This window comes from Ursus arctos, unplaced genomic scaffold (assembly GCF_023065955.2).
Source record: "Ursus arctos isolate Adak ecotype North America unplaced genomic scaffold, UrsArc2.0 scaffold_25, whole genome shotgun sequence".
Taxonomy (NCBI): Eukaryota; Metazoa; Chordata; class Mammalia; order Carnivora; family Ursidae; genus Ursus; species Ursus arctos.
In genome coordinates, this window is record NW_026622930.1 from 32487611 (window position 1) to 33641043 (window position 1153433).

The 1153433-nt window shown below is 37.9% G+C and overlaps 7 protein-coding genes and 1 long non-coding RNA gene across 55 annotated transcripts; 3 read left to right on the forward strand and 5 right to left on the reverse strand.

Annotated features, from left to right (window-relative positions):
* The first annotated feature begins 40777 nt into the window (after positions 1-40777).
* On the forward strand, positions 40778-59888 carry PLEK2 (pleckstrin 2). The gene is made up of 9 exons (XM_048219815.2): positions 40778-40876; positions 50083-50247; positions 53483-53664; positions 54774-54865; positions 55133-55320; positions 55554-55655; positions 57162-57245; positions 58129-58207; positions 58911-59888. The coding sequence occupies exons 1-9, from the start codon at positions 40835-40837 to the stop codon at positions 59036-59038; spliced, it is 1062 nt and encodes a 353-aa protein (XP_048075772.1). The 5' UTR covers positions 40778-40834; the 3' UTR covers positions 59039-59888.
* On the reverse strand, positions 59878-78636 carry EIF2S1 (eukaryotic translation initiation factor 2 subunit alpha). The gene is made up of 8 exons (XM_026489671.4): positions 78496-78636; positions 74059-74300; positions 71734-71813; positions 69814-69965; positions 66077-66183; positions 64460-64557; positions 63627-63770; positions 59878-62736 (listed from the first exon to the last, which is right to left on the reverse strand). Exons 2-8 carry the CDS (start codon positions 74297-74299, stop codon positions 62611-62613), a joined length of 948 nt encoding a protein of 315 aa, XP_026345456.1. The 5' UTR covers position 74300; positions 78496-78636; the 3' UTR covers positions 59878-62610.
* A 503-nt stretch (positions 78637-79139) lies between these two features.
* Positions 79140-106243, forward strand: ATP6V1D (ATPase H+ transporting V1 subunit D). Its single transcript, XM_026489719.4, has 9 exons — positions 79140-79307; positions 83865-83982; positions 92727-92806; positions 94185-94252; positions 94981-95025; positions 102322-102425; positions 102989-103055; positions 104199-104277; positions 105568-106243. The coding sequence occupies exons 1-9, from the start codon at positions 79267-79269 to the stop codon at positions 105707-105709; spliced, it is 744 nt and encodes a 247-aa protein (XP_026345504.1). The 5' UTR covers positions 79140-79266; the 3' UTR covers positions 105710-106243.
* Positions 106244-108033: 1790 nt separating this feature from the next.
* PALS1 (protein associated with LIN7 1, MAGUK p55 family member) lies at positions 108034-179870 on the reverse strand. Of its 20 annotated transcripts, XM_057318436.1 has the most exons (18): positions 179620-179722; positions 165981-166026; positions 165683-165733; positions 163058-163127; positions 160165-160250; positions 154142-154672; positions 143003-143211; positions 134381-134458; positions 133648-133794; positions 132191-132352; positions 130788-130865; positions 122807-122990; positions 120993-121064; positions 120364-120435; positions 117748-117915; positions 116863-117065; positions 115958-116068; positions 108034-110837 (listed from the first exon to the last, which is right to left on the reverse strand). In XM_057318436.1, the coding sequence occupies exons 6-18, from the start codon at positions 154506-154508 to the stop codon at positions 110661-110663; spliced, it is 2028 nt and encodes a 675-aa protein (XP_057174419.1). In that variant the 5' UTR covers positions 154509-154672; positions 160165-160250; positions 163058-163127; positions 165683-165733; positions 165981-166026; positions 179620-179722; the 3' UTR covers positions 108034-110660. The 20 variants fall into 20 exon arrangements, with proteins under 20 accessions (XP_057174419.1, XP_048075766.1, XP_048075768.1 ...); XM_048219809.2 differs by lacking the exons at positions 165683-165733; positions 179620-179722 and adding an exon at positions 179742-179842; XM_048219811.2 differs by lacking the exons at positions 163058-163127; positions 165683-165733; positions 179620-179722 and adding exons at positions 157484-157576; positions 179742-179834.
* Positions 148278-150413, forward strand: LOC130544782 (uncharacterized). The gene is made up of 2 exons (XR_008961368.1): positions 148278-148366; positions 148886-150413. It is a non-coding gene; the product is annotated as an uncharacterized LOC130544782 (long non-coding RNA).
* Positions 179871-194578: 14708 nt separating the features above from the next.
* On the reverse strand, positions 194579-218680 carry GARIN2 (golgi associated RAB2 interactor family member 2). The gene is made up of 7 exons (XM_026489686.4): positions 217614-218680; positions 214197-214359; positions 211526-211725; positions 210274-210808; positions 207184-207431; positions 198129-198157; positions 194579-194640 (listed from the first exon to the last, which is right to left on the reverse strand). The coding sequence occupies exons 2-7, from the start codon at positions 214353-214355 to the stop codon at positions 194627-194629; spliced, it is 1185 nt and encodes a 394-aa protein (XP_026345471.3). The 5' UTR covers positions 214356-214359; positions 217614-218680; the 3' UTR covers positions 194579-194626.
* Positions 218681-234447: 15767 nt separating this feature from the next.
* Positions 234448-837778, reverse strand: GPHN (gephyrin). Of its 29 annotated transcripts, none has more exons than XM_048219793.2 (26): positions 835116-835205; positions 712679-712715; positions 701757-701835; positions 585625-585682; positions 546193-546285; positions 533264-533302; positions 501823-501917; positions 470387-470453; positions 464254-464526; positions 462863-462970; positions 439932-440066; positions 424244-424300; positions 382024-382066; positions 340358-340495; positions 323149-323241; positions 312338-312393; positions 306539-306673; positions 304979-305037; positions 303808-303961; positions 286622-286743; positions 267021-267108; positions 253939-254012; positions 248685-248749; positions 244931-245034; positions 236496-236592; positions 234448-235448 (listed from the first exon to the last, which is right to left on the reverse strand). In XM_048219793.2, coding segments are annotated over exons 2-26 (2367 nt in total). In that variant the 5' UTR covers positions 712680-712715; positions 835116-835205; the 3' UTR covers positions 234448-235314. The 29 variants fall into 29 exon arrangements, with proteins under 29 accessions (XP_048075750.1, XP_057174422.1, XP_048075745.1 ...); XM_057318439.1 differs by lacking the exon at positions 712679-712715 and adding an exon at positions 729822-730172 and having other exon boundaries at positions 306554-306673; positions 835116-835200; XM_048219788.2 differs by lacking the exon at positions 712679-712715 and having other exon boundaries at positions 835116-837778.
* Positions 837779-844038: 6260 nt separating this feature from the next.
* CCDC196 (coiled-coil domain containing 196) lies at positions 844039-856653 on the reverse strand. The gene is made up of 10 exons (XM_026486868.4): positions 856450-856653; positions 856196-856348; positions 854781-854877; positions 854036-854086; positions 852296-852373; positions 852010-852093; positions 851419-851478; positions 850904-851045; positions 844854-844912; positions 844039-844256 (listed from the first exon to the last, which is right to left on the reverse strand). Exons 1-10 carry the CDS (start codon positions 856497-856499, stop codon positions 844137-844139), a joined length of 894 nt encoding a protein of 297 aa, XP_026342653.2. The 5' UTR covers positions 856500-856653; the 3' UTR covers positions 844039-844136.
* Between the last annotated feature and the right edge of the window lie 296780 nt (positions 856654-1153433).

Genomic DNA, 1153433 nt, shown 5'->3' on the forward strand with positions numbered 1-1153433 from the left:
GCTCTACGCCGGGGTCATCTTCTGTGCCACTCCCTTGGCAGCTTGGGAACTTCAGCCAAGGCCTGGCAGATGGTGTACCCTGTGCTCACGGCTGACTCAGCAGCCCCTTCTCTACTCCCCGGCTTCCCATCCTAACGCTGAGCCTCTACCCTGCCATGACAGAGACAGGGACATCATCCCAACCTGGCACGGGATTAGCTAAGTCCATCAGCAACTTTTGGGGGAAAAAATAGGTGCAGTTGAAATCTATTTATACTATCCTGATGGGCAGGAAGGCGTCAGTCCGATCTAGGGAAGGTGGTTAAGGATTCAGCAAGTCAGCATCCCAGGGCCCTGCAAGGCCAATGTGAAACATTCCCGGCAGGGCTTGGAGCCTCAAGCAGACTTGCTGTCTCACCAGTTGGATGACAGGATTCTCTTCCTAGTGCTGCCTACCCCCGCTCTCCTGCTTCATATCTCAAGGGCTCCCTTTGCTCAACGGAGCTGGCAGGCTCATGGTGTACCTGAAACAAGGGAAAAGGGCAGTTGGGCCCAATCCAGTCTCTTTGACACAGAGTCCTAGGGCCAACTTGGTAGTTCAGGACTGTTATCCTGCATCTTGTGATTACCTTTCTGCTCAATAACCTGACTCAAAGGACATCTGATGCAGGCTTCACTACTCAGTTCCCCTTCCTAAGGTGACACGTTGCTGTGACAGTCTGTGCCTTGGTCTCCCCATGTGTGAGAACAGAAACTTCTCAAGCTTCTAGCACATACAAGCTTGACCAAGGGAGCTCTCCCTGAGACAATAACTGAAAAGATTTCCTTTTGCGGGCCAAGGTAGGGGGCAGGAAGACACTTGGTTTTCAGGATCAGGCTGACCTGGGTTTAAACCCTGGATTTGCCTCTTCCTGTCTATGTGATCTCTGAGCCTTGGAAATCATAACCAATCCAATTCTCAAAACAGTCCTCTGAGGTAGGTGCTATCTCTAGTTACATGGGTTTTTTTGGTTTGTTTGTTTGTTTTTTTTTAGTAGGCTCCACACCCAGCATGGAGCCCAACGTGGGGCTTGAACTCACAACCCTGAGATCAGCACCTGAGCTGAGATCAAGAGTCAGATGCTTAACTGACTGAGCCACCTAGGCACCTCTCTAGTTACATCTTATAATTGAGAAACTGGGGTGTAGAGAGGTAAATGCACTTGCCCAAGGTCACAGAGCTGGTAGGTAGCAGAGTCAGGTGGCCTAGCTCTGGTCTGTGCTCCTAAGCAGCAGCTTACACTGCCCTGCTTCCTGTGAGACCTGAAGAGCAGAATTCTGATCCTGGTCCTGCCAGCAGCTTAAGTTACACGGTCGCTTGGGTCCCATCTATAAAATGAGGGAGAAGAGCCCTGATCTTGGAGGCACTATCTTAGCCTCTAAGTTGTTTCTGAGAGTGTGTTGTCTCTGCGCAGCAGCCCACAAGGTGCTGGAACGGCTGTGGGCAGAGGTCTCCTCCTTGCCCCCCATACCGCCATGTCCTGCGTCCTCGCCTTGGCTTCAGGGATCAGCAACCAGGGCAGGGAAAGGGCATCTTCACAGGGTCTCCCTGTCTGCCCACAGCAGCCCTCTTACGGAGCTCCAGGGTGCGGTGAGGAAAGGAGTGGGCTTCTGGACAGCGTGGACCATGCTGGTAAGCTGCATCTTCCCCCACATCAAAGTTTGCTTGTCTTCTTCATCACACTGCGAGACCAACTTAAAGTAATTCTGAGAATCTCAGTACTGAAGGGGGATGGGCAGTGAGGACAGGGATGCAGGAGCGTTCTCTTCAGCAGCTCAAAGCCAGCTGGCTGTGAGCCCTCTTAACAGCCAGCTCAGCATAACGTAGGGCTCAAGTGAGGGCTAAGAGAGTCTGATCCCCTCCCAGTTGGCCCAAACAGAAGTTCTTCCTGAAGTTGGGGGGCAGTGTGACTTTTCCGTCATGTCCACCTTTTGGGGCTAGTCTGGCCCTTTGGAGGATTGCAGGGTCCCTCTCATGGGACAGTCCTTTATCAACTTAAGAGAGAGTCCCTGTGTCCCTGCCAACTCTTCTATTTTCTAGATTAAACATCCTCATTTCCTTTCATTCCACCACTTAGGTCAGAGTTCTTTGAGGCTTTTTTCTCACCACTCTCCAACCTCTCTTCCCAATCTGTCCTAATGGATTTTCCAGGAATCCCACCTCAGGATCTCTTTCAAAATACTACTCTCAAAACACAACACTCCAGTGTTTGGTAGGCCAGGACTCTATCTATTGTTTCTCTTCTTTATTTTTTTTTATTTTAAGATATTATTTATTTGACAGAGAAAGAGACAGCAGCAAGAGAGGGGACACAAGCAGAAGGAGTGGGAGAGGAAGAAGCAGCCTCCCAGCGGAGCAGGGAGCCGATGCAGGGCTTGATCCCAGGACCCTGGGATCACTCCCTGAGCCGAAGGGAGATGCTTAACGACTGAGCAGCCCAGGTGCCCCAATCTATTGTTTCTCTTTACCATTTCTTCCCTCCACCCCCTCCAACTCTCTAGGCTTTTTTCTGAAACTGCACCCCCCCAAAACTCCATCTACATGGTCCTCGGAGGGGCTGCCATATTCAGCTATGATTCTGTCCCCAAGGCCAGTTGATTGGCCAAGAGATTGGCACTATATTTAAGCTGTTCCAATCAATTTCTTGGGATTTGGGGATTTGAGCGCCTCTCTGGTGGCTAAAACTGAGACACAAAACTCAGCAGCTATTGGCAGCTATATTGATCGGGACAGAGTAGGCTATGCTGCAGAAATGAATCAATCCTGAGATGTTAGTTGCTTAATCCAATGAAAATGTATTTCCTTTCCATGCAAAGTTTGATGGGGGTTGGGTACTTCTCCTGGGAAGCTCTTCTCCAAGTGGTGATTCAGGGATCCAAGATCCTTCTATCCTGAGGCTCCATCCTCTTAAAAGTCTTTCACTTCCAGCTGCAAAGATGGGGGTGAAGGGAATAGAGGGCTTGGGGAAGGACGTGGAGAAGCCCTGTCTGCTCTGAACGGCTTCTGCGTGAAAGGGATGCCCATCACTTCCACCCACATTCTCCAGTCAGGTTTCAGTCTAAAGTCTCACTTGACTAACTGCAGGGGGGACCGGGAGAGGTCATCTTTCTATGTGCTGAGGGAGAAGAGAAAAAACCACGACTGGTGAAAACTATCAAATTTGGGAGAGGACACTTGCTGTCGCCATGTTTCTTTGCTGTGTGCAGAAAGCTGGTCTATACCGAGAGAAGCAGTCACAAGCAGGAGAGGGGAGAGACGGGGAGAAAGTTCCTGATTACACTGCTCCCGACGGTCATCACCTTCTCTAGGGCTTGTCTGCTGTGCGATACACCACCACGGCGTCCATCCAGGACATTACTCCTGTGCTGAGCTAATCTTGTAGGACTTTTGGTCACATACATCTAAAGGAGACCAATCATCTAATGCATTCCTTGTCTTCATATTATAATGCTATTGATGCAGACTAAATGATCACATACTCTCTTTTTCGAACCTTTTCACTTGAGCTGTTATAAATTCAAATCTCCCCATCTGGACTTCCTTGTCTAATTCAAGTGACCTCTGATAGCACATATTTTAGACACTGTGGCCCATACGATCCCTGTACAACTACGCAACTCTGCTGTTGCAGCATTGAAAGCAGCCACAGATAGTATATAAACAAATGAATGTGGCTGGGTTCCAATAAATCTGATCTTACAAAAATGACTGCAGGCTGGAATTGGCACACAGGCCATGGTTTGCCAACCCCTGATCTAGTTGGTCTTTTTAGATCTGAGCTTGGGATTCTCATTTCTCCCTACTAAACATAATCTTGTTAGCTTCAACCCATCTTTCACGTCAGCAGACATATTTTTGGATCCTGACTCCACCGTCAGCCTAGCAGCTCTCCCTCCCTGCTCTGTGTCATGTGCATATCAAATGAGCTTTCAGTGTCTTAATGGTTCATCAGACTAGCAGGCCCTTGAAAATGTAATGAGTGCTGTGACTGTGCTGCTTCTCCTGAGAAAGGTTACACTGGGAAGCCGGGACCCAAAGGGTAAGATGCTTGACAGCACTCCCTTCTAATCACTCCGTGCACGGCCGCTGCTGACCTGGAGCTAGCACCGGATCTGATTCTCTGATTTCACGGAGGGCATCTGGCTCAGGGTTGGGGCGGGAGTAATTTGGGGCTATTTTCTTCTCTGAAGAACTCCTTTATTCAACACTCATTGTGATTCAATGTGATAAACCCCATGTCTATTCCTTCCCTGTGTCCTCCAGCATCTGGGCATCCTCCATAGGTTAGAGCCACGGATCCCAATCTGAGTGCTGGGGGGAATTTAGTAAATCATCAAGGCCAGTACCCTTCATTTTACAGGTGAGAAAACATGAAGGCCGAGATGGCAACAACTTGCCCAAAGGCAAGGAAGGCATCTGTGGAAGAGGCAGTCTGGAACCTGCGGTCCTTCTTCCTCCTTCCACATCTTTCCAGAAGGAACTGCCTCCAGTGAGCTTCCAGGCCATGAAGCCCCAGGAGCCCTCCTCGGACAGCAGTCCAGTGGACAGAGAGGATAGGAACTGGGGGACCCTGTATACTGCAGTGCCTCTATCTGGGCCTCCCATCTTGCCATCAAAATGAACAGAAGATCGAGTTTTTCCTGGGATGTCCTGGTTTTGTGAACTGTTGCTCTCATTGGCTTGGCTCTAAAACCAAAAGGACTTTGAATTAGTTATAAGCAAAGCGAAGTCCATGAGCTATTTTGTAAATTGTCTTGCTTAAACCAAGCTGATGATGTTTCCTTATGAATTGCAATTTCTATATGCATGGTTTTCTTTTTTCTGACTCCCATGTGTGTTTTTTTCCATTACCAAATATGTGTTGTTTTTCCACATCAATTCTCCAATTCTCTGTCACCACCTAGGTGTCCAACAGTTCAATTCAATTCAATTCTGACACCATCTACCTGGAGTTAGCAGCAGACCCCACAAGCTAAAGGACCCCGTCCTATAGACTATCCCCACTTTAAATACCAGCTGCAGTGGAGTTCCCAGATGACCCTTACTTCTGCCTGACCAATTATAAATTCAGAGATTTCCATGACACCCCCCCCAAGTTCGGTAATTCACCGGAATTACTCACAGAACTAAAGAAGATGCTTTACTTATGACTACCATTTTATTATAAAGGACACAACTCAGGCACAGCCAAATGGTAGAGATATAGAGAGCAAAGAATTAGGGTAGCGGGGAGGGGGGAGCTTTCATGCCCTTTTAGGGCACATAACTCATGAACACTTTGATGGGTTCACCAACCTGGAAGTTCTCAGAATCTCGGGATTCCAGAGTTTTGATAACCCAATCTCCAACCCCCCTTCTATCCTTAAGAGTTTGGGAGGTGGGGCTAAAAGTTCCCACCCTATAATCATGTGTTTGGTCTTTCTGGCAATCAGCCCCCATCCTGAAGTTAGCTGGAGACTCTACCCTGAGTCATGTCATTGGCATAAACTCAGGTGTGTTCAAAAGTGCTCATTATGAATTGCAACAGACATTCCTATCAGGGAATTGCAAGGGTTTTAGGAGCTTTGTGCCAGGAACCCAGGACAAAGACCAAAAAAAAAAAAATTTTTTTTTTAAATATACCATATTATACTATATAGTTCATAAATCAGCTAGGATGTTTATAGCTAGAGCCCTAAAAACACACTCTGAACACACAGTTTATTGCACTTAATCACTGAGAGGCCACCCTCTTCCCACAAAAGGCAAGGCTACTCCTTGTCTTAGTACCTGTTTCCTTATTTGGGATAAGAGGCTTGATGGGGCCATGCCATCTTTATACTCCCATTTCTGACCCAACAGGACTCCCTGCCATTCCCAGAACCGGCCCTCTTCCCCTTGGCCTGTGCCGAGCCATCTGCATGGAATGCTCTTCTTGCCCTTCTTTTCCTGTCAAATTGCAGGAGTAAAAAGGTCTCAGGGCGCAGAATATTTTGTGGTGGTGGTAGGTTTTCTATGACAGGGTGCTCCTAATTTACATTTGTTTCAGGTTTTGGGTTTTTTTTTTTTGGCGAGAAGACATCATTCTACACTGTCACAGAACAAACAGTTGTACTTTTTGGCTTACGGCTTACAGAGCTCATTTAATGCAACTTTTGTTGGTTCTACACATTTCTGACCATTGCAAACAAATTCTTCCCTATGGGAGGTTAGAAGGATACGTGCCCACCCTCCCCTTTTCCCTGAGGCTGTATTTGTGGTCGAAATCATATTCATCCTTCCAAGCCCTGCTCAAGTGCTTCCTCCTCTGAGAAGCCTCCACGGTTCAACCCAGTAGAATTAAGACGGACCTTCACAGAGCACTTTGTATTCTGTGCTCTAACAGCTTGTTTATGAGGTTGTTCGCCTGCAAAGACTGTGAGCACCTAGTTGTTCATCTTTGCCAGGAGGAGTATCTGACACATAACATGGGCTTACTAAATATTTCGTCCTGAGCTTTTGGGGAAGAGAAGTCAACCTAATTAGATAAGAACCGGGACAGGACACAAGAGGAAAACTGATGGTGGGGGCGGGGAAGGCACTCCTTGATAGTCAACTTCTTTTCAAAGGAGAAGCTAATACTATCCTCCGCCTAGCTCTGGTTTACTCAGCTTTCTGCATGGGTAGACCCACCTCCCCCTAGAAGCCCACATAGTTCTATTAATAGATACAACTCAAAGACAACAGCTCCAAAAATAACCTCTTCTTCAAGGTCAGTGCAAGGCCACAGAAACACCATCCTGGTCAACCCACTGAACCAATGGGTAGACATTGGGTCCCAGGTCAAAAGACTCCCAATCCTCATGGATGGGGCACTGTGGAGTGTTAGCAGGTCACATGATGGCTTTCATGGGACTTAGGCACTTGTGCCTTTGTGAGCTCATTCCTCCATAAAAATACACTTAAAATTATATTTTACAACTACATTGGCATAAAGACAAATATAACTCAGCCTTAGCTCATTTTTATATATTCATTATTATTATAGTCACCTGATTTTAAAAGAAATGAAAACTAAAATATTTTCATGGGTCCCTAAAAGTATAGTGGGACTGCATTAGTCTGGGTTCTCCACAGAAACAGAACCAATAGGAGATTTCTAGATATATAAAGAGATTTATTATAAGGAATTGGCTCATGTGCTATTGGAGGCTGAGAAGACCCACAATCTGCAGTCAGCAAGCTAAAGGCCCAGGAGAGCCGATGGTGTAAGTTCCAGTCCAAGTGTGCGATCAGAAGCAGGAGAAAATCAATGTGCCAGCTCAGAGACAATCAGGCAGAGAGAGTGAATTCTCCCTCACTCTGCCCTTTTTGTTGTGTTCAGCCTTCCAGCAGATTGGATGTGGCCTACCCACATTGGGGAGGACGATCTGCTTTATGCTGATCTATTGATTCAAATGTTAACCTCATCCAGAAACACCCTCACAGACATTCCCAGGATAATGTTTAACCAAATATCTGGACACCCAGTAGCCCCGTCATATTGACCCATAACATTAACCATCACGAGTCCACCCCTCATCATCTTGGCATCCATGTGCCTCCCCTTAAACCATCCTTATTCTCCAAATAAAGACAATAAAAAGGCCATTAATCTGCCTAATATGATACAACAATCTTGCATACAACCAAAAATGCACTAACTCCTTCCCCAGAAGAGGAGGTAAACTCTTTTAAAGATGTTTACACTTCTTCTTGATATCCTATAACTTGATTATTATGATGTAAAACTAACAAATCTTAAAAACTATTGCATAAAGACAATATATCTTATGTCCTCATTTCTGTAACTGGTCATGTGGTCACAGCTGGTACTTACAACAATTTTCTTACACTAGCCATCCTGTATTCCTTTTACCTTCAGCAAACACCTCAGTTAGTCACAGTTCTTTACCTGGTGGGGTGAACCAAACTTTCATTCCTCTAGGGTCTGGGCCATTAGCAGTCCTGCCTGGATTGAGTTGTTGTAGTTTTTCGCTGACCTTACTCACAGTGCATGGTCATACCAAGGGACACCCTTAGAGATCTCCTACATTCCAGACATACTCTTCTTTACCTCCATTGTGCATTCACAGCCCAATTTCCCCTTGTTAGTGAAGACCAATCACCCCAGTCAGCACAGTAACTCTCTTCTCTGCCTGTTAATTCGGGGACATGAGGGGTCCAAAGTGGCTGGGCTGTAATCATAACTTCCAGTTCAATGGAATCATTGTCATGTCTCCTGATGAAAACATTCCTCCCTTTGGAACTAAGACCTCTTGGTCAGCAGAGCATAAGGTCATGGGAACAGGAAGCAAAATTTTTGCTAGTGAGCAGCTAGGGGTAACAGTGAGTGCCCCTCCCATTTTTATCTCTTGATTCCTGGACCTATGAATCCTGGCTGTGGGGGAAACAGCCCCATATACTGACCCTAATTCAGAGTTGATAGAGTCTTCTGGAGAACATCACCCCAGCCCTGTAAGGTACTGCCACCTGTCATTATAACTGAGTTCAAAAGATCCTTCCACCATTCTATCAAACCATATGCTTCAGAGTGGTGGAGACCATGGTCAGACTAGTGAATTCCATGAGCACGGACCTATTGTTGCACTTCCTTTGCTGTGAAGTGAGTTCCTTGATCAGAAGCAATGCTGGGTGGAACACCATGATGGTGTATCAGGCATTCTGTAAGTCCATGGATGGCAGTCTTAGCAGAAGCATGGCCCTGCAAGGAAGGCAAATCTGTGTCCAGAGTGTCTATTCTAGTAAGAACAAAATGCTGCCTCTTCCACAACAGAGGTGGTTCCGTGTCATCAACTTACCCCCAGGTAAGTGGGATGACCACCCCGGAGAGTGGCGCCTGTCAGGGGCTCCGTGTGCGTCTCTGTTGCCAGCAGTCGAGGCACTCGTCAGTGGCCATAGCCAGGCTGGCCTTGGTGAGTACAAGTCCATGTTGCTGAGCCCCTGGATAGCCACCAGCCCCGCCACCATGGCCACTTCCTTCATGGGTCTGTTGGAGGATGGTGGGGTGGCTGGGGAAAGAGGCTGACTGGTTTCCTCAGGACAGGTCATCTTATTCATTTGAATATTAAAATTCTTCTCCACTAAGGTCACCCTTTGGTGAGAATTCACATGGGACACAAATATCTTCATGTTTCCCACCCCCCCTCTATTCAGAGAAGTTTATCCACATAATTCTGCCTCAAATTTCCTTGTCACCAATTTTCCAATCATGTTTGTCCTAAATTCCTGACCATCCAGCCAAACCACTGGCCACAGTCCATGAATCGATGTATAATCACATGTCTGGCCATTTCTCCTTCCAAACAAAGTGAAAACTCAGGTGCACCGCCCAAAGTTCTGCCCACTGGGAGGATTTCCCTTCACCACTGCCTTCAGGGCTGTCCCAGAGAGGGGCTGCCGTGCCCCGGCTGACCACATCCAGCTGGGCCGGCATATCCCGCAGAACTATCTGTAAACCAGGCCTGCGTCTTCTCTTCCTCTGTCAACTGATCGCTGGGAATTCCGGGTGAGGCTCCACGTGCAGGGTGGGAGAGAGACGGCAGGGGAGCCGGGGTGGGGGCCATGAGCCTTTGGGGACACTTCTCTGTGTTGTAGCTTACTTCTGCCTTTAGACCAGGGTCTGCTCAAGCAGGATCCTCTATATATTATTTCTGTTTGATGACGGAGTACACGCTGAACTTCATGGTTTGGTGGGTGCTACAACACCTGGTTCACGATGGAGAGCTCAGGTTGCCTGGTAAGTTGGTGGCCCAGGGTGAAGTGTTCAGTCTTTGCTGAGGCCAGGAGCAGACAAAGAGCTGTTTCTCAAAAGGAGAAGAGTTAACTTCGGAGGATGGCAGGGCTTTGCTGCAAAATCCCAGGGGCCGAGTGCTGTGATCCACCTCTAACGGCCTGCCAAGGACTCCAAACAGCATCTCTACCTGCCGCTGACCCTTCAAGCACCGTTGGGTCAACTGGATCATAAGGCCCTAGTGGCAGAACAGCTCGTGCGCCAGCCTGGACCTGTGGCAGAGCCTTCTCCCTTTCTGAGCCCAGTGAAAGCTAGCAGCTATTTGGGTCCCTTAGTAAATGGGCTGGAGTAACACACCCGATGAGGAGTATGTTGCCTCCACAATCTAGAGGCCCACAAAACATTGTGTCTCTTTCTTGGCTGTCAGAGGAGCCAGATGTAACTTACCCTTCATCTTACCAGGGCTGTCTTCACATGTTTCACACTGTGGGGCACCTAGAAATTTCACTGACATAAAAGGCTCCTAGATTCTTGTGGGATTTATTTCCTACCCTCTGACATGCAAATGTCTTACCAATAACTCTAGAGTAGTTGCTACTTGTCGTTCACTAGGTCAGTCAGCTGCTGTCAGCAATGTAATGGACCAGTGTGACATCTTGTGGAAGAAGAACGTGACCAAGGTCCCTGTGAACTCAATTATGACACAGGGCCGGAGGACTGATAAATCTCTGAGGGAAGACAGAGAAGATACACTGCTGGCCTTGCCCACTGAAAGCAAACTGCTTCTGGTGATCTGTACTAAGAGGGGTCAAGAAAAAAGCATTTGCCAGACCAACAGCTGCCTGTAAGGTATCAGGGACACGTTAATTTGGCATTAATTTCTGCAATCCTTCCAGGTCTGTGGTAGTGCTTTTGTTTACCAGTTTTTCCAGATAGAGGCAGTCCTAGTGGCTTCCGTTGGCCTTTCCCACCGTAATAATCCTCACTCCGTAGGTCAGGGAACCAACGCGGGGATTAGACCAGCTGCCGAGTCTGTCTATTCCAATTACACATTTCGGAACTTGGGAAATAACCACAGGATGGGGTTGAGGACTGCGGTGGCCTGAATGTTTGCATCCCTTCAAAATTCATAGGTTGAAATCTTAACCCCTAAAGGTGATAGTATGGATAGGTGGGGTCTTTGGGAGGTGATGAAGTCAGGAGGGTAGAGCCCTCATGAATAGGAGTACTGCTCTTGTAAAAAAGATCTCACAGGGCTCCCTAGCTTCTTCCACCATGTGAGGATACAATGAGGCGTCTGCACCCCTCACCCAACCATGCTGGCACCCTGATCTTGGACTTCCAGCTTTCAGAATTGTGAGCAACAGATTTCGGTCTATAAGTCATCCAGTCTGTGGCATTTTGTTTCAGCAGCCTGAATGGACTAAGACAGGGACCCACTGGGCCCACTGGGAAATGAATCTGAGTTAAAATTCCACTGTCACCTGACTTCCACAAGCCCCTACTCTAGTAGACCACAGGGACATTTTGAGTCTCTTGGAATTAATGTCACTTTAGAGTCAATGCCCAGTAGTCCCTGAAGGGCCTGATTATTTCCTTTTTCCCAATGCACAGTTAGAAGTAAAAGTAAAAATGTTAAAGCTTTTTAAAAAGTAAGAAAGTTTAAGTAAAGTAAAAGGCCACAGGTCCCTTTGGGGAAGGCTAGCCTAGGAGAAAGATCCGCAGTATACATTCTGGCAGTGTATTGGGCTCTTTTCTTAAGGGAATCTGGCTTTTCCTTCATTCGTGGGGTTCTGGGTCTTTAAACTGGCTCACCTCTGGGAACTGATTGAGGGGGGCAGGACTCTGTTTTTATGATTCAGGTTAGACTTTTGTTCATTTGACCTAGAATGTGTCTGCTTATACAGATAAGTAAGAATTTAGTCGGCTTCCTATCTGTTCCACTTTGAGGCAGACCATGCTCAACTAGCCAATGCCTGGGTCTGTGGGAGTCAGACGGCTCTGACTGCTGCTTTGGCTCTGCAGTCCTTTACCATAACCGTGCCTACTTTGCCTCTGGCAGTTGAGGGCTGACATTGGACCCCTACCATACCAGGATCCAATCACTCCCATTGCATATAGGTTTCCTGATTCAGCGACTGCAGTCCTGACTATAACGTCTGGCATACAGAGAAGAGTGATTCCAGTGCTCTTCGAGGATGCCTGGGTTCCCTTCGCAAATTGGTTTCTCACAACAGTGGTGGTGGGTATGTCCTCTGGATTCTCCCAGTGTGGGCAAGTAAGTCTTAAAGGATAAATCCACTCTAAAATTCCAATCTCCCTAACCCTAACCCTTTGACTTTCTTCCTCTACATTAAACTAAGGCTGGCAAGGCATTTCTAATTCACTCATTGTGGGTCACCTCTTGGTCCATATTTCAGACAGACAAACTGCTAGAGTCCTTTAGGATTCCCTGAGCTGAGACATTAAATGCAGAATTTCTGCTTAGTGAACCCATGTCAATGAACTTGGCCTGATCCAACTTTACATTCTTTCCTCCATTATCCTACACTCCCAGGATTCATTCACACATCCGTTCCCCAGATTTCTGTCTGCATAAATTAGAAAACTCAGACCGTTCTTTCGAAATGTAGCACACCTCCTCATGGGTCCCATTTTGTAGCTCATCTTTAGGGGTCCACTAGGACCTGAGTCTGGTTGTAGGTCTAGAAGCAGAGAGGGGTTGGGGGTGGGTCCTGAGGAGAATCAGTGTTGTGTTGCATGGCAATGCCTCGAAGGAGGACATTACAGCTTCTTTCTGCCATGCCGGGTTAGTCCCCTCACATGAGAGGGAAAGGCTGCTACTGGAGGTGGGGAGGCTGCTTCCTCTGGCAAAGACGACTCGTCAGAATTTGGGAGCTCAACGTCCCTAGCTTCATCAGGGTCTTCTTACATGTCCCCATTCCAAGTTATGGGATCCCATCTTTTCTCAACCAATGCCTTCACTGTAACAGTAGACGCCTTGTGAGGGTAGCAGTTAAGCTCGCGCTGTCACTCAGCCTGTGGCAGGACAACGTTCTGTGCTTGGTTTTCAGCAGGCTCAGCTCTGCACCTTCAGGAGATAAGGCTCTCTTCGGGGCATACACAGAAGCTTTTAGGTCATCTGGCAGCATTTGAGCTGGGAATTCCAATCCCTGAACTCATCCTTTCCTTTCACCATTTTATCCAGTGATACTAGGAGCAACCAGCCAATCTCATTATATTCCTTAGTTTTCCAAAATGTATAAAAGGTATGGAAGTATTATAAACACTGTTACTTGGCTCCTTGCATCTTATAAGTGTTGATTAGGAGTGGAACTATTCTACCTATATCTATTGCTAGATTATTCCGTGGACTATCAGTGCTCCTTCTACTACTAGAAATACAGTCATTAGCATCTTTAAGTCTAATCAGATTAGAAAGCCAATTCCAGACACCTAAAACCAATTCAGAAAACTCATTCTTGAAATTCTGTTCCCCTAGAACCACCTTCAGATTGAAATCTATAGTGGTCTGGATTCTCCAGAGAAATAGAACCAATAGTGAATATATATATATAGTATCACTCTAGTTCTAGTCCAGTGGTCTGAGAACCAGGAGGGCTAATGGTGTAAGTTCCAGTCCAAGTCTGAGATCAAAGGCAGGAGAAGATCAATATGCCAGCTCAAAGACTGGCAGAAAGAGTGAATTCTCCCTTACTCTGCCTTTTTCGTCCTATTCAGGCCTCCAAAGGACTGGATGAGGCCCACCCACATTGGAGAAAGCAATCTGCTTTACTTAATCTATTCATTCAAATATTAATCTCATCCAGAAACACCCTCATGGACACACCCAGAAGAATACTATTTAACCAAGTATCTGGGCACTTTGTGAACCACCCAAGCTGACACATAAAGTTAACTATGATGGGACCCAGACACTTTGTCTACTGAGTCTACTGCAGCAGTCAGCCCTGAGTGTTAGGCAGTAGATTATATACAGTCCTTTCCTTGGAGGTATCGCTTTGTAAAGGGGACCCATAAGAAAGATGGCTCTGCTCACACAGGGGTCACCTGGGCTCCCTGCAAGGGGTCTTCAGCCTGGAGGCTGGTGCCCATATGTTTTCATCTCTAGCTGGGAGGAATGGGAAAGGAAGAGGACCAAGGCCTTAGAGTCAGACTTTTTACCTATCCTCTGTCATCGTGAAAAAACCGTCTCTATCCCTTGCCAAATATCCCTTGCTGAGCAGGACTTGGTGGAACAGAGCTTTTTCTTCTGGGCCAGAGGAGCATGAACTCGGACCCCAGGTTTGTTTGCTTAACCTACAGCAGCAGTAACAACTGGGAAAATTTTCAGTTTAACTTTTATTTTAAAAAAATGTCATTCAAATTTTGCATTCTACTCCATATTATATTTCTTTTCCCCCTAAATATTTGAGTAGAAGATGATGCTCCATTTTTATCCCATACCTCCATTATTCCTGGGATACGGGCCCCCTACTCGAAGAAAAGTGGACTCGAGAGAAAGATCAACTCTGAGGCTCGTTGTCAGGGACTAATGACACTACAACAGTTAAGATCAATATTCTGCTGTCTCTCCTGCCTTCTCTTCCATCTGCCCATTTGCCAAATGGAGAAAGTAAGGCCTAGAGAAGGACGCCCATTTGCTCAGTATGTCAAGGCAGGGGATGTGACAGAATGGGAGCAGCAACAGGGCAAACTGGGAGATGCTGGGAGATCTGCTGGGTGTGTCTTCCAAGCCCTGGGCATCAACCAGAGGGGGGCCAAGTGAGACAGATTTTGCAGCTAAGATTTTCAGCACAAATCCTACCCACCTATATATTCAAATCACAGACCATAGTCTCTGCACTTAAGCCCCATTCCATATAACTTTACATCCATAGCGAGAAAGTTCAGTCTTTGAGAAAATAAACATCGACCCTGCTTCAAACAAGTCAGACCTCCTGTTTATTTTTAGTTCTCTGGATGTGTGCAGATCATCACCGATGCAATGAAGAAAATGCAGATGCATCCCATAATTACCCAGCTAATAAATCAGGGCTGAAAGGCTGCTGGGGAGTGTGTTCTGTTGACCTTGGCTGGGGAGGTAGCTCAAGGTAGTCCTTGAAGAACAAGTGAGATGGGTGGGATGGGGGATGGATTAGACAGTCCTGGCTGGTGCATCCTGGGAGAAGGCTTGAGTGAGGGTACAATGTATCAAAGAATGGATCTTAAGGGGCCTACATAGAATGAGGAGTGTGGTGTGTGTGTGTGAGGGGTGTTGTGTGTGTGGTGCATGTATGTTTGTATGGTGTGGTATGTGTGTGGAGTATGTGTGTATGGTATGTGTGGTATGTTTATGTGGTATATGTTGTGTGAGTGTGTGTGTGGTGTGTATGTGTGTGGTGTGTATGTATGCATGTGGTGTTGTGTGTGTGGTGTATGTACATGTAGTGTGTGCTTGTGTGGCATACGTATATATGTGTTGTTGCATGTGTGGTGTGTGGGTACTGTGCAGTATGTATGTTCTGTGGTGTGTGGTGGTGTGTATATGTGGTGTCGTGTGTGTTGTATGTATGCTATATGTGGGTGTGTGGTATATGTGGGGTGGTGTGTGCATGTGTGTCGCATGTAGTATGATGTGTGTATATGTGTGTGGTATATGTATGTGATAAATGGTATGGGTGTGGTGTATGTGATGTATGTTATTGTGGTGAATATGTGGTATGTGTATGTGTGTTGTATTTGTTGTGTGTAAGGAATGTGTGGTGTGGTATGGTGTGTGTGTATGTACATGGTGGTATGTGTGTATGTGTGTGATGTAGTGTGTGTGGAGTGTGTATGTGGGTGTACATGTGTGGGGTGTGGTATGGTGTGTGTATGTGTGTGATACGTGTGGTGTGGTATGTGTTTCTGTGGTGTATGTTTGCATGTGTGTTTTGTGTATGTGTGTGGTGTGATGTGTGTGGTATGTGTATGTATGGTGTATGGGTGCGGCATATGAAGGAGGTATGGCGTGTGTATGTGTGTGACGTGTGTGTATGTGTGGCGTGTGTGGTATGTCTGTGTAGTGTGTGTATGTGTGGCGTGTGTGGTATGTCTGTGGTGTGTGTGGTATATGTTTGTATTTGGAGTGTGTGTATGTGTGGCACGTGTATGTGTGTATGGCATGTGTATTGTGGTGTGTGTGGTATGGTGTGTATGTGCATGTAGTGTGTGTGTGGTGTGTGTATGTGAATGAGTGTGGTGTGTGTGGTACGTGTGTATATGTGTTGTATACATGGTATGTGTATGGTGTGTGGGTGGTGTGGTGCGTGTATGTGCATGTAATGTGTGTTTGTGTGGTGTGTGTATGTGTGTGCTTATTGGAAGGGATGGGGGTGGGAAATGAGGAAAAGACTGGTGGAGCCTGCTCATGGGTTTTGAACCACGGAGGGGAGACTGGTGGTGATGGCATCTATCCCCAGGGGTTACATGAGCATCCAGTGTTTTTTCCTGCCAAGACTCTATTTCTCTTTTTTTCTAGTTGAAATTCTTCTTGAATCCTTCCCTTTTGTCAAAGACAGTTTGAGTTTAGTTTCAGTCACTGGCAAGTGAAAGAGTGTAAACAGGCCATGGAAGAGTCCTGTAAAGAGACTGAAAGTCAGGTGCACGGGGTCTGTCACAAACTGGCCTTGTAATCCGGGCAAGTCACTCCTCACCTGCGGACTTAGTTTCTCCATTGGTAAAAAGATGAAAGGTTTTCAGATTTTGAATTTCATGGACCAGTTAAAATCATCACAAATAACCATGTCACCCACAACTATCACTAACATTTTATAAAGAAAGAATATTTTAATATCAGAAGTGTAAAGGACAAAATCCCAAAATTAAAAAACAGAATTAAGTTAGATTTAAGAAAAATCCACTATATCACTTATATTTTTCCCCATATTGCCCAAGACTGAAGAAAACATCGTTGGAGGTGGGTGCTGCTCCCGTGCCTGGAGTCTGAGGACTGTGAAATGTCATGCACTCGGGTCCATCTTCAAGCTCGAATCTCGCAGGCTGGGTCTTGCAGCTCTGCACCTGCTTTCAGAATGGCCAGTCTGTGACTGGTCAGTGTATCGGAGACATTTCCCCCTAAAGCACACCTGCTGATGAAAACCTGCTGCTGTTGCTGCTAAAACAGGACCAAGAGTCTATTCCTGACACCGTCCTAAACACTTTCTTGTTTAGTGTTTACAAAGCTAACTCACTTAAGTTTCCCAACAACCTCATGAGATAGACTTGACTATATCTCCATTTTGCAGATAAGGACACCAGTTTGCAGAGATCCGAGGCATGGCCCTGGAAAAGGCTGAGAAAAGGAGGAAGTCTCAAGGGGAGATGAGGGACAAGACAAAATATCTTGGGGCCAGAGTGTCCTGTCCTGGGTGCTTGGCCAAGATGACTTAAAGTGGCCTTGGTGAGATATCTGGGAGGGGGTTTCACAGCTGGGCTGGGAAAGAAGGTGCTAGACGATGCAGAAGAACCCAGATGGCAAACGGACTCTTTGGTGTTATCTCTCAGCCCTGACCCTTGACTTCCCCGGGATCAACCTGGTTTTCTCAGCAGCCTGTAAAATTGGGTTACCAGGCCTTACTCGCAAGGCTGGGAATGAACATGAGGTAATAACTTCCTTGACTTTGGAGTCAGGACAAGCCTGAAGAACTTGTCCTCTTACTCCCCACTCCTTGCCCCCCACCAGCTCCCACCAGTCTTCCCCACATTGGTAAATGGCACCACCCAGCACGGGCTGCCCCAGCTAGAAGTATGACCTTCCGCCTGATTCCTCCCCACCCCCCACCCAGCCCATCAGCAAGTCCTCTCGGTCCAACCTTCCAAATATGTCTCTCTCTCTCTCTCTCCCTCTCTCTCGACTCTGTCTCTCTCGTCCTCTCACCTGGCCACTGCAGGGGTTCCTAAATGCTCTCCTTTCTCCCACTCCTGCTCCTAAAGCCTGTTCCCAGACCTGTAGCCACAGTGATACTTGAAAATGTAAGCCACGTAGTGTTACTTGCTTAAGCCCTTCAATGATTCACCATTCTGCTCAGACAAAAATCAAAACGCCTAAACTTGGCCTGACTGGTCTGTCCCTGCCCATCCCTCCTACCATCTCAAGTCACAGGTCTTGCCTTCACTCACTGAACCCCAACCCCAATGAGCCTATAGTTCCTAGAACACACCAAGCTCTTTTCCACGGCAGGGTCTTTGCACCTGCTGGCCCCTCAGCCTCCTGCTAGGCCCTCTTTACTGCTTCCTGTCACCCGGATTCAGAGGGGCCTTCCCTGACCGTCTTCTCTGAAGCAGAATTCTACTTTATTTCCTATCACAGTACCTATTTCCTCTGAGCACTCCTTAGGGTATGAATCTGTCATTCCATGACTTTATTTTTTGCCTTGTTCATTAGACTGCAGCGTCTGTGAGGGCAGGGTCGTGTCTGTCTGTTCACGGTTGTAGCTTCCTAGCACAGCATTTGGCACATAGTAGTCACTCAAGAAAAACTTTTGGATAATAGACAAAAGGTCTATTCCACAAGTCACGATAGGGTCCCAGCCCACTCTCTCTCCTTGCCCCCCAACCCGCCCTGCTCCCGCTCTGCCCCTGCTTCTGCCCCTCCAGAGGGTGGGTCACCACACAGGAGGCTGGGGAAGTGCTGAATCTGCTCTCAGGGCTGGTTTCCCACCCCGTGGAAAGGGCTCACACAAGGTCTGAAGGTGGCAGTGAGACTACGGGGGCGGGGGGCAGGTGGAGGCTGGGAGAAGTGACAAGTCTGGTGTCCTGAGGGAGCACTTTCCCCAGCCTGGTCTCCCTTAAGGAAAAGGGGTCCCCTCTGCTGGACGTTGCAAGGCCACTAAAGCCTGGGTACCACCCAGAGGGAAAAGCTGTGAGGTAGCCAGGAAGAGGTGAAATGTGGTATTTTAGGGCCAGGGAGCTGATGTGCTAATTTAAAAAGAAGAGTTTAGACTCTCCCTCAGGACTGCAGAGCGTCGAGATTGAAATCTTGGGTATGTTGTTGCCTGGCTACCCCACTTTCCCCCAGTTACTCTGTGGTACAGACTGGACTCTCCCTTCCTGCACCGATGCCCACTGGCCTGGCATCCTGGGCATTTGCCCAGCCTTCATGGGGGAGGCTGGCCAACCCTGACTGGAAGGTAGTATCTTATGACATCCACAGATCCTGGCAAGAAGCCCCAAAGCTTCGGGCAAGAATGGATCTCTAGGTTCCAGGAAAGAGGCTTCTGTGGGGAGTGGAGCCACAGTGGCATTTCTGCACCTCAGGGATCAGACCACAGGAAAGTAAGCCCTCTGGGAGCCAGAGAAGTTCAGAATCGCATTAGCAACACACCCCTTCAGACCTATCTCCGCTCCTCCTCCTGTAAACAAAATACTTAACAGTCTCTGGCATGCTGCCTGCTAAGCTCTCCCCCTGCTCTCGATTCAGTACAAAAGTGTCCTGAAGCGGGCACCCCACACAGCAGCTTCAACATCAGACACGACCAGGGATATAGTGGGGTGACGCTTATGGGATGCCAGGCCTCGGATCAAACCCAAAGCAGGAAAGACCTGTTATCCCCTGGGATCTGGGGGTCCAAGGGAGGAAAAGGGCAGCGGGTAACATCCAGTCACATACAGCTTGAGGCAGGAACCCCAAAGGTTCAGCGTCCCATTAACTCTTCAAGTGATCCTCGTGGGAGTTTGACAAGGAAATGAAAACTCGTATTACCATGATGGAGTTTAAAAACATCTAGAACAAAATACAACATAGTGAGCACGCAAGGACTTCACTACTCTGTCCTGTTGTGGCCACTGCCCTGGGGGCATCTCACACACGTGCGTTTGCTGCCCACAGAGTGAGGTTCTCTCAGCGGTCCTCATTATTCCCTTTTCATTTCTGTGCACACACAGGTCTGTGGCTTCAAACTCAGTTTGGTCCTCCAAACGCCCCCTTGCTCTGTGGTTTGCTTCGAGTGCAGGGGCCCTCAAATGTCAATGCAATTCTGAGTCATCTGGCCCGGGGATAAAACGAATACTCTAGGCCCCCTTCAGAGAGGATGATTTACTAGGTCTGACGTGGGACCCAAGAATCTCCCCGGAGACTCTGATGAGAGGGGTCCTAAGAACCCCCTTTGAAAAGTACTGATGTCAAGTCACTGTGCAAGTGGGTTGGTTTCTAATGTTCTTCTATTTAAATAATACTGCAAGGAAGAGTCTGGAAATGTTTTCCTTTTACATTACTTTCTGCAGACTTTTGCTAATGAGTAGGATAGGAATTGTTTTATAGTTTTTGCCAAATTAGTCTCACGGGGAATTTGAATAATTGAACATTAAGTTTCTGCATCTTAAATTGATTTTTATAACAATATACAAGCAGCTCAAATTGCAAGTTCAAGATTTAGAGTGCGGCTGCGCATTTTTCCATGGAAAGCTCTGTGTGTAAGCTATCTGCTTGCTTCCTTTGACTATCAAAAAAGGGGACAGGATACTGGCCTTTTATAGTTGTATCAGTTCCTTAGCTATTTTGGATAGAAAGCTTTATTTGCCACATATATTTCTCCCTCTCCTGTGGCTTTCATTTGTGTGTTTGCTTTATTACATTCGGTGGCACAAAAGGCTTTTAGAAACACATTCGGATCCATCCATCCTGTCCCTGATATCTCTTTCATCAATAGTCAAAATGGTTTCTCCTCCTCACAGTTGAAACACACTTGCTTTTCCATTTCCTTGACTTTTTATGACCCATTTGAAATGTATTATAGTGCACGGGGTGAAAAATACGGATATAAGCTAGTTCTGATTCATGCTGCTGTCTCGCCATTTAGATATTTGTTAGATAGTGATTCTTCCTCATAGCATTGTGCTGATGCTCATTCATTTTACATAAAGTCTTTAAATAACTTCAGTCTGTTTTTGCAGTGTATTCCCCTGGTCTATTTGTCTTGTCTTTACCCTGATAGATTATACTGTTGGCTGTCTGGTTATTTTAAGTTCCCCAAAACATTTTTTTGGTATTTTGCCCATTCGTACTCCAGAGGAGTTTTACTATTTATTTGTTAAACACTGCAATGCATCTCATTGTGTCTTTAATTTATAGTCTATTGTAATCTTAACTTGAGATTTCATAATCAAGATCAAGGTATAGCTCTTCACTCATTCATATTTTCCTTTATTCTTCTCACTTTAAAATTTTCTTTTGGGGCGCCCGGGTGGCTCAGTCGGTTAAACGTCTGCCTTCGGCTCAGGTCATGGTCCCAGGTCCTGGGATTGAGTCCAGTATCAGGCTTCCCGCTCAGTGGGGAATCTGTTTCTCCCTCTGCCCCCTCCCCTCATGCTCTCAGGCATGCTCTCTCGCAAAAATAATGAAAATATTTAAAAAATAAAATAAAATATTAAAAAAATAATTTATTCCAAGTTAAATTAATTCCTAAACTATTTACTTTTTGTCTTTTGTTGTCCTTTTTTTCAGTGCAGAAAGGGCACCTACACTGTGTGTTAAGGTTCAACTATCTGTTATCTCCTCTTTGTCTGCCTTAGGACTTGGTCCCAACTATTTACTTTTTTGCCGGGGGGGGGGGTGGTGGTGGAGATTATTATTGCAACTAAGCCAGCTCTCTCCTTTCTTCTTTCTTCTCTCCACCCCCCTCCTACTCTCATTCTCATGCTCACTGAAACACAAGCATTTTGACCCAACAGCCTTGCAGATAAACTGATACACTCCCCCCAACACCCCCACCCCCGCCCAGCGCATGCTCTTTCTTGGCTTCTGCCAGCAGTAGTCTGTGAGCTGCTCTGAGGACTCCTCCACTTGTCTTTCTCCTCTTTCTCTTCCCTTTCTATAAGATGGGCAGAATTGCCCTGGCTCTACCTTCTTGTGTTAGGACAGAGCTGGTTAAGGAAGACTCGGCATATTCTAGATGTACCATCTCTATTTATCGAAGACCACAGGAAGATACAGTGCACTAGATTGAATAAGCATCCTCTCAAAACTCGTGCCCACCCAGGACCTCAGAATGTGAACTTACTTGGAAATATGGTCTTTGCAGATATAGTTAGTTAAGATGAGGTCATGCCTGGATTACAGAGGATCCTAAATCCCATGCCTGGTGTCGTTATAAAAGGGAGAACAGAGACACAGGCAAAGACAGACAGACAGACACACAAGCACACACACACACACAGGAGAAGGCCATGCCATGAGATAACAGGGCCAGAGATCCGAGTGATGCGTCTACAGACCAAGGAATGCCAAGGACAGCTGACAACCACCAGAAGCCAGGAGAGACCTGGAACACAGTCTCCCTCAGAGCCTCCAGAAGGAACCCACACTGCCACTACCTGGATTTCAGACTTCTGGCCTCCAGAACAGAGAGAATACGTTTCTGTGGATTTAAGCCACCCGGTGTGTGGTACTTTGTTATGGCAGCCCGAGGAAACCAATCCACATAGGATCCTTGCTCTCGCCTGAAAGCATCCCCAATGCTTTTAATTGTAGGGTTATCTAAAACACAGAGAAGTGTCTTTGTAAACCTGCCCCAAAGCAGAGAATGAACAGTCCACTCTGGAATGTAAATACTTAAGAAATGATGAGGTTTTTCCTGTTTCCTAACCAACTACAAGTCTCTTTCTGTAGAAGGCAAACTATTTATGGCATATTCCAAGTTTTAAAAACCCAGGACTCTTTTGCCAAGGGAGGTAGCATGGTGCGATTCGAAGGGTTCAGGAGGTGGGCTCAGACCACCAGGGTCTTAATCTTGGTTCTGCCACTTACTAGAAGCATAACTCTGAGCAAGTCATAATCTCTTTGAGCAGGACTCCCAATCTGTACAAGGAGAAAGGAAAAACTTATGCCTAACATATTTTAGGAAACTGTTGCTGGGATCTGATGAGATAATTTCTGGGAAATTATTGTTTAAACGGTAAAGTGTTGGGCAGATGTTACCAATCAATAGTGGTTGCCTGTGAAGTGGGAGGAACCGGGTGAAAGGGTGGGAGGGAAACTTACTTCTCACTGTATCCCCTTTTGTTCCATGTAGTAGTGAAAATAATATGTTAAAGAAAATTTCATGTGGAAGGAAGAGGAAGAAGTAAATAAAGCTGTATGCTTGGGTCCCGCCTCACCCGAAGAGGACACCTAGAGCATGGGCACTGATGACCCGTGAGGGCGAATCTGTCTCCCCCAGGCTTCCAGTGTGGGAGCTTCTGGGACACAATCCAGCTCATACCTCCTGAACTATTTTTGCCTTGTTCCTGTTAACTCAGAGTTTGCAAACTAGAGTTGGGTGTTCAGCCCTGCCATGGATTTCACAGTGTCTGATTTATCTTTCTGAAATCTAGAGAGAATGAGGACCCTCTTGCTACATGGTTAGGGCAACCCATAGGATTGTGTGTAAAGACAAAGACATATTTGGGAAGACATTTTCCCAGAGCATTTTGAGGTCTTACGCTCATCAAGAGGCAGAGCAAGAAGTGACAACTAAAATCAGAGTTACCAAGGGATCAGAATGGGAAGCTGAGCCTTGTGGTCCACTCGACGAAGCACTCGCCACGCCCTGTCAGGTGATGAGCAGGTCCTCCAAGGTCCTGAGGTCACACCTGGGTCCTTCCCCTTGCCAGGTCTGACACTGGCACCAGCCACTCACAGCCAAGCCTCCATGCTGCCAGTTGTCACCACTGGCCTTCTCCAGCTCTCTATCCCCTTGACACCATCGACACTTAACTGGTCAACATGATATCCCACTTGGGTCTCCTGTCTGTCAACAGAGAAAGCCCTCCCTTCTGCCTTCTGTGGGGTAGAGGGCTTATAGCAAAGTGACCCGAGCCCCTCCACAGGAAGGTGCTGCCTTGCAGCCCTGTCCTTCGGAGCACTGGGACATTCCCCTCTGGCCACGAGTCACGACCCGGTACAGGCTCTCACCAGAACCAGGGCCACCCGGCCAGGATCCTCCCTCACACACAGTGGCTTTCCTCTCCCTGTGCCCTGATTTATTCCCCATAACCTGCCTTTCCCCAGCTCCAACTTTCATATAGATGAATCCAAATTGTACACAGGATTCACATTCTGTCCCAGGCAGCCCTGGGTTGGGTTCCTGTCACCCAAGGTATGTAGTTTTGGGGTGCATAGGAGGGGACTGAAATGTAGGATTGGAGTCTTCCTCCCTGCCTGTCATTGTATCTGAGCCTTGGCTCCAACCAAGACATCACCAGGCTTGCTCTCCTCTTGCAAGACTTTAATGAGGATGCTTGTGATTCCCTGATAGACGGCAAGAGTTCAGAGCAGCGACTTTGGAGTCAAAGACAGACCTGGGTTCGATCCCAGCCCTTTAGCTTACCGACCATGTGATTTTGAGCAAGTTACTTAGGCTCTTGGAATTGGTTTCTTATTATAAAGTACAGAACAGAGCTAGGTTCTAGGAACACTGAGTTAAACGAAATAATGCATATAAAGGTTTGGTACGGCATTTGTAAGCACTTAATAGACATTAGATGCTGTTGTTGTTATTAACAGAATAATTAGTTTCTAGCCACGGCTTCAGCCCACTTGAGCTCTGTGAATTTGAGTGAGGCACTTCACCTCTGCAGGCTCTTATTTCATCTAAGATGAGAGGGTGGGGCTTGAGCCTTAATATTCCTTCTGACTCTAGGATTCTACAACCTCTTTGACCCTAAAGGAGTAATTCCACTTGCCATGAGAACCAACATTAGGATGATCCGATGAGGCAGCTGCCTGTAGGGCAAGATAAGAGAGGCTGTTCAAAGCTCAACTGGCTTCTGCAAACCAAAGCCTGTCTCTCTCTCCTGGCCTAGATCCCAGGGCAGCAATGGGGAGGAGCTGTGGGGAGCTTGTCTGTGGAGCAGCCTGGTAGATAACTAATACTGAAGGAAGGAAGGAAGGCCAGGCCCTTAGGCCTACCTGAAAAACAGATTCAGAGGTCTGAAGGAAGGGGAAGTACTAAGCAGGGCAAGGGTCGGACCCAGACTGAGACCCAGTGAGAAAGGAGGCTGTGAGGACGCTGGATATGCAGTTTCTGGAGCTCTCTGGAGAGGTGTTGTGGGCACTAGTTAAAAACCTAGCTGCAGAACCAGACTGCCTTGGTTCTTCCACTAGCTGTGTGATTTTGGTCAAAGTACTTAACCTCTCTGGGCCTCAAATTCCCCATTTGTGAAACAGGGGTAAGACTAATCACTTCCTCTACTGGGTTCTTGTGGAGAATTAATGTATATAAGGACTTAGGAAAATGCCAGTCACATGATAAGTGCTACATACATGCTGACTGAATATTTTTATGATATTGGGGAACAAGATATCATTTGGGGCTTGGTAGACTCAGGGCACCTTTGTGTGTAGGTGGGGGGGCGGGGAGCATCCCCATGCTGACTATGGAGGTCTGGGGCATGGGTGCGGCTCCTTCTGGAGACCCCCAGAAATAAGGGATCATTCGAAACGTCCCTTGCACACAACAGTGGCAGAATATGCCAGAAAAATATAGTGCCTTATAGTTACTATACCCCCTCCACGCAGGGGCTTGAGGAAACTAAGTTTGCACCATCATTGTTAAGGTTCAAATCCCCTCAAGTAGGAGTAACCTTGGAAGGGCTAAATAATAACTTGTCTTCAGCCATGCAGCGCAAATGAGCTCCTCAGATGAGCCAGTATTTTAGCAGAATCTGAGGGGATAAGAACTAAAATCGGATGGGGAGGTCAGTTCTACCCCAAGCTCTGTGTGGGACAGAAGGTGGGAAGGGCCCTGGGTGGCAGACAAGAAGTTCTCAGTGTGCTTTAGTAATGTGAGGACTACAAAGAGTAAGCAGGGAAGCGCTGGACAAAGATGGCCTGCTCCAGCTTTGCCTTGGAGCCCCTGGGCCTGTGGGTTGGCACAATGTGCACGGCCACAGCCAGTGAGTGCTGTCCCTCTCGCCCTCCTCTCCTGGTGGGCCTTCCTTGCCAGGGATATCTCAACTGTATGGGGCTTGGCTGCCTCCTACTGGCCACTGGGCAGAAGTTCTCTTAAAATGGGCAGACAACAGAAAGGTTTTACAAAAGCATTCGGATACCGCTTTACAGTTGTAAGGCCTGTCGTGAATACGGGGGTGTAGCTTTTCTGCTTGAGTATATCCCCACCTCCGCCATAGTCTCCAACCCCCTAATGCATATCCACCCCAACCCCTCCCCGGCTACCTCCAACACCCCACCCTTCAGTTTCCCTTGACCCATCTAATTTCTCTTCTTAGGAGAGGGTCCTGGAGCCTGAAGTAAGGGAGGAGCGGACCTCTGACTCCAGGGCCTTGGGTCCTTTAGCCAGAGGACTAGAGCATGTGGCTGGAAAAGTGACAGCCCCTTCCACTGGCCTTGTGCACACTCTCCCCTCTTCACAGGGTGGTCCTGGCTCCCTGGACACACCTCAGGCCTAGAACTGCTCTAGAAAGCCCAGGAGTCCTTAGACTTTCAGTTCCCCTTAAAACCGGACTTTCCACTGCCACTCCCTTCCCCAAGCCAGCACACAATCTGCCCTCTCTCTGCTGCTATGGATACTAGTCACACTTGGACTTTTGAGAGGCTTACCAATTGTTCCTATAGTGAAGGGGGCAGCGGGCAATGAAACCTCTAACAGGGCAAGTTACAGAGGCTCCCACACTTTCAAAGGTCCTGCGTCTTTGGTTCCTAATTCTACTGAGATCATTGAAACTCCAAGGGTGAAGCTGACATCCTCTTCCCTCCTCTATAGTTCGGCCCAGATCCTATCAGACCCAACAACATTCTCCCTTGTGTGGAGAATATCCTAGAGACCGTGTTCTGATTTTCTTTACACAGGAAAAGGTAATCTGAGAATCACAGTGAATATTTTAAATGTTTGATGTGGAGTGTGTTTTGGGTTTTGATGTGTTATTTTGAGAAACCACTTAGAGATGATTTGGGGCAGCATAAGCCAGCCATTAAAATGGTTTCGTTTTCAGTATTAAACTTTGTTTCCCCAGGCAAGACAAATCAGTTGAGCCTGTTGAGATAATGTCCTTCCTCCCCAAATGGGGCCTGGGAAGGATTAAGGCAGTGAGAAGGGAGGATGCAGTGGAGGGGGGTTGGGCCTTCTCTGATGGACAAGAGCGGGCGTAACAGTGGGGAACCAACTTCCAGGCACAAAGTGGGATCACAGCAGAGGGCACCTCCTTCCTGATCCAATGGCACCCCAAGAGCCAACCCAACTCTGTCAGCTTTACCCCTCATGGAAGCCTCAGCAGGGACCCGGCTTAGGCAGGTCATGACCCAGGAAAGAGAGAATGCCAGATGCTGAGAACGGGCATGAGGGGGAAGAGTGGGTTTGGTTCTGCTTCCTTCTCTCTTAATTCAATATTTCAGCTTCTCTCCCCCATCTGCTATTGGTATTCAATTCCACAGGACCATAATAGGTGAGAATAGAGAGGAGCTAATTAAAAGCCTTTAATTCCTCCAACTACTGCAGGAGCCATCAGAAATACCTACCAAGGATTCATTTGTACTTGGCTGCTTCTGAGGAGATGACAGCCACACACTTGCCCTCTCTGGAAGGAAATAACACTCTGAGAAGGAAACCTTGGGACCTACAGGAAGCTGTGTTGGCACAAACCCCTGGGTCTACACCCTCCCTCTTTTTTAACAACTCCTTACTAACTGTGCCAATATTTGCCACAACTCTCTCCCTTCTCCTCTCAGACTTACCACTTCCTACTTCCTGTGCTATAAGCACGGTGATGTCTACTCCCCCCCCCCCTCACCGAGTTCTCCAGTTCTGGCAATGGACACAGCACCCTCCCCGACCTTGGCCCTTCCCCACCTCTCACTCTTGGCCACATTAAGGGCTCCTCCTTCTGCAGGCACCTTGGGTGCCTGGACTGTGCTAGGGGCTAGTGGAGGACATTCCCCAAACAGCCTCTGTTAGGAAAACTCTGGTTGGGGAGGTTACTCTGGAGGGATACTCCTAGATGAAGAACCAACTGCAAAACCATGTTGTAAGTACTACCCTAAAGGCTCGTACAGATGGCCACTTTATTTTTTAAATTCAATCTTGCAAACAAATACCCTTACATTCCCTTTTTGTCCCTTTCCTTCCTGTTGGGGACACTCTTTTGAGAGAATGTGATGTTCGTTGCAGTGGCAACAAATGTGCTGATAAACAGGCAGAAGGATGGGGGAAGCCTGTTTGTTTTTTTTTTTTTTTTTAAGATTTTATTTATTTATTCGACAGAGATAGAGACAGCCAGCGAGAGAGGGAACACAAGCAGGGGAGTGGGAGAGGAAGAAGCAGGCTCATAGTGGAGGAGCCTGATGTGGGGCTCAATCCCATAACGCCGGGATCACGCCCTGAGTCGAAGGCAGACACTTAACCACTGTGCCACCCAGGCGCCCCGGAAGCCTGGTTTTTGATCGCAGCATTGAGCCATTGAGTGAACTCTAGGATCACTTACCTCCAGACTTCTTGTTAAGTAGATAAAAGCATCTCCCTAGGGTTTAAGCCACTGTTGGTTGACTTTTTGGTTACTTCCAGCCCAAAGCATTGTAACTGGTTTTCTTCCATATATGAGAGGAATTAAGGGTGACTTAGGGACAGACTCATCATGTCCTGGTGATCAGTCAGAACAGATTCAACTTCTTTGTGGAAAGGGGCAGAGAGCCCCATGGTGGATGGACCTAATTCACCTTCCTTCATTGAACAGATTCAGCCCATATTTATGGAGTGGCACCTATGTGTCAGGCATTATGCAGCTAAAATCAACAAAACTGTACATAGTCCTGGTTCTCATGAAGCTTAGAATCCAATGAAGGAATAAGCCATTAACCACATAGTAATCTTGACAAATAAATAATCAGAAGCTGAGCTAAGCACATGGAGGAGAGGAGCAGATGCAGTGAGAACACGCAACACAATACATACACTATAAAGCCTGGAGCCAGAAAGACATCCTTGAGAAAGTGATCTTTAAACTCGGAGCTGAAGGAGGAAGAGGAGGGATGTACCAGGCAGAAGCTCTGAGGGCTGGTGGACAGGGAACTGTGCATGCAAAGGCCCTGGGACATGAGGGAACCAAGCTGGCTTGAGAGCCCTGAGAGAACAGACTGAGTTTAAGTGAGTTGAAAGTTTGCCTTCAGTGCCTCCCTCAAATCTGGCCTCTCCCCTGCTTCTTCATGCATCCCACACTGCCCCCCTGGAACCCTGTGTCTTCAAGGCTCTTTGACTAAAGTTTGCCCATGCTGGGGTTCCACTCAGTGCTGCCCTTCCCTCTACCCTAACTTTTAAGCGACTCTCCCTATCAAAACCTCCTTTCCCTCCCCATAAACCAAGCTATTAAAGAATCTCTCCTATATTTTGTTGAGAGAGAGAGAGAGGGAGAGAACCATTGGTGGAATGCAGACACCAAGTAAAGAAGTTCTGGAAGGAGGAAGGCCCCGGACATCACGTGTCCCACCCGGCAGTCTCCTGGCCTCCTTCATGAGACACCTGTAAGCTGGGCTGCAGGTTGGGCTCTGTGGGTGGGCCAGCCACTCCCCTGCTTTCCTGGATACACCAGTAACTTCTCTTCAGCAGCTGAACTCAGAAGTCTCCCTAACCCAGTTTCTCACGGAGGCAGCAGCGCCCAGGACTTTGTGGGAGGGCTGGGCCACCCTCTGATGAACTGACTTCAAAGGGCTTACAGAGGAAGAGCCTAGCTTGGGAGCCAGACAGTGCTGGGGAAGAGGCTGATCCCTAGTGTGCTGCATGACCTCAAGCTGTCACTTAGCTCTCTGGGCCTCAGTTGCCTCATCTGCAAAAATAGAGGAAGATGATCCCCTCTACAGATTTGCTGCAAGGATTAGAAATAAAAATGTATAAAAGGGGGACAAAGATGAGGTTTTAGATCTGAGCTCAAGCATAGATGTAGCATGGGGATAACAGTCCAGTCCCAATTCCAAATACTTTGCCCTTACATACCCACTCCCACCTATCAGGCCCTGGGTCCCGAGTTTTTATCGGAGAGCACGATGATCGCTGGAGGGCTAGATCTGCCTTGACCAATTTGCTAGCCACTAGTCACATGTGGCTGTAGGAATTCTAATCACAATGACATAAAATTTAAGTTCAGTTCCTCACACTAGCCACATTTTAAATGCTCAACAGCCTTTCGTGGTGTTGGATAGAGCAGATACAGAACATTTCCATCAGCAAAGAAAGTTCTGTTGGACAACACTGGCTTAGAGGAAGGAGCCACATGTAAATAGGTGGTCCACTTATTTTACTTGTCATCTCACTCCTGGACCAAGACACTGATTGGGACAAACTGGCAGTCAGAGAATCAATGGGAGGTTGGCACACACGAGTGCATGTATGTGTGCCTACGAGTATGGTAGTGGATGGGACACGTCCAGCCTTCAGGCCTTCTGGGTGATCTCAACACTCACCACTTGCAGGGCTGGACCTGGTAAGTCAAGTCACAGAATGAAAGCCCACCACAGAGGTCTCAACCTTGCCCTCCCTGTGAGACACAAGGCTAGGGGCAAGGAGGAGACCCACCACCCTGGAATCCAGTCCTGACCCAGAACGCCAGGAGGTCTAAGGCAGAAGGGGAAGAAGACGTAGAGCTACAAGACACAGGGGTGCAGCCCTTGGGGCAGAGGGCCCTGCAACTGTGATTGCTCCCTTGATTCAAGGACTAAGACAAGGACTTGGTGGGTAAAACAAATGGGCTCCTCAAGGCGTTGCTCTAGAAAAGACACATAAGGAGGGCACTGGGTCGTTCCAGAGCCTGGGCCTGACTCACACCAGTCGCCTACACCAGGTCTGCCCTCCCTGAGTGTCTCTGAGTTTCTCACTCACAAGTATGGCATTCTCTCAAGTTGTTCCTGGTCATGAGAGACATGTGCACTGTTTCCCAATAGGCCTACTTTCCAGAGACCTTGGCATCCTAGGTGACAGACTCCCTAGCCAACTCCACTTCCCGGAGCCAGAAATGTCCTGAGCAGGCCATAGCCACAAACAGAAACACCCAGGCACCGCCAAGCATTTCAGCCCTGGAAACGTGCTGCAGACACGCCTGCCCTCATTCATTCATTCACTCACTCATTCATTTCATTCAGAAGTCACTGGAGCCCCATGCCTCTGGTCTGCTTCTTGGAAGATCATCTCCACAGTATTTGATAACACTATTCAGTAAGCCTCTGAAGTTAAGAGCCTAAAATTTGGAGTCAGCCTGTACAACTTTGGCAAGTTACTTCTATTTCATCACCTGAAAATGCAAAGAATAATGGCACCTACCTCATAAGGCCATTGGGATTAATGGATGATTTAAGCACAGTGCCCCAAATAGAGCAACTATTACTCTTACTATTTCTATTAAGCTGTGGTGACATACAGGGCTGAGCCCCAACTCTGGGGGGTAGCTGGAGGGAGCTTCAGAAGAGGGGCCACAGAGGTAGGTCTGAGTGAGAAGCAGGATCCTGCTGCAGAGGGAAGTAGGGCGGACCGTCTGGGAGGACAGTGGTCTTGCTCAGTCCTTGGGGCTACCTGAATGGGCAGACACCCTGAGTCTCACCCATCGCTTTGTTCCTAAGCCAATCATGAGACCTCTGAGGGGGTAGGTGGCTGGGAAGAGGGAGAGAGGGAAGGAAGAGGTAGCCCTGATTTGTGCCCTGGTTTGGGGTAGACACAAATCTGAGGGCTGAATAGCTCACTACCCCATCTTCACATCTCTGGCCACAGTGTGCCCCCATGTTTGGAAAATGCAATTAGGGAGTCAAGGGCAAGGTGCTATTCTCAATATAAGCTGCCTGACAGAGGTGTCTAGAAAGAGAAGGCACAGCATGGCTTACCCAAACTTATAATAGGAAGTGAAAAGCTGGTCCGGTTCTCAGAATAGCCTCAGAAATCCACTGTCAGTCTTCCTGTCCTAATAGTGACAAATAAAATAGTAATAATGGCAATAATTCTTAAAACCTGCAGTTTTTCTGTTATCAATTTCCTGGTTGTTACAGTGATAACTCGTTCATCCAGAATTCAATATCTGGCAACCTCACTCATGCAAAACAAGGCACAGGATCAGAAACCAGGTGAAAAAGCAAAAGTCTGGAGCAGCTTTGCAAAAGCACAGGTCACGTGACAAGAGCACTCAGCTGCCATTTATCTTTATCTTAAGCCCAGTTCTAATACTCTGGGGTGTTCTTATTTATTATTTATTTATTTTTAAATAGGAGCCCAACATGGGGCTTAAACTCACGACCCTGAGTTCCAGACCTGAGCTGAGATCAAGAGTGGGACACTTAACCCACTGAGCCCCCCAGATGCCCCACCCTGGGTTATTTTTCTAAGTTTCATCAGACTGTAAGCAATTTAGAAAGTAGCTCCTGGAGATGGGCACCCTGACAGCAGTAAGTGGCAATAGGGAGGAGACCAAGAGACTACAAGGAGCAGATCAAGAGCCACAAAGCATAGCAACTGGATCTGTTTCAGAGGCAGTGGTTGAGGACACCTGTGCTGTTCCCACGTAATTCTAGGCTCCTTCCAATGGGCTCAGAACACACATCCCGGAAGTCCAACAGCGACTGATCCAATGGTTTGAACTGTGTGCATGCACCCATCCAGTCATCAGTAGTTTCAGATGCAGAGTTCAGTAATTCATCAGTTGCATGTAACACCCTGTGCTCATCACCCCCTCAGCATTTCTGAGAGATGTGATGTTACTTCCCTGCCATCTACCCCTCCAGCCCATCACACACACGCTGAGTAGACAGCCCAGAAGGAAGAGCCCTGGCCTAGATGTCTGGAGGCCTGAGTGTGACCTCAACAAGTTGTCCCATTGATCCATCATTTATTCTCTGAGCTCTTCCTGTGAAGTTTCCTCCCCGTAAAACGAAGGTTGGACTACATAAAGTCTGACAGCCCATGTGTCCAGGGAGAGGCTGTCTGAGGCTGAGCAATAATGATCACTAACGTTACCAAGGATTTACCACCCAGGTGATATCTAAGTGCTTTATAGGCTAACCTTTAATCCTCTCTACAGCCCTGTAAGGCTCAGACAGGGGCACGGGGCCCCAGGATTGTTTTAACAGTCTGCTGTTGAGGTCTTGAAATTCTTCATTTTTGAAACGGAAGCCTACCTTTTCATTTAGTATTGGAGGCTGCACACTGTGTAGCCAGTCCTGAGTTCAAGGTCTCCCTTTTACAGGAGCTGAGTAACTCCTGTGTTCCTAACCAAGGGCAGGGGCAGCACCTGGGAGCTGGTGAGCAATGCAGAGGCCCAGGCCCAGCACAGCCTTCCAGAGTCAGAGTCGCACTCTAACAAGGTCAGGTGCAGAGTCTGCGGTCTCCATCACAGTCTGTTATTTTCTTCCCGGTCTGCACTTACTGCAAACGCAGCCTTAATTTAACAGGAAAGATCTCAATTTCGGATCTTCAAGTGAAAGGAAATTCACTTGCTTGTGGAAGGTGGGTTTCTAAGGGCCCCCAAATCTTTGAGCAGCGTAGGCGGGCAACCCCCAAAGGCTGTCCGAGGAGCCAGCTAATTCTGAAGTCGCTCAGGCAGGGAGTCTGGACTCCCGCCGGCACTAGGGCGGGACTAGCAGGAGAGGGCAGCACAAAATTTAAGGAGGCACGCACTTTCAGGTGTGGACCCTGCGCCTCCACGACTCCGAAAGCCTCCTTAAACTTTGCATCCTCGGCTCCTGCTCGCCCCGCCTTAGTCTGACCTGGTGTAGGTGGGACTCTTCCCTTAGCCCGCGCTCGCGACCTCCAAGCTGCGCCCGCCCACGCTTTTTTTGCGTAGGGAAGGCTCTGGAGCGCCGGGCTCCAGTCCCTTGAGGTTCTGGCGTGAGCACCTTCCGTACCGGAAACTCCCAAAGGGGGAAGGCGTGATGGCTCAGACTGAGGACTCAGCCCTCACACCGTCACTTAGCATCTTTAACCTCAGGAAGCCCGCAGCAACCCCCTACTCCTCGCTTGCCCCTAAGTTCACAGCTCTGCCCTGTATTGTTGGGGCAGGCTTCGCCCTCTTTTAATCTCCCCAGCAGCCGGCTCCACCTAGCAACACAGAGCCTCTCCCACGGGCGGAGCTGGGTGCGTGGGGGCTGGGGACGCTTTTATGCCGGCCCGCCTGAGTGCAGGTGGGAGACCGGGCTGGAGATCGACTTGCTCCCCTGAACTCCGCTCCAGCCGGCGTCTCACCTGGGAGAGGCACGGGATTCCCCACCTCCCGCCGCTGGCGGCGTGGTCAGCCACGGAGCTGAGCTTCAGGGGCACCTGTTTGGCTTCAGAGGGCCCTTACCCCCGAGAGGGCTAAGAAGCTTAGGGGTGTTCCAGGACTAAGGTTCCCAGAGCCGAACCATCTTCAGAGATTTCTTTCCTTACCAGGAGAGATTTCTTTTTCTTTTCTTTCCTTTTTTTTTTTTTTTTTTTTTTTTTTTAAGATTTTTATTTGAGAGCCAGAGAGAGGGAGAGAGAATGAGCAGGGGGAAGGACAGAGGGAAAAAGGAAGCAGACTGCCCGCTGAGCTGGAGCCTGAGGCACCTCATGGCAGGACTCTGAGTTCAGGACCTGAGCCACCCAGGCGCCCCACCAGGAGAGATTTCTCAACTGAGGCTTCTCCAGCCCACAAATCAGAATCTTCCAGGCATGGGCATGGTCCCTGCGACTTTTCTATGAAATAGAAGAAGGTGCCTGCTCTGGGCCAAGGCAGTCTTGCTGGGCGGTGACCTGGCAAGTGGACAGAGGCTTTAGGTGAAGAAAAATCCCCCCTCCCTTTGGGGAATGCAGCCCCGAGCTGGGGGCGTGTATGTGGAGCATGGCCAGTACTCTGGCTCCCCTTTGCCCCCTTTATGCAGCACCCAACCTGCATTGTTAGGAGTGGAGGCCCTGAGCAGGGCTGGTAAAAACCCTACCGATGATTCTCATGATTGGCAGGGTGGGAGCCTCTGAGGCCTGAGAGGAGATATGACCAGATGTGATACACAGTGGCCAGCACGTGACACCATAGCCAGCCCCTTCCTGCTGGGGCTCTTTAGACATTCCCAGGCCGAGGTTCTAGAGCACCCCCCCTGGTTTTTTGTTTTTGTTTTTTTACACAAAATAAGCAAAAAGAAAGCCTAACCTCCAGAAATAACATTTAGAGAGGGAGGGAAAGCGGGAGGAAAGGGGAGGAGAAGGAGGGGAGGGACCTTATCTATTTCAAACAGGTCCAGTTCTCCCTGCCACAAGCAGCTGAGTCATGAGATGCACCCTGCTTCACCCCCCTGTCCCTCCTGTCCACGAGACGGCTGCCACAGGCATTTCTTCTTCAAGGCTGGGTTCTGGGGGCTAGGCCTGGTTGAGGGCACTGGTGGGGAAGCAGGGGGCCTAGGCTGTCCCCAGACCAAAGGCTGGCTGAGCACCCTGGAGAGAGTGACAGCCCTCTCAAGGTGTTTCAGCTTTGACAGTGGAGCAGGGAGGTGGATTTCTGGGTGTTCATGAAAGGGCACTGCCCTGCAGCACCCTTCATCTTCTGAGAGGCGGCCGAGCTGGAGAGGTGGGCGTACCAATGAGCTTTTACTAGTTACACTGTGGTACCAAACAACCCTCCCCCAACCTCAGTGTCTACAACAACAAAGGCTTACTTCTCACTCACCTGGGCTGTAGGTCTCTTCCCAAGTTGTCAGCATTCCTGGACTGAGTTGTAGAAGCAGTCCCTATTTGGGCCATGCCGGGCTTGTGGAAAGAGCAAAGGTAGAACCAGGTGATGGTACTTAAATATTCTGCTGGGTTATGCCTCGGACATTCCATTAGGCAAAGCAAGTCACATGGCTCATCCTGAGTCAAAGGGTCTGGGACACACTCTTCAATTGCAGGGAGAGGGCAGTGAATAATTGGGAACAAGAATACAATCTACCACAGTAGGCCCTCTGACTTAGGCCAAGGGGATTCCTTCTCAGGAAGAGAGATTATCCTTCGGCCAAAGGAAACAGTGTGAAGTAGTGGAAAGAACAAGGCTTGGAATCAGATGGGTATAGATTTTAACCTGGATTGAGCCATGTACTAGCTGTGTGATATTGGCCAAGTTACTTAACTTCTCTGAATCTTCATTTCCATCTACAGAATGAGTATAATACCTAATTCACAGGGAATTTTTGAGGATTAGATGAGGTAATATACACTAAATCTTTGGCACATAGTAAGAACACAATAAATATAAACTTTCCCACTCTCTTACCCACTGCCCTGCTTTGGCATTTTATCCGTAACTATGGGGTACTTACTACCAATACTCCTAACCTCACAAGGTTGGGATCGAATGGAATCGAGGTAATTTATTATGTCCTGTGTGTCAGGCACTGCACTTCACAATTTACTTTCATGATCTCATTTATTTTGCCCAATAACCCTGTGAGGTACGTACTTTATTACCCCATTTTACAGGTGAGGAAAATAAGGATCAGAAAGAATAAGTAACTTACCAAAATTCCTGCAGTGGCTGAAATAAGACTTGAAGATTCCAGAACTCACATTCAAAAGCAATACTTTTCAAGAGTGGTCTGTCTGGCACTGCTCTAGGACAAGAACAGAACAGAAATTGAGAGTGTTTGGAAACCTTTATGAGCTGAGCATTGCCATGACATTCAAGAGCATGATCGATGGTCTCATTACACTGAATGGAATATGGACGAGCTTGGTTGCGGCAGCAATCTCTGGTAAGCTGCCCATGGCGGAGGCTACATTCTAGTTATGCACAGTGGGACCATGCAATAGTCCATGACTCATGGGAAATCAAAAACACAGTCTTCACCACAGATGAGTGTGAGCAGCATTTTGGGTTGATGGGCCTGCCCTGTCAGCTGTGGCAGACTAGCTGTGGGGATATTCGTGGTTCATCAAAACAGTGCTTTGTTTACACTGATGTGTAAGGCCCTGGGGCAGCGTCTGTGTATTGCTCATAGCACCTGGTTTGTGCCTGGTACACAGGACACACTAAATATGAGTCTCCAGCTGGGTGAATGAATGAATGAACTGATGGATGTGTGAATGTGTTTCTGGTTGTAAGAGGGCAACTTGATGGATGGCTTTGGGCAAAGCGAGGAATTGGGCAGATTTCTCTTCCATTTTTTTCTACTGCCTGCACTTCTAGCCCCCCTCTCCTTTCTCTTGTTGTCTCTGCCCATGCTTAAAAGCACCTTCAGGGTGCTCTCCCAGCTGCCAAGACCCCACATGCCCTCCTTTTCTCTCACTGCCCTCCTTCCTGGCCACTTCCCAGTTCTGAGTCTGTTCCAGTGGGGGAGCTCCTCTAGCAGCTGTCCCCTGATAAAGATAACACAGAGCCTACACATCTGGGAAGGGGCTCTGCTCCGTCTGGTAAAATCAGCAAAGGTTTCTTTCTTTCTTTTTTTTTTTTTTTAAGATTTTATTTATTTGAGAGAACACAAGCAGGGGGAGGGGCAAAGGGAGAGGAAGAGAGACAAGCAGATTTCCTGCTGTGCAGGGAGCCCGACGTGAGACTCGAACCCAAGACCCTGAGGTTATGACCTGAGTGGAAGGCAGTCACTTAACTGATTGAGCCCCCCAGGCACCCCTCAGCAAAGGTTTCTAAAAATACTCCAAATAATGCTGTTATAGACACCTGAAACTGCCGTTATCACATGCTGCTGGTGAAGGCAACTTGTGGTACGTTTCTAGAAAGCAGTTTGATGATGTGTATCAAGAATTTTTTTTTTAGTATTTATTGATTTATTTGAGAGAGACAGTGTTCGCAAGGGTGGCGGGAGGGAGGGGCAGAGGGAGAGGGAGAGAGAGGGAAAGAATCCTCAAGCAGACTCCCCACTGAATGCAGAGCCCTGCCTCAATCCCAGGACCCTGAGATCAAGACCTGGGCAGAAACCAAGAGCCAGCCGCTTAACTGACTGAGCCACCCAGGTGCCCATGTATCAAGAACTTTTAAACTATATACCCTTTAACCTAAACACATGCTTTAAACATTTATCCAGGGGTTCCTGGGTGGCTCAGTCAGTTAAGCATCCGGATCTTGGTTTTGGCTCAGGTCATGATCCCGGGTCCTGAGATCAGCCCAGCATGGGGCTCGGCGGGGAGTCTGCTTAAGATTCTCTCCTCCCTCCACCCCACCCCCTGCTCTCTCTCTCTCTAAAATTAAATATTTAAAAAAAAACCCACATTTATCCAAAATAATAAGGGGTGTGGTAGAATGTTTATGTATTGGGGTATTTATCACAGCATCATTTACACAGAGAAACAGGAAATTCAACCTAAATGGAAATTTTAAAATACATTATGATACAGGTATAACGAAATGTTATTCAACCATTAAAATTGTGTTTTTGAAAAAAATAAAATAAAATTATGTTTTTGAATTATTTTTAATGATCTGCTAAGATGCTTAGTAGCTATTATAAATGAAAAAAGACAAGGTTCAAGGATTTTTAAATAAAAATATATGTGCATATAAAAATACTTATCTGCCTGGATAATGGGATTTGGTTGGCCTTATCCTTTTTTCATATTTTCTATAATGAGCACAAAAATTATTTATGGCCAGCAAAAACATAGAAAACACTCTTTAAAGTCTTTTCTGGCTTTGCAGACAGAACTCTTTCCAGCTGTGTAGTACTCCCTGATGGCAGTCCCGCTCTGATGCAGAACACTGCTGAGGGAAGTGCCCCTGCATTTGCTGAGAGCTAGCCTTGAAATACTTACACTGTTAGCCTGTTTTCTGGTCCTAGCGTTGCCACTAACTGGCTCTGAGACCTTGGACAAGTCATTTTATTTCTCTGGACTTTGGGAGTCCTCATTTATAAAATGAAGTGTCCAGATTGGATGATTTAAGGGTTAAATTCTGATTCTGTGATTCTGATACTCATTAAGTCAATGTATTCATTGTGAGTAAGACTCCATGATTTACCTTTCTCTGCTGTATCTTCAACAGTGGATTATTATTTATAGCTAAAGGAATGACTCTCTAATGGTGGAATTTCACATTGGGCTATATGAGTCACCTACACCCGAACACTGACCATATAGCTCTTTACAACTCATACATCTAGATATTATCTGGCCTTCCTAGAGAGTCAGGGATCCTTCCACATCAGCCTAAGTCTTTAGAGGGAGGGGAGTGGTGCCTGCCTGGAAGAGCAAGATAAGCTCTTGTGTTCTAAGCTTCCTTCCCTTTCCTTCTCCCTTCCTTGAGTCTCAGCTGTTCACCAGTGTTGGCTTCCTCTGTCTTCATCCTCTTCCCTATGGTTATATCGGGCTTATGACAGTGCGGTTCCCTGGTGGGCTGGTGGCTCAGACACTACAGCTGGGTGAGGAAGGAGTGTGACTCATGCCCTGAGTCTAGTGAGTCAGACTTGGGGTGAGCTGGACCAGGGGCTTCCCCAGGACAGGAAGCAGGTTCTATGTATGCAGAGACCGTAGCTTCCTCCTGGTAGTGGCACTGCCAGGAGAGAGGACCAGTCTTCTCTTCCATTTCTGTGAACACACTCAGGAGCCCCTCTCATCAAATGTAATGCCACCTCTTCTAAGCCTTAATGAGTATCATGTCACAGATTGACATGGCAATTGCCTGCCTTCCTGGCATTTGGGAGGAAGAAGGAGATGAACAGACCATACCTGGGGCCAGAGGATAAGAATTTCCCATTCTATCCTCTCATATCCTAGGTTTGAGCCCAGCAAGATTTCAGAGCTCATAGGGTTCCTTCCTCCTCTTCCTAGCTCAAGAACTGAGAAGCAAGTGCATCATAATTAAAATCCTACCTTGTGTGACCTTGGGCAAGTTATTTAACTGCTTTGAGTTTCAGTTTCCTTTGCTGGGGAAAAAAAGGATAATAAACTCAATGGAGTTGCTGTGCATTAAATAAAACCTAGCACCTGCTACAGATCTGGCTTCAGAAGGTGAGTCTATGTTCATTCTGAAATGGAGTGGAAGCTCCATTGCTTTTGGACTCACTGGGAGATGTGAAGTCCGTCATTGAGAAGGCTGAAGTGGGGCTATTTCCAGGGCAGGAGTGCCCATTATGGTTTGGGAATTAGCCCCAGGCTGGTCCTGAAAGGCAGCCTGGGTTTCTTTCTCCTGACAGGAACTTTTCTTCCCTTCTAGGCATCTGGGGCCTTTCCCCTTCCTGGTGAATAGTCCTGAGGGGGCCCTTCACATGCAGTGCAAACAATGAACAAGCTGAATGTGTCCTAAGGATTACTAGACAGAATCAGTATTACTATGTTTCCTTTTGTTTCAGGATCCAGTTGCCTGTCCTCATTTAAAATTTTGATATTTTGTTCATCCCGCATTTTTTGCATTATTTTTTATTTTCAAAAACATTGAGTCAAAATATAATTTATCTAGATTACTGAGTTCCTTGCATTCCCTTAAATTTTGCCCCATTACTAATGATGAAAATGTCTCCAGTTCTAGCTTTTTTAGGGGGCCTCGGGGGTGGGAGGGTGTATTTTGGAGGCAATCTGTGCCTGCTTCTTTAAACCTATGACCTTTTTTTTACGAATGGGAACTTTGCTCTTTCCTTACCAGAGGCCAGGATAAAGTTCCTAGACGGGTTCCACTCCATCCAGTCTCCCACCTGCATTTCCACTGAGCTCGGGGATGACTCCGAATTCTTGAAAATTCCATTTAATTCCGTCAATACTACTGGAGGGCCAGCAGGCAGCTGGTGAAGGCTACGGGCGGGCGACGATGGGCGCCGACCCCACCGCCAGAGGCGCCGAGCGCGCGGGGGACACCTGGATGGGGCACCGCGCCCGGTCGGAGAGCGCGGGGCCGGCAGGGCTCCCGGAGGCGACGGCAGGGCGGGACGCCGGGAGCTGGCAGACTCTGTACCGGAGGCCCAACCGCGGACCCTAGCGCACCTTCGCGGGGGCAACCGCGTCAGAAACCCCGACCTGGCGTGACTTCCTGCCCGGGAGGCCCCGCGGCCTCGGGCTCTGGCCGCGGGCCAGGGAAGCGCCGCCCGCGCGGCTTCGGAGGCGCTTCCTGGGCGCAGCGGGCGCGGGAGGCGCGAGAGGCGCGAGAGGCGCGGGGACAGCGCACCTGGAGCGCCCGCAGGCCCGGCTGGCGCGCGCGGCGACATGGAGGACGGCGTGCTCAAGGAGGGCTTCCTCGTCAAGAGGGTGAGCGCGCCGGAGCCCCTCCGGACACTGGCCCGGCGGGCGGCGGCGGGCGGCGGCTCCCGGAGCCCAGTCCCCAGCCCGCGCTGGACGGCGGGCTCGGCGGGCCGAGGGCGGCCGGGGGCCGGGGGCCGGGGTCGGAGGGCGGCTTCGGGTGGAACAGAGCGGCCGGGGCACAGACAAGGAGGAGAGGCCCGCCGGGCCAGTGGTATGGGGTGGGGGGCGGCTCCTGAAGCGGACAGCTTAGTTAGAACAACTTCCTAAGATGTGGAGAGGACCGTGTTTAAATTTGCTGTATTAACACGACGTAAGTGCTCTGGGGCTCGCAGCGCCCACCTGTGTACTGCATCAGCTCCCGTACTCTCCACGGTAACCCCTGGGCCAGGAGGCAGCCCAGGCTGCTAAGCGCTTACGGTGCACCAGCCCCGGACCTTGCGTTCTTCGGTCCCCCAGCGGCCCCGCACGGGGGGCACCCTATTCCTCCCTCTCCCCAAAGGAGAAACAAAGTTCAAGGAGGTGCATTAAGCAGGTTGCTCAGGATCTGGGAGCTCGTGGGTGATGGAGCACGTGCAAACCCACTAAGGTTGACTCCAAGCCTTGTGCTGCCCACCGCAGGGTGGGGGGTGTTCTCACCGAATGACAGATGAGGAAACGGATGAGACCGCTTGTCCACAGCCGCAGGACTAACAACAACTGGGACACAGCCTCCATCCTCAGTCTTTGCCCATGGCCCACGTGGCCTTTCCCTTAGCCAGCAAGAGTCCAGACAGACACAGAACACGCAGCTCAAGGTGGAAAATGAACCAAAGAGCAGCAGCAAGAGGAAGTTCGGTATTTTAAAGTTCTTTGAACATTGATGTTGACACTGAGGGTTTATACTAACATAACAGCAGAGCATAAAATCTGGTGATAAGCCTTTTGGCTGTTCTACTGAGATTATAGCTTTGGGAGGGAGATGGAGGAAAAGGGAGGAAGGGGCTCCCCCTCGCATTGCCTCCCCTGGAGGCCAGAGTAGCCCTGAAGTCTCCAATTGCTTTCAGGTCAGTAGGGAATGTAGCCATGTTATGTTACACATTATTTGATATAGGAGGGCGGGTGTGTTGTTTGCTCAAAACCGTAAGCAGGAGGCTGATGCCGGATCAAGGGTCAGGCTGGACACGAGCAGGTACCAAATTCCAAGGCACGGTGATTAGAGCGATAGCCTGGTCCCTCTCGGTTTGTGGAGGCAGCTGCCCCTCAGAGAGACAGCCAGTGGCAGGGCCTCTGCAGCTCCCACTTCTCTGAAGCTCCTGAGGGGAGCAGGAGAGCATGACTTGGGCAGAGGCTTTGGTGGGCATTGTTGGTTGTCCAGATAGCTGGGGCTGTCTGGGAGGGGCCTCCCCCTGTTGCTGGGGTTACCTCACAAGATTCCCCACCACTGCCACCACCACGCAGAATCAGGGAAGGCGAGAGGGAGGGAAGGACCTGAGTTCTCTTCAGGATGGCCGCTCAGTCCTGGGTGGCTGGCTTGGGGAGTCCAGGGTGCAGGGAAGTGAGGACAGTCTAGCCCCCAAAGCCCACAGAAGGGGCCTGGCTGACATGGGGAAAGCTCATTCCAGCCATACCCAAAGACGGGAGTGTGGAGGCTGGCCCGAGGCCAAGGGAAGTCACACCCTTTCCTCAGAGGTGAGGGACCTGGCCCTGGGGCCCCTGCTCCCAGTTCCCGCCCACGGATCCAAGTCAGCTTTCTCTCCCCCTTAACGCCTTTCCTCCTGGGTGGCAACAGCAGCTTCTGTGTCCGCTGGCGAAGTTGCAGAGTTATGGCCATGGGATTCCATAGATTTAGGAGGGTTTTCAGCCCTGGGGGGGAGGGTGGGGGGGAGGGCCCGAGCGAGAAGCCCAGAGTACAGAACAGTCATCACCCGTGAGGGTGAAGCAGGAGACAGGCAGGGGCATGATGGATTTGGCTCTTACTCCCGCCCAGACACGAAAGAAGCAAAGCTCCAGGCAAAATACAGGGGACTCACTTGGCCTGGCTTTAAAGGAGGGTGAGGGGGAAGGAAGCGGGATCAGCATGGGCATGATTGCTTTTCCTTTAAGAAGACGCTGAGGCCCTTCAGGCGCTGTTGCCTGCTCACACATCCACACATCCGCTCACACATCCGAGGACACTCTTAGAAAATGACATGGCAATGTTAACACACTTTGGCCTAAAACTTTCCTTTGTCGGACTCTATACCACGAAAATACCATTAAAGCTTTATGAACAAAGTGTTATTTTTGTAGTGAAAAAACTGGAAACTACCTATATGTCCCCACGAATAAATGACGAAGTATATTATGGTTATGCAGATGTTTAAAATGCTTATGATATGATAACCCAAAGAGTAAAAATATACAAGGTATTAGGAAAAAATAGGCATAGAAGAAAAAAGTCTAGGAGTTCTGCAGGCTAGAAGTCTGAAATCAAGGTGTTGGCAGGGCCATCCTTCCTCTGAAACCTATAGGGGAGAGTCCTCCCTTGCCTCTTCTGTAAAAGGAAAGTCCAGATTTTTCCTTCTCCTGTAGGGGAAAACTTTGTTCCTCCCTATTGTTTCTTTATCCTGTGAGTCTCCTTTACTTTTACACAGAACACTGCCCTTTTGACACTGCTGGTCCCCAAATGTGTGGAGGTTTTTCCCCACACCAAGCAATTCTCTGTGACACCAGCGGCATGTCCTACCATTTAATTCCATTCTGACACTGTCTACCTGGAGAGAGCGTCATGTCCCACAGGTCAAGGGATCCGTCCCACAGGACTGCCCCCCATCACCCCCACCCCACCGTGCCCATACTTCAGACACTGGTCACAAGCCCAGGTTATCACTTGTGGGTCTGACCAACGGGCTAATCGTTTGGATGTTCCAATGACCCCCTTTTCCATTTCAGTTAATTTGCTGCAGTGGCTCACAGAACTCAGGGAAACACATTTGCCAGTTGACTACAGGCTACGGTAAATGATACAGATGAACAGCCAGTTGGAAAAGCTGTGTAGGGCGAGATATGTGGGAAGGGGCGTGGAGCTTCTGTGTCCTCTCCTGGCATGCCGGTCTCAGTACCTCCGTGTAGTCAACAACCCAGAAGCTCTCTGAACCCCATACTTCTGGGATTTTGTGGAGACTTCATCACATAGGTGTGATTGATCATTTTCAGCCCTTCTTGCTTCTCAAGAGAATCAAGCCTGTAACTGTGACTTGTTCTTTACGATGACCAGGCTTCGTCCAAGAACCCACCCGGAGTCACCTCATGAGAACAAAAAATGCTTCTAGCAGCCAGGACATTGCAAGGGTTTCAGGAGCTCTGTGCCAGGAATGGGGGGCAGAGACCAACACACACACACACACACACACACACACACACACATGTACGTTCACCATCATCTCACACATGCAGTCCTCGGCATTCTCTGGCTTGTGGAAGCATCACTCCAATCTCTGCCTCTGCCATCTCGTGACCATCTTCTCCCTGTGTATTTCAGTGTCCGAATTCTCCACTTTGTATAAGGTATTAGGGCCACCCTAATACAGTATGACTGCCTCTCATCCTGATCATATCTGCAAAGGCCCCATTTCCAAACAAGATCACATTCGTAGGTACCAGGGGTTAAGAATTCAACATACCTTTTGGGGGGGACATAATTCAATCCATAACAGGTACCATCTCCGCTTCTTTGGGGTTGTAGGGTCTTGGGCAAGAACTTTCTGAGCCTTAGTTTCCTCATCATTGAAGGTATGGAGTAGTATGGGCTTTTTTGAAGGGTCCCTCCAGCTGTAACATTCCATGCCTCTTAAGCCCAGCCATGGAGTTGCTATCCCAGCTTATGGACTCTCCTCCCTCCCCCTAAAGGGATTCTAGGGATCCTAAGCTGTTCGTGGTCCCACTGGCCTCTGGCCCCGGCCAGCCGTTTGCAGACAGGAGCCTGGAGGGGGAAGAATCTGCCCAGGTATAGGGAGGTCTGGGATATTTTTCAGCTATACCACTGTGGTTTTGGTCTCCGACCCCCTTTACCTGGTGACTTTGAGCCAGTTCCTTGTTTCCTCTGAGCATGGCGTGTTTATCTGTAGACTGGGGGTAATGGTGTTCTTCCTATTTGGTGGGTTGTTACCACAGCCTCCAGTTGAGCGGCCTGCTCCAGGCTGGCCGCTTCGTCCAGCTGTTCTGCCGCAATAGGGTCGGGGTGATCTTTTCAACATGACAACCCAAGCTTTTTCGTCATCCTTCTAGTTAAAAGTCTTCAAGGACACCCCTCTGGCCACAATATAAAGATCAAACTTTCCAAGATGGAACCTGAAGCCGACTGGAACCGCGTCGCTTCCCCTGTCCTTTGCCCACAGGCCTCTGTGCCGAAGCCATATAGAACCACTTGGAGTTTCTCAAAGGTGGAAGTGGCTCAGGCTCTCCCTTCCCTGCCTTCCTGACCTGGCCATCTCCACTCAGCCTTCCAGACTCAGCCCTCGCATCAGCTCCTCGGGGAGCCTTCCTCACCCCTCTCAGCCTCCTTAGCCCCCTCCTCCAACGGAGCTGCTTTTTGGGGTTTGCATCGTGACCTGTTCTACTTCTCTGGTTCTGTGACACTCACCCCAAAGCTTAACATCTTAAAACAACAAACACTTATTATCTCACACGGTTTCTGAGGGGCAGGTATTCAGGAACATCTCGGCTGCGAGATTCAAGTCTCTCAGGAGGTTGCAGCGAAAATGTTGCCCAGTGTGGCAGGCTCCTGAAGGCTTGGCTGACCGGACGATCCAACTGCAAACTCCCTCACATGGCTGCTGGCCGGTGGCCTGGGTTCCTCACCTCTCTCTAGGCGCTGGTCATGATGTGGCAGCGAGCTTTCCCCAGAATACATGGTCAGAGAGAGAGTCCCCAAGACCGGAGCTACAGGGTCTTTTATAACCTAATGTCAGAACTGACAATTCATCCCTCTGCCATATTCTCTTGGTCACACAGACCAACCCTTGAACAATGTGGGAAGAAACTATATAAGGGTGTGAATATTAGAAGGTGGGGATCCTGGGCGACCGCACCAATCATCTGTCCTAGAACTTATCACACTGGCTGCCATCACGGTCTGTCTCCTCCACTGTCTTAGGTCAGAATCTTGTTCATCTTTGTCTCCCTGCTGCCAGCACAGCGCTGGCTGTAGTAGTCGCTAGTCATTGATTGTTGAATGCATAGATAAATGAATGAATGATTTCCCTAGTCATCTCATGAGGATTTTTGTCTATTTGAATTTCAATTCATTTTCCATTATAAAAATAATAATGCTTATTATTTAAAAAAAAAAAAACTAGAAAAGTACTCACGGCCATAAACTGAAAAATAAGTTTTCATTCTTGTTGCCCTGTATCCAATCTTAGTCCTTAGAGATGATAACTATTATCTTTCCTGAGGTATCCCTTCAGAAATTTTCTGAAATAACTACTAGAGTTATTTTTAGGTACCGTATGAAAACATGTAAGTGAAAGTGCTTTGCCTGTGTTGAAGACCATGGGCGCTGTGATTCTTGGTAGGCTCAGACTGCTGGGTTTGACCTTGAGGGTTCCACCAGTGACCTTTCCTGCCATCTGTTAGGATTGGAATCCCTCCATTACAGCCACAGTGGGCATGGTATTGTTACACAGTTAGAATATTTTGCAGTATTTTATTATAAGCAATGATCCAAAGTGTCTTAATACATAAAACCTTTTCCATATGCTAGACGATTTATTCAGCACACATTCCCAGAAGTGGAATTATTGGGTCAAAGAATTTGAACAGTTTTTATGAGGGTCACCAGCTGCTTCAGGGTTTCTGCCTGCATGGTAAATCCTTTCTCCTCAGTCTTTCTCTTCAGACCTGTCTCCTTTGCTGTCAGGATTCGTAGTTGCTCATGAACACATTCCACTCTAGTGAGTTTGAACAGAAGGGGATTTCATGGAGGAATATTAATTACTAAGTAACTCAGGAATATTTGGGAGGGCCAGAGAACCTGGCTGGGATGCTATACAGCCAGGAACGATGTAGCTGGACAAAAATACCCAACAGCACCACCAGATATTTCTAGTGGAAACATCACTGCTGACATTATTTGCTGTTTGTCCCTGATAGCTCTGGAGACTGGGTGTCAGAAGGACCTCTTCTTCCAACACCACTCTTGCCCAAAATTCCTGTCTCCTCCTGTTAGGTGGCTGCCAGATAGGCATCAGTTCCCCATGCGTGGGAGTGGCAGCTACTTGGTCACCTATCTGTTGCCTTTGTGCCAAGGATTCTGGGAAATGTAGCGTTTTGTCCAGGAAAGTACAGACTCCATATTGGTTTGTCCTGTTCAACATCTGTTGGTGACACTTTTCTCTCTGATATCTCCAAGCCCCATTTCTCCTCTCCCTGTTGTTTTAGTTTGTTAGAGCTGCTGAAACAAAAATACCACAGACAAGTCAGCTTAAACTGAGATTTGTTTTCTCGCAGTTCTGGGGGCTAGAGTACAAGTCAAGCTGTCAGCAGGTTTGGCTTCTTCTGAGGCCTCTCTCCTCGGCTCGCCGATGGGCGACTTCTTGCTGTGTGCTCGCATGGTCTTTCCTCTGTGCATATGCCTCCCTGATGTCTCTCTGTGTGTCTAAGTGTCCTTTTCTTATAAGGACCCCAGTCACATTGGGTTAGGGCCCACTTAATGACCTCATTTTAACCTAATCACCTCTTTAAAGCCCTATCCCCACATCCAGTCGACACTGGGAGTTAGGGCTTTAATATATGAATGTGTGTGAGCAAGGGTGGACATAATATAGCCCGTAACACCTGTTTTAAGGTTTAACATGATTTCGCCCTCTCCCCTTCTCCACCTCACACCTGCCCCCATTCCATCAACTAGGATTGCATTCTCTCCATACGAAATCTTTTGAGCCAGCAATTTACTGCAAATGCTGCTCCAGGAGCCCCACAATAGGGGGTCATTGAGAAAGGGGACCTGAGTCTGGGCCACGTGGAGAGCAGTAGAGAACCTCAGCCTCTGAGAAGCTGGAGCTAAATCTTTTTTGTTTCTTTAAACATGTCTACCCACATCAAGAGCAGCTGTCAACCGTCACGTTACATGTCGATCCTGAGTACGGGACAGAGTGGAGAGAGCTAAACGTAAAATTCAACTTGACTACGAGAGTCATCTCATGCGAACAGCCTGATTGCCATGCAGTGTGATAGCACTTAGACATGTTAATAAACTCTTGTCAGATTAACATGGTTAGAAGTTTTATTTAGCTGCCACAGTAAATTCTGTTTGGGCACAGCCCAGTGCTCACTCGTCAACTCCTTCTACAACTTTTGGTTCCCTAACAGCACTCACTGCACACTGAGCAATCACAGTACCACAGATGTGAGAACTCAAGGAGCTTTTGAAAGGCATCAATGCTAGGAAATGTGAGGAAATGCATGAATTGGGGAAATGGTCTCCGGTTCAGACAAAGCGCATCTCTCTTAGAGTCCAGTCCTTATTGGGCTCTGCTCTGGGAAATATGCCAGGAAAGTTCCTTTCATGAGTGTGTACTAAACCCATTCCTTACTGATTCCTCAGTAGACATTCCCTCATCTGTTGGTCTGTTTTAGAAATAGGCTCTTTGCCTTTACTTGACTACCCTGTTCGTTGGCTCTGTGACCCACCCGAGAATCCCCCCAAATACCCTGCCTTTTAGGCTTGTCAGACCAGACTTAGCAAGATTCTTAGGGTCCTTAGCACTGGTAGACTGTTTGTGGCTTCAATTTTACAAATTGCCTACATCCTTTGACTAGTAATATTCTTTCTAGGAATATATCCTAAGGGGAAAAAAATCTGAGATGCAGGTCAGAATTTATGTGCAAGGATATTCACTGTGGAATTGTTTATAACAGTGAAAAAAACAAAACAACCTCAGCTACAAACAATAGGAGACTGACAAGCAAATGTTGCATCCACCTAGTGGTTATTAAAAACTATGTTGTAAAGAAATATATTGGTGTGAGAAGATGCCCAGCAAAGCTCAACAAAACAAACTCGATAGTAAATAACTATAGGTAACATGGTCCTGATTTTTTTTTTAATCAGAAAGTAAAAACTAAGAGGAAAAAAGACTATAAGAAAACACAAAGTGTTAGCAATGGCTGTCTCCTAGTGGTAGGACTTTCTCTTCTGTATATTGCACAGGTTCTTTCAAGGTTTATAATCACAAAAAAGGCCAACTGGGAACTGGAAGGTTAATGCCAAAGGTCTTTGTTACTAACTTAAAAGAGATGACAAGGAGATCCAGACAGATGATGCTTTTTTCATGAAAATGAAAACAAAGGTACGATTTTGAGCTGGATCCTTTGACTATTAAGGACATTATTAGGGCAACTGGTGAAACTTGGGTGGAGGTTGTGGAATTGATGAAAATAACACATTAATGGAAATGTCCTGATGTTGATGGTTGCATTGTGGTTGTGTTGGAAATATTCCTCCTCCCCTCTTTTGTAGGAGATACACAATAAAATATTCCAAAGTGGTGGAGCATCATGTTAAAAATTTACCCTTGGATGATTCTGTTAAAAAAAGTTCTTTAGGGGCGCCTGGGTGGCACAGCGGTTAAGCGTCTGCCTTCGGCTCAGGGCGTGATCCCGGCGTTATGGGATCGAGCCCCACATCAGGCTCCTCCGCTGGGAGCCTGCTTCTTCCTCTCCTACTCCCCCTGCTTGTGTTCCCTCTCTTGCTGGCTGTCTCTCTCTGTCAAATAAATAAATAAAATCTTTAAAAAAAAAGTTCTTTAATACTATTCTTCAGCTTTTCTCTGAATTGAAATTATTTTTTTTAAAGATTTTATTTATTTATTCGAGAGAGAGAGAAACAGAGACAGAGCATGAGCACAGGGGAGGGGCAGTGGCAGAGGGAGAAGCAGGCTCCCCGCTGAGCAGGGAGCCCAGCTCAACTAGACTCAGGACTTGATCCCAAGACCCTGAGATCATGACCTGAGCAAAAGGCAGACGCTCAACTGACTGAGCCACCCAGTGCCCCTGAATTGAAATTATTTTAAAATTAAAAAAACAAAATGAGGGGTTTGTTTTTGTTTTTTTTTTAAAGATAATGCTGTCCCCTTTTTGGACAGTTGATTCCACGGCACAGTCTGGCTACCTGGGCCATTGGGACTCTTCTCCCTGAACTCAGTGTTGTCCCCTCAGCCACCTCACTGCAGGGCTCTCCTGTCTATCCTCAGGGTCACATTGTCCACAACTGGAAGGCGCGATGGTTCATCCTTCGGCAGAACACGCTGTTGTACTACAAGCTTGAGGGGGGTCGGAAGGTGACCCCTCCCAAGGGCCGGATCCTTCTGGATGGCTGCACCATCACCTGCCCCTGTCTGGAGTATGAAAACCGACCCGTAAGTGAAGGCCCCTGCTTCCCGCCTTCTCCTGCCTCGGACCCTCCCACCTCTGGCCTCTTTGGTGAGGGGGGTGTGGGTGAAGAGCTGAGTTATCATTGAAAAACCTAAATCCAAGTCCTGCTGCACTACGTACCAGGTGTGTGACTTTGAGCGAGTAACTGAACCTCTCTGAGCCTTAGTTCCTCATCTATAAAATGGGGTAGAATAATGACACCTCGCTATCTCCCGTGATTGTGTTGGGGATCATGATGGAAGGTGATGGTCTGTCAGAGCACTTTGTTGGCTCGGAGGCACTACACACATGGGAGCAATTACTCCTACCTTGGAATTTAATATGGTGGCTTCCGTCCCCTGAAGGGGGTGTGTGTTCCAAAAGTCAGGTGCAGTTTCAACCCCATCATCAAAAAGGTATCTGAATCATTTTTTGAGGGCCCGTTATGTGCCAAGAAATTTGCTAGGCTTGGAGGAGTCAAGGAAGCAAATGGTAAGAGTGTTTTTCCTTCAGTTATTAATCTTATCATGAAAGCAAGTGGTTAATTGAAAAACATTCAGAATTCCAAATGTTGGCACAAACATGATTAGCTGTAGAAAACACTGTATTCCTGAAGAGGAGGAAGATGTAATTAGAGGCTGTCTGAGTCAGGTACGGCATTGGGAGGAATAGAGATTTGGCAAAGATCTGAAAGAGGAGAGAGGCAGACGTTCTGGGCAGGTGGAAAGTCTTGAGTAAAAGTGAGGGGCAAGATAGATTTGGAGAAAACAATGGCCCGTGTGGCCAAAGGGGAATGTTCCCCCAGGGGGCAGTGGGAGATTGGCTGGGGCCAGATGGAGGAAATGGGGAGTCGCTGAAGGTTCTGAGAGAATGGATGGGTAAAAAACACTCAGGAGGACTAAAATGAGGAACTACTCTCTGTTCCTAATAAGTTACTAGATCCATAAAGAAGGGATCTTACATTTTCTTCTTTCTCTTTTTCTTTTTCTTTTTTTTTAAGTATTCTCTACGCGGGGCTTAAACTTACAACCCCAAGAACAAGAGTTACACGTTCCACCGACTGAGCCAGCCAGGCACCCCACCATTTTCTTCTTTCTTACCATGTTTTTCTTCTTTGACTCTTCTAGACCAATTGACAAGCCTTCTAAGTATGAGAAAATATTCATGACAGTCCATTCTGGGTGGTGGGTTTCTTGGTATTTGTTATGTTAACCACTGTATTCTTTTGTAGTTTTGAATCTTTCTCAAGAGAACAAAGGAAGGTATTAAAAAATGAGGCATGAAGTAAGGCAAAAAGTAGGGGGACCTCGAGAAAACATTGTGAAGGAAATGTCCACAGGACATGGTTGACTGGATGTTGAAGGTGAAGGAGAGAGGTGTTGGGTGTAATTCCAGCCTAGGAGGCTGCAGAAAGGCAATGGAGGGAATGTCCTTCTACAGCTTCCTGCTGCCAACCTGCAGGTGCTGCTGATGAAGAGGGAAAAGTCAGGTGGGGCAGTGTTCTTCTGCGTGGAGGCAGGGCTGCTGGAGAACGCCCAGCCTGGGCAGACTGGGGCTGCACCTTCCTCCTTGTCATGTCAGAAGACCAAACACGGTGTCTGGACCCAGAGCAGACGATTAGCAAATGTTTGCTGAATTAATGTTTAAGAGAGAAGACAAATTTACAGATAAGCGAGATGATTTTAAGAGAGAAAAACCCTACTTTTCTAAGTGAATTTAAGACTCTAGTTCTCAATAAATTATACCCCAAAACTTGTAGGTTAACTTGTTGACCCGATGCCCCTTAATAATCTTTAAGGAACGGTAGAGAGCAAAAGTGCTGGTCTAATGGGCTGGACCTAGAAAGACTCAAAAAAGGACACAAGTTTAATTTGCTAACTGGAGTTGTGAGCTTCATGTTAATTCCCAGACGGTCATCTGCCCGGTTCATGAGTCCTTGAGCTGGAAGAGGTCAAGAGGAGCCTGTAGGTTCACTAAGAACAAGTTATAAAGTGTATATATGTGTATGTGTGTGTATATATATATATTTAAGTTAGGGAAGCTATAAAAGAGTATGCTTGGATTTCACATGAAATTTTATAGTCTCTCCTGAAATTCTTTCATGAAAATGTTGACTGCCGACAGACAGAGCAGGTATGCGGAGCTGGTTGAATCTGTACTCCCACAATGCTGGTGAGTGAGTCAGTGCTAACTTGGAGGAACAGATTCATGGTACTCTTCGGGACTGTGAGCCAGCCTTGTCTTATCACCGTTTTGCTGTTAGTTGAGGGATGTTAAGTTTGCAAGCGAAGCAAGTTGGGAAATAATATATTGGAAACCAGAATGGGATGAAAGAATGCCTCTGTTTCCCCAGCTGTAGGCCCATTCTACTCAGAAGGACATTTGATAGGGTCAACATCCAAATCCCATAATGGTCCAAAAGAACCCCTCGATGCCCATTTAAAGAATGGAGGAGATGCCGCCTACCTGAAAAGGACTCTTGGCTGACAGCACAGAGTGTGCGTCTACAGGGCCATCAGTCAGTGTGGCCTCGGGCTGTCAGCCCCGTGCCACCCCATGCCCCTCAGAGCTTTCCCGGAGCAGCTGGTTCCGTTCACGGCTCGTAGCTTCTGAGAATGCTGACCACCTGCAGACTGTGTGGCAGAGCGTGAGTTGGTTAAGAGTTTAAACCATACCCTGTGAGAAGTGTGTGAAAGATTGGGGATGCTTGGACTGAAGAAAAGAGCACGGAAGGGAGGGTAAGGAGCAGCGCCGCCAAGGTAGGGGTTCGTATCCCCATATGACAGATGAAGAAAGCAAGGCCCGGTGGGGTTCCTTAATGTGTCCAAGCGTCCATAGCTAAGTGGCAGAGCTGGGATTTGCGTTCAGATCAGTCTGCCTTGAAAGCCAGTGTATTTCAGCACAGGGACTGTCGTGGGAGGTGAGGTTAGTCTGTGAGGTTCTCAAAGGCAGAATCGGAAGCAGGGGCCCAAGTGCCCAGGAAGCAGTCCCTATGCTAAGTGGTCCATGCCAGAGGGAGAGCTTGCCTTACGAGGCCACGAGCCTCCTGTGGTTTGAGGTGTACAAGGGGATCTTTGAAGACCCCCCACTGGGGTGTGGCTGAGGGGGTTGGGCATTCGACAGCCCCCAGACCTCTGTGTCCCGGGTCTGCTGTGGGCCTGTCATCATAGCTGCCCCACCACCATTTTCTTGCCCGCTGGGCCTCTGGGTGCTGGTCTGACTGGCTGTCTCTTCCCACAGCTCCTCATTAAGCTGAAGACTCGAACATCCACCGAGTACTTCCTGGAGGCCTGTTCCCGAGAAGAGAGGGATGCCTGGGCCTTTGAGATAACGGGGGCTATTCACGCTGGGCAGCCGGGGAAGGTCCAGCAGCTCCACATACTGAAAAACTCCTTCAAGCTGCCCCCTCACATCAGCCTGCAGTGAGTGCCCGGCCCCCCGCCCCTTGCCCTGCCTGGCTTTGCTGCAGCCTCTTCTTTCTGTGTGATGCAGGGAGGGGGCTCCGTGGTTGCCGCGCAGGCCTGTCTGGTGGCAGCCCTCAGGCCCTCCCGACCTGCGCTGCTCCTCTGAAACCTCTTGGGGCCTCTGCTGCTTTCGCCCACCTCAGTGTCTTGAGACCCTCCCTGCAGTTTCAGCCAGGGTGCCCAGGGCTCCGTCACAGCCCCCCAGGAATCTCCACTTGCCACGTCACTGGTCTTGTTTGCAGCCTGGTGGCAAGAGTGATGTGTTCAGGTAGCAGCTGCATTCTTGCTCTGTGAGGTTCCACATCCAGCCATTCATTCAGGCAACAGTTATAGAGTGCCTACTGCATGCCCCACACTGCACTGCTAGGTACCCCGGAGATGCAAATGGGAATACATCAGATCTCATCTCGGGGGCTTTCCCACTCAAGGACATAGATAGAAAATGAGACAAGATCTTCCATTGGTGGCAGGAATCGTCTCACAGAACAGAAAGCAGGTCACTGGTGGAGGCAGCACTCCAAAGTAGGAGTTCCATCACGGAGCCGGTTACAAGCGCAGGCAACACCCCCTAAGCTCCCAGGTAGCAGAACTGTTACACCCGCCGAAGACACAGGACGAGTCCCTTTGTGGGCTCCTTGAAGTCTTGCTTGTGCAGCAGGGCCGCTGCTAGACCGTGGTGAGTGCAGGGGGACGAGCAGCGCGGGCAGGAGGGGGTTCAAGTGATGGGTGACTTTGAGAAGTAGCTGGAGGAGATCACACTTTATGGTCATAGAGAATCATTATTGTACAATTTTTACTCTAAAATTAAAAGTCACAGCTCTTTAATTTTGCTACAAAAGTAGTACCTGTCTCATATAGAAACATTAGAGCATTTAGACGAGCAGAAGAAAAGAAACGTCTTAAAATCCTACCTCTCCAGTTCTGATGCAGCACGGAATACCCCCTTGCTTGGTGATGGGTATCATACCGTCGCCCCTTGCTTTATACCCTTGGCCGCAGCTCTTGGCCCCTCCCTCATAGTGTTGGTGCGATGAAGGGCGCCTCTCCTCTGTCTTCCTTCTGTGTAGCCGTATCGTGGACAAGATGCACGACAGCAGCAGTGGAATCCGGCCAAGCCCCAACATGGAGCAGGGAAGCACCTACAAAAAGACCTTCATAGGTGAGCCTCCCCTCTTGGGGTCTGGGACAGGCGGTGGGAACTGGGACCGGACTTGGCCATGCCAGCCCTCCTGCGTTGAGGCCAGAGCTGCCTGCGGCCAGCGGGCTGGTCCGAGATGGCCACATGTGGGTGTGGCCTTGGGTCTGCTCTTAGGTAGAGCCCAAGGCTGCCCAGGAGGGTAAGGTCAATGAGGTCACAGCCAAGCACCCCCAGGGAGTTTTGTCTATAGCCTTTTGTCTGACTGGGGCTGCACTTGCCCCAATGCAGGCTCCTCCCTGGTGGACTGGCTCATCTCCAATAACTTTTCTGCCAACCGTCTGGAGGCCGTGACCCTGGCCTCCATGCTCATGGAAGAGAACTTCCTGAAGCCAGTAGGTGTCCGAAGCATGGGAGCCATTCGCTCTGGAGACCTGGCCGAGCAGTTCCTGGATGACTCCACGGCCCTGTACACTTTCGTAAGTTAGGGAGGGAGTTCCTCTTGCCATGGGGGCAGAGGAAGGAGGAGGTAACAGAGTGAGCGCCAGGGGTCCACAGTCATGGGCGAGAGGCCTAGGGTTTGGGGACCTCTTCTCCCTCCAGGTGGAGTGAGGTTTCTGAATCGAGGATTTTCCTTTCCCTCTGGTAGCCCCCAGAGCCTGGAACTGGGACTTTTTTTGTAACACAGTCCTTGCTCTTTCCTTCCTGCTAGGCTGAGAGCTACAAGAAGAAGATAAGCTCCAAGGAAGAAATTAGTCTCAGCACTGTGGAGTTAAGTGGCACAGTGGTAAAACAAGGCTATCTGGCCAAGCAGGTATGCCTGCCTTGGAGAGGGGGGAGATGCACAGATGCCCCCAGAGGGTGAGAAGGGCTGAGAGTGCCTGAGGGCAGGTGCTCAGTTCCAGGAGAATCTGCTAAAGCAGGAACCAGCGGCAGCTGCCGGGAGCAAAGCAAGAGGCATGGACATGCCCCTTCTCCCTCTCTCTCTCTCTCTCTCTCTCTCTCTCTCTCTCTCACACACACACACACACACACACACACACACACTCACACACACACAGAGTCCCAGACACAGAGAGATGCAGGGGAAACGTGCACGCGAGTCACGATCGCAGTCCCAGGGAACGGTGTCTGCAGCACCGCCCACTGCGTGCACTGGGCTGCAAGGGCCCTGCTTTGCCGCGCTGGTGTTTCGCATTTGCTGGCCTTCAGCCCCCTGACGCTTCCTGGGGTCTCTGCCTGCTTCTGTGCGACACCGCACACCTCCCTCATACACGAACAGAAAATGTCTTTTGTCCACCTACTGCGGTGGGTTGAAGATGACATTGTGTAATGTAACATCAGTGTTTAAAAACTGACTGTGGTCCCTCCTGCTAACCATGCCCAGGGGAGCATCCTTGTCACGGGCACACCTGCGTGCCTGACACACAGGCTGGCCTGCGAACAGAATCACCGTGTCCCAGCACGGGATGGGTAAGCGGACCTTCCGCACACCACTCGTGTTTGTGCATATCCTGCACACTGTGTGAATGGGCGTGTCTGTCCAGTGGACACACGTGCTGCTCGGCGCCATTCCCACTGGTACTTGGGGCACACGGCTGTGTCGCCTGCTTCTTGCGTATCACGATCCCCATCTGCTCTTAGATTACTTACCATGCCTGCGACTGCGTCTCTACCCCGAGGGCCGCGCCACTCCCAGGCTGATGGGAGTCTAGTGAGGGGAGGTCGCCCGTGCAGGGCAGGCCGGGAGGACGGTGTGAGAGGGACTCTGGAGGCTCCCGGCTAGAGGGCTAAGGAAGCGTTGTGATCTTGGGGGTGAAGGCAAAGAGAGTCATACGCATCAATATCTTCTACGTTTAGATTTTAACATAGAATTGATCATTTCTTACTCTTTCTGATGCAGAATGCTGAAGTGGTTTTTACTGTCGATGTGTGCACATATCCATGTAGCTGTAGGCTTGCTTTTGACACTTAAAAGTCGGTGTGCTTGGGTTCAAGTTTGCCTGTGAGCTCTTAGTCCAGTGGACACCTGCTGCCTCCCTGTCCTCCTTACACCCTGACTGGGTCTGGGTAATGCTCCCCTTTTCCTTCAGTGCTGACCCTCTTTGGTTCTGTCAACTCGACTAACTGTGGCAGTGTTTTTGCTCAAGTGTCTCTGAGAGGGAGGTCCACGTCACTGTAATCCTTGGGTCTGTAATCCAGCAGACTCCTTCCAGAAAGTAGTCCATTGTAGCAAGTTGGCTTGGGCATTAGACGCGTGGAAGTGGGAGGAAGGGACAGAGCTGTCACAGATGAGCCTTGAACCCTTTCTTTGCCTTAGGGGCACAAGAGGAAAAACTGGAAGGTGCGGCGCTTTGTTCTGAGGAAGGATCCGGCTTTCCTGCATTACTACGACCCTTCCAAAGTGAGTGCCGCGTGTCCACTTGGCACCCGAGTGTGAGGCTTCAGACACTTCTCTCCCGAGCGTACCGGGCAGCTGGCTCTACTTCCTTCCTTTCTCCCAGCGTCCCTGCCCTCACTTCTGCTGTGCTGTGCTTGTCCTTCCACGATCCTAGCTACACCTAACGGTCTGATCGTTTCTTTCTTCCAGCACGCTGTTGCCTGCGCAGACGGTTATCATTATTTTGAGAGGAAAGCACCTTTTAGTTTCTCCAAAGCTTTTTGTGGGGCTGGGGGGGTGGGGTGGGCTGATAAAGGAGACTCCTAACGGTGCTTTCTCTGCGGAGACACCATGAATTCTGCCCCTCAACCTTTTGTACCCACTGATGTTGTGGAAAGTTCCTTTTATCATGTACTATTTAAGCCATCATTCACTAATTTTCTTTTTCTTCTTTTCTAATCAATCGAAGAATTGCTACTCTGAGTTTCAGATAATAAGTATTATTGTATGATGAGTTGATCTAATTCCAGTCAAAAGCAAAGATAAACGGCCTTTGAGCTGGCCTGTCCAGCCTTGTCTTAGATGTATGATTTTCATTCAGTTTTTGAAATATTGAAGCTTGTCAGGCATCCCCAGCCTAAGGGGAGCGCCTGAAGGAATGACAAGGAGCCCTCTGGGACCTGGCAGACAACAGGGAGGGCCGAGGGCCAGGGAGGAGTGTGGCCCTGCTGCGGCTGGCAGTGAAACGAAGCCCAGACTTCCTTATGGTACATGTAACGTGACCACGTGATGTCCAAATTCAGCTTCCTGTATTGCAGATGACTCTCACTGGCTTCGCAAGAGGGCAACTCCTTTCTCCCTTTTGTGAGTTCACACTGTGCCTCATCAGGAATTCTTTCTGCTGCAGGAGGAGAACCGGCCGGTGGGTGGGTTTTCTCTTCGTGGTTCACTCGTGTCTGCTCTGGAGGATAATGGCGTTCCCACCGGTAAGGTGCAACTCCGTGCCAGCCTGCAGGCCTCGGGGTGCTCCCGGCTGCACTCGCAGCGGTGCTCTGCTGATGGGCTGAACAACGGGGGCCTGAGTAGGTCTCAGTGAGACGATGAGTACATTTTAGAGCCGATTTCAGAATGAGGGAAAGGGGCATGTGGGGTCTTCTTAGTGTTTTCACAACACAACTAAATAATCTGTCTCTGGTATTCCTCTTTCCCCTCAGTTTCTGTGCTTACTGGCAGGTAAGCTTCCACCTAAGAATAGTAGCCTACACAGTGTTTAAGGGTTAGCAATACACTCTAACATCTATGAGCACACTAATTTCACAATAGCCAGCTAAGAAAGACTGTAGTGTTCCCATTTAATGGATGTGGAAATTGAGGTTCAAAGAAGCTAAACAAATTAAAGTCAAGTCCCAAATCTGTGCCTACTTCTTTCTCACATAAACCTCCTGGATTCTCAGATGTGAACGGAACTGTAGATCTGTAGTTAGTGTAGGCAGTCGGCCAAGAGGGTGGAGGGGAGGGACGGGGAGCGGCAAGGTGGAAGAGAGGAAAGCAGGCTTCTGGTGGGATTCCCTAACCACATACATTGGTATTTAAGAAATACTTCATTTGGTGTATTTTTGTTCGTGGCTCAGTTCATTTCTAGCTGAAAGCAGACACGGATATTCACTCACGAATTTTTCTTCTGCCTAGGGGTTAAAGGGAATGTCCAGGGGAATCTCTTCAAAGTGATTACCAAGGAAGACACACACTATTATATCCAGGCCAGCAGCAAGGCTGAGCGAGCTGAGTGGATTGAAGCTATCAAAAAGCTAACGTGACAAGGAAATGTGTTCCTGAAGGAGCAGGACAGGATTCCTCCCTCCTACCAGATGGTACAGACAAGACTTCCTGCAGAATGGGAGTGTGTTAAGACTTTTAGCTTCTTTGTATATTTTGTATGGCTTTGCAGTTCCTTAGATCACAATTGGCAGTGGTGCTATTTCCTTCCCTGTCTTCCTGTTAACAGCCTGGAAATATTAGAACCGCCGTTAGGCATCAGCATTCTTGACTTTCACCCATCCTCACAGCTAGTAGGTGTCCCTGTTGTAACACTAACTAGTCATAATATAATACTAAATAAAACACTAGTCTCATGTTGGCTCTCTGAAGTGCTGTCAAAAACTAACTCCTTCTCTGGAATTAGTAAAAACTGACACGTTTCTAGCTATTAGACTTCCTGTACAAAGTTTTATAGTTTTCAAAGGTTTTTCATGCTTGAGGCTATACAAATTATGCAAGATTATGAAAACATCTCAAGTGATCTCTGTCACCAAGACATGCTTCATCTTAAAATGGGAATGGTGGCAAAATTTTGAACATGGTCTTGCTTTGAAAAATAAGCCTGCATAAGCATATACACTGCAGAAATCATGGACTCAATTGGAGAGATTAGTCACACATACAACAGAGTAAAATTACCACATTTCTATGAAAAGTGGCAATTCAGAAAGAGATGCAGAGCAGGAGCTGCTAAAGGACAGAGAATGATGTAAATGGTAAAAGAATTAAGGAATGACATTTTGGTTTTTAAGTGAACCTTAATTGAGACATATAGGTACCAAGAAGCTTCACCAGTTGGGAGGTTAATCTGAAGTAGTGAAAAGTCTGTATCATACAATGTCTTTAAAAACATTTTTATTACTTTCAAGTTTATACAGTAATCTGGCACAAGCTACTGCCAGCATTCTTGCCAAGTACAAGTGCTCAGACTTCCTTTAATGAATAGATATGTAACTTACATTTAAGGGGAGTAGATACTTCCAAAGTGCTTAAGGAAAAAAATTTCCTTTTTAGTGTGAACTGTGTCCTCTTAATCTTGTCTAGAATACCTGACCTGAATGATCAGGAATTCCAAGCTAATGAGGTTTTATTTTATTCCTTACATTGTAAGAGACTGCCTTTTAAAGCACCATTTTCCATTTGGCATTTCACCAAGGTCTAATGTCCCTGGAATTAGTTTCTTTATTGCTCTTTGAATATCAACAGGTGTTTATCTAAATTAAACTGCGTTTGGTTTGATGGCTCGACTCCAAATTGGCACGATTGCACCCTGTTCTGTATAGGGGTATCAGAATCTTCGTGTGTTGAAAAAGTAGATGGCCATCACCTTGAGGCAACTCTTGCCAGAGTACTAGTACTTGAATTTTTAAAAATCCCAAACCATTTTAATGGTTCTTCACACTGAAGTAGCTAGGGCAAGTGTTTGAAAGGACGGCCGCTGAGTAATTGCCGTGACACGTAGCATGTCTCTGTAGCTTCTCACTAAATGAGCATTATCCATGTACATACTGGTTGTCTTGTTTTGCTATAAAACACAGCAAATGAAAATGTTTCTATGTTCCCATTTTTTCTCAGCTACTTTTGCCTTTCAATTACGATTAAACAAGACCCAAACTATGGCTGATTTTCAGTTGTTTCGCTTTAACTCAGGCAAATGGGGAGATGAAATTGTCAATTTTTAATGAAAAGTCATTGTATGGTGATCCCAGATTTGGATAAACTGGTCAATTGTCTTTGTTAATCTGTTCCTCAGGTTATTTGGAGCAGGGTGTGTAGCTTGTCCTCATATTTGAAAGTGATATTGTTAGGCCAGCAGGTATGTATGCTTTAAGTTTAATTCTCTCCTTCATGGTATCAGTGAGGTATTTAATTTTTTTGCTGGGAAGGTCATAAATTTTGCAAAACTGTTGTGGAACCGAGCAAAGGCTTACATGGGATAAAAATCACTCACCATGGAGGTCACCAGTAGTTTGCAACGGTTATGCCTTGAAGTGTAAAAAACTCCGTAAACAAAGTGGAAATTCAATTCCCCTGTCTACAACAAACATTTAAAGAGCACCTGTTATACTTTGAGGACATTCTTGATGCCACAAGCTTTATAGACTTGTTTTCTGACTCCTCACAAAGACCGAAGTGAAAATCATGTGCCAATTTTGAGTACACCTAGATCCTCCTCTAAATATTCCCAGTATGGCAGGTACTAGCAATCGTGGCTACCTGTGGCAATAGCCATATGGTTATGCTTTTGGATTTAAAAGGCTAGTAGAGGCTGCTAAATTAAACAGGGACAAACCTTCAAAATAGGCATAAACTGTCTTACCAGTACACTTCTAGTTTCCAGTCCCTTTAATGTTGAATTAAGTCTAGTACTTAATTAAGGTGGGTTAGGTTTAATCTTTTAAGTATTTAAATAGCTATTCTTATGAATAATTAATAAAATAAATCTAGTACCTGAAGTATCCTAAGAGATTAAATCTATGAAACAGACCAAAGTAACTCAAGACTTTCTACACCCTGGATAATGTAGCTGTAACTTCAAACCATGTGTTATCTATGAAATTTATTTACCTTTATTATTTATTTACCTTTAGATTCATATACCTTTTAAACAATTAGCTCTTAAACATAAAAATGATGGAAATGTAGAAACATGATTGTAATTGTGTTTAATTAGATCCCTATTCCTTATTAAGAGCTGAAGCTCTAGGTGGCACCTAGTGAATGTTAATGGGGGAAAAAAATCAAAAGTTGGGCAATGATACTCGAAGTAACTAAAGAAGCAGCATCTTTAAAAACAAAACACTTTACCACCCTGAATTACAAACTCAGGGCAAGCAGCTTAGACCAACAAGGACCAGTGTGATAAATTCTCCCTCATACCATATATTGTTCTCAGTCACAAACTGGTAAAAGGCACACATCCTGTGTAATTTTAAAATAGACATTTTAAGGCTTTTCTCCCGTAAGAGTCAACTTTAACTGTGGTTAAAATTATTTTCTCTACACCCTCCTTTTGAAAGGATCTGACGTATAGATCCTTTGGTCACCTGCCCTTGTATTTCTACATCTAGACTAAAATGACAATAATAGAATTAGGGTCTTAGTAATCGTAATGCTTTTAACTGGTGACAAGAAGGAAGAAGCCTATAGTTAAATATCCCAGAAATTTATTTAATGTTTGCTTGATACATTTTATATAGAAAGGTTGAGGCTATTTGCTTTGGGTGCCCCTGGTAAATCTCAGGGAGGCACTGAACTACAAAGGGGTGCCAATCTAGAGACATCAGAAATGGAAACCACAAGCCCAATTTTATGACTGTTTCTTAAAGATTTGTCTCTAAGTGAAGTTAGGCCCACTCCCTTAAAAACTGCTGAATGTTGGAGCTCTTGTGTGAAAACAGCTGACTTTTAGGAGGGCATGTCATGTTTTGGTCTGTTGGAACATTAAATACTTGGAAATAAAAAATATTCAGCTTTGAAGTTTTCAATACTGGAAAACTTTCAAGTCTAGGGTTTACAGCCAGGAAGGGCTGCTTTGTGTTCCTTAAACTGGACTCTGCTTCCCACAAAGTTAATCTTCGGCTTTGGCTTCCATTTCTTCTGCATCATCATCTCCATCCACTTCTGCATTCTCTCTTTCAAGCCTCTCAAGCTGCCTTGCAAGTTCGGTCTCATCTGTATCTGTGACCACTTTAGGCTGTGGAAGCAGAGAGGCATAATTTCAAAGTGAGGCAGTTCAACAGTATACAAGTTCCATTTCAATACTATTACTGCCGAGTATTTTAACTCTTAAAGGAACGCTTGTCCTTTTAACAACTCTGCCATATCTGTTCATTTTTTGAGTGCTACTGCATCATTAATAAATTCCATTAAACAATGGGAGAAATGTATGAGAGTAACACAATATAGGAAAAAGAAATATGTGCGTAGTGAAACAGAATATTCCCGTAGTCATTTCTATAAGCCCAAACTGAAAAAATACGAAAATAATTTCAGTGGCTGCATCTCTCAAACCCACAAGCTGTCTTGTAAAAATGCATCTTCTGCATTCAAAATAAATTATTTCTTTCTAATTAGGTTTCATTTTTGTTGAGATAAGGAAAATACAGACTAATGTTTCTAATCCTGAGATCAAATTTTAAGCCTTCCACATTAAATTCTGACAATAATCAATCATTCATTTTTGTTGCCTTGTTTTTTCCTTTGGCGGGAGGGATAAACCTAACACCATCAGTGACCTTAGTCACAAATAACCATCACATGACAGTTCTCATTTACTTATAAAAAGCCCTTCTAGGACCCTCTGAGTCAATGATTATTTTAGGCTCAGCAGAGTTATAATCCTACATATATCTCATGTTTTAAAAGGCAGTGATTAAGTATTTTAGAATGCAAATCATTTAGATGATTTAAATTTCTTACCCATCTATCCATCTATCTCTCTATCTAAAGTAATCTGTAACCCACATGGGGTTTGAACTCACGACCCTGAGATCAACAGTCACATGCCCTACCAACTAAGCCAGGCAGGTGACCCTAAATTTCTTATATATTTTGAGAAAAAGGCAGGAACACTATAGATCTTACCTCCATTTGAACATTGAAGACACCCCTCTTTTCCTCAATCTTTTCTTTTATAACAGCCATAGCTTGATTGAGAACAGAGAGGCCTTCTGTTCTCTCCAGGGTGGTTGTCGTCATCACATACCGAGGAGGAGCTATTAGATTAATCTAAGGAAGAAGACAAAATTCAATGATGAACACACCTATACAACACAAAACTATTAGGATGTTTAAGAACTCCTTTGCTATTCTGCTGCCTTAACAAATCACCCCAAAACTTAATTTCCAATCCTGTAAGTCAGCAATTTGGGGGTGGTTTGTTAATGTAGCAAAAGCTACATGATATAGTGATATAATCCAGTATGAACAGTCCCCTGCAATACCAAATATGTAGGATTATGACTTCCGGGTGTCTTTGGTGGTTAAAATAACAGTAGCCATCATCAGCATAATGGATAATTTGTCTCTAAAACAAAAATTCTTATTTGGTTCTAAACTACACTGATGGAAGAAAATCTAAGAGATTCTGAGTAACAACCATCTGGTTAATTGTACTGCTTAAAAGACTCAGACCAAAACTCCTAAAAGATCTGTGTGAATACGAGAGAATATGTTACCCTTGTCAAGGTCCTAGAAGCATTACGGACACAGGAACTCTTTCAGTTTAGCACAGCTGGCCCTCTGGCACTAAGTACCAACAGAAATCTTTATCCACTGTGATAGTAGCAGTAACATCCCTTAGACAACATCGCCAAGAGCCATTTTTCCTAACACTTGTTATAAAATAGGATGATAAAAAAAATCTGATTTGGCTTAGGTTGGTATTTTAGCAGGGAGAGAGAAAATGGACTACTCACCTTAATGGGCATGGTTTCTGTAGAACAATTCAAACCTGCTCTCAGGGCTTCTTTTACGGCATCAATGCCTTCATAACCATAACAAGCCACTTCAATATCTAAAATTACAGAAATTAAAAAACTTATATCAAAAAATGCAAAAAAAGTATTTAAAGGCTTAAAAGAAATCAGAGATGCGGCAGACACACTAGTATTCAAATAGTTATAGAAGTTTTCATCACCCTTTCACAATTAGAAATCTACCCCAACTATTAACTTTAATCATAAATTATCTGAGTATGCAGTGAAATTGTATCTTCTCTTCCACATCAAGCCCCTGAATGACAAAATTATAAAAAAAAGAAATTCAACAAACACCATGATTTCTAGCCATGCCTGGGTTAAAATTATGATTCCAACCTCTCCATGCCTCGGTTCCTTATTTGTAAAGTGAAGAGGAGGAGTGTGATAAAGACTGAGTGAAACAATGACTGCAAATTGTTTAGAATGGTTTAGAAATTGCACACCCTCTGCCCAGTGGTTCCACTTTTAGGAGCCTACATGACAGAACGCTTATGCAACTGGGTAAGCGTCTATGTTATAAGGGTGCTAATTTGTAGTGTCTTTAATAGTGAAAAAAATGGTAGAACCTAAATGTTTACCAAGAGAGAACTGGTTTATTGTTCTATGAAATATTACACTTCGTCATTAAAAAGATTGAGAAAAAGTCCCACGTTCTGCATGGAAGGGCTGCCATGATACACCAAATGGAAAAAGCTAGTTGAGGAAAATTTTGCATAGTATGATCCCATCTTCGTAAAAGCAAGAAAAATTATGTCTGAATGTAAACAGCATATATTCCTATACAGTATATGTGCATAAGAAATGTTTGAAAGAATATACTCCAACCTATTATTAACAGTTGTTAATCCAGAGGCACAGAAGGACAATACTGTACTTTTAGAATATTTTAAAGTATTTACTAGAAGAAAATACCACACCCTTAAAAAAAAAAAAAAGGGCTGGGCGCCTGGATGGCTCAGTCAAGAGTCTGCCTTCAGCTCAGGTCATGATCTCGGGGTCCTGGGATCGAACCCCACGTCAGGCTCTCTGCTTGGCGGGGAGTTTGCTTCTCCCTCTCTCTCCCTCTCTAATAAATATATAAAATCTTTTAAAAAAAAGAAAAGAAAGGACTAACTTAAGGCTAGCTAAATGCATATATGATAATTTTTCACTTGTGTCAATATATACCTTTTATGACGGTTCAGTAGAAGCAAAAATAATTTCTTAACCTTTTCCTATTATAAGAAATAGAAAAACTTGCAGAAGCAGCAACATATTCTTCAGTAATGCTCATTATTTAACAGCTTTCTGGTTCATGCAAAATATATATAATATATATATTCTAAAAGATTTTTATTTATTTGAGAGAGAGGGAGGCAGTGAGAGAGGGAACACAAGCAGGGGGAGTGGGAGAGGGAGAAGCAGGCTCCCCGCTGAGAAGGGAGCCCAATACGGGGCTCAATCCCAGAACAGTGGGATCATGACCTGAGCCGAAAGCAGACGCTTAACGACTGAGCCATCCAGGCATCCTAGTTCATGCAAAATATTTTAAACATCATTTAAAAAATCACTTACCTGCTCGAATTTTGACAGCTTGTGGTGTCAAACGCCTATTAATATTGTTAATAAGTACTCCCCGTTCATCTTCATTCAGATCTAAACTATCCAAAATAGATGGGTCTCTAATTAAAGCAAAACAAAACACAGACACAAAAACACAAAAGGCCAAGGTTACTTTACAGATAACTGTGACAACAAACACACCACCACAGAATAATGTTTAAGAGCACAAGCTTTAGTGTCAGAATTGAGTTCAAATCTTAGCTTTACACTTCGTTAACTATGTGTTTTTGGGCCTTTCCAGACCTCAGTTTCCAAATTGTAAAATGAGGATGAAAACTGTACGTCTCACTGGCTGTGGAATTAAATGAAATAACGCAAGTAAAGCACTTAGCACTACTATGACAAACAGAAAATACCCAGCTGATTATTATTTGAAGAAAAATTTTAGAGATCTGGCTAAAGCAAGGAATTTAAAAATGTCTCCTAAAATACTGGACATCCCACTATAATTTAAAATTTCCATGCGATTAGCAGTCCCTGCTTCAAGGAGCTTGAAAAGAACAAAAACATACAAGCAAATTTAAGATAAAAGTGCATCCTCAGAAGCTGGGAGAGGAAGGTATTACTTTCAGTTAGTGGGCTCACAAAGGGCTGCACAGACTCAAGTGGAATTTCATCCGGCCCTTCTGCGTGCCACAAGACAGGGACCAGGGTTTTAGTCACCAGCATGTTTGTGGAACATGAACAAATGAAAAAATTAAAATTATGTCTAAAAGAATGGCAGGACGTTAAAAAGCAAAGGTAGAACTATTTTAAGAAAGCTGTTAACAAGTATTAAAACAGAAATGGCTATCAGGCCTAAAAAGTAGGTGTTAGGGAATGAAAGGCCAAAGAACCTGGGCGGAGGGAACTTTCATTCAGCTAATACTGCTTACAAAATATAACAAGAAGACAAACCACCAGAAAATGAGCAAATGAGATGAACAGAGGTTTCACAAAAAAAATAGTAAACATATGAAAAGCTGTTAACGTCACAATAACCAGTAAAATGCAAACCAAAACCAAGGTACTATTACATACCCATCAGTTTGCCAAAAGTGAAAATAATCTGAGAGATATACAAATGTTGGTGAGGATGAAGAGAAATAGGAATGCTCATACAACTGCTAGAGGAAATATAAATTGTAGAACTGATTTGGAGAGTACTTTGGCAAAACTGGGTAAATTTAAAGATGCATATAATCAATCCTATGACCCAACAACTCTATTGCAATGTATATTCCTTAGAAACTCCCAAATGTACACAGAGTACATGGATATTCATAATAGCATGGTTTAAAAAAATGGGGGAAAAAAAGGGGGAGGATAACCTAGTATCTCTGAATAGAGAAAGAAATAAAGCATATTCTTACAATGAAATACTACTAGAAATTAGTATGAAGTAGGTACACATCTACCACTTTGGAGAATCCTGTTTATTAACAGTCTTACTAGTAAAACTGTAAGGTACAGAAAGCTACAACAATAAGGATAAATTCTTTAAGTTTAAATAAATTGAATACAAAATTTTTTTAAATACAAAAATGACTCTATACTTTATACATATATATAATAAAACTATAAAAATGTAAATAATAACAGTGCATTCTAATTACAGAATAGTAGTTACCACTGATGAGTGAGGGGAATGGGTTGAGGGGGTAAAATATTGTTTTCAACTATCTCAGAAATGTTATTTCTTAATTAGAAGGAAAAAAATATGAAGTACATGTGGCAAAGAATTATCTTTAGTTAAACATGGACAGTCACTACATGGCTGATGAAGCAAAAGAATGTTAAGGAAAAGGGGAAAACCGTATGCCATTGCTGAGGGTAATGGAGGGGGAGCTGGAGGTGGAAGGGAGGGAGCTGAGCCAGGGCTGGAAGATGACAGCACACCGAGGGACAAAAGGCGTGCAGGACTGAAGTCAGGGAGGACAGAAATATAAAGCAGTGCTTCATGGTTAATAGCATAAACTCCAGACGGGAGCCAGTGTCTAGGTTTGAATCGGGGCTCTTCCATTTGCTAGCTCTGTGCACGTGGACAAATTATTTAATCTCTGCCTCAATTTCCTCATCTCTAAGACACAGATAACAACAGCACTTATACCATGCGTTGCTGTGAGAAACCTGTAAATGTTTGCTGTTATAATTATTATTCTTACCTTTCCCACAATGTGGTATGAAAAAATAGTCACATGGTGGGGGGGGGGCTGGAAAGGCTCTGGAGCCCCGTGTGAGCAGGCTTGCTGGAGGCTCTATCAGTCCCCGGTCCACTCGGCCATTCTGAGAGCTCGGGGACTAATAACATCCTCAGCAGCACAAAGGAAAGTAACCTCAGTGTAGCGGAGAGGCTGCTTGTGGGGCATTAACACTTGGGAAAGAGGAGGATGTGCAGAAGGACAGACAGTTAAGTACAGAGAACTGAAGGAGTCTGGCTATTAAAAAGAGAGGATACTGTGTTTGCTACAGGAGAAAGTAAAGGGGAGGTAAAGTTTGCTTTTAGTATAAGTGGGAGAAATTAGACCATATTTTTATGTCGATGGAGGAAAACCAACAAAGAGAAAGGCTGAAGACACAAAAAAGGGAATAACGGATAAAACGATCCCTGAGCAGCTGTGCGCACGTGGTCAGATTAGTCTGAGAGCAGGAAGGATATGAATTTCAGAATGACAGGAGCGCAGGAGGTAATGACAGATGGGAGAGAAGGTTGCTGAGACAGTGGAAGGAGTAGAGGAGATCCTGGGTAATGGCTTCTATTCTCTTTATAAAACACACAGTGAGCACACTGGTTGAGAGTGAGGGAAGGGGGGAGTTGATATCTGATAGTGTAAAAGCTCTAAAATAGCCACTCTAAGAATGGGAGGAAGAACTGACAAAGAGCAGAGAGAATGTGAGGCAGCAGTGAAGGCGCAGCTGAGGCTGGAGACCATGATGAATATGCAGTGGCACCAACCTGCAAGACTGTGGTTTTCCCTAGCAGCGCCCAGCATTGTACAAGTGCAGAGAAGGCAGGAACATCGATCCAAGGCTGGATGTAACAGAAGGAAAAACAGGGCAAAAGCTCATGATATTGGCAAGAAAAGTTGTTGAAATGATGGACCATGGTATGTTTATGCTGAGTAAGAAAGAGAAGGCAGGAAAGGGTGAAAAGACAGGGAGGAAGAAAAAGGTTTGGAATCATAGTCTGGCATTAAGAATTAAGAAGACACAGAGTAGGACCAACTATGGGGGAATTGGAAGGACCAGGAGGCTGTCTGTGGTAAAAGAATATAATGTATGAATTAAAGGTTTTGGAAGCACACCAAATTCTGGTGATAATAAGACCCAGGGTGAGCCCATATGGAAACTGGCTAAAGTGGCAGGGGCTGAAGGTCTAAGGAACTGAGGTAAAGAAAACAAGGTACAGCTGCAGATGAGACATCTACATTGACCCTGAAGTTAGCTAGGATAATAAGAAAACCAGGAGGGGAAAATGTGAGACGAAACCATATGGTTTATGAAAACCACAGTGTACACAATTATATATGCTTGGCTACATAGGATTGGCCCACATGATGGGCCTTTTACATGGAAATATTTTTATCTAAATTTGGCAAGGACTTAATATGTGGGTGTTGTGCTATTATTACATGTCAGGCTCTCAACTTGTGTGCTAGACGCAGCAGCTGTGATATCAAGGTAGAACAGAGCCAAGGACGTGTTCTTACGAGACTGCATGCTTAAATGCATCATAGGCACCGTATCCAGGTCTCTTGTATTTGTCATCAAAGACCCAGGCAGTCCTCTGGAACAGGCTCTCCAGCTGCTCGTCCTTGGTGTACTCTAACACCTCAGCAACATGACGAAGAATGCTGTAAACCTAGAAACAAAATGAAGAGTTCAACAATTCAAAGATAAGTTATTAAAAAAAAATGAGATATTTTTACATTTTAGTAGACAGCATATAAAAACGAACCTTTGGTTAGACTACAATAATTCCTCAACAACAAAGGATTAACATACAACAAGTTCTTTTTTCATAGAGAAATAATCACTTTCCTATAATATTTAACTCAAGTGGTATAACAAGTAGAAACAGTACAAAACTTAGTGTCCTAAGACACAGATCAAGTTGACCTAGGGACCAATTAACCTCTCTACATTTGTTTCCTCTTTTGGAAAAGGGAGATACCAGTATCTCTCCTTTTTACTGCAGAGAGATCAAATCTATCCAAATTATACTTGGAGAACATTATACAAATATATAAAATTTGTATATTACGCAAAACTTGTCATATAAGTGTAAGCTATTACTATTACTACTCCATATGACAGCACGGAACCAGGATTGAGATTTTAGTATTTCTTTTGCTCTGGTGTTATTTAGCAGTTATCCTTCAATGTACCCATCTCCTACTCATTGCTGCCAAACTTTTTCTCATTTCCTAAAAATAAAAGGGCTTAAAGAAGAGAAAGGGTATAAGAGGTTTTCATGTCACACATGAAAGTTTAGTGAGGAAAGGTACTAACATTGGCTATTTCATTCTATCACCTTATCGTCCTGTAAGATCTATCAACATCCTCATTTTACAATATTCTAAGGGGACAAAACAAAGTGAAAGTTTCCTAGAGCTGAGCTTCTCAAACTTGGTGAGACTTGAGGATCCTGCATTAAGCAGTCAGGTGATGTCAATGCTGTTGGTCTAGAGACTACATTCTGAGTGGCAAGGTCCTCACTTCATTAAGAAGGGATTTCACTGACAGTGTTTTCTAGTGTGTAAACCACAATGCAGTAATAGTAAACACATCAGTAAAACAAAAGAAAAAATTTGGGTAACGGTGTTTTGGCTTTTAGATTTTTACTCTCTTATTAACTGGGGTTAGTTAAGCAAGATTTCAAAAATCTCTTCATTTAAACACTGTTTTCTTGGCATTTTATCCTGAGGACAGAAACATACACGAGAGAAGAGAACAAAAAATAAAGAAAACAGACACAATGGAAAATTGCCATTAAGAACCAAGGATCTAGAGAATGAAGGATAATCTAAATAGGACCAGAGAAGAAAAAACTACAGACAGACCATTAAGAATGAAGAAATAGCTGTTTTTGCTTCATTAATACTTATTGTATAGAAGTAGGAGTTTACAGCCAAAGTAAGAAAATGAAATAGAAAGAACCCTAACAAACTAGGGGGGATAAAAACTACTAACAGGCCCCTGCCTTGCTTTCCTGGACTCAGATTTTACAAACCCTTGCTTATTCTTAACATACAACAGCTGGTTGTCTCTGTGACTCTTATCCCAGAATGGGGTTTAAAGTCAAGAACTACGTTATGAGAAGTCAAATCAACTGAAATCAACCACAGTTAATTTAACCTAAAAGAACTTAAAAACACTAATGTTCAGTATATTCGTTTTAGATTAGACACTAAGCAATGCCTTAAGGTAGTACCACCATGAGGTAAAAACACTGCAATCTTAACTCTTTTAAAATTAAGTCTTCAAATTATCCTATGTAACTCATAATTATAAATGGAAATACAGTTACAGAAAATCCAGATTTTAATTTTCTGCCAAGAATATTACATGCTGATTATTTATTAAATACATTAAATAGTGGACTAATCTCACTCAAAAATCAAACTTACAGTTTTAGATTTGGTAAATTTATCTTCACATTTGATTGCTTCCTCTGGAGAAACTCTTCTTTTTGACAAATCAATATATCCTGTGTGAGAAAATTTTGAAAAAAAAAATCATCTCTGCCCAGGTGCTAGCTTACCACTGTGATAAATTTTGACACCAGACTGCTTGGTTGGCATACCTACACTTATTCCCACTAAAATCATATCAATAAAATACTGCATAAGATGATGAGAGATTTGTTTTCAGAAATGCATTTGTATCATCATGTAATTGTGTATTTTCTATCACTTCAGTGAAGGGAACTAATACTTTCAATTACCCAAATGAAAGCTAGTCAAAAGGATTCTGTACTTGTCTTTTTGGCATCTATTCATCAAAGGGTCAACTGTGTTCTATATATTTTCTGTATTTTTGATGCTCCCTTTGCTCCTGACCAAAAGTGGTGCTTCCTCCTCGTGGTGGCCCTGCATGGGCATGGTGTGGCCATGGCATTGGCCTCACTATGTTGTCAGTCACCTCCATAAATTAAAATCCCAGGGGTACAGAATGAGACAAGCACTTAAATGTATTTTAAAGAATTTAAGAGGGAAAAATGGTCTTTTTCATTTACTTACATATTTCCCATATCAGGCATCACACCTCATGGGCCTGCATAATTTCCATTTCTTATAATGCAGATTAAGTAATAAATCCTCTTAGTTTCTATTTACCTGAAAATGTCTTCATTTCTGATTTTCACTGTTGAGTATTTCTTTAAATATTCTAGAATTCTGGGATGACAATTTTTCTCTTTCAGTGCTTTAAAGATGTCACTCAGTGCTCAAATAGCCATTATTTTCAGTAAGAATACCATACTAATTTGTATTACTGTTTCCCTGTAAATCATGAATCATTTTCTTCTGGCCACTTTCAAGATTTTCTTTCTTTTTTTTTTTTTTTAAGATTTTATTTATTTATTTGACAGAGATAGAGACAGCCAGCGAGAGAGGGAACACAAGCAGGGGGAGTGGGAGAGGAAGAAGCAGGCTCATAGCAGAGGAGCCTGATGTGGGGCTCGATCCCGTAACACCGGGATCACGCCCTGAGCCGAAGGCAGACGCTCAACCGCTGTGCCACCCAGGCGCCCCTCGAGATTTTCTTGATCGCTGTTTTTCATTAGTTTAATGTGCCTAGATGTGATCTTATCAGTATTTATCCTGCTTGAGGTTTGCCAAGCTTCCCCAGTTTGTAAATTAGGTTTTTTTTGGCAAATATGGGAAACTTTGGTCAGAATTTCACATATATCTCCTGCCCTTTCTCTCTCTTCTCTTGGAATAGAGCTTTTAATATTTGACAGTTTGCTTTTTCCCCGCTCTGCTCTTCAGACTGGTTCTTTTAAATGAACTACCTGCTAGTCTGACTTGAACCTTCTGCCATCTTCACCCTGCTGTTAGCCCTTTTGGGGAGTTTTTTCGATATTATACTTTTAATTTTAGAGTTTATATTTAGTTCTTTGTGAGAGTTTCTAATGTCTCTACTGAGATTTCATTTTGTTCATTCATTACAAGCTTATTTTCCTAATATCCTTGGATAGTTGCAACATCTGCTTTAAAATCCTTATCTGCTAACTCCAATATTAAGGTCACCTCTAGGTCAATCTCCGTTGGTTGCTTTTTCTCTTCTGTATGGGTCATATGTTCCTGTTTCCTCAAATGGTTAGCAATTTTGGACACAGTGAACGAACATTCAAAGAACACAAACACTCTAATAATCAGATACAGAACACTGGGTTTTGGGTGTGTGTCTGCAGTATATTCCTTTTTCAGAACTTATATAAAATATTCCTAAAATCCATTTACCTTTGCCCCATTTCCATGTTCCTCCAATTATCTGATTACAAATTTAGCTTTAAGCCAAGAAAAAAGTATCTTTTTTTTTTTTAAAGTAGGCTCCACACCCAGCATGGAGCCCAACGTGGGGCTTGAACTCACAACCCTGCGAACAAGATCTGAGCTGAGATCAAGAGTCAGATACTTAGCCGACTGAGCCACCCAGGCGCCCCTCAATAAAAATGCATTTTACAAATATATGAACTAATACTCTGGTTTACTTCTCTCTTTTGCGTTTAGCCACAATGAGTCAACTATCAATATTCTGGTAACCTCTGGGAATAAAAGTCAAGTTATTTGACACAAACTAGCCCTGGAATGTGCTAATTAAACCACAAGAGGTCTTGCTTAAATGGGTAATTGGTCATCCTTCTCTAACAACTTTGTATGTTAAAAAAAAAATTTTAAATAAACCATTTTAAATCTGAAATTTATATTTTAGGTATTTTTATCACTTACCTTTTTCTTTGTCCACTCTAATGACAACCACACATTCATTCCTGCCAATTCTGATGAGTTTGTTTATAGAACGGATACGCCTTCTGGACAACTCACTAAGAAGAATCATGCCTTCAATATTGTTGTATTCCAGCAAGCTGACGTAAGCCCCCATTTCAGCAATGGACCTTACATTCACCATCACTACATCTTCCACCTCAGGAAATTTGTGTTGATAAAATCTACAACTTAGACCCGGCATTCTGCATTTTAAACAAAAGAATCAAATCAGTGTCCAGTTAAGGTAAAAACAAAGAAATGTCAATCAATTTTCCATATCTCGCTGCTGGAAGAAATGAGTAGTTTTCTTATCTCTTTAAACTTCTTAAATGGTACCAGAAAACAGACAGACGTTTAGGAATCAAGCTATAATTTTTACCTTGCTCCACATTTTTGTAAGGCTTGGGTGATTCTCTGACTTCAGTTTTAGAGGAATCATAAAAAATAATGACCATCTATAAAGTACTTTGAGACCTAAGGATTAAAGGTACACCTCAAGAGTAAAATACTATTTTAATACAACCACTTTAAGAAATAACAAATGATAGTTAAGCATCACTACTACAAACCTATCAGCAAAACTGAAGCTACTCGTTCTTCAAGTCAGCTAAGACTATATACTAACATCCACTATATAAAGGGAAGAATCTTCCGACTACTTAAACCAGTCCTGATCATGTATCAAGTAATACACCCTATCATTTTAGCCAAAATTACAGTAACATGTTAAGACAAAACCTAAAATTCACTAATCACAAAAATATCAAATATAACTAAATACAACTAAATAAATACTTTTATTTTATTGGACAGGTATACCCAATCTTGAGAATGGCTTTATAGAACTCCACTACTGTAAAGTTCAAGAGTCTCTTACACTCCAAGCATTAAGTATATTTGAAACTATTCCCTTTGATCTACCCAACCTACTTTTAGCGCTACTCCTTTTATGACCCACAAGGCTGAAATCATACCATGCACAGAAGTGTATTTTTAAAAGAAAGCTGTAAAACTAATCATAGCTGATGATTTTCATGTTTTTCTACTAACCTTAACCAATTTATTATTGTCAAGGTTCAGAAAATAGGCAGTAACAGGACCTAAAGGCCCATGAAAAATGTGTGAAAATTCGTTTACTTTTTAATTTTTTTAGAGAGACAGAGAGAAAGACAGCAAGCAAGTAGGGCAGAGGGAGAGGGAGAGAGAATCTTAAGCAGGCTCCACGCCTAGCAACAGCCTGACGTAGGGCTTGATCTCACGATCCTGAGATCATGATCTGAGCTAAAAATCAAGAGCTGGTGTTTAACCAACGGAGCCACCCAGGCACCCCAATTTTTTTCTTATTAACTGGGAAATAAGGCTGCCATTACTTGATCCAGAACATCCACATCCAGCTCACAGAACCCCAGAGTTCTGGGGCAGTACAGTCTGAGAACTGTTAACGGCACCCATAAGTATCTTCACAGTGGCTTCCCACTGATTTTTACATCTTTCTACTACCTACAGGGACCTCATGATCTGGCCACTGGCTTTCTCCCTAGTTCTCTCCATTTTATAGTTGAAGAAACAGAGGCCAAGTAACTTGTTCTGTCATATACTGACAAGTGATAGAATCTCAACCCATGAAGCCTGGATCCAGAGTCTGTGCTCGTATTCAACACGCTGTATTTTCACCCAATATTACCAATAAATATTAGTTAGAAACATCTTTAAAAAAAATAACATTAATATATTCAGTGTTAAAGCATATACCACAGATTATTGCAAGCTTTTAGTCCTAATCCATCCTGCTGAACAAAAAGAAATAAAGCAGCATATTAATAATAGTGGCGGAAATGCATTTCTTTTGTAGCTTGACAATACAGGGATTTAGCAAATAAAGGGAAGTAGACATTCGATGGCCAGAACTACCCGCCAAGAAACAGCTGAGCTGGTTGTTTCATTCTTAAACAGTTTTCCCCCCTTTTGGACAACTGCTGTCAAATATCTATGTAAAGCACTAAAGTTTGAGAGCTAGAAGTTTCAAACTAGGTGTCAAACTAAATGATGTTACAGAAATATGTGAAACTGTTTTAAAAGATTTAACAGGGGCTAACCACATTTACTTACCAGGTTTATTCAAATAGTAAAGCTGATTAATTCTGGGGAAGCAAGACTTCATTTGATGATTAAAGAACACAAGCAATACTGCAGAAGAATCACGATGGGAGATATGAATACTACTGCTTTAAGAAGTACCAGTCTCTTTACAATATACATGGCACAAGTAGAACACAGCTGATGGTATGTTATTCAACACAGAAAGTAACTAATAGGTACAAAATAGCTCTAGACATGGGTTCCAGCCCTTGCTCCCCCATTACTAGCTGTGGTTGCTTGGGAAATGCATTCCCATTAAACTGTAGTTTCTAGTCTGTGTCATGGACCTTCCAGATTTGTGGAGTGTATCAAATGAGATTAAAATATATGCAAAAATTTGGAAAGTGTAATGTGCTATATAAATATGACATTAAAAGGCAAACGAGGTACTATTTCCATTTTGTAACTTAATTCGTTAAACCATTATTTTTGCAGTATCTATGTACTAAGCACTACTGACACTTAAAGATTCTTACCTAAGGAAGTTAAGTATAGATTGGGAAACAAACTAGTAAGTAACAGCAATATAAAGTAGTATGAGGGGCGCCTGGGTGGCGCAGTTGTTAAGCGTCTGCCTTCGGCTCAAGGCGTGATCCCAGTGCTCTGGGATCGAGCCCCACATCAGGCTCCTCCGCTAGGAGCCTGCTTCTTCCTCTCCCACTCCCCCTGCTTGTGTTCCCTCTCACTGGCTCTCTCCCTGTCAAATAAATAAATAACATCTTAAAAAAAAAAAAGTACTATGAAAGGAGTACGGTGAAGCAATCAATTAAAAGGGAACCAAGGAACAAAAATATTAAATGACTTTCTCAAGGATAAATACTTAATAAGTACTAGCAGAGGAACTAAAATCAAGTCTTCTGATATTAAAATCAGAATACCTTTAACCCACAGAGCCTCAGTTCGTCAGAGTACTACAATATGGTATGTGTTCTTCAGTATAAAAGATCCGTCTTTCAAAATATGTTAACTGAACTCCAAGCTAATTTCAAATATCCTGCACTGTCAGTAATTTTGCCTGGTCAAATGGTAGGTAGGACTTCTTTCTTAAACCAGTGCATGGTCAAGTACCCATAACAGATCCAGGAAGTCCACGTTCCTTTCCAAAGTTAAGTGTGTTATGTGATAGACACAACTCAAGATAATTCTAATTTGGCTCTAATGCTTATCAGTAACGTTCTCCAAATGCTAGTTTTTAGTAAAGGAGTGCTACGCAAATAAGCTTTTAAACTATTTCATTGTAGTTGAAATAGAAAGCACCAATCTCTACAAATATTACTATGTGTCTTCTTGAGATCTTAGGAGAATCATTAACTGTCACTTGGCATCAAATCAACTCAGAATAGGCAGTAAAGCTCTATATAATTCACGAACTATTGAAAGACACATAATCACAAGTATTTTTTCCTTGATAACTTCAACTGGGAGACAAACCAAGACTTCTCTGCTACACCTTTTCTCCAAGAAACCATGTTTCTTGCTTAATGATAATTAAAGTAGCCTAAGTTTGGGCGATAATAAAAGGGGCCTCAGGATGAATATGTATTTAACCCCAAAATTCCCTTATCTTTTTAGTTATGCTTAACGACGAGGCCACAGCGTTTAAGTCTATTCTCATTGGTGCTGAAATACGGAAAACCGATACTAAGAACAGCAAACTCTTCAACAGTTGTTTTAGTTTCGATGCAAGGCATGATTCATTCTATAAAAATGCACAAGTCAAGCGATACGGTAATATGGACATCTATTAAAAAATAAATTATCGGACAAATAAACTATTTTTGGATCCTTTTAACCCAGCTCCTGACAACACTGTGGCCCACCCCAATGGTCCCTTCAAGTGTCTGGTCTGGTTTCCACTGAGAGGTAGTATTTGGTGGGGCGGAAGGAAAAAAAAAAAAAGCCGGGAGGTTGGTGGGCTTCTCAGGCTCTGAAAAAGCCAAGTGCTCAGTGTCCTGGGGCGGGGGTGTCACAGCGTTTTCCCGAGGCCGCCCCCATCTCAAAGTATCCTCACTTTCAGCATATCGAAGAAGCTGCACGGTCACTTGGCCCACTTTGCTTCACGAGACTCTTCCGTTCGTACAATGACACCGCTGTAACACGGACAACCCACCCGGCGCCGGCGGGTGGTGTCGGGCACTTCCCGCGCAGGAACGGGAAAGGGAGGGGTGTTAGCCAAGGGCCTACCCTCTCCCGACCACCCAAGTCACTGGACACAACCAAAATGAGTTCTTGAAGAAACCGATCTGGGGGACTAGTCACCTGAGGTATGCGTCTGAATCCCACGCCTGGATCCCGTGCCGTGCTCTTTAATCTCAGAGATCAGTCCCCCCGCAGGAGTGGCCGATCCTCCTCAGCGTGCGCTTGAGTCTACCCCACCGCGCATGCGGAACCACCTCGCATCACGCAAGCGCCAACAGAATAGAGGACCCTCTTCCTCACTGACCATAGAGTCTAGGTCCTCCGAAAAAAAAAGAAGACTGTAGATCTAAGGAGGACCTGAAATGTACGCTTTCTCGGTATCTATCGTTTTCTTTAAGTAACTTTCAAGGCTCAGGGAAGAGGTAAGACTCTGATTCCTTGTCCTCGAAGAATTAATCCTCTCTCGAGTCTTCAGTCAACCATGAGGTGGCGCTGTGATCAAAGATGAAAAGTTGAAGAAGAGAAGGAGTGTACTCCTCTCGTGCTCTTTCACCCCGCGCGTGCAGAGCCTTGCGCAGCCTCCTGTGAGCTGGAGGAGGAGGGGCTAGGAGGAGAACCGGAAGTGAGGGGCGGTTCGGTGCGGGGGGGGGGGGAGGTCCGAGGCCTTAACATCCGGGCATCGCCTCATTCTTGTCCTCCCCCCACGCTCCCCACGTGCCAACAGGAAGCGGAAGTGAAGAATGCGTACTTACGTATCCCAGCTGCCACTTAGCAACGCGAGGAGGTCAGGTGACACAACCAGCTGACTCCGGTAGAGGAAGACCCTGTGGCTGGGGCTTTTGCAGCCACGATTGCCCAGCCGGGGATCCGAGCCGAACTGTCATCGTTAGAATGTCGGGCAAAGACCGAATTGAAATCTTTCCCTCGCGCATGTAAGTAAAAGAACGGGTCGAGCAGCATTCATAGGTTCTTGAACGCCTATCCCGAGCAGCAGTCCCTGTATACCCTGGACTAGCAGCGAGGGTCCTTGTTTGCTGGGCGGTCTTGAGCTTTCCTCCGTCCCTTTTCGTGAGTCTGGGGCGATGCTCCCTGACGCCCCCCTCACATATTCCTCTGAGGGAACCATGCTGGACGGAGCGATCCCAACCCGTAGGAGAGGCTGCCCGACCTGCTAGTTTTTACAGAGGTCCGCTGACTTTACTCATCAGTTGAGCCATTCATACCGTCTTCCCTTATTGAGCTGGGCAGTGGTTTTATAGAACTATGACTCGTCGCCAGTTTTGCCTAAGAGAGCTCACAGGTTAACGGAGAGATGGACCAGCCAGAAAGGTTTGACAAATACTTTGAGAAGGAAAGTTTACTATGGTGAGAAAAAGGCTTCTAGGCCAAATTGGGAGTTGAATCAAATTGCCCTAGCGTGGACGTCAAATTTGGTCTTGGATCCCTTTTGTCATTTTCTGAGGTCCCACGAAATGTCACCTGCGGTGGGACGATACCCCTGAGTTTCCGAGGCACTCCGTTTGCTCCATCACCATTGCGCCTCATTCAGACAGACCTCTGTTAATACCACCCATCAGATTGTAAAGTGGATATTTGTTTATGTGTATTTCCCACTGAATTGTGAGCTGTCTCCAAGAGGAGAGAATGTCTTGAGAATTAATTCATGGGAGGTCTACAAAAAAAGCATAGCGCCCTAAGTGTTGGGCCAGTTTTTATTACTATTTTAAGATTTTATTTATTTATTTGTTAGAGGGAGAGAGCACAAGCAGGAGGAGCGGCAGGCAGAGGGAGAGGGAGAAGCAGGCTCCCAGCTGAGCAGGGAGCCCGATGGGGAGCTCAATCCCAGGACTCTGGGATCATGACCTGAGCCAGATTGGCTGCAGCTCTTAATGAAATGAAAGGATTGTGGGGTTTTGTTTGCTTATTTTTTACAACTTCACCTACTGATTTTCTAGTAGGTGTTATATTAGGTGGGAAGCAAGTCAGTTGTGGAGAAAGGCATTGTCTGTGAAATAGGTAAGATTCAAGGCTACCCTGGGGTAGTGAGATCTGCAGAACTCCCAGCACTTGACCTTGACACTGTCTAATGTCTGCACTGAGAAACCACCAAACTAGCATGGAGAAACCACCAAACTGTGTTCTTAGAATGACCCCAGGACCCATTAAAATGCCTGAGAAAGCTCATTGCTTCCAGGAGAGTTTTTTGTTTGTTCTATCCAATACCTGATGATAGGCCCCTGACCTCCCTTTCTTAGGGCATTCACTAAAAATGGCTTACAATTAGGAATCCTTTCTTTTCCTTTTGAAATATATATCTCTCTCCTGCAGTTTAGAAGAGTCCTTCTCGGGGGCGCCTGGGTGGCACAGCGGTTAAGCGTCTGCCTTCGGCTCAGGGCGTGATCCTGGCATTATGGGATCGAGCCCCACATCAGGCTCTTCCACTATGAGCCTGCTTCTTCCTCTCCCACTCCCCCTGCTTGTGTTCCCTCTCTCGCTGGTTGTCTCTATCTCTGTCGAATAAATAAATAAAATCTTTAAAAAAAAAAAAAAAAGAAGAGTCCTCTCAAGGATCTGAAAGCCATTTCTTTGAAATGTAGTTATTAGGAAGGATGGATGTCTCCCAGTGTCTGGGAGGATAGAATCCTAACTTCCATAATTGCCAGCTAGCAGACACAGCTAGCTATCATTTTCGGTGACCAGGCCTTTATAATTTTTCACTTCTGTGACTCTTCTTGAGTTCGCTCTTGCTCCTCTCCCTTATTCTTCCTTTAAAATGCCCAGCCACTTTGCACAAGTCAGAATGGAGCTCAACTCTTTCTCCTACTGTCAGTGGTTACTGAACAAAATCTGTTTTCACCACTTTAATGTCTGGCTGTGTTTATTTTTGATAGTAATCAGTGTTAACATTTTTTTGTTTTTAGTTTGAGACTAAGAAGGAAAATGGACTTCTTTGAGCTTAGACAAGAAGACTAATAGGTTTGTAAAAGTGAAAATTGCCATTTGAGAGCAGTCAGCTTGCTGATTGAGAGGAAAATAAGGTGCAGGAAATTACTGCTTCTCTAAATATTTTCCCCAAGGCTTAGCAGCAGGTATTTGGTCATGTAGTCAGATGTCTTTGATTCAGCTGAAAACAAAGTCATCGTTCTAGCTGAAGGTTGAAAATTTTTCCTAGTGCTCAGCAGCTCTAACACTTATAAAGGAGTCGGTTTTTAAATTTTTTAATTTATTTTAATTTTTTTAAAGATTTTATTTATTTATTTGACAGAGAGAGAGAGATAGCCAGCGAGAGGGGGAACACAAGCAGGGGGAGTGGGAGAGGAAGAAGCAGGCTCCCAGCGGAGGAGCCCGATATGGGGCTCGATCCCAGGACCCTGGGATCACGCCCTGGGCCAAAGGCAGACAGTTAACGACTGAGCCACCCAGGCACCCCAAGGAGTCAGTTTTTTAAAGAGCTAGGATAGAAAATACTTCAGTGACTTCTGTGTCAGACAGTTCCATCTTACATTGTTATCCTGTGAAGTGGGACTGTCTCCTACTCAGGCAGCAGAGAGAACAAAACAAGTTTAGAGTGAAAGCAAAAGAGCCATGAAGGATTTGCAGTCAACTGAAGTCCATCAAATCCAGTTTCTACCTATGACATACTGGCTGTAAGCCCTTGGGCAAGTCACTCTTCAAGTCTCAAGAATTAAAATGTGTCTATTTCACAGAGGTGCTGTTAGCTAGGAGGAAATTAAAATTAGCATGGTAAATTCAATTTTATCAACCAGCTCACCTTTTTTACTACATTGAATCTGCAGTACTGGGATTTGACTCAATTTGATCCAAGTCCTTGAGCCCGAATTCTGGTCATTAGTGTCAACAATATAATATGTTAAATGTACACATTGGGGTCGATAGTGCCAGCTAAAGCTGGAAACTGAACCAGTTTCACTTGGTTAGACCTCCAGTGAGGTCAGGCAGTGCAAATTTAGCTACTGGTAGTAGTTTTCAAAGAAAGAAGTGTTCATAAGATGCTTTTTATAATAGGCAGTGTGGCATGTGGTTGGGATACAGCGGGCCTAGGTTTGAGCCTTAGTTTGAGCCTTGGGCAAGGAAGTGGAGTCGGAAGTGTGTTTCAAACTATTGTTGTTGTTGTTTTTTTCCTAGAGTGGGAGAAAGTGTTTCATTTTTCTAAGCCTCATTTTCAAGATAACATGTAGTGTTTCTTCCAGCTATAGAATTGTCTCAGTAACCTTTCCCCTTTGGTAAAAGATTTCAGTAAAATCTAAGAATATACCCAAAGATCTGTTAATACATGCTATTTCGCAGTTGGTTATAACACCAGTCATATGAAATTATATCCCCTTATACAAATCACCTGAAGTATCTACATTATACAATCTATTGTTAAATCTTATTACCTACTTTTTAAAAATTATTTTATCTGGCATATGATAGCAAGAACAAATGTCAATTTCTGCTATTACTTTCTTGACTTTGGTATTGGAGTTTCTGATGGGAAAAGATTGGAATAAGAGGTAACACTTCTGTAGTTTGTCACTTCTCAGAGATATGTGTCATTAGTTCCTTGAGTCATTTGCAAATTAATAAAATTATTGGTGGTAGGATTTTGACTGATGAAATGAAAACACTTTAATGCCACACTTTTAATAGAAAAAGTAATTATTGGTTGTGGTATGTATTACAAAAGGTCCAAAAGAATATAAATACAGTAAAAAGAAAATCCATTTTTTTCCACTCAGTCCCATTTCCCAAAGGAAACTGTTACCAATTTCTGTGAATCTTTTCTAGAAGTATTCTCTGTATCAATATAAGCATATTTATCCCTTACTTTGTATGAGTAAGAGAATATAATATAGATTATATTCCTCTTTTACCTTCCTCTTTTTTTATGACTGCATATCATTCCATTTTATGATGAACCATGATTTATGGAACATTTAACTTGTTTCCACTCTGTTGCTATTACACACAAGGCTGGTGTACTCATCCTTAACCTTGTATATATTTTTGTGTACATGTGGGAGTAAATCTGTAGGATAAATTCCTCACAGTGGAATTGTTGGTCCTGAAGGTAAGTGCACTTCAAATTTTGATATTTATTAGTGGACAGATTTTTAAAAAATGCTTAATACACCTGTAATGGAAACACAGACATTATTTTAACTTGCAAATCAAAAAAATATTTTAGCTATGGTGGCATCATGAAATAGGACTCCTGATAAATTTTATTATGATTTAATAAATAACTTTTCCCAGATATTGGTCAAGGAATTGTTTCTGTTTTAAATTAATGAACTTATTTATGGAACATTGAAGATGGAAATCTACAATATTGAGAAACCAATTAATTATAACTTAGCACAGATGCTATATATTCTTACTTTTCATGACATTGAAGAGTAAAGCATAATTTTAGTACTATATTGGGGAAGTAGTGTTACGTTTTTTAACAGTGGAAATAAATATCTTTAATTTTGTTTATATAGGGCACAGACCATCATGAAGGCTCGATTAAAAGGAGCACAGACAGGTCGAAACCTCCTGAAGAAAAAATCTGATGCCTTAACTCTTCGATTTCGACAGATCCTAAAGAAGATAATAGAGGTAGAATGAACTGTCCTTAGAACAGTTACTTATTTTAGAGATATCTAAGGAAAATCCAGCATGGTTCTTGGTATTTTAATTTTTTTTTCTCTAAGTTATTTTAATTAAATTTTTTTCTTTCAAAAGTAAAAATACTATTATGACTTTAACAAGTTGCAGATCATTTAATATAAGGGACTCATTACTCTTACCTTTGAAGCCCCACTTGATCCGATCTGGCCCCTGCCTACCACTCTGACCTCATTTGGAACATTCTCCTTACCATTTTCTTCCAGGACTTTTTCATTAGCTGTTTCTTCTGCTTGAAATGTTCTTTCCCAGAGCTTCTTATGATTTGCTTCTCTGGTCATTCTGGTCTCTTCAGAGAGGCCATCCCTGATCATCCAATCTGAAGTATCATCCAATCCAATTGTGTTTACCTCTGTCACGTTTCCTTATTATTATTTTTTAAAGATTTATTTATTTGAGAGAGAGAGAAAGAGAGAGGGAGCACGGGGAGGGGAACAGGGAGAGAGAGTCTTAAGCAGATTCTGCGCTTAGCACAGAGCCAGGCACGGGGTTCGATCTCACAAAGGCAAAATCATGACCTGAGGTGAAACCAAGAGTCTGATGCTTAACTAGTTGCACCAGTCAGGCACCCCACATTTCCTTATTTTTGTCATAGCATGTACTATTGCATATTTTCTTGTTTGGTTGGTTGTTCCCACTAGAGAGTATTCCATGGAAGCAGGGACTTAATCCTTTCAGTACTTATTTCCTGTGCCTAGAACAGTGCTGGCACATAGTATGTTTCAATTCAGTGCTTTTTAGGTAAATGAAATGTGAATACGGAAATATATTTAAAAAATGAAGATTATTCCCCTCCCCCTCCCAACTACCCTTCTCTCATTTCCCAGAGGAGTTCTCTGTGACACTTTGATTTATAGTCTTTCTGTCTTTCATCATGCATGTTTTTAGTAACATGGAACTGTTTTGCATTATATAATTCAATTCCTGCCTGTTCCCTGTGGCAGAGTTTGGAGAGCTTTCTGCATCAATACATAGATCTGCCTCTTTATTTATAACAGCTGCGTGGAACTCCATCGAATGGATAATGGAATTTAACCATTTTTCTGTTGGTGAATGTGTGGTCTTACTACTTAGTGGGGGAGGGTACTTATTTCCTGTGCCTTGTGTATGCGTATGTTTAAGAATACTGACCACGCTGACTCCATCTTTGGCCCTCCATCTTGTTCGTGGCTGCACTGTGACCTTCCTCGAGGCTCTGTGTTGTGGGCTCCGTGGAGGTTAATGTTTGCCCCGACCAGAATGCGGGAAGGCTTTGTTCTCACCCGCCCTAGAGTGGCGCGCAGGTGTGGCCGCTTGAGCTGACTCCCGCGTGACCGCCCCACGAAGCCCCGAAGCCCCTCTCGCTCTATGAAAGCCGGGGGTTGTGGGCCAGGCTTGGCGGAGAGTAGCCGCGGCTTCCCTCCCTGTGGGTGAGTTATCCTGAGTAAAACGGGGTTAACGGTCCTTGGAGGCTTGCGTTGTTTTTTCCGTCTCGGGGTGCCTTCTGAGTCTGGGGGCTGCTTGACTGGCCCTCCTCCACCGTCTAGCCGCCGGCCAGCCAGCCTGGAGCCGGCGAAGCCAGCGCGCGTGTGGGGAAGGGGCGGGCCGGGCGGGAAAGCCCGAGCTGGCGGCCGCCGCCCCCCGGGGAGACGCGCCTGGCGGGTGAGTGCGGAGATGCGGGGCGGGGGTCCGCGCCCCGGGGGTGGTTAGAAGACCTGCCTGAGCGGAGGAGGGAGAGCCGCCGACCCGCAGTTGCGGCGTGGCCGGGCTGCGGGTCTGGGCTTGGTGAGGCGCCGCAGAGGGCAGTCGGGAGCTGGGCGGGAATCGGAGCCGACGGGAGAAGCGGAGACGCGTTGGCTTCCTCCCCTCCGACGTAGTGTCCGGAGGAGTCCAACAGCAGCAGGGACGCTTGGGAATTAGGGCCTTGGGAGGGTGGAGAGGGTGAGTGCCGGCCGCCGCACACTGAAGGGAGAACTGTGCTGTCTCAGGACAGCGGGGACCCGGAGGCCGGGGGCCCTGGGGTAGTGACTCTGATGAGGAGGAGGTTGTCCTAGAGGAGGAAGATGATTTACAGGCACGCCTCTGATTCGAACAGAGCCGAGGCCGCTTGCTTGCCTGAGGAGGAGGGAGAAGAAATTCCCACTAGTCAGGAAACGACAGTGAGGGAATATTCCGCCACTGACTTAGTGAAGCAGAGCGGCCGACAAGGGGGGGCCAGCTGGGGTGTTGCCACGGTGGGATACCGTGGAAGATGGTGTCCTGTTGGAAGTTTGGGATGTCAAAAATGGCCTGTCAGTGCTCGGCCTGCCTTGCAACAAATATAAGCCACAGTCCTGGGACAGAATCTCAGGCACTTAGTTAACCTGATGGAATAAATGCTAGAATTAAGGTAACTTGGCCTGAAAGGGGGATGTGCCTTGTTCTCCATGGAAGAACTACAAGAAAGTCTATGTGAACTGGGAACAAAACCTGCCATTTACACCTAGCATGTTAGAGACCTAGACAAAGAATTGCTTTCCTCTGGTACGGAAGACCTTATATTAGAGTCAGCCACGGGAGCATGGTATAGGACTTAATATCTGTCCTTGCCCCTATGGTTAATTGGCCGATTGCTATTGTAGCTATTATGGTGGCTGATTTAAGTGAAACCAAAAGAATCTGTCATAAGGCAAATAGGTTGAAAAATGAGAAAAACAGAGGATCCCCCTGATGATAAAATGGCAGAAAGGGGGCCCATCAAGTTCTCTCAAACAATTACGGCAAGATCTAATTTTATACAGGATCCTGAAAGAAAATACAACCCAATTTGGAGTTGCTAAGCATTATGGAAGGTGTTGCTTAAGGGAAAACAGTTTATTCCCTTGAAGGAGGGCTCAAGAGAACGAGGTGTTCCCCAAGAGCTCCTCTGCTGAGGAATTTCAGGGGTGTATTCCCTTTCCCTAGAGACTAGGGGTTAGGCAACAATAGGGGGAACCAGAGGCCCCATGTTGAATTAACCATTTATTGGTGTCTCACTAACAGACTGTACTAGCTGTAATAGACACTGGAGCGGAATGTACACTTATGTAAAGCCCTTGAAATTTTGGGGGGAAATAAAGGCTGTTGATGTTTATGTGGGACAAATTATCAAGGTCCTACAAACTAGTCTCTACCTACAGATTGGCAGGCTTCCGCCCCATTGTTTTCTAGTGTGTATTTCCCTCACTTGAGTATTTTGGGGGTAGATGTTCTACAGGATCTGGATCTAACAGCAACAACAGGTGGATTCAGGTTGCATATCCGAGTGAAACGCGTTGTGGATCATGCAGAATGGGAACCTATACGACTGCCGGTTTCTGGAGAGTAATAAACGTAAAACAGTATGAGCTACTAGGGGGGCATGATGAGATTACTGCCACCATTATAGAATTAGAAAAGGCAGAGGTAATTAGGCCTGCTCAGTGCCCATTCAGTAGTCGGTTTGGCCTATAATAAAATCTAATGGGACCTGGCAAATGACAACAGATTATAGGGAACTCAGTAAAATTACTCTGCCTGTCCATGTTTGTGGTGCATAATATAGCCTTATCGTTTGAGAAAATCATGGCATCCATTAAGACTTATCATTATGTACTAGATTTGTCTAATGCCTTTTCCAGCATTCATTAGGACGGGAATTCCAAGATTAATTTCCCTTCGTGTGGAGTGGGAGAGACTGTGGACGTTCCAGGTGTTGCTCCAAGGGTGTCTCAGTAGTCCTAAAGTTTGTCATAGGTTGGTAGCCAGATATTGGGAAAAATGGATATTGTCAGTGATGACAGTGCTTTATCATTATGTAGGTATAATGTTAACTTGTGATGATTTATCCTCCCTGTCTCAAGCAGTCTCGTCATTCCAGGTGTAAAGTCTCTGAGAGGTAAATACCGACAAAATCCAAGGGCTGGGTTAATTGGTAAAGTTCCTGGACATCATCTGGTCAGGTAGGATAAGTGATGCCAGAGACGGTCATTAGTAAAATGCAAGCCTTCCCAATCCCTAAAACGGTGGAGGAATTACAGGCTTTTGGTTTTTTGGGTTACTGGAGACTTTTTGTTCCCTATGTAGCAATAGAGCAGATATTAACATCTTTTAAATGCCTTGGTCAGAAGGGTAAGCCAATGGGATTGGGGACCAATAAGAGGCTGTCTTTTTTTTTTTTTTTTAAGATTTTATTTATTTATGAGAGGGGAGAAGAGGAGCAGAGGGAGAAGCAGATTCCCTGCTGAGCAGGAAGCCTGAGATCCAAGAGCTCATCCCAGGACCCTGAGATCACAACGTGAGCCAAAGGCAGACACCTAACCAACTGAGGTGCCCCAGTAAGAGGCTGTCTTAAGGGCAAAAATGGCAGTAAAACAAGTACAGACCTTGGGGGTATTTTTGCCAGGTGTGAGTTGTAAATTAGATATAAATTCATATCTAGAAGGGTTTGGCTGAGGCTTGTGGGATTGACGAAATGGGAAATGGATCCTGTTAGGATTCTGGCCTCATTTATGGAAGGGAACAGAAGCCGGGTGTAGTCCCATGGAAGAACAACTATAGCTATATATCTTGCGCTGCAACAGACAGAAGGACTGAATGCTGATTTGCCTATGATGGTATGAACCTCTCTGCCAGTGCGAGGGTGAGTTAAAGGACTTGTTCAGCAAACCTGAGTGTGCCTGTGCCCAGGTAAGCACCTTACATGCTTACCTGCAGTGGAGGAGCGTTTGTAATACCAACCTGCTGTTTCATGAGCTACACTCATTACTAGGGGTGGTCACCTAAGTCAGCCCAGCCCAACTTCCAGAAGTCGCTGACATTATGCCTCCCTTCCCCCAAGTAAAGGAAGGGGAAGCCTCGCCTCCGATGGGTGCATAGTATACTGATGGCAGTTGCAGGAGAAACCTGCCTCTTTGGCATTCCTCTGCCATCTGGCTGGATTCTGATGTACTTTGGTTTGAAGAAGGAACTAAACAAAGTAGTCAATGGGCAAAATTGAGAGTGGTATGGATTGTGTTGACATATGAGCCAGTGCTTATCGATTTGGCTACTGACAGCTGGGCAGTGTCGTAGGGTTGATAGCATGGATGCTTTGATGGCACAAAGAAGATTGGGATATATTAAATAGACCTCTTTGGGGAGTAGAACTGTGGGAAGATATTTTGGAAGTATGCTCTAAGCCCGATGCAGCTGTCCAGGTAAGGCCTGTGTCCCTGCTCACTCCCCATCCACATTGCCAGGCAGTTATGAGGCAAATGCTCTAGTCCAGGCTGGAGGAAATGCTGACCCTGTTTGAAGTAGCAGAGTGGGTCCACTGTAAATCGGGACACCACCTGAGGTCCCCAAACTACTCGGCAAATAGTAAAAAGATTGTTTGCCTTTAAAATATTTCAATCTACAAGCTGCTGACAATTCTGACCCCTATGCCACCTCAGGTGATGGCCATTGTGCCATACCCTGGGGTATAGTGGGCGGACTACAAGCCCTGTTTCTTGCTGGCCGATTACATAGGCCCTTTGTATTGGAAGGGCACAAATATGCACTGACCTGTGTGGACACTCACACAGGACTTGTACAAGCCTTTGCCTGTAGAAGAGCTAATCAGGCTGCAACTATAACAGATTAACAGAACTGGAGAGCATGTACAAACACCGACTTAGATAGTGATCAGGAGACATGTTTTACTGGTCCTGACGTCCAAGAATGGGCAGAGGCCTGGGATCTGTTGTGGACTTCCCACCTGCCATATAGTCTCACTGCTGCAGGTCTAACTGGAAGGATGAATAGACTAATAGGAAACACATTAAACACTTTGTCACCAGGTGGCTCCCTCAAAGGATGGTCTCCAGTACTAACTGGCAGTTCAGCTTTTTAAAGCTGTGCCCATAGCAGGACAGATTTCTGCATATGAACACCTAAGCAGCAACACCCATGCAGCTCTTGGGTGTGAGTATTGTCAGGAGGACTGAGGCCTATTGGGGAGGAGGGACTCCTTTTGTGATTGCTACAAGACTTCCCATCTGGTAAGGCTCTAGTTCATTGGAAATTGACTTGGAATACCTCCTCTGGGTGGCTTGGTCTCCTAATCCCTTGGGGTCAGGGCCTCACATCCTGTATTTTTAACCCTTCATTGTATGTTGGTCAGGGCCCAACACGTGAAGAACTGCTTCTGACTCTTGGTGTTGAGGTAGGGTTGTTAGTATGGTTGTGTATGTACAACATAGACCCACCCTCTGATGATATTAAGGAGCAAAATAAATGGTTTCATCTCCCAGGGAAAATTCCAAAGCCAGGGACGATACTAGCTCATGGGGACTAAACCATTATCCTGTAGTTGCTAACTGAAAATTTGCCGTATGTATTGCTTGTAAAACATTTCTTACTACCCATAACCTTGCATTGTTAATGTTTCTGTTGTTTCTGGAAACATCTTGTCATAGGCCACACTAACACTGAAGTTTACAGTTGCTCCAACTGCTGGGTCTGTGGAAAGGACCTCTTTACTGGGTTGTTGGGGAACCACAGTTCTAAGTATTTTCTCTGGTCTTATAAGTGTATTAATATTGGCTGCTGTGGTATTGGGATGCAAGTTGCCTCCCAGTACCTGGCTGTATGGTCCTTGTGGAAGAATGGCATGGAAAAATTATATGGGCCATAAAGATGTCAAGGGTAGAGTGTAGGAGTGCTGACAACACTGACTCCTGCTTTAGCTTGATCATGCCACACAGTGACTTCCTTGGTGCTGCGTGTTCCGGGCCCCATGGAGGTTGTTAGCCCTGATTGAAATGTGGGAAGGCTTGTTCTCATCTTTCCTAAGTGGTCCGCAAAGGGTGCCACTTGAGGCAACTAGTAGAGATGGCTGGCGCACAGAGGGTACCACTTTAGGTAACTACCCTGTGACCTTCCCATGCCCTCTTGCTGTATAAAAGTGGTTATGGTCCAGACTTGGCAGAGAACGGGTGGGAAGAGTAGCTATATAGCTGCCTGGATCATTTGTCTGTCTTCTCTATCCCTCCCTGTTGGTAAGTTACCTGGAATAAAACTCTGTGTAAATAGTATGGAACGGCTTGCATAGCTTTTCCGTCTCAGAGTGCTTCCTCCCTCTGGAGGATACTTTACCATCCCTCTTCCACTTTCTAACAGTATGTGTGCTAGCATTTCTCTGAAAAGTCTTAGAATCTCAAGGATCTGTTCATTTGCATTTTTTAAAAAGATTTTTTAAAAGATTTATTTGAGAGCGAGAGCATGAGTGAGGGGTGGAGATTTTTTGGGGAGAGAAGCAGGCTCCCCACTGAGCAGGGAGCCTGATGCAGGACTCTATCCTAGGACCCTGAGATCATGACCTGAACCAAAGGCAGATGCTTAACTGACTGAGCCACCCAGGTGCCCCTAAACATTTAAATTTTTGATGGATAATTTCCAAATTGTTCTCCAAGTTGTTACAGTAATTTACATTCCTATCAAATGATTAGTGAGAGGACCTGTTCTCTCAAATTCTTCGTAACTGGGTATTAATCTCTTATTTGTTGCCAATCTGTTGGGCTAAAATTGGTATCTTTTATTTTTATTCATTTTTAAAAAAAAGATTGATTGATTTCAGAGAGAGAAAGAGTGAGTGAATGAGCCAGGGAAGGGGGGTAGAGGGAGAGAGGGAATCTCAAGCAGACTCCATACTTAGCATGTAGCCTGACGCAGAGCTTGATCTCACAACCCTGAGATCGTGAACTGAGCCAAAATCACGAGTCATACGCTCAGCTGGCTGAGCCACCCAGGTGCCCCTAAAATTAGTGTCTTTTGCAGTACTTTTGATTGTGAGGTTGAGCGTCTTTTCATGTTTATGGGTAATTTGATTTTTTTGGTGAATTTCTTTTATTTATCCTTTGTAGAAGTTCTACAAATATTCTAGTTAGTATGTAAAATGCTAAAAATATTTCCCCCTAGCCTTTAACTTCTTAAAAAATATTTGGTCTAATCTGTTGGTCTTTTTTAAATACGGCTTTTGGGTTATATATAATGCTTAGGCCTAAAAAGATGAAGAAAATATTCTATGTTTTATGTTTTTTGTTTTAAAGTTTTATCTTCAAGAATTTCTGGAGTGTATGATTTAAGGAGGTAGGGACAAGCTCTTTTTGTTAAGTGGGTGGCCTGTTGAATGGTCTCTTTATGTTACTAAATTTCCATAGAGACCTGCTGCTCTTTCTGAACTCCATTACATTATATTGACTTATTTATCCCCAAATTGGATGTATTTCCTTATTTTTAATACTTGGCAACTTTGCCCACCTGCCCCACCTTTTTTCTTTCAAAAAGATTGGATTTTCTCAAACATTAAATGTTCCAGGTTTATATTAGAATCACTGTGCCATTAAAGATTTTCATTACACTGCAGTGAATTTGAGAGATTAATTTGAGCACATTAGTATGGACGCGTTCAGGAATAAGATAGGTAGGTCCTTCAGTAAAGATCATTTTCTCTTTCTTAATGTCTTTATTCTGATGTTTTATAAAACATACTGTGTTGCAGTGCTGTTAGTGACCATAACCAAAACTGTTCAAGCCAAATTGGATATTTTTGTTATCAAGTCAATATTTTAGACACATACCTGGTATCAAATACTGGTTATTAAAGAAACGTGATTTTGATGTTTTTTCCTTGTAAAAACCTTGGTTGAATCAGTTGTTGGTTTATGCTTTCCCAGACTAAAATGTTGATGGGTGAAGTGATGAGAGAAGCTGCCTTTTCACTTGCTGAGGCCAAGTTCACAGCAGGGGACTTCAGGTAAGAAGACTTACTGGGGTGTTCTGAAAAATCAAAGTGGTTTCATGTTCATTATTTCCCTTAAAAGCTACTCTTAATGAAAAAAAAAATTAAGCATTAAAGACAAATGTTAGGGTTAAAAGTGTTCTTTATTATTACTCTATGACTTAACACCAGTTTATTATCACCCATGTATGTCTGTTACAGATTTGTAGGCACCGGATACTTAACATTCTGTAGTCTGTTTTCATTTAACATTGTATCATAAACATCTTTCCTTATTTGCACATAGCTGTATAACCTTTCTCTAGGTGTACATAATGGTGAACTTTTGGGTTGATTTTCAGATTTTTAGAATATTGGTAAAGATGCCATGAACATTTTATAATATAATATTATATATATATATATATATATATATTTCTGTAGAATTATTTCCTTAGGATAAGTTTGAGAAAGGAATTGGTTTAAACGGCATGAATTCTAAGGCTTTTGTCATATCGATATATGCTTTATATATGAAGCATGTAAAATGGTTTAGTTTTTGCTTTACGGGGGGGGGGGGGGTGCCAGTTATGTTGTGTGATTCTCCCCAAATAAGCTTGTGTGGTAAACCAGGCAGATGGTGTTATTTTCCCTTTAAATTCAGTGCCTTCCTGATGTCAGATCGCTATTTGGGAACAGAGGTGGAAATTGTTTTCAGGATTTTTTATTTTCGTTGTCTTTCCCCAGTGACACAATGTCCCCATTCCTAGTTTGTGTTATTCAGGAGGATTAGCTGACAGGTTTTACAATCTCAGGGACATAAGGCCCCTTGAAGAGATAAACTTTAATTTTTGCCAGCGTTGATAGAATAGCAACTTGCATTGACTTTTCTAGCAGAGGGAGGGAATCAGTAGTATGTAAAGTGATATGTGAATGTGTTTTAGGGTGGTTATGGTGAAAACACTTCAGTTTATGATAAGAACAAGTTGGGGAGTCAGACAACCAGATGGAAGTTAGGTTCCAGGGTAAGGGAATTGAACTCCTACTTAGACAAATCTAAAAGGTTTGGACAGCAAACCCAGAAGGAAGGAGTTTCTCTAAGTTACATTAGCTGAATAAAAATCCTTAAAGTCACATCTGTGGCACCACATGCCTGACTGAAAACTCAAGCAGTCTGTGTACTTTAAAGTCATTCTTTGTTGTTTTCTTATGGTTCATGTTTTGAATATTGTTCATTCTTTGCTCTCTGAGGCTCTCTTCTGGCAGCAGTAATTTTTCTTTTTCTGGAAAAACAGTTACCAAACATACTTACTTGTGCTATCTCATGCTTGTTGAAATTACCTGATGGGTCCCTGTAGTTTTATTTCTCACTCTAAAATCTCAACTAAATCAAGGCCTTTTCTTTTTTTGGCAGCACTACAGTTATCCAAAATGTAAATAAAGCCCAAGTGAAGATCCGAGCTAAGAAGGATAATGTAGCAGGTAACTTTTCAGCCCTTTAGGATCCTTAGGAAGAAAAGATGACATTTAAAAATTAACCTGTTTGTACCCCAAGATCTTCATGTCCTAATTAATCTCTTCTACTTAGAACAAATGGATTTGCTTTAAATGTTAAAATCTTTGTAACTTGTGGTTGCCAGAGGATGGGGGTGGGGGAAATGGGGATAAAGTTATGTATGACGAATATCTTCTAGAGATTGGCTGTACAATGTGTAGTGCCTATAGTTAACAATGCAGTGTTGTGTATTTAACAACTTAGGGTAGATCTTCTGTTGAGTATTAACACACACACACACACACACACACACACACACAAAGAAAAGGGACACAAATCTTTTAAAGGAGATAGATAAATTTATTACCTTGATTGTGGTGATGGTATCATGGATGTATACATATATCTGAATTCATCAAAATGTGTACATTAAATATATGCAATTTTTTTTTTTGCATTTTACATATACCTCAAAACTGAAAGGAAAAAAATTGTAACAGCTTGATCTCTTATTACTCAGGATAATTTGATTATTAAATAGGAATGAACACTTAAGATACCAGGTTCCTAAATTCATTTATTGAAACCAGTGAAGTTCCAGACAGTCTCTTGACTTTTGAGTGTTTGCTGAAAAAGAAACACAGGGAACAATGGTGATTAAGAAACAGGACTTCAAGGACATGTTTGTGAATCCACATGTTTCTGTGTTTAACAGGTGTTACTTTGCCAGTGTTTGAACATTACCATGAAGGAACTGACAGTAAGTGTGACACTTTGGTAGTGTATGTCTTTGGGTTCTCCAGATTCCTCTTTAAATGAACCTTTTTCTGGTAAATGGGTGCTGGATAGACTTTCTTAGAGTTTAGAGGTTCCAGTGTGAGCATCCTTCTTATATGGTACAGTTGGGACACGAGTTAATCAGTTAATAAAAGTGTTATGGTAGGGAGTCGTAAAACATTATAATGTCTTAAAATATTTTATTTCAACCTAGAAATACATACATGTAAACTTAGTCATTTGCCATTAAAAAAATATGAGGCCTTTGAGTATGAATCCAATAATTAGACTTCTGTGTTGTCTTTCTACATAAACTATACCCATAATGCATTGTTCATAATTTCTAGTTTTTTGTTTTTTTTAAATTTTTTATTATGTTAGTCACCATACAGTACATCATTAGTTTTTGATGTAGTGTTCCATGATTCATTGTTTGCGTATAACACCCAGTGCTCCATGCAATACGTGCCTTCCTTAATACCCATCACCGGGCTAGCCCATCCCCCCACTCCCCTCCCTTCTGAAACCCTCAGTTTGTTTCCCAGAGTCCATAGTCTCTTGTGGTTCATTCCCCCTTCTGTTTACCCCCCCTTCATTCTTCCCTTCCTTCTCCTAACGATCTCCCTGCTATTCCTTATGTTCCATAAATGAGTGAAACCATATGATAATTATTGTTCTCTGCTTGACTTATTTCACTTAGCATAATCTCCTCCAGTCCCTTCCATGTTGCTGCAAATGTTGGGTAATCATTCTTTCTGATGGCTGAGTAATATTCCATTGTATATATGGACCACATCTTCTTTATCCATTCGTCTATTGAAGGGCATCTCAGCTTCTTCCACAGTTTAGCTATTGTGGACATTGCTGCTATGAACATTAGGGTGCATATGGCCCTTCACTGCGTCTGTATCTTTGGGGTAAATACCCAGTAGTGCAATTGCTGAGTCCTAGGGTAGCTCTATTTTTAACTTTTTGAGGGACCTCCACACTGTTTTCCAAAGTGGCTGTACCAACTTGCATTCCCACCAACAGTGTAAGAGGGTTCCCCTTTCTCCACATCCTCTCCAACATTTGTTGTTTCTTGCCTTGTCCATTTTTGCCATTCTAACTGGCATAAGGTAGTATCTCAGTGTGGTTTTGATTTGAATTTCCCTGATGGCTAATGATGTTGAACATTTTTTCATGTATCTGTTAGCCATTTGTATGTCTTCATTGGAAAAGTGTCTGTTCATGTCTTCTGCCCAATTTTTGATTTGTTTCTTGTGTATTGAGTTTGAGAAGTTCTTTATAGATCTTGGATACCAGCCTTTTGTCTGTAGTTTCATTTGCAAATATCTTCTCCCGTTGTGTGGGTTGCCTCTTTGTTTTGATGACTATTTCCTTTGCCGTGCAAAAACGTTTTAATCTTGATGAAGTCTCACAAGTTCATTTTTTTCTTTTGTTTCCTTTGCCTTTGGAGACGTGTCATGAAAGAAGTTGCTGTGGCCGATGTCGAAGAGGTTACAGCCTATGTTCTCCTCTAGGATTTTGATGGATTCCTGTCTCACATCGAGGTCTTTCATCCATTTGGAGTTTATCTTTGTGTATGGTGTGAGAGAATGGTCACGTTTCATTCTTTTGCATATAGCTGTCCAATTTTCCCAGGCCCATTTATTGAAGAGACTGCCTTTTTTCCACAGGATGTTTTTTCCTGCTTTGTCAAAGATTAGTTGACCATAAAGTCGAGGGTCCATTTCTGGGTTCTCTATTCTGTTCCATTGGTCTGTGTGTCTGTTTTTGTGCCAGTGCCATGCTGTCTTGTTGATCATAGCTTTGTAGTATAGCTTGAAATCAGGCAACGTGATGCCCCCAGCTTTGTTTTTCTTTTTCAACATATCCTTGGTGATTCGGGGTCTTTTCTGGTTCCACACAAATTTTAGGATTGTTTGTTCCAGCTCTTTGAAAAATGTCATTGGTATTTTGATCGAGATGGCGTTGAAAGTGTAGATTGCTCTGGGTAGCACAGACATTTTAACTATGTTTATTCTTCCGATTCATGAGCATGGAATGTTTTTTCATCTTTTTGTGTCTTCTTCAATGTCTTTCATTAGTGTTCTATAGTTCCTAGAGTATAGATCCTTTATCTTTGGGGTTTATTCCGAGATATATTATGGGTTTTGTGCTATTGTAAATGGAATTGATTCCCTAATTTCTCTTTCTTCAGTCTCATTGTTCGTGTATAGAAATGCAACTGATTTCTGAGCATTGATTTTTGTATCCTGCGACATTACTGAATTGTTGTATGAGTTCTAGTAATTTGGGGGTGGAGACTTTTGGGTTTTCCATATAAAGTGTCATGTCATCTGCGAAGAGAGAGAGTTTGACTTCTTTGCCAATTTGAATACCTTTTATTCTTTTTTGTTGTCTGATTGCTGTTGCAAGGACTTCTAGTACTATGTTGAACAGTAATGGTGAGAGTGGGCATCCTTGTCGTGTTCCTGATCTTAAGGGAAAGGCTCTCAGCATTTCCCCATTGAGAATGATATTCGCTGTAGGCTTTTCGTAGATGGTTTTTATGAAATTGAGGAATGTACCCTCTATCCCTAGACTCTGAAGGGTTTTAATCAGGAAAGGATGCTGTATTTTGTCAAATCCTTTTTCTGCATCAGTTGAGAGGATCATATGGTTCTTGTCTCTTCTGTTATTAATGTGATCTATCACACAAATTTGCGAATGTTGAACCACCCTTGCATCCCAGGGATGAATCCCACTTGGTCGTGATGGATAATCCTTTTAATGTACTGTTGGATTCTATTAGCTGGGATCTTGTTGAGAATTTTGCCATCCATATTCATCAGGGATATCAGTCTGTAATTCTCCTTTTTGATGGGGTCTTTGCCTGGTTTGGGGATCAAGGTAATACTGGCCTCGTAGAATGAGTTTGGTAGTTTTCCTTCTGTTTCTATTTTTTGAAACAGCTTCAGAAGAATAGGTATTATTTCTTCTTTGAATGTTTGGTAGAGTTCCGCAGGGAATCCATCAGGCCCTGGACTCTTGTTTTTGGGGAGGTTTTTGATCACTAATTCAATCTCTCTTTTTTTTTTTTTTTTTTTTAAGATTTTATTTATTTATTTGACAGAGACAGCCAGCAAGAGAGGGAACACAAGCAGGGGGAGTGGGAGAGGAAGAAGCAGGCTCCTAGCGGAGGAGCCTGATGTGGGGCTCGATCCCAAAATGCCGGGATCACGCCCTGAGCCAAAGGCAGATGCTTAACGACTGTGCCACCCAGGCGCCCCACTAATTCAATCTCTTCACGATTAATTGGTCTGTTTAGATAATCAGTTTCTTCCTGTTTCAGTCCTGGCAGTTTATAGGTTTCCAGGAAGGCATCCATTTCTTCCAGGTTGTTTAATTTATTGGCATATACTTGTTGATAATAGTTTCTAATGCTTTTTTCTATTTCCTTGGTGTTGGTCGTGATCTCTCTGCTTTCATTCATAATTTTATTAATTTGGGTCCTTTCTCTATTCTTTTGAATAAGTCTGGCCAGTGGCTTATCGATCTTATTTTTTCAAAGAACCAGCTTCTAGAAGGTTTTGTTGATGTGTTCTGTGCTCCTGGTTTCAAATTCATTGATCTCTGCTCTAATCTTAATCAGTTGTCTTCTCGTGCATGGGTTAGGCCTGTTCTGTTGCAACTCTAGCTTCTTGAGGTGAGAATATAAGGACTGTTTTTTAGATTGTTCTGTTCTTTTGAGTGAGGCTTGGATGGCTATGTATTTTCCCCTTAGGGTGGCCTTCGCAGAGTCCCATAGGTTTTGGACCAATGTGTTTTTGTTCTCATTGGTTTCCATAAATTGCTTAAGTTCTTTAATTTCCTGGTTTACCCAATCATTCTTAAGCAGGATGGTTCTTAGTTTCCAAGTGTGTGAGTTTCTTCCAAATTTTTCCTTGTGATTGAGTTCCAGTTTCAAAGCATTGTGGTCTGAGAATATGCAGAGAATAATCTCAGTCTTTTGGTATTGGTTGAAACATCTTTTGTGACCCGGTATATGGTCTATTCTGGAGAAAGTTCCATGTGCATTCAAAAAGAATGCGTATTCTGTTGTTCTAGGGTGTATGAGGTCCTTCTGATCCAGTATTTCATTCAGAGCTCTTGTTTCTGTGTTGATTTTCTGTTTAGATGATCTGTCTGTTGCTGAGAGCGGAATGTTGAGGTCCCCTGCTATTAACATATTATTATCTATATGTCTCTCTTTATTCTGGTTAAGAGTTGGCTTATGTAGCTGGCTGCTCCCCTTTTGGGGGCATAGATATTTATAATTGTTAGATCCTCTTGTTGGATACACCCTTTAAGAATAATACAGTGTCCTTCTGTATCTCTAACTACTGTCTTTAGTTTAAAATCTAATCTGATATGAGAATTGCTACCCCAGCTTTCTTTTGAGGTCCGTTGGCATGAAAAATGGTTCTCCATCCCTTCACTTTCAGTCTGGATGTATCTTTAGGTTCAAAATGAGTCTCTTGTAGACAGCATATGGACGGGTCATGTCTTTTTATCCAATCTGCAACCCTGTGGCATTTATGGGAGCATTTAGGTCATTCACATTGAGAGTGATTATTGAGAGATACAGTTTTAATGTTGTCATGTTGCCTGTGAAGTCTTTGTTTCTATAGATTGTAAATTTCTGTTCTGTATCACTCTTGGGGTCTTTTTACTTCTGTAGAACCCCTTTAATATTTCTTGTAGGGCTGGCTTGGTGACCACATATTCTTTCAGTTTCTGCCAGTCTTGGAAGCTCCTTGTCTCTCCATCCATTCTGAATGACAGCCTTGCTGGGTAAAGTATGCTCGGCTGCATGTTCTTCTCACTTAGTGCTCTGAGTATGTCTTGCCAGCTTTTTCTGGCTTGCCAGGTCTCTGTAGACAGGTGTGGTGTTATTCTGATGTTCCTCCCTGTACATGAGGAATCTCTTCCCCCTCGCTGCTTTCAAGATTGTTTCCTTGGATCTAAGATTTGCGAATTGTACTATTATGTGACGTGGTGTCAGTCTGTTCTCATTGATCTTGGGAGGGGTCCTCTCTGCCTCTTGGAGATGAATGCTTGTTTCCTCCGCCAGAAGGGAAGTTTTCAGCTACAGTTTGTTCAAATATCTCTTCTAGACCTCTCTTTTTCTCCACCCCCTCGGGGATGCCGATGATTCTGACATTGGAATGTTTTATTGAGTCAGTTACTCCCGTAGTCTTTTTTCTTGAAACCGGAGTTTTTTAAGCCATGTTTTTTCTTTTTCTTTCTTTTCTGTCATCCTCTAACTCACTAATTCGTTCTTCTGCCTTGTTTACACTGCCGTCAGAGCATCCTGTTTAGACTGTATTTGAGTCATAGCATTCTTAATTTCTGCCAGATTTGCTCTCATTTCCGTCCTTAGAGATTCTATATTTTCGTTAATATTTTCTTCAAGCCTACACATCATCTTGACCATTGTTACTCTGAACTCCATTTCTGACAATTTGGTTATATCCATATCCATTAGTTCTGTGGCAGAGGCCACAGTCTCTGTTTCTTTCCTTTGTTGAGGGTTCCTCCTCGTCATTCTGATGAGGTGTGGTTGCGGAGATGTACAGAGCCCAAATTATTGACCAGGACCCAAGCAGGACGCACTTGTTTTATAGGGACCTTAAGGACGTGGGCTTCTTGTTTTTTCAGCCTGCCTTCTGGGGGAGGGGCCTGCTGTGCCGATACTCAGGCAACCCTGTTTGGGCAGAGTTATCCTGTCCCCTATGGGGGGGTGGGGCGTGGGCACAGTGCAGACCGGTTTTTCCAGACTTTTGTTCTCTGGTGGCTTTCCCTAGCAGTTTTCTGTGACTCTTCTGAGAATCAGAGCAGCAGTGGCTGTATCCTAGCCTCTGTCTCAGAACAGAGAGATCGCAGTCCGCTCTCCACTGAGCTCTCCTGGCCACTCTGTTTCTGTCGGTGCTGCTAAAAACCCCGCGTTTCCCGGGTTGTGTGCCCCACAGCCGTTCTCCTAGCCGTTGCTCCCAGGACTGACAGGTCTCTCCCCATTGTGCTTCTAGCACTGCCAGCCGCTCCCGGTTCCTGTGCGCGCTCCCGAGTTCCCGGTTTCAGTCTGGTTTGAGTGCACGTTCCGGAGCTCCGGTTTTTAGTCTGGTTTCCTGGCGGCTACCGATCCGAGAGTCCAGCCCGCCTCCCGCTCCCCGGTGCAGGAGGCTACAGTTTCTCGGCACCCTAGCACGGTGGCTCCCTCCCCCTTCTGTTTATCTTCCGATATCTGTGCATGAATTCACGGCTCCCCGCTTCATACCTTGATACCCAGCGCGGGAGATGTTCGTTTGTAGAGATCCAGATGTATCTTCTTATGTCTCAGGCTAATTTTGTGGGTGTTCGGGATGGTCTGGTAGATAACCAGCTTGATTCAGGGGACCAGCTGAAAAAGTGTCCCCTGATCTTCCGCCATCTTTTTTCCTCCCCTAGTTTGAGTTTCTTTAAAGTAAAATGAGGTCTTAGACTCTGTGATGCAATCTAAATGCTAAATCTTCCCAGATTTTATGGCTCATTCTCAATTTTTTTACAGTTGTCTTAGCATTTCCTAATTTTTTGGGTACTAACACATCTTTATTGAGTTTTTCCAAAATCAACTTTTTTTCATAGAAGCGATAATTTTTGGCACTCATATTCCACTGGTTCACATAGAGTGTTTAGTGTAGCTCAAATGAAGAAGTGGAGCAAGCTAGAGAGTCACCCTTTACTGGAGTGTCACTGTACCGTGGGCATCAGGCCGTATCATGCCCAAGGGAATGGGGCCCAAGGTGATAAAGTGAAGGTTGGTAAAAGCTTCTCCTATAGTTACATTTAGAATAGTTTCCTTGGGAAGAAAAAATGTTCACTGTTACTCTTAACTATAGAGAAGAAATCGATGGTTACCAGAGGGGCGGGGGGAGGTGGGTGGGAGATAGGTGATAGGGAGTAAGGAGTGCACTTGTGATGAGCTGCAGGTATTGCATGGACGTGTTGAATCACTATATCGAACACCTAAAACTAACATTACACTGTATTTTAACTGGAAGTTAAATAAAAACTTAAATGCTTAAAACCTCACATCAAAAAAACCAAGCATATTGACTGTACAGGATGTCTTGGGGAGTGGGACGGGTACTTCACATTTGCATTTAACGGGATAGTGGATTCGTTTCTCCTTGTTTGGTATTATTCTGAGTTTTGGGGAAATTTATGGGGAAGATTATTTACTCTCTAATTACAAATGTCTGACTGGTTCTTTCAGGTTATGAACTGACTGGCTTAGCCAGAGGTGGGGAACAGTTGGCTAAATTAAAGAGGAATTATGCCAAAGCAGTGGAATTACTGGTGGAACTAGCTTCGCTTCAGGTGAGTAGGAGAAGAGCCAGAGAACTCCTGCTGCAGTTTGATGTCTGAGGGTCATTTGGGGAAAATTCACATCTTGAATCAGAGCATCCCGCACTTAGTGCTTTAGTCTGGTTCCATGATTTTATGGGAAACAAGCCAGAGATGTTTTGATTTCTGAAATGGTGCCTTCCACACCATCGTCCCTGCTGATGACTAACGAAACGTGTGTGCATTGGTAGAGTTTCACTCTTAAGTGAGAACAGCAGGCAATACTAGATTTAAATGTAAATATAACATGGTTTGTGCATGAAAGCTATTTTTTTCCCCTTTATGGTCAGTTTATATCTATCCATCTATCTGCCTATAGTAGTGCCTGATTCTCTCCCCTTGCCATTTTTATAACTTCAGGCAAATCTGAAGTAAACAAATTATAATAGTCTGGAAGTAGTCTTAGCTCTGTGGAAATTGTTGAAAAGTAGCCTTGGTTTCCAAATGTTTTTTATAAGTGCAGTCTGCATAAAGCCAGACAGGACATGATTAGGAAGACTTCATGCTTGAATTATTAATTTGTCCTCTTATTTTAGACTTCCTTTGTTACTTTGGATGAAGCCATTAAGATAACCAACAGGCGTGTAAATGCCATTGAACATGGTGAGTGTGAGCTGCTGTGAGGCTCTTTGTTCATCCACTTGTCCATAGCTCCACATTTGCGTGGGAATCAGGCGCTGATCGCAAGGTGAATAAGACCTTGCCCTGTCCACAGTGGGCGGGGCAGTGTGGGTCAGCCGCACGGGAGGTGTTAGTAGTAAGTGCTTTAATAGAGTTGTGTAACGCCCCCCAAATCCATTATGTGAGGGAACGGTGAGTCAAAAATTCTGAAGTGTTTTATTCATTTCTGGTTATAAAGGACGAAACTTTTTCAAAAGCCCTAGTGTTTTCTTTAGTTCTTTCCCGTGATTCCGTAATCTGACCAAACACATTAAATATTTAACTTTAAATCCCTTTCCTGTAGGCTTTATGTCCTGGTCTTCTCCTTGATTCCTAAACATTTTTACGTTTGATGCATTTATTTTCTCTTTATTTCATTATTCTATAACTGTGCCTAGCGTTGGCACAATGCTTTCTGTTCAAGAAACTCCGTTTTCATTAAAGAAACATTCAATTTTAAGGTAAGAAAGGAACAAATTTTGAACAGGAAAGAAGTTATTTTGCACTCTCAGTGTTAAAGAGGAAGTTATCTCATTTTTAAAAACTCAGCACACATTTCCTGACCAGTTGCTGGTGCCAGACCTTGTAAATGGAACTGTAAGCAAAACAAAGTGGATAAGGTGATAGTTCCAGCTCTCAACGAAGTTCGCATTTTAGAAGCAGATAAGCAAATTCTCAGTAAAGCAGCACCTTATGACTAACCTAAAACACAGCTTAGTGCATTCTCTCTGCTTGATGGTCTGCTTTTTAATAGGGATTGTGATTATATTTAAAATAACATCTGTGGTTCAGTGTTGTATAGTCACATAAATTCAGTGTATTCAGTGTTGTGTATATTGTGGTCGTAGAATTGTGTTGTGTATGTCGTGTATATTATCTGTCCATAGAAAGGATAGTGGAAGAGCATATACAGAAATACTTACAGTAGTTATTTTAGGGTGGTTGGATTATACTTAATTTTTTTTGTTTTCTAAGTTTTCTGCATTAAATCACATTAATTTTAAAATTAGATAAAATATACAGATGAAAACTGGCAATTTGAAAAAAGTTCTCAAGTTCTCACATATATATTTTTTTAAACCCTAGTCATCATTCCCCGGATCGAACGTACCCTGGCTTATATCATCACAGAGCTGGATGAGCGAGAGCGGGAAGAGTTCTATAGGTTTGTTGGAATTGGCAGTTATTAATCATTTTTTGTTTTTCATATCCCAAAGATTCCGTTTGCTGAGAGACTGTTGGCTTAAGTTCTTTAGAATTAGCAAAGCCTGTATTTTATTCTGATAAATGAGAAGCAAGGCATAATATTGGTAAAGGCTCTAGAGACTAATCTATGCCAGGTTTTGTACGTATTTAAAATATGGCTTCTCCAAAAAGGGCCTTAGGAGGAACTATTCAGAGACTTGATTATTCTTTAAAATCAAATAATAATTTAGATTGGGTGTCTCCCTCATTAGAAGAAACTGGAATTAATCAACAAATATGTATTGCATGGTGAACGTGTTCCAGGAGTATAAGTACTTGGGGGCATTACGTAATAATAACCATTAGGGAATTAGCACAGTACTCAGAGAAATGATGCATGTACGTGAATTGGTTGTGAACAGTTGGAGTTGGTAGGGACAGCAGATCCTAAATAGGTGGTAGTATACAGAGGTCAGTGTGCCAGGTTCAGAGAAGGTGGGAGACAGGTAAAGGCCTATATTCAGGGAAGACGTGGCCACCTGTGATTTATAATCTTTTTTTTTTTTTTTTAAGATTTTTTATTTATTTATTCGACAGAGATAGAGACAGCCAGCGAGAGAGGGAACACAAGCAGGGGGAGTGGGAGAGGAAGAAGCAGGCTCCTAGTAGAGGAGCCCGATGTGGGGCTTGATCCCATAACGCCAGGATCACGCCCTGAGCCGAAGGCAGACGCTTAACCGCTGTACCACCCAGGCGCCCCTATGATTTATAATCTTAATTATAAAAGGTTATTGTGTTTCTGTCCTTCAGTGACATTCAGGATTGTGGTGATCCAAACTGATCCAAAATTCTAGTGAATGTCCGAATGCTCAAAAGGTGTTCCATTATCAAGGGATGGATTTCGAGGTTTATTGAGTCTGGGATAGGAACTTTTTAAAGAAATATTTACTGCTAAGAATATCCGTCACATTCTTATGCTCAGATTGGCACATGGGATTGTCTTCCAAGAAAAGAGCTTTCTCTGCAGACATGTAGGACGTGGTTAGTCTTCCTTCCCTGCCCCCCCCCAACTCCATTATTAGCTTAAAATGTATATATCCTACCTCAAATCTTTATTTTAAAAATGGGTTATAGATCACTGAAATCGAAATAAAAGTAAAATTTTGTTCTAGTTTGTAGGTGTTTATGATCCTTGTTACAAAACTAGCAGAAATGAAATCTACTTAGAACTGAAACAGTGTTCAGAAAAGTCCCTCCTTTTGTTTTACAGGTTAAAGAAAATACAGGAGAAGAAAAAGATTCTCAAGGAAAAATCAGAGAAGGACTTGGAGCAACGGAGGGCAGCTGGCGAGGTGATGGAGCCTGCTAACCTTTTGGCTGAAGAGAAGGATGAGGATCTTCTGTTTGAATAATCTTTCCTGCTCGGGTTCTTTCATAAGCCCTAACATGGTACCATTTTAACTCACGGTGTGTAGGTTTGGTATGTGTGGCTATTTATTTTTTGGCCTAAGAATTTCACTGGTGGTAAAATTTCCCTGGATGTTGGTTATGGGACTACCTTTGCAAAATCCTAATTCAACAACCATTTATCACATGAGATTTGTAGACCCTGTCCAGGAACCTGTAGAATTTATTCGGCAGAAGCAGTACCCTACGCCATTTACATCTGTTCGGTGATCTGCTTACCAAGTGTATTAGGAAACCCCCCTTAGGAAGCAGCAGTGGCCTCAGGCCAGCTGTTGCTGTAGCAGCCTTTGTTCCTACCTGCTCTGACACCGTGGCACTCTTGTCTGAGATTGCTCTAGCCATCCTGTGTAACCCTGGTACTTCTCTCAAGCGTTATGAAACCTTCACTATTTTTCCCTGCATGACAGGTCTCTGTCCTGTCATGGGAGTTCTGCCAATTTTAATGTGATTATGGTATAAACAGTAAAATGATTTAAAAATGAGTTGTTCTTTTTTTTTTTATTTACTATCAGTCATGTTCTTATGTTCAGATTGGCACATATGGGATTGTCCTCTAAAAAGAGCTTTCTCTGTAGACATGTAGGATGTGTATAGTCTCCTCCTTTTTCCCCCTTCATAGTTATGTGTTTTCCTGATAAGCTTACTGAGATGATTGTTGAATTTTGGGGTACTCATAAACATGCCAGTGAGTTAAGTAATAAGTAGTAAGGTAACTTTTTATCTTATAAGCAGTAACACTTGCTGTCTTAACCCATTAAATAGGAAGATGAGGCATTTGAGTGGCCGTATCAGGAGCTGACTGAGGTTTTTCGTGCTGTTTGATTGGTGAGCCATCCATGTTTACTCGGGCTTTCTTGTACCCAGTCCTGGGCATTTCTGAGGTGATTGGCTATGGGACAGTTTTTGGTGAAATTGTTAACACTTGGCTTATGAGTATTGTATTTAAGTCAATTGATAACACAAGTGTAGGCTTTTTAAAGTACCAAGTAATTTTGAAACATTTAGTACCTGCAACAAAATCGTCTTAGAACGGGGCCTGGCACATAACTGTTTTATTTATATTATCACAACAACCGTAAGACGTACATGTTATTTTAATCCCACCTTTCACAGAAGAAAATGTTAAGGCACCAGGAGCTGGAGTAATTGGTCCTAGGTCAAAAAGCTAGAAAGTGGTGAATCCAGGATTTAAATCCAGGCAGTCTACCTTCTTGTTTTTAAACCCTTCTAACCTTTCTTGCCTCCCCTATATTTAAAACTTTGGGTAAAGGTAAGATCTAAGGCCTGTCCTGGAGGAGCTGAGTTTTGGCAAATCCCGTTTTAAATCGGAGGTTTTATTCTGTAAGTAATTTCAGTAGTGATAGGTAACATAGGAATTCACTTGGTTTTCCAATTTTCAAGGCTTAACGTTTAATTCTCCCAACACCAGAGTGAGGTGTAAATAGTGTTCTCTCCATTTTACAGATGAGGAAGCTGAGGCTTTGTCAGGTCAGAAGCAGAGCTGGGATGCAGGCCTTGGTTCTTAAGCAGTATGTACTGCCTCTGTAGGAGGCAAAAAATGGGTATGAGTGTCCAGGGTTACTTAGTGGTTTTTCACTTAGGTAAACTCAGTGTTCACCTTCACCCGCTGAGGCCAGAGAAGCACCTAGATTTCCCCTGTGGCTTCTTAAAGCTCTTTTTTATTGGCCTTGGCTAAACTCCCTTCAAAACTGCAGATGATTTTATTGTTTTAGCATATTGTTAACTAGAAATCAGAAGAAAATAGTGAACCAAATTTGTGTGGGTGACGTGATCCATAGGGGAAGGGAATGATCAGGAATAGAAAGCCAGATGGGTAGCAGGTGTGTATGTGTGTGTGACACTTTTTGTTGGTATGATTGCCTCCTTCGGGAGAGCTAGAGTGGTACAGTAGAAAAGTGAATGTTATGTGTTTGTCTACTCACATCCTAGCCTTTGTCCCCTCACATCCTTGGCTGCATATAAGTGGAATTTGCCCAAGTATTACATACATTTTTTTCCCTAGAAAATGTTTACGTTCACAGTGTTAAGCTATCTATCTTTAATAAAATTTTTTTAAAACAAGGAAACAGAACCTACATCTGTGGCAATAGGGGGCACTTCCCCACCATGAAGAAGAAATTAAAAGGTATTTTATGTTTCATGCGGAAGTTCCAGTGGACTTATTTCTGGCAAAAACTTGCAGACCGAGTGGTTAGGTGAGTCAAAATCTTGAATAGCAGAGGACATAAACACAGAACGTACTCAATGGTTTTATTTGAAATATAATTTTACTTTGTTTTTACAATACAGTGTGCAGTATGACAACTCAAAATAAGAGTGCAGATACAAGGTAAGAGTACAAAGGATTAACAATAGATGTCAAAGGTTACCTTTTATTAAGGCTAAATCCCTGGTTTATAGTTTCCATACACATTCACAAAATTACATTCAAATTATTCCTTATCAATACTTATTCCTTAGGCCATGAAAAAAGGAAAAAGAAAATCCAGATATTACATTTTTCACATAAAGCAAATCTGGATTAATCTCTGAATACTATCCTTTTCCATTTGTTCTGCCTTATGAAGATTTAGCAAACTAACGTGCATTTTATTAGCTATTGCTGTCATTCTTATAAGTGGGTAAGACCTATCCCCGACTGGGTCTCCAGTCAGAACCACAAAGGGCAGGAAATAGAACTGGCAGGAGCCGCTGGACAACTGGGTGTATAGCAAGGCTTTTTTTTCTTTTTTTAAGGAAGTCAACAATTAAGTTTTCACTTTGTTTAGGGACTGTGTTGAATATCAACACATCCATGTCAGGCTGAGAAAAGTTTGGGACATAAACATTTCTATCCTCCTTCCATTGCGGATAAAGAGAGAACTACAGGACTTGACTGACCCTCAACTCTCTCTTGTCAGCTAAGAGTATACTATGACATGGCATGTGCCTTGGTAGTGGATTCGCTTGTGAAAGCACATGTGTGCTCTAGTGTGGCTCTGCAGTCTGCAGGCTAACTCAGGAACTGGCAAAACAGCTACTTAAACTGCCAACCTTTTAGGGCTGAAAACCTTTTAGATCTTGTCAGCTATGAAAAAGCAGCTCATAAAACTCCATTGTCTACCATAGACTACCTTTCATTCCTTAAGAGAAAGTAAACTGGAAAACTAAAAAGATTGTGTTAATATTCCTTGGATTTCTCTGTCCTAAACTGGAGTGTTTCAGATCTGAAAAGACAGTATGGCGTTCCTTCCCTTGACCCAGAAATGTTACTTTCTTCCTAAGGAAGAAATACTTGAAAGTATTTCCATATAAGACACATTGCAGCCAACTTCAAGGCCATGCAGATTTGAACAGAAAAGGCAACATAAACTATCTACATTTGTTCAAGTAAAATTACACAGAAATCAAATATACACAACAACAAGACAAACTACTCATTAAAAACAATCGCTTATGTTAAATTAAGTGACAACTCCATGTTATTCCAGTGTTTAGCTTTGGGAACAGGAAATGCTGTAGCTGAAGTCATAAAAATGAAATCAAGACATTCACATTTGAGGTCATTTGACACACATCACACCATCCCTAAAGGCTTGAAAAGACTACAAATTAACTTTCCATGCCAGTTACAGAAGTTGAATTTTAAAGCTACAGCTCTATAGACAGTATGAAAATCCCATTAGCTTAAACCATTTATGATTTAGCAAGCCATTGCATTCTGGTCATAAGAGGCAGAACTTGATGATAGGATAAAAACCTGAACCCATGTTCTTTTCCTATACCGTTCAAATGACTTTCAGGTCATCCTTTCCTTGTGATCTCAAAGTCAATTGTTAACAGTATTTCCCCTTGGATATAATTTTATTCCAATGCTGAATGAGTGTTATCAATGACCATTTGTCAACCTATTAAATATTAGTATACAGTACAGCAGCTATATTCATCCAGAATTCCAGTTTTATATGGCACAGTCATGAAATTATACTGTACTCATATATAAAAATGCAAAACTGTCAAATGTGCTATATCCTCTCACGTATGAAAAACGATTTGCATCATGAGGAAAAAGTTTATATGACCATCTGCCATTCATAAAAGTGTACCTTATACATTCTATTGTACTATGCAGATCAAAGAAAGGAAGCAAGGTTATAAGAATCACTTGTGACAATTTAAGCAAAAACTTCAGAAAATTAAAAAGATCAGCATATGCTGTATATATTTTAGATCCAGAATCAGTTGAGTGTGCTGTGAAATCTGATCCACAAAGTCTGAGCTAAAGAACTGGTCTTTCTAACGGAATGTTTTAGAATTAAGACACACAAATGAATTCAAGCCTAACAGAGTAGCTTGAGACCAAAGTGGCACTGTTTTGTTTTTTTTAAATTTACATTTTAGGAAAATACTTCTGATGACAAAACCAGCTTTCTAACCAAACACTGTCCTGCCCAGTACACAGAATCACAGTTCCCCCCCCCCCCAATGAAGTCCTTTAAGTTAACTGTTAAATAAGCATCAATATTTATAACTGTGTGAGACACGGACCGTTGTGTACATACAGACAAGTTTTTCATGGAAATAGGACAAGGCAGGAAAGATTTAGTTAGGTGAAAACAGAATTAAAAGGTTTTTACATGGATAAAATGGAAATGGCCTGTTGAAAGCTTCCATTTAGAATCCCCAGAGGAGGCAAGAACCTCTAAAGCCACGTCCAGAGAAAAGACTGCTATGCACAAATTGCCTAAGGGGATTTTCTCACTAGTTCGAGATCAAAGAACAGGTCTACAGCTTATTTGGCCTGCCACCTCAGGGTCTTGCTGAAGTATCAGGGCTCTCTTCCTAGTGGCAGTTTGCCAGATCAAGTCCAATCATACCACAGAATGGATGTTCCCCTCACCTCAGCCAAGTGGACGGCACCCATTGAGGTTCAGTATCAAGTTTGTTAATTAACCTAAGCAATTCCTGATAGGCTTTATCAAGGTCTGAATTCACAATTGCTGTGTCAAAGTAGTGGCCATTGTTCTGCTCCATCTCTCTAGTCTTCTCAATGATTTCTCTCAACTCTTCAGGCTGTCAAGAGAAGACAAAAACTGAGATAATTCCATTCCCTACCAAAATATACAGTGAGTCAGAGAGGACTGAGAACAAAAAACATGTCCTTATATTGCTTGCTCTCAAAATATGCCACTTCAGGAGCTCCTCCTCAACCCTGTCATGGTCTCAGTGATTTCCTTTGCTCTGGTGTCTTCAGGACTCCTACTGAATCACCTGGGACTCAATATAACCTGTGTATACTGCTACTCAGGTTTTCATCTATTTGTTTTACTCACTAGAGGCTTCAAAAGCAAAGACTTACTTAGAATTCCCTACAAACATTTGTTTTCAAGCATTTCAGAGCATCATAACCTTTCCCTAAAAAATAACATCTTTTGTAATACAGAGTGAGCCTTTCAGTTTGAAGCAAAGTTAGCAGGACCCAAAATGTCATCTACTCTTGGCTTTATAAAGATCCGCTGTCCTTTAGCTCTACTGCAGAGTTAGGGTAAACATTATGGGAAAAGAAAAGGATCAATAGAATGGGTATCTTTCTATGAAAATGCTGCTGGTCAACCCAAGATTTAATAATCTAATATTCTGGGGGAATTACTTGGCTTAAACTGCTTCTCTGTTTTCAGTACATGAAGGAGGTCTTTAAAGATGCAAAAAAGTATCCTAAAAAGAGTTTGGGAAATGATACAGAGCAGGCTACTTTATTTTTTTTTTATTTTTTTTATTTTTATTTTTTTTTTAAAGATTTTATTTATTTATTTGACAGAGAGAGACAGCCAGCGAGAGAGGGAACACAAGCAGGGGGAGTGGGAGAGGAAGAAGCAGGCTCATAGCGGAGGAGCCTGATGTGGGGCTCGATCCCAGAACGCCGGGATCACGCCCTGAGCCGAAGGCAGACGCTTAACCGCTGTGCCACCCAGGCGCCCCATAGAGCAGGCTACTTTAAAACACTGGGTAAAGGAAACGGCTGTTTCACGTAATAGACGAGCAGGTGGTAAGGCAGGGTGTGAAACTGACGCAGAACCCTCTGATACCAGGCACATGTGTTCAAGAAAATAAAACTGCCCCCAAATCACCCATCAATGAAGAGAACTAACTCAAGTCCAAATATCTCAGATATAAAAGTCACACACCAGTACTGTATTGGACGCACAACACAAAACAACTTATTCAACTGGTTGAACTTCTGTAACAGGAAAACATACTAAAAATATGACAGCTCCAGCTTGTCCTGAGGCAGTTTCTTGTGTGGCTAATTTTCATTCTGGAATGTTGTGCATCTGGCTGTGATACACAGAATCCTTTGTTTCCTAGGGGACTCCATTACACCATTATAACTAAACACACTAACATTCTTGCTAAAACTTAGGTCTACTCAAATCTCAAGATTATTGAAAGAACATTCCAGAAGTCAAAACAGAACCTAAACTTTGTGGTGCTAGAGTTGAAAAGTAAAAGCCCTACATCTCACATAGATTCACATAAATAACCAATCCACCTAGTTTTTCTTTTTCAAATTTAAGGCATTATTTTGTCTTTTGCCAAAATGACTTATACCATTTACTTTCTTTTAATTTAGGTTTTATTTTTCAAAATTATAATTCATGACTAAGATGAAATAAAATGTTTTTGCTCAAAAAGTTTTGGACTGAAAAAATTGGCCAATACTCAAAACTGACTGTTGTAACAGTTCATACTATCAGTTTACCACTCTCAGGCCCCCATTCTAGCAGAGAGATTCAGAGTACAATCAGATTAACTGATTATTTACATTCTGCATCCAGTGAGGAACACCATCCCTTTCCTGATTAGCACAATTTCACGGAGTTAAAATTGAGGACTTGTTTTTGTTCAACACTTCTGTATGAGTGATAAAAAGCACTACTGGAAATACCAAAGGAGAGGAAACATAAGTGGAATAAAAAGGCAATAAGATACACCACCCTCTATACACTCTTAACGGGTGTGCACGGAACATGCACCCAGATAGAACTGATGCTGTGTCATAAAATAAGGCTGAAACATTTTTGAAAGGCAGCCACTCCCTATTTTCTCCCAATCCCCAGCCCCAGGGAACCACTAATCTACTTTAGGTCCCTATAGATTTGCCTATTCCAGACATCCCATAAAATGAAATCATACAATATATGGTCTTTTGTGACTGGCTTCTTTCACTTACAGCATTTGCAAGGTTGATCCATGTTGTAACCATGTATGAGTACTTCATGCCTTTTTAAAATGACTTTTTGAGACCTGTAATATTATAGCTGCAGTAATCAAGACTGTGATATTACCATAAATACAGGATAGAGTCCAGAAATAATCCCCACCCTGCATCCTGCTATATATTTGGCCAGGTCATTTTTTTAAAAAGGTGCCAATGTAATTCAGTGGGAAAACGGATCGTCTTTTTCAAGAAATGATGCTAGAGGAACAGACTATCCATGTGTTAAAAAACAAAAACAAAAGACACCAAACCAACCACCACCCTTACTTCACAATGAAACAAAGATTAGTTTGAAAGATTACAGACCTAAAAGTAAAAGCTAACACAAGAAAAGTTTTATAAGAAAACATGGGATAAAATCTTTAACTTGGAGCACGCAAATTATTTTAGACTGTACACAAAATCATTAACTGTAAGAAAAATAGAGTATGCTTCTTTAAAATTAAACACTTCTGATCTTCAAAACATTAAAAAAGATAAATTTTGAGAAAATAGTTAAATATCCAGTATATATAAGAATTTTTACAACTCCGTAAGAAAACAACCCAATTAAAAAAAAAAAACATTTCACAAAAGAATATGCCTAAATAACTACATGAAAAGACACTATCATTAGTCATTAGGCAAATGCAAATGAAAACCTTAATGATAACACTTCGCACTTACTAGAATGGCAAAAATTGTTAACAAACCAACAAAAGCACCAAAATGGGAACAAATGGAAGCAAACTGATTTAAAACAGTTTGGCAGCTTTTTACAGTTAAAATATACACTTACCATTTGATCCAGCAATTCAAGAGAAACAAAAACATAGATGTCCACCAAAAGATTATGAATGTTTAGAGCTACTTTAATCACACCAGCTCAAAATTGGAAACAATCCAAATAATTTTTAACTGATGAATATAGTGTGATATATTTAGCTCATGGTCTACCACTCAGCAATACGAAGGTAGGAACTACTGTTAGACGCAACACTGATGAATCTCAAACATTATGCTGATCAAAAGCCAGATGCAAACTTAAACGCTCTGGTTCCATTTATATGAACTTCTAGAACAGACAAAATAAATCTATGGTGACAGAAAGCAAGTTAGTGGCTGCCTAGGGAAGAATGGAGGGGTATTAACTCGAAAGAAGCACGAGAGAATTTTCTAGAGTGACGAAAATGTTCTAAACGTCAACTGGCATGGCAGGGACACAGGTACACATTTTGCCAAAACCCACTGAATTATACAAATAAAACGCATGCATTTTATTGTATATAAAATAATTTCAATGAAGTTAATTTTTAAAAATTATGCTTCATTAGAAAATCAAGCATACTGTAAAGTGTTAAAACGTTTTGGTACTGATTAAGTTCTTCCTTTAAAAATATGTATAACTGGTATCTTTCTAGACCTTACTCAATTTGGGATAGCTAATTCAAAATAAGTACTAGGATAAATAATCCCATGAGAACCCTACCTGAGACCACCAACCCAAAGAAAGTTGCCTAACATGCTTTGGAATGGTATATAGCCCTTGCATGATACTGAATCCTTGGAGAAGAAAAACATAGCAAAAAGTAAGTGTGCATATTAGAAAACAGAAAAATTAGGCTGAACAAATAGGAGGAAGTCTACTGTGGTCCATCCTTTTCCTTAAACAAACATGGTATTTCTGTCTACCAAAGTAGTTACTGGGCGCTGAGTTTCACAGAGTATTAGTTTTGTTTTCTTTATTGTAATCCCCCTCAAAAACAGCCAGTGACCATGTCTCATTTTTTTTTTTTTGGCATCCCAAGTGCTAAGAACAGCAGATTCTCTGACTCCACTAATTTATGAACTTACGATTGTGTTGCAAACATGGAAAAGGGGTGAATGCTCCTTTAACCAGCTGACCTAGTTAGACTAAACAAAGCAACCAGAATTACGCTCATCATGTAGGATGGTAAAATTCTTGACTGTCTATAGCCTAAGACACTGAAAAATACAACCTTCACATTTAGATTGAATAAGAAATATAAGTAGACTGAGAATGGAAAAAGATTTTGGGGAGGAAGAAAGAGGGTTGGTGGCAATGGTGTACAGTCAAGAATCATGGGAAAGGAGTGATATTATGTTTTTAATGACTTTTAAGGATCTTACAAAGAAGAGTGTTACGATGTGTATTTACAGCTTTTAAGGAGATTTAGAGAGAGAAAATGAAATAAGGAGAACTGAATGATTCCTCTGTAAAACGGAAGTATTTAAGAAATGAGCAAAAAACAAGGAAAAGTATTTGTTACTTTGATATATTAAGTCACTTGACAGTTTTCATTTCACACATTTAAAGTCAATGCTTTCAGATTAACACATTAATGTAACTTTATTATTAATGTTTAGTAAAATGTGAACCACCCTCAACCATGTCCAGCATCTCAAATAATTTTAAAAAATTTACCATTTCAGATCATGTGAGAAGACCAAAGGGAGAGGACAAACAGAACATAAATTTCAATCAGAGAAAAGCAAGAGCACCCAACTCTGGCCCCCCACATATGCAGAATATCTGCAGAGAAAAGTGGGTAATTCCTAAGAATCTGTGGAGAAGTTTTTTCTTGGGGGTAGAGGGCAGGGGGTTATATAATTCCTGTTGGAAATAACACAGATGCATGTGAAGAAGATTAAGGATGTTTTAAGGAATGCCAAAGGTAACCATACATTTGGGGCAGCAACAGGGAATGTGTGGAGAAAAAGAGAAGGCCCCTGCTTTGGAGAGCTGCCACAGTCCAGCCAGAGGCAACAACAGTAATTTTGGGAAAAGTGATATGGCAGGAAGAATAATCAGTTTGAAAGCTCAAGCTGATATAGCTTTTAAGCACTGTGACATGTTAGGTCATGACTGTTTCATGTTAACTTTCTATGAAACAGTACAACGCTATAACTTTACCTTTGGATTCTTGCCCTCCTTTGCCAACAACGCTCGAAGTCTTTCTTGTGAAGGAGGTGCAATGAAGATAATATATGGTTTCAAGTCTGAATTCCGGAGAGTCTTCAAGGACTATTAAAAAAAAAAAAAAGATATTTTTGGATATTTACAGTAATTTTCATTATTTAACTACTTCCCAATAATATACTTGGAATAATATCATTTAAAAAAAAGAATATCGTCTGTTAGTGTTTCCAAACATCTTTGTAACAAACAATTCACAGTATTTCCAGATCCTACCATTCACTGTAAGAACATATTGTGTACCTGGAACACACACGCACAAATTAGCTTGCCCTGTTTATATAATGAAATAAAAATGAATGACCCTGAAAGTCTACAACTGTGATGCTAAAATATCTTCTAATAAGATCACATAAAGATTATAAGTAACCACATTCAAAATCCATTTTGGAGGAAAGAGAAATAAGCAGTAATTTTACCATGTGCCAGGGTCTAAACGCAACCAGAATAGAAAGAGAAACTCCACACACATACAAAAAGAAGTTCTAGAAAAGTACACCCAAGAAAAAGCAGACTGTTTCAATTAGGGGACTGGTTTTGAGCCTGCCTTTGCCATTGTGTGACTGTGTGTTCCTAAACCGAAGCACTCTACCAAACAGGGATTACAGGAACATGCCCTTTTCTATCTAAAAACATTATTAAGACAACGTGCTTAACGGCTCCAAGTTCTTTGATAAATATGTTAGCCCAAGTAATATAAGGAATTCTGAAGGTAACATTTAGTAAAAATAATTATACTTTTCTTAAATCAGGTGTTTATAATTGAAATAGAGACTGAGCTCTTTTGTCCACTAAAACACAGAGGATCAGTGGGGAAAGAAATGTATGCGAACTTTATTTACCTGGGTACGAAGACTTAAAAGACATATTTTGCCAGAGTTGATCACTTGCCGTACTGAATCTATGCTGGTTCCATACAGATTTTTCTCAAATTCACCATGTTCAATGAACTTTCCAGCTGCTATGTCTGCCTCAAATGCTTGCCGTGAAACAAAGTGGTAATCTCTACCAGCTACTTCGTGGTCTCGCCTACTCCGAGTTGTATCTAGGCAAACAAAATGAGGTAAAATTAACTGGCATGGATCAGACTAAGCTGGGGGGATAATTCTGCTAGTCAGGGAAATTTTCAATTTTGTAATACAGACGAAATGTAAAAAGATGAACTGAGGAAATCTTATGAGCCCATGTGTTTAATACTGATTGATTTTATTTCTAGACTGAGAAATGAACAAAACTGTGGTTTTAGTATCTTAATAGTTATATTTAATTGCCTTAACACATTTTATGCTTAACTTTAAATTACTTCTCACATTTAAAACACTGCCACTCATCTTTTCCTAAAGTTTATTTCCACGAGGTTTTTTTTTAACCCTCCCACCCCCCCAGGTATTATATAATCTAAACAGAACTTCTGTGTTCAGAGATTAGGTCTAAATTTCTATTTTCTGCATCAGTTTAAAAAATCAGGAACTGATTCTATATTGAACAGGGAATTTTAAGAAGCCCAAATTGAAATTCATTTAGAAAATAATTAGTACCACAGGAAAAACTGAAGTTTCTCAGTAATGACTACCTTGAGTTACAAATTCTCAAAAGATTTTATTAAAGCAAAGTTTCTCTTTCCTGGGCAAAACTGTTTTCATGAATTGGATGAAAAATTTCTCTCCAGTTAGGTCCAGTTAGGTAAACTGAAAAGCACAGGAAAATGGGAATGCATCCAAACTTACGAGGAACTGCAGATGCAAAGCGGTCTTTTTCTTTGTTCATGAGCCTCTGACGCAATTCATTCTGGCCACAGTTCTGCGGACCAATCAAAATGATAGGTCTTTTCCTATTTGCTGGCTGATGATAAAGTGACATTTCCTCATAAGTTAAGATCTCTTCATTGTCATAATCTTTAAAAAAGAAAAAGTTAAGCCCTTCAGATAGAATTATTACCATGTAATAAAGATACAGATCTTCTAAAATAATTGGAAAGAAACACAATTTATTATTAAAAATGTTTAACTTTTTGGATCAAGATAAGTAATAACTGGGAAGGATTATATGAATATTTTCCAATGTCAATATATACTTCCCAATACTATGAAAATAAATCAGACAATATATTAATCCTTCTAGAAGTGTTTATTGCTTCTCTTTTTTCATAGTTTGAATGTTTTAATACAACAAAACTACTTGTACTGCTTTTACTGTAAAATAGCTAGTTTGCAGCCCATACTTTGAGAGAGGGTCGGGCACCAGGGGATGAAGTAATGAGAATATGGTCTGTCATTTTTGTAAAACGGGGATTCTAATACTACACTTAGAGGGTTGGTTTAAGGATCAGACACAGTATATATGCTAAGCACAATACCTGGCATAGACAATATTTAAAATAGTAGCTACACACTAGTGTTTATCAGAGAAAGTATGAACACTTTTCCGTGGTTATAGAACCTGAAAACAGTTTGTGCTATCTGAACTTGGAATACTAATACTAACCCGAGGTCATGATTCAAGAAGTTTAAGTTGTGGTAGGTGGAATAACCTTCCTGAAAAAGCCCATAATCCAGGTGAAATCAGAGCTGTCGAGTGGTAAGAAACAAAGGCAGACAACGAGCAGCCTGCCATCTTCCCACTCGTATTACTTCCCCTGACTAGGAAAGAGCTCCAGATGTATAGTCACACTCAGCTGTAAGTTCCACGGGGGCAGGCAATCATCTTAGTCTTGCCAGTGCTTAGCACAGAGCACAGAGTAGGAACTCAAACTGTATTTGTCTAAATTCTAGCTCTATATTAGCTTTAAGAACTTAAGCAGATCTTTAATATCTGACCTTCAATTTATTAATCTATAATCTCAAGGAATTTATTGTGAGACCTAAATGGATGAAGGTATCTAAAGCATATAGTTACTGCCCCTGGAAGAGAATGGTTACTATAAATGATAGTTATTATTAATAAAAAATATTATGATGACACCATTATGAATAGAAATATAATTCCTGCCCTTCCCAAAATGCTTTGCCCTCTGAAAAATCAGAGTTCTTTCTTGTAACCTGTACAATCAGATTGTGGCAGTATTTTTATTTATAAAGACTTAGTTATACATCTGTAAGCTTCAGATTTGCAGGTTTTCTATAGTATAATAACTATTAGAGCAGAACCAATTTAGTGTATTTCAAAGGATGAAGAAACAGATACTAATCACTTACCCAAATACAGAGGAAAGGATGAAAAATTCAATAAATCTTAGCTATGCAATGTTTCAATTAGTATTAAGGATGTTTATTTTGGAAACAAAGTATATCGAATCTCAGATTTAGTTTTAAATGGGATTTTTCAATAATCTGTAACATTTTATTTTCATGTTTAATTTAAGCTGCCTAAAAAAAATATCCGAAGGCACTCACAGAATAAGCCTTATAAATTGTGTAAGAAGTTAAGGAGTGCCTTTGCTTTATTTATTTGGGTTCTTTCTGACAAGAACCAAAGCAGGGGTAGGCAAATTCTAATGCACATAAGGACCAACCAAGAACGTAATGAAAAGCAGTAAAATCAGGTTGAGTTTATAAAAACTGGATGTGGTGGAAACTGTTGAACTAAGATAGTAGGTGCCTAACAGAGAGACAACAGTAATCACTCAGGTCCAGCAGACTGCTGTTACTTGGGAATACAAGCCCTGTGTTATCTTTGATATGAAGAGACACTACACTTAAAAATTTTTTAAATTTTAGTAATAAAACAAAAAACTCTATGCACCTGACTCAGTCAGCAGGTAGCAGGTTCTGTCGAATGGGTTGCCTCAGTGATACGAGTTATTGTAGATAAAATACTCATTTTTACTTAAACTATATTGTTAGATTTTGTTACAGGCATGTATTAATTTCACAAAGAATTTAAGGAAAAATCAATATAACACTATATAATGCTTAACTGTACTTTAATGTTTATGCCAGTTTTTCTCTAAATTCAAAACACTGCATTATTCATAGAATTCCAAAAGAAAATAATTTCTGCGAAATGACTTTCGTAAGCATGTTACATTAACGTTACATTAAGAAGCAAAACAGGACTAGAAATATAATTCCCTAAAAATAGTAGTTTAATTTCTTTCAAGTGTTAGATACAGACCTCTTTCAGATATAAATCCAGCTATATCTAAGAGAACCCACTATCATTTTGGCGGGGGGGGGGGGGAGGAGAGGAGCAGAGGGAGAGGGAGAGAGAGAATCTTAAGCAGGCTCCACGCCCAGTGTGGCGCCCAACTCGGGGCTCAATCTCACAACCCTGATATCATGACCTGAGCCGAAATCAAGAGTTGGATGCCCAACTGACCGAGCCATTCAGGTGCTTGAACTCACCATCATTTTTATTGGCATTATATAAAACCTTTTTCCTCTTCTTTTTATTCTTCTTTGCACACCATAGTTTTCCTGTTGAACAATTAAAAGCATAACTGTAAACGTGGTACTTGTTTCCTTGAACAAAGCTACATATTTCAAATTGAAGAACTCACACAATTTTCCATTTAAATTTATAAACGCATATCATATTGTTGTGCAGAACTATTTTTCAAGGAAATAGTTATAATTTTCCATTAGTCTCACATTACAGATGACCTTTAATACTTAAATCCTGTCCTTTCTTTAGAGTTCTAAGATAATCATTTGCCTCTCTTACCATGAATATATCTTTTTTGACAATTCTGATATGTAAATTTTTTAAAAGAATTTATTTGAGAGAGAGCGAGCCAGCACGAGTAAGGAGAGGGGCAGAAAGAAAGAGAGAATCTTCAAGCAGACTCCCCAGTGAGTGAGAAGCCCAATGCGGGGCTCGATCCCACGACCCTGAGATCATGACCTAAGCTGAAATCAAGAGTTGCCTACCTAAGCGACTGAGCCACCCAGGCACTCCCTGATATGTAAATTTAAACACAGTTCCAGATGGAGACCCAAGAAACCTTTCATTAATGACAAAATAAGTGTCCAACCTGATTTTTCTGGCTCCTTGTCTTCTTCTATGGTTTGCTTCATGGCTTCCCTTTGCTGCTGAAAGCTTTTCCCTTAACAGCAGAAAGAAAAGAGTAAAGTTTAAGACAAAAGAATGTAAGTTTTTTGTTTTTTAATCAAGGGGAAAATACCAGAAGTAATTCTTCACTTACATTCCCCTTTAAATCTTTCTGCCACCATATGAGAGTATGTCAGCTATGTTTATAAGCCTCCAAATGTTTAAAGTACTAAGTTTCAACCTCACTATCAACCAATCCTAAGACACGTATATATCATCTATTAGAAAAGTAATAAACTAGTGTTAGAAAATGTAATAGTTCAATTTTTACAAAGCTTTCCACTGTGCACTTACTATGTGGAAAGTACTATGCTGGATCCTGCTTCTGGATCATTTAGAATTACCTCAAATCGAACAAATTAATTCCAGGAGTTAACTTTACAAAAAAATACGTGAACATTCATCACTTTCTGATTTTATGATACCACTCAATCCCTTTTTCTTCGTATGTATGTGTATGTTTTAATGATTTTTTTATTTCCATTAAGCTACCAATGATATAAATAAATGAACAACACAAAAATTTTTCCTCTCAGAATTAAGATTTTAATATAGGAGGCTTTCAAAGTTTTTGATATTCATCTTCTTTTCAGACATCTACCTTAAAATCAAATGTATTTTTTCTGGAGGATAAAAGTGGTTTTACTTAGAAAATCTGGATTAGAATTCTACTTTTAAAATTTTTATATCAGTTCTTTTTGTTTCGAGCCAAGGATTCTTTGAAATCAATAAGCAAATTCCATATATGTTGGGATAATCTGTAGAACTTAGTGCATTTCATAAGAGCACAAGCAAAAACAATACTGAGTTTGGTACACATAAGAAGTATTAAAGATAACCAGGTTATCTTTAGGAGCTATACAGATTGCATTCCTAGTAAAAACAAATAACTATAATGAGGTAAAAACAAATAACTATAATGAGAGGGGAAATTTTAAGAGCATTAAAATTTAAAAATAAGTAAAAAAACTTTTTTAGGTAAGTATCTGATTTTGACAGATTCAGAAAAAAAATAAGGAACAAAATGATTTTGATCAGTATACATGTTAAAATTTTAAAAACAGTATAGTCATGTACTTCTATGGCACATTTTTATAGTACATACGTATGTAGACTGTTGTAATGGCAGCAGAGGTGGACAATATGCAGGGAGGTGGACAACATGACCTCTTAAATCTTCTAACACTTAAAACCATCATCTAACTCAAACTAAGGTGGATCCATTTATTTGTCCTATAAAAAGACTTACAAATGATATCACCCAAATCTCCTTGACACATCTTTCAGAAACTCAGTATAGTCAGTTAGTCAATATACTCTAGTTCTAAATATTTATGGGCTAAGGCTGGCATGATGAGAAGATATCAAACTGATATCTGGTACAAGCACTAAGTAGAACATACTGGCTACTCAATACTCCAGGGCTTCTAGAGGAATGTCCCATGTCTGTTCCTGTGAAGAAGCAAGGGTATAGCATCATCCTCTAAAGTTAATGTAAGAAACCCATTCCTCATTCTCTGAAATATAACTGAGCATAGGCAGAATTTGTTTTTAGCTGTTGGGTTTTAAAACAGAGGATTTGTGGCTTTCAGTGATCTTATTAATACAAAGACCCAACTGCATGCAAAAGTAATTACATCATTTTTTAAAAAAGACACAAAAAAGTGAGTTTTTTCCTCTGTGAAGGCTTGTATTTTAAATGTTCTTTTAAATATGTTCCACTATATTGTCTTTTACCTGGAACGAGCCCAGCTAGAGGCTGATTATCTTCGTCCCCTTCCCTGTAGGCTTGCCACCAATTTGGATCTTCTTGACTGATGACATGAAGTATATCCCCTTTTTGAAAAGATAGACCTAATTCTCGACATGGGACATAAGGGTCATCTGAGGGGTCATAATCAAAATGAGCTTTCACATGGATCTAAAAGATAAAAAGGGTAAAATCAAAGCAACAGTAATGATGAAATGATAACACAAAATATTCAGCAAAAACATTAAAATGTTACAATTTTTCATTAGTGTAAAGTAATTATGAGTTGAAAGCAGGGAGGTTTAGTTAAGTAACAGCAGTGTTTTCTCAGGCTTCTCTGTTTTCTTTAATTAAGTTCATCTCTCTGTTGACTGCAAACATGTACAAGAGTAAAAAACCATATAGGAGTACGCAGAGCATTGCACTGTTAGCCATTAGCAAGCCTGAAGTGCTAAGGGGCCTCAAAGGCTTGAGAGAAGCAGGAGGGAACTAACTGAGACCACTTCACCTGCCATTCCTGACCTTTGAAAACAGTAACTCTGCAACAAGGTATGTAATTTCTAAACCACAACCACCCAGAAAGGTAGACTAAACCTCACTGCATCTGTCACCTTCATAGGAGAGTGTCAGTTTCCCGGGTGCCGTCATCCCTTCTTGAATACACGGTCAGTGTAACTGTGCCTTCGAGTTCTCTGTGTTTCTTTCAAAGGGATGTTTGGGTTCATAAACAATCACACCCCAAACTGCTAAAATCATCTAAATCAAATTTATAATAAATTCCTGTTGTGTTCCATTTGTAGGCTTTGAAATTTAACTAGTGGTACAAGTTGTAATTTTTGCTAACAATGTATTTTTGCTTATCAAAAACGTGTTAGACTTATAGCATTAAAGGTGAGAATTCACATGAATCTTCTTGAAAGCTAAGTTATTGCCTATAGTCTTTCCTTCAATATACCTCCATAAGATATAATAAAGTCATCTTAATTCTAAGAAGTTATAAAGGAATATTAATATTCTAACTTATCCATCTGTAATTTTCATCCCACCTGGTAAAGTGCTATGTGGCATTTCCAAAATCAGCAGTCCGTTTTTGTCTAATGAAATCCAACACCTGTATGCAATGACTGTTTCCACCCCGTATGGGTTAAATTGCAGCTCAATGAGCCAAGCAACTGATTAACATCCAAAGAATTTTACAATTCAGAGTCCTTTTCTATCCAATTGTTATTTGTCTTTCCTTAACTAAGCCTTTTACCCTTGCCATAACTGAGGCCACCTATCATAAAGATAACAACTGGTCTGCCTCAAAAGCTGTTTTATGAGAAGACGGTATCTTTTTTCAGCTCCTAAAACACAAAATTGACTATTCTCAATCAATGATGATAGATATGAAATTTGATAAAATACTTTCTAAGTGATAAAGATATATAGATAGATAGATAGATAGATAGATAGATAGATATCCCTTCATAATGAGGTATAAGCAAGAATTCTCATGAAAGCAACAGCCTCTTTCAGAAATTATGCTTGAGAGTATCATTAAATAAGTATTTTTATAATTTCAGAAAAATATATTACTAACTACTATAAAAGAGGAAATGAGGAAATCTTAAGTCCTAATATATACAAATAACAACACTGAGGTAAAGCAATTTAATGATCCAGTTAAAAATGTAGAATTTACATGCTAGTCTGTTTTGGGGGGTAGCTTTCCACGGAAGTACTCCGTAAGTTCAAGAGTACACACAATCGTAAGTGTGTGGCTCAATGAATTTTCACAAATGAAACATTCCTGCATAACCAGCACCCATATCAAGACCCAGAATATCACCAGCACCACAGAAGCCCTGCCTCAGGCCCCCTTCAGTCACTAACCACCCTACCGTCCTCCAAGGGTAAACATCATCCTGATTCCTGGGAAGCATAGATTACTTTCCCCGGTATTTTACTTCATACAAATAGAATCACACAGTATTCACTCTTGGGTTAAATATGGCTAAGAGACCTCATTCAGGGGCACCTGGGTGGCTCAGTCGGTTAGACGCCTTGGGCTCAGGTCATGATCCCAGAGTCCTGGGATCAATCCCTGCTTTTGGCTCCCGGCTTAGCGGGGAGCCTGCTTCTCCCTCTGCCTGCTGCTCCCCCTGCTTGTGCTCTCTCTCTCTCAAATGAATCAATACATTTTTTTTTTAAAAGAGACCTCATTCATTTTGACAGTGTTCTGCTGCACTCCAATTATAGAGTGCCGTAACAAGCCTTGTTCTTGATGTGAAAACAGAGTTTTGATTAAAATCTTGAAAATTTGCCAAGTAAAACCAAAAGTGAATTTTAGAAAGTTATACAAAGGTAGCAGAGAATCAAAACACAGTTGAGAGACTGGTTACAGAGATATACATACAATTTTGTAATCTTGACATAAGATGCAGCATAGTCTAGAAGTACCTAATATGTAGGATTATCAAAAAAACTTCTGCTTATCATCTCTGTCAATCAATGCTTCCAAAATCTGCTTAAGTTGTTGCTTTTTAGCCAACAAGTCTTGGAAATCTAAATATGGAATTACAGGGATTATTTAAGGTGGTGAAGAGATCATTTTTGTTATCAGGGTTTTAGAGATCTGTGAAATCAGACTAACTTGGTCACCTGATAATTTTATCAAATAACTTTCTAAAAGCAATACCCAGCACATTTTCAAAGTGTTCTGCTCAGATCACCTGCCAGGAATGTTTATCAAAATACTAAATTCTTGGGGCGCCTGGGTGGCTCAGTCGTTAAGTGCCTGCCTTCGGCTCAGGTCATGATCTCAGCATTCTAGGATTGAGCCCCGCATCAGGCTCCCTGCTCAGCAGGAAGCCTGCTTCTCCCTCTCCCACTCCCCCTGCTTGTGTTCCCTATCTCGCTGCCTCTGTCAAATAAATGAATAAAATCTTAAAAAAAAAAAAAAAAAAAAAAAAAACCAAACTAAATTCTTATTGCCACATCTCAGACTTCAGGATTCTGCATTTTAACTAGCTTCCTCGGGTAGCTGTTTACATACATGCCGTTTAAAATATACCCTAAGGGGTGCCTGGGTGGCTCAATTGGTTGGGTATCTGCCTTCAGCTTGGGTCATGGTCCCAGGGCCCTGGGATCGAGCCCCACATCGGGCTCCCTGCTAAGCGGGGAGTCTGCTTCTCCCTCTCCTCCTGCCTGCCGCTCCCCCTGCTTGTGCTCTGTCAAATAAATAAATAAAATCTTTTAAAAAATAAAAAATAAAATATACCGTAAAATCTTAGGGAACTACTACCCTGAGGGAAACTAATTAAACCACTGTGGAGGCTGTATCTAGGTCTATGACTTTTGCCAAAGGTCAGCAAAATCAGCCACAGATGCTTTTCTCTCTCCTCTTGCTTAGGTGTTACCACCCCTTGACTATTCAGATTTAGCTGGTTTGGAATTGGGCCTATCTCTGTGTAGGCTGAAGAAGAGTACAGAGGAGAAATGCTTTGCTTATATAACAAGTTTATCTAGTGCAGTTTCAAATGTACCCCCTAAAATTAACAGCAAAATTTATTTCACATTAGAGATTAATCATTTGGTTGAGTTAAAATCTGAGCATTGCCTTGACATGCTCTATGTGACTTCTATCCATATATTCTAACTGATCAATTCTTATTAGTGCTAGAAGTTATCTTCATCCATCTTTCTTCTCCTGCTGTTAGTGGCTAGTTTAGTTCCATATAAAAGAAAACAGAGCCCCCCCCACCTTTTTTGAGAGGGAGAGAGGCGGGGGGGGGGGAATGTGGCATGGCAGGGGCAGGCGGGGGGGGGGGGGAGAATCTTAAACAGGCTCCATGCCCAGCGTGGAGCCCCACATGGGGCTCCCTCTCACGGCCCTGAGATCATGACCTGAGCCGAAATAAAGAGCTGGAGCCACCCAGGAGCCCCAAACAGAGCCCTTTTTAAAATGGAGAGATGTTGACCCTTAAAGAAGACTCCAAGGTTTAACTATGCTGTAGTATCAGTACAATGTGTCTGACCAAAACAGTGTTTGCTTTCTAAACAAAACGAAATCTTCTAAATTTCAAATTATAGGATTATAGGATTGTTTAAATATAATTATCTTCTAGCCTAACATTTTTCTCTTTGCCTTTTTTTTTTTTTTTTTAGTACCCATAAGCTCTTAAGCTATTCATGTTTGAAGTCCTAATGATGGGGATATGGTAAAGAGATAATGATTCATCAATTTATTTACATCTTCCCTAAGGGATTCAATCTCCAAAATAATTTTCCTTTTTAATTTTTATTTCTGTATTACTTATTATAGATTTATTTAGTTTGAATTTTAAATTATTGGTGGAAGAGAAAAGAATGAAAGTGTATCTTCCTTTAGCTTGGTCTAAACTTTACTCTCACACTGTAAAATTAAGGCAGCATTAAGAAAAGCCTTTCCAGTGTCAAGCAACAGGTTTCAAAAATCCTCCTCCAACCTGAGATTGCTCCTCCCAATGCCCACTCAAGGAGGATTAGCTTTGGGCACCTGGGTGGCTCAGTTGGTTAAGCATCTGCCTTTGGCTCAGATCATGATTTCAGCGTCCTGGGATCAAGTCCCTGCATCAGGCTCCCTGCTCAGCGGCAGGCAGTTTGCTTCTGCCGCCACCTCCAGCTCATGTGCGTGCTCTGATAAACAATTTTGTTTAAAGTACTATCTTTATTGTTTGCTTCCATTTTTTTACATGAGAAGTTTGGGGGATCTGTGGGACATCCAAAAGATACTTAGAAGGCAGACAGAAATATGAACCTTAGGGTAATAGCAAACTGAATACAGCAACTGCCCTAACTTGAACAGGGATGTCCATCTAACATACACCGAAATTTTCCATATTTTTTGTAACTCTAATATGTATTCATAAAACCTTACTGCATTATAAAATTCCAGATCCTCTTCCAAATGAGAAAAAAAATTAAGATGAAAATTAGATAATACATTTTATACCTCTAACAGAAAAGTGAATACATTTGACAGCAGTGGTTCTCAACTTTTTCTTCCAACACAGTTAGTTATCTTTATTATAAACTGTGAATGTGAACATCCTTAAACCATTATTTTTCAATTTTGCAAACACATCAAGTACATATAAATAGACTGCTCCTCTGACCTGCTCTCCCCACAGTAAATACAACTATTGCCCAGATCTCTCCTTAGAATTCCAGACTGATATATTCTTTTTTTTTTTTAAAGGTTTATTTTAGAGAGGAAGAGGGATAGAGTGTGAGCACATGGGGGGAGGTAGAGGGAGAGGGAATGAGAGACCCTCAAGCAGACTCCCCACAAGCACAAAGCCCTACATGAGGCTCAATCTCACGACCCTGAGATCATGATCTGAGCCAAAACCAAGAGTCAGATGCCTAACTGACTGACCACCCAGGCGCCCCCTGATATATTCAGCTCTATGTACTCAGTATGTCTACCTGAATGCCCCTCAAACCTGGAAAATGGACCCTTCATTTTTCTCCCCAAATCTGTTTTTCCTTCATACTTCCCTTTAGTAATAACCAGCACCACTATCTGCCCAGTTACTCAAGCATTTTTATTTCCTCTTTCCTTTACCCTCCACGTTCATTACAAGGTCCTGCCATTTCTACTTCTAGAACACAGCCTGATCCATTTTCTCCACTGCCACTATCATCTTGGTTTAAACCATCATCATACTTTATGATGACTTCAGTTTCCTCAATCTCCTTGCTTCCATTATTGGCTCTACTAATTCAATTTCTACAGAGCAGCCAGAAGTGTTTTTTTAAATAAGACCAGATCATGATACTAATATTTAATATCCAAACTCTTGTTCACAGGAGAGACACAGGAAAAGACACAGAGACTGAGGCTGCCAGAATTCAGACACAAACTATTTCCTCATTTTTCTTCTTCAAAAAACTTTAAACAGAAGGAAGGTTGCAGAGGCAACATCAACTTCAATATGTTCCATAAGGAATAAAGGGAAAAATGTGGAATGATAGCCAAAATAAAAAGTGTAACTGTGATGAAGTATTGAGAAAAAAAAATGAAACTGTGTCCTCTTTCAAAGTGTTATGTTTTTGTAAAAGTTAACAATAACGGATGCAATACATCAGCCTTCCATGTTAACTTGGCATTTTAAAGTCTAATTTTTTTTAACAGCTTTAAAGAGAAATAATTCATATATTATAAAAGTTACTACTGTATACAGTTAGTTTTAGTAAATTCAGAGTTGTGCAACTGTAAATAATTTTACATTTTTATCACCCCAAAAGGAAACCCCATACTCATTAGGAATCACTCCTTTGCTCTCCTAACTCCCCTTCCCTACACCTAAGGAACTACTAAACTACTTTCTGTCTCTATGGATTTACCTATTCTGGACATTTCATATAAATGAACCAATACATGGCCTTTTGTGACTGGCTTCTTTCACCTAGCCTAATTTTTTCAAGGTTCATCCATATTGTAGCACATATCAGTACTTTAGTCCTTTTTATTTCCAAATACTATTCCTTTTTATGGATATACCACATTTCACTTTCCATTCATCAGCTAGCAGACATTTGGGCTGTTTCTACTTTCTGGTTAATAAAATAATGCTGCTATGCACATTCACATACGAGTTTCTGTGAGGATGTATGTTTTCAATTCTCTTGGATATATACCTAGGAGTGGAAATGTTAGGTTGTATAGTAATTAAGTCTGTTACTACAGCTAGTTGAAAAAATGTTTAACATAAAGAGCAATACATATTCTAAAATTAAAGTTGTGCATACTTTGTAAAAGCACTTCGCCCCCCTACTCTATGTTTAAGTTAAATAAAATGACCTATAATAACTGAAAAACTTTGACAAAAGTTAGAAGTCATAACAATTTTGGAAGAAAAGTATGTCCTACTTTTTACTTTTCAGAGTTTAATAAATTTGAAATAATAAAATAATCTATAAAATAATAAATAATATTTGTATTTTTTAAAATAAAAACTGCTGAATTTACCTTTTACTTGAGTGCAAGAAATAACTACAGTGACATTTCTAGGGACGCCTGGCTGGCTCAGTCAGTTAAGTGTCTGCCTTCAGCCCAGGTCAAGATCCCAGGGTCCTGGGATCAAGCCCCACACTGGGCTCCCTGCTCAGTGGGAAGTCTGCTTCCTCAACTCCCCCTCCCCCCGCTTGTGCTCTCTAATAAATAAAAAAGTCTAAAAACAATAAAGTGACATTTCTAATACTCAAAAGTAAACAAACATTCATGTGTGAGGTTTTGTGTGGATGTAAGTTTTTGATTCCTTGGTATTTACCCAAACGAGATGAAAATGCGTCCACACAAAAAAACCTGCACAGGGTTCTTTATAGCAGCTTTATTGGTAACTACCAAAACCTGGAAGCAACCAAGATATTCTTCGGTAGGTAAGTGGATAAACTATTGTATAACCAGACAATGGAATATTAATTTGGTACTGAAAAAAAAAATGAGGTACCAAAAGCTAAAAAAGACATGGAGGAAACTTAAATGCTTATCACTCATGAAGAAAGCCAATCTGAAAAGGCTACATACTGTATGATTCCAGCTGTATGACATATGGAAAAGGCAAAACTATGGAGATCAGTGGTTGCCATGGGTTGCAGGGGAGAGGAAGTGATGAATAGGCAGAGCACAGAGGATTTTTAGGGCAGTCCAACTATTCTGTATAATACAATGGAGGATACATATAAATTATACATTTGTCAAAACCCAAAGGATGTATAACAGCAAAAGTGAATCCTAATGAGAAATAATGAAAACATTGATTCATCCATGTAACAAAGGATACAAGATGCTGATAGTGGAGGCAATTATGCATATGTGGTAACTCTGTTCAATTTTGCTGTGAACCTAAAACTACTCTAAAAAAATAAAGTTTATTAATTAAATAAAAAAGTAAATAGTAGACATCAGACAGTAAATAATGAACACAAAAAATCACTTACTACTGTTTCCTTAGCAGGAGGAGGCTTGATCTGTTGACTAGGAATCAGAACAAATGTCAGAGTACCATGCATATCAGACTGCAATAGAAAGATTAGGTTATTTTAAAAATCTATCTTTATGAAAATCGTTCTATGATGTTATGATCAATATTCCCTAAACTGGATATTCTAGATCCCCTAGAAGACTTTTTAAAAAGTTGGTAAAGATGAATGCCATTTCATCAGGAAGCATAAGTTAGGCCTTTCATGGACTCCATCATAGTAGAGCTAACCAGGAATGTGGCATTGTGTAATTCTGGTCCACTGGAGGAAGCCACTTAGCCCAGAAGTCTTTGGTTTTTGTCTTACATTTAGTGTAACCTTAGGGAGATTCTACAGTGAAGGTTTGGAAGATACCACAGTGCTATTAAAGTTCTGGGTTATCTACTCTGGCAAACATCAATGTTAATACAGCAGAATTTGAAACAGTAATTGTGACCAGGATTAGAAAAGTGATGCAAATATACAAATACATTCTCACTTCCCAGATAGCTGGTCTCTGTCGCCCATCCTGTTTTTGAACTGTATAGTGTTACTGTTAGCTATTATTTCCCAGTACACCACTGACTGCCTTGTTCAGACACCTCCAGCCTAAACAGTAATCACAAATCAAACAGCAGCAGATAGGAGAGATTCTACTGTAACATCTGCTGCTAAGTAAATAAGAATATGAATCTGGTTTGTGGATATATACAAAGTGATCATAAATTGCCCTCAGAGACTAACTTATAAAATGGCTTCCTGATTATACTGACACCGTCCAACAGAACTTTTTACAATGATGGAAATGTACTATATCTACATCTTAATATGGAAGCCATTAGCTACATACTGCTCATGAACACCTGAAATGCAGCCAGCATGAATGGGAAACAGAATTTTAAATTTTACTTAATTTAAATCTAAATAACTAGCACATGTAGCTAATGGCTATTATGCTGGACAGTGTACATTAATACCATTGCTATTAATCAGTTGAAGAAAATTTAAAAAATAAATTAACAAAACAAAACAAAAACGAACTTAAAAAATGATGAGGGCATGGACTTTGTTTTGTCACTATTTTCCTAGTGGCTAGCATATAATAGGCACTCAATAAATATATGTTGAAGAACTAGTTATATCAGTGATTTCAGAGGCAAACAAAATATACCTAGCAGTAATAAGGCTCAAAATAAAAAAAAATCAGTGGTAACCACACCAAAATAAAACTACTAAAAAATATTGTGGAAATAATTATATCATGTGAAAACCGGGCTAGAAATTGTCCAGTGTTAATATTTTTTAAATATTGTATTTTTAAGTCTAATAACAAAGAAAATAGCTTTTAAGAACCTATCAGTTATACTTCTGTACCAACTTACCAACAAGTCAAAAACCTCATTGACATCTTTCCCTCGAATTTCAATGCCATTAATTTCCAGAACCTCATCTCCTTCATGTAGTAGACCACTTTTCTCTGCAGCACCTCCTTTTACTATCCGACTAATGATGACAGAATCCATTTCGTTACGAACTGTAGCACCCTAGAAAAAGGCAGTATCTAATTTTAAAATAAAAATTTACTTTTTTATCAAACATTTCTTCATTTAAAACTTTTCTATTCAACAATATTAGCCTTCAGTTATCTTGAGAAAAAAACTAACTTACACAACTAGAGTAAGCATGGTAATTAGCTTTGAAAGTTGACCATTTTCCTTACAACATTTTCTGCTTCCAACATGCTGCATTTGAATTCTAAAATCAAGCAGACTTTTGAAGTATACAACAACAGAAAAATGCACTTACTTAAAAACAATGTGAAGACCTATAATCAAATTTTTCTCTATATGCTGGATGCTACTCAAATGGTTATACTATATTTAGATGTAATTAGTGTACACAACTTATAACTATTAAAGTCCTTTTATAAAATTCAAAATATGATTAAGGGATGAATAATCTGGTTTATTATTTAAATATTAAATATTATAGCTGCATCAATTCAAATTAAAATGTATTAAACATTAGTATTCATTACATAAATTGGAAGCACAACTGAAACATATGCATTCAAAAAATGGAAATATGAAATACAGAATACAGCTTAAAAGTAGACAGAGTATGTAACATTTTTCTCCTAAACTTTTATTTTAAAGTTTGTTATAACTTTCCCAATTTGTCTTTTCTGGGGCGGAAAAACATAGTTACATACACCACCCATAAAATACAGTCCTTATTTTATGTACCACACCATTCAAAACATAATTTGAGACATGAAGAGTCGCGACTATTTCTCTGAAAATAAAAGAAAGAAAATTAAGGCAACTACAGCAGACTTAGAAAAGAGATTGAAAAAAGTTTTACATATAAAAACATTAAAAATGCTGGCTAACTGAACATAATAAAAAAAATTAAAACATTAAACAAATAACAATTTAAAAAAAATTAAAAAACAGACTAACATTAAAGAATACATACTTCTAAGTATATGTGAACTATATAAGTAATTGTATTTCAACAGAATGGAATGCAAAGATTAGAATTTCTGATTACTGTTTTTTTTTTTAAAAGCTGGGAGAATAATGAAGCAGATAACTTTTCCCTTCTTTGTTCCTAAATAATTATTTTACAAGCTATTATTTTCATCAAATTATAGGTAAGAAAAGATAAACAAATTTTTCTCAACTGAATAAGGAGTATTAGCAAGAACATAAAAGAACTCCAGCAAACAACCTCAAAAAAGAAAAACTACTAGAAATGTAAAGGGGTCTTCAACTATCTGCCACACATAAGATCCCTGTGTAGAAAGGATCTCAGATCAGAGATGTGGAGCACTTACCAGTGGAATATCTCGAGCCTTTTCTATACGAACTATTTTTACAGTTTCCCCTCCATACTGGCCAATGCTTTCATAAACTCTCTCATCCGTAAAGGGTTCTAGCTGCATTTCCTGCTCAGCGACCTTATCATGGGCCAGCAAAAGTGCCTGTTTCAAAGAAATCCACAGCATTTGAAGTAGCAACATGATTTATTTCTGTAGAGAGATTTTAATCTAATCATGCAGACTAATATTCTAGTCATTAAACCTTTAGAAGTGCTATAATTATTTATATAATCAGATCTATTTCCAAATTTTCTAATTGAAGTACAGATGCAACGCTGTATCTTTTATAGCTAAAAAAAAAAGATACGTTACATATAACAGGGTAACTCTGGGATGGGTTATGAAAGTCTAAAATGCTTATTAAACTTCATAATAAAATCAATTTAAAGGCCCAACCAACATCACAGATAATTAAAATTTATGGAAAATACAACCAAAAAAGGAAAGACTTTTTGTATAGAATACAAAGTTGTTTCAAAACTAATGTTGTTAATTTTAAACATAAAAATATAATAAAAAAATAATGTGTGTGTTTGTGTGTGTGTGTGTATTCCAACATAGTAATTATCTTGCAGTGTAAGTTATAAACCAAAGAGGCTACACTGAGTTCTCTTTTAGCCCTAAGAGACTTATCAGAGACTTTGAATGCTGGAAAAATCACTTATATATCATTCTGTTCATTTTCTACCTGAATATGTGGAGCACTCAGCAAAGCAGTTAATTCTTGTCCTTCCTTCTGGTGGACTGGCTTCAAAACAGTTTGTACCTAAGAAACATAAGATTATTTTTCCTAGTTTTCTAGGTTATCACTAACATCTATACAGGTATATAAAAAAAGGATACGATTTAAACTTGCAAGAAGCTACTTGTAAGAAAGAAAAGCACTACAAAGAATTGTAAGAGAAAAAAGGAATATGCTTCTTCTCACACAGTTTTCAATCTTGTTACCATTGTTAACGGCATTCTTTATTTAACAAAATACACTAGATAAGATTTTGGTATTCACAACTATGAATGACTTATTTGCTTCTTGAAAGTTTCTCCCAACATAGTATAAAATAGGGGCGCCTGGGTGGCTCAGTCGTTAAGCGGCTGCCTTCGGTTCAGGGCGTGATCCCAGAGTCCTGGGATCGAGCCCCACATCAGGCTCCTCCGCTGGAAGCCTGCTTCTTCCTCTCCCACTCCCCCTGCTGTGTTCCCTCTCTCGCTGGCTGTCTCTATCTCTGTCAAATAAATAAATAAAATCTTTAAAAAAAAAGTACTATAAAATAGTTTTTCTTCCCTTATGTAATCATTATTAGTCTAACAGTTACTGGTTATAGTTTTAAAATCATATGTTTATATAACTATATTTTAAATCAGAGACAACACTCTAAAGAGTCACAGACTAACAAGATAAACTTCCATGAGAGTAATGGAACAACTACCATGCCACAGACACAGGTAATTACATTAAAAATTCTCTTGAGGTGGAGCAATTTTTGTATTCCTGGGATAAACTCCACTTGTTATGATGAATTTCTTTTAGACTTTATTTCTTTATCTGTAGAATGGCACCTACCATTCAAGGTTTTTAAAAGATTGAGATGATCCGTATCAACTGCTTAGCACAGTACCTAGGCACATATTTCTACTTTAATATATTTCTAGATGTGAGTTATTCATATTTTAATATTTCTACATTAATGTTCCTAAATTGGATTGGCCTCTACTTGAGTACAGTCATGTACACTGGTTTACAAAACTACTGTCTGGTTTTAGTATCTAGGTTATGCTATCCTAGTACACTGAAGTGGGAAAGTCTACATTTATGTATTAAAACAGTTTATTTAACACAAGAATTATATGTTCCTTAATGTTCTGATACAGCTTGTACATAAAACCATCTGGGCATGGTAGAGTTTTTAAGGATGGATTTCCTAATGTTACTGGTATTTTTTCCCTTTATGTAACTTGTCAAAGGTTTCTCTATTTTCTTGAACTTTTCAAAAACCTAGCTTCTAAGTTTAAATCTGTTGTTCTTTCCATTTAAATAGTCCAATTCCTTTCCTCTGCTTTAGTTTATTCCCCTTTTCAATTTCTAATCATTTAGGCTGTATGTTCTGTTCATTCCTTTCTTCTTTTTTTTTTTTTTTAAAGGATTTTATTTACTTTTTTATTTAGAAAAACTGCCAGTGGGGGGAGGGACAAAGGGAGAGGGAGAGAATCTCAAGCAGATGCCCAACTGAGCTTGGAGCCCAACACAAGGCTCCAACCCATCCACGTCAGATCATGACCAGAGCCAAAATCAAGAGTTGGATGCTTAACCGAATGAGCAGCCCAGGCACCCCCAGTTCATTTATTTTCAATCCTCTTTCTACTACCACAAGTATTTAAAGGTAAAAATTGTGCTTTGTGGACTATTTTTCCCCAAAGATGATTCTATGTATGTTTTCAGTGTCAATATCTCTCATTTCTTCTTCCCTCTATTTCCAAACTCAATTACCCACCAAAAAGAGTGCTTTGCAGTAATTCAGATAACAAAACCAAAATTATCACCATTTATGAAAACATATAAATCCATATATAGAATTTTTTATAAAAGTAACGCATGATTAAAACAGTAATTCTCTAATACTTCTGGCTATTTTAAATCATCTTATTAGTAATACCCCCTATCAAACCTGAGATGATTATTTGATGATTAACTAATTTGACCACAAGTGGATCAAAGCAATGACAGTTCCCAAACCAGCCTGTTCTCTTGTTTTGGTTCCTAGACAAACATGTCTCTAATTGTAAAGTTCTGTATGTATAAACAGGACAGCTAGCATAGCAATTACTATCTTCTTCAAGAAATCTATTAGAGCCTTACTAATGGACAAGTGCAGTAACCCAAAACCATGGGCAATTAAATGTTGATTTTTAAAATAAGGGGTCTTTCTTTTAAAATATATCAATCTAGGCTAATTTAAAATGAAATTTATACTCCCTGATCCTGACCTTTTGGTAGCTGGAAAAAGTAATTCTGAGGGGAAAAGAAAATTCTGGATTAAAAATATACTAAGGGTATACGGTATGTACCAAATCAACAACTCAGTAATAATTCTGTATACATTTTTTTCCTTTTACTTTTAAACCCTTTCCTAAACATCTCTGAGATCTTCCCTTCTGGAGAAATGTAGAGCTCCTCTTAAATGTTTCTTTCTTTTCCCTTTTAGTCCAGATACAACCTATTTTAGTGTCCTCATACATAATCAGCTACTTCTACAAAGGACTAAGGAATTAAAAGGCTGTTCTTACATTGTACTGCTTCCTTTCCATTGGCCTATAAAAATGCTCAAATCTCTTATCTTTAAAAAGAAAATACTCTCTCCTGACCTAATACTCTTTTCTAGCTACAATATTTTTCTCTATTTTATTTCAGAGCCAAAATCCTTCTTCTTTCTTTTTTAAATTTAATTTTATTTAAATTCAATTAATTAACATACAGTGTACTATTAGTTTCAGGGGTAGAGTTCAGTGACTCATCAGTTGTATATAACAAGCACTGCTCATTACATCATGCACCCTTAACGCCCATCACCCAGTTACCCTATTCCCCCCACCCTCCTTTTTCATTTTAAACTAATTTTTTAAATTATAGAAATGGTGTATGTTAAATGTGAAAAACTGGAAAACAGTTAACCAAAAAGAAGGAAATAAAAGTCATTATAACCTTCAAACCCAGAGATACTCATTTGGTATATATTCTCCTGTATTCTTTTCCTTGTTTTTATCAAAATTCACCATGAGATATATATCTGACAAAAGGACCGCTAACCAGAATATATTTATTAAGAACTCTTACAACTCAATTAAGACCAACAATCTGACTTTTTAAATGGGAAAAAAATCTGACAAGCTATTTTACGAATAGGCTATTTCCCTATGAAAATTGCTCAGTATATGTAAATACAAACTAAAACATATACCATTACACATCTGCTAAAATGATAAATAGGAAACAACTTAAATATCTATCAATAGATGAGTGGTTAAACAAACTGTGGGATACTTCTACAATGGAATACTACCTACTCAGTAAGAAATTACAAATACTGATACATGCAACACATGGATGAATTAGAAAAGGAAATCAGACAAAAAAGACTACATACTATCTTATCCTATTTATCTGAAATGCCCAGAAAGGGCAAATTTATAAAAACAGAAAACAGATCAGTGAAGGCCTAGGGCCTGGGGAGTGGGAGGGAGGTGGTTATTGTTTGTAAAGGGCCATGAGGGAGCTTTGTGGAATCACGAATGCTTCTATAACCTGACTGCGGTGGTAGATTACATAGGTGTATATCAAAACATACTGAACTATACAACAAATGTACCCATATTAAGCATATGTAAATTTTACCAATAAAGTTGGTTACCAAAAAAAATGCCCATAACCCCAAAGCTATGGGAAAATCTTTGTTTATCCATCACAGTTTTATCGAAATGAGATCATGCTATTTATACAATTCTATAACTGCTTTGATTTGATACTAATTTTAAAAATATTTTATTTTTCTGTCATTAAATACCCCTTTCAATTCTAGAACAGAAATATAAACATTTTAGTTCTTGTTGGTTGTCATTTACAGGATCAAGTCCAAGTTCCCTAGCATCATCTGACTTCTGCTTCTTTTCAGCCCTATCATCTGGCATTCCTCATGCCTTAACTTTTTTGGTCCAGCCCTAAACTTCTTGTTGTCCTCTGCATGCATCATGCTGTCTCCCCATGATGACTACGAACGATCCCTATGATGCTAGCTCTCTCAGCTACTTGAACTGTCTTATTCTATTTGCTGAGATAACATGTACTCAGTAAGTCTGAACACATTTGATTTTAAATTGTTGATGGAACTAGAATGAGCTCATTGAAGATGGAACTTCTCTTTTTCAGCTTTGTTATCTGGCTATTTGCAGAATGCCTGGCAAACAGCACTCAATGTTTGATGAATTCAATCAAAGAGAGGGCAGGAAGTCATCCTTGATGTCCCCTTTTCCTTTACTCTCCATACAGGGGCAATATGTCCTATTAGTTTTCCATTTAAACATTTCTTCACTTCATGTTCAATTGCTATTCAAAATCTTACATCTGGACAATTACAAGAGCCTCCATACTTTATGCCTCCATTCTTGACCTCGCACAACTTATAAACTTCTTGCTTTAAACTTTACAGTGACTTTTTCATATGAAATTTGGGAAACACACAAACATCAAAATGAGAAAATTACCTATCTATCCACCCCCTAGAGATAGCCTTAATATTTCTTCCAATATTTCTCACATGCATGCTTGAATAGGATATGTTTCTGTGTGTATAAATTATATCCATATTTTAATAGGCTTCATGTTAAATATCAAATAAATCAAGGTTTTTGTTCTCCTCAAAGTAATTCAGCCTATTCAAATGAGAAACAATTTCATAGTTTTGCTGTTCTCCCACAACTTTATATTTCATTACTTCTTCCTGTTTCATTGCATTAGCTATACCTCCAGAAAAGTGTTAAATACTAAAGGTGAGAGTATGTAGATTATCTTATCCAGACTTAAAATGCAATGTGTTGGGTATTTCACCATTACACAGGATGCTCCCTATTGGTATCTGATATTTTTTTTTTATCAAGTTAACAATATGTGCCTGGCTTTCTAAGAATTTTCATCATCAAAGGAAAGGTACTAAATTTTTTTCAGGTATCATTCTGCATCATCAAGTTGATCATATGGTTTCCCCTTTCATCTACTCATGTAAGTTAATTATTTAAAAATATTTACCAACAGATCCACCATAAGTTAAATTTAAACTTATTAATATGGCTTACCTGGACTTTGGGATCTGGACTCTAACTTTTAAGATTATAGCCTACCCTTTACTCATTGTTGAAGAAATATGCCAGACTTCCATAGTCACTATGGTCTTTGTACCCTTTGCCAATGGAATGGCTTCTCCTCTTTCATGGCGTTCCTGGCAAATTCCCAATCATCCTTCAAGACTCAGCAAATTAAATTTTCTTCTATCTTTCTTCCTTTCTCCCATCTTCTCCCCTTGAATCAGGCACATCTATCTCATGCTCTTGGTACCTTAGAAATACTGCCATCACAGTACTTCTCCTTAGAGTGTAATTGTTTATTCACTGTTCTTCCTCAGGGATAGCCTAACTCAACTTCACCGGTCAATGGACACCTGGGTTGATTCCAGTGATTCAGGTGATTATCTGAATGCTATAAACAGTATTTGTACTTCAGTCTTTGTGTGGATATGTCTTCACTTCTCTCAGGTACATACCCAGAAATGGAACTGCTGGGTCATAATATATAGGTACATTAAGCTTTAGTTTGTCAAACACTTTCCAAAATGGTAGTACCAATTTATACTCTACCAGTAATGTGTGAGAGTTTCAATTGCTCTGTAAGTTCACCAACATTTGATATTGCCAGTCTTTTTTTTTTTAATTTTAGTCATTTTGGTGTCTATGTAGTGGTATCTCATTTTGTTTTAATTTGCATTTCTGTTAACTAATAATCTGAGCACCTTTTCATACTTATTGGCCATTTGGATTTTCTCTTTTTGTGAGTGTCTCTTCAAGTTCCTTGCCCGCTAAAAAAAACTGAATAGTTTTTTTCTTATTAATTTGTGAGAGTTCTTTTGGATTCAAGTTTTTGTTATATATATATTTATACATGTATGCACATGTATATATATCTCAATATCTCAAAACTCAAATGATAAAATAAAATACTATTTCCTAGTCTGCTGGCTTATATTTTTACTGGATAAGCAAAAGTTCATTAAATGAAAGCCAAGTTTTCAATCTTTTCTTGAAAAGCACTTTAGTGACAAAAAAAACCCTTGATTTGTCGTTATTAATAAATATTCTAGATTGTCAAAGATTTAATCTGGATCTCAACATATAAAGTTTTCATAGGCTTTATTATCTATTATATAATACCTAATGTTTAACACAAAAAAACTATAAAAATACTATTTAAAAAAGCTATAAAAACAAAGAACACTTCCAAATGTTTTAAGATATTCTTTCACTAAATTTCTTGGTTTTTTTTTTTTTACTTTAATTTTCATTTAAAAATGATACAACCGAAGCATGAAGTAATCTCTTCACTGCATATAAAACAGCTGGAGTTATGAATGCTAAAAAAGCAGAACAGCAGACACTGGGCAGATGAGCAGCCTCGTTAGTCTTAAGCCATTCACAAAACCTCACCTGACCTCACTGCCAATATTCAGAAATATAAAACAGAAGAGCTGAATTATGTGATTGCTAACATTTTTCCAGCTGTAAAATAAAGGCAACAAGTCCATCTAATCTGTTAGAATTTTGTCATCACATTTAACACTTTGCTGTGATGAGCTGAGTATATACTTTTCTTAAGTGTTATGCACTCTAAGTTAGGGCAGCCACACAGTTGTGCAGACACAGCTACAGGGGAAGTTATTCACACAGCAGCACAATCACACACACTGTGGCCCTGACTAGGACCTTCAGTTTGTACTCATTTAAGACCAGTAATAAGGAGGACACGTGTTGTGATGAACACTGGGCATTATACGCAACTAATGAATCACTGAACACTATACCAAAAACTAATGATGTACTATACAGTGGCTGACTGAACATAAAAAAAAAAAAGACCAGTCTCAGCCCAAGGTGACTATCAGCCACATATTCCACCACCATCAAAGCAACACAATTCTTGAATATTACTGAAGGTATTTTAAGGATATGATCGCAAATGTTCAAAAAGTCTCCTTGCTATGGTACTTTAAAAATTGTGAACCATGTTAATATGTTAACTATCCTAAAACTAATTTTCGAATTAATTTTTTAAAGTTCTTTTAACCCCTTCCTAAACCACTTCTAGTTCTTCTCCTCACTCAACTCCTAAAACTTTTTAAGCTATGTTGCCTCTTTTATCCTTTTTCTTTTCACCCTTTCTGTTGTCTGTGCCACTTTCTTTAATTGGAGCAATTTTGGTCTCTCTTGCTTATCTCATTCTCTTTCCCACCCATTGTTCTAGTCAACAAAACAAAGGGACAGTAAGTAGTTAGACAAAGACAGGGAAAAGAATGATTATAATTATTATGCATTCCTCCCAACCCTACACAATAAAAGCTACCTGTATTTGTGAAAAAATAAAATCTAAAGTAATGTCGATTATTTTGATCTCTGTAAGGAAAGTAATTTTCAGAAAAACCATTTAAACTATGGTAAGTAAAACTGCAGGAATAATTTTTTAATTAAAATATTTGCATATTTAATTTCAATAATGAAAGATGAGCACAAAGAATGGGTTTCAACTAGCTCTTTTAAATTATAGTGGATAGAAAATTTCCTCTCTAGAATATGTCCTTAGGTCACACTCTCCTATCCTGGGTAACACTAGACTTCTCTCAGCTACTCTTGCGCATAGGAATTTTGTCCATTGTATGCACCCAAATAAAAAAAATAAATTCTGTGCTCATCTGAAAAAATGGCTTCTACAGTATTTTAAAGGCCTGTAGCTCTCAAAGTCCTATCCAGAGCCCATTTTCTGTCTTGTGTCTGCGTTCAATGAAACAGATTTACTTGAAGGGCTTCCAGAATTTTTAGTTTTTATAATAGGAAAGTAACTTAAAATCCTATAATGACAGAATTCCATCCCAAAAAGATATAAATTTATATCTTTTAAAAACCTTCAATTTAACAGACGTTTGCAGAATACATTAGACACTGAATGCCAACATCAACAAGCAGCAGAAACTAGAAGTTCAAAGTCAGCATGTCAACAAGAGAAACTCTCACCACACATTAAAATGTAATTATTTTGGACCTTCTATAGAGTTTTTATACAGGAAAAACTTCAAAATATCTACAAGCAACAAATTTTACAAGTTATAGATTTATGACACCTGGTTATCAGATATAATTTTATCTCATCAGTACTCATCTCAGTTTATAATGTATAATGCTTAAAATAAAACTACACATTTATAAAAGCACTAAAAAACTTCCCTTTTGTAAGTCAGACAAATATTTATCTCACTATGCAAATATATAATTTTATATATAAAACACTTATTTTCATGAAAAAGAGCTCTGATTTTGAAGTGTATATTTTTTCAGGATAAAATGCATGTAGCAAATTTTTCCTAACACAATAAATCATTAACATTTGATCAATAGTAACTAATTCAAATAAGACTTATATTCCTATCAGTATTCTCCAAAAATACTGCCTTACTACCACTAACAATTAGCTTGTATATTTCAAGCAGATGTTCAGAATACATACCTCTTGTGCAAGATCTTGTGCATTGGAGATGAGAGGAAAAGGAGGACTGGCCTTGTTCATGTGTACTGTGACAGCGTTGTGTATCTTAAATGCATTCTGGAAATCTTTATTCTGTACAAGTTGTAAAAGCAGTGAGATATCCTCCTGGCTCTGAGAATCTACCAAAGTATGTTGGATATGTTTAAGTGAAGAAAACAAGTCTTCCACTTCTAGTAGGAGAAGGAAAAGGTATCCAAAGATTAATTGCTTATGTCTTAATTCAACATGTGTTTTAAGATAAACTTTCTTGAACCAGTAACAATTTAAGTTTTCCAAAAAGAAACCCTTGCATATATTTTTGAGAGTTAAATCACTATCATTTTACCTATTTTTAAGTAAAACTCTAAAAATTATACAAAATAGAATGTTTTCCAAGTGTTTGAAGCATAAAATACACACTCACTATAAAAATAAATGAGGAATACAGAAATAAAGAGATTTAAAACCACCAATAGTCCCATCACCTAGAAACTTTTTAAAAATATCTTGAGTATTTGCTTTTTTCATTTTACAGTACATTTTAATTATTTTCCCACATTGCCAAGTACTCTTTTAAAAATATTACATATAATGGCTCCATGATACTCTGTTCCATGGCTAAACCATAATTTAAATTACCATTAAAGTTGAGCGTTTAGGTTACTTCCCTCCAATTTTTTGCTACTATAAATAATAAGCATTTCAATACATAATGATCATGGCTGAATAAAAATTTGTCTGAGTCTGATGTTTTCTTAAAATAACTCCTAGAAATAGAATTTTTAAATAAGATTCTGACATTTTAAAAACCAAACAGCTTTCCAGAGAAGTTTTACTAATTTAATTTACATCCCATTAGCAGTATTTTCACCGATATTCAACATTACAGCTTTATAAAACCATTTTATTTAATGGCCAGGGTGAGGTTTAGTCATATTTAGCAGACACTTCTTTGTGTTCCGTGAAACTCTTGTGAACATGTGGGTCTCCTAAAATTATACTGACAGTTGTGGGCATTGTACGTGTGTACACATGCCTGTTAGTGTGCACATCAGCACGTGCATTTTTCTGGGAGAGGATTATCCCAAAATGGTTAAGAGCCACAGGTTGTTTTTTCCCAGCCCCCCAAGAGGTAGATGTGTATGTGTGTGTGTACACTTTGTTACAATTGTCAGAAACAGTTTGTCAGTTTTTTTTTTTTTTAAGATTTTATTTATTTATTTGACAGAGATAGAGACAGGCAGGGAAAGAGGGAACACAAGCAGGGGGAGTGGGAGAGGAAGAAGCAGGCTCATAGCGGAGGAGCCTGATGTGGGGCTCGATCCCTTAACGCCGGGATCACGCCCTGAGCCGAAGGCAGACGCTTAACCGCTGTGCCACCCAGGCGCCCCAGTTTGTCAGTTTTTTCATTTGTCTGTTAACTGTGTTTACGGTAGCTTTTATTATAGAAGTTTTCAACTCTTATATGTTAAGAATGATCCACCTTTTCCTGGGTGATTTCTTTCACTGTTTCTGGGCTTTTAAACTCCTTCTGCTAGGTCATCGAATATTTGCCTACATTTCGTTTGGCTTCTTACGGCTTCTACTTCAGAATTAACATTAATCCATCTAGAATTTACTCTGGTATAGATTTGAGGGGAAATTTTAACTTCATTTCTTTTCTTCCAAGTGGTTAACAATTATTCTAACACCATTTATTGAATAATCCTTACTATTCCACTGATTCATGATACCACCAAATTCTTACATCTAACAGGGTCTGTTTCTAGTCCATTGGTCTATCAGAACTACAGTGTCTTATTATAGTAGCATTACAGTCCTTCCTCATATTGATATGACAAGTACTTGCTCATTACTTTTTCAAAAATGTCTTGACCATTCAAAATGAGTTACAGAATAATTTTTTCAAGGTACTACCCACTCTCTCCCATTTCTCCAAAAAGAAAAGTCTATTGAGATTCTGACTGAAATTAAACCTCTATGAGTCTGGGAAAAACTTACAGTGGATACTACTGTCTTATACACAGTCACATGGAAAAAACCCTCTCAGCTTAAGTCTTTTTGTTAGTTTTCTTCATATACAGTCTGCAGAAAAGCTACTGATTCTTATACATGTATCTTATAACCTACTACTTTCCAGCAGTTAAATTCTTTCATAGATTTGAATAGTTCTTCAGTTGATTCTTAAGGTTCCTCTTTCCCCCCCAAATCAAAACAGATTTAGTCCCTATAAAATATACAGATATGCTCTTCAGTAATTTAAAATGCGAGCAAATAGCTAGGGGAAAAAACTGGAAAGTCAAAACTGTCAATTGGGTGACCCTGAGCTAAACAAAACTTGAGAAATAGCTAGAATTTAACCATACGCTCAGATGGTATCTAGAACGCTAGACAGAATATACATAGGGGAAACCGGGAGATGTTTGTCGGAGTACAAACTGTTGCTTTTAAGGTGAATAAGTTCTGAGGACCTACATGATGACTACAGCCAATGATACTGTATTGTGTACTGAAATTTGCTGAGAGTAGATCCTAAGCGTTCTTATACTACACACACAGTAACTGAAGTCATGCATGTGTTAATTAACTTAATAGTGCTAAATATTTCACAATGTATACATCTCATCATCATATTGTACACTTTAGATACATACAATTTTACTTGTCAAATATACTTTAGTAAACCTGGGAGGAAAAAATATGGAATGTCAGATTCCATCAAATTCAAAAAGGTTACCACTGAATTACCTAAGTGTATAAAGAATTCCTAAGAGAATAAAGAATTCAATGGGCTTAAAGTATCTTTACAGCAAAAGAGGAAAACATTTAAATATCTTAAAAGGAAAAAGAATTATAAAACCAACAAAGTAGTTAAGGCAGTACTTGTCTACAATCTTAGGAGGACTATCTTAGACTTCACTGGGTAGATAATGAGATTCCTGTTTAAAATTTTAGTAATTATTTAAATGAGTTCAGACTGGTTGTCAGGGCAATGAGAAAAATGAAGGCTTCAGATCTCACCACTGACTGTAATCAATAAGCAACTTTAATCAGCCCAAAAAAGAACCATCTCTCTATTGTCTCTTCAACCCCAAGAATATTTAAACTTTTAAGGGCAAAGGAACTTCTGTGTTAATCTCTCCTAGTACAAAAGCCACCCATAAGGATACTGTAATACTGACATTATTAAAAAAAAAAAAATCTGTTGCTTTATCTTCCAGCTATAATTACTGGTGTTAATTTGTTATACTATACAGCCTTTCAGACTTTTTTTTTAAATATGTTCATTTAACCATACAGGTCACATAGTACATATTTTGTGATGTTATTTTCCAATTTCTTTAGAATAAACACCTAAAATTACCAGATAATAAAAACCTTTAAAACTTTGATACATACTTACAAATTGCCCCCCAGACTGGTACTAACTCATACTCCTACCAGTAATTAACTTGAGTGCCTGTTCCTACAAACAGACCAAATTAAGGATTATTAATTTTTCCTTTGTTGGTGATCTGGTTAGGAAAAAATATATTTCTTTGACTAGTAGTGAGGTTAAATATATTTCCACAAGGTTAACAGTCATTTGTATGTCTTCTTTCATCTACTTTCTACTTATCTTTTACCTGTTTTTCTACTAGTTTTCTTTTTTTTCTTAATGACTGGAATTAAACTGATTACATAAATATCCCTGAAGTCTTACGCAGAACATACTGAATGTAACTACCTTTGCTTGCTTTATCAGAATGATGATTTTTAATCGAGGATATTTATGAGAATTACTAAGGGAATTTGCAGATATGTCTCGAGTTCTACCTCAAATGCAATTAGAATCTCCTGTGTCTTCCTGAATATGTCATTAAATATAAATATACATAAATATTGATTTTAAGTTTATTATAATGAACCCTTCTGGTTAAGAACCACTGACTTAAAGGCTTTATTAACATCAGTTGCTGTAATATTTTCAGACACAATATACTTGAGACAAAGGCAGTCAAACCTATTTTTTTCTATACTAAATAACTTTGACTTCTATATTGAGTTTTTGTGTCTGTTTTTTATAGTTATTCTATTTCCTCATTGGCAAATCGTTTTTGTTGCCCTTTTTCTGCTCTGTGGTAAACACGACATATAATTCTCATATTTAGAATATTTTAAGTATAAAATAAGATAGTATAGTCATGTGTCATAGAGAAAAACTAGGGAAAGTAAGGAAGAGTAACTCAGACTAGGAACAGCTTAATGAAGAGATACAACTTGAGATCAACGACCTTATTTCAGATCAGTTCACAGTTAAGACACTGGTCAGATAGTAAATGGGAAATTTTGTTGTTAGTCCAAAATGGACAGTGTAAGGGAATGCAAGTTCCAGACAAAGATGAAATCTGGCAATTTGTGCATACTGAGTTGTAAAGCCACAAAGACCATCGAGCAGTTTAATATCCAAGAGGAAAAAAAAACCAAAACAACACAACTCCGGGCCAAACTGGAAATGTTTTTCACTCAGTAGGTCAGGGATCACAATCAGATCTACAGGAATAGGAAAGCTGTAAAGCATAATAATACAACAGAGTCCCAAACAGGCTAATGACCCTGTACCTACCTACGTAAGTAATGGGCTGTGGGAGAACCTGAGGACCTTGCCAATGCTAGATATATAAAAACATGTAACTGGGCTCAAGGTTCGAGATTATTAGGTTAACACCAAGACCAATTTAAACTTGCTAATTATCACTCCTTGCAACTTCACTCACCTCTTTGAAGTCCTAGTCACGTTTTGTTGTTTAATTAGCAAAAACTTTTCAGTGAAATTATCTTTCTTAGGAATTGTCTTTAGACTTATTAATCAATATTACCAGACTGAACTGAGATCACACGCACTTAAGCTCAGCTTTTAAAATTAAACATTGCCAACCATTTCTGAAAAACTGTAAGTGTGTATTTGGCCCAAATTACATATTAGTCATTGCCATTACTGAATAGTAAGATATTGAATATCATATTATGTGCATATGTGGGATTTTATTTAATCCTCATAAAAACCCTGAGAAACATTTCCCAATTTAAAAACAACCCCAAACACTCCAAACTAGAGACATATGTAATTCAGATCAAACCTCTGGAGAAAATAAAGCCATATACAAAAAATGGCAGCCGGATGAAGAATCCATTTCTTCAGACTTCTAAGGCAGTGCTTTACTGCCACACCAAGGGAATAAAAAAGATGAACTTTTTTTTTCTTTTTTTGCAGATTCCAGGGCTTGATTACATTGTTGATCTGTTTGGAAAAGCTGTCCTGAGATGTCTTTTTGCCCAACATGGGAGAATTTTTTGGCTTTAAAGGTAAAAAATAAAATTACCCAAGGAATCTCCATCTCTGGAGAACTTTCAAAGTAATGGTGATAACCACCTGCCCTGGATTAGCTCTGCGTATTTTAACTTATGCTATCATTCACCCAAATGAAAAGACAGTTTCTAGAGATCTATTCTAGCATTAAGAATCTTCCATCTCATTGCTTAAATAATACAGATTTCTTTAACCTATCCTCAGAAATTTCTAGATTTCAACCAACTTTACGACTTTTTTCCTGAACTTTTAAAGATTTCTTCTCTTCTCCTAAACTGGACAAACTGAATATTCAGATGAGGACCTTAATATTTCTGAGTATGAGGAAACTGTATCAGTTTCCAGTATATCTATCTGCTGAATCAAAATCAGAACATTCATTCAGGAAATTTTTGCTTAAACAGAGGTAGATTTTTTTCTTTTTTTCTTTCCAAATTTAAGAACATAAAATTCAGATCTTTGAATTTTGGTTGGCAGTGGACCAAGTCAAATGAATTTTTTTTTTTTTAAATCAGAAGCTCACAATAGCCAAATTGTGGAAAGAACCGAGATGCCCTTCAACAGATGAATGGATTAAGAAGTTGTGGTCCATATATACAATGGAATATTACTCAGCTATCAGAAAGAACGAGTTCTCAACATTTGCTGCAACATGGACGGCACTGGAGGAGATAATGCTAAGTGAAATAAGTCAAGCAGAGGAAGACAATTATCATATGATTTCTCTCATCTATGGAACATAAGAACTAGGAAGATTGGTAGGGGAAGAAAGGGATAAAGAAAGGGGGGGTAATCAGAAGGGGGAATGAAGCATGAGAGGCTATGGACTCTGAGAAACAAACTGAGGGCCTCAGAGGGGAGGAGGGTGGGGGAGTGGGATGGACTGGTGATGGGTAGTGAGGAGGGCACTTGTTGCATGGTGCACTGGGTGTTATACGCAACTAATGAAGCATCGAGCTTTACATCGGAAACCAGGGATGTACTGTATGGTGACTAACATAATATCATAAAAAAAAAAAAGCTCATGAAAAATCCTGAACAGTAATTACTCATTAACAAATTGGGTTACAAATTAAAAACAAATACCAGCTAAGTATATAGGCAAAGACAGTTAAGAGAGACAGCACAAGAAAAATCTTACCCCTAAAAATAGACAATGAAAAACTGTCACTGAAGCCCCAAATCTAGGATGAGAATACCTGCGTCACAACCAAACATTATATGACTATACACATATTATAATGACTTTTCTAATCTAATTTTATTAATCTGAACAAATCAGAAAATTTTCAAACACACCCAACATTTTAAACATCCAATCTAGTACCCATAAGTCTAATCATGTTACTCCCAGAAAAAAAAAGTTCCTCAAAGAATGACTAAAAGAGCTTGGAAACATCTATAGCAGCTGAGAAAAATTTAATAATAATTATTAGATTTTCAAAAGTAGGCTGAACTTTCGAGGTCTACTGGCTTTGGAATTTTGTTTGTTGACTTTAAATAAAGCCAATCTTTAAAAACATTTATCACAGTCTAGCAAAATTCCAGTATATCCAGTATATCCCATGATCAGTCAAAAGTCAAATAATAACAGAAAGAAATGTAGAAGATATATTTTACTTTGTAACATCAAATATGGGAATACTATTGACTTTGTAACTGAATATTCAAAGACATGTGGCAAAAATATGTAGACACTAATCAAGACTGAAACATGCTATTAATTAATATAATGAAGTATTTTATTCATCCTAGTTTTCTGCCCCTTGGTGTACCTTTTATCTTCACACTAATAGCATCCAGTATGAATTACAAAGCCCCTAAATCACAAATTTCAACAGTCTCCTTATTAAGCACAAAACAGCTCCTCATGGGTGTAGGTGGGTGGGTGGGTATGCCTTTCCTAAGGTTTCTTCATATGTGATAGATGACAGTGTTTCCTACTTTATTCCCTTTAAATATTCTATAATACTTACTTGTCTACAGCCCTGGCCCAAAATTACTTCTATGTGAATAGAAAAATAAACAAAACAGTGGCACCTGCAATCTAGAGGTATCTGAAAAATGATTCTACTCTACTTCATCCTACTCTAACCTGCTTTGTTATCTTCTCAGAATTTCCCTCTCAAAGTAGTTTGTTTTACTTACGAAAGAGAGCAAGACAATGAGATTTTATCTGCAGCAAAGTTTTAATAACTCATGTCAATTTTAAGGAAAGCTTCCCTAATATATAAAAATTCTTATAATATATAATGCTAATATTAATTATTTGAAATTAAATTCCCACATCACCATTTTCTAACTTTTAGTAAGGTTCTAAAATTTTTTTTAAAGGATTTTATTATTGAGAGAGCACACACGAGAGACAGCATGAGCGGGATGAGGGGCAGAGGGAGAAACAGACTCCCCGCTGAGCAGGGAGCCTGATATGGGACTCAATCCCAAGACTCTGGGATCCTGAGATCATGACCTGAGCCAAAGGCAGATGTTTACCAGACTGAGCCACCCAGGCACCCCTTTTAATAAGATTCTGACTGCTTTTAAACAAGCAAGTTCAATTCATCCTTTCAGAATATTTTCTATCAATTCCATCCCGAAGTATCCAACCTTCCAATCATATTTTCAATTCTTAAAATAGTATTTTCTCTACTCACAGATAAATGATGATGTATCATTGGAAACTGATGGCTCTCTCTCAAAGAAAGAAATTAGTTGTTGCATCCTTCCCTCATTTAAAACAAGGTGGCTGTTTCTGGCTGTGAAAAAGGCTGAGAAGTTGCCTCTGGCATGTGTTTATTAATCAAAATACTGGCAGGGAGACACAACTTTAAGGGAGTACTTCTGCTGTGTTTGATGCGTTAGCAAATTATGTACAGGAAAAAAACGTTTGGTACAAAGCTATTACACTTCATCTTAAAATGAAAACTTAAAACTCAATATATCCACAAATGAAGCTTTGACTGGCAATAACAACTCTGTAACTTCCACTAGCTTTTCATGTTTCCTATACTTAACACACTTGTGTTGAGTCTATCAACATTAAATCTAGTACTTATTTCTCAAAATATTAAGTATTCTCTTATTCAAAAATTGTATTATAGATACCTGTTACATTTTTTTAAAAAAAGATTTGGGAGAGAGAGAGAGAGAGACAGAGACAGACACCACGCACACGAGTGGGAGAGGCAGAGGGAAAGGGAGAGAGAATCTCAAGCAGGCTCTGTGCTGAGCATGGAGCCCGTTGGGGAGCTCGATCTCACAACCCTGAGATCATGACCTGAACTGAAACTGAGAGCCGGATGCTTAACCAACTGCGCCACCCAGGTGCCCCGGCACTACATTTTGAACTATTTTAAAACAAAATACGAAAAACAGCCTTAAATTCAAGGATTGCAAAAAGGTATTTTTGAAAACCACAGTTGGATTGCAAAATGGAGGAAAATATAGCTGTCCTTTAATCTATACTTGCAGAAAAGGTAGGCAAACAACATAAATAGAAATAGGAAAAAAGAAAAATTTTGAGAGAAATGGTCTCCAATCTTCTGTGCTTATGCAAAAAAGAAACAAACAAACAAAAAACCCAACAGTTTCACTAAAGTGAATCTGGCTTAAGCTGTATTTGTTTCTTTACTGAGAGTACATGAATATTATCTATTAGATAGACATTTCTGCCTGATCTAAGTAAAGCAAATGGACAAATACATTAACCTTAAAGAAATTTAAACAGGAAAAAAAAAGGAAAAATCAATCCAGGCTTGGGCTGTATATGTTATAATGTAATCATTCTCCAAGTCAGAGAGAATATTCACAAGAATATTTTAATAAAAAACAATGGAGGGGCACATGGGTGGCTCAGTCGGTTAAGCGTCTGCCTTCAGCCAGGTCATGATCCCAGGGTCCTGGAATCGAGCCCTGCATCAGGCTCCCTGCTCAGTGGAGAGCCTGCTTCGCTGTCTCCCTCTGTCCCTCCCACCCCGCTTATGTTCCCTCTCCCTCTCTCTCTCATTCCACCTCAAATAAATTTTTTTAAAAAAATTAAAAAACAACAAGAACAACAACGGAGTGGTGGGATATGAGGGCCAATAAGAGGCAATGAGGAATTAAATATTTTTACTCTAACAAAACTCTTTGTAAAAAAGAGCATAAAATCCTTCGGGTAAATGTATTTTGAAAATATGTATTTTTTCTGTTTTCACTATATATTTTTTTTTTAAAGAAGACAAGTTTATTGAACACACAAGAGAGCAGTGAACAGGACAGCAAGGGAGATGCTGTCGGCCTGTTTTCACTATAATTATAATGCCTTAAGACATTTACCAGACTTCACTATCACTGAACACATCTGATTTTTTAAAACACAGAGAAGCATGCACACTGCTTCCTATTAAGAAGTGTGGTTCCTTAATAAATTTGTAACAAAGAAGATGACGTGATTTAGTAGAAACTGTTTCAGATTTAGAATATAGAGACTTTGCGAGGAACAAATCTAGTATATATGGTATTTTTGGGAAAATTACAAGAAGGTGTTCTATTCCTGGTACCAAGAGTTGTGATCCAGTGAAGAGCATGCTGGACATCATTCTTTACTTAAACTCTTTGGAGTACACCAACTGCATATCCAGATTAAGCAAATTCAAACTTGGCTCTATCACTTATTAGCTTGGAATCTTAAACAATGAGTTAACTCAATTTCAGTTTATTTCCAAAATGGAGATTATGGAGTCCTGTTAACAGAATTATTGTGGATATCACATAGGATGGTCTGAGTACAGAGCTCAACAGACATTTAAATGAATGGCAGAACAACAACAACGAAAACTCTCTCCTTCCACAGAAAAGTAGAAGTAGAAAAAGAAAATTAGTGGAAGTAGCTTTATTTTCACATCTATAAATAATAAATGCCAATAAATAGAATACTTAATTTGAGTTAGCCTGGTTTTAAGGGAACACAAATTAATGTATACCCCTAACACCAGTCACTGATCATTTATGTGTGTTTGTGTGTATGTGTGTGTGTGTGTGTGTAGGAAGGGAAGGCAATAAGTTCAATGATCAAATATTCTAAGCTTGGAAACATTTATTTGACATCAATCTCCCTTGCAAGTTCATAATGCGTATTACACTCTAAAGGATCTAAAATCCTGTAATAAGAGGTTTAACTTATTTAACCCACTGTTCTCAAAATTTATTTGGTCACAGATTTCTTTTTGTTTATATCTACTAATATCTCATGGCACTAGTTTTTTTGGTTTTTTTCACAGAATGGAATTTCAGAATTTTGAGCCATGTTTTATGTGTATGATGCCATAGGAACAGATCCACTTCTTATTGGCAGTCATTAATTACACAAAATCAAATAGATTATAAGCTACAGATAGTAATTTCATTACAATTTTACAAACTTCAAGGAAGTCAAAAATTCAAAATTTGAAAACTGCTTTTCAGTAATTTTGATATAAAAGTTTGAGTTTGAAATAGAAGTTGAATTTCAAGGATATAAATGTTAGCCAACATGTAGAAATTTTTAATTCAAAGATTATATCTAAAAGCCATGTTGTAATGACTGAACATTTTAGCCATATGCTTTAGCTCTATGTGACTAAAAGTAAACAATGATGGTTGGTTATGGTCTTTGCAAGAAAATTATCTTGGTCTGAATTCAAATTGTTTATTACTTACATTCTATTATACTCTTCTTTCCTGTACACATTTATGGAAGGCAAGAGAAACAAAAGTAAAGCATTTTCTATTATACTGCTGTATTTACTTACCTAATATTTTCACAGCATAATGAGGACTTTCTAAGACAATTCCTTCCTCTGTATCAAATATAGGGTTATCTATTCCAGTCTTTGGAGGAATTTGGGCTAGTTTCTTAAGTCTCATGGAAGAATTAAGGTCAAGTTCTTGTTTTTTCCCTTCCTCTTCTCGCCTACGCCTCATGTCTTCCTGTTGTTGCCGAATACGCTCCAACTGTGCACTTCGACGTACTGGCATCATCCTGGTGCCCAAATCTCCGGGGCAGTCAACAGCCATCTCTCGATGCCTCTGATGTTCCTCTGGTGATGCAAGATCAACATTTTTTACTTCGCTGTCTGATTCCTCAGTAACATGCCCATTCATATGGGATGTTGTCATGGTTATCTATAAAAACCTGTACCACTTTTTATAAATCAATTTCTCCTATAAAGCCAATCTCTTGATTCTGTAGTATAAAATCCATGTTACTTCAAAAAACAAAAAACAAAAAAAAACTTCTCACATCACATAATAATGCTATGAAATGTATCCATGAAGGAAATCTAAGGGGAAAGATGGGGAAAAAAAGTGTAAGAATTACAATATAAAAGTAGATTTTACACAGCCCACTTCCAATCTATACACAATATAGTATCTCATAAGTGTACAACATTATTTTGCTATCTAGATTAAGTACTTTCCTTTCATTTTATAGATAATGCTGAGAAAATCAAGGTATTAAAAAAAATCCCTTCCCAATGATTTGAAGCATACTGTTCAATTCTACAGCTGAGAAAAATCATGTATTGGAAAGTTTAGCAAAGTGGGAAAGTAAGAAAGTTTTAGGTACTGGTCTGGTAGAGAATAGGTTGCTTAAGGTATAAAGATGTTTTGATCATCTTTGTATAGTTGTCTCAACACACTACTTTACACCCAATTAATACAGGAGATTGAAATAACTTCCTAGTAAACTGCTAAAGAAATGGGCATATAGCAAGCCATGTTGGTGGCTCACCTGCGATTAAGGTAGTATTGTGGGGGACACTTCGCTTTTAGGAGTTTATGAGATGCAGGAGATAGCAAATGAAAAAGAAACTTTAATTAGCAGCTAAGGCATCTATAGGATAAAATCACATTAAATGAGAAAAGACTATGTGGGTTATCAGTCCTTATAACCAGTCACAATAAAAAAAAAATTATGAGTTAATTCTTTATGAGGATTCATTGAGAGTATCTGAATTGTAGTATCTGTTACCACTCAAAAAATGTTAAAGTCACAGTGAACAGCAAATAAGAATATACTGGACTTAGAGACCAGAAACTGAATATTAATTCTGCCGCCGCCACTTCTTCTGGTGTTAAGACTAGTCAGTTTCTCTCTCTGAAGCTCAGATTTCTTTGGAAAATTTATTCATAGCCTTGTTCTAAGTGAGATATTGTATGCAAGTTTTAAAACTAAAAAATACACAGAAGCATATTAATTGTTAGCATTAATTTGATTCTATTTTAAAAACCCATTATTAACCTGATTCTATTTTTTAAATCCTTCAACATATGTTATTACTTCTCAAAAGATTTATTTATTTATTTTAGACAGAAATCATGCATGAGTGGGGGGAGGGGCAGAGGGAAAGGGAGAGAAGCAGACTCCAGGCTGCATTTACAGCCCCACTTGGGGCCAATTCCATAACCTCAAGACCACAACCCAAGCAGAAATCAAGAGCCAGACGCTCAACTGACTGAACCACCTAGGCTCCCCACTTCAACATATTTTAGACAAGAAAAATATTTTACTGGATGACACTGGCTTTTCATCAAGCCATTTCTTAGGTATAAGTAGGCAGATTGTTTATATGTGTGTAAACCCACACATTGAATCTAATTAGTCTTCTCTGTTCGAGACTTTAAAAATATTTACAATAATAACCCTACCACCTCCTTGACTGAGCATCACTTCAGTACACAGGCTGGTTAGAGCACATGCCAACTCAGCAAAAGCTGAGTTTTCAGACAATATTCCTAACATGCCAGCCAATCTTCTCTCAAACATCTTGCCACGGACTTCTTAAACCCACCCAGACTGAGAGGAAAACCACTAGACCAACAGGCAGGAAAACAGGTACAAACCATATAAGCCACTAGCATTAAATTCTCACAAGAATTTTGGTAGACTTCTGTTTTGTATCCAAATTTTAACATCTCTCGTTATGTGATCTACGCATAAATAACTTATGATAATTGGATTGCCTTCTTTTTCAGTAAAATGAGAACTATTAGAATTATATTAGGCTGTTCTTAAGTTTTATATATTGATTATATGTAATGCAAATTCAGCTTATTTAATGTTCTCATTATAAGTAAGCAGAAATGTATGTGGGAGTTACTGTAATCCTATGCTTAATTTTGATTTTAAAAGTCTAGGAGTATACATATTTCCAGAAAATTAAAACTTTCAACTTTTTCCAATTATAATATTTACTGGGGATTAAAAATCATATTTAATAATGAATAATATATTTTTTACCTTATACGTTGGTCTACAAAATTATGATCTGAAATTAAAACTCTCAGCTTAAAAACTGTAAGGCTGTGTCCATATTCACCATAATAGATCACAGGAGGGGGGGAATTACAGCTCTTGCAAAAGAGACTGGGCCAGGTGATCTGGGTCAGAGTTTTCATGCTTGGACTATTATCATGCTTGTCTTTCTGGATCTAAGTCTTTTACTCTCAGAAAAATTTCTGCAACCTGATATTAATCCGCTTAAAATTCCATTTTGGTCATTTCCCTTGGAGTGTTCATAGTCTACTTGGGAGAGACAGCAAAGAAAATGAATGATTATTCTTCCCCAGTTGGTTTCTCCTCATTAGATTTTAAATTAATTAGAGATACGAGTCTGGTCTTATTTTTATACCCCCCAGTGTTTAACACAATACATATCATTTAGAGAATGCCCAGTAAGTATTTGTTCAACTAAGAATGTCAGAAATTCATAGAGGATTGCAGACCATGGACTCTGAAACTTAGTATGTGGTAAGGAGTCACAGCAAACACTCAAAACATAAGGATACATTTCTTTGAGCAATATTTCAAAGAACAACTAAAAATTAGCCAGATACAAGAGTCTGTTCCAGGCAGAGGGAATCACATGACCAATAAGCATGAATAGTATGAAAATATGGCACTTTCTGAAAACAGAATAGAATGCAATAAGGCTGGATGGGACAATGGGAGCGTACCATACATGAATAATGATAAAACTGGAAAGGCAAGCAGGGGGCCAGACTGAAGAGTTTAAGGACTTAGACCTTTATCCTAAAAGTATGAAGAATTATTATAGGACTTAAAGCAGAATTGACATGGTCACACTCACTTTTAGAGAAATATCAGTCTGGCAGAAGTATATTAAGATTGACTGAAGGGTGGCAATGAGACCAATTTGAAGCCAACTGTAAGAAATGTGGTCCTGAAATAAGACAGTGAGGACAAAGAAAAGTTACGTTAAAAAAAATACAGGTTACAGAATTACTAGAACTTGGTGTCTGCCTTTCACATAGCAAAAAGAGGAGAGTTGAGAAAGAGGAAGAGGAGAAGGGAGTAGCAGTAGTAGCAGCAGCACTTACAACTTTAACTTATGTGCTGGAGAATACTGCAAACGCTTTACACAGTATTCACTCATTTAATCCTCACTACTACTTTAAAAGTAGTTCCAAATATGCCTGTTTCGTAGATGAGGAATGGGGGCTGAAGTAGGTCTTGGAGACAGAATGGAAAAATAAGCAAGAGGCCATGTGAACAAAAGGCAGGAAGATAAAAGGTGTGGGAAAAGTACAAATAGGGCAAGTTGAATTAAGATAGTCAGCTTGTACAAGAGAATAGTAGCTAGAAAGTTTGACTGGGTCCAACTTACAAAAGGCCTTAAACATAAGTCCCTAATTCTCAAGACAATAAGAAAGTCATCAAAGATTTAGAAAAGAAGAGTGATTTGTACATAAATGTAACTGAGCATTTACTCCTGGCTAGGTACTAGGGTTATAGAGACAGGATCCCTGCCCATTAGCCTAGCTACCAAAATGTCCTATAGGGATCTAGAAACTAACATGTCCACAGTTAAACTCATTATTTCCCTTTAATCCCCTCATATTCTCCTTAATCCTTTTCCTCCACTCTCAGTTCTAATTAATGCCATTATACCTACCCAGTTACCCAAGACAGCAAAATGTTTAAGAGAACACGCTCCAGAATCAGACTGCCTAGGAACTAATCCTTGCCTACTATCCTTTTAAAGGTCTCAGTTGAAATACATCCTCCTCCAGATTTCCATGACTCCCCAAACTGCTTATGTGTCTGCTCTGAAATCCCACAGTCCCTGTCACATCTCTGATCAAATTAGACTACAGCTATTTGTAACTATCTGTCTGTCTGCCCCATCAGACTGGAAGCCTTTAAAGGTCAGGAACCATACTGACTCAGCTCCGGATCCATGATACTGTCCAGCACAGGGACCAAGCAAACAGGGAGGTTTCAGAATAGGAACGAACCTAGGCAGTATGACTCCAGTAGCACTATTTTTGGATTACCAGATGGATGGCAAATATCCTAAGATGGAAAATACAGGAGAAGAATTAGATAGAAGAAGACAGAAATTGAAGGGTAATATGGGTTTAGTTTTGGACACATTAATTTGAAGGTGACTGCATATGGGTATTAAGAAGGGATTGTATCTTATTCATCTCTATAACCCTGTTATCTAGCAAGGGACAAATGCTTAAGTATACGAGTAAATCGCTCCTACGTTCAATACTTCTAATGGCCTTCATATTGCCCAGAGAACGGAGTTTCAACTCACAAGGTAAATCAAAACTTTCTAACTTTATCTTTTACTATTTTCCAAAACAAACTTCCTAAGTTTGCTTCCTCATTTGTGCCTATCGCATATTTTTTTCTTCCTGCCCAAATGCAAGATTTACCACAAGTCCCCATTTCCTTCAAGAAATCTTTCCAGACCACCTCGGTTAAATAATGATCTCACCAGACAACACTCCAAAAGACTTTAGAATGGTCACAAGTTAATTCATGAGGCCATAAAAGATTCACAAGTCCAGGATCAAAGAAACATTATGCTATGTCCCATAGCTCCAGCATCAAGATCATTATAATTCTTAAACAGGCGAACCACACATGAATACTCTAGCTCATACATGTAGTCAATACATATCAATAAAATGGGGCAATCCAAAGGAATTATACTCTCCCTCTCTAAAAAACACACACACACACACACACACACACACACACACACACACACGCCCCAAGCAAAAGTAAAAGAGAGAAAGAAAAAGAAAAAAGTCTTTTGTGTGACAATTCAGAAGCTGGTAAATAACTGAACTAGATGTGTAAATAAAAGACCACCTTATGCAGGTAATATAGTTACAGGTTCCTGGCCCTAATTATACACTGTCTTTAAAATGCCTCAAAAGCCCACATTTCACATCCTCATCAGAGTCCCAGCTCATACTCCCACCCAAGAAAAAATAAAAATAAAAAAGAAGTCAAAACTCTTTACATAGTCCAAAAAACAAGAAAACTGATTTTCAGGTTGGCAGGCCAAAGCTGTTTCAATGCTAATTTCAAACCAATTGGGGAGAGAAAGAGATTTGCTTATGTGAGTTGGCTATAGGAGAAGGGGGTAAAAGGAAGCTAAATAAGTTTCAAATAATTAAAAAAGATTGAGATTGGGGGACCTGAAATAGCTTGAAGAATACAGGCCCACTGAAAACTCCACACCAAGAAACAGAACCATTTGTGTGACAGCTGGGGAACATGAAGACGGTCGTCTACGCTAGTGTCCAGAACTCTAGATTTTTTTTTTTTTTCAATTTATCCTTCCTCGCCTTCTCCCACAAGCAACGCCTTTTGACTAGCAGCTGGGAAGTCTCATTTTAAGTGATCAGCATTCCTCCGACATTCTAAGAAGTTGGACTATTTGTTTCCATAGAAACAGCTTTGTCAGCTAACAGAAGATTCAGGCCAAGAATAGTGAAAAGAACTTACGTTATGCAAATTGGAAAGATCTTGTCTACTATCCTCTTAGTTTTTCTTCTCTGGTTTTTCACAGAACTCAGGCTAACTTTCTTACTCTGTAAAACAGAGGAGAGACAATCAAGTGTAAAGGTCAGCAGTATTTTTCAGGGAGAAAGAGTGAGAGAGAAAGATTAATTCAATATATCTAATTGTTCGCAGATGGCTAGGATTTCTTGGTATGAAATAGTAAAAATGTAAATCCCCCCCAATATTTAATGGACATCAATTAAAATCAATGTAAATTACCTGAAATCAGTGAGGAGAAAGAAGTAAGCTTAACTGTAAGACCCTTTGCAGATTATTTTTAATGATACCTTTTGACCTCTAGGGTAAGGTTCAAACAAAAATGCAGTTTACATATTTTCTTTGTTTTAACTACAACTTCTGGATCAATTTTAAATATTATGAATAGCTTATGATGCTGAGAAAATGAGAAGTTAAGGATCCAAAAAGATACAACAGAATTTGACAGACAGGAACCATAGTTAATTCAGAGGGGGAAATTTTCATGCTACACTGGACCAAGACAGGAGAGGATCCTGCTGTCCTAACGGAGCCTACATTTCGGCAAAGTAACAGATAATATAAAGAGCAAACATGATTAGATGACTTCAGCTAAAGAGCTAGAGAGAAAGTGAAACTAATATAATAAACAGTGATGTTTGGAAGGGGCACCATTAGATAAGAAGGCCAGGGAAGGCCTATTTTAGGAGGTGATATGTGCACTGAGACCCAAATGACAAAAAAAAAAAAAAAAAAAAAAGAGTCAGCTGCGGGAAGATCCAGAAATAAAGGGTTCTAGGTTGAGGGAACAGAAAGTACATTTCTATAGGGATATTTCCAGGAATCTCAATTTCAATATATCCCAAACTGACCTCAACTTCTTCCCTACTGTTGTTATTTATACCACTATGTCCAAGATCTTGATCTTATTAAAGCCCTATTATCTAGTCAGTTGCTAAGATCTGTGGATTGTACAAAGTTTTTAGAATCCATTGAAGGGTGGCAAAATATGCCACCCCAAAATATCCCACTAGAAGATCACGTTCAGAGAATGAAAAGGCATGCTAAAAAAAAAAAAAAAAAAGAAGAGAGAGAGAGAAATATTTGCAAAATATATTTTTTTAAAGATTTTATTTATTTGACAGAGAGAGACTGCCAGCGAGAGAGAGAACACAAGCAAGGGGAGTGGGAGAGGAAGAAGCAGGCTCCTAGCGGAGGAGCCTGATGTGGGACTCGATCCCAGAACGCTGGGATCAAGCCCTGAGCCGAAGGCAGCCGCTTAACGACTGCGCCACCCAGGTGCCCCAATACCTGCAAAATATTTATGTCCACTATAAACACTCTTACAACTCATTAAGTCAAAAAATCCATTTTTTAAAACAGGGCAAGAGATTTGACCATTTCACCAAAGAAGATATACAAGTGGCAGAAAATCAACATTTGGAAAGATACTCAAAGTAATTTTTAAAGAGACTTTGTTTATTAGAGAGAGAAAATGAGAAAGCAAGAGCAGGAAGGTGGGGCAGAAGGAGAAGGAGAAGCAGACTCCCCACTGAGCAGGGAGCCTGACATGGGGCTCCATCCCAGGACCCTGGGATCATGACCTGAGCTGAAGGCAGATGCTTAATCGACTGAGCCACCCAGGCACCCCGTCGAAATAATTAATTTTTTAAAAAGACTAATGTATATTCATATACATTGTGTATTCAAAACAATTCATATATTCATATCATATTAAAAAAGCCCGCAAAATGAAAGAATGGCCCATATACTATCTTCTCAAAGAAGAAACTTTAGCTATATCTAGAACTAAGTAAATACAAGTTAAAACTCAAATATATTTGGGCTAATCATGCAAAGTATTTAGCTCAGAAGTTATTACAGACAACTTTTTTTTTCTTTTTAAATTCAGTGAGAAAATGAACCATTTGCTTATATCAAACACAAAGTTGAAGGTCTTTGGAGATATTCAAGACTGCTAATTCTCAGGAGGAACTGGTTAAAAGCCAAACAGTATCAAAGATATCAAATGGTTGGTTACTTGAACTCCCCATTATCACCTTCAACAACTTGGTAATAAAAGATTAAATGAGTCCAAAAGGTTAGTCAAGTTTTTGAAAAGGTACTAGGACTAAAGGTAATTTATAACATTTTCAAACTGACCAGAAATGGATTTTTAAACATGTGGGATAAAATTACTTGTGATATGGCTTTCCAGTAGATTGCTACCAATCAAGAATATATATGGCCTAGTTGGAGAACAAGAACAGTCTTGATAAGGAACAGAGCCAGTGTAAGAGATAGAAGATAAAGCCAGAGTTCACTCCGGATGCTAAGCTAAATTGTTTGAATTTTCTCCCATAAGCAATGGGAAACTATGGGTTTCTGAGTTTAAAAAAAAAGAACCAAAAATTGCCTTTTTAGAAAGTTAAATCTACACTGTAACCAGAGTTGACCAGGGGAAATGTAAGTAGAGCAGCCAGTAGAGATAATGTTTTAATACTTTATGCATGGGAGGATAAAGGAAGTAGTAGAAAGAATGAAAAAGGGATAACTTCAAACAATGGTTATTATAAAGGATGACTTGACAGGATTTGGAGACCAGTAGCCAAATATAATTCTAAAACATTGAGCATGACAATTGAACCTGGGAGAAATTATGGACTCTTAAAATAGAAGAATTCAGACAGTAAGATTTTTCTCCTTGGGAGGCTGAGGAGGAGGATGGGGAGAATTGGAAAGATGATAAATTCCATTTGAAAGGGTAATTTTTGGCAGGCTGTTAACTGCTAGACAGGGAAACCAAAGAGAATAGGCTAGAAATGAAAATATGTAAGTAATTTACATACTCATAGCTTACATTTGTAAAGTTTTTCAGTTTCCATAATAAATTCAAGCATATTATCTCATTTGATCTCTCTCCAGTTTCCCTGAAAGGTAAGCAGGTGAGATATCTCCATTTTCCAGAAGATACATAGACATTGCAAGTTAAGTCACAGAGCTACAGGTAATAGAACAGAAACTAAAGTCCAGATCAGTGAACCCTTATGTGAATCCAGGGTGCAATGTCCATTACTTCTCTGTAAGATGAAACCACCCTGACTACATGCTTCTTCCAAAAATCATATAATTACATCATTCTTTTATTTTTAAAATATGATTAGAGAGAATTCATCTTTTCTCTTCAACTGACTGCTTCATAAAATGACACAGTAATTAATTTCACTTATATATTAATAGACTATAAGTTTACTGTAACACTAGACTCTGGTAGCATGACATCTATTGCTCAAAGCTTCTAAATATTCAGCAAAGGAGAAGTAGTCAAGTGGAGAAATGGTAGAAATGCATACAAATTTCTCATCTGAAAACTGACAGTAAGCTACAAACATTTCAGTTTCCTAGTGACATTTTAAAAATACTATTCTCTACTCTGTATTGCTCCAATTTCAGTATGTGATGCCAAACTGAGCCACATGTCCTACCTTGACAAACCGTTTTTAATAATAAAATATTAACTTACATCTTGAAAAATGAATATCATAAAAATAAAACAGACTAAACAGACTAATCATGTGAGATAAATTAGCTATCCCTCAGGGTCAAATTTAAGTATTGCAAATCGTAACTGTAATATCCCTAAATATGTTAATAATTAATTACACCAACTCACATAAATTCTCCCTCCATAATATCTCACATATATCCCAAGCTTCTCATACCACTACCTTAAATCATATTCATATTATCTCTCTCATGGGTTTTTCTATGAACTTAAAGTCACCCCAATCTTGGTCTGGATCCAGTTGCCATTTACTTTGCATAAATGACCCTTGAATAACATGGGGGTTAAGAGTTACTAACTATTAACAGCCTACCGATGACAGGAAGCCTTACTGATAATATAAACAGTTGATTAGCACATATTTTGTATGCTACATGTACCATATACTCTATCCTTACAATAAAGTAAGCTAGAGAAAAGAAAATGTTACTAAGAAAATCATAAGGAAAAGAAAACACATTTATAGGATTATACTGTATTTATCAGGAAAAAAAAAAAAAACTGCAAACAAGTGGACCCAGGCAGTTCTAACCTGTGCTGTCCAAGGGTCAGCTGTACTGCTGAATGAATTTTCCTGAAGCACACCTATTATTATGGGTATCCCTTTTCAAAAGTTTTTGTTGCCTTTCCGTTTTCTTAAGCTACTGTTTATCACAGGTCTACTATGTACCATTCAACCACTGTACTAAGTACCTAGTGTGCATTGTCTCATTTAACCCTCACAACCATCTCCTTGCTCAATTTTCTAACTTAGTAAACACACTAACTTGTCCAATGTCAAAAGCTAAATGGCACAGCTGGGCCTCAAACTGAATTCTGTTTGACTCCAGCGTACATTAACAACTTCTAGAAAACCCATTTCAAGTTCCTTAGCCTGTCATTCAAATGGCTCCCCTTGAATTAGTCCTAGAATACTTTCCCCTGTTTCTCCCTCATCTTCCGAATCAAACTACTTGCTATTTCCAGTACAAGCCCTGCAATTTCCCACCTCCACAGCTCTGACGTATTTGTTTCTTATACCCAGAAAAAAAATCCTTCCTGTTCAATTCTTTATCTGTTAAAATTTCCCTCTACCATTAAGAGTCTTATGAAATCTTCCTTACTCCTGCCTGCTCCCATCCACAACCTACACTTCTAGGGTACTTAATCTGTGCCCCTCCTGTAGCATTTATTTATACATTTCCTTTTCCCCATAAGTTATATTTCCCTTTTTAGTTGAATCACTAATATACTCCCATACATTCTGGTAGAAGAATCAATATACTCTTTAATGTACATATTCAAATAAATCAGGTAACCTATCAATTTCTTCCTGTCTTTTTTTTTTTTTTTTTTTTTTAAGTTATATCCTTTCTGGAGTCCTCCATTCTCTAGCTCTAAGCTGGATATTTTCTTTGTGCCCAGATTCACTCATCCTTTTCCATTTGCTCCACGTCTAAGAATGCTTCCCTCCACACACTGCATTACTCCTGTTTTCTTATCTTCTAGCTTCTGGTCGGCTTGGCTAGGGAGAAGTACCCATTGGGAGGGAGGTGAGAGGGCTGGGTTCTTTTTACCCCCAGCTTCCTCCTGTGATTTGGCAGAGGTTATGTTCCTCTAAAGCCACAGTTCCCACTAGGTGGCTCCTCTTCTAAGGTAATAGCTCTGGTAAATTCCAGTTAACTACTCTCTTCCTTTGCCTATTCAGGCCTCGGCTTAGTAGGCATCCCGCTGTTGCTAACCGTGAGATGCTTCTTAGTTCCCTTATCTCAACGACCCACCCACATCTTTGTAAACGATCCCTTCATTAAACTCTCTTCCATTGCTCAGGTTGATTTCGCCATCTGTTTTCTGCATGGGATCTGACAAAAACATGCTCCAGTCTGAATTTATTCTCTACATCTTCATTCACTCATCTTTATCCTAAGAAATTCTCCTTACCTCTTTCCTCTTCATCTACTCCCTACTCCTTGAGAGACCTCCAAAAGCTTCCTAAGAAAGGTACAAGGGGGTAAATTTCTTAAGACCTTGATTTACTTGGTACCAGAACAGATTACATCTTCTTTGAGTTATTCTTTTGCATCCTTGCCCCCAACCTTAATACTTCTCAGCTTCTCATTACTTCTGGGTCTGGCTTTTTGTTGTTCTCCCCAAGGAAATATTTATAGTGAGAGTGACCCTTTTCTTCCAATTGGAGTATGAAGAAAAACAAGTAGCATAAATGTGTAAAAATATTTACCTTGGTATAAGGTTTCTGTGTGTCTGTGTGAGTGACCAATCATGTCCTGTGTTGGAAACAACAAAGGAAAACAGACATTATGTACTGTTTACTCTACAAACCAGTACAATGCTATAAAGAACAATTCTGCAAAGTCTACCAAAAATTTAAAATAAACCTTTGATCTATCAGTTCTTTTTCTAGAAATCTATCTCATAAAGTATCTTTGGAACAATCAGTATGTTAATCTATGTTTTCAACTGTAAATTTAATAAAATCTAAACGCAGATCAAGTATTTCCAACGAAAATTTATCATTCTAATTGAGATGTGCCATCAGTGTAAAATACACACTGGATTTCAAAGACTCCATATGGACAAAAAAAAAATGGATGTAACACATCTCATTAATTATTTTTAATGTATGTGGAGATGGTAATATTTTATATATTATGTTAAATAAAATATTCCATTAAACAAATTTCAACTGTTTCTTTTACAATGTTTTAATGTGGCTGCTAGGGTTGAAGCTCTGTATGAGCCAACACGAACAAAAGCAAGTGAACAAAGACAGCTTCATAATGGTGTTTATATGTCATATCACTTTTACAAATGCATATAAAGAATGTTTATAAAGTTATTAACAAGAAATCTAGAAGAATATGCACAATACTGTTTTCATTTAATATCTCTGAAAAAGCAAAGATAACAGACCTCTCAGATTTTACTTTTTTACTTGCACTTATGTACTATTTGAGTATCTTATAAAATGTCGACCAAAATAAATGTGTTACTTTTATAATTTAGAGGAAAAACAAAGATATTACCTTTTTGAAAGGAAAAAAATCCACTGAAACTTTAAATTACAACTACCTTTTTAAAGTCTATACAAATTAGCAGCAGCAACAAAGAAAGGCCTTTCAGGAGTTCTGGAATCTTTTCACAAAAAGAAGTAATCAAAATATGATCCCTACAGCCCTGAACAATTTCATAAATACAACAATAAAATAAGAATTCCTTAAAAAGAAAAAAGAATTCTTAAAGCACTTAAGCAATCATTAGGAGCATGACTCTTGTACTCAGGACTTCCTCTACCACACAATGAATGCAATAATCTTTAATTTAAAAAGGAGAGGAAACCAGTTTACCATAAGAATAAGAGCAATAATTACAAGAACAATTTCAAAAGGGACCACCTACACTTTAAAATATAAAAGGTTCATAATTTTGATCGCATTGATTCTTTCATCATGTTAATAATGCACAATCACAAATTCTCAAAAAATCCCAATTAACCAGACTCACATGACTATTGCTTTGCTTTCTTGATAACCTATTTCTATGCCTACTCCACATAGATTTTCTCCATCCCCTTTAATCTTGGGTGTCAATCCTTTAGTCAATTACTTTCCCTGAAACATATACCACGAGTTTCAGGTCTGTAAAAACACACTGTTAAGAGATTCCAACTTTTGACCTCAAGTGATTTACAGCTTACTAGGAAAAAAAATATGCTTTAAAGGTCAGCAAATTAGTAGATGATTACCTCTACCTAGATGGCTTATTGGTATGCAATGCAACAACTAGCCATAAAAAAATGAGAGAACAGTTTGCCTTGTCATTAAAAAACTACCTAATAACCATTTCTGAGTTATCAGAACAAGACTACTAAGCAAAATTGACAATATTCATACTTATTGCAATCTACAAATAAGACTAAAGAAGGAACAACAGAGAGTATTTTCAGGACCAGAAGTAGGGTTTTATCATAAGAGAAGGCAAGAAGAATCTAAGGAGACTGATGATACAAACGTCACCAAGTTTAGAATCCACTGAACTTTTAGTACTTCTGTACCGCATGAATAACGTTCTGACTTTGACCAGATAGTATGAGAAGGCAAGAAAACATAAGGGGAATATTATGCAACAAGAGAAATAAGAACAAAAGGTCAATTTTAAAGATTACTGTACTGCAAATCCTGGAGCTAAAAATGGTTACTATACTTTCATTCAATAATGTAAGTAGCCAGTTGGTTACAAAATCTTGGATAGTTGACAAGAAGATATTGCTAAGGCACAGTCTTTATCCTTAAGAAACTTAAAAATCTAGTATGGAAATCAGATAAGCAAATAAATAAAACCCGTATATATTGCAATGTTCTTTGATAACTGCTGTACTACAACTGCAGAAAATGCTACAAGAATTACGTGCGGAGTAAGAGCATCCTATGAAAACTTGTCGAAATGGGAAAGAACGTAAGAGACAGATATGAAAGGCGTCCATCACACAACAGGGAAAAAAAGTAAACAAGATATTAAGCACATTGATACTTGTAAAATTAGACAAATGTTTTATTTAAATATAAGACTTTAAATTATGATAATGAAACTCAATTCTGTGAATGCCTATCTAAAAATGTGTAGTAAAAATGACCTAGTGAAAAGCATTCTAGAATGACTGAGTCAGTAAGAGAAAGTGATAAAACCAAGTAAAACTTGGGACACCTGGGTGGCTCAGTTGGTGAAGCGTCTGCCTTCAGCTCAGGTCATGATCCCAGGGTCCTAGATCGAATCCCCACATTGGGCTTTTTTTTTTTTTTTAAGATTTTATTTATTTATTTGACAGAGATAGAGACAGCCAGTGAGAGAGGGAACACAAGCAGGGGGAGTGGGAGAGGAAGAAGCAGGCTCATAGCGGAGGAGCCCGATGTGGGGCTCGATCCCAGAATGCTGGGATCACGCCCTGAGCTGAAGGCAGCCGCTTAACGACTGCGCCACCCAGGCACCCCCACATTGGGCTCCGTGCTCAACTGTGAGCCTGCTTCTCCCTCTGCCTGCCGCTCCCCCTGCTTGCGCTCTCTCTCCGACAAACAAATAAAATCTTAAAAAAAAAAAAAAAAAAAAAAAAAGGAAAACTTGATCTCACTACATATGTAAGCTGTTTTAAAATAAGGCAACATTATTTCCCCCACTGACTTTCACTGTTATTTCAGAGATGAAAAGAACTTTATTTCAACAATTACAATTCTTCATCATTGACTCAGTCTATGACACCTGATTCACATAATTCCTATAAAATTGCTTAACCAGGTTATTGATAATCACACAATCTACTCAAAATATATTAAAATATAATTTATTAAAATGCAGTTCACTGCTATTCCATGTGAATGTCACAAACTAGGCTTGTATTCTACCCACCTCTTATCTAACAATTATGAAATACTTAATACACACCAAGGCACTATGCTTAACCTTTTTTTTTTTTTTAAAAGTAGGCTCCGGGGCGCCTGGGTGGCACAGCGGTTAAGCGTCTGCCTTCGGCTCAGGGCGTGATCCCGGCGTTATGGGATCGAGCCCCACATCAGGCTCCTCCGCTATGAGCCTGCTTCTTCCTCTCCCACTCCCCCTGCTTGTGTTCCCTCTCTCGCTGGCTGTCTCTATCTCTGTCGAATAAATAAATAAAATCTTTAAAAAATAAATAAATAAAGTAGGCTCCACACCCAGCATGGAGCCCAACTCGGGGCTTCAACTCAAGACCCTGAGATCAAGACCTGAGCCAAGATCAAGAGTCAGATGCTTAACTAAGTCACCCAGGCGCCCCTATGCTAACCACTCCTGATATGGCATCTCAGTTAATCCTCAAAATAAGGCTCAGAAGGGGATGACAATATGCCACCCCAAAATGTGGCACTTTGACATAAGGATTTTTTTGAGCTAAAGGCAATTAAGAAACAGCAGACACAGAGCGGGGAAAACTCTGGGCTCTCCCCTTATCCAGCTAAAAAGCAGGGCATAAGTTTCCTTTTGTAAAGGAAGGAAGAGGACTCTTAATCCTGGGAGGTTACTCTCATCAATGGAGAAGGCACCAACTTAAATCTGTATAACAAACCTTAATAAAATAAATTTTATCTTCCATTAGTTTCCCCACATATTTACCTTCCCAAAATTTACATCCCCTAAAGGCCTAAATGTCTTTTCCTTTTTCTTGTTACTCCTCCACAATTTATTGCTCAGTCTCACTGCTTCTTTGGGGTCAATTCTTTTCTATGAAGGTCTCCATATGCACAGTTAGCAATAGGTCATTTTTTCTGTTAATCTGTCTTTTGTCTCAGTGAACCTAGGTGGATAGATAACGTTTTTTCCTCCTCTACATTCTTCTGAATCAGGCACTAATACAATCCCCATTCTGCAAATAAGGAGTCAAGACTTTGATAAGTTACAGTGCCCAGAGTCACACCCAAGACAAGAAGGTATTACAGCCTAAGTTTGACTCGACAGCCTGAGAACGTAATGCCTGTCAGTAAAGACCCTAGGAAAAGCAAGAAAAAGCCATTAGCAAATTTATGTTTGTATCTATATCTTTATAGAGAAAGTTAATCAAGAACATGTGAAAGTTAGACACCCCCATTAAACACATTTATGGCCTACGTAGGATAAACGGAATTGTTCTGAATCTCAAATTCCATCACATTATAGGGGGTGACGAGGTTAGAACAGTCTCTGGTATTAAGCTCACAAGCAAAGCTAAAGTTTAAACAAGTAAATGATAAAAGTGCAAACTGGGAACAAGCATCTACTCTGTGCCATATTAAGCAGTGAGATACTAAGATAAAGAAAACAGCTCCTACCCTTAAGGAGTTGCAATTCACGGGTTCAAGATTCTTCACTTTAATTCAAGTACATCTTTTTTTTTTTTTTTTAATTCAAGTACATCTTAAACACTAAATCAAAAACAAAAAATGGCTTTTCTCAAAAAGATTTTCATTTTACCAAAAAGACACTGTTAAAAGAAGCCTTAAGACAGGCTAAAATACAGGCAAAGTAGAAAAATCCAAGGGCTTTGGAGTCAAACTGAATTCAAATCCTTACTATCACTTGCAGTAAGACTTTGGATAAAACAGTGAATCTCTCTGAGCCTGTTTCCTCATTTGTAAAATGGAGAATACTGATAAAAACCTTACAGTGTAGCAGTTAATATTTAAAATATATACAAAGGATATACATACTCCATAATACATTAAGAGACAGGGCATGGAATACTGTTCTAGCAAGGGTTAGGGGAAAGCAAAAAATACTGTGATTTAGCCAAATGAATTACTACTCTTACCATGAAGTCTAAGTGTAAAAGGAAAAGCTATAACGTATAAATGGGTAAGGTATATAAGGAACACTGTCCCTTCAAGATGCCCACAAAGAATTACCAAATTTCCTTTCATTAACTCTTAAGTATCTATTGATTACTTTTAAAGTGAATCATTATTTTGAAAAACACCTGCAGGTCACTTGTATAGTCCTTAGATCAATCACCTGGGTTAGAGGTTTAAATGTGGGGTTCACAACTTAATTTCCATAGATCCCCTGATACTATATACACAACGTTGTGTGTTTCAGGGGAAGCGTCCAAAGAACCATCAGATTTGCAAAACATTAACAGTAGTTAAATGTGCAATTCCAGTAGTAATGAAGTGGAATTTATACAATTTCCAGCAGAGTGTACTCATAGGAGGCAATGATTTTAAATGAATGCAGTGGTTTTTTTTTTTTTTTTAAGATTTTATTTATTTGACAATTTGAGAGAGAGAGAGAGAGAGATAGTGAGAGAGAGCATGAGCTGGGAGGAGAGGAAGAAGCATGCTCCTGAGAACAGGGAGCCTGATGCGGGGCTGGGTCCCAGGACCCTAGGATCATGACCTGAGCCGAAGGCAGATGCCTAACAGACTGAGCCACCCAGTACCTCAAATGAATGCAGTCTTAAATGAACTTTTGAAACACACAAGCAAAATATAGAAAGCCTACTTCTTAGGTCAAATCAAAGTAATGCATTTTTTAAAAAGACTTTTACTTGAGAGAGCGAGCGAGCACTGGAGAGAGTGCGCACGTGAGGGGGGGAGGAGCAGAGGGGACGGATAGGGACAAGCAGACTTGCTGCTTGAGCACGGATCCCACCACCCTGAGATCGAGACCTGAGCCGGTATCAAGAGTTGGACGCTGGGGCGCCTGGGTGGCACAGCGGTTAAGCGTCTGCCTTCGGCTCAGGGCGTGATCCCGGCGTTATGGGATCGAGCCCCACGTCAGGCTCCTCCACTATGAGCCTGCTTCTTCCTCTCCCACTCCCCCTGCTTGTGTTCCCTCTCTCGCTGGCTGTCTCTATCTCTGTTGAATAAATAAATAAAAATCTTTAAAAAAAAAAAAAAAAGAGTTGGATGCTAACCCACTGGGCCACCCAGGCGGCCCCAAAGTTATGCATTTTAAGTGACATTATCAAGCATTTTCTGTGACAATGTAAAATCCTCAAGATATGAAATTATATTTCAACACAAATTCTCAAATTTTTGATGTGAAGTTTCTGATACTATTGGGAAGCCAAGCAGTTATAACTTAAATTAAAAAAAAAAACATAATTCAAGACAGTTTAGCTATAAATACAAACACAATTATTTCTAATTCTTATTCTAATAATTTCTAATATTTGGAATAACTATTTAGGTATACTACAAACTGTAAAAAACCTGAATCTCCTTAATTGTTTCATATCTGTCGATTTGTCACAAAGCATTGCGCAGTAATAAGAGCGGATGAGAAGTATCTACTATGTGCCAGAGAATTTCGCTCTGTGCCTTCCATACATTATTTTAATCTTTTCAACCATCTTCTGAGGTGGCTACATGTTATGGATGAGGAAACTGAGAGCTTGGCTGGGAATTACAGCATGACTAACTTCCCAATTCAGCTGACCCTAACGCTCTTTTCACTACATTACTACAATTATTTTAGTTTCTCCTGCTGACTTTTTGCGTAAAACAAAAGTTGGCAAACTAAGCCCGCAGGTCAAATTAGGCACACGCTATTTTTATAAAGCTTTATTTAACTATTCATTCACTTTTTTGGTTGCCTTTGCACTGTCACAGCAGAGCTGAGTACTTGCAACAGAAATGATATGGCCCCCAACGCATAAATATTTACTATCTGGCCCTTTACAGAAAGTTGTTAACCCCTGCCTAAAAGGATCAAAAATGCCAAGAACCTCAGAGGCCTCAAAACTTCAATGTTTAGGGTTTTGGGGAAACTATTAACCTAATAAAAGAACTTTAAAATTATATGAGACAAAAGGCCAAACGGCTTGAATTTTATGATTAAATCATATAAGCCCAAACTTATAAAAATGATAAAATTAAACAGCTTAATTATGAGATTATTGAAACCTTATTTTCATAATTGAACTGTCATCTACAGTTTGAATTGATGGAGGAAAACTTCACAATTCAAAATATGTTAATATATTATATTAAAATGTTAAATATATTAAAAATGTTTGTTAATGTTAAAATTTTAAATGTTAAAATATATCTAATGAAGCATGAATCTTTTTTAACATGCACCCAAATTTTTCATGAACATCTTCAATATAGCAAAAAAGCCTGACTTTTTCTAACAAGTAATTTATATTTCACTTCACACTTTTTGACTTAATACATTCACTAAATTCATTCTACTTTAAGACAAACATATATGTAATTTCTCAAAGGTCTACAGTTGATTTTCTGACGTGAGAAAGAAGCCTGGGTTTTTGTTGTTGTGCTTTTTTCAAAATTCCCATTTCTTCTATTCCAAGTAAAAAACCAATTAAATAATTTTATCTTAATTCAAAATATACTTTGGTATTCAAATACAAATGTATTGTTTAAATGAACAACTTCCCTGGATGCCTGGTTGGCTCAGTCGATTAAAAGTCTGCCTTTGGCTCCAGTCATGAGCCCAGGGTCCTGGGATAGAGCCCCTGCACCGCTGCTTCAGGCTCCTTGCGCAGCGGGGAGCCTGCTTCTCCCACTCCCTCCGCCTGCCACTCCCCCTGCTTGTGGGCGGGCGCGCTTGCTCGCTTTCTCTCTCTTGCTATCTCTGTCAAATAAATAAAAACTTTAAATAAACAACTTTCCTAAATTAACTCAGCATTAAGAATGTTGGATTATAATGATACAAATAACATTTTCTTTCTTCATTTATTAATTTTATACAGGAATCCTGCAGTGGTAAACTACAGCCTACAAACTCCAGTATAGATCAAGAAAACTTAAGTTGTACCAACATATAAAATTTACATAACTGTTAAGGAACATCTTGACTCCTCTGACTTTATAAACATTTTAGTTCACAAAATCTTATATTCCTTTATTTTTAAGAATAAACGTTAATGTATATAAATCAAAGAATAAACCAAATTATTTTTGTTTGAAACAACTACAGAGCTTTCCTAGAAACACGCAAGGCTAGCTCAACATTGGAAAATTAAACAGTGTAAGTTATCATACTACCAAATTAAACATAAGAAACCCACATGATTACCTCAATAGATGTAGAAAATGCATTTGACAAAATTCAACATCTACTCATGATAAAAATACTAGGCAACACCTTAGAGGAAACTTCCTTGACTTAGAGAATCCACAAAATTACCTACAGCTAACATCATATTTGCAATTTTTAGAAAAGATTTAGAGAAAGCGAGCAAGTGAGTGGGGGGGTGGAGGAAGAGAGAGTCTCAAGTAGCTTTCCCACTCAGTGGGGACCCCCAATGCGGGTCGCAATTTCAGGACCCAGAGATCATGGACCCAAGCTGAAATCAAAAGTTGGATGCTTAACTGACTGAGCCACACAGGTGCCCCAGCTAATATCGTATTCAAAGGTGAAAGACTGAATGTTTCCCTTTAAGATTGCAAACAAGGCAAAGATGTTCCCTTTCATTACTCCTATTCAAACATCTCACTAGAATGTGAGATGTGCAGTAAGTGCAATAAATCAAGAAAAAGAAAAGGCATACAGATTAGAAAGAAACAGTTCTTTATTCACAGATGACAGGACTGTCTACTTAGAAAATCCTAAGAAATCCACCCCCCCCCCCAAAACCCCTAGAACTAATAAGTGAGTTTGGTAAAAACTGAGGATACAAAGTCAATACAAAAGAAATCAACTGTAATTCTATATACTAGCAATGATCAATTGGAAACCCATGCTTGGTTTTTTTTTAAAGATTTTACTTATTTATTTGACAGCACGCACACAAGCAAAGGGAGCAGCAGGCAGAAGGAGAGGGAGAAGCAGGCTCCCTGCTCTGCAGGGATGCAGGGCTCCATCCCAGGACCCTGGGATCATGACCTGAGCCATAGGCAGACGCTTAACCAACGGAGCCACCCAGGTGCCCCAAAACCCATTTTTTTTAAAGACCATTTATAATAGAACCAAAAAACTGAAATAGGTATAGATTTAATAAAATATTTGCAGGATCTATATGCTGAAAACTACAAAACATTCATGAAAGGAGCAAAGACCTAAATAAATGGAGAAAAATACTACATTCATAGATTGGAAAACTCAATTTTGTTAAAATGTCAATTATCCTCAAGTCCTAATCAAAACCTAGCAGACTTTTTTGTGGATATCAAAAAGCTAATTCTAAAATTTATATGGAAAAGCAAATACCTCAAACAACTTTCTGAAAAGAATAAAGTTGGGGAACTCACATTACCTGATTTCAAGACTTATTTTAAAACTACAGTAATCAAGACACTGATACTGGCAAAGGATAAGTATATCAATGAAACACAAGAGTCTAGAAATAGACCCACAAAAATGTAGTCAAATGGTTTTTGACCAGGAGACAATTCCATGGAGAAAGGACAGTCTTTTCAAAAAATGGTCATGGAACAATTGGACAAATAAATGAAACTCAACCCAAAATTCTCTTTATATAAAAATTAACTCAAAATGGAACACAGATCTAAATGTAAAATATAAAACTATAATACTTGTAAAAGGAAACATAAGAGAAACATTTGTGACTTGGATTAGACAAAAAGTACTTATACACCATGTCAAAAGATCCATAAAAAAATACTGATACTTTGGACTTCATCAAAATATAAAACCTCTGTCCTTCAAAAACCACTGTTAAGAGGATGGAAAAGGCAAGCAACAGATTGGAGAAAATCTTTGTAAATCACCTGTTGGACAAAGGACTATGAAAAACTCTCAAAACTTGACATTTAGAAAATCCAATTTTAAAATGGACAAAAGATTTCCCTTCACCAAAGAAGATACACAGATGGCTGATAAGTATATGAAAAGATATTCAACATCATTAGTCATGAGAAAATGCAAATAAAACCCACAGCGAGAAAATGCTACAAACCTATCAGAAGGTAAAACTAAGAAAACCTGACCATACAAAGTAAATGAGGATGTAAAGTAACTGGAACATTCTTCATACATTGCTGGTAGGAATACAAAGCAGTTCAGCCTCTTTGGAAAACAGTTTGCTGTTTTAAAAAATTACCACAAACTTAGTTGTTTAAAAACAACACAAATTTATTATTTTACTGTTCTGTACATTAAAAATCTGACCTAGGTCTCCCTGAGCTAAAATCAAGATGTTGGCAGAGCTGCCTTCTCTTTTGGAGGCTCCAAACGTTAATCCATTTCCTAGCCTTTCCCAGCTTCTAGAGACCACCACGTGCCTTAGCTTATGGCTCTTCTTCCCATCCTCAACACCAAGAACTCTTCATCTCTCTGGAGCGGTTTCTGTTGTTAGATCTTTTTTTCTTACTCTACTACTTCTCTCTTTCCCTTTTAAGGAATTTGTGATATACTGGACCCACCTGGGTAAACCAGCATATTCTCCCTATTTTAAAGTCAATTGATTAGCAACCTTAATTCCACTGCAACTTTAATTTGCCTTTGCTGTAACCTAATTTATTCACAGGTTCCAGGGATTAGGATATCTTTATGGGCCCTTCCTCTACCTACCACAGACCGTTTTTTAAGTAAAGTTAAACATACACTTACCATATAACCCACAAATGAAGACCTATGTTCCCACAAAAACCTGTTCCTAGAGATTTATAGCAGCTTTTTCAGAGTTGAAATTTTTTTTTTTTAATTTAAAAACTCAAATATCCTTCAACTGGTGAACAAACTGTGGTACATCCCTAAAATGGAATACTACATTCAGCAGTAAAACAGAAGGAATTGCTGATACACTCATACATGGATGAATACTCAATTGTATTATGCTAAATGAAAGAAACCAGACTCGAAAGACTAAATACTGAATGATTCCATTTATATGATAGTCTAGAAAAGACAGACTATAGGGAAAGACAGTAGATCATTAATTGCCAAGGATTGCAGGTGAGGGAAGGATTGATTACAGAAGAGCAGCTTAAGGGAATTTTATAGGTGCTGGACCTATACCTGGTTTTGGTAGTTACACAACTCTATGCATTTGTCAAAACAATTGTACAACAAAAATTGTACAAAAACAAAACAAAATTTCATTTCATGTAAATTAAAAATAAAGTTAAAATCTTTTTTAAAAGAAGGAAAATGAAACATCATTTATCAGACTGGCAGAAATTTAAAAATCTGACTATGCCAATCTGACAACTCCAAGTGTGGGCAAGGATGATTTATATCCTGTTAGCAGGAATGTAAATTGTTAAGCTTTAGAGGATAATTTGGCTCCTAGTAAAGCTGAAAATGCGCATCAACCTATGGCCTAGTAATTCCAACCAGGATACGTATACATTCAAGGAAACACTCACACATGTGCCGGAGGAGACATGCACAAAGATATTCACTAAACTCCGTTTGAAATACTGAAAAACTGAAAACTCTTTTGTAGGGGAATGAATTAATGGTGGTTGGTGGTTATTAAAATAAAAGGGAGAAATGCACAAGGGAAAGGATCAACCCTGCTAGATACATAAAGGATTTTGAGAAGAATAATTTATTGGTTTATCTTATTATATAGTGAAAAGAGGGCTGTACTTGGGAGTCTGGACACAAGTATTTTAGCATTTAGTTCCAACCCTGCCACTAACAAGCAAACTGTGGACTACTGAACTTTACAAACCTCACTTCTTTCTCCTGGACAATGAAGAGGTTAAGCTATACAATACTAAGATTGTTTCCAACTCAAGAATTCTATGATTCAATAAATATATAGTCAAAAATTATATTCTAAAGAACCTATGTTGAGAAATTATTTTTTCCCAGACACCCTGAAATCAGAAACTATCAGAGAAATAGAACATCTTAGTATATATATTTGCTATACAATACTAAGATTGTTATTGTATATTGTATATCGTTATGTATATTGATACATAAAATGGACCAAATTTCTTATGTTTGTGATGAACTTTTTAATCAAGATCATAAGTCAGAAAGAGCATATAAAGAGCTAAACCCACCATACTGACTCAGGTCACCCTCAAGTAAAACTCTCCCATTTTAATATTCTAAAGCAAGTTATTATTATTGAGTCCATCTTTAGTTGTCAAGTTCAGGTCTGTCTAGCCAAAAGTCATTTAAATACACAGTAAATTTTACTTGGTCCTTTTTAGCAAAGATAAAATAATGAATTGCTTTACGTATTTTTGCCCGTTTCATCTATAAAGATCTTACATTACAATTTAACAGCTTCAGCCTACTACAATAGTTTAAAGAGCCTTTTAAAACTTCATATGCCATGTCCACAGGGAACTAGTAAAAAACCAGTAGTTCATAATCCAAAAAAGCTTACTTAACAATTTCATTACCACCAATACTTAAACTTCAAAGACACCAATAACCACATGTCATTTGTTCCTATTGCAGAATTTAATAGGTTATTAACTTCTGGTATAATCCAAAGGCATAATTAGGATATTACCATTAAAGCATGAAATTATTTTTTAAAAATCAGAAATATTAACACCTTTTACCTTGTCAGGAAAACCAAAATTTCGAAAGTCCTGTTCTACAAGATTTCCAAATCTAAATTCTCATAATTCTAAAGGAATACGGAAACAAAACACACTGTACGGTACTTCTAAAAACCTCTCAGCTATCAGATTTTAATTTTAGCGCCAACTGCCAAGAAAAACCTTCCGAACGAAACCTAATTTCCGTACACATTACTATTAGCCAATCAACTAAACAGAAGGTGAGTTATTATTATTAGGAAGTTACATAATTTGCGCCAAAGATTGTTTAAAGCCTCTTTCATTAAATGAGGGTTACAATAATTTACAGGCTTCAAAGTTCACCTTGCAAACTTCAAGTAAATTATCAGAAACCATTAACGAGATTAGACTTTTCTTTAAAAGCGGACACAAGGAAGTAGGAACTGTTTACTTGTTTAAAGAACGCAATAAGCACGGAATACCAGGAGCTGAGTCAGGCAGAGGAACGCTGACTACATTCCGTCTTCTAAAGGAAAGTGTTCGCCCCACCGATTTCCCCCGCCCGGCCTTAGAGGGAGTCCCGGGAGCGGCGAACCCGGGCGCGGGGGACGCAGAGGGCAGGGGACTCCCTGCCGTGTCCCCTGCAACTCGGGCCGGGCGGGCTGCAGCCCCCGCCGAGGTGGTCCCTTGCCAAAGCAGAGGGAGCGGGCAGGGCCAGGCAGCGTCCCCCGAGGGACAAAGGTTGGGCTCACGCCCTCCGCGGCCAGACACGGCTCCCGCCGCTTGGGGCAGCCAGACCAGCAGCCCCGGGTTCGGCCCGGGGCCGAGAGAGCAGCGTGTGGGGGAGGGGACGAGCCCCGCCACCCCTCCCCCCGACGCGCTCCCCGGGACCTGTTGATTAAGATCTCCACACACAGCCGCCGCTGGTCTGCCTCTTACCTCTGCGCCACCGCGGCCGCGAATCCTCCCGCCCCGGCTACTCCCACACACCGCACAAACGACAGCTCCCCTGCGGCACTTAAAATACCGGATAAAGAATCCAGAAACTCCCGATTCCCCACCTCACAATCCTTAGACCCCGCCTCCGCCCCACCGCCAGTCGCCGCCGTCGCCGCCGCCGCCGCCGCCAGCAACTCACTCCACCTCGAGACCGCGCGAGACCGGCCCCCGCGGCCGCCGCGAGACCGCGCACGCGCCCCCGGGACGCTGGCGCAGCGGGCGCGCCTATCCCAGTTCCTTCTCGGCGCGCCCCGCCCGCTGCTAGGCCGAGAGGCTGGCGCGCTTCGCCCAATCCCGCGCCGGCGTGGAGAGAGGGCCCACTCATTGGTCCCCTCGCAGCCCCGAGCGGCGGGTCGCGCGCACTCGCGCACCTCTAAGTGAGCCAGGGACAGGCTCGTGCTCGCCAGCACAAGGGCTGTGTGGCGACGTGAGGTTTCCGTGAGACGCAGTCTAACGCGGGCTGTTGTCGGGAGAGCCCTTGACCTTCCTCACCCTGGAGGCCCGTCAGCTCCTGAAGAAAATCTGATTCCCCTTGAGGCGACTCCCGTGTCCTGTGAGGCACGTCACACAATCTAACATTTGTTTAAAAAAGAACCACGACATACTTAAATACCTGGATATGTGTAACGTCCCCACAGAATTCTCTGCTACCGCAGCAGACTCCGAAAAGCTAGCAGCTAGGATCGAGTTCCGAAAACCAGAAAGGAAGGGTGCTAAGGGCCACAGCAGTTTCACAAAACTCGAGTGAATGCACTTAGTGACCTGGGCCAACCCGTAAGCAGTGCAAGGAAATCCAGATAAAGTCTTCAGGATTCCTTAGAAACTGTTAGCCACGTCCAAAAAGAAAAAAAAAAATCGTGTTTATGTGACCTAATTTCTCTTAAATGCGTAAAATAAGTAATAATTCAAGAAGCTTCCTCTCCTCAACGAGTTTTTCTTCCTCTAGCACAGGATTTCTCAGTCTTGGTGCTATCGACATTCGGGCCAGAGAATTTGTTGTGGGGGCTGTTCTGTGCATTGTAGGGTGTTTAGCAACATCCCTGGTCTCTACTTGCTGGATGCCAGTAGCACCACTACCCCCATTGGTGACCATCAAAATGTCTCTAGAAGACGGCAAAGGTCCCCTGGGTGGCAAAATCACCTCCAGTTAAGAACCACTGACCTGGGGCTCCTGGGTGCCTCAGTCGGTGAAGGCTCTGCCTTAGGCTCAGGTCATGATCCCAGGGTCCTGGGATGAAGCCCCATGTTGGGCTCCTCGCTCAGCGGGGAGCCTGCTTCTCCCTCTCCCTCTGCTTGCCCCTCCCTCTGCTTGCGCTCTCTCTCTCTCTTAAATATATAAAATTGGGGGGGGGGGGAGAAGAACTACTGACCTACCTGTTCAAGGAAATGCCCTCTTTAGAAAGACAGTCACTCTTTACCCATACTTTCCAATTGCCTGGCCCCAAGCAGTTTGGGAAAACACCCCTACCCAAATGAACCCTCCAGCTACCTAGACTTGCTTCTCCGGCTGCTTGGCCTCCTCTGTCACAGGACCCCACCCTAATAAAATGATGATCACTATCTGTAGGAGATTGCAGCTACTGCTCTCAAAATATGTGGAAATGCAAGTGCTATACAAATATTATTTTTAATTCCTAAAGGTATTTTCATTTTAAAAGAGGGTAGACCGAATGGCAGAGAGAAAATTTATTCTCTGCAAACAGAGACATTCCCAGAATCCCCAAATCATTCAAATTACTGGCCTTGCGTGTAAAAAAATGAAGGCTAGCTGGAAGAGTGTAAAGTATAGAAACTGGAGGCAAGGTGATTAGATTTGAGTTACAGTTTTGATGATTACTAGTTCTGTGATCTGATGATAACTACTGGGATGCAAGACAGGTTTCCTGGGCCTAAATTTTCTTATCTGTAATATAATGAGATAACTACTGTTTGTTTTTGTTTTTGTTGTTTGTTTATTTTCTAGTTTTAAGACTCTGGTAGCCTCTGCATATGGAATCTAAGATGGATAGCTTAGGGGGTTAAGAAAATATAATATTCAGCCTCAAATACAATGAAATGGTATTCTGTGGTTTAAAGCCTCCAAAGAGTTATTCATTCTTGGTACAAGGCAGTTCACCCATTGAGTCACTCTGGCAAACTTGTAACTAAGTATTTTGGGTGAGTAGTAAAAACCAAACTGTAAAGTCAAGTGTACAGTGGAGAGTAACCATAGTTAAATACCCTTCTGCCTTCCTCATTTTGGCATCTGCCTAACCCATCATTTGCCAACAGTCTCTATTATATATTTATATAATATAATGTTATGCCATTTTATTTCATTCAAGGCTTGGGAAAATATATTAACATTTCATTTCAGCCATTTGCAACAGTTCTGAAATCTCAGTTCTCAAGATTCTACCACTCACCATTAATGTGAAATCCTTAACTAAAGCTATTGATTATATCCATTTGGTTTTATCACTTCTATGTACTAGTGAAAGCCGAGTTTCCATAACTGAATTAGCAGCCTAATCTCTTATAATTGTATGAAGCAGATCATCAGAAATAATGTAAATTAAAAAAGGGGAGCCTGGCTGGCTCAGTCAGAAGACTATGCAACTTTGATCTCTGGATTATGAGTTTGAGCCCCAAACAGAGTGTAGAGTTTACTTAAAAATAAAAAAATCTTAAAAAAAAGAAAGAACGTAAATTAAATGAATACTCACTGGTTCATATATGAGAAGTTATGAAACAAGCAATTAGTAGGTATATTAGTTATTAAATACATATCTTATGGGTGCCTGGGTGGCTCAGTCATTAAGCGTCTGCCTTCGGCTCAGGTCATGATCCCAGGGTCCTGGGATGGAGCCCCACGTCGGGCTCCCAGCTCAGTGGGGAGTCTGCTTCTCCCTCTCACACTCCCCCTGCTTGTGTTCCTTCTCTCGCTGTGTTTCTCTCTAGCAAATAAATAAATAAAATCTTTAAAAAAATTAATTAAATGAATACATAAAAAGTATAAAATATGTAAAAAAAGCAAACCAACACACCATAAACTTTTCGAATTTCATTGGGTTTAGTTATTATTTTGATGTGTCATAGTATTTCTTAATGTTTCCCAAATCTAGCTTAAAAAATTATCTCTAAGCTAAGGACATTATGCAGTTGTTACTATATGGAATGGGAGGTCCCACTGTCTAAGGTTAGCAGCCGTATCCTTTAGTATAGGTCAGTATCATTCAACTCAAATAACTTTAATATTCGTCCATTAATTCAAAAAATATATACTATTTCCTATGTGCTAAGCACTGTGCTGTAAGGAATTAAGACATGTGATAGTTCCCATCCTGGAGGAATTTATAGTAAGCTGGGGAAAGGGACAAGACAAGTCCATATAGGTAAAATACAAGGGAAAGTATGGTAAATGAAAATAAAGTTCTCTGCGGACTCAAAGGAAAGTCGTATGCTAGGAGAAGCTTTACTAAATAATGATGGGGGACAGAGAAAGGCATAGAGAATAAGCTGGTATGAAAATATCCACCATAATAGGAAAACCAAGGTCTTGTACATGGCTTTAAAAAGATGAACATAAAACTTTTTATCAATTTGAATGACTGGGTGAAAGTACACAAAGAAAAGCATGGGCTTGTTATGGGAACAACAAGTAGTCAACAATAACTTCAGGGTAAGATATCCAACATTTAGGATGTTAGTCATTTATCACACTTTCATTGGTACCTTCCTTGGCTGGTCTTGGGCTAGGCTGGGGATGAGTAGACAAATAAAACATGGTCCTGGAGAAATTTTATTTTGAAGAGAGGAGATAGGCAAATTTGGATCTTGGAAATTTTTAATGAAGGAAAGACCAAGACTGAACGCCAAGAGAAAGGAAATCCAGTTTGTTCTCCTTGAAAATGGCTATAAAATTACCCATATCTTTTCCTCACCAAGCTCCCAATCAAATCTCTGTTTTGTTTGTTCAACAAATCTCAGCTGCTGCTCTAATTCACATCGATATGTGAGTACCTGTGACTGGGTAGGGGTGATATCTGTGCTGAACTCTAGAGTTGAACTTAAATGCCTTTTTTTATCTTCTCTTGGACCGACTCTGAGCTTTAACTCCACCACTGCTTCCAAAACAGCCTTTGTCAAGGTCACTGATTAGAGCCTCTTTGTTAAATGCAAAGGTCAGTGTTGAGTTCTCATCTTCCTTATCCACCCCAGCATTTGATGGCATGGAGCATTTTCTCCATTTTGTCCTCTGGGCTCTGGAAACATCACTCTAGCTTCTCTTCCTACCCACTGGAACCTCCTTTTCATCTCCTTGCTGGTTCTTTATCTCCCTGACTGCAAACAGTTGGAGTGTTCCAGGACTCTAACAGTCAATATTTACTTCTCTGCCTGGCTTTGAATCCCCGCTCTACCATTTGCTGGCCGTTTGATCAAACTGAAATCACTTCATTGCTCTGAGATTCAGTTTCCTCCTTTATAAGTTGAGGATAATCAAAGCGCTAACTCCTACGGTGATTGTGAAGACTCAATGGATTATGTAAGTATGGTGTTTAAAACAGTGTCCTGCACTGATGCATAAACAACTTGTCCTTATTCTTTTTTTAAAAAAGATTTTATTTATTTGAAAGAGTGGGGCGGGGGAGAGAGCAAGCACGAGCAACGGGGAGGGACAGAGGGAGAGAGAGAGAGAGAAGGAGACTCCCCCTTGGGCAGGGAGCCTAATGTGGGGCTCGACCCCAGGACGCTAGGATCATGACCTGAGCCAAAGGCTTAACTGACTGAGCCACCAGGCACCTGACTTGTCCTTGTTTTTATCATGTTCTTTATCATTCACTCCCTATGTGATTTCATCTGATCTTATGCCTTTAAATACCATCTGTACACTGTCAACTTTAAACTGATCTCTAGCCTGAACTTCTGCCTCAAACTCCAGAATCATATAGTTAACTGCTGACTCAACGTCTCCATTAGGATTACTAATGAGCATTACAAATTTAACACATCAGAACTTTTTATTTTTGTCCAGTTTTCTTCATGTCAGTATATGGTGATGCTACCTATTTCAGTTGTTCAGGCTTTCAGTTGTTCAGGCACATCCAATCCATCAGGAAATCCTTTTATTTCTACTGTTAAAACATATCCAGAATCTACCCACTTCTCTCCAACCCCAGTGTTACCACCCTACTCAATGACATTATCATCTTTTGCCTGGATTCCTGCAAGAGGCTCTTTCTCACCCATACTTTCTCTTAATACTGCAGCCAGAGTGATTCTAGTTGAGATCAACTCACTGGAGTGCTCAGTAGTGTGTGGTCCAACATGATCTCCCTGACCTCAACTCTTAACTACTTTTTCCCTTTCTCGTTTCATACCAGCCACACTGGCGCTTTTGCTGTTGTGTATATATTCCAACAGCTTCCTCCTCGAAGCCTCTGTATTCACTATATCTTATACCTGAAATATCCAATCTCTACATGCCTGCTCTCCCTGACTTCCTTTAGGTCTTATTTCAAATACTATCTTATGAGTGAGCCCCATTATCTCTCGTGCCCTACTTTCCGGTATTCCTTAACCCCTCTCCAACTTTTTCATTGTATTTATTCACCATCTGACATGTTGTATATTTATTATCTATCTCCCCAAAGTAGAATGTAAACTCCATGAAGGCAAGGACTTTGTCTATTTTATTCATTACTACCTATTTTTACGATTTCCCAGCATCTAAAACAGTACCTGACATATAGATGGTACTCAATAAATATTTGTTGGATGAATGACTTAATGAAAGAAATAAACATAAGTAAGTGGAATAGGGATGATGAAAATGTCAAAGAAAAACTTCAGCTTTGTCAAATGTTTGGCTTGTGACTGGCCTATCTTAGGGATAACTTTTGCTTAAAGATGACTGTTTCTGTGGTTTTTTAAAAAATATTAATTTTTTATTAACATATAATGTATTATTTGTTTCAGGGGTACAAGTCTGTGATTCATCAGTCTTACAGTTCACAGCGCTCACCATAGCACATACCCTCCCCAATGTCCATCACCCAGCCACCCCAACCCTCCCACCCCCCTCCACTCCAGTAACCCTCAGTTTGTTTCCTGAGATTAAGAGTCTCTCTGGTTTCATCTTGTTTCATTTTTTCCTCTCCTCCCCTATGATCCTCTGCCTTGTTTCTTAAATTCCACATATCAGTGAGATCATATGATAATTGTCTTTCTCCGATTGACTTATTTTGATTAGCATAATAGCCCCTAGTTCCATCCATGTCGTTGCAAATGGCAAGATTTCATTTTTTGATGGCTGCATAATATTCCATTGTATATATATATATATATATATATATATATACCATAACTTCTTTATCTGTTCGTCTGTCGATGGACATCTAGGCTCTTTCCATAGTTTGGCTATTGTGGACATCGCTGCTGTAAGTATGGGGGTGCATGTGCCCCTTCAGATCACTACATTTGTATTTTGGGAGTGAATACCCAGTAGTACACCTGCTGGGTCATAAGGTAGCTCTATTTTGAGGAACCTCCATACTGTTTTCCAGAGTGGCTGCACCAGTTTGCATTCCCACCAACAGTGTAGGAGGGTTCCCCTTTCTCCATATCCTCACCGTCATTTCCTGACCTGTTAATTTTAGCCATTCTGACTGGTGTGAGGTGGTATCTCATTGTGGTTTTGATTTGTGTTTCCCTGATGCTGAGAGATGTTGAGCACTTTTTCATGTGTCTGTTGGCCACTTGGATGTCTTCTTTGCAGAAATGTCTGTTCAGGTCTTCTGCCCATTTCTCAAGTGGATTATTTGTTCTTTGGGTGTTGAATTTGATAAGTTCTTTATAGATTTTGGATAAAAGCCCTTTATCTAACGTGTCATTTGCAAATATCTTCTCCCATTCTATTGGTTGTCTTTTGGTTTTGTTGACTGTTTCCTTTGCTGTGCAAAAGCTTTTTATCTTGATGAAGTTCCAATAGTTCCAATAGTTCCTTTTTTGTCCTTGCTTCCCTTGCCTTTGGTGATGTGTCTAGGAAGAGGTTGCTGTGGCTGAGGTCAAAGAGGTTGCTGCCTGTGTTCTCCTCAAGGATTTTGATGGATTCCTGTCTCACATTTAGGTCTTTCATCCATTTTGAGTCTATTTTTGTGTGTGGTATAAGGAAATGGTCCAGTTTCATTCTTCTGCATGTGGTTGTCCAATTTTCCCAACACCATTTGTTGAAGAGACTATCTTCTTTCCATTGGACATTCTTTCCGGCTTTGTCAAAGATTAGCTGACCATAGAGATGAGGGTCCATTTCTGGGTTCTCTACTCTGTTCCATTGATCTGTGTGTCTGTTTTTGTACCAGTGCCATACTGTCTTGATGACTACAGCTTTGTGATAGAGCTGGAAGTCCAGAATTGTGATGCCACCAGCTTTGCTTTTCTTTTTCAACATTCCTCTGGCTATTTGGGGTCTTTTCTGGTTCCATATAAATTTTAGGATTATTTGTTCCATTTCTGTGAAAAAAGTTGATATTTTGATAGGGGTTGCATTAAATGTGTAAATTGCTCTAGGTAGCATAGACATTTTCACAATATTTGTTCTTCCAATCCATGACCATGGAATGTTTTTCCATTTCTTTGTGTCTTCCTCAATTTCTTTCATGAGTATTCTATAGTTTTCTGAGTACAGATTCTTTGCCTCTTTGGTTAGATTTATTCCTAGGTGTCTTATGGTTTTGGGTACAATTGTAAATGGGATCGACTCCTTAATTTCTCTTTCTTCTGTCTTGTTGTTTATAGAAATGCAACTGATTTCTGTGCATTGATTTTATATCCTGCCACTTTACTGAATTCCTGTATGAGTTCTAGCAGTTTTGGGGTGGAGTCTTTTGGGTTTTCCACATAAAGTATCATATCATCTGCAAAGTGTGAGAGTTTGAGTTCTTCTTTGTCGATTTGGATGTCTTTTATTTCTTTTTGTTGTCTGATCGCTGAGGCTAGGGCTTCTAGTACTATGTTGAATAGCAGTGGTGATAGTGGACATCCCTGCCATGCTCCTGACCTTAGGCGAAAAGCTCTCAATTTTTCCCCCTTGAGAATAATATTCACTGTGGGTTTTTCATAGATGGTTTTTATGATATTGAGGTATGTACCATCTACTCCTACACTGTGAAGAGTTTTAACCAAGAAAGGATGCTGTACTTTGTCAAATGCATTTTTTGCATCTATTGAGAGTATCATATGGTTCTTCTTCTTTCTTTTATTAATGTAGTGTATCACATTAATTGATTTGCGGATGTTGAACCAAACTTGCAGCCCAGGAATAAATCCCACTTGGTCATGGTGAATAATCCTTTTAATGTAGTGTTGGATCATACTGGTTAGTATCTTGCTGAGAATTTTTGCATCCATGTTCATCAGGGATATTGGTCTATAATTCTCCTTTTTGATGGGATCTTTGTCTGGTTTTGGGATCGAGGTAATGCTGGCCTCATAAAATGAGTTCGGAAGTTTTCCTTCCATTTCTATTTTTTGGAACGGTTTCAGAAGAATAGGTATTAATTCTCTTTAAATGTTTGGTAGAAATTCCCTGAGAAGCCATCTGGCCCTGGGCTCTTGTCTGTTGGGAGATTTTTGATTACTGCTTCAATTTCCTTGCTTGTTATGGGTCTGTTCAGGTTTTCTATTTCTTTCTGGTTCAGTTTTGGTGGTTTATACGTCTAGGAATGCATCCATTTCTTCCAGATTGTCTAGTTTGTTGGCATATAGTTGCTCATAATATGTTCTTATAATTGTTTGTATTTCTTTGGTGTTGGTTGTGATCTCTCCTCTTTCATTCATGATTTTATTTATTTATGTCCTTTCTCTTTTCTTTTTGATAAGTCTGGCCAGGGGTTTATCAGTCTTATTAATTCTTTCAAAGAACAAGCTCCTAGTTTTGTTATCTGTTCTACTGCTCTTTTGGTTTCTATTTCATTGATTTCTGCTCTGATGTTTACGATTTCTCTTCTCCTTCTGGGTTTAGGCTTTATTTGCTGTTCTTTCTCCAGCTCCTTTAGGTGTAGGGTTAGGTTGTGTATTTGAGAGCTTTCTTGTTTCTTGAGAAAGGCTTGTATTGCTATGTACTTTCCTCTTAGGACTGCCTTTGCTGCATCCCAAAGATTTTGAACAGTTGTGTTTTCATTTTTATTTGTTTCCATGAATTTTTAAATCCTCTTTAATTTCTTGTTTGACCCATTCATTCTTTAGTAGGATGCTCTTTAGCCTCCACGTATTTGAGTTCTTTCCAACTTTCCTCTTTTAATTGAGTTCGAGTTTCAAAGCATTGTGGTCTGAAAATATGCAGGGAATGATCCCCATCTTTTGGTACCATTTGAGACCTGATTCATGACCCAGGATGTGATCTATTCCAGAGAATGTTCCACATGCACTAGAGAAGAATCTGTATTCTGTTGCTTTGGGATGGAATGTTCTGAATATATCTGTGAGGTCCATCTGGTCCAGTGTGTTATTTCCTGGGGTACCTGGGTGGCTCAGTTGTTAAGCATCTGCCTTTGGCTCAGGGCGTGATCCCAGAGTCCTGGGATCGAGCCCCACATCGGGCTCTCTGCTCCGCTGGGAGCCTGCTTCTTCCTCTCCCAATCCTCCTGCTTGTGTTCCCTCTCTCGCTGGCTGTCTCTCTCTCTGTCAAATAAATAAATAAAATTAAAAAACAAATAAAGCCCTTATTTCCTTGTTGATCTTTTGCTTAGATGATCTGTCCATTTCAATGAGGGAGGTGTTAAACTCCCCCACTATTATTGTATTATTGTTGGTGTGTTTCTTTGATTTTGTTATTAATTGGCTTATATAATTGGCTGTTCCCATGTTAGTGGCATAAATATTTATAATTGTTAGATCTTCTTGTTGGATAGATCATCTAAGTATGATATGGTATCCTTCCTCATCTCTTATTATAGTCTTTGGTTTAAAATCTAATTTGTCTGATACAAGGATTGCCACCCCAACCTTCTTTTGATGTCCATTAGCATGGTAAATGGTTTTCCACCCCTTCACTTTAAATCTGGAGGTGTCTTTGGGTCTAAAATGAGTCTCTTGCAGACAGCATATTGATGGGGCTTGTTTTTTTTATTCAATCTGATACCCTGTGTCTTTCGATTGGGGCATTTAGCGCATTTACATTCAGGGTAACTAATGCCATTGTATTGCCTAAGGTGACTGTTAGTGTATATTGTCTCTGTTCCTTTCTGGTCTATGTTACTTTTAGGTTCTCTCTTTGCTTAGAGGACCCCTTTCAATATTTCTTGTAGGGCTGTTTAGTTGATTGCAAATTCTTTTAGTTTCTGTTTGTCCTGGAAGGATGACTGTTTTTGTTCCTAAGTGGTGGTCTGGGTGGGGAAGGAGGAAGAGAGCATAGCAAATGCAAAGAGAAAAGGGAAAGAAAACTACTTGCTCATTACCACCTCCTTCCTATGCTTCATGGTTCATTCCAGTTACTAAAATAATCCCTAATTTAATTAATACAGCTGAGAATTAGAAAGCAGAAATCTCCTTCAAAAGTCAAAATTGAACTTACACTTTATTCCTGAACTTCCACGAGTCTCTGACAAGCTTAGCTATCTGTTTCTGACATCTAACAGATCACTATTATATGTGTGACCCTTTAATGGATGTGTCAAAGCATACATACCCCTGCCATCAGACAGATAGGGTGAGGGAAATCAGTCAGGAATGGAGTGCCCAGTGGAAATTACAGATCAGATAAAGGAGGTAGTTCTAATTAGGAATTTGCAAAAGCTCAGTAGAAACAGATATTTGGGACTTACAAACTTTTTTCTCATGGAAAAGTCCTAATCTTTAGTAGGTAAAATCAATGTATAAAGGCAAATCAGATTAGTGGTTGTGTGGGGTGAGGGTGGGCTGGAGGGAATTAATTGCAAAGTGGTACAAGGAAAGTGATTCATTTAAGTGAAATCATGTAGGATGTATTTACACCCAGTGTGGGCTTGAACTCATGACCGAGATCAGAGTCACATACTCTACTGACTGAAACAGTGAGGCACCCTGTATGTTTTCTTTCCATATCTGACTTCTTTCCCTCAACAGGATGTTTCTAAGATTCGTCCGTGTTGCTGTTGCACTATTTGTTTTTTTGCTGTTGTTAGGTAGAATGAATATACTACCCGTATACTGTATGAATATACCACAGCTTGTTGAAACATTCACCTGTTGGTGGGCATTCAGGGTGTTTCCAGATTTTGGCTATTATGAACAGAACTCCTATGACCATTTTTGTACAAGTCTTGTTTTGAACATATGTCTTATGAACATGTTTTAATTTTTCCTAACTAAATACCTAGCCTAGAATTGTTTGGTCATATGATATGATGTCTTAACTTTATAAGAAACTTCCTGTTTTCCAAAGTGGTTGCACAGGGACCATGACGTATGAAAGATCTAGTTGTTCCACATAGTCACCTGCACTTGGTATGGTCTGGTATTGCCTCTTGAAGGACTCCGTTACTAGGTAATAGTAGTCTTAGTTGTGACTTTCTTCACCAAAGAATCAATTTGTTCCAGATAATCTCTCTCAAGGAAACATTTTCTATTATGAGACAGCCATCTCCAAATGGGAAACTGTTGGTTTACGTATAATCATAACTTAAAAATGGCCCTAAAAGTGATCCCATGGCGGTTGCGTGGAAAACTCCTATTTCACTCTTGATTGTGGAAATGGGAAACAAATCCTTTTCACCTTTGGAGCAAAGAAAGGAGGGGGAGGAGGAATTCCTTGGGATTGTGAGCCAAAGAGAATGGGTAGAGGATTTTCCTGTCCAACAGAAATATAATGTGAATCACATATGTAACTTTGTGAGATCTTATTTCGCAGCTAGTTAAGAAAGAAAAAGAAAACAGATGAATTTATAAATTTTAACCCAATACATCCAAAATATTGTAATTTAAACACATAATCAATATAATTATTGAGATATTTTGTTATTTCTTTCATACTAACTTTTCAACATCTGATGGTATGTTATACTAAAAGTATATCTCAATTCAGATGCTAAATTTTCAACAGTTGAAGTGAAAAAATGTAGCCTTACCAAAACAATGCATTTATGTTTAATGCAAAAAATATTCCACACTGCTTCAGTTTTTCAATTTCAATTTAAAATAATAAAATTAAAATAAATTTAAAATTCAGCTTCTCAGTTGCAATAGCCACATTTCAAGTGCTCAATGGCTGCATATACCCCGGTACTACCATATGGGACCATATACTTCTAGAGGTTTGTCTGTGGGACTGGAAGGAAAAGATGGAGGTGAGACGTATTCCTTGTTGCGACTCAAGTCACAGTAGAAATACCAGTACTAACTGATGTTTGTGTGAAATGTGAGATAGTTATCTATATATATCTTTTTTCCTAGCTGCACGATTTTTAACAACTTAACCTCTGTAAGCTCGACTTTCACCATCTGTCTGTAAAACAGGAAAATAATAATACCCCTTAGATTCTTGTGAAGATCGAGAAGGCATGCAAAGCACAGGGTAGAATGAGTGGCAGCTTTTTGAAAAGGAGTAAGTGGTAGCTTTTAAAAATCCAGATTATTCTTTGGATGGAGACTGTTTACAGTTCTTTTTCTATATTTAAAGGAATGGAAATTTTTAAAAACCTGTTTGGAAGTGGCATTCATTAATTCAGCAAATACTGTCTCTCAGGCCAGGTGCTCAACACTTAAAACACAGACAGAAAGAACACGGTCCCCGCCTTCAAGGGCCTCATAGTGCTTAATGGTAGAAACAACACAGCGTTGGGCTAATGTCCAAGTGAGGAAAGTGAAACCAAAGAGAGGAACAAATGTATCCAACAACCCCAAAGAAAAGAAGTGCTACAGATAAAAATTGAGTTTATGAATTGAAAGCCTTAGTAGTTTTGTTTCTCTACCTTCCTTTAAAATTGACATCCACAATTATAACAATCAAGATTTAAGAAGTTAGATTGGCATGAATTTAAATGCTCAATGATTGATTAGTAGTAGCCTTTATTTCTGCCACATGGAAGACACTGCTTTGTTTTTCTCTTGCGTTGGTTGTTATTTCTTGAGCCATGCTTGTTTTTTAGTTTAGTAGTTTGCATTTATCTGAAAAAAAAAAAAGATGGAAAAGTCAGTTCAATTCAAAGGTCTAAAATACAGAACATTTTAAAAGTTATTACGGGTAAGTATAAAACATTAAAAAACTAAATATGAGTAAAATAAGTGATCAAAATAAGTAAAAGTACATTTTTGACATAGCTTCTCTTCTTAACCTAACAGTAAAGATCCTCTGGACAGACAAGCTTTCATTTTCGAAATCTGGAGGTTGAAGTGATGTTAAAGGAACCTCCTTAATTTCTTAAAATTTTTGTTTTTAAAAGCTATCTCTGGGGTGCCTGGGCGGCTCAGTCCTTTGGACATCTGCCTTCAGCTGTGGCCATGGTCTCAGGGGCCTGGGATCCAGCCTTGCATTGGGCTCCCTGCTCAGCAGGGAGTCTGCTTCACTCTCTCCCTCTACCCCTTCCCCTGCTCATGCTCTCTCTTCTCTAATAAGTAAATAAAAACTTAAAAAATAATGAATAAAAGCTATTTCTACCTGTGTAAGAATCTAATAAGTCAAGATGTCAAAATTAAGATTATGGGCTTTTAGTCTTTAAAACTTACAGATGTGTCACTGAATTATTTGCAGGTCCTTGATCTGTCCTAAACTACATCCTATAATAAGCCATATGTATATATTTACATACACATGATATATGCTCATTGTAAAAAAGGGGCCAAGTAACTTTCACATTTCGGTTGTGATAATATGAAGCCTCTATTAGTAACAAGATTTTTTTGCACCATTAAAAAAATCTTATATATTGGCAATTCTTATATATTGGCAATTCACAATTTAAATATTTGTACCCCAAATGAAAATATTTGGGAGCCACTTTTTAAATTTCAGAAGCCAAGATTTAAATATGGTATGTATGTTAGTATTTCTCCTCTTCTTTGCCTTTGCAGATCTCTCTTACTACGACCCTGATATTTGAAATTTCATTGTTATAGAATGTATCCATCAAAGGATGAAATCGCTGTAGAATATTGAGCTCTCTTTCAATGAATTTCTCTTTCTAAATTCTGTAATATATTGAGAAACGATAGGGCTAAGGACTCTCCCTAGGGGGAAGGAGGTCCCAGCAAGCATCACCCAGAGTGCCACTCCGTCACTGTCCACCACCACCACGGGACAATGTTATGGGGAGGGGGTGGGGAGGAAATGACAAAAGAACAGGCACAGACTGAAGGGTGTGTGGAGAGACCAAGGGATTATCATGCATGGACTTTTGTTATCCTTCGGCCACACTGTCTTCCTCTGGTGCACTGCCTCTGGCCCAGGGTGTGCATCTGGATGAGTTCTTGTTAGTAAAATAAGCGCCCAAGTGCTAAGCTGACTGTGGTGGCAGAGTGACACAGAAGGGTGGGCACCTCAGTTCCAACAGCAGAGCCCTGACGAGTATGGTCGTGTGGTTCCTGCTAAGGTTGGGAAAGAGTATGAGGAGGGAGCAAAGAGGAAGAGTAGGAACGAGAAGGACGGAATCACGTGTCAAAGCAGCAGAGCAAGCAATTCTCTTCTGGTGCCTCACCCGAAGCTGCCTCTAATCCCTGTGCTGACATTACATTTTGAGCCTGGAAGGATACTAGGGGCAGAAACCACAACCAACCTTCAACATCCCATTCCACCTCTACCGTTACTACAATAGAAGTAATAAGATTCCACAGTCAAAGATTCAATTTGTTGACAACTTTTTGTGAAAGCGTCACATCTGTCCTTTATAGCTATAGTGACTTAAAATTGTAAAAAAAAAAAAAAAAAAGTTACCTTTTGGTTGTCTTACATGTTTTTTCCATTGGCCTTTTCTTTTTCTGTTTTACTTTCCTTTCCTCACATCCATTCCCCTGAGAAAATGGGAGACAGATGAGGCACAAGATCGAGGGAAGTAGATTTGACATGGGGGGAGGGAGCCAGAGGGCAAAAGAAAAATCGTGGGGAAAGAGGAAGAAAGAGGGAAGTGAGAAAGAAAGAGAACAGTCAGCAGCAGGAGAGAAAAAAAGCACAGAAGGAGAGACAACTTAATTTGGTCTTAAATTTAAAAATGTCTTTATTCTTTCCAATGGAGCCCATTGTTAAATTTCACCAACAGTTTCCCTTTTAGGGTCCTCCCACCCCTTCTCTTTTTAGACCGAGTTTCATAAACAGAGACTGAACCTGACCACTTAGGATCACAAGGAATTTGATTTGCAATAGTTCAGAGGAAAGTGGAAAAGAAAGATGGGTTTAGATGGAGAGGACAGGCCCAGGATTTCGTAAGCAATTTTCCCCTCTCTTCTTTCTCGGCTCTCTATCCTTTGTCTAATTGCCTCCCATCTTGGGAAAATACCATAGGACCATAGGTAAGCCTAAGTTTGGGCTCCCTGTAAAGAGATCAGCAGAGCTAAGGAGAGTAAAACCTAGATAGGTAAGAAATTAAAAGTCAAGAAAAGGGAGATATGGAGCCAGATCCAGAGAGACAGGGTCAGTCTGGGCTCTACCTCGTAGCCTTGTCATAAAAACAGTACATGTGAAGTGCCACTTTACCAGGCCTTACTCAGAAAGGAGAAAGTGTCAAACTGCTGAGAGGTTTGAGACATGAATAAGAGACCATGGTCTCCAGGCAGCATTACCCCGGAGCTGCGTGAACGTGAACCTGACCAGGTTAATAGAACCAGGGTTTTGTTTAATTGTCATGGAGAGCAGTTCGTATTTTTGCTGCTGCCTAGAAGAGAAATCAGATTCACAGACTCCTTTTTTTGTCTGCGTTCAGTCTAAATTCAATGGGACAAGGGAGTAAGATTCTACTAGTCTTCGCTCTTCTTGGGGTAAGAAGTGTGAAGTGTGAGTAAAGTATGAAAGGGGAAAAAAAGTGATTCAGAGGAGCGCGGAAACAGGGAGGGAAATGCTGATCAGAGGGAAAATGGAAAAACTATGTAAGCCTAAGTCAGGAAACATGGGAAGACAGAGAAGTGGGAAGAATGAGAAAGTATGTGAAAGAAAACAAACAGGAAAAGAATTAATACTTTGTGACAACTACAAGCTAAATTTGTATATTGCACCACCCTTGTGATTTAACAAGCTGAGAGTGGAACTTTGCTGCGTGTTGGCTGTATCTTTGCTCAGCTCCCGCTTTCCAGAGCCCCATTTCAAGCTGCCTGCTGAATGTACTAAGATGGGCCACCAGGACCACACACGTATCAGCTTATGATGCCATAGCAGCTGAAAGGGCCTTGAGACAGCTAAACACACCCTCTTCCATCCCTCACCCATATGCACACATATTTGAGAGAAGAAGCTTGAGGTCCAGACACTTTAAATGACACACTGGTGGAACAGAAGAAGTGCATTTAGAACTCGAACCTGGGACTTTTCATTCTAGGTGCAGTATTTAACAGCTGGTTTCTTTGTCGTTTCCTTCCAGATTTCCTGGAATTCATTTTCCCAGCTTGTGTCATGGACTCATTACCTCCTAGTTCTGTTGTCTCCCAAACTCTGTCATCCTCAGGTGTTTTGTTTTGTTTTTTTGTCTCTTGTCCCCACAGGTCGTCCGTCAACAAGTGTTGTACGTATTCACGTCCTTGCTGCCATCTGACTCCTTTTCACCTGGCTCAAGACTTTGGCAGCTTTCACCCTGAACTATTCTAATGACTTCCTATCTGTAGCCTCCTCCAGCTCTCTTAGCGATTGCAGTCGGAGTAATCGTTCTAGAATACAACACTAACTTTGTCAGTTCTGCTGTTCAGTGGCTCCTCCTTAGCTGCCAAACTGGACTGTCCAAACTCCCCGGTATGGCCCGAGACTTCCGTAATCTGGCTCCTGTGCTCCTTTCCAGCTGCATCGCCCACTATTTCTAAATGGAATACGCCCAGCACGGTCCCATTCTATATACCGTACATCCAGGATATTCTTATTTCCCTTTCCTAACTCAAAGACCTTCCTTCATAAATCTTTCATGATTTTCTCTCTTCAGCTTAAACTATGTTCTCTACTTTTGTCTCTTAAAGCACCCGTGAGATTCCACTTTATGCTATGTGTGCCCATGTCTTGAGGCCAGGTGATGTCCTGTTACCTATTTTTTAATCTCTCTACAGTGCCTCAAATATAATAGGTAGGCATCAAATGCTTGTTCATTTGAACAAAATGGTGTTTGTGCCAGAAGACAGGTGAAAGAATCAGTCACATAGAGAATGAAACTAAATCTATGTTAATTTTAAATTCCCAAGGCTTAAATAACAAGTGCTTCAGAATGTATGTTACATGCTATTGTACTAATTATATGCTAACATACTAATTAGCTGTTAGTGATAAGGCCGCTGCATGATTTATCCTTGCTTTGAGAAAGTAAGAGGAAAATGTTTGCCTGTTGGACAGCTCTGGAATGTCTTATCAATTTACTGTGATTTCATTTTGAAATAAAATTTGGAGTAGAAATTGATAGGTGAAAATTCTATATATGGCAAAGGAGATTTTACATTTTTCTTCTCAACTACGACAGCATTTCGCTACAGTGTTCTCAGGTCCAGTACTGTGGTTTGGAATATAGGTAAAACCACATCTCAGTGAAGTTCATCTGGTACTTTCGGACACTAAAATCTCAGTTACAGAAACACCTATCTTCTAATTGTTTGCTTTTTTGGGGGTAGGACTCTTGCAAATGTGACTAAGAATTGCCTTCATGTGGTCTTGGGTTTCAAAGTAGAAATATTTTTTTCTTTCCATTTAAGTCCAGTGAAATGTGTCTCTCTGTTCCTTGCATGTGTTCTTTGATGCGCATGACTGGAGCTGAGGCCCATCCACCAGCCCCCCACACTTGGATAGTCGCTGAGGGGGGGGGCAGCAGCAAGCAAGGGGACGCAATGTCCACTGGTGCCTATATGACAATTCCGTGTCAAAAACTTGCTGTTAAGAAGTAAAAAGATCCTGAGCCATGGGAATAGGTAAAGAAGCGGAGGCTGAAGATGCAGGTAAGAAGAAGAGAAGGGCCAGGTGATTTTAAATTTACCAAGAAATTGAGCTGTAGACCACTCCCCTTCCAAACCAGCAAGGAGATAAGGCCCTGTTGTTTGGGTTCTGCCTGCAGAGCTGGCCTGGGACTGGTTCCTGCCCAGTGAGTCGGATTCAGTTATTCTACCAGCACAGGAAAAAGTGCCGCCATGCCTACTCCTTGAAAGCTGGTGTGCGGACAGGCTTTGAAGAGGAGTTCCTGCACCATGGGACTCTCAGGGTGGAACAAAGGGAACGCATCTAAACATCTAGCCACATTCCTTTGCTCTTAACCACTCTGTTCCCGGACCCAGAGGTGACTACTGGATACCAGAGATCACAAAGAAATGTAGTGGGATTCGTTCCATACCTGAGGTGACCGAGTCAGTTCTCATGATCCTGGAAAAACAAACAGCACATTTCAAAATGTAGCACAGCGTGACCACAAATATTTAGAAGAGAATGACTAGGTATGAGATAACTGGCCATTCTCTGAATGCTTTGTAGCTAGTAATGAAACATGTTTAGCAAGCCTAGGGATTACATAGCAACACATTTCAGAGTAAAATTACCTACATTTCTGTTAACACGCAAGCTATCCAACCCGTAAAAGCCATAAAAGTGAATAGTATATAAACATATAATCTATTTTTATTTTATCTCTCACCTGTCACTCCGAGAGGCTGCAGACGTCACCATCCTACTGCCTCTCCAAGTGTCTGAAAGCTCATTTGGGGCTGAGACTGAGCTAACTGCAGCTGCTCGGGGGCTTATGTAGAGTATCTTGTGTTGGGAATATAGGCTCTCATAGAGATGGGAGAGAGTCTGGATGCTTGGGGTGAGAAGTTGCCCACCTCGGCTGGCTTTTTCATCACAATCTCTATGGTCCTGATGGGGGCGACAGTGCTAGGAAATCTTGCAGGCAAATAACATGCCCAATTATTTACCCAAGTAACTCCATTTCTTTTACTGGATAAAATAGGAGACTAGCTGTCAGTGTTTCAGATCATTTCACTTTCAGAAATGTCTTTGGATAAAGAAGTTTTCTGCATTCTTTAATTTTTAAAATTAATAGCAATAATTAAAATACTTATTTCTCATTGGCATGCTGAAACATAAACTTCAGTCACTTAATTTTTTTTACCAAATCTTTGTTTCTTGGCTATAGTTTCAATATGTTTTTTGGAAGCATTGCAGTTTGAATAAAAGAAAGCACTTGGGAAGAATAATTATCCTCCGATAATAGCTTCCCAGATAAATGTGTAAAGACATAATTATGATCTGTTTTAAGCGGTCTGGCAAAGAAATCCAGGTTGAGGTCTCCAATGGATCTTTCTGAAATAGAGGTTAAATTGGTAATTTTCTAAGGAGTTTGCAAATAAATGCTCGCATAGCATTCACCAAATAGGTCTGGTGTTTACATGAAGGCTGAGCTTAATGATAAGTTTTTAAGAGACTGAAAAATACTGAGTAAATGTACTTAAAAAAATAGGTGTAACTGGGGATGTACTGTATGGTGACTAATATAACAAAATAAAAATTATTTTAAAAAATAGGTGTAAATTAAAATGAGGCCTGATGTTATCCTCTTTAAAACAAAGGGAAGATTCACAGTAGCACTATTGTCAGGGTATGAGAAGAAATATAAATGCTTCATAAAGTAAATCCTTCACTTTTAAAGGACCTAGAGTGACAATACAGACGTCTCCATAGTCTTTCACTCATCTAGATTGAAATTGCTCGATTTACATTTTAAAGACTAATAAATCTGAGGGCAAAATATTCAACAAGGTCATCATTTAATTTTTTTTCATTTTCCCGAAGTACACGGTTATAAAGTGTCACTGAAATCCATGGTCTTGGAGAGGAAAAATAGGTAGAACTTACTTCTCACTTTCACAGGGTGTTGACTTAACCCTACGAACATCCCAGGAATAAACTGAATTCTGTTCTGTTCTTAGATATAACATCTTTCTTTCATAATGAACATACTCAAATTAGGCTCTAGCTAGTAATTATGTTCCAGATGCAAATACGCAATAAAAAAAGAATCCATCCTTGATTAAGTTGGGCTTAAGAGGATTGCTTGGAACCAGAATTTGTTTTTTGCTTTGTTTTTAATTTTCTTTCTTTCTCCCCAGTAGAGTCAGCAGATGAATGATGATACAGGAAGCTGACAGACTGAAGGGCAGGGCCTTGAAGAATTTGGGATTTGCTAACCTTCAAGATCCTTTTTATCTTTAAAATTCTATGGTGTTTGCTGTTTATATGGGAATTCATTTTATCATTGTTCCTAATTGTGATCATAATAGTTAGACTAACAAAATGTTGTACCTGCAGAGAATTTTACATCCTAAAAATTTAAGTCATTGTTACAATTCTTAATATTTTAAAAAGCTATTACAAGCTAATGTAACGCTCAGAGGATTTTTAGGGTAGTGCAACTATTCTGTGTGTAATGGGGGGGGGGGTACATGTCGCTATGTACGTGTCAAAACCCAGAGAGCTGAGCTGTACAACATACAGAGTTAACCTTAAACTAGGAACTATATAGTTAATGATAATGTAACAATGTTGTTTATTAATTGTAACAAATGTGCCACACTAATGCAAGGTGTTAATAAGAGGGAAAACTGGAGGTGGGGGTAGAGTGAGGAGGTGGCAGAGGGGTGGGTATATGGAGCTCTATGTACCATCTACTCAATTTTTTGTAAATCTAAAACTGCACTTTTTAAAAAAGTAAAATCTATTACTTCTATAAAGTTTCCTTTTTCTTCTAAAAGCTAATCTCATGCTTCAGGGCATCTATTATGTGCAAAAGGGCAAGGAAAGAAGAAGGTGAAGTGATGTAAACAGCTAACTTCGTGGGATTTTGAATTGCGGTGTCTCTGAAGCATTAGATAAGGCAGGTCATAGAATTGGAGACACATGGATGAAACAATACAGAAGGAGACACAGAGTGATCAACTATTTAGAATAAATTGCTAAATTGAATGGATTCATTTTTTATCTTGTTTTTTAAGAAATCTTACACTTTTCTGTGAAAGCTATACTCACTCGTGGTAGCAAAATTCGTTTCCTACTGAGTGGCACCTGTTTCTATCCCCTCCTTCTTACATTCCTTTCTCCTGTCTCTCATTACTTGGACTGGTGGTTGGTATTTCCATCTCCCTTCCTTACTCTGTCTCCTGTTTTTTTCTTTGTCTTTGTCCTTCTTTCTCCTCTAACACATCAGGCTGACCAATTAGCCTTTTTAGTCCCACAAAAGAGTTCAATGGTTATTACCATCAAGAAAGAATAGATCAGTGTTCTGGGGGAGATTATTTCAGCTACTTCTCCACCCTCCATCTGAAGCAGGAAAATTTCTTGAACATTGAACAATTTTTTAAATATTTTTTTTCTTTTTTGAATCCAAATTTCATTTAGGAAAAGTTCCTGAAGAAGGCTCCCTTGAGTTTGAGCTGATAATTCTCACTCTGGCTATAAAGAGGAATACTTATTTTGGCTATGGGACCTCAGGAGAAGACCTCATGGGAGAGTACTTCTTGCTAAACTCTCCTTTGTGTCTAGGACTGGCTTCTCATAAGGCAATGATTCCCAGACTTGGATGTGCGTTAGAACCCAGAATGCCAGAGTTTAGGATTCAGTAGGATGGGCTGGGCTGAAGAGTTTACGTTTTCCACAAGTTCCCAGGTGATGCTGCTAACCGGCCACACATTGAGGATCACTGGCATAGAAATCCTGGATCTCAAACAATGCTTTGTTGAGCAGACAGCCAAAAGTATTGAAATCATTATCAATATCTACCAACGCCTGCAGTGTTGGCCCTTGGAGCTAGAGGCTCTAGGATTTCCAGAAATGTGGCAGGCCAGAAGCTAAAGCAAACAATGCTCTGATCTCAAGGTCTGTGGTTCTTGTAAGGATCACCCATATTCCTTTGCTTTCTTTGACCCCTCCCGAGCCAGGAGAAAAGGTTGAAAAGAAAGCCAGCTTTGAGTAATTAATCCTCAGTTGCTTAAGATATTTTTTGAGTAAGCGTTTCTGGTTTTTTTGTTTTTGTTTTTGTTTTTGTTTTTTTGAGACAGAATAGCCAACTTTCTTTTATCTACACTATTGGAAATGAATGATTAGTGACAATAATGAGCATTTACTGAGCATCTAGTATGTCTATTTCTCAGAACCCTACAACAATAAGCAGGTGTATTAACTGTTTCCATTCCCTTCCACTCCTTTGGGGACTCTCCAGAACATACTTATATTTGACTTCCCCATACGTTCTGTTGTTTGTTTTAGCAGTAGATTAAAATTACATACGAAACACAAATGGGCCTTGACCCCTGGCAGGAGAATGTCTGAAGTCTATCCAGGACAAATGGCTTGATGCATGTTTTTGAGAAGTTTCCAAGGAGAAAGTTTCTACAACCTCCAGAAATTAGTTCTGTTATTGATTAATATCTAATCAATGGTATCCATTAATTATTTTTTATTGATTGATTATCTGCTATATTGTTTTACTATGTAATAAAATCTTCTTTGTGTTTAGTTACAATAAATTTCACTTTAAATCCACTTTTAAAATTTAGCCTTTAAATCTGTACTTCCTTGTACATTGAAGATAGTAATTGTCATATATTACAGTTTTCCTGCATTAAAATATTTAAGAAGTTTTATGCTTTCTTCCCCCAGTTCTCTGGGTTCAGTTTTTGGATGGTACAGTAGAAAGATTACTTCAGAGGTATAGAATAATCTTTCTACTGCATTCAGCGTAAGTCAAAACTATGTTAGATTTGTGTCCAATCTAATCTAGACTCTGAGCCCTCCCTTGATCCCTCCCTTTCTTTCTTCCTTCCCCTTCCCTCCCTATTTTAATCAATTCTTTTTTTTTTTTTTTTGGAGTAATTACCAGGTGCCTGACATTGTGAACTTTTTATTTTTACTTTTTTTTTAAAGATTTTATTTATTTATTTTGACAGAGACAGCCAGCGAGAGAGGGAACACAAGCAGGGGGAGTGGGAGAGGAAGAAGCAGGCTCCCAGCGGAGAAGCCCGATGTGGGACTCGATCCTGAAACGCCAGGATCACGCCCTGAGCCGAAGGCAGCCGCCTAACGACTGCGCTACCCAGGCACCCCGTCATTGTGAACTTTTTAATATCAGCTTATTTAATCCCTGCAACAACTCTACATGGTCAGTGTTATTCCCATTTTACAAATGAGGAAACTGAGGCCTGAAAAAAATTAATTTAACTTGCCCAAGAATAGAGGAAGCAGGATTTGAACCCAGGGTTGTCTGACAGCAAAGCTCATTCTCTAGCTGCTATGTCTTCCAATTAATGCATCCAATTAATGCCTCCTAGCATCAGTTTTGATTTTAAATTATGCATGTAATCATAATAAAGATTATGTACAATAAGAGTTTAATGGAAACACCTATCAGTAGCTACAACAAATATTAATTCCTTTAATCACAACTATGCCCAAACAGTGGTTTCTTATTATTCTTTTGTAGAAATAAAATACCATTGTATATGCACTTTTCAGAATTTTACTTTTCTAGTTTGCAGTTCCTTACTAGTCATATAGGTCTTTTTATTGAAATTCTCTATTCTTTTCCTAATGGAGATCTGCTATTTCACTAAATTAACATAATATTTCCTCGTTAGCCATTCTAGTTAGCCAGTGGTCGTTTGGATTGCTTTCAAGTTTTAACTACAAAATATGTGTTCAATTAAGTTATTTTCCCTTTTGAATTACTTCTTTGACACATGTTCCTTTAAGTCAAGTGCTATAATCATTTGTAATGTGAATTGCCAAATCACTCTTTAGAAAGTTCCCACCATTTACAGTGACCCCATCAGTGTTATAGTTAACATCTAATTGAGAGCCAACTGGTAATTGCTTAACTTGTATTTCTTTAATTATTAGTGAGATTGATTCCTCATTAAGTGTTTGTCTTCTGGAGTAAATTTTCTATTCATAACTTTAACCCATCTGCTAATTAGTTCCTTTATAAATTCCCATCAGCTATGTCTATATATGGGAGGTAAGACCATTAAAGATTATCTAGTTATTATTATTCTTTTCCCGTTCTGCTGTTCCATATTTATTTACTTAAAATGATTTTGGGAGGCAGATATTTATAGCTGTTATACAATCAATCGGCCTGGAACTCTGTTCCCCAAGGGCTCCACCCTTCCTTCAGATCTCTGCCCTTCCTCAGAGAAGCTGTCCCTGACCACTGTAAGATATCCTTCCTCCTCCTCAAATCCCTGTTTCTATTCTGTTACTCTATTTTTGTTTTTATCACAGCACATTCCAGCCGGCACAATGTATTTTGTGTATTATCTATATCCTCCACTGGAATGAAACAGCCTCTAACTTATTTCCACAGCCGTATCCCCACTGCCTAGCACATAGAAAGTGCTCAGTAAATATGACTGAATGAATAAATCAAAATTGGCCATTGAAATTTTCTTCTGTTACTTCAATGGAGGAGAAATGATCTTTCTTATGCAACTGAGGCAACTCAACCATTCCATTTTCTTCTAGTTTATTTTAGTTTTAAAATATTTCACTTTTTCCCCATCTGAAATTTTTTTTGTGGTACCTCATATATTCTAGAGTTTTGCTTTTTTTCATGTTTCTTTCAGACCTCTCTTAGTTTGAGTCTATTTTACTATCTTAATTTCTATATCCTAAACTTTTCACTGGTGTTTCTGATGGCCATTTAATTATAATATGGCCTAAGATTTTATACAACTAAGTTCCTCTAGACATTTTCCAGCCCCAATGGTTTCCTTGAGATTCTTACCCCTGTTTTTTCCACATTCTATCTATAATTGTATAATTTCTATGAGATATACTATTGAGATAATTGGTACTGTATTAAAATTATAAATTAATTTAGGCCTTGTCATCTTTGTTGTCTTAAATATACCTGCCCAGATAGAAAGCTTAGTTTTCCTTATTAAGGTCATCTTGTGTTTCTGCCATTAGTTTTATAATTCCAAATATATAGGTCTCTTATCACTCTCAAAAATATTTGATTTTTATTGCTGCTTTTGGAAAATACATTCTTTTTTCAGTACATTTTGGGTTTGTTAATAAAAATCATGAAACAAACAATATTTTGTGAGTTTATCTTATAATCTGTGACCTTCCTAAAATTGTTTACAAACCAATGTTTAACGATTCTCAAATTTTCTAAATATGAATTTCCATTTGCAAAGAGTGATTTTTAAAAATCTCTTATTTATCCATCATATTTCTTTGCTCTATTGCAATTGTTAGACTCCCTTAAATTATATCACATGGAAATGTTAATAGGAACATCCTTAACTTTTCTAAGTTTTAAGTAGCACACTTCTAGAATTTCTTCATTAAGAACAATGCTGGCTCTGGTTTGGAGTAACTATTTTGCACCGTGCTAAAGGAGAACCCTTCTGCATTTTGAGGATCTTTATCAAGTATATCAAAATCTCTCACATGTATTTAAGGTATCCATGCTTTTTTTCTGCTTTTCTTTTAAATAATGACTTATATTGACAGTTTCCTTAATTTTATATTAAGCTCACTACATTTTGCCTGCTAAGAGTCTACGAATTTAGCATTTATTGTCTTAAGTAGGATTAATCTAGAATTTTCTTTCTTGTGTTCTCTTTCAGGCTTTATAATCCAGACAAATCATTTGCTTCAAAAAATTAGGAGAATGTAACATAACTTTTCTATATTTAAAAGAAAACTTTACATTAAATAGAAGCAATTCTTAGAGTATCTAAAACAGTGTCCAGTAAAAGTCACAGCTATGTTTTTTTTTTCTTTTATGAGAGCTCTTGGATACATTTTTTCTGTGTTCTCAAGTGCCAGTTTTGCCTCCTTGCATTTTTGTTAAAGTCATTTATTTAACTTAGGGTTTCAAAGTTATTAAAGAAAAGTTGTATATAATCTTTCTCCATAACATTTTACTATTGTTCTTATTAGTTGATGATGACCTTTTAAATTTCTAATTTTATCATTTTATTTATTTATTTATTTAAAAAGATTTTATTTATTTATTTGAGAGACAGAGGAAGCATGAGCAGGGAGGAGAGGGAGAAGCAGGCTCCCTGCTGAGCAGGGAGCCCAATGTGGGCTCGATCCCAGGACTCTGGGATCATGACCCAAGCCAAAGGCAGATGCTTAACCAACTGAGCCACCCAGGTGCCCCTTATTTTATCATTAAAAAAAAAAAAATTGTCCAGTGGTTTGCCTGTTTTGTCATTCTTTTTGAAGAAGGAACCGAACTCTGTAGCACTTGAAATTACTTATAATCTTTCTCATTTCTTTCTCTTTTTTTGGTTTGTTTTTGTTTTCTCCTGTTTGTTTTTTATATTTAAAAGATTTTAGACACAATTCATTACATTCCCTATTTCATTCTTGCTCAAGTAAGCATTTAAACCTCTACGTGTTTCTCTGGTTTCTTTTTAGGTGTTACTTTTTTTCTTTTTCTTTAAGATTTTATTTATTTATTTATTTGACAGAGAGAGAGACAGCCAGCGAGAGAGGGAACACAAGCAGGGGGAGTGGGAGAGGAAGAAGCAGGCTCATAGCGGAGGAGCCTGATGTGGGGCTCGATCCCAGAACTCCGGGATCACGCCCTGAGCCGAAGGCAGACGCTTAACCGCTGTGCCACCCAGGCGCCCCTTTAGGTGTTACTTTGAAACGATTGGATTAACTTTTATCTTTATAACACAACAGTGCTCTCACATTCAGCTTGCACTTGAGTATTAAAATGATGAAAATAGGGGTGCCTGGGTGGCTCAGTCGGTTGGGCGCCCCACTCTAGATTTCGGCTCCAGTCATGATCTCAGGGTTGTGAGATCGAGCCTCGAGTCAGGCTCTGTGCTCAGCCGGGAGCCTGCTCCGGGATTCTCTCTCACCCTCTCTGTCTGCCCCTCCCTCCACTTGCACTCTCTCTTTAAAATATTAAATAAACAAATCTTTAAAAAGAATAAATAAAAGTATGAAAATATTTCTTCAGATTATGAAGTTATTAGTTGGAAATGTAGAAAAGTGTAAGAAATATGTAGAGAAGAACATGGAGAGAAGTCTGAACATAAAAGCAAGAGTGCCCATAGTCACTCTGGGAGATGAGTGCCTTAACGCCAAAACGCGGACCCTCCGACTCTAGCCTATACTCTTCAGCGCGCACAGTTGGCACCAGGTAGCCTAGAATGTGAACTGAAGGGTGTGAGAAGTTGATAGGAAAATAAAAATCAGAGGAGGTTAAACCAAATGTGGACAAGCAAGAGTTGACTATGTCACCAGTTACATTGTATCCATTGTTGCGACTCTTGCACAACGAGCCAGAGTTGCAGGGACTTTGGAGCACACACTTACTTCCGTTACTTCACGTCTTAGCATCCCTAGCGTTTCCCCGCCTCACATACCTGGATTCTTCACCCTTGAGATCTGTGCTCTTCAATTCAGTTGTCCTTATTTCAGAGGATCTGGCACTCATCCCTTTGGATGAACTTGTCTCACTTTCTTCTTGAGTCAAGGTAGTATGAAAACATCGTTCACCTTGGAAAGTCAGTGTTACATTTGAGATGGTGACGTGTTTGGAGGGTTCTTTGAGCTCGTTCTTAGTTTTTGTATCTCGTAGACAGCCAGGCTTCAGAGTGTTTTCCATTTTTTCCTTTGAAAATAATAGACACAGCAAATCAGGTAACAGAAGAGCATCACACAGAAATAGATGACTTATGGAGCAAAAATATCTAATACAGTAATCATGTCATTGGTATCTACTGAGTGCCCTCAGGGGCACAGGGGCAATATTGAGGGAATGAGGTTTGGTCGTGGGGAGCCTGACAGTCTGGGACCTGACACAGCACATTCAGAAGCTCATGTGGTCTGGTACACCACTGTCAGCTTACACCCGATTATTAGTACTTAATTATAGCATTTCCTTTTTCTGAATTGTCAGGGCCAGGAAAGTTGTCTAGAAATACCTTGCCACTAACTCCCCAGTCTGATGTTGCTCTTAATTTAAGATTATCTAATAGGTGAGGGGCGCCTGGGTGGTCAGTCAGTTAAGTGCCCGACTCTTGATTTTGGCTCAGGTCATGATCTCAGAGTCTTGGAATCAAGCCGGGCGTCAGGCTCTGCACTCTGTGGGGAGTCTGCTTCTCTTACTCTCTCTCCCTTGCCCTCTGCCTCTCCCCCTGCTGATGCATGCTCTGTCTTTCAGGAAAATAATAAATCTTAAAAAAAAAAAAAAAAAAAGAGTACCTAAAGGGTGACATGAGTTGGGAGGTTCACACTAAGACGAAAGAGTTCATTGCTCAAAAGACTTAGGACCTATACCTAAAATTAATATCATAAAATCTCTTCTGTTCTCCTCATTTCCTGGGATCTATTAATGGACCACCTCTCCTAGCCATTCACTGCCTTCCTCAGAATCTGTCTCAGGCCTCTGAGCAATTGGTCAGCTGGTCCTAAACGCTGTGTCTCTCTGTTATCCCCCCACACCTGCGCATTCCTCCTCCGTTGCCTCCTTGCCCACTGCCTCTATTAACTTCCCTTGACAATAATAAAGTATTCTTCTTCCTTAAAGAAAAATTTTTTTCTGTCAAAGAAACTAACACATATTTCCATATTTATTATATAATGTTTAGAAGATCCTGTAAGATATAAAGTGAAAGGGAGAAATTTATTGCTTGCTTGGGGCCACTGGCCAGAAACTACTACTCCTATGGCACATGTCATTCAGGCTTTTGGTCCTTCTATTTATTTTGTATGTGTCTGCTTTGTGACAACATTTCAGTTCCCTATCCTACATTGTTCACTTAATGATTTATTAAAAGCATTTTCCTCATGTCGTTAAAAATTGTGTGTAAAACTGCTTGAACTTTTTTGAACTTAAAATTATTTTTATTGGAGGAAACGGAAAATGCAGAAAAGTGTAAAGAGGAAAATGTTAATCACTTATAATCCCACAATCTAGAAACAAACTGCTGTTAATGATACGAGTTTTCCCCTCCTATTGCTTGTGAGCATATAAATGGATTTTTATATAACAGGGATCACAGACTTCATTTTTCACTCAACTTTTTTCAATCATGAAAATTTCCCCAGGTAAAGAAAAATTTTCCCAACAATTTTTAATGACTACAGAGTAGTCTTTCACTTAACAAATATTTACTGACTGTCTATGATCTTGCCAGATACTATGATTGCTCCTGAAAAAGATTAATACAGCACCTGCCCTTTATGGATTTACGTCAGTTCAGTGATTTCCCCTGTGGTGGGTGTCTAGTTTCCATCCAAATTTTCATTATTTCATTTTGACAAATACGGCATAAATACAGTATAATTAACATCTTTACAGCTAAATCCTCATTCTTATTTCTGGTTAATTCCTTAAGGAAGATTCCTAGAAATGGAATCACTGAGTCAAAGGGTCTAAACATTTTTAGGCTCTTGATTCATAATGATTTCAAGAAAGTTTGGGCCAATTCTTATCTCTACCATGAATCTATATGAATTCCAAGTTGACCACATCTTTACTAACATTGACTATTTTTATTCTTTCAATTAACGGTTTTATAGGTTTTTTCCAAGTTTGCACTCCTTTGATTACTGGTGTGTTAAACTTTCTCCAGTGTATTTATTGGCAGTTTTCCTCTTCTGTATAATGTCTATCCTTGCCGTTTATGATTTTTCTATCGTGGGCCCCATGCAGGTTTTCCAGCGGTAGGTCCTCCAGTTTATGCCTTTATCTATGATCCACGTGACCATCAGATTAATCCTTCTAAAAGCACAGTTCCTTCACTCCCGCACACAGAGGGTGTTTATGGTTCAAGTTTGCCCAAAGAGCAACGGCCACACTTCTTGATTTGGCATTCGAGGTTTGCAAACAAATTTACAATCCTATATCTTAATGTTTTCCATATATATTATGCTCCAGCCAAACTGAACTAACCATTCTTGGATACGGCTGTGTTTTTCCACTTTCTAGCCTTTTCTAAAGCCACTCACTTCTTCTGGCACTTTATTTTTCTATTTCCACCCTCACTTTTACCCGTTGAAATTTCACCCCATCCTTCGATGTAGTGCATGCTTTTATACACGTTTAAACCTTAAAATAGCCCTTAAGTGACATTAATATCCTTGTTTTGGGGATGAGGAAACTCATGAAGCTCATGCAGCTCCAGTGGTTTGGCCAAACAGCTCTGCAGCAGGGCAAGAGCCCAACCCAGGTCTTCCGACCCCGGCCTGAAGTTCCTTCCATCCCACCATAGCTTTCTGATACTGGGTTAAATTTGATGGTAAGGATGCTCCCTGCCTCTTTCAGGGTACATCCTACAACTCCTTTATACCAGGGCTCAGGGCTAATATCTCATTATTAAAACTCGGGACTCGGAGCACATTCCATAGCATTTTGATAACCAGTGTCAAGCTGCAAACCAAGAAGAGCGATCTTGGTTATCACTCTTGTTCTTGATTACTAAAGAATGAAAGTCTGCCATGTCGCTTACCTTTTCCTCTTGCTTAGCCCTTAGTATGTCATCATTTTCAAACACCACTGTGACCTCCGAGCAGTTTGGGACGTCACAGAGGTCTGTGACTTCTGTGACTTCTGTCTCAATATTTATATCTGGGGGCTCTGTGACCTCATTTTCTGGAATATCTGTGACGTCAGTGACATCGGTGACATCTGTGAAATCTGAGAAATCAGTGCTTTCTACGGCACGCACGGGGTTGGAACATGGGCACAGGGGTGGGCTCTGTAGACCTGTGAGCGCTGCAATGTCCATGATGTCGGCCGAGCCTGTGATGTCGGTGCTATTCGTGATTTCCGAGAGGCTTGAGACTTCTGACAGTTTGGAAGCTTTGGCTTTCTCTTCATTCAAGAGGGAGATAAGTTCCACCCACTGACAGAAGAGGGTGTCCTGTCTACAGGCAGGGGCGCAGAGCTGTAGGTAGTAGGCTCGGCCGCTCACCAGCTTGACTTTGAGGCGCATGTTCTCAGCATCGTGCACAGAAAGAGTCACAAACTGCAGAGGGAGAAACCTGAAAACAAACACAAATGTCGTCTGGAGACCTGACTGGAGACCCATCAGAAGGCCTCCCCTTTTCTGTTGTATAGCAGTTTGCAGAGTGACATGCAGGACAACAGGCTTGTCTCCCAGACAGACCTGGGCTGGGGCAGGCGTGGGGTTGGGCAGTACCTTCTTATGGCCACCATGTTCCCGGGTCTGGTCTTTAGCTTTTGAGGCTCAAAACTTTGATTTTTAGTGCATGGAACCAAGCTCCTGAGGGCCATCTCCCTCAAATCATATTCCTAAGACTCTGAAGAACTAAAGAAAATCAGAGTATCAACTGTTTATCATGAGAGGTTGTCCCACTTAGTTAATCCTGCAAAGTTGAGAGAAGTTGAGTGGTTACTCTAGGTTATACAGCAAGTTAGTGTCTTGAGACAAGACCAGAGTGAATTCTGATGGAAGCTGGGCTGCTGGGGAAGGAAGAGCACATTCTAGAGAGGCAGTTCATAATGAATCTTCAGTTACTCTACTTAGGTTTGATTTTTAAAAATTAACTACCTGTTTGGTGGCCAGCTTGTCATAAGCTATTTTTCCAGACTTTAAGTACATGACTTTTTGTCATCTGTAGCAGAGTACAAGTGAGATGCTCCCTTGGAGCAAATGTCATTGGTGTTTCTATTTTCAGCTTCTCAGGGGTAAAGCATGTTTTCCAAGAGATCCTTAACCTCTTCCCTTTGTAACTCACCTGGTGAGCACCAGGTTCTCTGGCGAAGGAGATGTCAGGAGACTTTGAAATAGGGGTTCTTTATCTTTCTGAGCTTCAGGTGTCAGGTGTGCCAGAAGCATCACATTGGGGGTCTTGTGGGTCTCACTGGAAGAGCAGATGCCTACAGTCACCCAGTTGGCTCGGTTATGAAGGTAAATGGATTCACCTCTCCTGTTAACCTAAGGCAGAGAATAGGAAGGGGAGTTTTCTGCTAAAGTGCACGGCCCTGACAACCTTGCTTACCTGAGCAGTGTAGGAAATAAAGGAGAAATGAACCATGGTGATGCATTTGTTCAATCACTTGATGTGAATTCCTGGAGATAGCACAGTGAATGGACAGACACATCCCTGGGCCATGGGGGTTCTATCAGGGAAGGTAAACATTAACCAAGTATGTCACTAATTATTATTGCAAGAAGTATTACCAAGTACAAGTTCAGAGTGCTGTGCTGTGAGGCATATAACCAGAGATTTGATTTCAGAGGGGATACAGGTAGTGGTGTGCTGGTAAATGTGTAACAACTATCTCTTAGAAGATATGCATGTATTTATTATAGATTTTACTGATATATAAGATAAATAGCACACAATTTACAAATAGTGATGTATACAAAACTTTCTTTATTTTAAATTCAGTATAGTCAATTGGTTCTCACAGAAGTCTTCACTGACCTTTGTCGAACTCTCATATCTGTAAACCTTAAGAGCATAAATAATAGTAAAATGTAGCAAAATACTAGGAACAATGAGGTTTGAGTATACGAGTTTATATGATTTAATTTTTAATAATACCTGTGTTTAATCATGGACTTGCAAATTTTCTGAACACTTACCAGTCAGCCAGCTCCAGCACACCCCGGATATAGGGTCAGAGAAATCTCCTCTGAGGAAGAGACCTCTGGCTGAGACCCGAACAATGTGGGAGTTAAACTGGCTGGGTGGACAGGAGAGCTTTTCAGGCAGAGGAACAGCATATGCAAAAATCCCAAAGTCCAAGAATCTTGGCCAGTAAAATCTCTGCCAGTTGGAAGAAAAGAAGACGGGAAAGTGGCCAGACAGGGACGTGAAGGGAGCCAGAGAAGGGCAACACTTGGTTTCTCAGCTGTACATTAACTCAAAAACACACACAAAAAAACCACTTAAAAACAGATATCCTCAGAAAGAAGTTGTAGCCCACACTATGGACATGCCCAGAGCCATGCCTGATTAACAGAAGCCAGAATCCACCCAGTACTGCCCCTGAGGGATGGTGCTCTGGCTCAGGGGTTAAATACTGATGAACCTCAACTGGTCATGGTGATTTCATGGCCTTGCCTCTGCTTGCCTTCAACTGGGCCATGTGGCCTAGACCTGGCCAATGAGACACGGGGTGGGGTGGGGGAGCTCCTGGTGGCTCTGGAAAAGGTTTCTCAGTCCTCACAAAAAGTTGCTATGGTGAGAGCATATCTTCTGCCTCTGGCAGCTGTCACTGTCCTGTTTGCATGTAATATCCTGAGGGGAGCCAACTCCGGGATAGAGCAAAAGAGAGGACCTGGGTCCTTGAGGACTCGCTGCAAGTGAGCTGATGCACTGTGGCTCTTTTACGTTGAGATAACTGTTGTTCTTTTTTATTTAAACTTGAGTCAGGGACCTGTGGCAATTTGCTGCCAAAGACGTGCTAACTATGAGAGGTTGTGTATGTTGAAGGAAATAACTCATCCAATTCTGATATGGGGCATGTCTGCCTACAGAGTGCTACAGCTCCCCCAGGGTCATTAGAGCGTGCAAAAGGTTGTTTGAAAAGGGTGTAGGAGGAAGTGGGAAAAATAAAATAAGAAGATTATTCGTTATAAAGAAGCATATAGAAGGTAAAATCATTAAATCATGACTTACCACATGTGTGCTGGGCATTACTTAAATATTAATGTTCTTTAGACACCTGCCTCTGGTCCTCTGGAGGTGAGGAGGTCTCCCTAGAACCCAGGCATCAGGGCAGAGAAGACGTTTGTGGAAGAAGAAGTGTCTGTTGTCTTCCCTGTCATGTTAGACTTGGTCGTGGCCTTACTGTGGAGTTTAGGGATATGGGCTACAGCCATGAACTCATTTCCCTGCTAGTCTGAAGATTTTAATGTTGAATGTCTAGAGAAAGCAAGAAGTGCTCTCAAACGCATTGAAATGTAGTTTTATTCATAATGTAGATACGTTTTTATGAGAGGAAAACTCTTCTCTCTGACAATTTGACAATTATCTTTTACTTTCAGAACTAAGAGCCAAAATTCATTTTAATATCCAGTTGTGTCATAGATGTTATTCTTTAAAATGTCTTCTAAATCTAAGAAAGGAGCTATCTGAATGCTTTCCTGTGGCAGGATGTTCTGAATTCACTGCAACCTCTTCGTGTCATTTTGGGAAGATTATGATAGAACGACAATTATGGCAGAGTTAGAACAGAATTCCTAGGTGAGAGTTTGCTGGGAAAATTTGAAATGAATTTTTCTTTAACATTATAATTATTTTAGGTTCGTTAAAGTCCCAAAATTGTTCCCTTTAATTGTCTCACACATTCCTTTATCACATTTAAAATAATTCTTCTCTTAATCTTTTCAATTTCTTCGAGAAAATTAATCACTGAAGTTACTGGAACTTAATTCAGGGTTCAAATATTATTTACCTGGATAAAATTGCTCTCTAATATGGGAGGAGATACAAAAGGGGCATACTCTCCTCCATCCAACATATTTTGAAGATCTCCTGGATCTTGGGAAGGTGGGACGGAGATGGCATCTTGCTCATTGATTCTTGCAGTAGAGTTCCTATTGTTCTTCTTCATGGTGCTTACATATAAACATCAGAAAGTCAAAGGAATGGGAACACAACAGATATAGAGAAAATTTAATATGATAAAGTTGCCTCACTTACTCATTAATTCAAGAAATTTTATCAACATCTATGATATGCCAGGCATTGCATTGGGCATTGGTGATACATTAGAACATGACTGGTAAGATCCCTGCCCCTATGCAGCCTGGGGTGTGGGGCTGGCAACCCTAATTAATGAGGGAAGTTAAGAAAGGCCTCTCAAGGAGGCTGTGAAACATGCGTGCCATATCCCCCAAACCAGCATCTTCTGTCTTCCTAATTAATGGTAACACTACCCTTCCCATTATGCAGAGTTCTCAAATTTTTTTTTATTGTTAGTAGGGTATCAAAACGATACGAAACTGAGAACATCTTTTCCTGACCATTCACCCTTGACTGATGCTTAGCTCTTGGTTGAGAGGTAAATAGTGGATTTCTATCTAATTAATGACTGTTGTCCATCTCCGTTCTCTTGCTCTGGCTCTCTCCAGACATTGCTTCAACAAAGAACAGGTCTCTGCATCATTGGATTTCACCTTTTATTGACCAGAAATGACAGAATTCCAAGAAGGGAACAAGGCCTCAGAATGTAATTCTGTTCATATTTTCAAAAGATCACCCCCTTCCCTCTACACAAATCCCATGCCAGTGAGAGGAGGGGTCCTTAACTGGCAAGCAGCTGCTCCTGTGTTCCACTGTGGGTATATAGTTCCACCTCAGTCCTTTCTCAGGGCCTTCCCCACCCCTTCCCCTTTGCTCAAGCTAAGGGGTAAGTAGTGGACATGTCTTGTTGCTGTCCCAGCCAGGATCACGGGATGCAGAGACCACAGCTACCTGACATTCTATGAGCAATGAATCTGGGCACAGGAATTCCCCATCAGACCTTCTGCTGGTGGCAACCCAATGCCCCCTTCGGCACATCTATGCACGAACATAGGGAAAGTAAAAAGAATCAGGAAAAGCAAGAAAGTAAAATAGTTCAATGAAGCTAAAATGTAAAAAGAATGAGACAAAAAGAAAGAGCATTCAGGAAAAGAGAGAGAGAAAACCACCACCACCACCACTATGTAAAACATAGGGGATGGGAAATAAGAATACAATTTATTTAGTGCTTGATATGTGGTAGACGGCAAAGACTTTACAAGCACTATCTTGTTTAATTCCGAAAATACTATGAAGTAGCACTCTTAAGATGCTCATTTTATACACCACGCAGCTGAGGCTTGGAGAGGGGAAGTTACTTACACAAGTCCCCACAGCAGGATCCAAACCTTCACAGTCTGACTAATCTGATTATGACTTTGCCTATGGTTCAATACTGCCTTGAGTGCTTGGAAAGATGGACGTGAGAAGTGGCAAGAGTGAGAGGGGTCAGAACAGGTCAGGACAGACGGAAAGGAGGAAAGGGAGGAAGAATATAGAAAGTGTCTTCCTTCTTCCTATTCCCCTTTATTCCTGAACAGTTTTGTCCTAGATCTACTGGGACAAAGAGAGGCAGGAATCTGTAGTGGTGAGGGTGGGGGGCCTTGGCTCAGAACCCAAAGGAGGCAAGAAGGCCTCTGTTGTCAGGAGAAGGGGGGTGCTGTGTAAGAAATCAGAACCTAGCAGGGTGGGGTGGGTGTCCGAGCAGGAGAGAGGATGGTAGAAGAGGAGGGCAATTGGTTACATGCAGGAGAATTGATCAAGTAAAATGGGAAACCATGAGAATCTATACTGATATAAATAAATGAATAAATTAAAAGTTTGGTGAAGAACAGAGAATATACATCATTCAAAGTACCCTCTACCAGCATACTTATTAATTTCAAAGGAGGAAAGAGTAACTTCATAGTGAAGAAGTCACGCAGACACCATCATAGTGGAGTGATGAATGAACACTGTCAGTAATGGGACAAATCAAAACGGTGCTTCACTTTCTAGGACACAATGTGGAGCACAGAGCATTCTCCCGTGATACCCCTCCCAAGACGCATGACCTGAATCCAACCATTAGGAAATATCAGACAGATCAATTTGAGGGATATTTGACAAAATAACTGGCCTGTGCTCTTAAAAAAAAATGTCAACATAAGGAAAGTCAAAGAAAGACTAAAAAAAACATTCTAGACTGAGGAAGATTAAAGAGACGTGATAACTAACTGCAATCATGCTTATGAACAGGATCTGGTAGCTGTGCAGCCTGTTACCGGACACATGGTAAAACTGGAATGGGGTCTGAGGATTAGATGATGGTATTATGCAACGTCCATGTTCTGATTTTGATGGTTAGATTTTGGCTATGTAGGAGAATGTTCTTGATTGTAGGAAACACAAACTAAAGTATTTGGGGGTCATGGTGCATTTAATTGGCAAATTACTTTTAAAAGATATGGGTGAGAAAGTTATTTGTACTGTACTTGCAAATTTCTGTATGTTTGTGGTTATTTTAAAGATATTAATGGAAATAATAATAATAATAATAATAGAGGAAGTAAAAGGTATAGAGGAGAGGATGGGGGATGTAAAAGAAGATATAGAGGAGATAGACAAGGTCTGAGGGCTAACGTGCAAAAAGGCTTTGTTTAGTCACCTCAGCTTTCCAAGAAAAGAGCTTTGCAACAACAATGGAAGAATTCTTAGAATGATTAAATGGTAGGAAGAAAGCACATAAAGGCTCGTTGTCATCTATGCTTTCTCTCCTTCACGACTTGTCCAATAGCACAAGGCATCTGTTCCATCATCACTCTGTTGAAAGACGGTGAAGCCGCCTTAGAGAACCAGAGGACATAGCAAACTGATCCAAGTATCAGATAGATTCTTTGAGGCCTAAATATATGGGGAACCTTCTGGAACACAACAAGAAATCCTCAGGAAAGAGCATTCTTTGATGAAAGCAAGGTATGATGGCAGAAGGAGAACAAAGGTCAGCAAACTTTTGGGTCAGGGTGACAAGCAAAGTCACAGCAACTGTTCACCCTTCATTTTCCAGAATAGCTGTGGCTTCTTACACTTTTGTCCTTCTGAGCTCAGACTCTCTCATATCAGTTCATGTGCTCCCTCTGGAGATCTAGAAACGTTATCACTATAAGCAGCATCCTTGGTACCCTGAATTCCCAGGAGAGGAGAAGAGGCAAAGAAAGCTTAGAAAGTAAGTCAAGAAGGAATGGGGAGAGAATGGAGAAAGGGAAGGAGGAGGTGTGCCGAGGTAGAGCTTAATCTGGTCTCATCAGTACACACCAGCATATCTCACCTCAACTCAGGGCCAAGCCACAGTCCTCTCTCGGAGACGAAGTTCTTAACTCATTTCAGTTTGGGCTTCCTCCTTTTCATGATGAAGTCTTTGGCAAAGGGAACAAAAATAGAAAATAAAGTGCATACAAAGGAACAGTACAAATCCTTACTTCTATTTCGTAAGAGATCCGTGTTTTAGAAAGAGTTTTTCTACCTAAGCAAGGTGGGTGAAATGCTCAGAGGCCTGCTGTCTGTATTTGAGCTGAGCTGTTTTCAATGATTCTAATCATGGTCTTTTGGTGAGTGGAACAAGACAGTCATAAGTTCATAGCTCAGTGTTGGCCTGAAACTGTCTAACAGTGAAATCCTGGGCTCTTACAGCCAAGGAAGATATTTGATAATGTGACAAAGGAAGTAATACAGACTCAAATAACTATTGTAAATGGAGGGTCATAAGAAGCCTGTATTATTTTCTTCCTGTAAAAAGCCAAAGTAGCCTATATTATTAACTTTCCAGCTGTATGAATGAATATACTTACAGATGCTTACACTCACTATTTTATCACTTGTGTATAGTTCTCCATATCGTGCTTGCAGTCACTATAGACAATACTTTTCCTCTTCATAAAATCCTGACTTAAATAATCCCTTCAGAAATACCTGGGCCAGGTGAACTACAACCATAATCACCATCAGAACTCAAGTGCCATAAGGCCAGTATGGAAACTGGTATAGTGGGAATATAAAGGACTCTAGTTCACATTTGGGCTCTGTCACCTACTTTTGAGATCTTGGGCATGTTACTTAACATCTCTGAGCTCAATTTCCTCATCTATAAAATGAAAATAAAACTACCCAACTCAGTGCAGTCATGTAGAGGAAATAGTGAGCACCATGGCTATCACATAGTGAGCACCCGAATGCCTCTACTGGTCTACAAACACTTGCTCCTCTGTGAAAAAAGATACAATTTACTTGGCATTTGCTAGGCTGGGTTCCCTCTTGCTCACTTGCAGTTTCATATTTCCTGAGTTCTATTCATTCTAAGAAACATATTTTTCTTCAGCTTAACAACTCTGAAATGGAATGTTCCTTGTGATAACTCTCTGCTGGTGAGGGGGTGGGGGAAATTGCATGGTGATCATTATTTGGCTGCACATGCACGAACTCAGTCATGGTTATTCATATTAAATTATGTACATTGACTGTACTACATGTGTGGCATTTAGTTGCCATTTAAAATGTGTTCCTAAATAAAAAAATACATGGGGACAAATGAAAATGAAAACAACAGCCCAAAATCTTTGAAATGCTGCAAAAGCTGATCTAAGAGGGAACATTATAACAATACAGGCCTACCTCAAGAAGCAAGAAAAATCTGTAATAAACAACCAAACCTTACACTTACAGGAGCTAGGGGAAAAAAAACCCCTAAAGTCAGTAGAAGGAAGGAAATAATAAAAATTAGAGCAAAAATAAATGAAATAGAGACTAGAAAACCAATAGAACAGATCAATGAAGCCAGGAGTTGGTTCTTTGAAAAGATCAACAAAATTGATAAAACTTTAGCCAGATTCATAAAAAAAGAAGAAGAAGAAGAAGAAGAAGAAGAAGAAGAAGAAGAAGAAGAAGAAGAAGAGAGAAGACTCAAATAAATAAAATCAGAAATGGAGGAAAAAGGACAATGGGCACCACAGAAATATGAAAGATTATGAGATTATGAAAAATTGTATGCCAACAAATTGGAAAACCTAGAAGATGTGGTTAAGTTCCTACAAACATATCACCTTCCAGAACTGAATCAGGAGAAATAGAGAATTTGAACAGAGCAATTACTAGCAATGACATTGATAATTAATCAATGTTGGTAATCAAAAAACTTCCAACAAACAAAAGTCCAGGAACAGAGGGCTTCACAGGTAAATGCTACCAAACATTTAAAGGAGAGTTAATACCTGTTCTTCTCAAACTTTTTCAAAAAATAGAAGAGGAAGGAAAACTTCCAAATTCATTTTATGAGGAGAGCATCACCCTGATACCCAAACCAGACAAAGACACTACAAAAAAAATAGTAATAATAATAAAGCTACAATGTCTCTTATGAACATGGATGCAAAAATCCTCAACAAAATATTAGCAAACCAAATCCAGCAACACATTAAAATTATTCATCATTCACCATGATAAAGTGGGATTTATTCCTGGTTCAATATTTGCTAATTAATCAATATGATATATCACATCGATAACAGGGAAAAAACCATATGATCATTTCAAAAGATGCAGAAAAAGCATTTGACAAAGTACAACATCCATTCATGATAAAAACCCTCAACAAAATAGACTTAGAGGAAATATATTTCAACATGATAAAGTCCATATATGAAAAACCCACCGCTAACATCATCCTCAATGGTGAAAAACTGAGAGCTTTTCCTCTAAGATCAGGAACAAGACAAAGATGTCCACTCTTACCACTTTTAGTCCACATAATGCTGAAGTCCTACACATACCAATCAGACAAGAAAAAGAAATAAAAGTCATCCAAATTAGTAAGAAGGAAGTAGAACTTTCACTATTTGCTGATGACATGATACTATAAATAGAAAGCTCTAACGACTCCACCAAAAAACTATTAGAACTGATAAATGAATTAAGTAAAGTTTCAAGGTACAAAATTAATATACAGAAATCTGTTTATTTCTATACACTAATAATGAAGTAGCAGAAAGAAATTAAGACAACAATCCTGTTTACAATTGCACCAAAAAGAATAAAATACCTAGGAATAAATTTAACCAAGACAGTGAAAGATCTGTACTCCGAAAATTATAAAACACTGATGAATGAGGTGAAGAAGACACAAACAAATGGAAAGATATTCCATTCTCATGGATTGGAAGAAACAATATTGATAAAATGTCCATACTGTTCAAAGCAATCTACAGATTTAATGCAATCCCTATTAAAATACCAACAATATTTTTTACAGAACTAGAATAAATAATCCTAAAATTTATGTGGAGCCACAAAATACCCCAAGTAGCCAAAGCAATATTAAAAAAGAACAAAGCTGGAGGCATCACACCCCAGATGTCAGGATATATTACAAAGCTGTAGTAATCAAAATAGTGTTGTACTGACACAAAAACAGACACATAGATCAATGGAACAGAATTGAGAGTCCAGAAATAAACCCACGCTGTTATGGTCAGTTAATCTACAATATACAATGGGAAAAAGATAGTCTCTTCAACAGATGGTGTGAGAAAAAGTGGACAGCTACATGCAAAAGAATGAGAATGGGGGTGCCTGGGTGGCGCAGTCGTTGGGTGTCTGCCTTCGGCTCAGGGCGTGGTCCCGGCATTCTGGGATCGAGCCCCACATCAGGCTCCTCCGCTGGGAGCCTGCTTCTTCCTTTCCCACTCCCCGTGCTTGTGTTCCCTCTCTCGCTGGCTGTCTCTCTCTGTCAAATTAATAAATAAAATCTTTAAAAAAAAAAAAAAAGAATGAGAATGGACCACATTCTTCCACCATACAAAAAAATAAACTCAAAATAGATTAAAGACCTAAATGTGAGACCTGAAACTGTAAAATTACTTTAAAAATAGACAGTGATTTCTTTGACATCAGCTATGTCTCCTCTGGCAAGGGAAACAAAAGCAAAATCAAACTATCAGAACTACACCAAAATAAAAAGCTTTTGCCCAGCAAAGAAAACCAGTAGCAGAACAGGGCAACTGACTGAATGGGAGAATTTATTTGCAAATGATATATCTGATAAGAGGTTAATATCTAAGATATATAAATAACTTATACAATTCAACACCAAATAACCCAAATAATCCAATTTAAAAATGGGCAAAGGACCTGAATAGACATTTTCCCAAAGAAGACACACACATGGCCAATAAACACATGAAAATATGCCCAACATCACTAATCATCAGGGAAATTCAAATTAAAACTACAAGGAGATATCACTGTACACCTGTTAGAATGGCCAAAATCAAAAAGAAATAATAAATACTGGCAAGGATGTGGAGACAAAGGAACCCACATGCAGTGTCGGTGGGAATGCAAATTGGTGCAGGCACTACGAAAAACAGTATGGAGACTTGTCAAAAAATTAAAAATAGAATTACCATATGATCCAGTAATTCCACTAGTGAGTATTTACCCGAAGAAAATAAAAACACTAATTCAAAAAGATATATGCACCCCTACATTTATTGCAGCATAATTTCTAAAAGTCACAATCTGGGAGCAACCCAAGCGTCCATTGATAGATGAATGAATAAAGATGTGGTATATAGGGGTGCCTGTGTGGCTCAGTCAGTTAAGCAGCTGGCTCTTGATTTCAACTCAGGTCACAATCCTGGGTTGTGGGATCGAGCCCCGTGTTGGGCACCACACTCAGCAGGGAGTCTGCTTGAGGATTCTCTCTCTCCCTCTCCCTCTGCCCTTTCCCCCACTCCAGCATGCACTCTCTCTCTAAAATAAATTAATCAGTCTTTAAAAGAAAAGATGTGATAAATAGATATATATAATGGAATATTACTCAGCCATAAAAAGAATGATATCTTGCCATTTGCAACAATATAGATGGACCTAGAGGGTATAGTGTTAAGTGAAATAAGTCACTTAGGGAAAGACAAATACCATATACTCATATGTGGAATTGAAGAAACAAAATCAAACAAAAAAACAGACTCTTAAATATGGAGAACAAACTGGTGGTCGCCAGAGAAGGGGGAGGGATGGGTGAAGTAGATAAAGGCAGTTAGGAGTATACTTATCTTGATGAGCATTGAGAAATATGTATAGAATTGTTGAATCATTGTATTGTACACCTGAAACTAATACAACACTGTATGTAAATTCATACTTGAATAAAAATAGAATGTTTCCAATAATTACCTGAAAACCTTTTGTTGACACCTTCTGGTGTGGTTAAGAAAGTTCCAGTAGAAAACTTGCAGAAGGCATGTTAGAGGCTTGGAAGAAGGTCCCAGAGATTGGAGTGGAGCACTCTTTTAAGAAATGCACAGAAGATGACAGAATAGAGTATGACAGACATTGTGGGGAAAACTTCTAAGTAATAAGAAAGCATTTAGTTAGGTAATTGGCAGCATTTTTTTTTTCTTTCACAGTGGTCCATACCATAATGGATATACTAATTAATGGAACTTAGATTTGACAAAATGCAGTAGTCAGCTCTTACTCATCCAGAAGTGAGTGATAAAGTGTACATTTTTGAAAAAAATCACTCTAAGAAAGTGACAACATGCATTATGCCTACTGTTTACAAATTCTTGCTAATCCGTGGATGTTCCCTGGTCACCAGGACTAGGGAATGCCCCTTCCCAGCACAGTCATTTATGTGGTCCCCAGGATCCCTTCCATGTGAGAACAGTCCCTCCAGAGAGCAAGCAGTGATGATCTCCTGAGGGAGGAAGTATTACTGCGGATTTAGGGCCACAGAGAAGGAAGGGGAAGAGAGAGAAGGAAGAGCTCCAGTGGATTTGCAGCCACATGGGACCTGCCCTTCTTATCCCTTTTGAATTCGGGCACAAAGGGGAGGTCAGTTAAGGAGCTGAAACTGTAACAGAATCTTTTATCTTCACTGGTGTGGTGGTTCTTTGTTTCTAAACATTTGTTCTGGAATTATTTTGACACGTTTGGATTATGTGTAGAGATGGTAAATGTGTGCTGAATTTTAACTAGTTTTATTGCAACTGTCATTTGAGATTACCAATCTGTACACCACAACCCCTGCCCCCACCTCTCCAATTATTCTGGTAATAAGCCCAGATTGCACTGTTCTTGAGACGTACGAATTGTTCTGTAAAACCCATTTTGGCTAAACACACACACCACCACACATCTTGTCAAAGGTCCAAAAGCAGAATCATCAACTGTCGAATTAACTGTTTACTAGATTTGCTCTCAGTATCTGGAGATAGATTAAAGTTTTGGTATATATGTGTCTTTCTAGTTTTATAAATTTATATATATATTTATATAATACATAAAATATGTAATAATTGTATATTAGCTATATATTGCATGTTGTATATAATATATATTAGTATTTTCCTATAACATTAAATATTTTAAAAAGCAGAATTTACCAATCATGGTGTGGGCCTATTTGGAACATCACAATTTCTTGTAACAGGTACCAAAATTAATTGTGCCCAGTGGCTAAACTGATGCTTGAGAAATGATTTTCTCTTAAAAAGCAGTAGGTAATTCATGATCTTCAACTCTGATAAGATCCCCGTGCTCTGCGGGGCCTTCCTGTGGGAAGACCATGGAATAGCAGCCTGACCACTAATAGCCCCCCAGTCCTCTTATCCAATCAGCAACTCTTACTGAGATATTGTTATTAATTTTGATGATTCAAAATATTTCTAATTTGTGTGGGCTGGACTTTTACAGATAGTTTTGTTTTCCTAATAATTTAATCTATGAATCAGTTCTTAATATAGCTTTATTGAGATACAATTTACATATTATCAACTTCACTCATTTAAAGGCTATAATTGGGGGCGCCTGGGTGGCTCAATCGGTTAAACGTCTGCCTTTGGCTCAGGTCATGACCTCAGTGTCCTGGGACTGAGCCCTGCCTTGGGCTCTCTGCTAAGTGGGGAATCGGCTTCTTCCTCTCAGTCTCCCTCTGTGCTCTCTTTCTTCTCTCTCAAATAAATAACTGAAATCTTTAACAACAACAACAAAAAATAAAAGCTATAATTGAATGATTTTTCGTGTATTTACAGAGTTGGGCAACCACCACCATAATCTAACTTAGAACATTTTCACCATTTCTGTGGATACATTTTTAATAAGGATAAATGTAAACAATGCATAGTACACTTATGTTTCTTCTGCATGACCACTGCAGGCTAGGGATGTTATGACCATAGTCATTATGATGAGAAGTCAGAGCAGAGAGATGCTGCAAGTGAAATTTGCCACAATGTTATTCACATTAATAAGCACAACATTTGTAGATTCTACATAAATATATTTTAAAAATAAAGCAAGTCTTATCTATGCAAATTCTTCGTGAAAGTTCATACTATCTTGCTTTATTAACATTAGAAATATATATATAGAACTCATAAATGAAAAGTAATGCAATATAAAACTCAGATGAAAAGTAAATTTTAGTATTGAAATAGATTAATCACATTAAAGGGTCAATGACTGTATATGTTATAGAATTACAATAAATGTATTTTGAATGAGTATGTGAATTAGAGCAGAGAAACAAAGCAGGGTTGCTATAGGCCATCGTGGGAACTTAACTTCATTTCACAGATACATAGAATCTTTTGTTATAACTTGTTCTTCCAGAATTGTGTACTCATTTTCACAATCACAGTTTATATTTTTCCAATAATTTATGCCTTTCACTGGGCTCATTAAATGTATTATACATCTAATTAAGCAAGCAATGTACCGGAGATCATGTATAAGGTTTTTAACTGTGTTACAGAGCACGGAGGAATCTAATTCTACTGGAGTTGGATCCCAACTTATCTGGTCACTAGCAGATTCTTTACATTCTTTTTTATTTCTTTTAATTTGTACCCCTCCCCATTCTCTTTTCTCTTTTTCAGGTTTAACTGAATGGAGATGAATTCAGCAGATAGTTACAAAAGATCGCATTTTTTCCTACAGAATTACACTATAATTGTAATTCGAAAAAGCATTGTTGGCTACTTTTAGTAAAAGAAAAGGTAGAGAGATTCCATGTTAAATCTGATTACATACCAGAAACCAATGCCAGTAGTTTAATGGAGAAACCAAGCAGAGAGAAGCAATGAGCTGCCTACATTTCAGGGGTGGAACTTCCTCAGCTTTGCTCCAGACTTTCCATGACTTCACCAGACTTCCCTATCTGGGTGATGTTTCAAGATCACCAAGGCCCCACTAGTGCTAAGAATAGTGTGGATATGAAGTACACTCACCCGTGGGTGGGGTGGGATGCCTTGATTTTCCCAGGAATGAATGTAGTCACTGGGAATTTTTTGAACTGGTGACAGCTTGAGTTTGATGGAAATTGGGATGGGGAGGGAGCAGGAGTCTGGGAGCCAACACAGAAATGTGTTCAGGGACTTTTCTGACTGCTTAATTTGGAGGGGTGTCTATAAATGCCCCTGAAATGTTCTCTATAATTGTTTGCTATTTACCATTCCCATTTGATCTTTTCCCACTGATATTATAAAATTTTTTCAAACCTACAGGAAAGTTGAGAGAATTCTGACCACCTACATTCCCTCACTTTTTCCTTCTGTGTGTATTATTTCTTGCCTGTGATTACATAAAAGGTCTTAAATGGCAGTGTTTACCCATTAGATGTTAAAACTATTCTCTGTGGTACTTGTGCTTTGAGGTTGGTGCTGCACAGCACTTTGAAACATGGCATTTCCTTAGTTCTTTCTAAGATTCTTAACACACTAATAAACATATTTTTAGGATTGGTCCATCACAAATTGATGTTGCGGTTCTGGCCCCACTTTTGAGAAGGTCTGGCTGTTGTGGAGCCCTCTTTCTCCATGGGGCCCCCAGCTAACCTTTCAGCTTTGAACAGAGAAGCCCTATATTCTGGACCTTCTCTCCCACTAGAATAATTAAAAATGACTGTCTTCCCAGAAATGCATTCAATTTTCACTCATGGGAGAAAATTGGGCTAATGGTTTGGAAAACCAAAATTTAAAAACAATTAGAAAACGTGTTTTCATTTGAACTCGAATTCTCAATGAAATAATTTTTAAGAAAAATGCAGTAACCAGATGTAAGTCTCTGAGCTTTAACTGCTTGTTGTGTTTGCAACATAAGACATGAAACTAGGAGGAAAAGAGAAAGATGGAAAGGAAATAGACATTTTTGCCCTTGAATGATTAGAATTCACTCAACTATTGTTCATTTCCTCAGGTTCATACCAAAATTGCAGTAATCACACAGTCACTTACATAGACGTGAGGCTGAAATAGATCTCTGGAGATCTCCTGGATGTCTACTTAGGAGAATAGTCTCCAAATAGCAGCTTTCCAACTCTTTTCACATTTCTTTGGCAGAAGGTGTTTATGTCTACTGGGCAGGCAACTAACCACTTGGTAAAAGAAGTGCAGGAGGCCAGGCTGCTCTGGGCATTGTTCTATTGCTCCTGCATCACAATGTGCTGACATAGTCTCTGAAGTAAGAGAAGAGCGCTGGGAGCCGCTGGGATCAAGTGTTGCCAGCATTCCTGGGGAGCCCAGATGGCTCAGGAGTGGTAGTTCTGGTTCTGGTGGGAAGTTTACAGAGGCTTCCTTGGAGAGAATATTCAACTTAGCAGGATAATCACCATGGCAAAGATCTCATACTGAGAAAGTTGAAGACACTTTATATTGTTTATCATTTGATTGACAATTTATCAATTTCCTTATATCCCAATTTTCAGAGACTTAAACATATTTAAGTCACTTGAGCTTCTGTAAGGAAAAGCCTCAAGAGAAGCTAGAATTCTTAGAGAGCACAGGCATCTTCCTGCCTCCAGCATCTAGTATATTCTGGACACACGCTATAGTAGGCACTCAGTAATTATTTGTTGGATGAATGAATGAATATGAATAAATACGTGGCATTCTCTCTCTCTGAACGTCTCCTCTCTCTCAAGGCTACAGTAGTCCCTCTTTCCCTTTCTGCGGCTTCAGTTACCAGTGGTCTGGTCTGGAAGCAGATGATCCTTCTTCTGACAATTTGTCAGAAGGTCAATTGTAGCCTAACACTACGTCACAATGCCTACATCACTCCCCTCACTTCTTCTCATCATGTAGACATTTTATCATCTCACATCATCACAAGAAGGCTGCGTACAGGATAATGTATTTTGAGAGAGGCCACATTCACATAACTTTTATTACAGTGTATTGCTATAGTTCTATTTTATTATTAGTTGTTGTTAATCTCTTACTGTGGCTAATTTATAAACTTTATCATATGTATGTATGTGTAGGAAAAAACAGAGTTCATACAGGGTTTGGTACTGTCCATGTTTTCAGGTATCCACTGAGAGTCTTGGAGTGCATCCCCCATGGATAAGGAGGGACTACTGTCTGTGATTAGGTTGTTTGTCTCTGCTTTTCTGTATGGTTAGAAGATTCGCCTCTTCCCTGTCAGATCATCCTCTTCATCCTTGTGTTCTAGCCAAGTGCTGAGGATTCCCACCTATCTAGCCACCTCCTTGCCTGCTTATGAGGATGGAGGGACCCAGGACGATACTAACTGACCACCCAGGCCTGGGGGCCCATTATCTTAGTGAATTTACTTCATTTGGGTCACCATATTCTAGACCTAAACACTTGCTTTTAACAAGGCCCAGAGTATTTTCAGTTTCTCAGAATAAACAAGAACCATTCAAGTTTTTGAAAGGATGATTGTATTCCTATTTCCTCAAGAACAGTAACTTAATTTGCGACCAGGTGTTGGTGTCACGGAGACTATGGCATCCACACTCAGGATTTACAGCAGGCAGAATTGAGGGCTGGAGGTATAACTTGAATGTTTAAAGGCATCAGGCTCTGGTGATAGCCCTCCACATATAACTGGTTCAGTCTGTAGGCAGGGGCAGCCTCTCCATGAGCAGGCTCAAAGGGTTCCCTGTTATCTTTGCATTAGACACTCCTTTTCTGGTCTTCTATCCTGAATGTCCTCTGTCGGATGGAAAATTCTTCCTCTTGTCATATGAGTACGATTGGCTAGATTCCTAGTCATCCATTTCTTCATTCAGCATATTTATTGCATGATCACCACTTGCCATGTTCCTGTTCTTCCTGCCTCGAGGCCAGGGAACATTTTTGTATAAATCTGATCTCCTCTTTTCCATGTTGATATTAATTCTGATGTACCTTGATGAAACTCTTCAGTATTATCTCACTTCCATTTTTTTTTTTTAGGCTATCAGTATATTAAAAAGTGAAGAAATAGCAAAAGAGGGAAATAAAAATCATGGTATATTTTAAACATATACCTTTAAAATATTCTTTTTAAACATGCACAGAATATAAAACCATATGTATAACTTCATTTGGAGATGATGGCACAAGTCCAAATTTGAGGTGCTCTGTCAAAGTGAGGTCTGTGACCAATTAGCCTCTATCATCGTCCCTCATGAGATGTGCCCACTTGCTCATGCCTTCATGGGCTCCCCTCTGCTGTGTGTTCTAAGATTTCCTGAAGTTTTCCTGTCAGGTTCTGTCTTTGGCTCCCTGGTGAGTGATACAGAAGGTAGTTCTGTTGGTCAGTTCAGTAATGAGTACCTACTATTTACAGGGCACCATGCCATGCTGGGGCTACAAAGATGAACACTCTCTGTCCTCAAGGAACTTACCATCATCTGGGGGAGGGGCCATATAAGCAACAAGATGCAGTGGTAAGTGGGAGCACAGATGAGGGGCCCTTAGTCCATTTTGGAGATTTGGGGAAGGGTTCCTGGAGGAGTTAATGCCCAAGCTAAGTCTTGAAAGATTAGCCATCTTGGGCAAAGGCGTTGAGGCTTAAAATGACATGGTTTAAAGGGGTAACTGCAAATGGTCCAGTGTTACATAAAGGAGGAAGAGTGGAGTTGAAGGAGGGAGGGGCTAGGTTCCAGGGGGCTTTGAACACCCTAACTGGGCACTTGGACCTCATCTGCTACAGTATTTTCTAACAAAGAGTCTTAGCCTGAGGAGATTTGTGATCTGGATTGATCACTCTAGCAGCAGTGTGAAGGATGCATTTGGGGAGGGCAGTTCTTGGGGCAGAGGAGAGAGCAAGGTAGTAGCAAAGAGAACAGAGAGGAGAGGGTTATTTAGTAACTATTGGTAGAGTTGACAGAATTCAGTGACTAATTGGATGTGGGGAGTGAGAAGAAAGAATGACTCAGAGGTTTCTGGGTTGGGAAACTGGGTAGACCAGAAAACGAAATGCAAACAGAGGAACAGGTGTAGAGAATGAGTTCCTTGTTTGCAAGAATCCTTGTCTAGCATGGTGCCTTTGGTGGCTTCCCAATGCTCCTAGCAGATTTGGCATTTATCGTAAGGTGTATTTGTATTTAGTATTACATGCAAGGGCCTGCACATCTGTGAGCATGATCTGGCTCCATCATGACTTCAGTTCTCTCTAACTGTATCTCAGACTGCATCCTATTGTTCATCATACTCTGTCTCCTTCCTGACATATTCTTAAGCCTTTTCCTTCGTCTGAAATGCTCTTCTCTCAATTCTTAACATATGGGGCTTATTTTCATTCTTTAGATCTGAGCTCAGATGTCACCTGTTTAGAGTCCCCTTCTTCATCACTTGACCATTGTCTCTCAGCTCTAAATCCACCATTGCATTCTGAATTGTGGTGCTGGGGCTGGAACTCTGCATACTGTGTCTTTCACCAGCTGGCTTCCTGTTACATTCAATAGGTTGCATTAGACTACAGGGAGCTTGGAAAGCACAGGCAAGGAAGAAGGAACTTGTGTTCCTTCCTGTTCCCTTTGTGTTTCTGTCAGCGTTGCCCTGGCAACAGCAACTGGTTCTAGCCATTTTTTTCTCCCCACTCAGAATTAGCAGATGGGCAGTGCCCTCTCCTTAGATCCAAAGGATCTAACCTCTGAGCTTCTAGATTCTGATTACTCTTCTTCCTCTTGCCTCCCAGACCCAGTTGTGATAGTTGCTTCCTGTAGTTATTCCTCTGACATCTTAATGCTTCCTTTGTGCTTTTCCAGGTCTCTAACACTTACTTAACTTGTTCTTACTGTAAAGTCTCACAGCGTGATTTCTGTCTTTTTTATTAATGGCTGCACCCTGACACAACTGAATATGATTTAGGCCTCCGCCTAGTTACTCTCTAACATATCATTGGATTTTCTTCAGACTTTTCATAATCTGTACTTCAAATAATTTTTTTTTCCCTCAAAATCTATGTCCTCCGCTTGGAATCCTATCAGAGTCTTTGTCTCATTCATCACTATAACCTCAGTGCCCAGCATGAAGCCTGAATACTCTAGGGACTTAATAAATGCTTGTTAAATAAATTATTGAGTTATTGCAAAAATACTGCAGGAGACCTATTGGTAGCTGACCATACAAAAGGCCCAAATTGAGCAATTCTTTAACCTTTTGGCTCTAGGCCAAGTTATTGATGAACATTGTAACAATGTAATTCTCTGTTATAGAGTCCAGCTTAATACTTCTTATAAGGATGTTAGAATGCAATGCATTATTTAACTTAGATCCACCATCATTGGAATAACAAGATACCTAGTTTATTTGCTTTTAATTCTGTACTTACACAAATGTCCACTTTCTATATTTGGGAATAATAAAGACTTACCTTGTTATACAGAGTTTCATGAAGATTAAGAGTTGGCTGTGGGTTAGGTCCACAAAGTTTTGTTCATTAGCAAATAATTTTAAAAATGAAAGCCATCCAAAGAATCCATTTGTAACATACAACATCACTTAATAGCATTTACTTGGCATGCTTAATCTGCTTATGTTCTTTTTCTCATTGTGTGATATGGTTTGAAACAACTAAAACACAGAACCAAAAAGGCAGGTTAAAAAGGAATTTCTTGACTTCCACATAGTTATAAGCAAGAATCTGAAGATGTCATCTACAGTCTTTTACTTAAGTATCAACTAAGACAAAAAATTAGCACATTTTTTATTATACATCATATATGTGTAATTCTAAAATAACTTAGTTCAAATAAATGCAAATAGAAGAAATGGCACTGACTTCCACGGTGCCAAGTAGAACCATTTCATTGAATCTTAAATTTTAAATTAAGTTTCCCTTGTATCTACTTCAAATGTATTCATACACACACACACACACACACACAATATATATACACATATGTATATACATATATATATATATATATATATATATATATATATAATTTATCTCTTTTCTAACTCAGAAGGAAAAAATGTTCCATTTCTTCTCCAGGTTAATTAGGCCCTCAGCATCCCTAAATCCAGCCCTTCCTTTATCTTCTTTTTCCATCTGGCACCTTATTCTTTCATTTTTAATATGCTCACTACTGTTTTCCTTCTTTCTCAAAACTCACAAACAGAAGACTTTCTTTCACCTGGTTATCAGTTTAAGCTACCATCCTGTATCTATCTTTTCTCACGTACAAGTTCCAAATAACCTATACTCACTTTTTTTGTGAAAATAGATTCACAAAAACTCTATTTTGCAACCTGGCTTTTGCCCTCAACCCACTATCGAAATTGCATTCTTGGAGCTCACAAATGATTGCCTACTTAGCAAATAATTTTGAGCCTTCACGCTTGACTTTTTTTTTTTTTTTTGACAGTTGATTATCCTTCCTTCTTGAAACTCTCCTTGGTTTTGGGAAATTTAATTACTTGGGTTCTCTTCTACAAACTTCTTTTTCTTTCATTCCATTCATGGTCTTTTTCCTCCAACACTTCAAAATAAGGTGTTCCCCGAGGCCCTGTCCTCTTCTCCTGTTCATCTTTCCCATCCACCCTTACATTTCAAATACCGCTATCATGTGAATGATCCCCAAGCTTATATCTAGCCAGTATCTCTTTTGTGAAATCCCAACCTATACTTTTAAATGCCAACAGGATGTATCTACCTTAGTATTCCTCTGGCATCTCAAACACATATCCAAACCCATCATCTTCTCTGAAAAATTCTTTTTTTGCTAATGGTTTAACATTTTCTGTCAGATAAGACCAAAGAATTTGATTTATCTCTTACTCCAATACCTTCCTTTCCAGATTTGAAATCAGTCATAAAACTCTTTCCATTCTTTATGTCCAGAGGCACATTCATCTGTCATGATCTTCCCACTACCATCATTTGTACCACTAAAGTGAAGGCTGTCATCACCCCAGCCGCAGCACCACAGCACTTCTTAACTGGTGTCTCAGTCCAGTTCCCCCCAGGCCAATCCGCTGCCAGACCATTTTCCCTAAAAAGACAGTTCTGTTCCTAACACTTCCCTGACCAGGAGTCTCAAAACAGTTTGATATCTCTAGAATATATCTAGACTCCTTAACCTGGTATTTAAGAACTTCTTAGTTTAGGCCTCAAACATGTAATGTACTTTTTTGGTCTTACAAATATATGTTTTCTGTTTCTGTAGTTTGATGTTTAAGAGTATGGACTCTGAAGCCAGATTGCTAAGTTTGAAACCTGGCTTCTCTAACTGGCTATGTGACCATAGACAAGTTTCTTAATTTCTCTGTGCTTCAGTTTCCTCATCTGTATAGAAATAATAACCCTATTATTGTTGTTGTGAAAATTAAAACATATGAAAAGTGCTTAGAAGGTACCTGGCATAGAGGTGCCTGGGTGGCTCAGTCGGTTAAGTGTCTGACTCTTGATATCCGCTCAGGTCATGATCTCGGGGTCATGAGATTGAGCCCTGCATTGGGCTCCATGCTGAGAGTGGAGCCTGCTTGGGATTCTCTCTCTCTCTCTCTCTCACACACACACACACACATGCACAAAAAGCACCCAGCATATAATAAGCTCTATACTATGTATTTCACTGAACAAATATTTACTGATGTCTACACACATGTATATCTGTCAGGAACTCTTCAAAGGACCTGGGAGTAATATCAGTGAACAAAATAAACAAAAATCCTTGCCATGTGGAGCTTACATTCTATAATAAAATTAATTATTATTAATTGTCCATAATCCTCTGTTTCTGGAATAACACCTTCCTCCTGCATCATCATCGTTAAAATTCTACCCTTTCTTCAAGATGCACCAAAATCCCATCTTGCCCCTTGAAATCTTACCTTGTAGGAGGTTTCTCACTTGAACTCTTCCAACTCTTTAAATCTGAATTATAGCATTTATCGCATTCTATACACTCTACCATGTATTATCAAATATCAAGCATATTAAATATTATGGTTACTTGTACATTTTTGTCATTTCCCTTGATGGAGTAAACGTCAGCCATTATCCCTATACAACTTTTAAACAGCAGCATGACGTACCTTGTACCCAAGTACAGTCGATACTTAATAAATGTTTCCTCAATGAATGTAGATAAAGAACACTTTGCATGATCTTTCATTTAAATTCTGTTAATTAATCTTATGTTCTTTAACTGAAAATATAAAAGATTTAAAATAGAGATCATTTTATTTTCAACTCTAGAAATATCAAGTATCAGTATCAAAATTTTCTTGTTTACTACTTGGCTTTATTCATTACCATCATTTGACACCTTGTTCACTAGTAGCCCAATTTAGTTGTTTGCTTTGCTAAGTATACCCTACAGGATATTTAATGTCCCTTGTTACCACCACTTAGAAAGTGCCTCTAAGTTTTTATTACTGGAGTCATGCGGGTAGAGTTTATTTTGTTTGTATATTTTCTATGTGTAGCACAGATTTTTCCCATTTCTCACTTCCTTCCTAACATGATAAAAAAACTTCCAGTTACTCACCAGCAATTTTCTGGTTCATTACTTATTCTTTTTCTCCATTCCAAAGAACTGTAGATGTTTGAAATTTGTTTTTATTGCATCTATAATAAGACATCAGTTTTTTCCTCTGTATCAAGTTTCTTCCCTCTAGATTTTCTTGCTATTCTGTAGCTATGACTAAAAAGACCAGACCAACTGTAGGTTCTCTCGTATTTTCTGATTTGTATTTTCGCAGTGCTGTAGTAAAATACAGAGATATTATACCACATTTTCAATCACCTTTATACCACTTACCCTTGCCACAGCATCTTAATTAGTCCTTTCGTCCAAGCAGAACCTCATCAGAATGGCAGGACCATCTTCTCTTTTTTAATAACAAGACCAATACAATAGATTTTTAAATAATGATCAAGGATTTTTTTTTTATTCATTAAGTTTCAGTATCATTACAGAAAATGTTATGGTACAGAGTTGTTTAACATTATTTTTTCTTTGCTCTTGATTTCCACATGAATGCTGGTAACACTAATATCTGTACAAGATCAGTCTTTGATTTTATTTTTTGTTCTGTACAATTTTAAATGTATTGGTTAAAAAGGCTGTCAGCACTTAAGGAAGCATTTTTCCCCCCCAGTTTGTTTATTCAAATAAAAGGTATCCAGTTACTGCCCAAGAGTACTGTGCCTTGAGGCTACTGGGGGGAGGCGCCTCCCGGATGCTCTGCGGGGAGGGTTCTCCCTGAGGCAGGGCAGGGCCTCCACCCAGTCACTCTTTTGTTGGCACTGTGCACATAAACACGAGATACATGATAAAGAACAAGCAAAAGCTCTCTGAAAAGCAGTTATGAAGCATACTAAGAAGGGAAATCCAAGTGTTGTCTACGCTAGTATAAATAAGCAGACAGCCTGATTAAGAGCATAATTAGTTGTATTTTAAAGATGAGAAAAACACAAGTTCTGCAGGCACCTACTGCTGTCTACTAAAAGCTATCGCTATCAGACCTAGCATTGAACACACAAAGCAATTTGCAAGAAAGGAAAAATTTGCTTTGATATAATCAGAATAGAGTTGTCTGTTAAGATTTATTTTTAGGTGTTTTTTCTTTAAAAGGTATTTAAATTCTTTTGAAATATAGTTCAAGATGTTGACTATACAGATCAACTTTTATCCAAATCAGAAAAACTAGCTGTGCCGTTGCATATTACAGGATACAGTCAATGATATGTGGACATGCATCAAAGCTTTCTCGCTCTGGTGACCATCATAGCCGTCCAATGACCATGACATCCACCACCTCGCCCTTGTGGAGCTCCACATACTGCTCTGTCTTCGGAGGTAGCATCAACAACCCGTTGGCACTGCGCATGCTCATCAGACGGCTGCTCATCTGATTACCTAGAAAGAAATATCTCATTACAGCAGCAACATCACAGTGCATACATTTGGAGCCCTTGCAGTTCTTTTCAAAATAAACACCAATGAACAGAAACACAGGTCTTTGAGAGAAACAGAGACGATCAACCTTCCCCGTCCCTTTTCCAGGTAGCCTTGCTACTGTATCCTACTCCCTTCTCACTAAACTTTAAAAATAAACAGTAGAAATTATTGCTTAAAGGAATAAAACAGGATTTTATAGCATTATGCAAAATGCCACATAATTTCTCAGTTCAGGCTAAAATGTTACGTGTGTCTGAAAAGAGAGGTTTTTTAAAACTTATTTTTAAAATGACAATAACCATATCTTTAGTGTGTACTAAGTGCCGGACTGCACAGCGGGTAGTTTCCTTAACTATCTTATTTAATTTCTACAAGATTCAAAAGAGGTTAGGTAACTTGCCTATGGTCCTACTAACTTGGTGGCCAGTTCAAATGCAAGTCTGGAGGAAACACTGCCTATGTATTCGGTCACTATGTTAACTGATGTTTGCGCTTGAAAGGACCTTTGTTAAAAGGGTGATACAATTTTTCTGGAGACACATCAAAAGTTAGGTAAATATGACTAGAATACTTGGGGATAAAAGTTTAAATTCTAGAGGAGTTAACTATAGAACTCGTGAGTTATCAATATTGATTTCTCAGTCCTTAAATTTTACCAATATCTAAGGTATAGTAGTACTCTCCTTTTTCTACAACAAGAATTTTATACTCAGAACTTGGAGGTTGAACATATAGATAAAAATCTTCCATAATTTGACAACTGTATTTCAAAAGTTTATTTAGAAATATGGTACCATGGAATAAGTAAACTGTTATTAAAATTTTTTACTCTTGTTTTCTTCTTACGCTGTACTGTTTGGGAATAATTTAATTCATCTAGTCTTTCAAAAAGGACAATGTATAACAATTACAAGATTCGGTGTACACAAGGAAGGAGGTTATACATAAGTTTTGTGTTTTAACAGAATACATGCATAGAAATACCCACCGGTATGAACGACTAACCTGTACTCTGTGCCCAAGGCAGTGGTTCTTGGTGATGCCAAGTCAGTATACACCGATGGTATTCTGGGCGAGGATCCAGTTTTACGTCACATGATAACTATAGAATACAGAGTAAATGAAAACAAACTTGATCACCCGATCATCTCTTAAAACTACAGGGTGGTGGAAGTTGTGCAAAGAATAAAGTAGACATGGAACATATCCTGGCATTCTGCTGTTTCCACCACTGCCACCTTATGTTCCTAATACAGGAAATCCAGAAGTTGGGTTGCTCTGGTGAAAAGAGAAAAGAAGGCTAAGAAGTTGATATTCACAGTGGGGAAAAGGGCAGATGAAAAAGATAAGGTTTATCTTTGAAGTCTAATTTTATGGGCTGATAGCACAGATACCTCTGACCTATGAACTGAGAAATCAAAGAGATTTTTTTCAAAGCAGATTTTTTTAACACTGAAAATAAAAGATATAGAACTAAAGAAACAAATAAGCTCAATATCCATTTATATGTCTGTCAATCTGTCTGTCCATCTATCCAATAAATATTTACTGAGACACTCTTTAGCTACCCATTCATATACCTACCTTTAACATAAAAGGGCGAGTTACTTTCTGTTTCTCTTGAATATTCCCCTAGTGTCCCAATACTGATATACAATCTTGTTCAAGGCAAATAAAAGTAGTCTCTTCTAAAAGTTATACCATTTTTGTTTAGCATGTCACTGGTACTAAAAGAATTCCTCTGAATGAGTCTTTGCTGGGCATCTTTCATATCGTTCCAATAAGAATAAAATACTTTCTAACATAGCAACTTCAGTTTATACAATATGGAATGACTAATCAACCTTTAACCTACAGCCATTAAAAAAATCTATTTCATTAAATTCATCCTGAAATCTGATAAATTAAAGTAATAATGTGTTGGTAGCAGGTGCCTAAGAGGTATTCCTTGAACAAGTTTATATAGTGTATAATTATGGACTATAGCCCATCCAAGATTACAATGTTAGTGAATATAAGACTTGTTCATTTTTCATTAGCACAATAATCATTTGTTACTCTACCTTAAAATGCTCCAGAAACCCTTTATCCAACTAAAACAGGTATTGCTTAGATCGATGATAAAATTACAACTCGAAGATCCCAGAAATTTTGATTCAAGTAAGTCTATCTCCAATCCATTCTGGTTATGCTGTTTTTAAACATTTTAATTATTCACTCTGACAATCCCTGCTTTTCCTCTGGAATCCCGAATAAAATTCAATTCTAAGGTGTTTTTCCTTGATTAAATCATACTCAACACTTTCTCTTGATATTGCTTATGTTTATACTCTATTTCATATCTACTGAGGGGTAACTTGCCATTATTCCAAAATTATTGCGTGCTTACTTGACGTCAAAAATGTCTCTCTTTCAGTCCCTCTCTGTGTGTATGGGTGTTTGCCAGAATGAAACTAAAGAGCCATTCGCGTGGCTGTGTTATTTGCTAAGTGTTTAAGCAGATTTTTTCCCTTGGCAAAGGCACAGATTGGCTCTGGGTAGTACAGTGGAACAAATACCAGGATGGGATGATATCTGACATCCAGGTTTGACTCCCAGTTGTACTGCTAACGGGTGTCTGTATTAGCAAGTTATTTTACTTTCCTATACCTGTTTGTTCATCTACAAAGTGGGGTTGTTTGTTTTAAAGAAAGACATTTATGGCAATTTAAGAAACAGAATTGATTGCAACAAGAGATGAAACTGACTTGATTTTTATGGTACTTAACTAAAATGCAGAATACTTTAACCAATATATTTAGTTGTACTGACATTATAGTTCTGGCATATTATATCACTTAGCTTAAGAAATCACTTACTTACTATGAGTGTCAGTGCTTACAAGAATGATGTACCATGAGTAAACACAGACTTTTTTTGGGGCGGGGGCGGGAATTGATGTTTCACTTCAATGACTTCTTCTATTCATTCAAAATTGGAGTGGGCTGTGGACTTGGACTGTTTCTGCTGTTTCCTTTTGAATATTTTTCTGACACTCAGTAGTCACTCAAGAGCCAAAGCTGTATTATGTGGTATAATATTATATGGTATGTTCTACATGTACATTTAAGGGAGAAAATTAGAAAAAAAAAGTCAACAGAATGAGAAGATAAGCCACGAACTGGGAGAAAATATTTGTAAAAGACACCTAATGGAGGCCTGTTATCCAAAATATACAAAGAATTCTTTTTTTTTTTTTTTAAGATTTTATTTATTTATTTGACAGAGATAGAGACAGCTAGCGAGACAGGGAACACAAGCAGGGGGAGTGGGAGAGGAAGAAGCAGGCTCATAGCAGAGGAGCCTGATGTGGGGCTCTATCCCAGAACGCCGGGATCATAAGGGATCATGCCCTGAGCCGGAGGCAGATGCTTAACGACTGCGCCACCCAGGCGCCCCTATACAAAGAATTCTTAAAACTCAATAACAAACAACCTGATTAAAAAATGGGCAAGGGGCACTGGGATGGCTCAGTTAGTTAAGCAACCAACTCTTGATTTCAGTTCAGGTAATGATCTCAGGGTTGTGAGATCGAGCCCTGCATTGGGCTCTGCACTCAGCAGGGAGTCTGCTTGAGATTCTCTCTTCACCCTCTCCGCTCTCTCTGCCCCTGTGTGCTCTCTCTCTCAAATAAATAAATAAATCTTTTTAAAAAACAGGTGAAAGACCTCAACAGATAACTCATTAAATAAGATATACACATGGCAAATAAGCATATTAAAAGATATTTAACATCATATGTCATTAGGGAATTGCAACCTAAAACAATGAGATATCATTACACACCTACCAAAGGCAAAAATGCAAAACTCTGGCCACACCAAATCCTGGTGAGAATGTGGAGGAATTGGAACCCTTATTCATTCCTGGTGGGAATGCACAATGGTACAGCCACTTTGGAAGACTGTTTGGTAGTTTCTTACCAAATTAAACATACTCTTACCCTACAATTTGGCAATTGCACTCCTTGCTATTTACCCAACTAAATCGAAAATATATGTCCACACAAAAACCTGCACATGGGTTTATAAGCAGCTTTTTCCATAATTGTCAAAACCTGGAAGTAATCAAGGCGTCCCTCCACAGGTGGATGGATACATAAATGGTGGTACACCCAGACAATGAATATTATTTAGCACTAGAGAATATGAGCTATGAATCCATTAAAAAATATGGAGGAAACTTAAATGCATATTGCGAAGTGAAAGGAGTCAATCTGAAAAGGCCACGTAATTCTGGAAAAGACAAAACTATGGAAATAGTAAAAAGATCCAGGGTTAGCATGGAGGGAGAAGGTTTTTAGGGCAGTGAAAATACTCTGTATAACAGGACAATGGTAGTTACATGTAATTATACATTTGTCAAGACCCTCAGAATATACAACACCAAGAGGGAACACTTGGTAACCCTGGGTGGTAATGATGTCTTAGTGTAAGTTCATCAGTTGTAACAAATGTACTACTTTGGTACAGATTTCAATAGTGGGAGAGGTTATACATGTGTGAGGACAGGGGCTATATGGGAACTCTCTGCACTTTCCATTTAATTTTGCAGTGAACAATGTACCAAGGACACTGCTCTGTAATCACTGTTGTCAGTAAGGATAGCTGCCACAACATCAGTTTTAAAGAAGAGATGGTGAATGTTAAAATGAAAAATAAATGAAGATTCGTAAGAACTCAGCAAAGTCAAAGAGAAGTCCTCTTTTTCTCTCTTATGATAATGCGGATTTTTCTTATTTCCTAAATTTAGCAAATATGAAAATAGTGAGCAAATTCATATTATTGGTTTAGATGTCTAAGTTTTATAACTCTGACTTTCTGATTTGATCAGAATACTTTTTGAGACACTTGCCAAAGACCTAAACGCCTTTGGAAGGTTTGTTGGCAGTAATGAGGAAAAAGAGAAAGCTCCAGAAGATTCAGGGGAATAGGCTGGGACTCAGGACTGTATAGACTGGAGGAGAGTTTGTGAGAAAATAGATGACCAAAGGGGATTCTATTTGGGTGGGAGCCCAAAATAACATGCTCAAGGCCTTGGTTGGTCTTGGGTGCCTGGACTTTGCTCCAGTCTGGTCAAAGCTCCAAAGAGTGGTTATAGCAGCTTTACACTAACTTCTTCGATAAGTACTATGAAGTTATGAGGCACTGATTTCATTAGTCTACCAGAGAGATCCTTGAGTTTATTTACCCTGTAAATCATGTGTCTAGAATTTATCATGTAACTTTAAAATCTTTGCACATGGATCAGTTTCAAATGAACTTTTCCAAAATGTTTATAATCTAGTTATATTTTTCATTTCCTAATAAGTTAAAAATGATTTACATTTCTTTAGATCATGGACAGTTCTATAATTTTCAATATCTGTTTTTTAATCCACAGGCTGTAATATTCTCATTAAACAGGCATCCAATAATATCTTGATGATCAACGACTGATCTTGTCACAATAAACAGTTATATTTCTCTCTACAGTTGCAAATACCTAAGCAATTTTCTTTTAAAGATTTTATTTATTTATTTGACAGAGAAAGAGAGAAGCGAGAGCACAAGCAAGGGGAGAAGGAGAAGCAGGCTCCCCGCTGAGCAGGGAGCCCAATACGGAACTCGATCCCAGGCCCCTGGGATCATGACCTGAGCTGAAGGTAGACACTTAATTAAGTGAGCCACCCAGGTGCCCCAGCAATTTCTGAACAAAATAAGCATTTTGCTAAAATGCTTTGTATTTTACTGTTTATGACATCAGGCAGAAAGCATTCGCCAAGTTCTTATAGCATGAGGTCAGTAATGCTCAAGAGGTAAGATGGACAAATTAGAATAGTCCAGTAGAGTTCAACATGCCCATACTCTCCTAAGACATGCTGACCTGGTGCCATGGGAGATGAAAATATTTTCCCTTTCCCTTCTCTTAATCACTGTCTGAGGTGGGCTATTAATACTAACAGGAGTTATCTCAGGTATATCTAGAGAAAAAAACTGACAACAAGGGGCTGTAGGGTACTTTGATGGGATATTAAGGAAACACATTAAGGAAACACAAAAGGATATCTTTTTGTAGAAACATTAGGTTAATAATTCAATGAATTAAGATATGTTTCTGACTGTCTACTGAAAACCAGAAGTATTTCAACGTCAACCATAACTGACCAAGGACATAGGGCAAGTGTTTATTCTAAATTGATGTTTGTCAGAATGCACTGATATAAAAGGATGACATTTTTTTGTGCTGACCTTTTAAAATAATGTAGCATTGCCCTAACCATAGGCCAGCTGCATTAGATAGAGCACTGTGAGTCACTGACACCAGCATTTAACAACCACCTCACTTCCTGAAAGCAGTAAGGATTGGGAGAGGCTGTGATTATGGCAACCATTTTGGAGAACAGTAATAAATCGTGTCTGTAAGCTGCGTATTGGCTGGTCAGAAAATTGAGACAACAGGTTTTACCATGTTTCAAGAAAGGGAATAAAGTTATGTTCTAAAAATAGCAGTTATGTCAGGAAAGTTGTGGGGAGGATTTTAGGAGTTAAAAACAAAAGAAGTAAACAGCCAAACACACTGATGACCCATACTGACAGTCCCAGTGACACTGCTCTGTGGAAGAAAGGAGTCTGACTGATTCTTAGACCAATTCTCAATTCCACGAGTTGACAGGAATGAGCAGCACTGTGAACAATGTACCAAGGACACTGCTCTGTAATCACTGTTGTCAGTAAGGATAGCTGCCACAACGTCAGTTTTAAAGAAGAGATGGTGAATGTTAAAATGAAAAATAAATGAAGATTCGTAAGAACTCAGCAAAGTCAAAGAGAAGTCCTCTTTTTCTCTCTTATGATAATGCGGATTTTTCTTATTTCCTAAATTTAGCAAATATGAAAATAGTGAGCAAATTCATATTATTGGTTTAGATGTCTAAGTTTTATAACTCTGACTTTCTGATTTGATCAGAATACTTTTTGTTCATTGATAGCTTTTTTCTTCCTCTTCTGTTAAATTTAAAATAAGACTACTGCTATGATTATTGAAACAAAAACCCAAAATAATTTGTTTTCAGAAATATCTAGTTGAACTTTTACTAAACTTTTAAGAAAAGGAGGATATCTCTTCCTATACTAGTCTACAAAATCTCAGTATTTAAAAGGTCAATGTTAAGAATATCTGAAGCCTAGATTTTAATGTTTTATCCTATTTATTCTCACAGTAATATTTTATTAATATTTCTTATTCCTCTTCTATGCCTTGTGTTCTTCCTGTCAACTAATCATAGCATTCTGTCATATCTGAATTTATTTCAAAACTCTTGAAATGTAACAGTTTAGGTATTTGAAAAAATGGATATATACACACAAAAGATTAAATTGGGTCTCCTTTTTTTTTACACAATACACAAAAATCAACTCAAAATGGATTAAGGACTTATATGTAAAACCTGAAACAGTAAAACTAGAAGAAAATATACAGGAAAAGCTTTTTGATATTGGTTTTGGCAATGATCTCTAAGATTTGACACCAAAAGCACAAGCAACCAAATAAAAAATGTGGAACTACATCAAGCTAAAAAGCTTCTGCACAGATACGGAAACAACAGTATGAAAAGGGAACCAAGGGAATGGGAGAAAATATTTCAAACCATCTATCTGACATGGGGTCTATATCCAAAATACAGAAGAATCTCTTACAATGCAATAGCAAAAAGACAAATAACCTGATTGAAAAATGGGCAAAGGAGTTGAATAGACATTTCTCTAAAGAAGATATACAGATGGCCACTAGGTATGTGAAAGAGCGCTCAACATCACTAATCTCAGGGACATGCAGATCAAAACCACAATGAGATACCATCTCACAACTATTAGTATAACTATTATAAAAAACAACAACAACACACAAGATAAATATTGCACGAATGTAGAGAAACTGAATACTTATATAATGTTGGTAGGAATGGAGAATGGTTCAGCCACTCCTGCTAGAGGGAAACAGTATGAGGTTTCCCCTCAAATGAAAAAGAGAACACATGATTGAGCAATTCTGTTTCTGGGTATGTATCTTAAAGAACTGAAATCAGGATCTCAAAGAGATATCTACAGCCTCATGTAGCATTACTCACGACAGCCAAGATATGTAAACAACTCAAATGTTCACTGATAGATGAATGGAGAAGGAGAATGTGCTATACTCATACAATGGACTATTATTCAGCTTTAAAAAAGAAAGATATTCTACCATTTGTGGCAACATGGATAAACCTAGAGTACTATTATGCTAAGTGAAATAAACCAGTCACAGAAGGATAAATACTGCATGATTCCACTTACATGAGGTATCTAAAATAGCCAGTCATAGAAGCATAGAATAGAATGGTGATTGTCAGAGGCTGAGGGGAGGGGGCATGGGGAGTTGTTGCTCAATGCGTATAAATTTTCTCTTCTGCAGGGTGAACGAGTTCTAGAGATCCCTTGTACAACATAGTACCTATAGTAGACAACATGGTATTCTGCACTTAAAATATGTTAAGAGGATAGTTCTCATGTTAAATGTCTGTCCACAAATCAAACACATAAAAAACAAACAAAACCACAAAAGAACACAGGAAAATTTATGGAGGTATTGGCTATGTTGAGTACCTTGACTGTGGTGATGATATGGGCATATGCTTATGTCCAATTTCATCAAAATATTCACATTAAATAGGTGCAATTTTTTGTATATCAGTTGTATCTCAGTCAAGCTTTTAAAAAAAGCAATGGCTTGATACTGTAGGTTATATTGCCAAGAAAACTGTTCATTAGTTATACAGAAAGTGTGTTATATAATCAGTTGAGTAGTAGTAAATCAAATTAGAAGTTAGTGTTGGTGGAGAAAGGGACTCTAATTTCTAGGTGACATTTACTATAAGCATAATTCCTCAGTCTTAGTTCTCCTTTTCCACACAATGTGGTCACCCTTTCCTTCTGATTCACTAGTCTTCTAGTACAGTGGTTGTTTTTTTCTGGACTATTTAAAATTTATCAGTGAAGTCTCAGAAAAAGTGAGCAGATAGGCTGCTGTCCTGTGTCAGTTTGCGCAGGGGAAAGGGAATTCTTGTCCCTCTTTCCGTATAGGTTTAGTTTTAGGGTAGTGCTAGCCTCATTCTATTTATCATTTTATCATTACATATCCACTTTCATATGGATTCTAGCTAGAGAAAATGATTCACTTTGGAAGTCATGGAATAATGTGGGCTGGGAATAAAAGGGACTCTTTCCCCTCCATTTTCTATCACGAAAGGGAAAATATAACCACATTTTCCCCTCAAAACTAATATAAAATTTTAGATGTTTGTTTTGGGCAGTTGGGAAAGCATATCCTTAATGTTATTAGGCTTGAGTTTTGGTTCCTGGTCATTTAGATAACGTTACCCTGGCTTTGATGATGGTTGGCCGAGGATCCAAGATGCCCTGCATCTTTCTCAGTGCAGGCACAACAAAGAGATTGCAGGTGACCACGGCTGACACAGGATTCCCTGAAAGTCAACAAAGCAGTTATTTATAGTATACATATAAAAATTTGCCAAATAATTCTGACTGTCTATACCTTCTTTCATCATAAAGAGTGAGGTGACTAACCACTATTCTTCCTCTTCTAAATCCCAAAGGACTCCAGAATAGAGCCACAATCAACCAAATGCCACAGAGGGTGTAAACATTAGGTCTACCAGTAAAATGCAGAAACTTCTGATTCCCAGAAATGTTTATTTCCACTTTCCTGAGAACTATACATTGAAAGCCATTACCAATCTTGATAAATTTTAAGGCAGATTCTACTTGCTATTTTTAAGACGTTTTAAAATTGCCATAGGCTGGTGACGGTTATTAAGGAGGGCATGTATTGCATGGTGCACTGGGTGTTATACGCAAGTAATGAATCATGGAACTTTACAACAAAAACTAGGGATGTACTGTATGGTGACTAACATAATTTAATAAAAAATTATTATATTGAAAATAAAATAAAATTGCTATAGAAATACATGCTTAGAACAAAAACATTTAGAAAGTAGGTTAAGCATAAAGAAATGTATCCATAATCCCCCTCTCTACTCAGAAATTTCTTTATATTTAAAAAAAAAACCTAAATGATTTAAGATGCAAAGGACTTGAAGATGAATACTGTTATGGACTAAATTTTGTCCCCTACAAATTCATATGTTGAAGTTTAGCACCCAATATGACTGTCTTTGTAGATACTAGGGCCTTTAAAGGGGTAATCAAAGTTAAATGAGGTCACAGGGGTGAGGTCCCAATCCAATGAGACTGGTGTCTGCATAAAAAGAGGGAGAAACACCTGGAGTGCATGTGAACAGAAGAAAAGCCATGTGAGAACACAGTGAGAAGGCGGCCACCTGCAAGTCAGAAAGAAAGATTCAACAGAAACCAGCCTTGCTGGCATCTTGGTCTTAGATTTTCAGCCTCCAGAACTATGAAAAAATAAATTTCTGTTGTTTAAGCCATTTGGTCTGTGATATTCTGTTACGGCAGTCTTAGCAGGCTAATAAAAAGGTCAAGTTCTTTTAAAGTTGTAAGAAAAATTTGGGGTGCCTGGGTGGTGCAGTCAGTTAAGCGCCTGACTCCTCGTTTTGGTCCAGGTTGTGATCTCGGGGTTGTGGGATTGAGCCCCACGTCAGGTTGCTTGCTCAGTGCCTAGTCTGCTTGAGACTCTCTCTTCCTCTCCCTCTGCCCCTCCCTGCCCCCTGCTCTTTTTCTCTCTAAGTAAATTAATCTTTAAAAAAAAGTTATAAGAAAAATTTGAGGAATTCGGTTATACCTTTCCAAGAAGAAATCTGGGTGTGTCATGCACTTTGAAGGAAGGAAAGATACACAATGAAAAAAAAGACTGCGCCGAGAACCACAGATTTAGTTTCTTATGTGGTATTGTTAACTAAACAAACTGAGCAACTCTTTTCTGTTCAGAGGTGAGTTCCAAATCTTTCCGAATCTAATTTTACTCTTCCACAAAATGAAAGGTTTGGACTATAAGATTCTCAATATCCCTCCTGGGTCTAAAATTCAAATTTTATTAATACTAATACTTTTATACAGTGCTATTGAACATGTGTGTATACACTGGGGGTGGGAGATGGACTAGTAGATTTTTGGGTTCCCTTGGCCTGGCTGTGTGCTGCTAATTGCACTATCAAAGTAAAAGGCAGTGGTTAGTTTAGCCTATTATTAGCTAAAACCATACCTTTAATTTTCTTCTACCTACAAAAGTAGTTGAGAGTAGATTTTTTTTAAGTTGTAAAAAGTGATGAGTAATAGTGATTTCAAGAGAAAAATAAGTTGCCCAACAGCACAGCAGACTCTTAATGAAAATTAATTGCTTTTTGCTTGTCTCAAAATACATAGATGAAAATTTTTATGGAAAAGCAATAAAAAAAAGCTATTGTTCAGCAATGATTACCAGCGTTCCTGTAATGCTACTGCCTTATAAAATTATTCTATTAAAAATGGATTGCAAACAATTGCAAATAGTGGTTATTTTGTGCTGGGGGGAAGGGATTATGGATGATATTTCTTAATGTTTACCTGTATTTTCTAACGTTTTTATAGTAAGTGTGTTATTATAGTAATTTTAAAAGTTAAAAAAACTGCAAGTAGATACATAAATATTTTAAACTGCTTTAAAAGTTATCAAGATTAATAATGGCTTTAAATTTGTACCCTTTAGGAAAGCAGAAATACAATCATGAATTTTAAAATCCTTTTAAAAGGAACCACTTTACTGGTTCCACAAACTGAACATCTGGGTTGTTGCTGCCCTCTTTTGGTTCATTCAGGCTGGGCAGAGAAAATTTCATTTGAAGGTAGCAATTTGAAAATAGGTTATTCAATTATCACTTCTTTGGCAGATCAAGTTTAAAAGTAACACAGGCTCCCACTGTAACATTCTTTGTCTAGGATCCAGTCATATCTTCTGAAAACAAAGTAAACAGTTTTTTGTAGGCAAAATGAAGCCAGGAAGAGGATAATGTATGTTAAAGGCCCTGATAAAGGTCCCAAGGAATTCTATTTTGAGGACAGATACATTTTGAGGACTACTTTACCTACTGTCTTCTCTTTCAAAATTTCCTATAGGATAGAAATCTAATCTTTTATGCTTATACATAGGAGCTTTAAAAATGCTTTCAAAACTCAAAACTCAAAAAAAAATGCTTTTCAAAATTTTCTGCCTGCCATCTTTTCTTTATACTCTATTTTGAGACTTAGTTAATATAAAAAGCATATAAATATCCCAAAGCCACAAGATTTGTGCATCTGAAAGGAATAAGTAGGTTATTTTCTGAAGGAATCTGTGCCAAGAAATAGAGAATGGTACATTGCTACAGATCAGAAGATAATTTTAAGAGCTGAAAAAATAACAAGTAGACATACAAAACTTCTAAACTGCTTTAGAATTGATCAAGATTGGTAATGACTTTAAAAGCATGGCTTTAACTGCAAGCCAAAAATCAATAAAAACTGAAATTGAAAGTCTTTATAAATGGAACTACTTTGCTTTTTCTACAATCTGAACATACTAGTTCCTGCCCACATGGGAGGAAGCATGGGGACAGTAATGTGGTCAGACTGATGATGGCTGGGATTTGACTGAGAAGCACCAGCACTAGTAGTCCCTCCTTCCGTGTTGCCCCCCATCCTCTGGCTCCAGTCCAAATATGGCAAGGACCAAAGGCAGCTTTGTATTTTTTTGTTCCAGTATTTACTTGCATGGTTGATTCAAGGCCCTTTGGACCTTTGAACACAATACTGTCAGTATGGGAGGTGATTAGACAGCTAACTTTGACCAATTTTCTATAAGGAAAAGCAGGTACCCCAGAAAGATCTAGTGACAGCTAACATTTGATTATCATCTTTGGGTTTGGAATATGCTTTGAAAGATACTATTTAATTTGACCTTTACACCAATCCTACAAAGTAGATTTTTAGCCCCATTTTACAAATGAAGAAATAGCTTCAAAGATGTTAAGTGATTTGTCTAAGGTTATACAATAAGTATAGCTGGGTTTTGAGCCCAGGTCTGTCAGATTCCAAATCAAGTGCTCTGATAGGGATTAAAAAAGATTTTGATCATTTTTCCAGAAAAAGCAAAAGAAACTATTTCAATTATTCTTACCTGGTAGTGCAAAGATTATTTTTCTTACACCATCAATATCCAAAGTTGCAAATGTTGTTGGAAGGCTAGAGAATAAAAGAAGTTGTTAGTGATTGCTAAGTAATACGACAAGTAAGTTAAGTACTCCAGTTTTCTTGCTATGTGGCTCTTCATATAGAATATTTATCATAAAAATACTTTTTTTTCTGTTGACTCTTCCTTAAACCTTTATACCATGAAGTTTCAAAAGCATTTAAATTAGTTTGTTTTTAGTATCTTCTGTTTTCAAGTAACCAAACTTCTTGGTTTTCTGCAGCTTACTTTTTCCCCTCTTCCTGCTAGTGCCAGAGAAGTGTATCTCAAATCCTGGAGTTTCTCGACCCCTCTAGCTAATAATGTCCATATTATTTTTGCTGGAGATTTACAACAATCATTCTTATTATCAGAAGACTACCTGGTAATACATGTCTATCAGATAAATGCCTGCTGTTCAAGATGAGTATTCCTCAACCCTTTAAAACTATACTCAGCAATAAACATAAAAACTGGCCTCTTGTGAAGGGAATTTTTTGAAAGGTCGAAATTAATAAAATACTATGACTAGAACAAAATTAAAGCAACAGTATTTTAAAATATTTTCAAATTATACTTCCTCAAGATTCTGACATGAATCTTAACTGACATGAATCCTTATCATGGGTGTGGGAAGAGATGAGTGTGAGTGGCATGGAGTGGGCGGGCAGTGAAGAATAATGATTTTTTTTTTCTATTGACTATGTTTTATATGAACTTCCAGCTAAAAATTTCATTATATTAATGAAACTTGAGCATTACAGAATCCTCAGGGAATGCTAAAATTTCCATGTAGTTGAAAAATTATCTTTTTAAGTACCTAAATTGTTTTTATTTTATTATTTTTGCAGCTTGGTCTTACAAAAATGGACCACTCATTACCTTTTGCAATAATACAATGAACATTAACATTTTTTTTTTTGATGACTCAGAACCACCATTAAGGTTTTTTGTTTTGTTTTGTTTTTGAGAGAGAGAGAGGGTAGGGGAGGGGCAGAGGGACAGGGAGAGAGAGAATCTTAAGCAGGCTCCACATCTAGCACATAAGCCCGAGGTGGGGCGCAATCTCACAACCCCAAGATCATGGCCTGGACCAAAATCAATATGGCTTTACCTGAGTTGGTATGCTTACCTGACTGAGCCTCCCAGGAGCCCCAATCATTATTAACTTATTCTACTGTGCTACACTACAGTGATGTTGGGTCACAAGGATATATTATATATTGTTTTTACCTATAAACCATAACTCCACACCACACACTGCACTTCTTTCTTTTTTTCCCCCCTATTTTTTTTCTGTGGCTCCCCTTAGTGCTAGACTCTGTCCTCTTGGCCCTTAAAGCTGCTTTTAGGGGGCGCCTGGGTGGCTCAGTCAGTTAAGCAGCTGCCTCTTGATTTCGGCTCAGGTCATGATATCGGCTCAGTTCATGATCCCAGGGTTGTGAGATCGAGCCCCTTGTTGGGCTCCATGGAGCCTGCTTAAGATTCTCTCTCTCCCTCTGCCCCTCCCCACACTCCCTCTCTTAAAAAAGAGAAAAAAAAGCTGGCTTTAGGTTTTGGAACCAGAGAGTAGTAGTAATAGCTATATTGTCAGAATGATAATAATAATAGAAGTTACTATTTTTAAAGAAACAACTATGTATTACATCCATTATTTCATTTTAACTCACAACAATCCCATGAGGTGACAATTATCCCATTTTATAGATGATGAAACTAAGACTCAGAGAGATTAAGAAATTTGGTCCAAATCTCTTAGCTACTAGGTGGGGAAACAAAGATTAGAACCAAGATTTCTCTAAGTTTATGGCTCATAATTTGAGAAGGCTCTTAGAGGGTCTGCTGTGAAGTGTTAGTATGTGTACTTTGTAACGTCTCTTTTTGGTTACTCTGAGATCCTTCTTGCTTACTTTCTGATTCTTTTCTGTATTTTAGAAAAACTAGATTAGGTTATCATATCAATTTATGAATAGTTTATTTGGCCATGACCGTTCCTATGTGATGAAAATAATTTCCAAGATACACTCTTGACAACAGCTATGTTCACTGTAGATGACCCATAAAAATTGTGATTGGTAGTCCTGACTGATAATACTCCAAATGTTTTTTTTTTTTTTTTTTTTTTTTTTTTAGTATCTCTCTGTCTAAAACGAAAGAGGCTAATTACATTCTTAATGCACTGTATGTGGGAAGAGCAAAGCTAAATTGTTCTTGAGCTTTTTATATTTCTTCTTGTTCTACCATTAAGGAGCAATTACCTTTAAATTCTTCTTATCTTTAGACAAGTATAAATTCTGGCCAAGTAAAGGAAGCCCATTTAAACTTCTAAACCATTTTATTAAAGCAAACTAACACACATAATAAGAGTGAGGAGGGAATGCATTATACTTTCCTTCTACTATATTTAAAGCCAATTTAAATCATCTTTTGCATCTTGCAGACAGGTTCTGTGATTTCTCTAAAGGTACTAATTTAAAAAGATTCTATTACAACAAAACATTTTATCATGCAGTGCTATCATGAGTGTCCTATTGCTAGACTGTGAAGCTTTTGTTTAAGTTCTGGAAAGCCATTTCCTTGGAACTCAACACCTATTGTTCAATTCTCCTCTTGAGATCAAAACGTAATAGCATTTATACAATGACTGAGGTCACACGGTGTTACGAATTTAAGGGAGGAGAATAAACATTAGGAACTGATGAGAGCCTTAATAAGTGGTAAAAATAAACTGAAAATAAAAATAGTACCAAAATTATACATCATAGGTGCTCAGATTAACTTAATAGATATTAAAAATAATTCTCCTCTAATTCTCTCTCTCCCTCTGCCCCCCTGCTCCTCTTTAAAATAAATAAATAAATCTTAAAAAAACCCCACAAATAATTCTCCTCTACAGGTGAGGGCAACTAATATAGCTTCTTTTTCACTGCAAAAAGAATAGTCAATTCAATTTTTGAGGTTAGTGAGAAGCCCACTGACATGCTTTTGGGATGTTGTCTGTATTCCAATCAAATTAGTACTGCCCATAGGGACAGAAAAAAAAAGCCTGTGCACTCATAGCATAGTAATATTTGCTTAAAACAGAATATTCTTTTTTTAAAAAAAGATTTATTTATTTATTTGAGAGAGAAAGTGCAAGCAGTGGTAGGGGCAGAGAATCTCAAGCAGACTCCCTGCTGAGTGTACAGCCCAATGTGGGGCTTGATCCCAAGACCCTGAGATCATGACCTGAGCTGAAATCAAAAGTCAGATGCTTAACTGATTGAGCCACCCAGGTGCTTCAAGATGAAATACTCTTAATGAGAATGATCCAAATCCAACAGTTTCAATAATAAAAGGGCTTTGTTTCAATAATAAAAGGGCTTTGTTTCAATAATAAAAGGGCTTTGTTAGCAGTAGCAATATTGGGGCAACTGCAGAAATAGAATGTTTAAGTTCCATCAAATTGTGGAAAAGACTTTAGGGTTAATCTTAACTTTATACTTAAATGGCAAAATCATGGCGGTAAAGCCTGATCTCTGTCCTAGACCTGATGAGAGGTACCTAATAAATCTGGGAGATTAGGAAGGCTGGCTTGACATTTAAAAAAGGTTTCTGGAACTTACTGATGGTTCTCATAGCTCACTCATAACAACTGGTAAGTCTCACTTCTACTCTCTTCAGGTTCACATGAGAACGCATCAGAGTATAGTTCTGAACTAAAGCATTATTTACTGTTGTCCCTGACAGCATGGAGGTGTGTTAGAATTAGAATGCTCACCTACACACTGAGTCCTTTGACTAGTCAATGAAAGGTTTATAGAGTAGTAGGGGTCTGAAAAGGCAAACTATTGCTTAAAGACATGGCCACACATATTTCAACACCAATGTTTGGCATTCTTTGAGGATTTACAACTGATTACAGAACCTACATCAGCCCTTTAGGAGACATGCGAGATCTTGGAATGTAGTTATTTTTCTTTTTCCTGGGAGATAGTAAGAAACAATATGAAACAATACTTTTGAAGTATTTTTGCAAAGGAAAAGAAAAAAGAATCTGAATGTAATCAAGCTTTTACATCTAACTTCCAGTCCGTAGAATATACTGGAAAGAGAGAGGAACAAGTTAACCACCACAAGGAAGCAGTTACCCAAATCCATTTGTTAGGACAAATGATGCATTTTCTTCAGCAAATCAATGGCATGACAAAAAAAGAAGGGTGGAGGTAAATATTATTTAATAGAGATATAATAATAAATACTGAGTGGCCCTGACTTGAATTCTACTCAAATAAAACATGTAAGAAGGCATTCTTTTTCTTGACATTTGGGAGAATTTTCAATATGATCAGGGTATCAGATGATATTATTGTTAGGTGAAAAATACCATTTGGGTACACAAGAGAATGCTGCTGTCACTGTTATTATTACTTGAGATGTATACCAAAATGACATTGTAGAATTTGCATTAAAACAATCCAAAACAACAAAACAAAACAAAACAAAACAAAACAAAACAAAACCACCAAACAATGTAGGCCCCTGTCTTCTCAAAAAGGTGAGGGAGGGGACTGATAAAACAGCTATGGAAAAATGATGATAGGTCCTGAAGCTGGGTGATGGGTACATGGACATTTCACTGTACTCCCTACTTTTGTGCATTTTGAGAATTTTCTCTCTCTCTCTCTTTTTTAAAAAAAATATTTGATTTATTTGAGAGAGAGAGAGAGAGTGAGAGAGAGAAAGCACTGAGGAGGGTCAGAGGGAAAAACAGACTCCCTGCTGAGCAGGGAGCCTGATGTAGGCCTTGATTTTGGGACTCTGGGATAATGACCTGAGCTGAAGGGAAACGCTTAACTGACTGAGACACCCAGGCACCCATTTTGAGAATTTTCATACTAAAACGTTTTTAAAATGAGGGAAAGAAGCAGTATGGAGAGAAAGAGAAAAAGAGAAAGAAGGAACTAGACATGGGAATTAAAGAGAGAAAAGGTTTGGAAAGTCGCTTTGCTTCGTTTATAACAAACCCGGTGATTCATAAGGAAGATGAATTCCCATTTCAGATAGGAGCTACATTTGTGCAAAGAATTTTAATAATATAATATTTCTTTTATTAGAGTAAATAATCCATAATAGAAAATGTAAAAAGAAAGCATTTAAAACTTTGTTAGTTAAAGCAAGCCACACCAACCCCATATATGAGATAATAAGATTATTTTCATACCCTGGCTTCATAAAAACCCTGCCAAAATGGATCTGAGCATGAAGATCAATGTCCAGCACCTGCTTGAGATAGTCCTGCAAATATGAAAAACAATCACTTTATTTTCAAACATTCTAATATCAGACTTTCAAAACTTTACAAATGAAAATAAAATGAATTTGTAAGATTGAAATGAAAAGAAACATCTTATTTTAGTGAAGTTGATTTACTTAAGGCAAATTCCTTCATTTCTTCATTCCTGTCATTCACTTATTCTTTAATAAATATTTATTGAGTACCTGGTATATGCTGAGTACTAATGTAGGTATAGGGGGAATACAGGTTTGAACAAAAGAGACAATGTCCCTGCTTTCACAAAAAATACATTCTAGTAGAAGTAGTTAGGTAATAATCCAAATAACCACATTACTTGATGGGTTGTTGTTTCTCTTTTAATAAAGAATTTTATGTTTGAGAAAGGATGTTAACAAATAAGAAGCTTAAGAAGTTGTGCTAGGTTAGGGAAGCCACATTTTTGTGTACTACCTTATTCTTCTTAATGGACTTAAAATAATGCACATTCCTTGAGGAAAGCCTTGGGCATTTGCCCACAGATTGCCAAATCTAAATAAGTCAACTAAAATAAAAAAATAGTGAGGGAGTTCTAAAATAGAAAGTCAAGGGAGTTTAATTGTTCCAAATTTATATTCTGCCAACAAAAACAACCAACCTAAAGTTAAAACTAATCCACAGTGGCTTGACAAAACTTGACCTTTGGAAATGAAAGACAACATTGCCATGCAGTTGGTTTGGTAGACATAAAGAAAAAAATTGCAGTCCTAAAAATTTCTCAACTTCTAGGTCTATTGCTGAGTTTCCTATTCATTAATCTAAGAAACCTACTAAAATTTTAAATATTTCACAAGCTTGGGATACTTTATTTTAAAAATCTGTCCCCTTCTATTTCCACAGCCTCAGCCAACACCATCTCACCTGGATTACTGAAACAGGTCTCTCTGCCAATAGTCCTGCCCTCTCCAATTCATTCCCCCCTCAGTAGTAAGAGAGATCTCTTCAAAAAAAGTCTGATCGAGTCACCAAAAATACATCAAAACTCCCTGTTTTCCAGGAAAAAGTCTCATCTTTTTAATATCGTATCTATGAATCTCATATTTTCTAGCCCCCTTTTAACAATCATTACTCTCGTCAGGCAACCCTCTTCCCATCCAACCCCATTCCTCTTTCTCAATCTCAGCCTCTCTCTTTCTCCCTCCTCACCCTCCTTTTTTTCTCTCTCTCTCTCCATCCCAGCAGGACTATATCACTTTAAGTTTCTGAGATATTCTTGCCCCCAATCTCTGAAAATGTTTTTCTTTCTGTCTGGAATACTCTTTCTTTCTACCTTCCTCTCCCCACCCCTTATCTCAGTCTCAGTCATTTTCTCCGCCTCCCCTTAATTCCCAAGGCTGGATGATAGATTGCTTATCTTTATTTTGAGGCTATATTATCAGGTGCAAATTTAGAGTTGTTATATTTTTCTGATGAACTGATCCATTTAAATATACAAAATGTCCCTCCTAATATTTTGTAATCTTTTTTACCTTAATTTTCTCTGATATCAATACAGCCACACCAGCTATCTTTCACTGTTAACTTTTTTTTTTTTTTTTTTACTCTCTTACTTCCAATTTGCCGTGTCTTTCTATTTAAGATGGGTCTTTTATTACTATCATACAATTAATTGTCTTTTTAAAATCCAGATGACAATCTTTAATTGGAGGACTTAGTCCATTTACATTTAATATAATTTCTGCTATATTTGGGTTTAAAACTATCACCCTACTATTTATTTTCTATTTGTCACTTCTGTTTTTATTTCATTTTTCTTCTTTTGTGCCTTCTTTTGAATTCATCAATTTTTTTTGTTGTTTTAATTTCTTTCTCTTCTATTAGCTTGTTAGTTACACATTCTTTTATTATTATTTTAGTGGTTATTTCAGAGATTACAATATACATTCTTGACTTATTATAGTCCACTACAATTTGATATTTTTATTACTTCCCAGACAATGCATGAACCTTAAAACATGTTAACTCCATTTATTCCTCTCTGCTTTTTGTGCTATAATGTACCATATATTCTATATACATTAAGTATGTGTGTATATGAGTGTATATATATTTAACTATTATATATATTTCTGTATATAGTATACAGACAATATACATTCTATATTTATAATTTAATATACGTTTATATATAAACATATTTTAACCTCATAAAACATTATTATTTTATATAATCAACACTCAATTACATTTAACCACATATGAACACTTTCTTTTACTCTTTAATCCTTTCTGCATTTCTGTACCTCCACAATCTTTCTTTTTTTTTAAATTTAACTAATTTTAATTTAAAAGTTAAAAATATATCATGGTAAAAACGCTAACAGATAGAAAGGTATAAAATAAAATTTGAAACTCATCCTTTGCATCACTGGCTAAACTTGTCTATGCATATACATTTTTTTAAAAAAGATTTTATTTATTTATTCGACAGAGATAGAGACAGCCAGCGAGAGAGGGAACACAAGCAGGGGGAGTGGGAGAGGAAGAAGCAGGCTCATAGCGGAAGAGCCCGATGTGGGGCTCGATCCCACAACGCCGGGATCACGCCCTGAGCCAAAGGCAGACGCTCAACCGCTGTGCCACCCAGGCGCCCCTATGCATATACATTTTTTTTAAACTCATACGAGAGAATACTTTACACACAGATTTGCGACTTGTTTTTCCACCCAAAGGAATAGCTAGGATATCTCATGAGCTACCTCCTCTAATTTTAAATGGCTACATTATATTCAAAATACAGTAACTTAACCCATTGGTAGGGTCTGATTACCTATGTTTTGTCTGCCTCTCTCTCTCTCTCTCTCTTTTTTTTTGTTTAAACAGCCAATATCTTTTAATTTCCTCCACAATTTTTCTGACTAAAAAAATTTCCTTTAGTATATAGCTGTGCTCAGTTTTTACTTGGCTGAAAATGTCTTTATATTCATTTTTGAAGGAATTTTTTTACTATATATACAGTTCTACACCAGCTGTTATTTTCTTTCAGCACATTACAAATGCTATGCCATTGTTTTCTGAGTTTCATCATATCTGTTTAGATCATTTGTTAGTTTTATCGTTGGTCCTTTGAAGGTAATGAATCCTTCTGGTAAGACTTTCTCTTTGTCCTTGGTTTTCAGTAGTTTTGCTACAATTACCTAGGTATGTGTTTTTTGTTTGCTTGTTGTTATTTTGTATTTATCCTGGTTTCATTAGAGACTTGAATTTCTGGCTTGATGTCTTTCATTGGTTTTGGAAAACTCTGCCAACATCTCTTAAATATTGCTTCTGCTCACTCTTTTTCCTTTCCTTCTGGACTCCAATTACATGTATGTTAGACCTTTTACCATATCCCATATGTCTTTTATGCTCTTTTCCATATTTTCCATTCCTTTTCTAAAATTTTGAATATAACGAATAGACTCTAGCTTTCCAGTGAAATTCTTCATTTTGTCATTTCTTTTTTTTTTTTTTTTAAGATTTCATTTATTTATTTGACAGAGAGAGAGAGAGACACAGCCAGGGAGAGAGGGAACACAAGCAGGGGGGGTGGGAGAGGAAGAAGAAGGCTCTCAGCGGAGGAGCCTGATGTGGGGCTCGATCCCAGAGCACTGGGATCACGCCCTGAGCCAAAGGCAGACACTTAACACGACTGCACCACCCAGGCGCCCCTGTCATTTCTTTTTTCTTAAAAATTTTAATGACAGTTTAAAAAATTTCACATGGGACAAAAGAAACATCAGTATCATTTTCAGGGCTATTCTATCTTTTTCTTCTTTCTTAACTTTTAGTGATTTGTCCTATCTCTGGCATGTCTGGTGATTTTAAAAACTAAAGTCCAAACATTAAATGTGAAAAAAATTAAAGAGGTTCTAGATGATGATATATTTTTCCAGAAAGGATTTAATTTCCACTGGAAGTTAGTTAAAGTAAACTAAAGATTGCCTGACCTAATCAGAGATTGAGATAATTTGATGTTCAATTTCAGTCTTTGTGAAGGCTGGTATACTTCCAGTTTGTCCTTACTCCTAGAGCACTTCAAGGATTTAAACTGAGAGTCTGAGATATTTGCCAGGCACCCTCCCACCCCTCCACTGCAGGCCCTGAACTCCTAAGACTGCTAAAAATTCTGTTTATTTTCTTAGTCTCTTAGCTACTCTGCTATGGTTGGCTTTTGGGTCTCTTGTACCATTACACACCCCCCTCCCCTTCTCTTGGCTTGGGAATTAGTAAATGCCTTGAGGAAAAATGTGATGAAGAATTCTAGTGTTACTTCTCTGTGGATCACTTTTCTCTGAGATGTTAGTGCCCTGAATCCTGGCTATCTTGGTTGTTCTCTTCAGACACCTGCTTTTTCTTTTTTCTTCTTTAAAATATTAAAAAAAAATTAAATAGCTTTTATAGTTGTTCTTGGTGGGAGGGTTAGTCCAAACAAGCCATTGTATCACAGTAGAAGCAGAACTCTTCAGACCTTATTTGCCCTTATAATACTATGTCCTTCTGATACCACACACCTAGGATCCAGTGCAATTGTCTGATAACTGGTATGTATCCTTTATTGGACTACACAGTTTGTAAGAACAGGAACCCTGTATATATTTAAGAAATCCTTAGTGAACAGCACATGCTATTCATTCATTCATTCATTCATTCACTTCTTAATTCAACAAATATTTTTGAGTCTATCATATATCACAAATTCTATATTTGCTAGAGATTTAATGGTGAACAAGAATAGACATGGTCCCTGACACAAAGATGTTCTATTGTATTTTACCAACAAAGACAGCCTAAAATAAGTAAACCAACAAATAAAATAATTATAAACTGTGGTACATGCTATGAAGGAAATAAACAGGTGCTGGGATAGAGAATAATGGGTGGGGTGGAGAATAAGGAAAGGCCATTTTAAAAGAGGTGGTGAGGATGAGAAGGATTCAGCCATATGAAGTGTGAGGAGATGAGAATTCCAGGCAGAGGGACGTACATACCAAAGCTTCTAAAGCAGTAAAGCATGTGCCTAGAACTGAAAAGACAATGAAAGGTAGTGAATGAGTGGAAAGAGGCATCAAATGAAGCTGGAGAGACAGGCAGAGGTCATACCTGCAGGTCCTTAAAGGTCATGACACAGAGTTTGGAAAGCAGATATGCTCATTACATATTTGCTAAATGAATGGAAGTATTTTATTTTTCTTGGGGAAAAAAACCCTCTCATTCTTTTTGAACATGAATATTCATATTTCTTGTGACAGAGAGAAAGCCTGTACCAGACATAGCCATAAAGGCTGAGAATCACCACTGTTCTTAAGTTTTTGTTTACATATAGAAGCAGCAAGGATCTCTGTCTGATATTCTGAAAGCTAGAGTCAGATAGGAAGAAGAAAAATGAATGGATGAAGAAGCAATGCTTTTTCCTCAACTCAGGTAAGAACAAACAACATTAGACAAATTGTGAAAGACTTTAAAACAGGCAACAAAGATTATTGGATGTCCAGTGTAGCACAACCTTCTGGTTTGTGTGTTTTATCATCTTTCTGTTATTTTACAAAAATTAAGGTGTAGAAATGGAATATTATTCAGTGATAAAAAGAATGAAATCTTGCCATTTGCAATGACACGGATGGAGCTAGACTATAAGCTAAGCAAAATAAGTCAGTCAGAGAAAGACAAATACCATATGATTTCACTCATATTGGAATTTAAGAAATAAAACAGACAAGCAAAGGGAAAAACGAGACAGAGAGAGAGAGAAATCAAGAAACAGACTCTTAACTATAGAGAACAAACTGATGGTTACCAGAGGGAAGGTGAGTGGGAGGATGGGTGAAATAGGGGCTGGAGATTAAGGAGTGTGCTTGTGGTGATAAACACTGGGTGATGTATGGAAGCGTTGAATCACTATATTGTACACCTTAAACTAATATAACACCATATGTTAACTAACAGGAATTAAACTAAAAACTTACAAAAAATTAAGCTGTAGAAAACTGATAGTAAATAATATTATTATTCAAAGAAATGCAAATTATGTCACAGAGATATAATTGATTATTTGCCTGTGGATTTAAAGCAGTTTTCCATTGATAAGCAAATTTATCTCAGCATTCCTGATTATCTGTATCTTTGAATTCTCCTTTGAACCAGTTGTAACATCTTACTGGTTCCTTCATTAACTAATGAGTTAAATAAAATCTTGACCTGTGTTTATTTTATATGTATATGAAATTCATGATTTTAACTATAAAACATTACACTTTAATAATTCTGGAAGCTCCACTGAGATGCCCCCTGGATTTACCTGATGGAGCCAGGTAAACTTGATTGCTACAAAAGTGCACTTTATAGGTGGCTTACAATTGGCCACACTTTTCTTAGGTTCATGGAGTGAATGCCAAGCAGCAATAAAACTTGAACTCTGCTAACTTTTGGTTTCTCTAATTTAGTTCCCTTTATTGATTTTGATTCTATTTTTGATTCCGTGCATGGCCAATAAGGTATTTCTCCTTGTGGCACCTATGATTGGGAATTTGGTTTTATAGTCTGATAATTCCTACAAGTGGATGATTGAAATCTATTCTTAGGTAAGAGAAGACAGAGAATCTGGCTTATTAGTCTTTCTCATTTATTTGTCTTACTGTCATTTTGAGCCTAAACCAATCAAGAACTTTGTGACCTCTAGGAAGGGAAACAGCTCTTTATCTGTGGACTGGTAAGGTTTTTTTTTTTTTTTTTGTTTCTGTGTTTATTTGTGACCTGTGGTTGAAGTTGTTGAGATGAAGCTGTATGTTTTTTATGTGTCTGTGCATCTATGTGTCTGTGATCCAGATAGACATTTATCTCATTTTGTGAGTGTGAAATGTTTTCCTACTTCTGGAAAGTATTCATAAATCATATGAATGATTGGGCCTTCAAGCAGAATGGGCCTTCCTCAGGTGTGCTTTGGATTCAGGATGCCTCCCTCCTACCATATTCCTCCTACCCCACCCCTCTTCATCTGAATCTGAATGTGATGGAGGTGTTGGGAGGGGCGATCCAAGAGCCCCTAATCTCCAACTGTCCAGTTTCAGCAGGATCTGGAGAGAAGCGCCCCCATTTTAGGGCTACATAAAGTTTGAGTTGCTAGGGGGAAGAAGAAAAACACATCAAAATAATTATATTGTCTCTTAAATTAAAGGTGCTCTGTTCTGATAGACTTAGAGAAATAAGTGCTTATATAAATAGAATCTTCCTAAAATTACCAGATAATAAGGAAATTTAACATATTTTAAATGAGCTACACTAAAAGGTATTCTTATAATTTTAAGCATCAAAGATCACAACGTTAAGGTAGATCTTTGACAAATAACTTTAGTTATTATGAAAATGCAGCCATGTTCTTTTTCTTATTTCAGTGTTAAGTATAATTAAGCAAATACTTTTTATTTTGCCTGGGTTTGTTTTTCTTAAATTTGTATAGGTTTATTCATCAAATAAGCTAACATTTTTCCTATTATAATATTTTAAGAATGTGAAAAATGTAAAATTGGGTACAATATAATTGAATCATTATTCTGACAAACTTTAAATTTCAATAGTAGTTATGTTTGTATTATGTCACCTTAAAAAGAATTTTCAGGATCTTTAAGTAACAAAATCTTATGAAACTGATATTAAATTAATTAAGTAACAAATAATTATCAGACATCTAGATGATTTCTAAGTAAGACAGAATACTGGATCATTGATAACTAAGCATAATTTTAAGTTAATATACAGATCTTCCTTTACTTATGATGAGGTTACCACCTGACCCATTGTGAGTTGAAAATATCATAAGTTGAAAACTTATTTAATAAACCCATCCAACATCATAGCTTAGCCTAGCCTACCTTAATCATGTTCAAAACACTTACACTACACAACACTTCTACAAAGCCTATTTTATAATAAAGTGCTGGATATCTGATGTAATTTGTTGAATACTATACTGAAGGTGAAAAACAGAATTGTTGTATGATACAGAATGGTTGTAAGTTTATCAGTTGTTTACCCTTATGAGTGTGGCTGACTGGGAGCTGCAGCTTGCTGTGGCTGCCCAAAATCATGAGAGACTATTATCCTGCATATTGCTAGCCTGGGAAAAGATCAAAATTCTAAATGTGAAGTATGGTTTCTACTAATGCCTATCACTTTTACACCATTGTAAAGTTGAAAATTTGTTAGGTCGAACCACAGTAAGTTGGGGACCATTCATACTTTTATTTTAAAGTTAATATACTTTGCTTCTTATTTTTATAAGCTAGAGAGAGGCTATATGTTTAGGTCATGTTAATTAAAATGTATGTTTGTCTTTACTACATTAAGAAAGTACAAAAGGGATGCATGTGGCTGTAAAAAGTTATATTCTGTGTGTTTACGAAATTTGCTAATTCGCTCAAGTGCTTATATATGATTTCTCAATTATCTAGTTTTCTCTGTGAAATAAAAATTACCTACTTTCTTAAACATTATAATGAAATATGGGTGTTACGATTATGCTAGGAACAATAATGACAGAGAAGTGTAACTATGTGTGTTCTGTTGTTTTTCAAGGAAAATGAGTATTTTTTTTTAAGTCCAGTCCTCAAGATATTTGGTCTCAGGACACTTTACATGCTCTTAAATTAAAATTTATATGGATCCCCAGAGCTTTTATTTATGTGGATTATGTCTAATAGATATTTACTGTATTAGAAATTAAAGCTAAAAATTTTTTTAAATTTGTTGTTTCATTTGGAAATAGCAATGACAAGGCCATTCCATGTTAATATAAGTAACCTTTTTATGCACTGTTTTTATAATTTTGAAAATTTCTTTAATGTTTGGCTTAATAGAAGTTAGTTGGATCCTCTTACTTGCTTCTGCGTTGAGTCTGATGAGGTATCATACAATATACAGCCATTGGAAAAACTCATGTTTACATTCATGAGAGAAGGAGAATAAAAAAATCAAATAAGGTCTTGGTTTTATTATGAAACTAAGTGCAGACCCACTTAAAGTGCCTTAGGGACTTTGTGGGTCTGGGGCCCACTCTTTGTTCTTTGATGAGCTTATTTCTTTAGTTTACTGATTAATGCTTTCCCCATGAAACTCAAGGTTATTTTTTGTGTAATCTCCCTTTTGTACTTTATGTTTATTTTGCCTTTATTTAAAGAAAAAAATAAAGAACAAAGTTTCCTCATTTACAAATGAGCTAAGATTATTTACAATTATCTTACTTCCTGTGCTTATTCCCAATTATTTTATTGTTGCTTTGAAAAATAAGGTAACCAGTACTGTTTCTCAGGTACCCAAGATCCTATCTTAATCGAGTACCCAATTCTTTTTTGACAACTCTTTTGATTTTGCCTTCTAAAGATCAGACCTAAATTTAGTAAAAAGTAAAAATTTCAGAATATCTTTTACACCTAAAACTATCTTTGAAGTTTCCTAGAGGGTCTCTAGAAAATCACAAATACTTTTTCTTTCATCTTATAAAAAGAGATGTTAGAAATAATTAGGTTTGTTTGATATGTTACCATTTTAAGAGTATAATGTGAGGGGAGTTGCCGTCATATCTGAGAAGAGATGCTCAGTGTGCCCTGGGTTAGATCCATATATGTAAAATGTTAATATAAATATTTCAGAAATTTTATGCTTCATGGGACATGCCTGGAGATTTGACAATGCCTTTGCTGTCCATAATATGTCTGCATCCTCAGGGGAAACACATCAAAACTTTTATGACATAGTTACATACTGTATCCGAATAGAGAATTTTACTTATCTATTATGATATTACTGGTTACAGTAATAAGTACAGCCATTAAGTATCTGTCATCTTTAGAAAGTTTCCTTTTACTCTAATGCTTGCCTGAAGGCTCTGTGAAAGGCTACAGTAAATAGTTTGTGCCTGCAACAAAGTCGGATTCAGAGCACTAGGGAAAAGGAATATCATAGGTACTTTGAACTATCGACACTTCAAAGAACAGTCTCTTGGGTATAGGTACCTGAGGTGATATGGCTTAGATAACTTTTATGTAGTACCAGTAGACTCTGTCAGGAATCCCAGGGCTCTTTAGAATAGAAGCAGACCGCTAACCCAAGATCTAGCAGAACAAGAATGACATAGAGCTGAATGAAGTAATAAGAGAAATTTTATTGTATTTATTTGTTTGGAATATTGTTGATTAATTTTATTATTCTATTGCTTTATGGCTCTAGACTTGCAAAACAAACTCAAGGAGGCCTATCTGGTTAATTAATACTTTTGCTGTTAAATAATCAGAGCAAGCCTCTGAGATCAGCCTTTTTTTGTGATGAGTAACGATCTTGGTGATTATTTTGATCATATGAGGTAGGAGGGGGACACTGTCAGGAAAAATTAAGAGACTTTCAAATAGGCAAAAAAAAAAAAAATTACTGGGTGTCCAGTCTAGTGTATCCTTCTTGGCAATCTGTACCTTTCATTGTCTTTGACTATTTTAGAATTCTGTAGGTTGTGGAAAATTTATAGTAATGCATATAATTTGTTAGTTTTCAGAGCAAAAAGCAGATACCATTTAATTGCAACTGTCAGTGTTTAATAAAAATAAACACTTAGGGGCAGAGGTGGAGGTAGGAAAAGATTTTGAGGGAAGCAACTGTGAAAGGGCCATTTCTTCTTGGCTGAGAAGAGGACTGAGGTCTGTGGGTCCCATAAGCAGCAGGAGCCCCTTCCCCCTGCCCCAAGGCTCCCAGCTTTCCCATGACCCCAGCGTTGCTAGCAAGGCCTAAAGGAGCAAATACCTGAGATCATAGCACTACAGACATTCTAGATGTATCCAGTGCAGACGTGACCATCTGTGTCTCCCTGATCCACTGTTGGTCTCTTAAGCCCCTATCAGTTTCTTGGCATAATCCTTGGAGCAGGTGAGGTCCATAATGGCTTAATAAAATGTCCTGCCAGTTCTGTAGCATAGGTGCTCACAGTAGGATTTAAGTTGAATCAAGTAAATAAATTTCTTGCATACCTGAGTTTCTGCATGTAAGATTCATGCTTGCTACATAATGCTTTTGGATCTTTCCTTGACCTCCCTATCTTTTCAGAGACTGGTTTTCAGGCTCAGCCCTTGAGCTGAAGCAGATGTTCTGTCTCTTAGGCTTTTCTTTCTGCTATTCAAGTACAACTGAAATTCTTTTGGCAACTAGAATTTGCAGGTTGTCAGGAGTTTGTTGCATTTTTGCTTTATCTCTTTCTTCCTGGTTCCTCTTTCATTTCATTCCCACTCAAGGAGGTAAGAATGACAATTATTAGCTCCCATGGAATACTATGGGATGCCTAGTTCCTAAAATCTTCTTCCAAGTAAATTAAAGGTTTAGTGTAAGTATCTTACCATATAGATAGTAAAATAAATAAAACCAATATGCATTACTATATTGCCTCTATTTATTTGTGAGCAAATCCCTAGGACAAATTACATCTTTGTTAGCTTAATCAAGGTTAAGGTTGAGAAGTGTTCTGTCCTTACCATAGTTGAGCCACAATTGCCAAGCCTACGTATGTTAGAAGCTTCTTGCCTTTTCAGAAGTATTGGAAAAGACAATCTTCAGGTTTGCCAAATAGGTATTTTCCCATAATTAAGCTCATTAGCAACCAAGAAAAATTATACATGAAATATTCCCTGGAAACAACAAATTTAACATGCAAGTACTCTTAACTTCAGGGTTTGCTCTTGTGTTATTCAGAGTACCACAGGCAATTTGATGGTAATGAAAACAGACAGGTTGAAAATTATTTCTTATAGCTCCACTATAATGCAGACCTCGGCTCTGGCCTTTGTGACCTCAGAAGAGGTCTGCAGCAATTTGTTCCACCTGGAGCTAAGGACTTCTATGAGACTTTGAGGAAAGACTAATTCAGCAATCTGTCTGCTTTAAGGAGAACACTACCCACGCTTCAACACCTTCACTCCTGGATATAATCTGAGATACTAGTTTTGGACTGAGATTCTCTACTTTTCTTCTATGGTTTTTGGCCACTGAAGGGCTATTTTTAAACACTCTAAAACTAGTTGTGAATGAAAGGTAGGCATTCTCTGTTCACACCACTAAATTCTGCCAAATAGGTTATAAATTTAGGCAGTATTTTATAGATAGATAGGGCAGAGACCTAGAACAATCATATATATAAGATCTAGCTAAAAATGGTGCTCTTGGAAAAATCTGAATTTTAGTAATAACTGCTATTATGACAATATTTTCATAATTTTTCAGTTTAGTAATTAATACAAAAAAAAGAAAAAATGGAAAGGGATTATAGGCTGGCAAAATATTCTGTGTTCTGAAATATTTTTGAGCCAAACATCAGGCTGGTTATTGTAGTAAAGTATATTTTGCTTTTATAATATTATTCAATGGACCCAGTAATTATAATGAACCAACACATTTCATACAATATATAAACTTAATGATACTGAGACATTGAAATTGTGATTTTTAAAGGACTAAGCATATACTTTATGCAAATATACTTAGTCTTATAAAATCCTACATACACGTATATATATGTTTGTATTTTATTTTCATTATTATGATTATGATCATTATTATTTGTCAAAAGGTCAATGGAATGCCTAATCCTGTCTTTCCTCCCTGTGAGGAGCTAAGGGTTCTTTATCAGGTTTGGAATATGTGGCGGGGAGGACAGGATCTTGGGTAAATATCATGTATAAAGGAAGTCCTAATGTTATAGTAAAGTTGAGGAAGCAAAGAATCAGAAATCTTCAAAGGAACATGAAAATCATTTTGCAAGTTGTAGCATTCTCCAAGCTATTCCTGAGGTAAGCCCTCTGATCTACCCATACTACATCCCTTTTAGGATGCCCAGAAATTTCTGAAGCCCTATGGATTTTCAGATTTGTGCAGGTCTGGTTATAAATAACAGATATCTTCCAGACTACCATTAATCAAGGACATTACCTTAGATAAATTTTCATGAACCCCATTTTTCATACCTTTTCCCCCATGGATACACCCCCTGATGTGATGATGACATCAGCACGACTGATACCCTCATTCAAGGCATTGAGTAAATCATCTGGGCTGGAAAAAAATAAAGACAAATAAATTAACCACAAGAAAAGATTTTAGATATTTAAATGCCAACTTAAAACTAAATCACTTTATTCACTGAGTAGGCATTAACATGGGTATAGCACTATATTCTATATGAAGTGGTAATCAAAAAGGTCTCTGCCCAATTCAAGTATAACTCTTGTTGCAGAGAAAGAACAGAAGTGCAGAAGTACTTTCACAGCCACTTTCACTGGCTACAGGTACTTTCACAGGGCTTTTTGCTCTAACAAGGCAGCATAATAAGGGGAGACATTGAGGTGCTGATAGGTGGTCTTACTATCCCAGTTTGCCTAGGATAATCCCAGATTTAGTCACATGGCCTAGGAAATCCCAGGTAAGCCAGGATGGTTGTGACCCTAGGTGTTGGGAGAGGTCACACAAGACTCTTTAATAAAGGGAATATGATTTAAATTAGTTAGGCCTTGAGAAATGGGCCAGATTTTTGCAAGTGGAAGGAATGAGGAAAGGCCTTGTAAACAAGAGGATCAGCCTGTGATGCAGCCTCAGTGGGGATTAATACGGGGAAAAATAACTGTCTAGAGTGAAGGACTTAGAATGACTGGGATAGGACATGATTTTGGAGGGTCCTCAAGCTCAAGAACTGGGACTTCATCTAGCAAGACAAAGGTGGTGGGGCGGTTCCCTAGAAATATGAAGAGTCAATAGGTGTTTATTAGGAAAAAAACAAGGAAAGCAGAGACTTATGAAATATTCTGAGAGGATAAAAGGACAGGATGAATATTAGGGATTGAAACTAGGCAGATTCCTGATAGTTAACTGAAAAGACCAGTTTACAGGCCCTTTGACTGCACAGGTCAAAGACCTGGGAAGAAGAGATAGAGCAAAACAAAAAAATCTATCCTCTGGATGTTAGAAGGGTACAAAGGCATAATTTGAGATTGATAAATTGAGAAAAAAAAACAAAGTGCCAGGCATGGGGGCTTATAGTGGGACAGGAAGGTAAAGGTTAGCTACAAAGGACTATTTAGTTACTATCTGAATTCCACACAAAGGTACTGGTAACACACACTGTACTCGCATTCCCCTCCAAATTACAGAGTACAAGAAGGGAGCCTGTTGAGGACTATCTGTCTCGTTTTCTGAAAACTTCTTACCCTATGGGGAAGGGGTGTAGTTCTCTTTCTCCCCCATGGACATCTAACATGTACATTTAAAAAGGGAGCAATCTTAGCTTCTGTTTTTCCAGTTCTTGCATTTACTTCCCCTTGAGGACTATTTTGCTCTTGGGGTCCATGAGATAACCCGACATGTTTCCATAAACCCCTCCTTTGCTGAAGCTAGCCTCAATGTTATACTTTTTTGTTAACTTGAAATCAAATGATGTCTCAATGAGATAGCATACATTCCCCCAAATCACTCTTGGTAGTGAAGTTTTTTCTTTTTTTTAAAGATTTTATTTATTTATTTGACAGAGACAGAGACAGCCAGCGAGAGAGGGAACACAAGCAGGGGGAGTGGGAGAGGAAGAAGCAGGCTCATAGCAGAGGAGCCTGATGTGGGGCTCGATCCCAGAACGCCGGGATCACGCCCTGAGCCGAAGGCAGATGCTTAACCGCTGTGCCACCCAGGCGCCCCGGTAGTGAAGTTTTTTCAAGTCCCTTTACCTTAATGCACTATTTGATGGCAGAGGGAGGGAGAAAGGAGGAGGAAAAGTAGGTGGAGAAGGAGAAGAAGATTTGTAACTAGGACATCATTTCCCTTTTTATTTAGGAGAGATAGAGGTAAGGAGAGGAACTTGAGATTCACCTTAGAGGCGACCTTCAGCTCTCTAAGGCTCTAGAAGAGATAAGCTAGTTGGAAGGTGGCATAGCACAGAGATCAATATAAACTCTGAAGTCAGACTGCCTGAGTTTAAATCCTGGTGCTACTGTTTGCTAGATGTAGATCCTTAGACAAGTTGTTTAACTTCTCTTTGCCTAAGCTTTCCATCTATAAAGTAGAGATAATTTAGGGTTGTTATGAGGATTAAGTGACATAACATGGAATAAACTGTTCCATATAAAACAGTTTATGGAATAGCACACAGTACAAACTAAGTTTTCAAGAAAGGTTAGTTGTTATTATTGCTGTACTACTGACAGAAGTTTATCATCTAAACATATGTAACACCCTGGCAAAGTTCAACTTTAGCATGCTTGATAGTTTTTATTTAGGAGAATATTCATGACTAACATAGAAGAAAATCATAGACTGGGCCTTAGAGACATTCAGAACTATATGTGAAAAGTCCAAATGGCTCAAGAGCAAGCTAGGCCTGGTTCCAGCCTAAATAGTTTCATTTACTGGTTGGTTCTCTTACTGGATCTGGATAAAATTCTCCTCTCCAAGCACTGGCCTGTGAGTATACTGGGGGTTGTTTGGCTCTGAGGAGCAAGCTCCCAAGGAGAAGACACAAACACAGAAGTTTGAAAAATGGCTCACATGGACATCAAACTACAAACATAGGGACTCTTTAAAATCATCTACTTAATTGCTTATGCAGCCAAAAAGTACCCAGATATTTGATAAAGATAGGGTCTATGCATAAAACAAAAGAAAACAAAAACTTAAAAAAAATCCCTTTCAAAGTTAAACTGATTGGGCAAACATCTTAGAAGAATTATATTCAATAATGGGTGTATTTAAAGTAGTTTTGAATTAAGTATTTTATACAGATTTTTCATCAGTCTTTTTCTTCTTACATTAGTGAAAAAGCAACTTATTCTGTTGTATTGAAATACTATAAGATATGCATGTGATGGGTTCCTGATCACTGCATGCCCAAAGCTCCGGGCCCCTTGCCTTGCTGGGTATTATTATCATCAGGCTGAGCCAAATGGTTGGTCAATGGAGTAAATGGAAAAACGCAAACACAGGATAATGTGGAATGTGGTTCAGGTGAATGGACAATGACTATTATTAACAAAATATAATTTTGTGTTAGTACAAAGAGACATCAGCTAATTTCACCAGTTTTACAATATGTAATTTATAACATGTCAACTCTAGAGGATTATGGTAAAGTCCCCGGAAATAAAGCAGCAGTGACATACACATCTTCATGGTTTTAATCTTTGTTGGTGGATAAAGGTCCTGGGACACGCTAGCCGATGACGCAAATAAACATACATTTCAGTGATTTTTTTTTTTACTTGTTTTTATATTATCTGGGGAAGATTTTTTTTCCTATTTTATAAAACTGCAGAGTCATCAGCTCTCTCTATGAACTTTTCTAACTTGCAGAAATAAATTAAAAGGGATTTTATGCCTTTTAGTATTCAAGGAACATTCTCAGTGTTACTTTCTACTCTGTGTCTGGTGTATTCACAAAACATTGACTCTCAAAGTTGGAAAAGTCTTCGGGGGCCTTATAGTGTTCAGTATCACAGCTGGGTGCATTCTTTGGGCCCTGCTCTTCTCTATCCCCCACTGCCCCTCCCTTTGACTCTACTTTCTGTTGCATATTTTTGGTGTCTGGGATCTAGTAAGAGATCATGGCTTAGTAGCGGGTCAGGTACAAATGTATGCCAACAGTCAGAGGATCTATAACTTCATTTATGTTGCATACTATAATTCTACTTATTACTTCATAATAAGTCTGTGAGGTAGATGGAACAGGTAATGTCATTCTCATTTTACAGAAAAAGAAAGGAATATTCAGAGCAAAGTAGTGTTTTATTTATTTTTTAAGGAGGCTCCATGCCCAGCAACCTATAAAGGACCTCAGCTGAGATCAAGAGTCGGATGCTTAACTGTCTGAGCCACCCAGCTGTCCCCAAAGTAGTGTTTTAAAGGTGAGGTAGAGCAATAAGTGGCAGAGCTAGAACTAGAGCCTCTGGATCCTCATTAAGTGTTTATTCCATACCACTAACTAATCAGAGTGATTGTCTAGTCTTTTCAGGAGTATGGCACGTCATACGAGGAAAATTCTCATAAGAACGGGCCCTTGTGCAAAAGCATCAAATAGTAAGGTAAAAAATAAGAATCTGTGTTCACTAGGAAAGTGCATGTGTGGACATGTTAGTGTAATTCTGGGGAATGAAACAAATGTGATTCTGAATCCTATATTCAGATGGAAACTAAAGATTTTGATTAAACGTAACTTTAGGGCTTGCTTACAAGTCATAAATTTGCTCTCTTTTTATGATTCATATTATATTTTAAATGATAAAAATATTTCCAACATAACATAATAGTGTAACAGCCATGTATCTATCTTACAGATTGGACAAATGCTAATATTTTCCCATATTTACTGCATATTCCCTCTCCCCTCATTTTTTTAAGAAATAAAAACAAGTTTGTTTTCTAAAACTAAGCAGTTACTCCGAATAATGATAAAAGGAATAGGGAACAAGGATTATAATAGTCGATATTCTAGTAGAATAAAAACTATTCATGATTTTCTCAGTTCTGTTATATAGATCATGGTATATTAAATTTTTCAAAGAAGGGAGAGTAAAACTAAAACATTATAATCTGATCTTTTATTATATGACTTTATGTATCTTACATGTCTTTTAAATGACATTACTTTGTATATATTAGATCATTTGATATTTAAGAAATAAAAGTAATGACAATAATATGCACATTTTAAAAGAACAACACACTTTCACAGGTATGTGTTAATTTCACAACTCTACGTGGTAGGCAGGGCAGGAGAGGGCACTGAGGTTCACAGTGGTAGTGAAAGGTTCAAGGTTACTCTCTGTACACTCTACTATTCTTTTAAACCATAGTAATATTCACACAATGAAAGATAATTTATTATACACAGTATGCCTTCAGATAAAAGCTATTTATCATTTTTATCTAAATATATAAATCCTATTTGTGGATTCTAAATAGAGATGATAAAAACCTGACAATTTGTACTTTTAAAATTTGAACTATCTTTTACCATTGCCACTGGAGGGGATGCTGGATTAAGCAGATTAACTTTCCTAGGTATATACCAGTAGCTTCCCTTTTCTCAAAAAGCAGCACATCTTAAAGGGTTATTGTAATACCATTTAATTCTTCCTTCACTAATCACCACAATTTTAATTAGATTTGAATGGCAATTAACCATTTCTTTAAAGATAAATTGAATACTAGCATTAGTCTTGGTTTACTAGCACTTTCTATTCATTTTCACTCGAATTATTAAGTACATACCCATTGTTCTCTTAGAGTACCAATATTATATAAAAGCGTTCTAAAGAGAGCTGATTTAGTACAAAATGCTAAAGATTTAAGTACTAGGTGAGAAAATAGAACTGTTAACTGAAGCCCTGAGTGTCACAAAGTCTAGAACCCAGTTTTGTCTCCTGCTAACAGATGATTCTGAAAGGCAAACGTCACTTTTTGGAGTCTCATTATCTTGCTTGTAAAATAAGAACATTTGGACCACATTCTTTTTATCTTTAACATTCACTGATTTGAATCACTTGAAGCTGAGTGGAATCCAATTTAAGCACAAAGGTATCATTCTTTCTTTTCTTTCTCTTTTTCTTACTTCAATAGAACACTGGCAGCTTGCTGTTGGTGCCTTCCAATTCATGAGTTGTGTGATTTCCGTGTGTTTTACCACTTGTGATCCTTTTTTCTACTACAACTATGTTCCCATCAGGGCCATGGTACCCTAGCAGCTTCCTGAGGGCTGAGAATAAGTAGAACTCTCAGTAGGTAAAGGAAAATACCAGCAATCGAAGAAGCCACCAGCTGGAGGGTAGAGGAATAAACACAATTCAGGACAGCTTCTACTGAAATAAAACTGCTGGGGAAAAGAAATAATTTCAGCAAGAATAACAACAAACAATTAAAGCACCAATGGAAACAGACTTATAACATTAAAAGGATGTTCTGGAATGAAAAACATGATTTTTGAGTTTAAAAATTTAGTAGATGAAGGTAAATATAGTGCCTAATGCAAACTCAATTAGTGGCCTGAAAGACCAAGTGGTAGAAATATCTGAAACGAATGGGATGCCTGGGTGACTCAGTCAATTAAGCATCTGACTCTTGATTTTGACTTAGGTTGTGATCTCAGGGTCATGAGATCAAGCCCCTAGTTGGGCTCTGCGCTCCTCAGGGAATCTGCTCGAGATTCTCTCTCTCCGTCTCCGTCTACCCCTCCCCCTCTAAAAAAATATCTCAAAGGAATGTACAAAAATAAAAAATGATGGAAGTCAATGCAGGAAATAATAAGAAACTTGGAAGACAGAGCAAGAGACTGACATATTACCAATAGGAATTCCATAAAGAAAAAAAGGAACCGATGGAGGGGGAAAATAGAGGAAAATCTCATTTATTTGAAAAGGGTTTGGAAATTTAAAAAATTTATTGAGTTCAAGATAGGATTGCCCAAAAACATAAACCTAAGAATGTCTCAATAAATTCTGTAATTTCAAGGATAAAAAGAAAATCTTACAAGCTGTCAGAAAGACTGAATTTATTAACAAAGGAAAAGAATATTGGCTTTGGACTTCTTACCTACAATACCCAAACTATAAAATAATAGATTACCATAAACATACTCAGAGAAAAAAGGCCTGGAACCTTCAAATCCTATACCCAGTCAGACCCATTCACCTATCAGGACAGAATAATCATATTTGTGAAAATGCAAAGATTCAGATAATAAATCAACCAGTAATGTTCTGGAACAATGACTCTAAATGAAAAAAAAATGGATCAGATCGGAAATCTCAAGATAGGGGGAGATGAAGAGGAGAGGAAGCACTTTTGAAATACATTTACAAACATATTAATAAAACTATACAGCTAAATCTAAATGAATAATGATCAACTAAACTGGGAAATTATAATGTATATACTAAATATGGATTTCTCAGAAGCTGCAGAAATATACTACAAAAGAAAACATAATAGTAGCTAGAATTCAAAGCATTTTCTCAGCAATACCTAAAAGTTTAGGGGTGAGACGAGATGGGGAAAGCAAAAGTTCACTGGTGTAGGGGAACATAGAGGAAATAGGAATGCCTTGGAGGAGGGATATAGGAAGCACCTTTTAAAAAAGATAAAGAGTGGAAAAAAATAATAGTGGAGAAATGTATATTTGATTATGACTATCAGAAATTAGAAGGAAAGCATGAGGAGAATGGTAAAGTACAGCAAACCTTCCAAAATAGTAAAAGGGCAAAAGGGAACAAATGGCACCTGGATCAAACCAACAACAGGAAAAAGGACAAGGAAGAAAAAACAAAGTTGGATAAATTGTAAACATAAAGTAAGTTGGAAGAAAAAACATCAAGCAATCATTTATAACAAACTGCATGGTAAAGCAAAATAAACTTTATGCCAGGATCAGGGTTATAGTAACTCAAGGCTGGTGCAAAATTGAGCCTTTTTTTTTTTTTTTTTTAAGCGCAAATTCCATTTCAATGTTATTCACAAAGGACACACTAAAAGATGAAAGAGTGAAAAAAACCTGATAGGGCAAAAAGACACCAGCCAAGTGTAAATAAGCGAAAAAGGAGGAGTGGCATATTAATGTCAAAGTGGAATTTAAGTTAAAAGAACTAAAAAGGATAAAAAGAGGCAGCAAATTGTGATAAAAGGCAAATTTACAAATTTGATACAATAATGTATGGCTGTCTCACAAGAGAAGGTCTCATTTTATCTAGGCTTCTTGATTGCCCTGCCAAATCCCTGCACATTGTAGGCACTCAACAAATAAACTGAATTAACCCTAGCTTCAACTCAATCTCTCTATGGTAGCTTTGGGAATGAAGAGTGTACAACTATTACAACTGTAATATAACATAATAATATTATCTGCAGATGGAAGAGAAGATACTACCTAGCATTTATATAATCACAAATAGTACTTTCTTTGAAAGGTTGTCATGTAGAAGAGGGAATAAATTTATTTGGTGTTGCTCCAGAGGGCAGAATTAGCGCTAATGGATGGAAGAAACAGATGAAGAGAGATGAAGACTTTGGCTCAGTATAATGCAAAAATATCCTCAGCACAACAGCCGTTCAACAATAGAATGAGCTGCCTCCTAATGCAAGTAAGATGTTCCTCACTAAAAGCATCAAACAAAAACCAGATGGCTAGCTGTTAGAAATTTCTCTAATACCTCCACTGGGTGAATGACTGGATGGGCTAACATTGGAAGTTCCTTTCAACTCTAAGATACTCTGATTCTATGGAAATAAATGAAATTAGTATTATTTTATTTTCACATATAGACTGAAGCATAGAAGGAGAAACTGACTAGAGCACTGAGATATAGTACTCATCTTGCAGATCATATTTTTCTTTCACTTTCTGAACATCAGGAGCATTTGACTATTTGACTTGAGTTAAAAAAAAAAAGGCATTTTTTTTCCACCCAAACTTATGACATTCACCTTCAGCTTGGGAAATGGCTACCAATAATAATAACCGTACTCTCCCTGGAATTCTAACTTAATTCTAACTTAATTGAACATCAAAGAAGCTTAAACTTAACAGAAAGTAGATAAAAGGAAAAGGTAAAGCAAATCTCAGAATAAATCTCAGAGAATGCATGCAGCTTTCTCAATACTTTATGTACTACAATTTCTGTGGAAGAAAGGTCTAGAAGGTATGGTATCTTTTGACTTTAACATCTTTGAGAGCCCACTTTTAGTTTAGACTTTTTGCTTTTTAAACTTTGTGTCTGCCTTAAATTACTATAATCCTGACTCTGACATTTTTTTGCTTTATCATGAAGTCTATAAAATTCAAAACCAAAACAAAGCCTTTACCCAAGTTTAGATTTTATGGATTTCAGACAGAGCATTCAGAATGTAAATGCAGTTTTATTTTAAAATATTTAATATAAACACACAGATGGACAACAGCTGCTAATTAGTTTCCTGTTTCATCTGTTACACCAACTGTGAGCTGTATCGTTTTAAGATGAGTGAAGATGACAGTGGGAAAGTGAGAAAAATTCTAGGATTTGGAGATAAAGGAATAATGCCAAATGATCATAGCAAGATAACAACAACAACAACAACAACAAAAACCCAAAAACCCCAGTTCTGGACATATACTAATCATATATTAATTTCCTTAGAGGTCCAGGATAAATTCTTCAGCTACAAATATTTTCTGGGTATCTGCTTCATGTATTGATTAAAAACTCCATACTACATGCAGCCCTCATTTAGTCCTTCTTCAGTCCCACTGGGTGTTTAGGCACTATAAAGTCATGTAAAGACAGAAGAACACATCGTCCCTGCCTTTAAGTTTACAAGCTAATGCAGAAAAGATATGACAAAAATTTAGGAAAATGAATGAAATAAGCAATGAAATTAATATCATTGATTGAATTCAAATACATTAATTAAAATGAAAATACATGTAAGGTAAAATGGTATAAAGGGTGGGACAGAATGATCAGAATTGGGAGGGGATAATCAGAAAAGGCTTTCTGGAAGATACTACTTTCAAGTAAGAACACAATCTCCAAAAGTACAGTAATACCTGGAGGTCATTTTTAGAAGGATCAGTAACATCAACTGTAACAGCAAGTCTTAAGGGTAAAGAAAAGCAACTGTAATAGCCACCAAAAAAGTCTGTCCCCGAGAGTGGGAAGAATATCTTGTTGTTAAGCACATTTGGTAAGTAGAATATTTTTGGTTGGCCAATAGAAAATGAGAGACCTCTCTTATTTTAATGTTTTTTATTATATTATGTTAGTCACCATACAGTACATCCCTGGTTTCTGATGTAAAGTTCGATGATTCATTAGTTGCATATAACACCCAGTGCACCATGCAATACGTGCCCTCCTTACTACCCATCACCAGTCTGTCCCATTCCCCCACCCCCCTCTCCTCTGAAGCCCTCAGTTTGTTTCTTATAGTCCATAGTCTATGAGAGACCTCTCTTAATGAAGAAATCTATTTAGAAATCTATAAGAAAATAAGGGCGCCTGGGTGGTGCAGTCGTTAAGCGTCTACTTCGGCTCAGGGCGTGATCCCGGAGCTCTGGGATTGAGCCCCAGATCAGGCTCCTCCGCTAGGAGCCTGCTTCTTCCTCTCCCACTCCCCCTGCTTGTGTTCCCTCTCTCGCTGGCTGTCTCTCTCTGTCAAATAAATAATCTTAAAAAAAAAAAAAGAAATCTATAAGAAAATAAATGTTTTATGTTGACTCAAAAATTAAAACTTCACATTTTGAGCAGAAAAGGTGTTTATTTCATAAGAGAAGAAAGGCAGTTTATAAAGATGACAAGAATTAATTAAATTTGGACCTAAATTCTCCCTGGTAGAAATTTCTACTTTTAGAGCAGTAGGTAAACACTAAGATGTTAGGATATGTTTGTTTCACAAACTGAAGACATAAAGCACTGGGCTTTGCCTGAATAATCACTGTACTGTGAAGCCTACCTTGATAACCCCTTCTAAATACACCAGTTTTATAAGAATCTGGTTTGCTTTCTCATTGCTTGTTCCCTTTCTGTTTCATGCTTTAATGTGAAGAGGCAGCTTCACAAATCGGCAGGCAATTCAAATCCAAAATACCAATCTGGGACAGAGCCAAGCAAGCCCAGCATGATATGAGTGGGGCAGGCTTCTGCAATGGCAATTTTCCAGAAGGGGGAACTCTTTTCTTAATTATGGGAATTTCTCAGCCCTTCAGGCCTTGCAAGGCTGGAAGGTCTAAGTCAGCAGTTGGAAACTACATTACCAAGCTGTTTTAAAGCTGATGTAAAAATATAAACAGCTCAATAGTTAAATCAGTTTCAGACATGATATAAAATCAATTAGTGCTGAACTTTAAGAAATTTTCCCCAAGTGGATTCTGTGTATTTGGATCATGATTACTGCTTATTATATTTAAGAGGTAAATGTATAACATCATCTATTTAAGCCTGAGGGAGCAGTTCCCCAACTTTTTAAATTAGAGGCTTCATAAATCTATTTGGAACGCTACTCCCTTTCCCACTTTATATTTCTTTTTCTTCAGAAATATAAAACGAATTATCTCAGCCATAAAGCTTTATGTTGTGCCCTTTTGGGGATGTGTCTCAGTTACTAATGTAATTCTGTTGTCAGTGCCATACTGTCTGGTCTATTCCTACGGCTAAGGTTTTTGGACTCACTGTGAAGGGACCCTGTAAGATTCTTTTGGACAATTGCATAGTTTCTAGGTTCCATGGAAAGAGAGGGTGGTATAGGAAAAGATGGCAGGGCTATCTAAATCTAGGAGATACTCCTACTACGTACTATTCATATAGGGTTACCAAGACACACCTTCATGTCCTGGCCTTCGTGGAGCTTACAGGCTGGTGGGAAAGAAAACAACCCTGCCTTAATATAAACAAATCCTTTTCCACCCTGTTTAAGCCACAAAAGTAGCAATTTCTCTAAGAAATTTTATCAGGAAAGGGGGAAAAAAAAGGAAAAACAGAAGAAAGTATGTGCCCAAATGGTGACTATCTTAACCAAGCTTGGCCACAGTTATCTTGGCTGGAACATACAGCACACCCTACTCATTTACCTATCCAAATTTCTTCATTTGTTTTAGACTCTTCCCCACAGTAGGGAAACAGTAGTAGCTCTTGCCACCAGGAAGACAAAAGGAGGCTAATAGTTAATTTAACCAGCCATGGGGAAAAGAATACTAGGACATCTACTGTCCCATATTCAAGGTAGATATAGGATGGAGATTAGAAGGAGTTTATCCCTATAAACTCACACCAATTTGTGCCAATTAGAAATCTCTAGACTTGACTAGTTTCATATTCAGGTCATACTCAGTGTTTCTTCTCTTTTTTTCTTACCTCCAGGCATTTGCTGACTAGCTACCATGTGCTGACACTGTTCTAATTGCTGAGGAGACAGCCATGAACAACTTGTTTTACGTGCCTACCAGCAGTGGAGGACAGCAATTGTTTTATTTATCATTTTACCTCTGCTATCAACATAACTTTGCATATGTCAGACAATCAACAAAGGGTCATAAAATGGATAAAATAAAATATTAAAGACACCCTCAAATAATTGTGGGTATACAACAAGATTTAGTTAGTTATACAGATGTTCGTCATTTACTTACAATTGAGAAAGGTTAGGAACAACCTAATGTCTGACAACAAGGGATTGTATAAATAAATAATATTAAACTTTATACTGAGAATGACATATAGGCATTTAAATGATATCAAAGAGGACTATGTGATAATACAGACAGATGATTGTGATACACTGAGTGAAAAAGAAAAGTTAAACTATGATTTCTTTGTTTTCTTTTACTCACCACATATAAACTGTACACACATAGAATTGAAGAATGGAAGAAGAGTAATATTGGGTAATGAGATTATGTATTAATTTCCTTTCTTAGATTTTTTTGGTGAACCTGTATCTTCTAAATTTTCTACAGTGAACATTTAAGATTTAAGAGTTACATTAAAAATGTACACTAGAACATCTAGAATAATGGCCCAAGAAGTGCATAATAGAACTGGACCAGGAATAGAAGATGATCATGTTATCCCCAATCGAAAATCTTCCAATGTCTTACTACTAATTATGACTCTGTAAATAGCATTAAAAGATACCATGCAGTGAGTACAAAACTGACAACTTCGGGTAAGTCTTTTTTTACACAGCTGATTTGTAACTCAAAAGTGATGTTCTCAGAGTCTCTATAAAATTGGTTGCTTGGAGCTTAGAACACATTTCTAAATAAACATCTATAAGCACTATGGATGTTGGGTACAATTCTAAAGGTAAACAAACAAACAAACAAACCTTAATTTAGCTCATAATGTTACTAGTATATTGCTGAATTACTCTTTAGTACTAGCCTGACTTATGGAAGCAAGATGGAAGACTGAAGAAAGAATGCTGAATTGTAAAGCATTTGCTTATGACATCTTCCCACCTACCTTTCTTTAATCTTTTCCTGCTGCCAAATGTACTTCTTGCTAGACCCCCAGGACCTTGCTGTGCTCAGGTTCTGATGTGGTCTTGCTTAGTTAGACTTTGCCCTCTGCCAAAGATCTCCAAGTTCTTCTTCTTCATCTTCTTCTTTTTTAAAGATTTTTATTTATTTATTTGAGAGAGAGAGCGAGGGCACACAGAGGGAGAGGGAGAAGCAGACTCTGTGCTGAGCAGGGACCCCGATGCAGGGCTGTATCCCAGAACCCTGAGATCATGACCTGAGCCGAAGGCAGACACTGGACTGACTGAGCCACCCAAGGTGCCTCTGAAGAACTCCAAGTTCTAAGTGATTTGCTTCCGTTCATTCAGGACAGAGGATTTACCCAGATGTTGGATGTCTGGTTTAAACTCATTCACGTTAATATGCAAACAACTTTTTCTCAGGTAGGATGCTTTTTAATACAATTGGATCTTTAAATATTAGATTATCAGAAAATGCAGCAAAGTGAATAGAACACATTTAGGCAGTGTATGGGTTATCTGGGCTTAATAAAACACGTCTCCTAAATAGGCTATATCTTGAGGGTCGGGGAACAAGGAGATTAACGGTACCACTAAACTCTTCTTGTTCTTCCTGCTTTCTCCCCTTTCACTTTTCAAAATGCTTTTTCTCCCTTCCCTTCTCCTAAGGTAGTAACAAAGGAACTTTATATGGTAAGTAGGGAAAAGGTAAGAATAAGGGTGGCCATTTGTGAATCTAGGTCATTTGTAAGTTCAGTAATGTAGGCCTGACTACCAAACTGTCACATATTCACATTGTGTGCATGCTCTCTTCCCCTTTTCCTCTCTCCTTCATCCTCCCACTCCCAAAGAAGATACTATGAACTTGGTGTTACAAATTTATTACAAAAGTAATAAATGCTGCAAAAGCAGCCCCAGCAGCTGTGGGAAGAAAGGTAAAGGAAGAGATTATAAGAGGAAGACCAAAATAAATCCTCCTGCCATTTTTCCCATTTCTGTATCACCTAAAGATTTGGATTTTGCAACTCAAGTCCTTATAATTCATTTGTCAATATGTAATTCACAATTTAAACTAAATTTTCCTCTTTGGCTTTTCAAATGTTCATAGATACTATTTACTAAGGGTTTTTATTCATTATAAATGGAGATAGCCTATTTAGTTTATTAACCTTAATATTAATGAAATGTGGATGCGAACTCCAGTTAAAAGGGTAGGATAGCAGAGCAAAAGGAGAAAGAACCCTGAAGTTAAGACAGGCCTGCTCCTTACTCTGCCTTTTACTAGCTGCATGACCCTGAATAGCTTGATTTTTTTAAGCTTCAGTAGTATCTCCAAAATGGGGATAGAAGATACTTATCTGGCTCTGTTGTTTCAAGAGGCTTTAATAAGACACATACATGAAAGAATGTAGTATAGTGCTATACACAAACACAGACACACGTGCATATATATATATATATATTTATATAATTAAATATATAAATTAAATATATATATATATTTAATTTATTTTTCAGGATGTTCTGTGATGTCTATAATTAGAAAAGTCACTCAGAACAGGATACAACCTTGGGAAGGCTAATGGGGAAGCAGTCCAGACTTGGCTGGAATTTTAAAGAGGGCCCACAGGAAGGAAAGGAAGGGATGGGTGCTCCTGTCCCTGGAAGGACAAGGTGGGCTGCCAGGAGGGATGCTGGCCCAGGATGGAATGAAACCCTATATCGCTTCAGTGAAGATCGCTGTGCTCAAGTGTAATTTGGAAAAGCCATCTCCGCCCAGTCCTGCCCATTTGGCAGATGTCCCCAGGTCTGTAAGAATATCTTCGTGAAGTTCTCCAGGCAGCTGTCCCCATATATATATAATGGGTACTCAGTAAAGACTGACAGATTTGCAGTAAGGAGACTGGAGATTGGAGACTGGGAAGAAAGGGAGAAGTGGATCAGAATTGAAAACTTCTTTGTAGTTCTCTTATTTATCTCTGTAGTACCAAAGACGGGTACAATGCCTGATAGAGCATAACTGTTTGTAAAAGTTCGTTGAATTATTAAAGTCTGCTTATCCATGTATAATAAAACCTCAATTCTGCCACAGGTATGGAATATACACCTTAGGTAGCAGAACAGAGGGTGAGTTAGAGGGGAACAAGACTTGAGGCATGGAGACCAGTTAAGATGCTAGTCTCATCTGTCTAGACTTAAAATAAATGGAGCCCTGAACTAAGCCAGGGCGGTAGGAATGACGAGAAGGGAATGTAGAGAAGAAATACCAAGGAGGTAAAGTCTTTAGGACTTAAATATAGAGTGAGTGGAAGAAAGGAGCTGTGATGATTCTTGTTCAACTTTCTTCTCTTCTCAGTGATGGCTGGTGGCAGTCACCGAGACAGAAGAATGAAAGGAAAAAAAAAAAAAAAAACAGGGCGGTAGTGGGGAGGGGCAGTGAAAGAGGTGGGGGGATGGTGAACTTAGTTTTGGACAGGTTCAGTTTGCAGTGCCTACTGAATTTAAAAGAAAATGCACCTAGTAAGCAGGTGGATCTAGGCATGGAGCTCAAGACAGAGGTAAGATTTGGGAGTCATTAGCATAAGGAATTAGGACAGAAAGCCAAGAGTGAGCCATGGGGACCCCTAAATTTAGGGAATGAGCAAAGGAAGAGGAGCTACAAAACCAATAAAGGATAAACTACAAACGGAGCATGAAGAAATGGAAATGGTGTATTGCTAGAGAGGGATATAAAATCGTGGTAGAGAAACCTAAGAGCTGGGTTTTGTAGGTATTTTATTTGTGTTTATAGTCACATATCATTTTGATGAGGCTTTGTAATCCAGATGAAGAGAAATCAACATTGATACTCTTCTGTCCTATGTAATAGCCTTTACGATGTCTTTTGATTTAATCTCTTTTTTAAAAAAATTTTACTTCCAAATGTGAGTTTAGGCTCTGGAACTTTCCAAAACATTTTTATTACTAATCTATGGTTTCTAGTACACGTAATTTCAAAGGCAAGATCTATGTTTCAGCTTTGTAACTTCAACAGTCTTGGTCTTAAAATCCATAGTAGATGCACGATTAAATTGACAAAATTGTTATTTCCTGTGATCCATGGACTAGCAGCTTGGTATCCTTGGGAGTTTGTTAGAAATGCAATATGTTGGCCCATCCCACATTCGCTAAATCAGAATCAGCATTTTAAATAAGATCTTCAGGTGATTCTCATAGGTACACAACACATACTTCCTGACTGAATAATTAATAAGCAAATTGTATTCTTATTTCTAGTCCATCCCTAACATTAGTCCATGTGATATACCTTGTTCAAATTATCTTTCCAAAATAATGGTTTATTATGTCAATTCTGCTTTTTAAAAAAGTTTAAAATTTAAGTGAGTTGGGTAGTTCTGCTTGGATTGCAAAGTCTTTGAAAATCTGGCCTTAAATTTCTACCAAATTGACCTCCATTATTCTTCCACCTGAACCTCCTATTCTCCTCAGTTTGGCCTGACCCTAGTAGTTGTTTATTTCTACTTCTCTACTTTATTTTCTATTCCATTATTTTTTGTTAATTTTACATTTCCTACTTGGTTAACACACTCTCTTTTTCTAACTATACAAATTCTATTCCTCATTCATGTTTTAGCTAACATTGCACCTTTATAAAACTCTGACCATTCTAGTGCATAGTGATGATTCTCTTCTGACATATTTATAGTTATTATCTTGTCTTCATAATGATAGCAAAGAATTGTAGATTGTTAATTTCAAGACTTAGCTTACATTTTCACCTCCCCACTAACTTGTATAATGCTGGGCAAATTCATTTAACATCTCTGGGTTTCAAAATTTATCTTAAAAAAAAAAAACTATTAGGAACCCCAAGAGTATTGTGTTCCATGTGCTGTGAGAAACTATGTCTTACGGAATATATTTTAATATACACAAAATATTTATAAGTGAATGCTTTTAAAATACAGTTGTTAACTCTCAGGTATTTGAAGTACCCTTCCCATAATATTCACTGTACTCTCTTTTTAAATAAAATGTACAATAAGCAAAGGCAAAATTTAGCCCAATTTAATCCCAATACATTACAGAGTCTTAATTTTCAATTTTAACATTTATCATTAAAATTATGGTTGGCGATAAGAATAAGAGCTGAGAAGCAGAATCACAGAATTTAAAAACCAGACACCACCCTTTTTTTAAATACAAGAGTAGAGCTCTTACTCCCTATTCTTATCTGTCACAGCTGAGCAGGGGTTCTGGGCTTACTGACAGTCTTGAGCTATTTCTCTCCCTGCTTTACACAAAGTGTAGTTTCTCCCATGACTCTCTTGTTTCCCTGGAGAGCTTCACAGAGAGGCTTCTGTATAACATTTGCTTTCATTAGCAAAAGGCTACATAGGAAGGAGAAGAATGAAGAGGGAGGCAACCTTCACAGAGTATCAACAGGCAGCAGATTAAATGTACCTTGTTTTCTTTGCTAAACTCCCAGCATTGATTTCCATTAGAACAGTTATAAATTCTTTCCACCCACATTCCATCTCTGCATTCTAACCATTTACTCTGGGCCTCTTCGATATAGCACTCTAAGACTAAGAAAGTCTAGATTTGCATTGTTGTATTTTTAAAAAATTGTTCTCAGTTTTATGGAAGATATTTCCATCTGAGAAAAGGCTATACACTAGAGATTTGCATATTCTCAGAATTGCCTACATCTTGCTTATCATTTTATTGTTCTTTATATGCTGTTTTCAAGGTATATTTTGGAGTTATATGTAATATCAATATTAATTATTAGTCAATGTCAACTACAAATCAACAGACAATTAAATATTAGCATATCAACATAAGAGGCTTTCAATGATGTACTGGCAGCATATATAGTGTATCAAGTAAGCATTTTTTTATACAAAAGTATAGAAAGAGGAGGAGTGGACAAAATTATAGTCCAGAACAGCTTAAGGTAAGATGGAAAACAAACAAACAAAGAATAAGTTTCTTTTACCTTATAATATTCCTTAGAGCTCATTAATGCACTTGAAGGCAGGGCCAGAGCCAGTTGTGGGTGGGAAACAAATCCTAAATGATCTGGTAAGTTGTTCTCTAGAGTTTCAGAACCTGTTCTGTGCTTTTGGAACTCTTGGGCTCCTCTTATCTCCTTTGGGAAGTTATCTTTTGTCCTTTTTAAAGGTGTATCCACATCAGGATAACTTTTAGGTTTATGTGAAAGGGCAGGTTATTGGTCAGGCCCAAATTCAAATAATACTCTCCCCCCTTTCTCTCCAGTGGGTTCTTTCTACTCCCTTCCAAGGGTTAGGGAGCCTGGGTCGGGGAGATACTAAGTAGCCTGTGACACTATCTTCACCAGCATGGGTTCTAAGTTTGCTGGCTACTTAGGTATGGGCTTCTCTAGAACTAAGCATCCAGGTAAATACAAATGGTGAAGGTTTTAAAAACAATGACATCTGAAGGTATGTCTAACAGCTTCTATTCCAATATTCTCAGAGAAAGAAAAAAACAAGGAGGAAAGAATAGAACTTTAAAAAGAGAAAGGACATAAAAGCTACTCCCTTTCATGTTATTGGTAGGATGCTGTGTCCAAGGTTTGGATTATGTTGTATCCAAGTTAAGCTTAAGCTGGGGTATAGGTGTCAGAGCATATCTTGTGAAATGGTAAGGCAGAGCCTCTTCAAAAGCACATTTGCTGGGAAATTCCTACCTTGTCCCGGGGAAGAAGGATCCAGGCATAATGAGCTTACTCAGTTACAAGGTGGTGATAAAGGAAAGGGGCTATTACGGGCGACAGATACATCACACTACCTGCCACTCAGATTTGTCTCCCAGCTCTGTCTCCACCAGGCTGATGTTTGAGTATTATTAAAAGCAGGCATGCCTCTTGTGAATTGGAAATCCTGGTGAGAGAGGGCTGAGTAGTAGTGTCACATGGTAGTGGGATGCTCAGAAAGAGCAGACTTGCTCTTGATCACATGTGAAAATCTGTTGAAGTTCATAGAAATCCTCGAGGAATTTAGCAAAGGGCTGAGTTAATTTAGAATATGGGGTAATATGCTCTTAGAGATGGGCAATTCTAGTCAAGGTGCCTCCATTTGTACTTACAAGTGGGTGAAGCCTAGAGAAACTTGGGTTACATAAGATACAAAAAAATTAATATAAAAGTCCTAGAAAACAATTGTACCTAAACTGCGAAGGAGCAGTTAGTGTGAATTTTAACATTCTTTATCTTCTTACTCATATCTTTCCTGCCTTTCTTGAAACAAGTGAGTGTGAATAGGAATAATACCATCATCATTAATTCCATTAGAATAAAACTAATGCTATCAAAAAAGTTCCTTGGAAACTTAACATACCCATAGGAGAGCAAAAATATTTCTCCTGTTGTAATAGACATTCCAGGACAATGTCTATCCCAAAAGGACACAAACATGTGCATAATTCTTTGGCTTCTGAAGAATGAGATTAGTGAAAATTACGGTATTAAATTTGTTTCTTTAGCAACAATCCCACCTAGTTAGTACTCCCAAAATTCAAATGTGTACAATAACAACTTTAAATAAAATCCAATACTTACTTGTCTCCCACAATTCCCAAGTTGATTGTGGGGTAACCATGTTCCTGAATTGTTGCTAAGAGGGTTGAACGATTGCTGTCTCGAATCTTTCCCGGTAAGAGGTCATCTTCGGGATTTAGCAGCTACAAAGCCAAAAAAAAAACCATCACAGATTATTCTCTTAGGATAATGCTGCCTATGGTTAATGGAAAAGAAATAGATCTAGTAAGCAGAGTTTACCTTATCTAACACCTACTACAGTATCTGGCACATAGAAGATATATATATGCCCAAGGGATCTCTGAATAAATATTGGGAGTATAGGAGATAGAAAAAAACATCCTTCCAGAATTAAAAAGCATGCAGAAATTTAAATGGTGACTGAAGAGCAGACCAAACATCACACCTGCCTTGGCTACAGTTTGACAGTAGCACTCTGTAGACACTGGCCTTCCCAGTGGTTGCTCACCAGGGTAAACTAAATAAAATAACTTCCTTTTTCCCTTCCAGTACTATTTTCCAGTTCGTCTTTCACTGAGAACATCTGAGGTAGAGACTGTGTGACATGATATTCTCAATTATGAAGAGAATGATTGTTAATATTTTGTTTCAAGCTTTTTGATCTCTTTTCTGAAGTGCAATCAACAGTACCAAAGAAGTTAAACTTATTTGAAGGAGAGGGAGACAAGTGTGTTGTCTCTTTATTAGCAAATTAAAACAAGTAATACTTAATAGACATATGCACAATTATTCCATGATTCTGAATTGAGTCACTCTTTAGAGATTTAATATCTACCATTATAAGTCTATGAAAAAAATTATTAGAAGCTTATTCTATGTTAGGATGCACCAGTGAGGCAGTGTGGTATAGTAGGAAGAGCTTGGGATTCAGACAAGATTCAAATTCAAGTTACCCAAACACGTCATGCCTAATGTTCTCGATTATAACATATAGTAATAATAACTACCTTGAAAAGCAGTTGTTAGGATTGACTGAGGTAATAAACACTCAGTTACTATGGGTAAATATATAATAAATATGATTCTTTTCCTAAAGAGCATGTATTTCACCCCTATTGTTCTCATGTTTTACTTCTAGATGCTAGTACAGATAGAATTAGTCTATAGTGTAAATACAGATTTAGGTTAGGTTATAAAATACTTAGGAGCAGAGGTCTTTTTTTTTTTAAGGTTTTATTTATTTATTTGACAGAGAGAGACAATGAGAGAGGGAACACAAGCAGGGAGAGTGGGAGAGGGAGAAGCAGGCTCCTCACTGAGCAGGGAGCCCGATGCAGGGCTTGATCCCAGGACCCTGGGATCATGACCTGAGCCGAAGGCAGACGCTTAATGACTGAGCCACCCAGGTGCCCCAAGAGTTCGGGTCTTTAACACATGGAGACATACCTACATCTTAATTTATACATCAATTTCAAGATGGACTTTGATTTCAGAAATATAAAATGAAAAATAGTACGTCTCGGAAGTGAGGAAATCAGGAATATTATCTTGCGAGGTTGAAGGCAAACCTGCATATTTCAGATACTTAGGCTGTTAATATGACCAATACTAAGGGCTTCATATCTCAGTTCTCCCAAACAATAACCTCTAGCCCCTTCAATCTTCGTTCTGACTTGGTGGTGATACCATGTGGCAGGACCTTTGGCTTTACATAGGAAAAGTAGTAGCTTTGCAACTGTCCCCTTAAAAAGCTAGAGAAAAACTCTGATCATCTTATTCAGTGTCACCTGGGAGTCTTCCCTGCAAATACTGCATTAATTTAACTTAATCAGACACCATGTGACATCGCAACCCACTTTCATCCTTAGTCACTGACAGAGTTTAGAAAATTGCTACTGCAATGCTAATATAGATTAATTTTCTGATCTTAATTAACACACAGTTATTGAAGTCATTATAATTTTATAAAGGCAAAGGCTTATAGCTCTTAACTCCATTAATTAGACAAGTTGCTTCAGAAAGAAAACTGTGGTTATGTAATTTTTTTTTCACAGTCGGGTACTGACCACCAATGAAAGAGTCCCTGTTATTAGTGTTTTCTTTGCCATCTACATTCCTTTCTGTTATTTTGCTGCAAATAGTTCTAGAAATAACAGAACAATCAAATATCACTGGAGAACTAGTTATTTATCTGTAAAATCAACATAATGAAATAAAGCTGGTTAAATGAGAGTATGGGATTTATATTAAGTATTTCAAAGAAAACAAACAACTGAATGGGAATATAAGTCTGAATAAAGAATAAATTTACAATATTCCCTTTTAAAACTTAATCTTATTTTACGGTATCCTATACTTCTGGTCATTTTTGGAATGATGCCTGAAACTTGTCACAGTTAAAATACAAAAGAAAGAAAAGTACAAAGTAAAAAAACACATAACCCATTATCTCCATACCTTGTTACTTTCCTGTCTACCATATGTTAAATTTCAATTTCTTGTTTCTGTTCTTATCAATGTGCCACTGTCTTTCCAGCTTTCACACATTAAACCTTTGATTCTTTTTATTTTCCTTTGTAGTCCATTATCTTCCCAAAGATTACAATTCTTAATAAGATCCTAATATATCTCCTCCTTGACCCTATGTTTTCAGTCATGCTCTTACCAAGCCCCTGCCACCTCCATTTCAGACATTCAATATGTCTGAATGTTTTCAAATCCTTATAATTGGCTAAATGCCTACAAAGTCTTTCCTTCTGAGAAATAATATAGAAACATCAATTTGCAAAACTGTACTATTATTTGCATAACAGATAACCTGTACCAAACCATGACATGTAACTCAAACAACTATCTGAAGTCAAATTGTTTTAACAAAACTTCTTTAGACTTATATGCTCCAAGACCATGGACAAATTGAGATCATGACAAATCCACATAGACTCATATGCTCCAAAGATAAGACTGTTTCAGCAACTCACCTATTTTACAAATCTGATCAGTCTCTGCCAAGACCTTACTTACTAACTTCTACCTTAAAACCACCCCCCAGTTCTCATGACGAACCTCAGTTCTCAAACGCCTATAACTGTCCTTCTATAATTTCCTCCTTTTGGGACACTACCAGGACTGTGCCACAGTGATATTCTCCCTTGCTCAGAAATGTTAATAGACACTGTTTTGTATGATCAACAGGTTTCCCTGGTGGCCGTTGTATTAAGACTTTCACAGTTGTGTAGGTCCCACCAAGACTTAGGCAAGACCCCTTTCTACCAGTCTTCTCATATTGGTTACACTGCACTTCACGGAGGTCTCTTGAGTCTCTTTGCTCTGGACATTCTTTGTCTATGATGCTAAGTCCAGCACTTGCTTAAGGTCTAATCCTTTTTTGTTGAGCTTCCAAAGCTAGTTGATATTAATTTTGTTTGTTTTAAGAATAAGGTTCCGAGGACTTTTTGGTTATCTGATCCAATGTGTATAAATTTTTGTTTTCCTTGTGGAGGTGCTAAAGCAGTGATTTGATACTAATCATCTTATTTGTCAGCAAAAAATGATGTAGTTTCTTTGGCTACATTGTTGTATGTCTGTAAGAACTTTTCTTTATGTTTGAGAAACTGGCTTTGAAACAGATCTCTTCTCTACCCCTTCCCACTGATTTTTAGGGTCAGCTGTTAGGGATTCAACCTTAGTGCTAAGGACTTTAGATATAATACATAAGCAATATTTTCCCTTTGACTGACTGTAGCTAATGAATTCGTGGGTTCATCTAATAATAAACTTGTGCTACCTCCTGGTGTAACTCTGGCTTGTTTTATTTTTCTTGCATTTATCTTTCTTAAAAGTATAAATTCAGGGTGCCTGGGTGGCTGGATCAGATCTTAATCTCACGGTTGTGAGTTTGAACCCCATGCTGGGCTCTACACTAAAATAAGTAAGCAAGTAAGTAAATAGCACATATTCATCCAGAACAATCTGGAATTCCAGTGGTCATTTTGGAGTACATATGACATAACAACATTTATTCACTTAAAAGCATGTTGAGGGGCGCCTGGGTGGCACAGCGGTTAAGCGCCTGCCTACGGCTCAGGGCGTGATCCCGGCGTTCTGGGATCAAGCCCCACATCAGGCTCCCCCGCTGTGAGCCTGCTTCTTCCTCTCCCACTCCCCCTGCTTGTGTTCCCTCTCTCGCTGGCTATCTCTGTTAAATAAATAAATAAAATCTTAAAAAAAAAAAGAAACATTCTCTAAAAAAAAAAAAAGCATGTTGAGAACAAAGGGGAATACAATTATGAATATTCAATGCAGATTAACATTTTTATTGTTATGCAAGCTTCAAAATGAAGTTAAATAAAAATGTAAAAAATTAAAAATTTTTTTATTCAACCCTCATGAGGAGGTTCTCTGTCTCCTTTCTAAAAGAGAAATCACTTAGTTTATTTTAAGAAACATCCTTTTTGTTTCTGTTCTTCAGGGACTTAATCCTATGGTCTTGATTGAATTACCAAAGGTCCTAAGATTGGTTATAATGACTCACTTTCCCTTTCTTATGTTTTGCATGTTATGCAAACTTATGTTTCTTATGATTGTCTGCATCTAAGACATTTTCACTCTTTGCAAAGGGAAGATAATTAGATTTTTTTTTTTAAAGATTTTTTATTTATTTGACAGAGACAGCCAGCGAGAGAGGGAACACAAGCAGGGGGAGTGTGAGAGGAAGAAGCAGGCTCCCAGTGGAGGAGCCCAATGTCGGACTCGATCCCAGAATGCCGGGATCACGCCCTGAGCCGAAGGCAGACGCCTAACGACTGTGCTACCCAGGCGTCCCGATAATTAGACTTTTATAGTGGTAACTCTTTCCATATCCCTTGCAAGCAGCTCCCTTAAACTTTCCTACTTTTCTTTCTCCCTCTTCTAGAAAACTCAATTCACTAATTGATCAAAAACTGATTCTAGTCATTATGGACACACCTTAGAAATACTCAGATTAAAAAAAAAAAAACTCAGTCCATATACACAGATCTAACACAAAGAGGTGAGAAAAGTCAGATTATGTGCTCTAATGGAGCGTGTTCTTACTCTGAATAGCTTTTGATTAAACTCTGGGGAAAAAAAGTTTTAATTGAGAGTTAAATTAATTGTCTTGGCTACTGGGTTATAAGAAAGAAAAAGAACATTCAGACCTTTCAAACATAATTTAAGAATTTGGTTTATAAATACAGAGGTTTACAAATTGTACTTGAAAAAAGTCCACATTCTATTATGATGACTTTTTGTTCAAATTAGACTGATTTGATAATCTTGGTTTAAAAATTGTCCTGACTTTAATAGCACCTAAGAAATTATACTAGAACAATATTCTAGTATAATTTTAATCTTCTAAATTTCCTTTCCTAATTTTGCTACAAGATAGCAAAATTTATGTTCATCTAAATCTGAGAACGATGATATGCAATGTTCCTGTGAAAAGAGGCTGATGAAGTCCAAGACATGCTACCCCAAAATATGGCAACTGTTATACTGAATGTTTCAAGCTGAAGGAATTTGAGAAATGGCATGTGTAGGAAGGACTTTCTGACCTTCCCCTGAAGCAGGTCATAAAACCCTCATGTGAGAGGTGCCCTCCCTATGCCTGGAGGAAAGGAGCATTCTTATCTCTGAAGATGAAGGGACTCGAGGAATCTGAATGAACAAGTCTTGCTGTTTCCCTCAGTTTACTACACTTTCCTCCTATTATCTTTTTTCAAGACTTTCCACTCATCAAACCTAATATAAAAAGGCTCACGTTTAACATTTCTACAGGTCTTCATTTTCTTATGAAGGCTCTTATGTCACATAAAACTTATATTAAATAAATGTGTATGACTTTTCTCTTGCTAATCTGTCTTTTGTTATAGGGGTAACAAAATTCAGAACTTGAGACATTAAAAGGGTTGAGGAAAAATATATTTTTCCTCCCCTACAAGGTGAATCCTTTTTTTTTTTTTTTAAGATTTATTTATTTATTTTAGAGAGAGCACAAGCATGAGCAGGGGGATGGGGAGAAGGAAAGTGAGAGAGAGAATCCAAGCAGACTCCCCCACTGGCACAGAGCCCAACGTGGGGTTCAATCTCACAACCCTGAGATCACGACCTGAGCCAAAATCAAGAGTCAGACGCTTACCAACTGAGCCACCCAGGTGCCCCAGTAAATACATCAATAAAGTAAAATTGTTTTAACACCAGCTCATTCAGAACTGTAATTATAGATTCACAGAAAGTTATACAAATAGTACAGAGAAGTGCCCTGCACCCTTCACCCGGTTTCCCCAATGGTTGCATTTTATATAACTATGGAGTAATATTAAAACCAGGAAACTGACATTGGTATAAGGTATATGTATACTTCTTTGCCACCTTACCACATATGTAGATTTGTGTAACCTGCCACTTCAAATCAAGACACAGAACTACTCATCACCTCAAAGATACATCCCTTATGCTATCCCTTTATTGTCACATTCTCCCTCCTCTCCATCCCTAACCTACGGGAACCACTAATACATTTTCCATCTTTATAATTTTGTCATTTCAGGAATGTTATATAAATGGAACCATAAAATGTGTAACCTTTTAAGATTGTTTTTTTCCCCACTCAGCACAAAACCATTGAGATCCATCCAGGTTGCTGCATGTAGCAACATTCATGTCTTTCTACTGCTGTTTCCAATTTTGGGTACTACAAATAAAGTAGACTACTTATGTTTAATGTAATTGTTGATATATTAGGGCTTACATCTGCCATTTTATATTTTGTTTTCTGTTTGTTCTTTTTTGTTGTTTCTTTTTTCCTTTCCCCCCCCTTTTTTTGTTTTTTTGCCTTCTCTGGATTACTTGAATATTTTTTAGAATTCCACCTGTATTATTATTATTTTTAAAGATTTATTCATTCATTTATTTTAGGGAGAGAAAGCACACATGTGCAGGTGCATGAGTGATGGGGGGGGGCAGAGGTACACAGGGAATACTAAATCAGGCTCCTTGCTGAGTGTGAGCCTGACAAAGCTTGATACCAGGATCCTGAGATCATGACCTGAGCCAAAGTCAAGAGCCACCTGTTTAACTGAGCCACTCAGGCGCCCCTCACCTGTATTATTTTTTTGTGTATTTCTTTTGTAGATTTTTTTTAGTAGTTGCAAATAAATATGGATGTTCATCACAGCATTGTCTATTTCAATGGTGAAAAATGGTAAACAAATCATATATCTAATAATAGGGAATTGACTAAATTAATTATGAGACACACATATAATAGAATTGTTTCACAGCCATCGATGCATTATAAACATGTATCACTGTCATTGCAAGATATTTGTGATATGCTATTTAAGTAAAAAAAAAACAAACAAAAAAACTCCAGATAATAAAATAGTATTTATAGCACTGTCTCATTTTTACAAATAAATATATATTTATATAAGCGTAGAAATAAGTCTGAATGACTATACATCAAAATATTAGCAATGGTTTCTTTTCCTTTTCGCATTATACTAGAATGTAAGCTTCATGAGGATGGGGACCATTGTGTTTTTTTGTTAAGTACTATATACCTGGCAACTAAAATAGTACTTGGCACATGGTAGGGACTCAACATATACTAAGTAAATGAGTCAATGTTTGCTTGTATTTTCTATTTTTCCTATAAGTAAACTGTCACTATGATCCAATCTCTTTATGTTAAATAGTGTATATGCAAAAAACTGAAAGCAGTGTCTCAAAGAAATATTTGTACATCCCTGCTCATAGCAGCATTATTCACAATAGCCAAAAGGTGGAAGCAACCCAAATGCCCATGATGGCTGAATGGATAAACAAAATGTGGTGTGTGTGTGTGTGTGTGTATAATGAAATACCATTCAGCTTTAAAAAGGAAGGAAATTCTGACACATGCTATAACATAGTGGAACCTTGAAGACATTTTGCTAAGTGAAATAAGAGACACAAAAAGGCAAAATCTGTGTGACTCCATTTATATGAGGTACTTAGAGTAATAAAATTCATAGAGATATAAAGTAGAATGATAGTTGCCAGGATCTGGAGGGAGGAGGAAATGGGGAACTATTGTCTAATGAGTACAGAATGTCAGTTCTACAAGATGAAAACAGTTCTGAAGATTGTCTGCACAACAATATGAATGTACTTAATATTACTGAACTGTACACTTAAAATGGTTAAGATTATAAATTTTATGATATGTGTATTTTACCACAATTAAAAATGAAAAAAAAAATGTCACTGATGGCCTTGGTAGCGAATTTCAGAGAATAGTGATGCTTTCAATAGAAGACGCAAGTCAGGAAGGAAGTATTCCACTCCTTATGGTAGGAAGGGAAAGATGGTGAGTGAGATTAGGTAACGGTGGAACATTAAGTAGAAATAGCCAAAGAAAGTTAAAAATGAAGGCTTGAATTTACAAAAGAGGTCAGGATTAGGGCTATAGATATGGGAAATTATCTGCATATAGTCAACATGAGAGGAAAAACTGTAAGGGAGAATTTAGAGAGTGGAAGATATAGTAGGGGACACAATCTTGGGGAGAGAATACTCCAATTAGTGAATGGGAGAAAGATAAGAAATAATAGCAGTAGCAGTCATGGCATCAAACAGAACAGAGTCACAGGATATAAGAAAAGAGGCAGTTTCAAAGTGGTGAGTGAGGAATGTCACTGATGTTAAATGGTATAGCAGGTTAGGGAGAATAAATATCAGAGTAGGATTTGGAGATTAGGAGTTATTACTGTACTTGGGAAAGCAGTTTCTCAGCTAATGGGGCACTAATCAGATTTGGGAGTTTCAAAAGAAAGTGCAGAGTGAAGAAGGAAAGGCAATGAGTGCAGATCTCTCTTTCAACAACTCTAGTAGTCTGTAGGAAGAGAAGAGTAGAGTAGATCAAGGAGGCAACAGTGTGTTTAATTATAGGTTTTCTTATGCTAGTGGTAATCTCTGTATATTTGGACGTAGAAGGGGGATGAGCCACTAGAGAGAAAACAATCAAAGACACACACACACAAATAATTTAGAAACCAAAGAATAATCTAAGAACAATCTACTTGGACCTTTAAATTCATTCTTTCTCACATTCTTCTTAGAAAGAACTACCATTTTCTTTTAGACTGGAAGAAAGGAAGATAGCTAAAGGAATGGGGAAAATTTTGTGTTAAAGAGATGAGGGAGCCCTCATCTAGTTCAGTATCACAAATACTTCTTAGCTTCATTTTTTTCCCTAAAGGTGTTGAAGTTATCTGCCAAAAGTGAGAGAGAACGGCTGTTACTGAGGTTTAAAGAGGATATAGAAATGCAACTGGTTTCCGTGCATTGATTTTTTATCCTGCCACGCTGCTGAATTCCTGTATGAGTTCTAGCAATTTTGGGGGTGGAGTCTTTTGGGTTTTCCACATAAAGTATCATGTTATCTGCAAAGAGTGAGAGTTTGACTTCTTTGCCAATTTGAATGCCTTTTATTTCTTTTTGTTGTCTGATTGTTGAGGCTAGGACTTCTGGTACTATGTTGAACAACAGTGGTGAGATTGGGCATCCCTGTCATGTTCCTGATCTTAGGGAAAAAACTCTCAGTTGCATTACTATACACTAACAATGAGATAGAAGAAAGAGAAATTAAGGAATCAATCCCATTTACAATTGCACCCAAAACCATAAGATACCTAGGAATAAACCTAACCAAAGAGGTAAAGGATCTGTACTCTAAAAATTACAGAACACTTATGAAAGAAATTTGAGGAAGATACAAAGAAATGGAAAAACATTCCATGCTCATGGATTGGAAGAATAAGTATTGTTAAAATGTCTATGCTACTCAGAGCAACACATTCAATGCAATCCCTATCAAAATACCATTGACATTTTTCACAGAGCAGAACAAATAATCCTAAAATTTGTATGGAGCCAGAAAAGACCCTGAATAGCCACATTGAAAAAGAAAACCAAAGTTAGTGGCATCACAATGCCGGATTTCAAGATATGTTACAAAGCTATAATCATCAAGACAGTATGGTACTGGCACAAAAACAGACCCACAGATCAGTGGAACAGAATAGAGAACCCAGAAATGTACCCTCAACTCTATGGTCAACTAATCTTCGACAAAGCAGGAAAGAATATCCAAAGGAAAAAGGGCAGTCTCTTCAACAAACGGTGCTGGGAAAATTGGACAGCCACATGTAGAAGAATGAAACGCGACCATTTTCTTACACCATACACAAAAATAGACTCAAAATGGATAAAAGACCTAAATGTGAGACAGGAATCCATCAAAATCCAAGAAGAGAACACAGGCAGCAACCTCTTTGACCTCAGCCACAGGAACTTCTTGCTAGACATATCTCCAAAGGCAAGGGAAACAAAAGCAAAAATGAACTATTGGGACTTCATCAGGATAAAAGCTTTTGCACAGCAAAGGAAACAGTCAACAAAACTAAAAGGCAACCTACAGAATGGGAGAAGATATTTGCAAAGTACATATCAGATAAAAGGCTAGTATCCAAGATCTATAAAGAGCTTAAAAACTCAACACCCAAAACACAAAAAATCCAGTCAAAAGAAATGAGAAGACATGAACAGACATTTCTCCAGAGAAGACATACAAATGGCCAACAGACACATGAAAAAATGCTCATCATTCAGCATCAGGGAAATTCAAATCAAAACCACAATGAGATACCACCTCACACCAGTCAGAATAGCTGAAATTAACAAGTCAGGAAACAACAAATGTTGGCGAGAATGCACAGAAAGGGGAACCCTCTGACACTGTTGGTGGGAATACAAACCGGTACAGCCACTATGGAAAACAGTATGGAGGTTCCTGAAAAAGTTAAAAATAGAGCTACACTAAGACCCAGCAACTGCACTACTGGGTATTTACCCCAAAGGTACAAATGTAGTGATCTGAAGGGGCACCTGCACCTCAACGTTTATAGCAGCAAGGTCCACAATAGCCAAAGTGTGGAAAGAGCTGAGATGTCCACTGACAGATGAATGGATAAAGATGTGATACACACACACACACACACACACACACACACTGGAATATTACTCAGCCATCAGAAAGGATGAATACTTATTTACATTGATGTGGATGGAAGTGGAGGGTATTATGCCGAGCAAAATAAGTCAATCAGAGAAAGACAATTATCACATGGCTTCACTCATATGTGGAATATAAGAAACAGTGCAGAAGATCATAGGAGAAGGGAGGGAAAATAGAATGGAAAGAAATCAGAGAGGGAGACAAACCAAGACAGACTCTTAACTATAGGAAACAAACTGAGGGTTGCTAGAGGGAAGGTAGGTGGGGGAATGAGGAATTGGGTGACGGGCATTAAGAAGGGCACATGATGTGATGAGCACTGGGTATTATTCACAACCCATGAATTATTGAACTCTACATCTGAATCTAATGACATACTGTATGTTGGCTAATTGAATTTAAATAAAAAATAATTAAAAAATAAATTAAAAAATGAGACAGAAAAAAAAATAAAGAGGATATAGAATGTATGAATGAAATATCCACAGAAGGCATGTGCTAGGATATCAACAAGACAGTGACATCAGAATTACTGAGCAACTTTAAGTACCAGGTTGACATTCAATGGCAGAAATTTGTTGTGGGCCACGTAATCACAGTTCTCTGATTTTTTCAGTAATGTTTGTCTGCTTGGGAGTAAAAACGGAAAAGGAGAGGATAGAGTCAATCAGTTTAGTTATTAGCATAGTAAGCAAAGGAACAGATTAAAGGAATGAGGCTATCTGAAGTGCTATTGAGAGCAACATTAAAGTGGTAAATCATGGTCTTTAATATGGACAAGAAGTACAGTAAGCTAGAAGAAAGCAATGAAAGTAAAAACTATCTAAACTGACAGGTTTCAGGGGCTGCCACTGAAAAGCTGGAGAAATGAAATGTAAGGAATCTCCTCTGGGACGCATTGTGGCACAGTGGGGAAAAAAGTCATTACAGCCAGAAGACTTAGTAGTGAAATGAGGCTCCATTGTTTACACAAAATAGATGACGCTGGGAAAATTGTTTTGTTTTTGAGCTTCAATTTTCTCTTACTTAAAATGAAGGATAACTATACTACCCTCATAGTGTTGCTTTAATCATAAAGCACATAGTGGTACTGGTCACAGTAGACACTCAACTTTCTGTTCCTTCTCTTATTAGTGAGGTTAAATACTATAGTTTTGTAATAGCAGCTGCTTGTGGAAGGCCCCAAAGAGTATTATATGGAGATTCTAGAGACACCTTATATATATGAAGTTCCAACTTATTTGTACAGGCCTCCCTCTGTTTTTGACAGTGGCCAAGAAAATGATAGAAGATGGAATAAAATAAGCCAACACATAGTGGAGATGAATAGATTTAATTCTGCATGTATGTGTTCATGTGTGGATGTGATAGGGAGTGAGTAAGAGGGAGAGAGAGGATAATAAATGAATAAATATGAGTTTTGGAATATGACTGAAAGTGAAACAGTCCCCTCAAAACTAGAAGACCCAGCACCTACCAAAGAAATAATTATTGCTTGGACTTTGAGTAACTAGATAGCAAGCATACAATCTTGACTCCCTGAACTAATGGCAGCTGGCTGACTGATGTCCAGTTTAAAGACCTTTAGGACACCATCTAGAGTTTCAAGGATTGGGAAAGAGATGATATGATCAAGAGTCAAAATTAGAAAATAAAACTCGGAAATATAAAACAAAACAAAAGAAAACTACTGGGAAATATAAATGTTGGTTTATATAGATAGCTACCTCCTAAGTGTAAAACTTGTATCTCCTATCTTCTATTTATATTCATTTCCTAGGTGACTTTATCTAGTCTCATGATTTAAAATACTGTGTATTTGCTGTGTATACGACGATAACTTCCAAATGCATATCTTTAGCTCTAATCTTTCTCCTAAGCTCCAGACAGTATGTTCAACTGCCTACTCAATATTTCTACTAGGATTTCTAATAAGTATCTCAAACTTAACGTGTCCAAAACAGAAGCCTGATTTCTCCTGCCTAATCTTTCTCACCTGAGTATGTGATAACTATCCTTAGAATTGATCAGGTCAAAACCTTGGAGTTCATCTTAACTCCTCACTTTCTTTTATATTCTACTTTGAATTCACTAGCAAAACCTGTTGACTTTACCTTCAGAATATATCCTGGATCTGATTATTCCTCACCATCTCCACTGCTACCACTCTGGTTCAAATCTCTTGCTGGATATTACATATCTTTCTAACCAGTCTCCCTGCTTTTTCCCTTTTCTCTCCTATATGCCACGCCATATTGAAGCCAGAGAAAACACTAAAAAATTTAAGACATATTATGTTTCCCTTCCTCAAAACTATTTAGAATAAAATGGTTTTGTTTCTGTTATCTCCCCAACCTCACCTCCTTTTACCTTGCTCCTTCCCCTCTATACTTCAGCCACAATCATGATGAGCATACACCCTACCTCAGGGCTTTTCTGTCTCCGTTGTTTCCTCTGCTTGGAACTCAGTCCCCCTCACATGGCACCACCCTCGATACCTTCAGATTTCCACTCTAATTTTGCCTCATCAGTGAGGCCTGACTGCCCTATATAAAATAGAAGACTCTATCAGTCAGGTCTGGGAAGGAAAACCAAATCCTCTAGGTCTTTCATATGAAGGGGAATGGAAGAAAAAAGGATTTAATACAGGGAATTGCTTGCAGGTGTGTTGGGAGGGTTGGAGAAACAAAAGGAGAAAGGTGTGTCTCCAAAGATCAGTAACTACAGAAAGTCACCACTGTCCCTAGGGCTGCTGGGAGAAAGTGATGTTACTGAGAATTGAGGAGCTTATACTTCTGCTAACTTCTTTCCAACTTCTAATATTGTGTTAATGCATTCCCAGTGACAGAACCTAACAGGACCACAGCCAGAAAGAGAGCCCAGGAAATTGGGTTTTCAGCCTTCCAGCCTTATTGTATAGGGGAGAGTATGAAAGGGCTGATGTTAAGGTAGGTTTCAACAGTAATATATGGCATATACCTCTCTCCTACTAGTCTTTATCATCTTATCCTTTATTTTTCTTCATACTACTTACTGCTATTTGTTTATTCATTGACTATCTCCCCTCCCCTGCCTCCATCAGAATATAAATTCTGTAACAACAGGGAATTTGTTTGTCTTGTTTGCTGCTACATCCTGAGCAGTCAGAACAGTGCCTGGCATCAGTATGGTAGCATATTAAATGGGGAGGGGTGGTGGAAATGGTTTGCCCCAGTGGAGCATATTTTATCACTGACTTTGCTTAGAATTGCCAGTGCATGGTGATGATAAAAAGCAGAATAACTTGTAGTCAGTTTTATTATTATTTCCTTATTTCCTACAGGCAATGCACCCTCTTATGTGAGGGTAAAGAGTTAACAAAACCCTTTCCCATCTCTAAGGACAAATTTAAGCTTGGGTTAACTTTCTAGCTCTGTTCCCCTGGAAATTTGATAAAGATGAAGTGTCATCTCACTACTAGGCAGCATTTCTTATGGCAAAAATAATCTCTGATTGGTAACTTGCATATGGACTAGAAGGAACTATAAATGAACTATAGATACCTAGTGGGAAGCCTCAGCTTTGGGCTTTTGTGAATGCTGTAACACTTATATCTGGACATTTCCCTCTAAGGACTCTGGAAGCTGCCTAAGACTGTTATAAGAAATATTGATTCTTTTGTAGGACAGGCTTCTAAGTTGGTAGTTCCCATACTCCTAGTATAATTCTTGTTCCCTTGCACCTGAATGTCACTTGAAGAAAAAAGAGAATAGCTCTTGAATGGCTGTGTAGATGATTAAGAGGACTTGTTCCACTGAAGATGAAAGTCTGATGCAGTCCTGCTGGACACTGAGTTTCCTGTTCAAAATCCTTCTAAATAAACTGGTTCACGATACAGTGTATTCATATCTTGTAAGTCTGATTTTAGTTAACATAATCCCTGATGGGCACTCCAGCATGTAACAGATGCTTAACGAATATTTATCGAACAAATGCATGAAGTTGGAAATGTATGCCATACTTATGTAATTACTGAATGGTATTACCTAAATGTTAACATACACAGTTTGTTGGAACCAACAAATGTCTACATTGACTGTTCTGTACTAGTTACAGTTCACAACTGTACCTCCCCAATTTTGAAATAATTCCCTCATCCCAAACAAACACATATAGTCACAAATATTGGGCAGGTTTTAACTACAGTATACACAGACATCTTGTTTGGCATTCTTGGGGTTGCCTCAGGCTCCTACTGTTCTGCTTACTAACATACCACACTGGATTCAAAAGTGGACATATTGTGAAGCCATTCATATCAGGGGAAATCAGTTAGTACTTAAAGGGATCTTGTGCTGTGACTGACTAAATAATAGACTTGCCACATTAACAGACAAGTGTAATTTCTTTTGGCCTCTCTGAAAATAAATAATTTTTTCCCATTATTTTCTGTCTGTCTAAGATCTCAAGCCTTCAAAAGAGATACTATACTTTATTCATTTCTTTTATCCCCAGTTTCCAGTATAATGCCTGGCACAAAGGTACCCAATAAACATTTGTTGAACTAAACTATATAATCAGAGAGAGTCATAATAACAGCTAATCTTGGATGGAAATAGGGAAGGAATGATGAGCTATATGGAACCAGAGATTATGGATTTAGAAACATTATTTTAGATTGTTTTAGATTTAGAAATATTATTTCCTTGGAAAACCATGATAAATACAGTAGGCCACAGAAAATAGCATCTATCAAAGCCTCTGCAAGGATAATCAAGCCTATGGAGGCAGGGAACTAGGACTACAAATTCTTCCTTAGATTCCATGATGTAAGTATCATCTCTAGTCTTACCCCATCACTTTTCTTTACCACTAGCAAACAGTTTTAATACAGAATGTATGAGAGCTTTAAAAAATTACTACCAATGTACTGTGGAGGATAAGTGAGACTATAGTTCAGCCCTACAAAAACATTAGGAAGAATACAAGAAATATAGCTTAAACAAAGTTGCCTAATAACTAGTTATTTATGAATTTGCTCATTCTCTTTAGCTTTCCCAAACCCCATGAACTCACTTAGATGCACAAAGCATATAAATAAATCACAAATAAGAATAGTTCATTAAGTCAACCAGTTTATCAGAAATTTCTTTCTGATGCTAAGCATAGTGTCAGTTGGTCCTAGGGATATTAAAATCTTCACTATGTAGATCAATTGAAAAGAATGTTTTGGGTCAATTAATAGTTTTAGGAAATGACCAGTACATCTAAATTTGGGTCTAGAATCCTGATTCATCTCTCCATTAGCAAAACAAATATTCTATTCTTTTCTTTTGCCCTTTCTAAAGGAGCTATAAGGGTAGTGGAGAGACCTTTGAAAATGTTCATTTCCAAGACTTTAAGAAATTAAAAATAATGATAACAAATAAATGGCTTATTTTCAGAATAAAATTAGAGATTAAAAGAGAGAGAAAAAAAGAAATCCTGTTAATCTTTTTAAAAATAGTAAGGTCTGAAGGTCTAAAAAAATCCCTGTAGTTTCTGATTCTGCTTTTAGGCTTTGAATTACCAGCAGATCCATTTTTCAATATTCCCAGTTTGGTTAGAACCTCTGACTTTTTGTATAACCTAAGCAAAACATGGAAAAGGAAATTTTTCAAAGTTTTCAGAGAAAGATTGACTAAATCCCCATCCTAAATCAGGGCTGAAATGACATTTGACATATTGAGAAGCATGCCACTAAAGATGCTATCTTGGGAGAAAAAGAGAAAAGATTATCAAATTCTTCCTGGTGATGAAGGATCACATGGAACTTCCAGCAAGATGAAGGCTAACCATTGTGTCCCAATTCATTGATTTATTTCCCACACAGAGCTGGCCCATCATCTTAGCAGCAGGGTAGGTAGAATTCATTGTCCTAACAGACTGAGCACTAAATTTGCATAGTTGAACATCTATAGCTAGCAGTCAACATTCTTTGTTTATATGTACTGGGTGTATGGAAAGGTCATTGGTTATAATGTACTTGAACTATCCTGAGGCCAATTTATTATTTCTCTGTTACAGGTATGTGGTAAAATCTATAATCCACATTCTATTTACAACACAGAACAGAGATCAAAAAGACTTTTACCTGAAAGTCCAATTACCTCCCCCCTCCACCCTTTCCCCCCTTTCTTCTTACCTCATTCCCTGTTGACATGACTGCAACAACTGGAAACTTATTAACTTCAACCTCTGTGACACCTACAGTTGCCAGAAGACCAATTTCTGAGGGGCCCATATGGGTTCCTTTGGCCAAAACGCATTCCCCTCTTTTAATGTCATGGCCGATGGGTCTGAAAGTCAAAGCAGAACCATAAGCAGTATGATTAAGAATAATATTTTCTCAACTGACTTTAGTGTCAAAGAAGGAGGACACTCAAGAGGAGAAAAAAGTCAAGAGATGAGGCAGGAACGGAATAATAAAATAAGAAGCTTCTAAAAACTAGAAATAGGATTTCCATTATTGCTAAGGAATATGTTACTTCACATTTGCAAACTATTTTACAAATTGCTTTGTACTAAATTACAGTTAAAAAATACCAACTGCAAACTTTCTTTGATATAAGGCAAGAATTTATATGAAAATATCTAGTGGCCTTAATGATAAGAGGTCCATAGCATATTAGCTTTGAGATGAGGAAAATAACACTAATGAGGTTACAAAACAGGAATAATTTCTATTCGGACAACTTAGGCTGGCCCAGGTCTATGGCCACAGAAGTCTGCTCAGCTTGGCTTCTTGCCACAGGGATATGGGAATTGTAGCTTTGTTTTAAGGACATTTGAGCAAATTAGTATTGATGGGATCAGGGCAAACATATTCCAATGTAAGAAAAATAATTTAAAGTATATGCACTATTTACGGTAAGACAGTAGTCTCATCTTTGTATATAAAGAATAGCAGATTATTCTATTATTATTGGTAGTCAGTAGAGGAGGGGCTATCAGCTAATTGCAATAAAAACTCAACTCTGGTATTATCTGTGTTGGTATCAAATTCTGGATTATCTGGGGTGGGGTTGGATAATTCTGGATTATCTGGAAGCAGGATTAATTTAAGTAGGCTCATGACTTTACTTCCTTTTCATGTTGCTTTTGACTATTTCATTTGCCTTTACTATGTTTATGAAAAAGAAGGCAGAGTAGACATGAGATGTAGAATTAAGAAAATTCATTTTGCTACTTGTTGAAAGTCCTGAACACTAATGGCTAAATGACCGAGCTGTGGATTTATAATAGCCATGCTCTCCTGAGTTCATGATAATGTAGAAACAAAAGGTGGCTATACATTCTATACCTTATGAATTTACCTGATATCTTGGCCTGGTCGAGCTTGTACCAGAATTCGTACTTCAAGTTCCTCAGTGCCCTATAATAAGAGCACATCATGTAATTTTGAACAGAATAATCTAACAGAATTTCTGATCAATACAATTTAGCTACTCAGATGCTTTTATGATCAGGTATGTCTAGAATATATACAAATATAGAGAAACAGAACCATTTGCTACACATTGTGAACATGATAAATTTCTACCACAGGTTCCTGAAAAACTAGGTTTGATGCCAATACATTTATTTATAAATAAATAAAACTTTTTCATAATTTTCATGCCTTTAAAAAATGTACCAATTCAAATACTGGATCTTACATTGTAAGTAGCATTCTCAAGGGGAAACACAAGATGTATCTATGTGGCTACCCTAATAGATACATCGAATGTGGATGGAGATAACTTGTCTTTTCTATTCCCATGAATCATGCCAAGTTTCCCAAATATGTGCAGAAATTTCAGTGAAGGACTTACAGTTTTCCTGGTAGTAGATTTCTGTAAATTAATGGTGATCATTAATTTTACATTTATGGGCTGTGAAAAATACTGTGACACTGGAACTGTGTCTTGTCATCTGGCAGAGTCTGTGGATGCATGTGTTCTGGATTTCAATGCTCTGCTGGCTTCCCTGATGCCAATAAATCTGTTGGACAGTTTTAACAGCGGGCAGTGTTGATCTGTATGCCAGGAGTTGAATTATATAAACCTTACATGTGGGAAAGTGATTAAAAAGAAAATCCCAGATCAAGAAAAGTGGCTGTCTCTCAGCATGCCCAAATTTTACTATATAGCCAGCCCAGAAGAATATTATTTATTTTAGCCCCAGCATTCAAGATATAAAATACCTTAAACTACTTCAAAAAACGAGTTAAGATAGCCAATCATTAAAATGTCAGTTGAAACTATTCTTTTATTAGTGGCTGATCCTCTGGTTCCAATAATTGCCATTAGTTTCAGTGAGATAAAAGGTCTGTTTAGATGAAGAAAATTCCCAGGATCCTTTATTGTAGGCTATGGAGGGGGCACCGACATAAATTTAATTTTTCCAGGCTATCATTTGATGGCAAAGATTTTTCTGAATTATAGAAAACCAGAGTTGAAAGGTTATTTGGTTCAAACACTTGGCTTAGTGTAATATTCAAGAATTTTCCCAAGCATTCTTTGTTAAATTCTTCTTCACATATTATCAGAAGCTAGTCTTGAACAAATTTCTGTTATAAGGTATGTCAACAGTTAACCTCTCTGCTGTTCTACTTGAGGTAATTTCCTTCCTTGTTTGCATGTGAAATTTCATGGATCATGTGGTTCAAATTCTGTTGTAATTACGGTAATGATCATAAAAACATCTCCTGTAACAAAAGATTTTCAAATATAAGGCAATTCCTACTTACTGGAGACCCATACACTACAATGTAAGATCCCAACATTACCAAACAAACAAATAAAAAAACCAAAACCCCAACTGGATTAATCTTATAAACACTGCAGAAAATGGGCATGGTTTATAACACTGCCATAGGAACAGAGCAGTGAGACCTGGTGATGACGTACATCATCGGATTCCCTGATTAGTTCGGTATCTTCTACTTGTACTACTGCATCAGCACCGCAGGGGATTGGAGCACCTGTTGTAACCCGCATGACTTGTCCTGGCATTACTGTCTGGGTCGGCTGAAAATACAAACATGTATGAAAGAATTGATTTAGTTTGCTGTTGCAAAGGAAAAGTCTGCAGGAGATGTAATATTTTTAGGAACAAACCATAAAAGGAAAATCTTGTACTTTTATTCATTTTGGTCCAATGTAATAAAAACCACCCACAAACAGGTTCATTTACACCAAAGAGGCTTTAACTTGATTTAAGGTAATGACCATTAGACAGATGTCTTTCTTGGTGCCCTGTTCTCCTTTTGAAGAACTGTCACTTAACAACTGTCACTATTGTGTCTCACTCAAATAATGTGAATTTTCTTAATACCTATATGTAAAGTGATCTGAGTGTCTCTAAGGAAAAAAATGCCATGCAACGTGATTTTATGAAAGACAATTATGAAAAACTAGCATGTTGGTCATTTACTTAAGTTTTGATGTTTAAGAAATGTAGTACTTTATTAACTAAACTTTTTGATTTATTAAAGGCAAGTCAGAAAAATCATTCTAATTATTTCACTTGAAAATCTTTCTAAAACATATTAGTTCACCTTTCAATAATAAAAGTCGAGAAATGTAATTAAGTAATTGAAAAATGATTCCAGTGTCTGTAATAATTTGTGTTTAACATTATATCCAAGATTTTCGTTATCTGAGCTCTCATACAGATGGTACACGAGACTGACCCCAGGACCTGCCCTGAAAACTTCTTTCAGCATAGAGAAAAGCATATTTCTGTAAGATCCATTTGATAGGTTTGATTTGGCCTCATAGGCCAATGATTTAGGTCAGAGTTGGGAAAAGAAATGCTTCAAATTTCCCCTAAAAGAGAATTCTGAGATAATATTAATTTCCTGATAAAAAAAGAGAACTTTCCAAAGATATCTTCTTCTTAAGTATTTAAAATCTTAGGTCACAACAATGTAATATACTTAACATTACTGAACTGTACACTTAAAAATGGTTACAATGGTATATTTTATGTTATATATTCTCTGCTACATCAAAACATTTTTAGGGAATGGTTAAGGAAAAATACCCCTCTACTAGATGTACAAAGCAAAACAGGACATTTATTTATTAGAAGAGCCTTAAAAATCTTTTTTCAATAATATTATTACTGGAAACAATACCACCAATAGCCCAAACTATCAAACTCTTCAATTTATACTAGGTACAGTGTTGAGTGCATTATTACATTCTAGAATAAAAGCCCTACAAAGACAGGGATTTGTTTTATTTTTTGTTTGCCTCTCCAGATCATATCTTCATTTTCTATCCTGTGCTGTGGCCCAGAAGGCTGACCTCTATGGACTATTTCATCCAGGCTCACATCACTCTGGCTTCTGATTAGGTTCAGTCAATGGGAGTGGTCAAGAAGAGATTAGAGGGTAAGAGAAAGGGAAAAGTAGGGTTTTTATTTCGCTTGCTCTTTCCCTGCTGGGCTGCAGTTTGGTGATGGCTATATCATCTTTATTACTGAGGGCCACAGCTCCTATTGGGTGGCTCTATCTCATAGCTATGAATCTCCCCAGGTCCAGGTACCACTCTTTCCCTTTGCCGCTTTAGACCTAGATGCGGTTGGTAATGGAGTATCACTGTTAGCACCCGGCTATTTAACATTCCTTTGTTGGTTTCCCTTAACTCTATTTCTTGGGTACAGTCACTTTAATCACCCCTTCTCCAGAAATATTTGTTGCTTTATCATACCAAAGCTTAGAACGTGTCTAGCACAAAGTTGGTGGTGAATAAATATTTCTGGAATGAATGAATGAACATGTATGATCTCAGTAGCTAACAACTACATAAAGTATTCCATCCTTCTTGGCTTAAAACTCCAGTGTTCTCCCTGCTTTTCTCCCATAGCTATTGGCAAAAGAGATTCTTGGGATCAGCTCTGGCACTGAGCTATGTATCTTATATTTCCTTATTCTGCTATTTGAATAAAAGACATTCCAGGCTTTTGGAATGGTTACATTTTTATGTAATTTTTTTTTTTACAAATTGGATTCTTTTCCTTTTTTTTTTTTTTAAAGATTTTATTTATTTATTTGATAGAGAGATAGAGAGAGCCAGAGATTACAAGTGGAGGGAATGGCAGAGGCAGAGGGAGAAGCAGGCTCCCCACTGAGCAGGGAGCCCGATGGAGGGCTCAATCCCAGGACCCTGGATCATGACCTAAGCCGAAGGCAAATGCTTAACCAACTGAGCCACCCAGGTGCCCCTATTTTTATGTAATTTTCTACCAAGATGCTGCATGGGATTTCATATGAAAAGTTTAGGGTCCAATGCATTAAAATTAAAAAAAAATTTCAACCTAGATTTTACTCATTTTCTGGGACATCTCTTAATCTACTATACATGGCCATTTTACAGTGCAGTGATTTTTGATGAAAAACATTAGTTTTGATATATGTATTTTTTAGTAGAGGTTCTAATGCTAAAACTATCTTCAGAGCCTATGGAACAAAGATATTTAATATAGGCCTAAATAGGTTCTTCTTTTGCTGAAAGTGCCTTTTTGGCTAACACAGAAAGTGAATCCTAAAGTGAGTTTCAGGACAGTTGCTTCTTAAGCTGAAGTGTTAGTTTGGAGCTCTGCCTCAATTTAGTCCGGTTCAGTGTACCATATTCTGCAAATTTACTTTAAGTTTTATTATGGTTCTGTCTGTAATTTTCCCTACTTCTTGGTTTAAGCCAACTCTTAAGAACTGTTTTCATGTGATTAGTAAATAAAAAATTTGGCTCCTCTCTAAGATTAGTAAATCTAAGTGATAGGTGAAGAGTTTCTACCAGCCCACTTATATGAGATTCAATGTAAAATATATTATTGGATATATAAAGATATTTATATATCCACTTAGAGTAAACATATAATATACCTCGATTGAATGGAATCAGTTGAAAAACTCTAGGAATACATGAAGTACTTCTTTCAGATTGTTAAGAGTAACAATTCTTTAAGAGTAACTCATTCTTTTTTATTTTTACTGATATACCTTATACGTTTTATATAAAGTAAAAATGGTTAAAATCCTGATTTTTCCTTAATGGAGGTGTTGATTTTTTTTTGAGATTTGCCCAATGACAGCACTTTATAATCATGTAATATTTTCTTTGACAGTGTCCAGTGCTAATCAATAGGGCTAAACTGTAAGTGATTTAAAGTCAAGTATTTTGGTACACCAAGAAAGCATTTTGTAAATCACTGTCTCATTGTATGCAATGGCACCTAATTCTCAAGCATATGTACTTTCAATAAATGAGGAATTTGGCTCATGTAAGATCTCTGAGATTGCTATAAAGTCTGTATGATACCTTAGTTATAGATAAAGGACATCACAGATAATTTGAAGAGAAACCCCATTTTCTTGTACAGTTTTCCTCTTTTTTCCCCATTGACCTTACAAGAAGTTAGCAACTTTTAAGTTTCATGACTTTTGTGTTCCTAGTTCTCTAGTGCAGTTGGAAGTCTTAACTAGTAAATAAGGTTTAAGAAGACCACAAGGCAGTTAATAATCCGTTACCTATCTATCTATTTATACTAGGCTTTGACTACCACAAACTACTTGCGGTTTCCTAAACATTCCATACAATTTTTTAAAACACCTCTGTGTCTTGATTTATACTGTTTTCTTTGCCTGGAATGTCCTTTTCTCATTTCTGTTTTTGTAAAATCCTCTTAGGTCCAGCTCCAATATTATTTTCTTAATCCTTCTAGGATGAAACGCTCAGCCACCCTATTGTCCTCCACAGTACATGGCTGATAGCATTAGTTTAACACTTAATATAGTATATTTAGTTGTTATATTCTGTCTTCTCCACTAGATGTAAACTTCTTAAGAGTAGAAATCATAACTTAATTTACTTTATATCCCTAGAACCCAACACAGTGCTTGGTACACATAGTAGTTGTGTTTGATAAGTGTTAGATAGACTCAATTGAAGGTCAGAGACCTAGAATAATTGGTACTTTGTACCTTTGTTATATAAATGGATGCTTTAGACATCCAACACTGAGTGAAATACATATCAAGAAGTCGAGTAAATTATGAGGTCATAATACAAGTCATTTATAAAAAAGGGACCCAGGCCTAGCTGTTCTTTTTGTCAGGAAAACAGTCATGAGGATTAAAACCAGCCTGTGTACAGCATCTAATCAGTATAGTGCCAGGCTTGGCTTCAGAGATTTATACATAGTTCTCTTCAATGCCTGGATGTAGGGATGAAGTAGTTGGGGTCACCACCATGGGCACCATTCTTCTCCTATATACTTCCTTAACTTCTCCATATTTTCAGTACCTATAGGAGTACATACTAAGCCAAGGAAGAAAAGGCATGGGACATAGCTTTTGCCCAAACCTCCACATTCATTCATTCATTCATTCATTCAATCATTCATTCATATCTTCCTTTGTTTTTATATAATGCTTATCAATGCTCAGTAGTAGCAGAGGAAAAAAGTATCTTGGTCTTCTTCTGGGTCTATTTAATAAGGCAGGAGCTCTTTTAAACAACCTTCAAAATTCAGTGGATTGACATATGTTCTCTATTTCCTCTTAAACATAATGATGCTTACAGTATCATAATGATGCTTAACTTCGAGGCTGTTATTGTATAATTGTAAAGTACTGCTTTACGGTTCAATTGAGTTTCTTCCCAAACTTGTTTGTGCCAGTTTGCGGCAGTAGTTGCTACTGAATTATGTAATTTAAATAAATATTACATAAATTAATGATACATGAGTGTGAAAAGAGTTTTCTCTATAAAAATTAAGTTAAACCTTTGGAAAAACTCAATTAAAAAATCATGCTGGAAACAACTCTCAAATTAGGTGTGGGTGAAGTAGCTGTAAAAAAATTGTAAAAATATAATAAAAATCTAGAAGGATTCTATATTTAGATACTTTGCAAATGTCCTTAAATTTTTTTCCACATTAAAGACCAAAACTAGAAATCACATATAGTTGCTTTTGGGTGTGATTTATGTAAGAAAGACCAGATAGAAATTGAAATAGTAGATACTTATTAAAAATAAAAGCATTAACCCTCCATCAAATTATTGACAAACAGATGTTCACTTAAGTTAAACTTACATTTATTTTAAAAATATAAAATAATTTTCCACTTGTTTCCAATTAAATGGCCAATTACTAGACTCAAAAGCACTAAATAAGAGAACTTCTACTGTACTTCCATTATGGCCCATCAGTGCTTCATTTCTTAATAGAAATATATATATACCTGTTCACTGGCCAGCTCCCTAGTGAGAAAAGCTAATCTAAGTGATTAGCTAGAGATGTTAAATGATTTGTTTCTTCTGATTCCCTGTTCGTAACATAGGTTGGAGAAAAGTCTGAGAAGATCACCTAGAAACTATAGGTCTACTCAGAACATTAATGTTTATACAGGAAGAAAGAATAATCTAATCATAGGACTGGAAAATGCTTGTGGGGTATGTCTGTGAGACATACCAAAAAACCATGCCATATATTAATAGATGCAGATTAATTTCAGTTAAAAAAGAATTATTTTGGCTTTCTCATGGGAACCATCCTTTAATCGCTTTGATAACCTATCTAATCCACCTCTAAGATTTCCATTACAATGATGGTAGAAGCTTAGAATTCAAAGATAAAAGTCCATGAAACTGAAATCTGGGGCCTTTCAGGCCTATGAATCTCACCTGCTCACCAGCTTGGGATTCCCCAATGATGAAACGATCTCCTGGGCCATCAGCAGCTGTGAGGTGAACAGAACCAAGAACAAACATCAAAATGTACCTACAGCAAGGAATAAGGATCTAGTATTGGAATTTTAAAATTTGAATCAAAGATCAGATAAAGCTTCAGGAAAATGGAATACTTTTCTGATCTCTTAGACCAGACAATGGCAATGTTACTACTGGTTTGATCTTTAGTATCCATCATTCAGAAGTACCAGTAGAAGTGATTCTAATCATGCTCTTTCTTGGTGTCACTGGAGATGGTCTTCCTGTTGCTCCATAATTTGATGCTTGTACTTTTATTTTTTTTAAGATTTATTTAAATAAGAGAGAGAGAGGAAGCATGTGCGAGTGGGGGGAGAGGCAGAGGAAGAGAATCTTCAAGCAGACTCTCTGCTGACTGGGGAGGCCGATGCCAGCTGATCTGATGACCCATGAGATCACAACCTGAGCTGAAATCAAGGGTCAGAAGCTCAAATGATTGAGCCACTCAGGAGCCCCATATACTTGTACTTTTCAAATAGAACTATTTCTTTTAGCCCATCCTCCTAAATAAATACCACCTTTTCTATGGGTATATATGTGTGAACGTACGTTACACTATCGTGGATATATCTATTTATACAGATATATTACTATTTATATTCATATGTCTCCATTTTCTATAAATTTCAAACTATTTCATACTATTTTCTTATTTATCACCCAGTCTGATTTTCATAATAACTCAGTCGAGTAGAAAGAACATATCTTCTTTTTTTCATTTGACATTTGAAGGAAATGAGTCACAGAATGAAGGAACTTAGGTTGACAAGTTCTGGTTAGTGGTAGAACTAGGACTAAAACACAGTCCCTTAATTCCCAATACAGAATTTTTTTTTTTAAATAATGGGACAGAATGTTATTTCTAAATCATAATACATAGGCAGCTCTGCACTGCAATTTCTGTTGACTATATATTTTAAATCAGAAGAAACACTTTCAGAATTGAGATGGAAAAACTTAACCAATTATTTTCTATATACAGTATAGTAATAGCTGGATGAAAAAAATATTCCTGGAAAGAAATATATTCAAAAGGGCTTTCTTCACCTATGATGTGGATTTCAGATCCATACTATTGGCAAGGCAGTGCCTATCTAATGAGTTTTATGATCATGACCATTACTTTCATATCATCTGCATACAGCAAGGATTTGCAGACACACACACAGTAAAGTTAACTTTCTATATGAATATTTTAATCATATTTGCAATCATGCTGATAAATAATAAAATGTATTTCTCTCTTTTAAAAAGGACATATGAAATTCATTTTTAATTTTTATTTGTTTAAATTTATTTTGTTAAAAGATTTTTTTTATTTTAATGTTTTTTTATTATGTTAGTCACCATACAGTACATCCCTGGTTTCTGATGTAAAGTTCGATGATTCATTAGTTGCGTATAACACCCAGTGCATTTTATTTATTTATTTGAGCAAGTGAGAGAGTGAACATGCAAGTGTGTGCACAGAGGGGGCTTGGGTGGGGAGAGCAGAGGGAGCAGGACAAGCAGACTCTGCACTGAGCTCAGAGACCAAGTCCGGGTGCAATCCCAGGACCCTGAGATCATGACCTGAGCCAAAATCAAGAGTTGGATGCTCAACTGACTGAGCCACCCAGGCTCCCCAAAATTCATTTTTTTTAAAAATGTGACTACAAAGTAGTGTTTTTTTAAAGGCTTATATATAAAATTGTTTATAATGAGTCACTTTTTTTTGCACAGATGACTTTGGTTAGAAAGGAACAAAAATTAACATTGAGTCTCTTCTGTGTACTAGATGTAGTATCTTGTGCTTTGTAGACATTATTTGAATTAATAAACTCAGCTTTCTTGTGTTTTTTGGAATCCTATTATATTTTCAGTGCTCACTTGAAAAACAAGAATAGTTTTCCTGCAGTGCTATTCTTATTAGGCTGCTTTTGTGTTTTTTAAAAAAATTTTTAAATGAGCAATTTAAAATAGACATAAACCAGACATAGAATCATTGCTTCCACAATTATCAACATTTTACCAATCTTATTTCATCCATCCTCCCATTTATTTTTATAGTATCTTAAAAGAAATTTTAATTTTCTTATTGTAGAAAATTAAAAAGTCAATTATCTTTCAGAATTCCACACTAACTATATCTTAAGTGTGAATAAAGTTATTTTAAATTATTTTCTCTATTAGAGATACTACCAGCTTGCCACCTCTCATAAGCAACCTAGACATTTTCTATTTTACCTCTTGCACAAGAGGAAATTAGCAGGGTTTTAAAGTAAAACAAAGCTGAAGCTGAATCCTGGTTCTGCCTATTATTAGCCTCATGACTTTCAGCAAATGATTCTTTTTTTTCATTTTTAAAAAATTTAAATTCAATTTAGTTAACATATACTGTATTATTCTTTTCAGGGTAGATTTAGTGATTTATCAGTTGCATATAACACCCAGTGCTCATTACATCAAATGCCCTTCTTAATGCTTATTACCCAATTACCCCATCCCCCCATCCACCTCTACTCCAGCATCCCTCGGTTTTTTTGTTTCTTTTCTTTTGTTTTTTTTTTAAAGATTTTCTTTATTTATTTGACAGAGAGAGAGAGAGACAGCCTGCGACAGAGGGAACACAAGCAGGGGGAGTGGGAGAGGAAGAAGCAGGCTCCCAGCGTTGGAGCCTGACGTGGGGCTTGATCCCAGAACGCCGGGATCATGCCCTGAGCCGGAGGCAGACGCTTAAAGACTGAGCCACCCAGGCGCCCCCTCAGTTTGTTTCCTATAGTTAAGAGTCTCTTATGTTTGCCTCCCTCTCTGTTTTCATCTTGTTTTATTTTTCCTTCCCTTCCCCTATGTTCATCCATTTTTTTCCCTTAAATTCCACATATGAGTGAAATAATATGGTATTTGTCTTTTTCTGATGGATTTATTTCACTGAGCATTATACTCTCTATCTCCATCCATGTTGTGGAAATGGCAAGATTTCATTGTTTTTGATGGCTGAGTAATAGTCAACATCCTCTTTATCCATTCATGGATGATGGACATCTGGACTCTTTCCGTATTTTGGCTATTGTGGACATTGCTGCTATAAACATTGGGGTTCATGTGCCCCTTTGAATCACTATGTTTGTATCCTTGGGATAAATACCTAGCAGTGCAATTGCTTGGCTGTAAGGTAGCTGTATTTTTAACTTTTTGAGGAGCCTCCATACTGTTTTCCAGAGTGGCTGCACCAGTTTGCATTCCCACCAACAGTGTAAGAGGGTTCCTCCTTTCTCCACATCCTTGCCAACATCTGTTGTTTTCTGACTTGTTAATTTTAGCCATTCTGGCTGGTATAAAGTGGTATCTCATTGTAGTTTTGATTTGTATTTCCCTGATGCCGAGTGATGTTGAGCATTTTTTCATATGTCTGTTGGCCATTTATATGTCTACTTTGGAGAAATGTTTATTCATGTCTCCTGCCCATTTCTTGACTGGATTTTTTGTTTTTGGGGTGTTGCGTTTGTTAAGTTCTTTATAGATCTTGGATACTAGCCCTTTATCTGATAAGTCATATGTAAGTATCTTCTCCCATTCTGTAGGTTGCCTTTTAGTTTTGTTGACTGTTTCCTTTGCTGTGTAAAAGCTTTTTAACCTGATGAAGTCCCAATAGTTCATTTTTGCTTTTGTTTCGCTTGCCTCAGCAAATTATTAAGCCTTTCTCTAAACTTCAGTTTTCTTGTTGATAAAAATTGGGATAATACTTTAAAAATAATATATTTTAAAGCTTTCTATTCCTTTCATTCATTCACTAAATTTCTATAGAAGTGGTCTACATCCTAAGTGTCATATTAGCTGCTGGGACAGAGTGGAGTAAAACCAGCAGACATCGTTTCTATTCTAATGCAGTGCCAATTTGCTGCAGTGTTTTTCAAACTCTGGACCAAATATGGTGGTGGGCTGTAAAGTAAACTTGTAAACAATTTTTAAAATGAGAATGAACAGAAATATATTTCCTCATGCATCATAAGGATGAATATTGTTTCATGGAATTTATTTTTGTTTATATATGTGTGCATATGTACATTTATATATTGTATATGTTACATATGTTATATGTGTGTGTATATGGTACTTAATGTGTGTCTTCTTATGGGTGGGGTTAAAGCCATTGATGTAGTGGAGGAGACAGACATTAATCAAATAATCACATTAATGAATATATAAATGCAAATTAAGAAAACCATTCTAAAGGAAAGGAATATAGTTTTAGGAGAACATACAATGAAAGTGCCTAAAGTATACTGGAGGGTCAGGGAAAGCAGCCTTGATAAAAGGATTTCTGGTTTGAATATGAAGGATGAATAAAAGGTAAGTAGGCAGAAGGGGTATGTGAGTGTGTGAGAGACAGAGAGAAGAAGAGAGTGGGAGGGAGGGAGAAGGACAAATAGGAAGTGGAAATACTCCATCCGAAGATCCTCACCTATGTGCGAAGGCCTCTGGTTCATATCCTCCTTATGCCCTAGCCACTCTCAATTTCTAGAACTGTAGCTTCCTGAAAGTACCAAGATGACTCATATTTCAGCTCCATAATATATGCTACTTCCATTGCCTGGAGTGTCCTTTTCTCATCTGTGCCTTCTGATTAAAGACTTCTTAGCTTTTAAGACTCAGCTCAAGTATCACCTTTTCTGTGAAGTCATATCTGACTCTTCTTCCCTCAAGAGTCAGCTACATTCTCTTTTGTTTCCCCAGTGTATTCCCTAAATAACTCTAATTATGGCTTTCTAATTATTTGCAATTATTTGCTTAGTTGTCTCAGGGGAATCCATAGCACTTGCTGCATAATAGGTATTCAGTAAAATTTTAACATGTAAAGTATTAAAAATGTTCAATAAATGAATGAGTATGGCTTCTAAGAATCTATTTAGAAGGATGCATGCATAAATGAACAAATAAATAATATTTTTCAACACAAAATCCTGTATTTTGGATGCCTTCCATTTCCTGCTGGTCCATGTATATAGTTTTCAAATGTGAGTCAACATTGACCATCTTTTGAATGCTTAGAAAGACTGCTCTGGTTAATTTTATACAATAACTTGGATTATGTTGCTATTCTGTCTAGCATAGTGCCTAGCTCATCACTGATTTTCAATAAATATTTGTTAAAAGAATAAAGAAATGAATTTGGCATTTCCATAATACTTTGGTGGGAAGTTTATAATCTATTTGTACATATTAGTATTGTGTTTTCTAAATTTTCTTGAATAATTTCAAAAATGTGTACGCTTTATTTCTTCAGCTAGATTATGAGCTCCTTAGAGATAATCACTTCCTTTCTTTTTTGAAACCCTCTGCTCTTCAACCTTCTTCCTGTCTCCTATTCCCTCACACACATGCAAATACACCTGCACCCATAATGCCTTATATCAATATTGTCCACAAATGCTCCAAAAAATGTCACTGAAAAATGAGTGGCTGGAGATCATTTGGGGCAAGCCTGCTATAGAGTGTCAAGAAGGCCAACATCTGACAAGAGTCCTTAAATGACTCTAAGGAGCAGGGAAGGTGCACTGACTGGAAAGAGAATTATGTGTGCCCTTACACTATGTTCTTCACCTTGCCCTGAAAATTTCTATCTGGGAAACACGTCTCTATATTGCTAGCTGAAGAAGGCTCAGTCAAACCACATTATAGAAGGCTTTTGGTAGCAAGAGAGAAGTTGTTTTTATTATTTCCTTTGTAACTACTCAACCCTTAATGTGCATACAAATTACCTGGAGATCTTGTTAAAATACAGATTCTGATCCAGTAGGTCTGGGATAGGGCTTGAGGTTCTACATTTCTAACAAGCTGATGCTGATGGTGCTGGTTAATGAGCTACCCTTTTTGAGGAGTAGCGCACTCTAAGACTGAACTGAATATAGACAAATTCAGACTTAAAGAAAACATACGGAGTAAAAAATTAGTGAACTACAACAGAAATCCTGATTTTACATTATCACCAACGCTCACTATTTCTTAAAAAGAAGAATAATGATCTATCTAACTTGCTGATATTTATTTAAAAATATCTATTAAAGAGACAGGTAAAAGTTGCCATTTTTAAGATGACTTCTACAAGCTTGGGTGGGAAGGAGCAGAAGTGGAGGTATGTTGGCACATGAATCTAAAGCTTGGAAAGAAATAAACTAAGTAAGCCACAGTATTCCATTAGAAAAGGTGGATGGATTCCAAAGATTAATGTAGAGGCTTAGAACCCCCTCCCACCACATTTAGAAATTTCTCTTAATGAGTTTTCTTTTCTTTTTTGTAACTGTAGAATTTAATTAGAAGGAAGTGATAAAACCAATATAAAACAAATTATATAATGCAGTAAATACATTATATAACTGATTGATAATGCTTAATGCTAGACCCTGAGTTGCTCCCACTTCTGCTTTCTTTTTTTTAATGTCCAGAAAACACTTTAGTTTTCCTCACCTGTTTATTTAAAGATTATATTATTTTTAAATGGATACCATTAGATAACTATTCATTGTGGCAATGTATAGAGATCTTCCCTGAGCCCTTTGCCATAGAACTATCCTTCATTTTCATTTTCCAGCCATATAGGAACTCCCTTTAAGCCTCTTGAAACACTTTATAGCTATATTTATTTTCAATAATAAAGAGTTTCGACACTTCCATGGTAGGACTGAATAAACTGAGGCTATAGAGACAGCATAGCTTTTGGAGGTCCTAGGAAATATCTTTGACAGAAGAATCAGGCAAAGGGATTAAGAACTGATTATGGAACCAAGCTGTCTAAGACTAGATAATAGGCCAATAGGGTAATAAAAGTATTTATGTGTATACTGAAATTAAGATTATAGAAAGTGTTGGGTGGGGCAAGAGAAGGTGATAAAACTAGCACAGCAAGATTAATACTTGCTGCAATTATACTGAGGAGTTAAATCAGGTGAGTTGTTTTGAATTTTAAATCTGTGGTTTTTTCTTATGGAAAGCAGGAAGTTAAAAGTAGGACACGTGAGTGAGAAAGCATTTTATATTCTTTACCATCATCTTCCAAGGGGGGAAAATGCCCATGTATTGTTAGTATTAGGAAAAGAGATACTATTTCCTTAAATACAGTATTTTAAGCTTTTTGGAATTGACCAAAATTAATTAATTAAAATATCTCTCTGCTCACTTGAGTAATATTCCCACATCATAAGGCCCTTTTCTTTGTCCAGAGAGACCTATAGTGGAAGGCAATAGGTTATCAAATGGAAAACCAGCTGTGGTCAGGGATTTAGGTGGAAGAAATAGAGAACCTAGAACATGGCTTTTGAGAAAGAACAAAAGCTCTAAATCAAAGAGGTGAAACTGAATTTTAGTATGCACTTTAACCCACTGGACGGAAGTACAACAAAATGTTAATAGTGGCTAGGCAGTGAGATAATGGGTAATTTAAAAATGTTCTTTTTAATTTTCTGTATCTTTCATAAGTATGTATTTCAATCAGAATGTAAAAAGGAAAATTAAATTTACTTTAATCCAGTGGCAGGGATTTGTCTTATATCCTTCCAGAATTGTTTATTACACATGGTTCTCAAAATAATTAGTGGCTTGTTCAGACTTTTCCCTCTTTCTAAATCATCTCTGTAAAACAAGTTCTGAAGGGATAACCCTTTTGAATTGAAAAGTTTCAAGAAAGCTGAACTTGGGATGTGAGGTACTTTTGCCTTTATTAACATCTACAAAGAAACTGTGAGATAATAGGCATCCACATCTCTAGGGGAAGGTGGAAATGCATCCAGATTAGCTTAATCAGTGTGAAGAGAGAAATAACTCTTCACTCTTCAAAAATGTTAATAAAAATACTGTATTGGTCTTAAATAAGAGGAAACATGCTACTTCCATTTTCTTTTATCTTTCAAATTCATTCCATCCTTGGGAGGGGTCAATTGTTAAGACTTGAGCCTATCACCTTCCCCAGCTGCCAGCACCCAAAATAAATCTCTTCTTTTTCTTTTTACAAAAAAAAAAAAAAAAAAAAAAAAAAAAAATTCACTCCATCCTGAATGCAGTTTTAAGTTTATTAGGTTACAGTTCTTCCTATTATATCATCATCACTTGATTCCTGCCTTCTTTAAACTCTGCTTTTTCTTTCTTTTTTTAAAAGCCATTCCTATTTCTTATTCGCTTAGTCATTTTTTACTGTCTTGATTTTTCAACCCACATACCTTAAAGCAAGTGATCCTCCAACTGGTTTGGAGTTTTATGCCACATGTTTCTGAAGGACACTGGCTAACGCTTAGAGATCCAGAGCAAGTTAGCAACCTCTTTACACCTACAGGGTTAGCAATGCTCACAGGTGCCACTGGTTATTACTGGAAGGCCTACAGCAAAGGCAGAGGAGAAGAAAAAAGGGAGAATAAAGGGAGTGGGGAGAAAGGAATGGGAGTAAAGGAAAACAGGGGTGAAGAAGGTATGCGAAGTAGAGTGATAGAGAGCCCCAACAATAGCCTCAAGGATATTCTTTACCAAACACTGCCTGTGAGAGGTGGGCGGTGTTCTGACACAGAAAAGACTGGGACCATGCCTCTTTGTTCACCGATGGCTTTTGCTGCCTTAATTATGATGCTGGTATATACACACAGACACAGCAAACATTCCCACTTTTGAGATTTAACCATATCCACAATGGCTATCTGTTATGTATTATGTCTCTGTTAAATACTCTGTAGCTTGGAGGTAGCAACAGTTCACAGGAAAGAAATAACGTGACAAGCTGCATAATAGTCTGCTGAACGTTTTATATTGTGAGATGTTAGGTGTTTTTCATTTGTGTGTGTGTGTGTGTGTGAAATAGCTAAAAACACCACCATTTCAAAACAAAAGAATAAAGAAGATACCAGATGGTAATTTTATATAGAATTTCTTTGGTATATTCTACAGGAGCAGAAAGGCTCTTTTAAGGCTCATGTAGACTAATCACTCTTTTTGGCAACTAGAAAAGCTAAGAGCAATAGTTTTTTTTTATTGAGCTGCTGCTATCTCATGCAAAAATCACAGAACAACATTCTGCTTGAAAATAATTCTGCCTCAATTTATTTTCTCACTTTCTCCTTTATATTACCAAGAATGTAAAAAATAGGCTTTCTTATCCCTTTGGTATTTCATTTACTAAAGTTGTCTGTTCTACTCTGCAAGTAAGAATTCTTTTTCATTTTATAGTAATCCCATATGGCTACCAATTATAAGTTCAAAACAGAACTGACATTTTAGTTGGAGAACAAGAACCAAGAAGAGCCAACGTGGCTATCAGAAGACTGAAATAATTTTCTTTCTGGACAATATTCATTATAAAAGTACAGTAGAAGGAATAAATTTGGAAGAAAAAATCAGAAGAGCCACCGGGGATTTGTTATTTATGTTTTCAGAAATACTCTAATTTAGCGAGATCAAGCTGAATGAGGTGCATCCAAGATAGTATCCCTGAGAAAGAATACACTACTAGGAATTAACCTCTCCACCACACTTTATTTACAAAGAATAGGAGAGTGACAATTCAGATAAATGTTAACCTGTTTTTAGAGATGGTCTAAGGCAATGTGTTTATAATAATGATAGTGATAATAATAGTTACCGGTATCAAACATTTTGTAAAGCTGTTATTGAGTGCTTGCTTTTGGTGCCAGACACTTTACTAAGGCTTTTTAGGGTCTCATTCAATCCTCACAACAACTTGTTAGAGTAAGTATTGTTATAATTATCATCATTTTACAGATGAGACAACTCAAAAAGTTTAGAAGAAGCTCAAAAAGTTTAAGTAATTTGCTCATAGTTATAAAGATGGACCTGGTACTGGGACCCAGATCACTCTTACTTTGCTTTTCAAAGCCCATAACCATAACCATTTGCTTATAGCCTCCAACACAAAAAGATACTGCTAAGAAATAGTGATGGAACATGGAGGAGATTAATGAATATATTTAATTATAAAAATGAAATTATTTTAATAGCTAGATAGAGGAGAAACAACAAACAAGTAAGAGATGCCGTAAAGAACCATTAAAAAGGAACTGGCCTTCTTAACAGCTCTGATAAGCTGGGAAATGTTTTTAGACATTTCTTCAATGATATCAGCCTTGAGTTAATAACCAATAATAGTTTCTAAGTAATTCCATTGCATTTTCATTTTGGGTAGCAGGAAATTGCTATTTAGTATTTGCTTTTAACCTTTATGCAATCTCAGGGAACTCTAAAGGTATGAGCTGCTGGTACCAACTGAGGTTTCAGAGCTTTGAAATACAGCTCCTCCAGGGAATTAGAAGGTTCCCTTGTGCTTGCTTTTTATGAAGCTCTTACTCTGTTTGAGTTTAAAACAGAAGAAAAGCCCACCCTAGATGATCCCTGTGTTGGGAATCTGCTCTTTTTTCTTGGACCACATAGATATTTTCAACTAGAAAACATATGGAAAACTTCCAGACCAAGACTGTCTGCTACCTGGTATGTGTAGAGGTCAAAAGAATAAATTATGGTCCAGTGTTTCTATCAATTTCTACATTATTTATTTGTCAACAAACATTTCAAGTAACAACAGTATTGTCACTGAAAAGTTTTAATCCAGATTGTTATATGTGAATAAAATTATTTTGATAACCAAGCAGGAAAAAAATATAAAACTCATTGGGTGCCTAGGCTGAGCCAAAAATCTGAAGAAAAAAAAAATACAGTGTGAGTATGATGATACTCAAAAATCCCAAAATATTTACCTCGGACAGCATAGCCATCTTTTACTGATGCTGGAAAGGGGGGTAGGTTGTCTTTTGCATATACATCTTGAGCAAGGACTCGCCCCATTCCATCTGAAAAAAGAGAAAATAAGAAAAATATAGATTTTGAGAGCAATGGGTTAAACAGGCAGTCATGTGGGTAAGTGCCTGTCTGAAAGGCTTATATATGGGCTCAGTGAGACCTCCTGATTTCTATCCCAAGGAGCTGGAGACAGAAGGAAGAGATGAATCCTTGCGTCTGAAATGAAAGATTAGATTCAGTCAATTAATAGTTATGCTTGCAAAGATTATTTGAATATGAGCAGCTATACAATCATCAAAGATATGTTTCATTTGTTGTGTCATTAATCCTTTAACAACCCAAGATGACTTTCTTTAAAAAGCCAATTCTTGAACATTTTCATATTTGTTGATCCAGTAATTTCACTTCTAGAAATCTATCCTAAGAAAATAGATAAATCTTTATGCACATGTTTATTTTAGTTGTTTATATTATTGAGAAAAGTAAAGAAATAAAAAGATAAATAATATAGAAATTTAAGTAGACAATTATCTATCCTTATGATAAATTATTATACAGGTTAAAGTAATGTATATGAAGAATATTCATTGACCAGGAAAATTCTTATGACACATGTTTAAAAAACATACAGAACTGCACATGTAGTGTATAATCTTTACTATGTTAAGATAGACGTGTACATGTCAATAGAGAAAGATGAAAAGGGCATACATGAAAATATAAAGCACTTGCTATTTTAGTATATTAGAGTTATGTATGATTTTTATTCCCTTTGTTATACTTTTCTGAAAATTTCCAAGCTTTTTATAACGATCAAATGTCATTTTTATATTAAGAAAGTTTTTTTTTCTTAAGAAAAGTAAAGGAATTTTAGCCTTTGATTTTGGCTTTATTAACCTAAAAAAATTAGTGATTACAAATAAACAGAGGGCCAGTAGCCTGTCTTGTGAAATGACTATTCAAACTACTCTGGATAATAATCATTTTCAGCTACAGCTTAGGAATTTGTACTAGTGCTAACAAGAATAAAAGTTTCAAGAGTCATTACCAATTTCTTAAATATTCTAGAATCTGTCTTTATTATTACTATTATTTCAAAGAGGCAAAATAATAATAAATAGGAGGTGGAGAAGGAGGAAGGGGAGAAGGAAGAAAATCAAACTTGTCTCCAAAGACTAAGTAAATACAGGAGTTGATTTACATAAGCTGTTTGTATAACTTAGAAAACTCCATTGTTTCCAGAGCTAGATGCATGTCTTTTTTTGTTTGTTTGTTTTTTGTTTTTGGCTTTGTCCTTCTTGCCACCTAAGGCCTCTGATTTCCAGATCCCAGGACCTAGAAGTAAGTACAGAGAGATTTTTAATTTTGTATTCCGATCCACAGTGACAACGATACTTTTCCTTTTAGGGAGGTGATAGCTGAATTGGAAGGGAGAACTCCTTAGCAGATTCTAGATATTCCTAGAAGGTTGTAGTTATTCTGGAGCTATGGACCTTAGTAAGACCAGGCAAGTGGTGAAACCAGAGTCTAGTTTGGATTCCTTATACAACAGTAACTGCCAAATGAACCTGAAGCTAAAAGGTAGTCCCTGATGGTGAGCCCCATGGCACTTGCCCAGGATCACAATAAACGTCCTGGGGAGGCTCCTTGCCTGGAACTAATCTGGCCTGGGGTGGTTCATGAAAATGTAAACTCTACCCTAGCTCAGATCCTAAGAGAATGACTTTGCTGGGATTTTGAATAGCTCATTAATAGTAATAGTTTATAAGATAGCACAAGGAAATTAAGAAGTATAAACTTTGAGGTACAAAATAACTGGTTTTCCTGGGTCTTCAGCTTATAGATGGCATATCATGAGTCTTTTCAGCATCCATAATCATGAGAACCAATTCCTCACAATAAATCTCATCATATATATTTAATCATATATATCTGTATCTATATATATCCTACTGCTTCTGTTTCTTTGGAGAACCCTAACTGATACAAATGGAATAGAATAGAGAGTTCAGAAATAAACTTTTGTGTACATGGTCAAATGATCTTCAATAAGGGTCAAATGATCTTCAATGGGAAAAGGACAGTCTTTTCAACAAATGTTGTTGGTATTGGAAAAATTGGATATCCACATGCAAAAGAATGAAGTTGGACCCTTACCTTATGCTATATATAAAAATTAACTAAATGGATTAAAGAACTAAATATAAAACTTAAAACTGTAACATTCTTAGAAGATACAGGAAAACTTTATGACATTGGATTCAGCAATTATTTTTTTATAACGGTGATGAATAGATAAAATGTTTTCTTTATTTTTTCGAATATTTTCTGATTTTACAACGAAACATTTCTCCCAACGATGTAAGTGGGCCTCAGTTTTTTTAAAGTGTTTATTTCAATTAGTTAACATACAGTGTAATATTAGTTTCAGGTGTACAATAATACTTCCATACATCATACTTCCATACTTCCATAGATCACTGATGCTAATTGCAACGAGTGCACTTCTTAATCCCCTTCACCTATTTAACCCATCCCCCTACCCACCTTCCTTCTGGTAGCCATCTAGTTTGTTCTCTATAGTTAAGAGTCTGCTTCCTGGTTTTGGTAATGATTTCTTGAGTATGACACTGAAGGCACAGGCAACTAAAGCAAACATAGACAAATGAGGCTACATCAAACTTAAAAACTTTTGTGCATCACTACTGGGTATTTACCCCCAAAATACAAAATCACTAATTCAAAGGGATACATGCACCCCTATGTTTATTGCAGCATTATTTACAATAGCCAAATTATACAAGCAGCTCGTGTCTACTGACAGATGAATGGATGAAGAAGATGTGGTGTATATATACAGCCATAAAAAAGAATGAAATCTTGCCATTTTCAACAACATGAATGGAGCTAGAGAGTTTAATGCTAAATGAAATAACGCAGTCAGAAAAAGACAAATACCATATGATTTCACTCATATGTGGAATTTAAGAAACAAAACAAATGAAGAGAGAGACACATACCAAGAAACAATTAAAAATGGACAAAAAATTTGAACAGATGTTTCCCCCAAAATGATATACAAATAGTCAACAACATACGAGAAGATGCTCAACATCATTAATCATTAGAGAAATGCAAATCAAAACCAGAATGAGATATCACTTCACAACCATTAGGATGGCTACTATAAAGAAACAAACAAACAGAAAATAACAAGCGTCGGGGAGAATGTGGAGAAATTGGAACACTTATACACTTTTGTATAAGGATTGTAAAAATAGTGTAGGATTGTAAAAAATAGTGCAACCACTATGGAAAATCATAAGAAGGTTCCTCAAAAAATTAAAAATAGAAATACCATATGGTCTATCAATTCTACTTCTGGCTTTGTATTCAAAAGAATTGAAAGCAGCATCTCAAAGAGGTATTTTCACACACATGTCCATAGGAGCACTATTCATAGTAGTCAAGAGGTGGAAGCCGCCCAAATGTTCATCAACGGATGAATGGATAAACAAAATGTGATGTATATATTTATATATTGTCACATGATACAACATGGATGGACCTTGAAGACATTATGTTAAGCAAAATAAACTAGCCACAAAAAGATAAATACTGCATAATTCCACTTATATGAGGTATCTAAAGTAGTCAAATTCTTGGCAACAGAAAGTAGAATGTTGGTTACAAGGGGATGGGATGAGGGGGAAAAGGGAAGTTGTTTAATGGGTGTAGAGTTTCACGTAACCAGTATGAAAAAGTTATGGAGATATGTTTCACAGCAGTGTGAATGTACTTAATGCCACAGAATTACACAATTAATAATGGTTTAGATGGTAAATTTTATGTTAATGTGGTTTTTTCTGCAATAAAAAAAGGAATGAGGTACTGATACATGCTACAACATGGATGGATCTTGAAAATATTATGCTAAGTAGAAGAACCCAGTCACAAAAGACCACATATATGATCCCATTATATGACTTGTTCAGAATAGGTAAATCTATAGTAGAAAGTACATTGGTAGTTACTTAGGGCTGGATGGGGGTGATTGGAGGGTATAGGAGAAGATGACAGCTAGCGAGGATCGGTTTCTTTTGAGGTGATGAAAATGTTCTAAAATTGACTGTGGTGATGGTTGTACATATCTGTGAATATACTAAAAAACCTTGAACTATATACTTTAAGTGGATGAATTATATAGCATATGAATTATATCTCAATAAAGGGCAAAGATAATAGATTAAAAAAATAATATTTATCTCATTTCAACATATAACTATATCTAGAAGAACCAAGAAAAGTCATTTTTTGTAGCACACATATACCATCTGGTCTTTATAGACCTTCAAATATGGAAAGAAAAATAAAACACTTCATCTGAAAAGAAAGAACTGCTTCACATTTAATTAAGGTTATTAATATAAAGTTAATAATATATATAATTAGCCAGGTTTTTATTTTGGACTCATGCTAAATACAGGCACATAGTACATAGTAGCACTGCAAATCACATGGGACATTCTTGCACACACTTACCTACATGTTAAACCATCCCGTCTCTTTGCCCACAGATGGAGCCCAAGTATTGGTGTTGAATAAACTTTGGTCCTGTGATTTTAGAAAGAGCCTCAGCATTCAAACTTGAATGGAACCAGGCAGCTGTAACTTCTCCTCTAGATATTATAACTGTTTTAAGTTTATAATTTGGTAAAGAAAGCTGAAGATGTGGGAGCTAAAGGTCTTACTAAAAGGTACAATTTCAGGAGAACAGGAGCAAAATTCCTTTTCCCCAGTCTCTCCAATCCAATGAGAGCCCCATTTATAATAAGCAAAAGATAGTTTCCCCCATATAGTTAACATGCTTTCTTAGGAATATTTGGTGGTAGGAGTTTACAGCTCTTCACAGTCTCCAGTGACCATTTCAGTTGTAGAAAGTTAGGTGGTGTACCAAGAAGCTATGGTTCTGCCTTTAGAATTTGAGGAGGTCATGTCCATTCTGTTCTCCTTTTCCACACACGGTATTCTCTACGTTCTGTATAATAAAGGATGTATTAAATTTGATGAAGATAACAATAAATGAATATTTCTAGATTCTGCGGGGATCAAAAATCTTAAACGTAGGGGTGTGTATCACTGGGGTCTCTTGTCCATTATACAATTAAGTGATCTCAAGAGGTTGATAAGAAGAAAGTAATGGAAAGGACTGGTTGATGATTTACACTGTTTTGTGTAGTATGCTCACTTATGCTGCAAGAAGACAGGGCCAGAGCAGTTCGTTAAAAGGTGAAAGGCTTTTCATGTTATCAGCAAGATATTCATATACAAGTCAGCTTCCCACATGATGATAGTCATTAAATTCTCTACTCTTTGGAGTGCTAGCGTTTTTATACTGGGATGACTGGCCTAAAAAGTATCTTCAGAAAGAGTCTTTATAGATCCAAATGGTTGACAACGGACATATATAGAAGGAAATCAAAACAGAGAGCTTTTCATTAAGTTGAGTACGATTTGTAAGCATTGAATCCAAATGTAGTCTCTAAATGGTAAAAGTAGAATATTTAATTTGTTTGGTTGGGCATTAATTCTGGCCCAGATATTACTTTATTCTTGTGTCTAAAGTAGGATGTTAGGATACCCAAGTGGTTTTTAGATACAAGAGGGAAAAGTCACTTATCAAAATGATTTCACAGTTGTAAAGCTCCCTGTGTTGTTAGTTCTAAGGCAGCTTTGGGAGAAGTCAAGGGGAAACTCTGAATTCAGTGATCCAAGAAATTGATTCCTTGTCCTCACTTTGAGTAACCAAGATACTATCAGTTTTATGAATCAGGAGTGTAGGAAGAATGTGGTAGATAACAGAAAGCTGAAAAGAAAAGATACTATCTAAGGCTTCCTCATATAAAACATAAGTCAGTTTGCTGTTGATTATAAATTCCTCACATTTTACTTAAGTTCACTGTGACAGCATTGATACTGTAACATTTAAAAACTATCATCTCTTCCAATCTTTTGCAAGACAACTTTTGGCTTAACAGCTATCCAGCGTATTTACCAAAACAGTTGAGAAGGCAGGCTTGATACATATACTTATTCAGGCCAAATAACTATTGGTAGGAACAATATTAGCTAGGGCCAGGGATTAAGAGGGAAGATAAATGAAACATATGCAAATTTGCGTTGTTACCGCATTAAAACAAACAAAAAAACCCTTAAAATGAAGTATTTCATACTTACAGAAAACTTCATGATTATTTAACAGACACTAAATATTTAACATGGGGGATGCCCTCAAGCCTATCCTAATACAACTTATTCTCCACATCTTCACTGTTTACTTGAAAGACCAGACACATTTTAGTTCTCATTTATGCATTACAGTCCTCATTTATGTGAAAGTTTCAGATGTATAAACTGAAAAAGAGTGAATGATTGAGAGGTGAAAATCCCTTTGATGAAAACAAGTACATTAATTACGCTCTAGTTACTCCAGAAGTCATGGCGGAATAGCATAATAAAAACCCCTATGCTTTAAAAAAAAATTTTTTTTAAGATTTTTTTTTTTTTAAACTTATTTGTCAGAAAGAGAGAGAGGACAAGCAGGGGGAGCAGCAGGCAGAACAGGCAGAGGGAGAAGCAGGCTCCCAGCTGAACAAGGAGCTTAATGTGGGACTCAATCCCAGGACCTGAGATGAAGGCAGCTGCTTGACGGACTGAGCCACCCAGGCATCTCATCCCTATGCTTTTAAAATAAATAGCTTGTTTAAAGTGGCATTATGTTGTGTATTCGTATTTTTCCATCTAGGGATGCTCATTATCTCCAGAGTAAGGGCAGGCATTACATTATGGTTCTTACGTCATAAAATAAAAATAAGCTTTGTCCAAAGTTCTAGAATTTGGAATAAATGGAAGTGTTATGATTACCAGAAATGACTGTCATGATTTAGCAACACAAAAAGATGCAGTGCAATTGGTAATAAACTAATTCTTAAGTTGTGTTGTGGTTTCATGATGTCTATTTTATTATTGACTACCATAACCCCCATCTGTGTTACATATACTCATTTCTATATATAATATATTAAACTTTAAAAATAATAACTGTGTAACTGTAAGAAAGTATTTACCTTGACAAAAATGAAAAGTTTTTTAGGGGAAGTACTTTTAAAAAATATCTAAAATATTCTTAAGGTCATAGAAAATATTTCAATTGAGATTAAGTGCTCACGTTTTCGTACCTAATGATGGAAACCTTGCCACACCTAGGTCAAATAAATAGGGTGTCACTGATAAACGGGTAACATTTAAGTCCAAGGGGTCCAAATAAACAAACAAAATGTTCTTTCTATAGTTTGAATAATTTAAACTTCTCTTTATTGGTGATTTCTTAATCATTATCCTATAAATTGTCAAAAGCTCCACAGGAAAAAAAAAGTTTTTAAAATCTAATTTGCATAATTTTGAACTACATATCCTAGTATCCTAAAAATAATTCCTAACTTTTTCAACATTGGTTCTATATTAGGCTATTACAATGGTTATTAAAAGAAAGGGAAAAGGTAATACGCAAGAAGTATTTTATAAAAAGAAAAAAATACATGATAAAATCAAGCTCCTCCTTCATGCCCATCACCCAGTGACCCTATCCTCCCACCCCCCCTCAATTTGTTATATACAACTAATGAATCACTGAACACTCCATCAAAAACTAATGATGTACTATATGTTGGCTAATTGAACTTAATAAAAAAAATAAAATAAAATCAAGCTCCTACATGTAATGTAAGAAGAAATAAATGACAAAAGTACCAACTATGATATTGACTTGAAAAATTACTGGTGGATTATTTCCATATTGCTAAAATCAAAGTAAGGAAACTAGTAAGGCATTATAGTTTCAAGGCTACAATAGTATCACTGAATCACTCAATGTTGTTTCCAAATGATAAACAAAGTGTTAATAGATTCTTTTTTTTCCTTAGTAACTTAACCAAGAATATCAGGATTCTGTAGAAAAGGAGTTTCTAGAAACAGAAGTATAAGACTTTTAACCATTTAAATAAATTATGTTTTCACTATTCCATTCTTATACACATTCGGATACATTACAAAAAGCATTGTTGATTACAAGAGAATCCTTGTGTCTCTGACTTTCTTCCTATGCTTTTGTCTCACAATTAATGAAAGACTATTTGGTTTTCCCTGGGGCATAGCCCATGCTGCTTGGGGTAAGCTAACAACAGCATGCCAGGAGAAAAAGTCTTTATTTGACAAAACAGACAAAAAGGTAACTACTGCACACGGGATGCTCTAATGCAGAAGTTAATCAATTCAAACTTAAGAAAAAAAGCTATTGTCAAGTTTTTTTTTTTTTAAAGATTTTATTTATTTATTCAACAGAGATAGAGACAGCCAGCGAGAGAGGGAACACAAGCAGGGGGAGTGGGAGAGGAAGAAGCAGGCTCATAGCAGAGGAGCCTGATGTGGGGCTTGATCCCATAACGCTGGGATCACGCCCTGAGCCAAAGGCAGACGCCTAACCGCTGTGCCACCCAGGCACCCCTATTGTCAAGTTTTTATTCCTGACAATTCTCTTGCTGGTAATGGCAAATCTTTCCCCACCACTTAAGTTTTAAGTTTGTCTCTTTCCATTTGTATATTTACATGAATTTTCATAATTCTACTAATATAACATTAATTAAGAATAGACAGAAATGAGTTATCACTTCTAAATACCTGACAGCTTTCTTTCAGATTTTGATCACTGTAGGAATCAAATATTTTGATGTTTCTTTCTTAAAAATTTTGTTTTTGTTCCATTTTGTTCCAAATGTTTATGGAAACACTTTTCCATTACCTATATTCTGAATCCTAACTTAATGGTATTAATATAGGCTATGGCACTTCAAAATAGATACTGAAAAAAAAAGATGGCTAAATAAATTATGCAAATAAAGCATGTATATTTAAAATGTGAAAAGATAATGAGGTATCCAAAAAGAATGGAAAACTAAGAATCATATTTAAAGACTATATCCTGTTTTAACCTCAGATATATTCAATAAAAACTGTACAAATTAATTTAAAAATCATATTAAAATTTCTTCTAAGGGTTTTTCATTAAATAGGAGTAATTTTTGGGGCGCCTGGGTGGCTCAGTTGGTTGAGTGTCTGCCTTGGGCTCAGGTCATGATCCCAGGGTCCAGGAATCAAGTCCCGCATCAGGCTCTCTGCTCAGCGGCAAGTCTGCTTCTCCCTCTCCCTCTGTAATGTCTCTCTCTCTCTCTCTAAATAAATAAAATCTTTTTAAAAAATGAGTTATTTTCTATCAAAACTGCTTAAAGTGAGATATATTTATAATACACTTTACTTAAGAAAAGAGGATATATGGAAATATATGATGGTATGCCGGAAGGAAGTATGAAATAGGAAGATCAGTCTATCTGATTGCAACACAGGGATAACCAGGCCAATGTTATAAGTCTGATTCCTATGTGAGTTAATTTTACTCAATTATATAATTATAAAAATAACTCTCCCACACAAAGAGGCTTTGTAAGCATTGTAATAATGGCACATATGTGGTATATCCACAATACTGGGGAGGGAGGTAAGCAACTAGAGCACATATACAGAGAATAAACTGGTAATATAATCATAATCTTTGGATAAGAAAAACAGCATAATTCTTTAGACATTGTGATTACACACACATACACACATGTACATGCACATAAAAACACATCACAAATATACAGATAGGGATGGTTATATTTGAGGAATGCAGGGAGAAATATGAAGGGAATGATGTAATCAGAAGCATAAACAGGATTTAATGAGATGTACACATTTTAGAGGTGTAATGAAGTTTATGGACTAAACAGATGAGACTATCTGAAGGGAATTATGAATGAATTCAAATAGCCACACCGACAGAAAAACGTACAGCAAATGACAGCACAGGCTAATTCCCAGGCGATATCTGCAGGTAAACAGGATCACCCTAGGTGAAGACCTTACTGGACTGGAGGTAGAAACTGGAGGCAGTAATTTGGATAATAAAAATATATGCTTTTACTTGAAATATTTGAATAACTATCTCAATTCTCTGCTTTAATTTTGTAAAGCTCACCAGAGATAAGCAGAAAAAGAGTGAAAACTGTTGTTTAGGTAAATTTTCTAACGAGATAGGGAGCACAGCCTGAATGACCTGGGTGGGTGGAATGTAAATCTGATTACCATAAAATGCACAGGGATCCAGAGATTGTTAACACGGATCAACAAATGCACCTGAGCCAAGGAATTCTAGCTTTGACTTTGTAATTTATAAGTGCTTATCCTAAGGCCACAATCTTAGAATCCCAACATGGAGAAGGAAGGGAAGGAAATCAGTTACTGAATTCCAAATACGACAGCTTCGTAAAAACTAGATGATTTATATGTACTATTTCTTTTAATAGTACTTCGTAATGACCTTACTGGGTAGATAATATTTCTATTTTTAATGTATGAGGGAAATGTTACTCAGAAAGGTTATGTAGCTTGCCTAAGGTCTCTTCACTACTTAAAAAGTAAAGCAAGGCTAAGAGTATGTCTGATGGCAAAGCTCCTTCCAGTATACCTTACCTCCTTTTCCCTTATTTTCTGACAGCCTCTGTCAGAAACTGTCAGGAGGAGTTAATGAATTCCTAGCACGACTTGTGAACCACTTTGGTGAGAATCTCCTATGGCTTGGAATCCGGAGCTTCTACATTTCTTCTAGAGGGCAGTGAATTTCTGCTTTAGATTACTGCCTGAAAATAGGCAATTATCTATTAAGTTAGACACAGGGAGAAGTCCTTCTGCTATGGTCAGTAATCTAAAACAGATACTTTACTGTCTCAAACGAGTTCTAATAGGAAAGCTTAAAGGTTCCCTGACCAGAATTATGTTAAGTCCTTTGTGGAAAAACAATGAACCCAAGTCAGAGAAGCCGAAATCTTTGGTCATGTAATCATAAATGAGAAAGCCTAGTGCTTGTAATCTAAAATAATGCTGCTAAGAAAGCAGAATTCTTTCTATTGAAAGCTCAAGTTTTTCCAGTGTTAACTGAAAGAGACTGGGAATTACAGGGAATGGTGCCAGAATATTTTAATCTGCCTTACAGTAAGTAAGGTGCTGTACCAAATGTGAAACTGTAATTTATTCATGTCATGCATTTTACAAGCAAAGAGGATGAATCGTACACGGTACTCTAACAAATATTATCATCTATTGCTACTCCAGGTATGCCTCTCGCAAGAAACCAAAGGAAGGTTATTTATAACCAGTGGAGCACTGGCTCCTTAAAAGTGTTGCTTGCAGGTAGGAGCTGAAAATAGTACATATGCTATAGAATAGACCAGAGACAACAGAAAATTCATCTGCAGCCCAAACAGATTAAAACAAACAATATATATACATGCACATCTAGTCACTTGTTTTAGAAGAATAATTTTCATGCTGATTTGAGATGTAGTGTACTATCATGGAATGAACAGAAGACTAGGGGTCAAGAATCCTAGGGTATCCTAGGTTTCAATCATAACAATGTGTCCAACTTTAAGAACATTATTATGGGGCGCCTGGGGTGGCTCAGTCGTTAAGCGTCTGCCTTCGGCTCAGGGCGTGATCCTGGCGTTCTGGGATCGAGCCCCACATCAGGCTCCACTGCTGGAAGCCTGCTTCTTCCTCTCCCACTCCCCCTGCTTGTGTTCCCTCTCTCGCTGGCTATCTCTATCTCTGTCAAATAAATAAATAAAACCTTAAAAAAAAAAAAGAACATTATTACACTTCTTTGGTTTTCAATTCCCTCATCTTTAAAGTAAGAGAGACTACTTGATCTCCAAATTACCTTCTTTCTGTAACATTCTAAGTATTTCATGTATTATACTCTAAAATTCCTTCATAGAGTTACTCCATGTCTCTGACCTTGACAGCAATCACTTCCAGCATTTCTGTACATGTTTATCCTTGGTTTTCTGGAATTATTGTTGATTCTTCTCAGACATAACAATTTTTTTTTAGAGATGTTACAGTTTCAAGCTGCTTCATAAATTCAGTGGTTCTGGACGTTTCTTAGGAAAGATGGATTCTTCTTCATGGGTTTCTCTAATTGCAGGTGTCAGAGAATTTGCACAAGCAAAACATTTTGGATTTCAGAGAACTGTGAAGGCCTTTCAGTCTCCCCTTCCACACTCCCCATACTTTTTCTACTCAGTGACTGAAGGATGAAATTCAATATTTAGAGGTGCCTCTAGTAGAAATAAAAATGAACTATGAAGGTTCTGGGTAGAAGGTCAGATCAGCCACAACACTCCCTTAAGCCAAAGCCTAATCCAGAGCAAGGCTCTAATTCTCTTCAATTCTGTGAAGGCTGAGAAAGAAGGAAAGTCTGAAGCTAGCAGAGGCTGGGTCATGAGGTTTAAGGAAAGAAGCCATCTCCGTAACATCGAAATGCAAGGTGAAACAGCAAGTGCTGATGGAGAAGCTGCAGCAAGTTATCCAGAAGATCCAGCTAAGATAATTAAGTAAGGTGGTTGCACCAAGCAAGAGGTTTTCAATAGACTAAACAGCCTTCTGTTGGAAGGAGATGCCATCTGGAACCTTCATAGTTAGAGAGGAGAAGTCAATGCCTGGCTTCAAAGCTTCAAAGGACAGCCTGACTCTCTTGTTAGAGGCTAACACAGCTAGTGACTTTCAGTGGAAGCCAGTCCTCATTGACCATTCTAAAAATCCTAGGTCCCTTAAGAATTATGCTCAATTTACTCTTCCTGTGCTCTAAAAATGGAACAAAGCCTGGATGACAGCACATTGGTTTATTACATGGAATAACATGAATATTTTAAGCCCATTGTTATGAGCTATTGCTCAAAAAAAAAAAAAAAGATTCCTTTCAAATATTACTGCTCACTGACAATGCACCTGGTCACCCAAGAACTCTGATGGAGATGTACAGTGAGATTAATGCTGTTTTAGTGCCTATTAGCATATCCATTCTGCAGCCCATGGATCAAGGAGTTATTTTGACTTTTAAGTCTTATTACTTAAGAAATACATTTCATAAGGCTATAGTTGCCATAGACAGAGATTCCTCTAATGGATCTGAGCAAAGCAAAGTACACTGAAAACCTTTTGGAAAGGATTCACTATCTCAAAGCCACTAAGAACATTTGTGATTCATGGGAAGAGGTCAAAATATTAACATTAACTGGAGTTTGGAAGAAGTTAATTCCAATCCTCTTGGATGACTTTGAGGGGTTTGAGACTTGAGTGGAGGACATAACTGCAGATGTGGTGGAGATAGCAAGATAATTAGAATTAGAAGTAGAACTTGAAGATATGACTAAATTACTGCAATCTCATATAAAACTTTACCTTATGAGGAACTGCTGCTTACAGATGAGTAAAGAGTGCTTTCCTGAGATGGAATCTACTCCTGGTAAAGAAGCTAAGAATGACAACAAAGGCTTAGAATATTACATAAACTTACTTGATAAAGCAGTGCAGGATATGAGAGGATTGATTCCAGTTTTGAAAGAAGTTCTGCTGTAGGTAAACCGCTATCAAACAGCACCACATGCTACAGAGAAATTGTTTGTGAAAGGAAGAGTCTGTTGATGCAGCAAACTTAAATGTTGTCTTATTTTAAGAAATTGCCACAGCCACCCTAACCTTCAGCATCCACCACCCTGATCAGTAGGCAGCCATCAACATTGAGGCAAGACCCTCTGCCAGCAAAAAGATTGTGACTCGCTGAAAGCTCAAATGATGGTTAGCATTTTTCAGCAGTAAAATATTTTTAAAAAATTTTATTTAAATTCTAGTTAGTTAACATATAGTGTAATAGTAGCTTCAGGAGAGCAGTAAAGTATTTTTTTTTAAGATTTTATTTATTTATTTGAGAGAGAGAGTGCATGAGAGAGAGCACAAGTCAGGGAGGGGCAGAGGGAGAAGGATACTCCTTACTGAGCAGGCAGTATGTTGTGGGGCTCTATCCCAGGACCCTGGGTTCACCTGACACCCAACCGACTGAGCTACCCAGGTGCCCCAGTAAAGTATTTTTTAATTATGGTATGTACTTTCTTTTTTAGACATAATATTATTGCACATTTAACAGAGTTTGTATAGCATAAACACAATTTTTATATGCAGTAGAAAACTGAAAATTCATTTGACTTGCTTTATTGCAATATTCACTTTGTATTGTGGTGGTCTGGAACACCTGCAGTATCTCTGAGGTATGTTGTACTTTGGGATCAAATTGGAGAATGGATTGGAAGGAGGCTAACTGGGGGAGGTGAATCTATTATAATTATCTGGGAAGTTAATAATAAAGATCTGAACTAAATCAATAGCAGTGGGGATGGAGAACAAGGGAAGGAGTCCAGAGGATGTAGAAGAAACATGCAGAGGTTAAGAAAATAAGTTTAGTATCGGTCATGTTAAATTTACTAGCAGCAGGTATACATTTGGTGTATGAGTCTGGAATTCATATAGAACTAGAAATCACATAATATTTGAAACACATGACATTAACTGAAGTAAATGTGTAAGATCTGAAAAGGGCCAAAGATGAAAACTTTAAAGAAAGTTTACATTCAAGGAAGTGAAAAACGAAAGCAAGCCTACAAGAGCCAATAAAGGAGACAAGGAGACAAGTACCACATTATCTACCTGTCTCTCTCCTGTACTATAGTGAATTCCATGGGACAAGAGTTTAATTTTATTCATCTTTTATATCCAGGACCTAACATAGTACCTGACATTTAGTAGATGTTTAGTAAATATTTGTTGAACAAACTGAATATGTTTCTATATATGGTGTTGTTTTTTAAATACCTAGCTAAAGAGCTTGGGAGGTTTAATTATAATACCCTTTTGCATTAAAAATTGAGTTTCATCCAACTCAAAGGTTGAATGCAAACCTCTCTATTATTTCTCTTCATCACGGGTGGAAACACTTGACAAGGAAGTTAACCATCCATGAAGAGTCTGCTTCCTTATGAGTGACAACTGATTTTATGAATAAATGAAGGGGAAATAAGCACATGAAGGGAAAAGAGAATCCATCTGACAGCATTTTTTTTTCCTAAAAGAAAAATAAAAATGGCCATTTTCAATTTTGTTTTTTCCTTAAAAGAACTGGAATTTCTATCTAAATGTGACATTGGCATACACAGTGAGATCATCCAAGGCACTGATACTAAGGCACTGATACCTTGAAATTATCACAAGCCAGGAATGGCTAACTTATTTTTATAATAAGTAAAGTCTGACTTAAACTTTTTTCCAACTTAAGTTTATATTCATATTTTCTGAAAATGTCTTGATGTTGATATAAAAATATCTGAATATTTTGCTTTTATAATATAAAGAAATCTATGTCATTATAATTGCTTTCTGAAATCACATAGTTAATTGCTGACTAATTCCCCACTCCAGTCAATTTTTAAATCTTTATTTCCTTTAATGAGGAGTAAAACAAAAATGAAAAAAAAGGTTTCAGCCTAATGATATACACATACCCAGAAGAATGTAAGTCAAAGATGTATAACTATATAAGAAAAACTTTTGTCTAAGTAGGGTCGGAGACCAAAGAGCTAGAATTGGGCATTTAATATTTCACTAGTTTTTTACTTCTTTTTTAAAAAAATTTTATTTATTTACCTTATCTCTACACCCCACTTGGGGCTCAAACTCATAATCCTGAGATCAAGAGTCACATGCTCCCACCGACAGAGTCAGCCAGGTGCCCCATAGGCCTTTTAACATAACTTGTTATGTTATCTACCATTATTTTTTGTATTTTAATACCGAAAGAAGAGCACTATCATGTTGTAAAAAAGAATGTAAGTCTTGAGCTTTAATCCTATTCCTTTTCTGCGGATCTGAGTCTGAGTTTCCTTGCAGAAAAATTATGGTGTTTGTATAGATGCTCTCTAATGTTCATTAAAGTTTGAATATTTTATGATCCATGAATGAAGTCTTTTATTTGTAAAATCAATACTTTTGTGTTTATCTGCATAACAAAAACAATTAAGAAACTATATTCAAATTGCACTAAAACGTCTATGCTGAATTTTTACAAAAGAAAATGGTTGATTGAAAACTGAAAACACTGGAGAACACTACCTTTCCATTGTCTTTCCACAGGCTGGTCTCTGTGCTATTAACCTAAGAGCTTACATTCTTCTCATTGAAAACAAGAGATGGATGAAGCAGAAAAACTGAGGTCAGACTGGTTGCTCAGTGATCAATGGATAAATTAATATGGTTTTTACATTTTACATTTAAAAAGATGTTTTCCACAAAGGAAAACATGGTTACAAGACACATTTATTATCTCCCATTTCTGACAAAAAGGACTTCAGGCAGACACAGAGTTAACTATTTTCCTCACTTGGTGCTGATAATCCTTTCTTTCTTTTTTCTTTAAGATTTACCTTATTTATTTTAAGTCTTTTTTTTTTTTAAGATTTATTTATTTGAGAAAGAGAGAATGGGGTAGGGGCGGAGGGAGAAAGAATCCTCAAGCAGACTCCCCACTGATCATGGAGCCTGATGTGGGGCTTGATCCCAGGACCCTGAGATCATGACCTGAGCAGAAATCAGGAGTTGGACACTTAACTGACTGAGTCACCCAGGTGCCCCTATTTTATTTATTTGAGAGGAGACAGAGAGAGAGTGAGAGCGCATGAGCAGGAGGGGGAAAGGGAGAGAGAATCTTACAGATTCCATGCTGAGCATGGAAGCTGAGGCAGGGCTTGATCTCATGACCCTGAGATCATGACCTGAGCTGAAACCAAGGGTTGAACACCCAGCCAACCAGGCCACCCAGGAGCCCCTGATAATCCTTTCTTCAGTTTAGAGTATTGGTATGTGACGGACAGGGTAAACACAGCTGATTATTTTCCTTCTTTTTTTTTTTTATGAAAAGGAATCTTTATAGGTGCTTTACTCTCTATACCATTAAGATTGATCTTAGAGTTGAGTAGAAATAAGAAGCAAAGAAGCAAAAAGAATGATGACAGTAATTGTGATAATGGTTAATAATCTCTCTCCTTCAGGAAAACCATGTATTTATACTATATGAATCTTACTTGGAAAAAAATGAAAAGAAAAGGCAACTGGCAAATATAACAGTACCTCGGTAGTTGATGATTTCTGTCCCAAGCACCGGAGTCATCTCCAGGACTGTGATGAAGGCTTTGTCCATAGACGTTAGAGGAAAAGGAGACATGCGGTGTCTTCTAGCCACCTTGGTGATATCAACAGCACTGTGACCTAAACAGGAATATAATTAACTAAGACTATGATGTTGAAACAGTGATTACAAAGTGGGAATGTTTTATAAATATCATCAATTCTCATTTTCATATGTCTGTAAATGAACATTACAAGGTAAGAAATTTTCTCCTGCTTCCAAAATATAGCCTGCTTTCATAGAACATTAAATCAGGTCAGCACTGTTACATTATGTGTCAAAACTTGGTGAAATTTAATGATGTTATTGGATAATCCTTTTGAATGCTTACTGTGCATTGTGGCACTGTTCTAATTGATATTCACAACAACCTTATGGGGAGGCATTATTATTATCCTTATTTACAGATGAGGAAAGAGAGGTTTATATAGCTTGGCTTAAATCACAGAACTAGTAACAGCAGAGACAGGACTCAAACCAGGGTAGTCTGGCTTCAGAGTTTATCTCCTTAACCACATACTAAACATTGAACACTTAATGAGCTAGTTAGTAAAATGAAATACTCAAACTTGAATTTATTTAGGATTTCATAGGAAATTTTCTTTTTTCAGAAAAGTTACAGGAAAAAATTATTTAGCTACCCACTCCTTATTCACTCTCTTTCACGGCATTAGTATTACCCGTACATTAAAACTTCTAATTTATATCTCTAATCCCAACCTCTACCTTCAACTCTAGATTTATATGTCATGCTAAACAGCTGGTGGATAAGAATGTGTATCTCCAAACTTATAAATCATCCAACATGCACTTGGATGTGTAACACGCAATTGCAAATAACACGTTCAAAATCAAACTCTTGATTCCCTTACCCTTCTATCTTGCCCTTATGATGTTTTATTCTCTTGCAATTTCCATCTCAGAAAATAGCAACTTGATTCTTCCAGTTATTAATCCAAAATCTTGGAAACATCCTTGATTCTTCTCTTTTTGTCAGAACCATATCTAAAATACCTCTGAAATATCTCTAGAATCTGACCATTACTTACCATCGCCACAATTACTACAATACTTGGATCCATCATTTATTTCCTGGGAAACTGAATAGCCTCCTAATGGATCTCCCTACCACTGTCCTTTTTCCACTATAATTTATTCTCCACACAGTAGTTACAGTGATCCTTTTAAATTTTAAATTAGATTGTGCTAATCTCTGCTCATAACTCTCCAATGACTTTCCATCTCACTCAGAATAAAATATTTGCTATGGCCTACGAAGTCTAACATATTATGGCCCCCACTATTCTCATCTCCTATCACTTCCCCCTTGATCACTGTGCTCTAACCATACTGGTTCCTTGCTTGTCGTTGAGCATGCAAAATATATCTCTCCTCAGGGTCTTTGTACTTGGCATTTTGTCCACTTGACATCCTTCCCCAGATAGTATGGTTCCATCCATCCCTCGTTTCTTTCAAGTCATTGCCTCTCATCAGAGAGGCCTTTGTTAAACCTCCTATCTAGAATATTACCCACCATCATTTTCTATTCTTTTTATCCTTTCTTCATGGATATATAAATAAATATACACATATATATGGATATTCATATCCACATGCCTATAATTTATATAATATATACATTTACATTTATTTGTTTATAGCCTTCCTCTTCGTAGAATGTAAGCGCCATTGTCTTTTTTGTTCAATGTTATCTCCAGTATCTAGAACAGTATTTGGCACATATTAGGCAATAAAAATAAATATTTGTTAAATTAATGAATCATTTAATGACAAAAAGGGACTTCTTAGATCACTATATTTTCATGCATAAATAACTTGGTCTTTTCTTTGAAATATGAGAAGAAAAAAGAGCCTGAGTCTCTGCTGACAATATTGAGCTGCTGTACAAGCCTTGGACTGCCTGTCACCAGGCTTTTGATATGCAAGACAAATAAGCTCCTATTTCTTAATCCACTTTATCATGACTATATATTCCTCAGTAGTCTATAAGTTCTAGTCATTGCAATTTATTAAGTTTCATACCCCTAGCCCAAACACAGCAGCTACTTCAGACATATTCACTGAATTAACTTAAAGATACCACCTCAAAGAGTTTCCATTCTAAGATGAATGATATTGTCATAAGTACTCAAAGAAAAAGACATATAAAGATGCTTATACTTACGACATTTCTCTCCCATGGGCAATCATAAAATTACAAAATTTTCAAAGCTTGAAGGGCCTTAGAGATTTAGTGCTAAACATGACTAACATTTCTACTCAAAATTTAAGTAAGTGAACACTTATAAAGGATTATGTATGATATGATTTATCACTTATTTACAATTCAAAAGATAAATTTATTTCTTGCTTTCACTGAAGTCCCAGCCTTGTCATTAAATATCATGAAAACATATTGTCACAATCAGTGTAATTGGAGAAAATGATAGAGATAGGTGCTTCTGTTTTTTATTCAGGTTTACAGGTCTCAGATATGATATTTTCTAAAATATGTTTTATTTTCTTTAGGGTGAACATTGTAAAAACCTTATAAAAGCTGTCCTTTTAATATGTTTAGTTTCCGAGGAGAAAATTGTACTTTTTAACTGAACAGTTTATTTGTTGAATTGCTTTGTAATAGAATTTTTCTTATTAGAAAGCTAGTCTGATTATCAGTGATACACACATCTATTCAATAAATATTTATTGAATGCATTTTATGAGCCAGTTATGGTTAGGGACTTGGGGTACAGAGTGAGATACACCCTTCCATGAAGATCATTATAGCTCAGCAGAAAGGAAAGATGGTAAATAAAAAAATAAGAGCAGGTAAGTAGTAAGCCACCTGATGATGGTTCTTTAACTATAGAGACTGGTGGTTCTCTGTCTCTCTCTAATTGGAAATCACAGTGTGGATATCTACCAGCCTGAAAAAATCTTTCCCAAAAATCTTTAAAATAATTTTGCATCTTATTTATATATATATTTTAGCACATCGACCACTTCTGTCTTATGTTATAGACATTTAAATATTTGTCTTACCTATGTTAGTCAACTGTAAACTCCTTGAAGGTAAACCCTACATCTTAACTAAATTTTTGGCTTCCATTTTTTTAAAGAAACACGATTTCAACTATTTTCTGATATATTTTTTTAAAGATTTTATTTATTTATTTGACAGAGACAGAGACAGCCAGCGAGAGAGGGAACACAAGCAGGGGGAGTGGGAGAGGAAGAAGCAGGCTCATAGCGGAGGAGCCTGATGTGGGGCTCCATCCCACAACGCCGGGATCACGCCCTGAGCCGAAGGCAGACGCTTAACCGCTGTGCCACCCAGGCGCCCCTCAACTATTTTCTGATATTGACTATAGTGATTTACAAGAAGCTTCAAAGTGAAAGCTTCAGAAAATTTAAGAATAGTTATCTCTGACTTCTTTTATTTTATAAGTCATAATCCCAAAGCACTTTTATTTGTCCTGGCCATTAGAGAACTCAATCAGACAGGAAAAAGGATCAAGAATTATTTTTCTCCACACCCCAATCCTCTTCTTGATTCTGAGCCCAGCATAGAAATCTAATGGAAGAGAAAAAAAGTATGTACTTTTATGTCTTGAAGGTGAGAAGGATTATAGTCTAGCAGCCAAATTTCACTGAATAGTCCATAAAATCCTGTTTGGTAGAAGTAGGAAGGAAAGAATAATTTTTTTAAACTAAGAAGGTTATAATAAAAGGCAGTTTGGTTTTTGGATAAAAAAGTATCCAAAAATTGAGAGAAAATTTGGATAGTTTTTTCTATAAAGCAAAGATGATTTCATGGCCACAAATATATTCTGATAGCTACCTTACAAATAAATACCAATGGTCACAAAGAGAATCTCTGAGGGCATTAGCTCCATTCAATTCACGTACACTACAAAACTAATATGTGAAAACATGTGTCCTATATAGAAGATTATAGTGTTCAAGGGAATATTTATTTTAACTTATAATAGTAAAATTAGCTGGTGATATATGGCTATCACTGATAATTTGTAAGCAGGGTAGCTACTTTGACAAAAATAAACTACAAAGTCCTGTAGGATATGGGATCTTTCTTTGGAAGTGGGGCAAGGATGGGGAAAGGAAGTCTAGACATCCCTTCCACTAGTAGATGTCTGAACTGAGCAAAGAATAACAGGTTTGAATTATTATAACATCTAAATTGATAGCACTCTTCTGCAATGGGTTTAATTTTCTCAAGTAGACTTACAAGATTAAAGCAATTCTAAATTAGCCACAGATTGGTGACCTGGAGGTTCTCTTACAAATTTAGGTTTCTATAAGTAAAACTTAACTTGTCACTTTTATATTTGATGCGGGGTTGACTATATGTGAGCTTGGAATCTTTGCAGGTAAAGTATTTAAAATGTTATTGAGATTTCCTATCTTCCATGCAGCAGTTATAACCACTAAAAAGACTATAAGAAGTCATTGTAAAAACAGTATGGATTCACTCAGGATTGCCATCATGAAGGATATGTTTAAATACTAATGGCAATGTCTGTGATGTGCGAGGTCTTCAAAAGGGCACAGAAAGTACAAATGGATTCCTTTCTACTGAGTAGAGTAACTAAGGATCTTTGTCATATAGCAGTAACCTTTTTCTTATGGCATGGCCATCGTGAAATGAGCTATTTATACCAGTGAAATTATTTTTCCCAATTCAAATGCATCCTTTTCAATCTGACAATTCTTAATATACAGTGTTTCATCTTGGCTTGAAAATCCACTCTTTAAATTAGAAGTAAATGAAGAGAAGATGCTTTCAAATGATAGAACAGAATATAATAGAAACAAGATATTCATGCAGGTTCTTCTTGATTAAATTAAAATCCTCAAGAGGAAACTTTATTCCTCAAAACAACCAAACTGCCTGAAGTGTAAATAATTATTCATTATTTGGATATACAGAAAATCTCAAGAAAGAGGCCTGTTCTGCCCTGCTAATAACACTGCCTTTCTTTATCATACTATTAGCAGCTTGAATTACATTTCTACTTTCTGGATCTTTCAGAGCAGCAAACCACCTAAAATAATGAATAGTTTTCCTAGGAAACCTAAAGAGTGAAAATGACAATTTGTTCAGGTTAAATAGCTAGGACCTTTGGTAATTCAAAGGATGTGTGGTTCAGACATATAAGAATTTACTCTTTCATACATATCTCTCAAATTAAGAGAAATCAAGTTTCAGAGCCTAAAGAAACATTGGCAATGGTAGAGTTCGTAGGCTTGGGATGAGATGGCAATTTGGGTATCTGAAAATAATTTCTCATACTATTTACAATTTAATAGTCTCAAATGTTTTTCTACTTCTTTTATCTAAGATAATGAGCCTCACAGCATTTCTGACAAAACCTAGAAAACATGGCTGAAACGATTGCGCTGTTTTCTAGGGCATTATAAGAAATATTAAAGGAAAGTACTCTTGGGATTTTGTGCATCAAGATTATAAAACAGGGCATTGTCACAAAATGTTTGCTCTATAATTTATATGCATGGTTCACTACCCATGGGATAAAATCAAATTCCTTTGAATAGTATATAAAACACTTGCTTCCCCTTCAGCCTCATCACTCACTATGTCATTAGAAAATTGATGATACTGTATATATTAGAATATACCATACTATTTCATGTTTTCCTGCCTTAGCATATGATCTTCACTTTGCCTAGAACGAATTTTCTCTGATCTTCTTAAGAAATTATTATTCTTCCTTCACAATTTTCTTCAGTAAGGAAGTAATCAAATAATGATGGAATATGTCAAAAGGATCTTGGAGTCAACTGGAAGAGACTGTTTGGCCTGGGACAATTTAAGCATCAAAGTAAATTAGGATAGTAGCAGATAATAGAATCCATTTAATAAAATTAAAGTAAGAATCTATGAACATACACTAATATAAATAAATAATTACATAAAATTCTTCCTTACAACGGAATGCCAACTGAGAAATGAAGAAATGTTGGAATTAGAAAGTCACCACATGGCAACTATCATAGCAAAAACTGGTTCAGGCAAAAATCATCAATGGATAGTAACACTAGAAGGTGAAAATCTGAAGAAAAACAACATATTTATATAATTCACCATACAGCCCCATAAGATTCCTACTAACTACAAAGCAAACTAGTTATTTTATTTATTTTTTATTTTTTTTAAGATTATTTATTTATTTATTTGACAGAGAGAGAGAGACAGCCAGTGAGAGAGGGAACACAAGCAGGGGGAGTGGGAGAGGAAGAAGCAGGCTCCCAGTGGAGGAGCCTAATGGTGGGGCTGGATCCCAGAACGCGGGGATCACGCCCTGAATCCAAGGCAGACGCTTAACAATGGAGCCACTCAGGCGCCCCCAAACTAGTAATTTTAGATTGGAGAAACCTAGAAGACAGCATTTTAACTAAGTGACCAAAGTTAATATCACCAGTAATAGGACAAAATGACGAACTTCTTGATATGATACACAGAGAAGGATATAACATCACATATGAAGTATTTCTAACAAAAATGCATAACCTGAATCAAACCATCAGGAAATATCAGAAAAGTCTCAAATTGAAGAAAATTCTATAAGTAACTAACCTATGCTCTTGAAAAATGTTAAGGTCATAAAAGACAAAAAAAAAATGAGGAATTGCTCCATAGGTTGCTAAAAGTAAGGCATCATTCTGGACTGGATCCCACATCAGAAGAAGAAAATGTTTTTTTTTTTTTTTGCTATCAAGAACATTATTAGAACAATTGGCAAAATGTAATTTGAATAAGATTATATAATTGTATTATGGCAAGGTTCATTTCCTGATTTTGGTAATTGTATCGTGGTTATGTAAGAAATTTTTTTTCTTTTCTCCTTTTTTTAAAATAAAGAAAATATACATCTGAAGTCTTTACGGGTAAAGAGGCATCATGTCTGCAATTTACTCACAAGCAATCCCAGAAAGTATGTATATTATTACATATAGAGAAATGACAAAGCAGTTGTGGCAAAATGTTAACATTTGAGGGAAACTGGGTGAAAGATTTATACAAGAATTCTTTGTACTATTCTTGCAACTTCTCTGAAGTTTGAAATTTTTTCAAAATTAAAAAAAAAAAAACTTCTTTCAATAATCTCTCCTTTATGAAGCTATATATGACCATTCCTCTTTTTTTCTTTTTCTTGCACTGAGGGACTATGAACTACTCTATCTTAGGATTCTCATTCCATACTGTATTAACTACATGTCTTATAGTAATTATACTTATTTATATACATGTCTATTTTCTTAACTAGATTTTCAGCTCTTTGAGAAAGGAAAAAGCATCTTAATGTCAAAGCCCAAGGATGCTGTGCACACGGTGGTCACACAGAAAATTTTTGTTGAATAAGGTCCTAAATGCTTGATTTTAATCACTATAGAATATACAGCTTGACAAAGATGAGCTGAGAGATAAACACTACATACAATTTCAAACATTATTCTGGTCAATAATTTCAATGTTCTTTTTACTAGAATAGTCTAGTTTTAAAAATAATTGCAAACATTTATTAACAATAAATTGAAACTGGGTTTTTCTTTACTTTTTTGTTTAAAAGTGGTAGAAGGGTCAACGCATTAGGGAAATGAAAAAAGAGAATAAAAAATATTTTAGCTGTGGTCAAGCAGTCAGGGAAATGGAAAATTAGCTTTGGGTTCGATGCATGTAATGCCTAAATAATTAACACTCTAAGTAAGTAACACTGTAAGTAAATCCTTTCGGTTATCTTTAGATCAGGAAAGGTATATCTATAGAAAAATTATAAGACCAAAGGAGGAAAAAATAATTTATCTCCCATGGTCAGGTATGAACTGTCTTTATAGCTATCTTCCTTCTGCTTTTATTTTCAATTTGTCACATACAAGTAAGCTAAATATACAATATTAAAAGTAAATAGATAAAATTAGCTGAGAATACACGGTAAAAAAGAGATGAAGAGAAAAATGATATTAGAAGATATAATGATAAAATAGATTAGCTAAAGGAACACTAAAAAGGGTAAAATTATTATTTTCTCTTTTTAAAAAAGATTTTATTATTTGAGAGAGAGCTAGCACGTGGGCAAGATGGGTGCAGACAGAGGGAGAGGGACAAGCAGACTCCCCGCTGAGCAGGGAACCCGATCATGACCTGAGCCGAGGGCAGATGCTTAACTGACTGAGCCACCCAGGTGCCCTAAGGATAAAATTATTTTTAAAAAACTGTAAGTAGGAGTTAAGTGCTAACACACCCAACAAAGGCAAGCAGTCTTTTTAGTTGAGGTGGCTCCAGATGATCAGCAGTAATCTTTCATGACTGTCTTTCTGGGGCTGGACTTCACTACAGGTGTTCCTAAGGACTGAGGGCTCTTGAGGAAGGCCTCAAACCATGATCCTTAGGTTCTTGCCCTTACTAGCAGCACTAGTGCTGTATATAGATTAAAAATTGTGGGTACTGGTTATAGCTACTATGACAAAAGACCAGCTTTCGATATAATCTTCCCCTTTCAGATACAATCTTTCCTTTTCCCTCTTCCACAAACTTTCTTTCATCAGATCTTTCTCCTCTGCTTACACTATGGATAATTACCTTCTGCTTTGCTGTCATTCTGGTTCAGGAACACAAACAAATATATTATCTGATCTGGAATCCCGTGGTTCATTCTTGTCCTGCTGTTGATTTCTAGTTTTGTGCCCTTTTTGGACTCCAAACTTCAGCTTGCTTTGTTAGGCTGCTAAGACCCCCTTTTTAAACCTAAATAGCCAAAAAGCTGAGAATTCTCTTATTCCCCAAAGAGGCTGTCAGGATATAATTTCAGAGGCATTAATATAAATGTATATACATGTATATGTATATACACATATACACAACACATATATAAACTCAATATATTTTTGTTAGCTTCTATTTGGAATGTTTTCATAAATGCCACTAGCATTAAAATGCAAAATTAGAATTATTTTCTTCAGTAGGTCCTTGTTCTAAACATTCTTTAGACAACGGTAGAGAAAAAGTAGTTTTTCTTTAGAAATCATAAGCTATTATATCTCTAAAAGTGGAATCTAACAAGTATCTTTTAAACCCTTTCTAAGCATTAACTAACTAGTCTCAATAATGCCCTGGGAAAATGAACCAAGAGAAGTTCAAAGTCATTTTTGTAGTTAGAGGAGTTTTACTAGCTCATAAAAGCTGCATTTTCCTTAGTTAATCTTCTCCAGATGGTGTTGTTTTTCATATTATTAGGTATAAGCACATAAGGCTTCAACTCCAGAATGCCTATCCTAGTTATTAGTTTTAAAGACAGATTAATAAAAAATAAAATTTTGACTAATATCTTTTGTAAGATGTAAACATTGTTAAACATGATCATTAGGCATGTGGTAGATGTCAATTTGTATAGTTGAGAAAGAAAATCTTATAACAGGTGATCACACAGGCAAATATGAAGACTGAGTCAGTGTTCTTGGTAAAAACAGAAATCTAGTTTTTAAGATATTTTGCACATAAGCAGAAACTAAATAGTTTATTCTGTATTTATTAGGTACTTGGTATGATTCTCGTCTTTCAATAGGCCTAAAAAGTGGGGTTAATTCACAACTAATTCTGCTGATATGAGGGCTACAGTTTTTCAAAAAAGTATAAATCACAGTATGACTCTAACTGTAGAACTGAAATATAGTCCAATGTGTATACTGGAAGAAAATAATTATATGTGTTAGCAGCAGTTATCTTTAAGTAGTAGGATGAGACTGATTTTTTTCCTTCCTACTTTTCTGTATTATTCAGATTCTTGAAAATAATCTTACATCACTTAAAAATATTTAATAAATGTTTCAAAATTTGAAATAATTATTTTCTTAGCCAATCCTAGCCAATATCTTCCAAAGTCATGGTCCAAATTCTGGGGTTCTAAGGAAATTTCTCAACAGCATCTGATTTAATTGTGTTTTTAACCATCAAAAAAACTTCTTACATGTACACCTGAAACTAATATAACACTGTATGTTAAATATACTGGAATTAAAATAAAAACTTAAAAGCTTCCTACTGCCCTCGGGATACAGTTCAGACGACCTAGAGTAATGTGTTAGGCTTTTCATGACCTGTCCTTTCTCCTCGACTTCATCCCTCTTTGCTCTTACATATACCTTTATTTCAGCTATAGAAAACTTAATAATTTCTAGTACACAGTATGATTTTTTTTCTCACTATCTGTCTTAACTGCTCTTCTACTTCCAGTCCAACTAGCAAACACCTGCTTATTTTTTAAGACTGTGAAAGTAGAGTCATATCAATATAAGATCTTGTAATCATGTTGCCTAAGTTAGAAACTGGTAGTCATTCTTGACTTCCTTACCTTCCATATCTAGTTCCCAATCCTGTCGATTGTGATTCCTTAATATTTTAAAAAATCCTGTATTATTTTTCTATTTCTATTGCTCCAGCTTTAACTCCAGCTCTCACTAGATTCTTCCTTCTGATCTCACCCGGAATCAATACATTCTTCACATAGTAGTAAATGTTCTTTCAAAATTTCAAATTTGATCTTGTCATTCCATATTCAAATTCCTTTATTGACCTTTACAATAAAATCCAAACCCATTAGCATGGCAAGTAGGAGGTTCATCTGCAAAGACTGTATGGCCAATTGGAGGTTACAATTTGGTAACTTCTCCAGCCTCTTATTTCCCTTATTCCTTTCCTCCTCTTCATACTGCACCCCCGCCTCCATCTGTCTGTTACAATGCTTGGTGCATAGTAAGCTCTTCATAAATGTTAGATATTTGCACTAAGGGAGCCTGGGTGGCTCAGTCAGTTAAACATCCTGTTCTTGATTTTGGCTCAGGTCATGATCTCAGGATTGTGAGACTGAGCCCTATGTCGTTGTCAGGCTCATGCTGGGTGTGGAACCTGCTTAAGATTTCCTCTCTCTCCTTCTTCCTCTCCCTCTCCTTCCCTAAAAAAAATTAGATATTTGCATTAATATTAACTTTAATAGAGTTATCATCCGAGATAGATTTAAATTCATGTGGAAAGAACAGTTTGAATAGAGCAGCTGCTTTTGCTCTCCCACATTCCTCTCCACTTTTTTCTACCCTGTTCTGTATCCCACAGGGCTAGCATTTATGAACAGAACCAACAGAATCCTTATACCTGTGACTTCTGCTTAAGTTCAGCCAATGGAAACAATTGGCAGAAGAATGGAGAGCAGAAAAGTACAGACAAGATATTTATTCCTTTGGCCTCCTGTCTGCTAGTTGGCAGTGGTTATGTTCCTTTAACAAAAACAATTAGCTGTTTGAGGCAGGCCTCTCTAACAGACTCATTTTAGACAATTATTCCCTTCCCTGGCTCCTTGAGGCTTAAGGGTAGCAACAATTTCCTGCTGTTGCTTGCCCCAAAAGTTCTACAACTTATCTTGTTTTTCCTTAACCCTGGCTACTCTGTTGTAACTAGTTCCCTTATGAAATTCTGCATTACCCTGTTTGAGTGTGGCATTTGACTCCTGCCAGGACTAAGTGATACAGCAGCCAGGGTGAGACTGGACACAATATGATTAGGGAAGAATGTAGAGATCGATATTGGTAGAGCACTGGTTTCCTAATGGAGATCAGAGGGAGATGAGGCTAGAAAGGTAACTAAAACCAGACCATAAAAGCCCTTGAATGCTCGACTTTGGAGACGGAACTTTATCATGTAAGCCAACTGGAAGCCATTTATATAATTTTATCATGTAAGCCAACATTCTGAAGTTTTTAACATAAGAGTGATACCTATAAAGATTTCTTGTAGACAACAAGTTTTACCATAGAAAGGTTGAAAAATTAGGTCAACATCACATGTCTAAATAGATAGTACGTCAAAATGAAGAGACCAGATGTCCAGATTTTGCCTGGTGTGCTTTCTCCTATATCACACTAGGGGGGACTTTCTTTCCTTCAACTTTATTTACCAAAAATAAGTTGAATACTCTATGTAAGACACTTTATTAAACATTAGGGAGTAATGCTGAGGTAATAAGATGAAATTCCTATCTCCCAATCTCATAGAACACAGAAATCAGTGTTTTAAGGAAAAAGCAAAACAAACCTGTAAATGCTTATGTTTTAATGTTTTTTTTTTTAAAGATTTTATTTATTTATTCAACAGAGATAGAGACAGCCAGCGAGAGAGGGAACACAAGCAGGGGGAGTGGGAGAGGAAGAAGCAGGCTCATAGCAGAGGAGCCTGATGTGGGGTTCGATCCCATAATGCTGGGATCACGCCCTGAGCCGAAGGCAGACGCTTAACCGCTGTGCCACCCAGGCGCCCCAGCTTATGTTTTAATGTTAAAACAAAAAGCTACATATGATAATGCAGAAAAAGGAATAACTAATTCTGACAGCACAAATGGTAAAGTTTCATAGAGGAGGTGACAACTGAGCATTAAACAATAAGAAAGAGAGAGGAACATTTGAAACAGAATGAACAAAGTAACAGATTTGAAAGTACTTTTAGAGAATTGAGGAATCACCTAATGAGGTTGGAGGTGGAGAGGATGAAATACAACGCATAAGAGTGGTCATTTCAATTAAGGATAGGATTTGAAGAGGCTTACTACTGTAGAAAATGGAGAACTATTCAAGATTTTTTATACAGAAGTGATACATATTTAAAAATGCAATAGTTGACTGATGGTAGCTTGCAAGGAAGAGAGACTGCTATCAGGCACAACAGTTAGTATGCTACTACAATCTTAAAAGACACAAAGAAGGCCTGAACTAATAAAATAGGAACTGGAAAAAGAATATTTAGAAGAGCCTTAATAAATGGTTCTATGACTGTGCTTTGGGAAGGAGGTGTAAATATTATGATGAGATATCGAGCTTGGTTATGAGGTAAGTGGGAAGGACATTAACTAAGATAGCAATAAAGGGATAATTTGGAGGGAAGGGTACTTAATTTGGTTCTGATGAGGGAAATGTGAGATCCCAGCAGAACATCAAGGGGTGATTCCAGTATGTAACAACAAGAGGAGTTTGGAGTTTGGGAGAGAAGGTTTTTCATCTTGTGTGATTCACATTCTATACCTAGCGAACAGTAACACCCCATTTCCTCCTCCTTTCGGCCCCTGGCAACACCATTCTGTTTTCTGATCCTATGAGTTTGATTATTTTAGATACCTCAGATAAGCTGAGTTATGCAGTATTTGCCTTTTGCAACAGGTTTATTTCATTTCGCATAATGTCTTAAGGTTCATTCATGTTCTAGTGCATGACAGGATTTCCTTCTTTTTTAAAGGCTGAGCTGAGTAATATTCCATTATATATATGTATTCATTCATCTGTGGATGGATATTTAGGCTGCAGAAGCTATTGTGAATACTGCTGCAATGCACATGGATATGCAGTCATCTCTTTGAGATCTGTTCTCAATTCTTTTGGATACATACTCAGAAGTAGGACTGCTGGATCGTCTTGCAGTTTTATTGTTAATTTTTTGAGGAACTTCCTTACAGTTTTCCCTACTAGTTGCACCATTTTACAATCCCACCAATAGTACACAAGCATTCTGATTTCTCCACATCCTTACCAACACTTGTTATTTCTGTTTTTGTTTTTGTAGTGGCAGTTCTGATTTGCATTTCCCTTATGATTAGTGATATTGAACATCCTTTCACATGTTCAGTGGCATCTGTATATCTTTGGAAAAATGTATATTCAAGTCCTTTGTCCACTTTTTAATTGCTTTTTGTTGTTGTTGAATTGTAGGAATTCCTTCTATATACCAGAGATTAACTCATTATCTGATATATGGTGTGCAAATATTTTGTCCCACTCTATAGATTGCTTTTTCATTCTGTTGACTGTGTACTTTGCTATGCAGAAGTTTTTAAAATTTAATATAATCCCATTTGTCTATATTTGCTTTAGTTGCTGTTTTTGTGTCATATCATTGCCCATTCCAATGTCATGAAGCTTTCCCCGTGGGTTTTCTTCTAGTTTTATAGCTTCAGGTCTTATGTTTAGGTCTTTAACCCATTTCGAGTTAATTTTGGTATATAGTATAAGATTAAGGGTCCATCTTTAATTTTTTTTTGCATGTGGATATCCACTTTTTCCAACACCACTTGTTGAAGAGACTATCCTTTCCCCATTGTGTAGTTTTGGCACCCTTGCCAAAGATCATCTGACCCTATATGTGACAGTTTATATCTGGGCTTTCTATTCTGTTCCATTCATCTGTATGTTTGTTTTTACGTCAGAACCACACTGTTTTGATTAATGTATCTTTGTAGTATGTTTGAAATCAGAAAATGTGAGCCCTGCAGTTTTGTTTTTTCTCAACACTATTTTAGCTATTTAAAGTCCTTTGATTTTTTTTTCACTGAATTTTAAAATGGTTTTTCTATTTCTGAAAAAAAAATGTCATTGGGATTTTGATAGGGAGTACACTGAATCTTTAGAATATTAACAATATTAAGTCTTCCAATTAATGAACAAAGGGATGTTTTCCCATTTATTTGTGTCTTTTAGAATTTCTTTCAGCAATATTTTATAGTTTCAGTGCACAAGTCTTTCGCCTCCTTGTTTAATGTATTCCTGAGTATTTTATTTTTTGATACTATTGAAATGGGTTTTCTTAATTCCTTTTGGATTGTTCATTGTTAGCATATAGAAACACAATTGATTTTTGATTATTGAGTTTATATTCTGCAACTTTGCTGAATTCTTTCATTCTGACAGTGTGTGTGTGTGTGTGTGTGTGTATGTGTGTGTGTAATCTTTAGGGTTTTCTACATATAAGATTGTGTCATGTGTGAACAGAGATCATTTTACTTCTTTTCCAGTTTAGATATCTTTTATTTGCTTTTCTTGCCTAACAGCTCTGACTAGAACTTCCAGTATCTTATTGAATAGAAGTGAGAGTGGGTACTCCTGTCTTGTTTGTGATTATAAAGGAAAACCTTTAAGTTTTCTACTGTTGTGTATAATTTACCTGTGGGCTTTTCATATATAACTTCTGTTGAGGCAATTCCCTTCTATTCCTATTTGGTGAGTGTTTTTCTCAAGAAAGGGTATTGAATTTCTGCATCTATTAAGATGATCATGTGATTTTTGCTCTATTCTGTTAATGTGGTGTATTCTGTTTGTTGACTTTTGTATGTTGAACTATTCTTGCATCCCAGGGATACATCTCACTTGTTCATGGTGTATAATCTTTTTAATGTGCTGTTGAATTTGGTTTTCTAGTATTTTGCTGAGGATTTTTGCATCTACATTCATAAGAGATACTGGACTGTAGTTTTCTCATAATATCATTGTCTGGCTCAGGGTAATGATAGCCTCTGAAATGAATTAGTAAGTGTTCTCTTTTCTTCAATATTTTGGAAGAGTCTGAGAAGAACTGGCATTAATTCTTCTTTAATTGTTTGGTAGAATTCTACAGTGAAGTCATCTGGTTCTGGGCTTCTTGGTGGGAAGCTTTTGGTTACTGATTCAGTCTCCTTGCTAGTTGTTAGGTCTGTTTGGATTTTCTATTTATGCATGATTCAGTCTTGGTAGAACGTATGTTTCTAGAAGTTTATCCATTTCTTCTAGGCTATTCAATTTGCTGCAGTATAATTATTCAAAATAGTCTCATAATCTTTTTTTATTTTTGTGGCATCAGTTGTAATGTCTTCGTTTTCATTTCTAATTTTAGTAATTGAGTCTTCCTCTTATTCTCAGTCTAGCTAAGGGTTTGTCAAATTAGCTAAGTTTTAAAAATAACAACTCTTCATTTTGTTGATTTCTTCTATTGTTTTTCTATTCTCTATTTCATTTATTTCTGCTCTAATATGTATTATTTTCTTCCTTCTACTAAATTGGGGATTAGTTCTTTGAAACGTACAGTTAGGATGTTGATTTCAGATCTTTCTTCTATTTTAATGCAAGCATTTACTGTTATAAACTTCCCTGTGTTATTGTTTTTGCTGCATCCCAAAAATTTTAGTGTTTTGTTTTGTTTTTCTTTAGTCTCAAGATATTTTCTAATTTCCTTGTGATTTCTTCTTTGACTCATTGGTTGTTCAAGAGTGTGTAATTTCCACATATTTGTGATTTTTCTAATTTTCCTATTGTTATTGATTTCTAGTTTCATTGTTTTGTTGTTGGAAAAGATACTTGGCAGATTCAACTTTCTTAAATTTGTTAAGGCTTTTTTTTGTGTGTGTGGTCTAACATTTGATCTATCCTGGAGAACGTTCTGTGAATAGGTAGGAGCAGAATATGTATTCTGCTGCTGATGGGTGCAGTGTTCTGTGTATGTCTGTTGGGTCTAATCGTTTTATAATGTTGTTTAGTCTTCTGTTCCCTTACTGATTTTGTTTGATTATTCTATCTGTCATTAAAACTGGTGTATCGAGTTATACTATTACTGTGTTATTATTTCTTCCTTCAATTCTATCCATATTTGCTTTGTATTTTTGGGTACTCTGATGTTAGGTGCTTATGTACTTATAATTGTTACATCTTTCATTGTTAGGGAATTGACTCTTTTATCATTATATAACATCCTTCTTTGTTTCTTGTAACAGTTGTTTTTGACTTAAAGTATATTTTGTCTGATGTAAGTATGGCCACTCCTGCTCTCTTTTGGTTACCATTTACATGGAATAATGTTTTCCATCCTTACACTTTCAGCCTATGTGTGTCTTTGTATCTAAGGTGAGTCTCTTGTAGTTGCATCTTATTTTTTTTTTAAATCCATTCAGCCACTCTACGTCTTCTGATGGGGGAATTTAATCCATTTACATCTAAAGTTAGTACTAATAGGGAAGGACATACTATTACCATTTTAAAAATTGTTTTTCTTGTCTTATAGTTATTTGTCCCTCTTTTCCATTCTTGATGCTTTCCTTCGTGTTTCATTGATTTTTTGTATTGACCTTTGATTTCTTATTTCTTTCTTTGTATATTCTGTAGGTATTTTGTGTGTGTGTGAGGTTTCCTTGGAACTTATATAAAACATCTTGTAGTTACAACAATCTATTTCATGCTCATAATAACTTCAATCATATACAAAAACTCTACTCTTTTATATATTCCCATTCCCATTTTATATTAATTGATGTCACAAATCACTCTTTATACACCGTGTATACATTAACATAGTCTTAAAGTTATTTTTTATGACTTTATCTTTTAAATTCTATACCAAAATTAAAAGTGCTTTATATACCACTATTACAGTATTTTAGAATTCTGGATTTGTCTATATATTTACCTTTGCTGGTGAGTTTTATATTTTAATATGCATTTGTGTTGCTGTCTGATGTCCTTTTGTTTCAATTTGCAGGAGTAACTTTAGCATTTCTTGTAAGGCAGGTCTAGTGGCGATAAACTCCTTAGCTTTTGCTTATCTGTGGAAGTCCTTATTTCTCTCTCATTTCTGAGGGACAGTTTTGCTGGAAATAGTATTCTTGGTTGACTGTCTTTTTCTTTCAGGACTTTGAATATATCATCCTACTCCCCTCTGGCCCATAAGGTTTCTGCTAAGAAAGCCACTGATAATGGGATGAAAGCTTCTTTAAATACAAGTTGTTCTTGCTGCTTTCAAGATTTATTTATCTTTGACTTTTGACAGTTTGTCATGTGCCTTGGTGTGGGCCTCTTTGGATTCATCCTCTGTTTGGAATATTTTGAGCTTCCTGAATTTTGATGTCCATTTATTTCCTTAGATTTGGGTAGTTTTCAGCCATTATTTCTTCATATAAGCTCTCCCTTTCTCTCTTCTCCTCTGGAACTCTCATGATGCATATATTGGTTTGCTTAATGTTGTCCTATAAATTCCTCAAGCTTTCTTCACTTGTCTTCTTTTTTTTTCTCCCTTTTCTTCTCTGACTTGATTTCAAATGATCTTTCTTCAAGTTCTTTCTTTTGCTTGGTTAAGCCTGCTGTTAAATGCTTCTAGTGAATTTTTCAGGTCAGTTATTCTTCAGTTCCACAATTTCTGTTTGGTTCTTTTTTAATAGTTTCTATGTCTTTGTTGATATTCTCATTTTGTTCATGCATTGTTCTCCTGATTTTGCATAGCTGTCTATCTGTATTCTCCTGTAGATCATTTAGCTTCAAGAAAATTACTTCCAATTCTGTGTTAGGAAATTCACAGATTTCAGTTTCTTTGGGGTTGGTTTCTGGAGATTTATTTGTTCATTTTTTTTAAAAAAGATTTTATTTATCTGAGAGAGAGACAGAGAGACCATGAGCAGGGGGAGAGGCAAAGGGAGAGGGAGAGGGACAAGCAGACTCCCCACTGAGTGGAGAGCCCAACACAGGGCTCGATCCCAGGACCCTGAGATCATGACCTGAGCCAAAGTCAGACACTTAACCAACTAAGCCACCGATTTTTGTTCATTTGATTGAGCCATATTTCTTTGTTTCTTCATGTACCTTGTGATTTTTTTCTTCTGAGTTTTATGCATATCGGGAAAATAGCCATATCTCCCAGTCCTTATAGATTGACTTTGTACAGAGGAAGACTTTCACCAAACAGTCCAGCTAGAGATTCTGAGGGTTTCATGACTTCTCTTGGCTATGCATGTAATTTTCTACTTACATGAGAGGTTTGTTGGTTTCTTTTTCAGGAGTCCATTGTCTCTTGTTTCCTTTGGTATCTGCCTGTGGCACTGCAATCTCTCTGGTGCTGCAGCAGCAAGCCACCTACTCTCCTTTAATCTCAGTGGCCCCTTGGCAACCAAAGTATGCCAACTCAAGCACTCTAAGTCAAGCGAGACAGAAACCAATCCTTTGGATAGGCCTCCTTCCCTACCTCTAAACTGGACTGCTGCATATACATGCTGCACTCTTTTCTCTTCTACCTAAGGAATAAGCTGGGAGCTGGGGGCCTTCTCCCCAAACAGTGAGCCATGTCAGCTTCTGTACTATTTCGGGCACTCCAATGTCACTGCAAGCAGCCACTGCTCTCACTTGCTTTCAGTGGCCCCCAAGCATGCAAACTATGCTGGTTTCATCAGCACTCCAAGTCAGATGAGACAAACCAGTTCCTTGGGCAGCCTTCAAAAAACTCAAACATTGGATGCTTATTCCACTCTTCTCTCTCCTTTTCCCTCCAGTGAGAGGTTGCAAGCTGGGTATTCTCTGATGATCATAGTGAGCTGTGCTGAATGAGTGGGAGCAGAGATCATAGGTAAAGTGAAAAGACTCTTCTTTCTCATTTTAATACACCTTTGCTTGGCTTCTTCTTGGCTTTGCACTCACCTGCGGTGTGCAATTTATTAACTGGTTTGTGGAGTTCTCACAAAGGTATTTTGCTCCATATACTGTTGTTAAGTTGGTGTGTCTGTGGAGAAAAGAGGTGTGGGACTTCCTATTCCATGATTTATTAACTTAATGTTTTTAGCTATACCAGATAAAATACTGACAAGAGGCTAAAAAGATTGACTAAAAGTAATAAATGAGTCACAATGTTTCATATGAAATAAGACAAGATCAAATTTAAATTGAAGGTAAATACTGCCTATGAAATTATTAGGTTTCACAAATAAAAGAAAAATATTTGAGAACTTGGTAAATAAATGACATGAAGATATATGAAAAAATCTGATTTATTTAGGAGATTAGATGAGAAAGTTGAGAAAGGCAGTCTTATAAATAGTACCTCAATAAATATTTATGGAAGTGAATTGCTAATTATCTTTAGTTATATAAAGAAAAATTGAATAAGTGATGATAAGCAGTTGTTGTCTAATCCAGTAAGTGCCAATCAAGAGGGTAAGGGATTAGATCACAGTGGGAGAGAATTAGGAAAAATTTTCTAAAAATAGGAACTACAAGAAATTAACATACTTCTTCAAGGACTATTTCATAATTCTCTTAAGAGTTTCTTCTCGTAAAAAAAAAACTTATTTAAAAAAATTTTTTTTTCTTTAGGGGGAGTGGTGAGGGGCAGAGGGAGAGGAAGAGAGAGAATCCCAAGCAGGCTCCACACCCAGCACAGAGCCTTGGGGGGGCTCGATCCCACAATCCCGATCATGACCTGAGCCAAAATCAAGTACTGGTCACTCAACTGATTGAGCCACCCAGGCACCCCCAAAACTTCATGTTTTTGGTACAAGAAATTTAACTAGAAGACTTATCTATCTAGGATAAATTGAAAAGCATCAGACTAGAACCAAAAAGTACGATAATATACTTTAGACAAAAGGTTCTGAATCTGGTGACAGTAGTGACAACGAATGAATAATAAGTGCCAGAATGAAACATGAAATAATTTAAACAGAATAGTACTGGTAACAAAAACATTAATGCTTTTGCTAATGTTTATTGTTTTCCTTCTCTGCTCCCATTCTCTTTTCTTACTCTGGATGTTCTATTGTCACTTCTTTGCTCTGCTTGCCCAAGGTTTTCCTTTCATTTATTTACTCACTCACCCATTCATCCCATTTATTGAGAGATCCTGGGAAAAGTATGAGTGAGCAAGATAGATGAGTTACTGCAAGGAGCTTAGGATGGAGTGGACGGAATAAGCAGAGAAGGCAGAAAAGCACTGTACTGTAAATGGGCTTTCAATAAAATAAGAGAACTACAGAGTACTAGAGGAGAACATAAGAGGGACACTGCTCAGATCTGGAAGGTGACAAAGCCTTTTTCTTAATAGCTTCTTCTGTTTATATTTCCTTAATTTCCATAATTTTTGCTTAATATGTCCTTAATATTTTATTGGGTTTGTCTGTTTACTTATTTTAGAGGGGGAGAGAGAGACAGAGACAGCAGAACCATAAAAATCATAAGTTCGGTCGATTAGTATAAGACTAGCAAACTTTTACACATAAAGTGGGAAAAGCAAAGTCTTAAAGAAAGTTAGGAGCTGCAGATAAACTAAATACCTAAAATTTTTCACTTAACAGTTCTGGTAAGAATTTTAATATTTAATGAATATTTATCTCATCTGCATCCCACTGAACCCTGTTCTATTACATAATGTGTGTCTCCAATAAAATAGAATTGTCTTCAAGTATGCTACCCAGAGCAATCTACACTTTCAATGCTATCCCGATCAAAATACCGAGAACGTTTTTCAAAGAACTGGAACAAATAGTCCTTAAATTTGTATGGAACCAGAAAAGACCCCGAATCTCCAAGGAACTGTCGAAAAGGAAAAACAAAGCTGGGGGCATCACAATGCCGGATTTCGAGCTGTACTACAAAGCTGTGATCACAAAGACAGCATGGTACTGGCACAAAAACAGACACATAGACCAATGGAACAGAATAGAGAGCCCAGAAATGGACCCTCAGCTCTTTGGGCAACTAATATTTGATAAAGCAGGAAAAAACACCCAGTGGGAAAAAGACAGTCTCTTCAATAAATGGCGCTGGGAAAATTGGACAGCTACATGCAAAAGAATGAAACTTGACCACTATCTCACACCATACACAAAAATAAACTCCAAATGGATGAAAGACCTCGATGTGAGACAGGAATCCATCAGAATTCTAGAGGAGAACATAGGCAGCAACCTCTACGACATCGGCCAAAGCAACCTTTTTCATGATACATCCCCAAAGGCAAGAGAAACAAAAGATAAAATGAATTTATGGGACTTCATCAAGATTAACAGTTTCTGCACAGCCAAGGAAACAGTCAGAAAAACTAAGAGGCAGCCCACGGAATGGGAGAAGATATTTGCAAATGACACTACAGATAAAGGACTGGTATCCAAGATCTACAAAGAACTTCTCAAACTCAATACACGAGAAACAAATAAACAAATCAAAAAATGGGCAGAAGATATGAACAGACACTTTTCCAATGAAGACATACAAATGGCTAACAGACACATGAAAAAATGTTCAAAATCATTAGCCATCAAGGAAATTCAAATCAAAACCACACTGAGATACCACCTTACGCCAGTTAGAATGGCCAAAATAGACAAGGCAAGAAACAGCAATTGTTGGAGAGGATGTGGAGAAAGGGGATCCCTCCTACATTGTTGGTGGGAATGCAAGTTGGTACAGCCACTCTGGAAAACAGTGTGGAGGTCCCTTAAAAAGTTAAAAATTGAGCTACCCTATGATCCAGCCATTGCACTACTGGGTGTTTACCCCAAAGATACAGACGTAGTGAAGAGAAGGGCCATATGCACCCCAATGTTCATAGCAGCAATGTCCACAATAGCTAAATCGTGGAAGGAGCCGAGATGCCCTTCAACAGATGACTGGATTAAGAAGTTGTGGTCCATATATACAATGGAATATTACTCAGCAATCAGAAAGAACGAGTTCTCAACATTTGCTACAACATGGACGGCACTGGAGGAGATAATGCTTAGTGAAATAAGTCAAGCAGAGAAAGACAACTATCATATGATTTCTCTCATCTATGGAACATAAGAACTAGAATGATCAGTAGGGGAAGAAAGGGATAAAGAAAGGGGGGGGTAATCAGAAGGGGGAATGAAACATGAGAGACTATGGACTATGAGAAACAAACTGAGGGCTACAGAGGGGAGGGGGGTGGGGGAATGGGATAGACCGGTGATGGGTAGTAAGGAGGGCACATATTGCATGGTGCACTGGGTGTTATACGCAACTAATGAATCATCGAGCCTTACATCGAAAACCGGGGATGTACTGTATGGTGACTAACATAATATAATAAAAAATCATTATTAAAAAAAAAAAAAAAAGAAAAAAAAAGAATTGTCTTCAAGTAAACATGTCCTTAAGATAAAATTATAATTATTTTTAAAGATTTTATTTATTTATTTGACAGAGAGAGAGACAGCCAGCGAGAGAGGGAACACAAGCAGGGGAGTGGGAGAGGAAGCAGGCTCCCAGCAGAGGAGCCCAATGTGGGGCTGGATCCCAGAATGCCAGGATCACGCCCTGAGCCGAAGGCAGAGAGTTAACGACTGAGCCACCCAGGTGCCCCAAGATAAAATTATTTTAAAATTAAAAGTCCATTAGAGACCTCAGATAAATGTGCTATTCTTCGAGAACTGGCAAAACAACCTGGAAAAAGAGTGGTTTGAAAAGGAAAGCAATGCTGAGTCAGTTTTGAAATCCAGCCATGGGAAATCCCTTTCTTGAACAGTGTCTCAACTGAATCATTATTCTAGTTTCTTGCTGCTAAAGTAATAAAATCTCTTAATTCATTCAAAGGTGAAAGTCAATTCTGTTTTTATATAACCCAAAACCTGAAGCCTCTATTTTACTTACTATATAGTTTGTTCAAATAAGAATCTCCAGAAATTAGCATACAATTTTATACATAGTTAAATGAAGAAGGATGCCTTCTTTTAGGCACCAAGTTAGGGTACTGATAAATTATTTTGCATTCTAGGGATATTTCTGCCTAGATAACTACTGTTGGCTATTACATTACAGTCAGAATTGAAATGACTTTACTATTCAATGTCTCTATCAACACAACTTTATTAATCCAGAAAACTATTGCCTGGGAGGATAAAACTTGCAAAAATTTTTATTATTAATTCTAGGAACTTCCTGAAAGACTCATTAAATCCTAAATAGCATCAAAGATAGCTTACATACCAAGACGTTTTTAAACCCTCACCCTTGAATCCTTGCATTGGAGGTGGCTTGAGTACTGCTGTGGTAACAGGCCTTTCTCAGGGAGTGAGGCATGCTATGGGCTGGTCTCCACGCTTCTCACCGCTGGGGACTGGACTACTGCAGGGCACCAGTGGCCTGGCCTGTCTGGCCCTGGGACAGGCTGGAGAAGTGGGAGGAGGGGCAGCTGTGAGGTGAGGGGTACCTGGTGTCTGGCACAGCAAATCATACTAGTTCCAAGTTGGACACTAATACGCTGGTTTCACCTCTGAGGCAAGAAAATGCAAAAGACATCTGTGTAATAAAAATTCCTCCAGACATCGAGCCTTACATCGGAAACCGGGGATGTACTGTATGGTGACTAACATAATATAATAAAAATCATTGTAAATAAAAAAAAAATAAAAAAAAAATTCCTCCAGAGATGAAATATACAGATTACTTTGTGACTGAGAGTGGAATCTCTACCAGATACATAGCCTACTTCATTGTGAAAACATACAAATACCCAAAATATAAATGTGAGCCTCACATTAACATCTAAAGGAAGACAGACTGGAAGACTTAATATTGTTAAGATGGCAATACTACCCAAAGCAATCTATAGATTCACAGTTATACCTATCAAAATCCTGATGGCTTTCCCCCCCTTTTTCCCCCAGAAATGTAAAAGTCAATCCTCAAATTCATATGGAATAGCCTCTAAGAGTTAAAACAATATTAAAAAAGGACAAAGTTGGAGGACTCTCACTTCCCAATTTCAAAAGTTACTACAAAACTACAGTAATCAAAACAGTACAGTACTAGTGTAAGGATAGTAATACAGATCAATGGAATAGAATTGAGAGTCCAGAAATGAATCAATATATTTATAGTAAATTGATTTTTGACATGGGTGCCAAGTCTTTTCAATAAATGGCACTGGGACAATTGGATATCTATGTGTGAAAGAATGAAGTAACTCAAAATGAATCAATGACCTAAATATAATAGCTAAAACCATATAACTCTTAAAAGAAAACATAGGAGTAAAGCATCATGACCTTGGATTTGGCAATGATTTCTCAAATAGGATACCAAAAACATAAGTAACAAAAGAAAACTTAAACTGAACTTCATTAAAATTAAAAACTTTTGTGCAAAGGACATTATCAAGAAAGTAAAAAGACAACCTTGAGAATGGGAGAATATATTTGCAAATAATATATCTGATGAGGGTCTAGAACCTAGAATATATCAGGAACTTTTACAATCAACAGCAAAAAGACAAACCAACCAATTAGAAATTGGGCAAAGAATTTGAATAGGCATTTCTCCAAAGAAGATACACAAATGGCCAACAAGCATATGAAAAGATCCTCCACATGATTACTCATTAGGGAAATGAAAATCAAAACCACAATGAGATAACACTTCCCTTCTACTTGAATGGTTGTTAAGAAAAAAAAAGTCAAGTTTGGGCATGGATGTGGAAAAAGGGATTCTTGGATATTGCTGTTGAGAATGTAGAATGGTTTAGTACTGTGGAAAATAGTTCAGCAGTTCTTCAGAAAGTTGAACATAGAATTACAAATATGACCAGCAATTCCACCTTCTAGGTAAATACCCAAAAGAACTGAAAACAGGTACTGAAACAAATACATGTACAGGTATGTTCACAGCAGCACCATTCACGATAGTCAAAACGTAAAACATCTAAATGTCCATCAACTGACCAATGCATAAACAAAATGTGATATATATACATAATAGAATATTATGCAGCCATAAGAAGGAATTAAATACTGATACATTCTACACCATGGAGCTAAGCAAAAGCAGCTAGACAAAATCATCACATATTATATTTATATGGAATTGTATGATTCCATTTTGTAAAAAATCATCTCAAATAGACAAATCTTTAGAGAAAGAAAGCAGACTGGTAGTTGCTGGGAGCTGGGGGCAGTGGGGAGTGGAGAGTAAGTGCTTAATAGGTATGGAATTTCCTTTTCATGTGATGCAAATGTTTTGGAACTAGATAGAGGTGGTGGTTGCACAACACTGTAAATGTACTAAATACCACTGACTTACTTACTTTAAAAATGCTTTATTTTATGTGAATTTCACCTCAATTAAAAAAGACTGAAAGAAAGGACACTGATGACTGGCTCTGTGTGGACTTTGGCCGCTGCAGTAACTCATTTTATGTTTCAGAAACCAGAGAAACCTATTAATTAAAGAACTTATACACCCTGTATTCCTAGGACAGTTAGTTTAGATAGCATCTGAAACACTACCTGAAGACTTCATTCTTAGAACAGAAGATGATATGTCATATCTGACTCCAGTGGAATTTGAGTAAGAATGAAGTGAAATGAACTGCTTCAGTCATTTCGGATTTGGAATGACTTGCTTCTCTGAAAAACACAGCTCCTTATCTCTGCCTAGTTGTTTAGGCAATCCTTCTCTACTTTTTGGTTATGCATGCTGATGCCTGAAGACTGTAGCTAAATGAGCTACCAAAAATCAATGTGTTCAAATCACAATTTTAATGCGTCTTTATTCCTGGGGATCCCTGCAGGGTTTCCTGGAGTTAGCACTGGCCCTTTGTTCAACTTGAGCTTTGCTTGGGTTTTAATTGATTTTGCATACATGCAAATGTTATTCTGTAGAATAAGGCCAAAATTAAAAAAAACACACACACACACCACACACACACACACACACACACACACTCCTTGCCTTGCGATGTGCATTCTAAACTATTTTATCATGATTTTACCCAGTTCTAATCAAACTGCCATGATGAGAAACTCAACTTAAGCCTAGCTTCAAAATATCATAAACACCTCAAAAGTGAACTCACACTGAAATGCTACCAAGACTCTGTTAAGGCAGAGCTCCCCTCTACTATGAAAACTTATTTGTGGGGAGCCAGCAAAATCATAGAGGCCGTAGGGAGACCCAGTCAAGACTGATCTTCTCAACAACGTCCAAGACCCTTGATTTGATAAGAGCAAGCTTCTCTGAGGCCCTCTGAGCCTCGGGCTTGGGGAATGGGAGTGTCTCTAATTACTATAGTGAGATAAGTAAGTCTCACATTAGCTGGAACTGTTGCTTTTTCTTTGAGCTCTCCAATTGCTAAGTTTGTCTCCCAAGAATAAAAAAGCTTTTATCCTTGGTGGAAATACATCTTATCTCCAACAACGTTACTGTCTGTCTTGTCTATTCTTGTCATTTTTGGTTTGTTTTTTGTTATACCTCTGTAAAGGGACAATTCATGTGGAAAAAGATGGATATAGGTCCCAATAAATCTATTTTGCAAACTGGCCTCAGGAATTGAGAGGGTCAGGTCTCTATTAAAGTGCTGTCCTTTGGATAACTTTGCCCAGGGTCAACATCTGAGAATTTTCACTCTTCTTGTTTTGTTAGTGACAGTATGGCTATTGGAGAAAACTCTCCTTTAAACCTTTCCATGTTCTGGAACTATAAATATGTCAGTTTGTAGTGTGACAACCCAGCCATTAGGTTGGGAAGCCTGATGCATGAGGTGCCCAAGAAACACTCTTGGCTGGCCTACTCTATTCACAGTTTCTTAAGTTTGTCTTAGGCTAAATCTAAATCTATGTCCCTTCTAGACCAGACTCCTACTTCTTCCAGGTAGTTATGCTATAACCCAAATTTGTGCACTGATCTTTAATTTCACCAAGGATAATTTAGAGTTATAGTGGCACTCTGGGGAACTTTCAATTTAAACAAAATTATTTGAGAGGCACTACAGAACAAAAAGGAACAAAATTCCAAACATCCAATGGGATGGATTTTTTCATTATATGAGGAAACATCCAAATAAATTCAGATTCCAAAACTGCTTCCAAGAAATTCCTTGACGACGGTAAAATAAAAATGTGAAAACTTTTAAATAATGCCTCTTCAAATCCTCTGAAACCACATCTTGAGCTTAGTGGATTTTATCCTACTATTTCTCTTTCTCCATCCTATACTACTCCATTTCCTTCTGCTCCATCTCTCCCTCTGCTCCACTCCTTTTCGCTTTTGGCTGGCCAGAAACTTCCAAAGCTCAGTCACCTCTTAAACTTCATTCAGAACAGAAAAAAGCTCCCTATGGTTGATTTTAAGCCCCATTCTTCCTCCAATTTGAGAGTCATCAATGATTTTCCAAAGCCTAGAAAGGATAGCACTGGGTGTTACATGTAAGTGATGAAAATTCCACTCCTGAAACCAACAGTACACTATATCTCAACTAACTAGAATTTAAATAAAAATTTGAAAAAAGAAAACAAACAAACCACTAAGACTAAAAAAGGAGAGAATGAAATTTGAAGAGAAAGAATAATTTTAAGAATATATAATCCAGGGCTTCCATATCTGAAACAATTAGCTCATATGCAGTAGAAGTTTGAGATGCAAAAAATTCCATAGGAAAGGTAGAAATGGAAGAACCTGAATCACATAAGAAACCAGAGGGGTTTAGAAAAACTACAGAAGTTGGTCAAGGTCTTTTGGAGGTTTCCTGAGAAAGTAGATTGGACTCTGATTCAGTATTACAGCAAAGAAAGGATGAGAACATTGGAGACTTCAGGGAGAGGCTCTTTAACACCTTTAGACAGCACTCAGGAATAGACCTTAAAGCAGATGTGACTCCTAACTCTCTCCTAGTTTTTTTGTAAACTCTTAAGACAAAAATAGAGGATTCTGTATGTAAGCAAAAAACTAATAAGGAAAATAATAACATTGCCAGACTTCTAGCACCTTGCAGAATATTGAGAGTTTTATAACAACCACCTCAATAAATTGATGGACTTACAGATAAAACAGCTAGACTCTTATCAGGGTCAGTAAATCCTGAAAGAAGGAATCTTCTGATAAAGATACTTATAAATACTATATAGAAAAAGGACATTGAAAAAAAATAACTATTTTATCTTAGTTAAGAAACTAAAGGAAAAAAATGAAGTGAGTTAAGGAAGGTGCTCTGAGGGAGAAGTGAGTGCCTCATTTTTTGTTCTACCCTTAAAATCTGAGAGAGAAATTTCTCTAAATATTCAACAAGCTCACAATTTTTTTTTTGTTAATACAGGCATACAATATCAACCTTAAACTATACCACTGTTACACGATTTCTCCGTTGCAGTAAAAAACTACTTATTGGTAGGTATCTCTAATAATCCTGATAGTTCCATTTATAACTGTGCCCCTTAGATATTTAACAGAGGAATATTCTTCCCTCCTCTGTGATAACTGCTAACTTGATAGGAGCGTACTGTATAGATAAAAGACTGGTATCCAAGATCTACAAAGAACTTCTCAAACTCAATACACGAGAAACAAATAAACAAATCATAAAATGGGCAGAAGATACGAACAGACAATTTTCCAATGAAGACATACAAATGTCTAACAGACACATGAAAAAATGTTCAAAATCATTAGCCATCAGGAAAATTCAAATCAAAACCACACTAAGATACCACCTTATGCCAGTTAGAATGGCAAAAATTGACAAGGCAAGAAACAACAATTGTTGGAGAGGATGTGGAGACAGGGGATCCCTCCTACGTTGTTGGTGGGAATGCAAGTTGGTACAGCCACTCTGGAAAACAGTGTGGCGGTCCCTTAAAAAGTTAAAAATTGAGCTACCCTATGATCCAGCCATTGCACTACTGGGTATTTACCCCAAAGATACAGACATAGTGAAGAGAAGGGCCATATGCACCCCAATGTTCATAGCAGCACATAGCTCAATCGTGGAAGGAGCCGAGATGCCCTTCAACAGATGACTGGATTAAGAAGATGTGGTCCATATATACAATGGAATATTACTCAGCCATCAGAAAGAACGATTTCTCAACATTTGCTGCAACATGGACGGCACTGGAGGAGATAATGCTGAGTGAAATAAGTCAAAGACAGAAAGACAATTATCATATGGTTTCTCTCATCTATGGAACATAAGAACTAGGAAGATTGGTAGGAGAAGAAAGGGATAAAGAAAGGGGGGGTAATCAGAAGGGGGAATGAAGCATGAGAAACTGGACTCTGAGAAACAAACTGAGGGCTTCAGAGGGGAGGGGGGTGGGAGAATGGGATAGGCTGGTGATGGGTAGTAAGGAGGGCACGTATTGCATGGTGCACTGGGTGTTATACAGAACTAATGAATCATCGAACTTTACATAAAAAAATAAATAAAAATAAAAAATTAAAATAAATAAATCCTTAAAAATAAATAAAATAAAAAAAAAGGAGTGTACTGTATAAATGAAATTGCTAGATTAAATATTCTCCTGATGGTTTCTTCCTTGAAGTACCCGAGGACTCCCCTATTTGTAATGAGATTATAGCTAATTTGGATATTGACTTACCAGTACCTTTGTGTCTAAATCAACTCGAAATGGAAAATCTCAAGGAAATGCCAGAACTTTTTCACTTTGTGGGCAAAAATTCAACTTATAAGGATTACTGGGGCTGAACATATAAAGATTCAAATCGACCATCTAAACCTCTACCCCAAATTACAAAATACTCTCTTAAACCAGAAGCTAAAGAAGCACTAAAATTACTAGGTGAAAGTAAATAGAGAAAAGATTCAAAATATATTGTACTTACTCTTTTTTTTTTTTTTAAGATTTATTTATTTGAGAGAGAGCAAGCGAGCGTGTGTGCGAGAGAGAGAGAGAGAGAGAGAGAGAGAGCATGAGCAGGAGGCGCAGAGGGAGAGGGAGAGAGAACCCCAAGCAGACTCTGCACTGAGCACAGAGCCCAATGTGGGGCCAGATTCCACCACCCTGAGATTAGGAACTGAATTGAAACCAAGAGTTGAATGCCCAACCAACTTGGCCACCCAGCACCCCATGTTTTACTTATTCTTATAACATTTCTATCCTCCCAATCAAAAAGCCCAGTGGGTGGAGATACAGATTTGTTCAGTGTATCAGGCCTATAATAGAAAGTCATATCCCACTTTTATATAGTACCAATCCCCAAATCTCTTTTATCTTCACTGCCTCCTGAGGCTGCATATTTGATGGTGTTACGTTATATTTTCTTTAATGACCCTTTGGGTCAAAACAGTCAATATTTGCCTTCTCCTAAGAAAATCAACAATATACCTGGACTGTTAAGTTCCAGGGGTTTCCTGAAACACTCTCCTACTGTCACAAGTCCTCAATCAGGACGTAAAGGACTGTATTTCCCTGGGATTCTACTCTTATTCAATATGTGGGTAACTTTTTGTTGTGTTCTAAAGATGGAGTGAGCTCTAAGACTGATTCCATCTGTCTACTTAAACTGTTTTAACTCACAAAGAGACTAAAATTTCCAAAGAGAAGTTACAATTTTGTCTAAGGTCATTTGTCTAGAATATGCTTTACCTCAAGGCAGCAAATTTCCTACCCCTGGCAGAGTATGGACTTTAAAAAACTTTCCCATGACAGTATCTAAGAGATAATTAAAAGGATTCCTGAGTCTCACAGACTTACTGCAGGCAGTAAGTTTTCAACTTTTCTGAAATTGCCATGCCAAAATAAGACTTAACCAAGTTCTTGGAAACTGAACCTCTTCCTTGGGTGCCAAACATGAATACAGGGCTTTTGTGAGTTAAAATTACGTCTTAAATAACTTCCCACCTTATTATCATAAAAGTTCATCCCTAGAATATGATCCTTTGCCAGAGGCAAATCTGCCCAGGTGAAAGAACTCAAGTGAGCACAATGGAGGTTTCAGTTAGCTACAGATAAGAGCGTTAATATATGCACTAATAGTAGATTTGCTTTTGGGTTACTCCATGATTTTGAAACACTTTGGAAACAAGGTGGATTTTTGACCTCAACAGGAATCCCAATTAAGAATGGTTAGCAATTCATAGAACTTTTAAGTGCTCTAATGCTTCCTGAGGAAGTGGATATTATAAAACAGGAGCTCAACAAAAGGAGGTAATAATATAGAGGCTAAAGGAAATGCTTTGTTAATCATGCCAGACCAAGTTAGAATACCCCAAGCGACCAAATCTTTGGTTTAAAAGCAAAGAGAGTTCAAAGCCTCTATTACAAAATGCCAGCAATCAGCTCCAGAGTCAGAAAAGAGGTACTAGGAGAATTCTGAATGTAAACTGACTACTGGCTATTTAGTAGCATTGAACGACCTCAAATAGAATCTTGTAAAAATTTTACATGAAATTATCCACCAGTGAAAGAATAAATTTGCCAATGTACATAATTAATATTGATGGGAAAGCTTTACTATATTTCATCTGTCACCAACATAATCCTGATAAAAATTAAGGGTGGAACATGGACAAAAGCCCAAACCTCAGGGCCCCCTTTTAAAGACTTTCAAATGGATCATGTAATAACACTACTCTCTATAGTAGGTTTTGTATATGTCTTGGTCATTTTTTGCTTGTTCTTGGGATGTTTGAAGACTTTTCTTGACAGAGAGCTACAACCCTAACAGTAGCAAAATTTTCTTGATTTTGTGTTCCCGTCCTGGGGAATACCGACCTCTCTAGTAATGGAGGCATCCATTTTACTGGGCCTATTACTAAAGAGTGTCACAAAGCCCTGCCACTTTGTAAAAAACTTTGTCAGTCTCACCCTCAATCTTCAGGAAAGGTAGAGAGAACAAATATAATTTTGAAAATTAAATTAAATTCTTAAAAGGCTCTTGAACTTCTATGGCTTAAGGTATTATCCTTAATGCCAATGAGATCAAGTATTCCTGGGGTTCATCAGCTATCCCCCATGAATTAGTAACAGGCCAGTCCATATATCTAGGATTATATACCTTTGATTCTAAATTCCACACTTGTAAGCAGATAGAGCTAAATATTGCATGGGATTATTCTTGCTATCCACCAAGCCTCATAAATAGGTATGAGCTGCCTTTCCTCAATACCCTTCTAAACAACCCTTGCATGACCTAAAACCCAGGGACATGGTCTTTTTTGTTAGAGACATCAGAGAAAGAGAGCTCCGAGGCCCATTGGAAAGGACCTTATAAGGTACTGTTAGCAATGAGCACAGCAATAGAACCCCAAAGATTCAATCCCTGTATTCATGTCTTGAAGAGGAATAATACATTCTTGAATTTACGGAAGATCTTAAGCTGGGGTGTTTTTAGGAACCCTGTAGAAGCAGACAGTCCTCTGAAAGAGACATCTTCTACGCAAGACCTTTGACCACATGAAATGCAGAGACCTTCTACCCAAGAGTCACAGAACAAGACAACTAATTGCCAGGCTTTAACGTGTGTTCTCTGGTTCTTTATTTTCATTGTTGTCCCCCACCAACTTCCCCTCCCCAGTTTAAGGGTGCCATCTATATTGCTCTATTCTTAATATTGCTCTTTCTTCCTTAATTATTCATTGGTATGCATCTAGTACCCAGCTATTATTTATTTGTAAACTAGCTAAACATATACCAAACTGGTTTTATACACATTTTTCTTTGGTAGCCACCCAGGTTTTTTTGGTTCCACATCCTTGTAATGAATCAGTTGCCTTCCTGGGTAACTGGACTCAACTATTAGGTGACTTTTTTAGATGACAAACTATATAATAGGTTAGACAAATGGAAATCCAAAACTCCCTGTAGATCATACCCAAATGAGAAGGTTCTCAGGGATTTTTTGGTGGGAACTAGCTTTTGTAACCAAACTTTAACAGAAATAGAACTTGCAAAAGAACTAGGAAACAATGATGTATTATTTGGAGGCTGCCTCACTTTTATACATCCTACAAGTAAGGCACTATATAAATCTCCTTTATTTTAGCTCTACAAATACTCTCAATACTTTATATTTTATTGTTGGCACCAATTTACTCCTGACTAGTTGTTCAATATGTTATAACATATTTGCTAAGCACAGAGGGGTATTTTGACCAAAATTAGATCATTGGGTGCCACCCAATGACTGGTACTGCATTTGTGGTACAAAAGCTGGCTGACTAACTGCAAACAGGACAGGAACTTACTATCTTGGTAGATTGATGGCTGCCTTCAGTAAAGTCCCCATCATCATTCACAGTCCATTTTAGCCCATCTATCTCTTTTCTCAGAAAAAAAGATTATTGGATAACTTAATTTTGAAAAATGTAGAAAAAGTGGGTTTTAGGAGTCAAAATCCTCCATACTGTTTATTCATAGTGGCTGTACCAATTTACAATCCTACGAACAGTACACGTGCGTTCCCTTTTCTCCACATTCTCTCCAGCATTTGTTATGACTTATCTTTTTGATGGTGAACATTCTAACAGGCATGAGGTGATATCTCATTGTGGTCTTGAATATTTTTCCTTAAGATTACTAAATGTTGAGTGACTTTTCATGTACCTGTTGGCCCTTTGTATATCTTCTTTGGAAAAATGTTTATTCAGGTTCTCTGCCCATTTAAAAAATTGGATTATTATTGTTATTTTTGTATTAAGTTGCACGAGTTCTTTATATATTCTGGATATTAACCCCTTATGAGATATATGGTTTTCAATTTTTTTCCCTATTCCATATGTTGTCTTTTCATTTTGTTGATAGTTTCTTTTGCTGTGCAGAACATTTTGAGTTCGATGTCCCATTTAAAAAATTTTTTAAAAAATTTTTGTTGCTTATCCTTAGGGGGCATATCCAAAAAAATCATTGCCAAGACTCATGTAAAGGAGCTTTTTTCCTATATTTTCCTCTTGGAGTTTCATGGTTTCAGGTCTTACATTTAAGTCTTTAACCCATTTTGAGTTAATTTTTGTAAGTGCTTTAAGACAGGTGTCAAGTTTCATTCTTTTTTTACATGTGAATATTCAATTTTCTCAGCACCATTTATCTCAAAAGACTGTCTTTTCTCTACTGAGTATTCTTGACTCCCTTGTTAAATATTAATGGACTATATATGCATGGGTTTATTTCTAGGCTCTTGTTTCTGTTTCATTGGTCTGTTTTAATGTCAGTACCACACTGCTTTGATTAACATAGTTTTCTAATACAGCTTGAAATCAGGAAGTGATGCCTCCCTCTTTGTTCTTTCTCAGGATAGCTTTGGTTATTTGGGGTCTTTTGTGGTTCCATATACATTTTAGAATTTTGTTTTCTACTCTAAAAAATTCCACGGGAATCTTGATAGAGATTGCACTGAATCTACAGATCACTATCGGCAGTATGGATACTTATATCAGTTCTTCCACTCCATGATCATGCGTTACCTTTCCATTTATCTGTATCTTCTTCAATTTCTTTCAACAATGTATTATAATTTTCAGTATAGAGATCTTTCACCTCCTTGGTGAAAACTGATTTCAGCTAAATTTATTACTAAATATTTTATTTTATTTTTTTTGATGCTAGTATAAATGGGATTATTTTTTTTCCAGATAATTCATTGTTATTATTTAGAAATACTACTAAGTTTTTTAAGTTAATTTTGTACCTTAACAACTTTCCTGATCATTGATTATTTCTAAAAGTCTTTAGGATTTTCTAAATATAAAATCATGTCATCTGCAAATAGGGACAATTTTATTGCTTTTCCAATTCTGATGTTTTTTATTTATTTTTCTTGCCTGATTGCTCTGGTCAGGACTTCCAGTACTATCTTGAGTAAGAGTGGTGAGTGTGGGCACCCTTGTCTTGTTCCTGAGCTTAGAGGAAAAATTTTCAACATTTTACCACTGAGTGTGATGTTAGCTGTGGGGCTGTCATTAATGACCTTTATTATGCTGAGGTAAGTTCCTTCTATACCTAATTCATTAAGAATTTTTTTTTTTTAAATCATGAATGGATGTTGAATTTTGTCAAATGCTTTTTCTGTGTCTATTGAGATGATCATGTTCTTTTTTCTCTTTTATTCTATTAAACTATCATATTTATTTATTTGTGTGTATTGACCAATGCTTGCATTCCAGGGATAAAACCCACTTGATATGCTGAATGATTTTTTTACTGTGCTGCTGAATTCAGTTTGCAGTATTTTACTGAAAATTTCTGCATCTATATTCACTAGGGATTTTGGCCTGTAGTTTTCTTTTCTTGTAGCATCTTTTCCTGGCTCTGTTATTAGAGTAATCTTGGCCTTGTAAAATGAGTTTGGGAGTGTCCCCTTTTCTTCAGTTTCTTGGATGAGTTTGAGAAGGATTGGCATTAATTTTTCTTTTTTCTTTTAAAGGTATTTTTTTAAAAGATTTTATTTTATTTATTTGACAGAGAGAGAGACAGCCAGCGAGAGAGGGAACACAAGCAGGGGGAGTGGGAGAGGAAGAAGCAGGCTCCCAGTGGAGGAGCCTGATGCAGGGCTCGATCCCATAATGCTGGGATCACGCCCTGAGCCGAAGGCAGACGCCCAACAACTGAGCCACCCAGGCGCCCTGGCATTAATTTTTCTTTAAAGATTTGGTAAAAGTTACCAGTGAAACCATCTGGTGCTGTTTTTTCTTTGTTGGGAGATTTTTGATTACTGATTCAATTTCCCGACTAGTAATCAGTATGGTCAGATCTTCTATTTCATGTTTCAGTCTTGGTAGGTTGTTTGTTTCTAAGAATTTTTTCATTATCTCCTAGGTTGTCTACTTTGTTGGGTGTATAGTTGTTCTCGGCTTAATTTTTATCTCCTGGCTAAGAAAAAGGACTACAAACTCTGATCATAATTCTCACATTTGTGCAGCAGGATTCAGATATATGATCTTCCCAATCCTAAATGCTGCTATACAGTTGCTATCTCATCAAATGGTTCAATAAATGGCCACCAACAACAACAACAAACACAGGAAAACTTGACACTTATGAAGACTGAAACAACTTCTTTAGATAGTTGATTTACTATTGTAATTCCTTAGTGAAGGTCTGTGTTGATTAATTGATCACACCCTCAGATGTCAGGCTGAAGACTGGCCATGAGGAGAACCTTGATACCTGAAACCACCTATAACCACACAACTTACTGTCTTATTAGCATAACGTTACTATCCCATTGTCTTTATTAACATGACTTCACTATTCCAGAAAACTTTCCATTACAAGGCAGAAGTTGTAAATAACTTATACTCACTCTAGAATCTTCTTAAATAGAAAGTATCAAAAGACAATTTACACACCAAGACTCTCAGAATCTCTTGCCTTGCTGTGTCCTTGATTCCTAGATGATTATATATGATCTCTATTTAATTTTAATTAAGCTCCATATTAAAAGATCTGCTTTAAATCAAACTTCAAAATCTCATAAACACCCTGAGTTTGCCTTTCCTTTTCTGAGAAAGTTTTAGTTGAGACTATTAACTTTATTGTAGTGGTATTTTCCCATACCATATATGATATAAAAATTTATAAGAAATATATATTTGGTCATTCAGACAAAATATATTTCTCAGATATATTTGGTCTTCATCCACAGTTCCTAAAAATACCTCAGAGCCTTAAGATGAAATGAGTATCTTATTATTAATGATGGTGACTTTTGGACCTCACCCAAGGGCAGGGGACTGACTGCCAGGAGGATCAACCATGTGATTGGAGGGTTGGAACTTTGAGTCCCACCCCTCAACCTCTGGGGAGGGAGAGGGCTTGCAGGTTGAATTAGCCAGTTGCCAATGACTTAGTGAATCATGACTATGTAATGAAGTCTCCATTAAAAACCCAAGAAGAAGAACTTTTTGGCCCTTCTTTTATGGAGAGCTTCCATGCTTGGGGAACCAGAATGCTTCTGGGTGCCACTGAGCCAGGCCCCAGGCTCCAGAAGGGCAGAAGCTCCTTTGTTCCAGGCCCTGCCCTGTGTTTCTCTTCATCTGGCTGTTGATTTGTGTCCTTTATCAGGTCTTTTAATAAATTGGTAAGTGAAAGTGTTTCCCTGAGTTCTGCAAGCCACTCTAGAAAATTAATAGAACCTAAGGAGGAGGTTGCTGGAACCTTTAACCTGTAGCTGGTTGGTCAGAGGCACAAGTAACAGCCTGGGGCTTGTGACTGGCATCTGAAGTGGAATATGGAAGGCAGTTTTGTAGGACTGAATCCTTAACCTGTGGACTCTGATGCTATTTCTGGGTAGATAGTGTCAGAATTGAGTTGAATTCTTGGACATTCTGCTGGTGTCTGAGAACTGCTTGGTGTTGTGTGTGTGGGGGACACCACCATCAAGTTTGAATTGGGCTGGGAACCCTAAAAGACCACAGGAAGAATAACTCAGGTTTATTATCAACAGGTTGTTTTGGTAATTTTTTTGAGGAGCCAAAGGAAAGTTATCTCTTACACTTAGAAAAACATTACCAAAGTTAACTCCTCCTTGGACAATTCCAGATGAACTCCAAGTTCTAAATTTTAGAAGTTAAGTATAACTCTTTTCCTTTCTCTAGGATCTATTGATGTTTTGTTTTGACAAATTTCCATATATGCTAAAAAATAAGTTGATTACAGGTATACCTTGTTTTATTGCATTTCACTTTATTGTGCTTTGCAGATATTGTGGGTTTTTTTTTAACAAACTGAAAATATATAGCAACTCTGCATCAATCGAGTCTATTAGCACCATTTTTCCAACAGCATTTGCTCACTTCATGTCTCTGTTTTACATTTTGGTAATTATTTCAATATTTCAAACTTTTTCATCATTATTATATTTGTTATGGTGATCTGTGATCAGTGATTGCAACTTGCTGAAAGCATAGAGGATGGTTAGCATTTTTTAGCAATAAAGTACTTTTTGATTAAGGTATATACATTCTTTTTTAGACATAAAGCTATTGCACACTTACTATGCTACAGTGTAGTATAAACATAACTTTTATATGCACTGGGAAACAAAAAAATACATTTGATTCACTTTATTGTGATGTTCACTTTATTGTGGTAGTCTGGGACCAACCCTGCATTATCTCCGAGGCATGCTTGTACAATTTTCTTTACCTTGGCTACATTTTGGAAATGTTTTCCTTAAGAATAGTTAATTCAGTAAATAAATGAAAAAACGATTAAAGAAGAAGGGACAGGAGGGGTATACAAGAAGAATTAGTTATAGTTACCTTTCCTAGGGGGAATTCATAGAACATGTCACAGAGTAGCTCACACTTGAACTGAGTCTTGAAGTGTAAGTAAGAATTTTCTAGCTCAACATCACTCATCATCAGTGAAATACAAATCAAAACGATTATGAGATATCACTTCACACCTATTGGAATGGCTAAAATTAACAACACAAGAAACAACAGTGAGGATACGGAGAAAGGGGAACCCTCTTTCACTGTTGGGAATACAAACTGGTGCAGCCACACTGGAAAACAGTATGGAGCTTCCTCAAAAAAGTTAAAAATAGAGCTACCCTATGGCCCCCCAATTGCCTTATTAGGTATTTAATCAAAGGATACAAAAATACTGATTCGAAGGGACACATGCACCCTGATGTTTATAGCAGCATTATCTACAATAGCTAAATTATGGAAAGAGCCCAAATGTCCATTGACTGATGAATGGATAAAGAATATGAATGGATAAAGAAAACACAATGGAATATTACTTAGCCATCAAAAAGAATGAAATCTTGCCTTTGCAATGACATGGATGGAGCTAGAGTGTAGTATGCTAAGTGAAATAAGTTAGTCAGAGAAAGACGATTATCATATGATCTCACTCATGTGTGGAATTTAAGAAACAAAACAGATGAAAATAGGAGAAGGAGAGGGGAGAGAGGGAGGCAAACCATAAGAAACTCTTAAGTAGAGAGAACAAACTGAGGGTTGATAGAGGGGAATTTGGTGGGGTACAGCCTAAATGGATGATGGGTCTTAAGGAGGGCATTTGTTGTGATGAGCACTGGGTGTTATATGTAAGTGATGAATCACTAAATTCTACTTCTGAAACCAATATTACCCTATGTTAACTAACTAGAATTTAAATAAGAACTTGAAACAAACATACAAACAAAAATGGTGTTTGTATATATACATGTATAAAATTGAGATGCTTAGGAAAAAAGGTCTGTGGCACCACAGACCAAACTGAAAATACTGGTTGCCTATAGTGGGAAGGGTGATATTCTGGGATGGGCAGATAAAGAGGAAATTTATACTTAGTCTCTATATTTCTGTATTATTTGGCTCTTCTATAAGAATTTGTTTATGCATCATTACAAAATAAAACATGTTTGAAAAGAAAAAAAAAAGAATTTTCTAGGAAAACAAGGGGAATAGATAATTTATACAGTGGGGGAAAGGGTCCAAAAGAATAGAGGCAGAACATAGCACTGAAAGAATGAGGAACTGTTAACAGGATCTACATGACTGCAACATTAATAGTTCATGGCAAAGGAAGAAACTAAGGGTGATTAAAGTAGACTAGATAAGCAATGAGATACTGAAGTTAAGAAGTTCGGAGGCAGAACAGCTCATGGTGATGAAAGAGTCCTTGGGTGTGGCTAGGGGCATGTGTATGAGTTATTAAAGTGGTGTCGAAAGGAAAGACCTTAAACTTACAGAAAGGCTACAATGTTGGATGGCTCTTGACATGGATCTAAATGGCTCTATGGACCATGCACATGACTATTTCATCATAAGAAAATACGATCAGGGAAACCTAGACAACTGTGATGTCCATCCAAAGTGGTTAACAGTCTACAAGCCAGTAAGAACATAACTGAAATGAAAGACAGTGCTAATAACACAAAGATCCATGATAAAGGTGTAAGAGGATTCAAAGAAATCTGTTGTCACTAAGAAATTATTTTTGTTCCTAATCATCATAATCACTATCAATGATCCATCATCATCTCAGGATTAACAATAAATGGAAATCATACAGTAATCATCACAAAATGTCATTTTTAAAGTTCACTTATCTGTATTGTTTTATTTTAGTGAATATTCTGTCATTACTCCCATGACTCAGGTTTCTCAATTTAGGTCTTAGTAAGGGATTACAGAATGTTACATCTCTGGGATTGAAGAACCTCCCTCAGATTCACATGTCTGTCAAATATTGCGGAAACTTACACTAGTATAGTTAAACATGTTTGTTTGAATTTACTTTTATACAACTCTAACGTAAAGATCCTGGGCACACAATTGCAGTGTGCTTGTCTACCAACTCAAGGTTTCAAGCTAACATAATAGATGCACAACACAGAAATAGGAAAAATTAACAGTAAAGAAAATAAAACAAATTTTTATCTCTTTGAAGTTCTCCAATTACTTTTGTGATTGTTAAGTAATACAGACATTCTACTGGAAATATAAATCATTCTATTTACTAAAACTCTCAGTGGTGTAAGTAAGACCCATTTAGTTATGGTCCACCTGTACTTCTTCTCCTGATAAAGATCAGGGAGAAGACAGGATGAGATCATTAATTTTAAGTGACAGATAACAATACTAAATTATTAGCATTTATATAGTACTTTTCTCTTAGGATCCTAAAACTTTTAAGGCAGGACCTTCAATGTTACATCATTTCAAGGATACAGATAAGGAAAAGCTATTTACATTTCCTTTTTATAGGATAGAAAAATTAGTAATACACAAAGTTAGATGACTTCGAGTTAATGTTATTAGTGATCAAACAAAAAAAATTAAGGTTTTTTTATCCTTCGTTCGTGGCACTATGTTCTGAAACATGCTGCTTATGCAGGTAGGATCTTTTAGGAATTCATATTTACAAAATGATTACGACTCCTCTCAGGAGTCACTTACTTTTTTTAAGTTAGATTCTTATAGTGGATTTATATTATTATTTTCAGTTAAGTCTGTTTTCAAATAATTTTTGGCAGTGGGCAATTAAAGAGGGTTCTCATTGTAGAATCATTGAGGAACTCATTACTACCCCAACTAGAAGTGCTATCAAAATTCTGCTGCCAGCTTCCAGAAACAACTGATGAGGAAAATATTCACTAATATATTGATACTAATATTTTTAGGAGGTGAAAGCCCTAACATTTATATTCTTTATATAAACTGTCCCCAATTGCTCTTCTTTGTTTCACCAAAACATTTTTAGCTCTTCTTCCTGTTGAACTACAAACTCTTAATTCAGTAGTCCATCTGAAATGATAAAATACTTACTCGCTCTGAGAATGTTCTCCTTGCTGCTGCACCTGGACTGGACCTGCAGAGAGAGCATAAACTCAGTAATTTAGGGCTCATAACATAGATAGCCAGATATGTATGCATACTTAATGGGCAAGCTCCTGAGGTTTAGGAGCAAAGGCTTAATATATTCAGATATCATAACATGTTAGTAAAAATATATCACATTTGTTCCATATTTTCAAAATTTTTTTCTTACTGTAAAGAAAGAGTACACTTCTAGAAAAAAATTGGGGGTACAACATTATAAATGGGACAGAAGCAAAACCAAAGGCAATTTTTTATTGATGTGCATTGAAATTAGTACATGGAAAAAAATGTTACCACATATTCAGCTATGAATACAGACCCCTAATCCTAAGGCACTCTGATAGCTCTCAACTAGACTAATAATGCAATTCAATAAAAGTTATAATAAAATACTCCATTGTAGTAATTTTTAATTATACATGTTAAGGGGAAAAGAGAGAAATCCTCATATACAATATTTATGTGTGATTCCAATGACTTTTGTTATTTACTGATTAAAAATAATTGGTTATAAATAAAATATGGGCTATGAAAGATGCCTTTGTTGGAAATCAATAAAATTGAACCTATTTATTTACCAGTTCTTAGGTGTTTATAATAGAGTTTATCAATCAGAAATCTTTATGTTTTGATTCAAATAGTTTAGGTCAAAGTGGAACATTCTTTTAAATGTTTGTGTTGAATTCAAGAGCCACATTGGATGGCACTAACATTTGTTAATATCAGAGGAAATTGTACTTAAACTGCACACCTCTTCTTCCCATTCCACAGCAGCTTGCCCCAAATGGATATATATACACAACAAATTAATTTCTATTGCTTAACACAATCTACTATTGTAATGAAACAACTTATGAAAGGAATGTTGCAACTTAGGGTGGGTTATGGTTGTCCTTCCCTGAAAAGAACAATTGTTAATGTTTAAAGAAACAACAACAATAAAAAAAGTCACAAACATACACACAAGAAACACACACACACACACACACACACACCAAAAAAAGGGGAAAAATAATTCCAGGTGTTAAAGTTATTCTCTTTTGGCCCAGATTATTTAATTAGTTTAGAATACACTAGAATGAAGAAGCTCATCTGAAAGATCATATTCTTATATTCTTTAACTCAGAAGTTTTATTAAAAACAATTCTGGGCCAAATGGGAAAGGAAATTAATGACTACTTGAAACAAAAATACAGGAAGGAAGACATGAGAGTGAGAAAAAGAAAAAGAGAGAGAAGTTTGGGGAAGTAAGTCTAGACAATAGATAAGAAAGTATGGGCTTATAGAAAGGGACATTATGTAAATGCAAAATGTCCTGCTATTTCTTATTGAAAATTCATACTAAGAGGGTAAGAATCACTAACGAACTTGCTGCAAAATAAACAAGCAAGTTTGCATACCATGGAACGAAAACAGGTGTAACTAGACCACTAGAGCCTTAAAAGAGAAAAGAAACAAATACTAATAGACAAATTAATAGACAAGTTTAATAAAGAGATAAACTACATTTTAAAAAGCAGTTTAAGGAACACAAGAGAAAGCTAACAGAGAGAAAAATCTGGGAGAGAGAAGGAAAAAAAAGGGGGAAATGTTGAAAGACAAAAACAGAGTTCAAAGAAGTCAAATGGAAGTCAAGAAAGTCTTCAACAAGATGTAGAAACAGAAGGAGCCCAAACCCATAGCGCAAAGCAATGTTTGCGAATGGAAAGCAGCTCCTTTGATCAGTAATAGTTACTCTTAAGTCGTAGCCTCTATTCCTCCAGAGTTCATCTTTAAGCCCTTCCAATCTAGAGTGGAGCTAGTGTGTGGATAGAAACAAGAGATTTATAATGAACAGAGCATTTCAGATGAGTAGTTCAAATTGTCTCATCAAATGTTTCAACAGATTTATATAACATCTAAATGGAAATGGTGGTGAAGAACTAGCTAGCTTTACCAAAAAAAGTCAAACCAAACCAAAACAGCAATTAAAAAAACCCCTCTTCCTGCCTTAGGTCGCTTAAAAATTAAAAAATTTGTTCATAGCAAGAATTTAATAATGAAACCCAAAATCTTGCTTTGTGGTGCCTGAGTTTAGAATTATATATTTCATGGCTTTGGAAGAGAAATTTGGATGATAAAAAACAATTCAGTTCCCTGAACAAATTGCCAACAGCAGTATTACCAATGTTTTCTCATTTATATTACATTGGCTATTCGACCCAGATTTGAGGGAAATCACTTAAAATCAATGATTTCATGAACCTCTTTATTAGTGATCTTGAGTATATATAAAAAAACTGAAGAAAATAATTTTAAGACATTTAAAATATATATACACAAGCAGCTGCCCCTCTTTCTTGTACCATGAAACTGGTCATCTTTATAATATTTACCTAATTTTATAAAATCCCAATATGAAGATTATACCTAACTCACAATGTAATGGGATTTACTTGAAAGAATAAAGTCAAGAAACAATTACTGTTCTTGTTCTCACACATATGGACTAGAAAGAAGGTAACACAGGTCTGTCCCAAGTTTTACGGTTTACTGTTTTTTGTTTTTTAAATCTTACCCTGGCTTTTTAGTCAATGGAAAAAAAAACAAACAAACAAGCAAAGGGAAGTCTGAAAAACAAAATGAAACTGAGATTCTGACTTAATCCCAAATTTGTAAGGGATTAAAAATGAAAGGTATGGTATTGGATTATCTATTACTTTATTTTTTTGATTATATTATTTTACTATAATTAACATCTAACTTTATGGTGTTAATAAGCCCCCTTTCAGCTGGAATTAAACTAAAATAATATGTAGAAACAGCATTATTATATTATCGTCAATGGAGGAAATGAAAAACACAAGAGACTTACTGAAAACATAGGTACTCATTTACTAATCAAGACTGCTTTCAGACATCAAATAATTCATTTAATTCATTTCAACATGTGTTTACATGTGTAATATAATTTTTGCTGATGATCACATTGTCCAGTAAGAAATCTTAAGCCATGAAACAGAAAACAAAAGAGGGGAGAGCATGTAATAAATGGTAAAGAAAAAAGTGAAAATGCTTTAAACAAAGCTGAAAAAATTTTTAACAAACAACCACAATCTTTAGATACAGTTAGAGAAGTGACTTACCTTATGCTTAGGTCAAAACAAGAATAGCACAGTGTTTAAAGTCAGCTCTTCATTATGCGAGGTACAATTGAAAGCCATAGGTTATAATAACATGAATTGCTACACAGAAATGAAGACTTTTTCAGCACAACATGAAAAGCTAACTCTTATGGGAGAACATTTCTACTTATGTTTAATGCAGCATGAAGAACAACTGAGGGTGTAAATATCAAAACACATGAATCTCACACCAGTAAGAGAGACAGTCCAATCTCTCAGGAACACAGAAGATTTAATCTGTGACCATAATCTGTGACACATAAGGGAAGGCACATCACTCTAACACTGAAAGATGCATGCATAATGTATAACCATCTACTGACAACTCTCCCCACCCCCTCCCACTCGTACACACACAAGTCCATTAAGATACAGGGAAAAAATGTAGTGCCAAGCTGTTATGAAGAAAGCAGGACACACGGAAGCGCAGCAGTGGTCACGTGATTTGAGAGGTGTTCTTCCCTTAAACCATCCCATCACCATGCTTATTGTAAAGAAGCCAGGAAAAGACCCCCTTCAATGCTGCAGTAGCTACGAGCCCCCAGCTTGAAGCTAATGTGTGGAATTTTGATCACCGTTCCCTGCGATGTCAGGGGCTCTCCAGTGGAAGCCAGATGTATAACACCAGTTAGTGGGGTACAATGTGTGAATAACAAACATCCTTTCCCTTCTGCTTTTTGCAGAAGTGAGGGAGGAGAGAAACAAATAAAATAAAGCCCATGTTAAGAATAGGTTCATAACAATATAAAGATGTATAAATATTAAAATGGAGATTATATTTGATTGCAGGTTAACACAACTCAGGTTTCATAAAAACTGCCTCTATTTTGCTGCTCACCAGGCTAATTTGTACTCTTTCTCCTTGCAAATATTAGGAATAAATCTATACTGAAAAATTCTGAGCACTTGGGTCAGATGGGGTCAAACAAGAACAAAAGAAGTCATCTTTGATGGACATAAAGAAAGCCCTCTCTTTCTATTTTTAGCATGATTGTACCCCCCAGCAGTCACATTTTAAATTAGAAATTAAGCTTCTGTATATCTGCTTACTTACTAATTTGAGAAATTCTATGGCAATGGTCTGGAAAGGCAATTTAATCTTAATCTTTTTACATTTAAAAAAAAAACAAAAAAGACTACCTATTTAGAAATTGTTACTAAGTTTCCCATGTACTCTTCTCTACTGTCAAAAAAACCTTATTTTAACATGAATTGTTTCAGCTCATTAGAAAAAAAATTGCAACTTTGCTTTCCTATTATTCATGATAGTAGTTAACTTCATCTATTTTATTTTTTGGTTTATGTGTGGCATGCAATTTAGATTTTTAATTTTTGAAGATTATTATATCACCATTTTCTCTCCCTCATCCTATTTTTAGTAGGCCAGAATATCTTGACCTTCCCTTAGCATGTCTTTATTATTCTAGGCTCTAGGTCCTCCTTTAATCTCAGCTCCTCATGGGGAAAATAAAGATTGTTAAAGGGCTTGAGGGAGATAAGACATGTATCAGGGATTTTAAGCTATAAATGTAGAAACAAATGACAGTTGTGATTATGCTATGATCAGTGGAGGCACTGACAACTGTAAAATAACTGTAATCACACACTCTCTCATTGTAACTTCCACATCAGCTCAGAATGAAGGCAAATTCTTCCTTTTGACCCAAAGAAAGAAATAAAATCCATGTATAAGTTATAAGTTTTTCAAGATAGATTGACCAAAACTTTTTGGAAATGTCATAGCCATATAGCCATATGTACTGGTAGGAATGCGGGCCACATAATTTAAGGCATATAGATAGGTAAGTCTGAACTAGCTCCTCTAGAATTTTCCTTGTACTCTTGAGGAAGTTGTTTTAGACCTTAGACAAGCTGTTTCATCTGTCTGGTACCCTTTGTTTATTTTCTGATTCAAATACTACTTGTCTTTAAGATCCAGCTTAAACCGCACCAGCTGCAAAAACTATTCCCAAAGTTCCTCAATCAGAAATAATTTCTTCTTTCCCTAAACTTTTAATATATTTATTGAAACACAATTTACCTACCACAAAATTCACCCATCTTAAGAATATAGTTTGATGACTTTTAATAAATTCACATGGCTGCACAACCATCATTACAATCGAGTTTTAGGTTTACCTAAATTCGTAAAGCCTCTTTTTTTTTTTTTTAAAGATTTTATTTATTTATTTGACAGAGATCGAGACAGCCAGCGAAAGAGGGAACACAAGCAGGGGGAATGGGAGAGGAAGAAGCAGGCTCATAGCGGAGGAGCCTGACGTGGGGCTCGATCCCAGAACGCTGGGATCACGCCCTGAGCCGAAGGCACACGCCTAACGGCTGTGCCACCCAGGCGCCCCTAAATTCGTAAAGCCTCTTATCTGAACTTCTATTATAAGAGTTGTCACAGTTACTCATATTCCAGCTATTGATAAGGGTCCTGAAATATATTATAGGTTCTTGGAGGGAAAGGATCTGACTTTAATTCTCTTTACATTTCGTACTATGTCAAATATAGTTCTTTGTACAGAGTAAACTTTTGCTAATTCTGAATGTTTATTTTGTAATAATCATAGTTTTTTTCATAATCATGTTTTTTCATCTCAGCAGATTAAAATTTATTTTTTATACTATAAGTATGATCATAGCCACTCCTGTACTATCTTAAAAATGACTTTTATTTGGGTGGGCTAATATTAAGAAATGTAATATAAAAAGCATGTGGATTATAGCTAAGACATACCTGAGCTCCTCACAGAATGATCTTAAGAATTTGGAAAACACATTACTATTTATATTACTTAAGGTTAGTCAAATAGTGACATTGGAGTCCAATAAAGGTTATTCTACACTAAAGCTTTCAGGTCAGGTTAAGCAGTTTCCTTATTTTCTAAGAGAACAAGATATTCTTTATCTCACATGGTCACATTACTAGAATGACAGAGATGATAGAGATTCTTGATGCAGCATGGCTCTTTTGACTTTAATTTTTCTACCCTATTAAACTCATTTAAGAGTGATTTATCTCTGAAAGAACAAACTTCTCTAAATATCATTTACTCATCAAAATAAAACGTAAAAGGATAGAGAAAAAGGACCTCATTGGCATTTACTTAGATTACTTGCCTCTTTAGCCTACCCAGAAACAGAAGGAAAGACAGTTTTGATTAAAACAATATTAAGTGAACAACTCTACAATCTCAGACTTTTAAATTCTATTTATCTTCTCAATTCTTATATAAAAAATGGAGAATGGTTTAGAAAAGCTCTTTTCCATAGTTCCATTCATTCATCACTTTATCTGGATAAATTAGGGTACAAGTATTTGGCTCATCTGATCATAATGATAATTCATTTGTGTTTAATCAGATTTATGTTATCACAACACATATTCAACTGAGGAACTCAGAGGTTTGGTTTATTTACGACATGAAAGGCAGCATGATAAAAAGAACGTCCTTTGGAGTCCAGTGGTATGGCTTTTGATACTGGTTTATCCTTTTCTTAGCTGTGTGACCTTAGACATGACATTTAACATCTTGGAGTTTTAATTTCCTTATCCATAAAATGGGGAAAATTAAGTAGGATACTGTATGTGAAAGTAAAAACTATTATAAATAAAAAGAGCAATACAAATCTAAGTCATTATTATTATCCTTATTTAGATTTTTAGTCACCCACATTTACTTAGGTAGAGTCTGAGGTACAACGAGAACAAAGAATTTGCTCCAGATCATGCCATGAATCAGTGACAAATGACAGACTATAACCGCCAATTTCTAGACTAAAACTTCAACAAAAGGCTGAGTTAAGGTCTGAAGTTACCTCTGCAAGGATTAATCTAATGCTGTGTTGTATGATTTTAGTCAAGCTATTTCAATTCTATGGGACTTGATTCCCTCATTTGTAAAGTGATAATGTTTCCAGGGGTTTCAACTGAAGATGATGGAGCCCTTGAGAGAACGTGTGGATAAAAGTCAGGAGTCCATTCACTGGGATGGAGAAAAAAATGAAAATTTTTATATTCACCAACCTAAGTAAATTTTATTAATTTCTTTCATTATGAGCTTAGGTGATGAACCACATTAAAATGATAGAATCTATTGCTTCAGATTATTATGGATATCTTAAAATACTCTTCATATTCACCAAGATTTCAAATTATAGTAGTCTAATGACTTGCTGCTAGATTTAGTTACTTAATGCATTTTAAAAGAGGCATTATCACACAATTTGTTTTTCATAGATATTTTGATAATGATTTTAAATTTAATTAGTTTTCTTTGTAATCCCACATATTTTATTTTATATGTTTAAAAATACTTTCCTGAAAAGAAGTCTGTAGGCTTTGCCAGATTCCCAAATGACTCCATAGGAGAAAAAAGGTTAAAAAACTCTGAAATAGACACTTTCCAAGCTTCCTTTTATCTCCAGGATTTTGCTGCTCTAAGAAATCTTTCCTACCTCCACGGGCTGCCCTTTATCAAATCATATATAAAAGAAGTTCTTCTTTTTTTGAGAAAATTATATAAAATTGGTCATGAAATTAACCAACTGCCCATTTAATAGACCACCTAAGAAACAAAAAAGAAATACGTTTATCAAAAAGTTAAAAGAGCTCAGGCTTATAAAAAATTTCTGCTTCACTTGCTCTTTTCCCATTGGTTCAGATATTTAATTAAATGGAATAATCATTAGAAGTCATCACATTTAAAACTCTCTAACAAAAGGTGAACTTCCATACACACACACACACACACCTATATATCCATAACTAATTATTCTTTGAAATCTTAGTCCTATGTTGATCACAGATAAGAGCAACAATGCTATTATCTATGTATAATGTAAGCTTTTTCAGGCACACAGACAATATTTGTAAGCAGTACAATTTTACAGTCTTTTCCAGAGGACTATTCTTGAATGTTTCCCCACTAATACATGAATTATTATTGCCTTAAATTCCACTGATTTTCTTAACTCTTAGGCAAATGTGAAGAATTCTTTTGCAGTTTTGACTTCTTCCAAAGAAGCTGGAACTATAGCAGTTTACACAGTTGGTGTATGTGAATTATAATGAACACTGAAAATCAAAAGCCTATTTATGCTGCTTTATAGGTAACTTGTTGAGCTTCTCATTCTCAAAGAGATACAATGATATGTAGAACATAACTAAGGACAGAACTGGTTCTCATCATGACTCAAAGGGATACAAATTTGAATATCAATGGTGAATACTCTTAATGTATTATCCATAAAGCTTTAATTCTAAATTGAGTCATTTTCAATGATTTCTAGAAAATTTGTAAATCTCAGGCTGGTCTCCCTTTGGTACCAACAATATTTTTGAGTTGATGTTTGTTCTGAGAATTTTGATGTTGATCATGATAAATACAAGGAATATATATTACCTAATTATATACACATAACAAAGCTGAATAAAATAGTTTTTGACTCGTAGGGATTTCAGATTATTCTTGACAACATTTCCCAATCTTTAGATGAATATTTAACTACTTTACAGAGTAATTTATCTTCAATCTAGAGATGAGAAAGCAGGGGTTGTTATTGCCTTTAGTTATACACAGTAAAGTTGTAATGAAACTTAGCCCTCCTGACTTCCAAATTCATTTCTCTGTTTACCAGTAAATGACTGGTATTTTTCTAATTTACCAGTGGCAATCACTGCATTCCTAATCTGTCCTTGAATTTTCATGGCTTTTTGCTCTTGACTATTTCTCTTAGCAATAAGAACCACTCAAAATAGGCATGTGGATATAGGAGTGAAGGAAAACTGGTATGAAATGCAGTCTGGGGAGTAGCACTCCAGAACCAGACTGCCAGATTTGAATCTTGGCTCTACCATTATTAGTTGTATAAAACTGGGTAAGTTATAATCTCTTTTAGGTATCTGTTTTCTTATGTATAAAATGAGAATAACAGAAATACCTATTTCATTGGGTTGTTATGAAGAAACTGACCTAATACATGTGAAGTGTTTGATTTAGAAGAGTATCTGGCCCACAGTGAATGGTATATGAGCATTACCTATTACTATGTTTGTTGTTGTTACTTTTGTTTGGATGATACTCTGCATCTGTAACACAGAATGTTGACTAATTTCTTCTGTGATTTTGACAGCTCTAACAAGTAAGATTAGGTAAGTTTGTGAATAGAAAGTTAAAAAAGAAAACCTAAATTTTATGAACTAGAGCCTAAAAGATGGATATAGTCAATAATATGAAACCCTGAATTATTGAGCATTTGTAATTATTATCATTTCCTGGCATTTCTGGAAGAATGTCACATTGGCTTTCATTAAACATAGAGTTTTAAGGTACTGAGTTTTTAACTAGATTTAATATTCTCTTCGGTTTTCATTTAAGGGTAGCAGAATATGCTATAGACAATGAAAACTCTTCCCTTCCTCTCTTGTAGGTTCTTTGGCTGGTCTAATAATTAAATTGGCATATGACATATTAACAGGAGAAAAACAAATTTAATTTTGTATGTACAGGAACCCCAGAGATATGAGGCTCAAAGAAGTGACCAAAGCATTCAGCTTTTATATCTTTTAGACAAAGAAACAAAAAAATCTGTGAAGAATTGACAAGACAAAGGAGTGTGGGCTGGGGGGGGGTAAATCAGTGAAGAAATAAGGTTTGTGTATGTAGTCTTCTTGGAGCTAAAATCCCTATCTCTGGTAGTAAGGATGTCTTCTCCCCTTCTGGTACAGGGAGGGTACCTTTCACACAGGAGATTTATTTCCTGCTTTCTGGGGAGTGTCCTTCTTGAACTGGCTGTTTCTTAAGTAACTTTAACTGAAAATAATCAATATGTCATATTTTGGGGGTGGCACATAAGGGGAGTAGAATACGCCACCCCAAAATATGCCTTTTTGGCATAAAGATTATTTTAGCTGATTATTTTGAGAGACAGTAGACACAAAAGTTCTGAAAACAGAGTAGAAGTTATCATTTGGTAAAGGAAACTTACATTTAGAAAAGAAATCTCCATTTATAAGGGTATCTCCCTCTCTGTACCTAGAAAAGGATGATCTAAATCACAAGAAAATGCTATCAATGGAAAAGGCATGGATTTAAATCTGTCTAATAAACCTTACTCTTGTTTACTGTTTTTTTCTGATAACCTCCCCATAACTGGCCTCTCTGCCTCCACTTTATTTTGTCTTTAGCTAAACACGGTATTTAAGCTGGTGGTTCAGGCTATCTTGGGGAGTTACTCCCAAATATACATGAGGTATACATGTTAATAAACTTGTTTGTTTTTCTCTTGTTAATCTGTCGTTGTTATAGACGGTCACAGCCAAGAACTCAGAAAGGTAGATGGAAAATTATTTTCCTTCCTTACGCATTTTTTCCCCTACACATTCTTAAATGTCATGTCATATCACTTATTTGTTCATTAAAAAAACCCCCAAACTCCTGCTTCTACTGAGTATAATACACCATAAGAGTGTGGCTACATAGTTTTCCTTTCTAAATCAAAGTATGTTATACTGCAGTTTTTATTTTTCTAAATGCCTGGCTAGCATTCATATGGCACATAGAAAAATGTACAAAGGCAAAGACATTTTCTACACCGTATTAGTAAAGTAGCAATGATTTAGAAAATGTTTAGGATACTCCTTTGAGGACTGGAGATAAGAACTAAATTTTCTAAAGCCTTATATTGCAACTCTGTGTGGTACATATTATGTTAACCAAGCCTCTTATGATATAACCAAGTAAACAGTTTACAGATATAGTTTGTTTACATTACATATGTCCTTTCCATTTTCTCTGAATTCTCAAGTTTTGCATGTCTGGACTAAATCAAATGGAAAAGCAGCAAATCCATTGCCATTAAAATGGAACTTTTAGCTTATAAAGAAGGAATAACTGCGTTAAAAGTTAATTTTTTTTTTTAAGATTTTATTTACCCATTTGTCAGAGAGAGAGAGAGAGAGAGCACACAAGCAGGGGGAGTGGCAGGCAGAGGGAGAAGCAGGTTCCCCACTGAGCAAGGAACCCGATGTGGGACTTGATCCCAGGATCCTGGGATCACAACCTGAGGCAAAGGCAGATGCTAACCGACTGAGCCACCCAGGTGTCCCAAAAGTTAATTAAAAAAAAACAAACATATAAATTCATGACTTTTGTACAAATATAAAATGAACATATGTCAAAGATTTTATTTAAGTGTTAATAAGAGGACCAGAAAAATGTTCCAATTGGTCCAAAAAAGAATTAAAAAAAACCATATACATGGACCATCAGGAATGTTGAAATGAACTTTCAGAATAGTTGAACAAAAATCAGTTGCATCTCCAAATAGACACAATGTGCATTTCTATGGATTAGGATCATTTACATTACTATTCACATACTACAATTTAGTGTTGTACAACAGCTCAGACAATGAAAGAGGAGATGGTCCAGAGGGTGCCCTAGACAAGACAGCCAAAAATCATTTTCGTCTATTCAAAGTCTTTCACAGTTTTACCTGAGAACTTTATGGCCTCGGAATGCCTATTAATAGAATTTGTCTGTTAATTGAATTCTGGTTTATTTTTGAGAGTTTGTCTCCTAGTGCATACCTTTGGTTTCTAAGATTGTATGAAATACCAACTGTAGTCACTTTAATATTAATATAGTTTACCATATTAGATATGGAATACATTTATATGAAATATACATTGTATCTTTTAAAAATCTGACCTAAAATATAATTTCCAAGGTTTAATACACAAAAAATTTTCATAGTTTCTTTTACCCAAATCTAGTGAAAACTCAGTTTGAATATAAACTTTATTTTGTCAAGATTCAGTCATGAAAAATTCCTACAGGAAATTCCTACAACCTATTACAATCAAAGAAATGCAAGATAATGTAAAAATTATATAAGATAAATATATTGACCATGTATTACTATGTAACAAAGCTAAAATATAGTATGCATATTTTCTGAATGAAGCTTCCTTTTAGACTTTTATTTTATTTATTTATTTAGTTAGTTTTATAGTAATTTTTTTTATTATATTATGTTAGTCACCATACAGTACATCCCTGGTTTTTGATGTAAAGTTCCATGATTCATTAGTTGCATATAACACCCAGTGCACCATGCAATACGTGCCCTCCTTAGACTTTTTTTTTTAAATAGAAAAAGCTAAAAAATCATGTGTAAGAAAAAGCCTGAAGAAGAAGGGATATTCTTTCTTAGAATATTGTTAAATTTAGGTTTATCAGTAGTTTGAGTTGTTTCAGTCCACTTTAATTACCTTGCAAAATTTGCATTTTCTCTATATACATTACTGGTTCTATTCCCTCATACTAGTGTAAGCTCATATTTATATTATTTATATAACTCACTCTCAGAATGAAGAGGATAGGTAAGATTATATTAGATGTGTGCAAATTTTTATCTCAACGTAGGCCTGATAGCTGTAGGTCCAAGAACATGTGCTAATTTGATATGCTAAAGCTAGAGACTTGTACATGCAATGACTCCTTCTTTAAGCAGACAAAAAACAGCTACATTATCTTGGCTAAATTTCTTTAACTTTTTAAGCATTAGTTTCCACACATGCAAGAATCAGGGTAATGGTAATTATTTACTGAAAAAATACGTCTTGAGCATACACCCAATGCCAGTGCAGGGGTTAAAACCTAAGTAAGACTGACAGGGACCTTGCTACCATGGAGCTTACATTCTAATAGGAGTAGACAGATAATAAGCACTTAAGCTAATATGTAAGTAAGAGCGTTTCAGCTAGTAATAAATGCTTATAAAGAAAATAAAAGATAGTAATGAGATAAAAAGTGATTAGCAATAGGGTATAACTATTTTAGATAGAGTGGACAAGGAAGAATTCTCTGAATAGGTATCATTTGAGTTAAGATCTGAGACACCTAGAGGAAGATCGATGAGAACTTTCCAGACTGAGGGAATAGCTGGTAGTACGCAAAGGCTCATGCTTTGTTGAGTTTCCATGTCATAGGATTGTTTTGAAAATTAAATAAACGAATGCAGGTAGAACATTTGATCTATACCTGACATTTAATAATGTCTGATGATAATAACAGGGGTGAGAATGATAATAATAGAGGACAGAATGATAATGGCTATGATGATTATGATATCAACTGTCAAAAGTCAAGTACTGCAACTGCTCTCCTCAATCCTTCTTAGTCTGGAAACTGTTTGCAACCTCTTTCAGACCAAAGAAAAGTGTTGTAATTTGTCAGAAGGGCCAAATATTGGTAATAAAAAGAGACATAGTAGGTGTTCAGACTTAGGTTTCCAGCTAAGTAGGACATAAAAAATGTGTTTTGAAAATAATTTGGTATTTCATAAAAATCAATGAAGGAGCTCTGATAAAAGAGAATACTTTAATGTTTATTGAAGTTTTACTGTAAATTTCTGCATAAAAGCTCTTGTGATACTGTATTATTAATTTGTGATAGCTACTGTACTTGTTAGTATTCTCCAGGAAGTGGATCTATACTTAAATAGAAGTGTTGAGGCATTTTCAAAGTTTATATAACATACAGGGAAACTAGTGAAAGCTGAGTAATAAAGAATATCTATGCTGTTAATCATCAATCATCAATACCCATGTCCAAATCACATTAAGCTTCATTTGGAACAGAACAATGTTATTAATGATGCCCAGGGGTGTTTTGGTTGTGTTAGTGCTTTTGTTACTTTTGCATTCCTGTTTTATTCCTTTTGATTTCCTATGTATTTTAGTATAAATCTATGGTATTATGGCTTGGTTGGGGTAAGTTAAGAGCAGTTTTTGAGATATATTGCTTACTTCTGGCCAGTTTATTTTATTGCTGTCTCAACACAATAAACAGGAAAATGATCATATATATTTGTGTGTATGTGTATAGCATACACATTTACACATATATGTACATATACACATATACTTAGTATATACATAGCTTATTAAAGGAGTTCAAACAAATATCCTCAAAGTGTGCCAAATAAGCATGTGGACTATTTTGAGCTGAAGGCAATCAAGATCCAGTGGGCTCAAGAGAAACCCCTGCCCCTCCCTTAACTACCTAGAAGAATTTAAATTGGGGGTCCTTCCCAGAATGAGAGTTTTTACCACACATAAATTTTATATAAGTGACCTATCTGTACAGCAGGGCAAACATAGAATTATCAAACATCTCCTCCTCTTATTGCCCTGTGAATTGCCTTCCTTCCTTTTGAAGCCCAAATCCCTATCCCATTTCTTAGCTTAGAATGGCATAAATACCTCATTTTACCTGTCTTTGAACCTCTCATGTATGTGAAATTTTCTTATGTACAAAATTAAAATTTTCTCTTCTTAATCTGTCTCATGTCAATTTAATTCTTAGACCAGCCAAAAGAACCTTTGAAGGGTAAAGGAAAATTCTTCCTCTCCAACAATATATAACATATCATATGTGTATGTGTGTATTTTATTTCCACTAGCACATATCAAAAATCACTGAAATGCTACTAAACCAGTGTTACTTTAAAAATAAATATAAGCAGGAATATATCAGGTTGTCACAGGAGCAAAAGGGATCCTGAGAAATACAGCACCATTCAAATGCAGGGTTAGTATATGCCATATATATGCAATGAATATATATCTAATTTTCTATCATATAATGTATTGCTCTTATATAATGAAAATTCTATGCAAAGGGAACTTGAACTTTGTCATAATTCCTTAATTATTAAAAACATATTAAAAGATCTAAAGAAACTACAATAAAACATGAACATTTGTTAAATCTAGGTGATCAGTGTATGGGTGTTTGTTATTTATTCTTTATTGTATATTTCATTCAAAAATGAGAACTGTAAAAAAAAAAAGATAAAAGGGAACTGATTCACCAAAGGACATTTACATGAAGCTGCCAATACCCATAAACCTTTTAGCACAGATTTCTCAAATTTGGAATTTGGGATCATCTGGATACTCTTTTGCCCTCTTGTCTAAGAACAAACACAACGCCAATGTCTACAAGTCATATATTTTTCATTGTTTTTTCCTTCACTGTGTATTAATTGAGAATGTTGTTAAATTGTAACCACTGCCTGACAGGTTCATCATTAAACAATTTACTCCCTCTATGCTTCACAGCGTTGCTTCAGGTCGCTTTGCTGTGTCCTGCATTGCTCGGGTGTTAAATGAGGAATACGATGACTCTGCAGAGCTTTCCAACTCTTAAATTTCTTTTTTTTTTTTTTTTTAAAGATTTTTTGTTTATTTATTCGACAGAGATAGAGACAGCCAGCGAGAGAGGGAACACAAGCAGGGGGAGTGGGAGAGGAAGAAGCAGGCTCATAGTGGAGGAGCCTGATGTGGGGCTCGATCCCATAACGCCGGGATCACGCCCTGAGCTGAAGGCAGACGCTTAACCGCTGTGCCACCCAGGTGCCCCCCAACTCTTAAATTTCTTATACACTAGCTATTCTTAAATATTTTCCACATAGGGAATCCTTTGGTGATAATTATTCTTTCTATATATGCTTCTTTATTCTTTATTTATTCTATATCCTCTAAGGAAACTCCTACTTTCTCCTCTCTTTAATTCACTTTCCCTATTATTTCTGTTAAGTTTTAACAATTAACATGCGGGAGTTCAAGAGTGATTTTTTTCTCTTTGCTTATCTATATTCTTCACAGAATACGTGAAAAACAAAAGTTATTTAAAATGAAAGAAAAATAGAAACTGCTGAAAATGATGGACATTTGATTTTTTAAAAATTTAGTATAACATAGACCATTACATTTTTTGTTAAAACCAGTCTCATTCAATTTTTGATGGATTTATTTTGAACCATCAACACATCCTTCCTCAGTCTTTCCCCTGCATACATATCTGTATTAAAATATTTAGGATAAGTTTATAGTCTATAATTAGAGAACAGCTGTGAAGTTAACTGGCTTTACAAATCTGTAACCCTGGATTCATTAGTATTATGTTTTAACTCAACTAAGGTGAAAAAGGCACATACATTCTTTTTTATAAATAGTCTTTTCATAGACTCACTGTATAACTTAGAAATTTTACAGGTAGAAATATTATACCTAGTTCATTTATCCTAGTTTCCTCTAGATTCTCTCTCCCATATTCCTGTGAGTTAGGTTGGCTTAGAATTTAGGCACAGTATATGGCTGGGTTGCCACAGTCCAACACTAAAGCAGCTATGCTCATCCCATTTTGTTCCTTTACAGCAAGCTGAGATATACTTACTCATTTTAACAGCAATTATTAAGGTTAATACTCTTTCCTCAGTGGCTGAGATGGGTTGGGTTATTATTCATTGAAAAAGGAAAGGAAAACAAGAAACTACTAGAGATAAAGAAGACAGGTAGTTTCTGTAAAAACACACATGCACACACTCACATACACACACACACACACACACACACACACACACAAGGAAAGGGAAAAGAAGCACAGAAAAAGTGAACTGTAGGGAACTGCAGTAAGAAAGTGGGTGAATGGAAATGAGGTAATAAATAACAAAATGGGGATTCTTATATTCTCTTCACATTTCTTACTTTAACTTTTAAAACACATGGCAGACCTTAAAAACACCAATATCATTTTTGATCTGAAAAGTCAATAGGCCATACTCAAAATGCAGCTTACAAAATTTTAAAAGGTGTGTGTGTATGTAAGAGAAAAGACAGAATCACATCATGACTAATCTTAAGAGCAGCAGCAAAATTTCCCTTTGTGGATGGGATGTTTAAAAGGAAGCCAAAGTGATTTCAAACATAACTTAAAGCAATGACAGTATGACTGCATCTACCAGAATAAATGACTTAGTAAAACAAAGTCCAACTAGATAATTCTAGCTGGGGAATGTTTCAGACCAAAGCCTTTGAAATAGAGTTCAGTTATATCTGAAAGTTAATCAACTGCAAGTTAACTGTCAATTAATTACAAGTGAAAGGGTAATGATAGAGATGGATTGAAGAGTGGTACTTACATGCCCAAGAACACTTTAGAAATGCTACTATTACTGACATGTAATAATGAGAATGGCTACAGAGACCCTTGCTATATGGTGGCAGTTGAGGTTGAATGAATGACCCAAGATTATTTTGACTTGTCCTTTAACTCTTTTTTTTTTAAACCAAATTATTTTTTTTTAAATTTTATTTATTTATTTGACAGAGATAGAGACAGCCAGTGAGAGAGGGAACACAAGCAGGGGGAGTGGGAGAGGAAGAAGCAGGCTCATAGCAGAGGAGCCTGATGTGGGGCTCGATCCCATAACGCCGGGATCACGCCCTGAGCCGAAGGCAGACGCTTAACCGCTGTGCCACCCAGGCACGCCTGTCCTTTAACTCTTGAACTGTGTAACACGGCTCTAAAACATATGACTTGGGGGAGATTACAGATAAACTTGCTATGTATAAAGGGAAATGAGCTAAAGGAGGCCATTTACATGCTTCTGAGCTTCTGCTCATACACCACTTTTTGTTTGTTTAAACTTCATTAACCTACATATCAAAGGTTGGAGTAATTGATAGCTGTCTGGTTCAATTACTGTACTAACGTTAATTTTCATTGGGAACATCCTGATATAAATTAAGTAAAACTTAATAATTTATGCCCACAAAAATGATTTAGGAATATAAAGATTAAATGGTCAATTTCAGGACCAAACAATTTGCTTGTTTCCACATTTTTGAGATGAAACTGTAATGTGAAAGTAAAAAAGAAAAAAAAATTCCCATTTGGAAAAATAGCATCCAGTTTAATTTATTTTCCAGTAAGTAAAACATGCATATATGAAACGAGATAATGCTTAATGCAACTAATGAAGGGTGCTGATCACTTGATCATTAAACCAATGCTCCCATTTAAAATATTAAAGGTGGCTATAAAGTTTGCTTTAAAAAGTTTGGAATTGTCTTGGATATGACGAAATTAAGTCATGTTTGATATATTTAAGGCTGGATGATTAGGCTATGAAATCTGATGGCAAGACAATTAAAATCAGTCTTACTTGGACCCAAAGTATTTTAGACTCAGCCAAATATTTGAGATTGAAGATTGACTCAATATTTCCTCATTAACAACCTCTTGCAGGGTCCAATGGCGTCTTTTTTTCTTTTTTCTCCTCTTTTCTACTCTCCCACTCATGTGTGTCCTTTGAAGGGATGCCTTTCTCCATTACTGAGAAGTACCTGTGACTAATTTAGCAAAATCTGACTGCAGAAGACCATTTTCTGCCTCAGTTCCCACTTTTATTACTGAGGAATTCCCTTCTCTGTCAAGCACTGCACAGAAGTTTGTCATTAATTACTGCAGCTTCAATACTGCATTAAAAGGGCTAGACTGCTATAAGTTTTCTTTTAGTGCAGATATACACAGCAGCCTTCTCAAAGAGCCATGCATTAGTCCATCCATGCTTCTTAACAAGAACACTTAGGCATGGTAGCCCAAACAGAATTAGATTTAATTGCTGTGAGCTGGGATAATAGCAAGTTGTCAAAGAGGAAAAATAAAAAAAAAGGAAGGAGCAAGATGATTCTTATGATTCTAGGCAATATTGAGTGCAGAATGGCATCGATAAAATTTCAAAAATAGACCCTCCTTTTCTGATCCTAAGGAAGATTTAGAAAAGGAAAATTGCTAATATAGTTGAAAACTATGGCTATAAAAGTCCATATGAATCTAAATCCCTTTCAGGATTTCATGGAACATGAATCTGAAAAGATCTTTAAGGTCTTTCTGAATTCACTCTTGTTCTATAAGTTCCTGCTTATGCACTGAACTATTTAATATGGGAAAGTCAGAATAAATTACCTGTTCTTTAAATACTGAAGCAGAAATGGGAATGAAAAACCAGGGCTTGTTTTCTTTCTTCATCCCTCCCTTTCTTTTTTTCCCCTCTCCTTCCTCTCGTATTCATTCTTTTTTTTCCCCTTAAAATGCAAAACATTTGAGTACCAACATACCTACTTTTTCTGCCTTCTCAATTCCAAGGGATATATGCAATATTAGTTTTCCTATGCATAATACATATCCAGCTGTTTTATTATAAATAATAATATTTATTTTTGTAATAATATTTTGTATATTTTATATATTAATATTATTTTAAATAATATTTTGTGTATTATATATTTTGTATAATAACCTTACTATTTTTCAGAATTCTTCACTTTCTGTAGTAACAAAAGTCACACGAAAATTAAGTCAAATGCATTTTAAAAAGGTAGATTCATAAATGACGCAGGTACATGTATTTCAAAGGCTGTATGTGGTTTCAATTTATCACCCAATGCATTGATACTTACTCCTGGATATAAAATACGTCACTGAACATGAGACTGTGTTCCCAAAATATTCAAGCTGAAGAGAAGTAAATAAGTATGATAAAAATGAGCATACCTATCAAATACTGACATTATATATATGTAACTATACAAGTTGAACCTTTTAAAACCAATGGAAAGAATGATACCGTACATTCTCCATTTTTATTTCTAGCTTAGCATATTGATGATGATAGGGTACATCTTGTGGAAAAGCGCTCAACACTTCTCTATAATTCTTAATTCTGTAATGTTTGTTAAAAATGAGAATAAAATGAAAATTCTGTCTTAGAGATGCTGTGAAAAGATAAAAAGGATATTAAAAAACCTCTTGAATAATAAGCATAGTATACATAGGATTATTTTAGATTAATCTAATTTGGAAAATGATAGCTGCAATTGTATAACTGGGTAGGAAACATTAGATAAACACAAGTAAGTGGCTAAAAATACATGGGAAAGACTATTAGTATGATTAAAATGGATTCCATAGGATTCAAAATATGCCCTTACATTCAACTGAATGGACTCAAAAAAATAAATTACTTTACATAAACAGTATCTCCTTTGCTATATGTTACTTATTCTGACCTATACTGCATACTGCAGTCCTTTCTTTCAGGGTCTCCTATACCAATCAAATGTGTTAGATAACTTAGTAAAGCAGAGCATTTAAAGGGTGAAAATTTGCATTTTCCTCTAATAAATAATGTTAATAAAGAGTAATATCATGCTTTGCCTTTATCTCTCTTTACCAAAGAGGTCTGTATTTGGTGAATAAGTTAAATAAGCCTACTACCAAGTTAGAATCACTGATGTAATCTCTGTACAGACAAAAATGTGGCCTAAAGAAATGTATTTTTTTAAGATTTATTTATTTATTTGAGAGAGAGAAAGAGAGAGAGAGAGAGAGCACAAGCAGGGGGAGTGGAAGGTAGAGGGAGAAGCAGGCTCCCAGCTGAGGAGGGAGTCCGATGTGGGACTCGATCCCAGGACCCTGGTATCATGACCTGAGCCAAAAGCAGATGCTTAAATGACTGAGCCACCCAGGCGCCCCACCTAAAGAAATATTATGGCACTTTTAAAGTTATATAATAAGGCCCAAGAACTCAAATCTATTCTAAGAAAATCTGCCCTAAGCAAATTCTTTTATGGGACTCAATAATTTGGTGAATTTTAAAATAACTCCCCCATGACTATTTTGTGAACATAGGACTGAAGAATGATGATTTTCCTACAGACTTTTTTTTAAAAAAAAGATTTGTTTGTCAGAAAGAGAGAGAAAGAGCAAGTACAAGCAGGGAGGAGGGGCAGAGAGAGAGAGGGAGAAGCAGGGTCTCTGCTGAACGGGGAGCCTGATGCGGGACTTGATCCCAGGACCCTGGGATCATGACCTGAGCCTCTGACTGGGCCACCCAGGTGTCCCCCTATAGACTTTTTTAATGCTAACATTGAATAGTTTTAATTTTCAGAGCCAAAGGCACTGCTTCTAGTACTATTCCTGAACACCACAGCCTGAACACACAAATATGATTTAAAACATAGACAATATGCCAATTTGTAAAATCCTTAAGCGAGGACCTATAATTAATTTTTGCTACAGTCTCTCTATACGTAATATGGCAATGTCTACTCTGTAGTGTAGATGCTCAATAGATACTTGATGACTAATCATGACTATTGATAGTATTAGCAAAACTGAAAGTATAAACAACCAAGTAAGAATAACAACCGTATTGATTTGAATTCTTACAATTACTCAGGACATCAAAGTCCATTATAGACTTTCAAGCTCAACGTATGTTTTTTACCTTCATTTGGCACTTTGGCTGAACTTTTAAGTAGAAAGCAAAATGCACACAACGTAATCGAGACCCAATTCCTCTAAAATTGTACCACTAAAATTTTCATTCACTATGAATTAGCTTTCTCATGAATAGACCAGGCAATAGAAGTTACCTCTTTTAATTAACAGTCATATATTTATTTTACTTTGCTCACCTGGCTCAAAGATCTGTATCTTATTTGCAAGGACGAAGAAGGCATTTAATAAGTCAGAAATATCAGCATTCACTAGAAAGATAGTAGAAATAATAATACCACCCAATAGAAACTTATTGAAATTTAACTATATAGGTATAAACCCCTGATATCAACATCCAATTTATAAATTCATTCAACAAACACTGACTGATGATGCTGTGAAGAAGTCCTTGTCCCAAATTGCCAGTTTCCCTCTCCCTTTACCTTCCCCTAGTAAATGGATATTCTAAGGAAGATGCCCCATTTGAGCTGTTGGAGGGAAGAAATAGGATGAAAGATTCTGTTGCCATTCAGAATTTGTCAGAATAAAAATGTCTTTCAGTAGGCTGGATTCTGTTAGAAGTTAAAATGCATTTTCCCAAGAAATGTTATAAATAGTACACAGATTTCTACATTAATCCACATATGTCTATTTGACTCTCAGTTCAGTTAAACTATAGTGCTATTTCAGTTATGAACAGTAGTCTAGAAATCTGGTCACCATTTATAAAGTTATTTTCATGGGAAACTGCTTTGCCCCACCTATAAGTTGGTAGGTACCTGTAGAATAACATATAATGAAATTCATGGACAACAGGATGATAGGGTTCAGGACATGCTACCCCAAAATTTGGCATCTTAGCATGTTGAATAATTTAAACTCAGTTATTTTGAGAAAATGGCAGAAGCAAGAGGGTCTCTCTGTTCTTCCCCTCCCCTTCACCCCTGAAACAGGTCATAAGAGTTGCCTTCCCTGTACCCCAAGGAAAGGAGCATCCTTATCTCCAGGATGGAGGGGCACTGAGAAGAATCAAAATGAACAGTTCTTCTAAGTTTCCCCCAGTTTACTACCCTTAGCTCATATCCTTTGCCCCATCATAATTCTCCATGACTGTCCTCCCTTCATCAAACCTGGCATAAAAACACTCAGGTTTAACTATTTCTTTGTGTCTTCATTTCCTAATGAAGGCTCTGTAAAACTTACATTATATAAATTGTTATGTTTCTCTCCTATTAATCTGTCTTTGTCAGTTTAATTTTCAGGCACAACCAGGGATCCTAAGAGGATCGAGGAAAACTTTTTCCTACCCTAAAATAACAATTACAATAAAAAGGTACTATTCTTATGATTCTGGAGAAAAAGACAAGAAAAACCAGAGAAGACAGCCAACTGGCTGAATGAAAAGAAAGACGCATCTCAAAAATAGATGTTTATATATATCATATTCGATATACTTTGACAATGGTTAGGAAAAAGCAGCAAAGCAGGAATGGTACAAATGTTGATGTTAACTTAGGTCCAGTTGATAGTGTGCTAATACTTGATTTTTTAGTCAGGTTGTGACTAATAACCATAATGCAAAACATATTTTACTGTGTGACAAATGTAGCAGATAATATGTTTCACATATTTTAGTTCAAGCTAAAAATAATTTTAACCTTTGGATTTTTGGTATAACAATCGGTATTGATAATAATTATCACTGAGTACTTATTCATATCCGGCACTGCACCAATTCAATAGTTAAGGTCCCCTAAAATGGTGGTATCATTCCATTTTATAGGAATATGAAATGCAGACAAGTTAACTTGCCTAATATTACAAAGCTAGTAAGAGGCAGGATTGGGTTTCAGATCAAGGGCTGGGATTCAAATGTAGCACAAACTGAAACTTCTAAGTACTATGCTGAATTGATCTTTAGTAAGTTTACTTCAATACTGTGAGAAAACCAGTAAAATATTAATAACTGCCAAAGCATGAACATCTTTAGAATATGGTGAGAACTTTGGTTAAACTTCTTAATTCTTTTGGAAAATATAGGAGTTTATTAAAAAAAAAAAAAACCTCCAAAATAAAAACATCCTTCACATTCTCAAATCTGAAAATCACATGGTATGCATGAGGCTATTTAGAGATTTTAGTATCAAAGAAAAAGATAATATGGAGATTTCCCAAATGGCTTAAAAGTACTGAACTATGTAAAAGCAGAGACAGAACTACCGTATCTTTCACAGCTCTAGGAGAGAATTAAGCCTTAATGCACTATATATCCACTGTTTGTAATGAATTAACTTCTCTTTCATTAATCTAGAATGGCAACATCTTTGCAGGAGCTTGAGAAAACAGCCACACAAATCACTTCTTGTTCTGTGGTTTGGATCAGGAATCCTGGTTGTGAAAGGAATCCTGGTTGTGAAAGGAAGTCCCTTTTTTTTTTTGTAGTAGAGGGAATGTAATTGAATTATTTTTATTTTTAAAGTTTTTATTTAAATTCAGTTAGTTAACATATAGTGTAATATTAGTTTCAGGTATACAATATACTGATCCAATACATCCATATAACACCTGGTGCTCATCACAAGCAAACTTCTTAAACCCCATCACCTATTTCACCTGTCCCCCAAGCACCTCCCCTCTGGTAACAATCAGCTTGTTCTCTATAGTTAAGAGCCTGTTTCTTGATTTGCCTCTCTTCCTGCCGCCCCCCCCGCTCATTTATTTTGTTTCTCAAATTCCATATATGAGTGAAATCATCTGGTATTTATCTTTCTCTGACTTATTTTACTTAGCATAATACTCTCTAGCTCCATCCATGTCACTGCACATGGCAAGATTTTTACGGTGGAGTAATATTCCATTATATATATACATATATATATATCACATTTTCCATATCCATTCATTAGTAGATGGACACCTGCGCTGTTTCCATAATTTGGCTACTGTAGATAACGCTGCTGTAAATATTGAGGTACATACATGCCTTTGAATTAGTATTTTTGTATTCTTTGGGTAACTACCTAGTAGTGCTTTTGAAAGGAGGATAAAAGGTAACCAGAGAAAACTGATAATTCCATTTACTGAAATCTAGGTTATGCAATTCATTATACCCAAATGCATGCTTGTGCGAACAAGCAAAGAAAATTTACATTGCTGGTAGTCAAAAAGATATTTATCTGAATGTTTAAAAATTAGAGCAGGATTGGTAGTAAACCAAATCTGTCTGTAAATCTATGAGTATGAACCAAAGCAGCATATGACCATGACCTATTTTGAATTCATTAAACTTATGTAATTTATTGGAAGCTGTGCAAGCATGTATTAGTATTACCTCCCATATAGAAGAGACAATTGGGTTAAGAAAGAAGAAGAGAAATGGAGACAAAATGCTGGTCTGTGGTACATAAAGGCACATGAAGAAACAGAAGGATGAGCATCAGCCCAGTGAAGAGTAAAATTCACTTTGATGTCAATTTCCTTCACTACTGGATAGGAACAATAAAAACAAAAAAGAGCACTGGAAATTTATATGTTGATCCTTCTTTTGACTTGCCTGCCAATACTCCCTTTGTGTCTTGGTAATAGATGAAGAAGCTTTAATCAGAGGGGTATGTACAACTCACTTATTAATAACATTAGATTCTGACTTCAGTTTTGTTTAAAGCTAACTAAGGAATAATTCCTATTGGCTTAACAATAAACCTCAGCTTTCTATATTTTTTTGTGTACCAATTCTGATTCCCATACGAATCCCCATCTAAATTTATGAGCATGATTTTTTTTTAAAGATTTTATTTATTTATTTGACAGAGAGAGAGACAGCCAGTGAGAGAGGGAACACAAGCAGGGGGAGTGGGAGAGGAAGAAGCAGGCTCACAGCAGAGCAGGGAGCCCGATGCGGGGCTGGATCCCAGGACTCCAGGATCACGCCTTGAGCCGAAGGCAGACGCTTAAGGACTGAGCCACCCAGGCACCCTGAGAACATGACTTTAACTTTAGTTCCCAGTGTTTTTCAAACAGGATGTCACGGGGACTGACTGGAGTCACAGAGAATAAAGCCATCCTGCTCTAGGTAAGTTTCAGGTTTCAACAACAGGGAGAGAAAGTTAATTCTACAGTTTGAGACCCTCTTTTCTCCTATAACATCCAAGGTCAATAAGGATTTAGTGTTGTAGAGATTAGAGTAACTGATATTATTTGAGCCCACGTTCAAGAGAAATTAGGCTGCTATCCCTGTTATTTATTTTAAAAATGGAATATTAGAGTATACTGTAGGAACAGTCAGGCAGAGTAGAATTAAAACGTTTCAGAAGTACTGATCTAGATTACTATATATTTTTGGAAATCAGCAACATGCATGCAAATCTTCGGGACATATGACATATACATAATGGGATATTTGAAACTGGGTTCTAACTCATGATCTGGTCAATATGTGTTTAATAAATGCTGTGTGCTAGATGGGAAAAGGAGTAAAACCCAAAAGGAGCTAAGTCAATGTCTTTACCCAACCAAGTTTCATAATCTAATTAACAGAATGAATGCTATTTTAAATATACCCATTAGGGGATAATTAAATGTCATTCACTCAATCACTCACTCAACGCACACTTACTGAATACCTACTGTTTACCTCAAATTGATCTAGCCTCTGACTTACAGGTTAAAAAAAAACAAACAATCTCTGGTCTCCAGGAGCTCACAATACAATAGATCAAAACAATTAAGTAAACATATAATTACAACACATTTTAAATGCAGTCATAGAAGATAGTATAAACTACTATGGGGATATGCATGAGATGCTCTTAACTCAGATGGGGGTAGGAGTTGGACGGAGACTATGAGGAATGACTTCCTGGAGCTGGGATGTGTGAACAGAATTTTAAGGGAAAATTACAATTTAGTTAGGTGAAGAAAAAGGGAAAAAAGTCAGAGAAAAAGGTAAGCGTAATTCAGATATGAGGGACCCTGGCAACTGGGAAATGGCAAAAAAGTGTGGCTGAAGCTAATTTTAACCATAATAGGGAGTGGTAAGAGGAACATTTGATGAGGTAAGTAAGGGCCAATTCCTAAGGGTTATGGAGAGCCACTGAAAGAGTTTAAATAGGGGAATGGTATGATTGCATTAACATTTTAACAAGTTCATTCCGGTGACCAATGTAAAGATGGATTAGAGATAGTCATGGAATAAATGATGACGATAGAGAAACCAGTTTGGAGATTAATCTAGTAATCCAGATGAGAAATCCAACTAAATCATTGAAAGTAGTTCTAGACAGAAGGCCATAGATTCCAGAGATACAAAAAGGCAGAATCTATAGGACTTAGGTTATGGTTGGTCATAAGGGATATTAGATAAAACCCAGATTTCCAGTCTGAGTCATTGCATAATGTTATATATTGAAACAGTGCATGAAGGAACAAATTTGGGGGCTGAGTTATGTTCAAGGTCCTTATAACTTTGGAGAGAGATGTGGGCTATAGATAGTTGATGCAAGGTAGTTACCAAATAGTGACAGTGATATTGTGACAGTAATATATGTGAAGCTCCTAGAATTATCCTTGACCAAAGTAAATGCTATATAAATAGAAGTAATAATGATGATGAATGGTGATGATCATAACTATAACAATGGTCGATTATGAGAACTTTTTGTGGTGATAAAAATGTATATCTACGCTTTCTTTTTTTTTAAATAATTTTTTATTATGTTATGTTAGTCGCCATAGTATATCCTTAGTTTTTGATGTAGTGTTGCATGATTCATTATTTGCATATAACACCCAGTGCACCATGCAATATGTGCCCTTCTTAATACCCATCACTGGCCTATCCCAATCCCCCACCCTCTTCCCCTCTGAAGCCCTCAGTTTGTTTCCCAGAGTCCATAGTCTCTCATGGTTCATTCCCCCTTCTGTTTATCCCTTCTTCATTCTTCCCTTCCTTCTCCTACTGATCTTCCTGCTATTTCTTATGTTCCATAAATGAGTGAAACTATATGATAATTGTCTTTCTCTGCTTGACTTATTTCACTTAGCATAATCTCCTCCAGTCCCGTCCATGTTGTTGCAAATGTTGGGTAATCATTCTTTTTGATAGCTGAGTAATATTCCATTGTTATATCTATGCTTTCTAATACAGTAGCCACTAGCCACATTGACTACTGAGTACTTCATGTGGCTGCTGCAAATAAAAACTAAATTTTAAACTGAATTAATTTTAATGAATTTAAATTTAAAGCCACATGTGGCTACCAGCTATTGTGCTGGGCAATGCAGATATATAGTGAGAAATGAAATGAGAATCTGAGAGTGAATCAAATTGATCATCAACATATAAGGAACGCTAGTAAAATAGTCAAATAGGAGGAAAAGCAGTATAGCAGTATACTGTCTATAAGCACAGTTGAAATTCCCTTTAGAGGATGATTAGGGGTAAGTAGGAGTTTTCTGGAGGAAGGTAGAATGGAGTTATGAAGTGTAGGAGGGCATTTCAGAATGACAAAATAGCACAAATAATGGCCAACAAGAAAGAAGGAATATAACATAACAAGAAGGCCCCCTTGATTGGTTGGTAGGTACATGATAGGGAATAAATGGCCAATTGTCCTTGTTTGGCAGAGTGAGGGGGTTCCTGGAGTACAGAACTTTCAGTTTTAAACCAAAATAGTCCTAGGAGGTGGTACTTTAAGTGCTAAAATCAGGAAAAGTCCTGGGCAAACTGGGAGGAGTTGGTCACTAGAAAATAATATCGGATGAATAGTGGCTGGCCAAAGTATAAAGGATGTTGGGAGAGAGGCAGAAAGGCATTTACTCTTGATACAATAGCTCAGAGGTAGGCTATTATAGCTTTTTAAATTAGATAACTGATGGGAATTAAAGTAGTGCTTGGGAAGATTAGTCTGATTTAAGAAGAAAGAAGGACTAACAAAGAGAATCCAATTGAAGAGCTACTGTAATAATCCAAGTCTGAGGTGATTAGAGCTTACGTAATCGAGGAGAAGAAAAATAAATTAAAGCTTACTATGTCCAGGGACTCTACTAGATTTTACATAAATTACAATTCTCCCTGAAACCCAGGTGTAGAAACTTTATAAACTTCAGAAAAGTTGACTGATGATTTAAGTATTCACTCACCATTTCCTAAATATTTTTTGAATGCCTCCCATAAGACTTGCCAAGTTCATTGTTTTATGAAAGCCAGGATTTGAAAGTAGATCTGGCTACAAGTTCATTGTATGTATTAGAAGAATTAAAAGGGAGATAATTCTTTCTCAAAGATATGCATAGCCTCCACCTTAGTTTTAAGACACTTAAATAAAAAACTTACTAACCTTGTTATCCATTCATTAATATTTCCTCATCTTAAACTTTAAAATTCTCATGCCTTATTTTCATTGATGACCTCTTTTGTATTTCAAATGATCAGAGTAGATAAGGCAGCACATGAGGATAAGCAGAAATTCACTAGTGTCAACTACAATAGTTTAAAAAAATCTTTTTATTATAGAAATTTAAAAATGTATGCCCAAGTAGACAGAAGTACCTATCATTTTTTAAAAAATGTCAATCCTTTTCAATTCTTTTCCAAGAAGGTTTTGATTAGATAGATTTATCAAATATTCCTGTCAAATGTGTTTTCCCATTACCTTTATGGCTGGGGCACTTAATTTGGATGTAAAAGAAAAGTATGTACTTAATTTTCTTATTTACTTATTTATTTATTTATTTATTTTTCGAGACAGAGAGAGAGGTGGGGGGAGGGGCAGAAGGAGAGGGATAGAGAGAATCTTAAGCAGGCTCCATGCCCAGTGCCGAGCCTGATGTGGGGCTCGATCTCACAACAGAGATCATGACCTGAGCCAAAATCAAGAGTCAAATGCTCAACCAACTGAAGCAACCAAATCTTAAAAAGATAAATTAAATTAATTAAATTAAATTTTGGTCTCTATCCACACAACAGTAAAAATCAATTTAACTTCAAAATTTCAAATTATCTAAATCAACCTTGCTACTGAGAAATCTAAGACATTAAAGATAAGGTTTTAAAGGCTTCAATGTTTATTATTATTATTTTTCTACTGTTAGAAATCATAAAAGAGTTATATCTAGTGCATATTTCAGCTTTTTCGAATCAGTCAGAAAGAGCACTATTTCCATAAGGAGATAGTACTAATTCCGGCTTTTGTCTAAACTAAGTGAATTCTGAAGCAATTTTTTCAAAGGATCTTAAAAAATGAACACTGCTGGAACAATGCTGGAGCAAAGGTGAGATTAGCTGGGAATTTGAAAGGTGAGTTCTTTCTTTTTTTACTTGACTTGAGGGGATGAACAACCATGTACAACCTGTGACACTGATCTCATTATATTCATGATATTCTATGCATTCTAAATGTGAAGCCAACTCCAAAGGTCAAGACAAAGCTAGCAGATTACAATTACATTTTTTTTTTTTAAAGATTTTATTTATTTATTCGACAGAGACAGAGACAGCCAGCGAGAGAGGGAACACAAGCAGGGGGAGTGGGAGAGGAAGAAGCAGGCTCATAGTGGAGGAGCCTGATGTGGGGCTCGATCCCAGAAAGATGGGATCACGCCCTGAGCCGAAGGCAGACGCTTAACCGCTGTGCCACCCAGGCGCCCCTACAATTACATTTAAAGAAGAAATAGTAGGTATTCAATATATATTTATTGAATGACTAAATATAAGAAAAATAAGTATAATAAATTACAATGGGAAGGTCTTTCTAATATTTCCTTGCATTAAAGCTTTGTATCTTACAGATACATCTAAATCCTCTCATAAGATAAGACCAAAAACTATATGATCAGCCTGAACCAGGTAAATACATACTGTGAAAACACAAGACTATTGCATGCCATGCAGAGCTGATGACTTTTAATAGTTCCTGAACAGCAGAAAGCATGGTATTTAAGAAAAAACAATTTTCTGACACTCATTCGGAAGCTTTGTGACTTAAGGCAAGATATCTAACCTCTTTGAGCTCAGTTTCCTGGTTTGTAAAGTCAGGATGATGATAATATCTTCTCTAAATAGCTGTAGTGAAGACTAACTGAAATAAAATCAATGAGATGTCAAACACAGAGCTTGTCACATAGTAAGTGAATTGTAATTTTTACAAAGGGGCAATCAACTACATGGAATAATATTTGCTGAGCAGTATTAGTCAGGTAAGGTTACAAATTATCTTGTTCTTGAACAACTCATGGATAGACTCATTTTTGAACATGGCTTGTTTTTTGGTCTTGTGAATGTCACAGAAGATAGTGACATGAAATTGATAAAGCCAATGTGCTATATTAGGTACTGGAGAATTTATTCCTTTAGTAGTAAGGTCAGTGAAGATGGTATAAATGTGAGGGAAAGAAGAGAAGGAATCATGGAAAGTCTGGCTACCTCCACTGATGCTATAAAATAAAAAATACACTTAACCAACAGTCCCATCAAGAGGCTTCCATATGAAAAATTGAAACATGAGGACATTTCTTGAAATTCTAATTATTAAGTTCATAGTCTAAAATTTTATAAAACAATTGTTTACCAATTTTAGATGAAATAGAAAAAATTATGGAAGGTTATTCTTTCTGGAGCCTTATCATGAATATTAGATTCCCTAAGCAGTTATTCATGGTCTTATTGGTCTTTATAGCATTATAAATTAAACATAAATACCACATATGTGGTACACAAAGATGTGTCATTGGGAATATAAAAACCCTACCACAAATGACAAAGAGAGAAACACATTCCATGACAAATAAATAAAGCTAATGTGTCACAATGAAAGTAACAAATCCAGATAAAGCCAGAGTTCATTTAAGAGCTGAGTGCTAGGGAGCAAATGCTACAGCATACACAATCCCATCCCCCCAGAAGCCAGAACCACATTCCAACCTGAGACCCCTCCTGCACACATGCTGTCACAGAGAAAGTAATACCCTGATGGATGCTGTAGGCTGTGATTGAAGATGATGCCAATGGTAGACTTCTTATACACTCTCATGGGAAATGGAGAATTGCCTGGATGAAGTGTCAGAAAGAAATGGGTTATATATTTTTCACACTGGGAATCATAATCCTGGGGAATTAAGAAAAGACCTATGGAAAATGTGGTGATGAGATATTAATCTTGTCTCTCAAAAGTCTGCTGATATCCCAAGTAATTTATTTGCTTTTCATTACTTTCCTTTCCCTACAGATATATATTTCAAGAAGAAATTAATTCTCTACAAAATCAGTTTTAAGAAAAAAAAAATCTAAAACAGCTGTAACTTGCAAAGGAAAAATTAAAGAAGATGGTTGTAATACTATTTATTCAATAAATTCAACCTTGTGAGGCTACTGGTTTAATCATGCTATTCCTTTTAAAGTCAAAAGATGTTATCCTGCCTGTGATTCTGCATACGCTACCTGGTATTTTAGATAGTGCCCATCTTTCTGTTTTTTTGCCTGACTTCTTGAGATAATATTTCTGCAATCAGAATTAAGCCAACAATACTAAATATGTGTAGAAATGTGTTTTGTCTGGAAAAAATTAGGATCTTAAAATTCATAGGATATTAAAGTCCTTTTATTTACTAGCCATATTTTGAGGCACAAATACTCTTTTCTCTTAGTTACTCAACAGTGCCCCCCTGCTTTGGAAAGTAAACTTAAAGGATATTCAAAATCTGTTAATATTTCAATGCATCTGTTTCACAAAAACAGAAACACACGTACGCTACGATTTTACACAGTAAGAATAAGAAATTAGGCCCCTAAGAAGGCAAAAAACATAGCTCAAATGTCATATAAAATATTTTGTTAAAAGAACATGAATTTCATGAGATTATAAAAGTAATCCTCTAGATTATAAGAACCTTATACAAATACAAGTATCAAAGAAACTATTTTCCTGAGTAACCTAATGTTTTTAAAAAAGGGATTGGTCTTCCCTTTTATACAAAAACATGGGAATCATATTAACTTTTCATTTAATAGCCAATTTGAGATGCTGTATCTATGGTTAAAGGGACAAGACTGTCACTAATTCAATGTAAATCCTCAGCTACCAGAGAGACCTACACAGGCCTATAAACCAGAATCTTTGTCTTTAGCCAATATTAGTTTAATAACAAATTACCTGGCTCAAAGGAATTTTTATGGAATTAAAGCGGTGGTAACAATCAAGTTGGCTATTTACACTTAACCATTTCAACATGATACAGTGACTGCCAAAAAAAAAGTTACTCAGAAAACTGTACAGTATAAAAATATAGAAAATTCCTTCTGAAACAGCTAACTTTCCCCCTTTGGTACCCTTATCCCCTTCAGCCAAGTGCAAAGTGCAAGGCAAAATAAATTAAGGCAAAAGGAAAATAAAATAAGAAAAATGGTGAGGGCGAGCATGTTGTTGACCATGTAAGATAACACGTGCAAAGTATACCTCCGATACACTATAGGTAGATGAGCACGAGGGAAGCCGAGCCTGGTTTTGCAGTGGGGAAAAGAAAACACTGTTAAAGAGGAAATGATAGCACAGTAAGGGTCTCAGAAGATCAGATGGCTCCATCACCAACACATTTGCCAGATAACACGACAGGCTTATAAGCAGACACCTGAGTTTGAAATCTCAAGGTTCAAGCTATTTGAGGAGAACCTTGTGATAAAAAAATACCTGGCTTAAAAAAAAAAAATCCATGACAGAGATGACTCACTTTGATCAGATCTTGCTGAGAAGACGCTCATTAAAGTTAACTGGAAAGCAGAATACTGATCATTTTTCTGCTGTGGTACTATTACATTGATCTTCATTGGTTTAATAACACTAGCAAACTACATGTGAGGTTACTTATAAGATGAAGGCTCTACTGTACATCTTCATATTGCTTTTTAAAGAGGGCACCAAAGCCGGGTCAGTATTCTGATTCTGATGTCCTGTTCCTATTATTCCATTGGCAGTACTATTGAATCTTCACATATATATACATGTATGTATATATGATACATTAATGTATATATCAATAAAAAACGATAAAAGACAAAAATTGAAACACAAAACTCTTGTCCAAACCTATCTTTTATCAGAATGTTTCACTGATTTTTTAAAAAGTTGTTATTTTTTTAAAAAGATTTTTATTTATTTATTTGACAGAGAGCGAGACAGCCAGCGAGAGAGGGAACACAGGCAGGGGGAGTAGAAGAGGAAGAAGCAGGCTCCCAGCGGAGGATCTGATGTGGGGCTTGATCCCAGGACTCCGGGATCATGCCCTGAGCCAAAGGCAAACACTTAACAACTAAGCCACCCAGGCATCCAACAACAGCTATTTTATACTCAAATTCATACGCTGAATTGGTAATTTTCTGGCCTATTCTTACTTTCTAGATTGTCACACTACTATATTCAATTCTCTGGCCTCTTTTTCATTAGGTTGTTACAATGTTGGGTGAGTTAAATTTTTAACTATGCACTCTCCAGTTACAAATTCTTCATGAAGTTACAAAATACAAAGGTAGGGTGGGGAAGTGGAGATATAGAAGATGGCACAGTGGAGGAATCAGAAATGCCTTTATTATCTGATTTGTTCAGTTGTATTTCCAGCACCCAGCACAGCAGAATTTAGTAGGTGCTCAATAAGTGTTTAATAAATAAATGAATGCACAAACTCTTTTTCTTCATCTTTAAAAAAACTGAACTGTGTGAAATAATGTTGAGGAGGTTTTATATTTACCATCACAAAGATCTGTGATATGTTATCACTGCCACTTAATAGGTTACTTTGAGGTATTTCCTAAAATATGGTCAATTCTATACATACTAAGAAATTAAAACTTTTTTTCCAACCATATACACATCTAATTTTCTTCAGCAAGGTGTTAGTTCTAAGAAAACTTTGCTATGTATGTTTGTTTTGTCTCTATATATCCATAAAACTGAAAAACTTTATTTTTCAAAATAGTTTGAGTCTTATCTTTTCCCCCCATCACTTCTCCATTTTCTGTTACTAGGGAAATTTACTTGTCAAGGAGATCTTTTATTAATACCTTATTTTTGTATTAAAGTCGATTCTGAGAATGACAATTCTGCAATAAGCATCAACCACCTCACAGTGTGTGTCATTTCCACTTCCATGATGTCTTAGGTACTGAAGGCGATTTTATAAGTATTAGATGAGATTTTTTTTTCTAAACACAGATTTTTGTTATTCAGTAGAAGTAAAACCTCAGAATTATATTAACATGTAAATTAAACAACCTCTCATAAAGTGAAAGGTAGCAAAATTAGCCTGTTTTCCAAACAGACAATACTAAAGTTGATTTACTGTCATCTTCATCATTACTGTAGTCTGGTCATATTTATGAGACATCATCTATCAAGATACTAAAGATGTTACATAATTATTATAAATTAAAGAGTAAATAAATGCATATTATTAATATGAGTCAGCGTCAAAACATTAAACAAGGAAGACTTATCAGGAAGCTCAAATAATATTCTACAAAAGACTCTAAGATTTGCCTGAGAAAGTAGAGTATATAGACAAACTGATGTTTACTCATTTAAAAGCTACTGAATGCTTATTTAAGGACTAATGCTCCAGCTACTCTTTCTTTCTTTAGTTGAGTTGGCTGATTCAATGCAGATGCCTTTTAGATTTTTAAGTGCTGTATATTAAGATATGATGTATTAGCTGATCATGTGAGGGTGTCTTTGCCAGTTGTACAAAATTTCCTGTAGATGGCATGATTTTTTGGTGCAGTTACATATGAGAAATCAAAAGGTGGTCTTATCTTTAATAACATATAAAGAAGCAATAAACAGAAAAACAAATTTTTAAAAAGTTTAAGAGAGCAAGATTGGGATTTATCTTTTTACCCTAAGTCTCTGTAGGAGGCTCCTCAATGAAGAGGAATTTATAATCTATACTTTATCCATATGACAGCTCTATATTTGAAGGGTTTAATGTTAATACCATGGTGGGTTTACTTTGTGTGTGTTTGTGTGGTATGATGTGAAAAAAGAGTAGCTAGAAAAAACGATGGCAAACAGATGACTAAAAATGTAAAGGTAGAAGATTTCAGGGTATTAACTCTTCTAGACATATGTTTCCAGGCAGAATAATCTGAAACCATCCCCCCAAAATGAATAGCTCTCCTTCCATCAAGCTCTAAAATGAAGATAATTTTACAAAGCCTCTACTAAAATTACTTCTGTTATTGCTGTTTTGACAAGCTAGCTCGTTATAGAAGATCTCAGCAAACTTTTTCTGTAAATAGTCAGAGAGTAAACATTTCTGACTTTGTGTGCCATATGGTCTTTGCTGTAACTCTTCACCTCTGCTTTTGTAGCACAAAAGCAACCACAGATTATATGCAAATGAAGGAATGTGGCTGTGTTTCAAAAAACCTTAATTTTTGGACACTGAAATTTGATTTTCATATGCTTTTATATGTTGTGAAATGACATTCTTTTGGTTTCCCCCCAATATTTAAAAATGCAAAAATCACTCCTAGCTTGTGGGCCCACAAAAGAGAAACAGGATTTAGCCCAGGAGCTATAGTTTGCTGACTCTGGAGTTACAGCATTATTTGGATGAGTATAAAAAAACAAAAAAAGCCCTAAAACAAATGTTAAAGAATATAAGAACAACTAATTCAGAACGAAGACTGCAATGAAAATACTGATCTTAAAAAAATCTATATAATCACAACTACCTAATCCATTATTTATATTGATCCCATTTCATATTAGTTTTATTTCAGCATTCAGAAAATTGTTAAACATTTAAAAATCATTCTTCAAAAGACATTACTTTCTGACTTGATTTAGGTATTTTTCTTAAACTTATTAAAAACATAGTTTTATTTTTAAGTGATAACTCTTCCCTTAACTTTTTCCACTTCAAATAACATATCCTTTTATTTATGTTAGCATAGCAAGTACTTATAATTATCAAATTCCTTTTACTTCATTGCTTTTCTAATTCCTAGTTCGCTTATATGTCAATAATCTGTTTTCATAAGCCATCTTTCCTTTTATTGTGTCAAAGCCTTTAAAAAAATAACATATTTCATTTCCTAAAACCTACCTGTATATGTTTGTAGCTGAACAGAAATTTACTATCACATTACATAGACTGAGTGAAAACATAAAATTTGTGGCTTCGTGGTATTTTTACTCCTCTCCTTTCTTTTCTTTCTACTTGTCTTTATTTCATGAGCATTTATGTTCTTTTTCTCTGAATACTTTAACACTTAAGCTTTTTAGGGCCCTATCACTCTAATTAGCTTCAACTTTGTAAACTTACCTTGATTTATGATTACCTAAATAAAGTATTAGTTTGTATTACCTTGTGTTTTCCAATTATCAACACTGTTTACACTGTTTTTCAATCTTAAGCCTAACTTTTAATATTCTTCCAACTAGACTCATGTATTTGATTTTTTCTTTTTTTCAATTTAAATTTAATTAGCCAACATATAGTACATCATTAGTTTCAGATGTAGAGTTCAGTAATTCATCAGTTGCAGATAACACCCAGTGCTCATCTTGCTATGTGTCCTCCTTAATGCCTGTCACCCAGTTACTCCATCCCCACACCCACCTCCCCTCCAGCGACCCTCAGTTTGTTTCCTACAGTTAAGAGTCTCTTATGGTTTGTCTCCCTCTCTGATTTCTTCCCATTCAGTTTTCCCTCCCTCCTCCTATGATCCTCTGTGATATTTCTTATATTCCACACATGAGTGAAACCATATGATAATTGTTTCTCTGATTGACTTATTTCTCTCAGAATAATACCCTCCAGTTCCATCCACATCGATGTAAAGGGTGAGATTTCATCCTTTTTGATAGCTGAGTAATATTCCATTATAGATATCTATATCTATATCTCACATCTTCTTAAATGTAAAGATAATTTTTTCCTTTATGTGGGATTATTTTCTAGTCACTATCCTCAACATATTATTAGTCTAAGGATTTTAGTAACTTTTGAAGTCATTAAATTAGTCAAACTCTGCTTACAAGATGATAATTTGTAAAGGTACAAGATGATAGTTTTATTATTATTAAAATTACTAAAAACTCATTTGGGGTTCAGAATACTTCTGCTTTGTACCATGAATAGAAAATGATGATACATTCTTAATTTATAATTCAAGAATCTAACATATCCTACTTTTTGCTATAGAAGTGCCAATGTAGGATAAAGTATATTTTCATCTGAGAATAAAATTTATTATTATCCCAAAAATTACATCTTAGAATATTCTACTTTATATCACTGATTATCTATAATAAGTAAGGATGCAGGATTCTTTTCTCTCTAAAAAATAATATATCATATAGACGATACCAATTGAAGTATTGATTTAATTAAATCCTTACCCCAAACATTTGAATGATGTTTTATTTTTCCAACTATTAAATAAAATATTTAAGTGCAAACCTGGTTCTGAATCTTTCATCTTATTGAATTATTTAGAAATGTTTCAATGAATTAAAAGGCACCCACATACTTGCTCTTGTGTATAGATGCCTACAATAAATTTTTGCAAAATGGAATGGTCATTATATGCTAATTTATCTCATTTTAGGAATATAGTTTTTATATAGCTGTTAATATAGCTATGGAAGTTAGAATAACTTTATTCTGCTTCTAAGCAACAATTTTTAACATGCAAGGGTTATTTTAAGGCATTCTGGGGTAATGGGAATTAAAAGGAAGGGGAGAAACTGAATACTCAGCCAAATACTTGATATGCATCTTCTCTAAGCTGAACTCTCTACAGAAGATACAATTTGCCTTTTGACAGTTTTCCTCTCCATACTTTTCTAGTTAAAGGGAATCTTAGAATGATGAACCTAATATTCAATCTTTTTAGGAAAAAAAGTAATCAGAACAAAGTGTGACCCAGTGAAATGAAACAAAAGATGAAGACATTGGGGTTAGTCATTATATATCGTACCATGCACTACAGGTGTTAAAAAAAATAAATCAAAAAGTGGTATAAGTAATTTTTGAAGCACAAAACTTTTAATTTAATCCTAATTTAACACTAACTCCCTTCCATATAGACCTTAAGAAGTCTTAACTTTCTAGTCTTGGTTTGATAGGAAAAAAAAATCACTTATCATGGGTTACAGAGAGTATGACACTAAATATATTTATTAATATGGTCAGAATCTTTTTAGGGCTTTCTAGAATAATATTCAGGAATGTTTAGACTGATTAAATCACAAAATTCATACTAATCTTTTTTTTAAGATAGTGGAATAAATTCTGGAAGTGATTATGGTTGATCTTTCAAATTCTGTAAGAATATACACAGAAAAGAAAGGCTGGCTCACAAGAAAACAGAAAAATGAGACATCTGCATTAATTGCTAAATCACTTAATTTAGCAATCAGAATTTAAGGATTAGTATTATAAAAACAACTTTGGACTTTAGTAATCAGAAATTTAATACAGAGATATAAATAGCTATGTACGGTACATAATTAAAAACAAGCTGAGAAGCCAGAGAATTATCATATCAGTATTATTGTTTATTCTACTCTTTATAACAAAACTATTATAGCAATATGAATTAAATGTATGGCAATAATCTTGGGAGAAGTAAATCCAGGCTAGGATTGATAGAAACTTTTTAAATGGAATGGGATGTCAGATCTAAACAGAGCCAGAAATTATTTACTGCAATAATTTAGCTTTTCTTCTACCGTATTTATACCACATGCCACTTTAGAGATTTTATTTCCATTTCTTTTGAAAAGATATATTCAGGAAAAGGACAAAGCATTCTGAATCTGAGCTATAGGTTACAAAAAATACTACTGTTAGTATTGCCTATCTGACACATGTACAGTATTGAGTGGCTATAAGGTATTGTTCACCTTCAAAGTGTTGTCTTGGGTATATTAGCCTTTATCTCAAGTATTTCTAAGATGTTGTATGACACTGAAGATGCTTACTGCCTAATTTTAAAAACAAGAATCTTGTAGTTATTCCCAAAGAGTTTGAGTTAAGAGAAGTCTATTAACTCAGAAAAATGTGTCTACTTGCCAGATTACCTATGATGATACTCTAACATTGATCATTTTCCTTAACAAATGGAATTGAATCATCAAGGCTCTATCACTTGGATCCAGCCAATAATTTATAATCCTGCTGACAAATCCATCAAGGGGCAGAAGACATGGTCAATGGAAAAGCTCCAAGTGAAGTCTCATAAAAAGATTCTCAGAAAATTGTACAATTGTGTAAGAAACACAGATTTTGAAAAGAAAATTTTTATTTTGCATTGGAGCCATAAAGTTATTAAATCAACTGCAATGTTAGTGTGGCTTAAGTGTCCTCTACCCTGCCAATTTAATCTTTATTTCATAAATGTGAGCATGAAGCTACAGCTAGGAAAGAAAGAAAGAGATATGGAGAAAAGAGACAGAAAGTAAAAAAGATGGAGATGAGAGGACAAACCAATCAGATTTGGAATTACCAGTCAGCAGAAGTTTAGGAAAAAAAAAAAATCACCGAGTGAAATCGTACATTTACTCTGAGAGAGTATCCTTTCACATTGCCTTCTAGGTGACCTCTGAGCTCCTCCAGCTTTCGATGGAGCTACACGTAAACATCAGAAAATGAATTGAAAAAGCAACTTGTTCTCTTTTCAGTTTTCCTTTTCCCTTTTAAAAACAAGATCATAGCGTTATACATTTCTCACTGCCTTTGGCAAACATTTCAAAACATCAAAAATCTTTGTATAACACAAGAATATATGCTCAATAAACCTGTGACTAGGAAGCTAACATTTTATTTTAATTATAGCATGTTTTCTCTCCAAAGTGTTGGAGAAAATAAATACTAAAACTATCCTTATAATCTCCTAGAGATTCACTTTAAAATTTTCTATTCAGTAGAAATACAGGTAAAAATATTTAGAAATTATGAAATTTGCTTTTCCCAAACACACTTTTTGATTTAAAGCTGAACCATATAAAAGTAAACTGACTGAACCCTAACATGTATCTTTGATCTTATACATATACATGTGTATATACATAATCATACTGTATATACACTCAAAAATAATAAACATACAATTGTAAGTTGAAGCTCTATATAGCCAAAAGCTGAACTTAAAGATAATTAAACACACACGCACTTGCACACACAATCCAGTTTATAGCAGATGGTGCTGCACTTATGGATGCCATTTTATCTTTATTTCACTATCAATAATTTCTAAAAAATTATGTCACACTTCACCTTTTCACTTGAATCTGGCTCTTAATCCATAGTCTAAACAATAATGGACTTATATTCCCTTAAAGACAAAGGTAAAATCTGATACCTCACAAGTAGACAGTGAGGAATGGTACTGATATATCATTGGGATACATAAACTTATATTTTTCTGACTATTTTAACTTGCCTTGATTTTGAAACAGGCATATAATCAACACTTCCCATCCCCTCTCATTATTCTTAGTGAAAAAAACATTAAAAACAAAACAAAACAAAAAACGCTACCCAGTATACAGCAGTGTTAGAGAACAGAGAAGATGGCTTGTCTGGAATAAAGGACACAAACATACAGACACACCCTCATCCATGTGCACTCGTGTGCGTGCACACACACAAATAAACAACAACAAAAAAGTAAAATTAAGAAGGCAGAAGAGGCAAGGAGAGGAAGGAGTGCAGAAATTAGTGTTTCATAAATTGTTAAATGGAAATAAACAGAAGGTGTATAAAATTTTGAATTGACTTAATATTAGGCCTCAAGGTAGTTATTGAATTTGGGGATATCCCAATGCAGTGAACTGTCTGTCATTTTGATTAACAGTTACTATTGCTGTTAGGACAAATGGGATTGAGATATAAATAGTAGTTAACTTGGGAGGAAACTCCTCCGCATATTTTAAAAATGCAGCAAATTTTCTAACTTGCATTTATGGTGGCAGCATTAAAAGTGATCAATGGCTAGGTCTCTGTTTCTAAAGGGTGATGACTGGCTTACCTTTTCATTGTCATTGAATTTTAGAGTATCGAGTGCCCAAGAGATATTAACCAAACAGATATTTAACAACTAGCAAATGGGACCATCAGATCAGAAATCTTCAAGTTGTGTATTAACAGATCACATACACAAATGGGCAAACATTTAGATATATTTTGGTTTCCATTGATTGTTATATCCATTTTTTAACTTCAAAAAAACAAATAAAAGTGGATTCAGTGTTTAAATACTATTAGGTATATGTGAGCCCATTATACCAGCATCATATAAAATTCCTTTTCTGTCTAATTCTTAAGAGAAAATACACACACACACACACACACACACACACACACACACACACGAAATACATGTTACTAACTCATAATAATTATTTTTTCTGGAATGAACTACAAATGGTAATGACACTAACATAACATTTAGTTACTTTTTATTAAAAAAGCAAAAAGGGGAGATAATATTTTGAAAATAAATATTAGTTCTCTGTGTAACAGGAACTTAACACATAGTCAGTGACATCAATCAGAGGAACGGTTTACTCTAGAACCCCAAATCATAGGCACCTGTAATGAGACAGTTGCCCTTTCTCTTGTTTGTGGTGCCATTCAAAGCTAGTTATTTGGCAGCTTGCCTTCAGCTGGTTGCTCTATGTGTAGCTGAAACAAACAACAACAAAAAAATATGACCCAACAGCCAATAAAAATATTAAAATAAAAAAAATGGGATGGTGAAAAATGGAAAAAGCCCCCTTCCTCCCACCACCCTCCAAAAAGGAAGAAGTGTAGGCTACAGACGAAATCTTGCCAAAAAAATGTTAGAAACATATTTACTTTGAGGGATCCAACTCTACTAGCAACTCCTTTGCTTTCATCCGGCCGTCTAATTTGCTACAATGAGGGAAGATGGGTAAAAAAGACAGAATAAAGAAAAAGTGAACTTAAAAAATTTTCTACACATTAGTAAGTAATACATGCAAAAACATCATTTGACTCTTTGAGGTATCTCTTAGGAAGCAGTGGAGTTAACTAACCCAGAGGCTATATGAAATGCTCTGCAAATAGGCTGGTCATTCGAATTGTCTTCATTATAGCATTATTCCTGAGATTAGGAAATGGGCACTTACTTTGGTTATCTTGGGGACTTCTGATGTAGCAGTATCTGGAGTAGTGTTACATTTGCATTTGGTTTACGAAAAACAAAGAATTACAAATATATCTATGCAGAGAACTTTGTCTCTTTAAGTGTTATAGTGTCCATTCCATTGTAATATCTGAAAACCTCAATGGTATGACTAAAACATGAGTGTTCCCTCAGTGGAAAGATCAGTTCTAACAAGCATCATTCTTGGTAGGTGACAGAGTGAAGCTCCTCTGCTTGCTGACCCAAGCACTGAGGTTGTTCAGCTGTCACTGAGATTCCCAATTAAACAATTTTGCTGCCCAACCAGAAAATTTTAATGCCAGACCAATGTTAAATACATTCACTCCCTCAAAACTTTCTTTTATTTCAGTTGAATTTTCCTCTTGGGTAAGATACGGGGAAACTAAAACTACTATTTTTAAAATTGGTTTCATATCACTATATAAATGAGAAAACAAAGATTCTCAACACAAAGTATTTCACTAGATGAGATATGAATTAGAATTTTTTTTTTTGCTTTTTCATAGAGCTGTAACAAGAATATTTGGTTAGAGAGGAAGATAAACAAACAAACAAAAAAAGTAGGGAAGAAGGATGAGAAGCTTCAGATCAAGTGCTTTTATGCTTGGGTCCTACACATGCAGAATGATGGTTTCCATTCAGACCAACATAGGTCAAGGTAGCTGTGATGCTCCTGGTTTGTTTGTTTGTTTGTTTGATTGTTTTTTTTTTTTTTTTTAAGACAGTAGAGGAAGCATCAATGTGATGTAATGCCAGGTTCCAAATGTTAAAGTCCTCAGGAAAAATAAGAAACCTGACCATACTACAAAATTATATTTCCTGGAGGCAGGCTATCTTATCCCTTTTAGGATCTCTCTGATAGCATATGGAGATTGCTTAGGAATAATACTGAGACAATTGAATTTTTATTTTGAAAAAAAGCATCTTGGTACATAAGAATTATGTCAACTTTCGATTTTACTTGATAAAGTTTTTACTAATTCTTCAGCATTAACTAAATGTTATACCCAAAAGATAATCACCAATTCTCATTCTTCTTAGTCAATACTTCTTAGTGTAATACTAATTAGAATGGCAACACCCTTCTGAATGGGCAGTGAACTTATAATATTTAGTCTTTTCTCTTGTACTATTTTCTTTGATCTTAAAGAACATTTTATATCAAAAATGATTTCCCATTTTAAGTAGAGACTCACAATATCTTGATTATAAAGATAAATTAGGTAATTTCCTATTAAAAATATAGTCTAATGCCTCATGCTGCTTTCTGAAAACTTTCAGAAACTGCGAAGATTTTCAGAATTGTTATCTAGTAACAAATGAACACCATTTTCTACATTGTCTTTTATTTCTAGAAGGCTTAAAATTACACCAATTCCAGCAACATGAGGTATCTTCTTCAAGGTTATTTGTTAATGACAAATCAGGAACAATACCTACAGTTCCTGACTTCCAGTTCAAAGTTGTATTCCCTCTATAGGCCTGGAAATAAATGGGTCGGAAAAAAATTGATGCTTATAAGAAGATATGTATATGTATATATGTGTCTCTGTCTGTCTTGTGCGTTCATCTGTCTCTCTTTCCATCGATGGAAGAAATTTAATGTTATTGTATTTATTTATGGAAGAAATTTTTCCTGAACCACTTCAGTTCCAAATGCAAGTGCAAATACAGAAACTTAGTGAGTTATAAGAAACTCTAAATGTGAACTCTAGATGTGAAAAATAGACAATAATACTCATTTATTTTTTATTTTTATTTTTTTATAATACCAATTTAAACTAAGATGTCTGGGAACACAAAGCTCATCTGTCAATGCTTGACATAAATTTTCTGTATATAAATCTGACTTTGTAAATTTGAAACTGTCATAAGAAGACGACTTTAGAAAACCAATGTGGTTACTATCAAAGCCCAAAGTAGTTGTAATTCAAGTATCAGGTGATTTTTTTTGTGGCTCCTGAACCAGGTATAATAGCTAATACTGAAAAACTTTAGAAAGAATTTGAAAAAGATTTGTCTCATAAACTAAAATTTGAGAACTAGAGAAAAGTAACATCAATAGATTTTAGTTTAATACTCTCATTTATTCTAGTCAACTCTTAATCATCAATTATGATGGAGTAGTATAAATAAAAGAAATTAGCTACTCCAAATGCCTGATTATTATTTTTCTTTGCTAAGTTAAAAGTAATCACTAAAGATTAGCATTTGGATGAGATAAATTACTTTACTCTTCATGATAATTATAAGATCTTCACATCATTAGCTAATTTTATCTATATTTGTCTATGAGGCTAAACATTTTGCATCAGTAACTAAGAGATGTTAAACTGCAAATGTTTTTATTACATATGGGATCATTGCAATATAAATGAAGTTTGAGAATTGGATGTAAAAATTATGGGAGTTATGATTGGTTGAGATTATTAGCTTATATATTTGAAAATTAAAATGTTGCAGAACAAAAAATGTTATCACTAATAAATTTTTCTACACTGAAGAAAAATTTTATAAGTATTTCATTGTGATTTTAAAATATATAAATTAGAGGGTCAAAACATTTCAACTTTCTATTCAGACTGTCAGCTAGAACATATTTAACAAAATACCTATTAAAAATAATCTGAAAATATTGCAATGTATCACCTCTTTTGCAACCTCCTGGGAATCTTTTGTCAGAGATTAATTACAGAGGAATCTATTCGCAAGGATTAATTACCAGATGTGGCCTATAAAGCAGTGAAATGACTCTGCTATATGTATTTATCTTTTTTATAAGAGCTTGAATCCTAGAATATCATGCAACAAAAGAAAGTGCCTGGATGCTACTACAATATGGGTTGTTGATTACCTTTGATTTAGCCCAATTCTCCAAACTCACTGTAAAATCATTTCCACTGTTAACAAGGTAGAAAATTATCCCATCTCACCTCACCTCTCTTGCCAATAATAAGTAGTTGTAAATGTTAAATTTGTATTAAAGCAAACATGTAGATTTTGGAGTAGAAACCCAACTTTACATTAATTTTTAAAACAAAATATAATACTTGAAAGAAATTTGTAAAAGCCACATTAAGTTAGGTGCCCATATCACTGGGCATATGTATTCACACTTCTCTTTAGTACTATAGATTTGTGAAAAAATATGAGAAAAGACTGCATATTTTCTGTGTTTGAACTCAGGTCTAGAGAGGTTCAGGGGCTTTCTGGAGACATATCAATAAAAAAATGCTCAGTACAATAAATTCTCTCTCAGGTCTTTTCGTTAAACTTAGGTTCTCATTTATGGAATGACTAATGTAGATCTTTCCTCTTTTTCTCATGATATATTTTATATTCATTTGAATTAAAATGGCACAGATTAAGCAAACATTTTTCCTTGTTTTTGCCTTAGGAATTGAATTACTTGATTTTTAGAATTACCTGTAATTTACATTCAGAACTACCCCGAGAGACAAATACTTCTAACCCCATTGCTACTTTTTTTAAAGTATGTGTATCAAGGAGAGGAAATAAAACTTTCTTCTTAGAAACTATTTATCTTTTTTTTTTTTTTTAAAGATTTTATTTATTTATTTGAGAGAGATAGAGACAGCCAGCGAGAGAGGGAACACAAGCAGGGGGAGTGGGAGAGGAAGAAGCAGGCTCCTAGCGGAGGAGCCTGATGTGGGGCTCGATCCCAGAACACCGGGATCACGCCCTGAGCCGAAAGCAGACGCTTAACCGCTGTGCCACCCAGGTGCCCCAGAAACTATTTATCTTTTAACCAATACCACTCAGTATATATTGATACAGCTATTGATTGTTTATTGCAGTTATGATTTGGAGGAGATTTTTAAAAATCTCCTTTGAAAATTAAAATGTTGCAAAACAAAAAATGTTATCCCTAATAATTTTTCTACCCTGAAGAAAATACTTCATAAGTATTTCATTGTGATTTCAAAAGATATAAATCAGAGGGTCAAAAACATTTCAATTTGCTATTCAGATTGTCAGCTAGAATATATTTAACAAAATATCTATTAAAAATAATATGAAAATATTGCAATCTATCACCTCAGAGCTCAAAATTTAAACACACTCTTGAAAATAAAGAAATACTTTTGGGATCTGGTTAATATTTCAATTAACTATATTTCAGCTCTTTCAATAAAACTGTTGCTTCATCATAAAGCAATCCAGTTTCATTTGTCACTTATTAAGGCAAAGCAAAAAAGAGGGAAGGAAGAAATGAAAGTAAGTTAAGTGACAATTATATGTCAAGGAAAAATAAATAATGCATTTCTGGAGAAAAGCAATATGATTATAAACTAAACTAACAAAAGAATAGAGAAGATCAAGGAAAGATGCAAAGGTTAATGAGGAAATGAGAAGTCAAAAATCAGAATCTTGGTAGCAAGTCACAGATTCACCAATCTACCTCTTCCCGAAAAAAAATTTTATTCTTAGGAAATCCTTCATTTTTAAGGATCTGATTTCTCATGGTATATTAACATTTGAAATCATTTATTTATAGCTTAATATGGATTTAATTTTGATCTTTAAGTTTCTATAATAGCTTTGATTCCAAAACGATCTATACAAAATTAGACTTTTTAGCAAGTTATTTCCTGCCAGAGCTTATATAATGTAATTCATGTTTTTTTCCCCAAATTTCTTATCTCTGTGAAAAGAAATTATGAAGCCCATCAATGGTGTGGTATGAAAGAGTTATTAGGCACTCTGAAATAACTTTAAGTAGTACAGTGTATGTTATTAAGAATTATTTATTATTTGTGTATGAAACAGAAAAAATCTTATTTTAAAACTTCCACTGAAATATGACATAATTTTCTACCCAGCAAGATTAAGAATAGAATAGCTTAGCCTAGATATAAAAATGCTCTGGTGTAAACACAGTTACAAAAATAAATAAATAGTTGGCTTTATGAAGATTTGTTATAAATCTGAAAAGCAGGCAAAAGACAGCTCTGTCATTACCAGAACCTATTTAAATAACAAAAAATTTTTATTTTTCTGGTTTAAAAAATAATACAGATTATAAAATAACTTGCAATTCCATCCCTATGCACTATTGTTTACTATTTTTTCTAACCACATATTTTATTTTGAGCATTTTCCCATGTCATTAAATACCCTAAAAGATATGATTTTTTGGGTTATATAAATAACTCATATATGTATGTATAAGTTATTTAACCATGGACAATTAAGGTTGGTTCTAATTTTTCATGAATATGAATAATGGCATGATAAATAGTCTTGTACATAAGTCTTTGATGGCTTCTTTGATAATTTCCACTGGATAAATTTCTGGAAACTATGATTGATTAAAATGTAAGAAAAATTTTAAGGATATATATATATCCTTATATGTAATGTTCACTTGAAAGGTCACACAGATTTATATTCCTACTAGTGTCAATAGGAAAGCTCAGGTCACTGTTCATTATAGTATGGATGATTATAATTTAAAAATGGTTATCAACTGGACTGCAAAATTTGTATTGTTTAAAATTTTAAATAAATTTCTAGTGAGAGGATATATGTTTTCTGACATATTTCTTTGCTGAATTTATTTCTTTTTATAAAATGGCTGTTCCTGCTCTTTAGTTATTTTATTTCTTTTTTTTCCTATGAGATTAGAAGAGCTCTTTTGGGCTATCAACACTTTATCTGATAGATTTGTTGTAATTTTTTTTTCTTCACATCAACTCCTTTATTAAGGTCCTTGAGAGCAGGGCTAAGAAGTATATCTATTGCTATATCCCCAACACCTAGCATAGTATTTGACATAATACTATGCACTAAAAAATATTCATTAAAAAATTTCTGAATTAATGTATTGTTTTGTTTTTAATGAAAGTAGAATGAGTAGGGCCAACAGGTAATCATGAAGTTTTGGGCAAGAAAATACGTGACCAGTTTTAGAATATATATCATTTTACAATATAAAGATCTAGAGATTATGTTAGTTTTGGATATGCTCTGTATTGAACTCCTACATGAGACAAAGTAGTTAATTACATGGATTTGAATCATGGCTTTATCTAATCAACTCCAAAATCAGCTGCGAAAATAATGATGGCACAGGTTAACTTTGTTCAGCGGCCTTTTGCACAAAATATGCCCCAAACCATTAAAAATAAATTTATAGAATGTGAAGTTATTAAATGGAACTGAAAGGTGGTATTCTTAATTTCACTATTCTTTGTATTTCTACAGTTCTTACTTTCCTATCTTCGCATAAACTGAATACAACTCCAGTGGATACCAAGAGAAACTAGTATTCCATTTAAAAGAGATGAGCTTGATCTGAATGAGAAAGATCTTAAATGAGGTTAGAACGTTTTCAGTTGATAATCTCTAACTTTATGTAGTAGCATGGAATGCAAAAGCTGGAATAAATAAATGTATATTATTTTATATTAATTAGATATTAATATAATATCAGAGAGAAGGGCTAACTGGAATGATAATATTTATTCAAGTCAGTGGAGAAACTGATTTCAAAGGAATGGGATTATAGGCCTATAAGGGAATTTAGAGGCTGATTAATTTCATACCAGGGTATTACAGAAATAGAAACTGAGGTCTACTAGTTCTCAAAAAGCTATAAAGTGGCAGACTAGGGCTGATACTCAATATTTAGTGCCTCATAGTGCAATACTTTCACATACTCAATGTTATTTTTTCAAACAACTTTGGATCTATAATTTTTAAATGTCTGCCAGTAAATCAGTCAAATACAAATCCTAACCATGCTAAACTTGCTTCTTCCATAATATCATTAAACTGAATTCATGAATATGAAAAAAATATCTGTTTTTGATATTCATATAAATTATAGGAATCTAGGGCCTAAAAGTTCTGCATATACTTTCAGAGGTAGAATTAATATAAGCTGCTAAATTTCATTAAAAGAAGACTAAAACATTCAACTTTCAGAAGATTATTGCACCATTGTTTTTAAAACTGGGAAATAGGAAACACCTAAGATATCCAAATAGGGGCTGGCAAAAAAACTAGGCTACAACCACAAAGCAGAATGCCAAACAATAAGTTATAATTATGTTGCAGAAGATAATTTTTAAAAATGTAAAGAAGTTCATGACATAGGAAGATGTTCATATTACTAAATGAATGAAATAGGTTAAAATATTATATAGTTTAATAATAATAGCTAACATTTATTGAGCACTTCCTATATTTCAAACACTGTGATAAGCTATTTGCACTTTCAAATTTAAACCTTAAACAACTCTTTGAGGCAATTAGTATAATTTTTCATTATAGATTAGATAAGTAAGATTATAGAGATAAGGTAACTTTCTGAAAGCCACACATCTAGTAAGTGATAAAGCTTATATTCCTCACCAGGTCTGTCAGACTCCAAAACCTGAGCTCTTAATCACTGCCTTCCATTATTATCCATTTATATAAAATATTTGAATTTATAGAAAAAAATAACAGAAAAATATATAGCAACATTTAGATATTGCTATTTATTAGGGGTAATCATTCAGGAACACTTTTTTCTTTTTTTTTTTTTTGCTGTAATATGAGTATATATATTACTTTTTTAAAATAAAAAAACACCATGCCACTAACAGACTGACTAAGAAATAAAACTATTATCTCTATAACTAATAATTTATGGTTAGCTGTATCTTCTCAGACTAATCAAAATTCATTTGCAAGTTCAGATTTCAGGATGGCAATTATACGTTTCACAGTTAGGTTATACTCAGCTTCAATGATGAATATAATCTGTGAACATTCAATAATTAGAAAAGGATCAGGGGAATCCCATTTTCAATTTCCATGACATATAAAGGCAGAGGGGATACTTAATCAGATGAATGAAGGAACAGAAATCAATGTATAACCCTGCATATTTAGCAGAATGTCACAGAATAACTATTTAAAATAATTTGTAAATTCAAAATTAATAGTTAAAATATACTGTTATTATCTAATTCCAGTTTTTGCAAAATATGAAATACTTTACCACACTGGGTAGTACTTTCTCATTAGAAAAGGATAGAAGAGAACCATTCTTTATTTGAGGCCTCAAGAATCTGTTTTGCTATCAAGCCAGAGTAAATAGCAAAACATACATGTTATAGAGGAGAAAGTAGGCAATAATGAATGACTGAAAAATCAGTTATGTCTATAAAAGCCAGACATTAAATGAAAATAAAGAAAAGAGCTTGGTGGGTATACAGAATGCCAGGTGAGTATTTATATATGTCAGTATTAACTCAATAATGTCAACCTTATTTTTTTAGGAAAAGCTGAAAATTTATATTTTTATTTAAAAATCTCACCAAGTTTAAGTGTTCTAAGCTAGTTAAAAAAAAAGAGTCATCCCCAATTATATTCCTAATAAAATGATCTTCCAACAGCTATGCTCTGACTTAAAGGGCTCTCTGTGTATTTATTAGGACAGGATATCCTGGGGAAAAATCAGTTGGTACCCAAATACAGTAGTAGCATCACATTGGAAATGAGTAGAATTAGCCAGAAATTACAAGTTCTGGCTATGTGTCTTCAAAAGACTCTTAAAGTCTTCTCTCATTTTGAATCAAGGAGGAGAAACTCTGTTCCCTGCCCTAGAATTAACCTGGATCACAGAGTCGGGGTGAATAATTTGGAATGCTTAAGCATGGTACTGGTGGTCATTTACATAAAGGATACGATACAATCTCTGGACTGAGAATACCACCATTAACAATTTCTCAATGAAAGACAAGATTCAGCATACATAATTTTGACCTAGGATATTTTCAAGAAACATAAGCCAGTTTACTCATTTTATTGTACCAGTGACAATTTAAGTATGGTTGATGGACCCATGAAGGTCCTTGAGACCTTTTCAGGGGTCCACAAGGCCAGATTATTTTAACAATAGTACTAAGACATTATTTTCCTTTTTCACTATATTGACATTTGCACTCATGGTACAAAAGCAATGGTGGGCTGGTATTTTAGTGTAAATCAAGACAGTGGATTCAAACAGTATGAATAGTCATTGTATTATTCACTACTATGTACTAATAGTTAAAAAAAAACCCAAAACTAACAGTTTCAAAAAAGAAAAGCTAGTTTCATTTAACATTGTCTTCAATGAAACAGTGAATACTAATTTAATTAAAACTTGTCCCTTGAGTACGACAAAATGGAAAGTAAGAATAAAATACTTCCAATGCATACATACCAAAGGATGCTTTTCTCAAGGAAAAGCACTTCTGCAGTTGAGGTGAAAGCTGAACTAACCAGGTTTTACACAGAACACTATTTTTACTTGAAGGAATGAAAGAATGACGGACAAACTATGATTATCCAGATTTAGATGCTTGGTAGACATTTTCTCAAAACTGAATGAAATGAGGCTGCCAATTTAAGGAAAACAGACAGGATTTGTTGCCTTTTTTTTTTTTTTTTTTTTTGCCAAGGATAAAATTCTAGTTGTTAAGCAAAAATCAGAATTGTGGAAAACATCTATCACCATGAACTTGAGAGCTTCCAATGCTTCCAAGACTTTTTTTGATCAGCATGGTGGTTATATCAATGAAGATAATTTTTTGGTATAATACAATGAAATATGTCAACATTTGGAAGAACTTCTATTTTCTAAGTGACCAACATATATATTCCAAAACCATGCCCAGGTATAAGATCCATTCAAAGCTCAAGATGGACCAAAAATTTTAATATATCAGAGTGTAGTATAGTCCGTGAGAGGGTTTTAGATTTTATACTTCGACTAACTTTTAATAAACTATCAATTATAAATCTTTGGTGTTGTGTCAAAAGAATATCCACAACTATGTGAAAATGCTAGTCCTTTCTTTTCTAACTACATAACCGTGTGAAGCTGAATTTGTTTTTTGTTTTTTTATATTCTTCAACCAAAACATATCACAACAGACTAAAGTATGGAAGCAGATGTGAGAATCCAGCTGTCTTCTATTGAACCAGACATTAAAATATATTTGAGAAATATAAAACAATGCTATCCTTTTCCAACTTTTGTTTTCTGTTTTGGAAAATATTATTTTCATTACAATGTTGTTTATGTTAACATATAAAGACTTTATTATTCTTATTTTGAAGCAAATAAATAGGCATTAAAAATTTTCTCAGTTTTAATTTCTAGTACAGAAAATATTGCTAGACGTAACCCACATAAACAGAAGCTATTTGGTGTCTTTGGTTTTTAAGCGGTCCTGAGACAATTAAGTTTAAGAATTGCCAGATTTGACCCATGATGTTGAGACTATTATTGCTCAGTATTCCCCAGATGGGGCAATTAACCTTGCACAAAAGAAAACTTATACTTTTATGTCCAGAGAATGTACTTTTGATCACTAATTCTGTGCTTTCCAAACATTTTGGCACTTGTCGACTCTACATACACAACACATAAATTTCTATAATGTCATTAACAGTTGAACAGATTTTGATATACAATGTTGATATAATTTCAGACAAAAGCAAAAGAAACTTAATATTTAAAATAGTCTTACTGATTTTGTTTAGGCTCTTCAAAATAGTAGAAAATAATTTGCGGGGTCCACATAGTGTTTTGATCGAGGATGGAATTTTAACAACTTCGTAAGATTCTCCAGAGACTTGGGAGCCTCAGGTTTAGAACGAATGAAACTAACTGTATCACATAATCACTCTGGTGTTGTTCATAAAGGAAAATAGTGACAATGTGCAATAGTTTGTACAAACCAACATGACTAAGAAAAACTCTCAAGGGAATATGTAAAGGAAATCACACTGCTTTTCAGACATACACATTAAAAACTGTGAAAATCGTTTATTCTTTATCCAATCTAAATTCATTTGCTCAAAGGAGAATAATAGAAACCTAGAGTGAAGTCAGAATTCTGCATTTTGTTTGAATTAAGATTAGACATGAGTGTATTAAATTAACATACCCTTCATATTAAGATATTTCAATACATATAGTTTTTAATAATTTCATAACCTTTAGTTTTAGATAGGTAGTATTCATATTTTCTTCCTAAGAAGAAAAAAAATAACTTGCTGGTTAGTCTGGGTACAAAATTCTATTCTAATCTTTAAGGTACAGAGAATATGTAATAATAGACTCCATTTATTTTTTAAGCCAAACCAGATGCTTAACGAATAAAAATATTATTAAATTGGTCTTTAAAAATTATTCCCTATTTTAACAACATCTACTGGGAATGGTGAATTGATTGAAAGTTTGGATATTTTTTTTCTTTTTTGCTCTGGTCATTATTCTCTACCCCATGCCTCTTGATTTCAAATAGCGATGCTGCTGCCTTTTATAACTGAAAAATCAACGTTCATTTAAGTTGTGAAGCATGCTCACTTTACAACAGAATTTATCTGTTACAGAATTATTTTTAGCAAGCGATTTTTGGGAGATTATCACCGTGTTAGAATTTGAGTCTTCTAGATATTGCCCACTATTATTTAAATGGAATTTACATACTATTTGACTTTTTTTGGCTATACCACTCTTTTACTTAGGGCAATAAAAGATTAAAATTCCAAGTTTGTTCTTAAAAGATACTTCATAGTTTCATAAAGCAAGTGGAGTGAAAATCATTTTCATTTCAGTCATATTTCATTAAAAGAAAATAACTGGTATAAAACAGAAATTACTTTTTTCCCACATACTTTAAAATATTACATCATTTCAGTACAACAAATAAACATTGTTGGAGACAATGTCGATTAATAAAGAATTGTTTAGAAAAGTTGGTTGTCTTCATTAGACTGCATATTAAAAAGTAAATCCAAATGGTATATTATATAGATGTTGTTCTCACTACAGCTGGTAATCTTAAAGAGTAAAAGGACAATCCAGGATATTATACTGTAGTAAACATATAAAATGTGAATCCAAAATAATGTTTAATATTATAGCTGTTGACTTAAAAAAAATAGATGCACAGAGGTAAATGAACCGAAGTCTTTAAGCTTACATACTGCCCAGTTGATAAAAAGCTACAGAGGGAAAGTGCTTCTGATGGTTATTCCCAGAGTATTCTGTATTCTTGGTGATAAATAACAACATTTATACTTTATTATAATTTGTAGTTGCCTATTTTGTCTGTTTGTAATGGCAAGAACAATGTCTACTGCTCACCACTGCTCTCCCAGCACTAGGCAAAGACTATTTAATAAATTAATAACCTGTTGTATTTCTTTACAGACACGAAGCTCAGAAAAGCTGAGCAACTTGCTTAAGTTAGTGTGGTTATTAAGCAGAGAAGCCAGCATCTAAATACATGTCTTCTATTATCAAGTCAAGTGTTCTTTCTACCGATGATCATTCAAGACCATATTGTATTTCTGATGAAAATATATTTGCACATATATTTCTGCACATGATAGACTGCATGTTTAATCTGAAACGTAGAAGAGGGATTTCTATGGGGTTTGACTGACATTATTAGGTACTAAATTATAAATATCAGCACCAAGATGCAGTAACAGTAACAATGTCAAACTCACTAGTGTTATGATTTTATGCTGGATAGCATTCCTGAGAGAGACATCTCAGATTGAATACATTCAAAACCAACGTGTATTAACTCCTTTCTCTTACCCTCAAAATGCATTTCTTCTCTTATTATTCCTTAATATAGTTAATAACATCACCCTTTACCCATATCTCAAATTAGAAGCCTGGTATTCTGACTTTTCTGCCTTAAATTTTTATGCTACAAAATTAAAATAAACAACTCACCTAGAATAGATTTAAGTGCTAAAACCTATGGCCTTGCAATTTGACTCAGTAGGCAAAGGCAAAAAAAAAATTAAAATAAAAAGGAAGCAATATCTGAAGTTGGATTATGAAGTCACTGACTTTTCATGTAGTAATGACATTTTAGTCTGAGAGTTCTTGACTGGTGGTAACTGGCTGGTGACAATGTGTTTAAAGTGGTCATTATTGCTGAATATAATTCTCAAAACCTCCACCCAAAACAAAAGCTTTTGTTTTGTTTTTATCCATCCTTCATATCCCAGGTGAAATGTTCTCCTTAGAGAGGAATTCTCTGATAATCCTATCTAAGTAAGGTTTCCCTCCTATTTTCTATCAGTATGACATTTTCATTTCTGCTTAGCATGAATTTCGATTTATAGTTGTTAAGTTATGGTGAAATTATAATTATTAGAATAATTTATGTTTACCTATTTACTTTAATATACCATCAACTAAACTATAAACTCCATGAGGGCAGAGATTGTATCTGTCACTGATATAAAAGCATATATGAGTATCTAGTTTAGGTTTAATTAAGCAGTCTTATAATTTGAGACTTTCAATAGATTAATTTGACTTTCTTCACTGCTTCTAAAAAGAGTCAATATTCAAACTAGTTTTTTATTATATTGTTATTCTGGTTCAGCCTTAGAAGTTTAATTTTAAAATTATACTTCATAAAGTACTAATATTATCTTTGAGGTATATATTCTGGTGCAGGTAAAAATTATCTAAAATGAATAGAACCTTATTCCTACATAAAAATACAGGAAAAAAAATCCTAGAAAAAAAGGATATCCAAATACACTCCTTTTTTTGAATTCATTGTTATTTTGAACATCTAAATGATAACTAAGGAAAAAATATTAAGACAAGCGATCTGTTCTCCTAAAGTTTTGTAATAAGCAAATTAACTTAATAGATGTTAATATTTTTATTTTTAGGATTTCACCTTAGTAAATTTGGAATGCCAAGTTATTTTAGGATTGCATTTAATATTCCTTTTGTAATTAAGATGTAATTACAAAGTTTTAAAAAGGCTCATGAACTACTATGTTTAATTAAATTTAGCTTAGATATTTATGTTCACAGTAAATTATTAAGGAAAAGAATACTGCATCTTGAATAGTCCCATATTCCCAAAATTTAGGTCTTAATATTTGGTGAATGACTAAACATTTATAGTGGACTGAACTTTTGACTTTATTTCCCAGACTTCAGAAATGAGGATAGCTTGTATATTTGGGATTTAATGTAAACAATATTTTGTTTTAAAATTTAAAAGGTAGGAATAAGATTCTTCTAACTAATTCAAGTCTTAGAACTCCATGTTTTCATTCAGTTGAAGATGTAGCTGAATGGCACCTGAATGGCATTCACATATATTTTATGCCTAGAATGTTCTTATAGTTTTTCTTCATTGAAGATTTAGAACCATAATTTTTTAAACTATAAAATTAATATTGGTTATATTTGACACAAATCTAAAAGCGGTGATACATAACAGTAACATTGTGAGGACTTTGCTGAGAAGGTTGTACCATGGTATGTAAAAGCAACTGTACTACACATATGAAGAACTGTTTGGGATCACTTCCAAGTTAAGTCCAGTTATAACATTCTTAATTCATGAAAAAGTTGGAATTGAGGAAGACAGCCATATAAGTTGTAAATCTGATGACAGAGAAGAAGCCACAGTTTGAAAAATTACCCGCAGATCCCTTGAATAAATTTAGTGTACAGCTGATATCTAATACCATATCTTATTAAATAAGAAGGAATGTTACTGTTAATCTTTTGATGCCAATATTGGATCCATCAGGATAGAAAACTTGAAAGCACAAATGAAAAACTTAACCAGGAAAGGGATATTCCAGAAGAAAGCAGTTATAGCCATTACTATGCCTGCTACTTAATTTATCATATACATAAAGAAGTGAGGCAGCAAATAAATGTCTAATCCTTTTTTCCTCCCACACATGATTCAGTACTTGGGAAAAATTGTAAGGAATAAATATTAAAAAACTTCCTTCCTCCCCCAAAGGTTGGCATTAAAACTTTCTTTCTAATCAATTTAGATTTGTTTCCAAATATTAGGCAGCAACATTCCAAGTTGAATATGTTTGAAAAAATTTGGAATGATACTAGAGCAGGGAGCTACCCCAGCCTGGAAAGCTAAAAAAAAAATTCTTTTGGTGACATTTTTAAATTTTGTTAATCTTACACTTTATTGGCCAGAAATGCATTCATCCTTTGCATAAACAAATAACTTCACATCTATACTGATGAGTATGTTAAAAAATAACAAGTCTAAAACAAAGAAACAGGAACTACAGAAAGTAATACCTGTAGCTGTGATGTAGGAGTAGACATTTTACATGAAATTTCTATTGTCCTACTGTTGGCCTAATTTGACAATCTGTGAAACAGTAAGTGGTAATTATCTTATAGTCCATTCATTTTTCATTGCATTATCTTGCATGCAATCCAACCTTGACAAGCAGAGGGAAATACTGGTTAAATTTCCCAGACTTGTATAGCAGAACAAGTTTAAGGTGCCATGGAACTGTACTTACTTTTGGTGTTGGGCAGGAAGCTGTAGAAAGGCGAGATGTAGCCTGAGCACGAGGCGATTCTGAAGGAGTAGTGCTGAGGGAGGCTGTGTCTCGTGGGAGCACCTGAACACCACGAGAAATGATGGAGTCTGGAATCTGAGCAAGAAAAACAAGGATGGTTTAATATTCTGAAAATACCAACAACATTAAAATCAATGCCCATACCTAACTTTTTTTTTTTTTTCATTCTTTGCTGTCTAGCTTTCATATATTTGGTCTCACTCACTGTTAGGTATAAATGCATCCAACAATTTGGGATAGGATAGAAATCTTCAGTTTTAAAATATTTTCTCTTGCCAAATAATATTTCACAAACTTTTTTTTTTTTTTTAAATGAGAGGCAGTCTAGCATTGTAGTTAAGGAGTAAAGTGTTCAGCATTCATATACTGGCTCTGCCATTTAATAATTATTTAATTCCTAGATATTTTCCATTTTCCTTTCAGATTCTCCACCTTCATCCTCTTGACTCCAAGCTGACCTGTATAGATAGAATCAACAAGCTATTCTGTGCTCTCTAGTTTCTAGTTGGGTACAGCCAGTGCCAGGAAACTGAAAGGTTAGAGGAGAGTAAGGTCTGATCTTTATTCCCCTGGCTTCTTCTCTACCAGGTTACCACTTGTTGGCTAAGTCACAGCCCCTGGTCATCTGACAGGTGCTTAAAGATCTTTTCTGGATTCCAGTAGTAGTTCCCTTCCTTTGCCCCATTAGGACTATAGATATTGATGGTTCCAGTATTACTAGTCCCAGGGCACTGCATTGTGTCTCACTGCTTTCCCTAAAATCTGCCCAAACCTTTGTAAACACTATAGATCCTTATTAAACTCTTCTCAATTATCCATTTAACTATGCTATGACTTCTTTGGGGACACTGACAGCTCTGCTTTTTAAATCACCATTTCCTTTACCTAAAAAAATGAAGATAACGATAGCATCTACCTCACTGGATTACTGTTGAGGATTAAATAAGATAATGCATATAAATTATCTAGCACTACAAAGTAGTAAATACTTAAATATTGACTATTATTGATATTATTATATTATACCTATCAACATGGTAAAAACTGATGTAATTGAGTATCACTATTCTAAAAATATAAACATTAAGGACAAAAAATGTGGATTATTCGTTTTAAAAATTATTATTTATGTTGATCATAAAATTATTATTTTGGGCTATGCATAATTTAGTTCCTGTTCTGGGCTAATACTAACGGGTTTAGGTTTTCTGATCTCAAAATGAGAACTTGACCACTTTCAAGTTTTGAGCACAGAGGGGACATACATAGGACAAAAAGATAAGAAATCAACTTTGATCAGTAAATATCACTTACTATGTGAAAACAAGGAAGCAGAAACCAGACTTTATGACTAGAAAGGTGCTTCTGATCTTATGCATCATCTGTTTCTCACAAATTTCCATAGAAGCTCTTTTATTTAGTTTCCATACCAATATTCTCATTACCAATGGTACTGTTACCATTTTAGGGCCTAACAATTTATGTGACTTATAAATAATATTCCCATAACTAGGGTGAAAAGCAAGGGGAATTCTGAGAAGAAAAACTGCTCTACCTGCTAGTACATTTGAGTACTGAATTGTAATAAATAATTTATAGAAAAGGAGGTAGATAGTCTGATTTAAAAGAGCTATATGTTGCCATTAATGTCTAGTAAAAAAGGCCACGTATTGGAAAAAAAGGCAAAGAAAGCTCCTACTATACTACACAGGACACCATGCCCCTCTACTTCACAGCAATATCCACAGTTATACTACATTTGTAGGTGTGATAGTTTGATCTATGTCTATCTCCCATACTCGAATGCCTTGTCATGATGAAAACATGCTTTTGCTACTATTTATCCAGTACCTAAGAAAGCACATGCACAAAGTAGTGGGTATACGCGATATATAGATTTCTAGACTCACAAACATGTGTACATATACTACACACCCCCCTCTCTCTCTCTGTATGAATGTAGACAGGACAGCAGGATATTTCAGGGGAAAGGTAAGTTTAAATTTGAAGTACATTCTTTGGGGTTAATAGCCTGGAGATACTCAATGAACTATTAGAAATATAAGTCTGGAGCTCAGGAAAAAGTTAGGGATTTGATATATACTTTGGGAATTATCAATGGAGGTGACAGTTTCAGTCATGCTTATGTCTCAGATCATCCAAATACAGTATGTAAAAGAACAAAAGATGATGGTTGATAATTCTAGGTGAGATCCATATCACAGGCTTAGCAGAAGAAAAAAACTAAGGGGAAAAACAATCTGTAAATGAAATAACAGTATATCCTATTTTTCCTATTTTGAACAATCAGGATTTATATCTATCATATTGGCTCAATTATTAAATAGCACATCTTTTCACTTTTAAAGGTATATCAGTTTGGAAGATAAATTATTTAGTTTTCATATCTTTAAGAAACAGACACAAAAGAGAAAAATCAAGACAGAGTGAACATAAGGGAAGGGAAAAGAAAAGAAACTTTCAAGGAGATGTTAAAAAATATCGACTATGGAGAGAAACAGGATAAGAGTTGGGAAAAAAAAAAAGCCATTGAGATCTGGAAAGACTCCACCAAAAAACTGCTAGAATTTATAAATGAATTCAGTAAAGTTGCAGGATAAAAAAATCAATGTACAGAAATCTGTTGCATTTCTATACACCGATAATGAAAGAGAATGAGAAAGGAAGGAATCAATCCCATTTATAATTGCACCCAAAACAATAAGATACTAGGAATAAGCCTAACCGAAGAGATAAAAGACCTGTACTGAAAACTATAAAACACTGATGAAAGAAATGAAGAGGACACAGACAAATAGAAAAACATTCCATGCTCATGGATTGGAAGAACAAATAACAAATATTGTTAAAATGTCTATCCTATCCAAAGCAATTTGCACATTTAATGCAATCTCTATCAAAATACCAACAGTATTTTTTACAGAGCCAGAATAAACAATCCTAAAATTCATATGGAACCATAAAAGACCCCAAATAGCCAAAGCAACCTTGAAAAAGCAAAGCAAAGCTGGAGGCCTCATAATTCCAGACTTCAAGTTATATTACAAAGCTGTAATGACCAAAACTGTATGATACTGGCACAAACATAGAAACATAGATCAAAGGAACAGAAGAGAAAACCCAGTAATTAATCCACAACTATATAGTCAATTAATCTTTGATGAAGCAGGAAAAGGATATCCAATGGGAAAAAGGCAGTCTCTTCAACAAATAGTGTTGGGAGAGCTGGACAGCAACATGAAAAAGAATGAAACTGGACCACTTTCTTACACCATACACAAAAATAAACTTAAAATGGATTAAAGACCTAACTGTGAGACTTGAAACCATAAAAATCCTAGAAGACAACACAGGCAGTAACCTCTTTGACATCAGCCGTAGCAACTTCTTTCTAGATATGTCTCCTGAAGCAAAGGAAACAAAAGCAAAAATAAACCTTTGGGACTTCATCAAAATAAAAAGTTTCTGAACAGTGAAGGAAGCAATCAACAAAACTAAAAAGGCGACCTACGGAATGGCAGAAGATATTTGCAAATGATATATCTGATAAAGGGTTAGTATCCAAAAACTATAAAGAACTTACAAAACTCAACACACCAAGAACAAATAGTGCAATTAAAAATGGACAGAAGACATGAATAGACTTCTTTCCAAAGAAGATACAGATGGACGACGGACCCATGAGAAGATGCTCAAAATGATCATAAGGGAAATGCAAATCAAAACTACAATGAGCTATCACCTCACACCTGTCAGAATGGCTAAAATAAAAAACAAGAAACAACAGCTGTTGGCAAGAATGTAGAGAAATGGGAACCCTCTTACACTGTTGGTGGGAATGCAAATTGGTGCAGCAATTCTGGGAAACGGTATGGCGGTTCCTCAAAAAGTTAAAAATAGAACTACCCTACAATATAGCAATTGCAGTACTAGGTATTTACCCAAAGAATACAAAAATACTAATTCAAAGGCATACATATACCCTGATGTTTACAGCAGCATTATCTACAATAGCCAAATTATGGAAACATTCAAAGTCCATCAACTGATGAATGGATAAAAAAGATGGTGTGTGTGTGTGTGTGTGTGTGTGTGTGTATCTATATATATATCAGAATATTACTCAGCCATAAAAAAGAATGAAATCTTGTCATTTGCAATGGCATGGATAGAGCTAGAGAGTATTATGCTAAGTGAAATAAGTCAGTCAGAAAGACAAATATCATATGATTTCACTCACATGTGGAATTTAAGAAACAAATCAAATGAGCAAAGGGGGAAAAAAAAAGAGAGGGAGGCTAACCAAGAAACAGGCTCTTAATTATAGAGAACAAACTGATGGTTACCAGAGGGAAGGCAGGTGGGAGGATGGGTAAAATAAGTGATGGGGATTAAGTAGTGCACTTGCTGTGATGAGCACTGGATATTGTATAGAACTGTTGAATCACTATATTGCACATTTCAAACTAATATTACACTGTATGTGAACTAACTGGAATTTAAATAAAAACTTTAAAAAAGCCATTAGATCTAGCAATTAAAGAAGTTACCAGTAGAGTAAAAGGGTAGAAGTGAGGTGAGGAAGCAAGTGGGATGATAAAGCAGGGTAATTTGTAAGAAAAGAAGAGACATATTCACTATTATTCCTTCCTTTGGTGCCTGAAATGAAGTTCTATTAATGAGAAAAATGGGGAAATATAAGTGGGAAAGATAACTTTAGGAGAGTCATAAATATGGGTATTGATGAATGAATGGGGAGGATAACTAAAGATCTGAGAAAGGAATTATCAACAATGTGGATCCAGTTAACATTGGCAACCATAAATTTGCAATTTCATTAAGTAGCCTGGAAATAAATTTTCCACCTATCTCAAAAAAGAAACTTACACAAAAGATAAAGACTTAGAAATTCTTTGCAGAGATATGGTTGTGAAAGCTGCAGAAATAGATGAGATCCTAAAGACACATATCAATAAAATTTAACAAGCCATAAAAAGGGAAAGAAACAGATGCTAAAGAATAAGATGACAGTAGTTATTAGTTGTCTCAGAGACAGCTATTTCATTATTTGATGAAGACAGATACCTGATGACAAGAGTTCAAAAAAAAAAATTGGAGGTAAGGAAACAGAGGCAGTGAATATAGATTACTCAGTTGGCAACATTTGTATGGACATTTGTATACCGTTTCCATTTTGGAGATACTATGAACAATGTTACTATGAACATTCTACTATGTATCATGATTCCCACATGCATCAATTTTAGGATATATATATATATATATATATATATATATATATATATACACACACACACACACACACACACACACATTCAAGAACAGAATTGCTGGTTATTGGGCAGGCAAACCCTTTTACAAACTTCCAAACTGGCTAAGCCAATTTATATGTCTATTGAAAGAAAACGGTGATAGTTCCTCTTACTCCAAAACATATTTCTATCTACTATTGTCAATATTAGCAATTTTTTTCAAGTCTGGTAGTAGTAATAATAGTTACCGTGGTTTTAATGTTCCTTTTGCCGACTGTTAATGAGAAAAAGCATTATTTTATATGTTTATCAGGCATTTAGACGTTCTTTTTTGTAAAGTCCCTGTTTAAATCTTTTGCCCAAATTTTCCCTTTTGGGTTATCCTTTTTTACTGAATTGTTAGATTTTAGTATCTATTCTGGATAACCAGTCATGTATGGTGAAAACATCTATTCCTATTCTGTAACTTGTTGTTTTAATTATGTCTATGGTTAACAGAATATTTTAATTTAGCCAAATTTACCAATATTTTCCTTTATAGTTAGTGGGTTTTGTGTCTTAAAAGGAATCCAGTGGAAATGGCAGAGTAGGAAATGCCAAAAGTCCATCACTCCATGAAAGAGGTGACTAAACTAGCAAAAATGGTCAGAATCAACTTAACCAGAAATCTACAAACCAAAAGTTTATAGCAACCAGGTGAATGCTTAATCAAGGAAAAAAAACCAAACCAAAACAAAAAACAAACCAAAAAAACACAGCTATTCCTCCACTAAACAGCTCAGTGGTACACTTGAAGACACATCCCACATTCCTGGTAAGCATTCTTAGTACTGGAGGGAGAACAAAACTTATTCTCAAGAACTGCATTTCTTTTTTTCAATATGTCCGGTGGCTTAATGAAGGACATATAGGGTTTGCTTTTATTTCCCCTAACCTAGAACTCTCCCCAGGCTTCTGCAGCTAACCAGGAGGTGGTAATGTTCAAAAATATAAAGGCAAATATATTAGCTACTGCTCTCTGGGCATGGGATGACAGCTGGGATAAAGAGCAGATTCACTGACAAACCTGGAAGGAAAGGCTATGTAATGAAATACTTTTGGGCATAAGGACTTGGGAAAGCATATTCCTGGGAATACAAAGGTTCATGTTTATGCTCAGGGTTAGCCATATCCTCAGAAGACTTTACCTAATCTTTCAACTCCTGCTGAACTTCAGACTCTGCACAAGCAGGAAGTGAAGGCTAAGAGTTGTAAACTGGCTGAGTGTCAAAGGCATTCCTTGATACATACAAAGAGTCCAAGTGCAAAGAATAAGAGATTATCTTTCTCTGTATACGTTTTCTTCAGGGATTTAAGGAAATCTCTGTTGAATCACTAGCTGACCACACAGCTAACAGAACAGAGACTTCAGTAACCAATAATTAATAACAGACTTGACAAGAAAAGTTAATCAACAAACCAAAAACACTAATTATGACAAAGAGAATATCATACCCCAGGGAGGGAGAAGAATCTGATTTCCAGAGTTTCCACTTATAATATTCAAAATGTCCAGTTTGCAACAGAAATTACAATCTATGCAAAGAAACAAGAAAGTGTGGCCCATATATAGGAAAAAAAAAAAAAGAGGAATAAATAGAAACTGTTCCTGAGAAAGCTCAGACACTACGCTGACTACTGAAAAAATTTAAATCAACTATTTATTTTTCAAGATTGTTTTGGCTCCTGGGGTCTTTTGTGGTTCCATATAAATTTTAAGATTGTTTGTTTACCCAAGGATACAAAAATACTGATTTGAAGGGACACATGCACCCCAATGTTTATAGCAGCCTTATCAACAACAGCCAAATTATGGAAAGAGACCAAATGTCCATCAATGGATGAATGGATAAAGAAGATGTGGTACATATACAACGGAATATTACTCAGCCGAATGAAAGAATGAAATCTTGCCATTTGCAACAATGTGGATGGAGCTAGAGCGTATGACATTAAGCAAAATAAGTCAATGAGAAAAAGACAAATGCCATATGATTCCACTCATATATGTGGAATTTAAGAAACAAAACAGATGAACATAGGGGAAGGGAAAAAAAAGAGAGGGAAGAAAACCAAAAGAGACTCTTAACTATAGAGAACAACCTGAGGGTTGATGGAAGGAAATGGATGGAGGATGGGCTAAATGGGTGACGGATATTAAGGAGGGCACTTGTTGTGATGAACACTGGGTGTTATATGCAAGTGATAAATCACTAAATTCTACTCCTGAAATCAATATTACCTTATGTGTTAACTAGAATTTAAATAAAAACATGAAAAAAAATAAACTATTTAAAATATATTGAAAGAGCTAAAGAAAACCATGAACAAAGAACTAAAGAAAGCATGGGGAAGATGTATCAACAAAAAGGAACAGCATAGAGAGAAATAATAAAAAGGAAACAAACAGAAATTATAAAGTTGAAAAGAATAGTTTACTCTTGAACAATGCAGGGGTTAGGGGTTGCCAACCCTCTGTGCAGTCAAAAATCTGTGTATAACTTTTGAACCCCAAAACCTAACTACTAATAGCCTATTGTTGATTGGAAGCCTTACCAATAAATAGTCGATTGACACATATTTCATATATGTATTACATATTTATTCTTACAATAAAGTAAGCTAGAGAAGACAAAATGTTATTAAGAAAATAATAAAAAAGAAACTAAAAAAGAAAATCATAAGGAAGAAAAATACATTTAGAGTACTAGAGTATGTCTATTGAAAAAAATGCACGTATAAGTGGACCCACACAGTTCAAACCTGTGTTGTTTAAGGGCCGACCGTAAAACTAAAATGAAAAATTCTCTAGATGGCTTCAGCAGCAGATGTGAGCAAGCAGAAGAAAGAATTAGCAACTTGCAGATAAATCATTTGAGAATACCCGATTTGAGTGGAAAGAAAGAATGACGAAAAATGAGCAGAACTTCCGAAAACTATGGGAGGACACTAATAAATGCACCAATATATGCATAATGGAAGTGCCAAAAGGAGAGGAGAGAAACAGGCAGAGAAAATATTGACTGAAAAATTTCCAAATATGATGAAAGACATAAATCTACATGTCCAAGAAGTTCAACAATTCCAAGTTATATAAAGAGATCTACGACAACACACATTATAACCAACTGTTGAAATGAAAGACAAAGAATTCTAAAACCAGCAAGAAAGAGGCAACCTATATGAGAGATCCTCAATAAGATTAACAGCTGATTTCTCAGCAGAAAATATAGAGGTCAATAGGTAGCAAAATAACATATTCAAAATGATGGAAGAAAATGATCTGTCACAGAAATTTTATATCTGATCTGGCAAAACTATAATTCAAAAATGAAAAGGAAATCAAAATATTCTCAGATAAACAAAAGCTGAGAGTTCAATACTAGTTGACCTTCCCTATAAGAAATGCTAAAAGTCCTTCAGGCTGAAATGAAAGGGCACTAGACAGTAATTTGGAATTCGCATGGAGAAATAACACTGGTACTCAACATAGGGAGATATAAAAGTAATACGTATTTCGGTTTGTAAGTCAATACAGTTTAAAAAGAAAACTATATAAAATAACTCTGTGTTGATAGGCATACAAGGTATAAATATGTATTTCGTGAAAATAACATAAGCGAGGGAGACTGGGTAAAGATTTTGCATAATATTTAAATTAATTTGGTATTAATCAAACTAGACTGTTACAAAGAAAGATGTTAATTTTAATCCGTGCAGCAACCACTAAAAAGATAACTAAAAAATATTTGCCAAAAGAAATGAGAGAAAAATGAAAATGACACACTAGAAAATATCTACTAATCAAAAATGAGGGAAGTAATGGAGAAAATGAGGAACAAAAGGATAAAAGACATGTAGAAAATAACAAACTGGAAAAAAAAATTACCTTATCAGTAATTACAGTAAATGTAACTAGATTAAACTACCCAATTAAAAGGTAGAGACTAGTAGAATGGATTAAAAAACATGATCTAAGTATATACTTTAGATCCAAAGACACAAATAGGTCGAAGGTGAAAGAATGGAAAGATTTTTTTCTATGCAAACAGTAATCAAAAAAGGTAGAATGGCTATAGTAGTATCAGACAAAATGGACGTTAAGACAAAAACTGTTACAAGAGACAAAGACATAAAATAATGATAAAAAGGTCAATCCATCAGAAGATATAAGAATCACAAACATATACACACCTTAAAAAGCCCCAAAATATATGAAGCAAAAACTAACAGTATTGGAGAAAAAGTCCAATGATAATAGCGAGGGAGACTTTAATGTTCCACTTTCAATAATGGTTAGAACAACTAGTCAGAAGATCAACAAGTAAAATAGAAGATTTGAACAACAGTATAAACCAACAACCATATAGAGAAAATCTACCCGGTAACAGTAAAATACACATTTTTCTCAAGTGAACAAGGAACATTTTCCAGGATAAACTAAATGTTAAGCCACAAACTATGTCTCACTAAAATACTGAAATCATACAATGTATCTTCTCTGAGCATAATGAAAGGAAATTGGAAAACAATATAGAAAGCAATTGGGAAATTTACAAATATGTGGAAATTAAACACATTCTTAACTGATGAGTTAAGGAAGAAATCACAAAGAAATTACAATATTTTGACATGAATGAAAATGAAAACACAATATACCCAAACTTACAGGTGCAGCAACAATAGTGTTCAGAGGAAAATTTGTAACTATAAACATCTATTTAAAAAAGAAGAAAGATTTCAAATCAATACTCTAACCTTCTACCTTAAAGAACTAAAAAAAATAAGAGCAAACTAAACCCAAAGCAAAGAGAAGGAAAAAACCAATAAAAAGGATAACAAAGATAAAAAAAAATAGAGAACAGAAGGACACTGAATGAATCAACAAAACCAAAGCTGGTTCTCTGGAAAGAGCAATAGAATTGACAAACCTTTAACTAGACTGACTGAGAAAAAATATTACTAAGATCAGGAATAAAAGTGGGGACATTACTACTGACCTCACAGAAATAAAAATTATAATACTATAAACAATTGTATGCCAAACATACAGATAACACAGATAAACTGAGAAATTACAAAAACTGATATAAGAAATAGAAAATCTGGAGTAGACATAAATCAAGTATGAATCAATAATCAAAAAAGCTTTCAATAAGGAAAAACTCAGGGCAAGATGGCCTTACTAAAGAATTCTATCAAATGTTTAAAAAAATAATTAACACAAATCCTTTACAAACTCTTCCACAAAACTGAAGAGGTGGGAACCCTTCTTAACTCATTTTATGGGGCTAGTATTACCCTCATATCAACGACAAATGAACACATCACAGGAAAAGAATATTATAGACCAACATTCTTTGTGAATATAGATGCAAAGATCATAAATAAAATACTGGAAACTGAATCCAACAGCATATTAAAATGATTACATACCATGACCCAGTGGGATTTATTCCAATAGTAAGTATGTTTTAACAAAGTAATATAATCAATATAATCAGAAATATAACCAACACATTAACAGAATGAAAAAAAATCCATACGATCATCTCCATCGATGTAGAAAAAGCATTTGACAAATTTGAACACCCTTTCATGACAAAAACACAAAGAAAATCACGCAACTTCCCCAACTGATAAAGGGCATCTAAGAAAAACCCATAGTTTACATCCTACTTTTAATGATAAGAGACAAAAAACTTCCCCCTAAGATCAGGATCAAGGATGTCTTCTTTCACGACTTCTTTTCAACATTGTACTGCAAGTTTTAGCCAGGGAAATTAGAGAAGAAAAAGAAATAAAAGGCAACCAAATTGGAAAGGAAGATATAAAACTACCTCTTCATGGATGACATAATGTTATACATATAATATCCAATAATTCACAGAAAGATAAGAGCTAATAAATTCAGCAAAGTTGCAGGATACACGATGAACACACAAAAATTAATTGTATGTTTATACACTAACATTGAAAAATTCAAAAAGAAAATCAATAAAGTAATCTCATTTACAATAGCATGAAAAGAGAATAAAAGATTAAGGAATAAAATTAACCAAGAAGTTGCAAGACTAGTACACTGAAAATTACATAAGAATACATAAATAAATGGAAAGATGTATATTGTTAAGACAGCAATATCACCCAAAGGGATCCACAGATTCAACGCAAACCTTATAAAATTCCAACAGAATTTTTTGCTAAATAGAAAAACCCATCCTAAAATTCATATGGAATCCCAAGAGTTCCCTATAGCCAAAACAATCTTGAAAAAGTAAGTTGGAAGACTCAAACTTTCTAATTTCAAAACTTACTTAAATGGTACAATGGCAATCAAAACAGTGTAATCCTGGCATAAGAATAAACATACAAATCTGTGCCACAGAATTGAGAGTCCAGAAATAAACCCTTTTACATTTACGGTTAATTGATTTTTGACAAAGGTGCTAAGACAATTAATGGGAAAGAATAGGCTTTTCAATAAACTGTGTCAGAACAACTGGATAGCCACATTCAAAAAAATGAAGTTGGATCTCTATCTTACACCATATATAAAAATTATTTCAAAATGAATCAAAGACCTAAATATAAGAGCTAAAATGATAAAATGCTTAGAAGGAAAAGGGTAAATATTCATTATCCTGCATTTGGTAATAGATTCTTAGATATGATACCAAAAGTACAAGGAACAAAATTCACACAAATTAAGATTTCATCAAAATTAAAAACTTGGGGTGCCTGGGTGACTCAGTCAGTTAAGCGTCTGACTATGGATTTCAGCTCAGGTCTTGATCTCAGGGTGGTGAGATCAAGCTCCATGTCAGGCTTTGCTTAGCATGGAGTCTGTGTGAGATTCTTTCTCCCTCCTTCTCACTCCTCCCCCACTCTCGTACTCTCTCTCTCAATAAATACATAAGTTAAAAAAAATCTAAAAAAATTAAAAACTTCTGTGTATAAAGGATATTATCAAGAAAAGTAGAAAAGACAACCTATAGAATGGGAGAAAACATTTGCAAATCATGTATCTGATAGTGGTCTAGTACCCAGAATATATAAAGAACATTTCCAACTCAACAAAAGACAAATAAGACTTAAAAACAACCTCATTTTTTAAAAGAGGCAAAAGACTTGAATAGACATTTCTTCTAAAAAGATATACAAATGGGCAATAAGCAGCAATAACAGATGTTCATCATAATTAGACATTAGGGAAATGCAAATCAAAACCACACTGAAATACCACTTCGTACCCACTCAATGACTATGGTTTCATTTTTTAAAAAATTTATTTGTCAGAGAGAGAGAGAGTGAGTAAGCAGCAGGCGGAGGGAGAAGCAGGCTCACTGTTGAGAAGGACCCTGATGCCGGACTCGATCCCAGGACCCTAGGATCATGATCTGAGCCGAAGGCAGATGCTTAAAAGACTGAGCCAGCCAGGCATCCCTCATTTGTTTTTTCTTTTTTTTTTTAAAGGAAAATAACAATATGTTGAGCAAATATTTGGTGAATGAATGTAATACAAAATGAAAGCGAAGATAAATATAGTTTGGATTTATGAAAGGCTTTAGGGATGAGGCTGGACTTCAGCTAGCACAAGAATTTTTTTAGTTTTTAAAATTTTTTATTTTTTTAAGTTTTTATTTAAATTCTAGTTAGCTAACATGCAGTGTAATATTCGTTTCAGGTGTACAAGACAGTGATTCAACACTTCCATACAACAGCTGCAGCTCCTCATGCTAAGTGCATTCCTTAATCCCCATCACCTATTTTACCCATCCCCAAACTACCTCCCCTTTGTTAACCATTAGTTTGCTCTTTATGGTTAAGAGTCTGTTTCTTGGGGCGCCTGGGTGGCTCAACCGTTAAGCATCTACCTTGGGCTCAAGTCATGATCCCAGGGTCCTGGGATCGAGCCCCGCATCAGGCTCCCTGTTTGGCAGGAAGCCTAGTTCTCCCCCTCCTGCTCCCCCTGGTTGTGTTCCCTCTCTTGCTGTCTCTTTTTGTCAAATAAATAAATAAAATCTTAAAAAAAAAAAAGAGTTTGTTTCTTGGTTTGCCTCTCTCTTTTCTCCCCTTTGCTCATTTGTTTTGTTTCTTAAATTCTACACATGAGTGAAATTGTAAGGTATTTGTCTCTCTCTGACTGACTTATCTCACTTAGCATAATACTCTCTAGCTCCATCCATGTCATTGAAAGTGCAAGATTTCATTCTTCTTTATAGGTAATATTCCATTTTGTGTATATGTGTGTGTGTGTGTGTGTGTGTGTGTGTGTGTGTTTCTTTATCCATTCATTAGTCGATGGACACTTGGGCTCTTTTCATAGTTTGGCTATTATGGACATTGCTGCTACAAACATTGTGGTGCATGTATCATTTAAATCAGTATTTTTGTATTCTTTGATCATACCTAGTAAAGCAACTGTTGGATTGTAGAGGGTAGCTCTATTCTTTACTTTCTGCAAACCCTCCATACTGTTTTCCAGAGTGGCTGCACCAGATTGCATTCCCATCAACAGTGCAAGAAGGTTCCCCTTTCTTCACATCCTTGCCAACACCTTTTGCTTCTTGTGGCACAAGAATAATTAATCTAAGGGATAGGCCTTGCAACTAAACTCAACAGTTGTATGTATGAGTCTTTAGAGAGGGGCAGCAGCATTAATCACATTTCCAAAGGAAGTCACCACCTATAAAAATACAATAACCACAGAGCTAGGCCTTATAGGATGCCTAAAGGCTGACTAAAAAGGAGAAAGAAAGGATTGTTCAACTGGGCAAAGGAAAGAGGAGGTATGAAGGGAACTGTATAGGTAACATCTGAAAGTTGAGTTAGGATTGGTAAGGTGATCAATTACCCAAAATAAAAAATGTTGAGGGGGAAAAAAAAGATGGTGGAGGAGTAGGGGACCCTTTTTCATCTGGTCTCCTGAATCGAGCTGGATATCTACCAGACCATCTTAAACACCCATGAAATCAGCCCGAGACATATGAAGATACATCTGGATCTCTATAAATGAACATCTACAGCACTGAGTATTGAGGTATGAAGCGGGGAGCCGTGAATCTGTGCACAGATATCAGAAGATAAATGGGAGGGGGAGGGAGCCACTGAGCTCAGGCACCAGGAAGCAATAGTCTCCTGCACTGGGGAGCGGGCCAGACTCGCGGACCGGTAGCTGACGAGAAACCAGGAGTTCAGGAGCGCACACGACCAGACTGAAAACTGGAGCTCCAGAGTGTGCACTCGAACCAGACTGAAACCGGGAACTTGGGAACTCGCGCGGGAAGCGGGGGCAGCTGGTAGTGTTAGAAGCACAAAGGGCAGAGACCTCCCGGCCGTGGGAGCGAGGACTGGGAGAACGGCTGTGGGACGCACAACCTGGGACACTGTGGCAGCACTGACAGAAACAGAGTTAGAGCGGCCAGGAGAGCTCAGTGAAGAACAGACTACGATCTTTGTTCTGAGACAGAGGCTCGGATAGGGCCACTACTGCTCTGACACTCAGAAGAGTCACAGAAAGCTGCTGGGGAAAGCCGCCAGAGAACAAAAGCCCGGAAAAACCAGTTCGCACTGTGCCCATCCTCTCCCCCCAGGGGACAGGGCAACTCTGCCCAAACAGGATTGCCTGAGTATCAGCACAGCAGGCCCCTCCCCCAGAAGGCAGACTGAAAAAACAAGAAGCACACATCCCTAAGGTCCCTATAAAACAAGTACACCTTGCTTGGGTCCTGGTCAATACTTTGGGCTCTGCACATCCCTACAACCACACCTCATCAGAATGACAAGGAGGAGGAACCCCCAGCAAAGGAAAGAAACAGAGACCGTGGCCTCTGCCACAAAACTAATGGATATGGATATAACCAAATTGTCAGAAATGGAGTTCAGAGTAACAATGGTCAAGATGATGTGTAGGCTTGAAAAAAATTTTAACGAAAATATTAACGAGAATATAGAATCTCTAAGGGTGGAAACAAGAGCGAATCTGGCAGAAATTAAGAATGCTATGAATCAAATGCAGTCTAAACTGGATGCTCTGACGGCCAGGGTAAACGAGGCAGAAGAACTAATTAGTCAGTTGGAAGATGAGATGATAGAAAAGAAGGAAAAAGAGGGAACATGGCTTAAAAAACTCCAATTTTAAGAATGCAGAATACGGGAAATTACTGACTCAATGAAATGTTCCAATGTCAGAATCATCGGCATCCCCGAGGGGGTAGAGAAAGAGAGAGATCTAGAAAAGATATTTGAAGAAATTGTAGCTGAGAACTTCCCTAATCTGGTGAAGGAAACAAGCATTTGTGTCCAAGAGGCAGAGAGGACCCCTCCCAAGATCAATGAGAACAGACCAACACCTTGTCACATAATAGTACAATTTGCAAATCTTAGATCCAAGGAAAAAATCTTGAAAGTGGCCAGGGGGAAGAGAATCCTCACCTACAGAGGGAGGAACATCAGAATAATGTCAGACCTGTCTACAGAGACCTGGCAAGCCAGAAAAAGCTGGCAAGACATATTCAGAGCACTAAGTGAGAAGAACATGTAATCAAGGATACTTCATCCAGCAAGGCTGTCATTCAGAATTGATGGAGAGACAAGGACCTTCCAAGACTGGCAGAAACTGAAAGAATACTTGTGACTACCAAGCCAGCCCTACAAGAAATTTTAAGGGGGGCTCTATAAAAGTAAAAAGACCCCAACAGTGATACAGGACAGAAATTTACAATCTATAGAAACAAAGACATCACAGGCAACATGACAACATTAAAATCATATCTCTCAACAATCACTGGCAATGTGAATGGCCTAAATGCTCCCATGAAACGCCACAGGGTTGCAGATTGGATAAAAAGACATGACCCGTCCATATGCTGTCTATAAGAGACTCATTTTGAACCTAAAGATACATCCAGACTGAAAGTGAAGGGATGAAGAACCATTTTTCATGCCAGAGGACCTCAAAAGAAAGCTGGGGTAGCAATTCTCATATCAGACAGATTAGATTTTAAGCTAAAGACCATAGTTAGAGATACAGAAGGACACTATATTATTCTTAAAGGGTGTATCCAACAAGGGGACCTAACAATTATAAATATCTATGACCCCAACAAGGGAGCAGCTAGATATATAGGCCACTCTTAACCAGAATAAAGAAACATATAGATAATAATACGATAATAGTTAGGGGACCTCAACACTCTGCTCTCAGCAACAGACAGATCACTTAAGCAGAAAATCAACAAAGAAACAAGAGCTTTGAATGACACACTGGACCAGATGGACCTCATAGATATACACAGGACACTACACACTAGAACAACAGAACACTCATTCTTTTCAAATGCACATTGAACTTTCTCCAGAATAGACCATATACTGGGTCACAAAACAAGTCTCAACCAATACCAAAAGACTGAGATTATTCCCTGCATATTCTCAGAACACAATGCTTTGAAACTGGAACTCAATCACAAGGAAAAATTTGGAAGAAACTCACACACTTGGAAACTAAGAACCATCCTGCTTAAGAATGATTGGATAAACCAGGAAATTAAAGAAGAACTTAAGCAATTTATGGAAACCAATGAGAATGAAAACACATTGGTCCAAAACCTGTGGGACACTGCAAAGGTGGTCCTAAGGGAAAAATACATAGCCATCCAAGCCTCACTCAAAGGAACAGAACAATCTAAAACACAATCTTTATATTCTCACCTTAAGAAGCTGGAGTTGGAACAGGAGAACAGGCCTAACCCACGCATGAGAAGGCAACTGATAAAGATTAGAGCAGAGATCAATGAATTAGAAACCAGGAGCACAGTAGAGCAGATCAACAAAATTAGAAGCTGGTTCTCTGAAAGAATTAATAAGATCGATAAGCCACTGGCCAGACTTATTCAAAAGAATAGAGAAATGACCCAAATTAATAAAGTTATGAATGAAAGGGGAGAGATCACGACTGACACCAAGGAAATAGAAACAATCATTAGAATCTATTATCAACAACTATATGCCAATAAATTAAACAACCTTGAAGAAATGGATGCCTTCCTAGAAACCTATAAACTACCAGGACTGAAACAAGAAGAAACTGATTATCTAAACAGACCAATTAATCATGAAGAGATTGAAACAGTGATCAAAAACCTTCTAAAAAAGAAGAGTCCAGGGTGTGATGGATTCCCTGGGGAATTCTACCAAACATTCAAAGAAGAAATAATACCTATTTTCCTGAAGCTCTTTCAAAAAACAGAAACAGAAGGAAAACTACCAAACTCATCCTATGAGGCCAATATTACCTTGATCCCCAAACCAGGTAAAGACCCCATCAAAAAGGAGAATTACAGACCAATATCCCTGATGAACATGGATGCAAAAATTCTCAACAAGATCCTAGCTAATAGGATCCAACAGTACATTAAAAGGATTATCCATCACGACCAAGTGGGATTCATCCCTGGGATGCAAGGGTGGCTCAACATTCACAAATTGATCAGTGTGATAGATCACATTAATAAGAGAAGAGACAAGAACCATATCATCCTCTCAATTGATGCAGAAAAAGCATTTGACAAAATACAGCATCCTTTCCTGATTAAAACCCATCAGAATGTAGGGATAGAGGGTACATTCTTTAATTTCATAAAAATCATCTACGAAAAGCCTACAGTGAATATCATTCTCAATGGGGAAATGCTGAGTGCCTTTCCCTTAAGATCAGGAACACAGCAAGGATGCCCACTCTCGCCATTATTGTTCAACATAGTACTAGAAGTCCTGGCAACAGCAATCAGACAACAAAAAAGAATAACAGGTGTTCAAATTGGCAAAGAAGAAGTCAAACTCTCTCTCTTCACAGATGACATGATACTTTATATGGGAAAACCAAAAGACTCCACCCACCAAAATACTAGAACTCCTAGAACAATTCAGAAATGTGGCAGGATATAAAATCAATGCCCAGAAATCAGTTGCATTTCTATACACGAACAATGAGACTGAAGAAAGAGAAATTAGGGAATCGATTCCATTTACAATAGCACCAAAAACCATAAGATACCTCGGAATAAACTTAACCAGAGACGTGAAGGATCTATACTCTAGAAACTACAGAACACTGATGAAAGACTTTGAAGAAGACACAAAAAGATGGAAAAACATTCCATGCTCATGGATCAGAAGAATAAACATAGTTAAAATGTCTACACTACCCAGAGCAATCTACACTTTCAATGCCATCCCAATCAAAATACCAATGACATTTTTCAAAGAGCTGGAACAAACTCCTGAAATTTGTGTGGAACCAGAAAGGACCCCGAATCACGAAGGAAATGTTGAAAAAGAAAAACAAAGCTGGGGGCATCACGTTGCCTGATTTCAAGCTATACTACAAAGCTGTGATCACAAAGACAGCATGGTACTGGCACAAAAACAGACACATAGACCAATGGAACAGAATAGAGACTCCAGAAATGGACCCTCAGCTCTATGGTCAAGTAGTCTTTGAGAAAGCAGGAAAAAACATCCGGTGGAAAAAAGACAGTCTCTTCAATAAATGGTGCTGGGAAAATTGGACAGCTATATACGAAAGAATGAAACTTGACCACTCTCTCACACCATACACAAAGATAAACTCCAAATGGATGAAAGACCTCGATGTGAGACAGGAAGCCATCAAAATTATAGAGGAGAACATAGGCTGTAACCTTTTCGACATCAGCCACAGCAACTTCTTTCACAACACACCTCCAAAGGCAAGAGAAACAAACAAACAAACAAAAAAAATGAACTTGTGGGACTTCATCAAGATAAGAAGTTTCTGCACAGCAAAGGAAACAGTCATCAAAACAAAGAGGCAACCCACAGAATGGGAGAAGATATTTGCAAATGAAACTATAGATAAAAGGTTGGTATCCAAGATCTATAAAGAACTTCTCAAACTCAATACACAAGAAACAAATAATCAAACCAAAAAATGGGCAGAAGATATGAACAGACATTTTTCCAATGAAGACATACAAATGGCTAACAGACACATGAAAAAATGTTCAAAATCATTAGCCATCAGGGAAATTCAAATCAAAACCACATTGAGATACCACCTTAAGCCAGTTAGAATGGCAAAAATGGACAAGGCAAGAAACAACAAATGTTGGAGAGGATGTGGAGAAAGGGGAACCCTCTTACACTGTTGGTGGGAATGCAAGTTGGTACAGCCACTTTGGAAAACAGTGTGGAGGTCCCTCAAAAAGTTAAAAATAGAGCTACCCTATGACCCAGCAATTGCTCTACTGGGTATTTACCCCAAAGATACAGACGTAGTGAAGAGAAGGGCCATATGCACCCCAATGTTCATAGCAGCATTGTCCATAATAGCTAAACTGCGGAAGGAGCTGAGATGCCCTTCAACAGAAGAATGGATAAAGAAGTTGTGGTCCATATATACAATGGAATATTACTCAGCCATCAGAAAGAACAATTACCCAACATTTGCAGCAACATGGACGGGACCAGAGGAGATTATGCTAAGTGAAATAAGTCAAGCAGAGAACAATAATTATCATATGGTTTCACTCATTTATGGAACATAAGGAATAGCAGGGAGATCGGCAGGAGAAGGAAGGGAAGAATGAAGGGGGAGTAAACAGAAGGGGGAATGACCACGAGAGATTATCAACTCTGGGAAACAAACTGAGGGTTTCAGAGGGGGGGAGGATGGGGGATTGGGCTAGGCCAGTGATGGGTATTAAGGAGGGCTCGTATTGCATGGAGCACTGGGTGTTATAGGCAAACAATGAATCATGGAACACTACATCAAAAACTAATGATGTACTGTATGGTGACTAATATAACATAATAAAAAAATAATAATAAATAAAATAAATAAAATGCTTAATTCACTTGAAAAAAAAGCAAATGTTTACTTTCATTCAGATACTGCATTAAATACTTTTATATCCCTTTTCCTTCTTGAATATTCATAACTATTAAGTAATAATGAGGTTAATATTATTGTTATTTCTATTTTAGAGAAGAGTAGGGCTTAGAAATAAAAAGTAATATACCCGATGTCATAGAACTACTAACCAACAGAAATGAAAATATCTGATGCCAAAGTTCATGCTGTTTTGTGAGGCACAATGCATATTACTTCCCAAATTTGAAAAAGGTCTTTGTAGCTTATTTTAATACAGCTTCCTACTTAATTTACTGATAATAATAGTTAGCTTCATGAAAAACTTTTAAGAACATATATTTATTAGCCCAAATAATTACTACTAATTCCTAATACATACATACATAATTGGGCCACAATATTACTCAAAGATCAATGCCAGGAAAAACAATTGGCATCCTATCAAGTCAACCCTTTACTAACAACTACAGTAGTGTTCTAAAATCTTCTTGGCTTTTTAAATTTAAATTTTGAGAAAATCAACAGTCCTTTTTAAAGAAGCACATTAGGTACATGGACAGTTTGAGGAAAAATTTTACTTGCTTTTTGTAAACATTCCAGCACTTTGTTTGTATTCCTTTCGTATGTCAGGAAAAATTGTGAAAGACTTTTAAATGGACAAAAAATATTAGGTGTCTTGGGTAGTGGAGCATTCTGGATTATCTTCTACAGCCTTTCAGCTATTTTACAACTCTAATTTGCAGAAAACTGATAGTAATATAAATGGTTTGTATCCAAATGATTCTTTTGTCCAACAGAAGTGCAATGGGCTGCTTTGCAGACTAAGTGTTGCATCTATTTGTAAATTCATTTCCACATTCTTAATGCTCATATATTTTTGTTTGAGCTTTCCTGTGAAGCAGTTGTAGTATCTGTCTGGTTCCCTCAATAATTAAAGTATGAAATAACACCTCAGATATGTATTCATTTAGTATTTGTAATAAAGTTATGGTTTTACTTTCAAAAAATTATTACGAGTTTTAGAGATCATCCACTGAGATGCCCAGTGAATTCAACTAATAGGACCAGGTAAACCACATTGTTGGAGGAGCATAATTTTAAGCACTTGCTTAAGCCCACAGGTATCTTTGTGTTGCAACCACAGGTAAATCCCAAATGATAATAGAACTCTTTTCTTTTTCCTTTGCTCATTTTCTTTGTTTCCAATTCCATATGTGAATGAAATCATATGGTATTTGTCTGACTTACTTTGTTTAGCATTATACTTCCTAGCTCCATCCACGTCATTTAAATGGGAAGATTTCATTCTTTTTTATGGCCGAATAATATTCCATTATATACATCACATCTTTAACCATTCATCAGCTGATAGACATCTGGGCTGCTTCCCCCCAAAAGGGAGACATGCACCAAACATAGGGGTGCATGTCTCTCTTTGAATTAGTGTTTTTGTATTTCAGGGGTAAATACCCACTAGCGTATTCTTGGTTCATAGGGTAATTCTATTTTTAACTTTCTGAGAAAACTCCACATTGTTTTCCAGAGTGGGTGTACTAGTTTGCATTCCCACCAATAGTGCATGAGGGTTCCTATTTCTCCACTTCCTTGCCAACACTTGTTTCTTGTGTTATTGATATTAGTCATATTGATAGATGCGAGGTGATATCTCATTGTAGTTTTGATTTGCATTCCCCTGATGATGAGTGATGTTGATCATTTTTCATGTGTCTGTTGGCTATCTGGATGTCTTCTTCAGAGAAATGTTTGTTCATGTCTTCTGTTCGTTTTTTAACTGCATCTCCCTAAGGATTTTAAGCCAAATTTCACTTTATTACTTCTTCTTTTTTTTTTTTTTTTTGCCTCTCATTGTATTTTATTTTTTTTAAAGGTTTTATTTATTTATTAGAGAGAGAGCATGTGTGAGACAGAGAGCAAGCGAGTGAGCAGTAGAGGCAGAGGGAGAGGGAGAAGCAGATCCCCAGCTGAGCAGAGAGCCTGATGCAGGGCTCAATTCCAGGACTCTGGGATCATGACCTGAGCTGAAGGCAGAAGCTTAACCAATTGCCTCTCATTTTATATCCATATTAGGGACTGAGATTTTTTTTTGGCATCCATCATCTAAATTATTACTGGTTAGCCAGTTATACTTATCAGTTTAATCTTTTCTAGCCTGGAACTTTTTACAAACTATCATTCAGCCAGGGACTAAAACAAGTGATATGTATTCTTAAAAGTTTTTATCTGAAGATTTGTAATCTCAAGAAATTGTATCAAGACTCAACTCTCTAAATAGTTTTAATGAGAACATAATGAAGGAAAAGAAAGTAAGATGAAAAATCATGAGGCAAAAAGCAGAGTTAATAGGAATTAAATATTAGTTTGACCGATTTGTTTGTATTTTAGGAATCTTAATGCAATTAGAGTATTTCAGTTACAGGAGAAACTCTATTAAATTCCTTGATGGAATAGGCTCAGTGGCACTTACACTTTTAGAAAAAAAGCATGCTGAAGATCCTTCAGAATAAAAGACATCTTCCGTAATATGTTATAGTTTATCCTCCAAGGATAGGAGGTAGGCTGTATGCTTGCAAAACAATCAACGCAAAAGCCTATTGTCTTACCCGTTCATCTGCACTGCCTGTTGCATCATGGGAATAATTGATGAGACCAGGAATGGGCTGCTCACCGTGTGCCATGATAACAGCTGAACTGGTGTAGAATGGATGCTTCTAATGCACAACACATAACAACTATGAATACAGTGACAGGAAGACATGAAACTATACAAGCAAAATGACTAGAAAGGAAAAGGGTGAAAACAAATGAAACAATGAAATGCCAAAATTTTTCAAATGTAGGATGACAATATCAGCTTAAACTTTAAAAGTTGTAAGTTTTTCTTAAGATTGAAATTGATGGTACTTTTTACTCTTTTAATTAATAGTAAAAGAGTAAGAAGATATAATGATTTAAAAATGTACCTATTTAACCATTCAGTTCCATAAAAACAAAATGAAACAAAAACAAAAGAAAAATCACATACAATTTAAATACTTACTAGCCTTAAGTAAGACTTAATGGACCACTGAATAGATCTGGAGACAAAATTATTTGGTCTTCAATGAAAGAATTACCTACTGGTTGTCAAAAAGAACACCTTAAAAAGATCTCTATGATCCTTTCTAATCTATGTGCTGTAAAAAATCCTCTTAAGCTATGCTCATAGCCAAAATATCTGGGTGATAACCTAAAACTTTAGGAATTCCTAAAGTTTTCAATCTTGTGCTCTCAATCAATGAACAATCATTATGAAATGATATGTTACTTTCTGAAGATTTTAGAGCATACTGGGTGCATTATACTAGGTCTGAATAATAATATAAATGATGTTCTATGACTAAGGTGACTAAATTTATGCAAGTACTCATTGTATTCTAAGTATTTACTACCAAAACTGCCCAAAGAGAATCTGTAATACTTTGGTACTATTCTAATAATATTTATTACTTTACTGAATAAAAAATGCAAATATATTATATCTATTTCCTCTCTATACCACTAGGGTAATTTAGGTCAAGTAACATTTAAGTAAGTATTAATTGCTGAAAAACCCTTTCTTAAAAAAATATTAATCTTTTCAACTAAGTTTTTGAATCATCTATGGTCTTTTACCTTCAGTCTGCTACTCCTTTATGAATTTGTGAATATTTGATGTTATAAATGTATATTTAATATGACCACAAAAATGTCACATTTTACATATTTACCTGTTACTTCAATAGGTAACAGCAATATCTTTAATGTCTCAGAACTAAGAACAAACTTCAGTGCTTTCAAGGACTCTATATTATGGAGGGCACATAGCTATGGAGTGTCATGAATATCCTGTTTTTTTTTAAGGATGTCCTGAAGAGATACTGAACTTATGAAAAAACTGGATGGAAAGAGGGATGAAATCAGTACATTCACCTGTGGTTCCTTTAAATTTTTGGGTCTCTGTCAGCAGGCTTACCTTGGCAGCAATGGCTGCTGCAGTTATATGTGATGAAGAACTATCTTCTGTTGAAGCAACACCACTGTCTTTCTTCTCTTCTTCCTCTTCCTCACACTGAACCCCTTTGTCTTCTGTCTGTTTATGGGGGCTAGTTGTGGGAGGAGGGGAAAGAGGAGGTGGTGGGGAAGGTAAATCTTCAAGTTCATCATGCACTTCCTTTACTTTTACAATGGCATCACGTAAAAGGTCAATGGCATGAGGTAGAGCTGGCAGTATAAACTGAAAGCATTCCTGTATGCAAAAGGAAGAAAAAAAAAAGAAGATAAAGCACTTTCATAGGCATATAAAATGGTAACAATCAAACTTATTTGTGATTTTGGATCTATATTTCTCTCCATCTATCTTAAGAATGAATCATACTGAAAATATTGTCTTTGCATGTGAAATATGAGATAAACATGATACACAGTATTCTCTGTAAGCTGTAGAAAACTACAGTACTGTATAAGCTTATAGTATATTTTTCTTAGAGTAAAATTTCTATACAACTTTGGGTTTTAAAGATACATGTGGGAAAAGCAGGAAACAGTTTTCACCTTTCTAGTTAGAGCAGAACACTAGAATTAACAAACCAATTGAGGACTGACTTATTTTATTCAGAGAGCTAAAGTTCTGACTATTATCATAAAATATAGCTAGGCAACATTGTGCAATATACAAAAATAGATATGTTTTTCCAGAGCACTGCATAAAAATTAATATAGTTTCCTGCTCAAGTGCCCATTATTACCTATAATGTATCACCAAAAGAGAAAAGGTGACAACTTTAAAATCAGAACATAGGGCCAGATATGTCTGGGGAATGTGTTTGGGCAGAGGTCTTTCTCTTTTACATTTAAAGTAACTTACCTTAAATTTAAGATGTAAAGAAATATCTTAAAATTTACAGAGGGTTATGGGGAATACCTGTAAGGGTACCTGATCTTTTGACTTCTCTTTATATGGCTCAATCATTTTAGTGATAAAGATTACATAGCAAAGAATTTAATCTTGACAAAAGAGAGCTCTGGCCTTTACTTTCAGCTTTTGGGAGGTGAACTCTAGTTCCTGGTCTTGCCTAAAAGGGTGTCTTTGTTTGCTTGAGATTTGGCCACTGGACAATCTAACAATGTGGACTATTATGAGGACTTTGGGAAACATGATATTAATTTTGTGTCTGGAAGAAACTGGAGACTAAAGGCATGTTTCCCCTCTGGGAAGGGTTAGACTAGAGGTCAGCCATGTGGGTAATATGCGATCAAGTCCCAATAAGAACTCTGGACATCAAAGGCAAAGGTGAGTGTGCCTAGTTAGTGATATTCTGTGTGTATTGTCTTTTTATGGCCAAGAAGAGGTAATGCTGTCCCTGGCTCCATGGGAGAGGATGTCAGAAGTTCCTCATTTGGTACCTCTCAGGATTTGCCCTATGTGCCTTTTCTCTTGGCTGATTTCAGTCTGTATTCTTTCCCTGCAATACACCACAACTGTGAGTATAGCAGCTTTCAATAAGTTCTATGAGTCCTTCAGTTAATTATTAAAATTGAGGGTGGTTTTAGAAACCCCCTAAATTGCAACTTGGTGTCAGAAGCGAAGAAAGTCTTGTGGAGTGCTCCAACTTTATAGTTGGCTAACTTTTGCAGTTGGCCCAAACTCCTACAGTTGGTGTTAGAAGTATGACTCATTAGAAAGATCCTGACTCATGTGATCATGAAACATCATCTGGGCAGAGAAAGGAAGAGAGGGTGGGGATGATTAATCTTTAGAGCCTGGTTAAACACAGGGTCACCCACAGAATGCAACTGCAGCTGTGCTGTGATTAGTTATTGGAGATAAAAGTTAGCAACGGAATTTTGAAATGAAGGATCCAACTTTTAAGGAGTTGTTATGCATTGGATGCATAAAGAAACAAGGTAAATTTATAATCTCTTAGTTATTGTTATTTGCACTAGCTAAAACAAAAGGAAGAATGTTGGGGTGAATCCTGAGGTTGTGTCAAGCTTAGATTTTGGCTGATCTAACATGTAGCTGCCAGCCCCTGAGCTGCTTCCAAAAAAAATGTTATACTGAAGTGATTAATAGCAAATAAAGTTAGACTTATTCATAAGAGAATGGAGTAAGAGAAATGAGAGATTCAGGGGACTTGACCCATAAGGGTGGAAATATTTAAATGATTATTAAGAAATGGATGAATAAAGTGAGCATTGTTGGGGGCAAAAGAAAGGCGTTAATATAGCAGCATTATGGGTTGAGTAGACAGATGGGAGCACTGGTCTCCCAACATTGAAGGGTCCTCAACAATCTCTATTTACCCTAGTTTGAAGGATTTTAAAAGCTAGAAGGCAAAGATAACTAAAAGAAACTTCACCTTGAATCACCTTAAGTGATGGTCCCATAATCTAATCAAGATAAGGCCTGACAAAATTTTGAGTGTGACTCCCTTGGTCCAAATCAGGCCTAGAAATCCAAGGCCATATGCACATAAATGGATAAAATGGTCATGGGATGGAGAAGATAATTTTCTGGGATTCCTCAACATGGGACCTGCCATGTACTATGATTCTAATACCTGTTGAAGTTCTAATGGGAGGTACAGTTAGATTGGAAGGATACAGGGATGCAACAGTTGATGGAATTATAGTGAAAGTTGGGATGAAAATTAGAATGTCTAGACAGTGAACTTCATATGAAGTGATTGGTCTCCTTTACTTGACTGTATTATGGGGATGGATATTATGTTTGACTAGACAAGTCTTCCTTTACCTAGTATTGTAAAATAGAAAGCATATAAATCTACTCTTCCACCAGTATACATTATACATGCTAAGTGGGAACAAATAAGATGGCCTGAGTCCACACAGGTCATTAATTTGCTGTACAACAGACCTCTGTGGAGTGCAAACTGGGTTTATGGAAAAAATCTGTGAATGCCACCTAGCAACAACTGCTGAGACTTTGGGCCAGAAAATTTCCATTTGAGAGATAATTACTAGCTTGCTATTGGACTTTAATTGAGACTACCCTTATGAGTGAAGAACATAAAATAATCTTGAAACCTGAAATATCCATAATGTTTTGGGAATATCAGAGAAATGCTCTAATGGGAAGGCAATGCCCAGGAGAGTTCCATAATAAAATGGAAATGGTGCATATAGGATCATGCTACCAGGAGAATGCAAGGAGGTACTCACGAGCAGGTAGCCTCTTTTCACCTAGGGCCGACTTCGGAACCACCTGAGGAGCTGCTGGATCCTATGGCCACTTGGGCCACTTGGGCGGTGCCCTATAAACAGCTTTCTATTGATCAACAAAGAGCTGCTTGGTTTATGGATGGCAATTCCAAGGTGAAGGGACAGCATCCTGTTTGGAAGGCCGCCACTCTGATTGAAGAAGGTAAAAACAAATCAGCTCGATAGGCTGAACTGCATGATGTTTGCCCCTATGTTTGGGTTTTTACCAACTCATAGGAAGTGTGCAGGGGCCTGGCCATATGGTCAAGCAGCAGGGCAATGAAAAATTGGTCTATCAAATGGATGCTTGTATGGGGCATGGCCTATGGAAGTCACTCTGGGAATATAAGGTGTATGTTAAAGTTGGATATGGCAATGCCCATCAGAAGAACCCCCTTTCAGAAATGGAAGTTAACTGGAACTGGTGAGCAGATATCCCAGTATGCATCCTTGACGTGGCACCTGGGTCCATCAGATGAGTGGGCAATGGGGGGGCTGCAACAATGCAGACATGGGCTGAATTGATATATTCTTCTTGTACCCACTGAAGCACAAAATACCAATGAGAACTGTTCTGTCTGCTAACAAAAAAGACAGACAGCAGAAGGTTATGCAGCATATTCCATAGGGGAAAGTCCTGCACATAGCTAGCAAGTTGGACTGATGCTGCTAGTCCCTTGAGGCTACAAGTGACTCCTAACAAGAACAATTTACTCTGGACTGGGTTTTGCTTACCCAATGGTAGACCCAAATACTCCGTGTACTATAAAAAGACTAGAACAGAAAATATTGTACCAGTGACTGCAGAGTCACATTTCTTTAGACCAAAGTACACACTTTCATATTCAGAGCAATGATTTGATAGAAAATGGGAATGGGTTATGGAAACATTTGTTGTCTAACAAAGGAGGAGCATGGCTTATATGCTCTCATTACTGTGTGGTCACATTCAACAAGAGGGAGGCCAAGGAAGGGTCCCCACTAAACATAGTCCTCTACTTTTCCAGGGAAGAGGGGGCTGGGGCACGATGCTGCTATGACTATACTTTTTTCTTTAGGACTATACTTTTTCTTTTATCACATGACATCAACTTTCTTTTTTTTTTACCTGATGCGGCGGTACTGGGATCAGGGCTGCAACTGTGCATGGCAGAAGCAGGATGATCCTTAAGTAGAAACTATTAACTATGCCTTTAAACCTTTATGTCAGAGTTCCTAAGGGCCTAATGGGGTAGATTATGCCTGACTCCATGTGGCCAAATTGGGATTGACAGTGGATGCAGCTATATTGCCTGGTGTTTGAGATTGCTCACTAGTAACCCTACCTTGTATGAATGGAAAAGGACTAAGCAGGTGGCACTTGTTAAACGAGTATTACTGGTGGCAATCTGGAGCAGCACAGTGGCCAAATCAACTGTCTCATTAAAAGATTTTCAAAGGAAAAGTCTGAGTAAAAATGGAAAGAAGGAGGAATGGTACCTGGAGGTAAAGGGATGAATAAATGGGTTCTGCAATGAGGGAGATCCAATATATTGGTGTCTCAAAATCCTCAGAACAAGAGAGGATATTGTTTCTTAGCTCGGTTGTAACAGATGCCAGAAAGGTTAAAGCCATATGTTGCTGAGACTACTACTTTGGGAACCTGACAAGCCTGTAAACCTGAGCAGCACAGTTCTGGGAGACATCTTGATCATATGGTATGATGATAGACTAAGATAACTGTTAACATCTATGTAGGACTCCAGTAGTGTGCCAGTTATCTTTTAACTCGTATTTCAGGTTATATCTACAACTCTATTGTGAAATGTTATAATACTGTCATTGCTAGTAAGATTATGATACTGATACTGATGATCATATGTATTGGGAAACTGAGTTAAATCCTCCTCAAAATGTAATACCAATGGAAAATGACTGGCCTGAACAAGATAGCTCATGTTTGTGGTAAACAGTTTTGTGCAAATGTATCATAGAATAAAAATAGTAGCAGATCAAGGTAAAACATCAGTATTAGTACAAAAATCTGAAATATGTATAATGGCTTTAGAGTATAAATTAACTATTTCTCAAATTTATCCCTGTCCCACACTGGCTCCTCTATATCTTAGACATATTCACACTGATACTGTTATATCTGTAATATAAATGCTATAGTAAATATAGATGCCCAGCCAGACAAATACAATCATTTTTCTATGAGAGAGCTTTGGCCAAAAGCCAGGGGGTAGCTTGTATAATGAAGAATTAACCTTACCCCAAGAGAGTCTGGCCTTGCTCTCAGTTCCTGGGATGTGATAAGAGTGTCTTTGTTGCCTGGGAACTCTGGCCACCAGACAGTGTAACAGCGCAACTTATGATGAGGGCTTTGGGCATTTTGGTGTCAGTTTTGTTTCTGGAAGGTGTTGGAGACTAAAGGAAACAGCCTAACCTTTGGAAAGGGCTAGAGACTAAAGGCCAGCATTATGGGCAGTATGTGATGAGCCCCAGTAAAAACTCTGAACACTAAAGGCTTAGAGCTTCCCTGATGGCAAAATGCCCTGTGCTGTTATACATTGATGTCAAGAGAGTAATGCATTCATGATTTTACAGGGAGAGGATAATAGAAGGTCTGCATTTGGTACCTCTTTTCTACTCTTGCTTAACTTTAATCTGTATCCTTTCTGTGTCATAAAGTTTAACTGTCAGCTTAACATCTTTTGGTGAGTTCTGTGAGTATTTCCAGTGAATTACTGAAACTGAGGGTGGTTTTGGGAATGCACTAAATTGCAACTGGTGTCAGACACTAGTGAGGGCAATCTCACGGAGTGCTCTAACATTTTGGTTGACTAACTCTCATAGTTGCCTAAAACTTTATGCTAAATCATATAAATTTCAAGGTTGCTTACCTGAGATCCTTTCTTGCTACCTGGCAGGTTAATTATTAGAGTTTTCCCTCTGATTCCACATACAGGTCTGAAAGGAAAGAGAAACTGGATGAATACTAAATTGCAATGAATGGTTGGTTTAAATACATTCAACAAGGATCAATCATTATACTTACATGTGAACAACTGTTTTAGAATAAAATTATTACAACTAGAGATTTACCAATTGCTATACAAATTGAGCACTCTGACGGAGGTTTTTACAATAATGGTTAGTGTGGTAGACTGGAAAAATGTACTGAACGTGGAATCAGAATAAATTAGCCAATTTAAAGAAATAATGGCCAAAATACCTTCTTTCTCAAATTTAGCTTCTTCTTATCTCATATAGTTCTAAGAGTTCAATGAGATAAATATATTAAAAATGTGTAGCACAGCAAGATTTATGTTCAAAAGTCTAACACAAAAAGCACTCAACAGTTGAGTGAGACTTACATTTGAGCTCTTGCTTCTCAGAAAAAGGTGTACATTTTAAAGTAAAATAAGGTTTCTCACAAATGAATGGCAGTGGGGAGCGTTTGGAGAGCTTAGCTGCTGAAAGATCCATTGAAGAACATGGGCAAGTAAAAGTAGAAAGGTCTTTCAGAGATCACTGTAAATTTCCAGCCACTTTTAAACCAAGTGGTTAGATAAGAAACATAAACAGTAGAAAAGCACTGGAAGACAGTGGCCCTATTTCATTCTTTTTCATGTAACTGTCCAGTTTTTCCACCATTTACTGAAGACACTATCCTTTCCCCATTATATATTCTTGGTTCCTTTGTCATGAATTAATTGACCATATATGCATGGGTTTACTTATGGGTAGTACTCTATTTTGTTCCACTGATCTGAGTGTCTGTTTTTATGCCAATACCATATTGTTTTGATTACTACAGCTTTGTAATATAGTTCGATCAGGAAGTGTGATGCCTCCAGCTTTGTTCACCTTTCTCAAGATGCTTTGAATATTTGTGGTCTTCTGTGTTTCCATTAGGAATTAGGAATGACTGCTCTATTTCCGTAAAAAATGCCATTGGAATTTTGATAGGAATTGCACTGAATATGCAGATTGCTTTGGGCAATATGGACATTTTACTTTACTTTTAAATTTAATTTAATTTAATTTTAAAGATTTATTTATTTAACACATGCGGAGAGAGACAGAGAGAGTGAGCACAAGCAGGGGGGGTGGCAGAGGGAGCAGGAGAAGCAGACTCCCGGCTGAGCAGGGAGCCTGATGAGGGGCTTGATCCCAGGACCATGGGATCATGACCTGAGCTGAAGACAGACACTGAACTGACTGAGCCACCCAGGTGCCCCCAATATGGACATTTTAATAATATTAATTGTTTCAATCCACAACCATTAAATATCTTTCTATTTATTTGTCTTTAATTTTTTTCATCAATGTCTTGCAGTTTTCAGTGTACAGGATTTTCACTTCTTTGATTAATTTTATTCCTAATTTTATTCCTTTTGATGCAATTATAAATGGGATTGTTTTCTTAATTTCTCTGATAGTTCATTATTGGAGTATAAAAATGCAACTGATTTTTAAATATTAATTTTGTATCCTGCAACTTCACTAATTTGTTTCTTAGTTCTAATTTTGTTTTTTTTTTTTAGTGAAGTCTTTAGGGTTTATTACATATAACAGCATGTCATCTGCAAATAGACAGTTTTACTTCTTTTCTGATTTGGGTGACTTTTATTTACTTATTTTTCTTGCCTAATTGCTCTGGCTACAACTTCCAGTACTATGTTGAATAAAAGTGGTGAGAGTAGGTGTCCTTGTTTTGTTCCTGATCTTAGAGAGAAAATGTTCAGTTTTTCACCACTGAGTATGATGTTAGCTGCAGGCTTGTCAGATGTTATTAAATTTAGGTACATTCCTTCTATATCCATGTTGTTGAGAGTTTTCATCATGAATGGATGTTAAATTCTTTTTTTTTTTTTTAAAGATTTTATTTATTTATTTTGACAGAGAGAGACAGCCAGTGAGAGAGGGAACACAAGCAGGGGGAGTGGGAGAGGAAGAAGCAGGCTCCCAGCGGAGGAGCCCGATGTGGGACTCAATCCTGGAACGCCAGGATCACGCCCTGAGCCGAAGGCAGCCGCCTAACGGCTACCCAGGCGCCCCGTGGATGTTAAATTCTGTCAAATGCTTTTTCTGCATCTGTTGAGAGGATTATATAATTTTTTTATCCTTTATTTTGTTAATGTGGTCTATCACATCAATTGCTGTGGATGTTAAACCATCATCGCAACCCTGGAAAAAAAAATCCCACTTCATCATGGTCCTTTTAATGTACTGTTGTACTCAGTTTGCTAATATTTTGTTGACAATTTTTGCATCTATATTCATTAGGGATATTGACCCATATTTTTCTTTCTTGTAGTTTTCTTCTCTGGTTTTGGTGTCAAGGTAATGCTGCTCTTATAAAATGAGTTTGGAAGTGTTCCCTCCTCTTCTATTTTTTGGAAGAGTCTGAGAAGAATTGGTATTAATTCCTCTTTAATTGTTTCATAAAATTCAATAGTGAAGACATATGGTCACTGACTTGTTGGAAAGTTTCGAATTACTGATTCAATCTCCCTACTAGTAATTGGTCTGCTCAGATTTTCTATTTCAAGATTAAGTCATGGTAGGTTGTATGTTTCTAGAAATTTATCCATGTCTGGTAGGTTGTCCAATTTGTTGGCGTACAATTGATCATAGTAGTGTCTTATGATCTTTGTATTTCTGTAGCATTCAGTTCTAATGTTTCCTCCTTTATAAATGATTTTATTTAGTTGAGTGCTCTTTGCTTTTTTTTGTGAATCTAATTTTTAAAATTTTTTCAAAGTATCAGCTCTTAACATCATTGATATTTTCTGTTGACTTTTTAGTCTCTATTTCCTTTATTTCTGCTCTGTTCTTTATCTCCTTCCTTCTAATAACTATGGGTTTAATTTGTTCGTTTTATTTCCTTGAGGTATAAAGTTTAGTTACGGCCTAAAGTTGCAGGCATTTTTTGCTATGAACGTCCCTCTTAGATTGCTTTTGTTTCATCTCATAAGTTTTAGTATGCTATATTTCCATTTTCATTTCTCCCAAGGTATTTGATTTTGCTTTTGATTTCTTCTTTCACCCATTGGTTGTTCAGAAGCATGTTGCTGACTTTCCATATATTTGTGATTTTTCCAGTTTTTTTCTTGTAATTGATTTCTAGGTTCATACCATTATGGACAGAAAAGATGCTTGATAGGATTTCAATCTAATTAAATTTTTTAAAATTTGTATTGTGGTCTAATATATGATCTGTCATATCTCATGATATATTTCATGGAGAATGGACAAAGTGTGTTTGAGAAGAATGTGTATTCTGCAACTTTTGGAAGGAAAGTTCTGTTTAAGTGTCTGCTAAGTCCATTTGGTGTAAAGTGTCATTTAAGTTCAATGTTTCCTTATTGATTTTCTGTTGGATCTATTCATTGATGAAAGTGGGGTACTGAAATCTCCTACTATTATTGCATTTTTATTTTTCCCTTCAGGTCTGTTAATACTTGCTTTATATAGTTAGATGCTCCTATGTTTAGTGCATAAGTATTAACAAATGTTATATCCTCTTGTTGGACTGACCCTTTATTATTATACAATGATTTTCTTTTGTCTCTTATTACAGCCTTTTTTTTTAAAGTCTATTTTGTCTGATATAAGCATAGTTACCCCAGCTTTCCTTTATTTTCCATTTGAAAATATTTTTTTCCATCCCTTCACTTTCAGTCTGTGTGTGACCCTACATCTGAATTGAGTCTCCTGTAGGCAGCATATAGTGCGGTCTTGTTTTATTACTCCATTCAGTCACTCTGTTGTGATTGGAGAATTTAGTCCATTTATATTTAAAGAAATTATTAATAGGTGTGGACTTACTATAATTTTATAAATTGCTTTTCTGGTGGTTTTGTAATACCTTTGATTTTTCTCTTGCTCCCTCCCTTTGTAATTTGATGGCTTTCTGTAGTGGTGTGTTTGGATTTCTTTCTCTTTATCTTTTTTGTGTTTCCTATAGGTTTTTGCTTTGTGGTTACCATGAGGCTTACATAAAACATACCTATAACAGCTGATTTTAAGTTGATAACTTAAGTTTGAACACATTCTAAAGTTCTACATTTTTACTCTCTCCACCATGTTTTGTTTTTGGTGTCACAATTCATATCTCTTTAACTTGTATATCCATTAACAAGTTACTATGGTTATAGTTATTTTTAATACTTTTGTCTTTTAACTTTCACATTAGATATAAAAAGTATCAACAAACAATTACAACATTAGACTATTCTGAATTCAACCATATATTTATTTTTACAAGTAAGATTTACACTTTCATTTGTTTTCCTGTTATTAATTATTGCCCTTTTGTTTCAGCTGAAAGAAGTCCCTTTAACATTTCTTATAAGGCCAGTGTAGTAGTGCTGAACTCTTTAGCCTTTGTTCATATAGAAAACTCTTTCTCTCTCTTTCAGTTCTGAAGGACAACTTTGTTGGATAAAGGATTCTTGTTTGGCAGGGATTTTTCTTTTTCTTTCTTTCAGCACTTGAATATTTTGTGTCACCCCTTTCAGGTGGGCAAAATTTCTGCTGAAAAATCTATTTGTATCTTATAAGGTTCCCTGTATATAAAAAGTTTTTTTTTTCTCTTGTTATTTTTAACTTTTGACAATTTAATTATAATATGTCTTTGAGTGGGTCTCTGGATTCATCTAATTTGGAACTCTTAGTCTTCCTGGGTCTGGATGTCTATTTCCTTCCTCAGGTTAGGGATACTTTCAGCCATTATGTTTCAAATACATTTTCTGCTTCTTTTCCTCCCTTTTCTCCTTCTGGGATCCTTACAGTATGAATATTAGTCTGCTTGATCCTGCCCCATAAGCCTCTTAAACTATCTTCAATTTTTATTTCTCCCCTGACTAGATAAATTCCATTGCCTTGTCTTAAAGTGTGCTGATTCTTTCTTCTGCCTCATCTAGTGTTGTTAAATCCCACTACTGACTGCTTTAGTCCAGTTATGTATTCTTCAGCTATGTGATTTCTGTGTGGTAGTTTCTTATATTTTCTCTTTGTTGAAATTCTTACTTTGTTCAGACATTGTACTCCTGACCTTGATGATCATCTTTATGACCATGATTTTGATCTCTTTATCAGGTAAATCATTTATCTCTGTATCATTAATGTCTTTCATGAGATTTTATCTGACTGACACACACCTCTGGGATCTTTGTAATTTTATATAGCAAGTTCATCCCATCTGTGTTTATTAGTTTCCTTTTCTAAGGGCAATGGCCATGAATTTATCCTGACAACAATGCTGTGTGTCAATATATTTCTGACTTATCAAGTACTATGGAACTTGGAATTTAATTTACAAAAATGTAACTCTATTTTCCAAGAATGTTTCTAAGAATGTTCCAAGTATTAACTCCCTCCACCACAGATTATTGGCAAATACAAATTCAGTTCATTTTCTATTCTAACTTTTTTGCAAACAAGCCAAGCCTGTTATGTCTCCAAAAATACTTCATCTGCTCTAGGGTGACACCCTAAATAGTAGTGCTAATGAAGGTAAGCATATAAACTTCAATCAGTATTGTATGTGTATATGTATATGTAATAGTTATAATATCTACATCACTATTCTTCTGTGTTATGCATGTATATGTGTATGTGATACAATTAAAAGCCTAAGTATACAGCCATAAGAAATCATAACTGTTATTTTCCCTTAATCTCTTTGGACTTTTACTTCACCAAAAAATTAGATTGGGCTTATCAGTTTCTTTGAATGTTTAAAAATTAATTTTGACTGTAGTGTCATTTGCAAATATATTCTCCCATTCCGTGGGCTGCCCCTTAGTTTTTTTGACTGTTTCCTTGGCTGTGCAGAAGCACTGGTATCCAAGATCTACAAAGAACTTCTCAAACTCAATACACGAGAAACAAACAAATCATAAAATGGGCAGAAGATATGAATAGACACTTTTCCAATGAAGACATACAAATGGCTAACAGACACATGAAAAAATGTTCAAAATCATTAGCCATCAGGAAAATTCAAATCAAAACCATACTGAGATACCACCTTATGCCAGTTAGAATGGCAAAAACTGACAAGGCAAGAAAGAACAAATGTTGGAGAGGATGTGGAGAAAGGGGATCCCTCCTACATTGTTGGTGGGAATGCAAGTTGGTACCGCCACTCTGGAAAACAGTGTGGAGGTCCCTTAAAAAGTTAAAAATTGAGCTACCCTATGATCCAGCCATTGCACTACTGGGTATTTACCCCAAAGATACAGACATAGTGAAGAGAAGGGCCATATGCACCCCAATGTTCATAGCAGCACATAGCTAAATCGTGGAAGGAACCGAGATGCCCTTCAACAGATGACTGGATTAAGAAGATGTGGTCCATATATACAATGGAATATTACTCAGCTGTCAAAAAGAATGATTTCTCAACATTTGTTGCAACATGGATGGCACTGGAGGAGATAATGCTGAGTGAAAAAGTCAAGCACAGAAAGACAATTATCATATGGTTTCTCTCATTTATGGAACATAAGAACTAGGAAGATTGGTAGGAGAAGAAAGGGATAAAGAAAGGGGGGGTAATCAGAAGGGGGAATGAAACATGAGAGACTATGGACTCTGAGAAACAAACTGAGGGCTTCAGAGGGGAGGGGGTTGGGGGAATGCGATAGGCTGGTGATGGGTAGTTAGGAGGGCACGTATTGCATGGTGCACTGGGTGTTATACGCAACTGATGAATCATGGAACTTTACATCAAAAACCACGGATGTACTGTATGGTGACTAACATAATATAATAAAAATATTATTATAATAAAAAAATAAAAATTAATTTTGAGATATAGTTTTTCATCTATAGAATGTCCAGAGTCATGACAAAAAGAAAGTACTTATCTTTACATAACTCCTTTGTTTTATAAAGTGGTTTTATAAACACTATCTCATTTAATAATTTTTAAAAATACAAGTACTACAGTCTTAGTATATTCCAATATTTATTAAACAACTAAGGACTTGCACTAAGTATTGTGGGATAAATGCGTCTCAATTCCTTAGGGAGATTACAAATGTGATACAAAACATTAAAGCATGTAAACAAATTAACTATAAGATAGTAGGTGATAACACAAACTGGCCCAAAGTACTGTATCCAAAATAAAAGCTGTAACTTTTAGGTGAGGGTATGAGGTAATTCTTTCTGGAAGATGTAGCATTTGAGTGATTTTATAAAGGAAAATATTTGAACAGGTAGGACAAAATGGGGGGAAGGGCAAGAAAAAGAGGATAGTTTAGATAGAGAAGAAATACAAGGTAAAAGCACAGAGACACAAAGGAACGAAGTGCATTTTGGTTATAGTAAGTCTTTCACCTAGTGAGAGCATAGTGTACTTAGACGAGTAATGTGAGGTAAGAAGTACTAGTGGAAAGATGTCGCAGTTTGATAAATTAGTAATTTTCAAGTGTAGTCTCTGCACCAGCAACATACGCATCGTTTGGTGATTTGTTAGACATGTAAAACCTCTCATACTGCCCATCTACTCTCCTCACTGCTTTTGATCTACTGAGTTGGAAACTATGGGGATGAGATCCAGCACTCATCAACTTATGAAGCTCTCTAGTTGATTCTGTTCCATGGTAAAGCTTAAGCACTACTGTGATAGTGTGCTTGTGATAGTATTTTGATATTTCTTGAATTTTGGTATTACTCTTTACTATTAATGTAATATTGGCTTAGATACTGAGCCTCTCTATTTCTTAGTTTTCAAAACCTGAGTTATTCTAAGGATTAATACAATCCTTGAAATATAATGTATTGTACAGTGCTTAGAACATACTGGATAATCTATAAATACCTGGCCAATTTTCCCTTAAAAAGTACATTGGAGTTAGAATAATGAAGGTCATGAATTCACTGTAAAGATCTAGACCTCTTTTTAAATTAAGTTTTTAATTTCAATTCCAGTATAGTTAACGTACAGTGTTAGATTAGTTTCATGTGTACAATACAATGATTCAACAAGTCTATACATTTCTCAGTGCTCATCATGATAAGTGTACTCTTAAATCATCTTCACCCATTGCATCCATCTTCCCACCCACCTCCTATCTGGCAACCACCAATTTATTCTATTTAAGAGTCCATTTTTAATTTTTCTTGTTTGTTTTGTTTCATAAAGTCCACATATGACTGAAATCATATGGTATTTGTCTTTCTCTAAGTTATTTCACTTAGCATTATACCCTCTAGATCCACCCATGCTGTTTCAAATGACAAGATTTCATTTTTTATGGCTGAGCAGTATTCCACCGTACATACATACCACATCTACTTTATCCATTCATCTATTGATGGACACTTGGGTTCCTTCCATAATTTGGCAATTATAAATGATGCTAGGGTAAACATAGGGGTGCATATATCTTTTCGAATTAGTGTTCTCATTTTCTCTGGGCAAATACCCAGTAGTGAAAATTAATGGATGAGATGATAATTCTACTTTTAAGTTTTTGAGGAACCTCCATACTCTCTTCCATAGTGGTTGCACCAATGTCTGTTAGCCATTTGTATATCTTCTTTGGAGAAATGTCTGTTCATGTCTTCTGCTCATTTCTTGACTGGATTTTTTGTGTTTTGGGTGTTGAGTTTGGTAAGTTCTTTACAGATTTTGGATACTAGCCCTTTATCTGATATATCATTTGCAAATATCTTCTGCCATCCCATAGGTTTCTTTTAGTTGTGTTGATTGTTTCCTTTGCTGTGCAAAAGCTTTTTATCCTGATGAAGTCCCAATAGTTCATTTTTGCTTTTGTTTCCCGTGTCTCTGGAGATGTATGTAGTAAGAAATTGCTGTGGCCAAGGTCAAGAGATTACTGCCTGTGTTTTCCTCTAGGGATCTGATGGACTCCTGTCTCACATTTAGGTCTTTCATCCATTTTTAATTTATTTTTGTGTATGGTGTAAGAAAGTGGTCCAGTTTCATTTTTCTGGAACGTGGCTGTCTAGTTTTCCGAACACCACTTGTTGAAGAGACTGTCTTTTTTTTCCATTGGATATTCTGTCCTGCTTTGTTGAAGATTAGTTGACCGTAGAGTTGAGGGTCCATTTCTGGGTTCTCTATTCTGTTCCATTGATCTATGTGTCTATGTTTGTGTCAGTACCATACCATCTTGATGATTACAGCTTTGTAATAGAGATTGAAATCCTGAATTGAGATGCCTCCAGCTTTGGTTTTCTTTTTCAACATTATTATGGCCATTTGGGGTCTTTTTTGGTTCCATATAAATTTTAGAATTGTTTGCTCCAGCTCTGTGAAAGATGCTGGTGTTATTTTGATAGGGATTGCAAGGTACTCTGCATTATTATAATCTAACCTCTTAGAATAGCTTTTGCTGCATCCCAAAGACTTTGGATTATTGTGTTTTCATTTCATTTTTCTCCATATATTTTTTGATTTTGTCTTTGATTTCTTGGTTGACACATTCATTGTTTAATAGCATGTTATTTAACCTTCATGTGTTTGTGTTCTTTCCAAATTTTTTCTTGTGATTAATTTCTAGTTTCATATAATTGTGGTCAGAAAAGATGCATGATATGATTTCTTTTTGAATTTGCTGAGACTATTCTCTGGCCTAACATGTGATCTATTCTGGACAGTGTTCCATGTGCACTTGAAAAGAATGTGTACTCTTCTGTTTTTGGTTGGAAAGTTTTGAATAACATCTGTTATATCCATCTGGTCCAATGTTTCATTCAAAGCCACTGTTTCCTTGTGATTTTCTGTCTCGATGATTTATCCACTAATGTAAGTAGGGTATTAAAGTCCCCCACTATTATTGTATTATTATCAATTTCTTCCTTTATGTCTATTTATAGTTGCTTTATGTATTTAGGTGTTTCCATGTTGGTTGCATAATTATTTACAATTGTTATATCTTGTTGGATTGTTCCTTTTGTGATTATGTAGTTTCCTTTGACCCCTATTACAGTCTTTGTTTTGAAGTCTATTTTGTACGACATAAGTATTGTCACTTCAGCTTTTTTTTCACTTCCATTTGCATGATAAATGTTTTTCCATCCTTTCACTTTCAATCTGCATGTGGCTTTAGGTCTGAGAGTCTCTTGTAGACAGTATATAAATGGGTCTACCTTTTTATCCATTCAGTCACCCTATGTCTTTTGTTTGGAGCATTCAGTCCATTTACATTCGATGTAATTATTGACAGGTATGTACTTATTGCCATTTTGTCACTTGTTTTATGGTTGTTTTTGTCGTTCTTCTCTGTTCCTTTCTTCTCTTGCTCTCTTGTTGTTTAAATGGCTGTCTTTAATGGTATGCTTGGGTTCCTCTCTCTTTATTTTTTGTATATCTAATTACAGGCTTTTGGTTTTGGCTACCATTAGGTTTATATATAACATCCTATGCATATAGCAGTCTATATTAGGATGATTAAGTTTGAAAGTATCCTGAATTAACAAATTTTTACTCCCTGTCCACATTTTTATGTACATGATGTCATACTTTACATGCTTTTATTTTGCAAATACCTTGACCGATTTTTATAGATACAACTGGTTTTTACTGCTGTTGTGCTTTAACCTCTGTACTGGTTTTATAAGCGATCAATGTACTACTTTTATTATGTTTGTATGTATCTGTGAAATTTTTTCCTTTTGTTATTTTCTTACTCCTGATTATGGCTTTTTCTTTCCACTCAAGGAATTTCCTTTAACATTTCTTATAAGGTTAGTTTATTAGTGATGAATTCTCTTAACTTTTGTTAATGTGGAAAACTCTTTATATCTACTTCTATTCGGACTAACCCTTGCTGGATAGAATATTCTTGGTTGCAGGTTTTTTCCTTTCAGCACTTGAACATATCAATGCCCACTCCCTTCTGGCCTACAAAGTTTCTGCTTAAAAAATAATTTAATAGGTTTATAAGATTTCCCTTGTATATAACTTTTCTTTTCTCTTGCTACTTTAAAAATTCTTTTTGTCACAACTTCTTGCCATTTTAATTATTATGAGTCTTGGTACAGATCTCCTTGGGTTGATTTTGTTGGGTCCTCTCTTTGCCTCCTGGATCTGGATGTGTTTTTTCTCCCAGACTAGGGACATTTTCAGTTATTATTTTTTCAAATAAATTTTATGCTGCCTTTACTCTCCTCCTTTCTGAGATATCTAGAATGCAAATTTTATTAACACTGGATGGTGTCACTGAGTTCCATTAACCTATTCTCATTTTTATTATTATTATTTTTCTATTTGCTGTTCAGCTTGGTTGCTTTCTATTACTCTGTCTTCCAAGTCACTGATCCATTCTTCTGCTTCTGCTACTCTACTGTGTATTCCCTCCTGTGTACTTTAATTTCAGTCATTGAGTTCTTCGTCTCTGGTTATTTTTTATATTTTCTATCTCTTTGTTGAAAGTCTCACTGAGATCCCCCACTGTTTTCTCAAGTCCACTGAGTATCTTTTTTGACTATTACTTTAAATTTTCTGTAAGGCATATTGCTTATTCTGTAAGGCATATTGCTTATTCTGTAAGGCATAAAACATACTTCATATTGTTCTTTTGCTGTGATTTTGTTTTGTTCTTCAATTAGGGACACATCCTCTGTCCCCTTATTTTGTCTAACTCTGTGTTTTTTCCTACATATGAGGAAAGTCAACATTTCCTGATCAAGAAGAGGTCCTGTAGTGCCTTATAGTGCAATGTCCCCTGTTCACCAGAATCTGATGCTTCAGGTGTGTCTCTATGTGTGTTGCATGCACTCCACTGTTGTGGTTCAACCATGTTTGCCTTCAGTCCAGTTGGCTGCCATGACTGGTCCTCTGTGCTTGTTGGAAGCATAATTTGGTCTCTGTGCAGTAAAGGGGTCAACCTGGGGCTGCCTTGGGCTTGCAGTTTGGTTATATCAGCTGCCTGCCCTCAGTCCGTTTGCCAGAAATTAGATTGTACCGAATTGCACGGCACTCTCCCTGTGTTGTCCTCCAAGAAGCTTTCTTTGGTGGGTGGAGCTGGCAGTAAGATCAGATGTCTGCCCCCAGCCCACTGCTGGGGCTGCAGTTGAATTGGTATGTGTGGTTATCTTCCCTGATCCACTTTGGAGTGGTGTTGGCCACTGTTGGGGCTGCTCACAGAATGAGACATGTGAGGTACCACTTCAGAGAGACTCCTGCTGAGTAGGGCATGTTGGATGGAGCAGTCCACAGGAGTTTTCAAAGTCCCAGGTGCTTTTCAAACTGCTGCTTCTGCACTGTATCTCAGTGGGGTTGTTTGTCATGCTGTCTTCTTAAGAGTAAGGATTCAGTTTCCTATCAGCCTCTGGTTCTCCCAGAGCCAAGTCACTGGTTTTTAAAGTTCCTAGTGTTAAGCCCCACTGACTGTAAAAACTCATGAAGCTAAGCTTCTCTGGTTTTCAAAGCTAAATGTTATGGGGATTCATCTTCCCATTGCAGGGCCCCCCATATCTGGGGTGCCTGGTGTGGAGTCTATTCTCCTCCATCTTCCATGCTTGTGGTGTCCCTCCTGTTTGTCATTAGTATCACAAGTTAGTTTGGTTCCTGGCCATAGTTGACCAGGTCTCCACTTTGCCTACTGTTTTTCTTAATGTGGCCTCTTCTCTATGATTAACTGTGGAGAGTCTGTTCTCCCAGTTTCATTTTCTGGGTTTGTTATACTGATATGGCTGCTATCTAGGTGTATCTGTGGGATAAGGTGAGCTCAGGATCCTACTTCCCAGGCTCTAGAATGTATTCTTAAGACATTGAGGATGACTGATGGATTCTATTTAATATTATCAAGTACTATGTCAAAAATAATAGTCTAAGGGGAGCCTGGGTGGCTCAGTTGTTAAGCGTCTGCCTTCGGCTCAGGTCATGATCCCAGCGTTCTGTGATTGAGCCCCGCATTGGGCTCCCTGCTCAGCAGCAAGCCTGCTTCTCCCTCTCCCACTCCCCCTGCTTGTGTTCCCTCTCTCCCTGCCTCTCATTCTGTCGAATAAATGAATAAAATCTTAAAAAAAAACAAACAATAGTCTAAGATAAACTGAAAGGGAATGATATAAGATATAAAGAAAAAAGTCTGATAATAGAAAACACTAAACACAAGTTGAATGATTTTTGCTTCATGTTCTCTGATATATCATTTTCAGTACCTTATACAGTGCCTTGTTTTTTCTAGAGATATCCTACTTCCTTTTCTGTTTTTTTGCTCCTCTTTACTTTCGGGGGAAAATAGAGGGCAGAGAACTGACTTTTTCTTTTGCCATTATTGATGTTGAAAAGAGATTGAGATGATTTCTAAGTAACTTAACATCTAATATTTAACTAGTGCTTGTTATCTGTCATATAATTTACTGGTAATTTTATACTACACTCAGAATACCCATGAGGTAGTCATTATATATTATATATTACCTTCCAGCTTTTTATATGTAAACACAAATTGCTCACACCTTTGACAGATACTACTTACCCTTTAGTTCTAATATTTAAATATTTCTACATCTGATACAGAAGATAAAATTATTATTTTTGTCAGCACTAGAGTTGGATAGCAACACATTATTCAACAAAAGGTTGAGATATATCTGTCTGAATTTATACTTATAAAATAAACCTCAGAAAAAAGAAATAGAAATAAGGATTTTTGTTTATTTTCTTTGAAATATTATTCTGTTTAACTTCTTCAAGCATATCAAATTAGAAAAGGCATAAACAGCCAGATATATTCAAACACATAAAAAGATTTTTAAAAACCCTCAAGATCAGTATCACTTACGAATATATAAAAATTCTTACCAAAATATTAGCAAACAGTTTTCAGCAATGTATAAAAAGAATGAAGAGAAAAAAAAGGAATGATATGACACAACCCAATGGAGTTTATTCTAAGAATGCAAGACTGGTTCTATATGTAAAAAAGTCAATCAACATAATCTATCACACTGACAGGCTAGAAAAAAATAGATCACATAATTATATGAATTTATGCAAAATGCATATCAATATCCACTCATGATAAAAACTCTCAGAAAAACTTGGACTAGAAACAGAACAGAAACTTTATCAAACTTAAAAGCTTTTACAAAAAGCCTACAAATGACATTATACTAATTGATTAAAGACTGAAGCCTTTCCCATAAGATCAGGAAAAAGGCAAGGATGTCTATTCTCATCATGGCTACTGAATACGGTGGTGGAAGTTCTACTTAGCACAACTGGCAAGAAAAAAAAAATCAAGGCATGCCAATCAGGAAGGAAGAAATAAAATTGTCCCTATTTGTAGATAACATAAATGTATTGAAAATATGAAACTCTCAAAAAAAAAAAAAAAAGCAACAGAAAATACCCTCCTAGAACTAATTGTACTAGTATTTAAGCAAGGTTGTAGTACATAAGATCAATATACAAATTATATTACTACAAAGAACAAACTCATGGTTGCCAGAGGGGAGGGGCGGGGAGGAGGGTGATGGGTGAAATGGGTGAAGGGGATTGGGAGGTATATAAGTTTCAAGTTATGGAATGAGTAAATCCCAGGGATGAAAGGTACAGCACAGGGAACACATAATGTTGTATGGTAACAGATGGTAGCTACATTTGTGGTGAGCATAGCATAACGTATAAAGTTGTCAAATCATTATGTTGTATACCTGAAAGTGATGTACTATTGTGTGTCAACTATACTTCAATAAAAAAAATTAAAAATAAAATACCATTTACAGATTTCTGATGTCCAGTACTGCATGTTAGAAGCTTGGGGGTTGCCACTCCATCCTAATGACAAGTAAAAGTCTGAATGGACTGAAAAATCAACTCTTTCTGGATCTGTAAGAGATGGGAGATACAGGGCAAACTGCTGTCTCCAAGACTGAAGAGACCAACAGGCAAAACAGAAAGTTCTGGCTTACCAGATCAGAGACTCACAAGGAAACAGCTACAGGAAACAGTCCTGAGGTGGGAAAACCTGGTTTGTAATTGATGAATTGCTGGATGCTTGGTATGGACAAGTGGAAGTTAAAAATTCTAGGAGGACCCAGTCATAGGGGAGCCTTCAAAATATTGAGATTTACTTCCAAGAGCATAACCAGGTTCCTACAGAAGATAATGAAGAAAAATCCTTGTGCTTCCAGAAAGGGGAGAGGAAAGGAACCATTCTGAAATACTGTTAGCACTGTATTCTTCTTAGTAAGGCCTGACTTCAGGGTAAGTAGTTAATCAGAGCATAATCTGCTGGGATATTATCAGAGCCTAACTGACCTGGAAGAAGCAATACATCCAACTTCTGCTCACTAGTCATGCTGTCCCACCTAAGGTTGGGGGTGGTGGTGAGAAAGAAATGAGAAACATTTGTGAGGTGCAAAGCCCAGAGGCATAGGCTCACTAAAGGACTGAGACCTAATTATAGGACTACAGAACACCTCCCCTCCCCCAAATCTCATCACCATATTACTAAAGGACATCTAAAACATTTCTTTTTTTGTGGAGAAAGGGGAACCTCTTGCATTGCTGGTGTGAATGCAAATTGGGGGAGCCACTCTGGAAAACAAGATGGAGATTCTGCAAAAAGATATAAATAGAACTACCCTATGGTTCAGCAACTGCACTACTAGATATTTACGCAAAGAATACAAAAATTCTAATTTAAAGGGATACATGCACCCTGATGTTTATAGCAGCATTATCTACAATAGCCAAATTATGGAAATAGTCCAAATATCCATTGACTGATAAATGGATTAAGATGTGGCACGCACACACGCACGCGTGCACGTGCGCATGCGCACACATACACACGCGCACACACACACTGGAGTATTACCCACAAAAAAGAATGAAGTCTTGCCATCTGCAATGATGTAATGAAACTACAGAGTACTATGCTAAGTGAAAAAGTGAAATAAGTCAGTCAGAGGAAAATAAATACCATATGATTTCACTCACATGTGGAATTTAGGAAAAAAACAAATGCGCATGGGGGGCGGGGAAGAGAAGCAAACCAAGAAACAGACTCTTAACTTTAGAGGACAAACTGATGGTTACCAGAGGGGAAGTGGGTGGTGGGATGGGTTAAACAGGTGATGGGAATAAGGATTATGATGAGCACTGGGTGTTGTATGTAACTGCTGAATGCTAAACTGCTCACCTGAAAGTAGTATTACACTGTATATTAACTAACTGGAATTTAAATAAAAACTTAAAAAATAATCTAAAAAGAAACACAGTTCCTTTTTATCTAGTATACAATGTATGGCTATCAAGAAAAAAAATTATAAAGGCATACTAAAAGGCAAAAAAAAATTTTTTTTTAAAAGAGAGCAAACATCAGAACTAGACACGGCAGGGATTTTGGAATTATCAGACCAGCAAATTAAAACTAAGATTAATATGCTAAGGGTTGTAATGAATAAAGTAGATAACATGCAAAAAACAGATGGGTAATGTAAGCAGAAAGTTAGAACCTAATAAAAGAACTAAAAAGAAATGCTAGGCATAAAAAAAAATTGAATAGTAATGAAGAATGTCTTTGATGGGCTCATTAGTAGACCAAACACAGTTGAGAAAAGAATTTCTGAGCTACAGGTTATATCAATAGAACCCTTGAAAACTGCAAAGCAAAAAGAATAAAGACTGAAAACAAAATAATAAAATATCCAGGGATTGTGGGATAACTACAGAACGAATAACATACGTGTAATGGGAATACTAGAAGAGAGAAAAGAACAGAAGAAATACTTGAAACAATAATTCTTGAGAATTTCCCCAAATTAATGTCAGACACCAAACCACAGATTCAGGAAGCTCAGGAACTTCAAGTAGGATAAATGCAAAAATGAAAAACAAAAAAACCCCAAACTACACTTATGCATATAATTTCAAACTATGGAAAATCAAAGAAAAAGAATCCTGAAAGAAGTCAGAGAAAAAGCAAAACAAAACCCTTACCTAAAGAAGAACAAAGACAAGAATTACACCTGACTTTACGCCAGAAGCCATGTAAACAGGAAGAAAGTAGAGGGAAATATTTAAAGTGTTGTAAGAAAAGAATAACCGACTTAGAATTCTGTACACTGTGAAATTATCCTTTTAAAAGTGCAGGAGAAATAAAGCCTTCTCAAATAAAAATTGAGGGTATTTGTTGCCAGTAGATCTGCCTTGCACGAAATGTTAAAAGTTCTTTAGAGAAAAGGGAAATAATGTAGGTCCTTACATAGAGCATAAAAGATGGAATAAGTGAAAGTAAAATAAAAACTTATTTTTCTCATTCTTAATTGATCTAACATATAACAGTTTTTTCAAAATTATAACACCAATAATATATTCAGTTATATATTCTTATGTATATATCTTATGTGTATATGTATGCTTATAAGTGAAATGAGTGACAGCAATAATACAAAGGATGGGAGGAAGGAATTAGGATAATTTTATTACAAGGTATTCACACTATTTGTGAATATTATGGTGTCATTTGAAAGTGGACTTGGGTTAATTGTAAATGTATATTGTAAACTCGAAGGCAATCACAAAAAAAGTAAAACAAGAAGTATAGTCAATAGGCTAAGGAAGGAGAAAAAAACTGAATCATATATAAGGCTCAAAACAAACAAAAGGCAGGAAAAGCAAAAGATAAAAATAGGAATGAAGAACAGCAAAAATTGGAAAAAGTACTGAATATGGTAGACATTAATCCAACTATATTAATAATCACTATGAATGCCAATGGTCTAAATGCACCAATTAAAAGACAGATCGTTAGAATCCCAACTATATGTTGTCTAGAAAAGACCCACCTTAAATATAAAGATACATATAGGTTAAATGTAAATGGATATAGAAAAACATATCATGCTAACATTAATAAAAAAAAAGCAGGAGTAACTATATTAGTTTCAGACAGTTATCCATGCTAAAGAAGCACATTTGTAATAATAAAGGGTCAATTCCCCAAGAATACATAATGATCTGAACGTGCATGCACCTAACAACGCAGTATCAAACTTTGTGAGGTAAAAACTAAAAACTGCAAAGAGAAATAAGCCTAGTATCATTCTTAAAAACTGCAATACCATTCTGTCAGAAATGGACAGAATCATGCGTATCTGAGCAGAAAATGAGTAAGGACAAACGTGAACTCAGTAACTCCATCAAACAAATTCATATAATTGACATCTATAAACTACTTCATCCAATAATGGCAGGGTATACATTCTTCTAAAGCTCATGTGAAACATTCACCAAGGTAAGCCACTTTCTGGGCCATAACACACACCTTAACAAATTTAAAAGGATAGAAATTCTACAGTGTTTACTTTCAGACCACAATGGAATTAAACTAAAAATCAGTAACACAGAAATGACTGGAAAATCCCAGAGTATGTAGCTAATAAACAGCACACTTTTAAATAACACTGGGGTCAAAGAAGAAATATCAAGAGAAATTTTGAAATGTTTTGAAGTAAATAAAAATGAAAGGGGATAGGGGAATTGGCAAAACAGGTGAAGGGGATTAAGAAGTACAAATTTCTAGTTATCAAATAAATAACACAAAGAAATGAAATTAAAAAAATAGTAGGGAGAGAGGAAGGAGGAGAGGGAGAGATAGAAGGAGAGAGAAACTTTGAAATGCAGAGAAAGCAGTGCTTAGAGGGAAATTTATAGCATTGAATACAAATACTACTAAAAATAAAGATATTAAATCAATCATCTGAAATTCCACCTTAAGAAAACAGAAAAATAAAATGAAATTAATTCAAAGCAAGCAGAATAGAAATAACAATAATTACAGAAGAAATCAATGAAATGGAAAATTGGCAATCAATAGAGAAAATCCACAAAACCAAAACTAGTTCTTTGAAATGATAAATTGATAAGCCTCTAGCCAGGTTAAGTAAAAAAAGATAATACACAAATTACTAATATTAGAAGTAAAAGAAAGGACATCACTACAATTCCTATGCACATTAAAAAGACAAGAATAGTTTGAACAACTCCATACCCATAAATTTGATAACCTAGATGAAATGGACCATTATTTTAAAAATGCAATCTGCTAAAACTCACAACACAAAAGAGACAATCTAGATAGGCTTATTAACTTCTATTAAGGAAACTGAATCAATAATTAATAATCTTCCAAAAAGGAAGCACCAGGCTTGGATGTATTCAACAGTGAATTCTACCAAACATTTAAGGAAGAAATTACCACAATTCTCTATAATCTCTTAAAGAAGATGCAGAAGAAATACTTCTAAACTCATTCTAGGAGGATGGTATTACCCTAATGCCAAACAAAGCAAAGACATTGGAAGACAAAAAAAAAAAAAAAAAAGAAAAGAAAACTACAACCAATGTCTGTAAAAATCCTCAACAAAATATTAGCATATTGAATCAAATAATGTGTATAAAATTATACACCACAACCAAGTAGGATTAATCCCGGGTATGCATGGCAGGTGCAACATTTCAAAATCAATTAATATAATTCATCACAGGCTAAAAAAGAAAAGTCACATGATCATATCAATAGGTGCAGAACAATCATTTGACAAAATCCTACCCACTTGTGATCAAAACGTAGTAAACTAGAAATAGTGTGGACACGAGGGAAACGTCCTCAACTTGATAAAAAATATCCAGAAAAACCTACAGCTAATATATTACTTAATGGTGAGAAACTCTAAGCTTTCTTAGTAATGTCAAGTATAATATCCCCTCTCACCACTCCTTTTCAACACTGTACTGGAAATTTTACCTAATGCAATAGGACAAGAAAAGGAAATAAAAGGTATACAAACTGGGAAAGAAGAAATAAAACTGCTTTTGTTTATAGATGACATGGTCATCTATTTAAAAAATCCAAAAAAATCATCAATAAAAAACCTTCTGGAACTAATAAGTGATTATAGCAAGGTTGCAGAATACAAAGTTAATACACAAAAGCCAATCATTTTCCTATATACTGGCAATAAACAACTGAAACTTGAAATTAAAACACAATACCAGTTACATTAGCAGCCCCAAAATAAAAAAAACATATAATCTAAAAAAATCTGTATAATATCTATAAGGGGAAAACTACCAAACATTCAGTGAAATCAACAAAGAACTAAATAAAGTTCCTATCCCATATTCATGGATAAGAAGACTGAATATTGTCAGAATGTCAGTTCTTCCCAGCTTGATCTGCAATGGCAATCCGAATCAAAATTCCAGCAAATTATTTAATGGATATCTATAGACTGATCCTAAAGTTTCTATGGAGAGGCAAAGGATTCAAAATAGTCAACACAACACTGAAGCAGAATAAAGTTAGAGGACTTATGTTAACAGACTAGTTCTTTCTATAAAGTTATGGTAATCAAATAGTGTGGTATTGGTGAAAGAACACCAAATAAATGAATGGAACAGAATAGCGAGCCCAGAAATGGAGACACACATAAATATAGTCAACTGATTTTTGACAAAGGAGAAGCAATACAATGGAGAAAAGACAGTCTTTTCAACAAATGGTACCGGAACAACTGGACATCTACATGCAAGAAAATGAATCTAGATACAGACTTTACATCCTTCTCAAAAATTAACTCAAAATGGATCATAGAAAAAAATGGAAAGCATCTGTAGTCTCTCATTTCTTATGATGCCTTGATTTTTGTGTTCTGTCACTTTTTTTTTTTTTTTTTGTATGTGTATGATGTTCTAACTTCCTTAGAATTTTATCTGTGAGAAATCTCTGAGGTCTAAGTTGAAGCAGAATCCCTTGAGAGATGATTTACTTCTGTCAATTGCTCAGGACATTTTCAACCCAAAACCACTTTAAATTTTCCCTTATTTGATGCTTTTCATACTGCATAAGTAGTTCCAACATGAGCCATCAAGAGGTTATAATACAGAGGGGAGAACAGCTGGACTCAACTCCCTTCCAAAGCTAAGGAGATACCTGAAGGATCATTCTTAAAAAATACACTAAATTGATCCTGTGCTCTGGATGTTATGATCTATAAGTGGACTAAAACTGCACAGAATTGCCATGCTCTGTGCAAGGATCTGAAGATACTGTAAGGAAATTGAAACATGTTATTCAGGTTGTGTATTAAATGACTCCTGATGAATGGGTCTCAGCTATGATAAAACTCTGATGGGGCTTATAATATATAGCAAACTATACATGCTGGGTGGGAGGAGGGGAAAGGTGTCAGCTTCCCTGAGCAGAGGTGGTCATTCACCTCAAGTCTGTCTCACTTGTCTTTTGCAACTTGGTGCACTTCCTCTGATATTGAATTTAGAAGTTGTGCCTAAGTATTGTAGAATTGTCCCAAGAAAATGTACCTGCTGTGTATGTTGTATTTCCTATCCTAAAGCATTTTTTAAAAATTGTGGTAAAATACATACACCATAAAATTTATCATTTTAATTAATTTTAAGTGCATAGTTCACTGGCTTAACTACATTAAAGTTATTCTGCAACCATCATCACTGTCCATCTCCAGAACTTTTTTGTCATCCTACACTGATACTCTGTGCCCATTAATCAATAACTTCCTGTTCTACCCTTCCAGCCCCTTATAACCATGTTCTACTTTCCATGTATTTGGCTATTCTAGATACCTCACACTAAGTGAAATCAGTATTTGTCCTTTTTGTGTCTAGTTTATTTTACTCAGCATGTCTCCAAGATTCATCCGTGTCATATATCAGCAGCTCATTCATTTTTAAGGCTAATATTCCATTGTATGTATATAACACATTTTGTTTATCCATTCATCTGTCAATGGACTTTAGGTTGCTTTCACCTTTTGGCTATTGTGCATAACGCTATGAACACTGGTGTACAAGTATCTGTTCAAGTCTCTGCTTTCAGTTCCGCCAGAAGTGGAATTACTATACCATATGGTAATTCATTGTTTAATTTTTTTTGAAAAACTGTCATACTACTTTGAACAATGGCACCAGTAATGAAGGGTTCCAATTTTTCCACATCCTTTCCTAACACTTTTTATTTTGTTTGTTTGTTTATAATAGCTATCCTAGTGGCTGTGAGGTAGTATCTCACTGTGGCTTTGATTAACATATCTCCAATGATTAATGCTGTTGAACACCTTATCATGTGCTTATTGGCCACTGTATATCTTCCCTGGAGAAATATCTATTCATTTTTAAATTAGGTTGTTTGTTTTTGTGTTGGAGTTCTTTATATATTCTGGATATTAAATCCTTATCAGATACATGATTTGCAAATGTTTCTCCCATTCTACTTTGTTGATAGTGTCCTTGAAGGCACAAAGGTTTTAATACTGATTAAGTCCAAATAATCCTCTTTTTTGTTGTTGTTGCCTATAATGTGGGTGTCATTCAAGAAAAGCACTGCCAAATCTAATGTCATGAAGCCTTTCCCGATGTTTTCTTCCGTGAGATTTACAATTTTAGTTTTTACATTTAGGTCTTTGATACATTTTGAGTTAATTTTAGTATATGGTATTTGGTAAGGGTCCAACTTTATTCTTTTGCCTGTAGATATCCAGTTCTCCCAAAACCACTTGTTGAAGACTGTCTTTTTCTCACTGAATTGTCTTGGTACCCCTCCCAAAAATCATCTGACCTTTTATGCAAAAGTTTATTTCTGCCTCCCTATTCAATTCCATTGGCCTAAAAATCTGACCTAATGCTAGTACAACTTTTTTGATTATTGTAACCTTGCAGTCAGTTTGATATCAGGGAGCAGGAGTCAACCTGCTTTGTTTTTCTTTTTTAAGGTTGTTTTGTCTCTTTGGGGCACCTGGAGAGTCCATATAAATTTTAGAATGGATTTTTCTATTTCTGCAAAAAGTTATGTTGCTATATTTTGATAGGGATTGAATTAAATTTGCAAATTGCTTTGGGTAGTACTGACATCTTAACAATATTAGGACTTCCAAACCATAAACAGGGGGTTTACGTCCATTCATTTAAATCTTCTTTAATTTCTGTCAGCAAAGTTTTATAGTTTTCAGTGTACAAGTCTCTCAGGTCCTTGATTAAGTTAATTATTAAGTATTTTATTCTTTTTGATGAGATTTTAAGGGGAATTGTTTTCAAAATTTCCTTTTTGCATTTTTCTTTGTTAACATATGGGAACACAACTCATGTTTGCATATTTTTTTTAATTAAAAAAATTTTTTTTATTATATTATGTTAGTCACCATACAGTACATCCCTGGTTTCTGATGTAAAGTTCGATGATTCATTAGTTGCGTATAACACCCAGTGCACTATGCAATACGTGCCCTCCTTACTACCCATCACCAGTCTATCCCATTCCCGCACCTCCCTCCCCTCTGAAGCCCTCAGTTTGTTTCTCAGAGTCCATAGTCTCCCATGCTTCATTCCCCCAAAATTTCCTTTTTGCATTTTTCATTGTTAATGTATGGGAACACAACTCATTTTTGCATGTTGGTTATGTATCTTCAACTCTGCTGAGTATGTGTATTGGTTCTAATAGTGTGTGTGTGTGTGTGTGTGTGTGTGTGTGTGGGTGTGTAATTGTTAGGGTTTTCTACAAATAAGATCATGTCAAACAGAAATAAATTTACTTCTCCCTTCTCAATTTAGATACCTTTTATTCCTGTAATCTGTTACCATGCTGTGTATTTATTTTAATTTTCAAAGCCTCCAGCATAAAGATGATGGACTTATTCCAAAGTACTTAGAATCAACTCCTGCTGATTAATTTTCCATTCACTCAGCAGTCCAGTCCTCAGCAATTACGTAGATTCAGAAGGTAAAAGAGGAATTAAACCAGAAAAATCTTTCAATAAGACAAAAGTGCTATTTCTATACTGGATCAGGAAAGCTATGAAGAGTTACTTTAACGTTGCAAAGAATAAGTTCTCCAGCTAAACTGTGGGATCCTTAAGGACAGGACCATGCCTTAATTATCTTTCTATCCTTAGTATCCCTGATGGTTAATATAGGGCCTAGCAAATAGAGTATTATTATGTTTGCTGAATCAGATTTTTATTACAAAGGAATTAACAAGAAATGAAGTTCAATTTTTTCTTGACTATACCCTTGCATGCCAAGAAAAAGTTCTTGTATGTTCAAAGGGCACTACTTAATTCCACAGTGAAAAGGGATCAAATGTGACCCCTGACCTCAGAAGTGTAGGTAATGTAAGTATGGTTAAAAAAAAGAACAGCATAAGGGTGCCTGGGTGGAACAGTCAATTAAGCGTCTGACTCTCACTTTTGGCTCAGGTCTGAACTCAGGGTCATGAGATTGAGCCCTGCGCCGGGCTCTGTGATCAGCATGGAGTCTACTCGAGTTTCTTTCTCCTTCTTCCTCTGCCCTTCCCCCCTGTATGCTCTCTCTGAAATAAATAAATAAATAAATAAATAAATAAATAAATAAATCTTAAAAAAAACAAAAGAATAGCATAAAAGAATCAATGTAAGTTCCTTAAAGATCAGCATGGACTTTTAAATTTAAAATTTCTACATGCTGTTGTAATTCTTTTTTGGTCTTACTTAAATTAAATGTTATAGTACCTGTGACAGCAAAAAGACTATAGTAACTAATGACCAATTCACATTTCCCTGTAGTTGTGCTTCAGGTGTCTGCTATTAATGGGATATGAACCCTGTCTAAATAACAGAGGGGCATTATGGTTCATACTCCATGTGTTATGTAGATGTACTTAGTTTTGTATTCATATTGCACACAGGATGAATAAATGGCTATACATAATGATTATGAAACCATGCAATTATAAAGCTGCTGTGTATTTTTAGATTGCTCTGAGATCAACTGCCTATTAATCAGTGGTCAATAAATCAACAGATTTTCACTAAGTTGATACTTCTGTCTTTAATTTAAATGATGTATGTTGAGAGGGCCCAGTGCATGAGCGCTCAAGAAATGGAAGCTCGGGAGGGAGTTAAGATGGCGGAGGACTAGGGGGCCCCTTTATCAGCCGGTCCCCTGAGTCGAGCTGGATAGGTACCAGACCAGCCTGAACATCCACAGAATCAGCCTGAGACGCAGGAAGATACATCTGGATCTCTACAAATGAACATCTCCAGTGATGAGTATTGAGGTACGAAGTGGGGAGCTGTGAAACCGCACACAGATATCGGAAGATAAACAGAAGGGGGAGGGAGCCACCACGTTCGGGCCGGGAAGCGGTAGCCACCTGCACGGGGGAGCGGGCAGACTCGCGGACCGGCACGCGAGAGAGAGCAGACTGAGACTGTGAGCCGGAAAACGCGCAACCAGACTGAAAACCGGAGCTCCTGTGTGCTCACTGGAACCAGACTGAGACCGGGAGCTCCAGAGCGCGCGAGGGCAGCTGGTGGCTGGCAGTGTTAGAAACACAAAAGACAGAGACGCGCCGGCCCTGGAAGTGAGGGCTGGGACGCCGGGTGTGTGGCGCACATCCCAGGACACTGCAGGGTTGAGCATCACCAACAGAAACAGAGTTAAAGTGGCCAGAACATCAGTGGAGAACGGTCCGCGATCCCTCTGTTCTGAGACAGAGGCTGAGATTCGGCTACTGCTACTCTGACTCTCAGAAGAGTCACAGCAAACCGCCAGGGAAAGCCGCCAAAGAACAAAATACCGGCTCACAGTGTGCCCATCCCCAACCCCACTCGCAGGGGACACGGAGACTCTACCCAAACAGGGTTGCCTGAGTATCAGCGCGGCAGGCCCCTCCCCCAGAAGGCAGGCTGAAAAATCAAGAAGCCCACATCCCTAAGATCCCTATAAAACAAGGGCGCACGGCCTGGGTCCTGGTCAATATTGGGCTCTGGACAACCCCACAACTTCTCCTCATCAGAATGATGAGAAGGAGAAATTCCCCCCCAGCAAAGAAAAGACAAAGTGTCTGTGGCCTCTGCCACAGAACTAATGGATATGGATGTAACCAAATTATCAGAAATGGAATTCAGAGTAACAATGGTCAAGATGATGTGTAGACTTGAAAAAAGTATTAACGAAAATGTTAATGAGATATAGAATCTCTAAGGGCGGAAATGAGAGCGAATCTGGGAGAAATTAAAAATTCTATGAGCCAAATGCAATCAAAACTAGAGGCTCTGACGATCAGGGTAAATGAGGCAGAGGAATGGATTAGCGAATTGGAGGATGGGTTAGAAGAAAAAGCGAAAATAGAAGCTGGACTTAAAAAAATCCACGCCCACGAATGTAGGTTACAGGAGATTACTGACTCAATGAAACGATCCAACGTCAGAATCATCGGCATCCCCGAGGGGGTGGAGAAAAAGAGGTCTAGAAGAGATATTTGAACAAATTGTAGCTGAAAACTTCGCTAATCTAGTGAGGGAAACAAACATTCGTGTCCAAGAGGCAGAGAGGACCCCTCCCAATCTCAACCACAACAAACCTACACCACGTCACGTCATAGTGCATTTCGCAAATATTAGATCCAAGGATACAGTATTGAAAGTGGCCAGGGCAAAGAAATTTCTCACGAACCAAAGCAAAGGTATCAGAATTACGTCAGACCTGTCTACACAGACCTGGAATGAGAGAAAGGCATGTGGGTGGGCATTTTTAAAGCTCCTTCAGAGAAAACATGCAGCCAAGGATCCTTTATCCAGAAAGGCTGTCATTCAGAATTGATGGAGAGATAAAGACCTTCCAGAATCGCCAGTCATTGACCAATTTTGTAACCATGAAACCAGCCCTACAGGAGATATTAAGGGGGGTTCTATAAAAGTAAAAAGGCCCCAAGAGTGATACAGAACAGAAAGTCACAATCTATAGAAACAAAGACTTTACAGGCATCATGGCATCATTAAAATCATCTCTCTCAATATTCAGTGTCAATGTAAATGGCCTAAATGCTCCCATAAAGCACCACAGGGTTTCAGATTGGATAAAAAGACATGACCCATCCATTTGCTGTCTACAAGAGACTCATTTTGAACCTAAAGATACATCCAGACTGAAAGTAAAGGGATGGAATACCATCTTCCATGCCAATGGACCTCAAAAGAAAGCTGGGGTAGCAATTCTCATATCAGACAGATTGGATTTTAAACTAAAGACTATAGTTAGAGACACAGAAGGGCACTATATTATTCTTAAAGGATGTATCCAGCAAGTGGATATGACAATTATAAATATATATGCCCCCACCAGGGGAGCAGCAAGATATACAAGCCAACTCTTAACCAGAATAAAGAGACATATAGATGAAAATACATTAATAGTAGGGGACCTCAACACTCCACTATCAGAAACAGACAGAACACCCATGTAAAAAATCGACAAAGAAACAAGGGCTTTGAATGCCATACACGACAAGTTGGACCTCATAGATATATATAGAACACTGCACCCCAGAACCAAAGAATACTCATTCGATTCTAATGCCCAAGGAACATTCTCAAGAATAGACCATGTTCTGGGACACAAAAGAGGTCTCAACCGATACCAAAAGACTGGGATTATTCCCTGCATATTCTCAGACCACAACACTTTGAAATTGGAACTCAACCACAAGGAAAAATTTGGAAGAAACTCAAACACTTGGAGACTAAGAACCGTCCTGCTCAGGAATGATTCAATAAACCAGGAAATCAAAAATCAATTTAAACAATTTATGGAGACCAACGAGAATGAAAACACAATGGTCCAAAACCTATGGGATACTGCAAAGGCAGTCCTAAGGGGAAAATACATAGCCATCCAAGCCTCACTCAAAAGAATAGAAAAATCTAAAATGCAGTTTTTATATTCTCACCTCAAGAAGCTGGAACAGCAACAGTGGGAGCACAGTAGAGAAGATCAACAGAACCAGAAGCTGGTTCTTTGAAATAAATAAAATTGACAGACCACTGGCAAGACTTATCCAAAAGAATAGAGAAAGGACCCAAATTAATAAAATTATGAATGAAAAGGGAGAGGTCACAACCAATACCAATGAAATTGGAAGGATTATTAGAAACTTTTATCAACAGCGTTATGCCAATAAATTAAGCAATCTGGAAGAGATGGAGGACTTCCTGGAAACCTATAAACTACCAAGACTGAAAGAGGAAGAAATTGATTTTTTAAACAGGCCAATTAACTATGAAGAGATTGAGTCAGTGATAAAAAACCTTCCAAAAAACAAAACTCCAGGCCCGGACGGTTTTCCTGGGGAATTCTACCAAATATTCAAAGAAGAAATAATACCTATTCTCGTAAAGCTATTTCAAAAAATAGAAACAGAAGGAAAGCTATCAAACTCATTCTATGAGGCCAATATTACCTTGATCCCCAAACCAGGCAAAGACCCCATCAAAAAGGAGAATTACAGACCGATTTCCCTAATGAATATGGATGCCAAAATCCTCAACAAGATCCTGGCTAATAGAATCCAACAGTACATTAGAAGGATTATCCATCATGACCAAGTGGGATTCATCCCTGGGATGCAAGGGTGGTTCAACATTTGCAAATCTATCATGTCTTAGATTTTATCCAGAAAGAAAAATTCAAAAATCATATGATTCTCTCAATAGATGCAGAAAAAGCATTTGACAAAATACAGCATCCTTTCCTGATTAAAACCCTTCAGAGTGTAGGAATAAAGGGTACATTCCTCAATCTCATAAAAACCATCTGTGAAAAGCCTATAGCAAATATCATTCTCGATGGGGAAAAGCTGGAAGCCTTTCCCTTAAGATCAGGAACACGACAAGGATGCCCACTCTCACCACTATTATTCAACATAGTACTAGAAGTCCTTGCAACAGCAATCAGACAACAAAAAGGGATAAAAGGTATCCAAATAGGCAAAGAAGAAGTCAAACTGTCTCTCTTCGCAGATGACATGATACTTTATATGGAAAACCCAAAAGAATCCACTCCCACACTATTAGAAGTTATAGAACAATTCAGTAATGTGGCGGGATACAAAATCAATGCTCAGAAATCAGTTGCATTTCTATACACGAATAATGAGACTGAAGAAAGAGAAATTAGGGAATCCGTCCCATTTACAATAGCACCAAAAACCACATGTTACCTTGGAATTAACCTAACCAGAGATGTAAAGGACCTATATTCTAGAAACTACAAATCACTCTTGAAAGACATTGAAGAAGACACAAAAAGATGTAAAAATATTCCATGCTCATGGATTGGAAGAATTAACATAGTTAAAATGTCCATGCTACGCAGAGCAATCTACACTTTCAATGCTATCCCGATCAAAATACCGAGGACATTTTTCAAAGAACTGGAAGAAATAGCCCTTAAATCTGTATGGAACCAGAAAAGGCCCCGAATCGCCAAGGAATTGTTGAAAAGGAAAAACAAAGCTGGGGGCATCACAATGCCGGATTTCAAGCTGTACTACAAAGCTGTGATCACAAAGACAGCATGGTATTGGCACAAAAACAGACACACAGACCAATGGAACAGAATAGAGAAGCCAGAAATGGACCCTCGGCTCTTTGGGCAACTAATTTTTGACAAAGCAGGAAAAAACATCCGGTGGAAAAAAGACAGTCTCTTCAATAAATGGTGCTGGGAAAATTGGACAGCTACATGCAAAAAAATGAAACTTGACCACTCTCTCACACCATACACAAAGATAAACTCTAAATGGATGAAAGACCTCGATGTGTGATAGGAATCCATCAAAATCCTAGAGGAGAACATAGGCAGCAACCTCTATGACATCAGCCATGGCAACCTTTTTCATGTCACATCTCCAAAGGCAAGAGAAACAAAAGAAAAAATGAACTTGTGGGACTTCATCAAGATAAAAAGCTTCTGCACAGCCAAGGAAACAGTCAAAAAACTAAGAGGCAGCCCACAGAATGGGAGAATATATTTGCAAATGATACTACAGATAAAAGACTGGTATCCAAGATCTACAAAGAACTTCTCAAACTCAATACACGAGAAACAAATAAACAAATCATAAAATGGGCAGAAGATATGAACAGACACTTTTCCAATGAAGACATACAAATGGCTAACAGACACATGAAAAAATGTTCAAAATCATTAGCCATCAGGGAAATTCAAATCAAAAACACACTGAGATACCACCTTACGCCAGTTAGAATAGCAAAAATAGACAAGGCAAGAAACAACAATTGTTGGAGAGGATGTGGAGAAAGGGGATCCCTCCTACATTGTTGGTGGGAATGCAAGTTGGTACAGCCACTCTGGAAAACAGTGTGGAGGTCCCTTAAAAAGTTAAAAATTGAGCTACCCTATGACCCAGCCATTGCACTACTGGGTGTTTACCCCAAAGATACAGACATAGTGAAGAGAAGGGCCATAGCACCCCAATGTTCATAGCAGCATTGTCCACAATAGCTAAACTGTGGAAGGAGCCGAGATGCCCTTCAACAGATGACTGGATTAAGAAGTTGTGGTCCATATATACAATGGAATATTACTCAGCTATCAGAAAGAACAAATTCTCAACACTTGCTGCAACATGGACGGCACTGGAGGAGATAATGCTAAGTGAAATAAGTCAAGCAGAGAAAGACAATTATCATATGATTTCTCTCATCTATGGAACATAAGAACTAGGAAGATCGGTAGGGGAAGAAAGGGATAAAGAAAGGGGGGTTAATCAGAAGGGGGAATGAAACATGAGAGACTATGGACTATGAGAACAAACTGAGGGCCTCAGAGGGGAGGGGGGTGGAGGAATGGGATAGACAGGTGATGGGTAGTAAGGAGGGCACGTATTGCATGGTGCACTGGGTGTTATATGCAACTAATGAATCATTGAACTTTACATCGTAAACCGGGGATGTACTGTATGGTGACTAACATAATATAATAAAAAATCATTAAAAAAAAAAAAGAATAGATGTCAACATCTATGTCAACAAAGGCATAGTTTTAAATATACTAACTTAATATACTACTAATATATTATTAATTCAGCTTCTTTTTATGACCACCCATGAATATGCCTATTTACGTATCCTAACATACGAGAATAACTTTTTGGAAAAAACCTCCGCTGTTTTATTAAATTACCATTTGATGACAATTAATGAATATTAATTGATGATTACAAATAATCACATACAAAAATAATTTTACATCTTAATAAACTAGACTCTCCTCTGGGTTAGGATTGACACCTTTTAGCAAAGTATAATATTTTCTAAAAGTTTAAACATAATGTAAAAAAAAATTTGAAGGAAAATGGTCAAGATTTAACTAGACAGGATACTAAGACTCTTAACTCTGAGGAAAAAAAGGGAGCGAATTTAAGTGTTATTGACTGAAGTTTCTTATGTTTATCAGTCTATTGTAGTGATTAGTGGTATTGAATTAATTTTCTTTGCAACATGTTAGTGACTTTCTTACCTAGAGAGCATGCCCAGAGGTGTAACATTAAGTGATCCCATCAGCATTGCCAGGGCCATCCCTGGCGCTTCCCGTTCTATTACTTCTTTTGTGGCCTGTAATTAAAGATTAAATAGCAGACTGAGTGAAATTAGCCAAAAAGAAGGAAGGCAGAGTAGTAAAATTAACTTAAAAATAATTATAAATCATGCTTTCTATAGACCATACTTTGTAGTTCCCCAAATATTGTTTTTAAAGTATCAAGACTCAGTTCTTTGGGACCAGTGAATAAAAGCTGAGAACCAGGACATCCAGGGAACTTATATATATTAGCAGACTTTTCTCTTATCTCTTATAACTCAGAGGTATTTGATAGAAGTCTCATCTGATAATCTAAATTTTAAGACGTAGCCTTAGATTGCTATAACAGCTCAATAGATTTTGATAGGGTAAGAAATCTGGGTACTTTTTGACTATTACACATGAAATAATTAATCCCTAAAACCTGAGATCATTTTTTATCTCTCCCAGCTCTATGATTTTATGACATAATTAAAACGAACTCAGGAAGTCACCATGTCAACTTTCTCATGTATTGGGCAGAAGAAAAACTCAATTTACCATCTTTATATTTTCAATACAAATTAACTATCTAATTATTTTAAAAAAGAATCAGTGAAGTGGCAGGATTCCACTATACAACAGAAGTTTTAAATACGGCGTTTTTAAGACAAGTGTGTAAGTTAAACCTGAAATAAGAGAATGAAGACAGGAAAATCTCATTTTCTAAAGATCAATCAAAATAGGTATATATTTATATTGTGATGGTAAAGATATGTTTTAGGCTAAAAGTTATGAGTGGAATACATGACCAAATCCATTCCTAATCCTCTATTTCAATAGATGTTAACAGGTTACAATAATTGGGAGCAATATAGGAATAAAGCTTGCAAAATAAACTATTCCAGTAAATAAGAAGAAAGTCAAATGAAATAAAAGGCTATGGAGGAATATAGAGAAAGTTTGATTTTTTAAGTATTTTATTAGAAGTAGAGGGATAATACTAAATAAGACTGTAGCTCTGGGCAAAATTTAGGTTAAGGACTTGGCAAAAAAAAATGCATCAAGTATGTGTTAGATGCTGGTTGATGTTATAAACTTTTAAGATGCATATAAATTAGTTATTTAATACCTTATAATTATATAGAATAAAGGATTACCAGAATTAATGTGATCTACTGGTCCACTGAATCCCAGCATAATGCAGTATTTAACAAGGCAGAAATTTTAAAGAACTGTCAACACTACCATTATGCTTTTCAATAAAACCTGCCTTAAAAATAGAGAATTTTTAAATTCTCTAAGAAATTCTTAAATTCCTAAGTTTGGGAGTTAATTACTTTCATTTAAATATACAGCTAAAAGATGTCAAGCTAGCATTATTCAGAATCTATCTGTTGTTTTCCAAATTCAAACTACCTGGTATGATTTTGAGGTCTCCTGAGAAGAAACACTATTTCTATATTACAAACCGCTTTATTGATGTTTACAACTTTTTCTTAGAGACTGTAAAATCTTAGAGTCTTAAAAATCGAGCATGTAGTATTATGGAGAACAATCTTAAAAGAATTCTTTCAATAGGGCTAATATTCATTATCTGCTTGAAAAAGTCACATAAGCAATGTTCAACATTTAATGAATTTGGGATCATGTAAAGATGAAGTACTCCAAAGTACAGTAGCACACTTTATTTAAGGGCAAATGAAAAAAATATATATAAATAGCTGAGAAGAAGTCTTTCACTTAAACAGATACTTCAAATAACAACATTTATCCATCCATACAACAAATATTTATTAAGCATCTATTATGTACTAGGTATTATTCTAGGCAGTGATATTACAATAGTGAATAGAACACACTTCTAAGAGTGTGTAAATTCAGTTTCACCTACTACATGAAAAACCTGATTGATGAATTACATATGAGAATTACCTACAAGACATGCAATTCACCAATTTCTATAGATTCTCTAAAATACACCACCGGATTTGGTTGGGCCACAGTGATCTACCTAGAATGCCTTTGCTCACTTTTCAAAGAATTGTTTTGCTATATGCAAGTGGATCCAATGAAATGGCTCAGTGAAACTCGTATTTATATTAGGAAGTATTTGAGGCCATTGTACACCACATTTCTCTGTGATTCTCTTTAGGAGGAGCTATTGGAGAAACTTTCTCTTAAGTGTCGTATCTAGGAATGGTACTCTGTGCCACCAGTTTTTGGGTCTTTTTTTTTTTTGTCTTTTTAAAAAAATTATAATGCTTGTGAATCAAGTAACCCTTGAAAACAGAGACAAATGTGGATACTTTTTAGTACAGAACACAGCTTAATCTGATCTTATTTTTCCTTGCCTACGTTTATCTTATTAAAAGTTCTGTTGTGTTTTATGTATTTGGGTAAACCATCCTAAATATTTTCCAGAGTATTAATAACTGTATGGATGATGGATGGATGGATGAAAAAATGTATTCTTTACAGAGAAGTCTTCATCTTTTTTCTAAACATAATTTAGGGAGGACAATTAATGATGAAGCCCTCTAGATAATTTGGGCCTATAGCTACAAATTTTCTTTATTTGAGAATACAAAAGGAAAATATATACTGTGGTGATGCCACTAAAAGGCGCTAGTGTCTACAGCGGTGAGTGCTGAAGTTGTCAGACTCTTTCTAGGACTAGATACAAATCAACCTCTTCAATAAGATTTCTAAATAATGCACAAACTAGTCTTTTTGACATCTATCAAATATAGATTTTCCATAAAATATCAGAACCCTTCTATTTCCTTTTTATTTTCTCTTCCTCTAAAGCTGTTTGGCATAGCAGAAAGATAGACATCTGTGAAATCAAACAATGCCACCACATAGTTAAGCTTCATGAGAGCAACAGCTGGATGGGTTGCAGCACCTAGCACAGTGCCCAACACACAGTATATGTACTCAATAAAATATTTGTTGAATAAAACGATGAATAAATGAACCAATACAGGTTTGAAACCCAGCTGTATCACTTAGCTTCTCTGTGAATTAGAACAAAATATTTAACCTCTTGGAGCTTCAGTGTACTTATGAATAAAATGGAGAAAATAATAAAACCTACCTAAATCTTATGAGAATTAGATCACCTAGCATAGAATAGGCATTCAATACATGTCAATTCTCTTTATGTCTCTTCTTTCCAATTCTCCTTATATCCTTGCAGTTTTGATTATACCAGTTAGAGAACAGGAACAATACAAAAATCCAGAAACCAAACCTAGAAAACAGTGGTTGAGAAGCAAAGATGAGGGGAAAGAGAACGGACAGCAAGAACCTGAATGTGAGAACACTGGCAAGTGGGAAACAGGGATCAGAATACTGAAATACTAGATCTAAGGGAACAAGCAGCCAAATGAAGTGCTGAAATTGGAAGATGGACAGGAGGGTAAGAGCTAGATAAAAACATCTATAAACCATAAATGAAAAGATACAACTAGAAGGCAAAGAGCAAGGGAATAAAACTCAATTTAGAATAAAATGGGAAAAAACTGTCTAAACAAGAAAATAGAAGCAGAAGAATGGTTTTAATAAGTGTAGCTTTACCTGTATCTGTTTATGAATAGATAACAAGCATTCATTATCAATAGGCTATTTATAATCAATGGCAAAAAAGAATGCTATCAAAAGTTTGAAACTTTTCTAAATTAGCTTAAAATTGTTTCCAACTTTCTTATACATTATTTATTTATCTTTTTTTTTTTTTTCCTTGAGCAAGAGCAGAAGTTTATATTCCTACTTCGGATACAACGTTTTCGGAACTACTAGAGTGCCAAATAATAAAGGTTTAATGGGATTTAGCCATTCTCTTTAAATAAAACATTTCATCTTGAACTTCTAAATACTTTTTAAACTATCAAAGTTGTTAAATACTTTCTAAACTATGAAACCTCCTATGGAAAATCACTTATTGTGATCTTTTTCTTTTATCAGTGACACTTTCAAGATAACATTAAAGTCAGAAAGTGCTTCAAAGACTGTTCAATTTGCAAAAAAAGCGTGTCATAAACAATGATTTTATAGCCCAGAGAACCTGTCAGTGAAATTCTGATCCATTTTAATTTCACAGGAAAAACAATCTTAAAAAATGTTATTGCTAACAGACAATGATGTTTAAATATGTACAGGGCACATATTAGCCACATGTAAATGCGCAGAAATTCCTTAGACTCATGGTGACTGTGAAAAACCACTTAGTATAGCACTTTATTTATTTTTCTAGACATATTTTTGTCAACAGAGCATAATCTATATATTAATATTTATATGCTTGTTACTTGACTATATAAATTTAATAAAATTTCCTCCTAACAATTATTGCAGTACCCTCTACTGATTAAATAATCTTAAATAACAAAGACTATCTTTGAAACGCCATCTAATAATTTACTAATGTTATTAATAACATTACTCTATCAAGGTAGGATATGGTTAAAAAAGTGGTTCTCAGCCTTGAGTATGCATCAGAATCTCCCACACGCCTTGTTAAACACTGACTGCTGGGTCCCACCCAGAGATTTTGATCAGAAAGTCTGGTTGGGTCCTCAAAAATGTACATTTCTAACAAGTTTCCAGGTTCTGCTTGTGATGCTGATCAAAGGACCACACTTTGAAAAACACACTGCAGATGGAAGGAATGAGGCAGATTAATAATAATGTGTGCCACTTGATCTAATCTTCATGATTATCTTATATTCAACTTTGTAAAGTAGACTGAAATAAATGTGTGGAGTCTTTATCAGAGTAAATATAGACCTACTGAGGAGGTAAATTAGGTAAAAAATAGGCAGTTTAATGACAGCAAATTAAATTTTCCTTACTTTATTGATTAAAGGGCAAACACATTAATTTTGTTTTACACTTTAAAAAAGGGTTATAATAAACTAACCACTCAGAGCCTGCCTCTATAATTATCCTATGGTACAAAGAAGCTATCTTTAATGTATTTCTTTTCTCAGGACTACATATGATGGATAAAACTTGTACATGACGAACTCCTAGGGATACTCAAGGAGCACCAGCTATAAATCTACTCCTTTCTTCTCTAAGAAACAGAGCAGAATGGAAGAGTCACATTATTCTAAGGGCAGCCTTGAATTTATTTTAATTAATTAAAATATTCATTTGCATATTTTGTTAATTTTAAATTAGTTGCAAACACATTTCAACCAATCATAACACATCAGTGTATCATAACATGTGACTACGTGGTCTGGTAAAGGCTACTGTTACGCAAGAGAAGACACAACCAGGGAATGAAGGTAGTTATCTCAGTTTTACTTGGAAGATATGATCTTATTTATGTATTTCTTTTCCTCAGAGTTTTTAGCCTTCTTAAATATTTACATTTTCTTCCACTCCTGGAAGAAGTAGAAAACTTTTCAAAATGGAGATACTCCCATTTTGTTTTTCAGTTAAAGTTATACAGTGTTTAAATAAGCTCTTTGTATGATGAAAGATCAAAGGAGACAGTTTAATTGTATAGAGAAAACACACACAAAAAAAGAGTAAAAATTTAAGTACTGCAGCAGTGTCATCTTCCATTCCATTCAATGAACATATACTTTGCAGAGACGCCAAGAGTCCCACAGTTGAAACTCAGTTCCCATTATGTGTCACAGAGTTAACAATCACCATGCTAAGTAAGGTTCTAATGTTTAAAGATAAGTATTTCTTGTATAGCATGGCCCCTAAAGCAAGCCAACCAATTTATCTGGCTTAACAAAAGAATTTATTTATTTTTTAAAATTATTTTTTAAAAAATTTTTATTTATTAGAAAGAAAGAGAGCAAGAGAGAGAGAGCGCGTGAGAGAGAGCAAGAGTGAGAGTGAGAAGGGGAGAGAGAGCAAGCGAGCAGGGGCAGAGGGAGAAGATAATCAAATTATCAAACAAAAAATCAAGGAACTCAGATAAGAAAATTATTTTTATAAGAGATTTTCATGAGAATACTTATTTTCATATCCCACTTATATAAATAGCACTACTTTACATCTTATTGCAGGGAAAGTTGAAAGAATAGTGAGATTTCTATGGATTATTAGAATTTTTTATATCTGCAATATACATTTATTCATTTTTGGCATTATGTGAAAAATTAAAAAAATTATCAAGTTAATGTTTAGATAAAGGAGGAAAATAATGTGAAAAATAACTCACTGTGTAAAAAGAAAAGTTGCAAAGTTAAAAGTGTTGGTTGCATATATCTTTTATTTTTATTTATTTATTTTTAATATTTTATTTATTTATTTGAGAGAGAGAGAGAGAACGCATGGGGGGGGGGGAGACGAGCAGGGAGCCTGATGTGGGGCTCAATCCCAGGACTCTGGGAGCATGACCTGAGCTGAAGGCAGGCAGGCGCTTAACCAACTGAGCCACCCAGGCCCTCCTACATATGTCTTTTAATCTATTTAGAAAAAAATGTTACTCATTCATGCTGCTCAAAAGCTGACATATAGATATAGGAAAATATCCTGTTTCTCAAATCTGAAGAATGATGAAGTTGAAATATGATATAATTTGAAATTATACTAAAAGGGGGCTCTCTGGTTAGTCTAGTGAGAACATAACCCAGTCTCTATTCCAGCTACTCTGGAGTTTTTTTTTGTTTTTTTAATGTAGTTGGTATACATTGAATTTCTACTTTGTTAATGATGACACATAATTACTTGGTATACCTAAAGCAATGCGAGTTTTTTTTTAAGTTTTATTATTCATATAACAACATAACTAACTGTGCTTAAAAATCTTAATCAAGAATAAAAGAAACAAGCTCCTACTTTAGGCCTGTATGTACTACTTGCAAATGGCTCACTGCCAACTGATTTTAGAAAGTCTAAAACTTTGCTCTTTGCCCTAAGATGTGATAATTCTCACTGTGGCCTCTTTATATAGTATCTACATTAAGAACCATGTAATTATCACGTTTAAAGTTCTCATTCTACAAAACTAGATTCTCACCAAAACAGGCACATGTGATAAAGTGAGAGGAACAAGAAATAGGTGAAGTAAAGGAAGTGGGATGGTGGAAGAACTGCTGAGAAGAGAGAAAAAAGCAAAAACAGCTCCTTTCTATTTTAATTATCATTATAAAGTGTTGTCATCTCATACAACCCTCAGTTTTAAAATTAGAAGCCAATTGGGAAAGAAGAAAATGAGTAAGTCCTTCCTAAAAAGAAAGAAATCCAATATTTCTGTTGTTTTGAGATAAACTTAATTAAGTAGAAGTTCCATTAGTAAAGATGAGTGAAAAATGTATACACTTAAGTATTTGGAGCCTATGGCATGCTGCAGCTTGAATTAAACAAGTTGCTCTATAGTTTTGCTCATCTAAAGACTGATATAAAGCTACTAACGTCTCCGTTTATGATCAGGCTTTTTATTTATCATCTATAACGTAATAGTCCTTCATTGTTCACATATTAAATGAATAACAGTTTATGTTTTTATGCCTCTGGAAATTTATCTCTCAGTTTTCCATTTGTAAAAAGGGGTAATGATATTTGATACTCTTCTTATAAAAGTAAAGTGTTAACACTATAAAACATTTTTAGCTAACTGAAAGGATGTCACAATATAATGCTAGTATAATAACATACACTACATTAAATTTATAATGCTCTGACAAAAGCTCTTATTTCTCTTATTTACTACACTGGAGAGCTAAACATGAGTAGTATTTCTTAACTACATAATTCAATAATTATGAAGTTTTTATTTATGGTGCTTTTCTTAAAAAATACCTACTGATATTTTCTATTTCAATAGTTAACATAATCCTGTATTACATAATACAGAGATTTATTACTTCTCTTTTTGTAAATTCTATGACTAATCCAATGCCACTGAGTAAATCAATAGAAAACCCCAGAAAGGAACTCAGACCTACAGATTCCAATTCTGAACTTAATCCATTAATCTATTACTGTATGTTTTCAGTTTGTAAGACACTGCACCCTATTCAGACACAGGAATGATTTTTTCCCCTCTGCTTAAATACAATAAAACATATAAAATAATTAGCATCATTCCTAATACATATCAAATACTTAAAAATGTTGGGTACTATTATTTATACTAAAACACAAATCTAAAGTCACCTATGTTGTAGAAATTGTTATAGCCAAAGCAATTGTGAAAACTGAATAGTTCTATCAGAAAGAGTGCAGAATAGAAGCTATGAGAGGAGTATGTCTGTTTTTGAATGGGTATGAATTACCAGAAGATGTCTGAAGAATGCAAAATGCCAGCAACAATCTTGAAAACTTAATGAAGAATTATCAAGAGCAGCAGTTTTGAAGACACTGATTACCAGGAAGATAGCCTTGGACATTACCATACCTCTGAAGGAGACTGGGAAAAGAATGTGAGAGATAGAAAATACCTTTGAAGGAAAAAAAGCTAATAGCACCTCTTGATTTATGCTTTTGCCTAAGTCCAATAGAAAACAGCAAGGTATGGGCGCCTGGGTGTCGCAGTCAGCTAAGTGCCTGGCTCTTGATTTTGGTTCAGGATGTGATCTCAAGGTTGTGGGATCAAGCCCCACATCAGGCTTAGTGCACTGTCTGCTTGTTCCTCTCCCTCTGCTCCCCGCCCCATTCTCTCTCAAAGAAAGAAAGAAAGAAAGAAAGAAAGAAAGAAAGAAAGAAAGAAAGAAAGAAAATAACTTAAAAAGAAAGAAAACAGCAATGTGATTATGTACCTAAGCAAAGACGAAAAAATGTGTCCGTAACTTCAAAATTAATGCTTAAATTTCCCTAACAATCATACACTAAAAATTAAAGCTGTAAAAACAACAGCTGTCAGGGTGGGAATAAGACTCAGGATGGTAAAAAATAGGGTAACACAAAGAGGCAATGTTCCACTCAATTCAAGTTAATGCTCTGCTGCTCATATTAAACACAAGAGGTCTTAACTCATTGTCAATCAACTATTATTATACTTCATAGAAAAATTTACTTTTTAAGAGCATCCACACATACAAGAATGGATTAAAAAATTCAGTGAGTTACAACCTGGAAGAAATATAAAATGAAGAAGACATTATTTATTAAATAATATTGACATAAGTTAGATGAAGGAAAATCTTTACCTTTACTGTATTGGAAAAAAAATCTCTTAACAAGAAACTTAAAAATAATCAGAGGCCTAATTTTTAAAAACTGTTCTAAAAAGAGGTGCAGCTATCCTTTGCCACTGAAAAAGGTATAACCACAGGAATGCAAAAATATATATATAAAAAAATTCTTAGAAAATTAAATAACAGTTTTCATATATACTCTAATTTGAAAAACATGTATAAAAGAAATATTTTATTCTATGAGGTTCTTCCAAGGAATCATAATTTTTATAGACTTTTGTACACACACACACACACACACACACACACACACACTTTTTTGGTGTGGAATTTGGGTTAGTATCTCCAAATCAGGATCTGTAATTTAAGGTTTGAGGATAGCAGACTGTTTCAGGACATCCATACTATAGTACTTATAATAAGGTAGTTTGCTATCCAAATGAAGCCGTAAAGACTGAGATTTAAGAAAAGTCAAAATGAAGTCCATAACTGAAGAAAAAAATTACACTTCATAAAATAAGGATAATGCACACATGTCCTAGGACTGGGATTGAATTCTTCAAGTTAGGGCTATAGGAAACTGAACAGTTGACTTTATTAGGGCAGATGGTAGGAGTGGGAGGAAGTTGGTTGCATCCACTGGCACTAAACAAATCCCATCATCTAGTCAGAATGGGTAGAAGTGATTATCCTTATTAACATACACACAACACACATACCAACATACACACACAGCCATGAGGGTGTTCATTTATAGCCCTTCCTCTTTCAATGCTACTTTGATGCCCACTTTAGCCCAATGATAGGCTCTAGAAATTGTACCCCTAAGTGTGGCTTAGGCCATGCAAGAGCCAGACTAGATTCACAAGAATCAACCAACAAAGGATATAAAAAAAAAAAATCAGTTTTTTAAAAAATTTAGGTTTTTAAACAAACCTGAAAAATTTGGTAACCAAGCAATATTATTTTATATTAAGATAATTACAAACAGGTTAACTCGGGTCCTCTTTTCACATAAAAAAATAAGTATCCAAGAGCACAGGATACCCAATACAGGAACAGTAAGTGGGGCAGATGGAAATGCCTTTTGCTCAAAACTGCAATAGGAAGGGCAGACTTCTATACCTAACAGAATTTGCCTCTAGGGAAAGGACAGAAAACAAAGAAATAGGTGGGGATGTGCGGAATGGCAAGACTAGATTCTGTCATGCCCTAGTTTTCAAGTTTGGGTTTTTTTTTTTTTTTCCTTAATGCAAGTTGCCCAGAAGCTACGAGACATTTTGTAATTTTCTCTGAATAATTTTCAGATACTACAGCCTCATCAAATTCTCTATCTTTTTAAAGCTTTTTATATTACAAAATGATGGGTCAGTGTAAGGAATATTTTCCTTAATATTCCTGACCTCTCTCTGACAAGAAGATATCAAAGAGAAACATTTGTTGTTTAAACTTGGAAGGAATCAGAAAAAAAGAATAAAATTATGACATATATTAATTTCCAGCACCTCAAAATAAATCTGGCCTAAATCAAACAGGGCAAATGTAGGTCTACTCTTAAAACTAGTTAGAAAAATGGAGATTAAATCTGAGTTGTTCTTGTGTCATTGAGAGAGGTAGGTCAGGAAGCTAAATTTAAGTAATAATTAGTAGAGATCAAAACGTTAGTCTGTGAAAAGCGATTAAGATTATTAAAGCAGAGGACAAATGATCAGGGTCATTATCATAACTGAAAAGCAATCTCAGAATTACTTGAGTGTTACCTCAGAGAAATATGAGACACTATAATGTTTTGAGTCTAATATGACATATTCAGGCATAAATCTTTAAAGATAAAAGGATACTGCTTTTGGTTAAACTACAGATAACTATAACCTAAGACTCCAAAATGAGTGAGTTCAATCCTGGCATTTTTTTTTTCAAGACTTTATTTAAATTCAAGTTAGTTCACATATAGTGTAGTATTAGTTTTAGGGGTAGAATTTGGTGATTCGTCAGTTAACATCCAGTGTTCATTACGTCAAGTGCCCTCCTTAATGCCCATTACCCAAATGCCCTAGCCCCCCACCCAACTCCCCTCCAGCAACCCTCAATTTGTTCCCTATATTTAAGTCTCTTCACCTCCCCTCCAGCAACCCTCAGTTTGTTCCCTATATTTAAGAGTCTCTTATGCTTTGCTTCCCTCTCTGTCCTTATTTTTCCTTCCCTTTCCCTATGTTCATCTGTTTTGTTTCTCAAATTCTACATATGAGTGAAATCATATGGCATCTGTCTTTATCTTATTTCACTTAGCATAATACACTCTAGTTCCTCCCACATCATTGCAAATGGCAAAATTTCATTGTTTTTGATTGGCTGAGTAATATTCCATTATATAGATACACCATATCTTCTTTATCCATTCATCAGTTAATGGACATTTGTGCTCTTTCCATGTTTTGGCTATTGTTTTCAATCCTGGCATATTAAGATCATCCTACAGGTTGGTTTCAAGATTTTTCAGAGTTTTTCAGTTAAGTGGAATAGTAAGATTATTATAAGTTAGAGGTAAAATTATGTGGGAGGAGCAAAACTTTTAATATATTATCTTATATTAAAATATACTATTTTTACCATGCAATACAAGATTTTATTTTATTTATTTTTTATTTATTTTTTAAATTTAAGTAGGCTCCAAGCCCAGTTTGGAGACCAACACAAGATCTGAACTCACAGCTGTGAGATCAAGACCTGAGCTGAATCTAAGAGTCAGACGCTTAACCAACTGAGCCACCCAGGTGCCCCTGTGATAAAACAAGATTTTAAAAAGTTGTTGCCTAAAACATAAAAGTGAAAAGGCATGTAGCAGTAGAAAAAATGACAATACTGAATACATTAAGAAGAGAAAATAATACAATGCTTATTTAATTCAGTTTTGAAATATACTATCTTCATCAAGAAAATACTTCAGAACTTTTAATATAAACCACAAATTTAATAGGTAGACGGCATCCCAGGATTTGATATATTGTTTCCCTAATAAATATGGTCTGTTTTTTATCCAAAATTTTAGAAAAAGTTTCTGTATTTTATTATGAACCTCAAAGTAGACACTTCACATATTTACAACACAAAATGAAAACCTGTATAAAATAATTTATAACTTTTTCAATACTTTGAAGGTATTATTTTTCTTTCTGTCTTATTCCAATGTTGTTTAAAAGCCTACTGTCATTCCTTTTTAAGTGATCTGTCTTTTCTCTCTGGCTACTTTTAAGATCTTCTCTTTTATTTTGGTTTTGAAGTTTCACTTTAATGTATTCAGCCATCAATTTATTTTATTTATCCTTCTCAATTTATACAGTACCTCCAGGACATGTGGTTTCATGTTTTTTCAGCAGTTTGGTAAATTTACAGCCATTACCTCTGTAATCATTGCCTTTCTTCCATTCTCTTCTTTTGGGGCTTTGATGTAATGTAGTTTGGACCTTCTCATTTCTTTCTTCATACCTTATATCTTTCCCATGTTTATATAACAATATCTATCTATGTAATGATTCCGATATGAGGTAATTTTCTCAGAACTATATTTCAGGATGCTAATTCTTCTGCTGGTCTAATCTGCTGTTTCATCTGTTCACAGATTTAAAAATTTTAACTTATATTTTCTCATTGCTGAGAGTCCTATTTTCTCCCAAATTGCTCATTCAAAAATAATGTTTTTATCTTTGTGTATCTTTGTTCTTTTGAAGATTTCATCATAGGTATTTTAAGCATACATCCTGGTTTGTCAGGGATAGCTGGATATACTTCTCTTGTGCCTGCATCCTGTTTGGTTTAGCATTAGTCCTAAACAAAAGTTCCTTAGTATGAAAAATGAATGATAATGGTCACCAAATTCTGGGCTGTGCTATATTTTGTATTTGACAGTTCTATAGTTGTCAAATTTTTCAGTCCCCCTACTAATTAATGGTTTTGCTGATATTCATCTGTTGGAGTATAGCTTACCTAAAACAGGGAAAATTTCCTTTGGTGAAAATTTATTTCTGCTTCTACCTTTAACTAGAGGGTACCTTTAAATACTGACTGGGTCCACTTTAGCCTCCCAGACTTAGGGAATCCCAGGCTGAATTTCACATATTCCTGTTTGTCCAAGCCTAAGTGTCTCACCAACAGTGCAGCCATAGCCGTCTGTCCTCAGAGTCTCTCCTCTGTCTCCAAAGTCCCAGTTTCCTATGGTTCTGGCTCCTGCTCCCTCGCTTTGACTTCCAACTCATGGTGTGTTTGGGGGGAAAGATAGAGTATATGTCCTTTTACATGGTATGCCTCGCAGATTATTTCCTTTTAAACTGGATCAAGTTTTTCTACAGTGGGAAGGTTTTTCAAAGTACTAAAACAATTTTTCCAGGCTGTCCCTTCTTTGTAAACTTTTTTATTCCCTATAAAATTAATGTCTTTTATAACATTACACTGAACTTTTTGATACATTGCAGATTGCCCTACAGAAAAATGGTAGCAATTTATACTCCGAACAATGGTCTTTTCACCCAAACCTTGCCACTTCCAGGCAATCTCTGTTTTAAGTAGATATTTAACTGATGTGTACAAAGCAATACAATATTTTTGAATTTTACATTTCTTACCAATTATAATGAGCACATATTTAAAAGCAATTTACTTCTTTCCCACTGCAAACTGCCTGATTGTATCTTTTGCCTGCTATTCTATATCGGTGGCTATGTTCTTCCTGTTGAATTATTAAGAAATTTCTACGTACTAAAAATATTAAAACTTTGGCAGTTCAATCTCTTGCAAATATTAATTTTTAACATTTAACATTTGTAACAATTTTTGCTTAGTTGGCATTTCCACTAAGAGGTTTCCAGTGCTTAACAAAATGAATTTCTATCAATACTTGTATTATATTTTCTGTGTTTTATGTGTCATCTAGAAAGGTTTCTCTTACCTGAAGATCATAAAAATTACTTAGTTTTTAAATCATAAACTTATAGTTTTTAATGTTTAAATACAGAATCATCTATAGTTTAATTTTAAGTTGCATGATCAAGCTCCACCAAAATGGATAGCCAATTTTCTCAACATCTTTTATTGACTGACCGTTCTTTCCTTGAATTTCTTAAAATGTCACATTTATAATATGTTAAATTCCAATTTTATCCATAGTTATGTTAATGAAATATCATTTGGTGTCATTTATCTCTGACTTTATTTTCCTGTAACATACCAAATACTTTAATCACTGTGCCTTATATTACGTCTTACATTTGATTAAGGCCCTCTCATTGTTTTACTTAAATAAATCACTAGCTATTTTCATAATTTGTTCTTTTAAAATTATGTTTAGAAATCAACTGGGTATATTCCCCCCCCCCCAAATCCACTGGGAATTATATCACATTCATCAATCAACTTAAGGTAAATTGACAATTTCACAAAACTATTTGCTTTTAAGAACATGACATAACTTCCTAATCATTCAAGCTATATTTTATGTCCTTTAATAAAGTTTTCTTTATTCAGGTCTGGCAAATTCCTTTAGTTTATTCTTGGGTATTACAAAATTTACTTTTTTCTGATATTGCAAATGAGATCTTTTTCTGTTCTTTTTTTTAGAGAGAGAGAGCATGCATGAGCCGAGAGAGAGAGAGAGGTAGTACACATGAGCCAGGGTTTGGGACGGCGAGGGGCAGAAGGAGGGGGGGAGAGAGAGAATCGTAAGCAGGCTCCACACACAACACAGAGCCTGATGCTGGGTCAATCTCATGACCCTGAGATCATGACCTGAGCCGAAATAAAGAGTCACATGCTTAACCAACTGAGCCACCCACGAGTGCCCCCTGCCGTTACTTTTTCTAATGGTTGTTTCTAACTTAAGTAAATTAGTATATAGATATAATTAGTATATATATATATAGTAAAATGATCTTTATTTAGCCACCATGCTGAACTCTTCTTGATTCTAATACTTTTTCAATGGATTTTTTTGGGTTTTCTAGGTGAATAATCATATCTATCAAGGGTTTACAACTTTAAAAAAATTCATGTTAGAGATGTTCATCTTCAAAAACATTGATAGGTAGTGCTCTGTTATCAAAAGCTAATTGCACTCATTTTCTAGGTCACCAAGAGCCAACTATCTTAACCACTGTCTCAGCAATAAATACATCTTTGAAGTGACGCTATTGCCTGGTAACTATGGGAAACTTTCTGACTCACTGCCTTTATTCTCTCTAGAGATATATACACAAACAAAAGTAAAATGCAGTAATCTGCCGACCTAGAAATAACAAATGGGAACTCTGTTAACTCCTCAGACAGTTTCTTTCTCATTTATATGGATACGATATTTTCATTCCTTTTTTCCTTTCCTCTCTCAGCTCTTGCTTTTTGATGTACACACGAACACACACACTTTTTGTTTCATATTTCCTGAGCTGAAAACCACCTTATTCATGACTAAATGTACAAATTTAATGAAAGATAAAAATAAAATAAAAATAGTGAAAATACGAAACAACAGAAAAAAAGTCACAAATTTTAAATTAAAATGAAAACAAATAAAAAGCGAATACCATTAGTCTAAACTTGTCCTAGACTGCAGCCAACATCCTTACAGATTCTCCATGAAGATTTTCATCAATTTATTAATTCTCAACTAATGATATATGTTTTTCTACAAGTTCAAACACTATAGATAAATTTGGATGTTATTTTGAATTCAATTTTAATTGCTAACATTGAATTCTATTATTTTTCTTTACTGTACACATTTTGTATTTCAGTAACACACATAGGCTTTTGAAGGTTGGCTCAGAAAACTACCATCTGCAAATTTCACACCAAGTTAGTAAAAAAGTGCTACTAATTTTATCCTCAGAAAGTCATCTGTTTCCTTCTACCCTTGTCTGCCCTTAGGTACTTAGCATCTTTTGTTTGAATATTTCAGTAACCTCCTGATTAACATTAATAGCTAAGTTTATTTCCATTCAACCCCTCTTCTGCTGCCAAAGGCCTCACTACATTCATTACTGTTTAACATCTTTCAAAAAAATCTTTATTTTCTACTAGAAAAAGCCCAATGTCTTTTATACGACACAGAGAGGGTCCATCATTTGGCCTTACCTACCTCCAGGCTCTCTCTTGCCAGTTCCCCTTCAAAACCCATTCTGCAGCCAGACTGACCTATTGGCAGACTTAGGATTTCAACAATTGTTTCTTTACAGTAGATTAATATATATTGGCATATTCAGAGAATGGATTACTATATGGTAATGATAATGAACAAACACCTACATGCAACAAATCAATTTTACAAACATAATGTTGAGCAAAAGAATCCAGATACAATAGATTACACGGTGTAAGATTTCATTTGTATAGTTTACTAAAAAAACAAAAATAATCAATGATGCTAAAAGTCAAAACTGTAATACTCTTGAGGGTTGGGCTGCTACTGAAGGGACACAAGAGGGGGGCACAATCAGGGATGCTCTTAATCTGGTTTCTTGATCTGCATGCTGGTCACACAGGTATGTTCATTTTTTGAAAATCCATTAAGTTGTAACTATGCTATTTGTGTGCTTTTTGTAAACTTAAATTAAAAGGTAAACAACAATAATAATAATAAGAACATTAACAACAGTTTCAATATCACTTCTTTGAAAATTTCCCTAATTCCTTCAGGTGAACTTTATCCTGCTCCTAAGTATATCACATATACACCATAACTATATTGATGATCATGTTATAGTTTATTTATCCAATTCCTTCCATTTCCTAACCATAATGTAACTTCCCTGAGTGCTATGATCATAACTTTCTATCCATTTGTCCACAGCCCCAGCACAGTGCCTGGCAGTTAGTAAGTACTCAATAGTATTATGTAAATGGGGATTTCTTAGTTTCTGCATTATCACATTTTGGGCCAGAAACTTCTCTGTTGTAAGGACTGTTCAATGCATTGTAGGATGTTTACCAGCACCCCTGGCCTCTATTCATCTAATGTCAGTAGCATCCCTTCAGTTATGACAACAAAAAATGTCACTAGGCATTGCCAAATGTTCCTCAGGGTCCAAAAAATCCGCAGGTTGAGAATCACTTACATAAATAAATGTTTCTGTGGAAAAATTCAAGCCAAGTGTTAAACAATTGACTTACCGAAAAACTTTGGGCATGAAGTGATTTGCGTTAGGGGCAACTAAAAGGGAAAAAAAAAAGCTCGTTTGAACACTGGAGGGGAATTAAGCTCTACCTATCTGAAAAAGTGTATAAAATGCCTTAAACGTCTAGATAATCAAATGGTAATTCATATTAAATTGCATGCTAGAATATTATTTCTTTTGGAATTCCTATGAAGAAAAATGAGTTTGCCAAGCAAAAAATTGTATAAATAGAAGGACTGTGTATTTGGTTTTTTAAAAAAAGTGACCACTATAGTAGCTATGTACGTTCAATGTCCTAATCATAAATTTTGCAAGGTTTACATCTATGAATGGACAATTAATTCTAGAATATTAAGGTTCAATAATTTTCTATCCATAAAATATTTAACATGAACATTCCATAAGAAAAGAATAGTTATAAAATAAACTACTGGGCATCAGCTATGGAAAAAAAGAAAAACCTCACAAAGGGCATAACTAGCTTGTTAGAAAACAATGTGTACTTTATTAACTGCATGCCTTTGATTCAGAATGTTTTTGGGCTTGACCTCTGCTCAGGTAAGTAAGGAAATAATTGAGTACTATTATGTTAATGGAGTTTGGGAAAAGAGAAAATAAACTGGTTTATATTTATGTGTCAAAATGATATAGTTAAAATATAAAACTCATTCTGCACAAATTATTTCCTGACAAGCACTTTCTTACACTTCTCATATAACTAGAATCAGTTTTTAAGAATAGGCTACTGAGCCAAAAGAAAACAAAGAAAATGGGCAATTTATAAAAGAAAAGAAAAAACTAGACAAATACAAGTGTTTAATCTCATTTTATATGCCAATGAAGCCATATAATTTTTATCTATCAAACAGTTAAGATTCAAATGATAATGAATGTTCAGTTCCATAAACTGAGAGTATGAATATAAAAATATGTACATATATTCTAGAGGGCAATTTGGCAATATGTATTATGAGACTTAATTTTTAATCAGTTATTCTATTTTAAGGAAATATTTCTAAAGTGATAATCAGAGATGTTTTTGGCAATTTATATAAAAAGAATGTTTATATTGGAAATAAGAAAGAGCCTAAATGGTTAAGACAGGGAACTTAGGGGCGCCTGGGTGGCTCAGTGGTTAAGCGTCTGCCTTCGGCTCAGGGTGTGATCCCAGCGTTCTGGGATCGAGCCCCGCATCAGGCTCCTCCGCTATGAGCCTGCTTCTTCCTCTCCCACTCCCCCTGCTTGTGTTCCCTCTCTCGCTGACTCTCTCTCTCTCTCTGTCAAATAAATAAATAAATTAAAAAAAAAAAAAAGACAGGGAACTTAAATTAATCATAGCTTGTTTATACTCTATAGTAATTGACAATCCCCCCCTTTATTGGTAGAACAGCTATTAAATGGAAAAAAGCTTAATTTATCTAAAAAGGAGAGTGGTTAAAAAGCAAGGGCTGTGGAGTCAAGACTACGTAGTTAAAATTCTAATTCTATTACCTTCTACTAGCTCTGTGATCTGGGTTAAGTTATTTCATGATTTAATCTTTCTTAAAACTAGTTTTCTTAAGTGGTACTCATGTAGGTTTGTTGTTAGTATTAAATAAGATATTATATAAAGTGCTTATCATAATGCTTGGCACACAGTAAATAAACTATACATTTTAGTAGATATGATAACAGTTGGGATGATGTTATTAAGAAACCCAAGTTATAAACCTGTATATATTATGGTTACCCAATGTGAAGACTAATCAATTAGCCCTAGGCAATAATTAGGTGTCAAGATTATTCATGATTTTTATTTACTTCATTTTGCTTCCTGTATTTCCCAAATTCTTTTTTGGAAATCTATATTCAGAAAAAAAAAAACAGGTGTTGTTTTAATGTTATTAATAAAAGGCAAGATAAACATTTAAAAATCTTCACCTTTTCTTTCTCCTAAATGACCATATACTTTTCTTTAATCTCATCTTTAATATTTTAAATATCATGTCACAATAAAAATGTCACCATTTTATGCTCTTACTGAATACTTATCACATGCAAAATACTGTTATACTGTGTTCCTAAAATTCTAACACTAACTGGGAGGTATGGAAATTTGAAGACAAATTTTCTTATTAATAAAATAGGAGCTCTCCACAGATGGTCTTAAGTTTCATTTTTTAGTAACTCATCATAATTGAGGAGATATCTAAAAAGGCTTTTTACCTTTACCTCCTTACGAGATCAATCTTAATTTTAGCCAGAAGGCATTGAATTGAGAATGAGAAAATATAAATTTAACTTATAAGAGATGTTTTCTTTCAGAATATTTGCTTAAGATATCTACATTGGGATTATTACCTCTAACTGCAAAGTAAATCCATTCTACTATTATAGTATGGCTAGGAACAAACCAAAGAATAATTGATTCCTGAACATCTAAGATGTTTTTATACTGCTGACATGAATAGAACATAATCTCTGTTTCTTCATAAAGATGAAATCTTATAAGAAATCTAAAAAGTGTTCAAAGATAAATACAAAATGTCTGGGATGGTTTGTATTTTGTAAACTTTCAAATATCTAACTAGTGAACCTTTAAAGTACTGATTTTTGATATTCATGAAATTAAACACTATTCAATATACATAAAGGATCTTTGTATCAAATAATTGCCATAGACGAGGCAATGAACTTCTCAATGATCTTTCTCACTCCACTGGACCTCTATGCCAAAGGTGTAATACATTATTTTTGCCAGCAACATTGAACTATTTGATGGTGGGATAGCAAAGAGAAGAGAAAGAAATTGGGGGATGTAGAGACTAGCTACTAGTGTCTGCTGTTGTCACTGTCTATATTCAAAATCGAAGGAGTAAAACTACTTCCACAAAATGTTTATGTAAGGAAGTTGTATCTTCCTTTGTAAGTCCTGAATATGTCCCATTGTCTTCAGGAAAGAATGACAACTTGTTTGTTTGGGGTAGTTGCCTACAAAGAATCTCCTGATAGCAAGGAAATTGAGGGGATTTTATGTTATTAAATGTAAAAAAGATCTGAGTCTTAATGAGGGTGTGATAGGGAAATTTCCTTTTTAAGTTAACTTTCACAAAAAAGAAACACATTATATAACTTTATTTTCAGTTTAGCTTTCTTTAAAATAAAAACAGAATTTCAGAGATCAGGGAGGAGTTAAGATGGCGGAGGAGTAGGAGACACCGTTTTCAGCCGGTCCTCCGAGTCGAGCTGGATAGGTACCAGACCAGCCTAAACAACCACGGAACCAGCCTAAACAACCACGGAACCAGCCTGAGACGCAGGAAGACGCATCTGGATCTCTACAAATGAATATCTCCAGCGCTGAGTATTGAGGTAGGAAGCGGGGAGCCATGAAACTGTGCACAGATATCGGAAGATAAACGGAAGGGGGAGGGAGCCGCCGTGTTCGGGCGCCGGGAAGAGGTAGCCACCTGCACGGGAGAGCGGGCGGGGCTCGCGGACGGCACCCGCAAAACAGCAGACTGAGACCGTGAGCCGGGTGCGCGCGCCACCGGGCATCTCGCGGAACACCGGAATCCCGGTGTGCTCACTGGATCCAGACTGAGACCGGGAGATCCGGGAGCACGCGCGGGGCGGCTGGCGGCTGGCGGCTGGCGGCATTAGAAACACAAAGGACAGAGACGCGCCGGCCCTGGAAGTGAGGGCTGGGACGCCGGGTGTGGGGCGCACATCCCGGGACGCTGCAGGGTTGAGCAGCACCAACAGAAACAGAGTTAAAGTGGCCAGAACATTAGTAGAGAACGGGCCGCAATCCCTCTGTTCTGTGACAGAGGCTGAAATTTGGCCGCTGCTGCTCTGACTCTCAGAAGAGGCACAGCAAATCGCCAGGGAAAGCCGCCAGAGAACAAAAGCCTGGAAATACCGGCTCAGGGAGTGCCCATCCCCATCCCCCCTCGCAGGGGATGCGGAGACTCTACCCAAACAGGGCTGCCTGAGTATCGGCGGGCAGGCCCCTCCCCCAGAAGGCAGGCTGAAAAATCAAGAAGCCCACAACCCGAGGCGCCTGGGTGGCGCAGTCATTGAGCGCCTGCCTTCGGCTTAGGGCGTGATCCCGGCGTTCCGGAAAGGAGTCCCTCATCGGGCTCCTCCGCTGGGAGCCTGCTTCTTCCTCTCCCACTCCCCTGCTTCTGTTCCCTCTCTCGCTGGTTGGCTGCCACATAAATAAATAAATAAATAAAATCTTTAAAGAAGAAGCCCACATCCCTAAGATCCCTATAAAACAAGGGGCACGGCCTGGGACCCAGTCAATAATTTGGGCTCTGGAAACCCCGCAACCTCTCTTCATCAGAATGACAAGAAGGAGAAGCCCCCCCCAGCAAAGAAAAGACAGTGATTCTGTGGCCTCTGCCACAGAAATAATGGATATGGATGTAACCAAATTATCAGAAATGGAATTCAGAGTAACGATGGTCAAAATGATGAGTAGAATTGAAAAAAGTATAAACGAAAAGGTTACTGAGAATATAGAATCCCTAAGGACAGAAATGAGAGCGAATCTGACAGAAATTAAAAATTCTATGAGCCAAATGCAGGCAAAACTAGAAGCTCTGACAGCCAGGGTCGCAGAAGCAGAGGAAAGGGTTAGTGAATTGGAGGATGGGTTAATAGAGGAAAAAATGAAAATAGAAGATGGTCTTAAAAAAATCCACGCCCACGAATGTAGGTTACGGGAGATTACTGACTCAATGAAACGATCCAATGTTAGAATCATCGGCATCCCCGAGGGGGTGGAGAAAAACAGAGGTCTAGAAGAGATATTTGAACAAATTATAGCTGAAAACTTCCCTAATCTAGCAAGGGAAACAAACATTCGTGTCCAAGAGGCAGAGAGGACCCCTCCCAAGCTCAACCACGACAAACCTACGCCACGTCACGTCATAGTGCAATTCGCAAATATTAGATGCAAGGATACAGTATTGAAAGCGGCCAGGGCAAAGAAATTTCTCACGTACCAAGGCAAAAGCATCAGAATTACGTCAGACCTCTCTACACAGACCTGGAATGAGAGAAAGGGTTGGGGGAGCATATTTAAAGCTCTTTCAGAGAAAAACATGCAGCCAAGGATCCTTTATCCAGCAAGGCTGTCATTCAGAATTGATGGAGAAATAAAGACATTTCAGAATCGCCAGTCACTAACCAATTTTGTAACTACGAAACCAGCCCTACAGGAGATATTACGGGGGGTTCTATAAAAGTAAAAAGGCCCCAAGAGTGATACAGAACAGAAAGTCACAGCCAATACAAAAAAAGACTTTACTGGCAACATGGCAACATTAAAATCATATCTCTCAGTAATCAGTCTTAATGTAAATGGTTTGAACCATCCCATAAAACGCCACAGGGTTGCAGATTGGATAAAAAGAAATGACCCATCCATTTGCTGTCTACAAGAGACTCATTTCAAACCCAAAGATGCATTCAGACTGAGAGTAAGGGGATGGAGTACCATCTTTCACGCAAATGGACCTCAAAAGAAAGCTGGGGTAGCAATTCTCATATCAGATAAATTGGATTTTAAACTACAGACTATAGTTAGAGATGCAGAAGGGCACTATATTATTCTTAAGGGAAGTATTCAACAAGCGGATATGACAATTATAAATATATATGCCCCCAACAGGGGAGCAGCAAGATACACAAGCCAACTCTTATCCAGAATAAAGAGACATATAAATGAAAATACATTAATAGTAGGGGACCTCAACACTCCACTATCAGAAATAGACAGAACACCCTGGCAAAAACTAAGCAAAGAATCAAAGGCTTTGAATGCCATACTCGACGAGTTGGACCTCATAGATATATATAGAACACTACACCCCAGAACCAAAGAATACTCATTCTATTCTAATGCCCATGGAACATTCTCAAGAATAGACCATGTTCTGGGACACAAAACAGGTCTCAACCGATACCAAAAGATTGAAATTATCCCCTGCATATTCTCAGACCACAACGCTCTGAAATTGGAACTCAACCACAAGGAAAAATTTGGAAGAAACTCAAACACTTGGAGACTAAGAGCCATAATGCTCAGGAATGACTCGATAAACCAGGAAATCAAAAATCAAATTAAACAATTTATGGAGACCAATGAGAAGGAAAATACAACAGTCCAAAACCTATGGGATACTGCAAAGGCAGTCCTAAGGGGGAAATACATAGCCATCCAAGCCTCACTCAAAAGAATAGAAAAATCTAAAATGCAGTTTTTATATTCTCACCTCAAGAAGCTGGAACAGCAACAGAGGGACAGGCCTAATCCACGCACGAGGAAGCAGTTGACCAAAATTAGAGCTGAAATCAATCAAGCAGAAACCAGAAGTACAGTAGAGCAGATCAACAGGACTAGAAGCTGGTTCTTTGAGAGAATCAATAAAATTGACAGACCACTGGCAAGACTTATCCAAAAGAAAAGAGAAAGGACCCAGATTATTAAAATTATGAATGAAAAAGGAGAGGTCACGACGAGCACCATTGAAATTGGAAGGATTATTAGAAATTTTTATCAACAGCTATATGCCAATAAACTAAGCAATCTGGAAGAGATGGAATCCTTCCTGGAAACCTATAAACTACCAAGATTGAAACCAGAAGAAATTGATTCCTTAAACAGGCCAATTAATTATGAAGAAATTGAGTCAGTGATAAACAACCTTCCAAATAACAAAACTCCAGGCCCGGATGGTTTTCCTGGGGAATTCTACCAAACATTCAAAGAAGAAATAATACCTATTCTCCTAAAGCTATTTCAAAAAATAGAAACAGAAGGAAAGCTACCAAACTCATTCTATGAGGCCAATATTACCTTGATCCCCAAACCAGGCAAAGACCCCCTCAAAAAGGAGAATTACAGACCGATTTCCCTAATGAATATGGACGCCAAAATCCTCAACAAGATACTTGCTAATAGAATCCAACAGTTCATTAAAAGGATTATCCATCACGATCAAGTGGGATTCATACCTGGGATGCAAGCGTGGTTCAATATTCGCAAATCAATCAGCGTGATACATCATATCAACAAGAAAAGACTCAAGAACCATATGATCCTCTCAATCGATGCCGAAAAAGCATTTGACAAAATACAGCATCCTTTCCTGATTAAAACCCTTCAGAGTGTAGGAATAGAAGGTACATTTCTCAATCTCATAAAAGCCATCTATGAAAAGCCTACTGCAAATATTATTCTCAATGGAGAAAAGCTGGAAGCCTTTCCCTTAAGATCAGGAACACGACAAGGATGCCCACTCTCGCCACTATTATTCAACATAGTACTAGAAGTCCTTGCAACAGCAATCAGACGACAAAAAGGGATCAAAGGTATTCAAATTGGCAAAGAAGAAGTCAAAATGTCTCTCTTTGCAGATGACATGATACTCTATATGGAAAACCCAAAAGAAGCCACTCCTAAATTATTAGAAGTTATAGAGCAATTCAGTAACGTGGCAGGATACAAAATAAATGCTCAGAAATCAGTTGCATTTCTATACACGAATAACGAGACCGAAGAAAGAGAAATTAGGGAATCCATCCCATTTACAATAGCACCAAAAACCATACGTTACCTTGGAATTAACTTAACCAGAGACGTAAAGGACCTATATTCTAGAAACTATAAATCACTCTTGAAAAACATTGAGGAAGACATAAAAAGATGGAAAGATATTCCATGCTCATGGATCGGAAGAATTAACATAGTTAAAATGTCCATGCTACCCAGAGCAATCTACACTTTCAATGCTATCCCGATCAAAATACCAAGGACATTTTTCAAAGAACTGGAACAAACAGTCCTTAAATTTGTATGGAAACAGAAAAGGCCCCGAATCTCCAAGGAACTGTTGAAAAGGAAAAACAAAGCTGGGGGCATCACAATGCCGGATTTCGAGCTGTACTACAAAGCTGTGATCACAAAGACAGCATGGTACTGGCACAAAAACAGACACATAGACCAATGGAACAGAATAGAGAGCCCAGAAATGGACCCTCGGCTCTTTGGGCAACTAATCTTTGATAAAGCAGGAAAAAACATCCGGTGGGAAAAAGACAATCTCTTCAATAAATGGTGCTGGGAAAATTGGACAGCTACATGCAAAAGAATGAAACTTGACCACTATCTCACACCATACACAAAAATAAACTCCAAATGGATGAAAGACCTCAATGTGAGACAGGAATCTATCAAAATTCTAGAGGAGAACATAGGCAACAACCTCTACGACATCGGCCAAAGCAACCTTTTTCATGACACATCCCCAAAGGCAAGAGAAACAAAAGATAAAATGAATTTATGGGACTTCATCAAGATTAAAAGTTTCTGCACAGCCAAGGAAACAGTCAGAAAAACTAAGAGGCAGCCCACGGAATGGGAGAATATATTTGCAAATGACACTACAGATAAAGGACTGGTATCCAAGATCTACAAAGAACTTCTCAAACTCAATACACGAGAAACAAATAAACAAATCAAAAAATGGGCAGAAGATATGAACAGACACTTTTCCAATGAAGACATACAAATGGCTAACAGACACATGAAAAAATGTTCAAAATCATTAGCCATCAAGGAAATTCAAATCAAAACCACACTGAGATACCACCTTACGCCAGTTAGAATGGCAAAAATAGACAAGGCAAGAAACAACAATTGTTGGAGAGGATGTGGAGAAAGGGGATCCCTCCTACATTGTTGGTGGGAATGCAAGTTGGTACAGCCACTCTGGAAAACAGTGTGGAGGTCCCTTAAAAAGTTAAAAATTGAGCTACCCTATGATCCAGCCATTGCACTACTGGGTATTTACCCCAAAGATACAGACGTAGTGAAGAGAAGGGCCATATGCACCCCAATGTTCATAGCAGCAATGTCCACAATAGCTAAATCGTGGAAGGAGCCGAGATGCCCTTCAACAGATGACTGGATTAAGAAGTTGTGGTCCATATATACAATGGAATATTACTCAGCTATCAGAAAGAACGAGTTCTCAACATTTGCTACAACATGGACAGCACTGGAGGAGATAATGCTAAGTGAAATAAGTCAAGCAGAGAAAGACAACTATCATATGATTTCTCTCATCTATGGAACATAAGAACTAGGATGATCAGTAGGGGAAGAAAGGGATAAAGAAAGGGGGGGGTAATCAGAAGGGGGAGTGAAACATGAGAGACTATGGACTATGAGAAACAAACTGAGGACTTCAGAGGGGAGGGGGGTGGGGGAATGGGATAGACCGGTGATGGGTAGTAAGGAGGGCACGTATTGCATTGTGCACTGGGTGTTATACACAACTAATGAATCATCGAGCCTTACATCGGAAACCGGGGATGTACTGTATGGTGACTAACATAATATAATAAAAAATCATTAAAAAAAATAAATAAATAAAAAATAAAAAAAAATAATAAAAAAAAAAAATAAAATGAAAAAAAAAAAAAAAAAAAAAAAAAAAAGAATTTCAGAGATCACAAGAAAAGGACAAGTATATTTATTACTAATAAATGAGTTTAATAAAATGTTACTTATATTTTCCTTTATCCCAGATCTTAAACCTTAAAATTTCTGCGTAATCTTTATTTTGCACTAAAAATGTTTTCCAGAATAAATAGTGATGCAAAATCTTTTAAAATTATTCACTTTTTTAAGAAAACAAGTTAAATCTGGATGTAATTTCTATTTTGGTGCTTCTCTCCTAACATGAGAACTTTGATCTTCCCTCAGCTGTGCTGATAAAATAAATAACTCTAGTAGGACCTCAGGAGATGAAAGGAAAAAATAGGTTACTAAAACTTATCTTAGGTATAGCACTTTAAAGAGATTCCTTTAAAGCAATCATTGTGAATTAGTGAGCAACGGGAATGAAGCTTACTACTCTCAAGTTTGATGGCATCTATCAATATAGGGAGGACAAATTCCTAATTCAAATGGCTAATTAATTGAAGTCATAATAAAAACTAATGAATATGACTGAAACTTCTGACACCAGGAATTCAAATGAGTTTTAGATGCCAGTGAGAATAAATTAAATTCCTAAACATTTTCAATATTGGTATATAGCTATATGCCCAAGAGGAGAATACCTCATTGTGCTTGCAATAACATTCAAGAAAAACCTCCTGAACATTAGTTATCAATTATCCTCTAGCCATTCTCTACTCTTCCAATATAAAATTAATAACACTGGGTTTAGATAATGCTGTTTATTAACAGCTACCAATGAAATCACTAACTGTCACCAAATGCTCCAGGTTTTAAAATTAAAGAGATCCTTATTGGCATTTAAACTACTACCAGAATCTTTCAGTTGTGATGAGACATTAAAATTACAGAAGACATTCTTATTCCTGAATCACTGAAGCTTAGAAGAAGTGAAAGGATTTCCTTATATATAATTACTCTGCCTTGAACATTTTCTCTGAAGAACTAGGAGAAAATAATAACATTTTGAAATACTAGAAATGCATTTTTTTTGTTAAACGTCTTTTTCCCTCTTTTGGAATTTAAGCTCCTTGAGAACAAGGCCTTATCTTTGTGTTACATCCTCCTGACAAGCTACATAGCACAGAACAAGCCTTTTTAAAATAGGTTCCGAGGGAGAGAATTATTGCAAGTAATGACTTAACTTCTCTCCTATGCATATAGAATAGTACTAGTTTATGTACCACTCTTGGGCAAATTGAGAAGTCCCTCAAATCATTTTCTGTGTTTGATAGCTTAGATGAGAAACCTTGGCTGAGAAAACCTAGACAAAGTATGTAAAATCACCAAAAAATTGTTAACAGATGAAAACATTATCACTTAATGGATTGACAGTCTTCCTTCCTAAACCGATTTTTATTGCATATTTAACTACCTCAGTTTTAAACTCCTTGAAGACAAAGACCAATCCTTCCCAACTTTTGTAACTCTTATAAGGTCTAGGACACTATGGTTTAGAGTTCAATTTAACTCACATTGTGTTTTACCAGTGGATTAAAACACGTACACATGCATACACACATTGCCTAAACCATATCTCCAACTTACTGAATCAGAATCCCTGGGGGTTAGGTCAAAGGAATCTTTTTAGAAAAATCTCTATAGGTAGAAAACTGGGTATCCAGAATTGAGTACCAGTGAATTTAAAATGAACTCCTGTTCCTATTGCTGGTTCCTCTAAACATAACCTAACTGCCTCATCTCAATCTCATTATCTTCATTTAAGCCTTGCCTTTCAAATGCTTCTTTAAAAGTTGGTATATTTTTTTTATTCAATGTCCTTCAGAATCATTTTGCCGTCCTTCAAACATCAATCATCTGTCCAATTTCATTCTCCCTTTCATTCTTAGAATGCAAGGTCTCCCAAATCTCACTTGGTCTTCTGTGTCTTCCTAAAAGTTTATAATTTCTTCTGCTCCTAATACAATATCTTGGACTTAACCATCTTTCATGTTACTTATATAATTCTCCTGAGGTCTTTAATTTCCTCTTAGATAAGAATATTAAAAGCTATGGAGTTTACTTCTAAGTAAATACCCAAAGAATGGAAAGAAAAACAGACCCTTGCACACCAATGCTAATGGCAGCATTATTCAAAATAGCCAAACAATGGAAACAACTTAAGTGTTGTCTATCATCAGACAAATGGATAAACAAATTGTAGTATATACATAAATGGAATATTAGCCTTAAAAAGGAAGGAAATTCTGATATATGCTACCACATGCATGAACCTTGAAAATACTATGTTAAGTGAAATAAGTCAAACACAAAAGGACAAAAATTGTATGATTCTACTAATATGGGGCAAATCTTAGAATAGGCAAATTCTGAGACAGATACTAAAACAGAGGTTACCACGGGGTGGTGGAAAGAGGGATGGGGGAATTACTGTTTAATGGGTACAGAGTTTCTGTTTTGCATGATGAAAAAATTCTGGAAACAGATAGTGGCAATGGTTGTACAAAATGTACTAATGCCACTGAATTGTACACTTAAAACAGTAAATTTTATATTCGGTGTATTTTGCCACAAAAAATAAAAAATAAAAAAGCCACTGAAATGATTTTCTTGACTTTCCTACAGCAGCCTTTTTCTTCATACGAATTTTACCTCTCTTGTTAAAGGAAAAGGAAAAAAAATGTCCATACCCTTTCTCTATATTCCCTAAGTCTATCACTTTTAGCTTTTCCCTTTTCTATTTCATTTTTCATAAAAATAAAATAAAATCTAATATGGATACTCAAAATTTTCCACACTTCAAGCACAATGATGTTGTGGATACATACACACAAAGAACACTTCAAAACTACACACAAAGAACACTTCAAATCTACACAAACACACACGCACGCACACACACACTTTCATACACACATACATACCCCACTTTCAATCTCCTTAGACTCTTGAAATTGTTTGTAAATTTCACCAAAATTCTTCTCCACTTCTTGTTTGATGTTGTTTTTCATTTAAATATAAGTAAATAAGACATCAAGCTTCAACCAAATAATTTTGTATTCCAAGTTCTTTTTAGATGTCAAGTACTTAGCAAATAATGGGAAAATGTCAATTTAAAGTTTACCCACACACAAGAAAATATAGTCTAAAAGGAGGGAAAGATAAATACTTCAAAGGGATCTCTAAAGAACTGATATTACATAAATTATGGGGTGGCTGAGAAATGATATTCTCAAAGGAAAAATGGAGCAGGGTGGAAAGCTACTTTAATCTAATCACAAAGAACTATAGCTAAATGTATTATTTTTTGAGATGATACTTTAAGTTTTAAAAAATTCTTCCAGTCTTACTAAAAAGGATAAAATTAATAGGAGTAACTCATCCTCATGAAACCCTGGAACTTTGAAAATAAATTAGGAAATAAACTTAATATATGGAAAATCACTGTAAGATCCCATATACAAGAAACAAAAGTACATAATATATGATATGAAAGGTCAACTGAAGCAAAGATGATATATTATTTGAAAAAAAATCTATTGCTAAATAAGGTAAGAACGTGGAGTTGTATAAAAAAACAGAAAGGATGGGTGATAGTTTGAAAGTCAGTTTACAAGTAAACTGGACTGGACTATTAAATAGTGAAGCATTTTCCTATTTCTAAAATATGTTTGGACAATACGTAGGCAAAACTTTTCTTGGAAATAAATCTGATCAGGGTTACAAGACAACAGAGGAACAATGCCAGTGATTTACCAGATGCAGAAAAGTATAAAGGAGGCAACAGAAGCCGATCAGCAAGTTGCAAGGCTGAGTACAGAGGAGATGAATGCAATGTCCCAAGTTAATTAATGAAGCAGCCATGTGTAGCAAATAGGTAAAGGAGACAGTAGTCAAGCAAACTCAGTTAGCAATCCAACTTAGTGGCATAAGACAAGTGGAGATAGGTAAGTGCTAAACAATATGAACCTACTTATAATATTACAGGCATAGATTGGGCAGGGCAAGATCAAGCAGGCAGGTGGCATAGCACTTGGAAGGCCATGATACAGAATGGTAGGAGAGCAGATAAACAGTGCTGGGTAGTCTAAAATGCTAAAATTGCAGATGGATATGGCAGTATCAGGCCATTTGCTGATAGACAAAGTACCAGTAAGTGAAGAATGCAAATCATTCAGCAGATGCGTAAAGTGGGGCAAAAAGTAGAGGCAAAACTCAAAGGCAGTCAAAGCAGTAAGACAGAACAGCAGAAAAGCAATGATAGATCATCAGAAGCAGTTGTGTAGGGTAGGAAAAAGCTGTCAGCAGGGGAACAAAAACACCATTCAGGAAAAGATGAAATCGAGAATAAAGCAGTCTCCTGAATTGGGTTTCTTCCATCTAGGAAACAGTCATCAATAAACTGCATATGTGAATCCACAAGAGAATAGCACACAAATGGAAATAGCAGATGAATCTGAACTCTATTGCCCAGGGATACAGAATGATCCTAGAACATAGATACGTAACAATCCACAAGGAAATTTAAATGGATAGGAAAAATGGGTCCAAGCAATCTTTATGATGATAAAAGAAAAAAACAAAACAAAAAACCAAAACACTAAAAAGTATTAATCTGGAAATGATTGGCTGGGATTGAAGTCTTCGCTTACCCCTTTCTGGAGCCCACAAAATGGGAATGTTGGGAATTTCTGCAGCAGAAAAACAGAAGAGAAAAGGGATTTCTGACTCCCAGTTTGAGGAAAGCAGGTCAAATTTAGGGCTGTATGAACTGGTTCAGGGAAATAAGAACCAGCCTGAACCTTCTCCATTCCTCAGAATCAAGCAATTTCTGAGATTTGGGAAAGGTTTAGGAAGCCCTCACCCCATCATTTCCCACAACCTCCCCTTTCACACTTACCTCCAGTGCAAACAGTTTCCAGCAAGGAGGTACTTGGGAAAATTCACTCCCATGTTTATACCATGGCAAAATTTGAGGATGGCCAACTAATGGTACTTCCTGTGTAGGTCAGGTTTCTGATTCAGTGGGATCCCTGCTATTTGTGAGTGAGCAGAGGGGATAGGTTACTAGAAACTACCTACCTCTTTGAAAGTGGATGAGGAAAAAAAACAAGGGCAGAAATACCAATAAATAAATAGTAATACTAGTAAATACCTTGGTGATCTCATCAATTATCACGGATTTTAAATCCATTGAGATGCTGATGACTTTAACAAAAGTATCTCCAGCCTTCTCTTCTGAACTCCAGATGCATCTAATTGCTAACTTAACATCTCCACTTGGATATTTAAAAGTAGTTTGTTTCCATGACCAAATTAAAACCGATCTTCCTCGTCAAACCTACCCTTCCCACAGTCTTCTCCATTTCAGTAAATGGCAACTCCATCTTTCCAATTGCCCAAGTCAAAATCCTGGGTCTTATACTTTACTTCTCTCTTTCTCTTATTTCATCTCTTACCTCTATCTTCAAAACATATAAATAATGTATTTCTCACTACCTTCACCTCTATCATTGGTCTAAGTCACTATCATTTTTCACCTGGATTATTTCAATAGCCTCTTAAATTGTTTCCCGATTAAAATCTAAGTCAAATCATGTAGTGCCTCTGCTCAAAACTCTCCATTATACTAAGGGTGACATACAGGGTTCTACATGATCCATGGCTTGCTCCCTTTCCTCCTTTATGCCTTTGCTCAAATGTCATCTTATCATATAGCCTCCCTTGATGGCCTTTTAAAAATTACAACTCTGCTTTCTGCCTGCACTATCTATTCACTTTCCCTGGTTTATTTTTATCCACAGTACTTATCACCATCTCTAATACTATACATTTTACTTGTTTAACTTATATTTGTCACCCACTAAAATGTAAATTTCATAAAGGCAGGGACTTTTGACTTCTTTGTTGCTATATCCACGGCATCTTGAACAATGCCTGGCATATATACAGCAGGCACTCAAGATATATTTGAATCTATGAAATGTTAATTTCTTGTGGTGCATCACCTTTCTCTGTCTTAAATTCTCAGAGCATTCTTCTGAAAGCTCACATGCTATGAGCCTTTGGTTAACAGAGGAGATACTAGTACGCTATAAGGTAGGAATATTCTAAAATAGGAGTTGGCAAATCATAGCCAAGGGGACAAAACCTGTCTGCAGCCTTTTTTTTTGCATCACCTTCAATCTAAGAGAGATCTTTAAATTTTTAAATGATTAAAAAAACCAAGAGAAGAATAATATTTCATGATGTGAAAATTATATGAAATCCAATTTCAGTATCCATATATAAATTTATATTGGGGCACATGAGGCTCTTTCATTTATATCATCTTATGTTGGCTTGTGCCACAGGGCTGGCAGAGTTGAGTGGTTATGATAGAGAGTACAGAACCCACAAAGCCTAAAGTATTTATTGTCTGGACCTCTAAAGAATAAGTTTGCTGACCCCTGTCCAAAGATATTTTATACTTAGAAGGCAAAGAGTAATACCTAAAGTTTGAGCAGTAATAAACTAGAGCATTACTGTTAATACTGTTGCTGCTGCTGCCCAAGATACACCTAGGAGGGAAGATGCATTTATACTAGGATTTGCTTTCAGTATATATAAAAGTAGCCTTCTTATTCCTCTAAATGTTTTTTAATACTGGTGGTGATATTCATTCATCTATCAACCCTACAAAAGCAGCCTCATCTTAAGGGATAGGGTACGGCATAGGTAAAGGTAAGTCTTAAAAATGGTAAAAAGGAAGGGAATGAGAAAGTAAACAAGGCCCACAGAGTCCATATTGAAGTATCACATAGTTAACCAATACCCTATTAAACATACCCTGTTCAACAACAGTGGGAAATTGGCATAATGTGAATCTCTTTTGAACCTCATCAATGGGGTTATATACTAAACTGACCTCATTATAATGGGGTCTCCTAAATGACTGTAGTCTTGAATCACCACAAGCAAGAGACACATTATAATAAGACTCCACTATATTTATACAATATTCAAAACAAATAGTTATTTTCTCATTGGTTCAAATACCTAAATTTTATAGAGAAATATTTTAAATTTGAAAAACCCTATTCAAAATCACCTCATAATCACCTGATTTATCTTTCCTTATATAAAGTTTCACCTTAAGGATTAAGATATGTAAGTATATCATATGCTACAATCAAACTTATGGAAAGGGGTGGAGAAGGTAAGGGGGAAACACTTAAATTATCTTAATGACACCCAGCACTATAATGCTATCTTTAATCTTCATAAAGAAATATAATTTATGTCCTCTTACATCAATTTGTCCTTGCAGCACAATCAACTCCTTCTCTTACACTGTTACCTTGACCTTTGGTATCTTTGTGAAACTGACAGCAGTTCATTTTTAAACTCTGTACTTGCAACAGCTTTACTGCTTCTTTCTTCTCAGCATTTTTAAAAGGAATCTTCCTGTAAATTGTCACCTGTTCAGTCGACTATTAATGATTATCTAAAATGGTTACTCCCTTCATTGGGCATTTGTCCTCTACTCTTCAATATCAGCCATGCTCTTTCCAAGTTACAATATGAGAAAATAATATGGGTAAAATTATTAGAATCATTCAAAATAGTTTATTTTGTTATCTGAATCTACTTTCTGACTTCCTATCAGTTTCTTTTTGTGGTAGGCAATAACATAAAGTCACAAATATTCTGCTCTTCTACAATGGTATTCTAAAAAGCTCAGAGGACTTGATAGGTATAAATCCATTTGCTGTCATCCTTTTAATTTTGTGTGAAAAGCAACATTAAGTCCATTTTATAGATGGAGGTCTAATATAGAGAGATGAATTCACATTCTTGATTCTAGATGATGAAGAAAGGGATATCCTAAAAACTTCATTCCTATAACTATATCTTTAGACAAATATGCTTTTGGCATTTTATATTTGTAAAATATTTAATGATATTTTGTTGTCATTGTCTTAGTATATATTTTGTAAAACCGAAGTATTCTGGCATGCCAGCCTCTGCCCATTTTATGAGAGTAGGCTTGTAAGAATGGGCTGGAAAGATGATTTCAAGATATTATCACTTGATAAATTCAAGGTAAAAATCAACATTTAGCATGTCATCTCTACTTCTTTGTCCTTTCCCACAGCTATACCATTGTATACTTTAGGTTCTATCCTACTGGATTTTTTTCCCTAGAGAAAATTCTTTCAATATTTTTTCAACCATTATCTACTTATTTTTAAGCTAAAGCTCCATTTTTATTTAGTTAATAATAGCAAATATTTATACAGTAAATATTTATATAGCAAATAAATACTTTTTTTAGTGTTATACTTATGTTAATTCACATAGTTTAACTACCCTATGAGGTAAGTATTCTTACTCTTTCTATTTTACACATAAGAAAACTGAGGTATAGCAAGTTAAGGAAGTTATATAAGGTCACTAGTAAAAGGTAGATCTAGGATTCAAACCCAAGTAGTCTGTGCTCTTAAACACTATGTTATGCTGCCTCACAAATGGTTTATATGGGCAATACTACTTCTCTAGTAAGAGTTCTAAATAGATACGGAATTTACCATAATAAGCATATTTGTAATTATTTGTATGTTTACTGATAATGACCATCTTAAAGACCCCCAAAAGCTGAGTACGTATTCTGATACAGAGTAGGCATACAATTAAGAAACATAATTAAGAGAATGAAGACAGTATTTTATATATGGGTTCTTCTTACATGAAATTTTTGGTTTTGCGTTATGTTCAAAATTCTAAAATTCTGACCTTGAGGAACAATGTACCTTTCCCTTTTTATTCTTACAATGTGGAATAGGAGCCTTTTAACATGATAGTTTATAATTTATCTAAATGATTGAATTTTGTATCTTTTCCTTTCCCCTGGTACAATTATACCAAGGAGGTTTTTTTTTAAATGCATAAATAAAATAGAGGTTGAATATCTTGGGAAATTCTCTGTCTGGTGGAAAAAAATGAATGCAAAAAAATACAAAAGTAAGTGGATGTAAGGGGAAAATGTAATACTTGTCTTCAAATATTAGGAGAACTATCACGTAAAAAAGAAATTTACATTCTTTTGTACAGTGCAAAGAAGAATTAAAACCATGGGGTAGAAATGATAAGGTGCCAGGTTTCAGTTTGATATGTTTGGACTTTCAAACAGAGTTGAAAAAGCAACAAACTCCCAGATGGAAGATGTAGCAATTGAGATGTTTAGACAAAGGTTGGGAATGATGAAAAGGGTATGCTAGGCCTTTGAATTCTCTTCAAACTCTGAGATACTGTGATTTCTCTATTTTTTATATAGTTTGTAATTTTATATAAAACACTAAGCTAACTTGAGATACATCACTGACAAAATCTATGATGAGAAAATGTTTCCAAACAACAAATCAAAAAACCGGAACTTGATGCTTCACAGCAATTTCAGTTTTATCTACAAATAATGGTGTTATCAGATAGTCACTAGGTCTGTAGATTAAATCAGGACTTAAAAACAAAACAAAAAACATTTTTAAAAAATCTTCAAAAAGAATGAAAGTTAGTCCTACTAAAAAATGAGTTGATGCAGTATTTGAATAAATGACATCTCAAAAACTATCTACTTTTAGAGAGCCTTGATGGCATGATTTTACTGTGTGTACTGGTTGATAGTAGACTTAGACTTAAGAATTCTGGCTTCTAAGGAATCTCAGAATAAGGACAGTTGCTGTTTTTCATCTCTACAGATGGTGCTACTCTAGATGCTCTAAGAAAGAGATTAAAATAACAGGTCTAGTTTATTCATTTGTCTATGTAAAATGAATACTCTGCTCTAGCCAGGAAGATTTTCTTAATTTTATCTTTCTCTGTAGCTTGATCATACTTCCTTACTCCCATTAGTAATGTCCTTCCCCTTCTCTCCTAATCTGAATCTATCTCTCTTCTTCAATTTTAGCTTTACTACTACCTGTCCAAAATTTTTGCTGATTAATTTTGAAGTACTGATTAATTACAATTAGAATTAATTAATTTTAGCTTTCTCTTAATCTTTCTCTTTAAAGAAATCTTTTGGCTGCACATTTCTGATATTAGGTTTATACAGTCTTGATTTGTCAGGTGACTGTTTTAGGAGTACATGTACTTTAGCACTCACTCAATGAAGCCCAACATGCTTGACAAATACTTCTTAAACTGAACAAAAACTATAATTGATGTTTTTAGCAATCTGGTAGCTCATAAATGTGCCTACACTCTAAAACATATGCTGTTTTTAATGGATAATGCAAAATAATTATAAACCCCAGTTATAAAGTGGGTTACTATGGAAAAGCTACCCTGAATTTCATATATCTCAGCTCAGTCAAGCCATATTCCAAGAACTTTAAACTACAGAAGAATTAGAGAACTAAAACAAAATAAATAGGCTCAGGTAGGATATCAAGAGGTAGTTAATGCAACTGCACTAATAATCCACATTCCTCGTATCATATACACTATAGAAATTCTTTATCTTGTTCCTTTGCCCCATGCCTGAAAGTAGTAGTAGGGAAATGTTGGCTTACATCTTTATTTTTTAGACTATCCAACAAGGTATGATAGTAGCTAACAACAGATACCAGAAGTACAAGGGGTAGTAGCAGAAATATTTGGGGCTGCCACATCTTATTAGAGGTTATAGGTAACATAATTAAATGAGGAAGGAAAGGTAAAGAAAAAAATGAACATTTACCAAACATCTACAAAAGTGCCAGGCATTATACTAGATTGTTTTACATGCATTATTGTCACTTACTAGTTTGGATAACCTTGGGCAAGTCAATTAGTTGATCTGTGTCTCAGTTTCTCCATCTTTAAAATAGATATAAAATAGTACCTGCCTCATATGGTTGTTTTGAAGACTAAATGAATTAACATATGCTTAAAACAGCTGCTGACACATAGTAAAGTGCTATATATAAGTGTTAGTTATTATTACTGGCTACCCTTATAATCTCAATCACTAGAAACAACAACCCTAAGAGGTAGGCATTACCAAATTTAGCAAATGAGAAATATGAAGTTGGAACAGGTTAATTTGCCTTAATTTCATACTTAGTGGTAGAGTTGAGATTCAGATTTATGTCTGACTCTATATTGTTAGTGTTTCCACTATATCATATTGTATCTCAACATGTTTAGACAAAGGTAAGACACAGAAACATATTTCTTATGTCCAGAACTATTTCATAAAAATTCAAGGAAGAGCTTAAGATGGCATAAAATGGGGGCGCCTGGGTGGCGCAGTTGTTAAGTGTGTGCCTTCAGCTCAGGGCGTGATCCCGGCGTTATGGGATTGAGCCCCACATCAGGCTCCTCCGCTAGGAGCCTGCTTCTTCCTCTCCCACTCCCCCTGCTTGTGTTCCCTCTCTCGCTGGCTGTCTCTCTGTCAAATAAATAAATAAAATCTTTAAAAAAAAAAAAAAGATGGCATAGAATGTAAACTTCTCTGACCATAGAAGAGTGATGTATTTTAGTCGATCTAACTTAAAATACTTCAGTTACAAGGGTTTCTGATATCCTGCTTTATCAATTTCATGCTGTTGTTATTCTATTTATAAACAATTTTAAGATACTCAAAATCCTAGTTCAATATGGTTATATTTAGCTTTACCATGTATAACAGGTATTAGTAAAAAAAAAAATCCTAGTACTATAAAATAAATATTTATAGAGTTTTAGACTATTAGTATAGGATATTTTTCCAGGGAAATAAAGTTATTGGAAGAATATTATATATACTTGAAAACAACTACATTAATTCAAATGACCTATGTCAATGATTAAATTTTCTTTCAAAAACAGAAATTGTTACAAATGATGTTTTACTATGCTTCTGCTATAATACAGGAGTTTTTGATTGTCAAAATGCCCAATGTTAACTTTTAGGTGAAGCTGTTAAATGTTCTCACTGATTTTCATGAGTCACAAATTGAGAATCATTAAAGTATAGTCAGTAACTCTGACCTAATAATAGGTCAAGAATGTCTCCTACATTTTACTTACACAGTATTCTTGCTTTGAAGCACTATAATTATGGAAAAAATGGCTAATGACTGCATAAAACGACCCCTGGCTTACAGTACACTCACACCTAAAATGATGAAATATATAAATTGTGACAAATTGATTATAAAACAAATTTTACAAAATAAACAATTTTTTTGATATTTTTGTGAAAAAATTTCTAATAACCTAAGTGGCAAATATTTACAAAATGGCTTAAATAGTAATCTGTTCCAAAGAAATGTAAATATTATAGGCTATAAACAGAATATGTCTTCTAGAATTCATAATCCTAGAAATTCATCCTTTGTACCAATTTTTGAGTATTCTATCCTTTTAGCATTGGTCATTTTGTAAGATGCCTGTTCACTTCCATAATGAACCTACTCCTGTGGCTACAACAGCAGAGTTAAATAGCTGCAACCAAAAGCCTGAAAAAACTAAAGTATTTACCATCTGACCTTTTGCAGAAAAAGTTTGTAGACCCCTGGTCTATTGAATGACAATGTCATCTTTACTCACATTCTTTATTCACTTTTTAAAAATTGATTTTTACCTTTTTTTCTTTAGTAATCTGAAATGTGTTGGGTTTCATTTCTTAAATGCTTAATTTCAGAAGGAGCAAAGAAAATACACTTTCCTGCTATAATGAAGTGTATTGCCACGCTATCTCAATAGATAATACAGCATAACAAAAGTAAAAGATTCCTAATTCTAAATAATATATAAAACTTTCAACTTTTAAAATTGATCAAACTAATGAATTTGTTATGCATTAAGTAAAATCTCACTCTTCAAAATTTTTGAACTGCTGTTCTTAGCAATACCTCCTAACAAAAGTGTCCTGATATAATTGGTCAGAATAAAATAATCAAACAAAAGGAAGAATAGCAAAAATTTTAGGAAACTATAGATTTTCATATAAGGGATATTCATTTAAAAGGAAAAGTTTTAGTTGCAACTGTTTAACTCTGCTGTTGTAGCTATAGGCATTACATAAATGAATGACTGTAGCTGTGTTTCAATAAAACTTCATTTATGGGCACTGAAATTTAAACTTCAAATAATTTTTATGTGCCACAAAGTATTATTCTCCTTTTGATTTTTTTTCAGCCATTTAAAAAAATACAAAATCTATTCTTAGCTCATAAGCCACACCAACACCAACAAAAAGACGGGCCGGATTTGGCCTATAGGCCTTGTTTGCCAACTCCCAAAACAAATGAAGAGTTTCTTGTAAATAGGGACCACGTCTTATTAATGTTTTAACTCCAGCACCCAACACGGCATGGGATACATGTTAAGGATTAAAAATGAAAAGCTTGATGAATGAATGAATGGATGAGAACCAAGATGTATGCTGGGCTTCTATTTAACTCTTTAGTTTATGATCAATATAAAATATTAGTATACAACCCTTTATTCTGATGTAGCCTAATAATCTAAAAATGCTTAAAGTTATTTTTACCTTCTATATATCAAATAATTTAATATTTTCAAATTTACCATAACATAAAACATTTCTTTGTAATTATATATACATTTTTAAATGCTTCTTGATCTTTTAGTCTCTTCTAGAATTTATGTCTAAAAGGTTTTCACTTTGCCTCACTTATAAGCCCCTAATTTTACTTTTTAAGAATAATAAGATTCTTTATGTAATAATACCTATTTTGGACATATATTGTTTTTAACTGATAATGAGACACGAAGAAATAATACTTTGTATAGCAATGAATTCTTATGTTCTATAGAATTTTATAATTACTAGCATTTCACCAGTGACAGCAGATTATTCAATCTTTGTCAGATCAGAGAAAATAAAATCTACTCTTTTTTTAAAACAATTATTTATTTTAAGTAATCTCTATGCCCAATGTGGGGCTCAAACACATAACTGCAGATTAAGAGTCAAACAAACACTACTCCAACTGAGCCAGTCAGGAACCCTGAATATAAAATCTATTCTTAAAAAATAAAGCTTCTTATATCAAAATAAAACTCTGAAAAGTTGAAGGGAATAGATTATTATGCTATTATATATAAGTTTTGATAGTATCTCATATTTAGAGGCAGGGAGCAGGCTAGCAGACATGCAAATATCAGATGAACCATATCTAAGACACAGAGCCCAAAAATAGAAACAATTTCATAATTTAGGGAAATCGATTCTGAATGCCTTATTTCTATTAAAAAGAAAAAAGGAAACAAGATATGCTTTACTGAATTTGCTGTTCTATTTTTCTTTTTAACAGACCTGGGAACAAACCCAAGTTAATTAAACTTTTAATTTTCTCTAGAGTTCATACTCATTGACATCAAGTTTAGATAGCTTTATTTCATTCATCGTATTTATTGTTTCCTCCATTTTTTTCCTAACAACACACACATTCCACAAACAATTGTCCTTTGTGTTTGTAGATTAGACTAATTACTGTCAATTATTGACTGTAAAATATTAGTACCTTACTGGAGAAGTTTTTTATTATTTTACCTTAATATTTAATATTTATATTTTCTATAACTTGACTATTTAAAAATTTTTGCAACTCTAAGTTACATATAGCTAAATGTAGTCTAGAAATAGTTTCTTCTCTTTTTAGGCACAACTATCTAAGGCAAGCAAGTTAAAGACAAATAACTGTATTATAACAGAACCCAAATTATATTTCTGGATTCCTAGCAGACATCCCAGTGTTATATTTTGGATATGAGAAGAATGACAAGTATTTAAATGTGTAGAGAAGATGGGAAATCTGTAGAGTTATTTTTGGTTGGCCCTACATTACTTTTATGTTTGTTTATTTTTCAAAGGCTTAACAGTCCTATGGACTTTTGCTGTAGATAATCATATCCTATATATTTATATATGATATGAACCAAAGTAAATCTATTAAAAATCAAGATATTTACAATCGGTAAGTCACCCATTCTCAAAAAAAAGATATTAAGAAGGACCTATTTACGTATATTTTAAACTCATTTAAAGAAAACACCTGAATACAACTCTACCCAGGTAGTTGCTGTAGGCATATTTAAATGTAAGAATTTAAGAGCACCTCTAAGGTTTTAAGGTAACTGAAATACTTCATTTAAGAATAAAAGGCTTCTTAATTTCTGACATAATGAAACATAAATGGTCAGGGAAAGAGACTCTTATCAACTAATGGTACTAAAAAAAAGTGGATGGGATAAGCAGATATTAAAATGGCAGAAATTTAAGACCTCTGATTTACATTAAGATGAAAAAGATAAAATATGAAACTTACTACGTCAAAATTTAAAAAATAAAAGATTGTAAAGATTTCATGGATATACATTAAATCTACTTACTATAAGACTGTTTTTGTCCATTTAGTAGTTACATACCAAAAAAAAAAAATACTACCAAATTCGTTCACTTAGTATTTATGCAGCAACTAATAGAAAAAAAAATTTAACCCTTATTAGTTAACCCTTGCATATAGCACTTACTAAAATGCCAGAAATAGTCCTCATTGAATCCCACAGCTATCCTTGTACATAGGTACTTTTGTTTACCTCATTTCATAGGAAACTGAAGCACAGATGGGGTTCAATAATTAGCCTATGGTCACTTTGTTAATAAGTAGCAGAGCTAAAATTCAAAGGTTCAAATTTTCAACCTAGCATTTTGGTATTAACTTGATATACCACAGAATACAAAATACTTAACTGTGTGTAGGAAGTATTCTCCCCCAATTAAAAATAATGTTATCTGGTTATAAATGAATTCCATAGTAACTTATTTTCTGATATAAAAAGAAATAATATGAAAACATTAAATCATCACAGAAAAAATAGGGACATATAAAGCCAAGGTCATTTACTTCAAATATTTAACACAATGACCAAACCCCAAAAATCAATGTCTTCACATATGTAAGCAATTTTCTTACAAACAAAACACAAACACACCTCTACAAGAGATGACTTCCCTCCAATTGTACTTTTTAAGTTAGTCTCACAGTCTAAAACAAATGTAAAAACTGGCCAAAGGACCATTCCTCCTTAACACCCAGAAGCTTATTATGTAAGAATGACTTCTTTTTTGAGCAATTGAAGTTAACACTTTCCCAATACAACTCTATTCTGATTGCTTTAAAAACAAATTAATTTATAAGTCTAATTATAATAATATAATTTAAAAATAATATGATATAATTAAAATAAAATAATATAATTATAATTTTTTAATGTTTTTTTATTATATTATGTTAGTCACCATACAGTACATCGCTGGTTTTTTATGTAAAGTTCGATGATTCATTAGTTGCGTATAACACCCAGTGCACCATGCAATATGTGCCCTCCTTACTACCCATCACCAGCCTATCCCATTCCCCCACACCCCTCTCCTCTGAGAGACTATGGACTCTGAGATATAATCATAATTTTTACATAGAAGAAAGAAAATATTTTACAATTTGTTAAAAAAAATTTCCATTTCATGTACTAGAACTGTGGTTTTCAAAGTTTGAAAGTATGGTCTATGGGCCAGCAAAATCTGCATCACCTGGGACCTTGTTTGAAACACAAATTCTTAGGACCCACTGCAGATTTACCGAATCAGAAACTCTGTGGGTAGGTCCAACAATCTGTTTTAACAAGTCCTTAGTTTGATTGTGGTGCAGGCTAAAGTTTGAAAACTACTATGATAGAGTAAGGTGTACAGTAAATATTTAATAGATGGAGAGCAGAAGTGTCTTGTGTTAATAAAGTAGTTAGATACAATTATGTATTGGTTTGAAAATAGAAAGACAAATAAGTTGAAATTCAGACAGCAAACACTTTTTTGGGAGGTAAAGGAAACAATATGACAAGTGGTAATATAAGTTTGCATGTGACTCTGACGTTTATGGATTCCTTAAAAAAAAAAAAAAAAAAGACTCTTTCCCCTGTATCCCTGATTACTGCCTACTCTTCATTCTCTCCCTAATTTTTCTTCTTATGCAAAGGTTTAAGGTGATTCTTGTGGCATAAAGCCTAGACATTAATTCTGCTTTTTGGCTTATTAAATTCTGCATTTAAATTCACATTAGAATTATGGACTTTGTAATCCTTTCTCTTCAAAAGTACTGTAAATTTGGTATATATATTCTATCACAGTCAATTTCCTGTGCTTTAAGACCAATGACAGAAAACAGAAATCAGATACATTTTGAATTACATTAACAAAGTACATCAGACCAGATGCCATGCTAAGAGTTAGAGTTCTGCTATCACCTCCTTTGGCAACATGCCTGAAGTTTAGCTAATATCACAGACCACTGAACAAAAAAGCAAATTACCTTCTGGACCAGTTCAATCTTCCTCATTTTATATCATGTGTATAAGTCCAAAGAAAAGAAATCAAGAAATATTTTTTATTTAACAGTTCTTCCACAGCAAAGTTTTTACATTCTTAGAACCACAAGTCTCTTGTTCTGTCTAGCAAAATTATAAAAATAATATAAAACATAGTAAAAAAGATTAAAAATAACATGAATAGCCTACTTCTTGAATATGAGAAAGGCACATACTATCTCACCTCTGGAGTGACATCTCGTGGTGCAAACCCTGTTCCTCCAGTTGTTAATATCAAGTTAAGTTCCTTTTCATCACACCAATCTATCAGGGTTTCCTGAAAGAAAACAGTAACATTGTCACATGCAGAAGAACTTACCTGCCTGCTCAAGACATACCCAAATCCACATACCCAAATTCCTTATAAAGAGTGAGGAAATGCAGATTCATTTCAGCAATCAAGAAGAAAATTTTGAAGTGCAATTTATGGAACAGATTTGTTACGATCAAAACACACTGCAGTTGGGGTATTTATTTTATGCAGTATAGAAAATGAGGAAGAAAGCATCAAAGTCTTAAAAATAAATGAAACACAGGAAATACCATAAATTGAGAGCTTATAAAAAAGCCTAATATTGGATATTTAAAAAAAATCTCAGAGGGAAAAGCAGAGCCCTCCAACAAAGACTGTAAATTGTCTCTATTTTTTTTTTTATTTCTCCATTTTTCTCTGTTCAAGTCTGTCCAGATCTGATACAGTCTGGGCTTACTTTATCTTTCTTTCTACATCTCTGCAATGGTTTCTGAAATAAGTTCAGTCTCAAGACTAGATATGGTTCAATCGGGTTTTGTTTTTGTAATTGTTTTGTAATTCTGATAATAATCAGACATTTGATGGTATGAAGATAATAGGTTATATAGTAGTGCTAATATCCTTATCTTTCATAGCAGAGGTTTGATCAAACCCAAAGTTTAAAAAGATAGTAAAAAATATGACTAACTTATTAATAACTTCCCTTATTTTTAAACTTTAGAGAGATCTCTGTTTAGCACATAACATATAACATGCTCTGACATTCACTTTCTTTTTTTTGTATTTAAACGAAATAAAATGCTTCTGTCTTATCTTGAGAGTACTATTTTGGTTTTGTATAGCTATTTCTTTCATTCAGTTAAGCACCCATCCATTCTTCTATCAGTAACATAGGAATAGAAAGATGAAATGTTTTACAACTTATAACAGTTATTTCTGTAATTAGATTTGTGGTACATTTTAATTTTAATTCCTTTTTAATTTTCTTTTGCAATTTTCAAATTCTTTAAAATTTGCAGGTATTATTAAAAAATAAAGGGATTTTACAAATTGAATTTTCTGGTATTTGTTCTTTATTTTGATAATCTTAATGTCTTATTTTCCCCTCATTTTCACCCAGCTCAGAAACAAATTTTATATGCAACAACTATGCACGTTCTACTGTAGTAGGTTAAATATAGCTACATATTCTTTATAATTCTTTATAAATCCTCCTGTCAAAAGGTGGAGTCTATTTGCACCAATTCTGCATCGGGGCCAAACTCTGACAAGGGCAAAAATCATGGTGTATGAGCTCTCAAGCCAAGTTCTCAAAAGGTCTCACATCTTCTGCCTTCACTCTCTTGGTAAACTTCTATTATCATGAAAGGAAGTCCAGTGTAAATAACGGAATGAAGACAGAACATGTGGAGGGAAAGCTTAGCAGAACAGATAGCACCAAGGCCCCTGACATCTGAATGAAGCCATCTTAGCTTCTCCAGCCTCAGCTGACAAATTATTTCAGCCACATGAATGACACCAAGTAAAACCAGAAGAAAATACACCCAGCTAAGCCCAGCAAACCCACAGATTTGTGAGAAATGATAAATCATTGCTGTCACTAAGTCTTATGGTGGTTTTAATGCAACAATACAGTACAAATACAACTACTTTCCTAGTTAGCATCTTTGCACCCCCCTCTTTTTCAGGCTATTTTCAATGTATATTTGATTGTATTTTATTAGTCATAAGTCTACACATCCTACACAATAATCTTCAAAATAGTTTTGAAAGTAAACTTGATGTGAATTAGGTTTAAATAAATTGCCATGAAATCTCAATTTTAATCATTCAGTTTAAGAAACATACCAATGCCTAAAACAGTATGGAGTTCCTCAAAAGGTGAAATAGAGCTACCCTACAACCCAGCAATTGCACTATTGGGTATCCCAAGATACAAATGTAGTGATCTGAAGGGGCACCTTCACCCCGACGTTTATAGCTGCAATGTCCACAACAGCTAAACTATAGAAAGAGCCCAGATGTCCATCGACAGATGAATAGATAAAGATGTGGGATATATATACACAATGGATTACTACTCAGCCAAAAAAAAAAAAAAAAAAAAAGAAATCTTGCCATTTGCAATGACGTGGATGGAACTAGAGGGTATTATGCTAACTAAGCAAAATAAATCAATCAGAAAGACAATTATTATATGATCTCATTCATATGTGCAATTTAAGAAACAAAACAGAGGATCATAGGGGAAGGGAGGGAAAAATAAAACAGATGAAATCAGAGAGGGAGACAAACCATAAGAGACTCTCACTCATAGGAAACAAACTGAGGGTTGCTGGTAACTGGGTGATGGACATTAAGGAGCGCATGTGATGTGATGAGCACTGGGTGTTATATACAACTGATGAATCACTGAACTCTATCTCTGAAACTAATAATACACTATATGTTCATTGGATGAACTTAAATTAAAAACATACCAATGCCTACTATGTGCCAGGAAAATGTGGGAATGAAAAAAAATGCATGACAAATGCCCTTGATGTCAATGAGCTCAGAGGTATGAACAAATTAATATGTACCTCAATATATCATGGTTAGTGCTATGAAAGAGGTGCGGCCATCTTAAGAAAACTATTTTGCAGATATTATATGTATTTATGAATATGTAACATTTTCTTTACATTGACCAAATGAAAACCATCACTATAGAGATTCTTAGCAATATTTTTCTCTTGCCCAAGGCTAGAGAACCCAAAAAAGAGAAAAATGGGACAGTAACAGAGCTAAGAGAAAGTAAGTTTAGACAAGCCACCATTCTATACATATAATTAAAGTCTCATACTCATCTATAACAATAGATTTTTCCTTCCTTTACATTTATCGATGGAAACATGAATCACTGAATTAAGGAGACCTCAACAATATAAAATCATTTGGGAAATGTCACGTTTTCTTTGGTTTATTAAAGAGTCTGATTTAACCACCTAAGAAATTCCTATCTATTCTTAATGAGACACAGCACTAGGACATCTTATTAAAGTCTCCTCTGACTCCTCCAGGCCATTTGTTCCCTGTGTATATTACCAGTCATTCCTTTGGGAGAGCACTTTTCATATTTTACTGAAATTTACTTGTTTATATATCTCTTCCTCTATAAGAGTGATCTCTAAAATTCTGATCTGTATCAGTAAAGCAATTTCTGAATGTTATCAGACATTTCTATCAGGAAAGCAAATTCTGAATGTTATGCTAAAACATATTCAGCATGTCACACAAGAAATTTTAAAAGATGAGATAAAGACAACATACTTAAAATAGCTTTTATTTTAGTAATTGTGTAAAAATATTTTTCTCACCAATATTTTACGCACATAATATGATTGAATATACATTATTTTAGAAAATCTTGGTTTGGTATTTTGTGTTACAGTAATTAAAAAGTAAAATATAGTTTTAAAAAATACACTGACATGAAAGAAGTACATTAGTTATACTTAACAAAATCACTTACACAGCATTCATTTTTCAATCTCATTGAACAAATATGCAAATGACTTTTTGAAATGGGGTTAGTAAACTTCCATCTTTCATGATATTAATGAGTTGTTCTTATAAAATAATTGGGGGTGGTGTGGGAAATGGGCAAAATGGGTGAAGGGGAGTGGGAGATACAGGTTTTCAGTTATGAAATGAGTAAATCATGGGGATAAAAGGTACAGCACAGAGAATATGGTCAATGGTATTACAAAGGCATTCTATGCTGACAGATGATGGCTACACTTATAAGCATAGCAGAAGGTATAGACTTGTTGAATCACTATGTTGTACACCTGAAACTAATGTAACATTGTGTGTCAATTATACTTTAATGAAAAATATAAAATAATTGGAAGATGTTACTTTAAAAATATTTTTAACAAATGAGTTCAAAAGCCACTAAAAGTCTTCAAAGGGAACATTTTTAAATGGATAAGGATCTTGGTTTCCTATTTTTTTAAGTGTGCAGTTGTTAGTTTTTTTATAAATGACACAAATAATTTCCACTAACAAAATAACATAATGCAAGCAATTTTAAGTATCTAAGTATCTTAAGCATGCTTTTATATTTTATGAAAATTTTCCTAAGATCTTCTTTCATGTCTTTTCCCCCAAAGTTGTTTAATGAATTAACTTCTCATTTATTTTTCTAGGCAGATTCTCCTACTCCTTGTCCATTATCTCTTCTCTATTCATGTTATCTGAACTAGAAATCTCCCTCCCTGGTCCTTTTGGCTTTGAGAATCTACTCCAAATCACTTATTTCTTTAAAACCTTCCCCAAAAACCCACTTTTCTCCACTGGAGAAAACAGTGAAACTGTTTCCTAAATATTTGTTAATGTAACTGAAGCTTTCACCAAGTTCTTCAAAAAACAAAAGCAAACAATAGTTATCATCTACTAGAGTAAAGCACACAGCAAGTGATTACTTAAATGAAAAGTATAAGGGTTTGTAGGATATTTGGGGGTTGTAGAGTCACATGGTAAGGAGGTATCTTTATCCAAGGAGTATCCATGCATTATTGTTCATACATTCATATTTTCCATTTACATATGTATAAACATTATATGCATTTATAACATATATTCTTAAAATATACGTTTGTTTATATAAGTTTTAGGACACCTCTGGCCCAGTGAAGATCCCCAAACTGAGATTTTGTTGTATTTCAAGTTATCATTTGATATTCTCACACTCCCACCATAAATGTCAACTCAGAGTGCCATTTGAGGCTAGTTGTATCTTTCTCCTTTTCAGAAAGTGAGGGCTCTTCTTTTACTCAAGTCTTTTGATGCTTAATCTTTAGACCAATTTCAGTTTAATTCTATTCATTTAAACACCAAGTACTATAATATTCAAATACTATATGTATTGTTCATAAAGGTATTTTGAAGAACGTGAATGATTAGAGTTCTATTTATTGTTTACCTTAATTAATGTAAGGACCTTCCAGTGGTTGTTTCAAATGGTTCTGAATAGCAGATTACTGTTATTTATGATAATCCTTTTTTTTGTACTTTATAAATTCTTTTTGTCAATAGAATTTTCTCAGCTTTACTAGATAATAATATATTAATCTTCCCGCTATTCAAATAAATAGAAATAAGTAGATGTAACTTCATCATATGCCTACTTATCCAAAAAAATTTAATTTGTGCTTGGGTATCTCCAGTGTATTGTTCTGAATGAAGGTAACCTGGGTCCATATTCTGCACTCATCACAAAGCATGGGAACATGGTATTGTGATGAGGAGTTAGTAAGCTCAATTCCTTCACAGAATACCAAGGATTTGCTCCTATTGATGGAATCTCACTGATCTAAGTTAAGCACATGACAGAGTAGCACACAGTAAATGCTAAATAAATGGTTTCTTTTGTTATTTTTTCAACATTATTTATGTCAGGGTTAGACTGCCTAAACGGGAAGCTTTCCACAAACTTAATCACCTTAGAAGACCCAGGCAGAATCAGGGTTCATGGTAATCCTTTTATCACTAACTCTGAAAGGCCAAAATCAAATGTCATTTCTAAATGGAAGATAAAGTGCAAAACAGAATAATCAAGTGATGCAGTATTAGGCTTTTTCCAATCAGCCAGGTATTTGCTACCTAGGAGAAGAGAATGGGTGAAATATGGAAAACAAACAAAAAACCTTCTCAACAAAATTTCTCTTAGAATTCTAGGATTAGTTTGCTCTGTATCAAAACACAAGAAAATGGAGATTTAACACCAATAGTTTGAGAGTAGGTCAGTATTGAATATTCAATATATTTGAATCAAATCTCAGAGAACTTTAAAAACAGGGAGAGAGAACCATTTACCTCTTTAGCATACTAAGTTTGAACTAAAAGTTGTTAAACACAACTGAGAAATAACATTCACATATAGAACATACTGCTACAGTCTTCAGGTTTTGCTCAACTGTTTGTGTGTGTGTGTGTCTGTGTGTGTGTGTGTTACCTGCAACACCATTCCTTTTCTACTACAGATAAAATATGGATTCCTTTGGTTTCAAAATGTAGGTTGATTATACTGTGGCTCACTACTAAAAAAAGTCAGCAGGATGAGGACAAATTTGCTTATCCCATGAGATAATGGTAAGAATATTAATTTCCATTCTACAGAGATAGCACACTAAATAGAAATATATGTGACCAGCCTGATAATGACCAACTTATGATCAAGAAGTTTAGTAAGCATTTTCTGAATTGCATGATCAACATAGCCAATAGAAATATTAAAACACGCTACTTCCAAGGTTGACTCTTTGAAATAACTCTTAATACAATATGTGTGGATTTGTTGAGATATTAAAAATATTACAAGATCTAAGATAAAGGATGTGTAGGTGGCTCAATAGGTTAAGTGTCTGTTTTTGGCTCAGGTCATGATCTCAGGGTCCTGGGATTAAGCCCCACATCAGGCTCCCTGCTCAGCAGGGAGTCTGCTTCTCTGCCAGCCTGCCCGCCCTCCCTGCCCACTCCCCTCCCCCCGCTCATGTGCTCTTTCTCTCTCAAATAAATAAAATCTTAAAAAAAAAAGGTTTAAGAGAAAAAGGGATGGTGAAATCTTCTTTGACTTTCCACACTAAGATTGTCAAATCTCAATGGAAAACAAAAACTCTTGCTTCAGGGAAACATAACCTTGGAAGTTAATCTTTTTAATGATTAATTAAAAATGACTATAGGGTTTTAAAATTATATTTGCTCTATGCTTTTTCCCCCCTGAAGAGTATATTTCCCATGCCTCTATAAGGTAATGCAAAATAATATTAGAATGAACAGTTGGGATGCTAAGAAAGCTAGCATAGATGTTCATTATAATATGGTTATATTTTTGCTATCACTATTTGTGATAGCATTATCTTCCCATTCATTATCCTCTATTCATATGCTTTACCAACAAATTTTGTTCTACAGACAGAGATTTGTTCCATCAGTAGTGGCAGATAGCAGTAATAAAACTCTGGTCTCTAGATTCTCAGCTGTTTACCCATTTTTAACCATAGTTCCAGAGTGTTCTTCCTTTCATTATTGTAACTGTGTAATTGTCTTACATTATTTTTCTTGTGATGCCTATTTTATATTAATGTTCTCACTCAAAAATTCCTCATCTTTTTTTTTTCTGAAAGATTTTATTTATTTATTTGACAGAGAGAAACAGTGAGAGAAGGAACACAAGCAAGGGGAGTGTGAGAGTGAGAAGCAGGCTTCCCGCCGAGCACAGAGCCCAATGCGGGGCTTGACCCCAGGAATCCGGGATCATGACCTGAGCCGAAGACAGACGCTTAACGGCCGAGCCACCCAGGCGCCCCAAAAATTCCTCATTCTTTTATCCAATTCAGACTACTTCATTAGAACAAGGGTCTATGTTCTTATCACGGTCCATGGCTTATATTTCTTATATAAAATCACATTCAAAAGTATATATGTATGAAGATCTGCCTGAGGGACAGGAATCAAAATATCCATAACCTCCAAAAAATTAAGTAAAACTGCTCTAGCAGGCCACATGATATAATCATTCACATTCAGCCACTACTGGTATGATACCTAGTAAACAGTGTAAATGTAAATATTCTTTAGTATTTCTTGGCTATCTTCTTGTTTACTGACACCAGTATACCCTGATCTACCCCAAATATATTAAGACCAGAAATTATAAAACTAATTATATGCACTTAAGATCTGTATTAAATTATTACTTAACAATTCTTTAACCTTTACATTTTCTCACTGGCCCATCCCATGGATTAGGTTTATGTAAAACAAAACAAAACAAAACAAACAAATAAAACTGAGTATTTGGGGGCACCTGGGTAGCTCAGACAGTTAAGCATCTGCCTTTGGCTCAGGTCATGATCCCAGCGTCCTGGCATCAAGCACCCAGTTGGGCTACCTGCTCAGCCGGGAATCTGCTTCTCCCTGTCCCTCTGCCTCTCCCCCCTGGCTTGTGCTCTTTCTCTCTCTCTCTCAAATAAATAAAATCTTTAAAAAAAACAAAAACCCTGCGTATTTGTGTGAGACCATATTTTTTTAGAAGAGCTATTTTGGGATATATTTCATATATCATAAAGGCATCCATTTAAAGTATACCTTCAGTGGATGGAACTACAGGGTATTATACTAGGCAAAATAAGCCAATTAGAAGAAGACAATTATCATATGATCTCACTCATATGTGGAATTTAAGAAACAAAACAGAGGATCATCAGGGAAGAGAGGAAAAAATAAAATAAGACGAAACCAGAGAGGCAGACAAACCGTAAGAGACTCTTAATCATAGGAAACAAACTGAGGGTTGCTGGAGGGGAAGGAGTGGAGGGATGGGGTAACAGGCTAATGGACATTAAGGAAGGTATGTGATGTAATGAGCAATGAGTATTACATAAGACTGATGAATCACAGACCTGTACCTCTGAAACCAATAATATATTACATGGTAATTGATTTAAAATAGTTTTAAAAAAGTATATAGTTCAATGGTCTTTAGTATATTCACAGGGTTGTGTAATCACCACAATTCAATTTTAGAACATTTCAACACTCCAAAAGGAAGCCCGGTAAATATTAGCAGTCATTCCTCCTCTAACTGAGAGGGCCCGGATAATCACAAATTTACTTCCTAAGGATTTGCCTATTCTAGACATTCACAAAACTGAATTCACACAATATGCGGTTTTTCCGACTGACTTCTTTCACTTAGCATAATGTTTTCAAATTTCGCACATGTTATAGCATTTACTAGTAGATCATTCTTTTTTTTTAAATTTTTGATGGTAAAAAAAAATTTATGTACTAAAACTTGCCATCTTAACCATTTTTAAGTGTACAATTCAGTAATATTACATTCACGTTATAGTACAACTATCACCACTATCTATTTTAAAAACCTTTTTATCACCCAAACAGATCAACATTCTTAAAGCAGTGTTTGCTTGGTTATTATAAAACTTTGTTTTCTGAAATGGAGTGCTGAAAAAGTTGGTTTTAATAATTTCTGCAGAGGGATGGGAGCTTTGAGCTCTAAAACTAGCTATTCTACTACTGTTCATTATTAATTAGAAATCAATAGATAATATTTAAGAAATTTGCCAAGGTAAAACAATACATTATTGTTAGTGTGGTTGCTATCTTGCACCCAAAGATTATTTTTTTGAATAAGAATTATGAAGATTTTCCAATTTTTCCTTTATTGTACTTATAATTCCTACAGTATAGTTCCACTAATGAACAATATCAAAACTTTCCAAACACAAATAGTCATGAATCTTACTGGTTTGTAAGCTAAACCAACATGCTTTAAAGTTTTATTTAATAATTATATATTTATTACATGATTGTATTACCATTAATCTTAAACTGGCTCATGTGGAACTCCGAATTTAAAGATAAAAAGATACTTTCAAAACACTTTTCAGCAACTGTATTTTTCAGTTCTACAATTTTCATTTGGTTCTTTTTAATATTTTCTATTTTTTCTGCTAAGATTTTATATCTCTTCATTCATTACAAGCATATTGTCCTTTACTCGTTGAGGCTGGTTACAGAACCGCTTTAAAAATCTTTGTTAATTAAAAAGAATCTTTGTTAATCCAAATAGCTGGGTCATCTTCGGGTTAGTGACAGTTGATTACCTTTTTCCTTGAGAATGAGTCACATTTTCTTGTTTCTTAACATGTTAAATAATTCTGGACTGTATTATGGACATGGTGAATGATATGCTGAAGGGACACTGGGTTTTGCTATACTGTTTTGAAGAATGTTGATTTGTTTTTAATTTAGTAAGTAGATGACTTGGGTAGATTGAACTGCAAACTCCATCTGTTCTGTAGTGAATGGCAATTCAAAATTCAATTAAATTCCTTTAGTCCTAATTGTGCTGCTCGTAGTTTACCCAGCACATTCAAGGTTCAGAGGTCAGCCAGAAACCTACACTTATTTACAGAATTTGAAACTCCTCTCTTTGCCTCTTTCCTTTACAGGATATCTTCCCCACCCTTCCATCACTTTAAAGCAGTCGTGGTTGTCCCAAATTCTGTTCTTCTAGCCAGTAAGCTTGTAGGTTTTAGCTGCTAGGTAGGCCAGACTGGGACCTACTCTCAGGTTAAAAGTTATAAAAATGTGTTATTCGACTACAGCATTCTTCCAAATGACAGAATCTTCTTACTTTTGGTTACTATTCAGTGCTTTCAGATGGTTATGTTTTTGTTTAATCCAGAATTTATAACTGCTATTTATGATAACAGATAGGAGCTTCTGATAAGCGCTACTGAGCAATACTGGACTAGAACTTTAAAGGTTTAAGTTTAAAGCAAGTTAAACACTCATTATTTTATTTATCAATAAAATTTAGTACCACCTCTATGAGTTTGGCATTTCAAGCCATTCTACTCACTGTTGTAGAATAGGCAATATGAAAACAAAATGAGTGGCTATGTGAAAGAAATTTGATTAAATATATCATCTGTTTCATAATTGTAAAGTAGGTTCTAGAAATGATAGTTGGTGAAAACATAAATGTTTTGTATTTTAACCTATTCCTATTTTTTATTCTGCTTCTAATTTTTTGGCCCCAAAAGAGAATAGTCTGTGATTTTTTTATTCTAAAGAACATACTTATTAAAAAGACAAGAATAATTCAATCTACATAAAAGGTATGAAGATTTGAAAAAATTACTAAAAATTTAGCAAAGATAACCCATTTTAAACTTATGTTAATCATCCTTCCATACAAATTTCGATACATAAATAAATACACATGCGTACACAGAGATGCACATACATACCCAGGTATTTTTTTTAATGATTTTTTATTATATTATGTTAGTCACCATACAGTACATCCCCAGTTTCCGATGTAAGGCTCGATGATTCATTAGTTGCGTATAACACCCAGTGCACCATGCAATACGTGCCCTCCTTACTACCCATCACCTGTCTATCCCATTCCCCCACCCCCCTCCCCTCTGAGGCCCTCAGTTTGTTTCTCATAGTCCATAGTCTCTCATGTTTCATTCCCCCTTCTGATTACCCCCCTTTCTTTATCCCTTTCTTCCCCTACTGATCATCCTAGTTCTTATGTTCCATAGATGAGAGAAATCATATGATAGTTGTCTTTCTCTGCTTGACTTATTTCACTTAGCATTATCTCCTCCAGTGCCGTCCATGTTGCAGCAAATGTTGAGAACTCGTTCTTTCTGATAGCTGAGTAATATTCCATTGTATATATGGACCACAACTTCTTAATCCAGTCATCTGTTGAAGGGCATCTCGGCTCCTTCCACGATTTAGCTATTGTGGACAATGCTGCTATGAACATTGGGGTGCATATGGCCCTTCTCTTTACTATGTCTGTATCTTTGGGGTAAACACCCAGTAGTGCAATGGCTGGATCATAGGGTAGCTCAATTTTTAACTTTTTAAGGGACCTCCACACTGTTTTCCAGAGCGGCTGTACCAACTTGCATTCCTACCAACAATATAGGAGGGATCCCCTTTCTCCACATCCTCTCCAACAATTGTTGTTTCTTGCCTTGTCTATTTTTGCCATTCTACCTGGCGTAAGGTGGTATCTCAGTGTGGTTTTGATTTGAATTTCCTTGATGGCTAATGATTTTGAACATTTTTTCATGTGTCTGTTAGCCATTTGTATGTCTTCATTGGAAAAGTGTCTGTTCATATCTTCTGCCCATTTTCTGATTTGTTTATTTGTTTCTCGTGTATTGCGTTTGAGAAATTCTTTGTAGATCTTGGATACCAGTTCTTTATCTGTAGTGTCATTTGCAAATATATTCTCCCATTCTGTGGGCTGCCTCTTAGTTTTTCTGACTGTTTCCTTGGCTGTGCAGAGACTTTTAATCTTGATGAAGTCCGATAAATTAATTTTATCTTTTGTTTCTCTTGCCTTTGGGGATGTATCATGAAAAAGGTTGCTTTGGCCGATGTCGTAGAGGTTGCTGCCTATGTTCTCCTCTAGGATTTTGATGGATTCCTGTCTCACATTGAGGTCTTTCATCCATTTGGAGTTTATTTTTGTGTATGGTGTGAGATAGTGGTCAAGTTTCATTCTTTTGCATGTAGCTGTCTAATTTTCCCAGCACCATTTATTGAAGAGACTGTCTTTTTCCCACTGGATGTTTTTTCCTGCTTTATCAAATATTAGTTGCCCAAAGAGCCGAGGGTCCATTTCTGGGTTCTCTATTCTGTTCCATTGGTCTATGTGTCTGTTTTTGTGCCAGTACCATGCTGTCTTTGTGATCACAGCTTTGTAGTACAGCTCGAAATCCGGCATTGTGATGCCCCCAGCTTTGTTTTTCCTTTTCAACAGTTCCTTGGAGATTCGGGGCCTTTTCTGTTTCCATACAAATTTAAGGACTATTTGTTCCAGTTCTTTGAAAAATGTCCTCGGTATTTTGATCGGGATAGCATTGGAAATGTAGATTGCTCTGGGTAGCATGGACATTTTAACTATGTTAATTCTTCCAATCCATGAGCATGGAATATCTTTCCATCTTTTTATGTCTTCCTCAATGTCTTTCAAGAGTGATTTATAGTTTCTAGAATATAGGTCCTTTACGTCTCTGGTTAAGTTAATTCCAAGGTAACATATGGTTTTTGGTGCTATTGTAAATGGGATGGATTCCCTAATTTCTCTTTCTTCGGTCTCGTTATTCGTGTATAGAAATGCAACTGATTTCTGAGCATTGATTTTGTATCCCACCACATTACTGAATTGTTCTATAACTTCTAATAGTGTGGGAGTGGATTCTTTTGGGTTTTCTATATAGAGTATCATGTCATCTGCGAAGAGAGACAGTTTGACTTCTTCTTTGCCGATTTGAATACCTTTTATCCCTTTTTGTTGTCTGATTGCTGTTGCAAGGACTTCTAGTACTATGTTGAATAATAGTGGCGAGAGTGGGCATCCTTGTCGAGTTCCTGATCTTAAGGGAAAGGCTTCCAGCTTTTCCCCATTGAGAATAATATTTGCAGTAGGCTTTTCATAGATGGCTTTTATGAGATTGAGAGATGTACCCTCTATTCCTACAGTCTGAAGGGTTTTAATCAGGAAAGGATGCTGTATTTTGTCAAATGCTTTTTCGGCATCAGTTGAGAGGATCATATGGTTCCTGAGTCTTTTCTTGTTGATATGATGTATCACGCTGATTGATTTGTGAATATTGAACCACGCTTGCATCCCAACATACCCGGGTAAATATAACTTTTTTCATTTTGACAATATGTCACGAATAAGCTAACTCTAATCATTTTCAGTTCAACCAATAGTCTTTATATTTTAATTTGAAAACCCTACTAATACTTATGCTTTTAGTTTTTTTTTTATTTATAACCAACAACATTTACTTTCATAAATTTTCTAACTGTGAGGGTAGAATAAAAGGTAATGGAAAGGGTGTTGACATATATGGGTGTCTGTTCTTTCAGTTTTAGTCGACTAACTAGTTTTGGTTCCACAGGCAAGTTGCTAAAACTCTTTGAAACTTGGGTCACTGTTAGAAAGTATAAAGTAAATGAGAACATGAAAAGCATCTACTATAAGTCTGGATACAGAATAAAAACTTAAAAGGTGCCTGTTTGTATGCACACATGTGTACATCCACACACATTAATGAAACTTCTTAAGGAAGCAAAGATACTTGGTCAAATGACATTATTTATTACAAGTTTCTGTGTATACTAATGCAAGAATATGATGTGAAACTACATCTTCATATTGAAATTATATAATGGGCAGGAAATAGAAAAATTTCTGTCACAATTATATCACCTTCTCTCAAATTTCAGTGAAATACTTCTGACAAAGTTTTATATATGATGTGTGTTTTCCTTTGAACAAATTATTCCAGGATGAGTATAACTAGACAAATAATTAGGCATGGATAACATATATTATGTAATTACTTTAATTCTACTTAAAAATCTCCTTTTTTTCTTTAGATTTTATTTATTTTTTGGAAAGAGAGAACTAGCAGTGGGGAGAGGCAGAGGCAGAGGGAGAAGCAGGCTCCCTGCTGAGCAAGGAGCCCAATGCAGGACTTGATCCCAGGACCCTGGGACCATGACCTGAGCTAAAGGAAGACACTTAACCGACTGAGCCACCCAGGCATCCCTACTTAAAAATCTCCTTAATGAAAACTATCTGGAACGGTTTTATTCACTCATATTTAGTACTATGTGGAACATAAAAGGTCTGATTTATAGTAACTCTTATAGTAATAACTGTCACTGTGGTTTTGTTTTCCATTAGAATATGAGCGATAAAAAGAATCTCTAAGATGTTAAAATATAATTTAAATGTCTATCGGTAAAAATAGCTGAGGAAATTGATTTTAGAAAGGTTAAAGAAAGTATACTATTCTGGTAGAATTTTAGCCATGCTTCTGTATAAATATTATGTAATAATTAGTAAAAGAAATATAGAACATTGATCTATCTATAGGCAGCAAAAAATACAGGTATCTTTTCCAAAAGAGTCAAGAACTACAAATCAAATTGTTCTGATATTGACAAGAAAATTACCTTTTCCACATTATACAATGAGTAATGGTAAGTTCTGGGTAAAAAAAAAAAGGTGGGGGGACTAAATGATCAGAAATATAGTAGAGAGAAGACCTGTATAAATTCAATATTTATTATACTTAAAATGTATGTATTTTTTCCCATCATTCCTCTCAGATTCTCTTACTGTGAGAAGATAGCATAGGAAAAGGAACTCTCAATGAAGTGAATAGTACCAGAAGAAAAAAAAAAAAGAAAAAGATGAAAATCACCAACAGTGAATGAATCAGACAAAACCACTAAATTACTTGGTTAGGGGATTGAATAAATTTTCAGATGCAGGATCTTACTCGTATGCTTTGAAGACCACCAACATTCATCAATCCCCCCCCAATAGCATTCTTCCTCTGAATTCCTTCGCTCAAAGATTGGCATTATCTTCCATGAAGTTGTCTAAGCTAAAAACCTGAATTAAATTCCATTTCTATTCCTCATTACTCAAGTCTACTAGGATCATACCACATAGTTGTCATTGTGTGTTTACTATGTACTAGGTACTGTGCTAAGTACTTTACATTTAATTCTCACAACAAAAGTAGGTAGGTATTGTAATTCAACAAAGGTAGGCTTTGGTTATCTGCATTTTTAGGAAAACACAGAATGGTTAAAATACACACAAGGTCACAATCCAATTAAGGTGCAGAGCCTGTTTTATTAACCATTGTGATATACCTTCCATACTTTCCATTACTGTTGCCACTGACATGAACCTTGTCTTTATCATTGCTCATCCAGGTTGGTATAGAGTATCCTAAGTATTTGGCCTCTGCCTCTATACCTCCTTCAAACTCTGTGATAAGGAAAATAAATCCTCTGAAATAAATCTGGAAATGTCTTTGCTTCAAAATTTTTAGAAGCTTCGCTAAGACATTCAAATCATTTACAATGTGACTCCAACCTAACTTTCCAGTCTCATCCCCTGCAATTGTTAATAATCCCTCGACCTGTACTTCTCAAAAACAATGTTTATTAATGTTAAGTGTCATTTTTCACATTTTTTTTCTTTAGAAGGCCTTTCCATCATATTCTCCATGAAGAATTCCTTGACCCTCTAGCCAGAGTTAGTCACTGCCTCCTCTGTACTATAAAAATATTTTATACATATATTTAATATAGAAATTACATTTGATAATAAAACAAAATTGTCTCTTCTACTAGACAATGAACATTTTCAGGGTCATTCATTTAATCAACAAATACTAACTATAATTGAGAAGACTGACAATATGACCTATTTTAAAATTATTTCTATTCATCAAAGACACTTTTAAGAAAGTAAACAGGGAAGCAACAGAGTGGCAGAATAAATCTGCGATACATATATCAAACAAAGGACGCATATCCAGAACATTTAGAGAACACCTATTAATAAATAAGGAAAATACAGTTAACCTTATCTTTTAGAAGTGAAAGACATGTACAGTTACTTCACAAAAGAGGATATCCAAATGGCCAATAAATATGTAACAAGATGCTCAATATCATTAGTCATTGGGAAAATAGAAATTAAAAAGGACTGACAGTACTAAATGTTAGTGAGAATGTGAAGCAAATTGGAGTTCTCATAAAATGATGATGAGACTATAAATATATACCTCTACCTGGGAAAACTGCAGAATCTAGTAAAATTATTCATTTCCATACTCTATGAACTAGTATTTCTAGGTCATATCTAGCCTGTTAGGTGAATATCTAACGTCCATGCATACATGTAAGCACCAAAAGACATGTTCAAGATCATATACCGCAGCAGCATTCATAACAGCCCCAAACTGGAAACAATCCAAATGTACTTCAACAAAACAACTATACTTTGTGATAATTTATCAAGCTTCATACCTATAATTTGTATACTTTTCTTAATTTGCAACTCATATAGAATATTATACTTCAATAAAAAGTTTAATTTATGAAATAGAACACAAACGAAAGCTATGAAACTAGATGGCATAACCAACGGTTTAAACATATAAAAAGAACAAGTGTTAAATAAATTATTATTATTATTGAATAAATAAATGGGTGAATGAGAGATTTAAGGAAATTTAGGAACAGCTTTCCAATTAAGAGAGGGGAGAATTACAAATGGCCAACAGACACATAAAAAGATGCTCAACATCACTAATCATCAGGGAAATACGAACCAAAACTACACTGGGATATCACTTCATACCTGTCTGAATGCTTAAATTAACACAGGAAATAATAGGTGTTGGCAAGGATGTGGAGAAAGGGGAACCCGATTACATTGGTGGGAATGGAAACTGGTACAGCCACTCCGGAAAACAGTCTGGACGTTCTTCAAAAAGTTAAAAATAAAACTATTCTATGATCCAGCAATTGCACTCCTAGGCATTTACCCAAAGGATACAAAAATACTAATTTGAAGGGATACATGGACCCTGATGTTTATAGCAGCATTATCAACAATAGCCAAATTATGGAAAGAGCCCAAATGCCCATTGACTGATGAATGGATAAAGAAGATGTGGTGTGTGTATGTATATACACACACATACACACCCATATATATCTATGTATATATGTATATATATATAACAGAATATTACTCAGCCATTTGACACAACATGGATGGAGCTGGAGAGTTTTGTGCTGAGTGAAATAAGTCAGTTGGAGACAAATACCGTATGATTCCACTCATATGGAATTTAAGAAACAAAACAAATGAACATAGTGTGGGGAGAAAGAGAGGAAAACCAAGAAACAGATCTTAACTACAGAGAACAAACTGATGGTTATCAGAGGGGAGGTGGTTGGGGGGATGGGTTAAATAGGTTATGGCGATTAAGGAGGGCACTTGTGATGAGCACCAGGTACTGTATGTAGGTGTTGAATCACTAAATTCTACACTTAAAATAAATATTACACTGTTATATTAACAAACTGGAATTTAAAAACTTGGAAAAATAAAAGAGAGAAAGGGGTTATCGGAAAGTAACATACTGAAGCAATCTGTTCCTAAGTGGGATTGCAGTATTCATGTAGATACATCTATGCTACTTCAACTCTTATGATCATAAAAGAATCCAGATTCTGAGTATGAATTGGTTCCACCTCTAGTTGCTGTGTGACTTTGGCATACCACTTAAACTCTGTTTGCCTCATTTTTCTCACTTAGGAACAGGGACAATAATAATACCTACCTCATATTTTTTTAATGAAAATTAAAACAAGTTAGCATTTTTAAAGCATTTACAACAGTGCCTGATAGATCAAACATTAAACAAACAAACCAGAATTCTGGCAACAGGATTTTACTTTATAATTTCACTTTATTAAAGTTTAATCAACTAATATACTACTAGATATAATAAAAGTGTTTCATAAATAAAGGATTTATACACAAAACAAACAGTTTTTCTATATCCTGGCAATAATTAGTTAAAATTATATAATAAATGAGTTCTGCTTTGGGGCAGAATACAGTAGGTCACAGCGGGTCAACACCATACAGTAACAAGTAAACAAAATCAGATAATTACAAAAATCTTACTTTAAAGACATAGGAGAACTACAGAAGCAATAAATTAGACAAAGTAAAATTCTAGAAATGGGAAAACATTTCTGAGTTAAACTCTAACTTCTCTAGCTTTTTGCATCTACCTACTAACCCATCCTTACTGGGAGTATTTGCTGATTTGGGTCAAAGCGCTGATCATCAGCTTTTCTATGAGAAGAGACTCTACTGGGAGGAAAATCCAGAAAGCTTTTAGGCATTTAGAAATTAGAAATCTGAATACACTCGAACACATGGCTGTTTTCTCCTTAGAACTAGATCGTGGTGCTGTACACAAGGCTGTAAAATGAGACAAGATTAAAGACAGAGTAAAATCTTTTGCATTCTTCATAGTGCTTAAAAAACAAAGACCTGCTAGGGAAGTAAGCCTGACCATAGAACAATGCTAGTTTTCCCTTCAAGATATCTGCTAGTTTTTGAGACTTATATTGGTTAGGCTACAGGCAAGTCAGCTAGGCTGGACCCTATGACTATCAGAGCTAAATCTCCTATTGTCACTCAGGAATAAAGGGATGTAAACCCACTATTCTCAACCCAGCTCTAACCCAGATCAGTTCCTGGCTGGACTGGAGTGATCAGTTTCTCATACTTTCTCCCTCTCGGTAGAAAGGGAGACATTCTACGATAAGTCACCTACAAACAAAATGGTTTTTTAAAGTATAAAATAAATTTATAAAAATTATTTGGCATGTAAGAAAATAGAATCCAATATTATGATGGAAAAAAACCAGATGAAAAACCCCACAACAGATGCATGGGGAGTTTGCAGCCAAGAACTTTAAAGTAAACCATAATGAATATATTCAAAAAAATAGAAGAAAGTTTAAAAAAAATAGATGAAATGATGGAAAATTTCAACAGAAAATAAAAATCTAGAAAAAATTAAACGGACACATTAGCACATAAAATTACAATATGCTGGAACTCAGATCTATAAATGGGTAGATTTATCAGGATTAAAGAACATAAACAGGTCAAAAGGAAAAATGCTGTAGAATGTAGAATGTAAGAATATTAAAGACAAACAAAAAAGGTACAAACTGATATAGAGAAAGTAGAAAGAATGAACAAACAGGACAAACCATATATGTGAGACGTACTTTCAAAAGGTCTACTATCTGTATAAGTAAACCGCAAAAAGAGAAAACAGAATGGGAAGAAGCGATAGTCAAAAGCAATATTTAAAAATCTCCCCAAGTTACTATGAGAAATGGCAAAACAAATGATTAATATTTAAAAAGGTAACAGGTGCATATTATAATGCACCCTGGGATAAATCACCAAAAAAACCCAGCAAAAAATCCCCAAAACCCCACAACAAACCCCACTCAAAATATATGTAACTAACAAATTAATAAAAGGAAAAAACTAAATGATACAAGCTACTCTATTAATCTAAAGGAAGACAAAAAAGGAGACAGAAACTAATGAGCCAAATAGGAAACAAATAATAAGAACTATTTTAATAATTATAATAATGTAAATTGCCTACACGCTGTAAGTGAAAAACAAGTGTTTCAGAAAAAGTACAAAGATGCTTATAAGAGACATTTATATTTTAAATGTAATAACAAGAAAATAAATTATCTGATAAAGAAATCAAAATAATGGTCATAAAGGTGCTCAATGAACTCTCAGGAAAAGAATGGAAAGACGCAGTGAAAACTTTAACAAAGACATAGAAAATATAAGAAAGTACCAAACAGAAGACACAGGAAAAGAACCCAAAAAAACAGAAGACACAGAACTAAAGAATATAGTAACTGAATTGAAAAATATACTGGAGGAGTTCAACAGTTGAATACTGAAATTAAGAATGGATCAGGGAGCTGGAAAACAAAAGCATTAACACTCACCCAGACAGAGAAGCAAATAGAGAAAGGAATTTCATAAAATGAAGATAACTTAAGAGACCAACAGAACAACATTCACTGGAATAACATTTGTGAAGGAGAAGAGAGAGACAGAAAGGGATAGAAAAGAAATAGTTGCCGTAACTTCTCTAACACGGGGAAGGAAATAGAAATCCATGTCAAGGAAGCCAAGAGAGTTAAAAAAAAAGAAAAAAAGGAACCAAAGAGATCCACACCAAGACATATTCTAATTAAAATATAAAAGTTAAAGATAAGGAGAGAATCTGAAAGGCAGCAGGAGAAAAGCAACTTGTTAAATACAGGGGAAACCCAATAAAGCTATCATCAGATTTCTCAGGCAAAACCTGAGGTCAGAAGAAAGTGGCATCACATATTTGAAGTCCTAAAGGAGAAATCAAACTAAGAGATCGCTGCCTGACAAGATTATCACTCAGAATTAAAGGAGAGATAAAGAATTTTTCAGATAAGCAAAAGCTTAAGGTGTTTATCACCAATAAACTGGCCCTATAAGAAATGTTAAAGGGAATTTTTTAAATGGAAAAGAAATGGCACTAAATAATAACAAGAAAATATATGAAAGTAAAAATCTCACCAGAAAAGATACATATATAGTAAGGATAGTAGATAAGTCACTTATGAATCTACTATGAAGGGTAAAAACCAAAAGTAACAAAATTAAACTAAAATAATTAGTTAAGGCATACATACAATAAAAAGAGGTAAATGTGACTTTAAAAACATACAACTTGGGGCACTTGGGTGACTTAGTTAGTTATGTGTATGCCTTCAGTTCAGGCCATGATCCCAGGGGCCTCGTATCGAACTGCATCAGGCTCCCTGTTCAGCGGGGAGCCTATTTCTCCCTCTCCCTCTGCCATTCCCCTGGCTTGTGCTCTCTGGCTCTCTCTACCAAATAATAATAATAAAAAAATCTTAAAAATAAGTAAATAAAAAATAAAAATGTAAAGCTTGGGGAGATTTTGTAAAAATATAGTTTTGGAATGTGTTCAAATTTAAGTCATTATCAACCTAAATAGACAGCTCCATACTTAGAATGTTATATGTGAACCTCATGTAAACACAAAGCAAAAACTTATAGTAAATATACAAAAAATAATATAAAAGTAATCTAAACATAACACTTGACAAAGACAACATACCATGAGAGAGAAGAAACAGAGAGGAACTACAAAAACAGCCAGAAAACAATGAAGAAAATACCAGTAACTATATACCAATCAATAATTACTTTAAATGTAAATGGAGTAAATGCTCCAATCAAAAGATGTAGAGTGACTGAAAGGGCGAAAAAACAAGACTCATCTACATCCCACAAGAGACTCACTTTAAAAGTAAAGACATACACTGACTGAAAATGAAGGGATGTAAAAAGATATTCCACACAAATGCAAATAGTATAGCTATACTCATATCAGACAAAACAGATTTTAAAACACAGACTGCATAAAAGACAAAGAAGGGCATTCCATAATGATAATGCAGCAGGAAGATACAACATTTAAAAATATATAAGCACCCAGCATAGAAGCACCACAATAATAAAGCTATTATATTAGCAGACCTAAAAGAGGAAATTGACAGCAATATAATAGTAGTAGGGGATGTTTAATACCCTACTTACATCAAAAGATAAATCATCTAGACAGAAAATCATAAGGAAGCATCAGCTTCAAACAACATATTAGACCAGATGGACTTAATAGTTTTAAATAGAACTCTCCATCCAAAAGAAGCAAATACGCATTCTTCTCAAATGTGCATAGAACATTCTCCAGGACACTCCACATGTTAGGCCATAAGAGAAGTTTAGATAAATTCAACAAGACTGAAATCATATAAAGCATCTTTTCCTACGACAATGATGTCAAACGAGAAATCAGATACAGAGTTCCTATGTTCCAAATAAAGATAGGGATTGGTTTTCGGAGTTAAGATGGCAGAGGAGTAGGGGACCCCTTTTTCAGCTGGTCCCCTGAGTCGAACTGGATAGGTACCAGACCATCCTGAACATCCACGGAATCAGCCTGAGATGCAAGAAGATACATCTGGACCTCTACAAATGAACATCTCCAGCGATGAGTACTGAGGTACGAAGCGGGGAACCCTGAAACCACACACAGATATCAGAAGATAAATGGAAGGGGGAGGGAGCCGCCGCGTTCGAGCCCGGGAAGCGGTAGCCACCTGCACGGGGGAGAGGGTGGACTCGCGAACTGGCACCCGCAAGACAGCAGACTGAGACTGTGAGCGGGGGAATGCGCACGACCAGTCTGAGGGCCGGAGCTTCGGAGAGTCTGCGAGCTACACTGAGACGGAGCTCCGGAGCGCACGGGGAGCGGCTGGCGTCTGGCGGTGTTAGAAACACAAAGGACAGAGACGTGCCGCCCTGGAAGTAAGGGCTGGGATGCCGGGTGTGGGACGCACATCCCTGGACACTGCAGGGTTGAGCAGCACCAACAGAAACAGAATTAAAGTGGCCAGAACATCAATGGAGAACGGTCTGCGATCCCTCTGTTCTGAGACAAAAGCTGAGATTCGGCTACTGCTGCTCTAACTCTCAGAAGAGGCACAACAAACCGCCAGGGAAAGCCATCAGAGAACAAAAGCCTGGAAATACCGGCTCACAGTGTGCCCATCCCCATCCCCCCTCGCAGGGGACACGGAAACTCTACCCAAACAGGGTTGCCTGAGTATCAGCGCGGCAGGCCCCTCCCCCAGAAGGCAGGCTGACAAATCAAGAAGCCCACATCCCTAAGGTCCCTATAAAACAAGTGCACACTGCCTAGGTCCTGGTCAATAATTTTGGCTCTGGACAACCCCGCAACCTCTCCTCATCAGAATGACGAGAAGGAAAAATCCCCCCCCAGCAAAGAAAAGAAAATGAGTCTGTGGCCTCTGCTACAGAACTAATGGATATGGATGTAACCAAATTATCAGAAATGGAATTCAGAGTAACAATGGTCAAGATGATGTGTAGACTTGAAAAAAGTATTAACGAAAATGTTAATGAGAATATAGAATCTCTAAGGGCGGAAATGAGAGCGAATCTGGGAGAAATTAAAAATTCTATGAATCAAATGGAGTCAAAACTAGAGGCTCTGACAGCCAGGGTGAATGAGGCAGAAGAACGTATCAGCGAATGGGAGGATGGGTTAGTAGAAGAGAAAGCTAAAATAGAAACTTGGCTCAAAAAAATCCAATCTCAAGAATGTAGGTTACGGGAGATTACTGACTCAATGAAACATTCCAATGTCAGAATCATTGGCATCCCCGAGGGGGTAGAGAAAAACAGAGGTCTAGAAGAGATATTTGAACAAATTGTAGCTGAAAACTTCGCTAATCTAGCAAAGGAAACAAGCTTTCATGTCCAAGGGGCAGAGAGGACCCCTCCCAAGCTCAACCGTGACAAACCTACGCCACATCACGTCATAGTGCATTTTGCAAATATTAGATCTAAGGATACGGTATTGAAAGCGGCCAGGGCAAAGAAATTTCTCATGTACCAAGGCAAAGGTATCAGAATTACGTCAGACCTGTCTACACAGACCTGGAATGAGAGAAAGGGCTGGAATGAGAGAAAGGGTGGGGGGGGGGGGCATTTTTAAAGCTCTTTCAGAGAAGAACATGCAGCCAAGGATCCTTTATCCAACAATGCTGTCATTCGGAATTGATGGAGAGATAAAGACCTTCCAGAATCGCCAGTCATTGACCAATTTTGTAACCATGAAACCAGCCCTACAGGAGATATTAAGGGGGGTTCTATAAAAGTAAAAAGGCCCCAAGAGTGATACAGAACAGAAAGTCACAATCTATAGAAACAAAGACTTTACAGGCATCATGGCATCATTAAAATCATCTCTCTCAATATTCAGTGTCAATGTAAATGGCCTAAATGCTCCCATAAAGCACCACAGGGTTTCAGATTGGATAAAAAGACATGACCCATCCATTTGCTGTCTACAAGAGACTCATTTTGAACCTAAAGATACATCCAGACTGAAAGTAAAGGGATGGAATACCATCTTCCATGCCAATGGACCTCAAAAGAAAGCTGGGGTAGCAATTCTCATATCAGACAGATTGGATTTTAAACTAAAGACTATAGTTAGAGACACAGAAGGGCACTATATTATTCTTAAAGGATGTATCCAGCAAGTGGATATGACAATTATAAATATATATGCCCCCACCAGGGGAGCAGCAAGATACACAAGCCAACTCTTAACCAGAATAAAGAGACGTATAGATAAAAATACGTTAATAGTAGGGGACCTCAACACTCCACTATCAGAAATAGACAGAACACCCATGCAAAAAATCAACAAAGAAACAAGGGCTTTGAATGCCATACACGACAAGTTGGACCTCATAGATATACATAGAACACTGCACCCCAGAACCAAAGAATACTCATTCGATTCTAATGCCCAAGGAACATTCTCAAGAATAGACCATGTTCTGGGACACAAAAGAGGTCTCAACCGATACCAAAAGACTGGGATTATTCCCTGCATATTCTCAGACCACAACGCTTTGAAATTGGAACTCAACCACAAGGAAAAATTTGGAAGAAACTCAAACACTTGGACACTAAGAACCGTCCTGCTCAGGAATGATTCAATAAACCAGGAAATCAAAAATCAGTTTAAACAATTTATGGAGACCAACAAGAATGAAAACACAATGGTCCAAAACCTGTGGGATACTGCAAAGGCAGTCCTAAGGGGAAAATACATAGCCATCCAAGCCTCACTCAAAAGAATAGAAAAATCTAAAATGCAGTTTTTATATTCTCACCTCAAGAAGCTGGAACAGCAACAGTGGGACAGACCTAATCCACGCACGAGGAAGCAGTTGACCAAGATTAGAGCAGAAATCAATGAATTAGAAACCAGGAGCACAGTAGAGCAGATCAACAGAACCTGAAGCTGGTTCTTTGAAATAAATAAAATTGACAGACCACTGGCAAGACTTATCCAAAAGAATAGAGAAAGGACCCAAATTAATAAAATTATGAATGAAAAGGGAGAGGTCACAACCAACACCAATGAAATTGGAAGGATTATTAGAAACTTTTATCAACAGCGTTATGCCAATAAATTAAGCAATCTGGAAGAGATGGAGGACTTCCTGGAAACCTATAAACTACCAAGACTGAAAGAGGAAGAAATTGATTTTTTAAACAGGCCAATTAACTATGAAGAGATTGAGTCAGTGATAAAAAACCTTTCAAAAAACAAAACTCCAGGCCCAGACGGTTTTCCTGGGGAATTCTGCCAAACATTCAAAGAAGAAATAATACCTATTCTCCTAAAGCTATTTCAAAAAATAGAAACAGAAGGAAAGCTATCAAACTCATTCTATGAGGCCAATATTACCTTGATCCCCAAACCAGGCAAAGACCCCATCAAAAAGGAGAATTACAGACCGATTTCCCTAATGAATATGGACGCCAAAATCCTCAACAAGATCCTGGCTAATAGAATCCAACAGTACATTAGAAGGATTATCCATCATGACCAAGTGGGATTCATCCCTGGGATGCAAGGGTGGTTCAACATTCGCAAATCTATCAGTGTCTTAGATTTTATCCAGAAAGAAAAACTCAAAAATCATATGATTCTCTCAATAGATGCAGAAAAAGCATTTGACAAAATACAGCATCCTTTCCTGATTAAAACCCTTCAGAGTGTAGGGATAGAGGGTACATTCCTCAATCTCATAAAAACCATCTGTGAAAAGCCTACAGCAAATATCATTCTTGATGGGGAAAAGCTGGAAGCCTTTCCCTTAAGATCAGGAACACGACAAGGATGCCCACTCTCACCACTATTATTCAACATAGTACTAGAAGTCCTTGCAACAGCAATCAGACAACAAAAAGGGATAAAAGGTATTCAAATCGGCAAAGAAGAAGTCAAACTGTCTCTCTTCGCAGATGACATGATTCTCCATATGGAAAACCCAAAAGAATCCACTCCCACACTATTGGAAGTTATAGAGCAATTCAGTAATGTGGTGGGATACAAAATCAATGCTCAGAAATCAGTTGCATTTCTATACACGAATAATGAGACTGAAGAAAGAGAAATTAGGGAATCCATCCCATTTACAATAGCACCAAAAACCACACGTTACCTTGGAATTAACCTAACCAGAGATGTAAAGGACCTATATTCTAGAAACTACAAATCACTCTTGAAAGACATTGAAGAAGACACAAAAAGATGGAAAAATATTCCATGCTCATGGATTGGAAGAATTAACATAGTTAAAATGTCCATGCTACGCAGAGCAATCTACACTTTCAATGCTATCCCGATCAAAATACCGAGGACATTTTTCAAAGAACTGGAAGAAATAGTCCTTAAATTTGTATGGAACCAGAAAAGGCCCCGAATCTCCAAGGAACTGTTGAAAAGGAAAAACAAAGCTGGGGGCATCACAATGCCGGATTTCGAGCTGTACTACAAAGCTGTGATCACAAAGACAGCATGGTATTGGCACAAAAACAGACACACAGACCAATGGAACAGAATAGAGAAGTCAGAAATGGACCCTCGGCTCTTTGGGCAACTAATTTTTGACAAAGCAGGAAAAAACATCCGGTGGAAAAAAGACAGTCTCTTCAATAAATGGTGCTGGGAAAATTGGACAGCTATATGCAAAAAAAATGAAACTTGACCACTCTCTCACACCATACACAAAGATAAACTCTAAATGGATGAAAGACCTCGATGTGAGACAGGAATCCATCAAAATCCTAGAGGAGAACATAGGCAGCAACCTCTATGACATCAGCCACAGCAACCTTTTTCATGTCACATCTCCAAAGGCAAGAGAAACAAAAGATAAAATGAACTTGTGGGACTTCATCAAGATAAAAAGCTTCTGCACAGCCAAGGAAACAGTCAAAAAACTAAGAGGCAGCCCACAGAATGGGAGAATATATTTGCAAATGATACTACAGATAAAAGACTGGTATCCAAGATCTACAAAGAACTTCTCAAACTCAATACACGAGAAACAAATAAATCATAAAATGGGCAGAAGATATGAACAGACACTTTTCCAATGAAGACATACAAATGGCTAACAGACACATGAATAAATGTTCAAAATCATTAGCCATCAGGGAAATTTAAATCAAAAACACACTAAGATACCACCTTACGTTAGTTAGAATGGCAAAAATTGACAAGGCAAGAGACAACAATTGTTGGAGAGGATGTGGAAAAAGGGGGTCCCTCCTACATTTTTGGTGGGAATGCAAGTTGGTACAGCCACTCTGGAAAACAGTGTGGAGGTCCCTTAAAAAGTTAAAAATTGAGCTACCCTATGATCCAGCCATTTGCACTACTGGGTATTTACCCCAAAGATACAGACATAGTGAAGAGAAGGGCCATATGCACCCCAATGTTCATAGCAGCTCTGTCCACAATAGCCAAATTGTGGAAGGAGCCGAGATGCCCTTCAACAGATGACTGGATTAAGAAGTTGTGGTCCATATATACAATGGAATATTACTCAGCTATCAAAAAGAACGATTTCTCAACATTTGCTGCAACATGGATGGCACTGGAGGAGATAATGCTGAGTGAAATAAGTTAAGCAGAGAAAGAATTATCATATGGTTTCTCTCATGTATGGAACATAAGGACTAGGAAGATCGGTAGGAGAAGAAAGGTTTAAAGAAAGGGGGGTAATCAGAAGGGGGAATGAAGCATGAGAGACTATGGACTCTGAGAAACAAACTGAGGGCTTTAGAGGGGAGGGGGGTGGGGGAACGGGATAGGCTGGTGATGGGTAGTAAGGAGGACACATATTGCATGGTGCACTGGGTGTTATACGCAAGTAATGAATCATCCTACTTTACATCAAAAACCAGGGATAAACCGGGGATGTACTGTATGGTGACTAACATAATATAATAAAAAATCATTAAAAAAAAAAAAACCAGGGATATACTGTATGGTGATTAACATAATGTAATAAAAAAAATAAAAAAAAAAAAGAAGATGTGGTCCATATATACGATGGAATATTACTCAGCTATCAAGAAGAACGATTTCTCAACATTGCTGCAACATGGACGGCACTGGAGGAGATAATGCTAAGTGAAATAATTCAAGCAGGGAAAGACAATTATCATACGGTTTCTCTCATCTATGGAACATAAGAACTAGGAAGATTGGTAGGAGAAGAAAGGAATAAAGAAAGGGGGATAATCAGAGGGGAGAGTGAAGCATGAGAGACTATGGACTCTGAGAAACAAACTGAGGGCTTCGGAGGGGAGGGGGGTAGGGGAATGGGATAGGCTGGTGATGGGTAGTAAGGAGGGCACATATTGCATGGTGCACTGGGTGTTATACGCAACTAATGAATCATGGAACTTTACATCAAAAACCGGGGATGTACTGTATGGTGACTAACATAATATAATAAAAAATATTTTAAAAAAACAACAACAAAAAAAAAAACCAAAAAACAAAAGAAACAAATAAAGACAGGGATTATTCAAGAAAAAAAAGAAAAAAGAAATCACTTACAAGAAAGAAACTGGAAAAAATTACAAATACATGGAGACTAAACAACATACTACTGAAGAACCACTGAGTTATCAAAGAAGTAAAAAGGAAAAAAAAAAAACCTTGAGAAAAATGAAAATAAAAAAAGGAAATACCAAAATCTACTGCACCAGCAAAAGCAGTTCTAAGAGAGACATCCATAGCAATACAAGCCTACTTGAGGAAACAAGAAAAATCTCAATCTAAATTTACATATGAAAGAACTAGATAAAGAAGAACAAACCAAGTCCAATGGTCGTATAAGGAAGGATATAATAAATAACAGGATGAGATAAATAAAGACTAAAAAGACAAAAGGAAAGATCAATGAAACTAAGAGCTGGTTCTTTGCCAAAAAGAAACAAAACTGACAAAACTTAAGCTAGATTCCCCTAGGAAAAAAAAGAGTGTGGGCTCAAATAAATCAGAAATGAAGAGATGTTACAACTTATACCACAGAATTACAGAGGATCATAAAGGATTACTATGAACTATTACACGCCAATAAATCGGACGACCTAGAAAAAAAAGATAAATTCCTAGGTACATGCTATCTTACAAGACTTAATCAGGAAGAAATAGAAAAAAAAATAAAGTGATCACAAGTAAGTAGATTGAATCAGTAATCAAAAATATCGCCCAAAGTCAAAGTTCAAGATCCCACAGCTTCACTGGTGAATACCATCAAACGTTCAAAAATGTAAAGGGGATTGTTTCTTGATTTCTTTTTCCGATCATTCATTTTTAGTGTATAGAAATTCAGCAGATCTTTGTATAAATAATTTCATATCCTGAATCTTTACTGAATTATCTTATTCCTTTTTTTTTTTTAAGATTTTAGTTATTTATTTGACAGAGAGAGAGACAGCCAGCAAGAGAGGGAACACAAGCAGGGGGAGTGGGAGAGGAAGAAGCAGGCTCCCAGCAGTGGAGCCCCACATAGGGCTCGATCCCAGGACTCTGGGATCACGTCCTGAGCCGAAGGCAGACCCTTAATGACTGAGCAAATATCATACTCAAAAGCTCAAAGCTCAAAGCTTTTTATCTAAGATCAAGAATAAGACAAGGATGTCAACATTCACTGGTTTTATTTGATATAATATTAAAAGCCTTAGCCACAGCACTTAGGTAAGAAAAGAAATAAAAGGTACCCAAATTGAAAAGGAAGAAGCAGAACTATCACTATTTGCAGATGACATACTATATATAGTAACCCTAATACTGCACCAAAAAAATTATTAGAATAAGATAATTCAGGGGCGCCTGGGTGGCTCAGTTGTTAAGCGTCTGCCTTCAGCTCAAGTCGTGATCCCAGAGTCCTGGGATCGAGCCCTATATGGGGCTCCACCGCTGGGAGCCTGCTTCTTCCTCTCCCACTCCCCTGCTTGTGTTCCCTCTCTCGCTGGCTATCTCTCTCTCTGTCAAATAAATAAATAAAATCTTAAAATTAAAATTGCATTCAAAAGAATAAAATGCCTAGAAATAAATTTAACCAAAGAGGTGAAAGGCCTTTAAACTAAAAATTGTAAGAAACTGATGAAAGAAATTGAAGAAGGCACAAAAATGGAAAAAACATTCCAGGCTCATGGATTGGAAGAACAAATACTGTTAAAATGTCTGTACTAACCAAAACAATTTACATATTTGATGCAATCCCTATCAAAATAACAGCATTTTCACAGACCTAGAGCAAACAATCCTAAAATGTGTATGGAACCACAAAAGACCCCAAATAGCCAAAGCAATCTTGAAAAAGCAAAGCAAAGCTAGAAGCATCACAATTCCAGGCTTTGAGTTACATCACAAAGCTATGGTGATCAAGACAGTATCGTACTGGCATAAATACACACACAGATCGATGGAACTGAATAGAAGACCCAGAAATGAACCCATCACTATATGGTCAACTAATCTTCAACAAAGCAGGAAAAAATCTCCAATGGAAAAAAGACTGTCTCTTCAACAAATGCTGTTCAGAAACCTGGACAGCAACATGCAAAAGAATGAAACTGGACCACTTTCTTACATCACATACAAAAATAAATTCAAAATGTATGAAAGACCTAAATGTGAGAAAGGAATACATCAAAATCCTAGAGGAGAACACAGAAGTATCCTCTTTCACATCAACTGTAGCAACTTCTTAGTAGATATGTCTCCTGAGGCAAAGGACACAAAGCAAAAATAAACGATTGGGACTTCATCAAGATAAAAAACATCTGCACAGTGAAGGAAACAATCACAAAAACTTAAAGGCAACCTACGGAATAGCAGAAGATATTTGCAAATGATATATCTGATAAAGGGTTAGTATCTAAAATCCATAAAAAACTTATCTAACTCAACACCCAAAAAACAAATAAACCAGTTAAGAAAAGGGCAGAAGGCACAAACATTTTTTTTTAAAGATTTTATTTATTTATTTGACAGAGAGAGACAGCAAGAGAGGGAACACAAGCAAGGGGAGTGTGAGAGCGAGAAGCGGGCTTCCCGCCGAGCAGGGAGCCCAATGCGGGGCTTGATCCCAGGACCCTGCAATCATGACCTGAGCCAAAGCAGACGCTTAATGGCTGAGCCACCCAGGCACCCCACAAACAGACATTTGTCTAAAGAAGACATCCAGATGGCTAACAGACACATGAAAAGATCCTCAACATCACCCATCATCAGGGAAATACAAATAAAAACTAAATGAGATATCACCTCACACTAGTCAGAATGGCTAAAATTGAGTTAATTTTTGTATAAGGTGTGAGATGTAGGTTGAGGTTCATTTTTTTTGGTTATGGATATCTAATTGTTGAACATCACTTGTTGAGAAGGTTATTCACTGAATTGCTTTTGCAGCTCTATTAAAAAATCTATTGAACATATCTGTGGGGCCACCTGGGTGGCTGAGTTTGTTAAGCATCTGCCTTTGGCTCAGGTCATGATCCCAGGGTCCTGAGATCCAGTCCCACATCGGGCTCCTTGCTCGGCGGGGAGCCTGCTTCTCCCTCTGCCTGATGCTTCCCTTGCTTGTGCAAACTCTCTCCCTGTGCAAGCTCTCTCCCTCTCTAATAAATAAATAAAATCTTAAAAATAGAGAACATATCCATGCAAGTCTTATGGGTTGTCTATTCTGTTTCATGTGTCTGTCTTTCTGCCAATACTACACTATGTTGATTACTGTAAACCTCATTACTGGAGAGAGTATCACTGGATAGTCCTTCCACTTTGTTGTTCTTTTTTTTTTTTAAGATTAATTAATTAATTAATTTATTTATTTATTTGACAGAGAGAGAGAGAGACAGCCAGTGAGAGAGGGAACACAAGCAGGGGGAGTAGGAGAGGAAGAAGCAGGCTTCCCAGTGGAGCAGGGAGCCTGATGCGGGGCTTGATCCCAGGACCCCGGGATCACGCCCTGAGCCAAAGGCAGACCCTTAACGACTAAGCCACCCAGGCGCCCTCCACTTTGTTGTTCTTTTTCAAAATTGTGTTAACTGTTCTAGGAACTAGGCTTTTCCATATAATTCTATAATAAATTTACATAATTGTATGCCTACAAAAAAACTTGTTGGTTTTTTTTTTTTTAAGATTTTATTTATTTATTTGACAGAGATAGAGACAGCCAGCAAGAGAGGGAACACAAGCAGGGGGAGTGGGAGAGGAAGAAGCAGGCTCATAGCCGAGGAGCCTGATGTGGGGCTCGATCCCATAACGCCGGGATCACGCCCTGAGCTGAAGGCAGACGCTTAACCGCTGTGCCACCCAGGCGCCCCCACTTGTTGGGTTTTTGATAGCAATTACATAAACCTATATATCAATGGGGAAGAACTGATATCATTAGTGTATTCAATCTCTCAATTCACGAACATAGCTTGTCTGTCCATTTCTTTAGGTGTCCCTTTATTTCTTTAGTGTTTTATGGTTTTCAGCATACAGATTAACATATGTGTGTTCTTCAGTGTATACCTAAGTATTCAACTTTCTTTGGAGTGATGGTAAATAGTATTGTTTTAAATTTCAGTTTCCAACTGTTGTGATCCTATAAAAATGCAACTGGAGTTTTTGTGTGTGCGTGTTGATCTTACATTCCCAAATTAACTCACTTGACTTATTAGGTGTAGGAATTTTTCTGTAGATGCTTTTTTCTATATAGACAAACACATAATTTGCAAATAGGGAGTTTTGTTTCTTACTTGCCAAACTTTGTGCCTTTTAATACTTTTGTTGCCTTATTGTACTACTTAGAACTTCTAGTACTCAGTTAAAAAAAAGTAGTGGGAGCAGACAGCCTTCCTTTGCTCCTGATCTTGGGAGGAGAGCATTCGTATTTTTTTCACTATTAAGCATGTTTTTCGCAATAAGTTTTTTGTAGATGTTCTTTATCAAGTTCAGGAAGTTTCCCTATATTACCAGCTTGCTGAAAGTTTTTTTTTTTTATCGCGAATGGATTTTAGATTTTGTCAAACGCTTTTTCTGCATCAACTGATATAATCTTTCTTCTTTAGCTTGTTGATATGGTGGATTAGACTGATTGCTTTTCTCATGTTGGACAAGTTTTGCATACCTCAAATAAATTCCATTTGGTAGTGGTGTATAACTTTTTTATACCTTGTTGGATTTGATTTGGTAATATCTGTCGATTTTGAGTTCATTATAAATACTGGTCTGCAGTTTTTATTTTTTGTACTATGTTTTTCTGATTTTGTTAGTAGAGTAGTACTAGCCTCATAAAATAAGGTGGGTAGTATTTCCTCCCCTTCTATTTTCTGGAAAAGACTGACTAAAATTGATGTCAATTCTTTTTTAATGTTTGGTAGAGCACTCCAGTAAAACCATCTGGGCCTGCAGATTTGTTTTTTAGGAGATTTTTCATTATGAATTTAATTTCTTTTATGGTTATAAGACTACGCAGATTACCTACTTGATCTTCGTTAATTTTGGTAGTTTGTGGGTTTTGAGGAAGTGGTCCATTTCTGCTAAGTTGTCTAATTTATGAGTATAAAGTTTTTCATAGAATTTTCTAATTATCCATTTAACTGATGGAAAATGTGTAGTGATAGTCTTTGTTCAATCCTGGTATCAGTAATTTTATCTTTTCTCCTTTATCTTTGTTAGTCTAGTATGTATCAATTTTACCGAGTTTTCAAGAGTCAGCTTTTTATTCTGTTGATTTTTCCCCCATTGTTTTACTGTTTTCAATTTCACTGATACCAGTTCTTGAGTATTACCTGTCTTCTTGCTTTGACAATATCTGGCTCATCTTCTTCTAGTTTCTTGAGAAAGAAATACGGGTTACTGACTTGAGAATGTTCCTCTTCTTTAAAAATTAATATTTTCATAATATATCTTTTTACTTTCAATCTACTTATGTCATTGTTTTTGAAATGAGTTTCTTGAGAATGATAAACATCGTATCATTTCTAAAAACCCATTATATCAATTTCTGTCTTTTCACTGGCATATTTAAATTATTTATATTTAAGGCAATTACTAACATCTTAGGACTTAAACGTGTCATTTTATGATTTGTCTTCTGTTTCTGTCTTGTTTCTCATTCCTAATTGGGGATTACTTGAACAAACTTTAGGATTCCATCTTAATTTACAGTGTTTTTGAGTATATTGTTTTGTACATTGCTTCTAGTGGTTGCTTTGAGTGGATGCTTTCTATATTATAATTACAAATATAACTTATCGCTGTCTACTGGTTTTAACATTTATAATTTCAAGTGAAATGCAGAAAATTTATTTCCATTTAGTCACCCTTTACTTCCTGCATTCTAAGCACTTCATTATTTACTCTACGTGCATTGTGCACCATATCATATAGAATTAAAATTTTTGCTTCAACCCTCAAATGTGACTTAAGAAAACTGTAAGAAAAGACAGTCTACTATATTTATCCATTCTGCTGTTTTCCGAAGTTTCAAGCCTTCTTCTGTTACCATTTTCCTTTTTCTTACTTTCTTAATCTAAAGTTTTTTCATTTTCTTTCCAATTCTCTTTGGAGAATTTATTTATCCATTCACACAGGGTAGGTTTTCGTGACAAATTCTTAAAGTTTTCTTTTGTCTGAATGTGTCCTCATTTCCCTTTCATTTCTGAAGAATAATTTAACTGGATTTGGACTTTGTGATTGACAGTTCTTTATATCAGCACTTGAAACATGTTCCACTTCCTTCTGGCAGAACCGTATTTAACCACCCTCCCCCAATCAGCCATTTATATTGGTGATTGTATTTTTCAGTTCTATAATTAACATTTTGTTCCCTTTTGTAATTTTCTATTTTCTTCATTTGTTTCAAGAAAATTAGTAATTGCTTGTTGAAGCATTTTTATGATAACTGCTTTGAAACCTTTGTCAGACAATTCTAACATCTGATTCATCTTTGTGTTGGTATCTGTTGACTGTTTTTTTCCCCACTGAAGTTGTGATTTTCCCTGTTCTTGGTATGATGATTTTTTACTGTACCCAGGACATTTTGGATATTATGAGACTCTAGATCTTATTTAATCTTCTTTTTTAGCAGATGTCCCTTTGTTATAGTATACTATGTGGGCAATATAAATATGTATGTTCAGCTTCTTTGTGGATCCCCCCTGACACCACTCTGGCAAAATTGAGGCACTCATTCATACTGCTTCATTAAAGACAGTAGGATAAAAGTTTAGGTCCTCTCTTGGCCCTGCCAAGACCTTTCTGTCAAAAAGTGGGGCACACCTTGCTCCATATTATTGATAGTAGGGGTAGATGTTCAGCTCATTGCTGGGCCCTGCTGACAACCAAGGCGGTAAGTAGATGGTTAATGCTTACTGAGAATGGAATATCAATTATCCCCATCTCATTTAGTCTTATTGATGCAGACAGGGATGGAGTCAAACCTCCCTTATAGGCCTCAGAGACATAGGAAAGGGAAGGTAAAGGAGAGTGGTGAGTAGCTCCACCATGTGCTGTCTCTTTAGTCTTACTGCTGCTGGATAGGGGTAGAGACTCAGCTCATCACTAGACTCCACTAACAATACCTTGCTATAGGAAGCAGAACATTTCCCTGTTTCCCCTGAGCTAATGGAAGATCAACTACCCACTAGGCCCATCTACAATATCCTAGCAGGGAAATCAGAGCACTGCCTATTTTGTGGGAGTGTGGGTGTCTGAAGAACTCCTTCCTCAGCCCTGTCAATAAACACTACCAGGGGAGGGATTCAAAGCTTTGCTTCTGGGGGTAGCAGGAGTGAGGTGGAAGATCAGCTTCCTGTTCGGCTCTGCTAAAACTGTGGGGGAGCTAAGTAGTTTCCCCATTGGTGTTTGGCTGGAGTAAGGTATTACCAAAGGCTTTTGTTCTGTTAGTCTACCCTTGTCCTCGTTTTGAGTATATTGTTTTGTACATTGCTTCTAGTGGTTGCTTTGAGTGGATGCTTTCTATATTATAATTACAAATATAATTTATCGCTGTCTACTGGTTTTAACATTTATAATTTCAAGTGAAATGCAGAAAATTTACTTCCATTTAGTCACCCTTTACTTCCTGCTTTTTAAACAGTTCATTATTTACTCTACATGCATTGTGCTGGGTCCTATGGCTTGAAGGACAGGCTTTCCAAGGTGTTTTTTGTTTTGTTTTGTCTGTGCCTGTTGGTGTTTCCAGATTGGAGCCTTCATCAGTGTCCTGTTGAGATTAAATAGGAGGCAAAAAGGAAATCTACGTAGCTCATTGCTGTGTCATTCCTCAAGTCCTAAAGTCCTTAGAAAGACTGATTTCTTCCTCCTACCCTCAGAGTCTTTCTATACTTGTTTATATTGTAATGTCCAGGAATTTTGAGTTATAAAAGAGAAGATTTGAGAAGAACAGAGCTACTGGATCTTGGCTAGAACCACAAGTTTCCTCAGTAGGAATACTTTTGAAACTTGATAAACTTAATATATGAGTCAACAGTATAAAAAAAAAAATTCACAAACCTTTCCTGTTATTTTTTAAAAAGCATTATAACCAAAACAGGATGGTGCTAGCAATGGAATAAATAGATTGATGAAATAAAAGTTCAGGAAAAGAAAGACTTATGTATGTGTATGTGTGTATTGAGGCATATGAAAATTTAGTATATGATAAATGAGGCAATTCAAACCAGTAGGGGACAAATTGGTTTTTTCAATAAATTGGGCTGGGAAAATAAAGATACATTCGAAAAATATTTTGTAAGTTTAGTCATCCCGATATAAATTACAGATAAAGAATTAATATTTAAATATTTCTATCTAAAATAAATACAACCAAGGTGGTAGTATACCTGCCATAACTATGTGGAAAACAGTTTGATTTCATACAGAAAAGTTGAAAATACACATTACTTAAAACTCAGGAATTCCATTTCTCAGTATATACCTCAAAGAGACTCTTACACAGGATGCTTTTGTAAGATTTTATATCATCATTTTTTATAATAGCTCCAAATGGAAGCAAGGTGAATGTCCATCAAGAGTAGGATGTCTCAATAATTTGTGGCACAATGGAGTATTTTACAGCAAAAAAACCAAAAAACAAAAAAAGAACAAAAAAACCCCCCAAAATCTTAGCTATAGATAACAATATGAATAAATCCTACAGTGCTAAACCAAGGAAAGCGCGAGAGAATGCATACACTGTGATTCAATTCATATAAAATTCAAACATGAATAAATCATAATATTTAGGGAAGTGTATAAAAATAAATAAAAGGAATGTGAAATAATAACTCAGGGTATTGGGTGGAACAGATGGTCATGATTGGGCCAGGAAAGCATTTTCACTTTATCCCTTCAGCTTTTGGCCAAGCATTCACTATGTGGTAATTTATTGTAATCAATCAATAAATGCTTAATTCAAACTATGTATGAACAAAATAATAATTTCTGGTGATAGAAATATTGTGAAGATTACCATACTTTGTAAAAACCGAATTATGTTTTATTAATCATATTTTAATAATAAAAATACACATGCATATTTATTTACACATGGTATATTGTGGATGTATTTCAAATTTAAACTCAATTGTACTATTCAGATAATTGAAAATTACTGAGTTATTTACGAACTAAAATGAACATTGCAACCAGATGTTTCACATTTCCTCCAATCAAAACAAGAAGATATCTGATTTCAGTTTGAAAATGCTAATGGTGCCATAAAAAAAAAATGTTGATGAAATATTTTATAACAGGTTTGCTTCCAACACTTTTGAAACAATAATCAATTTCATATTATTTATGCCTCAGGTTTCAAACTCTCTGAAGATGTTTTAGATGTAATACTAGTAATTAATTTAAAAAATAATATAGTAATGTCATCCATGAATCATGTTTTTTTTAAGGAATCTACTGAGGGATAACTCTTATAATTCTAGAATTTCAAAAAACACAATGAAAAAATTACTTCTTTAGAGAAAAGTCACTATAAAAAATAGGCAAAGTTTCTTCTAATTAATTAAACTAATAAAAAAATATACGAATCCTTTGGTTCTTGGATGGGTCAACAGTTTTGGTCTATTGCTATTACTGCAATAATTTTTAGGTGATTCCATTAACTAGCACGGCCTCAAGTAATTCTTTGGTAAGGACAAATCCCAATATCAACTGAAAGATAAAATTATCTTTGATCTGAGGTTCTGGCTGATTTAACCAACAAATTAATGGGTATTTGGTTACCTGAGAGGGACCTCAAATTTAGTAAGTCTAAAACTTACCCTCTTTCCTCTCAAACTTATTCCTTCTCTTGTATCTCCTCTTTAAGTTAATAGCAACACAAGCTGGATTGGACCTAAGGATTCTCTCAATCAAAGTATTTTATGAATTTATCAAGTTCGAATGAACTTTTTCACACTCCTGTTTTTCTTTTTCTGCTAGAATATAATTATTGGATTAATTTCTGGTATTGCTTATCCAGAACACCAGACATATTGAAACTAACAGTATATTACATAATAAAGACCAATGACATTAACTGATTTGAAAATAATGTGAGCAAATGAACAATTATTAACTAAGATTTAAATTTATTGAACTCGATTTTGGAAAGCTTGATAAAATCAAGCTTGATGATTTGTTCTGATCTTTAAATGTCATTGTTAACAATTTAACTCAGTATTGTTATCCTTGACTATTGCTTTCCAGTCATTAAATTTTATTTATATAATAGATAGTAAGTTCAGTTCTTAGATTGTAAATTGCTCTTGGGGAAGGGCCACATGATATGCCAGAAGACTAACAGTCCATAGGATTGAGTAAAATGTTAAAAACAGAAGAATGCAGATTATGTAATTTTCAAAGAGTAAGGTCACATTTTCATTCAATGTACTATAAATTTTAAATTACAATTGGCATACTGTGTTTTCAATGGAACCAGAAAATATTTTCTAGAAGACTGGTATTATTTGTAATTAGCAAAAGCTTACAGGGAAAATAAATTAAAACAAGATAGAAAGATTATTCATTATGCACACTAATACTTATATACGGTGTTTCTTAAGTAGCTTTTCAGTGAATTTCACATGAAGTGCTCCTGTTTGATCTTCCAAATAATTTTCATAGAAATGCATTGATAATGGTAATTGAAATCTGATAGGGATTATTATATTTTCTAATTCAAATAGGATAACTGTGAATTAAATGAGGTCCCAACACACCCCAAAATTAAATAGTATAAAGAAAAAGCAATGCTTCCCCCACCTACCCGGCGAGATACTAAGTCTTCTTAGAGATGAAAAATGGCATACTATACCTTGATTTCTTCTATTTCATCTGGTACTATCTTGTATGCTGATATAGTCCCACCCAACCTGAAATTAGGAAAAGAAAATATTCTCAAAACTGGCAATAGTGTATAAAAATATATGGAGTATTTCTGCCATTAGCATCAGAATGCCACCAATAATTGCCCACTGTCCACCCCAATGACCATGGAGTAAAAATGACCTTTTCATGCTTAAGCTTTCCATATATTACTTAAAAAGAGGTGGATAATGAATGACTACTAAAAGAGAAAACATTAAGCTATATTTTTAACTATAAACTTCTCTTATTGATACCTTTAATAATGCTACCACTTTCAGTGATGGATTCTGTCACAACTAAGATGTAGCAAGAACTAATAGTAGTCATGGCATTTGCCTTTTAGGCATGTTCTTAATTAACAGAATTTACTTTTTAGGGTAGTTTTGAATTTACAGAAAAATTGAGTAGAAAGTAAAGATATTTATTTCCCAGATGCCCCCACCAGTTTTCCTTGTTACTAACATCTTATATTAGTGTTGTACATGAGTCACAATTGATGAACCAATAATGATTTTGCTTCTTTTTAAAAATAATTAAAACAAGGAGTTGGAGAGATGTGTGTGTGTCTAGCATTGTCCAAGGAAAAGAGATGAGTGTTTAAGGGTTACAATTTAATCCCTCAAATATGATCTTTGCCTTACGGCAGTGTGGTCATTATTGCCACATTCACCTGTTTGAACTTATTTTCCTTTTTAAAGAAAGTAGCTAAGACTTATGTAACACTTATTATTTGCCAGGCATGTCATATATTATCTAATTTAATTTTTGTAACTGTTGCCATTGTTAAAATTGGGATATTGAGACACAGAGTGATTCATTAATTTTTCCAAGTAACTGAAAGAAGGAACTGAGATCCACATTAAGTGTAAAATATATACCAGATTAAAAATACTTAGTATAAAAAAGGCTAATTTAAAAAATACTGAATACATTCAAAAATAATATGGTAGATATACTGAGTTACATTATATTTTTATAATTAACTTCATTTGCTTCTTTCAGCTTTTAAAATGTGACTACAAATTTTTTTCCATCAGATAAGTACTCTAAGCTCTTAAACACCAAGATTACCTACCTGCCATTACTTAAATTCAGTGCATAAAAAGGAAATTTCTGACTACTTATTTGACTTTATAAATACTTTAACATGAGAAAAGAGAGTATCATTCCAAGATGGTACAGGAGTAAGAGACCTTAGTTTAGTCTGGTCCCAGGAATTCACCTAGCTAGCTATTAAATCATTCTGAACACCTGCAAACTCAACCAGAGATCTGAAAAAGGAATAAATGCAACTCTAAAAATAGAAAAGCGCCCACTTTCTGCAAGGTAGAAGGTGCAGAGAAGTGAATCCAAAGAGATTCATGGGAAGATAAACCTCAGGGGGAGGGAGCCTCCATAAGCCGGCACCAGAAAGTGATACAGCAACAGAACGCAAAATCAGAACTTTTAGAAGTCTGCTCCGGTGAGGGACGTCCCTGCCTGAAAGGTGCTTAGATGGCAAAGCAGGGCGGAGTCCTAGGCGGGACAGTGTGGTCTCAAGATCCTTGGGGTCATAAGAAGACCGGGGGTGCTTGACTATGGCAGAATTACCAGGCATCGGAGTGGGAAAGCTGGGTACATTTAGCGAGCCCAGGAGTGGGCTCTCAGCTCGGGGTTGCCATACACCACGAACCATGGCAGAACTGGTGAGACACCCCTTCCTACCCCGGGAGGAACATACCACAGAAGTCTGCAGGGTTTGGAGACTCGAAACGGGTCACGTGACTGAGATAGAAATGCTCAGTCACAGGCTGGGTGAGTGCGGAGTGCAGATGGGAGTCCAAGGGAGACAGGAGTGATTGACTGGATTTCCCCCAGGCTGCACTGAGAAGTGGGGCCCAGAACTCTCAGCTCTGGAGCTGGAGATTTGGAGGCCACCATTTTCATTCTCATCCTCTAAAGCTGTGTTGGAAAGCCTTCAGGGAACAAAAGCCACATAGAGCAATCTGAAGCAGATTACTTAGCCTGACCCCCTGGCAAGGGTGGTACAATTCCACCTAGGACAAAGACACTTGAGAATTACCAGAACATGCCCCCCCAGAAGATCAGCAAGAACATCCAGCCAAGACCAAGTTTACCCATTATTTAGAACTGCAAAACTCCAGTGATGGGGATATAGCATACAGAATTCATTGTTTTTGGTTTTTTTCCCCACGATTGTTTAGTATTTCAATTTTTTTTTCTCTTTACTTTCTTTATTCCTGGGTTGCAAAGTTGGTTCAACATCTGCAAATCAATCAGTGTGATACATTACATAAATAAAAGAGAAGATAAGAATCATATGATCCTCTCAATAGAAGCAGAAAAAGCATTTGACAAGTACAGCATCCTTTCTTGATTAAAACTCTTCACATTGTAGGGATAGAAAGAACATACCTCAATATCATAAAAGCCATATATGAAAAGCCCACAGCAAATATCATTCTCAATGGGGAAAAACAGAGCTTTTCCCCTAAGGTCAGGAACACTGCAGGGATGTCCACTCTCACCACTGTTGTTCAACATAGTACCATAAGTCCTAGCCTCAGCAATCGGACAACAAAAAGAAATAAAAGGCATCCAAATCGGTAACGAAGTCAAACACTGACTCTTGGCAGATGACATGATACTCTATGTGGAAAACCCAAAAGACTCCACCCCAAAATTCCTAGAACTCATACAGGAATTCAGCAACGTGGCAGGATATAAAATCAATGCACAGAAGTCTGTTGCATTTCTATACACCAATAATGAAACAGAAGAAAGAGAAATTAAGGAGTCGATCCCATTTACGACTGTGCCCAAAACCATAAGATACCTAAGGAATAAACCTAACCAGAGGCAAAAGATCAGTACCCTGAAAACTATAGAACACTTATGAAAGAAACTGAGGAAGACACAAAGAAATGGAAAAACATTCCATGCTCATGGATTGGAAGAACAAATATTGTGAAAATGTCTATGCTATCCAGAGCAATCTACACATTCAGTGCAATCCCTATCAAAATAACACCAGCATTTTTCACAGAGTTGGAGCAAATAATTCTAAAATTTTATGGAACCTGAGAAGACCCGAAATAGCCAAAGGAATGTTGAAAAAGAAAACCAGAGCTGGAGGCATCATAATTCTGGACTTCAAGTTCTTTTGCAAAGCTGTAGTCATCAAGACAGCATGGTACTGGCACAAAAACAGACAACACAGATCAATGGAACAGAATAGAGAACCGAGAAATGGACCCTCGACCCTATCATCAACTAATCTTCAACAAAGCAGGAAAGAATAGCTAATGGAAAAAAAAGACAGTCTCTTCAACAAACACTGTTGGGAAAACTGGACAGCCACCTGCATGCAGAAGAATAAAACTGGACCACTTTTTTACATGTAACATATAAAAAAATAAATTCAAAATGGATAAAAGACCTAAATGTGAGACAGGAATCCATCAAAATCCTAGAGGAGAACACAGGCAGTAATCTCTTCGTTCTTGGCCACAGCAACTTCTTGTTAGACATGTCTCATTTGAAAAATTGTTTACAAGTTTACAGTCCACCTCCATATTTGGTCTAGAGGTTGAAAAACATTGCAGCAATTTGGCACTGCTTTAGAATAGAAACTATGTCTGCTGGTTTTATTCCACTCTGTCCAAGCACCTAATATGAGACTTAGGATGTAGAACACTGTATAGGAATTTAGTGAATGAATGAAAGGAAAAAACAGCTTTGAAAAATATTATTTTTAAAGCATTATCCCAATTTTTATCAACAAGAGAAGTGAAGTTTAGACAAAGGCTTAATAATTTTCTGAGACAAGGGAAACCTAAGGAAAAATGAACTCTTGGGACTTCATGAAGATAAAAAGCTTTTGTACAGAAAAGGAAACAATCAACATGACTAAAATGCAACCTACGGAATGGCAAAAGTTTTTTGCAAATGACATATCAGATAAAGGGCTAGTATTCAAAATCTATAAAGAACTTATCAAACTCAACACCCAAAGAACAAATAATCCCATCAACTATTGGGCAGAAGACATGAGCAGACATTTCTCTGAAGAAGACATACAAATGGCTGACAGACATGAAAAAATGCTCAAGATCATTTGGCATCAGGGAAATGAAATCAAAACCACAATGAGATACCAACTTACACCAATGAATAAAGTTAACAATTCAATTATCAACGGATCTTGAGGAGGATGCAGAGAAAGGGGAAATATCTTACACTATAGGTGGGAATGCAAACTGGTGCAGCCACTGTGGACAACAGTATGGAGGTTTCTCAAAAAGTTAAAGATAGAACTGCGGTAGACCCAGCAATTGCAGTAGTAGATATTTATCCAGAGGATACAAAAATAGTGATCTGAAGAGGCACCTGCCCCTCAGTGTTTATAGCAGCCATGTCCACAATAGCCAAAACATGGAAAGAGCCCAGATATCCACTGGCAGATCAATGGATAAAGAGGATGTGATACACACACACTGGCATATTAGCCATCAAAATGAATGAAATCTTGCCATTTACAACAACAAGGATGGAAGTAGAGTGTATTATGCTAAGCAAAAGAAGTCAGAGAAAGACAAACATCGTATGATCTCACTCATATGTTATCTCAGAAAAAAAAACAGATGAACGTAGGGAAGGGAAGGAAAAATAAAATAAAAATAGGGAGGCAAATCATAATTGACTCTATAGGAAACAAACTGAGGGGAGGTGGATGGGGCAATGGAGCAACTGGGTGATGGGCAGTAAGAAGAGCATTTGTTACAGTGAGCACTGGGTGTTATATGGAACTGTTGAATCACTAAATTCTACTCCTGAAACTAATAATACCCTATATATTAATTAACTTGAATTTAAATTTTTTAAAAAATCACTATTTCTGGTGTGTCTTTGAAGGAGTTTTGGGCAGAGATTTGCATTTGTTTCAGTAAACTAAGTAAAAAGTATCCCCTCACCAATGTGGGCCGGTGTCTTCCAATCCACTGGGTGCCAGAATGGAACATTAAGGTCAAGGAAGGGCAAATAATCTCTCTCTTTTTTATCTTTAAATTGTCTATATACAGTTTGTGACATTCATCTTCTGCCTTAGGACATTGGTAGTCCTGATTCTCAGGTTTTAGGACTCCCAGACTTAAACCACTGGCCCCCTGGTTGTCAGAACTGATTACATCACTTACTGTCCTGGTTTTCCAGCTCTCAGATGGCTGATTTTGAACTTCTTGGCCTCCATGACAGTGTGACTCAATTCTTATAATCAATATCTTCATCTATATCTGTGTCTATATTTATACTTATATCTATGTATATTCATATCTATATCTATATTAATATTGATATCCATATGCTGTTATTCTCTTTGGAGAACTCTAATACACTTCTGACATCTACTTTCATATGTTATTTCCCTCATCAAAGCAATGTCAGCTACTCCTCAGTGACTTCGCAATAACAGCATTACTCATTTAAGACTTCCCTGGTCCTGCCCCTGTGTCTTCCCAACTCTATGGACTGGTGTTCATTTGAACACCCAACTTTTGCTGTAGGTAATCTGCGTAGCTTCTTACTATCTTAACTTAACCACGCTTCTCACATGAAGTACTTTTTTTCTTCATCTTCACCTATCTAAATTTAATCCATTTTAGGACATAAATAAATACCACGTTGTCAGGTCTTGAGTAGACATTCTAGTCCACCCTGATTTCTTTCCTGTATTCTTTACTGTTTGATAATTGTCATTATCTGTATCATTCATTTTAAGTTTAATTACATGTTGCTATACTTAATTATGTCACATTTTCCTTATTATACTGTCAGTTTTTGATAGACAAGGATGGTGGCTTAAATTTTTTTGTGCTCTAAATTTTTTTCTTTGTATTCTTTTCAGTACACAGCACAATGCTTTACACATAAGTACTCATTAAATTATCTGAATTAAGTAAAGAAAACTATTATTTGTTAAATTATGTTGGAAAGATCAGAATCCATGATAAATATATTATGAATACTTCTAAGAAAATGTTTTCTCATTTCCTATTTGGCCTCTTCATTCTTCTAACGCAGGATCTCTCAGTCTCAGCACTACTGACATTTGGGGACAAATAACTGTTGTGGGAAGCCTTCCTGTGCATTGTAGGATGTTAAGCAGCATCTCTGGCCTCTACTCACTACATACTAGTAGCACCATCCATGTTGTAACTAATAAAAATGTGTCCAGACATTCTCAAAAGTCCACTGGGCCAAAACTGCTGCCAGTTACAAACTACTCTGGTGGTTTTTTTCAACAGAGCATAAGTATGTAGATAAAGCAATTAAAATTATAATCATATTGAAGGTACCTTTGGTTCTTCTTTAGTGTTTTATTGAATTCCCATGCTATTGCAAATGCATGTTGTTGGACTATAAAGAATGCTATAGGGATATGCTCCTTCAGTGCTATTCAAATTTATAACTTCAGTAGCTTATAATGTCTAATCGTCAGAATGTTGAATTAGCTTTGGCAGGAAGCCTAGATGAACCACTTAGTAGGGAACAGGGAAAACTTAATAATAGAGAGGAATAAAAAAGAAGAGAAAGAACAAGGTATATCTTTAATTATTCATCTTTTTCAATGTAAAACATCTTCGTATTATTTACTCAACAGTTAAAGTGCCTTATGTATGCATATAAGAATGCTAAACATTGAGTAGTATATCTTTAAAAAAAAGGAAAGAACTGTTCCTGCTTTCTAATAATTTATAATGCATTGTGAAAATTACACACACATGCACATACACCAGGAACAATAACAAAAACGAGACAGTATATGTGATTACATGACAAATGAATTGGGATAACCAGTGTATATTCAAAGCCTGTAGATACAGGAGATCATTTTGTCTTAGAATGGTCATTTTTGAAGCAGTTTTCACTAGAAGCATCTTGCATTTGCTCTTTCTCTAAAACTCACACTATCTCTGTATTGTTATACTCCTTTTTAAAATTTTGCCAGAGTTCGTTTCAAGTGGAGATATTCTCCAGCCACATTTCCCTCTATCTTCAAGTTTCCTGTTAATAATATGTGTAATGTAATGCTTTGAGTTCTACTAACCGCTCTGCAATTAACTTGCAAGTGAAAATACACTGTTTTCCTGCTGAAAGTTATGATAAGCAAGCCTTTTTTTCCTGTTAGTCCTGTTGTTTATTCTATAGTGTTAGAGTATGAGAAGGAAGAATAAATATGTTTGAGGTGAGGAGAACAGAAAAGTTTGAAAGATAATTGCTGGTTAGAGGTAAAAGTTAAGAACAATGAAAAGATCACCTACAGCTCAGCTTAGCTGAATCCTCTACTCTAGAAGAGCAAACCGGTTTTTCTACCATATAAACAATCCCCTTAGTTTGTTGGGGTTCTTTTTAAAACTTAATTCTTATTTTTCATTGAATCATTCATGTTTAAAAAAAACAAGTGATGCTAAAATTGCTCATAACAACAATAAAAACCAGTTTTTTCCCCTGCTGCTTCCAGAAACAACCACTTTCTTTTAGTTCTGATATTTACATTCATATCATACTATGTCCTTTGCTACGTCCTTGTATCAATTTTAGATATTATATGTTGACTTCTATATTAGTTTTTTTTGGCTACCATAACAAATTATCACAAACTATTACGTTTCTGAAGGCTATAGGGAAGAATCTGTTTCCTTGCTTTTTCTGGCATCTAGTAGCTGTCTTCTTTCCTAGGCTCACAGCTCACTCCTGCTCAAAGGGAGCAATATCAGGCAGGCCTACTCTTCACAGTGCCATCTCTCTGTCTTCCACTTTAAGAACCCTTGTACTTACACTGGGAACACCAAAATAATCCCAAATAAACTGCCTATTTTAGTCCCTGTTTTAAGAACACAGCAAGTAGAAGAGAAAAATAACTAAGAAGATAATTAAAAGTCAGTGAGATAAGAGCAATTGGTTTGTTATAATACATATTTGACTCTACTATTCAGATATAGTCCACACAGTTCAAGTACTTATATGCAGCATTTCTTGGAGATGATTCTTTAAGTGGAATTTTGAGAATGACTGAACCACACTGTAATGAAAAAGCAATAAAATTTATTACCTATGTACATACAATTATCTTTTTACAATGAAATACATATCATAATAATTAATTTCAGTTGATATGCAATAGTTCTTCACATTTATCTTCCTCGTTCAAGAAAATGATCAGACTCGCATTCCATCAGTAATGGAGTAACATAAGGGCAGCTCTTTCACTGAAAACAACTATGAAAACTGGATAAAATAGACAAAGCAATGGTTTGAAGGAATTGGAGAATAATCAGTAAGACTTGAGAGATTACGATATTTGAGAGAACAGAAGTACCGGTGAATTCCACATTCATCTTGGCTTTTTCCCTGAGGGCATTTTTTATTTCCTGGTATGGAAGACTACAGCCCAAGTGGAAAATGAGTCTTAACTGTCATTAGCCAATTTTAACCAACTCTTAAGATCTATATGTGCAGATTTTTAATACCAGAAAATTCATCAAAAAACAGTCTACAAGCCTGAAGAGTTTAGGAGAGATTTCAGCAGCTGCATGGGACTGAGGGAAAGGTCAAATTAAAGCCCTGCCAACATGGAAGGGCCTTGGTAAACAATACAGATTTGGCTGAGACCCCAGAAGGACCATACTTTAGGAAGGAAGGTAAGATACTGAAGTATGTCAGCCTGAACAAAGACTAAAACCACTGGTACTCAGTTTGCTGACCGAAGAAAATGGTTGTAACGTTTTGTAGGAAGGTAACAGCATCCAGAGCCTACAAAATTTCTCAGCCTTAATGTGAGTCATCTCATTAGAAATTTAAAGACATACAAACAAACACTACAAGTAACTGAAACCAAGAGGAAAAACAGACCCAAGGTGAGTCAGATACTGGAATTATCATATAGAGATTTAAAAATAACTGCAATTAATATCTTCATAAAAATAAAGAGAAAGATGGAGAATTATACCAGAAATCTACAATCCATTATTTTTAGAAAGAGTCAAATGGAAAGTAAAAGAGTGAAAGGTATTACATGAAATGAAGAATTCATTAGACATGTTTAATGAAAGATAAGGCAGAGAAAAAGAAAATAAATGAACAAGGAAAGAGTTCAGTAGACAACAGGTACATTAAAACACACAAAGAAAAAAAAAGCCAAAATCAAAATGGATCCTAAGAGACATATAGCACATGGTAAAAATGTCTAGCATTTAGAGAGATAATGATATAGAAGCAATATTGTAAAAAAAATGCTGAGAATTTTATAAAAATTGAAGGCATCAATCCACAAATTCAAGAACCGAGATGAATTTTATATGTATGTATACGTATACACATACCACATATTGTATCAAACTGCTGAAAAACAAAGACAAAGAGAAATTTTCATTAAATTTGCTTTCTGCTCATCCACTCTAGAATAATCAATGACTTTAGCAACTATACTTTTCCTATTTAACATTTCAACAACCAAAAGGCAACCCAATGTAAAAATGTCCAGAGGACCTAAATAAATATTTATCCAGCAAAAATACACAAATGGCCAATAAACACATGAAAATACGTTCACATCACTAGTTCTTATGGAAGTACAAATCAAAACCAGAAAGAGTTACCAGTTTACATCCATTCGGGTGGTCATTAAAACACACACACACACATACACACACACACACACACACACACACACACACAAAATAACAACTATTGGTAAGGATGTGGATAAATTGGAATCTTCTCACATTGATGGTGGTAATGTAAAATTATACAGCCACTGAGGGAAACTGCCAGTGCTTGAGGTACTATACTTAGAATTAGCATACAACTAAGCAATTCCACCTCCTAAGTATATACCTAAAAGAATTAAAAAGAGGGACTCAGGTATCTGTATGCCAATGTTGATTGTAGAATTATTCATAATACCAAAAAATGGAAACAGTTTTAAATGTTCATTAACAGATGAATGGATATACATAATGTGGTACATGTATATACACAAGGGGTTTTATTCAGTCATTAAAAGGGGCGCCTGGGTGGCTCAGTCATTAAGGATCTGTCTTCGGCTCAGGGCATGATCCCAGAGTCTTGAAATTGAGCCCTGCATTCGGGTTCCTGCTCTGCTGGGAGCCTGCTCCTTCCTCTCCCACGCCCCCTGCTAGTGTTCCCTTTCTTGCTGGCTGTCTCTCTCTGTCAAATACATAAATAAAAATCTTAAAAAAAAAAAAAAAAAGAACGAAGAGATACATGATACATACTACAATGTGGATGAAGCTTAAAAACACTAAGAGTAGCTAGACACAAAATGACAAATATTGTATGATTCAACTTGTATGAGGCTTTTGGAGGAGTAAATTAATAAAGAAAAAGTCAATTAGTTGTAACAAAGTCTGGGGAAATGGAAAAATGGGGTGTTAACTGCTTAATGGTTACAGATTTTATGTTTGTGTGATGGATAAATTTTGGCTATAGACAGTAATGACAATTGCACAGCACCCTGAATATCCCTGATACAAACATTTGAAAATGGTTAAAATGTGGCTCTGGAGAAGGGAGTTAAGATGGCAGAGGAGTAGAGGACCCTAAATTAGTCTAGATCCTGGAATTCAGCTAGATAGTTATCAAATCATTCTGAACACCCGTGAAATCAATTGGAGATCAGTGAAAAGAAATGGCTACAATTCTACAAACATTAAAGTGACCACTATTTGGAAGGTAGGAGATGTGGAGACATGAGTCTAGGGCAATATATCAGAGGATACACATGGGGAAGGAGACTGGTTAAGCAACCTACTGCAAAGTATTATGAGCAGTGCAATGCATAATCAGAACTTTTAGAACTCTGCTATAGTGGGTGACCTCCCTGGCTTACTGGTGGTCAGGTGGTGAGCACCGATGGGGTGCTCCATCCCAAGAGCATGGGATCGTGACTTCAGCTGAAGGTAGATGCTCAACTGACAAGTCACCCAAATGCTCCTCTTCTCTAGGATTTTGATGGATTCCTGTCTCACATTTAGGTCTTTCATCCATTTTGAATTTATTTTTTTATATGATGTAAAAAAGTGGTCCAGTTTTATTCTTCTGCATGCAGGTGGCTGTCCAGTTTTCCCAACAGTGTTTGTTGAAGAGACTGTCTTTTTTTTCCATTAGCTATTCTTTCCTGCTTTGTTGAAGATTAGTTGATGATAGGGTCGAGGGTCCATTTCTCGGTTCTCTATTCTGTTCCATTGATCTGTGTTGTCTGTTTTTGTGCCAGTACCATGCTGTCTTGATGACTACAGCTTTGCAAAAGAACTTGAAGTCCAGAATTATGATGCCTCCAGCTCTGGTTTTCTTTTTCAACATTCCTTTGGCTATTTCGGGTCTTCTCAGGTTCCATAAAATTTTAGAATTATTTGCTCCAACTCTGTGAAAAATGCTGGTGTTATTTTGATAGGGATTGCACTGAATGTGTAGATTGCTCTGGATAGCATAGACATTTTCACAATATTTGTTCTTCCAATCCATGAGCATGGAATGTTTTTCCATTTCTTTGTGTCTTCCTCAGTTTCTTTCATAAGTGTTCTATAGTTTTCAGGGTACTGATCTTTTGCCTCTGGTTAGGTTTATTCCTTAGGTATCTTATGGTTTTGGGCACAGTCGTAAATGGGATCGACTCCTTAATTTCTCTTTCTTCTGTTTCATTATTGGTGTATAGAAATGCAACAGACTTCTGTGCATTGATTTTATATCCTTCGACTTTGCTGAATTCCTGATCAGTTCCAGCAATTTTTTGATGGAGTCGTTCGGGTTTTCTACAGAGTATCAGGTCATCTGCAAAGAGTGAAAGTTTGACTTCTTCTTTGCTGATCTGGATGCCTTTTACTTCTTTTTGTTGTCTGATTGCTGAGGCTAGGACTTCCAGTAGTATGTTGAACAACAGTGATGAGAGTGGACATCCCTGCCGTGTTCCTGACCTTAGGGGAAAAGCTCTCAGTTTTTCTCCATGGAAGATGATATTAGTTGTGGGTCTTTCACATATGGCTTTTTATCATGTTGAGGTATGTTTCTTCTATCCCTGCTTTTGTTGAGGGCTGTTATCGAGAAAGGATGCTGTACTTTGTCAAATGCTTTTTCTGCATCTATTGAGAAGATCATATGGTTCTTGTCCTTTCTTTTATTAAGGTGGTGTATCAAGTTGATTGATTTGCAGATGTTGAACCACCCCTGCAGCCCAGGAATAAATCCCTCTCGGTCGTGGTGAATAATCCTTTTAATGTACTGTTGGATCCTATTAGTATCTTGGTGAGAATTTTTACATCCATGTTCATCAGGGATGTGGTCTGTAATTCTCCTTTTTCGTGGGGTCTTTGGTTTTGGGATCAAGGTAATGCTGGCCTCATAGAGTGAGTTTGGAAGCTTTCCTTCCATTTCTATTTTTTGAAACCACTTCAGAGGAATAGGCATTAATTCTTCTCTAAGTGTTTGGTAGAGTTCCATGGGGAGGCCATCTGACCTTGGACTCTTGTTTGTTGGGAGATTTTTGATTACTGCTTCAATTTCTTTGCTGGTCATGAGTCGGTTCAGGTTTTCTATTTCTTCCTGTTTCAGTTTGGGTAGTTTATATGTTTCTAAGAATGCATTCATGTCTTCCAGATTGCCTAATTTGTTGGCATATAATTGCTCATAATATTTTCCTATAATTGTTTGTATTTCTTCCATGTTGGTTGTGATCTCTCCTCTTTCATTGATGATTTTATTTATTTGGGTCCTTTTTCTTTACTTTTTGATAAGTCTGGCTAGGCGTTTGTTGATCTTATTAATTCTTTCAGAGAACCAGCTCCTGGTTTCGTTGATCTGTTCTACTGTTTGTTTGATTTCTGTATCATTGATTTCTGCATCATTGATTTCTGCTCTAATCTTTATTATTTCTCTTCTCCTGCTGGATTTAGGCTTTATCTGCTCTTCTTTCTCCAGCTCCTTTAGGTGTAAGGGTAGGTTGTATATTTGAGATTTTCCTTGTTTCTTGAGGAAGGCCTATAATGCTATGTACTTCCCTCTTAGGACCACCTTTGCTTCCCAAAGGGTTTGGGCTGTTGTGTTTTCATTTTCATTTTCATTTGCTTCTATGTATGTTTTTAATTCTTCTTTAATTTCCTGGTTGACCCATTCATTCTTTAATAGGATGTTCTTTAACCTCCATGTTTTTGTGGTCCTTCCAAATTTTTCTTGCAGTTGACTTCAAGTTTCATAGCATTGTGGCCTGAAAATATGCATGGTATGATCTCAATCTTTTTGTGCTCGTTGAGGCCTGATTTGTGACCCACTATGTGATCAATTCTGGAGGATGTTCCACATGCACTTGAAAATAACATGTATTCTGCTGCTTTAGGACAAAATGCTCTGCGTATATCTGTTAATTCCATCTGGTTTAGTGTGTCATTCAAAGCCCTTGTTTCCTTGTTGATCTTCTGCTTAGATGATTTGTCCATTGCTCCGAGTGGTGTGTTAAAGTCCCCTACTATTATTGTATTACTATAAATGAGTTTAAGTTTGTTATTAATTGATTTACATATTTGGCTGCTCCCAAGGTAGGGACATAAATATTTACAATTGTTAGATCTTCTTGTTGGGTAGACCTCTTTATTATGATATAGTGTCCATCTTCATCTCTTATTACAGTCTTCGTTTTAAAATCTAGTTTGTCTCTGGTGAGCCCTGGGTGTTATATGCAACTGATGAATTATTGAACACTACATCTGAAACTAATGATGTATTATGTTGGCTAATTGAATTTAAATTTAAAAAATCTAGTTTGTCTCGTAGAAGGATGGCTACTCCAGCTTTCTTCTGATGTCCATTAGCATGATAAATGGTTCTCCACCCCCTCACTTTCAATCTGGAGGTGTCTTTGGGTGTAAAACGAGTCTCCTGTAAGCAGCATTATCGATGGGTCTTGTTTTTGTATCCATTCTGATACCCTGTGTCTTTTGATTGGAGAAGTTAGTTCATTAACATTCAGAGTAATTGTTGAAAGATATGAATTCAGTGCCATTGTATTACCTGTGAAGTCGCTGTTCCTGTAGATAGTCTCTGTTCCTTTCTGGTCTTTGTTACTTTTGGTCTCTCTTTCTGCTCTCCCCTTTAATATTTCTTCCAGGGCTGGCTTCAGTGTTTATGAATTCCTTTAGTTTTTGTTTGTCTTGGAAACTCTTTATCTCTCCTTCTATCCTGAACAACAGCCTTGCTAAGTAAAGTATTCTTGGCTGCATATTTTTCCTATTTAGCATGTTGACTGTATCATGCCAGCCCCTTCTGGCTGCCAGGTCTCTGTGGACAGGTCTGCTGCCAGCCTTATGTGTCTACCGTTGTAGGTTAAGAACCTTTTCTCCCGAACTGCTTTCAGAAGTCTCTCTTTGTCTTTGTATTTTGCAAGTTTCACTATGATATGTCATGGTGTTGACCTGTTTTGGTTGATTTTGAGGGAAGTTCTCTGTGCCTTGTAGACTTGAGTGCCTGTTTCCTTCCCCAGATTAGGGAAGTTCTGAAGTATAATTTGTTCAAATTTAATTTCTGCCCCCTTTTCCTGCTCTTCTTCTGGGACTCCCATGATAAAGATATTATTCTGCTTTATGGTTTTGCTGAGTCCCCTAAGTCTACCTTCATGATCTAATTGTTTTTAATAGTTTTATTTCCTTTTCTTTTCAGCTTTATCATTTTCCATAATTTTACCTTCTATATCACCTATCTTCTGCTCTGCTTCTTCAATCTCACAGTGATTATATCCTATCTGTTTTCCAAGTCAATTATACCATTTTCTCATTTTAGCCTGACTAGTTTTTAGGTCTTTTATCTCTGCAAAAAGGTTTCTCTGTTGTATTCTATGCTTTTTTCAAGTCCCGGTAATAGTCTTATTACTGTTGATCTAAATTCTTTTTCATATATATTGCTTATATTGGCTTTCAGGAAGTCCATGTCGCTGATATCTTCCTGACCTTTCTTTTGGGGAGAAATTCTCCATCCTGTCATCTTGGCTATGTTTCTATCTTTTTTGTGTTATGAAAGGTTCTTATGTTTCCTGCACCTGAGAATAATGCTGCATTAAAAAGAAGCCACACACTGTCCAGGGCCTGGCACTTCAGGAAGTGTCTCTGGTATATGATGTGTGCACACTGCTGTTGCAATTTGGCTGCTCTTTCCCACTTGTCAGTCCTCTGCAGAGCTCCTCCTTGCTTGCAGTGGGGAGTGCGTTGACTTTTATCTAGGTGTACTTTGATTTGTTTGTTGAAAAATGCCTGGGAAAAAAAAAAAAGAAAAAAAAAAGCCTGCTCCAAAAAGAAGAGAAAAGAGGAGCAGAAAAAACAAATAGACAATTAAAAAACAAAACAAAACAAAAACAAAACTATAAGTCTGATTCCAAAGAAAAAGAATGGGGGGAAAAAAGAAAGGTAGAAAAAAAAGAAATCTGATCCAAAAATGAGAGAGAAAGGGAGACAGAGAGAAAAGGAAATGAAGAAACTAACAAACAAAAACTATAAGCCTGATTCTAAAGGGGGGGGGGGGAGGAAAAAATACATCCTGGTCCTATTTCCATCAGAACTGGAAGGATGTTTTGAAGCATGGTATGATCAGTAGCATTGGTGCATGGGGCATGCTGCTTGTTTTGCTCTTCTTGGGAGAAGCTGGCTGTGCTGGCTCAGGGCCAAACCTGCCTCAGTGAAAAAAGCACTTGCCAAGCACAGGGTGGGCAGGGTTTGATGTAAGTGGTTTCCAACCTCCACTGGGGGCCACTTTGTTGCTCTCTGATGGTGTTGACGTGGGGCCCAAATGGTGACACCCCACTCTTTCCTCCCTGTACAGGGGATCTCACACTACCTGCTGTTCAGGAAGCCCTCACAGAAAAGAGAGGGCTTTCAGTGCACCGTGCACCCAGCTCTCTTGCATTTACCTCTGGTGCAGCTAGGATTCAAACCTCCAAATCTTAAAGGAGATAACACCACTTCGATCCACTCCCTCCTTTGGATTCAAGGCTTGAGGTCCTCTGACAGGTGCCCTTGTCCCAGAAATATAATCCCTCACCTGCCAGTTGTGCACACCTGTGCTGTGGCATCACGAAAAAGCAACAACCAGGTTACCCCTCCTCTGTGCATGCCTTAGTCCCTTGCAGACAAAAGGCCATATGCTGGCACCTGCAGGGTCTTTTGTACTTGGAGAGGCAATATACCCACTTCCAAATGTATTCCAGGAAGGGGAACAATCTATCCCACTGTGACCCCCAAGATCCCTACGCCATTCTGTGCATACCCCCAAGCTACAGCTGTCCGTGTCTCCAGGAGAGCCCTCTACAGCTCTGATCTAGTGAAAGTCGAGCACTTCCAAAAACTCAGAGTTTGAGCTACACTCACTGTTTGCAAAAAACCTGCACCACTCAGTTCCCCAGTTCGCCAGTCTGTTGTCGAAGAGGTTTTCTTCCTCAGAAATAATAGCCATCTGGGCATCACTTAGGCCAGTCAAGTTGACACATACAATTAACCATAATAGGAAGATTAACTTGGAAGTGTTACTGGGGCTTGAGGTGACAGAAACATCAGAGAAGGGATAAATGTAATAATTTATGTATGTGATAATAAGGGTCTAATCTAGAAGAAAAAATAGACCAGAGAGAAGCAGGGAAAATTAAAGAAGAACAGTTAGAATTTTTTTTTTAAAGAAGAGTAAACATTTTGCACTTAATATTTAAGGAATATTTGGAATATGTATTTTAGATAGGTCTGCAAAACACCAGAGAATTAAAACCTTAGCTTGATAATAGCTCTATTACTAACAATGAGTTCTAAGACTTTAAGTAAACTACTTAATCTCCCTAAAAGCCAGATTTTATTATCAGTAAAATAAGCAAAATTGTGACTAGTTTGTTTACCTCATACCTTTGTTGCCAGTAACAAATTAAATAATACATATGTTTCCAAAGAAGACATCCAGATGGCTAACAGACACATGAAAAGATGCTCAACATCACTAATCCTCAGGGAAATACAAATCAAAATCACGATGAGAAAATACCTCACACCTGTCAGATTGGCTAAAATTAACAACATGGGAAACAACAAACATCAAGGATGCAGAGAAAGAGGAACCCTCTCAAACTGCGGTGGGAATGCAAACAGGTGCAGCCACTCCGGAACAGTATGAAGGTTCCTCAAAAATTTAAAAATAGAACTACCCTATGACCCAGCAATTATACTACCAGGTATTTACCCAAAGGATAAAAAATACAGATTCAAATGGGTACATGCACCACAACGTTTATAGCAGCAATGTCCACAATAGCCAAATTATGGAAGGAGCCCAAATGTCCATCAACTGATGAACGATAAAGAAGAGGTGGTATATATACATTTATATACACAATGGAATATCAAAAAGAATGAAATCTTGCCATCTGCAATGACGTCGATGGAGCTAGAGTGTATTATGCTAAGCGAAATGAGTTAGAGAAAGACACACCATATGATTTCATTCATACATGGAATTTAAGAAACAAAACAGATGAATATATGGGAAGGAAAAAAAGAGGAAAGAAAACAATAAGAGACTTTTAAAAGATATAAAAGGAACTGAAGGTTGACAGAGGGAGGTAGGTGGGAGATGGGCTAAATGGATAATGGGTATTAAGGAGGGCACTTGTTATGATGAGCACTGGGTGTTGTACGTAAGTGATGAATCACTAAATTATACTCCTGAAACAAATATGACACTACATGTTAACTAACTAGAATTTAAGTAAAAATTTGAAAAAGAAAAAAAAATATATGAATATAACTTATAAAGTCTAAATGCTACAGGAAATAATTATTATTTAAAGTTAAGAAAAGCTGAAACACTATCTGATCAGTTTTATGATTATAACAAATACAGGCTTACTAAGATGTGATAATCTTAAAATGAGTAAAAATTTTCTAATTTCTAATTTTTAAATGATTAGAAACTAAAACTCGAACTCCAGGGTTTTATATAAAATTTTATTTTGCTTAACTATAGTTTATTTTGTCCATTTTGATAGTCCAACTGCTACACGACTTTCTAAATACAAAAATGACTTTCAATTACATGTATTTTCCTATAGAGCTATATAAAACAGATGATATGAAACTACTATCATATAGGGATAAGAGTACTTACTCAGAAATCAAGTCTTCTGGGTTTTATTTCTAATTATCATATGAATTTGGGTTATTTCCTAATCAATTTGGAAACAACCCAAAAGTCTAAAAAATAAGTAATTAGTTATATAAATTATGATACGTCTAGGTAATATATTCAAATATCAAAAAAACTGAAGATCATTTAGTTACATGAGAAAGATAATATTCGATGAAAGAGAAAACATGAATTTATTCAATAATTCTGTATACAATATTATGCTCATAAATTTGAAAAAGCTAAAGGAAGTGAAAGATTTCCTACGAGAATATGAATTATAAAAACTGATACAGGATGAAGTTTCAAAGTTTTTTTTTTTTAAAGAGCCAGTCACAAAGAAGCTATTTTTAAAGGCAGACAAAATCCACTTCCAAAAAGGCATCGAGAGCAGAAGCAATATGGTTTTTATAGGTGAGTCCCATAAAATAGTGAATTAATAGAAATTCCTACTTGAGACTTAATTTCATGACATAAAACGGAAAGCTGCCCAACATATTCTATAAGGCTTGCATTAATTTGTTATCAAAACTAGGCTAATATCTTTAAAAAACGTAGATGCAAAACTCCTAATAGACTGTAGCAGTGTTTTAAAATAAAAAAAACATGTCATGTCCAAGTAAGGTTTATCTCTGAAGTAGGATTCAATATAAATGAAAAAACTAAAGAACATCGCAATATATTGAAAAAGTACTTGATAATATTCCAATTAACTCCTGATTCAAAGAAACAAATATTAAAGCTTCAAATAAACTAGGAATAGAAGGAAATTTCCTCAACCCGATTAAGGGGATATATAAGAAATCAAAAGTAACATTGTACTAAATGGTGAAAAAAAGAAACATTCTCACTAAAACAGGAACAAGTCTGGAAACCACAGTAACTTCAGTTTCAATTAAATTCATACTATAGGCCTAACTGAACAAGTAAGAGTTTAATATATTGGGTGGACATGAGATTAATAAGCAAAAATCAAAATACTAATAATAACCAATAAGAAAATGTAAAAGAGAATAAAAGGACTATGTTCACCATAGGAAATACACATGCACATACATACACATACACTCATACACACTAACTAGAAATAAGCCTGATGAGTGATTCGAAAAATCTGCTTTTTCAGCAAAGAAAGCTATATGTGTGTGCACTTGCAAATAACTATGTGAAGGCATTCCTTTCAAGTTCAGAGTCATTTTAGACATCTAAAGGTTGATCCACAGTATCAGAGATTAGGTTGTAAACCCATGGGCCATCCTAAATTCAACCTTTTAAGGTGATTCTTTGGACATCTGTATGTATGTTTGTTTATGTGCATACCTCTGATCAGCAACTGAACACTCGAGGCTAACACAGGTCCTAATTCTCCCTATTGTCTTATACCAATACTTGGCATGTTTATAATACCTGTGTTGCAACTGAAGACATTTGATTTTGTAACTCTAAATTTTACTATGTATCAACTTGAGTGTATAATTTCTGAGAACAAAACACTATACATTATGTCTTTTTATCTTCCACAAAACCTAATACAAATCCTACAATGTAAGTGCTCAATAAATATGTGTTGGTTTGTTGATTTTTGAATGATTTTAGGGAGATTTTAAAGCAAATTTGTGTTAGAACAATCATGTGCATAATGACCAAAATAATCATATAGTTCACACATTTAAAGTATTAAACCCACTTGCTTCTAAATTCTATTTTGATTGGGCTTATTCCCATGTTGGCTAGAAGATAAATTCCAGGCATTTTGTTAGAGCCTTCCACTCTAAATCTAATGATACAGTAAAGGAATAGGATAGTTAGAATTTGCAGTAGTAAGCACTAGAAAATGAATACATTCTTGATTAAAATTAGGCAATTTTCAAAGAATGTCAACGCTAAAACCAATGAACTTGGTACACAACAGGGAAGATAAAGCCTTACAGAAAGTCTCATAATAAGAATATACAAGTTAAGAAATATCTTTTCCCTCACTCATTTCCTCCTGGTGGCCTACAAAACTCCCCTTTTACTTCTTCGCAAATGGTCTCGGAACAATTAGACATCCATAAAACCATCAAATGAACCTTGATCTAAATCTCACAGCTTACAAAAAATGAACTCATACTGATCTTAGATCTAAAAGTAAAAATCATAAAATTTTTTTAGAAAATACAGGAAAAAATCTTTATGACCTAGAGTTATTCAAAAGGTTCATGAAAATTGAGAACTTTTGCTCTGGGAAAGACACTGTGAAGAAAATGAAAAGACAAATTACAGACTGGAAAAAAATATCAGCAAATCACATTTCCACAAAGGGCCTGTATATATCTCCACAAAGAATAAAGAACTCTCAAAACTCAACACTAAGAAAGCAAACAACCTCTTTAAAAATTGGCAAAAGATCTGAATAAACACTTGACAAACAATGGTATACAGAGAGCAAATAAGCACACGAAGTAATATTCAACATCATTAGCCAATAAGAAATTGAAATTAAAACAATTCACCTGTGATGAGCACTGGATATTATATGGAAGTGTTGAAACTAATATACCCAAAACTAATATTACACTGTATGTTAACTAACTGGAATTTAAATATAAACTTTAACTAAGAAAAAGCAATTATGAGATAGCACTATATACCTATCAGAATGACTGAAATAAAAAATACTGACAATACCAAGTGTTGCGCGTGGAGCAACTGGAACTCTCACATATTGTTGGTGGGAATATAAGCTGTTACAGGATTCAGGAAAACAATTTGGCAATTTCTTAAAAATTAAACATAATACTTGTTCACAGAAAACCTTGTACATGAATGTTGGTAGCAGTTTTATTCATAATCTTTTTAAACAAGAAATATTTCACATAAAACATGGGTTTCAGATTTTTTTATAATAATTTTTTATTATGTTATGTTAATCACCATACAGTACATCCTTAGTTTTTGATGTAGTGTTCCATGATTCATTGTTTGCGTATAACAACCAATGCTCCATGCAATATGTGCCCTCCTTAATACCCATCACCAGCCTATCCCAATCCCCCACCACCCTCCCCTCTGAAGCCCTCAGTTTGTTTCCCAGAATCCATAGTCTCTCATGGTTCATTCCCCCTTCTGTTTACCCCCCCTTCATTCTTCCCTTCTTTCTCCTACCGATCTTCCTGCTATTTCTTATGTTCCATAAATGAGTGAAACCATATAATAATTGTCTTTCTCTGCTTTATATATGGACCACATCTTCTTAATCCAGTCATCTGCTGAAGGGCATCTAGGCTCCTTCCACAATTTAGCTATTGTGGACAATGCTGCTATGAACATTGGGGTGCATATGGCCCTTCTCTTCACTACATCTGTATCTTTGGGGTAAATACCCAGTAGTGCAATTGCTGGATCATATTTTTAACTTTTTAAGGGACCTCCACGCTGTTTTCCAAAGTGTCTGTACCAACCTGCATTCCCACCAACAGTGTAAGAGGGATCCCCTTTCTCCACATCCTCTCCAACATCTGTTGTTTCTTTTTAAAAACCCCTAAACCCCCAAGACCTGAAAGATCTGGCAATATAGGTCCCACCTTAAAAAAGAGCAACATTGGCATGATAATGAATAGTAACTTCCCTATGTTTAGGGCACACCATAGTTCTGCCCCTGCCTCTTACTCTCAATGCATTATGCATTGACATCTGGTCCATTTCACTTTTGTATGTTACTTTCCTGGTCTTTTATGGTAGAACAATCAAAAATTTGTGTGTCTCCTATTGTGTGAATTTATTGCTGGGCAGTGGCTGCCTCGTCAGGGACTACATTTTCCAGTTACCTGGATCCAGATGTGGCCACATGACTAGTTCTTACTAACTGAACGTCAGCAGAGTGATCTTTCTGATTTTCAGGCTAGGGAAACAAAGGTCTCCAAGGTTTTTCATTTGGGAACAAAGGTCTCCAAGCCTTAAGGGATGATGAAGCCACAAGATGAAGAAAGATCTGCCCCAGGCACATAGAAATATTCACATTGGACTATTACATTAAAAAGTAAATAAAACTTCTCTTGGGTTAAATCACTGGAATTCTGAGTTTGTTTGTATAGTATCTAGTGTTACTAGCTATGTGTGCTATTCAAAATTATTAAAATATTTTTTTGCTTCTAAGTTATTTTAGTCCATTTTAAGTGCTCAACAGCCACATAAAGTTAGTGGTTACAGTACTGGACAATAAAGATAGAATACTCCCATCTTCACAGTTATATTACACAGAGCCAATCTAATATACTTCTATAGCCACCTGAGTTTGTGACTACTGATTTAGTACCTGAAGCAAAAAGAAACATTTACTTGTCAATTTAATGAAAAATTATTCAGGAAGGTTTAATGAAAGTGCTATTACCATTTATACGGTAGTTATAGGTTAAGAAATACTTTGACAACATTATCTAAATTTTAAGAAATACTTTGACATACATCATCAAATTTTTAGGTTGGCAAGGAGAAATTTCACCTCTTTCATTCATTGGAGTATTTTCCACCAACAGATTTCATTGTACAAGTAAAATTTAATATAATATATACAGAACATAAAAGTATCAAAGAAAATATTACTTAGAATATCCAGAACAAATTAGTAAGGGTATGAAAGATAGTGTCTTTGTAACTATTCTTATTTGTTCCCATTTTAATAAATATTAATGCTTTTCATAATTTATTAAAAATTTCAGACTAGAAATAAAATTTTAAAATTCCCTTTTAGATCAATTTTGGCATCTTAGAATCAAGACATATTGTGGTTTGAAGGAAAAAAATGCATTTCTTTCTGCAATCTTTTTCAATGGGTAAATAAATGGGTGCTGACTTTCTAGTAAAAGATAAACTATTTGATCTCCAGACAATTAAAAATGCAATTTTATGAGATTTTAAAATTCTCAAATAATGTCATTATTTGCCTTTCATGGTTGAAAGCACCTTGGAGTTCTAATGCTTTTCTGAATGTTTGCTTCTGTTTGAAGCTGCCTTGGCTCCTCCAGCCTACCTAAGTAGTCTTTAAGCTTTAGCAAGCTTAGCCCCTAACTAAACCTTTCTCTGTATATCTATACATCATTCTTTCTTAGAAAGAACAGAGCCTTCTACATGTCAGCAGGCTCTCTGGCACCACCCTGAGCACCAAGGATCCAGACTATCTTGCACACCCCCCTCCACCTCTTACTCCCCACTCCCTGGGCACCAAGGAACAGGGCTCCTTGCTCAACCTCCAAGCAACATGATAATGTCTGTAGCCTGATTATCAGTCTGCACATAACCAAGAAATGTTACAGACCACTATACTACCTTAACTGGTTAATTGCCCTAAACCCCTTTAAAAATCTCTGGGCCAGGTAGAAACCTCCCTCTTGACTTTTGTACAAGAGTATGCCAGGTGGCCAGCCTCCTGAATAAAGCTCAAATTCCTTTCCAATCAAAACTAGTCTCTTAAGTACTTGCCTTTAGTATTTGCAGCTGAACATGGGTTTTGGTAACATGTTCACAATTTGACTCAAAGAAGTTACAGCCCATTTCTTCTTGTTCTCTCTTTTCATTATCATGATTAACTAAATGGCTAGTCACTATCAATACATATAAACACTGTTCAGGCATTTATCATTATAGCACTTAAATACTTAGAATCATCAGGGCTACAGCAATGAAGTGAGATAAATCTTTTCCCCTACAGAGAATCTTACCTGAGGTTAAAAGACAAAGTAAATATCTTACAATGGGAATCCTTCTGTGTCACTGACTCATACTGTAACTGAGACTGATTACTTTGCCTTCCTAATTAGTGATTTTTTAAAATTGTGAATACTTGTACTTTTTGTTGTTGTTGTTGCTTTTAATACTTGCACTTTTCTAAACTATGAAACTACATTTTTCTCTTCACAGTCCAGCAGGAAACTTAATGCTGACTGACAAGATGGTAATTTCGAATGCAGTGTAAGAAGGTGATGGTATCCTCCTCTATTTTTACTCTACTAATAATTTAATATGTAACTGGGGAAAAAAAAGTTTTCCTTTTCATATGCATTCAGTAGTTCCATACTTTCAAATGTAGCACATCTGGCTTATCTTCTATGATTTCTTGCTTTAAAAAAATTACACAATATATTAAGATTCAATGACATGAGACAGCAAGAAGCTGATGACTTCTAACGGAGTTAGTACTTACAGGCTTAGTAAAAAAAGGTGACAAATTGCCACACAGAAATTGATGCATTAAAAATTTCACAGAATTTATAGAGCATACTTTAATCATATGTTCCTTGTACATTTAATTACAGTACTAGATTTTTTGCTGGTAACTCAGTATCATTTTCCTTCTAGGTGTTTTCCTACAAATTACCCACTGGAGTTGGAGGCAGTCATAATCATCCCCATAACAATTCTTTAAGTAGCTTCAACTTCCCAAAACTCTAAGTGTTAGCAGTAAAACTAAGGTCTAGCAAAGGCCTTATTTGACCTTCATTCCTCTAGGCTTTCCACAAGTTTTATAAACTGCTAACTCCCTGAAGTAAACCCCTTTTAAATACCTTTAAAAAGCTAGACTGATCCCTCTTTTCCTGATTGAATCCTGATTGATAGAGTGAACTAATCAAAAGCTAGAAACTAACACCAAGATAAACTTCTCCAAAGTACAAAAGGGAGATAAAAAGACGATAAAAAAGAAAATTACACAACGCATAAAGGAGAAATTTAATGTGGAAAATGAAAAATGAATTTCTATAGTTAAAACTGTAAGAAATCTCAGATAGTTATTAAGATTATTTCAAAAACAGTATTTAAAAAAGGACAGTGTTTAAGTATCTGGCCCCAAACATTTAAATTATATGAGACAGCAGATAAACTTTTACAATAGCAATGGATTTTCCCCCCAATTAATCAAAAGTCTTATGTTTTCACTAGTCTTCATTGAAACAAAAACCTATGAGGAAATCATTCAATAATATTACCTCTCATATTGTCTAAGCTTTTCTGTTACCTCTTTTAAGGAAAAATTATGGCAATCATCTACTATAATTGCAAAAATAAACCTGCAGCAGTTCCACAATGTGCAGCTCTTCTTTGCAAAGGAAAAGGTAGATGTTGTCAACTGACAGCATTCCTGAAATATAAACATTCTCTTCTTAACTATTTTAGTCTATTTAGGAACTACCTAGGAATCTTTTTATTTCCTAATAATAGATACAAAAACAAAAATTCAAAAGGTATCACCTTTTAGGTGTGATTTATATATTTATGCATTTTCCTGCTGTTAAACTAAAACTCAACCAAAGACCTGTAATAAACTTCTACTTCAAGATGCTCATATATAATTAATTTCTGAAGGGTTGGTTTTAAACTAATTTTTTGTGCACATGGTATTGTATTCACTTAATTGCCTAGCAAGTGAAACTATAGAGTGGTCATTTGTTAGATGAAAGAAATAAGCAATAGGTTTTTAATGCAGAAATATACAATGGGCAGAATACAAAGATTAAAAGAGTAAGAAATGAAAACTCACTTTAACAATATTCAGGGTAATCTGTGGGATACAAATTGATGGGTTTTGGCTCCAAGATGCTTATAATCTTGATGAAAAAGCCAAATATATATATATGATATATAAAATATGTTCACAATATACTGTACATTTTATATATTATTCCTCATATTTTCTCATATATATCTTATATGATATATATAAAAATATATAACTTATATGATATATACATGGGAAATATGAGGAAAAACCATTTAACTATAAAATAACGTGAACAAGAAAATTACATGCATACTCCCTGGGTATAGTCATATTTCTTGAAAGTTTTTTTTCCATTCTCATCAAGGGTCCTGTATCTCATTTAACTGTAATCTCTCTTACTTTCTCTCTAAAACTCACTCAAAACTCCCCTCTTTCCTTAACCTTTCTTTCCCTCCTTCTCTGGCCACTTCTTTATGATGTGGAACAATCTAGTACATACACTTTGGCTTCTCCAACTTGCCTCTCTAACACATATCCAGAAAGAGAATCGAAAGATATGAAGGGTCTAACATGTTGTCAAAATATGTTTATATCCCTATCACAGATGAGTAGATGAAGACAAATTAGAAGATAATTCTGAAGGGAAGGGAAGTATGAATGAAAGCAAAGAAGATAGAAATTAGAATTATACATACAAGAAGACAGAAGGCAGCAAAAAAAGGAAAACTGTGCTGAAATGTAGTAAAAATCAAATATATATAAATAAGGAGGTGTTAAATTATGGAAGCACTGGAACATATTATGGACTTTTGACTAAGATGAAAACAGTTTTTATAAGAATAGAATGCAAAATGATTTAATGAGAAAGAAAAGTCAGATAGTGAGATATTTTAAAAAATAGGTGATAAAGGACTGTACAAAGATAGCAGAAGCCACCAGAAAGATAAAAAACTTTCTAAAAACATAGATGTAAAAAGTCTTCAACAAAATTCTGCAAACTGAATTCACTGGCATATTAAAAAGATCTTACATCATGATTATGTGGGATATATCCTTGGGATGCAAGAATGGTACAATATACCAAAATCAATTAATGTAATATGCCACAATAATGGAATGAAGGATAAGAATTACATGATCATGTCAACAGATGCAGAAAAAATTATTTGACAAAATTCAACAACCTCTCATGATAAAACCACAATAAACTAGATATAAAAAATGTAACACAATGTAATAAAGGCCATATATGAGAAGCCCACAAATAACATCATACTCAAGAATGAAAACCTGAAAGCTTTTCCTTCAATATCGGGAACAAAACAAAGATGTCCACTCTTGAATTTCTAATTCAACATAGTACTGAAAGTCTTAGCTAGAGCAATTAGGCAAGAAAAATAAATAAAAGGCATCCAAATTGGAAAGAAAGAAGTAACACTGTCTGTTTATAGATACATGATTTTATACACAGAAAACCCAGAAGAATACACACACACACACTTGTTAGAAGTAATTAAGGAGTTCAGCAAAGTTGCAGACTATAAAATCAATAAACAAAAATTACATTTCTATATACTAACAAAAAACTATATTTAGAAAATTTGGAAAAACAATTCGAATTACAGAAGTATCAAACTGAGAAGGCAACTGACTTGTGCACTGAACCTACAAAAACATTACTGAAAGAAATTATAAAAGAGGGACTCCTGGGTGGCTGAGTCGGTTAAGTGTCTACCTTCAGCTCAGGTCACTGGGATCGAGTCCCGTATGGGGCTCATTGCTCAGAAGGGAGCCTGCTTCTCCCTCTGCCTGCTGCTCCCCCTGCTTGTGCACCCTCTCTCTCTCACAAAAAGTAAAAGATACAAATAAATGGAAAACCACCTGTGTTCAAGGACTGGAAAAAGTAATATTTTTTTAAATGTCTATACCACCCCCAAGTGATCTACAGATTCAACGAAATCCCTATTAAAATCCCAAAGGCATTTTGTACAGAAATAGAAAAAACAAACCTAAAATTCATGTGGAATCATGAATGACCTTGAATAACCAAAGCAATCTCAGGAAATAACAAAGATGGAAGTATAACACTTCCTAATTTCAAAATATATTACAAAGCTACAGTAATTAGAACAGTGTAATACTGGTATAAAATATACATATAGACCAATGGAAGAGAATAGAAACTCCAGAAATAAATCAATGTATGTACGGTCAATGATTTTTGACAAAGGTGCCAAGAACACAAAATGAGTAAAGGACAGACTCTTCAACAAATGATGCTCGGAAAGCTGGATATCCATATTCAAAAATATGAAATTGGACCCCTGTCTTATGCCATATAGGAAAGACAACTCAAGATAGATTAAAGACTCAAATGTAAGCCCTGAAACTTTAAAACTCATAGAAGAAAACACAGGGGAAAATAGCTTCTTGACATCGGTCTTGGCAATGATTTCTTAGATTTGACACAAAAGGATAGGCAACAAAACAAAAATAATCAAGTGGGACTACATCAAACTGAAAAAGAGCAAAAGAAACAATCAAAATAGACAAGTTGGACTACATTAAAATGAAAAAGAGCAAAAGAAACAATCAAAAGAGTGAAAAGGCAACCTATAGAATGGAAGATAATATTTGCAAATATCTATCTGATAAGAGGCTAGTATTAAAAATATTTAAGAACCTCCAACTCAATAGCAAAATGATGATGATGATGATGATAATCTGATTTTAAAACAGCCAAATGACTGCATATTCTCCAAAAAGACATTACAATTGGTCACTGGGTATATGAAACATCACTCATGGTCACTAACAATGCTCAACATCACTAATCAACAGTAAATTAGATATCATTCACACCTGTTAAGAGGACTATTGTCAAAAACAGAAAAAAAAAAAAAAAAAAACAAGAGATAGCAAAGTTCCCTATGATGTGGAGGAAAAGAGCCCTTATATGTGTTGATGGGAATATAGAACAATGCAGCCACTTCAGAAAACACTATGGAGATACTTAAAATATTAAAAATAAAACTACAATGATTCAGCAATCTCATTTCCAGGTATGTATCCTAAAGAACTGAAATCAGGATCTTGAAGAGATATCTGCAACATTTTCACTGAGGAATCAATTATTCACAATATGGAACTAACTCAAATGTCCATTGACACATGCATGAATACAGATAATGTGGTACATACATACAATGGAGTATTACTTAGACTTAAAAATGAAGGAATTCTAAAAAACAAGCAAACATAAAGCAGAAACAGATCCATAAATACATAGAACAAACTGCTGGTCGCTGGTTGGGAAACACAGAATAGGAAATCCAGACTTCCAGTGAATAGGTCAGACAGATGAAAAAATACATTATTGACTATATTCCCTATGCTGTAACAGTGTTGTGTGGTGACATGATAGCTACACATCATGAGCATACCATAATGTATAGACTTGTTGAATCACTGTGTTGTACACCTGAAACTAATGTAACATTGTGTGTCAACTATACTTTAAAAATTAATTTAAAAAATGGAATTCCTGCCATCTGCAACAACATGGATGAACCTAGAGGACATTATACCAAATAAAATCAGCCAGTACAAAAGGACAAATACTGCATGATTCCACTTACATGACATATATAAAACAGTCAGTGTCATAGAAGCAGAGAATAGAATGATGGTTGCCAGGGTCTGAGGCAAAGGGGAAATGAGAAAATGCTTCTCAATGGCTATTAAGTTTCTTTCCTGCAGCATGAAAAAGTTCTACAAAGCTACTGTACAACAGTATAGCAACAGTGAACAACATGGAAAATATATTTCATGTTAAGTGTTCTTACTGAGCAACAACAACAACAACAAAAAGAAATTTTTAAATGTGATGGATAGATTCAGTACACTGAGTACAGTGATGGTATCATGGGTATATGCAAAAGTCCAGATTCATCAAGATATACACATTAAATGTGTGCATTTTTTGTGTATCAATTACACCTCAAGAAAACTAAAAAAAAAAAAAGATATTCTACAACTTAGTTCATTTCTGATATAAAATAAAATACAATTAATAATTACTGTAGGCTTTAAGCATTTAAAGGAATCACATACTTAAAGATAAAGAATTTAGTTCACAAGTAGAAAAAACTAAAATAATAGAAATCTTAAAAAAAAAAAAAGGCAATGACATCACCAGTAGAGTGACTCATTTCTGAGTTTGCTCCTCCTCACACAAACAACTAACATTTGTTAAAGAACAAGATACCAAAGAGAGACTGCAGAACATGGGGGTAAGGATGAGACACCCCTACACTTGAGAGACCAAGACAGACTGCATTAGAAGGGTAAGAGAAGCAGCTATACTTTCCACACTGCCCTTCTGCAGGTCAGCAAACCAACACTTGGAGGTACCCCTGAGTCTCCAATTCCTCCAGTGAGAAAAGAGAAGCCTGAAGTGAGGTGAGCAACCAGCTTCCCCAGTATTGTGTTGCTTTGTAGGAGCCCCTACTCCGATATTGCTCCATGGAGATTTCAAGGGGCCAAGACACTGGGAATTTGACTATGACAGAAAAGTGGGGGAGGAGTGTGCAACAACCAGCATATGGATCTTGGCAGACTGAATTCATACCTACTGTGCCCAAGTAGTAATCCCAACCAGCAGTTTTGCTCATCTGCAAAACCAACCTGGAGGTATACTATAACCAGGGAACTTGGTGGGGTACAGAGTTGCCTGACTCAGACCCTCAAACAAGGACTTTGGCTGGTCTTAGAGCCCAGTTTGCTCATGCCTACAAAAGGTGCTGCATCAGCCCCACCCACTATGTACAATGCCTTCCAGCCCCATCTGACCAGAGTAGTGACTACTACTGGAAGCTATGCAGACCAGCACTACTTCATCTGAGAGTTGAGTGGGCAGAGCAAATTATTCCCAGAGTAAAACCAATATTGGGCAGAGGAGCCTCCCATGCTACTCATAGGCAGATTCATTCATAGCCAAGGCTGAGGATAGATCCCAGCTGCTCCCAACCAGAGAGCCTGTTTCAGAAATTGGAACTAGCCTGGAGCAACTCTTCCCACTCCTGCTCAGGCAAGCTTAGACATAGTTCCCCTGTGGAAAGGATCTTCCAGCCCCAACTGACCAGAAAGGCTGGTGATAAAGACTGAAAGCTGTGTGGCCCAGCAGTGCTCAAGCCATGGAAGGGCAGACACACTTAATAGTCTGTAGAGAAAAGCCAATGGTCTTCTTTGACCAGGGAATTCTGGGTGCAGACTGGCTTGAGTTAAGACAACAGAAATTCACCTGTATTAGAGCTTACTTCTCCCTTTGATCCCAGGCAAAAAATCTAATTCCCAGCCTGGCTCGTTGCTGAATACAACCATCAGCCTGTCTGACCAAGGAACCTAAGCAGAGCACATGGGAAGCTGTGTACCCCATTCAAAAGCCTTGTGACACTTAACTGAGAGCAAAAGCCATAGCTTCCCAGGTCTGGAGAGTGAAACTGGTAGCACCCCCTTACCAGGATATTCAGTGCACTCTCAGGCCTGATTTGGACCCCCAAACAATGAGCTGTATAGGGTTTGGGCACTAGCCTGTTGGTCTGCCAGAGCATGGCATCTAATTCATAATCCAATATACTAATGAATATAGTACTCAGTCGCCATAACCTAGAGAGCCTGACCAGAGAATTCAGGCAATGGTGGAGTACATCCTACAACCTCATTTGGGTAAGAAGCCAAGCCAGTAGTCCTATCCCACTATTCTTAGACAATAGCAGAGCCTTAGACCCACCCACATCCTCAAGCTCAAATAGTCATCTTGTCCAAAAATAAACCATAATAGAAGGCCTAACTGCCCAAAGATATTAGCAGTAAACATAACCAGAAACACAAACTGAGCTGATCAGTGAACCATTTCTACCAAAGCAAAATCTGTAAAGTCTAGAAAAGGAGCCCCATTAGTCAAATGTGCAGACACCAATGTATGGAATTAAGGATCAGGAAAAACCAACACATCACCAAAGGAAACTACTAAAGCTCCCAATAACTGACCCTAAGAAACAGAAATCTATATACTGTGAGACAATGAATTCAGAATAATTGTCACACAAAAGTTTAGTTAAATTAAAGAAAATAGACAATTAATTTAGGAACACAGTACATGAACAAAATGAGAAGTATTACATAAACAAACAAACAGAAATACTAAAATTGAAAAAACACTAACTGAACTGAAGAATTCAATAGAGAAGTATCAAAAGTAGATTAGACTGTGAAGAAGAAAGAATAAGCAACGTGGAGGACAGGACATAGGAAATTACCAAGTCAGATGAGTAAAAAGAAAAAAAAGAATGATAAGGAGTGAAGAAAGCCTATTGCAATTATGGGATATAATGAAAAGAAAAAATATTTGAATTATGGTAATTCGAGAAAAAGACAAAAACAAAGGGACAGGAAGCATATTTAAAGAAATAATGATGGAAAACATCCAAAAGCTTGGAGAGAAATGCACATCCAGATTTCATGAGATCAGAGGATTCCAAATGGGTTGAATCCAAATAGGGCAACACTGAGACACGTTCTAATTAAATTGTATAAAGTCAAAGACCAAAGATAGATTTTTAAGAGCAGCAAGAAAATAGGAGAAGTTAAATACAGTGAGACTGTAGAAAACTATCAGTGAATTTTTCAACAAAAACTTACTAAGGACAGAATGAAATGACATATTCAAAATACTGAAAGAAAGTAACTGTCAACCAAGAATTATATATCCAGCAAAGCTGTCCTTAGAAATAAAAAAGGGAGAAAGACTCTTCCAAACAATCAGGAGCTGAGGGAGTTCATCAGACTTGCCTCAACAAAGCTGACTCAAAAGAAATACTAAAGGGGGGCGCCTGAGTGGCTCAGTGGTTAAGCATCTGCCTTCAGCTCAGGGCGTGATCCCGGTGTTCTGGGATTGAGCCCCACATCAGGCTCCTTCGCTGGGAGCCTGCTTCTTTCTCTCCCACTCCCCCTGCTTGTGTTCCCTCTCTCGCCGGCTGTCTCTCTCTCAAATAAATAAATAAAATCTTTTAAAAAAAAAAGAAATACTAAAGGGAGCTCTTTGAGTAGAAGTGAAAAACTATAATTAACACTATAAAAACAAAAAGGTAGTATAAATCTCATAAGTAATGGTAAATATATAGTCATGGATACTACAAAATGATAATAGTGTTCAATAACTCATCTATAACTCTAGTTTGAAAGTAAGTAAAACAGTAAAAATGACAATTAATACAATAATCTGTTATTAGTTACAAAACACACACACACACACACACACACACACACACACACACACAGAGCAAACTGTAATACCAATAATTTAAAATGTGAGAGGGAGAAGTAAAAGTGTAATATATAAATCCTATTGAAGTTAAGTAGTTATATGTTTAAAATAAAGTGTTATAAGTTATCTTATTTAGGATTCAAGGTACAATACTGTAGTAGTTACACAAAATATTATAATAAAGAAGTAAAAAATACTAATATCAAAAGACATGAAAAAACAAAAAGAGACAGCAGGAAAAGAAACAAGGAACAAGGTCATCTACAAAACAACCAGAAAACAATTTAAAATATGGCAACAGAAAGTCCTTACCAGTCAGTGATTATTTTTTTAATTTTTATTTTTAATTGAAGTAAAGTTTATATACATATATTAGTTTCAGGTGCACAATTTAGTAATTTGATAATTACATACATTACAAAATGCTCACCACAAGTGTATAAATCATCTGAAGCCATACAAAGTTATTACAATATAATGGATTTTATTACTGTAATGGAATTTATGCTGTAAATTCCATCCCCATGACTTATTATTTTATACTTGGAAATCTCTACCTCTTAAACCCCTTGACCTACTCTGCTAGTCCTCCCAGTCCCCTCACCTCTGTCAACCACCAGTGTGTTGTTTCTGTTTTCTTGTTTGAATGTTTTCATTTTTCACATTCCAGATATAAGTAAAACATGGTATCTTTCTCTTATTTACTTCACTTAGTATTATATCCTTTAGATCCATCAATATTGTCACAAATGGCAGATGTTCATTTTTTATGGCTGAGTAACAAAATATTCCATTGTGAATATAAGCCACAAATTTTTTATCTGCTAATTTGGACGCATAGATTGTTTCCATATCTTGGCTATTGCAAATAATGCTACAATAAAAATAGGGGTGCATATAGCTTTCTGAATTAATGTTTCATTTTCTGAGGATAAATAACCAGCAGTGGAATTACTGAATTGTATGATATTTCTGTTTTTAGTGTTTTGAGGAACCTACACATACTGTTTTCCATAGTGACTGCATCTAGTTACATTCCCACCAACAGTGCATCAACAGTCCGCTTTTCTCTATACCCTCACCAACAATGATTATTTCCTGTCTTTTTGATACTACCCATTCTGAATGGTGTGGGGTGGTATCTCATTGTGGTTTTGATTTGTACCTCCCTGATGATTAGTGATGTTGAGCAATTTTTTGTGTTTATTGACCAACTATATGTCTTCTTGCAAAATATGTCTATTCAGGTCCTCTGCCCATTTTTGAATTGGATTGTTTGGTTTTTTGGTGTTGAGTTGTATGACTTCTTTATGTATTTTAAATATTAACCCATAATTATATCATTTGCAAATATCTTCTCCCATTCACTAGGTTACCTTTTTGTTTTATTGATGGTTTCTTTACTGTACAAACACTTTTTGGTTTGATGTAGTCCCAATGGCTAATTTTTGCTTTTGTTTTCCTGGCCTGCAGATACATATTCAGAAACAAACAAACAAACAAACAAAAACATTTCTAAGGTGGATGAGCAAGAGATTATTACATTTTCCTCGAGTTTTATGGTTTTAAGTTTCAGCTTTGAGCCTTTGGGTCATTTTTATTTTATTTTCTGTGTATAATGTAAGAATGTGGTTGATTTCATTTTTTGTATGTAGCTGTCCCATTTTCCCAGCGACATTTATTTGAAAGGCCTGTCTTTCCCCCATTGTACAACCTTCCCTCTTTGTCATAGACTGAACATTTAGGTGTGGGTTTATTTCTGAGATCTCTATCCTGTTTCACTGAACTATGTGTCTATTTTTGTGCCAGTACCAAACTGTTTTATTATAGATTTGTAGTATAGTTTGAAATCTGGCATTTTGATACCTCCAGCTTTATTAGTCTTTCTCAAGACTGCTTTGGCTATACAGGGTCTTTTCTGGTTATATAAAAATTTAAGGTTTATTTGTTCTACTTCTGTGAAAAGGGATTGCACTGAATCTGTAGATTGCTTTGAGTAATGTGGACATTTTAATGATATTAATTCTTCCATTCCATAAACATGGTATATCCATTTGTGTGTCATCTCTAATTTCATCAGTGTCTTACAGTTCTCAGTAACTTGGTTAAATTTACTTCTAAGTATTTTATTCATTAAATTTACTTGGGTAAATTGACTTTTAGATATTTTGGGGTTTTGCTGTAACTGTAAATGAGATTGTTTTCTTCACTTATCTTTCTGCTAGTTTGTTATTAGTGTATGCAACAACAAATATCTATATATTGATTTCCTAAGCTGCAACATTACCAAACCCATTTATTGGTTCTAAAATTGTTATTGATGGAGACTTAGGTTTTTCTATGTATAGTAACATGAATACATGCAAACAGTGATGGTTTTACTTCTTCCTTACCAATTTGGATGAATTTTATTTCCCTTCTTGTCTGAATAATATGGCTAAGACTTCTAGTGGACATCCTTGTCTTCTTCCTGATCATAAAGAAAAAGCTTTAGCTTTTTAACACTGAGTGTGATGTTAGCTGTAGGTTTCCCATGAATTGCCTCATTAAGTTTAGGAGTGTTCCCTGTAAACCCACTTTGTTGAGCATTTTATCATAAACAAATGTTAAATCTTGTCAAATGATTTTTCTGTCTATTTTGAGATGATAATATGCTTTTTGACCTTCATTTTGTTAATGAGATGTATCAAGTAGATTGATTTACAAATGTTGGAACCAGCCTTGTATCCCTGAAATAAATCCTACTTAATCATTGTAAATGATCCTTTTAATGTATTGTTGAATTCAGCTTGCTAATATTTCATTGGAGATTTTGCATCTCTGTTCATTAGGATGTTTCTACTGTCTGTTTCTACTATCTTTGGTATTGGTATTAGGGTAATGCTGGCCTTGCAGAATTAATTTGGAAGCACTCTTTCTTCATTCAGTTTGGAATAGTTTGAGAAGAGTAAGTATTAATTTTTCTTTAAATGTTTGGTAGAATTCACCCGTGAAGCCATCTGGTCCTGGAGTTTTGACTGTTAGGAGTTTTTTGATTACTGATACAATTTTCTTAGTAGTAACTTATCTGTTAAGATTTTCTATTTCTTCCTGATTCAGTCTGGGAAGACTGTATATTTCTAAGAATTTATCCATTTCTTCTAGGTTGTCTGATTTACTTACATATAAGTTTTAGAGTAGTCTCTTAAAATACTTTGTATTTCTCTGTCTTAGATTCCTCTATTCCTCTCTTTCATTTCTGATATAACTGAGTTCTCTATTTTTTTTAATTAGTCTGGCTACAGGCTTATCAATTTTATTTATCTTTTCAAATAATTGGCTCTTGGTTTCATTGATCTTATCTGCTGTTGTACTAGTCTCTATTTCACTTATTTCTGCTCTAATATTATTTCCTTCCTTCAATTAAATTTTGGTTTTGTTCTTCTATTTCTAGTTCCTTTAGGTGTAGGGCTAGATTGTTAATTTGAAAATTATTTTTCTTTCTTGAGATAAGCCTGTAGTGCCACAAACTTCCCTTTTAGAACTGCATTTGCTGCAACCCAAAGATTGAATTGTTTTTCCATTGTCATTTGCCTCCAGGTATTTTCAACTTTCCTCTTTGATTTCTTTTTTGACCCACTGGCTGTTTAGTAGCATGTTGTTTAGCTTACATGAGTAGGTGTTTTTACACTTTTGTCCCTTGTACTTAATTTCTAGTTTCATAGTGTTATTATTGGAAAAGATGTTTCATATAATTTCAATCTTCTCAACACTGTGAGACATTTTAACGATCTGACATTTGATCTAACAGGAGAATATTTATATGCACTTGATAAGCATGTGTATTCTGCTGCTGTGGGATGGAATATTCTGTATATGTCTGTTATGTCCATGTGGTCTAATGAGCCCTTCAAAGACACTGTTTATTTATTATCTGTCTGGCTAATATATCCATTGATGTTAAGTGGGATGGTTCAAGTGTCCTACTACTATTGTATTACTGTCAATTTCTTCCTTTATGTGTGTTAGTATTCACTTTATAGATTCAGGTGCAGCTATGTTGGATGCATAAATATTTACAATTTTTATATTGTCTTGTTGGACTGATCTCTTCAATATTATGTATTGCCTTTTTAAATCTTTTATTACAGTCTTTGTTTTAAAGTCTATTTTGTCTGATATAAGGATTTCTTTTTTTTTTTTAATGATTTTTTTATTATTATTATTATTATATTATGTTAGTCACCATACAGTACATCCCCGGTTTCCGATGTAAGGCTCGATGATTCATTAGTTGTGTATAACACCCAGTGCACCATGCAATACGTGCCCTCCTTACTACCCATCACCAGTCTATCCCATTCCCCCACCCCCCTCCCCTCTGAAGTCCTCAGTTTGTTTCTCATAGTCCATAGTCTCTCATGTTTCATTCCCCCTTCTGATTACCACCCCCCTTTCTTTATCCCTCTCTTCCCCTACCGATCATCCTAGTCCTTAAGTTCCATAGATGAGAGAAATCATGATAGTTGTCTTTCTCTGCTTGACTTATTTCACTTAGCATTATCTCCTCCAGTGCTGTCCATGTTGCAGCAAATGTTGAGAACTCGTTCTTTCTGATAGCTGAGTAATATTCCATCGTATATATGGACCACAACTTCTTAATCCAGTCATCTGTTGAAGGGCATCTCGGCTCCTTCCACAATTTAGCTATTGTGGACATTGCTGCTATGAACATTGGGGTGCATATGGCCCTTCTCTTCACTACGTCTGTATCTTTGGGGTAAATACCCAGTAGTGCAATGGCTGGGTCATAGGTGATATAAGGATTTCTTTCCTAGTTTTGTTTTCACTTTCATTTTCATTGGATATCTTTTTCCATCCCTTGACATTCAGTTGGTATGTGTCTTCAGGTCTGAGGTGAGTATTTTGTAGGCAACATAGACATGTGTTTTATTTTTTTATCCATTCAGTCACAATTTATCTTTGAGAATTTTAAGATTTTATTTATTTTCCACTTATAACATTAACATAAAGTGTTACATTAGTTTCAAGTATAGAATCCAGTAATTCATCATTTACATACAATACCAGTGCTCATAACAAGTGCCCTCCTTAATACCCATCACACATTTAACCAATCCCCCTGCCCACCTTCCCTCCAGCTACCTGCAGTTTGCTCTCTACAGTTAAGATTCTATATCCTGGGTTTGCCTCTCTTCTTTTTTTAAAAACCTATGTCCACCTGTTTTGTTTCTGAAAGTCCCCATATGGGTGAAATCATATAGTATTTGTCTTTCTCTGACTTATTTCGCTTAGCATAATACACTCTAGCTCCACTGACAACACTGCAAATAGCAAAACGTCATTCTTTTTAATACCTTCAATTCTATTCTCTCTCTCTCTCCCTCTCAGTGTGTCTCTCTCTTTATATATAAATATATTAAATATATAATATAAATTATATTTATATATATAAATATACAAATTTATATATATATAAATTTATATATACATATATAAATAAATATATATTTTATTTAGTATATTTTTATTAATTAATTAAAATTAATTATATTTGATTAATTTTAATTAATTAATAATTAAAATTATTAATATTTGATATATTATATATATTTATAATGTATTTATATACAGAGAGAGAGAGAGAAGTGGTATACTAGTTGATGTCCTTCATTAGTCGATGGAGAGTTGGGCCCTTTCCATAATATGGTTATTTTTGAAAATGCTGCTATAAACATCAGGGTGGATGTTTGAATCAGTATTTTTGTATCCTTTGGATAAACACCCAGTAGTGCAATTGATGGACCAATTGGGTAGTTCTATTTTTAATTTTTTGAGGGACTTCCACTTTTCCAGGCTGCACCAGTTTGCATTCCCATCAAAATCGCAAAAGGGTTCCCCTTTCTCCACATCTTCACCAACACCTCTTGTTTCCTGTTTTAATTTTAGCCATTCTGACAGGTGTGAGATGGTAGCTCATTTTCGCTTTGATTTGCTTTTCCCTGATAGTGAGATGTTGAGCATTTTTTCATGTGTTTATTAGCCATCTGTATGTCTTCGGAAAAATGTCTAGTCATATTTTTTGCCCATTTTGTAACCAGATTATTTGTTTTTGGGGTGTTGAATTTTATAAATTCTTTATATATTTTGGATACTAACCCTTTATCAGATATATCATTTGCAAATAACTTCTCCTATTCCATAGGTTGCCTTTTAGTTTTATTGTTTCTTTTACTATGCTGAAGCTTTTTTATCTCGATGAAGTCCAAATAGCTTATTTTTGCTTTTATTTCCCTTGCCTCAGGAGACATATCTAGAAAAAAGTTGCTATGGCTGATGTCAAAGAGGTAACTAACTGTTCTCGTCTAGGATTTTTATGGCTTCAAGTCTCACATTTAGGTCTTTTACCTATTTTGAATTTAATTTTGTTTATGGTGTAAGAAAGTAGTCCAGTTTCATTCTTTTGCATGTTGCTGTCCAACTTCCCCAACACCACCTGTTGAAGAGACTGTCTTTTTCCCATTGGATATTCCTTCCTGCTTTTCGAAGATTAATTGATCATATAATTGTGGGTTCATTTCTGGGTCTTCTATTCTGTTCCACTGATGTATGTGTCTGTTTTTGTGCCAGTACCATACTGTCTTGAACACTACAGCTTTGAAATATAACTTGAAATCTGGAATTGTGCTGCTTCCAGGTTTAAATTTCAAGATTGCTTTGGCTATTTGGGGTCTTTAGTGGTTCCATACATATTTTAGAATTGTTTGTCCTAGGTCTGTGAAAAATGCCAGTGGTATCTTGATAGGGATTGCATTACATGTAGATTGCTCTGGGTAATACAGGCATTTTAATAATCGTTGTTCCTCCAATCCATGAACATGGAATGTTTTTCTCTTTCTTGGTGTCATCTTCAATTTCTTTCATTAGTGTTTTATAGTTTTCAGAGTACAGATCTTTTGCCTCTTTGGTCAGGTTTATTCCTAGGTATCTTATTGTTTTTGTTGCAATTGTAAATGGGATGGATTCCTTGATTTTTCATTCTGCTGCTTCATTATTGGTGTAGAGAAATGCAATAGATTTCTGTATGTTGATTTTTTATCTTGCAACTCTACTGAATTTATCAGTTCTAACAAATTTTTGGTGGAATATTTTGGGCTTTCTATATATAATATTATGTCATCTGCAAATAGTGAAAGTTTTACTTCTTCCTTGCCAATCTGGATGACTTTTATCTCTTTTTGTTTTCTGAATCCAATGGTATTTTGAACAACAGGGGTGAGAGTGGAGATCCCCATCCTATTCCTGACCATAGAAGAAAAGTTCTCAGCTTCTCCCCATTGAAGATTATACTAATGGTGGATTTTCATAGATAGTCTTTACAGGGTTGAGGTATGCTCCCTCTATCCTACTTTGTTGAGGGTTTTCATTCATGAATGGATGTTGTACCTTTTCAAATGTTTTTTTCTGCATCTGTTGAGAGGATTGTATTGTTCTTACGCTTTCTTTTATTAATATGTGTATGACATTGACTGATTTGCAAATACTGAACCACTCCTGCAGCCCATGAATAAATGCCACTTGATCGTGGTGAATGATTCTTTTAATGTGCTGATAGATTCAATTTGCTAGTACTTTGTTAAGTATGTTTGCATCCATGTTTATCAGGGATATTAGCCTGTAGTTCTTTTTAGTGGAGGTTTTTTTTGTTTTGTTTTGTTCTTTTGGTTTTGGAATCAGGGTAATGCTGGCCTCACGGAATGCGTTTGGAAGTTTTCCTTCCATTTCCATCTTTTGGAGTGGTTTGAAAAGAAGAGGTATTAACCCTTCTTTAAATGTTTGGTAGAATTCCCCTGTGAAGCCATCTGGCCCAGGACTTTTGTTTGTTGGGAGATTTTTTATTTCTGCTTCAAATTTCTTTGCTGCTTATGGGTCTGTTAAAGTTTTCTATTTCTTCTGGTTTCGGTTCTGGTAGTTTATAGGTTTCTAGGAATTTATTCATTTCTTCCAAATTGCCTAATTTGTTGGCATATAATTTTTCATAATATTCTTTTATAATTATATTTCTGTGGTGTTAGTTGTTATTTCTCCTAATTTGTGATTTTATTTATTTGGATCCTTTCTCTTCTTTTTGATAAATCTTGCTAGGGTTTTGTCAATTTATTAATTTTTTCAAAGAACGAGCTCCTTGTTTCATTGTTTTCATTGTTTTGGGTTTTTTGTTTGTTTCTATATCATTTATTTCTGTTCTAATCTTTATTATTTCCCTTCTGCTGGCTTTAGTCTTTGTTTATTGTTCTCTTCTAACTCCATTAGTTTTAAGGTTAGGTTGTTTATTTGCTATATACTTCCCTCTTATGACCACTTTTGCTGTGTCCCAAAGGTTTTGGGCCATTATGTTTTCATTTTCAATTTTTTTCCCTGTATTTTTTTAAAATTTCTTTTTAATTTCGTGGTTGACCCTTCATTCTTTAGTAACGTGAATATATCTGTTAGGTCCATCTGATCCAATGTGTCATTCAAAGCCATTGTTTCCTTGTTCATTTTTTTGCACAGATGATCTATTCATTGATGTAAGTGGGGTGTTAAAGTCCCCTACTATTATTGTATTATTATCAATGAGTTCCCTTATGTTTGCTACTAATTGTTTTATATATTTGGGTGCTCCCAAGTTGGGGACATAAACATTTACAATTGTTAGATCTCCTTTACATTAGTCCCCTTTATGATATAGTGCCCTTCCTCATCTCTTGTTACAGTCTTTGGTTTAAAACTAGTTTGTCTGATGTAATCAATGACTATTCCAGGTCACTTTTGACATCCATTTGCATGATAAATGTTTCTCCATCCCCTCACTTCCAATCTTCCACCCTAGCCAGGCCTGCTGATTTTTCAAATTTCAAGCTTCACAGACATGGTGTTGCAGGAACTTATGCTGGTTATCTGGGAAAGGGTCTCACCATGCTGGGACTGATGCAAGTTTGACCCAGAAGGGGCAGTCACAACAGAGAGTGGGGGTGTGGGATTTGGAACAAGCAGGCTAAACAGCCAAGGTCCCAGTTTGCCGCCATAAGCATATGTCTCTGAACCTATGTTGAGGGGCAGGGGAGGGAAATGGTGCCTGATGGCTCTTTTGTCCCAGAGCAGCAATGCCACCTCTCATAAATGTGCTCCAAAATGTACAAAAAGTCTCTCCTAGGGTCTCTTAAGTGATCTTCAGATCACGCAGTCTGCCCAGGGTTGTTTCCCTACATCCTCTCCAGAAATAGGACAGCGTTCTTGTGTCTCTATTTTAGCCAAACCCAGGGAATTCAAACTCCAGTCCTTGAGCCTTGCTAGTTAAAAAAAAGTCATGGAATTCAGCCCTTCTCATTTTCCCAGCCAGTGGCATTGGGGAAGTGTTCTCCTCACGCATATCCCTGTGCACTCCACTCTCTCTCTCTTTTCTCCAAGACCCGCACTCCCTCCCCTCTGCAGCACCCATGATCAATTTCTTGCCTAAACCACGGCTCCGCACTTCCTACTTTCTTTAAGTGGCTGCTTCTCTCTCCCTCATTATGCAGTTTGTTTTATCAGTCCTCAGGTTGATTTCTTAAGTATTCAGAATGATTGGATAGTTATCTGCCCTACCTGTGTTCAAAGGATGAGGCAAGCCTAGGGTCCTCCTCCTATGTCACCATCTTAGCTCCCCCTCTCCCAGTCATATTATATCTTTTGCTTTGACTATTTAGCCCATTTATATTTAAAGTAATTATTGACAGGTACGTACTTATTGTTATTTTTTAATTGTTTTTGTAGTTCTCTTTTCCTTTATTTTTCTTTTACTCTCACTCTTGTGATTTGATGACTTCATTTAATGTTATGCTTGGATTCCTTTCTCTTTTATTTTTAATGTATCTATTATAAGTTTTGATTTGTGGTTATCATAAAGTTCATATATAACATCCCATATATATAGAACTATATAAAGTTTATGTTCACTTAAGTTCAAACACATTCTGAAAGCATTACATTTTACCCCCTCCACATTTTATGTATATGACATCCCATTTTATATCTATTTTGTGTCTCTTAACTAATCTTTGAAAACATAATTGATTTTACTACTTTTGTCTTTTACCTTTCATATTAGTCTTATAAATGATTGATCTACATTTATTATGTTTGCTTTACCAGTACAATGTTTTCATTGCACTGTTTTCTTACTTTCAGTTATGGTCTTTTCTTTTCCACTTGAAATTGTCCCTTTTACATTTCTTATAATGCTGGTTTAGAGGAGAGGAGCTCCTTTCAATTTTTTTTGTGTGGGTAACTCTTCATCTTTTTTTCCTTTTTCTACATTTAAATTCAATTAGCCAACATATAGTACATCATTAGTTTTTGATGTAGTGTTCAATGATTCATTAGTTGTGGATAACACCCAGTGCTCATCACATCACATGCCCTCCTTAATGCCCATCACCCATTACCCCATCCCCCACACATCTCCTTTTCCACAACCTGCAGTTTGTTTCCCAGAGTCAAGAGTCTCTCATGGTTTGTCTCCCTCTCTGATTTCTTCCCATTCAGTTTTCCCTCCTTTCCCCTATGATCCTCTGTGCTATTCCTTATATTCCACATATGAGTGAAACCATGTGGTAATTGTCTTTCTCTGATTGAGTTATTCCGCTTAGAATAATACCCTCCAGTTCCATCCATGTCGATGTAAATGGTAGGTATTCATCCTTTCTGATGGCTGAGTAATAGTCCATCATATATATGAACCACATCTTCTTTATCCATTCATCTATTGTAGGACATCTTGGCTCCTTCCACAGTTTGGCTATTGTAGACATAGCTGCTATGAACATGTGCCCCTTCTATTTACTACATGTGTATCTTTGGGGTAAATCCAGTAGTCCAATTGCTGGGTCATAGGGTAGCTCTATTTTTAACCTCTCGAGGAAACTCCATACTGTTTTCCAAAGACGCTGTACCAATTTGCATTCACACCAACAGTGTCAGAGGCTTCTCCTTTCTCCACATCCTCATCAACATTTGTTGTTTCCTGTCTTGTTAATTTTAGCCATTCTGACTGGTATAAGGTGGTATCTCATTGTGGTTTTGATTTGTATTTCCCTGGATGGCAAGTGATGTGGGGCATTTTTTCATGTGCCTATTGGTTATTGGAGAAGTGTCTGTTCATGTCTTCTGCCCAGTTCTTTTTTTTTTTTTCCATTTCTAAGTAGCTTTATTTCCCATACCCTTTCTGCCTGGTTCTTGATTGGATAAGTTTAATAAGTTATTTATAGAATCTGGATACCAGCCCTTTATCTGTTACGTCATTTGCAAATACCTTCTCCCATTCCGTAGGTTGCCTTTTAGTTTTGTTGACTGTTTCCTTTGCTGTGCAAAAGCTTTTTATCTTGATGAAGTCCCAATAGTTCATTTTTGCTTTCATTTCCCTTGCCTTTAGAGATATGTCTTACAAGAAGTTGCCATGGCTGATGTCAAAGAGGTTGCTGCCTGTGTTCTCCTCTAGGATTCTGATGGATTCCTGTCTCACATTTAGGTCTTTCATCCATTTTGAGTTTATCTTTGTGTACTGTGTAAGAGAATAGTCCTGTTTCATTCTTCTGCATGTGGCTGTCCAATTTTCCCAATACCATTTCTTAAAGAGATTGTCTTTTTTCCATTGGATATTCTTTCCTGCTTTGTCAAAGATTAGTTGACCATAAAGGTGGGAGAGGAGGTTCCTTATATATGGAGGGAGCAACATCAGAATAACATCAGACCTATCCACAGAAACGCGGCAGGCCAGAACGGACTGGCAAGATATATTCGGGGTACTAAATGAGAAGAACATGTAGCCAAGAATACTTCATCCAGCAAAGCAGTCGTTCAGAATGGAAGGAGAAATAAAGAGCTTCCAGGACAGACAGAAACTGAAAGAATATGTGACCACCAAGCCAGCCCTGCAAGAAATATTAAGGGGAATACTGTATGTGAAGAGAAACCCCAAGAGTAACATAGACCAGAAAGAAACAGAGACAATCTATCGAAACAGGGACTTTATAGGCAAAACAATGGCACTATATTCATATATTCTAATAGTTACTCTGAACGTAAATGGGCTAAATACTCCAACCAAAAGACACAGGGTATCAGATTGGATAAAAAAGCAAGAACCATCATATGCTATCTACAAGAGACTCATTTTAGACCTAAAGACATCTCCAGACTGAAGGTGATGAGGTGAAGAACCGTTTACCGCCCTAATGGACTGCAAAGGAAAGCTGGGGTAGCAATCCTCATATGAGATGAATTAGATTTTAAACCAAAGACTGTAGTAAGAGATGTAGAGGGACACTATATCATACTTAAAGGGTCTATCCAACAAAATCTAACAATTGTAAATATTTATGTTCAAATGTCAATACTACCAAAAGCCATCTATAGATTTAATTCAACCCCATCAAGATTCCAATAGCATTTATTAAAGAGATAGAAAAAACACTCTTAAAATTTATATGGAACCACAAATACCCCCAAAAGCTAAAGGAATCCTGAGAGAGAAGAATACAGCAGGAGGTACCACACTTCCTGATTTTATACTATCCTACACAAAGCTATACTGGCATGAAAACGGGCAAATAGACCAACAAAACTGAAAACCCAGAAATAAACCCAAACATACATGGTCAACTAGTATTTGACAAGGGAGCCAAGAATATTCAATGGAGAAAAGATAGTCTCATTAATAAATGGTGCTGGGATCACTAAATATTCACATGTTAAAAGAATGAAATGACCCATATCTTACGGCACTCACAAAATGAAACTAAAATGGATTAAAGATTTAAATATAAGACCTGAATCCAAAATAAAAGCTCCCTGACGTGCTCTAGATAATGATATTTTGATATGACACTTAAAGCACAAGCAGCACAATAAAAAATTAACAAGCAGGATTACATCTAATTAAAAAGCTTCTGCACAGCAAAAGAAAACATCAACAAAGAGAAAATATAATCTACAGAATAGGAAAAAACATTTGTAAACCATATATCTGATAAAGGGTTAATATCCAAAACATACAAATAAACTCATACAACTCAACAACAACAAAAAAATAAATAACCAATTAAAAAGGGGCAAAGAATATGAATAGATATTTCTCAAAGAAGATATACCACCAAAGGCTAGTAGATACATAGAAAGATGCTCAACATTACTAGTCAATACATAAACAGAAATTAAAACTACAATGTCTCACATCTGTTAGAATGGATATCACTAAAAAGACCGGAAAAAACAAATACCAGAGTAAAAATGGAGAAAAGAGAACCCTTGCAGACTGTTGGTAAGATGGTAAAATGGTACAGCCACTGGGAAAACAGGATGGAGGATCCTTAAACAGCTAAAAATAGAATTATCGTATAGTCCAGCATTTCCACTTCTGGGAATATATCCAAAGGTAATGAAAGCACTGACTTCAAAAGATATCTGCACCCCATGTTCATAGCAGCATTAATATTTAAAAGAGCCAAGACACAAAAACAACCTCAGTACCCATCAATGGATAAACAGTTAAAGAAGTTGTGTGTATACACATACACACACATATATATACATACACAAACACACACATATAGATACACAATGCAGTATTCTTTCAGCCATAAAAAACAAGGAAATCCTACCATTTTCTACAACATGGATGGACCTTAAAGGCATTATGCTAAGTAAAATAAGTTAGACAGAAAAAGACAAATGCTATACGATCTCACTTATATGTGGAATCTAAAACCAAAAAAGCAAACACAACGAACACAAACAAACACATAGGAAAAGAGATCTATGTAACTTGCAGTTACCAGAGGTAGGAAGTAGAGGGAGGGCGACTGGAGGAAGGTGGTCAAAAGGTACAAACTTCCAGTTACAAGATAAATAAATAAGTACTAAGAATGTAATGTACAAAATGATGACAATAACACTGCCAAATGATATACAGAAAAGTTAAGAAAATTAAATTCTGAGTCATCACATGGAGAACAATGTTTCCCCTTTATTCTTAACTTCTTTCTTTTCTTTTTGTTGTATTTATATTAAAGATGAATGCTAGCTGAAACTCCTCTAATCACTTCACAATATATGCAAATCAAACCATTATTCTGCATGCCTCAAACTTATACACAATTATTTATCAATAAAACTGGGGGGAGGAGGTGAAGAAATGGATATATCTTAAACGTTTTTTATTATTATTAAGTGGACTAAAAGAGATCTGGAACAACATCATGGATATCAAATTGCTAATAACAAATCAGAAACACAGAACTCTCAAAATAGGTGAAGGGGTTTAACAGGTACAAACTTCCAGTTTGTCACAAGTCACAGAAATGAGAAGTACAGCAAAAGGGAATATAGTCAATAATACTAGAATAATGTTATATGGAGACAGATAGAGACTAACTTATGGCAAGCAGTAAGGAAAGTATAGAACTGTTGAATCACTATGTTGTATACCTAAAACAAATATAACACTGTATGTCAACAACAATAATAAAAATAAAACTGAGCAAACTCAACTTGAGGTCATAAAAATCATAACTTCAGCCTGATTTTAGTTTTCTTTCATTATGTAGAAAACTTGTTTTTTGAGGAAACATTTTTTATTTTTTTGGAATAACATGTTCATATGGTAAAAAATTCCAAAGTTAGGAAAGTATAGTGAAAAGTCGTTCTCCTTACCCTGATATACTAGTTTCCTACATGTCCCTCTCTGCATATAAAAGCAATTGCACCTATAAGTACACACACATATACACATATACATCCTTTTACATAAGTATACTCACTTCTGCATACTTTATTAGTCATTATAAGGTTTACATATTCTTCCACAAAAGATGATCTTATATGATGAATACCTCTAGTTTTTAAAGATTCTTTCAATTCAAATAAAATATACCACTAAATTTTTCTTTTTTCATATCATACGGCTTTTGCCAAATTCTCCATACCCAGGTCACACACACTCACTCTCAACTAATTTATTTTGGCTCTACTTGGTGTTTATTTCCATTCACCCCATGTTTAACTGCTGATTGCATTGGTTTTAAAGAAATAATAGAAAATTTAATGAGCTGAACTCGAGGATTTGTAGGATAAACAAGAAAGTTTAGGTAATTCAAAGACCACCATGTGTTACTTTTTCATTAATTGCCATGTATTTCTATTCCTGCTTTGCAGAATTAATTTGGAAATACTCCTGCTCTGTTTACTTTTATGTGATTCAGATTTAAATGAACACAACCTGCATTTACAAAATTTCATGGTCATTATCAGATATGACTACCATTGTTAGCACATGTGAAATAATCAAAAGTACTCATTTACTTATTTGTATATCCTAATGATAATTATATGCATTAATTTTGCAACCATCCCTTAGTAGCGAAGAACTGGGTATATGACAAAAGTTAATGTAAGAATCTAAGAGATAGTAAAACAAATGGTTCAAGTCCAGGATCTGTCATTTACAAATCTATGCATCTTTGTAGCAAAAAATTTATTCTATCTAAACTCCACATTGCTTGCCTATAAAACAGAAATAATACCATCACCTACCTCACAGGACTACTATGACAACAAATAATAAAAATGTGTGAAGGCACTTTACAAACTTGAAATAAACCCTAAGTAACTGTTAGCTGCTAAATATTTCCATGTCAATATGCAATGAATATTCATATTATACACACTAAATCTATAAGCTCTCTGTAAGTATTTTTATTTTGTAAGTTAAACATTCAAAATCATGAATATACTTTTTTTGAGCAACTATTACTATATGCCAGACAATGTGCTGTGACTGAGGATAAAAGGAGAAAATTAGACAATCGTTGTGCTCATACAATTTACAATAAAGGGAGGGGGATATTAAGCAGATAATTATACAAATAATAATTAATTATAATTGTGATAAGTTGGTAGAGAAACTCTTGAAGGACAAGACCTGAGGTAAGCTCTGACATATATTACTTTGTACTTCTCTTGCTCATTTACCAGCCCAAATATTTTTTGGTGCCATTCTAGAAGTCTCCCTTTTACCCTTTCCTCTTACCTGTTTTAGAGCCTAAAAGTATTTAAATTAGTGCCTTTATAATCCTGACTCCCACTTAAAATATAAGGAAGAAAAGCATGTGGATTTTTTTTGCTGTTGTTTTTGTTTTTAGAGCGAGCACAGGTACGAGTTGTGATGGGGAAGGGCAGAGGGAGAAGGAAAGAGAATCTTAAGCAGACTCCACGCTGGGCGGGGAGATGCTGAGATCCACGACCCTGAGAGATCACAACCTGAGCCAAAATCAAGACTTGGATGTGTAACACCCAGGTGTGCCAGAAGAAAAGCATGTTAATTTGGGTAGAGATTTTATATCGCTATATTGGTTAATAATGTTCATGGGTCATAGAAATTTTTTATTTTCCATAAAAATATGTGACTAAATGGTTATAGCTACACACAAATGTAAAATTTCACAGAATCACAAATCATACAGAAAAAGATCTGAAAAGATCATCAGAAAATAACAGTAGACAAATAGTTCTATAAAGTCTACTACTCAAAGAGCAAGGAACACATGGGAATTTTGCCAATAACAGGAGGGCACCTTAAATAGCTTCTTAGAAAAATGTCTACTATTCATGAGCCACTTGCTCACTTTTATAAGGCTTCAAGTTCTGAGACAAGCTTGAAAAGTTGCCCAGAGCCAGATCAGTGTTGAAAGCTTAGATCAGCCACAAGCTTCGTTTAAATCCCATGTTATGCAGTTATATTGTGATAGATTAATATTAAGCAAATATAGTCAGTAATATCAAGCTAATCACTACATTTAATCCTCATTGGGAAATATCACTGAAATTTTAAAAGTATCCTACTTGCATGAATCTCTCCCTCATAATCTATACCTCTATAACTAATGTCACAGATCAACAGCATTAAGTTTTGCACAGAATCAGAGACGATTTCTAATTTCTACTAAAGTTGAAAGACTCCAAAATTACCAATTACATATTTTTACTTAAGCTCTAGCAACAAACATGTTATGAGTATAGGCTTTCTTCATATAGCACTGTAGGTCAATATACTGCCAAATACGGCCAAATGTTTCTTTATATTCACTGTTAATGTATTTTAAACACTTTCAAAAAAATATAAGAAAACAAATACAAAAACACCCACTTAGATTTTATAATTGATCTTTAGTAAAGTACGCAATACCACAGCTACATCTGAGATATAATGACACCTTCTCTAAATATGAGAGCCTTCAAAGGTCAAAAATGTGTTTTAATAAATGAAAGAAATAAGTTAGTATAATTTAATTTTTTATGGGCACAAAGTAAGTTTCAGTAAAACAAAATTACTGTGAAAATAACATTTAGTTCTTTAACAATTTTATAGATTAGTAGTAGAAAATAAGATCTTATTTATATTACCATATTATATTATTTGTATTACTTTTAAAAACCTAAGATTTAAGACTATATTTTAAAAGACCTATCTCACATATTTCTTCAACTGTTGCATTAAGTTATACATACCAGTCAATGCAGAGAGAAGTACATTTAGCAAAATTTTAAGTTATCAATTTTAAATTAATGCCTTATTGACATCACATTCTGTATCTTATGGAACAGTTTGAGAAATTCCAGTGAAAACTATCAACCATATACTATACTAAACATATTTAGAGTTCCAATCACTATCTCATTCTATGTTAAATAATAAGTTAGAAAAGGCAGACCAGTCAACTTCCCAAAAACTATAAAAGGAACATTATCCTATCATCAGATAATCTTAAAGGTTTCAATTGTGCTTGTATTAATTAAAGGTATGAAACAGATGGCATATTCAAACTCAATAAGGAAAGAAGAGTTTAACAAAGGTGTAAACAAGGCTTAGGGAAACCACCAAGGGATAGGATACTACCACACAGCTAGCAATGATGGTGAGCCATTATGCTTAGGACTAAAGAGATAACGGGAAGAAGTTGTAACTAGAATGCAGCTGTACGGATACGGAGAAGGGTTGTCAGAAAGAAGCCCCTGCAACTTGGCATGGAATGAACTGAGAGAAAGATTTTTAATGTTAGACTGAAGATCCCATTCCTAGTTCTCAGCTACCAACTACCAACCAAATGCTCTCCAATTTTCCAACAGAAAGACAAAAGTCTCACCTTATTAAAGGAATCTACAGTTGTAATTTATCCATTCCATAAATGTTTTATAAACATATTCTGTGAATTTTCTTTTTTAAAGATTTTTATTTATTTGAGAGAGAGAGGTCACACAAGTGTGGGGGAGAGGTAGAGGGAGAGGAAGAAGACTCCCCACTGAGCAGGGAGCCTGATGTGGGACCCCATAGATGGACCCCAAGATCATGACCTGAACCGAAGATAAGATGTTCAACCCACCGAGCCACCCATGTACCCCTCCATGAATTTTCTTTAATTCATTTATTCCTATCCATGTCATGCCAATCACAAAATAGAGATAGACTAAAAAAACGATTCTCTATCAAGAGAAAAAGGAAGTCAAACTGTCATGAACATGTGAGTTACAACTAGAATTTGGAAAAACAACTCTGGTTATAAAGAATGCTATTATTCTGGACATACATTTTAAAACCACAAGCAGTTTATTCCTGATTACTATCTTTTATATATAATTATTATCACTCTGTATTATGACATTAAACTTTCTAAGAGCACAAGAAAATATTTACTAAAATTAAATTGCTATTAGTTTTCCCTCATAAATTTCTGGTGAGAATGTAAAATGGCACAGTTACTTTGGAAAACAGTTACACAGCTTCTCAAAAATGTTAAACATAGGTACCATGACCCAGCTACTCTCCTCCTAGATATTTACCTAAGAGAAATGAAAACCTATGTCCAGGCAATTAGCAGCATTAATAACAGCCAAAAGTGGAAATAACCCAAATTTCCATTAACTGATGAAATGGATAAACACTGTATATTCATGTAATAGAATACTATTCAGAAATAAAAAGAACCTAAGTATTGATACATGCTGCAACATAGATTACCCTCAAAACATACTAAGTGGGAAAAAAATTACACACACACAAAAATCACATGTTGTATGGTTTCATTGATATAAAAAGTCCAGAATAGACAAATCTCTAGACATAAAAAGTAGACTTGTGGTTGCCTAGAGTGGGACTGGAGAGGTGAAGACAGCAGTATCTGGTAATGGGTACAAAGATTTCTTTTGGGATGATGGGAATGCTCAAAATTAGATTGTGGTGCAGTAAAAATACTGAAAACCAGTGAATTATATAGTTAAAATGGGTCAATGTTATGTAAAGTATATTTTGATAACATTTTCAAAAAATTAATACTAGTTTTGTTTTTTCCCTGCCCAGCCACGTGAGTGCTTCTGCTAAAACAGTCTAATAAATAAAACCAATACTGCAATAGTCTGTTTTCCTATTGGACCAATAGATAGATATAGATCTTTTGTTTCCATATCAGTTAATGATTCAAGAAAAGATATCAGAATAGAACTTGCCTTAAAATATTTTTTCAGCAGAAAAGAAATATTTGTATCAGCTATTGCTGTCCCTCTAAAACTCAGAGGCTTAAAACAAGCATAAATTATTGTTTCTCCTAAATCTGTGGTCTGGCTGAATAATACCTTTTCTAGCCTGGGCTCAACTAGATTCAATCATGAATATGTGTCTAACTGGCATGTTATCTAATCCAGATGGGGCTTGGCTAAGGGATGGCTGTCCTTAAGGTGCCTCTTGTTCTTCTCTTGGGACCAATAAACTGTCACAGGATGTTCTCAATGCATGGTGGATGTGTAAGAGAGAAAGCAGATACATGGGGTCTCTTTGAACTGGTAACAGCAAGTTAGCTGGCTGAATCCAAAGTTATTAGGCAAGGAATTGTGAGCGAGGCACACTTCCTTACCTTATACCTATGGATCTGACCACCTAATTTCCTGTTGGAATTAATGAAAACTAAGGAGCTTATGTGCAATTAAAGACATAGAAAAGAACAACAGAATAAATTCAAAAAAAAGTAGGAGATAATAATATATAAAAGCAGAAATTAATGAAATTCTTCAAGATGAGGGGCAGACTGGCCACTCATAAGAGGTTGATTCAGTTGATCTGTGTGTATAGTATACTTCCTAAAAAATGGTTGGGATAATATTATGGCCCTTGAAGAAGGAGAAACTAGCTCTTCTAGCTATGGCTCTTTGGCAAAAATATATGACTGTGGTGCTTACTAATTTGCAACTTCAAACAATTTATTTGGGTGAAATATAAAGCACACTATAAGTATCATATTCAGAACTGCAGCTTTAATAAGTGATATACACAATGGGCATGTCTGAGAGATACGTAGAAATACAGTTCTCACTAAATCTGGACTTCCTCTAGGTCAGAGCTGGCCAGTAAAATCTCAAGGTATCCTTCTAACTTTCTGGCATCCTGAACCCAACTTTCTGGCTATTATTTAAACTATATATCTCCTTATCTGTTATTACATATGAACTGGATGATGGCAGAAGGAAAAAAAGTACTTGTTCTACAACTGAGACTGGCAACCAGTCTCCTTCAACAATCAGATTTCAAATAGAAAAGATGACATATTATGTGATTCATTCTTAAAGGATTCAATTAATCCATTAAACAGATGTTAAATGCCTCTTAGGTACCAAGCATTAACATTAGGTGGTGGGGATATAAAACAAGGTGCCACAAATTTCATAGAATCAGAATGATAGAAACCAAGTTTTCAGAACACAATATTACTAAATAGAAGTCAACAATAATATGATAAACACAAAAGTCACATATATTTGGAAATTTAGAAACATTCTTCTAAAAAATCTCATGAACTAACAAAAACAGAAAGGAAACAATAATGAAAGGCTGAATATCAAATTTTGTAAGCTGAAATTTATAATTCTAAAACTATGTATTAGAAAAGAGAATGGATGAATATTAAAGAGCTTAATGTGCAATTTAAGATAAAAAAGAATAAGTTGAAAGTAGAAGAGAAAAAATATAAAAGCAAAATTTAATAAATTAAAAAATATATAATAGAGAAAGGTCAGTAAAGTCAAAAAGTGTCATCTTCCAAAGACTAATACACAAACTCTGATGAGCTACCCCCCAACACACACACACACACACACACACACACACACACACACACACACACAATCTTTAAAAACACACAAACAAAAAAGAAACAGAACTACCAATCCAGCCAGGCTTCAAAAGATAAGGGATTAGTATGAACAATTTTAGTATAATAAATTTGAACACTGACCAAGTGAGCACATTCCAATAACAATATAACCTTTTAAAATAGACTCAAGATGAGAGTCTGAATAGTACTAACACCATTAAAAATTGAATCATTAGTTAAAAATTCCCAAAGCATTAGGCCCAACTTTCATAGAATAAGTACGTGTAATCTTATACAAATCTCCAATAACAAGAATAACAAGGAAGGAAACAAAACAGTCCCAAACTCATTCAACTGTACCAGTAAAAACTTGATATAAAAACAAAAACCAGGCAGAAGTAAACAAAGATGAATTACAGGCCAGTATCACTCCTAAAGAGATGGAAACATTCAAAACAGAGTAAAAGCAAGCCAGCAACTATAGAATCATAGAAAAGACAATATAGCTGTGGACTTGGAAGTCTAGAAAGAGAAGAGAAATATATAGTAAGTGAAAATAACCCAAAAAAAGAAGTAAATTTCCAAAAGCCGAAAGACAAATCTTTTGATTGAAATGGCTTATCAAGTGCCAAGCAGGATGAATGAAAAAAAGAGCCATATCTACACATATTATTACATGCAATCCTGTAAAATTTCAGATAAAAAAGATCTCTCAAGGGTGCCTGGGTGGCTCAGTTGGTTAAGCACCCCACTCTTGATCTCAGCTCAGGTCTTGATCTCAAGGTCTTAAGTTTAAGCCCCACGTTGGGTCTGGAGCCTACTTAAAAAAAAGAGAGAGAGAGAGATCTCTCAGAGTTAGAAAAATAAATGTATAAAAGATAAGAAATTTGCCAACACAAGATCACAATGGAGAATTGCTTTAAAGTTTTGACGGCAATTGATTTTGAATCTGGAAATCTATAACCAACCATAATATCAGTAAGAATAGGGAAAATAAAATCTTTTCCTTTTTTAAGATTTTATTTATTTGTCACAGAGAGAGAGAGAGCACAAGCAGGGGGAGCAGCAGAGGGGAAGGGAGAGAGTGAAGCACACTCCCTGCTCAGCAGGGAGCCCGATATGGGACTCGATCCCAGGACCGTGGGATCATGACATGAGCCAAAGACAGACGCTTAACCAACTGAGCCATCCAAGCGTCCCTAAAATCTTTTTCAATGATACAGGAACTCAGTACTTTATCTCCTATATACATTAATTCATTAATTAAATACTACCTTGAGGATATAATCCACTAAAACTAAAAATGAATTTAAGAATCAATAACTGTCTGAGGAGTGCCATAAAAATAAAGCACACAGCAATAGCTGTGTAGTAGGCCTAGAGAACAAATGGTCTCGGGACAAAATCAGAGTACTCTGGGGAGGATAAATTCAAAGATGAAAATACGCAACAGAGTAATAAATGAGAAAATGGAGAGATTTAATGACAGGGTAACAGCATATGTTATGAGGGAAGAAAAAGACAATTAGAACCCTCTGAAAAAAAACAAAAAGCTATAAAAAATCATAATTCAAATATAGAGCAAATACAAATGAGTCATTATTCTGAACTCATGGAATATAGGAAGAGAGAATGCATTTGATCTTGACATTCTTCTTTGAGAAGCAGAGGGTTAGGGGACATAGTATTACAATTCCTTCCTTAGCCTTGTCATACACCTGGTTCTGCAGTGAAGAATATGTATAAATTATAAACATTTATATACAATTGATTAGATTTCAACTTTTAGAATTAATGCTTGCACGAAGCATGGAAGACTAGATTATAAGCTCCATGAAGGTAGATACTATATAGTTAATGTTCACCATTGTGTCCATAGCACCTAACAAAGTATTTGGCACTTCAAAAGCAATCAGCTAAAATTTATGGAATAAATGATTTATTATGATTATAAAAAGTAAACGTAACGTTTAGAAACGTTCACAATATGAAAGTAATGGCATAGCTGACAGAATTTGGGAAGCAAAAGAGAAAAAATAAAGAAAAAATTGGGGTATTGATTTCTTCAATGTATAGAAAGTGAAGAAACTTTATGTTAAAAGAAATGGATGCATATTAGGTGAAGTAAAAAGACTAATTCCATCAAAGAACTAAATGAACATAATTATCAAAAGGCAGGGCTGGGAAAGATGTGATGGTGTGAGTTAATTCCTCGCCTTTTATAGCAGGAAGTACATAAATATTCTTTACATTTGAAGACTTAGAAACAAGGAATAGGACTGTCATTTTTAGTAATGATAGTACATATGAGAATAACTAAAATCAGAAACAGTTAAAAGTATCTCTAGGGAACTGGTATAGGACTAGATGTGGAAAGAGTAGTATTTTCCTTTTATGTTTCATTCTATATAAACTATTTTTACTATTTTGCGTAGAAAAAAAGAAAAACAGATTTCTTAGTTGCATAAATTTTATAAATCTGTCACTAGGTGGCAGTCTCAGCAGAAATCTAGACACGCAGGTGACAACACCATCATATCTAACACTTGAACATTTGAATTCTGATGGAGTAGATCTGGTGTGGGAGCTGAAAACACTGCATTACTTAAAAGGTCCTTGGTGATGCCAAAGCCACTGGACCAACAATTACACCTTGGAAAGACAACAGAAATCAACTTTACTTTTTATAAACTCATTTGTGATTACTCTAAGAAATTTTACAATTTGAGATTCAACATGAAATTAAGAAAAACCCACTACTTTTCTTTTGAAAGTACATCTCTACCGAAAATATATGAAGATATAAAGCATATAATTGGTAAAAACAGTAAAAATCACTTTTTAAAAACTTAAGTTGTGTCTGTATCCAAGTAAAAAGCAACTCTTGTATATGAATTCATCTAAATTTGTGACAAATTAGTAAACCCGAATGAACAGATACAATAATTGCACACGATACTAAATTTAGAGAAATACTAGGGCGCCTGGACGGCTCAGTCGTTAAGCATCTGCCTTTGGCTCAGGTCATCATCCCAGGGTCCTAGGATCAAGCCCTGCATTGGGCTCCCTACTCAGTGAGGAGCCTGCTTCTCCCTCTCCCTCTACCTGCCACTCCTCCCTGCTCGTGTTCCGTTTCTCTCTCTGTCAAATAAATAAATAATATCTTTAAAAATAAATTTAGACAAATACTATTTTTTAAAACCCCACAGAATTGTTGAACCATAAATTTCTTAAAAAGCAATTATTTATGCATGTTATTACAATCAGAAGAATTATTCAAGTGTGAAGTAATCCTCTAAGAGTTTAATTTGACAATATCACAAATGTTTGATAAAACTCTAAGACCCGATTGACTTGTAATGATTTTGCAGTTATACTCACAGAAACATGATAAAAGGTATATTTAAGTTCAGTAGCTCTTAAGAGTTTCTTAGCAGGCTCCTAAAATTTACACTCATCTTCCCATTATGCTCATTAATATATGCTAACCTCTCCCAATGACAAAAAAATTGTCCGTTTAGACTTCTGCTATATACTAATTATAAATAAAATATGTGTTATCTTCATTATTCAGAGGAATAAAGGAATAAAGGATAAGAACTGTGTAAGAAATTGAGAGCCTCTAATACCCAAGTTAATGTTTGTAAGTTCTAAGACCAGTACAGCCCAATAGAAATTTATGTTAGCCACACTGTAATTTTAAAGTTTCTAGTAGCCACATTGAAAAAAAAAAAAAGTAAAAAGATATGGGTGAAATTAATTTTAATATATTTTACTTGATTCCATATAACGAAATGTTATCATTCAACAAGTAATCAAATAGTTATTAATGAGATATTTTACATCCAAGTCTTCAAAATCTTATGCATATTTTACACTTACATCCCAGTCTAGATAGCCACCTTCTAGCTGCTCAAAAGCAACAATTACCATACTGAACAGTGTAGATCTAGATCAACGTTCTCCAAAGTTTTTTGAATGAGCATTCCATCTGCAAAAATTTTTAGCATGCGCTCCCAGTTTTCCTATGTGTATTGATGTACAAATTACAGCTCACCCTTGAATAACTCAGGGGTTAGGGGTGCTTACCTGCCCTCCCCCACACAGTCAACAAACCATGTATAACTTTGACTCCCGCAAAACTTAACTATTGATAACCTACTGTTGATCATAAGTTTTACTGATACCAATTAACACATACTTTTTTTATGTTATATGTACTACGTACTGCATACTTACAATAAAGTAACCTAGAGAAAAGAAAATGTTAAGAAAATCATAAGAGAAAATACATTTTCAGTACTATACTGTATTTATCAATACTATAAGTTTACATCTGTTTATAAGATGAATTATCTGTCAGTACCCACAGCAATATGATACAAAACACTGTAGATGTTTTCTGTATTACACTAAACATCAAAAATGAAAAGATAATTTGAAAAAGAAACAATTTACTTACAGGTATAAAGATTCATGCATAGAAAACAAAGCAGCAGCAATATGATTGCCTTGCGGTAGCTCAGTGTAATCGATATGAATGATTATGAAAATTTTTATGGCATACAGTATTAGTCATATTCTTAATGCAATACTGGAAACACGGTTACTTTAAGAAAAAAAAGCACTTACCTATGATGATAGGCTGACACACAGTTTCTCCAATTAATGTGAAAGGGCATAATGTATGGTAATATAAGTCTTTGAAAGTAAATTATAAAAAAGAGAACTAACACATAATTTTTGCACTGTATTAAAAATCACTAACTTCATGCCTATATAAGGATAGGCTATCCACTTCCATACAAGACTTACACACAATGTTCTACATGATGAATACTTAGGCAATGATGAGGAGGAGGAGAAGGATACAAAAACATCTCATACAATTCTTGCTGTATAGTCATCAGATTTTCACATGAAGACACTTGTTGCATACACAACAAGTTTTTTAACTGTAAAACATGATGACTGTTCACTACCCATTAAGTGGAAGTGATTCATCATAAAGGTCTTCACCCTTGTCTTCATGTTGAACAGGATAAGGAGAGGCAGGAAGATGAGGGGTTGGTCATGTTGTCTCGGGAATGGCAGAGGTGGAAGAAATGGAGGAGGTGAAAGAGGCAGACACACTCAGTGTAACTCTAACATTGTAATCTTTTTTGCTTTTACATCTCTAAAATGTTACTATACAGTACCGATCCTTCTGATCCTTCCTCCACCATTTGCTTTAGTTTCAGTGCTCCTATCAAGGTCCATGTCATTAAAGGAGTCAAAGTAGTCTTAAATAACCAAAATCCTTCTGCCAGATTGTCTAATGTCAATTTGTTTTCTGTTACTTCTTCTATGTATTGTTCCTCATCATCTGGCACTGGTTTGGAAGCACTCATCTCCATCAAGTCATCTCCTGTTAATTCCTCTGGTGTGGTGTCTATTACCACTTGGGCTTCTCCAAAATCTACATCTTGAAACCCCTCACCTCTGGCCTTTTTCTCCCATATCCACAATCTCTTTCATGATTTCCATGATTGGTTCTATCATAAATCCTGTCAAGTTATGTGCAACATCTGGACAATTTTCTTTAGGAGGAATTTATGGTTTCAGGCATGATGGCTTTCATGGCTTTTTCTATATCAATGATGGCATCTTTGATGGTATACTTCTTCTAGACTTTCAAGATGTTCTATCAGGGTTCTCTTCCATGATGCTGACAATCCTTTACACAGAGTACTGTGTATAAGGAGATTTTAAGGTCATTATGAACTCCTGACCTCGAGGCTAAATTAGAGATGTCATATTCAGGGGCAAACAGACCACTTCAACACCTTCAATAGATGAATTCATGGGGTTCTGGGTGGCCAGGGCATTGTCTAATACCAAAAGTACTTTAAAAGGCAGTCCCTTACTGGCAAGGTATCTCCTGACTTCAGGGACAAAGCACTGATGGAACCAATCCAAAATAAGAGTTCTTGTTATCCAGACCTTCTTGGTATACAACTAAGACTGGCAGCTGGTGTTTATCTTTTCCCTCAAGGCTTAGGGGTTGGCAGCTTTATAGATAAGGGCAGTCCTGATCATAAACTGAATTGCATTTGTACAGAATGGTAGAATTAGCCTATCTCTTCCTGCCTTAAATCCTGGTGCTCACTTCTCTTCCTTACTAATAAATGTCCTTTGTGACATCTTTTCCAGAATAGCACACTTTTGTCTTCATTAAAAGCCTGTTCAGGCAGATATCCTTTCTCCTCAAATGATTTTCGTAATGGTGTATGGGAACTTGTCTGATGCCTCTTAGTTGGAAGAAGCCGCTTCTCCTGTTATCTTGACATTTTTAAAGCCAAACCTCTTTCTAAAATTATCAAACCATCCTCTGCTGACATTAAATTCTCTAGCTTTACATCCTTCATCTTCCTCTTGCTTTAAGTTGTCATATAATGTCTTTGCTTTTTCTCGAATCATATTAGTCTATAAATAAGTCTTTATTATAGCAATCCTGTACCCACATAAAAGCTGTACTTTCCATATGAAATAAAAAGGTCTGTCACAAAAAGCACAAGATTTTCATGCCTTGTGGCATAAATGCGCTGACAGCTTCACTAATTTTTTTCCCTTTTTTTATAATGGTTTTTATGCTGGATTATCTTGAAATGGCAGGCACAGCTACAGACCTCAATCTGCAGTACATATCAAGCAATTTGTCTTGCAATGTCTTGTAATGTCATGACTTTTCTATATCTTGGGAACACTTGCAGAATCACTAGTGGCATTTTGCATGGGTTCTAGGTGTTATTCAAGGTGGATGATATCGCACTAAACACAATTAAAGATATGTGAGAACCACTTTTTAGTGTGATAAGCAATTTATTGGCGATGAACTGCTCTCCAGATGATTAGCAACACATGGTGTTTTACAGATACTCACCATACTTGAGGTCACCACAACAGCAATGAGATGGTAATGAAATTATTATAATAGCGTAATATGTATTAGTTATTTGCAGTTATGATTTAATATTGCAACTTTACCTCTGTCAATATTTCTCTTAATTGCAAATGTTGTCATGTACAGTCTATTAAGTTTTTCTGTGTATAAGTTTGGTAAGTTTTAACTTTTTGTAATAGATTTGTGTATATTTTATGGTAGTATATGACAAAATAGTGTCTATGTGCATATTTTTTGCACTCATGAAACACCTAACTTTTTCTTAAAGTTTTTCAATATTTCTAGGCTACACAGTTTGTCTGTAACTTTTTCTAAACTGTCACAAATCTCCAAAAAAATGTCCAATATATTCAATGAAAAAAAGCTGTATAGAAGTGAACATGCACAGTTCAAACTCTTATTGTTCAAGGGTCAACTGTATATGCATATACTATTATCATCAGATAATATTTCAAGCTATAAAATATACTTAAGGTAAAGTATTCTACATTAAGTGGGCATATGAACCACATGAAAGCTTCTTAAAATCTAGATTCCTGAATTCCATTCCTGGGGATTCTGATTCAATAGGATTTAGATGAAGGCCAGAAATATGCATTTTAAACAAACTTTCTAGGTGATTCTGATGTAGGCAGTACAAGATCATACTTGCAAAAACACTGCTATAGACCTTATTTCTCAAATTGTGGTTCATAAACACCCACAAACTTTCAAAAGAATGAAGGTGCCCTAATCTTTCCTCTAACCAGAGTTCATTTCTAGCATGGGGGAAAAAACAAGATAAAAAGAAAACAAGGATAGGTGTTATAAAACAAATCAACTCTAGAATAATGCTTCTTTTAGTAGCCTTCAGAAGTGCATGACCAAAATGTGAATGTCACAAAGTTTTCAATATCATTTACTGTTTTATTTTTTAAATTCACAACTTCTAGAAAAAAATAATACTATTAGTACAAATCTGACATTGATACCAAAGTAACACATAATTAATTCTGATCCAAATCCAACTAAGTTAGAAAATCAGCCAAATGATATCCAGAAGTATAAAAACTTTATTTTTAGGACCACTGTTCCTGCTTGCCTGGCTTGCTGGAATCTAAGCCAAAGTTACCTTGCACAATTAGGAGTAATAATAACATGAGGAAGGTAAGTCAGAGGATCAAAATGATGGAAGTCTTAGAACACGTTCAGTCCATCTCAAATTCATTTAATCGTGGACTTAATCATCAGATTTTCTACACAGATAAAATATAAATAGACAAAATTTAGATTTTACTGAGACATGTTAAACTTTACTTTGTTCCTGCTGTCAAAAAATAGTTAGCATACTATGACATTATAAGACAAGTATATTGACAGAGTCTGTTACCTCTGTTAAAAAAAAAAAAAAGCACTGAAACCATCTTCTCCACTCCTCCCAAATTAATACATTTCCCTTCCTTTTGGACCAATAAGACTATGGCCACCACTTTTGTGCTAGTCCTTTCTGTATTTGCACATGCAGAAAATAGAGCTACTATGTCTAACTTTAGTCTCAGAATAGTGTCAAAACCAACCCCAGCCAAGGAATCCCTTCTGAAAAAACTCAAAAATCTATAAAAAGTATATTGGATGTGTTTGGGTTATTTCATTTAGATTTTATTAAGAAAAAAGATTTCTGAAGTAATTTAGTTTAATTCTCCATTTTAACGTAAAAAACTTAAATAAGTGCCCTCCCCAAGGTCATCCCAGACAACACTGCATCCAGGCATAGAAGTCATCTCTCTTGGCTTTTATTGCAGTATTCTACTTCAACATGATGTTTCTATCACCTTCTTAGATAAAATGTAAAAGAGACATCAAACTTAAGAAACAATACTGGGTATATTTTTTAACCTGCTATAAACAGTCTATAACAGAATGAACAAAGTAATTGGATTATATGTTAATGATTACTAATATTATAGAAAGTAATTGCCAAACTTTGGTTCCAAAGAGATACTGGTATTCAGTGAATAGAAAGGCATATAGACTCAGGAGACATAAACAAAGGGGGAAAAAAGAGGAAAATAATAGGACTGATAACAAAAAGTCTCACGTTTGTTTAATATTCAAAATCTTTTCTGATGATGCTTCATACAGCAATGAAGCAGAAGTCACAAGAAAATACAGAAGTGATTATTTGTTTCATTGACTATGAATGCTGTCTATTTCAACATGGGAGTGTTGATTGATTAATCAATAAAATTAGTTAAAGTGAGGAAAAAAACAATAAATTACACAATTTACTTTACTTTAAAACATAAAAATGAATATCTATTCACCAATCTTTTGATATGGAACTAAGATTTTTCTCTGAATATGGGTCTTCTGACTGGAGCTAGCATCAGGTTTCTTTCATTAGCACACCACTAAATAGTTATCTATAAGTTCTTATGAAACAATTAGAGATTTTACCCATATATAATCTAATCATACCTAATTTAAAAACAATTTTTAGTGACTCAACTTTATAATCTTTCTAAAGTTAAGTCTCAATATAAATGAATTTTTCACTCTTATTTCAAGAACTTTTAACATTTAGTTCAGTAATTTTAATAAAAAGCTCTATTGGCAAAAACTGGCTTCAAATATATACAACAATTCTTGGAAGCATAAATGTCAACTGCTAGGAACAGAAGTATGCTAGACAGTAGCCTAGCACTCTAGTGGCAAAGGTTTAGTATACAGCTGATCCTTCAACAACATAGGTTTAAAAAATGTGGGTCCACTTAAATGAGGGCTTTTTATAGTACAATACTGTAAATGTATTTTCTCTTATTTTTTTTTATCCTATTTGTTGTTTTATTCCTACAAGACAGCTATGGGGGAGGGGGACAGCAAGCCACCAGCCAGAGTAAGGGACCTTCCTCTCGCAGGAGGTACAGGCTGCTTTCCAGGCAAATCCTCCTGGTTGCCAGGCGGAAGACTCCAGGGGATGGTGTTGGTGGGCTTGCGTGGGGGATGCACACTTGTGGAGCTAGAGGTAGCAGGGCACGTCCCTCTCTACTACCAGGGGCTCTTCCATGAGACCACACTGCTTAACCACAGAGCTGTTCTTATTAATGAAGAACTTGGTGAAGTTCCACTCGGTGCCATTTTCTAAGGTTCTTCTCTCCTTGAGCTAGATTTCATCCACTTCCACAGCAGGTGGTTGTTGTCTCCATTTTCACAGATGTTGCACATATAAAGTTTGATGTTATAACTAGCAGTAAATTCATAGTCTCTGCAGTAATCCCTGGTTTTTGCCCCCTGAACTACTTGCAAGGGAAGGCCAGGATCTGTAAATATCACTTAGAATATAGTACATGCAGGTCAACCAAATGAGTATCATTTACATCTGTTTACATCATTGTGAGGCACACTGGTGATGATACACAGGAAACCCCAGTGCTTGTCCAGGTTAATTATGCTGCCTTTGATATCCCTGGCTGACAACTCATGTATGGAATGAGCATAGTGCCAGACTTCCCAGGATGTGCACATGATACCAGCCAGGCTGGTGATGGGTAGGACCCCACATAGCAGCACGGGCTTCCTTTATTATGATTTTCTTAATGACACTTTTTTGTAGCTTACTTTGTTGTTGTGAGAATACAGTATATAATACATATAACATACAAAATATGAATTAATCAACTACGTTATCATTAAGGTTTCTGGTCAACAGTAGGCTATTAGTAAATTTGGGGTGAGTCAAAAGTTATATGCAGATTTTCGACTACATGGGGTTGATGCTCCTAACTCCTGTATTGTTCAAGGGTCTACTATATTACGGACATATGTCAGTGTGTTTTACAGAAAACACTTGAGAAGATAGGTTATGCTAGTTAAGGGTAAATCAATTAAATGTGAATGAATTATATCTTGTATTCTTTAAATTTTGGCATTTATCTTATTTCATCCATCTTATTATCATGACTTTCCACATAAAGTTTTTAAGATCAGGAATGACTTTTTCCTTACTCCAAAGCCTAGAAATATGCCTGGCTACAGAAGGAGCTTTACGTATGCTTATCCAACAATAAAAGAAGTGAGAACTCTCAATAACTCATCAAATTGTCTAAATGTCTCATAAATTTTCCTTTACAAAAAGACAGTAAGAATATCTTGTGATATGAAATAGAAGTATCCTGATATAGAGAAATTCCTTAAATCAGAAATATTGGGGACTACATTCTGAGTAGTAGATACAACAAAGTATAGCGAAGATATATGAGGAAAATGGCCCTTAGAAAAGGTGGTAACTGGCAGGGCACAAAATATGTTCGTAGCCAAAGTCACCAAATTCAAAACTCATCATTTCACTTAAGTTTTACCATATTAGAATTTAAAAAGTCATCAGTAATACATTACATTTGACAGGTTTAAAATAATCTTTAAATATATAGCTAATGATAGTTCAAGTTCAATATCTGGTTTATCAATTCCATATCTAAAATACTGATTTAGGAAAAAAGATGATGACTAATGTGGCCTCTTAGGGACCGGATATAAAACTACATAGGGAAAAAAAGTGTAATGTATACACTAATATAAGATATTTATATCCTGAAAGAAGATAATTTTAAAGGATTATGGACTTCTGTTTTCAGGCTGGCAGTTAAGATACTTGGAAGTTGTTTATTTAATGTTAAAATTATAATTTACTACCTAAGTAAATAATGTGGTACTTAAAGTCTTAAAAGAAAAAAATGATGGCTTCATTTATAAAAATATGAAATATCTCCCTTTAACCTGCTGGACTGATTACTTATATAATTTCTAATTATTATTTTAAATTCTAATTAATTATTTTAAACTCATTTTAACAAACCCTTTAACAATTTCATATATAATGCATATATATAAATGCATTAATGTGCACTTACTATTACATTCCCAAAGTCTTAAAAGTGCTATCTTTAAGAATAAATGAAAAAATATTAAAAGAAAACAGTATTTTTTATAATGTACTATAAATGCCTGTCTCACATATGTTACCCCTTTCTAGAGAAGCAGCTCTGCCTTATCTTATTTATTATCATATCTCCAGTCCCAGGGCAAGAGTGGGTATCCACTAAATTTTCATAGAATGAATAAATTAATGAATTATATTTCATTTGGGATCAATTTCTTCTTACGATGTTCTAATTATACCTCCACAAACTTTATTTCACACCAAAGGTACAAATAACAATAACAACAACAAAAAAAAAACTTTGATGTTTAAATGTGCATTTCCCACACTTTAGAAGTTATTTACTGATGGTTGAACAATCATATCCTCAATACTATTTAAAAGTTCAATTAGTGATTCTGGTTCCAGTGGGATGGAATAAAGACCAGCTTCAGAGAGTGGTTTCAAGATGTCAGTGTAGGGAAATCCTAACTTTACTTCCTTCCATTAGACACATCAAATACACAGTTACACATGGATCAATTCCCTCTCAAAATGTCCTGAAAACTAACTGAAGGGCTCCTTTACAATCTAGGATTAAAGGGTCACACTGAGACCACTAGGAGAGACAGAAATGTTGTCTTGCCCCCCCCTCACACTCCCCCACTCACAAGCAGTGATCCACAATTGGGATAGATCTCAACAGTATAGAATTCTGCCCTCATAAAAGAAAGATTTGTACCCCACAACAGGAACACCAATCCTCAGGATCTATTCCAGAGAAATGAGCCCCCAAAACATCTGCCTCCGAAAATCAACAGGCCTTATACCCAGAAAACGTGAAAGACTGTGGAGAATGGAAAGTCCACTCTTAAAGGGCTCATGCACAGACTCACCCTTGGACCCAACACAAAAGCAGCAGTTTGAAAAGCACCTAGATCATATGTGAAGGAGATTCATGAATAAATCTTCAAACATCTGCCAAAGATGCAGGAGTCTAGTAGGACTTTGTGGAAGAAGGCATTGACAAGTGCCATGTTTGGATGTTTAGTCCAGCTTGCTAGCACTGAGGCTGGTGGGTGCCATTTTTGTGCTTACTCAACCTTGCTAGTACAGACAGGCTTGCCTCACACCCATGTTCCCCTGCAGCCCCAGTGAAGCTGGTAGGAGTCTACAGTCCACATAGGGGATGCCTCTTTTTTTTTTTTAAGATTTCATTTATTTATTTGACAGAGAGGGAGACAGCCAGCGAGAGAGGGAACACAGGCAGGGGGAGTGGGAGAGGAAGAAACAGGCTCCCAAGGGAGGAGCCTGATATGGGGCTCAATCCCAGCACTCTGGGATCATGCCCTGAGCTGAAGGCAGACGCTTAACGACTAAGCCACCCAGGCGCCCCGGGGATGCCTCTTGAACACACTTCGCTATGGTAGCCAAGGGGGCTATGTTGCTGGGCCCCATAGAAATGAAATAATTAGAGAGACAGTTCTTAGTAGGCTACCAATCCCAAGGCATAGCATAGCCAGAAGACTGAAACTCATCCTCAGTCTTTCTGTGAAAAAGGCCTAATTATTCTAGAACTTCAGCCTGAGGGGTAAGCTTCAGGTTGACCACACATCTAGAGGCTATGGAGGAGCTCTCAGGGAACATAGGCTGGGGGTTGCCAAAGTTTGCACTCTCCCATGACATCATTATAGCTTACCACATCTCCCAAAAAGAAGCTACACACTTACCCTAAGCCCTATTTTTTGTGACTGTCACCAAGAGGACAACTCCAAATCACCTTGTCTAGAGACCAGTAGGGGTTATGACTGCAGTCTCACATGACTGTATGTATTTCCTTCTTTAAAAGCTGCGGCCTTCAAATCAGCCTGAAACTGGTGCTGAGATCCTTCCCTTTGGAACACTGTCAGGACTTGGCACAATCTCAACAACTGGGACCTATCAAGAATAAATCAGGCAGCTTACACAATCACAAAGGTTTGAGACACAACCAAGAACTAGGGCAAGGTTGAACTATAAAGTTCATCACCTACACAAGGAGACTCCTTCAAAACTGAGAGAGGTAGCTATTTTGCCTAATACATAGAAATAAATACAAAAAGAAAATCAAAATGAGGAAACGGCGGAATGTGTTCTAACTGAAAGAACAAGATAACCAACCCGTGCAAAAAAAATCTTAAGGAATAAGATAAGTGAATAAGATAAGTGAATAATGAATAAGATAAGATAAGTAATTTACATGATAAAGTATTCAAAATTATAGTCATAAAGATCCTCAGTGAGCTTGGGAGAAAAATGAACGAACACAGTGAAAACATTAACAGAGAGACAGAAAACATAGGAAAATACCAAACAGAAGTCACAGAACAGAAAAATAACTACAGAGATTCAAAAATAGATTGATGAAAAAAGGCACAAAAAAACTTATCAGAAAAAATAATTGTTGAAAGGTTCCCTAACCTGACAAAGGAATGAGACAACCAGACCCAGTAAGCACAGAGAGTTCCAAATAAAATGAACTGAAAGAGATCCACACCAAGACACATTATAATTAAAATGTCAAAAACTAAAGATAAAGTCCACTCTCACCACCATTATTTAACATAGTAATGGAAGTCCTAGACACAGCTGACAACAAAGAGAAATAAAAGGCATCCAAATTGACAAGGAAGAAGTCAAACCTTCAATTTGCAGATGACATGATAGTATATAGTGAAAACCCAAAAGAATCAACCAAAAAAACTCCCATTAGAACTGATAAATGAATTCAGGAGACTCACAAGATACAAAATCAACATACAGAAATCTGTTGCATTTCTATACACCAATAATGCAACAGCAGAAAGAGAAATGAAGGAATCAATTCCATTTACAATTGCACCAAAAACAATAAGATACCTAGGAATAAATCTAACCAAAGAGGTGAAAGACCTATACTTTGAAATATATAAAACACTGATGAAAGAAATTGAGGAAGACACAAAGATACGGAAAAACATTCCATGTTCATGGACTGGAAGAGCAAAATATTGTTAAAATGTCTATACTACCCAAAGCAATCTACACATTCGATGCAATCCCTATCAAAATAACACCAGCATTTTTCAGAGATGGAGCAAACAATTACAAAATCTGTATGTAACCAGAAAAGACCCCGAATAGACAAAGGAATATTGAAAAAGAAAACCAGGCAGCAACTTCTAGCACCTCGGCTGCAGCAACTTCTTGAAGACATGTCTCCACAGGCAAGGGAAACAAAAGCAAAAATGAACTATTGGGACTTTATCAGGATAAAAAGCTTTTGCACAGCAAAGGAAACAATCAACACAACTAAAGGCAACCTATGGAATGGCAGAAGATATTTGCAAATGACATATCAGATAAAGGGCTGGTATCCAAAATCTATAAAGAACTTATTAAACGTGACACCCAAAAAACAAAAAATCCAGTCAAGAAATGGGCAGAAGACCTGAACAGACATTTAACCTAAGGCTTTTGGACATGTACCATAGGGATGAAGCTCCTTAAAACCTAATAAGATTCTATACAAATGTCAAGTATGACTTGGTATCAAAATCCCTCCTAAGGAAGTCTTTTTAAAAAACTGTTCATTTTTATATTAAATCTCTAACCAGAAACTTCAACTAAAACATGGCTCAAATATGTGACTGCTTTTCTAGATGGAACCAATCTACACAGTCTAATCTAGAAGGCCAGAGTTTTTGTGAATTTTTCTATAATAGCATCTTAAAATGTTCTGTGAACTACAATTCCCAATCTTTTAGCATTCTAAAATTTCAGTCAATTAATCTATATATAAGAACTGACTATATGTCTGGTATTAGTCCATATTTCCTGTAAAAGAAAATTTATGAACATTCTTTCAAGGTATAAAAAAATTACAAAGTGTATTAGGTAATTGTTTACTCTGAGCACTGGATTTACAAGTAGATAGTTGCATACATAGTGTGATTAATGGCTACTATGAAGACTTCACAAGTGTGCATATGTGCACGTGCATGCACATGCACACACACACACACACACACACACACACACACACCTCCCCACCAAAAACAGTATGACTTCATTTCTTGTTTAATCTGCAGACAGTACCAGAAGAACATGTTTCACACCACCAGTCACTTAAATCTTTAGTGAATCGGCTGATGGGACCCTCTTTTCCTGAGAAAAGATTTAATAAGAGACAGAGGGAGAGATCATGAAGGCAGTGAGAATAGGCGGGAATAGATATGGAAAAGAAGGTAGAAATAATAAAATTAAACACTGTGTAAAACAATAACTCAGAGTAGGCCTTCATTAGATTCTTACTTTCCTGGAAGTAATTTTATAATCAAGTTACACACAGAAGGCTACAGAACAGATATAGGTGAATCCTATATCAGCAACCTATTATAATTAAAATCGCAAATTATGTTTTTATCGAAATGGCTGAAAGATGAACAAGGAGAAAGCTTAGAACCTTTTAGAAGAAAGGACGAAAAATAGTAATGTAAATAACAGGCAGAATTACAAGGGTAAGAATAAAATATAACTGTTTCATATATAGTAGTAATATGGCTAAAGTTTATTCTTTACTAATAACTACTGACTTGGCAAACATTAAATTCTAAAATTTTTCACTTTTGACAAGACAAGGTAATACAAGAAAAATACAAAAAGAAAAAGGAGTCAAGACTTTATTAGCTATTTTTAATTAAAAAGCTTTTATATAGAAGGGTGACTAAGCTCTCCTGGATGCCCTAGTAAAGGGAATTAGAACCAGCAACAAGACAAATTTGGGCTTAATATAAAAGATGTTACTGAATACATTAGAGTCATTTTTTTTCAAAAGAGAAAAAGAAATGCAATATGTTACCTTGAAAAGCAATGAATTTTGTCTTTCTAAGTGTTAGATTAGGGAACAGAACACTGCCACTGTTTAAATTGATAGTAGGCTTGCTAGGACTCTGAAGGAAAATAGATATTAAAAATCAACAAGAAATACAAACTAGAGCAATAAAAACCCAACCAAAAAAACCCTTCTCTACATAGGAGGAACTTGTCCATGACCTCACAGATCAAGAGAGAGAAGTAAGTACTCCCAGTGTGTGTTCACAAGAAGCAAACAATTGAAGCAATGCATGGGGTCCCTGTATCAGTCAGAATACTTGCTTGTAAATAAAAACTAACTCCAGCTTTATTAAGCAAAAAAGGGACTAAACTAAAGAAATAGAAGGTTAGAAAAACAAATAAAGGCCAGAAAATCAAGCTTAGAAAATACACGGAAACAAAATCAACTCCAAAAGGAGAAGGAAAAATAACCATGTTTTAGGGAAACAGCATGACTTGGATGGTATCACATATTTCTCCATCCTCAGGCCATGGCCGTTGGATCTTGTTACCACTGCTTCCAAAAATGAATCAGAACACTAAAAAGTATAACACACACACACACACACACACACACACACGAATTAATTTCTACAATAAGTATTACACGGACTCAAGGGCATATTTAATTCTGTCCAAAAGAGATAGAATCCACAATGCAATGGCCTTCAAAACAAACTGCACAAATCTATCTAGTGTTTCTGCTAATTCTCATTCATGCTACTTCATTTCCTTGTGCCTTTTCTTATTCATTGGAAAATAATTTGTGGTATCTAGTATGTTCATCAGAGAATTTATATTTCTTTTCTATCAGGTGCTCAGAAGCACATTTAGTCACGGTCTACTTTTTAAAAATGCACACATTTAAGTTTTTTTGTACAATACAAGTGATATTTGAATTCAAATTGCAAATTTATTCTAAAATCAATGTATAGCTACTTCTCAGGGAATTTTCTTCAACCCCTGTTTTGTCCAGGTCTAATGCTTCTTTTTTCCCAGTTTCTAGTCCTCTGTGAATGGGAATGAGTGAGTGTGTTTGTGTGAGCAATGGGTGGAGGGAATACGAGGGTGACTAAGCTCTCTCTAAATGTTTAACAGTTTAATAGAATGCCATCCAAAAAGGAAATATAAAGTAAGTATTCAATAAAACATGTACTCATAAAAAAGGCTAATTGAAGACATTGACTAATTTCCTGGCGTTACAAAGATGATATTAAAATGCTTTCATTAGGAGGGGCACATGCGTGGCTCAGTCAGTTAAACATCTGCCTTCAGCTCAGGTCATGATCTCAAGGTCCTGGGAGGGAGCCCCACATTAATTCCCTGCTGAGCAGGGAGGCTGCTTCTCCCTCTCCCTCTGCCTGCCGTTTCCCCTCCTTGTACTCTCTCTCTCTGTCAAATAAATAAATCTTTTTTAAGAATTTTAAAAAATTAAAAATTAAATGATTTCATTAGGAGACGGTAGGGAGCAAACTTTCCTCAACATTTTTAACAGAAGATTCTTATTTAATCAAGGTAATGATTTTAAACATAAATCTACCTAACAGAACTCTAAACTTAAGGAGTCAAATATATTTATTGTGGGAATAAATATATCAAGTAGCGTTTTTATTTATGTTTCTTCAGTTAGATTAATAATTATTTTTAATAAAATAGTTTCATCCAGATATAGAGAGTCCTTTCTGTAAGAGAGTTTAAATCTGTTCCGTTTTTTTTCTTTTTTATTAATAAGGATAATGGCATGTTTTGCAAGTAAGCTTTCTATATCAATCTCTACTCAAGACAGACATGCTATACAAAAATCAAGAGTCACCAATGAAAAGGTTTTCAAGTATTTCCACTTTTCAGATTTTAGTCTAAAATACTTATGGGTATTTAGCAGAGCAGATGGCTCAAAAGGCTAAATATTTGTAGCTTAGCACTTTAAATAGAAACTATAGCCTTTATAATAGAATAACTATAATAGAATGACTTCTGTGACAACAGACTGTTCTTATGTAACTATTTTGGGATAGGAAGAAAATCTGTTTTATTTTAAGAGTTTAAAATAAAACAAAGTTCCAAATTAACAGTGCTTTAATTTTTAACTTGAATCTTCTGCTACTGTTTTGGGATAAAATTCAAGAATGAATATAAAATAGCTAACAACTGGTTTCCTATCACCACTACCATGTCAGTATACCTTTTCAGACAAATTTCACCATTTTACATGTTCCTTGGAAAATCAGGAGTTACTTGGCTATGGTCAGGGCAAAGAGTTCTAATGCCATTTCTGCATAAAGTAACAGCAAATCCACATAAAAGAGTTCTAAAGTTTGTAACCCGTTTCTGACTCCCATGAGCACAGATTCCAGAAAATCTAATGAGTTGTCTTTTTGTACACTGACAGATGAAGATATTTAGTTAATGCCCCTCCAAGTATAGCCTATCTAATTATATTGAATAAGATATATGTTTTTAAAAACTTATTTAAACATATAGCTGGGATAGATGAAAACTGAAAAATTTATAAAAGAAAAAAAAGGAGGCCAGTTAAGAGTTCTAGGGCTAGTATTCGCTGAACCCTGATGGCGTCTTCTGATGTGTGTATGGCCTACAGTTTAGGCATTAAGAGTCCCATTTTTTTTTTTTAAGATTGTATTTATCGACTTGAGAGAGAAACAGAGAGTGAAAGCGCACAAGCAGGGGGGGAGCAGTAGAGGGAGAGGGAGAAGCAGGCTCCCCACTGAGACTGACACACCGCTCAATCCCTGGACCCTGGGATCATGACCTGAGCAAAGGCAGATGCTTAACTGACTGAGCCACCCAGGCACCCCTAGAGTCCCATTTTTAAGGGCCCAGAATCTAGAGTTCAACCTGAATGTGAGGTCATATTATTTAAAATCCACATACAAGAATCCCCAAACCAAAACCTATGAAAAATAAACAAAAGCCCAAACAGGAAGGCGACAGAGATGTAGGTATCCGCCTGAGATCAAGGGTAGAATAGAAAGATATAAAAAGAGAAAAAAAGATTCCCCTGAGAACCAATAACCACAAACCAACACTTATGTAGGTTAGTAGCCTAAATACACAACACTCAAAAATTTGGTGGTTTCAGATTGATACTACTTCCACATGCACTGGCAAATCACATTTCTTGCAAAGGAATGACTTCCACACATTCAAAAGTCAGCAAAACAAACAAAAAAACTACCGTAAGAAGTATATGTAGAAAAATCAAACTACAGAATCTGACCTGAAAATACTATTAGAATTATAAGGTAAAGAACATTACTATACTTAATACACCTAGAGAAAGTACTAAATATAAGAAAGCTGTCTAGGCACCTAAAGGAGCAAGAAAAAGAACAGCAAATAAAGCCTAAGGCCAGCAGAAGAAAGGAAATGATAAATATTAGAGCATAAATAAACGATATTGAAATTAAAAAAAAAACACCTGTAGAACAGATTAATGAAACTGAGAGCTGGTTCTTTGAAAGAATTAATAAAATTGATAAACCCACTGCCAGACTAATCAAAATGAAGACAGAAAGGACCCAAGTAAATAAAATCAAGAATGAAAAGAAGAGATCACAACCAACACCACAGATACACAAACAATTTTAAGAGAATATTATGAAAAATTATATGCCAATAAACTAGGCAATCAGGAAGAAATGGGCAAATTCCTAGAAACATATAAACTACCAAAGCTGAAACAGGAAGAAATAGAGAATTTGAACATAGAACCATGGCTCACAAAGAAACTGAATCAGTATCAAAAATCTCCCAACAAACAGAAGTCCAGGATCACATGGCTTCACAAGGGAATTCTACCAGACATTTAAAGAAGATTTAATACCTAGTCATCTCAAATTGTTCCAAAAAATGGAAGAAAGGTCTTAAGAGATGACACAGAATGCAAAAAGGGTAAAAAAACATGGAAATTTCAAAACAAAGGTAAAAAGATATGGAGAATGGTCGAGATAATTCCAAATACTATAAAAGTGCCAGAAGAGATAATAAAGAACAAACAGTAAAAGGCCTTTTATGGGATCCTGAAACGTCTTTATGCTCTGGAAACACAAAGGCAGGAACATACACACTCAAAATGAAAAAATACTAATGAAAAACTAACTGTAGTACTTGACTTCTATGGACTATTAAATTGTAGATGACCAAACTTAACTATGTGTACACTAATGCAATCTTTACTGTGTACTATGGAAATAAGGTTACCAAATATACTAACAAATCTAATAATTCATCACGATGCAAAAAAGCCAGCACATACAATAGGGACTAAGAGTTAACATAAAAAATCTAACCTTTAGTGTTTACTTCCAATCCCCAAATCTACAACATAGAAATCTTTGTTCCTTTCATCCTCTACCCATTTACCTTCCATGAGAGGAAAAAAATACCTTAAATATCACTTCAAGAAGCCTTCATTACAGGGTTCCCATGAATAGGAACATCACTTGTCCTCTGTAATGAAAACTGGGCAAGCTCTGGAACTGGATTTAAATGCTAGTTTCACCCACTGAGATGTGTAGCCTTGAGCAAAATACTTCATTTCTTTGACCTTCGGTTCCTTGCCTATTAAATGGGAATATCACTCAACTCAGGATTGCTGTAAGTATTAATTGATATTAAAAAATAATGCCTATAACATAGTAAGCACCCAGAAAATATTACTTCTCATTCTCTGTGCTTCTATAGTACTCTATACACCAGTTACAAACAGAAACGTTATCTAGAGTGACTGCCAAAGACAAGATCTCCAGGAAAATGTCATCAAAAATGACTAAAATGACACCTGAAGCAATAAAAAAAATCAAATATTGGCTACATGAGAGAGTCCCAAACTCTCCTATTTCAGGATGCCCTCAGTGTCTCAATTTTTCATGGCATTCCCAAGTCAAAAGAACTACAGTTCTGTTTATTAAATAGTCAGTTCTAAACAACATATATACATTTTTATGTCCTAACAACTTAGTAGCTATTTTTTAAAACCACAAAAATTAAAAGAAAAATAGTATTTTATTTTCATTATTAAATACCCACAATTACTTACTAATGGATGGGGATATAATCCGAGCCCTGCACATATTCTAAAACCTTGGAATCATTATTTTTTTTAGATTTTATTTTTTTATTTGAAAGAGAGAGAGAGAGAAAGAGAGCCCTCACACACGCAGGCTGGGGGAGAGGCAGAGGGAGAGGGACAAGCAGACTCCGCTGAGCAGGGAGCTCGAGGCAGACTTGATCCCAGGATTCCAATCTTGGAATCATTACTTAGTGCATGTTAATCAATACTATTGAGTACAACTTAGCTAAAATGCATCTGTTTCCACAGATCAAAAACTATTCCTGAAACTACTTTAAAAAAAAAAAACTATGATTATTTTAATATTACTTTTCTTCTGTCATTTAAGCTTTGTGGCCTTTCATATCTTCCAAATAAGCCTTGGCATACTAACTTTTTTGTCTGCCCACACATCATCCTCCCCCAATATTTTTTTTTTAAAGATTTTATTTATTTACTTGACACCTCAGAGACAACCAGTGAGAGAGACAGCCAGTGAGAGAGAGACAAGCAGGGGGAGTGGGAGAGGAAGAAGCAGGCTCCCAGCAGAGGAGCCTGATGTGGGGCTCCATCCCAGAACGCCGGATCACGCCGAGCCGAAGGCAGACGCTTAACGACTGAGCCACCCAGGCGCCCCCCCCCAATATTTTCTTATAAAAACAAAACCAGAATTTTTACTTCTGACTAAGAATAACAAAGACTAGATTTTCTCTACTGCCTAAAACAACTAAAAAGTCAGGCAAAATATATAAAAAAACTAGGGTATTCATAATGAAACTCAGGCAGTGATGGACGGTGATCCGAGAGAGATGGGAAACAGATGAGCTGATTATACTCATTTTAAATCCTTGAGAGAATTTCCAGATTCCTGGAATAGGAGAAAAACCAAGGTGGAGCCAACAGACTCTGCATTGAGGAGACTGAGTACAAGGGAACCACATTTAGGCACAAGCCCAAATCCTATGAAAAATCCCTATTAAGTCCTTCTTACCACAGCACCCCAGTTCCTCTGGTATACATCCTTCTTTGCTGCAGCAATCAATATGCTTATCAATATTACATAAAGTTGGGTTTTTTTTTTTTAATTAAGTTAACCAAGAGTGATATAGTACATGACATTCTTGGTGATTGCTAGCTAGTGGGCTTTCATAATTTAATGTCCTGGCAAAAAAATTCAAAAGGTTTTCACTGCTTTTACAATCTTGGCGAGAGATAAGACCAGAATTACAATGTATATTTAAAAAATTTCCATAAGAATCTCTTGTTTCATACCAAGAAAAAGGGAATTCTCACTTTTCTTTCTGAGAAACCATGACTATTAGTGCCCACAAAAGACATAAGCTTTATTTTTTATATTTTCCATCTTCTTTACCATTGCTAAATTGATCTTAAATGGACATTTAATCATATTATACCCCTATTCAAATTCTCAAATGAGGTTAACATACAATAAAATGCAAAGATTGTAGGTGTTGTGTTTGATAAGTATCGACAATTATACATACTTGTGAAACTGCACCCAAATAAAAAATGATATTCCCATCACCCCAGAAAGTTTCAACATGATCCTTTTCAGTAAACTTCCTCTCCCCAGACAAGTATTTTCAGATTTCTATCACCATAAATTAATTACATAATCCTTTTTTTCATAACCTTCATAATATATAATTTATTCAACTTGGGTTTTTGGTTTTTAAGATGAGATTACATGTAACCTTCTACACATAAACCAGATATTTTTCACAGATGGATCAGTAAATTGTTTATAGTGGTTTGTGAGCAACTCGGGATTTTTCTCTTAGCTATATGTATTTCTGTTGTGTTCATTTTTAAAATTTTTTTATTATTATGTTCAGTTAGCCAACATATAGTATATCATTAGTTTTTGATGTAGTGTTCAATAATTCATTAGTCATGTATAATATCCAATGCTCACAAGGATTTTCTGATAATAACTACTAACTTTAATGAAATATCTGACCTCGTAAGAGGAAATATGCTACATACATGCAAACTAGAATATAAAATCATCATCTCATCAACCAGCACTTTGACTATTCATTCTCCAGCCAATAAAAATTAAGGGACTTCATAATATCTTTGGAAAAATATTGCCCAGCAAGTGTTATTAGGTATAGAAAAATATAAAAAGGGATTCATTACTGGGTTGATTTGCTCATCACCATTAGTAAAAAAATACACTAGATCTTCATCAGAACTCAACTTATTATAACACCACCATCTTCTAATTAGAATTTGCTGTGAATTTAATTAAGTTCTGCCTTTTATGAATTTCAAAGTCCTTCTACTGCTGTTAAGCTGCTACTGACAGATAGCCTCCTGAGAGCTTGGAGTGGTAATTATTCCAAATTTTTCCGGCATAAAGCTAAAAAGAAAGCACCGTAGTACACATTTAAGAATAGTGTATTTTTATTAATTTAACAGACAGTAATAAGGCAAATTTGATTTGTCTTCCAAAGAAGTGTTTACTTTGTGGTGCTATTTGATAACTTACACTTTCTAATTTTAAAAAGGTTTAGCCATAGCTGTTACTTGTATGTTTTTCAGTTGAAACAGCTGATTTAGAGCTGATGACGATATTAGTAATTATGAGGCTAAGGACCAGATTTATCCACATGGCACAGTGTAAATGTTAAGGTGAAGTGAAAATTTTAATAGTAAGTTGTAAGAAGGACTTTAATGACTATTAAGTGCCACATATGAATTACATGACCATCTCGTGATTTGATGCTAAATATTAAAAATTGAAATATATTTTAAAAACCTACAACAAAATTTTAGTCTAACATAAAAAAAAAAAAAACCCACCCTGGATTTAATATTCTGTATTTACAAAAGAATGTAGAAATGGGATAAATAAAACAATCTGTCCTCTTCACACTTAAAATCATTACTTACAAGGATCAACCACCACAATGTGAAGCATACTGTTTTCTAATGAGTACAAAGAATGAGAGGGAAAAAAGAACTAAATAAAGACCCAATTAAATCAACACCTAAGAAAGTAACTACATACACCTTTAACTTGACAGTTGTACAACATTTAAGCTTACCAAGTGTCTTAGTCAGCTTATGTTGCCATAATAAAATACCATAGATTAGGTGGCTGAAACAACAGAAACTGATTTTCTCACAGTTCTAGAGACTGGAAGTCTGAGATCAGGGTACCAGCATAGTTGGGTTCTGGTGAGAGCTCTCTCCTTGTCTTGCCTGGCTCCTTCTTGCTGTGTCTTCATTAGGTGGCACTCTGATCTCAGACTTCCAGCTTTAATGCTGAAGTCTGCACTAGGTTGAACCAATCAACACATTCTAAACCCTTGCCAAAGTGAGTGATCATCTCAGGTATGTTACCTAAGCCAGCCAATACAGAGAGAATCTATGATCTTTCACAGGGAATTCAGAGATATAAAAGCTATTTTCTTGATCTCATTAACTTGAAATTGCTGTCCACTCTGTCAGCCTGAAAGAGGGCAGAGTTGAGAGAAGGACGAAAAGTAAACAATCAACTAATCAATCAAAACAAAAAACACAACTTGAACTCTGATTAAACCATACTTAAAGCCTAAGTACCCATAGATGTGTTAAACTTTGTAAACCAATATATTCAACTTATTGTTTAAGCCAATTTGAGTTACATTTTGTTGTTTTCTAGATGGTAAAAGCACAATAAATTAACTTTTTCTTAGAATAATAATTTTAGAAAAATCTAAAGATTCAAACTATCACACAGAAGAGTAAACAAAAGCAACCTGGCTGATAAAAAACAAAACCGTTCTTTTATCATGCCATACCCTATTTTCTGATTTACCATTTGCCACAAAAACTATAATTTAATTAACTGATTATTCATCTACTAAACAATACCAGCAAGGGATGGGAGTACCAAATTTGTACTTACTGGCTATGGTTTATGGTGTACATATACAAAATGTCATATCCTTACTTAATGCCTGTCAGCTTTCTTTTCATATGCCAGCAAATAGAAAGCAATTATTAACTCTTACTGCAACACTCTGGAATTGTGTTGATAATTAATTCATTTTCCTATCTTTGACAGTTAGAAGGGCTCTACTCATCAAATAGACTAGAGAGAACCCAACTCCTCTGAATTTGTGGGAAAGTGTTTTCTAATAAAATTTATGAAGTTTTGTTTTGTTTCATTTCATCTTAGTTGCTATACGACACAAAGAAAGCTGAGACAAAAAGTGTAACTTATTGAATTTAATCCATTTATTGTGCAAATATTTTGCAAAGGATTCAAATGTATAATTTCCCATTTTAATTAATCCTAAGCCCACTATTTCAAATTTGAATATATTCTTCTCATTCTTTGTTCACTTGCCTACTTATATTTTTATATAACTGCAAAATAGTATGCATATAAATTGTGCTTTTTAATTTTTTATGTATTTCTTCCTATGATACGGTAATACTCATAATTATAAATTTTAATGGTTATGTAATGATCCACAAAAAAGATAAATGTTTATCTATAATTTAGATGGTTATCTATATTTACATATTGTCATATTTAGTATCAAAATTGTAGAAATAGAAGACAAATTAATGGAATTTTTTGGACTTATTTCCTTAGGAAAAATAATCAAAAACACATTTTTTTTATGATTTCTTCATTTATTTGAGAGAGGGAGAGAGAAAGAGAGAGAGCACAAGCTGGAGGGGAAGAGGCAGAGGCAGAGAAAATCTCAAGCAGACTCCACCCTGAGCACAGAGCTAGATGCAGGGCTCCATCTCACAACTCTGAGATCACAACCTAAGCTGAAACCAAGAGTCAGACGCTTAACCAACTGCACAACCCAGGCACTGAAAATTAAATTATTGAACCAAATCATAAAATAGTTTTATAATTCCTGATAGAAATGACAAATTTCTTTAGAAAGTTGTATGATTTACATGGCAACTAGTAATATCCAATACATCAATTTTTACCACAATAGTGCAACTGTTAACATTTTCTGAAACTGAAGGAAAATTTCTGAAAATATATCCTATAAAGGATTACCATAATGTTTCTTTAAAAATGCAAATTTGGGGGTTTTACCCCATTCTAATAAATCAGAATCACTCAGCTATGACCTAGGAATATACAACTGAATAAATCCTTAACATCTGTACAATAAAATTTGCCCAATAAAGTTTGAGAACTCTTCTAGTAAAGTATGATTATTGTTTTCTCAGAATATATAAGTAATTCAAGTTACAGAATCTATTCTAAGAGCTTTTACTTGTATTATGTCATTTAGGCATACTATCTTATGTAGTAGTAGGTAAGATTATTATCCCAGTTTTACAGATAATGGAAACTAAGTCTCAGTGGTTAAGAAGCACTGCTAAGTGAAAAATATACTATTTCAATCCAGGTTATCAAGCTCTTAACTATTATGCTATACTACCTCTTTTATGTCAATTATTTTCCCAGTTACTACTCCATCATAAATCATACATTCCCTTAACAGATGTTTTACTGGTAGGCAAGGGAAGAGATCTGATTAAACTGGCTACAGGAAATATGAAGCAGTATAAAATAAAGAGAGAAAATAAAATGCAGGGAGTATAAAATAGAGTATAAAATACAAGAAGAAATAATATTTGTCAAGAACCTCAAAAAAATTATACATATACTGCTATTTTTATATTCACATATGTGTAAAAAAGATACATCATGACCTAGTTAACTAGCAGCTTCTGAAAGGTGATGATGCACAGACTAAGATTAGATCCACTATAACATAACTCATACAACACAAAAAGTGTTTTGGAAAATAGACTTCTAAGATTCCAAACTGTGAACATTATGGGATTTATAAACAAAGAGAACCAAATTACTATATGGCTGATGACTAGAATCTACAAGGTGTTTATTTGTAGGAACACTTTTCAGACCATAAGGCCATCTGTATTTGTAGAAGCAATCCTAGTATTTCAACAACTTAATATAAAGATATCAACGAATTTTTGCAATACGAATAACTTAGAACCAATGGTGACTTATGTGAGTATACAATAGCATTAATACTCTCTGAGCTTTTCTGGACCCAGTCTATTCATGCATACTACTGTCAGTTATTCATCCTTATAATGACAACTGTAAACATGCATTTCCTGCTCAAAACTTTTCCTCTCTCTGCCATTCAAGTCCCTTCCTCCAAATTTCCCATTCCTTTCATAATGCTTTGAACATTACTCCCCGAACAATTCTTATTCTTTTTCTTTTATAACCAACTATGCACCTGTAATCCAGCTTATCTCTGGATATTGATGATTCAAATACTCTCTCCTAAATGAAATCTCTGGCAAAAAGGAGATTTGCCCTCTTTAAAATACTCTATACTTTGGCGCCTGGGTGGCTCAGTTGGTTTAGTGGTTGCCTTCAGCTCAGGTCATGATCTTGGGGTCTTGGGATTAGCCAGTGTGGGGCTCCTTGCTCAGTGGGGAGTGTGCTTCTCCCTCTCCCTTTGCCCCTCCCCACTGTTCGTGCTCTCTCTGTCTTTCAAATAAATAATAAAATCTTTTAAAAAAATACTCTATACTTTTTTTTTTTAAGATTTTATTTATTTGTCAGAGAAACAGAGGGAGAGAGAGCACAGCAGGGGAAGCAGTGGGCAGAGGAAGATGTAGGCTCCCCGCTGAGCAAAGAGCCTGATGCGGGACTCAATCCCAGAACCCTGGGATCATTACCTGAACCAAAGGCAGAGAGACACTTAACCCACTGAGCTACCCAGGCATCCCTCCATACTTTTTTTGATATGTAAGTAGGAGAGCCAAAACTTAAAATTAGGTATTCTTACTTCATTAGGAAAATTACTAAGTATGAGAGACTGTCAAGCAATGAAGAAACATATTGAATGTGATTGATGAGGTTCCTCCCCTCCATGCTTTCAATCCCATAAAAAGTTCAATCCTGTTTTATATTGTTATTTCCTTTTATATTTCAAAGAATCATTTTTAGAAAAGCCTGCTAATCTTTCACAAATCTAAATCTGTAGGAACATTTTCAGACCATAAGGCCATGACAAGAACTTTACTGATACAATGAGGCATTATATATTATCTTCCTATACAAATTAATTGAGAAAGAAACATATTAATGATATGGAAAACAAAGGCAAAGGAAATGTAAATAAAACTAAATTTCCTTATAACTTGCAGCCCATTGACAAAGACAGGCAGAGTATGACATTCCTCCAGGAACTCCCAACTGTTTCAATGTTAATGCCTTGCTAGAGGAAAAAAACCACCTTAACCTGACAAGAGCTAGGCTTCCAGGATCCTGTAAATCTTCTTTAACATATGAAAATCCTTTTGGAAACTTCCTTCATCTCTACCCCTCCAAATGTCTCTACCCCTCCAAACGTAAAGGTATATAATCAACTGCTCCTTACAATCCCAGTGCAGCCTTTCTACCCACAGGTCCTGTCCCCATGCTTTAATATAACCACCTTCTTTGCACCAAAAATGTCTCAAGAGTTCTTTCTTCACAGTTCACTCCTGGAACCACCAAATGACATCATTTTGGAGCCCAACATGGGGCCTGAGTCTTGTCTTCTCTATTCTGAACCTCGTGCAAACTTGGTCTTCTCTTATTTTACATTCATTTCAGGGGCTTTTCAAGGACAGTCTTATTGGAAAACTCAGGCTGCAATCCTCTAGTCCATGGCTTCCCTATAGGGAGGAATTAATAGCCTGACTTTTGGCTGGAAGCTATTACCCTGGCCAGAATGCCAAAAAGACCCAGAAACTTGATGCCCTCTTTTTATTCCTATTCTTTTTTTTTCTAAGATTTTATTTATTTATTTGAAAGAGAAGAGTGAGCAAGAGAGAACAAACACAAGTGGGGTGGAGGAGCAGAGGGAGAGGGAGAAGCAGACTCCCCACTGATCAGGGAGTCCAACACAGGGCTCAATCCCGGGACTCTGGGATCATGACCTGAGCGGAAAGCAGACGCTTAACCAACTGAGAAACCCAGGTGCCTCCAATTCCTATTCTTATACAAAGTTGTCATTCTTGGGCACAGGACAGCCACCTAAGTCACTAGGACAGCTGGCAATCTCAAGACTCTCGTGCGAGGTTTCCTCTTCATTAGTTTAATGTGATCCCCTCCACATCTCTGCAAGAGCCACTTCTGGCCACAAGAACTCCACTGGGAGCCAGCCGAAACCAGTACCCAACTGAATTAAAATCCAACTGGGGACGTTTCCTAGGGAAATTGGCTGTAAGGACTATAAAGTCGGAATATCACTTTGACCATGAAGGATTTCTACCTTTACTGTTTCTATCGATGTCCCCTACTAACAACTTGAATTAAAAATTGGGTAAGTTCCCCTTGTAAAACTATTCTAGTGTTTTCCATGGGTTAAAAATGGTGGGTTCTTCACAGCATGGCATGGCAAGGCAAGGCATGGCACAGTGTTTTGGTACATTCAACAGCACTGATTTGTAGCCTGAGATTCAATGGGGAAGCAGGGGGATGCCAACATTCCTTCCATAGGGCAGGGTGGTGATCATAGCAATTTTGTTCAAGGGACGCCTCAAGTTGCTTTGACACCAGGAACCTCTAACATATCCTGCATGGGACACCACCGGGGAGTAGGAGGGGATTTTTGTAGTAGTGGACCTTCTCTAGGCTTCTTTTCATGTTCCCAAGGACTCTCCCTTGGGATGCCTTTTAACCCATTGGAAACAATTTGGATTGTAAGATTTGAGGGGGAAAACACTGATCATCTTTTGTAATACTGCATGGCCCCAGTACTCCTTAGGAGATGAGGAAAAATGGCCCAATAATGGGACATTAAACTTTAATATGATCTATCAGTTAGATCTCTTCGGCAGGAAACAGGGCAAATGGACAGATACATCCTATGTGCAGGCCTTCGTGGCTCTATATCAGGACCCTGACCTAAGGGCCTCATACAGAATGCGTTTGGTCACTAACCAATCTAAAAAACTCACTGCTGACGTACTGGATCATTGTCTAAACAGTCCTCCTCCAAATAAACCCAGGTTGCTGGAGGAAACAGAGGCCATTCCTGATGAAGGGAACACTGACTCTCTCTCACTGTTCCTCCTAATAGAGCCAGGTTGCTCTAGTTGTACATGAAGGCTTGTCCCTCATTCATTTCCTGGGTTAATGGCTATGATCATTGGAGCCAATTATCTCTTGTTAGTCTAACTCGGGAAAGGGACTTTAAGGAATATTCCCAAGCAGCTGCTTGGAAACCCCTTTTGTTTTGGGGAAGTTCTCTCTCTTCTTTGGCCTGACATGGACTGCCTATTTCCACTTGTTGGTGGAAAGAAATCTGTCTTTTTATCTGCCCAAGTTGATGAGCGTTAGGACCAGGAGTCCTCTTTGTCTACCCTCTGGACTTTTATGGGCCTCCAGCCTTCCCGTGGGCACCTCACCTTTTCTACCTTCCCCTCCCCCTCTTCTATTTCTGCACCACTTGGGTGAAGCCTGGCTCCTATATCATCCTTGGTGCCTCTGGCACCACTGGCTCCTCCACCTCCCCTCCCTGTCAAGGAGTGAAGACCACCCCCTTGGACTTACACCATCCACTTGAGATTTCCCCACCAGTGCCCCAGGAAAATACTGACAATGGAAAACAAACTGACTTTTAAGTAGACCCAGGTGGAACATAATTCAGTATTTAAACTAATAAGTTTGTCAGATCAATCAAGATAGTTATGTCTTTAAAGTTACCAACATTAAATATGAAACTTTCATTCCACCTAGGTTTACTAAAGGTCAAATAAACTCACGATCTCTGTTGCAATTTGTCAGCAAAAAGATGACTTAAAATGATGGTTAATTTTGTCTATCTAAAAGTTTTCAATGGTAATTATTAAGATGGCTTTCAAAGTCTGTAACCTGAAACTTTAATGTTTTGCTTCAATGATAAATTGGATTGAGTTCATTAGACATCTGAGATTTTCCAAATGAGATTAAATACTAAAGCACTGATTACTGAATGTAGGTTTGTGCTTTTAGCTTCTTATTGCAGAGAAACTAAAGATACTTGGGTCTGTTGGTAAACACATTTTGTGCTTTATTGAAATATTGTACTATAGAAAAACATGTTTTTAAAATTATGAAATGTATTCATAAATTTGCCATCTAAAGAAGTCTGATGTAACAGACAATTCACAATTGGTTACTACTTAGTTTTTACTGGAGACGAAGGTTTCTAAGAGTTAAAATTCTTCTGCTAACTCTAATTAAGACTGATGGAAATAAGGTAAGCAACTCTGTATATAGAAATGTTGTAGAAGGTTTATAAAGGGAAATCTTTGGAAAGGAACTTTATAATGGTCAGGACTAAAGTTGAAATGAATGCATTTTAAAAGTACACTGGTGTAATATTGAAATCCTGGTTTTCTCTCTGTTAAAAACACAAAGTTTTCTTGGATTGTTGGTCTGATCTAGATTAGAAAATGTAAACAAAGGTTTTTTTCTCTTTTGTCTGCCTGGAAAACCAAAGTTTCTAATATTTCGTCTTTAGCAGGTCTTTGATTACTTAAGATAGTTAAAATGTCTCAATATTAAAGGAGCTAAGTTTGGCTAACAACTATATAACCCTACATATTTGCCTTTGGAAACTCTTACTGCCAACTTGGTTTAATAAATAAGTTTTAAGTTTTGTAATGATCTATAATACTACTTAGGCATGTCTTTAAACTTTCTGGCATTTTTAACAAACTTCCCGGGGATTTGAATTGTAAATAAAGTCTTTTTGAGTAATTAGGCCTTTTTGTACTTAGTATGTTGTTACTCTGGAAGCACTATTAAAGAAATAATAAGCATTCTGTTATATTTGGATAAATGCTATAACTATTCTAGAAATTACATGCAATTCCTAAAGTTTTAATATATTTTGGTATGAGGCAATCACTTGATATTCTGCTTACTGAAGTGCTATGTGTCACAGAAATAATTGGATTTCCTTGCCAGCTATATATTATGACCTCTTATCAGATCTTTAACCATGTCCATTTTTGAATCTTTTGTCATTTATATTTATTGTTCTTACTCTCTTGCACAACGTGTTTCATTGTCAAGGAGATTCATAACAAGGGCTTTTGACAAATACAGGTTTCTGGTATCTTTAAAATCATGAAACTAAAATTGGTAAAAATTTCCAGAACTAACTAAAAGCTGCATTCAAACTGAACAAGAATTAGTAACATGGAACTAAATGAACTGAGGAAGATGATTATAGTTTTTGTGACTCTTGCTTGAAAATTGCTGGTTCTGTAATGTTTTCTCTTCCAGATTAAGTAAACTTCCTCGTGAGATATCCATGACTTACAGAAATATGATAAAATATTCCTTTGTCAAATAGTTTGAAGCATTAAACTTTTCTCTCCAACTTAACCCTTTGAAATTCAGAAACTCTCAGTGAATACTCTTTGATGGTAATCATAGTTATTTGCATAAATTCAATAAGAATCTATTCCTGTAACAGGACACCACTGGAAATACTGGTTATTTTACCAAGGCTTTGAGTGGAAACTCTTTCATCGAAGTATGTGGGAAACAAAGGCAGAAGAAAAATTATTAAATTTCCTTACTACCTAAAGCCCATTGACAAGTCCTTAAACAGGCAGAGTGACATTCCTGTAGGGACTCAACTACCTAGATGTGGCAAAAGGCACTACGAGCTGGAACCCCCCCCCCCCCAATCCTGTAAGTCTACTAACATATAAAAATTCCTTTGGAAACTTCCTGTATCTCTAAACCCCCCAAGATATTGTTGGCAATCATCCCCCAAGCATATGGCCCACCGATATACATCTGAAGTATGACTGAGGTTTTATTAGACAGTAATAAATGACCTTTTCCCAATTATAGCTAGCCCCCTCAAGGTCCTGGAAACTTTGCTTCCAAAATTCCCCCTCCCAACTTGAAAGTATATAATGGGTCACTCCTCACGACCCCATTGCAAGCTCTTCTACAGCTCCAGTCCCTGTGCTTTAATAAAATCACCTTTTTGCACCAAAGACATCTCAAGAATTCTTTCTTGGCCATTGGCTTCGAACCCTAATGTCTTTCCTACATCAAAAGTACTCAATAGAGCACCAAACCTTCAGTTTTGAAACTTCTGAGTGAACTGAAATCACTGAGAACAAAGATTATATAGAGGAAGATGCTGAAATTCATCCATTCAAAAGCTAAAGGAGGAATTGGATAACTTAAAGAATAAAAAGCTCATACCAGATACAAAATTTAATTTTGAAATTGTATACTTGTGCTTCATAACACCTTAAGTTGTGAGAAGAGTCTTTTTGGTGGCGCTCCCATTTGCAAATTAAATTACTATATTTATATTTAGAACAGAAATGAATAAAATTGAGAAGGCCTACAATTTTGCAATATCTTACTAAGATGAAACATTCCCAAGAATCACAGACACAGTTATCTTTAAAAATTTTAACCTAAAAATATTTGTCAAAGCAAGAAACTCTGAATGGAACAAGAAAAGACATCATGTGTAGAAGAAGATAGTAGGCAATTTATTTTTAAAAGAAGACAATTTTAAAATTACACTTTTTAATAAAGTATCGATACAATATTATACATTGATATGGTAAAAAAAACTGCTTGAAACATGTAAATATGTACAAAAGTTATTCTGCTTTTGTCACTTTTTACTATGTTATGATAATATAAAGTACATGCATTTTTGTTTTTTGTTATTTTTAAAGAGATGGTTTTATTTTTGAAAATAGTTTTCAAGTAAACTGGTTTTATGAGTACACCAATATAAATCCAAATTGTGGGTCAATAAATATTTCAAAACATACGTAACTTTTTTTAATGACCCTTTTCTCTCTCAAACATAACGTTGTTAGAAATGACGAATTATCTGTTTAGCCTACTTATAAACTGCCTGACACTTATTTGACTATAGTTCACTAACCACTGGACAGAAAGAAAGTCAAAAATTACACTGGAAATTGTGGTAAACAGAGCAAAAGTAGCTTAAAACTCAGTGAAATGTTACATTTCAAAAATCAACATTATGACTCTTCTAAGACAAACTGCAGGAAACACTAAAATTCTGGCAAAGAATTCAATTGTCATCATATTATTAACAGTTCAAAATACATTCTGAGTACATATTCTCTAAAGTCGTAAACTATTTTCAAGAATACCTCCTATGGGGCGCCGGGGTGGCTCAATCAGTTAAATATTTACTCTCCCTCTCTCCTCTACCTTTCTCCTTCCTCTCTCTCAAATAAATTAATAAAATCTTTATTTAAAAAAATACCTCCTATAGTGACATACTAGCACCTGTAAAAAAAAATGACATCAATATAAGCATTTTTATTACATAAATATTTGAACAGCAAAAGACTGGACATATCCAAATGGCCACCAACAGGGGACCGCTTAACTGAATTATGGCATATCCACAGAACAAAATGCAAAGCAGCTATTAAAAAGAGATAGGTCAATTTATGCTAATATTGAAAGATCTTTGACATATAATGTTAAATATAAAGAACAACAGGCAGAAGAGTGTACATTTATAAAAGTAGAATGTGTTTACTTCTACTGAAATATATATTGCATATATACACATTTACATACATATGTAAGTACAAATATATGTGTACAGGTGTGTACATATCCATATACTCACACTTGTTTGTGTGTACATGTCTGTGTGTTGTCTGGGCACGGCTGGGCATAGGTTTTGTATGTGAGGGTACCCTTTAGTAGCAACATAAGTACATATTACATACTATCAAAAAACTTAAATAAAAATATCTGAGAAACAATAAAGATCTTTAAGTGGACATTTGTTCTATTCTAGGGCAAATAATTAAATGCAAAGGCAATAGGATAGTTGCAAATTTTTTAAAAGATAAAGAAATATATATAAATCAGATTACAATGGAGAAATGCAAATCAAAACAAGATCGAGCATGCCTATATTACTGTCAGATTTTTCCCCCTAAATCAAAATTACAAGTATATTTCTTCCATTGAATTGTAGTTGTAAAATTATTTTACTCCTCACTATGGAAAGACTAGTATTTTGTGGCAAAAAATGAAAATATTAGTTGAATTTATATTAGCTAAGTATCTCTCTTTGAAAGTTTACAGTTGCATTCAACTAAAGCACCTCATAATCTCTCCTTCCCTCCAAAAGACAAATAGGGTATTATGCAATTTTCCATTTCAGTGATAGCAAGAATTCAGAATTTCTCTCAGATGGAATTGCTCTCTATATAGCTATAGATTCAGTGTGTCCATAAGGGGAGGTGTAGATAAGGAGGCTCCTATGTCATCATCTTGAACTGAACTTCAGAAACTTAAGGGACAACTTATTTTATCAAGACTCAGACCTTACGGTGCTAAATCCCAACACATTTGTCTAAGATGGACACATAGGAGCCTCCTGATCTCACCACTTCCAATGGACACACTAAATCAACAAGTAGAAACAGAACAACCCTCTCTGAAAGGAATCCAAAAACCAGCTAAGCAAATAGTACACATTACGCAAACAAGAAAATAACAACATCACCCAAATCAAAATGGGTCTCAGCATACCCACAACTGCTAGAAGCCAATAAAAACAAAGATGGCAGCTTGTGAAAATCACAAAGATTTGGGAGAAAACAAGAGCTTGAGTTGGGCTGATTAATAAGGTATATTTCCTACAGAGGGCCATTTTGTCAAATTGGGAGAGGTAGCTACTTATTCTAATGAATCAAAACCAATACAGAGAGTCAAAGAAAATGAAGAAACAGAAAAATATGTTCCAAACAAAAGAACAATATAAAACTCTAGAAACAGATAATGAAATGAAGGTAAGTGATATACCTAACAAAGACTTCAAAATAACGTCATAAAAATGCTCTCCAAGGTTAAAAGAACAATACATGAACAAAGTGAGAATTTCAACAAAGAGAAAATATTAGAAAATACCAAACTAAGAACTGACCTGAAAAATTCAATAGAAGGACTCAAAAACAGGCAAGATTAAGTGGAAGAAAAAGAATCAAATTTGAAATCAGCAATGCAATTCATTCAATCAATGCAGAAAAAGAATGGAAAATGAAAAAGAGTGAAGATAACTTAAGGAACTTATGGGACACCAGAGCTGATAAATACACTCATGATGGGTGTCCCAGAAGGAGAAGAAAGAAAGAAAGGGCCATAATGCTTATTCATAGAAATAATGGCTTAAATCTTCCCAACCTGGGCAAAGAAAAGGACATCCAGATTCAAGAAGCCTAAAGAATTCCATACAAGATGATTCCAAAAAGACCAACATAGAGACATATTATAACTATTAACAGTTAAAGAAAAGGAGATCAATGAAGCCCAAAGTTAGGTAGAATGAAGGAAATAATAAAAATTAGAGCAGAAATAAATCAAACAGAGACTAAAAAAAAAAAAAGATCAATGAAACTAAGAACTGGGCTTTGAAAAGATAAACAAAATTGATAAGTCTTTAGTTAGACTCACCCAAAAAAAGAGGAGGCGCTCAAATTAAAAAATTAAAAATTAAAAGAAGTTAAAGCTGACACCACAGAAAAACAAAGAATCCTAAAAGACTATTAAGAATGGTCAGATGACAACAAATTGGACAAACTAGAAAAAATGGATTAATTCCTAGAAACACAACCTACCAAGACTAGATCCTGATGAAACAGAAATTTGGAAAGAACAATTATTAGTAAGGAGATTGAATCAGTAATCAAAATCACCCCCAAGAACAGAAGTCCAGGACAAAATGGCTTCATTAACAAATTCTACCAAAAATTCCAAGAACAACTGATACTAATTCTTCCAAAACACAAAAGAGGAGGGAACACTTCTAAACCCATTTTAAAAGGCCAACATTACTCTGATAACAAAACTAGACAAGAATGTCACAAGAAAAGAAAAGGCCAAATCTCTGATTAACATAGATGCAAAAGTCGTCAACAAAATATTAGTAAATCAAATACAATAATACATTAAAAAGATCCTAGACCATGATCAAGTGGGGATTGATTCCAGAGATGCAAGGTGGTTCAACATCTACAAATCAGTCAATGTGATACATCACATTAACAAAATGAAGAATAAAAATCATATGGTCATCTCATGAATGGATAAAGAAGATGTGATACACACACACACACACACACACACACACACACACACACACACTGGCATATTACTCAGCCATCAAAAATGAAATTTTGCTCTTTGCAATGAAGTGGATGGAATTAGAGTGTATTATGCTAAGCATAAGTCAGAGAAAGACAAATACCATATGATTTCACTCATTTGTGGAATTTAAAAAACAAATTAAATGAACATAGAGGAAGGGAAGGAAAAATAAAATAAGATAAAGATACAGAGGGAGGCAAGTCATAAGAAACTCTTAACTATAAGGAACAAACAGGGGAGGGGAGGTGGGGAGGGTGATGGAGTAAATGGGTGATGGGCATTAAGGAGGGTACTTATTGTAATGAGCACTGGGTATATTATGCAAGTGATGAATCACTAAATTCTACCCCTAGAACTAATATTATACTATATTTTAACTAACTTGAATTTAATACAATCTTGAAAAAAAAATCATATGATCATCTCAATAGATGCAGAAAAGGCATTTGACAAAATTCAACCTCCATTTATGATAAAAACTCTCAACAAAGTAGATACAGAGGGCATGTACCTCGAGATAATAAAGGCCATATAAAACAAATCTACACCCAGTGTGGAACTCAATATGAAAAGCTAACAGCTTTCCCTCTAGAATCAGAAACAAGACAAACATGCCTACATTCACCACTTTTAATCAAAATAGTATTAGAAATCCTAGCCAGAGCAATTAGAGAAGGAAAAGAAATTTTAAAAAACATCCAAACTGGAAAGAAAGAAGTAAAACTGTCACTACTTGACATGATATTCGATATAGAAAACCCCAAAGACTCCACCAAAACAGTGTTAAAATTAAAACAACTTCAGTAAAGTTGCAGCATAAAAAAAAAATCTATAGCATCTCTACACAATAATTACAAACTATCAGAAAGAGGAATTAAGAAAGCAATCCTATTTACAACTGCATCACAAAGAATAAAACATCTAGGAAAATATTTAACCAAGGAGTTAAAAGACCTTTATACTGAAAACCATGACATTAATGAAAGAAACTGAAGACAAAAATAAATGCAAAGATATTCTGTGCTCACAGTTTGAAAGAATATATATTGTTATAATGTCTATACTGAGCAAAGGATTCACAGATAGAGTGCAATCCCTATTAAAATTCTAATGGCATTCTTCACAAAAATAGAATAAACAACCCTAAAATTTGTAAGGGACTGCAAAAGACCTTGAAGAGCCAAAACAATATTGAAAAAGAAGAACAAAGCTGGAGGCATTATGGTCCCTCATTTAAAACTACACTAAAAACCTATAGTAATTAAAGTAGAACAAAAATAGACACATAAATAAATAGAACAGGACAGCCCAGAAATAAATGCACGCATATATGGTCAATTAATTTACAACATAGGGACAGGAATATACAATATACAAAGGACAGCCTCTTTAATAAATGGTGTTGGGAAAACTGGACAGCCATATTCATAAGAATGAAACTAGATCTCTAACTTACATATACACAAAAATTAACTTAAAATGGATTGAAGACTTGAACGTAAGAGCTGAAACCATACAGCTCCTAGAAAAAAACCAGGCAGTAAGCTCGTTAACATCCATCATGACAATGATTTTTTTAAAATTTGATATCAAAAGCATATGCAACAAAAGCAAAAACAAACAAGTGGGACTACATCAAATTGAAAAGCTTCTGAACAGCAAATGTAACCATGAACAAAATGTGGAGGTAACTTAAGAAATGGGAAAAAATATTTGCAAACCATATATCTGATAAACAGTTGATATCCAAAATATGTAAAGAACTCATACACCCCAAGAGTGAAAAAAACCCAATTAATACATAGGCAAGGGAACTGAATAGACACTTTTCCAAAGAAGACATGCAAATGGTCAAAAGGTACATGAAAATGTGCTCAACATCACTAAATATTGGGGAAATACAAATCACAATCACAATGAAATATCATCTCATTTCTGTTAGAATGTATGCCATCAAAAAGACAACAGATAACAAGTGCTAATAATGATTTAGAGAAAAGGAAACCCATGTGCACTTTTGGTAGGAATGTAAAATAGTGCAGCCACTATGGAGAACAGTATGTAGGTTGCTCAAAATATTAAAAATAGAATTACAATGATGTCCAGGAATTCTACTTCTGGGTATTTATGCAAAGGAAATAAAATCAGCATATTGAAGAGATATCTGCACCCCCAATTTCAGTGGAGCACTATTTACAATAGCCAACACATAAAAACAACCTACATATTTACCAACGGATATACACAAGATGGAATATTATGTAGCCAGAAAAAGAATGGCATCTTGCCATTTGCAACAATATGGTAAACCTTGAGGGGATTATGGTAAGTGAAATAAGTCAGACAGAAAAAGACAAATACTCTATGATTCCATTTACGTGTAGAATTAAAAAAAAAAACAAAAAAAACACCAAACTCATAGAAACACAGAAACTGTGAGTTGGGAAGAGGTAGGGGCTGGTGAGGTGGGGGAAAAGCGGGAAAGTGATAAAAGGGTAGAAACTTACACTGAGGAGCACCTGGGTGCCTCAGTCGGTTAAGCGTCTGCCTTTAGCTCAGGTCATGATCCCAAGGTCATGGAATTGAGCCCCATGTTGGGCTCCATGCTAAGCGGGGAGCTTGCTTCTCCCTCCCCCTCCATCCCTATGCGTGCTTCCTCTTTCACTCTCTCAAATAAATAAAATCTTTAAAAATATAAGAAACATACACTGATAAGATAAATAAGTGCTTAGGGTATAATGTACAGCATGGTACTTATAGTTAACAATACTGTTTTTTTATATTTGAATGTTACTAAGAAAGAATAGTTCATGAGTTCTCACAAGAAAAAAACTGTAACTGTATGAGGTGATGGATGTTAACTAAACTTATTATGGTAATAATTTGGCAATATATACATATATCAAATCATTATACTGTACACCCTAAGCTAATACATTGTTATATTTGATCATATATCAATAAAACTGGGAAAACATTAAAGGAGGTGCAGTGATACTTTCTATAGAAATTATAATATTGGAACCAAATTAAAACTCTGACTCTGAAAGGCATAAAACTGACATGAAAATTCACTAGAGGAATGCAACATAAAATATGAACAGCCAGAAGAAAGAACTGATGAATATGGAGATAGAGCAATGGACATTATGTAAATCAAAGAACAGAAAGAAAAAAAATGAAGAAAAAAAAATGAACAGAGGCTCAGGGAAATATGGGACACAACTAAAAAACACCTAATGTGTATAATGGGAATACCAGAAAGAGAAAAACTGAAAGGAACAGAAAAATATTACAAGAAAAAATGGTTGAAAACACCAAAATTTGATGTAAAACATTACACATCAAAGAACCTCAACCAACTCTAATTAAGATAAGCATAAAGAGATCCAATGTGGACACATAAACACTAAAAATGTGAAATTTCTACCTGAAAGCAATTAGAGAAAACGGAGTCATCACAGACAGTGGAACTCCAGTAAGATAAACATAAGCTTTCTCATCAGAAACAATGAAGGTTAGAACACAGTAACGATGGATGCTATATTCAGACTACAGAAAGAAAAAACAACCTGCCAAACAAGACCTCGGTCCAGTGAAGTAATATTTTTTTTAAATGAAGGCAAAATAAAAACATTCATAAATAAAGAAAAATTGGCAGAATTTATTTCTAGCTGATCCCTGCTCAAAAGAAATACTAACAAGCTTTCACGACTGAAAACAGATGACACCAAATAGTAATCAACACACACACACACACACACACACACACACACACACACGCACAACATGAAGAACAAAGGTTATTAAGTAGGCAACTATAAAAAACAACATAATTGCATATTTCTCCTTTTTTATTAACTAATTTAAAAAGCAACTGCGTAAAACAGTATATATATAATTATATTGTTGAGCCTATAACACAAAGGAACAGAATATAACTGACAAAATAGCACAAAAGGCTTGGGAAGGAGAACGCTGTACTGAGGTAGGAAATGACACTAGATGGTAATGTGAATCCACAAGAATATAAAGAATCAAAGTGGTAAATAAGAATATTAATATAATAAACACTATTATACACACATACATTTTCATCTCTTAGTTTCTTGAAAAGACATAAAATTATATAATATAACCTAAAAATTTTAACAATTTTTGAATAGTCGACCTTTAAACGCTATGTGTTTGAACTGTGCAGGTCCACTTGTAAACAGGTTTTTTTATATTACAGTACCGTAAATGTATTTTCAATTCTTAAAGATTTTCTTAACATTTATTTCCTTTTCCCTATCTTACCTTATTGTAGGAATATGGTATATATAATACATATAACATATAAAATATGTGTTCATTGACTGCTTATCTTTTTTTTTTAATTTTTTATTATGTTATGTTAGTCACCATACAGGACATCATTAGTTTTTGATGTAGTGTTCCATGATTCATTGTTTGCCTATAACACCCAGTGCTTAATGAATACGTGCCCTCCTTACCAGCCTATACCAATCCCCCACCCCCCTCCCCTCTGAAATCCTCAGTTTGTTTCCCAGAGTCCATAATCTCTCGTGGTTCATTCCCCCTTCTGTTTACACCCCCTTCATTCTTCCCTTCCTTCTCCTACCGATCTCCCTGCTATTTCTTATGTTCCATAAATGAGTGAAACCATATGATAATTGTCTTTCTCTGCTTGACTTATTTCACTTAGCATAATCTCCTCCAGTCCTGTCCATGTTGCTGCAAATGTCGGGTAATCATTCTTTCTGATGGCTGAGTAATATTCCATCGTATATATGGACCACAACTTCTTTATCCATTCATCTGTTGAAGGGCATCTCGGCTCCTTCCACAGTTTAGCTATTATGGACAATGCTGCTATGAACACTGGTGTGCATATGGCCCTTCTCTTCACTACATCTGTATCTTTGGGGTAAATACCCAGTAGTGCAATTGCTGGGTCATAGGGTAGCTCTATTTTTAACTTTTTGAGGGACCTCCATACTGTTTTCCAAAGTGGCTGTACCACCTTGCATTCCCACCAACAGTGTCAGAGGGTTCCCCTTTCTCCACATCCTCTCCAACATTTGTTGTTTCTTGTCTTCTCCATTTTTGCCATTCTAACTGGTGTAAGGTGGTATCTCAGTGTGGTTTTGATTTGAATTTCCCTGATGGCTAATGATGTTGAACATTTTTTCATGTGTCTCTTAGCCATTTGTATGTCTTCATTGGAAAAGTGTCTGTTCATATCTTCTGCCCATTTTTTGACTTATTTGTTTTTTGGGTGTTGAGTTTGAGAAGTTCTTTACAGATCTTGGATACCAGCTTTTTATCTGTAGTTTCATTTGCAAATATCTTCTCCCATTCTGTGGGTTGCCTCTGTTTTGATGATTGTTTCCTTTGCTGTGCAGAAACTTCTTATCTTGATGAAGTCCCACAAGCTCATTTTTTCTTTTGTTTCTCTTGTCTTTGGAGATTTGTCATGAAAAAGTTGCTGTGACCGATGTCGAAGAGATTACAGCCTATGTTTTACTCTATGATTTTGATGTATTCCTATCTCACATCGAGGTCTTTCATCCATTTGCAGTTTATCTTTGTGTATGGTGTGAGACAGTGGTCAAGTTTCCTTCTTTTCTATATAGCTATCCAATTTTCCCAGCACCACTTATTGAAGAGACTGTCTTTTTTCCACTGGATGTTTTTTCCTGCTTTCTCAAAGATTATTTGTATCACTGTTGGGGTCCTTTTACTTTTATAGAACCCCCCCTTAAAATTTCTTGTAGGGCTGGCCTGGTGGTCACATATTCTTTCAGTTTCTGCCGGTCTTGGAAGCTCCTCGTCTCTCCATCCATTCTGAATGACAGCCTTGCTGGATAAGAATCCTTGGCTGCATGTTCTTCTCACTTAGTGCTCTGAATATGTCTTGCCAGCTTTTTCTGGTTTGCCAGGTCTCTGCAGACAGGTCTGACATTATTCTGATGTTCTTCCCTCTGTAGGTGAGGATTCTCTTCCCCCTGGCCACTTTCAAGATTGTATCCTTGGATCTAAGATTTGTGAATTGTACTATTATGTGACATGGTGTTGGTCTGTTCCCATTGATCGTGGGAGGGGTCCTCTCTGCCTCTTGGACACAAATGCTTGTTTCCTTCACCAGATTAGGGAAGTTCTCAGCTACAATTTCTTCAAATATCTTTTCTAGACCTCTCTCTTTCTCCACCCCCTCGGGGATGCCGATGACTCTGACATTGGAACATTTCATTGAGTCAGTCATCTCCCGTATTCTACATTCTTGAAATTGGAGTTTTTTTAAGCCATGTTCTCTCTTTTTCCTTCTTTTCTATCATCTCATCTTCCAACTGACTAATTCGTCTTCTGCCTCGTTTACCCTGGCCGGCAGAGCATCCAGTTTAGACTGCATTTGATTCATAGCATTCTTAATTTCCGCCAGATTTGCTCTCGTTTCCGCCCTTAGAGATTCTATATTCTCGTTAATATTTTCGTTAAAATTTTTTTCAAGCCTACACATCATCTTGACCGTTGTTACTCTGAACTCCATTTCTGACAATTTGGTTATATCCATATCCATTAGTTCTGTGGCAGAGGCCACGGTCTCTGTTTCTTTCCTTTGTTGGGGGTTTCTCCACCTTGTCATTCTGATGAGGTGTGGTTGTGGGGATGTACAGAGCCCAAATTATTGACCAGGACCCAAGCAAGGTGCACTTGTTTTATAGGGACCTTAGGGATGTGGGCTTCTTGTTTTTTTCAGCCTGCCTTCTGGGGGAGGGGCCTGCCTCGATGATACTCAGGCAACCCTGTTTGGGTAGAGTTGCCCTGTCCCCTGTTGGGGGTGGCGGATGGGCACAGTACAAACTGGTTTTTCTGGGCTTTTGTTCTCTGGTGGCTTTCCCCAGTGGCTTTCTGTGATTCTTCTGAGTGTCAGAGCAGCAGTGGCCCTATCCAAGCCTCTGTCTCAGAACAAAGAGATTGCAGTATGCTCTTCCCTGAGCTCTCCAGGCCACTCTAATTCTGTTTCTTCTGTTGGTGCTGCTAAAAACCCCACAGCATCCCGGGTTGTGAGCCCCATAGCCATCCTCCCAGTCCTCGCTCCCAGGGCCCGGACGTCTCTGCCCTTTGCGCTTCTAACACTGTCAGCTGCTCCTGCTTCCCACGCACTCTCCAGGGCTCCGGTTTTCAGTCTGGTCACATGGAATCTCCCGAGCTCCCGGTTTCAGTCTGTTTTTTTGGCAGCTACTGGTCCCTGAGTCCAGCCCGCTCCCCAGTGCAGACTATTGCTTCCCAGTGCCTGAGTGTGGCATCTCCCTCCCCCTCCCGTTTATCTTCCGATATCTGTGCGCAGATTCACAGCTCCCTGCTTCGTACCTCAAAACTCAGCACCAGAGATGTTCGTTTGTAGAGATCCAGACGCATCCTCCTACGTCTCAGGCTGATTTCGTGGGTGTTCAGGATGGTCTGGTAGATATCCAGCTCGATTCCAGGGACCAGCTGAAAAAAGGTCCCCTACTCCTCCACCATCCTTTTTCCTCTCCCCACTGACTGCTTATCTTATCAGTAAAGTACCTGGTCAACAACAGGCTATCAGTAAAGTTTCTGGGGAGTCAAAGCAGATTTTTGACCAATAACCCTCACGTTGTTCAAAGGCCAACTATATCGTTGGGATGGTGAAACACAGAGGAAATATGTGTAATAACTCTAAAAGGGAGGAAATAGAACTACATAGGAATATTTTCATATCTCACTGAAACTTATTAAATATGTAGTAGAATCTAGTAAGATATTTTATGTAAGCTCTAGAGTAACCACTAAGAAAATATTTTTAAAATATAGTGAAAGTTGTTAAAGGAATTAAAATGTAATACTACTGAAAACTGAATGTTCATATGCAAAAGAATGAGTTAGGTCCTTACATCTTACACAAATATTAATAAAAAATGGATCAAATGCCTAAATATAAGACCTAAAAGTATAAAATTCTTAGAAGGAAACATAAGGCAAAAGCTTCATGACATTGGATTTGTCAATGATTTCCTGGATATGACCCCAAAGATACAGGCAACACAAGGGGAAAAAAGACAAATTAGACTTCATTAAAATTTTTTTAAAATATCTATACCAAAAGACGATGTCAATAGAGTTTAAAGGTAACCCACAGAATGGAAGAAAATATTTGTAAATCATATATCTAATAAGAGATTAATATCCAGAATATACAGAGAATGTCTAAAACTCAACAACAAAGAAACAACCCAATTTTAAAAATAGGCAAAGGACTTGAACAGACCTTTCTCCAAAGAAAATATACAAATGACTAATAAGCACATGAAAAGATGTTCAACATCACGAATCATTTGGGAAACATAAATCAAATAAATGAGATACCACCTCACATCCATTAGGATGGCTACAATTTTTTTAAAAAGGAAAATAACAAGTGTAGAGAGAATATGGAGAAACTGGAACCCTCATGCACTATTTGTCCAAATTTTAAATGATACAGCCATTGTGGAAAATAACATGGCAGTTAGTCAAAAAGTTAAAAATAGAATTACCAAAGAATCATCCATTTTCACTTCTGGTTATATATCCAAAAGAATTAAAAGCAGTATCTTTAAGAGACATTTGTATAGCACATTCATAGCAGCAATATTCATAATAGTTAAAATGTGGAAGTAACCCAAGTGTCCATTGACAGATGAATCAATAAATGTGGTATATGTATCCAATGCAATATTATTCGACCTAAAAAGAAAGAAAATTTTGACATATGCTACAACGTGAATGAACTCTGAAGACATTATGCTAAGTGAAATAGGCCAGTCACAAAAAACAAATATTGTATGATTCTATTTATAGGAGGTTTCTGGAGTAGTCAAATTCTTAAAGACAGAAAGTAGAATACTGGTTGCCAACAGCAATTTCCTGAGAATTTCCTGGGAGACACAGATTGGGAGTTAGTGTTTGCGTAGGGTTTCATTCAGAAAAGATGAAAACATTCTGGAGATAGATGATATTAACCTCACAACGTGAATATACTTAATACACCTAAAAACTGTTAAGATGGAAAATTTCATGAGTATTTTGCCCCTTTAAAAAAACTGGGGGATAAAGGGAGTCAACCATTTCAGAAAATATTTTTGTATTTCCTTAAAATGTTAAACATGAAGTTACCATATGAACTAGCAATTCCATTCCTTGCTATATATCAAAGGGAAAAGAAAACATATTTCCCTACAAAAACTTTACATGAATGTTTATAACATTATTCATAACAAGAAAAAGTGGGAAAATCCCAAAGCCTATTAACTGATAAATGGATAAATAAAATATGGCATATCCAAAGGAATATTCTCACAATAAAAATAATAAAATGCTGATATATGCTATAAGATGGATGAATTTTAAAAATACTATGCTCAGTGCAAAAAGGCTAGTCACAAAAGGACATATTTATTCACTCATGCAAAATTTCCAAAACAGGCAACTATACAGAGACAATGAGTAGATTAATGGTTGTCTAGAAGGGAGGGGAGGATTCTGAGGAGAAAGAAGGGGAGTGGTTTCTGAGGAGATGAAAATATTCTAAGAATCTGATAGTGATAATGACTGCACAACTCTGAGAAATATGCTAAAAACCACTGAAGTTATCATTTAAATGGGTGAATTGTATGGTATATGATTTATGTCTTTAGTAAAGAGTAAGCTGCTTAAAATAAAAAAGATCCCAAGGAAAGGGAAGTCATGTATCTAATTAAGCTCCGTACCTACCCCACCCACCAACCCCCCAAAAAAGTGAAAGTATATTCACAAAGAATTAGAGGACATATAACATAATTTTACCAAGTCTAAATGTCCTCAGTGACAGCCAGGTCAAATCCAAAATACTGTGTTCAGTTCTTGCTATTACACTCAAATGACAGCTTATTCTGGGTAGCTTTCCCAAATCCAATTATCTTGACTAAGTCACTGATCTGAATAAACCAGTGAAATAACTAAATTAAAAAGTTATAAATAATAGATACAAAAATTATCTAATTTTACCCTTTTGGGTATATATACTTTACACCAGGATGCACAACTGAGTTTAAGACTACATCTTTTTAGCAATATCTGATACTTTCCCAAGCCACTGTCTTTTATAGAGTTTTCCTGGAAGAAAAAAAGAAAGCAGAATTCCATTAAACATGCTATTACTTATTTAAAGAAAAAGAAGAGATAAGACAGAACTTTACAAGGAAAAAAGAAAACTACCAGGTTCTTAGCTTACTTCTTAAATTATTGTCTTTTAAGAAACAAGTTAATTTAGGAGTGAAATACTCAAAATATTTTTTTCCTCTATCAAAATTATGCTATGAAAGTTTTTGTCAAAATAAACTGTTCAGATATACATTCAATTTGAAATTAATTTCAGGGATCTTCCTTACTTTCATGAGGAAAAAATGGAATTGTTTCATGGCTGTATCTGATCTCAGGATTCTGAGCATCAAGTGCTTATAAACCCAAACTGTGTGGATTAGTGAGGTTACCATTTCCTTTTGCTCCTGCAGTTAGGTCTCATTACCTCATACACACTGACAAAGATGCTGAGGCTTACAGAGAACCAGTATTGATCAAAATTTAAATATAACCATCAGATCAAGAGGGAGTACATTTTTGTACTGAACATCAACAAAGGCTGAATATTAGAATCAGAAGTAGTTGAAAAGTGGAAAAAAAATGCAGACTTTGCCAATGTATATTGCCTAATCACTGAATGTGTTACTCTTACTCAATCCATTACTTAGTCTTTCATTTAGTCACTAAAACACTCACATATTTGTTCCTTCATTCATCTACTTAAGGAGAATTTCTTTTGGGCCAACTGTTTATTAAAACACTATGGTGGGTGGTAGTGATATAACATTAAACAGAAACAAAGGGTCTGCCTTAAAAGATTATACTCCATTGAAAAATAAAGACAACACACAGACAATGGTAATATAGCATAAAAGCTACAATAGATGTTTAGATAACACATTAGAGAAGCACACAGATCATAAAGGGTACCAAAGAGAAAAAAACACTAGCTCAATCAGCGCAACCAGACTTCCCTCTTAAATGGTTACCTACATTTAAAAAATTAGGCTTTCCTTAATCTTAACTTTCATTTAATTCCTCTCAGAGAGGAAAAAAAATATTAGGGTACTTACAGTTTACAATGCTGTTTAGATAGTAGTAGAAAGAGCAGCAAGGGCTGGTCTCCTTGGAATTGCCGCCCAAAAGTCTAGTATTACAGAGATTTTTCCAGCTGGGTAAAGGTAATTTAAGTCTCTGTAATCTCTCAAAGAATAGTATTTTATAATTTTTTAAACTCTCAAAATATCTCTAAAAGAAACAACTAGTATCTCCTACCATTCCTTTTGTCATTTTCTCCCTAATTTGGGCTGACTCACAAGCAGGTGTTTCTTAGGAAGCATATTAGGCAAGCGTACGTATGCAGACTTTTTATTAGGAAACTTCTTCACCTGCCTATTTGATTGTCTTCCCATCCTACAGCCAGAAATCTTCCACTGAAAAACCCATAGAAGTGTTCATATAGTGGACTCAACTGCCATTATTCCATTGAGGCTATTCCTTTATACGAGTTAAATCTCACTCTCGGTCTTTTAGTCTCACTCTCGGTCTTTTAGTCTCACTCTTCAGATACCATATGAACTAAAACTAAGAGAAACAAAAATTCTCTGCCTCCTCCTCTGAACAAAAATTGGGAAGAAAGGGGCGCCTGGGTGGCACAGTCGTTAAGCGTCTGCCTTCGGCTCAGGGCGTGATCCCAGCGTTCTGGGATTGAGCTCCATGTCAGGCTCCTCCTCTGGGAGCCTGCTTCTTCCTCTCCCACTCCCCCTGCTTGTATTCCCTCTCTTGCTGGCTGGCTGTCTGTCTCTGTCAAATAAATAAATAACATCTTTAAAAAAAAATTGGGAAGAAAAAGATAGATGATAGATAAAACTTTATTGTGACAGAAAAATTAAATGATCAAAAATCATACACCTACAGACCATACAGAAAAAAATATTTCCAAAATTTTAATGTCAGTGTCAAGACGTAGTCATCATATTTTTTCCTAAATATTCACCAGTCTTTTTAAAAATTATTTATTTATTTATTTGACAAAGAGAGAAAGAGCGTGCACTACCGGGGGTGGGGGGGGGAGCGGCAGGTAGAGGGAGAGGGAGAAGCAGGCTTCCTGGTGAGCAGGAAACCTGATGCGGGGCTTGATCCCAGGACCCTGGGATCATGAACTGAGCCGAAGGCAGATGATTAACCAACTGAGCCACTCAGGTGCCCCAGTCATATTTTTGACAAACTTAGGGCAAAAATTAAAATCAAATACCAAGTCAAGTCACTGTGCAATACACCTTAAAATTAGATGGTACTATATGGCAATTTTATCTCAATAAAACAGAGAAAAATACAAAAATTTTTAAAAAATGATAATAAAACCACGAAGTCAAAACTAAGGCTGGAAGTGGAAAGAGCACAATGCTTGGTTCTCAGGGAGCCCATTACTACATAGTTTTATGAGCTGAGATAAATCACAACTCAAATGAGCTTTAATTTTCATATTTCTACACTGACAGAATTAAACTTATTGAATATGACTCTGTGTAGGAAAGAAAATTCCAAGAGTGTGCCAAACAGACCCTAAGGTAATCTCCAATGATCCCATCTCCTGGTGTTCACACTTTTGTGTAATCCCCTCCTCTTGAGTGTGGGTAGAACCTGTGACTTGCTTCTAACCAGAAGAATATAGCAAAGGTGACAGTATATCACTATGATCAGAACATTCCATTCCAAAGCAACAGAATAACATTCTTCTCAAGTGTACATGGAACATTCTCCAGAACAGATCACATCCTGGGTCACAAATCAGGTCTCAACCAGTACTGAAAGACTGGGATCATTCCCTGCATACTTACAGACCACAATGGTCTGAAACTGGAACTCAATTACAGGAGGAAAGTTGGAAAGAACTCAAATACGTGGAGGCTAAAGAGCATCCTACTAAAGAATGAATGGGTCAACCAGGAAACTAAGGAAGTTTCATTTGGAAACAAATGAAAATGAAAATGAAAACACAACTGTTCAAAATCTTTGGGATGCAGCAAAGGCAGTCCTAAAAGGAAAGTATATAGCAATACAAGCCTTTCTCAAGAAACAAGGAAGTCTCAGACACACAATCTAACCCTACACCTAAAGGAGCTGGAGAAAGAACAGCAAATAAAGTCTAAACCCAGGAGGAGAAGAGAAATAATAAAGATCAGAGCAGAAATCAATGAAATAGAAACCAAAAGAATAGAACAGAAGAATGAAAGTAGGAGCTGGTTTTTTGAAAAAATTAATATGATTGATAAACCCCTAGCCAGACATAACAAAAAGAAAAGAGAAAGGACCCAAATAAATAAAATCATGAATGAAGGAGGAGAAATCACAACCAACACCGAAGAAATACAAACAATTATAAGAACATATTATGCACAAATATGTGATAACAAATTAAGGAATCTGGAAGAAATGGATGCATTCCTAGAGACATACAAACTAGCAAAACTGAACCAGGAAGAAATAGAGAACCTAAACCAACCCACAACCAGCAAAGAAATTGAAGCAGTAATCGAAAAATCTCCCAATAAGCAAGAGCCGAGGGCAAGATGGCTTCCCAGGAGAATTCTAGCAAACATTTAAAGAATTAATACCTATTCTTCTGAAGGTGTTTCAGAAAATCGAAATGAAAGGAAAATTTCCAAACTCTTTCTATGAGGCCAGCATTACCTTGATCCCAAAACCAGACAAAGACCCCACAAAAAAGAATTACAGACCAATACCCCTGATGAAGATGGATGTAAAAATTCTCACCAAGATACTAACCAATAGGATCCAACACTACATTAAAAGGATTATTCACCACGACCAAGTGGGATTTATTCCTGGGTCACAAGGTTTGCTTAACATCTACAAATTAATCAGTGTGATACACTACATAGATAAAAGGACAGGAACCATATGATCCTCTCAACAGATGCAGAAAAAGATTTGATAAAGTACGGGATCCTTTCTTGATTAAAATTCTTCACAGTGAAGGGATAGAGGGCACATACCTCAATATAAAAGCCATCTATGAAAAACCCACAAAAATATCATTCTCAATGGGGAAAAACTGACAGGTTGTCTCCTAGGGTTAGGAACACAACAGGGATATCCACTATCACTACCGCTGTTCAACATAGTACTAGAAATCCTAGCATCAGCAATCAGACAACAAAAAGAACTAGAAGGCATCCAAATCGGCAAAGAAGTCAGACTCCCACTTTTTCAAATGACAAGATACTTTATGTGGAAAACCCAAAAGACTTCACCCCAAAATTCCTAGAACTCATACAGGAATTCAGCAACGTGGCAGGATATAAAATCAATGCACAGAAATCAGTTGCATTTCTATACACTAAAAATGAGACAGAAAAAAGAGAAATTAAGGAGTTGATCCCATTTACAACTGCACCCAAACCATAAGATACCTAGGAATAAATCTAACCAAAGAGGCAAAGGATCTGGAATCAGAAAACTAGAGAATACTCATGAAAGAAATTGAGGAAGACACAAAGAAATGAAAAAAATGTTCCATACTTATGGACTGGAAGAACAAGTATCATGAAAATGTCTATGCTACCTAGAGCAATCTACACATTCAATGCAATCCCTAACAAAATACCATCAAGTTTTTTCACAGAACTGGAACAAATAATCTTAAAATTTATATGGAACCAGAAAAGACCCCAAATAGCCAAGGGAATGTTGAAAAAGAAGGCCGGTGATGGGTATTAAGGAGGGCACATATTGCATGGAGCACTGGGGGTTATACACAAATAATGAATCATATGGAACACTATATCAAAAACTAAGGATGACCCACATAACATAATAAAAAAATTATTATTAAAATAAAAAAAGAAAGAAAACCAAAGCTGGTGGCATCACAATTCCAGACTTCAAGCTCTATGTTAAAGCTGTAATCATCAAGACAATATGATACTGGCACCAAAACAGATCCATAGATCAACGGAACAGAATAGAGAACCCAGAAATGGACCCTCAACTCTATGGTCAACTGATCTTCGACAAAGCAGAAAAGAATATCCACTGGAAAAAAGACTGTCTCTCCAACAAATGCTGTTGAGAAAACTGGACAGTCACATGCAGAAGAATGAAACTCAAACAATTTCTTACACCATACACAAAAATAGACACGAAATAGATGAAAGACCTAAATGCGAGACAGGAATCCATCAAAAGCCTTGAGGAAAACACAGGCAGCAACTTCTTTGACCTCGGCCACAGTAACTTCTGGCTAGACAAGTCTCCAAAGGCAAGGGAAACAAGGGCAAAAAATGCACTATTGGGACTTCTTCAAGATAAAAAACTTTTGCACAGCGAAAGAAACAGTCAACAAAACCAAAAGACAACCTACAGAATGGGAGAAGATATTTGCAAATGACATATCAGATAAAGGGCTCGTATCCAAAAATTACTATAAAGAACTTATCAAACTCAACACCCAAAGAACAAAATAATCCAATCAAGAAATGGGCAGAAGACATGAACAGACATTTCTCCAAAGACAACATCCAAATGGCCAACAGACACATGAAAAAATGTTCAACATCACTCAGCATCAGGGAAATGCAAATTAAAACCACAATGAGATACCACATCACCTCTCTCAGAATGGTTAAAATTAACAAGTCAGGAAACAACAGATGTTGGTGAGGATGCGGAGAAAGGGGAACCCTCTAATCCTGTTGGTGGGAATGCAAGCTGGTGCAGCCACTCTGGAAAATAGTACGAAGGTGCTCAAAAAGTTGAAAATGGAACTACCCTATGACCCAGCAATTGCACTACCAGGTATTTACCCCAAAGATACAAACGTAGTGATCCGAAGGGGCACCTACACCCCAGTGTTTATAGCAGCAATGTCCACAATAGCCAAACTATGGAAAGAGCCCAGATGTCCATCGACAGAGGAATGGATAAAGAAGATGTGATATAATATATATATATATATATATATATATATATATAAATATATATATATGTGTATGTGTGTGTATATACACACAGAGAATGGAATATTATGCAGCCATCAAGAAATGAAATCTTGCCATTTGCAATGTCATGGGTGGAACTAGAGGGTATTATGCTAAGTGAAATAAGTCAATCAGAGAAAGACAATTGCTCTCAGTGATATGTGGAATCTGAGAAACAAGGTGGAGGATCATAGGGGAAAAGAGGAAAAAATGAAACAAGACAAAACCAGAGAGGGAGACAAACCATAAGAGACTCTTAATCTTAGGAAACAAACTGAGGGTTGCTGGAGGGGAGGAGGATGGAGGGATGGGATAACTCAGTGATGGACACTGGATAGGGTAAGTGTTGTAATGAGCACTGGGTATTATGTAAGACTGATGAATCACAGACCTGTACCCCTGAAACAAATAATACATTATATGTTAATAAAATAAATAAAATTACTATTGATATACTACCAGTATCTAATTGAGACACTTTGTGCAGGCAAGGAAAATGTTCTATTTTTAAAAATTAACAATTTTTGACAATGTATATATTCTTCTTTAAATTAACAACTGAAAATCAATACAGTAGACCTCTCTTAGGTTAACTACTCTTTTTTTCTGAGACTACTCCCTCTCTAATTTAATTAGAGTATCCTACCATTCTAGCCACAGTTATCTGTCCCATAATTGATCAACCAAGATAAACTGCCACAGTGATTGGCTGATGTCACATGACAAAATAAACCAGATTAACAAAATCAGAACTCTTACATGGGATTTTACATTTCAGAACTGGAAGTGAAGAGAAATCATGGAGCTAGAAGAAAGGAAATTAGAATAAGTTAGCAACCATCTTCCTGATTTCATGGAGAACTGACTGCCATTAGTGAGACTAAAGCCAAGAAAGACCAAAAGATATGATGGCAAAGGGTGACAAACAAACTCAGTTGCACAAACTCCCTAAATATATTATTTGGGGGTTTCATACCTGACCTGTTTTTTAAGCTTTCCTGATTCCATGAGAAGTACATAGTTACATAAGCATATCAAGTCCAATTTTGTTTTTTAAGTTAGTTTGACTTAGGTTACTGTACAGTGAAAATAAAAGAATCCACTAAATAAAATGATACATTATTTATTTCATTTTAAAATTCTAATACTGGGGGCACCTGGGTGGCTCAGCTGGTTAAGTGTCCAACTCTTGATATCAGCTCAGGTCATGATCTCAGAGTTATGAGACAGAGACCCACATTGGGCTCCATGCTCAGTGTGGCGTCTGCTTGAAATTCTCTCTCTCCCTCTCCCTCAGCCCCTCCTCTTGCTCAGTCTCTCACTCTCTATAAAAATAAATGAATAAACAAATAAGTGAAACCTTAAAAAAATTCTAATACTGTACTGGTCATCTATATGCCTCAGGTGGCCAACTCAAATATTGTCCATCTTCAATCATATGGTCCTTGACTATAAGAATAATGTCTGTTAAACCTAATCTGAAGAACTTAATACAAGCATCTAGTACTGCTTTCTGATTAATAAATTCTAAAATGAATGAACCCACAAAAAAATTAAACATACATTCTCAGGAATGTATGGAATGGGAGCAATGAGGGGAAGTCTTCTAAAAGCAAAGTAAAAATCCAAAGTCTTTGGATTTGCAGTTCTGACACAGAACATAATACTATAATATTATCCTACAAGCCTAGATTAATCTGTACTGTCCCAATATATAATTTACAGACTAATAAATATATAAACCAAAAAAGAACCTGATTAAAAATGATAATAACTTATATTTAGAGATAAATTACAAAGATAATTTTGGTAGTTGTGTTAGATTTAGCAGAAGTATTGGAAGCAGAGCAAAATGAATGATCAATAATGTTTAATAGGCTGCCATTAAAAAAATGCATTTTCACATTAAGTGAATTTATCTTCAGAGAAACAAAGAATAACAATATAAAAATCCTTGTATTTTGTTTAATAAACATTTCAGGTCTCAGAGATACTCTAAGACTGAAATTTAATAAATAGACCATAAAAAACATTAACTAAATTCATCTACCTGAACATGCAGTATGAGAATGTATAGCTCTATGGAAAATAACCACTTCAAAAACCCCTGTTTATCCTCTGCTGACTGGCATTTTTAAGAAATTCAATTCACCATAGCAACCTGTCTTAACACCAGCAGATAAGTACAGGCTATATTTAGATATGATTGCTTTCCAGACGGCAATCCTGTCTTTTCTTCACATTTAATGCCATGATCCAGAGAACCAAAATATCATTCAATCAGACTGTAGTGTGAAGTCAAGTATATTCAGGGGGATACAGCTATGTTTCAGAACCATGAAAAGAAGTTTCCACCAAAAATATTAAGATTTGTAAAGAAGTACATTAAGGTAAATAAAATTTTCATGTCTAAGGAATTTATAACCAGACACAAATATTTTGTTCAATTGAATCTATGAAATCCTGTTATTAAGCACTAATCATCTATAATATCAAAATACATTTCAACTAGCATATTGTTATTATTTTTTAATTTCTATGCTGCATTTCCAATGTGGCATTATCTAACTAAAAAAGTAATTTTTTTTTACACAAAAGCAATTCTTTACAGATGAGGTATAATAAGAACTGTAGTAATACAAGGCAAGTAATACAATATAAGGGAAATGAATTGATTAAAATGCTACTAGTACAAAATTACTATGGACATGTTTATGATTCATAATCTTCATAATGATAATAAAAGGAAATAAGTAACAGTTTTATACAGTTTACTGTAAAATATGCCAAAGTTCATAACAGTCAGACATTTTTCTTTATTCTCTAGATGAGTTGCAATGAAATCATTAAAAAGACAAAATGTAAAGAAGTGAAGTTCAGTTAAAAATACTAAGAACATATCAAGTCACACCCATCAGAATGGTATTATCAACAACAACAAAAACCACAAACAGAAAATAAGGAGTATTGGTGAGGAAGTTGAATAATTGGAACCCTTGTACACTGTTGGTGGGAATATAAAATGGTGCAGTCACTATGGAAAAAAAAAGTATGGCAATTCTTCAAAAATTAAAATTGAATTACCATATGATACAGCAATTCTGCTCCTGTATATACAACCAAAAGAACTGAAAGCAGGGTCTCAGAGATACTTGCACATCCTTGTTCATAGCAGTATTATTCACAATAGACAAAAGCTAGAAGCAATCCTGTGTCCACTGATGGATGAACAGATGAACAAAATGTGGTGTACATACATCCAATGGAATATTATTGAGCCTTAAAAAGGAAATTCTTATACATGCTACGACATGTGAGAATTCCCTTGGGACTATTATGCTAAGTGAAATAAACCAGTCACAAAGACAAATATTGCCTGATTCTACTTATGTTGAGATTTCTACAGAAGTCAAAAGCACAGAAACAGAAAGTACAACAGTAGTTGCCAAAGGCTGGAGGAGGGATGGGGAGTTATTGTTGAATGGGTAAATAGCGTTGCAGCTCTTTAAGATGAAAAACTTCTAGGGATTGATTGCACAACAGTGTGTACATACTCAATATTACTGAATTGTACACTTAAAACTGGTTGAGATGGTAAATTTTATGTTATTTTTATTTTATGACAATTAAAAGAAACACTGAGAAAACTGAGAAGAAAAAGTATTTCTTGATCCATAACATAATTTATCCAGGATTCAGAATTAAGATCTATTTCACTGAAGCATCCTTTTCTATAAATCATAAGAAATTATGAATTGGTAATATCTTTTCAAAATCTGGATATCACTGAAACAACTGAAAATATACTGAGTACCATAAAGGGGGGAAAAAGACACATATTTGTCATGTTGTGCCAAATTCTCAAAGAATATAAACTTTCCCTGTTTGACTATAAAGAAAATTACTAGTATACTGCATTGCAAATTACATTTCTAGTGTCAAGAGATATCCTATTTGCTATGAATTAAACTACTCTTTCTATAACTGACTTACATAACACATATCTACGATGGTCCTAAACTTTTAAGGGCTTCTGAAAATTAAACAAGACACACCCACCTATACCACACACATCATGGGCATCAACACAATGAACAGAATAAACAGGCGTTCAACTCTGTTAGCCCTTTTCATTCTTGTTATTTTTCTTCTTTTGATTCTTAAACAGCTTTAATAAATTTCTAATTATTTCTAATTATAATTTCTATAAATATTTCTGAGTTCAAATAATTATTTGTGTTAAATAATGTATAAGTAAGCAATAAGAAATCTAAAGTATAAATATGGTAATATGTTTTATTTTTCATCTCCAGCACACAGTCAATGGGGATTTAAAAGTATTTTTGAGAATTACCTCTACAAAGGACACAACTAAATATAACTTAAAGAATGTGATATACAGTATTTCATTTGCATGTAGTAAGTCAACTCTCTAGCATAAATTAACAAGTAGCAGCATAAATGATTTTTTATAACTTAAATAGCATGCATCCTTTAACTTAAGGAGAAAAAAATTAAGTATATCATGCTAAGAATAACTTCCTATATGTATGAAAAGCATATATCACATTGGATGTGTTTCTAATATGGTGAAACATCAAGTTAAATTTGACAATGCTTTTCAATATGCCATTGAGAAACCACAAGTAAAACAAGGTCCTACAACACAATGGAACAAATTATACACACAGCAGAGGAAATCCATCTTAAAATACTTAAAATCATAAATATAAGATGAGCTTTTAAAACAGATAAAACTGTTCATTTTGAAATTTAACACACACGCAAATTACTAATTCAAACAAATCCTTACACACATTCATCAGCAAGAAATGAATGTCAAGATCCTCCACTTGGTCTTACACTTAACACCTGCAGGATTGTGACAGACAAAATTATTCTCAGAATAACTACCAAAGAAGAGAGTTTCTCAAGTATCCCCTTTACCTCAATCTTCCCACAAGTCACATTCTGTTCTCATTATTGAAACAGCTCAAAAGTTAGTAGTAAGGCCAGAACATCTTTCTTAGGGATTCACAACTTTCTCATCTTTTTCTTTCATGGCATCCCTCCACCATGTTCTTATAACATAGGTGACTCAGTTCATTCAAGCTGAATAATTAGTTTTACCATACAATGGAAGCAAAATCTTGTGGAATGTAGTATACATATTCTAGACAATGACAGAGGGCCTATCACATTATTCCCTTAGCTTGATACAGATTTAAAAGTATCAATTATTCACTTTTTTGTCTGCCTTTTCATTCTCCTCTGAGGCAATAAACCCTTAAAACTTCATTCATTTATAGACACATACTCACACAGATGCACATACCACACCTGCTTTGATTTTTTTTTTACTTTGCCCACAGAAATTCCATACATGCTCATTTATCCAACTATAACATAATATATACTGCTCCAAGTGTCAATATTGGCCAGAAAGCCTGGCTTCTCTTCAGCTTATTTTTTCCTTCTCTCTTTATCCTGTCTTACTTTTGAATAGCCTTAGCGATTATAATGCTTAATTTTTCTTTACACATCAACTCCTTTCATCATTAGCAGCTCAGGAATCTGGAGTACTTATCAAATGCCAGTGATTCTTTTAAGCAGGAGATTTTTTAGTGTGAAGAAATTATTTCTGACGTATTTTCAATTCAGTGTTGCAACATAAACAATTCAACTCCATACAGAACCATGTGTATACATGAATCAATGAACAAATAGTAAAGATTTTTGTCAGGAGTTTGGGACAGAAGAGAGGTCAATAAATGGCTTTATGAAAAAAAACTCCATACCCATGAGGTATGTACTAAGTGAACATTGTTATAGGATAATAACTCAGGATAAAATATTTCCCATAACAACTGAAAAAAAATATTAATTTCTACGCTAGGCATTTCCTTCCATTAAGAATTTTGCTAAGGAAGAAGCATATTGCTAAAATATGAATTAGAGTAACTAATAGTACATTTTGATGATTCTTAATGAAAAAAAAAAGTTCTTTCCAATAGCAAAGGCAAAAACGAATCTCTCACTAAATTCTTACATTCAAGACTAATGCCTAGAGACTACTGCCAAGTTAAGAGAATGATGCTAAAGATATATGCTATTTCAAAACAGAGACTCAGAATTATTTTCTACAACCCATACAGTGGTGAACCCAGATAAATTTCTCTTAGAATACTAAGATTAAATTTCAAATTTAGTGCTAGGTTGCATGATGAATATCTACATTCTGGGAAGAAGTACCAAATTCTCTCAAAACACTATAACTCGTTGCTATAATAAATTATTCAAGTATAATTCTCCACAGCTTTTATATCATTAATATCTAGATGAGCACATATTCTTCCACGAAGACTACATAATACAGATAAATAGTACTGTTGTGACCAAAAATATACCTTCGAATAAGACAATAATGGAATAATTTATGTTATTCATTCAAATGGATGAAATCTTTCAAAAACAATGATAAAGTTTCCTCTTACATCTATAAGGAAAATAGAATTCTTCATGCAAATAAATGTTATTTGTCATTAATTTACTGGGAATATTTACATCAAGTTAAAGAATAGTTATATTTTTGATTAAATTATTTATAGGACTGAAAGGACAACTGTCAATTTTCAGTAGAATAAAGATCATGGAGAAAGAATATTGACATTCCTTTTGAGTGAGGAAAAGAGAAACAGATTAATAGAAAAAATTGAGAGAATTGAGTTTAGAAGTTCTTTTCTAAATTCATTACATTATAAACATTAAGAATCAGTCATTTTCAAGATTCTGTGTCTTGTGACTATATTTTTTTAAAATGACTGGGAAATCATTAAAGAATCAAAATCCTTCAGATTCAACACATACTTGTATTTTATTCCTCGCAAAATACTCAATGAATTACTGGTAAAACTTGTGGGAGTGTACGTTACATATCATGTGAAAGATTGATTTCCTATTATATCTTACTGAATGCATTATATACATCATTAAAGAAAGCACCTGCCAACACTCAATCTTCTTTTCTCTGCTGCCTAAAGCTTAACTAGTCTTGATTTTTTTTTTTTTTAATAAAGGTGATCTTACCAGGAGGGTATGTTCATATAGAAGATAGGATACATAATTTACAGTAAATATAAAATTGTAAAAAATTAATTAATAAAATAAAAATAGAAAGTGACATCAGTAAGAAAATTAAATACTAAAACCTATAAAACTATTCAAAAATTTTTCCTTATACAGCTTTCTAATGTAAAATATTAAATATATTCTAAATATTCAAGTATATTATAAATAATTATCTTATATTTATAATTGTACTTATAAATAAGTATTATAAATTAACAAAAAGCTTAAAATTGATGTGAGCGAATTTAATCGCACCTTTCCCAGCAAATGAATTACTCATCATCTTCCCTACCCAGTATCTACTGCCACATTGGCAAGATATCATCAACCATTAGTAAAGACTCTTTGAAAGTTGATCATTAGTCATAATGCTATCTCTTCTTCTAGTATCTTTTCCATTTCTAAAAAGAAACTATATCTTCACTTCTATTGAAACTGTTGGATATCCTTCACTATATGTAACACAAATTGTTAGAAAAGAAAAACTTAACATTAAATTAGTTCTCAGTTACAACTCTTGAAAAAGTCACTATAAAGTTTTAAATTATGCTTAGTACGGAAAATCAAATACTCACAAAGAAGGATCTTGTACGAGATCTTTGAGATTTATCCCACTGCGATCTTCTGCAAGATTCCTGAAGCAACTATCACTCACTAAACAGGAAAGGGAGAGAGAAAAAGTAAATTAATTTTTGCTTACATTTTATTTCAATTACTACTGACGAAATGGAATTTTAAATTAAAACTGGCTCTCTGGATAGGATTTTTCTAAAGATCAATGTTAATCAATTTCTGGGCCTAATAGATTTAGCAATAAACATTAATATTCAATAACAAGCCAATCATATAATCATACAAGCTGGGTCTAAATTTTGTTCTTACTTTTATAAGACAAAATTACCAGCACATGGTGGCAAGTCACTGCTTCCACAACTAGAAAAAAAAAAAAAGGTAAGTTGTCCCCCCAAATTATATTTTTAAAGATATTAGACAACAATGTGAACTAGTAAGAATAAACTAGGAGAAAAGTGGTATCTCTTCTTAGGTAAGCTGAGCCCCTATTGTTTTAATTTATGGGAGAATTTGCCACTTACAAGTTAAGAGTCAGAAAGAGGGACACTACTAGAGAAAAGAAAAACCGGCAGAGTTCTTGATGGTTCATAGGCTGGCATGACAGACTGAAATCCTATGGAACCCTAAGAAATCCTATGAAAACCATTTTCTGCTGGAAGATTTGCTGAGAGCTAGACAGCACAAGAGGATCTGGAATGAGAAGGAAGAAAATGGGCCATAGGGCAAAAAATGTTTTCTGTAGTGCTATGGTGATTGGGAGTCAAAGTCACACTACAATAGGCAGAGCTGACCACTTTCAGTGTAGATTTCAGATCCCCCCTAAAAAAAATTTGCTCTCAACCAAAAGCAAGGGGGCAGGAGGGGTGTGTAAAAGGGGGCAGAACTCAAAAGACATACTAAAACTTCTCACAATTTCACAGTACATAAGAACAAAATGACATCAGAAATATCTGCAACACAACAAGTTTTACCCATAAAGACATTTAAGACCAGAGGTAGACTAAGTATATATAAAGCTTTCACTCTAACTACCCAGCTCAATTTGAAGTTGAGTTAAAGTGATTGGCACTTAACACTTAATAACATTTATATCAATTTCTTTGACCCTATAATAAACAGTATTTGGTATACAACAAAAATTACTACAATGTATGGAAAATGACCCAAAATGTGACCAATAACCAAGAGAAAAATTACTTATTTTATATATATATAAACACACACACACACACGCACACGCACACGCACGCACACACACACACACATATATATACATAGACAGATGATAGATAGACAGACAGATAGATACTGACCCACAGATGATACAGAATCAGAAGACAAGGACTTCAAGAAAACTTATTTTCAAAAAACTTACTTAACATAAGTTGAAGATACAGAAAAATGTTCACAGTAGATGAAAGAAGGAAAATTTTAGCAAAGAATTAAAATCTATGAAAAAGAATCAAATAGTAATTTTAGAATTGAAAAATACAGTATCTGAAATTAAGAAATCAGTGGATGAGTTTTATAGCTGACTCAACACAAAAACAACCACAGGATTTGTGAACTTGAAGAGATCAGCCAAAAATATCCAAACTGAAGCAAAGAGGAAAAAAACATAAGTGAAAAGAACAGAGCAAAAGAAACATGGGAATCAAACAGCTCAATGTAACTGTAGTTGAGGAGAGAGAGAATGGGGCAAAAGCAGTATTTTCAGAACAGCTGAGAATATTCCAAAACGGTTTCAAGACACTAATTCACTGACTTGGGGAGTATAACCAACCCCACACTGGAAAAAGTAAAATAAAAGGACACTACCAGCCAAACTGCTGAAAATAAAAGATGATAAGAAAATCTTAAAAACGACCAGAAAGAGAAAAAGAACACATCATCTTCAAAGGAAAAACAGTAAAAATTAAAGCTGACTATTCCACATAAACTATGAAATCCAGAAGACAATGGAAAGCTTTGATTAATATGCAGTGGGAAAACTGGAAATATAGAAGTCTAGACCTTGATAAAATATCCATCCCAAAATTAAAGGTAAAATAAAACTTAACTTATATAGTATTTTTGTATTTTGTATTTACTTATATAGAATTTTCTATTTGTATTGATGGATTATTTTCTATTTCAATTTAACAATTTTATTCTATGTATCTTAAAGAGTCATTTCTATCCTACATATGGAGCAAGAAGAATATGACATTCACCTATTCCTTTCAAAGATCCATTACTTAATATTTTATTTGGATTTTATATTCCGTTTTTTTATAGAGGCCCTCAAAATTATAAATCTGGATCTCTCTCTGAAATAAACAATACATATAAACAATGATGCTATAAAAACATCTGAAGTTGAAAAAACATCTTTTATTTTTTTTCAATGAGGGGAGTAATTTTGATTAATATATCATTTTCATTCCATATTTAGCAGACACTCATCTCAACCTATTGATATAAGACAAATTTCCTGCTTTTCATAATTTTAATGCTCTTTATTACAAAACTTCCTGAGTAGGGCTAAAAGGAAAAAAATAAAATGTTGGCACACTGTAAGAAAAGTTGGGTTCTTGCTGAGCTGAACTAAAATTGAAGCTATAATATATCATAAAATTTGTTCTTAAAAGTTTCTTGCCCAATTTGGCAAATATGAGAGCTTAGTTATAAACTTCAAGAGCCTGAAAGTTTTGCAGGCTTAATTAAAATGGAATAAACCTTTGCTCCTTTAAAGGCTTGCTAGTCAGCTATCTGTGAAATGAGTTTTGCTAAAGAAGGCACTTTTCTAAAATTCATGATCCATCCAAATTTTAAGTTAAAAACAAAGCAAGAAATCGAAAATAGTCTCTTAACAAAAATTCTAAGACTTTAGCTGCCTAATAATATATATTATACTTAAAGCTTTATTCCCCACCAACACAACAAATTTTCTTTTTGAATTATAAATAAGAATATGGCACTTTTAAGAAGTAAACATAATAATATTTTGTATGTAAACACATTAAAATCAATCAGTTTAGGTCACCATATTTTACTGTTTTTTTTTTTAAGATTTTATTTATTTGAGAGAGAGAGAGACAGCCAGCGAGAGAGGGAACACAAGCAGGGGGAGTGGGAGAGGAAGAAGCAGGCTAGGCTCACAGCGGAGAAGCCTGATGTGGGGCCCGATCCCATAATGCCGGGATCACGCCCTGGGCCTAAGGCAGACGCTTAACCGCTGTGCCACCCAGGCGTCCCTACTGGTTTTTTTTAATCGCCCAGTATATGATGACTACAAGAACTGTTATGCTCTTCACTGCACTGAAAAAGTCGTCAACAAGTCATCACAAAAATCAGATAAAAAGTGAGAAATTACAATGGAAATATATAGTCGAACTTTATGGTATTAACATGAAAATTATAAACTTTAGTTCAGTCTGTTTTATATTGATAGAATAATGAACTTGGAAGGATAGAAAGAAAATTAGAAATATTAGTAAACTGAACTCTTCACCAGAGTTCCTATCCAATCATATGCATTTTTCCCTGTAAGTGTTCACCACTTGGATCTATAATCAAGACAATAATTGAAATTCATTACATGTTAAGCATTTCATATTTATTATCTCATTTAATCTTATCATCCAACGATAAGCCTATCTATATCACCATTTTACAGATAAAGATTCTAAAGCATTGGGAGATTAACCATCTTGCTATGGATCATACAGCTAATAAATAGCAATACTGGAAAAATCTAAATGCTCTAACTCCAGAGGTTGTACCCTTAACCAATATACACTATAGAGACCATAGTTCTCATCAATCACTCATATATTCTGAACTCTCCTACATTTCCGTAACTTCAAAACACATAAAAGTTATACAATTAAAATTCATTACAAGACAGTAAATTCCAACTCAAAGCATTATTAAAGGATTGCAGTTTTTAAAGTAGAATGAAACATTATGGATCTTCTAGTTAACTGTGCTTAATATCTCATGGATTCTATGGAGGTGTCTCAGAGCAATGACATTCCTTTACCCTTTCAGTTAAAGAGATCTGTTTTTATTTGCTTATATATTAGATTGCTTTAAAATTATATTTGCAAAAATTTTGTTAAAGAAATTTTTATAGAAGCTGAAACACACATACATACACACACCTCAAAATAGTATTAATTCCACTCATCATTATTTTATAGATGAAAATCACATTTTGCCTATGGTCAGCAAAAGTCAGCAAACTCAGTATATACATAGAAATATTTGTAAAATGGATCCATAACAGGGTTCTCAGCTAATCATAAACACCTATTTTTGGTATATAGTTATCTTTTTTACTGGTCTACAATCAAAGTAACAGCTGACCTTGATTATTTGCTAACACTTTATGTTCATTTTCCCACTTACAAGCATTATGTACGATCAATATGAGCTTTGATAAAATCGTTATGCTGTATATTCTAAGTCCTACTATTACAGATTATTCAATCTGATTATTAGGAACTATAACATGAAAGACCTAGCCATCTCTTTCTTTTAGGCTGACATTTATATTCTATCTTGCTCTGGTCAGGAAGGATTTTCCCATAACAAAAAACTGCTATCCTCAAAAATTCATGTTTAATATATACCATGCTAGGAATTCAGTATTTAACTTATTATATTATCCATGTTTATGAACACGAAAATAAGGCACCATTTAAAAATTGCCAGGGTAGCAGTAAAAACAGATCCAATTTAAAACTCATTCATTTGGTAGTTTCAAAATACCCAGTGAAATAAAATCCCAAAGAAAGGATCCTGTGAAAACAACTGATAATTAAAATTAAATGTCAGTTTATACAATCTAGAGATTCCAATTAATTTATCTAAGTTAGACTGAACAAATAAAACAATAGTTCACAATCACAGAAAAAGATAAAAATATTAATACAAGTGTTTCAAAAAATACATATTTGAATATCAAAAAGTGAAGACCAAGTTCTTAGAAACATTACCAATTTTTCTTTAAAATGTCCCCTTCTATGATCACAGTGTGGAAGTTAAATGTTTAATGGAAAAATATCAATATGCCATGATTTTAAAATATCACCCAAAAAATTGAGCAAGTTACTTCTTTTATTCTAAACATATATAACTTAATAGCTAACATAAGAAAAATTAGACTGATTCCATTATTCTTAGTCACATTTTTCAAGATAAATCTATTTCTTTGTTATTTAGATAAAATTCACATAACAAAATTCACCCTCTTATTTTTTTAATTTTTTATATTTATCGAAATTAACCATTTTAAAGTGTACAGTTCAGTAACATTTAGTACATGCACAATGTTGTATGATCACTACCTTTATTTCCAAGACATTTTCATCATCCCAAGAGAAAACCTGCTACCCATTAAGCAGCAAGTCCCCACTCCTCCCTTCCCCTAATCCCTGGCAACCACCAATCTGATTTCTATCCCTGCGGATTACTTATTCTGGATATTTCATACAAATGCAAGTACACAATATGTAATTTTTTGTGTCTGAATTTTTCACTCAGCATAATATTTTTAAGATTCATCTATGTTGTAGCATATATCAGTACTTCATTCCTCGCTTGGCTAAATAATATCCTGTTGTATGTAGGTATGACTTTTGTCTATCCATTCATCCTTTGTTGGACATTTGGGCTGTTTCCAGCTTTTGGCTATTGTGAATTGTGTGAACGAGCATGTGTGTACAAGCATTTGTTTGAGTACCTGTTTTCAATTTTGGGGGGTATATACCAAGGAACAGAATTGCTGGATCATGTGGTAATTCCATGTTCAATTTTTTGAGGAACTGAAAAATTGTTTTCCAAAGCAGTTACACTACTTAACATTGCACCAGCAATGTAACAAGGTTCCATTTCCAACATCCGCGGAGTCGTTATTGTCTTTTTAACTTAATCATAACAGTGGGGTGTGACGTATTATCTCACTGTGGTTTTTATTACATTTTCCTAATGACAAATGGTGTTGAGCATCTTTCCATATGCTGTTGGCTATTTGTATATCTTCTTTGGAGAAACGTCTATTCAAGTCCTTTTTAATTGCGTTGTTGATGTTTCTTTGTTAAGGTGTGAGACATTAATATATCCTGGATACTAGACCCTTATCAGACATACGATTTCCAAATATTTTATCCCATTCTCTGAGTTGTCACTGTGTGCTCTTGATAGTGTCCTTTAATGTACTGAAGTTTTTAATTTCAATAAATTTTAATTTATCTATTTCTTTCCTTTGGTGTTACATCTAAGAAACCATTACTAAATCCAAGGTCATGAGAAATTTCCCTCATACATTCTGGATAGAATTTTATAGTTTTAACTCTTTAGCTCTTTTATCCATTTTGAGCTAACGTTTGCACATGGTGTGAGGGTTAAAGTCTGACTTCATTCTCTTACCTGTGTTTATTAAGTTGTTACAGCACCATCTGTTGAAGAGGCAGTTTTTTTCCACACTAAATGATCTTGGCACTCTTCTAAAAAAAATCAATTCCCTATACTCACATGGACTAAATATTTCTAGACCTAATTCTATTCCATTATCTATATGTTTGGTCTTATGCTAATATTACACTGTTTTGATTACTGTAGCTTTGTAGCAAGTTATTAAATGGGGAACTGTGAGTCCCCCAACTTTTTCTCTTTCAAGGTATTTCTGGCTACTCAGCATTCCTTGCAATTCAATATGAATATTAGGATTCTGGTCCACATTTTACACCAAATTTAGGTCCCCATTTAAAGCAGATTCATTTTATTTTATTTTATTTAAGATTTTATTTATTTATTTGTCAGAAAGAGAGAGAGAGCCACAGACAGGGGAAGAAGCAGACTCCCCACTTGAGCAAAGAGCCTGATGTGGGACTTGATCCCAGGACCCCGGGATAATGAGCCGAGCCAAAGATAGATGCTTAACTGACTGAGCCGCCCAGGCAACCCTAAGCAGATTTATTATAAAACACATTTTACTATAACCAATTATCTATCTTCAGATACTACTTCATATTTTCTTCCATGCCTACTTCCTACACTTTTCTACCTGCTAAAAGAAAAGTTCCCTGAATTTCTCTGGGGAGAAAAAAAAGTAAACTAAGAAAAGAACTATAAACTGAGCAAACTGAATGAGATAAATGAACAACAAATGAAGGTAAACAGCAGTGTTTGAAATTTCGTAATTTTCTTAATATATTCAAAACAAAATTACAAGCTAAAACAATGCATTTTTGCAAAGCATGCTATTTTCACACAGTCATTTCACAACTATAAACGTTGCTTTAATTTTAAGTAATTTTAAGTATTTTCAAACTGTTTTATGAAATTTATGTCAAAAAGTAACACATTCCCATTCTAACACATATTAAAACAAGAAGCAAAATCTTTCCCAATAAATTTACAACAGATATATGTTCTGAATTCAAGCTACAGTTTTAACAACATTTTTTTCTAAACTGACGCAAGTGCAAAGACAACTTTTGAATTTCCAAATCCATTTAATTCTGCAAGTAAGGAGCTTCCACCTTATCTTTAACTGGAAGTGATGACTGTGCGACTAATAAAATACTAAAAGGCAAAAAAAAAATCCTAATTCTAAAAACACATTCCAAACAATTAATATACTCAATTAAAATAATACATTCATGAATTCATTATTTACCAATAACTTCTTGTGTGAAGAGACATCTGCAAATATAAAGTACTAATGCAAATCAACATGAAGAGATGAACATTTGAAACAGATACTAATGACGGGAAATAGTAACTATAAACTCCAATTATTCCCCATGCCTTTATTCAAATTGGTAAATATGTAAGGCACCAGTTATTATTATTATATTTGGACTAAATAAATTTAAAAATTGTGGAAATCTTTTTTATTATAGCAATATATATATATATATATATATATATAAAATATCCTCAATCTTGCTTTTTGGCCTGAAAATCCTAGAATATTTACTATCTGGCCTTTAATGGAAAAAATTTAGAGACCCCTGGTTTACAGGAAAGAATTACCATGCAATATAGAGAGCTAGTGGATGTTGTAATTCCTGGTATGTGCATTGGTGTATAACATATGCCCATGACTTTGAAAAGAAGGTGCTAAATGACTTCTGCTCTTCTATATCCCATCATATCTCTGGCCAAAGTCCATATCAAAACTCAATATTGGGAAAATGTCCAGATATCTTCATCCCTGCCCCTACAGGTTCTCCTATCTGTGAAGTTTCAACGGGAAGCCAGAACTACCATGCCCACCACGCAGCAGTACCACTGAGACCACATGTCAAGGATCAAAAAAAAAAAAAAAAAAAAAAAAAAGCCTAATTGAGAAGTTGGCTTCTACCTGAACCTGGCAGTAAAGAAGCAGTGCCCACCTCCATGAGCAGAATCTGAATGAGAGAATTAAAACAGAAGGCTTAAAAAAGATTCACACTTCATCCCATAATATCCAAAATGTCCAGATTTCAATAAAAAATCAATTGTCTTAAAAAAAAAGAAGATTCCAAACTAAATGAAAAAACGACAAGTGACAGGTGCCAAGACCAAAATGGCAGAGATGTTAGAATTATCTGATAAAAATTTTTAAAACAAGAGGAAAAAAAACTGGGGGGAAAAAAAGCCTCAAGTATAGGACACTTACAAAAAAAAAAAAACCCTAACTTTCCCATCACCTGAGTCTCAAAGGAGAAGAAAAAGAGTGCAGGCCTGAAAAGGAATTTGAAAAATTATGGTTTGAAAACTTCCCAAATTAGGCAAAAGAATACAAACATAGAGATTCAAGAAACTGAGAAAGCCTCCAACAGGAAAGACTTAATAAAATATATACCAAAAGAAATCATAGTCAAACTTCTAAAAACTAGAGAAAAAGAAAAAATCTTGGAATGGTAAGAGAGAAATTACACTTTACCAATACGGGGAAAACAATTCAAATGACAGCACATTTCTTGTCAAAAACTAGGTAGAACAAAATGATCACTTTTTCAAATGACCAAATAAAAGCACTGTAAACTCACATGCTACATCAAGGGAAAATATCCTTCAGAGATGAAGAAGATATTAAGACACTGTCAAGTGAAAGAGTATTAAGAAAATCTGTCACTACACCTACCTTAGAATAGCTGGGACTCAGAAAAGAACAAATAAATCACAAACCTCTAACAAGACTGCCAAAGGAAAAAAGAAAACACAAAAGACCAATATCAGAAATGTAATAGTAGATATATATCACTACAGATTACAGAAATCAAAATACTAATAAAGGAATATTACAAAAAATTCTAAAGGAATTGAATTTGGAAACGTAAAGGAAATTAATCAATTCCTCAAAAAACACAAATTACCACAGCTCACTCAATATGAGAAAGATAATTTGAATAGCCAAACTATTAAGGGAATCAAATTTGTAATTTCAAAACTCCCCAAAAATGAAATCAGCAGGCTTGGATGCTAAACTGGGAAATCCTACCAAAAATCTAAGGAAGAATTAACACCAATTCCACACCATATTACACTAAAAGTAAGAGAAGGGAATACTTCCAAATTGATTTTATGAAACTACTACGACCCTGAGGCAGAAACCTAACAAAGACAGCACCAAAAATCAAAAACAACAACAAAAAATCCCACAAACAAATATTTCCCATGTGAATACAGACTCTAAAGATCTTTAACAATATGTTGGCAAACAGAATTCACCAATATAAAAAATAAATCTCAACCATGATTGAAGGGGTTCATTCCAGGGATGCAAGACTGAATCAGTATTCGAAAACTACCAGTGTAATCCCCACAGCTAGGATTGAAAATCAGAGGATCTGAATTTCATGAGTGCTAACAACCAAGTAGGCCGTAAAGCCTGGAACTTTAAAAATCAGCAAACTCCACTGTGACACAGCATGGAGAAACATAGGAAGATAATCCCCTACCCTTAAAGAGAGAGCATAGCAAACAGCCTATGGAGATACAGGTCAGAAACAGCACATTCAAAGGTGCCTTGAGCTTATAAAAAGGAAAGTAAGTTACTAATCTCAGAGTATGCTGAGGGACTTCTCCAAGAACAAAGTACCTGGCCAGTACCATTTCACACCCTAGCTTCCCATCATACACACACAGGCACCTACAGGAACCAGGGAATGCTACCTAACTTGGTTATACCATGCCCTACACTATACCCCCTCACCTGCTCCCAGGAGTCAGAACACCTTCAGTCCCAGTGGACAGAATCTCTCCCGGAGGAAACCCAAGCAAAACATGGCAACAATGTGTCTCCTGAATTCTCAAGGAATCACATAGACCCTGTTAAAACTGCACTACCACCACCCCCAAACAAATGAGCTTTCCTGAGCAGCCCTGGCCAGTCTTGTCTCCAGGTAGCTGTCAATACCCTGTAGAGAAGAATGGGTGCCCACAACTTAAACTTCCAGGACCCCACTCATGCTTTCTGTTGTGGCTACCACAGGACAGGTCTCCACAGCAGCTGAACACCATCTATGAAGGAAGGACAAGCACCACCTAGTTAAAAGTCCATGTATCACCCACTATTTTTTTTTTAAGATTTAATTTAGTTATTTGACAAAGAGATAGAGAGAGAGCACAAGTAGGCAGACATCAGGCAGAGGGAGAGGGAGAAGCAGGCTATCAGCTGAACAAGAAGCCTGATGTGGGACTCAATTCCAGGACGCTGGGACCATGACCCAAGCTGAGGGCAGCTGCGTAAGCAACTGAAAAACCCACACGCCCCTCCCACCACTATATTAAAGAACAAGAGACACAGAGTTAGATAAAATGAGAAGACAGAAGAATATATCCCAAATGAAAGAACAGGACCAATCCACGGAAGAAATGTAAAAGAAACAGATATACGTAATATGTCCGATAGATAATTTAATGTAATGATCTTAAAGATACTCACTGGATTTGAGAGAAGAGTGGAGTACATCGTTGAGGTCCTTAACAAAGATAAAAAAGAACCAGTCAGATGAAGAACACAATAAAGGAAATTAAGAATACACTAAATGGAATAAATAGCAGGCTGGAAGAAGCAGAAGAAGGAATTAATGAACTAGAAGACAGAGTAATGCAAAGTTATGAAGCTGAACAGGTGAGGGGGAAAATAAGCAAAGACCTCTAAGAATAGACTTAGGGAACTCAGTGACTCCATCAAATGTAATAACATTCACTTTATAGGGGTCCCAGAAGAAGAAGAGAGAGGAAAGGGGTCAGAACATGTATTTGAAGAAATAATAGCTGAACTTTCCTAATCTGGAGAAGGAAACAGATATCTAAATGGACGAGGGACAGAGATACCCCAACAAAATCAACCCAAGGAGGTCCACGCCAAGACACACAGTAAGCAAAACGGTAAAAAGTAGTGCTAAGGAAAAAAAAACTTTTTTAATCAGCAAGACAAAAGAAGACAGTTACCTGTAAGGGAAACCCCATAAGGCCATCAGCAGATTTTTCAGCAGAAACTTTCCAGGTCAGAAGAGGATGGCATGATATACACAGACCGCTGAAACGGAAAAATCTACCGCCAAGAATACTCTATCCAGCAAGGCTGTCATTCAGAATAAAAGGAGAGAGAAAGAGTTTCTCAGACAAACAAAGTGTAAAGGAGTTCATGACCACTAAGCCAGCCCCACAAGAAAAATTAAAGGGATTCTTTGAGTGGAAAGGAAAGACCATTAGAGTATGAAAATGAAAAAAAAAAAGAAAGGAAAAGCAGTAAAAATATGTATTTCTGTAACAGATTGGTCAAGGAATTCCACCCCCCACGCCCCTCCCCCAAAGAGGATGTAAAATATGACACCACACACCTAAAACATTGCGGGGGAGAAGAGTAAAGAAAGAGTTTGAATTTAAACGACCATCAATTTAATATAGACTGCCATATGCAGAAGATGTTCTATACAAACCTAATGGTAACAACAAATCAGACAGCACTAATGGATACGAAAAGAATAGAGAGAAAGGAATCCAAGCATATCACTAAAGAAAACCAGCAAACCATGAAAGAGAGAAAGAGAAGAAAGGATCAGAGAAAAAAACTACAAAAACCACGAAGAAACAAGTAACAGATGGCAGTAAGTACATACTTATCAGTAATTAAATGTAAATGGACTAAACACTCCAGTCAAAAGACATAGGGTGATGGAACAGATAGGGAAAAACAACAACAACAACCACCAAGGTCCATCTATACCCTGGCTACAAGGGACTCATTTCAGACCTAAAGACACCTGCAGGTTGAAAGCAAGAGGATGGAAAACATTTATCATGCAAATGGATGTAAAAAGAAAGCCGAGGTAGCAGTGCTTATATTGGACAAAATGGACTTTATTTATTTATTTATTTGTTTATTTAAGATTTTATTTATTTATTTGACAGAGAGATTGACAGCCAGCGAGAGAGGGAACACAAGCAGGGGGAGTGGGAGAGGAAGAAGCAGGCTCTCAGTGGAGCAGGGAGCCCGATGGGGGGCTTGATCCCAAGACTCTGGGATCACGCCCTGAGCCGAAGGCAGACGTTTAACAACTGAGCCACCCAGGCGCCCCTCGGACAAAATGGACTTTAAAACAAACAGTGTAACAAGAGACAAAGAAGGACCCTATATGATAATAAAGGGGGCAATCCAACAAGAAGATATAACAACTGTAAACATTTCTGCATCCAAAATGGGAGCACCCAAATACATGAAACGGTTAATAACAAACAACAAACTAATTGATAGTAATACGATAATAGTAGGGGACTTTAACACCCCACTTACATCCATGGACTGATAATCCAAACAGAAGACCAACAAGGAAAGAGTGGCTTTGAATGACACACTGGACCAGATGGACATAACAGATATATTCAGAACATTCCATCCTAAAACAGAATACACTTTCTTTTCAAGTGCACATGAAACGTTCTCCGGAACAGATTACATCTTAGGCCACAAAACAATCTTCAACAAATTTGAAAAGACTGAAGTCGTGCCTTCCATCTTTTCTGGCTACGATTCTATAAAACTAGAAATCAACAAGAAAAACTCTGGAAAGAGCACAAACACATGGAGGTTAAATACCACGCTACTAAACAATTGAACGGGTCAACCAAGCAATCAAAGAAGAAATCGAAAAGTACATGGAGGGGCGCCTGGGTAGCGCAGTCGTTAAGCGTCTGCGTTCGGCTCAGGGCGTGATCCCGGCGTTCTGGGATCGAGCCCCACATCGGGCTTCTCCGCTGGGAGCCTGCTTCTTCCTCTCCCACTCCCCTGCTGTGTTCCCTCTCTCGCTGACTGTCTCTCTGTCACATAAATAAATAAAATCTTTAAAAAAAAAAAGTATATGGAAACAAACAAAAATGAAAACACAATGGTCCAAAACCTTTGAGATGCAGCCAAAGCGGTTCCAAGAGGGAAGTCTCTAGCAATAACAGGCCTACTCCAGGAAGCAAGAAAAATCTCAAATAAACAACCTAACCTTACACCTAGCAGAGCAAGAAAAAGAAGAACAAACAAAACCACTAAAGGGAAGAAAACAATAAAGATTAGTGCAGAAATGAATGATATCGAAACTAAACAACAGAACAGATCATGATACCCAAAGCTAGTTCTTTGAAAAGATCAACATAATTGATAAACCTCTAGCCAGATTCATCAAGAAAAAAGAGAGAGAGAGAGGACCCGAATAAACAAAATCACAAACGAAAGAGGAGCATTAACGACTGACACCACGGATATACAAAAGACTGTAAGAGAATATTATGAAAAATTGTATGTTAACAAATTGGCAACTAGAAGAAATGGATAAATTCCTAGAAGCATATAGCCTACCAAAATTGGAGCAGGAAGAAATAGAAAATTTGAACAGGCCGATTACCAGTAATGAATTCAATCAGTAGTCAAAAAACTCCCAACAAACAAAAGTCCAGCACCAGGTGGCTTCACAGGCAAATTCTACAAAACATTTAAAGAAGAGTTACTACCAATCTTTTCAAACTTCTCCAAAAACAGAAGAGGAAAGAAAACTTCCAAATTCATTCTATGAGGCCAGCATTACTCTGATACCAAAACCAGATAAAGACATCACAAACAAAAAGAGAACTATAGGCCAATACCTCTGATGAACACAGATGCAGAAATCCTCAACAAAATACTGGTGAAGTGAATCCAACAATTAATTAAAAAAAAAATCATTCACCACAATCAAATGGGATTTATTCTCGGGACAGAAGGGTGGTTCAATATTCACAAATCAATTGATGTGATGATACATCATTTCAGTAAGAGAAAGGATAAAAACCATATGATCATTTCAATAGATGCAGAGAAAGCATTTGACAAAGTACAACATCCAGTCATGATAAAAACCCTCAACAAAATAGGTTTAGAGGGACCTACCTCAACACAGTAGAGGCCTAATATGAAAACCCCACAGCTAATCATGCTCAATGGGAAAAAACTGAGACCTTTTCCCCTAAGGTCAGGAATAAGACAAGGATGTCTATCCTCGCCACTTTTATTCAACATAGTACAGAAGTCCTAGCCACAGCTGTCAGACAACACAAAGAAATAAAAGGCATCCAGATTGGTAAGGAAGAAGTAAAACTTCTCACTATTTGCAGATGACATGATACTATCTATAGAAAACCCCTTAGACTTCACAAAACTACTACTAAAACTGATAAATGAATTCGGTAAAGTCCCAGGATACAAAATCAACATACAGAAATCTGTTGCATTTCTATACACTGATAATGAAGCCGCAGAAAGAGAAATTAAGCAATCAGTCCGATTTACAATTGCACCAAAAATAATAAAGATACCTAGGAATAAACCTAACCAAAGAGGTGAAAGACTGTATTCTGAAAACTGCAATAAAACATTGACAAAAGGAATTGAAGACGGCACAAAGAAATGGAAAGACATTCCATGCACACGGTTTAGAAGAATTAATATTGTTAAAATGTCTATAACACCCAAAGCAATCTACATATGTAATGCAATCCCTATCAAAATGCCAACAGAATTTTTCACAGAACTAGAACAATTCTAAAATTTATTTGGAACCACGAAATCCCACCCCCCAAACACCATAATAATCTTGAAAAAGAAAACAAAACTGGAGCTATCAAGATTCTAGACTTCAAGTTATACTATGAAGCCATACTAATCAAAATGGTATGGTGCTGGCACAAAAATAGACACACAGTTCAGTGGAACAGAATAGAGGGCCTATGAAACCCAGAAATAAACCCACAATTATATAGTCAATTAATCTTAGACAAGCAGGAAGGAATATCCAATGGGAAAAAAAAATAGTCTGTTCATTAAACAGTTTCGGAAAACTGGTCAGCAACATGTATAAGAAAGAAACTGGACTATTTTCTTCCACTATACACAAAACTCAAAATGGATTAAAAGTCTTATAAATGTAAGATCTGAAAACATAAAAATCCTAGAAGAAAGCATAGTCAGTAAGGTTTTTTTGTTTTGTTTTGTTTTGTTTTTTAAAAGATTTTATTTATTTATTCGACAGGATAGAGATAGCCAGCAAGAGAGGGAACACAAGCAGGGGGAGTGGGAGAGGAAGAAGCAGGCTCATAGCGGAGGAGCCTGATGTGGGGCTCGATCCCGTAACGCCGGGATCACGCCCTGAGCCGAAGGCAGACGCTTAACCGCTGTGCCACCCAGGCGCCCCAAGTCAGTAAGGTTTTAACACTGGCCAGAGCAACATTTTTCTAGATGTTCCTGAGGCATGGGAAATGAAAGCAATAATGAAGTATTGGGAAGACATCAAAATAAAAAGCTCCTGCACAGCAAAGGAAAAAAGCAACAAAACTAAAGTGCAACCTACTGAATTGGAGAAAATATTTTCAAAAGGGACATCCAATAAAGGGTTAATATCCAAAACACCTAAAGAACTTATCAAACTCAACACCCATAACAGAAATAATGCAATTTCAAAATAAGCAGAAGATATGACAGACATTTCTTCAAGGAAGACATATAGATGGCCAACAGACCCATAAAAAGATAGTCAACATCACTCATCATGAGGGAAATGCACATCAAAACTACAATGACATATCACCTCATACCTGACACAATGGCTAAAATAAAAAAAAAACACAAGAAACAACAAGTGTTGAAGACGATGTGGAAAAAAAAGAAAAAGAAAAAAAGAAGCAACCCACTTGCACTGTTGGTGAGAATGCAAAGTGGTGCACCCACTGTGGAAATCAGTACGGGGGGGTTCCTCAACAAGTTACAAATAGAACTACCCTATGATCCAGTAATCACACTACTAGGTACTTACCCCCAATATACAAAAACAGTAATTCAAAGCGATAACCCGCACTCCTATGTTTACAGCAGCATTATTTACAATAGCCAAGTTATGGAAGCAACCCAAGTGTCCATCAATAGATGAATGGATAAAGCAGATGTGGGACACACACACACACACACACACACACACACACACACACACACACTGGAATATTATTCACCAATAAGAAAGAGTGATATCTTGCCATCTGCAACAAAATGGATGAAGCTAGAGAATACAATACCAAGTGAAATAAATCAGTCAGAGAAAGACAAATACCTTATGACTTCACTTATATGTTTAATTTAAGAAACAAAACAAATGAGCATGGGCAAAAAGAGAGAGAGATATCAAGAAACAGACTTAGCTATAGAGAATAAACTGATGGTTACCAGAAAGGAGCTGGGATCAAGCCCCCCATCGGGCTCCCTGCTCCACTGAGAGCCTGCTTCTTCCACTCTCACTCCCCCTGCTTGTGTTCCCTCTATCGCTGGCTGTCTCTCTCTCTGTCAAATAAATAAATAAAATCTTAAAAAGAAAAAAAAAAACTTTTGCATTAAATAAGTCAATACCTCTGAAGTAATTAGAATATTGCCTGACACATTATAAATGGATGCTGCTATTCTATTACCGTAATTACTACTATTATTTGTGCTTTGGCTTAGTAATAAAATCCCGTAAAAGGATGAAACCAAAAATGAAACATTTTTGATGGTGGATGGCACAAAGGTTTCTCTAATTCTCAAAGCAATCAGAAAAGATATCAATGTGGGCAGAGAACAAAATTAGTCTTAGAAAGCATCATGAATATCTAAAAAATATACCACATCACTGAATTACACTGGTACCTGCATTATACAGATTTTTTTTTAATCTTAATATACACTTGTAATTACTTCTTCCCAAACTCAGAAATTTAACCCAAGGTTTACTGGGAATTTTACATAACTAAATACAAATCTAAGTAATTAAATACAGAAATCCAAATTTCAACAAATTGCAACAAAGTCATAAACTCTAATGAAAACACAAGAAGTAAATAAATGATGCATTCAAAGAACCAATTTAAAATCACAGTACAATTAGGCCTTTGCTTGTGAATAAACCTCAGCTGGTCACCACCGACTGTGCAGGTACCTACTTATGTCCTTGCTTGGCACAGATACAAGATTTATATAAAAGTGTAAATAATCATTACCATTAAATGATAAAAATGAAAGAGGAAATAAACCATGTTTATTATATACATAGGAAAAGAAGAAACAGAGTCAGAAAACTACTTCCTCTAATATAAACATAGATAGGGTTTGGAAGTAGTGTGTAAATCTTTACTTTTCTAAAAAGCGAAACTCCCTTCATGCTTTCTTCTAGTCACTACTCCACCCACAATAGTAAGAATTACTATCTGACTTCTAAAACTATACATTATTTTTGCCTGGTTCTGAACATTACAAAGATCATACCATAGGCATTCTTTTTGTATCTGGTGCTTTTTGCTAAACATTATGCTTATGAGATTCACCTACGTTTTCAATTTAATTTTATGTTGTTCTTTCTTGTTATTGTATATAGTATTGCATGGTATAAAAGTACAATGATTTGACTTCTTCTTTACCAAGTTGAATGCCTTTTATTTCTTTTTGTTGTCTGACTGCTTAAGATAGGACTTCTAGTACTATGTTGAACAACAGTGGTGAGAGTGGACATCCCTGTCATGTTCGTGACATTAAGGGAAAAGCTCTCAGTTTTTCCCAGTTGAAAACGCTATTCGCCATGCCCTTTTTATATATGCCTTTTATGATTTTGAGGTACATCCCCTCTATCCCTTATCAAACGCAACACCCAAGAAACAAAGAATCCAGTCAAGAAATAGGCAGAAGACCTGAACAGACATTTCTCCAAAGAAGACATCCAAATGGCCAACAGACACATGAAAAAATGCACAACAACATCACTCAGCATCAGGGAAACGCAAATTAAAACCACAATGAGATACCATGACACACCAGTCAGAATGGCTAAAATTAACAAGTCAAGAAATGACAGATGTTCGCTGGTTGCGGAGAAAGGGGAACCCTCTTACACTGCTGGTGGGAATTCGAGTTGGACAGCCACTCTGGAAAATTGTATGGAGTTTTCTCTAAAAGTTAAAAGTAGAGTTTCCCTATGACCTAGCAACTGCTCTGCAAACATAGTAATCTGAAGGGGCACCTGCACCCCAATGTTTATAGCAGCAATATCCACAATAGCCAAACTGTGGAAAGAGCACATATGTCCATCGATAGATGAATGGATAAAGAAGATGTACACACACACACACACACACACACACACACACACAATGTAATATTACCCAGTCATCAAAAAAATGAAATCTTACCATTTGCAACAATGTGGATGGAACTAGAAAGTACTATGCTAAGCGAACTAGTCAGAGAAAGACAATTAATGATGTGATTTCACTCATAGATGGAATTTAAGAAACAGAACAGAGGATCATAGGGGAAGGGGAAAAATAAAATAACATGAAATCAAAGAGGGAAACACAACATAAGAGACTCTTAACTATAGGAAGCAAACTAAGGGTTGCTGGAGGGGTGGGGAGTGGGGAGATGAAGTAACTTAAGGAGGGCACTTGATGTAATGAACCTTGGGTGAGATGTGCAACTGATGAATCACTGAACTCCACCTCTGAAACTAGTAATACACAAAATGTTGATTAATTGAATTTAAATAAATAAAAAAATATAAAATTAATAACAAAATTTTAAAAATACAATTATTTATCTATTTCACTATATGTAGACATTCAGGTTGTTTCCAGTATAAGCTATTACAAATAGAACTGCTATAAACAGTCTAGCAGATGTCTTTTAGCAAAATAAGCAAATATTTGTTACACAAACACCTATGAGTGAAATTCCTGGGTCATAGGAAATATGTATTTTAGTAGGCACTGTTCAGCTTATCAAAGTGGCAGTACCAATTTGTGTATGACTTATTGATTGTACAACTTCCTCACTAACTCTTACAAATGTTACCTTTACATCCAGACACTCTGGTGAAGTATGAAGATATTTTGTGGTGGTTTTAACTTGCATTTTTCTAATGATTACTGATATTGAGCACCTTTTCATGTTCATATTTTCCATATACTGTTTGTGAAATCTCTTTTTAGTTCTTTTAATCATTTTTTAAAAACTTGGGTTGTTAGAGATGAGCTTTTGTTGGATATACATATTACAAATACCTTCTTTCATTCTATGTCTTTTCAAGTATCTTTCCTAAAGTTTTTACTTTTAATGTGATCCAATTTATCAGTTCTCCTGCATAGTACTTAAGAAATCCTTGCCTAAGCCAAGATCATGAAGATATTCTCTCATAATTTTATGTAAAAGCTTTATTATTTTTTTCTTTCACAGTTGGATCTATGGATGTATCTGAAATGGATTTTTGTGTATGATGTGAATTAGAGGTCGATGATCCTCTTTCCCATAAGAATATCCCAAAAAGGGGGCACCTGGGTGGCTCAGTCCTTAAGTGTCTGCCTTTGGCTCAGGTCATGATCCCAGCGTTCTGGGATCGAACCCTGCATCAGGCTCCCTGCTCAGTGAGAAGCCTGCTTCTCCTCTCCCACTCCCCCTGCTTGTGTTCCCTCTCTCACTGCCTCTCTCTCTGTCAAATAAATTTAAAAAAATCTTAAAAAAAAAAAAAGAATATCCCAAAAAAATCCTTTTCCCACTTTGTTATAAATTGGACGATAGTATTTGTGTAACTCTTGTCACGGATGTAATAGTTTTCTGTTGTGGTATAACAAATTATACAATTACACAATTTTGTTAGCAGCTTAAAACAACACAAATATACTATCTTACAACTCAGACTGGAGTTTCATTGTCTAGTTTTTCTGCTCCAGGTTTCAAAAAACCAAAATTACAGGATCTGTCAGGTTGGCTGTCATTAGGAGTTTCTGGAAAGATTCCATTTCCAAGCTCACTCAAGTTCACAGAATTCAGGTCCCATGGGGTCAAGACCAACGTTCTGTTTCCTTGCTGGCTCTCAGCTGGGTACTGCTCTTAGCAACTAATGGCTCTCCACCCTCGTACACACCTAAATAACAATGCCATCAATAATAGTGCGCAGAATCCTTCTGACACTTGAAATCTCTCTGAATTCTCCTTCTGTTGCATCTCTCTTCTGCTTGCAGTCAAGAGGAAATTCTCTGCTTTTGAGGGCTCATGCAATTAGACTGGAAACACACAGATAACCAGGATCTTCTATCTTAACATCCCTAACCTTAATTACATTTGGAAAGTTCCTTTTGTTATGTAATGTGATACATTATAGGTTCCAGAGACTAGGGTTGGACATCTTTGGAGACCATTATTCTCTCTACTGTAATGGATACTCTATTCTGTTCCATTGGTTTATCCTTTCACCAGTACCACTGCCTTAATAAATCTAGTGTTACAGAAAGTCTTAATATCCGGTACCAAAGTCTTGCAATGATTTTGTTACTCCTTAAGAGTCCCTTGACTATTCTTAGTCCTCTGACTTTCCAAATAAATTTTAGACTAGAACATCAATTTTCAAAATCACATAAAACCTACCTGACATTTTAACTGGAATTACACAAATCTTTATAGCTATAAATCTATATAACCTATAATGTCAATTTTGGTTAATGTTTTAGATAAACTTCAAAAGAATATATATTCATTGTCCAGTGACATATTCCAGAATTGTTAACTAGGTCAGGCGCTTACTCTATCTCCTTATTTTTTGATCATCCACAATCTACTAGCTGTTGATAGATACATCATAAATTCTCCCAGTACAACTGGGGATTTTTCCAGTTCTCCTTTTGTTTCCATTCAGTTTTTGCTTTATACAGTTTAAAACTAACTCACTATGTACACACTGATTTAGGATTCTGATAACTTCCTGATACACTGACCCTTTTATCATTGTAAACATTCACCTTTTACATCTACTCTTGGTTTTAAAGTCTACTTTGACATTAGAATGACTTATCTCTTTCTATCCTTTTATGTCAGCTTCCCTTGCTCTTTATATTTCAGATGTGGCTCTTGAATGAAGCATAAAACTGTGTTTGGTTTGGTTTTACACAGCTTGACAAGGTTAGTGTTCTATTGTAATGTTAGTCTATTTATATTTGATGTAATTGCCAAAATGATTAGGACAAAACAGAGGTAGACTGAGCTTTACCACAGATGGAACTGAGAAATGGAATATGCTCCTGAGGTAAACTAAGCTGCAGAATGGTGATGTCTAGGGGCGCCTGGGTGGCACAGCGGTTAAGCGTCTGCCTTCGGCTCAGGGCATGATCCTGGCGTTATGGGATCGAGCCCCACATCAGGCTCCTCCGCTATAAGCCTGCTTCTTCCTCTCCCGCTCCCCCTGCTTGTGTTCCCTCTCTCGCTGGCTGTCTCTGTCTCTGTCAAATAAACAAATAAAATTAAAAAAAAAAAAAAAAAAAGAATGGTGATGTCTATATTTTACCCTATTTTTCTGTTATTATAGGCAAAGAATGCTAATTTACTTCCTGCTACTCCATTCCACTCAGAAGTCTCAACACTTAGCTTTTTACATCATCAAATATTACCTGAAAGCCTATAGTAAATACAAAATGTCACACAAAGTCAAACTTAGTCACTGAATAATCTTTGCCCCATACACAGGTTCTAGCTGCACTGCTGACATTTTATAGTTTAATATTAAGATAGTGATACACTTTAAAAAGTCTAAAGGACAAAGTAACTAATTAGTACTAAAGTAACTAATTTTATATTAATTTTTAATGTGACCTAGAAAAACACTGTAGATGCCTTCTAAAACAATTTCTTTTCCAAAAAAGATTATCACATATATTAACTAGGACTAAGCAAAATAATAAAATCCATTCCACCTAGGCATTTTATCTTATCACCAATATCTTAGTCCAATCCATGTTATCCCTAATACTTCATTAAAACCCTATATTTAATCTTTTCTCTAAAAGGCCATTACTTAATCCCCAATAGACTCTGAGTTATCCTTCTAAAAACAAATATATAAAATTTCCCCAATGGTAAACAGTGGTTTTAGGTAAAATCCAATCCTTTGATGTCATATGAAGCTTTTCATAATGTGTTCTCATCCTTGTAACATCGTCTTAAGAAAATATTTATATTCCAATATATAAATTGAAAAAATACGCTGATATGTATGTAAGTGTATATATGTATATATATATATATATACACACACATACATATATATATATACAGAGAGAGAGAGAGAATATATATTTCTAGTTATTCTTTTGCCTTTTCCTTCCACTTCTAAAGTTCAATATATTCTTCAAGGTCTACCTTAACCTTTAGTATACCAGAAAAAATGATCATCACCATTTATCAACTAGGCCAAATAAGCAATGTAATTTAAAAAATATTTTAAGTCATTTCATGAATAATTTACAGAAATAAAAATAAAGAGATAGTGATATTTTATTAGAATTCGGGTTTTATCATCTCCAATATTCTCCTCTAACTGCAACCAATTTCTCATCAACAATCATACAGGACTTTAAATATTACTGTTTGGTAAATATTGATTCCAGATATCAAATACATTCCAAATTCTATCTGACTTATTATTTCTGGTTCTTCTTATACTTGCATTGTCAAAATGCAACACTTGAAGAATTATTTAAAACCTTAGGTTGTTCATAGTTCTGTGAGAAGAGAAAATGACCATCCTAGCTAGGCTGCGTGCCAGCCTCATGGACCAGCAAGCCTATGGCAGCTATAGCTGAGCCACTTGCTAACAGTATGGGAAGCAAACCCAGTCTCAACAGCTCATTGCAGGTAGCAAGTCTCAGTACTGGCCCCGCAGGCCTGAAGCTGTAGCTGGGCTAGTAAGCCAGCAGCATGAACGAAGCCAGTTATAGCAGCTCATTGCAGACAACCAGGCTGAGAGCCAGCCCACCACCAACATGCCCACAGAAGCTGTCACTAGGCCTCACAGCCATATAGAAAACAAGCCCTGCCCACTGGTGTGTCTATAGCAGTTGCAGGTCGGCCACAAGAGGAGTGCACATAAAGCACATATAACTGACCCACCCCCAGATCATCTGCTTCTGAAAGGGGTACCACAAAACCCTTTCTAAACAAGGCCACCACTTTCAAGACCAGAAGACATATAGCTGACGTATCTAATACACAGAAACAAACAGAGATTTAGACAAAAGGAAGAGACAGAGAAATATGTCCCAACTAAAAGCATAAGACCAAAATCAGAGAAGAGCTAAATAAAATGAAGATAAGCATTATGCCTGATAAAGAATTCAAAATGATGGTCATAAACATACTCACTGAAGTTCAGTGAGAACTTCAAAAAAGAAAAATTATAAAAAATAACAATACAGAGCTGAAGAATGCAGTAACGAAAAAGAAAAATATATTATAGGGAATCAAGAGCAGATTATAGAATGTAGCAGAACAGACCAAGGATCTGGAAGACAGGATAATGAAAACCACCAGCCAAGTTGAAAAGCAAAAAGAAAAAGAATTTTTAACTAAAGAGAATAGGTTAAGGGACCTCCAGGACAACATCAAGCATATTAAACTTCACATTATAGGGGTCTCAGAAGAAAAGAGACAAAAGTGGGCAGAAAATTTATTTGAAGATATAATTATTGAAAACTTCCCTAACCTGAGGAAAGAAACAAACATCCAGGTCTCACAAGCACAGAGTCCCAAACAAGATGAATTTAAGGAGGTCTACATAATTAAAATATCAAAAATTAAAGATAAAGAGACAATCTTAAAACGAGCAGGAGAGAAGTAGACAGTTACATACAAGAGAGACCCCAGAAGGCTATCAGCTAATTTTTTAGCAGAAACTTTGTAGGGCAGAAGAGAATGATATTATATAGTCAAAGTACTGAGAGGAAAAAAAGCCTACAGACAAAAACACTCTACACAGCAAGGTTATCATTCAGAACTGAAGGAGGGATAGAGTTTCCCAGACAAATAGAAGTTAAAGAGTTCATCACCATTAAACCAGACTTGGAAGAAATGTTATAGGGAAATCATTAAGGGGAAAGAAAAAAACAAAACTAAAAGTAAAAAAATTATGAAAGGAGAAAGTTTTACTGGTACAAAGTAAACATACAGTAAAGGCAGTAGATTAATCACTTATTTAAAAGCTAGTAAGGAGGTTAAATCAAAGGGGTAATAAAATCAATTATATATACAAAAATTAGTCAAGAAATACATAAAAGATGTAAAATATGACATCATATACATAAATCGTGGAGGAGGAAATAAAATGCAATGTTTTTATAATGTGTTCAAAATTTGAGATTGTCAACTCGATAGAGACTGTTAAAGACATATATAAATATCCAGATGGAATTGCTGGATGAGATGATAGTTCTACTTTTTTGAGCAACTGTCATATTTTTTCCCACTTTAGCTGAATCAATTTATGTTCCCATCAAGAATACACAAAAGTTCCCCCTTCTGCACATTTTCTTATCTCATCTTTTTGATACTAGCTATTCTGACTGCTATGGGGTAGTATCTAATTGTGGTTTTGATTTGCATTTCCCAGATGATAAGTGATGTTGAGCATTTTTTGTGTGTTTGTTGGCCATCTGTATGTCTTCTTTGGAAAAATGTCTGTTTAGACCTCTACCCATTTTTTAGTCAACTTTTTTGGTTTTTTTGGCATTGAGTTGCATATTCTTTATATATTTTGGACATTAACCCTTCCTGGATATATCATTTGCAAATATCTTCTCCAATTCACCAGGTTACCTTTTTGTTTTATTGATGGTTTCCTTTACTGTACAAAAGCTTTTGGTAAGATATAGTCCCAGTGGTTTACTTTTGCTTTTATTTTCCTGGCCTGCAGAGACACATCCAATGTCCAAGAGATTACTGCCCATGTTTTCTTTCAGGATTTTTATTGTCTCAGGTCTTACATAAGTTTAGAGTCTTTACTCTATTTTGGGTTCATTTTGTATACAGTGTAAGAAAGTGGTCCAGTTTCATTCTTTTGCACATAGCTGCCCAATTTTCCCAGCACCATTTATTGAAAAGACTGTCTTTTCTCCATTGTATTTTCTTTCCTCCTTTGTCATAGATTAATTGACCATATAAGTTGGGTATATTTCTGGGCTGTCAATTCTATTCCATTGATCTGTGCATCTGTTTTTGAGTCAGTACCATACAGGTTTGATTACTATAGCTTTGAAGTATAGTTTGAAATCTGGGACTGTGGTATCTTCAGCTTTGTTTTTCTTTCCCAAGATTGCTATAGCTATTCAGAATCTTTTGTGGTTCCCTACATATTTTAGTATTATTTATTCTAGTTGTGTGAAAAACACTATTGGTATTTTGATAGGGATTGCACTGAATCTGTAAATTGCTTTGGGTAGTATGGACATTTTCACAATATTAATTCTTCCAATCCCTGATCATGGTACATCCTTCCATTTATTTGTGCTGTCTTTGGTTTCTTTCATCAATGTCCTATAGCTTTCACAGAATAGGTGTTTTACCGCTTTAGTTAAATTTTTTAGGTGCTTTATTCTTTTTAATGCCAACTGTAAACAGAATGTTTTCTTAATTTATCTTTCTGTTATTTTGTTATTACTGTATAAAAATGCAACAGGTTTCTGTATATGGATTTTGTATCCCACAACATTACTTAATTCATATATTAATTTAATAGTTTTTTGGTAGAGTCTTTAGTTTTCTGTATACGGTCCTCTGCAGACAGTGACCATTTTATTTCTTCCTTATCAATTTGGATGTTTTTTTCCCTTGTCAGATTCCTATGGCTAGAAATTCCAGAACTGTGTTGATAGTGGTGACATTGTCTTGTCTTGCTCCTGATCTCAGATAAAATCCTCACAGCTTTTCACCATTGAGTATGATGTTAACTGTGGGTTTGTCATATGTGGCCTTCATTATTGTGATAAATTCCCTCTAAACCCACTTTTTTGAGATTTTTTTTTTAATCGCAAACAGATTTTGTCAAATGCTTTTTCTGCATCTAGTGAGATGAGTGTATGGTTTTTAGCCTTCTTCCTATTAATGTGATGTATCACTTTGATTGATTAGCACATATTGAACCACTTTTGCATCCCTGAAATAAATCCCACTGATTGTGGTGAAATTTTTTTTTTAATATTCTCCTGTTTTGCACATTTTGTTTGTCGCTTTATCTTGCTTGGTTCTTTAATTCATTGGACATTTATATTAAGATTTTGACCCTCAGAGGATAGGATGCCATCTGACTTAGCAGGTTATATATGGCCATGCTCTAATGTCATTCCATTGCATTTAGGGTAAAGTACAAAATCCTTGCCATTACGTAACTCAGATTTTAAAATTCTAAGTTATTATCTTTCTGCCTTAATATAGCAAACAAAAAACATTAATAGATTTGATGAATTAAGCCTTTTTCTTAATCTATAATTTTATGTCATCTGGAAATATAACTGTAGGGTAATAACAACCTGTAAGATATAGATAAGCAATGAGCTAAAATAGAACTAAATTTTATTTGTTATATTAAATCCAACCCTTACTAAAGACTTTCTCATTATTCTTCAAGTCTAAGGAAGTTGAATTAGTTTCTTTATAAGACAGTATTATATGTAATGAGAAAGTTTTAATTCAACAAACACTTGAAGGGATGTCATGTTTAAGGCATTTTCCTAAGTTCTAGAAATACAGTATAGCTGGTAAATCAAATGGAAATATGTATAATATAATGCAATGGGTAGAATAATGGAAGCATGTATAATATAAAACATGAGAACACTGATTAAGTATGAAGTTAATTTTGCTTATGGCTTTCTGAGACAATCATAGAAAGTTAGTGGCCTTAACCCTTAGCATACCAAAATCTACTGCCCTTTTTCATTTTGAGTTTTTTCTTTGGAGAAGTCTAAAATTTGTAAGGATATTTAATTATTATTTTTTCCCTTTCTTAAAGGTCTTCAAAAAAGCAAAGACTAAGTTGCTCTTAAAAAAGAATCATTTTTGGGGCGCCTGGGTGGCACAGCGGTTAAGCGTCTGCCTTCGGCTCAGGGCGTGATCCCGGCGTTATAGGATCGAGCCCCACATCAGGCTCCTCCGCTATGAGCCTGTTTCTTCCTCTCCCGCTCCCCCTGCTTGTGTTCCCTCTCTCGCTGGCTGTCTCTATCTCTGTCGAATAAATAAATAAAATCTTTAAAAAAAAAAAAGAATCATTTTAATTTTGTGATTACCAACTATACCTATTGGGTCCCTTTATAAATCTCAGATGTATACTGGTTTCATGGTGTTCTTATTTTTCCTCTATTTTATAATTCTTTGAATTATTTCATCACTGCTTATCAGTTATCTCCAACTAGCCTTAAAAAATTTAATAATAAAATGAAGACTAATGGAATTACCTTAAAAGGTGATGCAATAGTTAAATAAACAGTCACTGTTGCATCATCCTTTACTTTTCTTATCAAGTTGCCCAAAGTATTGCATCATTTTTCTAAAGGATATAAAAGGCTCACTACTTTTGTATCTTTGAGGTAAATACCTAGTAGTGCAATTGCTGGGTCATAGGGTAGCTCTATTTTTAATCTTGAGGAACATCCATACTGTCTTCCAGAGTGGCTGTACCAGCTTGCATTCCCACCAACAGTGTAAGAGGGTTCTCTTTTCTCCACATACTCACCAACATTTGTTGTTTCCTGTCTTGTTAATTTTAGCCACTCTGGTGTGATGTGGTATCTCACTGTGATTTTAATTTGTATTTCCCTAATGCCGAGTGATGCGGAGCATTTATTCACGTGTCTGTTGGCCATTTGGATATCTTCTTCGGAGAAATGTCTGTTCATGTCTTCTGCCCATTTCTTGACTGGATTCTTTGTTCTTTGGGTGCTGAGTTTGATAAGTTCTTTATAGATCTTGGACACTAGTCTTTTATCTGATATGTCATTTGCAAATATCTACTCCCATTCCATAGGTTGCCTTTTAGTTTTGTTGACTGTCTCCTTTCATAGCAGCAATGTCCACAATAGCCAAACTGTGGAAAGAGCCGAGATGTCCATCAACAGATGAATGGATAAAAAAGATGTGGTATATATATACAATGGACTATTACTCAGCCATCAGAAAGGATGAATACTTATCATTTACATTGACGTAGATGGAAGTGGAGGGTATTAAGCTGAGCAAAATATGTCAACCAGAGAAAGACAATTATCCTATGGTTTCACTCATACGTGGAATATAAGAAACAATGCAGAGCACCATTGGGGAAGGGAGTGAAAACTGAACAGGAAGTCATCAGAGACAGAGAAAAGACATGAGACTCCTGATTATGGGAAACAAACTGAGGGTTGCTGGAGGGGAGGTTGGTGGGGGGATGGGGTAATTGGGTAATGGGCATTAAGGAGGGCCCGTGATGTGATGAGCACTGGTTTATAGGCAACTGATAAATCACTGAACACTACATCTGAAACTAGTGATGTACTCTAAGTTGGCTAATTGAATTTAAATTTTTAAAAAGATATAAAAGGCCAGATACCCCACATTTGTGGTCTGCTTTTAGCTTCCACTGAACACAGCTGACAATTCAGAACTTTTTATTTTCTTCTAATAATGGCAAAGATACAAAAATGGACAAAGTAAGACTTTCACAATTTCTACCCAAATCAGAAAATGAATGCATAGAAACAGCAGTAGTCAAGACCAATGTTGATGCTAAAACTGATCTTACAAGCAAATTCTGACAATCTTCAGATCACACACTATCCTAAATGAATATTCTCAAGAATAACTGAGAAAATAATGTATTTCTGAGAACAAAAAGCAAATGATATCCTCACCCAATTAGTCAATCAACAGGAAGGACTTTATCACAATGTTTTAGAACAAAAGCCTGGGCCATCTCATTTTACTAAAAGAATATGTGATATTTTCTTGCATCTTTTATGATTTTGTGCTAAAATTTATTTGATGTGGTTTATAAGTGGACAAAACTGAAAGTATACACAGGTGAGTGGAAGAAAACAGGTGATGTAGAAATGAAGATAATTCATTGTTTGCTCACTAAGTGGTATTCTAAATCTAAAAATGAAAATGTTTTTGCTGTTACGGAGCAAGAAGATAGACATTTTTAAAGACTATTTCATGTATATATATTTTTTTACTTTTTAATTGAAGTATGGTATTATAGACCTATTAGTTTCAGGTATACAGTATAGCAATTCAACAATTATATGCATTACAAAATGCTCACCATGATTAGTGTAGTTACCATCTGCCACCACACAAGGCTATTACAATATTACTGACTAATTCCTTATGCTGTACTTTTCATACCATAACATTTATTTTATAATGAAGTTTGTACTTCTCAATCTCCTTCATTTATTTTGCTTGTGCCTCCATTCATCCTCCCCTCTGGCAGCTACTAGGTTGTTCTCTATATTTATGAGCCTATTTTTCTTCTTTTGTTGTTTGTTCATTTTTTAGATTCCACATAAAAGTGAAATCACATGGTATTGTTTTTTTTACTTATTTTACTTAGCATAATACCCTCTGGATCCATCCATGTTGCTACAAATAGCAAGATTTCATTCTTTTTTATGGCTGAGCAATATTCCATTGTGCATATATACCACATATTCCTTATCCATTCATCTATCAAAGAACACTCAGGTTGCTATCATATCATGGTTATTGTAAATAATACTGCAATATAGTGTTGTATATCTCTTTTTGAATTAGTGTTTTCATTTTCCTTGGGTAAATACTTAGAAAGTGAAGTTACTAGATTGTATGGTATTTCTATTTTTAGTTTTTTGAGGAACCTACATACTGCTCTCCACGGTGGCTGCAGTAAGTTACATTCCCAAGAACAGTGCACAAGGCTTTTTTCATAATCTTGTTTCTGTGTTTCTAGGAAGAGACCCACTGATCAGATTTTCTGACTCACCAGCAGTTAAAATAGGCTCAAAAGAAAAAATACCTACAGAAAACTTCTCTAAGGTTCTCCTCTCTCTAGAATCATAGCTTCTCTGGTCTTTGCTTTAGTGGTGTGACTGCCTTTTAGCAGATGATTCTTGAATTTTATCTTGCTTTTCTCATGGTTCTCAGGAGAATCACTAATCTGTTAGTTACTCCATATTACACAAAAGTAGAAATCAATGGGTAATCATACAAAGACATTTTAAGTGGCAGTTAAGCTGAAAATGTATGGTAACAATAATGCACATAACTCAACTGAAGTGAGAATATTAAAAGCTATTACCAAATTTGTACATATATAGACAATATTAACTATGTCATAATAGTTGTTTCAACGTTTAAGATGCAATTCAATTTCAGGTGTTGAAATCTGTGTCAAAACTAATATTCATTTATAAAACTAAGCTTAATGTATAGTACTAAACAATATGTGCCTCAATTACCTTTAAAAATCTATACATTTCATGTGTAACCAAAGGAGGTTCAGAGTTTCTTTATGAGAACTTGCTAATGATACAAGAATATATGTCTTGAAATAACCATTGAGACTGATAGTAGAATGTTATTCTAAATGGAAGATTATCACATGCCCAGGTTTATTAGACAGATGTTTTCTTAGATATCTTCCTTTACTTGAGATGGAGTCAACAGATACTTTTTTTTTCTTTACTTCAAGCAGGTCAGAGAAGGAACTCCTTCATTAATCAAAAGTAGCAAAATTTTCAAGAAGATAAACACAATAAGCTCTACTGTAAATCTATCCTGAAGCAGAGAATCAAGTTTGTCATTATTTGTCATTAATTATTCATAGATTAATAAATTTGGAATCCAAAGGGTTTTATGTATAATGTTTGATATCCATGTGGGTAATAATCAAATAGGTTATCATGAATTTTAAAAAAAAGAAGAAAGAAAGACTGCACATGCCTACCACACAATTATCAAAGTTCTAATTAGATGTACTGTCTAGGGAACTAACTCTTAATATGCTGACATTCCATATAAAGTCAAATTTTTGTGCCTCTGAATTTCCTCCTGTACTATCAAACAACTTGGTAATGTGATCTCTGATTTCCATTCTATAGTACCTGGTATTCTATTAAAATGTTGCCACATCTACCAGCAGTGGCTACAATGCATTTTTAAGTAACAAAATGTGCATTTTCTTTTACTCTTGAATCTTTGTGATAAATCTTTCCATTTAATACTTAATATCAATGCAGCTCCTTGATTCCAAAGAGAAAACACAAGAAAAAATATTTTTAAAGTAATTTCCTCTGATTTTAAATAATTATTGTTCCATATCTAATTCCGATTCTGCCTAGCTACAATATTTGGATCACAGAAGGTATTATAATAAAAGAAATCTGACTGCATAATCTATTCCTCTGAAATAAGGATAACATCAGGAATAATGATAGCAATAACACAAATAAAAACTAATATTTGAGTAATTCCTATGTATCTCACACCAAAGTGCTTTCTATGCTTCATATCATTTAAAAGCCATTCCTTAGGGACCTCTTTCTCTACCTTAATTATAGTCACAAGAGAATGTCACTTTCATCTTAATAATAAGTACATGCTAAATAAATAAGAGTAATAAAAACATTATTTTAAAAAAACTACTACTGAACTAAGAGATAAAGAAACCTAACTGAACTAAAATCCAGAAAAATGGAAGAAGAGAACTGCTTTCATCCTTGTTAGAGCAGCTGTAGCAGGAGGAAGTCACCATAAGTGGGGATTAGGAGAATCAGAAACATTTTAATGAACATTTACAGATAAGGGTGGGCTAGCATGATGGTTAAAATCTCTAGAACCCTAGCCACAAAGAGAGTCTGTACTTACCAGCCAACTTTCCCCCTTTTGGCTAAGCTGACACTGAGGGTATAAACAACCAAACTAGTCAGAAAAAGAAAGAAGCATCATGCCCAGGAATGGTCAGGGCAAAATCCCATATTTTCAAAATATGTCTACGTAATCTTCTTTCCCTTTAGCCCTTATCATTATCAGCAAGGAAGCAATCAAGAAATGATCTCCTTCTGGGGCGCCTGGGTGGCTCAGTCGTTGGGCATCTGCCTTTGGCTTAGGGCGTGATCCTGACGTTCTGGGATCGAGCCCTGCATCAGGCTCCTCCGCTGGGATCGAGCCCTGCATCAGGCTCCTCCGCCGGGAGCCTGCTTCTTCCTCTCCCACTCCCCCTGCTTGTGTTCCCTCTCTCGCTGTCTGTCTCTCTCTCTATCAAATAAATAAATAAAATCTTAAAAAAAAAAAAAAGAAATGATCTCCTTCTGAGGATGACCAAAGTTAGTGTCAAACTGCCTAACCAAGGTATATGCACCAGGAGTAGTAAAGACAGAGTCAGAAATCTTTCTGAGCTGACCAGTCTAGCATTCAAGGCCAATTCAGATAGCTGTGGATGGCATAAAACATAGAACTTCTTCAAATAGTTTGACTATTGACCTACTGAGTTTGGCCTTCATGTCAAAAAGAACACTACTGTCAGAATGTAAATAGTTCAGAAGGCCAAAAATATGAGACATTAGTTTTAAGGCACACAATGGTATGGCCAGTCAGTGATGATCTGAGTGGACATTACCATTAACTGAAAAAGTTATAGGAAGCACCAAGAGTAGAACCAAGATGGAGTCAAAGGTCCTTCACCATGAGAAAAAAGGGACAACTTCTGTCAGGAGTAATAAGTTTGGCAAGCAGTGACAGCTTCTGCATCATAAACATATAGTACTATATTTCTGGCTTAGTCTATGATGGTGGATATACTGCCACACCCAGTACTACAACAATGGATCTAAGTGGCCAAGGTGGAAATCTGGGCAGTGTGGGCTTGATCAGCAGTTTGATTCCAGTTAATCCCATCGAGAAACAGCCCATTACTCAAAGCATCAACATGAGTGAATAAGACCTTCCAACTGGCAGCTATGATTTGTTTCCTTAGCTTGTGGCCCACATAAGGGATGTGCCTTTAATCTGTTATTCTGTAATCTTATGCAAGTGAGGTCTTTGCCAATAGCCCAATACTCAGGAAAAATATAACATACTTGATCCTTTGGAGTATTGTAAGGCAGGAGTTGGCCTTTCTTGAAAAGGGCAAACAAATATTTTAAGCTTTACAAGCCACATACAGTCTCTAACATGTATTCTTTTTACTCCCAATGCTTTATTTTTTTGTAATATTTTTTAAGTAATCTTTACACCCAACATGGGGTCAAACTCATGACCCCGAGATCAAAAGTTACACACTCTCCCAACTGAGCCAGCCAAGCACACCCACAATGATTTAAAAAAAATGTAAAAACCATTTCCAGCTCTAAAGTAGTACTAACATAGACTGCAACCAGATTTTGCATATGGGCTGACATTTGTCAACCCCTGGTCTAAGGCAGAGAACAGCTTTCCATTCAGTCTATTGTGTGAATTAACTCTTACCACAATTAGTCCTCCAGAGTTGTCCTTGGAGCTGGAGGGTAGCTGCCACCCTGTGGACACTTAACTGAACCATCAGTCAACCAGGCCTAAACATTTAAGGTAAACTATACATATAATCAGTACAAGGGCTTTCTCCACAAGGTCAATTTAACATAATTTCCCCACTGCAAATTTTGTTTAAATCAGTTGAATTCAGGTACTTTTCCCCCTAACAGAACATGACCAAGATTTCTAAGAGGCGCACAGCAGGGACTATAGCAACAGCCACAAATGATTATGATATTCCGAGGTAGAATCACAGGGGGGAAAATGCAGCATAAGAGAAGAAAGACAGTAAGGTCACTAGGAGCAGCAGGCTTTTTCTTTCCTTTAGCTAGTCACTTGCAGGTTGGGGCCAGACCCCAGAGTTACTTCCTCTCTCACTCGGCTTCTGATAATTGAAAAACATCCAGTTCAGGGAACCTACATATCACTACAGCTTTTCCCTGCAATCTCTGGCAATTTTGTCAACTCCTGCACCCAGCTTTCCCTCCTCACATGGGACCAGGAAAGACAGTGAACTGAGCACTTGTATCCAACAAAGTCATAAAAGTTTGAGTTTTTCTTCCCCTTCAAAGATGCCAAAGACACTTAATTTTTCTCTTGAAGCACCTGAGGTCAAAGTAATGGGGAAAGATGAGGAGATACAGAATGAGAAAGTGGCACATGCCAATAAACATGGCTGTGCATTTACTTCCAGTATTGAGCAGCAAGTCCGATAGTTCAACCAAACCAACTTCTAATGTTGGTTCACCCAAAGGTTTATATTCTCACTCCTGACACAACTTATTTCAGCGTAGGGTGACTCAACATCCAAACAATACTGTATTTTGACTAGGGCCAAGAACTTGCTACCACCATGTCAAGATAACCTTCCCTTTTTCTCCCTCATAGAGTAGAGTGAACAACCGAAGTATCATTTCGGCAGTTTTCAATCATCAAACACACTGCTTAACCTCTAAAATTCATCAGTCGCCAGAATCATAGGGTAATTCCTTCTCCACCTACACTCATGCTCAATACTTGGGTGAAAGCAATGGCTAGTATGTCTCAAGAAATCTCACATTTCCTAACTTGGCCCATAGGGACCATTGTCCTACTTCCATAAAACCATGTTTCTGTCAGCATCCCATTCTCTCATCAAAACTACATAAAAGCTACTAGAACTAATCAGGTTACTGAAAACAAGGTCAATATACAAAAATCAAGTGTATTTATATATACTAGCAGTAAACAACTGGAAAAAAATTAAATTATTAAGTGCCAATTACAAAAATATCCAAAATATGGAAATGCTTAGGGATAAATCTGACAATAACTTTGAAAGACTTATATACTGAAATTTTAAAACACCACTGAGAAAAATTAAAGATCTAAATAATCAAGGACATGTGCCTTGTTTGTGGGTAAAAAGATTCAATTGTTAACATGCCAATTATTTCAAAATTGTTCTATATTGATTCAATACAATTCCAGTCAAAAATCCAAGCAGATTTTATTATACAATTTGATAAATTACCTTTAAAATTAATATGGAAATGCACAACATCTAGAATAAGCAACACACACACACGTACACACACTTGAACAAAGAACAAAATATGAAGGTTAACACTACCTGATTTTAAGAATTATGAAAATAGAGAAATCAAAACAGTGTGGTATTGGTGTAAAAATAGATAAACAGGTCAAAGGAGAAGAGTCCAAAAACAGACCTTGACATACATGGAAGTTATTTTTCCAGACAAAAGGTAAAAAAGAAATCAAGTAGAGAAATGTTAGTTTTTTCATCAAATGGTGCTGGGAAAACTGGATAGGAATATGGGGAGAAAATTTCAATCTAAACCTCATACCATGTATGAAAATTAACTCAAAATGGATCACAGACCTAAAACTTAAAATTGTATAAACCTAGAATAAAATCTTTGTGATCCTGTGCTAGGCAAAGATATCTTAGAATTAATACCAAGAACACAATCCTTTAGAGAACAACTTGATAAACTGAATTTCATCATAATATACCACTTTATTTTAAAAATAACCACAGAGGTATAGCCAGTTGCAAAAATACTATAGTCCCAAGTACGCTTTAACTAGCCTCCCTCAATGGTGATATGTCATATAGTACAATATCAAAGGCAGGAATATTAATATTTGTAGATTACTGATAACTAGTCTACGAATCTTATTCCGTTTTCAACAATTTTTTACATGTATTCATTTGTGTATATAGTTACATGCTATTTTATACCATATATAGATTTGTCTAATCACTACTGCAAAATATAGAACAGAACCATAAACTATAAAACAACTCCCTCGTATTGATCTCTGTATTAAAACCTGTATCTCCACACGATGCCTATCCCTGTTCCTGTGGCAACAATTAATCTACTCATCTCTGTAGTTTTTTTGTTTTTTTGAGAATGTTGTGTAAGTGTAATCATATAATATGTAACCTCTTGACATTGACTTTCTCTACTAAGCCTAACATTCTCCAGGTCCATCAGGTTGTTGCATGTTGCAACAGTTCATTCCTTTTTATTCCATTATTTGGAAGTACCAGAGTTTGTTCAACCATTAAAATAATGGGGGACATCTGGGTTGTTTCCTGGAGTTAGGCTATTATGAATAAAGTTCCTAATGAATATTTATATATAGGTTTTTGGGTGAACATAAGTTATCATTTCTCTGGGATACATGCCTAAGAGTATAATTGGTAGGCCATATAGGAACTACACATTCAATTTTATAAGAAGCTTACAGACTATTTTCCAGAGTGGCTGTACCATTTGACATTCTCATCAGCAATGTATGGAGAGAACAAGTTACAACCTTCCCAACATATGATATTATCATTATTTTTTAAATTTTAGTTATTTCAATAGGTTTGCAGTGACATCTTATTGGGATCTTAACTTGCATTTCCCTAATAGTTAATGAGGTGAAACATTTTATTACATGCCTATTTGCTATCCAATTCTCTTTGACAGAACATCTGTTCATGTATTTTGTCCATTCTATAATTGTATTGTGTATTCGTTTTCCAGGGCTGCCATAAAAAAATACCACAGACTAGGTGCCTTAAACAATAGAACTATATTTTTTCTCTATTCTGGGGTTAGATATCCAAGATCAATGTGTATCAGCACATAGTTTCTTCTGAGGCCTCTCTCCTTGGCATGCAGATGGTTGCCTTCCTGCTGTGCCCTCCATGGTCATTCCTCCACCTGTTTTTGTCAGTATACTAATCTCCGCTTTTTATAAACACACCAGTCATATTGGAATAGGGTCCTCCTATATGACCTCATTTTTACCTTAATTACCTCTTTAAAAGCCCTATCTCCAAATACTGTTAGGACTTCAACATATAAATTTGGAGGGGGACACAATTCAGCCCAAACAGATTAATTTCCTTTTAATGTTGAGTTTTGAGAGTTCTTTATATATTGTAGATGTAAGGCCCTTGTCAGATATGAGGTTTGCAAATATTTTCTCCTGTCCATAGCTTATATTTTCATTATCTTAACAGGGTCATTTATAACAGTTTTTTGTTTTGATGAGGTCTAATTTATGTATTTTTCTTTTATGGCTTATATTTATGGTATTACATCCCAGAACTCTTCACTGACTCTGAGATACCAAAGATGTTCTCACGTATTCTTTTAAAAGTTATGTTATTAAAGATAATGCCAAATTTCTGCTCTTCATAAGACACTGTTAAAAAATGAAGTCATAGACTGTGAGTAAATATCTGCAAAGTATATATCTGATTTACATTCAAATCTATACTCTAATCTCAATGAAAAGGAAAAACTCAAAATAATGAACAAAAGATCTGAACAGACACTTCACAAAAGAAGATAGATGTTTGGTAAAAATAAATAATAAAGCCCCAAAAAAATTCCACTTAAAAAATCCTCAACATTAGTATTATTAGTAACTAGGGAAATACAAATTAAAACCAGATACAGCTAGATACCTATCAGAATAGCTAAAATTAGGGGCGCCTGGGTGGCTCAGTCGTTAAGCGTCTGCCTTCGGCTCAGGCGTGATCCCGGCATTCTGGGATGGAGCCCCACATCAGGCTCCTCTGCTGGGAGCCTGCTTCTTCCTCTCCCACTCCCCCTGCTTGTCTCTCTCTCACTGGCTGTCTCTGTGTCAAATAAATAAATAAAATCTTAAAAAAAAAAAAAAGAATAGCTAAAATTAAAAAGACTGATCACAATAAGTATAGGTGAGAATGTGAAGGAACTAGTGGTGGGATTAATACACTGCTGGAGGGAACAACTACACTGGTAAACAATTTGGTACTTTCTTAAAAAGTGAAACTTATACCTACTGAATGATCTAGTCATTCCAACCCTATAAATTTACCCAAATATATAAAAAACAAATATCCATACAAAGATTTATATATGTATATTTATAGCAGCTTTATTTGTAATAGCCTAAAATTAGAAATAACCAAATATCTATGAACAGGTAAATGGGTAAACATATTCTAGTATATCTACACAAAGGAATATGAGTAGGCAATAAAAAGGAATATTGATATGATCAACTTCCAAATAACTGTGCTGAATGAAAGGACTCTGTAAGAAAACCAACTATACACTACATGATCCCATTTATATAAAGTTCTAGGAAAAGGAAACTAATCATTGTGAAAGAAAACAGCTCAGAGATACATGGAGGTAGAGGGGAACCAAAAGAAAATGATTACAAAGGGGCACATGGACACTTATTGTAAATTCTTGGAGATTTGTAATGGATAGATTTACCATCCTGATTGAAGTGACAGCTTCAAAATAAATATATGTATCAAAATGTGTAAAATCATGCATTTTAAATGTACAGTTTACTATATGTCAATTATGCCTCAATAAAGCTGTTATTAAAAATAAATGGAGGGATGCCTGGGTGGCTCAGTTAGCTGAGTGTCCAACTCTTGATTTCTGCTCATGTCATGATCTCAGGTTTGTGAGTCTGACTCTACTGCTTGAGATTCTCTCTCTCCCTCTCCTCTCTCTCTCTCCCTCTCCTCCTCCCCCCACTCGTGCTATAAATAAATAAATAAAATCTTTTAAAATAATAAATAAATAAATTTAGGTAGAATCAACACCTAAATTAGAAGAACATATCAAGCTAGGGGAAGAAGAGCAAGACACAACTCTATGCCATTAATTTAAAAATAAAATTCTTAATAGATAAACAGTAAAAAAGTAAAAACAGGAAAAAATATGGAAAGATTAAAGGGGACAAGAGGAAGTTCTTGCTAAATAAGTATAGTTTCCATTTTACCAGGTAAATATAGTCATGGGGATGGATAGCGGTGATGGTTGCGCAACTATGTGAATGTATTTAATATCACTGAACTGCACACTTAAGAACAGTTAAGATGGTAACTTATATGTATTTTACTACAATAATAAAAAAAACTGGTACGGTTATATAAATATCAAGCAAAAAATATGCTTAAAGACAAAGACAGATTAAAAGGGATTTCTTAATGGTTAAAAAGGTCAATTTGTCTAATATACATACTACAACAAATCTCCAAAATATATGGATAAAGAATTGACAGAGCTAAAAGAATTTATTAATCCACAATCATTAGATACATTAAATACTTTAATGCCCTCTTCTCAGAAATGGAACAAGTAAAAAATTATTAATCAGTAACTATATAGGAGATTTGAACATTTTCAACTAGGGTTTTTTGGTTTTTTTTTTTAAAGATTTATTCACTTCAGAGAAAGAGAAAGGGGAGGGGCACAGGGAGAGGGAAAGAGAATTTCCAGCAGACTCCCCACCTAATGCAGAGCCTGACTCAGGGTTCAATCTCTTGACCCTGAGATCATGACATGAGCTGAAATCAAGAGCCAGATGTTCAACCAACTGAGCCACCCAGCTACCCCATTATCAACTAATTTGACATAAAACATTAACAATAGCCAAAGCAATCTTGAGAAAGAATAACAAAACTGGAGGTATCACAATCCCAGATTTCAAGATACATGACAAAGCTGTAATAAACAAAACGGTATGGTGCTAATGCAAAAACAGATACATAAATCAATGGAACAGAATAGAGGGCCCAGAAATAAACCTACCTCTACATGATCAATTAATCTAGAACAAAGGAGGTAAGAATACATAATGGGGAAAAGACAGTCTCTTCAATAAATGTTGCTGGGAAAACTGGACAGCTACATGCAAAAGAATGAAACCAGACTACTTTCTTATAACATACACAAAAATAACCTCAATGGATTAAAGACCTAAATGTGAGACCTGAGACCATCAAACTCCTAAAAGAAAACATAGGCAATGATCTCTTGGACATCATGGATATGTCTCCTTAGGCAAGGGAAACAAGCAAAAATAAACTTTAGGGACTATACTGAAATAAAAGCTTTTGCACACCAAAGAAAACCATCAACAAAACAAAAAGGTAACCTACTAAATGGGAGAAGATATTGCAAATAATGCACCTGATAAAGAGCTAATATCCAAAATATATAAATAACTTAAACAACTCAACACGAAAAAAAAACCCAAATAATTCAATTAAAAATGGGCAGAGGACCTGAATAGACATTTTTCCAAAGAAAACATATAGATGTCCAATAGACACATGAAAAGATGCTCAAACCACTAATCAAGGAAATGTAAATCAAAAACACAATGAAACACCACTTCACACCTGTCAAATCGCTAAAATTCAATACAAGAAATAACAAGTGTTAGCAAGGATGTGGAGAAAAATGTAACTTTGCACCTTGTTGGTGGGAACGCGAATTGATGCAACCACTGTGGAAAACGGTATGGAGGTCCTTCAAATAATTAAAAACAGAATTACTATATCATCCAGGAATTTCATCACTGAGTATTTCAAAGAAAACAAAACCGCTAATTCAAAAAGATATATGCACCCCTATGTTTACTGCAACATTATTTACAATAGACAACGTATGGAAGCAAATCAAGTGTCCAGCAACAGATATAGAGAAAGAAGATATGGTTATAATGACACACACATTAGAATATTACTTGGCCATAAAAAAGAATGAGATCTTACTATATGCAACAACATGGATGGATGTAGAGGGTATAATGCTAAGTGAAATAAGTCAGTTAGAGAAAGACACATATTAATGATTTCACTCATGAAATTTAAGAAACAAATGAACAAAGAAAAACAGACAAAAACAACAGACTCAAATATAGAGAACAAACTGGTGGTTGCCAGATGGTAGGTGGGTGGAAGAATGAGTGAACTAGATAAAGGAAATTAAGAGTACACTTATTTTGATGAGCACTGAGTAATGTATGGAATTGCTGAATCACTATATTATACGCCTGAAAGCTAAAAAGAAAAAAAAATGTACTGAACATAACACACATGAAAAGCTGATACTCAAGGGTACATGAACACTTGCCAAACAGATGTTGTGCTTAACTACAGAATAAGTCTCAATAAATTATAAAGGCTGCAATTATACAAAGAGAACATAAACTGTACATCAGAAAACCTCAAGCATTACATTTAAAAAATCAATAAAATTAACTAGAAAATTCTCCAAATAGTTGTAAATTTAGTGATGTATTTCTTAATAACCATATGCCATAGAAGAAATCACAAGAGAAAAAAAATACTTAGAACAAATAAAATGCAACACGTCAAAAATTTCAAGAAGCAGATAAAGCATTTTGTAGGGAAACTTACAGTTTTAAAAGCCCATATTATTAAAAAAAATAAAAAAAGAAAGTTTAAAATCAAAGATCTAAGTTTCTACCTTAAGAATCTGGGTGGGGGTGAGGGTGGGGGAGCAAACTAATTCCAATGTAAATTAAGGAAAAGGAAATGATGAAAGAACAGAAACCATTGAAATAAAAAACAATAGAGAAAATCACATCAATAACTGGGTCTTTGAGAAACCTTACTAAATTGATAAACTTGTGGCAAGACTGAGAAAAAAAGACAACATACACATGACAAATGTCAAAATTAAAAGATCTGATATACATCGTAAAAGATTATACAGACATTAAAAGTATATGGGGATATTAATATCTCATAATCATATACATAAAAATGATAAACGTAGTAATATATTAGCACATTAAATCCAGTGACTACAAAATACATTTCAGCCAAGTTTATTAGAATGTAAGGTTGGTATAATATTTCAAAAGCCAATGGATGTAATTTACTGCATTATTATTTTCTCTTTTAAAGGAGAAAAACAGGATTACCTCATATTTGTAAAAAAAAAAAAAGTTTTAATAAAATTCAACATCCATTCATGCTAACTCCTCTGAATCAACTAGTAATAGAGGAAACTTCCTTATTTGGTATCTACAAAAGATACCTACAAAAACCCTAAAGCAAACATTATAGTTAATGGTGAAATGTCAAAACCTTAACCTTTCAAATTGCAAATGAGACAAAAATATCCACAATTATCACTTCTATACAAAAATGAACTGGTGGTGCTAGGCAGTACAATAAGGAAAAAATGCAAAGAATGCACAGATAAACTATGAGAATTAAAAAGTGAACTGAACAGAGGGAAAACTGAAAGGGAAATCATCAGAGAGGAAGAAAACCATGAGAGACTGTTAACTATAGGAAACAAACTGAGGGTTGCTGAAGGGGAGGTAGGTAGGGGAATGAGGTAACTGGGTGAAGGGCATTAAGGAGGGCACATGACAGTGATGAGCACTGGGTGTTATACGCAACTGATAAATTATTGAACACTACATCTTAAACTAATGCTAATTGAATTTAAATAGAAAATTTAAAAATAAATAAAAAGTGAAGTTAGCAAAATTGAAGGGTATAAGGTTAATGTAAAAAAGTAATAGCAACAAGCAATTAGAAATGAAGATTTTTAAAATGATACCACTTACAAAAAAGCATCAAAAGATATCACATAACCAGGAATATGTCCAATGAAAGATATGCAAAATCTCCACACTAAAAATTACGCACTTTATTCAGAAAATTAAAATGCCTAAGTAAATGGAAAGAAACATCAAATCTATGAATTGGAAAGCTCAGTATTTTAAGATGTATCTTCATTCATTTACATCTTAATTAAGGATAGTAAAAAAATTCAATGATATACAGTAGGTTTTAATGTGGAAATCAGATGGCAGTACTACGCTGTAGTTAAGAGCATTTAGGCTTTGGAGTCAGTTAGGCCTAGGTTTGAAATCTTGTTCTATTACTTCCTACTCATTTGGTCTGGGACAAGTTACTTAACCCCAAAGCAGCTTGATTTCCAAACTTAATTGTTTCTTGGGAAACCCAATTAATTCATCATGAAAAGTTCATTTACTACTATGTTATTTTTATTGTCAAGGTCTCAAAACTTACATGTGGAAGAGCTGAGCTTTGATTCTAGGCAAGCTGGTTCTAGCGTTTGTACACAAACAGCGAGTTTGTACTCTCTCGAAACTGTCAGACTAGCAAAAACAAAGGTGAATTATATACTATCATCAAAAAGCTTTCAGTTGGGAGAGCTTAATCTCAAACAAGCAGCACAAGGATTAAAATTAAGTGATGATAACACTAGATATTTGTGAGTATATGAAACAATTGGAACTTTTATGCATTGCTGTTGGGAATTAAAAATCATGCAACTACTTTGGGAAAAGGTTTGGCAGTGTCTTATAAAGTTAAAGATACTATTTGACCCAATAGTCCTGCTTATATTTATTGAAGACCAATGAAAACATATAATTTTCATTCTTCAAAGAATACATGCTTGTGAATTTGCCTACTCACTAAAATTCATTTGTAACCCAATAATCAATACTGACAATGCTTTCACAATAATCTGTAGACAGGAAGAGAATAAAGAAAAATTTGAGTTGTCTGATATTCTCATTTGAAGCTGAATAAGGTAACACTTCACCTTGTTTTAACTTTGATACTGTAAGTGAGTCTCCTGTTTGTAGTCTCTTTAGTTCCATGTTTCTTATGTTACTGTGCTTTTTGTTGGGGATATGCTCTTTAGAATGGCCCCTAGCACAGTACTGAAGTGCTATCAAGTATTATGAGTGCAACAAGGCCATAATGTGCATTAAGGAAGTACCAGTTTAAGATAAGCTTCATTTACACATGAGTTGTGGTGCTGTTGGACATGAATTCAGTGGTTAACGAATCAACAATATATATTAAAAAGGTGTCTTTAACCAGAAACACACAAGAAATAAGTTTATTGATCAGTTGACAAAAATACTGTGATCAGAGGCTCATAGGAACCTAATCTATTATTTCCTTTAGAAGAAATGGTTCAGTATTAGCTAATTCAATGTTCACAGTATGACTTTGTAGAACACAAATATTGCAAATAATGAGAATCAACTGTATCCACAAAAACACATATGCAAATATCCATAGCAGTTGTACTGACAATAGGCAAAAACTGAAAATAACCGCAAATGTTCATTAACTAAATAAACTGTAGAATAGTCATACAAAGCAACAGTACTCAGAAATAAAATGGGAATAACAAGCAATAACAAAGGATAAGTATCAGAAACATTATGCTGAGCAAATGTAGCCTTACACAAAGAGCATACTTCCATTTACATAGGACGAATATGAAAGATATGACAAATATATAGTGAAAAAATTAAACAGTGCTCGCCTCAGGGTAGGAAGACTGACTGGAAACGTGCATGCGAAACATGCTAGAGACAAAAACATTCTTTATTATGAAAGTGGAGGTAGTTTCATGTGTGCACTTAATTGCCAAACACTACACAGCTAACATTTATGAATTTTAATGTATGTAAATTTTACCTCAAAGAATTCACAATGACTGAGTGGAAACTGGACATGGAGGGAGACGTAAGTGAAATAAGAATGTCATAATAACTGCTATCTCTGGGTGGATGATGGATACATTGGGGTATATCATACTGTTTATATATTCCTTAAATTTTCCAAAATGAAAAGTTAAAAAATAATAAGAGGAGTAGCAAATACACAGAGGAACTACAAGAGAGAAAAGGAGCTTTATAAAAAAGAAAGTTAAAGTAAAACTGGGTTTGAATGCCTTCGCAGAGAAGTCATTAGAACTGAGAATATTTGGTATATTTTGAACATTAGACAAAGGCCACTACAGAAGAAGAAACCAGTGTTAAAATCATAAAAGTACTATTGATGTTGTACTATTAGTACTATTGCACTATTAGTATTATTTAGGGAACATTTTGGCTTACCTAAAAGGTCAAGAAATGAATAATGGGAATTTAAAAATGAAAAAGAATGGGAGAAAAACCTGAAAAAGTAGATGTAAAATGAAATCATCAAAAACAAGCCCGAAATGTTAGGCCAAAGAAACACACTGGGAAACAGGGAGTCATTTTGCACATTTGTTACTTGGCAATGACAGGGTCAGAGCTAAGCTATAGAAACTTTAATCTGACAGTAACGTGAAGGATAGTGTAGAAGCACTACAATGTTCCTGTAAAAGATAATAACGCTTTAACACAACAATGACAGGGAGATTAGGGAGCCAAAGGCACAGACATTTTAATTGGTAATTGATGGCTAAGATCTTCAAGAGAGCAGTGATTAAGTACCCAGCTCTGAAGAGCACTAAGATTCTTTTCCACAGCACAAAATAACACTGAAAACACTAACCTACTGAAAACAGAATATGGTAAAGTCTGATGCCAATTTCCTCAAGATCTACAACTGGAAGTGTTAAATTTACAACTAGACGTGTCAATCCAATAATGTTGGAATTTCAGTTTTGTGTGTTGTTTTAAAAATAACCTTGTTATGAAACTGAATAAAAGCATTAGCAAGGATTCCAGATTTGCCACAAAGTATTCCAAATAGCAATGAGTATAATTTCTATGCTCCATTGCCCTTAAAGAAATGCTATTAAAACAAAAGGGGTTTATATTGGTGTTAAGAGAATCTTATCCAGTAAATTTCCTTAGTATAGCCCCCACCACCACTACCAACAATGGCTGTTGCCCTGAAAACTGCTTTATACTCAAGGTAATAAACCTTAGTCAACACAAGTCACCACTGTCCCTCATGTAACTTCTAAGGAAGGAAAAAAAAGAAACACATTACTAAATTACTAGTAAAAACTGCCCTACATATAACCCTAAACTATATTAGTTTCTTGCCTGGAAAATTTCTAGTCAAGATTAAATTCACAATTATTAAAGTTGCTTTTATTCTTTGAAGGCCTTTATAAGGAAAAACTATTGTACATCTTAATGACAACAAAAATATTTTCTTTAAACTAAATAATTTGAGATTGCACATAAGCATTTCTGGTATAAATACAGTAACATATTAAAGTAATCTTCTAAAGGAAATAGCAAAATCTGCTTTTCTAAAATACTTTTGAGAGACAGACATCTAAATTTATATTTTAATTATACTGCAATTATCGCCAGAAACAAGATTTCATTTAATGGATATCATTCTATAGCTTAGTATACACAAAGTAACTATTTTAATATTTTAATATCAAAAGTTTAATATTAAGTTGTGCTTGTGGGTGTATATTCATTCCCATCTGAATACACACACACACACACACACACACACACACGCACACACACAAATTATGCACATATGTTATACATAGTAAATTTCCCAACTTTTGCTAATGGAGATAATCCACAAAGGGAGAGAAACTTCAGAAAATAAACTTAAATGAGAGTAAGGAAAAGTAATGACAATAAGTAATGAGAGTAATAAGAGTAAGCAACATACATTCCCATAGCATACGTTTACAAATTCAGATACTAGAGCCAGAGTTCTTACATTCTTATAGTGGTTCTACCACTTATACTTTGTATGAACTCTGGCAAAATTTCTAACAATCACAATTCCTCACCTATAAAATAAAATACAACCTCCAGTTCATTCTCAACATTGTGGGAATTAAATGAGATGATCCAGTTAAGGTGCTTAGTCTGACATACAGGCTAATATTAAACCCAAATGTTCATACCCTAAAGCCATGTCAACTAATACATTCAGAAGGTAGCACAGACGCATATCTTGTTACAGTGGACAATGTAGAGCTGACTGCCCATAAAGGACTGGAATATTCTCCTCAGGTACCATTAACATTAATGACAATATATGTAATCAAATTGTTAGGTATGAAGAAATAAAAGCTTCTTTCTTTAAATTCAAAGCTTTCAATTTGAGGAAATATAAGATTCCTTTGTTGTATCTACAACTGACTTACGTAGAAATAGAATAATAATGAAAATAAACAGTATTTTCTTTAGACAAGTGACTTCCAATTTGTCAAATATTTATTGATTATATATCACCCAGACAAATATTTGAAGACATAATTTGATAATATTTAAAAGTATACTGCAAAGTACAATCAATGTATGATTTCAAATCCCATTCTGTTAAGTCTAAAAAAGAGTAATCATGTACAAAAAATTACACATAATGAGGCTCAGCCTAACACTGCTCATAATATAAGTGGATATAACTAATGGCCAACTTTTGGAGATTAGTCATATTATAATACAGGCATTCAACAGAAAATTATATAATCATTTAAATGGCATGGGAAAATATTCATAAAGTTGAAAAATGCAAAGAACAAAAAAGACTTCTTACAGTATGATCCGAAGTCTGTAAATATTTACATGTGTGTACATATACACACATAGAGAAAACAAAACTGGAAGGAATTACATCAAAATGTTATGATTACTTTTGGATAGAAGGGATGCATAAATTTTTCATTTTCTTCTTTGTGTGTTTGCATTTCTCATATTTGATTATTTTATTATTAAAAGGTTAGACTTTTTAGAAATGTTATTCTTTTAATTTTTACCCACATATAGATTTCCTGCCACCATGACTTCACTGCCAATGTATGAGACTGACAGTGTGATCCTATGCTTAAGAAGATAATTTTTTCAATTTTCTTTAATGAAATACATTGCATCCCCATTTCAGCCTCATAAGGCTGCTATGTGTAATAGAGAGAACCAATGTTGAACACTGGATCAAAAACACAATGTCTTGTGGGACAAAAAGCGTGACCAACAACGAATACTAAGCAATCTATAACTCCCATTTCAAAATGCTCAATTTTATTGGCCTTTGATTGAAGCCTTTGTGATGCTTAAATGTTGTCTTCTACGTCTCCGCCCTAAAATATGTGAGTCCAATAAGCTCACAAGTTTATTAAAATGTTCCATTTTATGTGGTAGTAATTTGTCCTTCTGACCTTGAATTTTACCTGTTACCTAAATCAAATCATTTTGTCAGAAATCAGTATTTATTACTATAGTCATTAAAATGGAATTGGAATAAATAACTTCTAAAGTTCCTTCACTCAAGATTTTATAAAAATCTAAGTAACTTACATATGAACAAACATGACTAACATTCACATTGTTATGTGTCACTTATATTAGTCACAAAGGGTTTTAAAGTATTTATTCATTGAGTCAATAAAACATTTCCTATGGGCTTCCTATGTAGTAGGAACTTTGGTAGGCATTAGAAATGTTAACAATGAAAAGCTACAATGCCTGCCCCAAATAGCTTATACTCCAGTAGACTTATATTATGTAAATACTATCTATTATAAATCAATTCAACAGTCCAACTCTAAGAAGGTAATCATAATTTTGCCTATTAAAATTAAATTATTATGTTTAAAATAGAGCCTAAAAACTCTTAATTTTCTGATTTTTATGAAGCAGTTGAAAGGTATGGTTTAATGAGATGTAGCTGAAAAAGATGATGATGAGTGTATTACAAAAGTACTACATGAGGGGATAAAAAGTCTCTATTTTAGCAATTCTTCTTTTAAAATATTTTAGAGAGAGAGAGAGAGAGCATGCAAGCAGGGGGAGGGGCAGCAGGAGAGGGAGAGAGAAAATCTCAAGCAGACTCCCCACTGAGCATGGAGCTTGACATGGGGCTCGATCTCAAAAGCCTCAGATCATGACCTGAGCCTAAATCAAAGAGTTTGACGCTTAACCAACTGAGCCAGCCAGGCACCCCTGTATTTTAGCAATTTTTAATAATTACTTGATTTTTTTTTTTTTACTGTCACAGAACACCCACTCAGCAATCCTACTGTAGAAATACCAGTTGCTTTTAGCTAGTGTTTCTCCTTCTTCCCTAGTAAGAAATTATGCATTATCATTAAAACACTGCCATGTTCCTCTTCCAGTTAAAGGTGCTATTGCCTTATTTCCTGATATTACAAGAGCAGAAGAAAATAAAAAGAGATAGCAATTGAAAAATAAAGAAAAAATTCAGACTATAATGAAATAATAAAGTATCTAGATAGACACATAGCAGAGAAATACATGAACTCAGAGTAAGATAGAAAACAAGTTATAAATAAGACAAAAGAAGTGTAAGAAAAATGAGGTCAATAAAAATCCCTAAAAACCTTTATCTTGAATCAGAATTAGGATGACTTTGAGATTTAAGTTTTCTGTCCAAAAAAAAAGTATTTCCTACTACCATTCAATGAAAACAATGGTAACAAGATAGCAATGAACACCCCTAGCAGATTAAACTCCCTAATACCACTTTCAACTAAAAGTAGTTTCTTCCAGGTAAGGAAAGAAAATGCACAAAATGAACCAAGGATATGTAATACTTGAGAGTAATGAAACTATCAAAGATCCATACCTCAAAAGCATTTTAAGCTCAATGTATACAAAACTATAGTAATGGCCTTCCCTCTTAAACTATTACAGGGTTTGTTTAGTTAAAGACTACATAAACTACAGGATTAGATAAGATGACCACTGAGTTTTTTTCCATTTCCTTATTTTACTTTTTGGCTTTTAGAGATGGAGGTGGGGAAGAGGGCCTATATCCTTTGGTTAAGAACAAGCATCCAAAGCAAGACTGTTGGGTTCAATAAATGTTAATTAATGTCTTTCTCAGAGTCCCAGTAGTCTTATATGTAAAAGGAGCAGTTGTGAGGATTAAATGAGACAATATAAACAAATTATTCAGCTTAGGGCTTGTGAAAATGATGAAAGATTACAAAGAATGGAAAAGAAGTAACACTCAAAACAAAACACAATAAAACTATATGGCTAAGAGTTTCCACAACAGATCAAGGACTTGAATCCACAGAAACAGGAAATAAATGAAAATAAACATAAATCCATACTATTTATAATATAATCCAGATATATTGAAATTGTAGTACAAAAAGACAAAGAGCTGTTAAAAATAACCCAAGTAAAAGGACAGATCACTTAGAAAGAAACGGCAACTAGACTGATAGATGACTTCTTAATAGCTCAAATGAAGCTAAAAGATAATATAATCATAACTTCAAAATGTGAAGAGAAAACAACTACTAACCTAAATGGTAATGGTATACCTTGAGGAAAGGGGGAAATTATTGCCTAAGAGCAAACCAAAACAAAGACATTTTCAGATAAATAATGAGTTTGTCAAGCTTTCAAAAAGAATTTCTTAATGAAGCATGCCAAAGAAGAGGGAGTATTTCCTCAAAAGCTATAAGAAGTGGGTGAAAATGGTGATCAAAAAACTTGGTTAACATATGGGTAAAGGTAAACATGGTATAAAACAATAATTATAATGTCTAATTTAAGGTATATATAAAATAATTAAAAAACTGAACAAAAATAGAGAGTGCAAGTCCAGGATAATGTCGGCTCACAAATGTTCAAAAAATCTTTTTGAATGAAAGAATGAAATACTATAGAAAAGTGCAGCTGAAAAGGATAAAGAAACATAGCCAAAATCAAATCTAGTGCAACAGGCCACATTAATAATAAAAACTGACATCATCACATTGATGCAGAAAAAGCATTTGACAAAATCCAACACTCTTTCCTGATAAACAAATTCAACAAACTAAGAATATAAAGGAACTTACAGAACACGAAACATGGCATTTATGTGGTAAAAGAATTAAAGCTTTCCCAGTAAGATCAAAAACAAGAAAAAGGATGAATACTTTCACCACCTATTATTAAACATTGTACTAGAAGTTTTAGCTAGAGCAACTAGGAGAAAGAGAGAGAGAGAGAGAGAGAGAGAGAGAGAGAGAGAAAAGAAAAGAAAGACAGGGCAACCCTACTTGAAAGGAAAAATTACTACTAACTGTATTTGCAGAAACATGACCATATACACAGAAAATAAAAGGAATCCACAATAAAGTTTTTAGAACAAAATCATCAAGGTTACAGGATACAAGTTCGATATATAAAAATCTGTTGTATTTCTATACACTAGCAATGAATAATCCAAAAATATTTAATAGACAATTCTATTAATAGCATCAAAAAAAATACTTTGGAATTTTCTTTAAGTACAAGACTTGTACACTGAAAACTATAAAACATTTCAAAAGAAACTGAATAAGATGTAAATACATGGAAAGACATTACATGACCTGGAATTGGAAGACTCACTACTGTTAAAATGGTAATATAATCCAAATGTCCTAGGGATTCAATACAATCTCTATCAAAATCCCAAAGGCCTTCTTTGCAGAAATGTAAAAGCTGATCCTAAAATTCATATGGAATTGCAAAAGATCCTGAATAGTCAAAACAATCTTTAAAAAGATGAAAAAAGTTGGAGGTCTCATACTTTCTGATTTCAAACTTACTAGAAAGCTGTGGTGTGTTAGGTATCCTGGATGGCTAGGTTGGTTAAGTGTCTACCTTCATTTGGTTCAAGTCATGTTCCCAGGGTCCTGGGATCGAGCCCCGCACTGGGCTCCCTGCTCAGCAGGCAACCTGCTTCTCCCTCCTGTTTGCCTTCTTGTGCTCGCTAGCTGTCAAATAAATAAATAAATCTTAAAAAAAAAAAAAAAAAAACAGTGTGCAAATAGGATAAGAACAAATATAAAGATCTATTCAAATAGAAAATCCACTAACCACAAAACTAACAGATATACTAAAAAGACATGTATTGTATTATTTCTTTTATATGTAATGTCCAGAAGAGTCAAATCAATAGGCGAGAAAATAGGTTAGTGGTTGCCAGGGAGCGAGGGGAAGGGGAAATTAGGAGTGACTGCTACTGAGTACAATATTTCTTTATGGGGTGATAAAAGTGTCCTAGAGGCAGACAGTGGTAATTGTTCCACAACTCTGTCAATATACTAAATATCATTGTATACTTTAAAAATAAATGAATAAACAAAAACAAGCCAACAGAAAAGTTATCTTTGTATTTATTCAAACAGAAAATCCACTAACCACAAAATCAACAGATATACTAAAAGACATTTGTTACCTTGTCATCAAATGACTTTTATCCTAGTTGTCAAAATTTTTGTTACTTCCCAGAAACAAATGGCATCTCACTCAATGAATATATTAATAAAAGGTTTTATTCTTTAATTATAACATTACCAATACCTTTTATTAGTCCCACTTTGCAGTTTTTTGCTAATCCAGTATCAAACACACCTCAGGTTCTACAATAAGGTACAACAGAAATACACAGATGGCTGAAGAGATACAGAATCTAAGAGCAGAAATGAAATAACACCTAAATGTCTACCTGGTTTCAGAATGATTTGCTTTAATGTTACTTTCCTATATAATATGGCTTAAATGGTGCTACATGAAAATTAAGCTTGCTTTTGATTACTGTTTTTTTGCTGTTAAAAATTTTTTTGCATTTTCTAAAAAATCCAATCAAATTTTAAAAAGTGGAAAAAATAAATCTGATGGCCAATACTGCTAAACATACATTCATTACAATAATACCTCTCAAATCCTCATTTTATAGTACCTTTATCATTTATTTATTTAAAAAAAAACAGGATTTCCATTTTGGGGCATAATGTCCTACACACATCTCTCTATGCTCCTCTATGCAAAGAACAACTAAAAAACCTGGAAATAATACACCAGACAGTCAAAGGAGAACTCTGAAAGATGGGGAAAAGGAAAGCAGTTGGCGAGGGACCCCAGAATTTGAATAACAACTTAGCAGCTCAGCATTGCCCAATTCAACCACCCAACTAAAGAAAAGGCACCCAGGCTTATTGTCATCTGAGCCCACACTCAGGGACAAAAGGTAGCCCAGGTACATTGAGAAACCACATCCATCCTACACTACCAGCACCAACTAAGCTGGTGGGGGAGTCCTGCCAGCAACAGGAGGCAAAGGGAAAAGCTTTCTTTTCCCACAGGAATGACATCTCCTACCTTCTACATAGCAGAACCAGACCAGGGACATTCATTTCACACATTAAGGACCTAACAGGATTCCGAGCAGCACCAGGTGAAAGAAGACCATAACAGCACTACAAAAGCTCTAAGCACTAAATTGTCATTGGAACTACAGCCCCCATAAGCAGGCCAAGACCTACACACTAAACTGACACGATGTGACCACTTGCTAAAATATAAGATTTAAATATAATTAATAACAATATCCACCATTTGCAGGTTACAACCAAAAAAATGCTGCTCATACCAAGATGAAGGAAAACCAAAACTAATGAAAAAAATATCCACAAACACAGGAATCAGATGTTAGAATTATCTGACAAGGACTATAAAGTAGCCAACATAGGGCCCCTGGGTGGTGCAGTCAGTTAAGCATTCAATTCTTGGTTTCAGCTCAGGTCATGATCTCGGGGTTGTGAGATCAAGCCCCACATGGGGCAGAATAAACATTTCTTTTCAAGATCCATAGGAACAATCAAGATAGACCATATTCGGGACTATAAACCAAACCCCACAAATTAAAAGAACAAATCATACAGAGTATGTTCTCTGACTATAATGGAGTCAAACTAGGAATCAATAACATAAGAACAAAAAAATCTCCAACTCTTGGAAATTAAATAACATACTCCTAAACAATCCAGGGGTTAAAGAAGTCTCAGAGGAACTAAAAAAAAAATATACTCAGAACTAAATGAAAATGAAAATACAATGTCCTTTCCTAGAACACATATGATTTCTGTGATGTTTTTTTCTGTCAGCTGAACAATCATGTCAGTTTTTTTCTGTTGATATGTTGCATTACATTGATTTTTGAATACTGAACAGCCCTGCATACTTAGAATACATGTCATTTGGTCTTGGTGTATAATTTCTTCTTATACATTGTTATTTAATTTGTTATTATTTACTGAAGATTTTTTGCATCTATGTTCATGAGAGTGTTGGTGCATAGTTTTCTTAGTATTGTCTGTGTCGTGTTGGGTTCTGGCTTCATGAAATGAGTTTGGAAGTGTTCCCTTCTCTTCTATGTCCTAGAAGAGATTTTGTAAAATTTTCTTTAAATATTTGGTAGAATTCTCCAATGAAAACATCTGGACCTAGAGATTTGGCAGGGGGAGGAGGAACTTTAAAAATTATGAATTTAGTTTCTTTAATATTAATAGGACTGTTCAGATATTCAGAACTATCTAATCTTGATTGAGTTTTGGTAGTTTGTGATTTTGGAGGAAAGGACATTTGTAAAATGTCTATTTTGCTAACATAATCATTACAATTACTACTATGTGCCTAAGAATTTTTTACTATAAATTTTGATTTTTACTCATATAATAGGTTTTACACATACAAAAATTTGATGTCTTCTATGACCTAAACACTGGAAAAATAAGATATTCTACTTAAATGAGTAATTTTATTGCTATTTGCACTCATTTATATTTACATTTCTTTCCTATCACTCATAAATAAGTAACATGATGATCGATAAAATTAATATTTTTGTGTTTGGTATAAGAAACATAAAGGACACATCAGAGCCAGATTAAGAAACTTCCACAACTTGACACAAAATTTTCCAGTAATAGAGGATCTTCTTTTTGTAGTCCTATATTGATGCTGCTGCTGGCTATGAAACTCACCAACAAAGGTAAACTGAATCACTTAGTCAATATTACAGGTAAACTGAATCACTTAGTCAATATTACAGATAAAACTTTAGCAGATAAAACTTTGTTTTTCAAAGTCCATGCTATGAAACTCACCAACAAAGGTAAACTGAATCACTTAGTCAATATTACAGGTAAACTGAATCACTTAGTCAATATTACAGATAAAACTTTAGCAGATAAAACTTTGTTTTTCAAAGTCCATGCTTGCTTTCTTTGTGGCAAAAATTAGAGTATATGAGAAAGTTACATCTGAACACATATACTATAACTGGTCACTCAAATAGCAGGCATTCCATCTGTATGCAACACCAGATTAGAATGGAGCCCTTCAAACCAACTGGTACTTTTATACCGGAACTGCATTAGGTCATTTGCCATACTCAGCACCTTTCTCCCACAAAATTATTTCTGTTTCCAGGGTGGTGCAGATTTTCTAATGTCACCTTAGGGACCACTATAAAGACACTATCATCTAATTTGTAATCACTTACACTCTCAAATCTACTTTTAAAGTCTAGAAACACACTGAACAAATAACATCTCCAGTATCCATGTTGTCATATTTGGAAAAATAAAACCTGGTATCTTTGAGTAAAATATAATACATAGTGATTTCCACTCATTGGAATAGTATGTTATGTTCCATTCAACAAAAGTATGGGGGTTTCTTCTACCTCACATCATACACAAAAAATAATTTGAGATAAATAGGCATAGAAACTATAAAGCTTTTACAAGAAAACATATATTTGTGTCTTGCAGATGATATTTCTTGGACAGGTCATAAAAAGCAATAAGCAAAAAAGAAAGTTAATTAGACTTCATCAAAATTAAAAAACTTCAGTTTTTCAAAAGACACCATTAAAAAAATGAACTAGCAAGCCAGACACTCTGAGAAAATATTTGTAAACCATTATCAAAGGATTAATATCCCGAGATATACACAGAACTCCTACAACTCAAATATAAATAAACACTCCAATTTAGCTTAAATGGCCAAATATTTATGCATTTCATTTAAAAAAATTTTTTAATTTTTATTGAGATATAATTGACATACAACATTGTGTAAGTTTAAGGTGTACAGCATATTGACTAGATACATCTAAATATTACAATATGAATACCACCTTAGTGTTACCTAACACCTCCATCATGTCACATAATTATTTCTTTTTTTATGGTGAGAACACTTAAGATCTAGTTTCCTAGCAACTTTGAAATTTATGATACAGTACTGTTGACTATAATCACTACGCTGTGCATTAGGTTCCAGGGCTTATTTATCTATTGTTGCAAGTTTTTACCCTTAAACAACATCTCCCCCATCACCCTATTCCTCAGCCTCTGTTAGTCATTCTACTCTCTGTTTTTAGGAGTTCAACTTTCTTACCTTCCACATGTAAGTGATATCATGCCATATTTGTCTTTCTTTCTGGCTTATTGCTATTTGGCATAATGCCCTCAAGGTCCATCCATGTTGTCACAAATGGCAGGATTATCTTTTTTTCTCACGGTTAAATAATATTCCAATGTGTGTGTGTGTGTGTGTCTGTGTGTATGAGAGAAAGAGAGAGAGACATCTTTTTTATCTATTCATCTGCTGATGGACACTTAGGTTGTTTACATTTCTTAGCTATTGTGAGTAATGCTGCAATAAAGATGGGAGTACAGATATTTCTTCAACATCCTATTTTCATTTTGGGGAGGGGGATACATACTCAGAAGTAAGATTACTGGATCATATAGAAGTTCTATTTTTAATTTTTGGAGCAAGCTCCATACTGTTTTTTAAAGTGGCTGAACCAGTCAACCTTCTCATCAACAGTGCCCTTTTCTTCACATCCTGGTGAACACTCATCTCTCACCTTCCTGATGACAGCCATTCTATCAGGTATGAGGTGTTATCTCATTGTGGTTTTGATTTGCTTTCCCCTGATGATTAGTGACATTGACCAGCTTTTCACATACCTGTTGGCCATTTGGATGTCATCTTTGGAGAAATGTCTATTCAGTTTCTCTGCCCATTTTTTAATCAGATTGTATTTTTGTTATTAAATTGGGGGGGCGCCTGGGTGGCTCAGTCGTTAAGCGTCTGCCTTCGGCTCAGGGCGTGATCCCGGTGTTCTGGGATCGAGTCCCACATCAGGCTCCTCTGCTGGGAGCCTGCTTCTTCCTCTCCCACTCCTCCTGCTTGTGTTCCCTCTCTCGCTGGCTATCTCTCTCTCTGTCAAATAAATAAATAAAATCTTTAAAAAAAATAAAATAAATTGTGTGGGTTAATATATTTTGGATATTAACTCCTTATTTGATAAATGGTTTGCAAATATTTTATCCCATTCTGTAGTTGGACTTTTCATTTTGTTGACTGTTTATTTCGCTATGCAGAAACTTTTGTAGTGCCACTTGTTTCTTGTTTTGTTAAAGCTTGTACTTTTGGTATCTTCTCAAAAAAATTATTGCCAAAATCAATGCCAAAGAGCTTCTTCTCTATGCTTTCTTCCATAAGTTTCACAGTATCAGGTCTTATGTTTAAGTCTTTAATCCATTATGAGTTAATTTTTGTGAGTGCTGTAAGACAGGGCTCCAATTTCATTTTCCTATATGTGGTAATCCAGTTTTCCCAACATCATTTGAAGAAACTATCCTTTCCCATTGAGGGTTCTTGGCTCCCCTGTGAAATATCAGTTGACTATATATGTGAGCAGTTTGTTCTGGGCTCTGTAATCTATCCCATTAGTTTACGTATCTATTTTTACGTCAGAACTACCCTGTTTTAATTATCATAGCTTTGTAGTATAGTTTGAAATCAGAAAATGTAATGCCTTTAGCTTTCTTTTCTTTCTCAGGATTGCTTTGGCCATCTAGGGTCTTTTGTGGTTCTATACAAATTTTGGGATTTTTTTTTCTATTTCTGTGAAAAATGCCATTTGAATTTCAATGCGGAATACATTGAATCTACAGGTGCTCTGGGTAGTATAGACATTTTAACAATATAATTCTGATCCATAAACACAGAAAATCCTCCCATTTGCATCTTTAATTCCTTCCATCAAAGTCTTGTAGTTTTTCATTGTATGGATTTTTCACTTCCTTGGTTAAATTTACACCTAAGTATTTCATTGTTTTTGATGCTATCATGAATGGAATAGTCTTCATTTCTCTTTTAGATATCTTGTTGTCTGTGTATAGAAATGCCACTGAGTTGTTCTAGATTCTTTTAAAATTTGTTTTATTTGACAGAGAGTGAGCAAGAGAGAGAAAGAGCACAAAAGCAGGGGCAGAGGGAGAGGGAGAAGCAGGCTCCCCACTGAGCAGAGAGCCCAATATGGGGCTCAATCCCAGGACCCTGGGATCATGACCTGAGCCGAAGGCAGACAACTGACTGAGCCACCCAGGCACCCCATGCCTCTGATTTATGTTGATTTTATATCCTGAAACTTTACCGAATTGATTACTTTCAACAGTTTTTCATTAGGTCTTTAGGATTTTCTCTATATAAGATCACATTATCTGCAAATAACTACTTTAATTCTTCCTTTCTGATTTGGATATGTTTTTGCCTAAATGCTCTAGGTAGAACATAGTACTGCACTGAATAAGAGTGGTGAGAGTGGGCTCCCATTTCTTGTTCCTGATCTTAGAGGAAAAGCTTTCCATCTTTCATGGTTGAATATGATGTTAGCTGTGGGTTTGCTATATATGGCCTTTATTATGTTGAGGTGTGTTGCTTCTACACCCCATTTATTGAGGGTTTTTAATAATGAAAAGATGTTGAACTCTATCAAATGATTTTTCTGCATTTATTGAGATCATATGATTTTTATCTCTTCTTTTTAACATTTTAATCTTTCATTCTATTAATGTGGTCTACATTATTTTTTTTTTTACTTTTGATTTGCATATGTTAAACCATTTTTGCATCCTAGGGCTAAATCTCACTTGGTCATAATATATAATTCTTTTTTTTTTTTAAATGATTTTTTATTATATTATGTTAGTCACCATACAGTACATCCCCGGTTTCCGATGTAAGGCTCAATGATTCATTAGTTGTGTATAACACCCAGTGCACCATGCAATATGTGCCCTCCTTACTACCCATCACCGGTCTATCCCATTCCCCCACCCCCCTCCCCTCTGAGGCCCTCAGTTTGTTTCTCATAGTCCATAGTCTCTCATGTTTCATTCCCCCTTCTGATTACCCCCCCCCTTTCTTTATCCCTTTCTTCCCCTACCGATCTTCCTAGTTCTTATGTTCCATAGATGAGAGAAATCATATGATAGTTCTTTCTCTGCTTGACTTATTTCACTTAGCATTATCTCCTCCAGTGCTGTCCATGTTGTAGCAAATGTTGAGAACTCGTTCTTTCTGATAGCTGAGTAATATTCCATTGTATATATGGACCACAACTTCTTAATCCAGTCATCAGTTGAAGGGCATCTCGGCTCCTTCCACGATTTAGCTATTGTGGACATTGCTGCTATGAACATTGGGGTGCATATGGCCCTTCTCTTTACTATGTCTGTATCTTTGGGGAAAACACCCAGTAGTGCAATGGCTGGATCATAGGGTAGCTCAATTTTTAACTTTTTAAGGGACCTCCACACTGTAAGCAGAATAAAAGATAAATGACTAGTAAACAGATGAAAAACTACTCAATTTCATTAGTCCTAAGAAAAATGCAAGTTAAAATTACAACAAATTCCTACTACACACCCACTAGAACAGTGAAAGTTATAAAAACTGACATTACGAAATGTTGGCAAGATTATAAAGTAACATAAACTTTTATACATCATTGGTGGGAATGATACAATCATTATGTTCCAGCAATTCCACTTCTAACTACCCAAAAGAAATGAAAACATTATCTTCACAAAAAGAACTACATAAGAAAGTTCATATAGCTACAATCTGGAAATATAGCAGGCATCCACTAATAGAACAGAAAAACTGGTATCTCATGAAATGGAATCCTAATATTCAGCAATAAAAAGAACCAAAATTACTGATATATACAACAAGATGGATGAATCTCAAAAACATTGGCTGAGTGAGAGAAGCTTCATGAGACTGTTCTGCATGATTCCATGTTAATGAAATTCTAGTCAGACAAAATCAATCTACAGTAGAAAGAATAGTGATTACCCTTTCAGGGTAGCAGTTAGTGTTGACTGGGAAGGAGCATGAATGAACTTCTTGGCATGGTAAAATGGCATGATCTGTCTTAGGCTGGGCTATATAACAAAAATACCATAGACTGGGTGCCTTATAAACATAGAAATTTCTCACAATTCTAGAGGCTGAAGTCCAAGATGAAGGCACTAACAGATCTGGTGTCTGGTAAAACCCGCTTCCTAGCTCACAGTATGCCATTTTTTTGCTTTGTCCTCATATGAAGGAAGGCACAAAGGAGCTCTCTGGAATCTCTTTTATTAGGGCACTAATCCAATTATGAGGATTCCACCCTCATGACCTAATCACCTTCCAAAGATCAACCTCCAAATTCCACCACATTAAGGATTAGGTTTCAACATCTGAGTTTTGGGGGAACACAAACATTCAGTCTACAGCAATATGAATTTTGATTACACAGATACATGCATTTGTCAAACTCAGGAAAAGTAGACTTTTTATTTTACTGTATGTAAATTTTACAATAAAAGAAAAAAAACGTGTAAATCAGTGCCAAACTCTAGTTAATAATATGCATGCTAAAGTATTTAGGGGAAAGTTTACCAATATCTGAAATTTACTTTGCACCAAAAATAAAATGGATTAATAGATGGAATGTGGGTTACACAGATCGTTAGATAATATATGATGAAGCACGAATAATAAAATGTTAACAGAAGAATCTAGGTGGTTGCTAATGTGGATATTCAATGCAAAATTATATCAACCTTTGCTATGTCAGAACATTTTCATAATAAAATGTTGGGGGAAAGTATAAGAATTTCCACTTATTTTTTCCTAATATTTACCAAATGAAGCTGGTTCTTTCTTTATATAGAAAAGAACATGACTATAATTAAGCAATTGGCCATAAATCCAAAATATGATTGGAATCCAAAGTCCCCAAAGTACTATTTCACCCAAATTCTCACACTGAATGATTTATGACAAGTTTGTCAATATATTCCTTACTAATAGTATGTAAGTACATGAACCAATTGCTTAGCATCTTTTTTTAGTCTTAGGTCATCAGACACACTGGTGGTTTTATAACATCCACTTGGATAAGCCAGAACTATGTTCCCCAGAATCCCCTTCTCTGATTAGTTCCAAGCTAATCCACAGAAATGTGCCTAAGAGTTGGAAGGTGGAAGTAAAGCAGCACCCTCGAATTTCTCAAGATCATCATGGTTAGATGGAGAGAAGGCAACAGCCTTCCACACTTACCCACTAGCTATTCTTCAAGATCCCACTACAGTGATTTTTAAAATGGCTGGCATCCCGTATTCCCTTCTGAGCTCCTATTAGTCAACCTACAATAGTGACTCTGCAGGAGTGATTAGTGACTTTTCTCTGTACTTCCAACTCCCCCTTTGGGTTTCTTACTTCCCAGTTGCTCCTACAACTGTGTAAGGTTTTATAGGGCCATAATAAATCCTTGATTTCATTAACACTCATAGTGGTTCCACCTCCTTGACTGAACTCTGTTTAACACAAGCTTCACTTATCCCATTACCTATGTCTCTAAAAGTTACAAATAAATTAAAATTTTGCACTCATTTTTGTTTTCTAAAGGATTATGAAACCCTTCTCTAAGTGAAGCATAATTCTTTTGTATAGGAAATGTTCAGGTTTACCTATTCTGTAATAAATCTGAATTTTTCTTTTTCAAGAGAGAAACAGTATGGTATAATGGAGGGAGAACTGAACTCAGTCATTCTAAGATATCAGCCATGACTCAGTCAGCTAATAATTGAGAGACCTTAGTCAATTTACTAAACCTCTCTGCAACCTATCTTGAAAATGTGTATAATGATACCAGTGATATGTATATAAGAAGGGCTTCAGGATAGCAATCTGCTTCCAAGAGTAAAGTCTAAAAGATTTATCTTAAATTTCCGTGGCAAGCATACTATATACAACCTAAGTTTATTTGGAGGGTTGGTGGCAGTGGAAATTATTGGTGGAAACAACAGAAAGAGCTAAAATAACCTCATGTCAATCCCTTAGTGCTTTCAACAGAATACATCCATATAATTAAGACTAGTATATTGTCTTATTTTTGAGATTTATTTATTAGACAGAGAAAGCGTGAGCATGTGCAAGCTAGGGGAGGGGCACAGGGAGGGGGGAGAGAGAATCCTCAAGCAGACTCTGCTCAGTGGGGAGCCTGATGCGGGGCTTGATCCCAGGACCCTGAGATCGTGACCTGAGCCAAAATCAAGAGTCAGATACTTAACCAAATGAGCCACCCCAGTGCCCCAACACTAGTATATTCTTAACAAACGCTAGCTACCATCTTTCTCTTCTGTTAAACTCTTTAAAGAGATAAACGGTTTTAAAATCTCCCTTTTCTAAAAATGAATTCTAACCATTTAAATCATTCATAGTTTGAAATAGCATTGTTAGGTTTAATTTTTCTTCAGTTATGCTCATCTTAAGAGACATGAATCATGACATTTCCCTTTTCTCAAATCAATTCCTATGCCTTCTAATATACTTTCATCTTTGTTTCGATGAGCAGCTAAACATTCAAGTGAAATAAGGAAGTGCTTCTCAAACTTTTATTTCCACGTAATCACCCAGGACTCTGTTTCAGTAGGTCTAGGGTTACGGTATGAGACTACATTTCTAACAACCTCTCAGACAATGCTGTCACCAGTGCACAGACCAAACGTAAAGTAGCAAGGGACTAAAATCGGGTATATACAAGGTTTTACAAAATGAATGAACGTTATAAAATTTATAACCCATCCAAAAACAAATATATCCTTCTGCTTTATTTTTAAGATTTTATTTATTTATTTGACAGCGGGAGAGGGAGAGAGAAAGAGAGCACAAGCAGGGGAAGCAGCAGGCAGAGGGAGCAGAGGGAGGGGAGCAGGGAGCCCGATGTGGGATTCGGTCCCAGGACCCTGAGATCATCTCCTGAGCTGAAGGCAGACACCTAACTGACTGAGCCACCCAGGCGCCCCTATCTTTCTGCTTTAAAAATGAGGATGGTAAAACAGAATTTAAGGGCCTTGGACAAGATCACTATATTAGATAGTAGTAGAGCAACAGAAAATCCAACTTATCTTAACTACAGATTCTATACATTTTCCACCACACCAGTGCTTCTCATACTTTGGTTATGTGTGTATAATTACAGAGCATACTCATGTAAATCAATATAGGAAAACTAGAAATCCCTACAATGTGTCATGATACAATTGTTCCTCTTTCAAGTAACCCAGAGTATTATTTTCCTTTTAAAGATTGATTGATTGATTGATTTGACAGAGACAAAGAGGGAGAGAGAGAGAGAGAGAGCATGCACACTCGTGAGTCGGGGGAGGAGCAGAGGGACAATCTCAAGCAGACTCCGTGCTAAGCACAGAGCGCAACTCAGGGCTTGATCCCAGGACCCCAGGATCATGACCCAAGCTGAAATCAAGAGTCGGACACTCAACCAACTGAGCCACCCAGGTCCACCATCAAGTAACCCAGGGTATTATTACATTACAGGAAGATTTGCCAATCAAAGTCTAAACAAATCTGTACATCTACACTAAAGAAAAATGAATACATACAAATCTTCCTTCTGCTATTCAGAAATTCTGCTCCCTGTTTTTTGACCAATCTCATTCTAAGATATCTGACAGAGAGACTTGTCCGTATGAATAACAAAGAAAGCAAGAGAAAAAACTGATGGGATCTTGCCTATCTCCACAGATGTAGTGAGATTTCATTATGCACAAAACTATGACTAAATTTCACCATAGAACTTACACTGTCTTTCCCAGTAAAGGTTACATACAATTTTTCTGTACTCCTTTGCCCCAATCTCAAAAGGAACAATATCATGTCTGGAACCAACACCCTTTGGACAAGTAAACACACCCACTTTCAGACTGAGAACTGAAAGTAGAATATGTACATGTTGTTAAGAAACTGCATTAATAAAGAATAAAGACTGAATAGTATTTTTGACCCATCTCTCCTAAAATTCCTATTTTGTAGTGATTAAATATAAATTAAAACAGTTCAGGCAAGAGAAGAAGACACCATTAATTTTGGCAATTCCTGTAACAGTATATCAGCTTTCCAATGTTAACATTTTTAATCAACTTACTTTTTAAACAAAAACTTCCAAATAAAACCTTTATGTCATTACCACAATGGGAAAAAGTATGACTATCCAAAAAGGAAGAATGACAAAAAATACATTATTTCATTAAACTTTACTAGAGAATGTTGCCCACAGAATGTTCTGAGCCTGAACCCCTCTTTGTTGAAAAGGAAGAGTAAGTGCTCAAGGAGTTAAAGGCTTATGCTTATAGATATAAGGAAAATGACTGAAACATAATTAAAAAGGGAAAAACATTTTACAAGAAATTTTCTTTTACTTAATGCTTTCTCCATAACATCTCTAACGTCATACCAAGAATCTGAATGTGACACACACTAAAACACTACACCACACCATGTTGCGTTTTTTTCAATGTATGGATGTAATCTCTACACCCAACATGTGGCTTGAACTCACAATCTCAAGAGATCAAGATTCTCACACTCCACCAACTGAGGCAGCCAGGTGCCCCAAAATGTTGTTTCTTAACTGAAATTTCTCTCTGAATAATCCCCACTAGAGCTTAAAATTCTATCAACAGAAAATGAATCTTATATTTAATTCTCTAGAGCACCTAGTCCTATAACTAGTACACAGTAGACAGGCATTCATGACATTATTAAGTAAATTGAAAAAAAATGTCATTAAACCAGGCGATTTAGATTGTTGCATTCTTAGAGCTGAAGACTCAAGAGATCACCAACTACTTTAGTGTACTCATTTAAGGATATGAATGTTAAGGACCAAAGACATTAAGTGACTAGCCTAAAATTCAGACTTCTTTTTAGTGATACTGAGATTTCTTAGTTCTGAATCTGAGAGCTCTAAGAAGGCAGATGTCAAAGGAATTACGTAAGGCAAATGAATCTTGGTAACATATTATTTAGGGTCAGAAGGACATTAGATTGGAAGAGGAAGAAGGGAAGGGACATATATATTCAGAGACATAAGCTGCCCAAAAATGTTCTACAAAAAGCATAAGGAGAAATCTTCAGCTACCAAAGATACCCTGCCAGAATTCAACATACATTTTTAAGATTCTCCAGGGGAAAGGGTAAAATGTCAGAGGATCTTCTTAGGAAGGTGGCTGTGTCCACAACCTCCCTTAGTGAGAATTTTCTAAATTTTATCACTACAAAAATCATCCCAAGCCTAGAATCTCAAACATTTCTGACTCCACTATCTTCCTCCCAACTCCCCACATTCATTCCCGAACTCACAAGAAGTATATGTTCAAGACTGCAAAAAGAGTGGCAATAAAAATAAAAAACACAAGTGAACAACTGAACTGAAAATTTTGTATGTAAACCCCTGAATTAATGATAAAATTTAAGGCCTCTTCTAGCCCATTGAAAAAAGATTTAAATTTGAGGACTTGGTTTCAGCTTGGGTCATGGTCTCAGGGTGGAGGGATTGAACCCCATACCAGGTTCTGTGCACAGCGGGGAGTCTGCTTCTCTCCCTCTCCAGCTGCTTCTCACCCCACACATATGAAGGTACACTTTCTCTAAAAATAAATAAATCTTCAAAAAACTAAAATATGACTTAAAAATTCTACGTTATCCACCTTAAATGCACTGATTTTTATTAGAATCAAATATTTTACAGAAATGGCTTGATTTTCTTTTTGTTGGTTGGTTTGTTTTTATTTTACCTTCAGTGTAGTTAACAGAGATAGATTAGTTTCGGGTGTACAATATACTAATTCAACAGTTCCACATATTACACAGTACTCATCAAAATAAGTGTGCTCTTAATCCGCTTCATCTATGTCATCCATCCCACTACCCATCTCCCTCTGGTAACCATCAATTTGTTCTCAATAGATAATTGTTTGGGGGATTGTCTATTTTTTCTTTGTTCATTGTTTTGTTTCTTAAATTCTACACAGGAAAGAAATCAGATGGTACTTAGCTTTCCCTGATTGGCATAGCAATATACTCTCCAGATTCATCCATGTTGTTGCAAATGGCAAGATTTCATTCTTTCTAATGGGTAAATAATATTCCACTATCTATCTACCACATCTTCTTTATCCATTTATCTACTGATATACACTTGGGCTGCATCCATAGCTTGGCTAAGTAAATAATACTATACTAAACATAGGAGTACATCTGTTTTCAATTTACTGTTTTCATATTCTTTGCGTAACTATCCAGCAGTACAATTACTAGATCATAAGGTACTTATATTTTAAATTTTTTGAGGAACCTCTATACAATCTTCCATGGTACCTCCACCAATTTCCACTCCCACCAATAGTAGGACAGGGTTCCTTTTTCTCCACATCCTAACCAACATTTCTTGTTTCTTAAGTTTTTCATTTTACCATTGTGACAGGTGTGAGGTGATATTTGGTTTTCATTTGCATATCCTTGAAAATGAATGATGAGTCATGTTGAGCACCTTTTCAAGTGTCTCTTAGCCATCTGGATGTCTTCCTTCGAGAAATGACTGTTCATGTATCCCACCAATTTTTTTTATAGGATTACTTGGATTTTTGGTGTTCACTTAACGTTTTTATGTATTTTACATTACAACCCTTTATCAGATATGTCATTTGAAAATTTCTTCTCCAATTCACTACGATGCCTTTTAGTTGGTTGTTCTTTCTGTTGCTATGCAGGAGCTTTTTATTTTTCTGAAGTCCCCATGGTTTATTTTTATTTTTGCTACCTTGCCTCAGGACACATATCTAAAGATGATGCTACAGTCAATAATTATTGCCGTCCTCCCTTCTAGGGATTTTATGATTTCAACTCTCACATTTACGTCTTTAAACTTTTTGAATTTATTTTTCTGTATGGCATGAATGTAGTGAGTATTAACAATACAATTTCCTGGAGAGACTGTCTTTCGCCCACTGCATATTCCAGATACTTTTATAAAAGATTAATTGGACATATAATTGTAGATTTATACATAGGCCCTCTACATTCTATTCCACTGATCTGTGTGCCTATTTTTGTGCCAGCACCATACCATTTTGATTAGTATGGCTTCATAGTATAACTTGAAGTCTAGAATCTTGATAGCTCCAGTTTTGTTTTCTTTTTCAAGATTATTATGGTGTTTGGGGGGTGGGATTTCGTGGTTCCAAATAAATTTTAGAATTGTTCTAGTTCTGTGAAAAATTCTGTTGGCATTTTGATAGGGATTGCATTACATATGTAGATTGCTTTGGGTGTTATAGACATTTTAACAATATTAATTCTTCTAAACCGTGTGCATGGAATGTCTTTCCATTTCTTTGTGCCGTCTTCAATTCCTTTTGTCAATGTTTTATTGCAGTTTTCAGAATACAGTCTTTCACCTCTTTGGTTAGGTTTATTCCTAGGTATCTTTATTATTTTTGGTGCAATTGTAAATCGGACTGATTGCTTAATTTCTCTTTCTGCGGCTTCATTATCAGTGTATAGAAATGCAACAGATTTCTGTATGTTGATTTTGTATCCTGGGACTTTACCGAATTCATTTATCAGTTTTAGTAGTAGTTTTGTGAAGTCTAAGGGGTTTTCTATAGATAATATCATGTCATCTGCAAATAGTGAGAAGTTTTACTTCTTCCTTACCAATCTGGATGCCTTTTATTTCTTTGTGTTGTCTGACAGCTGTGGCTAGGACTTCTGTACTATGTTGAATAAAAGTGGCGAGGATAGACATCCTTGTCTTATTCCTGACCTTAGGGGAAAAGGTCTCAGTTTTTTCCCATTGAGCATGATTAGCTGTGGGGTTTTCATATTAGGCCTCTACTGTGTTGAGGTAGGTCCCTCTAAACCTATTTTGTTGAGGGTTTTTATCATGACTGGATGTTGTACTTTGTCAAATGCTTTCTCTGCATCTATTGAAATGATCATATGGTTTTTATCCTTTCTCTTACTGAAATGATGTATCATCACATCAATTGATTTGTGAATATTGAACCACCCTTCTGTCCCGAGAATAAATCCCATTTGATTGTGGTGAATGATTTTTTTTTTAATTAATTGTTGGATTCACTTCACCAGTATTTTGTTGAGGATTTCTGCATCTGTGTTCATCAGAGGTATTGGCCTATAGTTCTCTTTTTGTTTGTGATGTCTTTATCTGGTTTTGGTATCAGAGTAATGCTGGCCTCATAGAATGAATTTGGAAGTTTTCTTTCCTCTTCTGTTTTTGGAGAAGTTTGAAAAGATTGGTAGTAACTCTTCTTTAAATGTTTTGTAGAATTTGCCTGTGAAGCCACCTGGTGCTGGACTTTTGTTTGTTGGGAGTTTTTTGACTACTGATTGAATTCATTACTGGTAATCGGCCTGTTCAAATTTTCTATTTCTTCCTGCTCCAATTTTGGTAGGCTATATGCTTCTAGGAATTTATCCATTTCTTCTAGTTGCCAATTTGTTAACATACAATTTTTCATAATATTCTCTTACAGTCTTTTGTATATCCGTGGTGTCAGTCGTTAATTGCTCCTCTTTCGTTTGTGATTTTGTTTATTCGGGTCCTCTCTCTCTCTCTTTTTTCTTGATGAATCTGGCTAGAGGTTTATCAATTATGTTGATCTTTTCAAAGAACTAGCTTTGGGTATCATGATCTGTTCTGTTGTTTAGTTTCGATATCATTCATTTCTGCACTAATCTTTATTGTTTTCTTCCCTTTAGTGGTTTTGTTTGTTCTTCTTTTTCTTGCTCTGCTAGGTGTAAGGTTAGGTTGTTTATTTGAGATTTTTCTTGCTTCCTGGAGTAGGCCTGTTATTGCTAGAGACTTCCCTCTTGGAACCGCTTTGGCTGCATCTCAAAGGTTTTGGACCATTGTGTTTTCATTTTTGTTTGTTTCCATATACTTTTTTTTTTTAAAGATTTTATTTATTTATGTGACAGAGAGACAGCCAGCGAGAGAGGGAACACAGCAGGGGAGTGGGAGAGGAAGAAGCAGGCTCCCAGCGGAGAAGCCCGATGTGGGGCTCGATCCCAGAACGCCGGGATCACGCCCTGAGCCGAACGCAGACGCTTAACGACTGCGCTACCCAGGCGCCCCTCCATGTACTTTTCGATTTCTTCTTTGATTGCTTGGTTGACCCGTTCAATTGTTTAGTAGCGTGGTATTTAACCTCCATGTATTTGTGCTCTTTCCAGAGTTTTTCTTGTTGATTTCTAGTTTTATAGAATCGTAGCCAGAAAAGATGGAAGGCACGACTTCAGTCTTTTCAAATTTGTTGAAGATTGTTTTGTGGCCTAAGATGTAATCTGTTCCGGAGAACGTTTCATGTGCACTTGAAAAGAAAGTGTATTCTGTTTTAGGATGGAATGTTCTGAATATATCTGTTATGTCCATCTGGTCCAGTGTGTCATTCAAAGCCACTCTTTCCTTGTTGGTCTTCTGTTTGGATTATCAGTCCATGGATGTAAGTGGGGTGTTAAAGTCCCCTACTATTATCGTATTACTATCAATTAGTTTGTTGTTTTGTTATTAACCGTTTCATGTATTTGGGTGCTCCCATTTTGGATGCAGAAATGTTTACAGTTGTTATATCTTCTTGTTGGATTGCCCCCTTTATTATCATATAGGGTCCTTCTTTGTCTCTTGTTACACTGTTTGTTTTAAAGTCCATTTTGTCCGAGGGGCGCCTGGGTGGCTCAGTTGTTAAACGTCTGCCTTCGGCTCAGGGCGTGATCCCAGAGTCTTGGGATCAAGCCCCCCATCGGGCTCCCTGCTCCACTGAGAGCCTGCTTCTTCCTCTCCCACTCCCCCTGCTTGTGTTCCCTCTCTCGCTGGCTGTCAATCTCTCTGTCAAATAAATAAATAAAATCTTAAATAAACAAATAAATAAATAAATAAAGTCCATTTTGTCCAATATAAGCACTGCTACCTCGGCTTTCTTTTTACATCCATTTGCATGATAAATGTTTTCCATCCTCTTGCTTTCAACCTGCAGGTGTCTTTAGGTCTGAAATGAGTCCCTTGTAGCCAGGGTATAGATGGACCTTGGTGGTTGTTGTTGTTGTTTTTCCCTATCTGTTCCATCACCCTATGTCTTTTGACTGGAGTGTTTAGTCCATTTACATTTAATTACTGATAAGTATGTACTTACTGCCATCTGTTACTTGTTTCTTCGTGGTTTTTGTAGTTTTTTTCTCTGATCCTTTCTTCTCTTTCTCTCTTTCATGGTTTGCTGGTTTTCTTTAGTGATATGCTTGGATTCCTTTCTCTCTATTCTTTTCGTATCCATTAGTGCTGTCTGATTTGTTGTTACCATTAGGTTTGTATAGAACATCTTCTGCATATGGCAGTCTATATTAAATTGATGGTCGTTTAAATTCAAACTCTTTCTTTACTCTTCTCCCCCGCAATGTTTTAGGTGTGTGGTGTCATATTTTACATCCTCTTTGGGGGAGGGGCGTGGGGGGTGGAATTCCTTGACCAATCTGTTACAGAAATACATATTTTTACTGCTTTTCCTTTCTTTTTTTTTTTCATTTTCATACTCTAATGGTCTTTCCTTTCCACTCAAAGAATCCCTTTAATTTTTCTTGTGGGGCTGGCTTAGTGGTCATGAACTCCTTTACACTTTGTTTGTCTGAGAAACTCTTTCTCTCTCCTTTTATTCTGAATGACAGCCTTGCTGAATAGAGTATTCTTGGTGGTAGATTTTTCCATTTCAGCGGTCTGTGTATATCATGCCATCCTCTTCTGATCTGGAAAGTTTCTGCTGAAAAATCTGCTGATGGCCTTATGGGGTTTCCCTTACAGGTAACTGTCTTCTTTTGTCTTGCTGATTAAAAAAGATTTTTTTTTCCTTAGCACTACTTTTTACCGTTTTGCTTACTGTGTGTCTTGGCGTGGACCTCCTTGGGTTGATTTTGTTGGGGTATCTCTGTCCCTCGTCCATTTAGATATCTGTTTCCTTCTCCAGATTAGGAAAGTTCAGCTATTATTTCTTCAAATACATGTTCTGACCCCTTTCCTCTCTCTTCTTCTTCTGGGACCCCTATAAAGTGAATGTTATTACATTTGATGGAGTCACTGAGTTCCCTAAGTCTATTCTTAGAGGTCTTTGCTTATTTTCCCCCTCACCTGTTCAGCTTCATAACTTTGCATTACTCTGTCTTCTAGTTCATTAATTCCTTCTTCTGCTTCTTCCAGCCTGCTATTTATTCCATTTAGTGTATTCTTAATTTCCTTTATTGTGTTCTTCATCTGACTGGTTCTTTTTTATCTTTGTTAAGGACCTCAACGATGTACTCCACTCTTCTCTCAAATCCAGTGAGTATCTTTAAGATCATTACATTAAATTATCTATCGGACATATTACGTATATCTGTTTCTTTTACATTTCTTCCGTGGATTGGTCCTGTTCTTTCATTTGGGATATATTCTTCTGTCTCCTCATTTTATCTAACTCTGTGTCTGGTTCTCCGTGTTCAGGAGGTCAGCTATGTCTCCTGGTCTTGAAAGTAATGGCCTTATGAAGAAGATCTATAATGCCCTGCATTGTCCCCTGCTCACCAGAACCAGATGCTTCAGGGGTGTCCTATGTGTGTTCTGTGCACCCAGCTGTCATGTCCTGGACACATCTTCCTTCAATCCAGTCATCTGCAAAGGCTCTCTTTGCTTGTACTGTTCAGTGTTGTTCATGGCCACAGTGGGGTGCCATTTTAACTAGGTACATGCTGGTCTGCTTGCAAGATGAGATCTACAAGCACTGCATTAGGATGGGGCTGCAGAGGTGTGGCAGACAACCTTAATGAGGTGCACCTCATGTTTCTACACAGCCCACCACTACCACTGCTGCTTCCACGACTGAGGCACCACAAAACGTAAGGGTTGGGAGATGCCATGCTTTCAAGATTTGCATCGGTCTTCTTGCAGAAGGGATGCAAAGCACCAGGACTAAGGCAAACGTAACTGGGAAGGGCAAATCCCCCAATGTTCTGCAGGGAAGGGGGAGGATGCTTAATGTCAAGAAGGTAGTGAACGCCAGTGTTCTCCTGGCTTCCACATGTAGACATGTGGTTTTTCTTATGGCCAGGGAAGGGCGATGGAGTATGCCAGCAATGTTGTTCCTGGAGAAGTCTCTCTTTGGGATACATAGTGTTATCTCTACATAACTCTCCCTCCCATGTGCCCCAGGTGTTTTTCAAACTGCTCCTTATATACATATCTCCACATGTTGTTCATTGTGCTGTGTCTTTAAGGACAGGGACTGAGGTTCCTAAGGCTTAAGTTTTAAAAACGAGAGTGGAATATGATTTTACTTAAGTCTACTTAAGTTACTTAAGTTTTATCTAAGTTTTAAAAAAGAGTGGAACAGGATTTTTATATCTAGGTATCTCAGAGTATATAAAAAACAGGCCAGAATCAGAGCCATTTCAGGGACAGGGGGAACTAGGAATCAACGACACCATCAGGCATATCTTTGCCTCTCCAGCTCAATGGTTTCTGCTGCTGAGTGGATCTCATTCTCTCCCACTAAACACAGGCTATCTGACTAAAAGGTGTGGAAAATGGAAGGGGGTCATGACCTCTGGCAGGCTGGAACTCCTATCCACCCCTGGTTACATTACTACTGCCATGGGATGGGGCATAATCATTGGCTACATCTGAGTTAAGTCTCTATCCCAGTAACCAAAGAGAGAATATTGTTTGGTAAACCCATCAAAAGCACACTGGTGTATGTGATGGGGACAAAGGGGTCGCTAACAGAAATGGGAAAAGTATGCTAGAAAAAGAAAAACAGTATGTATAATTACACATTTTAATTCAACTTTTAAAAGATGGTGACAATTTTGCCTCAGAGTTCTGTATAACCAGTTCCCCAGGGTACCAACAGATTTACTGGTGGATAGGAACAAGTTTGTTTCATTCTTGAGGGAGAACATCTTTTCCAGCAGTCATAGGATATGACTATGAGCAGAGGTGTTTAAACACAGGCCATCACTCAGTATTAATAAATTAAGAATGACAAATACAAATATATATACTATTTCACGCATTCAAAAGGATTTGAATTTAGCTACAATATACAGCACAACGTATTTTCAACATGTTTTTACATTTTTTTAATTCAGAATTAACATATAATATATTATTAATGTCAGAGGTACAAGTCTGTGATTCATCAATCTTATATAATACCAAGTGCTCATTTCAACACATACCCTCCCTACTGTCCATCACCCAGTTACCCCATCCCTCCACTCCACTCCACTTGAGCAACCCTCAGTTTATTTCCTATGATTAAGAGTCTCTTATGATTTGGCTCCCTCTCTGGTTTTGTCTTGTTTCATTTTTTCCTGTCTTCCTCTATGATCCTCTGCCTTGTTTCTTAAATTCCACGTATCAGTGAGACCATATGATAATTTTCCTTCTCTGATTGACTTCTTCCTTATTTATTTCTTATTTCTTATCTTGCTGTGCAAAAGCTTTTATCATGATGAAGTCCCAACAGTTCATTTTTGCCTTTGTTTCCACTGCCTTTGGAGACATGTCTAGCCAGAATAGTGAAACCGAGATCAAAGAGGCTGCTGCCTGTGTTCTCCTGTAGGATTTTGATGGATTCCTGTCTCACATTTAAGTCGTTCACCAATTTTGACTCTATTTTTGTGTATGGGGTAAGGAAATGTTCCAGTTTCATTCTTCTGCATGTGGCTGTCCAATTTTCCCAATAAAATTTGTTGAGGAGACTATCTTTTTTCCAACGGATATTCTTTCCTGCTCTGTCGAAGATTAGTTGACCAGAGTTGAAGGTCCATTTCTGCATTCTCTATTCTGTTCCATTGATCTGTTGGTCTGTTTCCGTGCCAGTACCATACTGTCTTGATGATTACAGCTTTGTAATACAGCTTGAAGTCCAGGTCTGTGATGCCACCAGCTTTAGTTTTCTTTTTCACCATTCCCTTGGCTATTTGGGGTCTTTCCTGGTTCCATACAAATTGTAGGATTATTTGTTCCACTTCTGTGAAAAAAACTTCATGGTATTTTGATAGTGATTGCACTGAATGTGCAGACTGCTCTAGGTAGCACAGACATTTTCACAATATTTGTTCTTCCAATCCATGAGCATGGAACATATTTCCATTTCTTTGTGTCTTCCTCAATTTCTTTCATGAGTGTTCTGTAGTCTTCTAAGTACAGGTCCTTTGCCTTCTTGGTTAGGTTTATTCCTAGGTATCTTATAGTTTTGGCTACAATTGTAAAGGGGTTAGACTCCTTAATTTCTCTCTCTTCTGTCTCACTGTTAGTGTATAGAAATGCAACTGATTTCTGTGCACTGATTTTACATCCTGCCACGTTACTGAATTCCTGTATAAGTTCTAGCAATTTAGGGGTGGTTTTTTCGGTTTTCCACATAGAGTATCTTGTCATCTGCAAAAAGTGGGAGTCTGACTAATTCTTTGCCTTTGACTGCTTTCTATTTCTTTTTGTTGTCTGATTCCTGAGGCTAGGACTTCTAGTACTATGTTGAACAGCAGTAGTGAGAGTGGATATCCCTGCCATGTTCCTGACCTTGGGAGAAAAGCTCTCAGTTTTTCCCCATTGAGAATGATATATCTGTAGGCTTTTCATAGATGGCTTTTACACTGACATACGTGCCCTCTATCCCTATACTGTAGTTTTAATCAAGAAAGGATGCTGTACTTTGTCAAATCTTTTTCTGCATCTATTGAGAGGATCATGTGGTTCTTGTCCTTTTATCTATGTAGTGTATCACACTGATTGATTTGCAGATGTCAAACAAACCTTGCAGCCCAGGAATAAATCCCACTTGGTCCTGGTGAATAATCCTTTTAATGTACTGCTGGATCTTATTGGCTAGTATCTTGGTGAGAATTTTTACATCCATCTTCATCAGGGATATTGGTCTGTAATTCTTTTTTTGTGGGGTCTTTGTCTGGTTTTGGGATCAAGGTAATGCTGTCCTCATAGAAAGAGTGTGGAAATTTTCCTTCCATTTCGATTTTCTGAAACACCTTCAGAAGAATAGGTATTAATTCTTTAAATGTTTGCTAGAATTCCCCTGGGAAGCCATCTTGCCCTGGGCTCTTGCTTAATGAGCGATTTTTCAATTACTGCTTCAATTTCTTTGCTGGTTATGGGTTGGTTCAGGTTCTCTATTTCTTCCTGGTTTAGTTTTGCTAGTTTATACATCTCTGGGAATGCATCCATTTCTTCCAGATTGCTTAATTTGTTGACATATAGTTGCGCATAATATGTTCTCATAATTGTTTGTATTTCTTCGGTGTTGATTGTGATTTCTCCTCTTTCATTCATGATTTTATTTATTTGGGTCCTTTCTCTTCTTTTTTTGTTAAGTCTGGCCAGGGGTTTATCTACCTTATTTATTTTTTGAAAGAACCAGCTCCTGGTTTCGTTAACCTGTTCTACTGTTTATTTGATTTCTATAGCATTGATTTCTGCTCTGATCTTTATTATTTCTCTTCTCCTGCTGGACTTAGGCTTTATTTGCTGTTCTTTCTCCAGCTCGTTTGGGTATAGGTTTACGTTGTATATTTGAGACTATTCTTTTTTCTTGAAAAAGACTTGTAGTGCTACATACTTCCCACTTAGGACTGCCTCTGCTGCATCCCAAAGATTTTGAACAGTTGTGTTTTCATCTTCATTGTTTCCATGATTTTTTTACTTCTTTAGTTTCCTCGTTGATTCACTCATTCTTTAGTAGGATGCTCTTTAGCCTACACATATCTGACTTCTTTCCAACTTTCGTCTCGTGATTGAGTTACAGTTTCAAAGCACTGTGGTCCAAAAATATACAGGGAATGAGCCCAATCTTTTGCTACCAGCTGAGACCTGATTCGTGACTCAGGATGTGATCTGTTTTGAAGAATGTTCCATGTGCACTAGAGAACAATGTGTATTCTGTTGCTTTAGGATGGAATGTTCTGAATATATCTGTGAAGTGCATCTGGTCCAGTGTGTCATTCAAAGCCCTTATGACCTTTTTGATCTTCTGTTTAGATGATCTGTCCATTGCAATGATGGGGGTGTTAAAATCCCCTACTATTATCATATCATTATCAATGGGTTTCTTTTTTTATTAATTGGTTTATATAATTGGCTGCTCCCATGTTAGGGGGATAAATATTTACAGTTGTTAGATCTTCTTGTTGGACAGACCCTTTGATTATGAGATAGTGTCCTTCCTCATCTCTTATTACAATCTTTGATTTAAAATGTAATTTGTCTGGGGCGCCTGGGTGGCACAGCGGTTAAGCATCTGCCTTCGGCTAAGGGCGTGATCCCGGCGTTATGGGATCGAGCCCCACATCAGGCTCCTCCGCTATGAGCCTGCTTCTTCCTCTCCCACTCCCCCTGCTTGTGTTCCCTCTCTCGCTGGCTGTCTCTATCGCTGTCGAATAAATAAATAAAATCTTTAAAAAAAATAAAAATAAAAAATAAAATGTAATTTGTCTGACATAAGGATTGACACCCCAGCTTTCTTTTGATGTCCATTAGCATGAAAAATGGTTTTCCACCACCTCACTTTCAATCTGGAGGTGTCTTTGGGTCTAAAATGAGTCTCTTGCAGACAGCATATCGATGGTCTTGCTTTTTTATCCAATCTGATACCCTGCGTTTTTTTGATTGGGACATTTAGCCCATTTACATTCAGAGTAACTACTGAAAGATATGAATTTAGTGCCATTATATTACTGTATATTGTCTCTATTCCTCTCTTGTCTATGTTACTTTTGGGCTCTCTCTTTGCTTAGAGGACCCCTTTTAATAGTTCTTGTAGGGCTGGTTTGGTGATCACAAATTCTTTTAGTTTTTGTTTGCTCTGGAAGGTTTTAATCAATCCTTCTATTTTGAACAACATTCTAGCTGGATAAGGTATTCTCGGCTGCATATTTTTTTCATTTAGCACCCTGAATATATCATGCCAGTTCTTTCTGGCCTGCCAGGTCTCTGTGGATAGGTCTACTGCTAGTCTAATGTTTCTACCGTTGTAGGTTACAGACCTCTTGTCTGAGCTGCTTTCAGGATTTTCTCTTTGTCTCTGAGATTTGTAAGTTTTACCATTATATGTCAGGGTGTTGATCTATTTTTATTGATTTTGTGGGGTGTTCTCTGTGCCTTCTGGATTTTGATGCCTGTTTCCTTCCCCAGATTAGGGAAGTTCTCCACTAAAATTTGCTCCAATATACCTTCTGTCCCTCTCTCTCTTTCCTCTTCTTCTAATATCCTCTTCTTCTAATATTGTTTCACTTTAAGGTATCACTTATCTCTCGAATTCTCCCCTAGTGATCCAGTAATTATTTATCTCTTTCTCAGTTTCTTTATTCTCCAACATTTGGTCTTCTATATCACTAATTCTCTCTTCTGTCTCATTTATCCTAGCAGCTAGAGCCTCCATTTTTTTATTGCATCTCATTAATAGCCTTTTTGATTTCAACTTGGTTAGGTTTGGGTTCTTTTATTTCTCCAGAAAGGGATTCTCTAGTGTCTTTTATGCTTTTTTCAATCCCAGCTAGTATCTTTATATCATTACTTTGAACTCTAGTTCTGACATCTTAGTTATGTCCATTCTGACTAGGTCCCTGGCAGTCAGTCCTGCCTCTTGTTCTCTTTTTTAAGGTGAGTTTTCCATCTTGTCATTCTTGCAGAAAGTGGTCGCTTCTCTATTTGTAGAGTTTCAGCTATTTTTTTTTTTCTTAGATTTCCAGTTGAGTTCGCAGGTGTTCAGAATGATTTAATAGCTATCTAGCTGAATTCCTGGGAGCGGATGAAATTAAGGTCTCCTCCTCCACCATCTTGGACTCTCTCTGTTTTTATATTCTTGAAAACAGATATTTCCTAGAATATCTTTTCAAGTCCAAACATAACCATATTTTTAAAAACATGCTATAAATTTACGTAATGATGGTAAATCAAAATAATTTTCAAACTTCACTAATTTATCTCACTGAGTTGAAAAGACAAGAATTCATTCCATTATTAAAGCGCTTTTTTAAAATAGGAAGCAGGAAAGATACGCTTGAGAAATGAGGAATATTAAAATAAGAAAACATCAGATAATGATGGATAAAGTCATATATCCTGTAAATACTAGAAGTAGGCTTTTGATAGTATTCAATTTGTTAAATGTACTTGAAAGAGAATGTATTTAAAGTTCAAATTCAATTGCTTTTCCAGCCAAGGAATTTTTTTTAGAGTCAAAGCACCTGTTTATTCATAATCTTTCATTAAAATTTCTCTAGAGACTAAACAATTAGATTTTAAAATAAAATAAAAATACCTTTATAAACATGTATTTTCCCCTCTTTTTTTCCCTGGAAATAATAATATTATAATATCATGTTGGTGACTCAGTAGATGGCATTGTTACCATTAAATCAAAATGAAGCATATTCTGACTTGAAACATCATTGCAACAAACAGCGCAAGTAAGTTTAACCAAGAACACTAATGAGCTTTACCAGAAATATAAAACAATATCCTGAGTATTTCTACTAACTAACGCATTGAACCAATCAAATTTTAAATATGGTGAATAATTATTAACAGAACATTTCTTTCTTTCCCACTGCAGCTTAAATTGAATTCTATAAATTTTGTAATGGAAAGATTAATGAATTATCTAGTAACACCTCTATTGGAAAACAAATTGGTTCCCTTCCACCTAATAAAAATATGAAATAACAGTACTTTCTTTTAACAGTGCCTTATTAAAAATAAGAGAATATTAGAAAATATGTTTTCAAAAGACTAATGAGGCTGTCATCCAGTTTTGAATTTAGAGCTATAAATACCTTCTTAAACATCACTCATCACACTCTTCATTTACTGACTGGCATAGTTATCTATCTTTTGGAGCTAGCTACCCTAACTTAAGCTCCTTATTGGCAGGGAGTACATCTTAACACTTTTATAGATTTCTCATACCCACAGTGACTCTTGAAAAACACCTATGTAAAAAAGGCACAAAATAAAGTCAATCACAAAACATAACATTCAGCAATAAAATGTATTCAACAATTATTTACTGAATGGGGTATACAGTGAACAAAAGCAACAGAAGTGATAACAATATAACCTATTACCCACACTGATCATTTAACCTGGAAATTTTATACTTGATTTCTGAAGTAATGAGGTTATTATTCTCATAATCACATAAAGGAAATAATCCACATACTTAAAGTAGGCTGTATTAATGGCCCTAGGATATCTTCATTTAGTCATTTGGCAAGTATCTTCTGAGCGCCTACAATGTGCTTATATGACTTCACAGTCCAAGATAAAAACAAATCCCGGGAGGTTTTAACAGGAATCAAGATAAGTCTCCTAGATCTCCTAGCTCTATCAGCTCTGCATCCCACATCTCTCATTTCCTTGCTCCATATCTGGACAAGACAGTCAAGCCCCTGGAAGAGTCCAGATGAAAGGAATTCAGTATTCAATAGACTTAACCACTTTTCTGTGAGTGCTTAGCAACAGTCACCCTTCCAAACCAAGTATTGACATAGACCCACTGTTGCCAAAGATACACTATCATCCCAGGTACCCTAGGCTGCTAAACAAATCTAACGATCAGATACCACAACACCTTTAGGCTCTAATGTAGCTCTGGAGTCTCAGCTTTCCCTAGTATGTTCAAGATTCCAGGGTCAGATTTGCTTTGGTACCTGCTTCTCTAGTTTCTTAACAGTTCTTTACCTCAGTGTCTGAAGCTATGTTCCAGGCCTCTGCTGAATAACAAAATTTGACTCCAAGATATCATATCCCTTCATGGTGATTACCTATCCTGAATTTCCTGATATGCCCTGCCTGATTTATGCTATCTCCATTTGAAAACTTAGAAACTGTAAAGACAATCTAGAATGCCACACCTTTTGATTACTCTCTTACCTATTCAGCTTAATTTCCAAAGTCAGCATCTACAGCCAAAGCTATGCTACAAGGTTACAAAGAGACAGTCTCCATTAAGTTCCAGACTTCTTAACAATGGTCAACAGCTCTGTGTTGCCAAAAGAAACCTTGTCATTTGCCCACAAATGTGATGTGCTCTCCTTTATGCTACAAAATATTTTTTTAAGATTTTATTTATTTGTCGGGGCGCCTGGGTGGCACAGCGGTTAAGCGTCTGCCTTCGGCTCAGGGCGTGATCCTGGCGTTATGGGACCGAGCCCCACATCAGGCTCCTCTGCTATGAGCCTGCTTCTTCCTCTCCCACTCCCCCTGCTTGTGTTCCCTCTCTCGCTGGCTGTCTCTATCTCTGTCAAATAAATAAATAAAATCTTTAAAAAAAAAAAGGATTTTATTTATTTGTCAGAGAAAGAGAGAGACAGCATACAAGCAGGGGGAGCAGCAGGCAGAGGGAGAAGCAGGCTCCCTGCTGAGCAAGGAGCCTGATTCAGCACTCAATCCCACTGGGATCATGATGTGAGCTGAAGGCATATACTTAACCGACTGAGCTACCAAGGCATCCCCATGCTACAAAACATTTAGGAGTCTAAAGCACTCTTAAGTCTCTAAAACTCAAAATACCTCCAGTTCAGAAGATAAACCAACAAACAAAAATTAACTAATTACCTCCCAACGCTAGGCCTGATTATCAAAGATCTTACAGATCATGAAGAAAAAATTCCTTCCCTCAAGGAGCTCAGTCTAGTGGGGTTAAAAGGCTTACATTTAGTTGATAGTAAAAACAGTTTAGGGGGGCGCCTGGGTGGCTCAGCCATTAAGTGTCTGCCTTCAGCTCAGGTCATGACCCCAGGGTCCTGAGATCGAGCCCCTCATGAGGCTCCCTGCTCGGAGGGAAGCCTGCTTCTCCCTCTCACACTCCCCTTGCTTGTGTTCCCTCTCTCGTTGTCTCTCTCTCTGTCAAATAAATAAATAAAATATTAAAAAAAAAAAAAAAAAGTTTAGGAACACATACAACCTAAACTGGGAAAAAAGTAGACCAAAAAAATATTTACCACTTGCCTACTATGTATCAAAGACATAGTCAATACAATTCCTTAGTATCTTTATTCCTTCATAAAACAGCCTACCTATCTTCTAAAGTCAGCTGCAGAATTAAGAAAATACTCAAGACCTAAGGATTTATGTCTCTAGTAATGCCTACCTATCTGATTATTTCTATTTAATCAGATGGGAATTAAATTCTTTCAAGACTTTTCCAAATCTGGCACTACCTTTTAGCTTCATTTTCTTAGTATTTCCCTACCTACTTAAAATCTCAGATTATTTCTGTAGTAGTCTGGTAAAATGTCAAAGATAAAATTAAACATACAAAAATATAAGTTAATATCTGTTAGTTCACACACAAAAGCAGGGGTTTAGAGTTAAATTTTTCAGTTCAAGGGTTGCTTATGTTTTGTATTTTTATATATGATATCTTTTGTTACTGCTTTTATTGATTTTTAAAATTAAGAATAGTAACAAGTTTGATTACACTAGTGATAATTATTAACATTTTATAATGTCTTTTTACATTAATTAGCATAATCCTAACAATCATACATGGTTCAACAAGTCTGTTATCAAATTATATTAAATTAAACCAAGGCTCAAAATGGTTACTCTATCCAAAGACCAGAATTTGAAAGAGGAGTTAAAATGAATAACCTTTAAAGCCTTTCTGAGTCCTAACACTTTATGACCATACTGTTTGCCTTAAGCCCTTTCTTAGCCTTTGCCACTCAGTACTAAAAATGGCATATTAGAGTTAACTATGTGCTATTTTTCTTGCATTGGAAATACTTTATGGCATATAGCTTAAATAAATTTGTATCTGGACTAAGAGAGTGAACATGAAACAGATCGGAAAAGAGTACAAAATCATTGTCTTCTGTATCTTCTATTAACACAAAACAAAACATTTGCTTATGTCCAATGGTCATATACTTCAAAGGAATAAAACCCAGTTCTCTACAATTAAACACCAATAAATTATAGATAAGATCACGGCAGTGTTGCAATAACAAAGCAAATTTTACCTTATGCTTTGAAACATAAGACACACTTTTAAGACTGTTAACCTATTTGTCATAAGATTATTTAACAACTCATCTTAGTGTTCTGTCCCTCTCAGACTACACAGTTTGGGACCAAGTCTTATCTTAATCAGAAGTTATATAATTGTAACTGTAAAAATTAAGAAAAACATTTTTTCATTCCTAATCATTTTTATTTTACAAAGTAAATGGAAGAAAACAAATTGTTAGGTCCTCTTATTCACATCTCAAAACTTTAAGACAAAATTATTCTCTATTTTTAAAATATTTTAGCTCTCAAGTTTTACATTAAGAAATAATACTTCTGGGGCGCCTGGGTGGCGCAGTCGTTAAGCGTCTGCCTTAGGCTCAGGGCGTGATGCCGGCGTTATGGGATCAAGCCCCACATCAGGCTCCTCCACTAGGAGCCTGCTTCTTCCTCTCCCACTCCCCCTGGTTGTGTTCCCTCTCTCACTGGCTGTCTCTGTCAAATAAATAAATAAAATCTTTAAAAAAAAAAAAAAGAAATAATACTTCTGCTTTATTTATTCTTGGTCAGGTGATATCTATCCATTTCCTATGGCCTACAAATTATCATAAACTTCTGCTGACTTTGAAGCTTCCATAATTTTAACTACAAGATTTTAAAGAATATTAATTTACATTTGTACAGCCCTATATCATTTGCAAATTTTTTCCATATAAGCTATCAAATTAATCTTCAAAATAATCCTGGAAATCTTAAAATTTTTAATTTTCTTGATAAGGTAATTGAGGCTGAAAGAAGATGCCTCTCGTCCAAATGCATCTGAATCCTGAAGTTAAACCTACCTCATACCAATTCCAATGCTTTTCCCACCATGCCACAGCAATCAGATAAATATGACATTATTATAAGAAATAAAACCCCAAAGGAAACTAAGACTCCTTGTGCCATAATGTAACAATTTGTCTTCGTGAAAACAAGTGAGACTAACAAATCATAACCCTTACTCCTAGACAAGGAATAAAAAGTCACTGTGCCCTTTCCCACAAGACGGATTATATTTTTTTCCCCGAGAGAAAATGAATAACTTATGCAAATTCCATTTAAAGATCTATTGCCATTTTTCATGTTTGATATGTTTGTCTCCATAAATACATTAAGGACAAACCTGTCCCCTAGTTTTCCAAGCAAGGCGAAAAAAAGTTATCACTGAACCTCACAATTTCTGCCATAGGGAAAGTGATATGAAGGATATGAAGGGTCAAAACACTTCCACTTTTTGTTTGAACAGTCATCTGCTGGTATCTACAGATGCCTGAATACAGGACGTAAAACTTCTACTGCCCAACATACAATTTTTGATTGCTAACTAGGCTAATTCTGAGTACAAGGACTTTTTAAACAATTGAAGACTCCCACCTGCAAATGGAGGTATTGGAAAGTACAGGTAATGTTTGTATTCCATTGGACAAGAAATAAAGTGGGGAGAAATCCTTTTGAAAGGTTTCTGTTTCATAGTACACTGAAATTTTCATATCATTGTGATCAAAAGAATCAGAGTACATCTAGTCCAGAGAAAGGCAGTTCTAACATCCCTAAAATTGTCAGTCCCTAGAACAAATATGATTCAACAATAACCCACAAAATAAAGAGTTAATAGGCCAAAAAATAATTCATACAACTTGGGATAAAATTGTTAATTAAAAGTGGTTTAAATATAGCATTAAAAACAAGTGCCTGAGAGGTTTTATAAATTGAAATTCTGATGGATTGTGAAGATAGAAATTTTTATTTTAAATTAGTAAAGAAAGACACAAGTGTAAGCTTCCAGCCTCATATCCTAATTCATCATTTTTTCTAGTTCTTTTATTGACATTAAGATACTTATCCATTCTCCAAAGTCACCTAAGAAACTGACCTCATTTTCATCTCTTGTTTCACCTCTGTCAAACATTCTAGAACTAAACAACTATTTGTCTTCACCTTTCTAAGCAATCAAGTTCAGTCACTTTTGTGTAGATTAGTTATGAATGACTTCGTAGGTTTCCCAGGATTGGGTTTCTGGTCATCTCAGAACACCCTAACAGAACTTAGACTCTAGGTATACTTTTTATATTATTTGTTTTTTGTTAGTTTTAATGTTTTGCTTTGTTTCCTCCACACAGGAACTACCCCTCTTTCTGAACTCTAACCCCAATACAGTCCTGTTCTTATCTTCCTCTAGCAATCTGATCATTCATTTCACTTCCATTTTCTTGGCTTTCCTTCAAGTTTTCTTATGTGGATGTATTCTAAGTTGCCATTCTAAGTAACTGCTTTTCTCTCCATAAACCCCTCATGACAATGCACTGTATATGTTTACATGCATTAATTTAATTTCCTAAATATGTCAGAAAGTATCCTACTTCTATAAAAAAAACAAACCACCTTCATTTAGGTTGTTTTGCTTAACAATTTGGATGATCTGTAATTGATTTGTAATTTAATGTTTAATTAAAATGCTAAAATACTTGGTTATCCCAAATGTACAACTTTTTTTCCTGACATTCTTTACAATAAAATATAAGCATGCATCTTTATAGTATCATGCTAGACACTAAGGATATAGCAACTAAGAAAATAGCCTGCTGCCTATAATTTAACTGCTACCAATGAATCCATCTACTTAAAGTTAGAAGTTCAACTCTCAGAAAAAACATACATCCTACTTCAGAGGAAAATATACAGGAATTAGGATTTTGCTATAAAGATGAAGCAATTTATCACTTCGGCACTTACTTGCTTTTTATTTTAAAACAAGCTTAGAAATGATCTTTATCACTACAAAAATGCCAAGTTTTCTCAACAATAACATAAAAAAAAAAGAAAGAAAAGAACACATATAGAAATACTAAAGATCAAAACCACAGGAACCCTTAATCTAATTTCAGTAGTCACAAATTAGGGCCCAATAAATTGGTCATCTGTTTTAATAGTTTTACTGGAACATGACCACACCAATTTGTTTATGTATTTTCTATGCCTACTTCTGAGCTATGATAGCAGAGCTGTGTACTAGCAACAGAGTCAGTATGGTCCACAAGTCTAAAACATTTACCATGTGGCCCTATAAGAAAAAAGTTGCCAAACCCTACTGTAACTGATTGGGTATCTACTCTCAAAATTAAATAATGAATTTTAAAAATAGCTAAATTTTTAATACATTTTAAAAATTCAATAATTTAATATAACAGCTTATAACACAAAGACATGCTATACTATTTAATTAGTATACATCTATACCACTTAATTACTAGGATTTATTCCCACTAGGAAACTGCTGACCCTCTCTATATTTTTCATTTGTAAAATGGTGATGATAATGATAATTATTAATTATAAGTTATTGCAATAAAATGTGGTTTTCATAAAAATTAAACAAGTATTAAATAAGATGTAAAGCATTTAAGATGTAAGAGTTTATGATGACTGGCACATAAAATTTACTCAACGGAAAAAATAAATAACAGAACTTCCACTTCTAGCCATGGCAGAATAACTGGTATCTGATTACCTCTTTCACCATATACAACTATAAAACTAAAGCAACAGATGAAATAGTATCTGTTTTCAGACACTGAACATAAGAGGCAGCCCAGGATTGAGATCCCTAAGAAAAGGAAAATACATAGTTAGCCCCACAACAGCCAAGGCTTTCTGCCCAGAAGCATGTTCCAAACTACCCTGCAGTGAGGTAGAGCCCAAGCAGAGCACAGTGGCCTCAATGAGCTCAAGATGCAGATATATAAAGTTTAGGGACACTAATGTGGATAGAATTTGCAGGACCATTTACCAAAAAGGTAGTTTTACATAAAATGAACTCCAGAATCTGCAATAAGGTCTGAAGCTTTAGCAAATTTTACACTTGAATGCACAGGGTGAGATTCTGTGAGATCTGGCACACATAGTACTAGGAAGCTTGGGTTAAACTGTCATATCAGAAATCACAGTGCTGTACTTAGGAGTCCTGACCATTCAGAGTACAGCAAACTCACTCGACACTCCAGGCATTCAAGTAAGATCCCAGAAAGGCTACTATTTAGTACATTTACTCTAGACTTGTGTAACAAAACTACAAAAGATCAAGCTGACAAAAAGACATCCACTATACAATATATAATAAAAATTATACTATATATATAACTGCAATAAAAATTACTTGGAAATTCAAAGGCATAGGAAAACATGACTCACAAGAATAGAAAAATTGAATACAGAAGGGAGCATACAAACACTTTAATCAGCTATTATAAATATGTTTAAGACTTAAAAGGGAAAAAAAGACAATGAGTTAACAGAGAACAACAACATAAAAATAAAAGTATTTTTAAAAAGCAGAAGGAATTCCAGTTTAAGATGGAAGGTATAAAGATCTGGAAAGAGTGTCACTCCCACTAATACAAGAAGGACATAAAAAACTGTTAAATACCAAACTATGGACTGACTCCTCCTGAGCCCATCAGGGAACTAAGGCCATAGGTCAAAAACAATATGAAGAAAGACACCTAGGGAGAGAAAAAGGACCTGAGCTTTTCCTAACCTGGAACAGATGCCACTGAACACCGTATAAACCACCAAGAAAACTAAACTAGAAATTATAAATGAACTATGAAAGGCTGACCGGAGCTATCAAGAGAGTGTGAAATCCTGGAGGTCACAAAGGGGGGGGGGGTTGCACACTGCGACACTGTGATTTATAACAAGAAATATTTATTTGTTCTTCCCCTTTCCTGGCAGAGCTACTGAAACCTTGTAAGTGATGAGAGGGATAAAGGTGTCTTCTGTTATTCATAGCAAATGCCTTTCAACCACATGAGTTTATGTTAATGAGGTGACTTTTGGAAAGCCTGATAACCTAAGGACAGGGACCCGGTTGCCAGGAAAACTAACAAAGTGATTAGATGTTTGGAACTTTCAGCCCCAAACCCCTCACTTACATGTTGGTGGACATGTGAAAATGCTGAGAGGGTAGCACCTGGAGAGAACATAGAAACCCCACGGCTCTTCCCACATAACTTGGTCTATGTAAATCTTCCATCTGAATTATATCCTTTTCTAATAAACCAGTAATCTAGTAAGTAAGCTATTCTCTAGAGTTCTGTGAGCTGCTCTAGCAAAGTTATTGAACCCAAAGAGGAAGACTTGGGAATCTCTGACTTCTGGGGCTTTGGTCAGAAGCACAGGTAACAATCAGGACTTGCAAATGGCACCTGAAGTGGGAAGGGAGCAGTCTTAAAGGACTAAACCCCTAACTAGTGGGATCTGATGCTAACTCCAGGTAAATAATGTCAGAATTGAGTTAAACTGCAGGACACCCAGCTGATGTCATAGGACTATTTGGTGTATGGAAGATGTCAGAAGTGTTGTGAACTAAAGTGTTCTGAGTGCAAGTAGAGTGTTGAAAGTAGAGGAACATAAGGGAGTGTGTTTTTCCTTTATACACACCTTCTTGCACACTCTTCCTCCTGGAACCCCACTAGGAACATGGAAAAGTTGAGGGAGAATTCTGAGTAAGCTCCCCATTGCTGGCTAAGGGAGAACAGTAAACAATGCTGAAACTTAACCCAGAACCATCTAGCTTACCTTCCTTACAAAACAAAACCTTAATCTGCAAACCTGTACTTGAGGGCACTAGCACAATTGCATTCAACCTAGGTGAGAAACTTTGACCAGAATAATTTGGTTATCAACCTGAGGCAAAATCTTTAATACGTAGAAGAGGTACATCAAAACTTCATGGAAACTCACAGCAGCTGTGAGAGGGAAACATGCAGAGGGGAAGGGGTTGCTCTACCCTTGGAGGAAAAGTAGGAATATATGCTGGTCTCAACATTACAACTGAAAGAGGGACAGATATACTTGAGAAGGCCATAATCCCAATATCCAGGTTCAAAACACTTGCCTAAAATAGAGACTTAATAATAACATGATTTGATAGGAGAGTGTATACATACTTACATGAACACATACATAAATATAATAAAATACCACATACCACCAAACACATATACACACACAAAATCTTATTATTCCCACCTCACATTAGTCTAAAACCCCTGATTCCTTCATTTCTTCATTAGGTCACACATTGCAGTCAGCAAAGAGATTTTTTTTTAAATTTTTATTATTTAAGTATAGTTGAAATACAATGCTGTATTAGTTTCAAGTACACAAAAAGAGTGATTCCACATTTCTATACATAATGCGATAAACAACACAATAAATGTGATTACCATCTGTCACCATATGACATTATTACAATATTATTGACTATATTCCCTATGCTGCAATTTTCATCTCTGCAATTTATTTATTTCATAACTGGAAATTCATACTCCATAATCCTCTTCACCTATTTTGCCCATCTCCTCACCCCTCTGGCAACCGCCAATTTGTTCTCTGTATTTACCAGTCTATTTCTGTTGTTTGTTTCTTAGTTTGTTTTTCAGATTCCACAAATAAGTGAAACCATATAATTCTTCTCTCTTATTTCATTTAGCCCATATCCATGAGATCCATCCATGTTGTCACAAATGGCAAGATCTCATTCTTTTTTATGGCGGAGTAATATTCCATGGTCTGTGTGTGACAAGTCTTCTTTACCCATTCATCTAGTAATGGACACTTAAGCTGCTTCCATATTCAAGCTACTGTAAATAATGCAATGAACATAGCGGTGCATACATCTTTTCAAATTTGTCTTTCCATTTACTTTGAGAAATACCCAGAATTGGAATCACTGGACCATATGGTATTCCCATTTTTAATTTCTTGAGGAACCTCCATACTGTTTTCTACAGAAGCTACACCAATTTACAATCCCACCAATGGTGCACAAGAGCTCCCTTTTCTCCACACCCTCACCAACACTTGTTATTTCTTGTCTTTCTACTATTTGCCACTCTGACTGGTATGAGGTGGTATTTCATTGTGGTTTTGATCTGCATTTCCCTGATGATTACTGATGCTGAGTATCTTTTCATGTGCCTGTTGGTCATTTGTATGTCTTCTTTGGAAAAATGTCTATTCAGGTCTTCCACCCATTTTTTAATTGAATTGTTGTGTTTGGGGTTTTTTTGGGGGGCGGGGTGTTGAATTGTAGGACTTTTTTATATATCTTGCATATTAATGCCTTATTGGATATATCACTTGCAAACATCCTCTCTCATTCTGTAGGTTGCCTTTTTGTTTTGCTGATGATTTTCATTGCTGTACAAAAGCTTTCTATTTTGGTGTAGTCCCAAAAGTTTGTTTTTGCTTGTTTCCCTTGCCTGAAAATACCTATCCATAAATACGTTGCTAAGGCCAATTTCCAAGAGGTCATTGCCTATGTTTTCTTTTAGGAGTATGATGGTCTCAGGTCTTACATATAGGTCTTTAATCCATTTTGAGTTTATTTTTGTGTATGGTACAAGAAAACAGTCCAGTTTCATTCTTTTGCACATAGCTGCCCAGTTTCCCCAGCACCATTTATTGAAAAGACTGTCTTTTCCCCATTGTATGTATATCCTTGCCTCCTTTGTCATAGATTAATTGACCATATAAGCACAAATATATGATATATATCTGGGCTCTCAATTCTATTCCATTGATCTAAGTATCTATTTTTGTGTCAGCACCATTATTGTTTTGCTTTGTAGTATAGCTTGAAATCTGAGATTGTGATACTTCCAGCCTTGTCCCCCCACCCCCACCAAGATTGCTATGGCTATTTGAAGTCTTTTTGGTTCCATAAAAAATTTAGCATTATTTGTTCTAGTTCTGTGAAAAATTCTGTTGATTTTTTGCTAGGGATTGCACCAAAGAGATTGTTTTGGATAGTTTGGACATTTTGACAATATTAATTATTCCAACCCATGAGCATGGTATATCTATTTTTTATGCCATCTTCAATTTCTTTCATCAATGTTGTTTAGTTTTCACTTTATGTGTCTTTCATCTCCTTGGTTAAATTTATTCCTAGGTACTTTATTCATTTTGGTGCAATAAATGGGATTATTTTCTTAATTTCTCTTTCTCCTACCTTGTTAGAAATGCAACAGATTTCTAAAAAGAAAGAAATGCAACAGATTTCTGTGCATTCTACAACTTTTCTAAATTCAATTATTAGTTCTAATAGCTTCTTGGTTGAGTCTTTTGGGTCATGTCATCAGCAAATGGTGGCAATTTTACTTATTCCTTTCCAATCCAGATGCTTTTTATTTCCTTTTCTTGTCTGATTGCTATGACTAGGACTTCCAGTACTATGTTGCATAATAGCGGTGAGAGTGGACATCCTTGTATTATTCTTGATCTAAAGGAAAATCTTTCAGCTTTTCACCACAGAGTATAATGTTAGCTGTGGGTTTGTCATATAAGGCCTTTATTACATAGAGGTATGCTCTCTCTAAACCCACTTTGTTGAGAGTTTTTATCATAAATGGATGTTGAACTGTGTCAAATGTTTTTTCTGCATCTATTTAGCTGACCATATAGTTTTTATCTTCATTTTGTTAATGGGAAGTATCACATTGAGTTGTGGATACCGAACCATCTTTGCTGGAATAAATCCTACTTGATCATGGTGAATAATTCTTTCAATGTATTGCTGAATTTGGCCTGCTAATATTTTAAGTTCTTTTGCATCTATGTTCATCAGAAATATTGGCCTGTGTCTGTCTGGTTTTGGTATGAGGACAATGCTGGCCTCATAGAGTGAAGGTTTCCTTCCTCTTGTATTTTTTGAAATAGTTTGAGAAGAACAGGTATTAACCCTTTTTTAAATGTTTGGTAGAATTCAACTGTGTAGCCACCTGGTCGTAGACTATGTTCGCTGGGAGTTTTTTTCATTACTGATACAATTCTGTGACTAGTAACAGGTCTGTTCAAATTTTTTATGTCCTCCTCATTCCATTTTAGAAGACCGCACATTTCTAGGAATTTAACCACTTCTAGGTTGTCCAATTTGTTGGCATATAATTTTTCATAGTAGTCTCTTAAATTCCTTTGTATATCTGTGGTATGGATTGTTACTTCTCCTCTTTCATTTCTGGTTTCATTTGAGTCCTTTCTCTTTTCCTTAATGAGTATGGCGAAAGGTTTACCAATTTTGTTTCTTTTTTCAAAGAACCAGCTCTTAGTTTCATTTATCTGTTCTATTGGTTTTTTAGTCTCTATTTCAGTTATTTCCACTCTGAAATTTATTATTCCCTTCCTTCTACCAACTTTTGGCTTTGTTCTCTTTTTCTAGTTCCTTTAGGTGTAAGGTGAGATTGTTTCAGATTTTTCTTTTTCTTGAAGCAAAGAATTAATAAGATTCTGTCTGATTTAGAACTTGCACCCTCTCGGGGCACCTGGGTGACTAGGTCAGTTAAGCATCTGCCTTCGGATCAGGTTATGATGGGGGTCCTGGGATCAAGCCCCACGTTGGGCTTCCTGCTCAGCGGAGAGTCTGCCTCTCCCTCCCCCTGCACATGGACGCTCTCTCTGTCTCTCTCTCTCCCTCTTAAATAAATAAATAAATAAAATCTTAATAAAAAACAAAACAAAACTTGCACCCTCTCAATTTCTAAGTCCTAAACCATATCTTTACACAGAAAGAGGTATATTTAAATGTAACTCAACTCTCATCTATGGAACATAAGAACTAGAATGATCAGTAGGGGAAGAAAGGGATAAAGAAAGGGGGGGTAATCAGAAGGGGGAATGAAACATGAGAGACTATGGACTATGAGAAACAAACTGAGGGCTACAGAGGGGAGGGGGGTGGGGGAATGGGATAGACCGGTGATGGGTAGTAAGGAGGGCACATATTGCATGGTGCACTGGGTGTTATACACAACTAATGAATCATCGAGCCTTACATCGAAAACCGGGGATGTACTGTATGGTGACTAACATAATATAATAAAAAATCATTATTAATAAAAAAAAAAAAAAAAAAAAATTATTCAAAGTGAAGAATGAATGAGAAAGGAAAAAAAAAAAAAAAAAAAATAAATGTAACTCAAAATTATTTTGCCCTGAGTGGGGGAGCGCGGGGCGCAGGGAAAAGGATCATAAAATGTCACCAAATATATTAGAAGCAGATTGGATTTCAGATATAAACTAGGAATTCAACTCCACTATTTAAAAAGTTAAAAAACAAAACAAACAAACAAACAAAAAAACTAATGCCACAGGAATTTTCCCAAGGTCATAAACTAAATAATGAAAGAGTCAGAACTGAAACCCAAGTTTACTCAGTTTTTTAGTTGATGAATACAATAACCAAACTTGCTAGTTCATTAAAAAAATTTTTCAAAAAGTTTAGGATCAAAGAAAAAACAAAAAAGCTAGTATTATTTAAGTTCTAGTCCCTGACAATAAATTAACATTAGTTTCCTATACCCTACACGGCAGAAATTCCTTCCTAACTTTAAATATAGTAAACTTGAATTATGTGTCATTTTGAACATATTAATAGTCATTACTACCATAATCACAACATTAATTTTGGGTATGGAGACAAGCCAGAATTTCAGAAAATAAAAGAAATTTGACAAGAGTATTCGAGGTAAATAACCTTAGCAAACATATTTATATCTGTACATTTATGTTTATATATAAAGTACATCAAGTGTTATATGTAAGTGATGAATCACTAAATCCTACACCTGAAACCAGTATTACCCTCTATGTTAACTAATTAGAGTTTAAATAAAAACTTGAAAAAAAAAAAAAAAGCAAGGCCTAAGAGTGAGAAATAGTTTTCCAAATTTGTGAATCACACCAGGCAACCAACTCATTCAAAATTATCAGTTGTGTAATCACACAGAATTATCTGGATTGTGTAATCATTATCTTGTTCATGAATAGGGGAAAGTTTTCACCTCAAGTTACTTAGTTTGAAAGGTCAAACACCCAGCATTAAACCTCTTATTAGTTGCTTCTAAGATGTGACTTTTATTATAAATGGCATATCTAAGTTAAACACAGTAAGAAACAGCATGACAAAAAACACATGTATCCTACACCAGTTTAGCAGATTTCTTTTGTCAGGACACCAAATTCACTAAGAAAACTGTCAAGTCCAGGTAAAACCAACCTATGATGTGACCTATGATGTTCAAAGTACCACTCTTTTCCAAAAGATGTCCACTGCCATCAAAGAAAAGGACTCTCGGTTCACGGTTAGGTAATTTGCCCAAAACAGTTATATCTTTCAGTATGAAAGAGAAGTGTAATCAAAGAAGTACACAACACTTAGCCATAAAAGATCAGCAAATGGAATGGACAATGTATTTATCATATAAGAATTAAATCTTTAAACTGTGACTGCTGAAATAAACTACATTTTTATGAGTAGGCATGGTTGTTGGCATATAATAACCCTCTCCTTGTGGTAATTTATTTTAAAACCTTTCTAAATTAAACAAAATCTGACATACACACTTGCCCCCTTATTTTTCTCCCCATTTTATGGATGAATCATCCAACGTAAAAAATAACTAGAAATAAATTTTACTTACTACACAAAATTTTGCTATAAAATTTGAGGAAAAGATTTAATATACATGCCAAGGAATAACATTTTCTAATAATTTAAATTGTTAAAAAAGTTCCTGGCTTACAATAGCACTTGTATAGGAGTAATTTATAATTATCAATCTAGATTTAATTGTAGCATACTAAAAATATAACAAAGTACTATTTTTTTTTGTATCCTTACTTGTACCAAGAAGAATTTCAAATACTTGTATATATAAAAATTGGGATAGAGAGCCATAAATTAAACATGAACTCTTAAATATAAAAAAAACAAAAGGCCAAAGTAGAACCTGAAATAAAGCTACAAATGTACCATTAGTGTAAACTCATTTGTGTATGTTTTAATAGATATATACATTAGAAGACATACATAAATAAATTCAGCTACTGGTATATGTATAAAATGTTTTTTAATAAGTTATACTAGAAATTTAGTGATTATCTTTAATGAAAAGGACAAGAGGCTGAGGTCAAGAAATATCTTTCATTTTAAACACTTCTATGCTATTCTGAATATATCATGTTATATACTTTAATTCTTCAAATACCAATAAATCATAAATAAAGTACTAAGTAGACCATGAGAACAGAAGCATTAGATTGCCACAACAACAAAATTAAGGCTCAAGGATGTGGAAAGCATGGAGGATTAAACAGTACTAAATACTCTTTAAAATGGGAGAATGTGATATTTTTGTAGAAAAAGGAGTACAGCAGTGGGCAGAAAGGATAAATTGCTATTTACCATACCAAAATGTTGGATCTGTGATCAAAAGAAGTCACCCTAAGAAAAATACTACTACTTCTAAATTCCTCCTACTCCTTACTTTCAACCACTGACTACCTTTAGGATTTAAAAAAGCCACATACAGAGTCTTCAGCCCCACATAACAGAAATAAAAGGGGAGGACTATAAGCAGTAACCAAGACCAATTTTTTTTTAATGAATTTTAGTCATTCTCAGTAAAATTAGACAAGTAAATGAATGTATTAAGTTTTTCTATAAAGCTAACATTATTGAATGTAGAGGACATTTCATTCTGTGATTTTGTCCTTCCTACTTTGATATTCAAATATTCTTTTTTATTATTTTTAGAGAGGGAAAGGGAGAAGGAGTGAAGGGCTGAGGGAGAGGGAGAGAGAGAATCTTAAGCAGGCTCCACGCCCAGCACGGAGCCCCACACGGGCCTCAGTCTCACAACCCTGACATCATGACCTGAGCCAAAATTAAGAGTCACAGGCTTAACTGACTGATCCACCCAGGTGTCCCAAATGTTCTTTTATGATACAATGGTGATAGCTGATAACACCTAGGGTTTTGTAATGCTCTTAGAAAAATAAAAAGTTGGCACTTATTTGTCCTTTTTCTAATACATTTTACTAGTTCATGAAATCCAAAAATTTAGGAACCATTATGGTAAATACTAAGGATAGTTATTTTTTAGTCCAAAGCAAGGTTTAAATCTCCTTGTAATTTAATAAGTAACCATATTTACATAGAGATAGCTATCTATTTCCCTGGAGGTATAAATAGGAACTTCAGAAATCATTAGGAAATCATTAAGAATACATGTTCATGAGCTCTGAAGGCTTCAAATGGAAGATGCAATTATTTTATTCATCAAGTACCTACTGTGTATCTACAACGACAGTATTGTAAAACATTAAGATAATAAAAACTTGATATGGTCTCATTTAAACTCTGAATAGCAAAACCAACTGTTTGCCTGTCAGTGCACAAGAAAAGCCAGACTAGAAATTACCAGCATTTGATATCAGAGAGTCATACACATGACCAGTGAACAGAAATGCAAGCAGTCAAGCAGAATTACCAAGATGAGTTGGCAAAAGAAATAAAAAAACTAGCTATGAGGTCTAGGTTTCAGAAGCAAAAGTCCTTTCTCTACAAAGAGATAGTGATGAATTACACAGGATACCTATTACTGGAACCAAAGTACTTAAAATAGTATTTGGTCACATCAGAATCAGAAACAAATATGTTGATACTGAAACATAAAAATAAGAATATAACAACGAGGTTCATTACTAGCTTAGGATTGCTTTACACTTCCTTTAAACCAGAAAGAGGGGAGTCTTATTCTAAGGTGTGTGGCTGAACTTTCAAATGAGCATTAAAAAGTGTCAGATGAAAAATTTAGAGAGCTAAAAGGAAAAGGGGCAAAGTCATTTAAATGAAATCTACTATTCAGAAATAATACAGAAAAGAACTCTTTATTTCTCGGCCTTTAGAACAAAAGTGAAACCAACAACAAAGAATTAGGTACATATATAATAAACCCACTATGTTGCAAACCCTATACATGTAGTATGAGATTTAAATTACATCTTAATTTATTATGTACAAAATTAGCCATGCTAGATGTTACACCCTATATTATTCTTTACAATTATATTTCTAGCATTCAAGAAACTAAGTTCATGAGTCTTATAATTAAATGATAGTTATTCTTAGGTCTAGAGCTTTGCATACTGTTTAATAAAAAGTTCTTCACAGATTATTTAATCAATAAAATCCCTTAAGAAAAAAATTTTTTTTATCTGTGCCTCCCTACTAAAAGCTGTCAACATCCTTATCCCCAGAATTTGTTATCTTACATGGCAAAAGGGAGCTTGCAAATGTAATTAAGATTATGGCCATGAGATAGATCATCCTGGTCTATCTGGGTTGGCCCAATATAATCCCTTGAATTCTTAAAAGAACCCTTCTCAGGTGTTTTCAAAGAAAGAGAACAGGACAGATGGCAGCGCAAGAAGGACTAGACTCAGTATTGTTGGCTTTGAAACTGAAAAGAGGCAACCATGAGCCAAAGAAAGTAGGCAGCCACTAGAACCTGGAAAAGAGCAAGGGATCATCGGATTCTCTCCTACAGCCTCCTGAAAGCAATGCAGCCATGCCGACACCTTGATTTTACCCCAGTGAGATTCATGTTGAACCTCTGATCTACAGAACTATAAGATAACAAATTTATATTGCTTAGGCCATCTAATTTGTGGTAATTTGTTACAGAAACAGAAAACTAATGCAGTATATATTCTGTAAGTAACTTTAGATTTACAAATTAAGATATTAATTTCAATTTACTCAGCCTAATTTCAGAAACAATACACAAACACACACAAAAGAAATAATACACAAACACACATGTAGACGAAAACACTTGACTAAAAATAGGATAACCTATATTCTAGTTTCAGTCTGACAACTAAATATCTGTGTGACTTTGAGTAAACTATTTCTTCACCATTTGGACATCAATTTCCCCATCCATAAAATGAAATCTTATAAAGCAGTGGTTATGAAATAAACCAAAACAGCAATTATAGTCAATACTATCTTGGACTCAAGAAACCTCAGAATTAAACAGAACATAGAAATAGCTACTAATTCGAGATTATATTAATGAGACTGGCATTACATTTTTAATTCCATTTATAACAATGAATTCTATATTAAATCATATAAGCAATTAAAAGAAGAATGACTTAAAATGAGTAACAAAGCCGTTACCAGAAGAACCACATTTCAAGGCTGAAAAAAACAGTGAAGATTTCGTGAAAGGAAGTCTATGATATAAAAAATATATGGCTCTGATGAGCATCATTATCTAAAGCACAGACAGTAAAATTAGATTATTTTTCACTCTTTCTGACATCTTTTCTCTCATTGTTCAATTGCACAGAAAAATTATCTTTGATCTTCAGAGACTTCAGAGACTAAATGTTGTCTTCCTTGTATTTTCTTCACTGTGTTTCAGTCCTTTCTGTACAATAAAGTATTTATGTCATTTCTTAAATTCTGAGCGTACATACTATCATAATGCTATAGTTTCTCACGAAGCTATAAACTGTCAGTCTTATACAGTGATGTTTGCTAACACATTATGATAAAGATTACCAAAACTATTCAACTGGAAACCTATCCCACTTTAGTTTGAGAGATTTTATTTAAGGGAGGAAAAAAAGTCACTTTTTCAGGATTGTAAGGTGAAAATATTTCTATTATAAAATTTTAAAATAATTTTTCAAATGAATTACTAAACTATGCATAAAATAATGAGTATCTACTAATGACTATCAAATGTTTCTGGTATGTAGTAATTAGTGCCATTTATTATAAATTCCAGACATATCAAAGAAACATTTTCAAACCAAAATGAGAATCAAGGGCAAGAGGAAATTCCAAATCAAAACTTGGAATTCCACAACTACTAGATATATTAATAACTCAAATAACTGAAAAATAAGTCCGTTTTAAGGGATTTAATCCACACATAATTCTGAAGTAGCACATGCTTTCAAGTCAAGATCATTTTTGATGACAGCCTAATTTAAACATTTAATTTACAGAATCCAGCGGATTCAGAAGAGAATATATAATCTGATAGTGAGACCTCAACTACCTTACATTTTTTTTTCTTTTTGTCAAATTTTTATTTAAATTCTAGTTAGTTAATATACAGTGCAATGTTGGCTTCAGGAGTAGAATTTAGTGATTCATCACTTACATACAACACCCAGTGCTCATCAGAACAAGTGCCCTCATGTAATCCCCATCACCCATCTGGCCCCATTCCCACCAACCTCCTCCATCAACCCTCAGTTTGTTCTCTATGTTTAAGGGTCTCTTATGCTTTGTTTCCCTGTCTCTCTTTTATCCTCCTCCCATAAGTTCATCTGTTTCATTTCTTAAATTCCACATATGAGTGAAATCATATGGTATTTGTCTTTCTCTGACTGACTTATTTCACTTAGCATAGCATACTCTAGCTCCATCCATGTCATTGCGAATGGCAAGATTTCATTCTTTTTGATGGCTGGGTAATACTGCATCACAGATATATACCACATCTTCTTTATCCACTCATCAGTTGATAGACATTTGGGTTGTCTCCATAGTTTGGCTATTGTTGGTAATACTGCTCAACTACCTTTCTTGTAATTTAATACTTTGGTCTTATTCATGAGAAAACATGGAAACTTTGAGAACGAAATATATACTACCTTCAAAAACTATATAGTATGTTCTACCTTATGATTTAATGTAAGAAAAATAAAGTATCTTCTTTCCCCTAAAATGTTTCCCTTGGAAATTATAATTCTGCCAATAAAACTGAAGACAAATTTCTAAAGATGTAATTTATATAAGCAGTCATTCTATTTATAAGTGCCAAGTATCTAAGTCATTGTTCACTTAAATCAGTGTTGACTTGCCTTTTATTTTAAAGTGGTAATTACAAGTTGCTTTGTAGTAAGCCATCATTTTAGCATTATATTCTTGACAAAGCTTGGGAAAACATTTTAATATCTTAGTACTCATTAAACATTATCAATTTGTTTTTTTTTTAATTAGAACATGTAACAAATGCTTGAAGCAGGAGTCTTTGTATATTCCTTTTTTTTTTTTTTAAGATTTTATTTATTTATTTGACAGAGAGAGACAGCCAGTGGAGAGGGAACACAAGCAGGGGGAGTGGGAGAGGAAGAAGCAGGCTCCCAGCGGAGGAGCCTGATGCGGGGCTCGATCCCAGAATGCCGGGATCACGCCCTGAGCCGAAGGCAGACGCTTAACGACTGAGCCACCCAGGCACCCCGAGTCTTTGTATATTCTAGCACCCAATGCTATGATAATTGCCATGAAGGGACATCAATTTAAAACGGCAATGAAATAAAACGTATGTCTGTAAATCTTCAATGAATTCAGGGGCATCTGGGTGGCTCAGTCAGTTAGGCATCTCCCTTTGGCTCAGGTCATGATCTCAGGATCCTAGGATCGAGCACCACATATCAGGCTCCCTGCCTAGCGGGGAGTCTGCTTCTTCCATTCCCTTGGTCCCCACTTGTGCTTGCTCTCTCTCTCTCAAATAAATAGACAAAATCATAAAAAAAAATCTTCACTGAATTCAATATTGAATGTTCAATATACTTAATACAAGACTATATAAAAAGACTTTCAAAACTGGTTTTTAAATGGAGGAATTTATAATTCGTAGCCAAAAGTTAGGCTTAAACTAATCTCTCAAAATCAGTTGATCTGAATACAAACTAGTTTCATTTCATTTTCTAGATCAGAATACATACCTAAGAAGGAACATCTAGTGGGATTATTTAGATATTTATAATTATGTCCTTCCATTTCCATTGTTTTTTGCAATCCTTTCACATAAAAAATTCTGACTTCAAAACTATTCTGCTCTGAACTTTCTATCTAGATGGCACAGTGAGTTTATATCTAGACTCACCCCATCATAGCTCCAAACACATGGTAATGACAAAAGAGAAAAGGAGAAAATTGCCAGGGCCTGGGAGGGGTGGGGGGAGAGGAGTGGATTTAGCTAGCCTTAAAACAACAACAACAACAACAACTCAATTGAAAAATGGGCAAAAGACTTGAACAGACATTTCACCAAATAGGATATATGGATGGGAAATAAGCACATGTAAATATGTTCAAAATCATAAGCCAAAAGAGAAATGCAAATCACAATGAGTTATCAATACACACCTATCAGAATGACTGTAATAAAAATATTGACAATAAGAAGTGCTAGTGAGGATGCAGAGCAATTATAATTTTCATACATTATTGGGGGATGCAAAATGGTACCACCGCTCAGGAAAACAGTTTGGCAGTTTCTTGAAAGTTGAACATATATTTACCATAGGACCCAGCAATCCCACTCCTAGATATTTACCCTAGGGAAACAAAAACACTGTTCACACAAAAACCTGTATATGAATGTTTATAGCAGCTCTGTTCAAAAACTCTAAAAAAAAATAACTGCACCCAAATGTCCTTCGACTGGTGAATGGATGAACTAACTGTGGTACATTTGTTTGTTCTCATAAAAAGGAATGAACTATTGGTACATGCAACAACTTGGATGAATCTTAAAAACATTATGCAGAATAAACCAGTCTCACAAAAGGCTAAATAATGTATGATTCCACGGATAAGACATTCTTGAAAAAATAAAACTACAGTGACAAAGAATAAAACAGAGGTTGCCAGAGGTTATAGGTGGGGGAGGGTATAACTAAAATGAAATAGCATGTAAGAGGTTTTGGTTTGATGGGATTGTTCTCTATCCTATGGTCCTGGTGACATATGTGTTAAAATTCACACAACTATACCAAAAAAAGGTAAGGGGGGATGGATGAAGGGGAAACAGGTGATGGGGAGTAATCACACATTTATCTTGATGAGCACAGAGTAATATATGGAATTGCTGAATCACTATATTGTACATATGAAACTAATATAACACTACGTTAACTACACTGGAATTAAAATAAAATTGAAAAAAATTTAAGGATTAAATTAAATATGTATTTACATATTTTTAATAATTACATAAATAGTATTTAAATACTTATATATATTTATTCCCCACATTCCTATCTTGTAGTCCAGAAATAAAATAAAAATGTAAAGTGGTGAGCAGAGCTAAAGCTACAAACATACTAAGCTCCACTGTACAGAAAAAGCAGTAGCAGAATATCAGTTCCTACAGGGTAATAGCAAGTAAAGTTCGCTAGCTCTAGCAAAGATCACAGCCAGACTCACTGCTTGAACTTAACACCTTAAACCACTAGTGCACCAACACAACCCTAGCCTCTGGAAAGAAAGCTAGGGGAAAAAATAAAACTATTGTCAAACTACTTACCGGGACTAAGGCTTTAAAGGAATCACAGAGGAGCCCCAAAACCTGCAAAAATATTCCCTCAAGTTGCTGACCTCTTCTGAACTGCACACAAAACTCTAAGAATGCCAAAAGAAAATTGCAGCTGGGAAGCTAAGGACCTGAGCTCCGGAGTCTCACAACTGAGAAGACTGTCATTTAAGGCCTATCCATTTAAAAGGACTTGATAAAATACCCTGGCCTTTAAGCTGAAACTTAAGAAAGGACTGGGTTTAGGACTATAGGCCCCAGCATCCAGTAAGAACGAAAGTGAAATAGATCAACCCTAACAAACCCTAAAACTAATCCTCAACAAGATCACAAAAGATGATTTACAAAACAGGCATGAAGTATTTGACATCAAAATGTCATCCCCGTTTTCTTAAGAATAAACTTTCAAATACTTATGTTCCTACTGCATGGATTTAAAACAGCTAATTCAGGGGCACCTGGGTGGCTCAGATGGTTAAGCGTCTGCCTTCAGCTCAGGTCATGATCTCCGGGTCCTGGGATGGAGCCCCCATCAGGCTCCCAGCTCAGTGGGGAATCTGCTTCTCCCTCTCCCTCCTTGTGCTCTCTCTGTCTCTCTCTCTCTTAAATGAAATCTTTAACAAAAACAAAAACACACAGCTAATTCAGGTGAAGCCAGTTTATATGTCTCACAGTCCTTCAGTATCCATAGTTGCTCCAATCTCTCTACTAACAAACTACTTCACCTTCTATCCTTTCTCTTTCCCGCTTCCTACGAATTCAGCTGATTCAACTTAATATAAGCTAACTCAACCTAATGAAATCTCATTAGTTTAGCTGTTCTGCTAAACCACTCATTTTCCTAATTCCAATCAGATTAGATTAAATCATTTCTATACACATAAAGATAAAAAGATTGCTAGTCATTCTATTTATTGGGGTCCTCTTGAACCAGGTTCCCCCTCCTAAATCCAAATGGCTATGGCTGGAAGGAATGGTATCATGAGATACAAAATGCACACCTGCCTGGGCATACTTCTGCAGAGGCCAATAATACAGAAGCTGTATCCCTTAAAAAGATATGTGGGTGGAAAGGTAATTAATCACTCGGAGTCTAGGATTAAAGGCCAACAGAGTCTCAAACATAATACTTGTGCTCTGCAACCTCCTTTTAAATCATTCAATACATACTATCAACTATATATGAATATTATTATACCAAATGGCAAATAATTGTATAAAAGAAGGCCCCCATACTCAAGCGTGCAATCTAGTTGAATAATATTCATATACATGAAACATTTAAATAACAAATACAAGGTAGAATGTGATTAAATGCCAAAATGAATGGAAACCACTCAAAGTGAGGGTGGGAGGGAGGTACTTTAATAATTTTAGATACTCATCACATAAAAATGCTTTAGTAGTTACCTGTTCATTAACGAAGTTCATGTTCATCAAAGAAGACTCAGGAGAAATCCCAAATGCTAAGACAAACCCTATTTTGAGGATAACAACTCTATTTCAGATGATTTTGTGTGAGCTTACTATTAAATTTTATTATGTAATGTATTTGGTAGTACAGTCAGTATAAAAATGGAGTCCATCTCTCTGTGCACTCTTTCAAAAGACTGATTATTTTTAAAAATAGGATGCATTCATTTACTTTTCAATAAATATTTATTAAGCATCTGCAGTATGCCAGACACTGTGATAGATGCTAGGGAGATAGAGTGATAAACAATATAGGCATTTGTAAAATAGCCACTTCATTCCCCTATCGATAAACATTTATGAATATCATAGCAATTTAGAAGATGAAAATTATTACTTGATAATATTATAGAACTTAAACAATTTAAACAAATGTGCACATAAATGTGTATACACATATATTTGATATAATATACCATATGTGTAATATATCATTCTATGTAATCTAACATATGTTCAGGATCTGCTACAGAGATTTTATTTTGTGACAGAATAAACAAACATTGGTTACTTATGCTACTACCATCTTCAGGGTTTTTTTTTTTTTTCTGTTTTTAAACTAGTAACTTACTTATCCTTCAAATTCTCAATCTACTTCTGTTGCAATATTTTAGATCTATACATTAATATTATCTGTCACAATGAATAGTCATTTTTTCAAAGAAGACATACAAATGGCCCATAGACACATAAAAAGATGCTCAACATCACTTATCAGGAAAATGCAAATCAAAACAACGAGGTATCACCTCATACCTGTCAGAATGGCTAAAATCAACAACACAAAAAACAACAGGTGTTGATGAGATGTGGAGAAAAGGGAACCCTCTTGCACTACTGGTAGGAATGCAAAGTGGTGTGGCCACTCTGGAAGACAGTATGGTGTTCCTCAAAAGGTTAAAAATAGAACTACCCTATGATACAGCAATCGCACTACTCGGTATTTACCCAAAGAATACAAAAATACTAACACAAAGGAATACATACATGTGTATAGCAGCATTATCTACAATAACCAAATTATGGAGATAGCCTAAGTATCCAACAACTCATGAATGGATAAAGAAGATGTGATTGACAGATAGATGATAGATAGATAGATAGATGTGTATACACACACAGTGGAATATTACTCAGCCATAAGAATGAAATCTTGCCATTTGCAGTAATGTAGATGAAGCTAGGGAGTATCATGCTAAGTGAAATAAGTCAGAGAAAGACAAATACCATATGATTTCACTCATATGTGGAATTTAAGAAACAAAACAGATGAACATAGGGGAAAGGAAAAAAAGATAGGGAAGCAAATACAAGAGCCTCTTAACTATGGAAAACAAGTGAATGAGGATTAAGGAGTACATTGCTGTGATGAGCACTGGCTATTGTGTGGAAGTGTTGAATCACTACATTGTACACCTGCAACTAATATTACAGTATGTTAACTAGAATTTAAATAAAAATTATGGAGAACAAACGGATGGTCACCAGAAGGGAGGCAGGTGGGGAATGGGTTAAATAGGTGCTGAAGGTTAAGGAGTGCACTTGTGATGAGCACTGCGTGATGTATGGAAGTGTTGAATCACTATGCTGTATACCTGAAACTAATATTATAACACTGCATGTTAACTACACTTAAATAAAAACATTTAGAAAAAAATACATTATCTGTCACATATTGGCTGAGAACTATTGAAACCTTTATGTTGTACCATGTATGTACTATTCTATCTATTCTTGCCATAATAATCTGCACTGGAAGATCCATCCCACTTAGTATGAATGAAATCCTTACACACCCATTTTAACAGAATGAATATGAGATTATTAGGATCATTTCTAAAGTCTGTTGAGGCACTGAAAGTCTCTGATTCCCTGACTCTATAAATGACCATGTAAGAGCAAAACACAGGTAAAATGCAATAATAATCTAATAGGTTCTGTCCCTAATTTAAGACATCACTAGTCCCTTTATTGCATTGGCCATTCTAAAGAACCTAACCTTAAGCTCATTTCTGTCCCCATCTCTGCCCTTGATTACACATCCATCCTAGCATAAATCATAAATCCGTGTGGTTTTCAAACATTAAAAACCTAGAACATCCAGGAAAATAAAATGTCCTAAAATGTAAACTTTTAGATAAGTAGCCAAGTATTTTAATTTGTACTAAATTATATCTAGTAGTACTATTTCATAATCAAGATGAAATAAAATAAGGCTTTTTGATAAAATTAAACAAAAGGAAGATTAAGAAGCCAAGGAATTATTAAAACTCATATTAAAACCAATAATTAAGATTAACTGAAAAATTAAATAAAACCATAAAAAAAGAACCTATTGATATTCTAGAATTTAAAATTACTCTATTTGAAATTGAAACTTCAGTGGAGGGGTTTAGCAATATATTGGAGATAGTAGAAGAAAGTGAGGTTGAAGACCAATCAATTAAAATTATCCAGCCTTACAGAGAGAAAAAGGACTGAAGAAAAATGAATAAAGCTTCAGGGACCTATGGGCCAATATGAGATTATCTAAAATATATATATGATTGTGGTCCCAGAGGAAAAAAGAGTGGGACTGGGGCAGAAGAAATATCTAAAAAATAATGGCCCAAAACTTCCCAAATATGATGAAAAACACCAATTTTCAAGAAGTGCAGCCAATCCCAAACAGAATAAATATAAAGAGAACTACATCTGGGCATATCATAGTCAAACTGATAAAAACCAAGGATAAGTTAAAAAAAACATTGAATGCGGTCAGAGATGGGAGAAAAAAGGAGGGAAAAAAGACAAATCATGTACAAGACAAACAAGGAAGACTACTAAATTCTCATCAGAGATCAGACGACAATACAATGATGTCTTTAAACTACCAGGGATGGGGAGTGCCAGGGTGGAAACAACCTAAAATTTTATATGTAGCAAAAATATCCTTCAAAAGTAGGATGAAATAAAGATATTTTCAGCTAAACAAAAACTGGGAGCATGCCTGCCAGCCTATCTACACAATAAGAAATGCTAAAGGATGTCCTTCAGGTCAAAGAGAAAGGACAGTGATGGATACTCAGACTTACAGGAAGGAACAAAGAGCACCAGAAATGGTAAATGAGTAAACATAAAGACTATGTTTTTCTCCTCATAATTCGCTTATAAGTCAAATAACCACTCAACACAAAACATAACACTCTAAGGTGAGGTCTGTAACATACATAGAAGTAAAATACATAATGAAAATTACCCCAAAATGGGGCAAGAAAATGGAATTATACTGTTGTTAAGGTCTCACACTGGAAGTTGGAATCAGGAAGCAGGGTTGGTCAGGTGGAAAATGAGACATCAACAGAGAGATGCAGGAAAGGTGAAATGTGAGGTAACTTTTTGAGTTAGCATGCTTGGAAGTATCTTACCTTACTTAGCGTTTTTTACATGAATAGATTTTTAAATGATATTTCTTTTACATTAATTCAAATTGATAACACTTGTTTTAAAAACATTTTTTCTCCAAGTTTTATTTAAATTCTAGTTTGTTAACATATAGTGTAATACTGGTTTCAGGAGTAGAATTTAGTGATTTATCACTTACATATAACACCCAGTGCTCAACATAAAAGTGCCCTCCTCAATACCCATCACCCATTTAGCCCCTCCCCTGCCCACCTCCCCTCCAACAACCCCCAGTTTGTTCTCTATAATTAACAGTCTCATGTTTGCTTCCTTTTTTTCCTTCCCTTATGTTCATGTTTTGTTTCTTAAATTCTACATATGAGTGAAATCATAGGTATTTGTCCTCTGACCGACTTATTTCACTTTGAATAGCCTCTAACTCCATCCACATGGGTTGCAATGGCAAGATTTCATTCTTTTTTATGGCTAAGTAGTCCACTGTAGATATATACCACATCTTTATCCACTCATCAGTCGAAGGACATTTGGGTCTTTGCCATAATTTGGTTATTGTTGATAATGCTGCTATAAACATCAATAACACTTGTTTTAAAAAGGTGAATTAATTTCAACAGGCTCACGGGAAAAGAAGGTATTTCAATGCCATCTTCCTTTCAGTTATACCAAAACATTTAAAATTGATATCACTTGGTCATAAATAAGCCAAAAATCACAAAGTCACAGCTTTATATTAGCTGAATATAGTAATTTAAAAACTAGATACCTGAATAATTCAGCATTCTTTTGAAAAATGCAAACAAGGGTTCACTTTACTAATTCTATTAAGTAGATTATTGCTGAATATGAGATTTTGAAATATCTTTTTTAAATTCCCTCACTCAAAAACACTAATTTCATTCAAATAGCTAATTGAGGTTATCTTTAAGTCATTTATCTCACTGAAATAAAGTTGTAGGGTAATACAAATGGACAAGCCAGACTACTCAGGTTGAAATTCTAGCTCTACCAGTAAGCTATGTGATTTAGACATATCACTCCATATCTCTCCAATTCTGTGCCTTAGTTTGCTCACATGTAACACTAGGATAATAGGCCATACCACCTCATCAGGTTATTAACTTCAACTGAGCTAATATATATGTAAAGTGCTCAGTAAAGAGCCTGATACATAGTGAGCATAATATAAAAGTGTTAATGATGATTATTAGAGGTTTTCTCATGTTACATAGAAAAGCCCTGGATTGGGCTTAAATTCTAATTCTGTCACTTGTTAAATCTCTGAGCAATTTACTTGACTTCTGTGAGCCACCTCCACTTCCTTACCTATAAAATTGTGGATCCTAAGGTGGTCTCTTTCAGTTTAAGATTCTCTGATTATGTTGTGACATTAAGGAGAAAATTCACAGCTACTTCACAGTCACTTCTCTCCTCATTAAATTAGGTGCTCATATATCTCTTTCCTCTCCTCATTCTGAAATTCTTTCTCCCTTAACTTCTCATTTCTTTTCATTCATATTAATATTTAACTAATTTTCTTCAGATTCACCAGTTTCATTTTCTTATTTGTCTCTGCTGATTATTTTTCTAGGGGCTTGATATAATTGTATTCTTACTTGTCTCTACTCAGAGCAGTTCCTGTAATTCCAGTCTAATCATGGTCTGTCACACTGAGGAAATAAGAACACAACAGCACAACATTTTTACATTCATTCTTCCATTTAAGTCTCATAAGCATCACCCTGTAAAAGGTTATCATGCTCAGAGAAAGAATGTGAATGACTTATAACATGCAAGGCCAGGATATAAACTTAGGATAAATACCTCAGACTATTGTTTTTATGTTATTCCTCACCGTTTCCTTGTCTTACTAGAATGAACGTGAAGTTAGTTATTAAGGAGACCTAATTTTGAGCACCAACTCTGATACCGTTTGACCTTGTACAGGATATACTACCACTCTGAACCTCAGTTTCCACATTGATAATCCTGGGATAACAAAAAGTTTTGTAAGAATAAAACAACAACAACAAACTATGCTTTATAAAATAAGGGGCTATGCTTGTTGCCAAAACCTGTCTATATCTGATTCATTGCGTAAGTATATTTTCTACTCTTGGCCAATGTAGCATGAGACTATATCCGTTTTTATTCACTGCTCTGAATTAACTCCCTAGTTCTCAGATTCTTTTGTTTCTTTTGATCCACAGAAGAGATCTTCTATTCGGAAAAATAAATTCCACTGAACAGAGCTAATACGGTCACCCAAAAATTTGTTGAGCATCACCTACATGCCAGGAACTGTGAACCAGAAAATAATACATGGAGAAAAAGAAGAGACTTCCTAAAATCATTAAAAGTAGCAGTCTGATAAATTTTTCACCCACCTACAAGAAGCTGGGAGATCTTTTTCCTCCTTTCTTTCTGCTCCTTTAATTATTTTTTTTTTTTTTAGATTGTATTTATTTATTCGAGAGCACGAGCAGGGGGAGGGGCAAAGGGAAAGGGAGAAGCAGACTCCCGGCTGAGCAGGGAGCCCGATGCGGGACTTGATCCCAGGACCCCAGTATCATGACCCGAGCAGAAGGCAGACAGTGAACCGACTGAGCCACCCAGGGGCTCCCTGCTCCTTTAATTCTAACTCCTTCTCCCTCCTCCAGGTAGAGGAAGAGAACATAAAGAAGAATAAGGAAAAGCTGGGTTCACTTACAAAGGCTACACCAGGGAGAATATATAAACACAGCTCTCCTAACACTTTCACATGTCCTACATAAAGCATCTTAGCATAACTAAGAAACAGGGGAAGAAAAACAACAAAATTACTAAGTATGTACAACTTGCCCATTATTGTTTGAGGTTCAAGTACATTGTCACATTTAATATCTACACAATCTTGAGGGGTAGGCATTCTTATTTCACTCAGCAAATATTTACTGGGCACCTATTATGTGCTAGGCACTATTTCAGTTACTAGGAATATATCAGTAAACAACAAACAGATGAAGATCCCTGCCCCTGGTGAAGCTTATTCTAACAAAGGGGAAGCCAGTAAGCAATTAACTCAATATGTAAACTACAAAGTATGTTAAATGGCAATCAATGGTATAGAAAAAAAATAGAGCAGGTAAGGGGAAATAGGAGTATATAAAGGAGGAGTACGTGAAAAAGAAAAAAGGTTGAGAAGGTGACACTTAAGGAAGTTGGTCGTGTGGTTCCTGGGAGCCACTAGAGAATTTGGAGCAAGAAAGTGAAATATTTTTCTTACTTTTTTGGAAGGGATCACTTGGCCGCTGTGTTGAGAAAAGACTGCAAGAGGGAATGTAAGCGGGCAACTGAGAGACAAGTTACGAGGTTACTGTAGCAATCCAAGTGAGAGATGTTAGTGGTTTGGACCAGGATAATAGTAATGGAAATAGTAAGAAACACATATTTTAAATATTTTCATATTTCGAAAGTAGGGCTGGACAAGCTTTTGATTACAAATTGGTTGTGGGAGTAAGAAAGAGGAGAATCAAGGGGGCTATTCCAACTGGAAAAATGTAGTAGACATTTACTGAACTGAAACATACTGTGGCAAGAGCAAGTTTTGAGCAGGAAATTAGTAATTTAGATAGAGACATATTAATTACACAATGTTAATTAGACATCCAAATGGTAATATGTGTGTGTGTGGGTGTGTGTGTGTGTGTGGGTGTGTATACTTGACAAATATAGACATATGGGTGTGGAATTCAAGAGAAGGGTCTTAAGTGGAGATATAAGTATAAATTTGGAGCTGTCAGGATATAGCCGGTATTTAGAACCATGGTCACAAGGGAGTGAGTGCAGACAGAGAAGAGAACCAAAGACAGATACCCCAACTTTTAAGAGAGTGAGAAGAAGGACAAGTGATACAGGAAGAAAGACCTTTTAAAGTATAATTTTCTAGAAGCAAACTGAAGAAGGGTTATGTAAGAGAGAATAATCAACTGTTATCAAATGTTGCTGCTAAGTTAAGGGAGATAAGTACTGAGAACTTAACTTCAGATTTAACAATATGAAAGTCACTGGTAACCTTATTGAGAGTAGTTTCAATGCAATGATAAAGTGTAACTGTACTGGATTTAAAAGGAAATAGAAAAAAAATGGAAGTGGATACAGTGAGCACAGACAACTCTTTTAAGCAGTGTTGTAAATGGAAAACAAATAAAGTGTTACCTGGTAAGGGAATTAGTGCCAAGTAAAAGATGTTGTAAAGATAGAAATAGCAGTAGCTTTCGTCTTCTTACAGCAGTGATGCAGTACAGAGAAAACTTTATGACATAATGAGAGTGGAGTACTGATGGAGCAGCATTCTTAAGGATGCATAAAGAAATAGAATATAATGCACAATAAAGGAACTGACTTTAGAAAAGTTGAAAGTAACAGGTGAGAATACAGAGTACAGAAATTGGAGATGTTGGTAGTTGGGTAGGTGTGACAAAAGGAGTCTATGCAAGCTCTCTTCTGATTGCTTCAATTTTTTTTCAGTGACATAAGAAGCAAAATCATCAGCTGAGGACAAGATCAGGGATAAGATACTGTTGGGAGGTCTGATGAGAGAAAACATGAATAAGCCATCTGAGAGAATAAAAAAATAAATGACCTAGTAAAATAAAGTATGAATGGCAGGTAATATGAAGGACTCACTTGATGTTTGTGACCAGTAAAACTAGTCAGCATGATTTTGCATTTTCCTCTAGACATACAGGTCCACATACAGGTACAGATTGGATTTAAAAGAAGATTGGATATAACCTGGGTTGTACTTTTTCCACGTATGACAAAGTTAGAGTGAGACAACAAAGTTAAGGGTATACGCCAGGGAGTTGAGGATACATGCTATGAATAATGAATTATGATAAAATTTACGTTGGATAAAAGAGGAAGTGATGACTGAAGGAATAGAGGGGCAATTAAAAGGTAAGATCAATAAATCAATTATTATTTCTGTTTTTACAAATACAACTTAAGTTGCCCAAATCACACAGCATTTTAGTCACTTACCTAGAACAGAATCTGAATCCAGATGTGCTTCATTCAATTCAATCTTTCTAGGGTACCAACAACACCAACCTGTCTTGTAAATTTAATTTTCACTGGCATGCCAACTCCAGTAGGTTGGACCAAACCCAAAATTAGACCATTTTTCCCAGACCTCTTTCACCTCTTCTTTCATGGCCCAAATGCTAAGAGCCTTTCAGTGTCCAAACTCACAAATGAGTCTTCCCCTCTCCAATTTGTACAAAATTACTTTCAATTTTCCCTATCTATAGACCCTCTTCATGAAAATCTGAAGCACTAAGAATTGCTCTGAATATAAAAATATCTACAAATGACTAAATAAACTTAACTTTCTTCATAGGTATTCTAACAGGATGTCTGCTTAACCCAATTTAAACTTCACCATGAAATATATTAGGTAGAAATAGGTAAGCTGGATCAAGAACTTTTTGTCAGCTTTTATTATTTCTAGAACTCTCCCTTAAAAAATATACCCTTTACAAAATCCCACAATTCTGATTTTTATCTTCTCTGAGAATGAGAAAGTGATTACACTACATGCCATGGATCAGACTCACAACATGTTTTATATTTAGAAATTGAAATATTGTAAATTGAAGTAAATTGAAAGTAATAAATAAGTAAATTGAAAATAAATCATAATAAGTCTGGGACTATGTATCAAAGGAAGAACTAAATGTAACCAGTGTGAGGACTCTTCTGTAACTATGAACAAATGGTTAAAAAGACAAAATCTTATTCATAATTTATGTTAAGTCTATTCTTTTCAAAGAACCATCAACTTAGCATAACAAAAAGGTTTCAATCCTGAATATACACCAAAGTATCATCACTGATGACCTTAGAAGGCAGAAGGCAGGATTCCACTATAAATGCTATATAATTCTGTACTTATTTTCAGTTCACATGTGTGGTAAATTTTATTACAATTTGTAACTATTCATTCCACCTTCCCTCAAAAAGATGATCATCGCCACCTGCTCCTAAGTAACCTACAGTACTCTTGTAGAGGTAAACATCTCTGCCCACTGACTTTGACTTTGGCCATTGATTTGTTTTGGCCAATGACATATAAACGAACATCCAAGCCGAAGTTTCAAGAGCCACTGTGTATATCTGCCAAATCTCTTTCTTTTTTCCCTGTTATAAGAACAGCATGTCCCAAATAGAAGTCGTTCACCAGCCTGGATCTCAGGTTAGAAGATACATGGAGCAAGAGCAAAGCCACTGCCAACCTTCAGCTAACATGTAGCAAGAGCAAAAAATAAACCTTTGTTGTTATAAATCAATGAAATACTGAAGTAACCTGTTATGCAGCATAACTCAACACAAGTTAATATTTATAATCAGAAAAAAATAGATTTCAGTGCTTCAATCTTTAAGGACATCAATTATTATATCTCAACAACAAAAAATGAATTGCAACCATATTTTTAAGACATCAGAGAGCTTATAAAGTAAGAAGTAGATAAACTAAAATTCCAAGAGGAGAAGAGCCCTTCCTGGGTGAGGTGACAATCACCTGCTACTTCTTTCCGAGAAGTATTTAAACATTCTGGGCATACATTGAGAACTGAGATTGGCCTAGGCAGGTAAAAACTGAAATCAACAGAGCTTTTTAGTGTGGTCGACTAAAAGAAAGTACCAAATGCAAGGCTAAAAGAGACATTTGCTGAATTCTATGATGATGCAGAAGGCTGGGAGAATGAGCTAGAATGGCAGAGTGAAATCTCCCTCAGTCTCACGGTACTTAGCAGAAAACCTGCTAGGAAAGGGGAAATAACCACAAGCAATACATGACAGGTTTCCAACATTTGCCTGAATTTGAAGTAGTGTGGAGCAATCTATCAAAGAGCCAACCTCAAAACCTCCAAAGAATAGAACTGAATCTTCTGTAGTCTTTCAGGACTGTAAAAAAACAACCTGACAGTCTCTCAGTCAAAAACCTGGTAGCTCAAGGTTGACAAATGAAAGATGACTAAATCTTACTAAAACTGCAATCCAGACTGACCCTAATTAAATTCACTTCAATTCTTAATTAAATTGTGGTGTCACACCAAACCCAATAGGCCTAACATTTGAAAAGGAAAATCTCTGGAGGAAAATACCCTTTTTCGCCTCTACATAGTCAAATTACACAGTGTTTAGTATATAATTTTAAAAAAATGAATGTCTTATTATAATCACTCTACTTTTCTTTTCATCAATATTCATGGTATATTTTTTCCTTCCTTAACAACATATGTGAAGAGACAAGAAAATATGACCTAATCAAGACAAAAAGCAGAAAACAAAAGCAGTCAGAGATAATGCAGATAGTGGAGTAAGCAAAAACTTTAAAGAGTTCATGAAAAGAAAGAAGTAGACAAAATATATGTAAGTATGGACATAGTCAACAAAAATGGAAATCTATTAAAAAAAAAAATCACACAGGGGTGCCTGGATGGCTCAGTCAGTTAAGCATCTTCCTTTGGCTCAGGTCATGATCCTGGGGTCCTGGGATCAAGCCCTGCATTGGGCTCCCTGCTCAGTGAGGAGTCAGCTTCTCCCTCTCCCTCTGCCCCTCCCCAGCCCCAACTTCTGCACTTGCTCTCTCTCTGTCAAATAAATAAATAAAATCTTAAAAAAAAAAAAAAAGGAAGAAAAAGAGAAGAATCACACAACGGCCCCTGGGTGGCTCAGTCAGTTAAGCATCCAACTCTCGATCTCAGCTCAGGTCTTGATCTCAGGGTCATGAATTCAAGCTGCACACTGGGCTCCACAGTGGGCATGGACCCTACTTTGAAAAGCGGGGGCACCTGGATGGCTCATTCCGTTAAGCGTCCAACTCTTGGTTTCAGCTTAGGTCATGAGCTTGGGGTCCTGAGATCAAGCCCCACGACAGACTCCGTGCTCAGTGGGGAGTCTGCTTCTCTCTCTCTCCATCAGCCCTTCCCCCCACTCCTACATGCACTCTCTAATAAATAAATAAATCTTAAAAAAAAAAAAAGAATCACATAGACTTTCTAGAATGGAAAAAAATGAGACAACTGAAATTAAATTCACTGGATGGATATATCTGGATGCAACAAATGAGAGAACTAGTGAGCTTAAAAAACAAGACAATAGGGGTGCCTGGGTGGCACAGCGGTTAAGCGCCTGCCTTTGGCTCAGGGCGTGATCCCGTTGTTCCGGGATCGAGCCCCACATCAGGCTCCTCCGCTATGAGCCTGCTTCTTCCTCTCCCACTCCCCCTGCTTGTGTTCCCTCTCTCACTGGCTGTCTCTATCTCTGTCAAATAAATAAATAAAATCTTTAAAAAAAAAAAAAAAAAACAAGACAATAGAGGGGCACCTGGGTGACTAAATCAGTTAAGTGTTGATTTCAGCTCAGGTCACATTCTCAGGATCCTGGGATCAAGTTGGCTTCAAGCTCCACACTCAGTGGGGAGTCTGCTTGTCCCTCTTCCTCCCCCTCTGCCCTTCCCCAGCTTGTGCTCGCTCTCTCTCTCTCAATAAATAAATAAATTCTTTAAAAAAAAAAAAGTCAGTAAAAATAGCTGATTCACAGAAAGAAAAGAGTACAGAGAATAAGCACAAGAGACACATGACATCTGATGATGATAAAACATCTAACACGGCTAAAGAGAGAGGAGAGAGATTAAAGTGAAAACAATTCTTTAAATATTTATTTAAAATTTTTCCTGAATTGGTGAAAAACACCAACCTAGTAAACCCAAAACAAGATAAAGTCAAAGAAAATGATGCTTAGACACCACACAAACCGTTATAAGCTATTAACAAAAACAAAATCTTAAAACCAGTCAAGAAATGCCTATGACGGGGCACCTGGGTGGCTCGGTCATTAAGCGTCTTCCTTCAGCTCAGGGCGTGATCCCAGGACTCTGGGATCAAGCCCTGCATCGGGCTCCCTGCTCCGCTGGGAAGCCTGCTTCTCCCTTTCCCACTCCCCCTGCTTGTGTTCCCTCTCTCACTGGCTGTCAATCTCTCTGTCAAATAAATAAATAAAATCTTAAAAAAAAAATGCATATTACCTAAGACTGATGGCTGACTTTTCAACAGAAATTATGGTAGCCAGAAAAGGAATATTTGTAGTATTGAAAGAATAAAAGATGCCAAGCCAAAGAATTCTGTATGAGGAAAAATTTTCTTCAAAAAGAAGTCAAAATAGAGACATTCACAGACAAAAGCTAAGAAAATCTGCCTTTAGCAGATGAGCACTACATGAAATATTAAAGGAATTTCCTCAAGCAAAAGGAAAATTATCCCAGATGGTACCAAAGAATTGTAAAAATGGATGAAGGGCACTAGAAAAGGTACATATATATGCATAAACACAAAAGAATATTGATTGCTTAAAAAATATTGTCCACGCAGTTTATAACACATGTTGAAGTAAAATATATGAAAAAAATAGGAGTAAATGAAGTTAAACTATGTTGGGCTTTCCATTGTTTGATAAGTGGTAAAAATATTACGATATAATAAAAGTATTTTTTAAAATCTCTATGATAACTAAAATTATAATGAAGGAAGAAGGAAAGAAAGAACAACAAAGGAAAAAGTATAAAGACTGGAAAGGAATAGTAATATTATCATTATTTCCAGATGAAATGGCTGCATATATAGGAAATACAAAAAATCTACAAACTATGAAATATTAAAAAGAACTAATTTAATTTAGCAAGGTTGTTATTTATAGACCAAAATACAAAAATCAGTGGCATTTCTATGTATTAATATGAAACAACAGAAAAAATGAAATATAAAGAAGCAATGCCATTTACAACAGTATGTTTTTGTTTTGTTTTGTTTTTAAAGATTTTATTTATTTATTTGACACAAAGAGAGAGAGACAGTGAGAGAGGGAACACAAGCAGGGGGAGTGTGAGAGGGAGAAGCAGGCTTTCTGCTGAGCAGGGAGCCCGATGTGGGGCTCGATTCCAGGACCCTGGGATCATGACCTGAGCCAAAGGCAGATGCTTAACAGCTGAGCCACCCAGGCACCCCTACAACAGTAGGTTTGAAATATCAAATATCTAGCTATAAACCAAAGATTTATAAGACATCTACACCAAATACCATAAAACACTACTGAAAGAATTTAAAAATCCAAGTAAATGGATAGATATTCATGTTTACAGAATGGAAGACTCTATATTGGGACACCTGGGTGGCTCAGTCAGTTAAGCATCTGCCTTCAGCTCAGGTCATAATCCACAGGGATAGAGTCCTGCATCAGGCTCCTTGCTCAGTGGGGAGCCTGCTTCTCCCTCTGCCTGCTTCTGCCCCTGCTTGTGCTCTCTCTTGCTCTCTCTCTCTGACAAATAAATAAAATCTTAAAAAAAAAAAGACTACATATTGTTAAGATACCAATTCTCTTCAAATTGATGTACATCTTCAATGCAATCCCAATGATAACACCAATAAATTTTTGTATTGTAATCTGATTCCAAATGCATATGACAATACAAATGATGAAGTATAGCTCCCCTCTGAAAACAAACAAAAAGGTTGAAGAAGAAAAAAATGGAAAACCTATATCACCAGATATCAAGACTCAGTATAAATCTATAGGAACTAAGGGTAATATTGTGTGAGGATAGACAAACAGGCCAATGAAAGAGAATATATATTCTAGAAACAGAGCCATCACCTGATTTCTATCGAAGGTACCCTACAATCCAGTGGGATCAACTAGATATCCATATGCTTTAAAAAAAAAAAAAAAAACCTACTAATTTCTACCTTACCTCATTCATACAAATTAATCTGAAATGCACCAAAGAAGTTCAAGTAAAAGGGAAAGCAATAAAGCTTCTAGAAGAAAACTTTGGAGAATATGTTTATGATCTTGCCATAGGCAAAGAAATTTGAATTGTCACTTGCAACCAAAATAATTCTGTGATAGACTATTACTTTGATGACCCCCCCCCAACTAACCATGCTTCCTAGTATCCCTAGTCTTTTCCCACAATGACTCTGGGCTAGACCTATGGCTATTTTGACCAATAAAATAATGGTGAAAATGAACCTATGCCAGTTTCAGGCCTATCCCTTAATTGGCCTGGCAGCTTCTGCTTCCTCCCTCTCATAATGCTTGCTCTTGGAATACTTCTTGGAACCCGGCCATCACACCATGAGGCTAATGAATCAGCCATGTGGATAAATCCACATGTAGGAGAACCGGCCCCAGACAACAGTCCCATTTAAGCCTCCAGATGACTGCAGTTATACCAGTACCCCAACTAATGTCACCTACAGCAGAACCACTGAGTTAATTCGTAGAAATGTGAGACATTAAACTGTAGTTTTAAGCCACTAAGTTCTGTGGTGATTTATAAATGCAAATTTTAACTCATACAAAAGTTCAATTCACATGCAAGTAACTTGGAATTATACTTTCCTAATATAGACTATGTCTTGGAGCATGGATTGGCAAACTATGGCCCTTGGGCCAACTCTGGCCCACAATCTGTTTTTATAAATAAATGCTCATGCATTTACGTATTGTCTATGACTACTTTCATGCTACTGCTTTCATGCTACTGAATAGATGTGACAGAAATGATATAGCCCACAGAGCCTAAAATATTTACTATCTGGCCCTTTACAGAAAAGGTTTGGTAAACCTATCATATAGTACTTGGCAAGTGTTTTTAATATATAAATGACTAAAAAAATGTAAACCTCTTTACAACCAACTCCTCATACTCAAAGGATAGATGACACCATAAATATTTAGTAGTTTTAGCCTCACATAATGCAAAGCAAGTATCATGCTTGCCACAAGCTAAATGTTTGTCTCCTCCCAAAATTCATTATGTTAAAACCTATCCCCCAGTGGGACGGTGTTTGGAGGCGGGGCCTTTGGGAGGTGATTAGGTCATGAGGATGGAATTAGTACCCTTATACCCTTATAAAAGAGACCCAGAGACCTCCCTCCCCATGTCTGCCACACGAGAAGACAAAAGATAGCTGTCTGTCAACCAGGAAGTCCACTGCCTGGTCCTCACTGGACATCAGATCTGCTGGTACCTTGATCTTGGACTTGCTAACCTCTAGAACCATAAAAAATAAATTTCTGTTGTTTATAGGCCACCCAGTCTATGGTACTTTGTTATAACAACCCAAATGGACTAAGACAATATTGAACCAGGCTGTATTGTTTGTTAACAAGTAAAGCTACAGTCAGACTAATATATTAATCATGGACAGGAAAACAACAGAGTAATAAAATCAGATCCACAATTATTTAGCTATTTATAAGTGTTCCTACTATGGGGGGGGTCTCCATTTCAAGTTTCTCATATATTAGATATGACCCACTTCTGAACTGCATTAAGAATCAGAAAGGAGGGGCGCCTGGGTGGCTCAGTCGTTAAGCGTCTGCCTTCGGCTCAGGGCATGATCACAGCACTCTGGGATTGAGCCCCGCATCAGGCTCCTCCGCTGGGAGCCTGCGTCTTCCTCTCCCACTCCCCCTGCTTGTGTTCCCTCTCTCGCTGGCTGTCTCTCTCTCTGTCAAATAAATAAATAAAATCTTTAAAAAAAAAAAAAGAATCAGAAAGGAATGAATGTTTCCTTATGATGCATAGTTGATAGTTTTGTTTTTACCTAACAATACTTCACAGACCCATCTGCAGAAGAAGCCAAGTCCAATATTAACCTAAGTCAATGATTCTCAAACTTTCCTGCCAAAAATTATCTTTGTCAATGCTCTAAATTCTATAGATTTTCTTTTGGCACCTGTTATTTCATAAAGTACTTCTACCTTTTTATACGTAATATTCCTTTGCCTTACACCCCAACTTATTGTTACTTCAATCCAAGCATAATAAGGCCTAACCCTTGGCTCCTTACTATTTTCCTCATTTACCAGTTAAAAATCTCTCTTCTTCAAATCAACAATTATCAATGTAGTTTTATTTTGCTACCGCTTTACCACCCTGTATTATCGCACCATCTGTATAACATTTAAAACTTTTCCACTTTCTTCACTATAGAACTCCACAACACCACACAGATGTACATAGAGGCAGTTTTCTCCACAGACCTTAACATGCCTTAGAGAATATCAGAAACAGTTTCCCATATATACTTTAGTTTCAACCTATACCTCAAAAATCTCAAATTTTTGTCACTAGTTACTACACTACAAATACCACCTTCTGACTCTAAGAGCCCAAAATTAAAGGTAGAATTAAGAATTTAGATCAAGGAGAACCCGTGTACGATACTAATCTTTAAAGAAGCGCATAAAATAAAATAAAATAAAATAATAAAATAAAATAAAATAAAATAAAATAAAATAACATAGTGGAAAAACAGCATGAAGATAAACCATGACTAGATCAGATATCTAAAAGCTGTATTGGTGGGGTGGCCGGCTGGCTCAATCAGTAGAGCATGTGACTCTTGATCTCAGGATCATGAGTTCAAGCCCCACATCATATGTAGAGCTTACTTTTAAAAAATAATAGTAAAATAAAAGCTGCACTGGCTGATTTCTGCTTCTATGTTTATAAAGGTAACTATTTTCAAATACTGAATGGGTAGTTATTATGTGGGCACATTCATTAAACGTTTACGGTTATCTCATTTATCCCATCAACCCTCTAAGGCAGGCACTGGTATTATTCCCCATTTTACAGATCAGAAAACCATAGCTTAGAGAAGTTAAGTAACTCTAAAAATTTAACTTCATTTAACTTAGGTATAAATCCAGGTAGTCTAATCCACATCCCACCTACTATTCCAAGTACCTGTGCGAACCTAAAACACTATTTTCATTAAAGGTATACATCTGGGGGCCTAAGTGGCTCAGTCAGTTAAGCATTTGACTCTTGATTTTGGTTCAGGTCATGATCTCAGGGTTCCGTGCTCAGTGGGTTGTCAGTTTGAGATTCCCCCCCTGACCCTCCCCACCTCCCACCCCCTGCACTCCCCCAGGCCCGTGCTCTCTCTAAAATAAAAATAAATAAATCGTTTTTTTTAAGTATATGTCTTATTTTTATAATAGCTTTATTTTAAATACATAAGCAAAATATTCACAACTTTGAGGGGGCAGTACTATAATCTTTGCTTTCTAGATCTAGATTATATCCCTATTAAAAAAGAAAAATGTAATACTTCAATACCTCTAAATCACTTGTATCCTTCTAAGCTTAATTTGTGAACCAGTTATTACACTTACATGCATGTACTTTTTATTCTAAATTTTAAGCATTTTGCAATTTGAACTCTGTAGCATGTACTATTGAAAGAAATAAAACTGCACGTCTTATGCAGTGGACGTAACAGACATTTATTTCCATTTAAACCTGGCATGACTGTCAGTGTCTTTTTCCAGCAATTTTTCCTATTTGAAGTAAGAAAGGCATTTCAGATCAATAACTGTGTTGTCAGTAACAGATTGTAGATAACATGAATACAAGCAAGAGAATGGTAAACATGAAGTATGTTTGGGATTAATAAGATTTTAGAGCTGAAGGAGATTTTAGAGAGCATCTCTTCGACTTTATATTTCACAGATAAGGATACCAAACTCCCACTGGAAAAATCCAAAACAGAACTTGATCCAATGTTCTTTCCCATGTAGTAATAACAGAACCAAGACTGGTCTGTCTAGTTTTTGCTATCATAGATTTTCTGAATATTTTAATATGGGGTGGAAAAAGAAATGGGAGGTGGTAAGTGATTGGGGGAAAAATACATACATATATATATATAAACACACAAATATATATATAATATATATAATATATATTACATATATGTATATACAAATACAAAATAAAAGAATTAATTTTCACGATATAGATTATTATAGGTAACCACTACTTCTACAGAAAAAAACTAAAAGAATAAATGTAAGGGTCTTATATAGACTTCCAGAAGATCATTTGCAGGGGAAAAACCACAATTTCCCAAAGAAGTGAATTTTGGTATGCCTTGAAAAAGTGTTCCATTCTCAAAAAGTTTTAGAAACACTGGACTAAATAAAGTTCAACAGGATCCACAATTGTAGTATTACTCACATCTTAAATATACCAATATGCTTCAATATACTACTATGAATCTCCAAAAGAAGGGATAGGTTATATAGCACTTCCCAAATTTACTTGAAAATAAAAACCTCTTCACACCATCCCTATTATAACATCTCCCAGAGAAGTGCTGCTAGAACAAAATTTAGAAAACAGTGGGAGAGTTTGTTTGTAGAAAAAAAGACTAAAGATCCATAACTGATCATAAATTTAAAATAAAGCAACATAAAACAACTGTTGTAAAAACTAGTAAAATCTAACTCTCTATTACATGTACACTACTGTTCTAAAATGTCCTTAGATACGCATTCATATACACAGCTTGAAAAAGTCGAAGTCAGTTAATTAACATGTTAATTAGTCACTGTTGATATTAGGGAGCCCTGAATTTAACCCACTAATTCTCACACCTTAACTTGCTCCAGTTCGAATTTATAACTATCTGCCAGAAAACCATTTGCACTGAAGAAACAGGAGAAAAAGGAAAAGGGAAAGATATAATAAACTATATTCTTAGGAAAAAAAGAAACAAAAAGGGGGGCGCCTGGGTGGCACAGCGGTTAAGCGTCTGCCTTCGGCTCAGGGTGTGATCCAGGCGTTATGGGATCGAGCCCCACATCAGGCTCCTCCGCTATGAGCCTGCTTCTTCCTCTCCCACTCCCCCTGCTTGTGTTCCCTCTCTCGCTGGCTGTCTCTATCTCTGTCAAATAAATAAATAAAATCTTTAAAAAGAAAGAAACAAAAAGGCATAAGATTTCAGGGAACCTCTAGCAAAAGATTTCTCTGCCCAAGCACACTCTTCCCTTCCTAGAACAGAAACTCCACTTCTTTTGAAGGCTTCCCTTTCCTCTTTCTATGTATTCTGGTGAGGCTACTTATTTAGTGTCCCACTCCCAGGCTAATCACAGTCCTCACTCTCCTTGTTATAATGAGTGGCTCAGAGATGGACATGTGAGCCAAGCCAAGGGGAAAGAAGCATCTACATGAAGGAAATCAGCTTGCACCATGCTCAGAAAAACAAAGCACTGAAATGGAGAATAAGGATTCATAATTAAGGGGTGCCTGGGTGCTCACTTGGTTAAGCATCTGCCTTCAGCTCAGGTCATAATCCCAGAGCCCTGGGATCAAACCCCACGTGGGGCTCCCTGCTCAGCAGGGAACCTATTCTCCCTCTCCCTCTTCCCCTCCCCACTGCTTGTACTCTCTCATTATCTTTCTCTCAAATAAATAAATAAAATCATTAAAAAAAAGAATTCATGATTATATTAATGCCCTAATCACACTGCTTGAGACCCTAAAGTCAGTTCCTCCTCTATACTCTGTGCCTATGTAAATTAATAACTTCCCATTTTAAGGTAAGCTAATTCTGAGCTTGGTATCTGTCATTTGCAATAAAAAGGTCCTAATCCACATATGTAATTCAATAAACATATCTCAAAAGAACTTGTAAAGATTAAAAAAAACAAAAAGGGGGGTAATATTAATTACAATTAGTACATTCCTTTTGGAAGGCAAGTTTGTAATTTCCATCAAAATTTTAAAATTCATACACCATTGACCTAAAAATACTTATAGTCATCAATCTCACATTTAAAAACAAATCACAAATATGCAATGATAAATGGACAATGTTATGTCTACATTTGTCATAGTGAAAAATTTGAAATTTCGAGGATGATTTAATACCACACATCCTATGATGCAATATAATAGACCCATTAAAAGGAAAAATATATTATGAACTTATTGTTACATGCCAAGGAGTATAACGTAGCAGTTAAGAGTTTACACTCCACGAAGAGACTACATGGGTTCAATCTGCAGTTTGGCCTTTAAACTTTGCCTCTTACCACAGTAATTTGGGCAAATTACTTAATCTCTCTGTGCTACAATTTCCTCAACTGTAATACAGGGATACTAATTTGAGGATTAAATGAATTAATAGTCTCTATAACAGGCTGAGAAAAGTATTTCCCATTTGGTAAGCTCTCAACAAAGTTAACTATTATTTTCACTAATACGAAAAGATATCCAAGACATGCTAGAAAGGAAGGGAGGTGCGAAATACTATGTATAAGCAAAGGTCACAAATTCAAAGGACTATAGAGCTAGGCAGAGAATATAAATAGGTTAAATGGGAATTGTGAGAAACTGGAGAATACATGCCCTATTTCCAGGGGACAATGACTCTAACCAATTATAGTCATTGAGAAAGAGGCTGCAGGGTCACTGAATCTTAAAAAGCAAAAAATGTGGGTTTATATGAAATATACCTTTTTTAAATGTTAGAAACATACTTTTTAAAAAAGATTTATTTATTTTAGAAAGAGGAAGAGCGAGCATGCAAGTAGGGAAAGGGGCAGAGGGAAAGATTCTTCAAGCAGACTCCCTGATGAGCATGGAGCCTGAAGTGGGGCTGGATTTCACAACCCATGAGAATTATGACCAGAGCCAAGACCAAGAGTCAGATGTTCAAACAACTGAGCAACCCAGGTGCCCTAGAAAAATACTTTTTATAAAAGCACAGCAGGGGCCTAATGAAATGTGTATTGGTCAGTTATGGCCATTGCTAGGCCAATTTGCAAACTCTGGTGTAATAAATGCATGCTTGTATATATTTATTAATAAACAAAAATAAAAATCTTAAAAATGATTAACACTAGAGAGAGACTGGGAAAGTAGAGTAATAGGGCTTAATTTCACACTTTACCTTTCTGTACTGTTACATATCTTACAACACAAATATAAGTTTTTAAAACTCATTAAAAACATGATTAAGAATTTAGAAGCCAGGGCCCCTAGGTGGCTCAATCATTAAGCGTCTGCCTTCAGCTCAGGGCTTGATCCTGGCATTCTGGGATGGTGTCCCGTATCAGGCAACTCTGCTGGGAGCCTGCTTCTTCCTCTCCCACTCCCCCTGCTTGTGTTCCCTCTCCTGCTGGCTGTCTCTCTCTCTGTCAAATAAATAAAAATCTTAAAAAAAAAAAAAAAAAAAAAGACTTTAGAAGCTGTCCCACTCGCAACTAAATTCAAATGCAACTACTACTGTGGGGATATTAATTTTATCAAAGCATAATTTTTTAAATTTGCATTAGAATCAAAATTCACGACTCCTCTAAGTGGAGGCAGAATAGGAGACCACATTTTTTAAATGCTTCATTCTTTTTTTTTTTTTAAAGATTGTATTTATTCGTTTGTCAGACAGAGAGAAAGAGAGAGAGAGCAGAAGCAGGGGGAGCAGCAGGCAGAGAAAGAAGCAGGCTCCCTGCTGAATAAGGAGCCTGATGTGGGACTCCATCGCAGGACCCTGGCGCATGACTGGAGCAGAAGGCAAACCAACTGAGCCACCCGCGTGTCCCTCATCCCTTTTTTCTGAAAACAGTATGTACCCTATTCAATTTCTTGTGTTCAAGATATCCAAAAGTTCTTAACCTGAATTAGACTTTAAAGATTAATTCCAAGCATACATTTTTCTTCATGTTTTTAAAAACAAAAAACAGTACATTTCTATTTAGCACTCAGACTGTACTTGGTCTCTTCCTTTCACAAGTTTCTGCATTTTTATTAGCATTTTCAGCATCAGGCAGACACAATTACCCATGATCCTGAAATCTCAAAGTACAAAGAAATAAGTAAATTTCTTTGGGTCTTATAGTAATAACCATTCATCCTCTGATGCCCTCAACCCAAAAGTGAAAACAATTATTCTTTAGACCTGCAAGTCTAATTGGATGTCCTGTCATATATAATTCTTAGCAAGGTTGTTTATGTGCTTCCCAAGGGTATAGTAGATTCAAAACTAGAAGATGAAGGGCAACTTAAAACGGTTGTAAGCATTAAATAACGTGTGTCAAGTGCTTAGCACAAATAGAACATATTTATGCCATGTATAGGCCTTAAACCTGATTGAACAAAAAATAATTAAATTATGTTCAGTATATTCCTAGAAAGCAGGAAATATGTAATGGTTTAAAAATCTGAGTCAGGGGCACCTGGGTAGCTCAGTCATTAAGCGTCTGCCTTCAGCTCAGGACGTGATCCCAGCGTTCTGGGATCGAGCCCTGCATCGGGCTCCTCTGCTGGGAGCCTGCTTCTTCCTCTCCCACTCCCCCTGCTTGTGTTCCCTCTCTCGCTGCCTGTCTCTCTCTCTCTCTGTGTCAAATAAATAAAATAAAATCTTTAAAAAAAAAAATCTGAGTCAAAAATGGCTTCACATGAAAATAATTTTGGTGTTTATACTTAAGTTATCTACATCAAAAATAAAACATAGAAGCACTTTTGCAACATAACTGAAGTATGAATTTGTCAATATCCAACTTGACTAAACAGTGTCTTCCTATTAATGCTAAAATAAACTCCAAGAGGACAAGGACTGTATCTTTTTTTTTTTAAGATTTTATTTATTTATTTGAGAGAAAGAGAGAGAGAGAGAGAATGAAAGCACGAGAGGGGGGAGGGGCAGAGGGAGAAGCAGACTCTCTGCTGAGTGGAGAGCCCGGTGCGGGGCTCAATCCTGGGACTCCAGGATCATGGCCTGAGCCGTAGGCAGCCCCTTAACCAACTGAGCCACCCAGGCGCCCCTCAAGGACTGTATCTTATTCACTACTGAATCCCTTACTTTAGCACACAGCCTGGCACATAGTAGGTGTTGAATACTGAATACATTATTTCCTTTGTTCTTCACATTACCCCTATTAGATAAGCATAATTACCCCAATTCAAAGCTAAGGAAACAAGTAAAATGTAATTAAGTATCTTGAAAGTGGCTGAGGCGGCTCAGTCAGTTAAGCGACCAACTCTTCATCTCAGCAAAGGTCTCGATCTCAGTGCATAGAACCGCACTGGGTTCCATGCCGGGTGTGGAGCCTACTTTAAAAAGGAAAAGGAAAAGGGGGAAAAAAGGAAAAGGAAAAGGAAAAGGAAGGGAGGGAGTGATAGAAGAGGTAGAACTTTTTACTCCTATTTTATGTTATTTTGCTATTTTGATTATGAGATTTGACCTTCAAAATAACATTTTCAGAATTTATTCAACCTGTAAGTTTTTCATTTATTAAGATGACATTTTTAAAAATTACTATAAGATAATCCTCATACAGACTTGACCATCAACTAAGAAACAATATATCAAATTTGATAGTATACAAATGTTCCAAATACACATTATTAATACCACCCTCTCACCAGTAATATATAGAAAAATACTAAACCCCTGAACTGTCTTCTTAGTAATAACAGTGAAGTTCTGATTTACCTGTTTCTGGGTAGCTGCTTCCTAAGCCACTATATAAATGTCACACCACCCAATTTGTTATCAGACATCTTCTATGCAATTACTTCATTAAGAGGTGCTATGACAAAATGGCACAGAAGTAAAGCACACAATCATCTGTTTCAAGAACTTTAAAATCTACTTTGACTAAGATGTTTACACATGAAGCTGTTAGCAAACTACATCAAAGCAACATATGATGAGGAAAGGAAATAAAGATTATTGAATATAGTCTCCAAGTTAGACATATATGGTAGGCATTTTCACATACATTATCTCATTCTTAACAATTCTGTGAAGTAAGTATTGCCATCTTCATTTTGGAGAAGGAAACTGAAATTCAAAGAGATTAAATGACTTCCCAAAATAAAGAGCAAATCTGGGTCTGAAATCCAAGTCTGTTTGACTCCAAAGTACTTTTTCCTTTTTCCTTTTTTTTTAACTATACCTTGCAGCCTCCCACATATACATGATTATATGATTATAGGGTATAGACAACATTCATAAATACTGCAGGAAACAAAGAAACACATCATTGTAGAGGATAATTCTGTTGAGGAAGGGAGGCTTGAGTGAGTCTGAAATTAAGTGTAGGACTGAAACTACTGATAACAAAAAGAAGACTATTAAGGCCACAAAATTTCTAAATTAAAAAAAATCTAAATATTGTTCCTTCAGTTTATATTGACAGGACTTAATCTCTGAAATTTTTATCTTTTCTTCCATTTCTTATTCTCTTGCTTTTTCTTCTGTATAATCTACCTCCTTACATAATGACTCTCATTATAGAGACAAAGTATTAACTAAGTCTAATATTCTATATTTCTCTTTCCAGCTGTTCAAGATGCTAAAGGATAGAAACATATTGCCATGAGAACTGAAAGTGATCTTAGAGAATGACTCCTTCTGGTTAGTGGTAAGAAAAGCTAAAAGAGAGAGTTATGTAATATTAAAACTTTACTGGCCAAACTAGCATTAGCAAGTGAGTCTTCTAAATGTTCTTCCCATGACCCAGTGCTCCTTAAATTTTTGGTGCCAAAGTACCAATACCAGAGATTGATGAGGTCTGGAGTTATATAATGGGTTCACTTGAAATTTTTTTGAAGTTTCTAATTTTATCTTAACAGTTCATGTGAATTCTACATCCTGTTCCTAATTTACTCATACTTATCTTAATATTAAGGTGATTTAAATTACATACTCTCAAAATTGACACTTCAAGAATTACTATGTTGGTTCCCACAGCTTAGATTCTAAGGCTTAGAATCCTTAAAAAGTATCCCTTGACACAATGTCATGCACCTGATATGAGAAGCAGGACACAAATTGTGTAATGCTCCTTTTTACCACATCTCATTTTCTTGCTCCTTTATTTTTCAAATTAGAAAACTTTTTAAAAGCATAGTAAAAGTTTCATTCCATTCTTTCAAAATGCATACTTACTGGCAAAACTGTAAAAACTGTTGGGGTCATTTATTTTAATTACAAAACTTTCAAGAAATTTTACTTAATTAAAATTTATTAGTTAAATACAAATTCACTTACAAATTCATTAAACAACCTGGATAGACTTCTACATGAAGATACTTCATTAGACTTTTGCTTTTGGGTTGGTTACTCAAAAATTAAGTTAAGATTTCATGCTGTCCATATTAACTACCGTTCCAATTACTTTTGAGCAGGTTAAATAATCTTTTCTTCTTCCTTGGTATTTATCATCTCTGCCCAGATGTGAAGGAGAAAATCCCTTGTGGTTTTATTACTTTCTTTTTTAGGATCTCTTTTTTTTTAACAGCTCAAATTCCAAATATGTTTCCTTGTTCTTCAATCCTATTTACAGGAAAAAAGTATAGGTTTTATCTATTTTACTTACTGTTTCAAAAAGCACCCTACTCACCTTAAATGAGAATCTATCACCAGTAAGAATAAAAACAGACTCTTACCCACCATTTCTCCCCAGCAACAAGCTGCTGATTCTCCACCACACACCTCAGTTAATGTCAAGTAGTCGTATGTGGTTTCAATATAGTTAAAACTCTTAATATGTAGCAACATATGTACTAATAATTTAGAAGTCTTTAGCCAGTGATGATAGTAGTATATGCATTAGAAATTAACAATTTCCTACTTCAGCTAAACATTTAATTCTCTAATACATTGGTTCCAACTAAAAATTCATGAAGGAATGACCTAGTTTAAAACATAGGATTCTTTTTAACAATGATCATACAGATCAATATTGGTATGTTTGCCAGAACACACAATTCCATTTGGCAGGATTCAGATTTGGTTTGCAATACTAATTTGCCTACTTAATGACAACACCTATTCTCAAAACAAAGGTATATAAATCTTTATCAATAAATAGGCTTTTCAGAAAACAATATGAAAACTTACAATGTACAAGGATAAGCCTGAGGAATGAAATAAAAATAAATGCTTGAACAATTCTAGACTTATTTGATTATAATCTCCCTGGCCAAGATCAGTTTTTTTAATATTTTGAATGACTATTTATGAATGACTAAAATACTCCCTATATGTAACTAATATTTTTGATGCTCTATTTTATAGTCTTTAATCTCTCTTAACTAGTCTTATATTTGTTCTAATATCTTTTACTGATTACAGATCTGCAGCTTAGTGCAATAAAAATGTGTATTACTAGAGCAAAAAAAATGGTTTTTTAAAATGCTCTTTCCTAAAAATTTGTATCTTTTTCTCATCTACTACTGTTAGTGAAAATTTAGGTAATGGATTATCATCTTTAGCTAAGTGCTAAATGCTTTGGTACTGAACATTAGCAATAGCTAGCTAATAACAATATTAAATAGCCAATGGAGTATCACCTATCTCATTCTATATTATATAAATGCATGTAATCGTTATTTTCCTGATGTTTTGGTGGAGCTCTTACAGTGGCAGAACTAGTGTGCTCCCTTAATAAACAGTTTTCTTTAGAAAAAGTAAAGTAGGGGCGCCTGGGTGGCTCAGGTGTTAAGGGTCTGCCTTCAGCTCAGGGCGTGATTCCGGCGTTCTGGGATTGAGCCCCACATCAGGCTCCTCTGCTGGAAGCCTGCTTCCTCCTCTCCTACTCCCCCTGCTTGTGTTCCCTCTCTCTCTGGCTGTCTCTATCTCTGTCAAATAAATAAATAAAACCTTTAAAAAAACAAACAAAGGAAAAGTAAAAAGTAGGTGAAAGAGACACATTAAAATATAATGATTCTGCTATGTAATTGTTAAAGCTGGCTGTAAGTATAATTACTACTAACGTTTGGGGGAGGGGGGATCCTACATCAGCCCACATCTTGTTTCTAGCTTCAAAGCAGCAAATACCTCTTTATTTGCCTCATATTATGCATCATCACATTACCTTCACTCTCTAAATAGCAAGAGAATTAGAAAACATCAGAAATACATATACCAAAAACTAGATCTAATGTCACCAAAGATCATATAACCTTCATTTCTAGCAAATCAATATAAGACAGTTATGAATAGTAGTATTGTTCTTCCAGATGGGGAATGACTGTCAACCTAAAATGTTTCCATGATAACCAATTTTTATATACATAAATGTTCCCATTTTCCTGATAAAAAATAATTTGCATAACTAAAACAGCCATGTCACACTAATTATAATCTAAATTCCAAGTCCAAAATGATTCAATATCGTCAAGCAAAAAAGAAATGTTATTGCTAAATACTGTCCTACCACTGTTTCAAAATTCTAACATTATTTGATGAGAAGTTTCAATAGACTGCATACATTTATTTGCAAAATTCATAGCCGAGATGAAGACTAAAACAATCTAAAGAATGAAAAATTTCAAAGTATAAATATTGTCTTCCAAAAGATAATAAAAAATGTCACAAAGAAAGTCAACTGAAGACTTGGAGAAATGACAATACAATTTCACCAAAATACAAACACATTGTAGAATGTGTGCATGGGTAGACAATACTTTCAACCACCTTTGTAAAATAGATAAAATACTTAGAATCACTATTATGAAACATGCAGGAGATATTTTATAAAATACGCCCTCTGCCTTTAAGAAAGCCACAAATTATAATGCATAAAATCATAATTTTAAGAGTGGCCTCTTCATTCAATTTTCTTAAGTATAAAATCATAGTACTTCAGTTCAATAAAGAAAAACTTTACATAGTAAAACTAAAAAACTTGAAGTTCAACAAGACACAAAATACACTATATAGGTTCATTTTTGTAGTTTTTTTTTTTCTTGCACAAAATTGCATGGAATATCAAGACCATAAATACTAAGCTGTTTATAATAAAATCCTCTAATTGCAAGCTGAGGGCTGGTGCTCTTTCCTCTGATTCTTCTGTTTCCAGGTTCCATCATAGAAAAGACAATAACTTTTCAAGTAAAAACATCAGTTATTTCTGACTTCAAATATCCATTTTATCAGCATATCCAATTGTCCTCTATTACCACTTCTCCCAACTCGGTCAACTTCCTTTTTGTTCCTTCAGTTACATCCTTATTCTTGACCCTAGACCTTTCCCCCTAAACTACTGTACCTCATTTTCATGAGACAGCTTCTCCAGATTACCTTTAATTCCCCTGCCAAAGTTATCTTCTCTCCTTGACATTTTGCCTATGCCACCCACCTATTCCACCTAAGCTTTTCAAGGTCTTTGAGTTACATTTTTATTCTGCTCAAGAGCCTCATCCTCACAAACATATTCATTTATAAGGTTGCCACTGACTTTCAACTCCCCTTTAAAATGCGTTTCTTCTTACCTTTGGTAAATGAACCAAGTTCTCCCTTCAGGTAGTTAGTTATATTTGTTCCTAATGCATCCTGGAATGGAATTCCTTTCACATTTAACACTCAAACACACAGGTAATTTATTTAAACAACTGTAGCACAATAATTACATACACTGTTTCTTTAGTTTGCACATCAGTGTTATCCCTATTGGACTGTAGAGATAGAGATAAAGGGGGTATCTTTCGAAGCATTCTCTATACGCATCTACTGTGTTACTTGACCCAGGTTAAGATGAATTCACTAAATAAAACTATTAGGGAATGCTTAAATGAAATATATATACATATACATATACATATACATATACATATATATATATATATATGGTTCAATATCTATGGTTTAAAACAGCTTTGACCCTTCATTCCCATGAACAGCTGAAATACTTTTATTTCTATAAAGCTTCACTACTACTACTCTATTAATAATTTTCAAAACCAGCTGGAATTTAAAGTGCAAGTTGAAGGATGATACAGGCTATACATTTTTACACCCCGCGATTAGATTCTTTGAAAATCAGCAATGTCAACTCCAAGAATTCTGAGACAACTGAATCTTCAGACAAGGCAACAGTTTCAGCACCAAAAGAAGAGAAGAGAGTATCATCTGATTTGGGGGGAGGGGGGAGTTTACCCTCCCTGCAACTGGTTTAGACTAGTTTCTCTATCCCAGGGGCGGCTTCTGATTAGGAAAATTCAAAAAATCATCATTAACAACTGGAAAGCATACCAGCGGCAAGGCAACCCTTTTACTTAAAAGGAAGGAAGGTGTGCCATGGGTATCTCCATTTCATAAAACTCAGCGGCCAAATTAAGCTTAGCACTCAGTATCTACCGACAGAGATTTTTTTTCTACCTAATAAAAGCAAGTCTCATTCAATTTAGTCCCTTCCCGAGCACCGTCTCAACCTGTCATAATCTGACAAGAGAAAAAAATTAAGAACTGAGGGGCGGGGGACCGGGGAGACACAAGGATTCCCGTCTACATCTCTTCTTCTTCCGAAATCACATCAGTGTGTCTTGGATTTCCTTCACTCCAAACTAAGCCCTCAGATTCCAAATATAGTTCTTTAACCACCACCTCGCCACTGAATTACACATAAACCTTCCCAATTACAGAACCACAGCAGAAACCCCTACAAATTGGCATGCTATTCATCTCGGAAGTCATGCCCTGCAGCAACTGCCTATCGCCGAACTGAGGGATATTACCCAAATACAACGCCACGGAATCAGACATGCAGAGCACACACAGCTTCTGCGAGGGAGGGAAACAAGACCCAGGAAAAGTGCGCTCCTCACAAGCCTTGGGACCATCCGGAGAGGGGGGGTTCCCAGAAGAGAGGAGGACAGATTCCCCAAGTCGGGGAATCCTACTCTCAAGTAAAAAGCCCCAGCCGCAGGGTGCAGCCCGACCCTCCAAGAAAAGGAAGAGGCGGGCAGAGGGCCCTTTGCTCGAAGAGGCGAAATGCAGCCACTTCCCGAGGTCTGGGTGCAAGCGATCCCCCACCTCTCGGGAGAGACAAGGGGTGTCCCATGGGTGACTGAGGGAATGCCCCGCTGGCGAGGGGGCAGCCTAAGGCAGAGCAGAGTTTCGCCTCATATTCACCCGTGTCGGGTCCGGCTGGTGCCCAGGCTGGGCAAGCAAAGCTAGAGCGGCGCGGGGCCGCCGGGGTAGGGGGGGGGAGGGGAGGGAGGGGGTGGAAATGGGAATCCCCCGTCTCTGAAACGAGCATTAGCGGAGGAAGCGCGCCGGCCAGTCAGAACGGCGTGCTTCTGGCTGCGGAGCCGGGATCCCGCCGCCTGCACCGGCAGCAAGGAGCCCCGCAGCGCTCACCGCACCGGTCCCTCAGTCCCCCGGGGCCAGGGACTTCGGCTGCGAAGGCACTGGGGCCTGACATCCCACGGGCCGGCTCCAGCTCCCGGGGGGCCCGCAGGTACACCCCAACCTCCGTTAGCTCTCAGCGGTTGTAAAACGCCCTCCCCCGTCCCCCTCCTCAGCCTTCCCTCCTCCCGAGGCCGCAGAGAAGAGTCACCACAGGCGAGAAGCCTGAGACTAGTCGGCGACAGCGGCCGCGGCGGTCCCGGACCTCCTTCCCCGGTTACCTGTGAGGACTCCGACACGGATTTGATGATCGTGGTTAGTGAGGATCATTCCCTCGGTCGCCATGTTTCCCAGCGCAGTCACCGCACTGACAGGAGCCGGGAGAAGCCGGAGCCCGGAGCGCGCGGGCCGGGAGCGCGCTCGCCTTGGAGAGCGCGAGAGCGAGAGCGTCCGGGGAGCTCGCAGCGAGCAGAGAAGGAGGGGGAGGTGGCCAAGCTCTCCGCGGCCTGCGCGGGGTAGAGGCCGAGCCGGGAGTGCGCGAGTCCGCTGAGGGAGGGGGGGCGGAGTCAGGGCGCGCGACCCCGAGTCCAGGTCGGAGGCTGCTAGCTGCGGGTGGGGGCCGCGGCGGCCGCACGGGGAGAGCGCGCAGAGGCGTCCGAGTGAGGCCGTTGAGACCCAGACCGCTGTGAAAAGCCCGACACCCAGACCGGCTAGATAGCAGGAGAGTGAAGGGAAAGGAGTGCACACGCTCGGACGGTTGCGGGGGCGGACTCGGAGTTGGGGCGGAGCTACACCGCGAGGCGTGGAACTCGTGGAGAGTGAGGGGAGGTGTGAGAGCCCGGCTGCGGAGTACTGGGAGCGGGAAGGAGGCGGCCCAGCCCGAAAAGGGCCGAGGAACGCTCTAGGGCGCGCGAGTAGCGCCGGATTGGCTGGAGAACGCGGAGCGGGTGCGCGCGAGACGCGAACGCAGCCTCGACCGAGCACTAGACAGAAGCAATCCCCTGCCGAGCCAGCGCCTCGTTGTTATTTAGAGCCGCGAGGCAGCTCTTCGGGTCGCGGAGCCGCTCTCCCACGAGGACGAGGAAAGGACTCCGCCTGCGGGGCCTGTCCTCGAAGCCCTGGGGCGCGGCCAGCCGACCCTCTGAAAGCGCTAGGGCACTTGGAAGTGGCTTAGAAAGACACGTGGTGGCAGAACAGTGGCCGCTAAGACCGGGAGTCCGCCGTGTGAAAGAGGAGTTATCCTGTCCCGCCTCACCTTCCCGCTTGCTTCCTCAGTCCGCTCGCCCTGCGGGAGGAGATTCGCTTCTCCTGTGCTTTAGGATCCACATGACGTTCCTCACAAGCGAAGTCGAACATCTTGAATGGGGATACCTGGCTTTTCTCCCTCCCGCTGCCCCCTGGTTTCGTGGCCTTACGCTTCATCACCACGGTCTCTTCTTTTAGATGAAAATCACCAATCTTAGAGAACGAGAAGAACATGTTCCTCTCCCCTGAACCACTATCGCAAAATTGGAAGTAGAACTCAGGCCGCGACAATTGAGTTTCGTTTCAGTATTTATGGGACGTGAGATTACCATGAAAATAGCTTTTGTTGCCACTTACTTTCATATATCTTTCAAAAATGTGTTATTAATCACCTGTGGCTATTTCACATCGGTTCCTTAATTCCTTCCTAGCCCTTTCAACATCTGAATTAAAAAAAAAAATACACATTTTTTTTTCCCCTTCTGTTCTCGGCCATGGTAAAAATCTGGGAAGCGTAAGAATGAAAAGCGAAGTGTCAAAAATGTATAACCATCGTTTGTACACAATTAAAATCTCAGTTAATTTGATGGTTATGTTTTTTATTGTGCCACTGGAACATGGACTTGTCCTCTAAAATTTCATATTGTTTTGTATTTCATTTTAAATAATGAGAGTACAAAGGAGATGATGGATGAAATTGAGGTGGGATTTAAAAAAAAATTGTAAAATTTAAATTGAAGCCAGATCATAAAGCCACTTCCTTTAATAATCTATCACCATAAAGCCTGGTGGCCAACAGATTCTTAAGTAGTTTCATACAAGAGAGAGAGGTGTGAAAATATGTCCAAGAAAATGGTTTATCTCAAACTAAAGATGAAGAGCAAATGGTTACATTGCTAACTTTCCAATCTATATTACCTACGGCACCCTCAAATTTGAAATGATTTTAAAATGTCTTGAATTTTTAGAGAGAGAATTCTAAACCTGGCTACTAATAAACTAAGCTGGGGGTTTTTAAGTTGCAGACTAAATAAGCACCCTTTAAGTGGTTGTCTAAATAAGCACCCTCTCAACTTAGAATATTCTGTAATTATTCATGGAAAGAAACTGATATTTTTGTTTTACAATAAATAACAGAAAACAAGCGACTTTAGACAAACCATAAGAGACTCACTCTTAACTATAGGAAACAAACTGAGGTATGCTGGAGGGGAGGTCCGTGGGGGGATGGGTAACTTGGTGATGGGCATTAAGGAGAGCACTTAATGTAATGAGCATAGGGTGTTATATGCAACTAATGAATCACTAAATTACCTCTGAAACTAGTAATGCACTATATGTTAATTAAATTGAGTTTAAATTTTTAAAGAGGTAAAAAATTAAAAAAGATAAAACAAGGGACTTTCTATATCTATAAAAGTAATAATGGTGAAATTTAATTGGGAAAGCTGAGAATTAACCCTAAAGTATATGGAGGTTTGTTTGCCAGAACGACTAAAATTGCTGAAAAAAGTAATATTAATGGAACTAAGCTGAACAACTATTAATATGTGCTTGTTTTCCAACAATTTTCCTCAAATGTATTCATCTTTGCTGAATTTAGCAAGCTGTAACAAAATTTGCATGGCAAAAACTCGGTGACCTTACTGTCTAATGTGACTTTTCTTTTACTGCTGGTTATTGAATAAATATTGCAGTATGCACATGCTTTTTTACTCCTGTTTTATAGTATGACATTTCTTCAAAATTCATCCTGGAATCAAGCGTTATAATAAAATTTTTCAAACCAAGGTAAGAAGAGAGTAGCATTCCTGAATATTGTCTCAGGAATATACTGGGGGAAAGGGAAAAACAAGAATTGAAAAAGAGTTTGTATGTAAAGAATTAGCAGTGCCCACGGATTCACTCTCTCTATTCTTAAGGTTTTAATGAAAACTACAGGAGTTTACATTAAAAATTAAAGCAAAAGTAGGTAAACACCTGGGTTTCATAAGGTTTTTCATTTGAAGATGAAAGTTTATCAGTAGAAATGAATTACTGTAAAGGTTGAATTTTTTCTAATAATTGTGTGTTTACACTTAGCCCTCCTAGTACTTTTGTTTTCCTGTGGTTGATTACAATTTCAGTATAAGGTAAAAGCTTACTGGCTTTTCTGGGGTTCAGACCCTCCTCATTGACATTAGATGTGAGCAAGAACAAATTTGGCAATAAATTATTCTTCCTCTAAATTTTATTCCATTCTTGCCTCTTTCCTGATAGGCTAACAGCCACAATTAAAACAGTCAATTAAAAATGGGTGCAACACTTTGAATATATTTAATGCCATTGAATGGTTAAAATAGTAAATTTTGTTATGTGTATTCAGCACAACAACAAAAAATAGGTGCAAGGTGAAATTATGGTTGATTTTAACCTATTATTTTCCCCAAAGGAAGCTTGATTATAGTCAAGATGAATTTTAGATTGGCTGAGTTAGGCAATGTATTAGTTCCTAGGGCTGCCATAATTATCACAAACTAGGTGCCTTAAAACAACAGAAATTTATTCTCTTGAAGTTTGAAGTCCAGAAGGCTAAAATTAAGCTGTCAGCAAAGCCATGCTCCCTCTGAAGGATCTAGGGAAGAATTCTTCCCTGCCTCTTTCTAGCTTCTAGTGGTTGCTGGCAATCCTTAGCATTCCATGGCTTGTAGCTACATCACTCCAATCGTTGCCTCCATCATCACATGGACTTCTTGTCTGTATGTATTCTCACTTGCACTTCTTGTAAGGATATCAGTCATTCCATTTAGGGCCCACTATAATCCGGTATGATCCCAGTTTAACGAATTATATTTACAAAGACCCTATTTCCAAATTGGTTACATTCTGAGATTCTGAAATTGGCGGGGGGGGGGGGGGCACTATTCAAGCCAGTACAGGCAATGACAAAGGTTCAAAGATTTCTTTAAAAGCTGGGATTTAGAAATTAGACACATGCTTAGAGAAAACATAGCTCTATAGTAGAGAATACTAGGGAAATTTTTAATATTTGAACTAAATGACCTAATGCTTTTCTCTACAAAAGCAGTTTTCTAGGGGCGCCTGGGTGGCAGAGCGGTTAAGCGTCTGCCTTCGGCTCAGGGCGTGATCCTGGCGTTATGGGATCGAGCCCCATATCAGGCTCCTCCGCTATGAGCCTGCTTCTTCCTCTCCCACTCCCCCTGCTTGTGTTCCCTCTCTCGCTGGCTGTCTCTATCTCTGTCAAATAAATAAATAAAATCTTAAAAAAAAAAAAAAAAGGCAGTTTTCTAAGTTAGAATTTTTCAAAGTCTGGTGAGATAAATTTATACATTCCTACTAATGAAAGTGACATTTTGCTGTTAGTTTTGATGCCTTTGTTGTCTTTTAGTGAAGCTGAGCCACCACAGTTGTCCACGGAATTTGATGGCACTTATTTGAGAATAATTAGGACAATGTTTTCCAATGTCTGCCATGTTTATAAAAATAAATTTGAACTTTTCCTTGGGCTTTTGATATTATACTTCTGCTGCCCAGATTTCTGCTTGAATAATTTGATGCCCTGGTCCTTTGTATTTTTCTCACCCTTACTCTTTTCCTCTGAGGTCCCCAGCTGGAAATCCAGATGTATGAGATGATTTGGTTACAAGTGACTGATCCTAGCTTAAGCCAAAAGGCTCATGCAGCTATGAATTCCAGACATGTATATAGGTTCAGGGTTGGCTAGATTCAGGATCTGAAACCATGTCATCAAAATCTTTCAGCTATGCTTTCTCCTTTGTTGACTGACTTATATTGATTCTCTCTACCTGGTGGCAAAGTTGGTATTGTCTTCTCTAAGCCATAGTTTAGATCAGTAGTTTTCAAGTTTGTTTGGAGATACCTGGAGACCCTAAGACCCTTTCTTGAGAGTCATCAAGGTCAGAAATATTTTCGTACTAATATTAAGGCATTATTTGTCTTTCCACTCTCATTTTCTCATTAGATATGGTGGAATTTTTACAGAGGCTAAATTATATATAATGATATCATCACTCTGACAGCTAATAGAATGTGTGTTTATATATTTTTATATTAAAGTTTTGGGGGTGCCGGCGTGGCTCAGTTGGTTAAGCATCCGACTCTTGATTTCAGCTCAGGTCTTGATCTCAGGGTCGTGAGATCAAGCCCTGTGTCAGGCCTTAGCACGGGGCATGGAGCCTGCCTAAGATTCTCTCTTTCCCTCACCCTTTTCCCCCACCCACTGCTCTCTCTCTCTTAAAAAAAAAAATTAATATGGTAAATATTGATAGATATGACCTACTTAAAAGTTCTTGGGAGTCCTCAATAATTTTTAAGGGTGCAAAGAGGTCCTGAAACCAAAAGTTGAGAACCATTGAGCTAAATCATGTCCCCACTTACTAAGGAAAGTTGCCCTGATTGGTTAGTCCTCAGTCATATACTCATCCAGAGCATGAAGATCATTTGACCCCTACAAAATGGCTAAGACCAAAGGAGGATGGATCTAGATACCATATGTAAGGCTAGTGCCTTGATAGACCAGTAGTTAGTTCTTCAACCCTTCTTATAGACTCCTATCTCTCTCCACCATCACTTCAGATGTTATTCTTTTCTGAGGGCTCTAATTTATACCTTTAATACCACCCACATTGTCTTCTGTTAATATTCAGAAGATAGAGAAGCACTTCCCAGCGTGTCATGACGATTTACACAAGATCACCACTTATTTATATGTCTGCTTATCCAATAAAAGAAGGAAGCAAGGAGGGGAAATGTTTGATTTCTAAAGAAAGCACTGGTTTTCCTCCCTCCTTAATTCAAAGAAAGGGTAGTCCATAGAGGTGGAGGACAGTAATTGATAGAAGAGGAAGGAATTATTAGGTAAGAAAAAGGAGAGAGATTTGTTAAATGGAAAAGTAGCATTAAGTGTCTAGAAGCTACTTGATTTTGTAAAGGGGCTCTGTCTACAAGGCCTTCAGGTTTTAGGACTCAGTATACACAAGCCAAGAAAAGATAGCCCCAGTGTGCCTGAGTGGCTCAGTCAGTTAAGTGGCTCTGCCTTCGGCTCAGGTCATAATCTCTGGGACTTAACGATCAAGCTCAGCAGGGGTCTGCTTCTCCCTCTCCCTTTTGGAGGTGAAATGTTAGCAAATATTCCCTGAATAGCTCAGAAGTCAAGGTAAAATAAATAAGAGTAGCTACAAAAATAGTACTACCCAACATTATGGCTTGTAAATGTATTGCTAATGGGACAAAGTTTTCCACACTTGAGGTTAAGACTGAAAAGTATCTCCCAAGTACAGTTAAGGATCAGAGGTTTTATTCTCAGAGAAACATAATTGGAATATTATGAGGGTACATAAAACTGTAATCATGTTTCAATTCTACCAATACTTTCTGATTGCTAATTCAGCTTCCCTAATAATTTGATTCTGAAATGGGAATGGCCTATCTGCATATAGTCATATTCCAACCACCTTGGAAGGTATAGCCATCTGCGCAATTTAAATTAATTTGGTTTATCAGTGATTCTTCTGGGAGTTTGAGTAGCTTAAATGCATCTCTGATCTGTTGGGTAATTTGACCAAATAAATTTGTACCCACAAAGCTGAGGTCTATATCCTGGATTTATCAAAATGAAGATACCCACAAATAACCAGTCAACCCAGATGATAACTTTGCACTGCCATGTAAGTGCAAGTCAGAGTCCAGTAAGAAGTCTTACAGACAAAGTAAGATAAAACGATATTTCCATTTCATGTTTTGAAGAAACTGAAAGATTTGGAGCATTGGAGGGAAAGATGATAAGCCTGACTGATAGTAAACATACCATTTCAATACTTTGGAGATAGCAAATGATTCTTTTTCTAAGTAGTTACAGATCTGTCCTAGCAACTAGTTTATTTCATGCCTTACTCAATGAAGAAAATACGGAGGAAAGGTCAGATACTCATCTAAACCTATTGAATGCCAAACAAAAAACACACATATGATTTTAAAACATTTGAATGGTACTCTTTTAATCCAATTTTAAAATTGGGAATCTAAGACCCTGAAATTAAATGACTTAAATAAGTCAGTGTAAGGTCAGATTTTATATTCTTGACTTTTGTTCTCATTGCTCTGTCTAATCCAAATGACTTGGAAAGTCTCTCAGGAATGCTGAAGCGTACAAGGACTGAATAAGTACAGAAGTGGCTTTCTTGAAACAGAACATGGATTACATACTCAGCTAACTCATTTGGGAGAATATGAAACTAATCATGTCAGGGCTGCTGAACCTGTTATTCTTGTGGTCAAGAAAGGAAAGGTATGAATTAGACTGGAATATGAACTGGCAGTAAGAATAGCTACACTCTGGTAACCAGCCTAACTGTTAACATCCTCAATTAACTGTGGGACTTTGGATACCCTTTCAACAAATCTGGACTCCAGTTTCCTCTTCTGTAAAAATGAAAGAAATTCATACTTATTTAAAATTCCTTCTAATACCCAAATTCTGTGATTTCATGTAAACCTTTTCAAGTCCAAAATTATATTTTTAAATACACCTTTACAGATTTAAATTAACCTTGGGGGAAAGAAAATTTTTAATTGGTTGGCTTACTTTGCTCATTACCAGAACATACAAGGAATTCCTATAGACCAGGAAATGTTTTGTAACAAACCAGCTTTGCCCATATTGACACGATATGGGAAATTAATGACAACTTAGAGTAAAGAAAAGATCTGAAGATCTCAGGGACTACAGTATGATCCAAACTGACACAAGACAAGGTATCAAGAGACCCTGGGACTCTGCAAATAACTGTCTGAAGCCTTATGCAATATCTGAGCCTCTATCTAATCCCAGGTACTGTGTTAGGTGGTCAAACAAGACATAGTCCTGGGCCTCAAAGAGTTCACAATCTGGTGAGAGAGATAGCTGGGTAAACAAATAAGAAATTGCAATATAATTCATTAAGTGTTTGATAAAGGCAAGAGAGCCTGGAACAGTGATTCTCAAACCTGGCTGTGCATAAGAATTTCTGGAAGAGCTTTTAAAAAATATAGATCCTCTTGTCCTATCCTTAAGAGATCTTGATTTAAATGATCTAAGGGAGGGGCCCAGTCGATTGGTATTTTCAAAAGCTCCCAAGGAGATTCTAGTATAAGAGTTAGGACTGAGAATCACTGGGATAGCAGAAGGGCACCAAACTCAGCCCTAACGACAAATGATAATGTGCAAACAGGCAAGGAGAGAAGAATCAACTTTGTGCAGAGGCATGGAGATAATAGAGCTCAAGATGTATCAGGGGAATTGTAAATAGGTCTGTTGAGCTCAATGTAGTATACATGAGCAAAGGGCAATACAGTGAAAGAGGAGACTGGGGACATAGGCAAGAGGCAGATCATTATACAGTCTGTGAAGGAGTTTGGACTTTATACCAAAGTCAGTGGAAAACCAGGAGGGAAGAGACATGATCTCATTTCTCTTTTAGAAAAGCACCTCTTCGGGTGCTGTAAAAGATGGGTTCGAGGGACTAGAAGTGGGGAAACCAATTAAGAGGCTGTGGTAATCTAGGCAGGAAAGAGGGCCTGAACTAAAACAGTGGTAGGTTGAAGGTAGGAAGATAGGAGGTATTCAAAGAAAAGATAACTAGGAGACAGAATCATCAGGGCAGGTGGGCATGGTAGGTGAGAGAGTAAGAGAACTGTATGGCATATTATTTTCCTTATTTTGTACCTACTTTTGCTTATATGCTAGTGATGGATCTGCCCAGAATAAAACATTCAGAGGTGGAAAGGAACAGGGTTTTATGGACTTGTTAACAATATACAGTGCAGTTTGAATCTAGTCATTTCAAAATCAAGAGCTATCAAAATAATCAGAGACTGTTTTACAATCCCTAAATGACTAAAGTCCTGACATACTTAGGTCAAGAATCTAACCTGCATTCCACCCAATTTGGTGGGGACATGGTAAACAGCACGAAAGCAAAGGTTTGAGAGATTTTAATTAACACAAATGGCTGTGCCTAGACTTCAAATCTGTCCAAAGCAAATGGAGTGAAAGCCTTCTAATCCTTCAGAGCTTCATCTGGCAGTGACCTCAGATACAAGAGCCTCCCTCCTATATCATCAAACTGACTTCCTTTAGTTCCTTGTTGTTCTGTGTGGGTCTTTGATCCCAGAATTCTCTACAATATAAGGGAGGAAAAAAAACAAAAAACAGCTAAAACATCAAATGCCCTGGCACTCACTTTGCAGATCCCCTAAAAATATCAAATTAGAATGTACGTTAAAAAATAAATTCCAGAGGCACCCGGGCGGCTCAGTCGGTTGACCATCTGCCTTTGGCTCAGGTCATGATCCCGGGGTCCTGGGACAGAGTCCTGAATCGGGCTCCTTGCTCAGTGGGAAGCCTGCTTCTCCCTCTGCCCCTGCCTCTCCCCCCTGCTCATGCTCTTTCTCTCTCAAATAAATAAAATCTTTTTAAAAAATAAAATAAATAAAATGAATTCCAGGGGCACCTGGGTGGCTCAGTTTGTTGAGCAGCTGACTCTTGATTTCAGATCAGGTCATGATCTTAGGTCATGGGATCCAGCCCTAGGTAGGGTTCCACACTAAGCAAGGAGTCTGTTGGGGATTCTCTCTCTCCCTCTCCTTCTGCCCCTCCCCCCACTTTCTCTGAAATAAATAAATAAATCTTTAAACAAATAAATAAATTCCAAAAATCTACACCCACTATCTATGCAAGCCTTTAAAATAATTTTGAAAATGAAAGTAATTCTTACCACATTAGATTCATTTTTGCTGGTAGTTATTCTGCCTGTAGTTGTAGTACTTATAGTACCTGGTGGGAAACATTAGGAAAATGAAAGCTTTCTTTGAGGGAAAAAAACCAAAACCAAACCTGGTTTTATTTTGAGTTGCAAAGCGACTAACATTCATCACACATTACATACCGTATCATTGCATCACTGTAGGAATGACTCTGGTATTAGTATTAATATGGATTTTCTAACTTGTTTTAGAAGATAACTTCAAGCAGTATTTTTAAAGTTGGAGTGGCAAAACTTTCTCTGCTAAGAGCTCATGTCTCACAGGCAGAAGAAAATCATTTGAGGGTTATATGCAAGTAGAAAATTTTGTTTGAGAACCTACAAAACTGTACTTTTAATACAACTTTTAAATGAAGAAATGGGATGATAAATCATATTCATATGTATACACCCTCAGGTAACGCAGATACATACTCCATGAAAATAGCCAACTGTGGATAGTAGAGAGCACAAAAAAAAGATAAAGCTGGGAGTGGGGACAAAAAAGGGGAGGCAGAGAGAATGACAGGCATAGGCTGAGATAGAGAAGGAGAAGGGAGCCAATATAAAGGGGAAAAGGAAGAATTGGCGGGTGCTAAACAGGCTCCGTAGTGAGTCTGTCCCAGGTTAGGATTGCCAGCACACCCAGTTAAATTTGGATTTCAATAAAAACCAAATAATTTTTGGTATAAGTATGTTCCATGAAATGTTTGGGACATACTTATACTAAATAGCTAACTATCTCCAATTCAAATATAACCAAGCATCCTCTATTTGTTAAATATGAAAACCCTATCCTAATAATGCTGCTGAATTTCCTAAGTGTGTAATATAAAAAAGTTTGGAAGCTGTTGTCACTCACTGAAATAATCATAATATTAAAAAAGGTACAGTTTATTTTTTTCAACCTTCAGAATTTATATTTAGGAAAGAAGAATTTTATTCTCCCCTGGACTTCTGTGGGGTTTTATTTATTTATTCTTTTTAAAGATTTTATTTATTTGTCTCAGAGAGAGAGAGAGCACAAGCAGGGGGAGCAGCAGGCAGACAGAGAAGCAGGCTCCTCCTCGCTGAGCAAGGACCCTGGATCCTGGGATGATGACCTGAGCCTAAGGCAGATGCCTAACCAACTGAGCCACCCAGGTGTCCCTCTGTGGGGTTTTATAGGAAGTAAAAATATGACTTAGTTCAGAAATTAACTTCATAACCTTCTCTTAGTTACTATAGTAACTATTACATAGTACTACTATACCATAAACCTAACTTTGACATTTAAAAGGTTCAGGTTGCCTCAAAGCTTTAAAAAACCCATATTTGAGAGCATTACTATTTATCAAGGACCCAGATTCGAGCTAACTGGGTTTCCGCCCCTGCCTTTCAGCCTTTTAACTTAATACTATTATTTTCCTTTCAGCAGCATCTACTGGAGTATACTTCAGCCATCAGCAAGAGTCATGCTAAAGTGAAGTAGAGGTTAAAGCCAGGAAGAATGCCTTGCTTTGAGAATGGAGGGAGTTAGAGAATAAATAAGGTCTCAAGAGTATTCATTTCCCACCTCACTGGGCTTTCATCTGAATTTATAAGTGTAGCAAAATATTCACATCCAACCTTCAGCTTCTTCTCAAAAAAGCTCAAGAAAATGCCAAGAGTATGAGCTTGGTGGGGGGAGGGGGGGAAGAAGGAAAAAAGAAGTGTCAGAATCAAATGTCTTATCGTCAGTTACCACGAAGATCCGAAGATAAACTTCTTTAAACTACCAGCAGGCATGATGGGAAATTCAGCTGAATTTAAAGATTACCTCTTGCCTGTACTCTCTAAGATAGGTGGATGCCAAAGGCCACAAACTGTTCTCTTGAGTCTACAGAAGCCAGGGAAGGTTTGTTACACAGCCTGGGTCAAACTGTAATTTTACACCGGTGAGAAAGTAAATCCCTTCAAATGGGGCCCCATCCCCAGAAGGCACTCACGCGGTATAAAATGTTTTCCTCTTCTATGAGACTAGGTGAGGCAGTATGCCAAACAGATTAGACTGACAATGGTAATGCTATAACCAGGGCCTCAAGAGAACTGGCAAGTAGGGATTGCTTAAAGTGTAACAAACTAATTCTAACACAGGAGTGTGTTTTGCCAATGAAATAGTTCACACCACTGCAACACAGCCAACCAGCACACACGACAGTTGATGTGGGAGGAAGGATTCTTGGCCAAGAATAGTGGGAGAAAACTTTCCTTTACTTGGAAACGTCCAGAACAGAAGGACCTGTACCTGGATTTGCTGGGAGGTATGTCCAAAACTACATTTCATCCTTTAAGACAGGTTTGTGAAATTCAATTCTTTTGAGACTAGAGGAAAATGAACCATATCTAGGAACATTTTTAAGTACTTAAATTTCAAAAAAAATCACCACCTTGTATAATTGCTCAACTCATTTTAAAAGTCAGTGTCCCAATTACCTGATTTATCTGTGGTCGAAAGAAACAGCATTAGACAGGGATTGTGAAGGAAGTGGACAGTGGATGTTTTTGTAATGGAGGGAACTGTAGTTCAAGGAGTAGAGTAACAGGTAAGGGTTGTACAGCAGAATACGGAGTTTAGTCAGGTCTCACTAAGGCTGCCGGTAATCAACCTCAGTGCAACAGAGCATGGCAGAAAACATCAATAATTTTGTTTTTAATGTAGCACATTTTGTCTTAAAGGTAATACAAGACCAATCTCTCCCACAGTATATCAGGGTTCCTGAATTACCACTATTTGTGGACTAGAAGCCTGGATGTGATTGGTGCCACCTACTGGGATAAATGCAGAATTACAAACTGTCAACCCATTTTGAACTGTTTTATTACTGACCAAATTACCCTTAGGGAGTATGAGTATTCATGGGAGGATTATACATTAAACAGTGATAAGTTTGGATTTAAATCATAGCCTTTAGAGGCGGAAGAGTTAAGACAGCCCATACTTTAAAACGGCCATTTTCTGCACATTCTAGGAGGTGAGCTCTGGATACAGAATCAGAAGCTGGCTTCTCTGAGGAGTTTCTTGTTTTATGATACCTACCCTATAGAGTCATCGTGAGCATTACACAAAACCACATGCTTTCAACATGCTCTATAATATGTTTTGATTGTTTTAGGCAAAGACAAAACAAAACTAAATGACTTTCCCAGGTCATTTAACTGTTTAGCTTCAGAATAAGGCCTGCAACTCATATATCTGACTCTAAATCCAATGTTTTTTCCATTAATACTGTTTCCAAAAATTTGATGGGAAGATGATTTTGAATGGCAACCAAGATAAATTTAGGAGGTGCTACAACACAGCATTAAACACTATGTAAATCACAGTGAGAAAATTACTCCCTTTTCAATTCTTCAAATTTGATGACCTCAAGGAGAAAGTTTCCGTTTGCTGCTGGTTTTCTTTAAAACTCCCTACATCTTGCTAATCTCACTTCCTAATAAAGATAAAACAGACCTCAGGCTTTAACATCTGGTTGAAACATTAAAATTTTGTTTTTCAGTATCCTTATTAAGTTTACTTTCGATTATAGAAAGCTATATTGGTTTTTCACTGAAAACAGTACTATTAATTTTATTTCCCAGGAATGCATTTAAGAAATTGAAGAAGTCGATCTAAAAAGAATATATTGAAAACAACAGACCAAGTGACACAGAAGTTGGGAAACATGAGCACCACAAAAGTGCCTCCCTATCATATGACTGTTGGTAATGATATCTTAACACAATTACTTTAAAAATCCCTCTGTGAAGAAAACTAATGTTTCTTTTGTTTTCTTTTCAACAGTCAAACAAATAGGTCAACATAACCAAAATCCGAGACTAAGATTTCAGATCCACTGAGGCTCAAACAAACCCAAAGATTTTGTATATGTGTGTGCTAGAAAATGAAACTGGCCTAAAATCAGTGTTCAGTAAATGCACAATCAATAAAGCCCAGGAACAGTGGGTCACACATGCCTGTGGCTACTTTCATTGGTGGTTAACTGGAAATTTAGTGCCCTATCATTTAATTCTCCAGAAGCATAAGAAGAGAGAAGAGAAAACAGAGTACTGATCTGTGGGCTGTCCTTGTCCAAATTTCAAAGATCCAATGTTCTGCAAGCAAGGGAAAAAAGAAATCTCCTAAGGTGATTGAATCGAATGGAACCCTTCACTATTTACTAATCTTGACCGGATTTGAATCTGGAGCTAAAAGATTTTTAACTCCTTACTCTAAGATCCCTCGAGATGACCTTCGGCTAATTTTAAACAAAGCAAAACAAGGATCTGTCCTCCTTGTACGCTCCTCTCCTCCAGCTTTTTAATTTATAACTTAATGACTTATTATTGCTTCTGATTGTGTTCTAGGTTTTTATGTGAGAAGATAATCTCAAGCTTTCTGCTATCCAATTCTAATCAAAACAACAGTTAAAAGAAAAAATATAAGTGGGAGGCACATGGCTGGCTCAGTCCATACAGCATGTGACTCTTGATCTCCGGGTCATGAGTTTGAGCCCCACACTGAGTGTAGAGTTTACTTAAATATAAAATCTTTAAAAAAAGAAAAAAAGAAAAAGAAAAAACATAAGTGGAACATTGGCTAAAGGATGGGTAGTTGATCCAGCCTTCTAGATTTTGTAAATTTTATATATGAGTCAAGTCAGACTGACAGTGCTATGTACCTGGACCAAATCATCTTGAACTAACCCATTGCTTCTTAAAAATTTCAAATTAATATTTTGATTAGATTGTGCCAACAAAAAGATAAGAAACAGCCTAGAAAATTTAGATTCTGAATTCATTTTAGAAATATTATTGAGGGCATAAGCTACTATAACACATATAGAATGTCCAGGAGTCTCTCTGGTCTCAGTATTAGTAAAAGCTGTATTTCTGGAGCAATTTCGTTTATTGTTATTTTGTGGACACCGTAAATCCATGTTTCTTTTCCTGGGAAATCCAGAACCAAGTTTGAAGCCTGCTTCTACCAACTATATAGTACTTTCATTACACATTTTCATGTATTTACCTGGCTTCAACTTATTTTCCCTTTGGCTTGATTTACTCATCTGTTTATTTATTCTTACGTGCTGTGTGTGATTTTATCAGCTGTTCAAGCCCTTTATGGAATACGACTGAGAAGAAATTAGAGATATACAGGGGCACCTGGGTGGCTCAGTTGGTTAAGGGTCTGCCTGCCTTCGGCTCAGGTCATGATCCCTGGGTCTTGGGATGGAGCCTGTATTGTGCTCACTGCCCGGCAGGAAGACTGCTTCTCCCCCTCTCTCCCCGCCATTCGTGCTCACTCAAGCTCTTGCTCTCTCTCTCTCAAATGAATAAATTTTTCTAAAAATCTAAAAAAAAAAGAAATGAGAGATATACATACTGACACTGTTACTGATAAAAATTTTCATTCCCTAACCATGATTTCTCATTGCATGCGTTTTCTTTAAAATCGAGTTCAGATTCATAGATCCCTGAAAATTTAAGAACTCTTTCTTCTGCCTCTCAGAAGCCATTCCTTTATTTTTTTATGGTAAACTATACAATTTCCTCTAATGATGTCATAAATTCCTTGGGGGGAAATGCTGAAAATCTCAGAGGAATATCTGGATTGGTGAAACTCACGACCATTGTCAGAAGTCTATCTCTTTGGCCGTCTGTTCTGAAGTAGCAGAGTCTATTCCAACAAGATTCATGAGATCAAACTACAATAATTCCTAAGAAAGGGGTGCAAGTGGGGAGGAAACTAATATTTTATCAGGTGCCAACCTTGTACCAACTACGTATACCAAGTACCTAATATGTAACTTAGTCTTTACAAAAGAAAATTTCATTTCCTCCAGAGGAATCCTTACAAGAGCTCTGAGTAACAGTAATGACAGCGATAAAATTTATTAGATCACTACTACCATTTAACGTACGGTGTGCCAGCCGTTGTGTTGATCACTTCATAAGTAAGGGAATTTTCACTATAAAATAAAATAAAACCTCAAACTGTGTACCTATGATACTCCACCTACCTCGGGACCCAGGAAGATTAAAATATGCTTGCTTTGGTTCCAAATTCTGCTGTAAGTATAGGGATAATTTCAGGTCATTGGCCTTCTGGTAGTTCTTCAAGGCTTCAATTCTCAGCTCAATCACTTTGCCATTAAAGTCATTCTACAAGACAACATTTTCAAAACTACTCATATAGTACTGGCTTCTCTAAAGCTCCTGTAACCTGATCTTTTTTACTCAGAAGTTTAATATCATCACATCATGTTCAGTCTTTAAAGTTGGGCAGATAGTATTTGTGATTCTTCCCCATTTCAAATAGAACAAAATCAAGACTATAGGGGGAAAAAGGTGTTTAAGTTTTTCAAGGTGAAGCTGGAGACAGGTCTCTGCAGCTATCTCCCCATGAAACATTTTCTTTTAGCAGGATAATTGGTAATCCAGGTGAGGGAATTGGGATGAATATTATGAAACTAAAAGACTTAATATTGCCTGAATGAAATTGTATCCCATGTCCAACCTTGAAAGGTCTTAGTACCTGAGGGATGTTGGCTTGTTCCTGGTACCTGACCCATTCCATTTTCCTCTGTTGCTTTTCCTGGTGGAAGAAAGAGCCTCTGGGTGACAAAGTAAATTGAGATCAGAAATCAGTGTTCTCAATACACTACAAACACTTTATAGCAAAAATACAGTGTCATAGATTCACTAATAAATTGGTTTCAACACTTTAGTCCCTTTAGCGGGGTCTCACCTGTAGAATCCATGCTCCAAAAGCAAAAGCTAAATGAATAGAATCATTTTCTATGAATAAGTTTGTATTGGGGAGATTAGATACAAGCATAATAATGTAAATAAATGTTCAAAATAAATTAGTTATTATTTTGACATCACATAGTTATTGTGGAGTTGTCATTGTTGGTATAGTTTCTCCTACTTTGCCCTCACTAACATGACTTCCCAGAAACTTGCAGCGTCATTCTGACTCAAATATAATACCCCAAGGGAACCAGATCTCCTATAAATTTGTATCAGTTCAGAAGCACACTGTAATTTAGACAGGTTACTGCTACTTTAAAATTTTTAAATTGTCAGCTCTAAAAGCTACTCCCATTCAGAAAGATCACACTACCTTCCTTTTCTCCTTCACTTTCTCTGCACATGATGTCTCCAGTTCATTTCTGGTCTTCCTAGGTGATGAGGGGGTTTTGGGAACCTGGGATAAAAGAAGAGAGCTAAAGAAATAGCAGGTCCCAGAAAAGAAGAGCAATGTCTCAGCAGACAGTAAATCCAACATAACCTAAAGGCCCAAATCCTAACTGTCTGCCTACCCAAATTAGCCCTGATTGTCAACAGGCTGTTTCCAGCAATGTGGCATCAACAACCTTGAAATTCTAAATACTGTATAATCCACTTGCCTTCCCGTCCTGCAAGTCTGCTTTGTTTTTTATCTGCGGTGCTTTCTGTTGGCCACCGAGTTCTTCTGTGTCGAATGTCTGTAGAGAGACATTTTGGCAAAGCTTTAAATTAGTGGGAATTAGTGAGGGAAGTGGAAAACCAACCTAAGTCAAGGCTTTTGGTTTCTGCCAGTCAGCAACCTGTCAGGGTTCGACATGAAAAGTATGCTACCAAATGGGATTCAAAATGGAACAAGACCTTCCATTTGGTCTCAAGTGTGGCTTACAATAATAAAACCTATTAACTGTACCCTTATTATATGCCATCACTACTGTGAGCTACTTACTCAGTACTCTACTGATTTACAATACTCTACTATATTATCAACTTTCTTGTTTAATCGTCATAGGACTATTGTTATTTCCATTTTATAAATGAGAAAAGAGATTTCAAGAAGCTATTTGTTTAGAAGAGTACAGAGCTGGAGTTTGAACCAGATCTTGTGGACTCAGAAGCCTATGTTCTTAACCACTGGGCCTACTGTTCTTCTCTCTCCATTGCTGTCTAAAATTATGGGTAGGGAAAGCCCATCACAAGCTAATGTATGGGGACATCTCTAACAAAAAATCTTTTGGGAGTTTTGGAGAAGCTGGATTTTGATAGAGGAATTGTGCTGGCACATTTCCTATCACAAGGACTCAAAAACTCAAGAACTAAAACTGGCAATTCATAGAACTGATCTGTAGCTGCCTCAGAGAAGTGGGAGCAGATCTCAGGTCAAGATGCAGGGCTTGATGGTATCCTGATGATTTGTGGAAAGGTCAGATGAAAAAAACAGAGATCACACCACACACTGTTTATATCGCAAGACACAATCTGTTCTTCTAGCTTTATAGCCTCTGAAAAAGCACACGGATCTCAAGGACTTAGTCCACAAAGCAATTTCCACCCCCTACATGGTTTCCCAGCAAAAGGCCCTACTGTTGTATTTTAAACAATGAAGTGATTGTTGCAAAATCATAGGAGAATTAGAATTATATATTCATACATTCATTCATTCAACTTACAGTTATTGATTGTCTACTATGTTCCAAGCATTGTGCTACATGCTAGGGATTCAGAGATGAACAAAGCAATCAAGAAACTGGAGGAGGTTGTATTCCAGAGGGGGTCAGGGAGACAAGAAACAAGTAAAATAATAATAATAAAAAAGTGAAAATAATAAGCTTAATTACAAAGAATGCTATGGAGGACATGAACAGAGTTCTAAAATAGAAAGTAGGGGAGGGGTGCCCTATTTTAGATGGAGTAAACAAGGAGGTCCTCCCTGAAAAGTGACATTTAAGCAGAGACCTGAAGGATGACAATGAGCCAATCAAAAGAAAATAGTATTACAGGCCAGGGATAAAGCAAGAACAAAAGCCTTGAGGTAGGAAAGGTCTTGGTATGTTTGAGAATCCACAAGGAGGCCAGTGTGGTGGTTGCATAGAAAGTAAGGAGAGGACTTTGAGAGGAGAGAGGTAGGCAACAGCCATTTTTTTGCCACAATAAGGAGCAGCTATAAATGGTTTCCATAAGGAAAGTGACATGATTTGATTGTTTCAAAAGTATCACTTTGGCTGCTGTGCAAAGGATGGATTGGAATGAGGCATGGGTGGAAGTAGGGACATGACAAAATGAGAATGGGGACAAGAGGAAAGAGAAGGTCTTTGCATTAGGGGCTGTAAGACAATACTATCAAGAGATCCTTAGAGGCACACCTTGTTCCATAGCATCTCCATTTCCTTCCGAAGCATCTTGTTTTTCCTTTCCTGTTGGAGGGGGAGAAAACCAAACAAACAGAAACGTGTTTGTCCAGTCATTAAAGTGAAGTTGGAAGAAATTATTAAGTAATTAGGGGAAAGGGATGGGGATGCAGGTATATAGCAAACCATAGAGGAAGGCAATAAATAGGTCTAGCCCAAAATCCAGGAACATGAGAGATGAGTCTGATGATGACGATAGTACAAAAATAATAACAATTTTGAATAATAACTATAATTATGGTAATTATAATACGATATCAACAGAAATGAGTTCCTCACACAACACTTAAGATGTTCTGAGCATATGGCAATCTCTCTGGGGCGCAGACCATTAATTTCTAATTTTTAAGATCCTTTACCTTGTTGGTTTTTAAAAATCTTATGAGTCTCCCAGAGCAAACTATTTCTTTTATTTTACTTTGGTATTTTCTATTCTTTATGAAATGTGAAGGGTTAATATGCTTATATTACTAACCCCTAGATGAAAAGTTTTTAAAAGTCAAAGAAATAGAATTTTTGCTAGTTAGTCCTGTGTCTGCCCAAGATTTCATCTGACTCCTTTCTAGATCAAGGAGATATGAGCATCGGAGCCTTACATGCTAGAGAGGAGCTCTCTGTCTTTCCTTCCACATCTGATGATAGCAATTGAATTGAGCCCTGTTCAGGAGTCCATTCCTTGGAGTGCCCACCAACCTCTTACCAGATTCTGTTTCATCTCCTCTGCTTCCTTAATGAGCTCCATGACTGAGGATTCTTCACTCGCCTTCCCTGCCATGATCTGCCTCATGATCTGCAGACTGGAAGGAAGAGAAAGACATCACAAAACATAATACTTCCTAAAGAGTAATATTAATATTCTGTAAGCAGTCAGAATGTACGCTACCATGGGAATGAGATGGGTGCTAAAAATTACAGGAGTTACAGAATTCCTTCTGGATATAGAAGGTCTCTATAGGATGATTTCATCCCCAATCAACATTTGCCTCAGCCGTGTGCTTTATAATGAATTCTGTGTTCAATAATGCTCAAAACTTAGGTCTCCAGCAGGCAATGAGGCTCTTCTTCACCCCTTCAGAAAAATGTTTTGGTATATGGCTTTTGAAGTAGAAAGGATGATTTTGCCCCTGTGAAGAAGGAGGTCAAAGAATCTGTTGTCTTCAGCAAAAATCCCAGAATTATGCCCTACTCCATCTCTGTTTGTATTGCTTCTCTGTATAAAAGACATTTGAGTTAGCTGGGATAACCCCTTATACCCTCCTGGTAGCTCCTAACATACAAAGCCTCAAGAAGTTTCTAACAAAATCTGAATCAATACCAAGTAAGTCAAAGACTCTTTATTTTTAAAGGCATTAATTTATGTTTATGCTTATCATACTTTTTCCTCCTTAATTTTAAGTAGAGAAGCGAACCTTTGTGTTCTCTAGCCCTAAGAGAAGTTTGTTTCTGCATTGTAAGCAGCTGGTGCTTGACCACAACTTTCTGCCTGGCTTTTGTTCTCCAAAAGTCTGAGCTCCCTGAGATGCTTACAGTAAGGGGAGAGGATGAAGGTAGACCCAGTAAGGTGAGATTATCTTACAGTAAGGGGAGAGGATGAAGGTAGACCCATTAAGGTAAGATTATCAAACAGAGTTGGTGGATCCCAAGAACAGTGAGTGCCCTAGATAAGAGTTGCAACTTTATCTGCCTAGTATATTTAGAGAAGCCAGACCCTAAATCCAGAGGACTCCTTGGAGTCCAGAAGATTTTTTTTATTTCACTGCTTGGCTTGGGAAGAACAGAGTCATCCATCCTAAAGTGATTCCACAAACATGAATAAGGAGCTATCAGTGCAACCATGATAGACTGAAATACTAAAGGCTCTTCTCTGTTTCCTGGGTGGGCATCCTAGGGAAGAAGAGTAGTAACTGTAGCCCCTTGATATGAGGGCTGAGTCATATTTAATTTTACTAAAAGAAAACAAAGGATTATTTGCCACTGATTTGGTTACAAATTCTTTATCTACTATAGCTAAATGTCTAAACCTTTTTTTAAAATGTAAATAATCATTGTTAATCCTCTGGATTAAAGTTCTCCAGCCTTTTCCCCTCTAGGAAACCCTGAGTAGAGAGCCCTTACCTCCTTTGTTTTTCCTCCAAGTTAGACATCAACTTCTGGAATAAGAGATTGTTCTTATCTTCAAGAGGTTTTAACATCTCTAGCAGTTCCTGCTTCCTTAGCTTTAAGTCCTCATTCAAGTCCTTCAAGTAGTTGTCATCTATTTTGGAACATCTGTGGGAAGAGTAATATCTCCCTTTAGCCTAAGTTAATAATAGAGACCCTCCTTTTCCCTCTGGATAGTTACCACTTGGCATCTTCTATCCATGACTCACCTTGTTTTTGAGGGCAAGTAAGATCCTGAAGGGTTTGAACCACTTGTCATCTTGAAGGGAAATTTCTACTCTAAGGATAGAGAGGTCTTCTTGGAAATATGCTCCTTCTTGTTCCATTCGGTTAAGTCATCATTTTTCTGCTGCTGTTCTTGAAACTCTTGTTGCATTGGACTGATTTTAGCTACAGCTTGAGTCACAATGACCCTAAGACCACAGAAACAACAGGTCTTTTAAGTATCTCCAACATCAATGACAGCTTGTTGAATGAAAATGCTATTAGACACATTTGATCAATTCTTGCCTTAGCTTTAACCAATGCCCAATATTTTATTCTGAAGTTTTTGAATGGGATAGAATCAGAACATATCTATATTATGAAATTCCTAGAAAATAGTGGCTGGTCAAAATTAACTCATGAACACCATCTCGCATGGCAATTAACCTGCATGAAATGTCTACAACCTATAGGGCAAAGTGCCAGATTCTGTGAGTAAGGAAAAGACAAATACAAAGCATCTACCTTCTGAGGGTCTTAGGAGAAGGAGAGAAAATCTCTAAGAGACATTTTTGAAAAATAAGAGGCCAAACTGGCAAATATAAGGTATGGGTATAATATTGAGTCATATATGAGCCAATTGTCATTATTTTCCTATCTTTAAAACTTGATATATTACAGCGGCAAGGAAGAATAATATTGGGCACAGAGCAAGAGAATATAATTTGTGAAAAATCCGTTCTGTCGAGTATGTCCTTCCACAGCCAGGCTTTTTCCTGAGAGGCTGTAATTCTACCCTTACTTCCAGATTCTGATTCTGCCTCCATTTTTCTCTCCTTGCTAGAATCCCATTTCTCTTAGACCCTAAGATCTTCTGTCTTAATCTATGTAACTTAGTGAGCAGAAAATAACTCAAAGAGTTACACATTTATTTCTTCAGGCCCTTTAAAAACAGTGTTAGGGCAGTATTTTTAGTAAGGCTCTTAAATGTGAATTAAGTCATGTCAATTTCAAGTATTAACTGAGCATTTCTGGGCATCTTTCAGGAACATCCTCCAAAGAAACTTAACCTCTTTGTGTTTTGGGAAACCTTAAAGGCCAACTATGGAGTGGAAATAACACAAGATTTAGTTTGTCAGATCTTGGTTTGAATCTTGGCTTCAATGGGAGAAGGGAGCTGACTGGGAGCAAGTTAACCAGATTCTCTGAGCCTTAGGTCCCACTTTTGTAGAAATGAGAATGGGAAACAAAAAGATTTGAATGAGAATTAAATGTAATATTATATGAAGATCCTGTCTCATGTCAGGTATTCACTTTTTAGTGTGGTTGTGGTTGGTTTGGGTTTGGAGATTGTATAATGTCCTGAGTAATACAAAATACAAAAAAGCTGATTGATATGAGGCTAATGAAGCTTAAACTTCAAAGCCCTTCATCTTTACAGACTTCTCTCAAAGGCCACGTGCCTCATTTCATATCCATACTTTTGTATTCTTATTTAGAAAGACAGAACTTCCCAAATTATATACACTTCAGGGTCCAAAAAAACCCTGCATCTGCCCCTGGTTGGATCTGATACGTATCTCTTATAAGTATCTCTTCTAGCAAAACTTCTCTTTAGGCAGTCTCAACAAATACTTTTTCTACAGCAAATATGTGTCACTTGTAAGTTATGTATGATAGCTAGTGTAACATGACATTAAATTAGAACTGCCATATCAGCTGGAACACAATGTAATTCACACTGGCTGTCCTAGGAGTTCCCATGAATAGTTTGGATTGAACGAGGGTGAGCGAACTCCACACAGTTAAAAGAAGGAACTAGGTGGACTAATTATTATTAGTTTTTGGACTGTAGATATAGGTGGTAGCAAATAGTAGAGAACAAAACTGGCATTGATACTAAAGCATGGCCTCTTTAAATTTCAGTCTTGACATTTGGTTGGCAGAATAATGCTAGAATTTTAAAACACTTAGTGAGCACATAGCATCCCGACTCACCTTCCTTAGTGTCCTTGCTTGCAAAGGATTGTACGGGGAAGAACATTTGCTATTCTGATGTGCTCTTTTCTGTAGCCAATCAGCACCTTTCATTCGTTAACATTCCAATGCCTGTTTCTTCAACTTGGAATATGACTTTCAAGAAGAGTATTTGTCCTCTAATAATGTATATAGGCTTTATAATAAAGAACTTAAAATCGAAAGCTAGTATTGAATGGGGATAATTGATAGACTACATTATCTCTGGGACAGAGGTAGGGAGGGTGAAGGTATCGATGACCACTAGAAGTGGAAAGGAGGGGGCACTGGTGGCTCTGTTGGTCAAGCATCCACCTTAGGCTCAGGTCTTGGGATCCAGCCCCACATTGGGCCTGCCACTCTGCCTGTTTGTGCACATGCTCTCTCTCTCTCTCTCTCTCTGTCAAATAAATAAATAAAATCTTTATTAAAAAAAGAAGAAGAACTGGAAAGGAGGGAAGTTGAACACTGATTTTTCCTGCAGTAGAAACTTAGGTCATCTGTTGATTGAGGAAGCATGGTGGGAAACCTGGGAAGAGCAATAGCTCAGGTGCTATTCCAACCCTTGAGGTTTGGAATAGCACCTGAGCAGTGAAAAAGGCAAGAGTAAGAGGATCGCCAAGTAGTGCTAAAGGTCAAGGTGAGTTTGGGAGTTGCAGATTTGTCAAGGCATGAATCAGCAGTTATACAATTTCTCCAGCAGTACTTGGCAAGCTAGAAGCAATAGTAGGGAGAACAGATGGTTGTTTGACTCTGAGCTGCGACTTGGCAGAATGGATAAGCAGAAGTTCAAGGAGTTAAGGGGGCTGAGCATGCTGGTAAGAGGATCCATCAAGGAGAGGGTGGATCATGCCATTCTGGCTATGCAGGGAGGAAAATGAAGAGCCGGCGGCTAAGAGGGGAAACTAGGAAGGGGTTGAATTTAAGGAGGCTAAGGTAGAAGAACAGGAGGTTATGGTCAGTGAACATACTTCTTATGAAATAACTTGTGGAAACTCACCAATGTTTAGATAAATTATAGTAGCAAATCATAAGTTTTTTTCTGCAGTAAACATTGTTTCTTTGTCACTGCACAATATCCACTGAAATTCATATGGTACCTCAAAATAGCCCTTATAACAAGCTATTCACGATGACCTCATCCAACATTATAGCATTTGATTTTAGTATCTGTTGAAAAAAAAAGCGTGATTGCTCTATAATTAGAAAACTCAGAGCAGTAACATTTTAGTGTTGTTTTACCAGTAAAAAATCAGATTAGTCTAATTAAGCCAGGTCTCCAAGAGTAGAGGCAATTATTTTCACATTAAGGGGAAAAAGAGTGAGAAAGCTTTCCTATTCTCCCCTCCCTCAGTTTTGGTTGTGAACAAAATTACAGAATTCCTCAGGGAGGAAACAGGAGGACCTTCTGGTTCTTTCTGACCCAGAGCCAGCTCAATCCTTGAAGACATTGTAAGAATTCCATTAACTAAAATAAGGAGAGGTGTGCTGGCAAAATCATAAGCAAAACTCGTAGGCTTTTAAAGATCACGCACATCTCCCTGTGCTGCTGTTAGAACCACTTTGTTGTCTGTGTTACCTCTCCACAGCTGTCCCAAGCTAGGCTGCACCTACATTTGGAGCAAATCCCGGTAGTTAGGAAGATTGAGATACATTTCAGGACTCTTGAATTCCCTGCGTTATTTTTGAGATCTTCTTGAAAGTGATGCATTCTCTCAGTGTGTCCAGATACTTAGTACAATGGTCTTCAAACTGAGGTATGTGAACTTTCACAAAAGCATTTCAAGAAATGAGGAAACGTGGCTGGTTTTCATGGAGTCTTTTGCTGGATCCTCAATTTCCACAAGTACTCTTTACTAAAACGGATCTGCTTGCAAATGCCCCTCGGCCACTCTCCCCACCTCCTTTTTCTTAATCACATTTTGCCCTCTTGTTAAAATGGGATGCCTTTCAACCATCTGAAATCTTACTTGGGTGACTTGAAGTAAGAGAAACAATCTTACTTCAGTGATTTGCTCTGGGGATGTGTTTTAAAAACCTCTAGCGCATTAAATTAACCACAATTCAAAATGTTGGTGTTGGGGTTCAAAAGAGAGCATGATTTTAATGACTGGATTACAAATTATTTTGCAGGTCAGGTGGTTTCCAATTCTTTGCTTTCAACAAAATTGAAGGATGACCTAATCAAATTGTCAGCTTAAATTTATTACAAATGAGATTTGATGATAAATTACTATATGGGTTTGGCTTATAATTCAGAAAAGTTCAAAGATTTCAGTGACACTGCTATAACAGAACACCTTCCATTCCTAACTACTTTTTTGTGTAAACAAATTTTCTCAGTGAGTATCGTATGTAAAGCAAATAATATAAATAAAATTGATGCTGAAGCCTGTATTATTCTAGTGGTAAGTAATATTCACCTATAAATATGTGAACTAAATGGGGGGGGAGAGGACAGTCTACCCATCAATTAATATAAGCACTTCCAAAATAACTTATTATACTCAAAATTATTTATGAAAAAAATTTTTCTTAGTTTTGTATTGCTTATAATGCTAATGCAATTCTGAAAAAATCTTAAGGTTACAGGAAATAAAACATAAAATTTCCAAGTTATATACACATTTTGCAGAGAAGTATAATAAGGTGATTCAGAAAAGGTCTTTGGTGGCTCAGTCGGTTGAGCCCCCTGCCTCTGGCTTAGGTCATGATCCTAGGGTCCTGGGATGGAGCCCCAGGGAGGGCTCCCTGCTCAGTGGGGAGCCTGTTTCTCTCTCTTTCCCTCCCCCCTGCCTGTGCTCTCTATCGCTATCACTCTCTCTCTCAAATAAATAATCTTAAAAAAAAAAAAAAGTCTTCCAAGCATAAAATACTTTACTTTGCACTTGAATAAAATTCTGTGGGAGAAGTGGGATGGAAACATGAGTTCAAGGAAAAAAATATAAAAATTTTGACTGCTAAAGAAGGGCTTATTCATGGTTTTAGATGTTATTGGATATGGGTTTTTAAGATTAATTGCATATATTTTAAAGTGATATAAAATATTTATTTGAAAATGTCAATATTACAATATGCCAGAAATTACGTTTTCTTATAACTGCCTAAACTTACAATAACAAATTTTAGATGTCAACCTGAAAACACACGAAATGGTACAAAACATGTGAAAATTCCTTTAGAACATGGAAGCAAAAAAAAAGAAAAGAAAAGTCTAAAGACCAGTGCTCTAGGGCAGTGGTTCTAGGCTCTGACGTATTTAAGAATGCCCTGGGAAACTTGTAAAATATGCAGATTTCCAGGCTCATCCCCAGAGATTGCTACTCGGCAGATGTGCAGAACATGTGGTTTTAATAGGCATTCCCTGGTTATTCTGATGTGTGGCCTGTGGACTGGGCTTTGAGAAATACCACTTCAAGACTTCTTCTCTGATCACAGTGCATCAGCAGAAAGCCGCTACTAGAGCTGTTTTTTTTCTGGGCCATCTGTAGAACTGCCTCCTCTGAGTCATAGTTCATGTCACACCTTCACCTTTCACTTGGGATGCCCTGAGAAAATTTTATGAAGGCTTCCTGCATTTGTACAGAGAATTATCCAAGACATCATTTGATCACATCTCCGTGGCCACCACCCCTGCCCACAGGTTACCACAAATCATACATTCCTTTCAGAATTTGGTACTAAAGAAAGTGTTGCTTCTTCGGGAAAATACTGGCATGTATTTTTCTCAGAGCTATATCAGTAAACTAGTTTTGTTTTTCTTTTCTTCCGGTTTGCTAGGAATCTCAGAGATAATTTTGTGACTTTGGACATTTGGGCCCTAATCTTTGTTTATGACCTTTTAACCTAATTAATATTTTTCTTGGTCCTGATTTTTTAATTTTTTTAATAATTTTAATAAATCACCTCTGATCCTATCTAGAGAAGTATAAATAAGTAAGCAAATGAGCAAAAATTATTCTGTTTGTATATATGTTTTAAATATATGGATAAAATAGATTGGAATCAAAAACGTTTTCTAGTTTTATTCATCTTTGTATGTATTTGTCTGTGTGCATGTGTGTATGCATGTGTGCATATAACTGTAAAGGACATTTGCTTGTGGATGTAGAGAATAGATTGATGGAATTTACTGTTACATTTTGGGTGTACTCAGTTGTAAGGCATATTGGGATTTCAGGTGCACAGCTGGGTAAATGGAAGGTAGGACAGACGATGGACTTGCGGGGCTAGTAGGGTGCCCAGGCTTCGGTTCCATGAGGGAACTGTGGTATACTGCAAATAGGAAAAGTAGAATCTCCTAAAACGGGACAGTCTAACCAGTCAATAAGGAGATACAAGGTCCACGGAATTCACCTCAAAGAGGTCCAGACCCTATGGGCTGGTGATTATAAAGGTGTCAATATTCTTCCAAATACGCTTTAATTTTTTTGACTGTCCTTACAAATAAGGTTTAGTAGACGGCAGAAACTAGAAATTTGTACTCTAGAATCATCTATTTGTCTTATATTTTAAAAATCCTATTTTATGTCCTAGGCCTGCCCAGCCCCAGGGTTATAGGGTCAAAGGAGACAAGATAACATCCTTGCTCTTTGGACCTTCCAAGTATAGAGCAGAATCTTGCAAGAGTAGCTGTGGGTTTCCTTCTGTAAATGAGAAAAAATGTCCATCTTGGCAATAAGACCCCTGAGGTGGAAAGGGAAGGGGGTGAAAGCAGCCCCCACTTGCCTCTTTGGTGAGAGAGTCCTTATCAGGGCACACCTGCACAACTACATGCAGAGTAGATGCCTTAAATGAAAGAAGCTGGCAGGGTGTGGGTGCTAAGAATAAATACGGAGCTCATTGCATGGTAGGGCCCATGTAGGGATAAAGGACAGCAGAGACCTAGCCTATAGTGATGTGGGAATGGGGGCCACCACCCAGGTCCAGCTAAAAATTCAAACCCATTCCTGCCAATTCTTTTTTTTTTTTTTTAATATTTTATTTATTTATTTGAGAGAGAGAAACAGAGAGAGCATGAGCTGAGGGAGAGGCAAAAACAGACTCCCCACTGAGCAGGGAGCCTGATGTAGGGCTCGATCCCAGGACCCCAGAATCATGACCTGAGCCCAAGGCAGACGCTTAAGCGACTGAGCCACCCAAAAACCCCCTGTTCTTGCCAATTCTTAATGACTTTCAAGAGAAAGTGGAAATCTGGGTTTTTATGTCACCTCTTGAATTTTAAATGCTGTACAGACCAAGTGACACATTCGTGAACTTCGTTGGACTTGCAGACTACCATTTTGGAACCTGAATTCAAGATAAATCCATCGTTTTTAAAGAGGCATTTGACTACAGATAATTCAAGCAGTGCTTTGCTTAAAATGATATGAAATGTCAATTTGACCTAATTTCCTAATTTGATAGATTTAGATTCAGTATATAAGAGTGAATGACAGAGGTAACACTTTTCAAAATAATACAAAAACCAAAACCCTCAAACAGCAGATACTTTTTGACATCTATTGATTAGCATTATGGGGGATATAAAAAAGCATCACATAGATAAAATGTAAAATTCGTAAAGGGTTAGGAAGCATAGAATGCATCTCAAATTAGACAGACTAGTCCTATTGCATAGCCAGAATCAGAAAGGAGGCTTAGTAGTCTAAAATGAGCAGAGAATTCTTTAATCCTGGTTTAGCTATTCATACAGGCACATTTGCTACCTCAGCTGAAAAACCTGAACAACCTAAGGTATTCCTCTATTGTATTATTTAAAAGTTAGTAATAATTATGTATAATTTTAGGCACTACAAAATAAAAATAAATAGCAAATTATGTACCCTTGTCACCAATACTGCTTCTATGATCAAATACTAAAAAAATGACATTTGTCATATTATTAAGCCTTACTTCTGCATAGCAGCATTTTTCTGCTTTTTTTAAAATTCGCATTTGCAAGTAAATAATGAGAGGAGTATAAATGCTAATTAGGATAATATTAAAGAAGCAAAGTTTGTGCAAGAATTGTATTTTTTAAAGGCTATGTACTCCTGGGTGACAAAACTGGAAAGATTCTGACTTTATAAATTGCTCTTTTCCACATGCCAAAAATTTCTTTCAGAGACTTGTTTAATACACCACATTAGACTCCCTTTCCAATTACTTCGATACATGTATTATAAGCTTAATCCATAAACCAAGCAGTATTATTAATAAATAAAATGAAGCACAGTACATAGTAACATATCATGACAATGAAAGTCCTGAATTAGATGCTGACTCTAAACTTTTTAATTCATTAAGGACTGTTTACTACTGTGTCCAAATGGTCACAAAGCTTGATTTAAGAGGTTCACATGAATTAAGTAAAATTTCCTTGGAAGTTAAGTTATGATATGGATTGACATTTAAAAATAATACTGTCTTAGGAACACAAGTTTAAAAAGGTTAAGCGTATTAATGGACTTAAATGTGTAGAGTACTTCTGAGAAGTCCTCTATAAAGCCACTCGCGGGCATGTGATCATGGTGAAAGAGGGACAGATACGTTTTTTTCTCTCGCCCATTGAACAGATTCAATACTTATCAAATCGAAGTGAAATCGATAGTTGAAAGCATCAGCATTTTTCAGCTTGAAACCTTTTCATAAGTAGCGGACCCTGTCGTCATTTGCCTTTATCAGCGCTCCTTCCTCTTTCTGCCTTCTGTCCAGCCCCAGGGTTGGGATCGCAACCAATGGCTGGTCTGAACCAATCGTTGGTCTGAACCAATCATGAGGATTCCGATCCTCTTTGCCAGTGATAGGGCTAAGTGTGGACACGTGACTCAGTCCCGGCTAGAGAAACGTACCGGGAAGACTGCTGGGGTTTCCGGGCAGAATGTTTCCTTTCTAAGTAAAGGAGACCAAAAAAAAAAAAAAAAAAAAAGTATATTTACGTTCTACCTTTTCTTTCCTACTTTGTACACTGTCTTTTTAGGACAGAAAACTTGAAAGTACTACCGCCACTTTACAATGAGGAGGAAGGCCAAGAGAATTACAAAGAAAGGAACCCAGCCCCCAAATGTGGTAGAACTGCTGAAATGACTTTTGAACCACTTACCTCCAGACTTCCTGTCACAAGAAAACGTTAAATGCCTTTGTTGTTCAAACCACGGACAGCTAGATTTTCTGTTACTTGCAGCGTAAAGGATTCTACCTGGTAGAGCGTATAAATTCAGGGCCATGGGTGTGCCAGATTAGCTCACACTGGCTTGTGAGACGACTGTATCTCTCCCCAATTCTACTCTCAGTGACTTGGAATTGGTAGCTTTAAATTACCCATGGTGGGAGTACTTCTACTATGGAACTAGACCAATGATATTTATCAGGGCTTTTTTCCCTAGAGAGCCTGTTGTTAAACATTTGTCAGCAGCACAACACTGGGTGAATTACCTTACTCCTACAGATAATATAATAACAACTACCATGCTATTTATCATCCTTCATTTTTTATATTTTTAATTTTTTAAAAAAGATTTTATTTCTTTATTTGACAGAGAGAGACAGAGTACAAGCAGGGGGAGTGACAGGCAGAGGGAGAAGCAGGCTCCCGGCAGAGCAGGGACCCCCCGCAGAGCAGGGACCCCCCCCCCCCCCCATGTGGGGCTTGATCCCAGAACCCTGGGATCACAACCGGAGCCAAAAGCAGACACTCAACCTACTGAGCCAGCCAAGCTCCCTATTTATCATCTTTTAAAGTGCTTTTTTTTTCTGAGATTTTATTTATTTATTTGACAGAGAGAGAGAGAGCACAAGCAGGGGGAGCAGCAGGCAGAGGAAGAGGGAGAAGCAGACTCCCACTGAGCAGGGAGCCAGATGTGGGTCTTGATCCTAGAACCCTGGGATCCTGACCTGAGCCCACGAAGGCAGACGCTTAACCAACTGAGCCACCCAGGCATCCCGTAAGTGCATTTTTAATAGCAAATGGGTAATAGGTTATATCAAGATATTTCTAAGTTGTGGAATTTTAGAACTGGAAGGGATTTTAGCAAATTTAAGAAGAGCAAAATTAAATCTCAAGTGATTTTAAAACTAACCTAGCATTACATAACTAGTTAATAACAGAGTCAAGCCTACGCTTTGACTCTTTATTCCCATCTTAGTAATCTTTCCAGTACACCGTAGAGCCATTATATTACTTATACAATAATAATAAATAATTCTTTGCTTATAAACATCTAACATCAAATAAAGATATTAAGCTAGTGAGATATTCAATTTCTCTATAAATAGACAACCTAGTTTTGATAATGCATATAAAAAACCATGTTTAACGTCATTATTCTAAATTTTAGTCTATTCAGCAAAGATGCAGACCTTGAAGAAGGGTGACATATGGAAGCTGTTAGCATGTGATTAAAAGCTGCCAACATCCCTCAATCATTACTCACAGTAAGTCCCGACAAGTAATGGGATGATCATCTGGGCTTGGGCTGCCCGGGTACACCAAGTGTACTCTCACAGAGAGGGAGCTGCTGCCACATCCATTCTTCAGAGACCAAAGAGGACTGTCAGCTGAAGTCTGAGCTCCTCTGCTGGATTGAAGATAGGCAGACAATCTTGAAAGATAGAAACTACGTCGGGGGATAAAATGAATTCAGAGAAGATCTGGAATGGACAATGGGGCAATGGAATGCCAGATTCTAACAACTCATATTTGAAATAGCTGACCAAATTAGCCAGCAGAGATTAGATGTTGAAAATATTCACTATTGGTTAGAGTACTTGTGGGAGCTTCACAGTGCGGGTGTGCATGAAAACTGGTATATTTTTGGGAAGCAATTAGGCAATATACTGCATATCGATAACTGCAAAAATAAAGATATTGCATAATTTTGATAAATATTGACTATGTGGTGATACATATGGGGAGTTCATTATATGGGTGTCTCTATTTTGGGGTACAGTTGGAATTTTTCATAAAATTTCAGGAAATGTTTATAGGATTTGGCTCAAGAATTCTAATTTTTAGTGATCCATTTTAAGGAAATATCATAGATATAACATTAATGACTTCATTATAAAGTATTGAAAAATTGGAAACAATCTAAATTTCCAACAACAGGGGAATGGATGAATAAATCATGATATATCCATACAATAAAATGCAAAGGAGCCATTAAAATCATGTTTTGAAAGATATTTAATAAAAAGAGAAAATACTCAAATTACAATATCAAATAAAATAATAAAGAATAGTATAGTTTGGGGGCGCCTGGGTGGCACAGCGGTTAAGCGTCTGCCTTCGGCTCAGGGCGTGATCCCGGGGTTATGGGATCGAGCCCCACATCAGGCTCTTCCGCTATGAGCCTGCTTCTTCCTCTCCCACTCCCCCTGCTTGTGTTCCCTCTCTCACTGGCTGTCTCTATCTCTGTCGGATAAATAAATAAAATCTTAAAAAAAAAAAGAATAGTATAGTTTGTGTGTGTGTCAATGTGTGTTTGGAGAAGACTGAAGAAGATGCACTAAAATCAAGGTGTTCTTAGTGATTATATTTTCCTCTATTTTTCTGGATTTTCTAAAATTTCTCTAATAAGCATGTAGAAACTTTTAAAATTCAAGACTTTTTTCTTATTACAAAAATCAATACCTGCTATTTTAATAGAAAGTTTGGCGAGAAAGAAAAGTATGAAACACCTGTATGTAGAAAAAAATAATATAAAAATAGAAAACCCAACAAACAAAAATGCTTCCAGTCGCTTGGAGGTAATTCTGACAACAAAGGGTATCTGTCTTAATCAGCGCTGAAGGCGAGAAGGGAAAACCGCACCCAAAGCATGTATCTTCTGAGTAAGCACAACGACTGCTAATGCGGCAGGGAGGCGGGGGAGGGGGATAGAGGCCACAGGCTGGGTGTTGGAGATTTGGAGAAGTTGGTAGCTGAGAGTGAATTTCTGCAGGAGCAGCTGCATCCTGTGTGAGGCTGGGAGAGGCAGCAACAGGAAAAGGACTTAAAAGATTCTTACTCCGCATTCAGAATGCACTCTCTACTTCGGGGTGCATATTTCTCTGCTCAAGAAGGAAAGAGTGAAGAGGCTATGGTGCTAATAAGTTGTGATTTCCCAGCTGTGTGTCTCCCAATCTGAGAACAAGTTGAGAATGAGCCAAGTGAGGCCCAACACAATTTGTTTCAGTTATACCATCACCTTCAAGTTTAAGACCTTGCTTGTCCCAGATATGCAACCCCACGGCTCTAGAAATCTGACCTGAAAACCCTAGCTTAGGCCAGTGTTTGGCAACTTTTCTTCTTCCTGCAACACAGAGGAAAGATGACATTCCTGTATACAGCCTGTTCCGCTGGTGCACCCAGGGTGAAGAGCCCCGTCTCTAACTCGAGTTCTTTCACTCCAAATTAAGGAAGCAATGCTAGTGAGTGTAATGTTATCATAAAGAAATCCTTGCTTATTGTGATCTTATAATTGAAAATAGTGATTAATTCACAAACAATGGCTTTCGCGGGCTCATCCCCAGGGCAGCTAGGGCAGCCACCCCGGGCCTCATACTTGGGGGCAGAGCTGTGTACCTGCTGCACCTATTCCTATTTCCTGAATGTAATTAAAATCACTTTCAGAATTTCTGCGTTTAATGATATCCCAACAGGCTTATAAAACTTGCTGACCGTGCAGACTCCTTTCAAGTGAGATTAGCTTGGGCAGGCAGGATAGGTTGAGTTGCCATGGTCCCACACCCAGCTGGGAGAGAGGCCTTGCTCTCTGACCTTTCTCAGAATCAAATTACAAATAATCTCACTTGCAAGAAGCCTACACTGTCTTTCATCTTAAATACGCCCTTTTACATTAAAACTGTGGGTTAGAGGAAACAAAGCATGATGGCTGATGATATTTAGTCATTAACCAGTTATTTATTTAAACATATACTGAAGGGGGGCCTGGGTGACTTAGTCGTTAGGTGTCTGCCTTCGGCTCAGGTCGTGATCCCAGCATTCTGGGATAGAGCCCTGCATCAGGCTCCCTGCTCGGAGGGAAGCCTGCTTCTCCCTCTCCTATTCCCCCTGCTTGTGTTGCCTCTCTCTCTGTCAAATAAATAAATAAAATCTTTAAAAAAAAATAAATGTATACTGTATGCAGGCACTGTTCTAGACTCTAGCAATTCAACAGTGAATGAAGACAGACAAGGTTGATACCGGCTTTCATGAAGCTCTCGTTCTGGTGGCTGGAAACATCAGATAGGAAACAGAATTGGAAGCATTGTTGGTTCTTTCGGGTCCTCACTCAGTTCATTTATTTAGCTAACATGTACCAAAAATACCTAACATGCGCCAGGCATTCTAGATGGTTTCACATAAATCTCTCATTTAATTTTTGCATTAACTCTGCACAAAAGTATATTACTATCTCCTTTTTTTCAGATGCATAAATAACATAGCTCATTGTAATAGTAAAAGAGAGGAAGCAATCAACATGTGCAGTATAGAAGACTTGCTAAATAAATTATAGCAATCTGTGCAATGAAATGCTATATTATATAGCTGTTTTTTTAAATGCAGCTATTATAAAGATCTCCATGTGCTGATATGGAAAGCTGCCCAAAATAAGAATCAGCTTAAAAAGAAAGAGGCAAAATGCAGAACAGGATTTAAAATCAGCTCTTGTTTATGTTTCCTTTTAAAAAAAGATATTCATACCCCTATGTTTGTATATGAAAAGTATACGAGAGACTACATAAATAATTCAATAGTGATTCTAGGGAAGGGGACTGGTGATTTAAGATGAGAGGAATACTGACTTTTAATTGTATATCCATCCTTCTGAAAGTCTGAAGTTTTAACCAGATACTTTAATTACTTTTTCAGTTAAAACTATTAATGTTTCTCAGAAGAATGTTGATTGACCTTCTGAAAGCTTCAGGGATATGATTGCTTTGTTTAAGGTCATGGGAATTTAGTTTCTAGGTCTTTAATTTAGGAAAGACTATAGGTAAATGTCATGTAAAGGAAAAAATATGTTAACTTGTATGCTTTCAGGTAAACGTGTGTGGGTGTGCCCGTGCGTGTTGAAAGGCCTGTAAGGTCCTCAACGGAAATGGAGGGGCCCAAGGTAACAATTAGAAAAGATTTAAGAACTGTATGGTGACTAACATAACATTAAAAAAAAATTTTTTTTAATACAAAATTTAAGGAAAAAAAATGATTTAGAAAAGGCGGTCATGTTTCGGTCTTTGTATTCATAGTACCTGGTACAGTGCTTGGCACTAGGAGATCTTGTTTGTTAAAGCACGTGAGATTATCTGAGGATATTAGGGGTGAGAATACAATGCAGGTGATTTGAAGTTAAAGCAGTTTCTAGGGTTTATGGTTTGATCATCTCGGCTCGATGAAGATGCAAGGGAAAATGTGGTTCAGAATATAAATTACTCAGTTCCTTCTTATCCCCGGTAGAAGGCATATCCCCCAAGTTTGCTGATTTGGAAAATCCTTATTTTTTGCAAGGACTGAATTCCCTTGCTTGCTATTTATCAGCATTCTGCTGACAAGTCTTGTTCCTTCTCTGTCCTTAGTTCCTTTTTTGTTTTCTTGTTAAAAGATCTATTTAAAAAAAAAAAAAAAAGCAGTTCAGTAGCCCAACTGTTTCAAAATCTCATTTCATCTCATTCGTCATTTATTAATGGGCCTATTTTCTCTCCAGTGTTTCTTATCCCCTAGATATATTTGAGGAAATTCTTTTTTAAATCCCTGGGGCTATTATTATATCACCAGTTCTTTTTACTGCCTTTTTAAAAATCAGACTCAAACTTTAATCACTCTATATATTACTCCCCCCTTCCCACTTTTCTATTTCAACGGACTTTTTTTTTTTCTCTTCTAAATCTAGTACTCTGAAAAATCCCTAGTGAGTCCAAGCTGGATGTATTTTTGTTTTGAGAAATTTATCAGATGAATTATAATTTATTACTCCTTGCCTCTAGGTTATTTAAGGATAGTCTAGTCATTTTTTAGCTAACAATTTCCTATATCTTCTATCATTAGGATACACGAAGATGCAGCTCATTTTGTGGGTATTTAATATTTTCCTCTAATTTTGACTTGCTATTGGTTTCTTTTAAAAATAGTCTTATTGGGAACCCATTTTTAATAAACTCTGCCTTCCTAAACATGTCTTTTGGCTGAATCCAATTCTAAGGGCCATTTCAATGTTCTTTTGCATTTCAATATTCACTTGATGACATTGAATAGCGGACTCAAGGAAAGGAAAAACCCTTTGCTATCAGAAGGACGGTGCAAAGAACAAACATTAGGTTCAGAGTTAGGAATCCATTGTTAGGATTTTTCTCTCTTTCAATCCTTTGTTTCATTCTTTCTTTGATCCAGACTTTGCCTATCTCACTTTCTTCATCTAGAATCAATCATCTCTGCTCTCTTCTCATCTAATATCAAAAAAGATGCATAAGAAATTTTGCAAAACACTATGAATGCTTGTGAAAAAGGGCATTATGTAGATGTCCAGTGTTACTATGCTGGAATTTTGCCATGATGCTGTTTGCAAAAGAATAAGATTTAGAATAATATTATCTCCTTTCAACCTCCTGTCCAAGGAGGTTCAGTTACCAAAATATTGGAAGAATGGTTCCTATATGGTAGGCCTGTAGCAAAGATCCAGAGTACTAGATTTATGCATTTTTCTTAATGATGACTATTGTCATTATGTTCACTGTCTTGGGGCAGTCATGGCAATGGAGGGAATTGAGGGCAGGACGTGTTGGCTTTGCTTATTGTGCTTAGAGGAGGGAAAACGCAACAAAGGAGTGGGCCCTGGCTGTAGTCCAAATGATCCAAACAGTCCACTTTACATGTGAGAGGGGGAAAAGAAAAGATGTTGCATAATGCGAGTGAAATTTGTATAAATATTGGCACTGTGTATATAGGGTCTAAGGTAAGTATTGCCTTAAGGGCCACTAGAAGGTACAAGGCTGTACTAGACATTCCTACTCCTAGACGTAAAGGAGTTAACAACCTACACTGAGCAATTGAAGGGCACACACACAAAAAGCCCTGTCAGCCTCTAAAGAGCTCTTGCTTCCCCGATGCCATGTCTGAAATCTCTGCGGTGAGACCTACTCCATTTGCCGTCAACTGTTCTATTCGGAGCCCTTGTGTGTAAGACCAGGTGCTTGTTAGAGCAACTAGCAGCTAACTTGCTGTAAGTATGCAAAGGATTGATTTTCAAATCTTCATAGAAAAGATGACTTTTGGATAGAAGGTCTTAAAGGATGAGTAGGGGCTCACAAACTCAAGTGCCTTGGGCAGCTAACATAAATATGTGAAGGCTAGAGAGGTGCTAATCTGCTTGTGTTGCTGGCTAAGAATAACACGTGCTTAGCATCTATTACAGGCCCCATAACAAAGCATATCCAGGGCCTTAGAGAAAGCCTAGGCCACCAATTTGAGACTCTGATTTATATAGGTGGAGGAAAGATAGTGGAAGAGTAATATGAAAAAAAAAAATCACGGAGACAGGCATGTTATCTAAGAACTCTACTGGCATTGATTAATTTATCACAGGGATTGATAATATTTCAGAAGCAAACGTATAAGAAATGACCTCTATTCTTTAGAAAAGATAAAACTGGTTGAGCAAGCTCTGGTAGCCTAGAGTGAGCAAAGGACATTTTAATAGTTCACCGGTTCAGAGATATTTCCCATAAATATTTCACTATTTATGCTAACACATTCTTCTTTAAAATGCAGGTGTCAATCAGAAAATTTTAGATCAGATTACCTCATAGAACCTAGCTAGGATTAACCCCCAAAACAGAATAGAAAATTATATAGGGAGAGAGAGGGGGGAAATTTAGAATTTGAGGCTCGGGTAGAAGTCAGAGTTGTCGGTGGGTATGAGTGCTGTGGCAGGCTGAAGGCAGTTGAGGAACCCTGCAGGTGTGGGGGTGGGACTGCGGGAGAGGGAGGAGGAAAGCTTTGCCTACTATGCAATTTTGCCTAGGGCAGCTAATTGCTTGTGCCCAGAAAATTGCCTCTTGGAGCCTTGGGCAATATGCAGTAGGTTTTCCCTGATGCCTAGTTTATCAGGTTAAGTTGAAATTTGGTAGAGAGGAGAGGAGGGGAATGATGAGCTGAAAGAAACCTCAAAGGTCACCAACTTTTTTTTTTAAAGTGTCTGTAACTACAAAAGAGAGAACTCAAACCTCCAGAAATAGTGCCTTAGCCTAGAGGAACCCACCACAAGGGGCAATAGCTTTGGGTACCAAAAGGGAAAGTGGGAAGGGGACTTCACTTGATAATTTTTTTCTAGGATCAACTCCGGTATGAAGAATATATAAAGTAAGGGAAGGGATCTAACATTCATTGAGTCTCTATTATGTGCCCATGCTTTGCACCGGACATATTATATTTATTACATCAGTTAGTTTTCATTGCAACTGTGGAACAAGTTATCACCATCATATAATACGGGCTTAACAAATTCAGAGATTAATGAATATTCCTGGGGCTGCTCAGCTGGTACAAGGTAGAGTTAGAATTCGAATTCAGGTGTATCTACCTAGGCTGTCCTACCTCTTCGCGTACATTCATTACAAGTCCGCTACATGCCCGGTACCATGGGAGGTGCTTTAGGGATAGAAACATGGAGCAGTTTGGGGATATATACAAAGAGCTGCTCTTCGCCTTGTCTCTCAGAGGTGACATTCTAAAGAAAGAACCCTGAATTAATTAACTGGTCCTTTTAACTTCCTATTTAATGTCCCAATCTATAAAGAAGTGGAGACCACTCACACCCATATAGATTGAAAGATATTCTCAGTGTTCATAAAACTTAAAAAAAAAAAAAGTGAGGTGCCACACACTGCCAAAATCTTTTCTATTAATCTTTATAGCTTTGCATGGCATATAGAACAATGTTCCCAAACTGTCCTAAGATATTAATAGGTTCAGCAAAAACAAAACAAAACCCCAAAACCTGGTGTTAGCAATATTTCTTCAAAAATGCATTTCAAAAATATATGTAAGAAAAACACTCGGCACATTTCTGCAGTTCTTATGGTGCAAAATATTTCTATAAGAAATGGTGGGCAAGGGGCGCCTGGGTGTGGCTCAGTGTCTGCCTTTGGCTCAGGTCATGATCTCAGTGTCCTGGGATTAAGCCCCTCCCCACTCCTTCTTGCTCAGCAGGGGGCCTGCTTCTCTGTCTCTGCCTCTGCCCCTCCCCGACTTGTGCGCTCTCCCTCTCTCTCTTTGAAATAAATAAATAAAATCTTAAAAGAAAAAAGAAAAAAAATGGTGGGCAATCCTAAGAGCAAAGGAAGTTGCATATGTCACCTGAAGGATAACGGACTGGCGCTCAATTTGTTAATGCAGAATCAGATTTGACCGTTGTACCAACATAATCTAAACATTAATGCATGTTGTGTATTCCATGATCTTCAGCCTGTATCGTGCTTATGGATAAAATTTTGCTTCTTTCCAACAGCACTTACATTTTCTTTGAGACCATTTTTTACTGCCTATTCTAATCCAGATGCCTGTTATATTTTATGAGTTTGTGATGATTTTTCAACATCATAATGAGGTCAAACATGTTTGGGAAATACTGATCAAGTACTTGCTGCCAAGTTGGTACCATGCTCTGATTCCCAAGTTTCCTGAAGTGTATACTGGTCTTCTTGATTTGGTTTCCTACTTTTTGAACTTTTGCTGCTTCATTAGACAGATCTGCAGTGTCAATGCACAGAGATCTACAGTAGTAAGTACACACAGACTTAACACTTTCCTTACACATGTGATGACCAAAAACCATCTTACCAGAATGGTTAAAATAGTAAATTTTATGTTTTATGTATTTCTCTACAATTAAAAGCAAAATATAACAGAAGTGACAATGGTACACAAGTAAGAATATAATCTGAGTGTTGCAAAAAATAATATTTTTCGTGTCATAATTTTACATAAAACAATAAATTTTTATTTGTGTGAGAAAAAAAACATACATAGGAGTTAAATGTCCCCTAAAATCTAAATAAGAAATATATGCAGGAGAATATTTACATAGAATTAAGTAAAAAGCTGGACCACAATTTCCGAATTGTTCCTTGGCATGTTCTCAGCACTTGGCATAGTGCCTGGCACTAGTACGTATTCAACAAATATTTGTTGAATGGATAAAAAGATCATTTCAGCTCTGGGCCACTTTCCTTAGTTGTGCATTTAACCTATTTATTTTCTAGAACAAGTTACATAATTTATACTTAATGTTTCTGTGTTCCCAGTTCCCTTAGAACATAAACTGAACCAGTGTGATTATAAAACTTGGTAAACTGCAGGTTAAAAACAGACAACAACATATAAAAACCTGTGGTTGTAACAAATAAATCTGGGTAAAAATTATTGTTTATAAATAGTTTTAGGAGGTTTTATTTAAAAAATTATTTATGTACCTTTATTACCATATGAAGATGAACCATATGAAATTGTCATTTTTTCATAGGTCAAAATTGGCAGTCCCATATGGTTTCATCTTAGATTTATAAATTTGATCTTAGTAATTTATAAATTACTGGCTAGTTTATGCCTGCAGTTTCAAGTGATGGAAACATTGAAGCTTGGAGAAAATGTACTTTAATATTCATTGAAAGGGCTTTTTGCTTCCAAATGCCAGGGACTGAAAAGTGATCTAAAAAATTGGAACAAATATTATAGCATCTTCATTAAGATATGTGAAACTGACACTTTTACTACTAACTTTTATGGTTAATCACAAATCTCCAACCAGAGACTGTGGAAAGACCATCTGAATGTATTTTAAGAAGAGTTAATGACCTTAAATATTGATTACTCTAACACATAGCAGTCCCTTCACATTTCCAAAGTTAAAACAAGCACTCTCAATTATTATGGTTTAAAAAGGATGGGAAAGTCATCTATTTCATAATTAAGAATATTGTAATAAAGTGGACCTCTAATTTGTTTTCAAAAATACTACCAAGAATGATAAAAGACAGGAAAACTAATTTTGATCATTATTTAAACAATTTTAAATCCCTAAGTGATCATAATGATTTAAATGGCCCACGTCAGGCTTAGAACAATGGCCCCAGACCATAGCAGTGACCACGGGCAAAGTCCTACACAGGAAATACAACAATTCTTCGCTTCTGTTGTCATCCACAACTCCTTTAGCTCCTTGTGGGCACTGCCACAAGCCAGACTCCAGGGTAAACACCTTTTAAACTGAGAGGTATAAAGGGGAGAATTAAGAGCAGCCTGATAGTACCACTTTCTAGTTGTCTCCTTTCTTCTCGCAGTCTCTGTGTAGCAAGAGAGGGGTTAGGCTAAGTTTGCATGAGAATGGCTGGTTATCTAGACTGGCTAGTAGACCGTTCCAAAGCTAGTGGGAGGAGTGAGTGTGTGATGCGTTATAACTTCGGTGACTGCAAAACTTTCCACACATTGTCTATGCTTGTATTTACTTATACATTAGAAATAAGGGTACCAGATAGCATACGCTACATTGTGGCCTGCTTTTTAAAAATTAAAAAGTTCATATATTATGAACTCCATTCCTGTCATTCATTAGTTTTATACAACACTCTTTTTAGAGGTGCTTAAAATTTTATTGTATGTGTGTGGGGCTCCACAATTTATCCAAACAATCCTCTGTTGTTCACTGAGTTTTTCTGATTCATTTCTTCACTACTCTGAACAACATTGCAGCTAAATCTGAGCATACATTCCTAAATCTTTTTCAGGGGAAACTGAGTAAATTCTAGAAGCGGAATTTCCTGGTTGACAATAGGGATTTTGAATAATTTCCCGAAGGTAACATTTGGCTCACAAGAGTAGAGATAAAGGAAGAGGGGAGGCAGGCAGTAGGCTGAGCCCTCTCCTTCAGGGGGAACTTCTGGACAGAGCCTAGCTGAGCTAGGTTAGACATACGGAACACATACTTGCCACCTCACGCTTAGACAATTATTTCAAACTCAGGCCAGGACAGGGTGAAGAAATCGAAAATGGTTGACATTTTTTGAGTATTTATTCAGTGCCGGGCAGTGCTATAAGCATTTTCTGTGTATTATCTCGCTCCATTCCTACCGTAACTCAGAGAGGTAGGTAAAGAACGAAGACAAGAGAAGTTAAATAACTTTCCCAGGGTCTTTTATCTAGTATGTGGCAGAGCACAGAGCTATGTGTGCTTTTAACAACTGTGCATCGGTTGTCTCCTGTCCAATACCCTGGCTGCTGAGGCAGGCAAACTGGGAATGCCCCCACATAAAAGTCCACAGTGCACACTATATCCTTCTACAATCTCCTGCTTTTCCCTTTTTCAGACGCTTGAATTCTCCACCAATGCCACAGTCTCTCTTGGTAGTAAATACAGTGATTATAACCTTAAATATTTTAGTATTTGTCACTAGTCATGGGATAAGTCATTTAAAAATTGATCTATATTAATTATAAGATACTGCATCGAGTATTGCTGAAGTTTAATTACTAAATTCTGATACTTGGAATAAGTAAGCAATTCTTTTTGTATGATTGTACTCGATCAGGACAATGCAGAATTTTCATCGGATGTTTTCTTTTCTTTTCTTTTCTTTTCTTTTTTTTTTTTTTTGAGGAAGAGAGAAAGTGAGAAGGGGCAGAGGGAGAGGGAGAGAGAAGCTTAAGCAGGATTCACGCCTAGCACAGAGCCCAACGTGGGGCTCGAATCTCACAACCCTGAGATCATGACCTGAGCTGGAATTAAGAGTGGGATGCTTAACCGACTGAGCCACCCAGGTGCCCTGGATGTATATTCTTTATATTCCAATTATGTTGAAAGTCAATCAGGGATACACAGACACAGCAAGGAAGACTACAGAAATTGTCCTTTCCAGGAAGTAATGCCACCCAGGTTTTGATTTTCACATAGTACATATTTTATTCTAAATAAATACCTGACAATGTCTAAGTCAACATGTTCTGCATAAAACATGGACTCCCATAACACTGTCACCTCCTTTAAAATGGCTGAAGATATGTACACATTGATATTACAGAGTCACTCAACACACACTTGAGTGACTAACGGGATCGTGTTTATATTCAGGTACAATTATCAACTGGAACAGATGTTCTCCTTGCCCCTATTGCTGCTGCTTCCTCCCTTCTTCTTCAAAAGTCTCAGGTCTTTTTAAGCGCTATTGAGAAGTATAGCACAGTGGTTCAATGTATGGATTCTGGAGCCAGAACCCCCAGTTTCCAATCCTCCCTCTGCTGTTACTAGCTGTGTGACCTGGGGAAACTTCTTCAGCTTCTCTGTGCCTTAGTTACTTCACCTGAATCTCCAAACCTACGTCTCCAGGCTTGAGGGCTCCTCAGAACTGCAGTTTTGTATGTGTAATTGCCCAGCTGCTCTCTCAGCACAGCTGTCTAAGAATTATCTCAGACTTAACATCACCAAAGAGAACTTGCTTCATTCCTACTCTGCCTTGGCATGTAAATGGAGACACCACTCACTCTTTGCTCAAAACTCAAATCCAAGAGTTTCCTTGATTCTTCTTTCCCCCTCATTTCCATACCTAATCAATCAATTCTAACCCTTTTACCTCTAAGACATATCTCAAATCTTCCCGCTTCTTCCATTTCCACCAGCCCTGCCTTATCCAGGCTCCTGTTCCTTACATCTGGACTCCTGTAACGGTTTCTTGACTAGTGTCTATTCTTCCACTCTTACTTCTTTAAAATCCAATCTCCTTATAGCCAGAATGATTTTTTTTAAGTCATAAATCAGTCATTCCCTTACCCCTAATCCACCAGTGCCATCTCCTCACATTTAGAATAAAAGCCTAACTCCTTAATTTAGCTTTCAAAGTCTTACAAAATCAGTGCTGTAGTGGGCTAAAGAGTGTCGTCCCCAAAATTCATGTGTACCTGAAACCTCAGAATGTGACCTTATTTGGAAATCGGGTTTTGCAGATGAAATTAAGTTAAGATGAGGTCATACTGGATTAGGGTGGGCCCTAAATCCAATGGCTGGTGTCCTTACAAGAAGAAAAGAGGACACAGAGAGACTGAAGAGATACAGAGAAGAAGGCGTGTGAGGATGAAGGCAGAGAATGGAGTGATACTCTGCAAAACAAGGAACACTGAGAATTGCTGAGAGACATCAGAAGCTGAGAAGAGGCAATGAAAGATTCTCCTGTAGAGCCTAGAGTCTTTGGAGGAAGGAGGTCCTGCTGACACCTTGATTTCAGACTTCTAACCTCTGCGACTGTGTGAAAATGTAATTTACTTAAAGCCATCAAGTTTGCAGTATTTTGTTACGGCAGCTTTAGGAAACTAATATGGGTGCATTTATAACTCTCCAGCTTCAACTCCCCTTACCCTCTCCCCTCCACTCACACTGGTCTCCCTCTGAACATCAAGCTTGTTCCCACCTCAGGGCTTTTCACTGGCTGTTCCCTTTAATGCTCATTCCTGATCCTTGCTTGGATCCTTCTCATCATTCAGATCTCAGCTAAAATGTCACCCTGTTAGAGATTCCCACCTCGACCATCTATTCTAAAGTAGCCTGCCAAACTCTCTATATCACATCACCCTATTTTAATTGCTGCTTTGCAATTAATACAATTTGATGTTTCTTATTCACGTATCTATGGCATCTGTCACTACCCTCTCACAGGCACACACACATTCACGCATTTCACACTTGAGTTCCCTAAACTGCACTGTCTAATAGAGTAGCCTCTGGTTACATGTGACTATTTAAATATAAGTTTAAACTAACTAAAATTAAGTAAAATATAGTTTCCAAATGATGGTAGTCACATTTCAAGTTCTCAATAGCCACAGGTAGCTAGTAGCTACCATATTGGACAGCATAGATTTGGAATATTTCCATCACTGCAGGTAGTCTATTATACAGTGCTGCCCTAGAAATAAGCTCAAGGAGAAGAGGAATCTTATATCCCCAATACTTTGAATTTGTGTGGGACATACTGGATACCAAATAAATATTCCTTGAATGAATAATGAATGAGCTTTCAAGAAAAAGACATTGCTGTAATGTAAAAATGAATGGCAACATCTCTGCTAGTGGGAACCAATATGGCTTTTAAGGGAAAGATGACTTCTGTTCTCTTTGACTTTTCACTTGGGCAGTTCCTATAAACACAACTGCCATTGATTACTCTTTTTGTTTGTTTTGTTTGTTTACTTAAAAACACTCAAAAACAAATCTGCTTGTAAAGAAGATTTCAACAAATTCTCTCATCTTGAGCGGTGGCTTATTTGGTTTACAAATAAAAACTTATAGTAGGGGTCTGTTGAGAAGTAGAGGGAGGACAGATGGGGTGTGGGCTGAATATTATTTTCTGTGCAGTATAGTATTTGCTCTGGATGTTTCTAAAAAGACAGTGTTATCAATCTCACATCCTTAGTAATCATTTCTCAATGCTTTGATTAATGTGGGTGTAAAATGTGTCTGATGCAGCAGTGTGCATCTGAAACATCCTGAGACAAGAAGAATCAAAAAGTATTTTAATTTTAAAATGACTTTTAAATAGGCTAAAAAGAATGATTATTATTTTATTTATTTATAGATTATTTAATATAACAGGTAAGATACTGTATTTCTGCATTAGAAGAAAAAGCATGGAAATATATCTTTGTCAGACTTCTAGGACAAATAGAACCAGTATGTTTTCAAACCATTAAATCCTTAGCTACAAGTGTCCTGTTCTGTTTTCAGCCATCACAATGTGGTTACGATTAAAATTTGTGAGTGTCTGATACTGTGCCAAACATATAAAAAAATAAATCAGGGGCACCTGGCTGGCTCAGTTAGTTAAGCATCTGACTCTTGCTTTTGGCTCAGGTCATGATCTCAGGGTTGTGGGATGGAGTCCACATCAGGCTCTGTGCTCAGTACAGAGTCTGCTTGAGATTCTCTCTCTCTGTCCCTACCCCCTGCTCATGCTCTCTCTCTCCCCATCTCTATAAATAAATAAATAAATAAATAAATAAATAAATAACAACTTTAAAAAAAAATCAATGTCAGTGTTTCTACTCCATTTCTGTCCTCTATTTTGTACTCAAATATATGTCACAGCTCCTACAAGGAAGCTCATTGATTAGCTAATGGATTATTACTTCAGGGCACTTGTGATTGAAAAGCTAGGGACTGACAAGTCATCTGGAGATCAGTTCAGAATGGGTGAACTTGAATCATATTTATTAAAACTTAGCCATTTCCTATTACAAAACTGACCACGGAGTGGGGTTAGGGCACTGTGGAAATGAAGGAATAATAACTTGGTCTGAAACAGTGTACAGACGCTCCGTGCACTGTTACCTAATTGGAATATACTGTTTCCAAATCGTAAACTTTATGGCTTTAGAATCGTTGCTGATGTTTTTACATGCAATTGAAATGGAGGAAAACACAGGGAACTAGACAGGACTTCTTTGTTGTAAAACAGAATAAATAGGTGTGTGTGTGTGTGTGTGTGTGTGTGTGTGTGTAAGAGAGAGCGCAGGGAGAAGGAAGGGGGAGAACGATTAGAAATGATGATTTCAGAATGTCTGATTTGAGAATTCAAGAAAACAGAATCTTGAAAGGATTCAGAAAGTTCCATCCAGATTCTAGACAAGATGATCTTCTCTAACTCCAGCACAGAGCGGTTTCTCAGCATTTCTGCATGGTGTTCAGGGGCCCAAGCCCAGGCCCGAGACTGATAAAGCTCCTCTGGTAGAGGTGAGGTTATTTCCCCTCTACTGGGGCTCTGGCGAGAGGCCAGAAAGGAGCATGAGGGCTGCAGCACAACCGTTCCTGGAACCTTGATGAGTAGTGCCCTGGTTAAATTCGTGACCCAATTTCACACTCACCAATGTGGGAAAGAAGGAAGTCTTCAGGCCGTGGACAAAAACAATGAAAAAAGTGGTGCTGTTTGGGGGTTTCCCCCGCACAGTCCCTTCTACAAAGTCACCTCTATGAGAGACCATATTTCTTCAGGGCAGTCCATATTTCCCCTTGCTTTGTGTACTTTTCTGCCATGAGTGGGAAGAGAGGAGAAAACAGTGAGGAGAGCAAAGTCAAGGAGGAAAGGGTGGGGATTCAAAAGGAGGGACAAAATATGGCGGTCAGGGACATTTGTGAGGATTCCAGATAGGCTTGGAAATCAAGACTCCCATGGCCCTGCTTATAAAAGGGTACTCGGTTAATATATGTTTAGATAATTGATATAGATATGTATATATATAGAGAGAGAGAGAGAGAGAAACAGACAGACAGACATGTACATGCACACGTCCATCCATACACAGGCCTGAAGCATAACTTATAAAAATGTGCTTTCTGTAAAAGTGAAATGTCAGGGGCACCTGGGTGGCTCAGTTGGTTGAGCGTCAGATTCTTGATTTCAGCTCAGGTCGTGATCTCAGGGTGGATAGTTTGAGCCCCGTACAGGGCTCTGCTCGGGGTATGAAGTCTGCTTGGAATTCTCTCTCTCCCTCTGCCCCTCCCCCATTCACACACACACTCTCTCTCTCTAAAAAAGAAAAGAAAAGAAGAGAAAGAAGAAAGAAAGAAAGAAAGAAAGAAAGAAAGAAAGAAAGAAAGAAAGAAAGAAAAAAAAATGAAGTGTCAGCCCTTCTGTGTGCAGCCAAAAGAACTCTCCTCTTTTTGCCTTTGAACAGTTGCAGTGGGTCTAGACGAGAAAGGACAGGTTTCTGGCAGAGGAGTGGGGTTGTGGGATGGAGAAATAGAGAGAAGGGGAACAGAAGAGGAAAGACAGAGGCAAAAGCTTCTGCCAGCGTGCTGCTCGGGAGTCTACTCAGATGCGTAGGGAATGAGAGAACCAAGCGTGTGTCTTGAACTGGCCCCACAGCTCCTCTCCTAGACTTGAAAATTGGTTTAGTTCTGAGTTGAGACCATGGCCTCAGAGCACGCACTTTATCTCTACTTTTCTTCTTTCCATTTACTGCTTCTCCCCTCTTCCTTCCCAGCTCTCTCCAGCGGGGGTACAGCAGCTCTCGTTTTGATTCTTTCTGTCTTTGGTCTCCAACTTCTTACCCAGCAAAGCTTTGAGGACCCCGCAGGACTCCTGGCCTTATTTCACCTCTGCCAGGCACTCACTGTGCCCAGAAATTGAAGGAAGGAAAAGGATTAATGGCATTATTTTGCTGACTTTGTTTTTACTCAACCCTGAACCAAAAGGTAGATAGGAAGACAGTGGAGAAATAAAAGTTGGGCAAATAAACAACAGTTTTCTTTTTGAGAAACTCTCTGCGTGACAAACCTCAAGTTGGACTAAGTTGGATTAGCACTTTGTATTTCATAAGCCATCTGTCACTGAAGGTTCAGTAAATCAAATGGCAGATCTAAAATCTCTCAGGGATATGTTATTCTACAAATGATAAGAGAAAAATCTGTGATCTGGGTGTTGCAGAAATCAGAAACACGGGGTCAGAAGGAGCCAATCTCCTGATGGTTTAGTTGCTGCACCCCAAAATCCAATCGATATGCCACCCTCGGACCGATCTCTCTTAAACCTCTTTTATTACATGAGTTCCCTACTCTAGAAATTTCATCCTCTCCCTATTTCAAATATTCTCTTTCTTCTTATACACGTTCTTCTAAATTGACATTCCTGCAAATTTTAAATGAGGCTTTCAAAGTCTGGCTCTTGCTTCCCATTGTCCTTCTATAAGACCTCTGTTTTGGTAAAAGCATATGCCCATAAATGCACTATGATCAGCTTGCTCTCTGCCCCTTGCCTCCTTTAGGCTTGGTCCTTTTCCTCTGGAATATGCTGCTTTATACCCAACTTCATCTGCTCCAAAACAGTCCAACACCTTGGCTCAGTTCAAATCTTCTAACTTCAATGCAGCCATCCCTGAATGTAGCCTAATTGATATCTCTCTAATCCAACATTCTATAGCTCTTAAAAGAATGCACAGTCTAGCTTTTGATTATATATACTTGCTCACTTTTAAATAATATAGCATGCAAAAGAGCCTTGCAATCTAAAGAACATAACAGTGTCTGGCAGATAGTAGTCACCCAATAAATATTAATTAATTAATTAATTTCCTCATTGTTATTGCATATTAATTGTTTTCTACCCAACAAGGCTGACAGCTAATAAAGAAAATAAGAATTTTATTCCCTCTTCTGTGTGTCCCCCATAGGGCCTACCTCCCTGGAAAGCACTCAGTAGATAATCAATAGATACTTACTGACTGGATGATTGATCGACTAATGCACTTTGCATTGGGATTCCAAATACAGAAGCCCTTGAGGATGTCTTGGTTTTCCTCCAGATGATCTGAAATTGACCTCTACTACTACATTACCTCTCCTGCTGCTCTTTTGCAAATGAGAAATTTTAAATACAGAGAGAATTTAAGTACTCCCAAAGTCAAACAGGACATGAGTGATAGCTACAAGCTAGAATTATAGGCCAGTCATCCTGACTGCCAGTCCCTGAATTTAGAGCCATTGAATTGTGCTTTTTTTCTGACACAGGTAGTTTTGTCCAACTGTTAATCTCTGATGTATAAACTGTAGCATGTAGCTATATGACTCTGCTTCTCTTTCTTTTTTAATTTATTTTTGAGTGACTCTAACTGGCAAAAATGTATCTAATTATCTACCATGGTAGTTGCTTAAAATTTTTATTTTATTGAGGTATAATTGACATATAACATGATATTTGTTTCAGGCATAGAGCATAATGATCTGATATTTGTATATATTGCAAAATGATTACCACAACAAGTCTAGCTAACACCCATCACCATACATGGTTATAACTTTTTTTCATGTGATAAGAACTTTAAGATCTACTCTGGTGATTGCTTTTTGTTTCTTTTTGGCCTTTAAAAGTCAGAAACTGTCTCTTATATGCCCTTACTTACATTTTGTGAGTGTGTGTGTGTCTAGCATAGTACCAGACACTTAACAGATCCTTAATAACTATTTGTTGAATGGATGAATATTATCAGATAAAATGATCTTTTTAGAGTACTGAACAATTAACGTACATAAATACTCTTTATAGCATCTGGCGGAGTTAAATTTATAAACAGCCTTATTTTATTCATAGCAATCTATTTTTAACATGGAATTATAATTGCTTTGCCTAGTTATTGACCGTTAGGGATTACATAAGAAATTGAACCCACCATAGCATGGTCCTTGGTTTGATTCCTAAACTATAAGCTAACCTCGGCTTTAATTTTCAATCTATACATAAGAGTATAACTCTTACACATTTAAGGAAAGAAAATAACTTCTTCCAACTGACATAAGAGGCAATTTAAGGAGACAGAATTATTGGCCCCAAGTTAGCAAAAAGCGTTTTATCCCTGACTCATCTGTGCCATATGGATTTCATAACTGATGATTAGCTTCTCTTAATCAGTTGAACAGCCATTTAAGGGACAAATTGATTAGCTCCTTGCATGATTAACAGAACACTAAGTACCATCACTTTGAATTGAAAAAATTGTTTTGATTAACAGTAAATATGCAGTTTAACATTAAGACATTAAATGGTGTTATCTCAAATCATTAATCTGTTATTTTCAAAATTAAGGAGGTGTTTGCAGTTAGCTCAGTGACCAATGTTTGCAATTCCCAAAGCATTTTCATTTTTCTGGCTGGCATTGAATTTAACATATCTTTTCCACAGAGAATTAGAGTATAAAATAATGTATAAATAATATTAGTATGTGACCAAACTCACTATTTGTACTCTCTACTTAGCAAAATGCCAAACACAGTTCTGAGGCATAGAACAAGGAAAATAATTAAATATTAAACTTTTACAAATCATCTCAAAAAGAATTGGTGAAGACTTAAAGAAGGATTGGCAAAGAATGTTAAAATGGAGAGAAAGGTTATTAAAAGTGTCAGGATCCATACAGGACAAGATTCATGAGCTGCTAGAAATCACAGAGTTCAACAATGTGGAAATATGAAAGAGTAGATGTGAATAAGACAGTAGAGAAATGAAAGATGTGAAAGGCTCTGCTCGCTGAAGTCAGGTCAGAGGAGATAATTCAAACGGGGAAGAACAACTGAGAAATGAATTTTACAATGCACAGGGGGTCAGCAAAGTTGTTTAAAGATGTGCTCTGTCAGTAGTCCACAGAAAGCTGTGTTAAATTACACAAACACATAATTAAAGCTAAACACTCGGCATGTTAAGGCTGCGCCATCCTGAGCCAGATGGTAGTTGATTCTCTACACCTTGGGCACCGAGGACCTAATTAGTCTTTTTAAGAAAGTGTGCAGGTGTCAGTCAGTTCAGGAGTTAGTGCTGAGCAGGACAGGTTAATGGAGATGCTGGGATATTTGAAATTGATGAGGCCTGAGGCAAGTTTCAAATACCATTTGCAGAAGTTTAGGAACTCAGTCGACGTGCAAGGATTGGTTAGGGCTTTCCTGAATGTCTACATGAACTAAATGTTAATCTTTTATTCTTTTTATTTTTTTAAAGATTTTGTTTATTTGAGAGAGAGAGGCGGAGGGAGAAGCAGATTCCCTACTGAGCAGGGAGCCCGATGAGGTTCTGGATCCCAGGACCCTGGGATCATGACCTGAGCAGAAAGGCAGATGCTTAACTGATGAGCCACTCGGGTGCCCCATAAATGTTAATCTTTTATTTTTTATTTTTGTAAAGATTCTATTTATTTGACAGAGAGAGACACAGCGAGAGAGGGAACACAAACAGGGGGAGTGGGAGAGGGAGAAGCAGGCTTCCCACCGAGCAGGGAGCCCGATGCAGGGCTCGATCCCAGAACCCTGGGATCATGCCCTGAGCCGAAGGCAGACGCTTAACGACTGAGCCATCCAGGCGCCCCTAAATGTTAATCTTTCAAATCCATCTAAAATCACTAGTCCCTGTAAGGATTAGTTTAAAAGAGGACTGTTTTGTAGACTTGAATCAATAGGATACTCAACAACTAATCAAAAGTCATCATTTATTTTACTATTACTATTCTATCAGTTAAATAAGGGATATTTGGCTGTGACAATGCGTTACCTGAATGGTAGCGGAGACCACATAATTGCTGAGAAACAGTCAAATAACACGAATTCCACTAGACCAGCTTCTAACACTAGGGTTCACAAGGGCCTGGTTAGCAAGTTGAAAATATAGATTTATAGGATTGTCTTTGGTGATTCTGATTCAGTAAGTTTGGGGTGTGACCGGAGATTTTGCAATTTTAACGAGTGCTGATAGGAGATCCATGGACCATCCTTTGAGAATCACACACAAGCCAAGAGTTGCTTGAAGGTAAGGATGGCTCTTAATTTTTTATATAATTGCTTTAGGACCTAATATGATGCTTGGCAGTCATTAATGATCATTTGTTGAGTGAATCCTTCCTTGTTGAACTTTTACATCTCATGATTATGTCTCATGCCAGTTTATTCTCCCTTAATATCATAGTATTTTCAGGTTCTACAATGTTTGCCTAGAAGTTCTACATTTATTTATTTTTAATTTAATAATTTTTTATTATATTATGAAGTTCTACATTTAAACTCTTCATCTTAAACATCTTAACATCTTAAACAACAGAATCACGTTTCATAGTTGGGATCAGTGTGTGTTCATTTATTCTATATTCAAAAGATATTCCCTGAGCTCACACTACATGACAGGGACTACTCTAAACAATTGAGACATATCCATGAAATGGACAAAGACCTCTCCCTCATGGAGCTTACATTCTAGAAGTACACATGTATCCTACTTCTAACCCTGAGGTTTTAAAATTATTTTCTGGGAATATAATTATGTGTTGTAGGTTCTTCACACCAAAGAGTTTCTTATAGAGTCTTGAATTAAGTAAAAAATTCATTTTGGCAACTTTCAAAGCTCACTGAGGAGAAGAAAGATTGGTTTAAAGCACCAGGGAGTTTTATTTTTGCACATAAATATTTATGTGTGTAAAGGGGCGTGTGGTTAATTATAAGCGACAGGAGGAGAATGACAGATGCTTAGATCCTCTGTCCCCATGGAGAGACAGACCTTGCTCGTTGGAGTGTAGTGGCACATCGTGTGGTCTGTGTACTGAATCACTGATTTAGATATTGCAGCAGCTGGAGTGCAAAGTATATCAGCAAATACTACAGGAGGAGGAGCATGTGTGTCCTGAATACAAAGTAAGAATGGAATAGGTTTGCACAGTCACATTGAGCAAGGCTGTAGATGGCCTTTTTCTCTCTATATTTTAGTTTCAAAGGAGAGCTGGAGAAGGGTAACTGGACAGTCCAGGGGAGACGGGCAGATAAAGAAGTAGAGGTCTTGGTGTTCCTTCCTAAATCTAAATTTCTATTCCCTAGAGAGAGAGAGAGAGAGAGAGAGAGAGAGAGAGAGAGAGATTCCTATTCTGCCAAGGAAAATCTATTCAGAGAATTCATCTCCATAATGAAAGCACTAAACCAAAGAAGTATAGTCCCTATTTCAGTGCTCATGGGGAAAATGAGAAGGAGAAACTAGTTTTCCTTCGCAACATTCATGTTAGTGCCTCTACTTTGGGTCTAATACGAAGTTCAACAACCATGTCTCAATTTTCCTTTAATAAATATTATCTATAAAGTCTTGCTAGTTTGCACAGACCACACCCTACCTTATTTACTGGTATTTTCCTAATTTACAGATTAGAATTTGAGGTATGGAGAGTTCAAAGATATTACACAAGATCACTCATTTGTTAAGTAGCAGAATGATGACTAAATCCAGGTCTCTGATTACAAAATCTGTCTCTACCATCACACTGCTTCTTATTACTCTTACTCCTTCTTTTTTGTGGTGATTGTTGTCTCTCTCTTCCCATTTAAAATTCCCCAAGTTAGAACTGACAGGAAAGCTGGGGGAGTGAGGTGTGGTGGGTGGGAGGTGAAGAAAACGGTTAACACTGATGGGTAGAACTTCTCTACTTACAGATAATGTGTTGAAAAGAAGTAGGAAAAAAATAAAGAGCAGCTTTAGAAGTATGAATTCACACAGTAAATGAACAGATACATTTCATACTTGAAACAATGAAACAGCTAAAAATGTTAACTCTTTTTCTCAATGTTCTAAATATCTACTCTATTGTCTATACTGATTTCACATCATCTAGTAAACTTCTTGGGAAAGACCACCTGACTCAAAGTATCCCCCCCAAATTCTGATCATCACAAAAACAATCCCCTCAGTCTCTTCCTGAAAATGTCAATAATGGTCATCAGAAATTATGGCCATGGTTATTTAATATGTTAATTAAAGTGAGTCTGAGTCAGAGCTCACCATCCATGTTGACGCCAGTGAGTTTTGTAGTGTTCATGTGGAAACAGCAGGGAACCGTGAGCTGGATTCCATTCTGCCTCATGCCTCATCAACCAGATGGTTGGCTGTATCAAAGCCAGTAATGCTGATGTCAGAGGCGAGAGAACACAGCTGGATTTTCAGGCTCAAGGGGAAAGAGGGGATCTTTAATGCTAAAAGTTTGGGAGGAAATTGCCTTTGGACTAGTGGATAGAGCCAACTAGAAGTGATGGAGAGTTTTTAATGTTAAGTCCTGCAGCAACATTTCTGTGTAATTGCTTTTTGGGCCATGGTAGGATTTGAATCCTCGTTATCTCACACCTGCTAACAGACCTACTCGTGCCAGTCAGCTAGTTATTGTGCACCAGCTCCAGAAGAGATTTTAGCACCGACACAGCAGACTCCTACCAACGCTTGTATCTTACCATCCCTGGAATTTCTGGTGACTAGCTTGAAACCAAAAAGCGCAAGGATGGAAAATAGCCCAGAAGACCAGCTCCTAGGAACTTGTTGATAAAGATTTTACTTTTACAAGTAAATTGGGCTAATTTTGCACCTTGACTGGGATGTGGAAAAGGTGACACATGCTTTGTTTTCTGGCATGGTCATACCAAAGCTAGCAGGAAACCCAACTGCAGGCACATGGGGCAGGAGAGGGGAGACAGGTCTGTTTCCCTACCAGGACTTACACAATATAGGGAACTTAGAGAAAGGGCCTCAGTCTTTATTTTATCATAGTTGCTGCTAAGGTGTTCATTCTCCAAGCCAGTCTGGTCCATTTGTAAATGAATACTCCCTTGGACCAAACTTGGTCATGGTTCCAAAGGCCATGGTACCTGGGATCCTTGTGTTGTCATATCATGGGCCATCCATGTTGATCATTCATGGGCCACTGTATGGCAGTGAGGTCCAAGTCTTCTGACTATACCTGAAACACACAATGTCTCCCTTTCTCTTCCCCAAATTCTCCCCTATGTGAAACCTTCTCTTTCACCAGAGTTCAGGCCATTAATCCCTATTTTTCAAGCACTAGCTTCCTCCTAAACAAAGATCTGGGCTTGAGGTTGGGGGTGTGAGTGGGGAGTTACTTTCAGGGTCTCTTCTGAAACACAAGGAAGCTACTAAAATAAGTCCCACAAAGCAAGGGAGGCTGATCACAGGGACATGATTATTCTTCTGGGAAGAGAGCTAGGATGAGGAAAATCCCGCTTTTATTCTACGTATTCTCCTACTGCAGCAAGAACAAGGTAACATTAATGTCTCAATGTATCATCCTGCCACAGACAAGTAGGTGACTTGTAGGTTACTGAGGTTCAGTGAAGACTTGTGGGATATGCACACACTATCTATGACTGAATCAAGTTTGGGAGTGTAGGACCAGAGAATGATTGAGTGATGATTTGCAGATGAGTGCTTGATCCAGGAAGATTCAGGCAATACTTCCCTGGGACAATAATCATGCCATTTGGTGTCAGGAGAGCAGCATATCCAGGGAGAGAGTTAGTCAGTCTTAAGTGCACAGAAACAATAAATAGTATTTCTGTTGTCAGGAGTGCCCACGTATGTGTGTGCATAAAATGCTTAACCAGTAACTCTTCTGTGATGCGGCAAAAAAGACAGTTTCTCTCACAGTTGCCACAGCAAAGAGGTGCTGTGGATTTTAAACTCCAGGAATTAACCTATGTAAATGACTTCTGGGTAGCAGGAAAGATTTTCTTCAAAAAGCACTCAGCCCAGAAGTTCCTCTTTTCTTGCCAACATTCTGGGTGATTTATACAACTGTTCTCACTGAGGAGTGCAGAGAGAAGGAATTTTGCAGCAGAATGTAATTGTGGCATTGGAGACAAGAGATGTCCCCTGAAGTTGTAATGATTGCACAGAAGCAGAGTGAAAAGATCAGTTGAGCCAAGACAAGCACATTTTTTGTTAGCTGTAACAGTATACTGATGAAATAGAGTTAATAGTTAACACCTCAGCTGCCTGGTTCTTCTTATTACTGTCTATCCCTTATAAATAATAACTACTATATGCCTGTTGAATTTATATTACAATAAAATAAAGAAAAAACAATGCACATGTACTAAACAGCTACAATTTTGCTCAGTGCCCATGATAGATTACAAAAACGGCCATGAACTTGTCCCTTCTCCATACCCGCACCTCTGATGATGCCTCCCTACACTGACTCTGGACTAGGTCATTTGGCTTATATTGGTAAATGGGAAAATAGGAAATGTGACCAAGGGAGAGACTTGGAAAGTGCATGAGTAATGAAACTTGCAGGGTTGCTGCTCTTAGGACCCTGAACAGTCACATGAACAAGCCTGGGCTACCATATGGGAGAAGGGACATGTGGTCCACTAACCCCCATCACCGAGCTAACAGTGAGCTGAACCCCAGAGAAGCCCAGACAGAATTGTTACCTACCAAATTGTGAGCTAAATAAATTGTTCTTGTTTTAAGCCACGAAATTTTAGAGTATTTTATTGTACAAGTTTGATATATAGCAATGGATAAGGGCTATATGCCTTCCACACATATGGCTCACTTAATGTTTACTCGAACCCCATGAAATGGGTAGTATTATCACTGTCCTTTCACAGTTGAGGAAGCAGAGGCAAAGATGGGGAATGAGTACATGGACCAGTCTCATACGGCTTGTAGATGACAGCGTGGAGATTGAGGCAATCTGATTCCAAAGTCCATGGACTTAACTGCTATGCATGATCAAACATTAACTTACGTCTTAGCTAATTGTTTATTAAACTAACAAAACAAAACAACTGTTTTCAAAATGCAGTTCAATTATTTCTAATTAATCCTTTCATTTGTCTCTAACATGTCTCATATTAAAAAGAACCCCTAAGAGAACTTGTGACTATGATGGAATAATAAGGACCATATTCACTTCTCTTCTTGAAACAACTATAAAACTGGGCAAAATAGGTGAATCAATGGGACTCAGATAATGGACAACAGGCAGCTCAGGACAATGATCCCTGAGATGCGGGAAACAAATGAGGTGAGCCCTACAATCATAACAGCTTATTATCTGGAGAGACTTTCCAGATGGCAGTATAGGAAAGGGGACCCCCCAGACAGAGACTGGTGGTCATGCTCAGTTGAGGAGACAGTTTGAAAGTTAAGCAGACCAAGGTGGCCAGAATTTTCAGAGAAATTTAAGGGCCAGGTGTGAGTTTCACAGAGATCTTTGTCTATCTGTAGTCTTCAGTCTTTGGCTGAGTAATTATATCTGCTCACGCATGTGAGAAAATTTCCTGAGGTCATGGAAAGAACCCTGGAAAGTAGGTAGATTTCACAGGGCTGGGAACTGGTGTTCTCACTAGCTGGCCAAATTAACCCCAGACTAAAGGATGCCCTGAATCTGCACTAACAAAGTTTAAGAGCAAACTTTGAGGTGATCGAACTTATTATAAGCAATTTAACTGTATCCCAGAACAAAAGTTAGCAATAGTTGAAGGAATGCAACTAAATCCAGCATCTGGCAACATACAACTCAAAATGCCCCACATCCGACAAAAATTACCAAGCATCCAAAGAAGCAGGAAAATATTGTCCATGCTTAGGAGAAAAATCAATAGAAGGATATCTAGAAATGACAGAAGTGATGGAATTATCTAGGAAAGACCTTAAAGCACCCATCTTCATATGTTTAAGAAAGGGGCGGAAAGTATAAAAATGATGAAGAGAGAAAGGAAAGATATAATAACATCCTAGTTGAACTTCAAAAAATAAAAAAATACAATATCAGAAGTGAAAACTACATTGAATGGAATTAATGGTTAATTACAACTCTGCAGGAAAAAAAGATCAATGAATTTAAAGACATCACAGTACAAACTATCTAAAATGAAACAGATAAGAGAGAAAAAAACCCCAGTCATGTGTAAATCATGAGTAAATCAGTGCTTTGTAGGACACTATCAAGTAGTCTAATGTACATGTAACTGGAGCCCCAGAAGGAAAAACAAGGAGAGACAGAAAAAATATTTGAGTAAAAAAATTTCCAAATTTGGTGAACGCCATAAGCCCACAGACCTGGGAAGTTCGATGTACCTCAAAGAGAAGAAACAGAAGAAAACCACACAAGACATAGCACAACCAAATTGCTGAAATACAGTGAGGAAGACAAAGTTCTTAAAGCAGCTGTAGATAAAAGACATAGTACATGAAAAGAGAAAAAGAAAGGATAATAGACTACTTGTTAAAAACCCTGAAAGTCGGAAGACAATGGACTGCCTCTACAACGGGTAGCAAGGGAGAAATTGAAGTATATTGTGGTAAGATTCTCACAATATACAGGAAGTGGTATAATATTATTTGAAAGTCGATTATGTAAGTTACAGATGTATGTTTTACCTCTGAGAATAAAATGTTCAGGCTTTGGCTGTGGTGAAAAGTAGCCAGCAGAACTGCCTTTAAAACTGTGATCGACAGCTGACCTCAGTGCAGGTGCTTTTGCAAGTCAACGGATCAGGGTCAGCCCTTCTCTACTGCAGCGCAACAATCCGGGAGCCACGCACTTGCATAAACATGCCACTGCGTGCCAACCAACCAACAGTAGCTTCACCTGCGTCCTCACACTTTCACCTGCACCTCTCAAAGTCCATCAATTCCTGAACTCCACACTTCCCAAAACTAAATATAAAATCAGTAACCTTCTCTGCTCTGAAATACTGTGGCTGATCAGCAAAGCTCTTTTTTTTTTTTTAAAGATTTTATTTATTTTTGCGCACAAGAGAGAAAGAGAGGGGAAGAGAGAGCACGAGCAGGGGGAGCAGCAGAGGCAGAAGGAGAAGCAGGCTCCACGCTGAGCAAGGAGACCCATGTAGGACTAGATCCCAGGATTTGGGATCATGACCTGAGCTGAAGGCAGATGTTTAACGAACTGAGCCACCCAGGCACCCCAAAGCTCTACCTTTGTATTGCCTTTTTATTTCAGGTATTAAGTGGTGGTTGATGGGGAGAACAAAGGCAAAAGAAATGTAGAAAAAATTAAACTTCCTTACAACTTGCAGCCCACTGATAAATACCTGAGACAGGCAGAATATGACATTCCTCAAGGAACTCACAACTGCCTTAATGTTCATGTTTTGCTAGAGGCAAATAGCATCCTTAGCTTGACAATGGTCAGACTCCCAGGATTCTGTAAGTCTTCTTTAACATATGAAAATCCCTTTAGAAACTTCCTTTATCTCTAACCCCCCAACATAAAAGTATGTAATGAATCACTCCTCACAATCCCAGGGCAGTTCTTTCCCCCCAGCCCACTGGTCCTGTCCCTGTGCTTTAACAAAAACACCTTTCAGCACCAAAAACATATCAAGAATTCTTTCTTGACCACCCTACATCACATCAGTTGTCTCCTCTTCCCTTGACAAACCCTAGAGCAACCTGCAAAACAAAGAAGTACAGCTAATAAGCCAAAAGTGAAGATAAAATGGAATTGTAAAATGTATTCAATTATTCCAAAAGAAGACAGGAAGAGAGAAAAGAAGAAACAAAGAACAGATGGGACAAATAGAAAACAAATAGGAAGTTGGTAGATATAAAGCCCACCACATCAAAAATTACATTAGATGTAAAAAAAGTCTAAACAATCCAACTAAAAGAAAGGGATTATTAAAATCAAGTCCCAATTTTATGTTGTCTATAAGAAACCCACTTTAAATATACAGATAAATGAAAAATGAAAGAAAAATGAAAGGGTACATAAAGATATACCATGTAAATACTAATTTAAAGAAAGTAGGAGTGATTGATACCAGATAAAGTAAATTTCAGAACAAGGAATATTAGCATATGATGTGGAGAACAAAGGCAAAAAGAAATGTAGATAAAATTAAATTTCCTTATAACTTGCAGCCCAATGACAAATATTTGAGGCAGGCAAAGTATAACTCCTGAGGAACTCCCAGTCTTGACGTTAACGCCTTGCTAGGAGGAAAAACAACCCACTTAGCTTGATAATAGCCAGGTCTCCAGGAGCCTGTAAATCTTCTTTAGCATATGAAAATCCTTTGCGAAACTTCCTTTGTCTTTACCTCCCCCAATTTCAGAGTATATAATCAATTGCTCCTCACAACCCCAGGGCGGCTCTTTCTGCCCACAGGTCCTGCCCCATGCTATCATAAACACACCTTTTTGCACTGAAGAAATCTCAAAAATTCTCTCTTGGCCATTAGCTCATGGACCCAACCAACAAAACCATGGATAATGATAAATGGATCCGTTTATCAAGAGAACATAACAATTCTAAATACGAACATGTATGATAACAAAGGTTCAAAATACATGATGCTAAAACTGATAGAAATGAAAGCAGGGATAGAAATCCGTAATTATAGTCAGAGATTTCAGTATTCCTCTCTCAGAGTTGCTAGTAAAAGACAGAGAAGTAGTAAGGCTAGAGAAGACTTTGCGTGGTTCCCTACGTAGAAAATCGTAAGGAACATCCCAAACACGGCTAGAACTTATAAATGAGTTTAGCACAGTCACAGGATAGGAGGTAAATAACGATTATGTAAACAACTGGAAAAATCATTTGCATTTCTATATAAAATTGACCCTCTTTTTTTGTGGACTCTTCATTTGCAGATTTGCTTACTCACAAAAAATTTGTTTGTAACCCGCAGATCGACGCTCACAGTACTTTTGCGTTCACTTGTGGACATGCACGAGAGCAGAGAAAAATTTGAGTTACCTAAAGCTCACATCCCAGATGAACTTGAACAAGGCGATGCTCTGCTTTCTCTTTTCAGCCCTCCTACCGTAAACAAGGGGCCTTTCTGGATGCCAGGGTCACTTTTGTGTGTGTGTGTGTGTGTGTGTGTGCTTTTTGTTGAGGAGTTTGCTATTTCAAATGACACCCAAGTATAGTGCTGAAGTGCTGAATAGTGTTCGGAAGTGCGAGAACGTTGTGTATGCCTTACGTGGTTTGGTGCATTCAGGGATGAGTTTTAGTGCTGTTGGCTGTGAGTTCAGTGTTAATGAGACTACAGTGTATATTAAATAAGATGTCTTTAAACAGAAATAGACAAAAAACAAGGTTATGTTTTGATTAATTGATGAAAGTGTTGTGAACAGAGACTCACAAGTATCTAATCCTGTATTTCCCTTGGGAGAAAAGGTTCACTATTCACTAATGTGGTGTTTGCAGTGATTTCATAAAACAACTACTGCAGGGGCACCTGCACGGCTCCGTCGGTTAAGCATCCAACTTTTGATCTCAGCTCAGGTCTTGATCTCAGGTATTGATCTCTTGAACTTCATGAGTTCAAGCCCCGCGTTTGGCTCACGCTGGGAGTGGAGACTACTTAAAAATAAATAAATAGATAGATAAATAAATAAATACCCAGAGCATGTCAGGCAGAGGGAGAAGCAGGTTCCCCACTGAGCAAGGAGCCCCTTGTGGGACTCGATCCCAGGACCCGGGGATCATGACCTGAGCTGAAGGTCAATGCTTAACCAACTGAGCCACCCAGGCATCTTAAAAATGTATCTTAATATATATATAGTCAATTGACTCTTGACAACAATGCCAAGGCAATAATTAGCAAATGTAATCTTTCTTTATTTTGTTAAAGATTTATTTATTTTAGAGAGAGTGCATGCACACATGCGTACACAAGAGAGAAAGGGCAGGGGCAGAAGGAGAGGGAGGGAGAATCTCAAGCAGACTCCCCGCTGAGCACAGAGGCCGGTCTCACGACCCTGAGATCATGAACTGAGCCAAAATTGAGTTGGACACTTAACTGACTGAGCCACCCAGACGCCCCTAGAAAATATCTTTGTAACAAATGTGCTGAAACAATTAGATAAATATATGTGAAAAGAATTCCTCAGATGTGACTTAGAGCCACTGTATGAATGGTCAATTAGAAACAAGATTCAAGATTTTTGGAGCCTTACGAGATAATGGCTGGAAGGGGCCTATTCCTGGTATAATTCACATCTGTGGTGCATTTTTGGTACCTCAAGTTCTGGGGATGACTTATATTTCTGAAGATTAGTGTTCTTAAGTATAGTGTGTCCTTATTAGTTTGAGTTGGAAACTGCCTCTCTGGCATTTAAACAGTAGCCGCAGCCACGTGTGTCTAACGTACTTATTTTAATTGAGAATGTAGGAGAGATCTCTGACTCTATTTTGAAAATGCTTACTCTTTGACTAGAGACCTGTATATAGAACAGGAGTTAAGTTGAAAGTACAAAAGAAAGGTGTATTTCACATATCATCAGGGATAATTCTGGATTTAGCACACCCAGCTTATTTAATGGTTTGTTAAGACATTAGCCATAAACTTCAAATACTTTGTCTAAATTTTCCTTGTTCACCTTTTTCAGTCTTTAGATGTAATTTTTTTGGTATTTTTTTTATTGTGACAAAATATATGTAATATAAAGTCTACAATTTTAACCATTTTAAAATGTGTAATTCAGTGGCATTAATTAGTCACAAAGTTGTGCAGCCACCACTATTATTTATTTCCAAAACTTTCTTATCACCTCGATTAGAAACTCTAACCATTAAGCAATAATTCCTCATTCCCCTCTCTGCAACCCCTAGTAACTTCCAGTCTACTTTCTGTCTCCATGAATTTCTTTTTCTGAATGTTTCATACAGTGGAATCATACAATATTTATCCTTTTGTCTCTGGCTTATTTCACCTAGCGTCATGTCTTCGAGGTTTACCTATGTTGTAGCATGTATCAGAACTTCATTCCTTTTTAAAAAATTATTTATTTATTGCTTTGAGAGAGAGAGAGCGGGGTGGGAACAGAGGGAGAGTGAGAGAGAGTCTGAAGCAGACTCTACACTCAGTGTGGAGCCAGATGTGGGGCTTGATCTCACAATCCTGAGATCATGACCTGATCCAAAACCAAGAGTCGAACGCGCAAGCAATCGTGCCATTCAGGAGCCCCAGAACTTCCTTCCTTTTTAGGCTAGATAATATTTCATGGCATAGCTATACCATGACTTGTTTATCTATTCATCTGTTGAATTGTGAATAATGCTGTAATGAACACTGGGGTGCAAATATTTGTCTGAGTCCCTACTGATGTGGTCTGAAGTGGTGGTGTTCAGAGCCAACAGCCAAGAAAGAATTCTTGAGTCATCTTTGGCGCAAAAAGGTGTTTTTATTATAGCACGGGGACAGGACCCGTGGGCAGAAAGAGCTGCATTATAAGTGTGAGGAGTGACTGATTATATAAGATTTTCTATCCTATGGCGGTAGGCGGGAGGGGGGTGTGTGATGTTAGGTCTTCATGAAATGGAGTCTGTAAGTTTCTGAAAGTTTGGCTATTGAAAAGATTGTTTTTTTCTTGTAAATCGTTAAGACAGTTGCAAACTGATGGAGACTCAGGTCCTGCAGGACTGTGATGTCTATCAGTTAACCACTTGTTTCTCCATTTCCTTTGTTCTAGGGCAGCCAGGAGTGCCTGAGGAATGTCACACATATCCCACCTAGGGAGGGGAGGGGCTTGTGGGCTGTTAGCTTGTGCTTTGCCCTCAGCTGGCCTTCTGCTCCCTCATCACCTCCTTTCAATTCCTTTGGGTACATACCTAGGAGTGGAATTGCTGGACCATATGGTAACAGGATGATTTTTTAAAATCATAAACAATGCATGACCATTATGAAAGAATTAAAATATATAGATAAGCCTGAAGAAACAAAATCTGCCTGTTAGTAGCAAATTGTTTGTCTGATCTCATTCTGTGCTTCTTACTGGCATAGAATAATGTTTTTAAATACGAAGCTGGGTGCGTGTGGTACCTGGAAGTAGTCTAGACTTTCTCCTTGTGCTTTATACTTCAGCTACATGCTCAACATGATGCTGGCTATCTTTCGAAGCAGGAAAGAGGTAGAAGGAAATCACGGCTAATAACTCCAGAGTAGGGTGACCAACTCCTTCCGGTTTGCCCAGGACTTGGCGGTGTTAGCACTACAAGTCCCACATTCTGAGAAATCCTTCATCCCCCAGGTAAAGTGGGACAGTAAGTCACCGTCCTTCAGTCTGCCAACAGCCTATGCTCTTTTACACAAAGACATTGTTGTTGTTGTTGATGTTAAGCATAGTAATTAGAAAACTGTGCCGGGTCTCAGTTTTCTCATTTATAAAAATGGATATAATATTGTCTATAAATGCTACATAGGTACTTTGGAGAAAATAACGTGGAAGATTTCTGGAAAAAACTTAGTGAAATGTCTGTTGACAGCGGTGTTACTGCTTTAGAAGGGTGTGTATATGAAATCTCCATGTAACTAAATCTCATTTTTTACCAAAAATTTCAATAGTTTCTTTTTTAATCAAAACATTTTTTTCACACAGCTGATAATTAGGCAAACTTACTGATTTAATTTTGGCTCCTTTCTCTTTCCCATCTTTACCTTTGCGGAGTCAAATAACGAAACCCTGGTTTACTGGAAGAATTCTAAGGCAGGAACATACTTCACAAGAATCTAATCAGTTGAATGGGGAAGGCTGCCTTAGGCAAAGTACTACTCTGAGCTCCCTGTAGGAAAAGAGCTAGTGGTGGTGAATCTCAGGATTTCCAGATATGATCCTGGATTAAGTATTTACAGGCCACTGTAAGGGAATTTCACAATTTGTATCTATCACACAGCCAGCAGGGTCTGTGGCAAGTACCCTGTAATCAAATGAATGAATATTTCTGCAGTGAAATATGTAAGAACTATAAATAGCTTCCCAGCCATTCAGGTCAGGTTTGCAGACAAATGAATAATGAAAAAACTTTCAGTTTTAAGAGCACTTCATATTTCGCAATTGTAGATAAGACTGCGTAGTTTTCAGTGAATCATGTTAGTGTCTTTTGGGTTGAAGTCATGAAATATTAAAAAATAGAAGTCAATTCAGAGGGTCATGTTGTCTAACCATTTTTACCTATTAGGAAATAATAACAATATTAAATGAGCACTTAAGATGCTAGTCCTGCATTACCTCCTTTAATCTTGCTTGGACATCACATTAACAAATGTCAGCTCTAGCCTCCACTAAAGGACCAGACCCTGATAATTCTTGTGCAAATCAAACAACGTTGATTAATAAATGACACAGAAGGAAGTCAGCATGGTGGCAAAGACAGATTTCTAAGTATTTAGGGTTTCCCCCAAAGGGTCACACCAGCAGACAGCAGATGGCTGTTTAGTATGAATGACTTAGCACTAAAGGGATATTGACCAATTCATAAAAGCAGTTCTTCCTGACTACTCTATTTAAAAATAATTTTCCAGCTTGACTTTTTCTTCAGCTTCCTCTTTTATGTTCTGTTAAAAACTCTGGTTATAATGCTAGCTAGCCTTTATTAAGTGCCTACTCTGTATCAGGAACATCATCATTTTTAAGCCTTACAACACTCAAGGTGGGTATTATCACCACCATTAACAGATAAGGATGCGGAAGTTCTGAGAAGCTACATACCTTGCCCAAGACCGCGCAGAAGAAACATTTCTGGGATTTTAATATGGGCTTGTTTTCCTTTATGGTACAATCTTAAGGTTCCCTTTAAGACAAGTGCTCTACAGAAATCTCAACATAAACCTTGATAAATTGGACACTTATTTATGTTACAAAGTAATACTCACTTTACAAACACATTTTCTTAAAAAGCAGGATTTCTTTAAATTACAATTTCCTTGGTACATTTTCTCTATTGGTCATTAGTTACTTGATGGAGACTCTGAGGGACCACAGCCAAATGCTGATCAATCAGAAATAAGGGTAAAGAATTTCTTGAATAATAAGATAAATCACCAGAGAAGTACAGCTAAACATATTTCATTTTCCACAAACACCTGTATCTTAGAAGCGGATTGAGTTAGGTTGGAAAGATCTCTTTGCCTAGGTAGTGAGGAGACATATTTTATTTTATTTTTTTATTTTTTTAAAGATTTTATTTATTTATTTGACAGAGATAGAAACAGCCAGCGAGAGAGGGAACACAAGCAGGGGGAGTGGGAGAGGAAGAAGCAGGCTCATAGCGGAGGAGCCTGATGTGGGGCTCGATCCCAGAACGCTGGGATCATGCCCTGAGCCGAAGGCAGACGCTTAACCGCTGTGCCACCCAGGCGCCCCGAGGAGACATATTTTAGAAGCCATGTGTTGAAAAGAACTCTGTCAGATGTTGTGAGGAGAGTCACTGAACTGAACTGAAAACTGGAGACAAGATTCTTATTAATGAAATGGGCAGATAGGTAAATAGATTGTGCTAAATGCTATAAGTCAAGAAATGCTGCTAAAACCCACCCAAAATGTTGCCATGGTTATTTTTACTTGATCAGGCTCTTCAAACTTGAAGATTCAAGAGGTACATTGATTAGAACGGAGGAAGGGAAGGCAACTTAACATCACAGAACAGTAATAAAGGATTAGCAGAGATGTGATGGCGGAGTCCATAACAAACATAATTTGAGTAAACAAAAATTAGCTTCCTCCTGGAGGAGTCTTCAGAATGAGAAGGTGACAAGAAGAAATGAAAATGATGTGAAGGAAAATTAAAAAATAAGCTTCTGTTTTAATAAACCTATGGCTAGGTTTGAAGATATCTGCAGGATTAAGTAAGGCCCAACCACTAAGCAGAGACCTTAGACTGATTCAGGAAAGCAATGCGTCCTCAATACCCCATTTAAAATAATTTCCCAGCTTTACTTCTTCACTTTCATCAATCTCTTGTTTTCTGTTGTATCATTGCTTTTCAAATCTAAGAATTTGGTTTTACCATCATATTCATCTTAAGCAGGCCTCCTTCCTTCTTTTTTTACAGACTTTTTAATGTCTTGATTGCTCTATACCTACAAGATACTGGAGTAAGTGCCTTCCTTTCATAACAATAACAAAAACAACAATAATAACATCAGCCATCTGTGGCCCTTTTTTGCTAGAGAGTATGCTAAGTGCTCCATATGATTCATTCTCTTTTAATCTGCTAACAAGGAGAAAATGGAGGTTTAGAGAGATTGGTGGTTTGATCTAATTAGTAAAGCCAGAAATTGAACATAAGGGTCACTTGACTTCAGAGTCTTTGCTCCTAACCATTGCATTGTTTTAGTCTCCCTTCCTGGTGTGACATTGTTGGTAATGGTAGGGTAGTAGCCCTGAGACCACAGTCCTGAGACCACTGATTTGTGTAGGGGGAAAAGCTCTCCTGGAGACTTCAGGGTCTGTCATCTGATAACTAATTTGGTCCCTTTATCTAGTTATACATAACTCTTTAGTTCTGATTATTCTTAGATCTTTGGAAGAGGAGATAGACCACTATAGTTTTATTTTATTATTATTATTATTATTATTATTATTATTATTATTTGAGAGAGAGAGCACACACACACAAGCAGGGGGGTGAGGGGCAAAGGGAGAAGAAGAAGCAGATTTCCCACTGAGCAGGGAGCCCAATGCGGAGCTTGATCCCAGAACCCTGAGATCATGACCTGAGCCATATGCAGATGCTTAACCAAGAGACCCACCCAGGTGACCTAACCACTATAATTTTAAATCTCAAAGTTAGGTCAAGAAAGAGAACTGGTTATGGGGAGGGTATGTGTAGTGGTGAAAGCTGTGTTTTGTGTAAGACTGATGACTCACAGACCGGTACCCCTGAAATAAATAATACATTATTTTGAAAAAAAAAAAAAAAAAAGATTAAATGACTTGGAGTACCTGGCTGGCTTAGTTAGTAGAGCATGTGACTCTTGATCTCAGTGTCATGAGTTCAAGCCCCATGTTGGGCATAGAGCTTATATTAAAAAAAAAAAAAAAATCAAATGATTTGCTGGGGAATGGATTTTGAAGGTATTGAGCTCCCCTGAACAGGCCCTGTGGGAAAGAGAAAAACAAGTCAGATGGGGGTAACTGCCCTTACCCTGGGGTCTAAATGGGTTCTGAGTTAAAGCTCTTGGTACCCAACTCCCACAGTGGTTTGTTTCTCCACTACTAATCTGCCCATTGGGAGTGTGTTATCCAGATCTATCTTAATGTGCCTTGGGACTGCCTCTGGAAGGCTACTGCGTAAACTTTCATGCAGTAAAGTGAGCTCCATGTTTCTATAATGGATGGAAAGAAAAGCAACAAAACAAACAACTCATTATGTTAAATCCGATTTTAATTCTCCTTAAAGAAATTAAGCAACTGGCATGATATTTTGGCAGCTTTTTGACGGCGCCCACATTTGATTTGATGAGATGCAGGCTCCTATTTGAGTTGTGTCCAAAAGAGGGCAGACAGATGGAAGGCTTTTACAAAAGGAAAAAAAATCCTGGTTAGTGTAAGCCTGGAATTCCTAATTTGCTTTTAATTTTTTTCTTTTAAAAAGCAATAAATAGGTCTTAACAGATGGGCTAACACTTGAGTTAGAAGCACCCTTTGAAAAATTACAAGTGCTGAATGCCTTTTACAGATGTAGAGAGTTCAAACACATGCAAATCCTAGCAAACTACACAGGGTGAAACTAGAGAAACAGAAACTTTGTGACAAAGGAGGTTTAGAGAAATAAATATATACTCAGCTATAAAACAATTTGCTGTGGCCTTCCAGCATAGCTTTTCAAATATGAGTCATGACCTATTAATAAGTCATGAAATCATTTAATGGGTTGTGACCAGAATTTGAAACAAAAGGTGGTGGTGATGGGGGGAAGGGGGAGACAAAAGAAGAAATATTCAGAGTACACCACATGTGGTAAAAATAAAGGCTGTTTCATGATGGTTTGTTTTCATTACACACTGTTTACTGGGTCATGATATATTTCTAACTATAGGTCACGGTTAAAAATAGTTTTTTTTAAGATGCTGGTCCAGCAGATGACTAATGCAACTATGTCGCAATATCACTCCATTCATGAATAACCAAGCTTTGTAATGCATTATGTAGTGTTGAGACTTGAGTTGTGCTTCTGAGTATGCCAAGTATACTCAAGGAAATCCTAGTTGGCTTGAGGAGAGTTGCCAGGGGTGGCCCGTGAAAATGTCCTACCTGCCAGATATGTCTGGCAAGGATGCCTGGGCAGACTCAGAAACCTTGTGCGTGTTGGCATGAGGTGAGCACCCAGACAGTGCGTGATCACTTGCCTTTCTTTTGTGGACTCAATGCAAAGAGATGCTACTTTCAGATCCAAGAGAGAGGTGTGATTAGGTGTGTGATAAGACGCAAGAGACCCAGAAGCTAAGCACAGAGGAGAACAAAAAAGTGATAGTTGGTTTCCCTGTAAATTTTCTTAATGAAAATGAATAATAATAGTAGTCTAACATTTATTGAGCACTTACTATATGCTACTACTGTGTTAAGTGTTTTCCATAAATTATCTGGTAATGATCTCGGGAAACAAGCACTTATATCACCATTCTATACATAAGGAAATATATGCTCAGAGATGTAGGGAAATTTGTCCAAAGTTACACAGTTATTTGTGGTGAAACCATAAGTTGAACGTAGTTTTGCCATCAAAGCCTGAGTTTTTCCTAATTCTATATATAGCCTCAGTTGCCTTGATTTACTGCATTCATGGCTTAGGCTTAAAGGTGTTCTCTTTCACCAGAACAGGCAGTAAGAGCTTAGGTCTATGAATTATCCTTGCCTGAGTCCCTTTTTTAGGCCACTGTCTTAATTAGGTTTCCGCTCAAAATATGGGATATGCCATGTCTATTCACTTCTCTCCATTTCCACTGCTTTCACCCTAATCCAAGCCGCATCATCTTTCATTGTAGGCTATGAAATATTCTCCTAACTGGTCTCCCATCTGTCATTCATGCTGCCATTCGATCCATTCTACATATGGCAGCTAGAAGAATCTTTTAAAAACATAACATAAATACCATCACTCTTTTGCATGAAACCCACCATTGGTTTTCCTTTGAAATTGGAATAAAATCTAAACTTCTGAGCATGCCTACATAAACTTTCCCTGCCTACCTCTCCAGCCTCATCTCCTATTGTCCTCCTTTAGCTCTGACTTGGCTCAGAACCTGTCTGTTCTCTGCTTGGAAAGTGCTTTGCCCAAATCTTAGTAAGGCTGATTCCTTTCCTGCACAAGACTTTCAGATGCTATGTGGATGAGGATGTGTTCTCTGACCCACCTACCTCATGATGCTGAATACCTGCTGAGATCCCCTGTACCAGTTGCCTCAGATTTACTTTCTCTGTAGCACTGTCTGAAGATATCTTATCTATTTGTTCATTATCTGTCTCCCCATCTAGGCACCAAAGCACTGGGACTTTGACTATGTTGTCCTTTCCCGTATCTCCAGCGTTTAGAACAAGACCAGCCTGGCCATAGCAGGCACTCAAAAATATGTCTGAATGTGTAACTGAGTGGTTGGTTGGATGAATGGATGGATGGATGGATGAATGAATGAATTTGCTCCAGGATTTTCCAAAGGCCCAATTCTAATGGCTTCAAACCTAGACAAACTATGAACAGAGTGAAGTTAGAATGTTCTCCTGGTCTTGCCAGTTGGATATGGCATTTCGAAACCAAAGGGTCTGAGCGTGGCTTCCTCAGTTACTGTCATGTTTGGTTCCTTCCCCACAAGATCATCACCCTGATAGACTTGAAAATCTTATAATATGATATCAGAAAACCAGAGTTCTGTGATCTTCAAATCTTGTTTCCTTTATCTGTAAAATTAAGACAAGAATAAATCTACCTAGCAGGGACATTTTAAAGATTAAATAAGACAGCAGGTATGAAAAACAAATTTATTTCCTATTGTGTTTACCAGTCTTTTAAGGTACTTTGGAAAAATGAGGAGTGAACATGGAAGTGCTTTGTTAATTCCAAACTCAGGAAAGTGCCCTCCACCTGGGCTTCATCCTCAAGGCATCATTTCCTTTGTCTCTACATCCAACTATCCTATCACTACTTCCTCCTCTCTGTAAAGTGGGGCTACCCTCACTTCACCCCTTTACTATTTGAGGTCTGATGCAGGACCCTATACTTTGATTAGATGAATTGACATGTCTGGAGCTCGGAAATTAAAAAAAAAAGTTAGTTTCCCTTTTTTCCTGAGGAAAATTCATTTGTACCTGTCCCCTAAGATACCCTGCTTTTCAGTGCTGCACAAGGCCCGCCTATGCTGTGAAGATTGGGTGCTTCCTGGGCTCGTCGGCCCCCCATCGCTTGGATGCGCAGTAAAATAAATCCTCCTCCAATTCTCCCCTTGCATTTCTCAAATGATTCAATGAGTTACCGAAATGGGGTATGATTCCTCCTGGGTACCTCTGCGGTACTACTCTCCTTCCAACTTCTAACTGGCTGACGTGATCCCGTGCTTTTCCCAAACCTGATTCACACGCCTGGAGTCTACCATCATGGTTTTATCCCAGAAGACACTTATTTGTTCATTTGCATTCCCTTGTAATTTTGCTGGTAATAAACTTAGTTTATTATGGTTTTTCAATGAACTCCATTTTCCCATTCTTCCTTCCCTCCCCATTTAATGATGGGACCAATGCAATGGCCACTAAGTGCTTTCCCTGCCTTTAATCGCACACCATCCATTCCAGCTTGCTGCCATTGCTTTTATCCCATTCCTTTGGGCCCATCTCCCGATTTCACAGTGACAAACAGGTCATCTGGGAAACATCCTAAAGCCAGAGCGTAGAGCTGGTGAGGTGTGGTTTCTACCCTTATTATCTGTCTCAAAGGAGCTACTGTAAGTGTGTTAACTGTGGGCCAAATAAGAGGGTATGGACCTAGCAGACCAGTTCCAGCCTTGAGTGTGTACCAGATTGCTGGTTAACCTGGGCAGCTTCCGTCACGTCTCTGAGCTTAGGTGTGCTCAGCTGAAACAATGAAAATAGTAATGGTTAAAATGTCTTTTGTATTTGCCATGGGCCAGGCACTGCTTTACGTATTTTATGTGGATCGACGTACCCTTCCAATTACCCGTTAGTAAATACCGCTACTATTGCCTGCATTTTGCAGACGAGAAACATGAGAGCCTAAGGAACTGGTCTGAAGTCACATATCTAGAAATCGTTGGGACTCTGATTCAAACCCAGGTAGTGGCTCCATCTATGCTTGGATGCTGTAAAAAGAAAGAATTAACTTAAAGGAGCTTCCAGGGTCTCTCTAGTTTTCAAAACACCCTAAGTTCATATGTCAGAGGAGGCTGCCGGTTCCCCTAACAAACACAAAGGGCAGGAACAGAGCTGTGTTAAGGTGTGACACTGAGGCCAGCCCAGTTCATCCTCAGGCAGGGAACATTGTCTAAATATAGAACCTCCCTTAACATTGGAAGGTCTGACTAAACTGGGTTAGTCTCTAGGCAAGGTGCTGGCGGCAGAGAAGGTCGACAGGTGCGCCAGCTGCGCAGTAGTGCTGGGTAACAATGTAGGGCAAGATTTCTCCCTGAGCTCTGCCCTCCTTGCATCATTGCTTTCATTGTATGTCCTTTTGTGGGATTATATAATGCTGATCAAGGTAGATTACTTTATGGATCAACTGCCTCTCAGAGAAACCAGGGCATTTTGCCAAAACCCTTCCCACCAGGATGACAATTTCATGCCTTTATGGTTGATTCTCTTTGTGTTTGTTTGTCAGTTGCAAGAGAAACTCTGGCATGTGTCTGATCCACACACAGCTGGACTGTCTTTGGGCATACACACCTTCCAATGATGTTAACTTCCTCCCAGGCATGCTCTTTGAAAGATGTTTCCAGGTCCTTTAAATACTGTTGTGGGTTGAATTGTGTTCCCCAAAAAGATGTTCAAATTTTAGTCTCCAGTACCTGGGTAAGTAAGTGGCCTTATTTGGAAATGTAATTTGGCTTACATTTGCAGATATAATCAAGTTATGCCGAGGTCCTGCTGGATTAGGGTGGGCCCTAATCCAATGACTGGTGTCCTTATGATAAGAGGGAATTTGGATACAATCAGAGAGTTAGGGAGAAAGTCATGTGATGATGGAAGAATAGATTGGAGTGATGCTTCTACAAGCCAAGGAAAGCCAAAGATTGCAGGCAAAACGTGCTGGCAAGAGTTAAGGAAAGATTCTTCCCTAAAGCCTTCAGAGGGAGCATGGCCTGCTGACACCTTGATTTCAGACTTGTTGCCTCCAGGACTGTGAGAGAATACATTTCCGTTGTTTAAGCCACTGAATTTGTGATAGTTACAGCAGCCCTAGGAAATGAATGCAGATACTTCTCTAGATCTTTTGCCAAAGACGTTTGAAGGATTTTGTAAACATAATTCCATTAATTCCCACAACATAGATTGAATTGTCTGGAAGGAAGAGTACTATGAACATAGATCTAGAACACAGGCCGGAAGGCCCGAGATACAGCTCCAGCTCTGCTTCTAACTAGCTCTGATCTGGGAGGAAATCACTGAACTTTTATAAATTTTTTTAATTAAAAAATGGGACTATTATAAAAAATACGGCCCTGTCTGCTTCATAAAGTTGTTATGCGGGTCAGTAATGATTTATATTTACATAGCACGAGAATGTTTACGAAGCACACCCAGGTAAAAGCGTTATCTTAGCTGTTCTTCCCGATCGCCCTACGAGCTGGGTAGTGTTTTGATCTTACGCTGCCAGTCAATGCAAAATTTAGGGAAGTTCTTTACTTGCCAAAGGCAACACAGCCAATAAATACCAGTGGCAGGATTTTTTGTTCTCCGCTATGTGCTTGGGAAACCACTTGATTCATAGTGAATGGTCAATATGCGTTTGTTGAATGAATAAAGGAATGAATAAACCTTTGTTTTCTCACGCTTAAGCATGTAGTTCTTTCAGAGCACTTCCGCTGAGAGCAGGTTAATGTATTAAAGTATACAGTATACAGTTCCATTCATTCACTAATGGATGCAAAAACGTTTGTTGAATGCTTGCCAAGTGCGATAATGTAGGCAAGAGGTGGAGGTAGTGAGAGTGGTCAGATCTGAAAATATTTTGAGGGTAGAAATGACAGGATTTCGCAGTTGATTGGATGTGGGGTGTGGGAGAAAACAATGTGTCAAGGATGACTCCAAGGTTTTTTATATGAGCAACTGGAAGAATGGATTTAAGAGTTATTAAGATGGTGAATTCTGTGGGAGAAGCAGGTTTGGGGCAAGAGTGGGGAAACGAGTTTAGTTTTGGACATTTTAGTATGAGGTTCATTGCAAACTTCCAAGTAGAGATGTTGTATACGCAAATGGACGTATGAGTCTGACGTCGAGGGAAGAGGTCCGGCCAATAAGGTAGGAGGAAAACCAAAAGGGAGTGGTGATACGGAAGCTGAGGGAAGGTGCTGTTTAAAGAACATTTCAAAGCCTATTACACAGAAAAGAGAGGGACGACTGCTAAAGCAATGAACTCGATTCACAAACTGCTGACTGGTTGAATTAGGTGAGACTAAGTTGTTTTCACTTAATATGATAATTTGGAAGCAATTAATCGGTAACCTTGACAAAACAGTCTAGGTGTAGGTGGAACACAATCCTTATTGTCAGGAGAAAATGGTAGGAGAGGAAGCAGAGGCAAAAAATACAGACCTATTGGGAGAGTTTTGCTGGAAAAGAAGCAGAAAAGTCATGTTGGTAGCTGGAGAGTAATTTGATGTCAAGGGGGAGAGAGGTTGGTTTGCTTGCTTGCTTATGAAGGGGGGAAATACCAGTGCATGTTAATGGTAACAATCCAATAGAAAGGAGCACTTGATTATACAGGGAGAGAAAGGAACGTTGCTGAGGTGATGTTCTTGAGTCAGTGGGGGAGATGAGATGCACTGAACAGGGGAGAGGTTTGCTTTGGAAAGGATCAAGGAGCAAATTCATCGTCACAGGAGGGAAGGAGGGGTAGATGGGCGCACATGCTGGTGTTTGTTTGTTATACAAGGGAGAGCATGTGGAATTTTTCTCTCAATGCTTTTCTTTTCTCAGCAAAGTAGGAAGCAAGACCATCAGCTAAGAGTGAGGGGGAAGAGCTGGAATTATGAAGAGGTGTGACATCCCAGGAGAGTGGGAGAGTGAATGGATAAGGAAACACAGTGGTAGGATTTCCAGACAGCGTTGCATAAAAATGAAAGGGTTTAATTTGATGAATAGAAACCCGGGGTTGGAATTTTACACCTCTGTTGGCAGCCTGTCCATGGAAGCGATGCTGCAGGCCTTGGGGTACAAAGAGGATGTCTGACCTCCAGGAACTGAAAATCAGCTGTAAGTGATAAATAATAAACACACAAAAGATTCGAATAATAATTTAAGACAATAGAAGAAATATATGTGACAAGGAAGCTTATTAAATTGCTGAATATGTTTAAGGAGTTCAGAGGAAGGAGAGAGGTGATCTAGAAGCGATACGATGGTTGAGCCTAGTAAAACAGATAAATTCAGAGAGGGGCAAGCGAAGATAAAGGAAATAATAAGAACAAAGACTAAAGCCTGGATGGAAAGTGGCAGAGAAATATCATCACCAAGTAGAGTTGCCAGATAAAATACAGGATGCACAGTTAGATTTGAATTTCAGATAAACAGCAAAGAACATTTCAGTAGAAATACGCCCCATGCATATTTATCTGAGATCAAAGTTAACTGGATGTCCTGTAGTTTTATTTGCTAAATCTGGCAGCCCTATCACCAAGGTTAGAGGAAACCAAAAGAATGTTAATTGAACTAAGGAAGAGAGAACTAGATAGAATGTAGAGATGGAATGTAAAAGGTGTTGGGTGATGGCAGATGCTTCAACAAAACTATGGAAATGAGATTTTGTCATTAGGACACCCTTGGTGGCATTTGACGCAGCAGTGATGGCAGAGGCCCAACACGATAGGTAAGCACCGCTCAGGAGAGAGGTTTGATAATAAGAAATGAGAGAAATATACAATCTAAAGTCAGAAGTGGAGATGGACCCCAGGCCCTGGGCTAATTGCCACTGGGATGCTGTCTGCATGCAGATTATGTGTGACCAACCAAGATCCTGTCTTTAAGACCCTCTGTAAGTGCCAGAGATCGGCTCCACGGTGAAATCACAGCTTAGCTGGCTTAGTACTCTGGGGGTCAGGCATCCTCGGTTGGGGATCAGAACAAGGCAAGGAGACACATCATTGTTAATCAACTATGAGAGGGGAAAAAGAGATGGAAATGCTACTATCAGCAAGATGCTCATTTTAATTCAATAGTAGACAACATTCAGATACTCCCAGATGGAAATCAGATTGTGAACTTCAGATTATAAATCGCTTAATAGAACACACTCTTTGCCCAGGAGACCCTATACTGAATTTGATTTTATTATGACTGGGTGGAAGAAAGCCTCAAAGAAAATTCCACAAGAGCCAAACACTGATGTGCAAAGAACAATGGCATAATTGTTCCTGCCTGGCCACCAGAGGTAAGAGCTTGGTCACCGTGGACAGCAAGTCCAAGGGCTGTGGACTGTCCATGGGAAGAGTGTTAGAATGACCATGACATATGCTTCTCCGGCCACATTTTCTCCTTAGGTGCCTCAAGGTTCTATCGTATCGTTATAGAATATTTATTGCTGAAATGCCTGCCCCTAGGAAGAAAAGGTGGCAGCTTTTGGAAGGGGTTTTTAAAAACAAGGGTGAACAGAGTGACCTTTGACAGTAACTGCTAATGGATTAGGGTCAGGGACAGCTCAGTGCTTGCAGACCTTAAAAATATTGTCATCTATCTTTCTCCCTGAATGGAGTGTTCATCTTGCCAGTTCCTATAGTTAATTAGATTGTTAACTCTGTCTATTTATAGCAGCAAACACTTCACTGGCATGTACCAAATGCTGATTATTAATCAGGGGCCTCTACTGACTCAGGGTGGAACAAAATGTAATTATTCAAATTAGATTTAGGCCAAGGTCCAATGACCTCACAGGCAACATCCTGATTTTGCAACACTAGTTTCTGTAGGCTCCGTCCCTGGAAGACGTAGATTTCAATCTTCAGGAGCCTTGGGGTTAGTAGTGATGCTGAGTTTAGGCACCTCCCCGCATCCCTAAATGGCCTGCGTTCTCTGCTATATTTATACCTATGCACCTGCCAGCTCATGACTCAAAATCAACCTTACCCAGTAAATCATTACACAAAGTAGTTCTGGATGTAGAATTTTAATAGCAAATCAATGAAAGTTAATTTTCATGGATGCTATTAGGGAGGGTGCTCACCAAGCCTGTCTCCTACCATATATCACGTTATTTTATACTTTGGGAGAAAAGCTAAATTCTTATGTAGGTGATTTAAAGAAAAAAAAAAAGGACAGACTTGGGAATGGCCCAACCCTGTCTACTATATTTGAGTGTCTTCCGCAACATTTACCCTTTAGGCCTTTAGTGGAAAATAAGAATACCCTCAGGGTAAGCAGGGGAGGTGTGGGGGTGGGGGCGGGAGGGTGGAAAGAACTTGAGAGGAGCTCTGTGGGCACCTTGCAGTTGCTTGGTTTTGGCTTCCTTCAAGCACTGACTGAGAGTCCCGTGAGCCCAGCATGTGCTCTGCCCTCCTTGCCCTCTGTCCCTTGGGTTCGACATTTGTTACTCTAAGTTTCTGCTATGTTTGAGCCTCATGGCTTTTCAGGTGAACGTGCGCCAACCAAGTAAAAATGAACTTTCCTTTTCTTCAGTAAAATCAGGTATTTGGTACTTGAGAGTATTTCCATTTTCATATGATGCCCTAAGACACCTGGAAAGTGCTTTTAACTTCTTGGTAGGGTAATGAGGGGCATAAGTTTTCTTTCAGTATAATATTTTTAAAAAATTTACATATACTTCATATAACGTAAGATTCACCGTTTTACAGTGTACGCTTCGGTGGGTTTTAGGATATTCATTATGTTGTGCAACCATCACTACTATCTAATTCCAGAACATTCCTGTCCCCTTACAAAGAAACCCCATACCTATCAGCAGCTAGTCCCAAACATCCCCTCCCTCATTTCCTAGAAACCACTAGTCTACTTTCTGTCTCTACAGATTTGCCTATTCTGCTCAGTTCATATAAATGCAATCCTATAATATGCGGCCTTTTGTGTTTGCTTCTTTCACTACGCGTAATGCTTTCAAAGTGCAGCCACGCTGCAGTGTGTCAAAGTATTTCATTACTTTTTACAGCTACGTAATACTCTAGTTTAGGAATATACTACATTTTGTTTACCCATCTGTCTGCTCATGGACATTTGGGTTGTTTCTACTTTTTGGCTATTATCAATACTGTGCTCCAAAGGTTTGTGTGCAAGTTTTTGTGGAAGTGTATGTTTTCAATTCTCTTGAATATTTATCTACGAGTAGAATTACTGGGTCCTGCAGAAATTCCATGCTGGACTTTTTGAGGAAGTGCCATACTGTTTTCCACGGTGGCTGCATCATTCCACATTCCAAGCCGCTGTGCATGATGCAGCCCACTGCCTCTCAGTTTCAAATTTCTGGGAGAAGTACCTGTTACTCCATCTCTACTTCAGCGTGGGTTCCCTTTGGGGCAGATCTCTACTCTGTTCAATATGGCTCGGGCTGAGGTGGTCAGTGGAGTGGGAGTAGCATGGTCACATGGTGCAGCCATGCAGAGGCTCATTGTGGGACAGTTTTCAGAAAAGGAAGGGAGGTCTGGTACTTTTGCTATTTCTCCTTTCCTATCTAATCCCCACCTCACCCCCAGCATGCCACCTTTAGAATCGCCTTGAATCTTGGAAGTGGGCGGTTGATGACAAATTGTTGTTTTTTAAATTGAACTGAGCCTTGAACTTTTCTCTAAGGCATGGCACAAAACTCTTTCAGTGGCTAGTGAGAGGTAACATGTTCACTTAGAATTAGGTATTTCTTGTATCAAATCTGTGAGGCAAATGAAAACTCTAACCCACCGTGGAGCTGTGAAGCAACATGTGCGACATCATGAAGTGAGTTAGCAACCATCCTAGAACTAGCATCTGGAACCTCGGAGCTGCTGATTGGATTCCCAAGCCACTTATGGGTTGAAACCATAATTATTGTCCTTCCTTGTTATTTTGGGACCCAAATTCCCATTCTTTATTCATGCCTTTGGGGAATTTGTAGACAAAATCTCACTTACACTTTCCAAAATGAGTTGCTTTATAAAAATCCCAGAATGCAGTCAAGCCCATCTGTTTCCTCTCCTACATTAACTTATTTGTTACAGTAAAACCCCAGACAGTCCTCAGAGAGATGCAGTTATAGGAAAGGAAACTGATTATGAGGGAAAGATTTGAGGGTCATTGAGATTTATTCCCCTTATATGCAAAGTCTGCGTAATGTGTGCAGTAGCCTGAGATCACCTTGGCATAAGGCATGGCTCACGTTTGAGCAGCTAATGGAGCAGGCTGCACATGAGGGGAATAGTAAGCAAAGGATTCCCACCACAGAAGGTTTAACAATCAGGAGCTTAAGATATTGCAATGGAAATGAGGCTGGTCGTGCAGCATTTTAACTGAGCGTTACTCTGGATCTTGTCTCCTAGTATTAAGACTCTCAAAAATTATTGATTTGGATCCAAATGGGGAGAAGGATTTAACATTTGCCTTGCTTTCTGTGAAAGTCAAAATAAATGTACACCATCAAACTTGAACCTAAGTTAGACTCTGTGTGTGTGTGTGTGTGTGTGACATAGATATTAAATAGTAGATGCAGAAATCTGAACGTGGAAGGTAAATCATAAAAGATAGCAAGACTTTCACATAATTTTTATCTACTCTGTATTATTTATAATAATTCACAATCATTTTTTGTTTTATTTGTAGGGTTAAGGGGACAGAGGTCTTCATTTCTATTTCCTAGATAAGGCTCTGTCTGAAAGGTGGACTTAGATAGCTGAGTCCCCATGGCATCGCAATTCACATGTTATGTGTACCTGCTTTCCAGCTCATGGATTGTGGGCAGTGTTGCTTCTCCCCCACCCCTGCCTCCAAGAGGACCCCCAGACATGGATGGATGGTCTCTCCCTGGCTCTTTATTGAAGCCCCACATTATACACAGAATGGGTGAGATAGCTGATGTCTCAGTCAAGGTGGACGGCTAACAGGTCAGTAGAAACTCAACCCAAAATTGCTGCTGTAGCAGCTTAGTATAGCTTTTGGTTTTGACTTACAGCCACAGCACTTTGTAACTCAGCAAACGCGGTGCTGCGGGACTGCTCCATCAGGTATAGCTGGAACCCGAAATCAGGTGATCTGGAGCCCAGTTCCAGCTGGAGCTCTGCGACCTTGGGAGCATTTCTCAAGGCTTCTGAGACTGTTTCCTCATCTGATGGGGCAGAGGAATGGGTGTTAGACTTTCCTAACCAGGATCAATTAGGATAATGCACGTGAAAGCATTTTGAAATGAAAAGAAAAAGTATTGTTAATATGACAAAGTTGGGCAGGTGGGAATCCCCTGGGGGCATTTCCCCTTCTAGGTTGGAAAAAGTGGGCAAAGAGAACGAATGTTCTTTTCAAACAGGTATCACCTATTTTTGGCTCATGTAACCCCATCAAGGTAGGCATTATTCCCATTTCATAGATGAGCCGACTTAGGCTCAGAGAAGATAGGTGACTTGCTCAAAGCTGCTCAGTTGGTTGGTACTCAGCAGACGCAAGGCTGGAAGAAGCGTGTCTGATTTCAGAGCCGGGTCTCGTGTCTGTGATCCCTGCCTCACTGCTCCACCCAGCACTTCTGCACTCCCTGGCTTCTGCCATTTCACGGTTATGACCTTGGGCAAATTAGTCCCTTTGAGCCTGGTCCCTCATCTCTAAAAACAGAATGAATACCACTCACCTTGAAGGCTCATGCGAACATTAAATAAAATGAGTTTACCAACAGTGCCTGGCGAGGTGTGGGCACAGAGGACGCTTCTTCTCCCCACCTCCAGTCATCTGCCTCAACCCTGCTGCCCACTCCACCGTGCTTCTGAAGTTCAACCTATGCCTCGGGGCTTCCTTTCTCCCTTCAGCAGGAAGAGTAAGAAAATGTCACTGCACATTATCTTTCCATTTTTACTGACTTTAGAAAATTTTTGGGAAACACCCTTAGATGTTTTCTAAGCTAGGCACATAAGCATGTTCTCTGGAGGAAAACTACCCTTCAGCGGAGGGATAGGGTGACCTTGCGCTGTTGCTCCCTAAACTATCAGGGCAGAGGGTTTTGACGTCGTAGGTCATTTTATCTGTATTTCACTAATAACCGAAAGCCACAGTGCCACTCTTCTTCCTAGTGTCCATCACTAATCTCATTTAATATGTATCAGTAAATGAATGTTGATAAAGTTTGTGAGATAACATTATTCCACTTCAAGATAGTGATTTAAGATAGTGATTTGCATATCTAACTCTCTTTCCACTCAATTTCCATTTGAAATGACCAGAGAAATACTAGAAAACATCCATAGCAGAGCTGGAAAAGAGAAAATGAAGCAACCTGAGGCCTGAGACTTTAAGAAAATCTTATAAGTTACAGTTTATATAAAACTAGATTTAGGGTTTTACAGACTCTTGTTTTCTTAATTGTTTTTAAAAGCTTTGATGGGAGTTGAGTTGTATCCCTCAAAATGATATGTTAAACTCCTAACCCCCAGCACCTACAAATGTGACCTTATTTGAAAAGAGGGTCTTTGTAGATGGGGTCAAACTAAGATGAAGTCATAACGGATTAAGGTGGGCTCTAATCCAATGATTGGTGCATTTATAAGAAGAGGGGTATTTGGAACAGAATATATAGGAAAGAAGGTCATGAATTGATGGAGGCGGAGATTGGGGCGGTGCAGTTGTGAGTCAAGGAATGCCACAGATTGCTGGCAACTGGCAGAAGCTGAAGAAGGGCAAGGAAGGGTTCTTCCGTAGAGGCTTCAGGGGGAGCATGGCCCTGTCAAAACCTTAATTTTGGATTTCTAGCCTCCAGAGCTGTGAGAGAATGAACTTCTATTATTTTAAGTCACCCAGTTTGTGACAGTTCGTTACAACAGCCCTAGGAAACGAATATAAGCTTGATTGAAAACTTTAAAAATGGATTTAGGGAAGTACTGACCCAGATGCAATTTAACACAAATGAAGGAAAGATTCACCTGGAAAGTAAGCAGGTAGATTACCTCAGCTAGTCCCAGATAAGCCCTAAGCTCAGACCAAGAGGTGCTCAAGAAAATGTGGGTTATGTCCGAACCCTACAAATGATCTTGGGAAGTTGGGTCTTGACTCCATGCTTGCTACGATCTGCCATGTCAAGTAAAATGGAGGCATCATCAGACCAGGTTTATACTAAGGAAAGCTGTGCCAGTCAGAGAAGGGGCTGGCTTGGGGGACCACACCAAACACAAAAAAGCATCTACTAAGCACGATGGGCTAAGCAAATAAATTTTCTTGCATATGCTCTTTCCTAACTTCTGGGTACAACCTAGATGGCCAATCTTGCAAAAATAAAGCTATAAAAATATGAAAATTTCCCTTCCTCCTTTGTCTGAAACTGAACAGTTTGAATGGAGCTCTGTACACTTTCTGATAAGGCATTTTCCAAATTCCCAGACAGGAAAAATGTAGACATTCATTTGTTAAATTCAGACATTTCTTGCACACTTACTATGTGCCAGGCATTATGCTAGGGTGAGGGTTTCATTCAGAGGTTTTGCATCATATGCAAAGATCTGGAAGCAAGACAAAAGAGAACCTGCAGCAATTGAGGTGCTGCAAGAATGGGTAAATAGGGAAAAACCCCTGGATATGAGAAATTATTCAACAATTATTCAAATTATTCAAACAAGGGAGGACAGTCCGAGTAATCAGGAGAAATGACTCTTCTGAATGGACTTATTCCAAGAAATCAGAAAAAGAAAAGACTTAGGTGAATCACCAATTCCTTTTAATATCTCAGTACAAGATTAGAGAGGACGCTCTATTTATGAAAACTGAACTATCTGAGGTTAGAAAGTACTGCCATATGATCAGAAATATAATCCTTAAATTAAAATTTTAAATAAAGGCAGCATAGAGAAAATTGAATCCTGCAATAAATTAAGTTGGTGAATTAAATGATTAGGTTGAGAAATCTCCTAAAATGCAGAGGAAAATACACAATTTAATGATAAAGCATGTAAAGGAAAGACGTATAGGGGATAAATCCAACAAACCCAATATAGGTATAATAAATTACCAAAAAGACAGCAATTACAGAAATGGTAACAAAAGGGAAATAATAGGAAAAAAATTCTAAACTTAAAGAAATATTTGAGTTTTAGAAGAAAAGGACTTACCAGGAATCAGGTAAAATTAGTGTACAGACTTTTACACTAGAACTCAATGCAGGGTCTTCCCTGCACTCAGGAAAAACAACTAACAAACAAAACAGAACAAATTATTCAGCAGGGGGAAAAAAGGGGAAAAATACTACTTCTTCATCATACTAATTGCTGGAAGACAGGGAATAACATATAAAGAATGTTGAGGAAAAGATTATTGCCCAAGAATTTCCTTTTTGGTTTATGTATAAAGACAATAGAAAAATCCATTCTCAGACATTCAAGAACTCATAACATATTCCTCTTCCTGAGAAAAATTCCTTGAAGAAGTCCTATAGAAATTCAAGAAAAAAAAATCAAAATAAGTAATTCAAATTGGAGGAAGCCAGAGCATCACAGAACTTCTTGCGAGAAATGAAACCAGGAAAATTTAGTATTAGTGTGTAAATAATTGCTGTTAACATATGAAATTTAGCAAAGATATTAAAAAATGATAATCTGGATCTTAAAAGATGGCTTATTTAGATAAAAACTTGGGAGTGTGGAGGAAGAAGGAGGAAAGAAATAGAAGCTCTGTGAGTATACGAATTTTGTCTGATTTGTTTACTATTCTACCCGCAGGCTTAGAATCGTGCCTGGCATATTGTAGGTGCTTAACGAATGAATGAAAAGTCTGCGAAATGTCTATAATCAGTTAGAATTTATAACTCCCATGCATCAAAAATAAAAAGACTACTGGAGAGAAGGATGAAACAAAAACAGAGCTTATGGCAATTTGAAGGAAATAAGGGCCAAATGCCCCTCCCCAAAAGATGCTCCATCTAACGGATTTTCAGGAAAATTGCAAATTAAAATAGCAAGACATATCAATTCTCATCTGTCAATCTAATTGCCGAAGATCAGTATGTCTGACAATCCCAAGTGTTGGTGACCATATGGGGAAGCAGGAACTCTCTTAGTCAATTGTTGGGACTTGAAATTACTAGTAATACTTTGGAGAATTTGGAAATATCAAGCAAAGACGTGTGTACCCTATGATTCCCACTACTAGGTATGTACCCTAAAGAAGCTCTTATAAATGTGCCCCCACGGACTCCTGCAAGGATGTTCAAGATGTATTGCTTACAATAGTGAAACGTTGGAAACAGATGTCCATCAAAAAGGAATAGATAAATGTACAGTGATTAATTCATACAATTGAATAATACACATCAGATAAAATTTGTGAACTACGTTTGTGTTTTAACTAAATATCAAAAACTTAAAGTTAGTGAAAGAGCAAATTCCAGAATGGTATGTATAGCACGCTAGCATTTCTGTATATTTAACAAGCACTCAAAGCTTCACCCACATTACTACGAACTGTGTATGCCTACATACACTGTTAAGAAGCAAGAACTAAGTGGAAACGTGCCAAATTCAAAATAGTGATTACCTCTGGGGAAGAGGAGCAGGAGAGTTTTGAATTGTGGATTGGAATAAAGGATTTCAATTTCATAGCATTTTTACTTCTTTTATTTGAAAAAATCTGAAGCAAAAGTGACAGAATGTTAACATTTGTTAATTCTGAATAGTGGATACATGGGTGTTTGTTATATTATTCTTGTACTTTATTTTTAAAATCTTTCACACTCCCCCAAAAGTGTAATAAATATCTAACCTCATGTCCTTACAAAACTGATTCCAGCAGAAGACTGTAAGTTTCTAGTGGAGGAGAGAGTGGATCCATGTAACTTCTGTAATGATTAAGAAAGCAAAAGAAAACTTTACGTGTGTGCTGTGTATGCGCATGTTTTTTTGGAGAGGATGAGACTCTATCCCTTACAAAGGTGTTTGGAAATGTATGGCAGGAGACTTTGATTTGCACAATATTTGAATAGTGCTACTGGCATTTAGCACCTGGGGCCAAGGATGCTAGTATCTTGCAATTTGCAGGTCTACTACGCCTACACAAAAAGAATTGGCTAACCCCAAATGCCAATTACATCCTTTTGGGAAATACTGAGTTAGAAATTGCACCCTACTGAGAATAACAGATAATCTGCAATTAGTAGTTTCAACAAATAATCTTTTTTTTTCTCTCTCTTTTGTAACAGGAAGTCTGGAGGTTGCTGATATACGTTCAGTTGCTCAAGGGTGTCAGGACTCAGTGTACTCTGTTTCAATTTGTCTTTTCCTGATAGCTTTGTAATGGCTGCGAAAGCTCCAGCCATCAGATCCACTGTCCAGAGAGTAATAAAGAAGGGCTAGAGAAGGAAAGGGCAATCCCTGTGCTAAATACCAAATACAGGTATTTGGAAAACAACACTTTCCCCCAAATCTTCAGTATATTTCTATTTATATCTCATGGTACCACATGGACTTGCTTGCTGCAGGAGAGCTTAGTTTTTGGTTTTGCAGCCTTTATACTAGAAGAAGGCAAAGACAAAGGGGTTTGGAATGGGTGTTAGGGAAATTTGCAGCAAAAATGAATAGGTTAAATTTCATACTAAAATAAAAAGAATGGGTATATCAAGTCTCATTCAGGAATATAGAAACCACCTAAATATTTACCAGAGAGGAAATTTAATGCAAAAATTGGTTACACAGGAGATGAAAGAGTGAAGTTAAACAAGGGACAGTGAGGCAGCCCAGAGATTAGCAATCTCAGGAAGCTGCTACCCACTCCCTGGTTGAAAGACAAAGGGAGAAGGCAGATTTCTGGTGTCACTGGGCAGAAGCTAGAACCAACACGGGACCATTCAGCAAGAGCTGGAGCCAGAGAGGAGCTGTAGCTGTTGCAGAAAATAACACAGGAGAGGCAGGGGGAGAGGAATACCTTGTCTTATCTCTTTTTCCCACTGGTTTCCACTATTGGCCAAACCCAGCTGGGAGCCAGCGGACAGTCTGTAGGGGCCCCACTGTGAGGCAGAGCTGAGTAAGAGAAAGAGAAATAAATCGGAGGGAAAACAGGTCCAGGACCGAACACACAGAGTCGAAGTACAAGACACTCTTCTATGCTAAAGTAAAGGAAGGTATAGACAGTAAACGTAAATCAGGGGTGACAACGTCAGTATCAGATGATGTAGAATTCAAGGCTCAGACCATTAAAGGGGATGAAGGGTTTTCCTTTCCTTCCTTTCTTTCTTTCTTCCTTTCTTTCTTTCTTCCTTCCTTCCTTCCTTCCTTCCTTCCTTCCTTCTTTCTTTCTTTCTTTCTTTCTTTCTTTCTTTCTTTCTTTCTTTCTTTCTTTCTTTCTTTTTTATTGCTGACAGGTGCAATCCGTAACAAACATGAAGGAATCATTGAAACTTTAAGTGCTAAGCAGCATGGCATCAAATATATTTATCAAACCTCTTAGAAATATAACAAGAGCCACAATCATAGAGGAGGACTTTAGTCCTTGTTATAGATTAAGCAGACAAAGGTAAATAAGCACATTCAACAAGAGTTCATATTAAGACACATGGCAGCAGCCAAACCTGAAATCAGAGATTTTTGCAGCATTGTTTTTATTAATAAACAAGAAAAATGAAAATAAATGGATTCAATTATGGCTTCAACTCTAGAGAACATGAAAAAACAAATATAACTGTAGGAAAGTGAGAGAAAGGAATCAATAAAAACAAAAACTAGAAATCAATACATTTAAAAGAAAAGTGGAATCAATAGAGCCTATTTCAAAAAAATCAATAAAAGAGACAAACACTTGGACTTAATACACAAAAAAAGTGAGAAAAGACCCAAATACCCGGCATTAAGAATAAGAAAGTTAATACAATCACAGATACAGAGATTAAACACACTGTAGGAGCCATACTATATATGACTTAATTCTAATACATTTGACAATCTCAATGATAGGAAAGATTTTATAGGGAAATGCAGACATTACAAAATTGCAAGAGGTCTTTTTATGGCTTATGAAGCCCTGCAGTTATGCCCAGTCATCGAAACAGCAGTCCTCCGTATGACATCTATCGTGCTGGAATACTGAACTGTCTCCCCTATTAGACCATAAGCTTCCGGAGGTCACAGACTACATATTTTATTTTGCATCTTCAGGATGTAGCTAAAGGATATACTGCAGATGCTCAGAGATGTTCATTGAAAACATCTTTCCTCCCTCCCTTTCTTTCTCTCCCTGCTCTTCCTTCCCTCCCTATTTTCTCTCCTTCTCCAACTCCCCATAGAATAATCAAGAAGCAAGATCCATCTAGCTTAGAAAAAAGAGTGCCATATCTATGTCATTCTTTAGGTCCTTTTCATGGTCTGTCCCCTGTAGATGCTGTGCCCTGTGAAGAAGGCGTGGGCAGGCAGACTCCTGTGTGGGGTCCGCAGAGTGTTCCTCTGCTAGCAGCACGGCTTATCAGGAGCTGCCCGGAGCTGGTGACTCAGAGAGTGGCCCAGCAGGCCCTGGCGGTTGCTAGGAAACCACAGTTCCCTGGTGGAACCCAGCACCACACTTGCAGGTTGTCCCTGATAACTTAGAGGAAACGAAATGTTGTCAGGAACCGTAGAAGGAAAAACAAGAAAACAAAAATGAAGAAAGTAATTTTCCTTGCCCAGCACTAATGACATGTATCTATGGGGACTAGAGACACAATTAGCAAATGAGAGGTTGGCATCATCAACAGATACTGTTTTTGCTCTTGCTACTTTTGAGATTGTCAAAATGTGCTGCAAGAACTTGGCTCAAAAGATGTCTGTTTTGTAGACAGTCTCAGAGTTTTCTGGAACTTTGGCCCTGGAAGGGTCTGGGGAAATGATGAAGGGCTCTCCCCCTTCGTCCTTGTCCTCACCCTGATTGGGGCCTGGTCACCTGCCTGGTCAGCCTGCTTCTGCAAGGGAATGCTTCCCTTGGCCTCCAGCACACCTTTGACCAACTGCGAGTCAGTGAGGCCCAAGCACACCCAGAGAGGAAACAGAAGGAGAGTAATAGAACCCTACAGCAATCGGCTGTGTGTCAAAATTACCAGGGTTCTTAAACACAGATTGCTGGGCCCTACTCCCAGACTTTCCGGTTCAGGAGGCCTAGGTGGGGGATGGGAGTGTGCATTTCTACTAAGTTTCCAGGTGACACTCATGCTGCGGGCCTAGAACTTTGGGAAGCTCTACCCTAGACTATGAGATTTTGCAAAGAATTGTAAACTCACTTAACGGATGAAGAAATAGAGGTTCAAGGAAGTGCATCGGGTGGCCCAAGGTCACTTAGCTGCTGCCGGGGGGTTTAAACCCAGGCTTTCAGAATCGAACACCAGTGCTTTCGCCACTACAAAATGCTCTCCAGGCAGTGTGCCTCTTTAAAAATTCTCCAAAAGACTCCAGATGGCCACCAACAGGGGTGGTCCTATCAAACGAATGCCAAGTTGCTAAATCCAACCCTGATAGCGACAGCTTAGAATCTGAAGCCAGAGACGGTTTGCAAAAGCCTTTGTGTTCTTCGCAGCGTTGTCTCTCATCTTTCTAAATACCACGGGTCAAAAAGGAAGCACGTAGAGGAGGAGCAAACACAGCTAAGCAGGGCTCTGCTGTGTGTCCAAAGAGGCACACCTCCAGTGCCACGTTGCCGAACTAGCTGCTGGGAAGCCCCATCGGCTTTGGACTCAAACACCGGCTTTGGTCCTCTTGCCTGCCCCCTCCTCCCCATCCCCACACCCCCCAGCCTCAGTGTGTGCAGAGGTGGCTTTGGAGATATATTTGAAACTTAAAAAATACACCTTCTTTCCACGTACATAGGCTTCATCATTCACTGAGGCTACTTGTAAGCTGCAGGATACGCAAAGAAAATAATCAGGTAAACAATATGTATTAACAAGGCCTGCCTAAAGCAAAAGTAGGGTGAGTCTGGAGTTTGTCTTTGGTCCCTCTGGTCTCCTTTTAGATGCTCTCATGCTCTCCAAGGCCCCAGCTCTTCCCTGCCCTTCTTGATTTCTAGTATAACCTTTACTTCTTTATTTCTTCTTTACCTTCTGCTAAACTCTGCTAAGGTGTGAGATGAAAGAGCTTTAAGGGGTTATTGCTCATAGGTCTTTTAATTTTAATAAAGGACATTTGAAGAATAAACACCCTCCAGTGCTTGAAAAATTGAAGCTCTAATGATGAAATTTGGGGGGAGTCCGGGGGGTAGGGGGCTGGTCACTAAGAACCAGGACCTTACTCAGAATTCTTTATATCGTAAGTCATAGGCAGCCATTAATTTGTCTCCTGCTAAGGCTAAGGCTTACCTTGTGTATTGTTGGCAATCCTGGCAGAGGCTCATGCCTTGTTTCTGCAGTTCTGCTGTTATCACAAGAACTCTGTCCACTAGATGGCATTCAGATAGAGCTGGTGGACAGATCCTTATTTCTACAGTTGAATGATGCTAAGAAAAAATGAACTGGAGAGCTCCTCCTTCTTGCTAGGATATTAGCTTTGTTCATATTGTCTCTGCCTCATGGGGTGAACTATGTTTGTGACTGCTACTGAGTGAGCGCAGAAAGAGAAGGCATTTTACTTGCGAGTAGCTCTATATAGTGTTGAACGCCCTTCATGTTGGTTCTTTCCTTCTCCTCACTTTTTGACCTTGTAGAAATGATCATTTTCATTTTACCTCTGAGGAGAGAAGTTCAAATACATCAGCCAGGAAGTAGCAGAGCTAGAACTTGAATCTAAACCTTTGCTTTCTGATTCTAAAGAGACCATATGTCATCCCCAAATTAGAGATGTATCATAGAAGAGACAGTGGTTGGCTGACCGAGTGGGCAGAGAGGCCCTTGGAGGGCTGACTGCGGTTGAGAAGTGACTCTGGCCAACATAGGAGAATGTTGGAAAGGGGAACATTATGGTGCCAGCCTTCCTTCTGGTGATCCCAGCGGACGTCATGATTTATGTGTCTTAAGTCCAGAGTAGTGGGGCAGACAGCAACATTAAGGTGGCCAATGATTTCAAGAAAGCAGGAGAGTAAGCAAATGTGGGTTGTGCTGGCAGAGAGGAAAGATGGTGCTTAAAATAGAGCAGAGGGTCCTCCCAGTTACCTCTGAGATTCCGCTCATAAAGTGAAACAAGTCCTGAGAAGGTGAGGAGGGTCTTTCAAAATCACATTTCAGCTGGGAATGCAAAATGACCTGTGGACAAGTGGAAGAGATTGTGGTGACTGAGGTCCCCTAGGAATTATCTCTGTGTTGTCTACTCACTTAATGCTGTATACAAGTGTTACACAATGTTGTATTTCATTAATATCGTTCTGGTACAGAGTGCTTGTCTTATATTTCAGATACTCCCAGGGATGCTGGGAGAAAAAATTATGCTAACCAGCAATATTCCATGCACTTAATCACTCCTGGGAAATTCATACAGCAGTAGTGTTGACTAAGGAGTTAGGAGAAGGAGGGCATTTCAGGTGTGTGGGTTAGAGGATTAGCAGCCACCCAGATACCAAGATGGGAATGAGCTTCATCTATGGGGAAGAATAAAAGCTCCTGCCTTGTCAAAGTGGAGAATCTGAGAATAGGAAATAAGGCTGGACAGGTAACGTCAGGCTGGATTAGAGGGCTTGGTATGCCACACTGAAGAGAGTTTGCCTTGACGACGGGCATCACCAGGTTTTTAAGAAAGTATCATTTTAAGATTATTCCAGCAACGCACAGGATGGTTTGGAGCAGGAAGAGCTTGAGGGCAGAGAAAGGATGTAAGGCTATTGGAGTAGTTATTGATAAGAGGTAATATGGGGCTGCCCTTGTATGGAAATGGAGAGGAAGGACAGATGTGAAAGACACTAAGATGAGTCCCTTTTACTTGCCAATGAGAAAGTCAATTGTTTGCTGAACCTAGTGTTCCCACTGGGATCTTGTGGGCAAGAAGTGGGTTTTCCTGCTATTCTCTTAAACTCACATCCTTGCTGCTTGTTTTCCCAGTGTGGTCTCCTGTTGTCTTAATGGAGCCTTGGAGCTCTGCTCATTAAAACTGCGCAGCACATTACAAGTATCACTCATTTTAAGCAACTGATTTTATAGCATTTCAAACCTGCCAAGCTGATAAATTAGGCACTGTACTATTTTATACAATCTGGAGTCTCAGATTTAGGGAATTTTGAAAATTAGCAAATCTTGTGGCAAATGGCAGCACCTGCTGGCAAATATGATATTACAGGCTAATTCTAGTAGACAATGTAATGGCCCAGAAAAAGATGAACAAAGAGAACGAAGCTGCTTGAGATGGAAGGATTGAGGAGGGGGATGCATAAGGTTGGGAGAAATTAATATATTTCAGGGAAATACAAGGAAAGCTATCAGTGACAGCAAGATAACCCCGAAGTTGGAGGCAGCAATCAGAGAATTTTTTAAGACCTAATATGTGTCTATCACTAGTGAGGTGCTAGGACAATATAAATGTGATGGAATCACATAAGGTTTCTGAGCCCATAGGCTATTCTACATTTAGATTAATAAATATTGAAGATCTAAATGCTGCAGGAAACTTCTTTTAGGATAACATGGCAACCAGCACTCGGGAGTCAGATTACAGTCCCCAAAACTTCAACACTTATTTTGTGTTTAATGCATTTGAGAATTATTTTCTTAAGAATTGTTCTCCCTGCAAAAATACTTTTTAATATATTATAAATTGGTGTGTATATGAGGAGGTGGGATATGGCTGCACTTTATAGTCCTTGTTACTAGAATTCATACATTCTATAAAGTCAGATTTTCCAGACTCATACATGATTCAAAGAAGATGATGACAAAAGTCTTTATAAGGTCTGGTCATAGATTTTCAGGGAGACTGGTGTAAGCTTATTTACCTCCCACCTTTTATTTGCAGAAATAATTTAAGACTACTTTAAGCAAACTGTAAAGAACTAACTCTTCCCCTTAAGAATCTGGTTGGGAAGATAGGAACAGGTGTAAAAATTAATGAATAATAAAAGATTATCTATCAGAAGATGGTAAAGAGCGTATTTCTGGAACTCAAGTGCCTGGGTCAACATCTTGACCGTGCAGTTCTTTAGCTTGTAACCTTGGGTAAGTTGCATAAGCTCTCAGTGTCTGATTTGTAGGACAGGATAATAATAATACCTGCCTCATAGGGTTCTAGTGCGTTTAAAATAGCTTAATATATGTAAAGCATTATACAGAGCCTGGCATTAGTAAGCGCTATATGTGTTGGCTACTGTATTATGGAAAGTGGTAAATGAGTGGCATACTCAGTCATCTCTGCAGGAGTTAGCTGTAAATCCTTTTGGGAAATAGCGATAAAAATAAAGAAATGGTGTTGAGAAGAAAAAAAAACACAGAAGGATGAACTGGGGAGGCCTACTGGGAGGGTGGTTGTAGTTCATGTCACCTGAGTTTTTTTTAAAAGAAGTAGAATTGATATGAGAGAAGAGGCAGAATGGCCGGAATATAGTGCACGTGGCCTGTTACAGGCATGAGAAGAGAGGCTGGTCTGATTGAAGCAGTGTGGGCACAGAGGGAAGTACTTGAAGCCCTACACGGGATGATCGTAGAGCCTAGTATTCAAGGCTGAGGGGTCAGAACTTCACTCTGAAGACTTGGGAGCCACAGATGAAGTTTGCATGGGGGAATATGGCCCATTAGGAAAATTAATCTGTGCTGGAAGGGCGAAGGACTTTGCAAGGCCAGGTGTTGTAGGGGATGAAAATAATTTTCCCTCCACCCTCATGAGCTCCTAGCTGAGACGCTTGCAATAAAACACAGACTGACAAGAGAAAAACAGATAGCTTATTAACGTGTACACCTTATGTACACATGAGAGATACTCAGGAAACATGAGGAAACTCTCTGAGGTGCCTTAGAATTCAGGATTACACACCATCTTAATAGGGAAAGGCACTGGGGAGGTGCAGGTTATGTAGGCCTCTTAGGGGAGAGTAAAGGGAGATGAATGGGCCCTTAGAAGAAAAGATGGGAAGTATGATGGTTTGTGACAAAGTTTGTCTGGGTGTGGTGTGGACTTCTAGTCTCATCTCCTGTGATAAAAGTCCATCTTCCCTGGTTGCTGAAACTCTTGGGGAGGGGATTGATGATAAGTGAATTCCTTTTGGAAGATGACAGGAGTTCAGAGTAAGCCTTTCTTTGCATTTGCCGGTTTTCAGGTGCCCACAGCTCAAAATCACTAGCCTACCAAAGTGGCAGATTGGGGCTTGCGTTTTCTGCTACACTTCAGGGTCAAGTCAATGTGGGACCAGAAGTGCAACAATGAGAGTTTGGACAAGGGGAAAGGCAGATGGAAGGATGATGAGGTGGACCTCACTGAGGAGGATCTGATGACATTGAAGGTAGGGGCCAAGGGAGGGGCTGGGGGAGGTCCTACTGTTTGAAGCCAGAGACACTGGGATGGTTGAGATATCAAGTGCTCTTAGGAGGAGGCTGGGCGTTCTGTAGATGATACTCTAGACATGCTGAGGTTGAGGCAGCAGGAAAAAATGAATACTCATAAAAATATCTGTGGCAGTTTATATCATGACAAATATCCTTAGCAGTTCTAGGTTAGAAGCTTTCTTTGAGCGTGGGGGTACATCACTAAACAGAAATCCAAATAATTTTCTCAACTTTTCATTTGCAGTATATGTAATGTCCTTATACGACTAGTGATTTCACTGCTTTTAGGCTGAATCTGGGTAGCATTTGTCTGTAAAATTTTCCTCATTATTAGCACTGAATGTGGCCCCTGCATCCTGGATGATTCACATTCAGCCTTTTGTGCTGACTTTCTGCCTGAGGACCCCCATGTCTCTCCTTCTAATTTAGCATTAATATTAATGATGACTGGTAGAGCAGAAAATCAGATCAGCAGGCAGAGTCACATAGGCTCCTTTAAGAGCTCCCAGTTTACCCAAATGTGAAGGTCTGGGGGCACTTTTGTCCTTCAGGTAAAGTCTGGTAAGTGATGAGAAGAACCCCTTTCCTCGAGTGAAAGGCTGATGCCATTAGGGACGGTTCATTCTTCGCAACCTCATTTAGCAGCACACTAAGCAGTGGCTCATTAAGCTGTAAGCGTCTGGGTAGTGGCACCAGAGGGTTCCGAGGGCACTGGGCTGAGATGGTGGCTTCACTGTTTAACTTCTGAGTCTAGGACATTTAGAGCTCTGTAGGAAGAACAGAGTAGCAAGTGCAGTGAAATTGAACGTGGCCAGATTTGCCCTAACATTGAATTAATGCTCTAGGCTCCGAGATTCAGAAATAGTAACAACATTACACATAAAACAAGATGGGGTAAATTTTGCAGGGGATCATTTGTTTTCCCATTTCAAGGCTTGAATGGTCAGATGTAATAGGGAGAGGAAGCAAAGGAGAAACAAAAATTGTAATCTATGGCTTGGCCCGGCTGCCAAATTGTGCTTAGGTGTATTTCGATATGTCTTAAGTTTTAACCCCAATTTTCTTTTTTCTCTGTGGCCTTGTGGATGGGTTCAAAATTATCTTAAGGTTATAAGACTTCTCCTGTGTATGATCTGCTCCCTTGTTCTCCTTCCCCTCGGAAGTCAGCAATGCCCCCAGTGGCTGTGAACGCAAATAGCTCAATATGCTTTGAGTCATCGTTTCCATTTTTGTAACTTTCGCTTGTTTTATAGTCTAATTTTAGGCCTGACTTATTTTTTCCTCTTGGTGCTATATTAATAAAATTCACAATGCTTCGAACGTAGCGGAGAGTCAAATGTTCATTGAATGACTGTTTCATAATCATAGTGCACACGAAAGAGCTCTGCAAACCCTGCTTTGGTGACGCTATTGCGCAAGCAGCGTAGGCATAAAAGGAAGACACACCTGCATTCCAATTCTACGTCACTGTAGGCAGGTTAGTTGAACAATCTGTATTCCAGTTTCCTCATCTGCTAAATGGGAATGTATGACCTTCACAGAAGCATTGTGAAGAACGAAGAGATAACATATAAAAAGTGCCTGGCAGAATACTGAGCATATAAATGAGCCCTTATAAAGTATTTGCCAAAGAAATTAATAACTCCAATGCAAAATTTCATAAGACAAGGGCAGTTTCCCAGATACAGCGGAGTTTCTGAAGTGTCATGCCGATGACCTAACATCCATCAGGGTGCTAGCTTTGTGTTATAATCCTCTCTTTCTATACACGTTTTTTAATTGCCAGATTTGTGCTGAAAGGGAACTTGGATATCTCCTAAAATGATTTAAAAATTTTCCTAAAGGTACATTGAAAGGGATTTACTCGCTGTTTTTAACAATGTCAACCAAGAGCAAAAATGGACCCTACAAGGCCATCCTTCAGATTGCTTAAAATGATGAATAAACAGAAAAGAAAGTGTGAAGTGAGCTGTATGAAAACTTTAGTCTCTCTGAGTTTGCAGATAATATTGTGGTATCATGGCCCGAAGATCGGACCACTGCCCCCTTGGGAGCCACCAGGGATATTCAGGTTCTCCTGGACTCCCCAGACCATTTGCAGACACCTCTAACCATCATGAAGAAAGACTGCGTCATGGACCTATTTTTGTTTCGGGGCTTGATTAAGTGATAGTGAAGTGAATTATTTCTGAGAAAGAGGAAGCGGAGCTTCGTGCTATTAGACAATTTGGACTTTCCTATCAATTATCCATAACTCAAGAAATCAGAGAAGAGAGAGAGGCTCAGAATTAATGAACAAACTACTCAATAAGTCAGGTAAAAATGGAAGCACACAGGCACGTGTCCTTGATCGAATGTTCTCTAAATTTGACGTTAGCAGTAGAAACTGAGCCTGTGGTCCTCAGGGAGACTGGCTCAATAGTCTTCAGAGCCAGAGGTGCATCTAAAATGCTATCACTTACTCCCCTCCCCCATTTTTTTCAAGTCATGGCTTATTTCTCAGTCACACACTTCTTGGCCCCTAAATCTTAACTCACTTCCTGTTGTCTCTCAAAGGGAGAAATTTACTGCTTCACAACATTAAACATACACACTTAAAGCTGCCTTATTAGGTAACTGTCCTAAATTTTATGACAAATTCCCTTCCTTTTAGCAGGCACCTGGGATGTCTGTTTTCTAGCTGCAACACAGATCTCCTGGAGAGGGTCATGAGAGGGGATCTGATACACTTGTGACTTTGCTCTCATATGACAATGGGGAACCCCTGCAGATGGCAGCAGCACTTCAAATTTCACCAGCCAGGAAGGGCCTGTGCTTCCCACAACCAGAAATCAAAAGACTGGTCAAATGCTTACTGTCGTCCCTGTGCCCCCGCCATTTCCAGCCACTATTCCCGGTTCCAACTTGACCTCTTCAGGTCCTGCACAGCGTAGAGCACGGACAGAAGGAAGTGAAGCCCAAGAAATGTCCCTCTAATTCCCTTTATCAAACAAGAAAGGAATTTGAAAATCTTTCAACACCCCCAGCCCCTCCATTTCCCTCCCAAAAGCGGGTTCTCTCTCCAACTTGAGTGCGAAACTGAAGGAATAGAAATGGAGATTGTAGATCATACACTGATTTTTTAAAAATGATACTGCTCTCTGCTGGCTAGTTAGACTATTAGACAAAGAATGAGCAAACTATTCCTTTGGCTGTCTATTGCTAGAAATGCCCATGAAAGAAAATGAATGTTTATTCTGTAATTTCTGAGAACTGTGTGCAATGCCTGTCCATAAAATGTGTCCATAGATAAGAATCTGAGTCTTTCATATCGGATTTGAAAAGCCATATCGTTTATAACATTTTCTTTGTGGAGTTGAAAATATAAAACATGTCTAGGCTGCTCATCACATTTACATTTAAAATTATTTCTAACTTAGATTTTTAAATTGCAGAGGCGATACAACCTTCCATAAAAAGTCCAACAATTCAGAAATATATATAGAAAAAGTTCATAATCCCCTCTGCCCTATCCTACTTCCTGAGGTAACTGTTAAATATGCTCATAAAAATCATCACCAGAAAGGTAGGATCTTATTGTACACGTTACTACAACTTTCTCTGGATCCCGAGATAGTTTGAAGTCGTATATAATAGCTGCACAGTATTCCATAGGATGGACGTAACATAATTTATTCAATCATAGTTCCTGTGACGGACATTTGTGTTATTTCCAGTTTTCTCATCACCACAATGCTGAAATTTTATGTACAAACTTATATACTGATTTTTTTCCCTATAGGTCAGAGTCGTCAAAGTGGACTGTTACATAGAGAGTTTTGTGTGCTGTAAATTTTTAGCGACTATTGCCACATTGCCTTCTAAGAAGGGTATAACAATATTCGGTTGTTTGCCTACCTCCTTGCCAGCACTTGATGTTACCAATTTTTAAATTTTTGTTTGCCAATCTGCTGGATAGAGAGTGGTATTTTCCTTGAATTTGCATTCCCCGGCAATACTGTGTGGCATAATGTCTAAAGGCACGGACCTAGAGTCCAACTACCTGGCTATGGTGTGTACCACCTGTGTGAATTTAGCAAGTTACAGAACTTCTCCGTGACTCAGTTTCATTTTTCCCATTGAAAATAGGAAGAATACGGGGCGCCTGGGTGGCACAGCGGTTAAGCGTCTGTCTTCAGCTCAGGGCGTGATCCCGGCGTTCTGGGATTGAGCCCCACATCAGGCTCCTCCGCTATGAGCCTGCTTCTTCCTCTCCCACTCCCCCTGCTTGTGTTCCCTCTCTAGCTGGCTGCCTCTCTCTCTGTCCAATAAATAAATAAAATCTTTATAAAAAAAAAGAAAAAAAAATGAAAATAGGAAGAATACTAGTACCTGCCAAATAAGATTATTATTGGGATTAACTGAGTTAATATTTGTAAAAATTTTATAATGGTGCCTGATGCTTAGAGCAGTGCCTGACACATAATAAACATTATGTGAGTTAAGTGCTAGTGATAGTGAACATCTTTTTATATTTTATTAACCATTTGCATTTTTTTTTTTAAAGATTTTGTTTATTTATTCGACAGAGATAGAGACAGCCAGTGAGAGAGGGAACGCAAGCAGGGGGAGTGGGAGAGGAAGAAGCAGGCTCCCAGCAGAGGAGCCCGATGTGGGGCTCGATCCCATAACGCTGGGATCACGCCCTGAGCCGAAGGCAGACGCTTAACCGCTGTGCCACCCAGGCACCCCCCATTTGCATTTTTTCTGCTAAATATGAATGTCAAAGTGTTTAATTTTTAGTGTAAAAAAGTGGATGGATTTTTTTTTTTCACTTTTGAAATCAGATAACTCCCAGGGAAAAGCACAGCAATCCCTGCCCCAAATCCCTTCTCTAAGAAATACTCCATTGCTTAGAAATGTCAGATGCCACATGCTGAGAAGAATTTTGCTGGAATGTTTGTTTATTTTTATTTTATTTTATTTTTTTGAGAGAGAGAGTAGGGGGGCGAGAGGGGCAGAGGTAGAGAGAGAGAGAATCTCAAGCAGACCCCATGCTGAGTGCAGAGCTCAACGCAGGGCTCGATGCCATGACCCTGAGATCAGGACCTGAGCTGAAATCAAGGGTTGGACACTTAACCGACTGAGCAACCCAGGTGCCCCTGGAATGTTTGAATTAGAAGGAAAATAGAAAAGTTTTAAAAAATAGACAAAAAATTTTCTAAATATAAGAACTTTCCAGGATCAACCCCTCCTAAAATAAAAGATAATTTAAACTTTTCTTTCCTAAAAGGTGGAACCTCAGATTACTTGGATAGAGATGTAAATCCATTAGGGCTTTTCAGCGAGAGAGCGACTGAGGAGAGAGAGAGAGAAAGACAGTTGGAAAGCAACTTAATTGCCAAGGGTACAATTTTACAAATGAAAAATCGTCATTTGATGGCATGGATTTCGGAATAGCTTGGCCTTTCTTGTTGAGATTACTAACCACATACGTCTTTTCTCAATTGGTAATTTTTCACTTGGATTTGTCCTCTACAGGGAATCTTGTATTATTTATCAGTCATATAAATCTAAAACCACCCAGCATCAGGCTTGCTTAAATGTCAGAGACAACTACTTCTTGTGTTCTTTCTCTCAGCTTCTACCAGTAACATGCCCTTTTTATGTTTCCTCTACATCATCAGTGTGATAGAAAGATGCTCTTTCATCAGGCCTTGGTTTTAGTCTGTTTTGGTTAAATTCACATCTGAACAGTTTTATTCCATTTCAGAATTATTGGGGGGTGGGAGGGAGGGCCAGCGAGGTGGCGAGAGGGAGGAAGAAGGAAGGAGACTTTCTGAACCACACTCATTGGCATCTGTGCACTACTCTTCTGCAACATCAGACTGACTTTTACTGAACCTTAGAAACGATGGCAGGCAGTGCGAATGTTTTTGGAAAAACACCCCTTCATAATCTCAGCTTCAAACTTTCTGATATCCTACCGCCATTTTCTGTTTTTCCAGCTCATTCCCTCTAGTCCTTGGACTCCAGTAGCTGTTCCGACTCACCCACGGTCGGTTGACCCCACGCCTTTGCCATGATCATTAACCTCCCCTCGCGTCTTTACTCACACCTTAACTCCCTGTGTGCATCTTCAGTTGTACCCCCTGCCCCTTCCTGCTCCATCACCCGACTCCGAATTACTTACCACAAAACTCAAGGGGATTGTGTGGCCAGCCAATCTTGAAGCATTTCCCCCAATTCGTTTCCTCTCTCCTAGACCATCATCTCCTCCCTTTTCCTCTCTCCTCCAACCTCCAACGCCCTTCCCTACTCCTATTCTCAGCTCATGACCTGCTTTCTTATTTCAGAGCGGATACAAGCAACCAGAAGAGAAATTCCACATGCTCTGACCACCAAAACTCACTACCTAGTTGAATCTGTGCCCACAAACCAGCTCTTAACTGTTGCTGCAGTGGGCAAACTATCCTTGTACCCCTGTAGGGCATCCGTGGCACCTGGGTGCGAGATCCCCCACATTACCCAACCTCGCTTACTCAAGGAAAGCACTTCTGCAATTTCATATACTCTCTTGCATTATCAGTCTCCTTCTCCTTGCTTAATCATTACCATCAGCATACAAGTGTGCAGTATTTCATCTTAAAAAAATTTTTAATATAGGCGTTAATCATAAGCTTTTGTAAACAAATTTCTGTCTGGTCATTTTAATAAGGGAAAACATTATGTGAAAAGGTACAAAACATGAAGCTGGCTCCTTTCCCTTAGTGCAGCATAAAACATTTTTTCAAAGCCCCAAATTAGTGATGCAGTAAATAGACATTCTATAAAGTACGCTAAAGCAAACCTGTTAATTGTCATATTTAAAACTGGAAAGACTCCAACACAGAGCAAAAATAGGAGTTATTATCAGTTTTTTTGTAGAGGAATTAATGAAATGAATGTTTATGGGCTACGAACTCCTAGTAAGCTTAGCAAGTCATGTAACTCTGATACCGATAATGTTAAAATTAGTCTAGAAGTGGTATGGCTTAGACTCTCCCACTCCCAAGAAAGGAGAGATAATACACAATTCTTAAACGTGAAGCTGCTTTGAGCATTAATAAATTGTGCACATATTGCCTAAGGAATCTGAACACTTCTGTTTCTCCAAATGGTCGAATTGTATTTCTCAGCACTGAAAGGATTTATCACCTGTGAGTATACAGGGGGCAGGTGTATGGTGCCAGATTGGCTCTGTCAGCCCGGGTCAGTGAACTCGTTGGTGCCCCTCATTTCACACTGCTGGAGTTTCTGGTCCCGTGATTCCTGGAGGCACCTGGCTGACCTGTAAATGGCTGCCAGCCCTGCTACTGACTCTCTTCTGTTGGACTTCAGTCGCCCCCAGCTGCACCTTCATCTGGTCACACCCTCTGCCCCTGTCACTGAATACTCCACGGACATGCCTGCCATCTTGCGCTGGCTCTCTGAAGCCCTAAGCATCTGAGCAGTAGAAATATTTGCAATTTCAGTTCCATAATGCCTGTTTCTATCCAGAAACAAGATCTCTGCCGAAAATAAGACAAACCATTGTTTCAGATGTCAAACTTTCTGGTAGTCATAGGTAGTAGCAGCCTTGGTGCTCAGCCACATAGGGTCCACCCAAAAGCCCCAGGGCAAAGGATTGACGTGTGGAAGTATTTTCCACCCCAGAGATAGTGGCATTTTGCGAGGATAAAGTCAAACTTAGTGTCACACTGAGGCGTCTTGGATATTCCTGGTCTAGGACCCACTGTGGCTCTTCCATACCAACCTGGGTGCCAAAGCACTGTGCCTGCACACCAGGCAAGTACCAGCTTCTCAGTGTCAAGTGCATGGCCACTGTTAAAAAACAAAATTCAAGGGGCACCTGGTAGCTCAGTGGGTTAAGCGCCTGACTCTTGATCTCAGCTCAGGTCTTGATCTCAGGGTTGTGGGTTCAAGCCTTGTCCCTTCCCCGTGTTGAGCTCCATGCCAGGTGTGGAGCCTGCTTTAAAAAAAAACAAAACAACACACACACACAAACAAAATTCAACTGAATAAATTTGAGGATCTCACGGATTTATTAAATAATTCATGAATGGGGCAAAATCCCATCTAGCAAAGGGAAGCTCTGAGGAGTTGTACAAAATGGAAGTTTTTTATAAGAAGGATGGTGGGGCAAGGAAGTTATGAGCAAAAGAAAAGTGCTGTTTCTTAAACATCTCCATTTAAATTTCTAACGGGTGTCTCAAACTTACCATGTCAAAAACAAATTTTAATTCTCTTTCCTCCCAACCAATTTACTCCTCTTGAGACTTCCTCCTCTCAGGCAATGGCATCACCATTCTTCCAGTAATGCACTTGTCTTTGACCCCCTTTTCTCACTTGCCGCGCACCCCGTCCATTAGCAACCCCCAGAATATAACAAGAATTCTCACTTCTGCCACCTGCACTGCTACCATGCAGATCCCAGCAGCCTCCTAATTGTTCCTCCTGCTTCTACCTCTACTCCCCTCCCCCAATATACACTCCACAGAGAATCTGTTAAAAATATAAACCAGATCCTATCACTCCTCTGCACTAAAACCTATAATGTCTTCTCTTCTCTGAGTGGAACGCCACATCCTTACCATGGCCTGCAAACTGCGTACCATCTGTCCCTCTGCACCTCTCCGACCTCAGGGGTAATTACCAGCACCCTTGTTCCTGTAATCTGAACAAAAGGAATTTGCCCCTCCATGAGTCAGAAACTGCACCAGGTTGGTAAGTTGCACAAAGAAAACTTTATTTGCAGCAAATAAGGAGATCATAGGGAATGGCTTCCAAAGCCGTGATTCCCCTGAGAAAGGGTGGATGGGTTCCTTTTATTTAGGGTAGATGAATATTTAGATAGGGAAGCGTTGTCATCATACGTAGAGGAGGGCGTAAGGTCGCGCATGCGCCTTAAGGAACATATCTATACCCACATTGTATGTTATGTAAATGAGGCTCGTGCTCCTCTAAGGGCGGAGACCTCAGTATTATAATGAGATGAAGGTAGTGGTGGGTCGTTCCAGAGGGCGCTCGGTGGTCCATCTGCGCAGGTGCGAGTCAGCGGTGACGCTCAAACTAGTCCGTCCACGTGGCGGGCGGGCTGGAGGTCTTGTCAGCCCAGCGGCTTTCGCTGGAGGGGCGGTTTTGCTTTCCTGAGTTAAGAGTCAAGCTGGACAGAAAAGCTTAAGAAAAAATGTGGGAGAAAGGACGGTGAGTACCAGCTGGTGGGCAGTAAAGCACCCTCGAGCCTCTTGGGTTTCCAGACTGTTCCCTCTGGTTGGGGTCTGCTGCCACCTGGGGTGTCTGCGTGACTGGCTGCCTCCCCGTCGTCAAGCCTCAGAGGCAGTGTCACCTAATGAGAAAAGCATGGCACGCACTCTGTTGGACACCTTCTCCCTCCATCGTGCTCTTGTAGGGGCCAGGGGCGGCCTGCCCCAGAATGTGCCACTTTGGTGTATTGGTTATTTTAGATAAAAGTTACTTCAGAGCCTATTCAAGGACACTCAGACCCGCTTCTGTCGTCCTGGAAGCGGCGAATGCATCTCCCATGTGAAAGGCGCCCACTCGGTACCAGGCGGTAGACACCTTATCCCCAGAGATGGGAAATTTAGAGCCCAGAAGGCTGTATAAACAATCCTTATCACCTTTTACTAATTTACTGCCCCAGCCCAAATTCTGTTGACAATTCCTTACTCACTGAAGCTCCCAAAGTTAACGTGTTTTGTTTTGTTTTTTTTTTGTCCCGTCAGTTCCTCACAGATTTATTGTCTCTCTGCCGAAAGAGTATAAAAGCTGCCCTCTTTGGTTATTTCTTTAGGTCTCAATTTCATTACTGGGCCTCCATGCACACATAATAAGACTTGGGCTCTTTCTCCTCTTAATCTGTTATATGTAAATTTAATTCTTAGGCCAGCTGGATTACTTTGAGGGTAGAGGAGAATTTCTCCTTCCCTTCGCTCTGCTCCTTAAGCCTACTTTATTTTCCTTCATTCTACTTAGGACCATCCCTGGCATGTTTATTTATTGTCTGTTTCCACCCTCTCCCACAGCTAGAATGTAAACTTGGTGAAAGCAGGGCCTTGATTTTGTCACCATTGGGATAGTGCCAGTGACCGTAATTGCCATCAATATTTGTTGAACAAATGATTGAGTCAATTAATGAGTAAAAGAGAAGAGCTTTATTATGGAAGTTGTGATGAAAGAAATCATCATCTTTCTTTTTGTTCCATAGCTTAATCCCACTTACAAGCTAGGCATCTCTCTTTTTGCTGGTCCAACTTTTCAGCTCTGCAAAATGTGTGGGGGGAAATAGCCGTTCCTGCCCCTGACAAATCACTAAAAACCTTCTTTTATTTATAAGGATTCGAGCGAAAGGGAGGGATGCATCTTTCACTAAAATAATTTAAGGGATCAAGGATTGGGAAGCTTCAAATCAAAATTAAGTACAAAAAGTTGAGTATTTGCCCTTGTAGCCTTTTCAGAAAGTATTCATGCCCCTGGAACGACGCATTGTTTTAGAATATAGGTATTACTTAAGAGTTTACGAAGAGCTTTTCTTTCCTATCATTATCTTGGTTTCATAAGCGGGAACTGAATCTCAGAGGTAAATTAGAGGTGGAGCTGCCACCCGAGTCTGGGTAATCAGCTTCAGTCCAGCTCAATAAAACAAAGAGATGGGGCCTTGGAAACTGGATTTATCAGAATCACTTAAGTGACTGTGAGTTGGGAAACCTGTCTTTCCCATAAAAATTATGGATAGGACTCAGGAAAGTGACACTGTCCAAAAAAAAATTAAGAATTTTCATAGAAAGATTGAAAACCAATTCAAAGGCACTTTTATCTTGGCTCCCATTTGCTTATCTGTATCTATTAACCTAGAATTTATATATTTTTTCCATATTTTTTGTTTGAGAGTGAACTGTTTTTTTTATGGATTTCTCAATCTTTAGTGGATTTTGAGACTTTAGAAGCCTGTAATCCAGAATATGCTTGTTTTAGTCCTTTTTGGCTGCTGTTAACAAAACGCCATAGACTGAGTGGCTTATAAACAACAAACATTTATTTCTTACAGTTCTGAAGGCTGGGAAGTCCAAGATCAAGGTGCCAGTAGATTCAGTGTCTAGTGAGGGCTGATTTCCTGTGTCCTCATGTGGCAGAAGGGGCAAGGGAGTTCTCTGGAGCCTGTTTGATAAGGGCACTAATCCCATTCGTGAGGGCTCCACTGTCATGACCTAATCGCCTCCCAAAGGCCCCACTTCCAAACACCATCACATTAGGTTCAACATATGAATTTGGAAGGGATACAGACATCCAGTATATAGCAATGCTTACATTATTTTTTTAAAGACGTAATTGCTGTTAAGTCACAAAATTTTTAAAAAATTGTAATAAGGCACTTTTTGGATCCTGGAGGGTCCCAAGATCTTATTGTCAAGCATACTCATTTACTACTTCATCCTCATGGTGGAACATAATTTATTCTATATGATAGGTTATTGGTTTGCAGCCCGTTATTAAATTTTTTATAAGTGGAAAAGGGCTAGCACTTTGCATGCTGATATCTTGTCTCCAATCTTTGCCATTGAAAAAAATATCATTCAAAGTCAGTTTTCAAACTAGACCTGCCATGTTTACTGTTCCTGGGTGCTATCATCCTTCTGTCTCCTTCTAAGGAAAGAGCACAAGCAGCAAATGTGATGTGAGCACCCTCTGAAACAGGCTGGTCAGAAATGTAAGGTGAAGTGGTAATCCAGCTTGCCCAAGAGAATTTCTCTGCTGGCAACTGCTTCTTGCCCCTCCTAATGACTTTAAATTTCGACCAGCAGGAAATGTTGGGGAGAAATGGGCCTGTTTAGGGCTTTTCAGAGAAGGAAAAAGCCTTAATGGGGATAGTGGAGATCCAGCAGCTAAGGAAACAGCAGGGCTTGGCTGGAGAAGAACTGAATGGATGTTTCTGCCAAGGTGGAGGAGACGGGTAGGATGTCTATGCAGAATCGTGTAATAGATGAAGCTAAAGGGAAAGTGTTTCTGGGAAAAGACTTGTTGGGGTTCTAGAGTATTTCCTTTCTGGGGTATTCAGGCAGGATGTGGACAAGAGACTTCGCTTTAGTTCTCCTACTGACAGTAACAATCCTATTCCTCCATTACCCAACAAAACTTCTCTTGAATCTCTGTCCATTCTGGGGACCCTTGTGAGTGAATGGTGGTGGCCAGAGGGATCGGTTAGGTGTTGTATGAGGGACGGGTAGATGGATAGAATCCACAGAGTGCTTACACTAGAGGGCATGGTGACTATCATCGTATATGTAGTGTATAAAGAGGGTTGGAGAATTGTCAGGGGCACAAGGTGTCCAGACAACTTCCTGCCTGTCCAGAGAGAGGCTGAGTTGTTTTTTTTTTTTTTTTTTTCAGATTGCAGTAGGACATCAGCGAGGTTGTTTAAAATTTGCCCTTAGGGGCACCTGGGTGGCTCAGTCATTTAGCATCTGCCTTTGGCTCAGGGGGTGATCCCGGAGTCCTGGGATCGAGCCCCACATCGGGCTCCTCTGCTGGGAGCCTGTTTCTTCCTCTCCCACTCCCCCTGCCTGTGTTCCCTCTCTCGTGGGCTGTCTCTCTCCGTCAAATAAATAAAATCTTAAAAAAAAAAAATAAATAAAATTTGCCCTTAACAATGAAATATATCTTAGACTTGTATAAAGCTTACTGTATTCTAGGTACTACTCCACACATTTTCCGTAAATTCACTTATTCAATCCTTAGGATAGTCTGTGGGGAGGCAATTTTATCATGCCTATTTTACAGAGGAGAAAGCTGAGACATAGAGAGGTTCAGTCACTTACCCCAAGGTCAAATAGCTAGAAACTGGCAAAGGTGAGATTGAACCCAGGCAGTCTGATTCCAGAGTCTGTGGCCCTTTCAGCACACGACACAGCCTTACTGCCCATGGTTCAGGAGTGGCTGGTTGACCAGATAGCTATCCAAGTATTCAGAGTCACTGACTGGAGCTGGATAACAAAAACTGGGGGTGGTGGTGGTGGTGCATAGCAGCATGAGTTAAGAAAATAAATACTTGGAGGTAATGGTAGGATGGGTGTTGGACCAGAAAGGAGGGCATCTGAATGGGGTGAAGGTACTCTTTGCATGCTACTTACGGGCTTTCTGTGCAGATATGCATGGGAATAACACAAACAAAGAAATTACAGTAAGCTATTTGCAGTTTATTGTCTGATTTTCTTTAGGTCCAAAGTACATGAGTTAGTGCTCATTTTTATGTTGCTGTGGAATTTCAGATAGGAAATCTTTCATGTGTTACAATCTGAGTTCAAATGATCAAATTTTGTACCTAGTTAAAAATCACTGCAGGTTATTGTATGTTCTGATTTTGAAAAGGACACTTGCTTTCAGTGACCTTTGCCTGAGAAAAGAACAAGTTAGTCCCAGGTTATTTCCGGTTAGATTTTATGACATTATGTATCTTTCTGCCATTTGATAAGTTCCAAGATAAAAAATGGGATAAGTGATTGAGATCCTGTCATTCCAACAAAATACATGTGTTATATGGTCAGCTTATATCCAATCATAAGCTTAGACTTCCAAATCAGGCCGCCAGCCATATTGTAATTCTGACATTTTCAAAACCAGTTTAGGATTAGCCAAGGCTAATTGTCTATGTGATTGAAACTAAGGACCAGAAATGAAGCTTGGTGCTTCTTTATGGAAATGACAATTGTCTCTTCCTCATCTTCCTCCTCCTTTTCCTCTTTCCCTTCATCATTAGCACCAACAAACATTTGTGTAGTGCTTTACAGTTGACAAATCATGACACATGATGTTGAATTTGCTTTGCATTTTCTTCACTGTTTTCTACTTTCCATCAAAGGCTAATATGAAATTATTGAAAGTTGAAATCGTTCCTTTGTCTCTTAAAACTGTGACAGGGACATATACAATTACCAACTCTTAACTTATCTAAAATAATTAAACAACGGTTAAAAATATGACAGCAATAATTAGGTCAGTTGACTTGGACAACTAAGATATGGGTATGGTCTTTGAATATTAAAACAAAGAACAAAATCAGGCTTTCTAAGATGCAGAGATAGGAGGATAATTCCAAGTATGTAGTCTTTTTTTGTTAAATTATTTTATATCAGAAAATTCATCTTGGAAGTACCTAGACCTGATTGCAATAGTAAATAAAGAGAAAGATATCAGGAATTGAGTAATAAATTGCTACAAACTTGGCCTGAAAATTTTTTGGAATAAAGGACCTAGGTGATTAACAACTGGGATTAGGAATATGATGGCTATATACTTTATTTTCAGTCTTAAAGGTATATACTGGGATATTGTTTCTCGATTTGATATGCTGGGCATATACCTTGGCCTCTATGTGTCTCGTGTGCAAACTAGCATTCTCTGACCCGACTTCTAAATGAAGGTTACTGCTGAGGGCCAGGTGATAGGAATGCTTATGAAAAACAGCCAAGAGCACAGTGCCGTGTAAATGTTAACCACCAGTGATAATGATACGGAGTGGGAGGAAAGGTGTGTTTCCTCCTTTGCCCCATTTTGCTTTGTAGAGTTTGACCTCCAGGAAAGTCATTTTGTTTATGGGTGTGTGAGCGAGCATGCATGCATTTGAATTATAGAATATAGATTTAATAATTTTCAAGATGTGTTTTTATTTTAAGAGTTTTTAGATGTCAAGTCAGTAACATTCGAATTTGTAAAATGAAGGCATTTTTCTGCACAAACTTTTTTCTCCTGTGTCTGAACTTGGATATATAGATAGATGGAAACAGTTTTTCTTGTCATTAACCAACTTTAAAGGCAACTTCAGTTTAATAGGCTGTAGCTGAATGCTCCCAGCCCAGTCAGCCTCTCTCTGCTTGAGCACAGGCAAGAGTAATTCACTCTCAGTGGGAAGCAGAAAGGGCATGTACCATTTTCCTAAGAAACCAAAGTAAAAGCTGTGTGTCTGACAGGCAGTGACAACTCCCACCCCACTCCGGTGGCGGCTGTGTAGCAAATCTGTTGAGAACGTTTCCCATTGTTGTCACTGAAATGTGTGGATTTATTTCCTGGAGAGACTACTCCCTGGAACAGTCTTCAGGTGTGACGACCCCCCCACCCCCCGCCCCGTAAGCTCTTACCCTAATTTCACATTTAGCTGTTACTTCCTGGAAGAGGGTCAGAAACCACAGGGAAGAGCAAGGCTAATTGTAGCCAAGCCCCAAATGTTGTAGGAGCTGAGGATCCAGTTTCCTCATGAAAAGACTTCGTTGAAGAGAACACAGTTCTCACGTGAAACTTAATTGGATTCTATGATTTTTAGTTCTCTCAAATTCTGCAACATTTGGTCTTGTTCTGTGAAAAATACCAGGAAACTGCACTGCAGAGAAGCATCCCATTTCTCACATGCTTTTAAAATTAAGACAAGACTTGTCTGGCAAAGGTATCAAGATGCTTGGCAATGTCCGAAACTGATTTCTATTTTTCTGTTCTTATTGGAAAATACATCTGGGTTCATAACCTTGAGTCTATAAAAGTCATCATCTGTTGTCTCACAAAGATCTTTTAGGGAGAAACATTTCATCTATTGTTCCTTTCCATTTGGCACTTGACCTTGGAGAGGATGTATGAACTTTAATTGCAATACTGAGTCGGCTTTGAGTCGGTATCTAACCTGATCCTTCATAGCATGCATTCTGCTTTGCAAGAAAATGCAGTGGGAGGTTTGTTTGCCAGTCATGGTTTGTCCTTCCTCATGAATAGATGTAACTTCTGGCATTTCCTTTCTGCCTGTTTATCATCCACACTCCGTCTGTTTACACCCAGCATTCAAAAATAGCTAACACAAAGTGCAGTTCTTCCAATTCTTGGAGTACCCACTACAGGCAAGGCGGTCTTTTGGGTGCAGAGCTCACCACTCTCCTGTAGTGTGGTGGGGAAAGCAAGAAAACACCTGTAAATACACATGCGTGTACTTGCTCCCAAGGGCCTATGTGTCTTTTCTCTCATTGATATCTCAATGGTTTATCTCTTCTGAACGTAAGCCCACAGAACAGAGTTTGGATCTAGTTGCCGGCATTCAGTGCGTTATCTTTTACAAATAGTAAGAACTATAAATCTGTTTTTGGCGCTAGCAAGAGTCTTGCTAGGAAAAGAAGGGATAAGGAGGTAGGAATTTTCTTAAGAGTCTCAAAAGGCCATAAAGCTCTCAGAGACCTTGATTTTCTTGGCATTTCTCTTTTTCTCCCTTCCCCATTTTGGGTGTTATTTGATTTACACCAATAAGCAGGACTGAAGACTATCTCCTGGGTGTGGATAGAAGACATGGTTTCTAACACAGACTGCGTAGAGTTCCAGCTTTGAGGAATGGGTCTTTGATGAGTCCTTTGATCTCGCTCAGTTTTTAGGGATCTGTTTGTAGACACCTGACAATGAGCACACTCAGCAGAAACAGCTTTCAGACTTCATTTCTTTCCCAGCCAGGGAAGCCATCAACCATGCCCTTTTATCTCCGCCACTAAAGCCAGATTATATCTCCGGCTCGAACTTGCTGAATTGGTAGTAGGGATCTAAACTTCCTTACTTTCTGCATTTTTACTCAAATGAAGCAGCTGTTGCTGGACTTTTGATGAAATTGACTGAAATGAGACCCAAATCCAGTACCTCCTGAGAGGGCTGTGGTGCCTGGGGAGGTGTGAAAGGGGAGGAGCGGGCAGAGTTTCTAACAAAGCCTGGTTCTTATGCCCACCCGCGTCTGTGTCTTTCCTAGGTTAACGCATCCTGCTGCTGAGCACAACCGAGACCGGGAGGATGACGTGAGCAACTAGGACACAGCTCTGCCAGGCTGTGGATGATGCAGATAGGATTAGTAGCAGAAAAAGAGAAGTGACTAACTCTGAGGGTAAGGAAATAAGGGCTTGTCCTGAGGTTCAGAAATTAAGACTTATCTGCATGAAAATCATTTCTGGGTTAAATCGAAAAGGAAAATGAGCACAGATTTGGATATATTTGGGTATAGTATAAAATTCTTACTCAAAATAGTCTTTTCTGAACATCTTACTCATGCTGCTAAGTCATAGGACTTAATGATGGTGGGGGAGTCGAGTTAGCAGGACATTTCCTAGAAAAGGAGCACACGAGATCATACATTGTCAAATAAGGTGTTTTGTGTTTTTTTCTTTTTTTTAGAAGTACACTGGAGACAATTTTTGACATAGGTGTCAGAAGAAAGGTAACATTTTAGCAGCCCAGAGCACTTGATGACTCTCTAAATGATACAGGGAATTTACAGCAAAGGTATGGAGAGAAATGAGAGTTTGCCTGGAAAGGGTTGGTCAGGGAAAGCTTAATGGAAGAGGCAATGATAATAGCTACCAGGTGCCTACTGTGGGCATTTCTTTCTACATCAACTATTTCATGGACTTCTTGAAAGAGAGGTATGCTTACCTCCACTTGACACACCATGAAATAGAACATCAGAGAGGGAAAGTAATTTGTCTAAGATTTCCAGTTCATCACTGGTAGAGCTGGGGTTTGAACTAGGGCAATTTGATCCTTTCCTTTATACCTCACTGCCTTCACTTGGGCCAGACCTGAGAGATGGATGTGATTTAGCTGTAAGGTAGAGCAGCTTAGGACCAGCATCAGACCTAAGGGAGGAGAGTGGTCAAGGTGAGGGAAAGATGAGAGAATACTGTTCCTCGCCCTGCATGTTGTCTGTGGTAATGGAGAGTGGAAAGGAGACAAACTTAATGGTGTGTCCAGCCTAGATTCATGAACCCTAGTCTCCTGACACTAAATAAAGTGTTCTTTTCATGATGTTTTAATATATTTTATTCCGTAGTTGGACTAATGCTAGTAGGCTTTAAAATGCAAAAGCATACCACCTTGTGCATGAATTTGTTAATGTATAAAGAAGCATGGGGGAAGAGGCTTTGAAAGTCCGGGATACTATGTCCTTGAAGAGAGGTAGGGAGAGACTGAAGACAACAGTGTTCATTCCCTGGTTTTACGCCAGGGTGGGGTGTGTGTGTGTTTGAATCTATTACTGTGCATTGGGGCACAACCAGAGGCTCCCAGAGATACTTCCTGTCCTGTTTGACTATGGGCCTACCTACTCTCCAAGGGCAGAACTAATTGTTTCAACTTTTTATCTTGTCATTGGCAAGCTTACTATTATTTTCAATTACCTAACTCCTAACCAGCTCATATCCCACTCTGTTTCTCTCTCCAGAGATACCACGCTGGCTAACTCAGCTTCTGGGTGGGACTCACCATAGCAAAAAATATTAAAGATGATCCTGCTGGGGTGAAATTTTGTCACACTGTCCAGGCTTGATATCTGTCATTCCTGTTCTGAATATCAGATTCATGTGCCTCTCTCATTCCTGAGCACTTGCTTACATGGGTTTCCTTTCAACTCTGAGTAACCGGTAGCTCTCACAAACTTTAGGTAGCTCCCGGAGAGGCATCTGCCTTCTTAGTCTTGTTGCAGAACTCCTGGTCTGGGACCCTTCAGGGGACATCACGGTTTCTGCCTGCTCTGGGTCCTTTCTTCTACTGGTTATAATGACTCCTCCCACATTGCAAGCAATTCTTGCTGAGACTTCCAATTAATATAGGTTCTCTCTTAGTGTGTGCATGCATGGGTGCACTTGTGTGTTCATGCGCGTAGCACATGAAAAAGTAGGCCAATCAGATACTGTCTTCAGGAATTTACATTTTAAACAGATTGACCCAAGAATGGAAGGTGGTTGGAGGAGTGACCTGAGGTGACTGTCCGATAGTCTTGCTATTAAGATTGTCCCTGCTGCTCTTATTCCTAACTGTTCTAAGGTCTAAAGTTGAGGTTTTCTTAAATTTTTGTGAATTTGCCCATGTGCTTCCCCAAATTTCTTTTTTATTGTTCAAATTAGCTCGAGTCAGTTTCTGTTGTTTGCAACCAAAGAACTTTAATCAATATAGATACTTGGGGTGCCTGGGGGGCTCAGTCGATTCAGCATCCGACTCTTGATTTTGGCTCAGGTCATGATCTCAGGGTTGTGAGATGGAGCCACGCGGGGTGTGGAGCTGCTTAAGATTCTTTCTCTCCTCCTCTCTCTGCTCCTTCCCTGCTCTCTCTTTCTTTCTGTCTCTCTCTCAAAAAAATATAGACCCTTCCTTATTTGAAATTACAACTGCCAAGAGCAGGGTCGTGGTCAGTGAGATGAGAAAGCCCTTTCTGTTTGAGTCCTAAGACTGCTCACTGAGAGTTGGCATGAAATCGTTCCTTTTGCGCTCACTTGAACCCAGACTGTCAGCCTTTCCTATGCTCTGCCATCCTGGTTACTTTACCCAAGGTTGGCCTTTGGACATTCCATTCCCAGGACAGCTTCCTTAAATTGCCTCTGGTCTACCACCTGCTTTGGCACTAAAAAGTTTATATTCTACATCTCTGGTAGTTTCTTTATAAGTCTCCTTGTTTCTCTACGAATTCCATGGCAGGCCCACACAGGGTTTCCATTCTTCTTTCCTGGAGACTCACTGTTTCAGGAACTCCTCCCTCCCAGGTCCATAGTCTCCAGGCTATGAGGTGAGTTTGGGATTGGGGCAGGTCTGATTTAGCTTCTCCCTCCCACTACTTAATGTGCAACTTTACCTAATCTCTCTGAGCCTCTTTTTTTTTTTTTTAATGTATTTTTAATTTTTTTAATAAATGCTTTTCATGGCTGTAGAAATTCAGACTGCTGCCCATGTATTGGTATTGGTGTGTATTGAAGACAGGTTTCTGGGCAAAAGAGTGTGGATAACTTAGTGCAAACTGTTAGTCTCTTGGGAGAAATGACTGCATAGTCTCTAGGGATGATAAATTTACTGGTGGCATTTTATATAGGAAATGTCCCAAATAAAGAAACACAGGCCCAGAGAAGTTCAGTCACTTGACCAAAGACAATTAGCTAATTAGTTACAAAACGATATCTGAAATTCATCCCTTCTGATTCTCTCTGAAAAGTATTATCCATGCTCCAAGTTGTCCTGGATGCTTTGCCTGCATGTTCTTTTGTTTGTTTGTTTTTGTTGATCCATTAACTCTAGCACCAAGTTCACTAGAGAGATTGTTTTCCACCTGAGATGGGAATGATAGTAAAGGCCTGAATCCAGAGGTGGAGTGAGCTTTTCCCTGCATGAGAAATGGGACGGGTCCCTATTTTGTTTGGTTTACTGAATCAAGAAAGTACAAGCTCTGTAGCTCAGAGTCTGAGCTCTCTCCAGTGATTTTTCAGGGCAACCCTGGTGTTAGGGCTTCCATATCCAGCCAGCAGGATGGTTCACGGGGTTGGCCTGTGTCAAGCAGGGAATGGACACCCACGAGGGTGATGTGGTCACGCTGGCCCTGCACACCTGATCCGGCTGAGAGGTACATGTTGCCCCAAAGAGCTGAGCTGCTCTGCCAGCTCCTTATCACTTACTAGTCCAGGCAGGCTTCCCGTGGGCAGCGGGAGGACTACTGAATTACATCAAACATAAATGAATCAATATAAACTAATTCCTTCACAAAAGAAAACCTAATTAGTCACACTGCTGTCCAAATCAACTGCTTCTCTCTCTGAGCAGCTGACACATTCCAGTTCCTGCATACAACTTCATTCTAATTCCCATTAATGAAAAATACGTATCTATTTTGTTATTGCCAAGTTTAAGCCTTGCCAAATTTGTTTTTTAAAACACAACCAATAATGGAAACTTAACTATGGTCTTAGAGGGGTTTTCACAGTTTAGGGAAAAATCAGGCTTTACGTTAGGAAGTGGAATAGGTTCGCAGCAGGAGATGATCTCATCAGAGGTGAGTTCTCACTTGGCCGCCTTTGTAAGAGGGAGCTGCAGAACTGGGGGATGACCCCATGGCATCCCTGGAAGATGCTGGAACCCAGCTCCAGCCTGTAGGAAGAATGAGCATTTTCTATAGGCCTTTCCTACTGATAGATGCTTTGTATCCTTGCAGGAGCCCCAAAGAAATCAAAGGCCACTTGTTAAGGGAAACTCAATTTTTCATTCACTCATCATACATCATTCTTCCCAGTGACCCTGGCAGCCAAAGAGATGGCTGCCTTCTAGGGCTAATGTAGAGCATCCATTACCAACCCTACAAGTCAGATTCTGTGAGCACAGATTAGCTGTTGAGGCAGTCCCGTGGGTAGTTGAGCATGAGCGGGTGAGTTTAGAGTTAAACTGCCTGGGTTCAACTCTTGGCCCTGCCACTCACTAGCTGTTTGACCTTGGACAAGCTCCAATCTCCTCACCTGCAGAAATGGGGCTGCTGCTGTATTTTCTAAGATTTAGGATGCCACCATTCTTTTGTGTACAACTAAGGAAGAAAAATTACTGCTAATCAAACTGTGACACAACAGTGATTGCAAAATTCACCCATTTTATTTATTTTATTTTATTTTATTTTATTTTATTTTATTATTTATTAGAGAGAGAGAGCATGTGCCAGGGGCAGGGGCAGAGGGAGAGGGAAAAGATCTCCAGCAGACTCCCTGCTGAACACAGAGCTGATGTGGCTCAATCCCAGGACCCTGAGATCATAATCTGAGCTGAGATCAAAAGTTGGACGCTTAACTGAGTGAGTCACCCAGGCGCCCCCAAATTCACCCATTTTAGAAATGTTAAAATGTAAAAAAAAAAAAAAAATAGATATTACAGTTGAGGAAATAGGATAGCACCTACTTCATGGTACTGATATGGGGGCTGGGACAATTCAGATAAATGCTTAGCATTTTGTCTGTTATGCAGTAAGCCCTAATAAATGGTTACTACTATTTTACTACCAGTAGGTAGGAGTTTGGGTAATTTCAGCACATCATTTAACCCTCTGTGCTTTATTCTCTTCATCTTTAAAATGATTAAGTAACTAACTATATGATCCTCCCCCCCCAGATTTGGGAGCAAAAAGTAATTAAAAAATATATTTTGGGCCTTTAGCAGCTCTAATTATGAAACTATCAATTCCTTCTGCTATTTATCTTCTGTAAACTGATTAGGAAATATATTCTGGTTTTTTACGTGTGTATTAATTTAGTTAGGAGTTCCAAGGCCAATTTAAACTTGCAACTTGGAATATTTATATTTCTATTGTAATTGTTGGAAAAGAACTTTACATTTTTCCTTTATCCTACTCAGCATGACTCTGATTTTTTATAGATCTGTTTTTTACCAAGAAGGTAAAAGGTACCTTAATATAGTATCTGCATGTTGGGCATACCTAAATAAATAATACCTGGTTGCAACATTTTTCATATTTCTGAACTCCCACAAACTTTAGAAGAGTGGTAGAGTTGACTTTAGTTATATTGTTTGGGTAAGAAAGGAAAGTAAGTTCCAGATTATTGTCAATAATCACTAACCACAAAGGAGATCTGTTCTGAAATATTATTCAAATGCTAGTCACATAGAGCCTTACTGTTGGACCCCACTTTGAGCAGCAAGGAGCTAGACCAATAGGGTCAGCTGTTGTGTGAGAGAAGTTCAATTTAATTCAACTTTCAGTTGTTGAATCTTGAGTATGTGGCAGCATGGTGTTAGGTGCTAGAGATGCAAAGTAATTTAAGACAAAATTCTCACCCTCCCAGAATTCGTAGTTTGGTAAGAAATGACAACACAGAGTGATAAATACTATAAAAATGACATGAGAGTACCAAAGAAGCAGTGAGTAACTCCGCCTGGCTAAACAAAGGAAGGCTTTGAAGGTTGTTTAGGAGTTTATAAAATGGAGAATTGGGAAAGAGTATTGCCTGCAAAGAGAACAGTGTTTGCAGAAGTGATGGGTGTGAAGAAGCATGGCTTTTATGTAGCTTTAGCATGACTACATTGCAATGCACGATGTGTGTGTGTGTGTGTGTGTGTGTGTACGGGGTGGGGCCAGTTGTGGTGGCGAGCTACTGGCGGAGAAAGTTGAGATAAGACAGTGAAGGCCTGTAAGTGGCTGTATGAAGCACTATCCCGTAGGCGAAAGTTGTAGGTTCAAGAAGGGTTTGGTGGCAGACTCAATGGGCCATAATGACACGTTGGCGGCAGGGTGCTGAGCATCACAGAGAAACTAGGAATGATTTCAGGTGTTGAACTCGGACTGCTGTGATCAGAGGGGTGGCATTTACTCATAAAGAACATAGGCGGGGCAGCTACCGTTAGAAAAAGCACATGGCTGAGTCTCAGAAGACCTGCAGTTTGGTGTGAGCTTTTCAAAGACTACCTCTGAAAAGAATTAGATCGGGTTAGTGTATTACATAACACCCTGCACCCCTCCGTGCCTCACGTTCCTCACATTTATGGAAGGAAGATGGAGAAATAGACCGAGATGACCTAGTCAGGGTACATGAGTTCAGTTCCTGACTGATGGTTGCTAGTTCTGTGATTTGGGGGCGAGCTCCCTAACCTGTGTTTCCTTATGTGGGGAATGAGAAGTAATAACAGCTGTATCTGGCACATAGTAAGCCCTTGATACATGTTCCTTTTTACCTTTCTTGTTTTCTTGTTCTTATTACTTTTACTATCTCTATTATAAAATTTTGGGTTTCCAAATGGATACTATGGTACTTTTGGTGAGAGGAATATTATTAATGGATACATTTATCCTTTAATTCCAGGCAGCAGAGCATAATGGGAAGGAGCATGAACTCAGAACCAGAGCATTTATTTATTTTATCTTATTTTTTAAAGATGTCGTTTATTTGTCAGAGAGAGAGAGCACAAGCAGGGGGAGCAGCAGGCAGAGGGAGAAGCAGGCTCCCTGCTGAACAGGGAGCCCAATGTGGGACTCGATCCCAGGACCCTGGGACCATGACCTGAGCCGAAGGCAGATGCTTAACCAACTGAGCCACCCAGGCGTCCCAGAACCAGAGCATTTAAAGCCGAGTCTGCATCTGCCACCCACTAGCTGGGTGACCTTGGGCAAGTTACTAACCTTTCTAGCCTCACTTTACTCCTCTGTAAAACATAGGTAATGAGAGCGTCTACCTCACAGGGTTGTGAGGGTTCAATGAGATAATACATATTAAGTGCTTTGATCAGTACCTGGCACATATTAATGCTTACATTAGAGTTTGTTATTATTATAATCATTTTAATTTTTAAATTGTAAACTGTTTGGGATTGGAATACTCCATGGGAAAAGTAGCTGCTTCTCCAGGTCAGTGACTTTGTTCAGATGACAGAGCAGTCCCCGGAGAGACAGTCCTGTGTTTAGTCAGGTTATCCTTGATGTGTCCTGTAGGCCAGTGAAGCTGTGGACCACGGCTATCCTCTGAAATGGTTCCTCTGAATTAAATGGGATGTCTTTCTCCTCCAGATTCTGTGTGGGAGGCTTATGCATTTGGTTTGGTAATGAGTTTGCTTTTTGAGCCAAAGATGGGAAGAGAATAAAAGAAGAGAGAAGGCGTGAGAGCAATCATAGAAACCTGGAGGCTTAGATCCTCCAAAATGGAAAAGGAGCCTGCATTTCTGCAGAAACAAGAGAAAAACAACTAACAATCTCAAAGCTCATTATGATTTAACTTTGAGATAGCACGGAATGACAGTAATGTGACTACCGAAGCCTGTTTTAACTGTAGGCAGGACAAAGGAGTGGAAATGGAGTGTATTAGAAGGAGCGTAAAGATAACCTCCTCGCTTACAGGCTGTGCATACATTAGTGCACGAATGTTCTGTTGAAAGCTACTCAGTCTCTAAAGTGAGCATTTCCCTTTCTGTGGCAAATGATTGAAAAATTTTTGTTGTGTATTTACTTGAACAAATTTCTTGGAACCTCTTAAGACGCTCCGTCTGTTGTTAGGAGGCTACAAACTCCTGACGGATAGTGTCAATAGATAGGAGATAGTGATGAATTAGAGGGCACATTGCCTTGCATAGCTGAAAAGAGTAAAGCATGAATTCATCTAATTTTTTTCTCTGCAAAGGAGCATTTCTTCTTGTGTTAGAGTATAGTAGAAATTTGAAAAGATAGAAGAATCCGAGTGCCCTATTTTCCCACTGACTGACACTGTCCTCTCCTTTGCTTTCCCACATGTCTGCTATTACTATGATCATCAGTATTATCATCTTTCTTCGGCTTTTCCCATCTGAGAAGTGAAAATTATCCTCGGTGTCATATTGTGGGGCAGAATCTGAATGGAAGAGCTGGACATTGGTGTTCGTCTAGCTTCATTGCATAAATTGAGAACTTTGTAACTTGATCTTGAGTATTAGAGGAAGTCAGTATCCATAATTATTTAAGTTAAATCTTTTACTATACATCATCCTAAAAGGGTTTTGGAGATTTGCAATGGATCTGAAGAATTTTTAAAATTTCAAGCCAACTGAATAGACTCACTAAAATGTGCTTCCAGATGGTATGGAGGGGTAATTGCACAATGGCACAGGAGAGCTTCAGGTCTGTAAATGTTATTCAGTCATATTTGTTGAATTCAAATGAGGATATATAGCCCTCCTGAAAATGCAAAAGAAAGTAGACGATGCTTTACCCCACTTGGGGCACTTACTCTGTCTTTTGACATCATGACTTCATATGTATAATAAGCAGAAGATGATATAAATCAGGTGACCAGGGTCGATGCCCCTCGCTGCCTCTTTATGATCTTGGGAAAGGCACGTAAATCCTTACAGGCTGAAGTTTCGTCGTGTGAAAAATGAGCAGGGGAGAAAAGATATTTTCTAATATCCTCTTCATTTCTAAGAGTGTGTGGTTCCAAGTGAATGCAAATTGACATGGTGTGAACAAAATGCTTTGTTCACTTACTCAGCAATACTAAGAGCATCCTAGAAGCTAAGTACTCTAATGGGGCTGTGGATGCAAAAGCTAGGAACATTTGGTCCTGCTTTCACGAGGCTCACAAACATGCAATTCAGTGCACTAAACTTAGTGTGCCCTGCCCCTCCCTACCCCACCTCCCAGACTAAACTGGTGGGGATCCGGAAGAGAGCAGGGCTAGCCCCAAGGTTGGGTGGGGCAGCCATCCAGGCTGTGGTGGTAATATCTGTGATAGGCTCCAAAACATAAGCAAAAGTTTATCAGGTAGAGAAGAGTGGAGGATGCCTCTCGCAGGAGTAGCACTGACAAGGCATACACCCTGTGCTGAAGGGTTAACTCAAACGTGAACATATCAATAGTGGAAAGTAATGGAGACCAGAGGAATTATTTGAGACTTGATTGTGAAGAGCCTTGAAAGTGTTGCTGAGATCTTTTGACTTTATCTCAAAGGCTTTGGGGAATCATGAAGAATAGGAGATGTGATCAGATTGCTTTCAGAAAGTCCACTTAGGTGGCACTATGGAGTCTGAAGAGAGGGAGGAGGGAAGGGAGAGGAAGCTCTTAGGAGACTATTTTGATGGTCCATCGGAACAATGATGAGAGCCATATGTGGGGCTGTGACAGTGGGAATGAGGAGGGAGGGACGCATCTAAGAGATGGTTCAGAGGCTGAACTAATAGAATCTATTAATTTACTCAACAACTTTTTATTCAGTGCCCGCTATGTGTCCTGCCAGTATGAACCATGAAGAGAATATGAGCACTGTGAAATGCTGTGGGGGAGTAGTCAGAGTGGAATGGAGGGAAGTGCTACTAGTTTGGGTGGGCTTTTTGGAAGAGGTGAGGTCTGATACAGGTTTCCAAGGAAGGAAGAGACATGAATTTGTAGAAGGAGGCAGGGAATATTTTAAAGTCTGGCCAAGGGCTTCTGAGAAGGCTTCTGAGATGACCCAGCAGGTCTGCTTGATTAGCAAAGAGAGTCTTCTGTGAATGTGGGAAAAAGATGGGGAGATAGGAGGCATATGGGTGAGAAGACTGAGCAGAAGAAACATCGAAATTTGATGTGATAAGGCACATGGAACCACTGTGGGTTTTTAGGAGAGGAGTTCTGTGGCATAATAGAAAAAGAGATTGAATCAATGCTTGTGGACCTGGGTTAAGCCACTATTAGCAGGGTCAACATTCAAGTCAATGAAGGTCTCCAAAGCTCATATTTGTGCAGTTAGAATGGGAGAAAAGAGGTGTTTAGGTGGAAACCCAGCTAAGGGACAATAAAATGGTAGTCAATTAAAAAATGCATGTAAAGTACAAACCATGGACCAGACATTATATAGACATTGGGGAACATGAGGAATAAGAAATGGCAGGGAAATGGACTGTCTAGCCCACTGGGCACCTGGAAGCAAGAGTATTGTTCAAAAGCTGGATACTTGCCTTTACTTCCTGCCCTCCTATCTCACCTCGCTTCTACGCCTGGATGCGGCCTTGCTGATGCTGAGTCTGAGTCAAGAACCAAAAGGATGATGAGTACCCAGAAATATTTCCTATCAAAGGCATGAACTGTTACACACATTTTTGAATAGTGATGCAAGTCCTAGGTATGAAGAGATTAGGCTTTGGCAGCCTTGTGACACCTAGCCCCTCAGGTGCTCTAGGCACGATAGGAAACTGCCAACATTGGCTTCCTCTGCTTCTGCTCTGGGTGGCTGCCCTGCAGCTCCTGCCGGCATTTTTTCATAATTTTTTTCTGCCTTTTTATGTATAGTACCATTAATTGTGTAATTCTTTGTCTTTATAAAATATTTTCCCTTTTTAAAAAGCTTTATTTATTTATTTTAGACAGAGAGAGAAAGTGTGTGTGCACAAGCAGGGGGAAGGGCAGAGGGAGAAGGAGGAGAGAACCTCAAGCAGACTCACTGCTGAGCATGGAGCCCGTTGCAGGGCTCCATCTCAGGATCTCACAACCCTGAGATCATGACCTGAGCTGAAATCAAGAGCTGACTGAGCCACCCAGGCACCCCTTATTTTCCCATTTTTAAAGCTTGCATGAAGCACAGTTCATGAATTATGTTTTAAGGCATCAATACTACTTAAATCCTTGATAGCAAGTGGCTTAATTTTTTTTTTTAAAGTAGACTCCATGCCCAGTGTGGAGCCCAATGTGAGGCTCAAACTCGTGACCCTGAGATCGAGACCTTCGCTGAGATCAAGAGTCGGATGCTTAACCGACTGAGCCACCCAGGCTCAATATTCTTGTTCATCACCTTTTATTGTGAGTTACATAACATTTCCTTAAAGTTCTCATGACTAATGAATTATTTATTTGTTAATTTGTTTACTTGAGATACAGTGTTAGCTTATGTATTTGAAAGGAATTTACATGATAGCAATAACACGAGTTATGATAATAATACAGTGATATGATGCTGACCTCTTTCTAAAGTTTCCACTCTTAATTTTATGATGGTAAATGAAATTGGCAATTGATCTTGACAACAGTTGGTCTTGGCAGAGAAAGTCTCTTGAGAATTTTTCACTACGGTTTTAGTTGCCACAACTGAGTGAAAGAATGAGTCTCTAACTCTAGTAGGTATGTAATACTAAGATCAGTATCCCTAGACTTTCATTCTAGTGCTTTTGAGCTTCCAGCATCCTTGGCCAAATATGTCAAGCACATAACCTTACAGATTAAGTAGACATGATTTCTTGCTGCCAATTTAAACCTCACTGAGTGATTCATCAGACTGTGCCCTTCAATGGACTTATAGTCTAATAGGAAGGTAGACAAATAAACAAATAGATTGCAATATGGCAAGTGGTCTTTATTTCTTCAGACTGACAGGGTAGTGTTAGGAACCTGAAACAAAACAGTTGTCTCTGTTGAATTTGGCTGTACCCTAATTTTAGGATCTTAACAGTTGAGTTTCTTTCTGTTTCCTCCTAAAACATCGTGTTGACTCCTGACAAGTGGGGGTACCCTGGTCAACCAGGAGACAATGTTCTCCCAGGGGGCTGGACTTGAGATAAGAGAAGTGTGATTTTAATTACGCTCTCCAAAAGTGACCCTGGATTTTCCTGCCTAGAGTTTCACTGCCTCACCGGCTTATTGTTTTCTCATCTTTCTCTGTCCTGGGCCTTCTTGGCTACTGGTCTGAGGGAAGCTGATTGATGAAAATAACCTTTCTTTGTCTTCTGTAAATGCTCGCCCAGAAGTCAAGTGCCAAGCTAGAGGCTGAAAACCTGGGCCGTGTCATTAGTCAGATAGGAAAATTAAGCCAAGGCATTTATTCTTTTGGGTATAATTGCTCACCAGTTAAGAAGGGACTATCTGCCCTTCTTCCTCAAAAGGCTAATAAGAAGATAAAATACTGCTTGGAAAGACATTTTTGCAAAATAGAGAATCACTAAATACAATACACTATTTAATTATCAGTCTTTCTATAGCCTTTTCTAGCCTCCAGTGTCTACTAGCCATTTTTAGTTTCATCAGCTGCCTTAAAGCATTTTCCTTAAATTCTTTCAATTTCAGTCACACTACTGGTAGGCGACCATAATTCATGTTCTTGCTGAGGGACACCTGAAGTCAGCTTTCAGTCCTAACCAGGTATCCAAAGCCAGATTTATATTTCTTTTTAAAAAAAGGGAAATGAAAGCCTCTAAGAAAGGTTGTCTGGCAACCGGATAAAAGAAGGAATTTCTTTCAGGCTTTCCAACAAGACAGAATGGGAGTCTTGAAATATAAATTATTTTTTAATGGTGTCTTGAAAAGGTGTTATTCTCAACCATCTGCCTCTCTTACCCCCTTCCTGAATATGGCCTATACGTGCAATGAAACTATTGTGTATCTTTAAATTGAATAAGAGTGGAGATATTTTAGGAGATGGAAGGAACCTTAGAGATTTCTTGGTTTATCCATCTATTTTCTGAAGTGGGGAAGTGGGATTTAGAACAGGTAAAAGATTTCCCCTTGATCTGTAGCTTTTCAGTGCTGAGACCAAACCCAGGTTCCTCACTCTCAGCCCAGGGTTCTCACCCCTGGCCAGAGGTGAGATATGAACCCAAATAACTACGCTTGAGGCAGACAATGGCACACTAAGTATAGTACTGAGCTTGAATCCCCCCCACCCCCACCCACCGTGGAAAGGGTAGCGGAAGAGTCAAAAATCCCGGGCCAGATGGACATCACTGTCAGAGGGCATTTGGACTGAAGAACAAAAATAATGCTTGAGATGTTTACTTTGGAAGTAAAACATCTGCTGTGTTGAGTTTGAATGTCCTCAAAAAGCTAATATGAAGATAAAAGAGGCAATTGTTTGGTGTCTTTTCTTTGCTGCGGTGATTCTGATCTTTCTGCTCTGGTTTAGGCCCTCCTCATGATCTGTCCCAGTGGAAAGCCTGGTGGCCTTCCTGGAGTGCCAGGTAATAGAGAATGAGAGTCCCAGGAGGAGGGAGAACATCCTTCTGGTCAAATCCTATGACCATGAACTCCCCATGACGGTCTAGCTGCCTTGGTGCTAATACAGATCAGCCTCACTTGGGTTATGTAGGCCAATGCCTGGGGCTTAGAAATAGTTGTTTCACATGATCTCACTGTGATGGAACATCCCCCCTACCCCCCTACTCTCATAGAAATGAGTTTCTGATAAGTCCAGACGGAGTAGACTTCCCCTGGGGAGCATGGGCCTACCTCCACCTTTGCCTCTGCCTCTCTATCCCATGCCTGGGTGACATACTAAGACTCTGAAATTGAGCATAGAGTCTATACCTGGAGCACATCTCCAACTTACCACATTTCATGACTGGACATGCAGGTCTAGGGCATAGGCTGGGCATGGCTGGAGCAGAGCTGGGGGTCCTCTGCGATGCAGTGTCCTGAGCAGCATGGGTCAGGGTCCCTGTACTCAGGAGGGGAAGGCTGGATGGCCAGAAGTGAAAAAAATATTTCTGACTAGACTTAACCCAGAACAGACCTTATCCATGAACCAGTGATCCGAGTTCATAATATCAGAGCCTGCAGCCATTCATCTTGTCCAGTAGCTCTTCAACTTCAGAGAGAATCAGCATCTCAGCATCATATCCTTTGCAGTGCAAGACCCACCACATGATACCTTCCTTGCTGCCTCCTAGGCTCTCTTCTCCGGTGGACTTGGTGGGCAGTGGGCTCTTCCCTGGAGCCTTGAGGGTTTCACCTCTGCAGTGGATTTTCAGGAAATTATTTATAGTTAGTTATACAACTTTTAGGTAGGGTGGGGCAATGATTCCCAGATGGGGGAATCGAAGTGTTAGGAAGTTCTATGTGTGGGGGATTCTGGGCATCAGAACCATGGAGTCCTAAGGCTGGAGAGCGGTTAGGATTCCCTGGGTCACTGGAGATGGGTTTGGGTGTGAGACACCTTGGCATCTAGCTGCAGCGCAGGAGCGAGGGGGAGGCAGAGACTTGGCAGAAGAAAACATATTTGTTCAAGGAGATGGAACAATGTGAGTCTTGGGAAGAAGGCGGGAGAAAAGAGGACAGTTCTTTGTGGCCCTGACAGGTGAAGTGACTTGGCTAAGGACATGAGTGGTTCCCTTTTCTGTGCCACTAATCAGGCAGATCTGCTTTCCAGAGCAGCTGGTTTGAGGAGGTGAAGAGAACTAATCTTCATTAAATGAGTCTGAATGAAGCCAGATGTTTGCAGCTGGAGTTGGGCTGTGTGGCTCCTGCCACCTGCTGTTGCCAATTTGTTCCCAGGTCCACCATCTGACCTTTTCCTACAAAATGAAGCAGTGAAACATTCCTGCCAACAAAGCAAGGGAAAGTGTTCTCCTCCCACGGTTCCATCATGTGAGTAGCATACCTGGTGACTGGGTATTTGAAAGTGCCACTTAATCGTGTCATCTGCCCTCTGGATCCTGAACCAGTTGAGAACTAGGTAGAGGTGTCCACAGGGCTCATTCCAGTCCTGGGAGGATGGGGCTTGGATGCCAGGGTGACATGGACTTCATAGTCTTCCTTGTCTGAATTGAACAGCTGGGGCAACTAGATTCCACAGAGGGAAAGGTAGACTTTTAAGGCACGGGGACGTTTGGAGTGTGGAGACTCCTGAGGCCTGTGGACAGGCTGGATCCAGAAGAGAGCCAGTGAGAGCCAATCACAGGCTCAGGACACTTTCCTGAATCAGGAGATGGGGGATGAAGAAAATGGAGAAGATGGGGGAGAGGGCACACGTTCTCATTTTAGGACATGCTGCAGACGTGGCAGGAAAAAACAGCTCCTCCACACCCGCCCTCTCTTTCTCAGTGACACCGACTTTTCTCCACACCTCCAACCACGGTTCTCACTTGCTGTCCTCCCAGAGGTTGTCTTCTGCTTATGCGGCATGTCCCTTCAGCCCACGCAGTGTGGAATAGGGTAGGTTTCTCAGCAAATCCATGTTCAGACCTTGGCTTACATCTTGGTGAAATAGGAACAATCCAATTAAGCAAGCATTTATCCTAGGTGGGTCTTCCCTGAGATGAGGATTTGGGGACCAGGAGTGTGTTTGGGAAGTGATGCCAGGAAACGCCCTTCAAGGAAGAGGGAAGGGAGGCAGCCAAGCAAAGGGGTGTTGTAGGCACCCCCGTGGGCAACTGGAGTTTATGCCCCTCGGGAACTCTACAGCCAGCACGGGCTCTTTCAGATGGAGAGAGGCAGTGGGGTGTTTATTTACCACATTTCATCAGTCACCATTGGAGGCTGCTTTTCTAGCACTTCCAGCCTGCCATGCACATGAGATGCAATTTGTGCGTTTTGGAGTAAATCCAATCTAGCAGTTAGGTGTGAGCCACTCACCAACTCCCTGTGGTGTGTCTCTGTGTTTTTGGTTGCTTTTGTCACAGAGGTTTTCCAAGCTCCCTCTCAGGTGCAATGTACTGCTACTGTCTCTGGCAATCCCACCACATGCTGTGCTGACAACCCCCGCCCAACCCTCACTCCACTCCACCCCCCACCCCCGCAAAAAAGCAGTCAACCTCTGACATACACGAGAAAACAACAGCCTCCAACAAAGCTCCATAACCAACTCCCCAACTAGATGTCTTCATAGAAACTGTCAAGAGAGAATGGCAGGTTCAGAAGCTGCACGTAATGCTTGCTGCTGCCAAGCTGCTAACTTCACTTCAGGTATTAACTCGTTGAGAGTGAATTGGCTTCTGACAAGTTTTTTCTTCTCTTGAGTTTGGGATAAATCCTGCCTGCTTTTTGTTGACCGTTCAGAATGCTGGCCCAGGTGCCTGCAGCCCACCTTCTGAGGCCACTCTGGCTCTTCCTGGGATGAACAGGGAAGTGAATCATGAGAAAGGTCCTGGAAAGCCTGCATGCCAAACAGAGCCATCACCTGAGCTTCCTGGCTTCTGTCCTGCTCCCTGTTCTTGGGTATCTGTGCTCTCCCTGGACAACCAGGAAGGCCCCCTGGCATGTCTTAAGTATCTCTTCTGGTGCCTCTGTAGTGCAGGATCCACCAACTGGTAACTTACCCTGCTGTCTCCTGGGGCTGATTCTCCGATACACCTGGTGGCCAGTGGGGTCCTTCTCAGAGACTTGAGGGTCTTGCCTCTGTAAAGGTGAGACACCGGGTTTTCCAGGGATTATTTGCAAATTATGCTGAATTTAAAGATTTATTTACTTATTTGGGGGGGGTACGCAAGCAGAGGGGGCAGAGGGAGAGGGAGAGAGAATCTCGAGCAGATTCCATGCTGAGCATGGAGCCCGAATCGGGGCTTAATCTCACGACCCTGAGATCACTACCTGAGCCGAAACCAAGAGTTGGATGCTCAACCTCCTGCACCACCCAGGCCCCAAATTCTGCTAAATTTCGAGACGAACTTGTGAGAAAACATTTTCTAGGTTATAGGTCAAGCATCTTCAAGGAAGATGCATTAGGTTTCCCATTTCTTGTTGCAAGTGAACTAGTTTTGGGGGTTTTAAAACGTCAATATACATAATTCAAGTGCATGGAAGTAGAACCTTATTTCTCTTTAACTGATCTTAGCACTTGTTATGGGTTGAATTTTGTCCCCCCAGAAAGATATGTTGGAGTTCTAACTCCCAACACCTCAGAATATGACCTTATTTGGAGATGGAGTCTTTACAGAGGTAATCAAGTTCAAGCGAGTTCACTAGGAACAGCCCTAATCAAATATGACGAGTGTCCTTACACCGGGGGAAAATTTGAGCACAGACATGTGCACAGGGAGAGCAGCATGTGAAGATAGAGGCAGAAGTCAGAGTGATGCTTCCATAAGGCAAGGAAGGCCAAAGATTGCCAGCAAACCACCAGAAGCTAGGGGGAGGCATGGAGTGGTTTTTCTTTGGGCCCTCAGAAGAAGCAACCATGTCAACACCTTGATCTTGGACTTCCAACCTCAAGAATTGAAAGAGAATTGTCAGAGTAAATTTCTTTTGGTTAAGCCACCCAGTTTGCAGTGTTGTTACAACAGCCCTAGCAAACTCACACAACACTCAAAGCTTTTTCAGTGATAGTGGTAAACTTGATCTTGCCAATTCAAAGCAAACTTGGGAGCCTTCAGCTGAATAGTTTCTTTTGAATAAAGACACAGGAAATTCAGATTTTTCTCTCCCTTCCTGCCCTTGTCTCTAGGCTATGGCCCTAGGCAGAAGTGTCCACCTTCTCTGGATTCTGCTCATACATCTCCATTTGCTGTATTGGTTTTAAATGCTCTGTGTCTCTTGCTGACATGTTCAGTCCTCACATTCCTTCTGGTATCAGGTCATTGGATCCAACCAGTTCACTCAGCTTCAACATCTTCCATTTAACTGAAGGCTTAGTCAGTTTGGCCAGCTCATTTTCAGCCTCATGAGCAACGTGGGGGTGAGGTAGGGTCAGGCAGGGATGGAAGAACCTTTCAGATATCGTCCTGAGCCCATCCTTGGGGCCACGGGCTACCAGGGCAGGGAGGTGGTGCTCCCAGGACACACCTCTGCCATCCCAGACCTATCCTACCACCACTCTGCCTCTCATCTGGCTGCCCATGTATCTAGGGACCTTCTGTGAGGCCAAGGTGTGTGAGCTCTGTAACATTACTCAGCAACTGGAAATTGGAACAGGAAACATTCTGAAAGCCCATCAGTGGGAAGAGGATTAATAAGTGAAGCAGGATACAAATTATGGAATACTCTGTACCTATTAAAGAGTGTGAGCGCTCTCTTTACCCTGACACGGGAAGATCTCCAAGCACTGTATTCTAGAGCAATACATATGGCGTGATTCCATTTTTGTGGAAAGAAAACTAGGTATGTGTTTATAGACGCAAGTGCACAGAAACTCCTGGAGAGACACATATCTAAGTATAAACAGTATTACCAACAAGAGATTGGGAGAGGAGCAGGTATTTGAAAGGAGATGTCGCTTTTTTTTTCTTTTTTTAAATTGATTTCAATTAGCTAACATATATTATTGGTTTCAGAGGTGTAGGTCTGTGATTTATCAGTCTTGTATAATACCCAGTGCTCATTATATCACACGCCCTCTTTAATGTCCATCACCCAGTTATCGCATCCCTCCAGTCCCCTCCCCTCCAGCAACCCTCAGTGTGCCTATGATTAAGAGTCTCTTATGGTTTGTCTCCCTGTCTGGTTTCGTGTTGTTTCATTTTTCCTCTCTTCCCCTATGATCCTCTGCCTTGTTTCTCAAATTTCACATATCAGTGAGATCATATGATAATTGTCTTTCTCTGGTTGACTTATTTCACTTAGCATAATACCCTCTAGGTCCATCCATGTTGTTGAAAATGGCAAGATTTCATTTTTTATGGCTGTGTGATATTCCATTGTGTGTATAGATACCACATCTTCTTTATCCATCCATCTGTTGATGCACATCTGGGCTCTTTCCATACTGTGGCTATTGTGGACATTGCTGCTATAAACATTGGGGTGCAGGTGCCCCTTTGGATCACTACATTTGTATCTTTGGGGTAAATACCCGGTAGTGCAATTGCTGGGTTGTAGGGTAGCTCCATTTTCAACTTTTTGAGGAACCTTTGTACTGTTTTCCAGAGTAGCTACACCAGCTTGCATTCCCACCAATCCTGTTAGGAGGGTTCCCCTTTCTCCACATCCTTGCCAACATCTGTCATTTCCTGACTTGTTAATTTTAGCCATTCTGACTGGTGTGAGGTGGTATCTCATTGTGGTTTTGATTTGCATTTCTCTGATGCCGAGTGATATTGTGCATTTTTTTCATGTGTCTGTTGGCCCTCTGTGTATCTTCTTTGGAGAAATGTCTGTTCATGTCTTCTGCCCATTTCTTGATTGGATTATTTGTTCTTTGGGTATTGAGTTTGGTAAGTTCTTTATAGATTTTAGATATGAGCCCTTTATCTGATATGTTATTTGCAAATATCTTCTCCCATTCTATTGGTTGTCTTTTGGTTTTGTTGATGTTTCCTTTGCTGTGCAAAAGCTTCTTATCTTGATGAAGTCCCAATAGTTCATTTTTGCCTTTGTTTCCCTTGCCTTTGGAGACATGTCTAGCCAGAAGTTGCTGCAGCCATGGTCAAAGAGGTTGCTGCCTGTGTTCTTCTCAAGGATTTTGATGGATTCCTATCTCACATTTAGGTCTTTCATCCATTTTGATTCTATTTTTGTATATGGTGTAAGGAAATGGTCCAGTTTCATTCTTCTGCATGTGGCTGTCCAATTTTCCCAGCACCATTTGTTGAATGGTGTCTTTTTTTCCATTGGATATTCTTTCCTGCTTTGTCGAAGATTAGTTGACCATAGAGTTGAGGGTCCATTTCTGGGTTCTCTGTTTTGTTCCACTGATCTGTGGGTCTGATCATACTGTCTTGATGACTATAGCTTTGTAATAAAGCTTGAAGTTCGGGATTGTGATGCCACCGGCTTTGGTTTTCTTTTTCAGTGTTCCCTTGGCTATTTGGGGTCTTTTCTGGTTCCATACAAATTTTAGGATTATTTGTTCCAGTTCTGTGAAAAAACTTGGTGGTATTTTGATAGGGATTGCACTGAATGTGTAGATTGCTCTGGGTAGCGTAGACATTTTCACAATATTTGTTCTTCCAATCCATGAGCATGGAACATTTTTCCATTTCTTTGTGTCTTCCTCAATTTCTTTCATGAGTGTTCTATAGTTTTCTGAGTAAGATCCTTTGCCTCTTTGGTTAGGTTTATTCCTAGGTATCTTACGGTTTTTGGTACAATTGTAAATGGGATCGACTCCTTAATTTCTCTTTCTTCTGTCTCATTGTTGGTGTATAGAAATGCAACTGATTTCTGCGCATTGATTTTATGTCCTGCCACTTTGCTGAATTCCTGTATGAATTCTAGCAATTTTGAGGTGGAGTCTTGGGTTTTCCACATAGAATATTATGTCAAGAGATGTCACTTTTTCCTCAAAATCTTTTTGTATGATATAAAATATTAACAGGATTGTATTAATGAATTATGAAATTTTGACAAGTAAAAAGATAAACCAACCCCCCACCCCCAAATAGTGTGAATCATACTAAGAATGGCCTGCCTACCTTTTTTCTTGGTGCCTCTACCATCACTCTATTAAATCCAGAAAGGATCAGGCATACTTGTTGGCTTTAACTGAATCCTCTCTTTCACTCAGATGTTGTTAGAGCAAAACTTTTAATGAATAAATAAAGGACCAGAAAATACAGCTCCCAATTGCCCTATAGACCGCAGCCTATACTGTGACGGAGGCCTTTGGCAATCCAAAAGGAATAAAGTTGAATCAAGTAACAAGGGGAAATCAATACCTTATTCATGTTAAACCTGCCCTCATGCCCTCTATTACGTGACTCACCACACAGAGAATCGATCGTTTCTCTTCTGGTGGAATATGGGGGCCTCTAAAATTTTCATTTATATATATTAATTTTTAAGAAGAGAACTTCACTTCATGAAGCAGTCTCCTCTCTGTATAAAAACTGGTAGATTAATAGCAGAGTTTCAGAGCCCCTCATGTCTGACTCAGCTCCAGTCCTGCATGCTAAGTAAACATTCTTGGAGGAGTAGTTCTTGGGTCAGGACAAGGATAATAATGGTCATTAATAACCATCACTCATTACATGGTTCTTCTTCCCCTGAGCTTTTCTAACCTACTGTTTATAAATGCTCTTTAATGTGCCAAGTGCACTGGCCCTCCTGGAGGCAGACACATACTCGGAGGGAGGTGAACGGCTGCTGTCATTATGAGCCCTGGCCTGTGCAGTGTGCTCAGATCACTTTTCCCACCTCTGGGGCACAGGGTTAATGGTCACTGTGCAAGACTGCTTGGGACAGAGAGTGGTGCAATCTAATTATTGGTGCTTGTGGACGGACCCATGTGTGTATCTTTATGAAGAGGATGAACTCAAGTAATCTCCAAGTCTGCATGCTAACTACCTTCTGGAAGCTATTGTTACTTTTAAGGCCCTGAGGAAATTATGTCTTTATTGTGAGTCTAAAATGTCCTCTATTAACTGTCTCTGCTGCCCTTACCTGATTCTTATTGCTCTGAAATCGCCCTGATCCAGCCGCAATTAAATTACCTCCTCATTTTGTCCAAGAGAACCTAGATTATTTCTGTTTGTGTAATCACCATCCCCAGTGTGGATCCCTGTCCTCATTTGTTCCCTGCCTTCTCTCCCCAGCAGCCCTCTCCCCAACTGGTAGATTCCCCATGGGTACAAGTGTTAATTCTATCTCTCCCAACAAGTTGGAACAGATTTTCTGTTTTCTGCTTTTTGAAGATATGACTGACACCTTAAAATGCAGATTCTTGCACCTTTACTTTCTCATCTTTGAGTAGGTGACTGAGTCATTAAAAGTCAGAAAGAGCAAGTAGGATTGATAGTGAATGTTATAATTATGGTCAGAACTTGAAATGGTATTCGCAAGCTATTGTTAATACGATTTTTCATTCTGATTTGTGTCAGTGCGTTCCAGTCATGTATATCCATATTTATTTTGCCAGTGGGTACATTCTTTATTCCCTGGAACCCCCGGAAAACAACGTTGCTCTGTTAACACGCAGGTGGATATTCTGCACATATATACATCCTCTTGTTGTGAATCTTTTAGGTAGACGTTTTTTCTATAAAGGCAGGAGCTAAAATGTAAAAGCATGACACCTGACACATGATTAGTGAATTATTCTTCTTAAACCAAACGAATGCCCAAACAAATCAGCTTCCTAAAGTGAAGTGAGAGCTCCTCAAGCTGTGCCTGGGAATATTAATAAATGGAAGAGACGCCTCTGCACACGGCTTGTCATTCCAGTGTTCCCCAGCCCTGCAGGCAGTGAGAAGTGTTGGAGATCCTTTAGGAGGTTGAAGTCTGCCATCTAGTGGCTACTCTGTAGAATTACCCAACATTTTGTCAAGTTCAAGAATGGCAACTGTTGGAATTTACTGGAAGTATTACTGGCATGCACTCACAAGTGCCATCTGAATAAGTACCAAGAACTCTAAAGTTTGAAAATGACCACCAGGGCATCTTTGACATCTTGCCTTTAGGAAGCAAGTGAGAAGGTGGATGCTGGAAAGGGAGATGCACTGCGCCGTCAGGTTCCTCCCTTAGAATCTGTAATGCTGAAAAGTGGTACCATCTGGGACGCCAGTGACTGCAGCCACCTCCAGTTCTAGACAAATGGGTAATGTCTTAAAGTGCCCTTCTGATGAGCAGAAAAACTCCAGGCTTGTTAGCTAAGTGTCGTTTGCAGGCACACCTGGAAAGATCATAGCAGGTGGTGCAGCAGAGCACCGAATTCAAGGGCTTGATCCATCCACTGGGTGCTCAACAAATGAAAAGTAATGATGCCTGCTGCTGGTTGGGGGATTTTCCTTCCACCTGGACAAATGGGTATGAAAAAAATGAAAGCATCTTCAAGCTGCTCCTTTTTTAAGGTTAGAGAACATCTGGAGGGGGTTGCTTTTTAAAAACTATTGGTTGGGTTTCACTGATTTTTCTACATCCTGCTCCTGCCTTCTACGGGTTGTTGGAATTAGAACACAACAGGGAAGATTGTTGCTATGGTAAATGCAGTCTATCTGGAAGTCAGAGCATGGGAGAAAGAGGGGGAAATTGGGCTTAATCGAGATCCCAAGGTCACTTAAGAAGTAACAGCAAGGTTGAGGGGCTGGGTGACTTATGTGTGTTCAGACACAGCTGTGTAATTCTTTTCATTGTCCCATTTGTGGTTGAAAATGAAGGGAATGATTAAATTTACCAACTGACTGTCTTCCAAGGATGCTAATGTGGTGGGACAACCCTTAAGGATGTTAGTGTAGCAGGGTATATATGCTTTATTTAAAGAGGTGTGTGGATAGATTAAATTTGAGTTTTTTTCCTTTTCTTTCTTTTTTTCTTTTTTTTTTTTCAGTGCTATCAGATTCAGTCAAGTTGGGAACAGGAAATCACCTTGAAGTAAATGTTCCTTGCTCTACAAAGAACGCTTGAGTAGGCTCCCTTGGTTATGTAAATGTCAGACGAGTAGGCCTCTGGTCCCGGGAGAAAGGAGTAACAAGACATCCTGTACTTTGTGTGGCTTAGAAAAGGTTGCTTCACATCTGTGGGAGGGACCGGTGGTGCAGAGCAGCAGCAAGGAGGGCTGTGGGTTGAATGCAGTTGCGTGGTCAAGTAAGATGAAAATTAATTAAATGCCCCTTGGATTTAGTTGCTCACTCCCTGTTTTCAAAACACTCGTCTTATCTTGACTTTTGTGCCCAGGCACTCCTCCTGCTTCTTTCCTTGCTTCATTGGCTGCATTTTCTTTCCCTCCTTCGCAAGGTCGTGCTCCTGCACCATCTGTTGGCTTTCCTCAAGGGCTTGGTCCTGCTAAAGCATCATTTTCAAAAAGGTAAAATCCAGGATTCTGACACAAATGTAAGAGAATTCATCAAAGATTTTATGTAATCATTAATTAATGAAGAGACCACTAAGGTGTTAAAATCAGGTCAAAGGAGAATTTGAAGAACACATGCATACATATTCAGGAATGCTGAAACAAATCTGCTCATGATGCAAGATGGCTAATATCCTACAGAGCAATAAAATATAATGCGTGGAGTCATCTTCCTACAGTGTAAAAGGCAGTTGTATCTCTATTGGGACAAAATTCCTCACAGTGCTGTGGACAACAATCATTTGCATTGCGATCACTTTTCTGTGGATTCACTTCTACCCCTAAGAGAGTTGTAAAGAAGTCTGGCCAATAGGAAGGCAATCAAAGGTGCACAGCTCTACAGAATAGGATAATCCCATCCCTTCAGGATCCACTGGACAATGCTCATGGCCCAGTCAGCTCTGTTGTCCATTCCATGGTTTTGATAATTTTCCCTGACAGTCCTGAGACCTCTATCCATTCTGTCCTCTCTCTGAGCCATCTCACTGAAGCCATAGCTTCAATTACATCCAATAACAGTTGACTTTCAAGTTTATACCTTTGGCTGAATTCCCTCAGCTCCAAACCTAACAATTCCTCTCAGATGTTTTTGAGAAGGCAACTTGCTCAAGGTCACTTAGCCTGTTAGTAGAAGACTAGAGATTTGAATCTGGGGCCAACTGATTTCAGAACTGGAGCTAAAAACCTACAACATTAACAGGAGGTAGTTTTGGAGATGCCTACGTTTAGGGGGCTGGAACCTGTGTGGTAGACCCCTTCACTACCTGGCATATGGTGGGTGGTCTCCTCTGCAGAGGAGGCTGGAGACAGGCACCCCATCATTTCTGGCTGAGCTGCAGAGAAGGGTCCGTGCTCCTGGCAGTCCATGGTGAGTGTTGCTGCTCCCTGATTATGAGGCAGAAGGAGATGATACCCCTTTTCTCCTGATGGACTTGCAGAGACTGGGCAGTGCTGGTGTTTTGCCGGTGCACTGCATTCCTCCTGCTTTGTCCTTATGGGGAAAGTCTGGGCCTTGGGAAGGAGCAGAGTGGAGTTTTCCCATGGGATGCTTCCCAGGAATTCTGGGGGCATCCCACATATTCTACCCTTGCCCCACTGGCCACAGCCTTCTCCCTTTAGCACCCCCTTCCTCCAGTGTCCATGTGGCTCCAGGAAAAATGAAGTGTCAAGCCCCATGGGGCCCTGACTGGTCTCACAAGGTTAACAGCAAATTTTGACCTATGCAGGTACTTATTACATTGTGGAAAACAAATTCTAGTGAAAAGAGAACAGAAACTTAGGGGGTTGAGGGACAGAACTGGGAGGAGCACTGTTTTTCTCCCATTTGCTCAACTTACCAACCAGGTCACAGAAATGGGCGCTGCCACAGTCTCATCAAGGGACCTGTGTGGCCCAGAGCATCCATGAACCCACAGCCCCAGCCTAGGCCCTCGGAAGGTGATGGGAGCAGGGGTGGAGTCGGGAAGGGCCTCCTTGACCAGTTAATTTTTCTTCCAGATCTCCTGGCTTGCCCAGCCATGTCCTCATTTCCCGCACTGGGTGACACGCAGCTGGGGCTGGCTCTCAGGCCGCAAGTTCGCTCTCAGCTTGTTCTTTCTGACAATGTTCCTAGTCTTATGAGACCGAAGCCTTTTCTGCAGCCAGAGAATCCTACATACCTCCTTTGAACTCCTGCCACTCTGAAAAGCAAATAACATCTGCCTACAGCACGTCATTTTGGAAATCTCTTTTCCCTTTCTTTTCAGTCAGAACTGTCTGAAACCACTTTCTAGATTAGATGAAATTGCTATTTGGTGCAGTACTTCAAACATGAATGTCTTAGAAACCACCTTTAATTCTATCAAATTAAAAAAAAAGAAGAATACTCTTTTTTTTTTAGGGTCTTTCTCTAGGAATGAGGGAATTTTCTCCCCTACCAACTGTTTCCTTCCCTTTTCAAGGTCACCTTCTTTTGGTTATGTTTGGTGAAAAGAAGGCTTTTAAAAATCATTAAATCGAGGCATAATTCACATATAATTCTTGCTTTTAAAGTTGTACAATTCAGTGGTTTTTAGTGTATTCACAAAGTTGTACGACCATCACTATAATCTAATTCTGGAACATTTTAATTATTCTAAAAAAGAAACTTCATATCCATTAGCAGTCATTCCTCATTACCCACTCCCCCCAGCCCCTGGCAACCACCATTCTACTTTCTGTCTCTATGGTTTGCTTATTCTGGACATTTCACAAAGATGGAATCACACAATATGTGACCTTTCGTGTCTGGCTTCTTTAACTCAGCAAAATGTTTTTAAGGCTTATCCATACTGTGGCATATATCAGTACTTCATTCCTTCTATTTTTTTTTTTAAGATTTATTTATTTATTTTTGAGAGAGAGGGGAGAGAGAGAGGCAGGGAAGGGGCAGGGAGAGGGAGAGAGAGAATCTCAATCCCTGCTGAGTACAGTGCCTGACATGGGGCTGGATTCCATGAGTCCAAGATCATGATCTGAGCCCAAATCAGGAGTCGGATGCTTACCTGACTGAGCCACCCAGGTGCCCCATTACTGCATTCCTTTTTATTAATGGATAATATTCCATTCCAGTGGAATATATCACACTTTGTTTATCCATTAGCTGATGGATATTTGGGTTATTTCTCCTTTTTGGATAAAAATGAACATTCGTGTACAAGTTTTGTTGTGGACATATGATTTCAATTCTCTTGGATATATATCTAGGAGTGGAATTGCAAGATCATGTTGTACCTTTTGTTTAACTTTTTAAGGAACTGTCACATTGTTTTCTTAAGTGGCTGCACCATTTTACATTCCCACTTGCAATATATGAAGGTTCCACTTTCTCTGCATCTGCCCTAGCACTCACTACTGTTCATCTTCTTCATTATTACTGTCCTAGTAGGTATGAATTATATCACTGTGGTTTTGATTTTTATTTCCCTAATGACCCGTGATGTTCGGCATCTTTTCATGGGCTGATTGGTCATTTGTGTATCTTCTTTGAAGAAATGTCAGCATTCTTTGACCATTTTCCAACTGCATCGGCTTTTTATTGCTGTGTTATAAGAGTTCTTTACTTATGCTTTATACAACATCCTTGTCAGATATATGATTTGCAAAATTTTTCTCCCATTCTGTGGGTTTGTCTTTCACTTTCTTGATGCTATCCTTTGAAGCTCAAAAGTTTTTCATGAAATTTGATTTATCCGTTTTTTCTTTTGTTGCTTGCTCTTTTGGTGTCATGTCTTAGAGATGATTGCCTTATCCCAAAGAAATAATTGCCTTATCCCAAATCATGAATATATATACTTATGTTTTCTTTAAAGAGTTTTATAGTCTTGGCTATTCCATTTGGGTCTTTGTCCATTTTGAGTTAATTTTTGTGTATGGTGTGTGATAAGATCCAAATTCATTCTTTTGCATGTCTTAGTACCATTTGTTAAATGAATATTCTTCCCCATTGAATTCTCTCCCCTATTGAAAATCAGTCAACCGTAGGTATATGAGTTTATGTCTGGTCTCTCAATTCTCTTCTATTGCTCTATATGTCTCTCCTTATGTCAGCAGCACACTGTCTTGATTACGGTAGCTTTGTACTGAGTTTTGAAATGGTAGTACTAGTCCCCTCCAACTTTGTTATTTTTCAGAATTGTTTTGGCTCTTGTGGGTCTCCAGCACTTCTAAATGAATTTAGGATCAGCTTGTCAATTTCTGTGAAAAAGGCAGCAGATTTTCTTTTTTTTTTTTTTTTAAATAGGGATTGAATTGAATCTCTAGACCAATTTGGGGCAAATTGTCATATTAACAGTGTTAAGTCTCCTCATCCAAGGACATAGGATGTCTTTCCATTTAAGTCTTAATTTTTTCATGATGACATGTTATTTTTAGTGTACAGGTCTTGCACTTTTTTTTGGTTAAATTCATCCCTAAGTATTTTATTTGTTTTGATGTTACTGAAAATGGAATCATTTCCTTAATTTCATCTTGGATTGTTCATTGCTAGTGTACAAAAATACAATCTATTTTTTAAAAAGATTTATTTATTTATTTTAGAGTGAGAGAGAGTAAGAGTGCCCACGAGCATGAGGAGGGGGAAAGGGAGAGAGAAACTATAGCATACTCTTTACGCTGAGTGCAGAGCCTAACGTGGGATTCTATCTCACAACCCTGAGATCATGACCTGAGCTAAAACCAAGAGTCAGATGCGTAACCCACTGCACCACCAAGGGGCCCCAATACAATTGATTTTTATATATCGATCTTGTATCTTGCAACGTTGTAGAACTGTTTTATTAGTTCTGATAGTTTTATTGTGAATTCCTTAGGATTTTCTATATACAAGATCATAGCATCTGTGAATAGGGATAGATTTGCTTTCCAATCATGACAGGGCTTTTTATTAGGAGGCTGTTTTTATGACCAATCTTGCTCCCACAATGGCCCCTCCCCTGCTTCACTGCTTCTGTCTCCTCTGGAGCTGCCGACCCCTTCCAGGATCACACAGCACATAGCAAGCACCTTTTTTTTTTTTTTAAAGATTTTATTTATTTATTTATTTGTTTGAGAGAGGGAGCGTATGTGCAAGAGCAGGTGGGGTGGGAGGCAGAGGGAGACGGAGAGAGAGAATCACAAGCAGACTCCGCATTGAGTGTTGAGCACATAGCCCGATGCAGGACTCGATCTCATGACCCTGAGACCATGACCTGAGCCAAAATCAAGAGTCAGATGCTTAACTGACTAAGCCATGCAGGTGCCCCAGCACAGCAAACAACTTTAAACTTGGTATCAGGCATCACAGTCTTAAAGGCCATTGGTCATCTCCCTACAGATGATTTCTCCCTGGCCCATTTTCTCTTCCTGTGGCCCCACTGCGTGGATGTGTTTTGAGGCCTCTTTCTCTCTTTAGGTGGTGTTTATTTTTCTTCCATTTTCAATCATCACAAGCTTCTTACCTTCTCTCATTGGGGTGCCCTTAAAATTTTCTTCACTTCGTTATGTAGACCAGTTCAACTCTTTTTGCTGTCACATACTCTTCTTCATCTGTGCTCTAGGGATTTTTACAATAACTGTAAAAAAATTAAAAAATAAACCAAAGCCAATCCCAAATAAGATACAGTAAAGTATTTTTCCTAAACTAAAGAATTGTCTCCCCTGAAGAGGAATTTTGCCTCTCCCCTGGAAGTCAGAAATTGCTGCCATCAGTTTTGCTAAAAGATGATAGTTCCTTTCCTCCCACAACAGGGGAGTTAAAATCACCTTTTTTTCTCTTTTGAGAGGCTCTAGTCTGATAAGAGAATCATTATCTGAGAAAAAGGGTGTTCCCAGATGGCTGGGAGTCTGATGGTGCCAGTGCCCACCTATCTTCCACAGAGTGAAGCGGGTTGATGCTGGAGAGTGAGGAGGAATCTTTATGCCCTCACTCAGTTCCTCGGCATGTTATGTGTCAGGGAATTCAGGGATGTCTTCTCTCAGGTCACAGGAAGGGAAGGCAAAAACTGGTACTGACAAAGTGGCAAGGGTTTGGATTCTGGAGCCAGACTGCTTGGGTTCAGATCCCAGATTTGCTACTTAATAAATGTGCAACCTTGGGCAAACTACTAAAACTTTGCTATAATCCTACCTTATGTTTATTCCTTTACTCATGCCTGAGTCTTTTTTTCTTAATCTTTAAGATGAGTATAATAATAGCATCTTCCTCATAGGATTGTTATGAGGATTAAATGAGTTAATATATGTAAAGCCCTTAACACAGTTCTTGGCATGTAGCTAAGAAAGTGTTAAAACAAACAACAGTCGCCACCAGTAATAACACTCTGAAGTGTATGAGGACTTTCCTTCCAGACTCTGAGTTTTTAGGTAGGTCTAGACTGTATTTTATTTATGGAACCAGTGCCTTATAATCAGCCTCAGTGCCTGGTATGTAGCAAGGACCTTCATCAGATGTCTATTACTTGAAGGGATGAATGAACTTTTTAAATCCACTCAGACAGTGATTTCTTATCAGGCTACAGATCAGGAGGAGCAATTGTCAAGCACCTTTGAGCGTCCTTGGGGCAGCTGTTCTCAAAGTCACTGGGGAGTGGGTGGATGAAATGTCACAGAGAGTTAAATTTTGGAAGTTAAAGAAGATGCTGTAATTTAGAATAATCCAGAGAGAAGAAAAGTGAAGCATCAAGCAAGGTAAGAAAAAAGCTCATCATTTTTAAGGAAGGAGATTCTGTAACAGTCGATTCTACCCTAGTAGAACAGGGATTGGCAATTTTTTCTGTAAAGTTTCAGATAGTAAATATTTTAAGTTTTGTGGGTCATGCAGCCTCTGTTGCAATTACTTAACTCTGTTGTTGGAGAGTGAAGCCGACTGAGACAATATGTAAACAAATGGGCAGGGCTATGTTTCAATAAAACTTTATTTACAAAAACAGGAGGTGGGCAGGATTGACCTGGGGCTGTAGTTTGACAACCTCTGCACTAGAACAATATCAGGAATGAATAAAGGAGTATCAGTGGGACTGTGACAGCTGGAGAAGCAACTTGCACAGAATCCCGTTTGGGAGAAGACAGTGGCTTCCACAATATCTCGAAGAATCCTGCTATGTGTAGCTCCAGGGAGTATTTAATACAACTACTTCAGTCTCAAATGTGGCAGATCTGGAGAGGAGCGGACAAAAAGACATGCAACAATAGACCTTTTTTTTCTCATAACTTTTTTCATAAGAAAGACTGATACTTCAATTGAGTTGAAGCTCAATTATTTATAGTAAAAGTTAGCACAGATAATCCAAAGTAGAGACTCCTTAAATTATTTCTGTTTATCTGCAGAATAGATTTTTCTATCTGTATTAAAGAAGAGACTTATGATCTGGGAATTGACAGAATTTCAAGCATGATAATGAAACCAAACTCTGAAAACATAGTCTTAGACTGTCACTTAACCCCCCTGGCCTCCTTCTCCGTGGGGGCAAAGATGCTTAAACCCCACCTCAGGCAAAATGAGACTTACTGGAGATGAAAGTGCTTCCTCTGTAGCCTAGAAATGCAGCCTGTCCTGGACCACAGGCCCACTCAAGAATACATGGCCTGTAAACCAAACTGGAAACCACCTTCTTGTTCCTCAACAAGGTTCTCATTCTATTTGACTGATATTTTCCTTTGGGAAAGGATGAAGGAAAAAGGAATAGACTATTTTGCAGAGGCAAACTCTTTCTTCCTCATCACGCCATTCCATGGAATGGCCCTATGGCACTTTGAATGAAGTAGCTGAGAATATTTGGTTTTACCTCTTATAGTCAGTTCTGGTATGTTAATTTCCTAACCACTGGAACCTTCAGTATGGTGGCTAAGTTAGCTGGGTCAGAGAAAAAATATACCTTCAGCCTGTTGTATAATTATCTCAGGAATTATAAAGGCAATAAATGAATGATTGTCTTTTTTATTAATGCTTTAAAGCAGAGATGTGATTTGGCACCTTAATGATCTAGTGGCAGCAAATTAGATAATAATGTGATTGCAAAATGACAATTACTTTTGGCAATTAATTGGGATCACCTTTCTGTAGCTCTTTTCAATATATTGTTGGGGACCCTCATTACCAATGAGAAACAGGATCATTCTAAGCCTGAATGGGAGCTATGGGGAAGAGTTAAGTTAATTACTTAACAAAACAAGTGGCTGATCTTTATATTCTTGATCAATGAGTCTTTGGGGTTTAATAACGGCAGTAACATACCATGCCTTTTTCCCTGAATGATGCCAAAACGATGTATAAACTTTTTCTAATGTAATTACTACCCGTAAATCACTTCATTTTTGAAATATGGTGGCTTCTGATGGGTTGGGATTGCTTTTTCACAGTCTCATTAGTTTAAGAAGGAAAGAGAAGAAAAATCTTGCCTCTAACCAAAAGGCAGGGAAGGATGGAAAGTGACTTCATTACACGTTACATGCTAACTGGCTGAGCAAGAAACAATAATGTCATCATACATAGACCAAATATTTGCAAAGCACTTCTATATACATAATTAAATTTAATCCTCACAGCTCTGTGTTTTAGTGGCAGTAGGTTTATATGAATTATTCTAGAAAATGTCTCAAAACATAAATCTAGTGGTTCGTATCAACCAGGTGAAATTTCTGTAGCCTTTGTATATTGGATGGGGCATTTGACTCATTTTTAATAGATTAAGGAATGTTAATATGCAATATATCAAAATATTTTTATAATGTTTTGATTAAATAGTTATAATTATCGACAGGTAAACTTGTGTTGAAATTGGTAATTGCAACATTACCTTATCTGTTGCTAACTTGAGGCTCTATATTTTGTCTGTATTGGATTTCACTATATGCCTCCTGTTCTTTCCCGAAACTGAATAATGAGATTAAGCATCTCTCAGTAATGAGAGTAGACACTGTATTGACTGATTTCTAACTGCTCAGCTCTATCTTTGATTTTTTTTTTGTATACAACCTAGAGTCTCTAAACAGTTCTTTCTGAATTTTAATATCTAACACCAGAAACTGTATCATAGAGCAACTGAGAATATTGGCAGAGTGAGAGCTGAAATTGAGGCCACCCTGCAGGATCCTCACATTTTTATCTGAAAAGGTCATTTTGCAGGGCCAGGGAGATGGTTAAGAGACAGCCACTAGGTAGAAACCTGGGGACACTTAATGTCTGGAATTCTATTTCCAAACACCCAGAGTCAATGCATAAAATCAGTACTTTGTGTTTTCACGTTCTTGGTTGCAGGGTGAACATTTATGACTCTAGAGACATATGCAGCACTCATTCATTTATTCATTTGCACATTCTGCAATTATTTATTAAATATCTATGATGTTCCAGGCGCCGTGCTAGCTACTGGGTATACAGAAGTGAGCAAAGCAGCTATGGTCTTTGCCTTCATGGGGAATACAGCAGAGGGAAGAAGACAGTCCCCTATCATCCTACCTATATGCAAACTTTAATCCAGATGGAGTTGGTTGATTCCTCTCTGCCTTCTTCTTCTTTATGTCTTCCCTTCTCCTTCCTTTTCCTCCCATCTCCTCCCCCTCCTCCCTTCCTTTCTGTCTCTTACCCATGGGATTCCAAAAATTCTCAATGTAGTACAGATTTGGTGTCACTCAGTTTATTAAATAATGTTAATTTGGAGATATGGGATAACAAAAGTCCTGGGGCCAGCTATGTTTCTATGTGATAGATAGACATGTTTTGGGTTTCCTGGCAGTATTAAACATCCCCAGGTGGAATGTTAGTATTTAAGAATATTTTTTGCTAGTTCCCATTCTCCTTTTCTTCATCTATTTTTAATAAATGAGGAATGGAAAGAAAGGCCAATATCCATTCCACTTAATACCACTTATTGAACTCCTACTCTGTCCCAGGTACTTTCTGTAGATAATCTCTAATTTCTCACAGGAAACTTTTGAGGGGGCATTGTTATCTTCTTTCTATGGATGGATAAATCGAAGCTCTGTGATGTTTGGTAACTTGCCTAGGGTCACACAACTTGTATGTGAAGGAGCTGGAGTTTGAACTCACCACCAGCAAAGCCCTTGTTACCCTTACCTGGTAGCCCTTAAGTGACCTTGGGTCCACAGCTTGATAATTATATAAACTCTTTTTAATTTTCTTTAAGTAAGAAATTTAGACAGTGGATGCTTCTTCTCCCCTATCTGAGTTAACTACCTTTTTGTACTCAGATTATCAGCTGTGGTGATTTTGATTTTTTTTTTTTTTTCTGGAAAGAACTGGTTCTAATCATGGTACCAAATCTGGCCACGTCTTTCAACCTCTGAAGAAAAATGAAAATTTTATTTCTTCTCTTTCTGGGATAATAAGGGAGTTGATCCCATCATTAAAGCTTATTAGGAACGTGGGATCTCTACAGATTGTATTTGCACATAGCATTAGCAACCACCTTTTGCAGGTAGAAAAAATGAGATACAAAGGTATACCCAAGTTAATTTTGTATCACTCTGGAGTCAGAGATGAGTGGCAGGACTTATAAAAGTTGTTTTGCTGGGCTTATGACATAAAGATGACAATTTTTTTAAAATGATAATATTTTTAACAAAAAGATTGTGTTGTTGTGTTGCTGCCTTTTGGAATTTTACCATCATTTAGCATTTCTAGAAGGTGGTCATAGGGCATTTGTAAATAAATATTACCAGCTGCGCAATTTATTTTATTTTAGGAACATTATTTGCTTACCACAAAAATGAATGTTTTTAATTTGACTTTGAAGTCTGCTCAGCCAGAAAACTGTATCTGTGGCTGAATAAAAGCTTTTAACTCTTAATATGTTGCCTTTGGTTGCTTTTATGCCTGTTTGCAATAACTTCCCATAAGATCCATGTGTAACAACCTTAGTGACAGTAGATAAGGGTTTGTAGGAGCTAGAATTAATTGCATGGGTCTAAGTGAGACACAGTGCTCATTTGCTTCAAGGTTCATCTGAAGCTCAAGGTTATATGCCTGGAACTGCTTACAGTCAGAACCACTAACAATGGTGACTCAAAATGTGCATGCTGGAAGTATGCATGCTGAACTAGCTGCTCACACTTTTAATATATTTGGAATATATGAAGTAATCATTCATTCATTTGTTATCCCAACAATGATTTATTGAATGTTTAGTATGTACTAGGCAGTAGGACAGATAGAAATGAAACAGAAGAGAATGAAACAGTCATGGTTCTTGTTTTTGTGGAGCTTACAGTGAAGAAGACAGAAGTTTGAAAAGTCAAAGTGCAAGATAATACAGGTTTGCAAATTCTGATAAGAATCCTGAAGGAAATGTATAGGGTTCTGAAAAACGGAAGGTTGGGAAGCCAGAAGGGGTTCTGTGCCTAGATATCATTTAAGCAGAATCCTGTAGGTTGAGTGAGAGTTGGCCCATGAGAAGCGGGAGAAGAACAGTGCACATAGTGCTGGGGAGAGCACTAGCTTGGCAAATTCAAAGAACTGAAAGAGGCCATTGTGATGTTGTGGGTGAAGGGGAAATGGCTCTGGGATGAGGTATGAAGGCACGTACACCCTGATAGGAATCTGGGACTTTTTTCCAAGGACATTTTGGAGTTGTTAAACAGGCAGTGATATAATCTGAATGAGGTTTTCAGATTATCACTGTGTCTACTAAGTGGATTTGGATAATGCTTTGGAGGGGATAAGAATAGAAATAGGGAGACCAATTGTAAGTCTATGGTAGTAATGCAGGTGAGAGATGGCAGTAGCCGAGGGTGGTAATGAAAGAGATGGAAAACAGGGGATGAACTCTGGAAATATTTGGAAGTAGAATCAATAGATTGGCAATGGACTAGATGTGAGGCCGGTTGGAGACAGAGAACTTGAACTCTAAATAGCAACTTTCAGATGTTCTCTAAATAGTAACTTTCAGATGTACAGCTTTAGCAACTGGATGGATAAAGTTGTCAGTTTATGGAAATGGGGAAGACTGGAAGAAGAGTGGATTTGGAGGAGATAATTAAGAGCTTCAGTTTTATTTTAGGTTTTTTATAGACACCCTTTATCAAATGAAGGATGTTACTTTCTATTTCCAGTTTGCTACAAGTTGTTTTTTTTTTTAATATATGGTCAATTTTATGACTTGTTTTCTCTGCATCTATTGAGATGATCATAGAATTCATCTCCTTTATTAATGAAGCAGATTGCACTGAATGATTTTTTTTTTTTTAAAGATTTTATTTATTTATTCGACAGAGATAGAGACAGCCAGGGAGAGCGGGAACACAAGCAGGGGGAGTGGGAGAGGAAGAAGCAGGCTCATAGCAGAAGAGCCTGATGTGGGGCTCGATCCCATAACGCCAGGATCACGCCCTGAGCCGAAGGCAGACGCTTAACCGCTGTGCCACCCAGGCGCCCCTGCACTGAATGATTTTTGACTGTTAAGCCAACTTTGAATTTTTGAAATAACTCTAGTTTGGTTATGATGTGTACTTTTTTTCCAAATTGCTAAATTGGATTTGCTAGAATTTGTTTAGAATTAAAAAATATCAATGTCATAGGAGAGATCGGCCTCCAGTGTTCCTTTCTTGTAATGTCCTTGTAATTCTAGCTTTTGTATCAGGATTATGATGGTCTTAAAAAATGAGTTGAAGAGGTCTTTCCTTTTGTCTTCTCTGGAAGAATTATATGGGAAAATTGGCAGTATTTTTTTTTTTTTGAAATATGTCATAGAATTCAGTGAAGCCATCTAGGCCTATAGTTTGTGGAAAAGTTTTTAAATAGTGAATTAATTTTAAAATTAATTTTAGTTTTGCTAAATTGTATGTGTGTTTTATGTGTAATTCATTTAAATTTTCAAATTTATTGGCATGTAGTTTTTAAAAAAATAGTATCTTTTTACTATCAGTTCAATGTTTGTAGGATGTATAGTGCTGTCCTTTTCCTTTTTTCATTCCTGGCATTGATTATTTGTGCCTTTTTTTGAAGGAGTTTATCACTATATTAATCTTTTAAAAAAACTACTATTTTTTGATTATCCCTTTATCATATATGTTTTCTTTTCCATCAATGTATGTTCCTCTCTTTACTATTCCCTTCTTTCCTGTTTCTTTGAGCTCAATTTTCTGTTCTTTTTCTAACTTCTTAAAGTGGATATTTAGTGCACTGATTTTCAGCCTTCTCCTTTTCTTTTCTTTTCTTTTTTCTTTAAGATTTTTTTTAAAGTAATTTCTACACCTAACACGGGGCTTGAACTTAAAACCCTGAGATCAAGGGTCGCACGCTCCACCAACAGAGCCAGCCAGATGCCTTCTTTTCTATTGTATGCCTTTAAAGCTATATATTTTATATGGGCATGGTTTGAATATTTTTTTTAACTATTGGGATAATATTGGTTATATAATTTCCTTTATGCTTTTTTTCTTCCTTTGGACTGTAGGTATTTAGGAGTTTACTTCTTAATTTTCTTGATATGGACTTTGTAGTTATTCAGCTTAATTCCATTAAAATTAAAGAACATACTCTGATATGGTTTTGATTTTTTTGAAATATGTTCAAATTTGCCTTATGGTTCTGAATGTGGCAGTTTTGGTAAATGTCCTGTGTGTGTGTGTTTTTTAAAATTTTGTTAGTTAACATACAGGGCAATATTGGTTTCTGGATTCATCTGTAAGTGATTCATCACTTACACACAACACCCAGTGGTCATCACAAGTGTCCTCCTCAATACCCATCGCCCATCTAGTCCATCCCCCATCCACCTCCCTCCATCAACCCTCAGTTTGTTTTCTATCATTTAAAGTCACTTATGGCTTGTTTCCCTCTCTCCATTTTTTTCTTTCCCCCCTTCCCATATGTTCATCTGTTTTCTTTCTTTCTTTCTTTCTTTCTTTCTTTCTTTCTTTCTTTCTTTCTTTTTCTTTCTTTCAAGGACTTTTTATTTATTTGAGAGAGAGAGAGAACACGAGCAGGGGGGGAGGGGCAGAGAGAGAAAGAAAAACAGACTCCCCAGTGAGCAGGGAGCCTGATGTGGGGCTTGATCCCAGGACCCCGAGATTATGACCTGAACCAAAGGCAGATGCTTAAATGACTGAGCCACCTGGGCGCCCCTGTTTTCTTTCTTAAATTCCACATATGAGTGAGATTGTACGGTATTTATCTTTCTCCGACTTATCTCAGCATAATACACTCTAGCTCTATCCACATCATTGCAAATGGCAAGATTTTATCCTTTTTGATGGCTGAATAATATTCCATTGTAGATATATACCAGATCTTCTTTATAGACCATTTATCACTCGATGGACATTTGGGCTCTCTCCGTAGTTTGGCTATTGTTGATAATGCTGCTTTAAACATCAGGGTGCATGTACCTCTTTGTATCTATATTTTTGTATCCTTAGTGTAAGTATCTAATAGTGCAGTTGCTGGATCATGTCCTTTGTGTTCTTGAAAAGAATGTGTATTCTGTAGTCATCAAGTTCAGTGTTCTACATGTGTGTCCATCAGGACAAGTTTGTTATATTTGTGTTGTTTAGACCATCTGTATCTTTACTGGTTTTTAAAAATTATTATTCTAGCTATGAGACAGCTGAGTTAAAATCTTCCATTATAATTGTGGATTTGACTATTTCTCTTTCTGTATTTTTTGATGTTTTGAAGCTATGTAGCAAGGTACAAGCAAACTGTGGGATTTTTGTATCTTTCTGATGTACTGACATTTTTATTATGCAATATTCTTCTTTAACTCTGATAATATTTCTTGTTCCAAAGTCTTACTTATCCAATAGCAATATAGCTCCCATTGATTTCTTTTGGTTGGTGGTTTCATGGTATATCTTTTTTTATCATCTTACTTTAACTTTTCTTTTTTTTTTTTAATGATTTTTTATTATATTATGTTAGTCACCATACAGTACATCCCCGGTTTCCGATGTAAAGTTCGATGATTCATTAGTTGCGTATAACACCCAGTGCACTTTAACTTTTCTATATTTTATTCAAATTGTTTCTTTAGTATGTAGTTTTTAAAAATCCATCCTGTCCTGATCTATTTTATTTTATTTTATTTTATTTTATTTTATTTTATTTTAGAGAGAGAATGCATGAGCATGAATGGGGGAATAGCAGAGAGAGAGAGAGGGACAAGCAGACTCCCTACTGAGCAGGGAGCCCTACACAGGACCCCAGGATCATGCCCTGAGCCAAAGTCAGATGCTTAACTGACTGAGCCACACAGGAACCCTGAGAGTTTTAAATCTTTTAATTGAAATATTTAGTTTATTTACATGGCAGGTAATTACTGATATATCTGGGCCTATATCTACATTTTACTATTGCTTTTTATTTGTTCCTCCTATTTTTTTTATCTCTTCTTTTAAATTAGTACTTTGTCCTCATACCAAATAATGTGAAAATCTTAAGACTAGTGCGAATCAATGTGTGGTTTTTGGATCAGCAGTGGTATGTGATCTATGATGGTTAACTTTATGTGTCAGCCTGGTTAAGCCACAGTATTTGGTCAAAAACCAGTCTAGATGTTACTGTAAAGAAACTTTTTAGATGAGATTAACAGTACACATTGTAAAGCCTTTTTTAAAAAATCAGTAGCCTTTGGGGAGCCTGGGTGGCTCAGTGGTTAAGGTCATGATCCTGGGATCCTGGGATTGAGCCCTGCATCGGGCTCCCTGCTCAGCGGGGAATCTGCTTCTCCTTCTTCCTCTCCTCCTCTCCTCGCTCGTGCTCTTTCTCTCTCTGAAATAAATAAATAAAATCTTTTTTAAAAAAATCAGTAGACTTTGAATAAAGCAGATTATCTTCCACAATGTGGGTGGTACTCACCCAATCAGTTGAAGGCCTTAAAAAAAAAAAAAGGCCGGAGTCCTCTGAGGAAGAGGGAATTCTGCTTCCAGATTGCCTTTGGACTCAAACTGCAACATCAACTATTCCCTGGATCTCTACCCAGCCAGCCTGCTGCACAGATTTTGGACTTGCCAGCCTCCACAATCACGTGAGCCAGTTCCTTAAAATAAATTTCTCCCTCTCACATCCAGACGTACACACACACACACACACACCCTATTTTCTGTTTTTCTGGAGAACCCTGGAATGCTGATGAATACAGGGTCCCAAACCAAACCTTGGGGAGTTTACAGGGATTCCTTTCCTTGGCAGCCCCCAAACTCTCATTTTTGTCTCCTTGCCTTATAACTTTGTTGAAAGCTTTACTCAGTTTCTCTGCCTCTCAGCCATCTCTACATGACTTGAAAGATCTCTCTAGGGAAAAAGTAGTCTCAAGAGCTAGGCTCATTTCTCTGAGTTTCTGTCTTGTCTTAGGTATTGACCTCGTAATTTTCACTGCCATTGCACTCTCTGGTGCCCTCAAACAGATGTAGAACTATTTCCCCAGATTTTCTAGGTGTTCTCAGTGGGAGAGTTGGTCTGACTTACCTGGTCCACTCTTAACAGCAGGAATTCTCCTGGCATTGGTGGTTGTTTGTCCTCCTAGACCAAAATCTGTTCAGTAAGTGTCAGGCCCTTTTCGAAGTAAGACTTCAGTTGCAGTTTGTTAAATTTGAGAAGCTTTTGAGGCATCCACAGTAAGATAACAGAAACGTGGTTGGATAAACAAATCCAGAAGTCGGGAAGAGGGATCTCTGTGGAGAAAAATGTTGTTATCAGTAGTGTGCAGATACCACTAAAAATGACGTGAATGAGACACTTAAGAGGGAATCTAGATTGAGAAAAGAATGAAGAATAGGGACTGGGAAGGCACTTTGGGAAGCTCCAACATTTGGAAGTTACAGGAGGAAGTATGAGTGAAGCACTAGGAAGAGATTGTCAGAGGGATGGGAGAAAACCATCAGAGTGTAGTGTCATAGAAGCAGAAAAAAAAAAACAATTTACAGAGGTAGAGAATGATCACCTATGATTTATCTGATGAAAAGCCTGATAAAATAAGGCCTGAAAATTATCTGAATATTTGAACTTTGCAGATACAGCAGAGACACTTGATAGATGACCGTACTGGTGAAGCGGTGTGGGTGGACGGCCCCAGGAAGAGTGATTCAGGACTGTGGGAGGCCCGCCCAGCAGCCATCGATCGCCCTGGTGGCTTTCAATCTCTAATCTGATAATGAGCTCCATGCTATCTCAACTTGAAAGACTTATTTGAAACCTGTGCTCTGTCCTTTTGGCAAATAACTTAGGTAATACCTGTCAAGAGCAAAGAAGGATAGTGGTGTTCCTACTTCTTCGCAATACTTACCAGCTCTTCAGGGAGCAAACCTGTATTTCTTGTTCTAAACCTAGACACAGCTGCACCTCCTGAGGTGAGCTTTCATTGCTCGCCCCCACAGAAATCCTCTAACACTGGATGGCTCACCAGAGCCGGGAGGCAGAGGAGATGCTGATTTCTCATCCAAGAGATGCATGCTTTTTCACAGCAAGCCTTTTCTATTTTGAGCTCTCAGTGTAGCTTTCTTTAGTCTTTGGTCCAGAGGAAAATTTAGGCTAAAGGAGAACCTGTTACTTCTATTTGCCAATATTTCAGGTAAGTCCAGTTTCAGGGATTGGGAAAAGTGGCAGTAGTAGAGTGCATATAATTCATGATAATCTCCTTACTTTCCTAGAAAACATTAAAGCTTGGTTGCTTCCCTGTGGAAGCACTTAGCCATGTGTTTGCGTATTTATGGTGAGTTTGACTACTAGACACACGGGGCATTCCTAGCAAGGAAAAGGGTCACCCCGAAGACCATTACTCTTGTGGGATAAATGTTGAGCCCAATACAGGCCCTCACTCTGAGCCTATTAATTTGGAACCATGTGCAAAATGAATTTAGTTATTTCTTTAATTTGTCTGATTCACACCTGATGAGGCAATCAGAGCCTCTGAGTGAGGCATGAAATTATATAGCAAACTGGTTCACTCAAAAGGGAGAATGCTTCAGAGAGAAGTCATTCTGCTGCTTTGGGGAAAAGCTGTTTGGACACAGTTTAAAGCCTCATTAAATGTGGTTTTTGATCAATGCAATCCTGGCCAAGTTTCACCCTGCTCACTTGGTGGATCTTGATGGTTATTAAAGAGGATCTACTCATATATGATAATATCCCTACAAGTGAGATTAAATAATTTGTTGCATGACTGGTGAGATGACACAACCCAAAATGTTTTAATTCTATGCAATTGAGTCACTGAGTCTGATTTTCAGCCCTAAGTGTAGTGTGGGAATAACAGAGTACTTGCCCTGCCTGCATCACGAGATTGTGAAGATCAAACAGGATGATGTATGGAAAGCTGTAGAGAAAGATAGGACTTTGTTTACTGTAATGTAATCACCTCCTCTTCAGAAATTGTGACTGTGGCTCTAACTCCTGTCAATCATTGAGTGTTGGAAGCTTTCTGTGGTTTCACAACACTGCTCCAGTTTATCAGCATCTAGCACTCACAAACCCCTAGGACTACCACAAACCTTTAGGAGACTTAAAAAAAAAAGGACTGCTACAAGCACTGAGGAAAATAGCCAAGAGCTTAATCTGAAAAGGTCATAGACAATGTCTTGTGATTGATCATTTCACCAGCTTAGAAGGAACAGCGCATTTTTATTGGCTGGTGGTGGTTATAATAGATAATTCTGTCTGCACCAAAGCTGTAAAGAATAGCAAAAGAGAGCAGGATAAGTTTGGTGTATTATAGGGTTCTCCAGAGAAACAAAATCAATTGGATATGTATATATATCCTATCTATCTATCTATCTATCTATCTATCTATCTATCTATCTAAAAGATTCATTAATTTATTTTAGAGAGAGGGAGAGAGCACACAAGCAGGGGAAAGGGCAGAGGGAGAGGGAGAGAATCTCAAGCAGACTCCCCACTGAGAGCAGAGCCTGATGTAGGGGCTCAATCTCACCACCCTGAGATTAGAGACAAAATTAAGAGTTGGCTGACTGAGCCACTCAGGGGCCCCTATTATCAATTTATCATAGGAACTGGCTTACATGATTACAGAGGCCAAGAGGTCCCATGATCTGCCATTTTTAAGCTGAAAAACCAAGAAAGCGGGTGGTGTGATTCGATCTGAGCCCAAAGCCCTGAGAACCAGGGAAGCCAATGGTGTAAGTCCTGATGTCAGGCCTGAGAACCATGAGCTCCAATGTCCGCGGGCAGAAGAAGATGGATGTCTCAGTTCAACCAGAGAGTGAATTTACTCTTCCTCTGTCTTTTGGTTCTACTCAGGCCCTCAATAGGATAATGCCCACCTACATTAATGAGGACAATCGACTTTATTCAGTTTACCTATTCAAATGCTGCTCTCTTCCAGAAACGCTCTTGCAGACACACCCAGAAATAATGTTTTACTAGCTATGTGGGCATCCCTTAGAACCAGTCAAGTTGACACATAAAATTAACCATCACAATTGGAGAAGAGATAAGAGAGAAAAAAAAAAAAAGAAAAGGAAAGAGTAGATGGTTCAAGAGTGAATAGCGTAAAGCAGCAGCAATGACTAAAAGTGATAATGAAGGCAATAATAAGAAACCCTGGATCAGTGGAGAAAGAAATTTTATTTTTTATTTTATTTTTTAAGAAGATTTTATTTATTTATTTGGCACAGAGAGAGAGAGAGAAAGAGAGCACAAGCAGGGGGGAGTGGCAGGCAGAGGGAGAGGGAGAAGCAGGCTCTCTGCTGAGCAGGGAGCCCAGGGCAGGGCTTGATCCCGAGCTGAAGGCAGACGCCTAACCAACTGAGGCACCCAGGCACCCCAAGGAAGAAATTTTAAAGTTTTTTAATTTGGAAGGGCTAGAGATCATTTAGTCCAAGCATGGCAAACACACAGGTCATGAGGGACAAATTCCCCATCTTATGCCTGCAGCAGACATTGCTGATCATTCATTGTACACTTTCTACTCAGTCAGGGTATCTGAGTGACAAAACAAAGAGTGATTCCCAAAGCTGAAGTACTTTTCTGTGGGATTATGAAGAGTCTCACCTAGAGCCACTGGAACAGTGTGCAAAAGGGATGGATATAACTCGCTAAATTACCTGGTTCTCATGTGATGAGACCAGCAGACCTGGTAGGTCAGGCTCAGGGATGCAGGGAACTGGTCCACATCAAATGGTCAAGATAGCGCTCTAGGTTACTGCTGTAAGTCCCTTAGAATAGGCACAGGAGATGAAATCTATTTGCCACCAGAATTTTATTCGACCTCCTCGTATGGTGATCAGGAAACTGTGGCATAGGGAATTGAAATAACTTGTTCAGATGCACACAGAAAATGAACCAAGACTAAAACCAATTTTCGCACCCCCCCCCCCATTGGAAACTTAAGACCCATTCAGTTTGGAGCTATTTTACTGAAAACGGATTCCTGGATATTAGGCAAAGTAGAGAAAGGGACATTTTTAGGTATTAGGCTTAAGCCAAGGGATCTTGAGCCATGGCTCTGAAGTTGACTGCGTTAGTTGGCTTGGGCTGCTATGATAAAGTACTACAGCCTGGGTGGCTTCAATGTAGACGTGTATGACCTCACAGTTCTGGAGGTTGGAAGCCTGACATTAAGGTGTCAGCAGGCCTGGCTTCTTCGGGGAGCTCTGAGGGAGAATCTGTTCTATGCCTCTCCCCGAGCTTCTGGTGGCTTGCTGGCCATTTTTGTTGTTTCTTGGCTTGTAGACATATCACTCCGATCCCTACCTTCATGGTCATGTTCGTGTGGCGTTCTTCCAGCATGCATGTGTGTCGCTATGTCCAGATTTGCCCTTTCTTATAAGGACCCTGTTATACTGGATTACAGCCCACCCTAATGACTTCATTTTAACTTGATCATCTGCAAACACTGTTTCCAAATGCAGTCACATTCTAGTACTAGGGGCTTCAGTGTGCGAATTTGGGGAACACGATTTAACCCCTCATGGTGAGGTTCAGTTTTCCTTAAGTGTTAGGTCTCTGGCTATGGGAACAGCTAGAATCTAGTCAAATAACTTTCTTAATAAAGCCATGTTTAACATTAGGATCAATTTATCAAGAAGTTGCAAATAATAGACCATGTAGATGAATTCATAAACCATCATGTTTATTATGTAATAAGGATGTTCAAGGTGGATAATACTATGGTTAAGAAGGAGAGGGAATGGCCAGGCAGAGGTGATACCCTATAAGCAGAGAATGATTCCTATGAAACTTCAGAGTGAAGTTATGCTGTTCTGCTGCTAGTAACAGGAATGGTCCAAGAACAACTATAGCTCGGGTAGCTGGCAGATATCCTTGGACAAAGGTCCTCTATACATAAGGACCTAGAGACAAACTTATGAATTGGGAGATACGAGGAAACCACTATATTCTCTGCCACTGGACAGAGCACAGAGGCACTTGAGGTGGGCAAAGCTCTCTGCTGCTTGAGAGCCCTGCTCCCCAAGAAAAATGCTGAAATTTGTCTTTGGGGCTGATTCTGTCCTCCCCATCTTTTCCTTCCAGTTACCCCATTATATGATGGCATCCTTTCCAACTCCCTCAAACACTTGGGACCATGTTCTGTCCCTCTTCCTCCTGTTGGAAACTATTTTTAAGGGGAGATCTAAAATAGATTAATTCACGTTTAGGTGTGAATGACTGATAAGGGTTTAAAGTGGACTCTGTCTTGAGTGATTTGTAAGTAATTGTCAAGGCCTTAAATTAGAAGCTGTAAGGCTAGACATATGGATCATCCAGTTCTAAACGGCACCTCTTTTATTAGCTAATCAGCCCCTAAATTAAAATGCCACTGTGTGCATTTATCCCCTACAATTGTCAGTGATCTAGGAATTTGCTGATTACATTAGCAATTTTTCTTTAATTCCAGAAAGATGCAAAATAGAAAGTAATGAAAATGTGAACCTAGGGTTGGTTGCCATGCTTAAATCATCTGCATTTGCACTGGCAGTTTCATCTGATTTATCCAGGATTTGATAGTGCAAGGCTTGCTCTTCAGCCCTTATCACAGCCTCCTGTCTTTAGCTGGCTTGGAGTATAAAACCCAGTCCTGGTTGTTCTTTGGTAGTCAGAAAGGAACTGCTCTTTCCACCATGATCTTAATGGTGCTAAATAGTGCAGAATCGCTAAGAGAAGGACTTCTCTTTCCTTCAGGAATGAAATTCACCAGCCTTCCTTTCTTTGTCTATGCTGAGTATCTCTCAGTCTGTTGTCTAACTCAGTCGAAGAGAGAGGGTATAGATATCTTGGTCCAGGTGAAGTATATATATAGACACAGGTATAGGCAGAGCTGTAGGTGTATGTGTAGGTATAGATGAGGGACTTGGCAGAATCTGCGGGAGGTACGATTGCCTAGGACTGAATGTTTCTTGAATCCTGACTTAATTTCCTACTGTCCGTCAGTGGTTCTGGAGCATGGTTTTTGGTCAGCCACTAAACATGGTCGTCAGCTGCCATGGGATCTCCCTGGCAGAGGGCCAACACCCTCACTCCTCAGGAGAGTTCACAGTACCCTTCAAAGGGCAGGTGGGATTTCTTCCAGGGGGTTAACACCAAAACAGAAAATCCTTGCTCTTGCCCTCTCTCACTCCAACAATTGACCTAATAACTGTATAGGACACATTAACAAGTGGTGGATACAGGCAAGAGGACCAGCAGATAATAAATAATTCAGTGAGAAGTACATTCCAGAAAACCAATGTGATTGGAGAGTTTTTTGATAAATAGGACATGTTTCCAAACACTCATTATATTCTATTGTTATTGCAAAGCTAATATATTCTGATTTAAAAAATAATTTTCCGTGAAAAGAATGGCTGGGGGAGCTAAAAGTTCTGGGTAGACCAATCCTGTAGTTACCTTTAAATAGCTTACATTAAAATGCATTTTTAGGTTAATTGTCAGTTCATTGAGTTTTTTTGGCCTTGGGATCCAAATGGTGCCATTATGTACTTCTGAGGCTTTATTCTTACGGGGAATGGAAGGGTGAAGATTCAAGTCTGTGTTCTCAGCAGACACCCCCGAAGCATGATATTCCTGTTTGGTTGGCTCAGTTCTTTCAGGGGCATGATGCAAATGATTGATGGCCTGCTTGGCTCTCTGACTGCCTGCTCACCCACACTTTTCTCTTTCCTTTAGTTTATAATTATGTTTATTTGATATACATTAAAAAAATTAAACACTCTAAAAGAAAAAAAAATAAAAGCTACACCTCAAATCTAAAACTTCAAACAGTACAAAAAAAAACCCTTAAAAAAAGTCTCCTTCCACACAATGTCTTAGTTCTGTACCTTACAGGCAGCCACCATTAGCAGTTTCTTTGGTGTTTTTCCAAAGATCTACTGAGTAAATATGAATATATATGTATTTGTCTCTCTCCTTCACATATATAATCATACTATACTGTGGTACTGTGTCACCTTTGTTCATTAAATAATATTTCTCAGTTATTATTTGTTCTTTTTTAAAAAAAATTTGAGAGAGAGAGAGTGAGCGAGCACATGGTGGGGGGCAGAGGGAGAGGGAGAGAGAATCCAAGCTGACTTCATGCTGAGCGGCTCAATCTTATGACCCTGAGAGTACGACGTGAACCGAAACCAAGAACCCAACCAATGGTGCCACCCAAGTGCCCCTCTCAGTTATTATTTGTTTGATCTATCTATCTATCTATCTATCTATCTATCTATCTATCTATCTATCATGTGTCTATCTATCATTGGCCAAATTCTTTGTAATGGCTGCATAGTATCCTATTTTATGAATGCACTTGTCTACTGGTGGTTGGATTGTTTTGTCCTTAGCTGAAATGATTTCCAAGGTGAAAGGGGGAAGCATGCAGAGCACCTCTGGGCTTTGTTTTGATGGAAGGTATCTTCTAGATTGTTGGGATACTTGAAGGGCATTTATGGAGGCTGGGTGGGAAAAGGAGAAGGGTTACATCAGAGGACAGATGTCCAATAGGGACTGGGTGAAGTCTTGCTACATGGGATGGGATTTCATTCTTTCCTCCACCTCCCCAGGAAATCTTCAGTAAAATTGACATTACTGGCAGATGCTTTTGGCATTCATTCATCCATTTAGCAAATATCGCATTCCTCCTGCGTGCTAGGCACTGTTGTAGGTTCTGTCTCCCCAGCACAGCAGTAAACAAAACAAAGTCTCTGCTATCATGGTGTTTACATTCAGTGGAGGGAAATAAAATTAAAAGGAAATAAACATATAACTTTTCTTTTTAAAACAAAAATATTTATTTATTTATTTTAGAGAGAGGCAGGGAGAGAGTGCAAATGTGAGGGGAGTGGGGGCAGAGGGAAAGAATCCTCAAGCAGAGTCCCCACTGAGCGGGGAGCTCCATCTCACAGCCCATGAGATCATGACCTGAGCCAAAACCAAGAGTCTGACGCTTAACTGACTGAGCCACCCAGGTGCCCCAAACATGTAACTTTTCTAAAGACAACGTAGGAGCTGGAGAGTGACATAGGGTATTGCAATTGTCATCCCTGGAGGCAGTGCTGTGTGATGCCTTAGGCAAGACGGGTTCAGGGTGGGCTGGACAGAGACTGCTGGGTAGTGCCACCCCATCTGGGTTGCTAGAAATGCCTAGTAGCCCCCCGTACCCTCCTGTCCACATTTCCACACAGGCCTGCCTCCAGCAGGGCAGGTCAGCAGGCGTTACCTCTGCAGCCATCTCCTTTCCAGGTCTGTGATGGAATTTTGGGGGAGAGAGGGGAAAAGAGGAAAATCATAGAGTTAGGGGATGGTGGCCTAGGGAAAGATGTGGATATTCTACCATCCGATTAATTCAGCATCACTGAATCACCAAAGGGCTTCTCATCATTCACTGTCTAGCAGGGGGCAGGGAAAATTATTCATTATTCAACATGAGCTGAAATGAAAACGCCACACTTTGTAAAACATGCAAGGTTACCTACTATGGTAACTGCTCCCAGAGTTTTAATGTGTCTGCAGCACGGCTAATTAACTTGCTCTGAGCTTCGTTGGAATTCCTATTTGAGATGATTGTCTTAGTAACTGAATGCACCACAGAGAGCAAGAACATCAGAAATGCCATTTGGGGTGCTTTAGCAATCAGCCTTTCTCAGAGTTCTCTCAGCCACCAGCGGGAAGGACCATCCCATGACCCTGTCTTGTCCCTCTCAGACCCATAGGCTGGGCAGCTTCTCCAGAAGTCGCATAGCCCATTGCGCTATTTGTGTTGTGGTTTAACATCCAGGCTCTGAAGTCAGACCAGTCTGCGATTTCACATTCACTAGCAGCCACTTACTGCAAACCTCAGATGTTTAACGGCCCTGTCTCCTCATCTGTCAAGTTAGTTTACTTCAGGTCCATACTTGGGAGAGATACTATAAAGCTTACAGTAGATGTGTTTGTAGAGCCCCTCGTCCGTCGTCAGCTCTCATTATATGGCTGTTTTCTCCTCATCTCCTCCTCCTTATTCTTCATCGTTACCACCACCACCACCACTCACCACCATATTTTTTCTTTTCTGCTTGTGTGTCTAATTTGTATGCTGGGATTTGAGGTGTTATGTCCAAACTGGGCAAACTGTAAAGGGCAGTACTGGCACAGATGAAACCATTTTTTAAAGCCTCGGGGAGTGAGAAAGTGGGTGAACTGAGCTCTGGCTCAGGCTTTGCCACCACCACATTATTTAGGTCAATCCCTTCATCTCTTTGGGCTCTGCCCTCCTCTTTGGCAGGACAGAAAGATCTAAATTAATAATCTCTCAGGTCCTGTCCTGCTCAGAGGAGAGTGGTGTCTAAAGGAGCACACCTAGATAAGTTAGGGTGTGTTTGGCAGTGAGTAGCAAAGTAACCAAGTAACAGTGGCTTAAACAAATGGCATGGACTTAAGAAAATTTCTTAACAAGTTTTAGCAAACCAAATCCAGCAATGTGTAAAAAAGATTATATATTATAACCAAGCTGAACTAGTTTTCTCTTTGTATCCCCTGAATATAGCTCATTTTAATAATTGACTTAACACATATATAGTTTCCTCTTCAACAACATTCAACCATTTCTTGAGAACACTGGTAGTATCGTATATGTCTTTGTAGCTCCCAGAGTTTCTAGCTTAGTATTTTGCTGAAAAACTATTTGTTGATTTAAGCAAAAAAAAATTAGAATAAATGCAAAATCCTCAATAATCATCATAATACCCAGTATTTTATCACCAGGTATGTCTCGAGTCTATCAACTACTTGTAAATTAGTAGATTGCTAAGACTTCTTTTTTTAGCTAAGTGGTTTACATATATAATTCCTTGAGAGCTCTTAACACATCAGAAGAATATTATTAAACAACAATTAACCTTGTGAACAAAAGAGAAGTCACGAACATTATTTATTACTTTGCCAGTCTTAATAAAGACCTAATGTGCTAATAGCTTCTCATGGAGACGGCTGCCATCAGTTAAGTAAAAACATCATTAAGTTGCAATCACAAGTATCAGTAGAGGCAGAAACTACTAGTTTTCTGATTGCTGGCAGGCATTTACTGGTTTATGGGTATCCATTCCAATAGCTTTCTGTTGTATTGTGTTATTTTATGACTGCCTATTAAACATACCCACATCTACACACATTTACTGAATGTTATAGCAGAGAGACATTTTAAGAGCATGGCACCCAACATTTTTCAAACTGTGGCCCAAAAATCTCTCAGGAGTTTCTGGAAAACTCTTAAGGGACTTTCTGGGTGTTGTCAGGTCAGGGAGAATATACAGTTCAATGGGCGAAGCAGGGTACTTTTATAAGACTATCTTGATATAAGATTCATCTTGGCTCAATCATTTTGATGTAGATATTACGTCATAGCATGGCTGCACAAAATGACCCTGTAAAACCATAAAATCACTGGTTATTATCATCAATAATGTATGCAATAGCTACCCTTGATTTTTATTCTGCCGCAACCCCTACTCCTATTATGGTGATTTTCATTTCCTATTTTATTCACTGACCTATTATTTGAATTTTTATGCATATTTATTATTTTTAGTCATAAAGATATTAAACATATTTCTTAGAAGTCTGGTTAAACTGGTAGAGGTTCTGAGGACCATGAGGCTTATCCCCACAAACCAGCATTACATAGGAATATTATGAAATGAAAATGTGTATTACCAAAAGTTCTGAGAGTACTGCTAGAAATATAATTGGCAATTTCCTGTGCAGTCTGGAGCTGAGATTAAAAGGCTAAATACCTGTACACAAAGTGTCTTTAACTCTGATGGAAGAATGGATTTGAGGCATGGACCAGCCAAGGTATAAGACATTCTCAGAGAATTCCTGAGCCTCACCCTATCTCTGAAACTCATCCACCTTCAATATATCCTTCAGCTCGATCTCATCTCTACTTCTCTGCCCTGGAATGATGTTGACAGCGTGGTAAAGCTCAGGTATAGGATGGGATTATTAATTTTTCACATTACTTGATGTATTAGTTTCCTGGCTGCTGTAACAAATTTCCACACATTTGGCAGCTTAAAATAACAAAAATTTATTCTCTCATGGTTCTGGAGACCATAAATCCAAAATCAAGTGTCACAGGGCCGTGCTTCCCCTAAAGGCTCTAGGGGAGAATCTTTCCCTGAATCTTTCCTTTCCAGAAGATGGATTCAGGTCTTCCTTGGCTGCAGAAGTCTAATCTCTGCCTCTGTTTTCATATGGCCTTTTCCTCTGTGTCTGTGCCTTCTATTTCTTTTCTTTTTTTTTTTTTTTAGATTTTATTTATTTATGTGACAGAGAGACAGCCAGCGAGAGAGGGAACACAGCAGGGGGAGTGGGAGAGGAAGAAGCAGGCTCATAGCGGAGGAGCCCGATGTGGGACTCGATCCCGGTACGCCGGGATCACGCCCTGAGCCGAAGGCAGACGCTTTAACGACTGTGCTACCCAGGCGCCCCTGTGCCTTCTATTTCTTATAAGAACACTTGTCATTGGATTTAGGGTCCACCCAGATAACCCAGAATCACCTCCTCATCTCAAAGCCCTTAACTTAATTATATCTGCAAAGATCCTTTTTCCAAATAAGGTAACATTCAATCTTTTACCATATAAGGTAATAGTCACAAGTTCTGGGGATTAGGATGTGAATATATCTTTTTGATGTGGATGTATCTACTACATTTGGTATATGAAAAAGAAAATTGGCATTTTTTTTCAGAAGTTGGAAGTTTAATTGTATTTTCTCCTGAGTCAAAAAGTTCCTCGGTCAAACATATGCTGGTAGCACAGTGTCACTTATCTGACTTATCTGATCTAGCTCACCGCTAGGTCAGCCAGAGCCACTTAACTACTTTTGGCTGTTCCATGTGAGCTTTGACTAGAGTAAAACTAAACTTAAGTTTAGAAATTCCTACTCCTTGGGGCGCCTGGGTGGCTCAGTCGTTAAGTGTCTGCCTTTGGCTCAGGGCATGATCCCAGAGCCCTAGGATCAAGCCCTGGGATCGAACCCTCATTGGGCTCCTCCGCTGGGAGCCTGCTTCTTCCTCTCCCATTCCCCTGCTTGTGTTCCCCCTCTCCCTGGCTATCTCTCTCCCTGTCAAATAAATAAATAAAAATCTTTAAAAAAAAAAAAAAGAAACTCCTACTCCTTGTCTAATGATTTCACTTTTCTATGAGGAAATGGGGACCCAGAGGTTGCAAAGCACACTGCTTTTCAGTCCTAGGGGCTGCAAACTCAGTCCCATCTTTGCCAGTCGGCAGTTCTGGGACTGTTGTTATATTACCTGATTCATTACTCTTTAATTGCCTCATTTATAAAGAGATGATAATAATACTTCTGCTTCTAACCTGTTAGAATTGGTATGAGTATAAAAATGAGCTTTGAAAATAGGTATGAAGTTATATTTTTGATATTATGATTTTTCAACATATATTTGAAATTGGCTCTGAAATGTGTTTATACCTCTATATTAAAAGTGAACAGACAAATGGGTTATTATGAACTCTGAGCTAGCAGGAACTTACTCCACCAATATAACCTGCAGCTATCTATGGAGCTGAGAACACACGCACAAATTATAATTTAAAGATTCAGAAAGGGAAATAAGGAGGCAGCTATGAATAATAGGACCAGCGTAGAGCAGAGTTGGCAGATTCACAAGCTTAGAGGCTGGGCAGGTAATATAATCAAGTAAAGCAGGGGAGAGAAGGAAAAATAAGAACAGACATGTAATGGAAAATGGTTGAGGGGCAATGATAGGGAGTAGTGGGGATTGCAGTCAACTGGGGCCTGGGGAGCAGAATTTTGTTTAGTCTAAGGGAACTGCTACTCTTCAGTTGCCTGCTGATGGTTGCCATTAAGATGCAAGTCTAGTAGGTTAGATCTTCCAAGGAAGAAATCTGGAGTTTTACATGAAGTATTCCTGTATCATTAGGTGGTTGGACTGGCCTGTGCTGTGACGGCAAACACCCCCCACATTCCAGTGGCTTAACAAAAGTTTATTTCTCTTTCATGTGAAGTCCTCTGAGAGTCTAGGAACCAGCGATCCAGGCTCTGCTGTCTTAAGACCAGGTTTCCATGTTTCCAGTGGGTTGAATGTATTGTATTGTTTTATGGGTTGAACTGTATCCCCCTAAAAAGATATGTTGGAGGTTTAACCCACAATACCTAAGAACATAACCTTACTTAGGGATATGGTCCTTACAGAAGTAATCATGTTGAAGTGAGGTCATCATGTAGGCCCTAATCCAATGTGGCTGGTGTTCTTCTAAAAAAGGGAAATTTTGGACCCAGGGATGTGGACACAGGGAGAATGCCATGTGAGGGTATGGAGTTATACTGCCTCAAGCCAAGGCACTAAAAGAGGCAATGACAGAGGCCTGGAACAGATCCTTTCTTAGGACCTTCAGAGAGAGCGTGGTCTGGCCAATCCCTTGATCTCAAGCTTCCATACCTCCAGAATTCTGAGACAATAAATTCTGTTGTTTAACCCACTCAATTTGTGATACTTTGTTACAACAACCCTAGGAAACTAATGCACACACAGGAGCTTTTCCCTGCCTCAGCCTTAAAGTCACTGTCCTTTGTGCTCACAGGGACAGGAAAGCAAGACTGAGCAAGCCTGCACTGAATGAGCCATACAAATCATCCTTTGGTCTTGGTATCACCAGTGGGTTCCTGAGGACAAGCCCATGGGCAGTGCTGGTCCGTTTATGGGGTAAGATTTGTGCTTCTGAGGGAGTGCAGATTTTGGTCACGGGAAGGAACAAGCACAGTTGGTACATGGAGACTTTGACATCAAGTGCAGGTCTGAGCTTGGGGAAAGGATTCCAAAACATGAGACTTGGGGTGGGGGGGTTGGAGAGCAGAGAATGCAAAGTTTTAGCTGGAGCTGATTTTTTTTCTATCCTATGGTCCCCTGACCTCTTTTTCTTCTCTATTGAACACATATTTCACTCTCTCCAAGAATCAGACCAGTCCTACATGGTTCATCTACATTATAGATAAAATTGGTTTTTAGAGATAACTTTGGGAAACTGCCCAGCATTCATGGCATTACAATCTAAATTTCAAACAACCAGCTTAGAAAATAATTTTTACAAAACAGCTCAGGGGTGAATTTGGGACCGTGTGTGTGTGTGTGTGTGTGTGTGTGTGTGTGTGTGTGTGTCCCCGCATGTATGCATTTACAACCTTAATTTATATTCAACCTAGCAACAGCATTTTAAAATTATTTGTGTGCCGTATACTTTACTCATGTGCATATAATTTAAAAATAATATATCTAGATGCTTTCAACTGAATTTCTCTCAGAATATATATCATATTAACTTGGCTTATGGATTGTGCTCAAAATTATTCTTAAAGAATATGCTTGGTTGGTTTCACTGAGCCAAAATTTTTTTTGAATATTCTAAAAAGCAAGAGAAAGAAATAAGACAAATTGTACTGTTCATGTACTATGGCACAAGCTAGAGAAATATAATTGGGCTTCAGGCCAAATTCTGAAGGCAATTGGGGCTGCTTATGTCAATTGGGCATAATTATTCCTCAGCTCCTGTTGACAGAAAGAAAAATTGATAGTGATCTGCTTCTCGAAGCTGGGGATTCAGAGAGAATATTTGGGCTCCAGTTCATGGCAGATGGGTGCGTGTAGAAGCCACTGAGTTGTCTTTTGTGGGGAGCAGGGAATCCTCCAGTTTGGAGGAGTCCTTATGAGTCAGCTGCCTTGGGCCATCTGTTCCATGGCTGAAGGCAGCACCATGCACTCATTAAATGTTTGTAGAATGAATAATGAATCTTTCCTAGAGACCTGCCCTGAAAGTGTGTCTGCCTTTTCTTTATGTCCATTATCTGGTGACCATAGGAAGGTACAAGGTCTGTACTGAACAGGCTTAAGGCCCCACCACTAGGTTTTTATTCAGTAAATATTTATTGAAACTGCTAGGCACTAGGGACTGTGTTAAGTCCCAGAGGGCTAGTTAATGATAGCCCAACTAGAAAAATGTGTTTGTCCTGAAAAACGGAGTTTGATGTCTGAACAGGGCAAAGGCTCCAGTAAAGCAGAAGTGGTAACATGAAGACCTGGGAGGGAGAGGTAGGAGCCTTGGCATGCTGATTTTTTTTTGACTTCAGGGCCATAATCTATCCGTGCAAAAGGTTCTTATGCCCAATGCATTCCTTCTATCTGGATCCCGGATTGGACTCCCTGCTTCCCTGGGATCATTATGCTATCAGTTTCCCATGCAAGTTATATTTTTGCACGTAAATGTGCTTAAGTCAGGTCCTTAATTTGCTTCTAAGTTCCCCTTTAGTTTCCATTCTTTCCCTGTCATTTCCTTCACACAGCAAATCGAGAGGGTTCGTTTACTCAGTGTCACCCCTCCCTCATGCCCCCCTGCTCCAACACTTGAGCGTGGCTCCTGCCTCTTGCGCTGTGCTAGAACTGTCCCCATGAGTGTCACTCATACCTGCCTACTGCATTCATGCTTAAGTCCACACTCTTAACGTTTTGGTGGCATTTGACCCTGCTGACCAGGGCTTTCCTGAAACTCTCCCCCTGTCTTCCATGACCTCAAGGCTCTTGATTTTTTAATTACTTTCCTGGTTCTTTTTTTCTCAGGCAACTTCACAAGCAAGTCTTATTCCACCCACTCTTTAAATGGTTTCTTTCTGAGGTTTAAATTTTGGTTACCTCTTCTTTTCACTCTACTTACTTTTCCTAGGTAATTTCATCCACTCTCATGTCCTTAGTCCCTGTCCATGTTGGCAATTCCCAAGTCTATTACTTCCAGCCTAGATTTCTTTCCTGAGCCAGACCACATATCTACTCCATGTTTAATTTCTCCACTGATATGTCCCCCAGGAACCTCAAAGCCAACAGTAAAGAAGTGAGCTCTTCATTTCCCCCCATATACTTCTTTCCCTCCACCTCAGCACACGATCATTCCGTACTCAGTTACCTAAGTCATTCCACAGTTAACCAGCTACTGTGTCTCATCAATCCCACCAACTTTCTGTTTTTCAGGGACTTCCTCTTTTCTTCATTCCTACTCCCACTAACTCAGGGCAGGCCTCATTATTTTTTATCTTGGATTTCTGCTGTAGCTTTCACCTCTCTGGCTGGCCTGCCACCAGGCTTGCCCATTGTTATGTGTGTCCCCCTCCCTAAATTCCTATGTTGAAGCCCTAACCCCCAGTGTGACTGTGTTTGGAGATGGGGCCTTTAAGGAAGTAATGAAGGTTAAATGAAGTCATATGGGTGAGGCCTTGATCTGATGTGACTGGTGTCCTCATGAAAAGAGGGTGACAGCAGGAATGTATATGACACAGAGAAAACATCACGTGAGGACACACTGAGAAAGTGGCCATCTACAAGCCAAGGAGAGAGGCCTTAGGAGAAGCCAAACCTCCCACCTTGATCATGGACTTCTGGCCTCCAGAACTGTAATAAAATAAATTTCTGTTATTTAAGCCACCCAGTCAGTTGTATTTGGTTAGGGCAGCCCTACCAGACTAATATACACCCTTAGATAGGTTTCTTCAAAATCATAGTTGATCATATCACTGTGTGCCATCTGGCTAAATGACAGAATGTTCCAAGCTTTCTCTCTCTCCCTTTGCAAATGTTCTTTCCTTGGGTAAGTTGTTCTGCATTGTCCAGACCATCCCCTTCCCTGTTAACGTCAATTTACCTTTTGTGACCTGACTCTTGCCTCCCTTGATGGTGGGGTTATGTCCCAGAGCTTCTGTAGACCTCAGCTGTCCCCCTTTCCAGACGGTGAACTTTTGAAGGCTCGGACTGAGATCTTATTCATCTTTCTTTTTTCAGCACTCTGTATGATGCTTAGAATATAGTAGGTATTTGAAAATGATTTTGGATGAATGAACAAATAGCAAAACTATTTATTCTCAGGGATACAAAAGAAAATTGGATAAATCACCATGTTACCAGAGTGATAAAAAGACAGTCAAGGAGTAGCCTCTTCTTGGGTCCACTTTACATTATGATCTATTGGACCTACACATGCTGGTGGCCCAAAGACCAAGAACAACATTATCATTAATGTCATCATTGTGATAACGATAGCAGTTTTCATTTATTGAGCCAGTACTATATAGCTGAAGTATGCTATGGATTATAAAAGTGTTCTGAGTCCCATTCTAATGTGTATGTGCAGGTTTTCCCCCTAACACCAACAATTCTCTAATACCAGCTAGGCATCCCACAAGGCATCTCAATTCCAACACTACCTACCCAGAGATAGCATCAGATTCCATAGGTTAAGGGCTCAGTCTCATAAGACTGCCCCATCCCACTTTAGATGCTAACCACCAGTAGTAGGTTCCCACTAGTAGGATAGCAAAGCATCTGTCCTTCTTGGCTACAAATTGGAGGTTCCAACAACCCTCTACCTTGGGTTTGATTAATTTGCTAGAGCAGCTCACAGAACTCAGTGAAACACTTATACTTCCAAGTTTATTAAAGATATGATAAAAGATATAGATGAATAGCCAGATGAAGAGACACAAGCGGGTGAGGTTGTGGGGAAGGGTTCCAAGCACAGGGGAGTCTATCTCCATGGAATTGGGATGCATCACCATCCTGGTACACAGGTGTATTCACCCACCTGGCAGCTCCCCGAAACCCATGCTACTGGGATTTTTATGGAGGCTTCCTCACGTAGGCATGATCAATTATTAACTCCATTTCCAGTCCCTCTCCCATCTCTGGTAAGTGGGGGGCAGAGCTAAAAGTTCCATGCTTCTCATCATGGCTGTTCTTTCTGGTGACCAACTGCCTTTGGGGAGCCACTCAGGAGGCCACTCAGAGATGCCTCATTAGAACAAGAGTTGCTCCTGGTAGTCTTATCACTTAGGAAATTACAAACATTTCAGGAGCTCTGTGCCAGGAACTAGGAGCAGAGAAAAAATATGTATTTTCTGTTATCTCATGGTTTTATATAAAATCTCTCATTTAATCATCATAACCACTCTTATGAAGTAACTTTATTATTATTGCCATTTTACTGATGAAGAAACTGAGGCCTAGAGGAATTCAGTAACGCACCCCAGATTGTAAGCGGTGAAGCTGGAATTCAAACTCGGCTAATATTTTGTTTGCTCCCCTGTATTTCCTAGTCTTCTCGCTGTTATTTCTAGTCTAGATGGGGCTATATAACTATGTCTGGTCTGTGAGCCATGTCAGCATTCCTAGCCTCTGAGTTCTGAGACATGGCTTGTATCAATTTGGGGCTGAGGCATAATTCTTTAGCATCTCTTTCCCTCCTGAGGTGAACCCTGAAACCCCATCTTGAAATGGCAGAGTGTCCATCAGCCTGGGACCCTGAATGACCAGAAGGAGCAAAACCTCCAGCTGGCATGCAATGGATGTAGTGTGAGTGAGCCATAAAATCTGGTCATTCTAAAGCCACCGAGATTTTGAGATTTGTGTCACTATAGCATGTTCAGTTCTGTCTTGACCATTGAAGACCCTTGTCTGCCTCTACACAGGGCAGCCCCGGGTTCCATTGCAGTAGTCTCATCCCCTGCATAAAAAGAAGGTGCAAAGCCAAAGGGAGACCTAGTACTTCTCAACAATCTAATCATCTCTGCCAACACAGAAGAAGATTGCTGGATGCCAGCTGCTCAGGTCTTACTGGGTTACTACGTGCACTAAGTGTACTGAAGTATCATCTACTTGAATACCTTAAATATCTAAGTTGGAGAGACAAGAAGGATGAAAGTGTAATCAACAAAAATACATACAAATACAGGCCATAATTATGTGCATGCATTGTGGAGGTGGTTAGCCGCCAAATGGTATTAATTGTAGTAAATTAATGATATTAATCAGGAATAAAGGATATGGACCTTGAACTGTCACTTCAAAGTTGGAGGAGTTTATTGCAGGGTTTTTCATTCTCAGCATTATTAACATTTTGGGCCAGATAATTCTTTGTTGTGGGGGTTGTTCTGTGCATTGTAGGATGTTCAGGATGTTAGCAGCATTCCTAGCCTCTACCTGCTGGTAGCATCAGCTCCCAGCTCCAGCATGACAACCAATATCTTCAGACATTGCTGGTAAGCCCCCTGGGGTTCAAATTACTTCCAGTTGAGAACCCCTGGTTTATTGAATGCAACTGTGGATGACCTTCTCTCTTCTATATTTCCACTAGGATCAGATATGTATGGTGGTTGCTTATGTGCAGGTTTAAGGAGTCCCAGCAATGTGATGCCCACGGTGTCTCCGCTCCATGAAAGATCCACTCTCTGGAAACCTTGCCTGGGGATTCCTTGTTGTGGGTTAAAGCAGAGAAGCCTTGCTTTCCCTTTTAATGTCTAAAATCTTTGGGAAGGATTATGCAGAGGGCTCTAGCCAGGTATTTATGCAGCAACAAAAGGGGGAGGATCTGAGCATAAATTTGAGCTAAGAGAGGGAAAAAAAGACACTCACATTGAAAAAGCAGCAGGGTGATGGAGACAGAGCTAATAGCAGGAAGGGACAGGGACTCTACAATAAGTGTTGTCGCAAGCTGGCCCAGGATGAAAGCCTGGGTGTTTTCGTGGGGAGGAAGAAGAGTGAGAGAGGATTTTAAAATGCATGAGGAGAGTGTGCAGTGCTGACTCAGATGCAGGCTTGAGGGAACTCTGAGGACACTGGGCTCTGGGGTAAGGGGATAAAGGGAAAAAAAAAAAAAAGCCAAAGGAGAGAAAACCTTCAGAGCTGTGGCATGTGCAAGGGTCTGCCGGCCTGGCTGTGGCTTCCTTCTGTGGCTTCACCTCACTGCACTCCCCCTCACGCATGGGGCTCAGCCCCTGGCCTTCTTCTAGTTCTTGAAATGCTCTGTGTTTCTTCCTGCTTTTCCATCTGCCTGGAACCATTCCTCCTACCTGAGCTCAGTTTTTATCTACCCCTCTCTTCTAGTCAACTCTTCCTCATGTTTCACAACTCTGTTTCCTCTGTTACTCTCTCTGGGATGCTTCATAGCATCGTGCTCTTCATAGCACATTTCTTAGTTTATAATTGGGTACTGAATTGTGGGATTACTTTATTACTGACCATCTCCATCCCAAACTTAAAGCCCTAACGATGGCAGAAAGGGTGCTGATTTTGCCAATCATGGTCTTCACAGAACATAACGTCAGGCCTGGAATATAGTATGTTCTCAATAAATAATTTTTGAATGAATTCATGAGGGTCAAGATTTTCATACTTCATAGTCGTGGCCTGGTTGAAAGGGGCAGGATCCAGAGTGGTAGAAAGAATGGTGGGAGAGGTAAAGAAAAAAATGACAACAAAAGAGGCAAAATCATCACAGCAAGGGTCATCTTTGTTATTCAAAAAGATTTGTTCTTTATGACAATCTAGGCCACTGAAAAATGGTATTCCTGCTCTATATGATAATTAAGTTACCTTAAAAAGGTACTAGTAATTAGATCATGGGACTGTTTGGCCAGACTCCAACTTCTTGTTTCATTTAGAGTTGAACCCTATTGTTCAACTGGGTTGAACCTTGAACATGTCACATCAAAATGATCCCCAAGGGTGGTTGAACAGAAGTTTGAACCACTGTATTTGGACAGACTTTATTTAGGGTTAACCAGTTAACATTGAAGTTCCCATGTGGGCATTTGGCAGTCCCTTTCCATACTTCACATGATCTGGACTGTGAAAGTCAGCTACAAATTCAGTCCTAGATATGCCTTGTTTAAGGGGTCAGCAAATTATAGAGACGAAATGCAAAGAGGATCTTCTGAGACTTTATCAACAAATTTTTTTTTAAGTGCTGACTATATGTCCAGCATTATGCTAGGGTCTGAGGTCACAGTGTTGAACTAAAATGATGTGAAGTTTACAGACTGGATTTCTAAAATCATGAGATCTGTCTATCTATCTATCTGTCTATCATCTATTATCTATCTGTTTTAACAAGAAGTATGCTAGAAGTGAAATAATCAAGGAAAACTTTCAAGTGGGGTCTTTGTCTGGTTTTGGGATCAGGGTAATGCTGGCCTCATTCAATTACAGTTTAAACAAAAGAACCAAACTCTTAAGAATAAAAACTCATCAAAAGGAAAGAAAACTTTGCCTGTATACAGGCAAGAGAAGAAAGCTTTAAAATATTTCAATTATTTCATCTATTCAACAATGGAGATTTTTTTTTTTAAGATTTTATTTATTCATTTGACAAAGAGAGAGAGACGGACCGTGAGAGAGGGACCACAAGCAGGAGGAGTGGGAGAGAAAGAAGCAGGCTCCCAGTGGAAGAGCCTGACGTGGGGCTCGATCCCAGAACTCCAGGATCATGCCCTGAGCCGAAGGCAGACGCTTAACGACTGAGCCACCCAGATGCCCCTGGAGATTATTTTTCTTGACAAGGATTAACAATGCAAAATGTCCTTCTTTACCTTTTGTGCTCCTGAATAAACACACACACACACACACACACACACACACACACACAGATGTATATATATGGTACATGATATTTAGGAATTGAGGTGAATTTTGTTCTTCTGTATCTGATGTGAGCATGTTTTATAAGCTCAAAGAAAAGGCCTGGTGGTGGCCCAGAATATTTGAATTGAAACACTCTTGGGAACTCAAAGTCTAGAGTAGTCATGTTTATCTCTTAGCCTTTCCTGCTTCTTCTGGGACTTCCTCCTCTCTCATGACAGCACGCTATTCTTTCATTAGATATACATATATATAAGATATGGTTCCATTGCTTATGAGGACTGCTGTGGATGGTCTTGTAATGATCCCCTTGTCCCACCTTCTTCACGTCTCCCTCCCTGTCCATTGACAAGCTTGGGATGGGGACATTAAAGGTCAGCCATAGGCTTGCCCCAGAATGACTCATGTGACAGTCCAGGTCCTCTAGAAAGCAGATGCCAAGACGATTTTATTAAGGGAAATATCTGGGGAAATGTCAGAGAAAGAGGGAGGGAGCTAAGAGTCTGCCAGAGCCACCAGATCAGGATGCAAGTCTGACCTTGAGTGAAGGAGAGAGAAAATAAAAGTTGGATGGAAGCACCCAAGAGTGCTGAAAGGGTTAAGGGAAGTTCTAGGGAAAGTTTGGCAAGGCCCTGGGGGAGTCCTTGGGCCAAAGTCACCTGTCATAGGAAACCCAATTCTCCCAGGAGAGAGCCTGCCTTAGACTGCTTGCTGTGCTGAATCATTGCCTGGGAAGACTGGGAAGTCATTGCCAGTGGAAAGTGGCCTTAGAACTATGGCATGATGGATTTTAATGGGTGTCAGAACCAGCAGAAGCTTGGGGTCCTTGGTCAGTTGCATTTCCTGCAGCTGGAAGTTTGGGAGGCCCATTCTGACAACTGCCACAGCTTATGATTCATTCAGAAGTTGGTTTAGAAAACATGTCTCCTCTACGCAACAGATGGGAATGTTTTCAAGATTCTAAGGAAACATTTGGCAGGACAGATCCCAGTCTCAATTACTGTAATTTCTTTCCAGAATGCTGGCTGTCTTCTATATGGATGAAGTCATAGAAGAAATGCTGTTTGGGGAATGGGGTGAATTCTGTTCTTCTGCATATGATGTGAGATAATTTTACAAACCCAAAAATGTGCATGAAGTCTGATCATGGACCCATGTATTTTTCCAATTGGAACAATACTAGAAAATCAAGGCCATAGAGTAGTTAAGTTTATCTCTTAGCCTTTCCTATTTCTTCTCTTGCTTCTATTGACCTTGTGCCAATACTGTGTGAGATGCTGACAATTCTCTGGTGAACTAGACACAGATTCTTCCCTTAAAGAGCTTAAATAATCAAAAGCCAGGTCCACAGTGGGGTGGAGAGGCAGTACAGAGAATTATTAATGATGAAAAAGGCCAGTGTAGAAGGCCTAATATGGGAAAAGAAGGGAAACTAACACTCACTGAGCATCCGTTATGAGTTAGATACTGTGGTGGGGTTTTATATACTTTATTGTATTTAATCTTCACAACAATCCAGTGAAGCAGGTTATTAGCCCCATTTTGCAGATGTACAAACTGAAACTCAAAAGGTTAAGTGTTTCGTTCTGAATCAAGATTGGCCTGACCCCAAAGTCAGTGCTCTTGGAAAGCAAACATTAATAACCATAGACTGTGCTTCACAATTGCCACGTCCCCTGAAGAAATGCATAAAGGACACAGCCTCAGTGTCTCATCCAGGTCTCAGTGTACCTGCAGCCCATCCAGCATTCATTAATTCATTCCTCTTTCCCCTTTCATTTTGATTCCCATTATTTTCTGCCCATCAAATGCCTTGCCTCTAACTTTCATTCTGCTGTTGATTTCCTTTTGCCACTTCTCTTTTCTCCCTTACTTTAGGCTCTTGAGTCTCTGTCTCCCCCTCTTCCTCTCCTTCATCTTCTTTGAATTGTATCTTCTGTGTCCCATTTCTCCATCTTGGCTCCCTCAGCCTGTCTGTCTGTATCATTCATTCTCTGCCTGCCTATTAAATCTCCTAAAGAGAGGCCCTGGCTTAGAGTACTTTGGCCTCTCTATTTCTGGTTCCAGGTTCAGGTTGGGGGGAAGCAGATGATTTTACCTTCTTTCCTGGTTTAGCCTCTTGATGAGAGAGTTAAGGAACTCTTGCTTGCTGCTTACTTGTTGATGAAAATGCCCCTTTGTTAGTATGTGAGAGCTTTGACTTCTGTCCTTGTCATCGTAAGGTTCTGTTTTTGCCACAGTTTGCTCTTGCCCTCACGAAGCTCAGCCTGGTGAAGTCACTCTTCCTCCTTTTTTCTCTGCCTGGCTCTGTAGGGAAGTAATGGCTTTGCAGATGTGCCAGAGAGATTTGGATGGCATGGAATGTGGATTTCCCTGCCAGCTTTTTTTTTTTTTTTTTAATCATTATTGACCTGGGTACAAATTCAATGAGAAAAAAACATTCTAAATGGATCTTGCTCCCAGTAAATCTCTTGTGCTATGATCACATGGTAATTGCGGGCCTCCTTGCTGGAATGTCCCTTTTCTGCTGCTGGGTAAGGTGCCCTGATGGGCCATCTCAGGGAGGAGGAGTGCTGGCTTCAAGGGTAAAAGGGCAGTGTTTGAAAATATTATCTTTAAAAAAAGAAAGAGGTCTCATCATACGCTTTTTAAAGGCAGTTTTAGCTTTTGAAAAGACCTGTGTTTTCTTTTGAACTGGATAGGAGAAACTGTGGATCAATTTTACTCTTTATCTTCATTTTCCTCGATTGTCAGACAACATCCCAATACCGTGTTTTTCTCCCAAGACTCTAGTGAAATGGTTGCCTTCCAAAATTTCCGAATCTCCTTAAAATATCAGCAGTAAAGATGCAGATCATTCTTTTTATATTTTGTGGTAAGCACCTTAACCTTTTCAAAGAATGTAATAATCACAAATGAGTTATATAACTCAAGATCTCATTTCTTGCCCATTTAATAAAAACTTAAATGGGTGGATTTAGGTGGTTCCTTCCAAGTAAATCACCTTTTCTTGGCCCTTGGGCTAGAAGGGCCCTTTCCCATCCCCATGTGAAACATTTGCTGAAAAGTTAATGGGACCCAAGACTGAATTAGTGAGCAAGTTATCCAGTTCAAGAGGAATAAAAGTCCCGTTGTAGTTTGTGATAGTAACTTGGGGTTCAGACTTGGGAGCCACATTTTTGGAAAATTACCTACAAACTGGAATTAATAGAGGAGGACAGTATGTGTGGTGAGGGGGCCGAAACCCCATTACAGAAGGACTGGGGAAGTGACTAGTTTGGGAAAGAGGGGGGTCTGGAGCAGACAACAGAGGAGAGGCAAATAAAGACAATGTTATACTATATTTATCACAGTGTAGAATTCATCTTCTAATTTAAACACAGGACATTGAGATGTACCAGTAATAAGGTACTTTTATTAAATATTTAGTTCTTGAGCTCAGTGAGTTATATTAATTTTTGTTTTTATCATTATAACAATCTCAGAGGTAGGCATAATTATTTCCATTTAACAGTTAAGAAAACTGAAGCTCAGAGAAATTAAGAATCTAGCCCAACATCAGGCAGTTCATAAAGGCCAGTGCAGAATTCAGACTCAGGTCCGTGTGGCTCTAAAGGCAATACACTTGAGGACAGCACATGTATGTGTCAGAAAGAAGGGATGGTGAGCAAACACTGCTCAGATGGGGAGAAAAACGAACATTCTTTGTTTTATGAATGGCTGTGTCTTTGTACCTTCCCCCATGATCTGGCGAGAAGCTGCATTACCTCTTATTTCCATGCATTAGCAAGGGGAGTGCATCCCGCTCGTCTCAGTTTATGGAGCAAATGCTGTGGCATGGGTTCAATGGAAATGTTCTCCCTTGTGTTCCAATCTATTGCTGATGTGACAAGGACAGAATTGTCAGAGCAGCTCCTAATTAAATAGTTCAGAGCTTTGTTAGGAAGATGTGGCTGGATGTGGGACTCACGAGGCAAGTGTTGACATCACAGCTGACACTAATTGGTCCTTCAGCTGGCAGCCTCGGCACAACAGAGGGACTGGACACCGAGGGGAGGGCAGGGCCATCAGGCTTGCTGAAAACACTTCTGAGGCAGACTCAAAGACCATCATTATTGGTCATGAATGGAATTCTCATAGGTACTAGGATTGAGCTCGTCACTTTTGCTTTTCTCCTTGAGAGTCAGTGTCCTTCTAGACTTTTATCGTGGTTGACTTGCATGCACACACACAGAGGCTCCTGGTGTGTGAACCCAGAGACTGTGGCCGAACATAATATAGTCCCTTGTTGAGGGTGTTTCTGTTACAGAAGCAGCACTAACCTATTGAATTAATCTTCCTCCTTTTGGAATGTGGATAGTATGCAGGGGATTCTGGGTCTGTCACTGATTTGTCTTTATACTTTGCTCCCTGAGATCCTGAAAGAAAAAAAAAACAATATTTTGATTTCATAAGGGATGTTTACTATTTTCTCAATTTTATGGATGATGAAGCTGAGGTCGAGAGAATATGAAGGACTTGTGTGAGGTCTTACAATTGGTAGGAGGCAGGGCAATGACATGTTTCCATTCTTTTGGCCCCAAACTTAATCCTTTTCTGCCATGTGACTTCCCTTATAACATTTTCTTCTCTTACTCACTTGTTTTCCTGTAGACTCCACCTTGGAAGGCTGTATATATGTTCAGCATTGTCTTCCTTGTCACCACCTAATTTTGGTCAAGTTCCCAAATTTGCTTCATATGTTTGATATCATACACATACCTTATAAAAACACAAGGTAATTAAAAAAAAAAAAGCAATTGAACGATGGTTAACCTGATCCCAGATATCACACCATCTGACTTCTGGCAGAGAGACTACAAGAATCTTGTCTGTGCCTCCTTCCCTGTGCTGCAGAAGGCGTTGTGACTGCCGTTCCAATCATCCACCTACGGAAGGTCTGGCACGGATTAGACTTCAGGATTGATGTGTATCCTATGGAATGAGGGGTGCATACAGAGCATTTGTAAGATTCTAGAAATAATGTGACAATTCCTTTACATATTGGTTTTGACTAGTTGTTCATTTATAACCTAGTTACCGAGTAATGCATTTTTGGAAGTGTTCATTTCCTTTTCAATCTCCCTGTACCTCTTACATTCAAACCTGCCTTCTGGCTCCAGTGGAATTCCATCAAAGGAAAGAAAGCATTTTCTTTCTTTCTTTCTTTCTTTTTCTTTTTCTTTCTTTCTTTCTTTCTTTCTTTCTTTCTTTCTTTCTTTCTTTCTTTCTTTTGTTGGCACTTGAAGCAATACTTTAAAAGTTTGGAATCGTAGGCAGTAGTAAAAATGTTTTTATTGTGTGACACTCTTTCATCTATGGACTTAATAAGTTGTTATATTTCCTAGAAGGATGTTTTCATGCTCCCTAAATCTAGTCTTGGTTATTTGAATTCTGGAATGCCATGTATTCTGGCTTCCTTCTGTGTTGCAGGCTGAGTGCTATTTTATGGCACAAACATCTTGCCTTTTAGTTACTGGGGCCGCTGGCCTTGTCATGGTTCCTCCAATGGGCTGAGCTGGGACTCTTCCTCCCAGCCGGCTAGCTCAGGGAGTGATCTCAGTCCTGGGGGCCTGCCTCGGGACATGCTCCCTCTGCTTTGGATTTGTCTGCCTGAGCACCAAGTACATGACTCTATCTTCTGACTCTGAGAGAACATCAAGTGGATCTGCTTTGAGAAGGAAAAGGATTCATTCAATGAGCTTACTGACATTTAATGCCTTATCAGCCAGGGGTCAGGGGCCTCTGAATTGCAGCCTCCCCTTCATTTTATTGTTGAGGAATATCATCTTCATGTCGCAGGTTAAAGCAACTGTAGCTTCTCTAAATGCGACGTTTGGTCCACCTGCTCCCTTCCTACTGAGGAGGGGCAGCCTCTTTGTCTTTCAGGAGTGCTGTTTTGGGGGTGCCTGGGTGGCTCAGTGGTTAAGCGTCTGCCTTTGGCTCAGGTCGTGATCCCAGGGGCCTGGGATCAAGCCCCGCATAGGGTTCCCTGCTCAGCGGGAAACCTGCTTCTCCCTCTTCCTCTGCCCCTGCTTGTGTTCCTTCTCTCACTGTCTCTCTCTCTCTGTCAAATAAATAAATAAAATCTAAAAAAAAAAAAAAAAAAAAAAAGAGTGCTGTTTTGGGTGGGCAAGGACATTTCCCTGGGATGCACCTTCTAGCACAGTGGGCTGCAGAAATAGCTCTGAGCTTCTACTTTTAACACAGATGCAGAAGGGCAGTTATACATGGGAATTTCCAGCTCAGAGAAAGGAAAATACTTTTTTTTTTTAAATTATTAATTTCAGAGGTAGAATTTAGTGATTCATCAGTTGCCTGTAACACCCAGTGCTCATTACATCAAGTGCCCTCCTTCTGTTTCAAAAGGAAAGATAACATGCTTTATTATTTGAGTAGCAGATAAACGTTACTTGAGATTTGTGTGTGTGCCTCAAACAGTAGTTTTTATTTTTATTTTTTTTAAAAGATTTTGTTTATTTATTTGACAGAGATAGAGATAGCCAGCGAGAGAGGGAACACAAGCAGGGGGAGTGGGAGAGGAAGAAGCAGGCTCCCAGCAGAAGAGCCTGATGTGGGGCTCGATCCCAGAATGCTGGGATCACGCCCTGAGCCGAAGGCAGACGCTTAACGACTGAGCCACCCAGGCGCCCCAACAATAGTTGTTTTTAAAAGGTTATTTTTATTAATTTAGCCAACATATTTAATATGCTCCTTTTATTTAATAATAATAACAAAATTTATAAAGCCTTTGGTTGGCGCCAGGACTGTACTAAGTATCTTACAACAGTATCTTATTTGACCTTCTCAAAAATTCTGTGGAAAAGGTATTATTATCAATCCCATTTAACAAATGAGGAAAGAGAATCTTAAGAGGCTAAAGAAAATGAAGGGCAAAGAGCTAATAAGTGTTATGGGGGATATCAAAAAGAGACAGCCTCTGCCTTAGAAGTCTAGAATGTTAGAAGGAGCCTTAGAGATCTCCCATACAACCATCTCATGTTATGGAAAAGCTGGAGAGGTTCAGTCACTTGCCCAAGGCCCCTTAGTAACTAGAGGCAACAACCCCCAACTCTCATCCCAGTGTGCCTTCCACCCTATGCTGCCTTCCTCCAGGAGTTAGAATAGTATCGAGATGCCACGACTCACCCTGACCCCCAGCATTGTAACAGTGAAAGCGGGCATGTGCTTGATGTAGAAATGAGGGCACATCAGCAGATGGAAAGCGCCATAGGTGCTGAGAGGAGGAGATTTTTGGGGGCTGCTGCTCTTCCAGGAAGGTCTGGTAGAGCCAGAGGCACTTTGGCTCAACCCAAAGTGGGTGGAAGATCTGAGTATTTCGGGAGAGAAGAAAACAGGTATTCTAAAGACCAGTCTGAACAAGAGCTTTGAGTTTCGGGAGGGATAAAGAGGAGACGTTGCTTGGTTGGTAGAGGACTCATATGAGGGAGTAATAGGAGGCAGATTATTCTGAGGTTTGCATGCCAGGTGTATGTCAGGGACAGGATGAAGGCAGAGGGAGTGGGTTCTGAAAGTAACCTGGATATGAAATGATGAGGTCTTATGCAAGAGTGGTGGCCATGGGAGGCTGGAGAAAGGGCATTTTCATGTAGTGACAAGATTGAGGGCATTTCAGCGAGAAATATACATTTCAGTAAATAAACAGATGCTGGGAGGAGGAGGAGGAGGTTGGTGGGAGTAAAGAGCTGTCTTTGGGAAGCAGGAATGATTCGGTTCAACTTTGGAGTCGGAGCCAGGTGCAAGGCCATAGGGCTGAATGCAGCTGATTTGCACCCTATTGATTTTCCTGAGCAGACCATTTTCACCTTATCGATTTTCTCCCGTTTATTGGTCTGTGTTTTCTTGTTGGTTAGAGGTCACTTTGTTCCCTTTAGATTCATTTTTGGCCTCTTGGTACTTCCTCTTGTTAGTGTGTGCTGCTCCAGTCATGACTGCTGGATATTTACCAAATATAGCATTTCCTCTTTGGACAGTTTTGCCATTTGGAGAGAAGCTGAAGGTACAGTCAAGAAGTTGAGCTTACAGAAGAGCTTGGGCTTAGCTCAGCCATCCTGATACAGGTGTCACCATGGGTAGTAGCGTAGAGAGACTGGGATCATAGGAAAGTGACACTATCCACGTGTTGAACTCTTGGGTGAACCATTAGGGGCAGGCGGGACAGTGCCTAGCATTGCCTGTTCACACTGCTTTCTCACTCCCACAGTTACAGCTGAGCCAAGTTTGCTGAATATCGCTGTGCAATGACCCTGGACAAGCCTACTCCATTATCCTGGGTTCAGGTTCCATTGTCTATAAAGTGAAAAGTTGGTATTGATGTGTGATTCCCACATCTGGCTCTTCCCACTTGTTAAAATCCTATCATCCTTCCCCAACTGGTTCAGATTCAGTAGGTCTAGGGTGGAGCCTAGGAGTCAGTGTGTCTAATGAACTCTTTAGGTGATTCTAACAAATGGATCTGAGGCCTGGTTTTTGTAGAACTCTGGTCTGTGTGTCCCCCAGGATTCTTCTAGTTTTATTTGCCTTTTTTCTTTGGGTTCAGGGGGTCTTTAGGATGTACTATCCCCCCTTTCAGTGAGGACCTCCTAATTCCCCACACTTCATATAAACAAGGCTTTTTTCCCTCTTACATAAAACCTGCTTTTCTACCTTAATAGGCATATAATATACTGTATCACCCGTCCTGACACTATATACGTTTAAGTCATGTTTCTGTGAAGTGACAGTAAATTCCAGTTAAAGGAATTCCAAGCACCAACAATCAGTTTGGGAAAACAACTTAGGAGGTTTGGGATGAGTTTGGGTCTTCCTATGAGAGAGTCTATATAAGGGCAGCCCCAAATTTTGGCTCCATTTTATTGTCCCCGACCTTCCCAGGAGAAGATGGGAAACCACAGCATATTTAATTTCTTCCTACCTACAGATTTTATGCCTCTTGCCAGCTCCCAAATTTAAATAATCTCTAAGTAGTGCAAGTGCTTTGGTCTTTTATGGAAAGCTTCCCTGGAGGATTTGTTCCCCAGGAATAATAATAATGGTTGATAATGGTAATAGCTATCTTTACTGAGAGTTTACTGTGGTCTGTACTCTGTGCTAAGTACTTTCGTATAATCATGTCCATTTAATTTTCACAAAGCCATTTGAGATAGATACAATGGCTATCTCCATTTGACAGATGAGCAAATGAAGTGGAGAGAGCTTAAGTACTATACCCACAATCACATAGCTAGTGAGCAGTGGAATAAGTATTGAGTCTAGCTCTCTAAGTCCTTAAGCCTGAGGACCGAATCATCACACTGTGTTGTTTGCGCTGTGTGATCTGGTAGAGGGAAGGGAAGAGCAGGGCATGATCAGCAGGAGGCCCTGGATTTGGATCCCCAGACAGCTGCCTGTATTTCGCTGCCCTAATCTGTATATACATCTCAAGTCAAAGCAAAGCATAGGTATTTCCTGCTAGGTGAGAAGGAACATGACAACCAAAAACAGTTTTCTTACTATGTGTGTTAACTTCAGGTGAATTGTAAAGCTTTTGCCTGTATTTGCATGTGCAATGTATGCTTTGAGACCAGCATGGAAACCCACTGAACTCTCCTCCCAACCTGGGGTCCTGAGGTTTCTTGTTAAACTCTGTCTGGGTCTGGTATCCTTCTTTCACAAAGTTTAATTCCACTAAGGTTAGGGAACATACTTTGTATGACTTCTATTCCTTAAAATTTGTTAAGATTTGTTTTGTGGTCCAGAAAGAACATGGTCTTTCTTAGTGAATAGGCTGTTCATTTGAAAAGATTGTGTTTCTGCTTTTGTTAAGTTAAATATCCTATTAATGCCAATTAGCTTAAGTTAGTTGACAGTGCGGTTCTTACCGATTTCTCTGTTTTCTTATTCCATGAATCACTGATAGAGGAGTGTTAAAGCAATTATAATTGTGAATTTGTCTATTTTTTCTTTCATTTTGACTATTTTTTCCTTATAGGTGGTCTTGCTTTTTTATACAGTAGGACAATGTCTGCATTTTAATTGGTGAATTTAGACTACTTATAATTATGTTGCTATTGATATGGTTTGCTTTAAAATCTACCATCTCAATAGTTGTTTTCCATTTTCTCCATCTGTTTAAAAAATGCTTCCCCTTTAGTACCCTGTTGAATTAAATACATTTTATGATTCCATTTTGGCTTATCATTTATGTCTTTTCTTTTAAATGTTTTAGTGACTGCTAATAGATTTGCAATGTACAACTTCATACATCTATAGAGTCCATCTTCAAATAGTATTATACCTTACAACAGTATATTCTCCAAAATTCCATTTTGTTTTCTTTAATCACAAAGAGACTGAGAGAGAGAGGGAGCACAAGCAGGGGGAGTGGCAGGCAGAGGGAGAAGCAGACTCCCTGCTGAGCAGGGAGCCTGATGTGGGACTTGATCCCAGGACCCTGGGATCATGACCTGAGCCGAAGGGAGCCACTTAACCAGCTGAGTCACCCAGGTGTCCCTGCAATTCTTCTATTTTCTTTGTGCTATTTTTGTTATATATTTTTGCTTTTACACATGATATAAACACACAATGCATTACTACTATTTTTATGTTAGTTAATCAGCTGTTTTTAGAGCCATAAAAATAAGAAAAAAATGAATTTTATCTTTACCTTCATTTATTCCATTTCAAGAGCTTGTCATTTCTTTGTGTGGATCCATGTTTTTGTCTAGTATCATATTGCTTTGGCCTGAAATTTTTCCTTTAATGTTTTTTGTAGTACAGACCTGCTGACAATGAATTCTCTCAGCTTTTGTTTGTTTGAGAAAGTATTTCTTCTTAATTTTTGAAAGATATTTTTGCTGGTTATTTTGCTCTTTTCTTTTAGCATTTTAAATATGTCACTCCATTGTCTTCTAGCTTGCTTGGTTTCTGACAAGAAGTCTCCTGTAATTCTTATCTTTGTTCCCTTGTATGTATCCTTTCCCCCTGAATCTCTTTAAGATTTTAAAAATTTGTCTTGTGTTTTAAGCATTTTTAATATGATGTACCTAACTTTTTTTTGGCTTTGTATCTTGATAGTATCATTTTCCTCTCTCTTTTTTGTATGCCTTGTAATTTTTTTTTAAGAAGGTGAACATTTTAAATAGCATAGAGTAGTCTGTAAATTGTTTTTGTACCTGAAATGAGCACACCTTTCCTTCTGCTAGGCTTTTAGTTAATTGGGTTGGGTTTGTTGTCATCATGGTTAGCCACAGTGCATTGTAAGCTTAAAATTTCTGTGGCATTGCCTTGTGTTGAGAGTGGGGGCTAGCTTGTCAGAAGGTTTTTTGTAACGTCTTCTGCACCCTCAAGTTTCAATATTCTCCTTGAGTTGTGCCTCAGAGAGAGTCTCTCTCCACATTTGTGTAGGTCTCTCAGTGATATTCGACTCTTATTTGTCACTTGCTGCTTGTTAGCCTGGTCATGGGAAGTGGTGGGGAGTGGAGAGGTGTTCCTTGTCATTCTAATTAGACAGTCTCAGACCGGTCTTGTGTGCCTGAGTCTCAGGACTGTAGTGCTCTTAGTGCTTCTGCCCTCCAGAGGTAGTTCTGTCATCAGCAGGTTTTCTTCCATGCCTTAAGGGTGACTGTGTTGCTCTCCCCTCAGTGGTTTAAAGCTTTTGTTCTGTTGGGGAGATAGAGCAGTAGGATCTGGGTTAGGTTTCTTGTATTTCCAGCAAAAGCTCCAATTTTCTTCCTATGTCCCTGTAACACAAGGGATGGTTTCTTAAGACTCATGCCAGACTTTTCTGTGAGTGCCCCGTGAGGTCTATGAATAAGAAATTGCAAGTGGGTGTGGATTTCCTGTAGATCCACTTCCTTCAAGGGATTCTAAATACTCTTGCTAGCTCCTCCTCGACCTTTACCAACTCGCTAATAGTTTTAGCTAAGTTCTTCACTGTCCAACAGCCTGAGATAAGCAGGAGCTCATGACTCATCTCTCCTTCTGGGTGTCTGTCTTTCCTCAAGTTTTAGGTTGGTTGGTTGTCCTATCACCTCAACTCCCTAATAGTTTCAAGAGAAGTTTTGCATGTGCTGTTTGGCCTTATAAAATGATTTTTTGTAAGTGTAGGAGTGATGCTCTTTCTGGCTTCTCCATCTTAGCAGAAACAGGAAGTCTCACCCAGCACTTGTAAGCCTTACTGCTTTTGCACCTGTTCACTCTACCTACAAGCCCCTTGCCTTGCCTCTACAACTTCTACTTGTCTCCATGACCTCATGTTCTCATCTTTCCTGAAGACAGGGGGCAGATTTACATGGAGAATTAAACCATTAAATTACTCTGTTGATTCATAAACAAAAATCAGAATTATTGTCAGAAGACCTAGACTTTGAGTCTCACCTTTATTCTCAGCAAATCCTTTGTATTTGAGCCTCGGTTTATAAAGTAGGAATGCCAGTGCCTGCCCAACCTTGTTTTCGAGGTGAGATATGGTGTGTGGCCATACCGGACACACTTTAAAAGCTCAGTTCCTATCAACTCAGCAGCAGGCCTGTCCTGAAGAAGACCCCACTCTTCCTAGCAACTGAAGAGGTTAATGGCCCCAGGGTAGCTGGCTTGGTCTTGTGTCAGAGTGAAATCTCTAGGGGAAAAACCCTGCCTTCAGCTAGCAGCCACAGAGTAGAAAAGGTTGAAGCAAAATGCTGGTCTGGCCCCAGAAACGCCATCTTTTCTTGTTTTATTTACAAAGATTGTTGTCAAATACTAAGGAAAATAAATTGATTTCCATCTTTACTGATGTGTTAAAATTGCTGCAACACCTCATATTACCAAATAGATTTACTGTATAAATTGGAACATAGTTGGTACTTCAGGCAGGTCACAAATCTACTTTGGCAGGAGAATATCACTCAACAGTCCATTGGTTATAAAAATTAGTTAATTCAAGACAAACATTACATTCTCCGATTCCTGGCACAAATCCCTCCAAATCCTCCATGCATTTCTGCTATTGAGCTAAAAGATCTATATCCATCAGGTCACTTGATTCTCTGCAGACCTGATTTAGATGGTACTTATGCTAGTGCATCCACCAAGAAGAGATAGATCTCATTTATTAAATCTGCCAGGCGGGAACCTAAATGATGGGATTTAGTAATATTGCACTAATCTGTTGCTTTTATTTACTGCTCCCTGTCTTACTGAAGTAAATCTTCTTATGGAGAATGTCTTCTAATTCGTTCAGTTTGACTCTCCTGATGAGGAGCAAGGGTGGCTCATTGTCAGGTACGACCTCATGAAAAATAGCATTTTTGAGTGCTTATGTGCAGTGGACAATGTTGGTGTCCATCCTGATCCCCTCGAATAACTTTGTAATGGTGGCGTGTATGTGTGCATGTGCGTATGTTGTGTGTGTGTGTGTGTGTGTGTGTACGTTTCTCAGGGAGGGAGCAATGTAATATATTGAACCAAGATACTGTTAAATGTTTTGTATGTATATTTCACCTCATCTTCACCCCTCAATGAGGGAGGTACTGTTATCATTTCTGAGGAAGCTTGCCCAAGGAACTTACCAAAGATCATGGTGCTAGAAAGTGCTGGTGCCAGGGTGTGGCACCCTGCCTTTGACCCTTCTGCCATGGTCTCCTCTGTATTTCAGTGGCTGGAAGGCTATTGACCAAGGAAGGTGGCAGATGGCTAATGGATAGCTAGCCCTGGTCCATGTGGTCTTCTCACTCTTCTTTACCATTGTTTCAGAGTCCTGTCTGATCTGCAGAATTACCTTCCAACCCTCTTTAAAAAACTGGGACAGTTTTTTGTTGCTGCTTATCTGAAGACCCTGTTCAAGCTACATTTTCGATCCTCCAGGATGTGATTGTTACTATTTCATACACCGACACAGGTTTCCTTTTATGTCACACAGAGTTATCACAGCTAAAGTTTTTGCTGTTGCTCAGGACATACCAATACCTCCCAGCAAAGAGGGAAGTTGAGAGACAACTAAGAGGTGCCAGTCCAAGCTTTTCCTCTGGGTAGTGTGTTCAGAGAAAATAACATGAGTATCTCTTTAGTGAGCTAGAAGAGTGACTTCCCAAATGAGTAAAAGGAGACTGTGCTAGGTGCAAAAAAGAAGGGAAAAATGAACTTGGTAATAGTAGGAACAGGAGAAGAGAACAACCAAGAACCAAATGAAAGCCAGATACTAAATTTCCCAGTATGGCTTATAGTTGGAGGTGGTCACGTGAACTCCTCCGGGCCAATAAGATGCAAGGGGAAGTCTGCTTTGGTATCTGAAAATGTCTTTGCTTCTGATGAACGGTACAGACAGGAGAGGAGAGCTAACCTATTGCCTTCTCCCCTTGAACTTGTCCGTGATGCCTGGGGTATGGCTATCATCTTGTGACCAGGAGGCAGCAATCATGAGGAGGGTAAGCTAATAATGCTGCAGTTGGTGGAAAAGAAACATAGAAGGAATCCAGGTCCTTGACATTGAGCCGCTGAAACAAAATCAGCAACAGCTCATCTTTAAGCTCTCTTGTCATATGAGAAAAATGAAACCCTATTTGTTTACCAAAAATAATACTGTGATATTTCTTATATCAGAAAGTTAAGAAATTAGCAAAAAAAAAAAAATCATTTAAGGGTAAATAGAAACTAAAAACTGATTAAAAGGGCTGTGGTGAGGGGCGCCTGGGTGGCTCAGTCGTTAAGCATCTGCCTTCGGCTCAGGGCGTGATTCTGGTGCTCTGGGATCAAGCCCCGCATCAGGCTTCTCCGCTGGGTGTCTGCTTCTTCCTCTCCCACTTCCCCTGCTTGTGTTCCATCTCTCATTCTGTCAAATAAATAAATAAAATCTTCAAAAAAAAAAAAAAAAACGGGCTGTGGTGAGCTAGTGGGAGAATCTGAAGAACCCAATCAGTTACATGGTTAGGTTTCTTTTTTCTTTCTTTCTTTCTTTCTTTCTTTCTTTCTTTCTTTCTTTCTTTCTTTCTTTCTTTCTTTCTTTCTTTCTTTCTTTCTTTCTTTCTTTCTTTCTTTCTTTCTTTCTTTCTTTCTTTCTTTCTTTCTTTCTTTCTTTCTTTCTTATTTGAATGTAGTTGACACACAATGTTACATTAGTATTGGGTATACAACATAGTGATTTAACTTACCTAAACCTTATGCTGTACTCACAAGTGTAGCTACCATCTGTCATCACACAACACTATTACCGTATCATTTACTATATTCCTTGTGCTGTGCTTTTAATTCCCACGACTTACTCATTCCGTAACTGGAAGTCTAATGTTCCACTCCCCTTCACCCGTTCTGCCCTTCCTCCCCCGCCCCCCGCAACCATCAGTTTGTTCTTGGTGTTTATAGATTTGATTGAATAGCAAGATTCCATGTTGAACTTGCTTTTGTTTCTGCAACTACAAATTGGAAATCTCAAACAAGTCATTCCTTACTCTTCCAGGGACCAGTAAAAAACTCGGCAAGATGAGCTCTTGCAAGCATCATCTCTGGATTTTCTGCAGTGCACAGTGGGAGCTCTCCCCTGCTTTGCTGAGAGGCAGATCTCAGCTTAATTTTCAGAAATTGGCTTGGAAAGCACTACCCAGTGCATAGCTCCCTCATTGCACGCTCCAGTCTGCGTTAGGATTTGCTGTTATGCGTCTGTTGCCTACTGCACCACGAATGCCTAGAGGAGCTGTGCCTGACCCATATCTGTATCCCCAGAGGTTAGCATAGTGTCTGGCACATAGGTGGCCCTTGTATCGGTTAGTCCTGGCAGAAAGCAGTTGGTGATCTCAAATAGAAATAACTCAAAGTCTACTAAAATGATTATTCTCGGAGGTGTGAGTAGGATGTAGGAAACCAGAAGGTATAGTGTAGCACCATGAATTAGCAACAGCGGGGAGCCATTACTACCCCAGGTATGAAGGTAAGAGGGAGAGGTGAAGCCGGAGACACAGATCTGTGTGAACAGCTACTTTATTCAAGGGCTGCAGCCTATCCGTAGCAACCCCTTAGAGAGGGAGCAAGGAAATCAGTTCTCTGATCTTACCCTCCTCCCTCCTTTATCTCCTGCAGGTGCCCCTCAGGGGCTGAGTCCACCTGCAGGCAAGGGTGCTCTGTTGGTGCAGTCTATGTACGTTTGGTCTCTCGGGGCCCAGAGCAGGGTGGACAGAGGTGGAGAGTGAAACTGTGGAAGTGAAAGGAAGATTTCCAGCACAGCACTCAATAAATATGTGCTGAGTGACTGTCCTGTTCGTACAGCTTGTTCCCTGAGGGAGTGAGCCTTAGGCTATGGCTGTTTCTCCTTCTTCCCTCCCCTCCTCTCTCCTTTGGTCCCTCCCTTTCTCTAGTTGCCTCTTTTTCATTCACTCAGTCAGTTAATGTTTGTTACTTGCTCTGTGCTATATGCCAAGCCACTTCGCTAAACACCAGGTATCAAGAGCAACAGACATCATTGTTGGAAATAACACTTTGGGGTAAGGTTTTGATGGCATTTTGATGAATTTGCTTAGGGAACCCAGAAATGTTCATACTCTGCTAAGTTACACGTCCCTGCAAAGTTCCTGAAGGAAATATATGTGTGGAGAATGGATGCAAAGCAAGGTGCCATTGTTGGCTGAGACTAGGAAGCTATGCCAGACCATGTGCAGGGCCCTTTCTTACCTTCCTGGGAAACCCTAAGTAGCTTACGCCAGAGCAGGCAAAGGCCTTTGCTTTCCATCCATATCTCCAACCCCCAAATCTTGGACCTAATCATCCTGATTAGAGTAGAAGCTGCTTTTGCCTTAATTCTCCCTATCCTCATATTCAGTCTGTTTTCTGCTTAGGGATTTTTATTTCTTTATCTCTCAGAAGTTTTAGTGCTGCTTCTAGGTTATCTTGCTTCTTCCCATACAAAGATTATCTGTAGGAAGAATAGAGGATTTTCTGTATTTACAGTGTGATTTTAGGAGGGATAGCAAGACCTTCTGATCCCAGCTATCAAAACTTCCCTCATCTCTTGGCTGATATCTGAAATTCCACCTTCATTGCTCATTTCTTTGACTTGATTTTGTTATGAAGGCAGTGCCAACCAGAAAGAAGAGCAGAAGGTATTGAGGGATAAAAAGATAAGGCTAAGAGCATGGGGAAAGCCTATGCCAAGGCGACAGTTTTACTGAGAGTTGGCCCTCCTTCTGCTCTGGCTGAGTTTCTGTTTAGTGATCTTGTTTACTCGAGAGATCATCACTGATGTACTCCCTTCCTTCTTTTCTGTCTTCATTCATTTCTTCCTTCTTTTCTTTTTACAGTTCTGTGTTTTTAAACCCAGGTATAGATTTGTGTAACCACTGCTATGATCAGGTTATGGACCAGTTCCATCACCTCCAAAACTCCTTTGTGCCATCCCTTTATATTCACACTCTCCATTCCCACCACCCCTAGGAACCACTGATCCGTTCTCTGTCACTACCACTTTGTGTTGTCAGGAGTGACATATAAATGGAGTCATATAGTGTGTGACCTTTTGCAACTGACTTCTTTAATTCAGCATAATGCCTTTGGCTTCACCCAGGTTGCTGTGTATCATACCATCTGCTCTTGATCTCCCGTGTATTGGATCAACACCACTGTGCCTGCAATCTAGAGACTGGAACATTGTATGTATGTTGTTCAGCTCTTACTGGAAGCCTGTGTTCTCTTCAGGCTCACTTACTTGCAAGGAATAAAGACCCATTCAACCTTACCCAAGAAAATTGGAGTTTATTATAAGAATCCAGGATTCTCTCAGGAATTAAAAAATAAGACTCAGATTGTGGCCAGTCTGGAAATGGGAGGTGGTTTTGGATCCAAGCCAGGCTTTGGGGAGAGTATATGATCACAGTCCCTCTCTCAGGAGCGACATGGTCTCTTTCTGTAGATGTGCTTTGTCCTTACTCTTTACCAGCTGGCTTTCCCTGATTATATATGCTATCTATTTTCTTCTTCTTCAGTCTTAGTACTTGGCCATAACAGTGTCTCCTACCCCTGCGCTTAGAACATTTCTGATTCCAAATGGTGCTTTGGATTCAATTCCTGGGGAAAAATCTGAGTGGTTCTCTGGCCATGTGATGAAGTGGGTCTCTGTGTCTGGTGGGTCTCAGGGGTGGTCTCTGGCCATCTGATGAAATGCCTGCCTTGTTCTAACCACCAGTGTTTAGTGCAGATGGGATGCAGAAGACTCTTTAGAGGAAGGAGAGTTGGAGGGTGGGGCAGATCATGAATGACCCCTCTAGTATTTCCCATTAAGAAAGTAGTCTTTATGAAGGACTGTTAACAAGTCCATTAATTTTCTTAGATGTTCTCTTCTTCATACTTTGATCAAACCAGGCTGTAGGAAAGATGTAGTCGGGCCATCTTGCTTGATGTCCAGCAAGCTGCTTTCCCTGAACTGTGCTTTGTTACCCTCCTGGCTCTTACTAAGCGATATTACAAGAGCATTTTCTGATGGTGAGGACATTACCCATGCAGTGCTTCTAATATGATGCTTCATGTGAGAAATAGGTTTTAGTGAAAAATTTAAGGACACACTTTACTTCCTCTAAGGGATTGACACGTTTCCTTCCTCCTGAACAAAGGAAGCTGGTAACTCATCACATCTCCTTCTGTGTTGGTGTCCAGGATATTTAGTTCTCGGTAAGCTGAGGTTTGGCTGTAGCAGCTGCCCAGCTCCTGATGGTCTCCACCTTTGTGTTCTTGGCCTGGCCTTAATGTATTCATCTTTTTCTTAATCCTGAATTTTAAACATGCATTTGTTTCCTGTGAGCCATCTCCTAATATTTCAGAGAATGAAGACTAGTATAAATAAACAAACAAATAAATAAGCAAACCATATGAGAGAGAGCAATGGGCTCTGGGGCTTAGTTCTTGGACCCAGGTTCCTATCTTGACTATCCCATTAGGTCTCTTCCAAAAAGCTAATGATAGTAGTCACAGACTTTTCAAGGTGTGAAAACCTAAGCAATCACAAAATAGCTTATATTCGGCATTATATCAAGAGTTTTAAGAACGTATCTGCATAATCTAATTTAATCTTTATACGCCAAAGGAAATTGATATTGAGGCAAGTTACTTAAAACTCACTAACACCAGTCATAGAAAGTGGTAACTATGTGAGGTGCTGGGTATGTTAATTCGTTGGACTGTGGTGAATATTTCACAATGTATACATAGATCAAATCATCGGGTTGTACACATTAAATGTATATAATTTTAATTGTCAATTATACCTTAATGAAGCTGGAAAAACAAAAACAAAAAAAGCCAAAACAAAATGAAACACCTACTCGCTAAGTGTCAGTTTCTTTTTGTGAAAAGGAGAAATAATACCTCCCCTCTAAGGATATGAGAAAGGTTAAATGGGATAAAAGATATATAATACCTAACATAGGTGCGATACATAGTAGGCACTTAAAAATATTAGCAACCTTTCCTACCTCGTCCAAATGTGCACCACCAGTGGCCTCTCCTGTCATCTTTGGTGAACTTCCTGTCTTACATGTGATGTTGGATGTTGATTTTATCTAATCTAAATATCTCTTTAGAGCTTTGGTTCTCTTTTGTGCAGATGGTTACCTTATTTGACTATGGCCAGAACAGGAGTGATGCTTAAATTCCCTTGTCCAGTCACAAGCATAGAATGATAATTCCTGCTAAGTCATTGTGGATGAAAAGGATGAGGTTTTATCTGTGGAAATTATAGCAGCCACCTTTGGGTCTGGGAATTAATTAAGGAAAGGTTTGTTTTCTGAAAAAATGTAGAGTTGACCCCGATGGACCATTTGGCTTTCTTTGGAGGGTTAGGAGTTGGTAAGGGGTTGTCACAGAGCAACTTTGGAATCATTGCTGCTGACCTGGCCTCCCTGAAGGGGCTCACCCATGCTCCTCTAACAGGAACTGCTCCTTGTACTGTGGGCCAGTTGGGAGCCATTAGGCTTGGCTGTGCCTTTATAATCTTTATTATCGTCTATCACGGGGCCCATAAGTATTTAACCAGAGAGACTGTTCCTGAGCTCCACTGACACAGAACAGGTCAATAACAGGTCAACTGTTTTACAAAGCCACAGAGTCTGCTTAACACAGTAGCACTTGACAAGGCATCATTGCCAGACAGATCTGAAATGGACACTGTGATCCTCTGCACGAAGCTTAGCACAGGGAGCCAATTAGAAAGTGGGGCCACCCTCGTCTCACCTCCGCCTGCAAACCCTTGAAAGAAACACTGGTCGCCATTAAAAGACCAAAAGAGAGTATTTGTGCAGAACCCATGAGATCGCACTTACTTTTCACATCCCTTTAATAGACTGTGGCTGCTAGGAATGATGCTTTCTCATTATTAATAATTTCCTGGACATTATTCCAAACCCAGCTGTCCTTGAGACCAGACTGATAGGAAGAATTAGGATGTCACATCTCAGGTTTCCACTCAGATGATTTAGAATTAAAGGTCTCTTTCAAATGTTTTTCCTGACCGTCATCTCAGACATTGACTGAACAAGAATCTGATAGCACAGGGGGCTTTATTCTCTGGCTACTGACCTTGGCTTCAAATTTTGAATTACACAGGAAGCCAGAGTTTTTATAGCTGAGAGTCTCCAGGAAAGGGCCATGATTGGAAATCTCCTGTGGAAGATTCCAGGATCATGGAACTTCTATCTAGCCCCATGGAGCTCCTGTCTCACCTGCTTAAACTTGAACTAGAGGGAGAAATCCTTTTTGGGGGAGAATGTTTTTGAGCAATAGACTGGAAGCCCGAGTCTTCAATTCCTTCCCCAAACTTCCGTATCTTATATAAATTGAGACAATCTCTTTTGGGCAGCCAGCCTTGGGAAAGCAGATACAATTTCTGCTTCCCTTCACAAAGTCCCCTTCTGAGATACCTTTATGTCAAGATTTGGGACACATTTATATTAATCACTTCCCTGCAAGGAAAGGGTGGAAGAGCCAAAGATGTGGTTAATTGGAGCCCCGTCCCTCCCAGACAATGACACTATTGTCCAGAAACTCCAGGGCCTTCAGTATCATCCCGGCTAGACTGTTTTCATCCTTTGTGTTTCTCCCTCTCAGGAAACCAGATGTCATGAGCTTAGCAAAACCTGCAATTCCGTCTGACACCTTGATGCCCTCCTTTCCTTTGGAACTTTCTTCTCTGGCAGCAGCCAGAAGCCTCCCCAAGGAGGGTGGATGCTGAGCAAGTGAGAAAGGGACAGAGGGCATGAGAACTCCTAGTCCAGAGGAAAAGATGCCAATGAGGAAAGAGAAAGTCAAACCAGAGCCAAAATGAACCACTAAAAACAGCAGGTGTATACATATTTGGGGAGTATAGTAAACCTTTATTATGTATCATGTGAGTCTATAATTTAAATCTAAGTTTTAATCATTTTTGACTGTGTCCCATGGTAAGAAATAAATTTTGTGTTCTGACTCAGTCTACATACCCAGTTTTACAAACGACATTCACCATCACTTCAATGTGATGCCATTTTTATCTGTCCTATCCCACTCCATTTTTTTCTATCAAACCCAACCTTACTCTATTCAAACCTTTTCCATTCTATTTCATTAAAAAGAGAGAGAGAGAGAATGGTGGCTACCCACTAGATTAATTTCATGATCCATTAATAAATCATAACTGGCAATTTTTAAAAATAGTGGTTTGTTAAAATTCATGGATGTGCAGACTTCTGTGTTCATAGACTTTCAGAACCGTAGATCATCCATTTCCGGTGTAACTTCATTTTCCACGGGAAGACACTGAGCCCTAACGAAGTTGTAGTTCAGCCTTGATTATACAGTGGCTGGTGGGAGAACCTGTATTCTTTCACAAACTCACATGGTGATGCAAGAGGGAGGATAGCGTGGGACAAAGGGCCCAGGATTGGAATTTGTAGATGAGTTTTGTTTAGAACTCTGTGACCTGGAACAAATCACTTACACAAATTGGCCACAGATCCTGTAAAATGTGCAATTAGGTAAAACATAGGCGAGGCTTTGCAAATGGTGACATCCAAAGGTAGAGAATAACTGTTTCCCTGCCTTTTTTGCACCTGCAAGGGCAGGTGTTTCTGAATTTCTAGACCCCTGGCTTTGGGACTGAAAGAAAAAAGTCTGTGTGGTAATTGGCCTCTCTCTTTTCATCATCTACAGACTCCCAAGCCCCCTACTTTACCTTCTCTTTTTTTATGATTTGTTTTTTCTTCTTGGTTTTATCTTATCATTTCCTGACATTTCATAGCTAAGATCTTTGTCAATGTGTCTTGGCTTCAGGGTCTTCTTAAATAATTCAAAGTCAATGCGTGGTTAGAAATAAACAGTCCATATAGAGGTGATAAACGTACTCACAAAGGTCTGTGCAGGCCTGTAGCAACCACTGGACCGGCGTCTCTCTGAGTGTGAGAAATGGAAAGGGGCAGACCGGCCATCTGGAAATTCATCTAAGTTGTTCCATCTGTGTCTTAAGAGAATGAGGACATTCCATAAACAGAATCAGTAGGGATGAGTAAGACATGTGGATCCTGTCATCAGTTGGTTCCAAGGAAGAAGCATGTTGCCCCTGGGGCTTTCAGATACATGAGATTTTCTCTGATGTGAAGGTAAGCAGATGTGAATGGTGTCACACCAACAGAAGTTGCTCTTTCCTGTGGTGGCTTCAGACAGCATCTGGAGGGTGGAGTCTTGTTCACAGGTGGCTTGGTCCAGAAAGAGGTTCAGTTGGCATCAATCCCTGTGAGGCATTTGGTTTGTATGTTCAGGTTGCACAGGGACGAGTATCTCAGGAGACCTGAGGAGGAGGGGGTTGTTGTAGTGTGTTGTGGGGTCCCCTAGCAGCTCCTCAGACATGGATTACCCTGGCTTAGTGCTCTCAGAAGCAGAGTTGACCTTGGTCTGGGCTCATGATCACCCTGGGGCCATTTCTCTGCACTGCATTGGAAGAGGTTCAAGGGACTGAGGTTCGCTTCTCTAAGGACCTTGATATGTCTTAGAACCACAGGAAAAATTTGCCTGGAAAACATTTAAATAAATCCATCTGCTTATCATTCGTGTTCCATATTTGAAAGATAAGGCAAGGATAAGGCTCATTTTGTTTTTTCTCCTATCAACATAAATTCTGCTCAAATATCTGGTTCAGTTTCTTTAGTAATTTATGCATTCTCAGCTCAGTGGTTTTCTGCAGAACCAGCCTTTTATGAGAAACTAGAATTTTCCCGGGGAGAAAATTGCCTTCTCTGTCACTGTAGTCTATATTTGGTGCATAACCACCTGTGTGACATGACCTGAGTTTTCACATCTAAAATGAAGAAGCTGTACCTAGAGAGGACATCTTTTTGTGGTGGTTAAGGGCACAGATTTCGAGAGCCAGGCTGCTTGAGTTTTGATCTCTACTTTACCACTTACCAGGGGTATGACCGTGGGAAAATTACTTAACCTGTGTTTCAATTTTTTCATCTATGAATTGGTGATGGTAATAATAGTATCGGTGTCATGAAAATGGTGTAAGTTAATGCAGTGCCTAGTTATAGTAACTGCTATCTGAGATTTAGTGGTTTTCTCACTTAGATGAGCTATAAGTTCCCCTATACTTTTAAAGGGGGGTGATAAGATTATAATAGTGCCATTTTACATGGGAATAACTATTGTTTATAAGACTTGTCCCCATGTATTATCCTCTGGAGGAGGTTGAGGCTGAAAAGTTAGGGGACCTGTTGAAGGACATACTTTGTAAGGGGAGCAGCTGAGTTTGGAGCTGAGTCTTTTGACTTCGTTTCTGGGTCCTTTCCTTACATGATAATGTCATTCAGTTGGGTATTGATATTTCCCTCTTAAATGGTCCTCCTCTTGCTACCTCTCATTATATTAAGACAGTGCCACCATTCTCCAGAGTACTGGATGCCACCAGGGACCCCAAATCATCCATAACTTTTTTCTGCCCCTTTCTGTTTTAATTAGGATAACGCTGGCTGCTATAACATAAACTAAAAACTCAGTGGCTTAACACACTAGCAATTTATGTCTCACTCATGTAAAGTACAGTATCAGTGTTTTCAGTTCTCAGTTTTCAGTAGGTGATCTTCTGTGTGGTTATTCAAGAACACAGGCTTCTTTCGGAGTGTCTCCATCTTCCTCCGGGACCTTGGAATTTCTCTCTTTTTGGGTGGTAGATGAGGCAAAAGACCATGAAAGTTTCTCACTCACTTTGAACCCTAAGTAACACACATCACTTCCTTTTATGTTTGAATGGCAAAACTACTTGTGTGGCCCCACCTAGGTGGGGGGGGGGGGGCAGGGAAAGGTAATCCCTGGCTGGGCAGTCCCTTCCTGACAAAACCCTAAGGAAGCATGAATTTTTGGTCATCAGCTAGCCATCTTGGTCACACGTATTCACCCCACTTTCAATCACCTGCCAGTTATGCCTATTCTCTCTCCAAATATTCTCTCATATTGGTGCTCCACTTCCATTTCCATTGTCATCACCCGAGGTCAGGCCCTTCTAATCTCATCCTAAGATACTATCCTCCTTAAGTGATTTCCTTGCTTCCATTCTCCACATTTCCCCATGTCTCCCACATGCTACAGCCCAGATTAATCATCCTGATGTACTGTTTCATAATGTCATCTTCACTGGTTCCATTCAGCAATAACTCTGGTGATGGGGGTCCTATTCATACAGTGATAGGTGCTGAAGGGACTCAGAAATGAACAATAGCTTGTCCCTGCATTTAAGCTGCTATGAGCTATAGAGCAGGCCAGGGAGTAAGTGCTGGGATAGAAGTATCAATAAATTGCTGTATGTGTATAGAGGAGGGAAATATTAATTTCTCAGAAAGGAAAAACAATTCTAGTTAAGAATTATTAAGGAAAGTGAAGCACAAGACTTGGGAGGAGGTAATGAGAGTACATGTCGTTTCTGAAGCAGCTCAAATCTTTGGGCCAAGGTGAATTTCATTCCAGGGAGGTGAGAGAGGTCTAGCTGAAACTGCTGAGTAACCGGGTAAACTTTCAGGGCATGGTGGTGATTTGGAAAGGTGCTTGAGGGATTAAAGATAGGTAGATTTCTGAATTTAAAAAAAAAAGAATTTAAGAAGTTCTCAGCTAGAACTTTGATCAGTTCAAACAAACAAAGATCCTGTGGAGAATTTGGAAGAACAGTTTGGCCTGGATGATGGTATGGTTTGGCATATTAAGTTGTTAAATGAATTAATTTAAACTTGGAAGGAGAGTTATAAAGGTGTTCCAAGAACCTGTTATTGCTCTCATCCCTTTAAAAAAAAAAATCAATGATTTTGGTAGAAGACTTGATGCTCAAATTTGTGGTTGATATGAATTTGAGAGCTAAGCTAGTATCTTTAGTAAATTCTTTTTAAAATTCTCTGGGTACTTTTCTAAACTTGAGTTTGGAATGAAAAAAGACAAATGAGATATTGTCCTACATATGATAAATTTCCTCTGTATATGTTTATCCCCTTTGGAAAAGATAGAAGCCAAGAATTTCTAATTATATTTTGTCTCAGAACTGATCGTGTATTAAAAGTTAACTTTGTCCCAGTCAGCACCACTCAGCCAGAAGGATGTTCTTGCCTATTACATTTAAAAAAGAAGTGGTCAAATAGAAGTTAGATCCTGAATCCTCTGCCTGAATTTTAGGAGGAAATAAGTTAGTGAATTATACTGTCCTGCATACTTCCCCAGTCCTACCCTGCTCCTACTTTTGAAGTAATAGTCTTGGGAAAAAGGATCAGTGAGACGTTGGCTGTGCTCTGATGAACAGAAGTTTGGAAATTCAGCATAAATATTTGAGCCCTGAACACTAACTGGAAGTGCTGTGGTTGGTAGCATCAGGAGATGTCCGAAGGCCCAACTCTACTCCCCTGGGTACTTCAGGATGAAAATCAAGGGGCCTGCTAAGTTGAACCATGGTTTAGATGGAATGATTTAAGTCATGACACCATAGCCCACTCCATACCAAGGAGACGGGCACTGGAGCGTCTTCTACTCTTAGGCCAGGGGTGAAGGAATATGGGGTGGGTCCATGCTCCTAATAAGTGGACTTCTTTTCTTTTATAAATGCCCAGTGCTAAAGAGTCCTTAATTCAGTTGAGTCATGCAAGGGGCTGTCTTCTGAGTCAGCAAGGACATGTATCTGAAAATGTTGAAACAGAAGCTACATGGCGCCTTGCCAGTAATGTTGTAGAGGGCATTCCTGAGCAGGGCGGGGAGCAGGGAGGCTTTCGGAGGGGAAGCCTTCGAACACCCCTTGGAGTCCCAAAATATCCAAACTCCCAGGTTGCCATTTGTAGCCTCCACTGTCTTATAAGGAGTTAACTTCAGCATCAGAAATATTTGGGTTTTAGTCCAGCCCTGCCACTTAATTTTGAAACATTGAATAAGTTAGTTTGCCTTTCTGTACCTCAGCTCTCTTACCTGTAAAATAGGGGATACAATATTAGTATATCAATAGTTAACTCCTCAAGAGACAGCTAAAATAATCTGTTGATCAAGCGTAGCTCAGTTTGCTGGCCTTCAGTAAAGAAGAGATCACCATTTGGCAAAGACTATAGCATCTCTGGAGGAATAAGTCAGGAGAGGGACTTACAGGGTTTTAGAGCCTAAACTGCATGACTTTAAGGTGGGTCTCAAAGAGCAGGAGAGGTTGGAATTGCGCAGTTTAGAACAACAGCTTTGGATGAGTGGGCACTGTGAGGCAGAGGTCTGGAAGTGACCTATTTTAGGTACTTCACAGATTTACCTTCTAGGAGTAAGTATTTCAGGAACAAGTAGCTAAACTATTTTTGCATGGTCCTAGTATTGTTTCCAGGAATAAGAAAGTTTCAGTTAATATTTACCTCATAAGGCTGTTAGGAGGATTGCATAAGATAATGGACAAAAGTTTCTACTTTTATAGTAATAAAAGTACAAAGGTACATAAAGTTCAGCGGCTGCTCAGCAAATGTTAAATATTAATGATTGTTGTCCATTCCTTTACACTCCCTATGTTGCTGTGGCCAAAGGAAACCCCACCTTAATATGTCAGTATCTTTATAAATATCATCCTCTCATCCTGGAATATCCTCTTTCAACTTATGCTGTTCTAGAGAAATACAAAACTTCAAAACTGCTCAATGTCCTTTCCTCCATCCCACTTACCTAGATCTCTCCTAGTAGGAAGAGATTTTATCTTCTGAACTTCGTTTGGAGCTCTCCTTTGTGATACTCATTGCATTCTACTTTCTACCTGTGATATGTGCTTCTAGATATTATTTCTCCTGTTAGTCCCTAAAATCATGCTTTTGCCCCCATAGAGCCCCCCTCCCAGAGTACTCAGCCCAGAGCCTTGCGGTGGAGTGGTTCTTTAGATGCTTGCTAATTTAATAAACATAATTTATTATTGATCAAACCTAAAATTGAAGATCTTAAATAAGAACTGCAGGTTAAGGCAAAGCCTGGGTCTTTTTGCAAACTTTGCACACAGTAGGTGAATCCATTGCCTTGAGCTATCTGAAAATGTGACCGATGATGCCAGACTGATAATATGGAAGAGGCATGTTTGCAGAAATAGCAAATAAGCCGTCATGCACAATGTGGTGGTAAGGGAATCCAAAGAGCTAGTAGTTAAGTTCAGAGATATGGACAAAAAAGGCCATTTCAAACATGAAACGTTGGCTGTTACTCATGGCTAAAGATCTAACTAGGAAAGACCAACTAGCAGATTCATTAAATGATCCTGTTTCCCTTAGGTCATGGTCACTGCTTGTTAAGTTAGCACAATTGACCAACATGTCCCCTCTTGGGATCCATTTGGTAGGTCCCACAAGATTTTTGAAGTTAACCTTGGAAATAGAGGCCTAAGTTAAGTTAAAAACTGATTGTTAATTAAATATTCATCAGAGGTCCCATACATAACTTATTAAACATTTTAATGAAAAAACATGTCATATTGTTTTATAATAATAGCTACCATTTTATAAATGTGGTGCTTTATTTTACATTAACTCATAGAATCCTCACATAATCCTATGAGGCATTTTTTACCCCACTTCCCTTGGAGGGGAACCAAGATTCAGAGGGGTTAAGTTACTTGCCCAATATCTCTAGGTCACCAAATGGTGGAGCCCAAATTTCAAATTTCAGGGTGGTTTCACTCCAAAGTTGTATTTTTAATACAGAAGTAATTGAATATACATATACTGATATGTATGAGACAAGGCTATTGTCTAAAAACAAGATTGTTTTACTACCTGAAACTCATTTTTTGGTATGGGAGAAACATTGTAGAAGAGATAGTATATGAGTATTATATGTGAACTTATGTAAGTTTTTCTAAAAAACTTATATAGGTTTAATTATATATACATTATGCATATATACATAAACTCAACTAGTTATTAGTAGTGAATAAAAATACTATTTCTATCAAATTTGCTTAATGGTCCTTAGCTACATCAGTTTTACACACTCTCACATACCTGTTAGGGTGGCAAGAGATATATATTTCTTAATAAGTGCCAGGGGAATAGACCGAATAGTCAAGGAATATCAAAGATGCGAAGTTTATTTCTCTATCTACTTACATAAACTAACAAGTATAAAATGAACACAGGACTCTTAGAGCCTTGAGTGAGCTCTGGATATTATATGTAATTTTTTTATAGTTGTTTTATTTTTCCTACCCAAAGCCAATATGTTCATATAGAGGCTTACAAAGTGTCAGGAGTGACAAAGACTAACAATTGACTTTGCATTTGAAACAGGATAATGTGTATCTTTTCAAATAGTGCTCATGTCCCTGGAATCATAAAATAGAGTATCTTTCCTTAGTTACTTGTGGCTGAGCTTTCTTCACAAAATAAATGGGACTTGAGAGTCGGGGCAGGACACAGGCGGATTCTTCTCCTGCTGAGGAATTCTCTTGCTACCGCCCTGCTTTCTCAGGTCGTTCATCTTAACAGAATTTTAGAGCAGAGCTTCGCGATCACCCGGTTTCCTGTTTCATTTTATTGACTTGGAACCTGAAGGCCAGGTAGACTTAGTGGTTCCCCAAGTGTGAGGACCAGTAGCATTTGCCTCCCTCTGGAACTTTATGGAAATGCACATTCTCAGGTCTCATACCACACCTCCAGACTCTGGACACTGGGGGTGGGGCCCAGCAATCTGCATTTTAACCAGCCTTCCGGAGGATTCTGATTCAGGCTCTAGTTTTAAAGGCAGTGGCTTGAGGGGTGCCTGGGTGGTGCAGTCGTTAAGCCTGGGACCCTTGGTTTCTTCTCAGGTCGTGGTCTCAGGGTCCTGGGATGGATCCCTGTGTCTGGGTCCCCGTGTAGCCAGACATTCTCTCTCCTCTCCTTCTGCACCCCCCGCCCGCACACAGGCAGGGGCATGTGCGTTCTCTCTTTCAAATAAATAAATAAATCTTTAAAAACAAAACAAGACACTGTCTTGAGCCATTTGTGCAAGGTCATGCAGCTGCCAGCAGGGCACAAAGCCAGGTTTCCTGACATCCCATGGAGAGCTCCATCTTCTGCTTCTGCCCCTCCCTGAGCTCCTGAGCTTCACTCACTGCATGGTTACCCGCCGCCCCCACCCCCGGCTTTCTTTTGGAAGCTGGCATTTGGTCATTTAGTTTTAATGAGGTCTGAACTAACTGCCTTTCCCCCCTCTCAGCTTGCTGAAAGATCTAAGTTCAGGAGCTATTACCTAATTATATTAATTTCATGTCTGGGGATTTTAACAATTTCTTCAAATTGAAGTTTTAATATTACCACAAATCCTTGCCCTGAGCAGAGGTATTGTTAGTTCCCCTTGTTCCTAGTTTTTTCTTTGCTTTTCAAGCAAAGTTCAGCAGCTGAGCAGACATATTTTCTTTCAGTCTTCTGAGCAGACAAGAAAGGCTCCTGCTCTTTCATGAGCAATATTCTTTCTCCAGTGACTGTTTTGATCCTATCCTGACAAAACTGCATGCCAGGATTACCCCTTTCAACTCTATTCTCAAAGCACCAGCTTCAGTGCCACTGCTCGACCTCCCATGTTGAAAGAACGAGGCTCTCCCTCTGCCCCCGTGGACTGTAGGCAGGGCAGACACCTTGTCTGACCCTCCCCCCCTGTTCTTCAGGGATAGCTTCCATGGAGCTGAGCTTCCAAGGGGCTCCACTTCCTTTAATCTCCCTTTTCTCGGCCTGCATTTCCTCTGGGCTTCCATCCTCAGGCTGGGAGCCTGTTGTGGTCACAAGGCCCTGGCAGGAAACTGTGATTTATGGCTTTTGTCTTCCATGACAGAAGTTTGTAGGGAAGCTGAAAGGCACTTTTGAGCTCCACTAGGCTTCTGCCTGGTATAGGGCTTACTAACCTGGGCCTGGTTGGGAAACTCTGAGGCCATGGAATGTTTTCTTTTTTCACCCATCTCTTCCTCTTGTACCAAGGAGTTCTCTTTCAGTCTGGACCTTCTCCATGTGGCTAACCTAGGCATACCCACACTGGCGAGCTCTTGGGCATCTGGGGGGCTTCTAGGTCAGAACTCTGGAAGAAAGTATGCTCTGGGAAGCCCTGAACCAACATCCTGAGTGGGCCCAGAGGGCCTGGACTTGACCGGGCTTCCCAAAGACCCCTCAGGGTGAGGCTGGCCCTGGGGACTGACCAGAATCCAAAGAGCCACAGGGAGAGAGAGGGAACGATTTCAGGAAATTTCTGCTAGGTATTTGGATCCACGACATTTGTCTACTTGAGGTCAGATTTTCAATACTGAAAACTGTAAATACTAATATTTGTTCAGTGCCTCTGGGCTTGGGTTTAGATGAGTACACCTTTGCATGATTCTCTTTACATTAGAAGCTGTTGTGGAGTCCCTGTTGACATATAAAGAATGACAAAAATTATAGTACTGTTAGGGAGTCTGTGCCGTGGCTTTCTGTCATGGGAACGTTATAGACCACAAATCCTGTCCACCTGGCACAGTGGATACTATTAGCCTCATTGTCCCAGTGAGGAGACAGAGACTGAGATTAATTTGCTTAGGGTAAGACTAACCAAGGGAGGAAACTTTGTGACAGTTTTTTTTGTTTTTTGTTTTTTGTTTTTTCCTGTGAAGCTTTGGTATGGAGGTTAAGGCACATTGACTCTGAAGTTCAAATCCTAGCTCTGCCACTTAGTACTGAAGCTTCTTCTACCTCAGTTTCCCCATCTGTAAAGTGGACATAATAATGGCATCTACTTTATAAGGTTGGTGTAAAGATTTAAGAATTAGGATACATTGAATACTTAAAAAGCACCTGGCATAAAGTAATCACTATATGTATGTTGGCTAAGAGAATGGAAGGCTGAAAAAAAACACTGTTTCATATGATTTGCCAAATGAACTAATCCTTTAAAGTAGGCTTTTCTACATGTCTAATGCTTATTTTCTGGCTCTTTTCAGTGCTAGGTAATAAAACAATTCAGTGCTTAGTAGGAGAGTCCAGGAGGGGATATGTATTTTTACTTAGAACAAATAACCCATTTATCACTCCCGTCGCCCCCTCCCCTGCTCTCCCACCCCTCCCAGAGTGCTCTCTGGGCACCCTGCACCTTTGTAACTCTTGTGGCTGCAAATCACACAGCAGCCCGTGCTGAATCCCATTTGCAGTACAAAGAGACTGCCAGGAAGGAATGGGCTTAATTAGCAAGAGATGTTCAAGGTAAAGCCTTTACAAAAGAGCTAACCGTGCTGTGTTAAAGGGAGGAAATATGATGAAAGCCACCATTACGGGAGCCAGGATGAGGCATACATTTCCTTAGCCTTCGCCTGCCATATCACATCTGCTTAGATGTCCCAGCTCCCACTGCAGGGTAGTTCAAAGCTTAGGTTTCTGGCTAGTTTCATGGAACAGCATAAGAACCGTGGAGCTTATGCCATCAGATCTGTAACGACTTTGGCCAATTAAGGTGCCAACTTGGGGAAAAGGTAAGGGAAAGGAACAGGGAGCCATCCCCCCAGCGAGATGTGAGAAGCAGACATGGAAGTAGACTTTCCCAAGTCTAGGTAGAAATTTCTAAGCCTAAGCCTGGAGATAAGCACTGTGGGGCACAACATTGACTGAGCAATAACTTTGGATGATGGGATAGAAACAACCGAACTGAGGTGGCAACAGCTCTGCAGAGCTGGGACTTGACCAGGTTACTGGGTAGGAGGGAAGGCTAGCGTAAGCAATAGATTCAGAAATCTTTAAAAATTTTTTTAAAAAGTATTATATTAGTATACATCTGTGAAGATGACAGTTGTACTCTAGTTATGTAAGAGACCTCTATTCTTTTTTTTTTTTTTTTTTTTTTTTAAAGATTTTATTTATTCATTTGACAGAGATAGAGACAGCCAGCGAGAGAGGGAACACAAGCAGGGGGAGTGGGAGAGGAAGAAGCAGGCTCATAGCGGAGGAGCCTGATGTGGGGCTCGATCCCATAACGCCGAGATCACGCCCTGAGCCGAAGGCAGACGCTTAACCGCTGTGCCACCCAGGCGCCCCAAGAGACCTCTATTCTTAAGACATACACTGAAGTATTTAGGGACAAAGAGCCACATATTATGTAAGTTAAACGCAAATGGGGGTAAAATGTTAACAACAGGCGAATCTGGGTAAAAGGTATTTGGATATTCCTTGTACTATTTTTAGTTTTGCAATTTTTTTGTAAGTTTGAAATTATTTCCAAATTAGGTGTTAAAAAATAAAATGTTACTGAGTCACTAAGGTGTTAGAGTTGATTGTTGCCCCAGCACAGTCCCTATTTTCTTGACCAGGACAGATGGAATTGGGACTGTGTTGCAGGGCTAGGAAGTTAATGAGAGATGAGGAAAGAGTTACTAGAGGAAGATTGTTTGAAACATAAGGAGGAATTAACCAAGCGAAGAGGGAGGAGTATTCCAAGCGGGGAACTATGTATGAAAGCCAGTAGTGAGAGAGAGTACAGTACATTCACGGAATGGAAAGAATTCAGCATGGCTGGGACATAGAGGTTGAGTAGGGAAGAGATGAGAAACGATGCGGAGATGTAGGCAGGGCCAGGTCCCGAAGGGACATATAAGCCATTTTAAGGTGTTTGGATTTTACAGTAAGGGCAGTGGAAAATCATGAAGGGTTTAAGCAAGAGAGTGCCATGATCATGGTTATATTTTAAAGTGGATTGGAAGGGAAGAACACTATTTCAGAAAAGGTCAGTGGGGTAGTGGCCAGAGGGCTGGAGAGGTGGGGGAGAGGCGAGGTTTGAGAGCTGGTTAGGAGATGAAGTCTATTGTCCTGGGTGAGAAATGGGAGGCATGAATAACTCCCTAATTCTGGCTGAGGGAATCTGGTAAATAGTCCTACCATCCTCAAACTAAGAAACTCAGGAAGAGGGGCGCCTGGGTGGCATAGCGGTTGAGCGTCTGCCTTCGGCTCAGGGCGTGATCCTGGCATTATGGGATCGAGCCCCACATCAGGCTCCTCCGCTATGAGCCTGCTTCTTCCTCTCCCGCTACTCCCCCTCCTTGTGTTCCCTCTCTCGCTGGCTGTCTCTATCTGTGTTAAATAAATAAATAAAATCTTAAATTTAAAAAAAAAAAAAAAAAAACTCAGGAAGAGGGGCAGGTTGATTAAGGAAAAATAATGATTTCAGTTTGGACATTTCAATTGGAACATCCAATGGAGCAATGGTCAGGACACAGTTGGATGTGTGGGCAGGGAGCTCATGAAAGAGGCCAAGGCTACAGGTAGAGACATGGGAATTCCCAGCACCTTCATGGGAGTGGTGAGGTCACCAGGAAGAGGGTAGAGCGGAGGAGAGAGCCTAATGCAGAACCCAAGAGCAGCAGGAGTTCGGACTTGGTAATGAGATACTCTTCTGCAGTGCCAGTGGAGATAGGTTCTTACCACTCCTGTGTCTCAGTGTCTGCCTTAGCTCACTGGGGTAGTAAAACTCTGCTAATTGCTACTTAGGCAAGGAATTAGATTAGATTTGGAAGCTTCAAAATAGCATGTTTTTACATTTACAAGGGATTTCTGCATGTTTAATGATTAAAGGATTTTCTACAGTTAGTGAGTGATCTGTTGACACCTCATTTTATAGATGGGGTCATCGAGCTCTAAATGCTCTGCTCTCTGTTTCTCAGGGATTTGGCTGGCAAGCTAGGGATGGGATGCCAAGCTTTTGGCATTTAGACTTAGTGTAATTCCAAATTAATTATTCACAGGTCAAGACATGTTACATACGCCTTTTTATATTCTTTTTGGGTTTTAACCCTCAATTTTTCTGGTTCCATTAGCCACTGCTTTCATTTTCACTGATGTGTTTTTTGGAAGGCTACGTGAAAACACAAATTTGTAGTCATTCAATTGATCACCATCGTTTAATCCCTGATCCCTCCTCACGCTTCATGACCAGGTTCAGATGTGCTCTTGGAAGCATTGCTCACTCTTCCTTCCTAAGCTGCATTAAGTGCCTGAGGGCAAGCTTCCAACATTCTGCTGAAAAGGTCTGTTTCCTGTGGTCCTCTTCCACTAGCCTGTGAGCGCCATGAGCACCAGGATTGGGTCCGGCATGTTCAGCTTTGAATCTCCAGCACTACGAGTGGAGATCACAGAAGATGCTCATACTTAGGATTTGCTCAACTGAACAGAAGTGATTGAAAGCAGACACTCCTTATTGAATGGGCTGAAGGCTTAGATTGTTAGAACATGTATGAATTTATGTGTGTAATTATATTTGCATTTATATATGTTGGGCTTCATGTTCAAAAACTTTATTTGAATGTAGATATAGATGGTGGGTGTGATGCTTTGTGGGTCTGTCATTGGCAGTTTCAAGGCAGCAGAACAATCCAGCAATGCCACTGTTGGGTATATATCCAAAGGAAATGAAATCACTATCTTGAAGAGATACTTGTGCCCCCATGTTTATTGCAGCATTATTTACAATAGTCAAGACATGAAACAGACTAAGTATCCATTGATGGATGAGTGAATAAAGAAAATTTTATATGTATATGTGCATATATATATATCTATATCTTCAATGGACATAAGATATATATTCTGTATGTATACATATTTTATATGGGTACATATATTTACATATATATATTCACACACACACATATATATGTGTATATATATATATTTTTTTCAATAGAATATTATTCAGCCACTAAAGAGAAGAACATCCTGCCATCTGTGACAACATTAATGAACCTTGAGGACATTATGCTAAGTGAAATGAGTCAGACAGAGAAAGGCAAAAACTGTATGACTTCACTTATATGCAGAATCTAAAAAGAACCAAACTCATAGACACAGAGAGTAGATTGGTGGTTTCCAGGTTGTGCTGGGGGGTGGGGGTGGAGGAAATGGGTACGGGTGGTCAAAGGATACAAACTTCAGTTATAAGATGAATCAGGTCTGGGCATCTAATGGTGATCCTGGTTAACAATACAGTATTGTATACTTGAAATTTACTAAGAGAGTAGGTCTTAATTCTCACCACACCAAAAAAAAGTGAGGTGATATTAATATCAATTAATATTAATACAATTAATGTAATAATTAATATAATTAACATAATATTAATTAATGTTAATATTCTCACCACACCAAAAAAGAAGTGAGGTGATAGATGTGTTAACTTAACCTTATTGTGGTAACCGTTTCACAATATATGTGTGTATCAAATCATCACCTTGTACACCTTACACTTATACAATGTTATATGTCAATTGTATCTCAGTACAGCAGGCTTAGCCCCTTATTCCTGATGAGTTTTCTTTCATGCAGTTGTCAACTTTCAGAGTCGACCATTGAACCCAGACCCCTCTCCTCTGTGGGTTTCTTCCTTCTGAATCCTCCTTACCCTGTATAGTATCTGGCTTTTGACATAAAGTAATTTGTCCTTGCCAGTAATTTATTGATCTTATCCTATAGGACACAGGTGGCTAGTCATCTTTTATAAAACTAGCACACAACAGACGCCTAGTTGATGATGATGGTAATAATATAGTGGTGATTGAACTAGACACCTTCTGTTAGTATTGTATCCTGTAGGAACTGCTGTCTTCCTTTGTTTGGATCAACGTCTTTGTTCTACTCCTTGCAAGATGATTGTGTGTGTCATGGAGGTGAATATCCAGGTAAGCCAGCAGACCTGAGCCCAGAAAGGTTAAGTAATTTGCCCAAGATCACATACTTAGTAAAGTGACAGCGGTATGATTCAAACCCAGGTCTGAGGGACTGAAACCCGTGCTCTGAGCCCCCAGTCCCATCCACAGGATGCTGCAATTCTGAATAGTTGGCTTGATCACGTAGTCAGGAAGGCCTGGAGAGATACCTGCAGGCCTTTCTTCCCACCTGAAATCAGAAAAACTAGAACATGGTGCCCCATGTGACTACCTTGTGACCACTGAGGAGTTAAAGGCAGATCTTAGGATTTGCCTAGAGCAGGCAGAGCTTTGGTAATTACTTCACAGCTGTTCTCCAGGCGAAGTGAGCCTGGGCATTCCTCTCTTCCATCTCCTTTCAGAATATTCTTTCTGGCTCAGAAATATTTAGTGTGGCTTTATTCGAATTGTTGAAGTTACAGCATCTGGTATTTTGTGTGCATTTACTCTGAAATTTTAAAAAAAGGGTCTTATTGTTCTCCCTGCAGTAAAATCTCTGTCTCATTCTATGCCCACTCTCCCCATCCCCTTTTTAATTTTAAAGCATTTCTTTGGCACATTCTCCTCTCTTCAGGCTGTATCCGCCTTGATGAAATTCAGGTTTCAGAGTGTCTGTTCTGGTTCCAGCAGGATTTTGAGGACTTTTAAATTTGTCAGCCAGTCCCTTTAAGCAATGGGCTACCCTTTCAATAATTAAAGGAAAAACCCCAGAGCGACTAACAACCTGCCCCTCCTCTCCTTTTTTCACACTGGTTCCAGCATTTTTGGTTAATACCGCTGCTGATAAATTAGAAAACACAATCTCTGAGGGTGACCAGGCAAAATTTATTAATCATATAACCCTAGCAGACGGCATAGCCCTAATACAAATATTTGTGCTTCTGTCACTGGCCCTCGTCTGATCACTGCCAAACAGTGACAGATTTTAAAGACAATCACATTAAGTATTAATCAAGCTTGAAAGATGCAGTCATGCAGAGGCATACTAACGAGGAGGCATCTCCGGCCCGCTTTCTGCACCAACAGCACTCTATGCCAGTGTATTATTGAAAATGTTCTTCTCCTTCATAAAACGTCACTTTCAGCGTGCCTAAAAATCTAAAATGGCCATTGGCTGGTGGGTGGCCTCAAATGACACAGCTCCTCCTGGATTACAGCCTGGGCTCTAGGCCTCCCTGACCATGCTCACCTTCCTTATTCTAGGTTCTCTCTTGATGCTGGGGCATCAGCAGGTGCTAGATGTTTGGTATGGGGGTTACTCTGGGAGGTTAGAAAAATGAATCAGTCCACAAAGAAGGAGGGGCCTGGAAGGAAGGGAGAGACAACTGCAGGAGAGGGACGTGGCGTTGGTCATATCTGCCTGGCTGAGGTTGGAGAATAGCAGGAGATAATATTTGCTAAGGGTTGGCAAAGACAAGAAATTAAGAAAGAAATTCATACTGCTTTGATGAAAACTTCTATTTGCCTGAGGAGGCTCCTCAAAGACAGAAAGCATCCTGGAGGGTAGGGTGGCCAGTCTATACTCTGGGAAGTTGGTCTCAAAGAGAAAGGAATAGGTGGTGGTTTAGTTAATTTACATGCATACTCCAGGATGAGTCCAGTGGTGCTCGGGGGTTGCAGAGAGGAAGAATCAGGGCTCTGGACCCACCCCAGAGCTTTCTTGAATTGCTCATTCTTTAACCTACAGCAAAGGGACTCCAGAGGCTCTAAAGCTGAGTTCCTAGGTGTTAATATTGAAGAAAGAAAAGACAGAATTACCAAGAAGTGAAGTGGCTGGCAGCTCAGTCAGTGCCTCATGGGACCTTTCCCTGCTGGGGTCAGCCTTTTAGCTTTTTGATTTCAGAAAGAGGAGTTTGTTCTGAGAAGTCCAGGCTAAGGGAATTGACTCACACTCACCAAACTCATATGAGTTTGATGTATAAGTGGAAGACCCTCAGTTACTTATTTCTAATGAGAATATTAATTATTGGGGTGGGGTGGGGTAAGTATGTATTTATGTGTATGTTAATCTGAATTGGCTGGTTGGCTCCTTTTCTCTGAGTAGGTAAATCCACAAGTTATAATTTAAAAGTTGTTTGTTAAGTAAAGCCCATAAAAAGGACACATTATCCTCTTGGCAGTCCTAAAAATGTACCCGTAAATTCTTGTTGTTTGGTCTCTGTCTTGACTCCTTGAAGACCACTTTCTCTCACTAAATTTTCACAAAACCTTCTGTACAATTAATTAGGTTCCAAGTTCATTTCTTGGAGATTAAAGCTCCTTTAGTTAGGTTTTTGTTTTTGTTAAAAAACATAAAGCATAAAAACATAAAAAAAGCATAAAATCATAGAATTTAGGAGCTAGAAGAGGCCTTAGAAATAATCTAATCCAGCTCCTTGGGTTCACATAATTACCTGCTATTTTGGTTACTTGAATTAACCTTCTCATTTGTAAATCTCCATCTTTTCCTTATTCTTTCGTCTGAGGAGTGGATGTTCTCCTACCTAAACGAACTACTCTCCGTTCTGTGCGCTTGATCCCATTTCCTTTATTGTGACTGTATAACTTATTGTCCAAACTGGGACACTACTGAGAGTCAAAGGGGCTATTATTAAGAATGAAGCCAGGACCACAGGCAAAACCAGGACTTTCCTGAGAAAATTTGGACACATAGTCACCACCATTTCTGCACACACACACACCCCTCACCTTTAAACCTCAGTTCTTGATTTGAAATAGTTCTTGTTTTGGTGGCCTTTTCAATCTCTCCTTTTCGTCTGCTTCCCGTTTTATTGTGAACCATCTTTGTGGATCATCTCTAGGGGTTTGGGGTGTGGTTTGCCTCTTGGGGGAGACTCCTCTCCTGCCTTGTGGGGGTGAGAGGAGGGGAGGGAATAAAGCGCAGAAGCTCTTTCTCCAGTGCTCCCCAAAAGGCAGATATTTCTCTGGTAAGAGTGCTGAGTAAGAGGTTCAAGGTAAGAATGCTGAGAGAAATCGTTTTGCTGTCAGCAATCTTTGCTGCCTCTGCTGCTTCTAAACCCTGCACTCAGCTGTGCCTGCTGGCTTCAGACCCTACTCAAAATGCCTCTGATTTTTTCCATCCTCACTGTCCGCCTCAGCCCCGGGACTCCTCCCTCAGGCCACCACCCCTCTGCGCTTTGGTCTCCGGGGAGGGAGGCCCTGTGCAATGCAGCTGTCCAAGGGGCGCGAATGCAGGACCCACCTCCCCTGGCTCTGTTTGCCACCCCCCCCCCCCACCCGGGCAGGTCACAGGGAGCCCAGCTCAGTAAATGCCTGTTAACTGGAATGATGTTGTGGGGCTGGAAGTGGAGTTTCAGGGTTCTGTTTCAGCTCTCCCTCTTTGTTCTTCCACAGGAAGACTGAATGTTTTTGGTGTTGTCACCTCTCTGCCTGGAGAAAGAAGCAACTAATATGCTTGGAAAGTCATTCATTCACACAGGAAGGGTCAAATTTTCATCAGCTTGCTAAATCTCCAAATTTAGTGCCTCATGGGAGATAAAATGCAAGGATCCCCAGGGCTTGGGGGGCATTTGGATTTCAGAGACGGATGAAATCAAAAGTTACATCTAAACTTCTTTCAGTTTTGCAGTTTGGGGTCTTCCTGTTCCTTAAAGGTTAAATGCTCCACACAAGCCACTGACAATCAGGGGATGTCCGTGCGGGGCTGCCTGATGAGCCCTTTGTAGATGTTGGTTGAGACTGGTTTGGCCTCAGGGGTGTGGCTAGAGAGATCTTTACTGAGGATTTGTGAAATTTGTCCTAAGAGTCAGCTCTGAGGGTTTGTCTGTTAACAAGGTTGGAATCATTTCCTGGCCCCTTTCCATCTTCTGCCAAAAAATCTCCAAAGATTCGAGAATTGAGTTCACTTCCCCTGAATTGCTTCCTGTTCATTATTTTAACGTCAACCTTGTCTCAATTTCTCACTCACAGCCTGACTAGCAATGAGGAAGAGGTATTGATCGTTTCCTAAGAAGCTGCTTTGAGATTCTCCAGGGCATTGGACCTATAGCTTTTGGGCAGGGCCAAGAGTTCAGAAAATACTTCAGGCTTCTAGATATTTAGCTGCATAGAATCTTCCATCTTGTAACGTGAAATAGATGATGTACCTTTTGCCACGGGCTGATTGAGATCTAGCCCTCCTGTGTGCCAGGCAGGGGTCTCCTCCTGACTCCTTTTTACTGCAAGTATGTGTATACACTCCTTTCCCAGTTTTGGTGTGGTTTTGTCTCCCATCAGCCCGCCCCTGCTTCCCTTCCTGGAAGATTGCTCCAGCCCCTGGAGTTCCTCTCCTCCCACACAGAGTGTAAGGTCCCGATGGGACAAACTCAGGCATAATTCATGCTCCTGAGTTTGCTTGTGGGACAGGCAGAGGTAACTGTCAATGGAGCTTCGCCTGAAATTGCAGCCCACCTTGCTTTTTTTCTCTTCCTGTTCTGCTTTTCCCGCTGCCTGGCCTGTTTCTCCTGGGAGCACTTTGTGCTGAATCACCTGCCTGTGAATCCTGTCTTGGGCTCTACTTCTGGGAGACCTGACCCTGGACAATAAATATTATTGCACAGAATTCTCACAGGTGCTCTGTGAGAATTAAATTTTTAAAAAATGACTCATTGTTCTCATTATAAATGAAGGAGCTGAGATCCTTAGAATTTAAGTGATTTCCTCATGACCGTGCAACTAATAAGCAAGGTGCAGAGCTGGGATTTAAATCCAGAACTTCTGACTCCAAATCTTGGATCTGGTTATTTAGAAGAATTTTGGTTTGGGGAAAGAGAGGTTTGCATGAACAAACAAACAAACAAACAAACTCTTTTTTTTTTTCCCCTGAAATGCAATGGTATGCAGCTGAGTGAAATTAAGTTTAATTTTGTATTTTCTATCCAGATAAGTTTAATTTTTGCAGGCTTTGTGTCGCCTGGAGCTGTGTTTGCATATTTTGCTCTCACTGGCTGTCAACAACATGTAAAAAGTGTATCTGCACAAAGCTCACTGCTCCCTTCCACATGCCCCAAGACCTTGGCAAGCCTTCTGGGTGTAAATCAGCAGTCCCTAGGAATGTAAAAAGCAGTGGCAGCTATGGTTCCCCATTGCAGAATCTCTCATTAGAAATCTGTGCTCGGTGGAGCAGCTGGTCCTAGATCACAGATCCCTGCGCACGGTGGGGAGCTCCATGAATGGAGACAAGGAATTCACACAGCTTGCTAATGACGCTGTCAGAAGGTGGGGTTCCCTTCCAGGTATTTCTAGAGAAATTTGGGTCATTTATAACACACAGACATTTATTCACTCATAGCTAAGCTCTCATATTTTTTCTCTGTGGGAGTTATTAATAAGCAAAACTTTTAAAGTTTTTTCTAGTTGCTCACTATAAAGAAAGAAGTGCTAGAGTCTAGGGGAGATTCCAAGAAGTATAAGACTGTCCCCTGCCCTTAAGAGAATCCCTGTGATTTCATTATTATCAGGAGATAATAATAATGGTGATGGCAGTTGTAATACTCATCCACGACTGTGTCTTACAGTTGACAAAGTATTTTTACCTTTATTAATTTATTTTTCCTGTGGCCCTTTCCCCGGAGTGGAAACTCAGCAGTTTTGCTCCATACTGATTTATCATCAATAAACAGAGAAGCTAGCTCTGCTGTTCTTGATCCAAAGTTTCCAGGGCTGTCACCCGTGAATAACTGAAACCTCAAATTATAAAAAAAAAAAAATTCTCTCTCTCTCTTTCTGTATCTATTCATCCATCTATCTATTTTTCTATATATACTCAGACATATGAAGTTGGAAGAAGTAAAGGCTAAAGCAGCTTCTATGGATACCAGTTCTGTCAAGGTCTACTTGCATGAACTGCTCGTGGAATCATAATTCTAACTTTGGAAATGTATGCTCATACCCAGAACCTCAAAAATCTGGGATAGAAGAGTTTTGCTTGATACATACTTGATAATGTCAGATAATGATTTTTTAAAAATTTGTTGTGGCCTCACTAATTTGTAAATGGTTAATGATAATGGTTAAGGTTTATTGAGTTCCTGCTATGTGTTGGAAAGTTTGCTAAGCACCAGCACCATGGATCCAAGAGGTATAGGCTGAGCTCCACACCCTCAAGCAGTTTGTACTCAAGTCAGAAAGACCCACTTAAGCTAAGTGGTGGATGCTTGATAGGGAGAAAAAGCTCAGTGGATGGAGAAATTGCTCTGGTCTGGTACAGTCGGAGGTGACGTAGAGAGGAGATAGGATGATGAAAGACCTTCAGTGAGGGATAACACTTAGATAAGTAGAGATGCATGGGAAGAATCCTCCAGGCAGAGGTAGCAGAGGGAGCTAGTATTTTGAGCTGGAGATGCATGAATTATATTTAGAAGACAATGAACAGAATATGATTGGAGTGGAGTGTTGATGTAAGAGAGGGCAGAAACATAAGCCTAGGAATCCAGGTAAAGCTTAAATGCCAAACCAAGAAATTAGATCCCTGGTGACGGCCACCATATTGGTATGGTAATTACATTTGGTAAGTACAATAGGAGTGATGACTGGTGCCTCCAATATTTGCCTGGTCCTGCAGTTGATGTTTCATGTACCATCTACCTAATCACTCTTTAAATCAGTAAGTAGTCATTGCCCACCCCACTCTTCAAAGCAATCCAATAAGGTACATATTATTACTTACATTTTAAAGATGAGAAAACTGAAACTCAATAGGGCTAAGTAACTTCTCTGCAAAGTCACACAGCTAATTAACAGCAGAACCAAGATTTGGCCCCACATCTGTCTGACAAAACCTGCATTTTTTTGTACAGTGCTACCATGCGGGTTTCTGAGTCTTTTTAGAGGCCTGAATAATGGAAGTTGTTTGGGGAGGTGAGGAGGTCAGAGCGGTAGAATCTGGAGGTAGGGCAACTATTACAAGAGGCTAAGAGTGAATAGTTATTGCTGCGTGAGGAGAAAAATGAGAAAGGGGCTTGTGGTGAAAGTGGAGGCAAGTGGAAAGGAAAAGATGAATTCCAGAAACATAATGAGGGATAAGAATGTTCCAGACTTTGTGTGTGAGTAGAGGTGAAGAGAAAGGGAAGACTTTGATGTTTCCGGAGATTCAAGCTTGGGCCTTGAATGTGGGTGAGATAGGCTTATGATAATCAAGACTCCATGATTTCTTTCTTTCTTTCTTTTTTTTTTTTTTAAGATTTTATTTATTTATTTGACAGAGAGAGAGTGAGAGAGGGAACACAAGCAGGGGGAGTGGGAGAGGGAGAAGCAGGCTTCCCGCCAAGCAGGGAGCCTGATGTGGGACTTGATCCCAGGACCCTGGGATCATGACCTGGAGCCAAAGGCATAGGCTTAACGACTGAGCCCCCCAGGCGCCCCAGATTCCATGATTTCTTAAACACACTAGAATATGTGGATCTAAAGAAGCAGGTCCTTCAAAGTAGCTGCCAAGGGAGGTGTTTGTGTTGTTCTGGCAATACTGCCCTTACTGAAGGTATTGGAAACTCTTCCTTCAGAACTCCTTTCAGCCACACAGGAAAGCTCCCCTATCCTTACTCAAGGATGTCATTTCCAGGGGCTGCTGGGTGGCTCAGTCGGTTAAGCAACCAACTCTGGATTTTGGCTCAGGTCATGATCTCAGGGTTCTGAGATCAAGCCCTGTGTCAGGCTTTGCGTTCAGCGGGGAGTCCACTGGAGATTCTCTGTCTCTTTCTGCCTCTCCCCCTACCCCACCCCCACTCACACACACGTGCATTCTCTCTCTCTCAGGTAAATAAATAAATCTTAAAAAAAGAAAAAAAAAAGAATGTCATTTCTTTGTCTGACCACCCATCTGATTTTCCAAGCTTGGCTCCAAGTAAATCATTTACTTATTTAAAAATAATAACTGTAAAGGATTATATTAGTCAAGGTTCTCCAGAGAAAGAGAACCAACAGGATATATACATCCTAGGGATACATTTTCGAAAAGCCAGTAGTGTGACTCAGCTTGAATCTGAAAGCCTGAGAACCAGTGGAGCCGATGGTGTATATCTTAGTCTGAGGGTGAAAGACAGCAGACAGGCAGAAAGGGATGAAGGACCTCTCCCTTCATCAGCCTTTTGTTCTATTCAGTCCCTCAAGGGTGAATGATGCCACCCACAGTGGGGAGGGCAATCTGCTTTACGGAGCCCAATTCAAATGCTGATCTCATCTGGAGCACCTCACAGACACACCCAGAAATGAAGTTTAGCCAAGTATCTGGGCACCCCTTGAGCCTGTCAAGTTGACAGGTAAAATTAACCATCATAGGGGTGTGCCAGTCTTGAGGGTATCCTTGGGCTCTTCTTACTCCTGAGGAGACTGCTTGGGCAACCCACATGCGAGGCAGCCCTGGGTTTGAACCCTGATTCAACCAGTTCCTTGTCCAAGTTACTTAACCCCAATGCACTTAGGTCCTTCAGCTATGAAATGGATGTTTTAATTCCTTCCCCAGAGTGCTGTAGTTTTAATTAGGATGCTTTCAGCAGCAAATAACAGAAAAGTCAGCTCAAATGTGGTTAAACAACGTGGGAATTTATTTGCTCACGTAGGGAAAAGTCCAGAGGTAAAGAGGGCTTCAGGCAGAATGTAACTGGGGCCAAGTTTAAGTTTTCTTCAATTCTCTTGTCTCTGTCCTCTTCTGATTGTCAGCTTTGTTGTCAGGCTGGCTCCTTTTGAGTTGACAAGAGGGTCATCAACAGCAGCTGGGGCAGCATGCTTTCTCCTCACATCCAGTGTAGAAGAAAAAGCTCTTCCCCGGTAGTTGAATATATGCACTTCTATTCCATCTGTCTGGACTCTCTTAGGACACACGCCGACCCATGGACCAATAGCCAGCAGTCAAATGCCAAGCACGGGTTGGTTTAGCATGGGGTAGAGTGGGTATTGATTGAAAAGCATCAAGTAGGAAACCCACGGACATTTCTGGCTCATGTCTAGCACTCAATAAAAGTTAGTTATTTTTCCTGATAATAAAGAGAATATGCTTTGTGTCAATTACACATGCACACCTGACCGTATGTGGAATGTCCTTTCTCTTTAATGTTTATCTTCACTCCCTCCTTCAGTCCGGGGCACAATTTCACTTCCCATCAGTATGGATTACAGTGAGGACTGGGATAGTAGTCCTGGGCTTGTGTGGTGCACAAAAGCAGCTCCACTTTTAAGCACAGAAATTAGAACATATGACCAGGAAAGGAATGCTGAGTGGGGGCCGGGAAAGGGGAGGAATTGGGAATCAGAGGCGGAGACATTAAAGCGTTACTGACTTGACTTTTGCTCTATTTTGCTTCTGGTGCTGTCTCTGCCTTCACAGAGACTCACTGAGGGAGGGGATGAGGATAGGGTGGCTCTTACCAGCAATTAGAGGGAAGTTTTAAAGAACTCATCCATCCAGCCATACTTAGAACCCCATTTCATCTTTATGTATTTGGCAACTAGCTGGGAAAGACCAGAACTGAGGCTTTCACACCTATTTAGCACCTGGTTAAATATCACTTGGCACCTGCCAAATGGGTCTCTATCATTTAGGGGGAATTTGCACTGATTACTGTACTAATTAAGCAAAAGTCATTGCTACTCACAATCATTAGGCTAAATCGGTTTCTGGGGAAAAGTCTTGATAAGCAGCTGCCCAATTGAAATGGATTTGAAGGCACCCCACGCACGCAGACTCTCTCACTGGCGGTTGGTTTCTCACACACTCTCAGCCGGCACAAGCTGGATTCTTATGACCAGGCTCTTGATGGTGACTGAACTCAGGGGTGGTTGGCAGTCCCCAAGTTAGGTGACATGGGGTGTAGAGGCTTAAAAGGTGAGAGGCTCAAATTTAATTGAGGTAAATTATACTAAGTATCAAGCTTAAGAGGCAAATTTAGTCGACATTTCATACATGCTTTGGCCTATAATTCTCTTTCCTTGTATTTCCTTTGCATAAATGCTTTTGGGGTAGGCAATTGCTTGCCCCAGTGGCTTTCTACCTTGCCATATAGGTTACTTAGAGAATTTTACAGACTCATTTTGTGACTGCAGTGTAGTAGATTGTCCGAACTATGATTCTTAGGATTTATGAGAACTTGGCATTTGTTGGACAGTTTATTTGAGAGGAAGTATGTGTGCGTGCATGTGTGTGTGGTGGGAAGGACATACAGCAATAACCTTGGTATCCAGTACATTGGGAATGCTCGTGAGCATTCTGAGGACCTCTCCTGTAGGCAACAGATTCTCATAAGAGACCAAGAACTTTTCAATAACAACATCAGATACTATGCCTGAAGACAAGCACTACTGAATCAAGGCACAAACGGCATCTGAAGATTTGTCCTTCTATCTTTTTTTAATAACACAGCTACTGTGTTTTTATAGAATGTTGTTTTGGAAGTCAGGAAAATGAACTAGGTGGGTATTACCAAAGATATGATGTGGGTAATATGGGGAAGAATCTGATCCATATATATTTGGGGACAAAATTTACTACTGTGGGTTAGGCTTGAGATGTTGTATTGGGTATTTCTGAGATGCTAATGTGCGTCACGAGGCCAGTACATTTTCCTAATAATGCACGGGCCAGATATATTTCTGTCTTCACCAGATTTTCCTGGGACCTGAAGAGACATTGTTTCTTTTGGGGAAGGAGGCGGATAGCTCCACATCATTAAAAATTGTGATGATGTTTTGGGGCAATTGCATCTCACTTTCTGGAAGGTCAGGGGAAAGAAATTCAATTTGAAGCCAATGGAAAATTTCAAACATGGGTGCAATCCCATATAGCAAATACCATGGCAATGAAACTCTACATCCCAGTGATTCCCAATGGCCAATTTGTATCAATGAGCAATCTTCAATGAGGGGGAAATTTGTCCTAAAGAAAACTATGGACTATCTCTTGGAGTTTGTTCTAATGGGAAACTATTGCCAAACGTCTTCTGAGAGTGGGGCTAGGAGGAGCGAGGGAGGAGTGGCTTGGAGAGGGAAGCTCTCAGAGGAAAGTGAGAGTTTAATGGGGAGGGGAAACCAGATAGAGGGATGACCATGAGTATATGAGCCCTTCTAGATACACATAGAAACCCTGTAGTTTAATGGAGTGAGGGAGGGACATTCAATTCATTTTATTTTTTGAACTGAAGGGAGGGTTGACCTGGATAATTTGGGACACACAGGGAGCAGACATGTGGGTGACACTGAAGTTCTATTTTGCTAGGGACTCCCCTCCTTTAGTGCAATGCTTGGTATCTGCCAGGCATATATTAAATAATTACTGTGCATGCAAAATGAGAATGGACACAGAGGTTACGTATTATAGCTAATTGTAAGATTTTGATGCCTTACTGAGTCCCTTTCCAGGGAAGAGGTGGGATGGGACACAGATGGGAGGTGATGCTGAAAACAGGGAAGGAGCACGGAGATGGTCCAGGAGGAAAGCTGAAGACTTCACTCTCCAGGAGTACCTGAGAGGGACCCTGCCTCCCTCAATTTTGAAAGAGAAGAGCACGTTCATCTTTTGAGTGGCCCTTTGTTGGGAGACTGGGACCGCCTGCAGCCTGTATCCAGCCAGAGGAGCAATGCGTCTCTGCGGTCTTGTTTACTCTCTGTTTTGAGAGACAAATCCGGCTGGCCCAGCAGCTCTTTCTCGCCCCTTCCTGGCAACTTGGCAGGTGCTGGCTCAGCAGGCATGAATAAGCTCAATAGCTGGACAGGCCACTGGGCTTCAAGGACCCATCCCTTTCAAGGCCACCAGGGAGCTTCGTGCTATGAGACACAAAGCTGCTCCCCGCCCGTCTAAATGCGTAGTGTTCTAGGGATGGGCCCTTTGATGGGAATGCTGTGTGGAGCATGTGGGCCCTCTGTACTTGGCACAAGCTGTGTGATGGTGAGAAGTCCAGGGCTTACATGTATTCGGCTGCTTTTCTGCTTATAAACTTTCCCCCTGTAAATCCTATTTTATATCTGCATTGCATGATCCCTTTGCTCCTTGGGAATTTGGGGTTCCCAAAATTAGTGTCAGGCTTTCCAGGCACCTGGAATGGCAGAAGGACAATCCCCCTGCTGTGAAGAATTAACAATGAAGAAAGAGACCTGACCTGCCAGCTGGAGAAAGAGTAGGAAGGAGAGAGGCAAGAGAGACTCATCTTTTTTGATGCTGAAGAGAAGCCATTTCCAACCTTTTCTTTTGAAAGGATGTTACTGATCGATGCTTTTCTCCCCACTTCCAGAAGCTTCCTAGGGCTGCTTGGGTTGCTTGGGGCTGGTGGGGTTTTTGTTTTTTGTCAGGGAAAGTAGAGATGGGGTTGCTGAGGGAAGGAAGGTTCTCTCTGGCTCCTAAGTGAGGACAAAATGAGAAATGTCTCTCACAGGAAACCATGGACCCGCAGGATGGTTTGTTGATCATGACAGGAAGACACCCGATGGAGTTGTGGGCACAGAGGCTGGAGTGGGCACAGCTCATGTCTGGAAGGATTGTCCATCCTTCAGTGGCCCCCAGTTTCTGTTTCTTCCAGAAAGTGCCCTGGAGGGCCCACCTGAGTCCTCCAGGCAGATGCCCTCCCTGTCTTCTGCTGGATGAAGTGCCGGACTCTGGGCGGGGGACGCTGCCTTATCCTCCTGGAGGGCTGGCTAAAGTAACTACAGAAGGGATTGATTTCTTTTACTGTTGAAAGGCAGCCTTCCTGCAGATGGAAGGTGGCAGCCCTTGATCCAAGAGTATCGATTTGCTGCACTAGGCTGCTCAAGTTGTAGAAAAACTCTGCACAGTCGTCTCGCTAAGGACGCAGAGAGGAGGCTCAACCAGGCAGACTCGATTTGGGATTGGTCAGATATGAGTGGAGCGTGGGAGTCAGACAGCCCTGGCTTTCAGTTGCCCTCAGGGACTGGCTATGTGGACTTGGTCAGGTACTTAATCTTTTGTTATTCACTGTCATAGTCAAAAAACTTTTATTGAGCTCGTACTATACATGCCACGTACTGTGCTAGGCCCCGGGGATAAGGGGTGAGCTCGATGGTTCACTCCAGCTGTAAATTCCAGCCAACCCTAGTATCGCTGTCTGGGGTTGCTGCCGACTGCGTTGCCAGCCTCTGTTCCTGGCAGATCTCTGTGCCTTCACACACCTGTGAGGCAGGTTTGTCTCCATTTCCAGATATGTGAAAACCGCCAAAGACACAGATGGAAGGAAGGCTGCCGACTTTCCTCTCTAGCAGTTTAATTGGGAAAGAAACTTGGACCCAAGGTAGCCCATCGTGTTTTGTGAAAAACGCTATTTTGTCTTTCCTCAAAAGGAGTCTGGAAGCAGCCAGAAGCTCCGCCCAGGTGAACAGAGAGGCAGCTGTCACCTGAGCGAGGCCCTAGGATAAATCACGCGGACTCCAGGAAAGGAGCACAGGTTCAGCTAGAACATTAGGACACTCTTCGGCTTTAATCCATTGACAACCTGCCAGGGAAATGGGTTGTGTTTCCTTTTCCTTTGCCTACAGATCAGACACCTTAGAGCTGAAAACCCTAGCCGCCGTTCCTACCTCCTTCACACAGAAATAAAGGACAGCTCTGGACAGCCAAACAAATTCAGATCTCCTTGTGCCAGCCTTTCCAGGGCAGCCATGGCTGGACTGCTTAGCACTCTCGCTGCGGTCCGGCCTGGGCTGTCCCATGCCGTGACTGTAGGTGCTGGGTGCCGAGCATATTCCCAAATCATAGTCCCTCCCAGTGAAACATGGCAGACGAATCCAGGCAGTCAGCTCTTCTTCCTCCTGAAGCCTCGCGAAAATGATTGCCGAAGAGTAACATGTTATGAAGGGCAGGATAGAGGAAATGTGGGAAACTATGGGAAACTCCATCCTTGGAGGATGGAGAGCAGATGAAAGAATGGTGACTGACCCCCCACAGAGGGTAAAGCTATGGCTTCAGTGCCCCCAGAGAAGCACTGAGGAGAAGCAAGCCCATGGCCCCAGCCAGGCTGCAGGGAGCCTGACACATGGGCTGAGCCAAGGGATTGATTGAAAATCTGTCTAGTTTGTGCTAGAGCCCCAGGTCCCTCCTCAGTTCCGCAGAGAGGTGATAACCAAACCCTTCCCCTCCAACACTCCTAACTTCTCCCTGTAGAGATTGATGCTGGAGAGGCTCAGCTCTCAAGAACATCATGCATCACAGGTGGAGGAGGTAACACAACAGGTTGAATATGGGGGTCAATGACATGTCAACATTCTGAGTGAGAGGGCCCTGCAGCCAACCTCCCCAGCCCTGCCCTTCAAATGCTGACCACCAGCCCCTACTCCCCACCCCCACCCCCACTGTGGAAGAGGCTGCTGCTTCTGCGGGGGACAGGGAACTGAACAGGACACGCTTATAGTTCCCGATGTTTGAGGATCCCTTTAAACCTTAGAAGTTCATAAGTCTGACCCAGACATTCCAAATTTCTCATCACTACTATTTGTATTTGTTGCTTCTAATTAATTAATTATTTTTAAAAAATTACCAAGAAGTGAACTTGCCCAAACTCAACTGCAGACTCTGTCTCCCCGGCGGTGGGCAGCAGCTGAATTCTCAGTTCCATGTTTCAGCCTTAGCCTAGCTGCTTAGACTCTGCCTGCACATTGGGGTTCGGGATGTGGCCAGAGATGGAGTGGGAGTTTATACATGAAGTTTGGGGCTTCCCGTGTCGGAGTCTCTCCTTTCCAGATTGCCCCTTACTGTGTTTCTGCCCAGGACTCTGATTCTTTAAGCAGGAGAGCCTGGGGATTTCTATTAGAATTGTCACCCTCTGCTTGGTATAGAATGGGATTCAGGCTAGAAGCTGTAACAGAATGAGGAATGACCCAGTGCTTGTCAGCTCTTCTCCAATATCTGGCTACTTTTGGTCACTCTTTCAGTGCCTTCAGATAGTTGGTTTTTACATTTTTTATAAAGATTCATTTATTTGAGAGAGAGTGCAAGTGAGCAGGGGGAGGGGCAGAGGGAGGATGAGAGAAGCAGACTCCCCCCTGAGCGTGGAGCCTGAAGTGGGGCTTGATCTCACAACCCTGAGATCACGACTTCAGCCAAAATCAAGAGTTAGATGCTTAACCAACTGAGCCACCCAAGTGCCCTGGTTTTTAACATGTTGTTCAGGGTTTGTGGTGAATATAACCTCCCTTCCTGGTCTGATAAACTAAAAGGAACTACATTTTGGTAGTTATCACTTTTTGGTGACTTTTATTCTCCCATCACTTTTTTCCACCTTACTTTTAAATATGAATGAACAGGTAAGAACAGGTAACAATGAAAGAACAGGTAACAATAAAAGATAGAGAAATGAAATGACTGCTCCCCCCCCATTTGTAATGGGGGAAATGTTGGGGAGGGGGGCACTCAGAGGAAACAAAGATATTTCCCAGAGCAGAACAAAATTAAAATTAAAAAGTAAACTCTTCTTTCTCAGGAAGACAAAGATATTTCACCTGCAAAACAAAAGCAGGCTACTCTTTTCTGAAAAAGGGAATGAAGGAAAAACAATCAGAACAAAAACAACAAAAGAATCAGAGAACAAGAAAGGTCTTCTAAATTAAAAATAGAGTTACAGAAATATTCTCCCATAAATCTCCCATAAAGTAAAACAAAAAGACAGATGTGGACAATAAGAAAGAAAAAGTAACATTAGGGAATCAATCTAAAAAGGCAACACCAGATTAATAGAAGATCTAGAAAGGGAGAATAGAGACGATGGAGGGGAGGATATTATTAAAGAAATAACACAAAAAAATGCCCCTGAACTTAGGGCCGTGAGTAGAGTCTAGAGCAGTGGTTGACAAACAATGGTCCATGGACCAAATTTGGCCTGCTGCCATGTTTTGTAAATAAAGTTTTATTGGAGCACAACTACACTTCTTTGTTTCCATGTTGTTCATGGCTGCTTTGCTACAGCGATAGGGTTGAGAAGATGTGACAGAGACCATATGGCCCACAAAGCCTAAAATACTTAATGTCTTATTCTTGCAGAAAACGTTTGCTGATTTCTGGTCTGGAATCAAAAGATCCTTGGATTGACCAACACAATGAATATAAAAGACCCAGGCCGAGGACATTAATATGTGTTTGTAGAACACTGGAGATAAAGAAAAAATTCTAAGAGAGCCCAGAGAGAAACAAAGGTCACATACAAAGGATCAGAAACCAGAATGGGACTGAACTTCTCAAAAGCAGCCATGAAGGTTACAAGAAAGTGGAGTGATGCCTTTAAAATACTATGGGAGAAACAACTTTCAACCTAGAATTTAATCTGGTGTAAGGATAGGATCAAGGTATTTTCAGACAGCTGTGGCTCAAAAGTGGTAGTTTTGTCTTCTGTGGGGGATATATTTTAGTACAATTAGAGAATAAGCTGAGAAAGAGGAAACTATGGAGTCCTCTGTTGAGGACAGTGATGGCAGATACTGGGGTGGCAGCTGTGTCCTGGGCCCAGGCAGGAGCAAGGGAGTGGGAGGAAGAGTCTCCTGGGAAGGTACACGGAACTGATGACTTGTCTGTGTAGAGGAGGCAAGCTTCCTCCTGCCTCCTTAGGTTCTGGGGCTGGCCTAAGAATGAAGCTGACATAAGACAGAGTAATAGGAGAAAAACATATAAATTTATTTAATATTTTTATGTGCACATGGCAGATTTTAAAAGATAAATGAAGACCCAAAGAAGCCATTAGGCCACAAAGCTTTATCTACCTTTTTATGTAAAGAGTGATAAATTATGGGGATGTGACGAGACAAGGGGGCTTGGGTTCAGGGCAGTGAATTGTGAGACAAGGACTAGGAAATATATGGGGGGAGATAATGGCTCACATTAGTAGGTCTATTTGTGTAGGTCCATTCTGGCATCGACTCCCAGACTCTTATGATGGGATTGTTCTCTTCCTGGTACAGGACGGGTACCTTTTTTATGGGGAATTTTATGATCTGGTTTTAGGTAGATACAGAGCATTGGGAGAACTGTTCCTACATTTGCTGTTTCTCAAGTGTCTTCGGCTCAAAATAATCAATACGCCAAAGCAGCATATATTGGGGTGGCATGTTCCAAACCCCTTCATCTGTGTTGGACCAAGTGGATGAGAGCATTGAGAGGTTTCATAGGCTGTTGAGTGTTTGGGAACACTTTGCACTGGTTATATAGTAAACTAAGCAAATCACAAAAATTGCAATTATTTCAAGAAAAACAAAAAAAAGTATGAGAAAGAAAATGTAATTACAGTATTGACTTAACAGTGAATAATATTTACATAATCTGCCAGGTGGCCACAGTGCTTCTCCCCCTCCTCCCCCCCTCCCCCCCCCATTGGGTGACCAAGGAGCACCTCCTTCTCCTTGTCCCTCCAGCCCTGGGGGAGGCAGGAACTGGAATTATTGATCTCTACTCTTTCAACAATTCTAACACTTTCTAACTAATATCCTATATTAAATTTCCCTCTATTGGATTATCTGGCATTGGTTTATGGAGTCTGACTGGTACAGAAGTCAATTAATAATATCTACAATTAATAAATCAAGAAATAGCAGGGTAAACATCATGTTAAAAAATATGGAAGTAAATACCAGGAAAAAATGAAAGAATTGAAAGTATTTGCCTTTCAAGCTGGCATTGGGGTGGGGTAAAAGTGTACTAGGGGAGGTAAAAAAAGGGGGGGATGATCATTTTAAGAAACTGGCAAATAGCCTTTTTGATTCTGAAAGACAATATTTTGGTGTGATTTGAAAGGATATTATGACAAAAGGGGTCTAGCTGCTTTGTCCAGGCGGAATTCTCAAGCACCACCGTCCACCTCTGCCACCCCAATCTGTCAGTGTGGGAGCCAACTCTGGGAGTCTCTCCAGGGAGAGCAGAGATGGGAGAACCAGCCTGGGCACCTGATGGGATGTCAGAGCTCGGAAAAGGGCTGGTCAAAATGAGTATCTTGTGGCAGGAATGGTCCAGAGGCTGGCGGAGTGGTGATGTCTGCCTGACTATGATCTTCATCTGCTGTTGAAACAAGTGGGCTTCACACAATGGCCTGCACTGGCAACATTAAGGGACTAAAAGAGGAAGGGACCAGTGTCCATGTGTCCATGCATGGTGACAAGACTCAGGAGAGGATTTGTGCCAGAGTGGACTGGAGCTCACAGGGCAGGAATGACAACACAGAGGAAACAGAAACCCCTGTTTCTCTGGAGCGCTGAGTCCTGGGAGGGAGCTGGGCCTCTTGCTGTTTGATCTTTAATGGATTTAACAGTGTGTAGGGAAGTCTTTCTGTGAGCCTGGCCCTGCCTGGGCACTGCAGACACAGGGCAAATAACGCAAAGTCTCTACCCTCATTTTATTTCTCTCTAATCAATTCCACTGCCTTTTGTCTTATGAGCCTCTCTTTAAAAGGTTGTCTTTCATCTGATTAACCTCATGGGCTAAATCTAGGCTGCAAGTCCCCAAAGGTCAAGTCATATAAGCCAGATACACTTCTGCTGGCCTCATCGATGATGACCACCTATGTGCCAGCCATCCTGTCCAGCTCCCTGTGGATCTGGTTTCGTGTGACAGCAACCCAGGTCTGTTTGACTCCAAAGCCCTGTCCTGGACCGTTAACAATCACTCAAATACTAGCGTCGTAAATGCCTAATATACTTTCCAAGGAAAATACTTCAGATCCAGCCAGCAGAGGGTTATTTTAGAATCCATATCTTTGGGGAAGGACAGTTTTTAAACATTGTTTTTTTCCCCAGGGGAGTTTTTTGATTGTCCTTGAGATCAAGTATGCCTAGGCTTAAGCTGTATCATTGTTAGGATATGATCTTTCAAATGTTAAGGTTCCATTTCCAACTCTGGTCTCTTGTTTACCCAAGTCTCTAGAATGTGCTTTCTGGGCTGCCACCAGCCTTTAACATGTTAATACACAAGAGAGTACATCTTTAAACACAGGCAGTGGAATTTAATTTCCCAGAGAGCCTCCTGAAGGTCAGATGGAACATGACATAGTCTAATAGTCTCATGCAAAATGTCCCCATGCTTATTAGGATGTAACTTAGAGCATCTCCAGGGATGTTGCTGAGAAATCTCTGGAAGAAAGAAAAATGTTAATTTCTTATTCCAATTACCAGTATGCTCTTTATTCAAATGAAATGCCCCTGGTGTGCTGGATGCTTTATGAGATCCATCATGAAGACATGCCCCAGTCCTCACGGCATTTCCATCAAGCAAAGATATGACACATTCTGGGGCCATAGAGGACCAGACAAATAATACAGAGGAGAAAGAGAAGGGCACTTGAACATTTTTTCCCCATGCCAGAGACCAGAGAGACGGAACCCTGATTAACATTTCTCCTCCTTTGTGGACTCTTTGGCTGTGGGTAGAGAAAGACGGTGGATGGAGCAGGAGTCATGGTTCTTCTCCTAGTGCACACGCTTACCTGGAAATCAGACCTTCCATAGTTAACACCTACAAGATAAGTAAAAATACCACACAGACTCTTCCAGACTTTCTGATAGCCAGTTTCTTCTCCTGCTAAAATATCTCAGGAATTTGCAAGGCAAGTCAACTCTTTTTGAGCAACTGTTCCTGCTCATTCTCTGCGGTGGGGGGTGGTGAATAGGACAGTGACCATGTGTGGTGAGTCCAGGTGACACCGGTTTGATCAGAATCTGCTAGAATGAGTGATTTCTCCTGCTCTGCTTTTCTGTGGGGGTGGGGGGTGGGGGGGGTTCGACTCTTGTCTAGGTCCCCGTTTACTTGGATGTGGTCATGCAAAGTATATGCATCAGTTAAGATTGCTTTAGTAAGACTGCAAGTCATAGAAAATCCTTATTAAAGGATGTATCTTTTTTAAAAACATAAAAGTGTGACCTCAATACCAATATAGAACACATGCCAATGATTTTATTTAACCCATTAATTGAAGAGGACACTAGTAAGAAATTACAACTAATTCAAAAGAAATTCCGAAGAGCAGAGACATACAGGCAATCAGGAATACTAAAATGAATTTGCTTAGTAGAGCAAAACTGTGGGAGATCCGTCACACCTCTGCCAGACAAGATTCATTTGCATGTTTATGGACAAAAATCATTTGCATTGCTGGCAGTTCCGTGTAATTTACAGAGCTGTAAAATAGCTCAACAACACTGAAATGTGCAGAGACCCCATAGAATCAGATAACCCGGAAGGGAGCACTTGACAATGCCTAATTTTCCTTTGAAGATAATTGGTCCATTTCAAAGTCTTTCAGTTTTTTTTTCCTTTACCCTACGGTGACTTAAACCAGTAAGGCATTTATTTTTCTCATGTACTAAGAAATGTGTAGATAAGCAGTCCTAAGCTGGCACAGTGGTTTATAGAGGCGTTAGACCCAGGCTCCTGCCTCCTGCTTTCCACTCTTAGTTTCCTCTCCATGGGTTCCAGATGGCTGCTGTGCCTCTAGGCAGTTCTTTCTGAATTTTCAGGTAGGAAGAAGGGGGAAGAGCCCTGGTTCTTCCTCTTTCGAGATTTTCTCTTCATATTTGGGAAGGGAAAAGCACCTGAGGGATTATATGGTTACCCCCAGCTGTAAGGGAGCCTGGGAAGGTGAGTATTCTGGCATTCTGCATTCTGCAGCAGAGGAGGACAAGCGGGAGGAGTCACCCAGTGGACTGGGGACAGCCTGTCTGTATCTGCCATACTATACTTTATCCCTTATTAAGAGTTTCATATGGGGATCTTAACAAGAGTTTCTTCACTTAGTACTGTAGACAAACTTTAAGATTTTAAAGACATTTAGATTAGGTATATGCAGCTAATTACAAGTGTGATAGCAAGGCTACAAAATATTAAGCTTAAATATAAAAACCCTATCTGCTACTGGAGGATTATGACCCAAAGCTCCAAGTTCAGAAAATTCCCCAGGCTTGCAGAATTGTTTGGAGAGAAAAATCCAAGAAGTTGAGTTCATACATGGAAGGAATTTCTCCTTCTCCTCCTCCTCCTCCTCCTCCTCCTCCTCCTCCTCCTCCTCCTCCTCCTTCTCCTTCTCCTTCTCCTTCCCCTTCCCCTTCCCCTCCCTCTTCCCCTTCCCCTTCTTCTTCTTCTTCTTCTTCTTCTTCTTCTTCTTCTTCTTCTTCTTCTTCTTCTGGGAATAAAATTGAATCTGAAAATCTGACAGCTAGAGGCATTTGTGATATAGGTAGAATTTGTAACAATGGAATATTTGAAGTGTTTGATCCAGGAGGGTTATGCTTTTGTGCTTTTTCTCTTAGATTTTCTATTCTTTTTGATAGGGAAACGCCAGGCCCAGATGTGTGAGCCATACACTCCTGGGTAATGCTCTGGAAAGCCTTACCTGTCACCTGGAGTACTTTGCCTTCCACTCTGGAAACAGAGCAACTCAATCCCATTGATGTGTGTCACTTCAGTCTTCTACATCCAAATTTTATTCTGTAATCCTTGTTGCTGCTTCCTGTGAGTGGGTCAGGGTACTCCTGGTTGGCTGTTCTTAGGGAACAGGCTTTAGTAGTATCAGCCTCGTGTCCCCCCAAAATGTCTCAAATGACCTTTGACATTTGGGTGGGATTTGAACTCTGATTTACTGAGTGTTATTATTTAGATACCTAGAACGAAACCTACATGTGTTGCACCATGTATCCCTCCTTGCTTGGGCAAGTGGTAAGAACTGTCAAACCATGGAAGTCTAGATGAGGGCTCCACCGTCATGTCCTAATCACCACCCAAAGGCCTCCACCTCCTAATACCAATGCACTGGGGGCTAGGTTTCAACATAGGAATTTTGTGGGGACACAAACTTTCAGTCTATAGCACCATTTTAGGTTCATTGGCTAGGGCTTTGTAAATTAGAATGACAAAAGATAGCTAACATGAGAAAAACAGAAGTTTATTGGCATCTGCATTGATCCCAATACACATGCGAACACTTAGCAATGAGTAACTCAAAGGTGCCCTTAGAATTTGGGCTTATAAGGCATCCTAACACAAGAACAACGTATTTTGAGAAGTGACAAGGAGAAGAAAGGACCTTGAGTTTTTAGGGTGACACATTATGGGACGGTAAATGTATGAGGAAACTAATGGAAGATAAGGGCTAGCTAGTCAAGTTTGTTATGTCGGCTCCCCTGGTGCCATGGGTGGGCTGGTAAGGGCACAGAGTTCTCTCTGGTGACCAGCTTCTGTCCTTCTTGATAGTGGAGGGGGGACGCTTTTACAAATACGTATCCTGCTTTTAGACAAATCAAGGGAAGGCAGAGAGCTTTTCTTGTATCTTTTCCTTCTCAATTGGCTTTGATGTGGTTTTGGAATATAGGTGAGGTTCAGTGGGAGAGTCTGCAGCCGATGACCAAGAAAGAATTCTTGAGAAATCTTTGGTGCAAAATGGTGGTTTATTTAAAGCTCATGGACAGGACCCATGGGCAAAAGAGCTGCTGTGGTTGATTATATACCATGGGGTTGGGGGAGGTAAGTAAAAAGGGAGGTTTCGAGCAAGTACTTTCATATGTTAAAGAAGTCTCACAGGATACCGGAGGCCTTGTCTTTGTCCCTCTAGCAAAGCATTAACATGAAGATAGCTGGGAACTTCCTGGAGGAACATTACACTCTTCCCGCTTCAAGTATCTGTCAATGGGCTGCAGGTTATAAGGACATTTAATTGTATCTACATTTCCTTCTGGAAGCTAAGCCATCGATAGAAATGCTTTGTTCTTGTAAATTGCTAAGACATTTGTAAACTGAGGGAGACTCAGGTCTTGCAGGATTGTGAGCTCTACAAGTTAACTATTTGTTTTTCCTTTCCTTAGCTTTAGGGCAGCCAGGAGTACATGAGGAATGTAGCATATATCTCATGGGGCGGGGCTGTGGGGTGTCAGCTTCTGCTTTGTCCTCAGCTTGCCTTCTGTTCCCTCATCAGCTTCACTCAGGATAATCTTTCTGCCAAGGTGGCATGTTTTGAGGTGATACATTCTGCTGTACTTCAGACCCATGATGTTACTGCTGGGTGATTGTACGGAAAAGCTGTCATCTCCGTCCTGGATGCTCTTTCTGCCATGTGAGCCTCACTGGCTCCCCATTCTACTTTTCAGCTTTCTCATTTCCTCCTTTTTTTTTTTATTAAAGATTTTTATGTATTTGAGAGATAGCGAGAGAGAGTGAGCACAGAGGGAGAGAGAGAGGGAGAAGCAGACTCCCTGCTGAGCGGAGAGCCCAAGGCGGGGCTTGATCCCAGTACCCTGAGATCATGACCTGAGCCAAGGCAGAGGCTTAACGGACTGAGTCACCCAGGCACCCCTCATTTCCTCCTGTTTTTAATGTGTCTCTTTTCTTCCTTTTTTTCTCTTGTGCCTTTTCTTATCTTAGTATCAATTTCTCAGTATGTTCCCCCCCCCCCATCCTTTTTTTCCCCTTCCTGCTCTCAGTGGGAAGGCTTCTCTGTTTCCTCTCCGAATGCCATCAGGAGGACAGTTTCCTCAGCAAACAGGCTCCCTATTTCTGTGGATTCCTGCTTTTTAGATGCAAAATCAGGTAGTTTTCTTTACTTCAAAACATCTATAGCCACAGCTGGTGGCAGAGGCCTGCGGGGGGTCCAAACCATTGCAGTTCAAAGGCTGTCTGCTGATTAACACCCTGAAGAGACCACAGAAGAGGAAAATAGACCATCAGGTCTTTTAACCTTCCTGGTGGGGGTCACAATACAAATTGTCCATTTACATCTTGATGAATAATGTGGGACTGGAGAACTGTTGGCTCTCTGGAAATGCCTGTGCCCCTGTAACAAAGGGAAAAAGAGGAGTTGTTGCTTGAAGTCACCACACAGCTTTGGCGGACAGTTACGGCCAAGGGCTGCCTCCAAGGAGCCATAAGCAAACTGGGAGTAAATGGGTGTTTGGGGAGAATGGGACATCCTGGCCATTCTCTATCTGAATGTGGATGAAAAGAGCCTTGAACCTCAAATGAGGAAATTTGGTGCTAGGCTTTGCCTCTGATGAGAGGTGTGGATCTTCCTTTCCATGACCTCACTGGGTCTTACTTTTAAAAGTTGTTAAATCTGCAGTCTCCAGGATGATTTCCAGCTCCTGGATTCTATTCTCAGTGAACTATACCAACAGAACCCAACTGAAGAGCAAGGATATTCTTTTTAAGACGGTATGTTTAACAAGACAGACATTAAAATGCAGTGCAAGCATTTCATTAAGGAGTAGCGGTGTTTTATAGCTGGCCTCAAAAGGTCTGTATTTTGAAGCCAGACTAGAACATCCTATGCTGTTTTTCATAAGTCCTTAGAGAGATAGATTGAAAGAGCTTAAAAAAACTTCAAAAGACCTTTTTTTTTTTTTTTTTTTGAGAAAGCAAAGGTGTTTAATATAGGACATTCTCAAACCACATTGGAAAAGATGCTCACACAGTGGAAATCCAACTTGGAGTGGGTGTCCTCCACACACTGTAGGGCCCTCCTCCCATTCCTCAAAGCCCCAAGCATTTACGGTCTTCGTCTTCCATCTTTTATTTTCAAAAAAACCCCAAAAAACAAAAAAAAGCAAAAGCTCAGCAGACCCATGGCTGAAACAAAGATCTTGGACCATCAAGAGTAAATATATCCATGTAGCAGATTGGTTTAGGGAAAAGGCAGTGAACAAAAAGAGAGATCCTGATGTTATGATTGTGGACTTGTTGAAGCAGAGAGTAGATGAAAATAAGGCTTTAAATTGTAAGGTAAGTGAAAAGCAATTCCCCTTGATCCAAACGGTGCTGCAGTTCCTGATAACACCAGCAGTAATAATTGTAATTACTAGCCAATTTTTATTGAGCACAAATGGCCAGATCTAGTGTGTGAGTGCTTTCCTCATTTGACCTTCACAACTGCCTTATCAGGTAGGTAATATTATATAGTGAAGAAATTGGGCTCAGAGAAGTTATATGCTCAAATCCTCAAAGTGGGTAAGTCAGGACCTCGGGATTTGCACCCATATCTGTAGGTGGAATTTCTAGCGATGGATTATCTGAGTTGTGTCCGACCCAGACGGTGATTCTTTTGTGCCTTATCTGATTCTAGAGGTCATGCTGTCAGCTGCTTTGCTCTGGTGACTTGTGAAGTCACCAGTTTCCCCCAACCCCCATTTTAAGTTTGTGAATAGTTTGTTTTTCCCCTTGAGTGCAAATCTTTTTTTTTTTTTTTTTTTTTTTACTATCCTCCAAATTACATCCCCATCTTTCTTTCTAATGCAATTAGAGTCTGTTCCAGAAAACTAAATCTGCAAGTCTGTCTGGCTAAAGCAGAAAATTCATTATATTTGTTTAATTGTAACCCAGATAGAAGACAATATGAGGATGAGATTTTTATTACAATTCCCATCCAACCTATATCTCTAATCCCATTGTCCTATTTTTTCACTTAACACTGTGTGGTTGTGAGGAGCTCCCTCAGGAGGGGCTGGACAGGGCAGGAGGAAGGGTTTAGGATGACCACCTGGGCAGGGCTTGAGTATTTCTGGGTCCTTCCTTATGGCTCCGTCAAAACATTATCCCCAATTTCTACAACTTGAAGATTTCAACGTGTCCCTGCAGTTTTTTCCATTTTGAATGGCAAGTTTTTAGCATCAAAGGAAGAAGAAACATGCTTTTATCACACATGTAATATTTTGTTTTTGAGGGTACAGGTAGATGTGGTGTATACTAGCCAGACTCTCAAGGTCAAGCATTTCTTTCTTTCTTTTTTTAAAAAATTGTAGTATAGTTGACATATAATGTTATTTTAACTTCAGGTATACAACATAGTGATTCAACAATTCTATACATTACGTAACGCTCACCATGATGTATGTAGTTACCATTTGTCACCATACGAAGTTACTCGATATTATTGACTCTATTCTCTATTTGGTACTTTTTATCCCTGTAATTTATTTCTTTTGTAACTGGAAGTTTGTACCTCTTAATCGCCTTCACCTATTTCACCCATCACCCACACCCCTTCCCTTCTGGCAACCAAAGCAATCTACAGATTCAATATAATCCTTATCAAAATATCAACATTTCTTACAGAACTAGAACAGATAACCCTAAAATTTGTATGGAACCACAAAAGACCCCAAATAGCCAAAGCAAGCTTGAGAAAGAAGAACAAAGCTGGAGTTATAAGAATTCCAGATTTCTACCTACACTTCCAAGTAATCATAGAGTATAATGCTTATAGTAATAATATATAGTAATAAGAACATTATGGTACTGGCACAAAAAATAGACACATAGATCAATGGAATAGATCTGAAAAACCCCACACTTATATGGTCAACCAATCTATGACAAAGGAGGCAGAAATTTACAATGAAGAAAAGACAGTCTTTTTAATAAATGGTGCTGGGAAAATTGTACAGCTACATGCAAAAAAGTTTCAAACTCAAATTTCCAAAGGAAACGTTCAGGTGACATAACCCACCTGAAGTGCCCTAGGTCAAGCAAGAACTGTGGAGGGCACATGGCCCTTTGTAGAGGCAGCCCCTGTTCAGCCCCAGCTGATTATTACCTCGGGAATTGCGGGCTCCACATAACTAAATCTTTCAGTTTTTAAAGAGGAGGCAGAAATCCAGAGATTTATGTGAAATCTCTGTTTTTGAATGTTGGCAATTAAATTTACAAATCGAAAATACTATGAAGAAGAAAATCTCTACATAGGATAAAAAAACCTCATAGATTTAGCCCTGTGAGTTGCAGTTTTGCAGCCTGTACTCTAGAACCTTATGGAGTGAAGGTAGAACCAGGATCTGGGAAAGGAGAAGAGAAGAGCGTTAGAGCTTCTGAAGTTTCAGAGGGGATCAGGTGACGTTCTGGAAAGCCAGCGCTTCTCCACAGGCAGAGCTACAAACGGTCAGACTCAAATGCCTGCCATTCTTGCGCAGAGCCCGGAAGGCCATGTGCTGGAAATGCTGTAGACCAAGCTTCTACTTGACATGTGTTAACACTTGGCTTTCTTCCTGCTTCAGAAGTCTGTGATTTTATGCGACTAGGAACTCGGTGCTGCGAGAGTTAAACGGAGGAAGGTTACTTTGGTTGGGGGAATCAAGGTTCATTCTTGTTGGTGCAGTTGCTTCTTAGGATATCTTTAAAAGGAAGGTAGGGAGTGGATTACTGGAGACTCACCCCTGTTTAGTGCTCAGGTTTCAGAGAGGAAACTGTTCAGAGCAAGAGGAGCACAACCCAGTTGACACAAAAGATACGGCATTTAAACCGGGACTTAAAGAATAGGAAAGTTTTGGGCAACGCATGGATGGGAGAAAACAGTAATGTTGTAGGAAGCAGCAGTTCAAAGTCACAGAGATGGAATATGGATACCAAGTCCAGGCAAACTCCTGTGGTTAGATCTGACCGCTTCTTTTCTTTATTTCACAAATACTGGTGTAGCCTCTTTCCAAATAATAAATCTGTTAATTCTCTTAACACTGCTCTGAGGTAGTTAAAACCAATAATACTAATTATACTCATTTTACAGATGAGGAGACTGTTTTACGAACAAATGTTTAACCTAACATTTGTTAGATTCTGATAAAGGCAGGACATAAGACAATGATCCCTAGAAAGATGAGAGGCAAAACTCTTCATTATTTACAGCTCCCAAAGGAAGAAGGCTGCCGCACAGAGCCACATGGGGGTGGGGGTGGGGTTAACCTGGGGGAAGGGAGTGGCCACCTGGTGGTGTAGGAGGTGGCTTGGGTATGACAGCAGGGGTGAGCTCAGCTAGATCTCACAGGCCTCTGGTGGATTCTGCAAGCACAAAGAAGAAGGGGCTATCTTTTGGGAGTTGGCATCAGGGCCTCATGTCAGTTGGGTATGTATGTTGTATCCTCTGAGTGTTAGAGCACCATAAGGAAAATAGTGGGGGGTGTGGGTTTAGCAAATTGTCTGCAAAGGGGAATTGAGAAGTTTGCAGCTATGATCTCAAAACTAGGTCAGGATAGCACCTGTGAAATATATTATCCTGAGGCACAGAGACCCTGAGGAACCTGCCCAAGGTCACCCACTGGTAAATGGCTGAGGCATGATTCTGCATCAGGTGGTCTGGTTGCTGAGTCCGTGGGAGAGGTGGCTAGAAAAATAGATACCAGATCGGGCCATGGAGGCATTTGAAAGGCAAAGGAAAGTTCTTGGGTTTTCTTTGGTTGAGTTATCACAACGTCAGCGATGGGGGTTCAGCTGGAGGACAAGGACAAGCCTGTGGAAGCATATGCAGTGTGAGCAAGGAGCCTGGGCTGTGACAAAGCTGTCATCCTCACCAAACTGCCATCTTTTATCTCCATATATATCTTGTTAACTTCTCTTTTTGGGCGGCTCCTTCTTCCACTAAAATATGAGTGGTCTGTTCTGGTCCTTTGGGGAGAGGCTATGGAAAGCGGGGATGTGATTTTTGCAGACAAGGGGAAAAGGACCTTTACAAATTTTTCAGTGTCCAATATTTAAAATTCTTGTTTAGAATCTCCTGGATACATGTCTCTGAGCAAAGACCAATTATTTGGAGAGTTGGACCTCTTGTTCTGTTTGCCCTTATGGTCCTTCCCTCCCACTGTTTTTGAACTCAAATTGGGATTCATTGAACGGATGACTACCAATGCAAGCCGCTTTGTTTAATTCCCTCAATCTATGCTAAACCCCTATATTCAGGTTGAACAAATAAAGCATTGGATATTAAGGAATCATGTTTTGTTTTTGTCCTAAAAATTAACTAAGAGCTGTAAGGGTGGGAGAGTGTGAAGCCAAGAGGAGAATTCCCAGAGTAAGTCTACTCAGGGAAGCAGATTTTGTGCCTCACGTGTCCTTACCCCGGTGTGCTAGTTAAGCATTTCAGTGCAGAGCTGTCCTTGTACGCTGAAGGGCTGATTGCTCCTTAAGATGTATTTAAAAGGAAGCAGAAGGTGGGCAGGGGGTTGTGTGGGTGGATTGCTGGGGATTCACCTGCTTGGTGCTCAAGTTTCTGAGAGGAAACTCCCCAGGGTGAAGGAAACAACCCCATTGACTCAATATCCCTGAAAGTACTTGTGGGATTTGTCCTGATCACTCCCCATGATGTAAATTACACAAGAAGTCTATTTCTGTCCGTTGCTAATCAGGAGCCAGGCAGTGTAGACAGTACCAAGTCTGAAGCCTCTCAAATACACCCTGCTTTTCCTCCACCCATAGCTGAACAGGGCCAGCCCCAGCCTGCATCCTGAACCGGTTGGCAGTGTTCCCAGCAGTTCACAAACATTTTCTTTATACAGTAATAAGAAGCCCCAAGATTTGCTTATGGCTCTTTAGTTCATCAAGATTTCTGCACATTTTGTGTGGTTTGAACCTCAAACAACCTTCTAGGCAGATGCTGGGCCTCCGTACTGAGGCTGTACCCTCCTGCTTGTTACCCTACCTGGATCTGACCTCTCAAGCATTTGTTTGGGCTGTTGTGAATTGAATCCAGGATCAAAATTCTCTCAGTTGTCTGTCTAATTAGTTTAAGTCACTAGAGATAAAGCATCCATGAGTGAAAACAAGTTGATTTGTTGCTCCTGTCAGGACTACTGGCCTTCTTGCACTTTATTTTTAATAAAGTTCTGAAACAACAGGACTTTTTTTTTTTTTTTTTTAAACATGTTCCAATAGTGATGGAGTTTGAGGTTTTGGGTCTAGTTGTACTGGGGAATTTTTTGTATGTATATGAGGGGAAAACAGTCTTCCAGTTGTATCACTGAAGGCCAGCGTTCAAAAAACCATGGGATGGCCCTTCTACCGTCCACCAGACATTTACTGAAGGTCTCCTATGGTTCAGGCACTGTGTTAGGCTCTGCAAGTTTAATATGAAGATAAGACTCCCCTGTGCGGAGCCTGGGGGTAGGGGTAGGGAGGTCTAAGGAAGAGACCAAAGGGCATCAGCCGATGATGGCAGATAATGGTGGGGGAGCAACTGAGGAGGGAGTCAGATGAGCAGAAAGAAAGATAGGTAGTAGGTAAATATATATAAATCAGACCCTTCCAATGTTCAGATATATATAACTCCATGGTGGAATGGTTCAGGAAAAATCATAAACCTATAGCCAGCCCTGGTAACACGGAGAGTACTTTTTCCTCCTGGCTTTATTGAGATACAATTGTAATGTAACATCAAGTAAGTTTAAGGTATATACAATGTGATGATAGAATATATGTGTCAGTTTCAACATGATTACCACAATAAGGTTAGTTAACACGTCCATCACCTCACATAGCATTTGTATGTGTGTGGAGGGGCGAGAGCTTTTTAGATTTATTCTCTTGGCAACTTTCAAGTATACAATACAGTATTGTGATATCATCATACTGTCTATTAGATCCCCAGAACTTACTTATCTTACAATTGGAAGTTTGTACCCTTTGGTACCTTCACCTATTCCCCACCCCTCAACTCTCTATTCCTGGGAACCACAAATCTACTGTTTCTATGATGTTTTTAAAAATTATTATTTTAGATTCCACATGTAAGTGAGATCATAGAGTATTCGCCCTTTCATTGTCTGACTTACTTAGCATAATTACCTCTAGATTTATCCATGTTGTTATAAATGGCAGGATTTCCTTCTTTTTTTATAGCTAAATAACATTCTGTTGTATACACACACACACACACGCACGCACACACACACACACACACACACACACACACACACACAGAGTTCTTTATCCATTCATTGGTCATTGACATTTAGGTTGTTTCCATGTCTTGACTACTATAAATAATGCTGCAGTGCACATGGGAGTGCAACTATCTCTTCAAGATGGTGATTTCATTTCCTTTGCATATAGACACAGAAGTGGGATTGCTGGATCACATGGTAGTTCTTTTATTTTTATTTTTTTAAAAGATTTTATTTATTTATTTGAGAGGTGGGGGTGGGGACAAGCCAGAGGAGAGACAGACGGAGAGGGAGAAGCAGACTCCCCGCTGAGCAGGGAGCCCAGTGCAGGACTCGATCCTAGGACCCCAGGCTTGTGACCTGAGCCGAAGGCAGACGCTTCACCGACTGAACCACCCAGGCGTCCCAGTGGTAGTTCTTTTAATTTTTAAGTTTTGAGGAACCTTCATACTGCTTTCCATATAACTGTACCATATAACATTACTAGCAACAATGCAAAGGGTACTCTGTCCACCAGCCCTTGTCATCTCTTATCTTTTTGATAATAATTCTATTAGGTGTAAAGTGATACCTCATTGGTGGCTTTGATTTACATTTCTCTGATGATTAATGATGTTGAGCACCTTTTCATGTGCCTATTGGCCATTCGAATATTATCTCTGGAGAAATGTCTAATTATAGTCCTTTGCCCATTTTAAATTGTATTATTTCTTACTTTTCTTCCTCCTTTTCTTTCTTTCTTTCTTTCTCCCTTCCTTTTCCCTCCCTCCCTTCCTTCCTTCCTTCCTTCCTTCCTTCCTTCCTTCCTTCCTTCCCTCCCTCCCTCCCTCCCCCTCTTTCTTGCTTGCTTGCTATTGAGTTGCTTGAGTTCCTTATAAATTTTGGATATTAACCACTTATCAGATATATGAGTTGTAAATATTTTCTCCCATTCTGTAGGTTGTCTTCTCATTTTATTGATCATTTATTTTGCTGTGCAGAAGCATTTTAGTTAGATGTCGTCCCACTTGTTGATTTTTACTTTTATAACTTGTGCTTCTTGTGGTGTCATATCCAAAAAATCATTGCCAAGACTGATGTTAAGTAACTTGCTCCCTTTGTCCCTATGTTTTCTTCTAGAAGTTTCATAATTTCAGGTCTTACATTTAAGTCTTTGATCCATTTCAAGTTAATTTTTGTGAGTGATGTAAAATAGGGATCCAGTTTCATTCTTTTGCATGTGACTATCCAGCTTTCCCAACACTATTTATTGAAGAGACTATCTTTTCCCCATTGAGTATTCTTAGCTCCCTTGTCAAATATTGGTTGACCGTATGTGTGTGGGTTTATCTCTGGGCTATTGATTCTAATCCACTGGTCAATCTGTCTTTTTTTATGCCAGTATAATACTAATTTGATTATATAGTAAACTTTATAGTACAAAGTAAAACTTTATATAGTTTGAAATCAGGAAATGTGATGCCTATAGTTTTGTTCTTTCTCAAGATAGCTTTGGCTTTTGGTCTTTTGTGGTTCTATACAAATTTTCAGACTGTTTTTCCTATTTATGTAAAAAATATTGGAATTTTGACAGGGATTGCATTGAATTAATACATGGCTTTGAGTAGTATGCACATTTTAACAATATTAATTCTTCTGATACATGAACACAGCATATCTTTCCATTTATTTGTATCTTCTTCAATTTCTTTCATCAGTGTCTTATAATTTTCAGTATATTGATTTATTCCTAAGTATTTTATTGTTTTTGAGTCTATTATAAATAAGATAGCTTTCTTTATTTCTTTTTCAGGTAGCTTGTCATTAGTATGGAGACACAACTGATTTTTTTATGTTGATTTCATATACTGCAACTTTGTTGAATTTGCTTTTTAGTTCCAACAGTTTCTGGTAGAGTTTTTAGATACAATATATAATTTTTCTAGATACAATATATAATTTTCAAACAGAATTTTACTTCTTCCCTTCCAGTTTGAACGCCTTTTATTTCTTTTTCTTGCTCGTTGGTCTAGATAGAAGTCCAGTACTATGCTGAATGGGAATGGTGAGAGTAATCATCCTTGTCTTGTTCTGAGTATGCCGTTAGGTGTGAGCTTGTTTTATATGGACTTTGTTATGTTGAGGTATGTTCCTTCTATACCCAATTTGTTGAGAGGTTTTTTTTTTTAAAGATTTTATTTATTTATTTGACAGAGAGAGAGCCATCGAGAGAGGGAACACAAGCAGGGGGAGTGGGAGAGGAAGAAGCAGGCTTCCCAGCAGAGCAGGGAGCCTGATGTGGGGCTCGATGCCCTGAGCTGAAGGCAGACGCTTAATGACTGAGCCACCCAGGCGCCCCAAGAGGTGTTTTTTTAAAAATTTTTTTATCATGAATTGGTACTGAATTTTGTCAAATCCTTTTTCTGTATCTATTGAGATGATCACATGATTTTTATTTTTCATTCTATTCTATAATAAGTGTATTATATCACACTTATTGATTTGCATATTTTGAACCATCCTTGAATCTCAAGTAGGATGAATCCTACTTGATCACAGTGCATGATTTTCTAACGTACTAATATATTTGGTTTACTAGTATATTGTTGAGGATTTTTGCATCTATATTGATCAGGGATATTGGTCAGTAGTTTTCCTTTCTTGTAGTGTTCTTATTTGGCTTTGGTATCAAGGCAGTGCTTTGCCTGACAAATAAAATGATGAATATTAGAAAACTAATGTATTGGTTAAATAGCAGACTCACACAGTTGAGTTGACGTTTAGTAAGCTGAAAGACAGATCTAAATAAATTTCCCAGAATTCATTGCAGGGAGACATGAAGATGGCAAATATAAAAGAGAAGTTAAGGGAGATGGATAAATAGGAAGAGGAGTTCTAATAAATGTCTAATCTTTCACTGAGAAAATTAGAAGGTGTGAAAGAAGAAAATATTTCAAAATGAATAGAAGATAACCAGTCCCAGAGTCACTACACTCAAAGAACCCCAGGCATAATAATTGAAAGAAACCCACACTCCCATATATCACTGTGTCTTCACTTACGTGCAACTGACATGGAGAAGGGCAGAACACAGTAGTCAAAGAAAAGATCTTAAAAGCAGTGAGAGAAAAAATACCCACAAAGCAGGTACAACTGACTTTCAACAGCAATAGTAGAATCCAGAGGTCAGTGGAGGATCTTTGAGGGGCCGAGAGAAAATAACAAGCAATCTCATATTGTGTGCTGAGTGAAACGATTTTCAATAATGAAGGTAAATAAAGTCATTTTTTGACAAACTGAAACTGGAAGGATTTACTGCCCGTAGATTATCACGAAAGAATTCCTAAACGATATGCTTCAAATAAAAATAAAATTGTTCTGCAAGGAAGGTTTGAGATTCAAGAAGGAAAGATGAGTAGATAAAATCGTAAGCACATGTATAAATACAAACAAACATTTGTAAAGGAATAACAATAATGTCTAATTTGAGAAGCTGAAATAGCAAAAGAAAACTTGAATTCTGTTTAAGAATTGCACATGATTCATTAATTCACTGTGAGTGCATATGAGAGAGAGAGGAGGGAGGGAGGAATTAATGTGATATTCGAGTATTGCCAAGAAAAAGGATTAAAGATCAATTAATTGTAGACTTTATGTTAAAATGCATATGTAATTAATATGTCCAGGGTCAGCACTAAAGGAATCGAATAAAAGGTACAACTTCCAAACTAGTAGAGGGGAAAAATGAAATGGAAATGGGGTAAAATTTCATCAAAGAGAAGAAAACCAGAAGAAGAAGAAAGAGAAAGTACAAAATAAGATGTTGGAAATGAATCTAAATTTTTTGGTGATCACAGTTAACTTTTAAAAAATTGAACTCTTTGGTTAAAAGACAAAGCTTGTCACACTGAATTAAAAAAATCCATCCAATGGCCTTTCCTGAAACATGCCTAAAACATAAGAACGTACAAGGGTTGAGAATAAAGGAACGAGAAAAAATTATACGAATAGTCACCAAAAGAAAGTCGGCATAGCTATGTATATTATTGTCAGATAAATAGGCTTTGAGACAAAAAGCTTACTGGAGATAAAGAAGGTGTCTAAATATTAAAGTTTCAATTCACCAGGAAGATATAACAATTTTAATCTTGGATAAACCTAATTACATAGTTTTTAGTTGCTGAAACTTCAAGGAGGAATAGACAAAGCTACAATCAAAGTGAGAGTTTTAATATACATCTCTCAATAATTGATCAAGCAGATAAAAGAAGATATCAATAAGAACGTAGAGTATTTGAACAAGACAAATAGCTAGGCTGTTTTAATGGGCATATAGAGCCCTTCACCCAACAATTGGGGAAGATATAGTTGTATTAGTTTTCATGGACTTTTATAAAAATTGATTCTAAATAATTAAGCAGATCTACATATTTTAAAGACCTGGTATTATGCAGATCATTTATAATGACTGCAAAGCTAACACATTAGAAATTAAAAACAAACAAACAAAAAAAGTATGAAAACCCACATTTGTCAGCTTTGACACTTCTAAATAATCCATATGTCAGTAATAATGGGAATTAAAAAATATTGAAAAATAAGCAAAAAGCAGAAACTGGATTGAGTACTAGCTAAATGGTTATTAAAGACTTGTACACATAAACAGGTGTATAGATGCCTACGTGAGATAGTCAGAACGATGACTTCCCAAGGATACTTGGGGAAGAAGTTTTATATGGGATGAGAGAAAGTAAGATTAGGTTGTTTACCAAATTAATGGATTGACACCTTCACACAGAATGATTACCATGTGGTCTCAGCCTGTTTGGCCAGTCTTTGTATTCAGTTCTCAAAGACAGAGTTTATGCTCAGATCAGTACTTAGTCATAATGCTGTTAATGTTAATTGGTACTCTTTGACCTCTTGTTTGGGAATTACTGGAAAACGTGGATCAGGCATCGACTGTGACAGACTGCGGCTGTTGTAAACCGCTAGCAATGTAGAGATTGTAGGTATTACTTACAGGATTCTTTTGCATTTAGAACTGAACAGCAAAGAATGACGACATATTAAAATGTGTGGTAGTTAGTGGTACTCAGAGGGAGATTTATGGTCAAGTGTGTGTGGTACTTCGCAGGAAATATGGCCTACTATGCTCATATTAGAAAAGAAGGCTGGAAATAAATAAGCTTAGCATCCAAATTATGAAGTTAAAAAGAATAGAATAACTTCTAAAAACATAGAAGAGAGAAAACAAAAACAAAACCCAGAGATGATTGATCTAGGGAAAAAAAGTAATGCTAGAGTGATCCATAAAACTGAAAGTTTCTCTTTGGAACACTTTAAGAAATGGATAAATCTCTGGTGGGATTACTTAAGAAAAAAAGGCAAAAGCCACAAAGTAATAATATCAAGAATGAAACAGGGCCAAAACTGAAGCAGACAAGTTTAAGAATATTATAAAAGAATATTACTAATAGCTTAATGGTAATGACCCTAGAAGTATGAGAAATGTTCAAACTTGTAGAAAGTATAAGTTATTATAAAGTATAAAATATAGATGAGGCAGCCAAAATATGACTAGCCCTTGTTTGCTTTGTCTATTGCTTCATCCTTCGTATCTGTCATACATTAGGGTCTCAATGAATTATTTATTTAAATGAATAATTAAATTCAGATATAGCAGTTGTTAATATTTTGATGTATTTATATATATATATATTTAAAAAACATAGCTCATTTGTATATTGATTTTTAAGCGCCAATAACACAGATACCTCCACAGATACTAGATGAAAATGATAAAAAATAAAGTGAAATAACAGAGAGCATCTGGCTTGTTATCCTTTACCACTTAAAAAAGCTATATGAGTTTTAAAGTAGCTAATCTTATCTCAATTTCCTTGGCAATAAAATGAACAATATGTTCTTCCTACAGCTATGCTTTTGTGGAGAAAAGAAAAAAGAGATTTTTTTCTAGCAGTTCTCCTGGGACAGCAACCTATCCACATGGAGTTTGATCATAATTAGCAAGGACTTAGAACAGCATTATTATTGTGTTTTGATGTTATTAAACAGAATTAGCAATCACTGGGGAATGGGAAATATGGCTCAAGACCCAGTTTCCTGGCACACTGGAAGGTGCAGAAGCAAAAAGGGAAAAATAATTTGAAACATTGTTTTTTTTTAAAGAATTTGAAACATTGTAAAGAAAGCTTTCCTCTGACTACAGACCTCATCTGAAAACATGGAATTCTAGAGTCTAAACTGTGTGGAGATGACCCATGAGGCCTTTGTTATCACAATTTTTATTTTCCCTTAGATGAAATAATTTTCTAAAAGCTTTTTTTCCAAGGATATATGAGTGATATATTTTTTAGTGCTTGTATATCTGGAAATGTTTTGTTGTCTTCCCAAGTAAATGACAACCTATCCATGTTTAAAGTTCTTGAGGACCTATCGCCTCATTCTCACAAACCAGTATGAAGTATTCTTCTGGGTACATGTGCATATATGTAGAGGTATAAAGGAATTCTAGAAGGTTCCATATGGGATTTTCAACAGCTATTCTCTCTGTTAAGCAAGGAATGGGTATTTTGAGTGTGTGTGTGCGTGTGTGTGCACATGTATGCACGTGTCTGTGTGTGTGTGTGTGTGTGTGTGTGTGTGTGGTGTTCAGGGCAGTTAGTGGTCAAAGACCTGTTAGTGTTAACTGTAACATTTTAATTTTTTTAAAGCAAGGAGTGTGCGAAGCATTCCAAGTAAAATTAAAACTTAAAGCAATCTCTTGAGCCATAACATTTTTCCTTCAAGATTCTGTAGACATTATTTTATAGCCTCTTGGCACTTAATTTAATAAATTTCTTCAAAGATTTTTGAATGCCAGCTATGCATCATTGTATAGGGGACACCTTAATGAGCAGAAATGGACTTACAGCAAACTGGAAGAGAGAGAGACTAATCATACAAACAATCATACAAACTAATCATACACTAATCAAACCACTAATCATACAAACAACAACGACAACTAAATGTGGTAGGGCTTTGAAAGGAAGGTACATGTTGCTCCTGAGAGTGTGCAGCAGGACTGCCCTGGTCAGGACCTCAGAGAGGAGTCCCTGCAGAAGTGACCATGAAGGGGAGGGAGATGAGCACTTCAGGGAGAGTGAGCTCTAAGTGTGAGGTTCCTGCCCTAGGAGGTAAGCATGACACCCGAGAGGAACTGAGGAAAACTTGATGTACTTAGAGAGCAGTAAGAGGTGCTGGTGAGGTAGGTGGGAGCCAGGCTGTGGAAAGTCTTACAAGCCACGCTAAGGATTTCATGGGAAGCAATTGGATGGTATAAATCTGGGAGTAACATAGCAGATTTGTATTATGATGAGTGGAGAATTGCATGTAGAGGGCAAGGGGAAAAGTAGGAAGACCAAAGAGGAGTGAGTCATTGGCAGTGGACTGGAAGAGACATATCTTGGACTAGAGAGAGAGTGACTGGAGGAATGGAGAGGGGGGCATACTTGAGAGACATTTCGGAAATAACATATCCATGATCAATTGGATATGAGGGCTGGTAATAGAGAGGGCTATGTCAAAGGCAACTCCTTGTTTCTGCCTGAAGAGACTGTGATGATGGGGACACCCATGGAGAGGTCATAGGAAGAGAAGGTAGTTTGGAGAGAATATCACAAATCTCACTTGGGCTGGGTTGAATTCAAGATGCATTTGAAATGTTTAAGAGGAGATGTTGAATAGGCTGTGGTCCTGCAGACCCGGGCCCAGGGAGAGGTCCAACCTGGAGATCTGAATCAGACTATAGAATCCTGAGATCAGTGAAAAGCAAAACTCCATGTCTTCCTGGAGCATACAGCTCTAAACTTGTCCTAGGCTGCTCACAGGTGGGAACCAGAGATCAGAGAAGCTTCCTAGATGTAGCATTTCTATCCTGCTATTTCTGCTGAAAATATCCCTCTGTCTGTTTTGCTGTATCCTCAGCTACGAAACCCCTCTTCATGTTACTTTAGGGAAACACAACCCAGGCCCATCTAGAATAAGAACCATTTCCTTGTGGGCCAGTTAACTTCTCTCTGTTCCTTTGCTGACATAATTTTGGAAATGCTTTGCTTTTGTTACAGATAGGGCTGACCAAGAGACTGGGAGGATCACTTGAGTTACTTAGTCTGGCAGCCCAGGGAAGGTGATTTGAGTGAGGCCTGTGTTAGGATGGTTGCTGTACAAGACCAGGCTGACCAGAGTTACAGCTAAGTCGTTGCCCCAGATCCTTCACTGCACACAGGCTCTGGCAGCCTCGGATCCATCAGGAAGGAAACACTTACATCCCTGGGAAGGGAATGAAATGTGAGTTCATGACTCGTCAGCTGGCTTGAAGACTCTCATGACCAGGAGGCAGCCGGTTTGGAGTGTAACGTGGGACAGGCCCCCCTCTGTATTTTGTGAGCTGGGACCCGCTTCTCAACAGCTGTGGCACTAGATCCGTGGACGTGGGACTGAAGGACCTGTTACCGCCCCCGTCCCCAGCGCTGTCTCTTTGGATGCTGGAGAATTCATGCTGAACAAGCTGTTAAAAACATAAGATGTAGGGTCTGGACACTAACGAATGCTGGCATGAGTCATGCTTATATTTCTTATCTCAATTAGATCCTCACTCTTCTTTGGAATCCAGCTACCCCAGCTGCTGGTGGTGGTGTCATTAGCTGGAGGCTGACAGCGCCCCTGGAACTGAGCTTATTAAGAATAAATGAACCTTGGGTTCAGAGCCCTTAGGGGTTTGGCTTTCTGAAGCTAGGCACAAATAAAAACTCAGCTGCCTAGGCTTTGCATTATTACATTTTCTGGGTTATATTGGTCTCTAGGGAATCTGCTTGATGCATTTCTAAGTTGTTTGTTTTGTTTTAACAGAGGAGATCAGATTTCAAACAACCCTCAATTATCAGAGAAGCCTCCTTTAAAGTAGGAGTTAGGGGCAGCCACATGACTTTTAAAATGCCCCTTTCTCAGTCAGCACGTCGGCTCCTGAAGCCTCGGTGCTGGCTGCTGGCTGCTGACTCACGTGCACAGCCACAACTTTTTGCTCCAGTTAGCATTTGTTGGGTCCAACACAGCTATAGGCCGGGAAATGGTTTCTAATTTTCCTGCTGCCTCATCAGCAAAACCGACAGCTAAATTCTAATTGCTGAGGCTTTATTACTTTTGAAGACGTGGGTGGCAGAAAAGAGCACAGCTGGGCCCCTCATCCCAGGTGGAGTTGCAGGCCTGGCAGAGAGAGGGGTTGGCTTTGGGCTCTTCACTGAGGACAATGTAATCCGGAGGTGATTGTGGGGAGGTGAAATTTGAAACTCCCAGTGGTGGTGTCTGTGAATTACCGCTTTTTCAGGAGGGTGCAGCCAGGCTCAGCACTTCCGCAGCTAAGTGTGATCTGAAGGACCAAGGGAAAAATGTTTTAAGAGGCTCAGCTGTTCGGGTGAGGCAGCTAGACGGGTCAGGCCATTGTGCTTGGACAGGTCGCCCAACAGTGTCCGTGCATGTCTCCCTTTTCTTGGCAGGGTCACTTGCAGGAGACATTAGAGCTCAGCCCAAGGAAGGATGGCAGGGTCATGGAACCATGGTGATTGCTCGGTACATCACGTGTGGTTGCGTGGGCGGAAGAGGACAGCTAAAGACTTTTTTGAATCATTGGATAATTATGTCATGGCCACATGAGCGCATGTTTCTATTTCCCAAAATGAATGTTTACTTTAGAAAAGATCCCCATTACACTAACAGCACTTTCCCCAGAAGTGCGTGCCGGGTACTTCTGTTCCCTCCATGCGGGCCCTTGCTCAAAATTTACCAGAATGGTAATTTACCAAAAGAGTGTAATTATGCAATTGAAAAGTCTTTAAATTGGACCGTTCAGGGAAATGCTGGGGAGCTGCTCAAAAACAAGCCAGGTGTGAGTGTAAAGTAAGAAGACTGGTTTTTACATTTTTATATAGTACACAAAACAAAAGCAACAATTCTGAGCTCTGGCTTCTTTCTTTCCCAGCTTAACATAGTGTAATTGAGGCAGAGCCCTGGACACTTTTATACTAGAGCATGGCTCTCTCTAGTTTGTGTTGCAAACTCTCCTCAGAGGTCCCTGTTACTTCTTGTTTGTTTGCTTATCATCTCTAAGAAGGAAAGGTCTCTCTGACTTTGGGCTTGTGGATGGAAAGGGCAGCAGTTTTCTTCTTGGGTCCTCCCTGGGCACGTGATTGCCCTTAAAATCCTCTTGGCTCCTGAACTGGAGGGTTGGTTGGCACGCACAGCCAACCTCCAACCTCGTAGCATTTTGTAGTCTTTTGTTATTGTATTTTTCTAAGTATTTCCCATGACAAGAGTGGATCAGGTTACCAACTTTCTACTGTCTTATCCAGAAATCTTTCCCCCATTCTTCTTCTTCTTCTCCTTCTTCTTCTTCTTTTTTTAAAAAAGATTTTATTAATTTTGACAGAGAGAGAGTACAAGCAAGGGAAGTGGCAGGCAGAGGGAGAAGCAGGCTCCCTACTGAGCTAGAAGCCTGATGCAGGACTTGATCTCAGGACTCTGAGATCATGACCTGAGCCGAAGGCAGATGCTTAACCGACTGAGTCACCCAGGTGTCCCTTTCCCCCATTTTCCTAATAATACTTCCTCCTCCCATCTTGTGGCAGGTTTCTGAATAAAGAGCTAGTATGGGCCTAAAAATTATCAAAGCTTCTTAGTAGAATATTAAAGGCACTGGAATAGTTACCATGGGCATTTGGCAGCACAGGTATGTCTGACATGGGGGTCACACAAACTAGAATGTACATTTCAGCCCACTGTTACTTCTGTTCAAACCAGTCACCTTAGCACTCCATGCACTTGCTTCAACAATGATGCCATTGCTCAAAATGCCCACACATCTCCTCTTCTGCAGTCCCCCTAAGCTGGTTGGCAAATCATACAGGAGAGCCTATCACAAAATGGGGCACAGTCTTAGCTGTTTTTGGATCAAGACCTGCATTTTTTTTGTCCAGTATCGCGTGGCCAGATCACCTCCACTCACCTTTATCTATCAAAATGGGCTCCAAACAACTTGGGTTTCTCAAAATAAAATCTATTCTCAAAGGATGAATATTTATCAGCCACTATTAATGGAATTCTAAAGAAAATGCCATAGGCTATGAAAGTAATTCCTACAAGGAAGCGCCATAAGTTTTTTAAATGGCAATAGTAAAAAAAGAAAAAAGTAAAAAAAAAAAATGGCAATAGTATTTGACTGGTATAAGAACTCCCAAGGAGAGGGGCGCCTGGGTGGCACAGCGGTTAAGCGTCTGCCTTCGGCTCAGGGCGTGATCCCGGAGTTGTGGGATCGAGCCCCACATCAGGCTCCTCTGCTGTGAGCCTGCTTCTTCCTCTCCCACTCCCCCTGCTTGTGTTCCCTCTCTCGCTGGCTGTCTCTATCTCTGTTGAATAAATAAATAAAATCTTTAAAAAAAAAAAAAAAAAAGAACTCCCAAGGAGAGTTCTTAGGGGCAAATAATACTTGTTTAGATGTGTGAGTTCTGATAGGTTGGTTAAAAAGAGAGTCTCATTTGGTCGGGGAAACAAGATAAGTTGGTTTCAAAGATTGTCTCATTTGATCTGGGATGTGAGATAAATGGGTCCTGGCCTTGCCAGAGAACATGGGCACAGTGCTTAGCATCTCTAGATTTCTGAGTCTTCACACTTAAAATGAAGGGTTTAGATTAGAAAATCTCCATGGGCTCTTTTAGCTTCAATACACTTTGATTCATTCATCAAACATTTATTGGGCAACTACTGTGTTAGATACTGTTGCAGAAAAAGTGATGTAAAATCTTTATCCTAAAAGGTTTCAAAATCTAGCCAGGAATATAGATGATACACAGTTTTTATATCCTCAATATCAGTATATGATATTCCCTCTCATCTAATCTATTATATATATAGTATAATATGTGTTGCTGTATAAACTGGCTACTTGATCACCAGATATTTTTCTTTTCTTCCTGGGGATTCTTTTCTGAGACCCTCTTGTAATCAGTTAGGTGTGGCCAAGTGACTAGAGTCTGGCTAGTCAGATGTGGGCAGAAGTAACATATGCCACTTCTAGAGTCCACGAAACCCTCCCATGTGTGAGCCTTCTTTCTTTCTCCATCTATTGTCTCCACAGAGCCAGAGGAGTGCAGAGCCTCAGGGTTGAAGGAGCCTGTGTCCCTGAATGACTGTGTAAAACATGGGGCTACCCCATACATCCTACCAACCTGCATTGGACTGTGATATAGAAATAGCATTTATTGGGTGGATGCACTCTGGGAATAGATGGTTACAATGGTTAGGTTGCCTGCCCAGTGCATTTACATTATAAAGGAAGAGGTTTTAAGTCCTTAGATGATGGCAGTTAAGGCAGACAGCCTTGACAATAGTGTTTCAAGTAGACAGAGAGCTAACCAGGGCCCTGGGTCAGAGGATAATGTAGAAAGAGGGGATAGGCTAGCCAGGAACAGATTATAGCGTAATTACTAGACTAGTTGATTGCTTAACCCCAGGATGTCTGTCCAAGAAAAAAAATTACTTGAAAAAAAAAAATGGGCTATCCAGCACTTTTAAGAAAAAGTAGGAAGGTAATGGCCAAATGATTCTTACTTTATCATCTCTCCGACACTTGCAGGACAATAGAAATTCTTTTGAAAACCATTCACTCAAGGGCGAAGCCTGGGTAACTGGTAAGAATATTATGTGAAATGATGGCTCTAAGACATGATTGCCTACTGTCTTGCAATTCAGAATCTGATGTGTAGCTACCTAGAGGTTTAAAAAGCCATTTTTTAGGATTTTGGACCATGTTAACTATGATAAAGATGAAACTTAAGTGGATGCTCAAATTCATTTAAAAGCCCATGTATCTGGTGACTCTTAGCTCAATTGTAGGAAGGATGGCGCTAAATTCAAGCTGGTGTTATACTGTGGTATATTGTAGAAGAATGCCTCTGCCCCCTATTTCCACATGCTAATCCCCAAATCTGTGACTATGTTTCCTTACATGGTAACAGGAGTTTTGCAGATGTCCTTAAATTAAGAATCTTGAGATGAGATTATCCTGAAGTGTATGAGTGGGTCCAGTGTAATCACAAGGGTCCTGATAATGGGGAGGCAAGTGTGTCAGAGTCAGAGAAGGAGATGCAGCAACAGAAGTGGAGGCCAGAGGCATGTGGGGCCCTGTGCCAGAGAACACAGGCAGCCTCTGGAAGCTAGAAAAGGCAAGGCAAGGGACTTTGTCCTACGGCCTCTAGAAGGAGCACTGCCCTGTTAACTCATTTTGGACTTCTGACTGGCAGAATTGTAAGATAATAAATTTGTGTTTTTTTAAGCCACTGAGTGTATGGTAACATATTATAACAGTAATAGAAAACTAATGCATGTGTAATACACTGTGGCTTTTGCCTCCTCTTCTTTTTTATCCATAACGATTTTTAGGCTCTGTAATGTATGCATTACTGTTCTGTCTATCTATCTATCTGTCTATCTATCCTATACATATATATGGCCTATCTGTACCTCATGAATATTTATTCATACTAAGGGTTTTAACGAAGAGTAATTCATTTAGTTCTCTCATGATAACTATTAGGGTACTATTAGTTAGAAGGAGGGAAGTACTATTATTTCCCTTTTATGGTGAGAAAACTGAACTTAAGTAATTTGCCCAATATTATTTGTCTAGGAGGCAGCAGAGTAGGATTTGAGTTTAGATCTGGCTATTGCAAAGCAAATGTTCTTATCCGCCATGATATGTGGAGTTCACTGACTTGAATTATATCTTTAAAACTCTGATTTTTGTAACTACTTTTGTCTTATATTTTACCCAAAGTACCTTCTTGTTGCTCTATGCATAAGTGAATCATGTAGGTTGATCTTAAAAACTTGGGTGGTGGTGTTCCATTTCCAACACTGGCAAACTAGCATGTAGAAGACCAAACCTCCTGCCGTGAATAAGCAGAAAACATGGATAAAGACAAACCAAAACTCCACGTTTGAAATACTGGAGAGCTACTAAAGCAGCCAGGACAGGAGGGCCAAAACCCCAGAGAGAAGGGCAACTCATCAAGGGCAGCTGGACGGTCTGTGCTATTTCTCAACTGGGACATTTGCCAATTCCTAAGTGGTCTGGGAAGAGGGACTGAAGGTAAGAGAAAAGGCACCTGTGAAAAGGGAGAGAAGCCGAGCAGTTTTCAGCTGTGTCATGGTGCTTGGGAGAGGCAATTGGAGTCCAAGGCTACTGAGTAAGCGAGGGCTTGAAGATGCTGCTGCAAAGGGAAGTGCAGAGAAATCAGCCCAAGAGTCTGAGCTGCTTTTCTTTGATGCATGTGTCAAGTAATAAGTGGTCCTGGCCCAGAGAGAAGCAGATCAGGAAACAGCAGCCAAGGGCATACCTGAGTTGGCTCCTAGTGGACCCCACTATTCCACAGATAACAACTAGGGTCTTTCAGCAGGGGGTAGGGCAAAGTCTGCAGGGAAGCTAAAACCTGCAAGAAGGGACCAATAAGGAGGAAATCTCCATGTTTATGACTTTTAACCTTATGGCAGACCACAGTTACTACTGTCTGAGATGACAAAACTCTGATACAAGATTTGTTCTTCTGTCTTTCTGTCCCAAAGATTCAGAGGACTGAGAACAGGAATACCACAATGACTGGAAAGTGAGGTTAGAATCCTAGAAAGGAGTGCATCAGAGCCCCAAATTTTGTGTATCAACTCTGCCCAAGTTTCTGGCTGGCCCGTGAACCATGCATGCTGGGGACAAATTCTAAGCACCACAGAGAAAACCAAAACCTCAGATGTGAGATTTGATTGCCCAAGAGATAGAATTTACAATGTGAGTCAAATCAACTTCACTGACTACTAAAACAAAACATCAACATTCTTTGAAGAAGTAAAAATGAATCTAGTGTCCCTACAACATAGCATTAAGAAGGTTAATTCAATTCAAAATTACTTGACATATGAAGAGCCAAGAAATGTTCTTCAGTCTTAAGAGAAAAGACAAATAACAGACTAAAACCCTGAGAAATTATTTAGGATCAATTCTTGGAATCAGCATACACAGATTTAAAAATAAATGGCCATTATTTTATACAACATTCATAATGTCATAGGCTCTTAATGAATATTGGTTTCCTCCACACCATCCTACCCTCACCTTGGGTCAGGCATTATATAAGAGGCAACAACCATTGATGTCCCTGCTCTGGCCCTGGGGGGGAGGGGAAATACTGCTCTCCTCTTGTCTAAACACCCCCAAACAAGGTTTGAATGCTTCTGATTGAAGATGTGAAAACTACTCACTCATGGACTCCCCTTATTCCCTGAGACTCAGTTGAAATTCAGGACTTAGAGAAACACAAAGAGGAATAAGCTTATAACAGCACAGAGTTTGGAAAGAGATCACTGGTAAATAAATGATTTTAAGAAATTCTCAGAAGAGGGAAAATTGGAATGTGTTGATTAGTGAGTGAAGCAGAGGAAGCCACAGGGGGGCTTGAGGAGAGGTGGAAGTTGATCTTACCTGTGAAATCCTTAAGAGGTTCTGGACTCTGAGTCAATAGGTATGGAGGGCAATAGTGAGAGGGAGCTATAGGGAGAAGAACTGATTGAAGACGAGAGCTGCAGAAGTCAGCGCCCCTACTCACCTTCTCTTTGGCATCCCTTTACAGAATAATTAGTAGCTTGGATTTTCACCAAGACTTAAAAGAAATTAAAAAAAAGCAACCATTGTCTTCCTCTAACTAGAACAAGCAATCTATAGAGAGCTAAGACTGTTGGAGAGTATTGCTACCCCAGAATAAAGCATTTTTTCTTCTGGAATTTGGGTAGCTTATTCATCACTGATCACCCTAAAGAAAAGCCTTCTGTTAAATATATCCTATCCAGATACACAACAGTTACAATCAGCCTACATTTCAGGACAGAGGTCTGCTGGGAAAATAATCATAGAGTAGCAGAAAGAAACCATACCAGTGTTGACATGCAAAATGAATAAACCTGTTAAAAATTTTTAAAGGAAAAAGAGAAGAATTTATTTGATCCCAGGTTAGGACAGTTGCCTGGGATACACAGTCTTCATAAAGAAGAGAGTGCTTGAGGGAAGGAACGTTTGATGCAGCATTATCTTTTTTTTTTTTTTTTTTTTTTTTACATAAAGAGTTACAAATGACCGTGACGAAGGACATTTCCAGAAAGTTACAGGCTTTATCTTATGTTTTTAGTATGTGTAAGGCTGTATGACTTTAATCTCATGGGAGCCGAGCAGGTTTTTTTCTTTGTCTTATCTTTGGAATGCTCCTTTCTGGTATTATTATTATTTTTAACAAAGCAGATGTAACAATGTGTGTTTGGGGCAGAAATAGAGCCCATGGTTTGAGGTTTTGCTGAGTCATTTTGACCTTAGTGAATGCTAGGGAATAGCTTTCTCACAAACATCAAAGTTGAAAATTTCCTTTCTTTTATAACTAGCTACCTAGAATAACCAGCCTTGGTTCTTATTGTGGAATATGAATGAATAGTATATAAGAGAAGGAAGAGTAGTATCTGAAAGAAGAACCAAAGTAATCATAACTGACCCTGAAGGAGCTATTTCAGGAAATGGAAAAGAACTTTTAAAAATCGAATTATGCCTTCAGAGAGACATGAGAAGACACTGTATCCAAGACGAAAATAGAATGAATGATATAATAAATGGATGGTCGAAGAATTAACTCTTTTAATAAAAAAGTTACATCAAAAATCTTAAAAATTAGTAGCAAGTGTTGACAATAAAGCCAAAACAATACTCCAAACTATAGAACAAAAAGGTAGACAGAAAACATGAGGGGGAAAAAAAACAGAAGAGAAAATCAATCCAGAATTCAACATATGACCCGTAGTAGTTCCAGCATTTAAACTATATAATACAGGGTAGAATTTTTTTTTTTTAATTGCGAGGAAAATTTCTAAGAGTTGAAGACAAGTATAAGTCTTCAGTCTGACAGAGCTCATCAAGGGCTGAACCGTATGAAAGGATAAAGATCCACACTTAAGTATAATTTCACCAAACTCAGGCCAGAATAAAGAGAAGACCCTAAAAGTTTCAGGTTGAAACAAACTAGCAAATCAGGTAGCCTGCACTGTAACAAAACCCAGCTGGCATCAACAGTGCTGGCTGATGCAAGTTGATGGAGCAATGCCGTGAAGTTCTAAGGGAAAATTATTTTGAACTGTTTAATTTGATCTAGAATTTTGTATCCTGCCAAACTGTCAGTCAAGTGGGAGGGGGAAATACATTTTTAGATACACAGGGACACAGAAAATATCTACTTGGCAAAATAAGGGAGTTATGTTAGCAAAAACAGGGAGAAAGAAAGCCATGATTAAGGAAAGAGTGGTTCTAACCCAAAAGTGTGGTAAGGGAAAGTCCTAGCATGGCAAGTGCATCAGACCTGGTGAACAACTGATCCACAGGGAAAGAAGGCCGGTGGAGGTTGTGTCTGGATAAAATGGGGATTCCATGCAATGCTATCTCTGAGAGGCAGAAATAAAATTGAGGCTATTTTAAACAATTTATTCATCTTCTGTCAACAAGAAAAACAAAAGGCAATTGGAAATCTTGGGACAAAAGTAGTTTTATAACAAAGTCATGAATCACATGTAAATGCTTATTATATTGTGACATATTTGGAGCATTCGTTGAGTGTCAGGACAAATCATCTGTTTGACCTTGACACTAACACTGTTCTTCTCCAAATGTCCCAAGGGTTATGACATTTTACCTGTAGAGAAAGAAAAGTAATTATATGCTACCATTTGGCTCTGCGGTGAATAATATTTACATAGTAATTACAACAAAAAAGGTATTTATCGGCTTGTTAGTCTTTAGACTCACCCTATAAACAAAGTGTGGAAGACGTAATTAAGGTTTTGGAATGGCATTTAACCGTTCCAATCATCAACCATGTAAAAGTGAATATGGATAACAACAGACGTTTGGCTGAGAAAAGAAGTAGGTTAGGGACAGTAAGATCCTCAGAGTGGTAGGTAGTGGCCAAGAAATACTGCTAAAAGTTGTTGGAACAACAACAGAAAATAGATGTTTATGTATATTATTTAAAATTATACTGGCTGCTAATAGATACTATGAATAGTTGAGTGTTGCTATTTATTCCTGATAGAAAACAGAAGGTGGTAGGAGAAAGACTGTTGTCATAGCCTCAGCTCATGCCTAAGTAGTAAATAATCATGTTAATTGTTAGAATATTGACTGGGGAATTTTTAAAAATTAATGAGTGCCTTTCAATTACTAAACATTTTCTCTGAAGGGGAGGGGCCCTCTAGGGCACTGACTTAATGTTTTTGGTGCTTGAGGCCCAAACAGAGTAAAGGGTACAAATATTGCAGGTTTCCAACTGCTCTGATTGTCTTTGGTAATCATAAAACTGCTGGAGAATTGACCTGTTAAAAGCAAAGAAGGCCAATTTCCTGATGCACCACCGAGCATAAGAGCGCTCATTCTGCCAGCCCGTGTGATTGCAGCGGCCTCTTCATGCTCCGCTCAAGTGGGCCTTGCTGGGCACATGGGGTTGGAGGCAGCAGTTCCTATCCACAGGCCCCCGGAGGCCACAGAGGTGACCTCTCAGCCCTCGGGGACCAAGGTGACCCTGTGTGCTGAGCCCACACCTGGGATTCAGGAGCCAGAGGATGTTTGCTTGAGGCTCGAGTCTCGTGGAAGGCACATGACAGCCTCACACCCACGTCATAGCTCTGCGTGCTGACTGATGAGATGGTGGAACTCAGCCAGTGGCCAAGACAGCCCTTCTTGAGTGGGTTTTCTTCAGAACTGGCCTAGAAACATGTGCCTTTGTTATGAGGGAAGAGGTCAGTCCCCACAAAGTGCTGCACCTCCCTGCTGACACTGAAAAGCTGCTAAGTTGGAGGCCCTTGAACGGGGGTTCTTGTCAGGCATCTAAGCCCCCTCTTCTGCCCAGTGAGATCTTCCACTTTAAAGTGGAAAGTGGGTCAAATCTCTGTAGTTAACTTCTTTCTTAAAATGGAGAGGATTAGCTTCTGCAAAATGGGGTTTAAAAAATGATTTATTGAATACAACCTGAAGGATATGCAAAAGCATGCTCAGCTAATTGACAATGGCTCCCTGACATCCTTCTTGTTCTAAATAGGCTAAGCTTTGAAAAGTCAGCCACGACCACAGCCTCATACTAAGAAATTCTCGTGCACTGCTTTGTAACTGTGGAAGTAGTGACCGAGTTCTCGGGAGTGGAACCTCACTGCCACAGTTTAAACCAATTAGACCAGTAAAAGGTATCTAATGTATGGATTAGGAAATCCATAGGCTGGTCAATGATGTCACACGGCCAATGACATCACATGGCATGGCTACATTGAGATATCATGAGTCTTCCTTAGAAATCTGGACTGGAATTAGGGAGGGAGGGTTGGGTAGTTTGTAGGAGGAGCAGAGATGGGCCAGCACACTGAGAGAAGATAGGACACAGGTATGATATAGAAGGTTCCAGAAGAACGTAATAATCATGAGCATACAAGTTAGGAGGTCGAGAAGAGTCGCTAGAGCAGAGGCTGACGTGGCTCCTGGGGAAGCAGAAGCAGAGATAGAGAGGACCATTGTCAGTGTTAACGGTGGAGTTCACAGTAGGGATTAATGAAACTCTGCAGCTGAGAAAATGTCTGAATTAGACTCCGGTATTTGCTTGAGGCCTGTTATGCAGCTGTTTCTGGGCTTCATGGCACCTCCTTGCTCACGTGCATGTCCTTATGACAGACTCCCCTAACGTGAACCAACATGAACAAAGACTCTGACTAAACATGCATCTTGCTTACCCTGCCTTTCTAGTTGGACACACCCTTTTGAGATGGCTTTCCGGGGCAGGTGATGAAGTAGCTGAGGTGATGAAAAGCTGATCAGCTGGGCAAGTCAGCTCCCCCCCACCCCCTATAGCCAAAGAGCAGTAGCCAAGGCAGCTTCCTTCATCGGAGTCCAGGAGACTGCAGGGAAGGACAGTGAGGAAAAAGTGCTGCATGCCTGCTGATTATGGCATACACTCCATTTCCAGTGTCTTTGCTGCTAAGGACTCTCTCTTCCCCAAAAAACCACTTTGATTTTTCTCCATAGACACTGTTTTGAAAGGATTTAATCTAGCAAACCAACTGTGTTCATTTAGGTAATAAATCATTTTCCCATTGGAATGGATATGGATCTTATCCATAAACTCCAAGTGAATAATTCTTACTTTTGTAATCTCTGATTTACCTGACTTGACCCCAAGTCCCTATTTCACTGAGCTGGGAGGAAATTTAACGTCAATTATTCTTGAAGCCCTCTGTCCCAAGTGGCGTAGAGGGTAGGGGATGGCATTGGTGGTCCATGCACAGGCCCATCCTCCACACCTCCCACACCATGTTCAGGGCATCAGAATCTTCACTGTGGCTGGAAACCCAGGACTTTTCCCTGAGTATGGATGTAAATGTTCCCTTTGAGGTCTGGCTTTTGCCTGGGGACATTGCCTTGAAATAGAGCAGTTGTTCAAGATCTTTCTCTTTCTCTCCTGTGTCGGTGGAGAAATTTTGACTTCTGCTGGGGAGAGACTTCCCCTGTAAAATTCATCTGGATTCCAAATTGAATAGGAAGCCCATTACCTGTGGGAAATTTACAAACTGTAATTTGAGCATTCAGACAGGCAGACAGACAGACACACAAATACACATACAAATGTGAGTGTATATGTGGGCATGCGTTTGTATACGTATGTGAATTAAAATCACATATACATGCATGTGTATATCTGTGTGAATTAAAATCATCTCCAACGTAATGTTTTCTCTCTCTGAATGGAATAACAATTATGTTGATTAAATGCACACCGCGTCTGTGGCCACATGGTAAGTATAAATAAGCCGGTGGGATTTCTTGAGTTTCCCCTTGGTTGAGTCCCAAAGCGAAGAGGAGCCATGTGGATTAGAGACACTCATAAAATAAATTCTGCGAAGCAAGTCAATGAACTGTCAGCTCAGTCTCATTAACTTTGGGGAGACCCCAAATGAGGCTTTATTTCTAACATATCTGGTTGCAGGAAAAGTAGAAACTGCCAACATCTCCTTATTAAAGTCTCCTGTTGCCACACGCTTGCTGCCCACTGAATCCTGACTCTGGGCTTCCGCAGAGGAACCGAGTGACCCCCGAGTTGGGGATGAGTTTTCTGTCTGGGCTCCTGAGTTTCTTTCCAGGTGCCCTCCCGTCTGTCTTGAGTGCATGGAAGTGGCTTCCCCTTTCTGTGTTTCTCTTTGTTGTTGGGTTAACAGCCTTGAAAGTGTAGACCTGTCCCCTCTACTTGGAAGGTGCTGGCTCATTGATTCCAAGGTTTTCTACAAGGTGCTTTTGTGCCCAGTGGGAAGAGAGAGGGGAGAGCGGTGTAGGAATGAATGCCTTTCCTCTGTCCAGTGCTTCAAGTCTGGTGTAGTCAGGAATTCTGTGTACACTACTTCCCCTGACCTCAAACAGTCCTGGGATGTGCCGGTGGTGTTCTTTATTCAGAAATGTGAAAAATGGGTCTCAGGGAGGTGGTGGGATTTGCTCAGGGTCAGAGAGCAGAGCCAGGACCAGAAGCCAGCTCTTCTGTTTCCCACTCCAGGCCTCTTGGCCTGATTACTCGAGCTGTTTCTCAATGACCAGTAGTCAGTAGGCATATGATGAGCTTTTAATATGAGATGAGCATTCCTGCAGACCTGTGGAAATAACAAAAGTATCAGACACATGTATTGCCCTCAAGTGGTATATAGTTTACTTGAGTGTTTCTGTCTGTCCAGATGGGGCACTCTGCTAGGTTGAACAAAACACAATCCTTGCCCTTAGGGCCTTACAGCCTAAAAGGAAGTCAGTATCAGCAACCTGCTCCCTTGTAAGGTACAGAGAACCCAGCTGGAACCTGCTTTTCTTTGTTCACTGGTTCTACATAAACAGACCTAGGGACACCTCTGACTCCTCACAGAAGGAGCTTGAAGAGGATGGTGAGCTGTTCTCCACCAACAACTACCCTCTCCCCCTACCCCCTTCCATTCTCTCCCTCTGATCAGGCACCTGCAGCCAGGCCACCCTTGGTTAGCCAGGGAAAGGATGGAAGAAGTGGGTTGGGGCTGATGTGGGTTCAGAGTTGTTGGTATGCAGAGCACCCCCACTTCATCCCCGGCTGTTGATAATCTTGATCTAAATGGTGAGAAAGGAGGGGTTTGGGTTGGGGGCCAGTGATGAGAAAGAAAGGAGAGGTGATGAAAAGGTGTAGGATCCATTCCTTGTTCATTCCTTTGAATTGGGTTTGACTCAGAAATGGAAAACGAGGTCAAAAATGGAAAAGCTGTTTTTCTAGCACACTGGGCTAAGGGTGCAGCCAGGAGCTCACAGAAGGTTCTGAAACACTGAGGCTCTGGGCCTCACAGCACTGTGAGGGCTCCGGAAACAGAATGTGGCCCAGAAGGGACAGTAAGACAGTCTCCCTGATTCTGCACAGGACCTTGCACCAACCAGGTCCCCAAGGCCAGGCACAGAAGTCAGTCCCTTGCCCCGATCACAGGGCTTCCTGTGATGAACACAGGGAGTAGTGGCTGTGGGGAGGGACACAGCATGGTTGGTTGTGGCTATAAAGAGCCAGGGACAGGAGCCTGCAAAGAATAAGGCAGAAGCCAGGAACTCCAAAGCAGACAGACTGCTCTGTGGACATCCATGTGCATCCCATAGTAAAATGGTGATGGTAACCAAGTTTCAGCCTGGGCGGGGGCTTTGGAATCATTGTGACGTGATCCAGGTGACATTTGGAGCACAAGGACCAAGAGCCTTCGTTATGGTGGGTGAGCTCTCTGGACACAAACCTTGTACAAATAGATAATGTGCAGGTACAAAATCTCATCCCTATTAGAATTTTCTAGCTTTTTCTTTCTCCTTTTATCTATCTTTTCTACATACCGCTAGCCTAGTTAATGTATGTTGTCTTACCTCTTCTGTTCACAAAACCAGATCTTTTTCGTCTTCATTTTTCTCAGGTCTATCTGCCATGGAGGTCTGACTTATCTCAGGTCATCTCCAGTTGGTCTGAAGCAGGAATCACCCCCTGGACTGAGAAGAGCAATTGATCAAAACTTCCATGAATGGTTCACACTCTGAAGTCAGTCTCAAAGACCTGTCATCTGACTCTGACCCTACCGACAGGTGACCAGAGGCAAGTTACCTACCTTCTCTGAGGTACAATTGTCTTTGCATGTGAAATAAAATGGTCTCCCTGAGGCAGTGAAGGGGCACCTCTCTCTAAGTTCTGGTGCCGTGTACGTGGTACGGGTGGTTACTGTTCTTTCCACAGGACACATCCACATCCTCCCAACATAGGTACCAACCTGCTGACCTCTGCACTCATCTCTCTGCCTCCTCTCGCAGGGCCTGGATCCCTCTTCTGGCATTTTACACCTGCAGGAATCCCTATTCTCTACTAGGTCATTACAGCAAACACGTGCTGTAATAGCTCCCAGATTAGAGAAAAGTTCTCTCTTGACCCTGCATTTCTCTTGTGCTACAGCCTCATTTCTCTGTTCCTCTTTGCAGTAAAAGGTTTCAAAAAAAGGTGTCCGTACTCACTCTCCCCACTTCTTCCATTTCCTCTTGAGATGGCCCCAAACAGGCTTTTATCATCACTACTCCACAAAAGCAGCCTGATTAAGGTCACCAGCGACCTCACTGCTGCAAATCCAGTGTTTCAGTCCCATCCTCCTCTCGTCCCCTCCTGGCAGTGTGTCACACAGGTCACCCCCCCGCTTCTCACAACCTTCTGCTCCTGGGACACTATGCTTCTGGTTTTCCTCACACCTCAGGTGCTCTCCCCACCTCTCCCAGATTTCTAAATATGGCCTGCCTCAGCTGAGCAGTCTTCTTTTCTAATTATGTTCACTCTCCAGGAGATCTCCAGTCTCATGGCTTTAAATCACATCTGTCTGCTGTCAGTTCCTTGTGTGTGTTTCCAGAGCTGTGCATCCAACCACGTCTCACATCCCCACAACTCACCCTTGCTTACACCATGGCCACTCCACCAGCTAATCCTGGCGTATCTTCAAATAGATTTAGTATTCAACAACTTCTCACCTCCCAGCCATCATGATGTCTCTCAGCAACTAGGACAGGAGATTCTTAATGTTTCCTGCATCTATACTAGCCTTCCCGCAGTGCATTACTACGTGACAGCAAGAGTTATCTTTTTAAAATCCTTTTAAATGGTAAACCTTATTACATCATTCTCCTGCTCAAAATTCTCCAGTAGCTTCCTGTAGAAATGTAAAAGCCTTCAGGCCCCTCACGGCCTACCTCTCACTGTATCTTTGGCCTCATCTCCCACCACTCTCCCTTTTCATCACTCTACTCTGACTGCACTGGCCGACTCGCTGTTCTTAGCCACTGCCAAGGGTGCTCCCAGCTCAGTCCCGCTACCTTGTGGTTTCCTGAGAGTAGAGGGCCCATTGTAACAGTTCTCTATTGCAGCAGTATTAAATCACCACAAATTTAGCAGCTTAAAATAACCCTCCTCTTATCTCTCATAGACTCTCGGGAGTCTGGCATGATGGTCTGGGCTCTCTGCTCAGGCTCTCCCAAAGTTGAAGTCAAGGTATCAGCTGCTGGGCTGGACGTTCTGGGAGAGAATCCTCTTCCATGCTCATTTGGGTTGGTGGCAGAATTCGGCTGCTTGTGGCTGTGGGACTGAGGTCCCCATTCCTCTGCCTCTCAGCATCCAGAGGCAGCCCACGGTCCTTCTCATGAGGCTCCTCCATCTTCAAGCCAGTGACCACGTGTGCCAAATCCTTCCCCTTTGAATTGTGCTGACTTCCTCTTCTGCTTTTTGCTTTGAAGGACTCAGTGATGACATCGGACTGACCCCCAAATTCCTGGATAATTTCCCTATTTTAAGCCAACCAATTAGTAACCTTAATTAGTCTCTTTGCCGTGTAACAGAACATAGTAAAATATTCATGAGAATGACACCAGGGATGGAGACCCTGGGGACCAAATTTCTGCCTGCTGTGCCTGCTCTCTCACTTCAGCCATGTCATTGAAGTCTCTGGCTCCCCCGTCTAAACAGTGACCCCCATTTTGCCCTTCCCTCTAATTCCTGTCCCTGCTTGCTTTTCATCATAGCACTTATCAATGCCTATTATTTCATTAGTTTATCATCCATTCTCTTCACTAGATTGCCAGCTATGATGGCTGGGTCTATGTCTGTTTTATCTATTGCTACATAAACAGCAACTAGAAATGTGCCTAGAACATGGTAAATAAGTACTTGTTGAATAAATGTAAAGAAATGAATGACACTTCACCTCCTCAGTAATCCAGGTTGACTATCTTAAGCAATTTACTGGTTCTCTGTTTCTTAAAACACCTTCTAGCATTTTATCAGTTATCAGTGAGCAATTATTTGGACATGGTCTACCAACTCGGCCATTCTAAGCATCCCCTTGGCTATGCTAAATCATGCAGTTGAAGGACTCTTGGTTTTTGATAGACCCTTAAAACATTCTAAGGGCAAAATAAGACAGTTGTGGGGGTGTTCCTCTTAACCTATAGCTCTGATGAAAGAAGTATCACATTCCTTTATTTTCCCTGATTAACTTGAATCTGTTTGAGGCCCCATGCCCTCGGTTGGTAGGAAACATCAAGCCCTTATTATTCATGGATGATTCAAAATGGTAGGAAACATCAAGCCCTTATTATTCATGGATGATTCAAAAATGAAATAGGTACCTTCCTTAGGGAACTTACTGTTTAGTAATTTGATTAGATGTATTAATGATACATCATTTTTATTTTTATATGTCTTCAGTATACAAATGTGCTGAATGATAAATAAAAGATACTGAAAACATGCTTTGGGAGTATGTGGTGGGGAAAGATAGTGGGCTTAGAAATTAATTCTGGGGACTGGGCATTGGAGCTGGGATTGCATATAGGCCAGATCTTGGTGGGTGGGTAGAGTCTAGGCGGCTAGTGATAGAAAAAGCAGGCAGATTTGGGGAGGAAGGTGAGAGCGCAGTGTGCAGAAGAAAAGGCAAGGCTATATGGAGGGAACTGGGAGTGGTGGGAAAGAGTAAATGGGGCAAAAGAAAAGAAATAGCCCCATCACAAACCCTACCTCCGAATCCATTTCAGGTTATACATTCTAAACATCAGTAACCAAAAATAAAACTTGGAGATAATATAGGACCTCTGGATGGGGAAAGGCTCTCAAAACAGGAAAGCAAACATATAATCATAAGGGAAAAGTGACAAATTGGATTTCATTGGAATTAAAAATTTCTGTTCATCAAAAATGTCACTAAGAGAGTTAAAAGGCAAGGAACACAGTGGGTGAGATATTTGCAACACATAACAAGGAACTTGCATCCAGAATATATAAATAACTTCTATGATAGCATAAGAAAATAATAGACAAACCCACTGGAAAAATGGGCAAGTGATTTGAATAGGCATTTTATAAAAGAGAATATTTGAATAAATAATAAACATATACAAAGTTTAATTAGTCATGGGAAATGCATGTTAAAACCACATTGGGATAACACTTCACACTAACTAGAACAGGCTAAAACCTAAGACTGATAATATTAAGTTTCGGGAAGGATACGGAGCATTTCAAATTCTAATACATTGCTGGTAGGAATGGAAATTGGCACAAACAGTTTAGAAAATTGAACATTATGTACTTACATTAAAAATACACATACCTTATGATCCAGCAGTTCCACTCCTATGTATATTTCCAGCAGAATTATATACACTTGAGTACCAAGAAATGTGTACAAGCATTAGTCATGATAGCCTCAAACTGCAAAGAACCCTAATATTCATCAGCAGTAGAATGGATAAATGAATGCTGTGTGTTCATGTGATGGAATGCTAAACATTCAAGAAAATGAACAAAATATAGCTATACATAGCAACATGAATAAAAAATATAATATTGAATGAAAAGAAGCCAAAAGTTTTAAATATATGATACCATTCAAGTTAGTTCAAAACAAATTGTAATAGGATATTCAGGGGTAGTGTTTATATGATAAAACTATAAAGAAACAAAAGGAATGATTACAATAAAAGTCAAGATGATAGTTTCCTTTGTGGAGGTGGTAAGGATAGAGATTAGGACAGAGTTCTGAATGTTCTTTCTTTAAACTGGGTAGTAGTCACATAGGACTTCACGAAAGAAAAAGGAAAAGAAAAAAAGAAAGAAAAGAAAAAAAGAAAGAAAAAGAAAGAGAAAGAAAGGGAGGGAGGGAAAGGGAGAAAGAAAGAAAGAAAAGAAAGAAAGAAAGAAAGAAAGAAAGAAATGAAGAAAGACAGACATAAGGCTGTTCAGTATCTGGAATGGTAGGCTGGGTCTGAATTTTATTCTGTGAGATAGGGAGCCATGGAAGTGCCCATTTATGAGGCAGGAAGATGATCTTTTGACTTGCACAATAACACTAACTGAAATCCAAATAAAAGAAAATTCTTTTCTATAATACCACCATTGTTACTTCGAAGTATTTTACTTACCACCCTTGCTAGGTTAGTGGATAAAACTAGATACATTTTTATTTTCAATACTTTTCAAAAAGAAATAGAACATAGAATGTTCCATGTCACTAACAAGTCTTTGTAATAATTTTTATTGACTTTATAATATTCATTTGAATGGATTTACCTTAATTAACTTAACCATTCTCTTATTATGGCTTTAAATTCATTCTGACATTTCATTTTTATAAGCAATACCTCGTAGACATCATTTCCCCATTGAATGGTTGCCTTAGAACATGTTCTCAGAAATATTATTTTAAGGTCAAAAATTATGAATATTTTCATGAATATTGATATTTGCAGATTATTTTCCAGAAGAATTTTTAGTAGTTCATATTGCCAGCCTCTGTGTATGAGCAGATTCATTAATTTAGTCATTCAGCAAATATTTAATGAGCACCTATTACATTTTGGCACTATCTGTCAGAGAGTTTAAAGTCAAATGAGGAAGGCAAAAATTGACTACAACTGGGGATCTGGGGAATGTCCCCCTGAAGACCAGATCCACATAGCCCATTAGTTGTGAAATGTGTCGTGACTATGTTTTAAAAGGTGTGAAAGTCCATTGGCGGTTTTTGAGCACCAAAAAAAAGATATGATTAGAATATGAATAGAATGAATATGATATGAATAGAGTGGAGCTTTAGAAAGATTGATTTGGCCATCAGTTGTGGGAGAGTTTGGCTGGGGGAGTGACTGATGCCAGAGAGAATTGTGTGAAGCTTTAGGGTGAAAAGAAGTGAGGGTTCCTGAAACAGAAAGACCAAGGGCAAAGAGAGAAGGGGAGAGAGGTAAGTTACTATAATGCTATTTAACAAGTTAGGAGATAATGCATAAACCATGTAAAATGTCATAGTACAAACACAGTATAATCAGACCATTAGGGTTGACAATTCCACACTGCAGATGGCTGAATGACTTTTGGGTCTAATTTTGACACATGTCTGTCCTGCTCAATGTCATATACAACCTGATGGTTAGACAATCATGTGGCCCAATTAGTGTGGCTATGGGATCCTGAATGCCTATATTCCTAATTTTTGTGTATTTAAAAATATGCCCTAAATGATACTCAAAGATAGCTTTTTGCATCTCAAATACATTGTGATTTTCCCAGGATGCTGCTGGCCTTGCACCATAGTAGACTCTGGCTGTCCGATACATTTGCTTTTGCAACACCATTACAATTTATTGCTGAAAATGAACACAAGTGGCATCAAAACGCTCCCCAACAGCTTTTACCAGCTCTCTTCATAAATCAAGGGACCATAAAGCAGGCAGATGTTAAACATCCGAGTTGAAGCTGCATCTCTAGGTCTGAGCCCGGAGTCCACACTGATGTGTGGCTGGGAACCACGTATGCTCATCTTCTCTGCCAGAGCATATGGGACAGCACTAACCAAGAATTACAGACTCGGGATCCTGAAATCCCACAAAATTAATGAAATGTAAAGTTTTTACAGAGATTGGGGAAATGGAGGAAGTGTAACTTAATGGCTTGGTTTAGCAACCCTTCAGCTACTGTCTGTTCTGCTTCTTTTTATGGCCAGTGGCTGTGGAGATCCATTCAGGCCAACCCTGTCCCAGTGCTTCTCCCTCTCTGCAGGGATGGCATGTGTCAGCGCTAAAAGCTTCCAAACCATCACAGTGAGATTTTGAATGTTCAGGACTGCAGCTCAATTTCAATAATTTAATGTCTTGTAAAACCAGAAGAAGCAAGTCCTGAAAAACTAAGCTCTACATAAGAGAAACTTAGCTGTCCCTATTTCCCCCTATTCCTGTTGGCTGCCTGTTAATTTCTCTAATGTCTTCTTCACCTGTCTTCACATAAGTTATGATTTTCTTGCTTTCCTCAGTGTTTTCTTTCTGATCTATGAAACCAACACATTTTTTTCTTGTGTGTCTCTTGGAACCTTGCAAACACAGTAAAAAATCTTCGAGGACAATATACCTATCATTTGTTGAGAATGAAGTATCTTGCAGCATCATGCTGACTCTTTACATATATTATTTCTGTGATATTTTCACCATCTTTTACCTAAGACAGTGGAAACTCAGGCTGCTTAAGTAGTATAAAAGTTACAAATTGGTAGTGGCTTTTCTGGTATCAAAATCTCTATCTGACTCTAAAACTGGTTCTTATTTCCATGTTCGTTTTCTACCTCTCACCAAAAATGTAACAAAATAATCGGAACCCAATTTTGCTCCCTTGAGGATTTGGAAAGTTGGATGCTTTACCAAATTTATTTGCACATCTGCTCTTCTCATGACAGCTCCTGCCCTCAGGAGGGTTTAACGAATGGCTTGCTGGGTTTCAAGCTGCAGCTCTCCTGGACTCAGAGGTCTGGCTAAGGTTTTTCAGAGATGAAGGAAAACTCTCATTTGCTCCAGGCTACAGACTTGGAGCGGTTTTGCTGCTTAGTCTGGAGCCTGTCCTGGAGCAGAAGAACATCACTAACTGTGCCCCCAATTGACGGATAAATCTTGCTGTCATCATGCTTGTCACTGACCACATCTCATATTCCCTGGGCTGTCCCCTGAAGAAGGATTGCCTCTCCAGGTGGCTGCTTAGGCCTGCATCACGCTGCATCCATCATCCAGGCAAATCAGAGCAGGCGAATTCATTGCACATGTTGGGGAGTGATTTCGCCAGATAAAATACATAATGTGCCACAGTTGATCTAGGGCTCACTCACCAGAGTGACCTCTTCAAGAGTGGTCTGCTTGCTTAGTAGGAAAAGGAAGGCCTTAGTGGAGGGAAAGGGAACCCCTGTGAAGTTACTGTTGAGTCTACTAAGGAGAGGTCCTACAACAATGCTGCACTGAAAAAAGCTTTCATCTTTTTATAACAATAGCTTCCAAACAGACTCAAAAGGAGAGAAGATAAGAAAATGAGGCTTCTTATGCCTATAAATCATATAATAATAAATACTAATACAATCATTATTAAGATATTGTACTATGAAAAAATTAAAACAATGCCCAAAACTTCAGGGATCAAATCACACACAAAAAAATGAAGAAATAATTACTAGGTTGGTATGTTTTATACAATGGAGTATACTTAATTAAAAGTTCATATTCATATTTGTATTTCCTTCTTCACATTGAAATACTGTTAAAAGTAATTCCCCAATCATCTGTTATTGCTCTAGAAATTTTCATATAAAAACAAGCAGATATATTAAAAATTTTGTTACATTTGCTTCATCTATTCCTAAATACCTACTTTTGGGGCTCAGAAATAGGATATCAGCTTATAGGCTTCATATGGGCCGGAGGAGAGAAGTAACAAGAGTCAAACTCAAACTTCCTGTTGCTTTTTCTCAACAAATAGATACCCATTCATTTGTTTAAAATTTTTTACTGAGTGCCTACTGTATGCTAGACTCTGCCAGGCATTAGCAATAAAAATAACAAAAAGAAAAAGGCAAGGGCGCCTGGGTGGCTCAGTCAGCTAAGCATCTGCCTTCGGCTCAGGTCATGATCCCAGCGTCCTGGGATCGAGCCCCGTATCAGGCTCTCTGCTCAGAGGGAAGTCTGCTTCTCCCTCTCATTCTCCCTCTGTGAGGTCTCTCTCTCAAATAAATAAATAAAATCTTAAAACAAAAAGTAGAAGGCAGCATGGTGTTAGAAAGAGCATTGGCTCTGCCACATATTAGGTGCTCAACAAATGGTCATGAACAATATTCATAACAGTAAAACTGTAGTTATTACATGCTATCAGGATAAGGTCCTGCCCTTAAGAAGCTCTCAACCTCACTGAGTAAGGCAGCCATGCAAAATAATAGGTGCATTAAGGTTATAAACACTGGGATGGGATTACCTATGGGGCACAGTGGGGAAAATAAAGAGGGAATTAATTATATCTAGGATGGTTGATAATTGAACTGACGCAGTACAGACACAGTAGGTGCCCTCCAGATGGGGGTGCAGGTTGTGGGGAAAGAATGGCAATCCAGTGAAGGAAAGAGCCTGAGTAAATGCACAATTGTATGAAGGTATGGAGAGTTCATGGCAGTCCACATAGGCACCATCATTGCACAGGGACGTAGACATCATTTTTTTTTAAAGATTTTATTTATTTATTTGAGAGAGAGCATGAGTGGGGGGGCAGAGGGAGAGGGAGAAGCAGACTCCCCCGCTGAGTAGAGAGCCCAACGGGAGGCTGGATCCCAGAACCCTGGGATCATGACCTGAGCGTAGGCAGACGCTTAACCAACTGAGCCACCCAGGGGCCCTGGGAGGTAGATATCATAAATAACCTTTTATGTCTTTGAACTGTGTCCTGTGAACAGTGGGGAGTCAGTGGAGAATTTCAAACAAAGGAGTCCCAGGATTATATCTGGGAGCTGTAGGTGATGTGGGTATCTATAGTACCCAGAATAGCAGAACCTAGAAATTGAAAAAAAAAAAAAAGTTAAATATTACACCTCCATAAGGTTTGAGAGAGACCCATTGTAAAAGCTGAAAACTAGTAATGAGAGCCATAAGGATAATGCATCGTCACTGCGCGTGATCAGGTGCTTTCCCATCAATCTTGCCTATAACCAGAGTTCAGTGCTTGCTCCCCTTCTGAATTCCTTATGTAGGTGAAGTCTGTCATGACCTCCCACCCCGGACACCAAAGCTGGACCCTTAGGGTCAGTCTTGACTCCTCCTTCTTCAGAACACCCTGGCTCCCTGTCCCATCAAAGATGAAGTAAAAGCACTAAGTCTTGCTGATTTTATCACCTAACGGTTCCTCACATCTAGTCCTTCTCTTTCTCCCCCTGCAACTGTCTTAGCACGGGCCTTTACCATCTCTCACCTGGACTGACACCTGCTAATGAGATGGCCTACCGCCCATCACCTGCACACCCTGATGCAATCCCACGACTCCTTTGTTTGTAATTCTTCCCGGGCTCCCCACTGTTCACAGGATACAGTTTGAAGGCACAAATGTCTGTGTCTGATGTGGCCTCCTGTCTACCCCTGACTTCCGTCACGGTGCCTATGTGGACTGCCGTGATCTCTCCACACCTTTGGATAGACTCTAATGTGGATACCATTGTAACCTCGTTCAAGGGGACCCTCATGGTCCAGCCTCAAAACATGATCATGATCAAAAACATAGCCCATCAACGAAAAGGAAATTTCCAAATAACTAAGTTTTTTTTTTTTTTCCTAATTGCTATCTTTGGACATTTTAAAGGGACTCAATCCTGAGAAACATTTCTCTTTTTACAATCCTTTTCTCTTCCACCCATTTCCTTCGCATACTGCAAATACTCCCCATCTCTCTTCAAAGCCATCCCTGCTTAGTCCTCCCCAAGCCCTGGCTCTCATCCCTCCTGTCCTTCCTTGCCCCCTTCTACCTCGGTTCTGTGCTGCAAAAGGCCAGAGGACTGGAGGGCCAGAGCTGCAACTGATCAGACAAAGCCAGATACCTCTTTAGTGAGCAGAGAGAGAACAGGCTGGAAATATATACAATTACAATTTGGGTTTCATTATACAAAGATGAAGAAGCCATCTGTGATGATGGACATCTCGCTCCCCACTGATGTGTATGTCATAATCATTTCATGTTTATTTTTGTTGTAGGCAACTTTCATCTGTGGATGGCAATGCCAACATGATAATGAGCCAGGAAAGCTTGCTTACTGGAAGAGGGGTTGAGGGTAGCTTGTGTTAGGGGAGCTGCCTCTGCCAGGAAGCGGGGACTGTCTGCTCTCCTCAGAATTCACACTCCAGGCTGCTTTTGGCTGGCATCACCTGTGGCACTTTAGGGAGGTGTTCTGGAATTGGCTTTCCCGAGGGTAAAGAACAGAAAGGCAGCCAGGGCTGAGCCAGCAGACTGCTTTGGCCCCTTTGGGGGGGCCCCTTTGCTTTGGTCACGTGTCACCGTCTCCTGGCCTGCTGGCCACACATGCATGGCCCCTTCAACAGTCCCGATTTCTGACTTAGCCTGGCTCCTTGCCTAACTACTGGCTCCAGGAGCTCCAGGGCCTCCCAGTGTTCCTGTCATGTTAGTTTTGGGTGCTGTTTGCTTATCTGGACTTCAGCTTCTCTGCTGCTGCTATCTGCTATTCTGAAGGGCCCTGCTCCTGGCCTTACTGCTTGGAACCCGAGAGAATTTAGCATAGGAGGGAATGAGCCAATTAAGGACATGTTGAGGGAAGGGATTAAATTGCCCACGTTGGGCCAGAGAGAAGGTAACTTAGGAGAGATTGTATAGCATGTGGTTTTTGACGTTGGTGGCACATTGGAGTTACCTAGAGAGTTAAGAAGAAATAAAAAATAAAAAAAAAGCTTGAGTCCCAAACCAGTTGAGTTGAAATCTTTGGGATTGGGGCCTCTGGAGGCCAGCCTCCTGGACTGCCCCCAGTGATCCTTCCCCTGGGTATTCCCTCCCACAGAATGTGGGCAGTACTTTGTGACTTTCTTCAGACAGAATAAGATGGAAGTGAAAGTATGTGACTTGCAGACCAGGTCATAAAAGACTTGGTAGCATTGCCTTCTGGCTCTCTCAGATCACTTGCAGTGGGGAAAGCCAAGCTGTTGTGTCATGAGTAGCCCCATGGAAGGCACATAGATGAGGAACTTTGGCCAATGGCCGTTCTCCTCCCCCAGCCAAGCCCCAGGTGACGGTAGCCCCAGGTGACGGTAGCCCCAGCTGACACCTTGATTGTAGGATCATGAGAGACGCTAAACCAGAACCACCTGGCTAAGCTGCATCCAGATTCCAGACCTACAGAAACTGTGAGATGATACATTTATGATTTTTAAGCCACTAAGTGTGGGGTGATTTGCTACACAGCGATACATAGTTAATACTGGTCTGGAGCATCTGTAGTTGTTTTTTTTTTTTAAGATTGTATTTATTTGACACAGAGCACAAGCAGGGGGAGCGGCAGGCAGAAGGAGAGGGAGAAAAAGGCTCCCCGTCAAGCAGAGAGCCGGATGTGGGACTCAATCCCAGACATACTTAGCCGACTGAGCCACCCATGCGCCCGCATCTGTAGTTTTTACAGGTTTCCCAGGTGACTTGGAAGTGTAGCCACTGGTATCAAGGATTGAATGAGAGGAGCCTGGGAGGCACTGGGAGCTGTGGAAGGGAATGGATACCCGCCAGCCACCGTGTGTCAGTAACCGTGTTACACACTTACATCCAGTATCTCGCTGACTTCACGGTACTCTCCAGGAGTTACATTGTATCATCTCTACAGAAGAGGAAACTGAGGTTTAGCAAAACAAACTTGGCCAAATTAGAAAGACTAAAACCTGGGGCTAGGCTTATTTAGAAGCTTCTACTGTTTCTGCCTGATCCCCTGAGAGATAGGTTGGATGAAAGAGAGATCTGGTTCCTGCTGAGCCAGGAGCTGAGCCAGGAGCCTGCCTATCGGTCTTTTGTACGTCCATGCACTTTCCGCACCAGTGGCTGATAAGTGCTCATCGGAAGGAGTGCTGATTACATGCTCACCAGGGATGTTATGTGCAGCAACGTCTAGCCCTCAATAAATGTTTGCTGGGGAAGCCTGTGGCAAGAGCTGTTTTGCAGGGAGGAGGCTGGGCGAAGCTCTGCAGCCCTACCTGCCAATGTGGCCCAAGTGGGGCTTTTCCCTTCAATCCTTAGAGATTTGGGGGCCTGGGGTCCCGAGCTATTCTTTCTGGCCACCATTTAACCATGATTATTAAGCCTCAAGCCCTTTCCCATTGCTACCCACAATGTACTAATGTGACCCCCAGGGTGTCAGGTGTGTCTGGGCTCCAAGTCACTAAACACGCATTGCCTGACCCTGTCCGTCTTTAACCCTCGGAAAAAAATCTGCCTTGCTTTAAAGATGGTTCTGGAGTGAAGTTTGGAGAACAGCTAGCCTAGAAAAAGTAAAAAAGCACATCTCCTCCAGTTGGAACTTTACAGGAGAGTTTTTAAAGTCATTATTATCATCCAAGCTGCATGGTATTCATCATGCTTCAGCTACAAAGACCATTCCTAAAAGAAACACATTATCATAATTGAATAATCTTTAATTACTGATTCCAAAATGAAAAATAGCAAAACAAAACCCAAACCCAGCTCTCAATTTATGTTTAGTGAGGATTACATAAAGTTAATATCTTGTGGAAATAGCTCAGTAAGTTTAATTACTCAGCAGTGGTATCCTATAAATCTGGGAGTAAATAGCTAAGTCAATTAGCTGCTCCAGCCTGGTTCACATTACCTTCACCTCCTATGATGGCATCTGGGCAAGTGTCTTTAGTGACCCAAAGCTATTGTGTCATAGTGCTCAAGCACACAGAGACATTCCTAGGACTTTGAAAGGTGGTGACAGTCATAGGGAGACGTCATGTTCCTTCAGTGACCACCCCCCATCACTGTAAGTCAGAGAGGGCAATGAAGCCAAGTGCAGCCAGGCAACCAAGGGCAGGGACTTAATGAGAAGTGGAAATCAATGACGTGCAGACAATACACTCATGAGGTCAAGGCGACATGTATTCCCCGCTCCCACTTCGTCTCTGCCCTGCAAATCTGGATACTATTTAAAAATGTGTGTTTGCTGTGAGGGTTATGATGACATTTGCAAAGTAAAAAAGTTTTTTAATATGGAAAAACATGAAGAAGAAAGTAAAAATCACCTGTAATCCCACTACCCATAGACAATCACTTTTAGTGTTTAGAAAAATTTCTAGTCTTTTTTAAAAGACATGTATTTTTTTAAAAATCTGCATAGATTCCTTTCTTGCTTTTTTTTTTTTTTAAGGTTTTATTTATTTATTTGAGAGAGAAAGCACACAAGGTAGAGAGAGCACAGGCAGGGGAGGGGCAAAGGGAGAGGGAGAAATAGACTCCTTGCTAAGCAGAGAACCCGACATGGGGCTGGATCCCAAGACCCTGGGATCATGACCTGAGCTAAAGACAGATGCTTAACTGACTGAGCCACCCAGCTGTCCCTCCTTTCTTGCTTTTTAATTTACAATTATGTCATGAATATTTCCTCCTGTGATTTGAAAGTCATTTAATGGGTGGTCAGTATTCTCTTATAAGATGGAATCACTAGTTAACCAGTTTCCTATTTATTAGATATACGGGTTGTTCTTAATTTTTTTTTAAAGATTTTGTTTATTTATTTGACACAGTGAGAGACAGCCAGCAAGAGAGGGAACACAAGCAGGGGGAATAGGAGACGAAGAAGCAGGCTCCCAGCACAGCAGGGAGCCTGACGTGGGGCTCGATCCTAGGACTCTGGGATCACGCTCTGAGCAAAGGCAGACACTTAACGACTGAGCCACCCAGGTGCCCCTGTTCTTAATTTTTTGCTACACAAATACTACATCTACATGCTTTATTTTACATAAGTCTTTGTCCTTTTCACTGATAATTTTCCTGAGATAAATTCAAAGAAGTAGACGTTCCTGAGCCAGGGAAGTACACATTTTTAAGTCCCTTTAGGCATATTTTTAAAATCACTACATTCCTAGATACCAGACTTTTGTGTTTGGTTGTGCAGTTGCAACACGCACAAAGACGCCCAGCTGAGAGGATGATTCAGGGCTGAAATCCAGTTTGCATTTCCCTTGCCCATCCTGGCACCCTGCAAGTGGGGCACCACATAGAGAAAGGAATGCTTTTTACATGCCCCAAAGCTCCACTGATTGTTAATACCATTTACCCATGGGGGCTCTGCCTGATCAGAGGGGACTTATCTTTTCACCTTCTCTGCCTACGTGGGTGTCTTCTAGTAAATTGTACATAGGTGCTATATGTGCTAGCTAGAGGCTGATTGAACAGTATGATTTTTTTTAAGTTGGCAAACTGATAGGCAAAAATTGGTATCTCATTCAAATTTACATTGGATGTCTCTTTCAGTGGTTTGGATTGCCAAAAGCCTCCTTTCATACCACTTCCACTATTATCTTGCATCTTCTTATCAAACACCTTCAAATAATTATTCTCTGATCACAAAGTTCCTCAAATTGGGCTTTTAATCTTCTCTTAGTCACTGTGATCCAAACGCTAAGGAAGCATGTATTTCTCGTAGTCCCTTGGGCAGAGATGGATTTGCCATGATGCTAGTGTAGCTGAAGCTTTGGGGTCCCTTCTAAGGTTCTGCACCGAATTTGGTATTTAGCAATTTTTATTTATGGCCACCCAAACTGTATAGCCATCAGAGGCTGCAAAATAAGAACTCACCCCTGCATAGGGACTACTGCTCTCATATATGCCCAGCCTCAGATTTCATTTGAATGTCTATTAGCACTGACTGGGATCTTTAGAAGCCATGGATATAGGAAACTGCTATTTAAAAATATTTCCTTCAGCCTAGCATGTCCTTTTAGTACTTCTGTGCTTTCTCCACTTATGATTATAGTATCTCTTCTGTCCATCACGGTTTTTAAAAATAACTTTTTAAAAATAACTTTTGGCTTGTTTGGCCTTTGGCTGCCAATTCTATGCTAGTAATCCTTAGCCCTGCATTCCCAGTCATGTACATCCTGCTTTTTCCTAGGATCGCCAAGCCATCTCTGGTTAACAGAGTTGTCAGTACCCTCTGATTATATCCATGCTGACTTCAATACTCTTGGCAACCACAGATAACCCCAGGTCTGCTTAAATATATGCACATTGCCAGACTAATTTTTTTGTGAGACATCTGTTCACATTTCAGTGGTGGTGCACGGTCTAACTTAGTTTTGTAACCACAACCAGGGATGTTGACTCTAAAGATAGTTTAGTCAAACTGCCTAGTGTTCCGTCTTGTTTTTCCTCTCCTTAGCTTAGGCAAATTACTTGGGTACATTTTGGTTTGGTTTTCACATGTAAAATAGGGATAATGATAACATCTACCTCAAGTTTTCTGAGAAATAATGAGGTGATGCATATAAAATATTTAGAACAGAGCCTGTGACTTGTGTAGTTGTTATAATAATTATTACCATTGTTTCGAAAGCAACGATAGTTAGAATTGCCATTTTGGAAGAGGATAAATTAAGATAAGATCTGTTTTGTTCAGTGCTATATCCCATGCCTCGAATAGTGCCTGGTTCTTGAAATATACTCAATAAATGTTAGAGTTTAAATGAGTGAAAGAACAACATATAGAGATCCAGAACTTGCTGTGTTTGAGTTGAAGGGCCCCAAAGAAATTGAAGTTTGGTTCAAGAGACTGAAGCAGCCGATGGCTGATGCAGCAGTTTATGATTTAATCAGGGATTCTCAAAGCTTCAAGTGGAGAAAATCGATAACAGAGACATGATTTGCTTGAAGGAATTTGGCTGTTTCCTCTAGACCCAGGAAACCCACTGCTGAACAGTTCATGGTGCCAGTTCAACTGGCAGGCAATCTTAGGCTGAAACCCGGCCAGCTGGAGAAAGTGGGAAGGAGATGTGGGGAAGGGGGGATTGTTTGCGGTGGTGCTCTTAGAGGGCACAAGCACCAGAGCACCTGCCTTCAAACAGAGCTTCCAAGCCTCAAATCCCCAGAATCTGGGTCCTCTGATTCGGGGGGGGGGGGGGGACTGTAAGCCCTCTTAAAATTATAGGCAGGCTTCAGAGAATATGCCTTATCCTGGGGATCCCAGTACTTTGGCAATTCTTAAGTAGTTCCAAGACCCAGAAAGGGTGAAGAATCATCTGAGCTTCAGCTTCACATCAGGAAGCTAGAGGAAGAGAGTAGAGAGTTCATGAATGTGGAAGAGGAAGCAGCAGTGTTCTGTGTGGCTCCTTGCATGACCTCTGTCCTTCAGGGAGGGAGAAAAAGACTGTTTTTCAGGCCAAACTGTGCCATTCTCTCCAGATTAGCACCTTGGGGTGCTCACCAAATATTAGCAAATCTTGCTCTTTTTCCTGAGCCTTCAACTTGACGATTGGCTCCTGCGCGGAATTTTGACCAGACAACATGCCTGCCCTAAATGCACCCCGTTGGCAAACAAAGACAGACGTCTCGAGTAAGCATCTGTGGCTGGAGGAGAACAATGGATATGTATTCATGTTTATCTCATGTCATAGCAGGAAGATGCCTACATTCTTCTTTCCCTCATTTGTTTCACCATAGGAGATCTGGAAGGAAAAGCTTCTTGCAAAGACATTGAATGAAGGAAGGCGTTTTCAAGAGGGACAGTCATTGACTTGGGTGTGAGAGTTATGAAACTCTCCCCTGATGATCAGGCTGGAGTTTGGTGGCAATGAGGCAGTCTCTTTAGGGCCAGGAGATATCATTCAGCTTTAAATGTAAGCTCACAGACTCCCAAACTGCTGTTTTATATCCTGCAAGGGTGAAGGGGCAGAGGGGAGGGAAGAGGTGTAAGAAGAAAGGCAAGCCCTGTCTTGACTGGGTCATTTTTGCACTCTGTATGGAAAGTAGGCAAACTCATTCTTTCTCCTAGGTTCTGCAGGCACAGTCACCACTGGGGACCTCTCACACACAAGTCTTGCACTGTGGGGGAGTACCCTCCATTCCCTAGGCAAGTCACTTCCCAGTAGCCCCTGGCTCACTGGTGATCCACCCCGTGGTGTGCTGGAGCTGGCCTTCACTGCCTTAGGAAGCTGATTGTGCATATCCATCCCTGACTATGTGTTCAGGAACTTCAGACTGGTAGCTGGAAATTGGCCATAGTGTGAGTATTTACACTCTATGTGTAATAGCCACATGGGGCCGGTGGCTTCTTTATTGGACCAGACATTTCCATCATTGCAAAAATGGCATTGGACAATGTTGATTTGAATGGACAGGGCCATGAGAAGCTTACACTGGTAGGGATCTGATATGAAAATGAAGGAAAGTCCTAATTCTAAATAAACTCCAGTGTACATTAAATTAAGATTTTGAAGTTTAGTTTGTACAGGCTATATAACATTTCACAAGTAAGATGTCATCATCAAGCCCCTAGAGAGGGACAAGAGACAAGATTGTACCATCTTGTAGTCTCTGGTCATAGTGTCACAGAAAATGGACAGATTTCTTGGCAAATGTCATACACATTTGCGAATTTTGTTATGTGTACTCTGAACTTTGTCACTTGCTTCTAAATCATCACTAGGTTTTTGACACTGTCACCCATCAACTTTTGTGATCTGCCTAGAGGTCAAAGTTGGGATGTGGGGCTGAGAAGAGCAATCTAAGGAGTCTCAGAAGGCAGCTTCTAGGCACAGGGCCATTGAAATTTGGTAGTTTCAACAGAGCTCATGTTTTATGGGCACTAAGGAAAAACCGCTTTCTTCATGAAGCTCCAGACATTTTTCTAGTTTTGGAAACTTGGGGGATTATTAGACTTGATTTGGGGATCTTGACTTTCTACCACCCTGATTATTCCATTCATTAACCTAGTGAGTGGATTCTTATACTGTAGGCTGTGGGTTTTCCACAATCAGGAGTAAAAGGAATTGATATTCATGTTTCAGTGTATGTGTATGAATGAGTAAATATTTTGATCCGATCACGAGTTTTGAGATCTGAGCAATGGGCCATGCCTGGGTAATACCCCAGAGCTATCACCATCAGCATTACTGTGCAGCATTTGGAGCCACCCCCCCCCCTCCCGACAGAGTCCTTGAATGAAAAATGGCTTTGGTTTTAGAAGTGGCCTTCTGAGCACAACCCATCAAGTCCAGTGCTCGAGGGGCCTGTGTGTGTTGTGACATATCTTTATAACCTGCAGCACAGACAGCAGTGAGGCAGTTTTGCTGATGTATGTAGGCTTAATGGTCTGTATATTGTCATCCTGAGTTATGAAGCTTTTCCAAGGCTGATGGTGGTGCAATGCCTGATGGCAGAGGAGGAAGTTGAGGAGGGGAAATGTGAGGAGCTCCAGTGGTAAATCAGGGAGATCACCCCAGACATGGGAGAGCTGGTCTTGACCTGGAAAGGCATGTTTTCCCCTGGTACACACAGAAGTCTTTCAAGGAAGATCATTAAACCACTGAGAGCAAGAAGGGAATGCCCCAAAGATCAGGTGGAGGTTGATGGTGAATGGGAGGTGGCTGTATTTTTTTTTTTCTGGGATGCAAATGTGGAACAATCAAGTTGCTGGGATTTCTAGACACCACCCACTAGTGGCAGCCCCTTTCTTCTATGTTTATGTTTTGGAAGCTCAATACTTTTCTCTGCCTTTTTTAGGAATATATAAAGAGAACATGGTTACTCTTAGAGAAGATCAAAAATAAATCAGACTATATTCTTTGAAAAATATTTTTTCTCGTTTAGTTTTAAAGAGAGAATGTGTGTCATTATCTGCCTGGAGGGAGCTTTGGGAACACATCTCAATCAGGCACCTCCTGGTTCCTGCTAAACCTGAAATCAGACCAGAACTGATACCTTCTCTACAGACAACATATAAAAACTTGGAGCCTGGGTCAGAAGACCTGATTCTGTTATAAAGTCCTTTTTACGGGTCTTTGATTCTTGAACCTATTGTCCAGATTCCTTTTTGGGATCTTTCACCCACTATCCTCTAGTTTCCATTGGGAAACAGCAAGATTTCTATTCCATATTTCTATTTTTATTACATTTTTAATCTTGCCACATGGACTCTATCCCTGGATTGTCAATATCTGGATGTTTGGGTCCAGATCATCAACTGGAATCTCCACAGATCATCTGCTTCCAGAACTATTAGAAAAAGGACACTGCATTTGCTGTGGACACAAACTTAGCCTCTATCCCTGTAAGCTAGTATTTTGGAAACACCAAAGGGAAAAAAAAGGGCCTTAACTCAAAAGTTGCTTTAGTGCTTAGTAACAAATATTTCATGACACTAATTGTGGGCATCAACCTATGAAGAATATGAAAGTGTGCAAGGCTCAAGTCTATCCTTAAATAGCCTCAGTTCTAGTTAGATATGTAAAACTGGAACACACGAAAAAGTAAATTGTACGGATAATAATAATTACTTATATTAATTAATACAAGTGATACAAGTACTAAATGCCTACTGTATGCCAGGTAATTTATATATATCATTTTACTCTTTGAAATTACCCTACAAAGTATGATTATCTGCATTTAACAAATGAGAACCTTAGGTTAGAGAAGGTAAGGAACTTTCCACAGCTCATTCAGTTAACAGAGGTAGAACCATGGCCTATGTCCAAAGCCAGAGCTCTTTCCTCTGAAATATATTACCTTTATATTTGTTTGTTTTATTTAGGATAGAGATTATTGCCATGCATAATACTGATGCTTAGTAAAAAAGATTTATAAGGAATTCTGAAAGAAGGAAAGTTCTATGACATGACTGGTTAAAGAAGACTCTGGGTAGAGGTGAACTGATTTTATCTAAGATCTGAAGAAGGACTAGGACTTAGGAAGAGGAAAGAGAGACCAATCTACCTGTAGGGGGACTGGCTTGAGACCCAGCATCCTGGAGTGGACTTGACAGGTGCACTTGGAGGTGCAGCTTGGTCTCTTCTCAGTTTCAACTGAGAGGTTCCTCAGGGCTGCACAAGTCCTGGGGAGAGGATAGGATTATGACTCTTATCCCAGTGGTTGGGTTACCTTCAATGCCAAGGTCTGTTCCTGGAAGAATCTTCCTAGTTTGTTGTCCTCCATGACCATATTCTAGATGAACACAGGTTTTGGAAGTCAAACAGTGTTGGCAGCCTACTTTCTGTTGGTGCAAGTTCTGGAGCCTGAGAATTGCCTTAGGAGTTGATTACTAGGTTTATAGTTTCTTTGGCCTTACCAAAAACATTTTAGACTTTTAGTCTCTCTGTATGCTTCTGAACCGGAACCAAAGATTTTAACTACACAGAGATCTTAGGCATAAGAATTGCTATCTCGCCGTCAAGGGCCTGTGATCTGATGTCTCCCAGATCGTCACTTAATAGTTTTGGAGTACTACCTGTAATCCTATCCCATAATTTAATCTTGTCTACTTTCATCCTCACAACCGTCTCAAGAGGTAGTACTGATATTATCCTGATTGTATAGAGGGTGAAACTGATTCTTACAGAAGACACCAGATGGAAAAGAGAGAGGTCATTAGGAATCTCCTTTCTTTCTAGGTTGGACTGGAACCTGGTACACATGTTTTCTAGGGCTTCCCCAGGTTCATTCTATAGTGCAGCTCTTTCTGTCATTTTTTTCTTTGCAGATCTTTTGCTTGTGAATTTTCTCTTATGGCATCCCTCTTCCTGTGATCTTTGAAACCTCAGAAACTCAGCCAGTGAGCATCGGGCTGTCTGACTCATGGGTTCTCCTTTTTGGAAGTGGTCAGTAGTGTCTGAAGCCTCATAGAGTGTACCTGGCCCCCTGTGCCTGTCAGAACCACTGGGAATAAATCCCCTCTCTGCCTGGCAGTAATCAGCTCACGCCTTGAAGCATGAAATTTGATTAGCGCTTTTATCTCTGCTGCATCACTTGGACTGTTATTACAGATCGTAAAATTTACTGTGTGCTGCCCTGTCCACCCCTCTGTCAGTGTGACCCTGATGTAGGACTCAGTGACCTCCAGGAAACAAGAACAGGGTTGGCTGCTTACTAAGTGAGGAGCTTCGTTCTTTTTCATTCTATGAACCTGTATATACAGACCAAGGTAGTGCTGTCAAAAAAGGGAGCTTACTTTTCGGGGAAACCTTAGGGTTACCAGGGTTGGTTTTTGTGCCTTGGTATATCTTAAATGAGGATAGGAGATGGTATAGGTATGTGTAATAAGATCTTTCTTACTGCATTTGCAATGCAGATTTTGTCCAGAATTCTAAAAAGAGCTATGTGTGCACCATAGAAATGTCTGTATCTGGAAATGGAAGCCTATAGTGATTTCTCAAACTGATTTGCAAATTAGAATATTCTAGGGAGATGTTAAAAACACATATTATCAGTCCTTATATCCTACCATTTGCATGTGAATCCATATTTCTGAGAATTCAGCCCAGGAGTCTATATTGATCACATTGGTCCAGTATTCTGGGATGCGCTGATGTAAGGGGAGGCTGGCTAGATCTGCCTGCATTTGAATGCCCAAGGACCAGGCATATCAGGGCTTGGGTGCCCTGGTCTGAGAATGCCTTTTCAATTAACATAGAGTCACTGAATCTTGAGTAGAGAGGGTTTATTTTAAGAATTCACCATGGCATCTGAGGCCAGGAGAGAGACTCCTGCTGGACTATGTGGGAAAGGGACCATACATGCGAGTGGAGTCAGGACAGAGGTTGCTCTGTTCTGCTAATGCCTTACTCTCTCCCTGTGCAGGACCTAACCTACTCAGGTCAGGTATCTACTACACTGACTGTTTTCTTGTTTCATGGTCCAAATTCTTGAGAGATGAAAGGTGACTGGTCAGATTTGTCACTGGCCTGCCAGTGGTATGGCTTCTCCTGTGTTCTGGGTTCACTGTCAGTCAAACTGACTGGAGCTGAGGAAGCCAGGTCAGTCAGGCTCAGCTGTGCTTGGAATATGTCCCCCAAATTCATACATTGAAATCCTACCCCCCAAGAGGATGGTAGTTGAAGGTAGGGCTTTGGGAGGTGATTAGGTCATTAGGATAGAGCCTCATGAATAGATTTAGTACCCTTATAAAGAGACCCCAGAGAGATCCCTTGCTCCTTCCACCATGTGAGGATACAACAAGAAGTTTGTGACCCAGAAGATGGGTTCGGTTGACCATGCTGGCACCCTAATCTTGGACTTCCAGCCTCCAGAACTGTGAGAAATGGGTTGTTTACAGGCCACTCAGTCTGTGCCACTTCATTACAGCAACTCAAAATGACTAAGACGGGCTCCCAATATCCCTCTTCAGGACTCTGAAGATCTTCCCTGTTAGGATAAATAGGACAATGAGAAAACAGGCACACTGTTTAACATTCATTATACCACCAACAGCTGACATATGCCATTTTAACAAAAACACAATTCTTATGTGGTCCAGAAGCAATTATGGTGGCATGAGTAGCACATTCTTTTTCTGTAATCAAGGTGCATGGGAGGTCAAGACAGAATCAGATGTTTTTGTTGCACTGTTGTTCATTCATTAATTCATTAAACAAGTTATTTATTGAGCACATATTATGTTCCAGGTACTCTTTTGGGACCTTGTTACTACCTTAAGTGCTTGGGATAGTTTGGTGAGCAAAACAGGCAAAGATACTTGTTTTTGAGGAGCTTAAATTTTAGGATAGAGAGGGACATACGTATTAAACAATAAATACAATAAATAAGTAAATTATGTTGTGTGTTAGAAAGGTATAAGTCCTATGAAGGAAAAGGGGGAAAATATGTCAGAGTAAGGAAAATCAAGAATACTAAGGAAGTGGGTTGCAACTTTAAATATGGTGGTCAGTATGGTCTAACTGAGATGACATTTGAGCGAAGATTGAAGGAGTTGTGGATGTGTGAAGAAAGAGCATTCTAGTCAGAGAGTGCAGTCTAAGCAAAGGCCCTGAGGAGAGAGAATGCCAGTGTCACTGGGATGGGTGAGTGAGGACACAGTAGTAGCAGAGGCTATAAGGACAAGCATATGGGGCCTTGTAGCCATTGTGAAGACATTGGCATTTTACTCTGAATAAGATGGAAGTCAAAGCAAGATTATAAGGAGAGAGATGATATGATCTGACTTATTTTTTCATTGATCTTTTGTTTGCTTTAAACTTTTTATTATGAAAATGTTAAAAAAACAAAAGCAGACAGAATAGTATAATGAACCCTATGTGCCCATCACCCAATTTTAAAATTATTGATCTATTGTCAGTCTTTTATATACCCCCATTCACTTCTCCTCCTCTCTAAATCCAGATATATTATCATTTAACCAGTAAATATTTCAGTTACATAATATATTTTTGAGGAATAATTTACAGTAAAGAACAGCTGCATGATTATTTTCATGTATATATACTCTTGTAACCACCATCCAGATCAAGATATAAAATATTTCTAGCACTCAGATTCCCTTGTCAACTTCCAAATCCATAACCCCACCACCACCATTTAGGGTAGCCACTATTCTGACTTCTATTATCACAGATTTGTTTGGCTTGTTCTTGAATTTCCTGTAGAAAGAATCATACAATATGTAGTCTGTCGTGTCTGGCTGTTTTAGTTTACCATTTTGTTTGCAAGATTCATTGATGTAGTTGTGTGCAGTAGAAGTTTGTTATTTTTAATTGATATATAGTATTTCATTGTATGGACATACCGCAATTTATCAGTTCTCCTGTTCATATTTGGTATGTTTATAATTTTTGGCTACTGTGAACATTCTCGTGTATGTTTTTTAGTGGACACATACACTTATTTCTCTTGGATAGATACCTAAGATTATTGTATCCAGGAGTGCAGTTCATGGAAGAGGCAAATATTTAGCTTTAGCTGGTATTTCCAGTATTGTTGAAGTGATTGCACTCTGTCCTGTAATGCATAAGAGTTCCAGTTGCTCCAGATCCTCACCAAAACTTGCATTGTCAGTTTTAAAATTTTAACCATTCTGGTGGATATGGGAATTTGCAATTTCCTAAGGAGTAATATTATTGAGCACCTTTTCATACACTTGTTGTCCATTTGGGTTCATCTTTCATAAAGTGTCTGTTTGAATATTTTGCTCATTTGAAAAAGTTTGTTTTCTTACTGTTTTTACAAGTCTTTACTTATTTTGAATACAGGATCTTTGTCAGATATTTGTATTGTCAGTATCTCCTTCCAGTCCATAGCTTGCCTGTTAACTTTCTTAACGATGAGATTTGATCATTCTTAATTTTACTGAAATCTAATTCATCATGTTTTTCTTTTTACACTATAGTCTGGCTGCCACTTTAGGTATGTGATCTACTTTTAATTATTTTAAGTGTATGGTGTGAAGTAGAAGTCAAGAGTTAATTTTTTTCCCCATAAGATGTCTCATTGCCTCGGCATCCTTTTTTGGAAAGATTTTTCCACCGAATTGCACAGGTTTGTTCATTTGTTTGTTTTTTGGTAATCAAGTGATCACCACATAGGTGTGGGTCCATTCTGATCTATTTTCTACTGATCTCTTTGTCAGTATTTACACCCACACCACACTGCCCTTACTGCTGTATCTTTATAAGTCTTGAAATCAAATAGTTTGCAGTTTTCCAACTTGGTTATCCTTCTTCAGCATTATCTTGGTTATTCTAGGTTCCTTGCATTTTCGTTTAGAATGACCTTTTTTGTTTCCAGAAGACAATCTTGCTGTGATTTTAATTGGGAATGAATTGAACCCTTAGATCAATTCAGCAAAAATTGACATCTTAGTAACATTGACTCCTTCCATTAATATACATGTAATATTTATCTCTTGATTTAAATCTCTGATTTCTCTCAGCAATATCTAGTTGTTTTTAGTGTGAGGTCTTGCACATTTTTTTTAGGTATTTGATCATTTTGATGGCTATTGCAAATGACATTTTTTCATTTAATTGTCCAATTGTTTTTTTGCAAGTAGATAGAACTAATTTTTTATAGGTTCACTTTGTATCTAGCAACCTTGTTCAATTCACTTATTCTTTTTTTCGTATGAATTTGACTATTTTTTAAAATTTATCTTATTTTATTTTAATTCCAGCATAGTTAACAAACAGTATTATATTAGTTTTAGGTGTAAATATAGTGATTCAACAATTCCGTATATTACTCGGTGTTCATCAAGATTAAGTGATGTGGTTGTGTATAACTCTTAATCCCCTTCACCTATTTCTCCCATCCCCCCACCCACCTCCCCTCTGGTAACCATCAGTTTGTTCTCTATAGTTAAGAGTATGTGTATATACACTGGAATATTATCAGCCATAAAAAAGAATGAAATCTTGCCAATTCACTTTTTAATTCTAACAGTTTATAGATTCTTTTGTAATTTTAACATACTGTTATGTTATCTGTGAATTAAAAGAGTTTTACTTACTCCTTTCTAATCATTAAACCTCGTATATCTTATTCTTGCCTCACTGCACTGGCTAGGACCTCCAGTACTCTGTTGAAAGGAAATGGTGGTAGTGGACATCCTTATCTTATTCCTGACTTTAGGGGAGAAAGATTTCAATATAACACCATTGAGTGTGGTGTTTTTTGAAGATACTTTTTGGTTTTGTAGATATTTTAAGGAAGTTCCTTCCTATTCCTAGTTTATTGAAACTTTTTTTTAAAGTTAAGAACTGGTTTTGAATTTCATCAAATGATTTTTTGGCATCTATTGAAAAGATCTTGTGGTTTTTCTCATTCTGTTAAACTGATAAATTACATTGATAGATTTTCAAATATTCAGCAATCTTCTCACTTTTAAAAAGGATTACTCTGACTATTATGTTGAAAATAGACTGGGAGAGGCCACAGATAGCAATAGGGAAAGTTGTTAAGGGGTTGTTACAGTCATCCAGAAGAGAGAGAATGGTGGTAGAAATGGAAGTGCTAAGGAGCCGTCAAATTCTAGATATGTTTTGAAATATAGGATTTCCAAACATATTTTTCTTGGAGAGTGTGAGGAAAACCCTGGAGTCAATGATGAACTCAAGGATTTGGAGCACAATAACTAGAAAAATAGAGTTGCCATCAACTGAGATAAGAAAGAATGCACATGAAACAGCAGATCAGGGTTAAAGTTTTGGTTATGTCAAGTGAAAAGGCATCTGTCCAACTGCCCCTTGGAGTTGGACATACGGGCCTAGAGTTAAGAAGAAATGTCTGTGATGAAGACATAAACTTGGGAGTCACCAGGGAATAGATGGGATTTAAAACAATGAAATTGGATCAGATCATCAATGTCATAGTGTCATAGAGAAAAGACACATAGAGAAAAGACTGATTCCAACATTAAAAGGTTGGGGAGAAAAGGAAGAAGAGCAAAGGAAGTGGAACCACTGGGGTAGGAGGAGGAACAGAGAATGTTCCTTCCAGGAAGCCAGTGAACAGTGAATCCAGGAGAAGGCATGCCAAGTCATGCCAAGTGATGCTGGTAGATCAAGTTAGATGAGAACTAAAAATCATTAGACTTGGGAATGTGTAGGTAACCAGTAACCTTGATAAGAGCAATTCGGGGAGCAAGAACCTGATTAGAGTATTTGAGAGAATGTGAGGAAAGTGCTTGACCAGTACACATAACACTTTTGAGGAGCTTGATACAAAGGAGAGCAAAGAAATGGGGCCAAAGCTCCTGGGGAAAGTAGGATTAAAAGAATATTTGTTTGTTTTAAAGGTGAGAGAAACAATAGCATGCTTGTATGCTCACGGTAATGACCCAATGGGAGAAAAAACAAAACAAAACTGATGATGTAAGAGAAGGAAGAGAATTGCTGGAGCAAAATCTTTGGGTAATTGAAGAGGTTGGGATCCAGTCACAAGTTACCTGTAGAGGGACTGGCTTTAGATAGGAAAAAGAAATCAACAAATACGCGAGAAATCAGTGCCTTCCAGACAGAAAGTATTTGTGGTGGGCCAGAGTGGTAAGCGTGTATATCCCAGGTATCTGGCTTTGTCAGCTTGAGAATACAGATGTAGTCTCAATAAGATCCAAATCTTCACGGCTCTGAGTCCCTCTGTTTGCTGCTGGAGTATCAGTTTTTTCCAGATTTGTGTTCCCCAAATAGGTTTAGAAACCCAGAGGTGATTCTTATATTTGTACAGATGTGAGTCCTGTTTATTAATAGCTATCAGAGCTGGATGAACTTAAAAAATCACACACTCAAACTCTGACAGTTCTACAGGACTCAGGGCCAAGGATCTTTTATCCCTGCTCTAAAGAAGTATTTCTTCTTAGTTATGCAGAGTCCCCAGAGTAAGGTTGTTTACACAACCTCTTTCTCACAAGATAGGCACGTGATTCATGACAGATTCTCATGTTAGTTGTTGTACATCACCAAGAACCACTAACCCCTGCTGACATCAGGCCCCAGCATTGGGTTTAGCTCATCATTGCACAGTTCTTCCCTTATGGTGAGTTCGCTCTCAACACTCCCCATTATTGCCTCCTTTAAGCTGGATCTTACTAGTTCCTCACTCCCCACCAAATGGCATAGAAGTGGCAAGGGGCAGAGAAAGACCAATGTCTCCAGGTGTCTGCATATGTGGGCACCAGAAACTCACTAATTGCTAGCTTCAGGGTTGTGGCAGCAGAATATAGAGAGGGAGGGGACACACACACACACACACACACTCTACATAGTACCTAGGCGTCTTTTTTTTTTTTTTTTTTTTTTTGCCACAGGTGGAAAAGGCTTTATTTATTTATCAAGTAAATTTGACATATAACATTGTGTAAATTTAAGGTGTACCACATGTTACTTTGATACAGTTCTACATTTAGTATGATTTCTGTTATAGCAATATTTATCATATTACAAAATTAGAGTACCATATTATCGTCTATATTCATTATACTGTGCATTAGATCTCTATGGCTTATTTACTACTGATTGCAAGTTTATACCCTTAAACAACATCAGTCTTATTCCCCCAGCCCCCATCCCCTGGTAACTACCATTTTACTCTCTGTTTTTTCCAAGTTTGATTTTTTAGATTCCACATAAAGCATATCATCTAGTACTTATCTTTCTCTGTCTGACTTATCTGACATTATCTCATAATGTGCTCAAGGTCCATCCATGTTGTCGCAAATGGCAAGACACCTTCCTTTCTCATGGCTGAAAATATTCCATTGTGTGTATATAACACATCTTTTTAATGCACTCATCTGTTGATGGACGTTTAGGTTGTTTTCATATCTTGGCTATTGTGAATAATGCTGCAATAAATATGGGAGTAATTATATCTCTTCCAAATCCTGTTTTCATTTCCTTTGGGTATATACTGAGAAATGGAATCTAGATCATATGATAAGATCTTTGGTGGAATGTAAACTGGTCCAACCACTGTGGAAAACAATATGAAGGTGACCTTGGACATTTTATACCCCCTTCTTACCACTGTACCAAGCCTCATTATTATCTAGCTCACCAGCTGTGTTGTTTGTAACTAAACTCCAGAATTTGAGACTTCACCCTAGGGACTTTTCACCCTTTATGCAAATCCTGGAATACAAATGAATATATTGGAGGTGGGGGAGGGGGATAACCTAACTCAGCCAGTTCCAGCTCATTCAATGCATATGGGATCAGAACAAGGGCATAATGGCCTGAGGCTAAGATCTTTTGACAAGGACATCTAGACCACTTAAGTCTTGCTTTTTCTAGGACACTGATTTTATAGACACTGACAATATTAGCCTTTATGGCTTTTTTTCCAAGTGTCATGGCTAACTAGCCCACATTTGTATAGGCATAGTTTTCCTTTACTCATGTCAATTAAATCAGTGGTGCAATGGCAAAGTTTTGCTGGCCAAGGTGTCAGAATTTTAGATAAGATTCAACTTCATGAATTCTAGAACTTTTATATTAATAACCCAAAGGGAAGTGTTTTTTGGACAGAAATTGATGAGGCTTGTAAAAATCACCAGGAGAGAAAACTTAGTGTTCCTTGATACCCCTTGTTTGTCTCCTGGATGATTCATGAATCTCTCAGTGGAGTACAGTTGATTTGCTCTAAATGAATTTATCAATCTGCCTTTCTCTGGTCCGCAAACATATTCATGTATTGTCATGGAAATTACAGCGTTGCAAAATCATAATGCTGTGGTTACTTGTTAAGGATGACCATGAGCGTGATTTCTATGGATCTGGCATTATGGGCAACATGTCTTCCACTCTATGCCTCTGTGTTTGTTCTCACCTCGTTGATTCCTGGAGAGCTGGCTTCAGAGAGATGATCTTTTCCTCGTGTCCTGTAAGGCTGTGGGGACAGCTGGGCTCCAAGAAGCCATAGACTGGAACATCCGTTGCTGTTGCTCCTTTTGGCTAGGAGTCCCCTCTTTTGTACTCTGTGTCCAGATTCTACTGGCTCAGCCTAGATGTTATCTCTTCAACAGAGGGTTTGCAGGTCACCGTGATAGCCATTTACCCCGCATTTTCAAAATGAGGCATTTACACAGGGGAGCAGAACGTCTTCCTCTGACATTCACATCCATGGGATAGATTGTCTGAGTAATGCATACAGCGTCCTACTATCTATAGTGTCATTTCCAAATATACCTCCATTTGCATGGTGTGGTAGCAAAAGCTTTGGATTAAGACCAACATGTTTGGTTCAAATCCCAGTTTTGCCACTTACCCTGTGACATTGGGAAAATGACTTTCCTTTTACGATATTCAGTGTCCTCATCAGTAAAAAACAGGATAATAATTCTTTTCTCAGAGTCCTGAATGAACCTGAGCAGAATCTGGCACATGACACAGACTCAGTAAATATTCATTTTATGTCCTCTGAGAGATTTTTAAGGTCTAAGTTAGAGTCTCCATGAAATTCCAATGCCAGATAACCACACAGGGCAGTATTACTAGATAAGACCTTGCAATTCAATTTTTATTTATTTGTTTTTTTTTGGTGTTGTGACACAAAGGGCTGATTTGTCCAGTCCCGGGCTGCTGACCAAAGCACCTTGAGGTAGAAGCTGCCCCTAATCCATCTGTAGGTCTCTAGAAGGCATGGCCTGGTGCCTACAGTTAAGGAGGTCCTAGGTGACTATGAATTAGCTTCAGAATCATCTGGGTTTGGAATCTTAGACTCCAATGTGACAATGTTTCCATTTGAATTTACTTATCCACACAGAGGCACAATCACAGTGAAGCAATTATCCTCTAGGTATTTAAAATGATTTTTTTTTTTTTACATGGGAATGATGGTTTATGGTTAAAGTGGGTTCACAAACAAAACCTGGTTAATCCCTATCCCTACCACAACCCTGAGAAGCTGCCCACAATAACTTGATTCTACCATCGAGGAAAGGTAGCCCAGGTGAGATGAAAGGTCTCCTAGCGAGGGTAGTGAAATGGGGCCTTTTTCTCATAACAAATTCCCACTGGGTATTTTTTCTGAAATCCTGATAGACTGGTGGTTCTCACCTGGGGTGATTTTGTCCCCCAGGTGACATTTGCCATTACCCAGTGATATTCATAGTTGTCATGCTCCTGGCATCTGGTGGGTGGAGGTGAGGGATGCCTCTGCACATCCTACAATGCATAGGACAGCCCCCACAACAAGGAATTATCCTGCCAAAATGTCAACAGTGCCAAACTTGGGACACTGCAATAGACCCAAATATAACTTTGCCAAAGATGAGTTAGAAATGGCTCCCAAGTTTTCTGAGTTCCCTTGAAGAGAGGTGTACTCTAAGCATGTGCTATGCTGCTGAAAAAAACATAATGTTCCTCTTGGCAGAAATGTCATTGGCTTCCCCAGCCTTGGGAAACATCTCGCTTTTATGTTTTGTCTTCTTTTTTGTTCATGAACTCTTGTGAGGACAAAAATGAACTCTTGTGTGCTCTTCATTATTTTTGTATCTCCTCAAAACACTGGATACATGACTCCCTAGGGACTCAGTTCTTATTAATGATAATCATAAAGTGAGAATTTATTGAGCACTTATTATGTGTCAAGCAATTTTCTAAGCATTTTTTATTTATCATATTGTTCTAATCCCTCAATGACCTTGTGAAATGTGTATTATGATCATCTCTGTTTTACAGATTTGTGAACTGGGGCATCAGGAGTCTAAAAAGCTTATACACAGAGTTAGAATTCGTAAGTGGTGGCAGTGAGATTTGTAGCTGGGCTCTGGTATCTGGGTGTGTAACCATTTCGTCACGTGATTTCACATGCTTGGACAACATTTAGGCTGTAAGTCAGCTTGAAAACCCTGTAGAGTGGAGAAAGGATCAAGCCCCAATGAACTCATTTCTGGGGTGCTTTAGGGTTCTCTGCAGGGCAAGAAGGAAACAAGTAGGGATAATGGATATGGAGCTCCTATGTAAAGAATCTGAAGTAGAATCAGCAAAGCCAACAACTGTTTTGGAAGGAAGAGAGAACTTGGGGAATGAGATGGCAACAAGTGTGCTCTTCCCTGGATGTCCTCGTTTCTCCATCCTTCTCCAGGGATTAAAAAAAAAAAAAAAAAAAAAAAAGACAAAGGAGGAAGCAACAAAACACCAGGCCAAATGGCCAGACTGTGAGTCTTTCGGCTCAGTTCCCTCTTTTCCCTGGAGGGCGGGCCTCCTCCTGCCCGTGGCTAGTGGGGTCAGTCTTTTGTACGCTTGAGCTGCAGTGGCCGTGACATAGTTCAGCAGAACTCTCTACAGCTGGTTCTCATGCAGGTAGTGCTTGATTAATGGCTTTTGCCTCTTGCTATTCATTAAAGGCTGTTTGCACTGAATGTACTGTCAGTTTTGCAGGATTCACCAGCTTGAAGGATACACTCATGTTGAAGAAAGAACAGATCAGAGACTTGGGAGGCACTAATTAGAAATGCCTGTAAGAGGTATTGTGGACAGTTGTCTCACTCATTCATTCACTCATTCACTTACTCATTCATACATTTCTTTAACAAACATACATCAAGTCCTGCATGCCTGGCCTTGTGTAGTTCCTGGGAAAACAAAGATAAAGGTATTGATGGGAAACGTGACCATGCCAAGGAATGGTTGCCATATAAGAATGTGATTGTCTAATGAAGGCTGGAGAGTGGGAATTTTTTAGAACACAGGCTTCAGGCTTCAAATCTTGGCGTCGTCACTACCTATGTGAGCTCGAATGAGCTATTTAATCACTGTCTACTTCAGTTTCCTCATGATGAAACAGGAATAATAATAAATGTACCTACCTCATAGGGTTGTGATTATTTAAATTGTAAAAGTGCTTGAAGGATGTCTCATACATTATAGGCGCTCAATAAGATTAGTTAGTGATTCGTTGATTGATTATTCATGCTCATTGAATGAAAATTAGTGTCATCGCACATCGAATACAGTGAAAACAGAGGTGAAAGAGAACCTAAGACTGTTTAGGGGGTCAGAAATGTTTCAGAGAAGGTAGCATGTGAGCCGAGACTTGAGGAGGGAGAGGGAGATTGCCAGGAAGACCAGCAAAATGAAGACATTCCAGGCAGAAAAGACAACATATGCAAGAGCAAAGAGGCATGAGGGGGCTGGTGTACTTGTGGGACCAGTTGTGGTTTGCAGTATCACGGCCACAGAGTATGGTGCGGAGAGGCTGGGGAGGAGGGCAGGGAAGCAGGGACCCATTTATATGCCATGATGGGGTTTGGGATCTGTCCTGCAGGAAATTTAAAGTCATTTAGTGATTCTGATCAGGGGTGACACAATGCTGTTCTCTGATCACCCTGGCAGCGTGGGAGGATAGAAGAGAAGGATAGAAATAGAAGCAGAGAGACCAGCCAGAAGGCTACCAGGCACTGGCAAGAATCCATGAGAGTGCTGAACACCAGCACCAGCAAAGACAAGGAGAGAGAGACAACCTACTGAGGGGTTCGGGGAGGCAGAACCAGTAAGAACTTGCGCCTGATCAGATGTGAGGGCTGAGAGAAGAGGATTCTTGAGCAGTTCCCAACAACAGGGAGATGAGGCGGTGCCCATCCTGAGATGGGGAAACCGGGGAAGGATGAGTGAGGGGGTGTTAAGGTGAAGAGGTGCACTGGGGAGCTGAATCCATTGGCAGTTGGGGTTCCTCAGGAGAATGTCAAGGAAGGAGAGGCAGAGACAAAGCTCTAGGGGATACATTTCAAAAGCAAGAAATTGGCCCCCAATGTCAACACCACAGCAAAGTCAAGTAACGGAGGACACCAAAGTTTCTCATTAGGTTTACCAGCAGGTGGTGTTTCTAAACTTGGTGAGAGGCATTTAAGTGATTAGACCACCAGCCAGACTGCAGTGGGTGACAAGATGAAAAGAGGCCAGGAACGCCTTTTAGAAGTCTGTTTGCAAGGAGGAATTACTGTTTTTTTGAAATATATTTTTAAAAGATATCTGTATATCTAAAGTGCCCAACAGGGAAATCTCTGGAACAGCTTGCTGTGATAAAGAACAGAATATTAACAAGTAGGAAACTCTTGTGTAGAGACGATTTCAAAATGAATCTATGTTACGTTCAGGCAATTTTATAAAGGAAAATAATATTTTAGAAGCTGTTTACATGTTTCATAAGCTCTGACTGCTAGTGTCCTCTATTACAAGACTTATAATTTCTAGGAACTTATTTGTATATTGGATTCTCTTGGAACACAGTTTATGTCTTTTGTAGGCTAAACTTCTAATGAATTTATTTGTTAGTAGGTACTGTAGTTTATGGAGTCTGGAGGCAAAATCTCCAAATTTCAAATGAATAATCCTTGTAGTCTCAGATCCTCACACATTTTATATATTGTTCTGAGAGTCATAGATTCACATAAATTTGCTCCCCTAAGCTCATGAGACTAAGGCTCTATTTTGCATGGCACATTCACAGTCCTCTCTACATCCTAAATTCTTAGAAAAATCCAAAAAGCAATACTTTCTTTAGACCCAGAACATGTTTTAATTTTTCTGGCTGGAATTGAATGAAATCGCTTTCAAAAAGTGGTGACAGAATATCAGAGAGACAAGTAGAGGAATCTCATACTTGAAAGCTATTTAAAATAGCTTGACTCCAACATCGAATTCTAATACCAGTGATGGCAATCATTTCCCGCTGAGGTGGCAGTACGAGTCTCCATGAGGAAGGTTGTTTTTGAGGTAACAGTTGAAGAATGACTGGAATTTTGATGGAGAAATAACCACCGAAGAATGAGAATAACACAGGCAAAAGCCCAGAGGCTGAGATGTAAAAAACTAGTTGAAGAACAGTAATTTAGAGTTCTTTGAAAGAAGTATTTATGAAGAAAACAGTGGAGACCAGAAAGGGTGATTAAGTTCAGTTTGTCCAGATCAAGGTTGAGGATTTGGGGAGTTGTGGGAGCTAGAAGATGGAATTACTTAAGTAGGGGGGGAAGTTTCCTTAAAACTATTTTTGGAAGCATCAGCCAAATGATGAAATCTAAGCTCCCATTGCCTGGTGAAACAGAAGCAAAAAAGCAGAATCCAAAAGGATAGTTAAATCCTGGTTAAATCCTGGTTAGCAGATGATAGGAAGAAGATGGGCCAACGCAGCTATAGTCTGTGCTCGGCTCAGAGTGCTTAGTGGAGGTGGGTAGATGTGGTCATGCTGGGCTGCGTGAGGCAGGTGTTTGCACTGCATTGGTCAGGCTGGCGGTAATGGCAGCTTTCACCCTGAGCCCTGCCTGACTCTGCTGTGGTTTCACAGTGTTGACTAATGTTTCCTCTGCTTGCCCAGAACGGTCCGAGATGATGTGAGCTTTCCTGCTCAAATTCATCACCTCTGACTTGAATTTGGCTCATTCTCCGGAAGCAGAGATTTCTCTGTGTAATGCTGACTGGTAGATTGTTGAGCCTTCTCTAGGAAGAATGAGGCAATCACACTGAAAGAAGTAGAGTTGGGAGGGAGAGAGGTCTGATCCCTTCCCTTTGAGTTCCTGAACTTGGGTGTGTTGGAGCCCACTCCCCTCACTCTCCACTCTCCCCATGTTTTTTTCGCTTGAGTTATTTTGAGTTGTGTTTTGATCACTTCAACTGAAAAACGAGTCCTGATTGATGTAAAAATGGTTTGTTGGTCATTTGCTTTGTTATTGGCTTTACCTTTATAACTTGTTCGGTCTCAGAAAACCAGCAAAGTCTTCTGAGGGTATGATATGCCCCCCCCCCATAGTGTTAATTTAAAATTAGCCCACAAGATATCCTTACTGATATGACACCTTTTCAACATCTTGTAGGTCTGTAAGCTCAGTTCTGTGGAGTTATGCATTTCTAAAGAAATCTCAAAATACTTGTTAAGAATGTAGGCAGGAATCCCCGTTCTTTGGGTTTAGTTTCACAACAAGGAAAATGGAGTTTGCGGAGTATTTCTGAAAAATAGATGAAAATTGTGATAACGTACATTAAATACTAAAAAGAAGAGTGGTTCAGAGAAAAGGCATTATTTCTAAGAGTATCATTAAGGTGTTTCATTATATAGCAAATGAGATGCAGTTTCACACCCTGTCAATTTATATTTAAGATATGGTGTGGATGTGTGTTTGTGCCTGTGGAACTTTGGTATAGAAAATGGGGTAATTTGAAACATTGCAAAGCCTGGGATCTTTATATTAGAGAAAGGTTTCATTTGTTTATATCTGTATCTATATATCGTATTATGTATATATGTGTATATAATATACAAATAAGTATATTCAATTCCTGGTCAGAAGTGTCAATGCTATCCAAATCCATGCTGCTCAGCAATGAGTCAGGCAGGGAATGAGCTGGCAGGCAGAGGGAAGGGCCAGGAAAAGTCACTGCAATGAGATCATCTGAACCAGCCTTGCTACTCCGTCGGGTCACTCAGAGTGACTCTGAGGGATGAGGTGTGGCATCAAGAGTAGCCAGGTGCCCGGAATGGCACTTGAGGTCTGCAGTGGCAGCATTGTGGTTCTGAGTGGTTCCTCTCTTCAGAAGAGGACTCCAGATGGCAGCTGGGCATCCTGAAAAGCAGGGGCAGGTATGGTTTCCTCATGCAGCTAAGGGAGCTTGGGCTCACAGTAGGGCTCTGGTTCCAACAGAGCAACCAGGAACAAGCCAGACTAGGGAGAAGGTAAACATGGAGGAGGCCGGGGGAAAGGCCACAGCTCCGGGGGCACCTGGGACTCATCCCTGGGACACAGGCTTGGGGCAGCAAGTGAATCCAGCACAGCAAGCAGGGTAGGCGCGGCACACCCTACACAACCTGTGTGCTGTGTGCAGGGCTGGTGTCGATGCCAGAGCCAAGCAGACACGGGGAAGGTAGGACTGACTCATATCAAGGGAGGGATTGGGCTTGGTGCCTCAGAGGAATCTTGGGGGGGACCTTGAGGCTGCACCAGCTTCTTCTCCTCATTCCCTCCTCATTCCCTCCCATCTACGCCTGTCATGGATAAAGACTCATGTTGTAGGAAAGGAGCTGAACCAGAGTGGGTAAGACACCATAGTCTCCTTGTCTGTGAATCCTGACTCCTCCATGTCAAGAAACTCCCCTTCATCTGCAGGGAATGGCCAGGTGCAGGCTTCTTGAGTGGGTCCGTGGACTCTGAACAACACCCACTCTTTGTGAGCTCATGGGTGGGCCTACTTCTGTCTCACTCTACTTTTGTCATCCTTTCTCGGAACCCATACCTCTCCTTGTGCTATTTCTGGGACACTTCTTACCATGATGACTCAGTGATGCTATAGGATTCTTTTCTATTTACTGGCCTGAAAGTTGGGCCAGTTGTACCAGTAGCTGAACAGTGGCAGATGGGGTATGGGTTGAGGGACACCAGGAAAGCCCCCCCTGTCCCTGCCTCTGCTCAGAATTCTCTCTAAGTCATGTGTTTACCATCACTCATCATGTCTCCCCAACAAGACTATGTCCGTTCAGTCTGTTCACTGCTGTGCTTGTAACAGTAGCCAGCGAATGATAGGTACTCAGTAAATAAATATTGCTTGGATAAACGTTCTTCCAGGAATACTGTGTTAAAGCGTAAATACCTTTGGAACAGTGCACTGAGCTGTTACCAGTCCTTACCACCCTGGCAGGAGTGACTGCTTTTCCTTCAGGTCCCTGCCCCCGAGCCACCCTCCTCTGTACCCTTGAGGGAGCCATGCACAGGCAAAGGAGCATCACAGTTAGGGACAGTCGTCCCTGCCAGTGCACAGGCATGTCCTTCCTGCTCACATTCTGCTCCCATTTGCGCCTGGCTCACGATCCCTGATTTGGTCTCTTATTTATGACTCTGCTCCTGCCTCTAAAAGCTGGCCTGGTTTCCCAAGCTTGGATTTCAGTTCTCCCTGAAGTGGGTGGCTCAGCCCATCCACATCTATGCCCTGGCTCTTCAGACTGCCTCCTTGAGGAGGATGCTTTATTCTGAAGGGGTCCTCGGCTCTGCCCCATGTGGTCCTTTCTGCAGCGCAGATGCTCTGAGATATGTCATCTGGATGGAGGAGGGAGGAGGTAGGGGTGGTGAGAGGTCTGGATTGTAACTGTTCTCTGGATGGTTTTCCCTCACTGGCCTCTCTTTCCTACTTCAAACTCCATGCTGCCTCCCTGAGCCAGAAACTGTCCTAGGATTTGGTTGGTCTGAGAATATGCAGCTTCTCTTCTCTGACCTTCCTCCTTCGTGATTTTTGCAGGCTCCGCTTACCTGCGTATTCCTCTCTGCGGCTCTCCACACCTCCTCTGCCTCCCCCAAGTGTGTGCCTTAGCCTGCGTTTCCTCAGAGAAGGGCTGAGCCAAGACCTTGAGTGTGGGCTGCCCGTTTGGGGAAATGCTGCCTGGGGCACAGGGGTGGAGGCTGGAAAGCTTGCAACTGAGAAGGTGGGAAGGCCACACGAGGGGGTGTTCTTGCCAGAGTCACTCCTGCAGGCCGCTGGGGCTCAGCACCCCCTGTGCCCAAAATTGTCTGTCTAAGTGACAGAAGGGAGGGACGTCCATGCAGTGCCTCAGAATCGCCTTGTGAGTCGTTAAGTTCCTTGCAGATCCTGGCTGGGCTCCACGCTGTTGTGTCCAGGAAGCCTGGAGGCACAGCACAACTGAGGCACGATGCTCTCACTTATCCCTGTGCAAAGCTGGTTACCATGGCAACAGCAGGATGGGATGTGGGCCAGGAAGAAGTGAGGCAAGACGCAAGGACCAGTCCTCCCTCACCCTGTACCAATCTAGTGATGTCTGTGTTACGTCCCTTTGTCAAAAGGATGTCAGGGTGTTGCCAAACACTATCTCCACAAAAGACTTTGGATGGGAGGTAAGTGGAATGTACCATGGTTTGTCATCCAATAGCTGGTCCCCAGGCCTTGACCCAGATTCAGCATCCACTTCCCACACCACACCCTCTGTTTCCCTCACCTCAGTGAGCACTTCAGTTGGTCAGCTAGCCTGGTGGGATGGCCTGGACCTTCCTCTCCAAGGGTTCTGAGCACTTCCAGGTTGTGGTTGTACAATTGGCCCCTTTATAGTCATCACTGGGTACAGGAAGCCCTGAGAGACACCCCAGGGGCTCTCCTGGGTTCCAGACACACTCCTTCCTGCCTCCCACTGTAGAGCAGCAGCCCAGCTCCTCCTGGTCACCTGGGCCAGTTACCCCTGCCGACACCCTTTCCTTGCTCGCTCGTCCACTGGCATGAGAAGCTTCAAAGGAACAGAAGGCAGTCATGGCTTCTAGTAGAACTCCAGCTGGATGCCTGCCTTGGGACCCGGGGCCTCTAATCCAGCAGAGTCTGAGGTCATGAGACAGGAGCACGAATTCCACAAGGGACCACTGACAGTGATGGTGGGGAGAGGACCACACCCACTTCCACCAGGTTACTTCTTTGCAAAGGAGAGGGCCAAGGCACCAGAGGTGTTCCATGCCCTCAGACCCTCTCTCCCTTTGTGGTTTTGACTCTCTGTCCATCTCTCCTCCTTCCTCTCTGTGTCTGTCCCTGTCTTTCTCCATGTTCTCTGTCTCTCTCCATCCCCTGACATCTGATTCCCCTATCGGGACAAAGGCTGTGGCTGCTGAGGTTATTCCTGCACACATGGTCTCCCAGGTCAGCCTCGCCTGGGCTGTTCCTTCCTCAGAGTGTCCGGGTACTCTGGAGAGGCAGGGGCAGAGGCAGAGGGGAGCCTATGTGTAGGGGCTGCTTATGAAGGTGGTGCTCAGGAGGGAAAATTCTAGAACAGAAAGCTCCACTCAGAAATTTGCCAAGGATTAGCTCTGTTTGAATTTAACTGGAAAACCACTCCATTCCAGGCCAGGCATACCTTTGTCCTTCCTGCCCCCCACCATGGGGAAGTAATGGGAACAGATGCTGAGGGCACTGATGGGAGCAGGTGGGAGATGCTCCCCCTTCTCTCCACAGCAGAAGCTCCACAGATGACCTGGACTACCTCCTCCCTGCATGCACATGCCTAGCAGAGCCTGGAGAGGAGGCCCTGGAGCTCTGGCAGCCTCCCCTGCCAGTTCTCTCCCACTCCAGCCTCCCGTCAGCCAGCGGTTCTTGTGTATGTTCACTGCTGTGCCATTGTTATGCTGGGTTCTCCACTTTTCCATTTTCCTTACACCCCTGCTCCATTTTTTTCTTAAGGCCAAGCCAATCATCATTTTCTTTGTGAAGGTGCTGGTGGAATTATTCTCAGGTATTCTGTTCTCCTTTGGTGATATCTCTGAAATAATGCTTTATACATAATAACTCATTTAATTCTCACCATGGCCTTTGAGGTTGAGTCTATTACTATACCTATGTTAAAGATGAGAAAACTAAGTCACAGGGAAGTTAAATCACTTGTCCAAGATAACACACAGAGTGATGTCACTTACAGGACGATGCCTTCTCTGCATACCGACAATGTGTAGCTTTGTGTGTTATAGAGCAGGCCACAGATATGCTACCAGGTAAGTGACCTGGATGCTGGTGCTTTCTCAAAAGAATCAGATAAGTCTAATTTAAACATAACGCGTTATAATACCAAAGCAGGTTCTCTTGTATGTGAGCTCCCTAAGACGTTCAGTCCTCTCTGTCTCTTCTCTTTCTGGTCATTTTCCAGTTCATTTTTTTCTCTTCTGGATAGAGAACATCAGACAAAATTGCCAAGAGGAAGAAGTTTGCTTGGGGGAGGGGGTTGAGGTCTTTACTAGGTTAGATGTTTGGTGAATCCATTGGCTTCATGTTCTTCATTAGGGTTGGATAAATGAGAATTGGCTTCAGGCAGGGGTGGGTGAGAGAAGCTATCAGAGTACCTGGTGAGAAATTGAATTCAGAGAGAGGGAATGAAGTGGAATATGTTCCTTTCAGTCCCATTGATCTTTCTTTCCATCAAAGCATCTCCTGCAGGCTTCAGTTAAGGATATAGAATTATAGGAATTAGATATGTTACCCTATCTACAACGATGGCAGGATCATTTGTCAATGAAAAAAAATTCAATTGTAGAGTTTCTGGAACACTCTTTATGCCTGACTTGTTTCTGAGATCTTCTTAATTGGATTTGAGTCTTTTGTTTCTTTGGACAAAGTCATTAACCCCTGTTTCACTGGGCTGAAAGAAGAAATGAAAGGTAGTTTTGACTGTCAGGGAACCCTGAGTAAACCACTATGATCCTCATTCTCTATGGAAGTTTTTTAGGAAATGCAGCATCAAAATCAAGCACTAAGTCATGGGAGTTGAGAACATACTGATTTGGTGACAAAGTCACAGAGTAGAGGAAAAGGTTTGCTTTCTAGTTCTGACTCTATTAGTGAACTAAGGGTTGAGAGAAGATAGTGCATTAGTGTGGAGAATGTTTCCTTGCTTGTAAAGGGGAGGGAATGAATTAAAAGTGTTCAAGTCTCAGGACTGTGTTGCAGGGTAGCATGCCAGGTCTGTCATCTAGTGCACGCACACATTTTCCCTTACTCCTCCTTCCATTCTTAATGACTCCTTTAGTCCTTAATCTATTCCTCTTTAATCCTTGTACTCTAAATTGTGTCCTCAGAATATGGGATAGACGGAGGCAATAATGATCAAGATAATGATACTATTAATCTATTAAGAATCTAATTAATCCATTTAATTTAAAGAGTATGAACTACCTTTTCTCAAACATTTAGCATGTAGTAAACATTCAAAAATATTATTTCATTTAATGCTCAAAAAAAATCTTAAGAAATAGATATAATTATCCCTATTTTACAGATGGGAAAACTGAGGCCCAGAGAGGAAGAGTGATTTGTGCAAGGGTAACAGCAAGTAATGGGTGAGTCAGTATGGGCTCCCAGAATTTTTTTTAAACCCAAAGCTCAGGCTCTTAATCACTTTCATGCACTTAACAGGAGGAGAGAGGTGGTTAGCAATGATCCACAGATGCAGAATCCAATGGATGTTTCCTTTGTCATCTAGGCCTCTCAGGTGGTGCTCATGTTTGATCATCATTATCAATCTTAAAATTCTATCCATGGTCACCTTGGACATATGCCCTCCTCTTCCAGAATCATTAATTCTATGTATCAACCTGCCCAGGCCTCAGTGCCCAGATATTTGGTCAAACACTATTCTGGATATTTCTATAAGGGTATTTTGTGAATTAGATTAACATTTAAACTGGTAGACTTTGAGAAAAGCAGATCACCACCCCCTCTGCCCAATTTGGGTGGGCCTTGCCTAATCAGTTGAAGGCCTTAGTGGCACAAAGACTGAGGGCCCTTGAGCAAGAAGGAATTCTGCCAGCAGATGGCCTTTGAATTGGACTGCAACATCAGCTCTTCTTCAGGACCCAAACTGCCAGCTTACCTTGCAGATTTTGGACTTGCCAACCTCCATAATCATGTGAGCCAATCCCTTAAAATAAATCTCTTTCTATAAGGTGCACGTCCTATTGGGTTCTGTTTCTCTAACACTTTTTCTTTCTTGGACTTTTCCTTCTTCATCTACTTCTAGTCCTCATTGCCACTTCTGCCTGACAAGAGAGGCTTCCTCAGTATTGGATGGCAACTTCTTGTTCGTTTCTCTTTATGTCTTTTTCCTCCAAGAAGACACCTATTCTCACAACTTCATGATAGGTATGTGTTATTCTGAAATCTGAGTTCCTAGCCCTGACTGCTTTCTTTACCCCAAGTTTGGAGCTGCCTCGATTTTTACAGGTGGATGTCACCAAAGAGCAGCTAATCATTCAGCTCCCACAACACTGGGCTCTCCTCCTACTTACAGATTCTTTTAACCACCCAGACTTAAACCTAGAGTTTCTTAATTTCCCCTCCCTCCCTCCCTCCCTCCCTCCCTTCCTTCCTTCCTTCCTTCCTTCCTTCCTTCCTTCCTTCCTTCCTTTCTTCCTTCCTTCCTTCCTTCCTTCCTTCCTTCCTTTCTTTTAAAGATTTTATTTATTTGTTTGAGAGAGAGCAGGAGAGAGAGCATGAGCAAGGGAAGAGGCAGATGGAGAGGCAGACTTCCCCTAAGCAGGGAGTCCAATACGGGACTTGATCCCAGGACTCTGGGATCATGACCTGAGCCAAAGGCAGACGCCCAACAAACTGAGCCACCCAGGCACCCCAAACCTAGAGTTTCTTAACTGCTCTTTCCTCTGCCCCATATTCAGCCAGCCAGTCAGTGGTTCAGATTGCTCTTCCTTGGAACCACCTTTCATCTTGCTATGGTCTGAATGTTTGTGTCCCACAAAATTCATATGTTGAAATCCTACCCCCCAAAGGTGATGATATTAGCAGGCAAGGACTATAGGCGAGGTGTTTAGGTCATGAGGATTGGGTCCTCATGGCCGAAGTCAATGCTTTTATTTATCTATTTTTTTTTTTTTAAAAGATTTTATTTATTTATTTGACAGAGATAGAGACAGCCAGTGAGAGAGGGAACACAAGCAGGGGGAGTGGGAGAGGAAGAAGCAGGCTCATAGCAGAGGAGCCTGATGTGGGGCTCGATCCCATAATGCCGGGATCACGCCCTGAGCCGAAGGCAGGTGCTTAACCGCTGTGCCACCCAGGCGCCCCCGAAGTCAATGCTTTTATAAAAGAGATCCCACAGAGCTTCCAAGCCCCTTGTGTCACCCAAGATACAGTGCGAGGTCTGTGACCTGGAAGAGGACCCTCACTAGAACCCTGCCTCACTGGTATCCTGACCTTGGACTTCCAGCCTCCAGAACTGTGAGCAATAAACATCTGTTGTTTATAAGCTACCCAGTCTGTGGTATTTCATTATAGCAGACTGAATGCATGGAGGCGCATCTGTTCTTGCCTTTGCGTGTTTATGGCTGGCACCACTCGGCCCAGGCCTGTCCCCTCCTGGACCATCTCCCTGTCTTCAGATCTATCTCTTCCAGCCCACCTCACACAGAAATGGGAGATTAGCTTTCCTAGAGTGCCATTTTCTTTATCTCTCTTATCCTGGTTTGGCAGGATGGGGAAGCTAACCCTGTCTCAAACCAGTGCTAAAACTAGATCTCACGTTAATCCTTTCTTTGAGAATAAGGCCCAACTCTGTTTCTCGCCATAAGCTCCCAAACCCCTGGAAACCTACGCCATAAAGAACCTCACACTCAGTCGGAAGCTCCTTTGGGACCAACTGTCTCTTTAACACAATCATCCAGCAACACCAAGGGGAGCTTGGATGGGATTGGACGTGGCCTTCTAGGGAGGAATTCACCAGGATCCCGCACTAAAACCCCATGTGATTCTTCCTGCATATCAGGGCTGTCTCCTGCCATCAGTCTTCTCCGGGTCAGACGAAGCTTGTTTCCCTGGAGGCTGAACTCAGATGGAGATGTCAGAGAGGAGACAGAATTGGAGAAGCAGGTCCAGAGAAAGGAAAAAATTTCTTTGTTTCTAAATGTTATGTTAACTCAGAAGCTTCATTGAGCTCAACTTACCTACGAAGTATCAATATTGGAAGGCAGGCTATTGTTCTGGTGTGGGGGGGCTGGGAATGTGATATTTTTTATTGTCTTTTAAGGATGATACAAGCGTTCTGACAGCACTTTGAGAGGAAGACTTTTTGCAAAATTGGGCCAAAGTTGTATAATAATACTAACAATGTACAATAATACTAATAATTATAGAGTACTTAGTGGTACTACATCCTGTGCCACGTGTCCTGCATATGGACTCATTTACTCCTCACAATAAAATCATGAATTACAAACCATTATTACTTTCCTCTTACAGATGTGGAAACTGAGGCATAGAGAGGTTCACCCAAGGGGACAGCTAGTAAGTAGCAGAGTCAAGATTTGAACAGGCAGTCTGACTCCATAAAGCTCATAGGCATAGAGAGGGAAGGAGCTCTGGCTGATTCTTATATTTGGTAGGTGAGAATGTACTCTAATTAGTGCCTAATTAGATGCTGGCCATTTGGAAGGGTTTTATTGTAGCTAAGGAAGCCATAATTTCTCTTCAATGGGAACCTAAATTTGAGCTCCTGATAAGTGTTTGAAAACTTCCTAAGATACCAAAGGGCTCTCAAATTTGGAGTGAAATTAGGTCAAGACAAAAATTTAATATATTCCTGATGGCTGGTGGGTTGTCTGGGGGTGTGGGCCCTCAGGGCTGCTCCCAGTCAGGTCGCAGGGCAAGAAGGAGAGCAGTAAGAATAATTGAAGATGCATAGAAATTTTCAAAATCTACTTGCTGGAATCAGGAAGGATTTCTTTTCAATGATGCTGATTGCTTGAGGGCAGATAGAGCAGAGGCTTCGCGAACACTGAGTCTGAATTCTCTTGGTGTGCAGATAAATTTAATGGATGTTCCATGTCACACTGATGAAGAGAAGACCCTGGAGCTGTCCAAAGGGAGTGACACACTGTTGACAAATCTTCTGCACTTCCCATAGCACTGGGGAGCTACAGGGGCTGTGACTCAGAGGCTTCCCGTCCAGATGGGGCTGATGTGTGTGGAGCCTTCTGCATTATAATGTCTGCTCCCCCGGGCCACACTAATCTCAAGAAGGACATTCAAAAAATGTAGCAATTAGAACGATAACAGGAACCGTGTTCGACAATGAGTTCCCAGACAGTGGGACCGCAAGTTTCTCTCTTCCCTGATGCAGTTCCTGGTGGCTTCTGGGTTCTACGTGACACCATTTAGGTCCTCCTACAGCCACCAATGATAGCTTGGTTCTCTGTGGCTGTGGAGTCCCATTCCAGCCTCTAGGGAAGTAAAGTCTCCATTGCCAGCCCTACACCCTGGGTTTGACTGGTTTGAGGACCACCCATTTGGCTTAAAGAGTGGGTAGGATGGGGGGGGAGGAGAAGGAAAGAATTTACATATTCAGTTTTCTAGGGGATTATCCTTCTTTTGCAGTATTTTCCTTAGTGACACTTTTGGGCTCCCTTCTTCCTGCTATCATCTTCCTCTTCATCATTGGATTGATTTCAGAGAAAGCTCCTCTGACCTTCTTTCCAGATGCTGTGGGCCTGGGGCTGCCTCTTGCTTGGAAGGCAGGCCCCCTGCTCACATATTGCATGCAGGGATGACAGCAGGGCAGAGACAAGGGGAAAACATGAACAGGTTTGGACCAGCTGTCCAAGGCCTGAGAGAGAAATACCCTCTTTTTCTGTGTGTGTCTTGTGCTTCTCTCCGGCAGAGCAGCCAGAATTTGAGGTTTCAATCAGCATGTAAGTCTTGGGGAAGAAGCCAGCAGGGTCACCTGACCTGCTCCCAGGCCAGCTCACCAGCTGAGGACCAAGTTGGGCCAAATGCCCAGGGCTGCTACATATGTTGGGCGTTTTGTACGCAGAGCATGTTGTAATTGGATGGCATCCCCATTAGACAGCTTTGGGTAGAAATGCACGAGGCTGTTCACCTCCAGCAGAGAAGCAGTGAGCAACGAGTATCCACATACCTTATCCTTAGACCTTTATCTGCTGTATCTTCTTACATCCTTTGGAGGACAGGCTTATCCTCTTTCATTCAGCCTTCCCAGGACAAGTGGCAGGTGGGTCTCAAATCTCTGCTCTGACGTTTGGCAGCATTCAAGAAGCAATCTCATTAGAAGAAAGGGCTGAGAAACTGGTTTGAGTATTTTCTGATTATAATTTAACATTATCTTGAGTAGAAAATCACAGGATTTTGTTGTAAAGCCCCTTTTTGACTGATGTGTGTCTCTTCTAGTTCTGAACATTTCAGTCACTGTCTTATAAAAAGAATTTTATTGATTTGAGGCTTGGCAAAGAGAAATGATCTACTTTGCAAAAATGGCCTTATAAAGAGTATGTGACTTTCCCCCCCCCCCAGAAGTTCTTTGCATCTTCTTTTATGTCTAAAATCTCATGATGATATGCCTTGGTCTTTTCCATTTATTGTGCGGAGTGCTTGGTGGGGCCTTTAATCTGAGAAATGGTATCCTGTACGAAAAATGCCTCAGACATTTTCTACTATTACATTCCCTTCTTTGATAACTTTGTCCCCTTCTGTTTACTCTGTTTTGTCTTTCTGGAGCTCTAGTATTTGGATGTTGAGTTTCCTGGACTAAACATCTAGCTTTCTCAAAAATCTTTTCTCCCATGATTTTTCTCTCTCGATTTGTTAATTAATTAAAAAAAAATTTAAAGCAAAGCTAAGCTTATATAAAAGTTGTGGATAGGGGCACCTGGGTGGCTCAGTTGGTTAAGCGTCTGCCTTCAGCTCAGGTCATGATCCCAGGGTCCTGGGATGGAGCCTAAATGTACGGCTCCCGGCTCAGTGGGGGCCTGCTTCTTCCTCTCCCTCTGCCCCTCCCCCTGCTTGTACACTCTCTTTTTCAAATAAATAAATAAAATCTTTTTTTAAAAAAAGTTGCAGATATAGCAGAAATAACTTTTTTTTTCCCTAAACCTTTTGAAAGCAAACTGTGGACATGATAATTCCATGATACCCAAATGCTTTAGTGGGTATTTCCTACAAACAAGGTCATTCTTCCATATAACCGCAATACAACCATCAAACTCAGAAAAATTAACATTGCTACATTATTACCATCTAATTTCAAACTCCAGTCAAGTTTTTCCAGTTTCCCTAAGGAGACCCTTTATAACAAAAAGATCCAGCTCAGATTCACATGTTACATTTATTTGTTTCTCTTCAGTCTCTTAATCTAGAACAATTTCTCAGTCTTTCTTTTGTGACCTTGATACTTTTGAAGAGTACAGGTCATTTATTTTGTCTGATGTCTCCTTGATTATAGTCAAGTCATGCATTTTTGGTAGAAATATCCCAGAAGGGGTACTGTGTGCCTCTTATTGTATCCAGTGCATGATTTTGATTTTCCTATTACTAGTGATGTTCTCTTTGATCATTTGATGAAGGAGGTATCTTCTAGGCTTCTCTGTAAAGGTTACTTTTTGCCTTTGTAATTAATAAGTATTTTATGGGAAGGAATCTTGAACCTATATAAATATTCTGTAAACCATGTAAATAGTATAAATAGAAACTATAAAGAAAAATGGCTATTAGGGAGAAACCCTTGGGAGCTTGCTCAAGGTACTAATCTATTTTTGCATATTTGTTCTGTGTGAAGGTATATGAAAGAACATTTACAACTTCATGGAATTGAGAAGACTGGAGAGTTGTATGGTGCTTCTCCATTCTTCCTCTTGGAAGCAGACTTTAGTGTATGTCAGTCTTAAACTAAAACTTGAGTCTCTATTTTAAAACAACTATAGAATATAGGTGTGTGTATGTGCATATGTGTCCATACATTTACTTTTGAGCTCCGTCTGCTGAGAGGGTCTAGAAGAGATGCACCCCAGTATCAACAAGCACACCGAGGGCCAGCCCTGGTTTTGATACGTCATTCTCTAGTAGAAGCAACTAGCACTCCTTGGAGAAATAGCTCATTCTAGGCTAGGTTAGAAAAAGTACAGGATGAGCCTGGAATATCTTATGGTTTCAGAAAGTCAGAAAGTACTTGGGGCTCATGGGTGGCTCAGTCGGTTAAGCATCTGACTCTTGGTTTCTGCTCAGCTCATGATCTCAGGGTCATGGGATCAAGCCCCCCATTGGGCTCCATGCTCAGTGGGAAGTGTTCTTCTTTTCCTCTCTCTCTCTCTTGTCCTCCCCCTGCTCACACTCTGTTGCTCTCTAAAATAAATAAATCTTAAAAAAAAAAAGAAAAGTAAGAAAGTACTCAAAAATGGTGTGGACATATCAAAAGGACAAAGGAGCCAACTGAAAAAAAGCTTTCACTGGCCAAATCTGGGACAATTTGAGCAACAAAATAAGTAAAGAGAATAGAATAAGACAAGATAAAAGATGGCAACTATGCTTGTGGTGAGCAGAACAAAACATATAAACTTGTTGAATCACTATGTTGTACACCTGAAATTAATGTAACATTATGTGGCAACTATACTTCAATTAAGAAAAGATAGAATAGAATAAGATAAATATCCATGAGTCTATACTGATATAAATAAATACTTTAATAGATAAATAAATGACTGGGAGAGAAGATAGAGCTCTAACTATAGAATTTTAATTAAAAATATAGAAAGAACTATGGAAATTTTTAAAAAATCACCATTTGGCAAATGCCACAGTAATAATTGTTACAGGCAAGAGCCTCAGTGGATGATAAGATTAGCAGGTCAGAGTATATTGGGAAACAGGATATTTTGTTCCCCACCTATAGTTATTAATTAGAAAGGTAGCAATAGAGTGGAGAAACCTAGCAGACACCACCCTAACCAAGCAGTCGACGTTAACATAGCCAGTAATGAGATACACTGATATCATGTGTTTCCTGATGCGCTTAGAGTAAACATTCTGGAAGGTAGCTGACCAGTCCTTTTCAAAAGTGTCAAAGTCATTCAAAATAAAGAAGTAATGATCATTTGTCCTAAATTGTAGGAGGAGTCTCAGACACATGACAACTAAGTGCGATGCGTGGCCCTGGGTTAGATCCCAGACCAGAGAAGGAAAGTTGGCAATGCTTGCATAAGGCCTCTACATTAATTAATAGTGTGGTATCGATGTTCATTTCCTGATTTCGATCTTTGTACTATATTTATGTAACATTACCATTTGGGAAGGGTGAGTGAAGAATCTATGGTAACTCTATGTACTATGTTTGCAACTTTTGGGGAAGTCAAATTATTTCCAAAAGAAAAGCTTAAAAATTTTTAGTAAAATAAGGAAGTCAGCTCTGAAATGTTTCTGCTAGGCAGTCCTGAATTGTCTTCACAGATAAGTCTTTCTCTGGTGGTGTTCATTTTCTCCCAAGCACCTGTCTGCCAGCCCTCGTAGAGGGGTGGGCATAGGGCTTGGAGCCCCACTGTCCAGTATGCAGACATTCATCCATTTAGTATTTTACCCTGTATTGAACTTGGTGTCTCCAGGCCTGGAAATGTTTTGACTCAGTTTTTCCAGGGAATATGTCTCTTGTCTCCCATGGGAGGTAGAGGAATGCTGACCATTTCATTGCCTGGGTTGTGGGAAAGGACAGGGCTGCTGCGTAGGTGCTCCTTGTGAAGGCTTTTGCCCATCAGGTTGTGTCCAGACCCACTCCCCATCCCTGCCTTTAGAGGTACCTGGTGCCTTCAAAGCCAAAGCCTTGTAGGGACTCCCACGGCACACATCTGCTTGCTTGTCATCAGCCCTCCCTCTGAAGGCGGCTGGGTTCAAACTTTCTCTGATCTGTAGGTTTCATTCATCCATTCACTTTCCTTTGTCTTGTTTCCTGTCGTCTTGTCATCCATTCTCTTTGTCCACGTGATTTCTTCTTTTACATTTCTTTTTTTTTTTTTTAAAGATATTATTCTTAAGTAATCTCTACACCGAAGGTGGGGCTCAAACTCATAACCCTGAGATCAAGAGTCCCCTGTTCCCCTGACTGAGCCAACCAGGCGGCCCTCCTTTATGTTTCTGTACTGTCATTTTTGAGATGGTTCCATGGAAGGCCAAGATAAAAACATGCTTTCAATATCCAGCCTTTAGTGGAAGTCCTCCTGGTATTTTGTACCATTTCTCTGAGCAGGTCCATCTGATCCTCATGCAAAAAGCATTTGGGCTGACACCGTGACCTGCAGAACTCCTGAGATATATATGAAGGTCAGCTGCCTCTTTGGGAGCCTTGCAACCCTGAGAGGCTGGCATTTACAGAGGACCTCCATTCATGTGACAGACCAATGCAGGTTTTAATTTCAGCAAATAGTGTGTGAAATATTCAGATGAGAGACCTCAAGGAATGTTGTGGAGGTCACTTTCTCCTGAGGACTTGGCACACACCAGGTCACTTGTCTGAGACTTGAGGTGCAGCCACTCTGGGCAGGGACGGCATAGAAGGTGGAGAGGGAAGGTAGCCTGACAAAGAGTATGCACTTGGGACCCAGGTTCCAATCTCCCCTTAGCCATTCACTTGCTGCATATTCTTGAGTAAGTTATTTATCCCCTAATATTTTTAAGTTATTCACATATAAAATGAATATAATAATGCTTATCTCATTGGCTCATTGTGAAGATTTAATAGTACACTATATATAAAACATAAATGATACCTAATATGATTATTGTACCCTGTTCAAATGGCTTATCTACTGGGCTCCCAAGGATGACAGAAGCAGACAGTGAGGAAAAATAGCCTTGTGCTCATTCAAGAGGTGAACCCAGGCTTATCTGTCCTCCCAGAAGTGAGTGGGAAAGCATGGGCCCAATGCTGTACTCCCCCAAACACGCAGATTTGGTTTTGATGTCTGAGCCTCTCAAGCTGCAGGAGGGAGTCCCCTTCCCTCTCTGTGCGTTCACCTGCAAGAACTGCTGCTGTCTCCTTAGCAAACCAGAGACCTGTCAGGTCAGGCTCCTTGCCAAAAACCTCCATTTTTGTTCTCCTTTGGAGTCTGTTCAGCAAAGAGGATCCTTGCCTTGTTCTTTTGGAGGTAAAACTCAGGAGTATCTTTGGTGCAAAGTGCTGACGCCTGACCTCAGGCCTTCCTGATACTCCAGAAGGAAAGTCATGCCTGAAGGAAGCAGCTGCCTCAGAGTAGGGCCATTAGACACAGAGGAATGCTGTCCAGGCTCTTGGAGAGCTCTCTCTCTCTCTCTTTTTCATTTCCTTCTTGTGTAGTTCATAGGAAGAGGGGCTCATGGGCTGTACCTTGCCTTGCTAGCTGGTGGCTGGCAGGGAGTTCGTCTGGATCACACAGAGGTTGGGAATTGGTGGGAATCACTTTCGAACTTTAGTGGGTTCCCTCCAGGGGAGTTAGAAAAGCCCATCTCAGTGCTGCCAAGAGAGTTGCTGTTACAACAATAAGAAAGAGCAGCTGTTGCCTCCAGGACTGTTATTCCAGAAACTCATAACAGCATGAGCCTTGATTTTAATATTCTTTTATAGAAGGGCTTGGAGAAGACATTTTGAGCTGGCAAATGTTTGTAATCATAACAGGGTGTGTGTGCCCCAAGGAGGCCTGCAGAAACTAAGGGGAAAGCTGAGTATGACCCGAAGCCTTGCAATTTCTTTGTGATAAAAGACATTTGACAGAGAGGAGAGGGCAAAGTAGGAAAGGAGAAGTGATGGTTGTTGTCTCAGAAAGCAGAATGGAGTCCAAATTAAGTTTTTGTTTTTTTTTTAAGAGCATACAATGGGGAATAAAATTGTTTCTACTCACATACAGGCAAATATTTTAAAACATATGTTCTCTGTAACCCACGGATAAAACTTCTTCAAGGAAACTGTGGCCTATGCCCCGCATCTGGGCAGCTAGCACAATTTCCCCTCTTGTGGGTATTGCTTTTTATGTGATAACTGGAAAATTGTGGAGTCCCTGAAGTAGTGCTGTTTTCAGGCCATGGAAGTTGATAGCAGTACAAATGGATGGTAAAGTCTTTGTGCCCAGCACAAGCAAAGGATTCTGGTGCAGGCTTCAGACTTTGTAGTCCAAATATGTCTTGTCATGGTTTCTTCACTGATACCTAACTACTGGGTAGGGGCCGTACAGTGGTTCAATGCATTTAAGCAAGAACCCAACCCTCTTGGTTTGGATGAATTCGAAAAATCAACAAACAGAGGAAGATGTGGGTAGTACGGACCAATCGTCTTCACTGACTGTAACATTAGCCAGTCAGCCCCCAAAGGAGATGACTCTATAAGCAAATAGGCAGTCTTATAGAATTTAAGATGTAGGATATTATTTTTTTAACGAGGCCAGCTGGTGGCCCACGCAGGCTTCATGAAGTAACCACTGGTAGGACATCTTAGTCCAGCATCTGAGTCCTTAGCCTTGTGATTTGGGAACTCCCTTGCCTCAGAGCATGCAGGTTTGTGCTAGCTCTGGAGTATGGAGGGATGCTTTCCAAACTCATGAGACACTGATTTAGAAACACTCCTACTAACTGGATACTCATGTCCGCTTATCTGGATCACTTCCTTCCCAGTGTCTTCCCTGGAGATCCTAAAGTTCCTTGCAAAACTGAAATTGAAGGAAGGGTTACCTAGTCTCATAGGACCACTCTGCTAGATCCTGAAGAGTTGTCCCAATTTTCCCAGGAAAAGACACTTTTCTAGCAACCAAAAACCATAACTTGGTCACTCTTGGTGACACTCATTTTTATTTTTTAAAAACGTTTTATTTGAGTATAGTTGACACACAATGTTACATTACTTTCAAGTGTACAACATACTGATTCAACATCTCTATACGTTATGCTATGCTTACCACAAGTGTAGCGTCCATCTGTCACCATCTAACACTATTATAGTATCATTGACTATATTCCCCATGCTGTGCCTTTTCTTCCTGTAGAATTATTTTTAAAACCCTGACCAGGACTTTTCTATTTATCTCCTATCTCTAGATTCTAAGGAGAGTTTTCTATTGCATTTGTCATTAGCATGTTACAATATTCAAAATTATAGTTTATCTCAATAAGCTAAAGTCCCCTGACTAGTTTCTGGTGGTAATGCAGAAGACCCCTGGGGTCCTTGGCTGGACCTGGGAGGCACTCCAGTCTTCTCTATATGTTTGTCAAGGATCTCTGAGGTGGATGACTTATAGGGGATGAATAACTATAGGGGACTAATCCCATTCATTGCATATTGATTTTTGTCATTTCCAGTTTTCAGAGACGTCATTTTCTGATCTTGTTTCTAAATCCTAGTGCTAACTTCAGGGACTTTTCTGACCATTCAGAAGAAATATTTTTGTAGCATATTTCCCAGGTCATCAGGAACACAATTTGCTATAATTCTACTTAGTTGAGCTGTGCACGTATAAAATCATTAAGAAGAAATACAACAATTCCATGGCCTGCCCCTTTCAGCTTGATGTGCGGTCTCTCAGGATTCTTCTTTCTGACTGGGGGAATCTTTGGGAGAGCTTATAAACCAGTCTGTCCTCCAGATGTGCTCACGGCTAAGAATCAGACCATCCCCCAGGAATCAGGGGCCTGAGGCCATGCACTTGGCCACCGCCCGTGCACTTCTATCTGGAGACTCCACGGCCTTTCTGAGAAGCTGCTCTGGGTCTGTTCTGTAGACAGATAGTGGTCAACCACTGAGATGGATTAGGGGCTGATGCAAGTGTCCCTGGAAACAGTAGGCTTTGCCATCTCACAAAGGGTGTGCTGAGATGCACATGTGCGATAAGGAGAACACGGAGAGGCCAGGAGAGGAAGCCTCCACCTTCTTCAGGCCCTCCCCTTAATGAGGGTTGTGCCTGCCTCTGATATATTTGGGAAAATCTTTCAATTTCCTGGAGAAAGTCCAAGAACTTTGACCTTAAGCCCCATGTAAGAATTTGATCCCGGATATTGGAAAACCTTTAAAGAAAAGCTTCATTTTCAAAGCCCTTACTGCTTTTCTGCATCATTAAAGGTTGAGATCAAAATTCACTTTGATTCTTTTGTTTAGGGAAAGATCATTCTGTGGGAACTTTAAAAAGAGAAAAACTTTGGTTTTTTTTTTTTTTTTTTAACAGTTCTAGGTTTACTTGTCTCCGTGGGCTCCTCTTGGCTGTGACCATTTGTCAGCTTCTCCTTGTTTTTGAGGATCTGGCATTTTTTTGAGGGGTATTGTTCAGGCATTTTGGAGAATACTACTCTACTGGAATTTGTCTGATGTTTTTCTCATGATGAGGCTGGGGTCGTGAATTTTGAGAAGGAAGATCACGGTGGCAAAGTGTCTTTTTATCACATCATATCAAAGTTACACACTATTAATGTGATTTATGACTGTTGCTGTTGACCTTGACCACCAGACTGAGATGAGCTTGTCAGTCTTCTCCACTGTGAGGCTATTCTTTTTCCCTCTTTCCCAGCTGTCCTCTTTGCAAGGAGGCCACTGTCCACAGCCACACTTCCTGAGTAAGAAGTCATATCTTCCCTCTCTTGGGGGGGATTATTTGGAATTCTTCTGCATGAGACATTTATTTTGTCTCCTTTCTCCACCATTTATTAATTTATTTAATAATTTATTTATATTAACATGGGCTCATAGATATGTATTTATAATCTAATGCTACTTTATGTTTTTTGTTGCTCAAATTGTTCCAGTATTGGCCATTGAGAATTCTGTGCTCCTTTGGCATACCCATTAATATGGGTTACTTTATTTTAAATTTTTTTTTTTGTCTTTTCTTACTCTATGGCATTAGGAGATGCTCTAGGCTCATCTTGTATATTTCACACCCTATAGGATCAGCCATTTCTTCAAGGAGACCTGGTTCCTTTTATTGGGGAATGGTATTCGAAATAAAGAGCTGGAGGAAGGGGCACCTGGGTGGCTCAGTTGGCTGGGCGTCCGACTCTTGATTTTGTCTCAGGTCATGATCTCAGAGTCGTGGGATAGAGCTCTGTGTTGGGCTCTGCGCTCAGCTGGAGTCTGCTTGTCCTTCTCTATCTACTCCTCCCCTGGCACCCTTTCTCTCTCTCTCTCAAATAAATAAATAAATGAATAAATATCTGGGCATGAGGTGTGCTCCTTGCTACTGGGATGTCATTTCTTCTAGTCCCCCTCAGCTGACAGAACAAAGAAATATGTGTGTGTATATTAACCTGTGTGTATACATATATCTATAAATATTCTATATGCCACCATCTGTGTCTATATTAAGCTGAACATGAGTTCATACTGATGCCTCAAACTCTAATTCCATTACCATATGGACTATTCTTGCTTCCTCCCCCTGCCTGTCTGTAAATTTCCACTCCAACACTGAGAAACCTGGTTCTGCAGGAACTCTTTTATGCAGATAAACAATGTTAACATTTTGATGAAATTCTTTCAAACATCTCTGTCTTCATCTTGCTCGGTGTTCTTGCCTTTCTGCTAATATTTTTCTAAATAGATACAGGTGTATATATATGAATATGTATAGCATATATTTTTTATTTTCACATATATGGTACTTACATGCTCCCTCATACCGTGCTTTTTCCTACTTAACTACATATCAGCAATAACTTTTCAAGTTAATAAATTCTGATGTACATTTTTGTTTTTAAAAATATGTATTTCATAAATTAACTAGCCCCTTATTAATGAATGCTTTGGCTGTTCCCAGTTTTGTCACTATTACAAACAATGCCACAGTGCAAAATCCTTCTGCACATTATCTCTGTAGAAAATATTCCTAGAAGTAGAATTTATTCTAAGATAGGAGTCTTTAAATTTTTCAGAGCACTTCCAGGAACATATGATTTTATTTATACTAAATTTCCAGGAGTCAGCCCCAATGTGATGGTTGATTTTGGGGCTTCTGGGTGGGGGTCATGTCTGTTTTCACCTTCATAGCAGAATGGATGCCTTCTCTCCTGCTGGCTGCCCTTCTATCAGAGCCTGGGATCTCCCTAATGTCAGGGTGTGGGGCTTGAACTTGATTGTTCTCTGGCCTAGTCTGACCTAACCAGGGGCCAGCTGATGAAATCTGTGACCCTCGGTCTCCCCCACCCCCATGCTCCTCACTAGCATACACCCACATTTCTATAGATTCCACCCTGTCCTAATTGACTACGAAAGCTCTGAGTACATCAGCCCCTGCTTGATTCCCAGAGCACCACTATCACGTATCTTTAAGTATCTGGGATGGATGAGTCGATTTGCAGATCAAGCAAAAAAGAATAGAAATGAGAATAAATCTTCACTCAAAACTTGGAACTAAACCCAGGGCAAGACCTCCTCGAAAGTGCCAGGGAAAGGCTTTGTCTGACATCCTGTGGTGCTGATGCTACTAATCTCTGCCCCAGTGTCAGCTGCTAAGCTGCTTGCTGAAAGGAGCATAGAGACCTTTCTTAGAGATATTTTCATTAAAGAAATTCTCAAGGATTAGAAGTCTTCCATGAAATGGCAAAACGACAGGTCCTGGGGCCTGGGATCCCTCCTGAACTCGTACTATGTGGGTGGACATTTACTTCCCTCGGGCATTTGTTGTGAGGATTAGAGAAGATAACTTGGGTGCATTTGGCATAT

Excerpts from the sequence above, each read along its gene's own strand:
- PLEK2 (XM_048219815.2), top strand. The coding sequence starts at position 40,835 with ATGGAGGACGGCGTGCTCAAGGAGGGCTTCCTCGTCAAGAGG. Across the intron at positions 53,665-54,773 it reads CCCCCTCACATCAGCCTGCA|CCGTATCGTGGACAAGATGC; the intron begins GTGAGTGCCCGG and ends CCTTCTGTGTAG. Across the intron at positions 58,208-58,910 it reads GGATAATGGCGTTCCCACCG|GGGTTAAAGGGAATGTCCAG; the intron begins GTAAGGTGCAAC and ends TCTTCTGCCTAG.
- EIF2S1 (XM_026489671.4), bottom strand. The coding sequence starts at position 74,299 with ATGCCGGGTCTAAGTTGTAGATTTTATCAACACAAATTTCCTGAGGTG. Across the intron at positions 71,814-74,058 it reads TAGAGTGGACAAAGAAAAAG|GATATATTGATTTGTCAAAA; the intron begins GTAAGTGATAAA and ends TTTCTCACACAG. Across the intron at positions 62,737-63,626 it reads TCTTCAATGTTCAAATGGAG|CCTAAAGTGGTCACAGATAC; the intron begins GTAAGATCTATA and ends CTGCTTCCACAG.
- ATP6V1D (XM_026489719.4), top strand. The coding sequence starts at position 79,267 with ATGTCGGGCAAAGACCGAATTGAAATCTTTCCCTCGCGCAT. Across the intron at positions 83,983-92,726 it reads TCCTAAAGAAGATAATAGAG|ACTAAAATGTTGATGGGTGA; the intron begins GTAGAATGAACT and ends ATGCTTTCCCAG. Across the intron at positions 103,056-104,198 it reads TGTAAATGCCATTGAACATG|TCATCATTCCCCGGATCGAA; the intron begins GTGAGTGTGAGC and ends TTTAAACCCTAG.
- PALS1 (XM_026489680.4), bottom strand. The coding sequence starts at position 154,508 with ATGACAACATCCCATATGAATGGGCATGTTACTGAGGAATCAGACAGC. Across the intron at positions 117,066-117,747 it reads CTTTGCATCTGCAGTTCCTC|ATACAACTCGGAGTAGGCGA; the intron begins GTAAGTTTGGAT and ends TTGTTTGCCTAG. Across the intron at positions 110,838-115,957 it reads AGGAGGGCAAGAATCCAAAG|CCTGAAGAGTTGAGAGAAAT; the intron begins GTAAAGTTATAG and ends TTCTCTTGACAG.
- GARIN2 (XM_026489686.4), bottom strand. The coding sequence starts at position 214,355 with ATGAAGAAGAACAATAGGAACTCTACTGCAAGAATCAATGAGCAAGAT. Across the intron at positions 210,809-211,525 it reads GAGAACCTGGTGCTCACCAG|GTTTCTCCCTCTGCAGTTTG; the intron begins GTGAGTTACAAA and ends GTTTGTTTTCAG. Across the intron at positions 198,158-207,183 it reads CTCAAGGGTGAAGAATCCAG|GATCATGAGAACTGACTCGG; the intron begins GTATGTGAGGCG and ends TTGTTTTTCCAG.
- GPHN (XM_057318439.1), bottom strand. The coding sequence starts at position 729,984 with ATGAACAGACATTTCTCCGAAGAAGATATCCAAATGGCCAACAGACAC. Across the intron at positions 305,038-306,553 it reads TAATCAGGGAATCCGATGAT|GGCACTGAGGAACTTGAAGT; the intron begins GTACGTCATCAC and ends CTCTTATTATAG. Across the intron at positions 248,750-253,938 it reads AGGGTTTTTATGAAGCCAGG|CCTTCCAACAACATTTGCAA; the intron begins GTATGAAAATAA and ends TTTATTCTCTAG.
- CCDC196 (XM_026486868.4), bottom strand. The coding sequence starts at position 856,499 with ATGACAAGTGGTTCAAACCCTTCAGGATCTTACTTGCCCTCAAAAACA. Across the intron at positions 856,349-856,449 it reads TACTTGCCCTCAAAAACAAG|ATGTTCCAAAATAGATGACA; the intron begins GTGAGTCATGGA and ends CTCTTCCCACAG. Across the intron at positions 852,094-852,295 it reads CAGACTTGCAGGACGGGAAG|GTTCCCAAAACCCCCTCATC; the intron begins GCAAGTGGATTA and ends CTTTTATCCCAG.